Genomic DNA, 1038674 nt, shown 5'->3' with positions numbered 1-1038674 from the left:
AAGGTGGTACTCTTAACACCTGGTATTTCATTTTTTAAAAATGCTTGTTCCCAAGATGCAAGACACTCCATTTAAAGTTTGCATGTTACTACAGATAGTGGACAAAGTTTGTAATCCCAGGCACAACTGGCATCCGTGAAACTTCGCCAAACAAACTGTCTACAGAACTGCAGCACTTTGTTACATTTATATCCAAGAATAATTCTTTTCAATAGGGATGGAGGATAAATTTGTTCAGTCTGCATTATGTCACAAACCAACTAGTCCTGGACTTACATGAATCAGAACACAATCCGCAAAACCAAAAAGGAAACAGACATATGACTGAGTACATGCAAAACTGACATGGAACAGAAACAGGCTGATCCAGTCATCGCTAATGATCAATAGATGTATATCTGTCAGACTGATTTTTAGCTTTACCAATAATGCCCCTGCCGTGTTTTTCCCATTGGGCCACTCTCAAGGAGAAGGATGCTGCTGCTGCCCATCAGGTCACCTGATGGAACGGCAAAGTTTTTTTCCAGTAAAAGAAAGACTAAAACTCTCTGCCACCTCATTTCTATTATGGTATGCCACATCACCCACAAAAGTAAGAGAATTTCTCCCAGTCCCTGCCACCAAAAATGCAGCCCTTTCATAGAAGATTGATGGGCCCAAGAAAGGGGAAGCATTTTCCAGCAGCAGTGTGCATATTCATACTTGACCAAATGACTACTAATGACCACAACTAGGATTTGGTTTTATACAAATGACTGAGAGATGCATTTTCTAGAGTCAGATGTACACACTCACCTTGTTCAATATGTCCCTTTCTCTCACCAGCTCATCTATAGCTTTTTTGTCAATTTCAGCTTGTTTTTTTGCACCTTCCAACTCTAAAACACAGGAAAAGTTGATAAACCTTGAGTTCAGAGTCAGACCACATAACTTGAACAAAACAAAACATAATGGGATTTTATTTTTTAAACGCAGTTTTACTTTAAAACTAAAAGTCAGTATAATTATTCATTGCTTCTGACAAGGTGACAGCAGAAAGGCACTAACTTGGAGATTTTGCCCCAGTGCACACTTTACTCAGAAGTAAGCCCTGCTTAAGTCAATGGCCCTTGCTCTCTGATGTGAACATGCAGCGGCACACACTCTGGAAATTGGTCAAGGCAGGAGAGAAAACAGGGGAAAGTGACTCAGCTATGGTGAATTAAAAGCCTCAACTGTCACCACATCAGCTGAAAGGCCGCTCTCAGGGCAAACAGAGGGAGCGGGGGGGGCAGGAGCAGCGGCCGTGCTAGGACAGCAGGCCAAGCAGCAGCATCTTTACAGGCAGTACCACTGCAGACTGGGGAGGGGGCTCTGCAGGGTTGCTGCATCAGTCCATGCCATGTCAGGATTGTTCCGCTGAGGTGCTGAGAGAGGTGCAATTGTTGTCCATCCACCCCACCCCGAGTCTGTGGCCTTGGCAGGTGCCAACCTAACCAATCTCTGAGTATGTCTCTGCCAAATTAAGATGTATGGAGGCCCAGGTGTAGTTCCAACAATAAAGTCTCCTAAATGAACATGCCAGTGGGAGGTTTCTTTCCAGGGCTTACTGCAGCTGCGGGGAGGTCTGATTTTGTTGGGCTTGCTGTAGGGTGTGGGGTTAAAAACCTTGCAATACGGGATAACCCTGATGAAATACACTAATCTATACAGCTAGCAACTGAAAAAATAATAATTCATTAATTCACTGGCAACACTCAAAATCCATACAAAGTAGAAAACTCTTGATCACAAAGCAAGTCTAATCAGATCAAGTGAATCCATGGCAAGAATTTAATACACAACAACCCCCACTTTCTATTTCTTTTTTTAAAATTACTATTTCTGAATTAAAAGTTTGCTTTAATAATTATTCATTTATATAATGAAAGCATGTATCACAACAGGATACAATACCAGGCAAATACTAGGGGGTTATTGGGTTGGGTTTGTTTTTTATTTTGATTCTGTATTGTGTGTTTTTATATTGTGATTTTATCTTCTTTTCACTCTGTTTATCTCTTGGAAAAGCTCATTTGGTTTCTAAAACCGAGGGAATGAAGATTCAACTTCGCCTTTATACAATGAAATATTTAATATTCCATTGACTTCTTTCATCTCAGGACACAAGAGATAAACCTCTGGTGGATTCCTGACAAGAGAAGTGGACCATAACTACATATTCATAGCTGCTCCCACAACTTGCATTGTATTCCTAGCCAAGCACTAAGCACATTTATCAGCCCTGCTGCATCAAAATTCTTGGAATTCTGCATTCTGCTATTTTCTATTGGAAACTGCAAGTTCCTGCACCTGCACGGAACTGTTAATAGCAGATTTCCCAAGCATGCCAACCAGGTCTTTTCTGAAATGGTTGGAAAGAAGACTCAGAGATACAAAACATATGGGAAATACTTGCAAGGGGAACTGCAACTGCCCACATTTCACAGATGCATGTTTGCTTTCCCATACTTCCTTCAAACATTACAAAAATAAACAAGGATTTATTTATTTTTCATGATATGCTGAAGCGCATTGTCATACCCTCAACCTGCCACCACCGACAAAACAATAATAAACCCACAGTTGACATATCATGGGAATTCAGGAGCTTGCCTTTTTCTGTAACACTTGAAGTATAGCTAAGACATATATTGGGGGGGAAATGTTTTGCCCAACCAAATTTCCATATCACTGCATTAAGTTTGACTCCTACCTCTCTCCAGCCCATTTATTTGATTTTTAAGGGTATCCCTTTCGAATTCAGCATGAGTCTTTTGCTCTTCTACAGCACGTAATTTTCGCTGCATAACCTCTCTCACTTTAGAAAGTTTTGAAATCTCTTGACGCATCTGAGACACCTCATCTTCTCTCGCCTACAGAAAACAAAAGAACAGGAATAGAGAGGCAACAATTAGTAAGGTATATATCAACTTTTGCTCCTACTGCAATGTGTTGGGTAAAAAAAAATTATAATAGCCATTGTCATTTGCAATAAAAGAAAATATTCAGAGCCCCGAAGGCTTTACAGAGCACAGCTTTTGTTTTTCATCCTCTTTTCTCTCTATCCTTTTTCCCCCGCTGCACTCTTGAGCTTTAGTACCAAGTACATAGCTTGCCATCACTTGCCTAATGACAGCTGGACAGAAGAACTAACAGTGCACTCCAAACCCAAGATTCACCAGAATGAGTGAGTATGGACTAGGAAGATCCAGGGCTGTCCTAGTTCAGCTGGTGTAACTCCCTGATCGTGGCTCAGCTGGGACTCAGTCTGTAGAACTCAAATGTATGCAGGGGTGGGGTGGGACAGGATAACAAGAGACGCTGATTCTTAACCTTTTAGTTCAGTCACATGACCTGGCAACTCAGCAGATCTTACTTAACACAGGCAAAAAGAGTGGTGCAAGCCAACCTCTATTTTAAAGTATTATATTCCCTCTTCTGGGCTCTGGCTAATCAGCCAACAGTAGCCCCATTCCTGAAAAGAGTTTGGAATATTGGTAACTTATGCCAACAACAACAAGGTTCTGTGGCATTTTAGGGTGTAATCCTATGCACCTGGAAGTAAGACCCATTAAACTCATAAGGCTTACTTCTAAGTTGACACTCATAGAACTGTGCAACAGAAGCTTTTGTAGGCTTGAGTCTACCATGTATCTGATGAAATTTGTGCCACAATTGTTTTTTAAGCTTTTTAGGTGCCAAAAGTTTCTTTGTTCATATCCAAAGGAAGATCATCGGCTGTGATAATAGCTTTTGATAATGACTTTTTTAATAAACATGAACATAGATCAGAAAATAATCTTGATAGCCTGAAACTCTAAAATGGAATCCTTTTACTACACCAGATAAATATTTTTATATGCTTCTAGAACTTGCTTCCATTGTTTTAACCAACCAGGCCCCTTGGAAGCAAACACTTCACCAGCAAATGACTTCTTCTATTTAGGAGAACAGGTTGTACATTACTAAAGCTCAATAAACTATTGGTTTTCTGTCCTTTTCTTTAACAGAAACCATGTTGTAACTGCAGATGTGTTCTTGACTGGAGATTAGACAAAAGAGATGAACAATGGCAATATCTTAGGTATATATGGTGCCTTTCATCTCAAGGAGAGATTGGCCTATCTTGGAAAGGCAGGAATCTCTAAGATGCCACAAAAACAATGTAAAAAACACAAAAGGTCAGGGAACAAATTGGAATAGAAAAAAGACAGTAATAGGAAGAATAAGGTTTTTGCGGAAAATAAATTGTATGAGCAGATTATGATGTCACCACTTCCAAAGTTTGGGCTATCCTGGATGTCAGTGCAATTCATGTGCATGTTTTTTAATGTAATTCTCATTGGGGGTGAGAATGTTTTGTCCCAACAAGAGTTGTCTTTCCATAGCTGCTATTTGTGTTTCAAAGGAAGCCTCATAGTGATCAAACATCTAGACATATAATCTAGTAGTCACACACCTACCAAGCAGCCATTTTGTACAATGCAGTTTTGAAACTGGGATAGTATCTGATGTCATACTGAACTTACTCTCAGCTCTGTGGTTTTCTGCTGGTTCTCCTGCATGAGTTGATCAATGGCCAAAGTATGCTGTTCATTTTCTTGCTGGAGCTTGAGATTTCTTGCCGTACACTGTTCAAGTTCTTTTGTAGCTCTTTCATTCAGAATCTGTGGAATTGTGGCACAAAGACATAAATGTATTTACCGTATTTTTCGCCCTATAGGGCACACCAGCCCATAGGGCGCACCTAGTTTTTTTGGGGGGGAGGGAAATAAAGAGAAAAAAATTATTTCCGCCCCAGGCGCGGGGCTGGGGCGGGGGAAGCTCGAGCTTCCCCTGACCCTAGCCCCCAGAACAGGCTGCTATCCGCAAGCCTGGGGAGACCGGCGGGAACTCCCGCTGGGCTCCCCAGGCTTGCGGATATCTGCCCGAAGCCCGGGGCGTGCTCCGCTGCGCTCCCCGGGTTTCGGGCTGCAGGCTGCTGTCCGCAAGCCTTGGGAGCCCGGCGGGAAGTCGCGCCGGGCTCCCAAGGCTTGCGGAGAGCTTCCTGAAGCCTGGAGAGCGAGAGGGGTCGGTGCGCACTGATCCCTCTCGCTCTCCAGGCTTCAGCGAAAGCCTGCATTCGCCCCATAGGACGCACACACATTTCCCCTTCATTTTTGGAGGGGGGGAAGTGCATCCTATAGGGCGAAAAATACAGTATAATATACTAGTACCACCCTCAGCTTCTACAAGGATTCCAAGGAGAACAGAATTCCTTCACTTTTTTTTTTAATCAAATGCCATTTACCACCGTATTAGTAATGTATCCTATTTGAGAAATATGACAATTGTTCAGCAGCTGGGAATGAGAATGGCAGCTTCTAAGGAATAACTCAGTGGGTGTAATGTTTTTTGTAGGATCTTTGTAAGCCTCCCTCACAGGTAGCCGATAAATATTTTAATGCCTTATTGACATTTGGCAGTGTACAACACTTCCTGTAATCACTGCAAATGAGCAGTAGAGTCAAATGGTTTTTATCAGCAATCATGAAAATAAATTATAAATCTTAGCAGACATATGCTACATTAATAAGAAGCAGGGACTATTATGAGATGGTAGACTACATATTTTATCACTGCAGAAGATCCCAGGCTCAATCTCAAGCATTTCAAGGTAAAGGATTGCCGTTGGTACAGCTGGTGAAGACTGCCCCTAAGACCATGATGCACCACTGCCTGTCATAATATTGGTCTAGATGGGTTGGCGTCCATCTGTCTTGGGAGACAATGGAAGAGTGCACTTTCAGGGGTGCCTGTCACGATACTAGTCTAGATAGACCCCAAATTTTAATATAAAGCAACTTCATATGTTCAACATGCTCATAATTACTTGAGTCCATAGAAGTGCATATTCCAGTGAAATTCAGTTACCTCAATAGGAAGGACAGAAAAGGGTAGCAAGACATCACTATCTGACAGACTGATTAAAATCAATACACACAATACATTCTGGGAGCAGAGAAGCATGTTAGTAAAGCAAACTTGGCGCCATTCTGCAGCTGCTAATAGCTATGCCAGGACTGGCCCACAATTATCATTCATAATGTGTAAATGGATCATCACATTCTTTTAAAAGGCTACATCAGGACCAATGCATTTGACAGAGACAATAAAATTTTCCTTTCAGTTCTGCATATATACTGAATCTGTGTTTGGTTTTATTAAAAACTTTATCTAAATGAACAACTGTCACAGACGTCTACCAAAATACACTCAGGGAATGGAAGGAAGGACTATACATTTGCATGACACAAGCAACTCCAGGAAGACTTTTGTTCCAGGAAGAAACTGCTTTACAATTACCAAACCTCTTTTATTGTTTACTAAAATTGCTTCTCATAGGGCTTTGCAGCATCAGGGGAAATGGAGTGAAAAAATAATCTAGACCATTTTAAGGCCTGACCAGAAAAATGCTAAGAAATGATATTTTGGTTTTTAAAAATGAATACTTTGCACTCTGACAGCAACTTCTGTCTAAAGATCTTTACCAGCATTCTGACAGATAACCTCACAACACAAGTGACAGATAGGAAAATATTATTGCCATGCTTCCCTATTTATCTGCAGGCTTCAATGTTTCAGAGGGAAATGAGCAACAATTCTATGTTAAGAAATATACTAGTATGAAATGACAGTCTGGTGAGCCATGGCATCAGAGCATGAACACCGTTTTAGGCAGAAGCGGAAGTCCATTCTTATGTTTTATTAGTTTGAGGCAACTGCAGAAAAACATCAGCTTCTGCTACTCAAGCTGCATCAGTCCACACCGAGACAGTCATACACATGCTCTTCTCAGCCAAAATCAGCTTCTGGCCCAACACCACAAATGTGGTGGTGTGGATTATCCCTTTGCACAAAAAAGCAGCATTCACACAATAATAAGTCAAATAATAAGTCAGCATAAGCTGATTTTTCCCCACAGATGCCATGCTGCTTAAACCAACTGTGTGTGAATATACCCTGAGACACTGACATTTCCAAAGTGAGTTCTTGAAGACCTACAGAAACTAAATACATTCTGGTGAGTTTTCTGATAAAATTCATTTATATACAAGAAAATATGGCATATTCATTTTAATGTATCCACTAAAAAGGTTCAAACGCATCTGAATCAAGTTCATAGAAATATTCAGTAGAAAGCCAGTAGCCCATTTAATAAGACATAAATGCAACTACTAGTCACTATCTGGAGCTGCCACATTTTCAATGCAACTTTTTTTTTTTTTAAAGCAACAAAGGAAAGACCATAATTTCAAGAACTATCACTGGGCTCATAACGGGTATCGCTAGACTCACATATGTAAAACTGTGTTATGTGCTGCTGGATAATTTTACAAACCAGACATGAGTTCCATCTTTAGAATCCTTCCTGATTCCTGCTCTCTCATATTTGTTCCTTGGCAGACCTCAGAGGAAACAGGAAGTACCCTGTTATCTTACAGTGGGGAGTGAGGTACAGTCCAGATGTTGTTGGATTGGGAGATGGAGTCCAACAGTAGGGAACCATGTTTGCTTCCCATGTTACAGGATCCCACAGTTATGCATTCATTTATCTCATGTCATGTAACTAAAGGCTCACACTCAGAGATACTGAGGGACCAGGATGTAATTTGGTGCATGTGGCTTTATTGTCCTATTTTGCCACAAATCTTTAGAAGGCATTCTCAAATTACTTCAGTGCGAGTGAGGGAGCAGGTGGGATTTTTGTCAAAATCTATATTAGCTGTATATGACCAAGAAAAAGAAAGTTTTAGTTTCCCCAAGTGTTTTCATTCTGTCCTGAAAATCTGACCTTGATCTGAAGAGTCTATGTGTGTGTGTTTTTAAGGAAGTTCAGTGTCAGACCCTACATTACCTTTTGCTCCTTGAGCTGCTGTTCAATTCTCAGGAGTTCCTCCTTGTTTCTATTCATATTCTGCTGCATTGCCTTCATTTCAGCCAATTTACTGTCTAATTCCATCTGCTGCTGTTTTAGTTCCCTCTCCATTTTTTCTTTTCTTCGGGCCTCCCTTGAAGCCTCATTCTGACGCAACTGGATTTCCTGATTAAGCTGCAAACAGCAATAGAGGAAATGGCAAAAAATATTTTTCTTTTAATCAGAGGAATCAGTAAGTGTATATTCTACCCACATATAAGTTTGGCATTCTACTTTTTGCTATTTAAACAATTTACACAGCATCTGGACAGTAAGGTAAAGGTAAAAGGTAAAGGACCACTGGACAGTTAAGTCTAGTTGAATTTGACTATGGGGTGTGGCGCTCATCTCTGCTTTCAGGCCAAGGGAGCCAGCATTTGTCTGCAGACAGCTTTTTTCGGGTTATGTGGCCAGCAAGACTAAACTGTTTATGGCGCAATGGGGCACCGTGACAGAAGCCAGAGCGCACGGAAACACCGTTTACCTTCCTGCCGCAGCAGTACCTATTTATCTACTTGCGCTGGTATGCTTTTGAACTGCTAGGTTGGCAGGAGCTGGGACAAAGCAATGGGAGCTCACCCTGTAGCGCAGGTTCAAACTGCTGACCTTACGATAGATAAGCCCAAGGTGGTTTAGACCACAATGCTACCCATGTCGCTACACAGTAAAATTGATCAGAATCCCAGCCAAAGTAGGGCTAATGAGATAAAGTCAATGCTTCACATGAAGAATGGAGGTGAGAGTGAAGCACAGTTGGTTAAGGAATGGTTTTGTGAAACAAAATATGTTTTAGGGATACTTCAGGGAAGACAAAGAAGTGATCTGATGAACAGTGAAAGGAATGTTTCAGGAGTGAGGGGCAAGAAAGTCTAGAGATCGCTGAACACCCCACTATCTACCCCACAAACCCATATGGGCTTTACAAGTACAAGAAAGAAATGATCACAAAACTCAGATGGGATGCAAGCAAAAGGGATGGAACCAGCAGAAGAAGGAACCCTGGTTCTCAGGCTGTTCCCCTCCCACTCTACCTAAAGTTAAAAACCTACTCCTGCCTCCATTCTGCCCTCTCCCCTAATGTCTCCCCTCAATCTAATCTAGATTATAAACTCAGCAGAGTAGAAACATGTCCTCTCAGTATTTATAAAGCAGCAGCTCCGGTTGGTGCAGATTTGGCAAACATTTAAGTCCCCTACAGAAGGAAAACTTTCTGAAAAAGATATGTCAGAGATCAATGAAAGAGATTAAATGCACTGATGATGCTCTGACACTGATGACTTCTCACCAACCCGCCTGGAAAAGGTTTAGGAAGTAAAATAGCAGGTGGTAGTTAATAGAGACAAATTGGCAAGCTTTGAAAGCCTTCTAGACAAAGACAAAAGTGACAGCAAATAGGGTTTACACAGACCTCAGCAATGGTTTGTTCCGCCACAGTTTTTGTCATTTCTGCTTCGTGCTGTTGATCTGACATATTTGTTACATTTTCACGTAATTTTACAACCTCTGACAAAAGCTGGTCTCTCTCCTTTGTTACTTCTTCCTTGAATTTTAGCAATTCCCGCAGGCTGTGGGGGAAAAAAAGATCTGAGTCAACTTCTCCGTGTTCTCCGCAAAAGGTGCTTTGTGGGAAATGATAGTGTAAAGATATAACTGCTTTACATGAAACTCCCCTTCTATTCGCTCACAAAACCTGTCAACTAAATTGCATGTCTGTGAACATTTACTAAAAACACCCTATTACTACTTAGTAGCAAAAATCATAACCCAGTAGTTTTTATTCTTCAGCTGAATTCATGATTCAAACTTAGTTCCTTCCAACCTAATGATCAGAACTCTAAACTGTCATGCTCTGCAGCATGCTCACTGTATGCCCACTCCTCTACTCCTGCCTTGCCGTTTTTTGGGTGTCTCCCTTTGGATTTGAATAGGCTGTCTCAGCTAATCTGAGATATTACATGACACATAAATGTCCAGGATCCAAGAGATGTACAGACAAGAACATAATCTGCCCAGGATATCTGCTCATCCGGCTTCAGCACCGTTGACCCTCCAAAGACCTTCTGACCAACAAAGAAGACTTTCTCCCTTTCTCCCCTGCTGACCAGTATACTTTCCCACCTTTTCCATGAAGCGTTTGGCAAAGCTCTCTAGTTTCTGTGCCCTGCATTAACTATTAACTGTACATGTAAATGAAACAACCACATACTGCAGTGCTAAAATTTAGATTGTAAGCTCTTCAAAGCAGGGACCCACAGGGAAGGTGCCATGTGCACTGACTGCCAGTTATTGTTATTATCAACAGCAAAAGTTAGACACACTGAGTAACAATGAAAGACACTGAGTTCCAACTGAAAACCCATGTGGAAGGCAGCTTGAACTTATACTCCAAGTATGCTGGCAACTGCTACGCTACTGTTACACAGGTGCTCCCAGCAGCAAACCGAACATCACAAGATTAACAGTACAAGTTAAAGCTAATATAGCAACACCAAATGGTTGTGGCAACTGCTTTCCCATCTACCAATCACACTGTTGCACACCGACAATTTCTTAACATTTTTCAAGGATAGAAACCACTAATCACTGCAGAGATTGAAGATGCCCCCATGGCCTTACATTCCCCAGAACATAAATCCTAGATCAGGGGTGGGAAGTGCTTCTGGGCTTGAGGGCCACATTCACCTTTGGCAAACACTCTGGGGACCACATACCAGTGGTAGGTGTTGGGAAAAATGTGTGTGGGCACATAGCCCCCCCCCCATTACTGCCCTCCCCCACTCATCATATGATTGATCTGAAGACCAGGAAGGGACAATTTGTATCCTCATCAGGGAACTGGACTTGGCCAAGGAGTTTAAACCTTTCTGCCCACCCCAGTGCCATGCTTCTTTTATTTTTATCACTGCTAAAATCAGTTGCAGAAAAACAGTGGCAGTGGGAGGGGGCACATAAGGCATCCTGGCTAGGGGATAGACTGCTGTGGCTTTTGAATAAAATTTATCAAGCTATTCTGAGGGTGCAAACACACAGCTTTTCACACATGAAATATATTTTCCCACCTAAAAGATAATATGTGCAGGTTTTTGCAAGATTATTTGCATTATCTTTATCAAATGTAGTCTCAATGAATGGCAATTTCTCCCAGTCCTCTCCGGATGCAACTCACTTATGCTCCTGACCCAATGATAATCCAGATCCTTGCTCCACTAATTTAGTCAAGTTCACGATTTCCTCTTTAAGAGACAGGATGGTTTCCTTTGCTTTCTGCTCCTTCTCATAAGCTGCATCCACCATTTTCCAGGCCTTTTCGATCTCCTGTGGATGGTTGAAGAAAACAGTTTCATATATTTAATTAAAAATGAACAATTAGCTAATTAATTTTCCTCCAGGTTAATGAATAAAAGTTTTCAGCCTTCTTTCAACCTTTGGTCTTCATCTGTGTTCTGTTCTATTAGCCAATTCTGTCTGGCCAGTAAATATTAGTACTTTCAATTAAGCAATCCATACCTACTAATATGGAACATTATACCTAATTATATTGTATTTTCAAAGTTATTTATTTTCATCAGCATGAATCTTGCTTACAGTCCACTAGAATCCATGGCCAAGTTTATCCATATTTTGCCCAGCATTTCTATAATCATAATTTTAAAATCCAGCTTTTCTCTTAAAAAGTCCAGAAGGAGATGACAACTAAACATTCGAAAAAAACTTTCTGACATTAAGAGCTGTTCAGCAGTGCAATAGACTCCCACTAGAGGTGGTGGGCTCTCCTTCCTTGGAGGTTTTTAAGCAGAGGCTGGATGGCCATCTGGCATGGATGCTTTAGCTGAGATTCCTGCATAGCAGGGGGTTGGACTAGATGACACTTGGGGTAGCTTCCAACTCTTAAGATTCTATGATTGCATTTGATTCAAACAAGAAATTCGGGGGAAAGCAAGCTAGTATTTTTAATATTTTCTGCTTATCTCATAAATGAGTAAACATGATATGAATATTTGGGAGAATGAGTAAAATGCAAAGCAAGTTATGGTTAAGCTAGCCTGTAAACAATGGGGGTCAAAGGAAGGGTACTCAACCATGACCTGAAGCCATGTGTTTTGTCATAGAACTTAAAATCTACTGTTTGGGATATTATTTCCAGCACATAGCCAGGGATTTTTTCCCTTTCTTTGTTAACCATCATATACTAGTCCATCAAATCATAAAAGTATGGAGAGAGTTCAGGTAGTAAGAAGGTCATCCCCTTAATATCTGTGGCTCTTGGGTCAGGAAAGCTGCTTGCTACCACATCTTAGCAGCTTCTCTTCTTTTTTGGGACAGCTCAGGAGGATAATTTGAGTAAAAAGGCAAGCACCCTAAAGGATTCTCATAAAGCTTTTGAAATGTGTTTTCATCTACCATATTTCTTCTATGTTCTATGCTCTCATACCACATCTCATTATTATGTAAATATTGTTTGATTTTGAAGTGATAATATTAAGCTTACTGTCCAGTTCAATAAAGCATTATACACGTAACTAATAATATGTTTAAGAACAGAAGAATTAGCCTCAGACGAACTATTTTTGTGTTTAGAATCTAAGGGCCAATCTAGATTTGGTTTTAAATGCAGCTTTATATTTAATATTCATTTCTTTAAAATGCAAATAACAGCCCTGCAGTGGGGTGATAATTGTCATGCTCACAGCAGGCAGTGTGATTTTCCTCTGCTTTAGTCCTGAAATCACCCATCTAAAGCTACTATTTGTATTGAAGGAAAACCACTTGTTGGTGCCATAAAATTAATCCTGGTACAATTCCATGTTTTAAAATAGTATTTCATATCCATGTAACATTTACATTTGTTTAAGGAACAAATTTGTTCAACAAAGCAGATGAAGGGGAAAATAATATTTTACAGGAATATTCCTTATCCCATTGTTGTTGTTTAGTCGTTTAGTCGTGTCCGACTCTTTGTGACCCCATGGACCAGAGCACGCCAGGCACTCTTTATCCCATTAAAACCCCACACAATTTCATTGATGTTTTTTCTTAGCACTGCAGCCCCAAAGCAAGCCATCAAATAGATTCTACAGTTCTATGATATCAGTTATTTTTTACAATACTGTCATAATAGTTTCATTAAAATCAGTGCCACTTGCCTAAGTAAAAGCTGTCATATTTCACCTGCCTAAGTGAAAAATGGTCCAATCAATTAGCCTTAAGCTGCAACTTTACTGTGCATTCCCAAAAGTTCCCAAAGGACCACAGTGGCACAACTGGATACTTTGGTGCATCATGTAATTGCTCATCTCATCTCCATACTGTTCCTGCTCTCATTGACATAGTCAAAGGAGTCTGTACACTCAGATGAAGGACATCTTAATACCCAAATGGGCTTCTGTTTTCGTCATTTACTTTGGCCAGAACATGACTATACACAACATTATGAAAGTGTCCTCTTGTTTATTTGTTTTATTTCAGATGGAGGAACACAAGGTTGTTCCTTTTTGTATCAGGGTAAAAGGACAAAGACGTATTAATATGGTAAGATAATAAAATAAGCAGTTCAAATATGTCTGATTGAAGATACAAAACAAAAAGAATGCAAAAACCTGTTAGATACTTCTAACTAGAATTAATCTTATGCTAGCCCCTAAAATTAGATATATAAACACATTATATTTTTACCAAATTCACACTATGAAATTGCCACATTGTAAATGTAGGTTATGTCGCTCTGAGCAGTCTGACATACGCAGTAGTCCATTTCCTGCATATTATTTTAAATTCACTTTCAGCACTTTTGCTGTTACGCTGTAAATGTGGCTTCTACTGAGAACTGGAGGCATGTATGTGATGAAACAATCACACAATAGCTTTACCACATGCCAAACGTTGCATGGGTTCATTTGACCTACATTCTGAGAATGCCAGTTTGATGGTGAACACTGACCTCATTAAAAACTTTTCTAAGAATGTTACAGAAGAATAGCAGGGGGAGGAGCAAAGGACCCACAACTTCAGCATGCGTACACTACACATATACATTTAAATTATACTCTAGTTTAACAACTGTTTCAAGTGACGTGAGAATAAAGTCAATGTAACTGAATGTGAATGTATGGTTTAAATATGTATTATTAAATAGTTAGTATAGGTGGCGTGAGTTTCTCTGCATAATCTGATCTTCCCTCTCAACCACAGATGATTAACAGAATTAGAAGAGCTGAGATCAACAGTAAAATGACATCAACTTCCACTACAAACTGTAACTCACACCAAGTCATCATACTAAGGATCATGAAAGTGCTAACATTTTACGGATTCAAGACCTCCATTTATTACTATGGCCTCAGTTATGCATTTGTCATGTTTTGCTTCCCTTACCCTTTTCAGAGATGCTATTGTTGTCTGGTCATCCTGTGAGAGTTTCAGGGCAGTAGCCACTTTAGCCGAATTCACCACAATCTCTGCATTCAGCTCCCTGCATTTTGCCATGAGACGCTTTTCATTCTCATAGGACTTTCTTAGCACTGTGTGGAGCTTCTCATATTCCACGCGAAATTTCTCAAGGCTTTGATCTCCTGTAAGCTCATTGATGACTTCTTGGAAGTCTTTTTCCAACGCTTCAAATATATTTTCTTCTATTGCAGGTTTGTCATATTTTTCCTGGATGAAAGGAAAGGGAGAATCTATCAGTCAGTCACCAAAGGCATCTTGATAAAGATAATGACATATCCCAAGATATTGGTATAATAGCTCCAAGGTACCTCCTTTTGATTAAAACATCTGTGATTATGGCAACTCATACCATATGAAGCTTACATTCCATCCTATTTTAAATGCACAATCCTTTAGGCAAGCAGAGTCTTTTAAACATGACTTCAGCCCATCTATAAAGACTTACCATTACACAAAGTATCCAATTATAAAACACAACTTTTAAAGATTCCAGTGTTTATATCACAACTGCTGTCTTTGTTTTCATGATCATATATTCCTTGAAGATGTCACTTCAAAGTATGCTGTTCTTCATTCTTCACTAAGCAGTTACTTGGGATGGGGTGGGGGAATCAACACCATTTCGGCCTTAAAATAACACTAGGCTTATCAATACTTTGTAGTCCCAGGAAGTTAGAGAGTATATCTAGGACTTGGCAGGTTACAGTGCATGGTTTACATGCCACAGCCTGGAAGCCATTTGTTTGACAATGTTTGTCCTACATTTCTGTACACTTCCTCTGAAACAACTATTAGAAACAAGATATTGAATTTAAGTTGGATAAACCACAGGTCTGAAGAAAAGAAACTGATTTGCAGTATAATCCTATGCATGTTTATTCAGAAGTAAGTCATTTTGAGTTTTTTACATTTTCAATAACTAAGTTGGTCTGAAATAAAAAATATTGCTATTTGTATTCAAAAGTAAGTAAGCCCCACTGAGTTTAATACAATTTACCTCCATATGAGTATAATACTGCAGCCTAAATTATTCTTACATAAAATCACACAATGACTAAACATCACATTTTAATAAATAGATAAGGAATCCCCAACCTTTTGGGGCTCAGGGCGATACTTAGAAATTTAAGAAACTGTCGTGGGCACCACATAATACCCATTTCATAGAAGAAAAAACTGAAGATTCTCAGACTCTTAAAAGAAAGAAAACGGGCAAAAAGCAAAACACCTATACACATCTCAAAAAAATAAAAAGTTTTTTAAAACACCCCTAAAAAGACAATCCCTCCTAAACAAAAGAGCACACAAACCCTCGTTTCTTTAAAAAAAAGAGACAAGCAGAGGGGCTTGACAGGTAACTAGTGGGGAGGTTTCTGAGGAAGCTGTGGTGCACACAAATCCCACACCGGAAACCCCATCTGTAAGGAAGCCTGAAGGAGTCCAATGAGGACTCAATGACCACATAACGCTGACTGATTTGAGAGGTAAAAATACTGTAAACAGCCCCAACAATTGAATTTCTAAGAAGTGAGAACTGCCTACAAAAATAGAAAAATCCAGTATTTTAACCCAGCCAGAACTGTGCACAAGTGTGTCCATCCCAACTCACAAAGAAAGATCCAAAATGAAGGGGGGAAACCCCAGAACAGTTCAATGAGAACCGAGCATGCTCAGTGGGCATGAATGCTGATCAACTGGAAGGAAGTGAGAAAGATGTGGAGAGAGGAGAACAGGATCCCATTTGTTTCAACTAATATATTTTAGCTATAGAAGCCAATATATCACTATTGTATCACCATGCCGCCACTGAGCCTATAGCACACAATATTGTACCTCACCATAAAACTATTTCAATTCACAATGCTTAAAATGTAATAGTATTCTCTACTCATGATAAACTACTTGCTGACAGAAAAATATGTGTGAAATCAAACGGAAGTAAAGATGTTTTGTGGGCTAAGGAGAGCAGTGAGGCTTCCTCTGTTTTATTCTCCCTGTCTGAGTTCATGCCAAACTCAGTTATTCAGCCTATAAAGCTTGGTTTATTGCCCCCCGTTTGCCCAGAGTATCAAGAAACACAGGCTGGGAACATTTCAATTAATAAAGGACAAAACTAAGGGGAAAGGCAACGGCTAGCTGAAATGACAAAAAGATTGTTAGCTACAAGGTGCATAGGACAACTGTACTAGAAGACACACAAAAAATGGCCTCTCTTAAAGAAACCCTTGCAGAATGTGAGGGGGGGAGAGAAAAATAAAGACTTGAGAGATGAAACAAAGGAGGATTGAAATAATAACAGACATACAAAACAAGAGAAACAAAAAAGGAGTCATTTGTTTATTTTGAGTCTATCTATCCCACCCTTTACCAACTGTCCCCAGGGAGGAAGCTTTGACAGTAAAATATCGACAAATCATTAAAATAATCTTATATACATAATGACTAAAATAGCATAAAGCATCCTTTAAAACATGAGATCAACCAACCAGTAATAGACAACAAACTTGAGTTCTCACTCCATCCCAAGTGCCTTAGCAAAGTTGTTATGAGACAGAGAGAGAAGGAAGGTAGTGGGATGAGGGAAGGGGTAAAAGCAGGCGGGGGCATAAGAAAGATATAAAGAGGGGAAGAGAAAGTGAGCAGGTAGGGAACTACAAACAAGAGACAGAAAAGAGATCCAGACCAACAAAAATGGAACAGAGGCGGGGACCTTGGGATGGCTAGTGGTGTTAAATGCTTTCCGGGATTTTTTTATTTTATTTTTTGGTCATCAACAATACACAAAGATTAGTCCACATGTTGATTTCTTACTAAACTGACAACCCATAGGATCAGCACATGTTCCACCAGTACAAAAGAGAGTTGGTGCCCCTGACGTTTTTTCTCTCCATTTCAAGTTCAGCGCTACAAATGTTTGTTGGAGTTATTGTTGTCTGCTCAAGCCCACAGGGGAAATGGTTGATAGGAAAGCAGTGAACAAGCTTTAAAGAACAGTCACCAATATACATAGAGAAGGCATTATGAGAACGAAAAGGGAAACTGAACATAAGAAGAACCCTGCTGGATCAGGCCAATTGGCCCATCTAGTCCAGCATCCTGTTCTCATGGTGGCCAAACAGACGCCTGTGGGAAATCAGCAAGAAAGGACCTGAGCGCAAGAGCACCACTACCCTCTTCCTGTGGTTTCCAGCAACTGGCATTCAGAAGCATTAGTGTCTCTGATCATGGAGGCAAGGCATAACCATTATAGCTAGTGCCACTGATAGCATTATCCTCCGTGAATTGGTCTAATCCTCTTTTAAAGTCATCCAAGTCGGTGGCCATCACAGCCTCCTGGGGGAAGGAACTCCATAGCTTAATTATGTGCTGCATAACGTACTTACTTTTGGTGTCCTGAATTTCCCAACATCCAGCTTCACTGGACATCCGTGAGTTCTAGTGTTATGAGAGGAGGGAGAAAAACTTTCCTCCAGTCACTGATAGATTTCAGCAAGCAATAATTAGAAGGAACAATAGTAAAAGGAATAGTAAATGAAATGGAGAATGATGACAGAGATGGAATACAGGGCAGGATGGAATACAGATGTGGGAGAAACAAGTTAAGAGAGTCGTTCTGGGAAAAGAAGGGTAAAACAAATTAGACAAATTCATTGACAGGAATTCTAGGACACAATGATGGGTAGCGAAGAAGAACTGGGCAAGAGGTAAGGCATGGGAAAATGTGGAGAAATAGGTGTATGATCAGACGTGTAAACTATTCTGGATCAATTAATCCAGAACAAAGTTCTACCTGGCTCCATCACTAACTCAGATTATAATCCCACTTTTTCACCATTCTTAAACCATATTACTTCTGCGTACAATAATGGTGCAAGGTAGTGAGAGCGCATCCTTGAGTTCTGGCGAGGATATGTGTGGTGTGTGTACAAACTCAAGGGGATGGGATGAGGAGATGTCTTTATAAAATAAGGTGAGAAAGGACATTGCCTTAAGCCTACCTACAAGCGTGCAAAATTTAGATCTATTAAAACTGGCGAAACTCACGCTATCATGTATATTACTGCGAATGGCAAATGAAAGAAGATATTCTTCTACTTCTTCCATAGTACTGGGGCGGGGGGGTGGAGGCAGCAGAAGGGGGATGTGGAAATACAGTAACTGAAAGGGCGCCCAGTAACCCTTGTTTCCTTTTGAGTATGGATGGATAGGGGAAACTGTGTTGTTAAGGAAAGGTAATAAAGGGGAGGGGGAAGCCCTAGAGCGGCGGAGGAGGAGGGGAGATACGGAAGAGGCTTCACCGTGAGGAAGGGGCTCACCTCTGCCATTTTTGCAGCGGGTGGAGAAGCGCAGAGGCCCCGAGGTGATAAGGGAACGAGGACCCCGCGCACAGGCCGGGCGTGAGGGCCTGTCCTTCTCCTTGCTGCCGCGTTGCCGCTGTGTACACGGGCCGCCGCTCTCGTCTCCTAGCAACCGCTCCCCCTCCCTCCCCGCGTTCGGCCGGGAGGCGGCTGGGCTCAGGAGAAAGGGGGCTCCCCAAAGAGGGAAGAGGGCCCCGAGGGTCTGTAGGGGCCTTGGAGTAGCGCAGGCGGCAGGCGGAACCCGCAGGGCCCCAGGAAGGCGCCTTCTGCTGAATCAGACCATTATTAGTCCAGCACATCCAGCTCAGTGCTGCTGCTGCTGCTGTTGCCCATTGAGTAGCTCACTGGGAAACAGGGTTTTCCAGTTCCCAGCAAGTGACTACTATGGGCTCTTTTTTGGGTACCATAAGCTTCTCAGTCCCTCATGACTGCCAGTTCTTGTTTTTTTCTCGAATATTTCCGTGCTGCCGTTCAGGACTAAGCCCACCTCAGTACAATAAAACTAGAACTGCACTCTACAAAAACACAGCCCAACTCAACACACACCTGTGAATCCAAGCCAAAACAAGAGGGAAACAGTTTTTAAACCAGTGGCAATGTAAAGCATTATATACAGTGCTTTTTTCTGGGGGGGACACGGGTACACATGCCCCTAAATATTTTGTGAAACTAAGTTCATTGAGGGGCAGTATTTCAATATGGGTAGGAAAATAAGAGTACCTCTAAACATTTTTTTATAGAAAAAAAGCACTGATTATATATAAAGCATGGGTGTAAAGCATCAATTCAGCCCAACCACTCAATTAGAAGAGTGCCAGAGAGAGGAAGAAGCTCCAAGCCACAAATCCTGTTTTGTGAAGACTGAAGTGATGTGAATGTCTCTGATCTGGGATAGTGGTTTCACACATGCAGTTGTTGGGTGATGAGCACAATATCAAGCTGCTTTTATACAGCAGGCACCTCCTCCTCCAGACTGTCACTATTTTCTGATGGGAGTCCATCAATTAATTCGGTAATTAATTGATTGAGAGGTCTTGCACAACTAGCCTGCTTCCCCCCAAAATTGAACTTTTTGTTATAAGGAAAATGCACTGGAAAGTGCAGGATAACACTTGCTTGACTCATCATCTAACCTCCCCGCAAACAGATCAGAATGAATGCTGAATAAATAGCTGTCATTGTCTAACCTCTGTGCAAACAAATCAGTCCATAATGATTGATAGCAAAGGGAACAACATTCCAGTTGGCAGCAATAGGAACATTCTGGCATAGTTGGAACACCCATATTCTTACTCCAGTCGTCACTAGCTGGGACACCAACACTCAATTTTGCATTGCTGAATGTTCTTCTATGCTATAATAAGATAGCTAGCCTCTTGCAGTATGTTGCCAACATTTCAAATTAGCCAAGCCTGTGAAATGGCAGGCTGTGTACTCCTCAGTACCTTATGTGTTCATTTACATGCGTGTGCACTGTGATTAGATGCATCCACTACCGTAAAACCTATTCACAACACATAACTAGAACTCTAAATTCTGTAGAAAGCATCCATATGTATGGAAGTCTCCCTCCCCACTTCAAAAGATCATGGAGATCAAAATTCAATGCATGGAGGGCTGTAAAGATGAGAAATGTGACATGCTGCAAGGTGTAGAGTTTGCCAGCATACCCTCATTCTCCCTCAGTTAAGGGAAGTAAATGCCCAAATAGAACTCCTGACATTTAATTCCTAGGGTGGGCTGAGGGGAAAAGCTGAAACTTGAAGAAAGACAATTCCATGTGTATGGTTGCTAATAAAAAGAAAAAAGCCTGCCCCAAAGCAAAAAAAAGGGACAGTGATTTACTAAGGATAACTACCAGAAAACCAGGGTTGTCATCTCTAATAAATAAAAATAACTGGAATATTGGGATTAGCTGGATCAGCCACCTACTGAAACCCTTTTGGTTGCTGAGTGAGCAGTGTTTGGCGAGTGAATCATGGTTAAAGAGGAGGCTTATTTGTTGCAGAGATGCTTATAGGTAAGAAAAATAAAGTTATTTATTGTAGGAAGTGCATAACTTGGATGGCACATTGTCTAGCTCTAAGCTAACTGGTCTAGAGAAGATTGAGGCAGCCTTGCTTACTTCTTTGTTCTCCCAGAGAATAGTTAAAGATGACATCACATCTTAAGGTTCAAGAGAGAAGTGTGAGGAGGAGGAAGTTGTAAAACAAGATGCAACCTGAGAATATCAGTCTAACAACAAAGAGATAGAGAGGTCGGATCAAGAGCTTAAAGTTACATGAATAATATGAGAATCTGGATGACCCTAACTCTTCTGTCTTAATCCATGCAAAACCACTCTGCAAGCTGAGTTGCACACAGACTTCCAACATGGAGTATATGGAGGAATGGAACATGGACAAAGTTATGCTATGTGACTGTGCTATTGCATCACATTATCATTTCTTTGGGGGAATTCTTTGGGGGAGTCCTCCATGCTTAATTCTAAAAAAATAAGGACCCAAAAGTCAGCTGTGCCAGAAAATGGTGTCCTCTAGAGGCCTTCTCTATTATCCCACAGGCACAAGGACTGATTGCAATTGCTCTGTGCCCTATCACTAGGAAGAGTGGTTGCAAATTCTTAGTTATATATTATTGCTATATTTTCTGCCAGGGAGGAGCACTGGTGGGATTTTCTTGTCTTGGGTGCCAAAAAACTTCACCAGCCTTGAGGACTATGCACTCTGCCTTTGTTGCAGAGCCCTATTTGTTGTTCTGCCTCAGGCAGCTAAATGTCTTGGGCTGGCCTTCGCTCTTATGTGCAAGAAAAAATGTACACTTCATATCTTCAGAAGCATTGTTTCTTAACCCTGGCTCAAATTAAGCATTGGAGCAAGGGAAAGATTGGATGAGCATGGAAAGAGATTTCTCTGGTGCAGGGAAGATTATTCCAGGCAGGAAAGCCTGATTGTGAAGGTGTGATGGAAACTACTGGAATAAATGGTGGGGGGCAGGACTTAATTTGAGTGAGTAAACAGAGAACCTGGTTCTGCCAGAGCTCAGTGCTGGAACAAATTCAATTCAGTTTAACTCAGCTTAAACACAAGCAGCCAAGTATAACTGGATAACTGTGGATCAAGCTATAATTAACATTTATTAAATGTCTGCATACCCAGTGATTATTGCATACACATTAGCTGCATAACCAGAATCTTAATTTATGTTTATTTTTATATATCTCAGAATCTCTCACTTTCACTGAACTGTTTGCCTCCCTTCCATTCCAGTCACAGTGAAACTGAACCCACTGAAGTGAATTTCATTAAAATCCATATGGCTCAACAGATTTGTCTGTTAATCAGAACCATTTCTTCCTATTTTCTTTCTTTGCCCTCTCTTCTTCTGTCCTCTCCTTCTTTGCAGATGTCTGTCAATATTGTCTCTTGGATAGATGTATCTACATCTTCTGACTTAAATAAACATAACAGCCTCTGCTGATTTGATATTGGTGACAGGGCTTATCTGCATTGCAACCAGCATTCAGCCGGAACTGAAAATATCTGAGAATCAGTGTAGGCACTTCTATTATTGCACTAAAATTAAATTGCACCAGTCCAAAGAGAATAAGATTCCCTCTTCAGACTAAGGCACTGCAACAAGCATGCAGGCAGATTATTAAGGCTTACTTTTGTTCCTATAATATTACTGTGCTATTAATTATCTCTGTGGTAAATGATACAGCCACTGAGAACGGTTGTAAAAAACTACAATGGCTTTCGACCCTGTATCTTCTGCTCTTTCTCAACAAACCACAGCAAGCATATATGTGTCTGAATGTTTTGCTTTGTGCCAGCAAGGTTTGTAAGCCGATGAAGTCCTGCAAACATGAAGTATTCCAAGATACGTGACCTGGCATAAAGCAAATGATCTATGCAGGCTGTGGCTTCTTGAGAAATAGCTGATGATGTCAAGGCATATGAGAGTAGAAGAATAAGTTACATTAAGATTATTACTAATATGCATATGTGTTATATTTAAGTTATTTTTTTCTTATTACCTTGTGCTTGACCGTAACACAGTATGCATTGATTATATGATTAAACAGAAAAGCAATTTTAAAAAAGAGAGAAATAGCTGATGATGCAATGTCAGTGTGTTATAAACAATGCAAAGTAAGCAATCAAAAATATTAGCAATATTTACAGCACAGATGTGGCCAACAAAGTTCAGACCAGTTTATGTGATTACTTGGTGGATATATGTGTTTTATCAGTTTTATAATCATAGTGTTAAGGCAAAAGTTTAATGCCACAGTTGGATTGCAGTGGCATTGAAGTAGAAAACTGTTCAGGGGCTTCAGGGGCCATTTCTAATACATATACAATGAAACCTCTCTACTGTCTCCTCACCTATAAACTCTATTGGAAGACAGGTTACCCAGGAAAGAGTATTTGCTTATGCATTGTTATAATGAAGAAAAGCACTAGATGGCACTATACAACCATAATCTTACAGTGGAGATGCTTAGTTTTTGCCTAAATTCTATTTTTTTAAAGAGCAAACTCATTCCAAAGCTTTTTAATGTAATGATTATTCCCCATCTCCTTGATCATTGCTTTTTCTGTTCCTTTTCCATTTCCATTATATTCACCTCGTGATCTGATCATGTTGTGTGTTGTCTGCTGAATCTTAACAATCCTAACTACAGTGGTACCTTGGGTTAAGTACTTAATTCATTCCAGAGGTCCGTACTTAACCTGAAACTGTTCTTAACCTGAAGCACCACTTTAGCTAATGGGGCCTCCTGCTGCTGCCATGCCGCCGGAGCACGATTTCTGTTCTCATCCTGAAGCAAAGTTCTTAACCTGAAGCACTATTTCTGGGTTAGTGGAGTGTGTAACTTGAAGCGTATGTAACCTGAAGCGTATGTAACCCGAGGTACCACTATATTACTATCAGGCGACACACAGCTGTTGATAACTATAGGTTTATTAACAATTTTAAGGTTGTCTGTGGTTTCATGGGAGGTAAGAGATCACAAACTCACATGGAAAAGATATGTAAATTGCCTGCGGCCTGCCCATCCCCATTGTCCCCACTGGAAACCATGAAGGTTAAATTTAACCATGAAGGGCAAGCATGCAAACATTCACTTACACCTTATGCTAGCCACCTGCGGCCTGCCCTTTAAAGGAGAAATTGTGAATTGCAGAATTTTAAATACCCGTCATCATCCTTGGCTTCACTCAATTTTGTGTAGACACTCTTCCATTTTCTTCTAGTTGTGAGGGTCGGGGAGGAGGGGCCTCACAAGTGGAGTAGCCTAGAGCCTCTCTTCATCTAAATTTGGCCCTGGGGCTGGTTCACTGTCCCTCAGACCTTGGGGGGGGGAGCAGACTGTGGGGGTTTTTTTGGGGGGGGAGAATGAACACATTCCTATGCCCCACAAATAACCCAGAGATGCATTTTAAATAAAAGGACACATTCTACTCATGTAAAAACATGCTGATTCCCAGACCGTCCGTGGGCCAGATTTAGAAGTCGATTGGGCCGGATCTGACCCCCGGGCCTTAGTTTGCCTACCCATGCCCTAGACACTGGGGAATTAATAGGCACACCAGCAGTATAAAATCCATATTAAGCCAAAGTACAAACAGGCTTTCTGTATGGGAAGAAACAACAACACACACTATTTTTTTTGTGGTCCTTCCAGGGCTGCATATTCAAATAAAATGTACATTATCACCTTTCTAGGAGTAAAACCTGCTAGAGGGCTGAAAATTATAAGAGAATATAGCAGAAATATGCTTGTTGAAAAAACATAACACCATCAAGAGGACTATCACAAGCCAGTCCCACCCAGTCACTTAATTAGCAGTCTAAACTAATGCTGAGTTATATGCACCTTCCTAATGCTACAGACTTCAATGTGTTTGAGCACCATTAGCTCTAGCTACCTGTGGAACAAATCTGTACAATGCAGGCAGGGCTGGGAAACTTGATGAGGGTTTATAGCTTGGAGAGGAGCTGGTAGTGGCCTTCCCTTCTGCCAGTATGAAAACCTACCCCAAAGGAACCCATGGCTGGTGGGGAAGGTGGTGGCTAGCGTAAGGTGTAAGTGAATGTTTGCATGCTTGCCCTTCATGGTTTCCAGTGGGGACAAGAAGTATCAAGAAGGGTTCAGGACTGAAGGTATTATTATGCTGACTGGATAAATTGGGGGGGGGGGGGTTGGAAGCCCCATCTGAGAATAAATGTCCCAAATGTGCTGTGCTTTAGAAGTACTTTTAGATGGAAAGGTTAACAACATTAATCTTCCAACAGATCGTGCTCCCCATTAGGTGTGTGAGTGAGAATAGTCAAATGCAGCAGAGGGAAAAGCAACAGGCATGAAAACAGATTGGCTTGGTTCTATGAGACTATATAGTTCTGGTTGGATCTCTTTCTCTACCCTGGACATGACTGTGCCAAGCTGTAGGAGAAATGCTTCTCTTTGACGTGTCAGTCAGTGATACAAAATGAACAGTATGCTCTACTCTCAACATTTCGTACTGGTTCGGTAGTACAAGGAGTATACTGTACTAGGCAGAGTGCTTCAAGTAGAACTGGCATGTCCAGATAACTGGAGTCTCCATTATTCCCAATAGTACATTTGATGCAAGATCAACTTATGCTGCGTAACTTCCTAAGTGGACTGCAAACAGTGCTGGATTTACGTATAAACTAAACAAGCTATAGCTTAGGGCCCCACAAAAAAATTTAAAGGGAAAAAACCTGGATGTACATTTCCAAAATATAAGATAAAAAAACAAATAAAATCAAACCTACATACAGCAACAGTGTTTTCTGTTGTGTAGGCTTCTATGATGTAAGTAATGGGTCCCGCCAGCTAGCCTGCTCCCTAAAATATCACTGGTAATTATTTCACTATTAATACACTTCTTATTTCAGTTCAACAATTACTTTGATAAAATACATATTTTGTGATGTGCAGATGGCTTTAGATACCTCTTAGGTTCATAAATTACAATATAGCATATATTCAACACACAAAAACAGCAACAATTTGTTGTTGACAAAGGACAGCTGGACATATAAAGGGCCCCATTACCTTCAGTAGCTTAGGGCCTCATCAAACCTAAATCCAGCCCTGGCTGCAAAGCATCTTTAGCAACCTTGAATGTTAAGTTTAACTCCTCTAATTCCCCAGCCCCATAAGTACAATGTAGTAGAATGTAGAATCAGATGTATAGATGCCACCCTTCTTGAGGCCTGTACATCAGGGCAACCAAAGCCAATGGAACAAGTGCTCTGGTGCTAGAGCAACCTCTTTTTGCACACTGAAAAAAATCACACACATGCATTACAACCGATTCTATTGGTTTTAAGAGAATGCTTATTTCAAGCCTAACTTCTTATTATTAATCTAGACCATTTGTACCTCACTCTTCAGCCAAAAAGGCTCCCAGAGTGGCTTACATACAATCAGCCCACAGGCTTGAAATCTAAAATAAAATGACATGGGTACCAATCTACACCTGCTGCGTGTACAGTGGTACCTCGGGTTACATACGCTTCAGGTTACAGACTCCGCTAACCCAGAAATACTACCTCGGGTTAAGAACTTTGCTTCAGGATGAGAACAGAAATTGTGCAGCAGCGGCACAGTGGCAGAAGGAGGCCCCATTAGCTAAAGTGGTGCTTCAGGTTAAGAACAGTTTCAGGTTAAGAACAGACCTCCAGAACAAATTAAGTTCTTAACCTGAGGTACCACTGTATAAGGAATAAGAGTCCAGCATCCTGTTCTCACCATGGCCAGCCAGGATGCCTGCAAACTGAACATGACACCAAGAGCACTCTGCCCACCTGTGCAGCCCAGCAACTGGCATTCAGAGTTGTGGGCGTGGAGGTGAAATGCAGCCATCTTGGCAAGTAGCCATCAATCACATCTTAAGAAGCCCAATCCTGTGAAGAGTTACACACACCTAAACCCTTTGAGTCCAATGGCCTTAGGCAAGATCAGGCTGTTCATATGCAAAGTGTGGTCCTTGTCTCTTTTGTCCATTACGATGTCTTCTTTCACAGGATGGGGTGGGGGAGTCTGAGAAAGGCTGACCTGCCCACGGGGAGGCCAGGTAGCAAGTTCCAGACACACGTGACACTCCTGCACCGTCTGCCAAACAAACGCTGTTGCATATTAACATTTAATATCTACTTTAAATTGCTTAAAATGCTTTTCTCATTTGTTTCTTCACTCTCCTCCCAAGGAGCTTGAAGTGCTTTGAGCTCACACCAACCCTGGAGGTAGGGTAGAGCAGGCTGCACGGTAGTAATTTCACCAAAGCAAGGCCCACGGGTATTTGAACCTGGATTTACAACGTCCAAATTCTTGGCACCGGCAACTGACTATTATCGATCAGATTCGAATATAGAGATTGGCAAGGCGATTTTACCAAAAAAAGGGGGGAAAGTAAAGAAAGTGGGTTTCTGAATTTTTAATGGAGGGGGTGAAAACACTGCCTATATAGAGGTAGCAGCGGGAGTTGCTTCAGTTGTCGCTCTGTATTTCATATATATTGCAAGCCACGAGGAGCAAACTCCGGAAAGTTGTTGCGTCGTTGCTTTTCCCCTTTCCTCGCGTCTTGCACAACAAGCAGAATTTAAGGGCGTCCGCGATTTCTTCACCCCTCCGCGAGTTTCTGCTCTGATCGCCAAAGGCTGAGAGCGCTGATTTTATTTTTTTAAAAGTTTTCTCTTGCATTCCACCTTAAGGGCGTCCCGGGACTCGACCCAAAGTTGTGCGCGTGGGAGGGGGGGGCGGTGGTTGTCAGAACGAAAAACAGCGGCCGCCAGGAAATGAGTAAGTTAGAAAGTGCTCGTCGTAGTAACGCCAGCTTCGTAGCCCGAGAGGAACGAGCGTGGAGGATGCCGAGAGAAACGGGAAGGAGCTCCGACTGAGCCCTTTGTCCGCCTAAACTTATCCAGCATGAAAGCCGCGTGAAAAAGTCCGGCGTAGGAAAGGACGCGGGCAAAGAGATCCGTGTTAATCGTTTAGGGTTATACAAGAAGTTTGCAGGACGCTGTAAGTATGAAGTTATCTGCCACCAAAAGATGGCCATGCAATATATTGCTTTGGTGTGCGCGCGTGTGTGTGTTTGTGTGTCTTTGTGTCTGAAAACGCGGTTCCAGGTTTGAGCCCGTGTTGCTTGTGGAGGAGGCACCTCCATCTTCGCCGACCGGGGGGTGCGAGTCTTGCCCCCTCGCCTTGCCCGCTTCCGCCCTCCCCTTCTGCTGCGCGCAGCCCCCGGAGGTCGCCTCCTCGTGAGGAAGGGCGAGCAAGGCGGAGATGCTTCTCCGAGGGTCTGCGAGAGGTATGCGCGATGTGGCCTTAGCAAGAGGAAGTTGGGCTTGTAGCGAGCAGGGCAACATCTTTCTTGGTTTCTTGAGAAATGAGAGCGGAAGAGGCGCAACAAGCAGGGCAGGGGAGAAAAAGCACCATTTAAAGACATAGTCTCTGTCCCAAACCTTGCACTTCCCCCACGAAAATAACTTCGTTTTTGTAGCTTGCTGCTGTATGTTGGCGCATCCTCTTTTTTTTTGGACACACGCCTGGGTTGTACTAAATGCATTTGCTTAAAAGTAAGCCCTACTGTCTTCTGCTTCACTTAAGATTAAAGAGATGTGCTCATGGGCATAGCCAGGCTTTTTGTTTGAGGTTCTGTCCCCCCTAACAAAAGGTCTCTCCCCCCCCCCCGGTTTGCTATGGATTTTTATGGATTTTTGGGGGGGGCAGCTACACCCATGGGTGTGCTGAGGATCAAGGCCTTGAACATGTCATTGACTTGTTAAGTTTCTTGGCTTCCCAGTCATACAGCCTTTGATTTGCTTATTCAGAAAGTAAGGGCTGCCATCACGTAGTAAATGATATAACATTCTTCAGATAACACGGGACAAAGAATAAAGGATGTGTGAGTTAAATAACACCAACTTTGTTCTATCCATCAGACCTGCAGTAGGGGCTGTTCATATCCAATTTAGCTTCTTATCAGGTAGGTACTATAAGGACCTAATGCTTGGAACTAATTTATTTACAGTAATTATAAGCTGCCCAATAGAAGTGGCTTCTGGCTGACTTATGACAATAAACCATTACAATGCAATTACAATCAATAAAACAATAACAAGTAGCATAAACATGTCAGTGGCATCAAGAAAAAAAAGTATAAGAAGATGCACTGTGTTACTAAGAGAGCACAGTAGACCTACAATTTGGAGGATTAAGAGTGTGCAAATGTAACAGAGCCTATGAGAATTGAATGGTTTTCACCTGGTGCTGAAAACGGTTTTAAAAAGTAGCAGGTAAGCCTCCCTCGGGAGGGCATTTAATAACTCGAAAGACTTGGGCAGCAATCCTGCACATACTTATTTGGAAGTACTTGCTTCTGAGTAAATATGCATAGGGATGGGCTACCAGACTCATTTAATTCTACTGCTTTGGATGAAACATTGCTACTTCTGACTAGAAGGGGACTTGAGTATGAAGTCTCAATAGCTACTAGTCACAGGTGGCCTCTGCGATCAGAGGCAGCATACCATGGGATGCAAGGGAGCAACAATGCGAGAGTGCTCTTGCGTTTAGGCCATCCTTGTGGGCTTCCTAAAATTATCTGCTTGGCCACTGGGTGGGGGGGTTACTGATGGTTTAAATATAATTTTCAGCATAGTTCTTCCGCTGGCCAGCAGCACAAGTAGTGCTTGCAAAACATTATGATTATCGGTGGAAGCACCTGATAGAAACGTTAGCAGCAGAAATTAGAGGAAACTAGCCACTAGGGTAACCAAAGAAGAGGCTCAATGAAATATTACACTATATTTTGCATATTTGGCTTGACCCACTCACTGCTGAACTGAAAAATATACCTGATGCAACTCGTGAGAAAAGTTGAGGTGTGTGCCTGGTAGCTCTGACTATTATATACGTGCAACAAAATGCTTGCCTGTAACTGTGTGTGTGACCATAAAGTCACAAAATTTATGCCCAGCTGCATAGTTTCCATTTATGTTTTTAATAGCGGAGTGCTCCTGAAAGATAGACATTCCAGTTCTAGGTTGGGAGCTGGCACAATTTGGGTGTGGCATGGGCAGGGATGCAGCTGTTTATGAGGATCCCTGGCCCACGTGCTGCCAGAAGCAGTAGGTGCCAGCTCAGCTGTATAAGCAAAAGCCCTGGCCCACAGAGAAGCAGGATGTGAGGTAAATGGGAAAGAATGGAGCAATGTGCAACAAACAACAGATACATGAGGAAAAGAACCACATACTGTATTTGAAACCTTGCACAACATTAACTTAGTGGAACTGATGTAAACTTTGAATAATATGCATGTTAACCATGTCTACTGTCAACCATGTGACACCTTTCTGAGGCACATGTTGCAGTCCAATTGGCAGTAGTCTAGTGCAGTTTGAACCAACTTCTTCAGCACTATGGCCAGTTTTGGAGAAAATATTTTGAGTTGTGGATTGCTGCTGTTTTGCAAGTTTATGTAAACATTTGCATACATGGTAGAGATGGCTCATCTAAGCCCCTTCTGCAATATACATTAAAAGCAATACAGTGGTACCTCTGGTTACGTACTTAATTCATTCCAGAAGTCCGTTCTTAACCTGAAACAGTTCTTAACCTGAAGCACCACTTTAGCTAATGGGGGCTCCCACTGCTGCCGCGGCGCCAGAGCACGATTTCTGTTCTCATCCTGAAGCAAAGTTCTTAACCCGAGGTAATATTTCCAGGTTAGCGGAGTCTGTAACCTGAAGCGTATGTAACCCGAGGTACCACTGTACAGTGGTACCTCGGGTTACAAACGCTTCGGGTTACAAACTCCGCTAACCCGGAAGTAGTTACCTCGGGTTGTGAACTTTGCCCCAGGATGAGAACGGAAATCGTGTGGCGGTGGCGCAGTGGCAGCGGGAGGTCCCATTAGTGAAAGCGCACCTCAGGTTAAGAACGGTTTTGGGTTAAGAACAGACCTCTGGAACGAATTAAGTTCGTAACCTGAGGTACCACTGTATTACAGTATACCACTTTAAACAGTCATGGCTGCCCCATGCCCCCTGGAATTCTGGGAAGTGTAGTGTGTTATGGGTGCTGAGAGTTGTTAGGAAACACCAATTCTCCTCAAAGAGCTACAATGTCCAGTGTTCCCTAGGAAACAGGATTGACTGTTAAAGAGAATTGTAGCTCTGTAAAGCGAATTGGGCCTCCTAACAACTCTCAGCAAAATCTTTTCTTCATTGAGAATTATTATCTTCCTGAGGATAAAGATCAGCAACCTAAAGTTCAGATTCTGCAGAAACAGTGGTATTTGGACCAGTCTCCCCAAACCATTTAATAGACAGTTGGCAGAATCTGCACCTTGTCAGGACAAACAACCAAAACTTTCCCATCTTCAGTAGTAGGACAGGTAACAGCTCATACAAAAGGCAGAAAATGGTTGCAGGCAAACCTGGTTTGAACATGATTATATAGCTTTGTTCATTCCTGCCACCTACTGCATGTGTTGGTTGTGGCTGGCAGGAACTGTACTTCAAAACAGCTGGAGGGCACCTGGATGGCAAAAAAACCCTTAGGCCTACCAGATGCTCTAATCATGTGAAGTGTTTGGCTATCAAGATGTCTACCCTCATGAAAGGGGTAAGATAACATTACTTCCTGCTAGGGCTTTCACCTGATCAAAGACATCTTCGTTGATTGAATTTGTTGATTAAATGTATTAAATCTGCACAAGTTAGCACGTGACTAAAACGATAGTATTGAGGAAAAGGAGTGCTTTCTTTGTTTTTAAATGAGGTATGCATGTATCACAGGAGGCAGCATTTTAGAAGTGGGTATCTGATACTGTGTGGGAGTGAAAGGGAAAAGCCTCCTTCCTGCCCTCTGCAATTATTACCAACCCTTGTACTACAATGAAGCAACACGGGGAGATTTTGTAAATGTTTCGCCCAATTAAATGGGGACACTCATACATCAAATAATGCAACCTATTAATCAGTGAAAGGTTGCAGCTCAGTTTCCTGGATGTTCTCTGTTCAATGAAGAGGAGCTCAAATGTACCAAGCAAGAAGTTTTATTAAATAACTGTGTACAACAGGGCTTCTTTCCTTTGGCTACTTCCTCTGGCTTCTAGCTCTGCCTCTTGCTTGGGGATGACCTCTAAATTTGATATGGGAAGTGCCCTTAAAGGAGGGGTGCGGAGCCTCTGGCTCACAGGCTAAACTTGGCCCATGAGGCTGTTTTGGGAGAGCCACATTCATCCTCCTCACACTTTACGTTATGTCAGATACGGGGCAGATAAGGGCAGGGTTTCAAAGGAATAACTGGGAGCTTAAGGTGGGCTCAGCAGTGCCTGGCACTTGGGAACCCCACAAGGGATTTTGACAAGTGGATGGGATGAACCACCTGTCAGTCATGTGAGATGTGATTGGCAGGTTGATGCCCATACCCACCTGTCAGATTTGACCCCTAAAACCAATCCTGATAAGCATCTGGCCCATGGAGCCAGAAAGGTTATCCACTCCTGCCTTTAAAGTGTGGCGTTGAATTCAACTAAGTTGTGCTAGCAAAAGCCAACATAAAGTGCCCTGCTAGTGCAATGGGGCTTTCCTCCCTTTCTCCACACACTCCCCAAATCAGGATGGTTGGGAGTACCTCCAGAAGAGCACTTGGGGCAGAGAGGGAGCAGGGAGATATGCCATGAGCTCCTTAGCGCTATGTTGAATTCCACCCATAGTCATATCCTTACAGATGGGTTCTCCCCCTGCTCCTGGTCTTTGATTTAGACTCTTAACCAGGGTGGATTTGATTTAAATCAAATTGATATAAATCACAATTTAAATCACTAGTCAGTAAGACTTGGTTTAAATCACTAGTCAGTAAGACTTTATTTAAATCATTTTTTAACAGTAAGACTCATTCTTGCTGGTATAATCTTAATATTTACAACCAGATGAAGGTTTCATTTTTGGAATTATTATTATTATTATTATTATTATTATTATTATTATTATACCCCACCCATCTGGCTGGGTTTCCCCAGCCACTCTGGGCAGCTTCCAACAGAATATTAATATACAATAGTCTATTAAACATTAAAAGCTTCTCTAAACAGGGCTGCCTTCAGATGTCTTCTAAAAGTCAGAATAGTTTCAGTTGTATCAAAAATTATTGATTTGGTTATACTATTAGAAATACATAGACAGATAATTATGAAATTATCGTGAGGTTTAATAAGTTAACTGTTTATATTTGAGCCACTTTTCTGCTGTACTTTTTTGATAGGAGAAAAATAATCATTTCCTTAATAACAAATTAAACAATTTATTTAACTAAAACAATAACATTATAGCATATGTATCCATGTTTGTTAACTGATGTGGTTAAACGGTTGTTGTTTTGAAAAAAATTAGACTGAGTTTTAACACACATGAAAAACTTAAAACAAATCCTTATTTCCTGAGGAATAGCCTTTGGACTGTAATGTAACTTAAATAGAAAACTATATTTAGAAAGATTTTTCCTCCAAAAGCATTTATTTTAACAATCCAATTTAAATTTTTAAAAATTTGATTTTATTTTTTTTTTAATTAAAGTCATTGATTTTTATCCACCCTTCTCTTAACTGGAAAACTGTCCAACTCTGCTTTTTGACATCTGGAACAGTATTATCATTTCTAAAGAGAAGATATAGACATGGAGAGAGTCTCTGTGTCACTGTGAAAGTCGTGATGCATCATTTCCATGGTGCTGCAAATTAGCCTTCTAATGGGAGAAGAAGATCTTTGTTCCCTCCTGGTTACAAACCAAGCAACCATTTTTGCTCACCACAGACATGTCTCAGATGAGTAATGTGTTGGCCAATTGTCTTGTATTTGGTGGATCTGCCATGGAGACACATGGCATGGCCCTTCTAATATTTTCTGCTGCTTCTAGAAGGAAGAGGGTGAGTGATATTTACCTAAATTTAAATTATAGACAGATTTAAAGTTTCTGGTAATATCGGGGCACCCAAGGTGCACCTCTGCACAGTGCCTCTTCAGTTGTTGCACTGCAGCTCCCATAATTTCTTACTGCTTTTAACTTCTTTTAAACTTTTTATTAGGGAATTGTTTGGTTTTATGTTTTTGTATTGTTGTGGACTGCTGTGATATATTTTCATGATGCAGCGGTATATAAATCTTTATAGAAAGAAAGCAAGAAAGTTATATTGGCATTCTTTACTTTGCGATGAAAGTGGGTGAAATGCTTTGGTGAGTCACCACACCTGTCTATTCTTGTACTCCTTATTCTCTGCTTCTGTTTAAATGTATGTGATGCAGAAATTCAGCTCTCCTTCTGGAAACTGCATGTGGTGTTAACAGTACAGTGGTACCTCGGGTTACATACGCTTCAGGTTACATACGCTTCAGGTTACAGACTCCGCTAACCCAGAAATAGTGCTTCAGGTTAAGAACTTTGCTTCAGGATGAGAACAGAAATCGTGCTTTGGCGGCGCGGCAGCAGTAGGAGGCCCCATTAGCTAAAGTGGTGCTTCAGGTTAAGAACAGTTTCAGGTTAAGAACGGACCTCCGGAACGAATTAAGTACTTAACCAGAGGTACCACTGTACATGTTTTATTTTAGCATCTTTACTACTGGCAAATTCATTGTTCATAAGGGGCTTTCACTTTCTTCATCTCTTACAAACATGAAAGGAAAAGCAAATGTCCATCAGATGTGAACTATTGATTTCACGTGAACTATTTCCCAAACTCTTCCCCATCATTGCAGTCACTTGTGGGCGTCTGTCTTTCATTTATGGCAAGACCCTTGACAATTTAAATTGGAGAGGTCTGTTTCTGGAGTATGCTTTTGGTCCCTTCAAGGGATTTGATATAAAAAGGGAAATCTGGTGACATTCTGATGCATTTCTAAACATTCCGTCTCATTGCTGGTGTAACTTTTCTCATCTTCAAAATCTATAGCAAGAGCTTTAATGTATTCTTCTACCTGGATATAAATCAAACAGACTAGAGAAGGAGTACCTTTTAAAAGGCTTAAAGCAGTGTCTTCTGACACTGTCCAGTGACCAAGTAAAATAAAACTAGAAGCAACACAATTGAGCAAATCAGCTGTAAATGGTTGAAAACATGAGGCTATTAAGGTATGGTCATGCAGCATGCTAGTCTTTTCACACTTTAAACAATATTACACTTTATAGCTTTAGAGTTTCTTATGGGCACTGTTTATTCCTGTTGAAAATTCCAGGGTAAGCTGAGCTGTTGAGTATCTTTGCACCCCGAGATTTTCCTTAACATTCCTAATCAACCATTGAATTCCTGGTGTTAAATCTTTTTCATCGTCTGAGAAATTGAAAGGGATCATTTTAGGGTTACCATGTTTCAAAAAGTGAAAATCTGGACACACAAGGGTTTTTTGGGGGTGGGGGGTGGCTACTGCCTTCGACCACAGTATTCTGGGTATGTCCAGACGTATGGCAACCCTGTCTGTAGCAGTTCTATTGTTGGCTCTGGAGCTGCTATTGAACCTGAGCGTTCAGCCTGAGTGTTCAGCCCTTTTTATCTGTGATTTGAGATAGATGTTGTAAGCTGCTGTGAATGCCCATGTTCTGACCACGCAGCCTGTAAATGACTGCATATCCCTAGTGGTACAAACAAGACTTCTCTTAAGTTGCCTGAAGGATGAGGGAACATTTGAGCTCTTGTTTACTTTTATACCTAGATCTAATTCTTGTCCCTTTCTTAGTAATTGGCGAGTGTCCAAGTGGGGAAGCTTTTGGTCCAGGAGTGCATTTTGTCACCATGAATACTCACCGCTTTCTGCCAAGTTTTCTCCACTTCCTCCTTTTGTTTCGACAACTTCCTGTTCCAAGGCATGATCCGAGGGCACATGATGCAGCTACTTTGCTGAAGCAAATCAGGTCTGGATCTGGCTGGTCAATTCCTAGATGGTGGAATGCCTTGGAAACCCACCTGTCCAGCCTTGAGTTCCATGATGAAAGAAAGGTGGGAGACAGATAGATAGATACATACATAGATGATATAGATAGATAGATAGATAGATAGATAGATAGATAGATAGATAGATGATATATAGATAGAGAGAGAGAGCGATAGATAGATAAAGGTAAAGGGACCCCTGACCATTAGTTCCAGTCGTAGCCGACTCTGGGGTTGCGGCGCTCATCTCGCTTTATTGGCTGAGCCAGCATACAGCTTCATGTGGCCAGCATGACTAAGCCACTTCTGGCAAACCAGAGCAGCGCACGGAAACGCCGTTTACCTTCCTGCCGGAGCAATACCTATTTATCTACTTGCACTTTGACATGCTTTCGAACTGCTAGGTTGGCAGGAGCAGGGACCGAGCAACGGGAACTCACCTTGTCGCAGGGATTCAAACCGCCGACCTTCTGATTGGCAAGTCCTAGGCTCAGTGGTTTAACCCACAGCGCCACCCGTGTCCCTAGATAGATAGATATAAATGCTGGTAGGAGAAAGGAGAATGGCAAGTGGTTGTATAAAGGAAACCATAGTTACTGCTGGAAGCAGGACATCCAGGCATACAGCGGTACCCATTCAGCCCTACCTTTGTTTCAGTCCATAAAACGAATGACAAATAGGTAACTGGGCAAATATTTCAGGAGAGCAACTGGATTGGTTCCAGAAGCAGCTGATTTGAATAAAAGTTTTTGACTTATTGACCAGGAGAAAAATCACTTAAAGCCTGGCAATAATTTTACGATAATAACCCAGTACATTGTTTGTGTGCAGAAGCTACCCAGCCCAGTGTTCCTGTTGGATAGATAGGGATTTTTAGTCCTATTGAAATACTACCAAAAAAATTGCTGTATGAGAATCTTGTGAGATCTGCTGGTCCTGGGTCTTACATATTGTTCCCTTGCTGATAGGAACACATCTGGCCAGTGGAAGGAAGAAATGTCAAAAACTATATGTAGTGCTTGTATTGACTAGGATTATTTTTGCATATGGCCCCTTTTCATAGGCATTGTTATTTTAGGGAGTCCCTAAAAGCAATTGTCATGAGGCAATGTGATCAAATGAGCTGCTGCTGATGCTGCTTTTAAGCTTCTCGTTGAAACCAGAGCAACTTTCATAATATTGCAGCACAGTCCTCAAGCCATAAATGAAAAAAGCAGAATGTCATTTTTGATGCATGTAGTTGTGCCTTGTAAAACCTCACGACCGAGAAGTGCTGAATTAGATCTGGCTGGGTGCTAAGATCTTCTTCAGTACAGCATATTTTTAAAGACAATTTAGAACAGGATGCTAGGTTTCAGATAAAACTGGTCGAGAATAACTTTGGTTGTGCAATTTTGTTCAGCTATTTTTCAGGAGAAAAAGTGGATCATCCTCGCTTCAGGAATACTACACTGCTTCTGTTTGCTTTGTACAGGAAATGTCCTTAGGCTGTTAAACAATATGTCACTCCCATTGTTTTCTGAAAGAACAAATACTTGACCCAGTCTCCATTTGGCTTGCCAGGCATTTGTGCTCTGGTAAAGGAGGAGCCACTTCGAACATCACACAGGAAAAACGTCAGGATTTCCATGAAAATTATTTACCCGTAATAATTGAAAGGGAGGTCCTTTCCAAAAGTTATCAGCATGTATGCTGGAAAGAGTGGCCAGTGCTGGCCATGTGACTGACTGCTCTGGCAAAAGCAGGATGTTCCTATATTTGTGATCAGTGGCAGCATTTTGAGATACATGGCAAAACTAAAGTTTTCTTTTGAATCTCCACAAAGCTATCTGGAGATGTCCGATCTGCTGTGTACCTATTCCTAATTAGTAGCTTAAAAAGCCACATTGATGGGGAAGGGCAATCACCTCATTATTGCCATTTTTGGCATAGGTAGCACAGGACCCATCAGAAAGAGTGTTCATAGTGGGAGGCAGAAATGGGCATTTCGCATTTTTCTTCTGCTTCATCCCCAGGTTTAGTCTGACACCCAAAAGGCTAGCAGAGGAAGTACTGATGCACTGGGCCCATAGCCAACAGGACCCCCCGACTCCTTTTGAAGCCAAATGTGCATCTACCCTTCTAAGAAATTTCTGTGAGATGAGCCAGTCTGGCTGTTCCTACTTTTTAGTGTTTTTAACCAATAAATAAAGGCAGAACTGTGATTGATTAGTTGTTTAGACAACAAGTGATAGGAACCCCTGGTGTTGCTATCCGCTCCTCTTGAGTGCAGTTTCCCTGCTTCTGTCTTCTTTTCTACTCTTTGGAATCTCCATATTTTGCTTTTGCTTTCTCCTAAGCAACCAGGATGGACCTTCCTGTGGTGGGCTCTTCTGAGATCAAATACTTCGTAGAAGTTAATTTTTGAAAATCCCACTGGCACCGTTGCTGACATCAGAAATGAAATTGGCAAAGATGTTCCTGGCCATAGAGATAATGTGATAGGAAAAGCTTCCATTTCTTTATTTCTGCATAGTGGCCTGATGTTAAAGTAATAGAAACACTATGTATGCTGTGGCAGTGGCAATCCTAGATAGCCTACAATCTTGGTGGAACACCAAAAACGCTGTGAAAATGCTTTTTTAAAAAACGTTTTGGAAAATATATTGAATTTGCCATAGCTCACAATCGCCACCTAGTGTCACATTTGTATATTGCACTTTACAAGACACCTAAAACGTTTTATTTGCCACTCTATAGCTGAGTCCTTAGAAAACATGGCCAGAGAAACTAAGAATCAGGATATGTAAGAAACACAAAGGAGAGTACAAGGAAATGTTGAGGCAATATTTGCTACTTTTAAAAAGATGTGGGTGGAATTCAATATCGTTCTAAGGAGATTGTTCTCTCAGCACAAGCGTTTATGCTTGCGTGATGAAATGACCTCCCCATTTCACCCCGGCCCTGTCATCAGTTAATACAGGGATAAAATCTTATCACAAATCCCTCTTCAAGGCAGAATCAGCTAAATAGTTAACCTTTGGTAGTACACGCAGGCATTTTGCTTTGATATTAAAGTAAAACCTTGTATTAGACCATACGGCATTAGCTGAATAATTTTAAACTCAGCATTTGAACACCACCAAGAGTGAATGCCATTGTTGCAGGCATGCTTAGAGACCACAAAAATATAAATTGCTTTTCCTTTGCTGTAGCCTCTGCACCCTTTACTCTCTTATGTGTAACGAGCTTCCTTGCTGATCATCTTTCTAAGGTGGAGTGCCCTAATCTTTTAAAACTTTCATCATATCACATAAGCTGTTTCATGATAGCGGGGATCGCTAGAATTCATAGATGATCCATTATTATAGCAAGAGCTTTGAAGAGACAGCAGGTGTAATTGAAACAACTGCCTATATATAAAGTTTTACTCTCCTTGTATAGCCATTCCTTTAACGAGGTTTTAAAACGTGTGTGAGCTACAGTTTGTCAAGACAGATTGGCCTGCTTCATTTGTAACGCTAAACCATAATTTAACGTTTCATGCATGAGCCTTCTCCTTCTCCTTCTCCTCACCTCCAAAGTGTCCACAGATCAGAAGTGTTTGCAGTTTCTCGTAAATAAAATAAAAATTAAATAAACATTCACCCTGTTTACCATCCCAACCAGAGCCACATTCCTACAAGAATCTTCTGCATTGAAATATCACAGAAGGAAATATCATTTTTGGTGCTAAACAGAAGAGTGTTCAGAACCTCTTTTGAGGAGCTTATCCCTATTTTGAGTTTCCTGCAAATCTTGCCCCTCAGCCTCTGCTGAGTTCATCACTAACTTTGTGGGTGAGTGGGGGTGAGGTCGGGTGGCGATGTTTCTATTTTACTTAATGTACGTGTGGGGTTTTGTGTCAGCGTCGCTTGTGCAGGTTCTCTTTGCTATTCGTTTGTGTTCCTTCGGTGCTGAGAGAGGTTGGGCGTTGGCCTGGGGTGTGGTTGTTCATTTGTGATTGGTTGTGGTGGGGTGGGTGGTTGTTTTGGATCAGGTTAGCCACACACACCCCTCCACCTCTTTTCCCCTTTTCTTCCTAATGTAACACTAATGTCTCAACAAATGAAACTGATCTGTAGAAAATGTAATTTGAAAAAAGAGACATTGCACATACTTTTGTAAACCGAGAAATCTTTAATAAAAATACATTTTAATATATTTTTTACTAGCTTTGTGGGGGTAACGAAAATCTGGGAGAAGGGAAGTTGGGGAACCTTGGCTTCTATCTTTATGGGCTCAAACAAGTCCAGAAGGCATTTTCCTCTTTCATAAGTGGCAACACAATGAAAGCGAAGCAGTTTAATCACTCGGTAACAGAAGCCAGGTAAACACCCCCTGAAGGGTTTATGTCAGAGCTGCTCTGCTCTTTTTTCTTTCTTCCCTCTACACTACCCATTGAAGTAGACATGCAAAGTGGTGTTGGTGACGCCCTTGTTCCATCTGATGTTGCTAACCAACTGGTGTGCACAGGTAGGGTGGGAAAGCATGTATAAATATTAATAAAAGCTTTGTGTGTTTGTCAGGGCTGGGATTATGGTTGTTATGCATCTAATCTCACATACGCAAGAAGCGCGGCCACACCTTTCAGCCCCGAGGTGAATGCTGCTAGAGCACTAAGATCAGCCGGCATAGCTTGCTTCTCACCAAAATGGCAGGTCTCTTAAGGAAAAACCTTCAGGCATGTGGGTCTTGCTATGATCTTGGCTTGTGGCATCTCTTCCCACTGGTTCCCAGAAAGCTTGCTAGATTGCACACCCTTGCTTTGAAAGGAGCATGTTGGTGGTGTTGCCTGTTTTCCATGTAGCATTTATACATAGAAATAGATGTCATGGGCACATACTTCATATAAAATCTGCTTGTTGGTCTCTCCCCCCCCCCTTCTGTCTCTGTATTATGCCCTGCTGAACCAATTTTAAATCACCCTTTTGTTATGAACTGTGGCCTCCAGTTGACTGTAGAAGAAGCCATGCCCATTTGATCAAGTAGGGGACTAGGGCATGCCCCTAATGAGCACCACCTCTTATCTTGTTGCTGTCAAGCGTCTTCCCTGCTCACTTCCATGTCAGAGGCGCCTGTAGTTAGTGTTTCAAGACCAAAGCCCCGTCGCTGGCAACCCGCCATGCTATATTTGAATCTCAAAATATACAAGCTGTTCTCTAAAAATACAGAGCCAAAAAAGGAACTCTGTGGCACTTCCTGAAGATCTCTTGCAAACGGATGAAGGCACCTTGTAGCTTATTTTTAAACAACCTCGGTGGGATTTGGGTTTGGAAAATAACTATTTCCTCCTCTCTTTTTTAGTTAAATAGGATATATTTAATTTTATATGGATGCCTTCTAATTGAAGTATTACCTAAGAGTTTAAGATAACAAACACTTTTTTTTTAGACCACTCATGGTCCTCCCCCATTGTCTCTTCTAAACAAAGCAGCCCTAATACTCTTGGCTATTCCTTATAGGAAATATGTTCTGTGCAGGGCTGCTTCTGCTATGCAGCAGGGTATAGCGAGGAAATATATGAAGGAAGGTGTTTGGTGTTTGAATGGTGCATCAAGACTTTTGAAAGGGGAGGTAGCTAATCTGATGTCCTCTAGATGTTTTGGACTATAATGTCCATCATCCGTGGACGTTAGCTATGCTGACTGGAGGCTGATTAGAGATGAAGTCCAAAACAACTGGAGGGCACCAGGTTGGCTACCCTCATTCTAAAGTATTTGTCTTAGCAGAGGGGGATTTTTTTCCTGGCTTCAGGCAACTAAATATATTGGGGCAGACCTGGTTCTATATGCTCAATAACCCTTTGCTTCTCTCACCCTATACCCCTTGCAACACCCCTATGCTGGCTTCTAAGCCCCTCTTAGAATCGCAGAAACTGTTTGTCCTCATTTTCATGATCTTCTGCCAGCTTCCCCCACCTGATCTTTCTGCCCTTGTCTCTCAATAAGCCCTTTCCCATTGATTGTCACTCCTTCCAACTCTTCCACCCGTAGTGCAGTGGCAAATCCAGAAGTTTAGGGTCCCTTCATGGCAGTCACAGCCATGCTCCTTCTAAGATTATACCATTATCTTGTAATTATACTGTAATAATAATTAGGAATGCATTAGGAGGATCTGTGCAGATCTCCATATGTTTCCTTTCAGATAGCTGTACTGTGCATGTACTTGGGCAAATGATTCAGTGTGCTCCCAGTATCTTCTTTTGGAGTGACTTTAAGTTGGACTTTCATGAAATTCCATTGTATGTAATAGAACTTGCACACCACTCTCTTGAAACTGAAGGAAGTGCCTTGTGTTTCCAGTGTTTCTAAATGCTTGGCTTTGGGGCATATAAAAATCCTGGGCCTCTACCCAACTTGGAGCCACTCAAAAGTTGCCTGCATTTTCAAGCCACCTTTTTGGCAACCTCCCTCTCAGAACATCTGCATAGTGCCCTTCCTTCAGATCTCTCCTCAAAGCCCACCTCTTCCATGAAAAGTTTAGCATGGCCGCTTAATTCATTCCCACTACTACCATAATGAAGTCTAAAACACCTGCAATTGCATCGGATCAATTTCTCGTTACCCTTCCTGCACTCCCATCACTCTTCCCCATTATTATCAAAAGCTGCAAGATCCTCAAGGCAGAGGCCTGAATACTTCTTTTTCAATAGGCATCATGTCATACGCTGGTGACTACACCTTTGTAGTTTCTTATTCACCAAACAGAATTCAGTCTTGTAGCTAGTAAATCTGGTTTTTCTCTATCAGGGACAGCAGAAACAGGTTTATCTACCCCCTCCAGGGCTATCATCAATCATGGGTGGTGGGTTGAATCCACACTGTGCTGGGTGTTGTCCACCAGCAGCACTTAATAAAAAAATCTGGCAGATTTTTGTGTGGTTTTTGTGGTTGTGTTCTTGCTTTTAGAGCGTCTGTGTTTGATGAGGTTTAGCTTTCCCTTTGGAGAGTGGTGTGCTGGAGAAAATGACAATTTTCTAATAATGTGCAAATGACGACCATGTGAACGTCTGCTACTGCAGATCCAACCTGATAAAAATTAATTAATTGTGCTGCACTTGTAACAAGGATGTGAGGATGTCACCTAGGAAAGGGTGAGACAGGAAGAAATAATACCATTTCACTTTGCTCTTCTCAAACCAGTTGCAGGATTTGTGCTGATATCTGTGTGCTCTGGTGATGGATCTAGGGGTGTTCTTTTTAGTGCTATCATTGAAAGCAGAGAAATAACAAGATAGATGGTTCACTGTCCTTACCTACACAGCAAGACTGGAGCAACCCTAAAATGTTTGCTAAGATGAGGTTGAGCCAAGGGACTCGTACGCCTGCCCTTACTTTGCACATCCAGTTTTGCTAATCGTGAGTTTTGACAAAGAAGTCAAGATCCTATGTGTTCAAATGGCTGTAATCTATTGTCCTTCTGTCCATCCGATAGCATTTGTATTGTCGCTACAGTGGGGATTGAGCTAGTACTGTTCTTCTCAGCCTGTAGACAAGACAGATTGGAAGGGCAGCATTTATCTCATGTATTCTCTTGTGCCGTGTAAGAGTAGATGGATGGTTCTGCTTTTGAAAAGGTCACTCTACCCTATTTTTAATCTGGAGTGCATATACCATTACACTGCATCACCTATACGGACTCCAGCATCTCGGGGAGAAACAGCAATAAACTATTGATCCATCTTCCAGTAATAGTTTTTAACCACCCCACTACCACCAATCAAAAGCATACTCAACCGTGGTAGGGTCAACTCCCATGTTAGATAGATGGACAAACAGTTTAATTGTGTAAAAGCCCCCATTAATGAAGTGTTGTTGATGATATTGCCAATGAGATTGATATGTTTTCAACTGACAAAAGTGAATGTGGTGCTTCAGCAGTTGCCTATAGTTGGGAAGGTTTTTACTCCTCTGTCATATGTATGTGGTTCACTTGTAAATAAAGAAAGGCCTTGCTTTACGGCCATACCCAATCTGGTTGCTATGGTAACTAACTGCCAGGATTGAGGGCAAGGTGGCAGCCGGTAAGGTAGTGAAAGATCCAGTCTTAGAATTACAAAGGGGTAGCTATGCCTTAGCCCACAGTGAAACCAAGCCAGTTGATGCTACCTAGTGATGAAAATGTGTCACTGGACAGAGGGGCTCCTTACCTGACTTCTCACACCCATCCTCTTAAAAATCTCTGGACAGCATCCATGTTCTCTTTCCTCATGATTGTGGTGTGCTCTGTTGTGGGAATACTGATCTAAAGTAGCAAAAAATTTCTTGTATATTGATTGATTTATAGGGTGAGATAGGCACCAGGTTGGGGAAGACTGGTTTAGGCCTTTCTCAACCTTGGGTCCCCAGCTGTTATTGGACTACAACTCCCCGTCATCCATAGCTAGCAGGACCAGTGGTCATGGATGATGGGAATAGTAGTCCAACAACATCTGGGGACCCAAGGCTGAGAAACACTGCTTTAGAGGGATATGCGAAGAAGGGTTCCTGCAGTGATGTCAACAGTGCAACTACAATCTTTCCTGATCCTCGCTCCTTTCTCATTACATTTTTCCTAAAGTTTTTATCTGTGTTTGCATCTACATCTACATTCTTCATTAATTTTTTGCATCTGTCTCCCTTAAGTGCAAAACCCTTGTCTCACTCTCGTTTTTTTGGGGGGGGGGATGTGCACAGGCTGCTAAACATATAAGGACACCTAGATGGGAAATCAATTTGCAAAACAAAAGAGACTTCATCTAAAAGATAAAGGCTGGGATCCTAACCCCATCTACCTGTAGGCTACATTGAATTCAGTAGGACTTACTGAGTAGACATGGCATGGATTGTTCTTATTAGTTAAGCTGGTGTGCTCAGATACTGCAGAGGGGCAAATCTTTGAATCACATTCATTTAAAGGCTAGAAGGGAATAATTATAGGCTACTGGCAGCTGTGGGAACAGGATGGGTGCACATCAACACACTGGAAATATTAAATGGATCCCTTTTGGAGTCAGAATTACCACCTGCTTCCTCTCACTGTTCACATTATGCAGGATGTATATTTGGGGTGGGCTGCATGTGGCAGCCACCACTTACCTGTGACTTCTTCCATCACATGACTAATTTCTATACCTGCCATGGAGCTGGGTCTTTAGATCCCCTCTCCCCACACACTTTGGGCTCCGTGCTATTGCCATACAGTGATGACATGATATGTGCTACACCATGAACAGAACTCCTCCTCAAATAGAATCCTGCAACAGCAGCATCTAGGTCTTTTATGGGATCCCAGGAATCACTATGGCGCCATGATGGTGGCTGCAGGGACAGCTTCTGATAGTGTCTGACTTCAAGGAACAGAGCATCCTATGGACCACAGCACTCTAGAGCAGGCACGCCCAAACTCAGCCCTCCATATGTTTTGGGACTACAACTCCCATGATCCCTAGCTAACAGGACCAGTGGTCGGGGTGATGGGAATTGTAGTCCCAAAACATCTGGAGGACCGAGTTTGGGGGTGCCTCCTCTAGAGACATAATCAACAGGCCATGTGCATAAGGGAACACAGATTATTCAGGCAAAACAAGTGTTCATAATAAAGTAATTAGATGTGTTACACACCCAACCTTCACTAATAAGAAATCAATTTCATTTCTCTCTTTGCCACATACTCCTGAAAACAAAGCCTTACTGTATACTGGCCCTTAACAATATCTTCTTAAGAAAATATAACTACTTTCTATGGGAAGTATTCAATAATAATAATAATAATAATAATAATAATAATAATAATAATAATTTATTATTTATACCCTGCCCATCTGGCTGAGTTTCCCCAGCCACTCTGGGCGGCTCCCAATCAAGTATTAAAAACAATATAGCGTTAAATATTAAAAACTTCCCTGAACAGGGCTGCCTTCAGATGTCTTTTAAAGATAGGATAGCTACTTATTTCCTTCACATCTGAAGGGGGAGGGTGTTCCACAGGGTGGGCGCCACTACCGAGAAGGCCCTCTGTCTAGTTCCCTGTAACCTTTCTTCTCGCAATGTTTTGTGCTTTGAGATTTTATTACAATCAAGCAGTAAATAAATATTGTGACATAAATAAGGATTAGTGCTACATCAATTGAGATTCCCCCCCTCCTTCCCCCACCATCCCCAAATCTGCTCCAGAGGGTTGGAGGAAACCCCAGCACAGAGTTAGGGGGTGGGCAGGGAAGAAATCTTTGCACAGACATAATCTTAGCGCTATCACCACATTGAATACAACCCTGTATCTGAAAGTTCACAGATATTTCTTGTGTTCCTATTTGTTTGTTTTTATCCACTAAGCCGAGAATTCATCTGATTTCCTTGTGTGCATGTGCAGATCTAAACACAACTTACTGTTTCTCTACCTCTTCCTCACAGGAAAGTTTTTGCCATGCCAGCGGGAATCTTCCGGGTGTGCCTGGTGGTTATCACGGCTATCGTCAACCATCCTCTCCTCTTTCCAAAGGAAAATGTCACTGTTCTTGAAAACACACAGGAAGTCATCCAGAAGATGAAAGAGCGGGAGGAGAACCTGAGGCTGGAGCAGCTTAAACTGGAGCAGGAGCTTGCCATGCAGGAGACCTTAACAAAGCCTTCAGCGAAGGCTGCAGAGACAGAGGAGCAATACAATCACAATCCCCTCTCTTGGAATTTCTGGACTGCTTTGTCCATGGTGGTTTTCCTTCTGATTGAGTTCTGGCGGCAGGACTACAAGGAAGGGACTTGGCAGAATTATGCCAATGAGGAAGATGAAATTAGTGTCCTTGGGAAAGCGCTCAAGGGAGTCGTCCTGCCAGACAATGCCACATTGGCCAACTTCTATGAAAAATGCCTCCAGGTTGTGACGGGTGATATCGCCAGAAACCGAGAGCTTGTGGAAGGCTTTGCAGATGACTTGCTGGAAGCCCTGAGAAGTGTGTGTAACCGAGATGCAGACATGGAAGTGGAAGAATCCATAGGAGTCGGGAGCATGTATGAGAACTGGAGAGCTCACAAGCCCTTAGCTTGTGACTTCATTGTCCCTTTTACCCCTCCGGAGCCATATTGTTTCCAGTTAGAAAGCTGGTGTTCGGAAGAAACCGTCTCCCCAGACAAACAGGGTTATGGGATGATAAAGATCTCGCGGGCGGATGAGAACTCAACAGGATGTATCTGCGACAAGACTAAGCTCGGGGAAGACCTACTGTGTCTTCTTCACAGCAAAATGAACCAAGCTAAGCAGAACCAACAAATGGAGGACCTCCTTTGTTACAAGGACACTCGATACCTTGATTCTGACCAGGTTATGACGTGGTTCCAGCTTGCGCTTACTAAGGCATGGAACAAAATTTCACACAAGTACGAGTTCAACCTCACTTTCAATCTCCTGGATGCGCCTGGGGCTCTAAAAATCAAGTTTCGATCTGGAAAGACCATTACTTTCAACCTCACCCCGGTGGTACAATATGCTGATTCTGATGTATATTTCATCTCCCATTTCCCATGCAGTGGCCTGGCAGAGAGCTCCTCTTCCAGCATTCACTGGCTTCTCACGTTTGCAGTATATGAGAAGAGATACATCCAGTTTATTTCCAAAACTCTGCCTGCCAACTCCTGCCACCTCAGCTGCCTCCAGATTCTGTCCTTCCTTCATGGAAAGCAGTGCAGTCTAACAGGCGCAAGCAGCCTTACAAACTACCACTTGAAAACAGTGATGCTACATTTACTACAGACGCTTCCTTGTGCAGACTGGGCTTCTACACAGCTGCGAGCCAGGCTGCAAGACATGCTCAGATTTTTAGAGAAAAGCTTGCAGGAAAAGAGGCTTTACCACTTTTTCATTGGGAACAGGCACCTGCCAGAGGAACTGGGTATCCCCATAGAGTTCCAAAAGGCAGAACCTCTAAACCTTTTCCGCCGCTTTGTATTGCAACGAGACGCTTACAGAAAGACTATGGACACGTTTCATGAGATGCTAAAGAACACAGCAGCTTTAATAAATGAATATGCCATGCATGTTCCCAATGGACGACTGACCTCACTACATAAAGAACCCCTGTAGCCAAATCTCTGAGAATTACAACATGAACAGATCTCTCCCATTGGGAGCAAACTGCTTTATATGCTCACATAACTCCAAAGATTGGTAGAATGGAGATACTTCTCTCATTTTCTTCCCAATGTTGTTGGCTGATATTTATGCAGCTTCTAACGTTTAAACTGTTGTGTATAAAGATTGTTGTAAATAGTTTAAGCAAAAGCGGTATCTAATTTATTCCTATATCGACATTACAGACCTTGGGATTTGGTAGAGTCTGTGTGGTTTGTTTATGTGAAGATGGAGATGGTGACAGCTCTGCAAAAGGAGTCTTTGTAGGAGAGAAAACATAGTTTGAAAATTGGTGATAGATGTTCAGCTGTACTTCACAAATGATCAAACATCCACTGTGAAGGGAATTCTTTTATTTTGTCCTAAACTATTAAGCAAATGCAGAAATAGGTTGCAGAAATACCAGTTCAGTAGAGCTTCCTGCAACTATAGCCACTACATACTTTCACACCCTGAGCCCCTGGAGAGGATCTAGAATTTCTGTCCACCTCCAGTGAAATATATTCATATCTATGAACCAATGGGAATACCCACAAAAAGCTATCCAGTGATGCAAGCATCATGCAGGGTATTTGAGCATGCCTTTTCTACATTTCCAGCTACTATTACTTTTAAAACTTGACACACCACTAAAATACCTTTTTCGTATTTCTCTCCAATAGCACCAGACCTAACTGGCAAGAATATTTTCCAGAACTGTTAGATTAACCACTGGGCTAAACAGATCGTTACCTTGGTGCCAGGGATCTGAGTTTATGATGCATTGCACACACTCTGGTTGATTTTTACATGTTAAGTGTCACAGGCAGACCACAGCAATAAACTGCTGTTCTCAACAAAATGAAAGAATGACCATATGTTTTAAGATTTCCTGAAATTCAGGTTCTTCTACAAAGATGACATCCTGGATTGGTGTCCATATGTTTGGTGTAATGTGGGGGAAAAGGACAAAAATTCAGGTATGGGTTTTTAAAAAAAAGGATCCTTTTGAAAGGCAAAGGTGCTACTAGTTATAGTGGCTGGGCTCTGGCTCCACATTTGGAAACAGCAATTCTTCTGAATACCAGGGATCCACAGGAGGTGAGAGTGCTCTTGGCCTTGGGTCCTCCTTGTGGGTTTTCCGCAGGCATCCGATTAGCCACTGAGAGAACAGGGTGCTGGATTAGATGAGCCATTGGGTCTTCCTTTGCTGCTTTCCACCTTGCATTTGTATCTGCTGCGATTCTGAACATGTGCCAGGTTTTGTTCTTTTCTGGAAAAGGGCTTTGGAAATGGTAGTTATCACTTAGGAAGTAAGACTTTACTACTACTACTGCTGCTGCTACTATTCCCTAGTGCCCAGGCTGCATTGCTACGCTGCTACTTCTTAGACGGAACACGCTGTGTTCTAATAGCAATTGTTAAATGCCAACAGTACTGCAGTGGGGGGGGGGGTTGTTGTTTTTGTTTTAGGAATGGTCTCCTGAACGGAGAACTTGATTGCTGGATAAACAGAAGTACGACCACCATATAGGTTCATAAAAGAACCAAACGTGATGATAGGCAGAATTTTCATCTTACATAATAAAGCACTGCTCTCCTGTACATTACCTGCATGCCCATGTAGCAGTGTAGGTCCACTCAAATGACACACAGAGAACATGGTTCCTGCCACCACAAATCTCTGTTTAATTAGTTATTAGGAGGGAGAATATAGGGATCAAATTATGCCCCTGCCCCACTCCCAGAAAACAACAACATACCATTTGTGCTTTGTTCACGGACCAGCAATGCCTTTGCAAGCGGGTCTCCAGGTGGAAGGAACCATAGGTGCATATAGTACCAGTATGTTTATGCAGTTCTTATGCACATTTATGATTCTAGCTGGAAAGAGAGCTTTCTGACATCTGTATTTTCATTAAACTCTGTCTTCCGCCAGTTCCTTTCATGGAGCTACAATTCTCAAGATTATCCTGGGAAGATTATTAAACCACTCGGGGAATTGTAGCTCTATGAGGGGAACAGGGGCCTTCTAACTACTCTCAATTACCTTGACAAACTACAGTTCCCATGATTCTTTGGAATGGCACTGTTTTAAATGTGTAGTGCAGATGGGGCTAATAATAATAATAATAATAATGGGCCAAAAAAGTGCATTTCAGCAGGTAGGCTAGTTACACATTCTACCGGAAAGAGCTTGCTCACACAGTGCTATTTTTCTAGAAAAAGAGGTAACAGAACTTACCATGAACACAAGTTCTGGCTGGAAAAAAAAGCCCTGCCCACACACTTCTTTTTAAATCAGCCCACTGGTTATTTCACTGACTCTGTGCAAATGCTTATTTGTTATCTGACCGACTTTAGGGACAGTGAAAGCTGAGCAACTCCAGTCCCTAGTAGAAGTACTGAAATATCAAACCAAGTGTAATGTGCTCCTTTTGGCCCACACTATAAGGACATAAATCCATGACTGAAAAAAACAATTTATATAATGTAAAAAACTTAAGCAGAAGATGGAAGAAACGGTTAAAACCTCTCTACCTTTTTTTAAAAAAAGAGTAAAGGTCTGGAAAATGGGTTTTGAAAAATGACAAGTCCAGGGAAGCCATAAAAAGGTGTCAGACACCTCACTGCAATACCTTCCTCCTTGTAGCGTTCTTTTTCTAGGCAGCTTCTGCACTTTTAAATTTTTAATGTTTCTTCCATTCTTGTCAACGTGCTATATAATTGACTCCTTGTAAAATAGTGGCTCCAGTTAATAGGCCTATTAAACAACCCATTGCGACTTCAGTTATTTTATTTTAAGTAATTACATGGTTGAAGTGGAAAAATCTCTCTCTTCTTTCTCAGTCAGCAGTATTTCCAGTTTTGCTGGTCTTGAAACAAAGCTCTCTGAGGAAACACAAAATCTGAATGTTTATAGTATGACACTTTTTGGGGTTATGCGTTTCCACAAGAGTTGCTATCCTTATCTAGGTCGTTATCAAGCACTCGTGAGGGGTTTAATTAAACTGATGCTTTAGTAAGACTTTAAAAACACCGGCATTTACATTTAGTCTACAAAATGCAAGGTATTAAAAATGTCTTACTCAGCAAGCAAACCAGACTGGTTAAAACAATTTGAAGTATACGTACTATATTTACCTTCCTAAACCTTCTGCGTGAGCAGAAAAACATTTTGGGGAAGGGTAATACTAAGATTTTGACTGAGTGCATGCTTGCTTGGTAAGCCTCATGGAAAGCAGTCAGACTTTTCTGACAAAGCAGTACATAGCAGTATGCTACTCAGATCAGTTAATAGGCTTTGCTTCTTTCTGGATGTCCAGTCTTGTGAATGTTCTGGAACATGCCTAGGTTGTCGTTGAAGGAGGAACTCATGGCAGAAATGGGAGACTCTCTTTGCAGGAATCCAGTGCGGCCTGCACTGGATTTTGAGGCTGAATACACAGGACAGCTGCCACCTGCAGAGACTAGTTTAAAGTCATTTCAAATGGCAGCTGTCAACCTGACAGAAAGGTGCTTGGGGGTGCCTCAGGAAGAGTTAAGTGATATTTCCATTCCATCATTAAAAAAGAAAAAGAAAAAGCAAGCAGCCTCCATTGTATGCCTGTAATGTATGCATTCATCCTCAAGGTGACCTGAATAAGATTTATGCTTTATGTATTATTAATGGAAATCCACCAGTGGCAAAGGCGTTGTGTAACCAAAGGAAAAGGGGAAATTGCTCATTTTCTTACTTTGCATCCTTTCGGCTATAGCTCACTATCTTCCCAAGAATAAGAGAATGTGCGTTGTTCAGTAAGTAAATCTGCAATTGGGCATGTTTTATGCCGATTCCAATTTAAGCAGAGTCCACACAACATACAATCATTCAAAAAATCTTTTATTTCATCTTCTACCATTGCCATTCCTTGCCTCTTGTAAAGGACCCAGGATAATGGCTGACACTAACTGGTAAATGACAAAGTAGTATATACCGCTTGTTCTAATTATTTACTGTTTCCAGTGGAACTGCCAAAAACTTCTAAGACAACAGCAGCTGCCCACATGTGGTATTTATCCATGAAGACATGACTTCTGGGATAATATCCTTTTCTGATGCAGCACCCACTGCTGTTGCTCTAACAGCCTTGAGAATTGCGCATTGTTACACTTTTTTGGTTGGCTACTTACAGCTAGAACCAGCCATGGAACCAAGCTGCAATGTACAGCACAGAGGTTGAATCGAAGTCATTGTGTTTGTGGAACAACTACTGCACTGCCCCTAAATCTTCTCTAGAGGGTCAGGAGAATCCCCAGAGCAGATTGGGTCACAGGGGAGAGGAGGAGAGAGAGGGTAAGCTCTGTTAACATGACTGGCAGTTGTTCTGTTCACCCAGTAATTGGATTCAAGCCCAGGTGGGCTGGTTCTACATGCAAATGGAAAATTGCAAGTAACTGGGGCAGAGTGTGGACATAAAATTGTCAGATGTAGAACAGCTGAAAAATAGCCAAGAGCTGTACCGCTGCCAGATGGAAAGGCAGTAATAAGTAACATTTTTTTTATTTTTATTATTATTATTATTATTATTATTATTATTATTATTATTAATAATACCCCGCCCATCTGTCTGGGTTTCCCCAGCCACTCTGGGCAGCTTCCAACAAAATATTAAAATACAATGGTCTCTTAAACATTCAAAGCTTCCCTAAACAGGGCTGCCTTCAGGGCTGGTTGAATAATATCCCTACATGATGTAAAGCTGTTCATACAAGACCCCTCATCTATTTAAGTTAGCAAGTACAAGTGCTGCTTTGCATAAGGTTGCCAGCTTGCCCAAATTCTATACTTATGCCATGTTATCTGAATGGTAAAGAGGATGGGCTGTCGCTCATTGGTAGAGCACATCCCTTGCATGCCAAAAGATCCAGGTTCAATTCTTGACATCTCCAGGCAGGGCTGGGAAAGACCCATCTAGAAAGTCATTGCCAATCTGTGTAGACTTCTGAGCTTGACGGACCAGTGGTCTGACTGTATAAGCAGCTTCCTACATATGGGGAAAATGTATGGATTTTTTTATATGATCAATTTTTTGTTTCCACAATTAAAATAAAAACAGCAACATGGCTTGCTCCCTAGGGTGCATCGTGAACTTTTCAAAGGCACAGCAAAGCTCAGCCTAGCATGCACAGCATTATATTTTACTTGCCGCTAACATCTCCAGCGACATAACCTCTCCTGTGGAGCAGCAAGGAAAATTAACAGGAAACGCCTGTATTTTTAAAAGTGTGTTTATTTCAGAACAGCGGCAGAGCCAATACACATGCCTACCTGAGGAAAAAGACGTTACAACTTTGGTGGGCAAAGTTAGGCAAATTCTAAACATCACCCTTTTGGAAAAGAAAGCCTTATTTTTTGCAGGTGGCTTGTCACTTCAGCACAGCCATATCCCTACTGTACATCAAACAGAAGCCAAACCAATAGTGGACAGTGCAGGTACCAGCTTTGCATGTGACGGCAGTAGCTCCATCTTCCTTTTCCAACTATTGAAAAGGCTTCCCTCCACTAATTTTCAGAGCCCGTAGTCGCAGGCCTCATGGCTGTTCTTCAGATAGAGCTCCAGGAAGCCTTTGTATGTCTGAGCGTCGTTTACTGTAGCCTTGACAGCCGGATCCAGCCTCATGGCTTCAACCCAGTGTTTTAGCTCTGGTGTGTGGTCCAAACAGCTGCAGAGAAAATGAAAAAAGTCACTGTGAAGCCTACATCTATGGTGGTTTGTCTGCAAAAGGTCTCCGGTGGAGCACATGTTTTGAATGCAGAAGGTCCCAAATTCAAACCCTGGCATACTTCTGAAACTCCAGAGAGCTGCTGCCAGACAGTGTAGAATACAATATTAAGCTCAATGCATCGTTGGTCTACTTCTGTATAAGGCAGCTTCCAAACTACTAAGCTGTCTGCATTTAGCTCTGTTGGTAGAAGAGGTTTTTGACATCCATAATGCTCGGCTTCCTTAGAAATGATGAGATGCTTCAAAATAGATAGGGGGCATTGCTGCACTGCTCTAGTTTCGGAGATCAGGTGTGTCGTTTCAGCATTTCCCGATTCCAACAGTTTGAATTAGAGGGGTTTTTCCAGGCTATTTGGCCGAGAGATCAGCCCACAGGCAATGCAGCCTGAAATAGCACACTTTCCATGGCAAGAACTATACTGCTGGACCAAGAGCCATGCTACATTAAGTTTCTACTTCCATTTGCCAGCCAGAGGATTCTGGATACCCACAAGCAGGGTATGGAAGGAGTGGTCCCCTGTTTACTCCCAGCATCTGGAAGTTCCATTTGGCTAGCACAGCTAGAAACTATTCACAGTCTTCTTCTCCGGAGTGGCTCAGAAAAAAACAACACCCACATCTCCTTCCTAGTTGTGTGCTACAGAGCCAAACTGGTATGGGATGTATAGTGCAGCTGTCTACAACCTAGAAATGGAAAAAGCCTGCTACCTGAAGGTGGCTCCACAAGCTTAACTGTGGAAGGGCCATAGCTCTGCGGCAGCGCATGATGCTCTGCATGCAGATGGTCCAATACAGTGGTACCTCGGGTTAAGAACTTAATTCGTTTTGGAGGTCCATTCTTAACTTGAAACCATTCTTAACCCGAGGTACCACTTTAGCTAATGGGGCCTCCCGTTGCTGCCGCCACACAATTTCTGTACTCATCCTGAAGCAAAGTTCTTAACCCGAGGTACTATATCTGGGTTAGCAGAGTCTAACCTGAAACATCTGTAACCTGAAGCGTCTGTAACCCGAGGTACCACTGTATTCAATTCCTGGCACCTCCAGGTAGGGCTGGGACAGACCCCTGTCTGAAATCATTTGAGAGCCACTGCCAGTAAGTGTAGGAAATACTAAGATGGACCAACTGCCTGACTCAGTATAAGTCAGCTCCCTATGTTCCTATCCTGTCCCTAGTCAACTCATCATTCCATTTTTTAAAAGGAAAAGTATACAAATGTCTTTAATAGGATGATAATCCTATACACTGCATGCACCTGAGATGGCTTTGAAGTCAGATCTAAACCTGACATTATGCCAAAGAAAAGAAAGTAAAACCTGAACTCCTATTATCTGATTTACTGTACAAGTATAATACAAAGGGAATTTCTCAGAAATCCCAGAGCACCGAGCCTGACCCTGGACTCTTCAAGGAGAGCAGAGAAAAGGCAAATCATCAGAGGAGTCTGATCCTCCTCTAATTACCCTCTGGACACCTTGCGGCATAGTTTGATAACATTTAGCCTTGGCAATGTTTCTAATGAGAATTTTAATCCTCCCTCAGTAATCACAAGTTCCTTGTGCACTACCTAAACTGTTACGTTACTTTAAAAAATGTTTTTTTAAAAAAAAATGTGCAGGAGCGGCTGCATCAGTTAAAGCAACAACAAAAACTCCATTAAGGTGCCACTAGAGCCTGACAGATGGTGGTAGAAGCTTCATCAGCCTCGTGAAACATGCAGGTATTATTACTCATGGGATCCAAATATATCACATCTCAGCTTAACAAGGCAAGAGATGAGCAAGCCTTTTGCCCAAGCATTTAGCTTCTTCACTCTTCCCTTTGCAGCAACAGCCAACACAACCAAGTAATTTTCTGTTAACTACAGTTTCTCAGATTGGACAAAATGAGAAACCACAGTTAACAGCATTAGAACAAGTTTCTAAACCACGGTTTGAAGTACATTTAGTATCCAAACTTGTTCTGAAGCTCTTAACTAGTTTTTTTCCGCCCTGAACTGGGAAGCTGTGGTTAACAGAAGACTTTGCTTGCATGGGGAAGAACAAAGGGGCTGTGCATACAGCCAAAAGGGCTGTTCATACCTTGGACTTATTAATCAGAGGAATGATCATCCAAGTGTGGTCATTATCTGTAGTGAGAAAAGAAACCCATTGTCTTGATCGAATTCAAATTGGACAGAACCAAATCTGCCAGTAAATACTAGTATAGATCAGAAGGGATCACTCCAGAAACATACATTCAAGTGAGTCAAATGTGCATTTTCAAGTGAGAAGAATGAGTCTCCTCTTCCGCACCCACTTCACTTCCGCCAGACACCCCATTGCCTTGCAGATTACAGATGAACCAGAACAAATGGTAGTAGCTCTCCTCTATCAATGGTGCCCATTGGCAAAGAGACAAGGGAAGGAATGTAGCTGGAGAATGGTACTCAAATGTGAGAGGTACAAATGATTCAAAGGGCTTACTCATATAACTCGTAGGGCTCCATACGCTCAAACCAAGGCCAGATCAGATAGTCGATCATGGAAACAGTGTTCCCACCGAAATACTTAGTCTTGCGGTTTACTAGAATCTAAAAGGGAAAGAGACACATGACATTCCTACACAGTATACCAAGAGAACTTGCAGAAACTGAAATCTAGAGTGAGGAAGGGGAAAGGGGCTGCATATATAACAGACAGCACCTTGTTACACAGAGCTCAGTAGTTTCAGAACTTTTACCCCTATGTTGCAGACCTGTGTGGAGATTTTAACCTGTACTGGTCCCTTGTAGACTGCACAATAGATCACAGACCAAAGTGGGTTGTGCAGCTGGATTTTAAGAACTTCTTGGCTGCAATTCTAGATTTAGCAGAAAGCAAAACTGCAACCACTGGAAAGCCCTAGGAGCTTTCTGTCTGGAAACACTCTTGGTTTTTTGTTTGAAAATCCCTCTCGTCAGACAGAAACAAATCCATCAATAAAGATATGAACATGGCTCCCTCTAGTGGGCAGCACTAGAGTCTGCTCAGAGTACGTAATCCCAAAACTAAAATATGTGGAAGAGTCACAAGTTTCAATGAGCCGTTGTGTGGGATGCGGAGGATCAAAATATTAGACTTTCACTGCATGAAGTACAGCTATGGAAATAAGATACAGAGAACAGAGCGATATGTTCCCTAACACAGGTTCAACAGATCTCTTAAGCCTAGTAACGGAGTAGAAGAGTTGCCTAAGGACATAATGCTTGAATTTAGTTGGAAAACCGAAGAGACCTTTTGTGTGGAATGGAAACGAGGAACCTCTCTCCCTCACAATCAAGTTAATGTATAGCTTTCCTTGGAGCAATGCCCCCCACCCCCAACTCTCACCTCTTCAAGTTTCAGAAGCCTTTCTCGGAGCTCATTCTTCACTGCAGAGGCATTGTCTCCACTCCTGACGGCCAGCAAATACTTGTGACACAGAGGAGTTAGCTAAGCAAAAGCAGAGATTGCCATGTTACCAAGGTGCAGAAAGGTGCTTAGCATTTTAATTCAAGGAACATAAATGCATGCTAAGAACGAGAGGTAATTCTACCATGACTAAATTTACAGCAGTAGACAGCTCGTCCTCATAAAGCCCTGTCAGTAAGAGGGTGTAAGTTGCAGCCCAGCATGGCTTCCACTGGCCAACTGTTCTGAACTGTAGAGGAGTCCTTTCACCTTGGTAGAACATCCATCCACACCATCTTTCCATTAGTATGAAGCAGGAATGGGGAACCTGTGGACCTCCAGGTGTCACTGGATTCCAAATCCTATCAGCTCCAGCCAATGTGATGGGTGTTAAGAGTCCAATAAGAGGGCCACAAGCTCACCACCCCTGCTATAAAGATGCCTAAACGAGTTGTTTTCCTACTCTAAACTATTTGGTTACCTATTGAAATTCACACCTCTCTCACACACACATTTAATTGTGTACTACAGACAGAGAAACGTGTCCATTTTAGTTAACACAGGGCAAATTTCCATTGTGTGATGCTACAGGAGCTTGGATGTGTTCCTCAGTCGCCTTATTTAAAAAATTCTAATGAATTTTGTTGTCATAGAAGTGAATGGGTTTAAGATGGAGAGGAGGAAACACAAACCAAGGGAGATAAACCCACAGAAAGCATCTCTCAATGCAGGAGAATGTGAAACAACCCAGAAGATCGTACCAGATATCAACACACACCCCTTCTACTCAGCATCCAGACTAACCCTGGTTTAATGTAGAATTCCAAGTAAGCTCAAAGGAAAAGCAAAGCTACACAGTACATTAGCAGTTCCGCTTTGCTTCTATACTTTAGTCCTATGTTGGGACAACATATAGCAGCCACCTTACCCTGTCTGTATGTTCCACATTCACCAGTGTTTCCTCTGTTGTCCCTAGTCTACAAAATCCCACTTTCTCAGTTATACCAGCCTGGTGCTGTCATCTTGTACCAGGATCTGTGCAAGATGCCATAAGTGGCATGTCAACACACTAAAACTCTTTGTAGCAACCAGTTCCTAGTAACACCCAGCATCAGGTCACATTGTCCAGTAACTTTAAAACCAGTCTTTCTTCCACAAATGTTTTCTTTGCAGATCTCACTTTTTGCTTTCAGGCACATGTTTAAAATAGGGCAGTGGGGTTGCCTAGCAGATTGCCTGTAATCATAACAATGCCTTATCAAGTGTTATTTTCATACCACACACTGAAATGAGTTTCCCATTACTCCTCTGTACACACCTTGGAGAACTGTTCCAAGAGCATCTTCTGATAAGCTTTCTCATAAGGATCTGCAGGATACAGCTTCTTCTCTGGATACGCTTCATCCAAATACTCACAAGTGATTGGAGACTCATAGATCAACTGGCCCTTGCTGGTCTCTAGCACAGGTACCAATCCAAATGGGCTTTTCTCAAAAAACCAATCTGGCTTGTTTTTCAAGTTGATATTGACAATTTCATGACTAAAACGTATGACATGGAAAAACACAGCAAGGTTATTTTGCCAACTTGCCTGTTACAGTTAGAGTCAACTTCTGCTATGTTATTGAAATCACCTAAGGATCTGTTTCATATAGGCTACATGGTTACAGAACTCCAGATCCAGCCCTCTAACCATTAGGAACTAGAAGGTAAGGGGTCTAAATGACGAATGGGGAACCACTGGCCTCTGGGCTTGATCCAGACCATGGGTAGGCAAACTAAGGCCTGGAGGCCGGATCCAGCCCAAATCGCCTTCTAAATCCAGCTCACGGATGGTCCGGGAAGCAGCGTGTTTTTACATGAGTAGAATGTGTCCTTTTATTTAAAATGCATCTCTGGTTATTTGTGGGGCATAGGAATTCATTCATTTTTTCCCCTTCAAAATATAGTCCGCCCCCCCAAGGTCTGAGGGACAGTGGACCAGCCCCCCGCTGAAAAAGTTAGCTGATGCCTCCTCCAGACCATGGACTCCATTCTAGCACTCATCAAAGGGTTCTTTCGGCAGCTCCACCTCCTCCTCTTGTTGGATGCAAAAACATCACGGGGTCAAAATGGGAATCTCCACATTCCACTGTCTCATGCTGTGGCGCACACTTTCTGGGTGGAGTGCATGGGTGTGTAGAAACACACCCTGTGTCAATTGGAAGGCAACTCCCATAAAGCTTGATATGCGGTGAACATCTGCCAGTTTTCAGCCCCAAAGGTGGTTAAAAACAATTAAAGTACAATAAAATTAGGACTAAGTGAAATTAGAGAGAAGGTTCATTTGATCTGGGGGCTGGAGTATTGTTTGGGGGAGTTGTTGGGTGTGGCTGTTGCTGTTAATTTCTGTATATTTTTGATCTTATGATTTATGTGGAAATTGTTCTATTTGGTTGTGTACTTTTTGATGTTTCATTTATTGTTTACAACTACTTTTGTTACGTTTTTAGTTTTTGGAAAGGTGGCATACAAGTAAAATGACTAATTGACTGATCTTACTTGATTCCTTTGGCTTTGAGGACTAGCCTTGTTCTCTGTGCAAAAGGGCAGTAGCGCATACTGTAAAGACGGATCACTCCCTCCGGCACAGGCCCTGGAGCAGAACTTCCTGGAATACAAAGAGACTTACACAGGTCATTCTGGTCAGAACTAGCAAAATTATAGCCTTTTCTGAAGAGAAACCATAAGCAGGCCATGACTTAGGGCAGAGAGAACAAAGAAGCAGAGAGAAAAAAGGGGAGCCTTCCAAAAAATAAATTCCTCTGGTATTTGATATGCTCCATTTTCATAACCCTGCAGTCATTCCAAAGGCTTTTTTCACACTGGTGATTCACATCTTAATTCAGATGAATTAGCAGAGGAAAGTAAATGGTGACAGGAATGTGAGGATGCCAAGCTACTGATCTGAGAATAATTCCACAGCACTCAGCTGAATTGCTGCAAAGTAGGCAGCTTGTACATTGTAATTGTTCTGCACTTTTTGGAGCTTAAGCCTGCAGTCCAATATCCACTTATCTGAGAGTAAGCCCCACTGAACTCAATGGGATTTATCACTGAATAAACATGTGCAGGAATATGCTGTAAAAAACGAAAACAAAAGATTTGGCAGCATAAGCTTAGCGTTGCAGTACTCATTTCCCCACCTGGTATGGACTTATGGGGCCCATTCACCGCTATTCATGCATGACTGCAGGGCCAGGAAGAAACAAAATGAACGTCCCAACATGTCTCAACACATCCATCTCTCTCTGTGTATGCAGCAAAGAAACACACACATAACTTCCTTGCTAGACTTGGGCATGTAGGCAGACACAAAGTCACAAGCCAGGAAGGAAGGTTGTGTGGGAAAGACACTTAAGTTTATGCTCTTCCCCAAACCAAGGATGTACTTCACGGACTTGGGCTAAAGGAAAGAGACTATAGCTCACTCAGGATGATCTGTGGCCATGATTACATCAGGGCAGTTATATGCCATCCCATTTTCAATACTGTTTGCATCTACCAAAGTTTCAGATGGACATGTATTTATTTCCAGTCAGGGCATGCCCCATAACGATATCCTTTAAATTATCATGTTCTAGGACACAAGAGTGCTGCTTTTTGAGGTTTCATGAGCTCTCACAACCCCATCTCATGATTTTAACAGGGTGCTCTTTCTTTATAGGAGTAACAGGTCTACAAATCATCAAAACTCATTGAAGGACTCCTACAATGTGCAAGTTGTTCTGCAGTTACCCCATAAAGATTCATGGTTTATTAAGAGAAAAAGTGTGTGGCACAACACTGCCCTCCCAATTTAATCAGCATCTTGCCTTCAGTGCCAATTGAAAAGTTTCTCATGAATGAATTGGGGTCTGGTGTAGGGACACAGCACGGAAGATCACAACAGACTCTTCTGGGTCTAGCAAAATATGCATCTGGAGAATTTGCCAACTGGGAAAGTAGCTACTTACTACAAAATCCACTTCTGATATTACACTGCACCCTCAATTAGCTCATTACCAGCAACGGCTATGTAAGAGGTTTAGGAAGCTACACCAACATCTGAACAGACCTTTAAAACGTGTGCAAATTAAACAGTCATGATACCAACACAATTATCAATGCAAATTGTCCAGAGTGAGGTGGAGGAGCTGACCTGAGGCACATTAAAGTCATCAACGCCAATCCTATTTTTCACATGCAGGACTGTGCACAAACAGCAACGCGCGTATCACATCAGACGTAGCTCAGAGGAGAGAGAGAGCTCACGACCGTTGTGTGTTGTTTTTTTTAATTAAATGAGGAAACTAGAGGAGTGACACGCCGCCATGCAAACTGCTTTGAAGAGCGTTTATTTTTAAAATGCACGTCGCTTTTAGTGAAGTTCGTGGCGAGCTGCTTCGGAGATTTGCTTTACACAGAGTTTCAATGGAAGAGTCCATTTTGAAACGTTATAATTTCATAAATAGTCCCAGGAAATCCTCCCCGCCCTCTCTTCGTATACGTGCCTCTGAACGTATGCGCCGCAGCAAATCACGTGGCGTTAAATAAACGCAGCTTTGCATTATAATTCTTATTTTTAAAACACATCAGCGGGTGGGGTGGTAACGAGCAGGCTGAGAGAAGGGGGAAATTTCTTCCCTGACCGTAATATGGAGGAAAATAACTAAAATTAGTATTTGCTGGGCGTCGGAAGGGCGCCACAAGGAAAAGAGGCGGCCGGATCCTCCCCAAAAGGACAGGCACAGGCAAGCAGAGAGCATGCAATGCTGTGGGAAAGAAGCAAACCCTCTCACCTTTTCCTAAGCTCCTAGCGAATTCCCCAGACATTCTCCCTGGTGTAGTCAGCAGGCAAGTGATGGACACCGAAGAAAGGGAACCTCCCCGGAGTCGGCCGACTGTCTCCGCCCACATCCCTTGATCCCAAGATCGACCGACTCCGCCCCCTTCGTTATTCTGCGACGATTCCGTTATAGAAGCCGCCTCAGAACTTGGCCACTTGAAAGCGCCTGGACATACCAGTGTTGGATTCACGCATAAGCTAAACAAGCTATGTATAGCTTAGGGCTACACTCTCTTGTCGGCCCCAGAAAAATTTAAAGGGGGGGAAAAACTGGATGTACATTTCCAAAATATAAGATAAAAAAACAAATAAAATAAAACCTACATACAACAGCAGTGGCAAATGGCTTTAGATACCTATTAGGTCTATAAATTACCATATAGCATATATTCAACACAAATAAACAGCGACAATTTGTTGTTGACAAAGGACAGCTGGACATATAAAGGGCCCCATTACCTTCAGTAGCTTAGGGCCTCATCAAACCTAAATCCAGCCCTGGACATAACGCTGAGTGGATATGGATAGCAGTGGGGCTTTAGGTTTCCAGCCAAAAGGTGCTTCAGCTAAAGTCCTACCTCCACTTACACTGAAATCAATATTTTTTTATTTATGCATTCATAGCCCACCGTTTATCCAAGGCGCTCAAAGTGGAGTACTTGATTCTCATCCCCAATATCATTGAAACCCCAAGTCGTGTCTCACACCAAATGTAACTGACCTGTGGAAAGGACTCTGAACTGAAAACAGAGACATTATATGTACAGTGGTACCTCTGGTTACGTACTTAATTCGTTCCGGAGGTCCATTCTTAACCTGAAACTGTTCGTAACCTGAGACGCCACTTTAGCTAATGGTTTACATTCTCAACTCAAGTTCCCTGCACTGGGGCAAAGAGCAACTCCACCCTGAAAGTACATATACACTGCAACCAAATGGGAGTAATAATAATTTGCACCTCAGGATATCAGGGCTGTTCCTACCACATGGTTCTTCCCACAGACTGCTCTTTATGTGGTTTGCGTTGGTTGTTTTTTAAAAACTCCCTACAAGAAGAAAACTAGCACGGCAGGAGCAGGCTGGACTTGCAAGGAGTTTGAAACAAGGACAAAAATGGAGTGACTCGTTCAAAAACAAAGTTTTTCAGAGTACTTCCTGGGCCCACAGGTCCCTGACATACTAAGGATGCATGTGATACATGCATAGCAAAGGCAAACACTGAATCATGCACATCGGGCTCACCATGTTCTTTTAATACCTCCTGAGAAGTAGTAGTCGAAAGGATTGCCACCAGGGAGGCCAGATGTAAAGGATAATTTTACCTGTTGTAATATCATCCTATAAAGTTAGTAACCCAGAGTTGAGAAACAGTCTTGTAACACTGTGGCCAAATCGTCAACAACAATGGTGACTCTGTACAGTGGTACCTCGGGTTAAGTACTTCATTTGTTCCAGAGGTCCATTCTTAACCTGAAACTGTTCTTAACCTGATGCACCACTTTAGCTAATGGGGCTTCCTGCTGCTGCTGCGCCGCCGGAACACGATTTCTGTTCTCATCCTGAAACAAAGTTCTTAACCTGAGGTAGTATTTCTGGGTTAGCAGAGTCTGTAACCTGAAGCGTATGTAACCCGAGGTACCACTGTATTTTTATGCACAGTCATCCTAGCTGTGCATTATTCTTGTTTTGCTTTTTGCCATCTTATCTTCCAGCATTCCATGTGATTTTCAGCAGTTTTAAAAATGTAGCTTTTCTTGTTTTAATTTGTGAATTAGGTTGCAAAGGAAATCTAACCTGTTTCTAACAATTTAGAAACAGTCTTCCTTGGTATTGCAAGACTACTGCACATTTAATAATGAAATCCTAGGGCTCAGTCCTAATAAGTGTAAAGTAATAATATACAGTGGTGACTCGTAAGATGAAATTAATTCGTTCTGCGAGTTTTTTCGTCTTGCGAATTTTTCGTCTTGCGAAGCACGGAACTGCACCTCTTCAAGCAATGCACCCTGGGTATTAACGAATTTAAGAAAAAGGAAACAAACTTGCAAGACGTTTTCGTCTTGCGAAGCAAGCCCATAGGGAAATTCGTCTTGCGAAGCAACTCAAAAAACGAAAAACTCTTTCGTCTTGCGAGTTTTTCGTCTTACGAGGCATTCGTCTTGCGAGGTACCACTGTATCTTTAAAACACATTCAAAACACGTTCTTTCCCTCAAGGAATTCTGGATAATGTAGTTTACTCCTCGGTTACATGTTCCAGAAACCCTTATAAACTACAATGCCCAGAATTATTTGAGGGAATGAATTTGTGCTTAAAATGTACTTTAAATCTCATTATTACCAGTGTGTGACTTATCTGAGCTACTTACAGCTCTGTTGGTTTGGCTGCATACACGCCATATGGTTAAAGTACATTTAAAGCAACTCCACCTCATGTGAATTGTATTTGTTAAGTGTTCTGGAAATTGTAGCACTTTAAAGGGTAAACTGTCTTTCCCAGGATTCTTAGGGTCGGGGATGTATTTTAAATGTATCCTATAGCCTGTCACAGCAGCAAATGAAAAGGAGGGTAATTGGAGAGACCTCTGCACTATCCTTATAAAACAAAAGGCGTTCCAGCTCCTCCCAGCAACACATGCCTTAGTGTGCCTAGCACAATCCATGATAACAAGAGAAAGAGAACAAAAAGCTCTGCCATTTATCTACGTACTAGAGTTTCACAAGGAAGGAATACAATATCAAGAGTGTATAACAGGGGTCAGCAAACTTTTTTAGCAAGGGGCCGTTCCATTGTCCCTCAGACCTTGTGGGGGACCGGATTATATTGGGGGGGGGGAATGAATGAATTCCTATGCCCCACAAATAACCCATAGATGCATTTTAAATAAAAGCACACATTTTCCTCACGTAAAAACACCAGGCAGGCTCCACAAATAACCCAGAGATGCATTTTAGATAAAAGGACACATTCTACTCATGTAAAAAACATGCTGATCCCTGGACCATCAGCAGGCCAGATTTAGAAGGCGATTGGGCCAGATCCAGCCCTCGGGCCTTAGTTTGCCTACCCATGGTGTATAACTAGGAAGGTTTAAAATAGTAGAACTGGAAAGCATTTGGTCTCAAAGGAGCTTGATTTATTTGTCCTTTCCTCTCCCAAAAGTATATGGTGACCTAAAATTAGATTCTGGGAATAAAAAATAACAACCCTTCAACTGAATTTAGCACACCAACGAAAATAATGTCACCACCAATTTAAGCATGTCTTGGGGAAGGGGCCTAGTCTCTAGGGTTTGCTTTTAAATGCTCTCTTCCCTTATCTTTTCAATGTTAGAACATTCAGAAGTTTAAAATTCCAAACGAAAAGACATTATTATTGAAATTGAAATACTTTATTGTCACTTGTACAACTTTTATAGTGAAATTACACGAGCACCCCCACTCAGCTCTCTTAGTCTTAATTCCTCTCATTTACTGACACACACACACACCAAACCCGAAAGTCAGTTGCCCTGTTGTTATCTTTTCATTCAGCAGCCTAACAGCCCATGGATAGAAGCTGTTCTTTACCCTGTTGATACGACTAATCATGCTTCTATATCTTCTGCCTGACGGCAGGAGATCAAGAAAGTGCCGGCCAGGATGTGAATCATCCCTGAGAATTTTCCTCTCTCTCCTGAGGCAACGTTCTTCTGCTATTTCATCCAGCGGATTCACAGGACAGCCCATAATATCTTGTGCTGTATTCACCACCCTCTGTAGGCACTTCCTATCAGATGATGTCAAACCAGTGTACCACACCGTGATGCAGTATGAAAGGACACTTTCTATTGTTGATCGGTAGGAGATCATCAAATGTTGATTGACATCGTTCTTCTGCAATACTCTGAGGAGATGGAGTCTCTGTTGAGCTTTCTTAACCACCTGGGTTGTATTTATTTTCCAAGTAAGGTCTTCACTGAGATAATTAGCATCACTTGTGAAAATGCCCCCAGAATGTTATTGTTTTTTAAGCACCCGAACACCTGTCATTTTTATTGTCACTTGATTATACTAGCATGACAATAAACACAATTTGAATAAAACGTGATTAGAGCTAGACATATTTACTCAGAGGTCAGTCCCACTTAAGTTTCGAAAGGACTGACTCTCAGTTGTGTATAGGAGGGCAGTCTGAATATTTTAAAGATGAAAATAATTTGTTTTTTAAAAAATGTTCCCGGTTCCGTCGTCTCATCTCATGCATGTTTCCTGGGCAGTAAATCCCACAACGTGGGAGCCGACCTCCATGGGTCCCCCATAGCATGAGGGGCAGGAAGAGAGAGAGCGCTACGTCATCTAGCTATGAGACTTCTTAGAGGTTGGTTTTGGATATAACCCCAGCGCGCGGAAGGAGTCAGTCACGCTCGGAACACGAGAACTGAAACGGCAAGCGGGGCGGGACGAATCAGCGACGGAAAGCCCATCTTAGCCAATGGCAGGAGCGGCCGGGTGTTGCTAGGAGACGGGTACAAACTGCTCCGGGCAGCTCTCTGGCGAAGCTGAGGGTAGCATGGACGGCGGGAAGTCGGGCGGCCGCCGCCCAGGCTCCGCTCACAGAGCTGATCTCGAAGTGAGGTGCGAAGGGGAGCGAGCGGGGGACGGGGACTTGCCTGGTGTTTCTTGTGTCCGAAAAACCCCTTCCTCAAGGAAGCCTCTCCCCTCTTCGTACGGCCGCCTTCGCTAAGGTGGCGCCCGCCGGACGCCTTGGACTTGCACGCGCTGGCTGGGGCTGATGGGAGTTGTAGTGCAAAGCGTCTGCGGGCGCCACCTTGGCGAAAGCCGCTGTGCACGCTTGTTTGGAAGAGAGTGCTGCTGAGCTCAATGGGGCTGATGCCTAAACGGACGATAATGCAGAGGATTTGCTCTGTAAGACCCCGTCCTTCCCTCTCGTAGCTTGTCTCCCAAAGCTTCCCACCCACCTTCCCGAAGCCTTTTATTTCCCCCAGGGTGGCTCACACTTCTTTGTGCCTCAGTTTTAGTCAGCCCTCTGGATTTCACATCATTAACGTCCCTTTCTTCAGGAATGTAGGTGCAGGAAAGCTAGCTAGACCTGGGGGGGGGGGGGGACACCAACAAATGTGTGATAGTCTTTTATTACCCTATCTGAATCCAGAGGTGAAAATATATTCTGTGATTTTTAAATGTTAGTATTGATAACGACAAAGGAAGTCTGGTTTCATTCCCTCCACCCTGTATGTAATCCGCTTTTCATTCTTCAAGATATTATGATGATGCTAACAAAGCAAATATATTTATTGAAGTCCTAAGTAATTCCAGCTATCTGTCTTGTCATTCATTCAGTATAGTGAATGAAGGCAGATATAGCAACACTCCTGTAAATAACAAGATATTGCCAGAGTAATAACAAAGAGGTGGTTTCTGTGTCCCATGTTCGTTTAAAGTGAAGATTTAGATAAACTCTGATTCACCTCATTTCACAGTCCTTTCCAGGACTATTTTCAGAGTCTTTGTTTATGTTCTTATTGGAGGGGTCTATTTTTTTTTTAGTTACTAAGTAAGTTGCAAAATTTATAAATGTTGTACAATCTATTACTGCTTTCTGTTTTTCTTCGCTTTAAATATTGTGATGCATTTCCCATTCTGCAGCTTTTTGTTTGCAGTAGGTGAACCATAAATAAATTATATTTGCATTCATTCAATTTAGACTGAGGGGAAGTGCTGTTACATCTTTTTCTAGTTGCAGGTTGTGTATGTAATTAGTGAACACAAACAACAGTGGTTTTCCTCAGTGGAAGCTTTGTTTTACGCCACATTATCCATTTAGCAAAAAACAAAACTCTTTGTTTCTTTTAAAATGTCATATAATCCTAACTTTCTTTCTTTCTCCACCCCTTCAAGATGGGTACAAGGATTCACCAACAGGAATGTTGGCTTTGTCACCAAAAGAACTGTCTGCTATCCTTGTGGGAATTACATAATATTTGTTAACCTTGAAACACTGGAGAGATCCATCTTGCGGTGTCACAGTGGAAAGGTAGAAGCTTTTGCAGTGAACCCAAACCAGAATGTCGTTGCTTATTCTGACAGGCAACTGAAACCTGTGATTCACATCCACAGTTATCCAGGACTAAAGAGACAGGCCAAATTAAAAGGTGGGTCTGATGGTTAATCGAAACCATCTTGAAATGGTTTTTAGAATTTGGTGTGGGGAAGGCATAAGAGTTGTGCTAGATCAGACCAAAAGTCTATAGCAGGGATCAGCAACCTAAGGCCTATGGGTTGGAAGCAGGCCATGGAGATTGTTTGGCCCATGAGTCGCCCCCAAACCGAGCTGCCTGCTTGCGCACTGCGCTAAACCAGCGCAGTGCGACGTGGGGACTCGCTTCGACAGCACTGGAAACCACGTCTGCGTGCGTGCAGATGCCAAAAACCAAGGGCGCGTGCACACAGACTCCAAAAATCACAGGCACACATGCAATCCTGCCCACGGAGGGATCTCCACAGGACCGATCCAGCCCAAGCTGACCCCTGGTCTATATAATCCAGCATTCTCTTATTACAATGGCCATTGATATGTCTCTGAGAAGTCTGCAAGCTGTACATGAGTGCAATAGCGTGGGAACCTGAAGGTCATATGACTAGTAGCAATTGATATATTCCATGAATTTATCTCATTCTCATCCCACTTGGAGACTACTACTGCATACTGTGGTAGCAAATTATACATATACTGTTATGATATTATACTTGATGCTTATAATTTTATAGTATTAAAATGTTCAGAGATCAACCAAGTAGCACATGAATATTTACATTTGTGTGTTGCCTTATTCCTTAGAAATTGTGCAGATCTTGAGCTTGCATAGAATAACCTTTTCATGGGGCTTTAAAAGCATTAATAAGTGCAGCCTCTCAAAAAAAGAAAGGCTGCATAAAAGAGACCTTGGAATGTTATTGCATGGTATTCATGCAGTGGGATCAAGATAAAATACAAAAAAGCCCACGAATCTAGTCAGTATGAGATCTGCAGAGACTAGTTTTGTGATGTATAATTTCATTAAAAATGGAGCAAGTTGGAGACCAGTTACATTTGATTAAAGAGAGGGAGAGAGAGGAACATATGCAACCTGACTATTGAAGATTGATAAAAAATAATATTGTTCTAGAGATTCTACACCTGCAGTAAATAGTTTGCCCCAAAGAAAGGTGGTACTTTCAATACACTAAGTGCTGGAAAAGTTCAAATTATTCATATTGTTTCATGCCCCCCCAATCTCTAAGCAGGGTGAGATTCCAGGGGTTCCAGGTGCTTACCCAGGCTTCCCATTTCCTTTTGGAAATGAGGCACAGTGGAGACTAGGGTGTCTTTATGATATGTGGTTTATTTACACATACTGTATATACTACTTTAGCCTACGATGGAGGGGTTTACGGCACCCCGAAATGATCTTGTGTCTCCCATAGCTGTAGCCTTCAATTCAAACAGAAATCAAACACCATGCTCTGACTCTTTCTCCCCATCACCTCAACAGATAGCTATCTTGGCATGACTAGCTTTTAACACTTGATAAATCCAAGGATTAGACGGGTCTGGCACACACACACACACACAACTCATAATATCAATCTGTTCAAATGAATTAAGTAAAACCACCAGGGTTGTACAGATTTGTACATAGTGTTTACTATAACACTCTAGTGAAAGAAAATTAGACCCTCCTATGTTGGCAAGACAAAGCCCTATGATATGGTATGGTATGATAGGAAATAGCACGACAGCATGAAGCTGCAGAGATACTAAATCCATGCTATTTTATGTTTTAGGACAAGCCAGCCTGGACTACACCTTGCTTGCATTCAGTTACACAGGTCCTTACCTGGCCAGTTACTCCTCAATCCCAGACTTTTCCCTTACAATATGGTAAGCTTACAATATGGATAGATTGTTTATATTGTATTATATTATATTATATTATATCATAATATTAGCTACTTAATAATTCATATTACTTACTAATAGATCCTTTGCTGTCTGTAGCTAATTTAACACCTGTCAGAAATAGGAATGTCTTCATTTTTGCATAATACAGGCAACTCACCATTTGCACGTGATTGGCACATGTGCAACTGCTGACATGTGTGCCATTTTTAGCGCCTCAAGGGGGCAGCGTGGACTTATATGTGTCCCGCTGACATGCGTGGTGCCTTGGAATGCAACCCCCGTGCACATGGGGAGTTGCCTGTACAGACAAACTCACAAACATCCATTCATGCAAACAGATGCAGGCAGTGAGCCTATGGCCTTAAAAAGTACTCTCTGACTTTCAAAACACTTTGTTCAAGTGACCATGCTTTTGCCTGAAAACCACAAGTTAAATTCATTGTGCACAAGTTATATTCATTTGAAAAAAGTTCCAAATGATACCTCCTTTTCCACAATCAGTAAATACTGCTGGTTTCCATAGTCTTCCATAGTCCCCACCACCCCTACATCTGAAATAAGTTGTCTGAGGTAGCATATCAGCCACCTTACGTTTTAGAAAGACATGTAAAGCCCATCAGTTTCAGCAAGCATTTGGGGGATTGGTTAGTCACTTTCTTGTCATTTTAGGTTATAATTCTATCCTTACTTATTTGGGAGCAAGCCCCATTGAACTCATTGGGACTTAGAGTGGTACCTCGTTTCTCGAACTTAATCTGTTCTGGGAGTCTGTTTGGCTCCCGAAGTTCGAAAACCATGGTGCGGCTTCCGATTTACTGCAGGAGCTTCCTGCACTCAAGCGGAAGCCGCATCGGAAGTTTGACTTCTGAAAAACGTTCTCAAACCGGAACACTTACTTCCGGGTTTGCAGAATTTGGCAGTCTATTTGTTCGGGAGCCAAGCTGTTCAAGAACCAAGGTATCACTGTACTTCCTAATAGACATGCATATAATTGCGCTGTTAATTGTTTTCACTTATTCCTCTTTTGCTGGCGTTCTGTATGATTCTATGGTTCTTGTTCTATAGTGTGATTTTATGTTTTCTGTTATAGAGAGGCCGAATATAATTTTTTTTAAAAAATATCAAAAAAATAAAATTAATATTTTTGCGTTCTTTCATTTTTGATTAGGGACTGGAACAAAAAAGTTATTTTGTGCAGTCAGTCACAGATGGGAGTAGAAGTGACCGCAATGAGTTTTAACCCCATGAGCTGGCACCAGTTGTGTTTATATAATGGGACTTCGGTTACACTTTGGACCATTGAGCGGAATAATGAAGAGCACATTTTGAAGTCAAAGTAAGGTTATCAGAAAGATGTTTCAAATGTTACTTTTATTTTACACTGAGATTAATTTTTGTGCTAGATAAAGAGCGTTTTTGCAGCTGATGAATGGTAAAGCATGCTTTCAGGTGAGGGTCTACAGATTAAAGAGGTGCTATGTATATCAGGTGCCTAATCCATGTCTCTTGGGCAAAATAAACATGTTCTGTCCTTTACATTTTAGAAAAACATATTTTAGAAATATGGAATAGCCCTTGTGGTTCCTTGTCTTTAAAAGGAATTTTTCCAATTATTAACTCATTTTCTGTTTGTTTTCTTACATTTGTATCCTGCCCCCGCTCTCCCAGTCTTCCATCATGGAACCCAACACAGTGTACATGTGGTTCCCAGTCGGTCACCGATCCAAGCCCTGAAGTGACCCAGACTTGCTTTGCTTCCACAAGGTGGCAGCTTCATGTGCCTTCAGACTATGCCCCTGGACTTTATTAGTGATGCTTTGGATTGAGTGCCAGTCCTCAGGCATATGTTCACATTATGCTTACTGTGTATCCAATGTGCTCCTACTACTCATTTTTGAAGCTGCATTCACATGACATAAGCCACAGTCCATATTAGCAGTGGTGGAGGAAGTGGGGAGGGCGGAGCACCCTGGATGCCACCTTTGAGGGGGTGACAAGAAGGCACCCCGTGCGGGGCTCGCCCTGCCACCATCACACCGCCCCAGCTGCATGCGGAGGATCCTTCGCTCGCGGCTACACCCTCCACCGCCGTCCGTACAACGCTCAAGCAGCGCTGTCAGCAAACCACCCGGGGGCGTGTGCGCCGTACAGCTCTGTACAGAGGCCACAGGATCCCTCCGCCACCGCATGTTAGTCTTGTAGTTTCTTGACCGATACTGCTGTATTATTATTTTTTTATTCCTTAAATCAGCTTCAGTCTGATTAGATAACTGGATGTGGAGTAAGCAGAAATGTGAACACATACCCTAACAGCCGCTGCACAGAAGTAGATGAGTGTGCAAGAACAGATGACAGCTTAATCAACAGGCTTGGGGGAAAACCCAGAAGTACAAAAAATATATGGGGGGGGGGAATAAGGGAGTCTTAAGAAACTCGAAATAGCCTAATGAGAACTAAGCATGCACAGTGACTACAGATTGCTGTTGGAGGTGGAGAAGAAAAAGCTGAATGGGGTATCCTGGGGAGCATGACTTCAACAGTTTGTTGCAGTCCCGCTTGAATTTTCCAAATACTCTCCTTCTGTGCCATTTTTCTCATTGCTTCAGGTCAGTTAGGCTTCCTGCTGAAGATGGAACTTTAGCAGATGAGCAAAACAGCTTCTTCTCCCATCCCATGGACAATGATCCTTACTTTGGCCCTATTCTGCCCAATTCAGCCATTGCTGGCTTGGTAGGAGATGAAGCAGAAACATTTAAGGTGAGTTCTGCTATGGATATAACTACTTGTGGTCAAGATATCTATTGAAATATCATTGATATAGGACAGCACAACTTTTTACAAAACACTCAGCAATTTTCCCTGTGAAAAGTAGATAACTGCAATCAATGCCAGTCAGCACTGAATGAGTAATTTATTTTTTAGTACTATTTGTTTTAGTAACTGAAATGTTTTTTTTTAAATTGAAGCCTAAAGATGACATTCAACCTTATGTTCACCCTACTTCCCACTGCTGGACTCAAATCTCTGATCTGTATATGGGCTGTGAAGAAGGATATTGTTTGAAAATTGGTGCAGACACATTCAAGGCTACAGTTATCCATCAAAAGCTTTCCCCAGATGCTAAAGGTTAGTGCAGTTTCAAGTCAAAGATTGTCCCCAGCCTTTTCTGATTCATTAGGATGACCAGGGTCCCTTTCATAGAATGAGAGGGGCAACTGCCTCCACACGTTTTAGACTATGTGTAATTCTTCTTCACCTGCACCTGTACCTGGACAATTCACTGGTTACACACACAGATCTGGTACTGCTAAGCCAAATAACAGCTTAGCACGAGTACAAGGTACCAAAGAAGAGACAATGGCCCCTTTGCTCCTTCTTCAGTCATTGTACTGCTGTGCTGCTGTGAGTTAAACAATGGTTTGGCTGCATGTGTCATCGCAGTCTGGGTTATTGAAATGTCTGGCTACAGACAAACCAGGAGCTGTAATGAAGGTTTGTTCTTCATTTACATCTTGTGTTTATCTGGAGGAGACATGGCTTATGCCTGGATTCAGGCAATATGACAAGACAAACCATGTCTTCATCTTGCTGCAACATAGCAGCAGCAGGAAGGAAGAGCAGAACAGCAGCAATCTCTGCTCCAGGAGCCTGCACACGTCAAGAATTGAGCCACTTTGTAACTACTATTATAAATTAGTATGTTAGTGCCAAAGACAAAAATTCCATTTCTTCTTCTAAATGGTGACTGTTTTAAGAGTGGACGTTTGAATGTTGCTGTGAACTTAGACCCTATCATTGTGGGTCTCCTATGGCCACTGAAATGCAATAGATTTATTGAATCCACTAGCTTCACAGCTGGTGGTCTTAAAACTATTTGACCAGTGCTCCTAATATTCTGCCACACTGAACTCCCCTCATCTTCATATTTATTATTTTTAATTAATGTCATCACGTTAAACCACCCCAATAGTTATTTCATTCTGCTGTGGACATTATTACAATACAGACATTTCTTGTGAGAGCACATAAATGCCTTCCATCTTCAGGGAAAGAAGGAAAGCCAAAACATGGTCAATTGCCCATATATCCATGTGTGTGTATGCCCAGGCAACACATTACTACTTAGAATGAAGGTATGCAGTTCCCAAACCAAACCCCATAGAAGTGATTATTGCAGTCTTCTGAAACTACAGTAGGTGCTTCACAAATCCAGTAAATACTGGTTCTACACTATAAAAATCTACAAGCAGGTTGGTGTAATGAGGAAGCCTTTGTTTCTTTTAAACTATATCATGTCTGGTCCTCCAGCACACTTGTCAATATACTGTGTAGGCCGCAACTGACATAGCCTTGTTTCCTTTCCAGCAAAAAAAAAGGCAACTTTTCGATCGGTATCACAGAGTATGAAAACAGAAGGTATTTACTTTTTAATGCTAATTGACTTTGCAGGAAGCATCTGCAAAGGGGATTGTATGTTGCTGTCTGGTAGGAAACAGCTAATCAGAGTGGCATATTTGAAATGAGGGGGTGGTGTTTTATTTGGTGACTTCATCAGAAAACTCTCCAGTGTCAGCAGTAGAATTGGATGGCCACGAAAATGAGCTGTCCAGATGCAAATTCCACCTCCAAAAGTTTTATGAATGATAATCCATTATCAAAGTACTAAATTTAGTACACTGAAAAACAGGTATACTAAAGAATAGTACTGTAAGAAGAAGAGGTTCTCTCACTCTGTGTAATAAAGAGAGTATATGTGCATGCAGACAAGCATTACACCATAACAAGGATTACACCATAACAATGGGTGTTTGCTACACTTTTACCACAGAAGAGGGATGGGGGATAGATAGTTTTGGAGGGATTGGAAATGCTGATGGAAGAACTAGAGCCTTTTGATGCTTCCATCGCTCCTTTGGTTTTGTGTTATGCTTTGTCTTATCAGAAGGACAATAGGGATTAAAATAGTAGGAATAAAGCTGAATAATCACAAAGGGACCAAATCCTGATGGGTTTCAGGCAGGTGTGCAACAGGGGAGATGCATTATCACCTTTGATTAAATCACTTTTGCTCCCTCTGTTAACTTTTACTTTTTTATGTTGCTTTTTGATAAAGTGAAACTGCATTTTTGGCTTTATTTTGAAGGGAGCAGAAGCTTCAGCCCTTCTCCTATTTATCTTCTTAACTCGGGGCTTCACCCCCAGTTGCAAAAAGAAGGCCACAGTGATGTTCTCTACTCTGGGCTCATTATTGCCCATAATCCCTTTGTGGCAGACCAGGTCCTTGGCCTTGGAATCCTAAACATATTTTTCTGTGGAAAAATGTGGCAGTGCAATTTTCAAAAAGTGCAAATCCAAGTGGCTATAGAAGGTTCATAGCCTCTGTGACATAACCATGGTTCATTTTGTGATGATCCAGGATCCTTTACTTGTGGTGATCCTTGTTTCAACAGAGTGACACTCTACAAGGAGATAAATAAGCCTTTGCAGCTGTATCCTGGCATTAAATATAATTTTTGACTAGTAAGAATTTTGAAAGGTCTGTAAATGTAAATGAATCAGCCTGATTTGCACTTCCCAGACTAATATGCAGCTCAGATTACAGTTAGGCTTGGGGTTTTGTCTTTCTTCAGATGTTGTGATACACATTTTATGTGCCCTTTGATACATTTTTTGAGCCAAAAACTGTATTATTGTTCTTAAAACAAAACCTTAGAATGGTGCAGAAATGGGTTGGAATGGACTTATGAGTGAGTACATATAAAACTGAAACAGATGAAAAATCCATCCATCCCTGTTCCTTATTATTCCACGGTACTGAGTGGCAGTACTGCCTTTGGAGATTAGTTATGAAATTGAAGTGATAAATTTTTAAAATCTCTTTTATTTTATTAATTCTTTTTGTAGCTGAAGAAAAGAAGGAAGCTCAGAACGTCAGACTGCTTGCCATGGCACTTCATAAAGATGGACTCTATGCAGCTGGAAATGTATGTAAGGCACCATTTGGTAGAGGACTGTAGCCTCATTGTGAGTGCCAGCCAACCAAACTCCAATGTTAGCTTTAGTCCTATGCTAATTGCAGGTGTGCGGGTGGCGCTGTGGGTTAAACCACAGAGCCTAGGACTTGCCGATCAGAAGATTGGCGCTTCGAATCCCTGCGACGGGGTGAGCTCCCGTTGCTCTGTCCCTGCTCCTGCCAACCTAGCAGTTCGAAAGCACGTCAAGTGCAAGAAGATAAATAGGTACCACTCCGGCGGGAAGGTAAACGGCGTTTCCGTGCACTGCTCTGGTTCGCCAGAAGTGGCTTAGTCATGCTGGCCACATGACCCGGAAGCTGTACGCCGGCTCCCTCGGCCAATAAAGCGAGATGAGCGGCGCAACCCCAGAGTCGGTCACGACTGGACCTAATAGTCAGGGGTTCCTTTACCTTTACCTAATTGCAGGTGTGCAGGCTGGATTCAGACTGGAACAACATTGAGGGTCAGAGTGTGAAAGCCCCCAGCCACCCCTAGTCCTGACCTGTTTGGAGCTCTAAAAATAGCTATTTCTGCAAGAGAAAATGTGCATTCCAGAGCAAAGGATGTGTGATAGGATGACAGAGAGAGATTTGCCTAAGGTCACATGGAGATGATATTCAAATCAGGGACTTTGATCTGTAGCTCAGTCACTTAGCTGCTATGCTACACCGACTCACAGGCATCAGCCACACCCTTCTGCTAATTCCCCACCTGCTGCCATAATATGCCATCCTGGAGTTGCACCAAATGTAAACACAGAAACTTGTTGCTTATACCTAAGTCCTAAGAGCCAAACTTGACGTAAGGCATTGGCGATGGTGAGTGGATATACTGTATTGGCCCGAATATAAGCCACACTTTTTTCTCAAATTTGGGCCGTGAAAAGTTAAAATGCGGCTTATATTTGCAACCTTACCGCATGGCTCCCCCCCCACCCCCACATACCAGGAAGCAGCCCAGGAGTGCTGGGCAGTGGCACGCTGCCCACCTGCCACTCCCAAGCCTCCCCCAGCTGCCAGAAATAAGGGGGGAGGCCGCCGGCAAAGCAGCACAGCTCCCTCCTCCAGAGAGCAGCCCGGGAGCGTGGGGCAGTGATGCGCGAGCTGCCGTAAAGAAGGGGGAGGCCGCCTGCAAAGTGCCCCCCCCAAAGCAGCCTGGGAGCTCGCAGCCCACCTGCCGCTCCCAAGCCTCCCTTGGCACTGGTGGGGAAGGTAGTGCTGGGAGTCGATAGTGCTGGGAGGTGGGCCACACCCGCAAATAAACCTTGAATTTTAAAGGTGTGGCTTATTTGTGGGTGTGGCTTATATTCAGGCCAATACCTCTTAATTATTATTACTTCCTTTTTTTTAAGTAGCCACAGGATGGCAAACAAATTTGGTTGGGGCTAGAGCACTGACAGAGGGAAGAGGTTAATCTTTCTCCCTGCACCATGATCCCAGTTTAAATTGCCCCTCTCTAAGTTGCTGTTTTCCCATAAGGGACAAATACATGTACATTTTCACTAATAGTGTGTTGGGAGGGTATTATTTAGATAATAATTAGGAAATTAGGAAAACATTATCGGGAAAACACAGTCGGGAAAACACAGGATTGGGAAAACACTGTCCCTATTTAATTCCACCTAGTTGGTTGCTATGCTGTCTTGCTAATCATGCTTTTAAAGGTGTGTGTCTGTTTTTGCCTAGGATGGCGTTGTGCGTTTATATAAAATCAAAGGCAACAGTTTTCAGATGGAGGACTGTCTGGAAGTGGAAGAGCCCATAACAAATCTTATCTTCTCCCCTGACTACTTTTACTTATTAGTAGAAACAGAAAAGGTATATTGTGAAAGGCAAAGTTGCTAATAAATGGTTCCTACCTTAAATTGGGATATTTTAAAAAGTGAGCCCATAATCAGTACAATTTGGGGTCTATCACACGCAACAGAAGTGCAGCTATTGTAGGAAATAATCAAATAGTGCTGGATACTGATTTTGCATCTGATTTTAATCTTTGCCTTAACATGCAAATGAAGATTGAGGTATGAAATTCAGAAGATTAATTCATATATCTAAAATAAATTTTTAACCACTTACCACAGCTCTGTAATTGGGAGCAAAAATGCTGGGGGGAAACCCATGGTTGAGTGTGTGTATATGTGTGTCTCTGCTTGCTTGAATATGTGTGCATGCCTGCTTGCTTATCTGCTCATCTCTGTATATCTTTCTCTGCCTGCTTGAATGTATCTGTGCTTTTCTGCTAATGTGTCATTCCATCACTGAGTGAGTGTGTGTGTGTATCTATGGTGTGTGCAGGGTGTGTGTGTCTATTTGTGTATACATGTGCTTTATTTGTGATTAATATATGGGGTATGTGTGCTTATGCTCACTTTGGTCACATCCACATGGCATTTGGCCCCTGGAAGGATGGCAAATCCTCAATGTGATGCTCAGGTTAGCCACTCTGTATCAAAGCCCTGGAAAGGTAAGATGGCTTTACCTGGCACTGAGAATATAACATCATGGGCACCCATTGAGACTCTCTGGGCTGAGCATTCCACAACCATATTGGCAGTCCACCACTGAAAAGTCCCTTCCTTTAATAGCCACCCACTACACTTCACCTAGGGACGTGGGTGGCGCTGTGGTCTAAACCATTGAGCCTTTTGGGCTTGCCAATCAGAAGGTCGGTGGTTCAAATCCCCTCGACGGGGTGAGCTCCCATGGCTCGGTCCCAGCTCCTGCCAACCTAGCAGTTCGAAAGCATGCCCAAAAGTGCAAGGTAAACGGTGTTTCCGTGTGCTGCTCTGGTTTCGGTGTTTTGTTGTGCCAGAAGCGGCTTAGTCATGCTGGCCACATGACCCGGAAAAACTGTCTGCGGACAAACACCGGGTCCCTCAGCCTGTAAAGTGAGATGAGCACCGCAACCCCAGAGTCGTCTGAGACTGGACTTAACTATCAGGGGTCCTTTACCTTTACCTTTTACACTTCACCTGGCAGGGGCACCTGGAGAAGGGCTGTTTAAAAAGATCTCAGAATCTGGGCACTTTACACCTATCTTTCTTCTTCTTAGAAAATAGCTACCAGCATTTCCTCATTGTGCTCTGCCATATTAGCAGTAAATCAGGATCAAAAAAGTAGTCAAATGTCAATGAAATTGCATGTGGTTGTTACAGAAAGCAAGTTGTTAGTGTGACAGCCAGTTTTTCAGTCCTTTATGGAAATGCATAAAATAATTGAATCATATAACCTGGTGTTTGTCAATTTGAGTTCAAATCTACTTCTCAACATCTAAAAAAGAAAACAGAGAAAGATAGGTGCATTTTTCTCAAAGAATTTAGGATATGCTTTTTCTGTCCTCATAATAGATTATCATATCCACTTAACAGGGATCACTCTTCGCTTTTAATCCTAATGATAATGAAGATGTTATCAGGTTAATGGATGCCAGTATAAGCCATTTTGTAGGAGCTGAGTTTCTTGTTCCAGGAAACAAGCACTGTGTGGTAAGGAACTCTTATTTTCCAAATAACAGAAGAGAGAACCAGTGTTTTTTAATGCACTGTCACAACCTTTGCCAGCTTGCAGTCCTCCAGATGTTTTGGACTACAACTCCCATTATCTTTAGGAGTTGTGCTCCAAAATAGCTAGAGGCCACCCAGTTGGGAAAAGGCTGCACCATCATCTTGTGAAGGCTATTACAATTCAAGATTCCAAATGAGATCCGAAAACCTATTTCAATATTGATTCTTCTACTTTGATGTTTTTATCCTATTCATTTTACAAAGCACTATAAGCAGTTGGATAAGGCAGGCTGTAAATAAAAACTAAATACAGGCAGTGACCGTTTTTGGCTTGTCGAATTGACACGCGATCACCGATGCATAGGTCGTTTTGGACCCAGAAGAGGGCAGAATGGGGGTGTAATGGGGCAGGGTGGGCTTATGCATGCTCTGCCAAATGTACGTGGGGGCTGGGAACGAGACCCCAGCACAAAAATGGTCACTACCTGTAACAAACAAATACAGTGGAACCTTGGTTGTCGAACTTCATACATTCTGGAAGTCCGTTTGACTCCTGAAACATTCAAAAACCAAGGTGCGGCTTGCAATTGGCGTAGGTGCCCCGGAAACCATAGCCGCCAGCTGCATCGGATGTTTGGCTTCCGAAAAACGTTCGAAAATGAGAACACTTCTGGGTTTTTAGTATTCGGGAGCTGATTTGTTCGTCAACTAAGCTGTTCGAGAACCAAGGTTCCACTGTAACTAACTGGCATTTTTATTTCGATGTACATAAGCCATGCAGTGGGAGCTGTGCTAATGAGACCTGCTTTAGTCCTGCTGCTAGAGAAGAAAGAGGATGAGGCATTTCACTAGTAAGCCAAACATAGGAGTAGGCAGGGCTGTGCTCTCCAGACCTTGCTGGACTCCAATTCCTGTCGTTCCCAGACAGCATGGCAAGTGGTCAGGGATGATGGGAGTTGAAGTCCACCAACTCTCTTTATACTGAAACTCTTGGTGCAAAGTTGTTGCATCCCATTGCAGTGGTAGGTAGTTTAAACACCACCTTTAGATGTCAGGCCTCTTATAGTTAATCTCACATGACTCCCTTTTGGAATCGGTGCTTCTGGGCTGTCACAGTTTTGTGAGAGGGATTCAAGTGCATACTAGAGGGAACGTTATGTTTGTGCAGTTCAACTAGATTAAAGGGGTCTGCCATACTAGCACAGCAAATCAAAAGAAACTGGCCTTGTGTGGTTTAGCGAGTAATAGGGAACTGCATTAAAAATGGTGGGACGAATGAATTACCAACAGGAAGCCATATAAACATGCTACAAGCAAATCAGGATGAATGTAAAATGAATGCCCATTGTTGCATAACTGCCCCGTAAACAAAGAAGGAGAAATGCTCACTAAAATGTGGACATAGTGTAGCCACAAGTACGCCCTCAGTCACAAGGTGTGTTAGCTTGAGTGTCAACAGATTGCTAACTTACTTATTTTCTCTAGGAACTCTGTTTTGTTTTGTCTATAATAATGTCCTGGGGGGGAGACCAGATAGATTGGATAGCGCATCTTTGTGTTTAAATTTGGAACTGCTCTAGTAACATAGAAATGGGGTTTAGGATCTGATATTAAAAGCAAATGGGTTGCATGAAGCAAGGATCTGAACCCTCTTTCCTCCTATGGCTTAACACCACCTTGCCCTTCTCACTAAATACTTTCTCCCTCTTCAGAGCCAGAGTAGCATCAGCTTCAGGTTTCAGAGTCCCAGATAGGATCAAAGTGCCTGGAGAGTAGTGCTGATGGCAGATATCCCAGGAGCCCGGTCGGAAGCTCTGAATTTCTCACTCGCAAACTTGCTTTTGCTTTTAAAGTTGGATCCAGCATACAAAATTGCTGCCATTACATCTGTTGGCTCTTAAGTAAACTTGTTCAGTGCAAATAGAGCACACTGGTGTGCATAGCTAGTATGTCAAGTTACCAACCTGATTTATTTTCAATTGTTGCTTACAGTGTTTTTCCCTCTTATATTGTAGTCTGTAGCAGGATCAGGAGAGGTACATGTTTGGCAGTTGGAAGATGGTGCTTTTGTCAGCAAGCTATGTCTACATACCTTGGTATGCACAAACAGAATCTGAGTATGTAATTAATGAGACATTTTATCTGTTGTCTTATTCAAGCCAGCAATACATTTGGTCCAGCAGAGAACTAGAGTTTTGAGAGAGACCAGTATTATTTTTCCTAGTAAAACAGTCTATCCAATAGAGCTTTTGGTATAGAAAAACCAAGAGTACTCTGATGGTACTTAATGAGAAAAATGAAAAAGAATATGATATTATATATATGGATTCACTGTTTGCTATTTTACAAAGCATGCTTTTGAACTTCTATGGAATTTTTAAAACATTTCTGAAGCTGTTTCATATGCAAATGTGTCAAGAATAAAACAAGACGAATTATGTTAACTAAGTATGTCCTAATAATGATCCATGCGTGATTGATAGGATTCTTTTTCGAAACCCCATAAAAGTAACTTGCACTTGAAAAACTAAGAATCCTTGTCATTGCCATAAAATGTTTCTTAAGATCCTGTCACGGTGAAATTCACTGTCATTTGTTCTTTCCATAGGTCACTGCAATGGCCTGTAGCCTTTCATGTTCATGTGTCACAGCGGGAACTAAAAAGGGCCAACTTTACTTTATAGATCTTACTGCCGTTGAAACACCTAGGGTGGTTCACCGAGTTTCCATTTCTGAGCATCCTATTCAATTTTTGCAGTAAGTATATTAAGAAAGCAGAGCAAAAAAGACTGCCTGGGCTCAAACACAAGCAGGGGGCCCACAGGATACAAAGGGGTCAGCAAACCTTTTTTGGAGGGGGCCAGTTCACCTTCCCCCAGACCTAGTGGTGGGATGGACTGCACACGTGCGATGGAGGCAGCTTCTCTCTCTCTCTCTCCCCAGCCCCTCTCCTCCCCCAAACCTAAATCTGGCCCTGGTCGGGCACCAGCAGCCCCTGGAGGGAGTGACAGATGCCGCCATCTCCCTGCCATATCAGTTGCCATATTTCAAGACAAAAACAATACTTAATTAAGCATGGCAGCCCCCATCCTCTGGAACTCTGCCTATTTAGATCAAGTAGGCACCGTCACTCTACTATTTCGGGTGCCTGCTAAAAGCTATTGTGTTTATACACACCTACTCAGATGCTTAGAAAATTGGAGTAACTTTAGTCTGTTATGTATGCTTTAAAGTAGGGTTATATTTTTTTCTTGATTTACTGTTTTATCTTTTGTAAACAGCTTTGAGGGGTTTTTTTTAACAATCAAGCAATGTATACTTTTAGTGAAATAAATAGTTAATAAATAATTTTTGATGTACTATATTTGTTCCTTTTCCCTCTCAAGCTATGAACAAAGTGGTCAGTTTCTCATAACGTCAACAATAAATGGATATATCTTTATTTTAAATGCTCTGCCCATGGAATCATTTCAAGTCCTTGGATACGTAGGTAATACAGTACGTTCAAAATTCATGGATATTTGTTGCCTGCATATGCTAGCTGCAATATTTGCAAATGGTAATGGATATTATTTCCTGAGCATTTTTAAAGAAGATGATACTCTCCAGAAACTGAAGGTTTTACTTCAAAATAATAGTTTGTCTTAAGGCTGAGAGAGAATATCATCCGGCCTGTGTACTATCCACATTTAAAGGAAATTCAGTGACACTGGATTTTTGCTAGCACCCTGTGAATATTTGCTTTAGTTTCCTTAAAAATAAATAAGTGTCTGCATAGCTTCTATAGCTACAAAAGAAAATCTGAAAACACTATGGCAGGTAATTGGGGGAGGGGGGCTGTTTCCTAAAGGCTCTTTCTGTTCATTGGAATTTTGAGGACCAACTCAATTTTTTTTAATGGGTTTATAATAGAACTGATAGATACCCACTCATTGTGACCTGGTGTATCTATCACGTTGATTTGTTTTTGGAGTGAGCAAGCCTAACTTTACGCATAGCACCCTTGCACAAAGGAGCTGTAATGGGCTTCCTTGAGTTTTTAATAATAAAGTGGTGAAAAGAACTGTTATCAGAACTCCTACATTCTTTTATAAGACTGAATGCATTTGTTAGGTCCCCAGTTCAGATCAGGGTCATGGTGCTGGCAAAGAGAGATTTAAACCAGCTTTCTAATTCTGGTTTGTCCACCTTCCAAGCTGCAGTTTGCAATATGCTTAAGTTGTGTAACAAATTACAAGTGATTAAGAGTGCCTTCAATTGGGACTAGGTTTTTATGTGTATATGTGTGATATAAAGTTGACTATCTTCTACTTCCAATGTTGCTGGGAATCAGAAGTAGGAAGTGTGCTGTTGTAGTAAGGTCCTACTTGCAGGTTTCCCATAGGCATCCAATTGACTATGGCAAGAACAGGATGCCTGAATAGATGGGCCTTGCGCCTAATTCAGCAGGGCTTTCCTTATGTTCTCAGGTTTTTCCCTGTAGAGAAATAGTCACAGACAAAGAGGCCCTAATTTCAAAAGCTAGTCTACCTACCTCTTTACTTGGTGTTACCTTCCCAGAGCTCCTAATATATTGTACGCCAATAGAAGGAATATATCATTGTGATTCTCTACCTTGCTTGAAATACTGATTTCTCTTCACTTTAGCAATGACCAGTGAGATTCTTGATATAACTTCAGTCTATGATGTAGAAAAGAATTCAACTGAAGTGATTGTACTCCTTTGTCCACCGGAGATCAAAAGGGCACGAGTGGAGATATTTAATCTTCCTTCAAAGATTGTTCTGGGTAAAAATGAAATACCGTGTGAAGTTCTGCTATAGTTGTGTCCTGTATTAGTCATTTTTAAAAATCACATATGCTAACTGCAAACCTATTCTCCAGGTGTGGAGCCCTTCCTTGCCAAAATGGACCATCTACACACGGGGGTGGGGGGTGGTATTAGCAGACTAATGAGAACCCCAAGGTTCACAACAGTACAAGCATTATTTGGGGTGGACTCTAAAGAGGGGAGGGAGAACAGGACTTGCAATATTCTGTGATCATGAAATGCTGGCTAACTGGAGGCGGGAACAGAAAACTGGAGTTGGGAGGGTGGGAATGGAATGGAACATCCTGGGAAGGGATGTGGCTAAGCAGGAGTGCTCTACCACTCTGCACATTTCGTTGTGGGTACTTCTAATTCTTTCTCTCTGTGTAGGGTAATCACAGAGAATGAAGGGAATCTAGCATAGTAGAACCAGGAACGAAAAGCAAGAAAATGGAGAAAGCCTTTGCTTCTTATCTCCATAGTGTCTCATTTATAGGGAGAAGTGTGAGGATGCACACTTTGGGCTTGTCTACACTTCCGCTTGTCAAGTGCCAAGAAAACATGGGTCCCAGCTGTTCTCTGTTTGTCCCATGCTTTCTAGGCACGGGTCTGAGTGGTTTAGCTGTTGTCCTGCCCTTTTCCCCTAGAAAACCAGCTTTTTAGTGTTAAATCGGAGCGAACATCAATCCAGAGAAAGCCTGATTGATGTTTGTTCCAATTCAGCAGTAAATGGGGTTTTTGCAGGGGAAAACAGAAGTGTGGATGAGTCCTTTGTACAGATATTCTAGAGATTCAGGCTATAACTACACATTTGATTGAGATTTAACACTTATCATGTGCTATTTACACATGCTATTTACACAAGATTTAACACTTATCATGTGCTATTTACATTATTATTTTTTAGTGAGAGATAACTACTGACATGGAAGTAACGTCTTTCTCTCTTCCCCATCCCACTATGAATCTTTTTTTTCTGCAGAAAATGATGAGTGTATCAATGAAAGAGGGCAGTTGAAAGAAAGTGTCATTCAGACCCGTGGGTATGAACTAGAATATGCTCTAAGTTCTGTGGTCAAGCGGAAGGACAGCACAGTGTTTGGCTATGCTAGCCAGGCACCTTTCATCTGCAAATACCATCTTACGGCAAAGGTATGATCCTATTGCACAATAAATGAGGTGACTTAAGGCAGTCAACCTAGATGTGAAATTTGTTAACTGCATTTCCATTTATTTAAGCTCTTAGAATTCACAGCCTAACAATCTGGGCCCTACAGCAGTAGAAAGAGGGTTTAACTCCTATTCCCATTTTCCTTATGGACTCCCCAGTTTCCCAAATCTGACACTTTATCCTAGATAAGTAACTATGTGTGGCTTTCTCAGTGCATCTACCATCTTCTTGCAGGATGCGCACTTGTAGTTCACAGGAGCCTCGTGCTTTGCATCAGTAACAATCTCTGTGTCTTTGATGCTGGCCTCAAACCAGTCTGCTGTGCTTTTTTGCTAAAAGAGGACATAGCTGTGTTGTAGGTTGCCTCTTTGATGTAGTTCTTCCTTGCTTCAGTGCCAGTGCTTGTTCGACGGTATCGGAGAAGCATTCACAAAGTTCAGGTATGGCTGTTGCAGAAGTGTTGATTTGAGGCCACACTTTCTGCTTTGTGCTATCCATCTCTTTGGCTGGAGATGGATCTTGCTCACCACCAGGAAGTGATCCAAGTTTAATAACATGTCCAAAAAGGAACTAGTTCCAGTTCATGATCTTTCATATACAAAATGAAGTAGTTCCTTCATGTTGATTTCACAGTTCAAGTTCATCCAGTCGGTCCTCAGTAATTTTCCTCAACATTCAGAACGTTGCAAGCTGCTGTGGTGAAGTATAAAATAATCAAGTTGGAAGTAACTTAAGGCTGTGCATCAAGGGAGAATGAACTTGAAGATGAGCTAGAAATTGTTCAGCATCCTACACCAAAATGAATTTAATTTTCATTCAGTTCACCTGCAATTACGGGAAATACTTTCAGGCATAGTTCAGAGATTTCTTTAACTAATTTAGGAAACTTCATTAAATCAATCTATTTAATTCCAAGCACTGATGACATCACTGGCACATGCCAGGGCCTGGCAGTCTCAGTCCCTGATTGGCATTCGCATAGTAGATAGGAGATTTCCTGCCATGCTTCCAAGGCTCTGTTGGCAAAGCCAAGAGCTGTAGTGGGGTCTATTGGGTTGACACTGAGCATCTAGGGAACCTGGTACTCACAAGAACTTCACGGGGCCAGCAAGACTGTAACGTCCTGGAGAGCAGCTCCAATTTCTGCTTTACATTTAGTACTGGTGAGTTGTATGAAATACAGAAGCGACTTGGTTTCTGCCCAAGAGAACTACATGTAGGGTTGGCAGTAAAACCTACTACAAACAGCAGCCCCCATAAAGATTTAACGTAGCCCTGTCTTAAGTCTTAAAAATTGTCCATCCTCTTATTTTCTTTTGTTTTCTTAGCTATTTTACATGAGCATTCTTGAATACTACCACAATCACATCTGCTATGTAATGTTACCTGTTTGATTCACAGATAACCTGGAAAGACCAGCCAGTCATATTTGCAGAGAAGACGACCCCAAGCAAACAGTTTGGACGGGGTTTCCTGGAATTGTCAGCGCATGGCAAGTGGTTAGCTTCAGCTTCAGAGAGTGGCCTCTTATTTATCCATGATGTTTCAAATCTGGTATTTGTCATAGTGTGGCTCCCATTAACCTTTGCTTGTCAGAAGTATTTCATAGGTGCTTAAGCTAACTAATAAAATAATCTATGCAGCTTAATCTTTCATGCACGTATTATTCCAATTTTAACCCCTCCAGTAACACTATTAGTGCTACTAATAGCAGACTGTTGACAAAAGAATATCTATGCATTTTATCTCACTGGTCTCAGTTAAAAATAAAATACCACTTTCCCCCCTTTCATTCAGTGATCTGTTTACAAACGAAGCAGTCTTTATAACAGAACAACATGCTCACATTAAAATTTGTGCATAGTGTTACTGTTTATTCACATTTCTATTATTTGGGTACAACTTAATTTAGCTTAATGCAGGATTGGGTCTTACCCATGGCATGCAAATCTTTGTGTTTTGGCTCTGGTTCAGGCAGACCAGAACACAAAGGACTGGAGGCAGGTGACATAACCTAAGATAGGAGTTCTGAAGATGGCAGATGGGAGAAAGGAGGATGCATGAGTTCAGCAGCTTCTCCAATGGCACGTTGTACAGACTTAAGTTGACTGTTGTCAGAGCTTTATAGGTCCTTATCAGTGGGTGCAGATTGGCCTTTGAGTTCAGCTGATGTTCTTCAAGTTCATCCTGAAGCTATAAGTCATTGTTGAGCTATGGAACTCTGTCATGGTTTTGCTGAAGAACCACCCTGAACCACATTGAACCATGCTTAAGAAACTAGGAGCTAACCATGAGATGGTGTGCTTTTGTCCCGGCTCCTCCCTTGTCATGCATGAATTCCCCAAAACATTTCTGATAACCTTAACCATGACAAGGGCCTATATTTATCAGTTTCAACCTAGTTAATGAGAATCAGGTTCCCTCTTAACCAGGGTTTGCAGACCTCCTTCAAATTCCAATTAGCATTAAACATGGTGCAGATATAACCCTTAATCATAATTAAGATTGTCATGGTAAATATGCATAACTTGCAATCTGCTGGAATTGGAGGCCTTTTTTGGTATTATTCTAACTCTGAATAACTTGCGTAAGCCCCCCCACATGCCTACCTAATCCCATGTTGAGCATAAAGGTCAGTTTGGGTTTTCAGCTTCCCTACAATCAGAACCCCAATGTTATCAGGGTTCCTGGTCGCAAACAGGCTTTTAAGCACATTCAGCTGAGCATTCTGTGAGCCCTCCTTCAAGCTTTCTTGTGAAATTTGAGAAGTTTGTGGATGGCATGGGTCTCACCAACATGCACAGACATTGAAGATGGGGCTGGTGTGCAAAATCCCCTACACAGTGTTAAAACACAGAATAATGCCTGTACAGAGCTAGGATCTTACTTCTTTCCAGGTATGAAAGAGTGAAGTGTTTCCTGCACTTTCAGAGCTTCATCTGCCACAGCCATCAGTGAGAAACTCATGTGCATGTGACGCTCTAAATCATGGCCTTTGTCTCTAAATTAATATTCAGCTTTTCTCATTTAAACGTGAATATAGTGAACCACATACCTATTAAAATGGACATGGCTGCAGAATGTGTTTTAGATGCATTTATTTCTCTGTTGTAATCCTTCCAAAACTCTTTGGTCTGATGGGGTACAGATTACAACAATTAAATAAACTGGTCTAGTACTGACATAATGTTTCCAATCTCTCTTGTTTTAAAAATAAGCTTTAATTTTTTTTTAAATGAGAACAAAATGCAAACAACATTAAACATACTGATATAACTGGGGTGTAGTGGCAGAGGAAAACTAGAATGGATAAGAGGAAGGGGAAGAAAAGGGAAAATAATACCCTACATTAATTCATGTGCTGCATCTTTCATCAGTATCCAAGGCATCGAAAAATTACTTTATCCTAATCTTCTAAAATATATCTTCTCCACAAACTTAATTGGATCATTGGGGGTCTATGTACTGTCTCTGTTGTATTGATGTACTGTATATAAAAAAAATTAAACCAAATAGCATAAAAAACATCTGTTTTAGATTCTTTCCTAGTTACTTTTCATTGATATGTGAGATGCTCAGAGAGAGCTGTATCCCAGAGTCTACCAGCCCAATCTCTTCACCATAGTTAAGAGAATAAAAGCAGGCTGCGGAAACTCAATGTCCCTCTCTCTAGAAGGAATTCCTTGACTATCAGGTAACAGTGGTATTTTTTCTCTCTTCCTGCTTAAGGAGGTTCTGACTCGTGAATACTGCCATTCGTATCATGGACAGGGAATCAGATCTTTGGCATTCTCACTGGATGGCCAACATATTCTTGTAAATGGCATGCAGGACGGTGCACTTGTTTGTCTGAAATGGAAGTATGTATAAGCTGAAGAATGCCTGTATATGACATAAAACAGCCTTTCAGCAATTCCATTAGGCTATCATTTCCTATTCAACAGAGCAATTTAAATACTTTTATATACTTATATCTCTATTATTTGACCCCAAACAACTAGTTTTATGTCAGCTAAAGAAGGGCAACTAAGGGTCTCTCCTGCTTTTTTTGGTAGGTGTGTTTTCTAATGTGTCATTTACAGTATACTGGATTTCCCCCACATTTTCCTGCTTTATTAGGTGTTCTGCAGTGCTTCCCAATGTTACTATATTATTGCTATCTGAGTGGCGATGGAGAGTGGGACTCTAGCACCATAGCAAAAGAAAACCTGCATAAAACTTGTGAAGTTGGTGGTGTAAAAATTTACAGGATTTTGGGAGGAAGTAGAGCAACATGCAGTGAATGGAAATGGAAACTGCAGGTGCAAACAGTATTGAAAGTGGGAATGCATATAACCATCATGAGCACAAATCACCATGAATTGCAATAAGAAAGATGTCTGGAATGGCTCTAATTTAATTGACATGGGCTACTATCCTGACCATTTATTTTTGAGCAAATAAGCATTGGATTTAGATATAACAATCTTTTGATCAGTCCATTAATTATGGTGGTACAACCTTAGCAATTTCCTAGTTGTTTAATTTCTCTCTCTCTTTTTTGCAGGAAACTGGGAGAGCGCAAATCAAAGGAGGCCACTGACTTCGGAGCTTACCTTCTTAGCAACGTACTCGACAACTATATTTTCCAAGGAAATGCACACCTAAAGACCATGCGAGAATGGGCAGTGACATCAAGTCCCATATATAAGTTATCATTGGATAGCATTTCTTCTCAGGTTTTAAGACTTTTAAAATATACTAGTGTGGTATTTGAAACATAGGTGCTATATAGATCCGTGATGTGCATGTATGGAAGTTGTGGATGAGTTACAGTGCATCCTCGATCTGTTGTTAGAGGATGTATGGAGAAAATGACTGATGAATGCTCTGGATAAAGTGATGTGATTGGTGGAGGTATTGCGTGAAGCTGCCATAAACTAAGCTTAGTAGGAATAAAACACAGAATTGATGAAGATATATATATATATACATATATACATATACATATATATATATATGCGCATGCAGAAAGGGCATAGGGAACTGGGTATGTTTGTATTCTCTTTCACTAGATTTTAGGACCATCTTCCTGTTCAGCTTATTAGAATGATGAAAACTAGTGAAGACTGGCAGCTCACTGGATGACCCAGACCTGTATTGTCAAGCTATTAGGGAAGACAAAATGAGATAGCCAGGGCTTGACATTCTTGCTCATCCCCCTTGCTATGGTGACAACCATGTTCTCTTGACAGAGATAAGCCTGAAGCTTCCTCCCAATACTGGAGCTACAGAGGAGGGAGCTCAAAACATGAGCAGGTTCTGCAGTATGTTTTAGATCTTCATTTCCCGCATACAAGCAGAAAGCAAAACAAATGGCTACCTTCATACTATGGTTCTGAACTAAAGATGGACAATGGAGAGGCTCGTCTCTGAGCCTTCCATGCAGTTATAATGTCTAATGTGCTAGAGGAAATAGAGCCCTGGATGCTTTCCCCAACCCTCAGAAGCTCTGAACTGCAGGGAATTGGCTGAGAGTTCATTTGTTCCTGACCTCATTTTGTGCAGCATGGTATCAAGGATAAAACCCCACCCCATGAGGCAGGGGCATGTCCTAATTATGAGAAGTTTGTGACTGGCCAACATGGCCACCCAAAGGATATTGGCTCCTTGCAGTAACCCAACTATAAGTGTCCTGAGCTCTTTGAAAGAATGGTAAGATAAAAGTGATAGAGGCCATGGATCATCATTCAGTCCCACTTGGTATTGTCCTCCATGGCATTATGCGTCTACTGTTGTCATGATGTTTTAGTAAATATAATGCTTAGTATAGTTCTAATCCCTTTAGAAGCAAGGAAATGTGATGAGTGGCAAAGGTTTGTAGGGCTAGGCAGGCCCCAGACCAGCATAATAGTGAACTTAGTTTTCTGATTAGTTTCTATAAACAATCATTTTTATACGATAATAGTAACAACCATGGTAGTCTGCTACCAGCATTGGCAAATCTTGATGGGAGTCTGTGCAAAGCAAGTAGTATAATAATTATTTCATTTGTTCAGATTTATTTAAATTTGCACTTTCCCATCCTATAAGAAAAATTAAGAGAGCAAATGTTAAATATCTTAAAATGAAAATTCAGTATATAAAATGGAAATCAAAAATACAGTACTAACACATTTTGGTGGCTGAAAATTCTGAAGATAAATTGATAATAGCTCCTGTCTTTCTTTCTTTTTTAATATAACGTTGCAGAAGGCATCATTTATTGATACAACAGAACAAGATGAATACTTTCTTCTGACTCAAGCAAAACCTGAAGAGACGACGTGGTTGGACCAGAAAGCAGAGATGGTAATTTGTCCAGTGCTGCAATAAAGTCTCGGTGGCAACTGAAATGTGTTTTGGTGTTGTGCTGCTCTGTTTTTAAAGCTGCCCCAGTATCAAAAAAACTGGTAGAAATTGCTTGGGAGTGAAAACCAAGCAGCTTAGGCTATGTATGTACCAATGCCCCTCTTTTCATTTCTGTTTGATTCCTCTTTAGACCAGTTTAGACATTACCAATCTGGTTGAAAAAACATAGTTTGCTGAACCGGGAAGAAGCAACAAACTTGAGAGCCCACTACTCCCCAGTCACTTTTCCTTTTGCATGCCTAGCTTCCTGATTTGTTTGTTTGCTTTGACATCCAAACCTGCAAAACTGAGCCACAGTTTCCCAGTTTGGATACCATAGGAAATCATGTAGTCTGCTCCCAATTGAGAGGATTATGGAAAGGCAGGAGAGGGTGCTCAAATTCATAACAAATTCTCAGTCCAACAAACCAGGTTTTGTTGGAATGGGAATGTGGTGTCTGAACCAGATCTTTGTATCAGAAAATTCATTTGCTTCTCTCAGGAAGTTTGCAGTCTGCACCATTAATAGCACAGGATTACAAGTGATTGGGACACTTACTGTCAAGCAAACCTGCTGGTTGGTCACCCAATCATTCACCACTGGCGCCTGTCCTTATTTCTGTTCTAGCCAAGTTTTTTGACTGAAACTACAGGCAGTAAGATTTTCACATTATAATCTCCATTAGAGCTTACCTGTACTTTATTTCATATATCTAGAATCACATTGTTAGTTACTTAGCAGCTCCCTCAAGGCATAGCATCTGTTCCTGGCTACTTCTTCTCTGCTCTTGGTCATTACCAAAAAATTCTCAGTCCTACCCCCGGAGCAATGTCATTTGGTGGGGGAGGCAGCCCTCATGTTCTTGTATTGTACATTTCATGTAAGCCAACTTGAGGATCTTTCTATATCAAAAAATACAGGGGTGCTTGAAGCAAAACAGGAAGTGCTGCACTGCTGCCAGCACCACTATACCTGCTGTGCCAATTTTGAGAGATCTCACCCGAAATCAAGCCAATGTCAGCATCACTTCTCCACTGGCAGAGGTGGAAGGGCACCTGCAGGGGGTTTCCGCTGCCTTAAGTGGCGGCCTCACCCTGCCTGATTCAAAAAGATGGGTTACAAATCAAATGAATGATTAATAAACAAACATCTTTTCCTCTCTCTCTCTCTCTCTCTCTCTCTCTCTCTCTCTCTCTTTGTTCTTCTCTCTATTACATCCTAGGCTATGAATGTGGAATCCAGAAAGTTTCATGGAAAGAGAAGAGAAGTAAAAATCAGAATTAAACAGCTACGCAAAAAGGTGTGTGTTGACAGATTGTCAGAAGCATTTTCAGGGCATTGCCCTTTAGCTTTTCCATAGCCATAGATAACACTGCCCATTTCATAGTGGCTTTTAAACATAGCTTTAAATCCATTCTCTGGAGAACCTTAACCTGAATAGGAACCATTATCCCCTAATGACTGGGAGCTAATATGGGCAGAAAAGATCAAATGGGTCATTTTCACAGAGTCAAAACTCAGTTGCAGCTGCATATAAAGGGCATTTAAGAGCAGACCCGCATCTAATGTGCCACTTAGGGAGGAATTTCAAAGCCTGCATCTTTATTCTGCATTTTATCACAACATACAAAAAGCGAGCCTTGCATATCCTGCAGCAATAACTTAGGCTGAGCAATAACTTAGGCTGAGGTTGCCACTCTCCAAAAGTGGAGAGGACACTTTTGGCTGGAGTCAGATGCTTATTCCAACTGTCTTGCATTTGGGTTTCCTTCTGCTTTCATGAGATTAGATAACAGTTTTGATGTGTTCTCTTTAAGGCTGATTTTATTACAGTAGGTAACTGGATGCCACTGTAAATGTTTCCATTTGGTTGCTGCTATGTGCAAGTGTTGATTACCACATAGACTGGCATGCTCATGTGGAGTTTCTTTATGCCAGTATCCTGTGTTCTGCTGCTCTACTTTTTATTATTTGATATATTTTATTATTACAATTGTTTCTGTCGCTTATTTTAATGACTGCAGTTCTCCAGGGTGTTTTATAGCAGGAAAGTGTGATGAGAGCAACAATATCCTTCACTTTTGGTGGTGATGTGCCTCTGAATACCAGCTGCTGGGAAGCACAAGTCAGAGAGGGCTGTTGTGTTCAGGCCTGTTTGCATGCTGGCCTGATTATTTATACTAGTGAACATAACTAGGACCATTGTGGAGAATCTTTGTTTGACAGAACCATTCCAGGAGATAAGCAATTCTCACATGTTATGGCCTCCATTAGGGAGCACCACATCATGGAGCCATTTTGCCCTTAGACGTTAGAGATGGCAGTGGTTGTCTTCAAAAGGGAATGTTGTCTTCTCAAAAGGGAGTGTAATGCCCAATAATAAGATCACGGGAGGCATATGGGTGAGTGTCCAAGCTGCAAGTAAGAGCAGAGCCAAATGCCACATATTGGAGTCAATGCAATGCAATAAACCCTGGAGAACTTACAGAGGCTGTAAGTCACTGTCATGGACATGACTTCCCACAGTCAAGATGAGCAGTCTGAGTGGGGTGATAGTCAGTCAGAAGAGTAAGAAAGAGACTTGCCTCTTTCTCAGCCAACTGAAGGCAGTGGATTACAGCCCCCCTTCTCAGAAGGAGGAGAGGCTACTTTATCAGTACAATGAGAGCAGGCTGGACGGAGGCCAGTTGTCTGATGAGCAGCCGTTAGTCACCTGACAGGGGAGGGGAAACTCTTTGTCAGAGGAAGAGGTGGGAGATAACCCTGAGAGTCCCAGGGCTCACAGAAGAACAATAGTCAAGGAAAGGCATCAATCGAAGAAGAAGAGGGGGGCGCTTTTGTGTTTCCTGTTGAAGGCGCAATTTGAGCTCAGATGCCTCAGCTTCATCTTGATGGACGGTCGCTAGTGTGAGCGGCTCTGAGGTTAATGGCTGTATACAATAAATCTTCTTGTAAATACAACTATTGCGTGCTGATTATCGGAGCCGGCAGCCTGCCAGATCCTGACAGTCACATAGATCCCAAAGAAACAAAAATACGATCAGCGCATTTCCTTATTGAGATATTCCAGAACAATTAGGCAAAGAGGATGAACTTTTCAGTTATCCCATTAACAGTGTACAGTGGTACCTTGGTTTTCGAACATAATCTGTTCCAGAAGACCGTTTGAGTTCCGCAACGTCCAAAAACTGAAAACTCAATACGGAAGCCTCAATACAGAAAACTCAATATGGAAGCTGTGTGGCATGTTCGACTTCCAAGGCACATTCAAAAACCAAAGCATTTACTTCCAGGTTTTCGGCATTCAAAAACCGAAATATTCGAAAACCAAGGTGTTCAAAATCGGAGTACCACTGTATTTGCACCAGTGTAAGTCTACACAGCAGGACCGGCAGCACTTAACAATGCTGATCAAGTCTGTGTTTTATGGGTTCTAGCTGCAGAATTTGTCTGATAGCTCTTGGGGTTGCTTTTCCAACACTTGCATGGAGAAGGAGCAGTGTCTGAATCATTCCAAACTTTAAATGCACTATGTACCTCCTACAGTTTCATAAGTAGATAGATATTTGCTGATATTAAAACATGGAGACGCAGACTTCCCAAATACTTCCCAAAGTGGAACCACTCAAAGGCTGTTTGGCTTTCTCATCCATGTCCGCTGTATGTTTGGACAAGCACGTTGCACCTTCACTTTTTACAAACACATTTTGAGCCTCCCTCACTAATACTTTATCATTTAAAAAAACAGATTCAGGATATGATGTTTGAAAATGCAATGGTACCAAAAAATGAGATGCTGGAGCAATACGAATTCAATCTGGACATAGAAGAACAAGACAGACAGCAAGTGCATAGTGAAGCAGAAGTGGCAAGGGTAAGGTGAACTTGTGGGGAAAGATTGCTGCAGAAGAGAAAGAAACATTGGGGACAAAGTAAAGAAATAGTACACAGGAACACCAAATGCTGGCCGAAGCTTTTAAAGTTACCGAAGGCAGGGGTGGGGAACCTTTTCTGGTTGATGGGCCAGATCCTTATCCCCCTACCCTGGGAGAACCAAACTTGGCAGGTGGCCAGCTGTATCCACTCCACCACCAATCAGACAAAACCCACAAAAATCAGCACACATTCTTATCTGCAGGCAGTTATCTTAACAGGACAAACAGACTGACACTGGCAAACAGCACACCCAGCTCTTGCTGGCTAGGAGATCAGGCCAGGCAGGGAGCAGGGGTCAGGGTGGTGCAAACCAGCCCTTTCCTACTTAGTCCTCCTGTAAGTTTGCTTAGCACATTCTAATATATATATGATTTTCATGTAACCTAGTGGAATTTGTATCCTTCTCATTTGTTTTTTCTATTATAAAAAAAGGTAAAGAAGGATATAGAGATGGAAAATCTGGCCAACTGCTATTTACGTGAGATCATCAAAGAAGAGTGTTGGGATACCATGTCGGTTAAAGGGCGTTCAGTTAAGGTAACATCTATTGACTTTTTCTTTCAGCTTGGTCCTGTTGTAATTAAAGTACTGAAGTAAAGTAATTAACACAGCAATTCTATACATGGCTACTTGAATTAAGGCCCTTTGCTTTCAATGATGCTTACTCCCACATAAGTGTACATGCAGGATATTGTCCCATGAGCCAGAAGATCTCGTGGACAAAACTCAATAAAATATTAATAGTAAAAGAATGGCAACAAAAACTATTGGAATATGCAGAAATGGCGAAACTCACCCGAAGAATAAGAAATCAAGATAACAGAGTCTTTAATTTAGACTGGAAATCATTTATTGAATATTTTAAAAATTATTGTGAACAGATACAATCATTAGCAGGATTAATGTAAAGATGTGCAGTGAGATAAAACCAATTTTGAATGTATGGGATAATTAATAATTAGGTGTAAATTAGGAGATGCAGTTAAGACATGAATTTAAGCAACTGCAGAAAGGGGGCGAGGGAGATCGAAATGGGGTATTGGAATTTGATGTAAAATGGGAAATGATAAGTAAAATTTATATAAAAAAGAGAAATCAGAATAAACATAGTAGGAGTTTAAAAAATAAATGAATGAATAATAACAAATTTGAAAACTATGCTAATTAGGAGAGAACTAGACTCAGTTCTGAGTCCAAATGACATGACAGAAGCAAAAGCTGCCAAACTCCTCCTCTCCATACATGAAGAGGGGGCTTGCTTTGGCTTGTTCCTGCTCATTCACATTGCACTAAATTGTAGTTTAGCAGGCTGTGCAAACACAGCCAAAATATTAGTTGCATTGTATCATATTGACTTAAAAATTCATACGTGGGTTTTTTTTCAGGCCAGAGATACTAATCATATCTCAGACAGAACTGATCAAAGGGGAGATTTTTTTTAAGGATCTAGAGAACAGGGCAGCCAAGAAAAGCTCCAGGGCCTTGGTGAAAAATGAATTATGCAATCTCTTAGTTTGTCTGGTCAAATTGTGGGAAGTCTCCCAGTCCCAACAGCCCATAGTTGTTGAATGAGAAAATCCCAGGTTCAATCCCTACTATCGCTAGGTGGGGCTAGGGAAGTATCCTGACAAACCTGGAGAGATGCTGCCAGAGTAGACAACACTGATAGGGGGACCAATGGTCTGACTCAATATGATAACTTCCCATCTTCCTGTGTAAGGCTTCTCCATATTAGCAGGTTATGACTTTGAAATCTTAATTTTGTTACAATTGGCAGGAGCTGACGTTTGTATTGTTGGTGTAAATTTTCAAATGAATGGACAGAGATTGCACATGTCAGTGTTGAAAATTTTCTTGAAGTAACATGAAAGAATCTCACACACACACAGAATCTTTATTTCCCCCTTCTCTACCCAAAAGGCCTTCCACTCATCCTGCGAAGTTCAGAATTACCCAATGAAAGAACAGAGTCCGGAAGAACAGTACATGTTGGAGAGAGTTTGTTATTTAAAGAAGATTGAATCAATAGATCTAAAGGTAGAATCTCTTTACCGCTACCAAAAATAAATCCCCATCCACATGTTAAGATTATATAATAACCCTAATGTTCAAGGCCATCCTCTTAGAGGTTTCCCATGCTGAATGAAGTGATATTGTTCATTATAAACCTTACACCTCATAATTTAGAATTTTGCTCTTAGAAATACTCCCTCATTAGCTCTATATCCTTAACCATGAATTTAAAACAATTGCATCTACTATGTGTCTGAGCAATACAGACAGAAAACTCCTATGAACAGTACATATGAAACATAGCAATTCATGTTAAAATACTCGAACTTCTTGGAAACATATAACATGGAGTACAGAAGTCAGTATTCCCATGAGTTCAGGGTAGTTGCCCTGAGATTACTGCTGCCCTGACTATTAAATAAACTACTTTTGTCAGAGTTTAGCTCCTTGAATTCCTGCCTTTTTCATTTGAGAGGTTTCCATTAAACTTTTAGGGCCAAAACAGATTTCATGTTACTCATTAATTGCACGAGTAGCATCTGTGGTGGGGGCCACTTTGGATCAAAACAGTGGGATGGAAGAGAGTAGGACCTTGGTCCTGATCAGAATCCCTCCCTCCCTCCACCGCTCCCCTGGCAACTCCTTTGTGCATGAGAGCTTTCCTCCAAATTAAATATCAGTTGGGGCTGAGGGTATGCAGGTCAGAACTGTGGAACTGGGGCCAAAAGGTTAAAATAGATCTCCTCCATCCTACAGCCCTAATTCAGATCAGGGTCCCCTGCAGCTCCCATTTACTTTCTGAAAATTTGTGCAAAGAGTTGTTGAATGAGAAATGTCATTTCTGTTTGAGGCCAAAGGAGTAATGTATACTATTATTAAGGATTCACTGTTCATCTCCAGAATTCCTCTTCATTATGCCCTTCCTGTATTTCTGCTTTTCCCATCTCCAAACACGAAGAACTCTAAATTAGACAACTGAGGCTAGTAGCAAACACCTGTAATCTGAGGCATGCATCTAATGAAGTAAGCTTGTCAAATACTCCTGAGCTATGTAAACTAATCAGATTTCCACAAACATTGTTTCTTTATTCTATTATTGGCATCCTTTCTTTTTTCCATGAGACTCAAAAGAGGCTCCAGGGAATCCCCCATCCAAGCACTGACCAGACCCAGACATGCTTTGCTTCAAAATGTTTGCTTGCCATGTGCCTTCAGGCGATGCCCTGTTCATTTTGTTTTCAGGCGCTCACCTTGCATATATGTATATTTTAATCTGAAAAATTGGAATTGTTTCATGCCAAATTCTCGGATATGTGTTCTGTAGGATCCATATGATTTTGGCACCATGTCTTCAATTGTTCTAAGCTGCTGTGTTGTTTTATACATATCTAGCTTCGAAGGCAAATCGTTGAATTTGAATCTCAACCTTCAGTCATTGAAGGGGAAAAGACAGAGGAAGGGGAGAAGCAGGAAGAAGAAAAAGTAGATGCTCTGGTGGGGAGCCTCAGTTCACTTTATGGTGGAAATACATCAACTTTATACCACCAGCTAGAAGTGCACACTCGAGAGGAGAAGATTAATCAAATTCTATTGCTACGGGTAACTTTTTCATAGGTGTTTGCTTATTGTTTCATTAACTATATCTAGTCAAAACTGCTCTTCAGTGTCCTCTGATGGGATAGGGGTTTTTGCTGCAAAACTGTTCATACTATCTTATTTCTTTGGAATTTTGATCCTTCATTTACTTGCTTTTTATACTCTCTTTTTTATAAAAGGGAATGACAGAATGCAGGCCACATAAGCAACAAATGTGGCTGCCCCATTATCACAAATTTTGCTTGGAACCTGTTAATTGCTCGGAACATGCTAGAATCCAAATGATATTTTAAGTCAGTTAATAATATTGATTAAGGAGAGTCCATCTTTGATACAAGGACTGAAGAAGATTGTCCTCTAGCTATGTAGTTCTAGGATTCTATTCAAAGGATAGTATAGTATCCTTTGAAAGTCAGTAAATATGAAATCCCTTGTCAGCTTAAAGTTATGTGGCATTTGAATGTGCTCTATCTATCTATCTAATAACCCATCTTTTCTCCAGGGAGCTCAAGGTGCATACATGGTTCTCCTCCTCCCCATAATTAATCCCCACATCAACCCTTTGCAGTAGGATAGGCTGAGAGGCAGTGACTGGCCCAAGGTCATCCAGTGAGCTTCGTGGCTGAGTGGAGTGAAGGCTCCTGCCTGATATTTACAGGCAGGGAGTTCCAAAGTGTAGGGGCTGCCTACAAGTGTACAACAAATATTATGTGGCACCTGTAACAGTGCTAGTTCCATAGACTGAAGCGGCTGAGTGGGCATGCTGTTAGGAAATAATTTTATTACCACATTTGTTCCAGAGTATAAAACAAAGCTGACATTCTTTGTTGAAACAACTTCTGTTGGAATTATGCAAGATTTTGAGCTTCACAAAGCTCTTCTTTAAGCAGAATGAGGAAACTGAAACGATGCTTTTGAGTGTGTATTACAGTGGTACCTCTGGTTACAAACACTTCTGGTTACAAACGCTTCAGGTTCTGAGCTCTGCTAACCCAGAAGTAGCTGCTCCCGGAAGTAGCTGTCATTGTGGGGACTAGTCTACAGGTTTCATTATGTGGTTTAGAATTTTGCCACATACCTTTTGCAGTATTGCTGCCATCTTCTTACCTGTTATTTCAGAACATCATTTACAATGTGAAGAGTCATTTCAATAAGGAGTTTGATGCAGTCATCCGAATGAAAGACCTAGAAATTGCACGTGTTCAAGAAAGAAACGTTAGAATCGCAGAGATCCTGATGCAGCTGGAGCTCCAAGAAGAAATTTGGGTGCCAGTTCTTTCCGAGAAAGAGAAGCCAGATCAAGCACTGATCATTCTGGACTCGGAGGTCGAGTATATAAAATTCAGATCTTTCTTGCCTTGAACACTAAAAGTGCACGAGTAACCTGAGGAGCTGCATCCCTTCAAAGAGGATTGAACACACCTGGTGACATTTGTCATGGCATATGCTTCGGCCCTAGTATTCCCGGGCAGGCAGATGGGGTTACTTGCTTGAGTGCAGGGGTGGGGAACAGGGTCCAGATGCAGGCTGGATCCTGAGCTTCCCCAGCAGGCTGCTTGGACAGATGGGTGGGGCTGCCCAATAGGCTACTCAGTGTGTAGTCAATCCCAACAGGGCTTGAGGTTCTGTTTCAACATTATGACCTTGAAGATGTACCCCTTACTGTAGAATGTGGATATTTTAGGGAATAGACTCTACAAGGCCATGAGAGAGTCCAGTATTGTTGTCAAGCAGGGATGCTAAGGAAATGACTGGTATTTAGCAGGTAGGGCGGGGACTGTGAATTCTCAGACAGCCTACTTGCTGAAAAAGCTGAATCTGAACGTTTTGTCTTCACAGATCAAAGTGGAAAAGTACTTGACCCCGTTGCAGAAAGCAAAAGAGAAAATTATGTCTAGAGTTCACTATAAACGACGTCTTGCTGCTCAGGTAGTTTGGTGACAACAGGGCTTTATTTTCTACACTTTTCACTTCTCTCATCTCATACTCCATTTCTACATCGTTACGTCTTACTTTGTTCTCGCTTTCAGGAGGACAATGCAAGAGAGCGTGGCCTTATGGACATGATGAATGGAGTCCTTGAAATAAAAAAGGAAGATATTTTAAAGATGGTGAGTCCTGTTTTTATCGATTTGTAGCTAAAGCAAGACTTCACATGACAACAAATAAATATAGCATTAGTCTCATAAAGAGAGACCTCAAACACTTGTTCTAGGAAACTGATATCATTCAGCCCTGAAGCTAAGCAGTGCTTAGATAGGTGGCCACCATGGAACTAAACGTATATCATGCTGCCTTGGGTTCTAAGACTGAAAAAGGTGGGACGTAATTGTAAGAAAGTAAACAATAAAAATAGATTGGAGAGGTAGTGACGACTCTATGGCTGGGCTTCCCCCCGTGGCATGATAGTGGATTAACTCCACTCAATATGCCCCAAGAACTCTCCACCCATGTCTTTGGTAATGAAATGTCACTTGTGTCCAGACTCAGACTCTGGGTGGGGAAAAAGCCCCTTTCACTTCAGGTAGCAGCAATAAGGCAAGTTTTTCCTATAACTGGATGCACAAGGCATCCCCAGTTGTCTTTCCCCCAAGTAATCAAAGTGTACCTAAGGGCAGAACAATAACCTCCATGGCATGCAACTAACAATAGATCAAGGACCCCAAATTTCACATTCCCATACTTATACAGGAAAACAGATATGTTGGTGTAACATGTGAACTTGAACATGGGTAGTCTTGATAACATTCAAAATGACTTTGAAGAGGCAAAATGCTTCCACTTTTGACCACAAACCAACCAAAATTCCCTGTGACACCTGAACCTGGGAAACTGTGGTTCATTTAAACTATGGTGAGAACAAACCAAGTGAGGTTTCAAAACCTTGGTTTCCCCCCTCAAATTCTAGTATAATCTAACCACAGGTCCCCGAGTTCACACTCGTGGGAGAGTGTTGTTAGTTTAAAATTAAAAGAAGCAGGTTTCAGTCTCCTTGAGGGTTCAGTATAGTGGAGAGGAACTGTGCAAACCTCAGGCCTACACAGCAGCAGTTCATTGATTATTTCCATCATGATATTGAGTGTCACCAGAAAGTAACATTCTGAAATTCAAGGTATACATCCTTTAAGCATTACAGTGGTACCTTGGGTTAAGTATTTAATTCGTTCCGGAGGTCCGTACTTAACCTGAAACTGTTCTTAACCTGAAGCACCACTTTAGCTAATGGGGCCTCCTGCTGCTGCCGTGCCACCAGAGCATGATTTCTGTTCTCATCCTGAAGCAAAGTTCTTAACCTGAAGCACTATTTCTGGGTTAGCGGAGTCTGTAACCTGAAGCGTATGTAACCTGAAGCGTATGTAACCCGAGGTACCACTGTATAATGTTAGTAAATATCCAGTGCTCTTTTTGAATCTCTCTCCCACTTTTATATATTCAGGAGATTCCAGCACCTGCTTTTACAGTAAAACAAGAAGCACTGTGGAATGAAGATGAGAGAAAAATATATAAAGAATATGAGAAGAAAGTTAAGGAACTGAATGAAGAGAGAGAGAAACACAGAAAGGTAAACAGAAATAAGATGAGAAGGAGGATTATCAAGGTTCTCAGCCTTTAAAAAGTATTTCTACCTACTTTAAGTAAATCCAATTCTGGTATGATTAGCTTGAAAGTTTCTATGATGAGGCAAAATGAAAATGTAAACCATAACTAGCTTTCCAAGAATTGGGTATTGTTATGTTGTTAAAAACTATCTTATCAGGTGTTTTTTATACTCAAATTGTAATTGAACAGAGTGAATAATTAGTTATAATCACAACAGTATTAGATGAGCAAGAAAAATAACTATCTTTGCCTTGCATTTTTAGATTAAAAAAATCAAGTTGCTATTCATGGCCTGTTTTCACAACTGGACAGTTTACATTAAAATTAACTCGCTGGAAGTGAACAAGTCTTAATGTAGTGAAGTTCTCAGTCAGCTGGGATGACCAAGAAACCTCGTATTGCTTGACTTAAATGTTTCAAAGGAACAATTAATGTTGTGAAATAGGCCTAGAACTAAAGAAAATTGCAAACAAAATATACAGCATGGGATATCTTTAGGTTATTGGTAAACTGGATAGAGAATACATTAATCACATCAGAAATGGCCATATTTAAGCCAAACTGTGGCTGCTGAGAATACCAGCCTTTGAAAACTGGAAACAGTTGTCAGTTGGACCCATTGGCTGCCTTTCTCCATCAGTCTGGGTTTTTTTTCCTGGTTATCACCTTTTTGTTGGTTCATTATTTTTGTTCATTCCCTACCCAGGGCTAATTACCTGCTAAATGACTAATAAGATAAGAGAGGATGCCATGTGTCTTCAGTGTTTCAAACCTGATTATTGCTGGGCTTGTTCTTACAAACATGAACATCTAGAATTTTACATGCTTTAAAAACAAAGTATCAGATTTTAAAAGAAGCACAAACAAAAAGTTCATTAAGCCGCAATCTTACATATAATCTATATTCAAACACAGCACCTTTACCCCCCTTCCACCCCTTAGATTCTGGACACTGAATTGAGGAAACTTCAAAGTTCTATTCAGGAAACTACACAATCCTTTGATGAAATTGTGACAAGGCTCTTTGAGAAAAAAGTCAACTCAGAAATGGTTATATACCAGGTGAGCGTCTGCACGTATTCACCAGTGCTACTTCCTTACAAACTACAGTCTGACTGTTCCTTTTTGAAACCTTTTCCCAGGAAGAACTCAAAATAACTAACCTCCTTTACTCACTACTTTTGGATGAAGAGCTGAGCACAAGAGAAGCTGGGCTCCATCACTACCTTAATAAAAAGAGGAAGGAAAAGGTAAAAATAATTTTTGGAATTTGACAAAGTACCTGCTTCTTAATGGAATCTGCCCAACACTCTACAGTAATTCTTTCTAAAATCTCTCCTCTTACTGAATAAGCCACCAAATACATAGATACCCCTGGTACGTAAAAGGTAAGGTAAAGGGCCCCTGGACAGTTAAGTCCAGTCAAAGGCGACTGTGGGGCTGCGGCACTCATCTTGCTTCGGGCCAAGGGAGCCGGCGCTTGTCCACAGACAGCTTTGTGGGTCATTTGGCCAGCATGACTAAACCACTTCTGGCACAATGTAACACCATGATGGAAGCCAGAGTGCACGGAAACGCTGTTTACCTTCCTGCCACAGCGGTATCTATTTATTTACTTGCACTGGTGTGCTTTTGAACTACTAGGTTGGCAGAAGCTGGGACAGATCAACAGGAGCTCACTCCGTTGCGCTGATTTGAACCGCTGACCTTCTGATCAGCAAGCGCAAGAGGCCCAGTGTTTTAGACCACAACACCACCTGTGTCCCTTTTTTACCCCTGGTGCTGTGCATGTTATGCCCTCCTGCTATCTGTTGATGGCAATTTAGTATCTGTGTGAGCATAGAAACACTGTTAAAGAATGTATTGAGTTTCAAGGACAAGGGGCTAATTTTTCTGGGAACGGTTGCATGTACATTATTGCTCACTTGACTTTTTCTGTTCCAAAAGTAGTCAATCATATCTACTTTTTTGGTGTAGGTAATATCTAATGAAGCAGTTAAGACATCCAGAGCAGAAGTGGATGCCCACAGAGAAGCCTATGACATCTTAGTTGTTGAAGACAAAGTAAGAACCTTAAAACCACATCTCCAAACTGTTCAGCTGAAACTGTAGGATTAAAACTCACAAACTCTGTTGAGATTATTTGGACTAAACTAATTTTACATTCAAGTAACCCAACTCAATTAAGTTGTTGATCACATGTATATGTTCCATTCCTATGCAGAAATGGTCTGCATAGGAATGGAACATCCTAAGCAGTACTAGTATTTTGATACTAAACTGCCATTATAGTCAGTAAATGGAAATAAATATGCCTAGATATTTGTGAAAAAAATCATGAGCTAAGACCTAAATAGCTAGAGATTGCATGGTCTTGACTGGTTTTCACTTGGTATTTCTTCTTATTCTCTCCACCATTCTTTCCATAAGACTCTGTTTATTTATAAAGCACCACCAGTGTATTTGACATTCTAAAATGTGTAAGAGGACAGCTCCCTATTGGTTTTTTTAATTAAGCTTGCTGTTATAAAAATGAAATGTGAGGGCAATGTTGGCCTGAGATATATGAAATAAAGTGTTAAAATTATGCCTCTTCTCTACACTTTAACTGACTCATAAAGCTGGAGGTTGAGCTCAGGATTTGGGCACTGCTTCAGACTGATAGAAAGGTAAAGGTGAACAGTTAGCCTTGCTTTATGCCAGCCAGCACCTGGGCCTCAGGTTCCCCACATCTTGTTTATAGCATATTGCAAAGCTGCCTTGGTGAATGTCTAGATTCTGTTAATAACACTATCTATTCTACTAAAAAGTCTGCTTCTATACTCTGCAGCTCTATCAATGCAGGTTCTCAACTCCTTCAGTGTTTTCTATAGATCTTTCTCATGCAGGATGGTGCATACTAACATGTTAAACTCAGTCCAGACTGACATAAGGTTGTGCTTTCCTCTTCGCTGTTAGCTTATGGAACGTGGGTTTAGAAAGGAATTTTCAGATCTTCCCACTCATCATATTGATCAGCTATTCAAACTTTACAAACGTCGACCAAGGTAAGCTTTCGTGTTGATCCTAACCTTTTCCTGGAGCTCATTGTTTTTTTGTTACAGTACAAAGGGAAATACTTTTCCATGGGTGGCAGTGTTTTATTAGAAACAGTATAAATTGCTTTCAAAACCAGCAAATAGAACAGGATAGTAATGATGCCAGAACCATTATTATAAATGATCAGCTTACATTGTTCATCTTGGCAAACAAATAGTTATTGCCTGAACTGGCATCTTTTTCCTTATTAAACTCAGTTCCATGTGGTTTTTCCCATATTATAGCTTGCTCAACTAGTAAGACTCAGCTTGAGAATCTGTGAAGCTCAGTAGTGGCTAACCTGTGACTCTCTAATATTTTTGGGCTTCAACTCTTTCCAGTCTATGGACAGCATGGACAGTGGTTAGGGATTACCACTCCAGCAACTTGTTTTCAGTGGTGTATTATTGTGGTTTTGAATAACTCTAAGGACCTCCTTGACATTCCCTTTCAACTTTCCTTTTATCAGTCTCCTCATTTTGGGGAAGTTTCCTTTTTTGAAGTCAAAATGTGACTTTATGTATTGGACTTTCTTGGCCATTGTCCACTGTCATCTATGTTAAATATGATAGGGCCACGGACACTGTTCCCAGTTAGTTCAACACATACATTTTACTTCAAGTCCTGGGTGCCATTTACAATTAAGTCACTAAGCCTCAAGCTATGAAGGTGAGCAGTCCATACTGCCATCCCATTGCTCCATGGAAAGGAATGTAGGCTCTACCACTGGTCAATATGTGGAACTGTAAAAGTAAGCAAGTAAACAAGAAGGTAGCCAGTAATACCTACAAACTTCACAAAAGAAATACAGGTAGAAACAAAGTGATCTTAATGACAAGCATCCTTATTCTGAATGCATAAGCAACCTGTAGCAGAATCCTTATTTGTCTGCTCTGTTCCATGGCGGAAGAGCTCTCAGGGCGAAGGTTCCAGCGGATTCTGCTAACCCCTATGGTGAACGGCCAGGCTCTGCAGAGGCTTTAAAGGCTGCTCTTGCCCATTTAATGAAGGGCATTGACGAAATGGATGAACCTGAAAACAAACCTGAGGGTCTTGACCTTCCCAACTGGGAACGTTTCTGTGAAGCTCGGCGAGCCAAGGTGGAAAGTGAACAGATGGTAGGGAAAGTTATTTGTACTGTGCTTTGAAAAATATTTTCATAGTTGAACAACATTCTGGTAATCTGATCTGAACTGAACGTTATACCAGGGGTCAGAGTTCCACAATGCTCACCTGGTAGGAAATGTATGGAGAGGCTCTAATGATCCCACAAGGCAAAAAGCTCCCTTTTTATTCCTTTCTAGGCTTTGTATGCATAGAATACATGCGCCAAGTCATCAGCATCACAACATCCTAAACACTCCAATAACAGGGTGAATAACAGTGGTTTAGTATGCTATGCTCTCAAGCTATATTTACAAACACACGCCACTTTTAGCCCACAGGCTCCCAAAGTAGTGTGCAGCATCACAGTACAACAAAGGATACAAGCACAAGATAAGGGGATGATAAAAGAAAGCCTTCCCAAGCTAATGAGCACTCTCAGCAATCCTGCATCCCACACACTAGAAACCTGCACAGACTACAAAAGATACTAAACATGTTAGAGGAATTAAGTGAAAGCATCCCGAAGTATTAAGTTTAAACCATCAAAAGGGTACAAGATGCTTGCAGTTCTGCTAAAGAAATTGGATCATAAATTCTGACTCTTGGCAAAGAAAAGGTTGAGTGGTAATGTGAACATGTTCTGCCACCCTGTTTGCTTAGGTGAAGCAAAAAGCACTGATACTTGCAGAAATGCAGACTTTCCTTCAGAAGAGGACTGAAGATGATGAGAGGCTACGGAATGACATTGAGCAAGTTTTTGCTGAGCTCAATCTGTAAGCTTGCTTTTTCCTTTTATGTTTACTGACATTGTGGTACTACAGCCTTAACAAAGGAAAGCTACACTGCAGTCAGTTCCACTGACTCCTATTGCTTAGTTTGCTTTAAAAAATATTCTATGCTAAGGCTAACTATGTAACTAATGCCACACCTAGTTTGGTCCTTGGAAGGGTTAATACTCATTTTTAGCTACTAAGGTTCATAAGGTGCTGTTTATGATTAATTCCTCCTTTAAATTCATTTTCAGGCCCAGACTAACCGATATGCTGAGTGCTTAGACTGCAATCTTACACCCATCTTGGAGTAAACACAGTTATTTCTGAGTAGACATGTATAGGAATATACATTTGGAATATTGCTGGGAGTATTCCAAATACATTTGCCATAGTGTGATTTAGAACTATATATACCAGTTACTGAAAAAAGTTTTTTTCCTTTGCAATTGTAGGCTTCGAGAGCAGAAGATGACATTTCAGCTAGATCTGATGGTCCAGTTTCTTTTCAAGCAAGGACAAGTAGAACTAGAGGGTACCAATTTAATACCAGATTACAGAGATGCTATTCTTATCAGCAGGACCATAATTGAAGAGCTGAACAGCGTAATCCGGGTAACTGGTCTTGTTTCAAAACTGAGTCTGTACAGATTTGCACTGAAATTCTAAATGGTGTATGCTGCACCCATGTAGTGTAAATGATATCTGTGCTTTTCCCATCTTGTAGCCATTAATAGGGTAAGCCTTAATAGTGGGCGAGTGACTCAAACGCCAACACATTTAATAAATGCACAAAAAGGACCCTTCATTGGAATGTGGCTGCAGTTTCTGTTTTCTCTCATTACAGCTGGGATTTTAGAAATCCAGTTGATAAGTTCTTTCAGAAGTAAATAATAAAGCTATATATGGAGTTAATTTCTCTCCTACCCTGGACCCCCAGGCTCAAGGAGAAAGGAAAGTTGCCAGCATGGTGGAAAGCAAAGATTTCCGTAAAGGGATATTTCAGCTGGAATGGGAACATAAAAAAATGCGGATGCAAGTGGATGATCTGAACCAAAAGGCTCGAGATATTCAAAAGCTGAATGTTACCAAACATCATCAGATTGTAAGTTACCGCTCCACTGATTTTACTATAAATTGAATCAACTGTATGTTTCAGGAAAGTGATTTTTAATCAGTTGTTTATCATCTTTCATTAATTGGTGCATCTAAGAGTTCCACTCTATATGAAGTATGGTGTTAGTCCAGTGACATCTTACCCCAGGAATGGTGTTTGTGACTGGTATTTTGTGCATGCTCATTATTACTTAACTTTAGTATTGGCATGCTACCTAAGTAAGAACTACTTTGTATGAGAAACCAAAAGATTTGGGCAGTATGCAAAGTCCTAACACACTATTGAAGAATGCTTACATTAAGGGATTCAGTTTGCATTGGGCAGCAAGGTTTAATGTCTGGAGCATCAACTCTGTTAGCTTGATTTCTCTCTGCTTTTAATCCCAGTTCTTAAATGCATTAAACTATGACAGCCGAGTGAATCATGAAGTCTCAATAATGGAAGGAACGCTCAATTTTCTAGATAAGGTAAGCTCCCTTTGGAAATATGTGTATGGGGTGTCTGCCTATTTGACACACCCACCTTTAGCTCAAAAGTATACAACCACCCTCACCATCCTTAGTTTAGGCACTACTTCCTTCTGGGTTTTGCCAGTGCCATTAAATAAATCTAATTTGCTTCCTTCTCTATTCTCTTCTTCAGTGTACAATCACTACCACCACCCAAAAAATCTGCCCTGTCTCCTATTACTATGTGCAGAGCTAGGCATATGTTGTCCAATTGTAAAAGGATTTTCTCATGCTTTCTTCTCCAACTGCTGTATACACCTACACAGCTTTCTCGCTTCCAGTTTATTTGTGTGGTAACACTTTGTGTTATAAATATTTTTTATTAATAAATATAAACAATTTCATCAAGATTTCAGAACAGCTTACAATTATATATACAATAAAACTTGTGTTTAATAGTTTGGGGATGAAGAAAACTGTAAAGAGCTGCAAACATTTCAACACTTCCATGGTAGCTAGCTCCACTGGCCCCAGTAAGATTTGCTTCAGTAAGGGCATATAGGATAGGATGAATCATCTTCAGTACTGAATATACATATTTCAAAGTTAAGTCTATTAAAATGAGTGGGACTTAACAAGTTTGTACACAAACACTTTAGAATCCTGATCTTCCAGTTCTAAATGTTTTTACCCGCTTCCTCACCATCTTTTTATATTCCTGCTTTTCATGTAGAGCTTTAATTTTTGTGTTAGTTTCATGCTATCAATATTGGATGTGTGTCTTAATGATAGTATTATTGTTGCTGTTTTATACAATATATGAATGCAATTTACTTTGAGCTCTTATGTTAGCCACTTTGCCTGCAGCAGGGAAAGCTTGCAAAAAAATGTATGCTAAATACCCAAATCTATTTTACCAAGGAAATAAAACTTGTTTTAGCAACTTTTCACTTAACAGTTCTCAAACAACTTCTATGTTTGCTTATGTTTAAATGACCAGGTTCACAAGAAAAATGTACAACAATGTGAGACTGTCATGAAAGAGCTGGAGAAGCAAATTAGTGTGAAAGACGTAGCAAACCGAAAACTTAGCAAGGAATTACAAGAAATGCTTGTAATTGTGTCAGAAAGGCGGCACATTAATGAGGCTACTGGTGAGTCACATTTGAAGGATTACCAGGTTATTTGACGTCCTCTAACACAAAGTTTAATCCACTGTTCATATCATTTTTCTCTCTCCTGAACTTCATCCTACAACACTCATACCAGTGTATATGTTATTAAAAGCATACAAATCAATCATAGAATGGTGGAAAAGTAACATATGAATCAGGAGTGTGAGACAAGATCTTAAAGGCATCACTAATTGCTATGACACTGATAAACTGTGCCCCAATTTTTTCCAAGATTATTTTGGGTTGTTTCTATGACGGGGTAATAGATTACACTACTCAATATAGCCAACTTGATATTCATCAGGATGCAAAGGAAATAAGTATTTTATCAAATGCAAAACTGGAGCTGGTTCATGTTTCCATCAGCAGAATAAGAACTGTTTCAATGTTATTCCCGCAATGCTCCCCTTTAAACATATGAAGAAAGCAAATCATATGGATCAGTTTGTCAATCTGCTGCATATTCTATATGACCAGACACATTCTATTTTTATTTTATTTTTACAGACTCGGAGCTGCTTAATCAAAAGGTTTCTAAAGAGCATTACGAGGACATTGTGCAGAGACAGCAGCTTGTGGATCTTGCAAAAGCACAGGCACAGGAGTTGTCAGTCCTTCAAGCTGAAGTGGAGAGACTGAGAATGAGAACATTCCCAGCTTTCTTTGATGTGCAAGAGTTTTAGCAAGGTGATTCGTCCGCAACTAGAAGCAATAAATTTCTCTTGTGTTAAATAAAAAAGTGGGTTTTTACTAAGCACATTTAAGATAGCTTTAGATATTACATTGCAACTCGTTTTGATTCTCAAAAGACATATTATTCACTATGTATTTTACAATGGAATAAAAAAAGAAAAGAAATACCTATATTTTATTGTGCTTGTTGTGGTGGTGAAACCTCTGAGGCTTGCCGGGATTCAAAGACAGTTGTCTAAAGCACAATACAGGCAGTGGGCCAAATGTTGTGCAGTGGGGATATGAACTTTAAATAAAGAAGTGTGTTAAAGAAAGTAGGACTGAGTGAAAACTTCAGCTAAGATGCAGGAAAAGCAGACTGCACCACCTATAGAAAGGAAAGTGGATTGGCAAAATTATAGGAAAGGAGGAGCAGAGGGTTAGGAAGTTATAAACCACAACAGGGCTACTGGACTTTTAAAATTGCAGCAGTGTAAGTGTGGCAGTTGTCTTCTATTCTAACAGCAGCTTTACGACCTAAAGGGGCATTGAGAATCAAGGATAATGGGATGGGGGCAGAGTTTCACATACTGATTGAACTAATCGGGTACTTTTTGCAGCAGTCTTTTAATATTTAAAAGATTCAAGGATTCACAACAGTCCTGCAATGCAGGAAACACCCGTATCATGCATCTGTAAAGTCTTCTTCTGTTCTAATGTAATGTAACAGTTTATCATCTAAGCCAAAATTGTCTATCAATTGAGTGAGACTTAATTTCCTGCTATCTGTAGACAAGGATGACTGTAGCTCATATAGCATGGCTTGGGAACTGCACCGCCATTTTGATATTAGAGACCGCAACTCTGTTGGGTTATTCTGAAAGAGGAAAAGACAAAAAAGCTGAAGTTGTTTGGTAATATCCCAGTACTGATTTAACAAACAAGCATACATCACATTTGACAAGTTCTCTCCCTTTTCCAAATCTGCAATATTTGAAAACTTAAGTGCTAGACCTCTCAACAATTCTATAAAAAAAATAAATTAAAAGATTCTAGTGCAAAATTTACCTAAAAGAATGGCATTTAAAAATTATGTTTTATCAATCTTTGGTATCTAGATACTTTCCATATTGGACATTAGCCTCATTTTGCAGCATTTGCTTGAAGAACTACTTCCTATTTACACAGAACCATCAATGTACATAGAGAGCTTCACTTGTTCCATCAGCACAAGTACTTTTCACTGTGCAACTAAACCTCCCTTCCCATGCCCCTAAATCTCTTCTATGGTTCTCCCCCAACCCACTGGAGCAGATCTGGGGAAGGCACTTGAGGGTAGAGAAAGGGCGGGGGGAATTCTATTGCACAGAAGGAAATCCTTGGGCTACCAGAAAAAATGCTATGGATACTGTGCAGAACTGAATCACTGAAGGCAATTGACTTAAGTGTCCATTGATTTCAATGAGTCTACTCCAAGTATGATTAACATTAAATTATCACCTTCATAATTTTACAGAGCTAAAATGAGATATAATTTTTATTCAGGATAAGTCACAAAGGAAGAAAGACAGCGGGAGAGACACAAGGACTTGCACATAAACAAGACTTGCACATAAGTGCATTTTTTTGGTGTCAGCATCCTGTGTCTACAATAAGTCATTTCTATGGTTGACGATGGCTACACTGCAAAATGCCAGATGGGAGCAGCATTTGGGTTAATGTAGTACTTCGCTTAATTACAGTACTAGAATTAAAAGAGAACTAAGGAAATATTGGAATACACATTTCCTTGCAGTACTTGCTTTTCTAAAAGCTCTCAATAGGGCTAAAAAAAATGAACACTTTCAATTAAATACATTTTCAAGAACATTTTAGCGTCTCACCTTTGATCTGTACATTTTGACGAGTTTAAGTCTTCGAAGAAATTCCTCCTTTTCCTGAATCTTCTTTGCTAACATTCTCTTTTCATCCAATAGTTCCCGTTGCCTGCAATTTGTTTCTGACCGAACTTCTGGAGAGCTTTGTATAGCTTCACTACATCCAGTATATTTCAATACACAGAGCTCTCTCTCTTGCAAAGCACTTTTCAAACACATGGTGGCATCAGGAACTTTTTCTAAATGTTCACCCTCATTTTGTGACTTAGAACATATCTCTCCTTTAGATAAAGCCCTTCCTTCACAAGGACTACCGTTGTTTTCATCATCTATTTTAAGACGCTTTGCAACAGTGAAAGCGGAATGAAAGGACCGTCTTGCTTTCTTCAATCGTTCTCTTAGAGTTGCACTCATTAGCTAAAGTGAATGTAATATGGGAGTAGTAAGAACGAAGTTTTTTTGTTTGTTAATAACAATGGTATATGGAAACAAAAAACAAGCTACCTGCATGAACCAATTTTTGTTTTGTTTTATATATGCATATACACATAACAGGCAAAAACAACAACACCCTAATGTTATCTATTATACCAAGCTTCCTCAAACTGCCCTTCAGATGTTTTTGAGACTACAATTCCCATCATCCCTGACCACTGGTCCTGCTAGCTAGGAATCATGGGAGTTGTAGGCAAAAAAAAAAACCCATCTGGAGGACCGAGTTTGAGGAAGCCTGTATTATAAATATCTTTCTTACTTTAAGCTTGGGGTCAAATTTTGTACCAAGATTTCTTTCTCTGATTTGCAGAAACCTCCAAAGATTCAGTGACATAACACCAGTTTAGGAGCAGCTAGGAGAGAGAGACATAATAAAAGCTACACACCTGTTTCCCTGAGCTGCTGCTGCTGCTCTGAGCAGATGTCTCGCAGTTCTTTGGAGTGGAGCATAGAAGTGTAGATTTGTTTAATTCAGGCGTTTCCATTTTCAAAAGGCACTCAGTTGCTGGGGATAGAAAAAAACCCCTCAAAAGGCAAGTCTCATATGTACATTTAAGACACCGTTGTTTTTATTCCAGTCAGCCTACAATTTCTCAAAATTGGGAAACTCAGTTCGTGAGCAATTGGGATATGCTTTGATATTAAAACCTTCACTGGTGGCTATGCTCAAAAGGCCTCCCCACCCCCCATGCAAGACTTTTATAACCATCACACGGCAGAAATTCAACAGGCAAAGATATTTCATTTCATGAAGGAACAGATGGTACAAGGAACACACCTGTTGCATTTCTGCTAAATGGATTAACGGTATATTATTATATTATTATTATTATTACTACTACTACTACTACAGTTATTATGAAAGCACTCCCAGCCTCCTCAGTGGCCGTTTGCCTTTGCTGGGCGGACAGTGGTCTGACTACTGACTTCCAGAACTGACGCGAACCGTCGTCAATTGACAGCGAAACTGCCCACCGAAACCTCGCGCGCCGTCCTAGGCATCGGGGCCTTTCCGTTCTGCGCAGGCGCGTCTGGTGAGAATGAGTGAACGGGTGGGTTCGGTGGGCCAGCTTGTGAATTCGAGCGGGTAGGAACTGGAACGCGGGCGGACAAGAAGCCCCGCCCCTTTGAGCAACGGTTATATTCCTCTGCCCCGCCCATGCGCAGACACACCAACTCCTTACCTCAGAGATGATAACGTCAAGTCCGAGGAGCGGGCGAGAGAGAAACACATCTGCTCAAGAACTCCCGCTCTGAGGGAAGCAGTAGGCAAGGGCAAATCTCGTCTCGCGGTCTCACGGCGCCTGCGCTCTCTTCTCAGAAAGGGGGCGGGCCGGTGTGGGGCGGAATCGCCGCCTTATATCGAGGGGAGCTGAGCAGGAAACTCCTTCCTGTACAGGCTTACTCGGAAGAAAGTCCTATAGGGTTCAGTAGGGCTTACTCCCAGGAAAGTGAATGCTACGGTTTGCAGTGTTACGAAGTAAAACTCGCTTGAAACCGGCCGGGCTTCCTTCTGAAGTAAACCTGCGCGGGACGGCGCGTTGGAAGGAAATCACCTCAGAAATAAAATACGCCGTGTTGTTTTGTTTTTTTGTTTGTAACTCGCTGGATTTTCCACAGAAAATATGAATCGGGAATAAACGGCGGGGGCGGGCTGCCAACGGTGTCGTTTGGATGCTGCGAAAAACTTGTATGCTTAACACACAATAAGCATCTTGTCTTCTTCCCACCCTCCAATGTTGGTTGGGTAAATTGTCGCTTTTAGAAACGTTATAAAACCACAATTTTTTTTTTTTTATGCAACAACAAAAGAGAGTAGGCACAAGGATGTATAAAGTCATTCGCAGGGAGCAAATGAATAAGGAGGTGCTTGTTATATGCACGTGTATCTAGTGGGAACGATGCAGCTGTGATTCTGTCAGAAATAGCAGAACCCAAATTTCCTATCTTAAGGAATTGCCTAAGAGAGTCAGACTTGAAGGTGTTTACATTTTATTATTATTTTTTTATTATTATTTTGAACAAGGTAGAATGGGGAAAAGGGGCTTTAAAAACTGGTGAGAGCTGCTTTAGGAGACTATTTGCCTTAAAAGTGAGGTAAAAATAAAATGAACAAGTTTTACTGTGCACTTAACTTTATTGCTTGTTCACTTAAAAAAAATTGTAGGAGCAAGAGAATTTACCTTTTCTAGATACTTGTATGGTGCTAAATGAATCTGAGCAGCAGTTCTGTGAATATTTATCTGAAACATGGAATTATGTGAGATTTACTTCAGAGTTAACCAGTGTTAGAAACAGAGACATGAAAGCTAGGAGCTAAATGGCACCTTAAATCTCTTTTTTATAACAAAGCTGGGAATGAATGAACTGCATATAAAATCTTATATTTTTCACATGGTCTAGTCTTCATCTGAAGACTGCAACAAACAAACAAACAAGCAAACAAACAAACACAAAGCCATACTTCCCCTGCCTGCCCCCCTGATATTCTTAGGAGGGCCCCTTCTCCAGTCCTCAGAGAATGGCTGAAAGTGGGAAGGGTCTTTCATTCATTCAGTGACACTTTTAATCTGAAATACTAGGAGCAGTACTGCTTCCAGAGGTCAGAAACTGCTCACATTAATGAAATTCCCTGTCGCAAAAAGCGCCTAGAATAATGGGAGTTTCAAACACTGGAGTAAACAGCCTACAGTCAGGGATGGTCGTTCTTGAAATTGTTACTCAACATCAACATGAGTGAGTCACTCTCCAACATCATGCCAGTTTAATGGGACAGGAATTCATTACCAAACCTGTCTGTAACATGTTTATTGTGTTATCTAAGCACCACCTTATTGATCAATTAAGCTTTCATTTCAACAGCAGGGTTCAAACATTGCACAATCCATTCTATATTCTGTGAAGAGCACTTATAATAGTAATTGTGCTAATATTGGACATATGTAGTGAACACTAGAGTTGGGGCAGGAGGTGGTCAAGTTGACCTCTCCAATTGCTTCCCTAAGTCATTTGTCATATTGCATAGTTCAGTTGAACCTATTACCAGGCAGGAAATCCAGAACCTTCCTGTAAAATCCTGATGATGCCATTGTTACTCACCCTACTTAGGAAATACGTCTCAGTTTGCATCTCAAGAGATTTTCTACATTATATTGTTGATGTAGCTGAAAGCCAAACAGTTATGATTTACCCTGACAGACAAAGGACACTATGCAGTCATGTTTCTATAGCCTGGAGCATTAAGGTGGAGAAGCTTATGCAGTTACCTGGTGTTGCAGAATTTCCTTAGCTGTTCCCATTCCAGTATGGGCTTACGGTATATAGTTGTGGTTTTGCTAGTTGAATAACACTTGCTATTTGAACATTTTCTTATTTGTAAATTGCTATGCAACCTGGGCCACAGTCATGAATATGCTGTAGCATAGATCACTTTGAACAGTGGTCATTTCCTGTCCCACCCTTGGTTCTTAGCCATGTGGTGTGGGTGTGGGCCTCTCCTATTGTGGTGGCGAAGTGAAGGTGTAATCTGCCTCTCCCTATGCTATCTTTGTACTTGCCAGCTTTTGTAAAACATATCAAGATGTTCTCTTTTCTTTTAGGGGATATACTTTTTGCCAAATTAATTTGCTTTATATAGTACACACACACACACACACACAAACATATACACACCTATCGCAGCTAACGAAGAAAGCTGCTGCTTCTAGCTACTATTTTGCAAAATCCACTTGTCACCAACTTCTTATTCCTTGCATTTACCCAGTTTTGAAGGTCCTTGCTGCTCTTCCTTCATTTTATTATTGTTGCTGCTTAACTTTCCACTGTATTTGCAGCTTAAGTTTTGGGCAATACTTCATATGGCTGATGTCTAAGGAAAACTCATGGTTCTGAAACAAGAACTCATGGTTTTTTATTTAAATAAAAATACAATTAAAAACCATACACACATAGCACAGCACATGACAATGGCAGGTGGCAAAATAATTCAGTAGTTCGCCAAGACCCTCAGCAGTTTTCAAGTGGGTTCATAAGAGTGAAAGGATTGGGAACCACTAATATAGAGTCTTATTGTGCTTTAAAGACTAACCATTTGTAAAATACAGAATAAGCTTTAGTGGACAAGAGTCCAGCCACTCAGTACATGATTTCATTGAAAACTTTGCTTAATGGAATTGCTTTGCCCATACATATGCCCTTTTTCAAGTTTATGCCTGCAGTTTTTAAAAACTCCATCATTATGCAGCTGTACATTGAAGATTGCACAGCTCACATTGTTGCAACAATAGCATTGAGGCTTCCTTTGAACACTTTATTGTATGCAGTTGCTTTTTATTACAGGGCTGGTACTAAATGCTACATGTCAGATCAAAGTAATGAAAGCCCGGATGCTATTTCAATAGGACTGTCTGGAGATTTTTATCTGACAATGCAAAGGGAAATGAATGAAGTGCAAAGTCCCCATTAATCTAGTTTGCTAGCAGAACAGCTCAGAAGAAACTTGAGGTTGTATCCATTGCCTCCCCCAAAATTTTGCAGATGTAGACAGTATTTAAAGCAGGATCATGAACGACTGCCCTGATTGCATTATGAGCACAAATCGTTATGAATGCACAATAAAAGGGATGTCAAGGGGGACTTGAGGATGTTTGTGTCATCACTAGTGACTGTTGTGAAATAATCACTGTTAATTTTGCATACTTTTTAAAATAAACTTTATTATTATTTTTAAAAACAATTGCCAAGCGTAAAGTGTTGTCTTCCAGGATGACGAAGAAGAAGAAGAAGAAGAAGAAGAGGAGGAGGAGTTTGGATTTGATATCCCGCCTTTCACTCCCTTTAAGTAGTCTCAAAGCGGCTAACATTCTCCTTTCCCTTCCTCCCCCACAACAAACACTCTGTGAAGTGAGTGGGGCTGAGAGACTTCCAAGAAGTGTGACTGGCCCAAGGTCACCCAGCAGCTGCATGTGGAGGAGCGGAGACGCGAACCCGGTTCCCCAGATTACGAGACTACCGCTCTTAACCACTACACAGGTGTCAAATCTTAGAATCATCCACATGGCATCAAAACAGACTTGGAAAATCTTTTACATTGCAGATTATTTTACATATATTTAATTGCATGTATTAAAGCTTTCATTTAATGGTCACAGGCTCTTACAGAGGGACGCAGCTATCCCTCTGACCAGTGCCACCTAATAAGAGATTGCATGGCTGTTCTTTTTTCTCTTTCATACTGAGGCAGGGCTTTGCACTCTTATAAAATCCTCTGTTGGAGTATACAACTAGGTCACAGCTGTGTTGGCAGGTTTTTACCAACACAATATGTGTGGTACAGTGGGAGGTTGAAAGCCTTAATTCCTAACCTCTCCTACCCAAGGAAGGCCACCTGTACCTTGGTGAAGTCTTATGCTTAATCTGCCAACCAGGCAAGGTGAGGTTCCCATTTCCAGCAGTTGCGCACAATCTGCTCGGTGGTTCCACCACAGCCCCCATGCCATGGACATGGCTTACATCACCTTCCATGTGCCTCTATTTTTTCTTTTACTTTGTACCCATCCCTTGCCCAAGTTGTGAGCGTAGCAAATAGTGTAAATGTATTTGCAACCCTTTGGGTGCTACCCCAGGGAATGGGAAATCATGCCCATCTTCAGCCAATTTGGACAGCTTTAAAAAAACATTCCCAGTCCCCAATCTGCCAAGCAGGGTGGGAGGAGCACACTTCCCTCCCAGCCTGAAGCTGAGCCATGTGGGGTGAGGCTTTATTATACACCTTATCAAATTTTGTGAGATGTGGAGATTGTGTGTCCCAGAAGATTTAGGTCTCCCTACTCTCATGATGGCTAGGAATTACCAGCTACCATGAGATCACCCCAGCATGTCATGAATGCCTCCTGGCCAGATTTCATCCAAGAAGTGTGACAATTAGCTGCAAAGATGGTAGATGGGGTGTTTGCTTCTCTTGCCCAGCAAACCCCCCCTTCCTGACAGCTTACCCTTACAATTCAGGTTAGTTATCTTCTTTTGGGTTTCTTTTCTCTGTAATAGAGAACATAGCCAGAGCTCTGAGGATTTATCATAAAGATTAGGGATAGGTTGCCTCTGGAGATTCACTCTTTACAAGAATAATTAGTTCATCTCAATCTAGCACCTCACAAAGCACTCAGCTTTGTGATGTTAAGCAAACTTCAGAAGGGGAAAACACTGTTGGCTAGTAAATTAAACAAATTCTTCTAGAACTTGGCCCAGGTTGTCCTTCACCAGCAAAACAGGGTATCTGCTACCTGCAGGTACAAGTTTAAAGACCATTGTAAGGCTGCCAGATTCCTAATGTCAAAGCAATAATTAGAACCAAGCATCATGCAATTAAACCGTTCAGTAATGAAACTTGGCAGCCTTGGGCAATGCAACAATTTGAGTCTCAGATTTTAGGTGATGAAACACGTGCTCAGCTTCTAAACATGAGACCAGTTAGTCCCCGTTGCACTTGGTGGCCAAACACACAACTGACATTGACGCATCATGTACCTGCAGTACTGTTGCCAATCCTATAAAACAACCTTTGCCAATCTGGAGCCCGCCAGATGTTTCTAACTATAACTCTCATCAGTCCTGACCAGGAAATGCTGTGGCTGATGGGAGTTGTAGTCCAAAACATCTGGAGGACACCAAGTTGATGAAGGGTGCAGTTAATATAGTTCCTACAAATTATGCTATGCAGTTCTGTATTTAGAGATGGGAGTATCAGTTTGCTCAGTTGCCAGTTGAAATGTTACTTTTCTTTGGACTTTTCAATTGCTTAAACTTTTTGGTTAGGATAATTAATTATTTGATTTGAAATGCCACGTAGCAGAGTTGTAGATTTGGCATTCCCAGTCCTCCCTTAGACGTATGTCTATATAGTATATTAGCGTTAACATGCGTTTGCCATTAGACACATAATTAAGTGTATTTTGCCATTGCATAAATAATTGTGAGGAGATGATGACTGGAAAAAAATATAGGAACTTAGGCAAGAAAGACATCTTTATAGCTGCTATTTGTCCAAGCCAGCTTAATTTGACATTTTCCTATTTCTTGAGTTTTAGAACTATTTCCATATATAGACCTTTATAATTCCTGTGTGCCAATTGCTTGTGCAAGGGTGAAGGATGAATTTGTTATGTCTATATTAGAAAAAAAGTATTGCTGATTTTGAGTAATTAATTTGCAAACCTGCAACTCTGTGGAATGCATTTAACTGATTGACAAGAGGAAGAAGAGCTTCCTTTGGATTTTGGATCATTACAAGTGTATCATCGGCAAACACGTTGATTTTATATTCTCTGCCTCTTATTGTGATTAAGAGTCCATTCTTAATTGGTTGGCTAGAACCTCTTTCCTATTACAAATAGCAGGGGTGACAGGGGACAACCCTGCCATGTGTCTATAAATGGGTCAATTTGAGGAGTATCAGAACTGTTGACTACTATGATTGCATAGGATTTGTGAAACGTAACTTAAGTCTGGTATTATTTGCTCCTGGGCACTTCCTGTTATTGATTGATTGATTAGTGTGTGTAGGTACTATATTGATTGTAGTGATTCAGAGACATTTCCTTAAAACAGGGATGTCCAACCAGTAGATTGCGATCTACCGGTAGATCCCCGTCTGATCCTGGTAAATCGCGGGATCCTTATCTTGTACAAAAAGTTACAGGGGGAAAGCTAAAAAACTGTGCAATCCTCTCCCCAAAAAGCTCAGTAACTCTGGGCACTTCCCTCCTAAGAAAAGCTCTACAACTCTGGGCGATCTATGCACACTCCTCCTCCCTCCAATGATGACAATGGGTAGATCACTGCCAGTTTTTTTATACTGGGAGTAGATCAGTCTCTTGGGAGTTGGACATGCCTGCCTTAAAAGTAACATTGGGATGGGAGTTTAGTAATGATGACTGGAGAATAATTTGAGAGGGTGGAGCCTGACTGGCTTTAGGGGCTCCAGCAGAAAACTTCTTGTTGTATCTGCTGACTAATGAAATCACTGTGTTAAGTCTGGCGTCAAGGTACTGAACCCAAACTTATTACAGGTACAGAAATGTCTGCATGTGTACACAGAATGGGACAAGGGGTGTGTGTGGGAGGGGGGGAGAACGTCCTTTATTTTAACTTTCTTCATTGTTCCTACCTATCGCCCCAATCTCAAAGTGGTGAGAGAATCCAGGGGTTCCAGCACTTACCCAGGGTTTGGTTGCCATGGAATGAAGGTCAGCAGAGATTGTGGTGGCTTTGGGCTATATGGTTTTGTTTGCACACATATACAACCTGAGTGTAAAATGGAAGGGCTCATAGCGTTAACATCCCAAAGTACAGTTTCTCCATTAGTTACAGCTTTAGATCCAGCAAGGAGCAAGCATGTCTCTGTCTCTCCCGCTTCCAGCCCAGCTCTCTCACACACTTACTGTTGTTCTCTTACCTAGCAGCCAGGTGAAGCGGGGTGGGGGGGTGGGAAGGTCCACCTACTAGCCTGGAAGGCACCATCACTTACTTATAGTCTAAACAAAAAAATTTTTTTCCTTCCAGTAGCACCTTAAAGACCAACTAAGTTAGTTCTTGGTATGAGCTTTCGTGTGCATGCACACTTCTTCAGATACACCGAAACAGAAGTTGCCAGATCCTTCTATATAGTGAGAAGGTGGGGAGGGGTATTACTCAGAAGGGTGGTGGGAATGGGTGATTGGCAGATAGCTGTGATGAGCCTGTTGACGACTCTTAACGACTGCAATAGGTCTTACAGGAAAAAGCAAGGGGTGAGAAGGTGAAAAATGGCTTTGTCATGTATAATGAGATAAGAATCCAATGTCTTTGTTCAGACCAGGTCTCTTCATGGTTTTAAGTTTGGTAATGAGTTGCAATTCAGCAGCTTCTCTTTCCAGTCTATTTCTGAAATTCCTTTGTAGTAAAACAGCTACTTTGAGATCTTGTATAGAATGTCCTGGGAGATTATAGTCTAGCTATTCTTTTGGGATGCTGATGAGGCCACTTAAGTGGCCAGATAAAGGCATTGTCCTACAAAGAAACTTGTCTGACTAGTTCATCAATAGAATCCGTCACTGGGGACAAGAGTCCAATAATTGGAAGGGACTCAGGGCACCATCCAAAGTGACCCTGCAAACTAACAGACTTCCGGTTAGCGCCGGCGCTTAATGGCGGATCTCAACCGGAGCTCCGGGAGAGATCTGCTTCGTGGGTTCGGGTCCTGTCAGCTACGGCGAAGCGGGGACCCCTAAAAATCACAGGCGCGTTGCCTGTGAACTGGAGACTCGGCGGGCACCTTTGCGCCCCCCCGACGCTGCGAAATAGCCTTTTTAAAGGCTCCGGAGGAGCGGAGGGGTCTTGGAGCGGTGCTGAGAGTCGTCTTCACCCAGCCTGCGAAGCGAAGCCGCGTCGCCATTAGCGGAGAGCGCTGACTTCTTCCCGGGAAATTGGATTAAAAGAACAACTATCCGTGAGTAGGATTGACCGCTAAAATATAATTGGACACTAAAAGTAAAGAAATTGGGCACCGAGACGGACAAGCACTAAAAAGGAAGTCTGCTTTCCGTTCTGTAGCAAGATCAAAGCGAAAGGCACTCTAGCTGTAACTGTTTGAGAGGAAACTTGCGGGATTTAAGAAATCCACCACCAAAGCAAAGAACTCCCCCCCCCGAAGGCAGGAGGGGGGGGAAGAAGATTTTAAAAGTGTTTCCCTGCCAATTTAAAAGAATTGGATTAAGTATCGCTGCTCTTTAACCTGGGATCGGACTGCCGGAGAAAAGGAACCGGCTAAGGACTGTTGCTATAAGAAGCTAAAAAATATCTCAAATTGACTTTGGTTACTTCCAATTTGAAACACTGTTTCTGTGGTATTACAAAGTTACTTACAGGACACTATTGACTGGGATCCCCTTGAAAAAGGAAAGAAAAATTGAAAGGGACTAGGAAACTTTTATTCCTTCTTTTTTGAAGAGTGTGGGATTACTTTGAGAAGCATAGAACTGACTCTACGCCCCCTAGAGGACCTATAAATTGTTTCAGCAACAAGTGGAGTTTAAAATTTGAGAACTTTGTTTGTGAGTTTCAAAGTCTGGGAATGACCTTGACTAAAAGACTTTGTTATGGCAGATGGTAAAGAGAAAGGGGAGTTACAAGAAACAACCTTGAGATCTGGCAGACAATACAAAATTGACACTTACATGCAAAGAAGGGCTTCTGTAACAGGAGCCTCTGGAACTATAGTGGCTGCAAAGCCAAAAGCGAAAGCAATGTCTACAGAAGAATCATTTGCTAAGGTATTGGAGAAGATAAATGACTCTTTGGAGGAACTAAAAAAGCAAGGTGCGGAGACTAAATTGCAAGTTGCTGAAACTAAAGTACAAGTTGCTGAAACAAATAAAAAAATTGAAGAAATCTCTGGGAAAATTGACCTAAATACTAAAAGTATAACTGACCTAGGGAATAAAGTGAACTCAAATGCAGAAGCAATTGGGAGATTATTGGAAGATTCATCTATAACACGAAAGATAGCCGAGGAAGCTAAGGAAATTGCAACTGCTGCGGAGGAAAAATTTCCACCAGTTTACAAGAAATTGGATGAATATGAACTGGCACTCTCTATGCAGGATATGCAACGCAAGGAGAGGAACCTGAGGATCAGACTTGTGCCGGAAAAGGAAGGAGAGAACTTGGTGGATGATTTGACAAAAGAATTTTCTGATTTTTGGAAGCAGGAGCTGAAGAAAGAAGATTTTAAGATAGAAAGTGCATTTAGATTGGGAATAAGACAGAAGAGAAATCGACCCAGAGATTGTCTTATTACCTTAAGATCAAAGGAGGAGCGAGATAAAATATTGAACCTGCACTATCAAACAGCCCTTCGAATTGAAGACTTTTTTATTGAGATCTTTAAAGACATCCCTAAGAGTATCTTGGACGCAAGAGGACATTATAAAGGACTTCCGGAGGCGGCGCGACCGGTAATGGCTGCCTTCTCCGAGTAAGGAGAAGGGAGCTCCGCTGTAAACGGGTCGTCCGCTACGGCGAAGCGGAGACCCATTCAGGAAAACCACAGGTGGCAGAAGCCTGTGGTCTCGGGACCCGGCGGGCGCCAGAAGCAGCCCCCAAAACGCTGAAGGGACCCCGTAAGGGGCTCCGGATCGCGGAGGGGGTAGCGGCGCTGTGGGTCGTTGCGCAAACAGCGAAGTGAAGCCGCGTTGCTGTTGCCGGTCAGCGCTGTCCTTTCTTCCTGCAACTTTTCTGAACTTTGGAAACTACAACCCGTGAGTAAATTTGGACATTGAAAACTTTCTGAAACTTTTGTCAACTTTCTGAAACTTCTTGAGAACTTTATGAAACTTTTAAAACTTTTTTAAAAAGTTGAAATCTGGCTGAAAACGGAGTGAGGATAAGCAGGAAGCCCATCTCCCGCTATACTGAACTTTAAGCAAAGAGCAGGAGGAGTGGAGACAAAAAGTTATGCGCTAACTAAATGCTGGCACCCTGTTAAAGCAGTTTTCTGAGTGAAAGACTTTGAGCTATTGACTTTTGCTGGTCATATTCGGGGTGCATTGATATCCTTCTTCTGTGGCACCAGTGGATTATAAAATAAATAAGAATCTCTGGTGCTGGAGCTGCCTGGATGAGCACCAGTTTGCAACTTTGGATACATTGAATTCAGGTTTTGAAACATTCTGAGTTGGAACTGGATACTTTGAAACTGTTGCAGTCAAGGCACTGTAAGAAACACTGTTTTGCTTTAAGTTTTACTCTGCTAAAAATAATACATTGTGGAGGCGATAGACATGGATTTAAATTTATAAGTTTAACTTGGATTTGATCTTTTCCCTGAAGACGTATTAAGCTCCCTCTAGAGGATTTTGGACTTACAGCAGTGACTTTGTTTTACTTTCCCTTTCCCGGCCTCTGTTTGACTATTGTATCTGGGACTCTGCTTTCTCATGGGAACAACTTGGATTGACCTTGGATTACAGATAACTTTGGAATGAGTGGCGCAAGGAGAAGAGGAAGGACTAAACAAACAACTCTAACTTTATCTGCAGCCTCACAGCGTAGATCTTCTGTGCCGGCCTTGCCTTCCACTTTGCCTCCAGACATAGAGGCGGCCTCCCTAATACAGGCAGGGGAGGGTGAGACAGAGGAGCTGCACCTGGGAGATATGGCTTCAGGGACAAGTAGCTCTGTCTTGGAGAAAATTTTGGAGAAACTGGAGGCTCTGGACAAGAAGGCTGATTTGCATACAGCTAAAATTGAACAGAACACAGAAAGCTTGAATAAGCTGACTGGACAAGTTGCACAGAATGCCCAGTCTATTGGAGAATTAAAGGAGGCTGTAGGTGAAAATCGTAAACTGGCTGAAGATACTAGTCAAAGATTGGAAGAACTTGAGAAAGAAGTAAGACCACTCAGCAAACAAGTTGGAGAACATCAGATTTACTTTTTGATGACAGAACTGCGAAACAGGGAGACCAACTTGAGGATACGGTCAATACCAGAGGTGGAAGAAGATAATTTTATTGAATTTCTAACTAAGGAATTTGCCAAGTTTTGGAAGTTAGAGGAAAAAGACTTTAAAATTGTATCTGCTTTTAGGCTTGGCAGAGTCAGAAGGACAGAGAAGCCCAGAGATTGTTTGATAACACTGAGATCAAAGGAGGAAAGGGACAAGATTTTGGGCCTGCACTACGAAAAGTCACTAGACATTTTGGGCAAGAGAATTGAAATCTACAAGGACATTCCTAAGCAGTTGCTGGACCTTAGATCTAACTACACGGAATTGGCAAGACTGTTGAGAAGCAACGCAATTATCTTCAGGTGGGAGTTTCCACAAGGATTATCCTTTACCTACAGAGGGAGAAAGATCAAAATCAAAACAGTGGAAGATAGAGACAAGTTTTTGGGAGCACACGGAGAAGACCTCCACAAAGGACTTGGATTGCCAGCGCCAGAACTTCCAGGGGAGCCCGCCCCCTCGGATCCTCAAGGACCGGAGAACAAGGTACCACCCCAGAAAGAATAACCAGACCTATCCAGGATGTCTCTGCAGCTTTTGAGCTGGAACATAAATGGCTGTAACAGTCCCGAAAAAAGGTCTAAAATTTTTCATATTTTAAAAAAGGAACAATTGGACATTATATGCTTACAAGAAACACATGTGATTAGGCTCCATAGAAAGGTGTTAATAAATAAAAGGCTTGGTCAAGAATTTATATCATCGGATACAGTTAAAAAGAGAGGTGTAGTGATCTATGCAAAAGAGAGCCTTTCACCAAAATTTCTCTTTAAAGATGAAAGTGGAAGAATCCTCGCAATAGAAGTACAGTATCAAGGAGAAAAAATTTTGATATTAGGAATTTATGCTCCAAATGAAGGAAAATCGGATTTTTATAAGAAGTTGCACGAGACCATGCTGGATTATCTGGATTACAACAACGTCATCATGATGGGGGACATGAACGGGGTCGTATCAACAAATATGGATAAGTCACAGAACCAGAACATTACTAAAGAGGGAAGACTACCTAAGACCTTTTTTGAAATGACTGACAATATGGACTGGGTTGACATCTGGAGAGTTAGAAACCCCCTGGGAAGAGAAGGAACATTCTTTTCTGAAGCTCAACTGACTTGGACACGAATCGACCAAATATGGATAACTAGAAGTCTGGCACCTAAGGTGAGGAAGGTGGAAATCTGCCCCAAAACATGCTCCGACCATAACGCCTTGAGAATGGATATGACATTGATCCCAATCGGCTCCTTTAGATGGAAGATGAATGATGGCCTGTTTAGAGACCAAAGAATTGTAAAGAAGGCCCAAAAAACCTTAAAGGACTATTTTGAGATTAATTTGAACACTACGGTGGAAAAAAGAACTATCTGGGATGCAAGTAAAGCTGTGATGAGAGGGTTCTTGATTCAACAGAATTCCTTAAAGAAAAGACTGCAAAATGAAAAGAAAGATAAAATTCTGGAAAGTATCAAAGAGTTGGAGAAGAAGTTAAGATCTAACCCGAAGTCCCAACCGATTCTGAGAGAAATTAAACTTTATCAGGCGCAATATTCCAAGCTGATAAATCAGGAAATAGAATGGAAGATTAAAACAATGAAACAAAAAACTTTTGAATCGGCAAATAAATGTGGGAAACTGCTAGCTTGGCAGTTGAAAAGGAGACAAAGATTAAATACAGTAACAAACTTAGAGGTTGAAGGAAGGAACATTCAGAACCCGGGAGAGATTAGAAAGTGCTTCCAGAGGTATTTTAAAAAGTTATATACTCAAGGGCCACAAGATGAAATAGAGATTACACAATTTTTGGAGAGAAATGGATTAGCAAAGCTGTCAGAAGAAAATAGAACAATTTTAAATGGCAAAATAACACGACAAGAGATTGAACAGGCCATCCTGAGTCTGAAACAGGGCAAATCACCAGGGCCAGATGGACTGACCTCTAACTACTATAAGACATTGAAGGATTATTTGATACAACCTTTGTTGGAGGTCAGTAATGAAATAATGGAGGGGAAGAAGGCGCCTGAATCGTGGAAAGAAGCATTTATCACATTGATTCCAAAGTCAGAAACTGAAAAGACACAACTCAAGAATTACCGTCCCATCTCCCTTTTAAATGTGGATTACAAAATATTTGCAGATGTTTTGGCACGAAGATTTAAGAAAGTTTTAAGTGAGATAATCCATAAAGACCAGGCAGGCTTTCTCCCGGGCAGACATATGTTTACTAACACAAGGAACATCATAGACATATTGGAACTTTTACAAACAAACATAAACACTAAAGCAGTTTTAATTTTTATAGACGCGGAGAAAGCCTTTGACAACATATCTTGGAAATTTATGAAGGGGAATTTAAAAGAAATGGGAGTGGGACGGGGGTTTGAGAACGGGATTGAGGCAATATATTCAGAACAAAAGGCTAAACTGATAGTTAACAATGTGGTTACAGAAGAGTTTAAAATTGAAAAAGGTACACGACAAGGCTGCCCGATTTCCCCATTACTGTTTATTTCGGTTCTGGAAGTGCTCCTGAATATGATTAGGGGGGACCGGTTGGTGGAAGGGATTCAGGTCGGAGCGAAACAATATAAACTTAAAGCTTTTGCAGATGACCTAGTTCTGACATTACAGGAGCCGGAGTCTAGTTTGAAAAGAGTACTACAACTGATTCAAAACTTTGGTCGAGTGGCAGGATTTAAGTTAAATAAGCAAAAAACTAAAGTTTTGGGGAAAAACGTGACAGATATTGAGTTGGAACAGCTTCAGAAAGAGACAGAACTAAATGTGGTTAAAAAAGTTAAATACCTAGGGGTAAACATAACAGCAAAAAATCTGAGTTTATTTAAAGATAATTATGAAAAATGTTGGTCAGAGATTAAGAGAGACTTGGATAGTTGGTCAAGACTAAAACTTTCTTTGTTAGGCCGAATAGCTGCCATCAAGATGAATGTATTGCCAAAAATGTTATTTTTGTTTCAGACACTGCAGATTGTAGACAAGACAGAGTGCTTCCGGAAGTGGCAGAAAGATATTTCTAAATTTGTCTGGCAGGGCAAAAAGCCCAGAATCAAATTTAAAATATTAACAGATGCGAAAGAAAGAGGGGGCTTTGCCCTGCCAGATTTAAAGTTGTATTATGAAGCTGCAGCTTTCTGCTGGTTAAAAGATTGGTTACTTCTTGAAGATACGGATGTCTTGGATTTGGAAGGTTTTAATAATGCGTTTGGATGGCATGCATATTTATGGTATGATAAAGCTAAGATAAATAAGGCCTTCAAGAACCATATTGTCAGAAAATCAGTTTTTAATGTCTGGACAAAATATAAAGACTTACTGGAGAATAAAACTCCGAGGTGGCTGTCACCCCTGGAGGCTAAGGCTCGGAAAAGAGCCAATATGGAGGCCAACTGGCCAAAATATTGGGAGATAATAGAAAAGGATGGTGACAACTGGAAATTGCAGAGTTTAGAAAAGATGAGAGACAAAGTGCGAGACTGGTTACACTATGCTCAGATTAAAGAAGTGTTTAAAAATGACAAAAAGCTAGGATTCCAAGTGGAAAAGTCAAAGTTAGAAACTGAACTGTTAGAACCTAAGACTAAGGTACTTTCAAGAATGTATAACTTGCTGCTGAAATGGAACACACATGACGAAATGGTAAAATCAACAATGATAAAATGGGCGCAGGATATTGGGTATAATATTATGTTTGAAGATTGGGAAAGGTTGTGGACCTCTGGGTTGAACTTCACTGCATGTAATGCGTTGAAGGAAAATGTGATGAAAATGATGTATAGATGGTACATGACCCCTGTTAAACTGGCTAAAATATACCATTCGTCTGATAGCAAATGTTGGAAATGTAAGGAAAATGAAGGAACATTTTTTCACCTCTGGTGGACCTGCCCTAGAGTGAAGGCCTTTTGGGAGAAGATATATAATGAATTAAAAAAGGTGTTTAAATACACCTTTACTAAGAAATCAGAGGCCTTTCTCCTGGGTATTGTCGGCCAGAGTGTGTTAAAAAAGGACAGAACATTCTTTTTGTACGCAACAACAGCAGCAAGAATATTAATTGCCAAGAATTGGAAAACTCAGGAGCTACCCACTGTGGAAGAATGGCAGATGCAACTGATGGACTATATGCAATTAGCCGAGATGACCGGCAGAATTCGAGACCAGGGAGAAGAAAGGATGGAAGAAGACTGGAGGAAATTTAAGATTTATTTACAAAAATATTGTAATTTGGCTGAGTGCTGAATTGGATGCCAGTGCAGACAATTGTCTACCATTAAATTAGATTTAAGGCTGAATTATATGTCAAACCAAATTAAGATTATTAATTAAGATGAGTTAAATGATAATTTGTTTGAAATTAATTTAATAATGATGTAAGTGTATGCGGGAGGTGTGGGGGAGTCCCATGTAACAATTGAGAGATGTTAAATGGACAATGATAAGTGGTGTTTATCTAATATATGCTTTATTTGAAAACTTCAATAAATATATTATAAAAAAAAAAACAAGAGGACATTATAAAGACCTGGTGACACTGCTGAAGAAGAACTACATACCATTCAGGTGGGAATTTCCCCAAGGCTTGTCTTTTAAATATAAGGGAAAGAAGAGAAGAATAAAGACTGTAAGTGATAAAGACAAGTTCTTGGGAGAACACGAAGAAGACCTACAGAAAGAGACATTTCCAGGACAAGGGCATCCATCACTGGACACGAACACGGTACCACCGACAGACGAGGAACAAAAACAGGGAGCTGTAGGAGGAAGGAGTAAATAATCCCATCATGGCTCTGCAACTTCTAACCTGGAATTGTAATGGCTTAAATATTCCCAGGAAGAGAAAAAATATATTTCATGCCTTAAAGAAAGACCAATTGGACTTGATTTGCCTACAAGAGACCCACGTGACAAGAGCACACAGAAAATTATTAATAAATAAAAGATTGGGACAGGAATTTATATCTTCAGACAGAGTAAAAAAGAGAGGAGTGGTGATCTATGCAAAAGAAAAATTGCAACCGAAACAAATTTTTAAAGATGATCAAGGAAGATATTTGGCAATTGAAATTCAATCTCAAGGAGAGAAGTATTTGATAGTGGGAATCTATGCACCAAACGAAGGGAAAGCTGAATTTTTTAAGAAGTTGCATGAAATTTTGATGGACCATATGGATTACAACTTAATTTTGATGGGAGATATGAATGGAGTGGTTTCAACAAATATGGACAAGGCACAAAGACAGGTAATAACAAAAGATGGAAGACTACCAAAGACTTTTTTTGAAATGACTGACAATATGGACTTGATTGATATTTGGAGAACAAAACACCCATTAGAAAGAGAGGGAACCTTCTTTTCTGAAGCCAAAATGACATGGACAAGGATTGACCAAATCTGGGTGACTAGCAGTATGGCTCCGAATATAAAAAAAGTAGAAATCTGCCCAAAAACTTTCTCCGACCATAATGCTGTAAAGATGGTGATGAGGCAAACAACAACTGGTTCCTTCAGATGGAGAATGAATGACACCTTATTTAGAGACGAGGAGATCTGCAAGAAGGCCCAAAAAACCTTGAAAGACTATTTTGAAATCAACTTAAGGTCTGAAGTAGAAAAAAGAATAGTATGGGACGCAAGCAAAGCCGTGATGAGAGGGTTTTTGATTCAGCAAAATACTTTAAAGAAGAGAAAGCAAAATGAGAAAAAGGAGAGAATTTTGGAAAAGATAAAAGAAGGGGAAAAACAATTAAGATCGAAGCCAAAATCCCAAGAGATTTTAAGAGAAATCAAATTTCATCAAACACAATATATGGAACTGATGAATCAAGAATTAGAGTGGAGAATTAAACAAATGAGACAAAAGACTTTTGAATCTGCTGATAAATGTGGCAAGTTACTGGCTTGGCAAATAAAGAAGAGACAAAAACTCAACACGGTAACAAATATAGAAGTGGAAGGAAAAAACATAAGCAACCCAGCGGAAATTAGGAATTGTTTTCAGAACTACTTTAGACAACTTTACACACAAGGGCCGCAAAAAGAAATGGACATACAACAGTTCCTCGAGGAAAATGGGCTGAAAAAGGTTTCGCATGAAAGTAAGATAATATTGAACCAGGAGATATCAGCACAAGAAATAGAAGATGCCATTCAAGGCATGACGCTGGGCAAATCCCCCGGACCGGATGGACTGACTTCCAAATACTACAAAGTTTTGAAGGAAGGGTTGATACAACCTTTGAAGGAAGTCTGCAATGAGATTATGGAGGGGAAAAGGGCACCCGATACGTGGAGAGAGGCCTACATTACACTTATACCAAAGACAGAGACTGAAAAGACCCAACTTAAAAACTACCGACCCATCTCGTTATTGAATGTGGATTACAAAATCTTTGCTGATATTTTGGCAAAAAGACTGAAGAGAGTTTTGATGGAGGAGATTCACGGGGACCAAGCGGGCTTTCTCCCAAAAAGGCACTTGTCGAACAATGTAAGGAATATAATTGACATTTTGGAAAAGCTGGAAGTGAACATAAACACTAAAGCTGTTTTGATATTTGTGGATGCCGAGAAAGCCTTTGACAACATTTCTTGGAGTTTTATGTTGAAGAACCTCCGGGGGATGGGGGTAGGCCAAGGGTTTGAAAATGGTATAGGTGCAATATACTCTGAACAGAAAGCCAAACTAATTGTAAATAATGTGGTTACAGAAGAGTTCAAGATTGAAAAAGGGACACGCCAGGGGTGCCCTATCTCCCCATTACTTTTTATATCGGTCCTGGAGGTTTTGCTTAATATGATTAGGAGGGACCAGTTGGTTAAAGGGATTCAGGTCGGAGCTAAACAATATAAACTGAGAGCATTTGCAGATGACTTAGTACTTACATTGCAAGAGCCAGAAGCTAGCACGAAAAGAGTTTTGGAAATAATTCAAGAGTTTGGTCAAATGGCAGGATTTAAATTGAATAAGTCTAAGACAAAGGTTTTGGAGAAAAATTTGACACAGATAGAAAAGGAAAGGTTCCAGAATGAGACAGGGTTGACTGTGGTTAAAAAAGTGAAATATTTGGGTATAAATATGACAGCTAAAAATGTGAATTTGTTTAAAGATAATTATGAAAAAATTTGGAGAGAAGTGAAAAAAGATTTGGAGATTTGGTCCAACTTGAAGCTTTCCTTGTTAGGCCGTATTGCAGCTATAAAGATGAATGTATTGCCAAGAATGTTGTTTTTGTTCCAAGCATTGCAAATAATTGATAAAATGGATTGTTTCAAGAGGTGGCAAAAAGACATATCTAAATTTGTCTGGCAGGGCAAAAAGCCCAGAATTAAATTTAAGATACTAACGGATTCAAAGGAAAGAGGGGGGTTTGCCCTGCCAGACTTTAAACTTTACTATGAAGCGGCAGCTTTCTGCTGGCTGAAAGAATGGCTACTTCTTGAAAACATAGACATTTTGGATTTGGAAGGTTTTAATAACATTTTTGGGTGGCATGCATATTTGTGGTATGACAAGGTTAAAGCACATAAAAGTTTTAAAAATCATATTGTCAGAAAAGCACTACTAAATGTCTGGGACAGATATAAAGACTTGCTGGAAAATAAAACTCCAAGGTGGCTGTCGCCAATGGAAGCTAAGGCAGTTAAAAAGTTAAATATGGAGTCCAAGTGGCCAAGATACTGGGAAATTTTGGAAAAGGAAGGGGACAAATTGAGATTGCAGAGTTTTGAGAAATTAAAAGGGAAGGTGAGAGACTGGTTCCACTACCATCAAATTAATGAAGCGTTTAAACTGGACAGTAAAACTGGCTTCCAGGTGGAAAAATCAAAATTGGAGACAGAACTGTTAGAACCCAGTACTAAGAATTTGTCCAAAATGTACAATTTGCTGCTGAAATGGAATACACAAGATGAAACGGTTAAATCGGTTATGATTAAATGGGCTCAGGACATTGGTCATAATATTTTGTTTGCTGATTGGGAAAAGTTGTGGACCACCGGGATAAAATTTACGGCATGTAATGCCTTAAGAGAAAACATTATGAAAATGATATATAGGTGGTACATAACCCCAGTCAAGCTTGCAAAGATTTACCATGTGCCTGACAACAAATGTTGGAAATGTAAAGAAACTGAAGGTACATTTTTTCATCTTTGGTGGACCTGCCCGAAGATTAAGGCATTCTGGGAAATGATCTATAATGAACTTAAAAAGGTATTTAAATATACTTTTCCCAAGAAACCAGAGGCCTTTCTCTTGGGTATTGTCGGCCAAGGGGTGTTAAAGACGGATATAACTTTCTTTATGTATGCTACAACAGCAGCTAGAATACTCATTGCGAAGTACTGGAAGACGCAAGAACTACCCACACTGGAAGAATGGCAGATGAAGGTGATAGACTATATGGGCTTGGCAGAAATGACGAGCAGAATCCGAAACCAGGGAAGAGAAGCAGCGCAAGAAGAATGGAAAAAATTCAAGGACTATTTAAAGAAATATCACAAAGTTAATGAAAGTTAGAATGATGATGGACTGGAAAGTAAATGGTTACTATTAGCAATGGTTAAGACAAGGAAAATAAGGAAGAATAGTTTAAATTTAAATTAAAATAAGGGAAGATTTGCTGAACAATCGATAAGAATTTGGAATACAGAAAGGGGAGGCATGAGGAAGTCGGGGAAGATAGGATATGAAATTAGGATATGAAATGATACATGTTTTTTGTTTTGTTTTTGTTTTTGTATGTTTATGTTTGTTGTATTGTGTTTATATGGAAAAATAAAAATATTTTAAAAAAAAAAAAACAAACTAACATATACATTTCCCCAAGCAATTATCCTAATACAGCACAATTTTGTATCTTATTTTTACAAATATGTTCATTTTCATTGACACTTCCCCATAATATCTGCATGTCTGTGAACGTAGGTTGGAGAACTCTATCATAAAATTGGGCTAAGCACAAATTTAAATGGAAGGCTGTGTTTTGGTTCTTATATTGTTTTGAAAAGTTCAAATTTCATAGATTCAGCTGTAAATGTGGATTGAATTGTATTTCTCATCCATCCCTACCAGGACAGCAAGCCCCGGGGAATTCAATGGAACTTACTTCTGAGTAGCTATGTATAGAATTACAATTTAAGAGACTGAAAAGGTAGGCTCAGGAGGTTTTTTGCTGCCACGTGAGAGGCAAGCACAAGGAAGTGAGTTTGTTGATGTTCTTCTTTCATGTCTCATCTTGCGCTGAGCAGCGTTCACAAGCATCTGCCCATGTGAATTCACTGCTAATATTTTATGCTTCTGGAATGTACCTTTTCATAAAGGACTGCCATTGTTTCAAGTCTGCACTTGGCAGATATGCCCCAGGAAAAACAGGTGCAGTCATGGCAGGCAAGAGCCAGCAGGAGAAAATGCAAGCCCTTTAGAGGGGAATAATCACCCAAGAAATCACAGTAGTCAGCCACACACATACCAAATACAAAAGGCAAAAAGAAAATAGGTGACTTTCCTACAATCCCTCAGAGGCGTCTGTCTGCATCTGAAGTTAAAAATTAATATAGTAAAAGTCTGCTTAACAATGCATTAATATTATATTAATTCTAACCATATATATTATATGAAAGGGTATGTTTCAAATGAAGCAATCACTTTTCCCAAAACTAACCAGTGCTGCTTAAATTAGGATTTAGTCTTAACCCTAGGGCTGTGTATGTATTAGTGGCTTAAAATGTAGTGAAGTCATTTCCCCTTTCAAGTCACACTTGCATGTTGTTGTGCAGAGAGGGCACAGATGTCTTCACAAGGTGCACATTACCTGATTTGTTTCTCTCCCCCCCCCACTCCTGCAGCACCACCATAAAGCTGTCATCCATGCATGCACAAATGGTTGCCTCACATGTACACACCTCAGCTGAACCACAAAGGGAATGTGGCTTATGTTTTCCTTTTCGTCTGAAGCTGGTTTGAGGGGAAATGCACCAATCAGTTGTGTTTCTCAGGAAACTACAGAATAGTTCTACCTCGCCGATTACATCATGTGTACATGGATTCCAAAGCCAGTAGTGGGAGTGCGTAGAGTGAATGAGCACCCAGCTCAGAATCTGTTTGTCTATTAAAAACCTCTCTCTATATATAAAAAAATCTAAAAAATGTCTCTTTCTCTTGTTTGTGAAATTGCCTGTAGCATAATGAGGCTTAGGTTCTTGGCCCAAGAACTGTGAGTGACAGGAACAAGCAACAGCTCTCTGGCAAGAAGATGGTGGTTTTTATATGGCCTCTTATCAGCCAGGTTGTGGGCAGCTTTTTCAGTCTGAGGCCCCCACTCCCACTTGGGGAAACGTCTGAGGGCTGCTTGCCAGTACTGGGTGCGGTCAGATGCAAAGGTGGGTGGAGCCATAAATGTGACTCTTACCTTTGTTCAGAAGGCTGCGTTTTACCCACCCACCCACAAGTTGGCGATTCCTACACACGCACATATACCATACCTCCCAGAGTGTCCTACTTTAAGTGGGACATCAAGAATCACAGAAGCCGATCTCTGCTTCTGTTTGGGACCTGGAATGTCCCGATTTTGGGTCTGGTGCTCACCTGAAGATGCTCACTCTGGGACAAGTCAGCAGGATCAAACCTGAACTCTGGCATGGCCCTGGTGACCAGCACCAAACCAGAAGGTGCGCCCCTCCTGATGTCCCAATTTGGGGGGTGAAAATGTTGGAGGGTATGACACACGCACCTCTCTCCATTCCCCATCCAAATAGAGCAGATGGATTATCACAGTCCAAGGAGATAAATGTGCCAGGAAGCACCTGAGAAGGGTACAGAGCAAATCTAGTGAAGGAAGTGGCCAGGGAGAAGGATGTGCCTAGGAATATTCTCAAAGGTCACTTTGACCTGAAGGCAGAGATGCATTGGGGTCTTGGTCCTGAGGTTATCCCACTCCTGTTCTAAGCATATGCCATATTGAGCCTGTTCACGTGTCAAAGTCTTTTTTCTTCAGCCATAAGAGATAGAAACTCCTCACTTCTTAATAAACCTTGAATTCCTTCCTGCACTTTCTGTGCGAGATTCCATCCAGATTTCATAAAGTAAAAGTGCATGGACACATGGGCGACACACAGCTCTGTTTATCATTCATCACCTACATGGTTGTTTTCATGTGATGATAAAGAAGGGCGTGTGAGACAGGAGTTCAGATATTTTCTGAGTCACCAGATGAATCAAAAACTCAAGACAAGCTTATTAACTTTTGCCACGGCTGACGGTTTCCAAAGCAGAAATGCTGAAGGTGTGGCCTTTGGGTCTTTGTAGGAATCTATTGGATTATAATCAGAAGCTGCATGTTTGATATCAGTTGCACATCATGGACTGAAGTCATGGAACAATAACATCCTTGAGAGTTTTGGTGCAAGTGATATACTGAGTCCTGCTTGCTTCACTGAAATAGCGAATGGGAGTAACATGGCCCCTGGATTCAGTTTTAGCATGTCACTAGGTTTTCTTTTCAGCTACTAAAGATCAACAAGCTGCATGGGCAAACTTGTTGGATTGGTTAAGCTGTCTCTAAGCCCGCATTGTGTGATATGCATATATAAAGGATGCAGACATGTTATGGCAAAGCAGGCGCACATTTCAAGATACCCTACCTAATGTGCAGTATGCAAGTCTGCAGCCCATTCTTGTATACCAGGAGAAAATCACTGGGCACTTCCTCAGAGCAGGTTATTGTGGACTTGGTGCAGCTCATGCATGCAAGTCCCCTCCCCACAGTGTCCACACTATGTTGTTCTTATAACAATGTCTTCCCCTATACCCACCGCTTAATCTGGATTTACCATTTCCACAAGTGGTTTTTTTCTACAGAAACCATATCTCTGGATTAAATGGAAAAATAAAATGGGAATGAATTTTGATGTTATATGGATGTATGCTCCATATGTATGATCCATAGGGGCTAACTCTATAGGCCTGAGGATACCTCAGCCACTTCCAAACATATTAGGATGGGGCAGAGCCCCCCAGTCTTGAGGGGCTGGGCCTTGTCGGGCCTACCTATGGCTGTGGCTGGCCCTGTTAAGCCTCCCTGAGGCTGTGGTGGGTCTTGTGGCCTCTACCTGCCATGTGACATCGCACATGTGCATCATGCTTGTGATGTTGTGTGTGTGTGTGCTGGACTCCCAGCACCTAGTGTGCCGGGTGGAATCCAGCACCTATGGTATGATTAGCACCGAGTCCATGGTCAACTGCCTCATGGATAGATCCCCTTGGGTAAAGACGGCCCAGCCAACTGCTCTATTATTAGAGCTCACAAACTTAACCCCTGGGGTCCCCTTCCTACTCTACAGTTCTATGATTCTATGATCACTCCTGTGGCAGGAATTAGTAAAGTGGTACCTCGGGTTAAAAACTTAATTTGTTCTGGAGGTCCGTTCTTAACCTGAAACTGTTCTTAACCTGAGGTACCACTTTAGCTAATGGGGCCTCCCGCTGTCACTGCACCGCCGCCACGCGATTTCTGTTCTCATCCTGAAGCAAAGATCTTAACCCGAGGTACTATTTCTGGGTTAGCGGAGTCTGTAACTTGAAGTGTCTGTAACCCAAGGTACCACTGTACTTGATCTTTCTCCAACAGCCATTTCCCCAATCCAAACCACACCAATCTCCATATGTTTTCCTTTCAGCAGCATTCCAGGTAGAACTCTGTTGGGGAAAAGCCACTAGGGTAGTTTATGCTTAGTGAAGAAAAATCAATGGGGAAAGGTACCCTTTTGCCTCTGTTCCTTTACTTAAAACCACAGCTGTTCAAGGCCCATTTGGGGGAGGGGGGGAGGAATCATCTGCAGTTTCATGTAACAAGTAGTTTGCTCATTAGAAATAATTTTCTATTGGTGATTAAATTAGCTGCCCACAAAAACTTGGGGAGTGTAAATGTAAGTGACAATTAGAGTTTATTAAAGATATTATTTGGTAAGCATAGTGAATTCAAAGAGGAGAGCAACACGATCTCTTTTTAAAGTGCTGAGTTATCAATTATCAACACTTTTCCGATTTCCTTTTAAGGGAGCTCTGCTCCCTTTGAAAAAATCTTGGAAGTTCAAGAATAAATAGGCAAAGTGATTCATAAAATCGGCACTTTAAACCGTTTGTTGCCAAGAAACACCTATCCGGTTTCTTACTCATTGGGCTACAAAAGATGATCTAAAATTCCTCCTTGGAGACACCAAACATGTCTATAGTTGAGGATGCATATTGGATAGGATGAGCACCACAGAGAAAATGTTATGAATAATTTCCACTGGGGATCAGTGAATAGGTATACTTGCTCACTCAAGTTCAGATTGCCATAAGGGTGCCTTCTGCAGCAAACAAACCAAAAGTGAAAGTAATTCAGGTCACCAGTGGAGGAAGGCGGGTGCAGGGGGTGCGGTGTGCACCGAGTGTCAGCCGTGAGGGCGGGTGACATCCTGGCACCCCCACCCCACCCCCGTTTGCCACGCAGGTGGCACCCCTGGACACTCGCTGCGCGGGCAGCTAGCAGCACCCCCTGCTCGCTGTGTGGGTGGCTGCCCCCACCCCCACACTGCTCCGGGTGCCAGGGCAGGTAGCTCTGCCCCTGATTCAGGTGTGTATCTCTGTCTTTGAATACATTTGTGTGCACACATATGGGAACCTTGGCCTAATGAGGTTTCCTAGATTTATGGGTGCTAGCATTTAAATGTTCACATACAGGCACGTATTACTCCCATTTACTAGATAAGTTTGCTGCAGAAAACGGTGTTTCCTGCCATGATAATAATTTGTAGTGATACCTTTGAATCCTGTGTACGCTGAATAATATACAGGTAGGGTTGCTAATTGATCAGGACGAACTTTGGCTTGGCAGGTTATTGGTATTTTTGTGTAAAACAACCAAACTTGTCTTGGTTGCCAGCTTTGTTTGAGTAAACCTGGAATATTTCTCAGTGACATTGTGGTGTAGTGGTTAGAATGTAGAAGTAGGAGTGAGGAAACCCACGTTCAAATCCCCGTTCAGCCATGATGTTGATTGGACAACTATGAGCCCTTTGTGATTTCTCAGCCTAACTTAGCTAATAGTGTCCTTGTGAAGATAAAATAAAGAGGCTTCTTGAAGGACCCTCCAAGTGTCCCTATTTTCCAGGGACATCCCTGATTTAGAGAAACCATCCTTGTTTCTGATTTTTTTCTGGAATGTCTCACTTTTCCTTAAAGCTAAAGGGACCCCTGACTGTTAGGTCCAGTTGTGGCTGACTCTGGGGTTGCGGTGCTCATCTCGCTTTATTGGCCGAGGGAGCCAGCGTACAGCTTCTGGGTCATGTGGCCAGCATGACTAAGCCACTTCTGGCGAACCAGAGCAGCACACGGAAATGCCGTTTACCTTTCCGCTGGAGCGGTACCTATTTACCTACTTGCACTTTGACATGCTTTTGAACTGCTAGGTTGGCAGGAGCAGGGACAGAACAACGGGAGCTCACCCCGTCGCGGGGATTCAAACGCCAACCTTCTGATCGGCAAGTCCTAGGCTCTGTGGTTTAACCCACAGCGCCACCCGCGTCCCTCCTCACTTTTCCTTAGGGTGTCCCTATTTTCATTGGAGAAATGTTGGAGGGTATGCAGTTATCCGACCGTCCAAGCTGCTGAAGACAATCCTGTATAGGGAAAGTTTTTTAAAAAATGTTTAATGTTTTATTATGTTTTTAGATATGTTGGAATCTGCCCAGAGTGGCTGGGGCAACCCAGTAAGATGTGTGGGGTATAAATAGTAAAATAATCATTATGGAATGGGACGTCTCTATTTTCATAAGAGAAATTTTGGAGGGTATGAGGAAGGGTAGTCTACATAGCAACAATAAAGGTCAGCTGCATCATTGACACTTAGTTTGTATACTTAACTGTAGGAAGTGCATTCATCCAAAGTTACTGAATCCAGCCTAAACTCATTACTACGAATGCCTACCCTACACTTATATAAACTTTCCCAGGCCCAAAAATCAGTTGCTATGGAAACAGCCACCTTCAATGCACCGACACTGTTCAAATGCTGCTCTTATATACAAAGAAGGTCTTCACACTGAGATTTCCCCTCGTACTCTGCATCAACTGATACAGCTTCCTTATTAGGCAAAATAGAGTAGTCCATCATTTTGTCTCACAATGGCCAGTCAGATGCCTATGAAAAGCCCACAAGCAGAACATGAACACAACCACGCTTTCCCCACTTCAGCTCCCCAGCGACTGAGGTTCTGATGAACTGCGTTCCCAGCAACTGCCTGCAATACTGAAGGTAACAGAGAGCTATCATGACCAGGAACCATGCTGAAGTTATTAACTGTTCTATAGACACATCTAGCATAATTTACGGTACTTTGGTACCTTCTGATAATAGCATAGGCATGCTATAATATGGATGATATAGACCAGGGGTCAGCGAACTTTTTCAGCAGGGGGCTGGTCCACTGTCCCTCAGACCTTGTGGGTGGCCGGACTATATATTTTTTTTTTGGCGGGGGGGGGGGGATGAACGAATTCCTATGCCCCACAAATAACCCAGAGATGCATTTTAAATTAAAGGACACATTCTACTCATGTAAATACATGCTGATTCCCGGACCGTCCGCGGGTTGGATTTAGAAGGCGATTGGGCCGAATCCGGCCCCCAGGCCTTAGTTTGCCTACACATTATAAAGACCAGTGGTTCTCAACCTTCCTAATGCCGTGACCCTTTAATACAGTTCTCCTCATGTTGTGGTGACCCCCAACCATAAAATTATTTTCGTTGCTACTTCATAACTGTAATTTTGCTACTGTTATGAATCGTAATGTAAATATCTGATATGCAGGATGTATTTTCATTGTTGCAAATTGAACATAATTAAAGCATAGTGATTAATCACAAAAACAATATGTCATTATATATTGAGAAATATTTATTTCTAAATGAAATTTTGTCTTGAAGCATGGTGTAGCATGGGTAACAGTCTTAATATAACAACAGTAAAGTACATTGCTACATTGCTCTCGGCAGCACCCTAGGTGGCAGTGGGACAGGAGGGGCTGGGGGGAGAGAAGCCCCCTCTCCCATGTGCGTGTACACACACACACACACACACACACACACACTCATTCCGGCCTACCAGGAGGTTTGTGGTGTGGTGAACCGGCCCACCCCCCAAAAAAGCTTGCTGACTCCTGGTCTTAGGTAACCTCTGTGAAAGGGTCGTTCGACCCCCAAAGGGGTCGCGACCCACAGGTTGAGAACCGCTCATATAGACCCACCTGCTGCAAGTGTTTAGCTGTGTAAAGGGCATTCAGAATTATTGTCTCCACTATGACATTCTAGCAAGAATGCATCAAGATGCTGTAAAATATGAGGCTCCCTTCTACCACACAGGGAGTTCAGCTACATGGGGGGAAATAGGGAGGAAACACCCAAGTGCACAGAATCGTTTATTGAGATTGTAGGTGGAGGATTTCCTCCCCTTTTCTCCTGCATTTGGTGCCTTTTCCTTTGGGTTGAACTACAGACCTTAATTGGTCCCTTGCAGGCCTGTGCCTGCATAATGGTGCCTCCTACCACGTCTCCCATTTCTTACAACAGGATTAAACAGATTCATAGCAGCCACGATGGCTACATTGAAACTCCAGTTGGGGCTCAGAGAACAGTATGCCACCAAATATCAATTATTTGCAGAGGTCAGTCCTCTGCTGGAAGGGTTATTCAGTCCAAGTCTGATAAAAAAATATCAATAAGGTAAAGAACCACAGGAAGAAGATAAAGAACAATATGAAGGGAGAAGACAGGGTGCTGAAGTTGCCCGTCAACGGCTAGCACAAAGCAGGCACACAGATAACGTGGTTACTGTACAGTCTTCTCTGGTATTGTGAGGCATATTGTATTTCAATTTATTTTCTAGTCATTTCTAAATTTGCATATTTGAATATAAATTAGCATGAGCAATTTTTTTGTAAATCTGCGTCTTCTTTCGCCCTGAATTTGGGGGATATGTAGCCTCTCTTTTTGGCACTGTATTACCAGTTGCTTTTGTCTTCAAGTCATGCTTGTAGGCTACTTAGAGGTCCCTGGCTGGCCACTTTGGGAAACAGGAGGCTGATATTTCAAGTGGTTTGCTTGTTTAATCAGGTGGTTCAGTATTTCTATGCCCTCTCAAGGTGACTCACAATGAATAAAATAAAAGGGTAAGAAAGATATAAAATTATAAACTAAAATGGTTTATAGAACACCTCAACACAACCCAACAGATTCCCATAAAAAAGTTAAAACAATTTAAGGCAGAGAGTTGCAACCATTCAAAAATTAGCTTAGCATATTTCAACTAAAAGCTAATGGAAACAAAAAGGTCTTCAAGGCCTCTTCAAAAACACACAGAGAGAAGGGGTCAAATGCACAAGGCTTGAGAAGGAGTTCTACAAATATGGAGCCACTATGGAAAAGGCCCAGATCACGAATCTAACTGACCTTCATAGCAGGTCAGGAGGAGTCACTAATGAGGGGCACTGCCATGTATCTGACCTCTCAGCAGCAGAGTCACTGCTACTTACTGGGAGGGAGAGGGTGAGGTCCCAACTCTGCAGATGTCTCACAGGGTCCTAACAACTCTGAAGCCAGTCTTGAGGCCTGGGCTTCATATGTTCTTTTCTTCAAATAACCTGGCCCTATACTATTTAGGACTTAAGAGTTAAATACCTTCAAATTGGGGCCCAAAATGAAAAGGTAGCCAACAAATACCTAACCCCAACTAGCTGCATTCTGCATCAATTAAAATTTCCATGCCATCTTTAAAGGCAGCTTCATGTAAAGCACATTGCAATAGGCTAGACTGGATTTATTTGAGCTTGTAGCTTGATGTGTTTTATTTCAGCAGTTAAATTTGATTCCTGGGGGCAGACTTTTTTTTTTTACCCGCACTGTGTCAGATAATTGATAGGGTGGAGTAAGGCAAGAAACCATCACACACCTTTGTCAGGACTTGTTTAGGAAAAATGTTTTGGGGAAAAGAACATACGTGTTTGGGGGGCGTGGGGTAAAAGACATTAAATACAGGTCAAATTCAGCATTCTCTGAGGATCACTCAGTCTGAGAAACACCATACTGCTGAAGGAGTGCTTTATTCAAGGACTTGTGGGACAACATCTGGGATCTGGGTAGAAAGCAAACAATAAGGATTACGAACAGAAGCACTTCAGGTATGTAACACAAGACAAGGAAACACTCAGAAGGGTGCCCTTTTCTACTATAATTCTATCAGATTATTTGATTGTAAAAAAGGGGGAAAGTATGGGGAGATAAATCTCAGGCAAAATATGGGCCAAAATAGCTTCTTATTCTATATTAAGAAGTCTAGTAATTATGCTATAGAGACTGAGTATTGAGACAGTTTGGTTATGTGGGAAATAGGTTTACAATTTGCATTGAAAGAAAAGCTATAAGTATACAACTTAATAGCAATACTCTGAAAACAAGCCAAAATAAGCATTTCCTCTCACATCTGGGTCCATGTGGTCCAGTCCTGTGGATATTTAATTGAAAGTAAATTTTATGAGACTTACTTCCTAGTAAGCATACAAAAGCATTGCAGCCTTATTAGATAGGCATTCACAAGATTATGGTTATAGCTGTAGATGGGTATGGTATGTCAGAACCCTGGAAGAAAGACTGACTAATTCATTTTTTTAAGGCAGAGGAACTGCATAACCATCATTACAAAAATGTAGCACCTTAAAGACCAACTAAGTTAGTTCTTGGTATGAGCTTTCGTGTGCATGCACACTTCTTCAGATACATACACGAAAGCTCATACCAAGAACTAACTTAGTTGGTCTTTAAGGTGCTACTGGAAGGAAAAAATTTTTTTTGTTTTGACTATGGCAGACCAACACGGCTACCTATCTGTTACAAAAATGTACTTATTGTATGCTAGTTCTGTGGACTATGTGTGTGGATCCTGTTTTTTGGGTACACTGAACCATATCGCTCAAAAAATGCTTGCAGTTCCTTTGCAGAAAGGAATTTTGTCTTGACTGTGAAAAATAACAAGCCACCTTTATCAGCAAGGAGTATATTATCAGGAATCACTGCACTCCTTTGTATTCCTGTATATAATTAAGTACCTAAACTTGAGTTATGGATTTTCAAAAATTAGCATCATTATGAAAAGGGTTTTTTGTGGGTCATTATTAATTCTTTACATGATGTTATTTCACGATTCAATTGTCTATTTTGCTCATCTCTGCTTCTACTTTGGTTTCAAACCTGGAGTGTGGGCTTTCAGGTCCCCCTCCTCTGCAAAATAGTATTTAAATATGTTTATCAACACTGATAAAGCCTTTGCTAGATTCTACTATAGAGGCAAACTTTTCAGAAATCTTCTGAAGTTAAATGCTGAATTAGTCTCCTGGAAAATATAGGAGTTAAGAACATGATTAAAAATTAAGCTGCTCTTAAGAACATTGTGACTTTTATGGTGTTTCAATAGTGGCAGAAAGGGCCCAGAATGAATTTCCTCTACCTATGGGATAACATTCCCTTCTTCTGAAGTGTTAAGGGCATGACTGAAAAGAGAACATCAGAAGAGACAATCTCGGGTTAGGGAGCTGAAAGAAATATTGAGGAAGTGGAACGCACCATTTTACTTCCATTCACAAATTCTGCCCAATTACTGTATTTAGAAAAATGCATAAATATACCCTCAGGGCAAGTTAACTGTTGGCTTCCGGCATTTTAAAAATCTTGCTTTCTTCTGCAATGTGTAGTACAGATCACTTCACTGAGCTGGCTGGGTGTGTTGTACTGAACATATTCCTTATCCTAAGGACATTTGTTTCCTAGAGGCATGCATGACACATCTTGCTTGATCCTGCTCCCTACTTGTGGTGCATATATCAAAATGCAACTAATCTAAGGGTGCTTCCACTTTACCTGCCTACTGAACATTCATCCTGATTTGTTTGCTGGGAGATCAGATGGCTGATGCCTCAAACTAAGTGTTTTTCCAGCTTTGCAGTGCATTTTCTTGTCACGCTCCATATAACAAAAAAGTCTAGTTTGGTGGAGTATTTTTTAAAAAGTTTGTTGCACAAGACCTCTGAATCAACTAAAATTGTGGCACCTTGATGCCACTAAGTGACTGAATCTCACCTCAAAATGCCAACAACATGGAAGTGCCCAGTGTTAACAGGGCAGGAACTGTGGTTATGGTTTGTTTAGAAGCATGGACCAGATCCCCCCATATCCTTTTCCGGCCTCTGAAGATTCTATCTTGAGCGGCCTATTCCAAGCTGCTTAACTTTGGGGTTTTTTAAAGCTGAGTTCTAAATGCCTGACCAAATGAAGACTTTCTGTGCTCCTGCTCAAGTGCTTTAATGCATCACTGGGAGGGCAGGAAGGGTCTGAGAGAAATCCAACTTCCCTTCGCCTTGGGGCATCTGCATGATGAGCATGAGAAGTAGCTGAAGGGTCCACACAGCCATTGCTGGTTCTCTGCTGGGGTTCACTGGTAGCTGGGTGAATGGCAGGAGCTGACACAGACTGAATCACACAAGTGGCTCAATGGAAGAGCTTATGTGTTGCATGCAGAAGGTCACAGGTTCAGTCCCTGGCATCTCCAGGTGGGGCCAGACTCTTACTTGAAACCCCGGCAAGCACCACTCAGCATAGACATACCGGGACTACAGCAGGATCTGACCAGTTTAATGTAGCATGAATATACTCTGAGAAGCAATCACTATTTGCAATTGGGAAGGCCTTCCCTTTGGGGCTGCTGGGGTTTTTCACCATCCCACTGTAATGGACACTATGCCTCAGTGCTTAAGTCCTTTGGCCATGTTATCTCACTGAACCAACGCCCCAGACATCTAGAGAAAGCCACACAGACTACCCCAGTATTGCTAAATATACCAACTGGCAGCTGCTGAAGATGGCAGAGATTGCACACAAAGTATAAGTTCTACCTGTGAGCTATGCTCCTTCCCTAAATTGCTGCTTCATTACCACAGTATCAATCTTGCTGTTCATGCTTGCATTTTGCAAGCAATCACTTGCTTTGGATATAATTATATCACAAGTCCAGTAACAATTATTTCTATTTGAAGAACTCTTATCAAGATAAAACTATAATTTCCCTTGTTTCTTTTAGATCTTATGCCTATTTCAGATAGCTCCTGGTGTATTTTTTTGCTCATAAGTTTTCCATAGTTTTTGTTTTATACTATGCCCTGATGCTACAAAAACACCAGTATTAGTAAGAATACGTAATCAGCAAAACCATCTTAAAATAATAATGTTCTGCTCTGGTTTAGTTATAATTGTGAATACCTAGAATTAACATAATTTAACTTTTGTGTTATGCCACACTCCACATGGCAGCCATTTTGTGTTATGCCACGCCTCCTCTCCCTCCATAGCAGCTATTTTTGTCTAGCGCCCCCAGCACTCTCTGAAAATTCAAAATGTGTCCACTGGTCCAAAAATGTTGGCAACCCCTGCCTTAGTCCAACCTCCTGCTCACTGCAGGAAAGTTAGAGCTAGAATGTCCCCAACAGATTGCTGTGCAGCCACTCCTGGAAGACCTCCAAATTTCACTTATGATCCTTAAATCAGCACCTTGGGCAAATGCAACATTTTCAGTGGCAGGATATAGAATAGTTTTTCTTTTGAATTCCCTCTCCTTTGATGTCTTATCACATGATGGGCATCCATGTGAAACACCAAAAGCAAATGTGCCAGCCTGCTTCATTTCTAGTCACTGAGATAATCATCTTTGTACCCCAGAGGATGGAGCAAAAGGAAAAGAAAGGCTTGCTAGACTTCAAATACCTGCTGTCATCTTAGATATTTGAAGGAGTGGTACACAGGACCCCAGAGCAGTGGCTAGGCTACTATAGTAGCTTAGCTGTGAAAGGTAAATGTGATTGATAAGTGATATCAGCAGTGCTGGAAGATTACACAAGCCAACTGGAGCAGTTTCAGTGGCTAAAGTTGCTGTTCAAATCTGGGAGACTATAGAACAAAGGGGTAATTAATGGACGGACCTGATTTTGTTCTAGTGTTGGTGTGCTACCAAAGTTTCCTGCGGCTGCTGTAGGCGGGTTGTTTCTGTCTGCACTAGTGTGGACAAGCTATATGTGTATATATGGATTTTAAGTGTTTGTATGAGAATGTTGATGTTTTATTTGAATTTCTAATGGTATAGTGTATTTATTTTGATGCTTTTAAATGTAAGTCTCTTGGAGACCTTGATAACAAGTGAGTCACAAACCTAATAAATACTATTTATTTGTGTGTTTTAACATTGATAATCTGTACTTTCATAAAATATATCAAGGCGGCTTATAGCATATAAAATACAATTAAAACCAGCCTATAAATTAGAAACATTAATAAATGAAGTAGAGGAGATTTCTGGTTTCATTTTGTTTTTTTTAGTAGATTGACTAAACAAAGCAAAACCTTTTTCTATATTTCATAAAGTGAAAATCCAGACACAAAAGTTGTTTTTTTGGCCAAAGTTGTTGAGCTTTTTCTAGTTTTGTCCAAAGCTATTGAGCTATTTAGGAACTTCATCAAAATATACACTTCCGAAGTTGGGTACGTCCGGATTTTCCTGGACATTTAAGCGATTTCTGCCTGGACACTGTTTCCGACCACTAAATCCTGGCTGTGTCTGGAAAATTCCGGACGTATGGCGACCCTAGTTTAAACAGTGTGAAATGACAGCCTTAGGATTTGATTGCTGTGACCCAGGGACCAGTTGAAGAATAATTTAAAGGATGGTAACACTGCATTGTGTCTTTCCTGGGATTACTGAGCATTCATCACCAGACAAATGTCATAGAATAAGTCACAGATGGGAAACCTGTGGCCCTCTACATATTGAACTACCACCATCCCTGACCATTAGCCATGCTGGCTTGGGTTGATGGGAGCTGGAGTTCAAAACATCTGAAGGGCCACACTTTCCCTGTGTGGGTTAAAGAGTATGCTTCTCAGATAGCTTTGAGTCCTATTGCCTTCAGTTTTGTTGTTAAATTACTTGGCATCTTTAAAATACTTGGAAATGTCCTCTTTGGACCTCTGTGGCAGGAGACTAGAGGGAGGGGGCACAATTTTCCTGTTCACAGCATGCACAACCAGACGCCATCTGAAGTTTACTTAATTGCATTTGAATCCTTTGTGTCACCTAAGGCAAGGCTTGGCGAACCTATGGTCCTCCCGATGGTGTTGGACTCCAATTCCCATCGGCCTCAGCCAGTGTGGCTCAATGGTCATGGTTAATGAGAGTTGCAGTCCAGCAATATCAGGAAGGCCACAAGCTGCCAACCCTCCTCTAATGAGCTCAGAGAAATGTTTGTGGTTCTTCTCCTCCCCACCATTCTAACTTCACAACAAACCTGTGAGGTAGTTTGGGCCGAGAGACTGTGACTGGCCTAAGGCCTTCATGGCCAGGACTGGCCCAAGATGTTTTGCTAGTTGAGGTAAATGACACAATGGCTCCCCCTTCCATGCTCAGAAGCTGACTGGCTTAGCAGTTGAATTGTGCATCAACACTCTCAACAGGAGAGCATGCCATCCCCTATTGCACCTGGTGGTTGCAACAGGCTGGTTGTGTTGTATGTGCTTGCAAGGCCATGTGGCACACATAGCTTTGATCTCCATCAGAGGGAAACGGCCAGAGGTGTGGCTAGGGGAGCTGTTGCCTTTGCCTGCCAGTCTGTGCTGCCTGAGGTGATTCCCTTATTCTTCCTAATTGTAGGGCCAGCCTTGCTCATGACAACAGAGTGGGGATTTGATCTTCAGGTCTGGTTTGACACCCTCACCTCTATTCCACATTGGCTGCTCTCCCAAATCCTGAAAGCCAAGGTTGAGCAAAAGAAAGGAACATGCAAAAGAAATTTTAGCAAAACAACAGAGGCTGAGGAGAGTGGAGGCCAAGATGCCACCTCAAGCCAAAATCTTCTCATAGACTGGGTTGGGTTTGGCTCCAGGGCTCCATTGTTCTACCCGCCTAAGCTCATCTTTCAAGCATCTTCCTTCAGTGTCGGAGCTTGTTCATCATGCGCGCCAATTATGACTCTGCCTGTGATTCATGGTTTAAGGTGCTGTGGGTTTGCTGAAGTGCCTCAGGCATCCATTATCCTGAGGAAGAGGGCACAGCAGTGAAGAAAGAGATTTGGGTGGATTTAGACAAACAATTAGGATGGATTTACCCTGAGATGAGACTCACTGCATGTGCAAATATTTTCCTCCACAGGAGCAGTATTTGTCTCGGAAAAAGGACACAATATAATCCCATACAGAGCTCAGCGAGTTTTAGATTGGCTCATGCATACATGCAAGGCTGCTTCTGTAGGCATCTTTTTAGCCAATGTGGCTTGAGAGGAAATTCCTTCTTTAGTGGCAATCAACCAATCACTGAGCATGAGTAAAACCACTTTCAAAGTCATCCCAAAGGCAAATAAACCCTCTTCATGAGTTCACTGAGCCGTATGTAGGTGGGCAGAATGAAATTGCACCCACACCATACATTTAAAGCACTTTTACACCACTTTAACAGTCATAGTTTCTGCAAGGAATAATGGGAACTGTGATTTACCCCCTCACAGAGTTATAATTCCCAGCACCCGGAGCAAAGTACAGTTCCCAGGATGATTGGGGCAGGGGGAGGCATGTGATTTAAATGTTCCTTACCTCCACAAGTTCAGTAGATGATAGCAGATATGTGCCCACAGGTATAATAAGTACAAAGGGTTCTGTGGTCCTACAGGACCACTGCTTCCCATCTACTTGAATGTGCAACAACAGACCTTGTCCCTTCATAAACTACTTTGCTCCCATTTCTTGCCCGTTCAGCACTCCTCTTTTTTCCACACCCTTCAGCAGAACATATGTTCCACCTTCCTGGTATCTTTTTACTTCTGAACTAAACAAGTCATTGTAGTTTATTAGGGGGAAAGTAACCACTATAATTCAGAAATCTGAACGTTCCTACTTTTTAGTGCCAGAGGGGGTGGCAAACACCAAACATAATTGCAGAAGATTTATGTTGTTGTTATTTTGCCCTTCTTCTTGTAGGAGTTTGGGGTAGTACAACACTGTGAAAATGTAACAATGTAAAAATGTTATTTAAAATCCTCAAAAAGCTACATGTCTGAAAACAAGAATTGAACAAAGAACACCACCAATACGACTGGATCCCAAGGAAGTCATATCCCAAAAGTGCAAGCAAACAAATATAGACTGTTTTTACGGGAATATTTTAAATTTTGAGGCCTGGAAACATTTGAAGAATAAAGCTGTGAACTACTGTAAATCTGAGCAGGGGGAGATAAACACTGGCTAAATATTCCTGAGCTGCCACTAGATGACACTGTTGCTTCACTGACAAAAGCAGTTGTTTTTAAAAAGAAGTTTATACATTACTTCTACTTATTAGACACCTTTCCAGAACTTCAATGAAATAATTGTGAACTTCGGATTTTAAACATTCTAACACCCTGGATAGATTACTTCAGAGCATTTTATGAGGCAGGGGAGAGATCAAAGAACACAATACCTGTGCCAAATGCCTTTCTCTTGTGAGAGGAATCGGTTTATCTTAAAAAAACAAACAAATACTAAACTTCTAACTGGCTGAGCACTTTCCAGTCTTTATAAATCACACATATTCTCATCAAATAAAAAAAGGCCTATGAAGTGGTCCAGAAGGGACTGTGTGAAAGTGTGCAAACTGCACATCTTAACCTGCTTCCCAGCCTAGCATTGCCTGAGGAGGGAGGAAGGGCCTGAGTGGGACCACTATAGCAAAGTAGCCACCGGGGGTCAGGAATATGTTAACCTTTGCTCTTTCTCTTTGCCTTCATGTAGCAATGATATGGCCGCTGTAACAAAGAAAAACAAGCGGGATGGAACAGAAGTCACAGAGAGACGTAAGTGAAACCTTTTCTAGGAATAGATGATTCTTTAAGTTGATTCCCACCGACATTGCAGAGGTAAAAGTTAGCGTGCAATCATTTCACCCTTCAATATCCACATGGTTCAATGGTCTTCTGACATTATTATATCATCCTTTGAAAAGTTATATCTCAATATGCCTTCATAAGTATCTCACTTGTAAAACATCAAGTCCTTCTCAGAATTACCAAATTGGTTTCCATGGGCCAGAAATGAATATTCAAAACAACTTTCAAAAGGAATTTGTTGGTTTGAATTCAAGACTCAAATTCAGCTTAGCAATTTTGAAAAAAAAAGAAGAAGCCGTGATCACTTACTTACCGCCCCCAAACAGGGAGAAAAGTGAGCACAGATTTGCATTAAAATTGCCTATAGATGCGATTTTAGAAATAATGCTGTGATTTGAAGGGAAATGCAATTGATCTCACCACAGTGGGAAATAGTTTGATCAGGTGACCTGCGTACCTGCTCAATTTGCTATCCAGATGCTAATGATTGAGGAGCAGCATCAAGGTTCATCTGTAAATGAGGACAACCTATCCATGGGTTTATACTTCTCTTCTCTCTCTTTTTTTACAGTTATTACAGAAACTGTTACCACCAGACTGACATCTCTTCCCCCAAGTAAGTGGCTGCTATACAGAATTCAGTATACGTGTTTCTGCATGCATGCATCTCAGTTTGCTTTGTTTGTGCCTCTTTGTCAGGAGCCCCTCAAGTGTTTGTGCCACTGAGCTTATAAATCAAAGCATAACAAAAGCACCATCCTACTTACGGTTGCTCTTCTGAAGTTGCCCAAGTTACACGAAAGTCATGAATTAAAAATAGCAAGAGACTTTGTACAGCCTCTCTGTGCATGGGAGTTCACTAGGCCCATAGGCTTGGCTCAGAAGAATATATGGAACAAAATCCAGTTAGATCATATTATTTCTGAGCCAAGGAACATTGCCAGTAGAGGGTTGTTGTTTCTAAATATCAATTGGTCCCATTCTCCCATGGCTTCTGTATGACCTCGGCCCGCATTGTCCGTGATGATGTAACTTCCCTTCACACTATCAGCCTGGAAAAACCTGGGTGGGATGGGATGTGTTGACTAAAACAGCTGTTTGAGTTTGATATCGAGCACCTTTGCTGAGTAACTTTTGGCCAGCCACACCATCTGTGGTGTGATTTCTTTACCAAAGTAGTTGTAAGGAGTGCTAAGCAGTGATAATAGCTCTTGATCGTACAACTCTTCTGCCTAGAGTTCTAGCCTTCCCTTTCTCACTGAAATGTAATTCTCATTTCAGCTAAGTAGATTTAAAGTGGTCTGTTTTCTAGCACTGAAGCTATTTTGCAGGTATGACACATGTGAGTGTAGGCAGGGGGACCCACCTAGTCAGTTCAAAATTAGCCATGTTGCAGCCCTATTCTTGAGTGGAATTAATCCAGTCCACTTTTCCTCAACCTCGTACTCTCTAGTTGTTTTGAACCAGTGCTTTTTTCTGGGGGAATGCAGGGGTACGCATACCCCTAAACATTTTGTGAATCTTTGTACTTTTGTCCATTTACTATATTTATTTCCCCCGATTTGAACTATAAAATGGTGATTTTCTTGAGTCAAAATGAGAGTACCCCCCTAAACATTTTTTTTTACAAAAAAAGCACTGTTTTGAACTATAGTTCCCATCAGTCCCAGCATGTTTGGGGAAGGCTAGTCTAGTCTTATGTTATTTCTGTGAAATTGATCATCATCTTTCTATTATTAAATGCTGCCCACCTGACTCTTTTGCTCCAGCCACTCTGGGCAGCTTCCAGCAAAATATTAAAACTCAATAAAGCATCAAACATGAAAAACTTCCCTGTACAGGGCTGCCTTCAGATGTCTTCTAAAAATCATATGGTTGTTTGACACCATACATGTGAGGCGTGCTCATGTTGTATATGGCCCCACCAAAAGGCCCCTATATTATTCTGCAGTCCTCTTTTCCTGCCTTTTCCCACCCACAGAATCTCATGTTGTGTTTACTTTGACAGAAGGAGGCAGTACCAGCAGCCTCAAATCAACAGCCTATAGTGGAGGAGGTGGAGTGGAGAAAAGGACATACACCCACGGCAGCAGTTATGTGACAGCCAGTAAGTGGTTCTCAGACTGAAGGGAAAGGGAAACAACATAAACGAGGAACATAAAAAGGTGTGGGGAGAAAGGGCAGAAGCTTACAATTCAAAAGCGACAAGTGCTATGTGTATGTGTGGGAGAAGCATTCCTCCTCTGAGGTTTTGTGGAACTACAAGAGGAGGGAAAGAGTCCTTGCCCAGAGATGCCCTTTAAAATCTGGAAGCTTTTTGTGGTAAATGGTGGGAATTTATACAACTGGTGTTTTTTTCTTCTTCTAGGAAATATCACCACACAATTATATTTCCTTGCAATCTCCTGTGGTTCTCTGTCTTTACTTGGCGCTTCTTCTTGGGCTCAGCACATGGGGCTACAGAGGAATAAAATAAAAACAGCTGCAAATAAACATTAGTTTATTGTATAAAGTTATTTGATTTGCCTTAGAATAGCCTTTCTGCAGAGAACATGGAAGGCATCCATTTAGACACCCAAGGAACTGCCAACCCGCTGCCCACTGGAGTACTCCACACAGGCTGTGTGCCTTGATATTTTCTTCTGATGAGGCTGACAGCACTTCCATGTTTGAGGGGGCATGGGCAAAGAGACCTTTAGGGACCCTCACCTTGGCTATGCCCTTCTCTCCCAACATGCCACCTGGGCTGCTTGTCCTGCCTTCTCCCCCAGTGCTCTGCCAATCTTGTTGCTTTGCCACCTTCTCACCCACCTCCACCATCCTGTCACTGCTCTCCTTCCCCTTTCCAGCAGGAAGAAACCCCATTTTCCTTACTAAAGAGGCTCCAGCAATAGCCACCATCTCCATTTCCCATAAGTTCCTCTTTTTCGTGCAGACACTCTGGGGAAATGAAGGTGGTGGCTGTTGCTGGAGCCTCAGCAAGCACTTCACTGCAGAGGGCACCCTCTGCCATCATTGCTAGCAGTCATTTGAAGACCCCCGGATTGTAGGGCCCTGGAGCCCCAAAGTCCAGCCCCAACAGAACCACTGGAAGATAGACTAGACAGGACAGACCTCACACAACTTCATGAAACTTTATAAAACCTTCCAGGTGTAAAGCTCTCCATAGGCCACACACACCTCCTAGAAGGAGAAGTAACGCCCCTAGTTAATTAACATGGAACACATTAGCGTGTTTTCTTGTAACGGTCCTGATTGAAATGGCTTTTTGCAATTTCCCTACATACTTTAGGAATCCATATTGAAAGTATGATGCTGACAGCCACATTAAAAGAGTCAGAGCAGTTTGAGTTAATAAACTCTTGATGTTTCTGTGTCTTAAGTCTGTGTGTTCTAAGTCAGTGTAAAAATTGGAGAGCAGGGCAGAGGAGGGAAGCAAAGGCTTCCTCACAAAAGTTCATTGTTCTTCAAACAGTTTAATGGGGAAGCCACTGAATGACACCAGATTCAGAAGTACAAGCAAATGTATGAGAACACCCCTCTTCCTGGGATTACAAAGGGTACATTCTCTCTTCATAATTTGGAGCATGGCATTCACCCAGTATTCACATGACTGCGTCATGTTAGATCACAGCTATCCCTCTGCTTTTGGAGACCTCATGAAAATCCAAGAGCAGAAATATATGCAGCGACCAGGACTTTTGACAAACCACATTTTAACCACACTATTCCAAGTAGGATTTGGGTGGGGTTTGATTTAGTTTGCATTTAAAGGCAAACCTACTTAACTCACAGTTCCTGAAACAATATGCAAACCAAGACACACTCATTCTTCAAAATCCACACTTCAACAAATTTTGCAATGTGTAGCAAACCACACAGGCTTTGTGTGAAACTGAAATACTCCGTAAAGCCCCTAAGTGACTATATGAGACCCCAAATGTCATTGACTTCTAAAGGCTAGTAACCACCCCAGCAGAAGGATTTATGCTTGTGCAATGGGATTCCCCCTCTTTCTCGTCACACACTCCCCGCACACACACACCCAAATCTGCTCTGGAGGGTTAACGGAACCCCCCCCCAGAAAAGATTCAGGGTGTCTGTGGGAGGAGGAGCAGGGTACAGGTCTGTTGTGCGAGTGTAAACCCTTGAGCTGACAGGGTTGTTACTTAGCACTATACTGGATGAAAGCCTGTTGCTGGCTGAATGGAAGATGTTTACGACCATGTGTACAAACTAGCCTGCTGTACAACGGTTAAACGTTTGCTGGGTCCACTTTTGTCTCTGGCTCAGCCCACCCTGGCATTGTTTCCCTCCTTCCCAAAAGTTGCCAATAGCAAATGTGACCCTCAAGCTGAAAAAGCTTCCTTTTCTAAGTACTAAATATTAAATTAAAGACCGGACTGTCATTTCCATCACAGTCTGGTCGATTGTACATACATTTTAGGAGGTTTTGTTTCATCTGTAGGTGGAAATGCTAGAACGAATACCTCCTCTTCCTCCTACAAGCAAGCCATCACTCCTTCTTCTACTCTTACCAAATCACCAGGCTCAACCTTTGAACGAAAAACCTATTCCACTCGCCATGCAGCATATGAAGGTATCTTAGTCTCAAGGAAACTAAGGGGTGCACAGATTATGTTGGCTAATTATTCAACTATCCTAGAAGCCTGTTTCATTTGCACAAACTCTGGCTTACAGGGACCTCACAAATGTGGTCATTCCTTCAGAGAAGCTCGTACCCACTCTGATCTTTCCTGGTCCTAGCTGACCCATTATTTTTTATTTTTTTTGGTGGCTGACCCAAATTTTGATTTTTTGCTTAACCACTGTCTGTAACCATATTACAAGCCTTGGCTACAGATGGTGTTTGAGGAGGAGAGACCTTAACTACAATCCCAAATTGCAAGCTAAGCCAAACTTTCAGTTTAGCTGCAGTGCTGTGCTTAAGGGACCAGAGAAAAGCAAAGTGGGTGTAAGCTCCTCTCTGGGATCCAACACAATTACATGGTCTCGGGACACCATGGTTTGGCTTACCGTGACATGTGAACCTGGCCAGTGTATACTTGCCCTTTACAGTACTTCTGCTACTTTTGACCCTTTTGTTATTCCAATGAGTCACACCCCATTGTCATATCTAGTCATGATCCTTTTAGCCTTTTTGGAGTATAGCACTGTAATCCTTTGTCTAACATAACACTTTCGTCAGCAGTGATAATCCTCTCTCTGCACTTTGCCAAGATCATTTCCTGACTTCTCATGCAGACTAATCAATAGATCTTCCACATACGTCCTCGGGACACCTTTTAATTCCAGAGAAAACTACAGGATACTCTATATACCACGATGCTGATACGTTATACTATTGAAATCCCCCTTTCCATATAACATAGGCAGTTAAATTTTAATATGAAATCTTCTTGTTTTTTCCCTGCAGGGAGCTCCAGCGCAAATTCCTCTCCAGAGTTTCCAAGAAAAGATTTTGGTACATTTCTGTTATTAATACTATAAAGGCCAACTTGAAGGCAGGTGCATATTAAATGCCTTATGGTCAGGGAGTTCAAAATGTTGAAAAATCCCTATACTCTTGCACTAGAATGAATTATGGAAATGACTCAGATTTGAGTATATTTCTTAGCTGTCATGTTTCCATCTGGTGCAGAGCTTTGCATTTAGAAAGAAATGGAATCTTTCTAATAGTTCTGGCTTTAGTAGATAAGAAGCTGAAATGCATGTGTCTAATATTTGGGGATAATGTGCAAGTGCCTGATCTACAAAAGTAACGGGCAGCACTCCATCTCTGTTGTGCCAGAGTCCCAGGAAGATGAAAGGAAGCCCAAGAGCCACTTACCACTGTACTGCCGGTGCTTCCCATTTCTGGCTGAACTGCTGCAATACAGATTCAGATCAGATCAGGCCCTAGGAAGCTGGGTGGCATCGGAGGGGGATAAAGAGTGATATAGGATCTCATTCCCCTGTCATTGGAAGCATAAATCATTCTTCCAGTGTTTTCTAAGGATGTGTACACATGCTATACCTGTAAAGCAGGTTATTCAAAGAACCTTCTTTTCCCAAAAGTATTCTGGATTTTTGTCAACCTTCTCATCTTCATCATCGTTTTTCAAAATAAAATTCAAACAATTGCATTTTCCTTGGTTTTCACAGGTTCCTCTGCTACCAGGGGGCGAAGCCAAACTCGTGGTAAGATATAATACACCGTACACTTTGCAGAGATCCAAAGAGTTAATTTGGGCGTGCCCAAGAGGGTGAGGGCATGCTAAGTGGTTTTTTGTTTGTTTTGAAAGCTTTTTTCTTTAAGGCCAAGTCACACAAGTTTTTAAAAAAGTGGTTTGCTATGGTGAGGCATTGCAGGTTGCTACTGAGGAAAGCAACACTTTGAAATGTCAGCACATATTATGTAAAAGGAAAATTGGGCTGGTGGGAGGTCTAGGAATGTAAGCAGACTGCAGTTTTATAAAAGTTGCTGTCACCATTGCATTATAATAATAAACCCATAAAAAATGATTAGACAAGCCATGGTGTAGGAGAAATTAGTATTCTATTCCTATCAAACTTTGCTGCATGTGGTCTAATACTGACAGAACATACCAAATGCCAAGCTAACAACCAGCAGCAATGAACCTTCTTCATGCCAAAGGTGCGTACAGGGTATCCAGTTACCATTACCTCTCCCTTCACAATAAGCCCCTTTTTTCATTTTGTCTTGTACAGAGAGTGAAATTCGAGTGAGGCTGCAGAGTGCTTCTCCATCAACCAGGTGTAAGTGCTTGAGCTATTTTTTGTGGACTTGAACAAAGGGTAGCTGAATCTCCTTGATTAATAATCCAGTAGTTGTAGTGATGAACTCTTCCTCTGACCATTTGGTAGCCCTTCTTTCCATGATGCCATCTGATATTTTCCTAATATCTGTTGGCCGGAAACTGTATACGGGATGACCAAAAATACACGAGGAGCAAGGATCACTATAATCTAATGAAGAAATTACTTGTGGCCTCAAGGGAAGAGGAGTCCTTGATGTTGAGGTGGAGCAGCCACTATATCTTTGAAGCATGTTTGAAACATGTTCTCCCCCCCCCCCGAATTCTAGGCACTGTGGTTTGTTAAGGGTTGCTGGGAATTGTAGCTCTATGAGGGGTAAACTACAGTGTCCAGAAGTCTTTGAGGGAAAGAATATGCTTCAAAGGTATAGTGTGTGTGTAGCTTTGGCCTGCACCGTTCAGCTCTATCCATCTTCAGATGCATCTGTCATTTTTAAAACCCAAACATATAAAGCATACAATTTTCTACCAACATCATGCTTTTAATTTTCTACCTACGTTGTCAAGTTTTGAGCTTAAGTCTCCAATATCTCTCTTCTCTTTTAGGGACAGAATTGGACGATGTCAAACGACTACTTCGGGGAAGTCGGTCAGCTAGTGCTAGCCCAACTCGATCCCCATCAAGCACACTCCCGATACCTAAAAAAGCTGTTGTGGAAACCAAAATGGTGACAGAGAGCAGCCAATCAGGTATCTCATTGCTGGACCCCAGGAATTCCAGTATATTTCTAATCTATCAAATCACAGAATAAGGTGGAGAGGGTGGCAGAGGCTGCAAATGGTTGTCTTCTTCAAGCCAACAGTGCAAGGATCACAGGATTGTTCAAAGGTGCATGCTTTTTCCTAATATCCCAAAAGTGGAGTGAAGTATAACGGCTTCAGTCCTTAATCTCTTGGCAGTGATTGAATGGCACCATTGCAAGACTCTTTTTTTAGTTTCATCAAAAGTAGTTTCACACTAGGTATGGGGAACCTATGGCCCTTCAGGTGTTGCTGGACTCCAGTTCACATCAGCCCCAGCCACCATGGCCAATGATCACAGGTGATAGGAGCGGTAGTTCATAGGTTTCCTACCTCTGTTCTAGACTAAAGACCAGGCCAGATGTGTTAGTTAAAAACTAGAAGGTCAGGACTCAGGAGTGACTCCTGACAAATAGGAAGCAACTGCAGGAAGTAAATATGCTCAATGTGAAGAGGGCAAGGAAAGAATTTTAATCAAACAAAGGATCTCTGCTGATGTCCAATTCCATGGCCACTGAAAACTCTGCTTGGGATCACCATCGGTTTATGATGTTTTAGAACAGGGATGAGAAACCTGTATCCCTCCAGATGTTGCTGGACTACAGCTTCCATTATCCTTGACTATTGGGCCATGCTGGCTGGGGCTGATTGGAGTTGCAGTCCAACAACATCTGGAGAGCCACAGGTTAGCCGTGCCTGCTTTAAAACCAATTTGAAGCACATATTCATGCTTTTCTCTATAACTCTGAAGACTATATAAACTTGTTTTTTTTTTTAAAAAAGGAAACACCAGAAACAAATTAGACCAAGTTTCATATTTTATGGTGCTGTTTAGATGAGAGGAACAGAAAAAGAAATCACATTGCCTAAGGATCATGCATTGTATATAAAGAAATTTGGTTTTTAATGTTGCTTGTTGATTTTTCTTCCAGTGTCAGGGACATACGACACGACCATCTTGAATGCGGCACTCCCACCATACATGTGGTCCTCCACCCTGCCTGCAGGGTCGTCTCTCGGTGGCTACCACAACAACATGACTCAAAGCTCCTCTTTGATGAACACGGCAGCACATTCTACTGGATCAGGTACATGTTCACAGCATCGGCCATAGCAATTCTGCAGACAAGCTCCAAGAAAACCTTTTCTGAAAATCATGAGGTGGCCAGTTGTCGTTACTCAATACCAGAAGTCTTAAAGACCACGAAGGAAGCATGCAGTGTGGATATTCTGCACCATCATTGCTTTCCTACATTTTCATTGCCATTCCTCAGTTGGTTTCAGAACTTGCCTTCACCGTACAGGTATAAGTGCTAACCATATTGGAAGTTGGGAAGAAATTGCCCCTTCTGGCCAAATTGCCTGAGTGACTGTTGGAATTTGAGGACAGTATATCGGATCAGGGTGGGATGTATGCCCTCTAATGAACTCATTCACTTCAGACATATATATTATTCAATGGAATGTTAAAATTAGTAAAGCAAATTTAGATGGCTCTAAAGTACAACTGAGTACCAGTAAAAGAAGAGTTGTGAAGCAGCCAGCTATAACAACAGCTTGCAAGATTAGGGTAGACGTCTGCAAAGGGCAAAGCACAGTGGTTTTAGGCTAGGGATGGTAAACTTTTGGCCCTCCAGATGTTGTTGGACTCCAGCTCCCATAAGCCCCAGCCAATATGGTCAATGGTCACTGATGGCAGGAGCGGTCCAGATACAACATCTGGAGGGTCACAGTTTACCCCTCTGCCATGTTTTAGAGACTTCTTTCAGTGTGTGGACTTCAAATGGGAAAGTTTAAAGTTTACTGATCATTCTGCTAGAGGACAAGTCATTTGTGTCACGCCCCAGATGTGTTGGAATCTTTCTGACCTCGCCTACATAGTCAACAGTCTCTTCCTTTTTTCCCTACCTTCCCCCACAGTGTTTGGCGTCCCAAACAACTTGGCTCCCAGTTCCCCAGCTCTGCATGCTGGTCTCAGCAGTTCTTCCACAGGTGCGTTTTCTCCCTCCCTCCTTGATCCCAACTGTCAAGATGCGTGGCCATTGGGAGAGGGATATGCAAAGGGTTTGGTCTCCAGTTCTTCATGCCAGTGGCATCAGCGCACCTGGACTAGTTTGTGGGATTCATTTAAAGCTCCTGCTCTGTAAACAGAAATGCCTGTTAGAGGGATGCCTTAGAACTCCTGCAGCAGAGGATTAAAAAAAAGTATTTATTGAAGATAATCAAAAATACATAAAATAAATACAAATGAAATGAGCAGCACAAATGTTGCAGTGTGTCCCTGAGCCTGGGTGCCAGTCAGAGGGATGTCCTTACCTGTAACCCAAGCCAGGAGGTGAGTGGGCAAAGCCCTCAGGTCTTGCACCCAGGCTTGCATAGCAATTCCTTGCTTTGCAAGTCTCTCAGAACCTAGGAATCAGCAAGGAAGATTTCCACACCCTTCCTCTAAACTTTGAATTGTAAAGAGAACTTTCAAGCTATTTCCCAAAGTTAAAAGTTTATTCCTGCATAATATGTTAGAGATTTGTGCACTTGAGAGGACAATTAGAAATGAATACGAAACATGACAGACTAGCTCAGTTTATTAGGTGCAGTGTAGGGGAAGTCTTCAATTTTTGGGCATGGTTATTTTCAGACCATTCTTACCTGTGGTGAGTCACTATGGCTGTTGTTTGTTTTTAGTAAACTTGCACCTCACCCCAGGATACTGTATTTTTATTTGCAGTATTTGGTGTTCAGAACAACCTGGCTCCAAGCACGCTTGGTGTTGCCAATACTGCAACCACAACCGCAGGTAAGGTAACAGAACATTATGAAAATACCTAGTTTATGAGCCATTTGGGTGACATACATGTACTTGAGAAATTCAGCTCCTCGTGGAATATTTTTAAAACCTTATTTCTGTACATGCTGGCCATGGATTAGCCTCAGACAGGCCTTTGTAGACAGTTTGATGTTATGTTTATTCACTAACTTCAGTTGTGAGTGGATGCTCCGAGTGAGGCACTGGGCTGTAAACCTGGCCCCAGCGTTTGGCAACTTGAAATAAACACCTCAGGCGGTAGATTATGATAGGCAGCAATGACAACCCCTTGATTGTTCTTCCTGATACCCGCCTCCACTCTGTCGCGCAATGGTAAATTAATCAAATTAATCAGTCTTCTTCATAAACAGAATAAAACTTTACTGAAGAAAATAAACTTGTTCAGAAACAGCATAGTTAAAGAGCATACACAGAGTGTTCATAGCAGCTAGCTTAGTCTTCAGAGAGGCACAGATCTTAGTTATGGATTAACTGGAGCCCTGGAGCCACTCTGTCTGCAACAACACACTCACATACTGAGCTAAGACTGACTCAGAAGACAGACTGAGGCCCAGAGAGATGGCTGGTTACATTTATAGGGAACCCAAGATGAGTCACAAGTCACTGTGACCTGCCAGTTTACTGCTAACAGTTACAGCTAGCAGGCTTGAAATGATTGTGTAGTCTTCGTAGGCCGTGCCTAGGTCTTGCCTGCTTCTGCTCTCAAGAACCTTTGTCTCATGACACACTCCACTTGGTTGGGGGACAGAGCTGTGTATGCCACACAGCCTGATGCTTCAGATGCAGTGAAAGAAGTTGTCCCATTTCTACTGTGGAAGCAAGATTCAGCTGCCCCTCTGGCTGGCTTCTGTACATGGAGTAGAGAAGGGGTGCTTTCTGGTCCTTCATCTCACACAGCAAAATGTCGTAGGCTGGCCCTGGCCATAGACAGTGATGGAATACATGCTGTGGATACAGAAGGCCGCAGCATCTCTAGGTAGGACTTTCCTGCCCGAAGCCCCTGAGAGCAACTACTAGTCTGTGCAGAAGACAATACCAGGCTAGAGGGACTAAGAGTCTGACTGAGTACAAAGCAACTCCTTAATGCGCCAGATATGGATGAAACAATCACTTATACCCATATGCTAATCACAGTGCAACATATACACATACTTGGGAGTACATATGTATAGGATTCCACTGCCAAGCATTATTTTTTCATTAGGGGTTTGTGAGAGTAGGGCATGCTAAAACCAGGGACCAGGCAGGTTACTTGGGAACCATGCTTAAACCCAGGCTGAGTACCATGAGTCCGAACAGCCAAACAAGATTGGTAGAGATGGGACAGCAGACACTGTACCTAAGTACTGCCAAGTCATCACAATAATACTCACCTGCCTTACAGGGTTGTTATAAGGGTTGTTTGGATAGTTGCATTGAAACGCTTTGAACTTTAATAAAATGAAATAAAATATTATTTATTAGTAACTTGCAACTCTCTGCAGAGAAATACCTTTTCTTCTGCTTATTACTCAAAAAATAAATAAATGGTGCTGGTGGGGAAGCAGATGTCTAGATCTCTTTCTTTGGCTTCTACAAACTGTGAACTGAAGTTTTCTCTTCTCCTCCTTTATTAGCAACAGCATATGGAGCAAAGAAGAATACAACCCAGAGCTATGGCGTGACTAGCACTGGTGTGTCCACCTCATCTACAACTGGTGAGTCTTCGTTTTCATTATGCATTATATGGAAAACCAGTCTTTATATAACTGATGGAATGGTACCTTTTCTGCAATCCATAGTATACACATGTCTGCCATAGAATGGGGAGGTGGGCTTGTGCCACTAGTGATGTCATAGGCACTATTGAGGACATGCTAGTGGCAATTTTTTCATGTCTAGAAATGTTTGCTGGATGCAGGGGATTAGAAGGGACTCGGGCCTCATACAGACTGACCACCCCCCGCAAACACACAACAATATAAAAATACATTATATTAGGGAAAATTCCTTGCAAAAATCGCATACCAAAAAAAGCCTATTAGGATAAATTTGCACTAAAATGCTGACATTTTTTTTTTAAAAAATAAGAATTACAAACTGATGTAGAAATGTTGGGAACTAAATTGAACTCCAGATATCACAGGACTGAAATTCCCCCCAGCCCCCAGCAATGTGTGCTGTTATCCAGATTGTCCACTAGATGCAGCTGCTGCATTTTGAAAATAAGAATAAAGGCCTAGTGCACTAAAGCACTTGGAGAAAAGATTAGTCTTCTCCCTAGTGCCTGTTTTGCAGCCATTTTTCTCAAAGCGGAGCTGACTTGGATTTACATCATGAAGTCTAATTGCAAAACTGATATCATTGTCCCTAATTTAAAATTTATGCCAGACGGTCTTCACAGAAACATTTCTTCATAGTTTTGTTGGATAAATCAAAGGCAGCAGTTGCTTGCATGGCAATTCCATGAACCCATTATCGCTAAAAAAGAACATATTTTAATCAAGACAGCAGCACCCTGCTGTCACCCATATGGGATTTATTCCCTGTTCTCACCCATATAGACTTTTTCCAACCTGTGCTTTTGCTGATGTTGGTGCTTTTGGTGCCTTTGCTAGCATTGCCAAGGATGTCAAAGCACATAACGCAATAAGACATTTACAAGTCTAGATACTGAAATTGACATTTTGATAGTCCAAATATTTAAATTTACATTTGAGCCTACAGCAGAAAGGGCCAAAAGACCCTAGCAGAAATATATTTTGGATACATCCTTTTTGGACAGGATGATTACCTTTTTTTCTTTCTAGCATGTTCCTGTGCCTTTAACAACTATGGCAGGAATTCAATAGATGGAGCTTTCCCCTGTTATATATGTACTGAAAGTGTTAGCAAAAGTGTCTTTCTACCCAGCATAAATTCGTAACCCAATTTGCATTTTGTCTGAATCCAACATTTGTGGAATTTTAAATAACTGTCTGAAAATGGGCAAAGCAATCCCCTACTGCAGTTACACTGGGGCCAGGGATAAGCTGCTGCTACACCGGCAGAACAACTGCCCTATCCAACACGTGCTCAGTCCAGTATAGAAAGAGAAAGCACTTGGGAATAAAAAATGTAAATGCCTCAGAAATGCATCCTTGGCAACACCAGCAATGCCCACCAATCCTAGGGCATGGTAGATGCTATGCACTCACACCAGCCAGAGAACAGAGGGAGGCATTCCATGCCAGCTGATCTGAGGGCATGGCCATAGTGCAGTGATGCCATGGTGCCTCCAGCACATGAATTCAGCAGCACAAGGAGCAGCACACTGCTCCCAAGAGTACTTGGGTTCCCCTGCAAGATGGGATCTATGCATATGTACAGCCTCAGAACTTGATCAGTGTCCTCCTGGCAATCACTAGACCAAACTTTTGCCTGTGGAGCCACTCCGCCAGCATGTCTGAGTCCTTCTCCTGGCATTTATGCCATGCTTGTAGTGTATCTGGCATGCTACCCGCTTAGCATGGTCTGCCACCAAACTCTGTAGTCTGGCAGCCGACAGATCTTCACTAAAAAATTGTCCCCTAAATATGGAAATCCAAATGTTCCGGTCCCCAAAATATATGATGAGGCTGGAACAGGGAAATGGCAGATTCCTGCCAACAGCTTGGATATTCATAGGGCTATTGTGCAATAGTTGCAGGCTTTCATTTACTTTTACCTTTGTCAATGCCATCCAGCTGCCACTGCCACAGGCTCTCAGAATGATGACATCCTGCGCAAGGACTGCAAGTTCCTGCTCCTAGAGAAAGAGAACGTGGCTCCCAAGAAAGATGTGGAGCTGCTGATCATGACCAAGGACAGTGGAAAAGTTTTCAGTGCTTCCGGCACTGGGCTCAGTGGAGGTTTGTTTCCTGCCTCGTTCTCATGTGTCACACCCATTGGCGACTTTAGACTTAACTCAGACATTACTTTGGTGGGATAGAAGCTGCCTTCCTATGGTCTAGTTTTATACTATAGTAAGGTCTAAATGGGGAGACAGCATAATTCCTTCCCATGCAAATGTTAACTGACTCCCAGCTCCCATGCTGTTTGTTTGTTTATCAAGATTCATACACCACTGAATATTCAAAAACTATAAGTAGTTTATGTAAAACTCTTGTGGTAACATATGAACTGGTCCTACGATGCATGTATGCAAGGTATTTTTCAGGGGTTGGTTGTGCTACATCTCATTAGGTATCCAGTGACCAGCATGTGGTGGCTCTTAGCCCAGCCGTCTGTGCTGCCATTGAGAGCATCTGTGGGAGCAGTGCAAGTTGCATCTGCCAAAAGGTTCTCCCAGTCACTTCTGGTTTGCTTCTAAAGCCCCTGATCTGAAGTGTGGAGAGCTTGTTTCCAGTCCCTGTGTATTCACACAATCAGTGGCTATGTAGTTATCCTGGGAGTAGTGCAGTCATATTTTTGGTGGACAATGTAATCACCCCATAATAACTACATGGATGAGGAAGAAGATTGTTCCAAAGATACTGGAACTTGGTCAGTTCAGACATACCAGGTGTGATATCTACTTTGAGATACTTCTAAATGTGTTTTGTTTGTGCTGTTTACAGGCTGTTATTCAGAAGACACCCTAAAGAAAGACAAGCAGGCTTTCTCTTCCTCTTATGCTGGAGATTCCTATCTGAAATCAGAAACAAATGGTAAACCTCTGATTCTCTGCCTTGAAGTGGGAATAATATTTTTCCAACATAGCTATAGAAATAAATGTGTGCGCTTATGTACACTAACATACATGAAAAATGTGTAGGTGGCTATTGTACCATGGAATCACGTGTTGAGAACTGGATGTAATTTGTGGCTTCCTAGCACCTATACATGGTAAAACAATGTTTTCCCCTCTATACACATGTGCTAGAAAGTGCCATGTGCAGGAAATAATTGAGGTGTTGCTATAGTCATTCTGGAGGTGAAAAAAGTGCTTTAGGGTGAGTCGGGTTTTGGGAGGGGAAACATTTTCTTTAAAGGTATCTTTCTTGTGGTTGTGCATGGGTGTTTGCAACTGTTGCTTTCTCTTTTTGCATATGCTTCTGCACCATTATTTTTAGGGTTTCTTATCCTTTTTCATTTTTAAAAAAATCCTATGTGGGTTGCAGAAACCTGTCTAATACTTACCACCCTTAACGATGAAAATTGCATAATTGTGGCCCTATTATCTGATCAGTGAAGCCACACTGCAACTGTTTTTCTCATGATCCTTTGTTTGGTTTGGCAGCTGTCGCCCTCGGTTGAATTTCATTTAGAAATAGTGTGGCTGCATGTAGGAAGACTATTTAGCATTTGTTCTTGTTTTTCTAATAGGAGGACTAAGATCTATTTCAACAAAGGACAAAGCTACTTATGCAGGTGAGTGTGTTTGCCTTAGAAGGGAAGCAACGTTTTATAGTGATTATAGCTTTAAAATGTCACTAGGTAAAATGTAGCCCCGCTAACAGCTGATATGCAGAGGCACAACAGAACTACAACCCAAAGCTCAAATGTTCCTTAACATGCCAACTAAAGTCAATGACACTCCAGTAGAAATGTTTCAGTCCACTGGGGATTGCAACTTGCAATCACAACCCACCAGGGAGTTCTCCTGTCTATGCCTCACAAGCGAACAGAAGCTGCACAAGAGCTCACTTAGTGTTTTCATGTACTTTTACTGAGTCCCGAATATCAATCCCAGATGTCTCCCTTACTTCAGTTGCTAGAGAATTTCCCCAGAGGAAGTGTAACGCTATTTGAAATCTTTTGTCAAGCTTTAAAATCTTTCTTACTCCCCTTGATTTTGGCAGAGACTTAAACTGGGGAGTTCTGGTTCATTTCTTGTGATTTTAATCACTTCATGACACAAACCCTCACCAAGTTTGGGATGTTACATTTAAAGAAAGATAAATATAATGGCTGTGTTCAGACATCAGATGAACCATAACTGATCCATGGTGGGAATGAGCAGTAACCTCCCACTACTTGGTGTGCCCTTTCCCTTTCATAGCCACAAGGAGAAGTTTGGAAGCATTTGCTTCCATTTTTTAAAATAACTACAGTGTGACACATTGTTCAAGCCCCACAAACTATGGTTAATTCTAACTATGGCTTGTTTGAAAGAAGCCATCTTCACACTACTGCAGTTTTGAAGTTGGCTTGTTTCAGAAACCCAAAGTTAAGTTTAGGTGGTAGCTAAATGTGATTAATTAGAGCTGTACTAGGGGAGAAAGGAATAGTGGGGAGTTCATGAACCAAAGGGAGGGGGCTCAGCTCATCCCAGTCATTATATCAACCATGGTTTGTCATGATTCCCAAATGAAACCATTATGGAGAGAACTTCAAAGTGTGTGTGTGTGTGTGTGTGTGTGTGGTGTTGGAAAGTGCTATGCAATTTCTATGTGATGAAGGCCAATTTATAAATTTGGTTAATAATCATTAAGTGGAAGGCAGTAAGTAAAAGAATCTTGACAAACATTTGTGTGGGACACCTTGGAACATTTTCCAGCCTACACCTTTGTGGACCCATACTCTTTTGTCTAACCTGCTTTTACTGTTATGTCTCTTCTCACTATAGAAATCCGAGGTGATGATGGATGTGGTGGAGCAGGAGCTGCTCCAGCCTGGTGCCCCTGTGCCTCCTGTTGCAGCTGGTGGAAGTGGCTCTTAGGCTTGCTGCTAGCCTGGCTGCTTCTCCTTGGTCTACTCTTTGGGCTTATTGCTCTGGGTAAGTTATTACAAGTGAACAGGAGAAGTGATGGGTTACAGCTAAGGAAGGGGATGGCTTAGTAACAACACAAGAGGAGACCAACAGGATCAGGCTAAAGGCCAATCTAATCCAGCATCCTGTAGTCACAGTGGCCAACCAGGTGCCTATGGGAAGTCTGCAAGAAGCCCACAAGTAGTACTCTGTACCAATTACTACTGAGCAATCAAAACAAACATGGGGAGGAAAGTTAAGCCATTGATTATGATGAGAGCATGGTCTTAAATTATTTAGGACTGGAGTAAAGGGATCTAGGCAAAGTTCTCTGTGAAGAACCTGGGAGGCCCAAGTGCCATTCTGTTTTTCTCCCCATGAGCAATGCAGGAAGGATGCCTTCACTGAAAAGGAACAATTCAACTTAATTACATACTTTCAGTTCGGTTAGAGAACTGACCAATCTGAGTTGATTGGCCAGTCATATGATGATATAGAATTTCCTAGGTAAAATGCTCTGGGTATGTATAACTAACATGGGGCTTGAACCCTCATCCCTGAGATTAAGAGTCTAATGCTCTACCAGCTGATATATATATCACACACACATACATCCTCCTCTGAGAATCCACTGTTCACTCCTTTGGAAAAATCTCTCTCTATCAGAATTGATTTAAATTTCCCACAATTCAAGAAAGTTTTCTGTTGCACTCTCCCCACCCCTAGGCATTTTGTATTCAGTAAGTTCCCCACATTCATAACTATTTGTGATTATTATGGTATTGGGGAGGTCACACAAAACCTCACTTTCAATACTTTTTGTGTCTGCAAAAACATGGGGGCAGTCACATTGCTTCACTTCCAATCAGTGCATATCCCAAACTTCCTGGTAAAACCCTGTAACTTTTTCTATCACAAATGGTCTGGGTTTTGTTTGGGTTTTTTTGGTCAGTTTTTGTTGTTCTATAGTTCCTCTGGATAGTGCTAATATAGTAGCATTGGGGACACTTCACAGTGCAAGTAAAAGCAGAATAAATCCACCAGTAATGTACCATTTCTGAATCAAGAACTTGTTGAAGAATACACCTGCGATAAAACAGCAGTCTGGAGGACCCCTAAGTTTCATCTCAGTTCTGGAAAAGCAGAATGGAGGCACGGAGTGGGGACTAAAGTTGTATTCACACGTGCAAATAGTAAAACCAATGATCATCTAATTCTTTGTTTTAACCTCTTTCAGCGGAAGAAGTGAAGAAGCTGAGATCCCGGGTGGATATCCTTGAATCCCAAGCCAGCCGCTGGCAGGTTCAACCCAACACAGTTGAAAACGTACATGCTGTACATTCTGAGAGATATAAAGCAGTACAGGGTGATATTAATGACGATCAGTTGTGGTTTTTAATGAAGAAGAGGCTGGATGTGGAGCGAAGCAAAGGTGAGGAGCCCACAAAATTCCACAAGGATAGGAAAAGAAGCAACGTATTTGCCAGAAAATGTGTAGTGTTCTTTAGCTACACTCCTAAATTTCCTATAACACAATTAAACTGGAGGGAGAGAATGGAGCATAATTGAATTATGTGGACTTTGAGGTCAGTCCAAACCAATCTGTATATTTGTATAAAGCAAAAGACTAAACTAAACTAAAATTAAAGACTAACACTTTTTTCTGGTCTAAGTTTTAATGAATGGAGTGCAATTCCAGAGGTTATCTGAAATAATGCCATACCCAGATGTCCAGAGGGTGGAGCATTCATTCCTTTCCTCCAGTACTGAGGATCCTTATATTTGAGAAAGCTGCTGTATCAAGCGACATGATACTGGGAAAATTAGGAGCAAATTAGGCTTCCATTGGCTCCAGGATGCCATGTTTACTCCCTGGCTTTAAACATTCTAAGAGATTTCAAACTGGATGACACTATGCGGCCTAATTTTGTGATAATGGGCAAGTAGTCTAAAGAAGATCCATAGCCAACTGAAAGGGTTCCAGGACAAAATGCATCTGGTTTCCTAACTGCACATACATTCCACTTAATTGCACTGCCTTTCTGTCATTATATTAAGCCAGAAGTAGTTTTGGGTCATTTGCACAACAGAAATATGACTAGCATTTTGTTTCCTTTGCAGGTTATTTCCAAGGAGAACCAGGACAGAAAGGTACCCGTGTGCTGCATCTCTGTTTTGATATGTACTGTATTAGGGATCTCTTAGTTTCAGTAATGCGTGTCATAGAATTTAACAAGTGTTTAGGATGGGTTTCGCTTCCCCCGATAATTATGATTCTCAACCCAGAATGGGGTTCTATGAGAAAGTTGAAGTACTTTCTTGTGATTCTCCATGGGAAGCCATGATAGATAAACCACTTTCAAGCCAGTTTCAAACTGGTTTAAATGGATTGCATACAACACTACATAAGCAATGTTCTACTTGTGCAATGGGACGTCCCCTTCCCTTCCTCTCCCTGTGCTCCTCACAAAATCTACTCCAGAGAATCCCCCAACCTCGAGCAGATTTTGAGGGTGCTCATTTTTAAGGGGCTGCAGGGGAGAGGGGAGAATGGGAAAGTTTTGTTGCGCTAGGGGAAGTCTGCTGCATGAGATGAATGGCAGCATTAGACACAAGCCAATTTGTTTAAAATTTAGAGAATTCACAGGAAAAAATTATTCCAAAGAAATACAGAGAAAGGTGTAAGGAGTAAACTGGTTCAGCTGAGCTGAAGAGCTGATTGACCTAGAGATGGCTTTGACACTGCCTTTTATGATCTCCCAGAACTACCCCCATGTGTGACAGTAATTAGAGAGAGGTTGATAAAATGAGCAAAGCCTTATTTTGATCCGACAACTGATGCATTTCTGTCCCTTTTGTTCTGTCTTAGGCGATATGGGCACCCCAGGTGAGTTTACGATTCTCAGTTCCTATGTGCTATGACAACTTATTTGGAGTAACTTTTCTTTGTGTGTGAGCATGTGTGTGCAATGGAGCTTCCATGGCCACTAGGAATCAGGACAATAAACCTGTACAGGTGCTCTAATTATGCCATCATTATGTGAAATGGGGGCGGGAATCAATAGTCTAAATGCTGAATTGTTTAGCGTCTGATATTAAGCAACAATTGTTGTTAAGGAAGAGATTAGTATTGGGCACACCTGCCTAACAATTGTGGTACTATCTGAGATGTAAAGAGTTCAGAAATTCTTACATTATTGGAGTGCTAGTTATATATAAGTGCACTGAAAAAGAGAAGAGAAATTTGGATTTTGCAGGTAGGGTGCTTAAAATTAGTGGGGAGGAGAATAGCAGCTGTTACCACAGAACACTTTGTTCATTTTCTCTGCTTCCCACTGTGATCAGTTGCTGCAACTTGATCTGTTTTGTCAAGTCTGAACATCACAAGCACAATGAGAGGTACCTTCAAGTTGACTTGCAGCAATTTGCAGTAAGGCACTTAGATTGCCTTTGTATTAGATGATACTCATTGGAAGACGAGATGGGAAAAAAGAGCGATTACTGACAGATTCCTTCACTAAGGACAGATTGGTCTCTGCAGGGGAGTAGGCAGAACTGTAGAAGTCAAATACTGAAAATTTAATATATGATACTAGACTTCATTTTAAATCAAATCTGGGAGTGGTTTGCCATAGTAGAACTCAGTGTTTGATCCCCACATTCTTATTTTTTTAAACTTGCCCTTAAACTGATGCTGTTTCAGACCAACTCTTCTGGTTATTGCCACAGTTCATTGAAAATGTTAAATTTGAAGCAACAATCAAAACTTGAATTCAGATATTAATGCTGATTTCATTTCAGCTTCTCCACATTTCCCTGCATGTCACAAAGTAGCAGTGCATAGCTCTTTTTAATATCATTTGTTTCATTTTCTAAAAAGAAAAATAATGTCGTTTCAACAGGTATTCCTGGCATCCCTGGGCGTGAAGGGCCAAAAGGACAGAAAGGCAGCATGGGTAAGCAGATCAAAGAATAATGAGCAATTTGAGTCAGAGAGCAAGCCAGAAACGCTAGATCTCAGGTAGACCTTGTTGCTCAAGCAAAGCTTCAACTGTGACAGGAAGCCCTCTTATACATCCAGCCCAGGAGGAGCCAATGGCCAAGTCAGTCTGGAAGGTTCTTTCCCGAGAAGTCAGTGACACTGCTTGCCTTATTAGGTAGCATCCAGCAGTTCCTGATATTTTCCTGAGAAGCTGCAGAGAGATGGCTCAGCACATGGGGCAGCGGGCAGCTGCTACTGACACAGGGGAATTTTTTAGCTCAACTGAGTAGAATGTGGCATATGTTGGGACCTGGATTCTAAGGTACTGGTTCTCCTCAGGTGAAACCGGCATGGAGGGTCCCATGGGACAAAGAGGGCGAGAGGGACCTCCTGGACCTCGTGGAGAGCCTGGTGCACCTGGATTTGGACAGAAAGGTGACAGAGGTAAACAATACTTTTGTGTCTTGCTTTCCCACCTACCATTGTTGATCACTTCTATGAATATTACAAAATTATTGTGGGAATGGAGGCCCTGTTAATAGATGTTTTTTCTTACGACAGTGGCTTTCAAACTTCTACTTTCAAGCTACACTTGCTACTTCAGCTTGTCTACCAAAGAATGTCTGACAGGAAATCCTGCGCATTGTAAAGGATGTGATATTTGACAATGACTAGGACTTTTGGAGCTCTGTTGCCCCACACCAACCCCAAAACACACTTGACACCCCTGTGTCTACTATATATTGCTGGGGAAGTTCAGTAGTAATGGTCAAGTTGCCTTTCAGGGGAACTTACCCAGATAATGGCAGCAATACTGTTGTGGAAAAGGCAGTAACAGTCTGGTATTTTTCCGAATGACATAAATGTAAGAAAGGTTGGGCTGAGAGATGAGTTTGTTTCCCAGTAATGTACTGTCTGTTGTACTTTAATTACTCATTAATCAGCGATACAAACAGGGCTGGGGATCACAACTGCATGCCCCTCAGATGCCAAGTAAATGGGACTACCAGCCCTTAGTCATTCATATGAATAATGGGATACAATGAAACTACAATGGGAGTTTGTTTTGTGGCAGGGAAAACAATACCTTATCTGTGTCCATAGAACTCTGGTTCCTACTGAATGTGTCTCTCTGCTCATGGTGTTGAGGGGTGAGGTGACGAAAGAGAGGCTTGGAAAATACTACTCAGCTGCTGTTCCCCAAACGCTACGTAACTGTAACCTTATATTCTGAATGGGGTCACCTGCCTATCTCATAGACTATGTAACCAACCCCACCAACCACATTGGCATCAACAGGGTCAGGAAGAGAAGCATCTTCCTGCTAAGGCTGAACATAATAACAAACATCAGTGCTGTGTAGTTGGTCTTCATGGTTCAGGGCCATGAAACCAAGGAGAAACATGACAGAAAGAATTAGGTTTCAGTAGGTTACTTAATGGATATCTCTCACATTTTACTCTGCAGGTACTCCTGGCGAACCAGGACCTCAAGGTCCCCCCGGTGCTCCAGGTTCTGTTGGTCTCAAAGGTAAATTTAGTCCCTAGCAAGGAAAAACAACAAATAAAAAACACACAAATAAAAAAGCTCAACAGTTATCTATGAAGGAAACATGAGTTGCAACAGTGAGGCTGAACGCATTAATAGTACTTCGCTTTTTTACCCCTTGGCTTTATTGTGACGAAGGAAATATTTGAGGCTATTCAGAATAAACTGGATGTATATTTTAGAATACAATGGAGTAGTTCTTAGTTATCCTCTGTTGTTGTATTTACATACACAAATTCTCTGTATGGTCATTGATGTGTTTTTAAAAGAAATCTATTTTTAACCTAGACTGTAGTGTAGGCTAAGGGTACTTCTAGATGCATCTAATATTGCAAACAGGTTGTTCAGATATTGCAAACATGCTGTTGGCAACTGGTTTCTTTACCTATAAATGGTAAATCCAGATTAAATGGGGGGAAATACAGGCCGGCATTTTTTATGCCAACCATGTTGTCTTGGTGCTACAAAAGGTTGCCTGCATGAGATTGCAGATGTATTGTTTGTTCATCTTTAAATCACATAATCCTGAGCAGTTGCAATGTTTCCTTTTCTAGGTATGATGGGTTCACCAGGTCCCCATGGTCCTCCTGGTAAGTATCATGTTCTCATTATGTAGTTGTAAAATATAGTAAACCCAGGTACTGTAACTGGCAGCATCTGGTATATTGCTTCTCCTGGCTCAAAAGTAGTAAAACTATACAAAAGAAAAGAAAAGAAAAGAAAAGAAAAGAAAAGAAAAGAGAGCTACAAATAAAATATGTCATCCACTCAATTTTCTGCTTTTCAGAAACTTTATATATTATGTGCTTGACCCTTATTGATTTTACTTTTCTTTTTAGGTCCTCCTGGGCTTCAAGGATTTAGAGGTGAAGCTGGTCTCCCAGGTGGTAAAGGTATGAATCAGCGCCCAGAGCCCAACTTATCTGTTTCAAATTATAGGAGAGAAAATAATATATGGTTCTTTTCTGCCACTATCTATTGAGTACCTATAGCAGATAGTTGAATCCCTATCCCAAGGAGGACATGGGAGCACCTCTTCACTGAAATTAACTAATAAAATGAAGAATATAAATAATTTAAATGGTGAGGGTAACAGTTTTAAAAAGTGGGTGCATGCATGCGTTCATGGAAAAATAAAGAAGAGAAAGAGAGAGTGCCATGTTCAAAATTGCTAGTATTTTTTAATTTGCTAGTGAATTGACATGTGTTGGGAAAAGGCCTTTGGATATCATTTATTTATTTACCCCTCTCTTTACCCAAAAAAGCTCTCAGTGGATTTCATAAAATGAATAAAAACAAGGCAGTCTAATCCAGATTACATTTAGCATTTAAAGATATTTGGGGTGTGTAGAATCTTCCCTTAGGAGTTTAACAAATGCCCTACCTTCTCTGTTCCTTTCATTCAAATATGGATGGATGATTTTACTCTCCAATGTTTTTGCCCCGATTCCATTGTGTTTGTGTGTTTTTAGGTGAAAGAGGAACCCCAGGAGCACCTGGAACCAAAGGTATGCTGGATAATAATATGTGATTCCTCAATAGCTATCAGACTCCTATTTCCCCAGTCACTGGGGTGTTCCTTATATGTTTGCCATTAATATGTTTTTTTTTGCTTTGATGGGGAAGTTTCAGTGTGAATTAATTGCATAATATCAACTTTCCTTTTTGTGTTTTCCTTTTAGGAGATCAAGGGGAAAAAGGACCCCGTGGTCTTACAGGTATGTAGTAAATTATCAAGGATTTTGAAAGGACAACACATGAACATCCATGCTTGCCCATGATGACTAAGAGGTGTGCCTGGAAGGTTGTCATCCTTGAGGACAGGCAGGAAATGAGGGGCTTTTCCCTAGTTCTAAGGAGAACCATGGGCTCCCTCCATTCAAAAGGTAGAAAACCTGAAAGATCAGGAAGGTTTTTTCTGGGAGCATCAACGATGAAGCAGTTCAGACTGGGAGCTTATGACAGGAACTAAGACTTGGCCACTGGCTCTCACCCAGGTCTTGATGCTCTGATGTGATCTCAAGAGAAGCACCTGCAAGAATTGCATGTTGTATTTTAATCTGATATTGAAGACGGTTACATAGTTCACCTCTTTGGTTCTTATACCAGCAGCAACCCATTAAAGCAGAACTGTGCACATCATTCTAAGCCATTCCTGTTTGATTTGCAGGTGAACCAGGTTCCCGAGGACTACCTGGGCCTCCAGGTGAAGCAGGAGCTAAAGGATCAGTAGGTGAGTGAAAATATATAATATTGACCTTTCTGGAAGATAATCTACTTCAAACCACTGTCTCTAGGACTCTTGGATCATAAGATTCAGAATAAAAGTCAATCTGAGGGACTGAAATTTAGCTGCCTTCAAAAGACAGAAAGCATTTTTTTTTTAATACAGTTCAGTGTAGGGTCCCTTTCAACTCTACAATTCCGTGATTCTCGCTGTTGGGGGATGCAAGAGGTGTGACTGGCATATGTGCATGTTTTAAGTCATGTGTGAATGATCTCTTTGTGTCACTTAGTGAAGGCTAGCATGGATATGAAAATGTATTCCGGTCTTCTGTACACTTGATCATTGATAAGATTATATTGGCCCAGTTCACATGCCACAGTAAACCATGGTTTATTTGAATGAGCAGTGTGCTGTTGTATGCTGTTCAAAAGTTATCTTGGTGCTGCTCCCCTGCTCTTGCTGCTGCTGCTGCTGCATTGGATTGAAACAAGCCAGAGTCTAGTTTGTCATGCAGTCTGAATCCAGGTTTGTGGTTTTCCTCAAACAAATCCTAAATAGTAATTCAAGAACCAACTGTGGCTACCACTTGTGGGGTTCTGGCTTGGTTTATTCACAGTGAAGCAGCAGCAGAAATTTGGGGTGAGTGCCATGGGCACTTTTAAGCACTGTGCACCAGCACTTATGTACTATGTATTTTTGAAAGTTGTGCATCTGTTCATTATGCGGGTGAACACTTCTTAAGATACTATAGTGACCTTTTGCATGATCATTCCTGAGATCAAGGAGCAGGTTTTCATCTATGTTTGGATATAATTGGATGCCATTTTGAATCAAGGTGGTAGGCTGAAACTTTTAAAATGGCATTGATTTTTGGATTTCATAGAATTCCTGAACAATGCAAGGAATGCAGCTACTAGCATATGATGTACATTATACAAATATACCTTCAGCCAAATGTAATTGAACTTTAAACAATTAGCTATCTTCCTCTGTATGGCTTTGTGTTAAGTAACAAATACATATAATTCTATGATATACTGTATATAATTAACCAACTCTTTTGTTTGTATAGGTCCACCAGGACCAGATGGACGGCAAGGCTCCAGAGGTAGATGATTGCTTTCTGTTTCTTTTCATGATAGAGAAAAACATGAAAAAAATAACACCAAATGGGTCTGGACATGGATTTACAATGTTCTACCACCATAATTTTTATGACGGTGGTGTATCTTGCATAGCAAGATCTTCTACCAAATCCCATGGCGCTTAGCTTGCAGGTCTCGAATATAGCATTGCACATTTGGTTGGTTATAGTTTTGTTTTTATCAGTGTATCACTTCTTAATGTTTCATAGCAAGCAATTCAGAAATAAAATAAGTAAACAAATGAAATAATAGTACAGTTCCATTGGTCTGAGTAGCTCTGAATTTCAGTGAACATTGCTGTTGCATAAAATGAAAATACTAATTCTCCAAACATCTTCATTATTTCCTAGGAGAGCAAGGTCTTATGGGATTGCCAGGCCCACGAGGCCCGCCAGGACCTCCTGGAGATGCAGGGCAACCAGGTAATAAAAGTCAAACCAAACACATTTATTGGTTGTTAAGCAAATGAACATCCCCTGGCAGGTGTTCTTGTTTTCTTGTGGAGAGTGCCCTTTGCCACTGAAATGTTCTCTTCAAACTGAGGAGCAGAGGTGGAACACCAGGACTTACCGTAGCCTTAGCCTTGAAGGAACATCAGGCTCCCCATAGGAAGAGGAGCAGGGAGGCAAGAAAGATTGAGAAGGGGAAAGCAAGTAGCTTGGTTCCCATGAAGGAAAGTGAAAATCCTGGAGGTAGTTTTGGGATAGGAGGATAATCTTAATTCATTCGTATATTCATTTTGCCCAAAGTCATCATTCACTGAGGAGACTCTTTGCAAGCTGGTTCATATTCAGCATAGAGACTTAGGAAAGGGAACTGTACCATTATGGTGGCAGAAAAGAGGGGTGTGTGTGTAAAGAACTTCTATATCAGCAAAATGAAAAAGGAGGCCAAAAGGGAGGACATTGCAGGTACTGAGGCTAATAATGACAAACACATGAAGGAAGAGTTAAGCAAGTAGGTGCAAAAAAGGCAAGGGCTGGTCATAGATGTACTGAAAAGGACAAGGCAGCAGTGGCTTCCATTTGGGATGCTGTTGAATCAGCTGAAAAGGCCAGGTTCTTACTTGCTGAAACTAAAGACCATGGTTGTAAATTCTGAACCTCTTCAAATTTTTGCTATTGTTTTCCTAGGTCTCACAGGACTTCAAGGACCACCAGGTAAATACACTGTGTATGGAAAGAGATAAGCATTAAGTACCCACTAAACACTGAAAAATGCTGAATTTTGTGCAGCAGATAAGGAAGGTTCATTTTAGTGGGAAACAATAACTGCTTAATGCACAGTTGTCATTTACAGTGTGGCAGATGTAACCACATGGAGAACTGGTCTCCTGTCATACCTAGCTATGGAAATTTAGATAAGTGGTGAGCCTGGTAATTCTGGGATTACCACATAATTAGAGGTTACCTGTTGCATGTTATCTTAACTGGATCTTCTTTAGTTGTACATTGCCTTGTGAGGGCTATGCCCTAAAAGCAGAATATAAATGGCATTAACATGCAAGCAAGCAACTGCATCTCATAGAATTGTAGAGTTGGAAGGGATCCTGAGGATCATCTAGTCCAACATACTGCAATGCAGGAATCTCAACTAGATTTATATGTGACATAGCCATCCAACCTCTGCTTAAAAACCTCCAAGGAAAGATAGTAGGACTGTGTTCCACTGTGGAACAGCTCTTCCTGTTAGAAAGTTTTTCCTGATGTTTAGTCAGAATCTTCTTTCTTGTAACTTGATCCAAATGGTTTGGGTCCTAGCCTGTGGAGCAGGAGAAAACAAGCTTGCTCCGGCCTCCATATGACAGGCCTTTCAATATTTGAAAATGGCTATCATATCTCCTCTCATTCTCCTAAACATACCCAATCCCCTCAGCCGTTCCTCATAAGGCTTGGTTTTCAGACCCTTTATCATCTTGGTCACCCTCTTCTGCACACATTACAGCTTGTCAATATCCTTATTGAATTGTGGTGTCCTGTGGTTACATCTACCAAGCGGTGCATTCCAAATGATCCATTCAAAATATCTGAGAATGGGGGTATAGATTGCACTCCAAGTACTGGGGGACTGATATGGATGGACAGAAAGGTGTTTGCATGTTTATGAAAGAATCTGCGTCCTTTGAAAACAAATGAAAATGAAACAAAAGCAGGCTGCCTTTTGCAATATCTGGGAAGGGTATGTGTGAGAGAGATATGCCTTGCAATGAAGGAACTTTGAATACACGATTCTTTATGGTCCAGTATAGCATTCTCACACACACTGTGATGTATGGCATTTTGTATACTGAATTTTCATTTTTAACTCTCTGCAGGACTCACAGGCAATCCAGGCCGACCAGGAGCTAAAGGTGAGTAGAGATGAATATTGGATGTGCATGTTTTCAGTAGAAAATGCTCTTGTTCCTACATTCAGACCAGGGCAATAGCCAGGCTATTTAGTCCCTCAGATTGTCTGCTGCACAGTTAGCCTGCACACTGGACTCTGCCCTCTGTGACTTCCTGTCTTAATCATGCAGAGGCTCCTGTTTGTGCGATTCCCTGTTCCTCAAAACAAAAGCAGGTGGAAAATCATTCTGTTCAGGACCTTAGGTGTTCTGGTGTTAATATGGAGGCCTCTATTACCTGCCCAAAAGAGGGACTCATGCCCTTTCTCATCATACTACTATTACAAGTTTATGCAGCTTGAATATATGAACCAGGAAAAGGTGAGGAGTAGAAGCAAATAATTGCCCCTACTCTCTGCTGTCAGCTACAAAAGTCTCAAAATCTCTGGCATTGGATAGGGATTATGAGAAATATGGGGTACTACTGATTGCTCACAGGGCCTTTTCTAGGGTTGCATATTTCAAAAAGTGAAAATCCGGACACAAAAACACAAAAGTTGTTGAGCGAAACATCAACAATGCACCCAGGTTTTCCCAGACATTTTAAACAATTTTTGGAAATTCCGCCAGGATGCTATTTCCGAAGGGCAAATCCTGGCTATGTCTGGGAAATTTTGGACATAAGGCAGCCCTATCTTTTCTGATACACTTAATGCTGACAATCATTTGGGGCAATTGCCATTAGAGCCACTTTTGTGCCCTTATACCAGCAATTCCCAATCTTACTATAACAATCATCATTTGGCAAAGTATTTAATGGCACAGATATATCATGGGTCATAAACTTGTTATCATTGAAGCCCTGGTAACATCTTTCCCTTTCCTTTCCTGTTTCCTCAGGTGAACCAGGCGCACCAGGCCGGGTTACTACTTCAGGTATGTATCACTGCTGTAGCAGGAAAAGTCCAATGCCTGGTAATTGTCATACTGCCATGGTGCCATAATCTTTCCTCACAAAGTGATTTATGGAACTTTTTGCTGTTTCAGATGGTGCATCAACTATTTCTGTCCCAGGACCTCCAGGTCCACCAGGGGCTGTTGGTCCTCAAGGCCCACCAGGAGTTCCAGGTGAGAACCTTTTTAAATTCCTTGCCCTTTTTATTTGCTTTATTCCTAATATTTCTCCATATGTAGGGATGAAGGAGAAATCTGTTCGGATCACATTTAAAGCTGAATTTTTCAAATACACGCTTTCCCAAACAATATGAGAACCGAAACATAGCCATCCTTTGAAATTTTCAATTTTGTGATGCAGTTTTCAACCACCTAATGTTCACAAAATGCATATATTTTAAAAAGGTTTGCATAACAATCAAAAATACCTAACATAAAACATGTTATATGAGGATGAATTGCTTGCAAAAATGTTTATGTTAGTCAAAACGGCAAATTTGTTTATTAGGAGAAATCTGCACTAAACTGCTGAAGAATTATGAGGATTTTTTAAAAGAAAATTCTCAAACTGCTGCAGAAATGTTGAGAACAAAATTTTGAATAGAAAAATGAAAAACAGAAAGAGCTGAAATTTACAGATCTTTCTGCTTTCATTTCAGTAATTGCTCTCAATATGGACCTTTACAGCTGTCTGCAAAGACTTGTTCCCTACTTGTCTCTCATTATCTGGCCAATGTTCTGTTGAAAAGCTGATGATGGGACTGATTTTGGGCTGATGCTTATAGCTTGAGACCCTCGTGTAGAGGAAACACACACACACAAAAATACTATTATGTATTAGCATTCTTTTTGCCTTGGTTGGTTGGGTTTGCCACTGTTTAGTGCTATTTCTTGTGCTGTAGCTTCAAAAACACATTGAATTGGAATACAACAATTTTCACATGATAGCATCCACATTTGTGTGAAGTGATCCCCAAACTTATCCACCAACTGAAATCTATCCCTTTCTAGAGAAGAGTACACTCCTTTCTTTCTCAAACTAGCATACCTGCTGTAGCTGGAATTGCCTACCAGGACCTTTTCATTTAAGTACCTTCTGTTTTCTGTACTCAATGAAACAGAGAATGCTCACAGAGTGCATTCCAAAAGTAAAGGGTGTTTTGGTGGGAAGTACAAAGAGAATAGGACAATGGGAGAAATCATTTGTTTCAAAGCTATCACACACTTGACAGTTGTGTACCATGCCAATGGCTATCAAAATCTGTTGAAATTTTAACTCAGCCTTTCAGGCAGTTATATTATTTATAAGTTTCTGCTCCATTTCTCAAGAGGAGCTTCATCCACTAAGGTTGCTTTATCTACTGAGGTGATCTAACTTTCCCCCTCTTTCCCGGTAAGGTCCTATTGGCCCAGCTGGACTTCCTGGATCTCAAGGTAATACATTCAGTGCACCTTTGTTTTCCTGTCCCTGTCACCGCCCCTTATGATGTGTTTTTCCCTGTGCTCCACTTTAGCTCATCTTCTTTCAGCCTCTTCTGAAAGTTTCAGGGAGGTCACCTCCCTGAAACTCTGCAAAGCACCTCCTCCCTGAAACTCTGCTTTTCTCCATAGTCTTTCTGCACCAGCCTAGCCTTGTCCCCCCCCCTACACATGTTGCTACTTCCTCCCATCCTTATTACTTGTCTATCAAGCTGTGTTTCCTTCTTTCACACTGTAAACGCTTTGGGCAGGGATGTACTTGCTTTTGTTCGACAACCAGCTTCCATAAGCTTTCCTGCTAATTTCTGTCTTGCTGACATCTGTGGTGTGCTTGGTGGAGATGTGGGGGAGAGCCTTCTCCAGGGCCATGTCTGAGCTTTGAAACACCCTGCCCAGAGAGGTCTGCTTCACCCACTTGCTGATGTTTTTTCACTATTTTGTGAATATCTTTATTTTCTGACAGGCGCTTGGCCTGCTGAGCTGATGATTGTTTCATTGACTCTCTGGAAAAAGAGATGCTTGGGGTTTTTTGTTACCTTTTTTTGCCCCTCCATTCTTTTCTGTTTGCTAGGCTTTACGGTTTTAATATTTGCTGTAAGTTTCAGAGAAAGGGGTGGATGAATGAAAATAAATGCAGTGTAGATGGCAAATGATACATTTCCAGACACAGCGTATCAATGACCTACAAGCCATGAACAGTGGTATCTCAGGTTACATATGCTTAAGGTTACATACTCTTCAGGTTACAGATTCCACTAACCCAGAAATAGTACCTCGGGTTAAGAACTTTGCTTCAGGATGAGAACAGAAATCTCTCAGTGGCAGCGGGAGGCCCCATTAGCTAAAGTGGTGCTTTGGGTTAAGAACAGTTTCAGGTTAAGTAAGGACCTCCGGAACGAATTAAGTACTTAACCCGAGGTACCACTGTAGAGGATCCTTTCCACTGCGTATAGTAGACTGGAAGATTAGCAACATTAGCTCAAATAGTACAATCCAAAAACAAGTCTTGTGCAATCTCTTACTTTCTTTTCCCCCCTCTTTTTTTTTGGTACTACCTCCAAAATTTTTGGTTTAGTTTGTGTGGTGAGGAAAATTGATTATCTAAGGACTTTGTCATGTAATACAAATTACGGATCTCCTACATGCAAGGCAGTAAAGCCAAGGTGATGATAACACTATTGGTATATGTTGGTGTGTATACATGACCAATATATGTGGGTGGGTGTTATGCTGTTTCCTACAAGGAATCATTTTCCATGCAGGAGACCTATAGCACATCAAGCAGCCATAATGCTTTTGGCAGACCTGTTCATTTAAGTAAGCGTTGGGGAACCTTCAGCCCTCCAGACATTGTTGGATCTCCAACTTCCATCAGCCCCAAAAAGCATGACCAGGGAGGATGGGATTTGTAGTCCAATCGCATCTAGAGGACCACGGGTTTCCCACACCAATTGAAACTTCATTGCAGTCTTTCCACATTTGTCCACATTAAGGAATCCCCAGGTTTTTCTGGCCTTATCTCTCTCTGCAGTATCATCATTGCCATGCAAGACACATAAACTGAGGACCAGTTCAAGGTCCTATCTAGATTAGGTTTAAGCTAAAAAACATAATGCCTACATGCATATTAGGTGGAAACCAGAACCTGACAACTTGAGTTTCAGCCAGTGTGCTTATTTGTGCTTAATTAAATAGTCTGTCATTTCTTATGTTCTGATGCAGGTCCTCGTGGTGAAAAAGGTGACCCAGGTGAAGCCACCATTGTGGAAACTGTCCGTTCGGGAGTTGGTGCTTCAGCTGCTCAAGGTAGAGAAAATTGTCTCTTCTACGCTTCTGTTTGTGAAGACAACTCTTAAAATACTGGCACTTTCTAAGAGACTGTTTATGCCTTCAAATGTTCTTGTGGTTTGTTTCTGCCCTCCCAAACAAGCCATAAGTCCGGGTTTGTATGACATGACAAGCCAGACCATGGCTTCTTTTCTGGCAGGGTGGCAGCAGCAGGAATGGAGAGGAGTGAATTGTGGGAGAGTACTCACAATTTTAGCAGTATAACCAAGGGCTAACCAACACTTCCTCTTGTCTTACTGCTTTTTCCTGGGAAAACTTCTCTTTAGCACTCAATCAGAGCAAATGGCAGTTGAGGTTTCCCTTGGATTGCCATTTGTTCCAATCTATTGCCAAAGAGTGGGTTTTCTTTTGGAAAGAAGCAGGCCAAGGGGGAAACCACTCAAGCAGAAAACCCCTTAGACCTGTGCATTCTAGGCATAGCCTAGATGAGATAAATTTGGATGAGCCCCAAGTTTATTTTAACTGTAATTTAATGTGACACATGTACCAGACCATTATCTTTACTTTGGAACAATAAACTTTTATCTCCTATTCAAAACCAAGTCAAACTAAGCCCAAACCTACTTATTGCTATAAAATAAGAGGGCGAGTGGTCATTTAGAGTCGCTGGTTTGTTTTAGAGACAGGGGGGTCCTGAGTTAATTGAAATATCATTTTACTATATAGACCAAGTCAGATACTTAGCCCATCTAGTTTTCATTTATTGTATTGGGGTTTTTTTGTTCTGCTTGCAATTTACCCTGCCAAAATTTTCACTTTCCTCTCAGCTTTCCTCATTCTCAACTTTATTCCTTAAAAGACAAAGAAAAAAAGACAGTTATTTTACACTTAATCTTTGCCCCATGCCTCACACTTCAAGCAGGATAGAATGTTTCTTTGGGCATTGTCACAAGATATTACTTTTTAGTGTTGGCTGTGTCACTTGTGAATGTTGGTGTGGATTTCAGTATGGAAATGAACAACTTTCAAGACAGTTGGTTGAATCTAAGTCATGCTCAGAGTAGACACTTTGAAATCAAGGGACTTGGGTTATTACTTCTTCTTCTTCTTCTTCTAAATGTATATACCATATACCACCTTTCATTTTGGGAAGAAAGACCAATGCAGCTCAAGGTAAGTTAAGTCTATTGATTTCAGCAGGTCTACTCTGAATGCACCTTAGTTAGACAGAACCCAAAGTGTACGTTCTAGTCAATGGAGCCTCTTTCATTTTGATTTATAGACACATGAGATGATTTAGCCATCCTTTCAAATACAACTGCTGTCTGGTTTCCTTTAATATTTTAACCCGTGAGATCATTTATTATTATTATTAAAAGCAGCCTCTTTCTGTTTCTAAAATATGCTGCGGTAGCAGCAGTTGTGTAATACTTCTGTTTCCCTTTTTCTTCTAGTGGTACCAGAGATGCAAGGACCGCCAGGACCCCCTGGACCGCCAGGACCTCCAGGTATAGACTGTCTATTCTGTACTAGCATATAAGTGAAAAAATGGCGGTGAGGAAGCTAAGTAGAAAAAAATAAGCATGCTGTAAGTCTTCCTATACTAAAAAGGGAATTTCACACACAACCACTTTGCAGTTTATATGTACTTTTTTATATAAATATTCCCGATGGCTTCTAATCTGTCCCCTTGATAGTCTTGGCAGAAAACCAGCAGTTTTCTGATCAGCGTGATATAAAGTGAACTGAAGCATTTCATAGACACAAAGAGAGAAAGACAACATACACACTCTATAGAGTGCCCTGAAATCATGTTTATTTTAGCAGGTGGCAAGAAAAACAAGAACTGAGCTGCTGCCGTTAAAAAAAAAAAAATCAACATTGCAATACCTCGTATTCTGTTAGAATAAAACCTTTGTAAGAAATTAGCAGCTACTTAAAGAGGTCACGTTTTGTGTAGTTAAACTGCTGTACAAGATGGACTTAGCAAGATATAACTTCTGAGTTGACTATGAACAAAAGTGTGCCTTAATGAATATAAAGATTTAAAAACCTGGAAAGTTTGATAAACAGTCCTTTAATATTAGGTCAGACAGAAAAAAACTGACCTCGTCAGGCAACATCTTTGTTATGAGGTAGCAGCAGGAAATGCCTACACAATGTGCTACATTCTAGCCTGTGGATAGCCTTATATCTCTGTCAAAGTCTATTGCTTCATGCACATGCCTAGCCAGCCATGGGCTGGTAGGTGGTACACTCTATTTGAGTCCCTTATCCATGGCTGCCACATGTCCAGTGACTGTGTGAATAGGCCCTAAAGCTGTCTCTATTTTTAGAAGTCGGTAGGTATGGAGGGAACAGAGAGGCAGGATAGAACTCCAAGCATTATGAAAAGAAATGGGAGTCCAGTGTAATACTTTCCCCTCTTTTTTCCCCAGGCGCTTTTGTTCAAGGCCCACCAGGACCTCGTGGCATACCAGGTAAAAAGGGCTTTTGTTCGATTTAAGAACTTCCCTTTGAGGGATTTTTAAAAGCTGCTCTATTGTTTTGGTGAAACGCAGTTTTAATGCACAGGTTTAATCCCCAAAGCATTTCTGAAGAATTTGTTCAGTGAAAGCACAAGCTGATCTGCCTGTGTGATTTCCAGACTTCCCCCTCTCTTCCTTCTGTAATAATTGACAAGTCTCAGTCCATGTGTGTGATTAATTGTGACTTAAAATGTGACTTCAGTATGTGATAGCCTTGGTATATGCTACTTCAGGATAAAGCACTGTCCTTTGCCCTCACCCAGTTGGTTTTAGGTCCCACCCACCTGTCCCTCAGAGGGCTGGCAATTTACTGATATACTCAGAGTCGCAAAGTGATTTCATGCTCTTTATTCAGCTCATAGTGGTGAGGAGGAATGAATGATAGTCCCCTCAAAGTATCTGCTTTATATACATTATTTACACAATGGGCTGCAGATGATTGGCTAATTCCGGAATTCTACTGTAAGCCAATCAGGTTGTGGATTCACTTCTATCTGGAGCATGATTGGGTGGTTCCTGCCAACCAATCATACTGCTGCATTGTTCTAGGACCAATCAGACTGCTGCATTCTGAATCCTATTGTTCTAGGACCAATCAGACTGCTGCATTTTGGATCCTATTGTTCTAGGACCAATCAGACTGCTGCAGTTTGGATCCTATTCAACTCAGTACATAACAATAAGAATCTGGCCCTTGGGATAACAAAAGTTCCTCACTCTTGCTCTAGATGATGTTGAACTCCGGCACCAACTCAGCCCTAATCACCATAGCCACTGGTTAGAGGTGATGGGAGTGGAAGCCTTACTCTACAGACTGGTGCAGTTGTATAGGAGACTGAGTTTGCTAAGAGGGTTATGAATGTAGGTAGAATGAAAGCAGGAAAGCAGAAGAGAACAGGTCTCTAAGGCTCAACTTTTCCTTTGCTGCAACCTGACCCAATGAATGGTCCGGAAGCAGCTAATGCTGCAAAGTTGCTGGAGCTAAGTGGGTGCAGACCTGAACATTAAAAATAATAATAATAATAAATCTGGCATATCCACCAGCAGTGGTTCTGGTCTTAGTCTATTCTGCTGGTGTGAGGGCAAGAGACCCTGAGTGTTCCCCATCACTAAGCACCAGATATCGAATGGGCCTTTCTTAATTGCCAGCTCACTCAGCCCTCAATAATTGAATAACTCTTTTTAAAATTTTCCTTATGGGAACCAGGAGCTATTGATGCACTGTAATAACCTGGTTGTGTGGTTTCCAATCTTTCTCACAGGTGAACCAGGTCAGCCAGGTCTACCAGGAGCCTCTGTGTCAGGTGAGTCTAAATGCACTCTCTTTCTTATCAGCCCCTTCCTCTCCTGCCTCTGAGTCTGACCTGCCCTCTTCCACAGCTTCTTTCTGATCACTAAACCCTGTTTCCCCTTCAGCTTCTGACACCACCTCCCCCTAGTCTGTTCCTTCTTCTCCCTCTGACCACTCATTGTCATCCCACCACCTGGCTCTGAACCTTCTTCCCTGGGGGTTTCCCAGCTGCCGCCCCCCCCCCCCGCCACTTCTCTGCATCCAACCAGTCCATGACAATCAGCCTTCACCAACCTGGTGCTTTCCATACATTTTGGATTACAATTCCGTCAGCCCCAGCCAGCAGGGCCACAATGATCAGGGATGGTAGGTAGGCCGGAACATCTGGAGGGCACCATGTAATGAAGGAGGCTCTAAACAGTACAATGTCACATGTGAAGCCCCTGTTCTCTCCACCACCCCCTCTCCAGATTTCTCATCGCCATCTCCCTGATTCCTGTTTGCAGGTGCTGGAGTTGCCATCCAAGGACCACCTGGATTACCAGGACCACCTGGGCCCAAAGGAGAGAAAGGTTTGTGAAGAGCACTGAGCACCCTTTTGCATCTTGAACTTTGTGTGTGAGGCAAAATCTTTGCCTTTTGACATACTGTGATGAGCCTTGCTCCTAGCTGTAAAAGTGCCCAGCTATGATGTAATGTAAATCATTGTGGGTGACCCTCTTGAGAAAGCTCTTCTGCTGCTTTTCTTACCTCTTCCCACAGGGCAAAATAGATTATTACAGTTCTCCTAAGCCAGGAGTGGGGAACCTCAGGCTTAGAGGCCAAGTGTGACCCTGTAGGCTTTTCTGTGTGGCCCCCAGGACTCTTTCCAGGCCACCCGCCACTCCCCATGCCATGCCCTTTACCAGCCCTACTTCATCCCCTTGAGTGGTTGGAATGTGTCCTTGAACTCAGACAATGCCTTTTGGTTTCCTGTATTGAGGACAGATGGATGGGTGGAAGGGTGTAAAAACTAGCCTACTGTACAAAGGTAGTATTTGTGGTCACTGCTTTGCCCACTTTTTCCTCTGATCCCACCCACCACTGGCACGTGGCCCCCAGAAAATTGTCCTGATGGGAATGTGGCCCCATGCAGTCCACAGGCTTGCTGAATGGAGTCAATGGACACATGTTTTTCTTTGTTTTCCTGTTAGGTGATGCAGGTGTACCAGGAGCTCCAGGCATCCCTGGAGGAGGTAAGATGACAGCATACGTAATGTACACTTTTGTATATAGTATAAACCATCATAGCCATCCCTAGTGTTAAAGCTTTCTGAAATGTATTGTGTCTTCTTCCTGGGCAAATAAAATAAGGCAATTCAGCTCACAAAGCAGGGCTGAAAATCCCACTCATGCCACAGAGATGCTGAGGGACTTTGTTTCTGAGGAATCCTGGTCTGGGGCCATGACATGTTAAGGAGGCCTGTCATTCTCCTGTCATGTGGCAAATGCAGGCTTGTGAAACACACACAGTTGCTTTGTAATGTACTGTTTCATCCTATGTGTCAGTATAATGCACTTAAGTGCAATGGTCTTTTTAGGCTTGCTTCCATAGTAATAAAAACAAATCAACTTTTGTACTTCTGCAGCTGGATCAAGAGCATCTCAGGGTCTTCCAGGTCCCCCAGGTCCTCCTGGACCTCCAGGCCTAGGAATCAGTGGAATCAGTTCGGCCCGAGACATTCAGCTGATGATCGCTGACTACCTGCAAAGTAAGTCACAAACCTTTTTGTTTTGTGTTTGTTTTGACATGATAGTCATACTATCATGTCACTATCTGACAGCACTCAGTTCAGACACCTTTGGGGGTTTGGGGAAAGTCTGGAGCTTGTTTGCCTTCCGATCATCTAATATCTGATTTATTGTGGACATTTCAGATTGCAGGTAGAAGGGGGCTGGAATGCCTCCTGCCTCCTGCCATTCAAAACTTAAGTTTCAATATACCCCAATGAAATTTTCCAGTTAAACCTTCAGCAGAATACATATATGTACTTTTCATTTCAATGTCAATTAAACCATTGTACTTAACAGGCAGGGGTTCATGGAAGTTGTCCAACAACTGGAGAGGCAGGGGTTTCCTACCTCTGGTCCAGGTATATGGCTCCTCCCTAGGGACTAAGAGAACCTTAGCACTAAACAAATAATACAGACCAATATATTAAAAAGCTTGGACTCCGGATCCCAAAGTACCCTACTTAAACCTTTGTATGAGAGCAGATAACAAATTATTCTATGGTAGGAGCAGCCAAGGGGTGATGTAGAATAATCAAGAGTGTGTGTGATTTCGTAGGGTTATGCTGGTGGAGCTGCAGGAGAACCACAAAAACCATGTAATCACCACATCCATCCACTCCAATAATGATTGTACTCTGCCCTTCTGCTTCACTAGGTGACAGTGCATCCTATCTGGTTGGACCTCCTGGTCCTCCAGGACCACCAGGAATGATTACCGCCATTGGTGAGGAATCCTTGGACTACACTGAATTGGCCCGCCGTGTCGTGAGCTATATGTCTGGTAAGCGCCATGCTTTCATGACTCGTCAATTTTGTTCCATCTCTGGACAAACCAGAAAAGCAGGACTAATTTTCTTTTATTTTCTTAGGAGTGGATGTTCGCCAGTATTTCATTGGACCCCAAGGTCCCCCAGGACCCCCTGGCCCCCCTGGACTGGGAGGAGACAGCTTATCTGTGTCCCTGGACTATGATGAATTGACAAGACGGGTTGTCAGCTATATAACAAGTAATGTCATATGCATATCTATTATGTTGCACTAAGTGATTTCCCCAACAGCACTGTGAGATGCAGATTGGCTTTTTGGTACTACCTGTTGGCTGCAGGCCCCTTCGTAAATTTTGCAACCACATGTTGTGTGTGTATGGTTACACACTCCTTGGTATAGAAATCCCTTAGGATGCCACACACAGGTGGGGCCTATAGTTATAGGATGCTTATTCTTTACCCATTTGCCACCACCCAATATCTTCATGTGTACTCACTTTTTGCTACAAGGGCATGTCCCACTATGTTTGGATGATATGCTGTAGTGGTCAGTAAGAATATACTATTGTTGATTTCCATTTACACTGAATAGTCCATTTTTTGGTGGCTGTTAGTTCACAGAATTCTCAGAGTAAACTGAAGAGTTGATCCAGAGAACATTTTCAGGAATTTAGGATGTGAAGCACTGTAAAATTATTTCCCCCCTAACATTTCTCTACAAAACACTACATACTATAGGAGTGCTTTGAAAATAAATCTTACAGAGATGCTTTCAGTAATCCAATATTTAGCACATTTACTGCTTCAACACACTAAGAGCCACACCATAGTGCGTTAAGGGTACTATGTTGTTGGTAAACTGCAGTTCCCAGGATTCATTGAGGCAAGTTATGTGATTTAAATGTACGGTGTGGATGTGAGCATCTTGCCAGAACCACAATCATGGATTGCAGTAGTGACTGGAACTATAGTAAGCCTTGCAATCCTATCAAGCCATCTTGGGAAATCTTATGGACTCACAACTATTGGATTTTAGGCTTCCCTACAATGACCAATGGTTCATAGACACCCAACTTGGATTTACCCCTCTGTGCTCATCTCTGGGTTTTAAAAAGAGTTGAAATGCAGTGGAGACATCTAGGTATCCATTTAGTTCAGTGAAGCAAAGGTGTGGCTCCACCTCATTCCCAGGAGGTAGATTGCTAGAGTAAGCTGAGTGGTTGTATTCCTACTTCAGCTGAAATTGCGTAATGGAGGAAGTAGCTCAGTAGCAGAGGACATGCTATACATGCCAAAGGTCTGAGGTTCAATCCCCAGCATCTCCTGATAGATCTGGGAATATCCCTTGCCTGGAACCCAGGAGAGCTGCTGTCCATCTTTGTAGATAATACGCTTGTGGAAAACTCTCCCCAAAGAGGCCCATCTGGTGCCTTTATTACGTATCTTTAGGCATCAGGCAAAAATGTTTCTCTATAACCAGGCCTTTGGCTGATTGAACATTCTATTGTCTTTAAAAGGTATTTGTGGGTTAAAGGTGTGTGTGTTTTATTATGTATTTTGTGTTCTCATTTTGTATCTTTATCTGTTGTGAAGTGTCCTGTGATCTTCTGATGAAGGGTGATATACAAATTTAATCACTAATAATACTGAGCTATATGGACCAATGGTCTGACTCTGTATAAGGCAGCTTCTTATGTTCCTATGGACACATTCTAGAACGTGTAAGATCACTGTCAAAAGTAGTACGTGCTTTATAATTTCTTTTGCAAAGAGACTACAAGTGTGAGGTGCATAGTCCTAATTATTCCTCAAGACATAGCTGTTTCTGCCATTCTTAATCCTCACTCCGTTATATAAGCTAACAGAGTAGGACAGAAAAGTCCTTCTGCCTTTTGTTTAGCTATTCTGTCCTGGCAATGTGGGTAGGGGCAGAGGGGATTTGCTTGCATAGCGGGGGGAACGGGTGTGTGTGTGTGTAAATCATGCCTCAGATACTTATTCACATTCTTCCTTCTTTCAGACTCAGAATTTGATCGCTTTGTAGGGCCACCTGGGCCACCAGGCCCACCAGGCAGTGTGCTTTCCTCCATCACTGCAGAGGACATCTCCGCCTACTTACAAAGTAAATATGATTTGCCATACTCTGCGCTTGGGTACCTTTTAGGAGTCTGGGATTTCTTGTGGTGGGTGGGGAGTTGTTGGGCTTTCTAGGACAGAGTAAAGAATTTGATCCACATTCAATATGCAGCAATTCAGTGAATCTCAATATCGTAAGATCTGGGTGTGTTCGTCATCACCAGCAAAGGATGCTAGTGACAAAATGGTACGATTGGTCAATCAGCTGATCTAAAATTCTGCTGGTAGCTCCCTAAAATGAAAGCTATGTGATACTTTGACTTTCCTTGCTAACAGGGTAAAAGGGTGTCAACACCCCACCCCCACCCTGCTGCCACCCCCCCAAAAAAAAACTGAATCAAAAATTACAAAGGTATAAAATAGCATGCCATCTTGACATGCCAATGAAATTGTTTTTAAACATAATGGTGGCTAAGTGCATATGATTGTGCTGTTAGAATTGGGGGGGGGGGATGACAAAGGAAAAAGAATTCAAGCAAAGGGTCTGCTTGCAATTTCTTAAAAAGCACATTATTAACCCAGTTTCTTCTTCTTCCAAGGTTTGGGATACTACACACTTTCTGGACCCCCTGGACCACCTGGTCCGCCAGGCCCTCCAGGACCACCTGGCTTGTCAGGAAGTGGCCTTGTTTCCTATGGTGATGATCTTTGGACTGACCAGTTCAGAAGTGACTTGATCAAGTACCTTACTAGTAAGTCACACACACAAAACCACTTCCACAATTTTGATTGCTATAACCAGCTGTTGCTCTTCTTGAAATTTCAAGTCTGGGCCTCATCCTGGCACTATGCCTAGGGCTGATCTCATAGCTCTTTTGTAGCAGCTGAGAAATGCTTACTACAGCTGCTATCCTGGACAGAAAAGTCCCTCAAGAAATCAAAAGTATTGAATATGGTTTTGTCTTAAGGTGGATCCTAAGATTTATTTCTGTTTGGTCATCTTTGACATGTCTCATTTGTGGAAGAGACTTGTTCTTTAATTTGTGCTTCCTTTACTGGAACCAGAAGGTCTAAAAAACAGCACCTTAGCTGGTAGGGCATAACTTCTAACCATCAACTCAGTCTCAAGTACCATCCTCTTGCTTTAATGAAAAGCTTTCCAGAAATAGGTTCTCTTTGGGGCACCATGCTGCTCCAAGTTTACTAAAATTTGCATCCGGCTTCAGTAAACTTAAAGCGATTTACATCAATATCATTAACATACTATCAGGTTCTTGCCTGTGGGTGGAATTGACAGTGGAGAAGCACTCCTGTTAGGAATAATGGGTGGAATTGAGAAGGCACTAGATCCTTCAGATTCCAGTGCTCCCTCTGCATGCCCCCAAACTGTCCCAACACATTTTGGTTTTGGGATGTCAAGAGTTCCAAAACTGGGTTTGGAACTGGGCTGGGTTTGTGGAAGTTGTGGAGATGGGAGAAGGATTCAACATCAGAGCTCCCTTGAAGAAGATCTGATGTATCATGTGACCCTCTGGGATGCCGTCCCAGAGCACTCTTTGCTGGCTTCAGCACCCCTGTAGAACATTCCATTATAACTGGTGCAGCTCCATTAACACTCATTGCTGTGCTTTGTAGGCGACGATGTTCGTGGCATCATCAGAGGACCCCCCGGGCCTCCAGGACCACCTGGTATAGGAGGAGATGGCAGCTTGATGGCTGAATCTTACAGAAGGTCTCTAAATTCAGATGGGTCGTATGGCAGGTCCGTAAGTTCTGCCACATCCTATGATGCATCACTTGCCACAGGGGGGTCATACAGCAGCTCATTGGGAAGCAATGGAGCATATGGTGGATCTCTTGGAGCTGGTGGATCACTTGGAGCTGATGGATCATACGGTGGATCTCTTGGAGCTGATGGCTCTTATGGTGGATCTCTTGGAGCTGATGGTTCTTATGGTGGAGCGCTTGGAGCAGGTGGATCTTATGGTGCTGGAGCAGGTGGATCTTACGGTAGTTCAACTGGAGCAGGCGGATCACAGATGAGATCTACAGGTGCAGGAGGATCCTATAGTGGATCATTTGCTGGGTCGCTGGATTACAATGAGTTGGCAGCCAGAGTGTCAGAAAACATACAAAGTAAGTATATCCATATTTTACCCCATGCTATCTAAAGTGCTGTAGACTGTTGAGTGTGTGTGTGTGTGTGTGTGTGTGTGAGAGAGAGAGAGAGAGAGAGAGAGAGAGAGAGAGAGAATGAATTTGGGACGTAATTCTTAGACCATTAAGTACCGTAAGTTGTGTTCCACTCCTTTGAATATATGCAGTGTAGATTCCATGAGCTATTCTAAGGGAAAACTTGACATTCTTTTTTGAAATGACCCTAAAGTGCACACATGAGAAATGTTAAACTGAAACGTGCTGTATGAACCTCTGAGGGAAATCCCTCAGATTCCTTCCTTGACTGCTCGATCTTGGGATTATCACAGCAAAACAGTTTCATATAATATATGTGCTCAGCAGGATTGGTTCAAAAGGTTTCCCCAGAGGATCAAAACATTAAATCAGTTTCCTAACTCAGATTAGAATCCTTCACCAGCACTAGGGCTAATGTGAGTTGTAGGCCAAAACATCTGGAGGGTACTAGGTTGGTGAAGGCTGAAATATAACTATGGGCTGAGTCTTTTTCTGGAGTGTTAAGAATGCTTTAAAAGTAGCACAGGAAAATGCCACAGCTTCAAAGGGCGGGGGGTGGGAAGAGATGTTTCCTTGAGTTCTGACTTTGTAGTAAGGATGTAGAACCGGTGGCCCTCCTGATGTTCTGAACTGCAACTCCTATCATCTTTGTTCATTGACTACGCTAACTGGGACTGATAAGAATTAGGGGTTGCCTACCTCTGCTTTAGGGATGCGGGTGGCGCTGTGGGTTAAACCAGAGCCTAGGACTTGTCAATCAGAAGGTCGGTTCGAATCCCCGCGACGGGGTGAGCTCCTGTTGCTTGGTCCCTGCTCCTGCCAACCTAGCAGTTCGAAAGGACGTTGAAGTGCAAGTAGATAAATAGGTACCGCTCCGGCGGTAAGGTAAACAGCGTTTCCGTGCGCTGCTCTGGTTCGCCAGAAGCGGCTTAGTCATGCTGGCCACATGACCTGGAAGCTGTACGCCGGCTCCCTTGGCCAATAAAGCGAGATGAGCGCCGCAACCCCAGAGTCGGCCATGACTGGACCTAATGGTCAGGGGTCCCTTTACCCTTACCTCTGCTTTATAGAATGGAATTTTCACTGCTGGACACAAAGCATTTTGAAGAGCCAGGGAGTGAAATCGGTCACGTCAACCTTTGTATACTCTATTTCAAATTTATGTTCTAATTTCCCAGGCCGAGGGCTTCTGCAGGACATGATGACTTACGCTGTGCAAGGACCACCTGGGCCTCCAGGGCCTCCTGGCATTCCAGGCATCAGCAAAGTGTTTGCATCCTATGGCAATATCACTGCGGACCTCATGGAATTCTTCAGAAGTAAGTCACATCCCAGTTGTCATTTTAATTTAGGATATACAGAGATTTTAAATGAAATGAAATACTGCATCTGCTGCTTTACTGGGTAGGGAGTAGTTTAGGGACCACTCCAGATTAGTGGATTTTTTTTGGCAGGTGCATTCTGCATCATGTCATTGATGCAATAGTAGCGTGTTAATGGTGGATGCATACTGGACGGTCTACACATCATTCCCCTATACTGGTTGTTTTGCAATAATCCCTCAATGTTATACATTAGTGCCTTCTCAAGGGGCACTCTTGCCGTATATAGTGCAACCACAAAATAATAATATTCTTGGAATGTTTGTGGTACAGAAAGTTACAGGGTTTCAGCAGGAAGCTATGGGACATGCACTGCCTGGAAACGAAGCAGTATGACACGCCAAAACTTTTGCAGGCACAAATGGTATTGAAAGTGTGATTGTGTGTAACTGCAGCAACAACTTGATGAGTACAAATCATGATGAATGCTCAATAAAGAGGCCCTAGACGTGTGTAGTAGAATATAGCCTTGTGACAACCTGCATTTCTACCCCATTAGAAGAGGAGGCAGTCCCTCAGATATGGCTTACCTTGATTTCATAACCTGGACCCTTCTGGCTTTGCAGTGTTGAATTACTTTGCTAAATGGGCCAAAAGCACAGAGCTTTTCATTATGGACGTTCTTATATTTACAATAAGAGCAGATATCCACAAACATGATGTTGTTTGTTTTCTACAGCTTATGGAACTATCCCAGGTGCACCTGGACAGAAAGGAGAGATAGGATTCCCAGGACCCAAAGGTAAGAAGTTGGATGCCACACTTGCCAACCTGAGAATCCAGGAGAGGCAGGGAGCTGAATGGCTCCTCCCCCTGTACAAGTAGTCTCCTCCTCTTGAAGACACTGAAAGGAAACCCAATAGAGCACTTCTGTTTCAGAGGATGCAAGTGGGGCCTGCCACAAAATGTTGCCATGCATCCTCACCTCCAAACAGCAGTGCTCCTGTGCAAGGTTCTAGCCAGCCAGCTAGATACTCCATCCCACCACTGTCTGCCATTTTCGGTTTTTCTTTCCTGATACAGTGTTGTGTAGTGACTGAGCATGCTTAGTCCTTTGAGAGAGGGTGTGTGTGTGTGTGTGTGTGTGTGTGTGTGTGTGTGTGTGTACGTACACATGCTACCAGAAGCCTTTGGGTTCCCCTGAGCAGGCTAATATCTCCCTTTTGCTTCTCAGCTCCAGCATAGCCAATCTACTAAATTCACACTTTTCCAAACAATACACAGCCATCCTTTGAAACTCACACTTCTCCAATGGTATTAGGGCCTTGCAGTGGCTATAAACAATGTTTACTTTTGGATCAAGTCTGTTTCACATTGGTGCTACAACCAGGTATATAAAATAGTGATAGGCTGTACTGTATTGTTCCCCCGTTATCATAGCATATTCACCTGAATATGAAGGGGAAAATGTGACCTTTAGTTGCCCATGAAACTGAAAGATCAAGGTTTGTTTATTGGTCCTAGACAACCTAGGGGTCTCAGCAGTCACCTGGTCTAAACATTTGCATTAAGGGAGGCTGTACTCTGTCTGATTAAACCATCCCAACTATGTTTGTCTAATCATTTCTGTCCATCTTCTTAGCTTTCATAATTTCCGTAAGATACTTGTTCCAGGTGTATTCTTGAGTCAAGTGTTGTAATGATCATGACATATATTGTTCATGCCTGTTAAAGTTTGGCCAGTCTGACACTGGTGGCATCGAATCATAGAACTGTAATTAGGAAAGGATCCAGAGGTTAACCCCCTGCAAAGCAGGAATCTCAGCTAGATCATACATCTGCTTAAAAAACCTCGGAGGGTGAGTCTACCACCTCTTGTGGAGACCTGTCCCACTGTCAAACAGCTCTTACTGTCAGAAAGTTCTTCCTAATGTTTAGTCGGAATCTCCTTTCTTGTAACTTGAAGGTGCGGGTTCGGGTCCTGGCCTCTGGAGCAGGAGAAAACAAGCTTGCACCATCCTCTATGTGGCAGCCCTTGAGATATTGGAAGCTGGCTATCTTAAGAGCAAAAATCCTTTTTGGGAGCTTGCAAAGCAGCCCTGTCCTGCTGGTGTGGGCGAATGCTGAATTTCCTTTGTTTAATCCTGCCTGTGAACAAGTTTGCATATTCTGGCTACCTGCCTGTTCCCAGGCAGGAGTTCCCACTTTTAAATGCTGATATACTTGTTACCTAACACAGGTGTGCCTGCTCAGCTCTTAAGTATTTTTTTCCAAAGTGATAGCATTGTTAATAAGTTGCTGTAGAAACAGCTTAGAGTCTTGTGATATGTTAAAGACACAGGCTGCATACATACCATACATTTAAAGCAGATTTAAATTGCAAGGCTTACACCAAAGAATTCTGGGAACTATAATTTGCCCCTCAGAAAGCTATGATTTCAAGATGCTTGGCAAACTGCAGCTTCCAGGATTCTTTGGGAATCATGTGCTTTAAATGTGCATTGAATGTGCTTTAAGTGTACGTCTGCCCCTTGCACCAACTGTGTTGGCATAAAAATACCGATCTGTATCCTTCCCCGTATGTTAATCTGGGTTTAGCCTTTCCATAGAAAATCTGGTAAGATTTTTTTAAAAAAAAAATTGTTTCCAGCTGTCCATTTGCAATGTTAAGCCCCATTTGGAAGTCCCCAAAGTAAAAATAGTACAGGGTGTTTTTAACCCTTTAATTGCTGTATGAATTAAACTTAACCCTTTTCCTACAAAGAAGGCAAAGTCCTGGGACACCTTAGATATGAATTCATCTCAGAACTAGCATTTGTAAACAAAAGTTTACCTTATCATTTGTATGAAATAGACAATATCTCTCACACAGAAATTTTTAATCCGAACTTGCAGAAAACAAATAATTCTTTGATAGAAGAGATAATTGAATACATAATTGAATTCAGCTGACATCACTAAGGTTCCCATTAATGTATCTAGATTGCTGTTTTCTGAACACTTTCACAACATGGTCACTAATGTGTCACTTACAAAGGTTGTTCGCTAAAGAAAGAAAATGTGGGAGGAACACCATTTTAAACCACACACATTTTTCTGATTCAGTTTTCATATACAGAATTTAAAAAAACAACAACAACTTTGTTTCACTTCTTCCATTTCATTATAAGATGGATATTATGGGCTTGGTCTACTGAGGATTCAGACAAAGCCCAACTGTTGCCACAATGGATGATTATCTGGCTGTAACCATATTGTTTTCTGTATCTGGATAGTTAGATTCTCTCTGTAAAATGCTATTTGAAAATGTGTGCATTTCACCTTAATTTTTGAGTAGTAGCATGTACCATAGATGTCCGGCACCCCTGAGTGAATGAGCACATGTTCTATAGAGAAATTATCCTCACGGGACTAGCCAAACTGCGCAAACGACAGACTTGCATCATCTGGCCATGTTGTGTGTGATCTGAGAAATATGCTTCATCGTTCTCTATGGCATACTTATCAGATTGCAGCATGATGGGATAGCGCATGGGGTCAGCTTTGGAAGATGCACTCTTCAAGAAGTGGGCCTGTGTTGTAGTTGAACTATTTTAACTGAGTAGCAATCTCAATCAAGTAAAATATCATTTCTCTTCCCTCTGCTAGGTGACATAGGACCAATGGGCCCCCCAGGCCGCCAAGGCCCAAGAGGACCAAGGGGTGAAAAGGGCGAGAAAGGTATTTGTTTTTCAAATTAGAAAGGAGTGTGTTTTGGATTTGAGCAGTACCATGCTGGGGAAGCATAGTGCGGGTCCAAGCATGACGACTTAGTGTTTGTCATAGTTCTAGTGTAGCCACCTGTATTGTGAGAGTCAACCTTCCCCCACTTTTTTCAGAGACCCATACATAGGCAATGACTCAAGCGAACTTTATTTATTTTATCCTGCTTCTCAGACAACTGGTGTCTCCCAAAGTGGATTACGTAAATGAAAAGAAGAACCTGCAATTAAGTTTACAAATGAAAAATACACAACACACAATGGAAGGGGAATTGAGGGAAGAGGCTGAGGATGTGGCCAGATTGAACTTCCCTTGCTTGAATAGCGGCTGATAGCTTCTGTTCCTGTGGCTGCAGTCACGAGTATCCTTGCTTGCTTCTGCAGTCCCAGGACAGTTGGAGCCAAGTGGTCTTTCAGGCAGCTCCTTCCTTGGCCTCCCCATCCTGAGGGACAGCTGGAAGTGCAGTGGTTCTTGTTCCCTGGCAAATGGCAGAGGCCAAAGTGTGCTGCTCTTTAGTTCCTAACAGTAGCATGAAAATTAGGAAAATGTGTACTTGTACCTGTAAAGTAACACTTTCTTCATCTTACTCCATCTCTCTTAGGTGAAGCAGTGTATGTTGGCCGAAGGAAAAGGAGAAGCATTGGGGTCTAATCTAAGAACACAAATTTGAGCAGAAGATTTCTCAACTGCTTATGGTTGCTTTTTTATCTCAGTGGAGACAAAAACCCCGTTTCCAGTGACTTCCAGCAAGTGACAACTAACACTTGGTACTTTGGGAATGGTTTTCATAACATTTTATCTTATTTCTAAGATATGGGTGGCTTCCAGTAGTACATATTGAACTAATGGCTCATTTGCTTGTTGTCCCATATGAATTGGCTGGAACAGAGTATAGCCCTCATCTAAACCCAAGGATTTTATAACAGCATAGCCTCAAAAGTTGTAACTTACTCCCCAGGAAACTCACACTTCAGTTTCTCTGGATGAACATTAGCATGAGAAATCTTCAACAGAAACTCAACCAAAGTTGAAAGGATTGGAGTCAGAGGTTATGTATCTTCCTTTGAAGTAGGAGAAAGCATATCCAAAATAATCAAGAATATGGATTTAAGAGTAAAGGCTATGCCAGTTGTGATAATACTCAACTATATGCTAGCAGGATGCATAACCATAGGCTACATTTTATTATTATTAAATCCACTTAATCTGTTATAAAATGCATTGCAAAAATGTGAAGGACCTTGGGGCTATTAGTATATAAGCACTTTGTTGGAAACAATTTTTAACATGTCTGCTGTGGTTTTAATTACTATAAAAGTGCCTTTTTAATATAAAGCTTCCCGATTAGAGCTTGTTTACACTCTAGCCTCACTTCAGCAGAAACCAGACACTGAAGTATTATGACAGACAAAGTCAGGGAAGCTTATGCATATAAGTACAGCAGCCTGCCCACCTTCAAAAGTGAGCAGTTTTATCTATGACCATTTCTTCCTCTACTGCCTGCTTGCAGTGAGCATCTCCTAAGCCATCTGTTGTTTTTAAGGTGCAGCAGTCCCTATTAGCATAGAATGATGTGCAGCAAGGGGAATTTAGGCAACATGCCTGAGTCTGTGCAAAGTCAATAAAGTTTATTTTCATGTGTCCTAAATCCTATCAACATATCAAGAAACTAATGTTGTACAGTGTGAATCCTCTATCCCGTTATTATACATGCAATCATGGCAGCAATAAAGTGATAGCTAAGTCTGGAGGGACATGTTTTTGGGCCACAGGAAATTTATCAATGTAAATCCTGATGTTGCGACACATCTCAGGATGTTACGGAATTGTAATTTGTTAAAAACATTGCTGGATATAGGTCAACCTTAATTCCTCCATTTGCTTCAAGATACAAATTTAGTGTTCCATAACTGATAGCAAAAGATTCAGAATTTAGCTAAGAGATCAAGGAAGATCAAATTAGAAAAATTAACACCAGTGCTGGAAATACACATTTCCTGGACAGGTTACCTATTGCCTCCAACCTTATCAAACATATAAGTAGAAATTGATAGCTGCAGTTCGCCATCTTGTGAAATAAAAACCAGTTTTCTACAATACAAAGAGGTAGATAGTTGCATGGCTTTCTGGTGTGACCTAAGACTAGCACTTCCACTAAATGTGTCCAGTGGGGCTTTGAACTTTTTTCTCCATGAATTCCAACATACCTAGGTAGCTAATCAAAATTAGTTTGTAACATGGTACTGAGCTTGGGAGCTGTTTGCTAAGGGACTCGGAATTACATACAAGCCCTTAAGTGCACAAATTATGTCTGGATCTGTGACCCTTGACATGATGACTTGTGCTCAAGGGATTCCAAACAGGGTAAGATGAATTTCCTGTAACTGGCATACTGTTTGTCTGGTTTTGCAACTTTGGAGCAAACATCCTATTAAATAGTATTTTCAACTGATCAAGCAATTGGTTGTGCATTTAAACCAGCTGTACCTGTTACTGAGACATTTACTTTTTTAAAAATAAAGTTACTTCCAATGTGTTAAGTTTCTTTCTTCCTCTGTCCCATGAGCTGTGTGGATTACACTATGTTTCCTGATATGCAAGCAATGTGAAACAATGTGTTTCCCTCTTTCAAACCCCATTTTGTTTTGATACAAAGTGCCCATGTTTCTTCTTAACATTATCTTTCAAGTGCAATCCTATACATATCTGCTGAGAACTCCTGTTTAGCTCAGTGGGATTTACTTCCAGCTAAGGGACCTGGGTGGCGCTGCGGTTTAAACCACTGTGCTGCTTGGACTTGTCGATTGGAAGGTTGGTGGTTTGAGGCCCCACAACAGGATGAGCTCCCGTTGTTTGGTCCCAGCTCCTGCCAACCTAGCAGTTCGAAAGCACGCAGTGCAAGTACAGTGGTACCTCAGGTTAAGTACTTAATTCGTTCCGGAGGTCCGTTCTTAACCTGAAGCACCACTTTAGCTAATGGGGCCTCCCACTGTCACTACGCTTTCTGTTCTCATCCTGAAGCAAAGTTCTTAACCCGAGGTACTATTTCTGGGTTAGCGGAGTCTGTAACCTGAAGCGTCTGTAACCTGAAGCGTCTGTAACCCGAGGTACCACTGTAGATAAATAGGTACTGCTCCAGCAGGAAGGTAAACGGTGTGTCTGTGCGCTGCTCTGGTTTCGCCAGGGGCGGCTTACGTCATCCTAGCCACATGACCTGGAAAAACTGCGGAAGTGGACAAATGCCGGCTCCCTCAGCCTGTAAAGCGAGATGGGTGCCGCAACCCCAGAGTCGTTCGCGACTGGACTTAATTGTCAGTGGTCCCTTTACTTTTACCTTTAAACATGCACAGGATTGCATCCTTAAGAGCATCAAAATAATTTCAGTCATTTATCTGAATTTTGGTTTTCTGTGGCAAAAAAGCGTTTAAATATTTGAAGATGGCTAATATCTCTCCTCTCATTCTCATGATCAGGCAAAACATACCTAAGTCCTTCAGCTGCCATCCAAGTGGTGGCAGTTGTGGTCAGAATTGCCCGTGCTTGTGTCCTACCTACACCCTTGCTGCAGCTGGTACAAAATACAGTGGCCAGTGTGGTTTTTGGCATTAACAGCCCTTTTCTTTCAAGACACAGAAAGAACAGGGCTAGTGGAAGAAAAGTATAGATTCCTACAAAATAGGTAATGGACCACAGTCCTTATTCTACAGATCTTTCTTGCAGTTTATTTTGTTTGAAATATATGGGCTTCACTTCCTATGCTTTCAAATGAAAATGAACTTTGAAAGCTTGTGGGGGCAGGGGCAGGGGCAGATATAATTCTAATTCACCAATTAAAAAAAAAAGTTTGCTACCAAGAGTAGGCGGCTCACAGGCAAATACTTCAAGTACAGAACTAACTGAATTGAAATTCTTCCTTCTGAAATTTTATTGTATCTCTGCCTAGAGATAAAAGAAACCACATCCCAACCCTTAAAATAGCACTTTCAAGGGGCCAGAACTTGTGCTTTGGTAAGAAGCTTTTCTAAAGAAAACAAATAGTAACACCTTAGCAAGAATAAAAATTTTGTGCTCCAGAAGAAATCAGTAGCATCAACTTCCAAAGAGATTATTTAGAATCTTAAGATCCAACAGTATTCCTATGTTCCACTGATTTAAATGAAAGTAGGATAAAGGAAAAGTTGTTCTTACCATAAATGGTATTTCACTGAGGATGTAAAGAGGGCTCCAAGCGGATTGCGTTGCCTGCCCTGCAGCTTGGAGGCAGGAAATGCCTATATAAGTTTTCTGCTCTCTTCCTGTTGAGGCTCAGTCCTATTTCTTGGAACAGCTTAGGAGAAAACAAAACTCAACAGCACAAAATGTGAATATATACAAAATAGGGAAAAAACCAGAAAAAGTGGGAGAAAAACCATTCTGGAAACCAACAAAATCCACAAGTACTAACACAACTGAATATGTATTACTTTCCCATGCTGAGCCTGAGGGGACTGCAGTGAGGAAAGTGCCTGTCATTCACCAGGCATGGATTGCATCTCCTAAGGAATGGCGGCCATTATGCTTGCCCGTTTCTTCGCTCCTTGCTGCCTCCAGATGTTGTAGCCTCAGAGCTGGTTGGTTTAGGACTCAATGAAGCAGCAGAGGATGATATCCCCCGTTTCCCCCCCAGCCGTAACTCGCCAGAACTCCATTTCAGCCCCTCTCAGGTGGGCACCATTGCCATTATAAGAGAACAAGGGAGGTGTTCATGGTGAGTCCAGCACCTCCTCTTCTAGAAAATTAACACTGGATGTCCCTTGCACAGGACTCAAAGGAAGAGGCTGCACTTGCAAGGGCCCTCCCTGGGATCTTCAGAAATAGCGGCCCCCTGGATGCTTGCTGCAGCTACTGCTGAGTGTGGCCCCAACCCCAAAACTCTGATTTTTCCCCCCTTCAAAGAAGTAGCCCTGAACTGTAGGGGTTTGTCTGTCTTCCCCATAATGAGAAAGTGGAAAATCCTAGCCTCACGGCTCAGGATGGAGCTTAGAAAGAGAGGGAAAGAAAAAAAGGCAGGAAACAGTGAAGAAAGGTGAGGGAATTTTTCCTTTTTCTTTTTTACACAGTAAGAGAAAAAGAGAGGAAGAGCAGCTGTAGAAAACAAATAAGAACAAAAGACTCAATATAAGGAGAAAAAAGAACAGGCTGGCTATAAGGGAAAAGCCTTAAAGATTCCAAACAGAGTGTTTCTCCGAGTTGAGACAGGAAATGGACTGAGCCTCAACAGAAAGAGAGCAGAAAAGTCTTCTGTAGAAGTTTTGGGCATTTCCTGTCTCCAGGTTGCAGCAACACAATCCGCTTGGAGACCTCTTCCATCCATAGGTGACAGGAATGGCAAACCGACCTTAGGTGGTATGATTCTAGCAACTGACAAGCTAAAATAAAGACAGTGATTCAGTAAAAAGTTTTCTTCTTTGACATAATCAGCTTAGCTCAGAATTATGAGGGCTTTTTGGTGCCCTTGTAGTAGAGCAACAAAACTGAGCTTCAATATTAATGGCAGTGTATTTTCCTTCATCAGATTATCCATGAAGGAAGCCATTTCTCACGCCATCAAATCAAAGCCATATATTGATATCATTTTCAATAAACTCCACTGTGTACCATAGGGAAACCAATCAGGTGCAGGTGCTCAAAGTTTCAGCCAGGAAACACAAAACAAAAATGCAACTTTTTTGTACAATTGAACATGCTTTTATAATGGTGGGGAACTTGGTGGCACAAAGGGCAGACCCCTCTCATGGGGCCTCTCTAATTAATGCATTATCTGACTATCAGCCTTTACCCTGTTCATTTGTGGCTAGGTTCAGACATCACATACACACAGCATGGTTTGACTCTCAAGAACGTGCCCTTTGTTTGTAGGGTCCCTTTTATGTTCTAATTTCCTCCTGCAGGATCTGGTTATCCCTGGTTTCCAGGGATAACCAAATTAGATAAAATACAACAAATGTACTGTGTATACAAATCAAGTTGCTTCTAGATCAATTTCCGGTATATAGTAACCATAGCACCACTGATTTTGATGTCATGGAAACCTAGGTTTACCATGAATTGGAAAATAAAAAGAGAATCAGAGTATGCAAGTACAAGAGGAAAAACACATGCACATTTCTGACAGTTGAACCATGGTTTGGCACCTGACCCTAACGTCCTGTGTCATGACACCGGGAACCATGTTGGGATAATAAAGGTCTGATTTTGTAGCATGTGAAACATGCAAAGAAATGAACACTTTATATGCAACAAAGGGCAATGATGATGGAAGAACGCCACCAGGGAATCATCAATATAGGAAGAAACCGAGTAGGGCTAAGTTCTGGTGCTCATTTTGGTTCTGGTGCCCCAAGAAACAGCAACACCACAGCATCCTTTCAGACTAGCACACAACACACACAACTCCCCAAAGGAATCCACAAACTTGAGATTTTTAAAGAGTTTTTTAAACAGATAGAAACAGTATTTAATGTTATAATCAATACCAGTTATTTCGTAAAGGTGACTTTAAAAAAAAGTAAAGGCTTTTGAAAACTTTCCCACCAAAACAATTCAGAATAAACAGATTTCAGAACTTTGTAAAGAGCAAAATGCCACATTCTAGGTGATGTATATGCGAATGTACAACCTGGTACACAATACATATTTATAAAATAAAATGTGAAGTATTAAGGCTAGCTATGAAATATTTGTTAGGTAGATTATGATTAAAGGAAAACAAAATTTAACTGAAACATGCATCTTCAAAGTATGTTTACTATACTGTCACAATTAAACAATCTGATCTGATAAGATCAACCTCAGTATCTGGATTCAGTAGCCAAAGTATTGAGCACACTTGATTAAAGTACTATATATTTTTATAATCTGCTTCCTTCACATGCAGGAATGCTGCTGACATAATATAAAATTTGTAAGAAATTGGACAGTATTCACATTTAATGAAAAGACTGCAAATGTGAAAACTTACAATTGATTATTCAAAGCTACCTACTAAAAGATTAGGCTGCGAAAAAACAGGAAGCAACCAACATTTATATTACAAATCTAACTTTGGCATATCAAAAGGACAGTCTACAATACTGTTTTTGATATGACTCAGATCTGAAGCCTGAAAAGACAGCAGCTGCTGTTTAATGCAGGCACATCTCCTGCCAACAACATGATAAATATTTCTATCCCACCCCCACAGCAAATAAGTTATAATACAACTATGAATTTTAGAAATAAAACCATTTAACTTTAGTTACTTCATGGTAAAACAATGAAGCAGATTAAACGTTTGTCTATACATGTAACTTAAATCCTTCTATAGATCAACATACATTTTGAAAGAAAACATGCCTTGCAATCCAGACATCAGCACTGATTTGTACGAACGGGGACAGTCACAGCCATTTTCTGCTCTGGAGTTTCATAACTGCTACTTTGAGCAAGGAGAGAATCCATTCAGTCTCTCTAATTGTGGAGGTGAGAATGGGGTGCAATTTTTGCACACTTTTTCTTGAGAAATAAATGATATTGTTTTATTTCAGTTTGTAGAGGAATAAGGTGTATATTTTAAAGTAGACAGGAGTACTCTTTTTAAACGTTTACATATTTTAGTGCAAGGATTTGACAAAAATTGTGGCAGCGGCAAGCATTTCTGTTACAGTAATATCAGTAACGAGGGCTTCTTTAGTGATAAAGAAACATGATCCTCTTTCAAAAAAACCCCCAGCATGTTTACAGGTTTCAGGCACTGAATGAGGCTAGTGACCCATTTCCTCATAATGGGCATAACACAACAAATATTTGGTTAAATGAGTAGTAGTATATCTGCCTAAGAATCCTCTACAATTATTCCTGGGGCATTGCAGATTATCTTTAATAGTTTAGGCTTGCTTTCCAGTGCCAACACAGTTGGATACATTTTTTTCAGTCCAGTTTTCAAATGGCTATCCTTGAAATACATGAAATATATCATATTGGATTTCAAGACCAACATTTGTGCTTCTATATCTGATATCACTGATTGTCTCCACTGAAGGTGGATGGAGTTCCACTGAGGTTCTTGGATGCAGAGTGTAGATTTCATTGTGACAGAAGCTGAAGAGGAGAAGCTGAAAGACGCACCCAAAGCCACCTCACAGAGGCTTCAAATTTATGATCCAGTGGAGTGCAGGCTAGGGACTGGGTAGAATTTAGAAATCCGGCTTTGTGTTGATGGATTAAGGCATTCAGATTCTCCAGACATTTTAAAGAAAACCTCCTGTTCCTGAAGTTTACGAGCAAATTCCTCTTCTAATGTCTAATGACAAACAACAAGAACATTTAAACAAAATAAACATGATGAGCTTGGTGTTAGTTTTTGATCTGATTTATCAGAGACAAGCTACAAAACCAACTGCCCCATATAGTATTAGTATAGAATATAATATTCTATTGGAGATTCAAAGTCAATCTGCATTACCTTTTTCCTTGGTCTCAGTTTCTCTCGCCATTCTTTAAGTTCTTGGCTATGTTCCTCATCCAGCTCTTTTAATTTCTGAGTCTCGTGTTCAACCAGCAGGTGGCATTTCTCATTCTGAAAATGGGATACAGATAATCCTTTAGTAAAACTAAATCAGATTAGACATTTGGCTACTTGTATAGAAGCATATGCTGACCTAATTCTTTAATTAGCTTAATCTGTACAGTAGTCAAGATAATTCCTACATAGCAATGTTCTCTATCAAGATTTTAGCTTTTCAATAGAAACTGTTACTTGAATTCCTCAAACAGGGCATGAAGAATATGTGTTATGGTTTTTTAAAACTTTATCTGAAGCTAAAACTATGAACATATCTCAGAGCTAGAATCACAAGATTTATAGGGCAGACTGACGGGTTTTCCCGCGATTTTTTTTTTAAGTTGCAAAAAGTTATGCAATCTATCAGAATCTACTTTTTTTTGTTCTCTCACACAGAAATTCTTCTATTTCAATAAAGAGGTAACAGCTTTTATGAGATCAGCCCATCCAGAAACCTCATGTTGTCTTCTCCCCAGTGCTTTTTCCCCTAAAAAAAATATTTAGGGGTACTCTCATTTTCCTACTCATGTTGAAATACTGCCCCTCAATGAGGCCAAACTTAGATTCACAAAATGTTTAGGGGTATGTATACCCCTGCATCCCCCCAGAAAAAAGCACTGCTTCTCTCTACATACAAGATCCCTATACACAGTCCATTTTGTGTATAAATATTCCCCGGTCTTCAGTTTGCCAAAATTTCCATAGCTACTTGTAGCACAGGGAAATGTTAATACACAAATATACTTCATGCAGTTGAAAAAGTTGGAAGAGACCATAGCAGTAACAAAACTGTAACACTGCTACAAATCCGCAGCTAAACCCAGCTAAGAGACATGCTGGAAGATCTGGATTAATAAGAGATGTTTTCACCTCAACACCAAAAAGATACCAAACTCATTGGCACATAAATCTCACAGAGAAGGGCATTCCACATGCAGGTCACTACGACAGAGAAGGGCCCTCTTTCTGGATATCACCCACCTGACTTCAGAAGGTGTGGAGACTTAGAGGAGGGCCTTGGAAAGAAAAACTGGTGCAGATTCATTTGTAAAAAAAACAAAGAACAGAAATACTGTGTGTAGTACCACAACTACAAAGTGTCACATGTAACTGCAGCACATGAAGTGCCATCACACTCAAAACAGACCTATCCCATGTATAAATTACATAAAGGGGCACATTTGGGATTAACATTGTTTAACCTGCAGCTGATGTAATTCTCTAATGTTGGCTTCACACTGCAGCTGGAGGTCTCGCATTTGATTTTCATGTTTCTGATGTTGAGCCAGTCTCTCATTTTTTTGCCTTTTTTCTTCCTGAATAGCAAACTTTCAGAGAAACAGGAGGACTTAAATTAGAATTTTTGAAATGTTTATAGACTCAAGCATATAATTAAATGACAGTGTAACATTCAAAAACAGTATATTGAAATAACTAATATTAGACAGATTTGAAAAAACATGGGCTTGCAAAAACCTTCTTGGTTCATTCTTAGTACATACTGGATAAATGTGGATCTTACCTGAAGGAGCTGATCCACAAAACACATAAGCAACAATATGACTTGGTTCTTAAACCAATTCTAACTGGCCCACTAGATTCAATAGGCTAATAGTAAATCAGCTTCAAGCACACACACATAGCTGAAGACATCACTTCCAGAGACTTGGACTCATCAGATTTTTGACTTGAGAGTTTCATAGAACTGCATAATGTGTGTATGCAGATTCCCCCTTTGTCTAAAATCACTGCTTTACCTGCTTAATCTTTTCACGATCCTGTTCCGGAGTGCTTGAGGAGTTTATTCTTAGGCTCTTTTTAAACATTGCCATCCTAGTTTTTGCTTCACTACGCTGGATTTTGGGCAACCGAGCTCTTTCCTGGGTATGCTTGTTTTTTAATTCCTCAATAAGCCGCTGGTTATATCTTTGCATCTGTTCTGTTTCCTTTAAAAAAATGAGGGGAAATACATTTTATATATCATCAAACCTTTTTTGGCATCACTTACAAATGTTCAGAATAAATAGGCCAATGCGGTCTCGTCGCCATTTCAACAGTACATTTAAAGTATTTAATATACATTTTACCCTGTGCAAATAAAACACATCATAATTAAATTTTCTGTATGAGAAAAACTGAAGATAAATCTTTTTTTAAAAAAATAACTGGTTAGTCAACCAGCAGTAATAACATACAAATTTCAGCCAACTGAAAAGATCATTAAATCATATTATTTCAAAATTTGCAGCTCTCCTTTTACCTACTACCATCACTCATAGTTTTCATTTATTTATTGTCTAAACCAGTGATTCTCTACCCTTTGGGTATAATGACCCACAAGTCCAAATTTGCTTGGTATAGTAACCCATCTTTTTATTGTCACATGGATTTCGCAACTTAGGCCTTCAACATCCATCTGTTTAACTGCAATTTTGTCTATTTTATAACCATTACTTGAGGCATCCAAGGAAAACGTTCCTTAACACCCCTATTGATATGAAATTTGTGTAAATATTTAAAGAAATATAATGCTATTCATTATTTTATTTATAGGAATGTAAGACCAGCTATCTGACTGCAATATATTGCTTCAAAAGCTGTAACTTTTATTCAAAAACCGCTGTGTTAATATAACAAATTATGGATATTTTAAATAGTTTTATTCATGAAAAAGTCCATTTTGGCGAGTATCAATGGGGTAGCTGAGCTTGTATTTTGTCAACAAGTAGGTTGATGCAGGTTTTGATGGTTGTTAGACATGGTCTCAGATCATTATTGATAAATAAGATAATGATATTATTTATTAGTTTGACTAAGCAAGGAAGGATGGACTGAGGGTGGTGCCAAGCCTATAAAGCTTGACACCTGCCCTTGCACTACAGGGGTAGAAAGGCACATGTCCCTTTCCTAACCCCCTCCACAGAAGAAACCACCCATGCCTTCTCAGGAAATGCAGGGGGCAAACTTGCCTCCATGCTAGGGTGGGAGCAGCATTCTGACATTTGGTTACAAGTGCCAACACAGCATTATAATATGCAAACAAAAACCTGCAAGAGGTATTCATCATACCAGTTCAGAGCAAAATCAATACTTATTTTGGTTTTACTTATACGGGTCACACCTCACTTGCTCAGGTACTGTGACCCACTTGTGAGTCGTGACCAACAGGTTGGGAATTGGTGGTCTAAAGTGTTTGTGTGTCCCTCCCTCCCTCCCTGAATTTAAGGCGCTGTTTTGACCTTATGAACATTGGGACTAAATATCAGTGCATCAAATAACTTACACAAAATATAAAAGTATTAAATACTAAAGAAAAAAGGCAAGAAATAAATAAATATAGGTAGTGGGAAGGGATGTATTTGAACCAGGATTTGGAGCCAGCAAAGAGGATGAACTAGGATCGCACTAACTTTTTCATGCCGTTTAAGCAGCTGATGTCTTTGCATGAAGTACTGATCTTTCAGTTGCTGTTTTAGCAGTTGGTGTTTTTCCTGCAAGTGTCGTTCTTCTAGTTCCCATATTGCAGCTTCACGGGCTAGAAGGGAATAAAAATTCTGTCAAAATTACAGAGGAGTCACCCCCAAAACATTCCTTATACAATGTATTTCACGAAGCAATCAATGACAGAATAACCCCAATGAAATATTTAATAGAGAAATGCATTGAAGAAATTATTCCCCATCAAGTTATCCAAAAACAATTCACCAAAATTGTAGACACAAGTAGGCTTGTTTCAGAAACAGACAAGCCATTTTAAAATGGATTCTGGGCACCATTTTCTGCTTGCCTAATAAAGACTCTTATGTACAGCTACAGTCTTCAATAGATTTTCATGCCTCCACTAGAAGGACATAAATTTAGGACATGACTCATTCCACAAGTTTCATGGGGCTTGCATGTGAGCTGTACTAGGTGCCCAGAGCCCTTAATGCTTTTTTAAGTTGATGAACAATAATCCAACACTGGGGGGGAAAGGGAGAAATACCTCTCATGAGTTGTTGCTTATTGTTCAGACAGTCCCGCTCAATGGTAGCTAGCTCAGTTTTTTGCTGCTGAATGATTTTCTTTAGCGATGCATCCAGTTCTTGCTGCTGCTTCTGTACAAACTCTTGTTCCTATCGGAAATTAAGCCAAATTGAGTATGCACAAGTCTCAGATGTCTTCATTTGTATACAGCCTTCTTCTAAAGGATCTCAGAGCAGCCTTTTAGCTCACAACTAGCAGGTAAGGCGCAATATGCGGAGAGCGAAAGATGCATACACTTTGCCACAAGCCAAACTTCAAACAGGGATCTGAACCTGGGTAACCCATATTCAAATCACAACATTATTTTCTAAGGGTCAATTAAAACATTTACACAGCAAGTGAGCTTGCTGTACTTACCACAGCATTTGAAGTGCTCAGCACTATAAAGTGTGAGGGGAAACATGCATTTCTCAACAGTAGCAAACCTATACTGGGAAACTAATGGGCCCTATGAGTTCTCTCTCTTTCTTTTCCCTCCACCAAGTACTGCTTTTTCAGCAAACATATAATTTGGCCAATTATATATGAGACAGCCTTGCGGGCAGTCACTTGCCAGCCCAAGTTAATTCTTTGTGGGCAAGTAGCTTGTCAGATCAGTTGCTGTACCCTGCTATGTCTTTGTATGCCAAGCCATTACAGACTTTATGCTAATCAGCAAATATGGAAAAAAACACACACAACTTAGAGAATCTTTAATTTAAGGACCATATTCAAATCTTATACAAATTTGCTTGCAAATTATCATTAATGCAGTTATATTAAATTACCAAGTAAACTAAATTCTGTTTAGGAAAGCAACAAATGACAAGATTAGGGCTGAGCTGCTTCAGAAAAAACTTGTTCAAAATTAAAAGAAAAGCCACCCACCCCCACCCCCCGAAATTTTCTGGTTTCTTTCTTTTTGGTAGATTGTTACAAAAATAGCTGTAAAAAGTGTCCATTTCATGATCCCTGGGGGGCTGGGAGTGATCACTGTCCACTGCCTTTACTCTAAAAGACTTCTTGATGTTGACAAATAGCCATATCAGATTCAGTACATAGTGCTATTGTGACATGTCCATTATATGATCCATAAATGGCTGGGATCACTTAAGGAGGAAGAAAGCAGGGTGGGATGAAGGTCAGAATAGTCCAAGGAACAGCAAATATAAATAAATGGCTGAAAATTATTGTGACTAAGGTAGGTTTAATGTATTTTGTGGAATGAGAATGTATTTTCTGTCTCAATCATTACTTTCAAGGAGAAATGGAAACTAGGGAGGGGATTTAACCCATGTAAAAAAAAAGCCTTCATAAAAACAAGAATATTTGCTGCACATAACCAGCTCTCTCTTGCTATCTGTTAACAATGGATGGCAAATTACTCTTGAGAATCAATTGAACTGTCTTGATTCAATCTATGTGCAAAGGATACTAAAAAGGTTTAGGTTAGAATGTGTACATCCGTCTTTTAAGAACATGTGCAAAGTCTGGGGAAACCTCTGGTCCGCATGAATCTTCTCCAAGATAAGGATGCCTATTATATTTTCAACATTGTATTTTCATGTTTCAGAGCAAGATACCCAGACCAAGTAGAGGACACGTGATAGCCTAAAAGACCAAACACTTCCAAAATTCAAAATCCAGAATTTAGAAGATTGGCTCCTCAATGGCACTGTAAACAGTTTCACATTAGGCAACTGACGTACTTATTAAGCTGCACCATCTATAGCGTGTAATGTGAGGCTGGTAGATAAGCAAATGCTGGGGAAATGAGGCCAATGTCTTCCAGACGCACATTTTGAACAGTGCACATACACAAGAAAAGGGCTTCCAAAGATTAACATAACAAGTCATGTGTAGCTATTTTAATGGAAGTGGTTACATGTGAAGTATTTATCACCTACTTTGTGGAAAGGAGCTTTATGAAAACAGATGTCACAAGCTCAGAAAATAACTAGAAATATTGGCCCTACATTAGAAGTTGATCCAATCCTATACAGATCATTCCACCAACGGAAAGAAGGCTGTGTGGAAATCTAACAATGTCTGAACACTTACACATTATTTCCAGGTGTGGGGTGGGCACATGGTATTATGGGCATCTCTCTCTATTATATAATAAAATTTATGCAGAAATCTTGTATCAAATACAACAGGGACACTTCATGTTGAGACAGGCCCATGTTTTATGCATTGGGTAAGTCACATCTGATGTCCTTGTAGTTCAAAAGGTTCATATAAAAGGAAGACGTGTGATTTATGGACACAAATGAGAAAATAAATAACAAATCTACAAAGTTCACCTCCAGGCCAGGTTGCATAGAAATCATCCACCCTGATCGCAATTCTTTACTTGCTAGTAATCTTCAGACAAATTGCATCTGACCAATTTGATGAAGATGTTATCAAAGTCCGATGTCTGATGTTCTTACTCATCTCACAAGAACCAACAGAAAGCACCATATAGGAAGATTTGTACATCCATCAGAATTGGTCACTTCTTTTCCTAACAGCAGCTTCTTTATGCCACATGCTAACTCACTTTTAAAAGCTACAAGGGATTAAACAGCAGCTTCTATCAAGTGGGTCGGGGAGGAGGAAAATGAGGAATCCATTTGCCAAAATCCCCCAAAATCAACTTATGTGATTCTATTTATTCATCCTCTCCAGGAAAAGCACAATGTAGCAAAGAAATTAGATGGACAATGGAACAGTGCAGCAGTGATGGTGGTGATCCTCTGTGTTTGGGGACATTAGGTTCTTAAGGTCCCTTTCCCTTTTTGCATGCAAATTACCCCGGTTTGCATTAACTACAATGCAACATTAAGTTTGCACCCATGCTAACCATGGTTAGTTTTAATCAAAACTTGCAAAGTAGATTTTCACTGCAATTTTCAAATCTTAGTTTAAAAACTAAGCATATTTAGTGATGAGGTAAACATAACACCAAACCAGAGTTAACACTAACCAGAAGGGGGGACCTGGAAGCCTACTGCATGATTCCACGGTTTAGGTATCACTCTCATTATAAATGTATTAGATCAATGGCACAGAAATAGTTTCTGGAAATTATAAATTATGTAAGTGTGGAATATCTGTACAACCTATATATATAGTTAAAGTATAGTTTCTTTTTTTAATTCTCTCCTAATGAAAGTCAGTGAGACTGAAGTATGTTCAACTTTGGTTAGCTTGTGTTTCCTGAAAACTATAGAAAATATGCATTATTTTAAACCTCCCCTCAAAACTTAAAGCTTTACCCTCAGAATCAATTTTTTTACAAATGCTACCTTCTTCACTTCAATACAGTGGTACCTCGGGTTAAGTACTTAATTCGTTCCAGAGGTCCATTTTTAACCTGAAACTGTTCTTATCCTGAAGCACCACTTTAGCTAATGGGGCCTCCCGCTGCTGCTGTGCTGCCGAACGATTTCTGTTCTCATCCTGAAGCAAAGTTCTTAACCCGAGGTACTATTTCTGGGTTAGTGGAGTCTGTAACCTGAAGCGTATGTAACCTGAAGCGTATGTAACCTGAGGTACCACTGTTTTAGGGATTGAATTGCCTCAACTCCCCGTGACCCCACAGATCTGTTCTGGAGAGTTGAAGGAAACCCCAGAGCAAATTTCAGAGGATGTGGGGGGGGGCATGTGAGAGGAAGAGAGGGAGGAAAAGTTTGTAGTTTACCACTATCAAAATTCTAATGAAAAGCAGGGAAAAAGCTCCAATAACAAAAACCAAAAATTTGTAGAGACAAATCCAAAAACCCAGATCTGTAGAAACAGATGTCAACAACAAGAAAGGCCCACTGTCTACTTATTGGCTTTGATGAAGTGAGACAATTGGCAAATGTACCTGCCCTTCTCAAGCAGCAATTCTGCCAAATTGCAGGAGCTGGATTATTAAACTGAAATGAAAGCAAGTAGTGTTTCAGTCCTGAGGCTTCCTCAGTTTAGATGAGTATGTTTTAGAACACAAAACATGAGAATAACCTAGATAAAGGATATTACCACAGCCTATTCTGTAGTTTTGTGAACGAAAGGTCAGTTGACATAGACTTCCATGTCAGGCTTGTGATCACTAACATTGTTATGCAATTAAAAGAGACAGAGAGATTTGGTATACAGTACTGATGGGGAGCCTAGATGTTCTACAGATTCCTGTTCCCAGAGCCATGTAACAAAAGGCCGTTTCAATAAAGTTTGCAAAGCAAACTTTCCACCTTCCTACTAAAATCCCAACTACCATCTGGTGGAACAGAAGAGAGAACACAAAGGTAGAAGCGGGTTTGTTTAAAAAATAAATTACCACTACTGCACAAGGCAGAGAAGAAAAAAATGTCACAAGGGTGTTCCTTGCTCCATGAGTCAAAACTCAGGATGGCTGACTCTATAAGGTACAGCAGGGAACACCCATTGTCAGGTGGTATCAGGGAGCATTCTGGAAAATGCCTGTTTCACTGCACACAGAAAAGCAAAACATAGCACTGGTTTCACACATGTGCTGAAAATCAACAAGTCTCATTTGCCCAGTTTGTCCATCGCAATCTTTGTGCAGATGAACACATTTTTAGATTTTTTAAAAAAATTCATCAGCACATGCGTGTCAGAGAAAAAGCAGAACAACAAGCTAGAACTACAGAGGAAACATCCAATTTTTGGCATGTTGGACTTACATCCTGCATTATTGCATTGAAGAGGGTACATGAGGACAACTGAAAAGACTGAATCATAACCTGAGCAACGCCCTGCAGAGCAGAATACAATGTACTTCCGAGGTCAGAATGCAAGCACAAACCATGCATTCAAACACCGAACATAAGCAATAAGACTGTATGACTCATTACTGGAGCACCTCCCTCCCTAAAAGTAGAAGTTGTACTGAATTACTTCTGTTAAAAGATGTAAAATTTCTGAAGCTATAGTTTATACTACAGTAATGTGGGTGGAGCTATGAGAACAAAAATTACACTGTATTCATAAAGACACCAATTGCAAAACAAAGTAAAAACCTTTATGTCATGTCTTCAGTATTTATTTTATTTTGCTAGATAATGCCCTACAACCTAGTCCTATTTAACCTATATTGTTAACTCTCTGTGCCCCAAAAATATTAATGAATTTTCTCCAATATATTTAAGACTGTAGTTACTCAATAAGCCTTCATGTAGTACAATATTGGCTGGACGTAAACCTTCTCAAATATCCAGTTCCAAGAGATGTGCACATTAAAATATACACAGTTGTCTTTAGAGGGAAGTAGCATACACTACTGTGAATATCTCCAAAAGCTGGATTCTGCTCCATACATGAGATAAACTGGCTTTAGACAGTCTGGCAATGCCTCCATTTTAACACTCTTTCCTCTCTTTCACTCCCCTAACATTCCACCTGTGTTTCTTTAGTGCACTGACTCCTGAGATTTCTCTGTCATTCAGGGAGTTCAGCAGCAGTCTCCTGACCCCCTCACACCCTTGTACAGAAACTGTGATACAGCTCACTTTAAAAATTTATACCTGAAGCATTACTTCAGAATTACTCAGTCTCATTGTGCATGAATACATAGGAAGTATTCATGGATATCAGAAGTTATCTGTACTTAGTCTGGGATTTAATACCAAGACAAGGAATGTCAACAACAAGTGAAGAGTTCTTCATAGCCTTAATCACTATATACACTGCCACACACCCAGATCCTTATATATTTCAGATGCGCTTCGTTTCAGACAGGAAATGTAATCAATAGTATGTCTGCTGCAATAGCATGCTTGGAACACAGAAAGTACAGGCAAGCCATTAAATAATAAACATGGACACCATCATGTCAACTGCATTGCCTGGGATTAAAAGATTCAAAGGTAAGATATAATGAAAAATTGCTTATAAAAATATTATTTACTACTTTTACACTTTGATAACGTTATTCTTTGATACTGAATAAAGTAGACATTACAGCCTGAAATTCATATCCACACCTGAATACACACTTTAACTACATAAATTGCATTTTTATAACTTTGGCTGTCGTTCTAACTAATCACATCTAAGTAAATGAATACTGAATAGATTGCACTTCTGCTTATATGACACATTTGAGCTACGGTTTTAAGAATGCCCAGTCATTACAAATTAATATCATATTTACTCAGAGGGAAAACAAAAAGCAACCACTATGGAATGGTTAAAGCTATTGTGAACAAAGCTGCTTGGTTGTTTTAGAAGCATGAAGCTGCTGCGGTTACCTGAGCATGCTGGGATTGAGAAAGTTCCTCTTTCTTGCGTTTCATGAGCTCTTTTCTCAGCTCTTTTGGTGCTTTCTCCACTTCATTAAAAACCTATAGTGCACAAGCATGCAGAAGGTGGGGAAGATAACCCTTTTTCTCCACAGCAAGCATTTTATGGTGAATACGAGAGGAGCAGGTATTATAAAGGTTATCAGAGAGCATGCATTGAAGCCAGAAGAGTTAGCTTGGCAGAAGATGGATGGAAGAAGCAGACATGCACAAAGCATTTGCGGACTGCATTCTACAAAGAGGTGCACGAGCTAATCGTATTCTAGAAACTAGTTTCATTTTGCATGCAACTACTAATTAGAGATGCTTTTACATTTACTTTTTATGCAATCATTCAGTATAACACGAAGGAATTTAAGACCGTTGTCAAAGGAAGAATGATATTGGGAGGGACAACAAATGATTTTACCGTCATGGAAAAGCTCCAAAATAGCAGGATGTTTAGATTTCTCAAAAATAACAGCTACTGTTGACATTATGTCTTATTTGAGACACAATTGTCTAAAGAACAACTTTCATAAAAGTAAGCCACCTCAAAAGGGGCATTTGCAGAGCATAGGAAAGTGTAAATCAAGTGTCCAGTTTCATATAGCTTATCTAGCTAGTGACATTCAAAGAAGGCAACCACTTACAAATATTTTTCAGCAATGTATGTCAAAGGATCTAAAGGATCATTTTGCCAGGAAATAATAATGCATGTTATATAGATAATCAAAAGTATGATTGTATATTTTTCATACTCTCATGAAGAGATTCAGTACTCTAGATGTTATTTCCTACAAAAGAACTAGGAGGTCACAACTATCCAAGAACAAATGGCTGTTTAAAAGTCAAAGAACCCACAGAAAACAAAGCCCAAATCACCACATGCTACTGTTCAATGAAAAAGATTGGTCCTGAGTGCATTAAACCTCTTCACCAGATTTCCTTTTGAGACCCAATTACCAACAGAGACTCAGAGTGCAAGAAATTCAGCAAAAAGAAGAGGTAATAGTCAATATTGTGCAAATTAAACACAAGTGATGGTATCTTGGAGATTAAATGACATATATTACTTAGTATAAAAATCATGTAAAGTTGTTTAAAAACCAAATGAAAGCATCTAGAAATCTGTGCAATCTGTTCATATTATATGCCTCAAAATTGGTATATTATCTAGAAATTGTTGAACTGCTTTTTTAAAAATTAAGATGAGAAGTAAAATATTACAGGCACTTTCTGTAGAACAATGAGATCATAGGAAGAATTTCTGCATTTTGCACAGCTGTATTTCTCCCATCCAGTGTAATGAAAGAATACAAATTTCAATTTGGTTTGATTTTAAATCAACCGAACTTGATACATAACTATGCTCTCTGCTGAACTCAAACGAAACTCAAATTTTAAAAATGCCTTTATCACTGACTGGGTCATTTCTAGTACTTAACATATATTACAATCAATCCCCCATGTGAGTTATTCTGAAAGATCAAGGGTTATACAGTGGTACCTTGGTTTACAACGATAATCCATTCTGGAGGTCCGTTTGTAAACCAAAACAGGTTGTAACCCAAGGCGAGCTTTCGCCAATGGGGCCTCCTCCCAAAATTTGTTCGTAATAAAAAAAAAATGGGTTGCAATCCAAAAAAAGGTTGCAAATTGGGACATGCACTTCCAGGTTTGATGTGTTTGTAATCCAAAACATTTGCAAACCAAGACGTATGCAAACCAAGGTACCACTGTATCCAATGCCAGTCCTACTCAGGGTAGAGTCACTGAAGTTGCAGTCATCACTAACTTAGGTTCACTGGGAGTAATTCAAAGTAGTGCCATGGTAATCGTTCTTGCAGCACAACTGCTTCATCTTGCCAAATGGAAAGAGCCCGCTCTCCTATCCCAGTGTGCTGTTCTGGAGGTTATCCTTCTCCATCCGAGCCACTTTAATGCTGTGCGGAGGGAGGAAGAAAGCCCTGTTGCATTATCCAATGTCCACGTGCAGGCTTCTGCTAGTGGGGCTCATCAGTTGAATCTAGATTATTAGTTTAAATGGCTTTATAATGAGTAGAACCAAGTTGGCTACAACAAATCTTGCTATCAGAATCATGCATGCAAACAAAGTTTTAAGATTTTCTGGAGGCACAGAGTAGTCTTCCACAGCACAGAGTTCTAGACTCTTCCACACAAAGTTAATTAAATCGCCTTTTTAACAAATTCAACTACAAGTAAAAACAAAAACAAAAAACCATTGCATTTTGCTATGAATGTTTCATGAACCAATGCACAAGTAACCTCATCCCTCCACCTTTGTGCTGCTTTTATATGTACTGAATATAGTAAGGAAAATCTTTACTTGTCACACATATCCAAAGAGGCACATGTGACAGATATGTGTGCAATGGATTCTAGCAGTTCTCCCTATTGAACTCCTAGATCAATTTTACATTGTCTGTACAGGTATTGACTACATATAACATTTGATACTGTTCCAAATAAATGGCGAAACTCCTATGCTAACAATGGTGTTTAAATCATAAGGGTGGAGACATCTACACCACATAATTGTTTTTTCATTATATTTTCTTTGCTCCTATCTAAGGTTACTATTTTCATTGCACATGGCTGTTTTTTATTTTAAAAAACTTTTCAGTGCTAAATAATATTATAAAAATACATCTACTGTTGAGGCATCTTATGGTGATACATCTTTTTTTCAAAGTAAGATTGCAGACATCACTGGAGACCAAGAAATACCAACCTTATTTCCTCCAACTAAATAAATAGTATTTACCTCTTTTTTCCTGTTTTTCAGCATGTTCTGAAATTTGGACAATTCTTTCTCTTGTTCTGCTTTGATGCGTTTTGCTTCATCACGTAAGCGATTTGTATGTTCCTGTTCCAAGCGCTCTATTGTCTGTTTCTGCTGTTTTTCCAGGTTTTCAATCTCCTGGTCATATTGCCGCTTCTTGCTCTGAAAAATAATTCCATTAAATTTTATATTTACCTATTGTTGAATTTGATGGGTTTGAGGCAGGGCAGAGGAAGTCTGCACAAGTAACAATTGCCTATGCTTTTCAGTTCCTAGATTTTCTAACTGATTGAAAAGGCACTACCTGGGTTTTTCTGCCATTATGAAGCACAAAAATACTTTTAAAACCCCATAGAAATTCTTCAAAACTCAGAATCAGAAGTGGAACTAATTGTTATTGCACAGAGTTTAAAAAAATTGGCAGAACTCTTATCTTCTCACTGGGACTGATAGTATAAAGTTTATTTCCTTCTTGAACACAAAAAAAACACATGGTGAAGTGATCTGAAATTCAGCTCTTAAGAATCTAATATTTGGAACTCAACATATGTAAACTATTTTGTTAAGGGTATAGTGGTTAAGCTTTGTTTTGTATGCAATCTTTAATACAGAAGCCTGTTTCAGATATAATAGGGAGAATTTTTCTCTGCCCAATGAATGAGCAGATCCTCCAATACATGGAACACTTTTTCAAGTAAGTTTTTTTTATTATCTACTGCAAAGAAAAAAGAATTGCACATGGGCTAGAAGATCACAGTATTTTGGTTACCACAGTCTACTACAGAAAGGCAAAGATCATGAACTGGGCCTCTGAAATTATTTTGAGATATTTTCTACAGTTGTCAAAGTATGCAACAGCTTCCTCTTCTGTACAGCAATCCTGGAAAGCTGCATTCACTACCTACAAGTAGAAAATAAATGTTTCTAACCTGCAAGGGTAAGAAGTGGCCACATTCTGCCAATTCTAGTACTGACCATGCCTTAACAAGACACTCTCAAGCTAAACAATGCAGTGCTTCACTGCCTTTTCCACTGTTGGCAGCCAGTGACTACATGCAGGGCTACCACTGCAGTAGTTTGCAGTTCAGTTAAGGCTTTTGGCATGCAAGTTTCATTCATAATACATAAGATGAAATGTGGCAACAAGGGCAAGGATATACCTAGAATGACTTCTAGGCTGCTTACATTAGTAAATTAACTCAAAATAAGGGGCCTGCAAAATGTGGGTGCAAGGAAATCAAACCTTACCGTCATTTCTTGTTCAAAGCGCCTGAACATCTGCTCTCTTTGTTGTAAAAGTTTATTACTAAGCTGCTGTTGAGCTCGCTGCTCTTCTTTTTGTAGAAGTCGTAACTCTCTTAATTCTTGACGCCTGGTAGTAAGGAGAATGGAAGCAGTATTGCAGGGGAGAAAGAAACAGACCGAGTTCAGAATTCTGCATCAGTGTACAGTGTAGATGCAATGGGGGGCTGTGCAGAAACGACCATCTGCATTTAATATATTATTTATTAAATTTCTATACTGTCCTTCATCTGAGGATTACAGAGCAGTTTACAGTATAAAAACACAAAAATGCACAACATAGTAACAAACGAAAACAATACTCTCCTACTGGGCCATAGATTGTTTAATTAGACAAAGGCCTGGGAGAAGAGGAATATTTTTGCCTGGCATCTAAAAATATGTAATGAAGGTGCCATGTAAGAGATGGGGAGAGCATTCCACAACCAGGGAGCCAACACAGAAAAGGCCCATTCTTGTGTTGTTACCCGCCAGACCTCTCACGGAGAAGGCACACAAAGAAGGGCCTCAGATGATGATGATATGGTCCGGATTGATTCATACGTTATTTAAAGGGACAACATGAATTTTGTTAAATATAATCAAACCACATTAAGTTATTAAAAACAAGCATGAGAAAAGTTGTTTTAATTGAGAGAAGAAATCCTCTCTCATTAAGAATGGGTATTTTCAAACTTACCGAAGATATCGTAATTCTTCACTTTTAGAATCGCTTTCTGTCACAATTTTAGAGGTAGTCACACTTACTTCCACACCATCAACAACAAATTTGCGAGTTTTCTTTAATGTTTTCTTGTGTCTTTTAGTTTCCTGAATAAAAGATCATGCATTATTTCTGTGCTGCATAAAGTATACCTGTCCAACCTTTACTTATTTTTGAAAGAACCCAAAGCCTGCAAGTTCAAAGATTTCAGTTTCCAATCAACAGAATTAGATCCTAAATTTCTTTATTTAATTCTGTTTCTTTTCACAAGATGGGCAAAGATGGACTCAAGTTTGCTATGAGGTATGTTCTTAAAGAAGAATTTATTTCTTCAACTGGGCATTTTGGACCAGTATACTACGGAATATACAGACAAGGCTGAATATCTGCTACATATGCAATCCACCTTCACTTTTACAAAAGTAACCAAGAACAGAAAGATAATTCAAACCTATTTTCAAGCTGTTAATTCAGAATTATGGACATCTAGGATGACAGCCTTAAAATTCTTATTCTGCATGAATTCAGGAACCTTCACTTAAATATGTAGACAGATATCTAGTTATAAACATAAAACATATTATATAGTGTGTATGTTAAAAATGTAAAGGTACCCCTGACCATTAGGTCCAGTTGTGGACGACTCTGGGGTCGTGCGCTCATCTCGCTCTATATCGGCCGAGGGAGCCGGCGTTTGTCCACAGACAGCTTCTGGGTCATGTGGCCAGAATTACTAAACTGCTTCTGGCAATCTAGAGCAGCGCACGGAAATGCCGTTTACCTTCCTGCCGGAGCAGTACCTATTTATCTACTTGCACTTGATGCGCTTTCGAACTGCTAGGTGGGCAGGAGCTGGGACCGAACAACGGGAGCTCACCCCGTTGCCAGGATTTGAACCGCTGACCTTCCAATCGGCAAGCCCTAGGCTCTGTGGTTTAGACCACAGCGTCGCCCGCGTCCCTCTAGTGTGTATGTTACACACTGCCTATATTAAGGCTAGCTAACATTTTTTTTCTCAAGGGCCACGTTGATATTTAACTACCCCTCTGAGGGTCACGGTATACACATGCACTACCATACAGCTCACATATGGACCAAACACACATGCACCACCACATATGTACACATACCATGCTCACCAGTTCTATACACAACTCTCTTGTTCTCTTACACACACATAAACACTCAGTATTTCCAGCCTTTCTTATTCCAGCACTGGTGTAGTAAAGGCTGGAAACCCAGCCTTTTATTTTGCACCTACCCCTGTGCTAGAGTGGAGGAATATGCTGCCTTTTGTTCTTAAAAAGCAGGCAGCGAGTTTCATCTCTGATCTTAGTCTTGGGCTTAGAATGGAGACAGAATCCCAAATTTTCTGATTTTATCTCATACCTTTAAGATCCTATCTAAAGAACAGGTAGAGAAATTTTACCTCCTGATCAGATTCAGAGACAAGCTGTGGAGGCTAGTGAGCCACTTCCTATGGGTTGGTGGGGCAAATCCAGTGCATGGGCTGGAAGCTAGCTACCCTGATCTGTATCTCTATGTTACTAATAGAATTGTTGACTCTTACTTGTAAAGATATTGATCCACTCTCCTTGTTTTTAGTGAGGAAACTGGAAATGGACAAGTTCAAATCAATGCTGCTGTTGTCAGCAGTGGAACCTCTGCCTGAATCTGTGTCATTTTCTTTAGTGCTTTCAGAATCAACATGATGCGAGTTTTCAACACTATCCTGATTGCCAGATTTATCTTCTGCCTCATTTTCTGCAGAGCTAATGCTAATATTGGGTACTGGAGACACCTCATGTTCATGCATCTGCTTGGCTGCAGAATCTTCAAGCTTATTTTCAACTGGCAAGCCACTGGAAACTGCTGGTCGGTCTGTGTCCATTTGTATATTATTCTCATGCTTCTCCTCAGCTCTGTTTTCTAATTTATGTTCAGGTTCTGCAATTTTAACCCCTGATGCAATATTGCTTTCCTCAGTTCTTGCCTCTTCAGTATGTTTTTTGTCTGCTGGCTTATGCTCAATGTTGTCTGCTCTTTCTGAAACACTGACCTCTGTTTCCTTTGTGCTGCTTGTCTTCTTTGAATCGTCATTGTATCCCTCAACTAACTGCTGATCAGAATCTACCGTTTTCCCCATTTCTGAGACTTTCTCAGAAGCATCCTCAGCCAGGCACTCTGCTGACTCCTGAGCATTTTCAAGCACTTTATCTACATCAGTGACCTGATTGTTGCCAGTACTGTCAATCTCTTGTGGACTACTGGTACCTTCTTTTATTTGCTTCTGTGGTTCATCAGCTGTCTCAGCTATGACCTTCACCTGTGATTCTTCAGTACCTGCAGTAACTTCATTTTTCTGACTTTCGGCCTCTTTCAGATCACCCTCTTTACATTTGTCATCCCCTTGCAATTCCTCAACCTCTTTAATTCCTTCGGTAGGCTTTGCCTCTTCCATTTCATTTTCTTGGAGGTTTGTGGTACTTTCTTCTTTCACAACAGCTGCTTTAGAGACTGCATCTGTAATTTCTGCACTGCTGCCTCCATCATCAGGAATTGTTTCTTGTTTGTTTTCAACCGTTGATTCATTTGTGAAGTCCTTTCCTTCCTCTGTTTTTAGACTGGGCTCAACGTTAGTTTCAGATACTACTGTGCCAATCTCCTTTTCCTCTTTCTGTGACTCTGTGTTTTCACTTAATCTTGAATTTTCAATTGTCTTCTCAGTCTTCTTCGCTTCCTCATCTTCATGGAGCAATGCAGATCCATTCTTCAGCTTTTCAGTGTCTTCTTGTATGGTGCCACTTGTGCTTGCAATGTATTTCTCCTTTTCATTTTTGTCAGGAGTCACACTTGTTTTTTCACCTTCAGGTGCACTAGTACTATTCTGTTCTGTGGATGAACGCTCTGTTTTTTCAGAAACAGATTCCAGAATACTGGCATTCTGTGAAAGTTTATCCTCTTCGGAGCTGGCAATGCTGAGGTCAGATGAGGCTCGTTTACTTGCAGGTAACTGCTAAAATAGACACACAAAAAACTGATTAGCTATACAATGCAGTAATAAGGAAATAATGCTATCAAAGTTTTATATCAACCAATGGAGAATTTAATGGTGAATACAGGGCAGAAGTGACCTGTTCCTTTTTCCTCCCTACTATGGATTTTCCTAATTTACTGTACTGATAGGAGGGGGAGAAGTAACCACTGACTCCAGAGCTGGCAGAGGTTTTATCTTACCTGGGACATGCTGGAGGAATGGGAGGATCCCATGGTCCTCCTCCTGCTGGAACACTAACTAGAAAGGACTGGTGGCAACAGAGATTTCTTCTTCCACAAAGGGGCCTTTGACTGTGGCTCTCCCTTCTCTGACCATGGAAACGGTTCCATGGCATCCTAAGGAAGCTTACATTTACTTACTTTGCATTTTACATTGGCATCTTAAAGAAAATTGTGTGTAATGCAACAGAAAGCGTGTCAGGACATCTTATAAAAGGCAATTAGCATTGTATCCCTAAGCTCAATTACATGAAAGATCAATGGAATTGAATATAATTCATAGTTGTAAACTGCAGCACAAGTTAAAATATTTTTTAATATATTTATTTTAACTTACCAGAGAATTTTCAGTTTCTTCCTCTTCTTCCTCCTCTTTCCCATCTTCTACTTCCTCTGTAACTTCAGCCTTTGCTTCTGCAATCAGTTCTCTGACTGGTTTATTAGAAGTTACAGTAACAAATGGATGCTGTTTAAAAAGGCATAATATCAGTTAATCAAAATTAAAAACCATTTAATAGCAACATATTTTATCACTTAGGGCCAGGTTATGGTCTATTTTGTATCCAACTCAAAATAAAAAATAGAACACTTAAAGGAAAATTTATGCTTTCTGTTCTTCTGTTTTCATGTCTAAGATCATTTACATTTATTTATTTGAAATATAGCATGGCTGAAGCTAAGAGTGTTTCTCTGGCAAATTATCTTTGCCTGGCCCCATTTCAGAAGTCTTTATTTTTAAATCTAATGTATTTTAGATGGGAACATGAATGAAGTAACATGAAACCAAGTCATATTCATCCTATTACATTTATTTAGGTTAGCTCCTTGTAAACTATGAAGGAGACTGCAGCTTCTGAAATACCAGGCAGTAATAAGCAAGGGCTAGAATCCAGAGGACCTATGCATAACCAAGGTCTGGATATACTTTTGTCAGAATGTCTGTCTTCTCCCTAGAACCATCCAAGTGCTCAAGCTCCCTTAGACATGAGAGCTTCTCATGATAATACCAGTGGTAAGGGAGAAGAGTAACAGCACAGTTTACCAATGGGTGCATGCTATTCACTCACTTCCCCAATGCCCTCTTCTAAAGATCTGCATGCCTACATTACCAGCTACTTTTAAAATCCAAAGCATGGCCGTTTGGACTAGCCCCCAGTGTCTCACCATCCCCCTTCCTGCTGTCCAAAGGGGATTACAGACCTGTCATCATTTGGAACTGCTGCTTCGAGGAGCAGCTGAAAGGGGAGGTGGGGGAGCACTGCTCAAAGCGATGGCTGAAAAGGCTTTCCTTGCCCTTCATGTTGGAAAAGTTTAAGGAGCCCAAGCAGATCCCTCTTTGCTTGTGCTTAGCGGCTTTCTGATCAGCTGAGTTTGGGGATGGGGGACAGAGACTGCAGGGAGGATAGTTTTAAATTTTCCTCACAGTATTCCTTTCATTCCATCCTGCTGATTGGGAAAGGTTGTGTGGTTATACTTGTCTGTGTGCCTCTGTGGTGCATGTTGGATGTATCTACAGTACATGTATATCTACATATCATACATATCTACAGTATGTATATGCAGGTTTGCAAAAGAGTGTAGAGTTGCCCTGTTTGTCACTAGAATGGCTCCTGGAAAACTAGTATTTTATTTTATGTTGCTTTTAGTATTTTTTATTGCAAGCACTGCAGTTTTTAAAAAAACAAGTTATTTGCTGCTTTTATCATTCTCTGGCTAGAAAAGTGGGGTATTAACCAGTTGGTGCTGTCTCCGAACTCTCTGGTGACCAATGGCAAATGGGAATGTTCTAAATAAAGTTAAAACATACAAAGATTGAAAATTTAGCAGACTTTTAAAATAGTTCCTGTCTTAAAGTATTTATATAAAGTCACTCAATAAAATATCATGACTCAACAGACACTTCGTTCTTCCTACCTGTAGAAGCTCAGCAGTGTTCCACCTGGCATCTACATTTTTTTCCAAACATTTCCTTAAAAAGTCTTTGAAGTCAGCAGACCTGCATAAAAGAAGCTGAACTCAATAAATGCTATACATTCAGCACTACATACAAATTGAGTGATGTCATCCATGTCATCAGAAGTATATAATGACTGTCAGATAAAAATAATTTCAGTACCGTCTACTTCTTGCCTGCTACCTCTCGTAAGATCCACAGTACACTGTTAATAAGCTATTATACGAGAAACGTGCTAAGAGGAAGGCACGCTTGGCAAATCCACAACGTGATCAACTCCCGCCTGGGAACCAACGTCCCCAACTGTGGAAGGATGTGTGGATCCAGAATTGGCCTCCACAGTCACTTGCGGATTCATTGTTAAAACCATGTTTATGGAAGACAATCTTACTTGGCTATGAGTGATCGCCAAAGAAGAAGAAGATACTTCAAATCATTTTAATGAAGATTGATGTCCAAGACTATTGTACTATTTTATTTCTATAGCACCACTATCTGCATCCTCATCTTGAGGCAAGCTCACTCTCCTCCGGTGATTTACACCAATATTTAACTGAAAGCTAGCCTAATTAATATCCAGCTAAGCTTGAAATGCCTATTTGCTTCTGGGGGGAAACAACATTTAACTCTTGAGGCCTAAGTGTGCTTTTTTTGCCAACTGACAATCTTAAAAATTAAGACAGCTCTATTATTCTGTACCTAGGTATTATTCTTGAAAAATAAAAATAAAAATATACCATAAAATAAAATAGAATAATCACCATTTTGAAGGTTGTGCCAACGATGGTGGTTCCGACTTTGCTATTTTCAGCAGAACACGCATTGGATTCAGTTCATGATGAGGTGGTTCTATTTCAGCCATTTCTATTAAAGTGACACCTAAAGACCAAACATCAGCCTTGTAATCATAAGGCCTGTCTTTAGAGGTCTCACACATGACTACTTCAGGAGCCATCCTGGGATAGAAAGAAAGAAAAGATTTTTTAAGATCTATTATCTATAGTAAGTGGTATTTTCAACAGCAAGAAGAAATATATCCAAGGGGAAATATCTATCCCAGTTAAATGGAAATAATCAACATCATCAGAGTAGAGCCACTGAAATAAATGTATATAAATTACTTTAAACCATTGATTCCAATGGGTCAGAGTATGACTAATCTTACATATAAATTAAGGTTAATAAAACCAGTAAATGCTCCAACGAAACAATATTATCATTTTGTTTACTATACTTGATTTTTTTAGATAAACAATTGTTTATAAAATGCAATATGCTGCACTCAGCATAAAACAGTACAAAAACTGCACACATACCAATATGGAGTACCAATGAAAGAATCTCGTCTTTGTATTGTCCTTGTATTTTTAGCAGACACTCCAAAATCCGCTTCAAACAAATGAGAAAACATTACAGTCACTCATACCAATATACACTTTTACTTCAAACAGTGTCCTTTATGTAAAAACTTGTATAACACCACTCATTTGTCAAGAATATTCAACAGGTTTACAACAAAAAATATGAATTAATAGAGAAAGGATTAAGCTCATGAGTGATGAGAGCATAGTTTAACCTAGTGAGTAGATCTGTGACAAGTGAGGCACAGGTAGGGGCATGACTTCTTTTCACTTCAGGCTGAACTCCCAAATTGGAAGCTTGTACCTCCAATAGCACGGAGCTTCCTGGGCACTCTTCTCCAAAAGAATCACTTTAATCATGTATATTTGCATTGGTTTTATAAATCATTGAATGTTACTATAATGACAAAGATTGATTTTCTTGGGGTTCAAGAAGACAGAAAAATGGATGAGGATTGTAGAAGTTTATATTTATAATGGAATGACCAATATGCTCTGTGAACACTTAACTGATATAGTTATGCATTTTAATTATTTGATTATATCGTTTAATAGTTTGATACAAAATTCAGAGGAAAAGAGGCATAAAAGTCCACATCAACAGATATATGAAGGGAATTTATTCTACTAGTTACTAGTAGCAAAGATGAGTATCCCCAATAAGCACTAAGCTGTTGTCCCCACTAACATCATGAATGCTTAGTAAAATTTAACACAACAGTGCAGTTCCACCTGAAGCCACACAATGGAAATGGGCTACTTCACAGGACGCGGTTAGAAAAATATTTAGGAATTTTGACGGAAATCTGCTTGCCCGAAGTAATTATTTTCCCTTCCTTCCACCCTGGGTTATTCTGGGCATTCTCCCAAACCTCCAGAGTGGATTTGGGGAAGGCTTGGAGATATGTGGGGGAAGGAGGGCCCTGCTGCATTAGCAGGAGTCCTTGTGCTGACTTCTGCTTATAAACTGGACTACAGTGGTACCTTGGGTTACGAACTTAATCCGTTCTGGAGGTCCGTTCTTAGACCAAAGCGTTCTTAAACCAAGGCACACGCTTTCCCTAATGAGGCCTCCCGCTGCCAGTGTTCAGCTTCCGTTTGTCTTCTGGGGCAAAGTGTGCTAACCAGAACACCTACTTCCGGTATTGCAGAGTTTGTTGTCCAAAGCGTTCATTAACAGGACTGTTCGTAGACCGAGGTACCACTGTAGTTGAATCTGGCCATATGAGTTTAAGAAGCCAGTTTGCCCATACTGAAACGTTCTGCCTAAAGATGCAAATAGTAAACGGAGCTGAGGAGGAAGCTGTTCCTCAGTTTAAGTCAATAGTTTCAATCTGGGAAGAAAAGAAATGTATGTCCATTCCTTAATCCCCACACATTCATGTGGATTTCCTAAAATGGCCTTTAAACATCTTAGCGGGCTAAGTTATGACCAAACAGCAAGAAGCCACCACAAAAAGCAGGGGTGAAAGGCAGACACTGCCCTGAAGATCTAAGCTCAAACTATTTTTAAAGATTTATTGTGAGAATGAAATAAAGCTATATATAATAATCTAAAGTGAGCCTAATAATCCAATGAAACAAATTACAGCACAACGGAAGGCATTTGCTTGCTGGTACAAATATTCAAAATGCTGGATCTAAATAGGCACATCTTATTCCTTAAGACTAAAGTAAGTACTTTGGCATTCAATGAATAATTTACATATTGACTCCACTCCCACAGTATGTATTGAAAGCCAAGTACAAACAATTGTTTAAAAGTTGGATTAAAAATATATTGCTCCTATAAGGACATAACAGTCCTGCTGGATTAAGCCCAAAGACCCATGTAGTACAGCATTTTCATCTTACAACGGCCAACTAGATGCCTACGAGAAACCTGCAAACAGAGACTGAGTGTAACAGTGCTCTCCTCACTTGACTTGTGATTCCCAGCAACTGGTATTCAGAAGCATGCCATTCATATTATCTCAGTGGTTATTGCTTCTGACCAATCAAGGAATTCCATTGAGTGGACAGCTGGCGTTTTTATTTTCCCACATGGAAACCTTAGCTGATATGATGGGGTTTCTTGGCATGGCACCTGACCATGCAGAAGCAACAGCCACATTGTAAGGGTAGCATATGATTGAACCTTATCTGTGACTGCCAAATGCTGGGGTTTAAAAAGCAGGCAATGAATATTGATGGCATGCCTTGATTATAATCTTCCCCAAGCATTTGGTAGCTCAGTACAATAAGAAGAAATGGTCTAGCTATGTAGATCATTTATCTGAACAAGCACAGGCATTTTAAAGTGTTTCTATGTGTGTCCCAAAAAACATACCATGTCAGGCTTTAAGAAACATTACAGTATTCAGTACAAGTATTACAATAGGCCCACCCATTCACTCTGAAATCCAAAGGAAGTTTGTCAAATGTAATTACAATAATTACTTAAATTGTTTATTTTCCAGGGGAACAAAACTTACTTATACCAGCTGGAAAATAATACATCATGAAATCTCTTTTCATCCAAGTTAAATTTTTAAAAGAGGAATACTCACCTAGCTTAATGTCTCCATCCAATGTGAAAAGAATATTGCCAGCTTTTAGATCTCGATGAATGATCTTATTTTCATGCAGATAGTGCAGCGCCTCAAGTGTCTGCCTGCAAACTACCCTGATCTGTGGCTCAGTTAGTGGCCTCTCAAGTTCTACAAGAAAAGCATACTCTCAGAATATAAAAACCATCATTTGCAGATTGCATTGATTCACATTTTTAATAAACATTTGCTTCAACCTGATAAGTCTTAAAAGCTGATCAAACAGAACGGGATTCTCCAACCTAGTGTTGTTTAGATGTGTTTGACTACAGCTCCTATCATTCCCCCAGTTACCTAGGCCACTGGAGTGAACAACTTGTAGTTCAACACATTAGGAGGGTACGAGATTGGAGAAACCTAATGTAGAAGCCACAGTGTGAAGAAATATGAAGAAGCACCACGAAGAATCAAAACAAAAATGAGAACAGGCTCTGATGCTTACTGGTCACATGACTTTTATTATAGTTCTATGTGTTTTGGAATGAAATAGTCCTTCAGGAACTTGAAAAACTTGCAAGCTCCTGAAATTATCACCCTAGCTATTCATTGCAGACACAGAGAGAATAAACCTGTTCAAAGTTGGTTGTTAAGTTCAGACTTTCCAAACAAGTACCTTAAAGTACTTGCAAGCTTTTCAAGTTCTTGAAGGAGTATTTCAGAAACAGAGAGTTAAAATAAAAGTCTTGCAACACTAAGCAGTGGAACCTGTTTTCTTTGTTTTAATGTAAAAGCTATGTCATAGATATTTATATCAACAATAGTTCAAATGTTGTCTTGTTTTTCATTTTGCAGCATTGCTGAATCATGATACTTGTGTGTATGTGTATGTTTGCTACTAAATACATTAAAATAAAACAGTTTAACTATGGATATTCTTATATATAAAATGGGTACAGAAAATATATTAAACCAGGCATGGGCAACCTCCCCCCCCCCCCCCCGGTGTTGCTGAACCACAACTTCCATCATCCCCAGCAAGAATGGTCAATAGCTAATGATGGGTAATTCAGCAACATTTGGAGGGTCAAGGGATCCCCATACTCTGTGGTGAGCAATCTAAATATGTTGCCAAACTATTTTTTATCTGGAGCACATTTCTCACAGATCAGAACTGGCAACACACTTCCTTTTACACCTGAATTCTTTTATCTTATACACTAGTCAAAATGGAGGTGGCTGAGAGTGAAAAAAGGGAGGTGCTGCAGAAGGAACAGTACTATTCTGGGCTCCAGCTTTCTCATCAAAGCTAAAATGAGAGATAAGAATGGCCTATTGGGGAAGTTCAAGAAGTCCTGCTGCTCTGGTAACTAGGATGAAGTAACGCTCTTTTGGGGGTTTTACTGTGGTTTTCAAGAGGTCTTGAAATGAACTCCTTTAGTGAGATCAGAAACTGCTCTTCCCTTAAGGCCTTTCTTAGGAGTGACAAAGCTTTTTATTTTGGAAGGATTTTAACTACTAAATTAATTCCTAGGGTAGATTTGGTAAGTAGTGTCTTTTGTGTTAAATGTATACAAATGTTTAAAATCACAAGGGCCGCCCGTCCCCAAATGAACCAACCTGAACCCTGCAATCCTCATTTGAGGCCCTTTTTTGCGTGCTTCTTCCATGAGAGGTCTGAAGGGTGGCAACACAGAGTGGGCCTTTTCTGCAGCGGCTCCCTGCTTGTGGAGGGAGGCTCACCTAGTGCCTTTGTTACGTACCTTTCGGCACCAAGCAAAACATTCCCCTTCTCCCAGGCCTTTTGCTAATTGAACAATCTGTGGCCTTTTAAACTGTGCGTGGTGTGGTGTGGTTATTGTTATTGTTTGTTTGTATGCTATGTATTTTTGTGTTTTTATATTGTAAACCACCCCATGATCCTCAGATGAAGGGCAGTGCAGAAAATAGATAAATAGATAGACAGACAGATTTTGGTACACAGTATAACCAAACTGTTAATATGCAAAATTGTAGCTTTCTTTTGCAAAACGTAATATTGTACTTGCCCAACATTACAGCATCTACAGCACCACCAGCACAGAATTCAATCAGGATCTGCATATAAAAAATAAAATAATCCATTTTTAAACTTCCAAGTATTGAGATTTAACTTTGGCTAGTCAGAGCACAGAAGATAAATCAAAACTCCCCTAACCAAGGACTCAGCTAGATGGGTAAAGAAAAAGCTATTTTATGTGTTATATATGTGATATAACATTGTGCCACCAGATGGCGCTGTGGAGTCCCATTTTTCTCTACCTGTTTTCCCTGTTTAAATTTACAATACATTTAACTGAAACACTCAAGTGTATCAACATTTTGAGGCTTCTGATGTTTGACTAATCAGTCACTCTCTCCTTTCCTCTTTGGGTTGTGAATGTTTGTTGATGACAAAAGATGGCAGGCTTTTACTGGCCATATTGCTTGCTTTCATTTATAGAAATGAAGAACTCTGAATCTGATATTTAGCAAGCAGCAACAATAGAAAACCTAGCATTTTGTTACTGTTACAATGTGTGGGCACACAATGAAAAACACTGCAATTCCTGTCCCTGCCCAACCCTCAAACACTCTTTCTAGGGAGGCTATATGCTTAAATCAAATTGAGCACTGCTTATGGGCAGAACTGTCTATACCAGGGTGGGGAACCTCAGGCCCACCAGCTGAATGTGGCCCTCCAAGCCTCTTATCTGGTCCTCAGGACTTTCTCTAGGTCTCACACCCCTCCCCTACTGGTCTAGAATTCTAAGATTTAACAAATTTACCTTATAATATGCAACTCCTCCATTAGCTAAAATTTTAAGAAGGCAGGCAACAGACTTTGGAGGGGGGAAATTCCACGAAAATTCTGGAAACCCGGGATTGAGGCTTATACCCCCATGATTTTCTGAATGTAGTAAGCCACAGTAAGCAAAGTGTGGCCTGCTTAGTGTAGGTCAGGCTCCTCCCTGTCTCTCTGTGTATCTCTCCCGCACTTAAGGGGGTAAAGGGGACCCCTGACTGTTAAGTCCAGCCGCGGATAACTCTGGGGTTGTGGTGCTCATCTCGCTTTACTGGCTGAGGGAGCTGGTGTACAGCTTCCGGGTCATGTGGCCAGCTTCTGATGAACCAGAGCAGCACACGGCAACACCGTTTACCTTCCCCCTCGAGCAGCACCTATTTATCTACTTGCACTTGACGTGCTTTCAAACTGCTAGGTGGGCAATAGCTGGGACCAAACAACGGGAGCTCACCCCGTTGCGGGGATTTGAACCGCCAACCTTCTGATCAGCAGGCCCTAGGCTCAGTGGTTTAGACCACAGCGCTACCCGCCCACCTGTCAGTTGGTGAAAATGATCTGTTCACCTAGGCTGGCAAAAATAAAAGCCCAATCCATCACATTTGAGAGCATAAAGATTTTTACAATGAAAGGGCAAGATATAAGTACTCTTAAATAAATATATAAATTTCAAGTAAAATATCTTATTTTATGAATTGAGATCTCTAGCAAAAGCTTTTGCCTTAACAGCAAGCATATTTAGGTCTAAAGTTACACTCCAGAAGGTTTAAGCACCCTTTCCTCCACTGTCAACAAACTGTACATATGCAAACAAAAAGTATTAATTAAACACCCATATTGTACTGAAGTATTGTTTTGTCAAGTCATAAAGACACTGTAATTTCACATCTTCTCCTAAAGTACAGGCTCTGAACAACAGCAAATACCTACCCAAAGGTTGTTTTCATAATAAAAGGCATCTAGAAGTTTGACAATGTTAGGATGATCACAGGATGCTAGGATATCAATTTCAACCATGTAGTCTTCAAGTTCTTCCTCAGATTTAGTATCAATCACCTTTGCAGCAGCAAGCACATTTGTTTCTTTGTTCTGAGCCTGGAAAATACATTGAAACAAAATTCTGGTCAGTTGTTTTACTTGTTCCAATTTATATAACTTTATGAGCACTTCCCCATCTTCAACAGACTCTACAAAGAAGTATTAACATTGTAAAATGTCTATGTTTTAATGGCTCTCTAATTCATTGTCTCATCTCTCATCCAGCTTTTACTGTTACTGGACTCTTTGGGGAGTGGGGAAAACAGTCTACAAGTTGATTCCTTACTGCATTACTAAAGCACCTGCCCCCGGTATGAAGGCAACAAAAAGAAGGGGAGGGTGATAAACAACGGAAAACTTTAAGGTAATATTACACACTGCTTAAGTCTTCCACATCTGAATGTGGAGGTATGTTCTTGTTTCTGGTTAATCCTAGACAAATTGCATATGAAAGTAGCAACCCACATAATATGTAAGACCTAAGACACAAAGTACACCTTTGTCTCCTGTAGAGGTTTAAACATATCCACAAGTAAAATGACACACAAGGTGAAGGCAAAACTCTGAACTAGTGTGATGTTCTACATCACTGATAAACACACACAGAGAGACACAAGTTGCCAAATACAGGCCAGGAAACAAGTCAACAAAGTTGTGAGGATACAACCAGGAAGAAATGCCACCAATAAAATCAGAAATATTCAACTTCTTGGGGTTTTTTTGGTTAGGGGGTGGATATTGTAAAGCATGATGGCCTTAACATGGCGACAGGCTAAATGCAGCGTTTCACTGTGCATTCTGTGGGCTTTGGCTCTCTTGTGGGCTTCATCTGTCTTCATGGCTATTATATGCCTCTACTGTTTTGAGTGCCGTTTCCATATCAACCACCTCAGCATTAGCAACAGACTACCCAGCGTATTTGTTGCGGTTCTTTTCCTTCCTCCCAGACATGGTTACTTACAACCCACAAAGTTATATATACAAAACTGGCAACAACCTGAAGCATTTAAAGCAGTTTGGATTTATTGCATCTCATGTATTAATTTGCCTATGGAGGGCATTAAGCCAAAGTGTCCTAGAATTCCTTTTGGAAAGATTTGTTGACATATTTTACCTTGCCATATCCTTGATTATTATGGAAGTGAATTTTCCGCTCCTCTCCCCTATCTTTGCATGTAAATTTCCTGAATATGACAATGTTAGTCTGTTATATTGACTTGTTTATTAGTGTGCATATTTATGCATATCTTTAAGACAAATACACACTTATCTGGTTAAGCATATTACTTCCCTCACATTTCCAGTAGTTCCATGGGCCTTATTCACATTTTCTAAGCTAAAATGAAACACACCTCATTTTTACCTTTTATAACAAGGAAATCAGTGAAACAAACAAACAAAAGTTGTACATTTGCAAGAGCTGTCAAAACAGCAGCAAATGATTCAGAGTGGAAGCTGCAGGTTCACCTTTAAATGTGAACATCAGTTGCAAAGTTAAGGGTTTGGAGAGCAGGAGTGTTGGAAAGACTAACTGGGCTGTGAGTTTGGATGGATGGAAAACTATTTATTTACTTATTTGCTTACTTGCTTGTTTGGCACCCAGGGCAGATGTCCTGTCACAACCCTGGCCTATTGTGACATGGAAGAGATCAACCACCAAAGCAAAATTCCATATTTTCCCGTGTCTTAGATGAGGTTTTTAACTCAAAAATCATGTCAAAAAACTGGGGTTGTCATATACACAGATAGTGGGGGGGGGGGAGGAGCTGCGCGCTGCCAGCCAGCCAGCTGATTGGTGGGCACGCAACTCCCCCCCCATGCCGCTGTGGGAGGCGCGTGCTCAGGAGAGCATTTCCCGCAGCTGCATTGAGGGGAAGCTGCATGTGCCAGCCAGCTGGTTGATGGCCCACGCTCTAGGGAGCTTCCTGCCCACAGTGGCATGGGGGGGAGCAGCTGCCCACTTTGCCAACCCTCAGCAACAGCCCTGCTGGGGTGAGGGCACGAGTGCAATTTCCCCTTTAAAAAGCTCAACAACTTTGGGCCATCTCCCCTCATTTTCTTTAAAGTTAGTCCCCCAAAATACGGGGCATCTTATACATGCGGGCATCTTATACATGGAAAAATACGGTAACGTGGAAAAGGAGACGTAGTAATTCCACACACTTAACATAAGTCAACTGTGTGACGCAGCAGCAGCGAAAGGGGTGGGGTGGGGGGGGAAAGGTAATGCTATTCTAGGCTGTATCAACAGAAGTATAGTGTCCAGATCAAGGGAAGTCCTGCCTTATTCTGCCTTGGTCAGACCACACATGGAGTACTGTGTCCAGTTCTGGGCACCACAATTTAAAAAGGATATTGGCAAGCTGGAACGTGTGCAAAGGAGGGCAACCAAGAAGATCAAGGGTCCGGAAACCAAGCCTTATGAGGAACGGTTGAAGGAGCTGGGTATGTTTAGCCAAGAAAAGAGACTGAGAGGAGATATGATAGCCCTTGAGATATTTCAAGGTGGCTATCACATGGAAGAGGGAACAAGCTTGCTTTCTCCTGCTCTAGAGAAATGGCTTCAAGTTACAAGAAAGGAGATTCCAACTAAAATTCAGGAAGACCTTTCTGATGGTAAGAGTTGTTCGACAGTGGAACAGTGGTGATGAGCTCTCCTTCATTTGATGTTTTAAGCACTGGTTGTATGGCCATCTGTCATGAAGAAGAAGAGCAGTTTGGATTTGATATCCCGCTTTATCACTACCCGAAGGAGTCTCAAAGCGGCTAACACGCTCCTTTCCCTTCTTTCCCCACAACAAACACTCTGTGAGGTGAGTAGGGCTGAGAGACTTCAAAGAAGTGTGACTAGCCCAAGGTCACCCAGCAGCTGCATGAATGTTAGTTGAGATTCCTGCATTGCAAGAGATTGAACTATGGGTCATTTTCAATTGTACAGTTCTATAGTAGCATTACCTTAAGTCCCCTGTGGCTGGAAGATGCTGCCCACAGAAAGGAATGAACTATTTAGTATGCCTGCAAGAAGCAAATCTGCAGCTTGACTTCTATCACTTCAATTTGTAATGCTCATTTTATTTTTTTGTAGTGGTCTGTATAACTGCATTGGTAATTTAATTTTTGGGAGGAGATATCACAGAAACCATAGTTCAGAGATGCTGGACTTTTTTAAAAAAAGAAAAACATCTTAATTTACTGTATTAGTTGATCTTCAATGGCTGTTCAATGTGGTTTGTGCATGAATCATTCCAGATTGTAAGTCGGCCTCCCTAAATAACTGCAAATGCTTTACTGAGCGAATGACATACTCACAATGCAGCTTCAAAGTATTGGGAAAGGAAGTGAAGCACCAAACCAAATAAATCAACAATACTCCACTCATATTAGATTTTTGTTACTGTGATGGAGTCTAGATTTTGCTTTTGTAAGCTATGGCCAGTATTTTTGCTGGCCTAATAACCGACCCAGGTGTCATGTAATACCTATATCAGGAATGGTGAATCTTTTTTATATCATCATACACACATACTCATAGAAGGGTCTAGATGAAAGTTTCCTACCCCTGTTCTATATGTGGGTAAACCCATCATTATAAGCTACTAAAAATAAACCAGCATACCTAAAGACCATAGCCTTAAGGGCCAGTATTTGTTTTCTGTAGAGAATTGCTTTCTGTTCAGTCACACTGGCAGTGACCTTCCAAGATCTCAGTCTTTCCAACCCAGCCACCCGCTAAGATACTTTAAACTGGAGGTGTGTAGGACTTAACCTGGGACCGTCCACATGTAAAGCATGACAAAGCAATAACCTCTTCATTTTAGGATTTTTTTCAGATCTTCCTGTTTTCCGAAACATTTTCAAGCACTCAAGAACATCTATCAAGTCTAGAGTCTTGTACCTTAGAGATCAGACATGGGGACAGTGAATGCAAATAATATTTGTGTTATGCCACAAGAGTAAATCTGTGTACAGATAATTGTGTAGTACGGTCTCCACTAAATGATTATGGAGGTTAAACTGTGAATACAGTTGCAGAAAAGCTTGAGGAATGAAACAAAACTCCGTTGTTTTTCTTCCATAGTTTCACTGAACTATGAAGTAGTAACTAGCATCAATATAAATGTAGAAGTGAATCTTATCAGTGAAAAAAAATGACTAGACTAACTTCCAACAGTTTCCGCAAGCATATTATACAACTTTTTAAGTTGTCACTTTATTCCTCTCACATTCTAACTCTCAGTTTACCAGCAGAACCCTCTCACATGCTTTCCTCATTAATAGGCCAACAAACAAGTAACAAAACTGCATGACTAGCTTTTCAAGTACTACTTGTAAAAGAGGCTTTATACAGGAATGTGTACTAGGCAAACACATTTATCACACAGTGATTCATTTTTCCTTCTGCAGAATTAAAATCAACTTTGAAAGTTGGGAAACAACAGTTTACAAATAATTTTAAGCAGGGTCTAATTTGAAAACTGCATTGATGTTTAATAAGTGTCAAGACTTTAATTTATAAAGTTACAAGTACGTAGCATAGTTCATGGCACAAAATCATAAGCATATATTTTAATTATGTATGTATTTATAGTCTGCTTTCGTAAATGTTTATCAAGGCAACATACAACATGCAAAAGGAAAATTAATTCAGTAAAGCATCAATAAAACACCACTCAAACACCAGTAAATATTAGGTTATAATAATTTTTTTTGTAGTAAACATCTATCTAAACAGTTTTCATACAGCATTTATCTCCCTTGACTGGCCTATCTGAAGTTAGATGAATTTGAAAACATTCCATTATTTCCAAATAGTAAAAATACAGTATTACAAGTTCGTTGAGCTTAATAGGACCACAGATTGAATGCTACAGACCCGATGTAAGAGCACCTTTATAAAAGCTGCTGTTGGCAGAACAGAACACAATTATACACAGAATTGAGAAGATTTTTCTCCAAGAGGTGATAACTGTGTTCTACCAGTTTGAGTTTTGAACTTAAGTATGATGTAAATTAAGCAACCAAATGTACTGCATCTATATGCATAAAGGCAACACACCTAAGCATAATTCTGCAAGTGTTAATATTTTATCCATAATTATCAAGCTTTAAGACTATATTAAAGTAACTATTATGTTTGGGTCAAAATGTCTTCTTTCAAATGGAGAAACTCTTATTAACATGAGAATGCTAAAACAAAGAAACAGGCAACACATTAAGAGTGGACTAGGGAATTCTATGTAGGATTATGGAGACTGCTTAGGTAACAATCTCCTCCCCACGGAATCCTATTGGGGGCGGGCTCTCCCAACCCTCCAGAGCGGATTTAAAGAAGATACAGAGAGTACCATCCCTGTTGCACCAGTGGGAGTGTTTGCACTGCTAGTAGAATGGGGTGATTGAATCTGACCCTAAGGCTGCAACCCTAGAGTTTTCTATTTGAGGGGAAGCTCCATTTAGTTCAGTGGCACATATACTTCTGGGTTGATGTTCACAGGATTGCACTGAAGGGACAGATTACTTAACTTTTTGCCTTTTATATATCCTTTTATCTGTCTGCCCCTACTAGGTGCAGATTTTCCATCATCAATCAAGTACATGGAAATAGCCTCTTCAATATTTCCACACATTTCTTTCTTCTGTTGCACTGGTTAGTATTACTGTATCTGTCAAAGATTTGGGAAATCATGCTATCAGTAAAAGTGACAAGAGCCAGGTCAATACCCTTCCTGCAAACAGAGACTATTTATTCTTTCTCCTCATCTTATCTCTTCCGTCTGCCATCACTCTAAAAATAACTTTAGTGTAAATATTGCTGGTGCTTGGGACACTTTTGTGCATCCTGACCAATCATCTGATTTGAGAACCAAGGGATTAGGAAATCTGGGCACACAATGCCATTATCAGACTTTCCTGCCCCCCATGGCATCCAGACAACTCTAATGCAGGCAGGATAGAACTTTACATGCCATTTCCAAAGTACCGTACTTCCCAAAACAACAGTGCAACAGAAACTATGTATTGGGCTTATTCTCCCTTGTGGCTTCAAAGTCAATAGCTCCAATGTTAGAAGCCGCAGGCACACGCACACATGCACACAATTGTTTCACTATGACACACTGTGTTACACATGACAGTGTTAAGGAGATTGCATGCATTGCCCTTTGTCTTAAAAGCATGACTTTTTAAACACTGGAACAAAGATAAAAGAAGCTGCATGCATTTTCCAAAGCACTGTCCAGTGCTAAGCACCATCTCCACTGCAAACCAAGACAGGATAGTTAGTGGGTGGTGGCAGAGTGAGGGGAAAGGAGCCAAGTGAATGAGAAGCATGAGGATGAGTGACGTTTACTTAAGATCCTTAAGAGGTTGCCATCCACAACTGCCATTAATTCAGCTAGCTAGAACCAATGTAAGTTGGAGCCCAACAACAACTGATGGCCAAAGATTCACCATCCTGCTTTAGAATGTAAGGCTTAGCTGAAAGCTCCTATGTAGAATTGGGATGTGAGTGGAGGGAAAGGGAATCCCCTGAAAAGAATTTGGAAGTGGAGAAAGTACAACTTCTGCCTGGAGTTATTCATAGCAGCTGACATTTTTACTAAAATCCCTGAGTGATGCAATATTGCTTGGTGGGATGGGACTGATGGCACTAGGATCATTTCAGGACAGTAAAAGCAAATCTTGCACCCCAAGGATTTAGTCTTCTCTTCAAAAATTGTCAAAATGCCTCCATTTTGTTGCACAGAAAGGTTAAAGCCTAATACTTTTGTGGACTATGTACTGCCACATTAACTTTCTCACTGTCCCCTCCCTTTTGCCTATTTTTCAGCTAACAGAAACATGGATTGTGCCTAATGAAGTTTAATCTAATCTCATTGCTGCTTGCCTTCCAGCAGGCAGCTAAGACTTACAATTATCTATGCTCTGGTCACATTCCATTTATACAACATATACATGGGGCTGTCTTTAAGCAATGCATCTGGTTCAAAATTAAGTAGTTAGGCTCCCAATGAGGATGGGCAAAAAGAAAGTAGAAGAAGCTTGCCAGTCTCAACATGACTGCCAATAGCTTCCAATCTATTTAAGATGACAATTCAAAAACGCATTTTAATCTTTTTCAGGCAAGCCTCCCTATGAAGAAAATTCCATAATCAAAATGCTACAATGGAAAAAGCACTATCACCTTACCACCCATCCTACCATTCTAATGCTATTCTGCTGTCTCTAATGTTGCCATTTTGGTCACATACCAAAGAGCCAATCAGTACAAATGTTCCCTAGTGGTTCTTTATAACCACTGCAAAACTTTATTGCCTAATAATTATGTACTCTACATATGCATGCACACAAACCAGATTTAGACCCAATGCTGTTCCAATAAGACTGACACCCTGTCATTTGATCAAATAATATTCACAGTGGCTTACAATTGACTGAAATAATCAACACCTACTCATCTGTATTAGTTCCCCAACAGTAGATGAGACTAGGCCATACTTTCCTACAGTTTTGCTGTCCCTGAGCAACCAAGAGTTGTTCAGTATTCTTTGTGACAAGGAGGTAGCTGCTCCTTTACTGGCTGATGGATTCAGACTGGTCTCCCCTTACTATGATAGGAGGAAGAGGATGAATCCTCCCAGTGGCCTTTGGCCCCTGTGCAAAAGGCAGAGTTGGAGTACACAGCTCTGCTGTCCCAGGACAAATGTCTTCATAACAAACAGAATAAATTATACTAATGCTTTTTTAAAGATGGCTTAGATTCACAGGTAACATATCTACAGATAAATTAATATTTTAAACCAACAACCAAGAAATCTATATAGCGTTAATCCCATATTCTTGGCTGTATTAGAATACAAACCTCACATTATTTCCACATACATCTTGAGAGCAGAACTGCAATACACTTGGCATGATACAAATGTGCGCACTTTGTGACTACTATGCTATACAGTGTAATTCGAGGAATTAAAAAGAACAACCTGTTTGTTTGACTAAGTTGTGAGCAGAGGGAAATAGTGCTGGAAGCAGTAATGTCAACATCACAATATGCTAATAAAGCATTCTATGCAACTCAGAATTTTGCATACAGATGCCTCCTTAGGTTGCTTCAGTATGATTGACCTGCAGGGTGTTTTGTGTCACCTTAAAGACTAACAGTTGCATTGTCACATGAGCTTTCATACATAATAGCCCCTTTGTCAGATGCAATATTTATCTGCTTTGTATCTTCTGTCATTTCCAACCAACACAGCAGCCACTGTCTACTGAACAGCCTATTCATAATGCTTTCTTCAGAAATAAAAACATGCCAATATAAAGCTTTTCAGTCTGGAGAAAGGAAATGGCTGAAAATTCTGTAACCCGAGGCAAACATTTGTTGCTATCTAATGTTCAAGCATGTAATATGATCACCAAGAGCAAGTCTTGCTTTTATTATAATGGGTCCCTTACCATTAGAACTCAATTAGAAGCCCCAGAGGAATATTTCTCTTCCTACTGATAAAAACCATATGCATAAAAATTGCCTTAATGAAAGTTTGAAACATTTGTTCACTTCAATTCAGGAAATAGTGTGTAAGATGACATCACATAACAATAAAATGACAAGAAAAATAAAACATCTAAGCTTCCAGAAGTTTGATTTAGTTTAATATAACTGCTACTTTTTCAAATTATAGTGAATTTAATTTGGATTCTTACCCAGATCAAGTTTGAAATCACCAAAATACTGAAACAGTGTAGCTTTCGAAAACGAATTCTGCAAAAGTTTCCACATATATCAGTTAGTGAACTGCTTTGGGTAGCAGTCTCAGTGCCCTTCTCCCTAGTTACGAATGTCACAACTTTCAGCTTGTTTTGTTGGGTTTCCTTTATTAGCTTTTATGAATTATATCAAATTTACTACTTTAAATTCAACTGAAGTTATCTTATTCTTTTAAAAAGTCAAAATAAACACAACAGGGCCACAACATTTTGATTGATGGATTACTGACAACCCTGGATCCCCAATACACATCCAATCCATATTCCTCTTTGGAATATCTAGACCAGAAGTAGGAAATCTTTTTGGCTGGGGGAGCAGACCTTTACTTTCCCCCACCTTGTGGGTCAACTCTGACAGGTGAGTGGGGTGACCCATGGGGGTGGGGTCTGCTTTGCCAATACATTCCCTGTGGGGAATTCAACTCCATGCCCAGTTCATTACCTGATACCACTCAGTGATGTTAACTGATTGGCAGGTCAGTGTTCTTTGGTGGAAATGGGACTCATAGGTCTACTAGGACATCCAAGGGCAGAGGTTTCCCACACCAATCTAGACAGACCTAAAACCTGCCCAGTGCTAACATAATGGCATTCTTTATAAAGAAATGAAAAGCACTATACTATTTATACAGTTATAAGATGAATAGTTATAGAGATACCTTTATGCAGCCTTGATAGAGTTAATTGTGTCCTGTTATAAAATCACGGGTGCTAACGTTGGTAACACTCAGAGCCCAGCCATTAATCAATGGCTTTAAATAATTATCTACTCTTAGCATAACTTGGATATCGCCTCTTATTAGTCAGTAAATCAAATCCCATAAAATAATAGTTTACAGAATGCCTTTTTTTTTTTACTCAACAAAATGCAGGTTTTTAAAAAATAGGCTCAATTATGGCTTATAATGTAAAATGTTTTTATATATATTTATTCTGTCCTGAAAGTATATTAAATGCTATCAATATGTTGAAAACCATATTCTACCCATTCTGCTTATTGTTGCAGAATTCCACAAGTCTCCTAGAAATCGTTTACAGAGATTAGAGGCCAGTCTAAGGCACAAAACTAAAAATGGATAATTAAGTGGAGAATAGCAACAGACAGCTGGAAGAAAAAATTAACTACTGTTTTAACAAATGCTTAATTGTACAACTGATGGTCATTTCCACATCTTGGGAAACAGAAACTGACAGATGGCAGAAATCTATAAAGTTTATTCATAGTTCCTTATTCAATTCAGAGATAAATATGCAGCATGAAAAAGAAACTGAAATCTGAGCAAATAAAACCACAAAATGGCTTTAGGAAATCCCAAACCATGGCACTAGGAGACTGCTCAGAAAATAGTGTCCTAGAAGTGCTATATTCAAGACAAAACTGGAATCATGAGTTTTTTCTACCATAAAAATATATTTTAGCAAAAATATATACATGAACAGCTAATACACCCTTTTGGTACCTTGCTTCCTCCTCTTAAAATAAATGTTTGAGGTTAACAAGAATTAACTCATACCTTGGAGAAAATGACTTGCTTTATAAAGGGATGGGTGGATACATTCTACATACACACTCCATGTACTGAAGTGTGAAAGAAAGACTCCAGATTACTCATGAGGTATACACCCAGCTCATAAGTGACTAATGAAAGATGGCAAGAATCAGCATGTACACCATACTTCCTTGACTTGAAGAATTAAAAATTATTAACCCTGGATAATATCAATTGTACTATTATGTATACTGATATGCCATCTTGGGCTTCTTTGGGAAGAAAGGTGGGATGTAAACTAATAAGATTTCTGTGCTTGTGTATAACAGAGGAAGTTAGTTGCTTTTGTTTTCAACTCATTGCAGGAATTGAGAATGTTGTGTCTGATGTGCAATAATAGATAAGCGTAGCTAGTCTTTTCTACTGTTATGAATCTTAATCCCATACTGAATCCAAGATTTCTGTGCTGCTCAGGAAGATGAAAGCATACTCCATGATTAAAGCAAGGAATTGGATGATTAAAATATCAAACGTACAGCCTTAAACAATTATGGTACTTTTCACTAAAGTTGAAGAGAATAGCACTGCATGTGCAAAACTTCCAGAAGCTAACATGATGCAATATGTTCAGGAGATTGGCATCTATAACTGTATGAATGAGTCATACAAGACACACTTTAAACCATGTTCCACAGAAATGCTGTATCAGGATGTGCAATATATGGTGTTCTGGGAGTTGCTAAATCACAACTCCCATCATCCCCAGCTACTAACCATACTGACAATGGCTACTGGGAGATGGAGTCTTACAATACCTGGAAGCCCACAGGTTTCCCACCGTGTCCTTGTGCTATAATAATAATAATAATAATAATAATAATAATAATAATAATAATAATTTATTTCTACCCAACCCATCTGGCTGGGTTTCCCCAGCCACTCTGGGTGGCTTCCAACAGAAGGTTAAAAATACATCAAAGCATCAAACATTAAAAACTTCCCTAAACAGGGCTATATCTCTCCACCATAATTTTCTAAAGTGAAAGTGATTTTTTGGTAGTATTTTATGTTCCTCTTTTAATGCTAATGAAAAGCTAAAACAAAGATTTAGCTTTGGGTATTCCAACACTTACACTGGCTTTCTATGCAAATGCAGTTAAGGTGGCTAAATACAAAAACAAAACAATATAATCAAGTAGAATCTAATGAAACCAGCAGAGAGCAAACGAACTACTGTATTCAAAATTTCTCAGTTAAAAAATGCCCACTGAAAGCAACAGTTTTCAAGGCATGTTTGAAAGCAGGTATGAAGAGGCATATAAACGTCCCAGGAGAAATTATTCCATAACCTGGGTGCAACCATCGAAAAGGCCTCTCTCATTCCAACTAGCTGCACCTGTGTCAGCAGAAGGACAGCAAACCTCAAGCTGATTTGTCCAGTCCAGGCTGTCAGAGCATTTAAGGCCCAATCAACCTCTTGAATTGAGCCTGGAAAGAAATCAAAAGCTGTTAAGTTAGTACAACCAAATTCCTGGTGACTCCAGATAACAGTTTCGCAGCAGTATTCTGAACCAATTGAACTGTGTTCAAGAGGAGCCCCATGTAGGATACTTTACATAATCCAACCTGGGAGTGACTAAGCCATGAACAAATGAGACTTGATCTGATTTCTCAATGAAAGGGTGCAAGATAGTAGACCAGATAGTTATGTCACAGGCATCTGCATAAATAGGGCAGATCCAGGAACCACCCCCAAATCTATGAGCCTGATGCTGGGAGTGCAACCTGGCATATAACAGATTAAATATATATTGCAAGAACAGTAGTACTACCAACCAAATGAGAGGTTAAGGGGAATCAACAGGATCACAGTCCTCCATCTCCCAGGACAGGTCACCCAACAGGGTGAACAAGGCAATCTCTTTTTTTAAATGATATTTTTGCAATTTAAAATACACATCAACAATTCCTTTTACATTGACATATGTCTTCCACATTATTTTTCTATGCATATTTGCATACTTTAAATAATAATTATTGACTTCCCTCTACCTCTTAACAGCTTCTTCTCACTTTATTTCATTTTCTTTTGTACCATGTCAAAATCCTAACAAACTTTTCTTTACAGCAAAAGCCTCCAAAGGCGATAACCACCGTGGTGTATTTGGTTCTATTAACTTTTTGGTATCATTCCCAGGCTGAGTATTTTCTAATTATATGCTCGAGGAAGCCTCTATGTGCTTTCACTCTGTTATAGCCCAAATACCCCTGCCAGCCGAATCTATTATCCCACCCCTCTATGTCCAATATATTTGTGTTTTTCAAAATCATCCATTCCTTTGTCGAGCAAAGACATACAGCTTCATAGTATAATTTGAGGTCCAGCAATGCAAAGCCCCCTCTGTCCTTTTTCTCCGTCAAAAGTTTATACTTAATTCTAGGTTTTTTGCCTTGCCATATGAGCTTTGCTCGTTCTTTCTGCCACTATTTAAAGCAGCTTGTCCTGCTTATTATAGGGATCATTTGGAATAAGAATAGCATTTTTGGCAGCACTGAAATCTTGATAGTCAAGATTCTTCCCCATAACAATAGATTTAGTCTACTCCAAATTCCCAGGTCTTTTTTGATCTCCATCCATACTTCCACATAATTATTGATATATAGATACATATATTTTTGTAGAGATCCAAATTCCTAGATATTTGATCTTTTTGAACAAGGCAATCTCAGTCCCACACCAAAATGAAGAGTACAGTACTGAAATACTATCATATGACTCAGACCATAGACCCATCTAGTCCAGTAACCTATTCTCACAAGATGCCTAGAGGAAGTTTCAAAGCAGGATCTGAGCACATTCTTCCCCACTTTCAAATGCCAACAACTGGTACACAGAGGTATACTACCTCCTACATAACGAAACTATAGAATTGGCTCTTATAAGATGTAGTGACAACCAGTAAGCTGGATGTCCTTAAAAGATAATTTGTAAAATTAGCACCATGCACTAAAGAATGAGATGCCTGAAAATTGTATTATTGCTTCCTCTGAGTGTGTTTTTCCTGAAAACACTTAATACTTGTTCTACCAATCTCTAATATGCAAACCTCTCAATTCTGCTCTCTGATGAGCTCATGCTTTAAAATGCTGTTTTGCATATATTCACATATATTCCCCCAACCACCATAAATCAGCAATTCAAAACCAAAGGCATAGTACTGTATCTATGAGGAATGGGATTCTTCCTTTTAGGAGTTACTTCATAAAGATCTTGCTAAGCCTAAGCCAACTGTTTAGAAAGCAGCTTGTCATCTAGAGAAAGGAAGGTTGAAGTGATAAGCAGCACTTGCAGAAGTCATACAAAAACAATGTTATATGAAAAACACACACAAAATTGAGTATTTCCCCCCTAGCAATGTACTTTGTTGAAAGAAACTAATTTCATGCTTTCATAACAAACTGCATCTAGTAAGGCCTGTATTTTGACAGTGGTGAAATGAAGAGAATCCAGCATATATACATGCAAGAAACTCTTCTATTTTTTATAAATGAAATTCAAAACCAGTCATAGTTGAAAAACCAGCCAACAAGAACAACTTTGCAATACCAAAGAGGAAAAAAAGGGTGGATTAATGATCCAATACTTTTCCATCTCATATTTCTATTATTCTAAACTGCGACAATTCATAGAATCAAAGAACTGTAGAGTTGGAAGGCTGGCATGATCAAAAGAAAAACTATATTTGCCCTAAGATGTAAACAACAGAACAACCAAAATCATTCTAAGGATAATGAAATCTTTATGATATAATGAGATGTTCCCAAGTTACAGGTTATAGACAAAGACAGTGTTCATATTTCAGGATTACAGCAGGAATATAAGACAAAACAAAATTTCTTACCTTGAATACTTTTCCAAAAGCACCATCTCCCAGTTCTCCTATAATTTCCCAATAGTCCTCTGGGTTTAAGTCTCTCTTGACATGCTCATATTGCTTCTTTTTCTTCTCACCCCCCAACTTGAAGATCTTACGAAAATTGAAGAATGACATCTTTGCTTTTTAAACTACCAGTAACTCAAAAACTGTATCAAAACCTCAGAGTAGACAACAGTTTGGCTTTTTCCAACACCTTTCTTCCTTGCTTTATGATCCAAAGGGATAAAAGGCACACAATTGTGGCAGTTATGTCACGTGAGAACTTTGATGCTGCCAGCAAACCAACAGAAAGAGTTTTTGACCTTAATTTTTAGATGAAGTATACAATAATCCAATGTCAAGTAGAACAACTTCTTTCAAGTCTATCTCTCTAGCTTTAAAAGCCAAAGAATCATTTGATCGCAAATTTCTTGCTCATAATAACCATACCATAGTACATGGCAAGGCCCCAAAGATGCTACTAGATAAAGTACATTGATGGTCTACAGCCATCAGTTGTGGCAGTCTTGGGGCTGGAAAAAACACACCAGCACAATATTTTTGGTGGTGTAGCAAAACATCTGGTGGAGGATACTTGTGCCAAACAACGAAAGGGCAGACAGCAGTATTCAAATCCTACTACTCCAATACTACTTATTTAGCAACAAGGATTATAGGCACCATTTCAGGACAAGCCTCCTTTCGCTTGATGAAACAGCTTCAGGACTCCAACACTGTGAAGACTGCACATCCTCCTTCATGTTTTGGGTAAAATAAAATAAAAAGACTCCTTATTCAATGGGCGTTGGGAGCCAGTTTCGCCTGTTGGAGAGAAGAGGAAAGTGAGAAAGACCGTCCCGCCTTGACAACTCACGAACTCTCCGGTCCCTCCCCGAAAGACACTTAACCAATCCCCACAACAATTCAAAGTCAATCATGGATTTTGCTTTAAGGCGTGAGGGAGGGGCTCCACCGGAGTTTTTGAGGGATAAAGTGGAGCTACTCCACAAAGCAGGGGGCGTGTGAAATAAATCTCTCCCCCCCCCCGCTTCACTTCTGTGTGGAAAAGAAAAGCCATAGGAGTCTGGGCTGAAGGAGACCTCCCCCCCTCCGGAGAATTAGTACCAACGGTCGTAGCGACAACAAGCCCCACTTTTTTTAGTATTGGGGGGGGTAGGAAGTGGGAAAGGAAAAGCGCTGCGAATAAAGGAGCCCACGACCCACAGGGAAGCTCATTTCAGCCTCTCACCCGGCCCGAGACGGATCCGGCGTCTTCGTCTTCGCCGCCGCCTTCTGTGTTCCCACTTCCTCTGTGGGGGCGGGGCAGAGCAATAAGCCTCCTTATGCCGATTTCCTCTCCTCCTCCCCCCGCCTCCAACCACCACCCGAGCCCGGCTGCGCTTCGCTTCTCTCCCTCCCTCGCTCGCTCCCAACTACAGTCACGCACGCGCACTCTCCTCAGCCACTCTCGACCGAGAGCCTGGTAGAAAAGCCACTCCCAACTCGCTCTCCTCCCGCTCCACTCACAACCGCCTCGCTTTGACACTAAACTACGCACGCGCGGTTCCACTCCATTTCCGCCAGATGCCTCTTTCCCGGACTCGCGCTGACTATGACTCCCCCCGCCTCTCTCTCATGTACGTAGCCGGGTTTCAAGGAAACGGGGGCGGAGGAAGGCGGAGAGGGAGGAGCTAAAAAGAGAAGGGCGGCCGTCTGAGGTAGACTTCCTTCCGGCTTCACCTCCCACCGACACCCCTCCCCTGTCCCGTGCGCGTGACGCCTAGGAAACACGCCCGTTAGCGGCGGAGAGCCAATAGGAGCGCGCCGAGCTCTTTGGCGGGTAAGTGGCGCAGCGTCGACCGTTTTGAGGAGGGGGAGAGATTACAGCACTTTGGGGGAAAAGGGGCGGTTAAAAGGGGCAACTTTCTTTTGTGCTGGTTTAGTAGTTTTTGGTGATTACTTTGTGCTCGTTTGTAGGGGAAAGGAAAAAGGCTAGGCTTCCTGTTTCCTCCATGTATGGCTGTGTATGTGGAGTGTTTTGACAGGGGAATTTAGGCACAGGATAGTTACTGATCGTTATGTCCATTTAGGGTCAGGGGCAACGTGTGTCATGAGTGCCACTCGCTGGGGAGCAATAGCGGGAGAAGGCGCTTTCCCTCATGCCCTGAGGGCCCCATGGATGTCCCGTTGGTATTGTGGAAAGCCAGGGGGTGGACTGGATATGTGTTTGGTCTAGCAGAGTTCTTGTGCTCATAAGAACACAAATTATTTATGGAATTCACTGCCACAAGATATGGTTGCGGTCCTTGGCTTTAAAATGAAAGTAGTTTTTTTAAAAGGATAAAAACTAAACAATGGGCAATGCGTCAGTACACTTTTGAATACTAAATCCTGAGCCCAGATAACAGGGTAAGCTGTTGCAAGGCATGGAAGCTGTGGATATTCCATAGAAATGGGCTGCTGGCCAACAAGATGGATTTAAGGTCTTATCAGGGCTCTTATCCTCTCAAGCTGTCCATACTGTATCAGAATATAGTTTGACAGACTAAGCAAACTTTACTGCAATAAGTTAGTCTATCCTGAATAAAAACGTTTGCTTCTTGTTCATTTAATGGAGCTGAACTGTAATAGTTTAATGCACAAGGCACCCATTACGGCCTGCACAGAAATTACCGGTAATTCCACAGTTTCATATTAGAAGGCAATAGTGTAGCCGTTTTTCACAGTGTTCCAGAACTTAGTATGCTCTTTTCAAATAGTTTTACTTTCTCCCTTCTGGTGTTGTGTATGGTTCACACAGTCTGGCCTTGTGGGCTCCAAAATCCATTTTGGGGCCACATCTGTATTATGCTAACCAAAATAACCCCAAATAGTGTGCAAGTTCTCCATAACCCTTCATCAGAGTAGGTGGTAAAATCCTAAATGGTGGGAGGAGTGAGAGAGAAAAGGGTTGGTGGGTCAAGCCATTCATGTTTGTAGCTAATAAGAGTACTAAGATGAAGTGTGGGAAGAGGTGACAGATTGCAAATGATTCTCTTAGTTGATATGGAGGTTTTAGGTTGCATCAAGGTCTCCTAGGAAGGAGAAACACCTAATGGCTGGTTTCCCCCTCTCTGGAAATACAACAGCCAGTTGTGACTCAGTTTTGTCTCCATGCTTAGGTAAAGCGCACAAGTCAATAGTTGTTGTGAACCACTTTAATATTTTCTTTGTGAATTAGTTGTGTATAAATATTTTTATAAAGTTGAGAGCCAGACTATAAAGAAACTAGTCAGTCCTAGTCAAAACAGGTAGAGATTAATTTTAGATGGTGTGCTGGTTAGGCAAAAGTCAGTAGAACAGCAAAAGAATTAAAACAAATCTGCATAAAATATATATTCAGATATAGTATTTCCCTTTCCTACTACCCTATCCAATTACCGCCCAGTTTCAAATCTTCCATATCTGGGTAAGGTAATTGAGAGAGCGGTTGCTGAACAGCTTGGTAGGTTTCTGGAGGAAACATCGGCTTTAGATCCATTTCAGTCCGGTTTCCGTCCTGGTTTTGGGACCGAGACGGCTCTGGTTGCCCTAACAGACGGTCTCCGTAGACAGCTGGATCGAGGCGGGTCAGGACTGGTGATCCTTTTAGATTTGTCAGCAGCCTTTGACATGGTTGATCATGATCTTCTGGACCACCGCCTCGCAGACGTGGGGATACAGGGCATAGCCCGTAACTGGCTGTGCTCTTTTATCTCTGGTCGGGGACAGAGGGTGGCACTAGGGAGGGAAATGTCGTCGCGCCACTCCTTGGTGTGTGGAGTGCTGCAGGGCGCAATCCTCTCCCCAATGCTTTTTAACATCTTTATGCGCCCCCTTGCCCAGATTATCCGGAGCTTTGGGCTGGGCTGTCACCAATATGCTGATGACACTCAGCTCTATCTGCTGATGGATGGCCACACCGACTCGGCCCTGAACACACTGACCAGATGCTTGGAAGCTGTGGCTGGATGGTTTCGTGGGAGCCGATTGAAACTAAATCCTTCGAAGACAGAGGTCCTATGCCTGGGTCGGGATGGCATGGGGATGAGGGACCAACTCCCTTCTTTTGCGGGGGCCCAATTAGTGCCATTGCCTTCCGTTAAGAGTTTGGGTGTAATCCTTGACGCCTCCCTTTCCATGGAGGTGCAAGTTACAGCAACAGCCAAGACGACATTTTTCCACCTTCACCGCATTAAGCAGTTGGTCCCTTACCTTTCCCGCCCCGACCTGGCCACAGTGATCCATGCAATGGTCATCTCCAGGCTTGACTACTGTAATTCGCTCTACGCGGGGCTGCCCTTGAAGCTGTCCCAGAAACTACAGTGGGTGCAGAATGCTGCAGCGAGACTCCTCACGGAGTCTCTGCCATGGGAGCATATTCACCCAGTGCTTTTCAAGCTGCACTGGCTCCCGGTGGAGTACAGGATCAGATTTAAGGTGCTGCTTTTGACCTTTAAAGCCCTTCACGGCCTAGGACCCTCGTACCTACGGGACCGCCTCTCCTGGTATGCCCCACGGAGAGCCTCAAGGTCCATAAATAGCAACACCCTTGTGGTCCTGGGCCCTAAGGAAGTTAGATTGGCTTCAACCAGAGCCAGGGCATTTTCAACTCTGGCTCCGGTCTGGTGGAACGCTCTGCCTCACGAGACCAGGGCCCTGCAGGATCTGATTTCTTTCCGCAGGGCCTGTAAGACAGAGTTGTTCCGCCTGGCCTTTGGCTTGGAGCCAATTTGATTCCCTCCCTCTCTTTCTTTTTTCTTTTCCTTCTCCCTCTGCGATGAGGCTACATTTTAATATTTTAATGTTTCAATATTTTAATGTTGTATTTTTTAATTTTGTTTTTAAGTTGTAATCATTTAACTTGTTTTTATTATTGCTTGTAAGCCGCTCTGAGCCCGGCCTTGGCTGGGGAGGGCGGGGTATAAATAAATATTATTATTATTATTATTATTATTATTACCCTTCACCCACAGGAGGACCCACTATCATCCACACAGTATGCAGAAGACAGGCACAACAGATAACATCAAACCTTGATGGGCAACCAAGAACCTATTTTCCAGCAGGAACAAGGTGGCTTCCACCTATATGGGATTTTTACTTGTAGTAAGTGCCACTTGGTCAATTAATACCCCCCCCCAGTTTAGCTAAAGTGTTTGCTTTAAATCTTGGTTGCCCAAATGAAAGTGCTCCCTAATCCTCCAGTGAAAAGTGCCAGAGAACCACTTGCAATATCATGATTTGTGAAGTTTGACCAATTATACCACTGCTGTTGTAATAAGGGCTTTGATTGGTTGGCTGAACCAGGTGAGGGTAGCTAATGGGTCTTAAACCCTGAGTAAGTTAGGAACTTGTCTATCATCTGCATGCGAAGACAGGTTCCTGTGGACTGAGCAGACAAGACCAATAGCGGGTCCAACAGTTAAGAAGGCAGTTTCACAGTTGCATACTTACACCTTGAAAATACTATTTTCTCTAACTTTAATATAGATATTACCAGCAATATAGGATCAAATCATTGCTATGGTATTATGTTATAAAACAAGAGTTGGTAATAAACAACTATTTTCCTGTTTTCCTGATAGCAAGTCTCTAAGTATTTGAAAAGCAGAATCTTTTCCATTACAGCATTGCATTGAAAAGAAATGTTTTATTGTGTTATCAGAATCATGTCTGAGCAGAGATTTTATCAGCTAAGCTGATTATCCTGTGTTCCAAAAAACAAAATGCAACCCCTGAAATACCGCCCCTGGAATTTGGAATTCATAGATTCCCCTGTTAGAATGGACCACCTTCAAATAAGGTTAGTTGTCCAGACTCTTTTACTTGTTATTCCTATATTTTTAAGTTATTGATTACATACAAAAATAGGTTATAAAGCATATAAAGTTTCTAGATTATAAAGTATATAAAGGTTATAATGTATAAAGCACGTTAATATAAGGGTATATGAATAATAAAAGAATCATAAACATTATTTAATAATTCCCTAATATTTTCATTCTCTTGAAAATCCTATAGGTGAAAACTTTAGAGGCAAATCTGTTCCTTCAGTCAAGATAGTCCTCCTTTCCCATGAAAAAGTTAGCCTACCACTATTTCTTCTAGCAACCAATCTCATGTTTGTCCTGGAATGCAAGCAGTTAACTTCTTTCTGTTCTTGGAGGTATCTATTTGGAGGCAGTAAAACACAAAACTGACCTTGTTGTTCCTGTCTGTCTCTGTTTTGAGAGACGTATGAGAAAATAAGGTTTGACATATGTACACAGTCCATAGTTCATCATAGAGTTTTTCCTCACATCCACTTGAGCCAGCAAGGTTATCACTATTTATTAACTGGGCTTGATGGGGGATGTGACAGTTCCCACGTCCTTAAACCTTTGCATTTTCACAGACTAAAGAACTAGATATAGATATATACTAGGATATAGCAACTCCCTTATGAGGAAAGATAACATCATTGGGGACTTTTTATGTTAGAAAAAAAGTGAGATGTATATAAATAAATAGGGACGCGGGTGGCGCTGTGGGTAAAACCTCAGTGCCCAGGACTTGCTGATCGTAAGGTCGGCGGTTCGAATCCCCGCGGTGGGGTGAGCTCCCGTCGTTCGGTCCCAGCTCCTGCCCACCTAGCAGTTTGAAAGCACCCCTAAGTGCAAGTAGATAAATAGGTACTGCTTTATAGCGGGAAGGTAAACGGCGTTTCCGTGTGCGGCACTGGTGCTGGCTCGCCAGTTGCAGCTTCGTCACGCTGGCCACGTGACCCGGAAGTGTCTTTGGACGGCGCCGGCTCCCGGCCTCTTGAGCGAGATGAGCGCGCAACCCTAGAGTCGGTCACGACTGGCCCATACGGGCAGGGGTACCTTTACCTTTATATAAATAAATGCATGGTGTGGAGAAAGTAGGGTAGGGAGAAGTTTTTATCCTGTTCTGTACCTGCATTATAGCAGAAGCTGAATGGTGGAAGAGCCAGGGCAGACAAAAGAAAGAATTTCACCAGGGCATAAACTATGGAATTAGCTCCCGCAGTATGATAGAACCCAGTTTGGTTGGCTTGAAAGGCAGATTCATGGAGGATAAAGCTAAAGCTGTTGTTGGCTACAAGCCAAGATGACCGTGCTCTACCACTACTGATGGATAGGAATCACAAGTGGAGAGTACTGTTGCATTTAGGCCCTGATTGTAGGCTTCCCATAGGTTTCTGGCTGGACATTGTGATAACAGGATACTGGACTAGATTAATCTTTGAGTCTGATCCATCTGGGTTCCTATTTTATTTTATTTTTGTCTTTTACTATCTGCTCTTTTGCTTATTCTCCCCATTTTTTTGTCCCAACTCGCTTCCTCGTTTCACTCTGATTCTTTTATTTTCCTTACACCTTTTATTCTATCTCTTTCCTATGCGTAATCTGTTCATATCTTCCCTTTCCTAATATATACACATGGCTAATTTATTAACCATGCTCAGTAGGTGGAAAGACAGTTGGATCTATACACCACATTCATATTCTTTTAGTTTTCTTTCAGCAAATTCGTTTCTTAACCTAGAGTTATGTATTTATGCATTGCACTGTGATTTTCTGACTATGCAGAACTGTTCTCTATTAATCTAGTCATAAGACTGTTAATCATACAAAGTTCTCAAAGCTTTAGTGGATTTAAGGCTACTTTATTATCCCTTTGTCCTCAATAATGCCTAATTGCTGCTGCTAATACATGCATAGTAGGATCTATGTAGGTCATTATTGAATTCCTCCCCTAGCTGAAAAAGTCAAGCTGCACAGACCTTATAAGTTGCAAGCATTCTCACTTAGCAAAAGGAACAGCCCCCTGGTGAACAGCCCTTGTCAGATACTTCCAGTCCAGTTAAGAATTCAGAAAATAAAGATGGGAAATGTGTAGGAAGAACCACTATTTCTTTTAATGCATCTAACTTTTTGGTATTAAACTGCAAAATCAAATATGTGCCACAATTTCTACCCTCTTTATCACTCCAAACACTTTTCCTGCCTAACTCTTAGATAGCAAATCTGCTTTGTTGTTAAGGTGCAACAAGTCTCCTTATTGTCTGATGTTATAGAAGCCTAGCACAGCTACTGTGCCTAGTTTGTGGTTAGTAGTAATTGAATGGTAGCAGTTTTGACTGTTTTCATGACTGCAAGGACATGTTATGGTTGGCCTCTTATCACCAACATCACCATCATTCTTTTTGGAAGTAAACCTAAAGACAAAACAATCCATTTGTTTTAGAAACTTGTGTGCTTTGTAGAGTCACAGCTAATGCTTCATTGATCAAAATGCATAGTTCAATGTAGATAGAACCATAATCAGACATTAGCAACTGCATTTTCTTTGCTTTCATTCACTCATGACAGTGAATTTACAGATGACATGAACTATGGAAATAGTGTTTCAAGGTTGCTAAATATTTTCTTTAAAAATAAATGTCACATTGTGGTGGCCTATGGCTTTAAACAACAAAGTTTCATTCACATTGTTTTGCGTTGCAAAATGATCCTCATTTTTACATTGTGTTTCAAATTAATTATTGGGAAAATTTATTTCGGTTTTAAGTGCAAGAAGCCTCATACAGTTCAAGGCAGGTAGAAATAACAGTTTTAAAAACCATAATGTAGCCAACCGAATCATACTCCAAGTAGACCAATTGAAATTAAAGAACTTGACTAAATTCCATTGATAAAAATGGAACTACTCTTGAGTATGCCTCAGTTGTATGCAACCCATTCATTCAACAACAGTGTTTCTACCGTTCATATCCTGTGTAAATTCATTGCTGAGATTTGACAGGTAATATGTTTATACAGTATACCACTGTCATCTCAAGTATTCACTCAAAATTTCAAACTAAGTAAGATCTAAAGACTGTGAAGATGGAATGGGGGAAATGATACTCCCAGATCTGCATTTCATATATGTTTCTTTTGATAGCTTCAAATATAAACAAGTAGCAAATCTTTTGTTTGAAAAGAAAACAAGCACAAGCCATGCCTGCTTTTCCAGCAGGTCACAGCAGGATTGCGTAACGCATTGAGTGCAATGCCAGGGATGGAACTAATTAAGGGAAAACACTGGAGATAATGAAACTAGTCATTGTGTAATAACTGACGTTGTATTCCTGATTGTTACTAATAGTGTAATTTTGTCAGCAAGGAAGATGGCAACTATAAATTGATGAAAAGTTTTGGACAGTGGGGTACAAAGCATTCTGTGACCGGTCTGTAGTCCTTGCCTAAATTCTGCCTCTTGTGATAAGCTTATTTGAGGTAACATTGCAGGTTGCTTGACCCTCATTGCTGATCTCGGACTACATCTCTATTTTCCTGTATCCAGAAGGAATGAACTCAAGCATTTGTTGCTTTCCTTTTAGCAGAGGCTAGGTGCTACATAAAATGAATGGAGCAGTTAGCACTCTTTCTAATCCTGTCATACCATCAACAATTAAAATCTTAAAACTAGGCATTATAATAAAAACTAATCAAGCTAGCATAATGTTTATGTTACACACATTTCCCCCCACAGACTTGCAAACATTTGGTCAGAAGCTCTGCCTGTCTTGGGTTGATACATGGTCTTGGAGCCACGTCGTTCACTTCTGAATGTTCACTGCAGCCACAGAATCAGAAGAAGAGGTTCCTTCATTGTTATGGGGACTGGATCCTATCTTTTCTGCTTTTGCAAGACTGTACATTAAAGACGTACAAGAAATGAAAGAATCAAAGCAGGTTCCAGGTGAGTTATGAGATTGCTATGATATGTATAACATCACTGGTTTTAATGAAAAGCCTAGCATTACTGTGCTATGTTCTGACAATCTGGCTTCAGATAAAAACTTTTCTCTCCCTTCTGTGCCTGAAAGAAGCTCTGAGGATAGATAAAACAGCAAAAGAAAATGAGATAATCTGTATATTCCAAGTTCCTCAATAAATCCAACCTTTTCTTGAGTTTCCTGGCCTTGATCTGCCACCTTACCTTGCCCAGCAGGATAGGGAATAGAATGGTGGATGCAATGTGTACCACCATCAAGAGGAGTGCCCCTTCTCTTATGGATATGCTTGAATCTGCCTCCACCCCATCCCATGTAGCATGAAGCCATTGGATTGGGGAAAGAAGAGGGGAGAAATTCAGTCCCTGGAATTATCAGTATGTCATTGGGAGGGAGTGACCCATCAGGCTTATCTCTCAAAGTGGCTATACTAGTACAACTAGCTGCAGACAGGAGGGAGAGGTCGTGAAAAAGGCGCTGAGGGAGTGTCAGAAGGATCCCAACAGCCTCGATGAGCTTGCAGCTGGTGACTCGGAGCTGCGCCTCAGTCTATATCCCTAGTAACATAACCATACTCGCACTGTACTTCAACCAGAGCTCTTTTTCCACTACTTGTCAGCTCATCTCTCACATGATTATTACCAGGGCAGCTTGACCAGACAAACTGCCCTGGCTGGAAACAGCTATAATTTTTTACCATTATTTTTGCTTAGTCTGATCCAATTTAAGACTCATCAACTATTCCTTTATGCAAGAATGTAAGATTTTCATGAATAATAAAAAGCAACTAAAAGATCAGTCCCAAGCTACCTTGAAAGAGATAAATAGGCAATATTTGTTAAACAGAACTGGAAATCAAGACCGAGCATATTGCTTCCAAAAATGCTTAAGGGAAAAGGTGTGGTGAATTGTGATATGCAGAAACCAAAGAATTTAACAAAAGGCTGTTTAGAAAATGTCTTTTCCTTTAAAAGATGTTGAATTAAAAGCCATGGCTGAACATTCCTCAGCATGTTCCTTACAGACCTTACCTACCCTCATTTATTAAAACTGACATTTCTTGTTTGCTTGGCAAACTCCAGTTTCCCTTAGTAAACTCTTCATCTGTTTCACCCTTTGGTAGTTAAAATCTCCATGCTGGTTCCTGAGACTCCTACAGCATCATTTCTCAGCCTACTGGTTGCAAAGTCTGAGAAAGTGGGGCATGGCCTTTTTAAATAAACTGAAAATAATTACTGGTACTGCCTTTAATCATTAACTGGCATGATGAATACCTCTTACAACTTGTTGCTTTGTTGACATATTATAATGTTGTATTGACACTTTTGGCCAAATGTCAGAATGCCACTCCCAACCTAGTGGGGGGCAAATTTGTCACACACCCCTTTCCTAAGAAGCCTTGAGTGGTTTTTCCTGGAAGAGGCGTTAGGGAAGGTGCATGGGGCTTTCTAGCCCTATAGCAAACAGGCAGGCATTAGAATTTATAAGCCAGGCATCACCTCAGTCTATTCTCCTTCTTTACTTCGCTGAAATAAGACTATATGTACCTTATGTATCAATAATGATCTCCTCCTTTCATAGGTATATTCTTTTACAACAGGCATCCAGTAAGGCAGGTGGATATTCTTGGAACTGTGGTTCTGATCAAAGAACGAGATGCCTATTATACTTATGGAGGTAAGAAATTCTTATTCCTGCTAGCTCTTAAATTTCTCCATTCTCATTAGCCTTTACTGCCTTCTTAAATTAGGTTTGCTTTTATATATGGTATAGCAACAACAACAACCAGCTGGAGGTTTCTGATCAGTCTGCAAGGGGAGAACCCCATGCACCCCAATCTGGAAGAGACCAAGGTATATAGGGTTGAGGGAAGGTCTGATTGCTTCACTAAATGGCAAAACGGGGGAACCAGACGAGAGTTGGCAGAAAGTACCCCTGGCCACTGCTGCATCCTGTAAGACGCTTTAGGAATGCCCCAAGCTGTGAAACTGTTCCTTCAGTGGGAATGTTCACTTTCATTGACAACTTCCACAACCTTGGCCGGGACAGATGGTGGTAATGAGAGAGATAGATGGGGTTCCAAGAGCATGCTAACAATGGTATAGCCTTTTGAATGTCCCAGCGCAGAGAGTGAGATGCTAGGTGCATAATTTTCTGTTCCTGGTAAGAAATGCTGGTGTAGTTCTTAGCATGATTGTCTTGTACGGTTCTTTGGTACAAAGACAGAGGCTATGCTTTCCTCAGCCACCCCTCCCTTCACTGCCAACTCTTTCCAAGTTCACACCAGTGAACTTAGGAGAAGGACTACCCTCCTTGCGTCTATGGTTGTCTTTCTCCTCATGTTCAAACTGTTCCCAGTTTCATTCTTGGGCATCTTGCCAAGCTGCCCCTCCCTGACCTTCTCTCAGCTGCAGTCAGGCTGACTTGCCCAAAATAAATCGTAACTTCCATTTGCATTTTCCAGTTCAAAAGCGAGGCTCTGCCAGCTGGGGATCTAATTGGCTAGTATTGCATCAGCTGGATACGTGCTTGAGTTTAGAGAGGCATGATACACTCCTTTTTGAGAGGCAAAGCTGCATAAAGGAAGAAATGTGGATTGTTGTCTTGTTTCTGCACTGGAAAACGGGAATTTGTTTACACTTACATACTTAAAAGGGGCTGCTTGTTTTATACTCTCTTAAACTCTCTTAAGTAAGGCCAGTGGTCCCTCAGACTGAGTATCCTGTTGCTGAAAGGACTTAAAAGGAAAATGACAAGCATGTAGGTCAATAATGCGAGAAGTCTCCCAAATGTGGCAGAGGGGCTTGGATAGAATTTATGAATGACCAGCTCCTTGTGAATATCTGGTACCAAAAGTTGACAACTCACTGTGAGGATATCTAAGGCCTTTTCTGCCTTCGTTCATCCTCCCTTGGTGATCTCAGTTCAAGCTGCAGCGAATACCAGAAGTTGTGCTGTCCCTGGTCAACAGTGTATGTATCAAATAGCAAGCATTCTTGCCCTTATATCAATTTCAGGAGACAAATGTTAGATGTTTCAGGAAAGATCATTTACATAGCATATGCATTTGTGCAGTCAGTGGTATAGAAAGGGTTGGGAGTGTGTTAGGCACTGTTAAAAATAAAAACCTGCCTCTTTATATATCATTAAGATAGATTGCCAATAGCGTTAATCCAACATAGGGAAGGTAGCCTGTCCAGCCTCTACAACAGTAGTCCATGGAACAGTCATTTTCCTCTTTCCTTCACACCCCCATAACCCAGCTTAGTCGCAGAAAGTGTGTCTGTCTGTCTTTGACCCTCATCTCCATCTTTTCACTATCCAGACTATTCCCTCAACACCACTAGGAAAAAAATTGCTGTAGGGGAAAATTTCAGAAAATGAGTTATGCTGTGTTTTTGACTTTTGACTAGTTTGTCAGTCACATTTAGTCTGTTGATTTGCTGCAGCAGGAAATTGGCACAGGTAAAATGGATGGGAGAGCTTTGAGAAAGATTTTGCTTCTCTGGTACAAACAAAAAGGCTGTTGCTAAGCAAAAATGTTTGTGGTGTGTGTTCTATAAACTCCCACCAAACTGATTAAAATTGCTATCCTACTGTCTAGTGGATGACGGCACAGGAGTTATAAGCTGCACCTGCTGGAAAAACCCTTTGGCACAGCAGAAATCTTTGTCAGGTAACTTTCCACTTCGTATCTGCTTTCCTTTTAGCTTTTTCAGAATATATTCTATACTTTATTAGTGAGGGTTATTTTCAGGTGTTTGCACCATTTCCCTGTACATTTTTATATTGTTTTACAGTGACTTGATAAAAGAGCAGTGCTGAGGTCCATTCATTCATAACAGATGGGTCTGTTGTTTCAGTTCAGGACACTTGGCTTGAAGAGCCTTCTTACTGTAGTTTCCAATGCAACTTTTCCATTTTGTTTAAAGTGATGTTTTCCAATTAGAGCTAAATTAAAGGAGTGTTTTCCGATAGGAGCTAAATGATCTGAGATCTGTTAGCTTGTTGAATTCAAGATAGCCTCTTAACATTTTGCATATATTTTGATTTGCAGAGATACTATTTTCTCTTACACATCTTATATCCTGTTCTGAACAGTTGATTTTAAAAATGTGAATGTCTCATGTTTCCCATGTTTCAGTGCAGATGACTTTTTCTTCTTACCCACAGATACCTGCCACATAACATAGCCAGACTTCTGTTCCTTCCTCTTTGCTTCCCACCTCCCTATTTCAGTGGATTGAAGAGTAAACAGGCCACAATTTTTTTTTTAAAAAAATGTACTAGGATATAATCAGCTAGAGACTTCATCTTAGGAATCAGCTGTTTTTAACTCAGTTGCTGGCCTTTGCTTGTTTTATTCTTGGTTCACTCCCTACTGTCAATTATACAGTCATTACTACTGCATAATTAAAAATAGGCAGTAGTATATTGCTTTCAGGGTGCAGAGAATAATGTTAAATAAATGTTCCAGGCCTTTTGTGGTCTATTGATTCTCTGAAAGTAGCTGGAGAAAAGCTTTATTAATAATATAGTTGAGGTCAGATTGTCAACACTAAATCCAGATGATAGCTAAGAACCCTGAAACCTGAAGCTCTGCTCAATTCTTGACACATCTTAAAGACAGACAAGCTCATTATGGCATAATTAAATAATTTTTAAGGTGCCACAAGACTCTTATTGTGTTTGATGTCACAGTTGAACATGGCTATCTGTCTGGAAAAAGCTACTCAGTTATGCCAGGAAAAACTGATAATATTTAATGAAGAAGTCTTTTCTGTATTGGCTTAGCTCTAAACTATAAGAAGAATTCAAGTCCTGAAAAGGAACACAGAATATTTAGTAGCCTGCTTTTTTCTGAGAATTTGTTCACAGCAGACAACTTTTCCAGATGGCTGCAATTAAAGTTTATGCTGCCCTGGATCAAAAACTTATTGGTGAGCCAATAAACTTGAAGTTCTGTCAAAGTGCATTTGTATCTTGGCAGGCTCAAAGAGGCAGCTTTTGTTTTACTTCTAATGATATTAAGTTTCCTTTTTATTAAGAGTGAGGTTTGCTGGTGAGGTTTGCTTTTTATTTTGAACTTGGGTTTACTTTTTATTCAATTTTGAACTTCAGAAGATTAGCACTGTTTATCTGTTGTAGGCTAAGCCACAGTCTGATGGCACTTTAAAAATTATTAAGTGTTTTGTGGCATGAGCAAAGTTATATTCATCAGGTGCATTTAATGTTTAAGGACAGTATTGGATATTAAATATACATGGTTTTTCTGTGAGGAAGGAGGTACATTATTACAGCTAGTAAAATTAAAAGGAACATTTCCTGCATTCATCAGTCAGCTGTAGTGAACAAGATAGATTTGAAAATACTGCCAGCTATATTAAACACTTATTATTCATATTACATACATGCATTTGGTAGAAATACTCCAAGTTTTGGAACACACCATCACAGCAAACTTAACACACATTTGTACTTTTAAAAGAGGTTAACATTTCAGGAAGCAAGTCTGACAAAAATACTGCTTTCTACTTATATTTGAATAATGAATATATATATTAATCATGTCTCATTCTGTTGAGTCACAGTCTTAGTCAAGAGGAGCTTTCCCCAGCCTGGTGCCTTCCAGGTATTGTTGGACTACAACTCCCATCAGCCCCAGTCAGCATGGCCAGAATTAAGGAATCATTGAAGTTGTAGCCCCAACAACATTTAGAGGGCACCAGGTTTGGGAAGGCTGGTCAAGCAGAATTTCAGTGTCTCCTTTTATTTTTTCCCATCTCTCCAACTCTGTGTTTTCTTCCATTAATTGTGCTGTTTAATGTTATATCTACACAACTAATTTTTTGGAGGATGGCAGTTTCTAAGGGGAGAAGACAGTGTGTGTTGGCAGCTGTAATACTGCCTATGAAGTGGTCTTTTAACATACATGGTATATTGGATGACATCAGTCATGATATTTGGGAAAATCTACTTTGCTTTTCCATTCCAAATGTAGTGAATGTTTCTTTCCCCACAGATTTTAGACCTCATCCTAGTACCTCAAGTGGCCTGGATCTAGCTGAACAAATAAGAAAGCTCGAAGTAGCAGTTCGCCAAAAAACAAGACTGGAAATTGGTGATACTATCAGAGTCCGTGGTTGCATTCAGATCTTCAGACAGCAGCGAGAAATCAAGGCCTCCATGTACTGTGAGTAGTTACTCATTCAGCAGTATGCATTTTTATCCTGACCTTTAAAGTTCCCATAATTGTAACCTGTGTGACTTACAGTTTATTTAAGCTGCGCCCAGGCTTTTTTCCTGTTGCATCAAGGCCACTTTGTGTCTCTGATTCATACCCCTTGTTGAGAGCTGTTGTGTATGACTCTGTGCAGCATATGGATGTTGTGTTTTTTTTAAGCTGGGCTTCTCAGCTTGCTAAAAGCCATCCTCCAAACCTAGTTTCAGACACTCAAATGCAGAAGTAGTGTGGCCTCTCCCTGTCCTTCTATAGAACGACAAACTTGCTAAATTCCAAATACGATATACAGTAGATCTGATACTCAGGAGTTGTGAATAATCTGAGATTTACTCAGCCTGGAAACTGAGATCCAGCTCCAAGGGTCTTCTGGCAGTTCCCCTCACTGTGAGAAGTGCAGTTACAGGGAACCAGGCCGACAGCCTTCTCAGTAGTTGCCCCTGCCTTGTGGAACACCCTCCCGTCAGATGTCAGAGAGATAAACAATCATATGGCTTTTCATAGACATCTGAAGGCAAGTGATGTTTAATGTTTTGTTGTGTTCCTTTATATTTTGTTGGAAGCCACCCAGAGTGACTGGGGAAATCCAGGCAGATGGGATGGATACAAGAAATAAATTATTATTATTAACATCAGATAAAACAACCATTATCTTGGAAGGTGAGCTGTAAATAACTAATAAATAAATGAAATGCAACTAGCGGCTCAAGTTTGAATCTGTTTGCCTTTTTTGTGCCTTCCTTATTTCTTTTCAGATAAAGTTGATGACCCTATGTGTGAAGTTCTGATTTCAAGGATGCTGGAACTCCCCCATCTATACAGAGATATTTATGATCAGCCATTCCAGTTGCAAGAAGAGGCACAAAGGTCAGTGAGAGCTCTAGATAGGAGATGCTGGTGGTTCAGGAGTGCATCAAGAGTAGGATATAAAATAGAGTTACTGGTTTTCTATGAAAACTGAATTTGTATGGTGGGGCAAGTTCAAAGGCAGGAACAAAAAGAAGACGGAAGGATGATACGTCTAGAATAGGTAGAGCCATAGAATGAGACAGCCAGATTCATGTATGGAAGAATCCCCCACTTATGTGGGGATTCCATTCTAAGCTGCCATGTGCGTCACTGGGATGCGCACAAGTGGGGCTTGCACCATTCTGTCCCTGCCCACTTTCAGCTCTGTTGTCAGTGTGTGCATTAGCAGGAGTGCCCGTACTAATCGCACGCAAGTGGAGAGATTGCTGTAGTAACCCTAGTGTCACACCACAGCACAGGATAGATGCCACACAGTAAGATCTAGTGCAAACGCCACTCCAAACACTTGCACAGTGATCATGCACACATGTCATCCAGATCGTAAAGCTTTGTGTGGATCATAGAAGCCGGTTACATTTCTGATTTCTGTGAAATTTCTCCTAAACCAGCTCATAAGTCTGGGTTATTGTAGGCTTGATCTTATAGTGACAGTGTGTTCAGCACTGCTGAAGATTTAGTTGAGTGCCATTTAAACTAGTTAAGTATCTAGTTGTAGGAGGCCTTTTAATTTGGTTAATATTTTCGCTCTCCATTTTAAATTTATTTTCTGCTGATAGCCAAGGTGCAGAGTACATGTTGGGCTCCATCACTGAACTGAGCAAAAAAATAAGAGACTTCCTATTGAAGAACAAGATCCAGAGTTTCTATCAGCAGGAGTTGGAAACTGTGGAGGCTTTAGTATCCCTGGTCAAGGAGGATGGACCAAGAACTGCTGAGCAGGTGAGTAAAGGTGGCTTTGTAGGGAGCTGACTGCATTTGTGGGGTAGCTTAGGTCAATCAAGAATATTTAATGATAATATTAAACTAAACACTGGACTGTGTAATAGCTGCTACTTTGAGAAAACAAAACCTCCTGCAGTTAATGGCATGGTAGCCTAATAGTATGTTAGTTTGTGTACTGTTTTTGATGGTAATAAAAGACAGATCAAAACGAAAAAGCTATAAAGCAAACTAAAGTTTGAGACTTGCCACTGCTATTAACTTACTACTTTCATAACTGTGTAGGTAGCTATAATGGAGCTTGGGAGGTCTCTTGAAGATAATGGATCAGTTGAGTGACAGGACTGGATGGTTCTGAACTTAATCAAGGGTAAGATAAATGAGGCCCAACATATTAAAAAGGTTGGCCCTTCTGTAGAAAATTATAAAGAGTATGCTGACATCTGCTATGTATTACACTTTCTACTTGTTAGACATTTCAGCCTGTTCAGAGCAAACTGGGTCTGGGTTTTTTTTAGGAGATTCCAAGTCCCAAACTCTAATTGGAATCAGAGTTATACATAAAGCAAGTGCTTGTTTGAGATTTGGACTGTTTTTCAATAGCAAAACATTTCTGTCTGTCTCTGTGCTTCTGGTTAAATAGGAATTTGTTTATAAAAGATTCTTAGCATGCAGAGAATAGGGTAATGAGCCAGATGCCCACCTGGTGCAAATTTGCATAACTTCAGTGCTTATAAAGTTCTGTATAGCTACATTAGCTGAGAATCTGGGCTGAATATATATAATTTTAAAATCCTTTCTTTAGCATTACAATTAAAACTGAATGTCAGTATGGAAATCTGTCTCTCTTTAACTTCAGCCTTTGCCTCCCCCCCCCCCACTTTCAGTACAATGGAAATTGAGCTGATTTCCCCCCCTAGCTTCCCTTTTGTGTTTAGCTATGTATTTAGTTAAGGATGTGCTTTAAATTCCCAGCACTATAGGAGGATATCTTAATCCTTCCAAAACTGTACAGTAACAACAAACCTACCTCCCATTCATAGTGGGTTCTGTGGCCTCCTTCCTGGTGGTTGCTTCCTGGCAACCACCTGTTTTCATAAAAGTAACGCTTGTCATTGAATTTTAATAAAGCAATAGGCCTGGATTTGAACAAGAACCCTGCTGGTCTGTGGCAAAGGAATATAATACAAAAAGTGCCAAACAGCAGAGAAAGAATTGGCTTCTCAAGCCAGCTGCCATAATAAGCAATTCTGGTAAAAGCTGAAGGCTATTCCAAATTATTCTGCTCAGTAGGCTCTGGGTTACTATGGTCACACAAGGCAATTCCATTGCTTCAGCTGCATCCAGTCCCCTTCGACTTCCCCCAACTCAGTATATGAAGTAATCATAACAGAGTTAGTAATAATCTATGTCTCTACCCTCCAAATCCATACCAATTTGTGAACATTTACCTTCATTTTATGTTTGTCTTCAACATAGTGGTTGTGTACTTCTTATCTACAGGACAGAACTTCAGTGTATTCAGAAATATTTATCTGCACCCCCTGGGATGCTGCAGGCTTGGATGCTTGGAAAAAATAGCTCCAGCTTGAAGACGTTTTCAGTTCTGTCATTTCCTGAAGTGTATGTCTTTTTTAGTTCTGTCATTTCCTGAATAGAAGTGCATAACCACTTTCTTATCATATTCTATGTGCAATTTCCTGAGATGAGCAGCAGTGGCATTCTGCAGAGTTCTGTTATGTATTTCCATTCTACTGGGTATCAAATTGCTAGCTGCAGCATATCTTCTGACTTTATCATCTGTAATTTTGACCTTTTCAAATCTGTAATTTTGACCTTTCACTTTATGTATTCCCTATTATGTTTGTCATTTCAAAGACCACATGGACACACACTTAGCATGAAGTCTTTTCATGCTTTTGCCCGTTATCCTGTGCTCAGATATTTTTACAGTCATTACATTTTTTATTACTATTTTTCTTTTGTCAATGGGACCCTGAATTACCCCAAGCCTTAAGTTGGGGACCGTCTCAAACAAAATACATTTTAACCTGTGTTCCAGTATATATGCACTTATCTTGATTTTTTTGAAATTTAACTACAGAGTACTGTACATGCTTCTGAGTAAACAAGCATAGAATCACACTATTAGATTGCCAGATTAACATATTTCCCCCTCTACGTTTGTCAAGAGGCATAAAGTGGTACAACACATTGCTAGTGAATAGAATAAGGCTACAGAGGAAGGACCAAATGAAAACTTTAAATTCTGATAATCATTAGGTCAGGTAATAGTCTACATAGTTTCTTCTTTGAGTTTCTGGAATTGGTCTGTTTCTGTCCTCTAAAAACTTTAAGTTCAGTTCATGTAGAGGCAGAACTTCTGTCTTTGCCTTGATCTCTTTCATCCTCTGAACTGAATTTGTTGCTGATAGTCTACCTCTTTCAGCCTCTTTGTTACTCCTTAGATAAGCTTCATGTACCTGAAATAGACTAAGCTGGACTCCTGTTGAGTTTCAAATCCAGCAGACTGGAGTCACACTAATACAGCAGAATTATCCCTATTTTTTGCATGTCTACTTTCTTTATATAGTATCAGCTGGGAGACAGCATGCACTCTTGCATGCTAGCACTAACTCACATTAAAGCAGATTTATGGGGGGTGGGGGCAGGAAGAAATGCTTCACAACTCCTGGCACTTTCCAGTATGTCCCAGCAGTACCCAGCTTCAAAGCTAAGCACACTTAACCAACTAATGATTTGCTGCACAATTTCTCAGATTTACAACACACATATCAAAATGATTTGACCAAAATATTTTGTAAATATTTTGTGAAACCTATTGTGTTGACCCACTTCATAGGCAAGGAGGGTATTTGTTTTGTGTTTTGTTAACATGGCATTCTCTCTGGTTAAGACACATTTGGAATTCTGTAACTATTTTTAATTAGCCACCTTTTAAGAAATGAATTAAAAATTCAGAGGTCAGAGTAGGTTTTGGTTTGTTTGTTTGATTTTTAAAAAAAGGAAAAACCATTGAATAAGCCTGAGTCATTTTATTCTCAAGAAAAGATGAATGAAGTGAAGGTTTGGCTTAACTGTAATCTTAAATGCAATCTTCAAATGTTTAGAAAAGCAATTATTCTGTACTGCCACAGATGAGGAAGTGAGCTTTAAATCACAGGAAAGCAGGCTTTAGAATAGAATAGAGAAACTTCCTTGCTAAGCAAGCAGATGGGCATTGTATTGAGTTGCTTGGAGAAGCTGCAGAATCCTGTTCATAGAAAGAATTAGAAGTGCTTGTCAACAAACAGGGGAATAAACTGGTATTTCTCTTACAGGCTGATTGCTCAGGAGTTTCCATGCTCATCAACATTAATTTTGAAGATTAGCAATGCACATCTGAGCTTTCAGCTCTGCATTCTGGCACTTAGTTGCACCAGAGGGGAATTGATGTGGTGTCATAAAGCAAATTGCACTGAAGAGAAATGGGTCTCCAAAGATCCTGGACCATTCTAGGGAAGGGAAAGAGCAGTGGTAAAGGTAGTAGAGCTTTGGAGAATCTGAGGAGGAGTGACTGGAGACTGTTGGTAATAAAGTTTATGTAACACATGCATCAGGTTTTCCCTCATGATGGAACCCAGTGGCACTTAATGTGTGCATTACATTTATTGGCCTTATGAACATTTATGGTTAAGAATTTCAATGATCCCTGATCAAAAGCCACAGCCCACAAACGATGTGAAGAGCAAAAGATAGGATCTGTGAACAATCTGTGCTGAAAAGAATTTAGAGCAGCAGCAGATGCTTCTGTACAAGGTAGGAAATGGCAAAGGTTCACAAGCCATCCCTGTGCCTCTAAAGCAAAATACAGTATTAGAGGAAACAAGTTGGACTCCTGCAGCTAGGGAGGGGGAGGAGGTATGTTGCAAAATTTGGTCTTCCCAGCAAGTAAACTCATCATGCACTATAGTTTGGTCCAAAGTATCTTCCTGGATTTTATGCAGAGTACAATAGAGGTGCACTTTAAAGATGGGAAAAAATGAAACAGAAAACACCTCTATGGCCATAGATAGGCTTCCTTTGTTTTACAATTTCTTTTGTATATGACCTATCTGAATTTCCTACACCCATCCTTGCTGCAGGTTTACTTCCTGATGCTTTTCCCCTGATCAGATCTCTTTGTAGATCACTGCATATAACAAAGAGGGATGGAAGGGATATAGACTATTCTGAGATCTTTAGTTAATTGCAAGTAAACATAAAGGAGGACAGACTCCCTTTATGTAAGATATATTTGGAGTCCAGAGGCACCCCCTCCCCATATCTGAAGCAGGATACTCCAAACTCAACATATTGGTAGACTTAACAAAATAAGAAAACTTAATCTATAGTCATCCAAATCATAGTGCTTTGGGCTGAGGTGCAAGCAAGCACAGGAGTGCCAGTGCTGCCTGTAAGGCAAGGAGTAAGGTTAATAAAACATAGGTTTTCTTTGGTAGCTCATTGCTTGTACTTTTCAAGCTGACATCCATTTCTTCTGCTTTTTCTGTCAGTTTTAAGAAGTTTGCCATTAGCAATTCTCTTTCAGGAGCTATCCAAGCTGAGCCTTCTGTCAGCTCACGCAGAGTGTGTTCTTAATTAGGCCTTATCTTCAGACAGGATTGATGCTCTAGACCAAAGCAAGTAATTATCAGACTCTGCTCCTTCCACTTGCAGATCCTTTAGTTCATTTCCCTTTTCTTATTAAAAATGGATCGGTGTGTCATGAGGTAATTACTTTGGCAGCAGCTCCTTTCAGTAGCTGAGAGTAAGGTTTGTTTCAGCCATCTTAATCTCAACAGTTTTCTGCTGCTGTTTGAAGGAAAGGACTTCTCTTTTATTCCTTGTGCAGACCCAAATAACCTAAAAGTGCATTTGACTTCCATGCTTCTCCTTCCCTCTTTATCCAAATATGCCCCTCTTTTTTGTCTTTTTCCTGTTCAGACAGATTCCAAAGCTGGTCCCTGCTCCAAACTGATTAGAGACTCCTTCACGGAAGCAATAAAGGTGTTGCAAAAAAAGGGAGTTCTTTTCCAGAAATCAAAAAATCCCACAGATATGTATTTTGTAAGTATCTCTTTATATGAGTGGTGGTCTGTAGGTAAAGCATGTCCTGTCACATTTATATAAGCTTAATATGTGAAGCATGCCACTAGCATGCTTAACTCTACATAGAAATGGGCTGGTCTGTTATGGCAAATGGGGCACTGCCCCACCAAACTCGGTGTCCCCTCAGCCAGACCCCCCTGTCAGCCTTCTTACTTTGACATCCAGTCTGAGGATGCTGCTGTCTGTCACCTTTCTGACTTTTTTAGTCTCAGAGTTGTCTTTATAGAACTCACGGAAAAGGATGAGGACAAATCTATAATTGATTGGATCTGCCTGTCATTGGCTCTAGATCTGCTCACTGTTGACCTTCCTGTATACTACCTTACCAGTTCCAATGGGCATCAGCCACCACTTCAAATGGGCCAGTGATAGGTGTTTTATGATGGTCAGATGCAGGCGGAATGCTTATTTACATAAGAATATAAGAAGAGCCCTGCTGGATCAGGCCAAAGGTCCATCTGGTCCAGCATCCTGTTCTCATAGTGGCCAACCAGATGCTTATGGGAAGCACACAATCAGGACCTGAGTTCAGCAGTGCTTTTCCCATGTGTTTTCTGGAAGCTGAGATTAAATCCAGACACAGGGTGGAATTCAATGTTGTGCTCTTCCAATCATTCCACATATACAAACATTCTAGCTGAACAGAACCCCCCTCCCACTGTGTGCTGTTCTGTGGGTTTTCCTGACACCCCCCCCCCAAGCCAGTTTCAGGGGGAGCCCTCTTGTATAAGTGGAAGTTCTTGCACAGAGCTTCCACTGACAGGGCTGGTTAGGTGCCTCCCACTCACAGACTATCCAATGGCCCTGAAATGTTTCTTTCTGTTATGAAAATGCAGTGGTCTCTAATTGTAGGCCAGGCTCTCATCTTTGATACATAAATGTACATTGCTTTGATTTTAAGAGTCACTCCTGCATCCTCTAGGTGACTGAGCAAGATAAAGAATTGCACAAAGTGACCCTTGAAGTCCTCGGAGCTGATTGTAAGAGGCCAAAATGTAAGTATGAACAGTTAGATAGCCACAAACACAGGCCTGTACAAGTAAGGAATAATTGTATTTGAGTAAGAGAACTTAATTTAATAACAACAAATTATTATTATTATTATTATTATTATTATTATTATTATTATTATTACTATTACTATTACTATTACTATTACTACCGCAGTTTGGGCACTTTGGGGCCCAAAGGCTAGCAGCATACCAGTACAATACAAGGACAAGGAGAAAGCCTTCCCACACTAGAGAATTCAAGCGTGCTCTCACAAACCCTGTATTCCCTTATGGGAAGAAACCTGAACAAAGAAGTACTAAAGGAGATCAATCCAGCTAGAATAATTAAGGGTCTCTCATCACTACCACCATCCCATTCTAACTATTCTGAAATGTACCCAGTTAGATATGTATTTGCAAAATAACTGCCACAGGAAAGTGGAACTGACTACTGTTGGTTCCAGCACAGAACGGATAACTTGTAATGTTCTAATCCCCCTTCCTGGTTTCTGTAATGAAATAAGATTCATGCTTTTGGTTCATGCCAGTTCTCATTCAGCATAGTGAACCTTTTGGAAACGATCTGCCAGTTTTGTGGAAATACCTTCAGGTATCGCACCTGCAGAAAGAAATATGGCATTGGCAATGGTGGTGGTGTGTTTCTGAGCCAGCACCTGGACAGGTTATCTCAAAGCTTTTATCCAAAGTCTGCCACCTGCCCATGGGGGCAGCTTCACTCTTGCTACTGAAATCCAGTCTCCCATCTGTATGAATAATAGAACAATTGCCCACCCATTTATCATTTCACTTCTGCTTTACATCTGTAGATGCTGAAAAGGGCTGCCATCTCAATTACATCCTCAATTGTATTCAGCAGCGCTACAGCCCTTTTGTTTCCAAAGATGTGATCCATTGCCTACTGGACTGGATGGAGACCAACAGTGACGTGGTCACTACCATGGAAGGATACTATACTGTCTTTTAAGACGAGATGCTGTGGACTTCTAGAGCCAAACTGTATACAGTGGGCATGAGTCATAAGAATACTTCAATGCCAAAAACTTGGCTGGAATTCCTAGAAGATACTGTATCATCAAATTCCTATTCATTTAGTTTCTCTCCATGTTTCAGAAGTGCTCAGTCTGCCTCTGGTACTCCAGGTACTAAACACAGGGACCTCTTTAAACAGTTATGTTGTGAATGCCCTCTTGTGGCTGGATGGAAGACAAAACAAACTTTGCATTCATACCTTATAGTCTAATAAACAGGAGCTGCCTAAAAAGGTGAGCAGTCTGAATTGAAGGAAATACTTGAGAAACAGGCATCAGAATAAATTAACCATACCCTTCTCTCCAATAATACACCCCCTTCCACACTCCTAGTCTGATATACATAATTTGTGGTACATTGATTTAGGTCATCTCTTGAGATACAAGTGCTGTGGATTCTGAATCCTTGTTTTAATCAGATTTGTTACTACTCCCAGTTTACTTTTAACCTGGATTCCATGATTATCTCAATAATTACTAAAGGCTATTCAGTGCTTTAATTTAGGGTGGTATCTGCATGATCCCCTCCTGCAGAACACAGCAGTTGGTTGCGTAAGTCGTGGACGAGGTGATCTTTTAACAATCTGACAGTGCACTGGCATTAAAAATCAAAGCAGTTTTTCCTTCCGTAATATTGAAATGTACACATGCATCCATGCCTCTTGCAAACTGAGGCAGGTATTAAATAATACTCATTAGTAGATGGAGTGACAATCTTGTTTCCTCAAGACTGAAGGAGGGAAAATTCCAGAGGGCACTTCTACTTTGATTTGAGCACTATTTCTGGAACTGTCACAGAGATGAATTATACCTGACTGCAGTGAGTTACAGAAATTATATATACGTATATTATATCTTGATTATGCATGTTATAACTTTGTTTTATATTATTCTAAATCGCCATAAAACTACTCAACAGTAAAGTATTCCTTGGTCCCACTAAGACTACATTCATTTTTAAAATAAAGATACTTTGTTGAAAACAGACCCTAGGCCCTGTATTTCTTCCTGCCCTATTCCATAATGCTGTTGGAATGCCTCTTGATCTACAAATGCCCTTGTTTAGCGCATGCATCCTTTTGGCAGGCTTCCAGGAGATAAGAGCCCTTTTCCAAGTGGTACTGTCTGGCAAGAGTCTCTCATTTGCTCTGGTGCGCTGTGGTTTTGGCATAAGTCTTTGTGTGTCATTCCAGCCACCACATAGACTGCTTTATAAATGCATAACTGTCACGTCCACAAATGTGAAGCAAATTCAGATCTGCTGCCAGATACATCACCAAGGGAGGGGGGAGGACACTGCTTTTGTATAAAATTTGAATTTGGTAGCTTAGATGTATAGGTGAAAATCTATAAATAATTACTGTATTTAAACAGAAATATTACAATCTGCCTAAAATTTAGAAATAATTACTACATTAGGGAAAGACAACAGCTGACTTGTATGCCTGCTGACCATGTGCTGCTAAATGTGAATGCGCAACTTCAAGGCAACTTGTAAATGAAGGAGGGGAAGGCACAAAATCAGATGGGGGTGGAAAGAATCCCAGCTTAAAACAAGATCTTGTTTCTTCCTTCCAGCTCCCAAACTCCAGGACTGTTGTACCGAAACCCCAGGGTGTCAGCCCCCTGGACTCTAATTGGGTGCCAAATCGCCAGTGTGAAAGCCAGCCTTGCATGGTAGAACTGCCACCATACCCCTGTTGGTCCCCCAACCTAGGCCAGGGGAAACTCAAGCTTTTTCTGGACTTCTCTGGAATTCTCAAAGACAGGAGTCAACCTACTTTTCTGCTTTTTGAACCCCAAGTCTACAAATTACTTAGCAGGGGATTTTTATTTATTTTTTTGCTGTAAAATTTTAAAGATCTGCCCTATCCTCTCACCCACATTATCTTGATGCCAGAAGAAATGTCTTTTTACATCTTAGCAATGGAATGTTTTCTTGATGCCCTGTATTTTAAAGTGTCCTTCCAGGGGAACAAATGGGAGTCTCGTGGAATGAAATAGATGTATTATCTCATGGCTCCACTAACATAATATCCGTAGGGTAGACCTCAGATCTCCTAGCTCAGAACTTCCAAGTTCAGATTTGTTCGTCTTGTACTATTGTCTCAGGAAGCATGGCAGAACAGGGCATGCTAGTATGTGTCTAGCCACAGGGTGGTGCTGTTGAAGCAAACTTGAGCATGAGCTGGAACTTGCAACTGTGTCCCTCAAATACTGTACACACATTTATTGAATGGATTAACAAGCTATTAACATTGGATTTGGCCCATGATAATAATAATAATTTAAAAAAAACCCAGAGTGGGCACTGCTTGGAGAAGTGATCAAGAAACCAAGCTATGAAATTCAAGGAGGACTAGAAAGAACTAGTAAAGTCACTGTTACTAAAGCATATTCAAACAAACATAAGAAGAGCCTGCTGGATCAGGCCAATGGCACATCTAACCCAGCATCCTATTCTCACAGTGGCCAACCAGATGCCCGTGGGAAACCCACAAGCAGCACCCAAGCACAAGAGCATGCTCCTCTCCTGCAGTTTCCAGCAACTTTTATTCAGAAGCATTACTGCCTCCCACTGTGGAGGCAGAGCATAGCCATCACAGCTAGTAACCATTCATAGCTTTATCCTCCATGAATTTGTCCAAAACTTAAAGCCAGCCAAGTTAGTGGCCATTACTGCCTCCTGTGGGAGTGCGTTTAAATATGTGCAGTGTTGTATTAAGTTGCACTTAAGTTGTATTAAGGCAAGCAGATAAGCCAGGTTCAGAAGCCCGGCTTAGGTTAGTCTTCCGAGGCAGGTACAATGTGACTCGAGCTTCAAGCAATGGCATGCAAAAACATGGAGGAAAGGTGTATTATGCCATTTCTCTTCAGGTAGTTTGGACACCTCAAGAACAGGACGTGACGCTCAGGGACACTTCTTTTTTGCTTTTGCAACACTAGACTACTACAACACCTCTGAGCCCAGATGCTAAGCCAGCACGACCTCTGCATGCAGGATGTATTCAAATTACGTAGCATATTTTTCAGAATGCTTCACAAAGGCTTGGGTTTTTATTCACTTAGTTGAAATTTTGAGTCACTTTATCTTATGAAGCTCAGCACTTGTTGGAATATCTTAATCATGCAGAAACCATTACTATGGGACAAGTGTGTTCTTGCTGTCCTTATATGGCATACTGTAGAGTTAGTGCAGGAATGGGGACTGGGCATGACAAATACCTCCTTATGGCAGTGATCTCTTGATTGGGGCACCCAGTATTAGTGAATCAGAATTTTTCCTAGTCTTTGAGCTTCTTTCAACTAAATCAAGATTCTTGCATGTCTAGCATTGTGATTGTGGCAGTTATAGATAACACAGCAGCGGAATAAGAGGGAAGAAGGAAATGGGAAATTGTGATTTCTACAGAAGGCATCTCATGCCAAGGTAGAAAGCATTCTACCAAGGTTATGGAAAATGCTATCTCTTATTGCATAGCAGAGCCTAACCCCCAGTTGTGTATTATCAAATGAATGGGATTAGAGCCTTTTTGTCATAGTGAGTCAGAGTTTCCTTTCCTGGCCAGAGTGCATTTTAAATAATGATCTATGAACATATATACCTTGGCAAGGTACTTGACATGTTCCAGTTCCATTAATGGGTTTAGCAAAAGAAAAAGTTGCTGGCCTCATATGGAAATGATCTGACCATCATTGGCTGGTTTGTATAAAGACACAAACACACATGAGTTTGAAAATCATCGGTTGACAGGTGCTGTTATCCTGAACGTGTTGTATTGTGCCTGGTTTTGCTGATACAGTGTGTGTTTATCTGTCCCTTTCACTCCCTCTGCACAATAAGGAGGTTTCAAGATGTCTGGACAAAAATAGCCACTTTGAAAGTAGCACAGTGAAGGCCTGGTTGTCCTTGTTTGTTTTCTTTCAGCTATTTCCTGATCAAGTTCTCAATTTACAAGTCAAGAAGTTTCAGGCTGCCAGCATTGCAAAGACCACCTGAAATATAGAAAGAAGGGGGCACAGGCACACAATAGATGCTTGTGATCAGAATGGAGCTTGGATAAACCGGCACTTTCCCTCCCATGGGTTGCCCTCATTTACAAATGTGTTGTTTTTCTTCCCTTACAATAATATAAGCAGTTTCCTCCTGCAGTGAGCAGTTGAGATGTACCTTAGCGTTTACAATTGGAACATGGTGGCTAGCCTTCCTTTCTAAAGCTTTGTGCATTGGATCTCTTTACCGGTTTTCAGTTCACTCATCAATAAGCTCTACCAATATGTTCAAAGATGGTGGGGTAAAGTGCATTATTACCCTTAATGTATCTTTTAAAAGGAAGCAAGGGACATTTTCTTGATATTGCTCTCTCTACATGAAATTAATAGGATAAGAGGAATAAGCCACAGGCATCACCCTCCCAGCATGCAAAGATGTCCACACACTAGAGGAACTTTGAAAAAGGGGATAGAGATGCTCATCTTACTGAGCTTCACAATAACTTTGTAAGGACAGCAAATTTTTTTTAATATTCCCATTTGTTGTTATTCCTCTATTTTACAGATGAATCTGATCCATCAGATTCAATTTTCAAAGAGATGAGATCTCACCGCAGTCAAAGTAAGCTGTAGCCTAGGCTTCCCTTCAAAGCAAATCCTGGGTTTACCTTAGACCCAAGGTTCATATGGGTGTCTTGTTTTTGTTTTGTTAATCTAAGGTAGCCATCTCTTTCTCTGTTCTCATTGGGGGTGGTCAAATTCTTAGGTCTGGTTTGGATATCTGGGGTTTCCTCTTGATCCATTGTGATTTTAAAATAATGTTATAGGAACATGATTTTTTGATATTTTTTTTGCAGGGGGGCTGAACATTGTGTAACTGTGAAATTAACCTAATTGGTTAAAACAAGGCATCAAGGGAAACACTATGAATTATTTTCAGAATCTGGGGTAGATACACATTCCTATGTTTTCATGTGATGGTTCTCTCTATCAACTGATCACCTATCTGAGCCCACTGACACATGAGTTATTGTGATGCACTAACCAATGAGAAGGAACCTCACCTATCCTAAGTATCCTGTGAATATCACATAAAACCTAGTGTGAAAATCTATTGTATATGTCCCAGGGTGATCCATAAGACAGCAGCAGCCTCCAGTTTTAGTACAAAGCATTTCCCTCAACCATTACATTTTTTAAATGTATACTGTAGTGGTTTGTGACTAGTGCTGTGCTTAACATCTGCCTTCCAATTTTCTACCTTTTTATCCAGACATATTGCATTTTCTGTACCCTTTTTATGAGTGCAGGGTGTTACATTGTTGCAAGGTGACTCAGGGTGTGTTTTTCTTTCCAGTAAACTCTTATCCAACACACTGCAGCCTCCCTGGATGCCCATAGTTCCTGATTGGGGGGGGGATGCGTAGGAGGGTGTCTTCCCCTGGGCTTGAACTGAAGCTTGGGCATCTGGGAAGTCTATAGAGTGCGGACCACTGATTATTTTGTTGAATTAAAGAAAGGACAATCACAAATATCCCTTGACCACCTCAAAAGCATAGAGGTAAGAAACTTGCACCCTACCCATGAGAATTCCACAAGCTTTCTCTCCCTTTAGATACCTTTCAAACGCAATTTCTTTTCTAACTGATGAAGAAAAATGTGGGAGAAAATTTTGGTATGACCCCCCCCCCTTTATTTGCACAACTCTCTGTAGTGCTTTTCACCGAAAGCATTCCAAAGGAGCCATCTACATAAAAATCAGTGTCTTGAAGTCTGTTTATGCAGGGCTTGAATATAGACCATGTAATCATTTTCTCCCCGCAGAAATTATTCCATGTGTGATTATCACTGTTGCTAGTTGTATATCCTTGTTTGTAATTTGCCATAGTAATTCGGCTGTTGGCAGTGATACTTGCGACATATTTCCTATGTAGGGTGGGATTCCACCCTATTGCTAATTGCAATGCCATTTTCTGCAAGGCACTTGCACCCAACAGTGTATGTTACTGACGCCGTCATCCCATGAAGTAAGGACTGCTCATGCCATTATTTGATTTAATGATGTTGTGGTTTGCTTTTTTATTGCTTTGTTTATATTTCATGTTAAATCTTTTCTTGGGTTACAAAAGTACATACATGGTCTCTGTTTTCAGATCATAAAGTCCTTTCTACAGATCAGTTATATTCAGTGTGAGACATGGATGTTTAATACAGTATAAGGGTTTATTTTTCATGTTGTCCCCCATTCTGGGATTGATTTAATGAAGAGTGGGTTTAAAGTCACCTAATTAAATAAAATTACATTTGCACTCAGGGAAATGGCTCCCTAAAGTAAGTCTTGAATTTCCGTATATTCCAAAAGATATTGTAATATTTTAATTTATATGCGTGACTCCTTCCAGAAACCATGAATGGCAAGATTCCAGAATACAGTGGAGTTCTGTGGCAGTCATTGGGCATGTCTAATTAGCAGCAACTGGAACGCTTTACTTATTTGCACACACAGTATCCTCACTGATATGTATCACAGAAGTGCCAAGTGCCCATAAAAGGTAAATATAAAGTTGATAGTGAATGGAGTGGAGTTCGACATCACAGTACCCAATAGATGCAACCTGACCCGTTATTTGGGTGCTCCTGATAGAATTAGCATGATTGTAGAGCTTGCTCCTGTGAATCATGCACCTTGAGCACCATTACTCTTATTTGTCTTTTGTTCCAGGCTAAACATGCCCATCTCCTCCTCAGACGCCAAGTCCCTCACCATCTTTGACACCCTTCTCTGGAAATGGCCTAGTTTGTTGGTATCCTCCTTAAACTGGACACAGTTGAGGTGAGGTATGACCAAAGCAGAATAGAGTGGTGCCATTGCTTTTCACGCTTTTGTTGACACAGCTTAAATTGCAGTCAACTTTTTAGCTGTTGCCAAGGACGTTAGGTCTTTAAAAGGATTCAAAGCACAGGTCCATGACATAGATTTGCACAAAAGTTTTATTTCCTAAGTTATATACATGTATGTAATTTTAGGTCTACTTTCAGAGGGAAGGGAAAGGGCAGAAGACCTGAAGTGTGCAAAAGACCCAGGGCTCAGCTCCCCCAGATCACCTCCTAACAATGCCCTAGACTCTTACATAGCGTTGCTAGCTCATGTAGAGACAGTAGCTTACTAAAAGCCCTTGTTCCTTTTTTCTGAACTTGCTGCTGTGAAGCCAAGTGTCACCAGTCTTACACTTGTGCACCTGATTATTTTGGTAATTTCTACCTTTTGGAGCTAAAATGCTAAATTTATTTTTCTGCTGTTGCAAGTTAATTTTGCCTGCTCATTTTGCCTGATATGCAAGAGTTGGCCATCTTTTTGTCATGCAGACAACATATTATTCCTTAGCACTTCAGTCCTAGTAACATTGTGCCCTGCTTGAGATTTTTCTGTTCTCTTGTATGCACAACTCATTATTGACGTCTGAGCTACAGTGGCAGCTGTTCCATTAGGATGAATGTGGCACTGACCCACCAGCCTAAGTCTGCCCTCAGCCAGCACTCCCCTACCCATCTGCCTGCCTTCTAACTTAACAACCAGTCTGGAAGGTGGCATTGCCTGTCAGCTTCCTCCTCCTTGGTCTCAGTGTTCCCCTTGCAGAACTCAACAGGGAGGAGGATAAGACTGAAATTAGATATCACTACCTCCATTGGCTCTGGCTCCACCTATTGCTGGCCTCCCTACCTTCTGCCCTACCAACCCCACTGGGCACCAGCCACCAACAATGATAAAGACAATAAGATTGATTTGGGTGTGGGTGCAGAACTAACACATGCTATGCCTTCTGAAAAAACCAAGCAAAATATGAAAATCCTAAAGTAGCCTTTTTTTCTGTTCTCAACTACAAGACACTGCAGCACTGAAAATTATTTTGGCTATGTTGCAGCCAGCTTGTTACTGAATAGCTAGCAGGGTGATATCAGAATAAAGAGTATATGGCAATTAGAAATGAATCCCCTTTACTACTACCTGTGGTTTTCAGAGGGCTGTCTCATTCTGTTGGGCAGCCTCATCTGAAATCCACAAGGAATACATAGAGATTCCAGTTGCTTTATACAAGGTGTGTTGTTGTTTAGTCATTTAGTTGTGTGACCCCATGGACCAGAGCAAGCCAGGCACTCCTGTCTTCCACTGCCTCCCGCAGCTTGGTCAAACTCATGTTGGTAGCTTCGAGAACACTGTCCAACCATCTCGTTCTCTGTCGTCCCCTTCTCCTTGTGCCCTCAATCTTTCCCAACATCAGGGTCTTTTCCAGGGAGTCTTCTCTTCTTATGATGTGGCCAAAGTATTGGAGCCTCAGCTTTGGGATCTTTCCTTCCAGTGAGCGCTCAGGGCTGATTTCCTTCAGAATGCATAGGTTTGATCTTCTTGCAGTCCATGGGACTCTCAAGAGTCTCCTCCAGCACCATAATTCAAAAGCATCAATTCTTCGGCAATCAGCCTTCTTTATGGTCCAGCTCTCACTTCCATACATCACTACTGGGAAAACCATAGCTTTTACTATACGGACCTTTGTCGGCAAGGTGATGTCTCTGCTTTTTAAGATGCTGTCTAGGTTTGTCATTGCTTTTCTCCCAAGAAGGAGGCGTCTTTTAATTTTGTGACTGCTGTCACCATCTGCAGGGATCATGGAACCCAAGAAAGTAAAATCTCTCACTGCCTCCATTTCTTCCCCTTCTATTTGCCAGGAAGTGATAGGTCCAGTGGCCATGATCTTAGTTTTTTTGATGTTGCGCTTCAGACCATATTTATACAAGGGGTAGAGGGGTGCAAATCAAGCAATGAGCAAGTTAAATAGTCCATGTTAGGAATGTGAATGAACATGCAAGTAAAGGTGGAGTTTTGAAGGCTGTAGGATGGCACCTTGTAGGTCTCCTTCCAGCAATACCTGCAGCTAAGCTGGTGCCAAACATATTGCCCTGCTTTTGTTTGGACCACATTAGCGAGGCAGAGACAGGGGTCTTGTCATCTGAACAGCCCAGGACCTCCATACACGCTGCCCAGCCTTGCACCCCAGGGAGGTCACATCGGTGCCGCTAACTTTGACTTCACCTCTGGAGGCTCTCGGGACAGTTGGATGGCAGCAACAAGGGAGGGGGGACTGGGGGGGCAGTGGCAATACAGGCCCAACTGCAGACCCCTATTAGGGCTGCTAACCTAACCACGTCTAATTAGGAGTAGTCCCCAAAGAATTCAATCTGGTTTACTCCCAGGTAAATGGGAGTTGATTGCACCCTAATCTCTCTTCCGCTCGCCTCCCTCCAGCCCAAGAACAGCAGTCCCCAAAGGGAGCCGGTTGTTCCGTCTTCTTAAAGAGATCTGTTTCTCGAGGAGATCTCCTCTGCCTTTCTTTTCTCGCCCGTCCCCGGGGAACTTCTCCCCACCCCGCAGCGGCTCGCAAAGTCGTTATTTCTGAAGGGGGCGGAGCCGCCCGGGCCAAGCTTCCTCGGCCGCCCAGCGCCCCCTCGGGGCTTGGGCGTGGAGAGGTGATCGCCCACTCCCCTTTCGGATCTCCTGTCCGGGGGAAGACCGGGCCCCCTCCTCCCCTCCGCGGGCGGCAAGCAGAGCCCAGCCCTCCTGCCTCCCGACCGGCCGCCCCCTCCTCCTCCTCCTCCAGCCCCTCGCCTTGTTCGGCGCGGAGTGCAGATCGCGGCAGCAGGAGGCGAAGCCGAGAAGGCAGGGGAAGGGAGCTTCGCGCCCAGCCGCTCGCTCGCTCGCTCGCTCGCCTCTCTGCCCCAGCCGGCCCGCCGCCTTCTGCCTGCCTCCTCCTTCCTTCCTTCCCCCGGGGCGGCTGCAGCAGCAGCAGCAGCAGCTGCACCAAGGAGCGTTGCCAAGGATCCGCCGCTGTTGGGCACGAAGCTGGGGCCGAAGAGAACCGCGCAGCGGCGACTCGGGTGCAGGGACGAGGGAAAAGGAGGCAGGCAGGCATATAGACACACGCGCACGCGGGACACCGCGCCGGGGATCCGTACAGGGACTGCAAAACTTGATCCGCCTTTAGGAGGGGGAAGGGGGGACTGAATAGAGACTCCCTCCCATCCATATAAACGCAGCCTTGGACCAGAAGGAATCCCCTTAGTCCCACCAGAATATAAGAGCCGAGCTCTTTTGAAAGTGGCCGAAGACCATTTCTGCCCTTTCCTCCCTCCCAGGGCCAAGGGGAGGATCGTGAGCGGTGTGACCAGGCTCTCCAAGATTGGTGCAGTTCCCAATATATATATATTTAAAGACATCTCCTTCTATTGAAGCTTGGGGAAGTTTTGCTTCTCTTCTGGTGCCAGCAACGAAGAAAAGAAAAAAGGGGAGAGAGAGAGAGAAGGGAAGGCACCAGCTTCCTAGGAAATCCTTCTTGAGCGCCAAGGAGCCATCCTGAAAGAATAAGCGCACTCATCATAATACAAGGATACATCTGGACTCTGTTTGCATTTCCTGGTTTTCCTGGGGACGAAGATGCTGTCCTACAGCGTGCTGGATGCTAATGTGGTGGACGTGGAAAAAAGGCGAAACCCATCCAAGCATTATGTGAGTACACAGATGGGGGCTGAATAATGCTTGCATGGGAGGGGGGTGCCATTAATGTCCAGTTGTGCCAAGGCAAGGCTGCATGTCCTGGCAATGGGTGTCATCCTTGAAGCATTTTACAAGGCTGGCTGTTTGGGTTTGCAAAGAGCCAGAGAAATGATTTGGAAAGTGAAGTGGGTGGGATAGGGTTTCTGAGTGTGTGCTGTGCCCCACTGATGAACTTTATGAAGCACCTTTACCACCAAGGAAGAAGGTGAGCATAGGGGGTTTTGCAAGCATTTCAGTTTGGTGCAATCGTGTCTCTCGGGTGCAGTGTTGTGTAACATAGCCTATATAAGAAGGACACTCGTTTGGAACAGGCTGCACCTTCCCAGGTGGTCTGAAGAGCACACAGGATGAGTATATGGGTGTTGTTTTGTTTTGTTTTTAAAGAGCTCATCTCGTTCAATTTGAAATCAGTTTTGCAGGCTGTTTTAAACAATTCTGCTGCAAACAAAGTTCCTCTGCCACATCCTTGCTTGTTTTTGATGAGCATTGGTAGCATGCTAGGATTTGGGTGGAGTGTTTGGTGCAGGACAGACATGAACTAGACTAGATGATGCTTAGCTCCTCTCCAGCCCTGAGTCTATAATGGCAGTCCCAGTTTATTCATGCACAAGAATGTTGCCCTCTGGTCAAATTGGCTGACCATTTTTTGCCCTTTCCGTGGAGCAGGAGGCACATGTTGTGTTATTTTGAGCCATCTGGGCTTGTCTGACCCAACTTATTATTTTGACCTGGATGCACATTTGGCAGGGGTGTCCCTCAGTTCCTCATAAACATTCAGTTCTGCTATTCTGGAAGACTGCTTACATTCTCCTGCTCCTGACCAGAGCCTTAGAGGGCTTTTGCACATTGGAGCAAAAGGTAGACTTGAACTTTCCTATCTTCCCATTAATGTAGGGATGTCCACATGATGCCCTCCCCATTCCAGTGTTGACCTCAACCTTCCATCCTTTTAATACAGGTGTTTTTTTAAACCCTTGGAAAGTCTGAAATGATCAGGATGGAGAAACACCTGCATGTAGCGGGGAGAGGTCCAGGAAAACATTGGGATGGGGATGAAGTCTTGTGGGTGCACCTATGTTAATGGGGAGACAGGTAGGTGCAAATCCAAGCCCGCAGAAAGACAGTGGTTAGGGCATTTCTTCCCAGAGCATTTTGGAATAGCTGTTTAAGGACCTTGACTTTTTCCTAGGTGGGTGTCCCATTTTCTCTGTTATGCTTTATTGGCAAAATTCTTAGCTTGACTTTCTCATTAGAGATCCAAGGCAGTGACCGTATATGAACTCTCGGTTTCTTCTCTTTAGCTGAGCCAGCTCAATCAATGTGCAGTGCTGGTTGTGCTCCTGTGCGGTGCAGGCCAGGACACGAACATAGTCACTGCAGGACAAACCTCAGTGAAAAGATCCAAAGAGGATGAAAATGTTAGTTGCTATGACATGGGACAAACTGAGGGCCATATATGTTTTCAGATCTATTCGCCCCAATATTTGAAAGTACCAAGGGTGGTAAATCTGTTATCCTATCCTTGACAGTAGGTAAGGACTATATATTTTAGGTTAATTCTCATAGGGTGATATTCTGCTAATCAGTGCAAGGATATATGGGCAGTAGGACTTTCATGTTTTCCCAACCCTGTGCTCTCCCAACAGCCTCCCAAAATCTCCTCCAGAGGGTTGGGGGAACCCCTAGAAGAGATTTAGGAGACATGCAGGGGGGGGGAGATGCAAGCAGAAATAATTTCATGGATGAAACAATTGCCTTAATGCCATGTTGCACTCCACCTATAATATTTTCATGGAACTCCAAACTCTGTTTTGGATGTGGGCGAAATGTTTTGCTGGAGCTGTATACTATTTTGCTGGTGTTCCATACCTGCAATTTCCCACCAGCTTTGACTACTGAACACAAGCTGGTAACTGAGCACCAGAGAATAACTTTCCCCTTCCAACTGTTCACTGACAGGTATCAAGGGAATTTGATTAATCCTACAGATTTCAACACTAAACTTTGTCATGTTGTCATCATCCGTTTTGAACAGAGGTGAAATAGTAGATGAGGCAAGGAGTAATCACAGCCTTGGAGAAGGACAAAAAGGCAGGAGTTCTTGCGTCAGCCCTCCTTACCAGCCTTCTAGACCTGACAGCCAAGTCATGCACAAGAGTGGATATAAAGAGCATTGTTAGTATTGGCATCTTTCTCCATATTTCTGCCAAGGTCCCTGTGGAAGTAGCCTATCAGATGTGCAGCTTGCTTTTTGTGAATTCAACTTTAATGACATTATTTTTCACAAGGTTCAGTTTGCCAAGTTAGCCAGGATCTACTTGTAATCTTGTTCATTTTAAAGCTCAGCTTTGCTCCGGACAGCAAAACGTATTGGGCTGGTATTACCACCAGTGTTTCAGCAGACGTTCTCTTAAATTGAAAACTGCTGGTGTAAGGGAAGGGCTTTTCTGATTATTAGGCTAAAAGTATATCTAGCCAAGCATTCTGCTTCACACATTGACCAGCCAGAAAACCCACAAACCACACAAGACCATAGCTGGCTCCTCCTATTGTGCTTTCCCGGTAGACTGCCACTAATTTGAAGGTTCTATTAGTCTTGGCAAATCACTACTGGTAGACCTATTCTCCGTGAATATATCTGATCTCTCCTTAAAACAATTGAAGCCAGTGGCTATCACTTGTCTACTCTTTGCTCTAAGAACTAAAATGCATAACATATTCAGCAGTTATGATACAAGATGCAATGCCAGCCATAGAAGTGAACGAGGACAAAGGGTGGTATTATGTCATACAGTTGTTCAGTTCTTTGGTAGTTTGTGCCATAGACAGTGAGTATTGTGGGTGATATTCACATATCTGGGAATAAGTATGAGACAATTCTGTGTCACACTGGGTGCTATCAGGTTGTGTTCTTATCTACCCTTACCTGGAAGTAAGCATGTTAATAGTCAGTTGGACTGACTTTTAAAATGCTTACAGTTTGAGATCCTTCAAGTTCAAAGCAAGTATTTTTCATGTGTAAAACAAACAAACAAACAACCCTCAGTTATAGAGACTGAGTAACTGAATCTAGATCAGGGGTTGCTAATGCAAACCCTGTGGGTGCTAGTGTGCTCTGCCAGTACCACCTATGGCACCTGCAAAAGATTGCAGTAAATGTTCCTTCAGAAATCAGCACTGCACCAGAGACTTATTTGCTCTTCCTGCCCAGTTTGTTTGCACTAGTTCTGCTTCTCCTGTATTGGAGACACTCCCTTAAACATGTCCACATCTTATTGGTGCCTTGATTGGACACCCACCCTCCCATTTTGAGGAGAGGTGCAAAGAGCTACTCTGTAAGTGATAATGGTGGATGATGTGGCAGCCGTTTGTGTTATGCCATACCCCCATGGCAGTCATTTTGTGACTGGTGTTTGTGGCACCTTCTCAAATTCCAAAGGTGCCCACTAACCAAAAAAGGTTGGGGATGCCTGCTAGACTTGAATGCTATAGGTAAAGGTACCCCTGCCCGTACGGGCCAGTTGTGTCCGACTCTAGGGTTGCGCGCTCATCTCGCTCAAGAGGCCGGGAGCCGGCGCCATCCGAAGACACTTCCGGGTCACATGGCCAGCATGACGAAGCTGCAACTGGCGAGCCACCACCAGTGCCGCACACGGAAACACCGTTTACCTTCCCGCTATAAAGCGGTACCTATTTATCTACTTGCACTTAGGGGTGCTTTCGAACTGCTAGGTGGGCAGGAGCTGGGACCGAACGACGGGAGCTCACCCCGCCGCAGGGATTCGAACCGCCCACCTTACGATCAGCAAGTCCTAGGCACTGAGGTTTTACCCACAGCACCACTCGCGTCCCAGACTTGCATGCTATACTTTTTTTAAAAAACAACAACATTTGAATATTAAAGTCGAATTCTCTTGTTAATAAATGCAAATTAGATAGAAATGCTTGATTAAATTACATGTATTTTTCAGTTGTTACCAAATAGTTTTCATAATTTGGATATTAATTCCAGTGTTTGAGGTCTGGGTAAAAAAAAAAGTGGGACCTAGGAAAATAAGAGTTCAGAATTGTATTCATCTTTTAAATATTTCTGTGTAACCGTGAGGGCCAGAAACTTGATCTTTTAACAAAATGAAAAGTTGAGATTTGCTGTGCTCTGTTGAAAAATGTTCCTTGCTTCTACATGAATTAATGAACACTGCAATGACTTAATTAGGGCTTCTGATCCTCTCCCCCCCCCATCCCAACTCTCTGGAGGATGCTCTTTGATTTCCCAAACTCAGGTTGTCTGATATATCAAATCGATATTGGCTGACTTGACTCATCCAAGAGTGCTTTCATTTGCAATGTTTAACCTGATCTTCCAGATGTGTATTGAGAATGGGTGATCAAAACCCATCTACAGCCTCAGGCCAAATGCATGTACATGTATGCCTTTTCCTCGTTTCTGTGCATTAGTGCTGGCTAAGTGAATCCAGCTGCCATTATGATATTGTTCCTTTCAGGCCTTTTTCATGTGCTTTATTCAGTCTGGTTTTAAATATCTCACTGTTGCAATGTGCAAAGCTTGATTTTTAATATTTTTTTTTGCCTGTGTGGGGAAAATAAATGGTCTATGGCATTTTTCACCCAAGGTCAACATAGCAAAAGGGTTACTTTCATCTTGTTGATTGCCAGCTCTTATCTCTCACTTTCTCTTAGATGTTCGAAACCATATAGGGAGGAGCATACTTGGTTAAATATTTGCCAGTGTGATTCAGCAGTACCTAACAAAACTATACACTGAGCTCCATGATTCCAGGAGATACAGGAGACATCTCCAACCCTAACATATGCTAAGTATGTGTAACTTAACTGCATTTGTTCACATTCATCCTTTGCCTGTTCTATAGGCACTTACCTCTTTTCTCTCTCCATACTTTAGATTCTAATCTTTCTGAGACAGGTCTTTCCCCTATTGGACTGGATCCAAAGATCCATTATAAGAACTCTCTTTGTGGAACACGCCTACTCACCGAAGTGGGGCAGTCTCCCCTAAACTGCTCTGTAAGGATGGAGGTGAGGAGGCTGCAGAAAGAGGGGGAACTTCAGAAAATTGCCTCCTCTCTTCCTATGAGCCTCCGACAGATCTCAAATCCTCTCATTCACAGAAGGGGTCCTTCTGTGAATGGAACGTGTATCCAGCCTGATTATGGCATTGAATGAAAACAATAATATACAGTGGTACCTCAGGTTAAGTATTTAATTCGTTCCGGAGGTCTGTACTTAACCTGAAACTGTTCTTAACCTGAAGCACCACTTTAGCTAATGGGGCCTCCTGCTGCTGCCACGCCACTGGAGCACGATTTCTGTTCTCATCCTGAAGCAAAGTTCTTAACCTGAAGCACTATTTCTGGGTTAGCGGAGTCTGTAACCTGAAGCGTATGTAACCTGAAGCGTATGTAACCCGAGGTACCACTGTATGGAGATCTAAAGCAGAGATGAAGAACAACCTTTGGTTGTCCAAGCGTAGTTGGACTATATGTCCCTTCATCCCCCACCCCTGGCCATGCTGGCTGGAGCTATTGGGAAATGGAGTCCCAACAACATCTTGAAAGCTATAGGTTCTCCACCTCTGAACTAGAGAAGAAGAACAGGGTGCAGTAGGCTTATCAAGACAAATGTAAGTTGTTACAAGACTGGAGGCAGGCTGTTCCCCAAAGAATAACAATTCCTATTAAATGGAAAAATGGAAAAGCACTATTTCTGGGTTAGCGGAATGTGTAACCTGAAGCGTATGTAACCTGAAGCGTATGTAACCTGAGGTACCATTGTACCTTGAAAAATAAAGTAACAAGTTAACACAGAATAGATGTTAACCTAAATACAAACACACACAAGATTTATGCATGCATGCTGCTTTCATTTTTTCTGTGTGTGTGAAAGGCTTGTGTAAATGTTGGGTTGTATCCAGACATGTTTAGAAACATTGAGCTGTATCCAGTACTATTCCAGCAAGGTTCCTCTGGTGCAGCAGGATTTTCATTGTCTCACCTCCCTACACCTGTATGCCCCCCAACTGCTCTGGAGGGTCCAAAGGAAAAGAATAGGAAGTTCCATTGTACCTATGGAAGTTCCTTCTGCCAGTGGAGCTACAGTGTTGGATATGGCCTATTGAAATCAATGGGACTTAAAGTAGTCATGACCTACTTAGGTCCCATTGGCTATCATAAGTCCCACTTAGTTCAGTGGGTCTGCTCTAATTATGACTTAGTCCGGATTCAGCCTGTCTGAAGGAGACGTTGACGCATAGAGAGAACACAAGCTGCGTCCCCAAGCTCAGAAGTGCTTCTTCATGTGAATATTATCATCCCTCCCAAGGTTTGGTAATGACATTAAATGTGTGTGCCTAGTTCTTAATTCAGACAGATTTAAATAACCCCTACAATGGTGCCCAACCTTTCTGCCTTTTGTCTCATATGAATGCATGTTAGTTGCAGATATATTGATTGGCCAGGACATGGGATTTTTTGCCCTGGTGTTTTTAAACCTTCATTGTTTTGCAGAAACTGAAAACTAAAACCAGCTATTTTGTCTCTCTTTTTCTTCCGTAGCTTAATGACTAAAAGAAATGATACATTTCAATCTCGTGTCACAACTCTTGAGTGATATCATTTGCAATCTAAAATTGTATTTCCTATTAGGTAATGATGAAACCAGCTTCAATAATGGCATTTGGTGCTCAGATGTATAGGCTGCCTTGGGAGGAAACAGCTGGCTTTTACACATTGCATAGGCTGTTTCTTTGTCAACAATCATTTTTATGTTGCTTCCTCTTCACGACCCAGTGTCCATTTAAAAGGAAACAGTTCACAGTTGGAAAGCAGGATTGCTGGAAAGCACTTAGCAATGCTGTGTTGAATGTGTGTGTAATCAAGTGCTTTGATGTGTCTCCGCAGAGCTGACTTCTTGTTTTTAGCCTCAGGCATCAATTATGTGTGAGCATAGGAAGCTGCCTTATAGTGAGTCAGACCTTGTGTCCATCTAGCTCAATACTGTCAATTGTCAGCAGCTTTTTTTCCATGGTAACAGAAACAGGTCTTTCCCAGCTCAGCGGTTCATAGAATTATAGAGTTGGAAGGAACCCCAAGGGTCATCTAGCCCAACCCCCTGCAATACAGGAATCTCAACTGTAGCATTCATGACAGATGACCATCCAACCTCTGTATAAAAACCTCCAAGGAAGGAGAGTCCACCACCTTGCGAGGGAGTCCATTCCACGGTTGAACAGCTCTTACCATCAAGAAGTTCTTCCTGATGTTTAGTCAGAATCTCCTTTCTTAAACCTGAAGCCATTGGTTAAGTTCCTAGTCTCTGGAGCTGGAGAAAACTTCCCTGGATCTGGTCACTGTATTTCTGTTGGTGCAGACTAGAATAACATTAGCTTTTTTTGCTGCTGCATCACACTGTTGATTCATGTTAAGCTTGTGGTCTACTAACACCTCTAGATCCTTTTCACATCTTCAACTGGCAAGCCAGGTGTCCCCATTTTATATTTGTGCAGCTGGTCTTCCTGTCTAAGTGTAGAACCTGACATTTGTCCCTATTGAAATTCATTTTGTTTGCGCCTAGTTCTCCAATTCGTTAAGGTCATTTTGAATCCTGATTCTGTAAGCAGGGATGGAGATCTAAAGCAGAGATGAAGAACAACCTCTGGTTGTCCAAGCGTAGTTTGACTACATCTCCCTTCATCCCCCACCCCTGGCCATGCTGGCTGGAGCTGTTGGGAAATGGAGTCCCAACAACATCTTGAAAGCTCTAGGTCCTCCACCTCTGAACTAGAGAAGTAGAACATGGTGCAGTAGGATTATCAAGACAAATTTAAGTTGTTACAAGGCTGGAGCCAGGCTGTTCCGCAAAGAATAACAATTCCTATTAAATGGAAAAAGGATCCTGAAAAAGACCTCGGAGAGTGACACTCACAGTTTCTACAGTCATAAGGCACAATACAGTGATAAAGGGAAGTATGTTTAAATTTCATTTATTTGATTTCAGTTGAAGAGAATGAAGCCTTAAGGCTGCAGTTCTAACCCTGCTTACCTGGGAGGAAGCCCAATTCAGAATGACTTACAAGGGTGGAAACAATTACACACCATTGCCCCCAAAAGCAGGTTGTGGAGGCGATATGTAGCAAACATAGATTACTATTGTCACATAGTTGGATGAGTCAGGTTGGCCAGATGCAAAGGAAGAAAGGGCTGCTGCATCTTTAATGGTTTTGCAAAAGAGGGAGTTTCACCAAGCAGAGCTTGCATGACAACCCACACTTGATTAACCCACTCTCTTCTATGCACCTATTAAAGCTAGAGGGCTCCTGTCCTCATCTGGTCACCCTAACATAAGATGACAAAATTGTTAAAATAACTTATGGTACTCTTTCTTTCTAACGCAATGATGCCCCCCCCAAACCCCAACTAAAGTTCTGTTCAGATCTGAACTGTAGTTACCATGGTTTCCTGATCATCCATATTTTATAGAACTCACTTCCTTAGGCTTATAATGGTGATCAGTTAGATAAGCTATTTATTAAACCATGAACACAGGAATATATCTGAGACCAAAGATAGTGAAATAAAACCCTTTGTTTAGCTTGTATCGAATGTTTTGTTCAATTCTTCAGCTCTCGCTCTAGAAATCTGATACTTCAGAGAATGAATTTTTAAAGAAAAAGCCAAGAATACCCTAGGGGGATATTTCTTTTAAAAATTGGACCTTGAGTGTCTCTGACATGTGATACATCTCCACTCTTCTACCTGGAAAATGTATAGGGTGAATGTAGATTTTGAACTTGCAGATAAACTTTTAAAAATAATCTTTGCTGTATACAGAGTTAGAAAGTGGAATTGGTTACGATTATATTGTCTTTCTCTTGGAACATGGGAAACTTTTTTTTTTTTTTGGAATGGCAATAATAAAAGAATGCATTTGTAGTTGCACTCTGCTTAGTGTAAATGTTTAGCTTTAATGTTAAACAAAGTTATAATAAGCCAGAACATTTTTTCCTAAGTGAGTGCTTCCTTCTAGACTGGCATGGAGAAATATTATGGTGAGGCACAAACAGCTTGGGAGTAGAGAATGAAACCACTTTTAAATTACAGTGGTACCTCGGGTTACATATGCTTCAGGTTACATACACTTCAGGTTACAGACTCCGCTAACCCATAAATAGTACCTCGGGTTAAGAACTTTGCTTCAGGATGAGAACAGAAATCGCGCTGTGGCGGCACAGCAGCAGCGGGAGGCCCCATTAGCTAAAGTGGTCTTCAGGTTAAGAACAGTTTCAGGTTAAGAATGGACCTCCAGTACAAATTAAGTACGTAACCAGAGGTACCACTGTACACTCTTGTCTCCTGTCCCCCTTTTTAAATCTCTGCTGGAGTTTTTCCACCCGGATCTTGGCATCCAGGGAATTCTTTTTTATACTGTTATTTTTTCTTGCACCCATTTTTCATAATAAATCCAAAACACCTCCAAGTACTATTTACATCAGGATCACTATAAAACAGTTGAGCACCCTCCCTCTAGCCTGAACCCAGTTCTGTTCAAGGTGTCTCAATACAGCATTTAGTTTTGGTTTGGCAAACTTTTCCCAGGAGGCTTTTGTTAAGCTTTTCCGTTGCTATAAATAAAGAAAACAGCCTTTAGTGCAAAATGTGGGCAATGTTTAGCACAAGAGGCCTGGGAACACAAAATGGATGACCTCACGCGAGGAGTCTTCCATTGACAACGACTACGAGCTGAGCTGGCTTCTAAGCCAGGCTTCTGGTAAAAGTAAGGCATGCTGCTTTCGTACAAGCAAGGGAGACTGAACATCTGGAAATGTGGCTGTGAAAATGTCGCATAACATTTTCTGGCAAGCCAAAAGATTACAAGTTGTTATCACTGGGGTAGGGCCAGACCCTGCTGGAGCCCATCCAGGAGTCTGATGTCACTAACAAAGACGTCAGCTACAGTACTTTCCCATGTCATCTCTGTCACTCTTGCCTTCATGCTACTCCTCAGAAGATCTTGAAACACGTTGGTGACCGCCAGGCAAAAATAGTTCATCAGGACCAGGCTTTTTTCACATTCTGCGCTGGAACCAAACCTCAGGATCTGCTTTTTTAACCAAGCTCCAAAACTGCTGGTGTATCAGCACGTGCACACACATCAGTTAAACTAACAAGTGATTGTGTCTCTGCTTTCTTCTGCCCCTTTGCTAAGTTATCTAAGAATTTCAGTATTGGTGATTTCAGCTACTTTGCATAAAACAAATTTCTAGACGGGGATGGTGACTAAGTCATAGTCAACGTATTTATATACTGTGTTTCACACAAATACTGCATTTTCTAAAAAAAAATACATCTGTGTTCAAAGTGGTTCATGAACAAATCAGAATAGTCTAAATAAAGTAGTACAATATGGATGCGTATTAAAAGCATATCACTGCAACACAATAGAACAAAACCCAGCAATTTAACAGTTCATTTACCATACAGCAAAATATAGCAGAGCATAAAGCTCATTTATCGTCAAACATCCAAAAATAGCACCAAACCTAGTGACGTTAGCAACCACCCCCCCTACCCAAACTCAGTCTTCAAGGCCAGAAACTCTCCTGTAAGGAAAGGTTGCAGCCTTTGAGACATTTTAGTTTAGAGAGTAAGGAGAGTAAGAGGGGACATCATATAAGTTTATAACCTTATTCATGGCATAGAGAGAATGGATAGAGAAGAGTTTTTCTTCCTCTCCCAGTTGTTGAGTGTTGGAAGATTTGGGACAGATAAAAAGAAGTACTTCTTCATGCAGTACATGATTGCTGTTGTTTAGTCATTTAGTCGTGTCCGACTCTTCGTGACCCCATGGACCAGAGCACGCCAGGCACTTCTGTCTTCCACTGCCTCCTGCAGTTTAGTCAAACTCATGCTGGTAGCTTCGAGAACACTATCCAACCATCTTGTCCTCTGTCGTCCTCTTCTCCATGTGCCCAACATCAGGGTCTTTTCCAGGGAGTCTTCTCTTCTCATGAGATGGCCAAAGTATTGGAGCCTCAGCTTCAGGATCTGTCCTTCCAGTGAGCACTCAGGGCTGATTTCCTTAAGAATGGATAGGTTTGATCTTCTCGCAGTCCATGGGACTCTCAAGAGTCTCCTCCAGCAGTGCACGGTAGAAGTATACCAATTACCAATTGCTAGGCACCACAGGAGGAGAGAAGGCTGTTGTGCTCAGGCCTGCTTCAGGGGTTTCCTACAGGCATTTGGCTGGCCTCTGTGAGAACAGGATGCTGGATTAATGACCTGATCCAGCAGGAATACCAAGCAGTTGCCCCAAGCCAACAGTAAGGGCAAACACACTTATCTCCCTGCTTTATTGTTGTAGCAAATGTCTAGGTTATTCGTTTATTTTAAATTGTACAATATATCCCAGCTTATAGCCCAAAAGCAGCTTAGCTCGCTCGCTCTTTCTTTCTTTCTTTCTTTCTTTCTTTCTTTCTTTCTTTCTTTCTTTCCTCACCTTGTTAACTTGCTTAGTATGGTGTAGTGGTTAAGAGCGGTAGTCTCATAATCTGGGGAACTGGGTTCGCGTCTCCGCTCCTCCACATGCAGCTGCTGGGTGACCTTGGGCCAGTCACACTTCTTTGAAGTCTCTCAGCCCCACTCACCTCACAGGGTGTTTGTTGTGAGGGAGGAAGGGAAAGGAGATTGTTAGCCGCTTTGAAACTCCTTAGGGTAGTGATAATGCGGGATATCAAATCCAAACACCTCTTCTTCTTATCCTTCCCTTTTTATCAAGCTACATTCTACATTCATATTTTTGCATAATGAACACAGATGTTTAAAAGTATCACGTGCACATCATTTTCTCGGCCTACTATCCATCTGTTACAGAAGGCCCTCGCTTACAGAATCAAGCTCAATGCAATAATAAATAATTCAGGTAGTCCAGAGAATGCGGCAGTACTTCTGTGCACCAGAGACGCATCCATAGTCACGTACATGTTTCTTCCTCTTAAAAAAAAAGTGTCTTCCATATGAGATCTTGACGCAAAGAAGCAAGGCTGTGACTTACTGATGAATATGCTTTTCTTTGTGCCTTGCGAGTGACGTACATACAACCAGACTTTCATCAGGATACCTGACCACCAGAGCCCTTTAGTATGTGGGAGTTTGGGGGGCAGGTGCCAGGGGTGTTAGAAAATATGAATGTGTCGATTTCCTAGGGTAAAATAAGAGGAGGGGTGGGGAGGGTAGGAAGTTTGTGAGCCCAAGGCTCACTAATGTAACACTAAATCATGGTTTGGCATTACAAGTCAGCTGACAGTGTGAAAGTTTGCAGTACCAATGCAGTATTAAACTTAAATGTGAATTTTGCTCCAGTTCTTCTAATGGCAAAGAACTGAAATAGACTGACAGAGCAAACCTCCGTATATCACTGTAGAAATAATATGTTTGTGATTGTGGAGGTTTTCTGCAACTTTTGAATTTAATCCTGCACAGTTTACTTGTTTGAACAGGCTGTTTAATTCTACAACTTGTTAATTCATATTGATATGGCTGCCATTGATACTGAATCAGAGAGTCAGTGCTTATAGCTTTTTGTATCTGTGTTATACTGAGACAGGCTACGAGTTCATCAAATCTAGTGTACCGTTGCATACCCTATCAGCAGCTCTCCAAGGTATCAAGCGGAGATTTTACCTCTTGCAGGGCTTGCACTTGTCCCATGCCTAGAAAGCAAAGGTCCAAGTGGTTTTCTGCTTGAGCCACTCTTTTCCCAGGGAAAAGCCACTCTTTAGTGCTAAATCAGAGCAAACCCAAATTGCTGTTTGCTCCAATTGAGTGCTAAAGCACTGCGACAAAAGGAAGTGTGGTAAGCCCTTACTTGATGCTCTTTATTAAATGTAAATGCCAGATCTGGGAGATATATGCAGATCCAGATTCCTAAATCTGCACCTAGTCATCACAGAACAAATGTTTGACGGTATGAAAGCAACACAAAGTAACACCAGCAGAAGTTCACTCAGACCCAAATAAAACTGCAACATAAATTTCAAAAGCCAAATTTCCCTGGCAGATCACAACATACCTCTTAAAAAAGAATTTCCCCACTTTTAACAGCCTCGAGTCCCTGTCGGGGGGAAAGGTGGAGTATAAATAAATATATAACAACAGCAGCAACTAGTATTAAATATGTGTATATATGTAATGTGCTTGGCCTCTGGGTTATGGACTTCTTTGTTCTTCAACACTTTCGTTCAATCTCTGAGAAGCACCTAAGGAGCATCAGATTCTGGCTACTGCCTGGCTTCTAGTTAGCTGCAGCATCTTATCAGGTTTGGGATTACCCATCCAGCCCCTGGAAAGAACAATATAAACAATAACTCAGTGAAGTTCCTCTTGCCGTTTCTTGAGACAACAGATGGGAATTAGCAGGAGGGGCAGAGGTGACTGCCAGGAGCTACTGTTTACTTTAGCAATTATGATTGCCAAGTTTCCCCAGGACCGTATAACTCCAAACGTAAAAGTCTATTATGCCGGTTACTCTTCAAGTGCCTGCATGGTACCACAGGGAGCATTAAAACATATGAGCAAGCAGTTGTTGTTAGAATATCCTGCATTTTGAAAGGCAGCCAGAGCCATCTTAACCAGGATCTCAATCTATTCCCACTTATCATTGTTTGTATAGCACTTTCAATATGCAAAATGTTTTGTTTATCTTGCTTGTGTTTGCCCTATAATAGCTTTGTAAGGGAGGTGATGATGGGCAGATCAATTCTATCCTCTTGTTGCCCAGAGACTGGAGATATGCTGCTGCTGCTATGCTAACAGAACAGCTGCTGTATCCAATGTGTGCTCAGCTTGGGAGGTGAAAAACAAACAAGCAGTCAATCAAGAGGACCTCTGTCTGAATGATTAGTCTGGCTCCTCTATGGGCCATCTAGACTCTGGCAACCCATTTGACTCATTCCACCACCTTCTGTTTTGCTTGATAGGCCAGCATCCCAGCAGGACACATTGCTCCTCCTTGTTCTTTTTATCCTCATCCCAGACAGTTGCTTCATATACCAGCAGCAGCTACTACCACCCTGCTTTCACATGCCAAGAGGCCTGTTCTTTGACATTGCAGCAGGGGTGCTAACCTGTGGCCCTCCAGATGCTGCTGGACTAGAACTCCCATCAGCCCCAGCCAGCATAGCTAATAGTCAGGGGTGCTGGGAATTGTAGTTGAGCAACTGGTTCTCCACCACTGCAGTACAGAATGCCAGAGTGAGCAGAGAGGATGGGCCAACTCTAAACAGCACAGCAAGCTCCCTGCCTGTCCCCATCAAGAATCCTTTCCTGTGAAGTCAGATCCTGCTTGGGTGGAAGGGGAAAGAGATCCCTATCTACCAATCCTTAACAAGAATGGAATAACACATGCCAATTTTTAGCGGAGAGAAACTGGAGCTGGAGGAAATCCTGAAAGAGAAAGCCACATGTTGTGGAGTTGCCAATCACTTTCCGCAGCAGGGCTCTTGTGCCTTGAACTCACCAGGTAGCAGAGTGGCATGTGTAAAGGTAAAGGGACCCCTGACTGCTCTGACTGCTAAGTCCAGTCACGGATGACTCTGGGGTTTGTGGCGCTCATCTTGCATTACTGGCCGAGGGAGCCAGTGTACAGCTTCCGGGTCATGTGGCCAGCATGACTAAGCCACTTTCTGGCGAACCAGCGCAGGGCACGGATACGCCGTTTCCCTTCCCGCCGGAGTGGTACCTATTTATCTACTAGCACTTTGATGTGCTTTCGAACTGCTATGTTGGCAGGAGCTGGGACTGAGCAATGGGAGCTCACCCTGTCACGGGGATTCAAACCGCTGACCTTCTGATTGGCAAGTCCTAGGCTCTGTGGTTTAACCCACAGCGCCACTCGCGTCCTTCATTATACCAGCTCCATGCTAAGAACACTTCATGTGTTGCATAGCTGTCCATCATGGAGCTTGCAAGAGCACAGGGGCATGTCTGGAACAAGAAGGTTAACAACCCTATAGAGAAACAGCCAGAAAGCAATGTGGTTTCTGAACTTGTTCTTCATGGAACAATATATGGAGCAGCTCCTGCAACTCTTGCAGCCAATGGAAAGTAAGAATCAGCATGCACACTAGGTGTTTGTGAGAAAGGGAGAAGTGTGAGCGATACTGCCTGGGTGTTTGTGCCTGGGGAGACTTCAGTGACTGCTTTTCCCTTTGAAGTTGCAATGGAACTTTGTGTGTACAGTTGCTGCATCCAGAATGTGATGCAAAGCAATAGAGAAAGCGAAAAGGTGTAAATGCTTTACAGCTTAATCAGACAATCAGGAATTTAGATAAATTGAATCGCTATTTATATACAGTGGTACCTTGGGTTACAGATGCTTCAGGTTACAGACGCTTCAGGTTACAGACTCCGCTAACCCAGAAATAGTACCTCGGGTTAAGAACTTTGCTTCAGGATGAGAATAGAAATCGTTCGGCCGCGGTGCAGCAGCAGCAGCAGAGGCCCCATTAGCTAAAGTGGTGCTTCAGGTTAAGAACAGTTTCAGGTTAAGAACAGACCTCCAGAACGAATTAAGTTCTTAACCTGAGGTACCACTGTATATGGCTGCAGTTGCATAGAGAGGTATTTGCTAGAATGGAAATACTCTGGGCCTGGGAGATTTTTGGAGAACAAATCCACTGTACTACTTGACCCTCATGTTTTCTGAGCCAATTTTCAACCAAGAGGTCTGATTTTTTCATGTTTAATTTTAAGAGAGTCCAATGTTCCCAAGAGCCCCTAACACACTTATCTTTTCCATCTGTTTTATCTAATTCTCAGTAAAATTCTACTCCTAGAGTTTTAATTTTAAGAGCCAAGCCAAAGCAATGCTGATAAAGCATCATAACTCTCCTGCCCCATGTTTTCTGTTGGTAGAGATGATGGGAGCCAAGTGCAGAGAAAGTAACTAAAACTGTTTTGTTTTGATTGAGCTTTTGTGGAGCAGAGAAGTTCTTGTTACAACTGTACTTTCGGATGACATCAATGTCTAGAATGCTGTTTCTAAAAGGCTGCAATTCCCTTAGTGGTTCTGTCGCCTTCAGAGAGGGAGGAAAACTTCATTTGCTTGTGTTTTCTAGGAGAGGGCATAGGGCTGTTGCAAAGAGCTAAGAAGACTGGGGCAAGGGGGGGGCATGGACCTATGGGCACAAATGTGCATAAAATTTACATATACTAATTCATGTGTACAGATACAGATATAGAATTTAAATGTCCAAGAAAGCAAGGCAACTAAATTGATATCCAAATCACACACACCAATAAATTATTCAGTAAATTGGCACCTCTCCCTCGATTGCCTCAGATTGCTTCCTCTTTGAATCAATTAATTTCCTAAGAGATCCTGCTGTAAGTAAATTCAGTTCCTTTCAATTACCCCCATCCTTCCCCCCAAATTGTATCTAGATAAATTCATATTTGTCTTGTATGTAAATAGCCTTGAGATGGTAGTTTAGAAGGTGATTAATAAATGGATGATAATGTTAAATCAATTTATTTCCCCAAATTATTGTCCTACCCAATAATCCATATCATCACCCCAATTCTGTTTCCCCTGAATTCTTCACCTACACAGAAGTATGTGAGGCACTTAGAAAAAGATTCAGGATGCCATTGAGCATATCCTTGGCAATGACCCACCTAAGTGACTAACAGTGCAATTCTAAAATACTCTAAAATAAGCACCATTGAACTTGGAGGGAATTAGTCCCAGATAAATGCATATAGCACTGCATCCTAAACCAGCTTTTTAAGGAGTGAGACCCATTGAATACAGTGGGATTTCCTCCTGAGATAACATGTAAAACAGTGGTAGCCAACGTGGCGCCCTTCAGAAGTTGTGAACTACAACTCCCATTATCCCTGACTATGCATTGGCCATGCTGGAAAGGACTGGCAGGGGTTGTGGTTCACAACATCTGGAGGGCACGACATTAGCTACTCTTGATGTATAGAATTGTGCTACAAGGATGCAAGCCTAAGCACACTTACCTGGGATTGAGCTCAATGGGATTTCCTTCTGAGTAGACGTGCATAGGATTGCACTGCAAGTAACCAGGCTGCATCATTTTGGAAGGACCTGTTTCTGATGCACTTGGTTCTTGGACCTTGGAAGAGGATGACTGTAGAGCCCAGGGGCTTAGTTTCTGTTATTTGTTTCTGCAGTCTCTTGTGTTTTTTGCAGCTCATGGGAAAGAAAATAGCTGGGGCACTAAAACGCTGGCCGAGTGCCTCAGCAAGCAAGGCTCATCTTTCACGCTCTGTGACAGGCACTTTCGCACTGTGTTCCAGGGAACCAGGGGTTCCTCAGAAGCTTATCGGCGTTCCTCAGAGAGAATCCAAGGAATGGCGGACAAGCTTCACTCAACGCTTCATGTGCAATTGTGTGAAAATGTTTGGTGCGTTCTATGCCACGCTGTCAGTTCAAGCAGGACAGCAGTGAGGCTGATACCTCCCCCCCATGAACTTGACTATGTGCTCTAGGCCCCTAGAATATTGCCCAGAATGCTTTGCAGCAGAATGGGATTTCTCACCAAGGCACTTTCCCAAGGGCTCCCTGCAAGTACAAAGTCCACAAAACTTTGGACGATGTTTGGGGGGGGGGGACTTGTTTTCAGCAAGAACAACAGGTGCTTGGATATCCTGCTGAGAACCATGGATTTGACATATCTGCAAGAGAGTTTCCATTATGAGCCATAATGCGTCTGCATTGGGTCTTTTTGTGAAGAATATGGTCCAAACTGGTTCCTCCTTTGTGCTGGGCAAATGGTTTGCAATATCCACTCTACAGAGGGGTATAATAGAGTACTGTACAGTCAACTGAGGAGGACTTGTGCAGATCAGATGAGTAGGACAAACTAATCCATGCCACAGGCCCTTTGAAGGTAGGCCCAATAAGGGCTAACTACATAATTTATTTCTAGTGCAAATGCACCTGTTCCCAACACAGAGCCAAATGAGATATGACAGCATTAAATTCGTGTTTCTACTCAGGCTTGTGTCACATATGTTGAAAGAAGGGGTGGCGCCTGATTTCAAAAGCAAAAAGGGGCTTGCAGGTGAGGAGGACAGAGCCCATCTGCTAGTAATGCACTTCTCTGCAGCCCCTCTCCCCAAACACTTTTTCTCACAGCTGAGAGCCAACTCTGGAGTGTGGGGAGGTGCTCAGTATAACACCCAGTAATGAGCTCCTCTCTTGCAGGTAGCCCTCTAATGGATTTACCTGGTGGTAGTTCTCCTCCAGTTAGAGTCTAGTAGTTTGTCATTTTAGGTTTCCCACAGTGTTCCAGAGCAGCTTTTACAAACCTGGTGCTCTCCAGATGTTTTGTACTACAACTCCCATCAGCCCCAGCTGCCATGGTCAACGGTGTAAGGGATTATGGAAGTTTGAAACATCTAGAGGGCACCAGGCTGGGGACACTTGGTCAGGTACTCCAGGGCATTGTGGGAAATTGTAGGCTGCAGTCCTATAAGCATCATTTGAACATATATGCACAAGCAAATGGGATTGCACTGCGAGTTTGTTTCATCTAATGTTCTGCTGCTACTGGGATGTTTATTGCTGATTGGTTTGCAGGGAGGTCCATGAATTGGAGAGGAAAGAGAGCCAGAGGGAAGTAACAAGATCCTCTGGCATGATTGAGCTGATTTCTCTACATGCCATGTAGGTCAACTGCCTTTTTATATCACTAAGTATTCAAGTGAACTACGAACTGGTTTGTGCACGTTGAAGTGCTCTTTTAGAAACCTGATTTTGGCAAACTGCTCATCTGATAAGTTTTCTCTTCTACCAGGTTTCAAAAAGGGATCTCACTGATGCATTTAAAGCATGCTTGTTGACTTTGGTTGAAAGTACACAAGTCTATTATTAGTTATTTATATTTATTTAATTTGTATACTGTACTGCCCTTCATCTGAAAATCACAGGGCTGTTCACAACATAAAATTAAACATGAGAACACAAAATACATAAAACAAAACCAAACCAATAGCCCCCCATTATTATTTTTAAAAAGGCCATAGAATGCTAATCAGTCAAAGGCCTGGTTATAGAGGGGGGAAATGGCCTGGCACCTAAATTTATGTATTGAAGGTGCCACGCGAATCTCCCTGGGGAGAACATTGCAGACACGGGTAGCCACCACAGAAAAGGTCCATTCTTGTGTTGCCACCTTTTGGACCCCTTGGAGGAGGCACACAAAGAAGGACCTCAGATAATGATTGCAGGGTCTGGGTCGGTTCATCTGGTGAGAGGCGGTCCTTGAGATATTGCTCCCCTGAGCCATTTAAGGCTTTATAGGTCAAAACTAGCATTTTGAATTGGGCCCATAAACAAATTGGCAGCCAATGCAGTTGAGCCAGGATAGGTATAATATGCTCAAACCATCTTTCCCCGGAGCACAAACTTGCTTTCGAATTCTGCACAAACCAGTCTCTGAACCATCTTCAGAGGCAGCAATCTTAGAGGTATTATTCTGTATTGGGAAGGCCTCGGTTTTGCTCCTAACCCCAGGTTTAGAATTGCAGCCTAAATTTTGCATGTTCAGCAGGTATAGATAAGGCTACAATTCTGAACCAAGTAGTAAGACATTCCTTGAAAATATCATCAACCAGCCCTCCTTCAGGAGCACCAGGACTGTAGTTAAAAAAAAAAAATGGTGGAGGCAGAAATAAATACAGCAAACCTTCCCTGTTATGCACATAGACACTTGAAGTGCAGATGGATTTCCCCTTTGCTCTGCATGCAAAGTCACACAGCAACAATTTTCTAAAACATTTGATTTTCATCTCCGTCAGAAAGATTAAAGGACACGTCCTTTCATTTCCAGATAAATAGTCTGCTGCTGCTCAGGCTGAAGTGAGCCATTAGAATGCAGCCTGCAATCTACAAGTTGTTGGAGTGCTTCAGTTGTTTTATGCAAGCGAGAGAACAGAGATCACATACTTGATAGTCCATAACTGAGGAAGCCTGTTGTGACAGACACCAACTGAACAGACTTGTGATATTGTTTTTCAAAATATGACAAAACAGTGGTGAAGCTATGCATGGGAATGTCTCATACCTCATATTTGTCTTTTTAGTTTTGCTTCTGTGTCTGAACTGTATTTGGAAATAGGATATAAATGAATGCACTTACTTCATTCTCTGCATGGCTTAGAGAGGGTGCATATTCTGGAGCAGGCATCCCCAACCTGTGGCCCTTCAGATGTTTTGGCCTACAACTCCCATGATCCCTAGCTAACAGGACCAGTGGTCAGGGATGATGGGAATTGTAGTCCAAACATCTGGAGGGCCGAAGGTTGGGGATGCCTGTTCTGGAGCATACCATTTGAGAATTTGTTGATGCTATATATAGGGGAAATTGCATATTCTTTTTCTCCTCCCCACACAGAAGCCCTCAAGGTGGCCAACAGGACCCCCCCCCCACCTGCCTAATGACATTTGAACAGTTGTCGCACAATCACTGAAGGACTATGAAGTTATTTTTCAGTCCTTGCAGAAAACAGACAGGCACAGTGAATGCTCTCTCTATTTTCCCTACTTCCCTTGTGTATGCACGTTTATGTAGCAGAACTATGCATTAAAATATGACTCAGTTGGAAACTGGACACTAACTGGAAATTCTGAAGAGGTGTCCTAAGGTTGTCTGAGTCAATGTGATAAACATGTGAAGCTGCCTTGCACTGAGGAATGCCATTGTTCCAGCTAGCCCAGTGTCTACTACTGAGCTTTCTAACCTTTTTAGACCCAGGCCCCCCATTCAGCAGAAACATGCATTTGAGGACTCATTCCTTAATTTTAATGTTTGTGTGGTTATAACCTATCTTAGGTTAGACTGTGGTTGCATTCAGGTCTGGGAAATATTGTGTTAGTTTCACTGGTTATAATGCTAGCTCTTCTGTCCCATTTTCTAACCTTCCTTTCAAACTCCAGCGCCTATTGCGTTTTGACTGATAACACCAGCCTGTTTCTTTAAATTTCATTTACACCAGTGGGTGAGTTGTGACTTAGCAGCAAACACCCGTCTCTACTCCTCCACCCTTTCCACACATGCATGCTTCTGTTTCCCCGTGATTCCCCCATAATAACAGCAGGAAAGAATTGAATGCTGATATAATGCCGCAAAATTTGTCTCTGTACTCTCATTATTTTTTGGGTTAAGGGGGCTGCAAATAGATTTTTTCCTGGAAGCAATTAATGTGGAAAGGTATGCTATATATTCTGCTAGATTTCCAGAAGTGGCTTTTGCACCATGTGAAAGCTCAAATATAATGTAGAAATTAACAGTTATGGAAACATCAGGCAAATGGAGTAAGTCTCTGTGTGAATGCAGCCTGTAACTCACCCAGTAGTGGGTCTCAAGGCACCAGTTGAAGACCACTGGTCTGTTCTGACTGTCAGTGGGCAGTAAGTCCTTGCTACTGCATGTTCTTTTGGCTGAAGATGCCAGGGGCTGATCCTTCTGCATGCAAGACATGGGCTCTAGCAGTTCTGTCATCTACCCTGCACCTTAGTGATGGAGGACTGCACTTTGCCAAGTTGATCAGAGTGATCCCAGGTTTTGATTACCACTTGACATATTTGTGTGTTGCTGGGGTGGTGGTGGAAGAGGAGGAGGAACTATGACAGTATTAAATTGTGGTTTGTTGCATTTAAATATTACACCTCATTTAAGTACCTTTAAGTTGATGAACTGGGAAACTGAAGCCCTTGGCTTCATTCCTGAGTTGCAGAACTCACTTCCAAATTGTGCTAGGCCAATGTTCTCAGATGAGGAGATTTGCAAGTCAATGATGTGTTTGAATAGGCATTCAAGTAAGAAAATAAAAGGAATTAGATTGGCTGAAGGATACAAAGGGCTCTGACAGGTATAGCAGATGTTGCTTTATCAGAGAAAAAGTGTTTGTTTTGGTGTGCTCAGGTAATAAGTAGCATTTGGTTTTATAGCTTGGAAACTGGTTTTCTGTAGTTAGTCAGTCATAGAAAATTTAGGATGGAGATTGCACCAATCACTAGCAGCTCATAATGTAGTGTGAAATGAACATAAATGTTTTAGATTCCTAACCCACCTCCTCCGAATGGCTTAGTGTTGGTGGAGATGATGACGGTGGTGGTGATAAAGCAGTAGAATAACATTCCCACTAATATAGGATACTCTTTCAGATTACAGTTCTGGGCCAGAATTTGCTTGCACTGGCTTAACATTAGCCACCGAAAGTCAAACAAAGATTTGCAGCACTTTTGGCAGACATGCTCCAATTTGGACTTTGTCAAGATGACACAACATTTCTGTAGCTGTCTGACAGTATATATTGGTGTTTTATTTGTAAAGTGAACGTTAAGATCAGAAAAGCATTCCTGCTATAATCCAGGATTATTGTAAAAATTTGCAGTTTCTAAAACGTATAGGAAATAGATGAGAAAAGAAATAAATAGAGTTAATTGGGATATGTAGGGGAAAAGAAAGAGAACAAATTTATGGAACCACAGAAGGAGGGAGAAGGAAGTTGAAGACTGAAAGATAAGAATTCTTTCTTTCTTTCTTTCTTTCTTTCTTTCTTTCTTTCTTTCTTTCTTTCTTTCTTTCTGGTTTGTTATAAATGAAAATCATTCATAAATAAATAAATAATCAAACAATCAATCATAAGAGCATTGAGCTTAGAGAGCTCCAAGCAAGGGCCACATGTCTCTAAATCCTCCAGGAATGTCAACACTTGATTTTTGTCCTTCCAAGTCCAGTTCTAGTCACAAGACTCATCCTTCAGCAAGGCTATAAAAGTGCCTTTCCAAGGTGACGTGCCACCTCCTGTGTAAAAACATTTTGTTTCCCACAAAGTACTAATAGCAGCACCTACTCAAAACAAACCATGCAAATATGTCACCTACAGATCACCACTCTTTTGTCTCTTTGTTTACTATCAGCTTGATAGCAAATATGTTGCAATTCTATGACTGGGGGGAAAGAAGTGCTCTTTCAGCTTGAGTAATCAGAAAGTCTAGCTAATGTTTGCTCAAGTGATGGCTGCCCAATCTCCTATGGCTGCTATGTGACTACATTCAGCCCCCTACACCAAGGCCATTTATTTCCCCATCTCTAAAATCTTCCTCTTTGAACTGTGCCTTCTTTCATTAGAAATCTCTTCTCCTATATCTACCATTTAATAGAGGGGAGGTTAATGGAGTTTGCCCATTGCTGATCTTTCTACCTACATGCAATTCCCAGTAAATGACATTCAAAGAATACTGCCTTTCACAGTGGAGGTAGAACATAACTATCATGACTCATAGCCAATTAACCTCTATTAATTTGTCGTATCCTCTTATAAAGCCATCCAAGTAGGTTGGCATCACTTCCTCCTGTGAGAGCGAGTGCCATAGTTTAACTGCACTGCACGAATAAGTACTTTTTATCTGTCCTGAAACTTCCAATGTTCTATTTCGCTGGATGTCCAAAAGTTCTATTTTTACCCACTTTCTCCGCTCTGCACCTAAGTTTATAAACTTATATCATGCCACCCCTTACTTGCCTTTTCTCTAAAAAGCCCAGAACATACACTTTCATTGTACCTTGTGCCTTTCTCTACTGGAAAGAGAAAGCTTGGGTAGGATGCAGAAGCTTATTTAAAGAAACTTCCTTAAGAGAGAGAGGCGACCCCAGAGGTTCTGGTATGTAGGTGAGGGCCTTCTCCACCTATGTTATGAAGCTCCCTCCTGTGGAAGTTCCAGTCAGCCTCCTTTCTCTTAGCTTTTCAGCACCCACCTAAGACATGTTTATTCCAATGAGCATTTAACCTGTTGGGTTGAATTGTTGTAATATTTATCTCATTACTTGTACATTATTGTTTTACCTGCAAACCATTTCCTGTTTGCAGCATTTTGTTTGATTTTTTTAATTAAACACATGCTTTTGTATATTTTGTAAATGGTAAAAAGCCGCCCTTAATATTGGCATATATTTCTTCCAAACATATGGAGGTATGTTTAAAGCGCTCTGTGTGGCAGCTGTTCTCAGGTGGTAAGCTATTCATGTAGAATGTCACACCATTCAGATCTGGGAGGTGTCTATGTGCTCACTATATGAATGCCTGAAAGGAGAAGTTTTTGGTAAACAGTGACAGGAGCAGATATGATGACAAATCATTACAAACCATCTTCTGTTTTTATGTTTATGATCTGTGAGCAAGTCCCAAGAGTGATTCAACCTTTGGGTTTCAGTTTCAGAAGTAGACCTACGCATACTGGTTTGCATCCAGTACTATAGTTCCACTTGTGTGAGACTTCTGCTTGTGTAACAAAACATCTCCTTCCTCATCTCTGAAGTCCACTGTGTACCCTCAAAAGCTGCACCAGAGGGTTGGGGTTCTTTGGATTAGATATTGGGAGAACATGGATAAGACCTCTTTTTTTAACCCTTTGCTTAGAGGTCCTCCAGAAGTTGCTAGTGGACGCCCAACCAGCCACTGACCAGACCTGCTTAGTTTCAGCAAGGCTGTGATCTCATGTGCCATAAGACCCAGGAATGAATATTTTTCTTCAACCCTGTATTATGTCATGCAGGGTGTACATAGTGTAGCAAATTTTAGCCTCCTTGTGCTGGAGGGAGTCGATAGCAAATCTCTGCTAATGGGCTTTCAGCCTATAGTTTGAAATGAACTTTTCTAGTCAAGGGGCAATTTCAGTAAGTGATTGCCATACCTGGACAGCTATGGACATGTAAGGTGTGAATATATGTGTGAATTTCTTTTCCACTAATACTTATACTGTACACCTCTAGATCCACAGTCTGTGAGTTGTTGATATTTGAGTTAAAAGTCTAACAGTTTAGCACTTGTTAGTCATCTAGATTTATGACCTGCATGGCAGATGATCAAAGGCACACATAGTGATTTGCTGCTTTATTGAAGCTTTGTCTCTTTTATGGCTGTGACAGATTTAAATCATTATAGTGAGAGCAAGAACAATCGGGTGCACTGCTATATTTTCCCCTTGCTGTAAGCCAAAATCAGAAGTGTCACAGCCAACAGTTTTGAGTTTTGTGAATCTTGGGGTCTTGGAGCTTACATGAACTTTCCTTTCCTTTCTGCTCAGAAAGGGAGGGAAACAGTCCCTCACTCACCAAGGCACCCCTTGAAGAATTCTCACTCGTTCTGAAGCAAGGAAGGCCCCAGAGACTTAGCATTGTTTGACAGAGGCCTGAGGGACTTTGGAGACTATACTGTTATTTTTTTCTTTCCCAGGCCCTGGGTCCACTTATAGGGCACTGCATCTGGAGGTCAGCTGCAAGGTCAAGAGTCAATGCTGCAAGATTTTCATGTTCATATAAACTACATTAAGTGTGTTGGTTTTAGGATGAGGCCGTACAATTTGGCTGGCTAGAGAACCAAGAAAAGCTTGTGAACACGTCTTGATTTTTCAAAGATAAGAGCACACACTAAAAGTATTTAATGTGTGAGCATGAAATACAAACTGTACATTTGATAGCTATAACTAAGATTGATACAGTATATGCACCCTTCATATTTGCCCTGAGACCATTACAGTGGTACCTCAGGTTACATACGCTTCAGGTTACATACGCTTCAGGTTACAGACTCCGCTAACCCAGAAATATTACCTCGGGTTAAGAACTTTGCTTCAGGATGAGGACAGAAATTGCACGCCAGTGGCGCAGCAGCAGTAGGAGGCCCCATTAGCTAAAGTGGTGCTTCAGGTTAAGAATGGACCTCCAGAACGAATTAAGTTCTTAACCCGAGGTACCACTGTGTTGCTGAAATGAATTTCTTGATATAACCTGACAAGCTACTGAGGATCCCAGGTTCAATGCTGTTTGAAAGAATCACACCTTTGTGAAATATAACAGTTCTTGGCTTATTTATAAGTAGGATTAGCCACTGATGGAATTGTTGAGCCAACAAATTGCTTATATGTGCTTATGTATTGACTATTATTTTAGAGTCTCCCAATGGAGGAAGGAGGATTTGATGTTCTCTTGCCAAGGGAACAGATAACCCCTCCTAATGCAGTGCTTCCTTTTTAATGCAGAAAACAAGGTATCTTCTTCAAAAGAGCAGAAGTTGACATTAGGACATGATGTCACGTTATCCTCTGCATCTGTGTCAAAGAAAGCTGGATACTTTCCAGAGAAAACAATGCTTTTTATAATGAACTCCCACCTAATGGCCCTTTAAGTGGATTCTTTATGATTTCATATAGGATAATTTATTCATCTTGTTGCCCTCTGTAGACAGCAAAGAGGGGGACGCAGCATTATATGGTGGTAGTAAAATCTTTTACTGTCTTTTACTCAGGGGTTAGCAGAGCCGCTGTTAAACGAATACTTCGCAACTGACATCCTAGTTCCTAATATATTTCAACACTATCTTTCAGAATCCTTCTAAGGGCCTTTCCGCACAACCATTTTTTAAAAAGTCAATGAGTATTTGTTTCCCAGTTGCAGTGCACAAGCTGCAAGCATTTTGCCAAGACAATACCTTTTCTGTACGTTAAAATGCAGTAAATTTTGCAGGCAATGGGTTGTGTTAGCCATACACAGAGTAGACCCATTTAAATTAATGATCATGACCAACTTTGGTACATTAATGGTCATTAATGGCCATGACTAACTTTGGTACATTCATTTCAATGGCTCAACTTCGGCCACATTTACCTCACGGCTTCCCTCCCCCCTGTCACCAGTTCTGAGAGTTAACAGGAGGCCTCTATTCCCCTCCCAGACCTGCAGTTCTCAGAGTTCTGTGTAAAGAGGGATTGATTTTGTTTTTAAAAAATTAATTTTCATATTGTTCGGTTACAAAAGTATCTGTTTTCTCTCTTTTTTTGGGGGGGGGGCGTAGCATCGATCAGTTACATTCAGTGTGAGACATTAGTGTTGAAGAGGGATTGATTCTTAAACCACAAGGACAATTTTAGCTCTGTGAAGTGAGCAGCAACTCTCAGCAACTCCCTCCCTTAACAGACTTCAGCTCCCAGAATCCTTTGGGCGAAGCCATGACCGTTTAAAGTGGTCTCATGGTGCTTTAAATGGTATGGTGTGAATGTGGCCTCTGAGTAGAACTAAGTTGGATACAACCAGTGAGTCTGCAGCCTTTGCAGTTACAGCGCTCGCTGAAGTAGCAGGTTGTGAGGGGGTAAGCTACAAGCCTATACTTATTAAGGATTAAGCCCAATTTAACACAGTAGGACTTCATTCTCATCTTGGCTTTATTTATTGATGCAGGGGATTTTTACCCCACCCTTCAGTAAAATTCCTGAGGCAATTTCAGAGCTTGAGGTACTGCTATGCAGTTTTGGTGTTTTGACAATGCTATTGGCTTTCTAATCTTGGATTCCGCTTCTAATAATGGTGTATTCTTGATTGCTAGGGTGGCTACTTACACATCACCCCCAAAAGGTGGGGGGGGGGACGGATGTAGATCTACATAAACTGTGCATACACTAATGTATAGATGCCCATTTAGAAATAACAATAATTCAAACAGAAGTACAGTGGTACCTCGGGTTACAGACGCTTCAGGTTACAGACTCTGCTAACCCAGAAATAGTACCTCAGGTTAAGAACTTTGCTTCAGGATGAGAACAGAAATCGTGCTCCGGCGGCGCGGCAGCAGCGAGAGGCCCCATTAGCTAAAGTGGTACCTCAGGTTAAGAACAGTTTCAGGTTAAGAACGGACCTCCGGAACAAATTAAGTACGTAACCCGAGGTACCACTGTACAGTTCATCTCACCACAGTAGGGAAGACTGTGGCCAGGTGATATGCACACCTGCTTAGTCTGCTCTCCTGGTGCTAACTGCTGATGGGAAACTTCAAGACTCCTGCTTTTATGACTTCTTAGGACGGGACTGTCTTCTCTAAAGGAGGCCACATGGTCACCCTATTAATTGGGTGAGTCTGGTAAATGACAACTAGGCCCATGGCCTTCTGCTGTTGCCTAGACAACAGAGCAATGTCTTGCATGTTGCACTTCAGGCACCTGCTTCTGCTAATTTATAGCCTAGGTTGAGTTACAGGAATCCATGGAAAAATAGACACCGGGACATGGTAAGCTGTCTTATACCAAGTCATATCATTAGTCAATCTAGCTTGGCATTGTCTATACTGACTGGCACTGGCATTTGCTGTGCTACTGAGCTACACGAAGTGGCTTGTTTACGAATTGTTTCATATGAAATAGGCTGGAACAGTTAACAATAAAAGCATTATTTTTAAAAAATACAGTAAAATAGTGGGAGGTCAGTACTGGAGACACTGTGCACCAACGGCAAATTTCAAGTACTTGTGGTCTTGCAAGCACGTTTGGGGCAGGAGAGGTGATAGTAAGTGAGTGTGTGTGTGTTGAAATATTACATAATGTACAGCTGAGTTCTACACTCACTGTATTTTTCTACTCACCAGGCAAGCTGCTTAAAAGGCTTCCAGAAGGGATGTTTATTAACAGCAACTGTAGTTTTTATTATAGAAACACAGACTATTGGTTAAGGCAGTGCTGGGAAATAACAGACTACCCAAATCACAGCAGGTTAAGGGAGACAAAGCCACAATGATTCTGCTGTGGAGATGTCATCCTTCCCCCATGCTATTGGAATAGTAAGTGGTTTTATTTATATAGAAACCAGAAGATGGTTATCACATACTGAATTAGAAAGTTCTTCATTTCCCCCCTTAACAGTTTAAGTGCAATGAAAAGAGATAAAGAAAAGAAGTGTGTTCTTGGGGTTTTCCCCTCCCTTAAGCTGCAGATATTGAATGTACTGCCTTTTATATTTCAAAGCCTGCAAGCAATTGCTTTGCCCCAGAGCTCAGAGAGACCAACTGGTGTGCAGGACAGGGAGGATAGGGAACCTCAGCCTATTTATCCAGAAAGACAATCTCAGAAAAGCAGCCTGACATTTATAGAGCCTGCAGAGGAGTGTGACTCTCTGCAGCTAAGCAGCACTTGAAGCTGAGAGATGAAATTTGCCCCCTGCACTCCAGCCTTTTTGATTTCCTCCTTCCAGATCCTTATCTTTTGTTATCTCTGGGAAAGCCCAACAAGTCATTCTGAGGACACAGCAGTCAGTCAGTTTTCAGTAGCTCTGGCCTTAATCTGGAAGCATTCAACTGACCTTTAACAGTGTGTAGAAAACTCATTAAATATCAACAACAACTAGAGTTGCATTGTTTAGTCAACTGATTGTTGATCTTAGATTAACCAATTGATTAAATTTGCTCTCCTTTTAATTGATGATAGGATTTCAATCAGGTTTTCCCCTTCCCCCTTTAAATTTTTTTAAATTATATTTTACACAGAACATGTGGGTGCTAGCTTAGAAGAGACTTGCTCTGCTTTCTGGAACAGAAGGTTATGGTAGCTATGTCTGCTTGTTTGTGACAGGTTTCCACACAGAGGCTGTAATGTCTGATACTATTAATTGTTTGATTACCAGTCTTTAGGTCCAACGCCGCTGCCTTGGGCCCCACACTCTGGGTGCCCAGCATGCTCCGCCCACACCATGATGTCATGAGACACACGCTGTGGAGTCATGACACTTGCTGTGGCATCATGACATTGTAGCGGGGTTTTGCACGAGCTCCAGTGGCGCAGAAGTGACTGGAACCCTCCTGCCCAAACTCCGCACTCTCCACTCAACTCCACACTCTCTTCCACCCCTGCCTGAACTCCGCCATCTCTCCCCCTTCCCCCGAACTTTGCACTCTTTCCACAGAGTGTGGTGCCTGTGCACCTGCTCCCACATTTTGTGGGTGGCCAGCCCCTATATGGGAAATTTTGTGGGTGCTCGGGTACCCAGGGCTCCAAGGAGATGGCACCTATGATTAGATCACACATTTCTGGCGTGTGTTGCCCTGGAGATCCCATGTGATCAAAGTTATATTTCAGAAATTGCACGTGGAGCAGTCACATGACTGGTGGTTTTGGGTTTAGAATGTGTGGATTGGTCTTAAGGCAGAGGGCCTTCTTGGTAGTGGCGCTCACTCTGTGGAACGCCATCCCATCAGATGTCAAGGAGATAAATAACTATCTGACTTTTAGAAGACATCTGAAGGCAGCACTGTATACGAGTTTTTAATGTTTGATGTTTTCTGTGTTCCAGTTGGTTGGAAGCCACCCTGAGTGGCTGGGTAAACCCAGTCAGATGGGTGGCATATAAATAATAACTATCATCATCACCATTATGTTTTCAGGAGTCTTTTCACAGCACTGGTATGTTCCTCCATTCTTTTTCCATCTAGCAAGTGAGTGGCTCTGCCTGATTACTCAGGAACTCTGTTTCTCCTTAATAAGCAAGTCATTTATAAGTGAGCAAGTAATTACCAGGAAAATTATGAAATTTGTCTTATGAAGAATTTCAGAGCTTGAAACAATCCTTGCGTATACAAACACAATCATCATCTGAATTAGCCTCTGAATCACATTGCCTTCAAAGCCACAGTTTTGCATACTAGAATGATGATTTGAATGACAGATTGTTTCCTTTCTCCCCTGCAGGTATATATCATAAATGTAACATGGTCAGACTCAAGTTGCCAGACAATCTACCGCAGATACAGCAAGTTCTTTGACCTACAGGTAATGGAATAATTTTACTCATGGCTATAGAGATGGTATGCATGATATTGATTTCCTACGTTGTCTAATGGTGCCACCCAATAAAACATGCCTTATATGTTTATTGCCTTCTGAGGGTGTGGCAGATTTTACATTATGAGAGAAATCACAGTCAAAAGTATTTAGAAGATGAAGTGGTTCTGGGCTTAAGAAGAGATAAGTTGAACTGGTGTTCATTGAGGAAGATCTTGGTTTATTGTGCTGCTCCGTTGGTCTTCCCTGGTGGGCGGTACACGTAGCCCCCCCCCAACACAATGCATCCCCAAAAAATCGTTTGTCAGGTGAGTGTTTGCATAATGAGCTGACGATTACCATTATTTCCTATGAAAACATATCTACTCCTTACTCCCCTGCCTCCTGCCTTGAGTTCCTCCTAAAATGGCTGCAGCCCACCAGCAAAAGAGAGACAAAGGAAATACTGACTTGCCCAATCTCTTCCGCTCTCTGATTTGTCAAATTACTCTCCCCCCTCCAACTCTCCATGGTTTCTGCCTGAAAATAGGTGCTGTTGACCAGCAATGCACAACAAGTAAGGAAGTGGGCAAACTTTGGCTGTTCAGATATCGGAATCAGTTGTGCGTCTAGTGAGGTTTGGGCATAATTATTTGTGTTCAGATAAATGAATTTGCGGATAATGAGTGGGTGGATAGCAGGAGCTGCCCGTATTTAGTTTCTTCCTGTACTTTTGGACAAGGTGTCCAGAGTGTGCCTTCAGCCAATTTCTAGAAGTTGTTTCTCTTAGACTTTGCCTTCCTAGTTGTGATTCTGCTGACATTTTATCATTGTAATGTTCTGCCTCTTCTCATTAACTTCCCCACAGTTTCTCTTCCTTGAACAATGTGCACTGAAGTAATTTCTTAGTCATCTCCAACACACTCAAGATCCTTGGCGTTCATCAGCTTCAAGCCATCAGCTTATGCACTTTATATCTCCTAAACCAGAACCTTTTCATCCCGAGGGTCATCAGTCCCTTCAAGGGTCATGTGCCAGTGGCAGGCAGGGCCAAAGGCAAAAGTGGGGGGAGCAATGAATGCAATTTTTTACCTCTGTACAGTAGGCTACTTTCTGTGCACATTCACACACACCTCTCTATCCTTCATTCAGATAAGCAAGAAGCACAATCAGATTTCAATGGTATATTCAGCCAGTCAAAATGCTTAGGTGCAAAGCAGGGTCAGTGAGGAGTGTAGCATAGGGAGAGTTCTGAGGGCCAAACAGATCTCTGCCTAGAGGGCCACATCCAGCCCTGAGGGTCCCCACCCCTGTCCTGACTGCGCTAGCCAGAAACTGAAAGGCAACTCTGGAGAACTGAGCAGCCGCAACATGAGTCCCCAATTCCTTGTATTCTAATTTTTCAAAGATGATTGGAGTAATGCTTCTGTTTGCTCAGTGTTGTTGTTGTTGTTTCTATACAACCCATTCCTTAAATTGTAGTTACCGGTATATCAGGAAACAATTTCCTGCCACGAAGCAGAAATATTCAGTGGTCCCATTTCATATAGCTGGGAGAACAACCAGCCTTGGAAGCCCCTCTCAATAGATACAGGCTTGCCTTCATATCCGCCACATCATTCATGTGAAAGGGAACAATTGCCACTGGTGAAATCTGTAGCGATATGTCCTAATCAGGTCACTGTGGCTATTTCTTTCTGTGGAAACAGGAAATAACTAAGATGTGACTCATGAGAAAGAAGTGATGTAGTACTGGTAGTATACAGTTGGTAAGATTACAGTTTGGAGGAAGCTTTGATCTCTGTCAAAAGCCTGTGGTAAAGGGATGTGCCTGTTCATAATTCAGACTGCTGTAGTTTGCAAGTGTTTCTATAGTTAGATGAGCGCATCAAAGGCATATCAAGATAGACAGTGTTCATCATGCTGTGCTTGCAAGGAGTGAATTTATATGGCCTCAGATTTTGAAAACTGAGAAGGCTCTGTTCTTTCAGAGCCCATCTATGGATGTCCATTTGAAAGCAGCTGTCCAATGTTGGGAACCAAGGAACTCCCACGAACGTCTCAGCAGGAACAGCTCCATCCAGCATCTTCTCCCATAAATGTGTGCTGCCTTTCCCCTGGCCAGTTTTATGACCCCAGAATTATATCTTGTATGCCTTCTGTGAATTATAGAAAGGCTGAGAGGGCAAGTCCATCTCTGCATTTCTTCCTGTTGGCACTCATTGGCTGAAGTGGTCAGTTGAATATGGAGAAGAAAAACCAAGGCCACAGATTGGGAATCCTTCTCAGTCCAAGTGCTGCATTCTCATCTGGGTAACTTTCCAGGGGCCACATGTCAGTGGTAGCTGGGGCCAGAGGCAAGAGGGAGCAATGGATGTAAATTTTTATCTGTATACAGTAGACTAGTTTCTACACATACTCGCACACCTCTTTCTATACTCCATCCAGGCAAGCAAGAAACATTAGCAGAAGTCAAGGACATGTTCCAGTTAGGCAAAACCCCCCAAAGATGGTGCAAAGCAGAGCCAGGGATGGGAGAGGGGCTGTAACTGGGGAGGGGTGTGGCCTGAGGAGAGTCCTGAGGATGAGATACAGAGGGCTGGTGGGCCACATTTGCCCCCTTAGGCCTGAAGTTCCTCACCCCTGACCCGAAGCCATTGGATTCCTCTGCATCTTGTTGGTAGTACTTCAAAACTGATAACAGCAACGTTTAGAAAATAATTTGCCTCTGCAGTTCAGTGCTTAGTTCCAAGCACTTTCTTTCCGTTTAAACAAAAACAAAAAACTTGTCTGTATTCTTGTAAGTCTCCCGGACTTTCCTGTTAGGTTTGAAAAGTTCCCATCAAGCTAAAGTTATCAATGGGGTTAGTGTGTTGGACAGGAAATGATGTCTCCAATCAGGGGAGAAGGAGTCTTGAAAGGTCCCATTGATAAGTGGGAGAGGAGGGGGACCCAACCACCAGTGGAAAGTGTCTGCCAAACAACATGCATCCTTCTCCCATTCCCATTTGGAAACAGCAGCCCCTCAGCCCCCCTTCATAGTCACCCTTTTATTTTTATCCTTTTGTCCCTGGGCACTTTTGTCCTCTAGGTTAATGAAAAAGACACTGGCAACCAAAGACCTGCAACATTCCTGCAAGAGCTTAACGTCTACACGTTTGACAACTATTAGAGACGCATGCATTTAAATGTGTCTATTTAAAGCACTTTTATTCCAGCTTTCCACAATGGTTCAAGGCGGCTCACAACATTACTGAAAATATATGTGCAAAAAGTACAATAGATTTAATACCACTCCAAAAACTCAATGAACAGGCAAAATGTCTTCTTGGTGTGCAGGTAGTATCCAAAGGACATTGCATAGTCTGCAGTTTTCCTTACTACTTGGTAGGTATTGAGGGATAGGGTTAATGCCCAGGAGGCGTGTCGGCGGAAGGAGCACCATCTGGCTGCATCTTTCAAAATAAATTCTGTAGGGCCTTTTAAATTTAAGTCCCTGTAAAGCAATATTCCCAGAGGTGCAAACATTAGCGTATATACTTACCTTTCCAATGTCTGCAGAACGATGGTCTTACAAAGATAGGATTCTTTCTGCTCTGCACTTCCCTTATGTGGAGGAAAAAGGCAGGATCTGTGGCTTTCTGTCTATGCCTAGACTGTCTGCTTTCTTCTGCTTTCTTCTCTCCATCTGCTCCCTTAAAACTCTTTGTGACAGATGTGGTAGAATGAGCTTTCTCTGTTCATCCTGTATTTTGTTGAACCCATTTACCTGAAAAGCCTGCAGATGCCCCAAACAGGTAGCCTTTCGAAAAACTGGCTCATCAGACCTATTTCAGGATGCTGAAATCCCAAATGTCTGGATGCTGGGATCCCAAATGTGATGCTCGTGGGCATCTCTTCATGCCTGCCGAGACCCCCTGCCCCACCCAGTGTCTTTCTTTATAAAAATAAGAAAAAAAAATATTTTTGGGGGTGTGTGTGGATGCATTGCCTGTTTCTTTGTGGGGAAGTGTGGTCTCCTTTTTTTGTCTGTGTTTTATTTCCTTGGGGTGTGTAGGTGTGTTGCCTGCTGCTTTGGGGGACGTTCGGAGCATTACCCCATTTTCACTTGTGGAATTGGTATTTGGGTAGTGCCCAAAGCAGTTTCTTAGATTTCCAGATGTGCCTCCAGGCTCAAGAATGTTTAGGACCCCTGCTTTAATTGGTGGTTTATGTTTAGCTGCTTCTGTTCTTATGGCTGATTTTTAGATTAATGTTTATCAACCCACTATGTCTCTTATATGAAATATACTAAAAAAATAGAATAACAGGTTGGACCCAAATGAGAAGACTAGGTCCAAATGTGTCTTTCTGCTGCACAGTCTTTGACAGATAGAAGAACTACTGTCATTGGTGAAGGGGCAACCTTGGCTCCAACCTCCTAATGTAAGTGCACTTACGGCAATGTTATTTCTTCTTCACAGCTCCATTGGCTTGCTGGATTTGCATTTTATGAACTGTATCTAATGACTCACTGGAGTGGGTTTTAATGAACCCATTGCATACATACTCACAGCAAAATGCAGAATGAAATATTTAGGGGAAGAGACCAGTGTGAAGATGAGCTATCCAGTTTTCAGGAGTTTGGAAGTCATCCCTTGCACTTGTTAGTGGCCTTTCCATACCAGTGGTTCTGCTTGCATGGTGATTTAGAATGTAATAGGTTAATATGCACACTGGGCCTCTGCTGAATTTGACTCTCGCATGCGGTGTCTTTCTATGCCAGGCAGTGCAGGGTGTGGCCTTCTACATAAGTTTTAGATGGTCATTATACTCTGGATATTCAATCACTGCAAGACACTGAGACACGTGTGTTTGTTTTACTGTCAGTAGATTGCATCATGATTTCCCATGCTAGATTTGGCTGTGTCCCATTTCCGTGGGAGCTGCATCCGTTATGTTGGGTAGATTTCAAATGGCCTGGAGAGAGGGGTGGTTGGGAAAGCTAGCAGAAGAGATCAAATAGCAGTGTGAGAGGAAAAGCCTGGAAAGACATCATGTGTATTTGGATGCCTTGCTAGAGCTTTTCCACCAGTGCTTTGGCCTTCGATTCTCATGGCTTCCCCTTGGGTGTACCAGTGTAGGTCAAGGGAATGGCACTGGAGTAGTTCCTGTAATCAACATTGGGGTGAAAGGGAGGCAACAGGAAGGGAGCTCCCCTCTTCACTGGAGAAATGAATGGAGCAGCACTCCATTGGGGAAGCCCCACTTTGCACGGACAGCCTGTGGTTTGGCTGAGAGGCGGCACATGCCCGTCAATGAACACTGTGTGTGTGTGTGTGTGCTGTGTGGCATAGTGGTTAGAGAGTTGGGCTAGGGCTGGGGAAACCCTGGCTCAAGTCCCCATTCAGCCATAAATCTCACCAGGTGAGCCCAGTCACGTTCTCTCAGCCTCATCTACCCCAAAGGGACATCATGAGCCTAAGGATGTTGGGGGGAGAAAGAACTCTGTACGCTACCTTGAGCTTTTTGGAGAGAGAACAGGATGCACATGTCACAAATAAACTAGATGTGACAATAAATGTTTGTCAAACAGCAACTGCCAGGAAGGGAAGGGGTCAGGATTGGGACCATGCCATGTGGGGAATGGGGTTAAGCCTTTGCCCTTTTCTACAGTCCCAATTTGGGCAGGGACTTGAAGCTGCATTTAGCCTTGGGAGGGAAGTTTTAGTCTGAGTACTGAAACAAAACATGGTTTAATGAAGTATTCTACTACAATGCTATCTGTAGTAGGTAGCATATTTGGCACCTTGAGTTCCTAATAGGAGAGTTGTTCCAGCCCCATGGTCATTTTGTCTGCCCCTTTCGGAACACTTTAAAACTCTACAGTATCCTTTTTCAGATGTTGCGACCAGAACGGAACACAATCCTCCAAGTGTGACTTTACCATATATTTTGATATTGGTAGTTTGGTTTTCAATCCCTTTCTTAATTATCTCTAACATGTAATTCATCCCTCTCAGAAGTGCCACGCAGTATGTCAACATTTTTATTGAACTCTCAACCATAACTCCAGGATCTCTTTCCTGGTCGGTCACTGCCACTTTAAACGCCATAAGCTTATGTTATGAAGCTAGGATTTTATTTTTATTTTTTTGCACCACTTCAAACTAGCTTACATTGAATCCCATGTGCTGTTTTACTGCCTGTTCACTGAGCTTTGATATAGCAGATTGAAGAATCATTTTAGGGGCATTTTAGTCAAAGGTTTCCATCAGCCAGTAGGCAGCTGCTCTGTGTATGGAATGAAGTTGCCTCCTCTGCCAGCCTGACTTTCTACAAGAATGTTACGTAGGCAGAAAATTGAAATGTAACCATGCAGCACATTATCCCATGTTGACATTTTGACCACAAAGAGTAATCTGAAGTATCAGAATATTGCAAAGGCAAGTAAATGAACAGCTTTCTGTTGCACATTCTGTCTGTGTATCAGTTTGCGGAGAGCGGCCTTTTTGATTCCGCCTGCTGTTCCGAGTGGATTTTCTTTAAAGTGGCAAAGAGAGTCGTTCACTTACAGCCTCTTAGAATGTTTGGAAAATAAAGAATTTTACAGGGTGTCAGGAGGGGTTAAAGTGCTGCAGGGATTTTTGGAGGGTGAATATGAAACTTTGCAAACTTTGCATGTTGCTCCTAAGATTGTCTTGATTATTTATAGAGCTCCGATGAACAGCTGAGTGCTGAATGACATATTAAACAAAAAAATGTTACCATAAAACCTATAATTGCTTGCTATAATGCTGTACTTCCTTCCAAGTCAGCTTGAAGCATTGCTGTCATGGCACCAGACGCTTGCTGGTCGTTGTTATGCAATGCCCTCGTTATAAACATCCACATTCTAGTTACAGAAAACCTTAACGTTGCAATTAAAAGTTTACATAGCACTTTCAAAAGTGTTTTACCGTGTTAATCTTTATTGACGTGGCAACCTTGCAAGACAGAGCAGTATTCTCATTTTATATAAGGGGGACTGCCACTGAAAGATCCTGCAAAGCTGTGGATGTGGTGAGATTTGAGCCCAGGTGTCCTCTGCCCCCCCCTTTTCTTCTGCCCTTTGACCACATTCGCTGCCTGGGACTCAAAGCCAGGGGTTGGGAACCTGTGGCCTTCCATATGTTATTATTATTTATTAAATTTGCATACTGCCCCTCATTCAAAGATCCCAGGGCGGTTCACAACAGAAAAATACAAAATGAGAATACAAAATACATCATAAAACAAAACAGCATGGCAAATCTTGTTGTCACATAGATTTTGTTCTCAGGCTTTGCTTCCTTCCATCTTTTTCTCCAGAAGAGTTGGTGTCAGTTTTAATATTAGTGTGCTAACCTTTTGACCCCATGTTGGCGACATCGTAAGCTTTTTCTCAGAATGTCTTCAATGGCCATGAGTAATAACCTTTTAAGTTTCTTTCTTTAAACCAGCAGTCCTAACATACTATTTATTTCTGCACTCCACTGCTATATACAGTTTCAAACTGTGTTCCAGAACACCCTGGGGCTTTTTGGAGATTTAGTGCAGGTCTCCCAAGATTTGTCATGGAAAACAATCAACCCTAAAAGATAGCTTACCCGTCACTTGCTACTCAGCTTCCACTGCAGGAGAATACTAGGGATGTTCTTGAGAAGGGAGCATATACCTACATTTGCAATCAATTCTGAGGACTGATTTAGACTGGCAAGGTTCTGAAATGGTACTACAGTGGTACCTCGGGTTACAAACACTTTGGGTTACAGACTCCGCTAACCTGGAAGTAGTACCTTGGGTTAAGAACTTTACCTCAGGATGAGAAAAGAAATTGCACCGCGGCGGCAGCGGGAGGCCTCACTAGCTAAAGTGGTACCTTAGGTTAAGAACGGTTTCAGGTTAAGAACGGACCTCCGGAATGAATTAAGTTCGTAACCAAAGGTACCACTGTATATGGTTGGCAGTAATTTTTTTCCAGGAGGGAAAGGATTCACATTTCTGACACCCCCACCACACTCTCATTTGGGTCCTTCCACCATCCCTGAGTGGAAGGCAGACAATAAATAAATTGCATCTGTCCAGCTGGTGGTGTGGTATGAGATCCATTGCGGGGATGCGGGGGAATCTAGTTCAGTCAGGAAAGAACCGCAGGCTTGTGGAACATCACCTGCAGCTAGGACTGGCCCTGATATTAGGCAGAATGAGGTGGCTGCCTCAGGCAGCTTTGGGGCATCATTAAAGAGCAGCAAATGGTTTATTTATTTATTATTTTTGCATTTCCTGCCTCGGCCTTGGGGACTGTGTCTATTGCCTTGGGGATTGGGGATGCTGTTTGCCACACTGCCTCTGATGGCAAAGTGCCTGGGGCCAGCCCTGCACACAACTCTTCATTTCACTCTTCTTGTGGGCCTGTGGCCTGATACTCCAAGAACCCGAGAAGACGCTGGGACCAGAAGTTGAACTACAGCATGCCTGGAGGTGCACACAGACGCAGCTAATAGAAGAAAGCTGAGGGCCTACCCTTCTGCAATTCTCTTATCTTCCACAGGGAAATATTGCTATATGCAGGGCAATAAGGGTTGCTTAAGCATATACATAGAACAGGGAGGCCAGATATCAAAGAAGACTGGGGATTTTTTTTGGACTTTTTAATATGTGTGTAGAAGAAGGAATTTTGCATTACAAACTACACCTTTTGAAACTGCTTAGAGGACTTTAGTTTGAGTAAGCAGTGTATAAATTTTGTTGGATAAATAAATAAGCATTTTCTTTTGCATAGCTATTAAAGGCACAGGAGCCCCACCCTGATCTGCATCTGACCATTCTAACACAGAAGCAGGAGTAGGAACAAGCTTTGCTTTCACCCACTTTCTACATTCAATCCTTAACTAATACATATACCTGGTTCCAGAGTGAAAGGTGATTGCCACTCCCCGCACCATGCTCTGGATGGACTGTTTGCTTTATTTTATGTTGGTTGTGCAAGTTTTTCTGCTTTAAAAATGGATGCTTTGTTTTTAAAGTTTAAAATTGGCTCCGATAAGGGGGAGTTGACTTTGTGAGCGGCACAAAGGCCGACCAATCGCTGTGCACAGCCCTAGGTAAAGGTAAAGGTAGGGACGCGGGTGGCACTGTGGGTTAAAGCCTCAGCGCCTAGGACTTGCTGATCAAAAGGTCAGCGGTTTGAATCCCCGCGGCGGGGTGCGCTCCCGTCGCTCGGTCCCAGCGCTTGCCAACCTAGCAGTTCGAAAGCACCTTCAGGTGCAAGTAGATAAATAGGGATCGCTTACTAGCGGGAAGGTAAACGGCGTTCCGTGTGCTGCGCTGGCTCGCCAGATGCAGCTTGTCACGCTGGCCACGTGACCCGGAAGTGTCTGCGGACAGCGCTGGCTTCCGGCCTTTAGAGTGAGATGAGCGCACAACCCTAGAGTCTGTCAAGACTGGCTCCGATAAGGGGGAGTTGACTTTGTGAGTGGCACAAAGGCCGACCAATCACTGTGCACAGCCCTACTTTGAAATAAATCCTTCTGACTGACACAAAGGCCAGCCAATCAGTTTCTGTGCATGTGGTCATGAGCTGATCCAGGCAAGATCATATATGTGGTGCAACTATGGTGAATGTGCTTCTGCAGTGGCTTTAGCACTGAACTTTCCCAAGTGTGTCACACTTGGGCTAAAGAAACTCCCTTTACTGCTAGGTCTATAGACCGGGGGGGTGGGGGGACTAAGCATTTAATGGCAGAGGGGAAGAATGAGCCAATTAATGCCAGAAGCAAAAAGGGGCTTATCTTAACTGGTTTAATTGTTTGTTTTAAATACTGGTTTTCCTTGAGATATTCTAGCAGTACCTTAGATTACCACCCCACCCTGGGAACACATCATTATCTCTGATGCATAAAGCCCAACTGTTTATCATTCCTGTTTCCACCATTGTTTTAAACATTCTCCTTTGGAAAACAGTCTATCTTGTTTCCAGTTTTTGTTTTTTGAGCAAACTCTACCAAACAAACAAAAGCAAGGTCTGTAGGAGGAAATTGTCTACCATACTGCAACAGAATAGCAAATATATTTGCCCGGAGTCTCACTGGTAGCTGTGGTACTTGGTTTTTGTCAAAGGCTTTAGTGCAATACATAAGTCAGGCATTGTCCTGACACTTGACATGCCACCAAAGCTCCCTTTTTGAAGAGTGGGGTGGGTGCAATTCTGTGCTTGTTTGGTGTCCTGAGCGACAGGACTGGGAAAGCAAGTGGGCACTCTTCTAGGTGAGCTGAGCTTGTTGAGTCTGTTTGTGCCAGTGCACCGAAGGAAGCAGTGTCAAAGGAGCGGACTCACTGTCTGATCCAGTCCTAGGTTCCTCCGTGGGCAGGGGTGGCTCTTCTGTGGCAGGAGTTGTGCTGGAGTCTGCTGTGACATAACATTTGGGGTATTGGGTAGCATTGTGATAGGTTGTTCTTTTAGCATTCTGCTGAGCCCCTCCCCTGAATTTTGGTTGGCACTTCCCAACCTCCTGAGCTCCTCCCACTTCAACCCACCAAGACGCTTCCACAGGACTCCTGGCATAATGGAGAAAACCCTTTATTTTCCCCACTGGCCACTAATGAAATTCTCTCTGGACTAGCAAGCTGCAAGCACTTCTGTTCTCTCCATTTATCTGTTACTCAAAACAGATGCTGAGTCCCAGTAGTGGCTGAGCATGTGAGGAGGAATCCCCGGGCTTTGTACATAGCATACATTCAAAACACATGAGTTCCCCCAAAGAATCCTGGGAGTTGTAGTTTATCCCTCATAGAGCTTAGTTCTCAGTACACTTAACAAACTACATGGGGGGGGAGTGTCATGGTATGTATGCACCCTGGTTCCAACGTCCTTTCAGTCTTAGATTGCTTTCAGCAAGCTACTAGGTCTCAGACCAAGCCCTGGTCCATTATTTGCAAGTATAGTGGTACCTCAGGTTAAGTACTTAATTTGTTCCGGAGGTCCGTACTTAACCTGAAACTGTTCTTAACCTGAAGCACCACTTTAGCCAATGGGGCCTCCCGCTGCTGCCGCACCACCGGAGCACAATTTCTGTTCTCATCCTGAAGCAAAGTTCTTAACCTGAGGTACTATTTCTGGGTTAGTGGAGTCTGCAACCTGAAGCGTATGTAACTTGAAGCGTATGTAACCCAAGGTACCATTGTATTTGTATTCATGGATGACCTGAAGCCCCAGTTGGATCCAGTGGAACTTCTCTCCCAGGTCAAATAGCAGCTGGGAGAGAATCTTAAGCACGACTGTGTTGGGAGAAATTGTTATCCACCACTACCCCAAGCTTGATAGTTCGAAGCCTCATCAGGATAGCACAGAGAGAGGTGTTCCTTCAAATGTCTGAGTCCTAGCCAACATGGAGTTTGTAAATCAAATTCCAGTTGTATTATGGAGCAGTTAGAGGCTTTGGACCCCAAGGATTCCTGAAGTGTGGGGCCAATCATATTAGTCTGTTTTCTTCTGCTGTCAGACTCCTCTCTTGAATGGGTAATCCTGGGCATGTTTACCTGGGATCAAGTCCCAGTGAGTCTTGTTCCTGGGTATAAAATTACAACCTAAACACAGTTACCCCCATAACAGGAGGAAGGAAAGAACAATCATATTGGTATTGCAGAACAACTGGAAACATTATCAAATCCTAGAAGGTATCGTACCCCTTTTAAAAGTAGGGCATTTAAATCTTACATTCTAGCAATTGTCAAGGGTTTTGAATTGTGTTTCAGTCATCTGTTGCAAAAAGAGCTACCCTTGTGGCTTGTTATGCTTGAGAAGATGATTAGCAGGTTTCAAGGAATTCTATACTCTCCTCCACCTCCCAAAACTCTAGCTACTTGACAAGCACATTAATAAAGCACTCTTAGGCTACCTGATGGCTATCCGTTTAGCTTCAAGGTAGTGAAGGTGGCAATTGCCCTTGAGAGAGTACCAAGGATGTAAAGATCAAGCACAAAAAGAGGTGTAGCAGTGAGATGAAACTGGAATTGACACCCACCTTGCTGCTACATACCAGAACTGGGAAGAGAGGCAGTGGAAAGCGCCATGCAAACACAGTGGGAGAAGTCCCAGGTTGTGAGTTTGCATTGTGCTGTTGTTGCTGCTTTGTCCCTTCCCTTCTCCATGCAGTGACAACAACATGGGCATCTGGAGATCAAGTGAGCACTGCTGCCCCAGCCTACTATCTGTTATGGCCAACTAGGCATACCTCCCCATGTCTAGTGAAAGAGCGCAACATGCTTACTTTTGCAAAACTTAAGAGTGCCTCCAGACTGTCACTGTTCTAAGGGAAGGATTCAAGCACACACTAGAATTTTAGGTTTGCACAATGAAAGTGGGACAAAAGGCTCTGCTGCCCTAGCGCAACAAATCATCTTTTTAAAACCTGAATTTTTGCAGTTTAGAAAGTGACAGGAAAATGCATTGAAAAGTGTAGGCTGTAACCTAACTGCTGCATTAGCTTGTGCAGGCGTATCAGGATGAGTAAATGTGTGGTCTGGAGGGGGCCTTCATTCACCCTCCCTGCTTGTCTTGTGACCATTGGGAGAACAGTGGGTAGCTTTCCCAAACAGTTATACATTATGCTGCTTCATTGTAAGGCTGACCCTAAATAAAATGTTACCACTCCTCACTGACACCTGCAGATTTCTGGAGACAGATGAGCACTGGATATGTCTATTCCAACGAAACTTTAAAAGCTGAAATTCTCACGAGTTTTTATAATGGTTTACTAGTCCTGGAAAAATTAAATTTGCAGGCCAGGTGCTGCTTTCTATACACTGAAAAGAGAGGCCAAGATTGGAGATATACAATCATGCTGAAGCTCAGGGGTGCAAATTATGCTTGATTGCTTGATTGCACTCTTAGGGTCTCTGGATTTACACTTTAGAATGTTGGTCTGGAAAACCCATCTTCTAGAGTGATAGACTGTGTAGGGAAGCCAAGATCTGGTCCCGTAGGAAATGCAGGGGAGCTCTAGGAGGGGCTGAAATAAAAACTGTAAATTGGTTCAGATTTCAAGCAAGAAAGCAGCACATAAAGAACAAATCTGTCTGGGACGTGCAGTTTCTGCATTAGGGAGGGTGTAGCAAGTTCCATTATTAGATACTGCTATCTAAGGTTTTGAGATAAGGCAGCTTAATTTGGGTGCCTTGGCAGATAGAAGTTCGGGTAATCTTGTAGATAAGAGAATCAGGAGACATTCAAGCAGGATGTTGAAGTGATGCCCCCAATGCACAAGAGACCCTACACCTACAGAGAGCCCTGGTTGTGCCCTGAAAGTTCACAGCTGTTCTCACTGTGAGCATTCCAAAGACAAAAGGGGCCAATGCAGAGAAGGAGCACTCTGCCCTGTGGGGGAGCACTCTTGAAGAGTACTGCTTTTTGGCAGCCTCTGTACAGGAGATGCAACATTCAAATCAGCACACACCCCACCTCACATTTGAAAGATGGAAATTGCATGGGCGCAGCCAGGATTTATGTTGGGGGGGCAGGTGTCAGGGGGAGCAGGCTTCATGTTATGGGGGCAGAACCTCAGTTGGTTAAGTATTTTTATTTACTTGGTTTAGGGGGGCAGCTGCCCCCTGCTCCCCACTTCGCTATGCCCATGGAAAATAGAGTGGTTCTGGACAGTAGTGCAACTTAGCCAGCCAAGAGAGAAGAGCTGGCAGCAACAACCAATGACTCAGTTATGAGGCTGGATGAGACGGAAAGGCAAGTAGATTATGCAATAGGAAGTGATGGGTGACTTTCAGCATTAGGCTGTTGGTTCCTTTAGACTTCGGAATGACAGAAAAACCAGTGCCACAATGTTTTCCTTCTACTTGAAGGTTATGGATTGATTACACTGCCTTATACTGAGCCAACTCGTTGGTACATTTAGTTTATCACTGTCTACTCTCTGAGCGGTTGACTCCTGGGGCTTGGGCAGATGTTTTTCCAGCCCTGGTGCCTGTTATCCTTTAACTCCAAATGTTGTTGGACTACATTTCCTGCCATTGCCACGTTGGCTGGTGTTGATGGGACTTGGAATCCAGTAAACAACATCTGGAGGGCCACAGATTCCCCACCCCTGCTTTAATTGGAGAATGAACCCAATGCTGCCTGCATGGATAGCATGTACTTTACTACTGTAGCTCCCTGGACAGAGTTGGGTAGGGCACCACTGCACTCCCAGCTTCCAAACACAGCAGGTCACTGTTGCTTACCAGAGGGTGAGGAGTGAGGCACAGGGAGCTCCTGGCTGTGCAGGTACATAATGGCAAGAGCTTCGAATTGGCTCTGCCATACTGCACAGCCCTGAGCTCCCTGCACCTCCTTCTCTGCCTCCAGTAAATTTTAGTGGTGTGCTGTGTTTGGAAGCCAGGAGATCAGTGGTACGCCACCCATGTCACCACATGAGCCACTACTGCTCTACAGCTGAGCTGTAGCCACATGCCTCAAGAATGTAGGAACTGTTTAGGGCTGTGTATACAGCATACATTTAAAGCAAACTTAACATGACTTGCCCCAAAGAATCCTGGGAACTGTAGTGCACCCCTAACAGCGCTACAGTTCCCAGCAACCTTGACCACAAAGTTACAGTTCCCAGGATTCTTTGCCGTAAGTCATGTGCTTTAAATGTATGGTGTGTACACCACCTTAGTCATGATCTAGTATTACCTTTGTTGTTTTTAAGATGGAAATTCAAGTGACCACTTTTCTCTGCATGAAGATACATGGATGGAGAAAGCTTCATCAGTTATATTTCTGCTTGTCAGGCAGGTGTCAAAGGCAGGTAGAACAATAGTACTTTGTCAGTTCTCACTGGGCACAATGGCATTACAATTACATTCAAGGTCAGAAAAATATCACAATTCAGGGTGTATGTTTTTTTAAAGATGACAACACAAGTTGTGTTAGAATGCAACAGTTTTGCAGTAAAATTGTCTGGATTCTCTTAAATAAATGAGTGAAAGAATGATGTCAAATCCTGGATATAGCTATTAAGGGAGCAGCCTTGGAGACAAGTGTTTTGCAGCATGAGACCTTGAAGAAGGATCCACATAAAAAGAACTCTGCATATGAAGGTTGCTGGAAAGTGTAGTTTTTGGCTCATGCTCCATCTTCAGATCAGAGCAAGATGCTGCCACGGAAGGCCTCATTAGCAAATCTTTACATATTGATGAGGAAGTATTTTTAGCACTGGGCAAAAGCTGCATAGAATCTTCAGACTTTAAAATGTGATTTTGTTTATGGCTATTATTTTCAGGGCTGTTCTGTCTTCCAGTATAATCACTGGCAGATGAGTTTTACCTAAACATCAAGTTTTGAGTAAGAATAAAAGGTTGTGCCTGGACGATTGCATTTTAAAATCTGGGTTGCTCTAGAGGCTTGTTGGTAGTCAAATAATAAACTCATTTGTATGTGGAGAGCATTTGGTTCACTGCACTAAAATATTCCACATTTTGCAACTAGATAAAGTGCTAAAGTTTTGAAGGTATATTCCTCTGTCTTGCATGATACAGTAACAGGTGGCTGTAATTTTAGTGATGTACCCTTAAATAGATCCTAAATCAGGGGTAGCCAATGTGGTAATCTCCAACATGCTGCTTGGCTACAATTTCCATCAACCCTGACCATTGGACAGGGTGGCTGGGACTAGAGTCCAGCAACTTCTGGAGAGCACCACTTTGGCTTATTCCTGCTCTAAATACTGTGCATTGTATCAGACATGTACTTCTGGAATGAACAGGACAAACTCCAGTATGGGGCTTAAACATATTCCAGGGGTGTGGAATCTGCAGTCCTCTGGGTGTTGCTGCATTTCAACTCCCATCACTCTAGGGCTGATGAAGTCCAACAACATCTGGAGAGCCACAGGTTCCCCCATCCCTGACATCTTGAGAATGGATTTGTCACTTTGTACTCGAAGCGATGCTGTGAGGACCTACATGTGGAAATATTAGGTGGAAACAGAAATTTTCCCCTAGTTGATATGTCAGTGCAGTCCTAGGTCTATACAATCCAAATGTACAGACAACCGATTCCCGTGAAACATTTGCACTTGTAGACTCTCATGCAGTCTCTTTTCAAAATCCAATCAGTGAACAACGCATAGGGTTATTTTGGAAGAGGCCCAAAGGCTAATTACATCAGATGGGAAATGAATGTATGTAGTTAGTGACCACAGGATGATGGTGCCAGCCAGGGAATTACGATGATGTATTAACTCCTTCACAGAGTAGTAAAAGAGCAAAACACACACCCCAAGCCTCAATCGCAAGCCCCTCTGCTCAGCTAACTACTGTGTGCGCTCAGTTATTTATGGTACCAGAAAATGGCATGGCGCTCTCGCCCACAGCCCTAAAACACAATTCTGCTTTTGTACCGTGAATGCAGTCATTCACTTTTAGGAAGGGTGCAGAGAACGAGATGAGAAGTGCCTGTTGTGCTCACATCCCTTGGCTTGCGATGAGAGACGCTCTTTGCTTTCAGAAATATCCAGCATAAGGTTATGGGGAGTTTATTTACATTATTGTATATAAGTGCCGCTGGGAAATTGCCCCAACAAGACTGGAAAAATTACAGATGGACCTGTCAGTTGCAATTCGTCCCCACCTCTTTTAATTTTAAGGTCACATTTTCCAACAAGGCTTGCATGTGCCATGTTTCTTCAAGCTGCCGGGTAGCAACGTCTCATTTTGAAGCCTTTTCCAGGGTTTTGAGAGTGCCTGCATGACTTGATGTAACTGTGGGTGGGGAATAAACATGCAGATGGGTGTGGGGTGTAAAAGGTTCTCAACCTCCAAACATTCTCAATTGAAAACATTTTCATCCATCGTAGGAACATAGGAAACTGCCATAGACTGAGTCAGACCATTGGTCCATCTATCTCAGTATTGTCTACGCCAACCTTGGGTCGTAGAATCATAGAATTGTAGTATTGGGAGAGACCCCAATGGTCATCTAGTCCAACATCTGCCATTCAGGAATCTCAACTAAAGTATCCATGACAGAAAGCCATCCAACAACCTCTGGCCATGTTGGCTTGGTCATGTACACAGAATGGAAGATGACAGGATCCCCAAGGATGTGCTCTACGGGGAGCTGACTTCAGGCACATGGCCCATTGGCAGACCAACTCTGTGTTACAAAGATGTCTGCAAACGTGGCATGAAAACTGGCAACATCAACCCCACTGTGTGGGAATCCCTTGGGGACAATTGTGATGCCTGGAGATAGTCAGGTTCTGTTTCCACAGCAGTGACCAGAGAAGGAATGACTGCTGGGAGGAGCACAAAGATAGGAACGCCATGGTGCACCTGTAGCAGCAAAACAGGACCCCTTCATCTGCCCCATCTGCAGTAAAATATGTCTCTCCTGTATCAGTCTCTACAGCCACAGCAGGCACTGTAACTCTTCGGTGGTTTGACTTTACCCCTAAAGATGCACTCTTCCACTGTCTCCTGAGACAGACAGATGCAAACAACAACAACAACAGATAGGCTGGCTCAATGACTCTTGGCTGTGCAAAGGTCATTTACAAAAACTCTGTACTCTCTCTTGCACCCTAAATCTGTTCTGAGTTCCTCCTCAACTCTCCAGAACAGCAGGAGAGGAGAGGGTGGGCAAGTTAGGTTGCACAAGTGGAATCATTTCACTAGTGGATGTACTTCATTGGATATTGACCATTGTGTTTGTTGTCAGGATGGAATATTGGACCAACTGCAGTTCTTGTGCGTGTGAGACACCAGGCAGTGTTTTTGCTGCAAGAAGAGGGTGACACTCCTCCTCTTAGCTCATTGTCCTCCAGGAGCTGGAGAAGGGAGAACTAATAGTGAAATAGCAGATGGCTACTCAACAGTGACAGTGTGGCTGATAGGGCTGTACAGCATCCTGCCTGAAACAGAGCCTCCCCAAGTCAGCAGATTTGCCTTGGCCCTTAATCAAGAGCAGAATGTCTGGCTAGGTATGGAGCATTCTTCTTCAAGCTGGAGCCCACAAAAAATGAAATAATGCTAGTTTGAGGTGGGCAGGTGGCCTTCTCTCTCTCTTGCTTTTCTGCCAACTTTCTGACAAAAGGGCTCTAGTTCAGTGGTACAGCATCTGCTTTGCATCTAGAAGATCCCAGGTTCAAAACCTGGTTTCTCCAGGTAGAGTTGGGAGGGACCCTCATCTGAAATCCTGGAGAATCATTTCCAGTCAGTGCAGACAACACTGAGTTAGATAGACAAATGGTCTGATTCAGAATAAGGCCGATTTGAAAGCAAAAGAAAACTAATATTCAAATAATCCAGGATGGAGTTCCACCTCCAACCCTGCTACCACCAGTCAGTATGTATAGTAGATAAAAATCCTCAGCTGTTTGGTCCCAGAGCTATACTTCTGAACGCTTTTAAGGGCTGGCTAGTTAAGAACTTGTTTGACGTTCTATCTTTGCTATATTAAACTTTATTTTCTTTGGTTTATCTGTCACTTAAATGAGGCTCTCCAAATGTCTGAGGCGATGAGCTATTGTATACTTTTTGTGCCCCCTCCTTCCAGCGCCTTAAGATTTGTAGATCAGGTTGACACCCAATTCCTGTTTTCATTCTTGATGAGGGTGTGTAGGGAAAACCAGTGTGACCTGCACAGCTACTGTCTTTGAGCTTTCCTTCAGTATATGAAGCAGAAAGTTACATCAGGGTAAACAATGTGATGAGAAGTTTTTTTGCTTGTGCGAAATAAATGAAGACAGGGAGAGATACCCTAGAAGCAACTTTATCTACTGGAAAAGGCTTCTAAATCATCCTCCATCTACTAAGAAAAAGAAAATGATGAAGGGAAAGAGATTGTTTCGCAGGGCAAAGGTGAGTCTAATAATGCCCATTCTCTCTCTGCAGTCTGTTTTTGTCTTAGCCACTTGCTGAGACAGACAAGCTCATTTCTTTCTTTTCTCTAGAACCAAGGAGGGGTCTTAGCTACTGCTTGTTTAACTTAAAATCTCAAGACAAATTGCTCTTCCTCCATACGCTCTCTCTCTCTTTTTAATTTATTGGGTTTTACAATTTTATATTCATTATAATACATATTATCTCATAAGAAAGTTATAATATTAAGAAAAAGTAAGGAAAAAGGAAAAAAGAAAATAAACAATTCCCCCCCACCGACTTCCCTCATTTTCCCCTTTTGGTTTGTTACATTACAGTGATACCTCTGGTTAAGAACTTAATTTGTTCCAGAGGTCTGTTCGAAACCTGCAACTGTTCTTAACCTGAGGTACCACTTTAGCTAATGTGGCCTCCTGCTGCTGCCGCCGCACGCTTTCTGTTCTCATCTTGAACCAAAGTTCTTAACCCAAGGTACTATTTCTGGGTTAGCGGAGTCTGTAACCTGAAGTGTCTGTAACCCGAGGTACTACTGTAATTGTTGTATTCTGCATGTATACATACTATTCCTTGTTGTTACATTGTCATCCTCCATTTTTTAAATCAATAAAGTTGTGAAAGTTTATTCAAATCCTGCTAATGAGTCCATTTCTTTTTGTTGTTTCTGCAAATAATTTGTAAAAGGTTCCCATTCCTTTTTCAAGTCACTTTCATGTAATTTGTTTGTTAACTTTGCTAATTCTGCATAGTCCATCAGTTTTTCTTGCCATTTTTCTTTCGTTGCTCTTTCTCCAGATTTCCAATTCTGAGCTATTAGGATTCTTGCCGCAGTTGTTGCATACATGAATAATTTACATTTCCCTTTCGGTAGATCTTGACCTAAAATACCTATTAAAAAGGCTTCTGGGGTTTTTTACAAATGTCATTTAAAAATGACATTTCTTCCTCCGTACTCTTGTGGCTATTTAGCGTCTGTGGAGCTCCATTGTTTACATCCACCTTTGCCTCTTCAAAGAGTTGTAAGCAGCTGGGTGGAAATATCCACCTTGCTTGGATTCAGAACCAAACATTCTTTTATTGAGTGGGATTATGAATGTTTCACATCCTTGACCAATGCAAACCTCATTAGGTTATGTATGTCTAGTTTATAACAACTTAAAGATACCCACTGTTGGTGCCTGATACTTCTGCGGTCTTTCTATCTGGCTGTTTATTCCTTTGCTGCCAAGTCCGAAGTGAATGCCTTGCTTTCTCCCCAGGAAGTTGCTGCATGTCAAATGTGGGATTTTACAGCACAATCCTATATGTATCTGCTCAGAAGTAAGCCCCATTGAGTTTGATGGGGCTTCTCAGGAAAGTGGGTGTAAGATTGCTGCCTTAGGGAGTTTGAATATGTTGTGATACTGTCCTTGGAGTGCATAAAAAGAGGGTTGGGTCTGTCTGCCACCAATATAGGTCAATATAACAAAATTAACCTTATGAAGAAATGTGCAACACGGCACAATTGCATCTACCTCTTGAGCTTCCAGTGACAAAGATGTTTCCAAGGATATACCTTGTCAGAACAAGCTCTCTAGCCATTTCCACTTCTGAGATCCACCTACATCCAGGACCTCTGGCTTGTCAGGATTCAGGTTCATTTTTGTTTGCCCTCATTTAACCCCTTCTCACCATGGGCATTAGTCCAGTATCTGCATAGCCTCACCTGATTCAGATGATACAAAGTGATACAGCTGAGTTTCATTAGTATCCTGATGACCTAACTCAGCAGCTTCATATTATTACCCGTTACCCCAATCTCTGCACAGCGGTAGCAAGATTCCAAGGATCTTGACACTTAGAATCATACAATTGTAGAGTTGGAAGGGACCCTGAGGATCATCCAGTCCAACCCCCTGCAATGCTGGAATATACAGCCATCCCAGAGCAGAATCGAACCTGCAACCTTGGCATTATCAGCACCATGCTCTAACCAACTGAGTTAACCAGGTTTGTGTTCCTTTGAAATGAGGCACGGTGTAGACTGTAATGTCTTTAATAAATAGGGTTTATTTACACATATTTGCACCTGAGTTTAGGTGGAGGGCATGCAAACCCCTAAAAAATGCACTTTGTTGCTCCCTTATAGCTTCAGCAAACTAGGGTCCAGAGCAGAAGCCGGCCATGCTCGATGGTCTGTGTGTGCTGCCTTTTCCAGCCAGTGTACATGGAGTTCTCCCTGCTTCCTCCAGATCTTTATTTTAAAAGGACACCTTTTTTCCTGTGGTGACATCATGCCCCCTCATATCCTAGCAACCTCCCCCTCACAGCTTACATCATTTGAACACTGAAATCCTAAACCTGACCTTTGTCTCTGCTCACCATCCCCTCCTTGGAGGATCACATCACATTTGTGTCAATCACCTATTACCTTCCTTTGTAGTTCATGATAGTTCTTTTCCCCAGGTGATTCCTGGCAAAGAAACTGATTCAACCTGCATTTTTTAGATTGCTAAGCTCTCACACCTGGGTGAAGACTTCATGCATTTAGTGATCTCCTGCATTTACTAGCTCTAAATTTTTTTGGGAGGGAATCTGGTACCCAGGACTTTTAGAGGAATCTGCGTCCACCTCACAAATTCATAACGATATCAATATTAAAAAGCATAGGACCTTGTAGGGTTTGTAAGCAGCTTAGAGGTTTTTCTAACGATCAAACGGTATATAAAATTTGATAAAGACACGGTGTAACAACAACAGCCACAACACTAGTTCTGGGGTCAAGTGGCTAATAAAACTACAAACCACATGCTCAGCCCCCCTTGAATGTGTGAATTTTCGGTCAACAGATCATTCAAACTCAATTTCCTTAGCATAATTGAATACTGTAGTGATTGTGAGGCACAGATGAGAAAATATAAGAAGGGGGACAGATGGGGGAGTGCCCCCCAGGGGTCTTGTATGACACAGCCTATTTGTAAAGATGCAGCACGAGCTTCTGCACTTGGTATCCTTTTCCGCTCTAATCAGTGGCAAGTTACTTTGAAGTCAAGCTCTTTGAAATTCACTCTCCCTTGTCTCAGCTCTGATTAAAAAACAACACAAAGTGTAAGGCTGATCAGGTAAGCAAGGAGAGAGGATACATTGGGTGGGGGGGGATCCAGGTAAACAAAAAGTCCAGGTAAACAATTATTTGTCAAGTGCCTAAATTTATAGTTTGTTGGGCAGGAAGGGAGTGTCTCATTTGGATCTTAGTGCAATTAGCATGCACAGCGGAGATACTGATGCAGGTGTCTTGTAGGAAAGCAAGGAGTTGTTTGTGGATCAAAGGAGAAACATAATAATAAGTGAAAATTTTCTTTAACATACATTGTGGGAGCAAAGGGCAACTTAGTTTAGAAAGCCTAACATTTTGATCTGCTGCAAGTTTGACATACTAAGATGGTGATTTGTAGCATATATTTATCATATCCTAGCCTTCCTTCAAGGAGTTAAGGACAGTGTACATAGCCTGATTTGTCCTTATTGCAAACCTGTAAAGAAGGGTAGGCTAAGGTTAGATAGAAAGCCATATTGGTCTCACGAGTCAAAATCCAACACTCTCTCCATTGTTTTATAGTCAAGATAATTAAAATAAAATAAAATAATTATACAGCACCAGCATATTTCAGCATTTGGCTCCACATGTCAACAGTATGACTGTGATGGTGACACAGTTGGAAGCCTCTCCCTGTTCTGGGCAAGTGTGAGCAATGCAAACACTGAGCTAATGATTAAAAGCAGCCAAGGGCCGTGAGGCAGGATGACACAGGCCTAACCTGAGAAGAGGACAGAGATGGAGGATGGATGCAGAAACAGCCCCAGCAGGAGAACCAGCAACTCAAGGAACTAAGTTTGAACAGGAGGCTTGTGGGAACATGCTCAGTTACTAATCTCAGTTGCCAAATGAGACAAACGCAACATACCAGGAAGATTTATAGGAAGCACTTGTTTTCTAGCCAAAAGTGTATCACTTAGAAGATGGTTAACCTGTGGAATGGGCCTTCCAAATGGTACAGGAACTGGGAGTTTGTGGTGCACCCAGAGTGGGGCAGGAGGGCCTTCTGACCTAAATGTAGAACAGATTGAGGTGAAGCTTCTGCCTGCATCTCCAGTGCTTGCTGCTTCCTGGCAATTAGCACATTAGAGGCAAAACCACACCATGGCATGGGCAGCTAATTATACATGTGCCAGGCTAGTGCATGCGGTCTCATCCTGTGCAGTGAAAGGGTGGAGAGCCGGAGGCTCGTCATCCTTCTCTGCCCGGCCCCTCCCCCTAGGCCACAGCCTCCCCATCTCTGTGTGTAAACCTCTGACCTTTGCATAGCTGGAATGGAGCCTGCTGCACAAAGGTAAGAATCATACCTGTTGCTCAACTGGCTTCTGTTTCTGGTCCTGCCTGCTGCTGACATCCTCCCTCCAGGAGGTTGCTTGTGAAGGAATGCAGACCTTGTGCCAAAAAAGATTTCCTCCTATTGGTATTAGTGTGCATGACTTGAATTGGATCCTTCTGCTTTAGAAGGTGCTGGTGGTGATTATGATGGTGATGATCATCTGTTAGTGTTCCTTCTAGAAATAAAGGCATCATAAGCTTTGAAAAGAGCATGACAAGAAAGTTGTGTTTGGAATCTCTAAAAACACCAGCAGGGCTGGGTGGAATGGTGCAGTAGTATCACTTTTGACTGCCCTTTCCTGCAAGTTATAACATTCCAAGGCTTATCTGTTGCAATTTCTGTGCTTGTGTTGTGTTCTGAAGTTGTTGCAGCTCTTTAGACAACATGCTATCCTGTTTGAATTTTCAGAAAGGGATAGCCTGCAATTACTTTGTTCCTATGGCAGTTTAATTACTAGATCATTGAGTTTTCCCTGTTCTCATAGGGCTAAATGATAGACCAGGTACAAAAGCACTTTGAATTAGGGCGGAGCCTCTCTCTCTGTGAGATAGCAGTCCAGTAGGAGAGATAGCAGCTGGGCCTTATAGAGAAAGGTGTTTCCCTCACACACACCTTGTTGTTTTTATACTGCTCTGGACAAATTAGCACCGTCAACTTTTTATTTCTGACAGGGGGTTGTAAATGAACCACTGTCTGACATGCAGAAATTTAGCAGGTGAAGCTGCTAAATTGTGCTAAAGGTTTCAGCTTGTTACATTTTAGCTTTTTTCAGTTGATTCCATCCTTCCAGGATGGGAGGATGGTGGCAATGGTGCTGGATGTGTAACTCCCATCATCCCTTGTTATTGCCCAGGCTGGCTGGAGTGGGAGTTGGAGTTCAGCAACTTCTGGAGGGCACAAGGTTCACCACATCTGCTCTTGAAGAGTTCAGGACAACATGCATGAGTTGCTGATGATGAAAAGTGAGGTCCAAGGGACATAAAATGCAGAAAAGTACAGGCAGTGAAATTACTTAACAGTGGTTGTTATTCACAGAACAGCTGCTGATGACACAGACATTGGGGCATTGGTAGGCCAATTAACACATATACGATGTGCTAAAAACCTATGTTGAGTTACTCCACAACTGATAGTGCTGAAACTCTTGATGCAATTCAGTGAATTACCAAACACCAACCATTTCATACCCTATGTTTATTTGCATTGTGAGGTAAAGGTAAAGGACAGTTACCATATTTTTTGCTCTATAAGACTCACTTTTTCCCTCCTAAAAAGTAAGGGGAAATGTGTGTGCGTCTTATGGAGCGAATGCAGGCTGCACAGCTATCACAGAAGCAAGAGGGATTGCTGCTTTCACTGCGTAGCAATCCCTCTTGCTGTTCTGGCTTCTGAGATTCAGAATATTTTTTTTCTTGTTTTCCTCCTCCAAAAACTAGGTGCGTCTTGTGGTCTGGTGCATCTTATAGAGCGAAAAATACTGTAAGTCCTGGACAGTTAAGTCCAGTCAAAGGCAACTATGGGGTGTGGCGCTTGTCTTGTTTTAGGCCGAGGGAGCTGGTGTTTGTCCACAGCTATCTTTCCGGGTCATGCGGCCACCATGGCTAAACAGTTTCTGGTGCATTCATCAGTACCACACCGACGTGCATTTATTCGTGCAAGGTTCAATGTCTTTCCATCGAACCTGCTGAACCACAGATTTTCCAAGGGTTTGGTGTCTCCGCTATGTGTGTGTGACGGGGAAACTGTTGAATCTCTTTCACATATAATGTTCAACTGTCCCCTACATAGCGTAGCCAGGGCTAAATTCCTGGGTCCTGCTTTACTGCGCTTGGTTGGCAGGCCTGTTGAGTCACACGCCGCACTGCTTTTGCAGGATACAGATCCTTCTGTAACTCTGCAGGTGGCGAGATTTCTGAATGCGGTTATCTCACACTCAAAAACCACCAAAAACCAACAACAACATCAAAACTAATCGAACTGTTATGATGAGAGTGCATGTCGGAGTTCGTCTTCAGTTTTCCTTTTCTGTGATCTGTCCCTTGGAGCTCTCCTGGCCCCAAGCTGTCACTTGGCTCTGCTCAATGACCCACCCTTGCATCGTGGTGTTCACCTCCTGTTGTCGGATATATCTGTTTTTATCTCCCTGTGTTTTTATGTTTGTACATATTTTATGGGCTAATAGCCGTAAATAAATAAATTGTAAATAAATTGTATTTCTGGTGCAATGCAACACTGTGACAGAAGCCAGAGCACACGGAAACCCTGTTTACCTTCCTGCTGCAGCAGTACCTGTTTATCTACTTGCACTGGTGTGCTTTCGAACTGCTAGGTTGGCAGGAGCAGGGACCGAGCAACGGGAGCTCACCCTGTCATGCAGATTAAAACTGCCCACCTTCTGATCAGCAAGCCCAAGAGGCTCAGTGGTTTAGACAACAGTGCCACCCGTTACCACCCATTTGCATTGTAGCATTGGTTGGCAAGGGGTCACACCCACACCAGCACTTCCATGTTGCCTTCAAGAGAAGCACTCTTCTGTACTGTTTTATTCTGGATTGTTTTATTTGATATTTTAATGTAGATTGTAAACTGCTTTGAGATTTTTTCCTTTAAAATATAAAGCAGTTTGGATATACTACTACTACTTTAACAGTTGCACCCCCCCAATCCTACGAACTGTCGTTTGTTAAGGGTGCTGAGAGTTAGTTGTTAGAAAACCCCCTTGCAGAGCTACAGTTATTAGCACCCTTAACAAATTATGGATCCTGGGATTCTTTTGGGGAAGCCATGACTGTTAAAGTGGTATAAGAATGTTTTAAATGTATGGTGTGGGTGTGGTAGCAGCACTAGTAACCTGGGCCCAGTGCCATGGCAGCATAATCTGATACAGCCAATTCTCCTGATAAGAAGCTACCATAGTTACTTTTTCTATGAACAAAATCACTAACATTTTTGGGTCAAAAATTAAGGTGAGCCAAGGTTTTCCTCTCTATAAATCTTATATTCATGCTTCCCACTAGGGAAAATCTCTTTGATATGTATTTTTGAATTCTCCTTGCCTATCAAAGGTTTCAATCAAAACTTTTCCAGCACCCACCACTTCACATCTGAGCTTCCTTTTCTGTTTGAGTTAGATCCCTGGAAAGCCACAATGCTCTAGGAAGGCACACTGGGTGTGTTAATCATTCCATTTGATCCCGGACGGCAGAGCTGGTTTTACTTTTCAGAGGAGAGCAGCTGCTCTTTTCTTTAATTAGCACAAATGATGTCTTGGATGGGAGAGGCACCTGGGCTTCAAATATACTGAATACGTGATTCCTATCCCGAGTTTCCATCTGTTGCATATTGTTTGATAGAAGCAGCTACACATTCTTCATTTACACTTTGTTGCTTCATACAATATTAGTTTCTATAAGCTTCTTTCCAGCACACTTCCGCCTTATGTTTTTTTCAACTCAACAAATAACATTACTAAATTAGTCAACTTCACACTGTTATTTCCTTCTGCTCTAATTAAATTCCGCATTGATGTAACCTGATGCAAATAGCCCTTTCTCACAATTCTTCTGATTGCCTCATGTTTAAGGGATTGCACTCTAGTTTTGTCATGCTTTGAGGGCAACATGGGAGTGCTGTCATTATAGCCTGGTGGTGTGGTCACATTATTCATTCATTTGCAATATTTATGCTCCATCTACTAGGTGAACTTTTCAGGGCAGCTTTTCTACATGGGCTCCACTGTATGTGGAGTGGGGTGATTCTCACACATTTCCTCTTATGGACTATATTAATGAAATTGTGATGCAGGTTTTAAAATATTTGTTGATGGACCAGTGACGTTGAACTAACAAAGACTTTTAAAAATTAAGTGGCAGTAGGAGTGCAAAACATAATTTGATCATCCATTGTTAGAGGGGGACATAATATATGCTTTGCATGCAGAAGGTGCCAAGTTCAATCCCCAGTATTTCTAGTGAAGCTGCTGACCTTTGTCCTCGACTCTGAAGGGTCACTGCCACCCGGTGGAGACAATGTTGAACTAGTTTTTGTTTTATCTTTTTGTGAACCGCTTTGAGGGTTGTTGTTTTTTACAATACAGTGGTGTATAAATTTTTTGAAGAAAATAAAAATAACTTGATAAATAGGCAGACCTAGTATAAGGCAGCTTCCTATGTTCCATTAATCCTGGTATGCTGCCAAATATCAACAGAGAAGTGACAAGCTTGTCCTCTTCCTGCAAAATTGCAGCTAACCCATTTCCCAGTTGATCAGCAAAACACAACTTGCTGTGTAGTTTCTGTTTTGTTGATCAGTAGTTCTAGTGTCCAATACAGGGACCTTCCACTTGTATAAGTTTTTTTCAAAACAAAAAATTTTTTTTTTCTTTCCAGTAGCACCTTAAAGACCAACTAAGTTAGTTCTTGGTATGAGCTTTCGTGTGCATGCACACTTCGTCAGATACACTGAAACACCAAGTACATCTCAATTATAGTCTTAGACTTAGAGGGAGCTGCTTCCCTGTCTGAAACCCTGGAGAATTGCTGCCAGTCAGTGTAGACAGTACTGAGCTAAATGGACTAAGGAGTCTGATTCAGTATAAGGCAGCTTCCTATGTTTCTTCCAGTCTAGGATAGGCAAAGTACAAAGCTGGCCATATACTGAAGGAAGCATTGCTTACCTTAGTTCAGTTGAAGTACTACAGCATGATTTGGTGGATTGGAAATGAGCCATTTGCTCCTCAGCTACCTCCATCTGTACATTTTGCACATGACTTCCTGATTGGTTTGCAGTTTAGTGCTAACCATAGTTTGCTGTGATATCTAAATCTGCAAACTATGGTTAGAGCTTGCTCTCCAGCTGCAGCTGGAAATCAAGTTTTGAAGTGTTAACAAAAATTTGCCAGTTTAGACACTGCTCCAACCTACAGGTAATACTAAACTGAGGCTGAAAGTGAAGCTGTGCATGAGAACAGAACATTTGAACGTAACATATCTTGTCTGACCTCACCCAGAGAATGTTGTCCCTGGGATAATCTGCACATAGACACAAATTTATGAAGGCTGCTTAAACTGGATATGACCACATTGCCAGGTGTGTTTGCAGTGACTTGAGTGAGTTTCGATACCACTGCAAAACTTTCCGACTACGTATTTGTATGGTTCTCCAATCAGTATAGCGGCAAGCCACTACCCACAAATGGGTTATCCTGTGAAAACAGCTGCTGTGTGGAATGATTTAAAGTGGTCTCAATCTGGTGGCTGTAATGTGTGTACTTGCCCTTGGTCACTCATGAGAGGGATCAAGCTATTTTTCCAGTTTAAAGAGGCTCACTAAAAGATAGTATAAGAATCTTGCCTCAAGTCACACAGAAACCAAATCTGCCCAGCCTAATATTTTGCCTCCATATGGAATGTAATTGCAATATTATTCTCATCTTCTGTTACCTGGCTTGTCTGTCATGTTATTGATTTGTGTGTGTGTGTTAATAAGCAATCCCACAGGGAGATGTGGATTCTTCTTGACTGAGAGTCAGGAGTGCCTCTGGGAAATCAATAATTCCACATGAAAAGGTAGAGAGAACCACCTCTTCCCATACCCCAGTGCACACACTTTCTATCTTCTTCTTCTTCTTCTTCTTCTTCTCTTTCATGTTCTGTTTTCATACACCAGTGCTAATCCCCAAGGCTCCAAGCCAGGGTGAAATTTCAAAGACTCTCTCTCTCTTGGCCTGCTATCTTCAGCTTGCCACTCAACTTTGCAGAAAGCTCTAAGTGTAGAAATAAATGGCGCTGTATTTCAGCACCTGTCAGAAAGGAGATTTGCTTTGAGTCTGGGGAGGGGGGGTCCCCTCCCCCTCTTCCTTCCATGAAGTTACACTCACAGCCAGTGCTTTTTTTAAAAAATACTGCCCCTCAATGAGGCCAAACTTAGATTCACAAAATGTTTAGGGGTATGCGTCCCCCCAGAAAAAAGCACTGCTCATAGCTATAGTGAATACGAGTCCAGGGTTCATGTTTGTGCCTTGTTAATAAAGTGTTATTTTCTTTCACCAGAAATGGCCCTTGGCGTTGTCCCCTAACCTCACCCTCACAAGTAGGGGTGTAGAGTTGAAATCACTCTGACGGCCACCATGTCTTTGTTACCTCTCCATACACAGGTCTCATTGCACTCCCGTCCCATTGGTTTCCCCTATTTCCATTTCTTAGTCTTTTATTTCTGATCTCTTCTTGTCCACTGCCCTCTCCACTCTCCTGGCTGCCTTCCTTTAGTCATCCTTATCACTCCTCGCTGAGTTTGGCAGTAGCAACATGCAATGCTTTCAACAGCGCACACATGACTTTCACTCCCCCAGCAACCCACATCAGTGAAAGAGTCACAAGCACAGGTGGGCCATGGCCAGTGCCAGTTCAGCCACGTGCCTCTGAAACCAGGGAGGAGAAGATCCCTTTCAAATGCCTGGTGGCTATATTTAATAGAGATGTTTTAAGGCAGTAAAAGACTTGGGGAGGGGGGACTGCCCTCTCAAGGGCCAGATGGTGTACATGGTTCTCCAGTGTGGTGTAGTGGTTAAGAGCGGTAGTCTCATAATCTGGTGAACCAGGTTCGCGTCTCCGCTCCTCCACATGCAGCTGCGGGGTGACCTTGGGCCAGTCACACTTCTTTGAAGTCTCTCAGCCCCACTCACCTCACAGAGTGTTTGTTGTGGGGGAGGAAGGGAAAGGAAATTGTTAGCCGCTTTGAGACTCCTGAAGGGAAGTGAAAGGCGGGATATCAAATCCAAACTCTTCTTCTTCTTCTTCTTCTCCACAGCTCCATTTTATCTTCACAATGACCCTGCAAGGTAGGTTAGGCAGAGAGACTTGGGCTGGCCCAAGGTCACCCACTGAGCTTCATGGTTGAGTGGAGATTTGAACCCTGGTCTCCCAAGTCCTAGTCCCAACACTTGTAACCACTACACCTCACTGACTCGATATTTATAACGAAAATAATATAAATCAAATAGAATTGACTTCAGCAAGGCAACCTGTTGAATTAATTAATTAGTAATTGAACACTAAAGTTAATTGTGTGGCTTAAAAATGTGTGTAAGCTTCAGGAAAATGACTTCTTAGCTGCTTGTGTAACACCAGTTGCACATGACTGTGTTCTTCAGACCTTTTTAGGACCCTGAGGGTTGATTGCAAGGCTGTCCCCTGAAACTGGCTGAAAATAGGTTGGTTGGTTTTAGGTTTGTGGACCTTGTGTTTGTTTATCTTGTTCCCTAAGCCAAATCTTCCCACTCCCCTCTAATAAAACAAGATAGCTTTGCAGCAGCTGAGCTCTCAGCCCAACCCATGAAGTATCTCTTTTTCTGTAGTGACACACCCAGCCACTGTCATGCTTTCCTAACAACTTGCTTTGTTTGGGTGGAAGGCAGCTGGTGTCCTGTTTCCAATTTCCTCCTTATTTCCAGGACCCACCTTTGCTTTGGGTGCAAAGTGTAAGATTGCATCAATATGCACCCTTACTTGGGAGTAAGCTCAGGTGGACATACTTCTGAGGGTTGCACACTTCTGATCCTGCAGAGTGCTAGAGTTTTCTGTTGTGTGTGTGTGTGTGTGTTTAAATCCCCTTTATTACGTGTAATAAAAAAACAGGAAAATGCTGAATCATATATATTTTGGGGGATATTGTAAACATATGCAAAAAAGAGAGAGACTCGTTTCTAGCAGATCTATAAAAGCTTTAGCCTGTTCTGTAAATGGAAAATGCAGCACCTGTATTGTAAATGGATATTTTGTGTTTATTTGTTGAAAAATTAACAGTAAAATATATGTATCTTTGAGGGGGGAAATCCTAATGAAACAGAACTAAGGTCCTCAGCGTGAGGAGGTGGGAGAATGCCACTTTGCTTCACACATTATTTTTGTTCATATGCTGCTTCCCTCAAGGAGCTAAAGGCAGCATACCTGTTTTCTCTTCTCTCCCATTTATTTATATGATACAATTTTTGGCTGCCTCATGAAAGCAATGTTCAGTAAAAGGAGAAAAGAAATAAGGACACCCAATCCCAATTTAGTACATTTTAAAACGCATTCACAATTCAGTGCAGTGGTAAAACAGCTGCAGCAAGGCAACTTTAACCCTGGCACAGCCATACAAAGCCAACTGTGCAAGCAAAATCCTAATCGCCTCACAGTTTGTCCTCACAGCCACCTTGTGTGGCAGGTTAGGTTGAGAGATGGTGACTAATCCAGGATCACCAAGTGAACTTTGTTGCTGAGCAGGCATTTGAAACTAACTCCAGCCTGACCATTTGACAAATACACAGCCTTGGAGTCTGACAAAAGGTGCCCTTCAGCTGAGAAAAATGATACTCACAGAAGGCAGCATTCTCACCAGCCATGCACAGTAGATTGTTACTGGGGGCAGGTGGGGAAATGTGGCATTTGGGACGCTGCTTAAAGCATAGCCTTACTCCTTGTTTTACACACTGCACACTTATGCTCTACAGTGAGCAACACATCTATAGGGCTAAGGTCTCGCCTGCATTAGAAAACTTATGTGTGCGTGTTTTACCAAAAAGTGGTGTTTTCTATGTGTATAGGCATGCAGTTAGGAGAATAATTTGTATGTTTACATCAGGGCTATACGTACTGAACTGGAACTTAAAGAAGTTTCGATACTTTTCCCTAATCCGCTAAACTAGTTTTAAGAAGCAGACCAAGTCAGAACATAAAACTGCAAAGATAAAAACTGGCCCCCAAGGCTTAAAAGGTCTGTTCTGTGAAACTTTCACCCTGTTGGCTGCAGTACTTGTGAAACTTCCACAAGGCAGGAGATCTGTTCAGCTTGCTGCTGCCCATCTCTCCACACGAAAGATAGAGTCCTTATCTAGACTCGTACTTAATTCCCTTTGGGGGGAGTTTTGTGTGTTTGGAAGATTGAGGGGGAATGGGCAAAGCAGCTTTAGGTTTTTATTAGGTTTAAAAAATGTGAGGCGGGGTGGGGAAGAGTGACTGACCAAGCTTGTTCCACCTTGTCAACAAAATTGGTGATTGTTTACTTTGGCAAGTTCTTTTTAGTTATACTTTGCCCAGCTAGTATAATCCCCTATGATCCTGAATCCTGTTTCAGCTGACAGTGTCAAGCTCATGCGCCGTTGTGTTCGAAGCTATTGTTTTCTGTTTTTGATGGCCATTGTGCTCTTAGTGGGGAACAGATCAAACAAAAGTCTGCTTTGTTTGACACATATGACAGTGTGGATTGCACAAACCTACCAGTGTTTCAAAATCCAGGACATTGCTCCCTGCTATTGAATTGTGTCTGTATGGAAATACTGTTCAGCAATGCAGTTTGGAAAACGCACTTTTCTGGAGAGATGTAAGAAGCCATTGATTTTTGTTCTGATCCATGATCATCACATGCAGCACTGTTTTCCTTCCACTGCAATCTGCCCTCGCTGTCAGCTGCGGCTATGTTATATGATGTAATTACTTATGTTGTCATTATGTTCTTCTACATCAGGCATGTCCAACAGGTCGAACGTGATCGACAGGCAGATCGCCTGACATTCATGGTCGATCACGGGGTAGTAGCTGTTTCCTTTGGCAGTGCATCATCAACGTTCGTTTTATGATGTGGCAAGTGGAAGCAATGCTGTCTGTAGTGCTGCGTTAAATTGAAAGCGCTGCGTGTTATAGCGATGGACACCCCCCCCAAAGGATCAAGAACATTGGCTTCTCTTTGCAATATGGGAAAGGGGGATGGTGGAAGACAAGCACTATCACCTTCCTTCCTTCCTTCCTTCCTTCCTTTCTTCCTTCCTTCCTTCCTGGTCTACCTGTGTGGAGTTTATATACAGGCAGCAACCATTTTGCAGGGGGTTCTGTTCCTGGCTCCCGTGTGTGTAGGCAGAGTGTGCATAAGTCCGTTCTGCCCCCATTCCTCCATTTTCCAGCTCCACAAGGACCTGTGTGTTGGTGGTTGCCCATCAGTTGGACATGCCTAAAATGGTTGCCGCCCGTTATGTTGGTAGTGGTGTGCTATGAACTGGTGGGGCTGTCATGGGACGGTGGAAGATGGTGATGCATTTTTAATTCCCCCCTCCCAGTGATTTGAATAGTCTGGAGCCTATGTAAAGTTGCACTGTTGTTGATGGTGTAGCTGTGGATTGAAAAAGATGTCCCACTCAAATGTCCACCCCATTTTGGCCACTTCTCTCGTGTATTTTCACTAGTGGAATAGCTCCGTCAGTTCCATCAGTGTATTGAGAGAGTTCCATCAGTGTATTGGGAGAGTTCCAGCAATGAACACAATGTGCTATATCACAAGTTGTGCCACTGTTGCAGGGTTTCGACTGCATCCTAGGGACCTGTATAGACCTCAGCCTGTAGTTCTCAAGCACAGAATTTCATACCTTTGGTTTCATGTGAGAACAGGTCAATCATTTTTAATTGGAAAGTTGTGGCTTACTTGAACATGTCTGCATTTTTTTATGCTCTGGGTGGTAGTGAAGTGTTTGCATATCCTAATTTAATAGGCAACCATAGGTACATGATTAAACACACACACACACACACACACACACACACACACACACACACTGTGCAAATAGCATGGTAAAAAAATAAAAGTCTGATCACTCACTCAGATGACATCTTATTCCATAAAACAATTTGTTCCTAAGATGCTTTGAGGAGTAGAATAAACTGGAACATCAGATTGCAACTATCTGGTTTGAAGCACTTAATCTAAAGTTGGGTGTAGTTCATGTTTTGCAAAATTTATTTTACTTACATAATTTGGAAGATTGAAGTCTTTAAAGACTATGGGTTGGATCAAATGCTGCTGTTCTGCTGGGGGACCCTCCAGAGGAGATTTTGGGTTGCAATGGCAGAGAAGAGGAAGAAGTCCCATTGCACAAGGAGAACATTGCACTTGTGCAGCACTGAATACAACACTTTTAATGAATTAACCTGTACAAGCTTTTGCAGTCATCTTTGTGAGGCTAAATTAAGAGTTTAGTGCACAGAAGGAAAGCTCTTGGCCTCTTTAAAACAGGCTCTTTCTATGACTGATGAGCAGATTCAGCAGATAATTACATTTCCTCTGCAATAGCTGTCTCGGCTGAGGCCATATGCTTCTAAATACCAGTTGCTGGAAACTGCAGGAGGGAAGAGTGCTCTTGCACTCAGGTGCTGCTTGCAGGTTTTCCCCAGGCATCTGGGTGGCCACTCTGAGAACAGGATGCTGGACAAGATGGGCCTACCTGATTCAGTAAGTTATTATTGTTTTCATATGCATATGGAAACATAGGAGTGCTAAATTACCTCTTTTGCACTGTTTTTCGCTTGGACAGCACAATTATTCTGTCATTTCATGAATGGTTCTTGAATGGTAGATCACTACTTTATAACTATCAGTTGATCCTATTAAATAAGGGATGGGGAGCCTGTGACCTTCCAGGCTTTGTTAGAACTGCAGTTCCCATCATCCCTGACCTCTGGGCATGCTGGCTGCGGCTGATGGGAGTTGGAGACCAACAGAATCTGGAAGGCCAGAGACATCCCATCTCTGCATTAAAAGTACTGATACTATTGCTACTAATTATAATTCCCCCAACCCCCAGCAAATGGACCATAACAGCTATTTGCAGTTGTTTCCTTTTTTTATGAGACCCAGTTTGTTACTTAAAAAGGAAGAACAGACTGTCCCTCCCCGATATTCAGCAGAAAGTTCATCCATTCTTACAGGGTTGCTCGAGACAGTTTGATGTTGCTACCATCTTCCATTTCCTTTCGCTAAAGTTTAAGGTAAAAAATAATTAGGTTAAAAAAGCCTTTTGACTAAATAAGAGAATAAGGCAGCAGCCTTAGCTGATACCTGTTGTGGACTTGCAAGCTTTCTGCATCCTTTAAGTGAGCAAGGGTGTTTAGGCTCCATGTATTTGATTGGATATTTAGCTAACAGCACTGGTTATCCTTCTGGTGACTCCCTTCTCCCACACAGTTACTGCAGCACATGTGATATCTCTTATTAGTGAAGCTCACCACCCGCCACTCACACATTCACTTTAAAGGTTAGCTCAGCCTTCCCTAACCTGTTGCCTTTCAGATGCTTTTGACTTCAAACCCCAGTCACCCTTAGTCAGGTTGGGGAAGACTGGTTTACATCCTGCAGTCAGGTCGCTGTGGACTGCTGACATTTATGGCCAACCTGTTTTACTTGTATCTCTATTATCCGGTGGTGGGAGATCTTGGAATTTTGCAGCTGCATCTTGCTGCATCTGTTCCACTGATATCAGCCTTGTGGATAAACAGTACTTAGTTATATACCACACAACCATCTTGATGTGGTTAGGAAAGGCCCACATCAGCCAAACAAGATTACCTCCAAGAATAACCCTAGGAATGTGCCTGTCTCAGCTGTAGGCTCACTGAGTCAGTCACTCTTAAGAGTAAAACGAGACACTTCTCTTCCTGGATAAAAATGTCATGACAGCAAACTCTGGAGTTGAACTATACCTTCATTCTCCTTTGAACAAAAGTAATCTTACCCCTGACTGACCCCAGACAGCCTGAACTCTGTCTACAGGAAAACAAAACATCCTTTAACTCCCACCCTCTTCAAAAAAGTCACCTTCAATTGGTAGAGAAACAATTTGTCTAAGAAGCATTAAAGCCACAATCTGTTTCTTCATCAGGGTGACTTGCAAATGAGGAAGCCTGATGGTTCTTTCCTCTTCCTTAACTCTCCATGCAGGTAGGTCTTTTTCCTTCCAGACTGATGCTAGCAGATAGGGTCCAGTGTTCCATGATAGTTAGACTCCTGAGAGAGAACATTAGGTGTCTTTCTTTGAAGGAAAGTTTGCTCTCAAAATCTTAGTGGGTATTCTTCCAACATATCTATTAGGAGCAGCAAAATATAGGGTTCTCAACTGATGGAGATGGCTTAGGGTGTTTCCATACTTCGTTTTAACCCCACTTTTGTGTTGACAGCCACCCACCCATTTGTTTTGGGAATCCAGTTGGAAGAAATGGTTCTCCCAAACATTTATATTTACATCCCTCCCCAGGTGTTATCCTGATGTTTTGAAGTGCTGGTTTGTAGTGGTTTTTTTTAGAAGCCATTGTAATCACAGGGCAATTCCTTTACATGTGAACTGATGTAATGCTATTGTGCCTGATTTGGAGTCTGGCTTATGTTACGCTTGATGGTGGGCACACCTTCCATCCTTCCTTGTTCTGAAATGCTATCCCTTTGCTATGGAGTTCCTGGAGTTGAAAATGTAGTGTTTGCCATTTTCAACATAGACTGCGTACACACCAGAGTATTAAGGTACACGTGGATTGCACAGATCTGATTTTCCTGTGTGTGTTTTATGCACATTTGTCCACTGTGAGCACTTTCAGTTGAATTCCATCTCAATGATTCCTATCCACATTAGTGGAGGTGCTTGAAGGGATGTATTAGCACTGTGTGTTGCCCCCTTTGTGTTGTGCTGAGTTGATCACTGCAGATGGTGACAGTAGTCACAAAATTAAAAGACGCCTGCTTCTTGGGAGAAAAGCAATGACAAACCTAGACAGCATCTTAAAAAGCAGAGACATCTCCTTGCCGACAAAGGTCCGTATAGTTAAAGCTATGGTTTTCCCAGTAGTGATGTATGGAAATGAGAGCTGGACCATAAAGAAGGCTAATCGCTGAAGAATTGATGCTTTTGAATTATGGTGCTGGAGGAAACTCTTGAGAGTCCCATGGACTGCAAGAAGATCAAACCTATCCATTCTGAAGGAAATCAGCCCTGAAGGCTCACTGGAAGGACAGCTCCTGAAGCTGAGGCTCCAATACTTTGGCCACCCCATGAGAAGAGAAGACTCCCTGGAAAAGACCCTGATGTTGGGAAAGATTGAGGGCACAAGGAGAAGGGGACAAGAGAAGACGCAATAGTTGGACAGTGTTCTCAAAGCTACCAACATGAGTTTGACCGAACTGCGGGAGGCAGTGGAAGACAGGAGTGCTTGGCATGCTCTGGTCCATGGGGTCATGAAGAGTTGGACACGACTAAACAACAACAACAACCTCAGTGTGCCAGCTTCTGAATGTTGAGTAAAAATGGTCCAGGTCTATGTATGCAATAAAGGCTAAAAATAGGGTTGCCATATGTCCTCTTTCTCTAGGACACGTCCTCTTTTTCTTGGGTTTGTAAAATGAGAGTTGTTATAGCGAAGTCAGAAAATGTGTCCTCTGTTTTGCTCTTCAAATGGCAAACCTAGAACCCAGATTTATAGGATTCTGCATCGTTGCACATCATTCATTATTCATAGTACCATGCAGCCTTTCCAGCTTCAAGATCTCTGGCAATCAGGTGGTCCCATCATATCTACACATCCTTCAGGAACCTGTCCTCTGTTCCTACAGTGCTGGAGGAATATGGTCCCGTATGTGAATGTGCACACACGAACATGGGAGTATTCCTGCCAAAGAACCTGGCAGCAACCCAACTTTTTTAAAAAAACAAACTTCTGTCTCCATTATACTGTGATAGTTGAAACTCAAAGCAGGCATTTAAAAAATCTCAAATTTAATATTTTTAACAGATTAAATATTTATCTGCCTTATTATTAAATCACTTTGCCAAATTTTCTATATATTATGAATGTAATGGATGCCATTTGCAATGACCGCACACTGAGTTAAACGTGCAGACAGTGTGTGGTCAGCAGGGAAGGGAGGGTCTTTCCAGAAAGGTTGATACAACCTTCCACTTTGTAAGAACTCATTTTGTTCCAACAAAGTCCCAGGGATCACAATAAGAGAGTATTTCCAGATCCCCAGGAAACTCCTCTGCTCTATGTATGCCTGTCCATCAAGATGCACAGAGAAGCGCAACAATGTGTGGGAGATAGGTGAGGTCTGCCAACAACCACATTGGAAGCTTCATTGAAATAACCTCTTTCGGTTCTGAGGCAGCAGTTCTCGTCAGGTGGGTGGTCTGTCTTAGAGGATAGGTGGACCCTACAGGATTGCTACCCAGAACATGGATGAGGGTCAAACTCTGTGTTCATTTATTATGAAAGTACAAAATAGTTAATTTGGGAATTGCTGGAACTCCAGGCTTTGGTCCTGTCCCAACTCTGATGTAATTCTCCCTGCCCTCTCGGGAACTTTGCTGCTCTTCAACCAAGTTCACTGAACTGTATTTGTAAAAAAATAAAAAAATCCTGCCCTTGATCACAGCTGCTCCTGCAGCTTTCAAGATCTGTTACAGCCAGGAAAATAGGCCATGTTGTTGTTGAGGTGGGAGTGGGTAAAGGGGGTGATGGACTTTTGTTCACACTAAATATTTCTTTTGCAGATGCAGCTTCTGGATAAATTCCCTATCGAAGGAGGCCAGAAAGATCCCAAGAAGAGAATCATCCCATTTCTTCCAGGTAACAAACCTTTTGATAAATTTGGACACCTTGTCTTTAAAGGGCCTTTGAGGGAATGAGTAGGCTCATCCACAGGTGTCCAGACCAGGTTTTTTAGGCAGGATCTTTGAAGAAATGCTAATGCCTCAGTTGTTTACTGAATTTACACAAATTGAGGGCTCATCTGCACATCACTTTTGCCCCACGCTTTTTAGGCACAGGTCCACACTTTCCTGGTCCATCTCCAAACACTTTACTTTTTCTCTTTTTGCCCTGCTGTTTCCCCCAGGAAAACCCCCTCTTGAATGCCAAAGTGGAACAAATGGCAAATCAGGTTTTTTGTGTAATTGTTTTTAGCAGTACAGGGTGCATTTTTAGGGGGAAGTGCGAGGGGTGGGCAAGGAGCATGGAATGCAGACTTGTGCCTAGAAACATGACACAAAAGTCTGGATGAGCCCTAAGAAATGGATTGGGGAAAATGTGTTCATTTATTTGCTCAAATAGCAAAATTTAAATTTAGTTGGTTGTAGTAAAAACTCTAAACCAATTAAAATATTTAGAATGTAAAGCTAGAGCCAGATCCAATGGTGCTTGTATGTAGAACCATGATATGGACCGGCATCAATTGGGCCCAAAATCCTAACTTCATTATACACTGATAGGGTCCAAAGTGGCAGTGACTAACTAGTAAGGACGTATTGAGGTTATAATGGGTAGCCCAATGAAAATCTCCACTTGGTGGTGAAAATGACAAATTCCACACTAAGGACTGTTAGAGAAGGGTTTTTTAATAGGTCATTGTTGTAGTGCTTTTTTTACTAAAACAGAGGGGGGTCAGGCACTGACTGGGAATTTTTAGAAATCAGTTAACTATTGTGATTTCTAAGAGCAGCTTTTCACACAGTTTAGCACTTAATAAATACAGTGGTACCTTGGGTTAAGAACTTAATTCGTTCTGGAGGTCCGTTCTTAACCTGAAACTGTTCTTAACCTGAGGTACCACTTTAGTTAATGGGGCCTCCCACTGCCGCCGCTGCGCGATTTCTGTTCTCATCCTGAAGCAAAGTTCTTAACCCGAGGTACTATTTCTGGGTTAGCGGAGTCTGTAACCTGAAGTGTCTGTAACCTGAAGCCTCTGTAACCCGAAGTACCATTGTATGCTAAAAGGCAGTACAACATGTACCATGTGTGTTCTGCACATGACATAAAATTTAAAAGGTTTTATTTCATGATTATGTAAAACTTGGCATTTGGGGTTGTATCCAAGTAAATTTGATTAGACCCACTGAAATTAATGAGCCTAATAGTCATGCCCATTAACTTCACTGAGTTTACTCTCAGTAGCACTAGCACTGGAGACAACACAATGTCTTCATGGGGGGTGGGTGGTATATAGAGGTCTCTCATGACTGAAGCCCTAATCCATGGCTCACGTAGCTTGTACATAAATCCCACACTGGTAGAATCTGTCCAGAGAGTTCAGCTGCTTTTAGGTATGTTTCAAAGGTATTTGAATATGTATACCAGGGGCTGAAATAACAATGTCAATAAATTAAAACTGAAAGGCAAAGGTTTAGCTCCCTCTGGTCTGCCTTTCTTTTCTGCTTGCTTGTGCACTTCTGGGTCTTAGCAAATAATACCACTCTAATTGTTTAGGTACGAGGAAAAATTATGCGTGCATGAGAGTTTTAGGGAGCCAGGCCAAAAAATAAAAACAGCCTTTCAACTCCGACATGATTTGTGCAGCAGAGAGGTATATAAATATTGCCATGATTTCCTTTGCAGAGAGTATTTTCATCTGTCTCCACAAAACTGCTCCCAGCTGAACTCACAGAGGAAGAGTTTTGATGACGCTGGGAACTCCAGCTCATTGTTAATTACTGGTGCACATGATCGAGACCATCTTTCTCTTGTTTTATTAGTTGCTAGATGCTTTATGGCAGCTGCCTTGTAGGTTGGCTTATTGAACTGTGCTCCAGAATAAATGGTGTGGTTTGAGGTGGAGGAGGCTTGAAACCCATTAAAAGATTGCCCTTTGTCTTCAAAGTAAGAATAAGCCTTTTCTCCAAGTACAGACCATGAAGGCAAATTTACAGGGGGTGGGATAAGACATGGGCCAATCTGTTTATTGAGCTCTTGCTCTGACTGATTTGCACAAAGTTTGCAGGGAGGTTATGTGGTAGAATCATAGAATTGTAGAGTTGGAAGGGGACCCAAGGGTCATCTAGTGCAGGGTGGGATTGAACCACCAATCTTCTGGTTAACAGCCAGATGCACTGACCCATTGCACCACTAGAGGTGCACATATGCCAATTTTCCGTGTAAGCAAATACTGATGATAAAGTTGTGATACTTGCTGGCGAAAGGCTGCCATCATGTATTCCAGATTCTCTCCAGCCCTGCTGTGATGGGAGATGTCTACTGTTTATTGAACCTTAATTCTATTTTGTTTGTGGGGAAATTGTAAAAGGTTGTATTACATTAGCCCATCTTTCCTAGCACATTTTCTTGTTACTTTCTTTTCCACAAAAAGTCCATTTTTATTTTATTTTGGGGCTCGTTGCACAAGAGCACCAAATCCACTTTAAATGTGTAACCTGAATTTGCCAGTATGTGATTGAATCCTGCCCACAAAACAGCGACAGTCTGGAAGTGGCCTTGTAAAAATAAATTCTTGCCCTTAGCCATCTTGTCTTTTGGAAAAGCAGTTACTGCACTTACGCAGCGAGAATAGCTACTGTACATATGATCCAGGATACATGGGGCTATGTAAACAGTCAAGCCATCCTGTGATACCTGTCACATAAAAATCTACAATATGTTCGCTCCCTCTACACTCTCCCCCCCCAAAAAAAACTTCTAAAGTGTAAGCTAGGAAATAATGCATTTTCAACTAGTTAGTATGCTGCCTTTGTATACCTGTGTGTGAAGGAGGGACAGGATCCTGTATTCAAATGCTCAGTTGGTTCAACACATAAATTTAGGCAGACTATAGAGACAAGCAGCTAGTAAAGTCTCCTGCACAAGCTCTGTTGAAATATCTGCCTGCTCTTTTGGAACTTCACACAGTGCTGCCCTTTCCACCTGTGTAACTGTTTCATTCTTTCTCACTTCAAGACAGTGGCGTAGCGTGGGGGGTGCAGGGGGGGCCGGCCGCACTGGGCGCAACATCTGGGGGTTAGGGTTAGGGGGCGCAAATCCACGGGTTAGGGGGCGCAAATCCACGGGTTAGGGGGCACAAATTACTTGCCTTGCCCCGGGTGCTGACAACCCACGCTACGCCACTGCTTCAAGAGTTGACCCTTGGTGCTTATTTTGTCAAAACTTGTATCCAATCTCTCATCTGGCTGATAACATAGCCCTGAAAAGTTTCTAGACCTTATGGGCGCATGATCTCTTGATCAAATTTAGACACACGTGCCACAATGTGTGCCATGACAACCACTGTCCCACCCTCCCTTCATCATCAGAGTTTTATTTAGTTTTGTTTTTTTTTTAAAGCAGGCTTTGAATCTGTCTACCCATTCACTCTAAACAACTTCAGACCATGAGTGCTGGGTTTATGAGCTGATGAAATTATCTCAGTGAAAATACATTTCAAAGTTCATATTTCATTTCCAGTCCCCTCAGTATCAGTATGTTCTCTCCTTTCCCAACTGTTTAAGATTTCTTTTCTAGCTGCAGAAGACAAAATTCTGCAGTGTAAAACTTTGAAAAGGAACAGGCCACTCAGGGTGGGGTGGGGATATTACTTGGCTGAACATCAGACATCACCAAACAACATTGAATTAACCTGCTACTTTAATTAGAAAACACCCTGTAGCTTTTACAGTCAAAGCCTTTCTTTTGTTGAAACAAATGTTTGGCGATAAACCTTAATTGAAAATCGAGCAACAAGAAGCTTGTAATGAAATCCTCCTGCTAGGAGAGGCATCAGACTCCTTTCCTGTGAAGGGATGTTGTTGACTGAGGGAAGCTTCATACTTGACTCTGCAATCTTCCTCATGGTAGCCTCACAGTTTACATGATAGCTATGTGTATATATTGTACTTTATGTTTCCTGCAGGAAAACATTACTCTGGGGCAATTGGGGTTGTCAGGCATTTGTTTGTTTGTTTTGGAACATTTTCTTACTATGCCTGTTAGCTCCCCAAGGCAGCTCCCAGATTAAAAACACAAAAACACAAAAGAAATAATTCATGTAGATGCAATATTGCCAGGAGATTCTGTCTGTACAGTGTAGGAATTGGGCTTTTAGTGTGGTGGCTCCTACCCCTTGGAATGCACCCTCTCTTCAATATCATATATTCTGTGACTCTGTTGTCTCTTTGGCAACTATCGAAGACCTTAAAGAACATCACTTTTAAGTGGATATTTTTATTCTAATCTGTATCTGTATTGGATTTGAATTACTGTTTTATATGTGACATTTTATATATGTTTTGATTGCTGATGTCTTTAATCGCTTTGAGATGTTTCATAAATTGAGCAATTCACAAATCGAACGAAACAAATAAGCAATGAGATAAAAACATTCAGAAAGCTGCACGAGAGGGAGGGTGATATAAAACCACTGGGGCAGGTTTTTTTTTAGTGCATTTCCATAGCAGGAGGTTAGAACAGAATTATGGCATGGCAAAATAAAAAATGTATTTTTAAATTAATTAATTTATCAAAAATTATATGCTGCTTGGTTGTAACAAAACCTTTAAGCAATTTACAATAAATATTAAAATTCTGAATAAAAACAGTTCAAAACAAATAATTTAAAATGTTTTTAAAAACCATTAAAATCAGCAGTAAACTAACTTTTCACACTTCTGTGTGTCTGGATTGGCTTGCCTAAACAAAAATGTTTTAAGCTGGTGCCGAAAATAATACAGTGAAGATGCTTTCCTGATATCGATAGGCAATAGAGTCCTAATTTGCCACCCACTTAAAACTCAGAGAGAGAAGAGACCAACCAACCAAACCTGTTGGAATGTAGTTCCACTTTTCAGATGCCACCACTGAGAAGACCTGCACTCACGTCCCTACCAGGCACACATCTGAAGGTAGTAGAACATGAAGCAGGGCCTCAGATGTTGAATGCCATATGTGAGCAGGTTCATAATGGAACAGGTGATCCCATGCTGGAGGTGGTCATCCCAAGCCATTTAGGGCTTTGTAAGGAATAAACTTTACTCTGAATTGTGCTCAGAAATGGATCAGAAGGCAGCTCCAAATAAAGAAGATCTGGTGTGATATCTTCTCAGAGACCATACTGGCAATTGCATCTGTCATTCTGGCATGTGTAAAGGGTTGTTTAAATAACAGTGAATACATGTGGTGGTTATGCTTGCCAAAAAAAGTGTAGGACAACTCTAACAAAACCTTTCAGGATGCCGGTGATAATTGACTCTGGAGTCTGGCTGCAGCACAAACACCATATTTATTCAAATAAACCTTCCAGTGTTTGTTTTTTTCAGCTTCGGCTGCCTGCAGCAATATTAATTTGGAATAAGACTCTAAACTGAAAGCCACACTAACTTCGTTCTGCTCTACTTATTGTGGTCCTTCCACAGGTTCCTTAGTCGGTGGTTAATTTGAATATTTCTTTTTAGGCTATTAGCTTTATGCTTTAAAGTTTAAGCAGTGCTCTTCCCATCTATGCAATTTAATGAGTTCTTCTGAAACTGTGTTTCAAAAAGGGCACAGGTTTTTTCTGGGTTTAAATTAGGTGAAGCCATTATTCCATCCCAGTAGAAAGGTATAATTAAATGCCTTACTTAGTGTCCAATAAATACAAAGATCAAATGTCAATATAATGTTTACATTTCAACAAATAGGATGTTTTCCAAGCAACCGTACCGGCATGAATAAGAGGTGTAATAGTCTAAAAATCATCATTGTTCTTTTCAAAAAAATGGTTTACCCTCACTATAAGAATGTTGGTATACACATCACTTCCACTGTAAAAAGTTGGTCTGGTTTTCCTTAAACTAATAATAATAATAATGAATGTAATTACAACAACAGCAACAATGACAATAGTATCAGGACTTGGCCTTAGTATGTGCTTGAAAACAAAAGAAAATACTTCCTCCTAGACACTCCTGCCAGTTCACCTTTTCCTATCCACCAAAGCACATGCTTAAAACCAAAATGGGTGTGTTAAAATGTGCAAACAAAAATGTTTAATCTTAGCCTCCAAATGTTTTATTTACCGGAGGCTGCTCAATCCTCAGCCTGCCCTCGGCTAGCCTGCCCCTCTCCTAGCCCTCACCTGTCTACCTTTCTACTGACAGGCCCAGTCTGTCATCTTCCTCATCCTTAGGCTTAGTGTTGTCCTTCTGGAACTTGGCAGGGAGGAGAATGGGGACAAAACAAGAATTCACTGCCTCTGTCTCTCATTGGCTTTGGCTCCACTTACTGTTGAGGCTTGAGGTTTCCCTCTGATGATTCATAGAGTGGTTTAATGATCAATCTCTCCTCCCAGGGTACTCTGGAAATTGTAGTTCTGTGGGAGGAATAGGGGATCTCTGAACAATTCTTGGCGAGGGCCAGTGCAACAAGTCCTGCCAGCACAGCAGAACTTCTCATTTTCTCCTACCTCCACACACTTCTGTGTGTGTCTCCCCCCCCCACCCAAAAAAAAGGCCCTGGAGGAGCTCTGGAACAGCGGAAAAGATATTGTTTCATTTGACAAGCTGAAATGCTTGTGCTGTCAGAACAATTGTCATAGTGTGATGTTGAATCCCATCCAATGATGCAGGTGCCCTAACAAACATACTTTGGGAACAACTGCTTTAAAGAGAGGCAAAAAATTCAACACGTTGAATTATTAGTGGTAGTTAATACATGGAAAGTGTGTGAGAGTAGGTTGGCCATAGAAAAGCTCATCATTGAGCCTTCCTGTGTTTGGTCATGAGACAAGAAGCTCACTCCCTGCTTCAGTTCCCAGTCTAAAAGAGGAGGGTGTTAAGGAACTGCCTCAGAAGACTTGATCCTATGTGGAGCTACACACCTACGACAACTGAAATGGCTGGAGTTAGGTATGCTTAGCACTGCATGGGATTGGGCTGGTGATGAATTAAGAATCATAATGTGCTTTGGATGCTAAAATTAATAATAGAAACAATAATACAGTATGCCTAAAGGTAGACAGCCAGTCTCATAAAGAGTAGCCAGCCATTCCCAAAATAATTATAAACTGGTTAGTCAACATGAGTTGCCTTTAAAACAGAAGAATGCTGAGTCATGTTAGATCACACCACACAATTATTCATGCAGTTGCTGCTTACGGTTGAAGTGAAATGCTAGGTATCGTTTATGTAAATATGCTAGAGCCACAGGCAAAAAGCTGGCTGTGGATTTAGAATAAATATGTGAAGCTTAGTCCCACCTTCTGCCTCGGCATAGCACTCTTCCACCAATAGTACACAACTCCTCTAGTTTCTCAGCAATGCATAAACTGTTTTCACAGCTTTCCTACCTCCCCTCTCCCTGATTTCTTAACCAGAAATTCCCCCAGCTGTCCTGAAGCATCTAATTATTTGTATCCCGAAGGCCCTATGCATGGGCATAGCTAGGATTTATGTTAGGAGGAGGGCTTTATGTTGAGGGGGGCAGAATCTCAATTAGTTAAGTATTTTTATTGATTTACTTGATGGGGGGACAGCAGCCCCCCTGCCCCCCTTGGCTATGTCCATGGCCCCATGGAAGATTTTACCTTTCCCCAAAGGGCAAAGCTGCCCATAAGCTTCCATCACAACAGCTGCATTGAATTTTAGCATTCAATGGCTTACCATTTTATCTTCCCAAAGGCATGCAATGGGCAGTGGAGGATGATCTGTTAGGCCAAATGGGACATGACCTCACCGACCTCAATCTGTCTGCCATCTTACTTCCAACCAGTGCAGATGGTGGCACTGCCTCTCAGCTTCCTCCTTAGCCTCAGTGTTGCCCTTGAGGAATTCAGTAGGGAAGAGGATGGGAACAAAAGGTCTCCCTGCCTTCCACTCTATTGGTCCCAATGGATACCAGCCATCACCGGCTATGGGTTTCATGGCCAGTGGCAATCTAAACCATGTGCTCTCCACTACACCCATCTCAAACGTCAAATATTGAAAATATTCATGGGAGGGGGGAGTAGAGCTTTGGTTAACATCTTTTAAAGAGAAAAGAAAAGTCCAGCTTAAGCTGTGTGATGTCACTGTGAGATGGATGAAAATGTAGAGAGGACTAGGGTATATGGAAGGAGTTTTTCCTGAACAGCAGCTCCAGAGAGATTTCTCTAAAGGGCAATGAAAGTGCAGAGAGAGTAACAGTGAAGGAAATGAGAGTAACAAGGTAGAATTGTGTTAGAGAAATGAAGGAGTGGTTCGTGACTGATACAGGTTGAATTAGTTTCTCTGCCTTGCATTCTAGCCTTCTTACCTTCCCATTTTCCTGGTTCTGGTATGTGGATGAATAGTAATCTTGGAAGCTCCCCATTCCCATGGAAACAAGGAAACACCTCTGTTCCCTCCCCTCACAAAATAATTCTCTCCTCCCCCCCCCCCACTGTGTTTGCCTTAGCTTTTGTCTAGGGCTCCACCCAGATTCTTCCATCTGGTGAGAGCAATAGGCGGGGAATGTTTAGTGACGCTGGGAACTGCCTTCTTTTCAGCAAGTTTGTAATAGCCTGAATCAGCACTATGTGCATTTTCCCCTAAGTTGTGCCTGGGCTTTGCTTCCATTTGCATCTCCCTCGTGAGAAAAACAGACCTCCTGCCAATGAATTGCATCTCAGGTGGATATATATCATATATTTATTTATTTGCTTATTTAAAGCAAGAGGGGTGGGGAGAGCTGTCCAGGTGAATAATGTGGGCTGGTCTGCAGCTACATAACCGGCTCAGCGACCAAACAGACAAACACAGCTTTATCTTTTTCATATAGCTGAATTGAAGTGTTATTAGAGTTATTATCTAGAATTGAGACCTTGCTCTCTCAGTGTGCTGAAGCACTGAAGTGTGGTGGTTTGAGGTTTGTGTGCTTGTGCATTCAGTGTGTGCTTAAGCTGCAGAGATAGAAGTGGGGAGAAAATCTGTTGCTGTGTGTTTTGAGGAACTCAGCATACAAATTATCCTTTTCCCACTCCCTTGTCTGTACCTTAAAGAGGCAAAATGCCCAGTTGCGAGGAGTCATAACTGCCAAAATCTGCAAAGAACCCTGATTTGGCTTCTGATAGGAAGCTTTCCAAAGTTCCTAAAATGGACTGGTTTTCAGGTTAACATATCAGATATCTAACATGATTTCTGTATTACCATGGGCAATGGAAAGAGTTTCACAGCACAAAACTCCTGCTCTACTTCTAAAAGAGTGTTCTCATAAATCCCTTTACATTCAGTGGGGCTTGCTCCCAGATAAGTGAGTATAGGAGTGCAGCTGAAATTAGTTCAGTGTGCACTTTTTAGGTTTTCGGTTTTCACTTCCCAGAACCTGGCTTGGAGACTGGAGCCAGAGTAGAAACGCAGTGAAGAAGGGCTGGAGACTAATGAACCCAAAAGTTAACCCAGCAAACGATTCAGAGGAGGCTGAGAGGCTTGTATAATCACCGCCGCCTCCTGCTGTATCTGGTTCACTGCTGGACATTGCTTCCATCTGGATCTACTGTATTTTTCTGTCTATAAGACGCCCCCATGTATAAGACTATTTTGGGGGACTCAGTTTTAAGAAAATGGGGGGGGGGTGATATATCCGTGTATAAGATACCCCCTAATTTTTGACATTATTTTAAAGGAAAAAACCTAGTTTTACACACAGAAAAATACGGTACTTCCCCCTTCCAAGTAGACCACTGGCAAGAAAGCCACCTAGAGTCCAGATGAGTGGTGCCCTGGCCACTCTAGGCTTCCCACTAAGCCTACTGCCACCTTTGCTCCTGAGGGATGATGGTGAACAATTAGGGAACAAGCTAGGACTCAGGATGGGGTCCAAGGGAGAGAGGAGGCAAAGCATCCTGAGTGTCTTGGTCCCCACCCTCAGATGAAAGACTCTTAACTATTGACTTGGGAAATCCTGAAAGTTTTATTACATGATCTTTGCATCAGCTCAGGATACAGGTTACAAAGCTTAACAGGCACCAGCAAATGCTAGAATTCATGGCTAGGCACAGGCATTGACCCAACACTTGACACTCCCCTCCTGCTCTACCTTTAAAGGAGTAGGGCAGAGCCCGTTACTTATGTGGTTCACACCCTAAGCTAGAAGACTGAACCTGCAGTCCAGCGTTACCCCTGCTGTAATGTTTTCATCTATGCAACTATTGAAAGTAGTGAATCCCTGTTCTATTTTTTGGCATCTGCCCGCCCTACTCAGAGGGCAATTCTATACATGCCTGCCCAAAAGTAAGTCCTACTGAGTTCATTGGGACTTTTTCCCAAATAAGACTATATAGGATTTTAGTATCATTTATTTGTTGACAGAGAGTGTAGAAGAGAGACTTTTTCTGCTCTTGATACTAAATTTCACATAGTCTTGGATTCTGTTCTTGGAAGTACACTGTGCTGTCAGTAGCACAGCAATTGTGCTTTTAAAAGAAAGAAAAATTATATACCAATTTAACTGAATGATGACATTCAGCTGCAGCACACTTCTTGTGTTTGCAATTGCAGATATTAATACTTGTTCCCACATTTTTTTTAAAAAATAGAATTCTTCCCCCTGCCCCCCAAAATAATTATAACTTGAGCATAGTATGCTTAAATACATGGTATTCCATATATTCTTTGTGCAAAATGAGTATCATGTCCGAACTCTGTTATCAGGAGTTTGTTGAGATGCTCATTGGCGCATTCTTTGAATAAAATATCTGAATATTGCAATCTTAGAAGATTCATGGTTCGTGAGCAGTGAGAAGTCAAGACTGAAGATGTCAGAGCTGGGAAATGTTTTGTACGTGCAGCTTTCAAATGACCCTCTTCAAAGAAATGTCCTCTCGTTTAATTTTAGTTAAGAAGTGTTTGTTGTGAGATAAAGTAGCACTCTGTGCGATGTTAAGAGAGCTCTTGAGGAAAATGAAACCTCTTGCCCTGTATACTGTAACAGTAATGGGATCCCCTAGCTGCTCTAAGCATGAAGGGAATGCCTAGCATGCTGATGAGGTGGGGTGGGTGTGAATGGCTATTCTTTAGTGTTGACAAAATGTCTGAATGCACAACTAAGAGAATGGCTAGGTAGAACAGTTCTCTGCAAAAGGTATTTTTAGATCTTGGACCTTGTATGTTTCAAAGACCAAATTGTTGTTTGATGTGTCACATGACAACTGATGGTTTGTATTGTCATGTGCAGCCTCTAGGCTACTTAAATGTGGAAGGAGATAGCTTTGGACCTTGTGGAACTGGAAGACATTTAAGCTGCTTGATTTGTTCTACCCTGGAGAGTGGAATAAGGAAGGGAAGCAATTTTGCTCCCCTTTTAAGAGTTAAGCCTCCCCAAGGTGTTAATATTGCAAAGATGTGCCCAAGGCAGCGAAACCTAATGGAGTGACTGGATGGACTTTCCCCAAGAACTATATTTAAACATAGATTAGCTGAAGTGTTTTGTTGTCTTCCAGAAGCATTATGTTTCTCTTAGCACTCTAATGAAACAGAAGGACTGTATGTCAGTTCACCAACAGCTAGCATTCCTGAAAACCTTTATAAATCTACTTATTATTTCCTTGGAGTTTATTCCTTTTGGACTTATTTTTAGAGTTGGCTTGCGTAGGACTGATTGCCACTGTGCCCTTCACTTCTTTCTCTCCAATCAAACATTGCAATAAAATGGATTGCAATATGATTTCTTTTTAATTTCAAGGCACTCTTGACAGTGGGCTACATGAAACAGATTTGTGAAATTTCATAACAGCAATTAAAATAATAGCAAACATACCAATGGTGGGATTCAACATTGCACTAATATGATCATTCTGCCAGCACAAGCATTTCTGCTTGCCAACCTTCCCCAGAACAAATGGGCAGGATTTGGGGTTGGAGGGGGCGGCAAAAGAAAGCCCCCTTGTGCTAGAGGGACTTGTTGCGCTAGCTCCCAATAGTGCAACGATTTAGTTGAATATGGCCCTAAGAGATCAATTCAAGCCCAAGTTCCATTGTGACAAGCAGAGTTTGGAAGAGGGGGATCTCTGGCTGAACTGGCTGAAATCTCCCATCCTTGCTCATTATGCTTGCAGAAGCCCCCCATGATGAATTCCGCTGGCTTCCTACAGTTTGGATTGCTGCGTAACTGAAGAAACAGAAGCATATTTCCCACTACACATAACATGCCGGAAGGTCATCTATACACTAAAAATAATTACACGACATTTCGGTAGGGAATGAAGTGGGGAAAATTATCTTGGATTGGAAATAGGCAATTGGTCTAGAATTCATGGGACACAATTTATTTGGAATAATTCACACAGATTTCAGAGGTGAGTGGCTAAAAAGTAATGCTGAAATAAGCTAGGATCTTTAATAGAGATTACCCTATTTTTTGCCCTATAGGGCTCACCGGTCCATAGGGCGCACTTATTTTTTTCGGGGGGGGGGGGAAATAAAGGGGAAAAAATTATTTCCCCCCCGAGCCCCAAAGAGCAAAGAAGCCATGACAGCGAGCGGGATGGAGCTTCCCCATCTGGAACTCCCGCCAGGCTGTCCAGGTTTGCGGATATCTGCCTGAAGCCCGGGGTGCAGGCTGATATCCGCAAGCCTAGGGAGCCCGGCGGGAACTCCCGCCGGGCTCTACAGGCTTGCAGATATCTGCCCGAAGCCCGGGGCGCACCCCGCTGCGCTCCCTGGGTTTCAGCTGTAGGCTGCTGTCCGCAAGCCTTGGGAGCTTGGCAGGAAGTCGTGCCAGGCTCCCAAGGCTTGCGGATAGCTTCCTGAAGCCTGGAGAGCGAGAGGGGTTTGTGTGCACCGACCCCTCTCGCTTTCCAGGCTTCAGCGAAAGCCTGCATTCGCACCATAGGACGCACACACATTTCCCCTTCATTTTTGGAGGGGAAAAAGTGTGTCCTATAGGGCGAAAAATACGGTAGGTATTCTGATGATTTATTAATACTTCAGTTTATGAGAGATGAAGCAGGTTTTCTGATGGATTTCTGTGTGAAAGCTGTTTTTTAAAGAAAAAAATAAGTTGACAAACTTAAATCATTGGTGGTTTGGCCCATAAAGCTGATAAGAGGCAATAAGTTTTCCCACCTCTGCCTTTGGCATACACATTAACTGTAGTTACAAGATTATATTCTTGAAAATGCAGCATGAATTGTAGAGGATCCTAATGTAGAGGTCCCTTGTCCAGTGAATATGCCCTTCTGTTATAACTGCTATTTAAAAATAAGTCCAATCTAGGCCTGTAATCAAAACTGGGCTGTGCCTTTGCAAATTTGTAGGTGAATAGACGTGTATGTAAATGTTTTGCATTTTGTCCTTTCTGTGTGCTGCTTTCTACTCCAAAGTGCAATCATTCAAATTTCAGTGTTTGGTTCTTTAATAACAATGAGATCAGAGCTAAAATATATCCTCAGCCTCTTGCAAATTGGCAACATAGCAAAGCAAGTAGTGAAACTTGAATTATATATTACTTTGTGACTCCTCCCTTTTGCCAAGGATCAAAGGGCACATACCCTGTGCAGTTTCTTAAGAGTGTAAACCTTAAGAATGAGAAATAGTGTCTGCCCCAAGGTTGCCTAGTAAGTCTAATGGCTGAGACTGGTTTAATGGCATCTGGTATAAGTACCTTTTTGAAGCTAAGCAAGTCTGAATCTGGTTAGTGCCTGGATGGGAGAGTGCTGGGGAACCCAGTGTATGCTGCCTAGAGCTGAATTATTGAGGAAGGGGTGGAAACATAATAATAACAACTTGAAAATGGTTCTTAAAGAGTTCCCCCAAATCTCACATAGCCTAGTGCTGAGCAAAATGCATTTTTGCTGTCATATATATCCCAACTTCTGACACATCCTTTTGGAGGGATGCGGTGGCGCTGTGGGTTAAACCACAGAGCCTAGGACTTGCTGATCAGAAGGTCGGTGGTTCGAATCCCCGTGACGGGGTGAGCTCCCGTTGCTCGGTCCCAGCTCCTGCCAACCTAGCAGTTTGAAAGCACGTCAAAGTGCAAGTAGATAAATAGTCGGGAAGGTAAACGGTGTTTCCGTGCGCTGCTCTGGTTCGCCAGAAGCGGCTTAGTCATGCTGGCCACATGACCCGGAACCTGTATGCTGGCTCTCTCGGCCAATAAAGCGAGATGAGCACTGCAACCCCAGAGTCGGTCACGACTGGACCTAATGGTCAGGGGTCCCTTTACCTTTTATATCACAAATGCTAGCTTTTGCAAACTTTAGTTTGCAATTCAAGTTAGACCTTTCTTTTTCCTGCCTCCCCAGTTTGGATATCGCTGAGCTACCATCCTTCCCCTGTCCTAGAATGTGGGCTGTCCTGTTCACCCAGTCAGGATCTCCTGGGATCTGTGTATAGTATATCACTGTCACTTCCATAGGCATGATCTCAATCAGCATTAATGCTGGTGCTGTTCTGTTCAGAGGTGGAGCCAGCAGGGTACTCACTGTGTGATGCTAAATTGTGTGATGAGCCATTTCATATTTTCACCCTTAATAACCTGCTAAGCCCTCCTCCCCTTGAAGAGGACAATAGGTGTGAGCACGAGAAAGGATGAATGCTCAGAGTGCAAGGCAGAACAAACTGGTGTTAAGCTGCCAACCATCAGGGGAACTCTTGCTTCCTGTCCAATTATCAAAACAGCTGATCTGTGACATTTTAAGAAAGGGAAAGAGGCAGGGCAGAGAAAAGGGGGAAAGGAAGGAAAGCCCTGACTACATAAATATTTACTTTCCAACAGTGTCACCTCCTCCAGCTTTCCTGGGTTTTAACTCTAGAGCTGTCAGAGTTTGCTGGGAATAACCAGTCTCCAGTCTCCTCTGTGCTGTAAAAACAACTGAATCCTTCCCTGGTGTGGGGCCTCTGTTTAAAGAGAGAGAAAACTCTTACATGCAATACCCTGTGTTAACCACTTGCTTTTTAAGTTTGGGAAGTGTTCTTAAAAATTGATAATACTTCTACACAGTCTGGGGATATAGACTCTCTTGATAACTAGTGTGATACATGGGATAGGTTTATCTGCACAGGACCCCAATTAATGACCGTGATCACACATACAGTAGATCACACAGCCTTAAGTGAGTCACATAGCTTGAGCCAATGTGTGTTTACTCTCAAGCACAACTCACTCCCAAGTCTAGTGTGTGTAAGGTAGCAGCTTACAGTGCTGAGTGCAGCTTTCTGGGTTGTTGGGATGAAAAATGGCACCACCGTGAAACGTTTTGTACCCTAAGTGGTGGAGATTAGAGATTATTTATAGTTCTGCTATCTTTGGTGAGAGAAGGACATGTTCATTAGCCTCAGGTTGGGAAACATAGGATATGGCAATATTCCTCCCTTTAGTGCCTCTGACTCTTTTGTGGCTGCCAGAAGATCTAGCCAATAGATTTATCAAAAATACATTGTGGCGATCACAAAAATGGGTGATAAGAGCAGGATGGCCACGGTGGTTGAACTGAACTGAAAGCCCTTATTTAACCTCATTTGCATGTTTTATGATATTGACATTTGCATAACATCAAGAAGAGGCAGAGTTTTTGGAATTGCTGAAATGCTGCTAGCCCCAGCCCCGACATTGCCATGCCTCATTGGCTCCACTCGAAACTTCTCTGTGGAGAGATGAAGATCTGATCATGGGCACCTATGCACATGGCAGTCACACAGTGCAGGTGCTTAGGAATCTTAATCATATATGTGTGGAGCATCCATGCACCTAGAGTTATATACACATGTGGATCTCTCTTTAGATTTTTGGCTCCCTGTGGGGACAGGGGTTATTGGAGTTCAACCACATCCAGTGTGGAACTAGTGGGCACAGTCCTGCTCCCTCTTACATGTTTGCTGTACATATGTCATTTTGGAAATGGGGCTTTAGCCACGTAACATTGATTATGGGTGGTTGCCTAGCTGTGTGCTTGTTGAACTTCACATACAAGTTACAGAATTTATTCATCTGAAATGAATCACAGTTTGACCTGATCAGTGTTCATTTAAAATCACCAAGCTACACCTCTTTCCATATCCATGCATCCTGGTTCATCTGAATGCATTACTTTCCCAGGAGGGATACAGGTGCTGGAAATGAGCCTGCATTTCTGGTGGCAGGGTAGCCCAGCCTCCTGTTTCTGCTACTCAGTAGTGATGCCAAGAGCCTGGGTTTTCTCTCTGACACTCCAGAGGGAAGCTCTCTGTGCTCCTCCTCCTCCTCCCTTGAAAGGTTTAAGCATGGATAAAAATGATACATGTTGTTTGCCCTCATCAGCCCAAAGAATTGGCATAATGCAATGCAGATGGTTTGTAAATTTGGCAGTGTTCATTACAAAGTTGAGAGCAGGCTTTGGTAATTTAGGTTAGTCCTGCAATTTACTGTTTTGTACACACTCTTAAAACAGCATGTTCAAGACAATGTGTGTGTCAACATCTGGGTAGACCATATTCTTTCATACCCTCTTTTTATAAACAGTAGCAATGATGCCTAAATACAGGGCTTGTACAAACATGCATAAACCAAGAAAATTTATCATCATCTTTGGAAGAAGCAGGGAGGAGGGAAGAAGCACACATCTGGTGACTTGGACAAAAAAAAATTGCTGAGCTTAGAGAACCTGTAAGACTGCAGTTCTATAACACTTACCCAGGAGCAGAAAAGCATAGGACTGCTCTGCCAGTCAGCCTAGTTTTGCCTTGCATCTAAAATAACTAAAAGTTGGGGGGAAGTTAGGAAACACTTGTAACACCAGATGTTGAATATTTTGGGGTGCTGCTGCCATTTTGTCTCAACATTCGGTAAAGTGGTTCTCTAAGTTGGTTTTTTTATTCTCTGTCTGCCGGACATTGCATTGTGTGGGCTAACTTAAAACCTTAGGCTGTTGTTACATAAGTCATGTGTTAGGTCCAAAATGATTCAGACAGTGGTATTATATAGTATTCTGGGATGCTTCAGGAATACAGAACCAGGTAAAGAACTACACCAAATTTTCATTCTCTGTTGAAACAAGAGGTGCTTGATTTTCCTAGAATTTGTGCATACTTGGGACATATCTGACAGTCATGTTAAAAGTCATTTGCTCATCATCACAAATGTTGTTTTTGAGGCAAGTCCTGATTAGAATGCTTTAGAGATTTGTTTGTTTGTTTAAAAAATAAGTGATTGATGCTTCTTAGTGCCAAGAAATAAAAATATTGGCTTACAAACAAACCCCTGTTAACAGAAATTTAGTTATGCATGTCTTGCATTAAGTACCGCATGGTGATTTTTGTTTTGGGCTTGGGTAACATGAAACCTTAGTCAGAGATTGCCATAGAAATGTGGAGCTTTGACATCAGTGTAACTTTGCTTCTGTTTTCTGGGCCTTCATAAAACACCACTTCATGGGAATTTCAGACTTTGTTGCTATGTAGATGGCAGCCATGAATTTGCCTCAACTCCTGATAATTTGAAACATGTTGGGCTTAATTACTTCTTCTGTTTCTGGTCTACCTCTTCTGCTTTATTCTTAGATGTCTAAAATGCCATTCAGATAACAGGAGAAGAAATCTTACATGCTATTCCTGGAGTTACTGGAATGCTACAGACAAATACTTACTGAGGCACTAAGCTATTCCACGGAAGCTGAGGAGATGCTTTTGCTTTATGCGGTTATAAATTGGACCCTAGTCCACAAATGTTTATGCCATAATGCATGTGTTAGTCTTTAAGGTGCTGTAAAGATAATTTGTTTTTGACATAAATGGTTGCCTTTCCTTGGCATATGAAGAGATGTGGTGGGAGGGAAGTTCAGGGGTGTACTGCAACTGATCATCCCATTTTTGGCCATTGCAGCTCTGACAATTGCCCCAAGTTTCACACGTGCTGGTGGCCACACCAGTAATGAGAAGCAATACACTCAAGCTAAGGAGAGGGAGAGGGAAATACATTGCCACTGGATGCAGTGAGGAGGAGGAGGAGGGGCTCAAATGAATGAGCCTCCCAGAAGCTTGATTTACATGTAATGGAAAATAATGGTTTTCTTTTACAAGAATGAGCCACACCAAGCCTGAGGCTCATGTACGGCCTTCTTTTTTTGCATTATTTTATTTGCATTGCTTTATTTGGAAGGTCTGTAGCTCAGCGGTGGAACATCTGCTTTCCTTGCAGAAGATCCCAGGTTCTGTCCCCAACACATCCAGGTAGGATTGGGAGAGACCCTATATGAAATCCTGGAGAGCTGTAGCCAGCCAATACTGAGCTAGGTGGTCTAATGGCCTGATTCAGTAAACAGCAACTTCTTTTGTTTCTATGTTATGCTACGGTTCCTCGTGACATCCAAATTCAGGGAACGGTGGTTTGTTCAATCCTATGTCCCTCCAGATGTTGCTGGACTACAAGTCGCATCCTCTTGACCATTGATCATTCTGGCTGGGGCTCATGGGAATTGTTTAATCAGGAGATCAAACCAAGATTGAACTATGATTTCAAATCTTGCTTTCATTCAATAAGCATAGTTTAAAATAAATTTTCCAAGTCTGGGCATCATAGAGAACTGCTGTTAGTTTATCTGAAAATGCAAGTTTTTATCTCCTAATTACAGGTGTGAAAGTGAAGGAGAAAGTGGTGTGTGTGCAAGCCTAAGATTCACCAAAGCTTATTCTTGCATCTGGAAACCATGTTTTTAACTAAGCTAGAGACATAGAAATGGTCTGGCCATTGATATTCTCCATGAATTTTAATCTTTTAAAAGTGAATTTATACCAGTGACCTATTACAACATCATATGACATTGAATTCCATAGGCCAGTTATTATATATTACTTGGTATGCAGCTGAACCCTATCCATATTTATCCAGAAGAACTGCTGAGTTCAATGTGGCTTACTCCAAATTAAGATTGCATAGAACTGCAGGCATAATGCGACTTTTTGGAAGTGGCTTTCTTTGGATAAACGACCTGAGTTTTGGCATCATGAAATAGAATGTTTTGTTTCTTTCCGATCTGTGCAAGCTATTCACGACTCTATAAACCTTCATCCTCCTTGGTCATCATTCCACAAATAAAAGGTTCCCTAGCCACATAAGCTTTTCTTCACAAGAACAATGATCCATCTTCCTGATCTTTTTAGCCACTATTTTATGTACTGTCAGCTCTTACAAGATTTTAAATTTTAAAGATTTAAGGATTACAATCTTGTGGAGCAGGTATAATTTACACTACCATAAATCCATCAAGGGCACTTCATTCCCTGGACAGTTGCAGCAGTTCATTTCCTGGAGAGTTGCTGTAGTGTTGGAAAGCAAGATTTAGCTGTAAATTAATGGGTGCTCTTAGCAAATACTGTATCTGCATTTTAGATCGAAACACTGTGGTATGCAAAGCACATGTGCACGTAGAAAACTCACGACTGCAGTGATGCCCACAGTTCCCTTGCCATGTGAACTGGTAACACAGAAATGTTGGGGGGTCTGGTTCCCTTTCAACCCCTCCCCATTTTATGGATCTTGCAAGGAAAATAAGTTATGGTTATTAGAAATAATACTTAAAATATATGTATGTGTGCTTGCCTCTCGTTAAATAATTGAGAGAGTTTGATGCTTTTAAATGCAGAAGTGTAAATCCTTTGTTTATAGAAGAACTGCCTGTCCTTTCTGGTAAATGACTGTTGTTGCCCAATTTTATAAGCTTATGACATATTTAATGTTTCTACATGTTCATGGATGCCCTTGTGGGAATCTTTTCCTTATAATTTACTTCCAGGTCATTCAACTGACTCTGGAATGAATCCCATAGTCATTCTAGTTATCTGAATAATTCTTGCCATATATGAGCTTTTAAAAATATCATTATTATTCATATTTTTCAGCCCGCAGCACCCTGCTGTGTATTTAAAATGACCGTTTCCCCAGCTCCACCTTAAGGTGGAAGAGGAATGAAGGTACAAAATGCAAAAAAACAACAACAAGAAAAACCCAAAAACCACCACCACCAGGTAGCAGCTGTCCACTCAGTTGCCTTCCTCACCCATGATCCTCCATGGAAGAGCAGCCCAAGTGCCAGTGTGGTACCCAGGCATAGAAATAGCAACCTATAGAGTAATGGGGTTGGAAGGATTCTCAAAGGTCATCTAGTCCAATCCCCTACCAATGGAGGAAACACACTATTACCGTATTTTTCGTCCCATAGGGCGCACCAGCCCATAGGACGGACCTAGTTTTTTGGGGGGGAAATAAAGGAAATTTTTTCCCCTTTATTTCCCCCCCCAAACCAGGTCGGGGGACTCCAAACCAGGTCGGGGAACAGCGGGATGGCGGCCCTCCGCCTCCCCACTGTCCCCCGAGCTTGTGGGCTGCAGGCTGCTGCCCGCAAGCCTTGCGAGCCCGCGGGAACTCTCGCTGGGCTCACAAGGCTTGCAGACACCTGCGCGAAGCACGGGGCGCCCTCCGGAGGGCGCCCCATGCTTCGGGCTGCAGGCTGCTGCCCGCAAGCCTTGCGAGCCTGCGGGAATGCACCGACCCCTCTCGCTCTCCAGGCTTCAGCGAAAGCCTGCATTCGCCCCATAGGACGCACACACATTTCCCCTTTATTTTTGGAGGGGAAAAAGTGCGTCCTATAGGGCGAAAAATACGGTACATTTCCCCATACTTTTCCATTCAGTCTTTGCATCTTTAAAAAGAAACTCTATTTATTTCGAGCATTTATAACCCAGTCTTCAACCAAAAAGGCACCTAGAATAGCTTCTAAAATGAAACAGTCACATTCTGCAGGCTTACAATGTAAAAAGAAAAGAAAAAGAAAAAAAGACTTAAAGGAAAAAGGATGTGTAGGGAAGAGGAAAAAGGTAAACACAATAGACAATTCTTAAATAGGTCTGATGATGGCTAGCTGGCATAGAAATAGGTCAGGGGAAGGAGGCACCTGAGCTGGTTCTTTGGCAAAACTGATGAAATGAGCCCTGCTTCCCAATTCTCCCACTGAGGTAGCCTGATAGAATGGCTGCTGCCAGTTGAGAGAGAGGAGTCGTGATGGAACTGGTCATTTAGATCATAAGCACACATAGGTTTTTGTTTATTTAGGTCATGGACATGAATTTTCTTTTAACTTTCTATGCTCTGTTTTGATAAATGACATTTTTGAGCATGAGGCACACTGCAGGAGACTGTGCCAGTGCTAAAACTATTCAAAAGTAACACATAACAGTGGTAACAGCTATAGTTCTTGCTCGGCATGCCAAAGGTTCTGGGTCCATTCCTTGCCATTGCCAAGTGGGGCTCAGCAAGGCCCAACATCAGGAGAGTCCTTGCCAGTCAGCGCTGACCCAATTTTGCCAAATGAGCCAGTGCTCTGACTTGGTATAATGCAGTTTTCTGTGTTGCTAAGATCTATGTTGACAGTGAGGCAACCCTGAGAAAGGGGTGACTATATGGGCAACCAAAAGACTTTCACGACTCTAATTCTAATCACATTTACCACTAAGTAAGTCCCATTTCATTTAACAAGTAAGAAGTAAATATGCTTAGGGTTGTGCTGCACGAAGCTTAGCATTAGAAATAGCCTTACTCCGGTTTCCAGCAGGCTCCCTTGTCACCATTCCCAGAAACATAAACATCCTTCTTTCCATGTCCGTATAAAATCACTACGATGAGGGGAAGGGGATCAGGGCTGGGTTGGGGAAATGAACACAAATCCAGCCAGTGAATGACTCCAGAGTTCAGGAGGGCCTAGAACTGTGCCCAGCCCTGGGACCTTTATGCAGGTTGTTTGGTGGAGTTCTTTTCCACACAGACACACTGCCAAACTGACAGGGTGGCCATCAGTAAGCCCTTTGTGCCTGCAAAAGATCCCAGACGAGTCGACTCCAGTAATACACTGATTCTTGTTAAGATACCTGGCCGAAGGAGCAATTCTGAGCGACTCCCATTCTGTGAGACGTTCCAGGGACAACATCAGCTTTGTAAGCAAAAGGAGGGGTGGGATTCAGACCCCCTAGAGCTTGTCTGCATCAGGGGGTTTTAGTGACACTGACACAGCTGCAAAAGGAGTACTCAAAACATGCCTTATGTGCAAAGGTCCATGAGGAGGTCCAGTTAAATATTTTAGGAGCAAAAAATACCACAACTGTTATGAGCCATCCTAACGTTTGCAGCACATCAAGAGTCATAGAAAGGCTTTTAAAAGTGGTTTAGGAGTGCCATCCTGTATCTGCAAGCTGAAAACAAGGCTTTTAAAGTATTTTTTAAAAAATAACTTCTGCATATTTTATATCTAAAAGTAATTTAACTCCTCCAGATTCAGGTAGGTAGCCGTGTTGGTCTGACGCAGTCGAAATAATAAGAAAATTAAAAAATTGTCCAATAGCATCTTAGAGACCAACTAAGTTTGTTCCAGGTATAAGCTTTTGTGTGCATGCACACTTCTTCAGATACACTGAAACAGAAGTCACCAGACCCTTATATATAGTGGGAGGGTGGGGTGGGATTTTTTTACTACCCTTCTGAGAAAAACCCAGAACAAACTTAGTTGGTCTCTAAGGTGCTAGTGGACAATTTTTTAATTTTTGTTTGTTTGTTTGTTTTAACTCCTCCGGTTTGCTTTGAAACCCTTGTATGAGGTTTTTAAAGTACTAGTTTTATGAAATATTTGTGCCTACCACTTAACTTATAGGGTACTTTTAAAGAACCGTTTAGTATACCCATCCACACCCACAATGACATTCTTAAAAGTGTGAAGAGAAGAGTTTGAATATATATTTAAACTAAAGGACAACAGCTGTTTTGGCCCTGTGTATATGTGTGTGTGTGTGTGTGTGTGTGTGTGTGTGTGTGTAAGTAAGTAATAATGGCACTTCCATCTCCCTACAATTTTAAAGGCACTTGCAGCAGAAGTTCTAAATATTTCAGAGATACCAACAAAATTGTTGAAAAGACAGCCCCTCAATTTTGTAGGGGGGAAATGAGAGTATTTGTGTGTCTATTTTGGCTTCAATGCTATGCAGTAAGAACAGAACTTTCTTCTGAGTAAACATTCATAGGATTATTCCACATGATTTGAAAAGTCCCTTTGCAACTGGCCATGAGGCTTTTCTCCAGTTGTCATACGACTTGAGTGCATGATTCCCGCAAAGTTAGGCTCAAAATGGACTAAGTATTGTTCCTGTGTCAGGTTTGACTGTCAACTGCTGTTCAGTATTTAGTCTGCACTGCTATTCTCAGACATGCTACTTAGTGGCCATACGTTGCTTCTATTTATATGATTTTGGAATTCAGTATATCCCAACCTAACTTTTCCATGGTGATCACTATACTGTTCCGCCCCACCCCCTTTTTGTTATTGCCATTTTTCTCCCAGTGAGCCTGGGCAGGATGGAGAATGGGGCAGCTTCTTTGTTTTCGTAAAGAGCCTCCTACAACTAGGCATCAGAAAGGGAGACACGCCAAGCATTCAGAGGCTGATTCCAGATGACAGCTATGCCAATCCCTGTTCTGATAGCTGCTGTTCCAAATGCTGTCAGGTTGGGGCTCCCCGTGACCATGTGCAAAACAACTTCAAACTCTTGTGATAACTGATACCCCTTCAAAGAAGCCGTCTCTGTTTTGCTTTTGGGTTTCCAACTACTATTGCTGGAGAAGCCAAGATTTGGAAGCACTCAACAGGCAGCTCTTGTGCTTGTTGCATGAGGGTGGCCAGTTATGCATTACCAAAAAAAAGAGGTGCAAAAAGTTCGCATGGGTTCAATTATATGTCTGGATGCCGACGTAGAAATAATTACTGTATTTTTGAAATGCAGAAATGCATTGCCTTCCAGTTGGTTTTAGCCCACAATGGGTTTCTCATGATTGTGAATGCAGAATTATAGACACCAGAAGAAGCCAGGCTGAATATAATTTGTGTACATGACCATCTTTATGATATTATTTAAAGTAAGTTTTTAAATCATAAAATAGTACACTAAATGTGAAAACGTTTGTGGATGAAAAACCCACCTAAATATGTGGGAAGGGACATTGGGGGGATAGATTGCTTACTGTTAGACAAGCTGTATGGTGGCAGTCTTTGTTCTCCCCCCACTCAATTTACAAAATCTAATTGCAGCGTATATATTTTGCTGTACACCTGGACGCAATGATAAGCCATCCCTTAGTGTAGTTTCCAGGAGCATTTCAAGCTCCACAGTTTCAAAGCTGCAGGGCTGCCAAATTGGAACTTGGCTTTGTAATTTAAGTAACACATTTATAAATAAAAGCACTCTTGTCTAATAATAAGTACAGGCAAAACTCAACTTACGCATGAGTTACGTTCCAGGGATAGTGCATAAAGCCAACATCACATAAAGTTAAAAAACATTGGGTTCCATGGCAGGAGGTATTGCCATAGTCTTTTGTCTTCTTCTGGACATCCACCCCCTTAATTTTTTTATTTTTTTTGCCAACCATGTAAACCTGAATGCGCATAAATTAAATCTGTATATGTTGAGAGTTTCCTGTACCTCAAAAGTGCTGCAATATTGTCTGTATGACTATTAAAATCAGATGTTATTAAATACTCAGTATTTCCCAGTGTCTGATTTTACCAGACTTTACCCCAGACAGTTCTTCTAATAGAGGACTCATTGGTGTAAAGCAGGATACAAATGTCCCTATGAGCTTATGCAGGTTTGAAAGTAAGTCCCATCCAGTTCAATGGGACTTACTCCCAAATACACATATATGATTTCTGCCAAATGTTTTAAAGAAAGAAAATAGATGGAGGATAGGATTTCAACTGGGTTACTTCTACACTTAGGATTCCAGTGAAGGATTCAAGATGAATACCATGTCTTATTTGCCATGCTAGTTCCAAATAAAGCCATGAGGGGATTTTCTTCAAAATGGACAGGATGCGATTGATATCCCTAGTGGAAAATTGTTCAAGACACATGTACTCATAAATTATGGAATAAGAGATCCTGTTACCAGCCCATCTGTGTCTCCTAAAATAGCAATAAGAAGATAATTGTATTAACAGCCTTTCTTGGTGTATTTTGTGCTGTATTATTGACAGAGGCTATAAGCTGGTTTTGTTCCAATTAAGAAGTGCAACATACGCCTTTTGGTGATTTTTTCCTGTGACATTTTTGGGTAGCAATCTCGTAAAATCAGAGGCTTTGTTTGAAATGAAAATGACAACATTGTTTCCTAGTATAGCCATTTTCTTCAAAATAGTGTATCTTCTGTATTTTAAAGCATGCATATCCTTTAAAAAAACACCTGCCTATATCTATAGGAAACCATATATTATTTTTTGTCCCAACTATATGAAATAATTGCTCCTGTGGACAGCCTATCTCTTCCTGTCTGCACCCTTCCTCTTTTGAATGGAAGAAACACCGGTGCAGACCTATCCGCATTGCTTGATGCTAAAATCTGAGCTGCTAGAACCTTAGACACACAGGCTGATTTGTGCTGGACTTAAAGGGTAGTTTTATCTAAAAAGATTTGCACTGACTTTACATGGAAGCCACTTGAAAATCCTGCCTCTAAATTCAAAAGGCAAGCGTGCCTTTATTTGTGGGTTTAAAATGCTTTCATACAGCACATCCGGTCCATACAGTCCAGTCCAACACCCTTCAGATGTGGAAAGGTAGGAGAGTGCTCAGCTGAGCTCTCAGTGTGCTTTGTTCATAGGCCTGTGAGGAGGATGGCATCTATCCATCATCAGGATGGAAATGGAGACCTCAAGTCTACAAACCTGACTACCCTTTGAGGGTTATGTGAGGTTCTTGGTGTCAGGATTCTGTAAACGATGGCCAGCCTGCATAGCACAGCAGCACAAGGGAACAAAGGCAGGCAGTATTTGGGGAGTTGTTGCTTCTCTTTGGCTGTGCTTGGAAAGAAGGCCCAGCTTGTTTGGGCTAGTGTTTTTCTAGCAGCCTGTCCAGTGCGACTGCCTTATGCTCTGAAATTCAGATGCAATTATTCAAGATCCAAAAGAGCATTTGTCAGTTCACAATCCTCCTTCTAAGTTTTACTAGTATTCATTTGTATTTATATATAAAAAAGCTGTCATATATCCTGTACTTTCTTATATAGCGAAAAATTCTATAACTATGGAGAAAGCAGGAGGCAGATCCTGCTGTCATTTTTGCTTAGGACACTTTTCCTTTCAAGGGGGGAAGTAATTGGCTAGAACAACAATCCCTGAGTGAGCTTCTTAATGCTTTTGCTTTCATTGGGGGAAAGGCTGTTGAAATGTGACGGCTCTGTGTGGCCTGAATGGGTTCATTCTGACACAGGCACTTTGCTTAATAACAGCAGATTCTCTTATGTGAGCAGAAGTGTGTGTAGAAGTGTAGTCTTTTGGAGGCTGAAGTAAGAATAGCCTGCATAGCAAATGTTAACAGGTTTCAGAAGGTGATAAGTTGCCTTATACCAAACCAGAGCTTTGTTCTACAGTGACTGGCATCAACTCTGCAGAGACTCCAACAGGGGTCCACCACAGCCTCGGTTAGAATAATAATAATAAAATAATAATAATAATAATAATAATAATAATAATAATAATAATTATTATTATTATTATTATTATTATTATTATTATTATTATTTATTATTTGTACCCTGCCCATCTGGCTGGGTTTCCCCAGCCACTCTGGGCGGCTTCCAACAAAGATGAAAGATACACTAAAATGTCACATATTAAAAACTTCCCTGAACAAGGCTGCCTTCAGATGTCTTCTGAATGTCAGGTAGATGTTTATCGCTTTGACATCTGAAGGGAGGGCATTCCACAGGGCAGGCGCCACTACCGAGAAGGCCCTCTGCCTGGTTCCCTGTAACTTGGCCTCTCGCAGTGAGGTAACTGCCAGAAGGCCCTCGGAGCTGGACCTCAGTGTCCGGGCAGAACGATGGGGGAGGAGACGCTCCTTCAGATATACTGGACCGAGGCCGTTTAGGGCTTTAAAGGTCAGCACCAACACTTTGAATTGTGCTCGGAAACGTACTGGGAGCCAATGTGGGTCTTTCAAGACCGGTGTTATATGGTCTCGGTGGCCGCTCCCAGTCACCAGTCTAGCTGCCGCATTCTGGATTAGTTGTAGTTGCTGGCAATTGAAGCTGGGACTTTTGGTATTCAAAGTATCCTTGGGTTCTATGGTAATGAATAATGTGGCAAGAAATCCATGCTAGTTGTGTTTAGGAAGATGTTTTCTCAGCAAAGGATTAGGGTCCTCTGGAGCCTTGAAAAGGCTATCAGGGTTTGATCTTCCAGTGGTTCTGCACCTCCCAAGCATTAGTTGCTATACTTAAAGGGACTGTAACCTATTTTGCAGTGTGGGAGAGGATGCAAGGGAATCATCTTCAGACTGCAAGGATGATGGAAGAGCCACATCCTCAGGCTGGGAATGCTGAGGTCTCCCCCTCAAGCAGGACAACTAGGGCAGCATCTGAAGCAGAGTTCTCTACAGGCCAGCTCTACACATGCTACATACACACCATACATTTATGGTTCATCCCTCATGGAGCTACAATTACCATCACTGTTAACAGTTCCCAGAATTGTTTGGGGAGGGTGTATGGTGCGACCATAGCCATGGACACTGTTCCTTCTTTCCTTCCTATTCTTAAAGAAAGAATTATCAAGAAAGGCGTAGCAGGAGGCATGGGAGAGCAGCAGGTTCAGTGAGTGTCATTTAAGATACTGCAGTTGTGTATGTCCCTAACATACTGTAAAAAAACATGTTGTGTGACTGCAAAAGTTATGATTCCCACCTGACTATAATGCTTCATGTCAGGTTTCTGGCAAAGGCCTGTTGAGTAGCATCTCTTGACTTATATAACAGCAGCCCTGCCCTGTCTACTGCACATGCTGTCAAAACTTGGGTGTTTTTATTTTCTTCAAGGAGTTATCAGAGAGATGATGCAAGAAGTCTTTAATTTATCCTGTAAAACTGTAGGAAGGGTATCTTTTTGGATGCAGTTTCAGTTGGTATATTTGTGCAACTCCTTGGCTATTGGTTGCACTGTGATGAGAAGGATGTAGTTGACATTCTGTCAACAAAACACTCTCTGTGTCTCCCCACCCCTGATTTCCTCTTGTTGATGTCCAAGTGGCTTCAGACAGCTTGCCTATAATGGTCATTTATGAATTTTATTGTATGTAACAGAGGCTTGAGTGTTTGTTCTCCTGCAGAGTGATGGAAGGAATTTCATGGTGAGAAGCATAAAGGAAGTTTGTTTCCCAGTACCAATTGTATATCTGTTCTCCTCCAGTGCCTAAAAATGACTACAGATAAGAGGAGAAATATATTTCTTTAAAGAGGGTGGTGGTAGTGGTGTTATAGCTCTCCCCCCCCCCATTTATCCAGCCCTATACAGACATGGTGCAACAACGTTAGGAGCAATTCTCCATTTAAAAATCAGAGCAAATCATACAGCTCTAAGGAAGGCTTAAAGATGCATTCAACTAGCAAGTCAATTAGAGTTGTGCCAGATGAACTCCCTTCCTGATGATGGACCAATACAGATCATCATAAATCTCTTGGCAATAAATGGGGATATTTGATCTTCCCAGGTCTTCAAGAAATCTTTAAACAGTAGCTTGAATTTCCCTGTGACGGAAATGATTGTACACAAGAGTCTAACATAAAAATGTAAGCACTAAAAACTCAACGCAGTTTCTGTGCTGGAATAAATCATTCGAATTAGGCATATTTTAAAACAAATTAAAATTGGGATTTTGCAAGATTGTGTGTGCATGTTTGTGGAAAGGAAGGGGTAGTATGTGGGGGAAATGCTATAGCCGAAAATGCAATGCCTGGACCAAAATTACTTATTTCTCTCTCTCAGTGGTGGCTGGTGTCCATTGGGGTAGATAGGGCTTCTTCTTCTTTGGAGATCACTCATAGCTGAGTAAGATTGTCTTCCATAAACACGGTTTTAAAAATGAGTCCATAAGTGACTATGGAGGCCAATTCTGGATCCACACGTCCTTTCACAGTGGGGACATTGGTTTCCGGGCGGGAGTTGATCACGGTGTGGATTTGCCAAGGCAGGGAGACCAACAGTAAGTGGAGACCAAGCCAATCAGAGGTAGAGCCAGTGCTATTTTTCTAGAAAAAGAGGTGTCAGAACTCACCATGAACACCTCCCTTTTTCTCTTATAATGGCAATGGCACATACCTGAGAGGTGCCGCAACTGAGTTCCAATGAGTTCTGGCTGAAAAAAAGCCCTGGGTAGAGCCAAATTGTTCTGGTTTTGTCCCCATCCTTCTCCTCCTCCTGCCTGCTGAGTTCTCCAGGGGCAATAATGGTTAAATCATTATTATTATTAATCCCTGCCTTTCTCCTGAACTGGGTATGGTGTGGGGTCTTTTTGCCAGCCTAAATGGTCTACAGATGACTTCCCAATCTCTCTTCCATTAGAGAGCAGCAGCAGCAGCGTTTAAAGAATGAATGCAGATATGGGATATCCTAGAACCTCACCCCATCCTTTTTATTTTATTCTATTTTGTTTTATTACTCTGTTCCACACAATAACATTACACTTGCCTTGTTTCTCATGTCCAAACCTTGTATCTATTATGGTACTTTGGAGCTGTTGGCAGGAATGAGCCTCCTTGTAAACTGCTTAGCGAAGTTGGATTACAAATTCAGGAGGCCTTTCATTTGTTCCACATCTATGGCTGCTTTATATTTTGTAAAATATGGTCGCCACCAGTCTGGTTTTCACTTTGTGGCTTGGATTAGAAACTGGGGAATGGGAGTCGTTCACAATCCGCACTATCTCCACATGACGCATTATTAAAACTTCTGCTTAGCTTGCCCAGCACACCAGTTAGTTGGAATGCTGAAAAGGTGGGGGCTGTTGTATTGTAAAAACAGTAATGACCACCACAACCCCGCAAAATTAGGATGTTTTTATAGTGTCCTTCTGTACAGCAGTTTGAAAGGAGGATGTTTGCCCTAAACTAAGCCTCACATTCCTGGTCCCATATTGCGAGAAAAACCAAGGCATGTATCCCATGTTGCCTTGTGTTGGTGTAGTGGAATGAGAAGTGAAGCAAGACTTACACATGATTTATGCAGTTTAATCCCCCAGTTTAATCCTCCCTTCGTTTAGCCTGACAGGTCTTCTTAATCACACCCAGACCCACTAAATTGATATTTTGCCAGCTACTGAGGGGTGCTGGAATGCATTCTCTTATCCTCCAAAGAGACAGCAAGTATTGTTAGAGCAGCCAGCACCAGCCAGCTGTTGATGAGAACCTGGTCCTGATCCTGCAAACATGTGCAACCCTTGAAATAGATGCAGGGTTATTACAGTATCCAACCTGGAAGTTACCAGCTCATAGACAACCGTGATCAGGCTTTCCTGCTTCATTTTTCAGGCCCTACTAAGCAGTCTTTGTAGGATCTAGTCAGAATGGATGGTTCTGTATGTATTATTCTTCAGCCATCTGGTGCAACTGCTTCCAGGCAGGGTGGTTCAGACAGTAGGACACCAGGGTCCTGCATTCAGACCTCACTGTTCTGAGCCCTGATTCCTTACACCCGGGGTCAGCAAACTTTTTCAGAGGGGGCTGAACTATATTTTTTTGGGGGGAAAGAATGAATTCCTATGCCCCACAAATAACCCAGAGATGCATTTTAAATAAAAGCACACATTCTACTCATGTAAAAACCCCAGGCAGGCCCCACAAATAACCTAAAGATGCATTTTAAATAAAAGAACACATTCTACTCATGTAAAAACATGCTGATTCCCAGACTGTCCGCAGGCCAGATTTAGAAGGCGATTGGACCGGATCCGGCCCCTGGGCCTTAGTTTGCCTACCCATGCTTACACCTTTGACTGGGTACCGATGCCTGCAGTACTAAAAATCTGACAGACAGCCTTATTTCACACATTTTCTAGAGTGTGAAAAAGTGTAACAAATCCAAACTGTCAGACCTCTTGTTCTGCCACAAGCCTTACTCATTCAGAGATGGCATTATGAAGAGATCCAACTTTCTAACCTTTTTCTTCACACCTGGGCTCAAATAGTCAAAGTGTTGTCTAGGAGGCACCTGCTCAATTTCTACATCCTCTTTTCCCCCCTAGGTAAAATCCTATTCCGGAGAAGTCACATTCGAGATGTCGCTGTGAAGAGGCTACGGCCTATTGATGACTATTGCAGGGTAAGAATTCTTATCTTCTTAGGAGAGTGATAACTGACAGAACACAATGAGAGATGGTCACCCAAGCATATTTAGAGGGGAACAGGACTGTTTTAGCTTACTGGTATGTCTGCAGAGTTTCCCTCTCACACAAACAAAAGATGCATAGTTGAATTAACTGTAATCTGAATCTGAAAAATAAAGGAAGATGAAAATGCTGCTTACCCTTCAGAATGCGCCCTTTGAGTTCCAGCGGTGTATAGTGGAAAAGGACATATATAATATAGTCCTCTCTCTTAAGTGATGTCAACACCCCTATGACATTTAATTATTCCTTAAATACCTCCTGTGGCAATGTGTTCCCATCCCATCATAATCTAGAACATCCAGTGTTACACAGTTCTACTGAAGACTCCCATGGTATTTTTCAAAGTATTTCCTTTCTTTTTAAAAGTAACTATTTACATGATTGATCACCTTGACCCAGTGCCTGCGGGAGGCATGTTCATTCAGTATTATTTCTAATGGAAGAAGGAAAGAAAGGAGGACGCTTAATAGGTATACCTCACCTATAGAGCTTTATGGGTCAAAGACCAGAGAGGAAGCTGCTGTAGATCCTGGAGCTGGAATCCTTGGAGGTTCACTCCTGTGAGGTTGCCAGCTGCTACATCTAGAAACTGTGGTTTTTCAAAGTAAGTTACAAAGGCCTGCTGCTCCTTAAAATCAAACTGTCTCTTGCTTCTCTCTGGCTGCAAATCCTATGCACATTTACTTTTGAGTAAACTCCGTAAAATTCAGTGGGGCTTACTTCTCAGTCACCATACACATAATTGGGCCCCTTTCACAATCATCGTGTTGTGTTTTCAAAATAGTACTTATTGATTTAAAGGATTTTTTTACTCCACTGTTCAGCCAAATATGCAAACAATTAATATACCGTATTTTTCGCACGATTGGACGCACCGGACCATAGGACGCACCTAGTTTTCAGGGGGGGAAATCAAGGAAAAAATATGATTCCCCCCCCCCCAGCTCTGGGAGCAGTGGACAGGCTGCACGCAGCCTGTGCGCTACTCCAAGACCTTCTCCCTGCTTTTGCGGGAGGTGGCAGAATTCCCCCACCTCCCGCAAAAGCCCACAGGAGCCCCGCGTGACTCCTGCGGGCTTTTCGACCAGGAGGGAGAAGGGACTGAAACGGCCAGTCAGTCCCTTCTCCCTCCTTGGGGAAAAGCCCCCAAGAACCGCTCGCTCTTTAAAGGCTGCGCGGCTCCTGCGGGCTTTTCTAGGTGGGGGAATTCCTAGAAAAGCCAGCAAAGCCGTGGAGCTCCTTTAAAGAGCGCACGGCTTTTGCCTGCTTTTGCGGGAGGTGGGGGAATTCCCCCATCTCCCGCAAAAGCCCACAGGAGGGAGAAGGGACGGACTCGGCCAGTCAGTCCCTTCTCCCTCCTTGGGGAAAAGCCCCCAAGAGCTGTGCGCTCTTTAAAGGCTGCACGGCTCTTGCAGGCTTTTCTGCGAGGTGGGGGAATTCGCCCCCCTTTAAAGAGCGCGCCCCTTTAAAGAGCGCGCGGCTTTTGCCTGCTTTTGCGGGAGGTGGGGGAATTCCCCCATCTCCCCCAAAAGCCCACAGGAGGGTTGGAGAGTAGCGGGAAGGCATCGCTGCCTTCCCGCTGCCCCCCAATCTCTGGGGCTGGCGATGGGGGAAGCGCTGCTTTCCCCACCGCCAGCCTCAAACCCGGGTTGGAGAGTAGCGGGAAGGCATCGCTGCCCCCCAATCTCTGGGGCTGGCGATGGGGGAAGCGCTGCTTTCCCCACCGCCAGCCTCAAACCCGGGTTGGAGAGTAGCGGGAAGGCGTCCCTGCCTTCCCGCTGCCCCCCAATCTCGGGGGCTGGCGATGGGGGAAGCGCTGCTTTCCCCACCGCCAGCCTCAAACCCGGGTTGGAGAGTAGCGGGAAGGCATCGCTGCCTTCCCGCTGCCCCCCAATCTCTGGGGCTGGCGATGGGGGAAGCGCTGCTTTCCCCACCGCCAGCCTCAAACCCGGGTTGGAGAGTAGCGGGAAGGCATCGCTGCCTTCCCGCTGCCCCCCAATCTCTGGGGCTGGCGATGGGGGAAGCGCTGCTTTCCCCACCGCCAGCCTCAAACCCGGGTTGGAGAGTAGCGGGAAGGCATCGCTGCCTTCCCGCTGCCCCCCAATCTCTGGGGCTGGCGATGGGGGAAGCGCTGCTTTCCCCACCGCCAGCCTCAAACCCGGGTTGGAGAGTAGCGGGAAGGCATCGCTGCCTTCCCGCTGCCCCCCAATCTCTGGGGCTGGCGATGGGGGAAGCGCTGCTTTCCCCACCGCCAGCCTCAAACCCGGGTTGGAGAGTAGCGGGAAGGCATCGCTGCCTTCCCGCTGCCCCCCAATCTCTGGGGCTGGCGATGGGGGAAGCGCTGCTTTCCCCACCGCCAGCCTCAAACCCGGGTTGGAGAGTAGCGGGAAGGCGTCGCACGCCTTCCCGCTGCCCCCCAATCTCTGGGGCTGGCGATGGGGGAAGCGCTGCTTTCCCCACCGCCAGCCTCAAAGAGCAGACTCTCCTGGCTTCAGCGGAAGCAACGCAAAGCCTCCAGAGCGCAGGCTTCGGAGGCTTTGCCTTGCTATCGCTGAAGCCAGGGAGCCTGCATTCGCTCCATAAGACGCACACACATTTCCCCTTCATTTTTGGAGGGGAAAAAGTGCGTCCTATAGAGCGAAAAATACGGTAAATGCTGTTTGTATTAGAATGGTGTGTGTGCATGTATCCTCATTCTTTTGGATCCTGATCATATGAACAAAGACTCAAAGAGTATCAGGAAGTAAGCAGTCTACATTAATTGATCTTATAAATGCCCTCACTGAGCATGGTTAAACAGAGGCAAAGATATGATGCCCATGGTGTTAGCACTTGCTGACCAATAGAGGGTCAAACAGGGTCTCTAAAATTAGTTCAGCTTCTGCTCCCCTCCCCCTTCCCCCGGTATAGTTTTAGGCAAAATAATGTGGTAGAAGCGTATTGATAGCAAAATGCATCAAAGTTCTAAGAGCTCGAGACCCAAAGAAAAGATAGCATTAATTCTCAACCCTCTGGCTAGGGAAAACGGAACTAAAACCTTATCTTATGAGATCAAGCCTTTTGTGCAACAATTGATGCAGTGTCTGGCAAATGAAGGCGTAATGGCTGTAACCACGTGTACTCACACTGTATCCTTCACATTAATCGTTCAGACAGGAACTGTGCAAAACATGTGCATATGAAATAATGTCATGGGTTCACTGAACAGACGTGCTGCTCAGAAAGCAGGAATTCACTCCAAGATTGTAGAGGTGGCCTCTGACCCCACCCAGAAAGCAGACATTGGTTACTTATCTAAGATGCAATTGTTTGAGAAGCAGACGGTCCCTTACTAGCGCGAGGGACGTGTCTGAGAAATACATGCTTGAGAAATTGTTATATCATTTATGGCTGTGATAACAAAGGCTACCTAACTGCTAGTCAGTATTCATCTTGGCCATGTTTACTATCTGTGTCAGTGGAATCTACCAAAGCAGTCCCCTTGCAGCGAAGTCAGGCCCCTTTTTTTCTTAAAAATTCTAATCGGTACTGAACGAAGTACAAGCTGCAGCTTGACATGAAGATTGTGTGTGTATGTGTGCATCTATACTGATTGAATGTTAGTAGGGCTGCTCCATCGACAACACTGTAGTTATTAAAAAAGCAGCAGTCCCTTGTCTACTGAGATTCACAGTTGATTCTTTGAACTCACATGATATGGAATGTGATCATGCAAATGCCCACTAATTGGAGACATCATATTATGCCCAGTGTACAAGTCAGCTAGGGTGGCATGGTGAAAAAGAGGGAGGCCCTTGCACCTCTGATAGTTGTGAATTTCAGCAGGTGTAGCTTGCATGGCAACGTGGTTTATCACAACGTACAAACACAGCCCTTTTTTCTAACACACACAATGCTGCTCCAGTTACAGTGGTGCTCTGTGGGATGTAGTGCAACTAACATGCACTGGAACTTGTATGATTGGACCCAAAGTTAGGGAATAATATACCAGGAAATATTTGTGCCTCTTATAAAATAAATAAAAGAAAACAAACCGGAACATAGACCGTGAAAAAGAGAATTTGAAGGGGTGGCCGAAACGTTTGCAGTGTAACTCCACTCTGGTTAGCCTCAGAACTCTTCAGCTGCCCCTTGGCTTGTACCAATGTGTGAGGGTATCTCTGTGAAAGTCTCTATCAGACTAAAACCTGCCAAAATATGAGCAACATGTAGATGAGAAAAATAAAATTTATAAAACACAAAAACTTCACATTGGACAGTTTTGTGGTTACTCTCAACAATCCTGTGAAATAGGTGCAAGATGATGATTGGACTTCGTGGTAGAGAAGGGATTTAACTGGGTTCTTTCTGGCCCTAGTTTAACACATAATAACTTGGTATAGTTGTTAGGACCTAACTTCTGTACTGTGTTATAGATGTGAATGGTCTAGAGCCAATTTCATGCCATGTGCATTTGGCAAATATATAGCAAACTTGTCTTAAGATGATGATTGGACTGTGGACATTTCCATAAAAGTCTAATGCAATCCTTGATTGCTGCTGCCACAATGGTATCACTGTCAGTAGATCACTACCTCAAATTCACACAGTGTATATATATGTAGCATGGACTTGGTAAAGGTAAAGGTACCCCTGACTGTTAGGTCCAGTTGCAGACGACTCTGGGGTTGCATGCTCATCTCACTCTATAGGCCGAGGGAGCCAGTGTTTGTCTGCAGACAGCTTCCGGGTCATGTTGCCAGCATTACTAAGCTGCTTCTGACGAAACCAGAGCAGCGCACAGAAATGCCATTTACCTTCCCGTCAGATTGGTACCTATTGATCTACTTGCACTTGACGTGCTTTCGAACTGCTGGGTGGGCAGGAGCTGGGACCGAACAACGGGAGCTCACCCTGTAGCGGGGATTCAAACCACCAACCTTTCGATCGGCAAGCCCTAGGCTCTGTGGTTTAGACCACAGCGCCACCCGCGTCCCCCGACATGGAATTGGTACCAGGCCATATTTGGACACATCAAATCATTTTTCCAAATTATGCCCTAGAAAAAGCAGATATGGAATTTATTTTATTCTGCAGAAAGAAGCAATGCAAATCAAAGTACACCAATCTCTGCATATAGAGAAACTCATGGCAAATATTACTTTCAAAATCAGATCTGCTGTATAGCTGACTGGAATCTTTGAAAGTGAAGAACAGGAGATGCCCAGGCTACCTCTGCTCAGCAGACCTCCCAAGAACCCGTGTGATGTGTTTCATAGCCATACAGCTGCTAAAGTAAATAACTCAACTTTGATAATTAGGCTCTTTCTGGCACCGTGATGGAAGTCTTTCCAGAGGCAAGTTGAGGATCAGGCACAGTAAGGGATCTATCTTTTCATGTATATAAACACAAACAACAGAACTCTGAATGTTTTGCCTGGTAATCAGCAAGACTGTGTGAGCTGCGCTTGTAAATATTTCTTGCCCACTGGAATTTATCTCCCTGGATCATTTTCCTGTTAGCAAACTTGGCATTATTTTTGTGTGAATTGAACTCTTCCAGGGCCCATCTGAAGCAGCTTTCTTCTTTCATCTTTGCAGTTTCCCCCAATCTGAAATAATGAGCTACTTCTTCATAGGCTTTCTATACCAGACACATTTCATTCTTTAGTAAGGGTTCTCAACTGGTGTGGTCACATAAAGCCTCTCTAAATGTGTTTGCAATGTATCTTGCACTGTTAATGCATATAATGCCTTTTCCATTCTTATTTGCCAAAACATTTAATTCCATTTGTTAAGCCAGTGGCTTCTTTGCTACCTTGTCCATTCCCCTTCTCCATGCCCCCGTCCTCTGCTACTTAATTCCTTCTGATGTCCTTCTGGATCATTCAGACCAAAGTCTCTTCAGCCCAGTATCCTGATCCAACAAGATAAATAAATAAGCATTAAAAAGCCTTTGCCCTCTAATAGAATTACACTTCCCAAGGGAACGACTCCAAAACCACTTGAGCCCAGAATGTAGAGGCACTTGCAGAACGTGGTTCCGTGAGTATCACTGACATTTTTCGATAGTGCCTATTAAATCAGTACTTGATTGAGTGACAATTTTCCCACTCTGATGTCCCTGCCGTTTTGTGAGCTTTTAAAAAGCATTTGAGATTTCAAAACAACAATATTCCCCAAACGCTTTAGAGGCTGTTTGCTCCCTCTCCCTCCACTCAAGTGCTACAGGGATCTTTTAGCCTTTTGAAAAATTGACAAATGTGAGCAGGGCTACGTAGCCTTTACTCTCACAGCAATGTCTTGACATTTCATTAACCTTTTCCTTAGGGGGAAAAAAACCCCCAAGAAATGGTGTGTTCATCTTCTCCAGTCGCAAAGTACATATATCTTCTGTTTTGAAGTAAAAGAAGCAAATTGATATAGCTGTCGCTTACAACAAAGCTATTGCTTGCAGCCCAACCCCACTAGATTGTGTAAGGACAATTTGCACTACTGGTGCTGTGTGAGGCTAGCTCAATTGCAGAAACAATCTACACAGGTTCTATTCAGATGTCATGCTGTCTAGTCGTTCAACAAAGTCTTGGGGACAAGCTTTGTATGAACTCACTCTTTCCTCATCTTTCTTCCTATAAGCAGGCCCATCTTAATGGAACACTTCCTGGTTTGTCAGACTACAAACTGGTTTGAATTTCCAGACCAAAATTGCAAATTCAAGTTTAAACTTTGGCTTGCAATCCTTATTTGGCTCATAAAATCAGGATGTGTTTCATTAAACCAAGCACTGAAGGGGAAAGGAGAGGAGGGATTATGCATGTACAGTGCCTGATCCTGCAAACCATGGATTGGATTAACACAGGCACCTGAATGCAAACACAGGGATCTCAGAGTGCCCTTGCATGGTTGTGGGCCATACCAGCTTTTATAGTTTCAGCAATTCCTCCCTATTGGTTATATGGAAACAATACCAGTATTTCACACAATTAATGAAAAGTATTTACCTCTAATCACCATGCACAGAAGTAAAACAGCATAAAAGGTTTTGGGATTTTTTCGGCTCCTAGTGCAGGCAGGAAGCCATGAAAAAGAAGGAAATATGGGGGTCTTCTAACAGTCTGGGTGGACTTTCTTAACTCCTGTGCCAAGAAAATCATATCATAAATCGTGGATATAATCACAGTCCAGCTCACATTTTCAAATCACATCATGGCAATATAATTGCAGTCAAACTGATCTTCTGTTTTTATGATTAATTTTAATTGATCCTATCCACTGCATGGTCCCCCCCCCCCCCGTAATATGTATATGCACCACTTAGACGCTTGGGTGATTAAACAGTATATAAACAGCCAACGTAAATAAACAAACCTTATCAAATTTCATTAAATAATGGAAAGGAATTTTTTTTTCCAAATATGAAAGGCAACTAACAAGATCAACAAACATAAAGAAACAATGAAAAGCAATTGCTTAAAAAAATATGCATCATTACAGAACAAGGTATCAGAGCACTATAAATCAGGCACATAGTAAAAGAGTTACCGTAGATAACGGTAGATAACGGCAAAGACCTATCTAGAGAGAAAAAAACAATTTTAAAAATCTGCTTTTACATCCAGATAAGCCAGGCAACCTCATTCTGGTGAATGGGTTTATAATAAGTCTGAGAAGATTTGGTTATACTGAACTCTTTGGTGACAACCTGTCTCAGGGCTTACCCATACTTTTCCCCGGGGAAAACCACTCTTTAGCTCTCATTAGGAGCGAACAGCAATTGGGTTTTCCATGGATTTCCATTTGTTTCTATTTAGAGCCAAAGAGCATGTTTTCCTTGGGAAATGAGTAGGGTAAGGGGAAAACCTCTGAGACTCATACTCAGAAAGCATTGGTCAAACAGAAAACCTCTCAGACATGTGCTTTATAGGCACGTGAGAAGCAGTAGTGTGGACGAGCCCTTAGAAAAAATAGTAAAAAAAACTCCTACCCATTATCCTTGCTGATTTGTTTAAATCTCTTTGCAATCTGGGAAGTCAAAATTGTTCTGTCTGATCCTGTGCATAAACACCAGCCATTGGAAATTGGAAGGAAGTATTCCTAATACCTTTTTTGAAAAATAAATAAATAATAGACATGGATCACCATGGCATCATTTTGCACAGGATAATGATCAAAGGATATCTGAACCTTTCATCAAGACTCAAAACCATGATGCACAACAGTGCTCTTGGAACAGGATATAAATCTCAAGTAAATTAATTGGTTGGAGGTATTGGGAAGTATAAAATGGCACCTTGCCCATCTATAACTACAATAGGTCAAATGTTCAAAGTAAAGCATCTTTAAATGAATTATGAAATGAGTGAGATTATAATGTCAAGGACTCTGTTTTTTAAACAAAACATTAAACAAGAATAGTATAGGTATGTTTTGACCCAGAACAGCTAGCTTTTGTGCTTATTTAAATATAGAGCATAAGATTGTTTCTTCCTTTTATACCAGCTAATGATACCATTACAAGAGATGGTGTCTTTCTCTTTGAAAATTCTCCATCACTAAGAACTAGTCTACATTTCTGCTTGTCCCGTGCCTAGAAAGGGACGACCAACTAAAGCAGGCTTTTTCAACCTTTTGGTCTCAAGGTGTTGCTGGACTACACCTCCCATCACCCCTGACCTGTGGCCATGCTGCCTGGGGATGATGGGCATTGTAGTGTAACAACATCTGGGGCCCAAGGTTGGGGAATATTGAACAAGGATCAACTGCTGTGAATCTGCTTGAAGACCAAGTTTGTAAGTCCAATTTGTGTTTTTATGTCATCCTGTTTTTATTCACTAACATTTCTGGGTTGATATGATCCAAAACTTTTTTTTTAAAAAAATCTTGTTACTTGGCATATTTTAAAAAAACTGACTTTCCCTTATATATATTTTAAAACAGGCATTGGTGAAGCTTCCCCCTCACATTTCACAGTGTGATGAAGTCTTTCAGTTCTTTGAGACCAGACCAGAGGACCTAAACCCTCCTAAAGAGTAAGTTCCATTGTTGCTTTTGCTGCTGCACTTCTCCAATTTTGTTAGCGAGGAAGGAAGCTAAAGGTCATTGCATTTTATCGCATCCAGAGGATGGAAGAACACTTGGTTTTATTTTAAGCTTTTAATTCCCAGGGAAATGAGACTATAATTTGGCACATGTAAGTCTGTGTGTGTGTGTGTGTGTGTGTGTGTGTGTGCGCGCGCTTATGCAAGAGGAAAATTGAAACAAACTTGGCATCTGTTTAATCATAGGTCAGAGGACAGAACTTTTCTCGCTTTGTTAGTTTGCCTAATTGTGTTCTTCCAAGGAATCATTAAAGTCATAAAAGTATTGGCTTTATCAGCTGAAGGAAATCCTGCCAGTTAAAATATCAAGTTTTAATCACCGTCTACCTTACCAGATATACTCATGCTCAAAGATGATTTGCAAGGCTTTGATTATGATCCGTGACGGATACAATATCCGGAGAGCCTATTTTTTGGAAGCCGAAAGCAAAATCAATCACACCAAGAGAGCAGATTCTGCTGGATGCAGAAGAGAAATATACCTACCATTCTGCTGAATTACCAATAACTATATTATTTGTGTTATATATCTCCTCCCAGCAGACTGTAATTAGCGGGGGGGTTTCTCCCCCCCTCCAATGTGGGGCTCAAACTCACTTCTCTCAGATCAAGTGTCTCATGCTCTACCAAATGAGCTATCCTCTCTGGCCTCCTAGTACTCTGTCAACCCAACAAAAGGGCATCAAGTGTACCTAGGAAGGAGTTGTGAATGTTCCTCTGCCTCATCTGTATTGCAGCTGCTTACTAGTGGGATGTAGCTACCAGGCGATATAAAGCTAAATTACACATTATGTATGTCCAAATATTTTCATCTTAAAACAGCAGTAAGTGGGGTGGAGGGATTGGAGCAGTAGTGCTGGAGTAAATTCGAACTATTTTCTTCATGCTGTTTTCCTGACCTAATTTCACCCGCAAAGCTGTGGTTAGCCCTACATGATTTTTTCCTCCTCATATATTTTCTGCAACTTTGGGAGTATTTCAGTTGGGAACAGGTATGTGGGCCCTGTTCTGATCAGATTTTAAATGATGAACCTTGAAAGTGGTTGAGCATCTATCAAGCTAACTAGCTAGCTAAACAAACAAACAAACAAACAAACAAACAAACAAACAAACAAGGTAATAAAAATGTTATGCATCTAAACGAATACCTAATTCAAAATATTGTGATTGGACAGGAAGCCAGTTGTGCATGAAATCTGACATTTCACCAGCAGATGCAATGGAATTGCCTCCCCTCCCCTTCTCCCTGCAATCGCCGTACCTCGCAATCTACTTCAGAGGGGTCCTGCAAGCCTTCAGAGTATATTTTAGGGGCACATGGGCAGATTCTTGGAGTAGGGGAGGAAGAATGAGCCCTGTTTACACAAATTGAAATCCATTGTGCAAATAGATCGCTACAGCTGGTTGTCACGCTGCATCGCTAATTCCATAATGTTCTGCATAAGAAAGGTAGTTCTATTCACCTATCCACTCTGCTTTCAAGAAAAAGAAATATGCCTGTTTCTGAAAATTGCTTTTGCACTTATTGATCTGCTCTCTGGTTTCTAGCAAAGTAATTGATATCTTTGGAGATCTGAACTGTTTTACCATGGTATATAATTGAATTTATATTGGCAGTCCAGCCAGATGTTCTCATCCTGACCTAGAGGTAGAAGGAGGTTATCAGGCATTCCTCTTACATGCAAAGATTTATTTATGTGTTTAAAAATGGGAGGAAATGGAGCCCTTTCTGCCCCAAGTGCATGCATGATCACACACCTTTTGAGTGACTAAATAAAAACAGATTTTCCAGGCAACACACACACACACACACGCACACGCACACACAAACACACCCCAATGTATTGATTATAAAACTGCAGGTGACTAGTGCCATCTCATGAGAAGCATTTCCCCTTTTGTCTGACGTGAGTTAGAGATGCCACTTCTGAGAAGGTGACTTCTGTGATACATAAACATACATAATCATCAGTGAAAGAAAGATTGGGCTGTATCTCACTCACACTCGGAGCAAACCCACTGAAATCAATGCACTTGTTAGTTATGAGTGATTTTAAGCCCACTGGATCTACTTCAAGTGTGACCTACTTTGACATAACCCTGTCCTTCAAAAAAGCTTTTTTATTATTCATATGTAAAGCTACACAGTTTTAATTGATTAATACAATTCATGATTAATTGATAACATTTCTTGAATAGAAAAGATGCCCCTATTTTTTATCTGAGCTTATCTGCTAAACTCCTCATATATTCTGTACATGCTATTTGTAAGAAAAGCACTCAGTAGCCTGGTTCAGATGTAATATCAAAACATTGATTGGTGCAATGCGTACAAGCTTTTAAAGACCATTGAGCTCATGCTTTCTCTCTTCGCCGTACAGGCTGAAATTTCTTCCCTCCCTTCCTTGTTTGTGGCAAACCACTGTCTGCCACTTTGTACAAATCTGCAAAACTTAACACCACAAACTAGGATTGCAAACCATGGTTTGATCCTAGTTTCCATACTGGTTTGTAGGACAAGGAAAACCATGGTTTGCTGGTTCAGATGAAATTGCAAACAATGCCTGAAGCTAGGAGGGGATCCTGTCATGAAAGGAAAGGGGACGGGGGAAGGAGCCTGTGAGCCTGAGGTCTCATCCACACTTTGGCTTGGCCTGTATTTTGATCATATTGTGCATTAATTCCTCTGGGTCCAAGAGCTTTTCTTGTTGTTCCATAGCTGTGCATTGGAAAAATCTGATCTTACCCACTCAATTGAAGTTTGGTTAAGCAAAATCTCTCTTCAGATTTTCCACACATCTGAAAAGATCCAACTCAGTGGGTAAGATCGTATTTCTGCAAGGGACAGTCACATAAAAATGCAAAAAAGCTCTCAGACTAGGGTGAATTAATTGGTACACAATACAATCAAAATATGGGTGAAGCAAAACTGTGGATGAGCCCTGTGTGAGGCTCAAGTCTCCCTCATGTGGCACTAAGCTGTGGTTTGGCATTATGTCTCAAACATCCCAGTATCTCTAAATTATTTCTTCTTCAAAGAAAATATTCGAACAAGGCCACATTCTTTTCTTTTTTTTTAAAAAAAGTTTTAATTTCTTTTAAGATAAGTAGGTAGCTTTTAGGTGCTTTAAAGAATATCGTATCCAAGAGATAAATGTCAAAAACTGCTTGGTAAAGTCACCACCACATCATCAGTCTCTCTGCCTGTCTGCACTGATAGTCTTTGATGCACTCTGGCCCCCAGAAACACAAACAGCAGATCAAATAACCTCATGTTTTGACTCAAAACGACAGGCAGCTTATCAAACTATCAGAGCTTCTGATTTAATTGAAATTTCACAGATAACCCTAGACCTGATTTTCAGAACGGGGCCTCAGCTACCAGAGGAAATGCCATTACGACTGTGATCATGTTAGAGAAAAGATTGTTCTAGCAGAACACAAGATTGAGATAATGGCCATGGCAGTGAGTGAGGAAGCCGGCCTAAAAGCATGGGGCAAAGGAGGAAGCTAGGGAGAGGAAAGCATGAGGCAGCTGAGACAATGGGGTGAACAGGATGAGTGCTCAAGTTATCAAGGAGGGAAGGGAGAGACGAACATGACTAGGATTCTATTAAACATCTTGAACATCCCCAAAGCACTAAATAAATACTTCATGTTGTGATATAGGTCAGTTTGATGTACTCATGTTGAATTCATGTAATCTATTAAGCATGGGCAGCTGTGGAAGGGCTGAGTAAGAAAGTTTACTTTGCAGAGGCACCTCCTTGGAATGTGAAAACCAGGGTTCAAGCCATTCAGTTTGTGACTCTCATATCCTTGGAAGTGGCACTAAGTATTCTAGCCTAAGCCAATGAAGGGCAACTGCAAGAGTCAACTGTGGTATATATTCCATATTCAAGAGATTTCAACACCCTTCTCAGAAGGCAGACATCAAAGCATTGTGGTGAACCTCAGGATATTTTATCTGTCCAATTGCATTTGCTTTTAATTAGAGTTTTGTGGGTTCTCTGAAAAATTGTCAGGAAACCACTGGAAACTACTTGCTGGTAATCCAACCTCCCTATTACTTTAAAAAAGATTGTAGGCTTAAAGTTAGAACCAAAACGATTGCTTTGTTGAATTATGATGGGGAATCCAATGACTTGGAGTAGAGAATGGCACATTGAGAAGCAGAATTTTAAGAACTTAACAGTTCTTAAAAGACAGCATGGTTATATTGACAATATGGTCCATCTGTTTCAAGAATGTTAAGTGAAAAGTGGGCACCTTTCATCATGAGAATTCTCATTACCAATATGTAAAGTTGGGGTCATTGTAAAATATGTTAATTAACCATGTGTGTGTGTGTGAAGCTGCCCCAGTTTAAGTAATATTAAACTCTATGACATCCTAATTATATGCTCCTAAGGCAACAATACACCAAATGAATAAACATCACAATGTAAGTACCATCAGAAAAAAAAATGCATGGTAAGTTTCTCACTTCCACTTTTAAGATTCTTCAACTACTTGCGATGGTGAGATCAAAAGAAGCAGAAGAGGGTGATTAATCATCTTCAAATGATCCTGAGGTTGCAGTAGACCCTTAGATATGGGACCTGAATATGTGTACACATGCACTTGTCTTGTTGGGTAAGGCCTTTAATCTGTTAATCTTTTCCCCCCACTGAGTGGTGGTGGAGGAAATATCACAGCACAGCTGAACTCCATTCTTGCAAACTTCCTTTAGGCTGCCCAGAAGCATAAAATAAAAGCTTCCATTGTTCTCCTATTCCATCTCAATACACAGATCAAGCCCCTGTTGTTCAGATAGCGATGAGGCTAAAGCCATTAAAATGCATGTCTTCGCAGCAGGCTGTAAAAGGCTAGAAATGGATCATGAAATCTGGACATACAAGTGGCTCCATCTAAAGAGTTTTATTTCTCCCAGTCCTTCTTTAAAAAAAATTCTTCACCTGCATAGACTAGTGACTGGCCCTATTTGAAGGAATGGAATCACCTGAATTACCGTATTTTTTGCTCTATAACACGCACCCAACCATAACACGCACATAGTTTTTAGAGGAGGAAAACAAGGAAAAAAATATTCTTAATGAATTTTTTTTTCTATTCTAAATGATTTTTGTGGTTCATGCTGTGGCCACAGACATGTGATCTGACAGTGAGTTTGGGGTAGCCCAATGCAAAAATCCTGAGGATCCATGTGGATCCATGCTTTGTAACCACATTTTTGCACCACTGCAGGCCCAGGCAACAGTGGGTGCGTGATTTTTTTGGTGCAAGCTGTAGCCATGGACATGCTGTGTGATCTGATGGTGAATTTGGGGTGACCCAGTGCAAAAATCCTGAGGATCCATGTGGATCTGTGCTTTGTAACCACGTTTTAGGTGGGGAGGGAAGGAAAAGCACTCAAGGGACAAGGAGCACACGTGGGGTGTGTGGAGAAGGATGCTGCTAATAATGCAGGCGAGGGGTTTAAGGGGAGAAGGAACACGCGTGGGGTGGGTGGAGAAGGACGCTGCTAATAATGCAGGTGAGGGGTATAAGAGGAGAAGGCTCCTCTCCTCTCCCACTTTGGTGCTTTGAAGCAAGCAGGCTCTGCTTCTCTCCCACCTCCCCGGCTTAGCGAGCTGAAAAACTTTGCTGCTATTTAGCAAGCTGAGTGGGGAGGAGAGAGGGACAGAGAGCCTGCTTGCTTTAAAGGAGCCAACCGGACAGGACTCCTCTCCTCTCCTGCTTTGCTCCTTTAAAGCAAGCAGGCTCCCTGTCCCTCTCTCCTCCCCACTCAGCGACTCTTCTCCCGCTTTGCTGTTTCAAAGTGAGCCACGGAGGAGGGAAGGAAGGGGAACCATGGATCCTCTGCTCACAACTGCAGCAGATCCCCCCGCCATCCGTAGGCATTCACTCCATAACACGCACAGACATTTCCCCTTACTTTCTAGGAGGAAAAAAGTGAGTGTTACGGTGCAAAAAATACGGTAAATTTAAGAGCTCCTTCTGAGAAAAGTTTGTGAGCATTTTAAGGAGCATCAGAAACTAGACAGATGAGTGATCCTTGAATTCATTGGGGAGCTAGAACAAGTGGTGGAAAAAGAAGTAGATCAAGGAGAATAGGAGATTAAAAGGTAGTTTTCAGACTTCTGGGAGGCAGCACTTGCCTCTTCCAGATGGAAATATCTTTTTTTAAAAAAAATGATATTTATTCAAACTTTCATGAATACATAAGTATGAAAAAAGAAAAAAAAGAAAAATACAGCAAAAAAATAAAAGAAAAAGAAAAAACCAAAAAAGAAGAAAAATGCAAATCTCAAATTACATCTTTTCATTTGCTTATTTCTTGAACCTCCTCACACCTCCCTTTTTGTATTCTAATTTAATTCATTATTCCAGCAAATTCTTCCCATATTTCTCAATTTTAATTTAAATAATTTATCTTAACAATCTATCTTATTTATTAATTCAACATATCTTTTCCATCTTTTAATATATTCTGTTATTCAATTTACCTTAATTTCTTTAACCTTATCTTATCTTAAAAACCTTAAAATTTCAAAATTTAAACCATATTCATACACAACTCCTTAAATCTTTTTTACTAAAGCCAATTTAGTTCCTTTCCAGCATGTTCCCTGATATTTCATTAATGTTGCACTAATTCCAAAAATAAAAAGAAATTTTTCTTGATATCTCTAATTTTTATCCTACGTCCCTTCTTCCTGGTCTTGGGTTATGTCAGTCCTTTCTGACCATTACATCCAGTCCATCAATCTGGTGATCTTATGTCCGAGGCCCTTAAGTCTCTTCTAGGCCCCTTCTGCAGATTTTCCTGTTCTTGTTTGTGCTTACGCACTTCTTTGTCTTTTGTTGATTTATTTCGTAGTTTCTCCCCTTTCTCCTTGGGGAGTGGGTCTCCGGAGGATTCCATCCGGTAATAATTTCCATTTTCGTTCATCAGACTAGCCCATTCCCCACAGTCCCACTCCCCGTCATCATCTTTGTAATCCAAAAAATAGTTATCCAAAAGATAGTTGTCCACCTGTTTCATAGTCCCACTAGAGTTAAGAGCTTCCTTGACTCCAAAAACTTCCAGACACTCTCCAAGTTCAATCTTCCAATGCAGTGGCTTTTGCTCCTGCAGGACTTTGGGTCTCTCCATTTGTGTTGTTTGCGGTGTAATCGCAGCCTCTTCCTTCCTCATCTGCCCTTGGACTTGCCCTGTCAAACCAGATTCCTGAATTGGTCGCTGTATAGCTTCTTTATCCTTATTTCCTGTTAAATCATATTCACTGGCTACAGCATTCATCAAGTCCAACTTTTCATTCATCAAGTTCATTTTCTCATGCAGCTGCTCCAGCAAAGCATTTGTCATGCCAAGGGCAGACACCAAACCTTCCTTCCAACACATTTCTGTTCAAGGTCAAACGGCTGGTCCCACGATCCCAATCTCGCAGCTGTAAGGTCTCCAAGTAAGCTGCAACAACAAACTGACAGGCTCCCTCTAGGGGACACAATTTCTATTTGTATCCATTTTTAAAATGTATCCAACAAAGGAGATTACTTTCGGTTTTCAAATACTTTGTTTCTTTAAAATGCAGAAATGCAGAAAGTAGCGTTGAAGTTAATTTGTTTCTCTCTTTTTTTTAACTATCTGTCAAAATGCTCCACTTTCAATCAATGGACGTCTCAAACAATTTCTGTCCAGACACCCCGTCCCCAGGTTTGGGACGATGGAAACTTAAATTCCTTTACTCTCCTCCTGCAGGATTAAACAGTCAAATCCCCCCCCCCTTTTCTCCTGCTTCCAAGGGGGTTTTATTGGTTGTAGATGCAGGAAATTTCCAACTTTAAAACAGTTTTCCAGGCTATTAGATTGCAAGGTCTTTGCTTCAATCTATATACAAAAAGCGGAAGGTGGACTTCCTGTTTAAACCTTCCCGCTTCGTTGCCTAATTCACAAATTTTACTGATTTCTTGATCCAATTTTCCGTTTTTACTCATGGGTACTTGATTTAGAGTCCAATTGTCATCAGGAAAAAGTCAGCGCTCTCCGGCAATGGCTGTGCGGCTTCCCTCCGTGGAAATAGCAATCGGTTCGCAGCACCGCGCTGCTCACCCCACTTCACTCCGGAGCCCCGGAAAGGGGTTTCCTCGCGAGTAGGGGAGGTGCTCTTGGTGCTGTGCCGAACCCCACGTTCCCAGGCTTCTCCGCCTGGGATTTCTAGCGGGTCCCCGCCTTCGCCGCGACGGGAAGACCCAATTTCCACAGAGCCCGTTCCTCCGGTCGGAGGAACTCCGCCATTCGTCGTTGGCGCTAACCCGGAAGTCCTTTTCCAGATGGAAATACCAAAGAGGCCCTGATAGTAAAGTGTGTGCTATGATGCTTGCAGCAGATGAGGAACAGACATTGTGCAAGTTTGTGTGTTGGTGTTTCTAGATGTACAGGGAAATAAATATTTTTCAAACTTCAGCTTTAATTTTTATGAGATTAATTCCACCAGTCTATTACACCTAAAAATGTTTTTTTCCCATTTCATTGATGGATTTGCCACTTTCATTACTCTTCCTGCAAACTGGGTACTGTAGTTTGTTGAGGGTGCTGGGAATTGTAGCTCTGTGAGGGGAAAACTACGGTTCCCAAGATTCTTTGAAGAAGTCATGTGCTTTAAATGCATGGTGTGTAACTTTTCGGAGACATAGGGAAATGGATGGATATCCCAATGCATTCTGATCGTGAGAATATATAAATTGTTCCCATGGGATATTTAAGCACAATTTGGGTTCATGATTCATCTTCTATGGGGAAATAACTACAAATGTATTTTAGTGGATTTCTTTGTTCTCTCTACTATTGTACATATTGATCTTTTAGAAACTTTTACTGTGGGCCAACCCCACAAAAAGTGTCATTGAACACCGCCAGGGCTTCATCTGTAAGCTTTCCATGTGCATTTAGATGTACTTAGTACATAACCTGACCCATTTCTGTGTAACACTTGCATGCCAGCAGCAAACATGCCCAGGCCATCAGCACCTGGTGTGCTAATACTGTACAGAAATCAGACATTGAATATGGTAAATATATCTGGGTGCACATGCAAAGCTTACATGGGTAAGGGTTTTGCCCTATGGCCTCAACACCATCCAAGTTTATTAACACAACCCCACTTTTATTTATTTGGCTCAGGTATTAGTCACCCTTCCAACAAGAGCTCAGGGCAACTCGCAACCTAGTAAAGGTAAAGGTAAAGGTACCCCTGCCCGTACGGGCCAGTCGCGACCGACTCTGGGGTTGCACGCCCATCTCGCTTAAGAGGCCAGGGGCCAGCGCTGTCCGAAGACACTTCCGGGTCACGTGGCCAGCGTGACGAAGCTGCTCTGGTGAGCCTGCACCAGCGCAGCACACGGAAACGCCGTTTACCTTCCCGCTATAAAGCGGTACCTATTTATCTACTTGCACTTAAGGGTGCTTTCGAACTGCTAGGTGGGCAGGAGCTGGGACCGAACGACGGGAGCTCACCCCGCTGCGGGGATTCGAACCGCCGACCATGCGATCGGCAAGTCCTAGGCGCTGAGGTTTTACCCACAGCGCCACCCGCATCCCAACTCGCAACCTATTGTGCACAAAAAACTGCCTAAAGTTGTGCATAGTAAAATGTAACGCTAAAATCACCCTGCTTGCCTGTTTCTCTTTCCCATGACCTTAGCTGGGGGTTGGGCTTTTTTTTGGGAGGGGGGTGGAACAGAGTTTTAATGCTATGCTATATATGTTTAATGATGTCCATATGGATTTGTGGGCTCAGGAATTAAATACATAATAGCTCCCGATGACATAACATGGAAATACAACTCCTACAGTGCCAGTGTGTAGACATTAAAGGGTTATTAATAAAAATGAACACTTTAAATAGAAAAACAAGCTTACCGGCACAGACTTGGCTTCTAGCCCATCTCTGAGTGGCAGTGGGGGAAAGGAGGATTGAAAAATGTGCTCTTTACCTGGGTCAGTGTATGAAAATGAACATCTTTCGTACCATTTGGTGCTTAATTTTTCATAGGGGATGCCTGGGGCTTTTAAAGTTTTCAACCAGAGTACAAACAGAAAGATGATAAAGGGGGTTGAAGAATGATATTCAGCCAAGCACTGAACATTTCAGTTGCATGTTACAGGGGAGATTTTGACATTTCAATATTAAGCATTCATGTTTGGTTTGGCAGAACTGTCCAGAAGGTTAGATCTTAACTTGTCAGAAAGCAAGATGCACTTTGTTTCTAGGTGAGCCAGGAAAATAACAGTGTGCACCATTTGAACATGACCTATAAGAAAGTTGCATCTGGTCTGCAAGAAAACTAGTGCCAAACAAAACCAAATTACAAAAATCCAACTGAAAATACAGTATTTACCTTGAGAATAACAAATGCTTGTACTCTTCTCCAACCTCTGCTTCTTCGTGTCTACTTTTGGGTCTGGGAGTGTGAGTTTCTGGCCATGTTGCCCAGACTGGAAGGAGTCATATTTTAGTGGGAGAAAATATATGAAGTACCCCATTGCACTGATGCACGTAACAGTCTTCCTCATCCTGGCATTGTGCATACAATGCCAACTAAACATGCCCTCTCTTCTTCATTCCCCTTCCCTAGCCATGCACAGCTTTGCAGCACACATAACCAGCTATGCCTTTTCCGTTCCTTCACAGGTGCAGCATGCATCTGTAGAGCTGATCCAGTATTGAGTGGAGACTTAATGAGGTTGCAACAGCACAATCTCTCCACACACACACACCCACTTCCCTACATAGTATTTTCCAGGAAATAGGATAAGGCTGTAAAGTTGCTCTTTCATTAGGTCCACACATTTAACCGGTGGTGAAGGCCATCGCTGGCAGATAAAACATTGAACAAATGCATGCATCAGGGTGAAATGACTTGCCTCAGGCAGCACCTGTGTGGGGGCCGAAGGCAGGAACGGTGTGTTATTGGTGCAGCAAGGCTTTTAGAAAGTGTTGGCCTTGGGGGCGGAGAAGCAGTTGGACTCCACCCAGCTATCGCTGAGTATTCCTTTGGCTGTGGTATGTTCACTTTTAAATAAGTTATAGGCCCAAGTTATATTTACTTCTGGACTTCTACTCTGTGGTAATGGCTGGGCAATGTGCACTTCTGCACAGGTGTGCACAGTCACTTTACTGGAACCCCCATTTTGAGGACACAAGGTGGTCATGGCTGGCTATCCCTGTCAAGCAAGTTTTGGGATACTATCCAGCATTTACCGGTAATATGTGCCCAGCAGAAAACCACAATATTGACACCAACTGAAAAGAGTTGCCAGAAAAACTTCCAAGACATTCCTGGAACAGAATATGAGAAGTCATGGGTAAATTTAAAGAAAAGAGAAGAAACCTCTTGATTTTCTTTTACTAGGTCAAAGCCATTCTTGGGAGTTGGGCCTTCAAAACTAAAGGCAGTTAGCTTCCTTTTTAAAATCATGCAGAACATATGGGAATTGGGTTGTTTCTGCCAACTTTCCCCCTCTCTGGAACCAAAATCTTCCCAGGGATTGTTCCTAATAGAATAAGGCTGGGGGTGGGGAGGGGAGAGAAAGCCTGATGTGACTCATACAGCTGCAGCAGAAACAACAGAAATAACATGCCTTTTTTCTTGAGAGCCATCGTCTTTCTAATAGTTTCAGTTCAACTGGAAACCATTAATGTTGTTGTTTCAACCAGCCATTCAAAGAGCACCGGTGGGCAAGGGAGAGAGTGAGAGTGTTGCCCCAGTTTTGGTCATAGAAATTAATTAGCAAAGACAAGAATGGAACATGGTGAGTTGTGATTGTTTATTCTCTGCATGGTGAAGCTTAAGAGGGTTTTCTTTCTTCTTTGGCAATCACTCGTAGCCAAGTAAGATTGTCTTCCATGAACACAGTGAGTCCATAAGTGACTGTGGAGGCCAATTCTGGATCCACACATCCTTCCACAGCGGGGACATAGGTTTCTGGATGGGAGTTGATCACAATGAGGGTTTGCCAAAAATGTCTTGCTCTTAGCTCATTTCTCCTTTTCGCCCTGAGTTCGTGTTTCCTCAAAGTCCATGACACCTTTGGTAAAGGCTGTTCAGGTTCTCTTGAGGCTTCTTTTCAAAGCAACAGATAGAATTTTGAAGTGTAACACTTCCAGGGGGAGAAATCATATTCTTGAATGCTCCTCTATGTAAAAAAAAGAGAAAAGTACAGTACAGAAAACAACAGCTCCTTTAATGTAGTAAAGTGGCACACTGGCATGCAAGGTTTAGTGCATCATTGGCTCAGTCCTCGGCAACACCCTGCCACTAGAGATTCAGTGAGCACCTTCTGTGCCAACTTCTAAACACCGGCTGGAAACTTCTGTATTCCTCCAGGCCCTTGCAAGCAATTAAGAGTATTAAGAGTACATCCTCCACAATGGTCTATTGGTGTTTGCTTTTAATTTCTTTTTGCTTTTAACTTTTTACAAATTTATTGTTTGCTTTATGTTTTTATATTGTTGCAAACCGCTGTGATATATTTTTATGATACAGCAGTATGTAAATATTTTTTTATAAGTAAGTACATAAATGGGATTCCTTGGGATTTATTTATTATTTGCCCCAGGCAGGGCAAGTAAATACTCCAAATAAATAAATAAATAAATAAATAAAACAAACAAACAAACAAACAAACAAACAAACAAACAAATACACATAGTTAACACACACACCCTCTGAGGAAGGGTGGCCAGGAGAGTGCTGCTGGTATCATTATTCTGTAGTGGCTAGAAGTTTTTTTTTATTGGTAATTTGAAGTTTAAATTTGCTTCAGGCAGCACAGGCATGGAGCAGGTGTTCTGCAGAGCTTTGAAAGAGCTGGGGTGGTGGGCTAGCTGGCAAGGCAAGGAAGCAGGGACCCAGCGGGCACAAATCTGCCACCCTGTCAACTGAGGCAATAGCTCTGATAACTGGGTTTCTTTTGCAGGGCTGGTGTAACTCTTTTTCTCATAGCCGCTGCAGTATGAGTATAATCTGTTCTCCACCCGGAAAGACAAAAATAAAGGAGCCAGGAAGTAAACTGTGGGTGTGTCGCTCTGGCCTTTTTATGTTTGTGGAATTTGTAAGATCTGCTTTCCTATATGTCAATCATTGTTATGCCTCTATTCATTGGCTAAAACCAGTGAAAGTTGGGTGTAGACTAATTTATAGAACAAATGAAGATAATGTCTGAACATTTTCCTGCACAGCTAGTGAGGGGGGAGCAAATGCCCATAGTGTGGGGTAGTCCTCTTCCCACTGAGCAGCTTCCCATTGGTCTGGTAGGTCGGGTGTGTTCCAAATTTTCTCTTTCCTACATGCATTTCTCTCCCTCTGTTTTAGGAATTCTCTGGCACCGCCCTTTTTTCCTCTTCTTATTCACTGGCTGTGTGGTCTCACTCTTCGATCATCTATCACATATTAAAACCCCTCTGTCCCACTCCGCTCTTCAGCTGTTATCACTGGCTGCAGATGATGTCTTATGCAAATCTGTCCCTCATTCTGAGAAGTACCAGTGGGTGGGAGTAAGAGATATTGTATGCATGTAGGCTTTGTTCTCTGCGTGTATGTGCTGGGATGCACGGCCCACCTCCCATAACTCCGAGCAAACACAAATAGCAGCTTTGTGTATTTTGCATAAGCTAAACAGCAGAACACTTTCCAGCTGCTCCTTAAACGAAGGACAACTTCATGCTCTAACCCTCATGTAAGTAAATCTGTTGTCATGTTCAACTTCTGCTTTAGCATAGCTTTTAAGCATTGGCTTGTCTTAAAGATGTATAAACACTTCTACATAGAGGGTCTGAGTGGGAAGTGAGAGGGCTGTCCTCTGTCATCACACTTAATTAGATTCAGGCACTCCTTTATTCTGTTCTTGAGGCTTTCCTGTTGTACTTTTAAGTCACAATCTGTATCAAATGTTCAGCTCCAGCTGCTTTAAACAAAGATCATACTTAAAAATGGAAAGTGAAGCGGCTTTGTGGGTTACATTTTCAGCAAAATGTGAGCAATTTTCAGGGTGAAAAACATTTACAAAAGTTTTAGCACTGCTTCAGTGATAGTTGACAGTGCAATCCTATGTATGTCTACTTAGGAAAAAAGATTGAGTTCAATGTGGTTTACTCACAGGTAAGTGCACAGGATTGCAGCCTTGGGCTCCCAAATGTCTTGAGATGTTAGTCCTAACTGCCCTTGGTTTTGCCTGTTAAGACATTTAGATGTTACTGAAAGTTTGGCATCCCCTTTCCCCCAGTATTGCACTTGGATATTGCCCTAGGGAAAGCAACAGTTCCTTCAAGGCAAGTAGCTTAGTAAATCCATCCCCCCCCCCCCCGTTATGCTGTGGCAAATTAGTACTGAGCAGGGTGGGGACATGCTGGTAAAATGTTTAGTACAAGTGATTTAGCTGGTAAAATATTCGTATTTGCAAGATTTGCCCTTACCCTTTGCAACTTGTCCTTTTTAGAATAGGTATGACTGTGTATGATCAAACTGGAGTGCCTGGCTGTGACACAAATTCTAATTATGCATTTTCTAGTTCAAGGATCTCTAGATGTTGTTGAACTACGCTTCCCATGATTATAGGAGTTGTAGTCCAGCAACAGGGCAGGGGGAGGTTAGCCACCCCTGTTTTATCAACGTCTCTTCCCCTCTTCTAACACACTTAGGTCCAATCCACAATTCGGGTTTTTCCAATGCCACAGCTTTTTCTGGTTTGTGAGGCACATAATGCATTTCCAATCTGTTGTGATTTCTGTTTGCTCATTTGATCTGGATTTCCATGTGAACCAGCCTCATGTTAACTGCTGGAAATAGCTTTGTTCTTACAGAACCAGTTTGCTCCCCTTTGCCCTTCACCTTCCTCTCCTGCTCCATCTTTAATCTTAGGCAGGTGGGAGTGAATCTGTAGGCATGAAGTTTTAACGTCTATTTTACTATACAACTCAAATGTTGATCATAACTAGGGAGGGGGGGGCTCACTGCTTCTCTGTGCACACCTTCAAAATCCCTTTCTCCCAAACCTTCAGTTTTTCTCAGGCGGACGAGAAGAACTGATTGTGGTGGTGACTACATACACTCTGCAGTTATTTCTGGGGCTACAGATACTTCTTTCCCCTAATGGAAATTAATTGAGAGCCATCCTTCTATTAACTTGCATGGCTAAAAGAAAAGGCTACCCAGAAACTGGGTTGGGGGAATCTTATCTGCGAAGGATAACAGAACCCTTGGGGTGAGATTCTCCATCACCACCACCATTTATAGAGATCCACTATCTTCTTTCCTCCTATGCAAGCTAATGGAGGGATCACTCCATTATCTTGCATCAACTATCTGTTCAGGTGTGGAGGTGTGCTTGTAAGAAATGACCTTTCAGGCATCACCCACTCCCAATGTTGTGTGATAAAGAGCGGCAATTCTGTATGTGTGACTTCTTATTGCGCTGCACAATGGCATGTAGCACAGAATTTGTGTTAAAAGCAAGGGAGAAGCAGTGTTGCATTTCATACAGGTACCCTCCACAAGTTTTGAAATATAATTCTCATCCGCTCCAACCTGCATAGGTAGAGCTAAGGAGCCAGAGACACATGTGTTCTTATAGTCAGGCCCTTGAATCACTCTGGATGAAGTCTACCGAACAGGTATCATTGCAGTGTAGTGCTGGACTAGGACTGAGGAGAATACAGGTCAAATTCCCATTCAGCCATGAACCTCACCACCCCATAGCCTAACTTGCCACAAAGGGTTGTTGTGAGGCTAATATGGAGGTGAATGACACCTTGAGCTCTTCACTGTAATAAGGATATAAATGTAGTAAGTTATATGGAAATGGTAATCAATTTCTGTCAGGTATAGGTAAGCTCAGCTTAGAAAGAAGGTGCTCATCCAGACTTGCTTTTGTGCCTCATTTCTAGACATAGGTCCACTCTTTAAAGCTCCATGTCTGAGTGCTTCTTCCCCTGCCACCCTGGCAGTTTCCCCCCAAAAACCTACTCTTTACCACTATGTTGTGGTGGGTCTTAAGAACTGCTTTCTATGCAGGGAGAGGAGAGGAGAGGATGGGGCAAAGTTGCATGAGTCTGACTTGCTCCTTTCTCATCCAGTGAAGAAAAATGTTCACATAAACAGGGTCATGTGATTATGGAACTGACAGTATCATGAATACTTGCAATTTAGAGTGTAACAAGAATGTCAGTCACAGTTTAAGTGACCCAGGGGATTCAGTCTGAGTTCTATGATGAGGAATGGTTTGCAAAATATTATTTCTTTCATACTTGTTTAAAGTATTTTATATCCCACCCCATATCGAATCAGTCTTGGAGAGGAGTACAAAATTCATTTAAAACAGCAATCACATTCATAACGCTAGAATAAAAAACCATAAATAGCACCCATAATCATAAGAATGCTCTTTCACCTGGAGAATATGTGAATTGGCCCTGGGACAGTTCCCTTTCTGGGATTAGCATCTTTATGATGCCAAGGATAACCAATTTTCCTAGGATCAGGGAGGGGTGAGGACAGAGGATTATGGGAAAGGACAGCGTGTTAGTGCAGGGAATATATATCCTACTTGAGACTTCCTTTGGTTTCTTGCAACTTCAGCAAATACTACACATTTTCTAGCTTTCATATGAGACCATAAGAGCTAGAGGTTTTTTTAATTAAAAGAAAGGCAAGATTGTCAAGTAAAATCAAATTTATTTCAAATTTAAATAGAATTACCTTGATTGCACTGCGCAGAAGAGTTGCGTAAGAATAGCATATTATTGGCTTAGATTGCAGCAAGTTTAACAGAGCCAAACTTGCAAGAAACAGGAAAGATAATCTGATCAACCATATAGAAAATATGTACACAAGTGAGAAGCAGGATATCTCTTGCACATCCTTCCGTGGCAAGAGAGTCATGGAAGCATGATTCATAGTTTGAATGCCAAATATATTACCAGCTCTTGTCACAACACCCAAGGGATTTCCAGGCACTTTTGCCGTCTGACTTTGAAATCCTGCTAGGTGAGAGAGAGAGGAAGTGAGTTGGAAATCTGTGGCATGCCTGCTCCTCCTTATGTGTCCACTAGTCCCAGTGGCGTAGCGTGGGAGGTGCAGGGGGGGCCGGCCGCACCGGGCGCAACATCTGGGGTTAGGGCAAATCCATGGGTTAGGGGGCGAAAATTACTTGCCTTGCCCCGGGTGCTGACAACCCACGCTACGCCACTGACTAGTCCCATAGGGCAACCATATTTTTTCAGCGATGACTAGAAAGGTTGTGCACCAATCACTTGTGCAGAATTTTTTTCTAGGAAGCACTGGTACCTATAGAGGGAGAAGTATCAGCGGAGCCATCAGGGCAAAACTTTGGAGCAGAAGTCTAGGGCCCCCTCTCGGGAGAATGTGCAGAAGGGACACTCCAACCTACAATGCACAGGATGACTTACCTCACATTTTGAAGTTAGTGAAGTAAATACACCTTGTGATCTAAAGAGGAGCTGTTTGTCAGACAATTAAGTCCAGAGTCTAAAATGTACCACTGCAGGTTAGAGTGTCTCTCCGTGCCTTTGAGAGGCTTCACTTAGACTTGGCCAGTGCTCAGGTACCAATGATTCACCGAGAAGGTTTTCAAAGCTCAGCTTGTCTGCTTTCCAGGCCTGTGAGCACATGCTCCTTCCCCTTGCCCAAGCATCCCAGACATCTTGGTGATGCTGTGGGGAAATGCCTTCTGAGGCATGTCAAGGAAGAGGCAAGTTCAGACTGGGTGCCTTGCATGGCTCCTGGAGTGTTAATAAAATCCAGAGGCATAGCTGTGATGCATCTGTCGTAGCAAAGCAGCAGCGACACGTCCTGTGGAAGACTTAACCACTTTTGAGTGTTCATAATAAGTTGTCACTGGAATGGTTTGGGGAGCATTATATCAGGAAGACTCGGGGCTTCTGTTTTGTTACGGGTGGATTTGTTGCTGTAGCAGTACATGTGGTGGGCTGGAGCTCACCTCCCAATACCAGAATCTCTGCTGCTTGCCTGGGCAGGGCAAACACATTAGCAAGTTGAGGTTATGCTAGTACACCAACAAGAACACTGGAATGGCAGCAGCAGTCCAGCAGATGTGCTGTCATGGCCCCTTTCTCGCTGCCCCCCTGGCCCAGCCCTCTTTGCATAAACAACAGTGACACCCGTGTCAGAAGTGTGGCTCAGCCCTACCACGCATGTACTACTGTTGTTTCCTTGTCCATGGTCACACCCACACCATACATTTAAAGCATTCTTCTACTGCTGTAAAAGTCATGGTTCCCCCCAAAAAAGAATTCTGGGAACTGTAGTTTGTTAAGGGCACTGGCAATTGTAGCTCTGTGAGGGGTCTCTTAACAACACTCAGCACTCTTAACAAACTACAGCTTCTGGGGATTCTCTGGGGGAGGCCATGGCAGTCTGAAGAGGTAGAAGAGTGTTTTTAATGTATGGTGTGGTTGTGACTCACTGCTTTGTGCTCCAGATAACCCTCTGCTGAGGAAAAGATAGTCAGTCCAGGAAACATTTTTCGAAGGAGGCGAGACAAGTGTTAATCAGCAGCATCACAGATACCAATCACTGTTAAGCGCTAGACTATAACATCAGATGCACTCACCTTTCTGTGCCGATGAATATCAGAAAACTTGGCTGAAAGAAAAGCCAAAGCAGAATGTTTACCTCTTAGAAATTTCCTCCTAGGCCTCTCTAGCACTTGGTAGGTCTACCAATGGGTCCTATTCCAGATTACAGTTTATGGAGATAGTACTGCATCACATTTCTCAGAACCAGAGTGCCTGTAAGTAATTATAATTAGTGCATTTGAAAATGTTCTTTGACTTATGCAAGAATAATAAGAGATGCAATTTGGGGAACTTCTGGTTGCCAAATCTGACTTTCCTTGCACAATGCAGACTGTGCATCAGACTGCAGCGTGGCGATGACAGGAGAGAATGATGGTAAGTGTGCGAATTTCATAGTACATGTGCCCAGGGTGGGACAAAGGTTAGCAGTCATGGAAACAGATTAGGACAAGGAGCAGAACAACTGGAAGGCCTTCTACATATATGTTAACAATGTGCATGGCACAACACAGTGTGCAAGCGGAGTATTGCCCCAAGGATTTTCTCATCCAAAATTGGACACAGGGAAGCAATATGGAAAGGGGAGGCAGGGGTCTTCTCCAGACATTGAGCATTCTCCATGGATTGCTTTCACAAAGCTTACATGGAAGTTATATATCTCTCTCCCCCTCCCGTCATTCTTTATGGAGCATTTGTTCTGATTTACTTGCAGGATAGTTATATGACAACCAGTGCACATTCTGATATCATTGAGGGGTGTTTACACATATTCATCATTCTACCATCCCACACTTTTCAGTGCATTTTCTCGTCAGTTTCCTAACTGCAAAAGCCAGTTGTTGTTGTTGTTGTTGTTGATAGATAGATAGATAGATAGATAGATAGATAGATTTGTTGCACTAGGGCAACAGAACAATGTAATCTTCTTGAATAGTGTAAATCTAAATTTACAGGATGCACTGGAATCCCTCCTGCAACATACAGTCTGGAGGCATCCGTGGATAAACAAGAAAAGAATGTACGATTACTTCAGTAGCATGTGGCTTCCTTACAGTAGGACAACATGGGGGTTGTGCCAAAGGCTTCATGCAAAGCGTGAGGTTTTGAGGAAGGATTTTAAGAAACGAAAGGAAGGAGGTGGCATCCTTATTTTAGGCAACCTTTACTGACTGCTGCCCATCTCATATCATGGCCAGGAAGATGTGAGTGGTGAAATGAAATTAACCTTCATTGGCTTTTGGGGTGACAGCTGCAAGCATCCATTTCCCATCTAGTGGCATTGTTGCTCCAAAGGCCAGTGTAGGCTGACTTGAGTGTGTGGTTCAATGCTACAGAGACCACTTACATATTGACAAAAAAACAGGGAGGGAAAGGGCACAGATCTGTATAAAATATGCACATGCTGATTTATATGTGCAGACACAAAATGCAATTACAAATAGGAACAGAGCACACCTCACCAGACTGCAGAACACTGTGACCAGCTGCTGTCCAGCAGCTAAATGTTGACAGGCAAGTTCAAGGCTTCTGCTCTCCTTTCATATGGCTATCTTTAAACCATACTTGGGACAGAACAGCACTTCACATAGAGGATGCCTTCAAACAGAGAACGGTAATGTTGGGTACATGCACATCTCTGCCTTGTTGTGGTCTGATGTAATTTGAAATCAACACAGATTGTCTAAAAGGTTTGGCTGGCATTGATTGGGAGGGGTTGGGGAAAGAGCCCCTAATTACGTATGCCCTGCTTGTCTGTCAGAAGTCTTAGAAGACTAGTTTGTACATTGGGTTCTTCTAGATCTCTATCTCCACCATGAGGTCAAATGATGCATTACATGGTTTACCTTCTGTTTTTCATTTTAACTGTGAAGTCATGGCTAGCTGCAACTGGTCCAGAAAGGTGCGCTTTTCATCTAGTGGGGGGTGGGGTGGAGGATACTGTGCAGTATTTGCAGCTTTGCTTTCTCTCTTATTCCTCCTACTGTTTTTCATTTGTGAGCAGCCCTTTAAAAAATCTGCATCACAGAGAGGCAGACAGAAGATAAACAAGGGAAGCTGTGTTGGGTCCATAAAGGGGGTGGGCAGATCATCCACAGTTCAGCGAAGAACTTTATTTGGGCCAAGCAAAACATCACAAAATTTTAAGTATTTTTTTAAAAAAAATATTCATTTTAGTATTGGTACACAATAATAAAACGAAGAGAAAATGTGAATCTTAAGTTTGTATTGGGAACAGAGGGAAAGAACAGATAGAAATAATACACTGTGATAGAAAATTAATTTATTGTAAATAAATTATAAGGAGCTATATCCTCTGCTACTTTTTCATTCTATAATTGTATAAACATGGACCATCTTTCGATACATTAAAAAAAACAATTTAGTCATTTGTTTGCTTTATCTACAAGACTGTTTTCTGTAGCCATTCCATAACTGTTGGGAGATTTTTACATTTCCAAAATTGGGCATACAAAATTTTGCTGTTTTGCTGTGTGGTGGGGGTAGGGAGAGAAAAACGGTAAATGGTTGTAGTCCAAATGCAACAGTTGTAATATGAAATATAAGAGGAAATAACAGACTTGCATGCAGGATTGCAACTTTAATTGAATCAGGCTCAACTAGAATCTGTGCAGGTGTCAGGTTGCACCTGCTGAGTCAAAACACACACAGTGGCTCAGCCATTCCGCTTCCCACTTTTAAAATATAAAATCCAGTCGCTACCTGGATCTGTCCCTGTCCTTAAGTGAAGCACAAACATTCCTTGTTAGATTGAGAAGTCAATTAAAGAGAAGCATGACAGTTTTTGTATTAGCAAAGCTGCAGATTGATTTTAAGGTGTATACAAGGATAAAGGAAAAGTCAGTAGAAATCAAATTGAGTAACATACTTACTTGTCAAATGGAAGTATATCAAAATATTAAGGATGGGCAGACTTTACCCCATTTCTGCCCTGTGGGTTTGCTCTGCTCCCATGCTTCTGCTCTGCCTTTCTTCAACTTGGAGAATTGCTAAATTTAGTTTCAGAACTGGTTCAAGCACAGTTTGCCTCAGCTTTTAGGATCCTTCTGTTCATATGCTTATTGTTGCTGCTGCTGCGTATTATTAAGGTGTGCAAATACTTATGGGCATTGAGGAAACACAGCCGGCACCCACAAAATCACAAGGCCATTGTGTGCACCATCACATCAAGATGATTTTTTTGTACTCTGTTTCATTAACATACATAACCACTAGTGCACACTGGCAACCTGGATGCTGGGGCCAGGGGCAGGGAAAGACTCAAAGAAATGGAAGAGGCTTATGGCTAGGGCAAATGGCTTCAATGCAGCCTCCAAATAAAAAACGGAAGGATAGGCAACATAGGAAAGTGGTCAGAGGGACTGAAAACAAAGATCAATTGGATGGAATGTGGTTTTTATTTTTCTTCTTTATTAATAAGAATTAGAACTCCCTGGGTTCCCCACAACTCAAGCCTTGTTCTAGAGAGGAATGAATGTGTTCATTCCATAAAACAGAGCTAAGGGTCCTTTTCTTTTCCTGAGCAGGGTTCTTATATACATGGTCTGGCTCTGAATCACATGAAGCACAGTTCTTGTGTGTATCTGATCATCATGCATGTACAGTATGTAATTTTGAGAAGGTTTTTTTGCTGTATTGTTAAACAATTTTTGAAGGGAGAAAGGAAGGCTAGCAGATTGCTAAGGTATCAGTGGCATACCACAAACAAGACAAGTTAATTTGCAGCCCCCAAATCTGAGGTGAACTTAATATAGGGAGAACTTTATAAGCTTCCTTTATTTTGGTCCACAGAAAAATAATTACAGGGATATAGCTGGAGTGGAAAGTCTGTTAACTCAGCCTCCTTTCCTGCTTAAAATCTTCTAGCTGTCCCTAATGGAAAGACCCCACAACTTTTCCTGAGTAATCCAATCGGCTGTTCAATTTATATTAAACTTACATCTGCTGCATTTCAACCTCAACTCATTATTTCTCACCCTGCCTCAAGCTATTATCCTTTAAGCAGTTATTCAGACTTAAAAATAGCTATCAACCCTTGTCCTTTTTCTCCCAACATGTAGAGTTCCTTATATACCATACATTCCATTTTTCATTGTTCTCTTTTCAAGGCTTAAAAGCAGTGATATAAAGGCCAATTTGCATGACCAGATTCACCCACTCACTATACTTTTTCAACAAAAGTATCACACCAGCTACCGTATTTTTCGCTCTATAAGATGCACCAGACCATAAGACGCACCTATTTTTGGGGGGGAGGAAAACAAGAAAAAAAATATTCTGAATCCCAGAAGCCAGAACAGCAAGAGGGATCGCTACGCAGTGAAAGCAGCAATCCCTCTTGCTGTTCTGGCTTCTGGGATAGCTGCGCAGCCTGCATTCGCTCCATAAGATGCACACACATTTCCCCTTACTTTTTAGGAGGGGAAAAGTGAGTCTTATAGAGCAAAAAATACGGTATATCAGCTTTCCTCAATCTGCCTTTCAGATGTTTTGGGTTCTAATTCCAGTAATCAGAGATAACAAGAGTTGGAGTCCAGTGACATCTAGTAGGCACCAGATGCGAAAAGGTTAAGCTATACCCGTAGTCTTCAAGCTTTTCAGACCCAGGACCCACTTTGCACCCAAACATACATTTGGGGATCCCTTTCTGAATAGTTTACCATATATTTTCATAGTGGTAGTGCTCATGTTATGACTCACTAGTGGGTTTGGACCCACCAGTTGAAAGCCATTATTCAAGTCACTTTCAGCATCCCTGGGATGTGTGTATGTGTGTGATGAGAGTTCTACAAGTCAGTGCTATTCAGGTGTGCCCCAAAGGACTTCAAGCATAAGGATTGGCGAGTTTCTGCCTGCTACACTGCATTCGTGATCAAATAAGGTGTAGGCAGTTAGGAGGGGCACCAGGCTTAAAAAACAAACCATTCATGTCGATGGAGAAAATTAAAAAAACGATAATGAGTGATTCAACCAAAATTCAGAATGGAAGACCCATAATGGTTTATTCAAAGGCTCTCATTTCCAAAGCTCATTATAAGTGCATAACTCCTATGTGGGTCAGAGATCTGCTGCAACTCCGATACATACCGGTACATCTGCAACTCAAAATGTCTGCATCAGACCCTGACAATCTGGCAAACACAAATCTTTCCTCATAATATTTAGCAGATGCTTCTAAATATGTTTCCCACCTGTCATCTTATTAGGTGTTACAGCCCCACCTTTCCCCATTTATCTTACAATTGCAACCATCTCTGTTAAATACCTTCACATTCAAAAGGTAACTGAGAGCTTTCTTGTGAGCCAAGTGTTGCCAGATGTGAGAGAGTCCAGTTGGAGAACCTGAAAGATAGATAAGGAATCCTGGACTGGTGTTTCTTCAGGCTCTAGTGGCCCAGTGCATATGTTTGACATGGGGTTCAAAGTAGCCCGCATTATGCATATGGAATGCCTGCCTGAAATGTTTTCCCTCACCTTTTGAATATAACAGCCACCTGACCCCCAAAAGGCCCAGTGTTAGGACTTGAGCCTGAAGCAGAGTGTGAACCTTGAGAATGTCAGACGGGATTCCACCTGTGCACCATCACCAACCTCTGGCCAAAGAGGCAATTCCCATTAGCCTCAAGCAGCATGGCCGATGGTCGGGGATAATGGGAGTTGTAGTCCAGCAACATGTAAAAGGCCACATGTTCCTCATTCCTTCTGTAGGATGACCACAAAGACCTGCAATAAGCTTATTGAATATCACTAAGAAGGAACTTTCCCAATGGCAGTACCTAACTCCATATGAAATGTTGCCAGGCAGGCCTGTTCTCTTTCCTGAGTATCATGATGATTTGACTTGCTGGTCTTCCCTGATGCAGATCTGCCTCCACCACAAGTACTCATGTCCAGTATTGTTTGCTTTGTGGTCTCTTGAACCCTGATCCACAGACTACACTGAAGCCAGATCTGGCATCTCATGCAATAAGACTGTACTAGTCACCTGCTAGTCGGGCGAAGGAGCAGTCATGGAGATTAATAGGTATGTGCTATGAGCACTGCAGATTCCTCCTCTTAGAGGCAGGCGAGCCCTCACATTTGGAGAGCGAACTCCTTCCATTCCTCTCTAGGCAGACAGAGGGAGAAAGAGGAAGCAGCCCAGCCACAATTCCTGCATCTGATAGAGACACCGCGGTTACAGGGAGGTGCCGAGGCTGGGAGTCGGACTGTTCTGCCATCAGATGGGAAAGGGAGGGCAGTCAGCTAGTCCCCAGAGGGCTTGCAATTATACTGCCCCCTGGAGTTTTGAAGGCTGTGCTTCACAATACATTGCCCGCTCAATTATTTTTGAAATGGTTCTTACAATGTGGTCTACAAACTGGTGTTGGACCAGTTGTATCAATACATCTCACAGCCCTAGCCTGAAACAGGGAGGCCTGCTCTACCAGTGTTTGCTCCCCTTGTTATTTAGAACTCTGCTCAAACACATGGAATAGAGTAGGCTCCCCGCTTCAGAACCTCTGCCCAAATGTGTGGAAATTGACATGGATGTGATGAAAGGGAAGGGGCCAGTGAGCACTGCCCCATCTAACTGTGCGAGTAAGAATGCCTAGATTACCCATAGACTGATCCAAGGTCACCCAGTAATTTTGGGGCTCATTTGAACCTGGGTCTTTGCAATCCTAGTCACAACACACTAACCACTGTACTACACTGGCTAATCCGTATCAGTAAAGGTTAGATGAAACCCAGCCTTGCTCCAGTTGACTTGGGGATGAAGAAGATGGTGTAGACATACCAACTTCACATGATAGATGCATGACTTCCTCCATGAAGCCTCCTGTTCCTCTTGACACAAACTGGGGTTCTAATAATTGGTTATAAACTTATAGTGCAAGGTCTTCTAGAAGTTTCTGAACTACAACTCCCATCAGCTCCTACTAGCATGACCAATGACCAGGGATGATAGTTGTAGTTCAGCAACATTTGGAGGACCAAAAAAACCCCGCTCCTGCCATGGTGTCTTAGTGTCAGGTTATACCATCAAATGGTAAAACATTTGCTGGACTGTCTCACATCAGGCTGTGCTGGACTAGGGTGGAGGTTTGTGTGTTAGACTGTTCCCCCTATGCAAGGCGGGAGGTGTCATAGAAAACTAGTATGTCAGGAAAAAAGGTTGCCTTCTCTGGATGTTATTTATACCATGTTGGCCTTAGGAAGGAAAAAATCATCTTGAATTGATAGGCTCTGGGTGAGCCTGCTGGAGAATTAGTGTCTGCAAAGTTCAGTCTGCCTCATGCTCATCACATACCCATAAATTTCTTTTTATCTGAAGCTCAGCAAACCCATCTGTTTTCTTTAATTTAATCCAGGAGGGGAAAACATTGTTCTGTCATAACTCAGTTTTTCTACTATTATGCATGTTAAAAGACATTTTAATAAGAAAACGTATTTGATATTCATAATGGTTTCTGACATTTTAAATTATATTCTATCTTGTCTTCTGTATTTAAAAATAACAAACATGAAAGTGTGGCTGAGTCATCAGCTGAGCCCCGAAATTAATGAGTAGCAAACATTAATATAGACAGACACAACATCTGGTCGTAACCTATTATTTGTACAGTGAATGAAAAGTAAGAATACACTAAGCAAACTCATTCTCTGTTGATCCTTACGTAGCCACAATGGCACCTTCCATGCACAGGGTAGAGGTAGCAACTGGATTGGGAAAAGCCCAAAGTTTGCAGAAGTGCACAGTTAAAAAAAACAAACCTTTACCAAAAAAATCTGAAGAGGGGGGGATTTGGAAGAGAGTCCAGTGAAGATGGAGATGGGCACAGAGCCCTGGCTTGCTGGGTATGGGAGAGATGGAATGGAGTATCTTGGAAGAGGTACGTAAGAATTATTCTGCTGGATCAGGCCAGTGGCCCATCTAGTTCAGCATCCTGCTCCCATAGTAGCCAATGAGATGTCCATGTCCATCAGAGCTTTCCAAACCGTGTGTCACGAAACATTAGTGTGTCTTTTGCAGTGTGTAGGTGTATTGTACAAACGCTATCCACGCTCCTCCTGGGGCTGGAAAAGGGTTCGTTTAACGTCCAGTTTGCTAGTAAAACTGAATTACTATGTTGCAAAATGATAAAAAAGGTAAAGGGACCCCTGATCATTAGGTCCAGTCGCGGATGACTCTGGGGTTTCGGCTCTCATCTCACTTTACTGGCCGAGGGAGCCGGCATACAGCTCCCGGGTCATGTGGCCAGCATGATTAAGCCGTTTCTGGCGGACCAGAGCAGCACACGGAAATGCCGTTTACCTTCCTTGCAGAGTGGTACCTATTTATCTACTTGCACTTTGACATGCTTTCAAACTGCTAGGTTGGCAGGAGTGCAAAATTATACATGTCTATAAAAGTGTGTCACCAGCATGAAATGTTTGGAAAGCTCTGCTGCAGGTTATCACTGGCTGGAACTATGAAGAGAAGCACTCTATGCTGCAATATTTTGTTCCACATCACACTTCTATTGCAGAACTCATTTTAGAGCTTCTGAATATATTGGAGGGGGCAGGAGTGTGTGCAAAGCAAATTGTTAAATGTAACAGTTTTTAAAATTATTATTGTCCTGCCCTTCCTCCAAGGAGCTCACGGTGGCGTACATCATACATCCTCATACCAATCTTGTTCAGTTGGTAAGCCTAAGAAAGTGGCTGCCCCAAGGCTAACCAGTGAGTGTCAAGGGAGCAGACATTGGAATCCTGGTTTCCCTGGTCTTAAGTGCAACACTCTGGCCACCAAACCACACTGACTTTCTAGTCTAGCTAAGCTAGGCTGAGTAAGAGTTTGTGGGATGTAGCTATGACTGCATCTAGATAAATATAGCAAAGCCAGCCTTGCGAATAAGCCCACTAATGCTGCCAGTGTATGTGAAATTTCAGTAGCCCTCTTGCCCAGATCCATGTTAATTTTAAAAGCTCCTTAAAAGGAAAAGGAAGGGGGAAAACAACCTTTATTCTACAGCCTGATCCTGCATGTGTTTACTTGGAAGAAAGTTCCTCTATATCCAGTGATACTTACAAACCAATGTGCGTAAGATCACACTGTTGATCTTATGCCCTTAAAACACGCTGGTTTATTTTATTTTGTCCCCCCCCACACACACAATTAGATAAAGGACCTTACCAGTGTTTCCACACAACTTTTAGATCAGCAAATAAGGGATAATCTAATTTCCTTGAAAAATCCAGTCATACACAGAACTGCTCAATGTCAAGATTGCAAGGCATAGGAGGAGAATGAAGAGCTGATTCCTGAACCCCTGCTTTTATTCCTGCAGAATTCTGCAAAACAATTGAACCTCAGGATATTACAGTAGCAGAGCGGTGTGCAATAGTTGCTGCCAAGATAATATAAAGCAAGGGGGGCATATAAAGCCCTGTGTAGATGGGCTACAGTGAGAGGATGGTCCCTTCTGATTCCCAAGAGAGTTGTTGTTGTTGTTGTTGTTGCTTTGTCTGGGCTGCTTTTCTCCCAAAGGGGCTCAACGTCCCCATGGGAAGAAAACCACAGCAAACCACAGTTTGAGGGTTCATGTCTAACATGCTTGTACCACATTTAAAATTGCTGACTTTACAGAAAGTCAGTGCAACATCCAAAGTTGCTTTAAAGATTGCTGGACTGTAGGAAGAGATTTTCTCCAATAGGTGGAGTATCTGCTTCAGGTTTGTTTTATGATGGCACATTCACAGCTGAGCTGGCCTCCCAACAGATGAAGTGGGAAGAGAGCAAGAGCGATTGCGCTGTGTTTATTGTGGAAACATGCCACGTTTTCGTAGATTTACAAGCAGCTCATTGGAGCGCCTGATTGCTCTGCAGTTTTGCTTTCAGTCCGTTATTCTTGCTGATATGTTGCTGGTATATATCTCACTGAGACTGCAAAAGATTCTTTCGGAGACATGACGTGGGCCAAAGCACGGAAGATAGAAACCAGCTGTTGGGCAGCATTTCTTCCAGCGGCTTGAGGAATTCCAGCAGGCTGCAAGAGTCTGATTGGGGATTGCCATATACTGGCTGCCTTTGCAGCTATGTTGGTCAACGCTGGCTGAAGTAAGGTTTTCATGGCAGTGATTTTTGTGCTGACGTTAATTTGTGATCGTTGTGGTAATTCAGGATGACACTGTTCTCCCTAAATGGGGAAATTAGCAGGATAGGATCTTGCTCCTTTCTAGATAATTCACAGTCCTATTTTCAAGAGAAGGGATCCTTATATTTAAGCTCCACACAAGTACTCCTTTCTGTGCAGTATCTTGAAATATTTTTAATACCCCCCATCTTAAGAATCCAATTACATGTTTAGTTTTTACTCCCACAATTGGATCTTGCATCTCTAAGCTTCCCTGCCTTGAATATGTCTTGTTTCTGGTCAAGTTTACCCCCCCCCCCCATAGTTGTCAACTTGCAGATTTGAAAAAAAGGGACCAGCTGTCTCAAAAACAAGGGATCAGCAGCCAAAATAAGGGATTTTAGTCAACCAACTGAAATACGAAGTTAAAAGGGACCAGATAATTTTGGAGAGCAGTGCCGGTTTTTAGCCCTTTGTTTCCAGAGGTTGCTGCTCAAGACACCAGCTGATGAAACACTGCAATTAAATAACTACAAGCAGCAACCACTTTTCACAAAACCAAGTCCAAGCTACGAAGATGCTGCTGCAGTTCTGTATCTTTTCTCTCGTGCTCCATCTGCAGCTCTCAGTTCCATCAGGCGGGGCGGGAGGGGGGGGATAGCACCCGAAGTAAACCTGCAGATCAGACCATCTATGCTAGTCTACCACTACAAATCTATGGGAGAAGCACTTGCGGTCCTTCCTCAGCTTTCCCCCTCTATGGTTAGCCCTTGGAACAACTGCCCGCGCCTCCTCCTCCTCCTCCTCCTCCTCTCTCTGAACTGCTTTCTCTATGGTTGCCCTCGCTCTCCTCTCAAGGCTCCTCAGCAATTCATAGGCCACGCCAGGCTGCCCATCTCATCCGGGTCCTTCGGTGGCGCAGCCGCAGTACAGTCTAGCGGGAGCGGCGGCAGCGGCAGCGAAGAGCAGAGGTGAGGCCCCAGGCAGAGACGCTCAGTTCGGTGGCCACAAGGAAGATGGCAGCGGAAGGGCCCAAGGCTCCCACCAGTCCCGGCGGGGAGGGGCTCCCTGGGGCTGTGGCTGGTGAAAGGAGGCCAGGGGGGCAGGGCGGGCAGCCAAGCAACACAGTTGGAGCCTCCCTCCTCCCTGGCCAGCAGGGAGGAGGGAGAGGAGCTGCTTCCTTTGAAACCCGGGAAATTTAAGGGACATCATCAGTAAGGGACAGCAGCAGGACACGGAGCAGGGATAAGGGAGTTTCCCACCAAATAAGGAACAGTTGACAGCTATGCCCCCCCCCCCCCCGGTTTTCAATGTCTTAGATATAAGACAATAGAAATTCACTGGCCCTGTTGGGGCATCATGCTAAGCCATAGTTTATATCCTGCTGCAGCTGTGAGATTGGCCAGGAGTGATGCAGCATCCCAAGTGCTCTTTCTGAGCAGTGTGTGGGGAGCTGCCTGGTAACCCTGGTCCTGATTTCTGAGGATTGGGCCCTCGCTGTTGGCTTTCCTTTTGCTGGCAGAACTTATGCTGGGCTGCCAGGTCACCTGACAAGCTGAATGGGCTTCGGATCCAGTGTAAGCCTCCCCCACCCAGTGTTCCCACCCTCACTACTGCCCCGGAATGCCCCCTTTTCAGGGCTTGCATCAGTTTAAGATCCACTGTGCTTGGCTGAGCCAACTAAGCCTGGATGAGGGACTGAAGCCAGTGTGTCTTCAGCTGATCCAAGGTTGGAGACTTATGCTGGTGTAGCTCAGCAGAACCAGGAACCAGCCAGCTGAGCTGAAGATCCACCATATCCTAAGCCATTCAGTGGGTCTGGGCTCAGGGTTGCACCCTTAGTGATGCTGAAAATGTTGCAAAAAAATAAATAAATGAAATGGTTGAGCGTTTTTAATAGTAGGCTTTTGTATAATGGCAAGGAAAAACCTGACACAGAAACAGACAGATTTTGCATTATGATAAAAGAAACAAAAAACATAAATTACGTGCATTGTCCACATGGCTGAAAAGCAGTCCAGGGCAGAGCAGACGCCTTGCTCATGTCATGGAAACATCATCCCTACATTGTGGTTAATGGGCAACCACAGCCAACTTCTTAGTCAGGAGTTGTGACTGGACATTTTTCTGGAAGTGGTTCCTTACTTCAGGTTATAGGGACAAGAATCTGCCATGCACTGAGTCAGACCATTCGTCCATCGAGCTCATTATTGTCTCCACTGACTGGCAGTGGCTTTCTGAGATTTCAGGTCTCTCTTGAAGTTGAGACCTTGTGCAATTAAAACAGCTTCTCTAACCCCTGAGTTATGGACCTTATCTCAGCAGATACGTGAAAGACTTGTGGACAAGGCTTTTAGTTGTTTTTCTTTACACCTTCCACCTCCTGTTTTCGCAGGCCAACCAGCATAAAAGGTATAATTGTCTTCCCATCTCTATAAAATCTTTGGGCTGTATTGTTTTCCTCCCCCAGTAATTTACAAAGCAAACTATTGTTATGTTCTTGAAGGGAGCATGGAAAATATGCCACTAAAAGCAACTCAGTCTGAGAGAAACTGTTTTCAGACCTTCAAGAATGAGAAACACAAGGAGAGAGCTGCACGATGAACATGATTTCTTCCATAACATAAAGACTCCAAACTCAGCTATTTCCCTGGAGGCAGCAGCTGCCCTTTTATTCCTTGCAGAGGAGAATCTATGCAAACATAGAATCAACACAAGCATGCAACAGATCCACAATGTGAAGTCATTCCAGGGTGCCAGATGTCCCTGACTTACACATCTTGGTTTGGGGCTCCTAAGTGGGTTGTTCAGACCTAGTGGGTGGATAGCTAGGCTATGGCATTGTTATCAGTGTACCTAAGAGAAGCGGAATCTGATTCATCTTTTGTCAGGTCGCGGCCAAGCTCCATAAGAGCCTGCAGTTGTGGGCGGCAGGGGGGAAGGATTCTGTTTCAAGCAGACCTGGTTCCACAGACCCAGAGGTAAACCAATTGCTTGAAAACAGGCTGGTGTTCGGATGCAAGGTTATGTTTAGGTGAGGCTGTCTTTATAGCTGCTTGATGAGAAGAATTTGCATGAGGTAATCTTAATGTGACAGGGTGGGGGTGGGGGTAGGCTAGATGGTGTCCTCAAACCCATAGAGCCTAATTTGCCTGGCTTGCTGAGAGACTAGAGAGCTAGTGGCATAAGAGGTAAGGTGCTGAAAGATGGTTGCTGGAAGTCCTCGTGGCCTCCTTGGCTTTCTTTGGCTTGCTTCCTATGTTTCTCTGCAACGGAGTTGTTGCTTAGAGGGCAGAGCTTTCCATCTGTGAAGCAACTCCTATGTGGTTTGGACTGATGTGAACCAAACCAGCAACTCTCATCTTTTTCAGGGGTTTTTCCTTGGGGTTACAAACGCCAGGAGTATGATTGAGCGCTGATTGAGCACACTTTGAAAACAGCTTTAACCACATGGGAGCTGCTTGCCACAAATGACTGCCCATGAAGTTTGCCTTTTAAGCAATACCAGTGTAAAATGTGTTGTGAGCCTCTTTGGCACACTCGGATCTCAATATATGTTAGTTATGAGAGTATTAAAAATGCATGTTTTTTTATTTCCAATATTTTACATTATTATTCATTTTTAATCATTCATCACTCCTCCTTTTTTAAAATTGCAGGGAGTAAGGCATGAGGGTGGTTACAGCTGGTAAATTTTCTAAAGATTATGCTTATCCCTTTTAGGCTATGCAGACAACAGGTTGGTTTAGATGGCATGGTAGGCCAAACTTTGGTTTAGCAAAACTGTGTGAACATGTGGGCTGCTGGAGATGAGCTCACAGCCACTTGGCTCCTCCCTGGTCCTATTTACTGTCATGCTCCTTGAACTAAACCAAGGCTTGGCTTAGCATCTTGGTGGAACAGGGAATCGTGGTTAAGCTCTCACCTCTCTCACCACAAGCTGGAGCAAAGAACAAATCTTCTCAAGGTCCCACTAAGTTAGATCTACTGTGTAGAGCAAACTAGTTCAGTAAGTATGCCAAGATCCCTTTCGTCCTTATGAATAAGGGTCCACCACTCTTCTGCACCTTGAGTGACTCTCCGTAAGAAACAGAAAAGTAAAATGATAGGAGGAACTGGGAGGATAAGACTTATTGCCACAACAGCTGCACAACAACCACAGAGATTTGTGTCTTCAGGTAGAGCCATTTGGAAACTTGAAGTGCACACAGGATCTAATGTGGTCTTTGAGGAAGGAAATAAAGTGTTTTCCCGTTTTAATAGAAAAATATCAATACAAGTTGGAAAAGAGGGACAGTACTTAACCAGAAGCACAAATGCAGCATCATTATGTTGATAACAATGAGAAGAACCAATTCCCCCCCTCCTTCTGGTTGTCAGTGACATCCATCTGTTGGCTCTGCTTTTCTACAAATTGCCTGTGTTGTTTACATTGCAAATGGATTGAAGCAGGAAGTGTTGTAAAGCCATATGTGTGAAAATGCCCTGAATTGTCTTTGTGTCAGGCTGAACAAAGATTGAGGTTAATCCTTACCTATCTAGACAATAAAGCCACAGGCCTGTGTTTGACGTCCGGTTACAGTTACTACAGCCGGGGCTCTAATCCAGTGTTTTACTCCTGGGACTCATTCAGAAGAGGAACCATGAAGGTGCTTTGAGTAACAAGTAAAGTGTGCACATGTATGCACTCCTCATTGTAAGCAATTGCCTGCCAAATTGAAAACCACTAAGGCCATTAAGTGAGGGCCATTTGCTATGTGGTGAAAAGCAGAGTCAGGGAGGTTGAATGGAGAAGTGTCCCCCTCCCCCATTTCACCAAACAGGAGGAAATAAAGCAATGACGAGGCAGCAGGCCCTGCTGTATATCTCATCCATTAGAGGTGTCTGGCAAGAATCCTGTTTCACAATTAGATAAAAGCTTTTCCATTCTAAATCACTGTCCAGAAGACAGTTTGGAGCCTAAAATGCTGAATCGAATGCACAGGGGAAGCCAAGATCCCGCTCTGGATGCTGGTAATTTATATGCATTATAAGCATTTACACAGAAGAATGTAGGCTCCTACTCAGTGATGTGTTGGTTTTTGTTTTTAATTTAACTGGTTTTCCCCGCAGTTACTTTGCGATTTCTTTGACTCATTTGACATGATCATATGGTGTTTCTATTGCCTATAATCCTTGTGTGTCCTGCACTGCTTCAGGCTGCAGGGCGATGCAGGCATGACAGGGAGAAGGGTTCTAAATTAGCTTTCTCCCTTAGGCACTATTTTTTTACATGCAGGAAATGTTCTCTGTGTGACTTATTTTGTGGCATTAAGGGTTTTTAATGTAAATTGTATACGTGTTAGAACTATCTTCTACCATGTTCAACTAATCATAGTTTGTTGTTACATTCAACAAGACAAACTGAGGTAAGTTTCAACTATGGTTTATTGAAATAAGCCAGGATCAATGTGGACATAATGAGAAATTCTGATTATTGTAAAGGTGAAAGTTCCTGGTTGGCTGTGCCAGAGGAGGAGAGAGAAGGGGGTGTCGTGTGCAAAGACTAGCCCAGCTCATTCCTTGAGTGCCAGCCTATGATTTAGTGTTACATCTGAACCAAGACTCATGTCCCAGTCTTTTGATTTTCTGAACAAGGCAACTGTGTCTCCCAGTGGATATTGAGTTCTCTTCTTTAGTTAAATTTCAGTTTTGGGGGAATTTAAGAGTCTGTTGTTTCTAATCCAAGAAGCAAAGGAGAGAATAAATCAATGCATGATTTATCATTGTAGTCCATAGTTATGCTTATGGAGAGAGATGCAAGCTTTCAGTCTTCTGGATCTAGCAGCTTTAGAACAGCATAGAGCGGTCATGGATGAGCAAGAGCAGGAGTGGGCCTAAGGTAGATCTCATGATGATTTGCAGTAGATAGGTAAGGATTTTTGATATGCAAAATGATCCCCTCCTACCACCACCCTGAATCATATTGCTGAAATGCAGAAAGCTTGGGATACCAGAATTGGACTGTTGCATGGAAGGGCACTCAGAATAAATTCCTGGCTTCAGAATTCTTTCGTTCATTCTAAGTGTATGTCTTTTGTACCAGGCTCTGGTTGGTGGATTTTGGCTGCTAGTAAAAATAAATAAATAAAAAATCAAAGCAGCTCCTACAAATCTGAAGTCTACCACCACTGGTACTCTATTCCTAACCAAGACACATATGGGACATGGGGACTTTATATCTATGGAAATAACAGGTGAAATATGTTGAATATAAAGTAGCTACTTAGTGCTAAGAGAGTCACATCTCCAGGAAAGCTGCTAGCAAAACGCAGGTGGCATTTTTTGTTCAGAAAGTTAGAAAGATGTCCATTTGAAAAGGTGTTTTCTCAGATGGATATGCATAACTATACATAAAAAGTGAAGTGCCTGATAGCCATCTCATAGGATTACTGCCAAACAGGTTATGGGAGGCCTCTGGTATAAGCTTAGCACATACTGGAGCATGTCAACATATGTCCTGACATGCTTAATACTTATGAGAACTGGTCTGGATTGCATCTTATAGCCTGATAGAACTATGAAAACAAAGCCTTTTATGCAAAAGCTGTATCAAAGCTGGTAGTGCCCGACCTCTAGGAAGTCTGTTCTGGTGTTTTCCCCACAACTGTATGTAGTTTTATAGGATCTATTTTGATGTGCATGAACTCTGCTTTTAGCCATGTTGGATAAGGAGTTGTCTTTGTGTTTCCTTTTGTAACTGCAAATAAAATATGACCAGGAAGCACGTGTTAAATTAAATCAGGCAACAACTTATATAAAGAAATGATAGAGTGCCAACACGACAGCTTCTTTCTGGAGTAGTATAGCTCAGAAAAATGAGCAGCAAATGCACAAGTTCAAAGGGACATCACTAATACTAACAGTATACCAAGATAGAGACTGTACGACTGTTGAGAAGAAAAATGGAGACTGTAAACCTTGACAATTGGCTTCATTTCTCTCTTACCCACATCTTGTAGGATATAGGATAATCCCAGTAATTATGTATTGCAAAAAATCATTGTGCCATTTCAGAGGGAAATGGGCCCCTGGTGTTATAGTGCTAGGAAACCTGATAAATCAAGACTGCCTTTGAAATTATGAACAAGGGACCTTAACTAATCAAAAACCACAAAAATATTAATCATCCCAGAGCATGTGTGTGAGTGGGTTTAGAACTCAGCACTAAAAAGGCATCTATTTTAGAACCACAATTCTATTTTTTCATCATGAAAGTGATCTAAAAATCTACAGCTAGTGCTGGTCAGGGTTTTTGACTACTGCTGGCCCAAGACATTTTACTGCCTGAAGTGGTGCCCAAGTGTGCACACCCTCCTACCAGTGAGGACTAACGGTTTAAAAAGTCTGGCTACACCATTCAAACACTAATTCCTGCTTTGATCTAGGGATGGGTGAGAATCCCGCCCCCCCCCCCAGTTCGTATTTGAAGCAAAGGCTACCAAATTCATACTTTCTGAAACAACACAAGGAATGAAACAGTGCCATGCTTCCAAATTCTCACTTCTCCAAATTTTGCAATGCAGTTCTCCTGCCAAAAATGCTTACCAAAAAATGCATATTTTGAGGTAAAGTGATAAAAGAAATGCATATTAATGAAAATAACACAAAAATGCATTATGTTGAAGAAAATTGCTTGTAAAAATGTGTGTATTTTGGATCTCTTTTGGTCGAATTTTACCTTCGCTCTTCCCCTGAGTTGAGTGAGTTCAGAGAGGTCGCGGGGGGGCATTGGTTAGCACCTATGCAGTCAATGGGTGTGAAGCAAGCTTAAACTTGTAGTGTAATGTCATGAATCTATGAAACCCCAGCTATGTTAAAAGCATTTGAATGATTTATGCAATGAGCATTATTTTGCAACTTGCAGGCATTTCTACTATGAATATTTCAAAATAATAATGACTCACCTTTGTGTTGTTCCTCACTGTGCTTTTTAAACTTCTCCAGTTCTGTTTGTCATTATTTACATTCTATAAAAAGATACCCTCAATGAAAACTTCACAATGGGAGAAAATTAAATTTGGTCTGATGCAAGATGTATCTCAAAGACTGGACTGCAGGCGGTCCAGGCTGCTTTATAGGGCAGGTCCTTTGTGCGGTAAATATTCTGTCTCTTGTGCAAAAGTTCACAAATTGAAGGGATAAACAAGGCAAAGCAGAACCAGATGGGGGATATGATTCTTAAGCAATATCTATTTTGTCCTTTAACTTTCCAGGAAAAAGCCAGCAATAAACATCAGTGTTGCATATCCCAGTCTGGATGACCTTTTCTGGGGAAGGTCATGTGGTTTGAATTGATTCTTCCTGCCCTCTGAAGCCTCCTGTTTTGTTATTCCATAGTCACTGCTTTCCCCATGAGGCATGGGTCTTTTCCTGGTGCTGCACTGCCATATATTATATCCTAATGCACTGATGAACTCATCAAACTCAAGGTTTATCTTTCATCAGGGAAAGTTGAATAATTTCAAAGGCAAAACATTCAGGACAAAAAAGTAGTTTCACACACGTATATTATCCCATTCAGTGGATTTGCATGTCATCCTCCTGACTCCATCACCAATTATTCATTCATTTTGTGCCTGTTTGGACCCTTCTTTATGTCCTCTTTTGGGTCCTTGTTAATTTCTTTCCCCTTGTTCCTGACCCTGATGGTTGTCCTTTCTGTCACTCTGATTTTACCAGGCTAAGGAAGAGAGCAGTGACAGGAGCAAGGACAAATAGCATCAGCTTCCACTTACTTATCTTTCCCTTTCCCTCTAACTGATAGTATGGATTGGGTCCAGAGAAAGAGGGTAAGCAAATGGGGAGTGGTAACAGCAGGAAGGAGGAGAATACATCCTGCCCAGAGATGGCACTGATAGATGAAGGATAGAATTAGTGGTACCTCGGGTTAAGAACTTAATACGTTCTGGAGGTCCGTTCTTAACCTAACTGTTCTTAACCTGAAGTACCACTTTAGCTAATGGGGCCTCCCACTGCCGCCGCGCCACCGCCGCACGATTTCTGTTCTCATCCTGAAGCAAAGTTCTTAACCGGAGGTACTATTTCGGGGTTAGCGGAGTCTGTAACCTGAAGCGTCTGTAACCTGAAGCATCTGTAACCTGAGGTACCACTGTACATTTAAAGTATAGTGATACCACTTTAAGCAATCACGGCTTCCCCCAAGGAATTCTGGGAGCTGTAGCTTGTTAAGGCTGCCAAGAGTTGTTAGGGGACCTGTATTCTCCTCACAGAGCTACAATTTCAGAGTGACTTGACAGTCTATTTGCAGGGAACTGTAAATTGTCTAAAGTAGCATCATAGTGGTTTAAATGTGTGGTGTGAATGCTGCAGTTCTCTGAAATGGGCCAACCAACAGTACTGATGGGCTATCAGCGTGGTGAAAGAAAGAAAGAAAGAAAGAAAGAAAGAAAGAAAGAAAGAAAGAAAGTAAGTCTCTGGAATTGGGATGTGGCAAGTCCCTCATTGTGCAAATATACAATGGTACCTTGGAAATCGAATGGAATCTATTTGGGTAATCCGTTCAACTTCCAAAACGTTTGGAAACCAAGGTGTAGCTTCCGACTGGAAGCCGTGGAAGCCCCATCGGACATTCAGTTTCCAAAGAACGTTCGCAAACTGGAATGCTCACTTCTGGGTTTGTGGCGTTCGGGAGCCAAAATGGACGAGTACCAAGGCATTTGGGATCCAAGGTACGACTGTAAGCTGAGATTTGCAAGCTGAGAAGCACTTATGCCATATATAATGGGTATAGGTATTAGTCCATTGAAGAATGGGAAGTCTTCCTGAGTAAACATGTGTAGAACTAGACTGTAGCTTCTTCTAATACCATCACAGTATTGTTTCAAGTCTGTGCAGCCCCTTCTCCTCAACACAGGGCCCTTCTTTCTGTCTACTCTGCTTGAACAGAGAGAATTTCAGAAATTTTGGCCTTCCTCAAGCCCTGTTTTTGCTGGAGGCAAGGAATTTTGGGCTCTTGCACTTAATATACCATCACAATGAGAGGCATTCTAAGTCTATGGAAAAAGTTGACCCGGATTGTGAAGGAACAGATTCATGTTGAAGAGGGCTCCACAATGCAACGATTTAGCTTAGTAAATGAATAGGATACTAATTACTTTTATTTCATTGGTTTATTTGTCTCGCGAAAGAGGGAAAGGGGTCAGAATGCTAGAAACATTACAAACGTCTCAATTTTAACAATTTCAGAGCTCCAGAAGGAAGGGGATAAGTAGTCAGGGGTTGTGTCCCCAAAGAGAAGCATTGGTACCACTGGGTATTCTGCTCACAGTATTGTTTACACCCCTACATTGTATTCTATTCTCTCTTTAGTTTCCCCCAATCACCTATGAATGGTCAGTAGCTTCAAGAGGTGGGGAACAGGTTCTTAATCATTATTTAAATGCTTTAACCAATTTCCTATTTGTATGTTTTCATGAAATGCCTTTATTGTCATTTATGACTTTGGGGAACCTGTGGCCTTCCAGATGTTGAACTCCAACTTCCATAATCCTGACTGTTGGCCATTCTGGCTGGGGCTACTAGAAGTTGGGAGTCCAGCAGCATCTGGGGAACACCAGGTTGTTATTCATTTCTAGTAGGGAAAAGATTGTACTAATAGATGGGCAATTTATTGAAATGGCTATTGGAAAATGTGCATTTTCTCACGTTTATGGCTGAAATCCTATGCACACCTACTTGAGAGTTAGTTCCCATTGAACTTATTGGGATTTACTTCTAAGTAAGCATGCATATGATTGTGGTGATGGTGGGAAAATCCTGCTTTGGAAATGCAAGAGCTTCTCCTTTAACAGCTATCTATGTGAATGTACAAGTTAATAAAATATTTTCTAGAAATAAAGAAACCTTGTCAGCCCCATAATCAAAAGAACCAGTCAAAGTGAGAAAACAGCATTTATTCTCCTTATGTGAAAGAAGCCAGGCATTTCTACTCTTCTTTTGCACAGACAAGTGTTAGGCAGAGATAACTAGAAGAAGCTGCAGGGGTATGCAGATGGCAAACTGCTTTTTTGAAACCATAGTACTGCAAGCGTCACACAGTATCGCTTAATGAAGCAAATGCGGTAACCTTGCAAGGAGTAGCCGGCATGCTTGTGCCTCTGTGCTGGATGAAAACGATAAAGGGTTAAGCCAGTAATGGCTCTATCTGAAGCTTGATTTAAAGAAGGGAGAATTGATATGCTCTCCCCCTCCCTTGAGTGGATGGTCGGCTCTTTCTAGTGGATCACATGGGCTTGTTAGGCTGTGCTGCAGAAGCACCAGCTGCTGCTGATCAAGGGAGGGTGCATCACCGGCTGGGTGTGTGTGTCAATGCCTTGTGGTCCCAGGCTCCAGTTTAAAAGAGGGGAAGCCCACAACGTGCTTCTGAGCAAGTGGGCTCTACCTTTTTTCTCCCCTGTGCTTCAAGACCTAACCATGTCTATCTGTTGTTGCCTTTTTTTCAGGGATTATGGATCCTCAAAAAGGAAATCAGGTAAGAAACCATGCTTGTTCCATATGTAGCATCATGTCTACAAAGCTCAAAATGTTTCTTAACAATTGCTCTTTTATTGCCTGCTGTGTGAAATGTTGGGGGTGTTTAATGGATTTCATTTAGCAGGAAAGGGAGTATTTAAAATATTTAGTAACTGAGTAGGCAAAATGTTGCTTGCACGTTTTTGCTGTTGTATATTTCAGCAGAAAATGTGCCTCTCCCTGCCCTCTCTAGTTGATGGGGAAATGTTTTACAAATACTAAATGCAGAAAAAGCAGGCTTTCTGTGTTGCAGTTTTGCATTGCATTGGAAGCTACCTGAAGACCATCTAGTTTCATGTTCTTCTTGCTAAGGTAGAATCACTCTAACCTGACCCTGTCTCAATCCAGGGATTGTTCGTGGTTATTTCTGGAGGAATAGTAATGGTATAACTGAACTTGCAAGCTTAGTTTGTGCATGCATTGCCCATTCCCTCATGTGTATCACCACATTTCTCCATCCCTCCCTAGTCTAGTGCTCCTGAAGGGGTTCCTGTACCTTTAGCTGTATCTAAGGGGGGGTGTTTTAGAGTAAATGCAGCTTATTGTGCCAATGTAAAAAAACCTAAACCTGCTAAAATGTCATCTTGCATACTACTATAAAAAGGCACAGGAACCCTGACTGTATGTGTTCTGGCCCACCTGCCCTCACATGGATTCAATCTTGACTCATCACCAGGTTTTCTTAATGGCTGCATTCTTACTAGCTGTTAGGGAAATTGCTGTGTGAGAGATTCATCAGACACAGATACCCTAAGATTAGGTTCTCTATAATCTTTATTGGCCTAAATTTCTAACTAGTAAGTTCTCCTAATCAGTCAAAAGTATAAATATAAGTTATACTCTGTTGTGTGCACTATGCAGTGCAGACATGGCTCAGAAATGAAATCAGGGCCAGCTCTACCATTAGGCAGAGGAAGGCAGTCCCTCCAGGTGACGAATTCCTCCTGAACCTCTGGGCATTCCCTTCCCTTGAAGATCAGAGCTATGTGTGCTATGTAGCTTGTCATGTACTCCCTGAACTAGCCTGTTGCCCTCAGGTGCAGTGGATGATGTTATCTTGCTGCAGATATTAAAGCAAAATTCCAGCTGCCAATCGAGGTGGTTTCTGTACATGGAAAGTGGAAGTGCTATCTTGTCCTGTACCTCAGGCAGCAAAATGTATTGTGCAGGGCTGAATAAAAGTGCAGCTGTGGGGTCGGATGGGAGAATAGGTTCACAATGAAATCCTGTTAATGCCTACTCAGAAGGGAGCCTCATTAAATTAAATGAGACTTAGTCCCAAGTAGCAATATCCAGATGTTTTGGAGTGCAACTGCCCTCAGCACCAGCTGGTAACATCAGTGGTCAGGGATGACTTTATATATTTATTTTTTCTACTTCTAGCCCTCTCTTCACTGAACGGTCTCGGGGCAGGCCATATCAAAATAGTACAATTTATTTAAAAACCATAAGTTAAAGCTGCAGAACTAAAGAAAATGAGAACAGTGAAACAGGTGTGCAGCAAGACAGCACAAGGGAAAACATCCACTGTCTTAAAATCTTGGGTAAAGAGGGGCATCTTGACCTGATGCTGAAAACTATACAAGATGCACCTCAGAGGAGATAACGTTTTACAACCTGGGGACCACCAGAGAAAAAGCCCCCATGCGCCACCAGCTCACAAACCACACAAGGAGGTGGTACTGCCAGCAGTGCCCTCCCATCAGTCCAGGCAGGTGGATATGGGAGGAGGAGTCTTCAAATATTTGGGGCCCAAGTCACTTAGGATTTTGAATGCCAAAATCAACAATTTAAACTGGGCTTGGTAGTGAATTGGTACCAGAGCAGTTGCTTTAAGAACAGTATATTCTGAGTCCAGCCAGAAATGCCCACTTCTGCTTTATTCCTGCATTCTGCACAAGTTGCAGCTTACCAGACTGTCTTCAAGGGCAGCCCTGTGTAGAGTGCATGGCAATAGTCCAATCTGGAAGTTACCAGAGCATGGATCACTGTGGCGAAGCTACATCTGTCAAAAGGGTAGTAGCTGCTGAACAGCTAGAAACAGGCACTCCTAGTCAACAAGGCCACCTGGACCTCAAGCAACAGTGATGGATCAAGGAGTAGCCCCACGCTGTGGAACAGTCCCCCCCCCCCCCCGGGGAGTTAATTCAGAGTTGTAATCCAGCAGCATTGAGAGGGCACCATGTTGCCTATCCCAGGAAGAAATTGACCACAATACAGTGGTACCTTGGGTTACATATGCTTCAGGTTACAAACTCTGCTAACACAAAAATAGTACCTCAGGTTAAGAACTTTGCTTCAGGATGAGAACAGAAATCGTGCTCTGGTGGCGCGGCGGCAGCAGGAGGCCCCATTAGCTAAAGTGGTGCTTCAGGTTAAGAACAGTTTCAGGTTAAGAACGGACCTCCGGAACGAATTAAGTACTTAACCCGAGGTACCACTGTATCTGTTTAGAAGGTACTTGGGCAGAATACTAGAAAAGACGATTCTCTGTTTTAGATGCTCATGCCAGTCAGTTACTGTGCTAGATGCATTAATGGTCTGACTTTTTACAAAACTCCCTCCCTCCCTCTGTGTGTGTGTGCATGTGTGTGTGCATGCGCGTGCGCATATTAAGGGGGGGGTGTAGAGGTATAGAGACCTCAATTAGAGCCTGGGCAAATAGCTCTTATTTGTCTTTGGGAATGACTTGCCCTAATGCTGTTGTGCTTATCTGGCACGTGACTCTTATTAATTCCATTGATGGGCTAGCTAAGCTGGAATGCTTGATTTTTGCAATTTAACTAAGTGGTATTCTAATGGATAGTTGGCATTTTGTCTATCTCCCCCTCCCCTTTCCTGGAAATCCTGATGATTTGAAAAAAAGGCTCCTAGCCTGTAGCATGAAACCCAGAGGTAAACAGCATAAGAAACCATAGCAGTTGTCATTTCATTCATCTTTTATTAACCCTGCTGAGTAGATCAGGCTGAGACTATGACTCGAATGAATGAGCTGCATTTCATGCCTGAGTGTGTAGGTTTGAATCTGTCGTTCACAGTCAGACTCAATGCCATATCAGTAAACCATAACAAGGTAAGGCATAGTACCTTTAATATTTCCCATTAAGAACTATCTCTAGATTAAGTCCAAAACATGTCCAAGTTCTCTTTCTCTCTAAATGTTCAGTTTTCCCAATCTACTATTCTTTGTACTTCTGTTTCTTTCCTAATCTTGCACAAATATTTTTGCTGCTATCAGTAAACCATACATTTTTTCCATTTCTGATCTAGCACCTTCCATATATCCCAGTTAAATTCTAAGAGGGTACAGCACCACATCTTAATATAAGTATTGAAAGCTTTCATGGAACCAGACCTTTCCATCAAATATGCAGCTTTACATTGCCAGCATTCAGCTTTCTCCTCCAGATAAATCGTTTTAATTCTCTATGGCGTCATGTACTATCTTGCTATTACTTTAAAAGATTTCCACGTGGTGAATTATGTCTGTATTGCTCCCACATGGATTCTCATACTACCTCCAGAATATCTTCATTTAAATCTGCAACCCACTTACTTATCACAATATTTATTCTTTGTTATTTATATCTATCAATATATTATGTATATTCTAACTTTGAAGCAGCTTCCTTGCCATTTCTCAATCTTCCTGGTTTGCCCCCCCCCCACCCGAAGAAAAGACTACCTGCTCCTTTTTTACAAAATCCACCAAATTATGCTTCATCTAGTTATAACATAATGGGATTTTGGACAGGCTCTCCCACTGTGACTGGCAAATTATTTTGGCCCCAAGTCCTTGACCATATACTCCACTTTGAGAACAACACTATATCTTCTGGCAAGCCGCCTTCTCTTCTTAGGGCTGGGAAAACCCAGAGCAGAACAAGCCAGACCTGCTTCTGTAGATCTGCTTCTTCAAAACAGGCCTTCAAAAAAGTTGGCATAAAGAGAAAATGGACATGAGCTGTCATACCATTGGAATAATAGTGCCCCTTTCGTTCCCAGAACAGAGGTGGGGCATAGCATTCTGCTATTCATACTTTAAAGATGGTGATTCTGTACCCCCACCCCACAGATAAATGAGAATTAGAGTACAGTGGTACCTTGGTTCCCGAATGGCTTAGTCGTCGAGCAAATTGGCTTCTGAACACCGCAAACCCGGAAGTAAGTGTTCAAGTTTGTGAACATTTTTCGGAAGCCGAATGTCTGACGCAGCTTTCGCTTGAGTACAGGAAGCTCCTGCAGCCAATTGGAAGCCATGCCATGGTTTTCAAACAGTTTTGGGAGTCGAACGGACTCCCAGAATGGATTAAGTTCGAGAACCAAGGTACCACTGTACTGGAGTAAAACACTGATTAAACTCTGCAGTTCTAGTATTGATAATTTTCACTGAGCTTTAAAGCATTGTTTAAAAATTGACTGTGATCTGGCTGCAGATGTTTTATAAAGTAATTATTTTTAATACAAGTGCTTTATAAAAACTGTAGAAAGCCGTTACTGTATTAAATGTGGCATTCCTCCCTTTCTCTCATGTGAAATTATGATGGCTATGACATAAGTGTACAGTGCTGAGTTAATGCTTCAGCTACTAACCATGCAAACTATACGCACATGTGAGCTGCATGTGTTGGATTTAATTGCACAATTCAAATTATTTTCAACTCAGAGGCACCCTCTTTTATTTCACTTTTAAAGTGTCTTTATAAATCCTCTTAAAATTAGTGGTTCTGTACAGACATCTCATAAATTAGGCCAATTCTTTATCTCTTCCACCTCCGCCCCCCAAACAGAAACCCTCTGCAAAATACCATCTGTGCTTTAGAAACATAGTCAGCTCTGGACATAATCCCAGAGCATTTCCAAAGCTGGAGCTTTGTAGCATGGTGACTCTGTGTGACTGTGCAGTGATAGCATCCTGTCCCACAGTTAGTGGCCAAGAGTTGTTTCCTAGTAAATACAAGAACCTAGAAGTTATCTAATAATTCTTTAACCAACAAAAATGGTTACTCTTGCTGTTACCGGCTCAATACCAGTTTCTTCTTTTCTCTTGCTCTCAGGCTGACATTGGCGCAGTTGGGGACAGCTGTGTGTACTCGGAAGCCATCTCATAATTATAGATTATTGTGTGAGACTTGCTTCTAATGTTTGCTCAGTAGGGTGATTGTGTGCAAAGGACAAAGGTCCTCTAATTTGAATTACATTGTAGAAGAGAGAATTTGGCAGCTTCAATTTGTCATGCGTGGGTGGTTAAAAACTACCCACTGAAATTACCTTTCAAAGCTATAATAGTCTTGTACTTCCCTCTTACCTGGTTTCATTTGGCTAGTTCTGGGATGCCAATGTGGTGCCTTCAGGTGTTGTGGGCTACAGCTCCCATCCTCTCTGACCATTGGTTGTGCTGGCTGGGCCTGAAGGAAGTTGTCATCCAAAACATCTGGAAGGCATCATTTTGGCTACCCATCAGCTAAATGTTCAGCTAAATGTTTCAAAGGGAGGACAAAATGAAGCTTATACATCTCCCCACCCAGGCCACACACAGAGAGAGGCAAGGTGGTACCAGGGAGATGTAATCCAGCATGTCTCTCTCCTGCCCTAAGGCAGGTATGGAGCATCTGTAACCCTCCAAATGGATTGCAACTCCCATCCACACACCCTTAATGTTGATTTGACAAGTATTTTCTGGAGGACCCATCTCTGTGTACATTGAAGCAGGGGAGACATCCCCCAAGAGCAGAGCTGATGTAATTCCCATGGCTCCTGCCAGATCGGATTGTGTATGGACATAAATACAGCAGCTATTGTGTGCAAAGACTTGCTTGTTAAATTTGAAGCATGACACACTGTCTTCTATATGCAGCTTAGTGACGTCTCTAGTTTAAGTGTGTCAATGCACTATGTGTTATGGGGACCATAGGACAGTAGTTTTCAACTTTCTTTAACTCATAACTTGCAGAATGAGTTCCTTGTACCAGCTCAAACTATTTGTCCATCTAGTTCAGTATTGTGTATTGTGACTGACAGCAGCCCTCCATGTTCTCAGTAAAGATGTTATCACCTGTTACTAGTTTCTATTAACGGAAGATGTCAGGGATTGAACCTGGGACCTTCTGTATGCAAACCATGTGCTATGGTCCATTCTCATTTGGGATTTCTCCTCCTCCTAAACTAAAAAGGAAAGAAAACAGTGGTTTCGCTAGTGTGACCTACCTGTTGGTCTCTTCTTGCTACGTAAGGCTGGTGCCATGGAGTGTAGTAAAATATTGGGGTTTTCTAAGAGAAGACTAACATGTTAACATAGTACCTAATTTCTGCCAACGTGCAAGATTCTGGCTTGCAGCAAAGGATGTGACAGCACTCTTTGAAGCTTAGTGCGCTCCCATATTATTCAGGATGTTCAGTGCATTAGCTCTGCCAGGCTGCCATGCACAACTCTTTGCCACTATGGAGGCATGGGCTGCGAGTATGAAAGGTAGAACATACACATGTGCATACAATGGTGCACTTGCCACAGCAGTCAGTTTCTAGTATTCAGAGTCCTACCATAGAATCTGAACTAACCCTTGAACTGGGAGAAGGCTAGGTAGGCTGGACATGCTAACTCAGAGATACTTTAATATGAGGACTTAAAAAAAATATCTGACATATTTGAGGTGGTGCAGGGCTATTAGAACTACACCTTGTGCTCAGTGGTTCAATCAGTTGTAGCTGGAAGAATAATGCAGAAAATACCCTTTCCTTTGACACCTGATAGGATAAGTCCTATCTTAACTAATTTGTTTTAACGGATGTTAATACTGTATTTTTGAATTGTTATCTTTCCTGAGAGTTCAAGGTGAAAGGTTGTTGTTGATGATGATAATGTATTTTGCTCCTGGACAAAAGCATATAACATTCTTGCTGCAGTCTGGTAGTGCATCTCCCCCTTCCTCCCCCGAAACTGAAACCACTGCGATCATCGCTATAAAGAAGTCCCATGGAAAACACCAGGACAGATTAAGAAATAAAACAAATGGATGCTTATTGTTTTGTGAATCTTGCCAAGAAATCTAGATCTCACTTTTCTTTTAAGTGACTAGTCTTGCTGGGAGAACTTTTATGAGGATGGGTTTTGTGTTTTTGATATTGATTTGGCATTTGAAACACCTACTGGAACTCTTTTCTTTGGAAATATTTTCCTTGCTATGTGACTCGCTCTGGTCTGGCTTGCTGTGTTTGGAATTCCTAATTTTATAGTATGCCTGGTATGACTTCTACAAGGCAACTGGCTGGCATCAGCAGGAGAATTGCCAGTATTTACACTTCCTAAATTTCCACTCGATAATCAACCCAAGCACCTGATGTTGCTATGTTGTGCTTTTCCCCCATAAGGAAAGTTACTTGGAACGTTGTTTTCAGTGCATCCAATCTAGTTCTTGGATGCAAATGTTCAGCCTAGTGCTCAAAAACTCAGGGTGCTTTCCGATGTGAGGAATATTGTTAGTTTCCTGACTTATGATGCTTGTGTTCCTTTTTTTTAATGTTCCTTTCGCACTGCAGTATCTGTTGTGTTATGGAACTGTGGCTTTTGACTGATCTACCAGTATGTTGTGCTAAATTTCATTCACACCAGTGGGCGTGGTGTGACACAACACCAAACTTTATTGGACAATGTTGCTACTTCCTTACCCTTTCCACACATGCATACTTCTGTTCCCCATCATTCATCCATGAGAATGGCAGAGAAAGAACTGCATGCTGGTACTTCAAACAGATTTATTTCTGGAATCAGCTGACATGAAAATAAGTGCTAAACTTACACTATATTCCGCTAAATCTCCATTAGTGCCTTTTATGTTGTGTGAAAGCTGAAATATAATGCAGAAGAGGAGGAGGAGGAGTTTGGATTTGATATCCCGCTTTATCACTACCCTAAGGAGTTTCAAAGCGGCTAACATTCTCCTTTCCCTTCCTCCCCCACAACAAACACTCTGTGAAGTGAGTGGGGCTGAGAGACTTCAAAGAAGTGTGACTAGCCCAAGGTCACCCGGCAGCTGCATGTGGAGGAGCGGAGACGCGAACCTGGTTCACCAGATTACGATTCTACCGCTCTTAACCACTACACCGCACTGGCTCTCCAGTAAGCAGTGCTGTTTTTTCTTTTACAATGGCAACAGCACCCACCGGAGAGGTGCTGGGAACTGAGTTCTGGCTGGAAAAAAAAGCCCTGACAGTAAGGGAAATGTTGAGGGCAAGGGGAGAGAATAAACGGCTGTGTGGATGCAGCTCCTTTCTCCTAGTGTTGATATATTTATATTTATATTTATGGAACATCTGCATTGGGCTATTTTAACCCCCGTCCCCCACCAGACTCACAAGAAATGCTGCAATCTCTTGTGCTTATGCAGTATAGAAAACTTGCTTGGATAATACCCTTCACCCAAACTCATGTCTACATACACCAGGAGCTTAGGACAACAGTATGGTCTGTTAAATGTTGAGGGCCATTTGGTGATGCTCATGATAAGCCATGGTTTTATCATGACATGCACAAGCTGCAGTGAGTGTTGGGTTTGTGTGCTCTCCTCATGTGGCTGTCAGGAGGGCTTTGGAGGGCTTTTTATTTGGTTTTTAGTAAGCAACAGTTTCCTGTTTTGTTTAAAGACTACCTATGCTCAGTTCTCAAAACGAGCCAGCTTCAAGATATGAAGCTGGCTTGTTTATCCATATTGTTGCAGAACAGGGTACCCAGTGTGGTGCCTTCCTCGATGTCACGGACTCCAGCCCCCTCTCCCAGCATGGCCAGTGGTCAAGGATGATGGGAGTTACAGGCCTCAACATCTAGAGGGTACCACATTGGTGTAAAGCCACAATCCTGGGTTTAGGAAGCCATGGCTTAATACTGGTTTTTGAAATCTTCCTTCTAGCCAGGGTGTTGTGGGGGGGACAGACAGACATACAAATCTGAGGCTTGTGCTTATCACAATAAATCATAGTGCCACAAGTGATCCAATAAATACCGTATTCTTTGCTCTATAAGACTCACTTTTTCCCTCCTAAAAGGTAAGGGGAAATGTATGTGTGTCTTATGGAGCGAATGCAGGCCGCGCAGCTATCCCAGAAGCCAGAACAGCAAGAGGGATTGCAGCTTTCACTGCGCAGCGATCCCTCTTGTTCTTCTGGCTTCTGAGATTCAGAATATTTTTTTTCTTGTTTTACTCCTCCAAAAACTAGGTGTGTCTTGTGGTCTGGTGCATCTTATAGAGCGACAAATATGGTAATATTGAATAATTAAAGCTTCCTATGAAAGGACCCACTCACAGAAGAGGCTGCCTCTTTGCATGATTCACTGCATGATTCACTGCTCTGGCTTGAGTAAGGAGGTAATTCTGCCACATCTCTGGTTAAGGTGTGCTTCGATCTTTTCGTCACTCCTCATCAGCAATTGAGTTAAGTAATTGCATTTCCCCAATTCACAGTTCTCTATGAGCTGGTTTTGAAATGCATAAAGTTTTTAAAACATTGCTTGGCAGCAATGTGCACTCCTGAAAATGGACACCAGTTTTTGGAAAAGCATTTTTCAGAAAAGCATCAGCAGGCATTCACTTTTTCCCCCTCTCCCAGAGCAGGTCTGTTTGTTTTTATTACTATGCAGGAGGTGTGAGCCAAGTTGGAATTCTTGAATAAAAAAATCAAGCTTTTTATTGGGTGTTCACAGATGCTGGTTGCAAGTAGTGAGCTATTTATGATTTGAGATGAGGGAGATTGGACCTTCGCTGCTTCTGATGCAGCAGATTTACCTGCCCTTGGAAGAAGAGTGCCAAGCAGAGTGTGCAGAAACTGAAGGGATGGGCTCCTTCCTACACACCAAATGCAAGCTTGAAGGACTTAGGTGTGCCAAAGCCAGGTTTAATTTGGAAAAAGTGTGCTTCAGCTATTGGAAGTTTGGGAAACAATGTAGTACATGATAAGGTCTCTCACTGCAGCTGTTTAGATTGAAGGAAGCAAATGTGTGCCTATTTAAAAATAAGTTAAGAACCTGGGTTTTCTTGCAGTAATGATCAGTACTTCTCCATCAGGACTCTATAGCCCTTGCGAATGCATCTAATCAGCTAAGTGATACTGTCTGGTTGGGAGCCAGAGCTCCCTCCCCATCTTTGGCAGGAACTCAACTCTTGCCCAAATTCCTGCCATTTCCTCCTTGCTTGCATAGCTGTAAATGTTATTGATGGCAATGAAGTTATCCAGACTCTCTTTAGAAGCCAGCTGCACTGCTTTGGACCCTAAAATAGCAGTATTATAACCTCCTTCGGATCTCCATGCATGCTGTCTTAATATAGCAACCATATGGGAAGGGGGTGGGGGGTGCAATCTGTCTGGACTCCCTGAAGTCAGAAGCTTCCCCCTGGACCTAAAGTGCCCAGACAAAACAAAATAATCCTGTAGATTCCTAATGTCTCAAATGAGATCAGGATTCTTTCTTGAGGATTAAGCACAAGGTATATCATGCTGGAAATGAAATGCAACGGCGATAGTTTTTCAGCCTATACTTCCTTGAACTATTGGGCTCTGTTTCCCAGGGAGAGTTAACTTGTGATGTTGTTTGAAGCCCAATTGTGTAAATGTAGAATTATGCCTTGTTTATTTGGAGCATGTGTGATACCTCTGCTCAGGTTACAGTCTAGAAAAAAATAGCTTTTGGAGCAGGAGGATAGGGCATTACTGAGCTTTTTCCCCTGCCTTGCTTCTCTCTCCCCCCTCCCTTGAGCTTTTTTGTGCCATATGATCAGTTCTGAAGCACCATTCAATCACATGAAGGCCAGATGTGAGTATTTCGAAACAGTTTGGTCTCTGCTGGCGTGGAGATGATAAATGAGGCAGTTCTGTTTACGTGGCAAATGGAAGCAGCCTCTGATTGGTCTGGGACGGAACAGGGGAGGAGCTGATAACTTACAACAGGCGAACAACAAGCGAAAGTCTCAAAGACAGATTCATTCTGTGTAGAACAATGCAAATGAGGGTTCGGTTTTAAAATGAGAAAGAGGCAAAAGGCTGCCATGGACTAGAGCTCACTTCCTTTGGAGTCACAGGTCTGTGGATTTGATAAAGTTGACTGTAGCCCATAAAAGCTTAGAAAACCTTTTGCCGTTGATAAGGTACCACAAGGCTTAAAACACTGGTGTGCCGTGGATTTGTATTTAAAAGGGTAATGTGTAATGTTTGTAGAGAGGGAGCAATACGCCCCTTGGCCTAGTTTCAGAAGGAAAGGGGCATCCCAAAGATTAATACAAGGTGGGTTTAACTACACAACATGTGGGATTCCCTGTTACTGGTGGAAGTGATACAGATAAAACGAGAAGGATTTCCAGGCAGCCTGGTTTTGAAGATCAATAAATGTGCAGTTGCTTTATTTTGTTAATTTATATCCTGCCCTTAATAGCAAGCACTCTTGGGATTTAAATACAATAAAATCACTCAATAAAACCATCTCACCCTGAATTGCTTCATCTCCTTCTTATAACACAGAGGTGGTCTTTAGGGGGAGAAGGATTTTCTGCTCGCACCAAAAACTGAACAATGTCTTCCAGGGGAAGAGCATTCCACAGAGAAGCCCCTTTCCTAACATAAAGCATCTCAGGCTCCCCTCACTGATGGAGTGACAAGAAGTCCCTACCTGGCAGATCCTGCAGCCTAGGTAGAACAATGCAAAGAGAGGCACTCCAGTGGCTTCATAATGGTGTTAAGCCCTGCCCCTTACTGCCAGTCTCTGAACACTGCCCTGCAGATAGACCAGGGGTTGGCAAGGTTTACCCCGCCGCTTCACTCCAGCGGAGATCACTCCATGGGCTAGAGCGTGCATGTGCGTGAGCACACGTGCCCACGATTTCAGGCATCTTCGTTGACGCAATTTTCGGTGCCGCAGAAGTGAGTCCCTGTGCCACACTGCACCGGTTTAGAACAGTGCGTGGGGACTCGCCGAGCGTGCGGCTTGGTTGGGGGGCGGCTCGTGGGCCAATTAAATGACTCCTGTGGGCCGCTTGTGGCCCATGGGCCTTAGGTTGCTGACCCCTGAGATAGACACATTGCTTCTGCTCCTAACTCCCAACCCACAGAGCCAGTCCAAGAGGATACTGTGGTTAATGATATCAAAAGCTGCTGAGAGATCTAGGAGAACTAACAGGGTTTCATTCCTTCTTTGCCTCTCCCAGCACAGGTCACATGTGCCTCTCACAGCTCCTTCAGTGCCAAAGCCAAACCCTAAAGCCAGATTGAAATGGAGCCAGAAAAATAACTTTTCCCAAGCACTTCTGGACACTCACCACCATTTTGAGCAACTTGCCCCAAAAGCGGGTATTTTCCTCTGGGTGGCAGTTGTATACCGCTAGTTTCATGGGTGGATAACTGAGGGGCTACACCCCTAACTGCTTCAGGGCAGCAGGAACTACTCCCGCATATGATAAGCATTTTCTACCACCTGGACCCACTGCCGGCCTTCCCTAGCCATCTCTTGCAAGTCTGAGTGTACACATGATAAGTCGAACACCTTGACGTGCCTTATCCATTTTAATTAAACCGCAAGCCAGGCAACTTCCACTAGAAATGCCTTGCAGAAAGTTTTTGTTAAATGTACATGCATGCACTGTGTTGGACTGTTCAAAGCAAAAATGCACTAGAGCAGTTTTATGGATCACCTTGTATTTATTTAAACCATTTTAATCCTGCCTTTCAGTCAGAAAGGCACCCAGGGTGGCTTATATGAGATCCATAACAAGCAAGAATCCTGTAGCCTCCTGATGCCGTTGCATTTCAGCTTCTACCAGCTGATGGTAGTTGAGTTCAACAATGCCTGGAGGGCCACAGGTTCCCAATCCCTACTGCAGTGTCTGCCCCTCCTTTGTCACAATGGGGCTCAATGGTTATATGCAATAGTATTGTTGGTGATGGGAGGGGGGAGGCTGTAGAGGCTGGGACCAATTAGAATATAAATGTCGTGCAGTTTTTAATCTTTTTAGAAAACCCTTAAAAGTAATGCTAAGCAGATGTTCAGAACAAAAAAATGCTAGCTGTCTTCCCTTTCAGAAGCACTCTCATCTTTGTCTAGCTGCTGTCAGACACAGGGAGCTCTGGTGTTCTTCCTATATGTACATATATCTTTTTTATTTGGAAATCTACAATATAGCTTGCCAGTTGCTTGCATGCTTCTACATTCCCTGCCGCCTGTGCTCTGCTTTGGCTCAACTGCTGTTGACAAGTGTGTGTGTGTGTGTGTGTGTGTGTGTGTGTGTGTGTGTGTAGGGGGGGAAATGCTTCTTTTAAAAATTTACAACCAATTAGCATTCAGGGCAATCTGATTAAATGGCAATTGTGTGAATAGCTTGGTTGCACTTCAGCTGCTCCTTCAAAAAACCCAGTCATGGATAGAAATCTCACCACCCCCCTCACCAAGTAGGTCAGTTGCATACTATTTTAAAAACTGTATCTTGTGCCACTGCGGGAGCATATGGTTCCAATAGAACCATAAGCTCTATGCATTTTCTTATTCCAGATATTTTTCATCATTGCCTGTTTTTTGGCTCTTTCAATATTGGTTTGGCATGGTCAGTGCAAACTCTGTTTGGGGTAGTTGGGGAGTTCTGGAGTATTTTCCCTGGATGGAATTATTCTGTGGCTTTATTTCATTATACTGTCACCTCTGTTTCTCTTTATCCAGAGAAACCTCAATAGCTAGACACAGTATGTACGTATTTGGTTTAGTGTTTTTAAACTTGCCATGTGTGAGCTCCTTCTAATGCATGGACTCCTTTTAAAATAAAAGCCTCATGGCAAAGGGTTAGCCAGGCCTCAGTTCCTGGAACATCTAAAATAACAATGTCTTTGAGCATACTGAACATGTGCAGAATGCTCCCCCCCACCCTGTGCCAGTAAGTAACCAGAGTCAACCCTTGTACACTTGATCAAGACTTTCAGAATGGAACATTACCTTCTCTCCCAGAGACAGAAGCTCATTCAAGAATGTGCGGCTTAATTTTCCATTTTACAGATGAATGAACAGGGTTTTGCTACCAACCTAGTGTGATTTCCAAGTAACGTTTTTACTGTTTCATGTGATGGCCTTGCAGGTGCATGCTGGGTATATTTGGGTACTGCCCTGGATCTGCACTAGCTTCCATTCTGGCACAACTCAAAGTCAGGCAGGTCAAATAATACTTGAGTCTATTTATTTTGGTCCCAAATGGTAGGTGTAAAGCTTATCTTACAATTCAAATCTTTTAAACTTCAGTTGCCTCCAAAAGGTACTGAAAACAGAGGCTTTGGTGATATTAATGAATGTTTAGCTGATCACCTGCTTATTGACCAACTTAAAAATACATTTTAAAATTGGTTAATAAACCAACAGCTCTAGTCTTGGCTCAGGATAGAGTGGATTGAATTGAGGTGCTAAATTCACAGGGTGACCTCCAGTCTGCGTTTGTGCTGAAGCACTCTAATCATACCTTTGCCTTAAGAACAATGTCAGTGTCTATCTGGATGGCTTCAGTCCATACAGGACCCTGCTTAGCTTTGCAAATCCAGTTTTATTGCTGCACTACATACTCAGAGGGTCTTGTAGACAATGGTGCAGCTAAGTAATTTTAGATCCTGGACTCAGTGGTGTTGAGCCATTGGATGGGAGAATTAGATTGTCATGACATCAGTTGTGAAGCACACAATTAACATTTCTCTTCCTCCTCCACACTTGCTGTTCCATGCTTAACAACTGCTTCTACAAGTATGGGGGACTTCCAGCTCTTTGGGCAGATTAGGCCCATCAGCACCCTGCCCTCACAGTGGCCAACTAGATGCAGTGGCTTAGCGTGGGGGGTGCAGGGGGGGCCAGCCGCACCGGGCGCAACATCTGGGGGTTAGGGCAAATCCACGGGTTAGGGGGCGCAAATCCACGGGTTAGGGGGCGCAAATTACTTGCCTTGCCCCGGGTGCTGACAACCCACGCTACGCCACTGACTAGATGCCCATGGGAAGCCCACAAGCAGGACTCAGGTCCTGTGCAACAGTCCTCTTTCCTCCTGCAGTTTCCAGCAACTGGTGTTCGGGGACGTACTGCCAATGATGCTGTCATTATGGCCAATAGCTATTATCCTCCACAAATTTGTCAAATTCTTCTTTAAAGCTATCCAGGTTGGTGTCCATCATGGCCTTCCATGAGAGTGACTATGCGCCATGTGAAGAAATTGCTTTTTAAAAATCTGTCCTAAAACATTCAACTTCATTGGATGTCCATAAGTTCTAGTGTTAACAGAGAGGTTTTTCTCCCTCTCTCATATCTACTTTATCCATGCCATGTGTAATTTTATAAACTCCCATCATGTAACCGTTTTCTCTAAACTAGAAGTCCCAAATGCTGCAACCTTTCCTCATGGGGAGTTGCTCTGCCACCTTGATCATTTTGGTTGCCCTTTTCTAAGCTTTTTCCAGTTCTGCAATATTCTTTTTCAGGAGAGGGGACCAGAATTGTGCACAGTATTCCAAACAAATGCAGTTGCAGAGTGTGCTGCCGATTGTTCCTCTGCAAGCAAGGCTTACGTTTGGCACCTTCAACATTTGGCACCAAATGCGAGCCCGACTGGGATATGTTCCACTGATATACAGCAACCATAGTCAGACTATATAAACATCATAGCATAATCATGACTACTGGAATAAAATGAAGTTTGCTTCTACTTCCCTGATTTACTTGGCTATATGCAACATTGTGTTGTATAAAGAATAATGCATTTTTTATTTTAAAATAATAATAATGAGTATTTGTGCCATGTACATGCCATGTAGTCCGTGATTACAGAATGTTTTTAAAATAAGAAAGCATCATCCCATTGCCAGGTTCCGATACGGAGCCTTTTTTTGCACAGGATGTTCACTTAGGACCCTTCTGTGCTGCGGGACTGTAAGTGTAGGCCCTGAGGTGCCTTAGGTGCACCATTTCTGTGAATCATTCCTATGTCAACAACTTCCCACTCCCCCCCCCATTTGTCTCAGTTGTTTGTATTATGCTTGTTAAAATTACTAATAAGTTATTCAAAAACAAAGCAAAACCTTTCTGATTTAGACCAAAGTTACATAATCCCCTGCCTATACCTGTTACTAATGAAACTCTACCACAGGGATAACTTTGTGCCTTCTTATGCTCTTCTTTTAGCAACCTCCTTGGTTGTTTCCTTGCTGTGAGCTTTATGGAAATAGTTCCTCTGTGTGCACATTAAAAAAAAAAAAGCTGTTCAGTATTTTCTGGGCCATAAAACTGCTTCTCTGTATTTCTAATGCCTCTTCTTCTGCTCTTCTTATTTCTCTGCTGCTTCTTTTCTTGGACTTTGAAGTCTGGATGTCCAGCTTATCTGATTCTCCAAAGAAGGTTATTGCAGGTACTATATTGTTTTTATATACAAATTTGTGCTTGCTCTCTCTGGTACCCTGGATGTCAATTAAGGATCTCTAGAATGGGGGGTGGGGAGAGAATGGCAGGCTATAGGCAGATAAGTGGCATGGGATCCCTACTCAGGGATAGATTGGGATAGAACTTTGACTAACTATATGGATCAACCGTTTGGCCACTAATCTAGATGGCTTTAAAATAATTGGACAAGTTCATGGAGAGGGCTATTGAAGTCTATGAGCCATGATGGCTATGCTCTCCATCCACAGTTGGAGGCAGTAAAGCTTCTGAATACTAATTGCTGAAAACCACACAAGGGAAAAGTGCTTTTGTGCTCAAATTACGCTTGCAGGTTTCCCACAGGCATCTGATTCAGCACTGTGAGAAAAGGATGCTGGGCTAGATTGGCCATTGGCAGTGCCTCCCCCCCCTCCAGGTGTATGCCAGGGTACGCAGTGCCAGCACTTCTTTTTGTTGTTAAAAAGTGTGGCACTTACCTTAACAACTTCATGGTGAGTACCGGCACTCATTTTCCTAGAAAAAAAGCACTGGCCATTGGCCTGATCTAGTAGGCTCTTCTTAAGCCTGTATGTCTACTGACTGGCAGCAGCTCTCCAGGGTTACATACAGGGGTCATTCCCAGCCTGCCCTTGAGGTGCCAGTGATTCAGCATTGAACCTTATGCAAACTCAACCACTGAGAAGTGGCCTTTGCCCAAGATATAAATAAGTTTCTGTATGAAGTTCCTGGTCTTCTAAACTACTTAAACATACAACCTTAACTCCAAGATGATCAGTTCTACCTTTCATCTCCTATATTGCAGATCCTCCACTGGCTTATTTACTTGCTTCAGTGTTCCAGAATTAATGCTGTTTGCAGCCTGCTATACCAGTTGTACAGTTTTGCTGTATACCAAGAAAACCGACCAACTATTCTTTGAGCCTTTCCAATTATTTCAGCAAGTTTCATTTTAAAGTTATGCCTCATTTCATGTTCTATTCCTTTTAACTTGTCCCTTTGTTTTGCTATCTGTTCAGTCCTCACATTTGTGTTTGTCTACAGGCTGGCTAGCACAAGCCTTGTCAATCCATTATTTTCTCAATCTGCATTTGGCATTTTACTTGTCTGTTGTATCCATTCATGCACTAAGCTTCCCATCTTGTCTCTTTGTCTCCTCTAGCATATTCTCAGATTTCTTTCTCTCCCTCCCTTTTTCTTCTTTCCCCATCATTCTTCCACCCCCTCTCCCTCTCAATTCTTTAGGTGAAAGGTGATTTCTATCTTCCATCATACTCTTGAGTATTTGGATTTTACTATGTCAGTTGTTAGTTTTTACGAAATGGTATTGTGATCCGCTGTGATGCTGTCTCTTGATATTCTTCTGTGTTTTGCAATCATTCTCCTCAAGAGACCTGTATGAAGACAAAGAAGCATTAGAAGCAATTATGTAAATATATAATCCAAAATTAAAGTGGACCAAGGGTATTAATCATTCCTCAGGCCTTTAAGGGTCATTTTAAAGTGTAGCCATCTAATGACAATTGCATTTGATGATGTCCCACATGGATACACCTGAGAAGTCAATTACAGTAAATGGGATAGTCAACTGTTTCTTTAAAAAATTACAAATGGGACCTAGTTTGCAAATTATACTGCACAAATCCTAGCAGTGTTGACATAACCTATTTCATAATGTCCTGAACAAAATTTCCCTAATCCACTGCACATTTCCCAAGAAAAAAGTGTTAAAGCAATTTCACAATCCCTAAGTTAGTTCTGCAGCATGGTGTAACTATATAAATAATATTCACCATATCCACAATACGATGACAAATCTCTTGAATCTCCTCCCCCCCCCCATTTAGTTATTCTGCTTTTCCTCAGTAAACTGTATCCAAATCAGCTTACAATAAACATTAAGACAGTATGTTTTTACAAATTTATCATGCAACTGCTTTTGGAATACAGTACTGTACACAGTTCTTATATAATCTCCAAAAAAGAGATTATAGAGCTTGAAAATGTGCAGAAGAAAGTGCTTGGGGCTGGGGCAGGGACAACTCCCCTTTGAGATAAAATTACTGTAATGGGGAGGCTTCTTGGTTAAGGGAGGGGAGGAAGGTAAGGGCCTGGAGATTATAGAGGTTTGTACAATTATGCACTATGTGAAGAAAGTGGATAGACAGATGTTTGCCTCTCATATAATACTAGCAGTCAGGGTCCTCCAATGTTGGGAGGTTCAGGAGGAAAGACAAAAGCAAGTCCTTCATGCAGCAGATAGTCAATGGAATTTCCTACCACAAGATATAGTAATGCCCACCAACTTGAATTTCTTTAAAAGGGGATTAGACAAATTCATGGAGGATATCCATGGCTAATGGTCATGTTAACTGTATACTGCCTCTATGACTCTTAATATCTTGCAAAGGTAGACCGCTTGCAAAGGTAGGTACTCTCAGGTGACCAGCAAGCTCAGGAGCAACAGCATTTAGGGTGTGGCATTTGGTGCTTCCTTCCTGATGAGCCCATTTTTAAAGGCCTGTGTGGAGCTGACTTGCCTACCGAGTGATTCGTTTACTTATGAGAATACTTATAAAGTGCCATCCCATAAGAAAAATATAATGATGGTGTACAATGAGGGATGGGAGCTTGGGGTGGAATAAAATAGAAGCTTCAATCTGAAGCTTTCATGCTAGGTCCTGAGAAGCCAAGGAATGCAGCTGTATCTGGCCACCTGCCCACAGTTTCTTCTTATTTCAAGAAACGGAGGTTACCTGGAGAATACAGAGAGGTTATGAGCATCAGGGTGGGTGGACTAGAGTGTGGACAGAACTGAGCATATTTTAATTTTAAAAGGGAACAGGGCCTTTTAAAAAAGTTTGGAAACCACTGTCTATAAAAACTGTAGAGGGCTAATACAGAGGCTAGGACTTGCTCATTAGTATTATGACACATCTGGCCTCCTGACCGTGGCCACTTTTCAACTCTCTCTCTCTCTCTCTCTCTCTCTCTCTCTCTCTCTCTCTCTCATGTTTCTAGTTCTCATTTTTGTTGAGACTTGACAGTGTGTGAGGGCTTTTGTTTGCTTAATCTTCCAGAAAACTTGCTGTTTTCTTGGAATTATTTCATAACCTCCCATTGCTAGCTGTTTTTTCATTTGTGTGTGTGTGGCCTGTGGGGTTGTGGTGGTACTTAGAGATGGACTAAGAGTATAGTCATAGTCTGACTGAAAGTAGGGAAGCTTCAACATCCCCTCATTTGGCTCGAAAATCAGCCATGTTTTGTGAGCTTTTCTTCAATGTACTTGCAGAAGCTTGAGAGTTGAAGGATGCTCACAAAATCCTGATGTGACTAACAAAAATCCATGGAGACATAATGTTCTTCACACACTTCCAAAGAAATTTTAGAATACTGAATGCCTGCCAGTGGCTTGGGTATATGTGTGGTAAAAAGCGAGCTATGCTGAAGACCCTCTTGTCCCATCAGTCTACATAGGTGCATTGACCTTGGGCTTGCTTCAGCTGTTTCTGTAGCCACAGACCTTGCAGCTCAAGGTCATGGGTGCAAACAGCAACGTTGGCACTAATTACTTTGAGCTACAAAAAACCTAGTAAGCACAGCCTTGAGGAAATGGGATTTGGGTGGGTGACGCTGTCAACAGAACTGAAGCAAGGGGCCTGCCAGAGGTGGATTGTGCTTGAAGTCATTTGAGCAGGGGTGCTTGCATATTCTTCAAATACTCATTACTTCCCTAATTGCAGTTTATCCACCCATGCTTTTTCATTATTCACACATGTCAGGTGCTGGCACGACACAAAATAGAATTGCTTTTGCAGAAGTAGGATGTTCTGTACCATCTGAGCTATTGATTGCTTTCCATTATAAAAGAGAGCATTGCTACATGCTGACCACTTTGGTTACCATTGATAACCTTCCTTCGCACCTGCTTTTACAATGTGGCATTATGCCTCAACACCACCTTTGATACTGTTTTGAATGGTGTCTCATTTGAAGGGTAAAAGTGATTCGTTTCAAGCCAGCTGTGTTGATGAAGAGCCCTGATATTGCTGACACCCAGTGCTCATTGTGATGAGTGGAGCTTTCAGAAGCAGGAATGTTGATAACAAACTTACTTCAAATTGTCCTTGTGTGCTTGTGCTTTTAGACTTACCGTGTTTGAAATATGGTCGACAAACTACTATAAACACCTATCCAATTTTAACCTCTCCTTGGTGACTACATTCTTGACAGCATTTTTGCTACCCTCACTTCCTTATCATTGTTGGTTTGGCTGTTATGTAGATGGAAAATTCGATACTGTAGAAGAGTTGGAAGTGACTTTTATGTTTATTGAAGTGAAGTTTGTGGAAAAAGCCATAGAATGAGCCAGTATTCAGAGTTCAGATGACAGTTTGGGATTGCTTGGTGTAGCTCACAAAATGAAAACAGCATATGCCAAGAAAAAGAGTTCTTGATCAACTTCTTGCATTCATTTGGATACTGCTGATTACCCTGTCACTCACAGATGAACATTGGGAACTACTACAGTTCACTCAACAGGTTGTTGCTAGTACTGACTTAGAATTTCATACACACCTGCTCTCCTCTAAAGGGACATGTAGATAAGGAATAAGGAATAAATTAGGAATTAATTTTGGCACCATATGGTATATTAGCGTGGTTAACCGTTATTGGTTGATCAGTAGTGTTTGCTGTAAACAATGTCTGCCATAACAATTGTTTTAGTTACCGTATTTTTCGCTCTATAAGACGCACCAGACCATGAGACGCACCTAGTTTTTGGAAGAGGAAAACAAGAAAAAAAATATTCTGAATCTCAGAATCCAGAACAACAATAGGGATTGCTGTGCAGCAAAAGCAGTGATCCCTCTTGCTGTTCTGGCTTCTGGGATAGCTGTGCAGCCTGCATTCGCTCCATAAGACGCAAACACATTTCCTCTTACTTTTTAGGAGGGAAAAAGTGAGTCTTATAGAGCAAAAAATACGGTATATGATCTTCTTTTTACCTCCCCAGCTTATCAGTATGAGATATTTGGTTAGGTTAGCATAGTATTATATGCATCATTTTTATGGCACCCAGTTGATGGCTAGAATGCCTATATACCATTCATACACATGCATCCCAGATTAATCTGGAAACATTTGAGTTCTAATAAATTAGAGCCTGGCTGATACTACCATGCGATGTTCCAAAGCAATGAAGTGTTGATAGCTAGTATGGCTTCCTGGAGCATGTGCTAACCTTGCCCATTGCATAGCACATACTTTCTCACCCTGAACATAATAAGTTAGGGATTTACAGTTGGCACTAGAGCATGCTCCTGTAGGTGTACATCTTGCAGGGATCAAGACAGATGTGAGAAGAGTTAGTCTTGGGATCGCCCTGTAAGAGGCAAATTTTCCCTTGTCTTAAGTTCTAAGAAACATTGGGGGCGGGGGGAGGGGGTTGCAGGGAACAAACAATCTGCATGGCATGGAAAGGAAAAGACAGTCTGAAAAATTAGAGACAAAGATTTGTCCTTGGATTTTGCGTGGCTAACACTGAAGGCCATGTGTGCCTGATTAGGCGCGGCTTTGGTTTAGAGAACTCAAAGCTCTTTCAGGTATCAAATTATGTCTTTCAGCAGTTTAATAGAAAGCAAAGTTTGCAGCTCATCGGATACTTTTTTGTGTATATGGCCATGGGAATACATACAACTGCCTAGGTGTGAGATGGAGGTTGAGAAAGGGAGGCTTGCACCTCTAAAATGTTAAGACTCTGAGCCAAATTCTCTCTCTGTTTGGCACCGTGCAGTATTACCTGGCTGGATTTGTTGCGATGGCAAGATGCAGGCAATTGGAGCTTCAGTAAAAGTCCATGTGTATGAGCAGCCTTTTGCAGGAAAAAAGTTAAATGGGAGGAAATTACTGTATGTAAGCCATTCGAGAAAGCAATCTCCCCACCCCCGGTCTCTTCTGTATTTAATGCTCTCAGGCCCAAAAAAAATGGTTCTTTTTACTTGTCTTCCCTCCGCCTCCCCTAATTCTGCCTCTGCTCACCAGTTCTCCCCTGCAAATACACCCTGGGCTGTTCTTATACCCTTCCTTTCCCCCTTCTGGCTAGGGGGAAAGATGCCTGTAGGGAGCTGTTTTCTGGAGAGAATCAGTAGATGGGACAGCAAGGTTAAGCATGTCTCCCTTCCAGCTTTCTCCACATATATGTTACCTCAGCAAAAGTAATTTGGAAGAACTGTGGCTGCCAAGATGTAAAAGTTCTGCCCTGAGTGCACTTTGAGAACACTTGAACTGAGCATAGAGAGAACACCTGGTCTAATAGTTTCCTGCTCCTAAACTTCTCTAAACCAAACTGCCACCTTTAGGAATGTTCTTCCACTCTTCAATCCTGCCTTCTCTTGAAAAGATCAGCCTCTATCCCTTTTCTATCTCAAAGCACAGCTAAAAGAATCCACACTTGCTTCGGCCAGTTGAAATGGGTCAAGTGCCAAAGTATTTAGGTGTTCTCCAACTGTTGGGGAACTTGTGTCTGGCAGCTTCTTGGATGCCCTCCAAGTGGTTTCACACATCTGTGTGTGGAATACCATTGCCTTAACTTTTTCTACCTGTAACCTAGTTGATTGGAGTCCGTAGACTGTGAGCCAATTTTCCAAGAAGTTGAGGTGGTTGGGGAAAGGAATCTGACTTCACCCTTTCCTCTGTCTCAACTTTTTCTTGGCTGAATGTCATCTCTGAAACCAACAAATCTAAAGTGATTGGGGGTGGAGAGCCTGGAGAACTAATGAATTTCTCTGATTAGAGATTTTCAAAAGAAAAAGACATATGAGAAGGCAAGGCCAGAGATACGACATGAGCACTAACTGTGTCAAATATCAGTGGGACTAGAGAATCGCCACTTATTTTAAGTTACCAGTCTTGCTAACTGTGTATTGGACAGATCCCCATTAAAGCACCTGCTGCAATTTAAAATGGAGAATTGGCTAACCTTTGTAAAATTGGTTGTGAATAAAAACAAACAAACATTAGATTTGGCAGGGGGATCAGTAGAACCAGATGAAAAAGGACAAGCAGACATGGAAAAGGATAAAAATGTATGGAGTATAGATGGAACTAGAATCAAGAAATTGATCCCATTTGCAGCTTCCATGGATAATACTTGTTACCTTGTTTCTGTGTTGCTTATTGTACCGCACTGAAGAAAAGGCTGGATGAAAGTGAGCAATGCCACTTCCTCTTTAAAAATATTACATACTTTAAATAGGGGTTTTTGCATACCCTTAGTCAGAACAGGGATGCGGGTGGCGCTGTGGTCTAAACCACTGAGCCTCTTGGGCTTGCCGATCAGAAAGTCGGCAGTTTGAATCCCTGTGATGCAGTGAGCTCCAGTTGCTTGGTCCCAGCTCCTGCCAACCTAGCAGTTCAAAAGCACGCCAAAAAGTGCAAGTAGATAAATAGGTACCTCTCCAGTGGGAAGGTAAACAGCGTTTCCATGCGCTGCTCCGGTTTCAGTGTTCCGTTGCGCCAGAAACGGCTCAGTCATGCTGGCTACATGACCCGGGAAAACTGTCTGCGGACAAACGCTGGCTCCTCAGCCTGTAAAGCAAGATGAGCACCGCAACCCCAGAGTCATCTGCGACTGGACTTAACTGTCAGGGGTCCTTTACCTTTACCTTTTTTTAGTCAGAACATCCTCAAAACTAGCCAGGTTAAACTTTTATTCACAGGATAGCTTGACATTTCAGCAACAGATGGAGGAACAGCAATAATCTGAGGTGTGTGTTGTAGTTAGGACTATGCTCAATGTTCCCCAATTCCTAATTAGAGGAAGTGCCCCATATTCTAGATGTGGACTTTGGTGGGAATTTTTACATTTTCCAGAAGTTGTTCACTGCTGTTGTTTCCATATTGGTTGCTGTCCTGATACTCCCTCTTTCTCCTTTCTATAATGAAATAAGCCAAATCATCAATTGCTTAAGATGATGAGCCGATTTGATTTGGCTGCATGTTGCTGACATCACTGAAGGCAAATAAAGCCATTTCAGAGTAAGGGCATGCTTCCTACATAAGCAACTGCTTTAGCTCACTTTTGAAGAAATTGCCAGAAGGGGAAGTGCCTTTTTAATGTGCGGGGGGTGAGTTTTTTCATAAAAATATTTCTCCTCTCAACTCTCCAGCCAGCACAGCTCTAAATGTAGTTCATGCTCCTATTGACTTGACCATAAGGAAGGTAGCCATTTGAGTACAGATGGATCATATTTTTTGTTTCAGTTATTTTGTTTAATTAGGTTAAGTGGATTGTGATTTCATGGAGTAATATAGGAAACATAAACTGGGTAAATTAAGAAAGCTCCCATTTATCTAGAAACCTAAATGGCTGTTCAAGATGTAAAGTAATATATTATCTGAGGAAACTATTTGATTGCTGGCAATCATGTCTATGTTACAGTCAGTCATGGCATTCATGTATATGTGTATGATTCTCTTACACACCCACACACACCCACACACCCACACCCCCACACACCCACACACCCCTAGCCAGCAGCCTCAGTGGCCAACCAGATGTATATGGGAAGACAAGAAGAAAAGTATGATTATTGCTTGTTTGATAATCTCTGTATTCCTTGCATTATATTTTCTATATGGAAATGACTTCGGTATAGAAAATCTCCCAACTTTTGAAGACATTATTTTAAGTATGTTCTCTCAAAACAACATTTAATAGAAACAATGAGAGAGGGTTGTTGGGCTTAATCTTTTGTTAGGAATCCAGTCTCCTAAATAGCTTATTTTTAATGAGCTTTGTGATGTTGAAGGGTGCCCCTGAACACATGCATACGTTTTCCATAGAGGAGTGGAGAGTGCAAATTCCCCTAGACTAGTGATGGTCAAACTTGGCCCTGCAGCTGTTTTGGGACTACAATTCCCATCATCCCTGACCACTGGTCCTGTTAGCTGGGGGTGATGGGAGTTGTAGTCCAAAAACAGCTGCAGGGCCAAGTTTGGCCATCACTGTCCTAGACTGATTTGAATCCTAAGCACTCTCTCTTTAAAAAGAAACCAGTAGAAATTTCATCTCAACTAGCCTGCTCTTTTTTTCACGATTGACAATGGAACTTAATAATACCACGATTATTCTCGTCCCCCTCCTCCACTGGTGCATTCACATTTGTATTTCCTCTACTTTAATCGGGAGAGTCAAAGAAGGGCAAATGTCTGTTGGGAACCTTCCTGCTAAGTGTCGGAAGGAACTCAATCCATGTTAAATTAGACAGTTTGGATGAGTCAAGTCCCTCTCTCTCTCTCTCTCTCTCTCTCTCTCTCTCTCTCTCTCTCTCTCTCTCTCTCCCCCCTCTCCGTTTCTCTCTCTTTCTCTAGAAGCTGTCCATCCTATAAATAAAATCTTTTGATAGATGGAACCAATTAAACATGTCTATGGAGAAGGTTTTTTTTACAAATGCTGCACGAAAGAAGAATACTTTTCTCTGCTCTGAAACAATGAAGGCTTCTTTTTCCTCTTTTTCTGTAGAATTGTGGATTGTGATAGCTGGAAAGGGTTTTCTAATTGTAGCCTCTTCCCAGTCGTAAAATAAATATTGCTTAAGATGCTGTGATAGATACATCTTTGCAGACTTGGTCTTTAAATATGTACCATATTGAAGGTGGGCAACTAACTTTACCCTTATTTGAGTTTAATATACTCCATACTATACTACAGATTATACTTTACAATGCAATGCCTTTATTAGACCAGTCAAAATGTTGCAAAAGAACAAGTTTGAGAGAGGAACTTGACTGTCTCTGTCTCAATGTGTATTACAGCTATTCTCTATTTTGTTTAACAAAGTAAAAGTGTCTGATTAACATTAATAGCTTCCCATATTAGTCAGTCAGTCAGCGGTTCGTTATCCAGCCCAAGCTGACCAGATTTTGGGCTGGAGGTGAGAATTCTCTTTCATGACAGTACCATGCTGGATGTATGCCATAAATTACAGGTCTCTAGGGAACTTACTTGCACCAAGCTGCCCCTAACTAAATTCTTCCTCCAATATTTATATTTGTTTTTCACTTTATCCCAGTTTTTGGCATGCAAGGAGCACCCAAGCAGCTAAAAACCATCACCAGAACTTTAAAAATTTGCAAAATATATAATGCATTAACAGCAGCTTCTCTCCCTCCTTATATGGTTTATTATCTTTTAAACTGGATGAGGACTGGATAGACCTTTAAATGGAGGTCTGTCCTCTGTGACCACCCTAACTGCTAGTTATGTGCTGGTTTTTCAGATGTAACTTCCTAGTAAACATGCATAGGTTTCCACTGTTAGCCAGTGATATCAGCCTTGCAAGGAGTAAGGAGGATTTTGACATCTATTGTCCGGTAAAGTGACTGGACCACTGATAATGAGGTGTCTTGTGAGCCCAGGTGGGGATATTCAAGAAGCATGCCATCCTGTGCTTGGAGGTAATGCCCCTTTTGATGCACACATCAAACTGAATGCAATCTTGTAAACGTCTCTCATGAAGCTTAATGATTGCTAGCTCATTTGAGAATAAGTTTTGGCTTCCTTCAGGGTTTTCTTTTGTTCATGACGTGTGTGTGTGTGTGTGTGTGTGTGTGTGTGTGTGTGTGTGGAGTCCTGAGTGGGGGGAAGAGCCCTGGCTTAAAAAATGCTTTTGTAGCACATATTTCTTCTTGCAGGCGCCGAGGAGTAATGTACAAGGGCAGATTTTCCTGTGGGTGTTTAGAAGTGGGTGGGGAAGGGCCTTGTTTATCTTCTGAGTGACTTATGAGCGAAGGGGCAGGCATGCTTCTGCAGCAGCTTGTTGCTATAAGGCAGGAAGGGTGAGCTTTGTCCCTGGTGGCAGAACACACTTTTTTTGTTTTGTTCCTTTGCTTTTTAAAAAACACACACACACCCATACGATTAAGACTGAGAAAATGAACCAGAAAATATGGATGGGCTGGGTGAGATGGGAAGACTTTCACAAGAGGAAAGAAATAGGCCTGGGCATTGCTCAGCTGGGTGGCTGGGGAGTGGAGGCAGGGAGAAAGAATCCAATGTAAGCATTTTGTGTTGGTTTAGAGAACTTTGAAGAATGACTCTTACTATGCGAAGTGTTGTGGGTTTTTTTACAGCTGCACAAAAAAAAAGATGACTCTGTATGTACATCTCAGTTTAACAGGGGGACACACTGGGGGGAGTTTTATTTGGAAAGAGCTTGAGCAGCGGAGCAGAGGGGAACTGTGTAAGCAGGAATCTGGTGCTGTAATTCTTCTTCTTCTTCTGTTTCAAGTAAACAGTCCTTTGCGCCCTCCCCTCTTCCCTTCCTCCACCCCCACCTCCCTTATTCAACACGGCTCATGTGTTTTCTATTTAAGGACTGCAGCGCGAGGCAAATATGATTGGCGTCCACAGCCCCCCTTTTGACTCTTAGCTTGAGCCTGAGAGAGCGAGGCAGGAGCTCAGCCTATGACGGGGAGAAGTTGTGGACTTGGGTGTTTTTCCGCCCTCCCATTTAGCGAGGCAGCCCTGGATTTCTCTCCCCCCCACTTTTTTTTATGCTGGTTGTGACCGAGATGGATTTTTCTCTCTGAATGGGAACAAGGATGGTGTGGCAACCATGTTGGAAAGAGGTTTATTTTCAAACTCCATCCTGCAGCTTGCTATCTAACAATATGCTGTTGTGTTAAACTCTTGGGTGGTTTTTTTCCCCCTCCCCCTTCTCCCCTCTTCAACCAGTCTCCAATGTTCTTCTGTACTACTCAGCTGTGGGCCAGAGGAAACTTCTTCTATATGGCCAGCCATTTGGGGATATGCCGCGAGCCAAGGTTGTATTCTGATTGGCTTGGCATTGATGACAAATCAGCCTATCATGAGTCGGATGGACAGAGGTCGCTCTCGAGGAGCCATGGCTGGAAGCTGGCTCACAGCTTGCTTTTTCCCTTCCCCAGGTGCTGACGCTAGTTCTGAACCTATGATCCTGGACCAGTATGTGGTGGTGTCTAACTATGAGAAACAGGAAAACTCGGAGATCAGCTTGCAAGCTGGAGAGGTGGTGGATGTAATAGAGAAGAATGAAAGTGGTAAGACATACTCTGAAAGAAATATATATGTACTTTTCTCCATTCCCCCTCCAGCCCTTCATGTATCTTATGTATTGCATCTGGTAGAGTGCCTGACTCGAGGTGGGATTTCTCTCTTCTCTCCCCCTGCCCCCACCAGTTGGTTTGGGCTTGGGGCCAAAATATTGCCTTTTGCTGTAAGAATGTCTTCCAAGCCTGTACATTAATTACCCAATATACATTAATGGAAAGTCTTGGGTTGTGGAGGAGGGGGATGTACACAGCATATGCTATGTATTTACTAAGAATGATACCGTTTCTCTGCTGGAAAAGATCTCAGTATTTCCATTACTTGCCACTATTTTTGAAGGATTTATTGGATGGACTATTTAAAAATATTCCTCTGGGGATGAAAACCTGGCATGGCAGTTCAACCTTTCACCCAATCACAAAGGATTGAGAGGTGGTGGGATCTTTATAGATTATATGGCAGTGAAAGGTTTAAAGTGCTTTTAAAAGTGGTTGTGTGGGTAACATTTGCTTTTAACTGATATAATTCATTTTCAAATAAGTATTATCGTTGCTCAGTGAAGTAATTCATTCTGAGTGTTTTAGTGGCTAACAGCAATCTGTCTTCTATGTTGTAATGAGATGTATCTAGTTTAGACAATGAACATTGTAATTTGAACTGAAACCTTCTAGCAAGAGACCACTTAGATTTTAAAATACACACTCCTAGTCTCCAATTAATAAAATGTATTAATCCAAGACTGTATATGTAATAAATAGAAAGTATTGGTGTTCATGTGTGACCTTTTGGAAACCAAAGACTGGGTTCCTTTTTAAGGGAGAAAAGCATCAAAGCTCTTTGGGCAATTCCTAGATTTTGTTTCTCTACATAGCAGTTTTAAGCTATCAGACAAAACAAAAATGTCCAAAGACTTGAATACATGTTACCTGGCAGTTTAGAATTAACCTTCAGTCAAGTTTCTGTCTCTTCATCCACCTTCACACTAGCCATTCTTTCTGACCTCCCCCTGACTTTACCCACCTGACTTTACTCCACCGCTGGCATTTCTCCTTGTTGGAGGACAAAGCTGTGCCTTCCAGGCAGCCTTCCCTGTGGCCCCTAAGCTAACAGGCTGCTCTTGGGTGTGGTAGATGATGTTGTCCCATCACCACTGTTGCAGTAAGATTCAGTGGTCAGTGTGGCCAGCTTCTCCACATGAACTGGGTGTGTGTGCTCTTGTCATTTGCCACACACAATAAAATACCTTGGGGTCAGCTCTGAGAAAGGTTGAAAGCTTATTGGGCAACTAGATCTAGGGCTTAAGCAGTGTGGTAGGTTGAGACACTCTGGCCAAGGGTTTAAAACATAGTTTCCATTATCTTCTACAGATGACTATAGTCCCAGTACTGTGGTAAAGGTGGGAGTGTAGCTCTATAGCATTCCCCCCCGCCAACCCAGTGCAGGAGCAATGACTTAATCTACTGGAGTTCCAGGGTGGTTGATGGTCTGTCCTTGCTCAGACAAGTGAATGGGGACAAGCTTGTTTGTAAAAGGCTAGCGCAGAGGAAATAACAGAATAAGGGAAATAATCAAGCAGAGGCTAGATGCTGTGTTTTTCTTTGAAGAGGTTCCTGCTTCATGCTAGTAGTTTAAATAGTAACACTCAGTGCTTTTCCCCCTAAGAAAGTGTTTAGGAGTACTCTCATTTTCCTACTCATATTGAAATACTGCTCCTTAATGAGGCCAAACTTAGATTCACAAACTGTTTAGGGGTATGCGTACCCCTGCGTCCCCCCAGAGAAAAAAGCCACTATCCATAACATAACTGATGCATATGGCTATGTTCAAAACGTACAGGAGGCAGAGTGAGGCAACCACCTCAGGTGGTGGATGCTTGGGGGGTGGGGGCAACAACAAGATGTTGGAGGAGACAAAAACTGTGGGTAATGTACAGCTTGCCCTATTACCTGCCCCCCCCCCCCGGCTAGCCAGCCTGCTACACTTGGATTCAGTGGAGGATGTTGTCCCATGACCACTGTTGAAGTAACATTCAGCTAAGGTCGCATTCCACCACTCCTGGAAACTGTAGTTTGTCAAGGGTGTTGAGAATTGTAGCTCTGTAAGGAGCAAACTGGTTCCCAGGATTCTTTGCTGGAAGCGGTGTGCTTTAGATGTGCTTTAAATGTGTGGTGTGGATGTGACATTCTGCTCAGTTTCCGCACATGGAGCAGAGAGAGGGTTGGAGCAGAGAGAGGGTGCTATCTTTTCCGTTTGCCTCAGGAAGCACAATGTCTTAGTTTGCCCCTGCTAGGAAGCTGCATAGCAGAAGGCACAGAAGTAGTGATGTGGTTTTGAAATTTGAAATGGAAAATTTTGAAAAGTTCTGTATGCAAATATGGGTAATATGCACAGAACAATTTTCCTTGGAAATTTTTTAGTTTTGGGAAATCTCCTGGTGTCCTAGAGAGGGATCAGATTTAGCATGTTTATCTTACTTGTGTTAGTAACCAAGCTAAAACCTTCAGAATTGCTGTGAAACATTTTCCACCCCCACCATAGCAGAGTAGTGAAAGTGAGAGAAGGCTGGACCAATTACAAATGCACATGTGTGAAATGAAGGGAACATTAGGGAAGAGGTATGGGGGGGTGGGCACACAATGCTTTAAAATTAAACACTTGCTTTGAGGGACAGAATGATAAAGGAGGACAAAAATGGAAGGAGAAAGATGGGGGGAAGCCTGGTTATGGCAGCATCTGAAGGAGAAATCTTCCCAGTGTAGTGAGGGGAACCGTTAAAAGAATGACCATCTGGCAGCCAACTGGGCAATTCCAGAGAGCTTCTCCATCCCTTTATGGAGGGACTGTCTGACTCCCACTATTCTTCTGGTCTTGGCTATTGTTTCGCATATAACAAACACTAAGGATCCAGAATGTCCAAGTAATGGAAGAAGAGTCAGACTCCAGGCAAATAAGGGAATTTGCTCTGGCACTTCCTTAGAATGTAAAGTCTGTCTTTCAGGTTGTTTCTCTGCAGTAAAACTGCCAACCATTTGTCACATGATTCACACACACATCCCCAATGGTCCTAAGTGGAAACTCTAGTCAAGATGCCACCTTTGTGTTAAATTCCGTTGTTTTTCTTTTTGTTGTGATCTATCATTTTATGGTGCAGCATATTTTTCTTTTTCTTTTTTCTTTTCTTTTTCTGTACACTGCCTCTTTCTGCTGAGTAGCAGATAGCTACTGCACAGGCAGATGTGGATGAGTTTCTTGTGGCCATTGCATTGTTTCCACAGGCATGTAAAAGATATTTATTTTAAATATTCTTCCTCAAGGCTGCAGAGGACTTGTACCTAAAGTCATCTTACCTTAAAAGTAATGGAAAGAATGCATTCTTTCCACTCAAGGCAGTTAATGCATCATACTCCACATTTTAAGATATATAGAAATATTCTCGCTGGATATGACCTTTCAGAAGGTTTGCTTTTGTGTGTGTTTTCTGGTGCAGTGTTTTTGCTAAAGAAAGAAGCAAGCAGCAAGGTGGATGAGTTTTGGAGGTTGCCCACTGATGTTGCGCAGTTTGGAGAGAGAGAGAGACTTGCCTCAAGGCCAAATCCGTATTGGTGCATTAAGTTTTTTGAATGGCTCTGGCAGGTTTCACTTTTCAGCCTAATATGAAGCCAGAATGTTGGTCTAACTAATCTTATACTAGGCAAACTAATATAACAAAGCTTAGGGGACACATGATTATCATCTTGGAGATGATTGAGTGAACTTTGGTATCTTAAAGGGTCAGACTAGGCAAGGCAAAGCCCTGCCAGAATGAATACTGAACGAGTGTGAATGTGTTAAGACTAAGCAGAACCCTGGCTGCATTTGCCCTGTAGCAGTTGATAAATAGGTCTGTAGACTTTACCCATATCAGAAGATGACTCTTAACTTGACCAACTGTTCAGTCACAGAAACAACTCTCATGCTGTGGGCTTCTGTAACCTTTCTGGAACTTTCATTTCTTCAATAGGGAACATCTCATTCCCATAAACTAACTGTTGAGTTAGAATATGCCCCTATAAGCAATCAAGAGAATTCTGTGGCACAGATTTCCCCCCCTTCTGTCACTGTTTTTGACATGCACTGGGTCTTAGACTGCAACACTAAACAGATCTACTCGAAAGAAAGCTGTGTTTCATTCAATGAGGCTTACTGCCATCTAAGTTTGGCAAGGATCACCGCCTTACTAAATTTTGTTCCATTTGTCCTATCCACTTGTGTTGGAGGGGTACTTGACAATAATGGCTACAAAACATTTAGACTCCAGGAGTTAAGATGAGTACGGGCATGATCTTTCTACAGCAGCCTTGCTTCCAGAAGTAAGTGTTGGCTACTGGGTCTGTTATGTGCTCCTCCTCCAACTTACCTGGTTGAGATAGTCTAGAAAGTGAGATAGTCAGTAGCCTTCAGTGGTCTTGTGTGAGCCTTGCTGACTTTTCCAGTTTGTTGCACAAGTCTTGTATACAGTTAAAACACTGTTGGTTAGTATATAAACAATTTGAGCTAACTTCTTGAGTAAGGGATTCAGACCACCCCAGTTCATTTTGGAAGGGTTTTCCTGTTTTGGTTGGTTATTGCCTGGCAGCAGGGAGTGCCATTATAGGATAAAGCAATACGCTTAATTGCAGCTGGAAGTGAAATGATTGGTACTAGTCGCTAGGTAACAGAGTTTTCATCACACCTCATTCCTTCTGAGATCAGATTGGAGAGGTTACAGTTGATCTGCGTGGAAAGTTGCCTTGTACTGTGCCAGAGGATTAGTTTTTAAAAGTGGTGAATGAGAAGTAAAATGAATCTTTATATGCCCATTGGGTTTGGCCGTGTAAAGTTAACTCTTCCCTTTCTCTCTCTCCTTGTCACTTTAACCTCCTGTCACACTCTCTCTTCTCTATCAGCTGGAAGGCTGGGAGGATGCTAGATGGGAAGAGATCTGCTCTAGTTGTGCCTTAGGCTATAACACAGTGGCTAGAAAGCTGATATATTTCAGATGATCAAGCTTCAGCGAACAGTTAATTCTGTTGACATTCCTTTGCGCCAAGAAAGTAGAGAAGGGATTGTGAGGTGTTTAAATATCTGATGGGTTATGTGGGGCAGCTGTCTGGCTGTCCCAGGGCTGCCTTGTCCCAGAGGAAGAAATGCTATCTGGCTACCAGGAAAGTGCTTTGATTTGAGACTCTCTTAACAAAAAAATATGAAACTGCTTTTTATATCACTGCTCCAGGATGCTAGCTTTGCCTTTTCCCCCCTGTCCTCTTTTAAGAGACAAATTTCCTTGTCTGCCTGCCTTTGCTGGCTTGGCACTGGCATGGAGTTATTGAACAAGGACAAGTAATTGATGGAAAATAATATATTTATGATGACAGAGGTATTAATGCTGGAGGTGTCATTGTACAGTTCTTTGCGCCTCACAAACTTTAAACCAAGTTTGAGACGATTTGGTGTGCTGACTTCAGGCTTGTCCAACAAAGGCAGGTGAACTTGGAAAGGTGGGAGCATAAATAAATTTCGAGAATCCTTCACTTTCCCTAAGTGTGCTTGTCATAAGGACTGGATTTTTATAAACTAAGGCACTTGCAATCTGTTGGTATTTTCAGGTGGTATTCAACCACATGATGGGAAATTCAGGTTACACAATTATAGTTGGTGCTCCTTCACAAGAAGCCTGCTTCCCCACCCACCTCAAATGTAATAAGGAAAATGATGGGGAAATGTACTGGAAGTGTGAGATAACAACTGCTTGATGCACATTGTATAAGTTCCCCACAAACTATTCTAATCAATGCTTGATAAGCAGCTAATATTGTTCAACCTCCATGAAAACTTTGTCCAAACAAAGTGAATTCTCAATGTACAGGTTGCCTAGAAGCAACCCTATTGGGAGCAGTGCAAATGGTATACGCCAAGACAATTTAGGTCTCATAAGGGCTGTATGTTGAATTGTTGGCAGAAGCTAGGACAGAGTAATGGGAGCTCACCCCGTTACACAAATTCGAACCGCCGACCTTCTGATTGGCAAGCCCAAGAGGCTCAGTAGTTTAGACCACATCACCACCCACGTCCTGCCAACCTAGCAGTTCGAAAGCATACCAATGCAAGTAGATAAATAGATACCGCTGTGGTGGGAGAGTAAACTGCATTTCCATGCGCTCTGGCATTCGTCATGGTGCTCCATGCAGCAGAAGTGGTTTAGTCATTCTGGCCACAGGACCCGAAAAGCTGTCTGTGGACAAACACCGGCTCCCTAGCCTGAAGCGAGATGAGTGCCACATCCCATAGTCATCTTTAACTGGACTTAACCATCCAGGGGTCCTTTACCTTATGTTTAATTGTACAGTCATGGCCTTGAGTGTAACCCCCATGGAAATGGTTCCAACACACTTAACTTTTTGCTATCAGGTTTCTCTGGGTTTAAAATGCAGGCTTGTGCTCCCCAGCAGAGCTCCATTTTCATGCTTGGTAGCATGCACCACTCCAAACAACTTTACTCTCGTGACTTCTCCAAAGGGAGCAGCCTCATTAGATGTTCTTGCATTATGTTCAACTCGAATCCTAATCATATGCAGCACAGATGGCAATGTCATGCCAAAATTACTCAAGATGGACATGCATATTTGACTGTGTCATGCAATGGTCTTGTGATGTTTCAATTTTTACTGGAACTCAGAAGAATGTGGAGGGATGTTAGAACATATTTTAAACATACAAACACACAGGAGAAAGAGACTTGGCTGCAGACCAGAGCTCCCCAGTGCCACCCACAGAGCAGAGAATTTGTTTTTGTCTTTGGTTATTTTAGTAATGAAAATTATCTTGGATGAGTGTTTGTGAAAGTTACTAAGAATTATAGGAAAGGGACTCCTTTGTCCAAAAAGCAGATATTTAGGAGCTAGGAGTAAACATTGGGTCATTCCAGTCATAATAGGTTATAGCTTATTTTTATGAGGAAATGATGCATGAAGTATAGGGCACTTTAGTTATTCTAAAGAGCAGGGGTGGGGAACCTGGTGTCCTCCAGATGCCGTTGGACTACTGCTTCCATCAGCCCCAGTCCTCATAGCCAGTGGTCAGGGATGATGGTAGTTACAGCCAGACAATTTTCCCACCTCTGCTACACTTCCTGAAGAGTGTCCATCCACTGTTCTTTTGTAAACACATCCAATACTTTCCTGCCTGAAGCTGGATCGAATGAAAGCCCTATTTTGAACGTGGAAACAATGTTACTTGGTTACATGTTATATCAGTACCAGATCTGCTGAACATAGCACACCTGCCACATACTTTGGCCTAACAGGTGTCAAACCACGTCTGTGTCTGCAGTCCTGGACAGATAGAAATACAAGCTTAGGTCCCTGGTGGGCTGCATTTTGCTTGGTCAGTCACAAGTGGTACTTGCCTGTTCTGCACAAATAGTTGCTCCCAGCTAGCCAAGATATGACATTCAGATCAATGAGGCTATGTTGCATGCCTAGTGCCCAAGTGGTGAATACATTTGATAATGTTGTTTTGGAAGCAGTTGATATTTTCAGTTCTCATTTGGGGTGACTTTTGTTGATGAAGAGAAGCTGGGGAAATGGCAAAAGCATAGGTGATCTGTGCTTCGTATTTCTCCATAATGTCCAAAGCGGAAATCTTTCCTTCCTCATTGGTGATTTGTGTATGCACTTCATGTGCAACTTTGTTTTTAGTTTCTGATACAAGAGTGGTCTTCTGGCATTGCTGAGCCACCCAAGCCAGGAAGTGAAGTGGAGATAGTGGCCTCTAGGGCCATATAACCTACTGATAGTTGATGTGAAATCCAGGTGATGGAAGGAGATGTAACGCATGGTGGGGATTACAGGATAAGCTCTTTTGTGTTTTCGGTTAACAAGTTTGAGATCCCTGATTTTTGGTTATTCACCAAAAAAGTTTGTTCCTAAAACGTTGTGCTTCATGGGGGCAAGACCTACTGGAGATGAATTGCTGTGCTTGTTAGGCCTGACATTACTGTGCAGTACGTGTTTTTGCTATAAAGACTTAACTCCAACTTGCATGGTTTGATTTTGCTTTCTCCTGACAGCTTGATACTTTATATGAGTGGATGGTTTATAAATACTTTTTATAAATCAATCAGTAAAATACATATTGCATGCAGAAGCTCCCAGCCCCTATCCCCAGCATTTTTAGGTAGGATTCTGAAGAAAGACTTCTATCAGAAAACCTGACAACTGCTAATCTGTGTATGGACAGTACTGAACTAGATCACTAAATGTTTTGAGCCTGTGGGCACATTTGGATTTTTGAGTGATTACTGAAGGCACCTTCTTCTTGTTCCTTATTTCCTCTCCATCCTCTCAGTCATTTTCTGTCTCTCTATTTTGTGTGTGGGGGGGAATGCTTTAATTTAGAACCCTCAGAAAATCAATCTTCTTGAATTTGCATGATTTCACACAAGGCCCCCACAAAACCACCATCAAACTGAAGTTTAAAGGGGTAGACTTTGCAGCACCACAAAAACAGTGGTCCACTTCGCTTCCCCTGCTCCAGTGTCAATCTAAGCATTGAAAAGCACATACAAGAGAAAGAGGAAGCTGGGAAAGAGCATCACTCTTCTAACTTCCTTCCTTAGCTTAGTACATAGTACCTTAGTACATAGGTACTGTCCAGGAAGTGGGGAGGAGGATGTTAGCCACCCTTACCATCTCATGACAAAGGGGGCAGCAAGCCAGGAGGGAGAGCTCAGAAAATTCCCAAGTCCATCATTGCTCCCATGGGTGCCACACTGTTAATCCCAGATATAATCTATTTGTCTAAGTCTGTCCAAGGCTTATGTTCCCAAACCTCCCATTTCAAGAAACAAACCATTTCACTTGTTAAATTGGGATAGGTAAAGGGAACCAAAGATGTGGTGTTGCACCTGATACCTGTTTAAAGAAAAGGCTTATGTAGATGCATTTCAAAGATGACTTTTGTGTAAGAAATCTGTTCAGACAGGCATGAGACCTCCACTATGCAATGTGGCAGCATATAGATATTTCCACATTCTCATCTTCCAGCCCTTGGTTGGAAAAGTCTAACTGGAAACTTCATTACTTAATTTTAATTTCTCCCTTCATTTTCACTTCTGGCTCCTTCCAATTGTCAGGGTTTTTTTGGCTCCTTGTTCCCACTTCTCATGGAGAAATCCACAACTGCTCAGGCTGGCAGCTCAAAAGGGAAAAAATTGTATGCTGGGCCTCTCTCTCCCCACCAGACTCCCTTACACATTTTCCCCTCTGTTTATGGAACTATTGCCAGCTTGGGGACCTTGAAACCTCCCCAGGAAAAATCTGCTTTCTATATTAGAACACTCTAATGTTATAATGATTGGGTTTATATATCCGCCAAATAGGTCACCAGCTCAGCAGTTTTGTTGAGAGAGCAAGACCCGGAAAGATCTAAGGGATATTACAAAGGATTCCCATTCCCTTTGGTAATTACCTTGTGGATTAGATTTCTAGAGTTACAGCATCTGAAAAACTATTGTCTCACAACAAATGTAACTGATCTGTAGAAAACACAACCTGAAGAAAGAGACAATGAGCTTTCGTAAATGAGGAAAACCTTTAATAATAATAATAATAAATAATAATAATAGTAATAAACTATTGTTTTGATGGGCTCTAGTTACATCATAAAGCTTTTTTGCAAGGGGGTGTGTTCCCCTTTTCCCCTTCAAGTAAAGTTTTTTTAAACCTTAAGATTTTCCTCACTGATTTAAAAGATATGTCAGCTGATTTCCAACCCTTTCTTCTGTTTAATCAGGGGAAATGATTAATGACTTATCTGCATGCTTGTTTTGACAAATTGGTCTGCAAATATCAAATATAAGACGGATGGTGCATTTTTATGTCAGACGAGGACAAGATTAATAAAGCGTGCTGTGTTGGTTTTATTTTCCCCTGGGCTGCACAGCAAATAAGCAGTTTCAATAATGCATTGGCAGTCAAAGAACCTGCAATCATTAGCAGACTGGTTTCAATTGCAACCAGAAATATGTGTCCTTTCTCTCCAGTACTTTTCTCTCTTTCTTGGTTTATATGGTAGGTTTTTGTCTTCCCAGCAACACAATTACTTAGTTCTTTTTGACATAAACACATGCTTGTTAAACAGCCACAGCTTATTAACTTCATAGCTGGGGTGGGGTGGTCAGTAAAGAAATCTTCCTTGGACTTCTCTTCCTCTTCCCCTCCCACTTCAGGGAATACTACTTCTATTAAATTAGTGCACAGATGGTTAATATCACTCACAGACAGACAAATCAGCATGGCTGATGCATCACTCTGCTCCACTCTTAGCGTACGTCCCAAATTCCTTATGCAGCAAAAGGCAGGGTGAACATTAAGGGAGGACAAGGAATCCAGGAAAGCCCTCTGCTTATGTCTAATGTCCTGCTCCCTCAGTGTTTCTTATCTTCTTCTGGTATCACAAGTTGCAACAGAACATAGAAGATGGACTTAACAGTAGAGTGAACAAAGTGGGTAAAGTTTTATTATGGTTTGCAGAGTTTATAAGATGAGCCCAAACTGATTTGTCAAGTCAGTCATGTTAAGAGTTCATCTCTGGAACATCTGCATGAAAAGCAAAGCCTCTCTGCCTTCCCTTCTCTTTACAGAGTATAGTCCACTTGTTTGAACAGCTGTCCGTTCCACATGGTTTAAAGATATAGGAGAGCAAGGAAGTTAGCACCTGGGTTCAGACTGAACAGGCACAAGAGTAACCTATTGCAGGGCTTGTCCACACTTCCGCTTGTCCCATGCTTTCTATGCACAGGTCTGAGTGGGTTTTCATTTGTCCTGCTGCTTTCACTGTGAAAACTCGCTGTTTATCACTAAATCAGAACAAATGTCAATCTGCAGAAAAAATGATTGACGTTTGTTTCGATACATTGGTAAACAGTGGGTTTTCCTGGGGGAAAGTGGCAGGACGAATGTTGGCGAGCACATAGTCTTCCTCATTACAGTGTAATGAATTATATTTCTAATTAGGATACAGTAATTTTTTCTTAATTTTCACCTATGCACTATAAATGTAAATTTGCTTGTGCAAATTTAGCGCAAAGTGATTTCCTCTTTTTGTAGTGCGTTTTCTCTTTGGGGGCAAAGCAGAAGTGACCACCCTACCCTCAGCACTGAGAAGTTGCAGCCTCTTCCCACACTTGGAGTTAGCAGATGAAGGTTTATTCAGGGCTAAGAGCAGGGTGGTGCATTTTGAACCTCAGTGTTCTCATCTTAGGAATGAAGCACTTCTAGTATGTGCTTGTATGGATGGCCTCAAATTATGCTGCAAATGCAATAAATGCTTTCTCTCTTTAGTCTTATTGTCATGGTCTGTTCTGGGCAGCTTTCCATCCAGGCTTTACTTTGTAAAATGGCAAAGACTTTATTTTTGCACATGAACACCTGAGGAAGGAGCCACCTAAACAGGCCAGGCCAAGTAGGTGGGAGATCTGGGAGCAAAGTGTTCAAAATCAGGGCAAAACTGGTTCTGCTCGCTCTTCACTGCTGAAATAAGATGGAGTTCACCTTCACCAACTATGCCATTCTCATCTGCCATCTATCTGATCTGCCATGCATCTCTTTTACTGGTTGTTTCTTGAAATATCTATTCTTAAATCCACCTAGACTTGTGCATTTTATTACGTGGCTGGGAACCCCATAAGAACAATTGAAGTCCCCCTTTCCCCCGATCAGCTAAAGTGTTTTTTTAAAAAAATGTATCATTGGATCATTTAATTCGGACTCTTTCCTAACTCTTGGCTTCCTTCAGAAATAGCTAGGGCTGTAACCCAAGATTGCAAATTGCATAGATAGGGCTGGAATTTTGCCTTCCTCAGCACTAATGATGTGAAATTGCTGGCTTTTCTGGAGTGGCCATTCCAAAGCTGTGATACTATGTGAAGTCAATGTATAGACTTTTCTTATGTGAAAAGAGTTCTAGAGCCTGCTTGGGTTTGTATAAAGACTTTAGGCTAACAACCGTACTGAAGAAGAGTGAAAACCTAGAGTTGTACAAAATAGCTAACAAACCAACTTGCATAGTCCCAGTGGACTGTTTGGTGTGTGTGGCAGATAGAATAGTAAAAAAATTATACATTGTGAATGTCTGAAATGTCTAAGAAACAGAGAATGAATTAACTAGCACCATGGATAATAACATCTGGAATTGAAGGATTTTCTTAATTGCTTTAATTTGTAGGGCTGTGTTTTTATAATTATCCTTTCCTATAAAGCAGTGGATCAGAATTAATGGTATATGAGTACCATCCATCCATACCATTAACTTGGTTTTCCTATAGTTCGCCCTTAAGGTGTTTGTTTTGACAATATATGGAAAATGTCACACGGTTATTCTCCTCGGATCCACTTTTTGCAGTAAAATTTGCAGTAAAATTTCTATACATTAAAACAGTTTTGTGTGTGACCAACTTAAAGGTATGATAAATATGCAATGATGGAAACTTGACAGTGTAAAAAGGTAGATTTGCAGAGGTTTGGTTTGATGTTATTACAAGTGCTAATAAAGAAGCACATGGTCTCACATCCCTCTGCTTATCAGTGGATTTGGTTGATTCAATAATACATTATATTAGTATTCTTTAAGATTCATTCCACCCATGGCAGTACTGGGTTTTGTTGTATTCTATGTATAAAAGTGTACTCAGGGTGTTTTTATTGTACCAGCCTGTTGTGCATTTTTATTGTCATTGTTAGCCCAATTAAATATATAAAATTTCTATATAGGTTGAACAGGATAGGAGGCAAGATGCAACCTTCTTAACCCCTTTCGTAGATAGCACAGGATCTGTAAGATATCCTCTGTAATACATTATGCCTTCAGCCAGGTATTATTATACAAACTTTTAATTAGAAAAAGTAGCAATTTTGGCTACATTGGATGAGGCTAATTTCCTCCAAAGTCTTACACAGAAAATAGAATCAAATGCTGCCTTCAAATCCACACACCTCTGATCTATAGTAGATCTACCCTGTCTAAACCCAGCTTCTCATTTGACAAAATGGCATCTTCTGCTATCCAGTTCAGTCCGTTTATTGTGCAGGTGCTTTGCCAATTACACACAACAAGCTAATTGGGTAAAAGTTTGCTGAAGCAGCTTTAGTAATAACAGTACTCTGGATGTTACCCCTTTTTCTTTTTCAAGTTTTCATTTCTAAAATTATTCCACTAGGGGGCATTTCCTTGTGTTTGTGCTGGATCTTTTCATGCAGTGACATTTGAGCTAGGAAAATCTGGTGGAAACTGGAAAGGTTCAGTAGAAAGGTTGGGATTCCATGGCCCATTAAAACATCTTCAGCCATTGTGGCTGTGGTGCCATGGAAGGAATGCTTGAAGTATCCAACAATCTAAGACTAAGGAGTCAAGAATAACACAGATGCCTAACGGGAAAAGACTCCCAGAAAGTGGAAATTGCTCAGTCCCATGTGTGGTCCCTTTTTTGCTTCTCTCTGCCACCCCCTCTCAAAAAATCCTTGTCCTTCTGAAATACAGTATGAGCTTCATTAAACATAGCTGGACTATTTTGATGTGCTGCAAATACTCTCCTCTGCATGTTTAGGAGCTTGTGGCAGGGGAGGCGCCAAGAAGATAGGAGGTGCTCTTGGTAGACACCCAGTATTACCCACCCCATGAATCTGGAGAGCATGTTTTAATCTGTATTGCTCTCTTGCTGGTTCATGTTTCTGGTGGAACTATTGTAGAATTAGTGTGGGCTATCAGGCATGCACAGCTTGACTCTTCGCCTTCTCGAATTTTCCCCATGGGGAGTAGGTCATAGAAAAGTCAGGACTGTTTCTCCCGGTACCCCATTGCTGCTATTCTGAGTTTCCATCTGATGTAGTTTTTAGAAGCTCCTGCTCTGTTGAGAGCCCCTGTACAGTCAAGTAGAGCACTCTGTGAGCATTAATGCTTGCCACCCATTGCAAAACCCTTTTTCATTTGCTTGTGGGGACGGTACAATTTTATTCAAGAATGGAACAATATCTGGGAACAGCTGTAAATCTGCAAGCTGTCAGGGGGGAAAATGTATAATGTTGTAGGAAAGAATGGAGGACAAATTCCAAAATTCAACTTGGAAGAGATTAAATTCTCTAGCAAGCTTTTGGCTCTGCTTAATTTGGGCATTCATTTGTATTTCTACTTTAGGGGCTAGATTATTGCCAGGTGGTTGAGAACTGGGGAAAGAAATTGGTGCCAGAAAAGTGTGTTTTAATTGAAATCTTAAATAGAATTCTGGAATTTTGAAAGCCAGTTTCATGTGTGTGTGTGTGTTTTTACCAGTTTAATCTCAGCATTTCAAAAGCTTTTCAAGGAACTCTTTCCTTTTTCAGATATGGGAGAGGCAACAACAAGTTGTGCTAGTGTGAAGTAGCAAAAGCAAAAAAAAAGGCATCCTATGGTACCTTATACTACAAGTTTGTTGTTGTGGCTTGCCGGTTCCTGCTCCAGGTGGATCACGTTTGGTCAAAACTCTCCACTATGACCTGTCTATCTTGGGTGGCCTTGCACGGCATAGCTCATAGCTTCTTTGAGTTATTCCAGCCCCTTCGCCACGGCAAGGCAGTGATCCATGAAGCTACCAGCATGAGTTTGACCAAACTGCGGGAGGCAGTGGAAGACAGGAGTGCCTGGCGTGCTCTGGTCCACGGGGTCACGAAGAGTCGGACACGACTAAACGACTAAACAACAACAACAACAAAATCTAAGATTCTGTTCGCCAGTTTTAGTTTCTGGGACAAGTTTCATAGATGGCGTGGGATGTTCCTGCTTTATGCCACCCTGTTTCAGGTGTGCAAACTTTGCCATTTTTGCTTTTATTAATAAGGGTGTTTCTAAACTACCAATTCATTAAAAATACCATGTGGTGTACAATAAAATTATTAAAATATAATTAATGTTTTTAGTGAAACACATTTGGGGTAGGTGATGGAAATATCAGTTTGATTTTAATAGGAACAATGTTCCTAAGTGCTGGTGCCACCATGCTGAAAACCTTAGACTGCATAGAACCAAAATTAATATGTGAGACAGACAGGATGGCTTTGCATGATGAGTGCAGTGATCTGGACTTTATATACTAATAGTCAGGGGCAACACATCCTTTTTCACACCACTGGCAGAGAAGCAGTGCCAGCATTAGCATCGATTTCAGATGAGAGCTCAACAGATTTGGGTGTGATTAGTGCCGATACCAGTGCCACTTCTGTTCTGCCAGTGGAGGCAGCAGGGCACCTTTGGGGCTTCTGCCGCCTGAGGCAGCTGCCTCAGTCTGCCTAATGGCAGAGCCAGCTCTGCTAATAGTAAATTTGAATTTAGCTTGGTAATGTAGTGGCAGGCAGTACAGAGCTTTCAGCACTGGAGTAATATGGTGATACTGAGCTACTTCGTCCAGTATTCAAAACTCCCATTGTTCTAGGGGCATTTTGCAACAGGGGAATTTCATTAGTGCAAGCAGTTTCTGAGCTCTGGGCTCAGTACTGTCCCTGAGATTTCAGATTAAAGCTACTGAGTGGAAGGAAAGGAGGACCTTTTCCTGCCTCCCCACTTCCAGCTAGTCTCTGAAGACTGGAGAAGAGACCTTCTTAAGAATATTAGGGGGGTGGGCAGGGGAAGGACTGGACCATGAGACAAATGAACATAATATTTAGCTGCTGTTCATTCATTTTCAGCTTTGTATTCTTGTTATAAAAAAAGCACGCCTAGACATTCCATTGTTGTGCCCATAACCTAGGTTTAAGGTGCCATTTAGCTCCCAGCTTTCATATCTCGGTTTCTAACACTGACTCTGTCCCAAAACTTAATGTGCTGGAGCACAATTTTATCAGGTGCATACATTATGAATTTGTTAGGATTTCAAGGTGCTATTCAGCACACTGTTGTAAAAACTATACATGATCCATGTGTTGCTAAAGTACAGTGGTACCTCTGGTTACGTACTTAATTCGTTCCGGAGGTCCATTCTTAACCTGAAACTGTTCTTAACCTGAAGCACCACTTTAGCTAATGGGGCCTCCTGCTGCCGCCGTGCCGCTGCTGCCCGATTTCTGTTCTCATCCTGAAGCAAAGTTCTTAACCCGAGGTACTATTTCTGGGTTAGCGGAGTCTGTAACCTGAAGCGTATGTAACCTGAAGCGTATGTAACCCGAGGTACCACTGTATATCCTTTTTCTCCATGAAAGCCTCTACACAGGGCTGAGTTGGAAGGAATTATATGATGGGGCTGGGGGGAAGCATCCTGCTTGTGTGTGCAAATATTCCTTCTTCACTTCCCTGCTTTTAGCAGAAAATAAAGTCCTGCTTTTGTTTTTTCACTTAATAAAAATCTCCATCATGAGAGCAACTTTGAATAGTCTAGCATATCTTTGTAATTTTCACTGTAGATTGATTCAACAGCCCTTCTGAGTGCAAAAATCCTTTTGGAATGCAGAGACTCTGAGCATCAGAATGTCAACATTTTGGGGACGCTCTCATTTATTCCCATTGTTTTCCAATCCTCTCTCCATTCTTGCCTAGTGTTTTGGGCAGAGTGAGAGATTTATCAAATAGTGTAAAATATTGTATTTACGCAAATCTAATGTGCCATCGAATCTAATGCGCACTTCCATTTTCAAAACCTGGAAACCAAAAATGTATTTGCTGGCAAATGTAAATGCGCCTTCAAATCTAATGTGGATCCTAATTTTCACAACGTAATTTGGCCAAAAAAGGTGCGCATTACATTCAAGTAAATATGGTACTACCTGACTTAGGCAAGCAGTTTGAATAGGTAAGTGGATGACTTGGGAATGTGTACTTACTGTTCTTTAAGAAAGAAAGTGAGTTTTCCCCAAGAACATTTCTTGTATTTCTGTATAGAAGAGCAATTTGATCTTCTGGAGTGAGTGTCTCTAGAGCAGTGCATGTGTTTTGTTTGGATCAAGTTACCCCCTGTGCTTGGAACTGGAGTGTGTCTTGGCAGCAGGAAACCATTGTGACAAAATAATTCTGAATGCAAAGACATCCAAAATTCGAAACAAAGCCCAGCTGGTTTCATTTCTTCTTAAAGTTGCAGCACTTTGTATTCTTTTGTTGTGTTTGAAAAACTGAGATATACAGTAGTTAGAACTGATCTCAAATTAGCTAAGACTTAAATCAAAATCTGGGGTGGTCTGGGTCAAAGAGTAGGCGCAGTTGCCTGAGCATATGATATATTTTCTCTGAAACTTTGCTGTTTCTTCATGCAATCTCTGGGGTGCATGTTTGTGGACCTAAGAGGAATGCTATTGACTTGGCCCAACATGTCATGAGTGAAAGCATGATATAACCTTACTTTGTGTAATGGGAATTTCTAATTTTGATCTACTTGATATGGCTATGGACACCTTCCAGTTCTTGGAACCAGATAAACCCATACCTTTATGTATAGGATACAGGGACTAACTTTCAGAAGAGAATTAGGCTTGCTTCAGAAATTCTCATTCAAATTTCTCCCCAGATTTTGGGGTTTTGATTACTTGGACTTGTCAGGAGGGCTCCCTGAATCAATCAAATGAGTTTCTTCCATTCCTGAATGCTTCAAAACTGAGCAGATAAACCCCATTGGCTGTTCTCCCCAATACAGCCAATCCAAGCAGGGGCTTTTTGTTGGCACCAGTTAATTGATTCACAGCTACTGGGAGCCCCACTCGCAAAGAAACAACTGGGGGCTCAATTTAAGCTCCCAGTTCATTCCTTTGTAGCCACATCCATATCTGCCCCATAGCTGACATCATATATGGTGTCAGATGTAATGTAGGTGGGTGTTGTTTGGAGGGAAGGGCTTCATGAGCCAAATTAGTACTTGTCCTGGGCTTCATTTCCCACTGCTGCTATAGGTGTTTATTTTTAAATTAAAACAGATAGAGATTGTTCTTAAACAAGGTTGAAATTATGCCAGTACTTTATGTTTAGATAATGTATGAAGAGCACTATGGAACACTTAAATTTTCTAACTATAAGTGTCCTCAAGTATTGAACAAACTTCTATTCAAATCTGTGTGAGTGTAGATCATATTTGCACTCCTTCCTTTGCTTGGAAACGTTCAGGGTCTTAAAGAAACACCCAGTTCATAACACCAACACACATTTCTACTCATTGAATTCCCTGTTCAGGAGCTGAAGTCTAACTAACATTTGATATTGTTCTGCTGCTCCATGAACAAGATTACGCCCCCCCCAGCTCCTCTTTTCAGCATCTCCAGAGTTAACTTCAAAAGACATCATCTGGAGAAACAATTACACTTTTTGCTGGCTTGGTCTCAGAATATTTGAAAGCTGAGTTGGAGAACAAATAAGCGCTGGCAGACTGTAGCATAGTTAGGGAGAGGATGCAGGCGAGTCTGGCGGCAAGAACCAAAAACTGCAGTTGGGTCAAAGGACCCATTGTTGATTCATCAGTTCTCTGTTGAGCCTTTTGTAAATATCTCAAGCCCTGTGCCCACAGATAGTCTTGTCCTGTACGTTAGAAAGTTCTGAAGGAGCCTAACATGACCTTCTGGTTTATCTACCATGAAACATTGGGGAGGGGGATTTCCCCACCAGTGATTATTTTGGCTTCAGTATCTCTCTACTAGAGAAGTACTTTTTTAAAAGTTACTATCAGATTGTGTTTTTTAAAAATCTCAGTAATCTCTGCTGCTTTCTGGGAAGCAGGTGTTCTTAATTTTTTTAAAAAATCGCTGCCACCTTCATTGTTGCGTAGTGATTGAAAACATATTGGAGATACTTATCCCTCATATGCGCATTTTTTTTACACAATTTTGCCTATTATGCACTTTTTTGCAAGCAGTGTTCCATAATAGAATGAATTTTTGAACATTATTTCCACTAATATATGCATTTTGTGCTCACTTTCCCCACTAATCTCTGTTTTTTGGTTGGAGAACTGCATTGCAACATTTCAGCTGCAAAGTAATGAGGTAGATCAAAGGTTATGCCATATGACTGAATTAACATGGCAAGACATGCAGATTTGAGCAGAACTTGAAATTTACTCCAGATTTTCTGTGCTGTTGCAGTGCTCTCAGAAGAGGATTGGGTGGTAAACGTGGGCTTGATTATGAACTGTGCTGGATGATGGCAGTGCTATAGCTACCGTGTGTGTGTGTGTGTGTGTGTGTGTGGCTAGCCAGGTTTTTTTGCCCCAGGTGAAGCATGCAGAGGGACATCCTTGAGGCTCCCAGCCTGTGAGTGTGTACGCAAATGTGTGTAGGGGGTGTGAAACTGAGTCTTTGACCCTGGTTAAATAAAGCCTAGTTTCACCTCTGATTAAGGGGTCACATGGTCAATTCAATGTGGGCTCAGTACAGGTGACATGTTCAATCCAGGTGCTCACTATGATAGTTTGGCTCAGGTGATCTTTCTAAAGTCCTCCAACATGGAAATTGTATATTGGAAACTAGAATTTAGCAGTGTGCCTCAGTTAATAGTGAAGAGTGGCCATTCTGAACCAGACAACAGATGGGTATTTGTGTCTGGAAGCCTTTAGTGAATGCAAAGAAAATGTTGATGGTCTTTCTCTCCCACACTTGTCTTCCATGCCATTTGGCTACACTGTAGTTGGCCCAGAGAAATGCATCTTGCACCTCTCTAGCCCACCAAATGTAATGTGCTGACCTTGTTCCATTGACTAATTCTCTCCCCCACGCCCAGTGAAGTAAGCAAGCGGAGGCCACCCTTTAATTGTCTTGGAGCCATTTTTCAGCCATACACTAATAATCTGGTTTCTCTTCGGTCCTATTAAAACGGTATTGTTATACATATCCAAGAGTCTCGTGGCAACGGAGAACCTGGACTGCATAGCTGTTTTCCCCAAACATGCCAGTAACTATTGAGATGGGGATTTGAGCAAAGCCTTGCAATGATTCCCCACTGCTTTTTGCCTCTGCTTCTTCGAAAGTGGACCCCTCCCTCCACATGGCTCTTGAACTTGTTGGTGTTTACAGCTATCTAGTTAAGGGGTGGGGAACCAAAGGGATCAAATGTGGTCCTCAGGCCTCTTTATCTGGCCTTCAGAACTCTCCCAAGCCACATACCCTACCAGTCCAGCTTTTGCATCTCCTTGGTATAGAATTGTAGAGTTGGAAAGGACCCTGAGGATCATCTAGTCCAACCCCCTGCAATGCAGAAATGGGCAGCTGTCCTGTTTAGGGATCAAACCTGCAACCTTGGTGCTATGATCACCATGCTCTAATCAACCGAGCTAATGTGTCCTTGGAACTCTGATAATACTTTTTGCTTGCCCGGATGTAGCCTACCCTACAAAGGTAAAACTCACATGTATTGTCTGGTGCCACCCACCATTGACATTTGGCCTCTGAAAGTGTACCTAGAATGTAGCCTGGTCCTTGAACTGAATTGAATTCATTTGGGGCTCACAGTTTGTTTCGGAAACCAACCATAGAACTAAGAAACTTAAGCTATAGTAGGCTGTTTTAACACACAGGTCTAGCATTTTCCTGATTGTTTTCTGACTGGTTTAAGAACTTAGAATGTGTACATAGTGTTTTAGTTAGTCTTGAAGGCCAGCCATCTCCCACAAATCTGGAATTACAGGTGTTTGGTTCCGCAACTGGCTTCAACGTTGGAACTTAATCCTTTCCAATTATGCAACACTACCAGTTGCAAAGGATGGAATTCAACCTGTAGGTGATTGTTTACCTGGCAAGCAGAAATTACTGTGCTGAAGGAACAATCTCCTCTCTCCTGTCCCTGCACCCTGTTGTGGGTGCTCAGCTGACCATCCCAGGAAGATAAGAGGAGGGTGCAGGAGTCATGTAGTGGGGGGGGGGGTAATTCCCATTGTAGTAGTGGAACTCATTTTGCCAGCTTCCGTGAAAATGTAACAGCTTGTGATATACATCTGTCTGAATACATGAATGTGTGTGCACCGTTGATATCAGATAAAACTGATGGGATTTGAAGCATTCTATAGTGTGCATCTTGTGCTTGTCATATGGACTAATGAAGAGTTGGAAACTCTTAAGCTATGTAAAAGAAACTTTGTCTATGGTTTTAAATGAGATCCATGTTCTAGTTTAGGACTGTGTTGTATAATCTTTACTCTGTGTATTTGTAGATGCTCCATAATGGTGTGTTTTGGTTGTGTGTTCTACCAGCTACATAATCCATGGGCTAGAAAAATAGAATGTACTTGGAAGGAGTTGCAGGAACTGTGGATTCAGATTTCTGAGTTGCTTTGGGAGCAGCCATCTCCTACTCCTTCAGTCTCTTCCCTCTCTCTCTCTCTCTCTCCCCGGTGCAATGTATTTGGTTAATTGGCAGTTTGCTCAATGTGCTGGCTGTTCTGCAGGCTTCTAGTTTATAGGAAACATGTTCCAGAGGGTTGACTGTTGTTTCCGTTCCTCGAGGCGTGGCTTCAAAGCCAGGGATGTTGTTTGAATAGGACTGAGAAGAGGAGCCCGAAGGACATCTGGGAGGGAAAGCAAAAAAAAGCAAAACCCAAAACCAAACCAGTGCCCGACCAGAGTAGGTTTAGTTTGTTCAGATTGAAAAGTGTGTCAGTTGCTTCCATCGCCTTGTTGGAGCTTACTAGCTAAGAATATTTGTAGGATAGGAGCTGTATATGGATGGGGGATGTTCAAGGAACACCTGGATGCTTCAGGAAGTGGCGTCGGCAGTTTGGTAGGATTGTGTTCTACTTGCCTTCTTGTGAAACAGTATTTCCAGTGTTGTTGGTAGAACTGTTTGAGATGCAAAATGGTATTGAATGAATGCTGAGAGCATTGTGTAGCTTTTATGATGAGCTATATTGTAAAGCTGCACATGAATAAACTGTTGTATTTTGTATGTGGTTGCTATGGCTTCTGTTAAAGCAGGCACCCCCAAACTTGGCCCTCCAGCTGTTTTGGGACTACAATTCCTATCATCCCTGACCACTGGTCCTGTTAGCTAGGGGTGATGGGAGTTGTAGCCCCCAAAAAGCTGGAGGGCTGAGTTTGGGGATGCCTGTGTTAAAGAAACAAATATATTGGATTATAGGATAACATTGCCTGAATTATCAGCTGCACAGTAGAAGTTTTGTGGTGCTGCTTCCTGTGCTCTCTTGACTCATTTAATACTAAGCAAGCTGGCATGTCCATCTGGGTTTTTTTTTTCTAATTTAGGAAGCTGTTTGGAATGTTAGAATGAGATGCCTGTATTAAGCCTCCCCTATACAAGTTTTTGTAAGTTGATAGCTTATATTGTACTTGCAGAATTCTTAATGATTAAATTCCATTTGTATTCAGTTTTCCACACAAAAATTATGCCCAATGTGGTATAGTTTGCTGGCTGCGTTTCATAACTAGATACTGAGAAGAAGAATGATTTATCAAATGCTTTACAGTACAAGGCTGTGATTTCAAGGGTTTTCAACTTGAGTTCTATGTATTTTGTTAAACTGTGTACCTCCTAGCTAGCCCATAATGGTCTTTTATAAGGAGCTGTGTTTATAAGCAGTTGTTATTTTGTGTGTTTTGCCCCTCTCATCTTGGGGGCAAAACCAAACTATGAAAGTACTCCTACAGTACTAGCTAACAAGGACTCTCCTTTAGTTCAGCCCTGGGATGGCTGCTTTTTATCGAAGTGTACTTAGAAGTTCATTTGTACATGTGTGAAGGTTTTCTGATCCATTTCTCTTTCCTTTCCTTTTTCAATGCAGTTTCCATCTGTGAACTCTTCTCATATAATGGAGTGTGTGAGCAGATAAATTCTTCTCTACCTTTTATTTTGAAATGGTAGTATGGGTAGTGAAGTGGGAGGGGAATAGAATTTCTGTCAGAAGTGGATTACTATCATCATCTTTATTAGTAATTTGATGAATGGTCAGCAGTAAAATTATGTAGGTGGCTTACAAATTACAATCAATAATACCGTATATAAAAATACAAAATACAACTTAAACAAACAAAATCAATAAAACCATAATAAAACTTCCCTGGTGCAGAGACAAATAAAACAATTAGAAGCTCAGCTCAGTGACATGCTCTTAGTGTTTTGGAAAAGTTCAGAAGTTAGATTACATTGTGGCTGATTCCCCTATGACAGGTATGGGAAACCTGTGCTTCTCCAGGTGTTAGAGTACAACTCTCATAATTCCTGATTACTGACCATGCTGGCTCAAGCTAATGGGAGCTGTGCTCTCCTGGTACCTTGAACTACCAGTTCCCTGCCTTGCAATTAACATTTGTGACTCTGTGTTTTGGGGCTTATCCACACTTATCTTTTGCTCTGCTCTTTCCAGGCATAGGTCCATGATTAAAAGCTCTGTGTCTGAGCGGGTTTTTTTGGGGTGTGTGTGTTTTGTTTGCCATGGAGCTTTACCTGCAAAAACCCTTTAGCACTTGGTCAAAGCAAACATCAAACTGGGGGAGGGGGGGTTGGCAGATTGTCATTTGCTCCAATTGAGCTTTAAAAAGTGGGGGGAACTCCAAAGCAAAAAACAAAAAAACACTCAGACATGGAGCTTTTACGCACAGACAGTGCCTGGAAAGAGCAGAAAAAAGGTACCGTAAGTGTGGATAAGCCCTATGTTTTGTTGGTAGTATGCTGGTAGTTCAGGACAAACAGTCTAAGATACAGTGCATGAGGTACAGTATGTAGTTTTTGAAAAGCTGTGTCTGTAAGGAATGGACCCTCTCTTCCTGATCAGAACACTTATTCCTTTCCTGGAAGCTTTTCCTAGATATGCCTTGCATGTTTTTTTGTGCTGCTTTCATAAAACATGAGACCAAAAAGGTTGCCTTTATTTTATTTAAAAATCTATATGAAGTTCTTTCTAGTGAAGCTGCTTAGTTCCATGATGGAAAGCCAGCCCCTGTGATTCATGCAGCTTTTTGAATCCTCTGTCTGTAGCAAGGCGGAAGACTTCTTGTTGCTTGTTGCAGGAAGCTGTTCCAGGCAGCTCTCCCATAAAACGATGAGGCACTGTTGATGCAGCCATTCTTAAAAAAGCAACGCCAGATTGAAGAACGCATTCCCACTTGAGCCCGGTTGATGGGAAATGTTTCCAGGAGGAACTGAAAAAGCATCTTTCAAAGTGGCATTATTGGTAGCGGTGCTGTGGGTTGCCTGTTACAAGCAAACTGGCAAGCGTACAAGGGTTTTCCTGCCAGTCACTTCCTATGAATGGCTCTGGTGTTATGAGGCATATTGTACAATACTTACAGCTCATAGGCTAATAGGCTGCCGACCGTTGGTTTGCAAAGGTTAACATGCCTGGCTAATGATAGTTCTGTGTGATCTGTCAGGATTGAAGGAATATTTCCTTCATGACTAAAATACACAGACCTTCTTCCCCCAATTTCTGCCTGAGTTTCTCTTATTCTGTTCTGCTGTTTTACTTGTATCTGGAATGCAGTTTATGTCAAGAGAAGAGACTCAAATTCTGCTTCTATTGAGAACGTTGGAAAACCTGGGATAAAAGACAGTGAATTCCTTCCAGGTTTGGGGTGGGATTTCTTAACATCTCTGAAGAATTGGGCATCTCTTGTGTCTTTGCTGGTCCAGGTTTGAAAAATAAGAGGCATTCTGAAGCAGCAGTGCCCTGTTCTGTTGACATTTGAACTCTTGCATTGTAGAAAAAAATACCTCTTCAGTCTGCAGTATTTCACCACTACCCTTACTCTAACTCAACTTGGTGAAGGGGGACCTTTGCTTAGTGGCAGAGAAGTCACACCTGTGTGAGAGACTAGTTGCAGTGAGAAATGACGCAATTATTTTCTTTCAGGCAGAATGTTTGTCACACCTCAGTGTGTGGAATGACTTATTTATAACTTGTGTCAGAACCAGAATAAATACAATCCACTGCATGTTGGTAACTCTGTCAGTATCTCTGGTATCATTATTGTAACAAAATGTTAATGTACAATGTAAAAACTTTGTACAAAGCACTGCAGCAGTTTGCATCAGTGAAGGGTGCTGACATGTATGTTTGCTAAGTAGTTGCTTAGAGAGGTTTGTATGTTATTTGGGTCTCCCTCCTTCTGCAAAAAAGGCAAGGGGAACTCAGCAACCCTTTGTGACAAACAACTAGATGCTTGCTAACAGCACACCTGTGAAACCTGCCCAACCTGTGCAGTGTGACTTCTAACTAGAAAGACTCCCAATTCCTTGCAATGTTCTACTATGACCAGGAAACAAAAGCCAGAATGAGGCCCATACTGCTGAAAGGGGAGAATCAAAGTGGAGCAGGCTTGATTCCCAGTGTCTAGGAATCCACAAAAGCACTTGCCACGGGCACTGTGGCAACTAACCCTCCCAACTCCATGAGTGTCTCTGATGGAAGGAAACGAATTACATTTAGGCAGCCCAGAGTCCGAATGCAGGCTTCTCTGTCTGGCCCAAATGCAGGCCTCTCTGTCTTGGCCCTCTTTCCAGGCCATGCTCCTTGTCAGCCATGCTCTTCACCCTCTTTTGAGTGCTTCTGCTTGGGCGCGATGCGTCCTTGTACCATGATGGTGCCCTTTGCTTGGCTATATGGAGAGAAGTGGGGAGATGTGCAGAAATATGATTCTTGCATGGCGGGAATGAGCATGGGTGAGAATTGCATATGTTGCTCTACCCACTACTTGCAAGTGCCCTTCCACCACCACCAAAGGTTGCATTCGACTTGGGCTGATCTTGTACTGTTCTTTGGTACAAATTACGAGTAGAATTCAGGAAGTGGACCAGTTGCTTTGGAGGAGTTGCTGCCGTTCAGACCCAGCGGTTTGTCTAATTACAAGACAGCGTTGTGTGATCTCAAACTTTTCCCCTCCCTTCAGGCTTGGCACCATTACCTTTCTCTTCAGCTCAAGTAGCTGCTTTCTGAAACATTGCCTGGAAGAGCTTTAAAAAGAGGAACGTTTGAAATGCTGGACTGGGCTTCAGGATCTGGACGGAATGCCTGTCGCAGACGAGGGTTCCTTTTTAGCTTTTCCCAGAATTATACTCTTAACGGCATCCATCTGGCCCTGTCTGATGTGGGAGAAATCTACCACAACTGGCATTGGTAAACATTGCATTGAATCAAGGTCCAAAACAGTAAATTCCTGATTGCCCCTGGGATTTGATCCCCAGTTCCATTGACTTCAGAGTTACTTTTTTTTTTTTAAAGTGTTCTGTGTTGTCTTTTTTGCACTATGGGGAGGAGTCGTAGCTGAATGGTAGAGCCGTTGTGCTGCATGCAGAAGGTCCCTGGTTCAATCCCCCAACATCTCCAGGTAGGGCTGGGAAAGGTTTCTGCCTGAGCACTGTCCAATCATTGTAGAGCACAGATCCTCAACTGGTGGGTCATGGCCAGATCCAAGGTGGGTTGCAACAGGAGCACTACTGCCCTGCAAATATATGGTAAAAGGTTAAGAAATGGGTCCCCAAAGGCATGTTTGGGTTAAAAGTGGGTGCTGGACCTGAGAAGGTTGAAGATACCTGGTGCAGACAATGCTGAGATGGACCGATGTATAAGGCAGTCTCCTGTGTTCTTGTATAGTGGCACAAAGTCAGCAATTGCCAAAGTAGCTTTCATAGTGTCCAGTTCCACTTTAGCACATAGTATGTATATTCAGGTGACTGATTTGGCAAGAGAGGAAGAGCATGAAAGGAATATGTATTCCAGTATGAAATACCGATGGAAACAAAGCTGTTCAGGGAAGTGGTTGTTCTTCTTTCAGTTTTGCTTCCTGTGGAATGGGAGTAAAAGCCGTGTTCTCTAAATGCCTCCATAAACAGGACTTGTCTGTTGTTTCTATGCATTAGCTCACCATTTAGGTTGGTTACTTCTTTTCAGTGCTTCTAGAGAATGGAACATGGACAACTGTTTTGCGCCAGGTCAGACTGTCCATCTAACACAGTATTGTCTACTCTGACTCTTCAAAGACTTGGGCAGGGGTCTTTCAGATCCCCTGATCATTTTTGGATGGAACTTGGAACCTTCTGCATGCAAAGCAGTTGTGTTACCACTGAGCTGTTGCCCAGACGTGGTTGAATTCCATAAATATTAAATGTATTACAGCAGGCACCCCCAAACTCTGCCCTCCATATGTTTTGGGACTGCAACTCCCATCATCCCTAGCTAACAGGACCAGTGGTCAGGGATGATGGGAATTGTAGTCCCAAAAACATCTGGAGGGCCGAGTTTGGGGATACCTGTATTACAGAGATCTGAAATACGAATGTTATTTGCCTCATCAAATTTGGTGGTGATCCCAGCATATGGAAGTTTGGGAAGTCTTGCTGTGATTGTAGAAATCCTTATCTGGCGCAATGAATTAAGACCCGTTTCTTTCTCACAGTGTTGTGTACAAGAGTGCAATACATTCAGGCTAGCACATTTCTCTGGAAACAAGTCCCGTTTGAACTTGGTGAGACTTACTTCTGAGAGCACATGCATAGAATTTCAGGGTTGAAAGTAGCTTTATTTCTCTGAGCTGAAAATTTCTAGTTCATTGTGGAGAAAGACGGAAACGCTTTCCCTCCTCCGCATGATGATTCATGGGCTGTATTGTCCTCGCCAAACTCTTGCAGCCGGTTAAAGTATTTTCCAAAAGGGGGGAGGTGTGGCTTCTGATGGTACTGGAATGGTCTATGGTTGCAATGTCCTTGCATAAAATAATGCTGCTAAGCCTATAGGTAGGCTATAATAGGTAGCAACAGGGAAGGAAGGACAGACAAGGGTTTTAGAAAGTGGCTATAATTCATTCAAGTTAAAGATGCAGAAATGCAGCCTTTCCATGTATATATTGAAAACTCAGGCTAAATCTGAAATACAACTGAATGAAAAATAAACAGAATTGAAGCAGAAAATAAATTACACTTCCTGTGGGGACAGTTCCTACTGGATATTCTCACGGGGCTAAGGTGTTGCCAGTAGGCAGATAACCTCTTAGTTCCATCATCTGATGCCAGGGAGGCAGTGGAAGTGGTAAATTAGTGTCTGGCATGAATTCAGGAGCAGATAGGAGTTTATAAACTGAAACTTAATTCAGACTAGATGGAAGTACTGTTAGTCAAGAACACTGCTGAGGTGATTCAACCTGTTCTGGATAGACTCTCACTAACCTGTTAGAATTCTTTGAGAGTGTCAACAATCTTGTTGATAGAGGTGATCCAGTCCACATTCTGTCCTTAGACTGTCTAAAAGATTGTGACACAGGAAGCAGAGAGCATTGAGACTTCTCTCAATGGAAGATGTAGAAAGAAGAGTCCCCCAGGATTGGTATTGGGACCTGTGCTTTTTAACTTGTTTGTAAAGGATTTAGAGTCAGAGGTGAGTGGTGAGGTAGCCATCTTTGCTGACAGTGCCAAATTGTTTCAGGGTAGTTAAAGCAAAATGGGATTACGAAGAGCTCTAAAAGGATCTCTCCAACCAAATAAGTGGGAAGTAAAATGGTAAATGCAATTCAATGTCCACAAATATGATTCACATTTGGACAAAAAACAAAACAAAAGAACCTCCGAATTTCACAGATACACTCCTGGAGTCTGAATAGGAGTAACTTGGCTTTGGTCATCCATTCTTTGGAGCCTTTTATTTGGTTGTACCACAGCGTTCTCATTTAAAATCTGTCAGGCTTCCTTTTTGCGTCTCTTTCACTGGAAATTTTGATAGCGACCTAATTCTGCTGCCACTTTCTATGGGAAATCCCTTTTATACTCCTGCTGCTGTTCTAGATTTTTGCGTTTAAGTTTTGGCTGGATTATGTTCTTTGTTGCCTTTGGAAAGTTTTTTAGTTGTACTTTAATTGAACATACTGCAGTTTTATGGTTATACTGTACACCACTCTGGGTACTCAGTCCTGTTTTCTAAAAGCATTGAACTTGACAGCCAGAGAGAATTGAAGTTTGCTATGAGGAGGAAACTGATAGGTTTTGCAGATCTTCTTGCCACTGGCTAAAAAGATCACTTTCCTCTATAAATAAATGAACATATGTGTGATATGTTAATAAAGTTAACATCTACTCTGCAAGCTTTTTTGTCTGTGGCCACACCATCTTTCTCCTGAATATTTTCCCCAAATCATACCTATAGCTAGCAACATACAGCTTTGTTCCTTCTGTGTCATTTTGCAGACTTTGCTGGCAAAACACAGTGAATTCATTATAGGAGCTATTATTAGTAGCAGATTTTAGCAAATACTCTGAAACTGGGAGTGGGGTAAAAATATTATGCATAGCTTCTTGGTCTATGTATCTATGTATGTAATACACAGAGAATGCCTGGCACAAATCCCAATGATCAGTTGTGTTGTGCATTCTGCACGGTTGAAGGGAAATTACTGACTAGCGGTATGAGGGATTGCCTCCTATTGAACAGATCTGCCAGCTTCCAATCTATTACACAAGTTGTAATGTATGTGCTCACCCAATCAAACCTCCCAAAAATTCTGAACCAGTACTAAGTGTTCTTTAGGCAGTTATGGAGGAGAGGTGTTCTGAACAAGGAACATCTATTATGTTGTTTGAAGCTATTGTGTTCTGGAATCTTCTTAATTTCTCTAAAATGGAAAACATTACGTTCATTCTTAATCAGTGTAGAACTTTTCAAGTGCAAATAATGAATGTCAGATATCTCAGATATTTAAGTGGGATGGACTTGAGCTAAGAGAGCTTTCTCCTGGGTGAGGCTAGGCAGATGGGGTTTGTTTTCACATTTTGGAAGTGACTGATCACCGTGTTTTTGGAAGGAATGTTTTTCCAGGCTAGATTGGCCAATGACCCTGAATTCTTTTTGTAGCTAGGGGCATGGTTCATCTGTGTGAGTCTTAGTTCTGTTTTTCTAAACCTTTTCAGGCCATTGTACACACCACTGCTCTTCACTTGAGTTATGATGTAATCCTTCTGGATATGGGGGGAGGTCAGCTTTACACACTCTCTCTCTCTCTCTCTCTCTCTCTCACACACACACACACACACACACCAACCACTATTCGTGTTAGGAAGCCCTTGGCGCTCTCTCATTTTTCTGTATGAGGTTGGGTGGACCAGGTGGCTACCTCACTAGTTATCCAACAACACATATCTGATTCTACAATGAGAGATGATTCAATGAATATTATTATTATTATTATTATTATTATTATTATTATTATTAATTTATTTATACCCTGTCCATCTGGCTGGGTTTCCCCAGTCACTCTGGGTGGCTTAAAGCGTATATAAAAATGGTAAAACATCAGGCATCAAAAACCTCCCTAAACAGGGCTGCCTTCAGTTGTCTTCTAAAAGTCAGATAGTTGTTTATTTCCTTGACATCTGATGGGAGGGTGTTCCACATGGCGGGTGCCACTACTGAGATGGCCCTCTGCCTGGTTCCTTGTAACCTCACTTCTCGCCTGGACCTCAGTGTGTGGGCTGAACAATGGGGGTGGAGACGCTTCTTCAGGTATACTGGACCGAGGCCATTTAGGGCTTTAAAGGTCAGCACCAACACTTTGAATTGTGCTCGGAAATGTACTGGGAGCCAGTGTAGGTCTTTCAGGATGGGTGAATTAGTGTAAGCAGAAGGGCAAGCCAGTCAGCTTATCTCTTCTAATGTATATAGACAAACAAGCAGAATGGATAGGGCATTCTGCTAGAGCTTGCTTAAGCAAAGTGATTTTTACACATTGAATGCATGTGAATTTGGACTTTGTTCTGCAGATTTGTTTTAAAATCCAATTAATAAAGGAAAAAGTGGTGGCAGCAGGGGCATGAAGTTAGCCTGGTGCTGTGGCCCTCAAACTTTGATGCCTTTCGATGAAAGAAGTAAGATAGTCATATGAAGTACAGCAAAGAATATTATTCTGCTCAATCACAACCAATGATGCAGGAGCCAGAGTGAACCTCATGCTGTCTTGGCAGCATGCAGAGAGAACTTTACATAATACTCTGCAGATGTTATTGCAGAATAGTTGTAATAACGGATTGTGCTCGACTCCTGCACAAAGAAAGGAATAAATGCAGGGCAGGGGCAGCTCCATGAATACATTGCTTCATTCTGGTTTTTGAAAGTGAAGTCTCTTAAGAAATGTATACAGTACAGGGTTATCCATCTGGCTGAGAGAGGTGTTTTTGCTTTATAGTACAACAATCTTGATTCCTTCTATGTAGCTCTTGGCTAAGCATTTTCCCCCCTTCAGGTCTAGACAATTTGCTTAAGATGGAGTCTAAGGCACCTGCCTCAATGTTTCTTCCTTGAGAGCCCTTTTTTAGCTGAAGGGAGTGCTCTTGTAGTCAGATATCTCAGATTGTGGCAAAGGCACAGCCACCACTAGATCATAGGTGTCCAGTCTATGGCATGGATGCCAAAGTGATACAGGTAACGAGTTTGGGGCACACTTATGCAGGAGTTGAAGAGGGTCAGTGACGTTCCTGGCTATGAAATAGTCTGTACTATATTTCTGTCTGCCACTCCCATGTGCATTGCTGGCTGTGCCCTATTTCGGTAGGATAGAACCAAAATAGTGCCAGTACAGAAGGAGCTGCTTATATATTGTAGTGTAGCAACACACACACACACACACACACACACACACACACACACACACCCTTGAATTTGACTTGTGGCATAACTGCCAAAAAGGCTAACTAGCACAGCACATGTTTCAAAATACAGCATCTCATCATACAAAAAACCTGAAGGTTGTGTCATCAGTGTCCCAGTACACACAAATCCATGGCAGGTAGAAACCCAAAAGATGCAACTTCAGCACATTCTTAAGCTCCTTGAAAATGGAAACCTTGTTTGTCCCAAAGTGTTTTTTAAAAATGGTGGCTGGAATTTCACAGCTTCAGTAAGGGTGCTCGTTTAAATTATGCAGCAGCAGGCTCTGGATCCATAAATACTCCATGCACATGTTTTGTATGCCTTTTGTACCTGGAAGGCCTAACCTGTAAGAAAAATAAGTGCTGAACACAATGCGTATCTAGTTTGACTGGATTCTCGTGCTTTGCTATGTGCATAAGATCAGTTTGGGTCTCATGGGACTTATTTTTTCTTAATGGTTTACAGGATTTCAGCCATAAAGTTCAAATTATATTATCAACTACTGCCTTGAATACTTTATTTTTAACCTAATTTGAAGGAAACTGGTGGTGTGTGTTAATCAGTTTCACACACAGTTGCTCCCAATTTCCCAACATCTTATTGCAAGTGTTTTGACTTTCACCCCCATTTCATAAAGGAAGGTTGGCTTACTTCTTGTATGTGGATATTTTATTGGTTTACCCCCCAATCCAAACCATATTTGACCCAATTTTTTCAGCAGGTTCATAGCATTATGTGTTGTTAAATCCGGCACTCTCCTTTCCTTGATATGTCATATATTTAATAGTGTCTTTTTTGGTGCATTTGAGTAAGAAACCTGACTTCAGCGTGGTATGTTTACAACCTTCCATGCTGCAGTTGTCATGCAAGCTAGACCTGCTGGATTTCCTTCTTTCAGACCACAATTAAAAGTGCAGGAGCCTCGTCCTCTTCACCTGGTCACTCCTGACAACTGAATAGGAGTGAACAGAGTGCCAGGTAGGATTGCATAGCATTTACTGCTCTGTGAAAGTAGCCTTGACATCCCAGGGTGATGAAAGTACTGATAATCATTTCACGCCTTGAAGGTAACTTGCATCTATCTACAGAATCACTTTGGATCTAAGCAATGACTTGAGTGAGGCTGTGTACAGACTCCCAATATATTCTGAATCCAGTGCACTCCCACTGCTGGTTTGTGAAGCCACATACACACAGCATTAGTCACAATCCACATCTATCCTGTAGTTCCTTGAGAAATACTGCATTTTGATGCATTTGCCCCCAAACCAATGTTGATCTGATTTGAAAATGTAAGCCATACGAAAACATCCATGCCCCCTCTTTGCCCACTGGTGTGGACAGTCAGTGGATTATTTGGAAGCACAAACAACTGTGTACAACAGCATGCAAATGCTATTTTAAACAGAACAGGGGGGGAACAACCTCACTGTGTTTTAAGTTGGTAATTATACAGAGCCAGACATTGAGCTTAATGGCTAGATGTGAGTTGGCAAGGAAAACAAGTTATCTCTGCCTGATCCTTGCAGAATAACAATAACACTTCTGATAAAGAAATTAAAGGAAGAGCTAATGGAGCCAGTGCCAGCCCAAGGTCATTCATTCATTCATTCATTCACATGTGTGTATGATATACAGTGGTACCTTGGTTTACAACCATAATCCGTTCCAGAGGTCCGGTTGTAAACCAAAACAGGTTGTAACCCAAGGTGCGCTTTTGCCCAAAAAATTGGTTGTAATAATAAAAAAAATGGGTTGTAATCCAAAAAAAGGGACACACACTTCCGGGTGTGATGTGGTTGTAATCCAAAACGGTTGCAAACCAAGGTACCACTGTACTACCCAATCAACTCTGTCTCCTGGCGACCATGTGGACCTTCAAACTGCTTGGGCCAACACTTTTAAAACTTGGCACACCATTTTAACATTAGTTCCTGCTTTCCATCTATTTGCAAATTGCACCTGAATTAAATCACTTCACCCAGCAGGGCTAACCCTGAGCGGAGCACAATACAATATGATTGTGTAGGTTTTTGTTTGTTTGTTCCTGTCAATGTGGAAGTTGGTATAGATGCTAAAGTAGATCTTGTTTTTGTTTTGTTTTTCCTAGACCACCCCCCGCCCCGCACTGGACCACCACCAAATATAGACTGTACAGGAAGGCAGGATATTGGCGAGGAAAACTGTTGACAAGGGGTTGTGAAAGGATCAGGGAAGAGGGATGAAAGAAACTGACAATTAGCAGTGGGAAGGGGGGATAAAGGTACAAGTTGATTGTGGAAGGAGAATGGGAGAAGAAATTACAGGAGATGGGTAACGATACTTTGAGAGGTATGTGAGGTTAGGAAAGAAAAATATGAAAGGCAAAGACTTCTCCACTTAGAGCTTCTGGATCAGCAAATCCTGCCTAAAATAGGAAGGCTGAATCACCATACCTTCACAGCAAATATCTGAACTCACCGTAGCTTGAGGAAACCTGAGGTATGGAACTCCTTGCCACAATGCAAGCACTGTGGCAAAGTATTTAGCAATTTCCAAAAATGGATTAGATATCTGTAGGAAATGACAGCACCTGCCTGCTGGTTATGCTAAACTCTGCTTCCATGTACCACCATTTTGTGACTAGTGGGCCTCAGTAATTCTCAGACTTCTTAAGTTGGCCCTGGGGGTAGAAAGTTCAAGAACCCCCTGCTATACTTGGATATGGAATGGCTTGGTTTGGCTCAACTGTTTTAAGCTATATGCAGAGTTGAAAATAGTATTTAGGTCTTTTCCAACTTTTCTGTTTTGTGAAATAGTAGGGCACAAAACCAAAGTTCAGGGTGAAATGAAATGCTTCAAAGGTCATGGTTTTTACTAGAGTGTTAACTTTATAGTGCAGCTCTTTTCACTCAGGCTAACGTTTGCTTCTGAAGAAGAATTCATAGGACCGTTTCCATCTAATTAGGATCAGATGTGTATCAGCTTCTGGTCTGTTTACTTCTGCGTCATAATTACAATTGCATGTTCAACTCCAACATCCCTCCTATCCTGCCATGCCATTAACTATTCCTCATTTTCAGCAGTAGGCCTTTTTGAAATGAGTTGGTGGTGTTGGTTTTCTTTTTAAATAATATTATTATTATTTACGGCAGCTGGCTGCTGTGGGTAAACGTCATGTCGGGAGAATCTCCCTCTTGCTGTGTAAAAGTGTAACTAAATTCCCTGACCAGGAATACTGTGAAGCAAAGTTTTCCAAATCTCTCTTGGAAATGGAAATCTCTGCCTCTTGATGAAATGATGCTAGTAATGGCTCTGGTGTCATCGGTGCTGCTCTGTTTTTATTTTTGATTCCCTTTTGGAACATTTAGGGGAACAGGAGAGAGGTTCCTTCTCATTTGACCATTTAGCAATGTCTTTTGTTAGAACTGGCTTGGATTCTTTTAAGAGTATTTAAATTTGATATGTATGCATGCCTTCACTTTTGGAGTAGAGCACTTTCACATGCAGAATTAGATTATAGAGTATGGGCTTTGAATGTTACCTCCTATTATTTGCACAGTAAAATATAGGACCCTCCTGTGCATGGTTGGGGCAAATTTGGGAAGCCCAGTATTGTGCCCTGTTGAAAACTGGTGAGGTCATCACAGTTGAGATTCAAATGAAATGCAAGTGGAAAATGGGAATTAAAGGTGCATGTAAGAAGATTAATCTAGATAACTAAAGCAGTGAGACAAACCATAGATTACAAGGCATACTCACTAATGCACTATATTTTATGCCACGCAGTAGGCTCTGGTCCACATTTATGCCTGAGGAATGCTCAATATCAAATATCAGTTGGTGAATCCATGCCAGAGAATTCTTATGCTGAAATAGCAGTTTTCCTCTGAATAAATGCAGGGTGCTTCTTTGCTTGCCACTTCCAACAGCTACAGCCTCTCATCTTCCTCCACAAGCTTTAAATTAAATCCTGTATATGTTTGCCCTACTGTATCCAATGGGGACCCACTTCTTTGCCAGCAAACTACAAGTGGTGGATATAGTTTGTTTCCCTTACAAAATGATTTACTTTCCCAATTCTCACTTTCCTTTTAGCAACACTGTCGCTGTAGTTATAAGCAACTGTTTTTGCCTGTTTCCCCTATCTAAGTTAACTCGTGTCAACACTACGGGGTACATCTTGAGTCTTGTTTTCACTACCAGGTCTGAGTCCTGGAATATGTGGGGAGTGAGCATGCACAGAGTGCTCTTCATTCTCCACTGTACAACTGTAGTCTCCTATCTCCATGCATGTTTTAAATTCAAAGCAGGGTACCTGGATTGGTGTTTAGCCCTGGGAGTTTGGTATAAATGCTCTGGCCCATGCTGCAAACACACACACGCGCACACGCACACACACGCGCACACACCCACACACGCACACACACACATCTGCTCCTGGTTTTCCCTCTCTACTTCCCTCATTTTGGTTGCCCAGCTCCAAAAACCAAGAGCTATTTCCCCCACCCTCTCTTTAAAGGCACCTTTCAATGCTTCAAAAATATGAACATTTTATCTAGTTCATAAACCAAGGGTATGGGTAGAAGGCTCAGGTCTTGCTCCAACTTATCCTCCCCGCCATCTCTCACTCTTGCAAACTTCAGCTGACTCTTCTCAGCCTCTGTGCCTTGGGAGAGGCAAAGAGAAGTAGCCAATAGTAAAAGCATCTAATTTGCACTTAACACCTGGACTTTGCGAAGGACCATTAACTACTTCATTTAAAAGGTTATGTTTTAAGCGAGTCTCTTTGCTCGCCTCAGTGAGAATTTATATATTTACAAGTTCATTAATTGTTATGTTTAACATCACCCATATGCTAAAGAATATCAATAGGAAAGGAATTATCCAACTTTGCAGAGTGTTAATTTCCACCCAAAAGGGAGCTTATTATGAAGTAGAATTCACAAAGACATTTTGTTTTTATTTAAAAGTGAAAGCAAAGCGCACAGCCTTGGCTAAGTCTGGTTAATAGTCTCTGTCCTTTGCAGTACTGTATTGGCTTAGATCCTAACTAGTTATCCATGATCAGAAGGGCTATTTTCATTTACAGTGGTACCTCGGGTTAAATACGCTTCAGGTTACGTACGCTTCAGGTTACAGACTTCGCTAACCCAGAAATTGTGCTTCAGGTTAAGAACTTTGCTTCAGGATGAGAACAGAAATCGTGCTCCGGCGGTGCGGCAGCAGCGGGAGGAGGCCCCATTAGCTAAAGTGGTGCTTCAGGTTAAGAACAGTTTCAGGTTAAGAACGGACCTCCGGAACGAATTAAGTACTTAACCCGAGGTACCACTGTGCAGGGGGAACTGGAATCCAGTGGAGATCTGCCGCTCCCTGCTGCCCTGCCCCTCATGCTGCTCCAAGGGTCCACCTAACCATAAGCGCTGCAGGGAGAATGGGACAGAAGCAAAAACTTCCACTGGAAGCAGCATCCTTGCCCACAGACACTTGCAGCAGCAGAACCTTAGTTATGATGTGGCCCACAGTGAGTTAGGGGCAATGTCTTTTGGCAGCACTGTGAGAAGAAACTAATTCTAATTGCAACTTTAGTATTTGAATTTCCAGTTTGACACTCCCACTTAGAATTGAATAGTCCAGGGGAGTTCCACGGCATTTGGACACAATTATCTGGGGCTACAAAAGCTATTCAAAGTGTGTGGAGTCATTTTAATAAAGGAAATTTGTGCAACCTGTCTGATTTTTACCAGGAATACAGAACATTTTTGTGCCTACATTGGCAATTAGGTGATTTTATTTCCACCAGCAATATGCCGACTTCTATACAAAAATTGCAGTTCTTGCAGTTCCTACTTCATGGAAAAGGCGAGCAAAAAGTTTCCCTTCCCCCCCCTTTCAAGACTCATCTCCTCCTGCTGTATACTTATAAAATGTTTGGCATCGAGCCCCAACTCGGAACCCTTTAATGCAGGATAGCACAGCAAGGGAAGCCTTGGGCAGGGCAGGAGAAAGACAGAAAATGACATTTTAATTTCTTCCCCACCACCACATACACCCCTGTTAGTCCTGCTGTGCTCCCCATCCTGCTATGGAGGTTCTTATTCCAGGGTGGCTGGAGTCTTGAACAGGAGTACAACTCTTAAACGGCAGTCAGACAGCACTTTACTCTGTTTTCCTGGTGTTTCCTTCCCTGATCATTTACATGCTCATTCACACATCTGGAAATCTAGCATAAGTTTAGCACTCATTTCTGCGTTAATTGCTTCCAAGGGGAAAAAAACCAATTTTCCAATCCCATTAACCCAGGTAAATGCAGGAGTTTTGTGCTGTAATTTTCCTGTAGTTTGCATGGATCACGCCATGTGACAAAATTTGGGTGGAATTCCACCATACAGTTCTTTTCCTCCATTATCATGGGCGAATGACAGGGGAACAGAAACATGCATGTCCGCTATTGTATCACACCACACGCAGCAGTGTGAATGAAATTTAGCAAGACATAGTGTTATATTGATCAAAAAGCCACAATTCCATAATGATACAGTAAAAGGAATACAGTGTAAAAGGAACTTCAGAAACGGGTGCATTATAATATAGTGCTAGCATTATAACCAGGATGACTAACACACTGGTTTTGAAGAATTTGAAATTGTTAGGGGATGGTGATTCTGCAGTGAATTAACTCTTATTCTTTCCTTACCCTCACAGGTTGGTGGTTTGTAAGTACCTCGGAAGAGCAGGGCTGGGTCCCTGCCACTTACCTGGAATCCCAAAGTGGAATTAGAGATGATTCTGAAATTAACATGTCCAAAGGAGGGGAAGGTAAGAAACAGCTGTAATTGATCTGGGTGAGGAATTATAATTAAAACCCACCTTTACCCTATATACCCTATAGGAATAAGCATAGCTATCTCAAAGACCAGCACAAAGGCTAGTAGGTTACCTATTAACAGTTATGCCATTTGAGGGGAAGAATAAATGCTTTCCTAGGCTACCTTGATCTGGTAGGAAAAGAGGTTATAGATTTATTTATTTATTTATTTATTTATTTATTTATCCCCCCGCCCATCTGTTTGGGTTTCTCCAGCCACTCTGGACGGCTTACAGCATATCATAGAAGTAACACTTGTATGGGTTGTGGCATTACTCTAAAGCATAATAAAATATTTTCTAAAAATGCTGATTCTTTTGTGTTTATAACGATGCTGGGTTTCTAGAAATTGTGGTCTAGACACGTGTGGTTTGTATACAATAACGCACCCATGTTCTTCCATAAGAGATTTAACACAGCTATTTGAGTTGTTTTTTTCAGCTTATCTTGAATCTTTCATAGACCACAGTGGGGGAGAGGAGTTTATATAATCTATGAAATTGTTTTCATAATATATATTTTTCCTGATGTATGTGAATAGTATATTATATAGTTGATATTATTCTGGTTTTGTCCCAGTTTGCAAGTCTTTTTGTCTAAGATGCTATCAGAATCTGCATACAGCAAAAGGTGTTGCCATTAACTGCCCTATTTTGCTTAGTGCTGACCAAGTCTATCCTCTCCCATCACAGTATTTTGTTCCCCTTTTTAGTGTTAACTTTTTGTCATATTCCATTATATGTACATCTTTATCCAACTCATAAATAACTGCACAGAGGATGCTGTCCCAAAACAGAGTTGTGCATGACATTAAGGCTCCCTTCAGCCTTAGTGCAGAGGAATGGTAGAGTGTAGGTTGCATCAGAGGAAAAGTTCATATCCACAAACGGGAGATACAGTTGGGGTGCACTTGTAGCATCTTTACTCAGGACAGACATGGGGAACCCATTGCCCTACTGATGTTTTTGGATATCTTTTATCATTGGCTATGCTGGCTGGGGCTGATGGGAGCAAGCCAATGGTGTAATTGGTGTACATCGGATTGTAGAGGCCTCTTTAAAGGTTCCATCCTGCATGGTACAGATTTGGACCTCCCCTCTGCTCGTACAGAGTCATCTAAGGAACAGGCTCCAACTTTGGCAAAGGCTCTGAATGTTCCTGTGCCACAAAGATGTCATAAAAAAAATGCTCCAAACACCCTGCATTCTAAGCAAAGGTGCTGTGATATTATTGATGTCTATTTCTTAAGACTTCCCAAAATTCTGGATACATACAACCCATTACTGTTATTATTTAGTATGATTTTATGTCCACTAAACGAAGAACCATGAGAAAGCCTGTTTGTGCCTGGGCCTCAGGTAGTTTCTTATTTTATCACTTCTTGTAAACTAATCCGAATGTATTATTACATCTCATCCTCGCTAACACAAGACTAGTCCTTATTGTTACCATGTTTTACGTTGAGTTTGGTTCCCACCCCACCCACCCACCCATCACATTTTATTTTTCTTTCTTTCCTTTTTTATGTTCTCATCCATTTTCCAAAATAGTTTCTAAGAGACGCAAGGCACACCTGAGACGCCTGGACCGGCGATGGACACTGGGAGGGATGGTCAACAGGCAGCAGAGTCGAGGTGAATAACTTCTGGGACATGGTCCTTTGAAGGATGTACATGCTGGTGGCTGCTGCTGCTTCTCTTGCCATTCAACATTGCTACAGATTGCTGGCGGGTGTATTGCATTTTATTGGGTCTTGTCTTCTCTGCGTTAGAAACAAGCCTGCTTTCAGCAAAATTAGATGGCATTTAGGTGTGCTACCTGCTGAGCATGTTCAGATGGGAGCCAATAGCAAAAATCAGCTCTGCAGACACTATACGCTTTCACAAGCAACTCTTCACATCTTTTAATCTGTGCACCACTTCTGAAGGTCCTTAAGGTGACCGAAAAAGGGAAGGCAGGAAAAGGCCAATTTGATCAGTTTTTGTATTTGATGTAAATATGGCTCTTTCATTCTTGATTATTTTCTGTGGGTAGTTATTGTAACCATGGGGAGGGAAGGGAATGTACCTAAAACCTAAAGTAAGTAGGCTGATAGTGTGAGCCAAGAAATTAAGTTCATAGTTGAGAATGGTTGTGCAAAGGAATGTTTTAGAAATCTGTTTAAAGAGGGTGTTGACTGTAGCCCCTAATAGTGTCTTGAAGGTTGAGGATTAGGTTGGTGGATGAAGTTAAATCATGAAATTAAATTCTTCCTCCCCCCCCCCGCCAATGCCATATCCCACCCTCGCTCCTGCCCCCCACTGCAGAGCTCAGAGTTGGTAGCCAACCCTGATCCATTGACCGGTATGTAGCATAGTAGTAATAATAGTAATAGTAATAATATTTATTAGTACCCTTCTCATCTGACTGGGTTGCCGCAGCCACTCTGGGCAGCTTCCAACAGAATGTAAAAATACAATGAAACATCAAATATTAAAAGCTTCCCATGAAGGGTGGGGGCAGAACCTGAGCACTGCAAATAATGCTACATGCTTCCTGTTGCAGACTACCAGAACAGCAGTATACTTATACCAAATGACACAGGAGGCTGTCACGGCATGTGTCAGTGGTTCTGCTGCATATAAATACAACGGGACGATAACACCAAGCTGGGCATTTCATGCATGTGAAAGTAGTTGTGTACTCTTCATATGGCATAGCACACATGTAGGGGAACATACTGTTTCCTACACAGAAGAGAGATCCTTGTAATGACTTTTGCCTTTCCTGACTCTAAGCCACTTCTTACTGGAAACGTTTACAAAAACTGTAAACCTTCCTGGGAACATCTGATGCTCCTGATTTACAGCCTGTTGGGAAGAACGCTGCCCTGTTCATTTGCCAGAGATGGGCTGCACATAAAGAGAGGAGAGTGAGGCCTAGGGATGTGGTGAAATCTCCTTAATTCTTTCTGAGAATCATGAAATTTGTAGGCCACTCCTTGGGTCTTACACTATCCCTTGGGAAGGTAGCCATCTCAGAGACTGCACATTTTTCAGGCTTGAAGTTACTGATTTACTATCATTTGGAGCGCCAGTTGCCGTAAGAACTTCTCTGAACTGGTAGTAAACAAGGCTTCCCAAACCTGGTGCCTCCAGACATTTTGGCCTAGCAAGCTGATTGGAGTTGTAGTTCAAGGCACCGGGTTGTGAGAGACTGTTAGTGGGGATTTGGCTTATGTGAAAATGCTCTAAAACTTAACATTATTAGATTATCTCAGTTCTCAGGCATGGAGTGACTTTGTCCTGACAGAGGTTATTTGAACAAGGGGGTTCAGAGGAGGCAAAGGGAGATGGCGTGAAAGAGACTGCTGACTGAAGGGAAAGTATTTTTATGGAGAATTCTTCCGTGGTTTGGAAGATTTTGAGCTATTGCATGTTGCTTAGGAGCCTTAATTAGATAATTCCCCAGACTGCATGCCTCTGCTCCCAGTGTTTCAAAGTTGGATCAGGTCACACAGTGATGTCCCACAGCTGATACACAGAGAGACACAAATTAAACGTTTGGGATAGCTTTCCCTGCCTCAGCCCTTAGGAACGTAATAAGGCATCCTATGCTGAGCAGACCATGTACCATCTACCTCAGTGTAGTCTACACTGACTGGCAGCAGCTTTCCAGGATTTCAGGCAGGGTTCTATCCTAGCCTTACTAGGGATTTCAGGGATTGAACCTGCATGCAATGCTGATGCCCTGTCACTGAGCTGTGGCCCTTCCTGTGTCACAGAAGGCGACTGAGTCACTGGAAATTGTGTGACAGTTCTACTTGCATCTCACCTCAGTCTCAAGAAACTGAAAGGTGTATCTTGTACAGATATTATAATTATAGCGGTACCTCGGGTTACAGACGCTTCAGGTTACAGACTCCGCTAACCCAGAAATAGTACCTCGGGTTAAGAACTTTGCTTCAGGATGAGAACAGAAATTGTGCAGTGGCGGCGGCAGCAGGCCCCACTAGCTAAAGTGGTACCTCAGGTTAAGAACAGTTTCAGATTAAGAATGAACCTCCAGAACGAATTAAGTTCTTAAACCGAGGTACCACCGTATTAGGGCAGTTTCCAAAACAAAATATAAAACCACAAAATATATAATCAAAATAAGAGCAACCCAATAACCCCTCTCCGCCCCCCCCCAAAAAAACACATTTTAAAAGGGCATAGGATGTCAATCAAATCAACCAAAGGCCTGGTTAAAAAGGAATGTTTCTGCCTGGCACGTAAAGGTGTATAATGAAGGCGGCAGACAAACTTCCCTGGGGAGAGCATTCCACAGGTGGGGAGCCACCTCCAAGACCAGCTCTGTCAGCTCAGCCAGGGAGACTGCTGGGCAGCAAGGTGGGCGGTAAACCTGCAGAATCCCTAATCTGTCCCAATTGCCCAGTGCCAGGAACACACACTCTGGATTCCTGCCCCCCAACTGGACAGAAAGCCTGGAGAGAGAGAATCTCTATAGACCACAGCAACTCCCCCTCCCCAATCCTCAAATCTGGCCTGATGCTGCACTGAGTACCCAGGTGGGCACAACTGGGTGAGATTGATTCCACCCTGTTCACCCCCTCAAGTTTCAGTGATACATGCCAGATCAGCCTCCTCATCCATAATCAGATCATGGATCAGATCAGGGAAGAGGGGAGAGAGTCATTTGCTTCCTTTCTAAGGCAATTCCAATCCACACTTCACAAGTAAGTACGCAAAGCGGGAACACAACTGTCCTCTCATTTTTCATATGTGGATATCAAATAAAAATGCACACAAAAATATGTGTTAGAAGAAATGTGTACAAAACTGCATATGAACGCTTGTGCAGTTTTTAAAATTGAAAAAAAAATGAGAAAAGGAAAAAAACAGAAAACATCCATCCCTTGAGCTTGTAGATAACTATTTTCATTTGCCATTCAGTTCAAATATGTGGAAACACAAGGAGTTTCAACCAAGTTTTACTCAAGAGTAGAACCATTGAAATAAATGAACATGGCTAAGTTTTGCCAATTAATTTCAATGGGTCTACTCTCAGTAAAACTTAGCTGATTACCATGCAAGCCGTTTTCCTCAAAGAGTTACCTTTGCTGGTAAAACATCCGTCAAGAAAGGGCTGTTTTTAATTGCTTCTCTTGCATTGAGAAAACCACCACCAAGACATTTGTATCAAGCAACCACAAATTGAGAGATCTTCCTCCATGTTTCTGGAAGGCTCAAAAGTTGTTAATCATGTTCAGTGAGAAATTGCTTGATCCCTGCATAAGAAGTTGTGTTGAAGCAGCTGCCACAGGGACCAACTTGCAGAAGCCACATGGCAGCTGTTTTGTGAGTGCACAACGTCTCAGACATGCAGATTTAAGAAGGAGAAAAATTGAACTTGGCTAACTTTGGCACAATCCCTGGAACACCGTCTGGAGGGAGTAGTAATCTTGTAGGTTTCAACGGTATTATACAGCAGTAGTGTGTCAGAGTAAGTAATCCGTAGGTGGCATAGTTGTGCGTGTTTGTGTCTTCTAACAACCAGAGATCTTTCTAACACAAAGGATGGTTGGACTTTAACATTAATTGAAGTGAGGAAACTGACCTCGCTTGCAATTGTTTGCGCACTGTCTTGAAATAGCTTTATTTTCCACAGCTTCTTCTAAAAAAGATGATTAATCTAGAAATATAGTATGCAATGTTTAAAAACAGGTGCAAGAAATATCACATGGGAGAGAATATCGATTGTGATAGTCCACTAACTTATTTCATTTGAAAGAAGTGATCTCTTTTGCCTTCACACCAAAATATCAAACAAGAAATGGCTCACAAAACTTATGAGACCACATATTGTCCACTTTAGGTTTTTCTGAAAACTGAATTGTATACTATCTTACTTGGACCCCTTTTAAACCCTCCTTGGTCAGCTGGATACAACACTAGTCATTCTTCTGAATGATAACATTTCATTGCTGTTTCCCATAAATGCCGACTTGCATACATTTGATATTGTAATTTTTTCTACGGTTAGCCTCAGCTGAAGACTGTCGCAAATTGCTTTTGGGGTTACAAGCGGACCCATGCTCAAAGGAGTGCCAGCTTAATTTATAAACTGTGTGTGTGTGCATTTGTGTGTGTGTGTGTGTGTTTGTGGTCTCCCTTTTTCCACCACTGTAAGGAAACCAAATGAGTGTAATTTGGGAAATGCTATAATATTTTGCTGTGAAAGCACTCTGCAAAGGGAAACTTTAATGATAGCTTCCTGTTGCAGCACAGAAGGCTTAAAAATAGCACAGCAAAACAAATCTATAACCAGGGCTCTAATATCTGTAGGGGTTTAATCTGACAACACTCTTTTTCTCCTTCATTCTTCTTCTGCCTTACTTTTCTCATCTTAAATGAACAAATAAAATATTTCAGAAAGACCCATGTTCAACTTTGGATGGCTTTACACCCCCAAAAACCCCCAACAACAAATAATAGCAACCCTTTGGAAAGTAGAGTCTGTAATGGGCAAAGCTTCAGCTGCTTGACGTTTGCAAATTTGGCTTCAAAACTGAGCCTTATTAGAAATGTCTGGATCTTTTGCAGAACCTGTAAATGCAGCAGTCCCCCTTTGACATTTGTCAGCTAGGTGTGTTCATTACATAGAATTAAACATCATAACTTGAGCCTTTCCTGGGTGAAAGAGATGCACGGATTGTGTTTCATACATTCCAGGGACAGGAAGCACAAGGCATTAATACTTCTACTGCTTCTTCATTGGTGGTGTTTCCAAAGTTTTAATTCATTTTATGCAATACTTACACTCTCATTTGCCTCAATAAAAGCAGAGGTGCTATTTCTTGGAACTGTTGCAGCAGGAGCCTTTTAAAGAAAGAAGAAAGAAAGAAGCTTTAATGTGCAAGATGCACAAAGCAGAGCTTTGATTGCGTAGTGATGTCACCCCCTTTATGACTCTTAAATCATAAATATGTGGGTTTAGATGTTAGTTTATTGTCTCATTATGATAGTCACAGTGGGATACTTTTTCAGCATGTTTTAGCTATGACGGGGTGTAGCTGAGGTTTCTGAAGTCACTTGCTAGCCTGTGCTTATTGCATTATCTAAAATCAAGTGCAAATCTCATTGAAATCCTTTGCCTAGCAGTTTAATATTTTCACCTCCAAAGCCTTAAAATAATATGGCTGTTAACGAGTCCCCTTAGGTGGGCTCTGAGCAGTTGAAGACCTGTAGAAAGATAAGGAATTGTTGCATGATTCTGAAACTGAGTTAACAAACAGAAAGATATGGCTGCATACTGTTTTCCCAGCAATTCAAAGTTAGGCCCATACCATAGTATGGTGGTAGCTGCTTGCACATGGATTTGGCAGGCACCATTCCATGGTGCAGCTGCCATAACAGTGCAGGAAATGATAGGGCAAAGTACCTGCACAGATCAGTTTCATCCACAGCCACTGTACTACTATAACATATATGGGCTTAAAATATAGACCTTTTCTAATGGCATATTTACACTTTCAACCAATAAAACACTTTTAACTGTCATGGCTTCCTCTAAAATACATGTGGGTGGGCACCTAGACACTCTCTGGGCCCCAGAGGGCCCCATCCACTTTTGCTGCTGATCAGCCATTCACCTTTCCTGTAGTTTCAAGGTGATCAAGGGGACAGGGTTCAAGAGAGGTGTGTGTTTGTGTTTAAGAGTGAGATGGAGTAAAGGCAGTGCTGTTTTCCTAGAAAAAGGTGCTTGAACTTGCCGCAAACACCTCCCTTGTTCTTAGAATGGAAGTGGGACCCATCTGAGTTCTGGCTGAAAAAAAGCCCTGAGTAAAGGCAAAGCTGGTTCTGCCCACCTCAAGGTCTGGTCCTTTCCTCTGCCACCTATTGCCCTTGTGGTTAAAAAGCTTTCTCCCCACTGTACTGAAGAATCTTAGGAAATATAGTTTAATTGGGGTGTGACAATGATCTTAGACAGTTTCTATCCCCCTGCCGTTAGCACAAAAGAGGGCATAACTACACCAGTTCAGCTCTGTGGTTCAGCTATCCCTTAAAAGTCTGAGTTCTTGGTGATGACTGCGTCTCCCCACAAAGGAATGCAATTTCTCCTATTGTGTGATGTAGTTTGTTTGCTTTTTGTTTTTGATGGCTCAGCATGTCCTAAGTGTGATAAAGAGTCCAAAAGCAGTACTGTAATCCTAATGAAACAAGGCTGTGGTTTTGTTGGTGTGTGTTGCAGTCGTGTCCCTTGCCAACATCTCCAGAAAACAAAAAATGAAGTATGGCTCTCTCTGCAGAGGCTTTCAAGTTTTCTCAGTGCCAGTTGAGCCACAAGCTAATGCTGATAACAGCATATTCAGATTGAATGTCATCAGCATCCAGAGCAGGGAGCAAAAATGGCCCTGTTGAATTGCTGTTATCTCCTCTGCCTGCCTTCTTAAATGTGTGTGTAAAACTTCATAGCTGGCCAATAGGATTTTTAGAACTCCTCAAGCTATATCCAGTCCTTAAGTTGAACTGATGATGCCACACTATAATTCAGACCTACTGCTGTGCAAGTTAGGGAGGAATTTCAGCCATTCAGTTGTACGATTGGAAATCAATTATACACGTGTCAGTGTGTTTTCACACAGACTGCTGTTGATGCAACTGAACTCCAACCCAGATAGTTACCATAATGTGTGAACTGCCCTGGGATCTTGGGAATTCTGGCAAACAACCTTATCTTACATTATATTCTGGACACCAGCCTTCAATTAACTGATAAAGTGGGATCAGTCTGCACCAGATAGCAGGGAGCCTTTTTCTTTCTATTTAAAAGTACTGCTCTTACCTTTTGCTGTTGTCTCCACCCCTTCTATCTGTATTGACTTCCTGGGGATCTGAAACTCTGCCTACATCTAGGATCCTTTCTCCCCTCCCCTCTGTTTCTGCAATTCCAAGTGTATAGTTAGGCTGACAGCATAAATGGCTATCTTATCTGCCAATAAAATCATTGCATTTGCATGAGAAGCATTTTCACCACTATCTTGGTTAAAGTGGTATGTCTGTGATGAGAATCCTGGACTAATATCCTGCAGTCAATATATTGCTTTGGATAAACTCCCCTTGCTCCTGAACATCAAATAGCAGGATATAGGTATCCAGACTCCCATGTGGGGTTGGGTAGGGAGACGTTAACAGAATGGCACAAGCAACTACCCAGTGATAAGCAATGCAACCCCATCTCTTCCATTCTGTGAACAATTTAAACATTTACTTACTTTTTTTGAAACAGAATATTTCCCTACTGTAATCCTCAAGCACAAGAGAGTTCATGCATTGTGGAGAATAGCAACAAGACTCCGTATCACCTCCCCAAACACACATAAAGAAATAGCGCATCATTTTGTGATCATTTCCCCTCTCTTTAGTCTCTGGATTCTGTATGCTGCTCACAGGATAGCTGTCTGTGGGGCTGCCGTTCAGATTAAAAAACACACCACCCTGCTATGTCTCAGTCTGGAAAATAAATGAAAGATTATGAAACTGGTACTGGACAGGAGAGTAGTGTGAATGTTACACCAACTATAAAATTAGAGGAGGAGTTGACTTTAGTGTGGAAAAGTCATTGATTGGTGAGTCTTTTACATGATCCCAAGAGATCTTCCAAATTCACTGAAATGTCAATTTGAAACTTTGCTTATGTAATTAGCTGGCATCTTAATATGCAGATGGAGAGTTTCTGGGTACCTTGGAGGCATTTTCTTCTCCTGACTCTTGTTTTGGACGGAGGTGGTTATGGCTTGAGTTGGGGAGCTTGTGGCCCTGCAGATGCTGTTGGACTACAACTCCCATCAGTGAGTGCTAGCTGGGGCTGATGAGAGTTGGGACTCTAATCACATCGGGAGTGCCCCCAACTGTGACCTAGTGTAGAGTTGGGTAAAGTTCATAGCAAGTGCACAGTTAGCTAAAATGCTTTGTGATTCCATGGCTTTGCAAAAACTTAATAACCTGTGGTGGGTGGATAAAACGGGACTTCTAGCACTGAATTAATGATGTTGATTTTTTAAGAAAATACTTAGAAAGTGACACTTGCCTTTCTCTTGGGAGCACTGAGGTTTGGAGTGGAGTTAGGGGAGGTACAATATGATCTAATCATGAAAAAAACAAATACTGGCAGCTTGGTGCTGCAAACTTGTATTATTTCTAGGAGTGTGAAGATGATAGGTCAGTCCATTCCTTCGAGCTGGAGTAGTATTGGTCCCACTCCAGCTTCAGCATTCAGATTCCAGTAATGCAATGTTTAACATAACCATGTGTGTGCTAAATGGAGCCAGCTGGAGCAAGTTCCTCCAGTGATGCTTTGCTACTCTGGCAGAGAGCTTGATTTTTGTCAATACCATATGTAAGAGATGGGGGAGACCCCTCCTCAGGGACCCTGTCTCATTTGTTGGCATTGACGGCGCAGGGCGGTGGCGAGGAGCTGATACAGGCATGCTTAGCTAATAGGTACAGGGCCTCACAAGCAAGACTCCACCTCTGCAATGCTGCCACATTTTAATTGCTGCGAAATCATTTTGAATAGCAATCAGGAAAGAGCAACAGCTGGGGCCAGTTTTGATCTTAACTGATGTTGCCCTCTCTTTCTTTGCTAGAAGAGAAATATGTCACAATCCAGTCATACACCAGCCAGGGGAAGGATGAAATCGGGTTTGACAAAGGAGTCACTGTGGAGGTCATTCAGAAGAACCTGGAAGGATGGTGGTACATAAGGTAAAGGTTTAATTAAATCATTCTGGTGTTGGCAGGCCTTTTGCTTACTAGCCTTGTGAACACGGCATCTCACAAGTTGCTTGTATCTAAGAAAGGACCTCAGCATATTGAAAACAAAAATGCTGGTCAAGTTGTACAAAGCTACTTAAAATTATATTGAATATGTAGTTAAAATAATGAAGTACAATATATAGAAACGGGTGCGGGGAGGAAAAAGGCTTCTGGGGGATATGTGTGTCCTTCAAGCTGGAAAAAAATCCAAATCTTCTCTCGTGGGTGGTTGTTCTTTCTCTTCATTAATGACTGAGGTGAGCAGCTAGGGTCTCCCAGTTTGCAATCCTATGGACATTTTCCTTTGAGTAAGACCTACTGAGCACTGTGGGACAAGTTGCATGGGATTAATGTCGGCAGGTGTGATGTTTGATAACTTTGGAAAGCTGTTACCGTTGTGTGTGTGCGTCACTGCAACACAAGTTATATGACAGCAACAGCTCAAATACTTGTTAATATGTGTTGGTCAATGAATGACCTTGTTTTGCTTTTGTGTTTGCTTATTTGCAAAAATAGCTGATAGACTATTTTAGAAGAAATGTTTTAGGGGAGTCATGAGGAAGCAGTGGTGTGTTAGGTCTCTGTGGTGCTACACTTTGGCCTGTAAAGCAGGTATCCCTTTAACCGCTGGGGGCAGGGGGGCAGGGAGCAGTCTAATTTTCTCTTCTGGTGCCCTTAAACGGCTAATTTCAAGCATAAACTGGATTTTCTTTTTCTAAAAAAAAACAAACCTGGCGCAGCTCCAGAAACATTAAATGCCACGTAAGCAGTATGTCTTTGCAGTGCTCAGCATAATAGACTCCTGTTGCTTGGTGATAGGAGAGGGATGAAAGATGCAATGTGTATAAAGCCATTCAAGTTTAACTGCTGCAGTCAGATAAATATTGGAAGCAAATCCTACTGAATTTAATGGGGCTCCCTTTCATGTAAGAGGGCAAAGGATTGTCGTAATTGAAAGAATGGTTGGACAAAGGTACAGGTTTCCTAAAGAAGGTGTGGAATTCTGCTCCTTGTGTGGCTTTATAAACAAGTGTCAAAGGGGGGGGGTACAAACCTGTGGATCCTGACACATTATAAGGAGTTCTTTTGGGTAACTCTGGTGATCCCACCCCACCCTGGGATACTATGAACCTACCCCTTATTGTTCACTTCCTTTTGCATGTGGAACATATATTTTTCATAGGTTGTCATTTGCTTTGTAGTCTGGCCATCTTTAAGGCACTGGAGCTATGAATAATGGAACCACACAGAGTTCTATGTGTTCTATAAACATGTTCGCTGTTGCATCTTCCTGATTAACTCTCCCATCAATAACAAATGAAAGCCGATAGAAGGGGAGAAGATTTCCAACGTAATGAGCAGAGAATAGCTGGCCCATTGTCAGCTCTGCATTCTTCCCTTTTTAAATCATCCATGGGACTTTAATCCAAAGCCAAGGGTTCAGGAGCAGAGTGCACAGTTCTTTGCAGAAGGAGGAACAATATCACAAACTCCCCCTGATGTTATTGCTGAACTCCCTTTTTGTTTTTAAAATATTTTTTCTGGTCACTGCCAGCCTTCCTTTTATCTTTAGGTCTGCAGGAGCCTAGAATCTCTTGCAGTCTTCAGTATTTTCATTGAAGAGGGAGACCAAAGCCTCTAATTTTTAGCAGTGTTTACATTTTGTGCAAATGGGGAAGGCACAAATGAAAGCAGGCTAGAGCCCCTGCCCCTGGCTCAGCTTCCCTGCCTCCTGGTGTTGACTGTTTGGGATTATTTTGTAGTTGGATGAAGGCACCTTGCATGCCAGAGACTCTTCTCATTCTGCACATGCAGAGAAAAGCTATCTTTGCTGATGCATGCTCACGGAGATTCAGTCTAGGCTGGCTGAAGCCAAACTAGAAGGCCTTTAAAAAGCCTAGGAAGTATTCATCCTTATGTAGCAGAGGAAGCTTGGAGAGCATCTCGTCCCACCCTTACTGTGCACGGCAAGACTATCTCCGTTGTGCATATTTAGATGGGTTCCACTACAATGCTATGGTTAACAGACCTGATTTTCCTAGACAGTGGATAGCTGACCAGAAGCTGCAGACTTCATTGCCAATATATCTACCTAAGGCATGGCAGCCTTCCACAGAAGAGTGTGGTTTTGGTCCACAATAACAAGAGTCCTTGCATATGAAACAGGGATTTCCTAATTTGCTTTCTCTTCCTCCTCTCTTATGAATCGAGCTGAAGGCAAGAATGAATGAAAGACAAGATATAACGCTTAGGCTGGTTCTGAACTGTGGTTAAGAATGTCATGCTTGTAACAGCAGCATCAGAACAGCAGATGCAGTCTACTTGAAAAATGCCCCCATCTAAATCCATAGGATGTAGGTGCATGTTGGTGCCCATACTTGGGCCCTCTGACTCTCAGGGGGCCCTAATAATGAAGGTGATGGGGAAATGCACTGAAAAGTGTAGGGTGACCGAATGATTAATGGAAAGATGTATAAACAACGCTGCAAGCAAATCAGAATAAATGCTCAACAAACCAAAGTGGGACTATTACAGTTAACAGAACTTTTGCCACACACAAAAATGCTTGCAAGAATGCATAATCGTAATGACGTATGTGTCACAAGAATAAGATAAGCACTAATAATTAGGTAATAAGTTCCACGTTAAAGTCTTTAATGTTCACCTCCTTAAATAATTGTTTCCAAAATACATGGTTCTGTACTGATTCTTACTTCCCTCTCCCCTGCTTTTCCCTTCCTGGTTTCCTTCCCTCTGGAGTAATTCCAGTATTCTGGAGCTGGAAAGCAGATGTTAACAGGGAAGAAAACGCTCAGACAAATGGAGGCCTCTCCCCCCCCCTTTTCTCCCGCCCCCCAGTGTTGTTACAGTTTGGATGCTAACTTTTCATTCAGCATTTAAAAAACTTTTTTGGAATTGCAGTGTAGCCACTTCTAATATATTACCACCTTCTTGTTGCATTCCACTCTCCAGTGCATCTGAATGTTGTCCTCCCTCCCCTGCTCCATTTTCCTTTACAGTATTATGAATGTTGAGAAGGTTCACAAGTGGTTACTTTTTTAACCCTAAACTCTTAATTGAACTGTTGTCTTCCACTGCTATGGGAAACTGTGCAAGCAAATAGCCTGTCAGATAATGTGCTTAATGCAACTCATGGGGAATGAGAATGCAACTCATGGGGGACGCCAAATCATGGGGGACGAGAATCAGGGGGCGTCTGCTTCTCCTGCTGCAGCTGTGCAAGGGAAGGAGGTTTGAAGCACATACACACACACACGGCTAGTGGTGGCAGGAGGAGGAGGAGTGGCCTGCCATTGAAGCTGTGCTGCCGCTGTATTCAACTCTGCCCCTGGCTCCCCCCCCCATTGCCCTTGAAAGCTGGCACCTCTGGCTTAATGAAATGACTGCACCCTATTTAAAAGTGGGGGTTATAACTATTACTGTTATAGGGACAAAAAGCAAGAAACTGCTTCCGTAGATAAACCTTGATACTTGCTGCAAGATTTTGTTTGGCTTGCATTTTTGCTGCAATTTTTTGATCACGTAGAATGGAACAAGTTCCTGGGCCAGTCTTAGGGTTGTGCTATGCAAGAGAACTAGTACATCTATGAAATCTGAATGTAAGAGTGTAAGCACATAAGAATAAGCCTCCTGGATCAGGCCAGTGGCCTTTGCAGTCCAGCATGCTGTTCTCACAGTGGCCAACTAGGTGCCCATGGGAAGCCCACAAGCAGGACCTAAGTGCAGTAGCATTCTTCCCTCCTGCGGTTTGCAGCAACTGGCATTCAGAAGCATACTGCATCCAACTGTGCAGGCACAGTATAGACATCATGGCTCACAGCACTGATAAACTTATCCCCTATGAATTTGCTGCTAGGGCTTGCCAATCAGAAGGTCGGCGGTTCAAATCCCCACGAAGGGCAGGGACCGACCGTTGCTCGGTCCCTGCTCCAAGTCTCGGTCCCCAAGTCTAAAAACCCCATCTCTAACTACCCATTTAGTGGTATCTCAATGACCTCTTTGCAAATTAAGGGCTGCCTGGAAGCATCCAGGATCCAGTGACTATTGGGTTTTGTATTTCCAAAGTAGGATTCTTGGAGCACACTTACCAGTTGCTATGCAGCTAGGGCTGATGGGATTTGACGTTTAACCATAGCTAGAGGAGCACAGGCTTATCATCTCTGCTTCATTTCACTATGGCAGCACTGACCAGCAACTGTGTGGTTATAGTCACTTTCCATTAGTGGTTTTTTTTGGCATGCATTTTAAGGTGTGCATGGGGATTCTAATCCTATTCCTGTACATCATCCTGCAACACCATGTCAGATTTTGAGGCACAGAAAACTGAATATATTTGCGTTTTCTATTTCTAGGTATTTAGGCAAAGAGGGCTGGGCCCCAGCCTCGTACCTGAAAAAAGCAAAAGATGACCTTCCATCAAGGAAAAAGAACTTGACGGGGCCAGTGGAAATTATAGGAAACATCATGGAGATCAGCAACCTGTTGAATAAGAAATCCTCTAGTGACAAGGAAACCCAGTCAGAAATTGAAACAGCAGAATCCCACATCACCAAGAAGGAAATAAGCTTGCCCATCTTATGCAATGATTCTAATGGCAATGCCATGATGACTCAAGACAAACAGATTTCAAAATTGGCACAGGGTTCTCCAGCCATAGCACGGATTGCGCCACAAAGAGCTCAAATAAGTAAGGCCATAGTAGACTTCTAGCTGCTTATTTACTGCTGGGGCAGGTTGGAAGGGTCAACAACTTCTGATGGATTGAGGAAAATACTAGTTGAGAGCAGCTTCCTCAGCCCGGTTCTTCACATGTTTAGGGGACTACATCTCCCATCAGCCCCAGCCAGCATGGCCCAGTGATCAAGGGTAATGGGTGGTGCTTTTACCTTGGGCCCTCAAAAGTTGTTGGACTCCAACTCCCATCATCCATGGTCATCTTGCCAAATGATCAGGAATGATGAGAAATGTCATCCAACAACATATGGGGACCCCAGCTCATTCTTAAATCTAGAAAATGGGTGAATTTAAAGTTATATGATTATACCAATTAAGCCATTAAAAACTATGATTGAAATGAGAGGTCTGTGAAAATGGAGTTGGCACAAGAAATATACAAAGGAGGAGGGAGGATAGATAAAGGAATGCATATGATAGCAAGTCTTGCAGGGCAGAGTAGAATATTAATATGGAGTGCAGGCTACAGAATAGTAATATGGAGTGCAGGCTACAGAATAGTAATATGGAGTGCAGGCTACACCTGGCTAGGCCCCTTGGCTGATGTTTGTCTGCAAAAAGTCTGACAACCACCAGTCTGTGATTGATTGCTATGATCCTGAATGTGACATGATTCCTGCATAGACTCATCTTTTGGGAAGACATCTGACGCCCCCTTCTGGGGAACTGCTCCTAAAAGTCTAGATTTCTATATTAGCACAAGGGTTTTTCAGTTGTTCACATCTAGAGTGATTGAACAGACATAAAGAGGGGGCATGGAATCATGGCAGCAAGCTCTGCTTCAGTACAGTCACTTGAAGGTCAGAACAGAGCCCACAGAAGTATAATCCTGTCAGGGTTCCAAAAGCCATGGAGAGAGTCATCTGTATTTACAGCTCTGTTTTCATAGGCTCCATACAGTTCTTACTTGAAGGTGTGCAGAATGGAGACAGGGACCATATGGTGATCTTGTTCCCCTCTCTGCATGCAAAGATCACATGAAAGAGGCTCCATTGTTGTGAATAGCCATGCCATCTTTCTGGGCATCATAAAAAACAAGACAAAATTCCCATACTATGTTGGCTTAACTCCAAAAACCCACTGGTTTTATTTTGACTTATTTGCACCTTGCCCCCACCATCAGTTCCATCCAACATAATTTGGCAAGATTAAAATAATCATCTGTTTTAATTATTCTTCTCCCATGTCTCAGATAAAGCAGACCAGTTCTGGCTTCAGCACATAGTATCCCTTTTGGGGTGGGGGCAGGTGAAGACCTTATTATTTGTCTAGACCTCTTAGAGCTTGTAGACAAGCCTTTGCCAACCTGGTGCCCTCCAGCTGTTTTGGACCCCAACTCCCATCAGCCCCAGCCAGCACAAGTTGTAATCTAAAACATCTGGAGCTTGTGGGAGTCTTGGAGAGTTATCAGTCCTGTTTTTATGCTGACTTTGCTGCTCTGTTGGTTTTCATAAATATGTTATTTGTATTTTGTTTAAAAACATAAGGTGCCCAGGAAGGCTTTGTGTCTTAAAAAATGTTATTAAATTATTGTAACAAATAAATTATTTTATTTTTCTTGGACACGTTAATTTTTATTTTAATTGCTGGCAGAACATTGAAGCTTGGATGTGCATGTGCCTGTTCTGTTTAAATATGGAATATTTCTTCTCTCCTTAGGTTCTCCAAATCTAAGAACCAGACCTCCCCCAAGAAGAGAATCGAGTTTGGTGAGTGCCAATTTCTATTATACTTCCAATGGCGCTTGCAAATATTTAACTTTGCACAAATGCAAAACCTCTTGATCTGTTGCACTCAGGTCCCAGTGGAACAGGAAGAAAGAAAGTGGGAAGAGTTACCCTCTTTTGTTTTCCCAGTTGTGCACATACTACTTTTATATTGTCTTTGGCCACATCCACACCAAACATTTAAAGCACTTTGATACCATTTTAAATGGTCATTGCTTTGAGGGGATCTCCAAAAACTCTTAGCACCCTTAAAAACTTCAGTTCCCAAGATTCTTGGGGGGGGGGAGAAGTGGCTTTTAAAAAGTGATATCTGAGTACCTTAAATATATGTTGTGGATGTAGCCTTGTCAAAACAACTTGTCAAAAGTTGTTTGGAGCTATTAGTGATCCATGAACTACAGCTGTATTACAGAACTGAGTTTTATTCCATCCCTCACGTACTCCTGTCTCTTCATTTTGAGTTGTACCATACATATGTTATAGTGTGAATATGTACGTGCAAGCTTCCACTTCTTTAATGTACTAGACCAAGTTTGTCCTTAAAATACCTATTTTCCTGCCACACCCACCTCTATCAAATGCAGGCCTGGATTTGCTCATTCCAGTGGCATGCCATTTTGTAACGCATTTAATCTAGACAAATATAAACTGTCCAATGAAGAAAGGCTCTTCATCCTGTTTCTCTCATCTGCCCTTTTTCCCCTTCACAAAAAAAGGTGGGAGAAGAAATATACACTGTCAAAATGGTTTAAGCAATAGTTAAAAGGTTGGGTTGAATAGAGATTCTTTCATTGTGTGTATTTGAATGTTTTATCTGCATTCTACCTCCCTCAGGTCTTATAATCTTGCTTGAGTGATTATAACTATTACTGAGGTGAACTAAGTGTTGTCCTTAATGTAAAAAAAAAACAGCCCAAAACCTAGCCACCTCTGCTGTAGGATTTCTACTATGAAGCAATTTCCACTTAATATTTTTAAGTTGTTCAAGGCTTGTGAGTTTTAAGCTCCTGTGCACCCATCCACATTATCCAGTCATTTAAAAACAGGGAATGGAGATGGCAGCACAGTGGGTTTTCCTGCTTCAAGGGTTTTCGTCTTCTTCCCATTCCGTAGGAAGTGGAAATCTCATTAATGTATTTGAATTGAGGAAGTTTAAACTGACTGAGAGTTGCGTCACTGGACTGGTAACACCCATTCCCCTTGATTGGCCACCAGGTTTAAGGGATAGCTGGACTACAGTTCCCATTATCCTTGGCGATTGGCCATGTCAGTGGTTCTGATGGAAATTGTAGTCCAGCAATATCTGGAGGGCCACATCCTAGCTACCCCCTGATGATAAAAGCTTATGAGCTTTTGATATCTGGGCTGACATTTATTCATCTCACTTCCTTGCTTAAAATGCAAGCAGCTTTCTTAAAATAAAATAAAACCTTAATTTTTCCTATTTCCCTCTGCACCCTATTGCCACTTTTAACTACTCTCCTTATCCCTTTTTCTCACTGCAGGGCTTCCAGCTGCCTAAACCTCCTGAGCCACCATCAGTGGAAGTTGAATACTACACTATTGCAGAGTTCCAGTCTTGTATCTCTGATGGGATCAGCTTTCATGGGGGACAAAAGGCAGAGGTAAGCCTAGAAAGGGAAACAAGCTAATGAGTAATGTGTAGCTGCTAAACCTTAGGCAGAAATGAGACGGTAGCATAGATAAAAAATAATGTGCATAGATAAAAAATAATGTTTTGTCCTTTTCCTCCCAAACTAATCTCTATGTTAATCCCTCTCTAGGTTATTGACAAGAATTCTGGTGGCTGGTGGTATGTGCAGATTGGTGAAAAGGAAGGCTGGGCTCCAGCATCATACATTGACAAAAGGAAGAAGCCAAATTTAAACAGGCGAACAAGTACTTTGACCAGACCCAAAGTTCCTCCCCCAGCACCTCCCAATAAATCAAAAGACTCTGAAGAAGGAACAGTTGCTGGAACCATATCTTCAGGAGATGCCCAGGACAAGCAAAAGTATGAGGAGCCAGAGTATGATGTGCCTGCCTTTGGTGCTGACTCTGAGTCTGAGCTGAGCCAAGGGGAAGATGGCAGCTTGGAGAGAGGCATGTTCCATCTACTCAAGCCTTCCCCTGTGTCATCCCTCCAAAGGGCAAAATTCCGAGTTGGAGAGTCATCTGAAGATGTAGCACATGAAGAGGAGACCATCTATGAAAATGAAGGCTTCAGGCCATACATAGAAGATGCTCTGTCAAGCAAAGAATCTAGTGGGGACTCTGATTCTCAAAGAAGTTCCTCACTGTCTCTGATCCAAAGAAATTCTCCGTGTTCTGTTTCTCCCAAGTCTTCCCTCCTGAAGCCCAAAAGCGACAAGAGCATTCAGCCAAACCTTGGGAAGCCGCACTACCCCCGGAATGAGGAGACAAAGCCAAGGTCCGCTTCAGACGTTGGTTTAAGTAGCATGCCCAAAACTGGCCTAAAGAGGGATACTGGGGAGGCAGTGTCTAGCAGGGCAAAACCAATGGTGAGACCAAAACCTTTCCTGAACAAAGCAGACTCCCAAAGCCAAGAAAGGATGGACATCAGCACTTTACGTCACCAGCTGAGACCAACTGGACAGCTGAGAGGCGGGCTTAAAGGTTCAAGAAGTGAAGAGTCTGAAAGTCCACCTCGGACAGCTTCTGGAAACCCAGAAGAGTCATTCAGAAGAAGCTCTGCAGATCTCATTCCCACTCATTCCCATGCCATATTCTACTCCAGCCAGCCAAACAAGGCAGAGAATGAAAACAACTCCTCAAAATGTATCTATGTAACTACTGATTCTTACCAGAAAGTTCAAGATTCTGAGATCAGCTTCCCAGCGGGGATAACAGTGGAAGTTCTAGAAAAGCAAACAAGTGGGTGGTGGTATTTGAGATATGGAGACACAGAAGGCTGGGCTCCTTCTCACTATCTGGTACTGTCTGATAACCAACAACGGGAAACCAGTTCAAATGAGGCTAACATCTCAGTGGCCAAGAACAGAAGGAATGAAAACAAATCCAACAGCTTGGAGAAGATAGAGAAGAAGGTCCAAGCACTCAACACCATCAACCAGAGCAAGAGAGCAACACCTCCCATTCCCAGTAAACCACCTGGTGGCTTTTCTAAAACATCTGGGTCTGTCAAATTGCGGAATGGGGTTAGGCAACTAGCAGTGAGGCCACAGTCAGTGTTTGTCTCCCCACCACCCAAGGATAATAACTTGCCTTGTTCCCTGCGTAGGAATGAGTCTCTTACTGCCACAGACCACCTGAGGGCAGTACGCCGCAACTCTTCTTTCAATGCTGCCCAACCTCAGACTAGTGATTCTAAGATAAAGCACACTGATCGGCTGGGTTCTGAGGGGTCTGAGACAAGTTCCTACGTACCTTCTGAGCGCAATGGAATCCCAGTGTCCACAGTCAGGCCCAAGCCCATTGAAAAATCCCAGTTCATTCACAATAACCTTAAGGATATCTACATCTCCATTGCAGATTATGAGGGGGACGAAGAAACTGCTGGATTTCAGGAAGGTGTCTGCATGGAGGTCCTGGAAAGGAACCCAAATGGTTGGTGGTACTGTCAGATCATGGATGGAGGAAAACCTTTTAAAGGCTGGGTGCCCTCGAATTATTTGGAGAAAAAGAATTAGAGTCTTTAAATTCCATTATTTATACTTTTATACTGTGTACATACGGAAGGAAGGGGGGAAATACAATGATTTTATTCCCTTTTTATTCTATCTAATATACAAGGGACTGTTGATCTGACCTTTGCTATGACCAGCAAGTCTGCCGTCTTTGAGGGTGTTTGAAGGAATTGGCTTGTTCAGCAAATATCAAGGAAAAAGGCAGCTGGAACTAATGGCATTCTCTTTCTGTTTTGGTGAAGACTTTCATAATTTTGAGTGCAACGTGGTTCATTATTCCACCATCCTGGTTGTCATAAAAGGAAACCAAATGTGTGCCTTTCACAGTATAGTTTGGACCTGTGCATCCACTTGCGAATGGTGGGGAGTTTGGTGCCAACCTGGACATGTTAAAAAAATCAGCTTGTTCATTTCTTCCACATGGAGTGTTTCCAAGCTGTGGATGCGTCTCCACCACCAGCGGGATATCTTTAAATCAGCAGAGCAAGTGGGGAAACTCAAGAAATCCAGTGTTGGCCCTTGGCTATCACATTCTTGTCTCCAGATTGAAGACTTGGAGCTTTTTCACTGTGCATTGCTAGTACCTGACATTAAGTGCATATTGTCAGTTTCCCCAATGGCATTGGTCATGCTTCTGTCCTGTGGTGATCTCTGTGTCAACTGTTTGGGGAAGGGGGTCAAGTTTTTTTTACTATTATTATTGGAATTAGATGTGTAGTCAAAATTTAATGTGGTTCCTAGGTGTTTGTATGCACACTAAAAATCATGTGTTTGCCACACACCTCTTGTGCAAACTTATTGGTCTCAAAATTTAATGTTTTATTTTGAGGTTCTTCTGAACAACCAATATTGAAAGTACTTTGAAGGGGTTTGTCACATACTTTGCTATCCAGAGCCCCATATTGGACTATGAAGCAGCAAAGTTTCATCTGAATGCAGGGAATATCAGTTGTCTGTAGCTTAAAAGGGGAATCTGCTGTTCCACAAAGCCCCATTTGCTGGCTCATAGACCATCATGGGTTTGGCTCCTTGGCCATCCATAAGCCTTTGCTAGAGGGAAAGGGATTTCTCAAGAACTCTTCCCTTCCTCTTCATTTTGCCCAGGTCAGAATTACCAGGCTTGCTTCCACCAGTGCTTCTGCACAGCTCCTTAAGTTGTGCATGCACTCTGCTCCCATCCCAAAGCCCCATAAGGCTTCTGCTCTTGTGGCCGCACAGTGGCCTCCTGTGGCTTGAAAACCAGGCCAATGAGTCATGTAACACAGTGGTGATGGCTTCTCCAGAGCCATCTGCATGGATCCACCTGCCAGTCCCTTTGGGATGTATTACAAAGAGAAAAACTTAAAGTAGATGAGTTGGCCCTGAGTGGAAGGGATTTGCTTCCACATAACGGGCCTTTGTTTTGCAGGGGCTTTCCATTATTTCCTATGAAGGGAAGCATATATTCATGTTCACAGGGATTGGATCTCTCTATTGTGCATGATGTAAAAACATTTCCTTGCCAGTAGAAGAGAGTGAGGAGTTACTTTTCTGTAAGGAGTAAGGGATACCTTGAAGCCACTGCATCACAGCCAATTGCCCGCTCCAAGTGCTACTTGAGGTGCAGGAGTGTCTATATGTAAACATGGAGCTTCTCCGTGTCCATGCTCTTCCGCATGCCCTTCATTGATAGAGGAGTGATACCCCGTGTGCATCCTCATTGCACATGGTCAGAATCATCCTCATGTGGAAATGAGGCGGACAGTGCCAGTGCAGGAATTGTGCATGCATGTCAGAACGCTCAAAGTGCTTAAGATCAAGAATACTGGGAGTAACAAATTGCATGTGGCAATGCCTCAAATAAAAACATAGCAAGGAGACCCATACAGTTTGTATTTAAGTGTTGTTTCCAGATATGAATGCCCATTCTCAGCCAGCAGAGAAGCATCTGTGTTTACAAAGTTGGGGCAGGGAAGAGAGAAAAAAGCCATGCATTTTACTGTCTGCACAATTGTTTTTAATTTGTATATTTGTGGGATGATTTTTATTTTTGAACCATCTCTGTCCTAAACTTCTTATTTCCCCCTTTTTAAGAGCAAGCAGTAGGAATCACTCTTCTGTTGTATTCACTTGAATGTTACTTTGTGTTGGGAGAGAAGCACCTGATACTTTCAAAACCTGCAAAGCAATTGAATGAGAACACTATTGAGTGGAGAATGTACCTGTTCAAGCACCTGCTCACCTGCACACATGGGCAGTCTCTCCATTTGTTTCTACCCCCCACCATTGATATTTATAATCATGAAACTTCAAAGATAGAACATTTGTGGGAGAGCATGGAAAAAATGAAAAGCCACTGGGGGGGGAAGGCTTGGGTGCAAAGTGTATCCCCCTCCCCGTGGCCTCAAACACCAGCCCTTAAATAAACTTTATAATTGTAAAAAAGGAAACACCGGAAGGCCTTTGCTTAAGAATACCGACTCTCAGATGAGAGTTTGATGTCTCTGTCCTGAGGCCCAGCATTTTGTGTGTCAAGAGAAGAAAACCAGCTGTGTTTGTGTTACTGTGCAAGAATAAATAATATAAATAACTCTTTCATCTTCCAGCAACACTTCATGCCTTCCACTAGGTGAAAGATAAAAGAATGGGAAGATTTGAACGAACTGAATGGATACATTTCTTCCAAAGGATTCAAAATCAAATATATAATGGGGAGATGTTTGGTCTTTGGGAAACATTACATAATTCTCACTTGATTCATCTCTCTTTCTCTTTAAACAAAAATATGGTGTTACTCGTCTTGAATCAATGAGAAATGTTGGGGGAGGGGTTGATTTCTGCAGCTCATGTGCCAATTGTCCTTTCAGTTTGATCTGTTGAGACACCATTAAAGTTTGGCTGCCACCACCTTCCATACTATTGCTTTATATTGGATAAATAAGCATGGAAGAAGGGTTGGCTTGTGTGAAACAGGAAGGGGTGGAGAGGCCTGTGACGCGCTCAGTGGAAGAGCCCATGGGGAGAAGGTCATGATCTACACTGCAAAGTAAAAGGTGTAGGTGTTTTTCCTGAGCTTTTCTTCCTAAGGCCTAGCAGCTCTGCCTCTTAGAAGTTTCTCTTCGTTTTAAAAGTCTGCTGAAACCTTAGCAGCCATTGTTAAAAGAACTGCCAGAGCTGCTGTGAGATTATAAATAGAAGTATTATGTTCTTCTGCTGGACAGTATTAAATAGAGCAAAACCATAAAGTAATCTGCTAGATTGCAGTACTAATAGTAGTGATTTAGCAACTCATATTAATGTTTATGATTTATTTTTTAACAATAATGATAAGGAAGTGGTTCATTATTTTTGAATTAATGCACTTTAACAATTTAAACCAAAATGCAGAAAAAACCAAGTGCATTATTTAAAGGTGCAGTATAAATTGTCATTTTTTTTAAAGTTCACCTATTTATTAAAATAATTTATGATTATTTAAAAATTGTACTATACAGTTTTGTTCTAAAGATGCCATCATCTCCTGGGAAAGCTAAATGTGCAGCTCCCAACTTTTCTACATTGAGCCATTGGACTCTCAAAATACAGTAGATTCAGTTAGCAAGTGTCAACTTTCTGCTAAGGAAAAGGGACATATATTTCAGATTTGGAGAGCAGTGGATCAGCTAGTTATATTCCTTAAACGTATGCAGCCCTGAGTAAATGTGAGGAGCTGATCAGAAGTAGTAATTGAACAATCCCCCATCCCACCACCAGATTCCCTAGATGTCTTCAATATATTCTGCTAGCTTAATGGATGACTGTTGACCATTCTCCAGTCCTATGTGCAGAAGATCGCTGTCTGCTAAATTGATCTAAATATGCTTTCACAAAGTCCTCCTGAGGACATACGCCTTTCTTGCTGCATATTAAGCATGTGGCTTGTCTACTGCTCTTTCAGTAAGGGAAACTGCTACCCACAAAAAATATATATATATATCAATTTGCTATCAATATGATACAGGGCAGGCATGGCATCTGTAAGCCCTGTTTTCTTGCGGAGGTCTCCTATTTATGAGATCAGTTTGCTCATCAATAATTACTGAAAGATGTATACAAATACTTGAGGAGTAGGATCTATTGTGCATAAAAAAAGAAAGCAATATTCAGTTGCCCAACAGAGGCGGTCCAGTAGCCAATATCATAATATACTTTATGTGATTACGGTGATGAGGTTCTGAGCAAGTAGCAAAGTTAACTTCTGAGCTGCTCTCAGCTTTGCATCTACTTGCTCTTCCTGATGTTGTGCTTTCTGCAACACACACACAAATATATTTGTGTGCTTGTGCACACAAGATCTAGCTTGTGCATGCACACGTGTTGGACAAGCTTGGAGGCGATTTCATGATGTATGAAAGGGGTGGAATAAAGGACACTAGAAAGCACCTTTAGTCAGTTTCACTGTTACTGGTATGCAATTTACGTTTCCCACCTTAGCTGATAGGTCATATCTAGGAAACTTTTTCGGAACTGGAAAATTAAATGCAGCACCAGGCCTATTCACAATTACTTGTGACAAGTCTTCATGATCTCACTGCACAAACACTATAGTCCCATTCAAATGCTTGTAAAATACCTGCAGCATTTTGGTGGGGGAAAGTATTTTGTACTTCTAAAAACTCATCAAAAATCAAGTTGCAATTTAGTAATAATTGTATTTTCAGAGTTAACTAATTCACTTTTTTAATTCTCCAGGGAGCTACTGAATAAAATATTTTGAAGTCGGAGTGCCCTCTTGTGGAAGGAGGGATGGCTTTCTAGTTATTTTCCTGATTATTTGAGATTACCTTGGTCATCCATGCTTTCCCAAAAAAAAATATATGTGAAATGGGAATGATTGAGATAGCAAAAGTTAAAAAACAACAACCAATCATCTTTTTTTCCAAACAAAAAACCCAAAAATTTGAAACTTTTTTGTTCTGCTGTATACTGCAACTTTAATAATAATGAGCACTTCTGAGTTCGTTATTGCGGTTTTATATAATGCCTGAAAAGATACTCTTCCTGTTTTGTTTTGTTTTTTAATTCTAGTGAACACTATTTCTCTTTGACTCTTCCTGCATATACCTGTTGCCTATTGCAATTTCTTTCAAGCTGAGACTTAAGTTTATTTCTCAAAAAGCTGATGAGGTAGCAAACCTGTGTCTGCAATGGATGCTTCCATGCTTGAATGATCCACCACATCCACAAACTTACCTGCATAGGCCAGGTAAGGTGTAGCCTTGAAGTCATTTCCTTAACATTTTGTTTTCTGTATGCAGGAATTCTTCTTTTGTTTTTTGTTCTTGTTCCGTTTTGTTTTTCTGAGGCAGGTCTTGCAATCAGATCTTTCCCTATCTGCAGTCTGAAGTGATTCAGTTCAGATAAAGGTTTACCACCTGGCTGTTTCTTGAGAACTAGGCCTCACTGAAAATTTGAATGCCTGGTTAACATATATCAAAATATCAATTTGGAGCCACCTGGGCTCATGTGAGGGACTTTTACCAGCCAAGAATTTGACTACAGCTGCCGCCCACCACACCGCTCCCAGCCATATCACTAACTGCTTGTGAAAGTTCCATATTTCTGAACTGTTTTGCTATGTAACATTGAGCTGATATGGGGAGGGGTGCTGCTGAAGGAAACCATGGGCGTAAAGTTCCTTGCACTGATGGAACTAGCTTCAAACCCTTTTTGGATTCTGGCCCAACTTTCCAGTGATTGAAGTCCTTGTCAAAACAGTTCCTCTGTGCGAAAAAAAATATAGCACTTACTCCTTAACACATCTACAGGGAATTAAGTCCCATTGACTCCAGTACAAGTGTTACTTAGGGTCATAGCCCCAATTGAATACAAAATAATTTGGGTGGGACTTCTTTAAAATGCTCATTTGTACAGGTAACTGGCAAGGAACATTACAGACTGGCTAATTCAGGACTAGATTCTGAGGTAGGCGAACAAGTGCATCTGTGTTTCAAGTTTACAATGCAGTAGCAACGTCTGCATTTGTCTCTGATGATGAGCAATTTCCAAAAAAGTTTCTTTCAGTAGCAACACTGAACATTTTGACGAAGGCATTATAGAATTGTTTGTTTAAACTACTTTCAAATATTAGTGTGGCATATTTTATTGTAAAATTATACTCATTGCTTTTCTCTGTTTAGAAATGTGTTAACGTGCTTTCTATCATTTATGAGAAACCGAAGGGAATCTGGGTTAAACATACATTATTTTCATACTACTAGCATTTACAGAATAGAAATACTAGTATTTAAGTTTAGCTAGTTTGTTCATTTACATTTTTCTCATGTGTATGTGTGTGTTGTTGGGTTTTGGTTTTTGGGTTATGTCCCCCCTCCCTTTTTTTTGCATTTTCAAGATAAAATCCAGTTGGAGGATATGTGCAATATTGAAAGAGATTAAACAGGCCCCTCATCCAGGACTTAAAAGTGGAACGCACAGTGTGATTTTTAAAAGTCTTGTCATTATCCAGTCATGCACTCTTGGGGGGGAGGGGAATGAGGAATGAGAGGAAGGGAACCATTGAGAAAAAGAGAGGAGGCAGCAGAAAATTTCTGGTATAAATGGATTGTAAGTGTGAATTTACAGTGGTGGCTGAGTGCAGTAGTGGTTACACAAGTGCATCACAAATAGAAGTGTGACTTGTTTGTGTGTGTTAGTGACTGTTCAACACCCTTTTTCTTTCTAATACTCATTTTTTCTTCCTTACAAAATTCAGTTTGTTCAGCTAAGGCTGCTTTCTTATACTCGCCTAGGAGGAAGTCCCATGCAAGTCAGTGAGGCTTACTTCCGTGTAGACATGTATAGGATTGTGCGGCTGGGTGCTTTTAGTTAGCATGGAATACATGCTGGAGCTTGGAATGGATGTGTTGAGGGGGGAAATCACTCATGAGACAACATGAGGATTAATTGTATGCTTGAAGCACAGCATGTCAAATCAGTCTCTACCTCGTGATCCCTTAGTGCTCCATGCCTTTCAGAATCAGGCCATTTGCAAGAAAAGATGTGCTTGTTGGTGCATGCCCTGCTGTATCTCTTTCCGCTGATAAGAACAGGAAAGGTTCCTATCTTTAGCAGCCCAAGATCAGGCTTTTCAACTTTGTGATGGGCACTTGTTCTCAAATACTCAAGCCTTTGAACTCACGATGAGGCAGTTCCACAGCAATATCGCTTAAATGTTCATGAAAATAAAATGCTCTTTCAGCGCATTCCATGGGCATAGCCAGGCTTTTTGTTAGGGGGGCAGAACCTCAGTTTGCTATGCCCCCCCGGCTATGCCCATGGCGCATTCCTATATATGCCTATTTGGAGTGAAGCCTTATTGTGTTCTATGGGACTTACTCCCAGATCCCAGTGGATCTTGTGCAGGAGCATTATTTGGTGATTTTTACACCTCCCGTGTTCTTAAAAGAAAAAAGAAAAAAGCAACTGTGTCCAGGAAAGCAACATAAATTTGCATTTGGCATCAGGAGACCCTGGTTCTTGTCTCAGTGTTTAGTTTCATGAAATTTGAACTCTATGCGTGCACACACAAAGTTGGCAGGAAGAACTACACTGCTGACTTTAATACATTTTAAATCACAACTGGATTTTTGCTGCTAAATAGTCATAATCCATCTGCCATAATCCAAGCCTCCTTTTTGAGACTCTAGGCATACACGTTTGCAGCTAAATCAGGGGTACTGTACATAAACTAAGCATTTAGCAGGTACGGATTGGGAGAGCTGAAGGTTGTTTTTTTTTGTAAATATGTGCTTTTTTTAAGGATGTGGGTATTTTTAAATTTTTAATTTTTGTAGATGTGTAGAGATCATTGACAAATACACGGAAAACTCATTAGGTCCTAAAGTGATCTCATGGGCTTTATGTCCTTGCTTCAAGGTTCCTGTTAGCGTCTCGGTCAATTCCTTTACCATATCTGTTCACAGGTTGTTGTTATTTTTAATTTTGATTTTTGTGATATTTGAATCAAGTACTGTACATGTGACCTTGCCCAGCATCCTTGGAGGTCAGTAATTGGAGCTCCCTGAGCCAGCCCTTCAATTGCTGTTGCTCAAGTCTCCACAGCACTGTATAGAGCCTTCTGGAATAACAATTTAAGAGATCCCTCTTTTACTTTTTAAAAGGGGTCTTTAAAAAATAATAATAATAATGGTGAGTGCTTGAGTATGCATGTGTGCATGTTAAAGTAGAAGTGGGGGTGTCTGGTGGGGTTTGTATCCTTGAAGGTATTGCAAGCCTGCTTTGAGTAAGACTCCTATTTGGAATCAGGTTTCTGTTTTCAGGGTTTTCTCCTCCTAAGTTGTGATAAGATCTCTTAGGCTCAACATGACCAAGTAAAAGTGGGTCCCTTTCAGTCTAGGTTTACAGGGTGGGCTGGCCCCACACAGCAGTATTTTAGATGGTTGATGAGTGCAATTTTCCCTTTCTTTAAAACCAAATTGACTGAAAGTTTCACACTGTCGTTTTAACACATTTTCCTTGTGCAACATAACAGCCACTATTGTCCTGCGCTGAGACTCCTGTTTGCTATTAAACCAAATTGGCTGGGCCGGGGAGGCTGTAATCTTTTGGTAACAGTCAAAAGAGGTAACTGGATTATGACTGAAGAATAGATTGGATCTCCATTTTTTTTTTTTTAAAAAGGAACATATATATATATTTATGCCTGGTCTGACATTCTGGGTGCTTTTTGTGTTTTAGTGCATGAACATACATCACTGCTCTGTGTTTCATCTGTGTCTCCCATTATTGCCAAAAGTTCAGATTCACTTATTGCAACATATGAATCTGTATCCTGAAGTTCGTAATCTGAAGCAGTAATGTTTTCTATATCAAGTAGTCTAGAGGTTCATGAAATGACTGGAGCTGGCATGACAGCATAGTCAAGTTGTGTTTTTAAGCTGGCTTTAATCCAAGTGGCTCTACTTCACTTAAACAGCCAATTGTTGATGAGAAATGAAAGAGGGAGCCAACCGGTGATCTCATTTTTGCAGCATTTTAAAACTTGCCATCTCAGCATTTTTGGTTTGGCAAAGCTTCACCTATACCTTTTGAGCCAGAACTTTATTGGGGATTGCGTGCAACAAGTTCTAACTGCAGCCTTTTACTATGCAAAAAGTTAACTGGAGAGTTGTTTATGAGTTTGAAATTTAGAGACTTGTGCAGAAAACCAAAAGCAGGCAGCAAATTACTGTTTTGCCTGAAATCTAAAAAAAGAGTAATCAGTAAAAAGGATTAAGGTTTCCTTTTTGCAAGAAACAGTCAGGACAGTGAAGCAGAATTTGAATGCCTTGTGATTGTTACCAATCTTCCAAGTAGTTGATATTGAGTATTGTTCTTTCAATGACCCTCTTGAAATGGTTATTTAACATAAAGGTGAATGTAATTGTCAAAAGTCTGAGAGAGTATGTTGGTGAGGAGACGATGTAGGATGTGTGGTTGGTTCTTGGGCTGTGTGATAGAGATGGGGAGCGGAGTTTGCTTTTGGTTTTGTTTGGCTTGTTTTTTGAGAAGGTTTATTATTATTATTATTGAAGTTGGATTGGTTACTGTTGGGAGAGCAAGTTGAAGAGTGAATCTTTTTTTGTGGTTGGATTTGTTATAAGAAAGAATCCAGGAGGGAATCAAACTTTGGAGAAAGAGAAGATAAAGAGTCCTATGATAGATTTGGGTAGTCCTTGTCCATTTATTTTTCCTCTAGCGAAGCTTTTCAAACAGTTGAATGTTAAGTACTGTTAACAAAATATTGGGGGGGGGGGTTAGTCCACCCCTAGATGACCACTATTGTTAAAAGTTGCATGTGACCTTTAGTGGATCTCTAATAAATATGGAATAGAAAAAAGCAGAAGATAAACAAAACTAGCTGTTGCATTTTACTGTTATTGTGCTTGTTATCAAAGATGACAGTGAGTTTATAGGAAGAATATAAATCTGTTTGCATAGTAAAATGGTTTCTGCAAAAGGTTGTTGGCCACATTCACAAAAATCATTTGGGGCAAGTATTAGTTTTGTTTAAATCATCTCACAGCAGAGAACAACTATGGTGAAATTACCTTAGCTCACATCACCATTTCTTTAATAGTGACTGGGGAAACACAGTTAACCTTTAAAATATCACATTAGTAGTCTCTGTACAAAACAGACACAACAAAGGATGACACCTGTTTGATCTAACTTGGTCCCCTCTTAAACTGATTTTGGAATGTCCCAGCCATAAAATTCACAAGAGGAAACTAAAGGTTATATGCAGTAAATTACCTTCTTATAGTTAAACAAAAAAATCTATGTGAATATTCAGTCTGGTGCCCACTGGGGTTAGTAAAGTGGGAGTCATGATGGCAGTGCAGTCAGAAGGTGGCCTGGTAGTCAAAGTCAGAGTGGTTTTATGATCACAACTCATCTGATAATGATTTATGGTCCCACTCTTGAGATCTTCAAATTCTGAAATTCTACAGGTTTGTCCCTCTTTGTTATGGCAACTGGAGCTTCTGAAATGTGATTTGGAAGAAGGTATTGTACTGTTGCAGTTGTTACCAATGTAAATGTAGATCCATCCAGGTGGAGCATTTTATATCTAGGTATTATAAGGAGATTTTATGAGTTCTTGGCATTGGAATTTGAGAGGTGAGTGCTGCACTGGATTCTTGCATAGACTCATGGGGAAATGCTGTCAGATCAAATAGTTGTCATCTATATACTTGACTAAAAGACTCTAAGGCATATAGCTCCATATTCAGTTTTTCCCCTCACCAGCAACCATGTGCTATTAATGATTCTTGATAAACTGATCCCTAAAAATAGAAACTAAATCTTTGTACATGTTTTGGCCCAACAGTCCTCTATTTTATGGCTCTCTCTGCTATAGGCTCCTTGTGCTCACTTCAGTCTTGTTGGAATCTGTGTGCCTTAGATGATGGCATAGCAGAGTGACCATGGAAACAGCAGATCATTTTTTGAAATTCCATCTGGTCTGCCTTTGTACTAATATTAGGCTGAATCGGAACCCCTGACTAGGAAAATGTCCGTGTGATGTGCAAGATTCTATACAGCGAAAACAGTTCTAAGTGTGTATAGCTTGTCAATATACAGTTGAGGCTCAAGTTTTCACTTTGGCTAATGATGCTTTTTATAAGCACCATGTGGGCAACATGCAAAGGGAGATGTGTTCTCCTAAGATCCCTTACTATGTCTCAGAACATGTTGGGGCACAACTCTTCAGATCCTGTGAAGCAGCACAAAACAGAGTTGTACTCACCACTCTTAGCCATTGTGGAGCAGATATCCTTGGGTCTACGCAGTGCTTACACTTGGAAGGGAATTGAGGAATATTGCCACTCTAAGCGCACTCTCATATGGGGACACATACTAGTTATTAGTCAGAGGCTTTTTATGTTTGTTTTAGGGACTGCCAAGAGAGACTAGGCTGCAGCCTGTTTTACTCCCAGGTTTTTGCAATGTGAAACCACAATATAATATTCAATGTCTCAGGCAGAGAGGACTTGATAACTAACCGTACCTCACAGTCATCTCCCAGTTTACTCATTGCTTGGACCAAAGGTGGTGCTAATAATATGAACTTTAATTTTTATATTTATGTTGTTGTTGTTGTTGGGTTTTGAGTGTGTATGTGTTAAATCAATGATGCAAGTGTCCTGTTAAACTAAAAAGATCTTACCCAGGGCATCAGGCACTTCAAAAACCCACAAAATACCTTTGGGATTCAGACATTGTACATTTGGAGAAGGGTAAAGGATACTCTTATCTTCAAATGCTTGCAAATTGTAAGTTGTTGCTTTTTAAATTTCCATTTGTTTACATGGTCTCTTCTATGTCCTATGAAAAAATAATAAAGTTTTTGATCTTTTTAATTGTGTTCCAATTGTTGCTTAGTTTCTTTTTATTGAGTTTGTATTTTATTTATTGTATTGTAGTTCATAAAAAATTATATGCCACATGATTTTAAGAAGAAGAAAGAAAAAGAAATGCCAAAGCAGTTAAAATTGGCGTCCCTGGAGTGTAGGCTTCAACAACCAACCTTTATTTCTGCCAACAGCTGAATATGCAGCTTTCTACTGTAGCTTCTTGTCTGCACAGCATATCTTGTCCTTCCTTGCAAGGACAACAGAGGTCCCTTATGGACAGAATGATCAGCATCCTCACAAAACTAAATTCCCAATAATCTTTTTTTTTTTTAAAGAAGTACTTACGTTGGCCTTGCTGTACCCATGAAACTAAAGGAGGTAAGGAAATAACAAATTATCATGGAGGTATAAATATGGAAAGGAAACTATTAAGGCAGAAAAGGTAGAAATCCTTAAACCAGTACACACTGGTTTTTAGGTAATTCAGGTAACTTCATGATTTAAGAATTGCCTTTTCTGGGTTGGAATGTGCAATGAGCAGAAGAAGTGGAAAGAGGGGAAGCTGCTTAAGGCTCAAACAAGCCATTGTCCATTGGCTCCCCAGATTCTAGACAGGGCATTCCCAGCCCTATCTAGAAAGGCTGGCGGTTGAACCTGTTCTGTTTTGCATGCAAAGCATCTTCCGCACCATTGACCTACAACCCTTCCTTTATTTGTAAGACTCCCATCAGTGTCGTATGAGTAATATGGTTTGTAATATGTGATGGGCACTTGAGTTCAAAAGTGCTCTCTATAAGTGCACAGTTGTGAATTCATTTGAATAGGTGTTGATAAACACAATGCACTTTTTGTAAAATATAAAGCTTTAGGGTAATGTGTACTTCTTACACAGTCCTTGGTTTCTGGTATGCTTATGGGTGTCCCTTGCAACACATATTTTTGTGTGTGCAACCCGTAGTTTACCACTTTGCCCTTCATTCTTCAATAGTTGTAGAGGGTGCCAGTCACTAAACTAGCCACTAGGTGGTGGTGATGACCCATCACTAATGTTTCAGTCTCAGTTTCTCACTAGCTTGGTTTCCCTGTCGGGCTGCTTTCACAGGCTGCACTTAATTCCAGGAAGCATTCAGGGCACTGAATTTCAAAGAGGTCAAGTGGGTGGGTGTGTTTGTGCAACAATTAAATGGCAGAGTTAAATCTACCCCGATCCTTAAAAGCATCCAAGTAGAGCAGTCAGTCCTGGTGATTTCAGCATGTAGGATAAGAGCATAGCAGTAAATTTTCTAAATCAAGAGAAACTCTGAGGGGGTGTGTGGTCAGAAGGCACATAATGCAGCAAAACTCTTGAAACTATGCAGGTCTGTAACTGACTGGTCAGTGCCTGGATGGAAGACCACCTGGGAACTCCATGCTGCAGTGAGCTTCATGAGAAAAAGGTAGGTTCTAAATAACTCACAAAGGGTGCTGGGTTTCTGGTAGTACTTTCATAAACACAGGTGGTGGAGATGTGTTTGAGACCCTGGAGCAGGTTTGCTCAACCTAGTGCGTTACAGATGTTGCACTGCATCAGCCCTGACCATTGGCCATACTGACTGGAGCTGATGGGAGTCCAAAACAAGGCTGCCCTGGAGGATGCAGAGTGCCTGCTAACTAAAGAAGAGGGGAAATTATACCATCACAAAAAACATAACACCTCATCCATAAATAGCTGGCCGTTTACCCATGAGGTATTGAAGGAAGTCCAATAATAATCATATATTATTTGTACCCCACCCATCTGACTGGGTTGTCTGGGTGGCTTACAGCATATATAAAAAACTTGGTTACGAAACCACCTTCTGCCTGTATTATTCCCAAGGAACTTGTGGTGGAAGGGCAGTTGAGCTTCTACAGAAAATAACTGGGATGTAGCTGCCCAGTTGGGACGTGGGTGGCGCTGTGGGTTAAGCCACAGAGCCTAGGACTTGCCGATCAGAAGGTCGGCGGTTTGAATCCCCGTGACGGGGTGAGCTCCCGTTGCTTGGTCCCTGCTCCTGCCAACCTAGCAGTTTGAAAGCACATCAAAGTGCAAGTAGATAAATAGGTACCGCTCCGGCGGGAAGGTAAACGGCGTTTCCGTGTGTGCTGCTCTGGTTCGCCAAAAGTGACTTAGTCATGCTGACCACATGACCCGGAAGCTGTACGCCAGCTCCCTCGGCCAATAAAGCGAGATGAGCACCGCAACCCCAGAGTCGGTCATGACTGGACCTAATGGTTAGGGGTCCCTTTACCTTTACCTAGCTGCCCAGTTACTTCCTGTCCGTTTGGACCAAGAAGTTTCTCACTAAGAAATGTCATTCTGTGTGAAGGAATGTCTTGTTCATGTATGATCTGAAACCGTTTACCTAGCAGAAAAGGCCCTCCTGTGTTCTCTAAGACAAGCTTCCAAGTTATGTGTGGCATTTGTTTCAATAAGTGGAAATAGATCCACATACTTCACTGACTCCTGTGCTCATTGACCATTGCATTGTCCTGGATGTCCCCCCCCCCCAAAAAAAAATGTAAGCATCCCACACCAGCACCTCCATGGCATATCTAAATCAACTTTATTCACAATCACTGTTATCCAATTCTCACACTGAATGGAATAGTCTTTTTTTATATTGTGTGTGTGTATATATATATTTATATATATATAAACAAAACACAAAATTTGTTTTTAAATAAAGCAATTAAAAGATAAAATTCTCATTTCCTTGACATGTATCACATGAATTCTGGATCCTGACACAAAAATACAGAGGAAAATGAAACTGATTGTGATAATGCTCCCATTGAAATGTTCTTCTGCATGAACTGCCTTGCACTTCTTTTTGAGCTTCTGTAAGCCACCTCCATCTTTGGTCCTCAATAAATACATACATATCCCCACACTGAGTGGAAGGAGAATGTTCTCCCTTTCACACTCTTCCTTCCCTTGATTCCATCTTCAGCCAGATTTCTGTATGCCCAAATACATTTTTGTGCACAGATTGGCCTTCAAGCTTTGAACTTGCATGTGCAAAAGGGTGCTGCTGCTAGGGGGGGAGGGGGGAATACTGAATATCTCTTTAGGTGGAGGGAGCTGGCTTAGGTACATGAGGACACAACCCTGTGCAAGTCAAAGCTGGCAGCAACATGATTGATTTTCTCTTCAGCTGTTGTGTAAGGATTTGAATTGGGCCCTTGGCTTACCTGGATAAAAGAAACAGTTTGCCTCTGGCAATGAGTATGATTGACCTTAGTTATGTGCTCTTAGCACATGTTGCCAAAATCTTTTGTTTTTAAATAAAAACTTTGCAGACAACCATGTACCCCTTTAGCATGGACAGCCACCCTCTTTCAGACACTTGTACAGTGTGGGGTTCTTTCTTGATTCACTTCAGTCCAGTTTCCCTTACTGGAGTGGAACCAACTTCTCTGGTTGCCAAAAAGCTAATGAGTGGGAATATTTTCAAGTCAAAACAAAAATATTTCCTTCCACCCACAGTCCAATTATTATGGTTTCAGAATGCAGCTCCTGCAAATTAGCAACACCTTAGGAACACGTGTAATTTAGTTACTTTGGTTTATCACAATCAATAACAGATTAGGCAAAAAACAACATCCATTCTTTGTCAAGGCAAACCCTTTATTAGGGACATAAATTGGATCCATTATTTGTTTTAATAGGCTGCGATGAAGGAAGCATTTTTTTTTATCGACTTCAAAATATTCCTACTCATTAACATGGGGAGGATTAATTTTAAAAGTGGATAATATAAAGCACCAGGCACTGCAATCTGAACAAGTTCCTTACCCCTACTTTGACACTTCATAGGAATGACTCTGTAAGGAATACAGCATTTCAGACAAGAGCCCATTCCAGCAGAAGCACAAAAGGAGACGGTAAGTATGGCTCACCTTTTAAAAGCCTTACATTCAGAATTGTATGTGAACTTCCTCTCAACCAGTGACTGACATCTGCAGGCTCAAGGTTTTGTTTTCCCACAAGGGAAAATGGAATGAATAAATCCAGGCCTCATATTTCAGACAGGTTATTTGGGCAACCATAGAATTGTAGAGTTGGAAGGGACCACAAAGGACATCTAGTCCAACCTCCTGCAGTGCAGGAATCTTTTGCCCAAAGCGGGGCTTGAGCACAAAGTTGATTACTCTAGCTCCCCACCTGAACAGCATGCGAATGAAGTCCATTGTTGAACATGTGCATTTCTGGATTAGGACCCATCTATTCAGAACCTAATGGCATTTAATTTACTAGGTAAGAGTGTGCAGTACTTGAAACATGAATGAAAAATTAAATGAGCCTCATTTACTCATCTGTTTTTATAGCAAATGGGAATTTGAATGAAAATTAAACTAAAGTTCATACTCTGTTTTCAGCTGCATTGCTTTAGAGGCATTGCTTTTGCATTGAAGAAGTCTATGCACAGTTCAGAGAAATGTCACAGCAAGGGGGAAAGAGAGAGACCAGTGAAAGCTGTGTTCAGTTCACAGAGCATCTAGCCTGTGCCTCGGCATGCTTCTAAGAACCTATAAAATGGGGACCCATTCAGTGGGTCTAATGCCCTGGGGAGGTAGTAGATTGCATACCAATTGGATAGAAAACATCCAAGTTAAAACAGAAAACTGCCTGGGTCTTCCACTGAAAGCAATGGGAAAACAAATAGAAAATTAAACAAAAGAAACATTAAAAGTGACAATGAACCAGAAAACAAAACTATTCCTCACACACCCCTAGGTTTTAGAAATGTGTGCCGTGTAATTTTACTAGCCACAATTGTTTGTAAAATAAGAAGTGTGCTCCCCACAGAAGTGATGCCAAAGGGATATTATTAAATGCATTTTCTATAAAACATCTCTTCTAGAGGCAATATTTTTCTCATGCAGAATAGCAGCATCAACTATACACAGCATTTTAATTATGAATTCATCATTTGAAGACATGGTGCTAGTTTCTATGGCATAGTGTCCTAAAATATGAAGCCCTGGGCTGAAGTTTCCCAAAGCACCTTCTCATATTAAAATACATTCTAGGAAAATGTGAAAACTGACTGGCAAAATCTGCCGAGCCTAGGAGATGTTTGTGTTGTTACAGTACTTTAAGCCTTTGGCTATCCTACCCCACTGTCTCTATTTTTAAAGAATTGCTTTCTCCCCCTCACCCCATCCTTCTCATCTATCAATATGCCATAATAATAATAAAAAAAATACGTTAATTCATCTTTTGATATCTCCATTGCTATTGTGGATGCAACAATGCAGAGCTTCACCTCTGATTTTAGATACTATGTGAAAGCAAGATATATAGCCACAAATACCTTGTTCCAAAGCCATATATATTCACTTATCTGCTCATGTGGGGCTCCTGTCCCTACACTCTGCCTCAATCAGCTGAGTAGAGGCAGCAAATATTTTACTGGGAAGGAAATACACATGCAGACCTACTTCCTCTCTTCAGATAACAGAGGGAACTATTTGGGGAAGAGGAGCTCCTTGATCACAAAGAATCAGAACCAGATCAAGGTGAATGTGTCTTGCGTGAAATCTCCAGACAATGCCGGTCCTGTCTCTTCCCTATGTTACTGCATATTATGTCTTGCCCCAACTGCTGAAACAAATGTTATCTCTCTCTTTTTATACTATAGCTGTGGAGTAGACTGGATTTGATAGGAACCTTGCCGAATGAACGCAGCCTGTTTCTAGCCATGATTGTGCAAAAAGACTAACTCCAAAGTAAGTGGGCATATGACTACAGCCTTAGTTTGTAATTTTCTTATCTACTTATGGCCATTGGGCAGCTGTGGGGAACCTCCAAATGTTGCTGAGCTGTCATTCTGATCTTCCCTGACCCAGACTGGTCATGGTGGCTGTGGCTGATGGAAATTAAGCAACTTCTAAAGGGCCAAAGGTTCCCATCTCTGCTATAGGACATGAAAGGTAGTACCAGATGTTCTCTTCACACAACTTATACTGGAATAGATGCAATGAACTCAACGGAAGACAACACACACACACAGAGAGAGAATGGTCTTGTCAAATCCTGGTTCAAATGATCTTATGGTGCCACAGTAGGAAAGGGCTCCTGCCTTGAGGGGCATAAATTAACTTTCCATATCCTACTTGCCAAAGGCAGAGATAAATCATACGGTTGTCCCATCTACATCTGGTTTTCTTATGTCATAGCTATGGAGTTTGAGGCTTTGTGCTCATTTTAAAAAAATGCTTTGCAAGTGGTTGACACTGCAGAGGGCCAGATGCAAGCTACTAGTGGAATAGGAAGCTCTTTAGGGATTCGAGGACAGTTAGAGAGCACAGATGAGCACCTCGAGGTGGCAAGACAAAAAGCAAGACACAATGGTTTTTGGTGCGGGGGGGGAGGGGGTAGGAAAAATGCTAATTTATGTGGGCCAAGACTAGTGTGAGTGAGCAAACTCTTAGGAACTATAGCTTCTATTTTTGGTTTGTGACTAGGTGAGTCAGTTTTCCTTTATGCAAGGGATTGCTACAATCCACCTGCATTGTTTTTTATCCTGAAGTGCCTGTAACCTATCACATGGTACAATATCCATTGCCTTGATAAGGGTCTACTTAGATTGACAACCAACAGCAAAGTGCTTGCTGGCTCCCAGCCAGTGAGGAGTTGGCTGTGTGCAAATATTCAAAGTGGCATTTGCAGTAACATTCCAGCAGTTGGATCCAGTTCATGCAATGGCGGCACATGACCAAACCAGGCAGGCTTTTCTTTTGAACACCACATGCGCAGGTGGTCATATGCCCAAACAGAGGCAATTTTAACTGAGGCCTTTTCTGCACATCCAGCAACATGGACACTAAATTTCAAGAGGTGCCATTGCTTAGTATTGCACATCACAGTATCTTTACAGATCATGAGTCCTAGGGGCAAGTTGACTAGGAATGCCTGGATGGAGGGAAACCAGTTATCTATATTCTTTGGACCACACCTGCATGAGGCAGGTGTCAATGAGGTGGTTCAGCAACCACTGTGCTGATGATCCCCATAAACCAAGGATGGGGGAACTTGCGCCTCTCCAGCTGATGCTGTACTACAGTTGCCAACATTTCTTTCCCTTGGCTATGCTCACTGGGATGTATGGAAGTTGAATGATATCTAGAAAGCCACAATTTCCCCATCCCTATTGTAAACTGTGGATTAGCTAGGTCCAGCACAGGCTGAAGCACCCACAAGTGCTCAGACAGCAAGTACTAGAAGAATCAGTCCAGTCCAGGAATATTACCATGCTGGGTATACTTCAGACAAGAGTCTCCTAACTTTTTCCTTACAGGCAGCGGCTGCTAGGTGTTGCAGGGAACTTGGGTCTTTTAGAAATGCTGTGCCCCAATCCTCTTGTGTTGTTTTTTTTAAGGACATCTGTATTAAAAGGGTTTTCTGCCTTCCCAATATGAGTTGGCCATCATTATATTTACAGCCTCAATGCTATACAGGCAACTCTCCATTTGTACAGGGGCTGCATCCCACAGCGAAAAACGGCGCACACACAACATGGGAATTGCCTGTACATTTAGCCTGGCGTGACTCTGATGAGGGCAAAACTGTCCACTAAGTTGGTGAAGCGAAACACTTTTCATTGGGGGAAATGAAAATCTCAGACACCAGCAATCTGCTGTCCCTTTCTGAATGCTTTCTTAATCTACCTCTTTCCTTACCTAACTCTCTCTGGTGTTCATATTAGGGAGCTGAGGCTGATGAACTGGGCTGCGGGTTTCTCCCAGCTGGGGTATTTGGTGGCATTTCAGAAGTAGTTAGCCCACTTGGTGCCAGGTGACGATAAGCTGCAGTTCCGGATGCATGTGGGATTTGTCGAATGGAACACAGAAGATAGTGGAGCTGCTGAAGAATGAGGCCTTGTTATTGTCCATCACAGCACAATCAGCTGCAGCAAGGCATGGAGGGAAACACCAAGAATTCAGTCAAGCCAGGTAGATTCACAGTGCTGGGAGCAAGAAAGGCCAGAACAATTGTCCTTCACATGTTGGGAAGAATACTTTAAAAATCCTTCATAAAACCAAATAAACATTTTTTAAAAACTAAGACAAACTGCTTCAGGTCTCTCTTTTTTCATGATAACAAAATAGATGCAGCTCTGTGTCACACATTCAGCTTGGCCAAAGGTTATTAAATTACCGATGCTTTTGCTTTCCTTAAAAGCAGAGACAGATGTTCAGTGTCCTGATAAAAGGCCTTTGTGTGCCTTCTTCCTTATGGCTTCTAAAATGCACTCCATCATTTGCAGAAAACAGGTGTGAAGGCACCCCTTTGGCCATTGAAAAAGCCTCCTGGTGCAATGCTTTAAAAAGAAGAAGGAAACCAGTGGGTTTGGGAAAGCAGCAGGGGGAATGCTCATAAAGGATGCAGTGTCATGCTGTAGCACTATCAGCAGCTGCTTCCAAGGGTGGGGTGAACAGACTGGAGTGGAAAGGAAGAGAGCATTTATAGAAAGTAGAACTTGAAGGCTGTCAGTTAACAGTGAGACTCCCGTGTGCAGCACAGTACAAGAAGAAGCACCCAAAGATCACCTTCCTTAGCACCAGCATACGCCACATTCCCTTGGGATCCAGCTGCCACTGATGTGCATTTGTGGCCACTAGGAAAGCTGGCAGAGGCAGTTCCTTCCCATCGGAATAGACACTTGCAAGAGATATTTCTATGGGGGGAGGCCATCCCTCTTGCTCTGGCAAGTGGTTTCAGTGCTCACATGGCTTGTTCTTTTTCTACTCCACTTAAACGTCCAAAATGTTGAATTCATTCACATAATGAAACTGCTAACATACCCAAGAAAATCTGATTATTCTGCATAATTTGATCCTTGCAGGAAGGTGGGTGAGTGGAGCCAGAGCTAGGGAAAGAGGAGGAATGCAATTCAACCTTTCTTGACGGATGGACATCAGATTGTTGTCAGTAGCTCTCTGCTAGATGCCAAGGAAGGAAGGAAATGTTTAGACCTCAAATTTCTGGGATTTGCCCACATGTAGCAACATTCAGAGTTAGTTGCACAGGGAAGGATGGGAATTTTGGCAAGCTGGACAGCCCCTCCCCACCCTGTTCTGTTGAGTTGTCATAAGAGAGCATGTCCCCTGCTGCCCCTACCCTTTTCCTGCCATGCTGCTCTAGGTGCTGCGATAGGTCTTGATGATGTCCTTGATGGCACGTCTGCAGATAGGACAACAGGCATTGGCCATCTTCTTGAGTTTGAGCCCGCAGGTGTAGCACAGACACATATGTCCACAGGAGTAAATCACGGTGTCCACCGTGTTCTCATAGCAGATGGTGCACTCGTCATTCCAGGACCCTGAGATGGAGGGGGAAAGGGGGGACTCTGGCATGCTGACGGGAGAGTTTGGAGCTGTGCCTGCAATATAAGAAATGCTGTCACTCTTTTTATATGTAGTCATCTCTACCCAGGGATATCAAAAACAAGATTGCTGGTCCAACACATCATATTCTAGAGGTTAAGACAATGAGAGAGAGAACATCACTCCACACCCCACTTCTGTAACTCCCAGATGCATCTATCTGACCACTATCAGGAAGGCCAATACTGTGCCAGATGGACCATTCATGGGTTCCAATATGTCACTCAATGTACTCAATTTCCTGCAGAGGTCAAGATTATCCCTCTCCCCCTTGCAGTTTCTACTAAAATGTGATGGCCAGCCATGACTCGATAGGATGCTGCAATACCAGTGCAGAAGCGCAATAAGGACTTCAGAACATGGCGTCCTCCCCCTATTGCTAGTAGATTTCCCTAGCTCCTGGAGTCTTTTCATCCATCCACCTCTCAGTCAGTGTCAAATATATTCCAAAGTCACCGATGGCTTGGATCTTGGAAGCAAAACCCATTTGTGCCAAAGAAATTTGTGCCAAATTAGTGCAACAGAGTCTAGTCTCAGAGTCTGGGGGCTCGTTGGGCATATAAATTGGATTTGAATGTGTAACCTGCACACAAACATGCAACTGCAGAAGTGTTACTTTTCTCCCATAAGTAAATTTGGTTCTCTGTCCGTGTCTGTAAGAACAGAAGTACAAAACTGCATCTCCACACAACTGTCTCATTGGTTTGTTAGGGTGGAGGGTATCTCTTCAAAGTGATGAACACTGGGCATTGATAAATTTCTAGAGAACAATAATTTGCCACAAGGCCACTTCTAAAGCCCCCTACATCCATTATCTGTGTGAAAGTAACATCCTGCGCCTGCAGAGGAGTAGAAACAGGCTCCGGACCTGCCTCTGGCCTTGGGCATGTGGCCTAGCCCTGCTTATAGATGTCAATGTGGTTGATGTAGTTGTCTGCAAGGAAGAAGCAGCTGCACATTTATAGGGCTTCACACGATCCAACACCTGCTTGCCAGGGTCCCGAGTGCACGGAAGCCTAAGTACAAGCTTAGTGTAAGTCAGGCCTTGTTTATGTGCAAGGGATAAACAACGGCAGGCAGTGTGTCTGATCACTGGGGTCCACGCATCAAAATTCAAGTACAAACATAAGAAAAGCCTCCTGGATCAGTCCAGCATCCTGTTCTCACGGTGGCCACCCAGATGCCTGTGGGAAACCTGAAAGCAGGACCCGAGCACAAGGGCACCCTTCCTTCCTGCAGTTTCCCGCAACTGGTATTCAGAAACGTTACTGCTGCCAACTGTGGAGGAAGAACCAACATGGCTTGCATCTAGATTTGTGTCTCAACAGTAGCATCCACGACAGATGGGCATCCAACCTCTGCTTAAAAACCTCCAAGGAAGGAGAGTCCACCACCACCTGAGAGAATCCATTCCGCTGTTGAACAGCTTTCTCGGAAGCTTACCAAATTATATTTGAACAACAAAATATCACCAATACAGCACCATTATAAAATCTAAAATCACTTTTAAAACAAAGAAAAGAGGAGAGGAATTTTGCAATGACAAATGAGCAGAGATTGAAGACTGCCCCAAAGTGCAGCTCCTGCACTTCTTGGGGCAGGAAAGGAAAATGAATTTAGGAAGGGCTCTTACGAGATGCAGTAATTGAGGCTGGAAGGGGTATAGTTTGGTGCTGTAGAAGTACTTACCACTGACTGAGCTGCCAAGTGGGCCAGATCCACATGTACTCAGAATGGGATCAGAAATGCCACTGCAGAGGACGGAAGGAGAGTTTGGAGATGAGGTGGGTGAGCTTGGTGCAGAGGGGCCCAGTCGCTCAGCCAGGAGAGTAGAACCTGCAGAAGGAAGTGAAATGCTGGTATAGTTTCAGGTTTTTACTGAGAGGTAGTGTGACATAGTGATTGGAGAGGCCCAGGTTCAAATCCCTGCCACAACAACTGCTCAGCCACAAACTCACTGGTTGTTTCTGGACAGTCTCTCTCCCAGCCTATCCTACCTCACAGGGTTATTATTAGGAGAAGTGGGAGAAAGAGAACCATCTATAGGTCACCAATATTTTTGGACTAGTGGCAACATTTTGAATGTTTAAAGAGTGCTGGGAGCACCGGTCATAAAATGGTTACTCTAGGGATAGAACATAGCATAATATAAAATTCGAGAGACAACCAGCCCTGACAACCTTATGCTTATCATGGGAAGACAGCTATGTCCTGTTGGTCAAGGCTATGGAAATCACACAATACTTAGACGCACACAGAGAGGGAGAAACATACACTGAGGCTGTCGCTGTCTAACAGCAACAGGGGGCATTCCTCAGTATCAGGAAAAAATACACAAGGTCACCACACTACACTGACTCTCATTTCACAAAAATTGCTCAGAAAGTATTTGCACTTTTTATCTCACAACTTTCTTTCTGGGAGGGCAAGAGACTTAGCTATTCTTTTCCTGAAAGCTCAGAGTACTGGTCACCTGCCCAGGGGCACCAGTGAAAGCCTTCCTGGGCACCATGGAACCTGGGGGCACACGGTTGGCAACCCTGACCTACACAGAGGAAGAAGCGGGTTATAAATAAACCAATACTTATAAAATAGTAAGATTTGGCATTGACATTAGCTAGTTAGCAATTCTGGGCAAGAGTCTGGAATCTTAACTAGGGATTTGAACTGCTGGCACCATTGTTATTTGGTAAGATACCCACCCATGCTGCTTCGCACAGCTCCTTTTTTGGCTACCAAGAAGCCCCTGTGGCTGGGACGAGGGGTCTGGTGGAACTGCAAGTATTGAGATGCGTGTTATTCTAGATATCTGAGCTGTGGAGTGAGAAATAACTGTCATACCCAAGGATGAGAAGACCAGAGGTTTGCGTCAAAACACCCTGTGAGCAGTATCTGCATTCTGTTTGCTCTAAACACATCAATCACACATTGTGCTTCTGTTGCCCAGCACTCACTTATTTCTGTTTACATGGAAACAATCGCCATGACACAAGCCTCACGTAATTGCATACTTTAAAAAAAAAAGTCAAATGAACAGAATGAGCATGGCATCAGGTGTGATGAAGAAACAGAGTGACAAAGAGAGAAGGCTCCAAAGCACAGTGGCAGAGTATATGTTCTGTGTGCAGAAAGACTCAAATTCAGTCCCTGGTATCTGCAGTTTAAAAGGATCAGGTAAAAGGTAACGCGAAGAAGATCTCTGTCAGTGACCCTGCAACGCCGTTGACAGGCAGACTAAATAGGAAATGCTGGACCAGATGCACAGGTATAAGGCAGCTTCCTATGTTCCTAAAGAACAGTTTTGGCCTCCGTCTCAGCAAGGAGATGCACAGGCTAATGTCCTTGCAACAGGAGCTTAGCCATCTAAGATGTGAGTGTTAAACTGGACCACAAGAGGCATCATGGGGTAAATTTATACCAGGTGCAGATGACCTTCCCTACAGAACCCCTGGGAGTTAAGATCAGCAGAGGGTCCCTCTTAGTTGTTCCAGAGGTTTATGGGTGTGTAGCAGCCCAAGAGAAGACATTATCAGTGGCCGCCCCTAAACTGTGGACCTCTGGCCCCACAGAGGCATATCTGCTGTCTTCATTATACAACTTTTAGTGAATGCTGAAGATGCACCTCTTTACCCTGGCTTTTGACACCTGAGATGTATATTTTTAGGACCCACCTTGTTTCTGTGATTGCAAGTTGATTTACACTGTTTCTAACATTGTATTTTAATTGTAGCCCACCCTGGGACTTTAGGGTGAAAGGCAGGAAATTAATAATATCAATACTATTATTACTACTAATAATAATAATACATCACTATGGTGGAACAAATCCCATACTCATTCGAATTCTCCTTTTTACATTCATTTTAAAGGAAAAGAGACATCTCAAAAGTCTGGGCTTGGCAATCCTAACAGAGAACTGAAAGCAGCAGTCCCAAATCCATTCCTGAACCCTATTTTATAGGCCAGGGGAGGCAACGGGGTCCAAGCTGTGTTCCAACATTTGTTCTTTGGAAACAAACCTTATGATAATATTAGGCTTTATGGTAACTGTTTCAGCTCTTTGCCATTGCTGGTTTAACAATCTGCTGTGTTGATTTTGCCATTTTTAAGGTGATATAAATGGCAATAAAATAAGTAATGCTTCCCATGTAACACTGCAAAATGCCAAGGTCATTGAGGACAACGTTCTGAGGAAAGGCAGCTGTTTCTAATGGACCGTTACTCAAAGTCAGATTTTGGCTAATCATGGCAGAATCCTTGGCTATTTTGTTCTGGCAGCCAATGCAGCTCTGCTCTGTGTGTGTGTGTGTGTGTGTGTGTGTGTGTGTGTGTGTGTACTGATTAGCATTAAGTTCAGTAAAGTGGGTGGGCAGGATGGGCAGAGAGGAAGGGGGAAGCGATAGCTTCTGGCTCAAAAGCTGAGCAGGGCTGACCATTCCCAACCAAGTTCACAGGCAGATTTTGTTTTCATTGGAAGGCAACTGTTGATCTCCATTAGAAAATACTACAGTGGTACCTCTGGATGCGAACGAGATCCATTCCGGAGCCCCGTTCGCATCCTGAAGTGAAAGCAACCCGTGTCTGCGTGTGCGCAGGTTGTGATTCGCCACTTCCACGCATGCGCGTGACATCATTTTGAGTGTCTCTGCATGAGTGAGCGGCAAAACCCGGAAGTAACACGCTCCGTTACTTCCAGGTCGCTGTGGAGCATAACCTGAAAACGCTCAACCTGAAGCACATTTAACCCGAGGTATGACTGTACTTCCATGAATCCTGTATTGCTCCAATTGGAAAAAAACAAAGTGTTTATATGTAATGGAACAGTGTTGTTGTTGTTTTAACCAGGCTCTTCAGTGCATTGAATGTCTTTGGCATGTGCACAAGAGGCCCATCAATGCAGTACTTTCTTAAAGGTGCCTAGAGCAAAATGTGGAAGCCACTCTGACTACCACAATTCATAATGCGTCGGGATGGGGAGGTGCAACAGAGGAAGCCACTGGCCCATATGGTTCAGCATTGCTGACACTGAGTGGCAGCAGTTCTCCAGGGTCTCAGACAAAGATATTTTCCAAAGCTACCTACAGATGCCAGGGATTGAGCCAGAGACTTCTTGCATGAAAAGTAGGTGCCCTACTACGAAAACAATGGGACAGTATGGTCAAGCTCAGGGCCATCTGTGGTGCTGCAGTTCCTTCTTTTCTCTGTGTATCCCGCTTACTGCTTCCAGGAAACTTGAGGCTTTCTTAGACGTTTTAGAGTTTCTTCTCAACCACCACTATTATCAGTGTCATGGGATGGTCTGCTGCAGCCCTGTGCATAACCCTGTGTAAACAGGCCTGTTTGCACCAGTGACTGCTATCTGAATGTTCTTGGCGGCAGCCTACCCCACACCCATTCCTCCAATCTGTTCAAATGAAGGGAATTGTATTGTATATTGTAAACACCCTAGCAAGAGAACAGATCTCATATGCACACAACAAAGAGAGAGACATTAAACAGCAGCCAAGAAGTATACAAAACAAAAGGCTTCCTCTCATATTTTTGACCTAAATGAGGCTCCATACGCAGGGAGCAGCATGGGTTATATGTCCGTGCATCAGAGAAATACCAATTTGTCTATCTTGTGGCGACGGCAGCAGCAGGAATGCTGGGCAGCTTCACACAGTGGAATCAAGGAGCCTCCATTTTAATTCCCCATAATGTTCCCAATGTACTGTAGGTCCAGGGCATTCTGGGAAATGAAAATGGCAGCCCATTTCCCCTGAAAAGGGGGAAATTCTAGCAAATTAACATGGTGATTCCCAGATCCAGGACGGGCCTCAGTGGTGGGTTTTGTCAGGTTGCTAGGGCAAACCATGTCCACATTCCCCAAAGGAAACTGCTGGTTCTGCCCCCCCCCCCACCCATACTAGAAAGGGACTCTAGCATGGAGGGTAGCAGGGCTTCAATCTTTTGCCTCTCATTATGGTCCTGATCCAGCATTCATGAAAAAATGGTGTTCAGTGGCAGCTGTGATTGCCACTGCTGCCAGGAACATACCTCCTAGACTCTGCTGAGTTTCAGTTAGAGTACTCATTCATGCACATGCAGTCAAAGTGCTTGTTCACATTTTCAAATATTTTATATACACAAAGAGCTGGAACCCATGCTCCAGGCTGATTGCTCAGAGAGATCTTAAGCTGCCAAGATGGCAGAACTTATGATGGCCAAGAAGGTGCAAGTAATATTTCTAGAGCACTGAGGCCTCTGTGCTCTCAGTCCAAACAGGTATGTTTCTTCTCCAGGGTGGAACTCTGGGAGAAAACATGGAAAACACACACACACACACACACACACCAGGTCTGGAAGCTTGAATAAGAACTTGGCTATGCATAGTACAAAGTGGTTAGCCTTTCAAGTCCACTGTCACAAAAAATCTCCACCCAGCCCTCCATCCTTGGATTAGCTTTGCACTTTGAGAAAGTTAATAAGGGATGAATGAATGGCTAAAAGCGTAGAGTTTGGACAATGATTTTTTCAATGGAAAAGATGTAAACCTGCTGACAGCACAAGGAAGGGGCTAGATTGTTTGCTGAGACAGCATTCAATCCACTGGTACGGTGGCAAGGCCAGGTTCACTGGGATGCACTGTGTGAGCTATCTTTATCTGATTATGATTAGCATGAATGTATGAATAACCTTTCACATAAGTCTCAAAAGTGGGGATAAAACATTGCCCTGCAGAATCCCATAGCATAACTGTCAGGGGGCTAACAAGCACTTTCCCAATGCTCAGTCCCATAGGTAAAATCAGAACACAACCTGTTCTTAATATATTCCCTCTTCTCTTGTATCCTTTTGGGCAATAATGCCTCCATGATGAGCTTATCCAAGCATGCTTACTTAGGTGCTTGTCAACAGGGCCTGCCTGCCCATGAGGTATGTTGAGGCAGCTGCTTCAGGTGGCCAAAGTTCATGAATAAATGTAGTTAAATGGCCATTCTCCTGCACTGCTGTTGTGGCAACAGCCTCTAATGTCTAGGCATCAACACTTGCAGCAAACATCAGCTCATACTCATTTCGTTTTCTTGGCTTTATGGGTTGCAAACAGATATGTACAAATGTCTGCCTGAATAGCATTTCCTGCCAGACTCACTCAACTTGGACATTTTTGCCTACAGACAATATTCAACTAAATCAAAGAGCTAGTGCATGGATTAGCTCAAGCACAATGGGACTTTCCCTTCTTCTCACCCCACATGCACCCTATGCGATCCATGAATCTCCTTTTAAGGTTGAGGGAGCCCCCAGAACAGATAAAGGGGGCATGGGAGGAGGAGAGGGGGGTGACATTCTGTTGTGCAAGGAGAAATCAACAAACCCAAGGAGGTTGAGACAGCCAGCAGATCAGGATGGACTAGCACTTTGCTCAGAGTTATTTTACTCCCAGTAATTCACTAAAAGCACACCAAAAAGTTTGATGCTTTAAAATTTACTGCAGATTTTGCTGGAAGCATCAACCTGCTTGTTACCAGGAAATTTAGTCCATTTTGTCACTTGCACGTATGCAGAAAAATCTAACCCATTCCAGCATTTGTGCAAGAAATGGGGAAGCTTTGGCTGCCATGAACAGGCAATTCAAAATTCAGAGAGGATAATAAACTATCTTGTTTCCAATTTATTTGATATACCCAGGCAAAGGCATAAGGGAGCTAATATATAATTATTACTGTCAGGGGTTCAGGAGCAGAAGGGACGGATGGAGAGGAATCGGAGGGAGAAGTTAGCGACGATAGCCGACCAAGGTCCCTAAGTCTCTCCAGCGAATCGGAGGATTCACAGAAAGGGGCTCCCGTGGGCAGAGCTGGGGGGTTGCCAAGAGGGGCACCTCAGGAAGGAGGGAACAGAGGGGATTCAGAGAGCAGCAGCTGGAGATCCGGACCAGCTACGCCACCAGAGAGCAGCAGGGGGGAGGAGTTCCAGGCACCAGCGACAGGCAGCTCTCCGGCAGCAGCCACGCCTGCGTCGGAGAGCGAGGAAACGGTAGAGAGGAGGGTCGGAGACAGCGCGCGCGCGCCAAGTTCAAATGTAACAGAGGGAGGCGCAATGAGCAGCCCGGAAAGGGAGCCAGGTCCTAAAGCCCGCCGAAGGGAGGGGGAGGAATCCGAAGGGTCCGCATCCGAGGCATCCAGGAAGGAAGGAACCCCGGGGGGTGGTAGGACCCAGAGGCGAAAGGAGAGACGCAAAAGGTGGAGCAAGGCTAGGGTCTTGAACTGGTGTACAGGAGGCGGAGATTCAGATGGGACTTCGCCGATCTAGGGAATAGACGTAGAGACGCACGCTAAGATTTGGAAATGGAAACTATACTTCAATAAAGACTTTATACCGTTCTACCGGCTAGCGTTGGTCCTTTGTGAGCCGGGACCTAGAGGCAGTCTCTGACAGTAAGTCCCATCTCACAAAGTTTTCATCAGTTCTCTTTGACTCAAGCGGCGTGTGGGGAGCGAAGCAGGGAGGAAAGAGGACTGGTGCCTTGGGAGCTCACAAGAGTCAAGCGACATGTCTACTGAAGAGCAAATTGCTTCCCTGCAAGAAGCGGTAACGCAGCTCAGCGCAGAGATACTCGCCTCCAGGAAAAGAGAGGATGAAGCGGCTGCTGCATGCCGAGATCTCCAAGCCAGGTTGGACGTGCTTACTAAGCAGGCACAAACGGGGTCCAGATCCGAGGGGATCGGGTTGGGGAGGAGAGGAGGCAGCATTGTATCTCACTTCGATGGGAATTTACAGCAGTACCCCAATTTCCGAGCAGACGTGCAGTTTGCGCTGAAACTGCTGGAAAAAGAGTTTAGAGATGAGCAGGAAAAAGTGGGGTTTATCTTGTCTCATTTGCATGGAGACGCGAAAGCATGTCTGCGCAATCTGTGGAGAGATATGGACCCAGCGCTCCAGAGTTCAGCTGCATTCATTAAAGCGATGGATTCTTGCTTTCTATCGAAAATAGACATTGACATTGCCCGTAAGGACATATTTGGGCTGAGACAAGGGAAAGCCAGCGTGAGGCAGTATCACTCCCGCTTTTTTGCATTGGTCAATGCCTTGGGGTGGGACAAGGATTCCCCCCCCGTTAGAGATCTTTATTGGGAAGGATTGAACCCCCAAATCAAGGATGAGATAGCGCGGGGGGAGAGACCCAAAAGCACCCAGGAAGTGGTGGACAGATCGCTCGCAGTGGGGGTGAGGCTGGAGGACCGCCCATGGGACAGAGAAGAAGGGCGTTGGGGACGCACACCAGCCAGAGCGCCCTCCCTCTTGCCCAGGGATGTCGCGCGTGCGCAATCAACGCCTCCGCAAGCAGGGGGGGAGGAGCCAATGGAGATCGGCGGTGCTAGAGCTCAATCAGCCACCAGAGCCTTAACACCGGGAGCAGTCAAAACAAAGCAGCCTAGAGGGAACAGGAAGTGTTACATCTGTGAAAGTCCTAAGCACATGGCGAAAGAGTGTCCCCAGAGGCTCCACAAGCACACTGCAGCTTCAATGACAGTAATGGGAGCAACTCAGCAAAGTGAACCACAGCAGGGAAACGAAGGAGTCTGGCTGGAAACAGAAGCACTGGGGGCCAGCCAGGCGAGTCAGTAAAGAAGTCCCCAGAGATTTTGAAGCCCACGGATCCCCTCCCGCCCAAACCAGTGGTGCAGCTCACCGCATCGCTCCAGCTGCCCAGTGGTCTCACTTTAGAAGTGCCGATTACGATTGACTCTGGCAGTAATGCGGACTTTATCGCACTGGAATTCCTTCAACAACACAACATAGCGCTACTGCCAGCCACACTGCCCCTGAACGTTGTCACAGTGGATGGCAGGGAACTGCTAGGGGGGCAGGTGGTACAGCAGACACCACCTATGGTGATGCAAATTGGGAATCACCGAGAAATAATCAGCTTCAACGTCACCCAATTGTCGGACACGCCAGTAGTTCTGGGAATGAGTTGGCTACACAGGCACAGCCCAGCATTGGCATGGTACCAACGCCAACTGACTTTTGGCTCCTCCTACTGTGCGGAACACTGCATTCTGCCTAGACCAGAAGGGGAGGAGGATGACCCACAGTTACATTTGGGCACGCTGCAAGCAGTACCTCTCAAGTATTCTGAATTTTTGGAGGTGTTCTGCGAGAAGGAAGCGGACAAGCTACCCCCCCACAGACCCTATGACTGCAAGATTGATCTCCTGCCGGGGGCGACGCTGCCAACAGGGAAACTGTATTCCATGTCTGAGGATGAACTGCAGGAACTTAGGGAGTTCATAGACCACAATTTGAAGCGCGGGTTCATCCGGGAGTCGAAAGCTGTAGGGGGCAGCCCAGTATTCTTTGTGAAGAAGCGAGACACGCCCCAGAAGAGGCTTGTAGTGGACTTTCGAATTTTGAACTCGAAAACCAAGCCCTCGTCCTTCCCCATGCCCAAAATAGACGACCTGCTCGCGACGGTAAGGAAAGGACGCGTTTTCACCAAGTTGGATCTGCGAGGCGCGTACAACCTGATTCGTGTGCGGGAGGGCGACGAGTGGAAGACGGCCATGTTCACACCACTGGGCACCTACGAATACAGAGTTATGCCCTTCGGATTACAAAATGGCTCTCACTGTTTTCAAGCCTTTATGCATCACGTGTTGGCGGGACTCCTTTACAAGAAGTGCGTATGCTTCCTGGACGACATCCTGATATTTTCTGAGTCGCGAGAGGCGCACGAGAGGGATGTCAGGGAAGTTCTGCAGAGACTAAAGGAGCACAGGCTGTACGCCAAGCTGGAGAAGTGCCAGTTCGACGTGACGGAGGTGGATTTCCTGGGCTATAAACTGTCGGACAAGGGGCTCGCCATGGACAGCGCCAAGGTTCGCTCAGTATTGGACTGGAAAAGCCCGCGCAATCGGAAGGAAGTCCAGCGGTTTGTCGGCTTTGCCAACTTTTATCGCAAGTTCATCAAGGGGTTCGCTATGCAAACGGCGGCCATCACCGACACGCTCAGCTCCAAGAAGAAGAAGTTTCTCTGGACGGAGGAAGCGGAGCAGTCCTTTCAGAAACTCAAGCGTCTCTTCGCGTCCGAGGAGCAGCTGCTGCATGTGAATCCCAGCAGACCAATGAGGGTGGAGACAGACGCCTCAGACAGAGCCGTGGGAGCTGTACTGTTGCAACAAGACCAGCAGGGGGACTGGAGGCCGTGCGCCTTCTACTCAAGGAAGCTCAGCAAGTCGGAGCAGAATTACACCATCTGGGACAGGGAGTTGCTAGCCATCCATGCAGCGTTCAAGGCGTGGCGGCACTTCCTTATCGGAGCCAGACACACAGTGCAGGTCCGCACGGACCACAAGAATCTAGAGTACTGGCGCACGGCGAGGTTCCTGAATCAGAGGCACATTAGATGGGCAGAGTTCTTCGCGGACTTCGACTTCAAGATAGAGTACATCCCGGGTGACAACAACATCATGGCGGATGCCTTGTCCAGAAAGCCGCAATACCTCGAGGAGGAGGCACCGTCGGCAGCCAAGCACATTTTCGCACCGGAAGCGTGGGCTTGCGCTTCGGCGACCGTGGATCTGGACGCCGTACGTCGAGCGTTGCAGGAGGACCCCTTCGCGCAAGCCAAGATGGAGGAGGTGCACAAGGGCACGGTGAAGGACGACGAGTTCCAGATCAGAGACGGGTTGCTCATCCGCAAGGGAGCACTCTACGTGCCGGGGAATGACCTCCGCGCGAGGGTGCTGCAGCAGCTACACGACGCCCCCACTGCCGGGCACTTTGGCAGAGAAAAGACTGTAGAACTAGTGACCAGAGACTTTTGGTGGCCCAAGATGCGGGGGGAAGTAGCGGATTACGTCTCGAGATGCGACACCTGCCAAAGAGCCAAGTCAGTGCACAAACCGCCGGCGGGATTGCTGGAACCGTTGCAGACGCCGTCTGAGCCGTGGGAACGGGTGGCCCTGGACTTTGTCACGGATCTGCCCAGTTCGAGGGGAAAGACGGCAGTGCTTGTGGTGGTGGACATGTTTACCAAGATGGCACACTTCATCCCGTGTGCGAAGGTGCCCACGGCAGAACAGACCGCCAGGCTGTTCATAGACCACGTGTTTAAGGTCCACGGTCTGCCACGATCTATTCTATCCGACCGGGGGCGGCAGTTCATCTCGAACTTCTGGCAAAAGTTGATGGGCATCCTGAACGTCAAGATCAATCTAGCGTCGGCGAGACACCCGCAGACCAACGGACAAGCGGAGAGGGTCAACGCCATCATGCAGCAGTACCTGAGATGCTACGCCAATCAGCAGCCTAACACGTGGGTGGACTACCTGCCCCTCGCAGAGTTCGCTTACAACAATACGAAGCACGTGTCGACGGGGGTGACGCCGTTCTTCGCCAACAACGGGAGGCATCCCAGAACCTTCCCAGGTTTAGAGAGAGTGGGGGAGGGGGAGCCGCAGGCAGCGGAAGACTTAGCGTCAGAGTTGCAGGAAGTCCACGAACAGCTTAGGAGGCAGTTGGAACTGGCCAAGCACGCATACAAACTGCAGGCTGACAGACACAGGAGAGTAGGGGAAGACATACAGGTGGGAGACTGGGTCTGGTTAGCAGCGCAAGCAGTGCCGACCAAATCGTTGGCCAAGAAGAAGCTAGGGCATAAGCAGCTAGGGCCTTACCAAGTCCAGGCACAGGTCAATCCAGTGGCCTTCCGGTTAGCGCTTCCGGAGGGTTCCAGAATGCATCCGGTGTTCCATAGATCGGTGCTCACGCCCTACAAAGCACCGCATAGATTTCAGGAGCCAGGCACAGCACCAGATCCGCCCAGAGAAGGACCCAGGGAAGGGGGGTCGCCAAGAGGGGAGCGCATCAACGAAGCCACAGAGATTTTAGACTCGAGATGGGGGGAAGAGGGAGTAGAATACCTTCTTGCCAGAGAGGATACCCCGGCCAGCGCCAACAGTTGGGTGCCGGGCTATGCCTTGGACGAGCCTCTTCTCAAGGAAGAGTTCCATGCCATTTTCCCACACAGGCCCATGCCAGCCGAGTATTTCGACGACTGGCTCTTCACACCCACACTTTCAGGCAGCACGTTCCTGGGGTTCGACTCGGACGAGGAGACGGCACCACACATACGCTCTCCGGAGGGTTCAACCTCGGGTTCTGCCTCAGACCGCTCCTATTGGTGGGATACTCAACCAGAGGAGCAGTGGCGCAGGAAGTGGCTGGGGGGTCCCTGGCAGGCATCACCCTCAGAGGGGAACGGGGGAGAGATGGACATGGACGTGTTGGGGGAGGACGTGGGATTTGAACACGAAGGCAGGGAGATGGAAGCAGAGGAGATCGACGTCGACGAGCGCACGGAGGAAGAGCCAGACCTGCCCGATGTGATGTACGACACGGGGGAAGAACTGTATCCGGCACTCACCCCCGCCACGACGGAGCACCCAGAACCCACACCGGAAGGAGGGGAGGGGGGAAGGGGGGGCTTCGAGGGGGGGATGGATGTCAGGGGTTCAGGAGCAGAAGGGACGGATGGAGAGGAATCGGAGGGAGAAGTTAGCGACGATAGCCGACCAAGGTCCCTAAGTCTCTCCAGCGAATCGGAGGATTCACAGAAAGGGGCTCCCGTGGGCAGAGCTGGGGGGTTGCCAAGAGGGGCACCTCAGGAAGGAGGGAACAGAGGGGATTCAGAGAGCAGCAGCTGGAGATCCGGACCAGCTACGCCACCAGAGAGCAGCAGGGGGGAGGAGTTCCAGGCACCAGCGACAGGCAGCTCTCCGGCAGCAGCCACGCCTGCGTCGGAGAGCGAGGAAACGGTAGAGAGGAGGGTCGGAGACAGCGCGCGCGCGCCAAGTTCAAATGTAACAGAGGGAGGCGCAATGAGCAGCCCGGAAAGGGAGCCAGGTCCTAAAGCCCGCCGAAGGGAGGGGGAGGAATCCGAAGGGTCCGCATCCGAGGCATCCAGGAAGGAAGGAACCCCGGGGGGTGGTAGGACCCAGAGGCGAAAGGAGAGACGCAAAAGGTGGAGCAAGGCTAGGGTCTTGAACTGGTGTACAGGAGGCGGAGATTCAGATGGGACTTCGCCGATCTAGGGAATAGACGTAGAGACGCACGCTAAGATTTGGAAATGGAAACTATACTTCAATAAAGACTTTATACCGTTCTACCGGCTAGCGTTGGTCCTTTGTGAGCCGGGACCTAGAGGCAGTCTCTGACAATTACTAACATCCCATTTCATCCAGAGCTGTTTTATTATTCTGATGGAGAAGACGATTAATTTGCAGTCTCACAGAAGGAGAGAACATAAAGTTTATGCCTGGTGTGTAAGTCCCTTGACTATAACTTCATATCATTTTTGTTTGTCAAACTCAATCTGTTAATTTTCTCTTCATTTCTAATTTTTTCAACCTTAAGTTCAGTTCTTTACATTACCACATAAGTGGAATATATACTTTTTAAATACAGTTTTTGCCTACTGTATACATTTTTTGCAAGCAATTTCCCCTAATATAATTAATTTTGTATGCTATTTTCACAAACATATGCACAAATATATGCAAATGTCCACTGATATATGAATTTCTATACACATTATTTGGTTGAAGAACTGAATCACAACATTCAGAGAATTTCAAAGAACAGCTACAGTTCATCTGTTAGTAAGTTCGCATTAAAATGAACAGAATTTCTCCCCCATTTCAATCATCTTGTGGATTTTGTCCATCATCCATGCAGCTGCAAGCGGATGGGCAACTGGAAGCAGGGAGGGGCACCAGAATTGATTTCCCCCTCCCCAGCTGCAGGGTACCAGCTGGTGTGATCAAGAATTCCTAGGTCAAGGATAAATTCAGATAGGAGGGTGAGATCACACCCACATTTAGCAGCCTCAGGTACTTGCAAAGGTGGCAATCACAGAAATTCCTTATACCAGGCTGTGATGTTTGCACATCTAGTCCAGTACAATGTGCTCTGACAGGCATCACTGAATCACAGAACTGTAGAATTGGAAGGGACCTAGGGGAGTTAGTACTCCAGATTCTCAAGTAGAGGTCTTTCCCATCACATGCCACCTGATTCTTTCAATGGAAGTACCATTGGACTATGTTCTACCACAAGACTTTGGTTTCTCCTGTCGCTGCACACATGACCCTTCCTCTGTCAAAATGAATTATAATATTCTAGGGAGACCCATGCGAGGAAACAGTCTCCCATACACATCGTTGATTCACATGTCCATCTGCTTTGTGGTTTAGATGTACTTAGCTCAGCGGTGGCCAAACTTGGCCCTCCAGCTGCTTTCGGACTACAATTCCCATCAGCCCTGACCACTAGTCCTGTTAGCTAGGGATGATTGGAATTGTAGTCCAAAAACAGCTGGAGGGGCATGTTTGGCCACGACTGACTTAGAATGTGCATCCTCATCAGAGGCAAATAGTTGTTAAATGCAACTGATGGTCCCGTATTTATAGCTGGATTGACGCCATTATTCTGAAAGGACAGATTATCTAGAGGGAAAGAACAACTAGACACCAACACAATCAGGATCAGAAGCAAGGAAGGGAGAGAGTGGCAAAGAAAAAATGACACCCCTGAAACCTCTGGAACAGATAAGCTATAAAGATGTTGCAGGGATTGAGTCCTAATATGATTATTTCCCTGCCGTCTGGGGATTAGCAATCTGTGGCCCACCACATGTTGTTGGACCAGAATGGCCAATTGTCAGGGATTGTGACCACATCTGGAGGGCCACAGGTTGTTAATACCCACTTTAGTTATTTCAATGCCACTGACTACGAATGTTTACACGGGTGATGCCTAAACTCATTTCTGAATAGAAAATTTAGAATCAATTTAGAAGCAGCAACTCTTTTACATTCTATCCTTTACTAGCAATATTCACAAGTGATGTTCCAGATGAAAAGGCATTCTTAGCATAATTTAAGAAAACACATTGAGAAGGAAATGGAAAGCCAGCCCTAAGCCTCTTCACACTGCATGTTTCTCCTCAAGGAAGGCTCCCCATCTTCACAGAAATTATAAAGGGGCAGATTCAAATTTGCACTAATTTCACTTTTAAATGATGCTAAAAATGAAGATCTGCTCAGGATACTATGTAATGTCAGTGCACAGCCCTTTAGCACGTGATGATTAAACCCCCTCGAGAAATGCTTGCTAATCATTTACATTACTAATGTATACTTAGCTTATAAGAGAAGAAAAATAAAAATAAAATTGAGCCTGATGGAATGGCTCACACAGCATTTAACACAGCTAATGCCTTTCTAAGATGCACTTAAGGCAATTTTTTTAAATAAAAAAATGTTTTTAGACATATACCAGAAACCCCAAAGCTGCTGCTTCCAAACATATTTCTATTAAAACACTAAAGTGCTGTCTGCCCTGCAGTTTTCTGAATACTTTAGGCAGTGATGTGCCTCAGATGATCTGCCTGCTACATTTCTGCCTATTTAATAAGTCCATTTTCTAGACACAAAATTAAATACATGGCTCACAAAACTTGGGGGCACCCCAGAACAAATGCTACATAAAGGAAGAGACCCATTAGGCACATTTATGTGCATTCATTGTCTGCATTTGCCAAACTTCTCTTGTGGTGTATTCATTTTAAGTTGCTGGTTAATAGCATTTTTCCAAGTTAACACAATTGTTGCAAGTCTTAAGAAGGGTGGGTTGTGTTTTTTTTAAAAGGAATGAGGCTGCTTCTGTGATGAACACAACTACACAGGTGTCACCTTCTCATAATTGATCTGTGGCATAAAAACTCACTATTACTGAGGTATCTCAGCCATATCAAAGCGAATGCATTCATTCATGTAGACCCAGAAATCTGGTGAATCTCCTCAAAATCCCAGAACTACTTTAGGAATAGGGATATGACACTAGCAAGGATACTCCCTCCTTTTGCAGAAAAATGGCCCACCATTTCATGAACACTTTTCCTTTCCTTATTAACTCATTTTTAAAAAGGCTCTTTAAAAGCTGTGTGCTGTACTTCTACAGTGCTGAGGAGCACATTTCCCTTGGTGACTTAATGATATTTTTTCTAAGTAGTATATACACTGTCTAAATCATTAACATCATCACAACATGCCATTCACAGTTCCCAAAATGCAAGTTTGCTTGTTAGCTCTGTTCTTTTTTGGCATAAAATTATTGTTTGGGAGAAGCTATAAAGCAGTAAGGACTAGATTTCTCAGAGCAAATAACTACTTTCTGGAATTCAAGTCATATTAGACAAACATTGGTAACAAGCCATAAGAATGAACACTCATAATAGTATGTCTATGTAATATATTAAACTGCGTGGCTGGATTCTTAACTTCACATTTTATAGCAACATAAGGAAATGTTAGGCTGTTTACTTCAAATGCTATCACCCTTACAAGCCTTGCTCATGTACTATAGCACGGTGTACCTCAATGATAAATGTGTGAGATTTTAATGTTATAAAGCCATTTGCTTATTTTCTTTTTTTGCTGAAATGCTGGCTGCACATGCTGTTTAAATGAAGCCAGTGGTCAGCTATATTATTTTCTTTCAGTCTGTTCAATTTTGCGGGTAATAAGGAAAAAAGAGAAGGCGAGTGTCTCCATAACCCCCAATAAATAAAAATTACTTACCCTTTTTGCCATTGGAAAGTCACCACTGGCAGTCTTGATGGGATGCCCTAGCTGGAACTGCAGGTATTAAGAGGCAACCCTGCTTTCTCCATTCTCTCACCTCCAACATCCAGTGCAAACAAGACAGGACTTGCCACAGAACCTACTTTGCCTTTTCTTTGCTCACCCCAGTGCTATATTCTAGTGCTACCACTAGCCCACTCAGCCCAATCCACCCATTTACATAACACTGCATGTGGAAAGAGGCACACATACCCAGGACACGGATTTGCATGACTGCTCCATGTAAACCAAAGAACATCCACAGTGGCTGGGAACAGTCCACGCACACCTGCATGCCGGTGTTTGCTCCATTGTGGCTCAAGTGAAGTTCGCCTTCTGAATTCACCATGAATCCCAAAATGTCTCCACTCTGGAGAGGCACCAGCACCCTACAAACTGCCCAGAACTCTTTCCGGTCAACCAAAGACTCTGGATTATAAGGAAGGTCGCTGGGCCTCAGGGTGCTGGGATCGCAAGTGGTCACCCCGTAAGAGAGTGTCCCAGTACGTGAAGTGTTGGATTTATTAATCTTGACAAATATGGTCTCATTGATTCTAAGGGGCCTGCTGGTGAAAACCAAAGTTCTTTCTTCTCGAGCATGCTCCAGGCGAGCCACTGTCTGGTCATCCAGGATTTTAATATGGGCTCCCCTGAGCTGATGGAAACGGAGGTCACTTTCAAGCTGGGATGGGAGGAGGTGGGAATGTTGAGAGTTGAGGGAATTCTGTGGAATGGGACACATGGCAGCCATGACATGGAAGTTCTCCTCCTGGAGGTTGAGGTCGCAAAGGCTCACAGACAGACGGGTGTCCTCAGTCTCCCTGCGTAGTGAAGGCCGCCGGATAGCCGTGAAGGATCTTGGACGGAGACAATCTGGAGCAATAATTTCACTGTCTGAAAATCAGAACAAGAGAGGGAAGAGATCACCTGAGGATAATGTGAACGTCTAGTTTACATTATCAGTTCCTCTATGAGCAATGCAAGCTTTTGCTGTTACCAGTGTGTTTCCCCTTCTACATGATAAAACAGTCAGATCACTCCATTTTCCAGTGAAAACATCTCTGTAAATATTTCAAGTACCATTTCAGGCAGACTCTCTCTGAGTCAGTATCAGATATTGAGGGTGGGGGGCAACACTTGGAAAAGTGAATCAGATGGTAAATAAGCAGGATCCATCAAGAAACCACTGGCAGATTGCTGGAGAGCCCTGAAAAGTTACGCTCTGTCGACATCTAGAATATGTTTCATGGTAAAAATGAAAAGGACAGCTGAGCAGGTATTTGTCTTTAACATTTTAGAAAGAGGAGGGTGAATCCACAGCTATGCTTGTCCAAACACATTCCCTTTCTTTCCAGCTGAGTGGGGAAAGCGGAGTTATGCCATATAAAAGGATAACTGATTCACACAAAGTGGTCTTGCAAATGCATATCCAAGATGAGAATAATGGCTCTAACTCCACTCAGAAGTTGTGAGAAATGCCTAGTTTACTGGTGACTAGTTTACAGTGTTGATGTACTCTTAAATTTACTGCTGTCCTTAGGCTGAAATCCTATACTACCTGGGAGTAAATTCCATGACACTCAATGCAACTTCCGGGGACATAGGGTTGAATCTAGACTTGATCCCACTTAAGAGTAGATCTGCTGAAATCAATGAGGGAATTTAGTCATGACTTACTTAATTCCAACTGATTTTAATGGGTCTACTCTAAGCAGGACTAAATTGCAGTCCAACCCAGTTTTTTAAATAGTATTTTACTGTATTTTTATTATAGTTTTTTGTTATTGTTATCAGTTCCATTTGGGTGCCACTGTGGCAGAGAGCACAACTCATTAATTTATAAAAGAAATGAATAAACATTTCAAATTCATTCATTCAGCAAAACTGAGTTAAGATTAGTAATGGAGAGTAATGGAGTGGGACTCAGTTGTGGGTAATATAAATCTCACTGACTCCAATAAGACAGTCATGATGAACGTCACATGTTATCTGGTCTGTGTTTTCCCCTCAATATACTTTAGACTGTATTTGTTCTACAGTTTAGTACCGAGGATAGTGAGGTTGGATCAGTATTTTATCTGGGTTTCTGGTAAAGTTTCCCATGCATTTTATCTACTTTTTATTTTTATTTTATCTTGTCATATTTTCAAAAGTAACAGAAAGCAGACAGCAAATCAGGAAAAACTAAATCATCACCATCATCCCATATTAGCACAGTAAAAACAACAAAAAGCACTACACACAGAATGCAATGAATTTTTTTTTTAAAAAAAGAAAATCATGGAAATATTTTTTGAACAGAACTTTTAAAATAACTCAGTTTTTTACTAGCTTCCTAAAACAATCAAAAGATAGAGCCTGGCAAATATTATATAACCAATGTGATGCTCTCCTGAAGTTGTTGGATACCTCCCACCAGCCAATGGCCAGGGATGATGGAAAGTGCTGTCCAATAACATACAGAGGGACCATTTCAGCCACAAGCAGAATTGCAATTGACATTCCACACCTTCAGGAGTACCAATCTGCTAGGTTCTATGTACATTGGTGGGTGTGGCATAGTTGTTGTGGGCGGAGCCATCTGAAGCTTTACCACAACCTTTACAATGGCCAACTCTACAATTCTATGATTCTATGACATCATTTATGACCCCTGCTTATTTGTGCAAGTAATATTTTCATTAGCGAAACCTCTTTTCTAGCCGTATGTTTTAATGAAGGGCAGGCATGACACTATTAACACCATCGTGCTATGACGTCAGTTGATTTGTGGGCTGCTCACTGATAGCACTTCCAGTCAGCAAGACACCTCACCAGGGTTGTTGTCTTGCCAGCTTTTTTGTTTCAGTGAAGTACTTCCCTTAGGACCACAAAAGTATGTCTCAAGTGAGTGCTGACAGGCAAGCCATCTGTCTTTGATTTGGTTTATAAAAAACATTTCAGCTGCAGGGCTTGTTCACGCTTATGGTTTACTCCTAAGGCTAAGTAATTAGTCTGTTGCTCACTATAAGCAGAAGTGTGAATGCAGCCATTCAAGGACAGCTGTCACAATCCCTTAGCAATTCCCCACCACCACCACCCCGGTATAAAGTTTGGATTAACCTGCCTTATCCAACTCACTGAAGTTGTCTGTGAAGCCTAAATTAGACATCATTCTAATTGAACAGTTAGCAGCCACATTCAGGTGTTGTTGCTTTTTTTAAAAAAAACAACCCAATACCAGGTCCATTTTCATGTGTAATGGCAGTGCCCAGTGAGGGTCAATTTAACCCCTTCTTCCTCAGCCAAACTCCACACACTTACGCTCTGCAATGAGCCTTAGGAGAGAGAAAGAAAAGCCTGCACTGGGGCTAATCACTCAAAGACCTGGTTTCCACATGTAGCAGCATGGAGTATTATTCTACTTCAAGTGTGGTGTGGGTGTGGGTGTGGGTGTGTGCGCGCGCACTATTTTTGAAAGATACTTTTTTAAACTCTCTTTATAAAGAAAATGGTAAATTATCAGGAACTGGGCTAGGTTGGGCTGATTTTTATCCTCATTGCACTAGCTGTATAATGGCAGGAATTTTAAACATGGGGAAACATTTAAAAGTTGTAGCCCTCACCTGTAACCTGAAGTTTAGAAACTTGGGTAAAGACTCGGTAATTAAAAGTTTAGAAATGAATTAAATTAAAGCAGCCCATTTTGTCAGCTCAGTGTTCTACAATCTCATTCCCATTTTATGAGGTAAGAAAGAGGTGATAGAAATCTTAAGAGAGTAGGATACATTCTACCACTTGATATGGCGATCACCTAGAAAAAGCATACTGTTGTCTACCCCACATCACATTCAGACAGTATTTGAGTTCTGAAGCACCATGCAGACAGGTTGCTAGAAGAAAGGACACCACTTCTCTGGTGCAAAATCCAATGCTAATGTAAAAATCACTGGAGCCACTGGCCTGGGCAAGGAGAGTTAAATCTCCCTTCTCCATGCACTGCAATCCCCATGAAAATTACAACTTCCCCCCAACACACTTTTCTTAACAACAACAACACATGGGGTTGCTAACCATGCAGTTATTCTAACACCCTGCATGACCCTCTGCCTGTGCTTGCAGTGCTCTGTATGCAAGGTGAGAATGGCAGGGCTCTGAGACAGTGGGACCTTTGCAGAAATGGAGCCATGACTGTGCCACTCTCTAAAACATTGTCCCTGTCTGGAACCAGTCCAGTTAACAAGAATGTATGGAGAAGCAAAGCAATCTTCTGCACTGAGATTATTCAAACAATGCCTCGGTAATGTAGATAAGACAATACAGCAGAACAAAAAAAGGCAGATGATGCAGGCAAATGTAACACCAGAATGTAGAAAGCCATGATTACTAGAAAGAAGCAAGGCAGAACTAACAGATTCAACAGCATTATTGGCACTTTGTGTCAGATCTGGTATAATGAGAACTATACAATTATTATAGAATAACCAGATTGACTGTGTAAAGGGCAACCACAAATATATTGATACTCAAGCATGGAGACATCTAAAGTACAAAACCTATCTGCTGACTGGGTGACTGTACTTTCTATAATAAATAACTGTAGAATACTTTCCATTTCATAACAGATACACCAGTTGCCAAAATGTTTGTGAGCACTTCTGATTATTTTTAATGGCACCAGGAAGGATTCAAACTGCTACTTCAAAGACGCAAGTTTTCCATGCCAATGTTCTAACTCAGGAGTCTTATTCTGCATCCAATGTCAACCCAAAGGGCATGTTCAGAATTTTCATGCTTCCTTCATGCCATTTGGCCAATTTGGCTGCATTTCAGGAACAAATAAATGAGTTTGCACATGTGCTTAAATGCTTTTCTGCAGATACCATCTGAGACTCTCAAAAGCATTCACTAGGAAGCACAAGAGAGATGGTCGGATGATTAACATTCATGGACATGAGCCAAGTGGCCCAGAATGTCTTCCTTGTAACAGGAGCAATTTAAGTGATACCAGTTTTTGCCCGAATAAGTGCTCATTTCCCAGGCAAACCTACTGCAAACGCACAAGTCAAAATTTGGAAACTATATTAAGATACGCACTTTTTGCATATGTATACAAATTATATTACAGGAAAGTAAAAAAAGAAAATGCTGAAGACCTAAGATGAATCATTTGCTAGTCTTATCTATTAATGTCAATTTAAATGTTCTTTGCATCAGGAACAGCTGCAAAGCAAATAGCTGAAACAGCAGCTCTAATCTGTAACTCTAGCTCCAAGGGCTGGTCGAAAGAAGAAGGGAACCAATGAAGGGCATCTATAGCTATCCATGCCAAATGATGCGTCTGAAAAGCTCAACTATTTGGTGAATTTGCATTGTATGTTGGGCTGATGAGTGCTTGAGAGAGAATCTTGGCAGGCCCAGCTGGTAACTTTTGTTCATCAGCGATACACATAAAATTATGTATACAGGAACTGCACTTGAAGCATGCTCGTGTTGTTACGGATTGATTGTACACACCAAAGCCTCTGCATGAGTGCTTGCTGGACAAGTTCACTTAAGCTTGCAAATTTCTTGCCCCCCAAACAGCCTATTTAGTCATCTTTCCTTCATGTTCAGATTGAATAACCTCACAGAAGTATTAAGAGGAAGGATGAAAATATGAGTTAGATTCATATTATATTAAATTCAACTTAATATAGGGGTTTCTCATGTTTGCCTTTTCTACCTTGTTCTCAGCCAAATGTTTCCACTTAGCTGTGTTTTCTAATCAGTATTTGTCACCATAATCAGTTATTTGTTCATCTGTATTTTACCTGATTGATTCCTGAAAAAAATTGCAAAAGGGAAGGAAACTGGGTTAAGCTTGTATTTTTAATATTTCTTGCTAATATGAACATGTAGTGAAAATATTTTGATTAATGTTTGATTCCTATTTAATATTCATATTTAATGTCCATATGATACCTGCCAGGGCTGTCACAAGTTCTCATTCTTTGTGGATAATCTCACACATTTTGGTTAACACAGACTGCGGTGTGAGAACATAAAGTGGTACCTCGGGTTACATAAACTTCAGGTTACATACGCTTCAGGTTACACACTCCACTAACATAGAAATAGTGCTTCAAATTAAGAATTTTGCTTCAGGGTGAGAACAGAAATCGTACAGTGGCAGCGCAGCAGCAGCAGGAGGCCCCATTAGCTAAAGTGGTGCTTCAGGTTAAGAACAGTTTCAGGTTAAAAACAGACCTCCAGAACAAATTAAGTACTTAACCCGAGGTACCACTGTATCTATAAAAAGCAACCTGTAACGTTATAAAGCTGCTTTCACCATGGTACAGTAAATATGGGCATGCAGCTGCAGTTCAGGTAGCCAGTGGATCTAAATGATCAAGTTCCTGCCCACTTGTCAAATAAAATAGTGTACTACTAAAACAAAACAAAACAGAAATATGCATTTATTTATTGGAATCTGTTGGGGTTGAGTAGGTCACTCTTTAGGGTCTTTAGGGTCGATGCCTACTTCCTTGCTACTCCCAGTGCCAATCTTTGTGTAGCTAGCTAAAAGGCACCTGGCCATTTCAAACCTCTAGCAGAAATATACAAAGGATGAAGAAGTGCAGAAGTGCAGGAAACCAAGAGGCAAATTGCTGTCGTTATGTCTTTTCTTATGTTTGTAACCTTTCAAGATGGAACTTGAGTAGAAGAAATATGGATTTCATCTACATCCATCCAGGCACTAACCAAACCCAGATCAGCTTAGCTTCAGCAAAATGGTGGCCTGCTGTGCCGTGAGACCATATCCGAGGCGACATACAGTTGAAGAAACTGTACTTCCAACCCCCATGCTCAAGATGAAAACATTTTGTAGCACTTGTCCAGTTTTTATCTTGAAAATGATGGAATGTATTCAAAACAGATGAAGATGCTTGATCTCATTTGTAGATCTAGTGATTAGAAAGAGCCACATGTGATCCAGGGATCTTGCTTCTCACCTGCTTGTAAATCCTACGCCCCCTCCTCTTATCCTCTTAACAAATATCAAATTCCACCTCAGGAGCTATGACTGATATAACTGGATGGACCACTCTTGCCTAATTTCCCATTTTGTGATATTTGTATTCCATTAAAAAAAGACAATGAACAGATATTTAAGTTTGTAAAAGTTTCTGCAAAGTTAGTTATATCAACATCTAGCATTATGCCTCCACCTTGTCACATGTGGAAGGGACATAAGCAAACTTGAAATGCACTCAATTTAATCTACATTCCTTTATTAGATTTAATTTTTTCCAGATCAGTGAGCTTATTCCATAAGCAATACCACATAGCCACTACCAGAAATATACAGGTAAACAAACAAGAAGAAAAAGCACATCACGTATTCACCGAACAACAGTACTTTGGAGGTGGAAATTTTTTTGGACTGTCACACCACTGCAATGCCTTTCTGGCTATCAAACCATGGGAAATCTCCAAAGTTGTAAAGCACAAATGAAATCAAGTGCGCACATTCTCAACTTTTGAATTGTTCAAAAGGAAGTGATCCATGTAGGAACCAGCCTTTTGATTGTCTTGTTTTTCAACCGAGGAACATTTTAAATCTCGTTCGTGGCAGTTTCACATGAGCGTCAGGTTTCCTGGGCACCAGCAGAGTAAGCATCTACGCTAATAGCTATTTGGATGGATGGATAGTTTAATGCCGAAAGCAGGTTGCTATGGAGAGTGTGACACAGGAATCTGAGATGACTCAAGTGCACTGGTGCACAAATTGACACAGCCTATAGCTTCTGTTGATATTTGCTGTTTGCTTCCCTCATCCCAGTACGATGGAAACAGATCAAAGGCCAGAGTATTTGAAGTATGCTATTCATCCTCCCCCACTCCCCATTTTCCTCCAGAGGCTCCAACACTATGTACAAAATTATATTAAACATCATGCACGTAGAAATCTTTTAAGTGGTGTCAATTATTCTGTGCTGATTTCCATGTGCTCCAGCAACCCAAATGTGATTCCAAATCTTTCTTGAGCAGCCAATCCTTACTTTTTATTAAGTACTGTTGGTATCTGCTTTTGATGTGAAATAGAATGCTGATTCCCATTCCCATGTTAATTGTCAGCATGAAGAATATGACCCGATACATAACCACTGAACACCATACAAAAGTAACTAACGCATTACTGCTAGCTATCTACCCATTCACCCAAGTAGAAGGGCATTTGCCTCTCGACAAGGAGGAGACCAGAGCAGTATTAGGTGTGACAAATAGTTATGTCCACAGGAAAGTCAGAAGCACAGGATAGAAACAGCATGGTAGTTCTACTACACTTGGACATACTGCTCTCTCAAGTGCCAAATAAGAGCAGAATCAGTGGTGTAGTGGTAAATTCTGGAGCACAGGAGTTCATCATACCTCCAAGAGAGTCCATAAAATGAAGTGAGTTATGTTGATCCACTATTACACACTACCCAAAGAGCAGTGGTATAATGCATAAAATCCACTTTATGATTATCAGTATGACTGCAATCCCATGCACAGTTTCCTAGGAGTAAGCTGACACAAGTTCCCTCAAGAAACATTTTTCATTAAGCCAATAAAATGGCTGAAATACCATTTGTTTTCTTTCTCATGTTCTAGAAGAATCATGTTCTTAAGAATAGCATAAACATTATGCCATCATTCCGTGATTTCTAAAAATGTCATATTTATATTATGCAAAGAAATTATTTACAAAATTCATAAGCACCCTCCGTGTGAAGTCCATCTGGCAGCCAGGAGAGGGTCTTGGAACTTGTTAATTTGTTTACACTGTAAACCACTTCATCATAAGTAAGGAAATTCTTAATGCTCATGTGCAAGAATAAGGTATGTGAGCATTGCACTATAGTTAGGGCTAACCCTTCAAATCCAGTTTCTAAAAATGTAAAAGGAAAGGGGATCATTTCATTCTTTCCTTTCTTGATACCAAACTGGTGTCTTTATGAAAAATTATTTAAATGCACTCAATTTAAATTATTACTTTTTGAGTGCTATCTGTCAGAAAAGGTTAATGACATAAGAAGGACATAAAATGATCATGATTTCAATACTTCAGTCTACTGTCAGTCCTATCGACTATTAAGGAGCTCATTCTCTGAATACCAATGTAGACACAATAACATCATCCACACACATGGGGTGCCAGCAAGCTTGGGAGAATACCAAGATTTGCAGAAGTATGCAAAATATGGGGTGGGAGGTAATGAAGAGTTATTTTTTTAAGCACAATGATAACTCAGTGGCCACAGAATGCTGAGAGCTATTGGTTGAGAAACAGAAAATGGGATTGGGGGAAGGAAAGGGAGTTTCCTGGCTGACTGGTTGGCTGTAACCCTGAACATGAGCACGCCACATGGTACCATTTTGTTGTGGGTCCTACTTGTGTTTCAATAGTCTCCTGAAAGCTGGGGGGGGGGGGAGGGAGACAGACAGGCATAATGAAACCGAATCTGCACATTTGTCTCCATGACTGTAACAGGACATGAGGCCAGTACCAGCCAAAAGGTGAAGCTTTTTTTCCTCCTCCATGCAGTTGTGAACTCAAGCAGATGACGTATATCTGCAGAATAAAACTACAGGCTACCCAGTCCAGCACTCTGTTTCAAACAGTGGCCGATCAGAAACAAGCACCTTCTCCACAACATATTGGACATTAGAGAACCACCTGCTTCACCTGGGAACACCCACAACCGTTCTCATGACTGTTAATACTTTTTAAAAGTTGGATACCCCTACCCCCAATCCTTACACTATTCTGACGCAAAAACACATTTGAGTGAATTTTGGAAACCTTGTGGCTACAATGGATTTTGTAACTATGTGTCAGAAGGGGCTAAAATTTACCAGGTAAAAGTTCTGACCCAACCAACTGGAACCACCATGACATTCCACTGACATGTCCCCTTAGGAACAATGTTTAAGAGTTACTGACTTGTGACATCTTTGCTTCCTTAAAACAGAAGCTGTTGCTGCATAAGTCAGAAGCAGTTAGCGGTGACAATCACCACAGACATATTGGGTCTATTTTTCTTTAAATGCTCCCTCCCACCACCCCAGAAGTGAGTCCCATTACAACCACTTTATTTGGGGGAGGGGGGAGGGTGCAATATGCAAAGTGCTCCAGATACAAAGAGTATGAAATCTACACCCTCTCTCACAGTGAAAATAAAACTACGTATATAAGGCACCACTTTAGAATATTACTATTCCTCCCATATTAGTAGCAGTGTGCAAGAATAACTACCTTGCCTCTGAATGACCAAGTAATTCAATCTCATAGTCTTCCCCATCCCCCATAAACTATGGATTCATTGCATCTTATGAGTTCTTGCATTGTTATACTTATAGTGTTGTTACTAGATTACCCATTAAATAATTCACCAACAACATCCAGTAATGGGTTTAAAGCCTTTTGGAGAACTTGCAAATAACATATAGCTGTTGTTATTTAGTATACCAAGGGTATGAGCATCAAAAGCTGAAGACAGTGTTTGACAGCCTCATCACCAGACATTGATATTACAAATTCTGCACAGCAGAAACCTTAACCCTCAAAGTCATTTTGAGCAGCTTTTGAAAAATCTCATCCCTTCAAGGACTCTAGGAAGAATACTTATCCCAACTGCAGGATTAATGAGTCTCCATGTTGGGTAAAAGTAACATATGAAACAAGTACAATTTAAAAATCAGGAAGCTAAAATGTAACACTTATATCAGTGCCATCTGCACCCATGTAACTGAGCTCTTGTAGGTCAGGAGTCTACAGCAAGGAACCCATGATGCTGCATGACTACTTTGTAGTTGCACACATTGGTAGGATTCTGGACTATTTTCAGACAAGAACAGCAATGGGGTAAGAACATGCTTCTGTCTTGAGTAATTGTGATAACATGCTTTTTCTACCACTAGGAAGAATAAGCATGTATACCTGGGTATTAGGTAGTCAGGATTTCTGAGGACAATCTATGCTCTTTTGACTTTTTAGATGGTAGGAAGTAAGAATGCCAGCACTTCTGAGTTAACGCCAGGAAATTATGTGCTGCAGCAAAATCCTCAGGCCTCTGTCATGGCTTCTTGAGCCATATCTACTCATTCTGTCAAGAAACTGCACTGAGCAAGACAATGCACTGTTTGGCTGTAATGATGCTTTAATGTTGGGAAGTGAAGATAGAGCTGCCAGGCCTGAAAGGGGGAAATGATGATGCTATGGTTGCATATGCCAACCTAGTAAGTCCAGAAGGAGGAGAAACCAGCTGAAGTTACAAAACCCATTGAGACAGTGACAGAGTAGCACAACTGCTATGTGTCCTGCAATCTGGAAGTACACCAAAATAGATGATCAAATGGAAATCTGAGGATATGAAGAATTCATGAAAGGTAAAAATAAAAACCTTGGCATATCAATGCCAAAGAGCAAAATGCAAAGGTTGCTATCTTCCATCTGCACAATATTATGCATTCCTGAATACTGGAACTAAGCAGAAGATGAACAAAACACTCCTCACCTCTATGGTTGTGACTCTGCCAGTTCAAGAATCCATCATGTTAGACACCTAAGCATGACAATACTTCACGTCAGTTCTAATGATAATCGTTATGTCATGCCACATGCAGTTTGTTGGATATGCACACCCATCAGCATGTCAGCTGCATTCCAGTTTTCTCTATATGGCAGGAAAACATTCACACATTCACACTGATTCCCAGGTCATTTTCTGCTTTACAGAGCAAAGTCCAATTAATATATCCAGTCACCTGTCAGGAAGACAGGTGCTTGAAGCACAATAATTATTATTATTAAAATTTCTATACTGCCCTATACCCGCAGGTCTAAGGGCAATTGTCAGATGCTGGTGATGGTTGCTCGTGAGTAACCAGGCAGAACTCCAACCTGGCTTTTACAGGTTTTATTGTGCAAACTATTTACAGTGCAGATCCACAAAGTTCATGTCCGTCTCAGTCACTTGCAGAATCCGGGAGTGGCCCCTTCCGGTTTCTCCCCCAACATAAGAACTTCGGCACCCCAAGCCTCCTCCTTGCGTTTCACCCCTCTGCGCCAGCTGGGTGACGGAAGGGGCGTGTGTCCCTCCTGGCCAGCCTGGCTAGGTGAGGCGCTGGTGCTCTCAGCAGCATCCTCAAGCCCTTTCCTCACTTGGCTGGCCCCTTCCCTCCACCACACCATCACCACCTACAAAAGGTGTTCTATGAAGGTATGATGACAAGTGCAGAAAATGTATGGGCAGTTGCTTTAAGTTTACATAAACACATCAGTGCTTCCTATGAACAGCCTCTACATTGCAGCATTTCAAAAAGCCACTCGTAAAAGGGGCTGCATGTGCAACTTTAGCTCTTCACTAACTAGAAGTAAAGTAGATGGATCTATAGGATGGGTTGTTCAACTTATTTCCGTCTTTTTTAAAGCTAATTGTGCATTTCAGCCTATTAGTTTGGCTGGGTACCATTTTGTCAACTAGCATTCCTCATTCCCTGCCTTTGTGCCATGATAACTTGCACTCTTATCAACAAAGTGGATTTTCCTTAGGACAGAGAGGTGGATAACATCACACTGATAGTATTTCCACAAGTTGTGGAGATGAGCCTTTCAGCCATTCAGTCCATACCAAATAGCCATTGGAGACAGATGATTTTAGTAAACAATGTAAAACCTGTTTTAGAATCATTTTGATTAAAAAAAAAAATTAGATGCTATAGAATAGGGGTGCATATTCCAGACATATGAAAGTCATTATTCTGGTTAGTTTCTAAACAGAGTGAATTGCTCTTCTGTAGTTCCTTGACTGAGAAGAGGATAATGATTTAATGTTTTACATAAGCCTCGCTTTAAGTGACTATAATTCAGCACTCATAATGGACAAGAAAATGCATCAGGGACAGCTAAACACACAAGCCTGCAGAAGCCACAGCCATTAAGATGTTTGATCATTTCAATGGGATGAAGATTTTTGCCACAGTCCAATTAACTTTCTAAGATATCACTGTTGCAGATCTGACAGCTTGTGAATCTGTTTATTCATTTTTTGCCAATGTCAGATAGAATCTTCCATTATTCATAATATATTATTTTTAAAATATCAGACCTGGTTACTCCAGGGTCTTGACGTACCCTGTCAAGTTCAAATCATGTTAATGAATGAGCTTTGCAATAAACAAAGTATTTTACCATTATCATGTACCCACACACAGTTTTAGGAGTGTGGATGAGTCAATTTGTAGTAGGCAGCAGCACAGAATACATGAGGCTTTTCCTACAATCCCCGTGCAAGTATTGATTGGCGGGCCAAAGGAGGAGGAGGGTCACTCTCCAATACTATATAACACACTCTTGCCCTGTATTTCTCACTTCCCTCTGCCTAAAGGAACAATACCATCCAATATGTTCTTGGCTCCCATAGATGAGGACTGCAGAATTCTTGTGCTATTTCCTGTGTTATGGAGAGAATGTTGGAATGTTTCACTAGACCCAATTCAAACATTCAGCCCATGTTAATATCCTTTTTACTAGAGAGCATGTGCCCAACACCATGTGAACAACATTGTGGCCGCTCCCAGATGACCCATTTATTGAGCATTTATCCTGCTTTCTTTGCAGGGAGTTTAGACAATGTTGCACCAAAACAAGTGCTGTCCCACAATTTCCAACACATTTCTCTGTCCCTTTCTTTACCTTCAGGTTTGTTGCACAAGACCTCCTAATCAACTATAATAGTGCAATCTACATTTGTCTGTATGTGATTGAATACCACCCAAAAAATAGCAGCAGTGAAAGTGCCCTGTATGTGAGCTAAGCTATCAGGAGCATACAGCTAGATTTGTTCCTCCCCCCCTTCCAACAGGTGTAGGAGGAAGACATACCGTATTTTTCGCACCATAGGGCGCACCAGACCATAGGGCGCACCCAGTTTTTAGGGGGGGAAATCAAGAAAAAAATATTTTTCCCCCAGCCCCAAAGAGCAGCGTACAGGCTGCACACAACCTCTCCTTGCGGAGGGGTTGCGCGCAGCTATGGAAGAAGGCAAGGCAGCGAGCGGGATGGATCCCGCTCGCTGTTTTGTCTTCCCCTTTAGCCCCGTGCAGCCTCTCCTTGCCGGGAGACGCTGCGCAGGGCTAAAGAATCCATAGCCCCGTGCAGTCTCTCCTTGCGGAGGGGTTGCGCGCAGCTATGGAAGAAGGCAAGGCAGCAAGCGGGATGGATCCCGCTCGCTGTTTTGTCTTCCCCTTTAGCCCCGTGCAGCCTCTCCTTGCTGGGAGATGCTGCTCAGGGCTAAAGAAGCCATAGCCCCGTGCAGCCTCTCTTTACGGAAGGGTTGCGCGCAGCTATGGAAGAAGGCAAGGCAGCGAGCGGGATGGATCCCGCTCGCTGTTTTGTCTTCCCCTTTAGCCCCGTGCAGCCTCTCCTTGCCGGGAGACGCTGTGCAGGGCTAAAGAAGCCATAGCCCCGTGCAGCCTCTCCCTGCCGGAGGGGTTGCGCGCAGCTATGGAAGAAGGCAAGGCAGCGAGCGGGATGGATCCCGCTCGCTGTTTTGTCTTCCCCTTTAGCCCCGTGCAGCCTCTCCTTGCTGGGAGACACTGTGCAGGGCTAAAGAAGCCATAGCCCCGTGCAGCCTCTCCCTGCCGGAGAGGTTGCGCGCGGCTATGGCACAAGCCTGCATTCGCTCCATAGGACGCACACACATTTCCCCTCAATTTTTGGAGGGGAAAAACTGCATCCAATAGAGCGAAAAATATGGTACATTGGGTGAATTGCACATATACTTGTCAACCTTGCACAGAGTGTCATTTGTGAGATGGCAGCAACATGTGCCCTTGCTGCCAAAGCCAGTTCCCAACAGGTGAAGGACACTATTATGGGCTCAAATGCCTGAACCAGACCTGAGAGAAACCCTACCAGAAAAAAAGGAGATTTATTCATCTGCAAGATGAGATTGCTTGGTTATCTGCATGTTCAATTTCTGAATACTAAGACTTTCAGGATAATCTTGGTACACTGCTGAGTATTCAGCAGCAGGTCTTTTGAGAAATGCAACAATGAGGCTGGATTATTATAAAATGGTCTCGCATACAGCTCTCTCGTCAGCCAGACCACCCACAAGCAAAAGAGCAGAGATATTGTGCACAAAGGGTGATCATAGATACACAGAAAGGATATTAAATCTGCAGGCTATATAGCAATCTCCCTTCCTGAGAAAATAACATCCAGTAAATTTCTGACTCATGCTCATTTTGTTTCAAGGACTCCAAAGGAGGTATCAATACATATCCTTTAAAAGTACGCAGAAAGGAAAGAAATCCAATTTTCATGGCTGCACCAAGATGAATTGATTCTGAGCATAAAACTGGAAAGGCTCTGAAACTACGGAAAGTAATGTTCTCCACGCAATGAATTTTCATTCCAAGATGTAGAATGAGAGCATTCTTCACCACTGGGATGCCCTTCCATCAAAAACACAAGACTGTCAAATTAGAAATTACTTCCTGAAGAGTGGGGGGCAAGAGAGGATGTTCTCTCCTTGGATCTCTCTATGACTTCACTAAATAAAAGTGTTACAGAAGGAAACAAAATCCACTATTAACAGAGTAACTGAAAGAGGCAGAGAGAGAGAGAGAGAGAGAGAGAGAGAGAGAGAGAGAGAGAGAGAGAGAGAGAGAAGTCATTCCTAGCTCTCAAACTGACTGAAATGCAGATGACAGTAAGAAAGAAGAGCAAGGACAGGAATAATGTTCTTCCCCATACAGCAACCTGAAATGAACATTAAAAGTAAAGAAAATGTTAGTCTCTCATGAGGTGACAGGACATTCTCCAACAATTGCATTTCAAGAGCAGTTACTCCACCCCCAACCCCGCCAAGCTGGATGGGGTACTCCTAGCCTACTTATGCTGTAGCATTTCATTTAGGATGCTCCACCAAGGCAAAGAAGGCAACTTAACAGGATTTGGAGGGTGTGTGTGCAAAGGTCTAGGTGGCCACTCTACTTGCCTCCCTCATTGGTGCTCTTTACCAAAAGGAATGACCACCACTCCAAAAAGGATGGATGTGCTCTGTCTGATAAGCTTCCATATTACTTGCAAAGTCACGCTGTAATAATGGCCTTGGAAACTTTCTGCCCCACAGAACCCATTCTGATTAAAAGAAAAGTGTTCTGTATGCACTGGTAGCCTCCACAATTCTTGTGATGGCATAGTATCTATTTTGGATGAATATGGGTCAGTCCTACATCTTCATCTATGTTTTGGCAGTCAAGATAGTCAGCCGTAGTATTTTCTACTTTAGTCATATGTTGTACTCTTAGATACTAGAGGAGTCATTCTGCCTAGAATCTACTTCATGATGCTTATCGTTTCCTTGTGAGCAGCTTACAACATTACCACTCCTCATCAATAGATGCAAACCTTTACTTTGGCGTTACTTGTGAACACCCTAACATACTTTTGTAGAAGTCTGTTTTTCAAATGCAGGAATGCCAGCTGATAATTCTGCTTTGCTTCAATGAGGACCACTAATTCTAAGCTATTAGGCTCTAGGTTGTGGGCTTCCTAGCTAGGTAAGCACTTGGAAGCTCTAGCAGTGGAATGCCCAACTGAAACCAGTCCTCTTCATTCCACTACTAAATGGAGTCTATAAGTTGGTGGCTCATTTGCCCAGAACTTAACTGAGCTTTACCTTAGTTTGGAGCAACAACCAAAACCTTTGATGTGGAAGGGACTCAGCTGCTACCTAGTTTACTGTCAAGCAGCAATACATCTTTCCTAGGACCTATCCCACACTTACAGCTGTTCTAGGAACTCTAGGGCTACAGATCTGATCCACACTCTTCATGCCCCTGACACAACAATTTAGTTCCTGGTGTCCATGAATCTGGCACAAATTTCTGTCATAATGCCTAGGTTCCTTTTCTCAAGACCCTTCAGACTTTGGGCCAATTCTTTGTTTACACACTTATGTTCAGGCTGAGAAGTGAGTTAACCTAGGATTCAAAAAGGATTCAAATTTTCATAGTCTATGTGAAGGCAGTTCAGATATTTTTGGAATTGTGGAACAAACAGGGAGAGACTTTTTGCTAGGGCTGTAATGAAGGACTGGGCCCACCATGAAATTAGAAGCCTAGGCACATCCTGCCAAGGTCAGGATCACTCTGTAAGTTGGAAGCCCCTCCTTCCCAGGAAGTGACTTATAAGTTGTCTCTGCATCCTGTTAACAAGGAAGAAGCATCCCAGTAGTGAAAAATGCATCCCAACTACCTCCTTCACACCCACTCACACCCACAGATATATAGATATAGATATATAGGCCAATTGGAGAGAGTGTTTTCAGGAAAGCTGCAACTGTGACAGAGAACATTTTAAAATATTATTTTCAAAAGAACTAAATGTATGTTTTGGTCCAAAGGCATTTAATGGAATGTAGAGGTACAGGAACTGTTTGGACTATAGCCTGCCAGTTGTTTATAGTAGAGTGATTAAGAACACCATTGCTACTGAAGCTGCCATGATCATCCTATGCTTAGAGCCCTTGGAGATAAACATGGCAAGTTACGCCTCTCACTGCACTTTTAAACATATCGCTGCAACAATACCCAGATGGGGAAAGCTGCACCAAATTCCTAGGCAGGCAAAGCTGGGTCAAATCCACTCCAGCCAGCTTGCCCACCAGATATGGTCTTATTGCATACAGACTTCATGTTAAATAGCAGTGCCGCCAGACTGGGAAACATTTCAACGGAGCTACCAAATATCAGATAGATGGAGAGATAGAAGGGGGTACAGCATGCATGCAGTGTCCCTACTCCATCAATGTCTCATCCACCTCCAGTGCTATAATCCTATCACACCCCTAGTACCTTAGCTCTTAGGAAAGCCCCAGTATCAACCACTGGGTACCCAGCAGCACCCCTGAAACATGCCATCCTCATTCTCAAACACTCAATACTGGGTATGCAGTCACTAGTTGGCCTCTTATCTCATCTTGTGCACCCTGGTATCCTAGCTCTTACTTAGGGCACCAGTGCAGCCAAGCAAGAGTGCTTCCTACTTTCACCCAGGAGCACCCATCAAACATGCCACCCTCAGTTCCAAACACCCTCACACATTCAAACACAGACTGAAAAGGCAATGACACTCTTGCCCTCATGGTGAGCCAAAGGACAATTCCTTTTGGTGACAGCCCACCACAGGGCAGGACCACCTATCTCTCTGGTGTGCAAGTGCCTCACAATGTCCAGAGTCTGTCACCACCTTCCTCTATGACAGTCATCAGTAATGCTTTGAGGGTTGCTGTGGTTTACTAGGAGTTGAGGGTGGGTAAGTGATAAACTTTCCCTCCGTTCCCATTCTTCTCACTGCCAAAAAGTTGCAGAGTCCAGTAACACACAGCATCTAGTTCAAGACACTGCACATGCAATACTCCTAAAGATATTTTCTCAGGCTCTCTTCATTTTCAAGAAGACCATACCACATCTGTTCACACTGAAGGCTTATTTACATAGACATATAGAACTAGTGTGAAGGGAATCATTCTAGTCAGTTGTGTTTGCTTGCTGGTGTAAACATTCTTAGTGTTGTTAATTTCTTCATCCACTAACACAAATTAAAATATCTGGAGTTAATTAGAATCCATGTTTGAATCTGACCTGTATAAATGTACTGTCCCACCAACTGAAAAGCTGAAAGCAATAATAAAAAGTGGGTTCTACAAATGCCTTGGTGCCTTCTATAATTCATTCTGCCTAGAGCTACCCTTAAAAGATATTTGGAAACCACTACTAGCACAAAATGTGTCAACTGAGAGGAGTCACGTCACCTTATATTATTATATTATTATATCGAGATCCCAAAATGTTTCCTGACCCAATTCAAAGTGTTGGATCTTGCATTTTAAGCCCTCTGTGGTTTGGTACCTGGATATCTGAAATAACATCGCTCCCTGCATGAATCTACATGGACACTGCAGCCAATGGAAAGGCTCTATTATGTATACCTCCACTTAATAAGATGCAGAAAGAAGGGAAGTATGCTTAGTTCTTCTTAATAGCACTGGAATTCTGGAATTTATTGTCAAGGGAGATCCAGCCAGCCACTTCCCTGAGCTGTACCATCCTAGCACAAGAGGGATGTAGACTCCAAGATTTGGATGCTGTTGACTCCAAGATTTGCAGAAGTGCAAAAAAAAAAAAATCTTTAGGAGGGAAGAGGAGATGGGAGGGCGGGTCTGAGGAAGATTGGGCATGCTCAGTAGTTAGTCATGAAATGCTGGCTGATTGTTGGGGTAGGGAGGGAAAACAGGTGAAGAAGAGGGCACAGAGTGGAGTATTCTGGAATGTCTTTCATGGCTGGCTGGTTGGCAGCCTTGAACAGGAATACTTCACACTGCACCAGGCAACATTCATTTCTAGGTCCCGTATGTTTTTACTTATCTATATTCTTCTTTTTTACAGAAATGTTCACAGTTTACAATTCAGGATTACAGCTCATTAGGCATGGTACAAAAGGGCATGGGCGAGAAAAGAAAATGAGCACATCAAGTATAATGGCCACAGCCCAAGACAATTATAGGAAAGGAGGAGCCATGTTGTAATTGGAAGGGGGCATCACTATCCCGCCTCCTGTAAAGCTAGTTGATCCAGTCCCTCAGGCAACGCTGTCCAACGAATTCATATCTCTCAAAAATGGGCACAAAAAGGCTGAGCTATGCATATGCTGAGCTAACCAATGGTCAAATTTTTGAAACAGAAAATTACTCACATGACTGTGATTTCCAGGTTTGTTTCTTTCAATATATATAAGAAATGCAGAGAAGTGCATGTTTGGCTGGTAAAAGTGACCTCCTGAGGTCAAACTACTCTGCTTAATCATTTGAAAAGTATTAAGGGAGATTGCAAAGATTAATTCCCATAATAGAATATTTGCATTTCAACCCTTTTGTTTACTTTTGCTCTTGGTTTAAGAAATCATAATGGGAACAATGACATCCAAAATAAAATACATTACATAACCATCAATTAAGATGATGTACCTTTTCCTCTAAACAATGTAATAAAATACCCATTCTCTTAATTTTCAATGGCATCTGTATATTTGATTTCACAATGTTGACTTCTCTGTACTAGGAAAGTAATCCTATTTAATCTGTTTTTAGTAGCCAATGTTTTCTAGTTGATGTCCGACTCCATTATCTTGATTTCTTTTATTTTTAAAAAAATCCTTTGGGGTATTGGAAAAACAGCAGGTCAATAATTACAAACGAGTATGTGTAGAACAGGTTTTAGATTTGTATCTCAGTAGTTATTTCAGCTTATTTTTAGAAGAAAACAACCAAAGGTTCCCAGAACACAACTCCTGAACCTCCACTCCCTCTAATTTTGTAGTTTCCCCATCCAATGCCTTTGATTAAAATTCACAAGGAAAGGTGAGGAATACCACAATCGTATGCATGTCTACTCAGAGGTAAGTCTTACTGAGTTAAACAGGACTTACTCCCAGGTAGGTGGGGGTACAGGAGTGCAGCCCCAAAGCGAGTGTAGAATTGATGAAGAATTATATGTCAACAAGCACCTGAGCTTTGACACCACATAATACAGAATGGAGATGCGTAAGAAACAAGATTAAGAGGCTTCAAGACAATTGCCAAGATTAAGCCTGCCAAAGGCAATTGGAACATGCTATAAATAAAATGTCTGAGCATTAATGTCAATTGCATAAACTCATTCTAAGCGGCAGGGGAATCTGAATCCTGGTGGCAGGTGCCTCGCTGTACTGGTTACACTGCTTTGTACTAACTGCATTTAGCTAATTGGCAGAGACAAGATATCTGCAGGACACTTCTGTTTCTTAGCTCTCGTAATGAAGCAGAGTGAAAAGTTTAACTCAGGCATCCCCAAACTCGGCCCTCCAGATGTTTTGGGACTACAACTCCCATCACTCCTAGCTAACAGGACCAGTGGTCAGGGATGATGGGAATTGTAGTCCCAAAACATCTGGAGGGCCGAGTTTGAGGGTGCCTGGTTTAACTCTTTGTGAAGGAAAGGAAGATAAAGAAAGAAGGTAACTTGCTGTGAGACGTTTCGAATTCAAAGGGAATTATGGGTATAGGGAAGGTTGATGGAACTTTAACATCTGTAAACGGATGGAGAGCAAATGAGTCCACTAGATGTTAGCATTGCTAGCAAGCTAACAAGGTTGAGAATTCCATGTGTTTCCCTCTCAAATATCATTCCTTAAAATAATATAACAATTCATTCCTTCCATCCACTTTCAAACCCAGGGACTGATTTCAAAATTATTTCTGCTATGAGTCTTATTTTAGGCATTAAAAGTGCATTTTAATGCCAAGGTTAGCTATGAGAGTCTTGCACATAACCTCAAGGTTCAATGACGTGCATTAGCCCTCTTCTTCCCTGCCTTGCTAAAATGGGTAAAAATCCCAGAACGATTCACATATAATGCTAGACACATTGTTTACACTATAACACAAATATTATTTTATCAGCAATATTCTGATCTTTCTATCAGAATATAAGCCACTCATACCATCATTTTGTATACATTAAAGATACAACAATGTGACCTTATCTAATGAACAGTTACACTAACTTCAACTCACTTAAGATTTCAATAAATCTTAAATGTTACATGAAGCATCAGTAATATCACAGGTATCTGTCATACACTATGCATACACTATCCTTTTGCAAAAGCTACTAAGTATGTCAACTCATGTAATCGCAAAGTATGTCAACTCATAGTGTTAAAAGGATTGTTGTGTTAATTGGTCTTGAATTTTAGTTGAACCTCACAGCTGAACTTCCATTTATTCTGGAGCTTTGCCTTACAAGTGCTCAGGAACTCTCAGCTCACGAGGAACTCTCACAACAGAGCTTTTAAAGCACAATGAAATGATTTTTCATGGCTGTACTTTTATTGTGTAATAAAATGATCTACTAAGGATTCTCCTAGAGCCCAGGAAACATATTTTATTTTCTAAATCTAATATTTTTAAGAAGAGCAATTTCATTTAAATAGAAGTAACAACTAGCAAATCCTTCTTTCAGGTAAAATGTGAGCCATGCATAAACTATGAAATGCATTTACCCATGTCAGATGTAAGAGAGTTAAATAAGATAATGGGGAACTTTTATGGAGTGCATTCCATGCTTCAGAATGTGCACCAATCGTCTGTCATAACAAAATTCTTCCATTAATGATATTTATTTTCATTATGATTTATTACCTCCAGACCCATTTTGTTTGCTTGGTCTTTGACGTCCTTATGAACAAGAGTGAGGAATGTAAGGTTTACATGGATGGCATCAAGCAGCACTTTCTAACAACAAACACGGTCTGATTCTTGTTCTGCTATGTAGACAAAACATGGGTGAAACTCCACTGGAATTTATTTAGCACTCCAGCTTTGCTCAGGCTTATTAATTAAAGGACAAAGGTGGGAGATATTTTAAGGCTGAGATTACTAAACATATGAACCGAATCGCTTTCTGCCATTTTGCATCCTGTTCAAGACTGGATAATAAAGTAGTGAACACAACCTTTATTCATGTTGTGCTGTTTCCAGAGGGTTGTACTTTTTCCAAAGGGACAACTATGATAAACAAAAGCAAAAACAACAGAGGGTCCTGTGACAGCTTAGAAACGAACAGATTTATTATAACTCAGTTGTAGAGCACATTCTTTGAATGTAGAAAGCCCCAGGTTCAGTTCTTGGCATCTCCAGATAAAAAGATATCAATGTTATACTGGTTTTTATGCTTTCACTGGGATTGTTGTATTGTTAGTTGATTTTATATATGATGTATCCTACTCTGGTATCACTTGTGAGATGAAGGGCGGGTTAAAAACTAATTAAATAACAGTAGAATGTGATCCGGTTTTTATTTGCAAGCTTCCTTTGCAACAGGGCCATGTGCAAATATTGAAAATAAATAAACAAATGTGGAAGCCGTCTGCCTGAAACACTGGATAATTGCTGCCAGTCGGAGTGGACAATCTTGGGCTAGTTCCTATGTCCCTAGATGACATGAGGCCAAATGGCAATGAAATGCAATGATCAGTCTGTGACAATTCTATATAAAAGCACAAGATAAACAAAATCACTCTCTCACACACATGACACTGTCACATAAAAAGCTTATACTACAAAAAAGGTTAGTTTTTAAGGTGTTGCAAGACCCTTTGTTGTAATACTGTTTGTACAATGTACAACTATTGGCCTTAAGAAAGATGAGCATTTATCACAGCACAAGCAAAGCAGCACAACCATAGGGTCTTTCTGACTTACGATAATTGGAAAAAGGTAAGGAACTGTGACATACACATTTCAGAAAATGGCATTACCAGAAATAATAAGGTATAATGGATTAATCCAGGTAAGATGTGTCCAGAGAAGAGAAACTTTTGCTTTCAGCAATAAGGCGACTTACCCTCCCTTGACAAAGTCATATTTTCCAGAAATGCACCTACCTAGCAGCTGCACTCCACGTGTGAGTCCATAGACGTCAATCAAAGCCCACAATGGTTCAGTGGTCCTCACTCCACTGAAGAACAACATGGCGGCAGAGTTATTAACCCGGTAAAATACACGTCCCTTTTTGTCCACCCAGAACGCAATGATGTTTCCCTCATTTGCAAATTCTTCCGGGAGGGCCTTGGCCCAGAATCCGCTCTGAGAAACGAGGTCTGGACATGCATACTTGGGCAGGGTTTCTGGGTTAATCCTAGAGGGATCCTTAGAGGTAAATCCAAGCCGAAGAGCCCCACTCCAACAGCACTGCTTCTTTGTGATCTGAAGAGAGGGAAGAACGGAAGCATAATCAGCACAATTTGAATTTTTCATTAGCAACATGTCATTGTCTAAGGCATAGAGAATAAATGTGTAATGTAGCATTACTGAGCTGATGGGGAAGAGTGCCTGAATTTACTGTATGTGGAGGAGGGAGGAGTTGGAGGCTTCCAGCAGTACTGGATATGAATGGGTTTTAGAAAAGGGGGTTGCATTAGGAACTATATGATTGCTTTGCAAGTGGTGCAAGGGGTGAGGAAACACTACTAAACAGCAATGTGTTGTGTGGGGATGCTCACCCCACAAGGTTATAAGTGATGGCAATTACTTGGAGATTCAATGTTATCTGCAACCAGATCACATAATGCATTTTTGTCTACAATGAACCACTGACTGTCCCTGAACAGGCACCCATGTAGCCTATTCTCATGATTGCAGTAACAAACATGAATACGTGATTTCTGCTGTACTCTTTCGTCTCTATTATTTGATTCAGTTCAATTAGATAGATCATTCCAAAGATGAATGGATTAAAATAAGTAAGCTAGTTACCCTTTACACAAATTAAGGTGTTGAAACCCATTGTGAAGTAAGCAATGCCAGAAAGCTGTCTGGAGACTAAACAGGAGATATTGTAGAAGCTATAGGTCTGGAAATGGTAATATTTATTCATTCTCTGAATTACTCATGAAACCACCTTTCGTCAATTAAAATAAAGTGGTTTACAATAGGTCAGATATAATAACAACATTCAAATATACAACCAACAGCACACTGATTGAATAAGGCATTAATACAATAATCAGGAATTTAAAATATAAATCATTACAATATCATAGAGCAGCAATCATCATCACTGAATTTCCATCAAATTTCCAGGTAAACAGATGAGCCTTTACCAGAAGCCCAGTAATGTAGGTGTCATCCACACTTCCAGGGGAACAAATTCCACAATTGGGGGTTACTACAAAGAAAAACTGCATGCATTCTGTATGTGTGCAAGGGAATGCAATACTGAAATAAAATCACAGTAAAATAAAATAAAATCCAGCAGTAAAGTTTTGAAGACAGGAGCAAGACTGCATCAGTATCTTTGTGATTTGGGGCTCCTCTGGATATAGCTGCAATAACAGCAACACTCAAAAGCAAAAATAAAGTTTAACAGCAAAGATATCCAGTGGAAGCTACAAGTAACTTGCTGGTATTTAAGCAGATTGGGGTTGTTTCTTCAGATAATTACATATCTGTATCCACCCTTATCCTTGGTACCTTATCTTAGATGTGATGATTGCATATTACAGGGAGTTGCAGGGATTGGACTAGATGACCCTTTGGATCTCTTCCAATTCTACAATTCTTTGATTTTGTTATCCTTATCCTTGCAACCCTTATCCTTACAAAAGTTGATATTAAAAGCAGTTTATTTAAGGACTTGACTGCCAAGTGGATAGGTCTCTTGCTAAGGCAGCTGGATGGCATCTTGCATGCCTGCTTCTGTCAACTGCTACAGCCAAGGTGGTGCCAAATGTATTGCTTTCCTTTCCTTTGGACCACGTCAGTGAGGTGGAGAGTGGGGTCTTGTCTTCTGGCCACACCAGGACCTCCACAGACACTGTCCAGGCTTGCTATAGTAAAGACCACACTTGCCTCCGCACCACTTGTCAGACTATCACATCCTCAAAGTTGCAACAAAATGCAGCAAAACAAGCTAACTGTACCGAATGTGTAATAAGGAAGCAATAATAGTAGCCTCATTAATCACTTTTTAAAAAAAACAACAACTGTGGGATTATTCATCATAGCAATTTTATTGCAGAACTGCAAGAGCTCGTGGGAAGGAGATAAATGGTGCTTCATCATTATTGGTTTTGTACCATTTTATCTATACTTTACACTAACTGTATGAGATAGCCAGTTAAATGTTCAAACAATGCAGCACACAAGGCACTCCAGCTATTAATCCTGCAAAGCAACACAGGACAGGGCCCTGGAGGACAGGAAGGGAAAACGGCGCACAAAGCAAAGGCATAAGCCAGAGGATTCTGCTGTGCCACAGAGACCCCTGGGGTATATTCTCAACTTGTACAGTGGTACCTCGCAAGACGAATGCCTCGGAAGACGAAAAACTCGCAAGACGAAAGAGTTTTTCGTTTTTTGAGTTGCTTTGCAAAACGAATTTCCCTATGGGCTTGCTTCGCAAGACGAAAACGTCTTGCGAGTTTGTTTCCTTTTTCTTAAAACTGCTAGAAGAGGTGCAGTTGCGACTTGACCGTGCTTCGCAAGACGAAAAACTCGCAAGACGGAAAGACTCGCGGAACGAATTAATTTCGTCTTGCGAGGCACCACTGTATTCTGGGTCTTCAGAGAAAGTAGTTGAGTGTTGATTTAAATACATCTGAAAATACATTGACTATGTTTGCTTGTAATGCTAAACTATGGTTTAGCAATAGCTGCACAAGCAGAGAGGAAACTATACAAAGTACAACACTCATGTGCTCCCCAAGAGGAATAAACCAGGGTACAATTTCATTTTTGCCACTTCCCAGCTTGTCCTCACTTGCAGATTAGGTGTGTTAATTTTAAATTAACAAACAAGTTTATGGTTCCTGGTTTGCACACAAGCCAGGAACCACCAAATGCAAAACTGAATCCTGGTTTATTCAACCTCCTGACCATGTGGGGAGATGATAGGAGGGCAGGGACGCACTTTACTCAGGCTCACAGAAGCTCATGTGCATAATGCTAAGCCATAGTTTTGCATTCCATACAACCCCTCCCATTGCGAGGTCCTGGTATGCCATATGAATTTTGGTTCTCACAAAGAAGTGAATGGGAAAGGCATCAACTCACCTTGAGCCTGACTTGCTCATAGATAACAACTGCCCTGTTGCTGAAGGTGATGGCATTACAGAAGCTAGCCTGACGCTTGACTGCCTTCTGTGTGGTGTCCATGATGATCTGTGACCCCTTGGTATGGGGGTGGAACAGCAGTGGGCTGACTGAGAGAGTTCCACACTGTGGGATGGGCAGACAATGCTTTTGCTTGTGGTGGCATCGGTGAGATGAAGCAGGAAATGGTCCACCTATGGAGTCTGAGATAGAAAGGAAAAAGAGAGAAACTGAGCTTTAAAAAGGAAAAAATCTGATGAAATTCCTAAAATGAAATCTACTATTGCTTAGCCGTGAGACTAATATACAAGAGACCTGTGGGGTAGCATCAAAACCTCCTTCAAACACTTTACATAGGTCATTTAAATGTACAGTCCTGCAAACCCATTTAGAACTTTGGGACATATGCAGGAAGAAATTGTACAAGAAATCCTGAAGAAACTGGGTTAGTTTGGCCAAAGAGGGGGGAAATAATGAAGGGCAGAACAAAGCTCATACTCCAAAACTGAATAGCAGTTTGCTTTCTATGACTTTGGGAGGTCACAGATGAAGGCTACAAATAAAATTCCCACTGCACGCAGCTTCCCTATGCATTCATGTAGGGCTTTAACCTTCAAATGTGCATATGGAAGGTAGCAACTGAATCACTTTTGTTTAATGAACAATAGTAGGCAATTGGCTGTTGCCTTGAATTACCAGCTGATATATATTGGTTTAAAATGCTGTGGACAATTTGTAAGAGAACAATGGTTAAATGTTTTGAGGGAAGCTATGGGCTCTCCTTCACTGAAGATTTTGAAAAGACCAAATAAGCAAATATATCAAGGAGATTTAACAGGACACCTACTTCAGTGCAGATCAGTTAAATAGCTTTATTGGTTATCTGATTCTTCATTTTAATCACTTACATGGATGCCTTAGCTTTGGTCTATAATCCTGTACCTGGTGCTCTGTTGTGTTGCTCATAGCGTAACCTCCCCATGGGGAAAGGTCATAAGCCAGTGGCAGAATATATGCTTTGCATGCAAAAGGGGCTAGATTCAATTCTTGACATCTCCAGGCAGTTACAGTACCTAGATCAGACTTCGTATAACATGCTACAGAAAGTAGCTGCAATGCAAAACAATCATTTTATGACAGAAAGTAGTTAACAACATGGATGCAAAACAGGGAGTGGCTGTATGGAGATAGTTTCCAGTAACCAGATACTGCATACGGAAATAAAAAAAGAGCAGTAGTTTGTTAATGAATGGATGAATTCAACAATTCAGCAACCTTCCAAACACAAGCTTTATGATTCTTCTGAAAGGCTGCAAATTGATTTTGTCCTTTCTATACCTATCTCTCATTACACAGGTCAGCTGTTCAGAAATAGGTATTGACCCGAAACCATTTTTTTAAAAGAACAGCTCCCTAAAGGCATTGGCAAAGTCTCCATCATTGCACATATTTATAATCAGCAAATAACAGGAGTGTGGTAACTAGACAGAGTTCAATCTTGTCTTGCCTAAAGCGTAGGGTCAGGTTGGATGAGTCAAGTACACAATGTGCCGCTTTCCGAATGCTTGCTATGTGAAAATTCATTTATCTGAACACAAGGAATTAGTACGCAAACCTCGCTATACAGCACAGATTTAGATATCTGAATAGTGAACATTCTTTACTTCCTTGTTTGCCTTTTGCTGGGTGGCTGAGAAAGTGTGGTGATCTGTACTGTAAGCAAGGTTTCAGAGGGTTTTCAGTTTTTTTAGGGTCAAAAATTCTGTGGTCAGGAACACATTACAAATTTCCCCATAGGAATCAATGGAAATTATTGGCTCATTATGCAAACGCTCACCTAATGAATGATTTCGAAGGAACTTATTGTGTTCCGATAGCGGGACCTGCATGTAGTTTTTCTTCAGGCTGTGCTGTCAAGAAAGGCATGCTACATTTCTATCCTAAACTTTATTAACCCCATTAAGAATTTTTTTTTAAGTATGTGAACATTAGTATGTTATGAGACAGAGTTGATTCAGGTGCTATGGGGAGAATATTATAAAGTGTCTCCAGGCACCTAGACTACCCTCAGAATGAATGTGTTTATGTGGAAAATCACTTGTTTGAAAATGCTCTATCAAAGGCTAGCTGCAGACTAGCCATGTTTGTATTTGCTAACTTTCCATGTGCACAGAGCGTTAGTACCACCGCAGGTTCAAACTTCAGAAAGACCACCACTCAAGTTGCCACAATATTTCTCAAGACATTTATTATGGGGCAAATTCAGCTGTTGCCCTGCATTCATATTCATGTCTGGAGCATGGAGAAGTGCTGTAATGATGTCACAACTTCTTGATTTTCATGGGGAAGAAAAGTTCACCAACCATTCAGTTGCAGATTTACTGTTGGTTATGAGGGGGAGACTTTCCTAAATAAAAAGCCATAGTTTGCTACCGAGTTGTATCCAGGAATGGTTTTGCCTTAGTGGAAGACCATTCTCCTTGTGCGGCACATTAGGCTTCTATCCCCTGCTTACCTAACATAGGAAACTCCCGTATATTGAGTCACACTGCTGGTTCATTTTAGCTCTGGGGAGCTAAGCTGTTCTGCAAGATCAGTAGAAGACGAGTACATATTTATAGTGATAAGCTAGCTCTGCTGGGCAGAGGCAAAAATGACTCTATAGAGTGTTCCATGTATGTTCAATAAGGATGCATCAGTTGACTTTTTGAAAGGGGGGGTCAGAAAGACTGTTGCTGAGCAAAGTGATTAGCACGAGTCCAAAACAAACATAAACTGGCACTTTGATCTCCAGATTACTGATAATCTAAAACAAAAACCCTTCTGCTAAAAAATTGTTTCAGAAATGGAATCCAATCCACATTGAAAGATTCTATGCTCTAGAATTAAAAAATAATAATCCCTCAAGGGGTAACTTGAAATGAATCTTACTGCAGTGTTAGAAACTGCATCTGTTAGATGGGAACTAGAAGATATTTCTAGTACCTATGTAAGTATCAAAATGGAGGCAGTGATGGCAGTATTTGCAGCTATTGGGGGCGAAGTGAGGTAGTGTTAGAAGGGGAAGCAGGTACTTCAAGTAGACAGCAATCCTTACAACTTCACTGCCTACAGCAACATTTAACTCCAACTCCTAATCACAACCCTGGTAGATGGTGAGATCCAACATAATCTACTCATACCATCTTCTCACCACTGTGGTGGTGTATGAGCCTGTAAAGGTTTGTGTATGCTCTTCGCAATAAGCACACTCAAGAGAGATATTTACAGTTCTTTATTTTACATATGTACAAGCAGCACAGTACAATCATGCATCCGAATCGTCCAGTTCAAATTCGGGGAGCGGTCTTCTCCTGCTTCTCCTCCAACAGAAAAGGCAGGGGAGCTTCATGGGACGTCTCTGATCCCTACGCTTTAACCCTCTCCTTTCCTGTGCCAAAGGCACAGGCTCTCCGTCTGTTCCTGAACTCCCTGTGTGGTGCTGGAGCTCTACTTCAGCATTGGAGAGCCTTCCCACCTCCTGGCTCTCTCCCTCTTCCCCTTCCCCTCTGGGGCGAAAATCAACACATTTTTATGCCCTGCAAACAACTGCTTTTGTATTTGTGTCACATTCAATCACCAATGACACATCATCCTTTTAAACTATTGCCGCCCATCCACAAATTATGTCACAATTTGAAATAACTGAAAGGTTTCAGCAAATGCTTGTAAGAATGCTAGGCTAAAATAGAGCCTCGCTGATCCACCAGAACTCTTCTTATGATCTCATATAATATCAACAGTACTCGATTTAAAGATTGTAATCAGACCCTATATTAGCCTTCCCTTTTCCACCATTCAGGATGCAATCCTATGCGCACAATTCCCTGGCAGTAAGCACACTCATACTTACTTCTGAGTAAACATAACAAAGGACTGCAGTGTGTGTGTGTGTGTGTGTGTGTGTGTGTTCTAAAATACTTTTCATTCATAAATTTGATCTACGACTTTGTTATATCCCGCTCTATTCCTGTGTTTTCCCGATTTAGGAGTGCAGGGAGAGAAGGAATTTATGAAAGAGAGGAGGAGGAATTGCCATTATGGTACCGTACTCTAACCATCACCTTTTCACATATCAAAATGTAAGAACGCAAGAAGGCAGGGCCCTGATGGATCAGACCAAAAGCCTATCTAGGCAATGTTGGTTCTCCATTGGCCAGACAGATGCCTATAGCCCACAAGCAGGGCAAGAGCACATTAGATACTAATATTATGAGAACAGGAGAAAGCATTTGTCTCCCCACTTTCTCCACAAAATGCACAATTTAATACATCTGTATCATGTTTCCCTTTTTACTTGCCTTTTTTCTGAACTAAAAGGCCCCAAACATTGTACAAGAATTTTATTGAGGTGCCGTTCCAGCTTTCTGATGATTTTGCTTGCCCTTTTCTGCTCCTTTTTCATTTCTACAATATCCTTTTTGAGTTGCAGTGACCAGAACTGTACATAATACTCAAGTGCGGCTGCGCCATAGATTTATATGAAGTTATTAGGATATTGGCAGTTTTAAATTTGATTGCTTTCCTAATAATCCCCAACAGAGAACTCACATTTTTCACAGCAAGCCAACATTTTCACTGACTGCGCTGCTGCTTCAGTGAGCTATAGTTAAAGTTTATCATACAAAATCTGGCAAAGATTCGGGGCAATCCTATGCATGCCTACTCGGAGGTAAGTTTCATTCTGTTAAATGGGACTTACGCCCTAATAAGTGCATTTAGGGTTTCAACTGCAGTTGCTTACTGCATTAAGGAAAACAGTTTCCATTTGGTCAGATTCCTGTTTAGCAGGCGGGAAACCATTAAGAATGGACTCTCATACTGGGAACCCCATATAAATAACTTTCTACACTGGGGTGGGGAGCCTGTGATCCTCCAGATGTTGCTGAACTATGTCTCCCATTAGCCTGACCATTAGCCACACTGACTGCTGCTGGTGGAAGTTAGAGTTCACCAACTCCTAGATGCCCATCACTGTTCTACACAATTTGGCACCTGACAGTAAGCTCCAAATTAGGACATGTCAACTGAGGATAACGCTTCAAAAGCATCTCAGGAAGAGGATACTAGTTCACAAAAGCTAATGCCACAATAGATTAATAAATGTTTGCACCTTTAAAGTGGCAGAAGCAGCAGAGTGAGATGGCCTGCTCAGGTGGCACCATGAGGACAGCATAGATCAGGGGTCACCAAACTTTTTCAGCAAGGGGCTGGTCCACTGTCCCTCAGACCTTGTAGGGGGGCGGACTATTTTTTTAAAAAACATATATGAACAAATTCCTATGCCCCACAAATAAAACCCAGAGATGGCTTTTAAATAAAAGGACACATCCTACTCATGTAAAAATACGCTGATTCCTGGACCATCCGCGGGCCAGATTTAGAAGGCGATTGGGCCGGATCTGGCCCCTGGGCCTTAGCTTGCCTACCCATGGCATAGATGAAGACAGGAGTTGATGTCTGAGTGGTGCAGCAATACTTTTTAAAGTGCTGGCCCTAGGGAGGGGATACCATCTGTGCCCTGCTTTGGGCTGCAATATTTCTTGGCCTTGCACCTCTTCCGCTCTGCATTCACATACCTCTTAAGATATCATAACAAATTTTGCTTGATGGTCCCTGAGATCAAGGAACAGGCCTTCATCCATGTTTAGTTACAATTGGATGCCATTTTCATTCAAGATGGAGGGTATGTTTGAAAGGAGAATATCAATACCTGTCTACACTTCCTGTCTTACAGAGTAATGTAATTTAATACAGACATACTAAACATGCAGCTTTCACCAGAATTGCATGCTGACTGAGTGTAAATAGCAATTCACACTTCAAACACCAGTTGTGTAAAAGGAGATTCCAGCTGTGAATATTTTACGGCCATGTTTTATTTCCATGGTCTACAAATCAACGTAAAAGTTGTTTGCTCTCCTTCAGTGGGCCTCAGATAGAGTACACTTCTTTAAAAAGAAAAAAAAAACCATTCCTGCTGCTAAATATAAACCAGCAGTTAATCTTTTGGAAGAAAGAAAGAAGAAATGCTAGTCATAGTATTTGGGGATCTAGTTCTGGAATACTTGTAAACCTGCCAGCATTCTCTTCCAGTTTAAATACATTTTAATGGAAAGCCTATCCTGGCCACATTTTCCATGCACACTGCAGTAACTTGGAACCTATCCTATTAAATTCCAGTAAGAGTATGAGACAGAATTAGGTGCAGAGATGTTAAAAGCCAAGCCTTTTGAATATGCAAAAAAGCTGGAAAAAACTGGGAACAGTCGGAACAGAAATAATAAATGAGTAATACAGAACCATCGTAAGAATTAAAACAATGGTTAAAATTCAGTGGGTGTGAATGACACAAGGCAATATCAATGGATTAAAGGGCAGGAACAGTTGTGAATCATTGTGGTGTTTCTTGTGTTATGGGCCACACAGAAAGGACTGGCTCATTAAAGTAGAATTACATTGGTCCCTGACTTTTCCCACTTATGAGATCAGTATGTTGGCCTGTGAGCTCAACCTTCACTTCAGGACAGATTCTTCTTTTCTCTCCCCCTGCCCACCCCCCCAGTCACTGGAAACGAACTATGAGGAATTTTGCTACAGTCTTTTAAAAGGTTCAGCTTTTCACATAAGTAGAGAGGGTTGCGTGATGTTAAAGGATGAAAACTTTGCACCATGGCAAGTTAGCAGCCCATGGCCAATTCAACTTCCATAACCTGCGCCCCACTAATATCAACTTTACCTAAAGAAAACAATGTTTTTGACCTAAAAGAAACTCTGGAGCTTTCTGTCTGTTTTTATTAAAGGTTTTCCTCATTTACAAAAGCACATGCATTGTCTCTTTCTTCGGGCTGTGTTTTCTACAGATCAGTTACATTTGTTGTGAGACACTGGTGCTATATGCAGCATAGGGTTGGGAAGAAAAGGGGGTGACAGAAAAGAGGGGGTGTGGTGGTAAAACTTAGGTTCTTTTACTTAGTGTATGGGGGGGTGTTGTGTCGGCATCACTTGGGTAGGTTCTCTTTCTATTCGCTTTTTATGTTTCCTCTGTGGTGAGAGAGGTTCGGGTGGCCGAGGGGTTGGTTGACTGCCTTTGGTTGGGTGCAGTGGGCTTTGTTTGTGCATAAGGGTGTGTGTGTTGTTGGTTTAAGTTAGCCATACTGACTCGTATGGTTTTCTGAAAGTCAAGAAAAAGCCAACAGGGAGAGGGGGGAGATGCTGCTTTGGGATAGAGTGGGATGAGACATGAAACACAACTGAAAGGGAGAGTCAACAGGGGTGAATATTTTCAGGATGCTTGGAGATTATTGAAAACCACAAAAATATAAACTAAGATAGATCACGGATCAGGAAAGCGACAGCAAAACTCCATGAGGATGCCAGTGTGGTTAATGAAGACACAGTCAAGGCAACTATAAAAGGCAAGGAGGATTCCTTGTGGGTTTGCTTGTTTTGCATTTTAAGAGTCACAAAAAGTTTCAATAAAATTATTCTTTTTTAAAATAATGGACATCTTGTCCGAATGAGCAGAACAAAAAGGAACACAAACTCTGGCAAAACAAGTAAGGCAAGTGGGGAAAGAATTTGAGGAACATATTGCTTACAAAAAAAAAAAAGTCAGTCAATAAACAGTAATTTCTGGCTAATGGCAGATGCAGTGATGGTTCACCACAAGGTGCTCAAACTTGTTCTGAGTGATTATTACAGCTCCCTTCTGATGCCCCCTAACCCATGGCCCACAGCCCAGTTTAGGTAGACTGCTCCAGAACATGGAGGTTCCACTCTTCTCAGACAGCTCTCAGCAGCACCCTCCTGAGCATGAAGCCTACCAGCAGGACCCACAAGCGCCCCTTCCCCCTTCAGCACACCCAGAGAGGGCAAATTTTCTATGCTCAGCCTCAGCTAGTTCCTGCCTGCAGGCACATGCCCCCCACCCCCTGGCATCTCACCTGGAGAAAGGCCCTGCTGGTGGGAGGAAGGTGCCTTAACAACAAGCCGGCCCCGAAGGGACAGGAGTGGTGGACACAGGTTGAGGTGGTGAGCAGTAGGGCGGCACTATCAAGAGCAGCTCATCCCAGCTTGGGCAGAAGGTAGGAGCAGTTTCTTTCCTCACCCCTTTTTTGTACTTAGTGATCATTCTTTCCCCATCCCTCACACTGGTGTCAATGGGGAGGAAAAAAACTAGGCTAGCCCCAGAGCTACTGCAGTTTTACTCCCTTTGCAACGGTGTGCCAGGAAAACCAGAAGGCTTTGAACTCTGTGTGGATTCAAGGTCCCCCCCCCCCACACAAATCCTCTCCCAACACAGCCTTTTCATTTCATACTACCATCAGAGTCAACAGCAGAAGCGTGGTGGAACTTTCCAACACCACCATGGAGGCTTCTGATGGCAGGTTTCCTTCTCCATTTGCAGAGATGGAGATTGACGGAATCCAACAGCCCCTTAGCTGCCTTTCACAAGTCCTTAGGACTTATCCCTTAGTAGTTAGAAGACGGGGTTGGATGGCACCTGCTTTCACCCGGCCTACATAATCTTTAACCAGACCAAAAAAAACACTCAAAGAAGACAGGTGTCAATGTGGGTGTCAGACTATGTCTACATCCACAATTCAATGCATCTCAATGGCAATGTGTAGAACACATCCTGGCCTGCCTGGCGTGCTCTGGTCCATGGGGTCACGAAGAGTTGGACACGACTAAACGACTAAACAACAACAACAGAACACATCCGGCTTGCCTCTCCACTGAAAGCACTTAGGAACTGATTTGGATATAGCATTGCTACAGTTTTCCTGCTTCACCTTACTGTGCACTGAAAGAATGCATTAGGCATTGTGACTGCTGCCCACTATATGCTTGTGTCCTCCTGTTCCTTGTTCATTCGTTTCTTCTACCTTTGTCTTTGTTCATTTGTTTTATATGGGTTGCTTTGCATGTGCTCAGTTTTTTAACTATGGCATGAGAGATCAAAAATTCAGAGACTGATCAAGAAGTTTGAATGGCGTACAAACATTAACACCACCTTCATGTCCCAAAGGACAGTCCTCTCATGATTAAATGCAAATGAGCTGAGAGGAAACTATACATGAAGCATAAATGGAATATCTTGCAGATTGTGCTTTTCTCCAGTTCAAGAACTGAGACCAGTGTCATGAGAAATGAAGGTCAGTGGCTGGCTGCTGAAACTTCAGAATAGCTGAATATGCTTCTTTTTTCTGTCAAGATGCCATCTATTGTCACAGTTCTGATAGAAGCCAGATGTGTGTTCCAGCAGTAAAACAGAAATGTACCTGACCATTCTCAAATTGTTGCCAGCACACATCCTCTCTGCTTTTCCTGTGTAGTAAAAATAAACACACAACCTGTGTGTGCTACAGCATCCTATAAGCTCAGCAAATAGTCCCTGTTGTACACTCAGTGCTGGCTGCATTATTTGGGGGGCCCTTGATACAGTACCTTCAGTGGGGCCCCACTTACCTGGAAGAATTAGGACATGCAAACTAGGAACTCTCGTATCCAGTCTTAATGGATACTTCCTGCAAACTGGGAATGGCAGGATCCTCAACTGGTGAGTGGTCCTCTACTGGAATTGGGGCCGTGGCAAATGCCCAGCTTTACCATTCCCATGTACATTTGTGCAGGGTCAGTCTTTCAGAAGTGATATACAGTGGTACCTCAGGTTACATACGCTTCAGATTAAAGACTCCGCTAACCCAGAAATAGTGCTTCAGGTTAAGAATTTTGCTTCAGGATGAGAACAGAAATCAGGCTCCAGCGGCGCAGCAGCAGCAGGAGGCCCCATTAGCTAAAGTGGTGCTTCAGGTTAAGAACAGTTTCAGGTTAAGTACGGACCTCCAGAACGAATTAAGTACTTAACCTGAGGTACCACTGTACTGCATTAACAGTTACACCTGGTTATTTTTCAAAGCAATTTATTTTAAGTATTTTGAGACAAATTGTATTGCCTCGGCAATTAGTTTCCTAATCAGTTAATTAATAAGCAGAGTCCTTATGTCCATGTGCAATCACTGGGCTTGTCTGAAGCCAGAACTTCACTTGCTGTAATTTTAAATTTCTCTTCCTCCTCATTCGATACCTGGGAATTGATATACTCTAGGAAGCTTGGTTAGTGAGTGCAAAACGTGAATAGTCAAGAAACAATGTTGCCTAGAGCTTCATACAAAAGTGCACATGATGTCCAGAACCTCATAAGAGTCATGGTTCGGACATTATTTAAAGTTTCTCTCTAAAGAATCACTAGATTAGTCTGTACTAGAACAAGCTTGCTGTAGAATTAACTGGTGTGAGGCACAACCCAGTACTTTAAACTTGTTTCCTGAAAACAAAGGGCAACCACAACAAACAGCAAAGCAATTCATAGCATCATTTACACAGCAAACATAGCGAAGAAAGGGGAAAGGAAGCAGTGTTTGGGAGAGGTGTGTGTTATGCATACAAGAAGAACTTCATTTCCCCCTCCTTGCTTCCTTTTCTCTCTGTTTGGAAAGCTTGGTGGCAGGAATAGTGGGAGCCCATTCCCCCAGCAGCTTGCTACAGCATCTCCTCTGGCAGAAGACAGCCCAAAGAGGAGGAGGAAGAAGGAGTGAGTGAGTGAGTGAGTGAGTGACAGCAAGCTTAGGGCTTTTCTGATCTGGAGCCTAATAGTTTGTTTCTCCCCAGTTGTTCCCACAATTCAAAATTATTCTCAGACTGCTTTCTCCCACTAAAACAGTGCAAGTATTGTTATGAACACTGGCCAAGTAAAGCCAGTCACCCCTTTAGCTGGGGATTTCCAGGTAAACGGCTCATGATGACTGGTACATGTATCTTCCTGGGAACTAGTTGTTAGATGGTGAAGTGACACACATCCCTGGAATGCGAGAGCTATTTGGAGGAGGTGTTTTTTATTTCCCTCCATCCCCCACAACTGAAGGGAGGGGCTGTCAGAAGGTTTGTATGTGAAAAACCTGCCCCCCTTTTTTTGAGAGGCACAGAGTGATGGCTGAGCTGCTGATGAAAGGATCTCAGGGTGCCTCTGTGGTGTATTGCTGGACTCTGTCATCCCTGACCATTGGGCTATGCTATCTGACATTGCTGGGAGTTCGAAGTCCAGCAATGTCTGGAAGTGCCACCTTGGCTAATCCCTGCTCTAGGTGTTGGGGTATTAGGGTCTAGTGCCTGCTAGAAAGGCTGTGGTGCTTGCCTCCCACTTGTGTTCCATCTCCATATTTGTGAAGACATTAAATACTATAAATTACCAAAGTCTCTAGTGATCTCTTCCTGAAAAAGGAAGCCAAATGCAGGCAGCAGAATCGTGGGAACTTCTTGCTGCTTGGGGAAGCAAATGGGAACTGTGCATCTGCAATATGAAAGCATATCAAAAGGAGTTTCTCTCCTCTCATAGCAGTAATTTCATGGAGTGGAACTTTTGGAATACATATGTGCAGATATGCCCTAAATTACAGCAAGTATTCAAAATAAAGTATATTTGATAACCATTCGGATAAAGTATGGTTTTTAACACCACCACATGCATGTAAACACCTTCTGTATATATATATAGAAAAACAAGGACAGCATAACACTTTTTTCCCCAGCTGCTTCTACTATTCAACTCAAAGTAACCTCAGATGTTCACTTGAAATCTGGCAAAGTCACAGGATTATAGCATAATCACTGGTAGCCCCCTTTTTAGTAAACGTTAACATTGCTTCAACATTCTTCCCAGGGTATTCTGTATCAGTTAATCCAGCCCCGAGATGGACTGATTTTAGAAAAGCAAACAAATACCATCTTTCAGACTATATAAAGGCCATGCTGTATATAGATATTTAAGAAGAGCCTTGGCATCTTCATCTCACAGCAATACTCAGTGGACCAAATGTAGGGAGGGAGATGATATCTACATCCTGGCACATTTGCAGCAGTGTCTAGAAACAATATATATTGCTCTATTTCAGCTGTCCTGTGTTTGTAGATTATTTACCCATTCAGAGCAAAATAGAATACTAAAATAAATAACTGCATCTCCACAGTGGTGAGGTTAACATTTGGCATTATCAAGGTATTATTATTTATCTTAATGAGGCAGTGTTTTGAACTTGGGCAGTTCCCTTTTTAGACATTTGCAAGTCAAATTGTATTAGGAAAATGTGCCTCAGAGGTGGACAAATATGCAGACAATTGGGGTCTGAGCTACAAATGCTGAGATAAATGGAATGGGGATCAGTTTAAATCCAGAAAGGTTAGGATATTATGATGTAGCAAACATACAAGATGGAAAAATTACAAGACACAGAGCAGCTGGGAATAAAACACAACAGATTCAATGTGGCCTGGGGGGTAAGGGTAGAGTGTGTGGTATAGAGAGAGATTTGACCCTGAGAGCCAAACAGAAAAAACTTGGGGCAGATCCACACCATAAAGCATCTCCAGTGCACATTTAAAGCACATTACTTCGCCCATAGAATCCTGGGGAATGTGGTATCCCCCTCACAGAGCTACAATTCCCAGCACCCTTAACAAGCTACAGTTCCCAGAATCCTTTGGGGGAAGTCATGTGTTTTAAATGAGTGTTGACTGCACTTTCAATGTATGGTGTGAATCTGCCCTTGGTGGGCTGAATTTGGCCTGGGGTCGTCGTCCCCGTACACTGATTTTCTGCTGTTAATGATAAGTTTCCAAACTATAAATGAGGTGCTTGATATAACTGGTAACATAGCTGAATAACAAAATCTGCTGTTTGTCACCAATACTTTGTTGGTGGATATCATGTTTACAGAGTGAGGTTAATGCCCAAGTGGGAAGGATATGCATGCCCAATTGCACTGCTGTCAGAATCTTAATTCATTGTGAACCATGACCGGCAAGAAAATCCCTGGAAGATATGTGCAAGTTATTCACATCCATGCATGCATATTGCTGCAGCTTTTTCCTACGTAAACTAATAAAGGGGTAGGAAGGGAAATGAATTCTTGTCTATTTCAGACAACAAAACGTCAACAGTCCAACTGTGGCATTTAAAATGTTGCTCAAGCTTCATAAATCAACGCAGAGGGCCAATTCACGTAGCTATAAAGATCATGGCAAAACGTAGCTTTTGGCAGCTCCCCACCCAGGCAGAGTTTGCTGTATACATTTCAATCATCACTATGTGGAGTCTTGTGATGTCTCTGCAAACAAACGAAAATGCTGGTTTGTTGCAGAATGTGGTATTCCACACTTGGAATACTGTGCAAAGCCCTGATCCCCACATCTCAAATATAAGACTGTAGAGCTGGGAAAGGTGCAGAAAGGGGAAGCCAAAATAATGAGGGGACTGGAACAACTCCATTATGAGGAACAATTACAATGTTTGGGGCTTTTTTAGTTTAGAGAAAAGGCGAGTAAGGAGGGATGTGACAGAGAGGTATGAAATTATGCTTGGTGAGAAGAATGTGGATATAGAGAAGCTGGTCTCCCTTTCTTATAATACCAGAAACTGGGGTTTATCCAATGAAACTGGAAGACTCAGGACAATTAACAAGAAGGACTACTTCACACAGCACTGTTAAACCATGAAACATGCCAGTATAAGATGTAGTGATGGCCATATGGGCTTAAAATGTGATTAGACAAATTCATGAAGCGTAAGGCTGCTAGTCATCGTAGCTAGGTCCTAACTCCAGCATCAAAGACACTGTGCCTCTGAATATCAGTGGCTGAGGGACAAAAGAAAGAGTCATGGCTATCCAACTGTTGGAAACAAGATGATAGACTAGATGAGTCTGGTTCAGCATGTTCTTTGGTTTCCCATGTAAGATTTATTTGAAATAAACCTTAACCATAATATTATGATTCTGTGGAAGTTTACATACAGGGGCTTTATGTTGCAAATGTGTCATTCAGACCAAGTTTCTCTCTGTGCATAATTGACATATGATCAACTACACATTCCACTTTTAGTTTTAGACTCCCACCCCCATGCACATCAGCGAGAGGTCTATAATGTTCTCTGGCCTCTCTGCTGAATAACTGTCCCCCTCGCCCTCCTCTGTCACCCCCTCACCCATTCCCCATTCTGGGCACGCACTAAGGTATTCTTGTACCTATGTGCACATACTTAAAACGAAACAAGAAACCACACAAGAAGCGCACAAGAACGCAAGACTGCTGTAATTGTGTTTCACAATGGCCAAAATGGAAGCATGTGCTTGGGGTTGGAAAGATAACCCATTTCCATTTGGGTTTCTTCAATACGGAGGTCCTGGGGAAGACTGACATTTTGCTATAGTGAAATTCTGATGAGCAGGTCTTGCACAAGACCTTGATATGGTGATGATTTTAAAATGTCCCAAGGTATACTTCCTCCAAACAGAGTTGTTGGAATTCTGACATGCCTTCTGCATATGGTAATTGATGGAAATAGGAGCACTTGTTTCCTTTTGGCTAGTAGAAACAAAATGACTCTGCTGTGCTCAGGTGAGAAGCAAGCTGAAGTGGGGTAGGGCATTAGGGGCTACCTACAAAAACATCACCGCATACGTGACAACTCTCTGCCCTCTTGACTTTCCACATTAGCAGTAACTGTAGATATTTAATGGGTTCTTTTTACTTAATGGATTTTCCACTGTAAGAGGAACTATGGATTTAAGGGGTTTTTTTAATTAAAAAAAGTATTAGTTGGCATTTTGATAATGACATCATGTGAGTAGCACCCAAATCTTGAGCGGCACCAGCTCCACAATAAACTTCTGCCTGGAAGCACCCTAAACAAAACAGCAATGCTGAGTGTGTGTTTTAATACATAATTTTAAAATATGCAGTTTACAGTATTTTTATTTGCTTTTATTTAAGGAATTTATATCCCACTTTTCATCAAAAGAAGTTTTTTTTTTCTTTTTTAAAAAGAGGTAATTGTACAGGAAACATTTATCACAAAGGTTGGTTGTCTTGTTGCTTGTTTTCATGTTATGAAGAGTCATACAAGCAGAAATCTCTGTGGGAAATAGTTACCTGATTTTTTTTTCTTGGTAAAAAAAGACATCCATAATAAGCACACATAAAATGGAGTGCCCTATGCAATGAGAAAAACATCTAATACTTAAAATTTGATTCTTTTTTTTTTAAACTCAGAAAGATATGATACATTCTTGTGATCAGAAACACAGAACTGGGAAACAAGACCCTTGGTTTCTGTTCCCGGCTCTGCTGAAGACTGGCTGCATTTCCCTTGTATGCTATTTTCAATATCATTGCACTGCACTCCATTTATAAAGTGTATGTTTACTATGAACAGCTGTTATACTAGACAATAACTTTTAACCCGCTACCATAAATGGTATAATTGCAGGACCGTGTGCCTCCCTCCAAGACCAAATGTTAGCTTATAGGGTGGGAAACAAGTCATCTGCTTTCCACTCTACTAATGGCTATTGCTTCTGCCTGATCTCATGTTAAGGTAAATAGTCTTCTCTACCATCCAAAGAAGGGTTATTCATAAAACAATTATTGGGCAACTTCATTTTGTTCCTCCAGCTGGTTACCATGTTTGGCCTCATCCACACAGCTACAACACGAAGGTGGTCACTTACGCATCACCAAAAAAAGGGTCAGCCAATCACCAGAAAAGGCACCAATTTGCATATTATTTAATGTGCTGATTTATGCACACATTCAGAAATGAAGACTATAGTTTAATTAGAAATATAATATATCTCAGCACAGCAGGGAAGCCTGCTGTCAAGGTGCTAAACTTGATGGGATGAATTAACCTTCTTATGGTTCCTTATTTTTAAGCTAGACTTGGACTTCAAATAGAGGCCACTTTCAAAGAGAGGACCGTTTTCTGAAAGCCTTTGAAACAGGATTGTTCCCTGCAAATTAGGACATGTGTCTACCCAAACAAGATGCCCAATGTTATTCCATCACTGGGAATTTATACTGAAAACATAGTCAAAGCCACTCCTTCTACTCCTGAAGAACTACAGCGGTACCTCTGGTTGTGAATGGGATCCGTTCCGGAGCCCCTTTCGCAACCTGAAAGGAATGCAATCTGCGTCTGCGCATGCACGGGCCGCGATTCGCCGCGTCTGCGCATGCGTGAGTGGTGAAACTCGGAAGTAACCCTTTCTGGTACTTCCAGGTCACCGTGGGACGCAACCTGAAAAAACATATCATGAAGCAAACGTAACAAGAGGTATGACTGTATTATTAGGATAATAGATCACCTTTAGTAAACTTCAGAAGATAAAGTTTACTATTACCCCTAATGTTGGAAATGCAAATATCTAGTACCTTTTAAAAAAACTATCATAATGGATACGCTCTACAGCAATTACTTACTGAACCAAAATCAGTTATACGATAGGACTAAGTGGGGTGGGGGGAACAGTTCCTTGATTATTTCTTCTTACTTACACCAAGTATATTCCAAAGAAACATAGGACAAAATAGCACAAATAGTACAGAATATACAAAATCCAAGTTTTTTTTAAAAATGGGAACAAAAGTTGTTTGAATATGCAACTATAGCCCAAAATAACTTGCTTTAAGAGCATTAGAGGAGAGGCAGAAAGCACACTCATTTGTAGTTAAATGATTTATGTTTATCAGTGATTGGTAAGACGGCTGCTGTAACAGACACACTAATGCACTTAGGCTCATTTCAATATATTCAAATTGTATGCTCATGTAGGCATGTTGTGTTTCAAATCCATGTCACATTCAGGTTATTTAGGTAATTTAAACTGAACATTTAAAGAACAGTGGTTGATAATCAGCACTGAACAAGTGGGCTTCCCATTCTTCTCTTCCCCTTTACAGTCTCTGCCCCCTATCCCAGTCTGCTCAACCCTCCCGAGTAGATTTCAGATGTGTAGGGACTTCAAGGGGAGGAGCAATCCATTCTACAAATGGTATACGTTCCCCTAATGGATGATATACCGTGTAATATTCCTTCACTTTCCATATGCAAAGCATCACCACTGTTTGCACCAAGTTTAGTCTGCGATAGTCTGAACAGTTTCTGCCTGTTGTGCACCTATTCTGTATATGATGACAAGATCCAAGACTTAGGCAGCAATCCTAAACATACTTACTAAGGGAATACTCCCTACTGAATACAGTTGAACTTATTTTTGAATATCCATACAGAGGATCATGCTGTTCAAAATAATCAACCCCGACTCCTTTCATTATCATGGTTTTCCTTTCATCATGCATTTTGGTTTTTTGAAATGTACCTCCTGTCTTTCTGATCTATTCTAGTCACATTCCAAAAATAATTAAAATCAATGGAAAACTGGAAACAAGAGTAAAAACGCATGTCAATATTCTACATATCCAGGGAAATTGTTTGAACAAAAAAGTTTTTAGCAGGTGCCAAAAAGAGTACAGCGAAGGTGCCTGCCTGATTTCAATAAGCAGGGAGTTCCAAAGATTGATTTGTTACAAATGCTGAATGGGTATTATGTCGTACCTGTAACAATGGCAGTTCCGCAGATTTAAACAGTCAAGTGGGCATATATGGAGTAAGGCAATCTTGCAGGTAAATATCTAGCTGGTCCCAAGTTGTTAAGGGCTTTATATACTAACATCAGCAGCTTGAATCTGGCTCGGTATTAAATTGGCAAACAGTACAGATTTCTGACCACAGGTGTTATATGTTGACAGGGACTCACACCTGTTAGCAATTGTGTTGCAGCATTCTAAACTAACTGCAGCATTCAAACAAAAGGGGAGCCCCAGAGCACCCTGAAAAAAATAATATCCGCTATATTCCTGTTCTTGATTATGCAACACTACAATGAAACATAACCCAAACTGTTTGGGGGATATTTTACTACCATTGCCAGAATAGTAGCAAAATGCCTCGTTTAGTGGTGTCAGAAGAAAAGAGCCACTTAATCCACTTTCTTCAATCAAGTTCTCTTTTAAAAAACCCAAGGGACTTTCCACTGATGGGCTGAGACAAAACAAGCACCCCACTGACAAAGATCAAAGACTTCTTGGGTTTCTTAAAAATGTCCCATGCTCTCTTTTTTTGGAGGGGTGTTTTCAGAATGAAAATATTGTACAGGTTTTGTACATTTGTTTCCCTGGATCAGTCTTTATCTGAAAAGTTTTACCCCAGCATTTCCCATTGGCTGGGAGAAAAAAGCACCCAATGGCAAAAAATCAGTAAGATTTCTTTGTATTTTTGTTTATGTTTGAGGTGATTTTTTGCTTCTAGTAAATGGTAGATAGCTGAAATTTGAGACACTGTTTACTACTTTGCAGGTGACAATGCTCTAGAAGAATTTATTTTATAGCTCTACTTCTGTGTAAATTCTGCAAGGAAGAGTGCACCGGGGCTAGGATTCTGTGCCAGAACATTAGTTAAGGAGACAAGATAAATTGGAAAAGGCAAACCAGGACAACCTCTAACCCAGTGGATTAGTCTGCGTAATCCAGAACGTACTGTAAATCAAGCAGAAAGCAGACGCATTACAAGAAGATTCCTACAGCACAGATAGCTTCATATGAATTGAGTGAGTACACAGGCCCAAATACATGGAAAAGCAAGCCTCCATGTCCCCAAAATCCAGACTTATGAAGCAATGAAATCTAGTGGAAATCTCTTCCTGATCCAAGATATGAAAATCAGCCAGGATTCTTTGCAAGTAAATTTTATCGATTGAGTCTTCCATGGAAAACAATTGTAGCTGGGCACCATTCCGTGCCATGCAACCAACCTCCTATTTCAAACTGTAGCAGTATCTTATGCCCCAAAGAAAGATGCCCCCTTCATAAACATATCCAACTCCAACTTGAACCCAATGAGGTTCTTCATTCTCTTGCTTCTGTAAGACTCTTAAAAGTTCTTTTTTATTTTTGGCATGGTTTTCATAAGTGGTCAGTTTGTAGCTATTATTTATTGTACATGTAGATTTCTTTATCGTTATTTCCCCTCTATGGTGGTAGATTTAGTACGTCTCTGTACCTCCTATTTCCTAAGCTAAGTTTTTCCCCTCCCCAGAATGAATAAAGCCAAGAGAATGAAAGCAGTGCAGTTGTTGGGTGACTACGCTACACAGAAGTAGCCATCGACTGCTGCATCCAAGTAGAATCATATACATTTACACAGACCCATGGGAGTATTTATTCAGTCAAGATTTCCCCACCCCGCAAAGTTCACCAACAGATTAATAGTTTTAAACAGCAGAAGAAAATCCAACCCTTCTTGCTGGATTTCTCATTTTTGTTATGACAATACGTAAACGTTATTTTGCAAACAATACGTGACATGTGATACACTGGGGGGGAAAGGGCAGAAACTTGGTTGGACAATGAAAAGCAAACGATTAAAACTGTCGTCAGAATCCACTGCAAGTGATAAATAAATAAGTTAGTAGGCTGGTTTACTGTATGAAGACTGTAATGAAGTATGGAAACACAACAAATGAGAACAATCCTACCAACATCTCATATTGGAAAACAAAATTATATATCATATGCACTGTCACAACTTCTGTACAAAGGCGCAGTTTCAATATAAACCTACTCTGTTATTTTCCTGTTTTGAAACTGAGTTATGGGCCCCCATGAATAAATATTTTAGATAAAAAGCACTTTATCACTCAACATAAAAAAGTTTGAAGAGAAATAATAACCCAAAAGAATAAAGAGGTTTTGTATGAACCCTATTATGCACCATCCAGTCACAGTTAAGCCCTGTCTGTCCCCATCAACTTTGATGAAAATAAGTTAAGCGTTTGGTTAACTCTTTCACTGAAATCAATGAGTCTGAAATTATGGTAGCATCCTGCCCATGACAGCACCCATATAGGTTCCCTTCGCTGAATCATATGAAAGATGCAAATGCCGTATGATTTTGTCCCACATCCTAAAGTTTTTCATTCTCTGCATTAAACTGCTTGGAACGCTGCAATACTGCACCCTCGTCTCCTATGCATTCCAGTCCATTATCCTACAAAGACATGCAGCATACTGTACTAAATGGATTTACAATGAAGCAGCCTTTTCAAGCCTCCAGCTGTGCTGTAAACCAAATACAGTTTTACACACAGAGCGCAAAATCCCACTATCGGAGGAATCTTAAACAGATGAAACCCTGATCCATTTTCTCAAATGAATGTTTCCTCTGAAAGCCCTGTAAACTGTCTTGCCTTCATGTCAACGCCACAAACTGTTCTCTCTCTCTCTCTCTCTCTCTCTCTCTCTCTCTCTCTCTCTCTTTCTCTCTCTCTCTCTCTCTCTTTCCCTACAGGGTATCAGAGCAGGAAGCAGTGCTCTGCAGACAAATATTTGTCCGAAGCAATAAAACAAAAGCGACATATGGAATTAGATCAGATAAAACACACACACACAGAGCCGTCTAAGGATTCTGCATTTAAAAAGAACATCTCTGGCAAGAAGATTTCTCTTTAAAGGAAAAGGCACCAAGTGAGAATCAGTTAGGAGAGACTACAGCTTCTTTGCTGTAGCTCGGCTTACCTTTCTGAGCCATATTGTCCCCTGCTGCGGAAGGGTTAGGCAAAGGGCATGAAATCTACCCAACATTAAGAATTTGCTGTCTAAACATCAGTGCTGCTGGCCAGCTCCTTACCGTATAGTGTGCTTCTGGTTAGCTGTCCCCCCATCGTACTGCGCAAGGTGGCTTGGCTACCTTGCAGTTTCTCCTCTCACTGGGCAGAGATGCAGAACTCTAAGCGTGCGATCATTGTCAGCATGCAAGACACAGGCACACTCCGACACAGAGGGATTTAATGACTCTCACATAAATAACACACTCATGAACACACAACAGAAGCCTGCAATCAGCCTCCACCCACTTTCCAACCCTCACAGGCTCAGCAATAAGCAGAGGCATATGTCATGATTATTTACATAAGGAGGAGACTTGTGACTCCAAAATAGCTAGAGAAAACTCAAAGCGTTTTACAGACACATACAGCACCGCAGCCCCAAAGAAACTCAAGGGCACCTAAACATGCCCTGTCCGTCAGCCTTTATTCTGGTTTCTCTAATCTGGGGTCGCAACTCTAATAAATCGTTAGGAAAAATATAGTTGATTTCTTGGCTGTTGAAAGCAGTGGCTGCATGCCTGTTTCTAAACCCCAAGGTACCCTTGCTTGCAAGCAAAACAAAACCTTTGTCTCTGTGAATTTCACTGCAAACACAAAACAGATTTATTTAGAAATCTTAAGTCCAGCTGTCAATGAAGCTTGCTTTTCAACTCCATCATTATGCAATTTAAATATAAAAATGAAGTTTTTGAAAAGGAGAAATACTTCCATTCAGCACATCGCTCCTACATATATCTGCGGGAATGGCAGGCAGAAACCCAAACTGAAATAGGTGCATTACCAGAAATCATTGGCCCAGATTCCTCTGCTGGTTAATTATTAATTATTTAAGAGCAAGGGAGAAGTGTCTGAAATGCAGACTGGTCCACCCTGGACTGTAATAGCAAAATATTTCCCTCCACCCCCCTCAGACTAGCTTTTGTGGCATGACTGCAGGCTCAGCTCAGACACAATGCAGCCTGCTCTTCAGTCCATTACCTCCACTGATTGACTGCAGTGAGCGTTATTAAACGCACTGAGTTGTGGAGGCAGGCTGGTATGGGCAGGGTGTGGGGCAGGGTTCAAAGGCATGAACCCACATTCTGCCCCTCAATGCTTTGGTGTAAGAATGCTATCCTTCCCCACCTCTATTAACAAAATAAGAACCTAGCTCTACCAGAACATAAAATCAAACTAACTTTACACTGAAGTTTCAAGTTCCAGAACAAGCACAGTGTTATGCAAACCACAGTTTGCCACCTACACTCTAGCTAAGAAAGGGTTACAGTCAAACCATGGTTATGCAGACAGTGCAAGAAACAACCAGTTTCTTCACAGGTACATAAGATAGTACAGGCAGAGAAGAGTTAGATTAAACAATATGAGTGAGAACACATATAACAGGTGCAATCTGAAGAGTCGGGTAAGGAAGCAGGAAGCAGAATGCCTTGACTGAAGGAGATAGAGTTCTCCCAGGAAAAATATGGAATGTCTATGCATCAGCCAATGAATTATGTGTAAGCAAGAAGAAATTGCATTATCACCCCAAAATTGGTTGCTTGGTTAAGCCACAACAATAATGAATGAGGCACTCCTATAAATGACAACTCTGAAATAAGTCCTATTGAGTTCAATGGAGCTTAGTGCAAGATAAATGGGTAGGGGCTCGCAGCCTAAATTCCTTTACACATATACTCTTGGCATTGTGCAGTCTTGGTTGATCCTGATCTCTGCTTGTGTAAGAATGATATTTTATAACAAGAACCAATTTGCTACTGTAGTAGTTCCCTCACCTATCTTGACCCAACCTTGAAAGCACCTTACCAAATGACCTTTGTACTTCTGGATGGCAATCTAACAGCCAACAATTTGGAAATCACTAAGGTAGGATAGAATCCTTAGCTATGGAAAATCCTGAGATGGTGATACTAGGTCATCTTTAATTGCCTTCCGGTCATGCAATTATTTGATAAAGTCAGTGGCAGCTGAAACAGTTCCTTAGCCCGAGTTGAAGATATCTTCTGCATTGTAGAATAAAATGAGTTTGAAACATAAGCAGGTTACATCATTTCCTGCGCAAACCTTTCAGTTCATGCAGGGTTGCTACAAATCCTCTTTTTTAAGGGAAACCGAAAACCTCCTTAGAATATGCAGAATACTCTTTACTCCAGGATTTTAAAAAAATCATTGCCAACTGACCAGCTGCTGCTGTTGTTGATGATGGTGATATTTCCAAGAAAAAAAATCCTATAACCTTCCTGGGCAACTTGTTTGAGTTTTTAACTGCTTCCCTAATCTTTATCTTAAATCTATTTCTCCGCACCTGAAAAATGAAGTTTCTTGTCCTATGACAATCATCTACACCACTGGTCACAGATTCTCCCTCCATCTGGGAGGGATTGCATTCCAAATGGAGGTTCTCTATCCCTACCACATACCGTTCCCTATAAAACACTGCGGGAATAAGGCAGGGTGCTAACATTAAGAAGCTGCAATAGTTCCTAGTGTTAAAAGCCCTGAGATAGCTTTACTCTTCATGAACCAGTAATAGATATATGTCCTGAAACTCTCTCCCTTCTGCAGTTTGCATTTTTACAACAGTTTCTTGGCAGTCAGAGTGCCTGCTTAATTCTGCTGCTGCATTTCTAGCAATACTGCAAGAGCAGTGCTGTAGCTGCATTGCTGAAGCTGCAGACTCAGCAGCAAATTTCAGTACAAAGGCATGCACAGGGAGAACCTAGGTAATCTGTAAAAAAAAAAAAAGACCTCCCTTTCTTTGAACACACAATTAAATTGCCTATTTTTTATGATTAAAAAAGTGAAATAATTAAGTATGTTTTGGTGGACATTTGCTTGTACAGAAGCACTAGATTACCACACTGCAGTAGTTTATTAAAAGGCATTTTATAAGCAATAACCAAACCCTTATGTACATCACAGAATTTCTGCATGATTGATGACTAGCAGCTGAATGAATGGGCACACTGCACTGAAGCAGCATTGCATGTGAGATAGGCATGAAAATTATATTTCTGGCAATACACAAGATTGTGTTGGCTGGCCACTGCTCTACTTTACAGAGAAGTTAGAGCAAGGGGAGGGCTGGCAGTCCTCCATTTGAAGGAGTCCTCTATTTTGAAGGGCTGTCTAGTCCACACTGGTTTAAAGAACTATGACAAGTGAGATGTTTCCTGTCAACAGTTTGCACCTGGGCAGCAGACCCCTTGTCAGTCTTAATCACTATGGTGCAATATATTTTATTTCGACTTAAATTACAGTAATCATGTTTTCAATCTATACATATAAATCAGCATATACACATTATATGCAGTTCTATTTCCCTTTCACTCTTTTTTAAAATAAATGAGTGGGCCCCCTCCCTCACCTTGCTGGTAGTGAGAAAGACAAAAGCTGGGGTGGAGCGTCCCTGAGATGGAATGGAAGCCGGCAGAAGCCAGAGAGTATCAGCCATGCGTGATTTCTGCTTAAAACCAAGGCTGTGATTACAGGAGAAGAAAAGAAGTCTTGGTGTGTTAATGCTGTGAGCCCTGCCATCACAGGCTCGGTTTGTATATATGTGTGTAAATAAACCAAATATCGTAATGACAACACAGTCTCTGCTGTTTCTCATTACAAGAAAGTCAAACTCTGGGAAAGCACCTCAAACCCCTGGAATCTCACACTGCTTGGAGGTTGGGCGGCATGCCATTCACAATGCAATGTTTTGCCGCCTCCTCACAGACACACTCACAAACACAACCATTCTCTTTTTCCGTGTTCACATCTAACTTTTCCAAGCTCTTAATTAAAGTAATTAAAGCAATTATCCAATGGATGCAATTTAATAATTTGCTTCAAGGTTAGCTTTTAACATCCAGAGTCATTAGCAACCTGACTTTGCTCCTTCCTCACTTATTAATGGGTTTATTTTCTCTCCAATACTACTAGTGTAATTATTTTTAAAGGTACCACCTTTGGCTGTTACTGTCTCACTTGTTTGTAACTTGTTGTCTCCCCTGCTCTTTGAACTGGTCCCATTACGCCATTCACTGGGTTTTCCTTCAGGCTTCTGTTCTTTGAGAAGCCCCTCGTGAAAGCACGAGGAACAACTAGCAATATTATGACAGCTATTAAAGTCACAGAGGGCTTGTTAAGCACATATGCCTTCAGGCGCTCACAGAATTCAACTTCAGCACTTAGGATACCTAGGGTGATGTCCAACTAAGTCATATTCAGAGCAGACCCATTAAAACCATGCCCATTAATTTCACGGCTAATATTGGACATCACCCCTAACTATACAGTGACAACTGGTTTTTCCCCTTAGAAAAGAAATATATATCTATTTATGAACTTTCTGACAGTAAGAGCTGTTTGACAGTGGAACAGACTCCCTTGTGAGGTTGTGGGCTCTCCTTTCCTTGGATGGCCATCTGGCATGGATGCTTTAGTTGAGATTCCTGCATTGCAGAGGATTGGACTATATAACCCCCAGGGTCCCTTCCAACTCTGTGATTCTATGATTCTACACACACACACACACAACACACACACACTCCCCTATTAGTCTATTGTTATTCTAACTTTTTGAGTTTTCAATAATTGTTAATTTTTCAATCGATAAAGTGTTATATCTTTTTTTTGTAAACTGCTTTGAGGTTTGTTTGTTTGTTTGTTTGTTTGTTTGTTTTACAATCAAGAGGTGCATACATTTTATGAAATAAATAATTCAGAGATTTTAGTTAGGTACTTCCTGGCTCACATCCCATTCTCTCAGCCATGACACCACACTAAGCCATTTTGTGTGCTCGTTTCTTTCAAGCAAAACTGATGTGATTTTTGCACAAAAGGTTCCAATTTCAAGTTTTGTTTAAAGCTTCATCAGATTAATACTTGGCCAAAATTTATTCAAGATTTACACAAGCTTTATAAGATTTATACTTGGCCAAACCCAGAAACCCCCTCTTTCCTCCATCTGCCAGCTGAACCCCAGCTTCCTCTCTGCATCTTTGCACAACCTAAGACAACAAGATAACATAGAGGAGCATATGAGCTGGAGACGATGCTGTGGTGTTTCACCAAAAGATAACAGCAGGATATCCTGGTCATTAGAGGGCCCATTTCAGAAGGGTAAATACTTGGGAATGTGTAGGCAACATAAATTATTGCCTACCCCCATTATTCCATCTTTGTTTTGTTAGCAATTAAGGGAATCCATTCCTTGCCTGGTCACACCTGTCTGCGGATGCGAGATGAAAAGTAGTCACGTACAGGCCCAGTGGCTGCCCAACTCCTACTGCTTCTCTAAGAAGGATTTCATTTCTTCCTAAGTAGTCTCATCTTCACTCTCATTCAGACATGTGGAGGCTCCTCAGAACAGTGAATGGAATCACACATGGTTGGAGGAAGTAGCATCATGTCGGCAGACTCCTTCACCAATCCTCCACAACCCTCAGCAAGTTCATTTTTCAAGCCTGAACGTCTGCATGAGGCTCTTAGGTACATACGGTTAATGCTTCCTGGAGCATTACCTGCAGTTTCTGAACTAGACCAAAGCAGCTCAAGACATACCAGAGTTCTCAGTTGGGTCCACAGCTAATGGCCTTCCTTTGACCTCCATTTTGTCTGCTCAGAGTAGCAAAGTATCCCCGAAAAACAAAGTGAATACAGTGGTACCTCAGGTTACATATGCTTCAGGTTACATATGCTTCAGGTTACAGACTCCGCTAACCCAGAAATAGTGCTTCAGGTTAAGAACTTTGCTTCAGGATGAGAACAGAAATCATGCTCCAGTGGCGCGGCGGCAGCAGGAGGCCCCATTAGCTAAAGTGGTGCTTCAGGTTAAGAACAGTTTCAGGTTAAGTACAGACCTCCGGAACGAATTAAGTACTTAACATGAGGTGCCACTGTATATAATTAGGGCTAATCATTGCTGATAAGGGGCTACTGTGGAAGAGATGCACCACCTTCAAGCCATGCTTGTATGCTTCCCGGGGTTATCAGGTTGGCCACAAAACTAGAACTTGTCTGATCCAACAAGCCTCTTCTTATGTTCTTATGCTTGCTTGGATAGTGGGAATCAGAAGGATGAAAACGGTATGCCCAGCCATACCGAAATGATTAAATTTGGTCACATATAAGTGTCTTTCACACAATTCTTCTACTGCACAATGAACAAGCTAAAGGGGAGCAGGATGAGAGCAGCAAGCCCCACCCCCTGCCATGCATGTATGTGTCTGCACATCTGCAACAGGCCTACATGCATACAAACTGTATGTACCTAAGCTTGAGGATACTGCAAAAGTACATATGAACCAGCAGAGGTGGGATCTGCTGCTACAAACCTGTTCCCCATCATGCATGTTCATCGTACTTGCCCATTGTACATGTCAATCATGCAGCAGAGTTAGAGATAGCATGATTGTGTGGCAGGGTACTGGCATCTTCAACTAGGGCAACTGAAAGGTTATGGGATGATGAGAAAATATATTGAGAAGATGTCTGTGCAATAAGGGAATGAAGAAGATGTATTGGAGAATTGGAAAGGAAGACTTTTAAGGATAGAGTTTTTAGCTAATGCCATCCATTTTTCTGGAGGTAATGCATTAGGAAAATCTGAGCAATTGCTGTTGGAAGCTGAGCTTAACGGGTATCAATTAACAGGGACAATGGGGTAAGTTAAGGGTAGAAAATCTTTGCTAGCAATTATCTTTGTGGTATTTGTACTTGGTAAAAACCTGGTGTCAGTTTCATTTGGTTTTGCAGTGCAAATGGCATGTGTCTCAGCTGCAAATATTTGTTTGCATATATGATAATAAGGGCATCAGCTGTCTACATTTTATTTTTAAATCTACCCTTTTACCACCATTGTGTGATCTGGTTAATGGGAAAGTACATTGTTTCTAGTACAGTGGAATATTCACTTCAAATATTCAAAGAGAGTTGGAGACCAACTGGCAGTGCAAATACCTGATTCCAGGATTTACCCATTGATAACCTTGTTTGGTTCCTAAAACTGTTGAGTGGACATCCTAATTCATCTATTCTACTTTAAAACCAAACACAGAGTAAAATGAAATCAGCAGCTTCAGCAGCCTGACACAATCTGGGATTAGTTTTGCCAAATGGTCACTTCACGGGAGCAGCAACAGGGAGCATGGCACCATTGCAAGTATACCTTCTTGATACACATGGTTTTTTTACAAACACATGCTTCTTACTCTCATAAGCCTAAAAAGCAGTGTGTAAAGTGACTGTAGGCACACAGGACAGAAAATCAGACCTATTATCCCGCTTACTTCTCCAAGGCTCCTGCTGACCTGTAGAAACTGTTCTTAAAAGAGAAATATATGTGTGATTGTTTCATCATGCTCTCACCAAATACTGGAAGTCCTACCCTTAACATTGCTTTATTTTATCCATTACTGGGGTACCATCTGCATAGCTGATAAAAGAGGAAAGAAGAATGAAGTAAACCAGTGTTGAGATAAGCAGTTAAAAGGATTTCTATGGCAAGAGAGCTGAACAAGCCTTCATCTAATTGCATGCAAGCTTACTTCGTCAGATTGCCATAACTGTTAAGGTCTGCAGTGAATCTATTTTAAAGCCCTGAACATTCAAGGTCACCCAGCAAGTATGTATGGTTATCAAGAAAGGAAATTAACATAGGAAAAGAACAAAAAAAGGCCCCATGCTCTTGGAACATCACCACATAATTTGAAAACCAATATTTTTCATAAAACTTCATTGCAGGGCAATACAAGAATTCCAGGTAGAATATGAAACCAACTCTATGTTTAAAGCAACTTACCCAGACAACAACAAAAAACACTGTGACAAGTCATTCTCTGTCCTATGAGCCTCCCCAAGACAATCTACTGTTTGAACATTTTTATATTAACTTACATGAAACAAATATGAATTAGTGAAAAATAGCTCCCCCATTGTTCATCATGTTTTACAACAGGGTGAAAATATAGAAAAGGATGCTTTTTCCTGTTAATGGGTAAACCCAGTATGAATAAACCTGCACTCTCCACTAGAGGCAACAGAGAGAGTGGTCAAACTCACTGAAGAAAGACTATCACAACCAAGGGACTTGATAAAGCTTCCACCGGAAGGGTACATTTGATCTACTCTGTACCCAAGTCCACCTGCAACAAGCCAAATGTTTTCTAATCAAACCAGCAATGTGTGGTGTAAACAGATTGGAAGAAACTTCTTTTCACTGGCCTGACTTGTCCCAATCCTGCTGGCTCCTCATACCGACGTATGCAAGACTGACAGACAGCTTGGACAATTTGTTCCACCAGAAAATCCTTGGAATGGACCAAATTTGCCAGAATAACAATATAAAAACATGGGACCCAATGGAGCTGAAGGATCTGTTTCTGTGGAGTTTTGAGATGTAAAAGAGTTCTGGGGGGAAAGGGGAACATCCATTGTGTTCTGTGAACCTGCAAATGCTCAAGAGTACAGAATGTCTTTCATGAAATGTTAGAGTCAAGGAGCCACATGCCACATTTGCCAACAAGGTCTGAAGAGGCATTTTTGCTTGAACATGCTGACCCCACCCCTGCTGCCTCCGATTAGAAACCCTGATAAAGCAGGGTTCTTGATCACGGGAAGGCTTGAAGTGTATTCATGTGAACATGCTTACAAGCCCTCTTACAAGCCAGTGAATGTTGCAAGATTATGCATGGAAGCAGCAGAGTCAGTGCACACAGCCCCACTGCTCCAACATGATTACAATTTCCAAACAAGGCTATGGTGAGGTCTTTTTATTAAGAATAATAATACATTTATATCTTGGCCTTTCCTCCCCAAGGAGCTCGGAGAGGCAAACAAATACACAATCTTAAACAAAAGCAAAGCAAAAGCAATCTAATAGAGTTACAACATTCTAAAAACAATCACAAATAAAACATACAAAAGCAGTTGCAGTAAAACCAGTGATCTCAGGGGTACCAGGAAGCTACAAGTTTACAGAGAGATTCTCTAGTCTAGCACTTTATCATGCTAGCCCACCATGTTATACAGCAGGTAACTTTCAGCTTCTCTGCTGATCCCTTGCACTGAGCAAAACCTCCTCCCAGTGAATTCCTCACACTCCTGCCAATGCTACTGAATGCAGCCTTGGCTTTATACCTGCCTCTACAGGTGGCGCTGTGGTCTAAACCACTGAACCTAGGGCTTGCTGATCAGAAGGTCCGCGGTTTGAATCCCCGCGACAGGGTGAGCTCCCGTTCCTTGGTCCCAGCTCCTGCCAACCTAGCAGTTTGAAAGCACGTCAAAGTGCAAGTAGATAAATAGGTACCACTCCGGCAAGGAGGTAAATGGTGTTTCCGTGCGCTGCTCTGGTTTCGCCAGAAGTGGCTTAGTCATGCTGGCCACATGACCCAGAAAAACTGTCTGTGGACAAACACCAGCTCCCTCGGCCAGTAAAGCGAGAGGAGCAGTCTTCACTGCATACCTGCCAAACATCACACCTGAAGGGAAGGAGCAAAGAGGCCTGGGGCAACAGCATGGGATGGTGCAAAGGCTAATACTGTCACAAAGGCACAGGAATGGTCTACAGCAGAACAGGGCAAAAAGGAAAAGAGGGAAGAGGCAGTGACCTGAGGTAAGCCATGAATGAAGAGGTGAAAACACAAAAATCACAAGGGATAGAGAGAGGAAAGGAACAGAAGTCACAGAAAAGAAAAGTGAGGCTGCACAGGTGACTAAGAAGGAAAGTTGGGACTGGCACTCATCCAGTTACCTGTCCATCTTTGTGGTCCTGTTTCCATATATACCACCATCTTTTTGGTTGGACAAACTGCTAGTACTAGAATAGTTACTATCCCACATCCATCTCAGCCCAGAAGTCAAGAGATATTATTGCTCTATGTCCTTGAGTCACACATCTCGCAGTGGTACTCTCCTACTCTCACGGTACAATGTGGTCTGGAATGTGTGGAGTTGTAAAAGAGGAGGGGAGCTTGTGTGAGGACGGCCTTGGCTTGCTGGAGAAGGCTGGCCTTTTGGTCTCTTTAAATTGTGATCAGCAAACATTAAGGATTCATGCAAAGAAACATGCTTAAAGACATGAAAGAATTTTCATTTTTATTTTTAAATTGTTGTGCCTGGAGGCTGCAGTTTACATACAAAGAATTTACTAGCTGCTATCCTTGAATAGGGCAATTTCCTAAATCACATGAAACACATACAGCTTGAAGAGACAACAAAAGAGCTTCAGTTTTGCAAGTTTTTGCAAGTATTTGCAAGTTTGCTAATACTTGTGTGCATGTGCATGTGCATACACAACAGTGTTTCACAACGAGGGACCATATGACCCCGGGGGAGGGCAGGATATTCCAAGGGGGGCACAGGTGAAAAATGCATAAATGGGAGGCCACAGCATGAGGGTAGGGGGCCGCAGAGGGAAGTGAGAAGTGAAGAAGAAAAATCCCGATTGACTGGCTATCTGCTTGGCCAATCACAAGTGGGTAAAGGGGTGGCCCACCAGGACCTAGCGCTACTTTTCCCCACATGCATTTTCTTGGAGCAGTCCTGGTTTGTTTCCGACAGGAGAGGGCAATCGCTGAGGCTCCCCCATTTTGAACAGTAGAGCCCACGATCCAGAATCCCCAGGTCAGGTAAGTGTGGTGGTGGGAAGGCAATGGGTAGGACTGGGCGAGCCGAGCTGCTTGTTGCTGCTACCAGACTTATTTGCATTCATGACATTATAGTAGAATGAGTTCAAATTTTATAAACCAAAAAGGAGCAATAAATTATAGTTAATTCCTAATCGGTGATTTTGGATGAACATTTAGGTGCCTATAGGGCTTTGGATTTTAGTTTGAAATGTTAATGTCTTTAATTTTGTTTTGTATGTTTATGCAGGTCACCTTGGGAGTATTTGGATCAATGGGTAAGGCCCAAATAAGTAATTAAGCAAAATGAGTGAACCTGTTTAGGTAGGGTTTTTATTTTTATTTTGGGGGGAAACGTTCCTGTGTTGTCTTGGGAATAAACACATTTGACTTGTTGATAGAGCTGCATTAGGAAGCTGCATTAAGTTCTTCTTCATATTCTCTGTGAATACTTTATGAAGAAGAAGAAGAAAACTTATTTTCAGAAAGCAAGACTTTCTTGAGCATAAAGCTTTCAAGCCAAGTTGAGTTTGTTCTGCTGTCAGATGATCCTTGGCTGCTGGCAGATTCTCAAGCTTTTGCCTTCTCATCTTTTGCATATTGTTTCCAAAGGATTCTACATTTAGGGCAAGTGGAATCAGACTGTGTCATCACTTTTGCCTCCACTTGGAGTAGTGGCTTACCATTTTTCTGGCCTACTTCAGCATTCACAATCCCACCCCCACCCCCCAGCTACTACCCTTTTTATTCTCTCTCAAACCCCACCAAATTCAGAGTATCTTATTATAGTCTCCAAACTAGGGCTATTGTTTTGATTAACCATTTGCGGTTTGATTGGTTTAATTTAAATACATTTAAATATTACCAAATCCTCAAAATAGATGCTGTTCCAAGACATTGATGGAAATGTCAGATTACTTATAACTTGACAAACTGAAAGCCATGGTTAGAAGCAGAAGCCATCATTAATATTTTCTTTCCAGTTGCTATTGCAGCAACATAACCGAACAAAATAGCTTTTTAAAAAATATAATAATAATAAATTTTGTATCAAATAAGTTGGGTCTCACCAATCAATCAACTAAAGTTTTATTTGATTAGCCTACCAAATCAATTAAAGCTTAAAACTTGCAAGCTGTAACTTGCAAACCCTGTAGTCAATAATACACAGATTGGGTGAGTTGACACAGTACAGCTGCCTCAGTCTCATAATCTAAATTAGAGGCAAATGGAGACGCTCTGATATTTTCCTTTGCTCTATACTGCATGAAATAGATTTGTTAAACTGAAAACTTTAAAATCTGTCTAATCACATGTGAACTGTTTACTACTTGCACTGGCATTCCTTGAACGGAATTGAATAACTTGGATATGTGTCAAGGAACGTATTTCTTTTTCTTTTTGCTCCTGCTCTTTTAAATAATATTCTGTACATGCGTCATCTAGTGCTCAAAGTCCATAATTTAAGATTCATATGGGTTACTTCTTGCCAGTGTAACGCTGTAGTCATAGAGGTCCTGAAGGAGCATGGTCCCCTCAGGGAGATTCTGTACCCAAGTTTAGAGCAACAAATGCACACCCTAGCCTCCTTCCTGCTTCTCAGCCAGGCTGGTTAAATAAGCCAGCCTCTTAACCCACAGACAGAAAGCACATAATTGAAAAGGGGAAAGAGAGGAAACCACAAAATACTCACATATAAGGAGAACACGGGATATTGCAGTATATAGGTTGGAATTCAGCATAGCACCAAGTTTGTCATAAGGCTTTCTCCTTTTGCAACAGAACATTCTCCTCCCCCTGCACATCCCTTAAATCTGTTCCCAACCCTCTAGAACAGCTATGGAGAGGTCATAGGGCATGGGGGGGGGAGTTCAATTGTGCAAGTGGACCGTGGTAGTTGAATACTGCCCGTGGTTATGATTCAAACTCAAGCAATGCAGCCGAAATCCATGAAATGAGTTTTCCCCTTTAACTCAAGACCCTGCTCCACAACCCTCCTTTTCCCTAGCTGAGGTGTGTCCTTGAAGTATAATTAATGCCTCTTACCTGCCTCAGTGGCAGGACCATGAGGTGAAGTGAGGCAATTGCCTCAGGGCAGCAGGCTCTGGAAATCTAGGAGGGGTGGCCAATCCGGCCTCCACGAGGCTAATATTCCCTATCTAACCCAGCACCCAGGGAGACACCATTTTCTGGTTCATCTCAGGCAGCAAAGTGTCTTGGGTGAGTGCTACTCAATGGGGATATGTACATGTAGGAACCTCTGACTTTTGTGTGGCCAGACTGTAGCCTACTGTCCAAAGGTAAGAGTCACTTCTACTCGCCTCACCCACCACCAGAAAGTGCTCTCCCCCCGAAAAAAAACCCTGTCTACTAGGAAATGCAGCTCTCTTGCTGAAAAGACTCCCAACACCCAGTACAAATGTTTACTGATAGATGAATGACTGCATGCTACCATGCATGCTACTATGACTGGGTGCTATTATAACTTTTCTGGTAAGACATTACTACAGTTTAATGAAATTTTTGTTTTTGTTTTAAAGTCAAGGAAATGAAAGAAGGTAAGATGTGAAGGAGAAATGTGGGGGGAGGGGGACTGCAAGAGAACTGTGAGAATTGCAGGAAGGAGGTACTAGTTTACAGAGCTCTTAGATGAGAATGAACAGTTGCCTTCCAATAGGAACATATACAGATAAGCTAAGTAACTGCTAATAGACTGAACTTTGCACGACCTCCGCAGAATGAGCCAGTAACAACCATAATGTCACCACCATTCTCACACACCACACTGGAGAGGAAGAGGAAACAAACTGCCCAAGATTATGTATTATTTTAGAGCCATAGAAGAGGCTTTTCAGTTAAGGTGTGTTGCTTTTTCTGCTAAAGCCATGGAAATGTTATGTCTTATAAAACAGAGATTATCCCTTGAATTAGGTAGCCTTCCTGGGAAAGGGCTGTACGACACCCAAACTTTAGAAAAATTGCTGACCAAGCACTTTTACATCTAGAGGCTGATGGTGCTTACTAATGCTATCTCCACTTTCATCTGACCATTCATCTGCCATGAAAGTGGAGCAGGGGTCTTGTTTATTGTGGAGGCAAATATAACAAACTTTCAGGTGAGTGTTGGCTTCCCTTTAAAGTAGAGGTGGCAGAGTTTTTTTGCTCATTTAAAACGGGGGTGGGAGGGAGCTTTGCACCAAGGTTTGGCACTTTCAACTGATATTTATTTTCAGATATATTGGCTTCCAGCTGAGTTTCTGCATTTTCTTCCAAAAATGTTGTGTTCTAAACACATATTGCCCAGGTTGTTGTGGAAACACTCCTAGAATGTCCAGCTGTTAAATGTCAAAACAGGAATTTTTTTTGGCTTAACTAGGAAGAAAAATGCCTAGCAGCCATGCTTATGTAATTAAGAGGGGGGAAATGTTTAAATCAACATGTTTTCAACAAAGATGGGAGACCTAGAACTCATTGCCGATATAGTCGAGGGCCAGATGTGGATGTCGATTACATGAAGAAAAATGTGGAGCAATTCTCTTCTTACCAGTAAAATCACTGTCAAATGTTACATCCTCATCTGGTGATCTGTTGTCCTTCTTAGTTCAGAGAAATCCAATGGTTCAAACACTCTAATAAGACTCTAATACCTCATTCTCCTGTGTGGATGATGCCTTTTGAGCTACATGGCTATTAGTATATTGGAGAGCACAATGATGCTCTTGCCAACCCCAACTAAGGGCTTGAGAAGTGGTTCTATCACCTTTATAGGATCAAAAGGAGGAATCAAAAGGGGCTGCCAAGCTCATTCTAGTTCAGGGGAGGACACTTTAAAATAGAAGCAACAGCTGAAGTGTTAAATATATATTATGAGAAGAAGGGTAACTGTGCTAACTTTTACTGGCCCTGCTCTTATGCTTTTCATAGTTTCCTGAGTTGCAGAATTTTAGCAAATGAAGCTTTTCCTGGCACAGAGATGAAGTGGAAGCTTTGCCTGTTTAATTTATGCAAGTCTGCCTGTTAAAGGTCTAGGAGCGAGGTCATTAAAAAAAGAAGATGGCAGCTATAGGCAGGATGGAGCAAAGAGGAGGAGGAATGGATAGGACAAGGTAAGTCAACTGAGGAGTAAAAAGCAATGTATTTGCAAAGATGAAATAAAAATTAAATGCATAATACAGAAAAGACTAGTACGGGGTTTTTTTAAACTAAGCATGTAGATTCAGTATATTAATATATTTAAGTAAACACCATTTACCTTCCCACCACAGTGGTACCTCTTTATATACTTGCACTAGTGTGCTTTCGAACTGCTAGGTTAGCTCCCTCGACCTAAAGCAAGATGAGTGCCGCACCCCATAGTCGCCTTTGACTGCAGTTAACTGTCCAGGGGCCCTTTACCTTTTTACATTTAATGAACTTAATCTGTAGGAAATGCATTCATGGATAGCTTTCCTATTTGAGTCATTAAGCAAACGAGTAAGCTCTCATGAAAACAGTCGGTTTTTGCGTGTGTTGTTTTTTTTAAGCTACAAATTTATTGGTGCTGTTCAGAAAGGTACTAGTTTCTTTATACCCTTCACATCCACACAGGAATGAAAAATGCCTAATCTAGATGTGTGTGTGTGTGTACGCGCAAAATGCTGCTTACTTTCAAGTGTGCATAGGATTGCAACCTTAGATCTGCTAGCTGTACCTCATTTGCAGTTCTCTGAATATATTATGAAGGATACTTAATATTCTTGGTGAGGCCAGTATTGCACTGTATGCTGGCTGCAGGCGCCTATCTAAATGGTTTCTGTTTTGAACTTGTGTCCTGTTGCCATATTCAGCAATAAAATCTGATCCTGTCAATGTTCCAACAGCCGAACCCAGCACTGAGGGGGTGAATGAAAGGAAAACAGCAACTCTTAAAAGAGCATTAGTTGCTTGCAATTGTTTTCCTCTTAATCTGCCACTATTTCTATCTGCAAGCTGCAGAGTCCTGATGCAAAACACAAAACAGGATTAATTAGAGAAGGCTTATCAAGTGCTTTGCATGTTAGAAGAGCTACAACTCGTAAGACTTAAAGACAAAACCACCTAAGGTAGGGCTCCAAACAGAGGTGTTTGTCCTTTGGACGTGATGTATTTATTATTCAGTGAGTCTCCCTGTAGCCCTTCTAATCCGATAGGCAGATCACGTTTCTTGTGCTCTTCTCAGAGCACCTGTATATACTATTCCTTTTTCTCCCTCCTGGCCTACACACTCTTTTCTACTAGGAATACAAATAGTCCACAAAGCAGATGACAGAAGACAAGCCGCAGACCACCTGTCAAAGAGAAGACTGTAATACTACTACAGTCAAAGAGGATTTCGCTCAGAATATGATTAAGACAGCTTAGAAACCAGCTGGCTGAAGGCGATCTGCGCTACCTCTGATTGCTTTAGTTCTTTGCAGCTCTTTAATTTTGTATCTCACAAATCTTTTCCTTTCTCATAACAAAGATCTTCTAAGCTATCTCCTGCCAAGGAGGTTTACAGATACTTGCACACATCTATATGAAGCCTTCAGTTTTCTGTGCCAATTACTTTATAAATTATGGTGCTGCTTATACATGTGTCCTTTCAAAAAATATTTAATTTTCATTCTTTGTAGTTTTGAGAAACTGGAAAGCAGCAAAGCATGAAATACTGTTTCTGAAACATCACCACTTATCCAGAGAATCTCCCATTTGCTTTAAAACAAACTTCTTCCCATCATGTCTGAGGGAGCAAAACATTTGCCAAATGTTCAGGAAAAAATTATTTATTACTTTGTATTCCATCCTCCCCCCACCACACATACAAAAAATCTTAGAGCAATGTGTACACAATTAAAGGCACTGGCAAGTGGAAGAGATTTTCAGATAAAGTTGCAGATGCTGTGAAATTTACAAAATCTTCATACTGCACTCCAGAATAGCAGCCATGTTGATGCCAAGACTCAGAACAGGTCCATCACTAAGTCTGTGGCTAGTTTGACTCCATCTTGGGAATGAAGGGTTATTGTAAAGAAACATTATTGTAAAAAACAGGGTCCCAAATTTGCAAGAGGCCCAGTGCTAAAGGTCCCCTCTGGCTTCTAATGTCATGGCCTTCAGGCCAGGCAGTATAGGGAAGCACCCATTTTATGGGTTCAGAATCTACCTCTTTAAGAAATCTGACATTTCTTGAAAATTCTGGAATGTTGTCAGAATATAGACTTTCCCAGCCTTCATCAAGCCAGGATGGGAAAGGAGAGTGTATGGTAATTAAATGCTCTGTTGGGGAACAATGTTTCTATACCTTTACATTATTTCAAAGACCCAATATTGCTGTGGTGAATGAGCATTTATTCAATTCCTTGAGTATGCTGGAAAGCTAAAGTAATAACAAGCCCTCTTTGCATATTCTTCTTCTTCTAAGTTAAGTAAACATGCAAAAGGAAGGGGGGCACAAGCACACTAGCTCTACCATAACCCATCACCACCACTCGTTATGAGATAAAGGGTGGACTTTGGATGTGGAAGTCATCTGTACTCATAAGAACCTTGATTTATAGAGGAATATTTTGCTGCAAACAATCCATATATTTAAAGTACCACCCCCAGAAGACTCCTGGGAACTGTACTTTACCCCTCAATTCAGAGGGATACAGTTAGCAAGCTACAGTCCCTATGACTCTTTGTGGAGGTGCTCTGGATTCAAATTACAAGAAATGAAATACCAACTAAATATCAGGAAGAACTTCCTGACAGTAAGAATTGCTCAACAGTGGAACAGACTCCCTCAGAATGTGGCAGACTCTTGTTCATTGGAGGTTTTTAAACAGAGGTTGGGTGGACATCTGTCATGGATGCTTTAGTTGAGATTCCTGCATTGCAGTGGCGGGTGGACTAGATGACCCTCGGGACCCTCACAATTCTATGATTCTATGGTGCCTTCCCAGTCATTATCACTAAATGCATGGGTTGGCAATCAAAAAACAAAAACCTGAGCTACACTGTTATGAGCCCTAGCCCTACTGAACTGATAAACCACACAAGCTTCACCACAGAGCAGAGTAAGACCTTTGCAAAGGAAATCTAAACAAACCTATCAGGATATTCCTCTTCCTACCTGCTTTGGAAGAACTGTTAGAAGACTAACCAGTCTGAGAAAGACTCTTATACAGTATAGGAGTTGAAAGGTGCTACAAGGCAAAGCTGAGAACAGAAACTTCCTTGCCACAGCATAGCCAAATGCCCTCCTAGCCATCATCTTAAAGGCAAGACTACTTCAAAGTTATTCCAAGTGTTGTCAAAGGGAACATCTGTGGCTTTTATGGCTAGTTAGGCTTCTGCTTAGCATTTGTCATGCCCACGAGGCAGGATTCACTTGTCCAATAGGAGATTTGAAAATACAATACAGGCTCAGTGTATAGTAATTCATGCTCGGAGCCTGAGCTCACCATTAAAATGTCTTTGAAGATATAATCTTTGAATTTTTTTGTGCTGAGGGAAAAAGCATCCCTTTGTAGTGAACGTTCCTTTAAAAAAAAACTAGAAATAATGGTAGGAAAGCCCTTTTTGGGAATGTTGTCAAGTTTAGCTGAATTCTACATTAGAAACATAGATTGGTCTATAGGTTGTTTGGAGAAGCAGTAATGCTATTAAATCATTGTGAAGTGCATGATCTCTGAAAACACATTGATACATATACCACACACAAGATGTTGCCCACCCCAGTAAGTTACCATATCTTCTCATTACAGTTGCCAGCTGCAAATCAAAACCCCGGTTTCCTCCACTGCTGAGCTCTCCCAGCAGCCATGGAACCATACGGATTCATCTTATGTCTTCCTCAGCAAAAGTGGGGTAACATAAAGTGAGCTATCCTCTTCTCTATATTAGAACAGCTCCTGACATGGTCATTGCAACATATATGTCCCTGCAGCTCACACCCTTCCCAAGTATCCACTGGAAGATCCATGTCACACAAGAGGAGCCCATGATGTGGAGCTTGAGGACTTACTGGTGGTAGTCGCTCTCATGTTCAGTGCATCTTCCTGCTGTGGAGAAAGAACTGCAAGCATGCGCACAAACACACACACACAAAAGAAACAGAAAGGAGACTATTCATCTAGAATGGGCTTCAAAAGAAAGACAATCCAGCAACAACTGTAGTGAGAAGAGATTGGCAAAAACAGGGGCAGCCAGAAAACACAAGGTAAACAGATCCACAGGACTTTGCAAAGAGTAAGCCCAAGAAGGCCAAGTCAACGGGCGATGACTTGAAACCGAATGGTCTATAGGTAGCATCTGCCTTGCATGCAGAAGGTTCCAGGTTCAATCCCCAGCATCTCCAGTAGGAGATCCTGGAGAGCTGCTACCAGTCAATGTAGACCAGCCTTTCTCAATTGTGGGTCCCAGATGCTGTTGGATTAGAATTCCCATCATCCCTGACCACTGCCATGCTAGCTAAGGATAATGGAAGTTATAGTCCAACAACATCTGGGGACCCACCATTTAGAAAGGCTGGTTAGCCTATAATGATCTAGATACATGGGTGTAGCCAGGATTTCTGTTGCCGGGGCAGAACCAAGCTATCTGTGATGCAATTAGTCAGTTAGTTATGTTTTTTTATTTATTTACTTGATGGGGGGCAGCTGCTCCCTCTATCCCCCAATGCCCAGTGGGTCTATCTCAGTATAAGGCAGCTTCCTGCGTTCCAAAGGAGCTCAGTCACCAGATTCAGCACCCTCTCAAAATTCAAACTGTGCCCACTAGTCTAAAAAGATTGACGGCTCCTGGTGTATACAAAGTGTATTATGGGGTTAGGGTGAAGGTGGGGAATAGGAGAGAATAGTAAACACACATTTATAAAGCAGTATTAGTAAGTAAACAAATTGCTGCAGTAGCACATATTCAGCCTGAAGAGATGCCAGGAAAATAAGGGAAACTAAAATGAAAAGAAATGGAAGACTAGGGCACTGATGTAGACATATACAAAAAAGTTAATGCCTTTCAGCATAGGGGCCAAAGCAGATGTGGAGACAGTCAAGAAGAAATGAGACATGAAGCAACAGGGTGACATGAGTGGCAGAAAATGACCAAAGTAGAAATAAGAAGATAAAGAAGAACTGCCAAAGGAGGACCATATACACACATCCTGGTCTGTGGCAGACCTTGGGGTCTCAAAATAAGTAGTGCCCTGTGCAATGCCAAAGTCCCACCCCCTTCTTGCTTTCCATTCCATCTCATAGTTGTGACGCCTCCTGCATAATCTCCAAGGTTCCGTGCTCAGTGCAACCAAATTGGTTGTGCTCCCCTAAATCTGCCTTTGCCCTGGTCCATCCAGAGGATGTGGGTAGAACCCTGAAAATAGATTTGATCTAAAGCCCCATTAGTGAAGACCCTAAATGTCAACACAGGTGTATGCTTTCCATTAGCCTGTATAGAGAAAATGGAGAGATCTGACATCAGAACTAGTGATCCATGTCTACCTGGTACCACTATGTGGTTGCAATCACATCAAAAAATATTTGAGAACCACCATTCTAAAAGTTAGGTCAAGCAGACATCATGTTTTGACCACTGCCATCTATTTAGAGAATGATCCTCTCCCTGCAGATAAATAAATGTGATGGGGAAAGGCAGTGCAGTACAGAATCACTTCCAACTCTTCCGTTCCTTACTTCATATTGTAGGCAGCCAGAAGACTTGGATGACATGCGACAGATGGCAGAGGCTGTGTGCGGCTTAACTATGAAATGCCAAAAACAGATTCCTAATCTGCTCCCTCACATGCTGAGTGTTCTCCTTTAGCAGATTAACATTCATCACCAAGGCATGGACAGGTCCCCCAGAATCAGAGGCAATGAGTAGCAATTTGCCACTTCAGGTTTCAGTTTCCACTTATTCACCAGTCATCCCATGCCTGTAGTGGGTTCCCTCTTTTTAGCCTATGCAGGAACAAACAAGGGAATGGTTCTTTATTGCAACTCTCAATCACAATATTACTGCCACCAGTTGATGACTCATAAATAAATAAAAACTTGCCCTTAAGGTTGAAGAATTGAACTTCCTCGTATCATGGAGCCAGTCAGCTAGAGATCTCACGTGATAGGCTACAAATAAAAGCATTATGGTGTAACTCTGGCTTCATTTTGCTGTAATGTTTACATGATAATAGGGCCTCCTGGAAGCTCTAAATTATTTGTAAAAGAGCCACTGTACAGCATAAACTTTCAAAGGGTTTTGGGTTCATGATTACTTGAAACATTCGTCTGCTGACCCCTAGCTGTTCTCCTCCCTTCCCCCATTTAGAGACAGGGTCTATAGACCTTTTCCTTGACCCCCTGAAAATATTTGGGGATCAACTTATACATGACAATCTGCATCTTCAAACACAGAACTTTCCTAATCATGTCGAAACTGGAAGGTCTTATTTAAAGAGCAATATGGGTGCAAAAGTAGGAGATGCTGAAACATCTGCCTTCCCACTAATTTCATCCCTGCAGTCTTGTCCCCAGAGATCTATTTTCTCCCAGCTGAGCTCTAATATCAGCCTGGCTGTGGGGAAAGCACAAGGGAGAAGGTCCCAGGGGACCAAGGACTGCTGAAACCATTTTTGTGCAGTCCTCTCTGATGCTGCCCCTTGTGAGAGCATAGCTACATCTTATAGAACTCATTGCCACAAAAATGTACTATCACATGGACCGTTTTAAAAGGTGATTGGGCAACTTCATTAAAGATAAGGTGATCAATGGCTACTACTCATGGTGGCTGTGTACTTCCTCCAGGGCTGGAGGTGGCATTCCTCTGAATACCAGTTGCTGTGAACCATGAGTGGGAGAGTGCTGTTGTGTTCATGTCCTACTTACAGATTTTCCATGTGTACCTGGTTGGCCACTCTGAGAATAGGATGCTTTGGTTTGATCCAAGAAGGCTCTACTTATGTACTATTTCCAACAAAAGTGAGCGCTGTTAGGCTCATTGCCCAGAGGAAGCAATGGGAACATCACATGGATCTTCCAACAGGTTTGGAACCACACAAGGCAGAAGGATCACACTGCAGTTTTGCCTTGTAATAGCTAGCAAGGTCATTTCCAGCATCCTCTGATGAAAGCAGCAAGTAGACCAGATGTGTTGAGGGGTGCATATTTGGATATACACTGCAGATTGGCATTAAGTCCTTTATAAAGTACCCTCTTCCGCTACCATCCTTTGGCTACCCTGCAAGATGCCTACACTTCCCTAGAACAGAATATATGACTGAGGACTTTTTAAAAAAAAAAAAAAAACCTCACCAATTCTAGCAAAACACAACAAATTGACACAAAAGGCTATGGGGTCCATTTTGCTCCTATTTCTAAAAATATTCAGTGCTCAGTAGCATTTTCTCATTTTGCTTCCCTTCTTATCACAGTTCCTTGAGTAGAGTAAGATCTTGTCCAAGATCTTGCTCTCCCTAAAATGAGATTCACACCAGTTACATTCAAACAATGACTCTTACTCCAAATAAGGGCACTTGCTGCAAACTTCCTTCAAAGCTGTCTTGTTCTGGCTGGTTTATGTTAGGGAGACAAGACTAAACAGACCTTCATATTTTCAGTATTAACCACTAAAAGTGAAAAGTTAGTTGTTTGTTTGTTTCCAGGATGGATGGATGGGGGTGGGTGAAAGAAAGTTCTATTCAGTCAGCAGCTCCTTCTGAAACCTACACTGCCGTGCTTCAGCATTCAACCGATTGGGTTTCTCCTAGAAGTGACTCAGATTCAATTTGGCAAAAACAAAGGAGGAGGAAAAAGTGAGTTGCTCTCACACTGGTGGGAGTCCAAATTTCCCTCCTTCTCCCTTTTTGTTTCAGCGTCAGCCAATTCACACGGGCCACCCTGAGCACTGACAGCTGCATTTCCCTCTCAAGCCCCAAACCATCTCAATCATTTCAGAGTAGAACCCACATTAATATATTACAGCAAACACAAAAGCAGCAGCAGTCTTGAAGCACTTACAGTACTAAGGGTTGTGTCCAGGTGTGCTCTTCTGCAGACATCCTTCCATCTGCAGAAGAGTCCTTGATCCAGCAGGCAGCTCTGTTAACAGATAGGAGAGGCCATTCTTGCCACTTATCCCTGTAACTACCCACCCACTCAAAATCAATCGCCCTTCAAAACAATGTGGAAAGGAACAGTGGAAGCAGCAGGACGAAGGTAAACAGCCCCCTCCCTTCCTAGTCCATTAACAGAATAGAAGGTCACAATCGAATTCAACCCCAACAGATTTATATTTGTGGCAGAAGCTTTCATGGACAAAGCTTTCCACTTCAACCCATACAGTGGAAGACCCTCATGAAATGAGCTAATCCAGGAAAGTTTATGCCACAGGAAATAAATCTGCTAGTCTTTTAAGGTATCACAAGACTCGCTTTTCCTTGTCAACACAAATGGCTATTTGATATACGGCTGGCAAAACTGCCTCCAGCACACGAAGTGGAGGGACTTTGAGTCGTGCTCATCAGTTGTTTATATGCATCACCTACCCTCTCCTGTGGGCTTAGAGCAAAAGCACAGCAAAGTACAGTCATCTAAAAATGAGTGACTGCCCCCCCCCGCAAGGTCACAATTTCAGCAATTAATTTAGGACAAGCTAGAGGGAAAGAATGATTCAGTCCCATTCGCCTTGCATGAGGTATCATCTCGACTGGGGGTGGAGAAAACACAATCAGTCACAAAAAGTCATCATGTGAACTGGCCTGGTGTTTTTCCCTCCAAAACTTTAGTTTTTTGAGGTTTTGTACTTTTCCTTTAGCTATTCTTTCTCCAGTTTTTTAAAGTACACATGCATATACTTTTTTTGTTATTCTTCAGTTAAAGGCAAATTTATAGTATACTGTGTACTGTACAGTGCTATTTTCATAGAAAAAAGGTGCCAGAACGCACCACGAACATCTCCCTAGTTCTCTTAGAATGGCAATGGCACTCACCAGAGAGGTGTCGGAACTGAGTTCCTGTGAGTTCCCCCTTTTAAAAGCTGTGTGTATATTCTCACCATTTCCCACACACTCGGACAGTGTTGCATATTGTGAAAAGTATTTTATTTTTTTAATTCAGCTACTTCTTCAAGGAGTTCAGGGTGATGCATATGGTTCTGACCTTCCCAACTCCACCCCAACCCCCCTGAGGTATGCTAACCTAAGAGATCCTAACGGGCCCCAGGTCACACAATGAGTTTCATGGCTGAGTGAATTAACTCTAGCCACTATACCATACTGCCCCTCAAACAGCTGTTTCTGGAAAATTATTCAGATCATTTGTTGCACCATAGAAGGATCATAGCTAAGTGGCAGAGCCCTAACTTTGCATACAGAAGATCCCATGTTCGATCCCAGTTGTCTCCAGGTATGACTGGAAAATACTCTTGCCTGAAACCTTGGACAGTTGCTGCTGGTCTATGTGGCCAATACTGAGTTAGATGGACCAGCGGTTTGACACAGCATATGGCAGCTTCCTAGGTTCCTCTGAATTCAAGGAGCAGCCTGAACTGGGGATACATGCAGCTATCCATGTGCCAAAATGCAATGTGAATTAACTCAAGGTGGAAAAAAGGGGGATGGGGAAAATATTGTAATTAAAAGTGAATTTGCACTTGCACATGTGTGTTTTTTAAATAGTAGCCACAGGTCATCCCCTCCCCCCAATCTGGATGGAGGGGGATTAACCTTCCCTCCAATACAACATTCAGAACAAAATCTCTTCCCCTCCCACAAAAAGCTTTTTCTTTTCTTTTTTTGCCCCAGGGTGGAAATTGCTGCTGATCCCTATGTCTCTCATATTAGAGCAAGATTTTTCAAATGGCTATAACCATAATTGACCCCCTAGGGTTGTAAAGGGTTGGAGCTGTGAATTTTATCACAAACAACATATCAAGCCCATATAATTACCAGCAATATATTGAACACATAACTTTGGCTTTGCATGAGCATGAGCATGCAATCCTGTGGGATCCCAGAAAGAAGATTGCAGCTGCTGTGCTCCTTCCTGGACCTTCTGCTACTGCTACATGGTTTGGCTTAGCATACACTATGAACCTGGTGTCATAGCTTAACATGGCTCTCCTTTCTGGGAACCCTCACAGTCACATATCCAGGCTAAACCATGGTTTGCTTTAGCACTACGGCAAACCATGGTTTGCTTTAGCACTACTGCTGCTCACTGTGAACAGCAAAGTACCAAACCCCCAAGTTTCTCAAGATTATGAAGGTAACCTGATATCACACTCAAAGCCTTCTAGTTATCCAAAGGAACAGGAGTGCAAGTGGAATGTACCGTATTTTTCGCTCTATTAGACGCACCGGACCATAAGACGCACCTAGTTTTTAGGGGAGGAAAACAAGAAATAAGAAAGCAATGCAAAGCCTCCAGAGCGAAGAGGGAGCGCTCCTCCCTCTTCGCTCAGGAGGTTTTGCGGGGCTATCCCTGAAGCCAGGAGAGCAAGCGGGATCAGTGCGCACCGATCCCTCTTGCCCTCCTGGCTTCAGCAAAAGCAAGCTTCCTAGCTTTCCCCCCACCTCCCGCAAGAGATGCGCACTCTTTAAAGGAAGCGCGGCTCTTGAGGGCTTTTCTGGGAGGTGGGGGAAGGGGCAGAGCCGTGCGCTCTGTCCCTTCCCCCATGTTCCGCAAAAGCCAGGGGTAGCTGTGCGAAGCCAGATGCTAGAACAGCGAGAGGGAGCACTGCACAGCGCTCCCTCTCGCTGTTCTGGCTTCTGGGATAGCCTCGCAGCCTTCATTCACTCCATAAGACGGACACACATTTCCCCTTACTTTTTAGGAGGGGGAAAGCGTGTCTTATAGAGCGAAAAATACGGTACATAGATAATCTTTTCACATAGTTTCTCAGAATTCCTCACAAAGGATCAACCTTTAAGGATATGAGTGGGGTAGGGATGGATCATAGGATACAAAAAGCAGAAACAAGGCTTACAGAGCAGCTATTCCGTGCGCCCGCCCCACCCCCCATAAGAGTGGACATGCCATTTCTAGTCTGGCATCTTTACACATTTTCTGCAATTTCTCCCAGTTTTAATCAGTGTTCCAAATATGGTGAGGAACCAAGCAGGATAATTTTGAAGTCCTAAAACACAAGCTCCTGGAAAAGCAAAGTGCATAAACATGAAAAGGTCCATGGCAGAATTGTCCATCTGTTGATCTTCTGCTGATCCCTCACTTTCCACTGAGAAATTTATTGATTCAAAGCAGCACAGGATCTAACCTAAGCAAATGAAAGCTTTAGCTTCTCCCCACTTCTTCTGGAATAATAAAACATACAGACTCAAATACTGTTTTCCCTGACCCCTGTTGTAAGGTCAGACCAGAACTGCTGCTTGGATTCCAGTGGAATTATTTCTGATTCACATTATGAGCAGAATGTGGCCCAATAAAGAGAGCACCACCAGTGATCTCTTAAAACTGATTTCTAAAGCCAGGCTCCACTTCAGATGTTCTTGTGCGGCAACCTAATCCCCATAAAATAAATTAAGATTTAATCCCAGTAATACCAGGCTGATCCAATCCAATCAAGTATCAAAAGTTTGAGGATTGTTTCGATTCAACTGATATACTTGTGTATATATAAAACATGAAAATAATGTGTCAGGTTAATTTCACACACTCTCGTTTTCTTGGACCAGTTGACATGAGTTTAAAATCTTGTGCTTTCCCATCTAGTTCACTGGGTGTATTTTTAACTGTAGCTTGATGAAGCTTTTACTGTAGCTTTCACTCAGAGGTTAACAAGATTTTGTTGATGCAGGGAATGAGAACAGGGAAGCTCTGATTACTATATTCTGCCATTGTTGGGCTAGAAGGAAGCCTATTACATGAAAATTCAAGCTTAAAATGAAAAGAGGAGAAACACGCAAATTAATTTCCATTCAAAATTTTGGAACTATATATGCCACAACTGTTATTAGATCTCCTTGTGCTTTAATTTTATCTTAAAAGTTGTTACTGGTTCTCAGCAAGTGTGTTCTCAATAATTGCACCTCAGAAGATGCCATAGGAGCCAACTAGGGGATGAGGTTCCTTCAGCCCTGCCTCCAATAATATTTTTGAGGGTGGCTGGCCTACCCAAATTTGATAGACATTGTCATTCAAATGGTGTGGGTGTGTGTTGTCATGTGATCAATTACGCAGGGCAAGGGTTCCCTGGCTCTTCCCACCCTCCCAATAATTTATTCGAGTTGGCACCCCTGGAAGATGCTGAGAAGCTCCTCCCCAGGCGATGGGAGTGGGAGCACCATTGAGAGGCTGAGAGGGGAAGAGAGAAAAGTCTTCTGTAGTAGCCTCTGGTTATGGAATGCTCTCCCCAAGGAGGCCCGTATGGCATCAACCTTGATATTGTTTCAGCACCAAAGTATTTGAACAATGCCAGTGACATATTGCATTGTTAAATCTGTTTTTAATACGTTTATGTGATTCAGCACTGTATTTTCCTATTTGCTTGGTTGCACATTGCTTCAGGACTTTTTCGTGCGAAGTGATATACGTATAAATTTAATAAGCCTAACCTAAACTTAATCGTAGCAGCAAAAAAAATTGGTAGCACAACCCTGACATCTAGTGGCAGCTATGGGAATGCACTGAAGATGGACCTACTACGGTATTTAACTATTGGCTTTATGTCACTCGAGGCTGCAACTTGCACAGCCTCCAGAGTTTCACTGATGAAAACAGGGACCTTTCTACATGAGTGAACAGGGCCCAGTGGCCCAGTGGGGTGGGGTGGCAGACCATGGTGGACGAACACAACCCAGATTCAAATGTGCCGTAAGCAGAAAATAGGAATTGAAAGAGCAACGTGAGCAGATTGCTCCTGATGACAAAAGCAGTGAGGCAAAAACTATGGACTACAAGGAACACACATGTACACATCATATTGCAATTATGCCATTTAAGGGTCATTGGTCCCATTTTACAACTAAGGGACACCGTGACATAGCATTAGGTGAAGGTCAGTCAGTCAATCCATGGTGGAGTGTTCTTAAGTAATAATGCAGACTGCTTCTTGCACATATGCTGAGTGGATTTCCCTCACTGCAGCCTCTCTCCTCTTCAGGGCTGTAGGCAGTGATGGCCTATCTCCCCCACAAATTTAAGCCCCAACATCTCTCTCTCTCTCTTGAAATTAAGGAACAACTCTGCTTAATTTTGCTGCTGCCACAAAAAAACTCCATTGCATTCCACGGTGCAATCCAGTCCTAGACCCCCCCCCTTCCAATTTCCCATGTAGAAACTCTCCACAAAAACATATGTTTTCTCTTAGAAATGACCCTGCTTTCTTTTTACTGGAAAGATCACTTATCACCCAGACTTACCTAGTACAAAGACATAATATAGCTCAGCTCAGGAGTCTGTTTTCAACACCAAAGCTGAGACCTGGACTATGGGAAGAAAAGAGCCCCAAGGCACATGCAAAGCAAGACCCTCACTGAACAACTGCCATCTTCAGCCTCCCCACACATGTAGAATTCAGGTGCAAGTTTTTTCCAGGTACATGCTTAGCTAGGTGTAAAAATCCAGTCCATTTCCTCTATATGTATATTTAAAAACATATCATTCCTCTCCAGCCACTTCTCTCTTTACAGCAACCCAATTTACAAAACAAAGATGTTTCTTTTTCATTATTAAATAAATTAAATAACTTGCCAGCACAGTGGGAGAGGAGAGAATTCTGAATGCAAAACAAAAAGGGGGAGACAATACAAATACCCTCAAAGGACAGAGGAGGGTAGCAGTAATGGTGAAATTGTTCTGGGTGGGTAAAACATATTCTGCAGCAGATGCCAGTATTAACTGTCTAGATGTTACTGTAGTTATCCATGCAGCGTTTTCCACACTGTTTTAAACTCTATGTCGGGGGCCAGGAACCTGCAGCCCTCCAAACATGGTTTTAATGACCAGGCCAGTTGGGATTGATGAGATCTGGCATCCTTTTTAAAACAGGGTGACTAGAACTAAATCAAACATTCTTAAAATGGGGAAAGGCCAAAGGTCTGAGATTAAGGCTCATGCTTTGCAGGCAAAAGGTCTAAGATGCAATTCTTGGCAGCTCCAGCTGAAGTCTCTCACGCAGCAGGGCTGGAAGAGACTCCTGCCAAAGGTGCTAGAAAGCTGCCGCAAGTCAATACAGATCAGCCGTCTACACCCTGGTGCATTTCAGTAGCTTTGGACTACAACACCCATCATCCCAAATTATTTGCAATCTTAGCTGGTACTGATGGGAACTGTAGTCCAACAACACCTGGAGGGCACATTCCACGCCTGCACCTTGATGTCTATGGGCTTATCCACACTTACCTTTCCTCTGCTCTTTCTAGGCACGGTCCACAAATGTCCTTTTTGGTCCAGAGCTTTCCCCTTGAAAACCCAATCTTTAAACCTCAAATGGAGCAAACATCAATCCACAGAAAACCCAGTTGACTAGGGTAGCCATATTTCAAAAAGTAAAAACCAGGACACCCCAGAACAACCAAGCACAATTGATCTGGGAAACCTTGGGGCAAAAAAATAACGCTCGGGCATGGAGCGTTCAAGCATGGATCTTGAAGGAGCAGGTAACTTATTTCACTTTTAATTCAATATATTGGTATTGTGGAACTTGATTTGTTTTCCCTTTCCTAATAACTCCCTCGATCACAAAGGGGGCAGTCGCTGCATATGCCACAGAGATTTTCAAACATACAAAAATTATTAGCATGCATAGAGGATGGGTTGAAGTTGAACTTTTCTGCCTGCTCTCTCCTCCAGTTTACAAAACTGTTCTAGCAACTGCAGATCCCCTGGAACAGTCCCATATGCCTATGGAATTCTTACATAAGGATAATGCTCTTAGAATATTATTTTGAATTTGGGTGATGCCTTTGAAAGAGATTTAGAAAATGTTATACAAAACATACCAACAAAGGTTGTGGCAGGTGAAACGAAATGCGTGGACGTGCCCTTTCATGCCATTTGGAACAAGTAGATCATGCAAAAGGTGGAAGTAAGTAAATTTTTGGCCCTGGCAGGCCTATAAAGTGCTGCTAGATTGAATATGCTGCAACCTGCAAATGACAACAGTCATCATTAGTCATCAAGATGCACCAGCTAGCTCCAAATAAGCCCCTGAAAGGAATTTAGGCCCTCTAGAAGCCAATATCCTTGGCTTCTCCTCTTCCTTTTGTTACATGTCTGTCAGTCAGACAGTCCCCCCAACTCCCCTGCCCACAAAATTATGATGGGCAACTGCTTCTGCCCACTGGACTGCTCCGCGGCTTCTCAGATCCTTCAATTGCACAGATCTTTCTTCATCCTCAGGCTTTCTGGCCTTCCTTTGCTGCCTGCTGTTCCTGAGTTTGTATATGCAAGGCAGGCCCTCTTGTCTGTTGTCAGGACTTTTGTCTGCTATGTAGTAGCACAGGTCCCACAGTAGCAACTCTTAACCCTGGGTCAGTCAAATGCAGAGAATACCAATACCTATTGACAGAGGATCACAAATCCCCATCTCCACCCCTATGATATAGCCCAGACACAGAGGTCCAGCTCTGAGGGCCGTCTGGCAATTCCACCTGCTTAACTTCACCACCTGAAGTTTAACAGTACCTGAGATACGTTGCAACCATTTTCATACCAGTAGAGGAGCAAAAGGTACAAATGCTGCTGTTGATTCATAAAATAAAATCTCCTCCCCCTTCTGTTAATGACTTATAAATGTGACTCAACCTTACCCCTCTAGGTAATTTCATTCTCTTGCATCTCAAAATAAATGACATACATCCTTGGGAAAAGTCCCTCCTCTTACATTCAATTTAACAAACCATACGCACATTATTGGGATGACAAATAACAGGTGTTACAGAATATAGCCACTTCTGGGGACTGATTCATGCATGTACATCACTAAGGGATAAAACGTCTTCCAATGACTTGCAGTTGAATCTGTGAAACCACTAGAAAGTGTTGTGTCCGAGGTGATGCAAGGTGATATGAAAGCTGTGATGACTGTTTCACACACTGTCATCACTTAACATTTCAATCCCTGAGTTCTAAAACTAGATGGGTGAAAATAGAAGTGTTTTTGACCTTTTAAAAAAATGATTGCTTTTTCTCTCACTTTCTTTTTTCATCTCTTCCTTCCTCCAGGGAGCTCAGGGGCAGCATATACAGCTTATTTCCCCCCAACCCCTGTTATCCTTACAACAGCCCTATGAAGTAAGTTAGGCTAAGAAATAATTATTGTTCCAATGTCTCTAAGTGAGCACCATAACTGAGTGTAGATTTCAGCTCAGTTCAGTCTTAGTTCCAAACTGCATCCACTGTACACCACTCTGACTCTATTAATTCTGCCTCTCATAATCCACTTTCATTATAGCCTGAGTAATTTAAGGAGATATTTCTCAACCATCCATAGGGACATAACATGGCATGAAACACCTTTAAAGACATAGCACAATCTCACTTTTAGGTAAGTACACCATTGGTCTCAGAAGATGTTGCCACACCCATAAGGCCAGACCTACGTTTAGGCAGAATGAGGCTACTATCTTGGGCAGCAAATACTGTGGACAAGGGAGCATTGGCAAAGTATTAGGGGTAGAGATGTGCATGCCATGTGGCCTGTCCTGCATCCCCTAAGCTAGCTTGCTGCCCTCTGTCAAGGTTGCAGACACTGTACTTTTGCTAGTCTGGTTGGCTTCTATATATTGGAGGGGATACCATCTTCTCCTTTGTCTAAGTCGGCAAAATATCCTGGGTAGCCCCTGCTCTAACCATTCGAGGCAACAGTGCAAAATCAATTTCATGCAAGTTCTCTCTCTCTCTCTCTCTCTCTCTCTCTCTCTCTCTCTCTCTCGTATGTTTTGCCAGCCTGTAACTCATTTAGATCTATTGGGGCAGTTTTACTGTACGGTATATTCCACTATTACATACCAAAATAACAGCCCCCTGTAGTTTAAATCACAGCAAAAGAAACAAAGGTTAGCATTAACCTTCATCTAGCCCTTTTCCATTCATTTTGTCTAATCTAGATCTGCATTTTGAAAACACATTAGCTGGCAAACAAATGGAACAAAAAGCACATTTTAATTGGATTTTTACCTTTTGACAAAACTTCATATTATTCTCCATCTCTCCCTTATCACTCTGTCTGGAAAGGTATCCCTCTGGATTTTGGAGATATTAAGTTTTCCCCATGTGTAACACTGTGCACTCAGTTGGTAACCAACAAAGCTAAGCAAAATGAGGATTTGTTCACTGCTGCTATTATATTTCTTCCCCGTTACTGTTCCTCCCACTAGAGGCAGCTGAAACAAAAGCAAATCAAGAAGCGTATTTCCCTTAGGAGGATGCCAAGAACAGAAAGTCAAAGCAATGAATAAATGTTGTGAAGGAAATTAGCTCGAAGTGCACATTTACAGAGAAAATAAGAAAATGGTTTTCTTTGGTATTTTCGTAGTCTGCAAGAGAAAGTGGCTCAGAAGTAATTAACCACAAAGCTAAGAGACAAGGTGAACTTCAAATAGGTGCCAAAAAAGTGTATTGATGTAATTAAATTGCCCAAAGCATTTTGATGAGTGTCTTTCTCAGGGGTGTCAACTGCGAGTTCTTCTATATCAAAATGATGCTCACAAAATGTTTTCATTGGCAAGGCATGTGCATTCGGTGCCATTACCACCATCAGCTTTGTACATCTGCGTCCACAGATCACCTAAGTACAAAGAGCACACAGATTGATTCTGTCATTCTGAAGCATGCCCAGAACATATCAATATTCCAAGTCTGGAGGCTGGGTGAGTATGAAGGAAGTATGTTGAAGGGGGAAAGTCCTGGAACAAGAAGCAGGATGGGAGAGGAAAAGCAGCAGCATGTGATAACATTCCAGTCGGTTGACAGAACTCAAAAGAACATATAAGACCTACTGGATCAGACCAAAAGCCTATCTACTCCAACATCCCACACTGGCTAAGAAGATGCGCATGGGAAACCCACAAGCCCTCTCCTGCTGTTGTTTCCCAGAAACTGAACTTGGGGTGGGTGGGTAGGACAATAGCTGCCATGATTGCGAGCCACTGATAACCTTACCCTCCACAAATTTGTCCGAAACCTCAGTAAAATGAGAGGTGAGATCCTAGTATCAAAATAATCTTCAAGCTAAATAGGAACAGCTGCTTTCTCAGAGAGAAGCTTTGAAGAGTGGGGCTCAGATTCTTGGGATTTAAGGCTTGACAAAGGAGAAAGACATGAAAGACAGCGATATTTGTTGAGATCCATAGCAATGCACATCCAGGATTCTAGCAGGACCGCCAGACTGTCTTACTGTTAACACAGCCCAGTTAACATAGCTAGGGTTTCAAAGGGCACTGCCAAATACAGCTCAGTTTCCCTTGCCCCCCTTTTAAATATGCTCATTCTGATACTTTCAAGAAAGCTGGGAATAATATTGTCCTTATCAATCTAATTAGTTCCATTTATTCAGAAATGCCTTCCAGATAAGAAACACTGGGGAGGGGATCTTAAGATGATTCACATTGGAAAGGCAAGAGACAGAGAGAAGGGTTGTGTATTGCAAGCCACTCAGATCACTTTGGTATCAGGCAGCATATGAAATGTGTTATTCAATTAATAGTTTTATGCAAACAAGACTAAACTACTCTTCTATTGCCACGAATGCCATCAAATGTATGTGTCAACCCACTAAGAAGCAGCAAGGTGTATCCTCTCAATAAGGAGTTCCCACAGTGCACCATTTGTAGAGTGTTTCTGTAATGTTATGGGCTAAGAATATTTCTGTAGAAATTCTGTGATCAATCCCTTGGTTTTTTGCTTTTTTTGCTTCTTTTAACTAATAGGTAACTTTGGGTGGCTGCCTACTTATTCAGATCCGTTGGGGATAGCCATCCCTCTGCTTTGTTCTATTTTCCCAGTAAAAAAGTGACTCCTAAACATCTATTTGTCCAGGAGGAGATAGGGAACATGTATCTACCCTAGGGCAAACATCAGCTCAGAGACAGCTTTGATAGAGAAATCAGTGCAGGAAGAAATAGCATATATTGCCTCTGTACCAGAGGTTTCAAAGTAGGCATCATGGATGATAAGTAGCTATTGCCTGATCAATTCTTTTTTTTATATATAATAATATTTATTAAAATTTCAGAGGAAATACAAAAATATAAAAAGAAAAGAAAAAAAGAAGAAAAAAGAAGACAAAAAGATACAAAATACAGAAAAATAAAAATAGTTAAAAACAAATCAGTCATTCCATATCCTATCTTTCATCTGCCTATTTCCCTGACTTCCTCACACCTCCCTTTTTTTGTATCCTGGTTCAGTCATTGTTTCAGCAAATCCTTCCTATATTTTATCTTATAACCAATTAATTAACTCTATACATCCTATCCATCTTTCACCATATTCTGATGTTCAATTTACCTTACTTTATTTAACCTTATCTTACCATAAAATACCTTAACCTTATCTTAGCATAAAATACCGTAAAATACCTTAAAACTTAAAAACTTGCTACTTATTTATCCTTATATCATTTCTGCTAAAGCCAGACAATTTCATTCCAACATTCTCCCTAATATTCATTTTACACTAATTCCCAAAATAAAAAATTTTCTTTATAGACTCTTCCAGTTTTCATCCAATGTCCCTTCTTCCTGGTCTCGGGTTGTGTCAGTCCTTATTATCCAATTCCATCTAGTCCATCAACCTGGTAGTATGATATCCGAGGCTCTTAAGTCTCTTCCATGCCCCTTCTGCAGATCTTTTTCTTCTTGTTTATGCTTGCACTTTTCCTTGTCTTTTGTTGGTCTCTTTCTTAGTTTCTTTCCTTTCTCCTTAGGGAGTAGGTCTCCGGGGAATTTCCATCCATACTCATGTCCATCTCCCCACGTCAAACCATCCCATTCCCCACAGTCCCACTCCCCACAGTCATCAATATAATTCAAAAGATCTTTAGCAGCATATTTCAAAATCTCTTCAAAGTTGAGATCCTCCTCAGCTCCAGATTCCTTCAGGCCTAATTCAAGTTCATTCTTCCAAAACAGCGGCTTATACTCCTGCAGGGCCTCGAGTCTCACCATTTGTGTTGCTTGAGGTAGCACCGTAGCTTCCTCCATTATTATCTGGCCTTGCATTTGCCCAGTCGAACCAGTTTCCTGGATTGGTCCCTGTATAATTTCTATGTCAATATTCCCTATTTGTCCACATTCACTAGTTGCAACAGTCATCGAATCCAACTTCTCATTCATCAAATCCACCTTCTCATGCAACTGCTCCAGCAAAGCACTTGTCTTGCAAAAAGCAAGCACCAGGGCGTCTTCCAAACACATTTTTATTCAAGGTCACAGTCTGGTCCCACGATGTTAATCTCGCAGCTGTAAAATCCCCAAGTAAACTGCAGCAACAATTTGACAAGCTCCCTCTAGAGGATACAATTTCTATTTGTGTCCATCTTTTTAAATCGTGTCCAACAAAAGAAAGTTACTTTCAGTTTTCAAATATTTTGTTTCTTTAGAATGCAACAGGCAGCAGTGGAATCAATTTGTTTCTCTTTTTTCTTGCTATCTGTCAAAATGTTCCATTCACAGTCAATGAACATCTCCGATAATTTCTGTCTCTGGCACCCCGTTCCCAGGTTTGAGACGGTGGAAACTTATTTTCCTTTACTCCCTCTCCAGCAGGCTTGAACAGTTTAATTTCCCCCCCCTTTTCTCCTGCTTCCAAGGGGGTTTTAATGGTTATAAATGAAGGAAATTTCGACCTTTGTAAAGCGACTTTCCAGGCTATTAGCTTACAAGATTTTTGCTTCAGTCTATTTACAGAAAGCGGAAGGCGGACTTCCTGTTTTGAACCTTCCCGCTTCGGTGCCAAATTAAAATATTTCTTGATCCAATTTTCCGTTTCTACTCACGGGTACTTGTTTAGAATCCAATTGTCGACAGGAAAAAGTCAGCGCTCTCCAGCAATGGCAATGCGGCTTCCCTCCGTGAAAATAGCAGTCAGTTCGCAGCACTGCGCCGATCACCCTCCTTCGCTCCGGAGCCCCAAAATGGGGTTCCCCGCGAATAGGGGAGGCGCTCCTGGTGCTCTGCCGAACCCCACGTTCCCAGGCTTCTTCCACCTGGGATTTCTAGCGGGTCCCCACCTTCGCCGCGGCGGGTAGACCCAGTTTCCACGGAGACAGTTCCTCCAATCGGAGGAACTCCGCCATTTTGCCGATGGCGCTAACCCGGAAGTCTTGCCTGATCAATTCTTCATGTCTTTTTTTTTATAAAAAAAATAAAATTTGCTGTCGTTCAATACATCTTGTGGTAGAAAATTCCTGAACCAATTATTTCATCTATCCTGAATGTATAATATTTATTTTGAATAACTCTAGAGTGGCTTGCAAAGTTTGTAAAAAATACCATATACAACAAATTCATGAACTCAATAAACACATATTGGAGAGAGCAAGTCAAACACCACTATAAACCAATTAAGGGTGACTTCATTTGCTCTAGTATGGTTAGGAAAGTGTGTACATTCACTCCCACACACTCTGAATCATTCATAATTATCTTATGGTGCAACTCTGTACATGCCTACTCAGAAAGAAAACTGAGACTTACTCCCAGGTAAGCATGGATAGGATTTCTGCCATAAGTTCTTTCAGCTCCCACCCTTAGTAGGCTTCTTTCCCCCTAAACTATAAAGCAACAACACTCTAACTTTACATTGGAGGAAGGGGTTCCAATCTGTTGGGGGTTTTTTCCCCAGACACCGTTTAGAATGGGCAATAGGGTGGTAACAGGGTCATATGCATCTGATCACTATTTATCATAAGGTCTGAAAGAACTGCTTGCTGCATATCCAACTGTATGCACAGATCATATGAACTACAGGATAACAAAACCTACTTTTTGGATTTTCCAATTACTTGGAGAGCTTCTTTGTATGTGCAGAGGCTCTTTCACATCATACCATGAATGCATAGAGGCTGGGCTTGTCCAATTCACTTCCCCCACCCCTTGTGTTCCAATGACATCAAAGCCAGAACAAAGGAAATATGCCATCCTCTTTCGTCTTCTTGTGGCATTTGTATTTGGTATCAGTCATGAGTGAAACTTACTTTTACCAATGACACATTATCACACTGATTTAAAATATTATCCTGATTTCATATTAAGGTCTGCCCATATCAGGTTGTGAGTATGTGATTCTCCCACTTGCCTTCTGCATGTTTCTTAGAATAAATTCTTGGTTAACACCTGTCCTAGTATTCCTGCTGCAGGAACTCATGCCAGCTCACTATAATCAGACCGTTCAAGCCACAATAAATCCTAATGAAATATGCAAGGCGAATCTAACTGATCCCAGTGTACTGAAGAAATGAACACAAGACATAAAGGCAGATAGAAAGGGATGTCATTCCCGCCCCCAACCACCCCTGTGACATTTTTATTTTATGGAACAGCTCACACAATAGCCCTTTGACAGAGCTCAGTGGAAGCAACCCTTCAGTATCTTCCAGAGAAGCCTACATTGGGAAATTGCTTGACTTAGTTTACAGAGATAGTACTGTGCTGCACTGGAAGCTACTGTAATGAAAGAAGTCACAAGCAATGAAGAAGTAGAAAGGGCAACAAATGTGGTTTTATTCCATGGGATTAATGATGCACTATAAAAGAGCTGATTTCCTCTGAAGGAAGTATGAATTAAGTCCAGTGCATTGAGCCCTATCTCCAAGATCCAGGATGCAGAGCAAAGCTTGCAGTCCAATGACAACACCACGGTTACTGGCAATCAAGGGCTGTTCCACACATTGCACGGCAGCAAATACATTACAATTATATGATTTTACCACTGAGTAGTATACTCAGTAGTGCGCTGCAGAAAATCATGGCTCTCTGACATACATGTGCTCCTGTGTGATACATTTGATCACAAAAAGTGGTTTTGTTGTGCAACAGCAAAAATCAACTTTAATTGCATGACCTGAATGCCCCAGGATGGAATTCAATCCCACCTACAAAATAACGACATCTGGAAGTGTCTGATAAATGCAACGATTGCTTGAGGTAACATTGTATATCCTCCCCACAAACAAACCAGAATGAATGCTAAATAAACAGCTGACGTCAAATAACCTCCCCACAAACTTTGAGCAGACAAATGAACATTAAACAGGTTGTCTGGAAGCAACTTTTACCTCTTTGAGTCCCAGCTGCTAATTGCAGTTTGGTCCATTAATTCAATTCCATTCGCTAGCAAAGGTTAATGTCTCTGACACAACCAGCTGCATGAAAAACAGGATAAGGATTCAAATGGAATGATTCTCTGAATTCAGTCTGAACCCACTGTGTGGGGCTATGGGCTAAGACCACCTCCACAGGGATGCAATCACATATTCATACAACCCCTGTTTGAAAATGTGTGTCACATTTCATGCAATTGTACCCACACATATGTCCATTTACGTTAAGTCAGGACTGATACTGAAAATACCTAGGCAAAGGATACTGCAGAGCTGGGAAAGGTGCAGAAAAGAGCAACCAAAATGCTAGAAAGCTGTTTCTTTTTCATGAAAGCTGGCACTCTGGATTATTACTCATTTGAAGGGGGGCAACTGTGAGGGAGGAGGATTGCACAGGTATATAAAAATATGCATTGTGTGGAGAAAGTGGAGAGGAAGAGCAAAGTTTTTCTCCCTCTCTCATAATGCTAGGATCCAGGGTAATCCAATTAAGCTGAATGTTGGGAGAGTCAGACCAGGCAAAAGGAAGTACTTCTCCACACAGCACAGAGTTAAAACTATAGAATTTTCTACCATGGGGGTCAACCAATGTGAATGGCTTTAGCAGGGGAGTAGACAAATCCATGAAGGATAAGGCTACTTGTCATGATGGCTGTATATTCACCACCTACAGTATCATAGAATTACAGAATCATACAATTGTGGAGTTGGAGGGGGCCCTGAGGGTCATCTAGCCCAACCCCCTGCAATGCAGGAATCTCAAATAAAGCCTCCATGACAGACAACCATCTGACCTCTCCTATCAGAGATAATATGCCTCTGAATACCAGTTGCTGGGGTTCACAGGTGGGTAGAGTGCTGTTGCACTAATGTCCTGTTTGCAGTCCTCCCAAAGACTTCTGGTTGGTCACTGTGAGAAGAGAATGCTGAATTAGATAGGTCTTTAATCAGATCCAGCTTCTTATGCTACACCATGCAAGTCAACCCTTGTGCACATTGATTTGTTGCCTTGAGGTTTCATCTCAAAGAAGCTTCTAAGCAGCTTGTTACATAACGGGAGAGTCACTGCAGTGAACGTTTAAATGTCAGTCCCCTAATCAGGTAGAATTTGTAATCCACACTGTGCTGGTATTAAATGGATTGATTCCTTCATTTTTACCCAAAAATGTCCCCTTTTCCCCTTACAGTACCAGCTATTGTATAAAGGGTGTTTAAATGAACTTCAATCCCGGGCATTGCTAGTGCGTTAGCTGAAATTACTGCTCCCAGCTGCAAAGCTTAAAAGCAATCGGAAACAATTTCATTAGTGTTCCATTAGAGATTAAACAGGTTGGTCTTTTTGCATTCAGGAAAACACTAGAGAGCTGCCCTGGGCAATGATGTGAGTATGTTGCAAATGATTATCTAAGCAATGAAGTCATATTTACAGCAAAAGGTTGCCAATAGCATCAGAAAGTGTTTGGCTTGTACAACAAGTACAGCTATTCACACATCCTGGTGCAAATTAAGGAAAGGTGGAACTGAAAGGGAGACAATTATGTGCAACAGGGGTGCAAAAGAAAAATTCTGTCAGCTACTGTGCTCTTTATGCAACCGGCAGTTCCCTAGAAAAAGCTTGTGGTTGAACCATATTGATAATCTGCTGCATGTGCAAATTTGGCACCACAGAGCAATAATAGAAATGAGACTTTTTAAAATCTGTGGTACCAGATTTGTGCACATTCCAGGCCAGTATCAGGAGGACACAAAAAGGTAAGAAGAATCCTGACACATTTTTTAAAAATTGAATTGTAAGTCACATAAAGAACTTTTAGGTAAGAAACAACTTACTACTACTACAATTAAGTAGTAGAAGGAGTATATATAGTCTTTTATAATTAATTTGGCATTGTATTTTGAGAATTTTTTCCATCTGAAAAGGCCTACAATTTGAAAAGCACTGGGATTTTCTGGGCTTATAATAAATCTTCTTAAACCTTGTGTCAGATTCCATCATCGAATGAAAGGCGGGGGGTGGGGAGCAGAATGAGAAGGGAACCACCATCACAGGTAAATCTGAGGATTAGATCTCAAGATGCTGTGTGTTATTTCTATGGACCAGGGAAAGTTACACTGTGAGCAAAACAAAGCAAGAAACATACTGTACATGATCAAAGCAGGATTTATGTTAAGCGATTTGGTAGCTCATTGGCTTCAATGAATAGTTGAGCAATATATTTGTAAAAGCACCAGTACTGAATAGTACTGAGATAGCTGGAATCTCTAATTTCTCCCATATAATTGTTCCAGTCCAAGTCACTGCCACACCTTGTGGTGCTTACAAACCAAGGGCATTGGGCTATGATCACCTTGGATGATCCCTGCATAAGCATCTTAATTATGATTTTTATTATAACACCATCTATCAGAGTTTTAGGGAAGCCCAACCAGTGTGGCCACACTGGGTGCCGCAGTGCAGGGGGCACCACAACCATGCTGTAGAACAGCGTGCAAGGCATGGGGCATCAAATTTTAGTGTCGCACAGGGTGCGGCTGAAATTTGACACCATTGCCTCTATGTACATGGTGCTTTACAAAGAACAGGTTTGACAAATGCCCACTCCCAGGGTTTACTATCTTGAACAAACACAGGAAAACATCAGAGAAAGATGGGGTGGAGGCAAGCAGACATGACTAGGTGATTATTTCAATTTCACATATCTTCTCCTAGTTAAAATACGGCATTTGGGACCAGGGGAATGTTCCAAAAGCTTCCTGGAAAATGTGACTTTTGCGGAAAGACTTGAAGGGAGTAAGGGAGGTAGCCGAACAAAAGAAGTTCCAGGCATAAGGGGCAGCAAAGAACACAGTTACTCTCGAGTTGGGTGAGCAAAGGTCAAGATGTAAGAGTGCAGAGTTAAATTGGGGCAAGGCTCTGAAGGCAAGCCAGCGGAAGAGTTGAAGGTGAGATGTCACATGGTCAGAGAAATGAGAGAGATGGATAATATTAACAGAGTGCTGGAGGGACATGGCTGAACAAAGTGGAAATAATGGAAGATCAGAAAGAGGAAGACTGTAGCAGGCAAGAAGAGTTTTCACTGAGGAAGAGTTATATTTATGTAATGTTGCAATGTGAAAAGGAACACAAAGGAGGGGGAGGTAAAAAACATGAATCAATGAAAAAATACACAGCTTTGTGTCTGATCGATAAGGTGGATGGTGAAGCCGTCAGTGGATAAGAAGTGTAAACAAGGCATCTATTAATCAATGTTGCAATTTACTGTTGTTTTTACAGGATTTACCCTAGCCTCCCCTTTCACATCACGCAAAGGAATACAGCTGCAGCAATCTGCTCTGGAAAGCTGAAGCCATTGGTGTTTTGATCTCTCAAGACAGATCCATTAATTGTACTTTCCAAACATTTTTAAATATATGAGGAAGAGGTTAAGCATTATAATGAATTAGCACTGACATGCAAAACACAAGGACAGATAGATAGATAGATAGATAGATAGATAGATAGATAGATAGATCAGAGATAGGTACATTCAAAAGGATTTTTCCTGTGATCTCTCGAAATATAATAAAACCCTACTGGTATATTTGTGTTAACAGCAAAACAGTGGCTAGAACCAGATTTTGTTGCTTACTTGAATCCCATAACTCTCCCTACTGTTGAACTAAGAGCCAGGCCAACCAAAAGCACCTAAGCAACCTAATGTATACAGTTGTAAAATTTTCAGAGCAATTTCCTGCTTTCTGCTCCAGTCCACACTTATTGGCTTGATAACCGTCAAAGTAATAAAAAAGTGAGCAAGCATTACTTCTGGAGCGAATAGCCTTAACTGTGAATTAAAGGCCCCTGTTTGCTCCTTTGAAAGTATTTTAAAGCCCAGGAGTTGTTTGCAATAGTTTTGGAAAGGGAAAACATATTCTGTTCTATGAAAATTAATTGTTATAAAATAAGATTATTACAAAAAGATACTATAATTATTTACTGAATTCCACAGACATCTTACACAGAAGAATTGCTTCAAGGGAACCTAAGTCAATATCTAATATATAACAAACTTTACAGCATAATAATAGAAAGAAGAAGAAAAAAATTAACCATGCCAAGCAGAACATCTAACAAAACTATCTATAACAAAGATAAATAAAATATTGCCAGCACACATATACAAAAACTCTGAGAACAAATGCTCATCAGAAATAATAGCTCATCGAAACCATGAAATGCCTGGGATTAGACAGATAAAGTGTATATGCAATTTAAAATACTTTTTAAATTACAGGGGTCTGCTACTATCATGTGTAGTTTGGACCTAGCTGGGTGGGTTGGGCTGGGTGGGTAGGTGTGGGTGTGAAGGGGGGGCTGAATCTTCTCTCATCTCTCTCATTTTCTTCTGCCACCTCTTCCCCATCACCTCTCTCCGCCAAGTTCACCTCTGATACTGGGCCTGACTTGAAGAAAAGCACCTGAAGCAGGTAAAAGCAAGAGGCATCTCCAGCCCATTCAGCTCTTTGAACTTTTCAATTGCATGCACACACACACTCTCTTTACACTTGAACAGGCAGGCTCACACTCAAAGGAGTTGGTTTACCTCTGGCTCATGTAGTCAGGGAATTAGTCAGAATACAAACTGAGTGATCAAATCAACAAAAGGAGAACCTGAGCTGAGCACCCCAAATTAAAGCAAATAAGGCCATCTGTTTTCCTTCCAAAACAAGGTAGTCATAGCAAATGCTTACTGCAACTCCATTACCCTCAGCATCCATTATCTTCATCAAACTAAGGGTCACGCTGACACTACATTGCAGAACCATGGAAATGGGCTAGAACAGCTTGTTGTTGTTGTTGTTTTAAACAACTGCCTCAAGTCGATTTATGCATAGGATAATTAAAAACAGTAAAGCCCACAAAAAAGCAAATACATTTAAAACAAGACTAAAAGCCTAACAAAGTACTCATGGTAAAAACTCATTTATCCAGAAGGGAAACACTGTCAGAACAAAACAACAAAAAGTCTTCAATTGTTTCCAGAACGTGCAGATAGTGGACACCTGTCATATCTTGACAGGAATGAAATTCCACAGAACAGGGGCAGCCACACTAAAAACCCTGCCCCAAGTTATTGTAGAATGGGCTTCTGAGATCACCAACTGGGTGACGAATACAGCCCCATCCAAGAAGCACATTGCTAAATTATTTTTAATGTGTGGATGGAAATTACATTATTATTTTCTTTTTACACACTCCTATCTTTTTACAGAGCTGAAATTACCTAGCTCCAAGAGTAGCTTGTGATCCGGAACATTCTTAGTTCAAATCTCACCTCAGCCATGAATCACTAGGTGGTAAATGGCAAGCTATAATTGCTTCAGCCTCAGACCTCCACTATTGAGTTTTCATACAGGCTTGTAGGATTACTGAGAAAATGCGTATGAAGCTCTCTGAACACCTGTAACATGGATACTGAGTACTATACAAGGCTAGCTGCAGGTTTGAGGGGGCCCCTCAAAAAGTATACTCAGCAGGTCTAGTTGGCAGCTCAGCAAATTGGCAGCAGTGGGAGGCAGGGGTATTGCTGCCATTTTATTAACCCACAATGAGAGTCTGAGCCGCCATTTAAATACACCACAATGTCCCAGAGAACTTCTGCTGGCTATAGCCTCTCTCTGTAAAGTTTGAAATAAAAAAGGACGGTAAGAAACTTTCCCTTGCCTTTCTACTTTCCTGGGCACCCAGCCATGAGCCGCTGACAGCACCCTGACACTGAAAAACCCCTGTGTTGCAAAAACAGACTAACTATAAACAATCACAGGCAACACACAGCTAATAATGTTTTAACCAAATAATTGTAACATGTATTATTTCACAATTCTTAAACAGAAAATATATAATGGAGTCACAGAGGCAAACAAGCTTTTCAACAGTCATAATCCTGTAACCGTGCAATAATGGAAGCTCCAAGCGTAGCAATTCTTAAACAGAAAGTATGTAATAGAATCACAGTTAATGAAAGTCTATCACTTGCATGCCCAACATAAGGCAATATAGTCCATAACGTAGAGAACAGAACAGTTATTCCGGATGACAAACTGTTTTGATAGTAACTCTTCATCAGCAATTAAATGGTCCTAGCAGGTACATCAAGTAGCATAGTATCAGCACTCACTAAGAAGTGAGAAGATGGCTGCAAGGGTCTGCCTCACCAGTGTGTTCCCCACAGGTAATGCACTAGCAAAGCAAACCACAGCAGGGTTGATCTCTCCACTCACCAGGTAGTGAGTAGAAAATGCAATCCTGAAAGCTGCAGGGATGTGCTTCACCAGCGAAGTAGCATCTAGCAAGATTGAACCCCACCACCCCACCTATAAGCTGATGTCAACCAGTGAGAGCTGGGCATGGTTTGGGGAAAATGGCCTTGTGGTCCAGCAGTGACAGGCGGTGGGGAAAGTAAAAATGTATACATATAAGCTGAGTTGGAAAACAAGGTAGCCTACTGGAAAAGCAAAAAAAGCTTGAAAGGTTTGAGGTCAGAAACCTGAAGAGAAGAACAGCTACAAGAGTGAAAAGGGGCTGGAACACTTTAAGGGAGCTGGAGTGTGTCAGACAGCATGGGTGCATAGGAAGCTAAGAGACAGACAAAAAAGGAACCATAAACTGAACTGGGGGATGCAGATTGGCAAGTATTGACTTAGATAAGGAAACAGTTTAGAATAGGTAAAGCTAGGTGCATTTATCTCTGCTTATTTTTAATATGCTCTTATGGATAACTGCTCAAAATGTAAAATTACCTTTTTCTAAAATCATTTTCTCAAAAAAAACTGTTTAAATTGTTACTTACTAAAACATTTAGATTAAAGCATAGTTTGTTTTGGGAGGGATATGGTTTGAGGTCTTCTGAGTAGGCTTAACCACTTAAAAGTCCAGAGTTTAGTGGAGGCAGCCAGAAAAAAATAGAGATATCCACTTGGTGGCAGCAGTAAAGTTAAAAAGAAGGAGGAACTGATTTGCTTGCCTTCCTTCCCTTTCACAATGGGCTACACCCTATCACACTCCTCTTCAGACCTATAATATCACCAGTTTTCATATATTTACTTTTAATCTATAACCCATCCCAACCCCAAGGTCAAGGCATGGTATTGCAACTGGAAACAAGTGTATAATATGTCGATTAAAAGCAGCTTAAAATACTAAAGTGTCCCCACCTCCTGCCAACTTAATGCTAGCTGTCAGAGGCCTGTCTAAACAGAAATAATTAAGAACATTTCCATGAGATGCACAGCAATTAAAAGCATTACTTGTGAACTCTGGAAAGAAGTAAACAGGCAAAGTCTGTGGTGCTTTTCCCTGAGCAATTAACAGCAAAACATCATCTCTGCAAAGAAGTATCACTAAAAAAGAGGGTATATATATTTTTATATCTACAATAATTACCATATGCCTTTCCAACTCAGTACTAAGCACCCAAGGAGGCATCTAATCAAAGTCTTTAAACCATCAAGTTGAAAACAGAACTAAAAACTAATTTCAGCTGTGACATAAAAAAACATGGAATGGCTGCATTTCCACAAACCCCACCAGGGCCTTCCAAAAATGAAGCGTTCAAATGATAGCAAACTCTATGTAGCAGGGATGCTCAGCAGCTGTCTTCCTTGAAGCAAGGGAGTTCCACAAAAGAGCACCATAATTGGGGGGGGGACCTTCCTCGCACCCAATTTGGGCCAAACTAGACTTGTGTGTTTAGCTTATGAAACACAGGCTTGCTGGGGAGGGGCTACTTTTTATATCAAAATGAGCACAAGGAGAAGAGAGTGTAATCCAGCACTTCTTCCTCCACCTTACCTTGCTGTGCTCAGCTGCTTTCCTCTCAGCCCTCTTCCCTTCTCCTATGGGAAGTAGCCTAGAGGAAAGCATCTTAAAGTGCCCCCGCCCCCAGCATGGTGAACAGCACAGAGGTGGGGAGGAGAAGTCAACAACAACTCCAGCTGTATGAAATGACATGGAACTTATGCCATACCCAATGCATTTTTGGGGGGGGGGGGATATTTCCTGGGGGCAGGTCCATGCAGAGGGAGGGGCAGCCAAGTGCACTTGCCCCAGGCCTTGGAGGGCTAAGGTGGGCGGGGTGCCCTGCCAGGGACTGGCTGGTTTTTGTGTGAGTTTATAACCTTCTTCTAACAAGACTCCCACCCTGGGCCTCAGACAAGCTCTGCACAGATCTGCCTGGGGATAGATAGATAGATGATAGATAGATTTAGCAGCAACACATTTTTATACTGTTCCACTCATTTGCTGTGAACTTCTGCTAAAAAACTTGCACCTAAATGTGTTAGTCCTGGAATAAGCATCATTTCAAGTACCTCAAGTTTCCCCTCTCTTTCCACACTCCCCCCCCCCCCGCCCACCACTCCTTTAATTTTTCTTGATTTGAACCTGGAAGCAAAACTGAAATCTAGTGGAATTGTTGGAGGACAAGGAGAATATGACACCTAAACACATGCATAAAAGCTAGTCACATGCTCTCCAGCATCTGCATATAAGGAGCCCAATCCTATATGTTGCCATCACTTTTGTGACACAAGCAGAAAGGCCTGGCTGTGCAAAATCAAACCTAGTCAAGGAAGTGGAGTGGCTGGAAACAAGGACGAAGGAAACAAATTCATATCTCAAGGATACCAAGCTACAGGCAGATTTAAATAGGAATAGGCAATCATTGTAAATACATGACCTCAGGGCTCTGTCACGTGATTCCGAAAATCCTACAATGGCTTTAGTTCATTGAATAAAAAAAAAAACTTTTTAAAAGACATGTTTCCCAGCCCTCTTTTACCAAATCATAACCTCTGCAGCTATAAAAAGATCCCGTCCTTGAGTCTGGCTGTTTTTACAATTTGCTTCCATGTTTATGACGGTCACTCATTGAACTGATAGGAAACGTTACCAAGGAGATCATTTTGCATCCCACATGGTGTTGCTAAAGCAACATGACTAAATTAGGCACCAAGTCTCCATGTACTGTATTTGAACTGATAAGAAAATTAAACTGTCACGGCATTAAATTCTACTGGATATGTCTATTTGCCAAATGCTCGAAGATTGCTGAATAGAAATGGACCTAGTTTTTTTCTCCATGTGCATCTCATTATCTCTGATTGGAACATAAACAGAGACATCCCAATTCAGAAACCAGGTTCAAGCTAGCTTCTTCAGATACACAACCCTTGAGCATCTCGCTAGATTTTGCTTCTCTTGGCTTCATTCATAATTCACAGTTTTTTAACTATTTCACGGGTCATCAACTTTTGGGGGCGTGTAAGTACATTTGGATTTTTGAGTGAATGTCATGGGTGCCCCCTTGAGCTAATTCCAGCAAAATTAATTTGAGCCTTGAAAAGCACATAGAGTTGACACTCAGAAGTAGTGGGAAATACACTCTTCCAAATTTCTCCTTCAGGTCTTTGTACTTTTCAAGAGAGAAAAAAGGTTCCATGAATCATAGAGTAGAGTGGGGGCTCAGAGGCTTCATGGGCACTAGGGGAAGACCACAGGGAAATTATTCCAGCCACAGACACTACAATGGTGACCCCTGAACTTTGTTGCAATCTCATTCTTTGATTTTGGTATTTAAGTTATTGCCTGCTGCAGTCTGTTGGGTAGGCATGGTGCAATTCTTGACCACTACCAAGCTGTAGCCAAGGAGGAGGAAGGTCCCATGCACTCGCTGACCACCACCAACACTGAGCGGTGAGTGATGAGTGGAAGATGACTTGGTTCACACCATGCAAGTGATGCCATCCTGTTTCTACGCAGAGTCCTTCAGTAACCTGCTCTAGCAAAAAGTCAGTATTTTGTCAGCTTGCAGTTTGTCTGGATTTCATCTACAGTTCCAGCTGCCACAGCTGAGTGCCAGACTAGGATTGAGGAGACCCGGGTTTAAAAAACCCTCTCAGCCATGAAGTTTGCTGGGTGACTTTGGACCCATCACTATTCCTCAGACTAATCCACCTCACAAGACTGTTGTGAATATAATGTGTGTGAGTGGGAGAACCACATGCACTACTTTGAGCAGCTTAAAGGTAAAGGTAAAGGGACCCCTGACCATTAGGTCCAGTCGTGACCGACTCTGGGGTTGCACCCTCATCTCGCTCTATAGGCCGAGGGAGCCGGTGTTTGTCTGCAGACAGCTTCCAAGTCATGTGGCCAGCATGACTAAGCCGCTTCTGGTGAACCAGAGTAGCACACGCAAACACCATTTACCTTCCCGACGGAGTGGTACCTATTTATCTACTTGCACTTTGATGTGCTTTCGAACTGCTAGGTTGGCAGGAGCAGGGACCGAGTAACGGGAGCTCACCCCGTCACTGGGATTCAAACCGCCGACCTTCTGATTGGCAAGTCCTAGGCTCTGTGGTTTAACCCACAGCGCCACCCACGTCCCTTGAGCAGCTTAGTGGAATATAAATTAAATAAATAAACAAACTAGGCCTCTTAAGCAAATATTAGGCACAAAATGGATCAAGTCTCCTAAACACTAGTATTTCTATTTAGCAAAACAGGAAATAACCATGCCTTTAAAAGCCTCAAGCTATTCTGGCCATTAACTAATTTACTATGGTAGAGTTTGCCCATCTGATGCATAGGATCCCAGGTCACCCCATCCAGGTCACTTTTAGCAACACAGATTGCTAGAAAACTACCGTATTTTTCGCTCGATAACACGCACCTGACCATAACACGCACATCGTTTTTAGAGGAGGAAAACAAGGGAAAAAACATTCTGAATGAAACAGTGGATGTATCATTTTTGTGCTTCATGCTGTGGCCACAGACATGTGATCTGATGGTGAATTTGGGGTGACCCAATGCAAAAATCCTGAGAATCCCTGTGGATCCATGCTTTGTAACCACGTTTTTGCACCATTGCAGCCCCAGGCAACAGTGGGTGTGTGATTTTGGGGGGGGGCAGGCTGTAGCCATGGACATGCTATGTGCTCTGATGGTGAATTTGGGGTGACCCAATGCAAAGATCTTGAGGATCCATGTTTTGTAACCACGTTTTTGCACCATTGCAGCCCCAGGCAACAGTGGGTGCGTGATTTGGGGGGGGCAGGCTGTAGCCATGGACATGCTATGTGATCTGATGGTGAATTTGGGGTGACCCAATGCAAAGATCCTGAGGATCCATGTGGATCCATGCTTTTTAACCACATTTTTGCACCATTGCAGCCCCAGGCAACAGTGCGTGTGTGATTTTTGGGGGGCAGGCTGTAGCCATGGACATGCTATGTGATCTGATGGTGAATTTGGGGTGACCCAATGCAAAGATCCTGAGGATCCATGTGGATCCATGCTTTTTAACCACATTTTAAGTGGGGAAGGAAGGAAAAATACAGAATGGACAAGGAGCACGAGAGGGGTGTGCAGAGAAGCAGCTGGCTAAGAATGCAGGAGAGGGGTATAACGGGAGGGAGGAAAGGAAGGCAAAAGTTTTCCCTCACCTACCCACCCAAGCCAGCCAGCTCTCTCTCTCTCTCTCTCTCTCTCTCTCTCTCTCTCTCTCTCTCTCTCTCCCTCCTGCATGTTTTCAGCAGCACCGGAGCACAGAGACGACACTCTGCTTGCCTGGAGGGGAGGGGCTTTCCCTGCTCTTTGTTCCGTTTGAGCAAACACAGCAAGGAAACAGAGGAGGGTGGGCAGTAAGACCCTGAGGCAGAATGCAGGAAAGCAGCCACTTCCTCTTTTCAGGTTTCCCTTCTCCGAGACGCGCGATTTGATTTTTGCCTGATTTTTTTTGCCATTTGGCTCCAGGGACCACACATTCGCTCAATAACACGCACAGACATTTCCCCTTCCTTTTTAGGAGAAAAAATCTGCGTGTTATAGAGGGAAAAATACGGTAGTCCTACTATGTCACAAGACACCCCCCCCCCCATTGATTTGATTTTTGAGTTATTTCGCCTTATACTTATCCCAAGACAACTCAAGGTTAACACAATTTAATTATATTAGGTCAGCTCATACAAGGACAGTTAATCTTTGGCACCCACTAGTAAAACTACCCAGCCATCAGAAGTGCATACAAAGGCCTCTTCAGAACAGTGTCAACAGCCTATAATATGCTTTCTGCTCATCAGCTTTGTTTTGCTTAACATTAATTAATGCTTCGGATCCTTGATATTGCACAATGCATAAAGCCTATAAGTAGGCTTGGTCTCTTGTAAACTCAATACATATATGTAGCACCTCTAGGGGCAACTAACAGTGTCAAGAGGCATTTTAGCAGGAAAATAACAAAGGAAGAAATTGAGGGTTTTTGCAGGTTTTTTAAGTTCTGTGGATTCCCATAGCTGATTTTGTAAAAAACAAAAAAAAACATGAATAGTTGTAAGCACATGCTTAACACGTAGTCTGTCCCTTTGGTACATCAGAAGACTCAGGTCTAAAACCAAGTTACTACAGATTGCTTTGCTGCAGATAGGAATGGATTTACCAGTAGTCACTGCAAAACACATGGAGAACAGGAATGTCCCGTTTCTCTGCCACAGCTCCTATGCCTTCATCAGCTACATGACAAGCAGAAAATCAACATGTGAAGCTTCTCTTGGTTTGGAGATGCAGGAGAAGGGGGAGAATGCTTTTAAAGAATTTTGACAAAGGAAGTTCTCATGTGCAGATTCCATTGGTATGGAAAATATTTTGTGCATACCAGATTCATTTCAATAGTAGTATAAAAGTTGCCAATAGATTGTGCCTTCTTTCATCTTCTTGCAAATAATGAGTAGAAAAGGATGTTTCCCCCCTTTTAATCTCTAGTCTTCAGCCACCCCCTTTAGCTTCCCAAGGGAAAAAAGATCAAAGGTGACTATCATCTCAGAAATGTTGATGATGTCACCCAACTCCTGGAAAACATCTTAAGAAAGCTCATTAGTTCCATTCCATTTAATATTCACTTTGCTTAGATCCTCTTTACTGTATTCTTCATCTATAGCAGGAGATTTTTATTAGCCTGAACTATATAAGAAGCTGCAGACATTACGCAACGATACCCATTATAGCATTTTATCATCCAGGTGATGCTTTGTATCAACATCACCTAAAGATCTTGTGAGGCCTCTGGAACAGTGGAAAAATGAGTACCTCCCAAGGCCCTGGACACTCCTCTTGCATTTTGGAATATGTCTCAACAACACAATTGTTCATTTCATTTTGTATAAAAATACATCAGAATAATGCATCAGATGGGATTCATCATCAGAATAGATTTCTAACTCTTTCAGAATCCCCACAAGGCAGTTTACAGGGAGGAAATAAAAACACACAGAAACTTCATAAAAATACTAATTACAATTTCAAAAAAGCCGCACCAACTTCAAAGCCAGCAGAAACTAACACTTTTTTCCAAGCATAACCCATTAACCAAATGCAGGCAGAAATTAAAAGATCTTAAAAGTTCTCTCAAAACCAAGAGTGATTTTCATGGTGGGAGGGGAGGACCTCCAAATAAAAGGAAGCTTAAAGCAAACTCTGGTTCGTTAAACAAGGCAGCATAATAATGCAAGGTTTAAAATTGTCATGTTTAGAAATGGGTCAGAGTTTTTCCGTATATAATTATATCTGGTTTATACATAACAAGTCAGGATCCACTGAAAGTAAAATTAAACTCTATCAAAGCCCTCTTCCTAGCTAAAAGAGGAGGGTGTAAGGGGAAGCTGATAGCAGCCCCTTCCTACCTGTGGCTGTAATGCTAAACCATGGTTCAGCATTATGTGTGAACTAGACCATGGTTTTCTATTTTGTTAACAAGCTATGGTTTGAACAAACTATCCTGTATTTGGACAATGTAGAAAGAGAAGTTTGTTCCAAATCTCAAAAAGGAAATGTTAAACTTCATTGCCCGGTGTGGGAAAGGGAGTGTGAACATAAGCCCAAGGCTCATGACGTTCTTGTACCAAAAAAAGTTTTTAACTATTTAGGTCATATAGGTGTATATTTTCATATAGATGCATGTGCTAGGTTTAGACAGGACTTCCTACTATGTGTACACATTGTGGCAAACATTATTCTTGCCCTGAAAATACATGTTGCCTGATGGCAACCATTTTAAATCCAGGGTTTGTTTTGGAAGCCACAGCCACACAGCTCCAAACTGACCTTGTTTAGACATAATGGCAAACTATGTCAAATTTGTCTGCATATACAGTGATGTTGGTACCCTGTGAAGTGGCCTTAGCTCAGTTCAGATTCAGTTGATGGTGACTAACAGGTCTCAGATATCTTCGCAGAAAGGAAATTACTTCTGCTTGTATCTGGATATTAAAAATATCTCATTACATGACTCCACTCTGTGCCTCTGGCATCATTAAATGCTCACTATGCTGTGAGAAAATGTTGCTGTTGCTAGACTGTAAATTAGCACCAATTTTTTCTCTCTACTGCCACAGGGCCTTATCTCAAATGTGTCATAAATCTCATCTCATGTTTAGCATGTATCTCTACTCTTTTCCTCCCAATGATGTTTTACACACTTGAATGCTGCCTTCTTATGAATTACAAGGCGACCAAATAGTGACACACTAGAAGACGCAAGCTAAGGAAAGCAAGCATTATAAATATAGCTGAAAGCTATACTGAACTGTTTTTTCCTCATAACCCTCTTGTAATATTCCAGGTTGGAAGCTTAGATAACAAGGCTATTTTTAGCCCTCTAGGCTGACTGCCTATGTAGCATAAAAGCAAAAATACATACAAAAAATTCCTTCTGTATCACAAAACCCTTTTGTTTCCAGACATTTTCCCCTTGGGAGCACTCTATCAATAATGTATACATTATTAATATTTCTACACTAGAGTTTTCTTTAAAGTGCTCCTCATGGCTACATTTCAATACCTCTATATGTGCAACATTCTAACCTTTTAAAGCAGGGAAGATGAACCACCAGCTTGCAGGCCAGATCCTGCCCCTAAAATGACCCACCAAGCACTGCCTAATTTTGTCAGAAGTTATATTAAAGAAGCAAGTGTATGCTACACAAATGGGTATCTATTTGATTATATCTGAAAGATCTATAGTACAATCTGTTTTGCCATATGTACATGCAATGTTTTTTTTTCTGAGGGGACACAGGGGTACACATACTACTAAACATTTTGTGAATCTAAGTTTGGCTTCAATGGGGGGGCAGTATTTCAATATGAGTAGGAAAATGAGAGTACCCCTAAACATTTTTTTAAGGAAAAAAAGCTCTGTGTACATGTATCATATACACACCAAGAAGCTATGGCCAATCATAGCTTCTTCCCAGGTGACAACAAAGTGAAGTGCACTTGTGGTATCCACTTATTCTGTATCATGTAAAGAACAGAACCTTAGAACCAGGGTTTGGCAAGACTGTCCTACCCTGAAGGAGGAGATAACATGGGAGGGATTTATAATCTTAGGAATATGCCGAAGGAGGTGAAGAAAATGAGATATACCCACTAGTTGTTTCTTATGGTTGTATTTCAAATTCAGTGTGCAGGAATGCTTTTAAAAGAATGAACAGTGACAGCAGAATAACAGGGAGAGGTGACCATTTGGAGACATTTTCTTATTTAAAACTGCTTGCATTTCATACTGTAAAACTGCTTTGAGGGGGTTTTTCCACAATCAAGTGGTATATAAATTTTATGACAGAAATAAATAAATAAATAAATAAATAAATAAATACAGCCTTGTTTTCTCTCACATTATCTATCACTTAAGTAAATTTACATGTTGTTCACACTATGAACCTGGGAGAAAATGGCATGCAGTGCTTGCTCCAAGTGTCCTTGCTTTTCTTCAAAGAGGAAGTGTTTAAACACTTTACATGGAAAGAAACACAAAGCAACTTTGTAGAATATATTTTAAAAATAGAATGGCAACAGACAGTTAAATACAAGCAAACAGCTTAAAACATAAGATCATTTAGAGCACATGGGAAACTTATACTTGTGGCATCATATCCTACAGCAGGCATAGGCAAACTCAGCCCTCCAGATGTTTTCGGACTACAGCTCCCATCATCCCTGACCACTGGTCCTGTTAGCTAGGGATCATGGGAGTTGTAGTCCCAAAACATCTGGAGGGCTGAGTTTGCCTATGCCTGTCCTACAGAATATCACAGGGCAGTCATCCCAAAACAGTCATTTTCTGCCATCGCCCCTGCAGTGTTGAATGTTCTTCCCTCTGCCATGTATGAAACATCATCTATTACTTGCTTCAAAAGTGACACAACCTTTTTGCCCAGGCTTTTTCCAATATTGGAGCCTGTTACATCTGAATTTCTGTTTTCACCTGTCGTTTTTTATCTGTTTTTATAATGCTGCTTTTATTATATACAGTTGATTGTTAGTTTATACCACTTAGGGATTTTAAAATATCAAGTGGTTTAGAAATGCTTTTAAATAAAGAAATCAAATAAATCAAAATAATAGAAATACAGTTAAATGTGACACTGAACAGCTACTATTTAAGAAGGAGGTTGGAATTTATCTTCAGATGATGAAGGCTGGTGAACACATCACATAAGCTCTGCTTCTTTGGGGCTCAGTTCAGCTCTCAGAATCCTATCTCCTAGCTTGTTAAGACACTAATACTAATATCTGTGTCAGGAGAAGGGTGTTGATGATAAGTGACCAAGCATAAAGCACAAGGTATGTTTTCAGTTCAAGGGAAATCAAGCAGAGCTTACACCCATCAGAGGATAAAAGCTGATCAGGAAGGTTTTGAAATCATGTGTTGACATATGAAAAGTCAATGTAAATTAAAAAAGGACTGAGCATAATCTGATTAGACTTCTTTCATCTGGGCTGGAGGGTGAGAGCTACAGTGTTTAAAGGGGCAAAATGCAGAAAGGAATCCAGGGGGGAAAAAACGTCATTTTCACATTGTGTGCCTAGTTCTCAACACCTGTATTTTAAAGTAAGGGACAGGATCCTCCTTCCAATTCTGCACATACTTTCCTTTTCGAAAGAGTTCCTAAGTACTCCTAAGCTGCTCTTTGGAGTACTGTGCATAATGCAAATAATTACATGAGTAGGAGGGTAGTCCTGAGACTTCAGACAAAGGCCATCACATACGTGAATCAATCCTTGGCACCTAGCATGAAAAGAAAAATAATAACCTTCCCCTTAGCTTTCCAAAGAGCTGGTATTGTCTACCCCAAAAACAGTTCATTAGCTCTCAAGCTTGAAGACACTTGACTTAAAAGTCCTGAATATATAGATGTCTCTTATTCAGGAAAATAGGTATTAGCAAGAAGGGCTTCTGTTATGTTAGGCTGCAATTCCTCCATCCTCACTAGCTTTCATGACTACAAAACAAAAAGATGTCCAGGAGTACCTGCTGAAGCAGGACTGCAGTACCTGTGCCCATCCAGATGTGGCTGGACTATAACTCTCATCATCCCCTGACCACTGGTTATGCTGGCTAGGGGTAAAGGCCATCCAAAAGGAAATCCAACATCTGGAGAGCAACAGGTTTCTCACCCTGTACTAAAGGGCTTCCAGCACCAGGGAGCTTATCTTCTATATTCAGGTCTCCCTAGACTGTGCATGACTGAAACACATTTTAAACCTGGCTAAGATTCTTATCCCAGTTTCTGGGAGAATGAATTATCCAGCCTTTTGCTTTCACCACTCAAATATTGACTTACAAATATAGCCTTTCCTGTGTTGGGTTGGTTTAATACCAGCATCAATCTCTTTCTGAATAACCTTTTGCCCAGCTCAATCACTACCTACTACCAGGGCTTTTAGGGAAGCAGAAGAAAGGGAACAAGAAAGTAGAGTAAATAAAAGCAGTGTAATTAGGAGAGCTGAGAAACAGAGGCAGTTTTAGGGAGAGCCCTTAAAAGATAAAGAGCAGAGCACCGTAGTGCAAGAGCAAAAAAAAAAAAAGGGGGGAGAAAGAAAATGTGGGAAAGTAATAACAACTTAAAGGGGGCTTTTCTGTGGACAGAGCTGGTGTTGGTAACAAGTAGGATGCCTGAATAGAAAACAAAGCTACAGATTGAGGGTGGAAATAAATTACTGAGAGGTGGAAACAAGCAATACTGTAGATCACTGAAGCAGGTGTAAAAAGAAAAGTAAATTACATGTTGCACATTCCCAGCCCTTTGTTTGGAATTAGCTGATTAATAACCATGGAAACTGCCATAATGGAAAATGAGGGAACTCAAGCAGAATCCTGAATCCACCAGAGGCAGCCTTGGGATCTACAGTATAGCACCTGGTACCTGCTACCTGTTAACGAAGAGGGAGGGTGTATAGAAGGAAAATATATTTGCCATGTCATCATCAGGAACCAGAAATCTCTTCCTGGTACCTACATTTGTGAACATGCATGAAGAAGAAACTCTGTCTCTTCTTTGAGTTCTCTGCACCTCACAGAGAACTCAGTAGGGTTTCTTGCTTTGTGTGGGGTGGCAAAGAAAGATGCTGCCCAAGCCCCAAAGTCCTCTGTTGAGTACAGGAGCACTAAGAAGCTGCCAGAATCTATTTTGCCACTTCCAAGTTAATCCAAAACACAGTATGAGGTCAATGAATTTCTTTCCTAGGTGGGAGTGCTGTACTTGGACCTTGAGTGCTAGGGATCTAGCCTGTACTCAGTCACAGTAGGAGACCCCAAGCAAGTCCACTTCTGGAACTTGCTGATAATAGTAAAGACAATCAAGTTAAAGGCTACATCTTTGGGTGTCAATTCTGCGCAGCTGGCTGGAATCTAGGTTGCATACACAGCATACATTTAAAGCACAGCCAAAGAATCCTGGAAACTAATTTGTTAAGAGTGTTGGGATTGTAACTCTGTGAATTCTTTTGGAGCAGGGAAGAGGATGTGCTTAAATGAATGGTGGGTATACAGACTAAGTCTCAGTAGACTTGGTGAGATTTACAAATGCACATAGCATTGGGCTGGCAGAGGGGAGTATTATTTAAGTAGCTACATCTAATTGTAATTATTCTTGATTCAGTATTCCTCCAACATTTTAATTCGTGTCACCAGCCTTTCTGCTCTCCCTTTTTTTCATTTAGTCTTATCAAGTCACAGGAAAATAGCCAAGACCAGGATATTAGTTTCAGTCAACGGTTTCCAATCTATCACAAGACTTACTTCAGAGTTATTCTGATTATTATCTCCAATGTCGGAGACTCCGATTAAACATATCATCAGAATTTCAGGCTTTGTTGTGGAGCATGGGGCTATCCCACAGCACAGTATTGTGAAGGCCTGAAAAAGTGGCATTGTTCAATAATTAGAGGAAAGAATTAAGAGTTCAGAGATGCACCATTTGGTTGCCTACATCCTAACTAAATTTCAAATGAAGCAGTGTATTTAAAAGCATTTGTGGAGTCTGTTATTTATACATATAAAACTCCCTAATACATCGGCGCTCCTGGAAAATGAGCAAATGTGGTCCAAAAAGCCTCCCTTCACCACAGAGGTAGCATGAGCTAGGCAGTCTGATCTGTCATTCAGAGCAGAGGCCTTATACTACTTCCAGCCCTCCTGGATCATAGAAGTGTTCAGTGTAGAATCGCACTGTATTAAGGGAGCCACAGTGAGTGTCTTATTAGGAAAAAACAGTGCGATGCCCACTAGAATTGGACACAATTGGTGATTCAGTGTTCAAGGTCAACTGAGTCTTTAGATTAGAAGCTGCAGGATGGGGGAAATCCCTAAACTTCCCAAGAGATGCTTCTGAAGTCCACCTTGCTTGGCCTGTGTTGTGCTACTCCTAAACTGTTAAAACAATATCTGGGGATATCTGGCTAAGAGTTAGAGTCAGAGAAGCCCTTTCTTCCAGATTCTCAAAGATCAGAAATGTTTGGAGTTTTTCCACTCTAAATACACTTTGTTTGGTAGTTAATACAAATAATACAAGAGGTTGACAGAGATATGCTTGTTCTCTATAGTTCTGTTGGCAGTGTTTCCATCCATCTCACAAAAATACATCACCCAATGAACATAAACTCTGCCACAGTATTAAGAGAAACACTGTAGTTACATAATTCTGGTTATTCAAACTTTCAGATCAAGTCGTTCAGAAGAAGCTTAGCTGGCAAATTGAGAACAGATTGAAAAGAGAGACCATATGTTTTTTACACCATCCCATGTGCCCAAGGGACAGTGAGCCACTTAGTATTGCTCTATTTAAAAACACTGAGATAAGAAAATTGTACATGCATACATACATAAATACATAGAAAGAGCTTTAGTCTATTATTTAATAAATTGCTAGCATTTCCAGCTTCTCCTGATTTAATTGGTCTCCCCCTGAAAAAAAGGAGGAGAACAAGCATGTTTATTAAATCAAGGTTCCAGAGAGATAATCCTAGCATCCAAAAACCTTTGATTTTAAAAACAACTAAATTCACTCATGCACCCAAAAGCAGGAAAATAGTAAGTTAAGGCACCCACCTTAACCTCTGCATCATTTAAGCAGTAAATATATTGGAACAGGCTCCCATATTGTATTTGCTTGCAACTGAAACAATAAAACTGCTAGCACATTTGCAAAGCTAAGCAGCATCCAGTATGGTTTCAAATTCGATGGGGAACTGCATGTTGAGATTCTTGAATTGCATAGGGTGGGATTAGATTACCCTCAAGATCCTTTCCAACTCTACAATTCTATGATTCTATGAAGATACATCTACACTTTACCTTGATCATTTAGCCCCAATGTTCTCTTTTTGCAACTAGAGGAGAACACTAGTGCTCAGTGCTAAATGGGTTTATTTGTTCTATAAAAACTAGTTTATAAATTTAAAACTTTTAATTCTGACAACTTACTCCCTGCAAGCCTTATCTTAATAAGCTGTTGATGGGAATCCTGAACATGTTTAAACAGAAGGAAAGCAAGCAAAGTTGTTAATTGGGTATTATCAGGATTTGAGATTTGTACATTTACTCTGGTCTGTTTATAAAGGCTAAAAACTTTTAATTCCGATAACCAGCCAGTTGTATAGCTTATCTCAAGCTGCAGAGTCCAACACTGTAGTATGTTTGAACAAAAGTAAAACAAAGTTACTGTTCGAGCAGTTCAGACAGCAGAAGAGCTGTTCTACTTGAAAAATCCAAATATGTAACACATTCATTTTGAACAAAGACAACCTTTATCAGAGGCAAATCTTATGCATGTTTACTCATATATTTGGGACTTCCCCCCTTTCTGTTGATGACTTATGTATCACCTCCTGATGTAGAAACAGTTGTCTAATTGCCTGTTGATCCCTGCTTTCTCTTATCCCCATCCTGTATTTTTTCCCTTCTTCCTCACATTTTTACAAAATGAATGATAGTGTCGCTCTTCCAAAGGTCTCTGAGTGACTTTCATTTAAAAACATAAACACAGATACATTGTACCATTAAAAGAGCCCCTGCCATTCATTAATATATCTGTATCTAGCTTTCTATATGGGAGAATAGCACACACTCCCAGTCTTAGAAACTCATATATATAAGCTACTGTATTTTCGCTCTATAGGACACACTTTTTCCCTTCTAAAAAGTAAGGGAAAATGTGTATGCGTCTTATGGAGCGAATGCAGGCTGCGCTGCGCAGTGCTCCGTCTCACTGTTCTAGCTTGGGGTTAGCTGTGCAAAGCCTCCGCAGGGCAGCGGGGTGAAGGCACCCCGCTGCCCTGCGGAGGCTTCCCAGGCTGTCCCCAAAGCCAGAACAGCAAGAGGCTATACCAGAAGCTAGATCCCTCTTGCTGTTCTGGCTTCTGGGGTTCAGAATTTTTTTCTTCTTGCTTCCTCCCCCCCAAACTAGGTGCGTCTTATCGTCCAGTGCGTCCTATAGAGCGAAAAATACGGTGCTTGCCAAATGGCACCTTAAACATAGGCTATGGTCACCACAATGGAATGTCTAGGCACCATTTTTTATATACACTACTTTTAACAGAGTAGAAATGCAGGCAAAGAGAGGGGGAACCAAAACAAAAGAAAAACAAAAAAACCCACCCCTAAGTAGATTAATATATGTATCACTCTAGCATTTCTTCTTATCCCTTGGAATTTGATGGCTCAGACATGACTGCACATTTGAGCCAAAGCTGGTTTCCATAACTCAGCCTGCCTCATAGCCAGGCCTGGAGTGATTCAGGTTTTGGTAGATATAGTCAGCCTTCTCCCTCAGGATACTCAATTACTGGTTTATCTAGCATAAACTGATTCTGTTATTCTGTGCCAGAGCTTGCAGGTGCTAGAGAAAGAATTTTTAAAAGGGAAATGAGAGGTCTTGCTCCAGGTTTAAGAGGGTCCTCAGCATGCCTTCCAACAGCTCCCCTCTTACTTTTGTGGGTCCCACATGCTTATCTGGTACTAGTAGCAATAGACAGGTGTAGCAGCAACCAAAGTGCTTTGATCACCACCAGCTGGGAGTCACTATTTTATTTTCCCATAATGCCACAGGTGGAATATCACTGTAGAGCATTGTGGGAAATTTAGTTTTTGCCTTCATACTAAGCTGTTAAGTGCAGGGAGCCTGGAAAGGGCATCAGCACTAGTGGACCTAGCTGACTAGTGGTCTTGATACAAGACTCTTATTAATCATGAGACCGCAAAGCTTTTTAATTTTATCTGCACAATAACCTCTCAGTAACATCCTCCTAGATTTTCTTTAATAAAATAAAATCTTAACCTTTCGTTCATGAATGACAGATCTGGTGGCATGCATTGCATTCTCTCTTTATCCATGTTCAAAGTGACAAAAAGAGCCAGAAAATGTTTACTCGCATCTGGACATTCAGCAGGAGGAGTAAGAGAACACTTACACATAGGTTCACCCAAAATTTGTACTCCCCATCATCCTTACCCTACTTAGATGAGAGGGCAATAAAGCGTTGAGTTGGAGGTGTTCTGAGGATCGTCAAGACCCAATATGTCTACAGAGACAAGCCCCATCCTCCTTCCCAGATCTGAGCTGGAGTGGGTTGTCCCTATTTTCCCTGAGATACAGAGAAACTCAGACTGAGTTGATGACATTCCTTGCCCTTCTCCCAAGCCTGGAGAAAAGCCAGGACTCTCACTCTCAGGCTGAGTACAAGGGTCAGGGAGATTTCTCCTCTCTCCTAGTGACTTGAAAGAAGATGGACAGAATCTCACCAGAACAGAAAAATGTATTTGCCAATGGTAAACAGGTAAGTGAATTTCTGGACCACCACTCCTGCCCATATAGCTGTTCAAATTGTATAGGAGTGAGCTGTCTGGTCATCCGCATCAACCTGCCAAGTGATGAGTCTACTTTGACTGCATGTGCAGATGTGTAGAAGAAGAATGACATGGTACGTTAATATTCTGTATGGGCTCAGCCTTTCTATCAAGCATGCAGTGCAGCAAGGCAGACCATTACTGGATCCAATCCAACAGGACCCAGAAAAGGAAAAGCCATGACAGACACACAAGTGGTCATTCACACAAAACAGGTATTTACCAATTGGTAAGCAAGTCTAATCCATAACTTTTTACACAGGTTGAGCAGCATCACATGACACAGTCTGGCCTATTCCTGTTAAGAGGTTTCCTAGCAAACCCAGTTTACTTTCCCTTTGACTATGAATGTGTGGCCCTCCAGATGTTGTTGGACTGCAGCTCCCATCAGCCCCAACCAGCAAGTGCAATTGTCAAGGATTATGATAGTTGTAATCCAGTAACAACTGGAAAGCTACAGGTTCCTCATCCCTGTGTTTAGCAGAGGGGCTCAAGCAAATGCCCCTACTAACCTCCCTTAAGGCCCAGATCTAGGAAGTGTAATATGCTCCTCCTGAGTAAAGCTGAAATAAACCCTAATTTACAAGAAGAATGTACAGAACAGGCATGATATGGTTAGGATTCAAATAAGCAAATTGCTCTGAAACATCAGTTGTACGAACGATAAGCTGAAAATCACCCAGTCATCAAACGGCATTCATTATTATCATCATGCCACCAGAACTGGATGATCTTTAATGGTTTGGGCTATTACAAAACTCATGGATCAGGCAGTGGCTGGCCCTCTCTCAAGTATTTCAGATATACTGGAATAGGAATGAGTGAAAAAGACTCAACTGGGAAAGGTGGTGCTATGTTTTCATCTGGAAGTTTGAAAGGGCTGTAGTGTCTCCATCTCTTGGCCACTACATACAGCTTTTATAGGCATGGAACTCTTTCAGCATTCACAATGGTAAGCGCAAAAGAAAAGCCAATAATGGCTACCGAGTTATGGTGAGGTCATCTGCAGAGGAACAAGAATATCTTCTTTTATGGATCAAAATAAATAAAATAATAAAAATATTGTCAGGTAGCACCTTAGAGACCAACTAAGAAGAAGTATCTGAAGAAGTGTGTATGCACACGAAAGCTAAGGTGCTACTGGACAATCATTTATTTATTTATGTATTTATTTATTTCGACTACATCAGATCCACATGGCTAGCTCTTTTAAAGATAACAGGGATCCAGAGGCTGCCAAAACAATGAGTTCTTCTGCATCTCTCCCAATTGGAAAGATTGTTAGGGAAAGGGGTTAAAGTGAAATGAATCTTCAGTTAAAATATACGTCCCCAAAATGTATCAAAACAGTGTGACATTCATACTTTTTGTGCTGCTGTGCCTCCAAAGCATTTTACAGGAACCTGTCAAATCTAATCAAGCTTGTTTATTCTGCATGTAAATGTAGGACCTGAGGCAATCTTCTTTCAAAAATACAGGAAAAGCACATATTGTCCCTGGCAGTTACTTGGCAGGATGGGGTTTTTTGTGTGTTGTTTTTTTTTTAAGGACAAAAGGCAAAGCCTAGTTAACTCTCCATTTCAATAATTTCAATCATTATAGTATTTAGGCTATACAAGAACCATTTTGTTTGTTTTGTCAGCAGGAGTGACAGCATAGCAACCAAGCCCAGTTAAAATGGGGTGGGGTGTGAAAACCAAAACCAAGCATGCCATATGAAACAAAGTGGAATCAGGTGATCTTTAATATTTGATATCATGGCTTAAACTATCTGTAACAAATTATGAGGATGTGCTCACTCTGCCTACAAATCTTGAATTTTGTTTAAGTTTGTGCCAGTGAGAAATTTCCGGCTGACAGCCTTGTTCTTAAGATAAACCCTTCTTGGCAGTTTACAATTGAATACCAACTACTGCGGCATCGTCTGTGCTTTCACATTTGCGTTGATAGGGAATGATGGGACTCTCGGTAAGATTCGGCTGCCCCCTCCTTACACATCTAATTTTAAACACAGCAATTGTCTGCCCTGAATTTCTGTCTGACTCAGTCTGTGCTGTGGCTGTATGTCTTCTTGGCCATCATCTGCAGAATTGGGCAAAAAAACTATTGCTAACAATACTGAGGACATGAAATAGTGTTATCAGGTGATGAGAAGAAAATCACATTTCCATTTATAACAATTTATAAATGAAGTGTTTTCCAAAACAATCTGGAACCCACAGTCCTTGTATAGTGTTTCTCATTTGTCAAACTGAAAATGATACAAATCTTATGGCATGCAGGATGAAGCAACACACCTGAAAAAGATCTAAAAGAACAACACAACTGTGGCTATTGAAGCATCACTCTTCTTTCAGTTTTAGCATTGAATATGACAATATTTTATACTGGCTCAAGAAAACAGATGGGAATGCTTCCTAAAACAAGAATTTGTGGCTAAATTCAAAAACCCATTAACCAGGAATGCTTGGATTCGAGTCACGTTGGTTCCATTCCTAATATACTCTGGCTTAACTGGTTTGTGGGTTGGGCAGCTATAGCAGGCCAGATACAGGCAATTCAATCTTCATCCTCTTCTGACTTTGCAAGAGAATCCGCTAATCTACATACAAACAACCCAGAATGATCATTTTTCAACATAAGGAAATATTATCATAGTAATCAGTTCTGAGCTACAGCTACCAATACCAGTGTACCACATATACACATAAAATATGTCATTTCCTAAAACTAGATCCTCCTACTTCAAAAGCTGACATTTATGGGGTAACCAAGACAACAGCAGCTAGAGCACACTCATTCAGAAGTAAAAAACTGGAAGCTACTTATATTGCCTGAGATCTCACACACTTCCCTCTCCTCCTCCTTCCTCCTCCTCTTCTTCAAGCCCTTATTAATGTGTTATTTCTCCTATTCACAATTGCAACAAAAGGATGCTCAGATTTCAATCCATCTACCACTTTGATCCTTACCACATTTAAGAGTGAATCCCAATGATAGCTGTGAGACTTGCTTTCAAGTAAATATGTAGGCAATCACACCCTCCCTCTTTTCCTCAGAAGAATCAGAGGGTCTCTCTATTTGCCTTTGTCCTCCTGGGATGTATTATGGAAGCAATGCAACTAGTCCACATTGTACAAGACTCTCAGAGTCATCATGTGCTTAAAAATCACCAGAGTGAAAGAACAACCTTCTTCACCAGCAGGGGTGGGGTGTTCGAGTAGATTTAGAACAATTACCAAAACAATGCCAAAGGGAAAAAATGACACGTTCAGGTGAACACCAAGGACACACCAGTGATGAGCAAAATGAGCTGTCCAAACTTTACAGGAAGAAGAGCATCATCTTTCTTTCCACACTTCTAAACAACAAATTCAAGACACCGCTGTGCCTCTCTTACCTTTGAGATTGAGATGCTGGTGATGGACTCTATGGAACCGGCTCGGGTTGCCTCTCGGCAGCGCCGGGATGCTGGAGAAGCTGTTCCCCATGGCATCAGAAGGCAGCAGCCAACAGCTGGGAGATGACAACAGCTGGAGGGATCTGTGGGTTTGTGCCGCCGGCCAGGGCGGGGTAAGGAAGGGGAGGGGAGCAGGGGCTAGGGGCTGGGCTCGCCCCTCCCTCTCTCTCCCCTAGACCTTCCTCTCCTTCCCTCTCGCAGTCACTTTGGCTCCAGAATCCCCCTTTGTCTCCTCTTCCTCAGAGATGCTGCCTTCACTTGGGCTTGATCTACATCGTGGGGTGGAGGGAAATGATTGGGGAGCGGCTGCCCCTTGCGCGAGCAGGATGGGAGATCTCTGCTGCTCTCTTCCCTCGGGGAGCTCAGGTTGATTCCCTCGGTAATCCCTCCCCCTCCGCTCTTCCTCTCTCGGATTCCTCCTCGCGTCTCCCTTTGTGTCTCTTCTCTTCTCTCCCCCCCCCCCTCTCTCTCTCGCGCGCTCTCGCCTCTCCCTTCCTACTCCTGCCAGGCTCGCTCCGTGGATTTTACCTTGCCTAGGCAATGTGAGAGGATGGGGATGAGTGTCATCCGGCTGCCCTTGCCCCTGCTCAGCCGCAGATGCTGAAGCAGCATGGCGCTTCGGGGGCCTTTTCTCCTTCGCCCCCCGCCCGCCCCCGCGGCTTCCCTATCTGGGGGGCTGCGGCAGACCGCTTCCCCATTTGGATCTGGTTGTTATGGTGACAGCTGCCTCCTCAGACTAGTGACTTGAGGGACCAGATGAGTCACGTGAGCAGCCAGATGTGCCACCTCTGGCGCGGGAGGCGGGACAATGAGGCGTGGAGGGGCTCTCTCCCGCCTCTGGCTCCAGGGCCCAGCGAACGCCGGGCCCAACAGGTAGCGTCCGGAAGGGTAGCGGACGGAGGCACGTGGCTGGAGATCCCGGCGGCATGTGCGGGGCAGAAGCTCCAGTTTCTCGCGCGCCCTTTGGAGTCCGAATTGTACGCGCGAGAAGCGGCGATCCGGCTTCGTACTCGAGGAGAACCGGAAGGTTGCCCAGCGCGATGAGTTGGGCCTGGAGCGTGCAGTGTGTGTGTGTGTGTGTGTGTGTGTGTTGAGGTGGGGTAAGTTGGAGCTGCACGCGCGCCTTTCTGCAAGAGGAGGGACGAACAGGAAATGGTCGTGGGTGCACGTGCAGAGGTCAGTCGCTGAGTAAGCGCGTAGAATGCGCTCCAGAGGAAAGCGCGTGTGCGCACTCCCAGAAAGGGGAGCCAGCGCTGGAAGCATGAAGTGCCTGGGGCCAGGCTCGCCAAGTGGGTAAGTTAAGAGGGATAGGGTGCTTCTCCCCATTCATTTTTCTGTTAGCCCATTTGCACCTCTAGGTTTGAGTCGGGAGTATATTTGGGTCCTATATATTTATTATTTTATTTCATATTATCCATTTACAGATACCACTCATAGATCTCTGGCAGTTTACAATGCACATAAAAAAAAATATAGAACAGGCATGAATTTAAAGAGCAATACAAATCCAAGCAGCAAAAAACGGCACAGATTAAACACTTGCTCCTAAAACTAAGCCACTCCTTTCCTCTCCAGAGCTTGCTTTTAATGGAATCATCCCTACCTACCCAAAATGTCGGAAGTAATGGCGTGTGCTGTGGGCAACATATGAGCAACCATGCACTAAAAGAGCAGGTATGGATCGCTAGCGGCCTCAAGGGATGTGTTGTCCAGGTCCTGCCAAAGACATGTATATGAGGACTAAAAGCTCAAAAATTGCTTCTCAACATTTGCACAGTAAAAAAAAGGAGGTACAGTGAGGGTGGGTAGGTAGGTACCTGGGTGCATCATCATATGTTTCTAAGTAAAGTGTCCATGTGGGAAATAAATCTTCAATAGTTTAGAATTGCCTTCTGCAACGGGCATAGCTTCGAATCATTCCAAGTCACTGGGAGATTCCCATTGATTTGGGGAGGATTTTGGATTGCAACACAGATATGCCAGGGCACGAATGTTTCTGCATGGGTGCAATTGTCCTTTCTTGAGTACTGTACTTAGTAATATAGCAAGCTACCTTACAACAAGTCAGACCATGCTAATTGAGTATTGCCAACTGACTGGTAGCAGTTTTCCAGGATTTCAGGCAAGTGTCTCTCACAGCCATACCTGGAGATGTCAGCAATTCAACTTAGGACCTTCTGCATGTGGAAACCAGGTGATCTTCTACTGAGCTACAGCCCTTCCCTCATGTGGGACATACAAAGTATGTAGAGTTTTTACCTGAAGATAAAATGTCCAGAGTAGCCCACAGTACAACGTCAGTGTTATCAGCTATAAAAGGCATGTGCCAGCAGCCAGAAACTAACTCAGGTAAGTAACAGAGATTGCAGCCATACATATGTAATTGCACTGCATATATATTGCAAAAAGCATGTATTCCAGAAATTCTGGGAAGGTAAATCTCTATGCCTTTAACTCTGTAGCTCTTAGAACCAGAAATCAGAAAAGATGAGAGAGCCATCTAATCAAAGCTGTCAAAAATTGCCTGTGAAAGCCAGACCACAGTCTGCAACAAGCAGAGAACAGGTGTGCTTGCTGTGCATGCAAATAATTACAGATGACGCAAGCTTGCTTGTGCCAAAGAAAAGCCCTCAGGACCTTTGGGAAACAGGGCCACACTAAGCATATGCCTGCCTGTAGATTTACATATTCATTCTTATGTGCAAACCTGGGAAAGCATTTGCCAATGCCCACAGGCAGTGTGAACCCCAAATATATATTTTAAACCCATAGTGCACAACAAAACATTTTCCACAAACAAGGACCAGTGCGTTGTGTAGGTAGCCAAAACCAAATAACAGAATTTGGGTTTTATTTTTTAACTCTCAATAGTCTTTATATATTTCCTGCCATTTTCTACAGAAAATGTTTTCTGGAGACTATGCTCTATGGATTGACCAGATGAAAAATTCAAACTGCCTTCTAGTCCAGAAAATAGCTCCAGTTAATCCAGAATGCAGCTGCCAGACTGATGACTGGGAGTGGCCGTTGGGACCATATAACACTGGTCCTAAAATATCTACTTTGGCTCCTAGTACATTTCCAAGCACAATTCAGACTGTTGGTACCAACCCTTTTTTGTCCCAGAAACATTTTTATTCAGTCCTCAGGACTGAGAAGTTCTGGTTGAAGAAGAACATATCTTTTTTGGGGGCAGGGGGCTTTTGCTGAACATTGCTATTCCCCTTTTAAACTAGGCCATGAACCTTCTTATTATTGAGAATGACAGATCTTTGAGCTTGGGACAAAAGGGAAAAGTAACACTTGACACTGGGTATATTGTAAGTATATCTTTAGCACTGTAAATCAAGACTACTACTGAAGAGATTTAGTTCAGTCTTTCCAGACACACACACACACACACAGAGAGAGAGAGAGAGAGAGGTATCTTTATTTTATTTGGATATAGAATGAGCATGACAAGAAGCTTCTAAAAAGAGGCTTTGTCAAACTGTTATGTGTATGCGATGAAAGGGGGGTTTCTTTTTTAAAAGAACAGTGCTGTCCCCTGCTCCAGGCCTATGAAATAACACCTGTGGCTTTGCTTCCCTTTGTGTGCCATCACACCAGATTTGTTTAATCTTGTGATAGTTTAACCTTTCTTTATAAAGCGGTAGCAGAGAAAGAAGTCACTAAGGGAGGAAAGAAAACATGTGGAGATGGAAGAGACAACACTAGCCACCAACAACCATTTTGTAACAACATTTTGAAAGAAAACCAACTTAAGAAATCTCATAGATTGAGGGGGGCTACCCTGTGGCCCTCCAGATGTTGAATTGCAGCTCCCATCAGACCCAGCTAGCAGAGCCATTGATGAGAGTGGTAGTCTGGTAACATCTGGAGGCCACAGGTTCGTCACCTTGATACAGACTTCTAGAGCAGTGATGGCCTCTGGACAAGCATAGGTTTGTGACTAAGGTTTCAAATTAAGCTCCACTATCCTGCCTCACCCATACACACCTCTGCTAATTTCCCCCTTTGCACCAACAGATTCATGGTACCGGCACATCTTTGGACTCCACCAATGCAAAGGATTTTAGTAGTGATGCTATCTTAATCCAGAAGTCATAATGTAAGAATATAATTCTGTTTTTAATCTTAGCATTTGGTTCCTAATAAAAGATTTAAAAGATCTCTCTTCCAGTCTTGTTGAGCCCCCTTGGTCCTAAATTAGACAAGTAAGTGTGAAAGATGCTCTTAAACCAGCAGGGTCCTAAATTTTGTTTTAGGTCTATGCTTTTAAAGGCATCCTAACCAAAAACAGATATCTTGCAGACAACTCTTAGTGAGGCTATTGGCTTCTTAAATCCACTGAAGGAAAGTAGCTCCCAGATGATGAAAGGGATATAACTTGCTAATCACATTTTTGTTCTTTGCCTTATAACTTTAAAATTCCTCCTTCAAACTTATGCCTCTTGGTAGACTTTCAGCCCCATTTGCAAAGCAGTCATTAGTCTGGAACACTGGGGAAGAGTTTCAGGGGAAAGCAACAGGTGGGAAAAGGTTGCTGCTCCTTGGGGGCAAATTGTCCCTTCTCAAGAACACTCTGCTGCAGAATAGCTGCCATTGAACTATCATTACTGTCAGGGAACTGCCATCGGAACTAGAGGAGGAGGCAAGGCTCCACAGCGATGCTGGAGAAGGGCCAAGCAGGGAGAGAGGCAGCTCTCCGGCTGGGGAAGAAAATCAGCGTAACACCAGGGATAGAGGGGGGCCGATGGGGGAAGCAGAGAGGAGGCTCCAGGACTCCTCGCAGGAGACCAGCGAGGAGAGCACGGGTCCTCCGCTGCCCACACCCACCCTGCGCAGAAGACTTCCGCGCAGGGAGAGTAGGCGGCGACTTGGCGTCAAAGAACTTCTTTGCTGGAAGAGGTTCAAGAAACGCCCACTGATGGATTCTGCTAGCGACTGAACAGCCACGGAGAGAATGGCTGTCCAGACAGAAAAGGTTTAACCAGGCAACCTAGCCCAGAGCGGCGGTAACTTATGCACAAGCAACCCCTAAAACCATTACAATTACAAACAACTGTAATGTGATGTGTAACTTTGCTGTAAGTTACTGGAACAACATAAATGCTAGCTGGTTAGTCAAATCCTCTGCATTGTGACTTACAGGATATTTACATTTTACCTGAAGGTGTTGTTTTTTTAAGTAAGTAGTTATCTATGTGTTAAAATACCTGCATCTTCTTCTGTTTAGAGGTTAATTTTCAAAGACATGTTCATACAAGTGTTGTATCAGATAAAAGGTGCTCCTTAACATGTGGTGGGGAGCACTGAAAGGGGGAAAAGCATCCATTTTTGACATGGAGCTCACTCATGTGCAGAGCTGTCTACAGTTCTGTGGAAACTGAGATAGCATTCCTACTGGATCAGGGTGGACTTAGGAGCACAAGATGTGATGGCCAACAATGGGCCCATCCACACTTGCATTTGGCATGTGCTTTCTTAGTATTCTGGATTAGGGTGGTTTGTCAATCAATTAAACTCCAGAATCAGAAATGTGAGATCATGCCTCATGTCCTACTTTTGCATTTCCCATAGGCATTTGGTTGGCCACTGGAAGAGACATGATGTTAAACTAAATAGGCCTTTAGTCTGATCCAGTGAGGATCTTATTATGTTCTTATGTTACGTTAATTGTTACCACCTTGTGTATAAAAACAGACCCAGATCTTATATTTCAGCTCTGCCAAAAAGAAGAAGAAGAGATAAACTCTCCACCCAAATAGAAGTCCACTCAGTCAGAAACCCTTAAGTTTGGAGGGGCTTTGAAACATACCTTTAAATATTTCCTGGACTACACTGTTGACTGTGGGGAATGGGACTGTGGGGAATGGGCTGATCTGCTGAGGAGAGACAGAGACATTTTCGACTTGGAACATCCCCGAGACCTACTCTTCAATGAGAAAGGAAAGAAATTAAGAAAGAGATCAACAAAAGATAAGGTAAAGTGCAAGTACAAACAAGAAGAAGATCTGCAGAAGGGACATGGAAAAGACTTAAGAGCCTCGGACATAAGATTACCAGGTTGATGGACTAGATGGAATGGACAGTAAGGACTGACATAACCCGAGACCAGGAAGAAGAGACGCTGGAGGAAGATTGGAAGAAAATTATTAAAAATTTATTTTGGGAATTAGTGTAAAATTAATGAGTATTAGGAAAAATGTTGGAATGAAAATATTTGGCTTTAGTAGAAATGATATAAGGAATTATGTACAAACAAATATTAAGTTTAAGCTTTAAGGGATTTTATGGTAAGATAAGGTTAAAATAAATTAAGGTAAACTGAATGACAGAATATAGTGAAAGATGGAAAGGATTTGCTGAGTTAATTAATAGGTTAGACTGTTAAGACAAACTGCTCAATAAAAATTGAGAAAGATGGAAAGAATTTGCTGAAATAAATAACTAAACTAGAATACAAAAAGGGAGGTGTGAGGAGGTCGATGAAACAAGTAAATGAAAGATAAAGATGTGGAATATTGGATGTGTGTTTTTATTGTTATTGTTGTATTGGCTTTTATGTTTTTTTTTCCTCTTTTTTATGTATTGTTATGTATGTTTTGTTAATTTTTTTGTTGTTTTCTTCTATTTTCTTTCTCTGTAATTTTTGAAATTTTTAATAAATATCATTAAAAAAAAAGAAAGAAACTGCAGAACACGCACTAGGTTAGGAGAAGGACAACAACCACACATTATGAAGCTCTCCCCATTATGTTCTACCCTGGTGACAAGTGATGCGAACTAACAGTGCAGCTGGCCCTGAATCTCCTAGCTGCGATCTTCTCTTTCTGCACTGGATACAAATGGGATAGGTGTGAATAATGACAGAACTGGTACAGTTCTGGCCTATATACAGCTGCAGGGTTTCACTTCAGATTTTGTTTTTGCCTTCTATGAACATTATGTATTTGGAAGCTTGTTGAATGATTCCTATGATGAGTTTGACCCATTGCCACACAGTTTTTCTAGCTGTAGAATTTCATTATTAGTCAAGGGTCATGTTTCTTTACTTCCCTTTTCTATTTTCTCCCAGCTTTCCAAAGAAGAGAGACCATAAAGTAATTGATTAAAAAAAAAAAGATTTAGGCAGAAGGCCAGTACAAAATGAGAAAGTCAGCCCCTGTGCCCTAGAATAGGGTTCTGGAACCTGTGGTCTTCCAGATGTTATTGGACTCCCAACTCCCATTAGCTCCAGCCAGCACAACCAGGAGTGATGGATGCTATCACTAGCAATATATGTCTAGCAGTATATGTGAACTGCAATTTCCCCACCGCTGCCCTACAGGAAGAGAAGCATAGATCCACAAATATTATTGAAAAGCATTGAAAGTACTTAATGCCCCCCCCGAAGAAGTCTGCCCCCCTGCAATGTCTTACTCATGGGGTATCTTGACCTGTTATTTCCCCTGAAAAGCTTGACAACTTTGATTTCCTAAATAAAGCTCAACAACTTTGGCTGCTCCCCCCCCCCCCCAAAAAAATATTTTTTGGCTATGCCCATGGAGAGAAGATCTAAAAGCCCCAGAAGAAATGAAGCTCGTGGGCCATGCCAAAAGATGTTCACATATTAACAGGTTTGATATTTCTCCACTTCGTTTACAACATTCAAATATTTGGATGGAAGTTTCACCCGCTGCAGTTAGCGAGTGAAAATCAAACACTTGGTCATTCTCTACTACACAGTAGTTCAGAGCTTTCCAAACTGTTTATGTTGGCGGCACACTTTTTAGACATGCATCATTTTGCAACACAGTAGTTCAATTTCACTAGCAAACCAGAGGTTCAACTAACCCCTTTTCAGCCTCAGGAGGAGCATGGGGAATGTTTGCACAACACACTTGCACACTGCAGTGACATACTAACGTCACTACTCACAGTTTTGAAAGCTCTGCAGTAGCTGCTCATTGAACACATGTATTCTTTTTGCAAACTGCTTTCAGGTATTGTTGCAATCAAGTGGTGTATCAATGTCAAAATAAAAATAAATCAATAGCCAGAACTAGTTTTATCTTTCCTTTGTTAACTACCTTTCTCTTGAGGAAGGTGTTGCTCTCTCTCTGGATACACACACACACTGAGTCTTGGCTTTTGCTGCTGTGGTCCTTGGTGATATGTTTGGGATTGCTCCAACCCTAGAGGCAAATCAGGCAAACCCCTGGGGTGCCAAGTTTCCCAGGAGTTGGGCTGCCTATGTAAATGCATTGGAGAGAGAACCACTGCCTGCACTTTTGGAAGAGATGCAAAGAATCTGCTAAGCAATTCACTACTCAAGGGCTATTCACTGCATTGCAGGGAATATGATCAAGACCCTTCTGATCTCTACCCATTATCCAAGCCATAGACACAGTTGTCCAGAGAAAGAAATAAGAACCAGCAGAATTCTTGAAATTGAAAAATAGAAAAGTAATATCCTGGTCAACTATTGATTATTTAATCTTCTATTAATCGGCATAAAATAAGAAATGGCAGGGGAGAGGGTTCACCGAGGGCAAGTACAAAACTCGGGTCAGAGGTGGATGTGGTTATACCACGGTGGGGCTAGGAGGGACCACATGAACTAATCACCTGCCTACAGCAGGAACAGGAAGATGGCGGGGAGAGTATCTGCATGCAGATGTTTTCGCATGCAGAAATAATAAATTATAATAATGATTTTATTATTTATACCCTGCCCATCTGACTGGGTTGCCCCAGCCACTCTGGGTGGCTTGCAACGTATATAAAAACATAATAAAACATTGCACATTAAAAAGCTTCCCTATACAGGGCTGCCTTCAGAGTCCCAGGTTCAATTCCTGGCACTGCCCGTTAAAAGGATAATATAGCAGGGAATGTGAAAGACCTGCCTATGACCATGCAAAGCCAGAACTCAAAATAAAAATAAAAAATGTGCTAATGGACACATAGCTTCCCATGATCCTATTAGACCAATAAAGTCATGGAATGCACAATTGGAGAACAGGAGTGTGTAAGGTGCACCTCAGAAAGAGCTTTCATTTACTCAGTCACGCCATGTGCCACCGTGGAAAAGGAAGTGAAGGTCCCTTAGGCCTGGGAAATTCCTTAGTGGCAAATATTGTGATCAGTTAGTTCCTAAACAAGTTATGCTGGAGCAACCTGTTTTCCTAAGCAATGATGATTGGCAAATTAACGTGCTGAATGTACACCACATTCTTGCTCTATTCCCCGTTAATCAAGCGGTAAGCATTCCTTGTGGAGGCAGAGGAAGCAGATTGCTCCCTTATCTGTTAGCTATTTATTGAGATAAATGGCTAAGGTGGGCTTTAAGTGTTAATATTTTTCATTATCTGGGACCCTGGCCATAAATATATGCCCAGCAGCAACAGCACACAGAAGAGCATGCTTTTGTCGAGTTAAAAGTAATATCCTGTGCAAGGCTGGCTGGGCATGTATACATACCATATGAGTGCTTTGTGTACCCACACAGAAGGCCCCATCTTGCTGAATCATTCTGAAATTGTTCTGTCTTGCTCCAACCTTTCATCATACCTGCCTACCCAATATCTGTTTCATGTACATTTGTCCAGTGACAGTGGCTTGTTAACTGGCACACTGCTGACCTAACTGTTGTACTGCTCCTTCATATTGAGCAAACCCATGACATTTGCAGAAGGGGACAAGGGACATTGTGCTGGCACATAAGCCGTTGTGCTCCATCATAACTACCTCTTCTCTGTTACAGCAACTCTTTTGTACCTTAAATGACTGACACTTGGTGATGGAACTTAACATTTTTTACCAGACCTAAGCAAATTTAGAAGTCTCTCAGTGTACTTGATAGCACTAATGCCACATTATCAGCAAACACTGACTGTCCTTCAACAATTTAAAGAAGAAGGCTTGTTCAGGCAGATTTTCTCTGTGGTTGACTGCACAGGAAAATAAGTTAACAGTTCTGACATTCTTGCTGGAAGCCACAAAAGTGCAGATAGAGGGTTAACTGGCTTCATGCTGCATGCAGTCAATGTAGCTTAAGGGCCTAGGAGAGTTCAGAAGCTATGTGAGGCTGCAAACCGCAATACACTAAGAGCAAGATAAAGCACACGTGCAATGCTACTGCAATCTTCACACAACAGCATGGGATATTTGCAGTGCAGTCAAACCAACAATGCATGTTTTCTAGACAGGCACATGATAGGAGCTGAAGCTCACAAAGCTTTCCTGTAAATTTGCTAGAACTCTGAGGGCCACTCACACTCAGGGCTGTCTTAAGCATATCCAGCGCAGTGGTGCAAAGATCCCTCCAGCAGCCCTCCCCCCTCTTCCCAGAGTTGCTGACCTTTTTACAGCACTGCTGGCAGCTTTGCAGGGCTGGAGGAGGCAGGCAGTGGCTGGAGGGTGGCTCCTCTGGCTAGGAAGAGGCGGAGGTTCTGGGCATGGTGCTGCTTCAGCAAGGCAGGCGAAGGCGGCGAGCTGCTGCCCGGAGGCACCGCACCCAGCCTTCGCCTCTTCCTTGGCTCCCATGCCATGGTGGCCATGGCAAGCAGAGGCTCCGGGTGTGGAGCTGCTTCAGCACGGCATGGCGGAGGCGGGTGAGGGTGTGGGTGGCGAGCTGATGCTGGGAGGCGCCGCGTCCAGCCTCCGCCTCTTCCCTGGCGCCCTCCAGAACTTGGCGCCCTGGCGCCCCGCGCCACTTGCCTCTATGGGCAAGACGCCCCTGCTCACACTGTGTCTTGACAGGGGGAGGGCATAGCCATATATATTCTCCTTACCTGCATGGGCACATCCTCTCATCCTCTCACTTTTCATCTCATCACCAAGCCAGAAATGTGAGGACAATCTGCATGTCTGAGCTCCATTGCTCAGACACCATCTTAAGCTAGACTTAAGCATGTCTTTGTAAACGAATTACCATTTTAAGCCTGCCTGAACAAAGCTGCTGTATCTGTTACTCTTCAACAAGTATTCTGAGTGAGTAAATGTTACTTTTACCATTCACCAGACTGTTTGTGTGATTGTTGTTTTAAGGGGGAGAAAAGGGGGAAATACCAGGAGAATGCAACTTCCCTTTTAAGCTGCAAAGGCATGCACTTTACTGAACTCACAAACATGAGAAAAGAAGGATAGTAATTAATAAATATATCCTCTCCTAGCATCTATACACATCCCTACAAACATATACTGCAACCTACAGGTCTGGAGACCTTGTCAATACAGGGTGAGGCATGGTGGACTGGACATCTCAGTCGTACAGTACATGTTTTGCATGCATAAAAGTCCCAGGTTAGATCCCAGGTGTCTCCACATATGGCTGGGAAAGATTTCTGTCCCAGAGGGGGAGTGGAAGGGGAATGAAAGGAAGCACAGGTCCAGGACTTTTTTATGCGCAGGAATACCACGAGGACATAATCTGCAGGAGTGGCACATATGACTCCCATTTTCAGTATTCAGAAATTCCAAGCTTCAAGATAGGTAATCTTGAAAAAGGCTGAACTATTAGTGTTAGAACTGGAACATTGTGAAATGTTCCTTTTTTTCATGGATGCTGCAAACATTTCAAATTTAGCCTGTTTGTCTTGGAACTGTTTTTACCAATTAAAATAAAATTGTAGACTATCCCTTAATAGAATAGCAAAGATTCATGGCCAGTGAATGTTAGTGAGTGAACTGCTGTAATGTCACAGAATGTTCATTTTCACAGCGGTATGTGGGGAAAGGATTTGAGGTAGAGTTTGAAACTCAGAAAACAAAACCATATATTCACATATAGATCAGAGGCACTTACAGAGCTGCAGGTTATTTTCTGCTGCTACTGTACCTCTCTTTAGAACCCATAGCTTGTTTGTTTGTTATAAAACATTATTGCATCAAGTTATAATGGTTCAGCTGCATGAGGATCCATTTTCTTAGCCTTCTCCTTTGATATGTTTTCCTGTAGATTCGTATGAGATACACAAACCTAACTCCACAATTTGCCAGCGTTATTATGTTGAGTCTTAGAAAACTAGTCCTAGGGGAATGTTTGCTGCCAGCATGGTCTTTTGGATCAATAATGTTTGATTGTGACCTTTACATTAGCAGTGTTGTCATCCATCAAACCAGGCAGGATCTTCACATAAGAATTAGTAAGCACCCAGGAGTTAATTCAGTCCACATATGAAAAAGATCATCCATACCCATTGCAGAATTTATATTTGAAGCTATACTACCTAGAGAATCCAGTATGTATCAGAAAGGGGAATAAAATGTGCTGTGTCCATTGTTGTGATGTTTATGGCACAGCTTCATGTTTAATCTTTTTACTTTCCAACCTGCCCCCACATCCTCAGGCCATGTGCAATTAATACTTCCTATTTACAGATAGGTAGCCATGTTGGTCTGCTGTAGTCGAAACAAAATTAAAAAAAATCCTTCCAGTAGCACCTTAGAGACCAACTAAGTTTGTTATTGGTATGAGTTTTCCTGTGCATGTATCTGAAGAAGTGTGCATGCACACGAAAGCTCATACCAACAACAAACTTAGTTGGTCTCTAAGGTGCTACTGGAAGGAATTTTTTTATTTTGTTAATACTTCCTATGCCATGCAGGAGCCTTTCCCGAAACAGTTGCTCACTCAGCTTTCCTTTTTCAGCTCAGATTCTATAATAGAATAAATGGGTAAATTTCCACACAAACACACCACTAGCAGGAGTTCTGGCATGGAGAGTTTGGCCACTTTGATCCCTCCTCCCCCAAAATAGCTGGTTTGAGGGGCTTACATTGGCTCCCACCAGCAGGCATACAGCTGGTTGCAGCTGCTGCCTGCCTGTGATTTTAGCAGATGTAGCACAGCACTCCGCAGAGCAGAGTGGGACCGAAGGACACCTCCGCCACATCCAAGCCCCCTCCAGTGCAGGCAGATTGGGGGTTTGGATTGCTCTGCCCAATGGTTCTTGTAAGGATTACTCAGTTAATATATGCAAAGCAGCTCTAATGCTCAAAAATGCTACATAAATACTCAATATTTTTTATCTCATCCTCACAGCCACACAGCTCTTCAGCAAGTGTCACAAAGCTTTCCTGAGTGAGACAGCAAAGCAACTGCCTGCAACTAAAAATAATGCCAAGATTAATCAAACAATAAAACTCTGCTGGATTCTAGAGAGACATGATCTGATTTATTTACACTGAAAAGTGCTTCATGCCTACAATTTTGCTAAGCAAAAACAGGTGTGACATTTTATCCCCCCCCCACTCCTCCTCATCAATAAATTGTGCATGTCCTGGTTATGGAGATTAACTTTACAGGCAAATGTCAGTCTTAATTCTGGTTTGACAGCCTGGGTGCATTGCAAGACAAGCAAACTGTAATCTTGCGATGCAAACACTAAACTAAACCATGTAGAGGCAGGGGCAGGCTACAGTCGCAAGTTCTCAGCAGTGTCTTATTTGAATAATCTATCTGACAGCTCTGCTCTTCCCTCAGAATTCCCATTTAGTAAAAATATTTTCAGATGTCACACATTCCAGAACTAGATAATGTTGCCATATGCTTTCCTGTGACACAGCTTTTGCCAGACTGTTGTCCTCCACACATTTTTGTGCACAATTTCCCCTAATATTTATGCATTATATATGCTGTTTTTGCTAATATATACATTTTTGCGGAGACTTTCCTGGAATATATGCATTTTTGTATGCACTGTTTGACTGGAGAATTGCATCACAAAAATTGGAGAAGTATAAAATTGAAATGGTTAGCCCTGTTTTGGTTCAATTGTTTGAGAAGTGTGAATTAGGTGGTTTCTTATCAAGGTACAAGCAAAACTGAATTTCTCCCCCATACCTATCAAGTATTCTCCTAGCATCGGCAAGACCTGCTTAATGTCCATTTTAATACCGAAAGCTAAACACCGCCTCCTTGTGGCACAACCTCATGCACATACAATAGCAATTATAACTACTGACTGAGACAATCCTGGATTAACTCATCTTTCAAATTCTGTTTGTTTTAGTCTACTACATTCAAAATGAAAGCTCAGGCTGAAACACGATCTGGAACTCAGAAGGGGAGGAGAAACTTTGGGAACCATTTCCTAAGGAAATATATGTATACAAGTACCAAAATCCATTGGTAATGCATGGGGAGGGATCCTGCAATGGTAGCTGAAGAGGAGTTGGGTCTGCCTCCTAACATGCTGCTACCCCCAGAGTTATCTATAGGCCTCTGCTGAGATATATGTTTCCAGGTTGCTTCATAAAACAGAAGGAACCCTTACCTATGAAAAAGTTATGCCACACTCTGCTCCACACAACTTCATTCGACTTGGCTACAGAACAGGATATAATCGTTTGTGGTAAAAAGGTAAAGGTAAAGGTACCGCTGACCATTAGGTCCAGTTGTGGCCGACTCTGGGGTTGTGGCGCTCATCTCGCTTTATTGGCCGAGGGAGCCGGCGTACAGCTTCCGGGTCATGTGGCCAGCATGACTAAGCCGCTTCTGGCGAACCAGAGTAGCGCACGGAAACGCCGTTTACCTTCCCGCCGGAGTGGTACCTATTTATCTACTTGCACTTTGACATGCTTCCAAACTGCTAGGTTGGCAGGAGCAGGGACCGAGCAACGGGAGCTCACCCCGTTGCGGGGATTCAAACTGCCGACATTCTGATCGGTAAGTCCTAGGCTCTGTGGTTTAACCCACAGCGCCACCCGCATCCCAATCATATGTGGTAGCACTGCTAAGAAGCCCATGGAGCCCTGATTCTCACACTGTGAATAGTCTCATATGCTGCCTGGGACAAACTAGCTCCATATCACCTACACAGACTGGCAGAAGTTATCCTGGGTTTTGGATTGGGAACATTCTGTCCTACCTGGAGATGCCAGGGATTGAATCTGGGACCTTCTGAGTGGGAGGCAGATCCTCAGCTACTGAGCTGAGTTCCTTCCCTAGGATCTCACATAGCTAATATATCAAGCAACCACATCAGGCAGATTATGAAACTTTGTTTCAGATGAAAAGTTTACAAAGATATGGGACCATATATACAGCAATTCTAAGGTAGAGCAGGAAATAAATCTCACATTCTGTGCCTCCTGTATTCCCTTTCATGCAATTTAAGAGCTGCACATGAATCAAAGCCAACTCTGATGAAAAACAAGTTACAGGGAGGAGACTTGTAAGCAAACCATCTCATTTGACTGACCTGGTTTCTCACAAATACCAGTGATGATTCATTACTGGACAACAGAAGGAAACCATACATGGGAAGAGGCAAAGGGAGGGGAATAAAAATCAGCTTTTGATTATTTGAAAGCTACTTTCATTCTCTGTGGTGCACCAGTTACTATCTTCACACTGGAGTGTAAATACTGCATCATACCTCCAGGCTATGACTGTTTCACATACAAAAGAGTTTTGTGATTTGATTTTTCTAATGGAGGAGCTATAATACCAGGAAGACTCTATTAATTCTCTTACTATAAAAGCAAGATAACTAAGCTCTAGGTTTCATCCTGATCCAACAACACATGGATAAGGAACGCAGCTGGAACAATTATGCCAACGAGGACTGAATGAGGAGGCTCCTAGGTAGGAAGCCAAGAATGGCACAACAAAGGCAATGATGTTAATGTGAGCTATTTTACTGTTTGCTTTGCTTGCTTATTGTCATCCTGTCTTTGAACTAAACAGGCCTTACAGAGCTCACCTAATCACCCTGCCAGAGAAGGCTGCCAAGAGAAGACCAGCCAGTGCTTCATCTCTGAGACGAACCCAAGCGCTCTACAGGAGGAAAGGCGCTCGGTCACCACAGCACTATGGATCGATTCCGGATGATCTTCCAGTACTTCCAGTCCAATTCAGAGTCCGTGACTAATGGGATATGTGCACTGCTGGCATTGGCAAGTGTAAAGATGTACAGCTCCTTTGACTTCCACTGCCCTTGCCTTGCTAAATACAACATGGTGTATGGCTTAGGAATTATGTTTATCCCACCAGTGGCACTTTTCCTCTGTGGTCTCATTGTCAACAGACAGTTTGTGGTGATGCTTGAGGAGTGGAAAAGACCTACTGGGGACAGGAAGAAGAATCTAGCCATTATCAGGTGGGGGATTTCAGTACTGGTGCTAATTACTTTCCGCAATGAAGTTTACTTATTTGTCGCACCCTTCTCTCCCAAGGTTGCTGGTGGAATCTAAACTTCCTCCAAATTATTACTTAGAATTTGTATTGTATTGTTTTAATTCTTAACAGTACTTAGGAGGCTTTATGTAGCATGATATCACCATAACCACTGAAATGGATTACAGTTCTTATGTATAGTTATTATAACACTCTGAAGCTAAGAAATAGTGGCATGCCCAAGGGTACACAATAAGGCCATATTTGAATACAGGCTTCCAGATACACATATCACCTAGAGTCAAACTAAACAGGACAATGGAAGAAGGTTCACCAGCATTCTTTTAGAAAATTTAGATTAGAGGGGGCGGGGTTGGATTAGAACTGTGATGCTGGAAGCACAGTTTTAACCATTTCCACCTGCATTGTATTTCCCATGTGAAAAACCCAGCTCCCCAAACTGGTATTTGTTCTGTAGCACAAAACATACTTCCTTATTTTTTTACATTTTAAGATTGGCATGAATTATAAATATTGATGATTAATAAATATTGCTTAACTTTATTTCATTTAAATTCTTAAGAATTTGGATTGGGGTGGATGACAAGTTTATAAGCTCAATTAGGGGTCAATGAACTTAGAAGTTTGGAAAACCCTTTGGAAATCACTGGAGTATGCTACTGTCCCTTCCTTTCTTATTGCCAGTGCTGAGCAAGTTCCAGCCTTTAGAAATATCAGTTTAGTTTTTTGCTTCTCTATCCAATAACCAGGTACATGTGTTCCTCCGTTCTGCAACGGGCCATGATTGCACCTGTTGTTTGGATCCTAGTCACCCTGCTCGATGGAAAATGCTTTGTCTGTGCTTTCAGCAGTTCTGTTGACCCTGATAAGTTTCCAGGTTTCGTCACCAACATCACACCTTATAATGAGGTACAGCGCTTGCTGTCCAAGGTCCCATGCAAGGATGATGAACTCATAAGGAACAATACTTCCCGCAAGGCTGTATCCAGGTACCTCAAATGCTGGTCACAGGTAAGTAACAGACATCTATAGGATCTTGCTCTATAGGAGTTCCTTATAGGAACATTAACCTGCTCTTGAAACATATATAGGTAGAATCTGTTTCTCAAGCTCATCTTCAGAATATTCTCCTGGATAATCACTGATTAAATGCAAGAAGCATAATTTTTAAATTGATTTTTGCTGTCAATGGAAGGAAAGAGCAACAGATGATTCATAGAATATGCATGGACCCTACAGCATGTGCAGATTAACTAACAATTCTTAAGGTATTGAGCCGCTATATGAACTATGTAGTGTCTCAGACACAAACTTTTGGACAAGTCACCTTCTCTTAAACTATCCTACCAAACAGAGCTATGGTGGGAATAAACAAGATAAGGATTGCAAACTAATTTGCTAACTACAGATTCTTTTGAAATAATAATAATAATAATAATAATAATAATAATAATAATAATAATAATTTATTTATACCCCGCCCATCTGGCTGGGTTTCCCCAGCCACTCTGGGTGGGTTCCAGCAAAATATGATGAAGATTCCCAGACCTCTTTAATTTTTCCACTCAGCATATTCCATTCATTATGCCTCCAAGTCTCTTGTCTTCTCCTGTTTCTGCTTCCATGTATTTTGCCCCTCTGGTCCCATGTGCAAAACAAGCTCCATAGTCCTGCATCCCCTGTGTTGTGATAACCTTATACTATGTCAGATTTCAACCAAGACGTGCTACAATTAAAATCTGACCAATAGTAACAGGAACATGTTGGGTTAGGGTGGGGTGAGGAGGCAAACTCTCCAAGCCCCTGGCAGTTGATGACACAGTCCAGGTTTCAGGCTCTGCTCTGCAGAAGGAAGAGTGAGTCACAGAAAGACTCATGGGTTGACTGATTACAGATGCCAACTAATGAAGCAGTCCTTCTGTTGATTTCAGTACCCATTCCTTCAGTTTTTGCCATTTCATCCATCTGCCATTTTATCTGTCTTAACATACACTATAAGAATGGGTAGGCAATGTAGTGCCTTTCAGATATTGTTTGGCTCCAACTCCCATCAGCCCCAGCCTGCATGTCCAATGGTTAGGGATTATGGGAATTGTAGCTCAAGGACATCTGAGGGGCACCACGTTGGTTACCCTTGCTTTCAGTCAAGGACAATATTCCTTTTGTTTTCCTAGCACTAAATAAATGTAGACATTAATTAGCAAATCAACGTTTATTACTATTTCATTTACTTAACAGAAGTTGGGGGCTCCTCCCACAGCAGGGTGTTGAACTAGAAGATCTGAGAAGTCCCTTTTATTATGGGATATTCAAGCAATAGAACACGGATGTCCTGTTTTTTTTTTGTTTCCCTGTGGCTGGCCTTGATTGCTTTAACATTTGTACATACTTCCTTTGCCTTCTAGGCTTTTGGATGGAGCATACTGCTGACCCTTATAGTGATCGCCTTCCTTGCCCGCTCTCTCAGGCCCTGCTTCAACCAGGCTACCTTCTTGCAGACTCGCTACTGGAGCAACTACATTGATATTGAGCAAAAGATTTTTGATGAAACTTGTTGTGAGCATACCCGGGACTTTGCACACAAGTGCATCCTCCACTTCTTTGAGAGCATGCAGAAAGAAATTAAACGAAGGCGGTTTCATGCCCACCCAGGAAAAGAGGAGGGGAAGGAAGGGGAGAAGGATCACTTGCAAGGCATCAGCAGCCAAGAGCAAGTGAACAAGCTTCTTCAATCATGGTACTACAGCAAACCTCCGCTGGATTTGAGTGGAGCTACACAGAGGCAACCGCTGGGCACAGGGGGAATATCTATGCCTTGGACAGGCAGTATGATTAACAGGTGGCATCCCCAGCCAGGGACCACAATCACAAGGCAAACAGACGTTTAAAAGGAAATGGAAACCGAGAGCATCAGTAGCTATGGGAAAACACATACACACACATCCCAGCAAAAATGGGCTGCTCTTGCATCTTTAACAACAGCATAGTATGCAGGAATCACATACCCTCCAACACATCAAGATGAAAAAGCAGGACACCAACTTCCAGGTTCACACTCCCACATGAGTAGCATGACCCATGCAAGATTGCAGCCGTGGAAAAAGCGCTTATTTTGGGCATGGTGCCCCAAAACACAGTTTTGGGGGTGCAAGATCACAGCACCAAAGAAAGTGCTTTTGGGGGCTCAAGATCATGGTTGCCCCAAATGGCCACCATGATCTCCCGGAGGGCGCGGGGAATGGGATGTCCCAGTTTTTCCAGAACAGTTGAGGGGTATGGAATCAGCAGCAGAAACTTTAACGGCATGGAGTGAAGCATTATCACATGCTAATGTCTGTACAACAAGTTCAGTTCAGATTTATTTCCATATGAGCCATAGGCCATAACAAAAATGCAAAAGGATCTGTAACTCTGTGGTTACAGCATATGCTTTTCATGCAGAAGGTCTCTGATTCAATCCCTGGCATCTCCAGGTAGGGCTGGGAAAGACCCCAGTTTGAAGCTCTGGAGACCTGCTGCCAATTCATAGCTAGGTGGATCTCTGGTCCTGGTACTTAAACATGTGTTCAATATATTGTACATAAAATGGTTAACAACATAGCCCACATCTTACAGATTATTACAGCAGGCAAAAGGTAGGTCCAAAGTTGGCAACTCTATCCAGCAAGGAGACAGTAATGGGCGTACTAAATTATCAAAAGGCAAGAGCTTATCACTAATGAATAATGCACTATATGAAATTATAGCCTGTATTGGCTGCCAATTAGTTTCTGGGCCCAACTGAAAGTGCTGGGTTTGACCTATAAAGACTTCAATGGCTCAGGGCCTCAAGGACCACCTCTCCCCATATAAACTGACCTGGACTCTGTGACCATCACCTGAGGCCCTTTCTCGTGTGCCTCTGCCACAAGTGGTCTGTAGGGTGGCAACACAGGAACGGGCCTTTTCTGCAGTGGCTCCCCATTTGTAGAATGCTCTCCCCAGGAAGGTTTGTCTGGTACCTTCATAATATGCCAGGCGAAAATGTTCCTCTTCAACCAGACCTTTGGCTTATTAACAGTCTATGTCCTTTTAAATGTGTTTGTGGGAAGGGGTGTTATTGGTTTGCTTTGTTTTCTATCTTGTTTTTATTGTGTACTTTATGGTTTTATTCTGTATTTTTATGGTGTGAAGTGCCCTGAGATCTTCAGATGAAGGGTGGTATACAAAAATAAAATAAAAAAATAAGAATAAGAATCATTTCCCCAACATCCTATTGAAATATGTTGGACAGCTATACTTGAATCTCCCTTCTAGAATTAAATTATTAATTCATTTTCAGGCTACAAGAAAAGATGAGAGAGCCAGGCATGTAATTACAGCAGAAACCTGGGCTTCTAAATAGAAGCCTCTGTGAGTATTTATGTTTGGTCTCCTTCACATATTAGAGACCTGCTCTAATTTAATTTTAAGCAGACACACTCAAGAGATTAAATATCTGACCTTCCATATTTGCCATGTGTTTTAATCAAATTAACTATTTGCCTTAGCAAGCTGCTGAGGAATGAACTGGGTGGATATCTACTTTGCATACTGATTTTCATGGAAGGGTATTTTTAAAGCATTTTAGACGCAGCAGGAATATACAAATGCGAAGGAAGGAAAAGACAGTGTGATTACTAAGTAAGCTATGTGCCTGGACATCAATTTCTGACAATGACGCTGCTATCATTGGAAGCATCGCGTTTTCATGCCTTTGGTTATATTATTTGTTTGTCTTGTATAACAAGCTGATGAAGCTACTATGTATGCAGTGATGAAAGCAGCCCATTATGTTTTGCATTACCTCCTTTAGTATTATTCTGGTACTCTAACCTCAGTGATGAATTTGGATTACAGATTTTGTTAGAAACTCACATCATGTTTTGACGGCGCAGCAGCTCATTCTTGCCTGCCTTAAAGTCCATTTATATTTGAAACAGTATCTCTCAAAACCAGTTCTGCCTGAACCAGGGCAATACCCTAGGTGCCAGTTAGGAAGGGCAAGGAAACCATATCCCGAAACTTACCCCCTTCTTTCAGGCTACAGATTATTGTTTCCCAGGAGCACCTATAGTTCTGGCTGACTCCCTCCTTGAGTTAATACAGTGGTACCTCTGGTTAAGAACTTAATTCGTTCCGGAGGTCCGGTCTTAACCTGAAATTGTTCTTAACCTGAGGTACCACTTTAGCTAATGGGGCCTCCCGCTGCCGTGCGATTTCTGTTCTCATCCTGAAGTAAACTTCTTAACCCGAGGTACTACTTCCAGGTTAGCGGAGTCTGTAACCTGAAACGTTTGTAACCCGAAGCGTTCTTAACCCAAGGTACCACTGTATTGTTAACAATTAACAGTGCAAGCCTAGACCCAGCAGTTAGTTACAGAAGCCCCAACAACATGCTTGGTACTGTACATTAGAAGTCAGCAGACAACTTGTGGGATCTGCTTTGCTTTTCTCTAGAATCCTGCCATTGGAGGGCAGGGCCAGATACAAAACGTTAGCTTAGCGGGCAGAGCCAAATACCTACTTCATCTTGCAGGCTGCATACCAAAGTACAAAGACACATCTGGGTTACTACTGATTAGGAACTCTTAATATAAAACACTAAAAATGGCCAGTGGAGTTGCTCAAAGCATAGCTTTCAACTTTTCCCTTTTTTTGCAAGGAATACTATTCGGAATAAGGGAATTTCCTTTAAAAAAAGGAAAAAGTTGACAGCTATGACTCAAAGACAATCATTTAATATTTATATTTTACACAGAAGGAATGCTGTGGCTGAGGGGTAAGCAATTAGCATGCTGTAGCTGATTATTATTATTATTTTACTTGCTGTTTGTGGCATAGGCCTGCCCTGCCAGGGTATGTGTCTTTTGCAACTACAGTGGTACCTCAGGTTTAGTACTTAATTTGTTCTGGAGGTCCATACTTACCCTGAAACTGTTCTTAACCTGAAGCACCACTTTAGCTAATGGGGCCTCCTGCTGCTGCCGTGCCTCCGGAGAACGATTTCTGTTCTCATCCTGAAGCAAAGTTCTTAACCTGAAGCACTATTTCTGGGTTAGCAGAGTCTGTAACCTGAAGCGTATGTAACCTGAAGCGTATGTAACCCGAGGTACCGCTGTACAACATCTCTAGCCACCCTTCTTCCCAAGAACCCAGCCACATAACGTCTGCCACTTCCAAGCACACAATCTGATAACTCATTTGATATGTCCTATCTGCCAGCAGTAGGCCACCAGGAGCAGCACTCATCCAGCCTAGGCTCCAACAGGTGCCTAGTTACGTGCAACTCAGCTGATTGGGCTTGTTGCTGCCCTGTCGTTCAAGGCCAGCTGGACTCAAATGACATAAACATGGAATATGGAGACCCATTCCTTTGTCCCAACTTTTGACCATCCAGGGTCACTGCATGCTGAATCTACATTGTGCGACCTTGTGTGTATGTGAGTATTGAGACTCTTTCCAACAGTCCTCCATCCGTTAGTCTTTTATTTTGTATTAAAGTACCAGGCTGCTTTCCCTTTGTCTCTTAGCTCTTCCTCTAAAAACACACACACAAAAAAAAACCTGCACACAAAGACAAAACTTTCTTTAGTTTGGCACTGGGGTTTGGAGTGGTTCTGAGACACGCCCAAGGGATTGTGTTTCCCTCACCTGCTTAGCTGCTTGCCATTATGCTTTCTACTTGTGCCTGAGGGAAAAGTACAAAGAAAGCATACTGCTCCACAGCCCATGAAGATGGGAGGGAGCTAGTTGTCCACCACCTTCCCAGCAAGATATCCAGCTTGTAGCTCTAGTCCTCTCTTTGGCCAAGAGTTAGAGGAAAGGGGCAGTGGTGACACAAACAAGAACATACTGTGGACAGCTGGCCTACCTTACAAGGCAGCTGTGGCAAAGTGATCACTGCACCATTGTTAAACTATTAGGAGCCAGAAATCCGTGCCAATCTACTTGCAAACCAACTAGAGATAAGACAGTTGACCCCAGTCAAGCTTCTGCCTGCTCTCACTGTATGGAACACGACACAATCCCTGGCCACAGGTCCAGTCCAAGGCATTTTGCTGAGGGGCAGCAGCAAATGGTCCCCCAACCCCAATTAAGGTGCATGGTATCCAAAGTCAGAAAAATTATTTTGGAATCTGAAGAAGAAAATCCCACAAGGACTCCCCACGCCTTTCTGACAGCAAAAAAGCAAGTCTGGAAATTCCATAATAAAAAAAAAAATAAGTAACTATTGTTTTCAAGTCAGCCAAAGACAAGTGGCTGTCTCATTCTGTTAAATGGTTATCCTGCATTCAATGTGGTAACACAGAACTTTCCCCGGCAGATTAAAAAGCTCTCTACAAATATCCACGAAGCTTTTCACTACATGTTCCCTTTTCTCAAGCCTTTGATGTGAGTTCTCCTTTAATATCACCAGCCCACAGATCATTGCTTAGCCTCAATTCACTGGAAGTTGCTCTCTGTGGTCTCCCCTCCCCATTCCAAGCTTCAGTGATCATGTAACTCTTTCAACAAAGTGATGTGATTAAGAAAGTGACCTCAGCAGTATCCAAGCAAGTTGCTCTGGAGGTCCACTGAATGGGGATTTGGGGTGCCAGTTAATGCTTAACAGGTGTATTCCAAAAGGAGGGTATGTTCACATTACCACTTACTCCACATCCAGTGAGCTCCTGCTGTTAGAGCCGCATGCACACACCAATAGCCACAATCCGTACTGATCTTGTACAGTGGTACCTCGGGTTACATACGCTTCAGGTTACATACGCTTCAGGTTACAGACTCCGCTAACCCAGAAATAGTACCTCGAGTTAAGAACTTTGCTTCAGGATGAGAACAGAAATCGCACTGCCGCGGCACAGCAGCAGCGGGAGGCCCCATCAGCTAAAGCGGTACCTCAGGTTAAGAACAGTTTCAGGTTAAGAACGTACCTCCAGAATGAATTAAGTTCTTAACCCGAGTTTGTTGAGAAATATTGTTGTCTGATGGGTTTTCTCTCAAACCAGCTTCAATCTGACCCCAAAAAATAAAGCAACATTTACTTTATACTTGGGACGCAGGTGGGTTAAACTGCAGAGGCTAGGACTTGCCGATCTGAAGGTCAGTGGTTCAAATCCCCGCGAGCTCCGGTTGCTCGGTCCCTGCTCCTGCCAACCTAGCAGTTTGAAAGCACGTCAAAAGTGCAAGTAGATAAATAGGTACCACTCCAGCGGGAAGGTAAACGGCATTTCCGTGCACTGCTCTGGTTCGCCAGAAGCGGCCTAGTCATGCTGGCCACATGCCCCGGAAGCTGTATGCTGGCTCCCTTGGCCTATAAAGCGAGATGAGCGCCGCAACCCCAGAGTCGGCCACGACTGGACATAATGGTCAGGGTCCCTTTACTTTACTTTACTTTATACTTAAGAAAGGTGTGTACATTTGAGACAGTCATCATGCATGTGCATTGACATATGGCAGCTTCATGAATAGAAGTTCTGGGCAGGGGGTGTTGTGGGGGCAGGAAAACCAAAACGGTTGTGTTGGGTGAAGACATCCCCAGGCCTTCTCTGATTTGTACAACACAGTGTTAATGTGCCTGAAATGCAGTGATGGGAAATGACCACTTGATGCATTTTGAGTTCCTAATGTGAACATACCGTCGAAGAACAAATAAAACAATTTTACTGTCAGCTCATGATAATGCCAACTGTCAGACAAAACCTTGGAGTTTTGACTATGAAGTTAAAAATCTAAACCAGAGTGCCTCCAATTGTACATTTTACATTTTAGGGTTTAGATTAGAAGGATCAGATGTTGCTTTTCAAATCTCTTCTTCATCCTCTTGGACAAGCGAAGGACACTTCCACTCTCACAAAAAAGGAAAGAGCCCCTTGATTTTGATTTCTGCCCCTTCCCTCCAGCCCAGCTTCCCCACATCACATCCCCAGCTGTTTCAGAGAGTCTCTTGATCCTTGAGATTAGCCTTTCAGGAGCGCAAGGGGCTTCAGCAGGAAGGAAGTGGTAGGAAAGTCCCACTTCACATTACTAACTCTGCTCACATTTCTCAGGATCTCACCCAGTATATCCCATGTTCTGTTCTCTCCGTTTCTTTGCATTAAAACAATTAACAAATATGTCAACATTTATATTAGCAGCGCATCGCCATTAATTGTTTTCAAGCACGGATCAGAATTAGAGGGCATGCTTTGGTAGAAAATCCCAAGTTTGGCCTCCAGCATTTCCAGTTAAAGGTTTAACTGACAATAGAACAGTTCTCTGCCTGAGAACCTGGAGAGTTGCTGCCCATCAGAAAATACAATGTTAGATAGATAAAACATCAGACCTAACATAAGGCAGTTCTAACATAAGGCAGTTTCCTAAATTATTATTTGCAAGCCTTCTCAACTCCCTGATGATGGAGACCAAAAATTCTCATCCTGCGGAAGAGAAATGGATGCTGAGAGATTGCAAGTGGCTAGTTTATGGGATTCTGTTGAACCAAAATCTCTTTACAGACTTCTGCCCATCAGATCACATTTACATGGGAGAAATATACAGTAACAGGAAATGCTGCTTCTTGCAGGACAAAATAAGAGGGAGTAGCAGTGCTCTGCATAGATATAGAACATTATATAGAAAGAAAAGATTGCTGCTGCTTCTGATTCATGTTACAGCTCCACCCAGAGTATAAAGCAGTGAAGGACCCAAAAATTTCAAAAAGAGCAGCAAAAGGAGAGAGAAGCTGGAAAAACACAGGAGTTATATTTCTCTTACCCAAATCCCTATCCTTAGAATGGTTCTTACGCTGAGAATGAGCAAATCTCTCAATTTCACTTCTTCTCAGTTTCAGTTCTTCCAAGCTTAAGTTCATTTTTCCACATCAGTTTGTTGCTAAGCTGTCCTAATTATTCCTCAGCATTTTAGTGGAGATTTATCCTAATACACACATTTTGAATGCAATTTCCCTTAATATAACACATTTTTGTAGGTTATTTTGCTAAGATGTGCATTTTAGGCACACTTTACCCTAGCATATACATTTTTATACACATTACATATTTGACTGGAAAACACATTGCAAAATTCAGAGCAGTGTGAATTTTGAAGGCTGGTTGTGTTTTGTGTGCATTGTTTTGGAAAGTGGGAATGAGGTAGGCTCAACTTTAAATGTTCACTTCAGTTCATAAGTTTATTGTTCTAGCCAATGGCTATGAGAAACTTGTATTAATAAAATAAACTTTAAATGTGAACTGAATTGACTTGCTCCTCCATTCCTACCCCACACAGTGATATTTGCATAGGTATTCTCCTTTCTCTCCCCCCGCCCCAGGTAAACCTACAAAGGTGGGGCACAGCTTTCCCTTGTTTTTCTAAGGGCAGTGGGAGGAGCATGTGGCATTTGCAGGCACATGAACAGAAGGCAGAGGAATCCTTTTCCTGTCATGAATAAAGAGTGCCTAGAACAGATTCCAAATAACTCCTCAGAAGAAATCATGCCTCCACAAATAGGCAACCTCAGGGATTTAAGAGTTTTTTAAATAAGAGATGTGATGGCTCCCACAAAGAAAGAAGTGTTCGCTGTATTAAGCCATGACATACCTGACAATGGCACACAATTAACTTTTCAGAAGAGGGAATACAATGCACACCAAGTCAACCTGGGAGGAGTAGAGATTCACTCATAAGGTAAAGATAACAAAGTCAATGTACTGAAGTGGCAAGGAATAAATGGGGGAGGGGGACACGTTGCCTGAGCAATTGAAAAGCTGGTGTAAGAGCAGAAACTGAAAAAGTAAGTGACATTGGCAAGACGCATTAGGGTTTTTGTTGTTGTTGTTTTTAAATTCTGCCCCATGAAAAGGGCAACAAATTTCTGATTGCATTCGGGCAAGCCAGTGTGCGTAAAGTGACAACGATGGATAAATTCCGTATGATCTTCCAGTTCCTCCAGTCCAACCAGGAATCATTCATGAATGGCATATGTGGCATCATGGCTCTTGCCAGTGCACAGATGTACGTGGCTTTTGACTTCAACTGCCCATGTCTACCAGGTTATAACCTGGCCTATGGGATGGGTATCCTGTTTGTGCCACCCCTGGTCTTGTTTCTACTGGGCTTTGTGATGAATAACAATGTCTCCATGTTGGCTGAAGAGTGGAAAAGACCCACAGGGAAGAGGCAGAAAGACCCAGCTGTCCTGCGTTACATGTTCTGCTCCATGGCACAGCGGGCTATGATTGCTCCTGCTGTTTGGATTTCAGTCACACTGCTGCATGGAGAGTGCTTTATATGTGCCTTCAGCACCTCTGTGCCTGTAGATAAGTTGGGGAACCAGAGCTATACCCAACTACCTGAGAATGAACTGAGGAGAATTCTGGCCCGGATTCCCTGCACAGACATCTACAAGGGGCAGGAACTTATTGCCAAAGAGGTGGCAACCAGGTATCTGCGCTGTATATCACAGGTAAGCAAAAAGTGATTGCAGGATTTGCTTAAGCTAATTTGGTGTAGAGAATGGGAGAGACCCCTTATAAAGCTGGCAGGCTTTTTATATGACTTTATATGCACTTATCATGCTATCATTTCCTATGCACTGCAAGCACTCTGAGCATTTTTCAGCATGCTGCAGTTCTTTATTACTGGTAAGAAACACAACACTTTTCCTCCTTCTCTTGAGGTCCCACTTCGTAGAAAACATGTTTAAAATGTGATGTAATGGATATACTCCTCATGCTACAATTGCAGTTTATTCTTTTTACAGCATAAATTGTGGGCCTTAATCACAGGTAAGTGTGCACACAATTGGAGCTGCAATGTGTGCTAGTTCCACATTCAAAGAGTGGGCTTATGTAGGGTGCACTCTGCAAAACAGAGTGCTTGATTCCTTACTGTAATAATTCCATGCATCGTTCTTGGTAAGAAGTATGGATTATAGAAGGAAGTGAGAGAAGAAGGGATGAACTCCTATGATTAAACTTCCCCTGCTTCCAAATATTCCATTTGCAATGCAAATACAGACAAATATATCCAGTGATCCCAACCTAAAACAGGCAGGTCAATACAGTCCTTTCCTGTTGTTTACTGCGTTCAGTCTGCATTTGTTCTCTGCATCTTAAATAGGATGCAAATTCCCTCTAGGTTTTCACCTGGGAACAACGTCAAAGTCATTTTAAAAATCTGATTTGATCACTTGTGTTCTCACCAATCTGATACTGCCACTGTTCTGTTTCCCCTTGGCATTGCTCGGCAATGTTAGCCCTTCCTCTGCTGTGTATTAGTTGGATAACCACTGCTTTTCTTGAACATTAAGAATGTATTGGAATAAATATTCAGATCTTTCTTTAATCAGAGCTTTCTTTAATCATGCAACATTCGTTGCACTGTTGCTGTTTTTAAATTTGGCATTATAGATAATCAATTCATTCTATTAAAAAACCCAATTCTAAATACTTTTGTATTTGAATGGTTCTACTTAGTATTACTGAAATGGCATGCCAGTTTCAGCATGAGACAAAAATGTGCTCCTCTAAAAAAATAATGAAAGCCAAGAGGAAAAATACTGGATTTAGGAGTGGGGAAATAATTTGTTTATGCAATACATTTTAGAAAATTATTATCCAGACAGGCCAAAGACATAGGTAACTGCTGCAATATAGGAGATGCTGTGTTGTAGTTTAGGGATAGAGAACCTGTGGACCTCTAGATGTTGTTGGACCACAACTCTCATTATCCCTAACCATTGGCCATGTTGGGCTGATGGGAGTTGTGTCAAACAACATCAGGAAGGTTACAGATTCCTTATTCCTGGTGTAGTTGCTCCCCAACACATCCCTGTTAAAATGGATTGAATTGTGTTCTGGTTCAGGAAAACTAAAAGATTTGGTCTAGATTTTGGTTCAGGTTCCATTTGATCCCCCAACTTCAGGAGCTTCAAATACAACAGCACAGGGCTTTCATTGGATTCATATCTGGCAAACAAATATGGAAACATCACTGCCATTGTACAATGAGGTAGATTGTGATGTTAGTTCACACAACTGGATCATCCACTCATTGATGGATGAGACATGAGCCTAGCAGCCCCACAATCTTTTGAGGTTGCTAGTCCCAAGATCCACAGATTCTGGAAGACCACTGATAATCATGACTGCAATTGTGTACTACATAGATTTCTCTATCCCACTCCCACAACCACCTCCCTAATAATAGTATGATGTTTGGTTTTCCCGTTCAGGCAATGGGCTGGACCTTTGTGCTGTTGATGACCTTGTTGGCATTCCTTGTTCGTTCCTTACGTCCCTGCTTTACTCAAGCCGCATTCCTGAAGAGCAAGTATTGGTCTCACTATATAGACATCGAACGCAAGCTCTTTGATGAGACCTGCACGGAACACGCTAAAAGCTTTGCCAAGGTTTGCATCCAGCAGTTCTTTGAGGGCACGAATAAGGACCTAAGCATGGGTCATGCGACCTTTGTGGAAAAGACACCTTCCGAAACAGGAGAAGAGAAGGAAAAATTGCTGGGCATCATGGATCAAGGGACCATGAACAAAATTCTGAAGAACTGGCACAAATGTAAGCCCCCTTTGTGCCTCAGCCAAGAGGTGATCCAGAATGGGAATTGTTGGGCAGGAGAAATCGCACACCCTCAGCCACCTAAAAGAGAGTATGCTACCTATTACAGCAAAGTCTGAGGATGGAGTGGAAGTAATCAGAAAGCACATATCCCTTTAGATCACGGCTTGGGACCACACATTTATCAAGGAGATCCTTCAACTATTCATTGTGAGAGCATCCAGAACACCTGTCCAAAAGTCTCTCCCCCGCCCCAGCTTTTCTGTGGGCACTAGCATGGCATGGAATAGAACAAATAAACACTGACAATGCTCACCTGTTGATTTTGTCAAGGAGAAAAGAGATGTCAGAAAGACTAAATGGTGATGGCACCTTAAATTGGATGACTGCTGTGATACAAATAATATAACAAAAACTATGAGGTGGTTCATTGTTGGTTTGAATAAGATATTTATTCCCTGCTAAACTCTAAAGGATAGACCATTTGTCTCAGCAGCAAGTAACATCACATTTTGATTTGAAAAATCTCTACCAATTTCTTCAGATTAAAACCACCTGCTAAGTCTCCATTGTATGTGAAAGGCACAAAACAGATGTTTCATTTTATTGTAAAGGAAAGACTAAAAGCAGGTAATACTGTCTGTACAGGGGTACATTTCTGTTGGTAGTAAAACAAAACCAACGTTTTCAAGACTTGCAGGAATGTTTTAGGCGCAAACCAAAAGCACAAAGGCAGTATTTCAAATACACCAGAGGGCGCCATAAACTAGCAACAAATATGTGATCATAGCAGCTATAAGGCTCTGTTTCTTCCCTTATCTCCTTATCATATAAGTAAGACTTGTTTAGCTTTGACTTGTACAATATGCTCTGACAAAATCTGTTTAGGATAAGAAAATGTGTCGAAGGGTATGCAGAAGTAGAGATGAATGAGTATGTTTTAAGGACAGTATTATAAATCCACTAACTGAAAGAAGGAACAGCCACATTCAAACATTACAAATTAAGTTTAACTATCTGCCCCATAACTAAATGAACTGGCAGCGGATCTGGGGTAATTTCAAGGTGTCTGGTCCTTTAATAAGCATAGAACATCAGCTGCATTAACCTGAATGGTTCTTCTGAACCATTTAAGAAACCAATTAAAATTTTCAGAGTTGTAGCCATGTTGATCTGTTGCAGCAAAAATCATTCAGAGTCTTGTGACACCTTAGCTTTCATAGACAAGAGAGCCCTCTGCATCATATGACCAATTAATGATCCAGTTTGCACTTCACATTAAAAACCATAGTTTTTATGTGATGTGCAAGCTGGGCCAGTGTGCCCATTCATGATGTTCTCAACTAGTGTTCAGTGGAAGCTTCAATGGATTCCACAAAAAGTAGTCTTACTCTTGGCATCGGAATGAGGAGGATGCAAGGCAGGGCTATCCAACATGTCAGACATCACTGGCATGTCTATATTTATGTGCTTCCTGCTTTGTCAAGTCATGTGTTGCTCAGTGTAGCCTTTGCAAAGCAAGTTTTCTTTCGCTTGATGATGAATGATGTTTTTGTTGTGACCAGTAGTGGTGGAGGAAAGAGGTAAAGGCCTAGACTCTCGGGGAAATGGTTGCAGCTCTTGCTTATTTAACTACTATTGTACATACTTTGCACCCTGCTAATCTCCATCATCTAGATAGGACATAGGCTTACTTCTCACTGTAAGTTCCTTAGCTGTAAGAATTCAACAAGGCCAGCCCTATGGTCAAGCACAGCAAGGCAGCTGTTTCTGAGATGACAGCAAACTGCTATTTCTAATTTATTGTTGTTGTATTTTTCCTGCCAAGGAGAGGTGAGATTTTCTGCCGCATGTGCCAAAATAATTTCACCAGCCCTGGATATTATGCACCTGGACTGGTGGGGTGGATGTATATGCCCTTTACTGCTCCACCTCAGGCAGCAAAATGCTTCAGGCCAGCTCTAACTTTGAACGGAAAAGGGGGGGATTTAATAAATCCCTGGACACAGAACACTAGGTATCAGGAAGAAGAGCAATAACCTTGCCATCTTCTAGACATCTCTGTTTTTAATGTAGACCTGAGAGAGAGACATCTAGTTTTGCTTTCTTTTCTTCTGTTTGTACGTAGTACAGATTTATCATCTCAGTGAGTGTCAAACTAAGTAAGATACTGGAGGAATATAAGAAGTCTCCTGACAGTTTTTGGTTTTACTTTAATATAGCTGCTAGTGGTTGCAATTTTGATCAGTGCAACGGTGGGGAGATGAGGTATTTAACTCATTCAGTATAGCCTCCCTTTCCAATTAAAACTGACCTCCCCGAGGTGACGTTTTCTTGGTATGGAATAAGCTAAAAGAACCACATATACCCCAACTCAGGCTGGTTGAAGAGATTAAGTATGCCCTCTCCTGCTGCTCTTCTGATCAATTTCACGGCTGCCTCATCGCCAGCGCTGCTCCCAAGACATGTTGTTGCCTGAGGCAAAATACAGAATGATGCATCCATCTAGGGATGGATGAACCTGTTAATTTCAGTTTCTCTCAATGTCTCATTTTTTTTCACTCTCAAATTCAGTTTGTATTATTTTGCATTTTAAAAAATGTAATAGTCTTCATGAGAATCAGATAGGAGGAATGTGCACTAAAATGCTAACATACACATTTTTGTCTGCAATTTTGGCTACTACATACATTTTTGCAAGCAATATAGTGTACTTTTGTATGCTGTTTCCCCTGTTTCCCCTAAAATATGCATTTTTATACACACTATTCCCTAATATGTGTACTTTTGTACACATTTCGGTTTGGAGAATTGCATCACAAAATTTGAAGTGTGAATTTCAGGGTATAGCTGCATTTCGGTTCACATTGTTTCAGAAAAAGTGGATCTTAATGTGGATCAGACCAAATTTCTGCCCCATCCCATTCAAAGTACAGAAGTTGACTGTTCTGGCACTTGAACAGTCAACACTGGCAGTGGGATAACATCCCCACATGCACGGAGGACAGATGGCTTGTTTAGCGATTGTACAACAACCCTGTGACACACATAGTTCTAATCTCCAACAGAGTGGAATGGCTGGAGGGATGCTCCTCTCCCCGCCCCCACTAGTATCTGCCACCTGAGGTCATTGCTGCACTCTGCCTCACTTGTAGAGGCTAATCATACAACAGGGCCACATGGCTGGCTCTGCCCTAGCTCCTCCGGCTTCCAGATGGGATAGTGTGTTCCTTTGTTCTGGGACTATCAAGAGCTGTACTCTTTATAATGACCTACGAGCTTACACTTGTACAGGTTCAGCAGGTACTACAGGAAAGCACAAAGGTCAGGAAGGTGAGTTTACGCATGCACATTTAGAATGTGTGACTGCAGCTTCAAGAGACAATATGTAGATATGGAAGCCCTCACAGTAGGGTGAATCCAATGTGGGGTCCTAATTATGTTTTTGGGTGTGCGGAATCCAAATCCATTATTGTTGTGATTGGCCAATATCTAGCTTGGTAAATCTATGTTTGATAAAGAAGCACATAAACTGTTTTCAGAAAAACAAAGAATTTTAATTTTACCTTCTGAAAATGTCAGGTAATGCTAACATTTTACTTACCAAGTTTTACTTACCAAGCAAAACTAAGTTATATTAATTTAACCATAATAGCTTTTGAAATTATGGCATCTCAGTAGTTTGTTTTTAATATTTTTTTAATAAAAAAACCTTCTAAATGTTTAAAATTAATTATTATTTTTTTAGGTGGCACCCACAATACCCAAAACACACTAACAAACTACAAGTCCATATAATAGAAAAAATGCAGCATGTTGTTATTTACTGTACATCCTAACATACATAAATTTAAATAGTGAGTTCACTGTGAAGCATATTCACTGCATTCTGCTTAGGTGTATAACTTTAAGTTAAATATCAAGTTTTAGGAAAACCTGTTCTTCCTGTTTGCAATGGAAGTAATTTGTGCCAGTTGCTGCCTGGTTGGCTCCCTGTGTGGTAACCAGGCATCAGTTCTGGCAGCTGTGATAGCACATTCTTCCTCCCAATATCTGGGCTCCTATGGGAGGAAGGGTGGGATATAAACTTAATTAAATAAATAAATATTTTGCCTGTTTCAAAAAATAATAATAATGGAGAATTGATAGGTGTTCTTTGTTTTCTTTTAGGCTGCAATCCTGTGCTCACTTACCCATGAATTTGTCTGAATTTGTCTGAATAGGATTTGTATAGCGTTATGAGTTTGGGGTGTTGAACTGTATGCCGGAACCCTCTAATCTCTGGATCCAGCAAGTGTTAAAATCAAATCAAGCCTTCTAATTCCTGGAATAGCGAGGCTAGCCTCCTGGAAGGTGTAAGGAGAACAAAGGAAGGAGCTCTGTGGAAGAGGGCAAATGGGCGAGGCCCCTCCCTCAACTTGATAATTGGAAAGAGTGAAAAGTTGCAGGGATGAGGGCCAGATGTAAAGCAGCAAGTTGGGAGAAGACTGAGACAGAGCAATGTTTGATGCCTGTTTAAATCTAAGGCTGTGGCTACAGGAGGAACAAGACCCTTTTGGAGTGTTAATACTGTGAACCCCTCCATTGTAGACTCAGGTTGTATATATGTGTAATTGAACCATATATCATAAAGACACTACGGTCCCCACTGTGCCTCATTTCCAAAAGGAAACACGAACCCTGGGTAAGTGTCTGGAACCCCTGGAATCTCGCGCTGCTGAGAGATTGGGGTGGCACACAACAAAACAATTGTGCTGCTAGTTCCCTTTGTATAGGCACTTCTGTTTACTATCTGATTTATATTTATAGCTAGACACCAGTATGGCAAATATGCATATTAATTATACACAAGAGAGGAGAGGGGAGTCCCTTACACATGATTCCCTGCCCCTGGGAACCAGTATCAGTTTTTCTCTGAAACTGAAGACCAAAAGCCTTCCGTATTTATTCCCATATGTTCTGGAGCCTGTATATCAGGGACAGAGACCCTATGACCTTCCAGAGGTTGTTGGACGCCAACTCTTATCAGCCCCAGCCAAGATGGTCAACAGTTAGGAATGCTGGGAGTTGTCATCAAACAATGCCTGGAGAACCAGGTTCCCCATCACCACTGTAAATCCTATCTGCAGCACTGTATCCCGCTGTCCTTGGGATCTCAGTCTCTTTGATTGTTACGGTGCTTGGTTCTCTCTCTGGTTGTCAGTTGCTGCCATGGGAAATGCAGACAGGAACAATGAAATGGTGAGACTTGTAGAACTGGAAAGCACATGTTTTGGAGGGTAGTGCAAACCTCTCTTTCAAACCAAAATCATTGACTCTTTTCAGTACATCTGTTTATATAGAACAATTGTGCTTAGGTGATGGGGACAGGGGTCTCAATTGTACACACAAATAGTCCCTTTTAGACACTGAAAAGAATGTGACTAGGACTCAAGGGCAGACCCTGAAGCCCCCCTGCCTATGTATGCATGTTCTCCAGTTGAATGGCTGGAACAGCTCTTGAGTTCCCTGTACACCTCCCCACTCAGGAGCAAGCAGAATGTGTCCTGGCATTGATACTTAAAGAAAAATAAATACAGTTTAGAGAACAACTCCAGATTCCATTCAGCAAGCTCTGTTAAATTTAGTTGAAAACCACTTCTTACTCACCATTTCCTTTTCTTTACTATGTGCTTCCTTTGTCACACATGGAGATTAAATGCTAACTGCCAACAATTAATTAGACCTGTCCTTCTTATGAGACCCACAGGCCTGGAACAACCCTTTATTTCATCTTTTTCCATCACACAGGTTGCCTTGCTCTCTCTGCCTTGCTTTCTCCATCCAATGAGTTGCCCATCTCCACATTGCAGCCTTCATACTCCCTTCATTCCCTGTTATAATGCTTCAGGCCCAGCTCCAGAGATTTTGCTGCCTGTAGCAGAACACCAAATGGTATCTGCCCCAAGTAACATTTGGAGATAGGGGAGAAATCACATTCAGTTCACATTTAAAGCTGAACCCGCCTAATTTGCACTTTCTGAAACAATATGAAACACTGTCACTCCTTAACATCCACACTTCTCCAAATTTTGCAATGCATCTCCAGTCAGATTTTATGTGCAAAAATATGTACCAATACTAACATAAAGTCTGCATAAAAACATATGTATTAGTGAATAAATTTCAAAAAGCATTTCATTAGGGAGAATTGCTTTGAAAAAATGTGCATAATAGGCAAAATTTCACACAGAAATACTAGGAGGAACTTATACTAAAATGCTGATGAATTTTCATGAGGACCTTTTTTTAAAAAAAATCACACATAGATGTGGAAATGGGGAGAACTGAATTTAAGATTGGGAGCAGGGGCGGGGGGAGAGAAATGGAAATAAAAGGAAACTGACAGATTTGCCAATCCTTAGTCACAGTGCTTAATACCCACAAGTACTATGACAGTAAGCAACAGCCAAAACTTCAAACATGGCAATTGCTGTTCTTTCATGATTCATTAATCCATCTGAGTGGCTGCCTTTAACTGCCTAAAGGTATGGCCAGCTCTGTTATGTTTTGTGCTTCATCATGCTCTGTCTCCAGAACACGGCCTTAATAGTGGGTCCTCTCAGTGCCAGCTTCTCCCTTCCAACAGCTCATTCTGGCACTACTCACTAACAGATTTGACTATGCACATCCTGTCTGTTTCCTGCACTTGTAGGCTCAAAGCTTGCCACGTGGATATTAGTGGCTAAGAAAAGAAAGAGGGAAGAGCATAAGCAACATGAAGAGGTGGGCATCAAGCATGAGAGCTGTGCATATGAAATCTGAAAACTGGTTAGTTTAGTTATAAAAGGAGCCACCGCGAGGGATTATATTTAAGTACATTTTGAAGGGAAAACGGGAATTCAATACCGGGGCACAGTGCAGCAGATTGACTAAATGAGGGATGGGGGACATGTGGCTCTCCAGATGTTGCTGGACTACAATTCCCATCAGTCCCAGTGGGCGTGCCCAATTGTCCTATGGGTCCTGCTATTCACTGTCAACACTGGACCACAGCCAAGGACACAAGAGCTGAAACTCCAGAATAAGGACAGGAGCTGGGTGCAAAGCTGCAGTGAGTCTGCAGATGGCACTTGAGACAGACATAAAGGTATGTCAGGGTTCAGAACCAGGCAAGCAGTCAGATCAGGGCTATAAGTACTAAGAACTGGAACCAAGACCTGATTCAGCAGAGGTTGTGGCCAGGTAAACAGTCCCCAAACACACATTGCAGGGAGTTGGACTATCAGGCACGTCCAGCTCCCAAGAGAGAGGGGAGAGTCAAAGTTGTTGACGGTTTTTAGGGGGGGCAAAGCCAAAGTTGTTGAGCAGGAAAAGCTAATCTAGCATTTTTAGCTTTATTTGGGGGGGGGACGACATCGCACACTTATTACAACAACAACACTGCAGTAACAGCTGCTTCCATTTTCTAACGTGCCGACTACATAAGCATTTGACCCGACAGAGGAAAGAGTGACAACAGCAGGGGGTGAAGACTTTAACTCCACTGCGGGGTTGACCAGTTGGACATCCCTGGACTAGATGACTGCTTGAGTCCCAAATCTCAGAGTGAGAGAACCGCCAGAAGGCCCTTGGTGCTGGACCCAGTGTCTGGGCTGAATGATGGGGGTGGAGATGCTCCTTCAGGTATACAGGACCAAGGCCGTTTAGGGCTTAAAAGGTCAGTACCAACACTTTGAATTAGAATTATCAGAGAGCACAAAGGCTGAGAACCATGTAGCCAAGCAGTCAAACCTGGAAACACTTAAAGCCCATGCTAAATTGGGATGAACTATTTGGTTTCCTTGGGGCTTGAATTCATGCTAGAGACTGGAAGAATGACATTTCCTAACTCTTCTGCACTTCAGAACTCAGATGTGCATTGTAAGTGTATGTGACTTCTGAATGTTTCTTACGCAGTTATGCCATTACAAAGTTCCCTCTATTTATAGAGCAGGGCTTCCTGCCTATGGCATAGTTGTGTACACCAGCTGAAATAATAGGCAATCCATTAAAATAAAATTCCAGAAGAGTAGCTATGTTAGTCTGTTGCCACAAGGAAGGTAAATAGTCCTTTCAGACAGGTGGTGGTTTCTGGTAGCTTTAACACTGCAGATGGCTAACCATCTGCTGTGGATGATACTCCTGTCCCCAATTAATAGAAAGGGCAGGGGACTAGCCTTACGCCCAATGGAAAACCTTTCTATTAGAAGTCTGCATTGTAAAAATAAATAAATATCAGAACTATATGTAGAAACCCACAAAGATACAGAATCAAGAATAGAAAGCAAGAGAGAAAAGGAGAGAAAATATATAGCTAGGTTGGGGATGCATATGTATTTTAAAATGTATGTTATACCCTGCTTTTCTTTTTAAAAGAGATGAACCCAAAGAGGCTTACATGAAACATCAAAATCTATCATTTATTTGGAATACTTAGAGTTTTATCCAATATAGTGCCAGTGTGGTGTAGTGGTTAAGAGCGATAGACTCGTAATCTGGGGAACTGGGTTCACGTCTCTGCTCCTCCACATGCAGCTGCTGGGTGACCTTGGGCCAGTCACACTTCTTGAAGTCTCTCAGCCCCACTCACCTCACAGAGTGTTTGTTGTGGGGGAGGAAGGGAAAGGAGATTGTTGGCCGCTTTGAGACTCCTTCGGGTAGTGATAAAGCGGGATATCAAATCCAAAACTCTTCAAACTCTAGTGCTAAAAAACTGTCCTATCAGCACAAGGACTTCCTCCCCTCTCTTCCCTCTGTGTGTCCAAGTTTGTTTTGGGGCAGATTTGGGGGTGGTGCATGCAAAAGAGAGAGGAGGGAGGAGAGTCCTGTTACAGGAGCATAAGACGCCTTACAGCCCACTTTTTAGCCCTGAAAGGTGCTCAAGTAGTCTTACAAAAAATTCTCACAATAAAATGATATCCAAATGTAGTATCAGAAACAGAAATGTCCCTGTGCTGACACATTATTCAGGTGGCATTTCCTGCCACCTGGCATTGGTTGTCCTTAGTGTCATCATTCAAGCCCAGGATGAAGGCAAGTCTTCCCTTGCTGCCATTTGGCAGCTGCCAGACAATGCCTCCCACTGAGATTCTCTAACACCAGGGAGTTGGAGTGGGCAGCTGGATCTTGCACAGCCCATGATGGCTGATACATATAAAAACCCCAAATGGCCACACACAAAAAACCTTCAAAAACAACAGTGAAACAAATATACCACATCATTATTGTATCACCACATTGCAGCAGGAGCTCATAAATCAAGACAACGGGACAAAAACAAACCAAACAGGAACAAAGAGCCAGGGTTTGTCTTGGTGACTGAAGGCCCAAACTGATATGGTCCTCCTTGGAGAAGGCATTCCATGAAGTTGTCCCCTCAGCTGAAAAAGGACTGCTCCCCTAGTAGATGCCTGTGGGCTTGAGAGTTAGCTGTTGGGGACTCAACAAAAGGAGGTAATGACAGGCATGATCCAAAAAGGGTCCAGTGATCCTCATGTAATCAATGTCACCACAGCAAACAGCAGCAACAACAAACGAAAACACCAGGCAGGAGTGTAGCACTTGCTTGTCTTTCTGACATCACTCAGCATTATGGATTATTAGTCACCCTTTGCTTTAAAGACAGTGGCGTTTTATCTCACCATAATTACAGTACTTACTTAGAGCAGCGTGAACTTTACTAGGCAAAAGCTTATAAAATATGGTGAAGTAACCATAACAGCACCTATATCGCCAACTGCACCATCTTGTAAAGGCAAAAATCCTTTGTTCTTGAGCAAGCATTATTTTGGGGGCCAGAGAAAAAACTGCAGTACCTATTTTCACAGCCCAGGCAGCTGAAGGCAAAGGGTTTTTTTTTCTGTTCTGTGAATGAGTCATCTTGATCTGGTTATGAAGAGTTTCATTTTTTCCAGTAATTTCCCTACCATTTTTTTCCTATCATTTCCCTACGCTTTTCTCCTTTCCTTAAAGGCACAGTGTTCTGCGTGACAGCAAGAGGATGAATCTGGCCAATTCTTTCTCCCTCCCTCCCTCTACAATCCCCACCCAGACGGAAGCCTCTCCCCTCCCTTTGCACATGAAAATTAAACCAAAAAAACAAAAAAACCTACACCACCCAGGCCCTTTGCAAGCAAAAGGAAGCTGCTGGATAGCAGCACACTCACACTTTTTAACTCTTTCTTCTGTCAGTGGCAATTTCTTCATCTGATCCCATTCTCTATCCTCACGTGCCGGGCAGCCAGATGTTCCTGGAATAGATTCAAAACCCACGTGGCCAGCTAAAAAGAGGCTCGGGAAACTGATACAGTGACCTGCAGAAGTAAGTAACTTTTTTTCTCTCTCATCAAGTTTCATTTTGATTTTGGGAAACCTGGAGCTTTCTCAAAACAAATACATGCACTAAATATATCTACTTGTGATTATTATTATTTTTAATAAAACAATCCCAGCACTACCACCCCTCTCCTATTATTAGCAAGAAAGAAGTTTGCTGGGCTGCCAGATGTCAGAGCTGGAGAAGTAGAAAAGATCAGTTTTGCCGCCTGTTTGCTTCCGCCGTAAAAAGTTCTCAAACTATTTTTGTGCAGCGGTAGCAAACTGGCAGCAAGCCCAGCTGGTTTACACACAATAGCTTACACACTATATAGTCCTCTGCTATGCTATGTGAGCAGTTCTTTCACATCTTCTATCAATATTTCAATTTCAAGTGGTGCTTTTGTTTTGTTTCGATTTCAACAAATCCTGCACAAGAACGTTAAAAGAATCTACAAATTTCTGGGTGGGGCAGTTGGTCTGTGTATGTACTGATGTGCGTGGCTGTTTCTGACATTCAGGCCTTGGTCTAAGGGTGTGGCTCTCAGGCACAAGGATGACATGTGAGATGCCAGACGTATATATTTTTTGCATTTATGTTGCAAGTGACCTTACACTATAAAATATAAGAGTAATAGATTCCATCAGCATTAACATGAGGTTAATAGTGTTTTTATAGTTTCCTGAAGATTATAATGGAGGGAGGGAAAGAGAAGGAATGGGAAAGCCTGTCTACTTCCCTACCCCAACGTGCCTCTTCCCAGATATATTAGAGATTTAACGTGCCAAAATTGCTGCATAGAAGTTCAGTTCCGAGTATTAATGTGGATTCAGTCCTTCAGTCCCGAGAGTGCATGACTCAAGCACGTGTATGAGTAGATGGAAAGGAATTTCCTGGTTCTTCCTCTCACTTGTATAATCATTTTAATTTCTGCTATCTTCTGTACTGCAAGTACTCAGGCTGAAGATGCATAAAGCATTTACATAAGAAAAGCCCTGCCCAAAGTTCAACATCCTGTTTTCACAGTGGCCAACCATAATCATATGGGAAGCCCACAAACATCCTTTAATTGATACGACTTGCAAACTAAGGTGTTAATTGACTTGCATTGATGAGGCCCAATTAAAATCCGTAGGAGAAAATTATATTTAGCTGGACGGCACCAGGTGCTGCAATGACCACAAAGTAAGCTCCATTGAATTCAGCACGGCCTACCCCCAGGTATGTGGTATAGGATTGCAACCTAAAAATGCCTACAAGATTTTTAAAAACATAAGCTACAGCCCCAGATTGGTTTTAGCTGTACTTAAGGCATGATGGGAGACTGTCCATGACTTGGAAGACCATACATCTACCTCATCTTTCCTCCTCTGGCAGTTTGACTTAATGCTTATTATCAGTGCTGTTTTTCTAGTAAAAGAGGTGTCAGGACTCATCATGAACACCTCCCTTGTTCTCTTATAATGGCAATGGCACCCACGTGAGAGGTGCTGGAACTGAGTGCCAGTGAGTTCTAGCTGAAAAAACAACTCTGCTTATTATTATTATTTAATGCAAAACACAAGCACCGTCAAGCGATTTGGGAACAGGGAACATAATCCTATGAAATGCAGCATATATGTATTTGTTTTTAAAAAAAACACCAGAAAATACAGCACATTCAGTTAATTTTATCACACGCTTCCCAAATAAGAGGAGTGGTAAAAGAAACCCAAAGGGTACTGTTATAAGTGCCATATCTTTTCAGGAAGCTTGGAGGTTATGTCAGAACAAAACACTATAACAGAGTCTCCTCAAATGGAACCAATACCACAGCTTAGACAATGTACAAACAAGTCCAAACGGAACACAGAATGGTTAAAAATAGCAGAGTCAAGGAAGCTATAAAAGGCAAGAAAGCTTCCTTTAAAAAGTGGAAGTCTTGCCCTCTGGCGGGGGGGCGGGGAGCACACAGGCAAGCTGTGTGTAAGTCAAGCAAATAAAGAACTTGAGGAGAATATTACAAAAAAAATTAAAAACTCAATAAAATTCTGTGAAGAAACTAGGATGGCACTGGGGGTGTTAGATAACAGAATTGTGTCAAAATAATACTTAAGGAACACAGGGGATTTATTTTAATAAAATTTATCAGGCATGGATAAAAAGCCATGTCCTTTGTGGATTTGTAACACACTAAAAATCAGTAAACACATAAATGGACTGAGAATTGTTATGGTGGAGGGAAGTAAACAGTCGCATCCCCTAAGAATCTGTGTTGAAAAGTGATCTAGTGTTTAACTATAAATGATATGAAGTTCAAGGTGAAGAGGGTAGTAACCTAGTTTAGAAATGACTTCAAATTATTCATTTTTCAAAATGTTGCAATCCAGACCAGAGTGAGAACAACTCACAGGTGGGGGACACCTCTGAATAAATGAGCAACAGAATAGCAGATATTATTCAATGTAAATACAAAGTGACGCATATTGGAACAAAACAAATCCTACCATAGTTTGAAGGAGAATCTAGAATTATCCATTTGGAGGACTGAAGGGATAACAGAGATGGTTACTTGTGGGGTAACTTTTTTTATTTATTTGTTGCTCCTGGCTCTAAGCTGCATTTATGGATGGTGAGGAAAAGAATGAGGGATCAGGCTTCAGGCCTGCAGAGTGTTGGGGACTGAATTGGCTGTAACTGTCATAGAAAGAGAGATTGGGGCAGGGTTGCCATATTTCAAAAATCCAGGCACAAAAGTTGTTGATTTTTGGTTTGGTTTTTTGTTTTCTTGGGGAGGGGGCAATGTTGTTGAGTTTTTTGAGAGGTTGTTAAGGAAATTCTACACTTACGACATGGGTTGCCATACATCTGTATTTTCCTGGACGTTCAAGCGATTTCTGCCTGGACACAGTTTCTGACATCCAAATCTCCGGTATGTCTGGGAAATTCCAGTCATATGGCAACGTTATATTGGGGTCTATAGGAAAAAATCATTACTAATTATGTTCGTGGTGGGAAGGGGCAATAGTACAGCAGTAGAGCAGATGATGTGAATACAGGTGGTTTTAAGATCAATCCCTGGCACCTCTAGTTTACGCAGGGCCAACCCAAGACATTTGCTGCCTTAAGCAAGCACCTCCTGCCATTTCTATGTACAGAAGCCAACTGGACTGAGAGCCAAATCTTACCACAAGGCTGGTCATGGAATAGCACACTCCACTAAATCTCAGAAGGCTAACTTAGGAGGGCCATGTCAGGCGTTGTAGCACACACAATTCTGTCCTCCTGACAGAAGGAACTGGCTGGGGGCCTTATAAGGCACAGCCAGGAAGCTGCTGCTGGCATCCTCCATCTGCCCACTTTGCCTAATGGTAGGGCCAGCCCATAATTTAAGTAGCTCAGGTAGCAGGTGATAGGAAAGGTCTCTGTCTGAGACCCTGCTATTCCTAGGGTACCTCCAGACCAGCCCTATCTTGCAGAAGGCATTCAAGCACATGCTGGATTAAACTTTTATACATACAAGTATAATGCTCCAAATGTGCAATTAGTAAACCTATCACTAGATGGTGCTTGGAGATATATTATTCACATTGCTGAGTGGCCATAATTGCTAGGATATGCAGCTGTGTCACCTAAGGTAATGAATTGTTGCTCCCATTAATTCATTATTCCGTGTACCTCCCATTGATTCAAATTAGTCAGGCAATGACTATTTGTTCCTCATTATTCCATCCATCAAGTGCCATTCATTTGGTCCAACCTGTTCACACTAATACAGTAAACTCATGTAAATACTCCTGTGTTCATAACAACAGTCTGGTCAGAACTAGTGAATGGAAGTACAACAAAACTGAGGATTCATCTGTCTCAAGATCACACAGAAAATTTGGTAGCAAAGTAACACATGGACAGAACCTAAGATTAACAGCAGCACATTTTCTATTCTGATAATGGTGTTTCTTCACTGAAAACTCAAACTCCAGTCTGTCATTAAAGCCTCATAGAAGTGAAGGTAAGCCATGCTTGAGTGTTCTCTTGTACGGTGAGATAAAAAGTCCAGCTACGGATTCAAAGGCAATGGAGTGCCAGATTGTTCACTAAAGTACATGACTGCCTAGTCCTTTATAATCTTCTAGTATTATTAATGGAAGCAGCTGGTACAGTGGCAGAGTGATCAGAAGAAAGTTGTCTCATTTATTATACATCCTTTATACTTTGACAGATAAATAGGTACACTTGAAGGAGGATTCAGTGCTTTGTGGAACTCCCTACTGATTTTAGACAAGTATCAACAGTGTTCAGTTTTAGACGCTTGCTTAAGACCTTTCTGTTTATACTGATTTTTTATGCTGTTTATGGTATATTGTGCTTTTATATTGTGCACCACTATGGTGTTTTTATGTTAAGCAGTACATACATTTGTGCCATAAATAAATAAAGTTACGTTAAGTCTAATGAAATATGACTTCCCCAAGATTCTATTAAATGTCATCATCAAAATGAATAGTACTAGTACTGGACAGCACATTTTGTAATGAAGCAACATAAATTCCCATGTTTTAATTGACACACGTTTCTGTCCTAAAACACTAGCCGTTTTTAGGATATTACATCTCAAAATAATGCTAGAAGTAGAGATTCACTGCTCAAATAAGACAGTATTCTACCTACCAACTAGGTACACTTGGTATGTAATTTATAGTACTAGGTAAAGAAAATACCAAAAGTATACCAAAATCCAGCAGACATTGCAAACAATATAGTGTGCATGGGATTATTATTGTAGCTATTAAGTGGATAAGAGTATGTATTATTGTATCTCTTGACCTTTAGCAACCATGATAATGCTTAGTTCCCAATTTTTAGTAACTATTCTGTTTTGCAGCCCATGGAAAGGTGAAAAGAACAAGACTCCCTGATGCTGCAGACAACTCCACATCAGAACACTGAAGTCTGAACTGGATACAGAAAAGCAAAATGGCTGCCTTCATTGCTGAAAACTTCCGCTTCCTTTCACTTTTCTTCAAGAGCAAAGATGTGATGATTTTCAATGGCCTGGTGGCTCTGGGCACTGTTGGAAGCCAAGAACTTTTCTCTGTGGTTGCTTTCCATTGTCCATGCTCCCCAGCCAGGAACTACATCTATGGTCTGGCTGCCATTGGTGTACCAGCTCTGGCCCTGTTCGTCATTGGTGTCATCTGGAACAATCACACTTGGAACTTGGTAGCTGAGTGCCACAAACGAGGAACCAAGAACTTTTCAGCAGCAGCCAACTTCTTGATCTTTGGCTCTGTCATGGGACGGGCTGCAGTTGCTCCTGTTACATGGTCTGTGATCTCACTGCTTCGTGGAGAGGCTTATGTCTGTGCCTTGAGTGAATTCATAGAACCTACATCTCTGGATAAGTTTCCACCTGGCTACGGAGCAGAAACCATGGCCAGGTTCCCTTGTAAAGACGTGCCGCAAAACTTGACAAGATTTCAGGATGAGGTTATAAGGCGATTAAAATATGAGTCTCAGGTACTGCATTTTACTTACTTGTTTGTCTGAAGCAAAGGAGTGCTGCTGCCTCCTGCTTGGAATAAGAATAATTAAGGGCTTAGAACGTATTTTTCCATTCCAAAATGTGTGCTTTTGGTATATTAGGATATGACACATATCTGATAAGCTGTAAATTCCTAAAACAGGTTCATTTTAGAGTCTTTATTAACTTCCCCTGCATCAACCAATACGATTAACTAATGGTAATTCCCTTGATTACTATTTTCCTTTTATTTTCTGCTAGTGAGTTTGCTTTTTCTTTTACTCCATTATCATTGTACATAGTTACTGTGATTATTCGTATCATGGTATGAACTTTGGGTTTTCAGGATATCATAGTATGATAGCATGCTCCTGGGCTTTCTTTAGATCTATGTGATTGTGCACCCATTTGGTGTTCTGGGCAAGGCTTAGCTCCCCATTGTTTGTTTTGTTTTCGGGTATTTGTTTGGTTAGAAAGGATACCTGTTGTGAGGGGGGTTGTCTGATTTGGCAGGGTTGTGTGTGTTATAGGTGCTTTGCTTGTTTTAGGGCAGGCATGTCCAACTCCCAAGAGACTGTGATCTATTCCCAGTATAAAAAAATTAGCAGTGATCTACCCATTGTCATTGGAGGAAGGGGGAGCATGCGTGGGGTGGGTGGATTGCCCAGAGTTCTTCAGCTTTTATTTGTTAACTTTTGGTAAACTTGTTTTTTGGTAAACTTTTAATCCCATGATCGATAAGGCTCCCGCAATCTACCAGGATCAGCTGGGGATCTCTCCTGTGTGAGTGCCTGAGGGCCCTGCTCCTGCCGCTTACCACCTGGCCCAGGGCGGGGCCTGAAGCCTCACAAGGACTGCTGTGCTCTGCTGCCCAGCAGGACTCTCCTGTGTTAGTGCCTGAGGGCCCTGCTCTTGCCGCTTACCACCTGGCCCAGGGCGGGGCCTGGAGCCTCACAAGGACTGCTTGCTGCTTGCTGCCTGCTGCCCAGGAGGACTCCCCTGTGTGAGTGTCTGAGGGCCCTGCTCCTTCCTGCCACTTACCACCTGGCCCAGGGCGGGGCCTGACAGGCCTCACAGGGACGGTTGCTGTCACTGCTGCTGTGGCCCAGGGGGATCCGGAGGGGCGCTGAGTTCTTTTTAAAATGTTTTAAAATGTTCCTTTTCCTTTTTATTTATTTATTTATTTAATATGCGGGGATGGGGATGGGGGTGGAATGGATGTTTAGTTGGGAATTTGTTTGATTTTGATGGATTTGTAATTTTTACAGTTTTTTATTTGTATTGTTTTTTGTTTTCTGGGGTTTCTTTTTGTTTTGTTTTGTTTTTATTGTTTTAAGGTCTTATTTTGTTCTTAAGGGGAGGGGTCAGGGCTGCCGGGGAGTGGGTCCCAGCCAACAAAATGGCTGGGGCATGTTCCACAGAGGGGGATGCGCTGGGACAACCGATCTCAGTGATCATGGGTAGGAGGAGGAGTTACGCTAAGACCAGGCCATGTCATTACAGAGGAGGCAGGTTTAGTCGTTGTCTGAGGACTATCCCTGCCTCTGGGTCTGGTCCTGACCGGACGGATACTAGAATCAGCAAGGGATACCCACATGACCTGAAGGTGCTGCTGTGCAATGCCAGGTCAATGATTCATAAGACCACTGCCATCCATGACTTGATCATGGTTGGAGGATTTGACCTGGCATGTGTAACAGAGACTTGGTTGGATGAAGCAGATGGGCCTGTCCTTGCCGCTGCTTGCCCACCAGGTTTCTCTTACGCACAGCAACCAAGGACTTGTGGGTGGGGAGGGGGCGTTGCAGTGATTTTTAGGATGTCATTAGTTTGCACCAGGCGTCCTATTGGGAAGACCCAGTTCTCTGAGTGCATGTTCTGGAAGTTGGGCAATAGGGGCAGTACAGGATTCCTTTTGGTGTACCGACCTCCCCGCTGCACCAAGCCCGAGCTGCCCGCTGCCCGAGCTGCTTCAGGTCGTGGCGGATGTTCTCCTGGAGACACCTAGTTTGGTTGTCCTAGGGGATTTTAATATCCATGCCGACACGACCTTACAAGGGGCTGCTCGGGACTTTGTGGAAAGCATGGCCTCCATGGGGCTGTCCCTGAATAAGTTTGGCCCAACCCATAGCCGCGGACATGCCTTGGACCTGGTGTTTACCTCTATGGATGTTGGTGATCTGACACTAAGTAAAAGCGAAACAAAAGAAGTGCCATGGTCAGACCAACTTGACTTCTCCACGACCCTTCCCCTCTGCAGGGAGGTGGGACCGATTTGGATGGTCCGCCCCCGCCACTTAATGGATCCAAATGGTTTCCAGATGCTTTATCCTAGATGCATTCTAGGGGATGCTTTATCCCATGTTGATGGCCTTTCAGCTGATTCCCTGGTGGCCCACTGGAATGTGGAGTTAACCAGGCCTATTGACTGTTTGGCTCTGAAGCGCCCTCTCCGATTGCATGGAGCCCGGACAGCCCCATGGTTTTCCACAGATCTGAGGGCAATGAAACAATCGTTGAGACGGCTAGAGCGCCGGTGGCGGATGACCCATTCTGAAGCTGACCGGACACAGGTTAGAGCTCAATGTCGAGCCTACCAAGTGGCGGTAGCGACGGCGAAGAGCGCCGGTGGCGGATGACCCATTCTGAAGCTGACCGGACACAGGTTAGAGCTCAATGTTGAGCCTACCAAGTGGCAGTAGCGACGGCGAAGAAGATTGCATCTGCAAAAAACAGCAGCAGGAGACTTTTTCTGGTGGTCCGCAATTTAGCGGAACCACCTGCTACATCGGGGCCCAGTACGGGCCACGTGATCTCCTGCAATGATTTTGCAAAGTTTTTTGCAGATAAAGTCGCTCAGATTCGGGAAGAGGTAGACGCCACCGTGGGAGCAGGGCCGGGGCAGGAGAGTGCTAGAGTCCTGTCTAGTCAAATTGCGTGGGATCAATTCCAATCTGTTACCTCCGAGGATGTGGACAGGCTGCTTGGATGAGTGAAACCAACCACCTGTCTCCTTGATCCTTGCCCATCCTGGCTTATAAAAGCTAGCCGGGAAGGGCTGGGCGATGGGCTTCGTGGAGTGGTGAATGCTTCCCTCTGTGAGGGAGCCTTCCCAGACCCGCTGAAAGAGGCGGTTATTAAACCGCTTCTTTAAAAACCATATTTAGATGCGGCCACGATGGCCAACTATCGCCCAGTCTCAAATCTTCCATTCTTGGGCAAGGTGATTGAGTGAGTGGTTGCTGAATAACTCCAGGCACGCCTGGAAGAAGCGGACCATTTGGATCCCTTCCAGTCGGGATTCAGGCCTCGTCACGGGACTGAAACTGCCTTGGTCGCACTGGTTGATGATCTCCGGCGGGCTAGGGACAAAGGTGAGAGCTGTTTCCTAGTTCTGCTGGATCTCTCAGCGGCGTTTGATACCATCGACCATAATATCCTTCTGGACCGTCTTGAGGGGCTGGGAGCTGGGGGCACTGTCATACAGTGGTTCCGCTCCTTCCTCCTGGGCTGTGTTCAGAAAGTGGTGGTGGGGGATGAGTGTTCAGACCCCTGGGCTCTCACTTGTGGGGTGCCTCAGGGTTCTGTCCTCTCCCCCATGCTTTTCAACATCTACATGCAGCCGCTGGGAGAGATCATCAGGGGGTTTGGGCTGGGTGTTCATCAGTATGCGGATGATACCCAGCTCTACCTCTCTTTCAAATCAGAACCAGTGAAGGAGGTGACGGTCCTGTGTGAGTGTCTGGAGGCGGTTGGAGGATGGATGGCGGCTAACAGATTGAGATTGAATCCTGACAAGACAGAAGTACTGTTTCTGGGGGACAGGAGGCGGGCAGGTGTGGAGGATTCCCTGGTCCTGAATGGGGTAACTGTGCCCCTGAAGGACCAGGTGCGCAGCCTGGGAGTCATTTTGGACTCACAGCTGTCCATGGAGGCACAGGTTAAATCCGTGTCCAGGGCAGCTGTGTACCAGCTCCATCTGGTACGCAGGCTGAGACCCTATCTGCCTGCGGACTGCCTCGCCAGAGTGGTGCATGCTCTGGTTATCTCCCGCTTGGACTACTGCAATGCACTCTACGTGGGGCTACCTTTGAAGGTGACCCGGAAACTACAACTAATCCAGAATGCAGCAGCCAGACTGGTGACTGGGAGCGGCCGCCGAGACCATATAACACCGGTCTTGAAAGACCTACATTGGCTCCCAGTATGTTTCCAAGCACAATTCAAAGTGTTGGTGCTGACCTTTAAAACCCTAAACGGCCTCGGTCCAATATACCTGAAGGAGCGTCTCCACCCCCATCGTTCTACCCGGACACTGAAGTCCAGCACCGAGGGACTTCTTGCGGTTCCCTCACTGCGAGAAGCCAAGTTACAGGGAACCAGGCAGAGGGCCTTCTCGGTAGTGGCGCCCTCCCTGTGGAACGCCCTCCCACCAGATGTCAAAGAGAACAACAACTACCAGACTTTTAGAAGACATCTGAAGGCAGCCCTATTTAGGGAAGCTTTTAATGTGTGATGTATCACAGTATTTTAATATTCTTTTGGAAGCCGCCCAGAGTGGCTGGGGAAGCACAGCCAGATGGGCGGGGTATAAATAATAAATTAATATTATTATATTATTATTATATCTTCTGGTAGATCGCGATCTACTGGTTGGACATGCCTGTTCTAGGGGATGTTGGGAAAGCACCACTTTTTCCTTTTGTGATGTGTTTTTCGCTGCCCAGGACAGTTTCAGAGTCCCAAATGTGGCCCCATCCAGAAAGGTTGTGGGTCCCTGTTCCAGGATATATTGTATTTTTCCATGTATATGACTAGGTTTTTGCAATTTCCAGTTTTACCAACTGTGGGAATTTTTCTATTTATATACAAATCAATGTGTGGTAGCCAAGGATATCCTTCTGAACCCTACTTTCTCCTAAAGGGAATGCAAATTTTAATTGGTTTATTTGTCTTTCTCTTCAGCTGTTTGGGTGGATGCTCATTGGTGCGGTTGCAGTTCTTGTGTTCATCACCAAGTGCCTCAAACACTGCTGCTCACCACTCAGCTACCGCCAGGAGGACTACTGGAATCTGTACCGCTCCAGCGAGGCCAAACTCTTCCAGCGCACTGCTGAGATACACTCGAAGGTTGTGGCTGCAAACAACGTCAAAAACTTCTTTGGCTTTGTGTGTCTGGATAAGGAGGAGAAGGAGTTGGTGCAGGAATTTGCTGTTGAAACCCTTCAGCCCAGGCCACAATGGGATGCCATCACAGGGGTCTATATCTATCGGGAGAAGAATGGCTTCCCCCTCTATAGCCGTCTCCATAAATGGGCCAAAGGTGTGACTGGAAACAGCTTAGGTCCTGACAGCCAGGAAATGGCCTTCTTAGCTACCTAGCAGAAGCTGTGGACTTAAAGCACATTTCCCTGTTGGGAGTAAGTCCCATTGAACTCAATAGGTTTTACTTCTGAGTACACATGCATAGAATGAATTGCACTATAAGCGTGACCACTGCTCTTGGTACATCTATGCTGTAACCACCCTTCATTTTATCTGTTGACCTAAGATCTCAGCAAAAGATATGGCTAATGGATTTGATGCGAGTGTTCATCCAAAAGACTACATTTCAAAACAGAAATTGAAGGAGCGGCAGAATGTCTGGAACTGTGGACTACTAAACTAAGACCACAGGACTGCGAGTCAAAGAGAATAATAAATCTGAAAGAAAATATTGCAGCTAATCTCTTGGATTGGGACAGCTGGTCTGATACCCAGAGGCCTCTCACTGATGTATTCTCACATACAATGGAAAGAAGAGGAAATGAACTGGATGCTCTGCTTACTCAAAAATTGCTGGTTATTTTCCTCCTCATTTTGAAGACAATATAATGCCATCATGCAGCTGTGCCTTAACTTTTGTTTTACTTCCTCCAGGAGGATTCAAACATACATATATATATGTATGGGTGGGGAACCTGTGGTTCTCCCAGGGGCTGCTGAACTCCAGCTGACATCAACCCCACACAGCATGGCCAATGATAAGGGGATGATGCATGCTGTAGGCTGGAAACATGTAGTAGGCAACAAATTTCTGATTGCTAGTACAGGAAATTATCAGCGGAGTCTCTCAGAAACCTACTTCCCTATCAAGTTTCAGGGCTAGGACTCATGGGATTGGCTGAATTCTGCTTTTGTGAGTGGCATCTGCCCTGTACTTCCTCCACAGGATTAAAAAACACCACCACTTAACTGACCTAGACTGGATTATTTTATTTAATGGAAAAGACTCTGCAGTTTGCACTTTTATGATCCCGTTTCTCATTATGACTCTTGTACATGTCTTCCCATGTACTGGACTTCAGATGATAGCACAATTGTCTCTGAATAACTGTCTACCAGCAAAGAGCTACTATTGCTTTCCCCATTTATTACAATTATCTTCATATCCTTTACCAAAAATGTTGCAAGGTTCATCTTAGTTTGGGGACCATCCTTTCTTAATAAAAGTTTGTGCGGGAGAGTTGAAGAGTATGGTAAAGGGTCCTGCTTCAAGGGTCTGTTGTCCAAAGGGTGACTCCCCAAATTATTAAATCAGGGATTTTATCTAATTACCTGAATTGCTGCTATACAGAAAAGCACTTCTATTTATTTCCAGGATGGCTAATAGGTGGCCTCCAGATACTGGACTCCAGTTCCAATCAGCTGTAGCCAGCATGGCCAATGGTCAGATTATGGGAGTTGCAGTCTAACAATATCTAGAGGCGCACAGGTTCCCTATCCATGACATATTCTACCTTTGGCAAGGTATGAACATTTAGTATCCTCAGCAAAAACCATAATCAGAATTTGATGCCTGCTTGGAGTTTTAAGCCACACTAAGATGAACAGAAGACCTGAAGACCTTCCTTTTCCTGGCTGAGGGACCCTATAAGAAGTCCGGTATCATGTACTGTAATTTGATTTTGTGTTTTTTCACTCCACGGATCTTTCTAAATGCTGTTATAATTTCTCATGGCTTTTATGGTCTTCCTTATTCAAATATGGCACAGACCACATGGACTGTATAAACAACATGATCCAAGGTATGTTTTGTCATTTTTCACGGTTCCAGTAAATGCTGCAACAGTCACCTTTCAAGTGACTTAACATCCACATCTCTAGTTTTCTTGGGCATTCAAGACATTCACAAGATTTATGTGGAATTGTAACATTAAACCATTACGGTTCTGTGAAGAAATCTAACATTAGTCTCACATGTGTCTGTCACATACCAAAATCTATAGGCATTGCAACTCACTCTCCCTGGCTTACTATACCCCACTGCTGGAATGCATATAAAGGGATGGGTTATGCCTGCTTTTCCAGGTCAGTTCTGTGTAAATGATCAGAAGAGATCTTGCCCCTTGAATTAATCAGGTGATCTGATGATTTTACATCAGTTCTGTGTTGTTTGTAAAATATATTCTGCTTATCCCAATTGTATTCTTGCAAAGCTTTTGATAAGGATCAAGTGGGCACAAAGGGGATGGAAGCAGTAATAAATGGGATGTAAAAGAGAAGGGACCAAGATGTATGGCTGCTAAACGTTAAGAGAATGGATGTGAGACATTACCCCTACATTATTCACTAGGCGGCTAGGACTTTTTCTGTTTACCAGTTAAATAAATTACATTCTCTGGATTCTGTGCAATGCAGATATAGGATAGAAGGTGTAGAAGAAAAATCAGAGTTTTGCTTTGGAAAGTGTTTCTAATTTGGGTCATGGCTATATGACAAATCAGATATCAGAGGACCATTTTCACCTGCTATTTTTACATTGTGTTAGGTGTTAAGTATTTGTGCCATTTTAAAATAGGGGCTGGAAAACAGCCCTGGCATAATTTTCTAGGTATATATTCATAAAGTACGGCATCAGTGAGTAACTCCAACTCTTGCATATTGGCATAACCAACAGTTCTCTCTTAAGTCAGATTTATGGTATGTGAGAATGAATCTAATGAGACAAGCCAGGAAACACACCCTAGAATACTGGCAGAAGACAGACACCAGAAGTATTCCTTGCACCTTTGAAAATGAATAGAAGAAAAACGAAGCTTTAAAAAACCCTAGTTCATTTAATGAGCAGAGCAACGGGAAAGCACAAAGTAGTGGGTGACTTTCTGCTATTTTTAAACTCCAAAATAAATTTAAATAAAGCTCCAACTATAATTCTCATATTCAAACGTTTTTGTAAGGTTCAATAGGTATAAACATATACAGAAACTATGCTCTCACACAGTTCTTGATAAAGCATAGTAATTTGGTCCGGGCTACCCCAATCTGCTTTTGAGATCAGGAAATGGAGCAGGCAGGAACACTCTCCTCCTTACAGCTATGGTCTGCTTCTCTGTCCCTGCTGCCTCTTGCACTGCAAGTGAGAACAAAAAAAGCCTGACTGCTCTAGAAGTTAGCCTTCAAGCAAGACTGCTCTTGGATTCCACATATTCCAGTGCTGCTGCCTTCACAGCCTGGACTGTTTCTGCTGTGCCATACTTCTTCTCGTATTCCAGATAGCGCTTAAAGAAAAACTTCATCTTCTTCGCTGCTAGGCTTAGGTGTATTACACGTTCAAAAATATCCCTGCAAAACAAAAACAAGGAAAACTCTTTTTTATTATGCAATCAAACAGGTAAAAAACAAGCAATGAAAAAAGCATGGGCCTGGGAGTTAGCTGATCCTGTGGGTACAAATCTTTCTTGCCCATCATAAGCCCTTTCTCAAAATGATGCCTAGAAGACAGGAAGTGACTACCACATGTGTTTCCAGAAAATTCAGACATTGTCTGCAATCACAGAGCTTTAAGATTCCTAGCATCAACAAGGATCTGTTCACAGAGCTACTGAAACTAGAACAAGTTTCACTTGTGTGTTTTCCTTCAGAGTTCAGTACACACATGCTTGGAGGGGTATTTGCCGGAATCAAGCCTATGGTCAGAGGAATTGGCCACTCTCCAGGTGCCCGGCTTGAGTTCCTTGTTGATCTCCCCCGTCAGCGACTCCCGGCAAGACAAGGCGAGATCCCGGCGATCCTCCTCAAACGTGAGAAGAACACACCTTCCCTCCTCCCTCATTCCCCAGGGAGGGGAGAGAGACAGACAGAAATGTATTTACATGCCTTTATTTCTGTCTTTCCAGCAGTACAGAGAAAACGTGTCTGCACTCTCTCAACACCAACAGCAGAGAGAGAATAACTCCACCCATGTACTTCCAGTACAGGGTCATGTGACACTCTGAGCTAACATCCGGTGCTCAGTGCACATAATAGACTGTCCCTTGTTCCCACGGTACAGTCCCAAAACATCAACATCCTGTTTGGCTTTCCAGCCATCTGGAGAACTCAGCAGCATTGCTCCTTTTTCGTAACAATATCACCCTCATTGAGAAATCTTGCTCTGTCAAATGTCAAGCACATCTCAGTTGCTCTTTACAAGCATGGCAGGGGACCCCCTAGCCTGAGAAGTTTGAATATTTCTAGTCTAAGAGCAGCCTGGGGCTCAGTTCACATGTACCAGAAAACTATGGTTTTCTGCTAAGAGAACAAGCTAAGGCTCACCCACATAGTGGAAATCTAGTCTAAGAGCAGCCTGGGGCTCAGTTCACATGTACCAGACAACTATGGTTTTCTGCTAAGAGAACAAGCTAAGGCTCACCCACATGTAAACTCAGCTAGGATGTTATGACGCAAAACTGATTTACTAGAATTGGTAAGAGACGCAAATCCTTTGCTTCTTCTCTTGTTAGAGAGTAAGTAGTGTTGTGGCCTTTTAAGGGCTGTTTTGCTACTGAAAAGGGAAATAAATTTCTAGAAACTTGGAAGAGAGAGCAGAAAGGTATAATCAGTCATGCTTCAAGGACAGGCTCTCTGCAATTCTCATGACTGTTAACAAAAATCATATGGTGTTGCTCTGAAGCCACATGCCCCACACCCGTTTTCATACCAGCAAGTTCTTTAAATTTCTGTGCTATGGAACAATATTTTTTTTACCAGATTGCAATTAAAATTTACATACATTTTGTGCCTTTTCTGAAAACTGGGAATCATGGCCTATGAGTATGAAGGTTCTCATGCTAGACTCTCAGCTTCCAGGCTGAGAGAAGGGAAAGTATTGAGAAAGAAAGCCAATGGGTTCCTCTAGTAAACAGCAGGTCTAATACAGGTTCTTAATGCTTACCATCCAGTCACTTCCTGCGGCACCTTTCAGAGTTGTAAATATTTGCTCACATGAAATCAAGCTTCCCAGCTTCCCTGGATTTAAGGCCAAGAAGCATCCCTTATGTTGTATTTCCTAGGAAGTTCAAAAGTACCAGCCCACTTTCCCATGCTAGTACTCACCGTACTTCCTTTTGGCTGCCATGTTTGATCATCATGTCTATGTACACTGACCAGATGTCTGTACGCTTTGGGTAGGTGCTCAGGGTATTCTCAAAAACAGTCTTGCCATACTCCAGATCACCAAACTGGAACTCCAGCTGCGCCAGCTTTGATATCACATCCAGATCTGCAAAAGTGCATTTTAGAAGTGTTCTTCTGGCTAGTCGTCACTGCCTCTGCTTCGAGTTCAAGGATGCTGTAGTTACTTTGGCAATAATATTAGCAAGGAATTGGGGTTCCATGCTACCAAATTCCCAGAGTAGGCAACAAAACTAAAATTATTAAACACCTGCCCCCCTGTTTCATAAAATGTGCATTGTTCATTGTGTTGGCAATTTTTTTATTGTTTGGGTTTGCTTCAGTGCATCGGGAGGGAAATAAATGAAATTATGCAATCAATGCAAAAGGATATCTTGCATTCAATCTAGGCTATGAAAATCCTGTTTAAATTTCTCAAGCCATTGGCAAAACTGCAGCATCCAGGAATATACAGTCCTTTATATTAACTTTGAAATCTCCCCAATCAGAACATGCTCCACCCCCCCAATCCCTAACTGATTAACTTTGAAAAGTATTTTTTTTAAAGGAAAGTACCAATAAAATTATTGAAAGAGCATTTGCTAATAATGGCTATGGATATTTCTAGATTCACAGCATATGCTGCATTTCCTAGATATTACCTGTGTACTGCATAAATAACCAACATGATGCTTAGATGCTAATCATAGGAAAGAAGAGCGAAGTGGTTCTTACGTTCTTTGACTGGCAGGCACTTCAGTGCACGTGGGAGGAGCTTATGAGCTGCCTCCACCAAGCCTCTTTTCAGGAGAAAAGTGGCGTACTTCACCCACACAGACTTTTCTTGACGAAAGCGCTTCAGCATTGTGTTGTACAAGTCATCAGCTTGCTGAAAATAAAAATCAGAGAAGAGAGGATCGTTCAAACCATGGAAACACACTTTGAATCCTGTGGTTCTCCCTTGCCTTTGTATGCTATTCACAACTGTATGCAATCTTGGAGTACAGAACCCAACTCATGGGCCCCAGAGAATATTATGCAGCCAACAAGCTAGAGCAAGAGGCAATGTGGTGGTACTGCTTAGATGAAAAAGAGGAATGTAGGGAATCAGCCTGATGCTTGTCCAAAATGGAGGAAAAATCCACAGACTGATAAATCCACAGGGTAGATGGAAGTGCAGGATCCAGGTGGATCAACCAAGGTGGACTCTTCCCAAGAACAGAATGAACAAGCAATTTCCCTGCCAGACTCAGTGAGCAGAAGTGATCTTTCTCTCGGCAACACTGTAAACCCAGCCTCACCTTATATTTCTCAGAGCCACTGTAGATGTCTGCCAGCTGCTGGAAGACCTTCAGAGGCTCGTTGTACTGGATGGCTCTTTCGAAGACTTTCATTAGCGCTTCCTCGGTGCCGTACATGTTCTCCAGGTTCAGCAGCGCAACCCACACATTCAGCTTCTCTTGCTCCTCTCTGAAAGAAAGAGGCACCACAAATAACCACCCTACCTACACATGGCTCAATGCTCGCCTTTTGCTCAACAAATCCCCCTGGAAGAGAAAGCAGGAGATCTGACTGGACAATGTCTGTGAAGGGAGGGGAGAGAAAGTAACAGAACTGTCCACTTTGTTCTGCAGGTGCCCCTCCCACGAGATAAAGCCAAGCTAAGCATGCATGGGCAATAGCAGCTCATCAACTAAAAGCTAAAAATGGATAAGGGGAAGCAGTTCACCTAAAGGAGATGGTTTTGAGTGCCCTTTCTGCCACAGCTCTTGCTTTCTCTATCTCCGTAGCCTGAAGGTGAAAAGCCATGTACTGCAACCAGAGGATGGAGCTGTCTGGGTTGCCAAGGAGCAATCGGTCAAAGTCGTCGGCTGTCTGAGGTTGCCGGCTGGGATCCATCAGGGCAGCTTCAAGTTTGGAGAGTTCCTTCTCTGCCTTCTGCTTCTCGAGCTCTTTTTTCTTCTTTGTCTGCTTCTTGGTCTGAAACAGAGGGCCAAGGCAAGAGAGGAAGGCAATTAGTTGAAAAGGATAGAGAGTTTTGCGAGTAGGGGCATGGCTCAAAATTCAGCTGCATATACAAAAACATTCTTTTCAGAGCAACACATCTAGAGAAAAGGAACTATACACGGATAGTCTCTACAGACATAGGTATATATAAATAAGTGATCAATGAATCCCAGATGCAAGCCTAAAACACAAAAGGCCTTTTGCACAAATTAATTCCTGACATAGAGCTAAGCTAATTTTTGAAGCAAAACACTGCCTTTGTACTTTCTAGGCCAGCAAGATAGTACTTCTCTTAAGAGGCCTAAGTAAACAGGATTGCATACCAAGCACTATGCAAAGCAAAATACATTGAGATACACTACCGTGGACTCTGTAACATCATCGTCTTCTTCTTCGCTGTCAGAGCTTTGCTCCCTCTGGTTCAACATGGTCGTATCCAGCACACGTAAGCCTTCTTCCCATGTAAAGCTGGCTGAAACCTGCAGCCTTGGAACTTTCTTTTCCTGCAGAAAACACAATCAAGAAAAAAGCCGCTATTTAGAAACACACACAGCAAGCATCCCACACAAAGCACGAACAATGCTCCAGGCAGTCTTTTACCTTAGATTTTGGTGCACACTTCTTCTCTTCTCCCTCCTCTTCTTCCCGATAGTAGACCTCAACACCACTATCATCATCTTCAGGGCAACGAGTTTTCTTCTTTCGTGCTTTAACCTCCTAAAAAAAGTTCAGGTAGAGCAGCTTATTATTTTTTTAAAAAAAAACCATATTAACAAACATTTTTGTGTGTGTGTCGTTTGTTTGCATCGTTGGATAATTGTTCACAACAACAGTGGGGTTAAAAACCCCTTTTCCAGGATAAATACCTGCTCACTTTCAGAGTTTCCCCTTTTTCGCTTTCTCGGCTGTGTGTCCTTTTCACCAACTGGCAGTTCCAGGGACTCTGGGATAATGCTTGGCTTCCCAGTGTCTTCAGGAAGGAGAGAGAGCTCTGCAAGGTTCTTTTCTTTATTTATACTGCAGAATGAGTAAAAGAGAAGGGGCAGAAAGAAAGTGGCAGGAGAGATAAGGAACTGCTATAAACATTAAATCTACACAGTACTTTCTAAACAGTAACACAGGCTTTAACATTATTCAACTTGTTGAGCATTACACCAGTCCTCTATGGTAGTCATTATAATTTCCATTTTATAAGACAGTGAGCAGAGGAAAATATAGACATGCTTTCCCAAAGCCACCTGTTAGCCCACAGCTATTGTGATACCTGAGCTCTGGTCTCTGTTGTCCTGTGAACCATACTGTCCTCATGTGTCTCCGCAATATTTTCCACCCCAGATTCACCCATCTATTAGGAAACATCACACCTACCTGATAACCTTGGCAGTAAGAAACTGGCCGGCATGTATGTATTTTGCACACAATGAATGATCCGAGATGAAGAGAGGAGAGATAAGTTGTGGTGGGATTTGACCCACAACAGAGTCAGACAGCCTGCCAAGGGGGAAAAAATATAGTGACATATAGTAACGCAGGTTTATTTTGCTCCTATTGCAGACCAGCTTTATTTCTTAAAAGAAAAATGTATTTAAGGTATAAGTGAAATGGTGGACAAACTCCACCCCCCCATTGATTAAAATTTATTCAGATTGTTCAGGGTTAGGTAAAGTTGCTCTAAGATGGAACAATTGGCCATTCCTGACTTCTAGAACTATAGGCTCCAAACTGCTCTACAATTTATTTAGACACCATTCCAACAAACTTTCACAACATGGAATTTGCTTTTTTACGGTCAGCAAGGGAAACTTACCCAAAGAAGATGCCCGATGGAGTGATGGATTTGACATAGCCTCTGACAAGCTGACCATTCTGAAGATCATCGAGGGATGTGATTTCAGGGTCTTCCACTTTACAACGGCTCTTGGGATTTATCCTATAACAAAAATGGAGAAGTAGTGAAATGCCCTATTTCTGGATAGGCTTCTTTATTAGAAAGGACACTTCTGGTGACTGCAAAGCGGAAAATCCTGACAATATAGTAAAAAAAATCCCCTTATCCATAGTACAGAAACTATTGCAACATATGCAAGGGCTTTGAAATGCTGGCAACTTCTATCTCCACTTTGTTAATAAAGAAAAGTAGAGCTCTAGCTGCCCTCGAAAAGCTTACAGTTTAGAAAGCAACGAACGAAGTAGAAGTCCTAGTGGGATTTCTTTACTTCCCCTGTTCTTAAGCGCTGGACACAAAAAAGTCAAGAACAAACAAGAAACCACAGTATCCTAAAAAAAATTCAAGCACTCAAAAACAGCAAGCAACTTTAGCAAAGGAATTAAAGGACACATATTTATCTACTTTGCAGAGTCCATTCTAAATGCAACAAAATCTTGTAGTTGCACTTTAGGCCCAAAGGTTAGGTTCCCTCTTCCTATGTCCCAAATAGCAGGGCAGTTTATGCTAATTTTGAAAACCTGTGCAACAGGATATAGAGTATTTTCTATTATTTATTATTATCATTTAATCTTCTTCCCATCTAAATTTAGGGTATAGATTCTTACCTGGATTGTCGAAGGGACACTTCCATTTTTTTACCTTCACTGGAAAGGATATAGCACCTGTATGCAGGAAAAAGAAAACATGGAACTTCTGCACATTTCGAAAAGACCCTCTCCACAGAAAATATTGGGATTAAGTTAGTTATGTGATAACTGTTCTTGGTCATGGGCTTCATGAGGGCATTAAGGATCCAAGAGAACCAATGAAGCTCAGGACCAGAAATGATTTAGGGTTAAATGACTGTCAAATAAAATTCCCTCAGCTTGTCTACAGACATGATTTTGCGTAAGACTCTTACCTGACAATTTTCCCAATGCTGAACATTTCTAGTGGCTGCTCAGCATATGAATCACTCAAGTGGAAAAGGCTGACTTTCCCCTTCCTTTCAAAGGGAAGCTGAACATTCAGGCCAACATGCGGAATCACCTTGCTCACATAGCCTAGCGTGATGGTTCCTTTCTCCAGAGAGTAAACTCCTGTTCAGGGGTGAGGAGGTTCAAACAGATCAAGTCAGATATTATAATACCACACTCCCCTATGGCCTACTTATACAGTGGTACCTCGGGTTAAGAACTTAATTCGTTCTGGAGGTCCCTTTTAACCTGAAACTGTTCTTAACCTGAAGCACCACTTTAGCTAATAGGGCCTCCTGCTGCCCCTGCACGATTTCTATTCTCATCCTGAAGCAAAGTTCTTAACCCGAGGTATTATTTCTGGGTTAGAAGAGTCTGTAACCTGAAGCGTCTGTAACCTGAGGTACCACTGTACAGTTAAAGGTTGTCAGGCTGGATCCTGAACCCCAAGTGCATCTACGATCAATTCCCACATATGGGGGACCTAATCCAATCCCTAGTACAAATTGCACCAGGAACTTTACTGGCACACAGGGAAGGACTATATTTGATTTCTAGTAGTAACAAGGAAATATACTCTCCCTGCCTTGCACATAAACACTGACAAAAACACTATCTTTCAAACTTTGTCAGAACCACAACAGGAGAGACAAAAACAGAACAAGAAGAGCAGTCCTGTCAGATCAGATAAAAGCCTCTATCTAGTCCAGTATCCCTTTTCCCACAGTGGTGAGCCAGCTGCCTAAGGGAAGCTTGCAAGCAGGATATGAATACAACATTCTCTTGCTTGTTTCTCCCAGCAGCTGGGAACTGGAGGAATACTGTCTCCAGCGCTGGAGGTAGCTCACAACCAACATGGGAAGGGTTGTAGTTCAGTGGTAGAGAACAAGTGCTTTGCACGCAGACGGTCTCAGGTTCAAGTTCTGGCATCATTAGGTACAGCTGCCTGAAACCCTGGAGAGCCACTGCCAGTCCGTGTAGACGATACTGAGCTAAATGGACTATTGGTCTGACTTGGTATAAAGGCAAGTCCTATGACCAGCAGCCACTGCTCAGCATTTGGTTGCTGTGCCTCTTTGATGACGTAAACAAGCCCCTACTACTAAAGGCATCATCATCAAGAGCTACAAAATGATTACTCATCCATTCACTTTGACTGACATACAGCCTGGCCCTGCTTTCGGCAACCATATTAGCATGGCCTTCCCTATTTATTACAATGCCACAGAGGCATTTACATGCGTACAATGTGGATATGAACATGAGGCTGTGTGTGTGTGTGAGAGAGAGAGACAACACTGGAGTAAATGGAAAGCCTTTTTATGCTCAAGAATTCCATGACACATCTGAAGCTTTTCACATACAAGGAACTACAGGATCAGAGTTATTATGAGCCTATGGAATTGGGTTTACAAGCCTCTGATGACTAGATGGAGAGCGACCGTCATTGACCGTCTCTTTCTGGGATCTTAATGTTGTGGCGCTCTCTTCTCATCATACCTGTAAGTGACAGATGGAGCTTAGTTTCAGTGACATCAGAGCCGGTCACAGTCGCAGCCAAAGCTTGTCCACTTCTGAAGTGTTTCCCTGCGTGTTTTAAGACCTGTTGGGAGAGAATGACCTGATCATTACCATCATCCAACCATTTAATTGTGCCTGTGAAGAATTCCCCATAGTGGTGATGCATGGGCGGGGGGACTGGGCTAGTGTTTAGCTCTTCGTAAAAACCATTTTGAAATAGTTAAGGTTTCAAATTGTGTACATATTTGGGAAATGCCCTGAGAGAGACCAGAACATTTCCTACACCTTTCCAGTGAAAATCTGAACAAAAAAAGCCTTGCGCTCCTCTTATCCTGAAAGAAGTAACCCTTGCTGTGACTGCTATTGACTATGTAAACAGGCTTTGATATGGCTGTAGATAGGGACGCGGGTGGCGCTGTGGGTAAAACCTCAGTGCCTAGGACTTGCTGATCGTATGGTCGGCGGTTCGAATCCCCGCGGCGGGGTGAGCTCCCATCGTTCGGTCCCAGCTCCTGCCCACCTAGCAGTTCGAAAGCACCCTTAAGTGCAAGTAGATAAATAGGTACCGCTTTATAGCGGGAAGGTAAACGGCGTTTCCGTGTGCTGCGCTGGTGCTGGCTCGCCAGCTGCAGCTTCGTCACGCTGGCCACGTGACCCGGAAGTGTCTCCGGACAGCGCCGGCTCACGGCCTCTTAAGCGAGATGGGCGCGCAACCCTAGAGTTGGACACGACTGGCCCGTACGGGCAGGGGTACCTTTACGGCTGTAGAATTCTTAAAGCTTAACTTGGAGAAAAAATAACAATCCCAAGGATAGAGGTTATGTCATAATAAATTTGTTAGCCTTTTAAAAAATGCTATAAGACTTTGTTTGACTAACATGGCTATGTCTCTGGTAATAGCCAGGACAATACACTTATAACATTTTAATGCTTCTGTTTCTTTACTGCAGATTTTCATGTTATTGAGCATAGCTTCCTGCATAGAAGAGTCCTGTGCCCTTCATTCCTTGGCAATTACTTACCGTGGGTCGAAGGGAAAGTAGCAGCTGTTGAACTCTCCCTCTAATGTTAGGGGTGACCTCCACCTCCAGCCATTTATTTGCAGCAGCATACTAAGAATAGAAGCGAAAAGGAGAAAATAAAAAACTCTTCACTAGAAAAGACAGAGTCCAGTTTTTACCATGCATTCTCTGGTAATAGGTCCTATAAATTATTCCAGAATTTCCACATCAACCTCCCCAACCCATGTGAAACAAGAGCTTATGGACACACATACAACCACACATTTTGGACACTATACCCCATTGGGAAATTGCATCAACCCATAGTATTCGGAAGCATGTCATGCTTCCCAAATCTAGAGTGAAGACTGGCCCAACTTTTTAAAATGAAGGGGGAGGGAAAACCCTTGCTACACAAAGGTAGAAAAGTTTTAGGCCTCACCTTCTTAACAAAGCATGTCACCGTCTGCCCAGGCTTAAAGGGTTTCAGTATTTCTTCCGGATTGCCATCTTCTGGACCCAGGGCAGTTTTGCTTTCTCCAGACAGCTCACTGATTGTAAGAAGAGATTTATTTATTTATATTTATTTATTGAATTTATATACCGCCCAAACCTGGAAGTCCCAGGGCTTCCAGAATAAAATCAAGATATAAAATCACAAAATATAGAATAAAAATAAAAACAGCCCAATAGCACACACCCATCCCAGTTATGGCCTTAGCTTCTTTGCTTTGACATTGACATTGACTATTTCCCCTGTCCCTGATCAAAGTGTCTCCTATCCAAGCTCATGGAGAACACAGGACTCCCAATTTTAAGTTGGCAATCAAAAGCAAGGGACATAGTGCACAAGACACATACCAGGATGTGTATTACAGGACTGGTAAATTCTCAACAAGGATGCTGGAGATCTACAGACATTTCCTATGATTTAGAATGAATTGGCTCTGAGTAAAACAGAACATGTGTTTGCATGTCTCCTACTGCAGCTCAATGAACTCCCACCCCAAGGAAACTGCTTGTGGGCATTGGAGGGCCCTTGGGAACGGTGTGGGATATGGTTGGGGGGCTGAAGATTGAGAGGGGAAAGTGGTGGGAACTGCCTACTATCTTATCTGGGAAAAAGGAGGAGCAACTTAGAATTAAAGCCATCATTCTAAAATAGCTTGATCACCAGACATGTTCTAGGTAGTCTCTACAGATCCATGGATCCTTAGAGGGGGAACAGCTTGAGATCCACTCCCTGCTCCCTTCCAATATTTTTAGGTCCAAGCATTTGCCAACCAATCCAAGATTTCCTATCTGTAAAACTCTAGGCTGCCTCCCTTCAATGTACTGTATACTACAATCCTAGCACCCACCAAGAACTTCTCTTGTCTTCAAGATCTGAATGTTTTATTCAGCTTTTAATCTGTTGGGAGCCACCCAGAGTGGATGGGGAAAACCCAGCTAGATGGGCGGAGTATAATTTATATTATTGTTTATTATTATTATTATATAATGATAATAATGCCAGAATCATTAAAATTAAGCAAATTGTCACTTGGGTCTAGCATATTAGTGCAATATGTTCCAAGATGCAGAATTTTATGTAGAGAAGCCCTACTCTGTCACTGACTAACATTCAGACCAGGAGACGCTTGGATAGGTGTATCTGTTAGCATTTAACATGTTGTAAAACCTCATCAAACAAAGTATCTAAAGGCTATCTTACCTTGGTCGGATGCTGAGCTCTGGGCAGGTACGGGTAAAATGGGGATGGGTGATGGGCAAATACCTAAAAATTAAGAGCAGATTAGCACATCATTCTTACTCCAGTTGCAAGTGGCTCTTCAGTTTTTCAAAGTTCCCTCTTTATCGGCTCTGGGGGTGGGGGGAAATAATCACTCTCTGAGCATGCAGGACTAAAACTGGAAAGGGTCTTTTCCACACAAAAGTGAGTGTTTCCTTAATTTGCATAAGTCCTGCTTCTAGAGTGAGTGGGAGGAGAAAACCCACTCTGGGTAACCTCTCTCCAACAGAGAATTGCAAATTGCCTCCTTATCAGCTGTAGGTGGAAATGGGTCTATATCGAGGTAGGAAGAGAGACAAGTGACTATGCTTTAATTGCCTGACTTGGATTGAAAATTAGTAACAGGGCAATAAATGCATGAGGACAACACTTGCACTTAGATCTGGAAAGTTCTGTGCCTGCTAGAACATTGAACTAAAATTTAGTAATTGGCTAAAACTCAGAAAAGGCACTCAGAAGCTTGGGGGGAGCTTACCTGTGATTTTTAATGTCTTTGCCCCCAATCACCCGAGCAGTCAACTGCTGCCCAACTCTTAGCACTGATGTTGGAAAGGTGCCTATGGAAACTTTATCCAGGATCTGGGATGCATGAATGGAGCCGATCAGCTGATCATTAATTGCCACTAGGACATGAGTAGGCTTGATTGACTTGACAGTTCCTTTGACCACATCTCCCAAGCACAGCGAGTGATTCACAATGGCCGAGGTTTCCCCAAGTGTTTCAGATTCACGCCGTGACCTGATTACAGCCTTTCTCTTCTTCTGATCTTGAACAGCAAGTAAGAGCCCACAGTCACCTGGCTGGAGAGTTTTCAGAACCACTAGGACCGACTGTCCCACTTTCAGTTTTTCAGAATCAAAGCGGAAAGTGTCATTGAAGTGGGAAGCCACAGGTATGGCAACCAGCTGACCATTTCCTACCAATGAAACAACTGCATGCTCTGTAGCCACATGCTGCACAATGGCTTGGTGCTGAGAGTTCTGTTTTAACTGGAAAACACAGAAATAACATCCAGAGAAAGTCACTCACTCACACACACACAAAACCTGGTACAGACTTCAGCAGTCATTTTGGCCCAAGGCTTAACGGTTATTTAAAAGCATTCCTGACAGATGTTTTACCCTCATCAGAAAAACTCCAGTAATGCACTTTCCAGGGTTTTGCCAGGAAAGACTAGGAAATTCTCAGGACACAACCTTTTTTTCATTTTTAGGCCCCAGCTGAATTCCTAGGCAAAAGCAGAAAATGCCAACACTCCCTGGGGTTTTCTCAGATGTGTGCCTAACAAGTGACCAGTTTTTCCTAAGGATCAAATAATATTGAAGAAATTGCAGCTTGAACCCAGTTATTCCTTCTAGGACACAGGAAGGGAAAGCTGCTCCCTCCTCCTCCTCATTATGGCCCCTTCACATTTGAATATAAGCTAACCAATTGTTTTGGTCCCAAGGACTGCATTCACCTTTGCCCAGTCCTCCAGGGGTCATATGCAAGTGGTAATCAAGGCTATACATCACTCTTGTACACACAGGATGCACACAGATATCTCTCCTCCCCACACTGTGTCTACTTTGACTTTCTCTTTGCTGCTGCTGGAGGCAGAAAAATTTGACTAGGAAGCTAAAACAGCTCTCTGGAGGGTGGGTCAACCACCCCTGGACTAGTTATTCCATTGAATTCTCTTCATACATTGCTCATTTCTATGGTATTCTATGAACCTCTCTTCTGTGACTCTGTTATTAACCAGCTACACAGGTTAGTATCCAGCATAAAAGCCAATTCAGGCTAATCATACCTTCTTAGGTTTGGGGGACAGCAACTCCTCTCTAAGCGACACATAGACCTTTGATTCTAGGGAATCAATGCAGAGAACCACAGCTTTTGTTTTTTCACCCTGGACAATGTTTTTGCCTTTAAAAACAAACAAACATGCACCATAAGATTATTGCTTGATATAACTGAGGCAAAATGAAGCAACTGCATTTCAGTACTTCAGTAAGAGACATTATTTATTTACATTACATCACTGATAGCTGAGTCAGGAGAAAAACCAAGAATTCACTCAGGTCTCAGACACACTTCTGCTGCTCAGACTGTTCAAAAAGACTCCACTCGTTGCAATCAATTATTTGTTTCCAACCCAAAGAGCAAAATATAGTATATCAGGACAAAGTAGATAAGGGGGGGGGGGGTGGAGAGACCACAAAGTATGTCCTACCTCCAAGGTGACTATGAGTAGCCATTATAGTCAAGTCAGAAACAGAGGTGCTATCAAATAGTGCTGAACCATCAGTGTTGACTTTGCGAGCTGTCAGCATCAGCTTCTGCCCAGGTTTTAATTCACAGACCTTTTGAACCACATCGACATCATCTGAGGATAAAGAAAGAACTAAGTCCCATTTGCAGCATGATGTTTCATCGCTGAACTATAGAAAGTCAGAGTAAGTATAAGAAGGATTAACTATTAAAAATGAGTAAATTCCCTTATTTTGAGGAATTATGCTCTGGTGCCTGAAAGTAACTTTCTTGCTGTATCTTTAAGTCAATATGAAAATGGAAGGGGGGAAATGGGGTCTTTTAAGCTCATAGCAAATGAGCCAGTCACCCAGAAACAAAGTGCCAGTCAAAGAAATGTAATCTTTCTCCAACTGCAAGTTAAGCAAAACCCACTTGGCAATCACATATAGCAGAAAACCACCCCGAGTGACTAGATGTTTTACCTGAAACTGAATCTTTAAATAAAAGTTTGAAAAGTTCCTAGGCCTCCTGATTTCAGACAAAATGTTGAGAAAAGGTGTTCCCAGCTTGTTCCCCAAACCAGGACGCTCACATGCATCCACTATGTGTATGCGGCCAACACAAGGTTTCCCATGGGCCATCTTTTATCATCATGACAGCCTTTACCTCTTCCACTCCTGATACTCTTGATCTCCTGCAGCTCCTTAAAGTATTTGTGCAGCAAACAGAAGCTCTCAGAAACAGAATCCTCAGAGGAGCACTCAGACACCTTCAGGGACAGCAGGATGCGTTGCTTCTCCTCGTCAATGCTGGTCACTTTGGCAACTACAGTCTGACCTACCACATAATGGTCTTTGGTGTCTGTCACAAACTTGTCACTCATTGCCTATAGCAATTAGGAGATAAGAACCAATTAATACTGTTCCATAAGAGTGCCTTTGCAAGAAAGCCATCAACACCACCTGCCTCAAGACTTCCAGAAAGGAAGGAATGCAATCAAAACAGTTCCAAACAAGAAACCTTTTACCTAGGCTGAGTTAGAGACAGCTCTATTAGCTACTTCATGCTAGCAGTCTAATTAACATTTCATCGCTAGATTGTTTGCCTTCCTAAGTAAAGACTAAAGGTTGCATCTTCAGCTAGCTGAAGATCTTTGGATAACGTTCAATGTGTTTTAAAAGTTGAATTTGTTCTATAAACATCTATTCTTTGACAGTCAACTGATGCTCATAAATTGGGAATTGTGCCATGTACTACTGCTCTTTGGGGAATGCGACAAGTGTACATATGGATCAGCACAAGTGCTTGAATGCTCTTTGGGGGCATGGCTATGGATGGTTGTGCCCGAAGTGGTTTAGTCATGCTGGCCACATGACATGGAAAGCTGTCTAAGGACCAATGCCGGCTCCCTCGGTCTGAAGCGAGATGAGCGCTGTACCCCAAAATCACCTTTGACTGGACTTAATCATCCAGGGGTCCTTTACCTTTACCTTTACCTATGGATGGGGGCCATCTTGAGTGCCTGCATTTCAAAACATACCACTAGGAAACAGCTTCTCTCACACCACTTGCAAGCAGGAAATTCCTATGTATTATTTTGTGCCCTTACTCCCAAACCCATCTAGAGAACTCCTCTCAGCAGGAATTTTTATCCTGCAGCATAAGAGATTATTTCAACTAGAAAGCACCTCTTCCTCAACATCTGCGAATAAACCTATTTTAGCAGGGACAATGCAACATGCCTTACCGACTTGGGTGCCAGCCCTGTCAGACCATATGGAAACTCCACAAACACACCATAAGGCATGACGTTTCTCACAAAGCCAGTCAGCAGCAATCCAGGCTGGATGTCTGAAAAGCTCTTCACCACCCGTTCCTCCTCAATTGCTGAAATCACCGATGGCTTTCTGCTCAGGGTCTAAACAATGGGTCAAGGAATACATTTGGGGAGGAGGAGCGTACTGGTAGTTTGGTTTTATTTGGCAGCCACAAAACAAGCATTTCACCAAAGCCTATTAACATAGAGCGGGAGGTAGGCAGACTGTTATAACACAGGGGACGTAGGACATAATTGTGCCAAAAAGTAAGATCCTGTTGCAACCAACCGCCTAATTCCATTCAGATTCTGCAGAGGAAAAAGAAAACGTTCTATCAGCAACAAGATTCCACTGGATCCCAATTCGCAGGCAGCCATTTTTAAAAAAAAAACTGAAGAAAGCAAAGGGAATGATTGCTTCATCCAAAAACCAAGGTGGTGAAGATACTAAAGGCTACAAAAACCTTTGCTCACTTCTACTCTCCCTCCATCTAAAAAATCTTCTAAGACAATTTCTTCCCTTCAGACTGCACAGACAGAGAGGTAAAACTGACACACACAGAATCTTTGAATGTCACTTCTCTGGGAGACAATATATGCAATGCAATGCAAGTTAATGCTGTTGTACAACATAAAATGGCTATATGATTTTACCAAGCTTGGCTGGACTTTACAAGGATACAACATGACCTCCCTTGTCATGGAGGCATAACACTCTATGGAGACTATCATCTGCTTTAAGGCAGGACCACCACAACTTGCTATTGGACACATAGTCAGAGAGATGATTTGTGGAAAGGTAGGCGAAAACATTGTCCGGCAAGATCGTAACTTCAAGGCCATCTTCTTTTTTCCTCAGAATTTTTACATCAACAATCTGAGCAAGAGAAAAAAGGCAACACTTTTTTAATACGTGGAAGACCACCACCTAAAATGCAATATTCCCAGGATAACAAGGTTTCTCAAAATGCAAGCAACTTAAAAGATAAAAGAAAGAAATCATCTCAACAATCAAAGTTAAAGTCTAGGAGCATTTCTTATTTTTTGGAATAACTTTTTATTGGGTTTTATAAACAAGGATCATAGGAATAATAATCAATACAAATAAATAAACCAGTTCTTATTTGAATATAACAAAAATAGCATAATAAATCTGCAGTAATATCTACAACAAATAGTTCATTATTAGTGATCATTGTAGAAGTTCTTGGTTTGTGAATTTCTTTTTTAAAAGGAGGTGGGGAACAGGATAGAATATAGTTGACAGATAACATTCATCATCGCATCGCTAAATGCCTGATCAGCTGCCCTTCTGGTTGCGCTTAGATTAAGTGCAATAGTCATTTTTACTTAGATTATCAATGAAACAATATAAAGTGTTTGTATACTGATGAACACGGGAGGGGAGTTCAAAGTGAAGATAATAATTTATGTTTAAATTTAAATCTAGACCAACCAGATCAAGCATTTATTCTGATGTGCAGAACACTTCAAGTTAGAATAAATGGTTTAAATCCAACAGAAATGCTCCATGTTTGCATGAAGTAGTACTATAATTGGGACCCCATAGCACAGTCCTTCTTAAGATATATGATCTGATAATCTGATCATTTTGTATGAAATAAAACCCAAGTTAGAAATATCATAAATTCCTGTCTTTGCTCCTAGCATCCTCAGGGGAATGTCAACAGGGAAAGGGAAGGGACATCTTTTAGAATAAATTACCCGTCCGGTTTCGTATGTTACTTCTCGCTTCTTTGAAGTCTTTTTTTCTCCACCATCCTCAGCTTGTGCTTCATTTGTCAGCTTGAATGACAGCAGCAGTCTCTCCTGCTCAGGCTCACATTTTAAGACAATCACTTTGACCACCTGATTTGCAAAACAAAAGAATCTTCATATTGCAGGCATGTTCACTTTCACACTTCAAAAACAGGACCACCTGCATGTGTCCCTGAACATCCCTCTACTGCATCCTATCTGGGTCCTAACCCATTTCCCTCCACTTTAGCTGGATAAAACGTGGAAGTTCTGTAACTTTCCACTGGCTTTATGCCTCTCTCTGTGTTAATGTAACAGATGTAAGTCATTTTACTAGTAGTTCAAAATCTTTTATTTAAATGTTTTTCAAGAGAGGAAGAGAGACCACTGCTATGTCTTACTACATAAGCATATCAAGGGTCCTGCGAATTCAGTAACAATAACCTGCAGTTCATGGTCTATCACTAAACAAATGTATGTGCATTAAAGATGTTATGCAAATCTGTTGTGCAAATGTGTGCAGCTATTAGCAACTAAAAAATTTATATCAAGGACAATCAGACTTTTTACTTTTACCCAGCTTTTACCTGGCCTGCATAAAATGTTTCTTGAGGAACAATTGAAGGTGCCCCGCCGAGCTCATTTTTGGGGACAAGGCCCTTTATGTCGTTGTAGAATTTCACAATGCAGCCAAACTCCCTAGCACATGCAACAAAACCATGGGTGATCAAGCCTGGCTTTGCATCTTCGTAACTGGAAAGAGCAGGGAGTTGGGAATTGACAAGTGTTCTCTTAAGCGTCAGAACAAGTTTCCTTGCTTCAGGATTGCAGGAAAGCACCTGGAGGAGGAGAAGAAACTGGAATTATGTATGCCAACTGGCAGGAAACTGCAATTGAACCAGAATGAAGGAACGTCCAAAATGTCAGCTTGGAACTCACAGGATCAGTCCTAATACAGCTGGCACAACCCATCAGCTTAGAAAAATAAGGGCTACGAAAGGTTAGGAGGTAGCTGTCAGAGACAGAGCTCATCCTGTAACAGGACCTGAATGACACTTCTTTAACTATTCAAAATAGGCATGGGGAATCTCTGATCTGCAAGCTAAATAGGCCACTGCATGGGTCCTAATGTGGCTGAGAATGTCATTTCCCCAGGCACACCCACCTGCCCAACACTTGATGTCAGATGATATCAGGTGCGGGACAGGTAAAGACATATTTGTAAAGGAGCAATTCAGAGACTTAAAGTGTGCTCTCAGCTGTTCCTAGGCAAGCAGGGCTTGCATTTGGCACCTTTAAAATACCAAGGGGAGCCAATCCCTTCTAAAGTTAGCAGCAATCATCTGATTGGTGCCGACTTCAAGCCCTGCTGGAAGAAGTTGCACTCAGAAGTTGCCTACCAAAAGCAGGGCTTGCAGTCTGTGCTAAAGTCAAGGACGTCAGTGCTGAAGTCAGTGCAAAGGAAGAAAGGATTGTAATTTTAGACTCTTAAAGGCCCTACTGTAGGATCCTCTCTTTAATTGGTAATGTTTATTACTTCACTTTGTTAAATATGTAGCAAGCCAGCTTGACTGCACTGGGGGCCTCTCCTGCTCATTTTGCCGAGTGGGGCCCCAGAATTCTGCCACAAACTCCTGCCTAGACGGAAACACTGTCTACATCTCATCCTGTGCGGCTGTAATCCTACACCCCTGCCAGCAGGTCCCACCGAACTCAGCGAGCCTGACTTCTGAGTAGGTAAAATAGAAATATTAGAAATTATGAATACATGTCATTGTCCCCATTTTAGATTTACTACAACTCTGAATAAGCTAGGTTGAGAGATAGTAACTGATCCAAGGATTACATAGTAAACACAATGGCTAAGAGGGATTCTGAACCTATGTTTTGCACATCCAACCTAATGTTACCCACAGAACCACAGCAGCTCTCATTATAAAGGCAGATTATTGCATGGAGAAAGCCCCCTTGGTCTCTCCTTGCTAGAGAAATCGATAAAGCAGGGCAAAGCGGTCCCTTACAGAGAGTTCTTACCCGACACCGGACAGTGCTTCCCACACTGTATTTCTTCTCTGGCTGTTTCAGAAGCACATCTGCCAGATGCAGTCGGGGAACCAGGCCCTTGATGTGCTCAGTCACCTTTACTTGCATGCCAAAGGGCTTCAGAGCCAACACCGTGCCCTAAAGTCCAAAAGAACGAGGGATCAGAAAGCAAGAAAAACTAGTACAGAAAGAGGAGATGCCCTCCATCTAACTTTGAGGTAGTGAATGTGGGGCATTCCAAATGTTTGACTCCAACTCCCATCAGCCTCAGCCAGCGTGACAAACAGTCAGAGGTGATGGGAGCTGCAGTCCAACCACTCCTTTGGGGGGAAGGTTGGGATATAAATTGGGCAGCCATCTGGAGGGCACCACATTGGCTACCCCAGCCCCTAAGTGTCCCTCTTGCCTCAGCTGCTACTACAGTGTTACTTAAGAACCATTTTGAAGGGAAGAGAGATCTAGCTTTCAATAATTACATTTCCCCTTGAAGCTCATGTTTATTGTTTTATCATACAGTTTAATTGATGCTCATTATTTAAATCTTTTTACGTAGACTGCCTGGCAAGGTTTGCCTAAAAATCAGCATATAAGTATCTAAACAAAGCATGATTACACAGACTAAAAGATAGGCAAATCCACTGCACGTAGCAGTACAGACTGATTTCTGTACAACTAATGCAACGGCTTTGCTAGGCTACAGTGAAATTAACAGTGTTCCATTAATGTCACACAGCAGGATTTAGGTTCAAAGATGCATTAAGCACACAAGTTAGAAGGACAAAATTGGACCAAAGCCCTCGCCTCAGGTTTGTTCAGCAAGATAAACAAGATTCCAAGGACATTTTTTTCTCTCCTTGAACTTACTTCCACCACCTGTCCAGGATGAATATCATGGTATCTCAGGAATGGAGCCTCAATAATGTGTCTGCAAACAAAAAGAAGGGAAGTGAAAATTGATCTGTGTGGTGGAAGAGAAACAGATGAAAGAGTAAAGAGAACTGATTCTCCCCCACCTCCAATTCTTCCTCCTGCCCTTCTAAACAGGTCACCAAGTGAGCTTCATGGCCAAGTGGAGATATGAACCCTGGTCTCCTACGTTCCTGTCCTGCCACTGTATACCATACTGGCTCTTTTTATATCTGTGCTGTCAGTATGAAACTTGGTATAAATGATCTAAATGAGGTAGGGTATCATTGGGCTAAATATCATTCACATTGTGTGCCATGATCTAGCCTTGGTGTGGCCTTGGTGTACATGGGGTGGGTTAATGGCTGTGCCTGGACAGAAATTCATCAGATGCTAGAAAGGACCTCAACAGAATTTCATTTGTAACTTAAGTAGCAAAACATCACCTGAAGGCAGAAAGTTTGGATACCTATGGAACCAATTTTTAAAATGTACAAATGCAATCCACTGCACAGGTGTGCATAATGTAGCCATCTCAGTTGTTCTGAAAGCAATGGGACTTATGTCCCAACTGAAATGTATTGATTAGGCATAAGGCTATGCATAGAATTTAAGACATGGAGATATGCTTGAAACATGAGTATATAAAGACATGCCACAGACTGGTTCACTCAAATTGCACTCTAAAGCTTACTGTTTGAGAGACACCACCACTACATCATCCATTGGGCTGTACTCAATAATTCGGCATTTATGTTTGCTTCCAGGCTTGAATGCTGCAGGTTTGAAAGATTTGGCAGTATCTGAAAGATGTTTTATCTGAAAGAGGTATAAAGATAGTGCAGAAAATGAAGATTAAATTATAAATCCAGACAGTTTTCTAGTTTAAGATTAACCCTGCTGTAATCCAGAAAGCAAAGCAAAGCCTAGTTTCTGCATCTATCTGATTCTACCTTCCAATATGAATTACAATGTGACAACAGAGGTTATGATTGCATCTAACAAGGGTGAGCAAACAACAAAGGAATCTAGAAAAGCTCTTTGCTACCTTCAGACTCTGGGCTCTTCTCCAGGACAAATTAAGACATCATATAACACATTCACAAACAGATGCCAAGACACATCTATGTATTGAATCGGTAATGGGCAAAAGTGCTGATGTACTGCTCTCCAAACATCAGCCATGATGGTTGAAAGGGTCTACCTTCCTACAAGGTGCAATCAGCATCGAGTTACTTACATGTGCAAAAGCTAGGCAGCCACCATCCAGCTTGAAGATGGCACCAGTCTTTTTAAGAAAGGTCTCGACTGTGGAGTCTGGAACTACCATGCCAATCTGATCACTAGACAGCTTGCCAAGTTGAGTGCCAGGCTGGAGGAAAACTGGGCGCAGAGATAGGCGTATTGCCTTGGAGGTAGGATTGTTGAAGAGAATGCATGCTTTCACCTGAAGGGGAAAACACAAAGGGGGGGAGGTGTTAAGTTTGTAGGAAAAATAGGGAATGTGCTGAGAATGGTACTTTACTTCTCTTAAACATTCTAGCCTCTATGACTATGGCGAAACCATAGAGAGATGCACTTGTTCAATTCATATCTTAACCAAGTCCTGCAGCACCACCTTAACACAATTTAAGCCTTGCTATAAAATCACTTACCGTCTGACCTGGTGAGTAGTTTCTTGTTTTTGTAGAAGTCATATGCATGTAGTCCACAAGTCCAGAGAAGGAAGACAGAAAACTGAGAGAAATTCCAAAAGGAGTCACCTGGAAATATTCAAAAGGAAACAAAAATTGCCCTGCAAGATGTAAAATTAAACAGAATTTCTCTGACAGACCTGAATATTAAATGAATATTGAGTTCTAATGTGGCTGTCATGAAATGTAAATGTGTTTTATGGTTTATATGTATTATATTCTTATACGCATACAATATTAATGATTCTTTTGCTAGCGGCTCCAAATTATGTCTTCTAGTGCTGTAAATAACTAGATTTAATAACATTTTAGGGTGGTAATCAACCAAGTCCTACTCAGAGTAGACACATTGAAATTAATGAACCTAAGTCATGTCCATTAACTTCAATGGGGTAGCTTGAGGAGGGCTAATGTTGAATATCACCCTATAGAGATCTTTAAAAATCTAGGTTAAGCTAGAAGAAAAAACAAACCAAAAACCTCATATGGTTCAGACACAGGGTCATAGATGTTTCCAACAAAAAGCCTCTACATTTGCAATTATCCTTATATTTTAACCAACCTCAGTAGTCAGACTGGAACAATTCAAAGCTGTCAAAAAGTGGATGCATCTTCTGTTTAAAATGCAGATGTGTTAGAGAATTTATTAATTTCATGGTACTTTTCCAAGAGAGAAGAAAATAAGATTAGTACATTAATTCGTAAAAAACAGCTTACCTCCTGAATCTGGGCTTTCACCACCAGCCCAGGTAGCAAATTGCCAAGGGACCAGTTTTGTTCTTCTGTGGCAATAGCTGCAGCAACCTCCGACTGATCAATGGCCATGCGGATTATCCGCCCACCATTCTTTACTTCTTCAATAAGGCAGTTGAAGTATTGGCCTATCTTCAGCTCAGTCCCTAAGAGACCAACACATGCAACTATCATCACTTATCAGCAAAGCTTTGACATTACCTTTCTATCACTATGGCCATTATTTCCTGGCACCAGCTACTTCTGAAATCCTTTCACATGTTCATCACATTAAAAGGCTTTTCATCCTAGACTGAAATACTCCGCCTTGCATAAAAAGCTTCCTAAACAAGAGAAGCCAGGCAACAGCTGGCCACTTATAAGTTACTGTACAATGATATGTACTCAAGAATCTCTCTCTCTCTCTCACACACACACACACACAGACACACACACACAAACAAACATTGGGCAGTAAACTCTGCCTCTGGTAACTCCCAAATCTAAGATTTTACAGTTCTCTAAACCACCCATTTGCTTCTGCCCCTGCCTTAAACCCAGTACTCCTAAGTATAGTTATACCTTTGTTGGCTGACTGCAGGTAGGCCTTGGCTTTCTGACGAGGAATAAATGCTTTTGTTGCTTGGATGCCTATGTCAATAAGGTAGCCGTGATCTTCCACACTAGAGATGCAGCCAGAGAGCAGCTGTTTGGAGAAGAAGTGTACGCTTAAAGGAAATTTTATCAGACTCCTTGTTGTTGTTCCTCCCTCCTCAAGCACTCAAGTTTCCCTGAAAAGAAACAGGACTTTGGGCTTCCACAAACGAGACCTATACCCTTTACAGCAATATTAGGACAAGATATCTGCACCTGCTGAAATTCTATTCCCTGCATTCTTATAAAAGGCACAAGAACATTTCCCCATATCAAATCACAAAAAATAAACAGATGATATGTTTTGAGCTCATCTGATGATGCCCATTGCCAGGTTCCCCAGCTACTGAGGTTAGGGTATGTGATGATACCAGAGAGGTTCTTTTCCACGGAAGCCCCTCTCCAGGTCTGCATACCTGGCACCTACATGGATGACTTTCTGGCACCAAGTAAAGGCATTTTTATTTTATCCAGACATCTTAATTCATCACACTGAGTTTTTATTACTGCTTCTTTCAATTGTTACTTATTTCAAAGCTATTTATCTGCTAAAGTGTTATTAATTGTAGTAGTTTTGTGCTTTTTATTTTGCTTTATTATATTTTATTTTTTGTAAGCTACATGACATAATTTTGAAAAGGCAGGTGTAAACAGATAATTCATATGTTTCATACCATGCCAGGTCTCAGAGTGGCAGCATTCAAAGCCTTGTTGACATCTTTGGGGTTGATTGTTAGCTGTATACTCTGACGACCTGTAGTAGTCTTCTCCACACCAACCACAGCACATCTGACCAGCATTCCTGGGGTAAAGAGATCTGAGAGAGAATTCAGATCCTGCAAAAAGATAGTTTAATGGATAAAGACTAAAATAAGGAACATATCAAAACAGCAACATCAATATCTAGTCACTGACTCTGAAACTTTGGCCAAACAAAATCTTCTGCTGTAAGCAATACAACTGAATTTTTGAACATGCTACGGAAGATGTTGATTACTGAAGGGGTTGCAATGCAGCCATTTAACTATTTAAAGCTTATTTCCTCCAAAATACAGATGGCAAGCCAAAAGAAATTCATGTTACTGGCTGTGTGGAGACCCAATGCAGGACTTTGGGGGCAGAGTCTAAAAGGGAACTAGCCAAAGGGAATTTCTAATATTTCCTCTAAATTCTGCCCTTCTCCTGAGGATTCCCATTTCCCTCTTCTTCAGACCTTTCATATGTTGTTTCCCTAACAGGGTTTCTTGGATTTTTGGGTGGCATTTCGAGTGAGTGTGATTTGACAGCAAAACAAGAGTCAGATAAGAAATTTTTCTCACTGCTATTCCCTCCGGCTAGGTTCCCTTTTAGACTCTGGCCCCAAAGTCCTGCACTGGGTCTCCACACTGACCCTGCAAGCTCCCTTCACCCAACCACAAGTCTAAAACCTCTGCCAGAATAGCTTCAAGTTCTCTTTTCAATTTATTGTGTTGGCTTTGCCTCATACACTGGGTTTTTCCACAACTATATCAATATGTCTTCACACCCAGGATAAGCTAATCATTCCCAGATTTACCTTTCCCCTCACAGTGTATTCATCCCACCTCTACCACCAATTTGTGGCGTTCGTACAAAGCCCCTGGTTGTTTCACAGACTATTGACCTGTACACCACTACTTTATTCTTCTGCTGCCACCAATTTTGTGGGGAGGAAACCCAGGGTTCCCCGGTGAAGTATTGTGTTTCATTCAGGTAGAGTTAACAATGAAGATTAAAGTTTATTTCAAACACAAACAAGTTTTAAAATATATTTGAAACGTTGTCACTCTATTGCCTCTCAGTCTTGTCCCTGTCTCTAACTCCTCTATCCCCCCCCCCCAAAAAAAGAACCACCCGAACTGTCAAAACCTCTGGGCTGAGCCTCAAAATCAGGTAGGCTCTGCCTCTGGGCTTTCTTATTGGTCAACCTATTAACCCTTTCTCTCCCTCAATACAAACGTATCCCTAAAGAATGGGCAAACACCACATCAGCATATGTTGTTCCAGAGTGAATGGGATGTGTCAATCAAAATCTAGAAGTGTTTTTTTTAAAAAAGATCTACCTTCTTTCCTTTTATTCAATTCCGAAGATATTAATTTCAATGCACATCCTCCCATTCTTGCAGTGTGCAAAACACTAAAGCAGGGCACTCCAGATGTTGGACTACAACTCACATCACCTCTAGCTGTAGCTGTTGGGGATGGCTAACAACATCTGGATGGCCTCAAGTTCCCCATCTTGGCACCAAAGCAAGTCAGGTGTTGCAAAGGCAGCTCTAAATGGTCTTCTACAATGTAGGCCTCTTCACAACAGAGGAGGAAACAGAGGAGGCAAGAGAATGCCCTGAACAGAAGAAACCTGCTGCTTGGTGGTACTTGCAGAACCCACCAAACAACTACGTAATGCACACACACCTTGTCTTACCTCTAAGTGCTCATCTGTAGCCACCTGTTCATTCAGCATCTTATTGTAGGCATCACTTATACGTGTCACTTGCACAAATCCAGTGAGCCCATTGGGCAAGCTGATCACCAGCTCAAACTGATTAGACTCTTTCACGCATCCTAAGAGCAGTACCCCTGCAGTGAGGGACTGTTTAAAAACAAGGACAGATAATGAGCAACTTTCAGAATCACTTTTTTCTCCTGTGTTCTACACAACTAGACTGTCCCCCACAGGGGAAAAAGGTATAATGTTAATAAAAGCTGTTAGTCCCCTTTTTAACAAGACCTAAAAAAATCCGAAGAAAAGCGGAAGGGGAAAATTACATCACTGCCTTCTGCATGCTATGAATTATCTCTCAATACCACAATGATGTACAATCTACTCCTGTCTCATATGCTACTATTTGAAATGGTACTACTTATTATTGTGTAGCTATTTGCCACAGTGTGAAAATAAGCCATAATACAAATTATAGACCAACCTCAACTGTTAGAAATTCAAAATGTTTAACACCGATTTTTACAACGGCTTTCTTCTCAATCTTGAGTTTTTTTGGCTTTGTTTCATCTTGATGGTTTTTCTTTCTTTTCTTGGTCACTTCTTCATGTTGCGTCTAAGACAGTTAAAAAAAAGAAAGACATTTCAAGATTTTGAAAAGACAGTTGCTTCCCTAAAACAATAGTTTAGTTTTAGAGCTGCAAAGGGACCCATGAACGTAACCTGCAGGAAAGCATGTTTAAGAGAGTTTAATCTTAAGGAAGGCCTGGTCTGAAACTCAAAAGAGCTGTACAGATCTAAAGTTAAACAAGAATGGAGATGCTGTTACCTTCCCGATATTGCTGGATTACAACTTCCATCATTTCTAACCAATGGCCATGATAGCTAGGGCTGGTGGGAGTTGGAGACCAACAACATCTTGAGATCGACAAGTTCCTGCACTAACCCAGTTTAGTGTTATGGAAGCAAGTGAGCTCAGAATTGAGGCTGAAGTCCTCCACCTCCTCTCTCTTCCTCTGGCACACATCAAAGGAAGAATTTTGAAGCATTCACTTCCGAGTTTAAACTAAACTAACCACAATTTGTTGCTATGCCCAAACCAGGCCAAACTCTGGCTTACTGAAATGAGCCAAAATCAGAAGCTACAGTTTAATCGGCAGGAAACTTGTTTATACAGCACAGGCATTTCTCTTCTATCCTGAAGAGTTCCCAGAACCACTTATTGTGTTAAGAACAATGTCAGTGCATCAATCTGGGACTATAGCACAGTGATAAAGCATATGCATTGAATGCTGAAGAATCTGGGCTGAATCCTTGGCAACTCCAGTTAAAATTGCTACAGGTAAGAGGGTTTGCGAAACACCTTTGTAAGCAGTTAGAGAATTGCTACCAAGCAAAATAGGCAATAATAAGTGACAAGATGAACCTATGATCTGACTTAGTAGAAGGCAACTTAATATGTTCACAATTTGCATACTTTGAATAAATTATCCTGCTCTACTGTTGATTGTCTGGCTGCTTTTTCTTCTTGACTTTTCCTTTGTGGGCCACCTCGAGGGAAATTCTCTTCTAAAGATGACATGGTTATCTTTCTGCAATGGAAGCAACGAAGTTATTTGAATACAAATCATGTTCAAAAGGGCAAAACCAACACAAACATTTTCTTATATGCAAAGAATGAGGACAGACTTTAAAATAACAGGAATAAAATAACTGTTGTGCTTTTGAAGATGATTCATTCTCTAAAACAAGACAACACTCATGTGAGTATCAGGACACCAAGAGTTCATAAATATTGTTAATCTATGATGTGCAAACATTGTACCACACCTACTCAAACTGAATGTCTACTGGTAGAGATGCAAAAATAAGCTAGTCCTTCCTTTGTTCTTAAGTAACAAAGAGTTATTTCATGAACCAAGATCCTAAGTATTCAATGCCTACATAAGTGGAGATCAATAAATTGTTTTTTCTATCATTAGCTCAGTTGGTTAGAGCGTGGCGCCAATAACACCAAGGTCACAGGTTTTATCACAGCATGGGTGCATCCAAGGGGTTGGACTAGATCAGTGTTTCCCAACCTTGGGTCTCCAGCTGTTTTTGGACTACAACTCCCATCATCCCTATATATCAAGACCAGTGGTCAGGGATGATGGGAAATGTAGTCCAAAAACAGCTGGAGACCCAAGGTTGGGAAACACTGGACTAGATGATCCTCAGGGTCCCTTCCAACTCTATGATTGGGTCCTCTTCCAAGTCTATGATTCTATTACTCAGCCAAGAAAATAACTCACCTGTTGATTTCTGGCCGTTGTGCAGCTATTAGAGACCCAAAACCTTTGTATTTTAAAATATGACAAACTAAAAAGAGAGCATTTCACAAACAATATGCACTATTCTAAATGACTTTGCTTCATAACCATACCAGGATTTTAATCATTTACCCCACATACACTCAGAAAAATCTAGCAATCTTCTGCTAGTTTTAAAATATAAACATTTTTATATAGCTCAGAAGGCACAAAGTGGAAGCTGGGGCAGATAAGAGCACTATTTTCACTCTGTCTTTATGTCCATAAAGCAGCTTTCAATATTTTAAAAAATAAAATAGCAAAAACAAATGGGTTAAATCAAGCCACACAGCCCCCCTTCCATGTCTTCTGTGAGAGATCCTGCAATCAGAAGAGCGGAGGCGCGTCACAGCAAGCACTCCGGCCGCGAACCCGCAAGGCACTCACACAGCCACGCTAGTTCTACACGTGCAACCCACCTTGCCGTATTTCTCAATCCCCAGCTCACTCGGACTCGGCCCCCTCTCCTTAGGCCACCCTCCTTCCCGTCATTATCCCTCTTTTCCAGAGAGCTCAGCTTATGTACCTTTCCCCCACGCTTCTTCAACTCACTGGCACGCCTGGGGCGTGAGAGCCGCCATCTGCTCCGTAACCCGGAAACGAATTCGAAGGCCAGCAAAGGGCAACCGGAAGTGGGCTTTACGGAAACCCGGCCGTGGTAGAACTCGCGGGATGGTTTATTAGTCGTCACAGAGCGCAAGGAATCCGGTAACTTTGACAAACACGCAAATTGCCCAATCACACCATAGCTTTCTGAGGCGGTGCCGCCTTACTCGTCAGGGCGGCGCGCCTCCCCCAATCAGAGGCAAGCGGAAAGGACGGCTGTTTGAGCGACGCCATCTTGCACGCGAAGGGCATTGAATGGTTGTTATCGGGAGGAGAAAGCGGGTAATAACTGCGGCGGGCGCTGACTTGGCTCGGCAGAAGGTTAATTTTGTTGGGGTGTTTTAGTAGCATCTGTAAAAAGGGTAGAGGCCCTGTTAGTGTATTGTGACACACACATGCACCCTTGTAGAAGTAACCTTCAAAGAGTGCTATGGCAATTGAAATTCAGTTTAGTAAGCCAATAGCTACTGCATAGGTCCAAAGGGTCAGCATTTTTGTGCTGCTGTTTCCGACCGGGCCGAGGGATTTAGGCTGTCATTTTCTATTCTGTGTGTTGTCTTCAAAACTCGTTATGAATGTCCTTGGTTGGTATATAGAGTAATTTAGCGTTTGATACTCTTTATACGCAGGTTGCTGTTCATATGAAATAACTAAAGTTGGTTCAGTGGTTGGTAATAGCTAGCCGAGGTCTAAAGGAGCTTCTATTATGTTGATTGAAAAATAATAAGCAGTTTGAACTGTTTAAAGGCTATTATTTCACTAGTAAACGATGATGCATAAAATAACTTTCTGGTTAGTGAAATATCCCAATGGAAATATGCAAAACGGAGTGGTTTCCTTTTTCTGAAGTTCTGGTGTTATGCATAGCACCAGACTCTGGTTGGCTTTGCTTATGACTCCGTAGCGTCCCTGTATCTGCAAGAGGATGAGCCGTCTCTTTCCTTGTTTTTCAGATTTGCAGTGTAAAATCAATCCACCTGTTGAGATACCTGTGTTAATCACAGTTGAGAAACATTTGGTAAGTTGGTCTCCTATACTAGATCTAACTAGTATTCCTCAGTGAATTGATTTGAATGTTTCAGTGGTTGGTGCCTATTCCCTTCCATTTCTTGCTGATCAACAGTGATTGAAGGTCTGTTTGAAAGCGCTTGCTTTCTGCCCAGACTTATGCCTTTAGCTATGACATTGATGGCCTGACTCCTTGGGGTGGCAAACTACAGTTGTTGGTCTTGTTGGTCATTGACTCGACCAGGTATAGGTGGTACAGGAGTTGTAGTCTGGAACCATAAGATAAATTTACTGCATGAAGTATTCTAATGTCAATTAAAACTATGGATTACATCATTCTTACAAATAGGACATGCAACTCTTATTAGGTTATCTATTATTATTACCTATGCATGTGAATACTGGCAAATCCGTAACCTGCTCTATGGAGGCTCAGGTGGCTAAATAATTCGTTATTTACAAGCCCATATTACGTTTCTTGAAGCATCACTCTTAACTTCAGAAGTAACCATTATTGTTTGAAGGTCAGCACTGTAAATTATATTGGTATTAGATGTAGCAGACAATTCAGAATAACAGCTTTGAGTAGATCCTCCTATGTAGTTTTAGTAGCTAATGCTTTTATACTCAATTGTAAATAATTGGAATGAAGTTGGTCTACTTTGGCTGGAAGATACTGTAGATTTTTTAAAAAAGATTTAGTACTAACTTCCTTTTTTTTAATCTAGGACTAATAGTGATGGCAGGACACGATGCTGGGTCACAACACCAATTCACAGGGTTTAATAAATACTTCAATACCTACACCATAACAGGCAGAAGAAATGTAAGTGTCCAGTTAAATAACTGCTAAGAAACAAAGAAGTTGATTCTCAAAAGTTCCTGAATTGATTTGGGAATGTGTGGGGTGGGAACCTCTGGCACACAGACCGAATTAGGCTCGGCAGGGATCCTAATTTGGTTTGCAAGGCTCTATTCCACAAACCACTTGCCCTGCCTCTGGTATCCTGTGGTGTGGCCTTCACTTTGAAATGCGTTTCTAAGAAGTTTAAATGAAATCTCCTTGGAACACACTTCAGAAGGTGATGTCTTAGCACCCAAGGTGGTGTCACCTGACAACATTATTACATTAGGTGATTTGACAGGTGGACAGCCCTGCCTTCCTGTCAGATTTGGGCTTTAATAAACTCAGGTACTTTTAATAATCCATTTCTCTCTTTCCTGCACTTAAATAACAGAAAAACAACCCTTTGAAATGTGTTTGATTTGAGGAATAATATCATTTTCTGTCTTTAGTATGTTATAGCTACATATGCAACGATTGCAAGTATCATCCTGTATTTTAAACTGAGGCCTAAGAAGCAAACTCCAGCCGTGACACAGAAATAAGATGGGTAAGTGTCTGCCATATTTTACTGATGCCAGTAGGGCTTAAAACCTCCAGAAATCCAGGTAAATCTCTGTATCTGTACATGAAATGTCAAATGCAAGTTTAGGATCTTAAGCACTTGTATTGTTATGAGTAAATCATTTCATAGGGCTTTAAGCAGATTACGACATGAATGAAGTTATTTCCTACCAGGAATGTTGTTATCATATGTTGCTGTCTCTCTAATCTCAACTTGAACATAGAAGGGCTTTCTTAAATGGCATAACAAAGTGTAGTGATCTTGAATTTGTGTAACACTCTGTTCTTCAGCTAATCAAACAACAGGAGCAGATGCATAGTACCAGAATTTTGATACAGGATATGCAAGGTTAATTTGCTTGTTTTTGAAACCTGGGATGTTTGCCATGAGTTTAAATTTCATAGATGTCTTAATAGAGTTGGCTAAGGAAAAGTTGATAGTTCAGATAGCAGCAATTGCTCAGCATGTGCATTTTTATCCTATTTTATGTCACTCGGTTCTTCACTGAGTGGCATGACAAGAGTATCTAAATGCAGAAATAAGGGGAAGTGGTTGCTTTCATATCCTCTTGACATCCAATTGTGAGCATACCTTTAAGTTCTGCCCAACTAAATAGCATGTTATTTCATGTCAGCAGTGTATCCCCATTTGTATGATCGTATATCTGCTTAATAAGCCTTAAATGTGTGAGCCAGCAAACCAACCAGGAAGTCTTCTGTTAACTGTAATTTCCCATTTTTTATGAGCCAGGAAACTGGTTAATGGCTTCAGAACAAGCCAGTATATGAATTTTCCTGGTTTGGGCAAAATACTGCCACTGTGTGTTAATAAATAGAAGTTGTGCAAGATGTAGTAACTGAATGTTTATTTTTTTGACAGGTTGACATGTTGACACTGGACCATGCACATAATATAACTAGAAGTTGATGTACACTTCAATAAATCATGAACAGTGATGAAGTTTGTCATCTGTACACATTGCCACTACAGAAGTGACGGTCCTACATATAAACAGTGTGCAGAGTTCTAGTGTGTACAATTCAGTTAAGGAGCCCTTTCAATCTGTGCTGAGAAATGATGGATACATCCTTAGGCATTACTGTATCTCTGGGATAAATGTTACACTGCATTCTGTTCCAAAAGTAAATTATGGCTTTCATTACAACCATTTGTGTTCCATTTGTAGCAAGAGAGGAACAAACATGATCCTATTTCCTGTGTCTTAAACATGTGGATGGTGCTGAGCAGAGTATGGCACTAATACTAAATGTTAATATAACCTGTTTAATCTACAGACATTCGTCAACATATGGAATTCAATGATTTGGCAGGGCTGCTTTTACATCTAGGATAGTGCTGAATGATTGATGTTAAGACTACTTGACTGAGCTTATTTCTGAGCAAATATGTGTCTGCCCCGCTCCGCACAGCCTTAATTCAACCCAAAGTGAAATGCAGATAGGTAATAGGGATCGTGGGTTGCATCCATTGTGGGGTCACAAAGCTTTCACTTGCTTTTAACCAATTGTGGTTTATTATGTCCAAACGGAAACAAACTGGGCAGTCTTAACTATGGTTTTTTGAAACTGGTTTATGAACTGGTCATTTCACCAATCCATAGCAAAGATTAACTACTGTTTAGGCTTCAAATGTAACAGTACATGTAATTAAATTGAAAGTAGAAAGGGAAGCGTCTAATCTTGCAGTCCTGCCGGAGGTGGCTTGCTTATTTATGTAATGCAAAAACATAATTTAGTGTTGAGACTCAAACCAGGCCTAAATCCCTCCACTTTCTGCAGTTTGCTTCTTAGGAAACATCCTTTATGATGCTGCATATACATTTCATCCCAGATGATGTACCGTATTTTTCGCTCTATAGGACGCACCAGACGATAGGACGCACCTAGTTTGGGGGGGAGGAAACGAGAAAAAAAAAATTCTGAACCCCAGAAGCCAGAACAGCAAGAGGGATCTGGCTTCTGGGATAGCCTCTTGCTGTTCTAGCTTCTGGGATAGCCGCTGGGATAGCTGTTCTAGCTTCGTGCGAAGCCTCCCCAGGGCAGCGGGGTGCCTTCATCCCCATGTCCTGCGGAGGCTTCTGGGACAGCCCACGAAGCCTCCGGAGGGCAGCGGGATGAAGGCACCCCGATGCCCTGGGGAGGCTTTGCGCAGCTAACCCTGAAGCTAGAATAGCGAGACGGAGCACTACACAGCGCTCCCTCTCCGTTCTGGCTTCTCGCTTAGCCACGCAGCCTGCATTCGCTCCATAAGACGCACACACATTTTCCCTTACTATTTAGGAGGGGAAAAGTGTGTCATATAGAGCGAAAAATACGGTACTTCCAGTGACCTGCAGGCCCCTTCTGATGGACAAATGTTCTAATCAGTCACTTAGAGGCTAGTAGTGAGCAGGGTCAAAGAATGCAATTTTTACTTTTGTACAGTTTGCTAATTTCTACACACATCCCTCTAGCCTCCATCCAGGGAATCAAAAGAGCCATTATCATTGTTCAAGAGTACAAAGCACAGCCACTAGAATATGGCTGGGGTAGGCTTGTGGCCTGAGAAGACTTGCAAAGGCCAAGCAGAGAGGCCCATTTGGCTTTCAGGCCTGTGGTTCCCCACCCCCATTTTAAAGATGTGACTAACTGGCTTCCCTGAAACACTGATTTCTATACATACAACCCTTTTAAAAATCCAGTTGTAAACTTGACAAAGCATTACACCATTTCTGGAATTGTGTAAGTGGAAATCTTCCACAAGAAGTATTTAGCAGCCTCACATATTTTTCTTTAAAATCATGATTCTCTCATTTGCTTTGTCTTTGAAGATAAAAGCTTGTAGTACAAGGGCTGCTTTTGCTGGAACTATAGAATATAGGTTCAGACAGGTAAAAACAAGGCCCTTGTGAGCAAATGAAACTGAAAGACAGGCACAAAATAGATTTTATTATAAAATATCAAAAGTATAAAACTGTACATAATGCAAAACCATGGCAGTATGTTTTTAAACTAATGGATCCATACTAGTTTTCAACAAATTGTGTATAGCTGTGGCACAATTTTTCACAATTTTTGTCATTATAGAAAGGGCTCAAAAAGTATTCCCCCCCCCGGCAAATACTTAAGGGGGGTGAATCAAGATTATTGTGGGGGGATGGTTGGTATACTTTTTGTATCCAAAATAGTTAGGAACGCGAAAATTCAGTTTTAAAGGTTTCAAGTATTGTTTGCGTTTCCTAAAATGCCGCTTACTGGTAATTTAAGTTTTAGAAATGTTCAATCTTGTTCAATTTGTGCTTTTTAGCTTTGAAGAAACTAGGTTACTCACATAAGTCAGATAACTACTTAGGCCTCTTCACAGCTTTATAAAGAAGTAACAGCTCCATAGAGACAAATTCCACTCTTGAAGAACTTATATGAACAAGCCTTACTCCGAAAGAAAATTTTGGGTACTGATTAAACCTGTGTTAATGCCAAACTAAGTGCTTTTAAATTGTTGTTCAAACAACTTTGCTTTATGCAACTGGCACTACAGTTTTGTAGTGCCTGTTGTCAATTTGTGGACAAGGTTAAGCAAGGTATTCCCACATACTGTTTACTTCTTTTAAAAAGCCATACCACATTATATGTTTCTTCCCCTATTTTTATGATGTCAATGTCTCAGCACTAACACTGGGGTTGGGGTGGGGTTTAAAATAGCAGTTTCTGAAGGTGTGGCTTGAATCATCATCAGTTTGCACCATTTGTTCTGGCAGACAAGTTCAGTTCATTTGTATAATATGTACATTGTGGTCTTCATTAATTCAAGTTATTCTAAGATATACATGAGACTTGTACAATCAAGTCTTATAGTTTGGTGGTTCACTGAGGACTGTATGCCCCAGCAGCAAGAAGCAAATTTCTGCGGGTAAAATGAAGATGTGTGACAGGAGTCGATTTGGACATGTATGTACCCAACAGCAAGTCTTGAGAGCTTTCAGGCAGGTTTATATGTCCAGTGGCTGTGGTAAAATCATCTGTTTCTAAGTCCTCAAAGGCTTTCACAGCATCCCATAGCTTTACCGTGTTATCCATTGAACCTAGGAAAAATGAAAACAACTCTTCTAATTTAACAGGACATAACATTTAATTCTGAATATAAAGAAAAAACTTCCGCTATACACCACAACCCATTCGTCAAGCTGAGGATCTACAAAACTACTAATCACTTCTTACATTCACTGCTAAGTACTCTGTAGTAGTTAATAGCCGTTCAAAGATAAAGCCTTTTCAAAGATCCTTCAACCTGCTTGCAGGGAGGAGAGGAAGTCCTAATGCATGAGTCGGAACCCATTTCACTCATGCATGGACTCTGTAGAATATGACCCAATGTTTCTAAAATTCTGGTAACAGGACAGAAAATGCAGGTCCCACTCTCACAATTTATAGTTTAAAAGATACAAGCTGAAACCCTCGTAATAGTAAAAAAATGGAATTATAATTCAGTTATATTTGTATTATATAGTTTGAAATCGCTTCACTGGATAGATTGGGGGCTGATGCTAATAAAATTACAGTGGGGGAGCATGAATAAGCAGGAAGGCAAAACTTCTAAACCCATTTACTTTTTCAAAAAGACCCACACCTTGTTCATAATAGGTTAAAAAAAAAGCCAAATTCTGAGGGGGAAAATATTTAAAGTATTCTGCAAAGCCTGCCCGAATTTAGCATGCCCACTTTGGTAAATACATAAATAGTAGCTTTGCTTCAAAAGGTACATAATTGCATAAAAGGAAGTTCGGGGTGGCCTATTAGCCTCAGGTGGTGGATGCTGGGGGGGGGTGCAGTGTAGAAGCAGTGTGTTTATGGACAAAGTTGTGCGCCATGTGGCCTCTCCTGCAGCCCCCAAGCTATCTGGCTTCCCACAGGTGCAGTACAAGATACCTCCCCTCACCATTTGCCAGGCATGTCTGTTGCTATACATGGAAAGTTGGGTGTGGCACCATCTTGTCCTTTAGGTTCAGTTTTTCTAGTTAATAGACAATGCTAACAAATTAAGGTATTAAATGAATATGCATTAACAATTGCTCACTAAATGGAAGACTGAGCTGTCAAAATAGAGACAAGTCTATGATTCCAGATGATAGTATTGTTCCACTAAATATAGAAAATTGACTTCAATACCTGATGCTAAGACCTCTCCATCTCTACTGAATCTGAGTGTGTAGATTGTGTCTGTGTGTCCTTTTAATTCTCCAACCATCAAACCATGCCCAATATCCCACAAAAGCACTCTTCCATCTGTTGCCCCAGTTGCCAAGAATCTTCCGTTAGGAGAAAATGCCAATGAATGAACTGGTCCCTGGAACAAAAATAAGCCTATTAACAACGACACTTATGCATCACCTTCTACAAGAAGCCTCAAGGTCAATTACACTAGAAATGATAACAATTCAAAGCTACAGAAAATCCTATATATAAAATCCAAAAACAAAACCGTCAACAGTATGCCTTGTTTTACTTAGCCTTCAAATAAATAATGTCATTTCAGAGCACTCTGCACCACCTCTTCTGAGGTGACCTCTTATTTCCCAGTGGGAAGTTAAAAGATAGGTTGTGGTCCTATGGAGAAACAGTATCTATTCAAAAGGAAACTTTGAGCAACAGGTCAATTTTTAACTAATTTCTAGTACTGTGTGCAAAGGTTTCAGCCATCTTCTGTTACCATTTTTGCGCAACTAATGTATTTCAGTGTTAATCTCACATTAATTTACCTTATGTCCTGTGAAAATTCTGACACAATTCCCATTCAGGACATCCCACAGCCGCACAGTCCTATCTGCTGAGCCCGTAGCAACGTAGTTGGAGTTTGGGTGAAAACGCGTCGATGTGACATCAGCAAGATGGCCAGCAAAGATCCGCAAAGGCTGGTAGTGATCCGTTGCCCATAAGCTTAAACCAGTACAAAGGACATTTCAAAAATGTGAAACAGGAAATACATAATAAGACTGCTGATGTCCTGACGGCAAGGGAATGTGTGCTTCACAAGTACCTCGAAACTAAGCTGAGGAGTCGAGAGACGGGGGGTGGGGGGCAAATTTAATTCTCCCTCTAGTATAAAAAAATCTAAATGGCGATTAGTACTAATTTTAGTCAAGTTTCTTAGAGGATATATCCTAGAACAGGGATGAGGTACCTTTTTGACACAGCAGGCCAGACCTGCAATGGGGTGTGTTTTTTTGCGTTTTGTCCTCCCGAAAACCTGATGTCTTAATTTTGGGTTGAAAAAAGTAGGGGTCGTCTTATATAAGGGTCGTATACCATATACAAAATAAGTTAACTTTGGCAGGTGGGTGGGGCCATCCACCTATCAATCATCTAATGTCAGGTGACTGATAGGTGGATTCACCTATCAAAGTTAATCTGAGGCAGGGGGAGTGGTCTCCTTCACCAGTGCCATTCCACTGGGAACATACTGGCAAAGCAACAACTATATGGACTGAACTCTCCATTCACCAGCTGATAAGCAGAGAGTTCAGTCCTGCTGGCTGAAGGAGTCTACTTCACCAGCATGTTCTCCACAAGGAACACAGTGGCAAAATAGATCCTTCCAGGATTGAACCCTGCTCCCCCCCTTCATCAGCTGACATCACCCAGTGATATCTGTTGAGGTACAAGTGGGTGTTGTTTGGGGGAAAGGACCTTGCAGGCCAAGATTGGCCTTTTGGTTAGATGTTCCGTACCCTTGCCCTAAAATATAGCAGACAGCAACAAGGAGATATCACCAACTGACAAGACAGAACTGCAGATTTACATTGAGATGGGAAACTCATGATGACTCTTACCGAGCCACTCTGTCATGACCTCCAGATATAAAGTAATATCCATAGGGAGAGAACTGTGTATCCCATATAGGGTAGTTGTGTCCTTTGTATCCAACTAGACAAGAAAAGGTTAAAAGGCTCCACAGTCTGATAGTGCCATCCTCTGAAGATGATAGCAAGTAGTTCCTGACAGAAAAAAGAAATCAGAAAAGGTATTTTTGAAGCTATACTCAATGTTAAACCTCTCAATAACACATTTCAAGACATCAAAGCTTTTAATACACTTCAGGAGAGTATTATCCCCATTTTGCATTTAAGAAGCTAAAAGAATTAAGATCACAGCTGAGATGACACAGGAACTAAGGAATTCTTATGTTTACATCCATCACACTGTTTGATGCTTGGCTGACCAAATCAGCTTGGCCTGATTTGTTTTTAAGAATTAAAATTTAACAATATAACCTCAAAATTATAAACTACTAGGTTGTATCCAACATTGCCTATAGCCCCCACCCTCCACACACCCTCAAACTGCTCTGGAGAATTACAGGATTGCCCAGAGATGATGGAGGGGTTTTGGAGGGAAAGGTAAGGTAGCTGAAGCCAAATTACATGAGCTTAAGTCCACTCACGCAACATGGGATGCTGCTCACTTTGAAACATGCTCCTCAGAATGCAATCCCCTTTGTTTCTTAGAAGTTATTTCATATTCATGTTTTCCATACAATATTTTTAAAGCAGTGATATAATATGAAATATAGAACACTCATCTATTCATGTGCATGTGAAGATCTATTGCCCCATGTATAATTTACTAGTTTAAAATATGTGAAAAATCTCCTGCATCTAAGAAAGCTTGATCATGCTTTAAAGAAATAAAACCATTATTTTGACAGGTATATATTTCATTGTCCAATACACAAAAACATTTCAGAGACTATAGCTAGAGGTGGCTTTGAGATTCATAGATATTAAGTGAACATTGGCTTAACCCACTGCACTTTTGTAAACAACAAATGTGCAGTACTGTTTCAACTCTAAGCTTTTTGATATTGTACATAGCTCAGCTGAAGGATGGGACCTTCAGATTAAAAATATGCTAGTACAGACGGAACATTTCATGTGGGGGTTCCGTTCCTGGCCTCTGCATGCTTTGGTTGAGTGTGCATAAGCATGCCACACCTCTCGTTCCGTTCTCTTCCGGGTCCAAAAGGACTCATATGTCGGCAATAACATGTCAACTGGACATGCCTAAAATGGCCACCGCCTGTAGCAGTTTGAGGCTTCTAGCTCATGACGTTCCTTCTGATGCTCAACATAAATTACATAGTCCATGGGATCAGGTCTCATTCATCTATCCTGAGGTGGTAGACTCAAATTGTACAAAAGTCACCAGAAAAATACTTTTTGTAACTGTGGATGCTCTGCTTAAAGAATACTGTATTAAGAGATCCCCCCACAAATAACTATTGTTTTACCTATCAGGACTGAAGCTGGTACCATAGACAGGTCCACTGTGACCATATAAAATCTTCAACTCACTTGCTGTTCTCTCATCCATGATCCTTTCTAAAACATCATCTGATTCTTTATCTATGAGACTGAGATCTGAAAAGAAAAACCCTAAAGTTTATCTTCATGTAGATCGCTAGTAGTGCTTGCCAAAGTGCAAATGCCTTTTTGATTGTAGCAGAATACCACCATGGCCTAAATCATGATTTTCTGTCAATTTCAATGATATAGACCATGATGCCCTCAAAATGTGTTTGTCTATAACTTCCATCAGTTCCAGCCAACAGAGATGTGCTGGCTATGCCTGAAGCAAGCTGCAGTCCCAAATATCTGATGGGCATCTGGTTGGGAAAGGCCTTCACTGAAATCTGAAATCTGTGGTGCGTATGCCAGAGTACCACTGGCAACCATTTTGCTAGGCTGACAAGCCTGAACACTTTCAATTGTATTTTCTGCTCCATTCCTGGAACCACTTGATTTTTAAAATCTCTGCATTAGCATATCGTCCTTAGCAAAAACACAGTACTCTACAATAAGGAAGTACAATAACACAAAACATTGTCTCATTTGCAAAGTATCACAACATCTTCCCTAAATAGAGTATTGATCCTTATGTAGTTTTTCCCCCGATGTCAGTAGTTATACGCAAAAGCAATTTGTATTTATTTGGCTAGGTTCTATTGTCAGCAGTTAAATAATATGAATGCTAAAGCTGTGATGCATTAAAGTCAAAATAATTTCATTTCATTAGCTCAGGATTGCTATTCCAATGGAAGGATTTAAACTGAGCAACCTTCCTCCATGTGATCCTCTATCAGAACAGTTAGTGTATAAAGAGTTCATTCTGATTACCTGCTGCTGATTTCACACTGCGTAGCTTTTTGGGTGTCACAGACCACACTCTGACAGTGGAGTCAGCAAAGCCTCCAACGATCATGCTAGAGTCATCTGTAATGTCCACTGCTGTAAGGCCCTGTTCATGCAAAAATCACCAAGTTTTATATATGGGCTGAGAATGTAATTACCACACAGTGTTGTTCCCCGAGAATTGGCCATCTACCATTAGTTTTGAACACAGAGGTGAGAATTACCATATTACAAAATTAACTATACTGTATAGCCATTTTTTTAAAAAATGTAAAGCAAATGTTGCTAAACCTGGGCAGAAGTTTTTTGTTTTTAAAGAAAGGATCCAACTTTTGGCTGGCACTGATTTTTTGTAGTCACCATTTACCCAACCCTCCTGAGTGCTCTGGCAAATGCAGAGGACTTGAGAGAAGGGGAAGAGGTTAATTTTCCACTTTACACCAGGATTTGGAGACACTCGAAATAGTGAGACTCCCTTGCTGTCCATCTCTGCCTCCCAACCTGAAGTAAGACAAAGCCTTCCTGCCCATGTTTTGTTCAATAAGTGAAAAGCAGAGAAGGGAAGGAATCTTGCTTCATGTGGGGCAACCACAAGCCATCATTAAAAGTAAAAGATTTGCAGCCCCCTATTATTTAAGCAGCCTGCACAAGGCACTTCCACACTTTTGGTATTAACTATGTGTTGTATCCTGACTACAACGAGTGGCCTTCCGGCTCCGCATTAGGCAAGTGGTCTCTGTCCAGTTTCCTATGATTCCATCTCCCATTGCAGCCCACAACACTTAGTTCCACAGCTGTCCTTCCAGAGGAGAGAGGATGAAAACCCGCACTGTGCAAGCAGCATCCCACTCATGCAAAGTCTGGGCACAATCCATTTTTTAAACTGTGCCAAGATTTGATAGAACAGGTATCTGGGAAGGGCTGGATTATACAGCATATGTTTTGCATGCCAAGTTTAACCCTCAACATCTGCAGGTAGGGCAGGGAGAGAACGTTCTGAAACTAGGGAGCCACTACTATAGACAAGGAGTGGAGAATTAAGCCCACCAGGCCTCCCCCATTTGGTTGAGGCCATTTTGGCAAAGCCACCTCCAGTTGCCCTCTGCCTAATGTCATACTTTGGTATCACTACCAATCCCACAACTGACCTGGTATGCATTAAGGAATGTGTAGAAACAAATGGAAGGCAGGCAGTCTGGACCAAGACGTACACGTTTAGTGGCTTCTTTCATATTCATTATTTTGTCCAACTTATCTGAATCCTTTAGCTCAGGAAGTGGGATTCTGCATACAGAAGAACATACTTAAAACCAAAAACGAAACAAAAGATTCATTGATGCCAGGAAATCACACCTGCACACTGAACAGAGGCCGAAAAAGAACTCAATTTTTGAATGTCTGGGGAGGAAAGAACCCAGAAACAAGCTCCTTGGGTAGTATTAACTAAAAGATGACAAAATTAGGAAAATCATAACTCTACCAATTCTTTTACAATATAAGGGAAGTTACTTTTACGAACACCTCCATATTCATAGAGGAAGGTTTTCCTTCAAATGATACAAGCTTTTTACATCAGTGCAATGCATCTCCTAATACATGGGTAGGCAAACTAAGGCCCAGGGGCTGGATCTGGCCCAATCACCTTCTAAATCTGGCCCACGGACAGTCTGGGAATCAGCGTGTTTTTACATGAGTAGAATGTGTGCTTTTATTTAAAATGCATCTCTGGGTTATTTGTGGGGCATAGGAATTTGTTCATTCCCCCCCCCAAAAAAAAATATAGTCCGACCCCCCACAAGGCATGAGGGACAGTGGACTGGCCCCCTGCTGAAAAAGTTTGCTGACCCCTGTCCTAATAGAACTAGAACCTCCAAAACATTTTTAAGAAGCAAATTAACTGAGAAAATGCTTATCAAAATATTGACTATAGTCTAGTTCCTAGATGGTAAATTTTCCTTTGCTCTGTATCACATCAGAGTGCATGAGGGCTCACATGACTGAATGTTCCTCCATGCAGAAGGAAAAAAAGCCAACCTTCCATACACAAAGCTAGATGTCAGGTAAAAGACTGAGGTAGAGACCTTTTCTGTGATATCTAGTTTTCTATTCAGCGATGTCAGCTGCCCACTTCAGTCTGAACTGGTGCAGACTAAAGCAAGATGGAAAATGAACTGAGACGTTTCTACTTTCAGCATTACCTAGTCTGTGGAGGAGCATTTGGATCTTGCTTTTTACTTTTTGATCCCATGCTGTCTTTTTTTGGCTTCTTCTTCTTTGGCTTGCCCTCCTCATTTTCCCCCTCTTCATCTTCATCATCCAAAGGCAACTCAATTTCTGGTTCTTTTAATAAGCCAAAAAAGACCTATAAGTCAAAAGAAGAAAAGAGTCATGTAATTAAAAAAAGAAAAGTTAAAGAAACAGAGAACTGGTAGAGCAGAATAATAAGTTTTATTAGATCAATGTAATTACTTTTAAAAATATGAATGTTTCTCTGTGGACCACAACAGCTTTCATTTAAGACATACATCTCTACGAAGAGTGGTCCACCAAAATTCTCAGCAATTTTCAAGTAATTGGGGGGTGAGGGGTGGGAACAACAGTTAAGTTTTAACTGTGCTTTAAAATGACATGTAAACTGGACCAATAATCTGTCACAGATGTCAGTGACAAATGTAACTCCTTAGCCTTTCTGTATCATATATTGAACAAAGGCAGAACATATGTAAGTCATTCCTAATGCCAAGACAATGGTCAGAGAGATACTTGCCATTTTGGCAAGTAAGGGGCACATAAAGTTTAACTGCTCTGGAAAATTGGAGATCTATCCAGAACAACATCCAGTTTAGCACAAGGAGCTGCAGTCAGGAGTAATGATAAGTAAGAGTGCTTAGCTAATTCTTCCTTATCCAGAAGCATACACTATTAACCAACTGCAGATCTAAAGAAGCCAAGAACTCTCATAGAACTGACAACCTATACATCCCTAACAAAATGTTCATGATGTTACGTATTTATCAACCTCATACCTTTGCTTTATTAGCCTCCCGTTTTGCCTCTCCTGCCAAACTTCCCACCATAGCATCAATCTGTTGTTTACTGCGAGGCATTCCATCAAAGATATCAATGTAAAGATGTTCCTGAACAATATTCCAGATCTGATTGTTCTGTTTTTCCTGAAGGTGTCTCTTCAATAGCTGATAAGAATCACGGGAAATTCGCAGCACAAACTTGCTTGTTCGAAAATCCAGCATTGTCTCATTCCCTCTCATGTGCTCTTTTTTGGTTAAACTTGATAGTACACGCAAGTCATCTTGATAATAACACTCCTGATCTCCATGAAACCTAGAAAAAGGTTAGAATCACACAAAAGATGTGTAGGGGGACAACTGTCTAAACAACTTAAGTTCTGTGATCTTCAGCAGAACACATTTTTTATTTTTCTATATTCACACGTGACATCTATGTACTATCACCATCTTATATTTAATGTATCTAAAAATTATATTTTATCAATAGTTCAGTTACGTTAAAAAATTCATTTCAATTGAATTTTTCACTCCCATAACTGCTTTTATCTCGTAATTTCTTTCATTATCTAAGGGTGAGATCCAGCATAGTGCAAGTGGGTGCTTCTTCCTCGTCTACCTCTGCCTGTCTCTCTCCCCCCCCCCTCCAAAATCTGCTCTGGAGGCTGAGGAGAAGAAAAACTAAGTCCTGTTGCACAAGCAAGCGGACATCATTCTACGTCACCCTTAACGTCCCAGATCTTTCTCAATCAATTGCTGGTGGAGTCAGTCTAGCAGAACATCTTGAAATAGCAGTAATTTAATAAACTACTTGACTTTCAAAGTAAACCCTTACTACATAGTTCATTATACCAGAAGAAAGCCACAATTCTAAAGCACAGAAGCACAGGTGCTGTGAGAAATAGCTAGCTTTTACAAGCAGCAACCTTTTGTATTAGCTCATAAAACCAGAATGCACAAGGCTGGAAAAAACATTTCAGATTCCTAAGTAACCACATAAATGTTTAGGAATTCAAGTATCAAATACCTAGGATTTTCCAGCCTTGGGCACAGGTAAATTTCCTCTGAAGAGGCCATGTATGTATTCATTTGCTGCCCATAACAGGAGACAATGCAGAGTATTTCATTGGTTCAACTCCCTTAAGTCACTGAAATGAGCAATGTTATCAAATGGTTCAGGCCTAGAAGTTTCAGAACTTTACAGACATCACTAGAACTGGCATTCAACCTCATAATTAAACAAATTAGCACACACATAAACAAAAGCTGCCTCATAAGAATAATAATTAGTCATTGAAATGCAATAATCTATGTAATAACTGGGAATGTCTTAAGTCGTGTTATATGGAATCTATAAATATCTTCCTAAAATACTGCATACATTTTGTGGTTGCAGGCATCCAGTAGCCCACACTTGCAGGAAAGACCTAACTGCCAGGAGAGGGGCTTAAAAATCTTTCAGCATCTCAGGATTATTTTGTTCCTCCTCTGGATGCCTGCCTTAGTGTAAATGTTACAGACTCTACACACACACTTTACACACTTTAACTGTGAACATCTGCAACCAACAAATTTATAGATTTATCTAGCTAATAGTGAGGACATGAAAATGGAGACTAAATGAACAAAATGGTATTACTTTTCAAAGAAGGACTTTGCTTCATTTTCATGCCCATTGTAGACTAGCTCCAAGTACATATGTACAAAGAGAGGATAAAAAAGCTGCGATAACTCAGCTCGATGACAGTCCAGAGCACATTCAATGAAGTGTTTCAGTCCACTGTAGTACTCTTCATAAAGCGCTGGGTCTCCTTGCTGATTGTAGGCAGACAGTACTGCACTTACATCTGGCTGATCTTCCACAAAGACTCCAACTGCAAGGCATTAACATATAAAGGATAAATCAATGTTTGCACTCTGTGTAACTATTTCAGCTCTAAACTGTGTAAGCTTCTTGAGACAATAACCTCTTTCCCCTTTATACTGCTGCATAAATTTTCATGTACAGCAACAGTGCTATTTTTATCACTTTTAATAAGTAATGACACAGAGAAAATGACTAAGAAACATGCTGCAACAAATTTCTTTTCAACTAAATGTTTACATGAAAAATTGACATCATTCAATCATACCCTAAGCTCAATTGTACTATTACAATCCGGGATCAAATATCATTCATAAGCAGGTTATGCAGTCAGTATAGCCCCTTACCTACAACTCCTATCATCCCATGCCATTGGTCACGCTAGTTAAGGCTGATGGGAGTTCTGCTCTACAGAATATTCTATTAGTGGCGTCAATTCCTCCTATTATACTACTTCCCAAAATGTAGTTATAAAAGGTGATAACTAAGTCTCTCACCTAGTTATTTTGAAACTGAAGCTGTAGCCTACACTTTGTATTCCTTCTGTATTATGTGTGGTTTTAAATCTAGTTTTATTGTAGACTTTAACTTTGATTGCTTGGGAGAATAAAAATATAAACAACAGCTTTATAGGTGTGCCCCAAAAGAGCAAGCCGATTAACAAAAAAAAAGTTAATGTATACAGTAATATGTTGCTGTTGTTTAGTCGTGTCCGACTCTTCATGACCCCATGGACCAGAGAATGCCAGGCACTCCTGTCTTCCGTTGCCTCCCGCACAGTAATATGTACTCCAATATAATAATAATAATAATAATAATAATAATAATAATAATAATAATAAATTATTTATACCCTGCCCATCTGGATGGGTTTCCCCAGCCCCTCTGAACGGCTTCCAACAAAATATTAAAATACAATAGTCTGTCAAACATTAAAAGCTTCCCTAAACAGATAAATTGGTCAAGTCATTACCATTCGCAGAACGAATCCTGTGCAATAGCACTAGGTGACCACAACGTAGAACAGCATGCGAATTTAAAAACTGGATTTTGACCTCAGCTGTCACAAAGCAGCCAGTGCAAATATGAAAGGTCCCTCCTGCGAGCGACCCCCTCGCTCACCTTTCCCAGGTGGCCCCAAGGCCACTGCGGGAGGCGCCGCGGCAGCGCCCGGAGAGATGGTGGCCCCGCTCTGGCCAAAGGTGACCGAGTTGAGCAGCACATCCCCAGAGCCGGGGGCGCCGCCGCCGGGCTCCTGCCCTTCCCCGCCATGGGACGCCTGGACTCCGGGCGCCGAGGAGCCGGGATCCGCCGCGACCTCGTCGGCGAGCAGCCGGGCCTCCCTGCGGAGGATCTCCTCGGACTCGCGGAGGTTGCTGCGCCTCAGGAACTGCAGCACAGCCAGCAGCGTCTGCCGGTCGGTGGGCAGCTGCGAAGCGGGCGGCGCAGGGCTGGGCGCCACCGGCGGCTTCGCGTCGGCTCCTGCCGCCAACGGCTCGCCCCCTTCCGCTAGAGGAGCGGCGGCCGAGGGGGCAGAGGGAGCGGCAGCGACTCCCGCTGCCGCCGTCGCTCCCGCTGCTGCTGCCGGCGACTGAGGGAGAGCGGGAGGAGGAGGGGGTGGCGCCGGCGGCGCTCCCGCGTCGGGGTCCGGCTTCACTGTGACTGCTTCGGCCGGCTCCTCCGGCAGAGCCGCCATAATGGAACCCGACAGCCTCGCCTCCAACTCAGGCAGCCCGCGGCTTTGCGACAGTGAGGGCACGGTCTCCAGCCGTGAGGCCAAGGGCTGCTAGCGACAATTAGGGCGGCGCTTTACGGCACTTCCTGTTCCACTGGAGGGAAATGATTTCAAATAAAATACTGTAAAATAAAAGGAGAACTAGCTAGCGCAAATAATGCTCCCGATGATTCTGCGACCGTTTACAAGTTTGTGAAATGAGAGGTTATGGATGCGGCTTGCACAGAGGGGTCGATTCTCCAGTTGTATATACCCTATATAACAGGTGAAAAGTGTGTCGTATACCACATTTTAAGTTGTCAGTGAACTCATCAGTAAGCAGGATTCTGAGATGTCTTTGAGAGAGTTCTGTGAAACTCGAATGGTGGTGTATTTCTGTCTTCTGCACCCTCACACACTTAAAAGCCAATTCTAAACAACGGGTTGGCTATTTTTTAATTTATTTAGCTGAACCTCGCGATATTATATAATCCCCTTCTGTAAATTGCATAGATTTTTCGTAGCGAGTGACCAAAAAGTCAAATATGTAACAATAATGATGTTGTACAAGCACTAAATACTGACCCTTTCACCAACACTGGCATCAGAATGATTTCACTATGCACCCATTTCAATTGTCTAATCAAAACTGCTATTAAGCTGTAGCCAGCGTTAAGTTTAAGAAAACCATTTTATGTATTTTATTACAATAGGAATCAAAATTCAGTTTTAAGACCAAGTGCTGCTGTATTGATGTCGTTGTTATATATTTATTTGTACCCCGCCTTTTCCCGTAACTGGAACTCAAGGCGGCTTACAGGTAAAAAAACCACCTTGAGTACTGGCTCACCGTTGCGAGAGAGAGAAAAAACTCAGTTTCCCAGAGTACATAGGGGTTGTATGTGAACGAGGCAGATGCCCTAGAAGCGTGCGCGCCAATAGGGCTTTGCGCACGCGCCTTGAAGCTGTAGTCACGTTTAGGGAAGAATCATAGAGATAAGAAAGAAAGGACGGGAATAGTTCCTTTGGGTGTGAACTGCGTTCGCCCTCGCCGCCCCCCAGGCACTTCCTCGGTTGCTCCTTGTCGGTCGAAGCGGCCCGTGCATTTGTTTCCCTCAAAGGCGCGGCGATGAGCGAAGAGGTGGAGGCGGCCGGTGAGGGGCTGGGCGAGGGAGAGCAGGAGGACGTCGACGATGAAGCAGCGATAGCGGGTCTGGAAGCCCCGGGCTGCTCCGGGGAAAACTCCCGCTTCGAAGCGGGAAGCCGCTCAGAGTCCAGCAACGAAGAGATGGAGGAGGAGGAAGAAGAAGAAGAGGAAGAAGAGGTGGAGGAAGAAGCAGCAGCAGCAGCTCTAGGAGGGGGGTCCACGGACCCCTTCGGGGGTTTTGGGATGGAGGAAGGCGAAGATGAGGATGAGGTAAAACAAGAGGCAGTGCGCTTAAGGGGGAGCACAGGGGCACCCTTGGGTGAAGCAGACACCATGGGGTGAGATTCCGTCGGACTAGGATGGAGAAGAAGCAGGTTCAAATCCTCCCTCCGCTGGGAAGGTCGTTGCGTGGCCTTGGATCGATCACCATCTATCAGCCTAGCCTACCTCACAGGCTTGTTGTGAAGATGAAAGTGGGAGCAGGCAACTCATATACTTTTTCCTGGAACTCACTGATGAAAGGATGGGGATATAAATATGTAAACACCGCTTCCTATGATGCCCTGTGCCAAATATAGCCAATGTGGTGCAGTGGCTGGAGAGCTGGGTAGGGATTTCAGATTCAGATGCTTGCTCAGCTTTGACTTTCCTTGGGCTTCTTTCTCTTACCTAATCTTCCCCTGTGAGTTCCTTGGGAACGGTGGGATCAGGAACAAGGGAAGCTTCCTTATACCAAGTCAGACCATTGGTACATTTAGCTCAATATTGTGCACACTGACGGGCAGCAACTCTTCAGAGTTTTGAGCAATGGTCTCCCAAAGCCCTACCTAGAGATGTCGAGGATTGAACTGTGATTTTCTGCATGCAAAGCAGATGACCTACCACAGAGTTTATGGCCCTTTCCTATATACGTTTTGCTTGCTCTGTGTTTTCTCACAATGTGACATCTTTTGTGTGTCCCCAGTGAAATATTCCTCACCATCTCCCATGGCTAGAGACAGTAATGTTTCTGAATACCAGTTGCTGGAAACTGCAGGAAGGGAGAATGTTCTGATGCTCAGGTTCTGCTTGCAGGTTTCCCATGAGCATATGGTTGGCCACTGTGATAACAGGATACTGGACAAGATGAGCCATTGGCCATTGGCCTGTTCCAGGAAGCTCTTCTTATGCTCTTAATTTTATTTATTCTATATGTTTACATATGCTTTCACTTAAATGGTTCCCAAAGCAGTTCACAACAAAATTAAAAAAAACGTGTTCAGGGAAATCCCCACTTCACTTCTAATGCTGTGCTTTAATCAAACAATAAACAATATACATCTTTGTATTGGTAACAAGCAAAACTTTTAAAATTGCTATTTCCCTCCTTTTTTCACGTTTGCAGCGCATGATTAACCTCTCTGAGCTGACACCATATATAATGTGTTCTATCTGCAAAGGGTACTTCATAGATGCCACAACCATTACAGAGTGCCTTCATACATGTAAGTACTAATATTAATTTCTTACTCAACAGAAGCTTTGATGTTATCTATGTAGAAATATCAAGCCTAAGTACATTTTGGTGATAATGTAAAACAATGTTGTATTAATTGTGGTAACTGCATGGTGGTGGATGCCTTTAAGAGGCGTCCTGGAAATTCTAAACAATCTAGCTACAGTATGTCTTGGATTATACTACCCTCCACCCCAAAATTCTCCATGATCATGTTCTGAAATAAATTAAAATAAATCATTCCTTTATTTGCCTTTCATATTCAGCTTCCTAAATAGATCTTAGCACATTTTCTTCTACTTAAATAGCTGCCCTGACCTTCTGCTGCTCCTTAACCTGATTGTCATGGCTAGGCTGTAGATGACCATATGCAGATGCAGATCTGGAGTGGGTTATGTAATCCAAAATCCCTGGAGTCATTGGGTGACAGCTGAAGCCTGAGGTACCGCACACAGATGTTACTGCTGTGCAGACCAAGAAATAGTAGTTTTCCTTGTATTTATTCCATACTTGCCCAGCCCAGAGTCTTCATATTGCCTGCTGGTTAGGAACCTAGGAAGTTGCCTTTAATTGGGGCAGAGTATTTGTTTATCTACTCTGCCTGACAGCAGCTTTCTAAGTTCTGGTAGAGGTGTTTCACATTCTCTGGTATTTGATCCTAAAAACACACACAATATAGATGCCAAAGATTGAACCCAGGGCTTTCTGCATGAAAGCACATGTTCTACCTCAAAGTAGCTTGCTTTAGGTGCAGCTGCTGCACCTGGCTCCTCCCTTTCGGTTCTTGGACTGTGAGATGATATGCATTTTGACAGTGAAAGGAATAAGGAGTGCCCAGCCAGGCAACAGACCATTCCGTTTGCAGCAGCTGGGAAAGTAAGAGGGATAAAAGACAGTGGGAAGAGTTGCAGTAATTTGAGGGGGAGGGTTATATACCACCTCAGAGTAGCATTGGGAGTTGGAGCAGCTAGAACAAGCATAGGCAAACTCAGCCCTCCAGATGTTTTGGGACTACAACTCTCATCATCCCTAGCTAACAGGATCAGTGGTCAGGGATGATGGGAATTGTAGTCCCAAGACATCTGGAGGGCCGAGTTTGCCTATGCCTGACCTAGAATCAACCTTAATAAAAATTGTATTATTTTATGTAAACATGTTGTGGATCCTTCAGTATGAAAAGGGAGAGATTGATATCAAGTAAATACCGTATTTTTCGCACCATAGGACGCACTTTTCCCCTCCTAAAAAGCAAGGGAAAATGTGTGTGCGTCCTATGGAGCGAATGCAGGGGGGAGGCAAGCGGGAAAAGCCCCCAAGAGCTGCACACAAGCTCCGTGCGCTCTTGCGGGCTTTTCCACAGGAGGGAGAAGGGACTGACTGGCCGCATCAGTCCCTTCTCCTACCTCCCAGAAAAGCCAGGAGAAGCCGCGATCTCTTTAAAGGAGTTGCGCGGCTTCTGCCGGTTTTGCGGGAGGTGGGTGAATCCCCCCACCTCCCAGTAAAGCCAGGAAAGCCCTGCGCAGTGTCTCCCGGCAAGGAGAGGCTGCATGGGGCTATGGAGGCTTTAGCCCCACGCAGCCTCTCCTGGGAGGGAGAGGCTGCGCGGGGCTAAAGGGGAAGCCAAAACAGCGAGCGGGATCCATCCTGCTTGCTGCTTTGGCTTGCTACATAGCTGCGCGGAACCCCTCCGGCAAGGAGAGGCTGCACGGGGCTATGGAGTCTTTAGCCCCACGCAGCCTCTCCTGGCAAGGAGAGGCTGCACGGGGCTAAAGGGGAAGCCAAAACAGCGAGCGGGATCCATCCTGCTCGCTGCCTTGGCTTGTGCCATAGCCGCCGCAACCCCTCCGGCAGGGAGAGGTTGTGCTCAGCCTGTACGCTGCTCTTTGGGGCTGGGGGGGATTTTTTTTCTTGATTTCCCCCCCTAAAAACTGGGTGTGCCCTATGGTCCGGTGCGCCCTATGGTGCGAAAAATACAGTACATATTGCATACCACTATTCAAGACTTATTCTTAATAACTTTTTTCAGTAAGATTTTAGTAAGCCTTTGAAATTTTGTATCGAAAAGTAGGGCAGAAATCGACTGAAAAAGTTTTTATCCTCCACACGCACACATTTTATTTCTACAGTTGCTCTGCATTTTAGGTGACACATGTTATATATTCTGTATTATCTTTGGAACTTGTGTACTACTACATTATAGGCCTGTAACTGCAAAATTTATCTTCTACAGTCTGTAAAAGCTGCATAGTAAGACATTTTTACTACAGTAACAGATGCCCAAAATGCAACATTGTAGTACATCAGACGCAACCCCTTTATAATATCAGGTAATATATTTTAATTATAATTGTTTATCTATATTTTGTGTGTGTGTGTATGAAAAAGAAGCAATGGTTTTCAGATAACACTGGTATTTCTATTTTGGACTAAAATATATTATTGGAACTTGAAAAATACTTCTAACTTGCTATATGCACTGGAGGGAAACGTTGCTGTCTCATAAAAGGTCTAGCACCTCACACAATTCTTAATTCCCTTTATTGTTTACCAACAAAAGTTTTGCATATCCAAAAGATTTGCCTCCCTGGTCTTGAAACTTTCCCACACAAGGGTTGTTTGAGACTTCTTATTTCCTCTGGTGCACCAGTGCATTGCTTCAAAGATGGTTGTAAAGCTGCTTTTGTAACTGAGATATTTTGGCTTGAACCTCAAATCTTTCCCAAGATAGGGAAACCTGCAAATCTAGGTATGCCATTGAAAATAGCTTCTAGTTCCTCTCCTGCGGCTCTTCAACAGTTCACTACCACAACCCATATTCAATCACTAATTTAATTAATCTTTTTATTCTACTTCCGTAGGCTGGATCGACAGTTGCAAGACATAGTGTATAAATTAGTTGTCAGCTTGGAAGAAAGTAAGTCTTTTATTTTGAGCCTAGTGCTATTTATAAAAATTAAAGATAAGATTCACCAGAGAATGTGTTAGCTGCGAATTAGATAATTCCTAAATTGCCTTGGTTCTTGATATAAGGGCTGTGTCTGTTTTCTGTGACTGCAGAAGCATGAACCCCATAATGTAGTTTGTCACACAACCATCTGAGATCCTCAGCTTTCATTTTATAAGGTTGGTAGGCATTTTGGTTGTAGAGAAGAGCTTTAAATATTGTGAACAGTGGCTGGGCAAAGGAGTCTGATTCTAGAGCCTAGGGCTTGCTGATCAGAAGGTCGGCGGTTCGAATCCCTACGACGGGGTGAGCTCCTGTTGCTCGGTCCCTGCTCCTGCCAACCTAGCAGTTCGAAAGCACGTCAAAGTGCAAGTAGATAAATAGGCACCGCTCCGGCGGGAAGGTAAACGGCATTTCCGTGCGCTGCTCTGGTTCGCCAGAAGCGGCTCCGTCATGCTGGCCACATGACCCGGAAGCTGTACGCCGGCTCCCTTGGCCAGTAAAGCGAGATGAGCGCCGCAACCCCAGAGTCATCCGCGACTGGACCTAACGGTCAGGGGTCCCTTTACCTTTACCTTATATATCTTAACTGCTTCTGTTTTAAGACTTTTCCTCTCTTTTTGCTGACTTAAGAATCTTTAGATGACACAGTACTATAAATGTATGAAAATCCTGCTGAATGATAATGATGGATTCTTTAGTTTGCATGTTTTGTATCTCTAACCAACTAGTTTGAGAAAATATATCTATACTGGGGTTGGGGGAACCTGTGCTCTCCAGCTGTTGTTGAACTACAACTCCCATCATCCCTGATAGTTCGCCTTCCTGGCTGGAGCCGGAGGGGGTTGGAGCCCAATAACATACTGAGAGCCACAGATTCTGCACACATCTATGCATTGTATTTTCTATGTGGAGCAAACATAGCAAAAATATTTTGTATTGCATTTTTTTAGGAGAGAAAAAGCAAATGCATGATTTCTACCGAGAGAGAGGTTTGGAAATACCTAAGCCTGGTAAGTTTTTATAACAACTATAGTAGCAGCATTGCTATTTAAAAATATGTATGTAAGAATTGTCATGCCGCTTTATTCCAGTGGATCAGGTAGCTCAGCTTTCTAACCACAGACTATGGTCAGGCTGATGCTAGGGGATGTCCCATGGGTATGATCATGAAACGTGTTCTAAGTAGGATAGTGTAATTGGTACAGTATTTAGAAGGATGACAGATGATTGACTGAGCAATTGTCATTGTTCATTGAACCTGATTAAGCTGTTTAATGTTTCCTTTTCCCACCCCACCAGAATGAAAATAATAGTACAGTAACTTATCTGCCCCACAAGAGTATTATTAAGCTTAATTAACTAGCTTAAAGATTCTCTTATTAATGTGCTATAAGATAGCAGGGCAGTTTAGAGTTGTGATATTCACAAATGAATTACGTAGTCAGCATTTTTTGCTAAGAAGAATTGTGTAGGGATTTTGTTCATGTCTGTGAAAGACAGCTAGGGTTTTTAAGGCTCAAAATAGAGTGAAGAGTAGAGAAGGGATTACTAGATCATGCATGCACAGCACAATATATATGATTAGATCAGACCATCGTAGCAAATGTGACCACTTTCTTGTCTGTGGCACCCTTTGGGAATTTGGGATATCCATTGCTTATGAACTCTTCCTGTGCATTTATGACATCAAGACCTGTCCAAATTCATCTAATATAGGAGAATATTTGCATCCACCGATAACTTTGGCTTACTAGCCAGTTACTAAGTTAACAGTGATTCTTGTTAAAATGGTAGAGAACTGTGCTCATGCTGTATCATAGAATCAGAATTGTAGAGTTGGAAGGGACCCTGAGAGTCTAGTCCAACTCCCTGTAATACAGGAATCTCAACTAAAGCATCCATGACAGGTGGATGGCCAGCCAACCTCTGTTTAAAAACCTCCAAGGAAGGAGAGTTCCAAGAAAGACTGTTCCACTGTCAAACAGTCTTACTGGCAGAAAGTTCTTCCTGATGTTTAGTCGGAATCTCCTTTCTTGTAACTTGAATCCATTGGTTCAGGTCCTAGCCTCCAGAGCGGAAGAAAACAAGCTTGCTCCATCTTCCTTGTGACAGCTACTTGCGTTGTGTTAACTATAGGTCCTTGGCTATAGCTTGTGGTTTAGTAAGATAAGATCTAAAACACAAGGCCCAGTTTGGATGACATGCTAAGCCAAATCTTGGCTTAGCTCAGCATAGTACAGAAGTAAAAAAGATTGGGAAGGAGCAAAGTGGTTGCAAGCTCCTTTCTCCAGCAGCTCATGTAATAATTGTAATCCATGTAAGCATGGTTTGGCTTACCATGTCACGTGAACCAGGCCAGTGGGTTAAAAGAAAATGTGGGTTAAAATTGTAACAAAATGCTACATTAATCACAGAAAAAAGTGTTGTCCCTCTTGAGTTAGTAAAAACATTTAAATAGCCCCAATAGCAATTAGGTGGTGCATTTCTGAACTAAGATACGAGTCTGTGCAACTTGTTATTTCATCATGTATCCTGTTATAGGTGGGAAATATATTCTTTGCTTTCTAGTTTTGTTTTTCTTCTACTATTCTAGCTGTTCCACAGCCAATTGCTATAGCCAGGGGGAGGCCCCGTAAAGTTGTAGGCTCGGTTTTCCGTATCCCTCCAGAGCTTGACATGTCACTACTCCTTGAGTTCATTGGGTAAGTAAAAGCAGACTTTTAGTAGGTTGAGTTTTAACTTACAAGTAGTGTTTTAAAGACATGGACGTAAAAGGATATGTTGGCCTTGGCATTCAGTTGCAACATTAGCTTTTTTTTTTTCCAGTAATTAGATCGAGAGCTAATGGAAGACATTCAGATTAGCAATTCTATTTGTAGAACTCTTGGCTTACAAAAACCATCTTTCCTTTCCCCATGGATGTAGATTCATCTTGAATTTCTGCACCGTTCTGAAAGGTTTTCTTATCTCTACAGATTGATTTATTGAATAAAAGTTCAGTTCTTACAGAAACAGACTGCAATTTTCTATAGTAGGCACATGTAGAACCCTCATTATACCTTTTCTGATGAAGTGTACAGTATGAGTAAAGACAGTTCTATTTTATCAAACCATGCCTGACCAAACGTTCTGTAACTTGGGGTGCCTAACCTTCTTTGCCTGTTTTTAACCACTAGGTGGCAGTGACAACTGGCAAACACTGAAGTGATTATTGCTAAAAGACAAGCCAATGTGTTTCTGGACATGTGCAGTAATAGTTTTTCTCTAATTTAACATATCCATTTTGCATTCAACAAAGTTGTGTGGTCAGTGGTAGAGGTTGGTTGTAGACTCAAACTTCTTGAGGGTGTCACATTGGATATTGTCGTCTAAAAGAATGGTGATCTGTACTTTCCCCCCTTTTTAAAATGAGACACTTGTAATGCTATGAACTATTGCAACCTTAGTTTAAGCACTTATCAAAAGAATTTCCAATAAGTCAAAAATCATTTTGAATACTATAGGTGGTTCTCTTTAAGCCCCTCCCCCATTTTATTCTTACAACAATGCTCTGAGGTAGGTTAGGCTGAGAGATGGTGACTGGCTCAAGGAGCATCTGTGCTGATCGTGGGTCTCAATGGGCCTTAATCCAGCATCACCCTGGTTCAGAATTGCTGTTTGTAATGGTGTGTGTGCCAGTTAACAGTACTTTTAATGAGCAACTTTTAATGTTGTGAACTGCCCTGAGATCTACGGATGAAGGGTTGTTTACAAATGTAATTACCAATAGTTGTTGTCGTAGTAGTATATGTATATCTGTTACACGTTTTGTTTTGTTTTACATTTTGTCATTTTCTGGGAGCAATTTTGTTTATTATCTCTTCCATATCATTCAATTCATATCTTGAAATGGTCCAGTCCTTCCTATGGTAGTAAAAGGGTATCAGACACCCCAATCCTGGGAATGGAAAAACTGTGATATCTTCTGCTTTGGAAATAACATGGTTTTTCCATCTGTCTTTTAGACATTCATGAAGATAAAGGGTTGACTTACAGTTTTTTGAAAGACAAAATTCTTGTCTGCAAGTGAATTTGTCTCCATGTATCTAAAGGAAAAGCAGTTAATCCTCTGAAAAACAATTTGACAGCTGATTGTGCATATGATTGTTCTGCTCAGCACCCAGTCTTGCACACTTTTAGATTGATCTCTAAAAGTAGACTTAAATTACACGGTTAGTTCTACTAAAGTCAAGTTCACTGTTTTTCCTAATACAGAATTCTTCAATATAAAGGTAATACAGTGGCTGTAATTCTATTTGTTTCTGTGTCAGTATAAAGAAAGCAGTTTGTCATTGAAGCTTTTAAAAATATGCATGTATATTTTAAATACACTGGCCTAGTTCAATAGTTTCCAGTTGCTCCTGAACCAGGAAGCTTGTGCCTACCTGGATCAAAGCAAGCCAGAATATTAAACTGCATATTTGTGCCTATGAAGCCTATATATGTTTGTCTGAACTGGGCCATTGTCTTCTCTTGAGACCAATTCTCAAAGTGCGCTGATCTAAACATATATGAACTATGTGGTGAAATAATCTCAAACTTGAGGAATGATGATATCAGTATTCTAATTACACCAATATGCGTTCTCAGCAGAGCAGCAATAGCAAGTGTAAAGCAGTATCTAAATGCTGAACCAGACTGAATGAGGACTAACTATGGAGTGCAGATGGAATTGAAATGGTGGTGATTAACAACCTGCCTGACTTAAATGAGGTGACCTTGGCTCTTCCTGCTAGGGTCATCCACACTCTCTAAGCAGGTCTGTTAATTAGGGTTGTTCCTGAATCCAGTTTAAGGAACTTCTGTGATGATAGTTTTTTCTTATGGGTTGCATCTGATTCAGAAAATGTTTCCCCTTCCTTGAAGATAGGAAACTTACCCCTGTGGTGTATGCCTTAGGAACTACTTGAATCAACTACTGCAGTTTTTCCTTTCACTACTTTTAAAGCCTGTCTAATTGCTACAACTTGTGAGTGCTGCTGCCTGCTTTTAACAGGAGATTATGATAAGGATGATAACTGGTAATGTTCTAAGCTTCCAAGCATAATCCAAGGACCTGAAGAGCATATAAATTACACACACATATATCACAGAAAAACTCTGTAACTAATGGCATTGTATTGATTTAGCAGTTTGAGCCTGCAAATCCAGATGTAGCTCAGACATATTTATTATGTTAATTCTCTTTTTCTTTCAGAGCTAATGATCTGTCTGGGAAATTTAAGGTACAAATACTGCTTAAATTTATCTTCCTTTGCTTCATTGTTACGACATGCATAAGTAAAACTAAATGTTGCATTGAGAAAGCCAATGATTCTGTCCTGGAGTATATACTGCTTTTTTGCAAATCTGTAATTTATAAAGATAAAGGAATGTTGCAAAGGCAGGGATGTAATATTTTAGTTTGAGGGACCAGGCGCACTGGACATTATGACTGCCTCTGAAGCATGGTGGCCAGCCTGTAGCCTTTTAGATGCTCCAGTCAAACAACATCTGAAGAGTTGCTGGTCAGTTGCTCCTGTTTTAAAGAGTGAACAGCTAGACTGTATTCTATAGAAATGGGCTAGTGATTAAACAATGCCCAGAACATCATGTTTTTAATTATGTCTGTGAGCTATCTGTGAAGGGTAGAAATTTGTAAAGAAATAAATAAAAATGGTACATATATGTATTTGAGAGCCAATGTGGTGTAGTGATCACCACCTCAGACTAAGACAATCCAGCTTCTAATTACCACTCAGCCATGAAGCTCACTGGGACCCTTGAACCTATTGCTAGCTCTCAGCCTAGCCTAACTCACAGCATTGTGGTGAGGATAACATGGAACAGGGAGAACCATCTATGCCTCCTTTAGCTTATGGGAAGAAGAACTAAATACACAAGATACATGTGCAGTGAGATTGTGGGTGGAAGAGGAAAAATAGTGGAACTGTGGGTTGCAGCTGAACAACATCGTCTTACTGCTGAAAAAAGCTGTTTAAGGGGGAAATTTGTGAAAATGACTTACTGGTTTCATCTAATAACAACAACAACAACAAGGATAAAGTCCTTGTTAAAGAACCTGATTAGAATTGCCCCCTTCATTACTGAACAGCCTTACAGTATGAAATCTGTTTCCTCCTTCCAGCCACTGGAAAAGAAGTTTGTACGGGTTTCAGGAGAGGCAACAATTGGACATGTGGAGAAATTTCTCAGAAGAAAGATGGACCTTGATCCTGGCTGCCAGGTATGCTGTGCTAATTGTTTGCACCATATTGTTGGCTATGACACTCCTCTACTCTCTTGCTCACACTGAAAGTCTGCTTCCTAGCAGCAAGAATGCGAGTGAGGTTTTTACCGTTCTCCATGCAGTGCATTTCACAAGGCATTATGTAACTTGGAAAAGCCACACTTGTTGCATCAAAGAATTTATGTAACACACACTGAGGCAACAGCAAGCAAGCACAGAAGAGGAAACCAAAGAAGAAAAGTCAAATGTAAGAGGGCAAGCCAATGTGTTGTATTATAAGAGCTTTAAAGTTATTTCCACTCCTCCACATAGATTTTTAAATAGCACTTTGCTGTATTTCTCTCTGTGATGTTTTGAGGGGCAAAACAGAGTTTTCAGTGAAATGTTCGACAACATATCTTTTTGTTTACCTTTTACATGTGCTGTTTGCTGTCTCTGGTTTGCAGCTTTAGCACCATTTTTAAAAACAAAATAGCTTCCTTCTATGGCAGTCTCATTTCAGGATCACATAGGCAACATGAAGGTGTCATGTTGCCATGTAGCCACTCAGATTTGGCCCTTCTCCCCTTCAGCATCCCTCCCTCTAACATCCTGGTGGCAACAGCTATGCACTTGTGTACCTTGAAAATCCTGCCTCCGTCTCAGTCCAGGGAACCTGAATGAGTAGTGAGATGGGACCACTGTCCTGAGCCCATCAAGCATATCGACCATCTCCCCACCTTATACTGTCATTCCGAAGCCAAATGAAGCCATAGCCTTCTAGAGTGTGAGAAAGGGATCCCCATCTACCACACCATAGCAACAAATGTGGCAAAGTCATAACCCTTTATTGAACAGCCTCCAAAATGGAGGCGATTCTGAAGAAGAAGTACACATGTTTAGGGTTTCCAACAAGTCAGCCCACCAGGACTCTTGTACCTTGGGCCATTGCTTGAAATGTAGCTAAATATCAGCTGCAGTGTCCATGATGGCACTCTGTTCCATGGTAGGAACAAAGGATACAGCAGCCATGCCTGGAGCAAATAGGTTGATATTCTTACAGAGGAACAGCTAGGAGCAGCCTCATCACTGCTGTTGCTAATGAGGTGGAACTCTCTCTGTACAACCCCAGGCCTGCACCTTGTCTGTCTGAGATATGGTCTCCCTGTCCAGGGTTTATATACTGGTAGTTCTATGCTGTGATTGATCACACCATACCTTATGCTTGGTTGTGGTCTGGAAGGTCAATAGGATAGAAATTCTGTGTCAACAGCTCTAGGTCTAGTCTAAAACTTCACCATAATTGGGGGTGTGGCCATGATATTTTAAGATTATAAAACAATCTAAGTACTAATGTTCTTCCCTTATGCCACTGATGACTCCGTCCATCTTCACTGGCAGAAAAATTGCACTGCTACATCTTTCATCGTGGTGGTGGCATATTTTTTGTTCTGGGAGTGTAGCATGGCTTCTGCCAAATTGTGCAGCTGTTCAGCAGGTACAACCTGATATTGAATTTCACATTTTATAAAATACAGGATTTAATGGCAATTATGTGCAAGGTGAAAAGGATTCAAGGATTATGTGTCCTTGTAGTTGCATTAATACACGTGATGCATTTGCACATCTAATTAAAAGAAAGGTTTCTGATTCTGCCTTTTAAAAACATTAATCTGCCCAAATGGTCTGATGTGTTAAGACTCCAGAGTGTGTTTTGTTGCTCTCTTGTAATGAAAATGTACACTAAGTGAATTCATTGGGCACATTTGTAAAACCTACAGAACTGATTTTGTGATATGTTGTGATCTGTTTTCCAAAGATGGGATAGACATATTTTGTTCTCAATTGTGTCTGCAAATGCCTTTGATTGTTCAGGTTTATTTGTTTCTGTTGATATACCTTCTGTTCATTTTCAAAGTGTGCTTAGATTAATGTGCAGATAGAAGATATGACAATGCATATTTAAACCCCATCCCATGCTAAAAGAGTAACTGCAAAACTTCCATCTTCTGTCATTGTTACTGAAACATGCAGCACTCTCTTTAAAAGCCTTGTATGCCACAGACTTCAGTTGAACATAAAAGTTGATGTTGCACTTGTTTCCTAGATATATTACTTGGAAGTAGGCCCCTAAGGATTCCCAGCTTAATTGTGGTTGAGTCCAGAGGAGTTCTTTGCTAGGACACGGCACTAGAGAGCCTTGATTTTCTCTCTTCCCATAGGCTGGCAGTTCATTTATTATTGTTATTGATGCTCAAAAGTCCTGGTCTTGGTCACTGAGGGAATGATTAGTTTTATGCCTGCAGCAAAGAGCCATAATTGCAACATGATTTTTGAATGTTATCAGGTGTTATTTAATTTTAACATGGTCAATCCGAGAACAATATTTCTCCTTTTCATACTTGTTTGCTCACTAATTGCAATGAAGTATATCTAGAATGTCCAGCTTCAGTAACTACTTGTCAGAACATATTGTTGATGTTACTATTCTCATATCCCTCTTCAGTTTTGCTGTACTGCAGGAAGCCCCTATCCTGAAGGCCGGACACAGCCTGTCAAATAGTTTCTTCTGTGTGCTGTCCTTCCAACCACACTGATTCTGGCAATGGCAAAAGAAAAAAAGAGTTATGGTGCTGGGCTGGGAGAAGCACTTCATTGGAGGTTCAAATCACCCTGTCCCTGCTCATCAGACAAATTGGATGAGCAGGGAAGGAATGATTTGCATCTGCACCAGAATACTAGGCTGGCAGGATGAGTTTAAACCTCTCTTCCTAGCACTACAGTGGAGATTCCAATCTTCTCCCTTCTCATCTGCATAGATCACTGAGGATGGGGTTGGGTTTTTTTTGGGGGGGTGACCCGCCCCAAGTGGTTGGCCAAAGTTAATTGCAGCCATTGGCCCAAAAATGGTTGGCCACCCCTACTTTCCGGTGTAAATTTATGAGCCCCGTTATTATTAGAGGTAGGGCCTTGGCTGCTATTGTGCCCTGGCTTTGGGATGTTCTCCCCAAGGTAGCTTGCCTGGTGCCAGCTTAGATGTTCTTTCAGCACCAGGTGAAGACCTTATGTGCTCATGCATTTTAGACTACGTTTTTTTCTTTTTAGGCTTACATTCTGTAGTCCCAGCTGTCCTGGTTTTAGAGTTTTTATGACTGCTGTTGTTTTAGACATCTGCTGAGGCACTCTAAAAGTCTTTGGACTGAAAAGTGTTACATTAAGTATTTGCAATTTTTTTTTAAAAAAAAGTTGAATAAACCACGTCTTCCCAACACTTCCAGTTGCCATCTTGCCCCCTGGACTCACATATTCTTATTGAAATCAGCCTGTGAGCTGCTGTCTTCACTTGATAAGACTGTTGTAGTAATGTCTGAAAAATATCTTTTTGAAATAGTAAGTGCCTTGCCATCCTAATATCAGGACATCCAAAAGCTGCTTTCTGCCTGCCTTTTGAGTGAGAATTAGTGTGGGGAGAGAGTGACAGTTATAAAGGAATTTTCTATTTCACTGCTTTAGATGTACTAATATAGCTTGCAAAAATGTTCCCTTGTCAGAGGAATCTCTCAGATGAAAGTGTTTATTGTAAGTGAAGACGGGCTTTGGGGAGATAATTAGAAGTAGCATTGGTTTGATGCATCTTCTGCTAGAAATCAGAGTGTGATTGGGCCCAATATAATATCTGGTGCACGGTAAAGGCACAGTGAGAGCAATTTATAAACAAAGGGAAGATTGGGGTCAATAATTTGTATAAATAGCCCATGCAGTTTTTCAACTGGCTCCTCAGTAGCTTTGTTTACCATGTACAGTCATACCACGGGTTAAAGTCGCTTCGGGTTAAATCTTTTCGGGTTGTGTCCCGCGGCGACCCGGAAGTAATGGAACAGGTTACTTCTGGGTTTCGCCGCATGCGCAGACACTCAGAATGATGTCACGTGCATGCGCAGATGCGGCGAATCGCGGGACATTCAGACACGGCTTGCGTTCTGCTCATGATGCGAACCGGGCTCCGGAACGGATCCCGTTCACATCCAGACGTACCACTGTACAGTGGTACCTTGGGTTAAGAACTTAATTCGTTCTGGAGGTCCATTCTTAACCTGAAACTGTTGTTAACCTGAGGTACCACTTTAGCTAATGGGGCCTCCTGCTGCCACCGCGTGATTTCTGTTCTCATCCTGAAGCAAAGTTCTTAACCCGAGGTACTATTTCTGGGTTAGCAGAGTCTGTAACCTGAAGTGTCTGTAACCTGAAGCATCTGTAACCCAGGTACCACTGTATATCTAAAGTTAATGCTCAGCATCTGAAGCGGAACCAGTATCAGAACCCCCAAAAGAAGAAAGAACAAATTGTTTGCAAGGCAGGGAGCCAAAGAAAAGCATCATGGTCTCAGGCGGACAAAAGTTCCAGCAAGGGCAGTTGGTGAGTAGGAGGTCAGCCTGACCGGATCTGCTTACAAGGAGACAAGTTGCTCAGACTGAAGAACAGGCCCTGAGGCTGAGACTTTATAGAGCCAAATAGAGTTGCATTCATCCCCCTAGTCATCTAATGCGGTACAGTGTCAGCTGGTGGAGCTTGTAATGCAACCGGGATGACACTTCGGGATAACATAAGTTAGTGTGCAACTCTTGCCAAAGATGCTGCCGGGTGGTCAGGAGAGCAAGGTGTTGGAGCCTGACAAAAACTCTTGACAGATCCAGTGCTTAATGCACAAGTTGCATCCCTTATGTCTCGTTTTCCTCTATTTTCCCTTCCAATTCCTGGCATGCTTACTTGGGAGTAAGCGGCATAAAACTTTGTGGAACTTCTGAGATACATATTCATTGGATTGTGGTGTCAGGGAAATAACTTGCATGCACCCCATTCAAGGCATGTAATTCTTTAAAAACATCAGAAAGGTTTCTTTCCCTTGCTTTAACCAGACTTTAGTGTGTTCTTTAGGGGAATATTTACAGCAATATAATGATCTTCCTGTTTCCAGAAAGGGTCAAATCAGTTATATTCATTGTTGCAACACTAGTGTAACACTGATTTGATTCCAAACTTAAGTCTAAAATAGATTTAGAACACTGCTGGCAGATGGGATTCCCACCCCCTTATCTGTAATATATTTCCTTACATCACAGGGATTAATGGATATAATCACAAATGCTACAGATGCTTCTTAAAAGGGTGGTTGAGAACAAATTGCTTCTTTTCTTTGTATTTCTATTCCCTTGAGTTTTACAGCTATCACCTGAATTCCACCCGAACAATTAGTATTGAAGCTTTAGGACTTAGCACTGAAGTAGCAGAATTAGGCATTTAATATTCGAAGCACTTTGAGGTAGAGGGGAAGCAGCTTTGCAATCATTTATTTAAAGCCACTGAAACATTTAATATCTGAAGTCTAGAACTGCAGCAGCGAAGGTCACATCAGGATATCTCTAGGCAGTCACTTTTGAATTATCTCAGGACTGTGAAGAATTGTTTTACAGCAATGGAATTCGTTAACATTTTGCTTCCAATGTTAATAAACTGGAATAAATTTCATCTGATCATAATTTGTGGCATTTAATGGTGTGGATACATAGAGTTGTATCTAGTGTTGTCTGTATGCGCAGAACAGGCTTCCACATGTGCAGAGGGACTTCACCGTCCTCTGAAGCCTTCCATGCACCCTCAAAATGTGCTCTGGAGGGTTGGGCTCTGCAGAGCAGATTTTGAGGCCACTCGGGACTGCAATGGGAAGGAGAGAAAAGTGAGCACAGCCTTGGATTCTGCCCATAGGAAACAGGCAGGTGGTCTGAAATGCAGATAAAATGTGTGTGTTTGCACCGTGGTGTTTTAATTAGATGCTAATTTGCCATTTTTTAATGTTTGTAATAAGTTAGGAAGGTAAAGAGGGGGAAGTGGGGGAAACACATAGAAATAAATGCAGCTCTAATGTCCAATTTCTTATGGACTGGACTTAGGACATTTCACTTGATCATATTCTGTTTTGCCTTTCTTTTCTTACTAGCTCCCTCTTTCTGTTTTATCTAGCTCCAAGGTCCTTGCCGTTATCTCTAGTGTCATTAGATAAAGGGCGGTAATCCACTCTGACAAACAGGAGACAGGCTGTTCAAAAGATGTACCTGAAATGTCTGTTAGGATTTCTGCTTCCCTAGCCATCAGATGTTTTTCTGCTTCTGCCAAACGTGGCCAACTTTGTTGACTCCTCTAAAGATTCTTAAGATTTCTACTACTGTAAAAATGTTTGTACTACGGTAATTTAGCACAATAAAGTGGGGAAATATGTAGGAATAAATACTGAGCAAGCCAGGCAGATAATTTGGAAATGTATACCTGGTAGGTTTAAATATGATAAATTCTGCCCCTAGATGCTATTTTTGACCAAAACAGACTATCACAAATTTCAAGATTGTCCAGTAGCACCTTAGACACCAACTAAGTTTGTTCTGGGTATAAGCTTTCTTCATGCATGCACATGAAAGCTTATACCCAGAACAAACTTAGTTGGTCTCTAAGGTGCTACTGCACAATATTTTAATTTTTTTATTTCGACGGCGTCAGACCAACACAGCTACCTACCTGAATCTTAAATTTCAAGGTCTCCTCTCCCACACCTATAGAGTATTGAGTTATCGGAGAATACCAACACTGCTACATGCTCTTTAATACAAGACCAAGGAACTTCATTTCTGTTCAAATGGGGGAAGCACATAAGTCATAATTTTTATCCTTAAAATAAAGTTAATTCTGTGGTGTCAAGCAAAGGAGTTATACCAGAAGCCTTCTTCCTAAAAATCCTAATTATGAAACCTAGGAAGGTGAACATCCTCTAGCACAGTGCTCCCCAACCTTTTTATCGCCGCGGACTGGTAAATGTTTGATAATTTTTTCGTGGCCCGCTTGTTTTGATTTAATAATTTTAATTTAATTGTATTTAAACATGCCTTCAAAATAAAATACAGCTACACCAAAAAATGAATATAAAGTGATTTATTTTATTTAACTCACTAGAATGCCAAATCAATGAGAACCCTGAGCTTGTTTCTTTGCAACGAGACGGTTCCATCTGGGGGTAATAGGAGACAATGACACCCGAAGTGTGTTGCTTATGTCCAGTTTATTCCATTGGTTGTTTTTTTTTGGTTGCTGTCACTGCAGAAAACCCCGCTTCACACAGATAGGTTGTCGGAAATGGCAATAGGGATTTAAGTGCTGTGGTGGCAATCTCAGGGTATTCCGCCATGACTTTAATCCAGAACATCGGTAGAGTTGTTGTCTTGAACGTAGTTTTAATGCCACCGTCATTTGCAATCTCCAGCAGTTGTTCTTCTTCTTGCATTGACATGCTAGATTCACCTGATTTGTTGGCAAATGGGTCGTGGATCCATTCCTTACCAGTTTGTGGGTCTTTTGTGGTTGGGAAGTAGCGCTCAAACTCTTTTAAAAGCAAAGACAGGTGATCGTGCACCAACTGGCAGAATGAATGTTCAAGCTCAGTCTCGCCTACGATCCCTGCTAATGTCTGAAACATGTCCAAAATGCCTCTGTTCACGCGCCGTCCCCACAACTCCAGTTTGGCTTTAAATGCAGCTACTTTGTCTGACAACTTGAAAACAGTTGTCATTTTCCCCTGAAGGCCCAGATTGAGTTCATTGAGCAGGCTGAATATGTCACACAGGTAAGCCAGTTTTGCGACCCATACCTTGTCACTGAAATGTGCTGCCAACGGTGACTTCTTTTCTGAGAGAAATCTTTGCAATGGCTCTCGTAATTCAAATACTTTGGTTAGCGATTTTCCTCTGGATAACCATCTTATTTCTGTGTATAAGAGAAGGCATCTGTACTCTGCGTCCATCTCCTCACAAAGCTGCTCAAACAGGCGCGAGTTAAGTACATGTGCTTTGATGTGGTTAATAACTTTAACGACATCCATCAATACGCTGTTAAATTCCGGTGACATTTTTCGGCTTGCCAGCATTTCCCTGTGAATGAGACAATGCGTAGATTCACTCTCAGGTGCAACCTCCTTAATCCGAGCAGTTAAACCAGACAGTCGTCCGGTCATGGCAGCAGCTCCGTCTGTGCATATGCTGACACAAAAGGACCATTTCAGTTTTTCTGATATATAACCATCCAGTGACTTGAACAGTTCTGCTCCTGTGGTGTTGGTTGGCAAAGATAGTGCACATAACAAATCCTCATGCACATCCTCCTCATATAGATATCGCACATAAACAAGTAGTAGTGCCTTGTTGTCGATATCTGTAGATTCGTCAACCTGGAGTACATACCACGGTGATGTATTAATCCTTTCCAACAATTGTGCTATTTCCTCAAAGTGCCTAGTCACAGTGCTAGCTGACAAAGGCACATGTGCTATCTTTTCCACAGCAGCCTCTCCTAGAAGTTCACAGCAAATGTCTTTAGTGGAGGGCAAGATCAATTCTTCACCAATAGTAAATGGCTTTTTAGCCTTAGCAATGCGGTTACCCACCAAATATGATGCTCTCAGTGCATTCTCCTTTATTGATGTGGTGGCCCTCATAAATATCTTCTGTGCTTCGTGCTCCCGTTTTTTTCTTTCAAAATACTCCAGGGGCTTGTCTTTTATGCCAGGGTGCTTGGCGGTCAAGTGGCGAAGCAGTTTTGAAGGTTTCATTGCCTCATTAGAGAGCTTCTCGCCGCAAACTATGCAGAGCGGTTTTGATGCGTGGGAATCACCTGTCCCGATAAATCCATATTTCAAATAGGACTCATGGTATTGTCTGTTAAAAGTTGCATGTTTCTTTGATGTTGAAGGCTCTTCTTCTGTCTGTTCACTGGGCCTTTTTTTCTTCCCAAGGAAACTTTCTAACGATGTCTGTTTCATACTCATTTTTGCTAATTTGTGGGTTAAAGCAGACACAATAACACGTCAGTACACACGAGTACCGGTGAACAGATAGAAGAGCTAGAAGAGTGATACCTTCTCTTTCTCTTCACTCCACTGCTGCTTGCAACCGCTCAGCTCCAGATGTCACCTAAATCCGAATGTAAATCAAAAAACTATCAATGCAAAAATGTGATCAGTGTTTTAAATATATGACCAGTGTATCAAAATAACTGTGAAATATATATATAAATCACAAAAGATGACTGTGCCCCCTTTCAATACAGAGATGCCAGCATGCCCCTTTCAATACAGAGATGCCCCAGCATTCCCCCTTTCAATACAGAGATCATCGCGCCATAGTGCTGAGTCTCCTCAGTAGCAGAGAACCCCCACCCCCGTGCACTTATGCCTGAACCCGCACAAACACATTCGACCCAGGAGTTGTTGACCTAAATAAGTGCAATAGGCCTGGGTGAATGAGAGGGCATTCTAATAAAACCATTGCTGCTCCTCTTTCCGTTTGATAGTGCTGAGTTCCCCCCCCCCTCCGTGCACTTACCTCACGGCAGCTTCTCTTCAGTCCCCGCGTCTCCAACCTCGAGTCCTCAGTCCTCCCGTGGCGCCTCCTCCTCGGCCAATGGCGTGAGGTTTGCCTTTCGGCCCATCAGGAAGCGGGAGGACCCGCTCCCTGATTGGCCAGGAGGAGCATCAGTGTAACAATAGCGAATTTTCATTCGCTATTGTCACACAATGGGCGGGCTTGAGAGGGCACAATGCTCTGCGCCTCGGCCGCCCGCCACAGTGAAATGATTTGAAGTTCCTTGGGCGGCCCGGTGCCGATTGATCCACGGACCGGCACCGGTCTGCGGCCCGGGGGTTGGGGAACACTGTTCTAGCAGACTAAGTCAATAAAATCCTCAGTGAAGGAAACAGAACTAAATTCAAACATTTCAAACAGTGAAGATATCTCTGACTCCCTATAGGTTTCCAGGATGTGTTTTGTTTTTGTTGGATTTTTTAAAAAAACCTAAAATAATCATCTGCTGACTGGGAGAGGTGGTTCTGAAAATATCCAGAAACATCTTGAGTATAATCTGCCTCCTGTTATTCAGAACAGATTCGTACCCACCATAGAATAGCACCAGAGATAAGTCAAAGATGCACAACTCATTGTTAAGAACCCAGTCAGCCATTTTCACACTGAGGAAGCTTTTATCAAGGATTGATGGTGAAATTGTCAGTAAAAAACGTTTGTTTGTTTGTTTGTTTGTTTGTTTGTTTGTTTATTACGTTAATATACCACCCTTCATCCACAGATCTCAGGGCAGTTCACAACATAAAAATACAAAATGAAAACACAAAATACATAATAAAATAAAACAAACAACCTAAAGACAACTTGTCTGCTGCTGCCACTTGCTTTTTGCAAATCTTGCAAACTCCTGAAACTGCAGGAGTTAAAATTGTACCCTAGAACACAACCCCAAATCCCCGGTAGTGCAAAAGTGTTTTGTAGGTAACAAAATGACAGCACATTGATCAACACAGAAACAATTCATTGACACTAGAAAGACTGAACTCTACCGACTTAGATATTAAACATGGACATGATCATGACTTGTTGATCCTATCTTTGTTTCAGTTGCATCACACTTGAGATTTCTGTTTGCTGATGGTGTGGATGACTTAAGCAATATCATGCAATAGTTGCATGCAATTCTTACATGAATGGACTGTGCACCTGTGTTTAGTTTTAAAGAATCATTCAGAGAGTTGCCAATGATCAGTATCTCTGGGACTTGTTAGTATCAAATGAGATACAGATTGCAAATGGCATGTACACAGTGTCCACAGAGAACTGGCACCCAGGAGCTCCTGCGTTATTTAATTAAAATGATACTTGGACACCTGCTCATGTTAACAAGTTTAACCACACCTGTTCTGAAGGGATATTTGCTTTGAACATGGAATTTCTTGAGATATTTATTGACACATCCACTGAACAGTTCAAAATGAAGTTAATATTTGAACAAAGTCCAAAGTCATTGGAGTTAATAAGACAGGAAAAGGATATTTAAAGTAGTTAACAGAGAAGCAATAAGTCTTACGAAGCTGGGACAGGGGGTGCTGTCTTCAAACGAACTCAATCTGTTTAGGAGTGTCCTTTACATGTTCATAGCGGCTTGTTACTTTACAGTGCTATTGCAGGCAATGGGTTCTTGATAGCAATAAAAACTTGTGTTTTGGAGAGATCTCTTGCCAAATCCTCGAATTGCTTTTTGAAATTGGGACTATAAAAGAGTAGTTTGAGGTCCGGGAGAACATTTCTGGAGATGAAATAGATACATAAAATGTGTTCTCAAACAGCCATTGAATTAAAACTTTAAAGCCCCTAGCTTGTTGCAGCTAAAGAAAACACATTTTGATACTTTTTCTGTTTATTTCTAGGTAGACATAATATGTGGTGATCACCTGCTGGAACACTATCAGACTTTGAGGGAAATCCAGCGAGCTCTAGGGGAGAGTGCAGTGCAGGTAAGGTGATGCCACAGCTGCAAGGGAATTGCCCCTGGTGCTCCTGCCTCAGCCTCCCATATACCCCTTGGGGATATAGCCAAGCACTGCATTTGCCGGGAAAGCTTCTGAGTTGTGAACCTTTAAGGCAAAAGTGTGCATGAGTCCAGCAGTGGCAATGGCTGAAGTGGAGCGTCTGGCTTTTACCAACAGCAAGTTTGCCTGTGTGTACGGATGAGCACCTCCCTTTTGTGTGGAAGACACTGCTCCCCAGTGTTTTGGGGAGGAATGTTTCAGCAGCACTGTTGAGGCAGGATAAGAGTATTCAAGTATAGCAAAAAGGGATGAAGAGAGACAGGTGTCAGGTGCACCAGTTAAACATCATAGCATGTGTTTCTCCTTCTCTTGCTAACCTGTGTGAGGTCTAGCTGTTGAAGTGGAATGGGGCTGTGTGTACAGTATGTGTCCAGAGTACTGAGGTGAGATACATATTAGGATTCTGAGATAAGAAGCATTAGCCATGTGTTCAGGTTCCCATGTGTGTTTTGAGGCCAAGTGCATCTAATGATCTTTTGATGTGGACAGAGTGGTCACTGACTCAAGCATAGAGGGAAATCTTATGCCAGGTCTGGCACTGATGTAAAGTTACCTGTCAACCAGGATTGAAGGGCTATAGGATACAGCGCAAGTGTGCTCCTCCTCTGTACCAGTCTGCCTTGCCCATGACTCCACCCCATTTTATCTGTTCTGACAGCATTCTGTTGTGCTGCTGGCATATTTAGAAGCTGGCCAGGACAGCAAGCCTTCAGCCAAATCCTATAGCATCTTAGCCAACAGAACTTAAGTATAGGACTGCTTCTTAAGTCTATCTGAGTCTTCATGTAGTGTTTAAATGACTTCTACCAGCACATTACTTTAAAAAAATAAACAAATTTCAGTTATCTGAAGAAGTGTGCATGCACACGAAAGCTTATACCCAGAACAAACTTAGTTGGTCTCTAAGGTGCTACTGGACAATTTTTTATTTTTTTATATATATTTTGACTGCATCAGACCAACACGGCTACCTACCTGAATCTAAATTTCAGGCTGTTATGGTTTAGAGCGTTGTTGTTTTTAATGAAAGCAGTCTCTCCCAGTCTAAAGACATAAAAGGGTATATCATGGATCTCCTAGTAGGTTGAGGAAAAGGAAAATTCACCAACTCTGTTATCCTTGGTGAATGTGCTCTGATCTAGGCATCCTTGCATACTGCAGGCTAAGCATGTGCTTCTGCATTCACAGATCAGCCCTGCTGAACAGGTGGTTGGCTCTGTCTGCTTTGTATGCACTAATCATTTGTTAGGACAGTGGTGGGTAGAGTGTGCATCTGGAATCAGAACTGACAATGCTGATCTTGTACTTTAGCATTCAAGAGTATTGTGCACATAGTGATAGCAGGTGCTGGGTGCAACCGCTGCCCATTGTAGGGCAGGATTATTTTGCATACTCTGGTCACATCTAGAACAGCAGTCATTGTAGAAGCCTCTTTCTACACACGTATTGTCTTTGCTTGATCACAGCAGTAATGTAGAATTCTTACCACTTTTTAAAATTGTACAATATAAGGACAATTGAAAATAAAAAAATAAGATACAGTTTATAATCTGGTGGCTCTTTTAATCAAATCTGAGGATAGCTTGCTGAATTACTGAATTAAAATAACCCGTTTTACAGGTTGAATTGTTCATTTCTCACTTTGGTGCATAAGTGCTAACTTTGCATTCTAGACAAGGTGTCAGAATGAAGTGTAATCAGTAGAGAAAGGTGTTATACAGCAGTACATTTTTTAAAATTTATTTTGCTCATAGGTGATGTTTTGTTTGATGTTGTAGATCTTTTCTAGCCAACACATCTCCAACATTTGAACACACTATATATCAGAAGAAGTCACAATCACAGCATTGCCTTTCAGACCTAATAGTAGCCTGTCAGGAAATTGTGACAGACTTGTGGCAAGGCTAAACCTATCATAAGGCACCATTTCTGTATATCCAAACTTCCATGCTAGGGCTGCATATAAAACTGTTGTGATTTGGCTGATTTCAATGGCTCAATTATGCAGTCAAATGGAGGTTGCCAGTTGACTCCCTACGGCTTTTGTACAGACTTGCCAATAAGTATGGACCAACCCTATATATAACCCCAAAGCAGTGCCTGCTTTTTCATTTACTACAGCAGTTTGTTTCAGGGAAATTGCCTTCTATAACACTTTGTCCTGGGATCGAAAGCTGAAGCTTGCTTATGGAGAATGACTCATAGTGTGTTTGTCATCTTCAAAGAAAACATGTACTATACTGTACATGCAACGGGAATCTGCAGACGGTCAGGTTTCTCCAATACATACATAGGTGTTCAGGATGATGCATCTGCCATTAACACTTGGCATTTTTGCTAAGCTGAACACTGGTTTTACTGCAGCAAACACTGCCTTGTAAAGTGCAAAGCAGCCCTCAAACTTACTGGAAGGGAGGATTGGATCCTAAGGAGCCTCTGCAATAACTGTGGCTTGATGGAGAAGCTGAGTCAAAAGACAAAAGTGGCTGCAATATGATGTGGAACAGTTCAACAATGGGTTGTGCATTCTGACTGTTAGCCTCTCTTTAAAAGGGATATTACAGTGTTCAGACACAGGCAAACAACTGAATGACTTGTTCAGTTGTTTTCAAACCACCTCTAAATGGGACTGTACTCATGAAGAAATTACAAGTGGGCTTCATACTCAGCTGTTGACTCCCTTGATCCTCTGTTCATTAAATAGCACACTGGGAGATCCTGCATTTTATTATTCACAATCAAGAGCAAATTTTCATTAGGTGGCATAAAGAGACTTAGGTGTGGCAAGGCTTTGTTTTTGCATTTGTTCTGACTTGTTTACAAGTGTGATTTTTCTTTCCTACTTTCTAGGATGGCTTACTTGTACTTCACTATGGTCTGATTCTTAGCAGAGATCCCACACTTTCAAGGATTTGTTAAAATCCAACATGGAGGGGCTTTGAAGAAACAAATGATCCTCATTCTGGGAAGTGCATGATGAACATTAATGCACAGTTTTCGCTCTGCATAGTAAGTTAGAATCTGAAAAAGGAATGCTGTACAGTAAGTACAGCTATAAATACTGCAGTGCTATTATGTCATTAACACCTAGCTAGTTCGGGGAAGAACAAATGTGTCAAGATGACTGGATTTGTCTTAAATGTGGTTTGTGTATTTTGCAGCACTCCCAGCTGCCTCCCAGGACTTAAGCTTGAAACCAGTATTTATCTGAAAGACAGTTTCACTGGTGTTCTCAGGGATTATCTCCAGTGTGCAGTGTTTTATTGGAAAATATGTGTTCTTCTCAGAGACGTTTATTGTACACTAATGGTATTGGTTTAGAAATAGGAAAGGGAAACCTTTCAGTTGTGTGCCTAAAATGGGGGGGATAATCACCTTTCAAAAAACCGCAAGCATTGTATCTCATGGTTTATGTGAGTAATAGCATTAAAATATGCAATATGCTATAAATTAGTTAAAATTGGAGAGAAATTGTGTGCATGTTAACTAGACACCAGAATACCGATGCTACTCACACAGCGTGGATGTGACAGTAGATTGCACAGGGCTGCCTTTGAGGTCCCTTTGGAAGGCATCATGCAACTGATTATATTCCTATTAAAGACAATAACCAGACTTTGTTTTACGAAAGTCTGTCAGAAGAACAGCAGTAACCTTTCTCTATCCCCTGCTACTTTCCTTTAAGCCCACTTCTTCTGGTTTGTAGTCACTACCATGTTTGCCTTTGTCCCTTGCAGCCTCTGCCCTAGCTCCCCTTCTTGCAGATGTTCCACTATATTCTACTCCCTTCCCCCAGCTTTTGTTTTGCTGCCTTTGTAGAAAATGAGTATGTCTGTCCCCTTCCATGCATATGAGCTTGAGACAACGCCCTGTGTTTCCCAGCCAGTAGTAGTAATGCCCTGTGAACAATAAAAAAAGCTCTGGTTAAACAACAACACAATGAAGGAGTTCATTTTTAACATTTCCTGTAACCTAGCCACAGCAATGGTCTTATTACAAAGATTTCATTAAACCTTGCTATACAATGCTTAGTCTTCAACTTTTGCAGACCCAGAATCCACAATTAACCCAAACATGCACCTGGGGATCCATTTCATAGTTTTCAACCAAAAATTTGTCTAGTATTGCTGCTGTTGTGACCTCCCTTAGACCAGGCTGCGATATAATAGTGCAAGTGTGAGAAATCCGTGGCCCCAGCCTGTGTGGCCAGTGGAGACGGATGGTGGGAATTGTAATCCAGCAACATCTGGAGGGCCACAAGTTCCCCACCCCTGTGATAGTGGTTCCCAAACCACCAGTTGAAGATCAATGGCTTAATCCATTATCACATAGGCAGCAAACAAAGTTTATGCAATTGGAGGGATAGATGGAAGACACATTACTGATGCAACTCCCTTGCCTCTATAGAAGGTGTCAGATTTTCTTTTGCTAATTCTTAATTCATTACCTGTGCACTTAAAGATTCTGTCCTATTGTGGAACTGCTTCTCCGTAGTCTTAAAGAGGCTTAGATGTGCATTTATGGTGACCTGAAAAGCTAGTTTTTAGACCAAATGTGTGTTGAAGGGTTTTGCTTTTGAAAATGCCTTTCTGAATTCAATTTTGTTACAATAAATTTTTGATGTAGGGATATGCATAAATATCTACCTGTTTTATATTAAAAATATCCAGTTTGCGTTCAATATTTCTATAAACAACAGAATGGAACAAAAAATTATTTTTGTAAGTATTTTTGTCTAATGTGTTACGGGATGAAGTATTTAAAGTGTTAAAAAGTAGAAGCCTTCCAAAACTAAAAGAAAAAGAGGAAGTATAATAAATATGCTGGAAAAGCAAAACTAGCAGGCAAGTGAAAAAGAATTTGAGGCGCATATTGCTAAAAGAAGGAATTCAACAAAACACTATGTCAATAGTTCTGTCAGCACAAACATTTCAGTTTGCCAGACAGAGCAATACCCCCTATCTTTCCCCTGCATGCTATTCTGGGGTTTCTCTCACACTCCCCCTGAGCCAGCTGGAGGGGCAGTGGAAGAGGCAGAAAAGCCCTGTTTTGCTAGCTAGCCACTTGTGGGGGCCTCCATTAGTGTGACGTGTTAGTTGAATCCCACTCAAAACAATGAACAGAACACGGAAGTACATTAGAGACAGGAAAATAGCCAGGGTGATATTTGGATCATTACATAGCAAAGATACAGTAAGACATGATTACTAAAGAAAGGTAGATAAATTAATTCTATTATTTGCTTTGAACTTCAGTGTGGAAGATGGTGGGCAGGTGCTATGTCTCATTCCCCCACTGACCCCAAGAAGGGTATCTGAAAAACAAAGCTAAATAGAAGTGACGAAAACTGAAGTTGTAGAACTATCAACAAATCACTGGGTCCAATTGAATATTTTCTAACAAAAATATTAAATTTGTTTAAAATTCAGCTGACAGGAAGGTAACTAATGAAATATTGATTTGTAAAAGGGTTTAAGAGGAAAGACCATTGCCTTAAATATATTAGAGCTATTATTATGCAACATAGAAGAACATGCCTTGCTGAGAGAGAATCAACATGGCTTCTCCAAAAGGGCTTTAAATTGAACCTAGAAACAGCTGCTCTGGGCTTTAACATGAACCTGGAAACAAATGGGTAACCAGTGCATTTGTTTTCATCCTTCTGCCTCGCCTTCATTCTGGATGCTTCAAGTAATTGGGTCCCATAAAATGTCATAATTTCTAATGTGGCTATTGTGGTAAAGATATTTGGTGGGTGAGTGGGGGCACTGATATAGCTCCTTGCCAGAGACACAAGGGACCCTGGGTACACCTTTGTAAGTACCAGTGCTGCTAAAGCTTTACACCAGTATTTATTTATTTCTGGAAAATAAATAGTGAAACAATTCCCCCACCCAAATCAACAATGCAATGAAATTTTCTAGTGCTTTCCAACTGTTTCTATCTATTTGATACTGCTACCTCCAGTGTGAGTATACCATACAGTGGTATAATCATTATGGCAGATGTAAGAGCCTTTGTAGCATGTTAATAGCCCCGGCTAAGTTTTGGGTTTGTTTATCACTGATATAGTAGTTCTTCCTGTTTTATGATCTATGTTTATAATTGTGGTTTTAATTAACTGTTATATCCTGACCTGGGGTTGCTTTGTAATGAAGGGCAGGCTAAAAATATTTTAAAATAAATAAATTGGTAACACCTGGATTCCTACTCTCTTTTATTGTAGAGTGAAACTTCCTTCATATATGGTCAAGAAACCAAAGTTCCCTTTCACATTTCTTTCAAGACCAAATTGTAATGCATGAGGCCCTCAGGCTTGAGGACAGCTGAGCATACCCTGTGTCAGACTGTTTTCAGGCTGGTTGTCTGGTGGCAGAGAGGCAGGATCACATGTTTTTGTTCAGCAATAAACTGTCCATGTTAAGGGGAGGCTGCAGATGTGAGAGTCTTTTTATATTGACTCTTCAATGTCACTTGATTTCTTGGGCCAGGAAAATTATGAGGTGGTGTGAGAATGCCCTAGCTATAATTACCCTAGACTGTAATCTCAAAGCTCTTTTGTCTATGTATGCATATCCAATTTCCAAGAATACTTTGCAAGTGAACTGTACCAGATTTACTCTACTACGTGTACAGGGTCTTCTTGGAGTTGGGATGTGTGGATATTCTGTGTAACCTTGAAGCCAAGCATTGTCAATTCTTGATTTATTTGAACAAAAGTGTTAAGGAGCATTCATACACAGGAAAAAGTAACTTGCCTTGAGACTTTGTGCCCAATGAGAGCACAATCCAATGTGTGCAGTTTTTGTTAACCATTAGCTCAAGCTCCTGAAAATAATGGGAGCCTTGGCCAACAAAAATAAAGGCTTTAAGGGAAGTACAAACCGCTGTACTAGGAATGTGTCCCTTTCTAGAGTGTTGCTCCCAAAAGGAACACTTTGTTCCGCAGAATCTGTGGCTGAAGCCTCAAAGTAAACTGTAGTTACCAAGTAAATAAATCTCTTGGCACCCAACTAAGCTTTTACATTCTAGGAAAATGAATATTAACATCCTTGCTTGTGGCAGCATGCTTCTGATACAGCCTTGACCCATGCTAGGAAAGATTAAGTCAGAAGACTTTTCAGCATCTGCTAGCTAGACAACAGCGGTGCCAGGACTCTTGGCAGAAGTCCAGGACCCCACTTGGCAAAATGAACAAGAGGGATGGCTTACCACATGTTGAAGTAAAAGCCCATTAAGGACAGAGTCTAAAATTACCTAACCACCACTGTTCAACAAGTGCTGCCTTTTGCAAAACACAGGCCCAATCCTTCAGAATATGACTGAGCAAACTGTTATAAATTTGTGCCATTTGGGTAATAAGCTAATTATTTTGCATATCTATGTGGGTTGGGAAATTAGCTATGTCTTTCCTGCTATCAGGATCTCTTCCTTTATATTCCCGTTGATTCTAGTGAGTTTGTGAAGACTGCCTGCTACTCCTATCATCTTCCTAAACCTTTTGTCAGCTGCACGTCCCAGACATACCAAGATGATGATGATGATATTTTGCCTCCTGCACATTTTCCTTGAAGTGTTAGCACCTTACCCCACAACACAACATTTTACCACTTCTGCTTAGGTATTGTGTTCTGACACATCTTCTGTCAGCTAGAATTTATGTGCACGTAAATACTTTTTAATTGATGTATTAGATTAATTTAGGGGGCCCCAACTTTTGTTGGGTCAAGGAACACATCTGGAAATCTAAGAAACTTGTGGACACCACACAATACTGCTTTCACAGAAGAGAAACTGACACTGCTCAGAACTCCCACTCCAAAACCAGGCAAATCACACAAACACACCAGTCAAAACACAAAAAGCAGGCAACAATAACCCCCTCCCCAAAGGCAAACCCCCGCAACCAAACAGCTGCCACAAATACACCAATACAATTCATTTAAAAAATTGACCAGGGGACTGGTGGACGGCAAGGGCAGTGCCATCCTGGGACCCCAGATTTAATAGTTTGTTATATAGTGTAGGTCTTTGTTTATGGAATGATATTTTAGGTGAACTGGATTAATTCATTGTTCTAGTTGTAATTTGAAGCTGGTTTGAATAAGTTGTTGCTGAGCTGGTGAGATGATATGAAATTCTAGCTCAACCCAATGTGTGTACAATTTCAAAATCATCAAGACATACCACTGGTGCAGGAAGTATGTTCTAGCTGTATTTGGTTAGTTTATCCTTTGATCATAAAATATTACAAAGAACACAGGTGCAGTATATTTTGGCATTTGATTATTTTGGTGAACAGGCATTTTTCCTTCAAATTGGAATAACACACTAAGTGGAAAAGAATTGTGTATTTAGGCTGCTTAAGTGTGCTTTGAGTGAACTTGGGTTCAAAGAATGACTCCAAAATTCACTCTGAGTGAAATTGCATGGGACTATGAACATTCAGAATGTTGTAAACTAGATGTAAAATCTTGCTTTTATTCTGCTCCCTGTTGTCCTCTGAAGTGTTACTGCCTTCTAGCACACTTTCATAGTAACTGCTTTGAACTGATTTCTTTAGAGTGTTTCGTATACAGGGAAAGAGAGCAGAGAAGAATAAATCAATCAAGATGAAGAACTGAGAAATGAAAAGAAAGGAATTACAAGTCCAAACTAATATTGAAGTGTACAAGTTAAGAAAGGAGGAAATCATATTTTATCATAAAAATAAGATCTGTATTTAGATATTAAACTCGGGTTTCCTTCAGTCGTTCCTATGTATTATAGCCATGTATAATTGCATCTTACAGTTGCTGTGCATCATAGTGCCTGACAGCTGTAGGGCTTTGAAGGGTTCTGAGTTTTCCTGCCTCAGTAGATTCTAAGAACATAGTAATAAAGGCAATGTCTATCCCAAGACAGACTCACTACAGATACCAGCTCCTTCAAGCACAGCACCAAGAATATGATGCTTCTCCAAGCTTCACTTTTCACCATATAACATAGGCAGTTCCAAACTCACTTAAAACAGTTTTTGATTGCAGTTCTATGACTTCCAGAAATGCTCAGTACTTCACATGTTGTTGAACACATAAAATGACCCATTGTTCAGCTTGATGAATTTCCCATTAATTAGTGGGTCTCATCTTGAATAGCTTCGGGGAGATGACAATGACCCTATAGTATTTGCTTTGTGATTACTTTTCTTGGTTTCCATAGGAAAGGAAGTGTAAGTATGTAGCGTTTTACAGCAGATCGTGACTTTATAAAGAAAGCTCTTATTAATGGCTTCAGTACCCTTTCTTAAGGGCTTAAACTACCCCTCTTTGTTCCAAAACAAGAACACTCTTACAAAGCATTGCTTGCACAATGTTAAGCCGTGCCTCTTTCTCAACCTCTTCGCTGCGGCACAGCTAGACTGTCATCAGCAGGCATGCACCAATCAAATTGGATCCTTGCTGTATACATAGTGAACATTTATTTTTGATACACACACAGAGTAATTGTCGCCATGTTTGCTCATAAGGAAACTTCCAAAGATCATATTAAGCCAACCCAAATGTCATGAAATAGTATGCAGGATCTGGGAGACTTCAAAGCTTACATGCCACTTTGATCGCCTTAATAAAAGTGTTGCTCTGATATAGACTTTGGAATTTATTCTTATATTTGCCATTAAAAATGCACACAGAGTTGCGGACAAGGCCAGATTATCCATGGTGCAACTGAAGCAATTTCACCAGGGCCCACGTCAACAGAGGACTCCAGAGCCTGAGCTTTCATTAAAAAATAAATAAAAGTAAGTGTCTAGCGCTCCTAGAAAGTTTTATGAATCAAAATATGCAGGGTACCAACCTGACTGGAGATAAGATTTCCCTGAAGCTGGGGACACAGCTTGGTTGAGGTGACCAGCTAATTAAGAACAATCCAGCTGGATCAGACCAAAGCCCTATCAAGTGCAGCATCCTGCTCTCAGTGTGACCAACCAGATGCCTGTGGGAAGTATGTAAGGAGGACATGAACACAGAACAGCCCTCTCCCAGCAACTGGTATTCAGAAGCCTAGTGCCTCCAATTCTTGAGATAGTACACAGTCATCCTGGCTAATAGCCACTGATAGCCAAATCCTCCGTGAAAAGTGGATTGCTATTACAACAGCTTGTGGGAGTGAATGCCATCATTTTAACTATGTGCTGTGTGAAGTCCTGTATGTTCTGAATCTTCCAACATTCAACTTCTTTAGAGGACACCAGGTTTTAGCATTATGTGAGGGAGGGGGGAAAACTCTTATCCAGGCATGGCCAAACTTGGCCCTCCAGCTGTTTTGGGAGTACAACTCCCATCATCCCTAGCTAACAGGACCAGTGGTCAGGGATGATGGGAATTGTAGTCCGAAAACAGCTGGAGGGCCAAGTTTGGCCATGCCTGCTCTTATCCTTTCCCACACCTGCATAATAGTATAGACCTCCATCATATACTCTCTTTACTAGGTTTTGTTTTTCTCAACTGAAAAGCTCCGAATGTTGTAACATTTCCTCATAAGGGAGTTATTTATTGGGCAAGGCGTTGGACCAGCTTGTTCTGATTGTTCTATGAAGAAGTTCTCCGATATGGGATAAAAAAAGGCAGAGAAACTATGCTTTCAGACAGGAGTTGCTTAGAGAAGCGCAAGGTCCTTGCTAGGGTAAATGTTGCATGATGTCTATTCCTTTGGGCTGTCCCGTCATTGTGTCAGAATGAATGTCATCCACTGAAGATTGTATTAGCTGATGAGATGCATTTGCTCTGTGGTACCCACATTCATGGTACTTGCGAGACATTTGCAGTGAGCAACCCAGCACTTACTAGAGCCAGTCTTTCCTTTCTTGTTGGGCAATAACGGTCCAGTTTAAGAAGATCTTACTGGGAAGGGATGTTAAAAACTGACCAAAGCTGTAGGAATAATGAGAATGAACCATGCATATTAATCCCTTTTTGGTGGCGCTCCGCAACATTTGATGCTCCCCCGCAGCCCTTGTCTACCTTCCCGAAGCTGGTAAGCCAGGTGCTGGGCTTTGGGAAGGAGGTGTGAGGCTCTGGCAAAGTCCTAGAGCCCTCCCCACCTCCTTCCCAAAGCTTGGAAAGCACTAACTTGGCTTTAGGAAGGAGGCACAAGGACTCAAATGCTTCACTAGCTTAACTGGGAAGGCAGCCCAAGGGCTGAGGGGGTGTGTGTCAAATATTCACACTCCCCTCCCCACAAGGCAGTGTGCAGCCTGTGGGTTCCGTGTTGAAGTCCTCTTGCAACCCACTTGGGATGAAAAGTTGGGCCACCCAGCTCTAGACATTGCCCAAACATCAAACACTGATTTGACTGAATGTACGGTAATTGATTTGGAAAGAGATTATAACCCAGAAAAGTTTGAAGTCAGAATATCACCAAGGACAAACAGGCTGCCTCAAGGCATGTCATCTTTATTTATTTGTGCCTTACAGAAGAGGAGGAAAGAATGTGAGCAAAACAGTTTCTCTTAGTTCAGGAAACTATTGCAGTGAAACTGATAGGACATGATGGTTTTGTGTGCTCAAACCTTGTGGCAGGATGCATTAATGCAAACACATCACAATAACACACAATCTTCAGCTTCTGCAGAAAGCAAATTCTGCTGGCAATTTTAAGGCATTGAAAGAAAATCCACACTAGTAAGTTCTATATAAAACTTGGCACATATTCAAATGGTAGACTGAAAAGATACACTGAAGGTTAGCAGATCCAGATGGAGGATTGGATTCTATCTTATCAGGATTCCTTTTTGAGAAAATAGTAGGTGTGAATCTTTCCTCCCTGTGACTACTTGTTTGCAAACATGTGAATTTAGTCTGCCAGTGTCTTGAAATAGTCAGAATTTCATTAATCAGTCTACAGCACCAGTTTACCAAGCAGAAGTGATTCTGTGTATGTGTGTAGCTGCATCATTTCCAAGTCTGGCTGGCAAGGCTAACAAATATGCTCCTCTAAGTCTATTAGAGAAAAGTCAGAAGAACCACTACAATTCACTGGTGAGGTTATCATGTGGCAGTGAGTACATTTAAGAAAATACATTAAGAAAAAATACCTTAATAGTATGTTATTAACAAACTTTGTCTCTAATACAGCACATAGAACCCATATTGCTTTCCATAATAGAGAAATAAGCAGCTGGCATAATTCTACACTCCTTTTCTAATGGTGAATCAAAAGCCAGGACATCCATGGTTTTGAGTTGCCGATTGTGGCGATAGGAAACAGCAGATATCTAAGCTTTTTAAACGACGTTAGGAATCTGTGCTCTAGAAGACTCAAGAGAGTGGATCTTTTTTCTTTTAGCCTTATTTTCATACAAGGCTAAAGCTAAAATCTAGGAACTGATTACAACACACCTGTTTCCTTTATTCTTAAATTGCTGGCACTACTGATTGTAAGCAATTACTATTTTAAATCTACAAATATGGCACAAAGTGAAATGGACAGCACAATGGTTCACAATGTAATCACAGAAATGTCTGTCCATGCTTCTAACAGAAAAACAGGGCTCTAATACTCCAAAAAAATTATCATGTAGGTTTTTTAAAAAAGGAAGAATGCACCAGGTTTAGCTAGTGAGATAACAAAGATATATTTAAGTGCATCTTCACTATGTGCTATCATATGACAGAGAGCTCCCATGTGCATTGGTACAGAAAGTTGGTCCACAGTTATTGTGTGGCTTAGTATTTATCTTCCTAAAGACATTTGCACCTTATAAATGTCAGTAGCTTCCACCTAGTATTTTTGAATGCACTGTGCTTCTTTCTAGAGTACACCAACCATACAGCAAGGCAAACAAAATGCCCTGTTTTCTCTACCCCTGTGGTCCAGAAGAACTGGAAACAGAATAAATCATCTAATTACTTGCCTTCAAGAGGCGGGTAACGAAGATTAATCTGCACTTCCCTGACAAGGTGCAATTGCTGGATATTTTGTATCTTACCTGTGAAGGAGGTTCACTTTTCAACTGATTCTGAATAGCAGGTTCAGCAATTAAGTCAGACATCACGAAGGAGCCCTGAGTCATTAACTATAATGTGTAGGTTTTAACTTTTCCTACTAGCTGCACTTCTGAGACTTCCCTCTTTGCTTAATTTAGAAATTGTGAGATCTGGCTATTACATAACTCTGCAGTTTGCCAACTAGTTTTCCTATAGAGTCCCTCCCCGCCCCCGAAAAATAATCAAACTTTGAGCCCCCTCCCCTTTCTTTCCTCCTAGTGATTCTGGATGTGGTGCTCTTATTAAACTAGTCTAGTGATGTGAAACATTAGAACTTTATGTGTACATGAGCTGGTAAGCACCTTAATTCAGGCATAGGCAATTTAAAGGTCTAAGCTATATTGTTCCCTCCTTAAAGGTTCATTGTACTTAAGGTGAAAGGTTACACTTTTTGGTTTGCAGCACCCCCCTCTTCCAGATTTGTTCGTTCAGTTTTCTTAGTGGATGTTATGGTCTCCTCAATCATTTCAGCAAAGGCTTCCCCTACTTGGCTTGATGAGATTTTTGAAGCCAATTTAGCCTCTTCTTTCTCCTCTTTCTTAAAAGAGAAAGTGGGGGATATTTTGGAACTGCTGGCCATAGAGGAACTGAAGAACCTGGGTTGGAAGGAGTAAGTGGGGTTGGAAGGGGGATTCATTGATGAAATGCTGATGCTTGAAGTGCTAAAACGTGTCTCCTCACCCTCCAGCAGTTTCCTGTAAACACCAGAGAAGGAGAGATTATTATTATTTGGGGTTCAATCCAGGATTAAGCACATTTATGAAGAGGTGGGACCATTTCTAGTCCCTATGTTGGTTAAAAGCAGAAGACTAAAAGAGGGGTGAGTAACCAAGCATTTTTTCATGCCCCAAAGACTCACAGGAATTTGAAAATATTTGCAGATTTTTAAAAATCCCCTATGTTGTTTAACATCTGTATGAAATCGCTAAGTAGGGTCACCTAGAATCTTGAGCACGTAGTCAGGAATATTCTGATGACACAGAGCTCTACTTCTCATTGACATCTACAAGTGTAGCAGTAGATGTACTGGACCAATGTCTTGCCTCAATAATGGACGCTCAATTGAAGCTCAATCCAGATAAGACTGAGGAACTGTTAGTGCGTGGTTCCCTAGACTGGATGAATTAGAGCTGGCCTGAAGGAGCAGGTACATAACTTGGGATCCATCACTGGTGCTTGAAGTTCAGGTGACCTCAGTGATGTAGAATGCCTTCCATCAGCTTAAGTAGGTGGCCCAGCTATGCTCCTATCTGTACATATGCTGTCCACACTTTGGTAACCTCTAGGTTAGATTACTGTAGTGCATTATATGTGGGGCTGCCTTTGATAGGCAATTTATAAACTGCTGCTGCTGCTAAATTTAGTGGCAGTCATGAAGAATACAACTCACAGGTGCAGGGTGGAGTTGGGTAAAAGACCTACTGTCAGGCATGATCAAATGAGAGGTGTCAGAGGCTGTAGCATCTGTACATATGCTATTTCCTGTACTTAAGGGATTCTGTAGGAAGACAGAGCAGCTTTTAAGAGCATAAACTATACCCTGTTACTTACAACCACATCTTCCAGAGGGGTGTTTTTTTGTTGTTGCAGCAGACAGAGTCTTATAGCTGTTTAAAGACCCACAAATGTATTATGATATAAGCCACAGGTGGAGAACCTATGGCCCTCCAGGTATTGCTGGACTATTAGCCATGCTGGCTGGGGCTGATGGGAATTGGAACCAACATCTAAGCGGCCATGGGTGCCTCACCTTTCGTATAAGCTATAAAAGCTTATCCCACAAAAAAATTCATTATTATTTTAGGTGTCACTATATGAACTAGAATATGTTAATTTATAAAATGTATACTGAAAACACCTAGTTTTACTATACTTTATCTACTCTCAATGCATTGCATTACCATCAATGCAAAATGGTGGTAAAGCTTCCTAGTGAGCAGCGCTAAATTGACTCCCACCAGCCACTAGGATAGGGTTGGATTTCATCACAGCCTATTTTGGTGCTATGCTGTTTACATAACCAACAGGCAAGCAGGGCTTTGATAGTCACTGTTACCTGTATGCTGCTATCTCTATATCCAGGGCCATTTTGACATTGAGCAAATCTTGGTATTCTCTCAGATGCCGAGCCATTTCACTTTTTGTGTCTCTCAGGTCACTCTCCAGCTGATTGACAGTGTCCTGTAATTCAGACGGACAGATATAAAACTGATATTTTAAAGCCAAAGATGTTGCTGAGCAGCTTCTTTTCCTCTTAGAATGGAACTGTGGTAAAATCAGCAATATTGTACATGCATTTGCACAAAACAACATGCAAATTCAGGTCTACAATTAAAACATGTATAAGCCTGCATGACAGCTTTCTGGGTACATGACAGCTTTCTGGGTATGACCACCATGAAGTCCTATGTGGAAAACTGGATGGGATTTCTCTCAGTGTTCCAGAACACAGACACAACCCTCTCCTATATGAAGCTATTCAAGTATTATTGTTTATCCTTGGAGGACTTTCTCTGGATTCTGCCCCCCCCCCCACAAGCACACACTGCTGGAGGAGAAGCGAGTGATGATCAGATATAGCTACCCTTAGAGCTACAGTGCCCCAAATTTGTAAACTCAGATGAAGACCCCAGCCATTTGGTATCTGCTTAAGGAAAAAGGTTCACACCAGCAATGTATAAAGGGCACCTTTATTTCACATATACCAAAAGCTCAGTGTCAAGTATTTGCAGCAATGATTCTGTATCTCTGATTGAATCAGAAGCTGTTTTTCCACATTGCTTAAGTTACACATTTCTGCTAACAAATTTGCATTCAGAATCTTGGCCAAGTAAATGCTCCTGCTACACCTGTACAGTTGCTAACTAGGGCCGCCATTTGATTATAGAAATCTTAGTTGATTAATCATAGGACTTGTAAGTTGTTAACTCGTTAAATTTGCATATTAATATGGCAGTCTTTCTTATGAAGAAAGCTTCCCCCGTTTAAATGATGTATGCATGTATTACAGAAGATTGCCAAATAATTGGGGGATTTTTTTAATCATCACAATTTTCAGCCCTAATTCTAGCCCTAGCTGTTGATATGTATGCCTTTAAAACTAATCAACAGACTCACCTACATAAGATGCAATTCCTAGAATTCCTCTTTTAATGTAATACAGCTTCAGTTTGCACTATGTTAAAGGGGGAGCAGTGCAAGCTTAACTTAGAATGTGTGTATCCTTTATGTAGCCAAAACAGTACCTCCCATGCACAAGAAACCTATAGACGAAAAATTCCTAAAATTTCCCAACAGCCCAATGATGACAGAGCATTTTCAGTTGGCAAGGAATGCTGACCGTCCAAGAGGGAAAAGTGAGGAGGAGTAACAAAACTAATGCACTATCCTGGAAGATCCAATGTCTGGCAGGCACCCTGAACAGAAGCATACCATATTTTCTTACTGGCTCCACTAGCTAACAGTAGATTGATTGCAATGCATCTTGTTCAGTACCATGGAGAGAGACATAGTTTCCTCCACTGTCTTTTAGCTTCAGTTCAGGCTGAGCCCTACTCCTCTTAAGAAGCAGGGAGATGTTAGAAGAGGTATAATTCCTCACAGATTAGAGGGAGGGATGTCCCAAAGATGACACCACCCTTTTCACTATTCAAACCCAGGAACTGTGAAAACACTAAGCAGGCACAGTATCCAGATGTGGAAATTAGTTATTCCTCAATATGAAACCAGTGCACAACCAGGGGCGTAGCCAGGATTTTTGGAGGGCTTTTGTTAGGGTGGGGGCAGAACCTCAGTTTTGTTTTGATTTTTTTGATTTGGGGGCAGCTGCTCCCTGCCCCCTCTGGCTATGCCCATGTGCACAAAGAATTAACATGAGACTGGCGGGACAGACGGACACACCATCAAAACACTTCATGGATAAGAGGTTCTGTTTATGGGCCCAACTGCACTACAGTCAGGAGCTCCATGGTAAACTGTTAAGAGCTTTCAAGGTGCCCAGAGAAATAAGCATGCAAGTGATACCCTCGCACAGTGAATGGCTTTTCTAAATGACTCCTGCACAAAAAGCAAAACTCCTAGCGTGTTTTAACACTCCATCCAGACGGAAAGTGTTGACAGATTTTCCCCACCCCTCCTAACAGCCAGCTAGCAGATTTTTGGAAACGAGATTCTCAAACGTCTAAGGCCAGCCGGGGGCTTCCAACCACTGGCCTTAAGTCTGCTGTGAATGGACCAGTGGTCTGATTCAGCACATGACAGGCGACAGCTTTCATCCTGAGCCAACCCAGAGATCAGTTTCCTGCAGCTTTCTGCGGCTAGTGATCGGAAGCCACCGGGGGAGGGGTGGGTGGAGAAGCGGCGCTGACGTGCGCGATAGGGGGCGAGCGCGCTAAGGCGATCGACAGCGTCTGGCCACGAGGTGTGTCCTCGGACGCGGTGCGGAGAATAACGACGCGGCGCCTGCGCGGAAAGGCGACCCCCCCCCTCCGCCCGCCCGCCCGCGCGCGCCCTCACCTGCAAGCCGACGGCCTCGGCGTGGTGGCGCTCCTCCATCTCGTGCAGCTGCCGCTCGAGGGACTCGTTGGCGCCGCGCAGGCTCTCCACCTCGAGGGTGCGCGCCTGCAGCTGGCGGCGGTACTCTCCGATCTCCTCGCGGCTGGCGCGGATGGCCTCGTTGCTGCGCGCCGCCTGCTCGCTCAGGTTGGCGAACTTGCCGCGGTACCACTCCTCGGCCGCCTGCAGGTTCTTGGCCGCCAGCACCTCGTACTGGCCGCGCAGCTCCTTGAGGGCCGCCGTCAGGTCGGCCTTGGTGGCGTCCGGCTCGACGGCGGCCAGCGCGGGCGCCTGCAGCGAGGCGCTCAGCTCGGCCAGCTCCTCCGAGTGCACTTTCCGCACGAAGGCCAGCTCGTCCAGCAGCGCCTCCACCTTCTTCTCCAGCGCCAGGCGCGCCAGCGTGGCGCCGTCCACCTCGCGCTGCTGCGCCCGCAGCGCCTGCTCGGCCTCGGCCCGGGCGCGGGCCTCGTCCTCGCAGTGCGCCCTCAGGCGCTGCACTTCCTCGGCCAGCCGCTCGCGGTCCAGCGCCGCCTGCGCCCGGGAGGCCTCGGTCTCCTCCAGCTGGGCGCGCAGCTCGCGCAGCTCGGCCTGGAAGAGCTCGGCCAGCCGGCTGGGCTCGGCGTGGCGCTGCCGCAAGGCGCCCAGCTCGGTCTCCAGCAGCCGGTTGTGCTGCTCCAGCTGCCGCACTTTCTCGATGTAGCCGGCGAAGCGGTCGTTGAGGCCCTGCAGCTGCTCCTTCTCGTTGGTGCGCGTCAGGCGGAATTCGTCGTGCACCGCCGCCGCCTGGCTCAGGTCCAGGCTCTCCGCCTGCGCCAGCCGGTACGAGACGGCATGGCTGCTGCGGGACAGAGACTGCGAGCGGTAGCTGCTGCCCGCCGTCGAGCTGCCCAGGCGGGAGGAGTAGCGGGGAGGCTCCCCGAAGATCTTCCTGTAGGAAGAGGCCAAGTAGTGAGAATCCGATCCGAAATTCATCCTGGAGGCAGTAGAGAGGCTCCCTGCGCCGTCCGTCCTTTATATAGGGAGGCGGGTCGCCCGTCGCGCCGCAGAAAGGCGGGGGTGGGGGGAAGCTGCACTTTTAGGGCGCGGTCGAGGGGAGGAGATTGGGATGAGAGGGACAGGCGGGGGATGAGGATGCTGGGGCGCTCCGGCAGTCCCATTGGGCGTAAGCGGGAAGGGAATGCAGCGGATTTGGGGGTGCGGGTGGAAGAAGGGCTGCTCCACTACAGGGTGATAGAGCTTGGTATATTTAGGAACGATGGTCTTTGCTTTGCAGAGTAGCGGAGGTAAGCGGAGGTGAGAAACTTGGGCTCTCTCTGACTAAGACGGAAGAAGGCAGAACAGACAACGCCTATCGGGGAATGGGAAGCAGCTGGCGTTGCTGGCTGAAATCTTGGGGCGCACGTCTGAGGAAGGATAGAGGGCTTGGAGGGACCTGGTAGTGCTGATCTTTCCGGTCCTAGCTTCGCATCCCCAACTGACTTTGCTAGGAAGCATGACAGGGAGAAATGCTGATGGAGCTGTCCATTTTGCCGCAGTGCTGATGTCAGTTCTTCCCACCGGCTGCCGCTGAAGGTTGGGGACGGTTCCACCCAGCGCAAGCTGTTCTGGCTCTTGGAGATAGACAGTTATGATATACAGAACTGCTAGGCTCCGTCTCCCTTAACCAGCTTCCCAATGCTGTTGTTTCTCCGAACCATAGAGCCAGTTTCCTTCTCAGGGTAGGCCTGTGTGTGTTAAATAATGGAGCTCTGCAATTCGGTCAGAACGTTTGCTTTGTTGTACTGTGCACAAACAGTAAAGAAGACTGGAGGGTAACACTTACTGATTGCTGCAATGAGGAAGAAGAGAAAGACAGGAGTGTCCTAGATTTGCTAAGGGAGTGAATTTAGGGTGGAAAGATAAGAGTATATTAAACATACTGCAGTGTAGTAGGACCTTGAAGATCCTGCAAAACTGTAGTTGCATCCTGTTTTCATATTGCGATCTTAAACCGGGGGAATATGCTATTTCATTACAACAACTCAGTCTGATAAGAATATGTAAGTGTGGTTTTTAGAATGAATTTCAGCAGGACTGCAGGAGTGTTCTTAGGAGGAAGTGTTTTGCTGTAGATGATTTGTAGTACCAGTATTAACACATGCAGCCACAGTTTCCCTGATCACAGCACCAAGGAAGGAAGGTGAAAACATTTGCATCCATGACTCTGCATGACACATTGCCCCTGCCTAACATGAACAGTCTTTTACAAATATTGTTTGTGTTCAGAAAATACACCATTAAAATGTGTGATTTAAATCCTATCATCTCAACATGGTATTTAGTCTGGCATTTCTCTGTGGAGATGTACATATTCTCTAGGTGAGGCCATACCCCCAAACCTGGAATTCAGTTCTCTGTAGAAGGGTTGCAGGAACTTTTTCTGCCCCTGGGCCACATTCTCTTGTGAGCAACCTTTTACTGGACCACTGTAGTCAGGATGTCTTGGTCCAGAAAAGGTTGCAAGTGGCATACCAGCTGAAGCTGGCAAAAAGCACTCCTGGTCTCTTGGGTCTCTAGTGACAGAGATGGCTCAAGTAGTAGACCCAGTCTGCATACCTGCTGCTTCAGAGGGAGAGAAACCCCATCCAAAACAGGCAATTGACCACTCGCCCACAAAATCTCCATTTTTATCCAGGATTTAAGCTCAGTTTTTTGACCTTTATCTAGTCCACCATTGCGAGACCCTAGTCCAAGACTTGCACAGCCTCTCCTGACTCCATGTTGGCATTTAGGGCTTCCTATCAGAACATTCTGACTTTCTTTCAGTCACCTGGTTGGTTGCTATGTAGAATTTGTTAGTTTCTGCTTTCCTTCACTGTGCAGCGAAAGGGTTTGTCACGAGACAGGTGTTTACATTCCACAGTCTGTACTGTTGGAGTTTCTCACGGGAAAGGGAGACTGGATGTGACGTACACTGGTTTCCTGTTTTTCACTGTTCTTTGCAGTTTCACTTTGGTGATTCTCTCCGAGCTGTCGAGGAGAGAGGATGCATTTCTCTGCTCCGGCAGAGGCAAGATGTCTTTCTGTAATATAATCGCTTTGAACTTTAAATAAAGCAATATAGAGTATGCAGCACGTACTCCTCATCCTTCTGCTGTGCACGGGACTCTGCTTTAAACTAACACGTGGTTATGGGCTCCAGAAGTCGAATCGGAGTGCCGGCAAGGGATCGGAATGCAGAGGGACAGATCGGATCAGAATCTGCTCTGCGTGTCAAGATGATTGATGAGGTATGTGCTACTGCTCCGGGCAGCCTGCCAGCTTCTAGTTAATGGCCTTATGGCTGGACTTTTAACTTTAAAGCCGTTTTGCTGGGAAGAGGCAAAAGGCTCCCAGGCACAAGTTACTATGCTGGGGAAATCGAAAGTAACTTTTAAGTGCGCTTTTGGAATAAGGCAGCTGCAGCAGTGACGCAGCAAGATTTAAAGCAGCATATATGACGCTGAAGGCTAATGCCAGAGTCATGATGGCCCTTCAGGATGCTTGTGGGATTCCAAAGCTCAATAAGAAGAATTACGCGGACTGGGTTTTGTATGCAGAGGCAATTCTGCGGAAAGAGGGTTTGTTTGAGGTGATTACAGACAACCCCCCAGCTCCAGTTACAGATGTATGGGCAGCTAAGGATTCCAAAGCAAGGGGAACTCTTACATTGATAGTATCCCCGGAAGAGCTCTGTCTGTTGCGTGATAAGACCTCAGCCAGAGAAATTTGGGACGCTTTGAGAGAGGCTCACTTAAGGACAGAAGCTGGATCCACTATGTTTTACTTCAACAAGCTGCATAATATGGCTCTTGCTGAAGGTGGAGATGTGCGTTTACATCTGATGGAGATGCAAAATCTGAGACATGAGCTGCAACAGAGAGGACTCAACTTTCCAGAGGCTGTGTATTCTTTCATGATACTACAATCTTTGGGTTCAGGTTGGGAGTCTGTTGCAACCCAGATTGCTGTGCAACCAACAGCTCAGCTAACAGTGGATTATGTTACTGCCGTGATTTTAAATGAAGCAGATCGCCGGGGTGCTAGCTGCATGGGCAAGGGGGAGTCTTCACAGACGTCGTCCCATAGTGCAGTGGAACCACCAGATGGCGCCAAAGCTTTGAAGGCAGTGAAATGCTACTCGTGTGGACGTCTAGGCCATATGAAGAGGGAATGCAGATATCCCAGGGCCAAGACAGAGCAGCGCAGCGAAAGCTCATCGCGCGGAAAAGGCCGAGGCAAAGGCAAAGGTCCGGTGTCAAGGACAACGCAGCACAAGGCTATGGTTTCACGCTTCACTCCAAAGGTTGCAGAGGTCCAGAAGACGTCTAGATCTTTCTTCGTTGTTGATTCAGCGGCGACCCACCACATGTGCAACGATAAGAGACTGTTTGTGTCTTTTACACCGCAGGAAGGTGCGATTCACCAGGCGGATGACCACACAATTCCCAGTAAAGGCTACGGAACTGTTGTTCTTCACAGTTTGGACTTATCGATACAGAATGTGCTTTACGTGCCAGATGCCAAACATAATCTGCTCAGCGTTGGACAGCTGAATGAGCGGAACATTGACGTTTCCTTCAAGAACAGGAAGTGCATCATCACAAAGAAAAATGATTATGTATTGCATGCTGAATATGTTGATCGTTTGTTTGTTTTGTATTATGATGATGTTGTGCAGGATGACACTTGTTGCATTGCAGGTTCTAACAAAAGTTTGCATGCAGAATGTATTCATGATTTTCATAGAAAATTTGGTCATTTGCATTTTGAGGCAGTATCTAAAATGCCTGCCTTGGTTGAAGGTATGACTATTAAACCCTGCAGGTACCACATGAAGTGCAAAGCATGCGCAGCAAACAAGGTAAAAATGGCTGCGAAAGGTAAGGTGTCTAGTAGGCAAGCTACGGAACCATACCAGATTGTTCATGCAGATTTGGTTGGACCACTAGCGCCCTCTTTGGGTGGCAATAGGTACTTCATGGTTCTCATTGATGCATTTTCCAGATATATTTTTGTGTACAATCTCAAGCAGAAATCAGAGGCTTTTCCTAGGTTCAAGGAATTCTGTGCTTGGTTGGAAAATGTGCATGGTAAGAAGATAAAGACTCTTTTCAGTGATCGCGGGGGAGAATTCACTTCTCAGCAGTTTGAAGCTTTTCTGACTGAGAAAGGAATTCAACACGATTTGTCTAGTCCTCGCTCGCCATGGCAGAATGGACTTGCGGAAAGGGCAAATCAGACATTGCTTCAAGGGTTAAAAACCTTGCTGCATGATGCCAATCTTCCAGAGAGTTATTGGGCCGAATCTCTCTCGTGTTTTGTTTACAGTTACAATCGCAGGTTATCTTCAGCGATTGGTTGTACCCCCTATGAGAAGATGTTTGGCAAGAAGCCATACATTAAACACATGAAAATTTTTGGTTCTGACATGTGGGTTCATTCACCACAAAATTCCAAGTTAGACAAGCGTGGATTGCATGGTATCTTTCTAGGTTATCAGAAAGGGTCTTACAGAATAATGATGACTGACTCTAAGGCAATTAAGCTCACGAGAAGTGTTGAGTACAATGCAAAGTGGGGGGAGAATGTGGGAATTTTCCAATGTTATCCTGATGACGGTGATGAGACTGAGGAAAGTCAAAAGCAGCCACAACAACCCACACCCACTGATGAAGGTTCTGAGTCTGAATCTGAAACTGAATCGGGTGATTCAGAGGATTTCAAGAGTGCGAAAGCCTCTATGCGACCCTCTGAAAGCTCTGATCAAGAATTGGAGGAACCATTGTTCACAATAGGTCGTTTTTCTCCTAAGAAGGAAGAGGAGAGTGTTGAAGACTTAAGGCTAATTCGTAGGTCACAGAGAGCCACAAAAGGCAGACCTCCAAAGAGATTTGCTGATGAATTTGCTACGGTAGCAGTAACAGCTGTTAAAAGCTCCAAGAAGGTATTTGAACCTTCTAGTTTCCAAGAAATCCAGGGTTTGGATTCAAAGGAAGCTGAGCCATGGTTAAATGCCATGAAGGCTGAACTTGATTCCTTAGAAAGGAACAAAACATGGGAGCTAGTTCCAGTAGTTCCAGGAATGAAACTGCTTGGAAGCAAATGGGTCTTCAAAGCGAAGACAGATCAAAATGGCAAGATAGTCAGACACAAAGCCAGATTGGTAGCCAGAGGTTTTGCACAGGTACCAGGTGAAGACTATCACGAGACCTACTCACCCACAGTGAGGTATGAAAGCATAAGGCTTATGCTCAAGCTAGCTGCAGAGGAAAATCTACACATTAGTCACCATGATATTAATACAGCTTTTCTGTATGGATCTCTAGATGAATCACTTTATATGCTTCCACCTGATGGCGTACAGGTAAAACAGGGATTTGTTTGTGCTCTGAAGAAATCCCTTTATGGTCTCAAACAAAGTGCACGGTGTTGGCACACAAAACTCACTGAAGTATTGTTTTCTCTAGGTTTTCAGCAAGGGAAAGCTGATCCATGTGTATTTGTCAAAGAGGAGGGGCAGAAGAAACTGTACTGTTTGTTTTATGTTGATGATTTATTATTCTTTTGGAAAGATGTCGCAATGTACAATAACGCCCTAGCTCAACTGAAAGAGCACTTTGACATGAAAGATCTTGGTGAGGTAAACAACTACCTATCTCTGGAAATAGAGAGAGATCAAGATGGTATCATTCTAGTACACCAGTCACGGAAAATTGCTGATGTGTTAAGCAAAATAAATCTGATGGATGCTAACCCTGTAGACACACCGATGACAACAGGTTATCAGATAGATGACACTGAAGAAGCATTTTCTGACACTACATTGTACAGAAGTGTGCTAGGCAAGCTAAACTTCATTGCCAGATGTTCAAGACCAGACATTGCTGTTAGCTGTAATTTGCTGAGCAGACAAGTCAACAATCCTAGTATCAAGGATTGGAAAGCTCTGAAACGCATAGCGCGGTATTTGAAAGGCACTATGCATTACAGACTGAGATTTAACAATCGAAAGTCTGGTGGTCTTGAGATATTTGCAGATGCAAGTTTTGGAAGTGACACTACAGACAAGAAAAGTACGTCTGGAGTTTGCTACATGTACAATCAGGGTCTGTTTGATTGGTCATGCAAGAAGCAAACAACAGTTAGCTTAAGTTCTTGTGAAGCCGAACTGAATGCACTGTCTTATTCACTTAAGGATTGTGAATGGTTAATACAATTGTGCAAAGATATGAAAATTCCTGTCAAATGTCCAATCCGGGTTTACCAGGACAACAAAGCATGTTTAGCTTTGCTGAAGTCTGAAGGTTGTAAGCAAAGCACAAAGCACTTGCAATTAAAGTTGCAGCATGCTAGGGAATGTATTCAGAAGGGACTCGTAACGGTGTCCTATATGCCAGGTAATGAAATTCCTGCTGATGTATTGTCCAAGATTGTATCCAGGGATCAACACTGTACCTATGTGCAAAAGTTGGGTTTGTACTGATATTGTACGAACACGCTGCCCAGTGATGTTCACAGAAAGGGGGAGGATGTTAGTTTCTGCTTTCCTTCACTGTGCAGCGAAAGGGTTTGTCACGAGACAGGTGTTTACATTCCACAGTCTGTACTGTTGGAGTTTCTCACGGGAAAGGGAGACTGGATGTGACGTACACTGGTTTCCTGTTTTTCACTGTTCTTTGCAGTTTCACTTTGGTGATTCTCTCCGAGCTGTCGAGGAGAGAGGATGCATTTCTCTGCTCCGGCAGAGGCAAGATGTCTTTCTGTAATATAATCGCTTTGAACTTTAAATAAAGCAATATAGAGTATGCAGCACGTACTCCTCATCCTTCTGCTGTGCACGGGACTCTGCTTTAAACTAACAGAATTGTCCTTGAGTTCCTTCCAGGATACTTGATTTCCTTTCTGTTTTGGCCTTTGATTTAGCTGCACTTCTTCCCTAATTCTGGATCTGGAGTTATGTGCTTTTGGCTGTGGGCTATTTTGGTGCACAAGTGGCCGTATTCTTTCCAGCTTTTGAGACTGGATGGCTGTAGACCATAGGCATGTTCAGTGACATAGCTACTGACACCTTCAAGTCAAGGTGGAAGCAGAGGCTCACATGGAAGCCCCACCCCAACACCCTCAGGCATGTCCTCCTCCACCCTCATTCTAAACAGCTGCATGGCGCTTCTACTTGACTTCATTTGAATGTGGGTAGAATTTTTGTGCTATCTGGGATCCTGATAAAGAAGGTTCCCTAATCATGTGAGGGATTCTACTCACGTCCAGGCAAACACAAGTAGAAGCCCCAGTGCAGGTTTGCCCCATGAAAAGGTGGAAAGTTGACAGACAGGGAACTGATGTGCCCAAGGATGTGGGGAGGCTTGTGTGTGTGATTCTGCCCCTTGCCACACTTGCCTTTGTCAATTCAAGTTCTCCCATTGACTTTTAAGCCTAAGCCAAGTCATTCAGTGACCCCAGCGGTTCTCCAGTCACCCTCTATTCTTTTCAGGTCTTCTTCCTTCTGGCTGTCTACCAGGAACACCAACCAACATGAGCTGCCAATCCAACTAACCAACTGCTGGTGACCAGCACTTGGCCGTATATACACTTCTTCTGGATCCCTATTCTAGTCCCAGTCAATCAACGCTATCTAACTATGAATTCTAAACATGCAGTTTCCAATCAGAATATGAAATTAATCAGTAAAGCATTAATGGCTTAACATTCTGTCCTGTCTGACATTCAACAAGGCAGCCCAGCATTACAGAATCCCGGGAAGCTCAAATATCTGGAAGTTTTTCCTGGATAGCGCCAGATCCACTCGTGACCGACTCTGGAGTTGCGGCGCTCATTTGGCTTTATTGGCCGAGGGAGCCGGCGTACAGCTTCCGGGTCATGTGGCCAGCATGACTAAGCCACTTCTGGCGAACCAGAGCAGCGCACGGAAATGCCGTTTACCTTCCCGCCAGAGCGGTACATATTTATCTACTTGCACTTTGATGTGCTTTCGAACTGCTAGGTTGGCAGGAGCTGGGAGCTCACCCCGTCGTGGTGATTCGAATCGCCGACCTTCTGATCAGCAAGTCCTAGGCTCTGTGGTTTAACCCACAGTGCCACCTGCGTCCCTCTCAGAGGATAATAAGGCCTTAAAGCAGCAGTCCTGTGGCCTGGTTCTTAGCACTCTGCCTGCTCTCTGTTAGTTCTCCCTAGGTTTGTTGTTGGCATAGAATGCCAGGCGTGGGCTTCTGGCGTGAACTGGTTGGACACAGAAGAATGATGGGAGGAACCAGCTGGGGAACTCCCAAGAGAAGAAGGCCCAGAGCCATGGGATTGGGTGGGATGACAATGAGTGGTCAGAGGGAGAAGACTGGGAGGACGTGCTGGAAGCTTAAGAGGTAACAGTGCATAGTGAGTGGAGGGAATCTGTGGCAGAGAGAAGTCTAGAAGTTGAAGCAGGAGAGGAAGGAGTCCAAGAGGAAGAGATGAATCTGGCTGGTGGAGGCATGGATGTCTCACCCTCCTGCTGCAACAAGCTTTCCTCCCCCCGGTCTCCCAGAACCAGGATAGGCATGAAGAGGGTGGAGAAGTTAGCTTCACATAGGTGCAGTCTCAGATTGGGGAAACCATGGAGGTGGGGACTTAAGCAGCTGTGGGGAGATGAGGCCATCCAGTCTCAGCAACTGCTTCATAGGGGCAAGACCTGCTCAAGTTGAGTTGCTGTGCTCATTAGGCCTGACACTCCTGTGTGAATCCCATTTTTGGTAATAAACTCCACCTGCGGGCTCGCTCCTGTCAGCCCCCCCCCCCGTGTGTTTGTGTAGATCACTGCGACATACATGCTCAGAAGTTTCTTCATCTCGAGATTCAAATTCAGGGGTCCTTGTATTGATGGGTCCTGGCGTAATGTTGCTGTCTGGGTTGGTGTGTGCCACCTCTGGCTCCTGTGCTGCTGTTCCACCTTACCTGGCTGGTCCCTCCTCACCTGAGTCAAAACTGGGGAACAAGCTGTTGCTCAGGGTGAGGGTCATGACACCTACCAATTAAACTAAATAAAGCTGGCAACTTTGACATATTTGTGATCAGCATTGCACATGGTCCACCTTCATGCGGAACTTGGTAAAACCGTACATTACTACTCTCCTGGCTCTGCTTTTGCTTGGTTTCCAAATGAAAAACGGGAGCTTTCTCTTAGCATCTTTTACCGCAAATGGGCTCTGTGAAGCTCATGCATTTTTCAGCACACTATTAAACCAGGGCTGTAGCTACATGTTTTATACCATCTGACTTCATGCTGACCACTTACATCAGAATTCTCTAAAGGTTTCCCTTTTGCTCGACTTGGAACACATTTCAGAATAATCATGAGTACGATGATAATTATGATCTATCTGTGCTCCTGGGATCCAGACTAGTCTTGGCAACTAAAGAGTCCACAGTGTAGAGAACAGGAAATTAATCTCACCCTTTGCTTCTCCACCTGGGTCAGATCTTGTTAGTTGCTACAGGTTTTCTTCATGTCCCCCCCTTCCCAGCTTTTTAAAGGGAGACTTAGAGGTGGCACAAGCTGGGGAGCACTGTCATGTCCTGCATCATCTGTGAGTTTGTGAACTGATGTCCAAATATCCTCTGGAAGTTACTGATTGCTGGGAAATACAACTGTTCTTCAGTATCTTCCCCTCTAATCTTGGGTAAGTGCTTCCTGTGTTGTGCATATTTACTCCTGAGTTATGCCTGCAGCTGAGTACCTGAAAACAAATGCACTCATATGTGTAACCCATGGAACTGCATATGCAAGTAGTAAAAACTTTGATTTTTTTAAAAACTTACATGGAACACATACAATCTCAAGAAATTAAAGAGAAGAAAAGAGCAACCAAAGCAGCACTTAAGAGTTCAAGGACATAGGCTGGTATTTCAAAATATGCACTGAAATAAATGTTGGATGTTGATTCCTATAAGCATCATACGAAGCATTGCTCTTTTGATTGTTAAAATAAAATGGAATATGTTATATTAGTGTTCTCTCTCTCTCTCTCTCTCTCTCTCTTTTAAATGTTGGAGAAAGATTTGTAATTACTCACTAGCTTACTCCCTGGATGCATGTAAATATCTACCTCTAGACAATTGGACAAGCCTGCTTTGCTGTTGGAAAGCTTCCAAGTGCTGTGGAAGTTCCAGGGACACAGCACTCACCCAGATTTAGTTTTCTTTGGAATGAGGTCACAGGAGGCTTTTGCTGTTTTGTAATATTTTAATTTATTTGTAAGTACACAGATTGAGCAAGAGGGACAACTTAACATTCCAACAGTCAGCCAAATCCACTGTTCCACATCAGATCTCCAGATTCCCTCTCCAAATGGTACTTTCTGGAGCTTAACAAGTCCTCTGTTTATCTTTTCCACTTCTCCAAAAATTGCAACCTGCCTCCTTTATTCACACACGGAGGCCTAGAATACATCATTTGTAGCGAGACAAGGAAGCATACTCCCATTGCATATTTTTCCTCTATTCACAATATCCCGGGCTAGTCCTTTGTCACACAGTAATCTTTCATATGGCAATTAGCTCTCATAAAGACATGTCACCTGAACATCTCAAGCTATTAACACTCCTTTGTCAAGTCCAACCCACACTGGTAGTCCTATGAACAGAAATATGATAGAAAACCCTTAAGAATATTGCAAGCTGCCTCCAGAAGTTGGGTTAGTGGGCAGGGGGTAAATACAGTATTCAAAACAACTCTGTACAGTGGTACCTCTGGTTAAGAACTTAATTCGTTCCGGAGGTCCGTTCTTAACCTGAAACTGTTCTTAACCCGAGGTACCACTTTAGCTAATGGGGCCTCCTGCCACCGCCGCACAATTTCTGTTCTCATCCTAAAGCAAAGTTCTTAACCCAAGGTACTATTTCTAGGTTAGCGGAGTCTGTAACCTGAAGCATCTGTAACCTGAAGCGTCTGTACCCCGAGGTACCACTGTATAACATTGCAGCCTTAAATCCAATAAAGGAGAGGTGACTAAACTGTAGCCTTCCAAATATTGTTGGACTGTAAATCTCATCAGCCCTAGCCAGCATGAACAATAGTCCTTTCAGGAATTCTACCTTCAAGTAATTACACTTGTGTGAGAAAGAGATTGCAACCATGCTTGCTGGGTTCTAAATCATATAGGAAACCTTTGTTTATATATAGCAAACTGCCCAATTCAGACATTCCCTGTTGAATGCATGAATGGCAGAAGACAGGACCAGTGAGGATGCAAACATTGGGGGTGGAAGCAGCAGGAGCAGCCCTGCTCTTCCTTTCACAGGACTGTAATTGTTTGAGGGGAGAATGCCCCAAAAGAACATGTGATAGACATTAAGGTGTAATGAGCACAGTACAATGGATGAGAAAAGGCAGAACACAATCACTTTGAAGTCTTAATTAACACAAACACATGTATATTTTAAATTCAGAACAGTTAATTTAATTATAACAAATGTATTGAAGAAGCAATTGTAAATGCTTTGCATGCAACATGTCACAGGTTCAGCCTCTGGCATCTCCAGGCAGGGCTAGAAAATTCCAAAATAAAACCTTGAAGAATTACTGGCAGGCAATGTAGAACAGACAGTACTGATCTAGATGGACCCATGATCTGACTCAGGAGAAAGCATGTTGCTGTTTCTGTCACAGTCTGTTGCCAATGTTCATGGTTCCTCTACTTTCTGAATCTTTGTCCATCTGCTTCCTTCTCTTCCTCAGCTTCTCAACTTAGTTGTTTCTCCTTATCTCTTCGCTGCTCTATTTTAAAAAAGCTGCTCAGCTTTGTCAAGTATCCCCCAAACCATTTTTTACACACGCACACACACTATGTAATGTCCTTCACTAAGGCCACATTTTATATCCTTCTAGCATTACAAAGGCTTAGTAACATGTTTGGGATGCAGAACATCTCAAGTTCATTACCCAACATATCTATTTAGAAATGATCTCTGCTAGCAGGGCTGGAAAAGGTTTTTGCTGGAGACCTTCCTTTAGTCTGCCTTCAGAACCTGAACTTTCAAAATATATTTCAGGGACTACTCATTTTTGGAATGATGCAATTCTATGTATCAGTGCCAGATTTTTTATTTTAATATGTTTATTAATCTGAGGACTGCTGCAAGTCCGTTCTACAGGGACCAGTATAAGGGATCTTCCTAACATTCTGCTGTCTCTGTCTAGTATTGTTGCAGTGTGAGGTTCTAAGGGTTCCAGGCACTCACCCAGGGTTCATGTTTTCCTTTTGCCAATGAGGCACGGCAGAGATTGTTGTATGTTTATGATATATAGTTTATTTACACATATATACAACCTGAGCCTACAATGGAGGGGTTCACAGCATTAACACCCCAAAAGGATCTGGTTTCTGTTACAGCTGCAGCCTTGGATTCAAACAGAAATCAAACATCATGCTCTGCTTCTCTGGCTTTTCAGCCAGCAGCTTTTACTTCTAGCTCATATTACACACAGACTCTAAACTCTGGCTTTTGTCCTTCTGACTATCTAAGAGCTGGAGGAGGGGTCCCACCTCTTTGCTATTTGGCTCAGAGCATTTGCCTTCTTAATGGCCTTTCCCTTTGTTCGCTTAACACTTGTTGAGTCCATGGATTAAGTGTCTGGCACCCACAAATGCATAAATGTACTGTTGGGCTTAATTTTGTGCCTTGAATTCCTCTTTAAAAAACAGAAACACTGCATTGAGTATTGTACTTCAAGTTATGTAATCTGCTTGGGTATATATTTATTTGTTTTCCTCAAAAGCAGGATTATAAATATAATAAACACATGTAATAAGGAAAGTGTTGCTTTTAAAAAATGAATGTGATGGAAACAGCTTTAACAAAAAAAAGCTTTCATAATATGAATATTTTTAAATGGAGGGCCCTAAGTATTTGCCTGTATTATCACACAAACCTGAACTTTAGTCTGTTATTTCATAATAGCTACTAATATGAGAAGCGTGTGGGAGGCTATTCATTGTGGAAACTGTCAGATCTGACTCTGTGATCCAGCTGGAGCGATACCAACTATACCAATGCCCAATCAGTCAACTTCCTTCTTGCGTTTTCATTTGCTAGGCGCTTCTCCTCCCCCTTGCGCATGGCATGTAGTCTTTAGATTGTTCAGGGATGGTACACAAATTAACAGCATTTTTTCTTCCCTGCTCTTCGGCAAGGAAACTGCATGAGAAAACAGGTTCAACAACACATCCTGAAGAAACTGAAAGGGTTTGTTTGATCTACAGTGCTTTTGAGACAGGTTGAAGGAATATTGATTCTGTTTTTTTAACACAGAAAACAAACTACTGCAGCTAATGCAGTCCGATTTGTCCAAAAAGGTTTTAAATGCCTTTAAATAATCAATGGTTCCAAAATGGACAGCAATGGCCTGCCTCACTGATTAGCTGCGGCACACATGCAACCAGAGCCACAGCTATGCTATAAGCAAGGGGACAGTACACTTGCCTAGCTAAACATTTTTCAAAAAGAAAAAAAAACCCTCCTTCTTGCCACTGTTTGGTGATCTGGGTAAGTGGGAAGAATAATGGTGTGGCCAAGATGGCAGGGGCCTGAGAGGGAGAGAGCAAGACAGCAGCAGTGGGGGACTCAGGTGGACATCTGAGGAAAAGACTTTTGCAACCCCATTTGCCATTGAACCCAATGTGTTTTGACTATATGTGATTTTGGCTTTAGGTGCAATCCCCGGAACGTAACCCCCTCATAAATTGCGGGCTTACTGTAATGCAATAGGTAGGGAGCCGTGTTGGTCTGCCGTAGTCAAAACAAAAAAATTCCTTCCAGTAGCACCTTAGAGACCAACTAAGTTTGTTATTGGTATGAGCTTTCGTGTGCATGCACACTTCTTCAGATACCCTGAATATCTGAAGAGGTTTCTGAAGGGTATCTGAAGAAGTGTGCATGCACACCAAAACTCATACCAATAACAAACTTAGTTGATCTCTAAGGTGCTACTGGAAGGATTTTTTTTTTATTTTGTAGTGCAACAATCCTTGATCATCTTTCTCAAATACAAAGCACACAAATCATTTTGAATAAGCTGTATAGAATTGTAAAACCCCTCAAAGGTCCCGTTGAGGCCTGTGCCCATGGCACCTGCCTAGTTGGCCTAATGACAGCCCTGGCCCTGCCTCTCCACCACCCTGGCTATGAGGACCAACTACTTCCATTTGTCTCTTCCCCACCCAGAACTACCTCCTCCAATCTTTTAAGAGTACAAAAGCCCTGGCGCTGAAATTTCCCTGGTTTTCCTCTTCACTTTCCAATCCTTTTTCCTTTTGTATCAGGGATATTATATCATCATCATCATCCCATCCTCCACCCTAAGGTTCGGGGGTGGAACTGACAACGACAGATGATGTTTGACACCTGTCGCTTCCATTGCGCCAACGTTTGGTAAAGGTTTGTCCGGCTGGTTCAGTGTTTTTCCTCGCTTGTTTCTAGTTACCCCCAGCTTCATTGTCAATTGTCAGGTGGTCGCCGATCCGTAAAACCTGCAAAATGTAAGCCAACTAATCAAGTAGAAGACAAAAAACTTTGTTCCCCCCTGCCCCCCCCTCCGCTTGCGTTCAGCCGCTGAGTGCGGCCTACCGGCTTCCTGGCTGCGTTTGCGGCATTGCTGTAAAGCGTCACGTTCTCCTCGGTCCCTAACCGCGGGAAGGGGGAGGCAACGAAAGGGCTAGTTCGCGCAGGCGCGGTGTGCGCGAGGTCCAGTGCTGCGGCAGTTCAGTTGTGCGATTTCTTTTTCGCGGAGAGCGAGGGGCGAGTGAGAGCCGCGCGCGCGCTGGGAGAGGTGAGCGGGACGGAGGCCGGGGAGCAACGGACTGGCCTCTCGCGCCCCCGTGGCGGCGGGGGAGGGGGTGGCGGGAAGAGAGGCGAACCCCCCCCACCCGCCCCCACTCCTGAGGCAGGGGAAAGAGGAAGAGAGCGCGTCGTAGTTCTGTCACGAAACCCCCAAAATGACGCGGGAGACGGGTCTCTCGCTTTTCCCTCACGGAGGGAGGAAGGAAGGACCCCGTTCCCCACCTGGCGTCACTGCCGTTTTCCGCGCCGCGGGGAAATGAGCGATTGAAATCCCATCCTGTGGGAGAGGAGGGAGCTGGGGAAGGTGCCTCACGTTGGCCTGCTGGGTGGGAGCACTATAACTTTCTTTCTCTGTTTCTCTCTGTGTATGGATGTGTGTGTCTGAGAGAGAGAGAGAGTTTGTGAGTGTGTGAAGTATGAGTGATGGACTTGAGTAGAAAAAACCCCAAGCTCCCATTCCAGAAAGGGGCAGGATTTGAGTCGGGAGAGCACCCGCTCCCCATTTTTAAGTGATGCTTAAAGTTAACAGGGTTCTCCGCCCCCACGCCCCGTGAGTGGCTCTTGAGTATTTTCTCCTCTCTTCAGTATTTCTAGTGCAGTGGCGCTGCCTCATCTTCTTCTCCTTACTGAATGGTATCCATAATTCTCAACTAGTGCGGTGTTAATAACAGGAAACTGGAGACACGTTGCTTCTTCTTTTTCTTCCCTTGGGGAGAGAGACAGAGTGAAATTGTGGTGCTTACTTCCTATGTTCTGTTGAGGATTGAGTAGAAACACACTCTCGTGGCAGCACAAAAATGATCTTAGTCAAAATTATTTTTTCATTCCACACACCCTCAGCCAGATGTTGACATAAAAATCATATTTTGTGTAAGAAGGTGGGCAGTGATTGTGGAAATCAAATTTCTCTTTCTTGTCTCCACAAAGGCCTGTGATTTGTGCGGCTTTCTTTCCCTAGTTTGGCACCTTATAAGGTTTGGCACCTTGACAGGAACAACACTTTTAAAAGAAGATATTGCTGCACGATTCAGACACCAATGTCTGTCTTCATCAATTCCCTTCCATCTCATGCTGCAGCCTGAAAGAGGTTGCTGCATCCAGCTGCATGGCACAGCAAGCCTTTAATTTGTACATTTTGTTCTTCTTACTCCATCACTGCAGCTGTCTTTACATACATTCTGTGAAACTTCCATTTCTCTTGCACAGTCACTGAAGGGCTGCATTTTCCAAAATTCGAAGAGGGGAAGTTCTTGAGGTGATTTTTTTTTTTTTTTTGGTATGTAGAAATCACTTGGTGAGTATGTTTAACTCTGAGTGATCTGCAAAACTCGTTGAATAGAAAACATGCAGTCAAGATAGCTAATTGTAGGGGTAGAGACTGGCATTTTGTTAAAACCAAGGTTTTAGTAGTGCAGTTACTTATGTACCATGAAATCTATGCTAAAATCCACTACATTTGGCCCTTGTCCTGAGATTGAACAGCAGTTTGGAAAGACTGCTGACATTTTCTTCTTCGTGTCACTTCATTATACACACTCAGGAAATCTGGTGGATAAAGAGGGGGCAAATTCTGTATAGTGTTGGCCTGGCATTATGATAGAGGCAGTTGGTCTACCATTATGTCATATATTTCAGGCAACCTTCCATAGGGATTGGGATTATATTTTCTTTCACTTTATTTAAATTTTGTTCGCTTTGGCACCACCAACCTACAGCAGAGAAATGGCTGCCAAATTGGCAGATTTCTCTATCCATTCAAGCTTTTAAGAATATCTGTCATGAGTGTTTTGTTGCAACATTTAACAATTCTGCTGTAGGCATGCATTGGCCAAATGACCAAGTATGTCTTATTTGTATTTTTGTAATATTAACAGCCATTCCTGGAACTGCAAATAATTAAACTCTCAGATGTGCCAGTAGTTGAACTTAGTGCACTCTGAAAATACCATCTGGCCTGCTCACTTTTGGTTTTGTGTTCACCTAGACAAAACAATGTTTAATTGTTAGCAGAATATACCACTGAAACATGCATCTAGAACATTTTGAAAAAATTCTTAATTACCTGAGTATATACTGGTAGATTTAGAACCAGCCCAAATTTCAGTACTTATGCAAGCTTGTGATCCACTGATAATTGGTGGATCAGTGTCTAAGAAGGTTAAAACTTTGGTATAAATGCTAGTTTGTTTGTTTTCCCCATGTTTCCTTTTTTATGATACTACCAGGAAAAAAGGATGAGCCATGGGGGATTATTGTGAAAGCCTGAAGCAGTTGTGTGTTGTGGTAGGGAATGCTTGGAGATATATGCTCTACCCACTGAGCTATCCCATGTATGTAGGAAAGAGAGAGGATAAGCAGGTCCAAGGATATCAGTTATCCTGCTGAATGTGGAGAGGGCATGGCATGGCGGGTGGGTTGTTGTAGTGTTTATAGATGCATGCATCCTGTCCTTTGCTGTGTCCACCCCATCTTTGATATCATCCACTGTGCCCAATAGCCTGGTTTTGTTCTTGAACAGCAGGTCTCTTCATAATAAGACTGTGTTGATCCATGCTCTTATCATGGATGAACAGGCTGACCTGGTGGGGGAGCTGGGTGGGTCTGACCTGACACAGCTTTACCCAGCTGGGTACTCACTGCAACACCAAACCAGACTAGAAGTCTGGCGGGGAGGCATTGCCATTGTTCATAGCAGCTCATTCTCTCACTAGGAAGCCTTTCCACTTAGGAGCTGGACTGGAGGGCCTGTTATGGGTCACAGAGATAGTCTGGGGATGCTGTTGTACCACCTACCCTACTACCTCCCTGATCAAGCTGACTGAGGTTGTTTATGGTGTGGTGCTGGAGGAACTAAGGAACATTCTCCTCTGCTGGCTAACAGTTTTGTTAGCTCCTTAGGAGCCATGGATAGCTGTCCCAGATAGTCACTGGCTCAGTGCACGGAGCAGGGCATATCCTTGATTTAGTATTCACCCAGGTGGGGAAAAGGATGGTCTGGATATAGGAGTGGTGTTTGTAACCCTGTTGCCATGGTTAGACCACTTCCTAGTGAAGTTTGGACTTTTGGCAGCAGCCCCTTCCTGCAGGGGATGGGACCAATTTGGATAGTCTGCCCTTGGAGACTAATGGAATTGTATAGGTTCCTGATTGCTCTGTGGGATTTCCCAGTGGATAGAGCCCAGTGATCCTGTTGAGGCCCTGTTGTCATTGTGGTATGGGGAGATGATGAGGGCTGTTGATGTGATTGTTCCTGGGGGTTCTGTCTGATGCTGCAGGGCCTGAATTGTGCCTTGCTTTACTGAGGAGTTGCAGTCAGTGAAGCAAGCTGGAAGACAACTGGAGCATGTATGGTGGAAAACCTGCTCCAAAGCTGATCAAACACTTCTTACATTACACAGTTCTGCCTACTAAAGTGGCAGTCAAAGAAAAAAAGTTGCAGTGAAGAATTACTTTGCTGCCAGTATTGCTTCCTTGATGACCCATCCAGCAAAGTTATTTCAGGTGGTTTGGAGACTAACTGTACTAGAAGTAGTAGATGCATCTTTGGAGCACTTGGTAACATGCTGTGAGCAGCTTGCATGGCACTTCAAGGATTAAGTCGCCCAGTTCCATAGTGCCTTAGGTGTAGCAGTTTTTGCAAGTCCAGTCAAGGTGTCCAGTGCAGCACCTTCTATTTCATCATAATATATGAGTCAGGAGAGGCTGAGCATGGTCTGGAATATAGTCTGGATGCAGTTGTGGAATGGATGGTGGCTAATGAACAGAGCGTGAACCCTGAGAATATGAAGACACTGCTGGTGGGTGGTTCCAGTGTCTGGGAGGCTGGCCATTTTCCATTCCTGAATGGGGTTACTCCACCTCTGAAAGCACAGTTACATAGTTTGGGGGGTATTCCTGGATTCATCTTTGTCACTTGAGGCTCAGTGGCTAGGCATGTAGCCACTACAGTTAGTGCACCAACTGTGGCCTTTTGTGGACAGGTATAGCCTGGCTACAGTAATTCATGCATTGGTAACTTCATGACTCAATTATTTCAATGAGCTCTATGTGGCCCTTGTGCTTGATCCAGAAGCTCCAGCAGGTGGAAAATGCTGCAGCTGGACTACTGATGAGGAAAGATTACTGCCAGCACATAGCTCCGGTGCTTAAAAGCTTGCAATGTCTGCCCATATGTTACTGGGCCAGGTTCAAATTCTTTTATTAATTTACAAGATTCTTAACAACATGGGGCTAGGATATCTTAAGGACTGCCTGATATATGCCTGATCATTGAGATGTTTAGGGGGAGTCCCTGTTGTTAGTCCCTCATGGCTCAGATGCATAGCTTGTAACTACTAGAAGCTATACATTCAACTATAGTGGGCCCAAACTTCAGTGGTTAGTCACCCCTGATGTAAGGAGTTACTGATCCCTCTCTGTTCTTTTCCCAATCTTATTACATATAACAGGATACATTTACTTATTTATTAAATGTATTTATAACACACCCCTTATTTCTACAGATAGCATGGTGGGCTATAAAAAGGCATGAAATAAAATTAGACAATTTATCAGGTACATTTAGTTGCATTTTTATAGTTATTGATTTGTCTAAAAAAGAACACTCTTTGTTAATAAGCAGAAATATTTAAAAATAATGCTAAGACCTGTTTGTGAAACAGAAGCCCTAAACTTAGTGGTGCTTAAAACTGTTGGTTTCATTGAATTTTGCATGTTTGTTTTTTACTGTAAGCTTCTGTGATAATCCTTTGTGTTAGTTGGCAGGGTATTATAGGAATATACTTTGAGGTTGCATCCTTTAATCAGTAAAATAATATTCAATATTTCTCAGTTCTGTTTTCATTTCTGCTGATGAAATGTTAAAATAAATTATCTGTGTTGGGATTATCTGTGAGCTAAGGAAGATAACATTTACTGCCCCCTATTGGTGTAATGAAGTTTCATTGATTGTAAGGTGCTGATCCCAATAAGATAAACAAATAAATTGAATGCCTTTTAGTGATGAATACAGGGACTTGGAGATACAGTATTTCATAGAATGTTAGAAGCCTTCCGCTGTTTATCTATATATGTGTGTATATATGTGTGTATGCTCTGGGTATTAAAACTTTGCTTTTTTTGTTATGCAAGCTTATTGTGAAGGAACTAGAAAAAGCAGGGTCATCACACATCTTTTGTTCTACCACCCAATTCTGTTAGCTGGTCAGGTCAAAGTACTGAAACCATGATAACTGAAAGGAGGATGTATACAAAAACACACACAAAACAACAACAACAACAAAAACACCCCATCCATTTATAACAAGCTACAAAAATATTTGAGCTCTGTGTTCAAAAAATAAGAGAACTGTCTGGCAATTCCACCTCTCCACTTTTTAACTGTCAGATCTCTGTGGAAAGCTACTTAATTTGTCAGCATTTGCAATATTTAGTTCAGTGCTGTGTTAAAAGGGGGGGGGGAGAATAACCTGTATGTGTTGTGTTCTATTTTTGAAATGTGCATTGCTTGCACACAGACACCTCATATGCATCATGTTAGCCTGGGAAAAGGCTTTATACCTTGAGCATGCAATATGGTAGAAGTTCTTTGAAATTATCTTTGGAGCAGAAACAGCCAGTTGCTTAGTTATAATAGTGTTAGGAGCACTGTAATTGAAATAAATTGCAGAAGGTTGTTTCTGATGTGCTTGGCATGTTTACAGGTTTCTATATTTATTTGAAGCTATTTACAGATGCTTGGCCTTTAAAATAAGTTTTTGTAATTTAAGAAAGGTGCCATAGACTTTATAGTTCAGAATTTTAGCTGGCTAGCCGCCTATGCTGTTAACATACTTATCCTACTGACTTACAAAAGTATGTCAGGGTTCAGGTCAACTTATTTTTAACTTGTACCCTTTGCATCATTTTAAAAGAAACATTTGTTAAAGTAAACAAAATCATTAACCCAAAGGAAGATCAGTACTGTACAAGGTTCCTGCATCCTCCTTTCTGATTCATCATAGCAGCTTGAAATCTGTATTGCGTTGTGTCAGTTGGTATGGACAGAGGTGAAAGCAGTAAAATAACTTGGAATGGAGTTACATTAAGGGATTGGATCCACTTTATTTACACTGGTACCTCGGGTTACAGACACTTCAGGTTACAGACTCTGCTACTGCTAACCCAGAAATAGTACCTCAGGTTAAGAACTTTGCTTCAGGATGAGAACAGAAATTGCGTGGCGGCAGCAGCGGGAGGCCCCATTAGCTAAAGTGGTTCCTCAGATTAAGAACAGTTTCAGGTTAAGTACGGACCTCCGGAACGAATTAAGTACTTAATCTGAGGTACCACTATATGTGTGTGTAATTTAAGAACGGACCTCTGAATAAAAAAAAGAAGAAGAATGGACCTCCAGAACGAATAAAGTTCTTAACCCCAGGTACCACTGTACTGAAGTAAGAATTCGAGTATGACCCTATGGAATTTTTGGTAGAAATCATAATCCATTTTCATCCCTGGAATGAAACCGCTGTACTTATTGATCCGCTTTGGTACTTCAAACTTAAAAGGGTGTTGCCATAGTTGAGGCACCAGTTTAGTTAATTGGCTAATACTATTTTCTTTTGCATCATTAAACACATTATTTTCCATCCTGCCAAGCATTACAAGATTCATTGATGAATCTTAGGTCCAGTTCAGACACTTACCAGGGCTGAAGATCTTCTCTCTATGGTGAAGGAGCAAATGTGTGTAAACTTATAATATCTTACTCTGACACAAGGATTCAAATCATTAATTCTTTGAATTCACAATGGGAAGAGATTCAGCCTTCTGTGTGTTTGGGTATTTGCTATTTGGATCCTGGTGTCAGATTTAAAGTTAAGTTTGGAGGAGGAGAGGCACTTGCCAACTATTGTTCCACTCTACCAGGGGAAAAATGATTTTTGGCTGAAGTAAACTGCTTGTATGGAAAAACTGTGCTTCTAGGGAGCTGAAGGTTCTTGAGAAACATAAGGTAAAGGTAAAGGGACCCCTGACCATTAGGTCCAGTCGTGACCGACTCTGGGGTTGCGGCGCTCATCTCGCTTTACTGGCCGAGGGAGCCGGCGTACAGCTTCCGGGTCATGAGGCCAGCATGACTAAGCTGCTTCTGGCAAACCAGAGCAGCACACGGAAATGCCGTTTACCTTCCCGCCGGAGCCATACCTATTTATCTACTTGCACTTTGATGTGCTTTCAAACTGCTAGGTTGGCAGGAGCTGGGACCGAGCAATGGGAGCTCACCCCGTCATGGGGATTTGAACTGCTGACCTTCTGATCGGCAAGTTCTAGGCTCTGTGGTTCTTGAGAAACATACATTTTTATTAATTTGTGTATTGCTTATAAGCAAAAAAAGGGCTTCCTTACATATATGGAACTGATGTCTGAATTTTAATTACTTCTGTTCGCTTCTCCCCATATGTATTCCTAACCATCTCTCTTACTGAAATGATGAATGGAAAGGAAATTTACCTCAGTCCTTTAATGCATTCATTCTCTCTGTTGGCTGGGGCTGCCCTCACCCCCAAGGAATTAACATGTCAGTTTAGGAAAGTTTTAAATAGCAAAATGCAAAGAGATTGAAAATTGAGCAATTTGGGCCACATTAGTCAGCATAGCTGACCTAAATTGATGGTTGTAAAAACTTTATACTTTAAGTCTTTCCTGTGTTTAATGATTTACAAATCATAATTGTGATACCATAAGGATATTATCCTTTCATTAGTTGCTGCTGGAATGACGGTGGCTGGAGACTAGAAAATGTCCTCAGACTTTTCAAGAGGCAGTTGATGGAGAAGCCAAGTCACAATATCAAACAGGCCAAAGGCCAAGTCAAACCTGATACATTTGCAACTGATGGTTCCTGTTTCTCCCTTTCATCAACTCCTTGTCTGACAATTTAAGACCATTTCCTGCTTGTGCTGGTTTCTGGAGAGACTGCTTCAGTATGCCTTGTTTATAGTGCTTTATCTGCTTGCTCCTGTACTCCCTCCAAGTGTGTTGTTACATAGAATGAGACACGAGAGACCTGCAGTTGTTGGTCTGTTGCTGTTGTAAATGTTAAATTGTGTAAATAAGTTTGATATTCCATTAATAAATGGATGTAATTTAGGTAGGTTCTTTCTCTTTCTGTAGTACTCATAGAAACATAGACTAGATGACTTCTGATGTACCTAAGCAGCTCTTGATGCAGGGTATGCATTACTACAGCATCCTTGTTAGGTGACAATCCAGTCTTTCCTTTGAAAATTCAAATGAAAGGGAGTCTATCACATCCCAGACAGTCTGTTCCACTGTCAAATGGCCCATAAAGTCAAAAAGATCTTCCTAAAATTTAGTCTAAATCATTTTCCTTTTAATTTAAATGGCTTGCATCCTATGCTCTGGAGCAGCTATCATCATCTGTGTGATAGCTCCTCAGTTATTTGAAGATGGCTATTTTATTGCCTTTTAATAATCTTTTCTTCAGGATAACCACATATACCTCCTTCAATCTTTTCTCCAATGGCTTGGTCTTCAGGTCCCCTCACCAACTTTATTGACCTCTGCATGCATTCCAGTTTGTTCATATCCTTCTTTAATGTTGGTTCCCAGAACTAGACATGAGCAGAAGAGAGCTGCACCATTGCTTACCATGATATAGACCAGGCTTCCTCAAACTCGGCCCTTCAGATGTTTTTGTCCTGCAACTCCCATGATCCCTAGTTAGCAGGACCAGTGGTCAGGGATGATGGGAATTGTAGTCTCAAAACATCTGGAGGACCGAGGTTGAGGAAACCTGATCTAGACACTGTACTTCTGTTGATGCAATCTAGAAGCATTCATTTAGATCGCACAGCATTCTTGTTGAAGCAAGCTTGTTGAAGCATGCATACTGAAGTATGCATACTGAAGTATATACCCCCACACGTATGCTAGAGTCTCTGGTTTTGTCTTTTTTTTTTCTTTTTACAACTAAGATAACTGTTTTTATCAGCCACTTGCTTTCCCCCAAGTATTTATGACTCTTTTTAAAAACAGGGAGTGGTGAGACATACATTACAAACTAAAAAAGTGTCTTCATTTGTTGTTTCAGAATTAAGTGACAATTGCACAAAACAACAACAAAATGACAACTTCATGGAGTGACAGACTGCAAAATGCAGCAGATCTTCCTGCAAATATGGATGGCTATGCTATGAAGAAGTATCGTCGGGAAGCATATCACCGGTAAGCTCTTTATGTAAGGAAAGCATTTTACTGCAGGAAAAAGCAAAGTTCCAGAGCCCTAAGGACCACATTCAAATATCTTCACATGGTTGAGAGCCAGCTGGCATTGCTTTCCGTTCCACAGGCCCCTGCATCTCTTACTGCTGGTTTCTCTCCTCAACTCAGACGTGGCTTCTTCTTTTTTTACTATGCATGTCTCTGGCAGTGTCATTCAATCTGTCTATTTATATTGCATAACTTGATGTTTGCAGGATTGTGTTGCTTCCACCATTGTGTTATTCATTCTTAGGCAAAGAGGAGGTAGAAGGGATGCTTGTTTTTGTGAGTTGTGGTATTGTTACCCCTGCTATATTGCAACAATGTTATGACCCAAGATCTAGACAATTGTTTTATATTTTTCATTTAGGTGGCATATACTTAATGTTTAAATTGATTTATGTAGGCTTTTCTACTTTTTAAGATTAGAAACAAATTTTTAAGAGAATTCCCTGTTACTTTACTCTCCACAAATGAGTGAATAACGTCAAAGTTGACATAATTAGAGAGGGTTTGGGCTTGTAATGTTATGAAATAGAATTAATTAACTTGGAGAGGAAAGTAGGAAAATTAAGAGAATGTGACAGTAGATTAAACCTAAGTTTAATTCTTTGCTAGTATGGAAAAGAGACAATCAGTTGGTGTTGAACAAAGCCTAAAACTGTCAACAGGTGGTTAAGCGGAAATAGTTATACTTGGTTGTCATCCCTATATTATTTTTGGCTCATCTGAATATTAAAAATAGCCTGTCCCTACTTGTGCGGAGGAAAGATAGATGACAGACTTGGTGGATGTAATGGAAAATATTTTTTTTCCAGCTGTTGCTTTGCCAGTGCCAGTGGTGTCAAGACAACAATAATAGCCCTGCCACATTGCTACATATTCCATGGATGTTGCATAAATATAGATACACGTATTGAGGACATGTGTTTTTTAACAGAAGAAATTAGTTTTATATCAAGTAATCATCAATGGATGTCTTCTTGTGTCAGATACAGATATGTGCATATGGTATAAGAGAATTCTGAGTTTTAAAAGTTGGCAAGGAATGAAATAATTTCTATAGCTTTAAAAATGTCCAACTTGCGAGGTGGTCAAATGACCTGGATGGAGTCATGTTGAAAATCTCAATAATTCATATTTTTTAACACTATTTTCTAGCTGCTCCTCCTCTTTTTTTTCTTCCTTGTAGTCCATGTTACTTCTCTAGGTCTCATTGATCAGTTTCACATTTGGAATCTTCTTGAAAACTGAGCTTGACATTTCTGAAGCCTCGGTGTTGTGACCAGCCTTAACAGTGCAATTCTATACATACATATGTTCCTAGTAAGTCTCATTGACCTCATAAGTTTTTACTTTCAGGTTAGTATGTATAGGATTGCAGTCTGACAAAGCACTCCTAATCTCCAGATTTGCTGGCTGAAGGGGGTTAGGATGCAGCAGAGATACCTCTCTGCCGACTGTCATTGAAAGGGCTTGTCTGCCACAGATATCCCACTGACCATGTCCAAGCTATAGATTTCTCCAGGTATAGATTTGCTGTTGGTGCTTCTTGCCTTCAGTGGCCAGTATTAGGCCCTGGGGTGATAATGATCTTGAACCTACCAGCCTCTGGCAAGCCTGAAGTGGATGTAACTAATGAGAGACTTTCAAAAATCTGTAGGGGAGAAAAAAAGTAAGACCTCCCTCCCACATCTCTTGCCCTGGTTGGTAAGTATTATTGCTTATTGAAAAAGGCAACACACTCCTGTTTTTAGTGGTGATTTATGCATACTAGCAAAAGGAAATATGATTTAAAAAGTGGCATGATTGTACAAATTAAAATAGTAAAAATCAAAAGAAATAAGGCTGCAATCTTATGTACACTTATTTTGGAGTAAGTCCCATTGGATTTAGTGGGGCATATTTCTAAGTAGACATCCCAGAAGATTGCACTGTAACATTTTTAGAATAAAGAAGGAATGGTTTCCTGGCCTAAATCCACACAGCTCTGGGAATGGGAGTCCTGATTTACCATACTTTTCCATGTATAAAACTAGGGTTTTTTACTTTAAAATAAGGTTAAAAATCTGGAGGCGTCTTATACACGGATAGTGCATATGCCCATTTTCTAAATTTGGGGTCCCCAAAAGTAGGGGGCATCTTCTACATGGGGGCATCTTACACACGGAAAAATACGGTACTTCAGTGTTAGACTGACTACCTGATAGGCTTTTGACAAGAGGTTATAGTTAAATTAACTAGTTTTTATATAGAACTTTTGAGCATTCAAAGCACCTTTTTTATTTATATTTCACCATGTGTGGAATTCTCAACCAACAAGGTAGGTCACACAGATGATATGAGGCACTTAACACATTGCATCAAATTATGCCTCTTAGGCCACCATTCAGCACCCAGGACAATTAGAAGTCCAAATAAACATAAGCAATTGGAGTCATTCTGGAGCCTGCTGTGGTAATGGTGTGTGAAAGAAATAAGAGTTTGGATTTGATATCCCGCCTTTCACTCCCCTTCAGGAGTCTCAAAGCGGCTAACAATCTCCTTTCCCTTCCTCCCCCACAACAAACACTCTGTGAGGTGAGTGGGGCTGAGAGACTTCAAAGAAGTGTGACTGGCCCAAGGTCACCCAGTAGCTGCATGTGGAGGAGCGGAGACGCGAACCCGGTTCCCCAGATTACATGACTACCGCTCTTAACCACTACACCACACTGGCTAATTTTGATTAGTAAAAATAAAGTGAAGGTCAATTTTCTAAATATTTCTCTTTTCTATTAACAAAATGCAAGGAAAAGGTTAAATACTAAGGCCCCCAAGATGATAGCGTTTTCCAGGCCAAGTACAGTGGTACCTCGGGTTACATATGCTTCAGTTTCCATATGCTTCAGGTTACAGAAATAGTACCTCGGGTTAAGAACTTTGCTTCAGGATGAGAACAGAAATCGTGCTCCGGCAGTGCGGCGGCAGCAGGAGGCCTCATTAGCTAAAGTGGTGCTTCAGGTTAAGAACAGTTTCAGGTTAAGGACAGACCTCCAGAACGAATTAAGTACTTAACCCGAGGTACCACTGTACTGCATTAACCCATGGCCACCCTCAAAGGGTCATATGTCAAAGTGGGTGTGGCTAAAGTGTAAAAAGTGGGTGTAGCCATTCAAGGACTAATTTGGGGAAACCTTTTGGCACCACAGAAGTACTGCAGAGGACTTGTACAAATGATCATTAAAAAATTGGGGATTTGTGAAGCCTTGTGGACCTGCATTTTTTTATATTTTAAAATTTTATTAAATCAAATTTAATACAATCGCCACAAAAAATAATAAACGCAGCATTACGATTGTAACATACTCTTACATAATCTTAGGACATTAATGGTTAATATAGACTCTCCACAAACATGTTTGCAAAACTGGTGGAAGAAATTGCTACTTCCCTTATGAAAAGAAGGGAGGGCGGGTTTCATCAAAGTTGTCTCTCTTTATAAAACTGTTTGCTACTCTTCTAAGCCCAGATAATCACTCTGAAATAGCCACGTCCTAGATATTGTTGTTCCATACCTCAAGAGGTAGCTCAGCCTGGGATTTCCAAAAATAGGCTATCACTAAACCTGCAAATAACTTGTTGGCATCAGAGTGAAGGTGCCTAAAGTAGCTTGTTCTCACTCTGTCCTGCAACAGAAACTGAATGTTTCTACTGACCAATCTGAATGAGGATAATGTGACATCAGACCTGTCTCCTTTCGTGTATCCTCAAGTTCGCTTCATCCCAGGAGCTGGCAGAAGCTGCAGAGGAGCAGCTAGCTGACCTGGAGAAAAGTCAGTTTAGACCAACGTCGGCCTTCTGATCATCCCATTGAGAGAGTGAGGTTTTGGAGGGTTCACAGCCACTGGGCCTTGCATCACTTCCTATTCAAGTGATTGACAGCATAGCTCATCACCCTAAGTTCTGTTGGTGGATCTGGCAGGTTTTGGTACAAGCAGGGGGGAATGGTCCCTCAGATAGCCTTTCTGGGGCCTGCTTTTTTCTCCTCATCCATGGTCTGAGGCTCGGTCCCAGGCCTTACCTCAGGTTTTGGTGGGAGAGAGTGCACAATGTCTACTTTAGTGGTTTGTTGGGATCTCAGGGCTCCTCAGTGACTCCAGCCTCTCCTGCATAGGTTCATTCCTACTCCTCTAGGGGGCAGGAAACTGCCTCCTTTCCCCCCTCCTCTCCTGGGTCTAGTGACGCAGCAGCTGTGGCAGAGTTCAGGGGCACTCTTGCCTTCACAGGCATTGGATCATCTCTGGGCAGCTGGAAGAGGAAGTCTTGATGCCACCAACATGTCAGGCCAGAAGGGAGGGGACCAATGCTGCTCAGAGGCCCAAAGGCAAACTGATTCCTCTACTCTCTGCCTCAGCCTCTGCCACAGGGTGGCAGTGCCAGGCAAGGGCTGCAAAGCAGGTGACAAGTTTGTGTGAAAGCTTATATTTGCACTAGGGTGGATCCAGATCTCTGACACTGCTGCGGGAGGTAACACATCTGTTCAACTGGGCGGAGAACCACCTTGCATCTATCACTGTGGAATATGTATCAGGTGCTTCAAATACCAGGCAGATTGGCTGAGTCTCCAGGACATGTCTTAAGCAGAATTGAGTCATCTGCCCATGGTGTTAGAACAGATAGTGTTACACTTCGGTCAGCCCTGTATGGACCTATTCATGACTCAGCAGAATGCCAATGTGAATAGTGCATAAGGAACACTGCATTTTTTACCCAGATTCAGTGATCCTGAAGTTGGACCCTATGTTTGTTCCTAAGGTTAACTCAAGTTTTGATAGGAACTAGGATGTCATGTTACCTTCTTTCTGCCCCCACCCTAGATTGGACAAGGAGAGGGAGAGGCACTCTCTTGGACTTAAGACGAGCACACTGCATGTCTATCTAAAGGGAATGGAATCCTTCTACTTGTGTGATTCCCTGTTTCTCTCCTTCCAGTCCCAAACCATGGGAAAGAAGGTTTCAACTGCTACACTTTCCAGATGGCTGAGAAGATGCATTTCCAAGTGTTGTGAGGTTTCTGTTCTGACTTGTCTGCTGGGGTCACTGCTCACTCTACTAGGAGTACCTCTATTTTGGCTGCCTTCATCATCTCTGGGGGATATTTGTAGGGAAGCCATCTGGTCTTCTTTGTCTACCTTTGTGAGACATTACAGGATTGATGTCTGTGCGTCTGCCAAAGCTTCTTTTGGTTGGCAAGTACTACAGCCAGTGGTTCTCCAGTAGAGGTAGGAGGTCCATAGCTGGTCCTGCCTCTCTGAGTAGCTGTGGTACATCCCATTGGATGATCCCCTCTACCCAGCAGGAAAATGTGACATTGGACCAATTGTGAAGGTTCATTTTCTGCAGGGGGCGGAGGAATACTACCTGTCGTAAGCTAGTTTTGGTTATTGGCTGTAAGTTGGACAAATCTTTTTTATATGTGGGTTTCTTTGGGGTTTTTGTTTTGTTTTGTTTTGCTTTTTCCTCAATAGTTGTAGTTCTTGCATTTTGTTCAGCTGGCATTTTGTATCCATGGGATGCACTGCTTTTCTCTGAGATTAACATATTTTCTTCTGAATTGGAATATCTTGTCAGCTGGAGGTGTTGTCTACCCACAGTGAGGTAAGATTTGTCTAATTTGCATATTCCTGCCTGTGGAACAAGTGGGAGGGAAAACCCATCCAAGGATCCCCTCCATCCCCTGCAGAAAATCGACCTTCATGGAGGTCCAATGTCACATTATCCTCATTCCATTTCTGTTTCAGGGCTGGCCCTGCCACTAGGCAGTGTGTGAGACAAGCCACTTTAGGCAGCTAATTTTGGGTGCCATGAAAGGTCAGCAAATTGCTAGATATTTAATTTATTGCTGCAATTTTTCTCCCAGGGTGTGGAGATTGTGGAATCTTTTTAAAGTTCCAGAACAACTGATTAGCTTTAGGTGGTTGTTATTCTGTCCCAAGACTTCAAAATGTCTTGTGCAGGTCCTGTTCTGGATTTCATATGTTAGATTATAACTACAGCATCACCACCACATCTGTAAAGACACTGTTTCAATCAAGAGAAAATAATTACTTTAAAAATCAATAATACTTTACTGATACTAGATCTGCGGTATGTTGTTAGATCTTTGGTATGTTTTAATGCTATACAACTTCAGGGTTTAGATACTTGAGTATGTGTTTAGCTATGATAGCTAAAACTTGGAACTGAAGAATTCTGTTGATAAATGTTTTGTATTGAACCATACTGGGTGGAGTATTGTGTGTAATATTTTGAGACTTGTTTAACCAGTGTGGTGAATGCTGATTACTGACTCAGTGCCAGAGACTGAAACTGCATAGATATATACTTTTATATTTCCTCAAAGTTTTTGAAAGATGTTTAACTGACTGTTGTTTTACAATAATTGTATTACTGTAGCAAGTTCTGTGTAATGCTTACTTACTGAATAAAACATCATTTGGAAAACTAGCTTATAATTAGGATGGCAAATACTGTAAATTCAAGGAAGATAAAACATGAGACCCAGGAAAACATTCATAGCCTGCATTTGTGTTTTATCTGTAGTGTGCACAGTACAAGGATCCCCCCATATCATGCATTAGTAGGCTTTAGACTAATAGCTGATGTCAACTGCACATCTTATTATATCTTCTTCTAGCCTATTTGTGGGAAATGCCTATGGTATAAACAAAAATAGGGACTGAATTACAGCTACTTTCTTACTGAAACATTTTGTAATAAGACACTGCCTATCTATAAGCAGTTATTGATACCATAATCTTCAAAGTGGAAATAACATTGATATAACATTGTTAGGAAGCTCTTCTTCACTGTATACAAGCAGAGTGCTACTTCCTTACTTCCAGTCATTTATTTGGCTTGGTGATAATTGTGAGGCTGGTCCCATTGTAGGAGTACAGTCATGTACTGTGATTGTAGTTAGACAGGAAGGAGGTTGAGCATGAGACACCAAATTGCTATGATGTCTATTTTTTCACTCTGAGGGAATACTTCTAGTCACCCTTTGGACTATTGCATACAGTTCTTTGGTTAACAGCTGCGATTAGTAAAGGTTAAACAATGGAAAAAGTTGGATTTCCGTTCTCCCTTGATACTGGCAACTGCCAAGAAACAGAACTCAGGTATTTGCATTTATTTTATACAATATGTTTATAATTCACTAGTAGCAATTTTTCAAGGTAGTAGGACAAAACTGTCCCCCCCCCCCGAAATCCGTATCTTTTGTGGCTCACTAAGACACAGGTGACATAAACCATGTTGAAGTGCTTCACCTTTCTCTGCTTTCAAAAGGCAGCTTTACCCATAGGGCAGGGGCAAAGGTCTAGAAGTTAGGCCTCTAGTTAGAATTCTAATACTGTCTCTATATTTACTTCGGCTTTACTTTTGACATATAGTCTATATTTGTATCATAGGTTTCTCTGAACCAGTATGATGTTGTAAAGTGGTGTGTCCTGTTGGGGTCTAAATTAGGCACAAAAAGTTATTATGAATTGATTAGTGCTTTGCTTTGCTTTGCTTTGCTTTGCTTTGCTTTGCTTTGCTTTGCTTTGCTTTGCTTTGCTTTGCTTGTGAAGAGAATGTGAGGTGTGGAAACACAGGTGGATCAAGCTAATGTTTTAATTGAAATAGTTCTTGGATTGCAAAAAGAAGCAGGATGACTAAAAATAGATGATTAAGTCGTCCTCCCCATCTGTTTAAAAATGTGTAAAATTGTAAATACATACTTGTTCTTTAAAAAAAAAATACTAAATCCGTATTAAATATAGGCATGACAGCCCTATTGTTAGTTTGCAGTCCTCGGATCATAAATCAATTGGTCATAGCACTTACATTGGAAGGGCTAAAAAGTTAGTGCTCTGGGGCTTGCCAGAAAGCAATTGGAATCTAAAGGAAACATGAGAGCCAGTGTATTGTGGTGGTTAGAGTGCTGGACCAAAACCTGGGGGATCAGAGTTCAAATCCCCACTCAGCCATGAAGCTCACAGGGTGACCTTGGGCCAGTCACTGCCGCTCAACCTAACCTATTGCACAGGGTTGTTGTGGGGATTAAATGAGGTGGGAAAAAATCAGGTCCGCCAGCTTGAGCTCCTTGGAGAAAGAAGCGGGATATAAATGCAAATAGCTCTCTAGGTTTCCTGTCACATCCCCAAACCACCAGAAAATTTTGCCACACTTCTGAGCATGTCTAAACCTCCCCTTCCTCCTTTCTTCCCTCAACCACATGTCTGCCCTTCAAGTTTGAGCCTGGCAAGAAGTGGCTGAAAGGCCTTTGGATTTCATGCATCCCTTATTTTAGGATTGCAGCCCTGGAGTTGTAGTTTGTGCTAGTCCTACTCAGAGTAGACCTTTTAAAGCTAATTAACATGTTTAACTTAGGCTCATTAATTTCAGTGAGTTTATTTTGAGTAAAACATAGATACAATCCTTAATCTCTAAACAGAACCATTGCTTCTGCTAGATACATCCAGGTAAAGGAGATTTATCAGATACGAATATTTAGGTGCCTGTGTATAGTAGGTAGAGGGTTTGGTAGGCAGAGTATACTTCATTGTCACCTGATAAAAACAAACTGATCTAGTCTACCCAATTAACTATTAAACCTTGCTTTGACCTATGAGTCATGGGCATTTTATTTTTGTTTGCTACTTTGTTTTGTAAGGGTGGAGCTAGCCCAGGCAGAATGAAGTAGAAAGGAGCAATACTGGAAAGAAGAAAAGACAAAATTGCCCAGTGTGTACATACCTATTCTCCTACATTTAGGCAGCAATCCTATACCCAACTGGTTGGGAGTAAGCCCCATTGAACTTAGTGGGATATAATTCTCAGTGGATATGTATAGGACTATGCTGCTAACTTCACTGTTATGGATGCTGGTTTTAATAGAGAGACCATATGGGATTTTTAAAAACAAATTTCATTTCATAGGTTTAAAAAAGGAAAACATACATATGATGAACAGATACAAGGTGTGGTTATAAGCATGAAGCAGCAGTATAAATAACACTGTAGTTGTCAATAAAGATGAGGGTGAGAGTATTCTTTGTTTCTTCCTATATGTATCTTTCATTTCTGTGAAACATTTTTTTAAAGATGACTTTAGTATTATAATTTGCACAATTATTTAAGAAATACTTGAAGAAATGTTAGTAGGAAACTTGAAATGAATTAACCTTTTTCTTGATTTGAATCAGCTTTTGTTTCTTCGAACATTCTCCTTGTATTGCTAATACTAGAATCTGGGTTTGAATTTGGGAAATACAAACTAAAGAGATGCAGCAAAATCAAATTAAAATCTAGGATGTCAAGCAAAGATAGGCTGGGAAGTCTTCATATGACAGGACGTGACTAGAGATGTTCTATGGTTGTAATAGATGCTTACTATTGTATTAGATGTTGTACTAGATGTTTAAAAGAAGTGATCAGAAAAACTAGAAAGAAACAAATGTATGTAATGGAAAAATGCAATTATTATTATTTTATTAAAAAGAAATGTTTTCCGTTTCGTTTTAGCACTGCATCACTGCTGATGAGGTGCTCTGAATTCCTGACTTTGGGACTCCAAAACCCAGCCCGAACTAAGCACTTTTCAGTGCATTAGAGTTTCCTGCAGGGGACCAATGCTTGGGAGGTCACCTTCTTAGTGTGGCATTCAGTGCTGGGCTTCTTTAAAGAAGACCTCTGGGGAGGAGAAGCTACTTTTGTCTCCCAGTGCTGCGTATGGAAGCATTTGCAGCCTAAGCAAACAACAACTTTATGACCCCAAACATTGGGGGTCAGAGTTGAGGGCAAAGTCAAAGTTTTCCCAAGTCTCTCCCCCCCACCATTCTTGGAGAGGGGAGATGGAGTTGCTTGCTTTGGCTGTGCATTCCTGTTTTCAGGAGGGTACAGGCACTTGCAGCCAAACTGATCTTTTTGCAAGCAGCTCCACACTGCTCCTTTCAATTTCTGATTTTGGAAGTTGAAAGGGGCTGCAGGCGCTGCTTTGAAGAGCAGCACAGGGAAGAAGATGCAGTTTCTACTTTCCCCTCCTTGAGCCAGAAGCACTCCCACTGCCTATCAGCTGATGGATCCTGATTGTCTGTTTGAAACCCCATTATTGCCTGCCCCACGTCTGACATCATGTATGATGTCTGATGTAGTGTGTGTGAGTGTGGCTTCCCTACTGTGGCTTAGCGGTTGTAGACGCAAGGGTGGCGAATCTCCAGCCAGCGGGTCAGTCTTGGTCAGCTAGGGGAGCCAAGATGACCTGCAAAACCATATCCGCCTAAATCACAGCCAACTGTCCATCAGCTGATGTCACTGGTAAATGCCATAAGATTCCAGGGTGGGTTACAGTATTAGAGTCTTCAATTATTTTTTAAAAATAAAACCATTAGAATTACATAAGACAGTTTCAGATGGTACAGAACAGTATAAATTCAGCAAAAGAGGTCAGTTCACAAAAGAAAATAATTTATACTGGCAGAGGCCTGAGTAAAGTGATGCCGTGAAACTGTACAGTGAAGATGCTAGGTGGTAGCACATTAAATAAGCATGCCACATTATTACAGTGGTTAGAGTGTCGTTTGACTGGCACCTGGGAGACCAGGATTCAGATCTCCACACAGCCCCACAAAGTTCACTGGGTGGCTTTGCACCAGTCACAGCCTCACAACCTAATCTACTTCACAGGGTTGTTGTGAGGATAAAATGGAAAGGAGGAGAAGAATATATGCCACTTCGAGCTGCTGGGATTAAAGCTGGGATATGAATGTAATAATACACGGGGAGAAATATTGATTGATTGGTCACCTTTTCTTACACAAACTAATATACTTCTGTATATCTGGAGAATCCTACAAGTATGCAGAAGCCACCACTTAGTGACCCTCTTTTTCTGCCAAACTGAAAGGCACTAGATGATCCAAATTCTGTGTGAGAAGAGGATGATTAAATATATCTGCTTAATTTTAAAGCAGGATATTCAGTGATGCTGCTTTTCTCTTTATTTCCAGACAGTGTCTTCAGTGAATCATGAAATATTTGCAAGAATGTTTATTCTGTTTGTTTCCCCCCTAATATAGTATGATGCTGGCTATTATGTAACTTTTAAGATTGTCAACTTTAATTCCCCGTCTGTTACCGCCCCCCCTCCCTTGTACTTTACATGCTTCACTGCCAAATAAGGCAGCTTGCCAGGAAACTGTGACTCCTGAAGAAGCATGGAAAGTTAAGGGTAAAACATGCTATAGCCAGAGAAACTCTATTCCAAATGGACTTGTGTAGAACAGTGATATCCAGTGACTTGTTAAATTAGCCACGGATGTTTATTATGTAACACTGGCTAAGGAGATATGTGGTACCTTCAGTCTTGTTTCAGACTTCGTGCGTCAAGTCAGACTGATGCAAAATTATGTATAGATGAAGAAAATTAGGTAATGTGATTAGGCAAGTTTCTGAATTGGACAGCTACGCATTTTACAAGAGGAGCATCCAAGTGAGATGAGGTAAGATTACTAGTGCAGAAATAGGATAGCGTGAGCTTGGATGTTAAAAGTTTGCTATACAAATATTCACTTTTTCAAATTTCTTTTTAGTGATGCTAATTGCTTTTTCAGTGCTTGGTTTTGGGAGTAAAAATATCTTAGAATATAAGTAATAGATAGCTCTCCCTTTTTGTATGTATTTGCCTGCTTCCTTTTTACATCTGTTCTCACAGTTCTGTGTGAATGAAAGGTTAGATTAATTATCCACATCATATTAGCAGTCTGAATGGAGCATCCAAGCAAAGCCTTAGGATATAACGGTGCATGCTTATACTTATACTTGTATACCACCATTTTCTTATCAATGCTGAAGACATAAATTCAGAATGTACTGAATTTATCCATTCATCAGCTATTAGAAATAATTGTAATTTGTTGCCTTGCAGCTCACTCAGCAGAGTATGAGACTCTTAATCTCAGGGTCATGGGTTTCAGCCCCACACTGGGCAAAAGATTCCTGCATTGCAGGCTGTTGGACTAGATGACCCTCTTGGTCCCTTCCAACTCTGCAATTCTATGATTCTTCAATTTGTCAACTTTCCCTTATTAAAGGATTTTAATTGTTGATGGCATTGTGCGCAGCATTCCTATGTGCAGCCTGAAATTAAATCTGTATTTTGAAGTATGCAGCTAGGTGAATTCAGTCTCTCCTTTTGGATATTAAAGACCTTTTAACATAAAGGGCATTGGTGGTTGTAATTTTGGTTTCTGGATTTTTTAGAGAGGATAAAAGTGACAGAACTACTACATTGAGTAGTACTACTACATCTAGCTGGTTGTCCAAGGGACAGCAGAGCACAAGGGAGAGGGACAAAAGCTCTACCTTCCAGCTACCCCATACTTGCTGTTTTCAGACAATTCATAGTTGAAAGTCCTAGACTGATGCACTGCTTACTCTAGATGGGGTACAAATGTGCTGTGATGTCGTGCACAGGTGAGTGGTGAGCCAGTCAGCATCTCTGTTGATAGTCCATGGTTCACTAATTGTCTACTGTTGAATTGTATGCATGAAAATACTTGGTGTAACCATAAAGGTAAAGGTAAAGGTAAACCATATTCACAATCAAATATACCTGACTTTGTATTTTTCTCTTTAACAAGTTAAGTTGAAGAGCAGCACTTGTTTGCAGGATCAAATCTCCTTCCTCCTCCTCTGTTGTGCCGTAAATCTTGGCTCGTTCTGAATCTGGATATCATCCAGATGTCATTAGGGTATGAGACGAAGAGGAAAGTCAAGAGCAAACCATGGATCAGAGCCATGAAATTAGAGATGCATTGCCAAAGAGCAGGGCAGTTTTTAGAGTCCAGTCAAATACAAGGACAGGTAGAAACACATGAAGACATTCTGAGGGAGACTGGTATGAATGCACGAAGGCAGATGTAAACAAATGAGTTGTGATGTTAGGGACAGCACAGAGTGTTGTTGGCAGAACAGATGTCTGGAGGAGGAAAAGGAAGGGCAGATAGTGGAATTTCTCTAACAAAAAAATTCCTAGCTTTGGCATGGTCATGTAGTGAGAGCCCTGGCTTCAGACCCAGGAAGGATTGGGTTTAAGTGAGGAGATATGGTATCTGACAGATTTTCTCTTTATCTTGCATATATCATTCACACATTCTTGGAATGTTCAAGTGAAATAGTATTTTGACTATAAAATTGGAAACAAATTCATTTGTATATGTTGGTTAGGTTACAGTGAGGTTGCAAAGGGTCCCCCCCCCAATAAGTTCTTCAGTGATATATTAATACAGGTTTAGGTTTTGTGAGTAATTGTAATTTTTAACAGTTTCATAGTTAACTTCAGTTAGAAGGCAAATGTCTATGTAATGCCCTTTTAATATCCCACCACCTGCTTCTTTCTTTTTTCACTAGGGAGCTTTACAGAGTAGTTAATACTTTTTGTTTTTATGTTTATGTTCCAGTTCAGCATGGTTGACTTTGTTAGTGGTGGTGGACTCTCCTTCATTGCAGTTTTTAAGCAGAGGTTGGATGGCCATCTGTCATGGATGGTTTAGTTGAGATTCCTGACTTGCAGGGGACTGGGCTAGATGACCCTCGGGGTTCCTTCCAATTCTACAATTATATTATTCTATAGTATGTCATATAATGTAAATAAAAAATTCTGGTGTAGTTAGGAAACCAATAGGTAAAACTACTATGGATAGCATCTAGCAGTGTTTAATAATTTGTTTTCTGTAGCAGATCAACAGCTCAGTTCTATGCATGTTTACTCATAGTTTTATTTTTTTAATGTCTGTGTTTTAATTGGGTTTGTAAAGTTTTGAATAGCTTTTATTGTTTTATATTGTATTTTAATTGTCGTTTAATTTGTTTTCTGATGTATGCAGAAAACCTATGGGATAACTATATAAATGTATTCTTTTTTAAAAAATTACTCTGACTTAAGTATACAGAGCCTAATGGCATTTGCTCCCAAGTAAATGGCCACACTGCACTGTCTGCCATGCTTCCCTACCTCTGCAGGGCCATCTGCTACCAGCTATCTTGTGGGTAGGATTTTAGGAGAAAGAGGGAAACAAATTCTGATATCAGAAGGTTTCCCCTCTTCCCCTAATAGGGAACTAGAACTACCACCAACTGCTCTGTGGGAAGGAGCCTGATGGCTTGAGGTCCAGCGCAGAGGGCCTTCTGGTGGTTTCCTCACTGTGAGAAGCCAAGTTACAGGGAACCAGGCAGAGGGCCTTCTCGGTAGTGGCACCCGCCCTGTGGAATGCCCTCCCACCAGATGTCAAAGAGAACAACAACTACCAGACTTTTAGAAGACATCTGAAGGCAGCCCTGTTTTACTGTTTGATAGAGTACTGTATTTTAATATTTTGTTGGAAGCCGCCCAGAGTGCCTGGGGAAACCCAGCCAGATGGGTGGGGTATAAATAATAAATTATTATAATAATATGTTGTTGTTGTTGTTGTTGTTGTTGTTGTTGTTGTTATGTTTTGATATAAATTGTGGTGATTTTATTAATGTATATTGCTTGTGATCCTTGGAAGGATTTGGCATCCTGAAAGGTGGGATATAATTAACAACAACAACTTGTCAAGTCATGTGGTCCATTGACAAACTCCTTAGCAATCCTTGGACACTTTAGGAACTTAATTATTACATAGGCTCCCTTCAGATTTCATGTCAAAAATGTTTATCATTGGGTTTCTTACTTTCCTTTTACAGGGTTTTTGTGAACAGAAGTCTAGCCATGGAAAAAATAAAGTGCTTTGGATTTGATATGGATTATACATTAGCCGGTGAGTGTATATGATGAATATGTATATTATCTATAATTGAACCTCACATCTACAGGAAGCAGAAATAGATTGGAATTCCTCATGGTAGCAGGTGTTTTTCTCAGTAGCATTCATTTTAGAGTGGGGAAGAGCTGAGTAGCACACAGATGCTGGGGACATGTTGCTGTCCTGATAGTTTTGACAAACATCTGGAGAAAAGCTGGCTTGTCTTTGCCATAAGGCCCATAGAAGCGTCCATTAAGGGAGGTGTGTTGCCCATTTTTGCGAAGGTCTGTTCACTTTAATTGATGAACCCTGCCACTATAGATAAATGAAGTCCCTTAGGGCTGCCATCCTTTATACACATACCTGGGAGTAAGCCCCCCAGAATACAGTGGGAGTTACTTCTGAATATATGTGTATAGGATTGCGCTATAAATATCTTTAAAGTATTTCCTCCTAAATCTTAATCATATTTTCTTTTTCCTTTGCTCTGGGTAGTGTTGCTTCCCCTTGTTCCCAAATTTGCAATATTGGTGTAGTTCCCCCCGCCCTCCAGATTAATTTTACCTAAGGTTTCATTATAATCCATTAAACATCTTAAAGATATGTCTTTTTTCCTTTCAGTTGATACCACTAAATTATTACTCTACTCTCTTAATGTTTGCTATTGAATACTGCAGTTTCTTTGTTTCTTCTTTCAAGCCACTTTTGCCTGTGTTCCATGCCTTTTGTGTGTCACTTCAGTAATCAAATTTATTTACAATGTTTATTTCACTGGCTTCCTCTAGCTGTAGCTAACCTTTTTTGGGCTGAGGATCGCATTGAGACTGCATGTCAACATGGATGAGACCAAAGTGTAGAGCTGGGTGTGGTGAGAACTACAGTTCTCAAGGCTATCTTCCACAAGACTTTCCCATTCTACACTATTTTAAATCAATTTTTATCATTTATTGATCATTAAATTTAGTAATAAAAATTAAAGGACAAGTTGTGGGGATCTTGGAGGGTCACAGATTTATTGCATCACAGAATCACAGCAGAGGAACCTTGGAAACAGTTGGTAAAATATTTAATTTTTCTAAAGGGACAAATGGTGAGCAGGGGCTTGGAACACAAAGATGTTGATATTACAGCCCTTGCAGAAGCAGTCAGCAAACTAAAAACAATAATGATTATAAAAAGGGCATATTTAGGGCAGTCCTTAGAGGGTGATAAAAAAACCCTTTTGGTATCACAGTGGGTGTCAAATAAATTAACTTTTCCAAGACAAGCAGCAGTTTCAGACCTCCTCTTTCTGCAGGAATGCTTATCTCTAGGCCTGAAGCCCAACACCTTGCATTGTCAGACCTTGACACTTCCATCTATTGTCTCCAAAGACCCAGATCGACTTATTGTCTACTCACCCGTTCCTCTCACATTTTCCTTCAATCCCCGCCAGTGCAACATAGGTTCCCCATCTGGGGTTTGCATACCACTCTATTGGCTCTACAATGACCTCCTTTTCATCCGCTCAAGTTGGTCCTGCTAGGCTTACTATCCTTTAAAGTCGTGTTCCTTGTAGCCATTACCTCTGCCAGATGCATTTCAGAACCACAGGCACTGTCAGTCATGTGTGATTTTTTTTTAAGGCAACCTTTCCTAGTTTTTTGCTGGCTTTAAATAACCTAGGAAAGCTGGTCTGCCATGAGCAAAACAAAACAAAAAAACAAAAAAACCTAAACTGATGCTTCGACTGGCTAGATTTGTATTCTGTGGAGCTATATGTAATAGTGGAGTATTCTTTTTACCCCTTCTCCAAAATTGGAGCCTAGACTAATCTACTGTGGCTCCTCAAGCTTCTCTGATAGGGTAGCACTGAAAACTAGGTATCTACAAGCTTCCTACACCTAGAAGTTAGCTTCTAAGTTATTACAGGATTTGGCTGCTAGCACACAGGGCCCTTAGTAATCTGAGCTGTTGCTTTAATTAAATAAATGGATATTGCTTTCTTATGCTTTTCCTTAACACATTTTTAGCTGGGGCAGAGATACTTTATCAACTAGGGCTCCCTGTAGCTCATAGGTGGCAACTTCATATTTCTATGGGTGAGATCTAGCATTGCATGAATAGCTTCTTCTAGTACAATGGGTCTTCTTCAAGCTCCCCAAATCTCCTCTGCAGATTTGAGGCACCCTCTGGAACAGTTTTGGGAGGCATGTGTGGACTGCAATATGGAGGAGAGAAACGGGAAGAGCCATTGTGCTACTGGAGTTCCTTTTGCACAAGTGGGCAGACATTCTGGGATCTTATCCCAGGAACCTGGCAAACCAGGCCTCTGGATTTTTTAAAAACATATCTAACTAATGTTCTGTACTTGGGCATATTAGCCTAAAACAATAATTCTGTACCAGAGGATATTTCTACAAATATGTAATAACTTCTGTTTTATGACATGGTAGTACTTTCATTGAAAGATTCTAAGTACAGTGGTACCTCGGGTTACAGATGCTTTGGGTTACAGACACTTCGGGTTACAAACTCCGCTAACCAGGAAGTGGTTGCTCCAGGTTAAGAACTTTGCCCCAGGATAAGAACGGAAATCGCTCGCCAGTGGCACAGTGGCAGCAGGAGGCTTCATTAGCAAAAGCACGCTTCAGGTTAAGAACCATTTCAGGTTAAGAACGGACCTCTGGAACGAATTAAGTTCTTAACCTGAGGTACCACTGTACTTCTGTTTATGGTATCTTCTGTTCTGCAAGTATATTCTGTTAATGTGTCGAGGGCTGACTATACAGTTGTTCAAAGTCCATCAGGAAAAATGTTAATTAAAATAGTTTAGCATTCTGGCTTCCTAAATACATTATCTTTATGACAGAAAAGCATCTAAGCCTGCATACTTCATAACTACTTATATTCCCTTGTTCTTTTTTGCTATATTGTGCTTTCTTACTTATGTTTAGAGATTTCCTCCTTCGTAGGGAAAGTTATTTAGGATGAGTGATTTGCATGAGTGATTTGTAGTTCTTCCCCAGCCAATGTTTTTGTTTATTACCAAATGCAGCTGCAGTCTGTAGAGGAAGATGAATATGAGGACTTAGCCATTTTCACCTGGGTGCTTTTCCATTAAATGTCTCTTGTACTAGAGACAACTGAGTGTGCAAAATTGGTCTGGGAAGAAGGGTTTAGCTACCCCTTCCACTATTCTTCCAACTGACATTGGAACCTTCAATAGCAGCATTTCATTATTAGACACACCAAAACAATCCAGGACTACTGAAAACTTTTCTACTTCTAATGTCTCATTTGGTGCTTTAATACTGTACTGACAAATGAGAAAGGGATGTATATCAGTGAATTAATGTAAAAAGGAATTTTTTTGTAACTTCAACATTGTCCATATGAAAATATGTACCGTATTTTTCGCTCTATAGGACGCACTTTTCCCCCTCCAAAAATGAAGGGGAAATGTGTGTGCGTCCTATGGAGCGAATGCAGGCTCCCTGGCTTCAGCGATAGCAAGGCAAAGCCTCCGAAGCCTGCGCTCCGGAGGCTTCGTGTTGCTTCGGCTGAAGCCAGGAGAGTCTGCTCTTTGAGGCTGGCGGTGGGGAAAGCAGCGCTTCCCCCATCGCCAGCCCCAGAGGATGGGGGGCAGCGGGGAGGCGCGCGACGCCTTCCCGCTACTCTCCAACCCTCCTGAATTCCCCCACCTCCCGCAAAAGCAGGCAAAAGCCGTGCGCTCTTTAAAGGGGCTCCACGGCTTCTGCTGGCTTTTCTAGGAGGTGGGGGAATTCCCCCACCTCCTAGAAAAGCCCGCAGGAGCCGCGCACCCTTTAAAGACCGAGCGGCTCTTGGGGGCTTTTCCCCAAGGAGGGAGAAGGGACTGACTGGCCGAGTCAGTCCCTTCTCCCTCCTGCGGGCTTTTGCGGGAGATGGGGGAATTCCCCCACCTCCCGCAAAAGCAGGCAAAAGCCGTGCGCTCTTTAAAGGGACTGCGCAGCTTTTCTGGCTTTTCTAGGAGGTGGGGGAATTCCCCAACCTCGCAGAAAAGCCTGCAAGAGCCACGCAGCCTTTAAAGAGCGCGCAGCTCTTGGGGGCTTTTCCCCAAGGAGGGAGAAGGGACTGACTGGCCAAGTCAGTCCCTTCTCCCTCCTGCGGGCTTTTGCAGGAGATGGGGGAATTCCCCCACCTCCCGCAAAAGCAGGCAAAAGCCCCGCGCTCTTTAAAGGGGCTCCGTGGCTTCTGCTGGCTTTTCTAGGAGGTGGGGGAATTCCCCCACCTCGCAGAAAAGCCTGCAAGAGCCGCGCAGCCTTTAAAGAGCGCGCAGCTCTTGGGGGCTTTTCCCCAAGGAGGGAGAAGGGACTGACTGGCCGAGTCAGTCCCTTCTCCCTCCTGCGGGCTTTTGCGGGAGATGGGGGAATTCCCCCACCTCCCGCAGAAGCAGGCAAAAGCCGTGCGCTCTTTAAAGGGGCTCCACGGCTTCTGCTGGCTTTTCTAGGAGGTGGGGGAATTCCCCCACCTCCTAGAAAAGCCCGCAGGAGCCGCGCACCCTTTAAAGAGCGAGCGGCTCTTGGGGGCTTTTCCCCAAGGAGGGAGAAGGGACTGACTGGCCGTTTCAGTCCCTTCTCCCTCCTGGTCGAAAAGCCCGCAGGAGTCACGCGGGGCTCCTGTGGGCTTTTGCGGGAGGTGGGGGAATTCCGCCACCTCCCGCAAAAGCAGGGAGAAGGTCTTGGAGTAGCGCACAGGCTGCGTGCAGCCTGTCCACTGCTCCCAGAGCTGCGGGGGGGATCATATTTTTTCCTTGATTCCCCCCCCCCCTGAAAACTAGGTGCGTCCTATGGTCCGGTGCGTCCAATCGTGCGAAAAATACGGTAACTACCTTGGGTGGGTTCATTTGGGAAGGTGTCCTTGTACATTAATTGCTCTCGTCACTTTGGATGGCAACTAGTTGCTGAAGTGGGTAATTTAAAATTTAATCATTGTGTTATATTAGCTAGCTTCATGTTTCAGATGCTTTGCCTTGTGTTTAATTTTGTTAGCCTACATCACTGGGTTAGTGATGTTGCTGTGTAAATTTCAGTTTGCCAAAATTGTAGTAATAGCAGAGAGCTAAGTTGGAAATGGTGTTTCGATCTTGGTAAACGGTGGTTAGTTTCTGCTTCTTAATGAAGAGCTGGATCATAGATGAGAATTAACTTGTAGACAGATGCAGGCAGGGCATTGTATTTAAGTTTATACATTATGGCACCAGTAGGATTTACTCATGAGGATTTACTTTTGAGTAAGCTTGCATGGAAGCATACTTATAAGTTAGCTAATCTAGAAATATGTTAATATTTCCTCTCCTTATACCCACAAGTTTATTCCATTAGCTTTGGGAAACAACTGTCTTGAATCTCAGATTCACCATGATATTCATTAGATAACCTTACATTAGTCACTTGATGAGCATATGTCACAGTGTTGTAGTGAGGGGGGAAATGGACTCCGCTCCATAAGCAACTTGGATGAAGGTGAAATACAAGCATGACTGATAAATACAATGTTTCCTTGTCACTCTGGACAACCTGATAAATTTTTGGTTAACCAGAAATTTGATTTCTTTGGACTAATGAACTGATTATCTATAAGAGTTTCTACATATGTTCAAGCAAGTACAGATACAATTTCAAAGGTTTTGTACAGGATTTAATAATTTTGGTACAGGAGGACTTAATAATTTTGAATATCTCATTGCTCATTTTCTGTATTCGCACGGTAAGACCAATGTATATGTAAACTTTCCAGGAGATGGAGCAAATGGAAGATAATTAGTGTGTGTATATTGTTAATAATTCTAATTATTAATTATCAGTTCTAATAACAATCTTGTATGGTATGCATAGTATTCTTTATTTAACCATGCCTCCTTCAGAAATCATTTTAGCAGACTCAGGGCAAATTTGTAATGTAGAAATTATGTGTTTGGCAGTAGATGTAATTTTTTTTAGGAAGCAAAGCTAACTGAACTGTGGAACTCGGCCAGTATTTGGCATAATTTTGTATTTCTCTTGACATCCTGGCTCTGATCCTAAAAAAAGCTAACTTAAGGAAGTTAACAGACAGAAGTTTTCTGTCTCCTATATCCTGCTACAGCCATCTGAACCTCCTGTGGGTGGCCAGAGACCTTCCTGAACAATGTGGGGTGGGTCATGAGGAGCCAGCAAGGAACCATGCCCCACTTTGCTCAGGTAAGCCCTCGCCCTCCAGGTAGACTTTTGGGGGGATGCAGGTGTGAATGCAAAAGGGAGCAGGGGACAAGAAACTTATTTTCTATGAACACTCTTGTTGACTTGTTTCAGAATCCAAGCCAATGTTTTTTGTGAGACTACCTGGAATATTAAAAAATAGGACAGATCTTTTCTTATCTGACTTTCCAGATAAGCCGTGAATGAGCCGAACATTCATAATTTTGTCACTGTTGGAATTAAAATTAATTATATCGCTTATATTGGGGTTTTGATATTGTACAACGTTTTGATTTCTCAAGTGTTTATAGCTATGAGGGTTAGGAGTTGTTGTTGTTTAAACTTCTTGAGATGCATAAGATTCTTGCTCAAAATTTATACACTCCTTGATTGTAAGAAAACCTCTAAGCAGTTTACAGTACACTGCAGTAGTCCAACTTGAAGTTACTAGAGCAGGGATTTCTATTGCCATGCTCTCCTAGCCCAGGAATTGCCATGGCTGGCAAACCAACCGGAGCCAAAAATACACTCCATGCTACCAAAACCACCTGGGCCTCAAGCAATGTTTGATCAAGAGGCAGCCCTAACCTACATACCTATTTCTTCAGGCAGGGTATAACTCAGTCCAGAACAGACAGCCTTCCCAGTTCCCAGATAAAGGAACCACCCAGCAACAGTAGCTCCTCTTTTGTCAACTGTTAGTTTTAGCTTATTTTATTTTCAATGTTGGTGTCAACACATAGTTCACAGTGGAAATTATTTGCAAAAATGTAAGTATAGATTTTGGTGGGCAAGGGTAAAACAGGAGTCAAACACCGAAGAACACGACAAAATATGCTGTGGAATATGAACTGTCTAAATTTGGAGTCAATTAAGGAGATTGATCCCTTAATATAGCGGTGCCAAAGAAAAGGAAAGAGTATGTCATGTTGACAGTGTCAAATGTATCAAGTAAAATGTTTTTCTAATCTATTCCAAGTTTAGAAATATTGTCTGTTGTTGCTGTCAGATACCTGAATAGATGCTGGTAATGTTTAGTGCTATATTTATAAGATACTATGTGCCAGGGGAGTAGTGATTCCTTTTTAGCTGTCCTTAAGAAATCAGGAACACTTATTTTTTGAATAATTCCCTGTGCCTGCCTTAACAGCAGTTAAGGAAAATGCTGAGATGAACCATAACCATGTTTATCCTAACCGGCAGTGGCTGCTGGTGCCCACTGAAGCCAATGGAGATGCTTGGAAGTGATCTTTGGCGATCACTCGTTGCCAAGTAAGATTGTCTTCCATAAACGCAGTTTTAACAGTGGGTTTGTAAGTGACTGGAGAGGCCAATTCTGGATCCACATGTCCTTCCACGGTGAGGACATAGGTTTCCAGGCAGGAGTTGATCATGGTGAGGCTTTGCCAAGCGTGCCTTCCTCTTAGTACGTTTCTCCCTTTCATCCTGATTTCGAGCATCTTCAAAGCCCATGACACCTTTGGTAAAGGCTGTTCTCCAATTGGAGCTCTCGCAGGCCAGTGTTTCCCAGTTGTCGGTGCTACATTTTTAAAGATTTGCCTTGAGAACATCTTTAAACCTTTCCATTCTTGAGTTGGGAATAGAGTAGTTGCTTTGAAAGATGGTAATCAGGCATCTGAACAACATGACCAGTCCAACGAAGTTGTTGAAGAATCATTGCTTTGACACTGGTGATCTTTGCTTCTTCCAGTACACTGGCATTAGTTCTCATTGGACCCATCCCCTGCAGCTTCTTTCTTTTTGTATCAGAGTTTTAAATTTGCCAACGTGTGTTATAGTTTTTTGTCCTTTGTAAAAGTAGGACACAGTACAGTTTTAGTGGTTTTGCAGAGAAACAGCTCTGGACATGCTGAACATTGAGGAATGATTCTGATTTGTCTTACTTGGGTTCAGAGGCAATGCCCAGTTTCCTTTGGGGGGACACACATATGTGTTATGCTAATTTCTCTGCCCTGGTTGGCTGAATTGCTGAATTGCCTTTAAGGCTGCAAATGAAGAAGGGGGAAAGAGCAAAAGTGCCTGAGGGTGTCCCACCAGTTACTAATTAAATATATTCTACTGCCTTGAGATGGTTTGGAGGGGTCTCCAGTGCACAGCAGTAGTTTTGGCTTGGGATTGGCTGAGCAGTGCAAATGGCGACATAAGTTCAAAACTAAGGAGTGTGGATGGAACAGATTTATTTTTTTTTGGAGAAAATGTTTATTTCTTTGTGGACATACGGTCAAATAGTGGTACATCAAATCTTTTCTGAAGAAGTTGTTAATTTGCTATTTTTAGAAACTGGATTAGTTTACTTGGATGACAAATTTTGATGCATATATATTTTTTATGATGCTGCTTAAAAAAAATAGTTCATTGATGGTAGTTTAAGCTGGAAACATGCTTAAAGTTTGTGATGGTACCCAATGAATTTTGTACTGTCATTAGACAAGAGTGTATGTCTTACTGTTGCTTCTCATTAAGTCATTAGCTAATTTGTGAGACATGGTTTGCTGAGGAATTGGACCTGGACTGAAACTCCAAAAAACTGCAGAAAGCAAGCCTAACAGCAGAAAAAGCAGCAGGATTCTCTTTCCTTAATCTGCTTAATGATAATTGAGCATCTTAAAGTCAGTTGGTGATCTCCAATTGTTGCTCTTTGGACTAGTGGAAACATCCCTTCTTGGGAAAGGCAATTTTGACCAATTACCCCTGCCCACTCTAGCCCAATGTAGCTCCAACACCCTCAGCTGGAGAGGTTATCAAATGAAAGATGCCACATTGTCTAACAAAAGTGTCTTCCTCTCATACAGTAGCTACTAAATATCAGTGGGACCGATTCGGATGGTCCGCCCCCGCCACTTAATGGATCCAAATGGTTTCCAGAGAGTGGTAGGGGATGCTTTATCCCATGTTGATGGCCTTTCAGCCGATTCCCTGGTGGCCCGCTGGAATGTGGAGTTAACCAGGGCTATTGACTGTTTGGCTCCGAAGCGCCCTCTCCGACTGCATGGAGCCCGGAGAGCCCCGTGGTTTTCCACGGATCTGAGGGCAATGAAACAATCGTTGAGACGGCTAGAGCGCCGGTGGCGGATAACTCATTCCGAATCTGACCGGACACAGGTTAGAGCTCAACGTCGAGCCTACCAAGTGGCGATATCGACGGCGAAGAAGGCTTTCTTCGCCGCCTCTATTGCATCTGCAGAAAGACTGTTTCAGGTGGTTCACAATTTAGCGGAACCACCTGCGACATCGGGCCCAGTACGGGCCACATGATCTCCTGCAATGATTTTGCAAAGTTTTTTGCAGATAAAATCACTCAGATTCGGGAAGAAGTAGACTCCACCGTGGGAGCAGGGCCAGGGCGGGAGAGTGCTAGAGTCCTGTCTAGTCAAGTTGTGTGGGATCAATTCCAATCTGTTACCTCCGAGGATGTGGACAGGCTGCTTGGACGAGTGAAGCCAACCACCTGTCTCCTGGATCCTTGCCCATCCTGGCTTATAAAAGCTAGCCGGGAAGGACTGGGCGATGGGCTTCGTGGGGTGGTGAATGCTTCCCTCCGTGAGGGAGCCTTCCCAGACCCGCTGAAAGAGGCGGTTATTAAACCACTTCTTAAAAAACCATCTTTAGATGCGGCCACGATGGCCAATTATCGCCCAGTCTCAAATCTTCCATTCTTGGGCAAGGTGATTGAGCGAGTGGTTGCTGAACAACTCCAGGCACGCCTGGAAGAAGCGGACCATTTGGATCCCTTCCAGTCGGGATTCAGGCCTCATCATGGGACTGAAACTGCCTTGGTCGCACTGGTTGATGATCTCCGGCGGGCTAGGGACAAAGGTGAGAGCTGTTTCCTAGTTCTGCTGGATCTCTCAGCGGCGTTTGATACCATCGGCCATAACATCCTTCTGGACCGTCTTGAGGGGCTGGGAGCTGGGGGCACTGTCATACAGTGGTTCCGCTCCTTCCTCCTGGGCCGTGTTCAGAAAGTGGTGGTGGGGGATGAGTGTTCAGACCCCTGGACTCTCACTTGTGGGGTGCCTCAGGGTTCTGTCCTCTCCCCCATGCTTTTCAACATTTACATGCAGCCACTGGGAGAGATCATCAGGAGGTTTGGGCTGGGTGTTCATCAGTATGCGAATGATACCCAGCTCTACCTCTCTTTTAAATCAGAACCAGTGAAGGCGGTGAAGGTCCTGTGTGAGTGTCTGGAAGCGGTTGGAGGATGGATGGCGGCTAACAGATTGAGGTTGAATCCTGACAAGACAGAAGTACTGTTTTTGGGGGACAGGAGGCGGGCAGGTGTGGAGGATTCCCTGGTCCTGAATGGGGTAACTGTGCCCCTGAAGGACCAGGTGCGCAGCCTGGGAGTCATTTTGGACTCACAGCTGTCCATGGAGGCACAGGTCAAATCTGTATCCAGGGCAGCTGTTTACCAGCTCCATCTGGTACATAGGCTGAGACCCTATCTGCCTGCAGACTGTCTCGCCAGAGTGGTACATGCTCTGGTTATCTCCCGCTTGGACTACTGCAATGCGCTCTACGTGGGGCTACCTTTGAAGGTGACTCGGAAACTACAACTAATCCAGAATGCGGCAGCTAGACTGGTGACTGGGAGCGGCCGCCGAGACCATATAACACCGGTCTTGAAAGACCTACATTGGCTCCCAGTACGTTTCCGAGCACAATTCAAAGTGTTGGTGCTGACCTTTAAAGCCCTAAACGGCCTCAGTCCAGTATATCTGAAGGAGCGTCTCCTCCCCCATCGTTCTGCCCGGACACTGAGGTCCAGCTCCGAGGGCCTTCTGGCGGTTCCCTCACTGCGAGAGGCCAAGTTACAGGGAACCAGGCAGAGGGCCTTCTCGGTAGTGGCGCCCGCCCTGTGGAACGCCCTCCCATCAGATGTCAAAGCGATAAACATCTACCTGACATTCAGAAGACATCTGAAGGCAGCCCTGTTCAGGGAAGTTTTTAATATGTGACATTTTAGTGTATCTTTCATCTTTGTTGGAAGCCGCCCAGAGTGGCTGGGGAAACCCAGCCAGATGGGCGGGGTACAAATAATATATTATTATTATTATTATTATTATTATTATTATTATTATTATTATTACTAACATGTTAGATTGCTTCCTCTGCCTGGATCAAAGCAATTAATAGTGATGAGTCTTGTTTATCCAGCTATTTGTGCTGGTTATTGTCAAGAAACCTATGGTGCAAGAAAAAATAACTTCCCAGATTGGCTATCAAAGTTGTGCCTGTTGCAGAAGAGACATTTTTACAGGGTATGTATGATGCTGCAAATTTTAAATTGGTCAGTGGTCTGCAACAGAATATATGCATGTTTTTTCTCATAATCTTTAGAACTCTGTTAAATAGATTTATGGAAAAAAAGCACATTTTCTTTTCTTTGTATCCTGCCTTTTGTCGTGGCATGGTATATGTGCTTAGCTTCTGTAAGGCGGTGACCTCACGTACACTCAGACTATACTTTGGAATAAATACCTAAATGCATGTGTACTAACATGTGGCAGGTATATAATTAGATTTTTTAGAATCACACAATGGAAAACCTGGAGGTGTAAGAATAGTTGAAGGCTCCTTGTAATCTTTGAAGGGCCAGATGTGAGTATAAGACTAGATTATTTCAAACAAAGCAGAACCATCTCTAGAGTTCCAACATCTTGTGCTTGGTTGTGACCTTCCCAACTTTGTTAAGAAATATTTTCATCATATCATAGCTAATTCCCCAAAGGTAGTGTTACCTAGAGATTCTCTAGTAAATAATTTATTTACTGACATGGAGATTTATTATAGGAATATTGGACTGTAGTTAATATTGCAAAAATGTGGTTCAAAATATAGTTTATAGCTGCATTTTAGTTAGTTACAGCATATAATCCATTGCATATTTACCAGAAGTAAGTCCCACTGTGTATTAAAAAGTAATGCCAGATACGCATTTCGCAAGGTAGCTCAGTTGGTAGAGCATGAGTCTCTTAATGTCAGGGTTATGGGTTTGAGCCCCATGGCATTGCAGGTAGTTGGACTAGATGACCCTCATGGTCTCTTCCAACTCTACAATTCTATGATTCCAACATTGCAGCCCTATTCAGGTCTGCTTAGAAGCGGGTTCCATTGAGTTTATTGGTGCTTACTCCCAGTTAGATTGCAAGTGTTGCTCCTTTTCAAGCCATGTGCAGATTTGTAGACTCACTAGCTCAACTGAATCATACCCCATGAGACACGAATCTCATATCTATCTTTCCTGCCTTTACTGTAACATGGATATTTGCCCATTAACAGACCAATCCTTTCATTTAGAGGTTAAAGAATATGCCTTATAATATACATAACCCCATACCCACATTACACGTTCAGGACTCTGGGTGGATTATGTGGATGTGAGCCTGTTGCCTCCCCTTCACACTTTACCGCCTTGGGGTTTCCAATGAGTAGACCTAAATCAAAAAGTTTAAGGAAAAGGGCTGTCGCTCAATGGTAGAGCATCAGCTTTGCTTGCAGTAGGTCCCAGGTTCAATTCCTGGCATCTCCAGGTAGGGCAGGGAGAGATCCTAGTCTGAAACCCTGGAGAGCTGCTGCCAGTCAGTGGTGACAGTACTGAGTTAGATGGACCAATGGCCATACTTGGTATAAGACAGCTCCTCTGTTCTCATATACTACTTAGAGCTATTAGTTGATACACTCTTTTGGAATAGCTTGGTGTATTTCGTTATTATATTGGATGCTCATAGAAATGGTTCAAAAAGTTAGGTTTAAGTTTCAGTATTGATTTAAACACATTTCTTAGGAAATATGTGTCTAAATTTTGTTAATGTGCCATGTTTACTTCTTACACAATGCTGCTATCCTTGTTACCAGCCCTCACTAAAATAGTTACATTTTGGCAGGAAGAGCAAGGAGTACTTAAACATACCAGTTAAACCATAGCACATGAGTAGATATTTGATACAGAATTTATAATCTAATATTGTAATTTGTAAGTATTTCTATTTTTGCTAGAATAAGATTTCAAAAGATCCAGATTTTCATCAGAAGTCTAATTTCTGATCCACATTGTACCACTCCGTTCTTATATACAGACACAACAACCTCTACCTGATAGCTGCAGAATATCCATTTTGAAATCTTGATCTGAGAGATTTTTTGTGGATTTGTAGATAATGACAAACCATGTCTGGTAAACCAGTATTTGGTCTTTCTGAAGCCAATAGCATCAGCAAACGAGCACACCACTGTTAGCACACCACCACTGTTGCAGTTTTAAAGTCAGTTTGATTCTTTCTTTTTGACAGGGGAGTCCAGTGTAACTCCTTCAAGACTGGAGTGACACTCAGCATCTGCATCTGCCTCATGTGAGTTAAAATCTTGGCAGCAGCATTTTGCACTACCTGGAGTGGCTGCAGATTTTTTTTTATCTTTTTCAGAAAGACTATAAAAATGGCTACTGTACCGGACTTGGCAGCAAAGGTAACACTAGCATGCATGGGTATTCTATACCTTACAATATAGCTTTCTGTGCCGAGTAGCTTCTCTCGTGACCTGCTTATTTCTTAAGGAAACCCATACTTTTTGTAGGATGAAAGTAATTTTGAATGCAGTACATTTATTTTGGTATTGCAGTTGATTTGAACAAAAATTGTGTATGTTGTCGACAGATTTCTGTCTTCAAAGCTTTGCCCCATTTGCCAAGATACACACACACACCATCCCAAACCTGAGAACACAATTTGTTTCCATATGTACATGATGATTTCAGTACATCTCAGTAGCCTTACTGTCTTTCATCTGTATTACACTTGTTTGAAAGTAGTACATTTAGGGTAACTGCACCAATCTGGTTTACTTCACAACAGATTATGCATGGCAACATCTCACTTGCCTGTTGTTGTTGTTGTCGTTGTTGTTGTTGTTTAATGCAATACTGTAATTTAATTACTGTAACTAAGGGTTTGCAATTATTCATCTCACTGTTAATTAGCTTTCTCAATAATCAAGCAGTTTGAGAACTGATCATTTATTATCACCAGTGCTTTTTTTCTGGGGGTACGCATACCCCTAAATATTTTGTGAATCTTTGTACTTTGTCCATTTACTGTAGTTATTTCCCCTGATTTGAACTATAAAATGGTGATTTCCTTAAGTCAAAATGAGAGTACCCCTAAACATTTTTTTAGAAAAAAAGCACTGATTATCACTCAAATGTACAGTTTACCTGTGCATTAGTTATGGATGCTTATCACTCAAATGTACAGTTTACCTGTACATTAGTTATGGATGCTTTTTCCGTTATGCTACTATATTGGTACCCAGTCATTCATACTGGCAGTAATTTGCTTGGTTGGGAGCTCATATTACCTAAATGAGCACTTGTACAGCTTGCAGGAAAATGTCAGGAGCTTGTAGCTCATCCTGATTAATCTAGACTGCTGTGCAGAGTGTTGTCAAGTAGGGACATGTGCTCTGTGAATTCCAGCCCCATTCCCAGTTGTCTAATTAAAGGAAAACTTATATTGAACTATGTCACAGTAACCGGAGTGTGATGTTTGTAATCTATTTTCATCTTCTTAGTTTAATGTACACTGCAGATACATGTTATATGCATGAATAAAATATGCTCACTCAAGTGGGTTACTTAAGTGAAGTAGGAAATTTTCCCAATTATGCTTCCTTCTCTTCATTAGTCATATATACAGTATTTGTGTAAATTTCAAAACTTGAGTAATCTAGAGGATGTCAAATATGAAGTACAAGTTCACAAAGTGGGCTTGAGAGATCACCTTGATGAAACATGGAATGGCTTCTCTTGGACTCAGGAAGAGGTAGGTCTTTTTTAAAAAAAGTTTGCATTTTTGGAGTGGAATAACTCCATAATGTATATGCAAATTTTGTATGGCAAAATTTCAATTAAAAATAGTTCAATTTAAAAAAGGTCAGTTGGTTCGAGCATGGTGCTGATAATTCCAGGGTTGCAAGTTTGATCCCCGTATGGGATAGCTGATATTTCTGCATTACAGGGAGTTGGACTAGATGATCATGAGAGTCCCTTCCAACTCTACAATTTTATGATTCTATGGAAGGAGTCAGAGAGCAGATCTCAACACCAGTAATTATTTGCCAGTTATTGGACTGTATTTTAGGTGGGTTAGCCTTAGGATTTTAAATATATATGCATTCTCTTTTAAATCTGCCCCCCCCAATGCTGATAACTCCCTCTTGTTTCTCAATAGTCTATGGGCATTTAGAGGGGTGAGCAACAGTGAGAGAATGTATTCCCTATCATTATAATGGGAATATCAACTCATGCCTATAACTTTTTGAGGAGCCAGAAGTTGATGAAATTTGCAGGCACAGTAGCCCCATTTAAGGAGATGAAGTCTGCCAGATTTCGGATAAATAGGTGCTTTGAGTTTGTTTCAAAGGGTTGCCAAACCGGCTTCATGGACAATGTGCATTGACATGACATACTTTGTAGATGCGATCCAATATAAGTTTCTTTTAAAAATCTCAGAAAGCTAAGTGAGTAAGTTAGTGAGTTACAATGGATTAAATAAGAGTATTTGAGGCTTTTACATTTGTTTCCTTTTCAAATTGGCACTGGAGTTTCTGTGCAAAGTTAATAAGGACAGAAGTAGAAATACGGAAATGTGACAGAGGTAGGACTTGAACATCCAGCGTTTCAAGTAAGCACCAAGCGCTCATGCACAAGAGTAAGGTGGGACATATGTGCACCGGTATCAGCCACTGTCACCTTATCAGAGAGGTGGTCTAAGTATTTCTGGAGATAGAGAAACCAAGGGTTGTATGTTTACTAGGCACAGTGGCTAGATCACTGTGGAGGAGTAGAGCACTCACTGCAACATCAGGGTTGAGATACTGCACGGAAAAGAGTACAGGCAAACAATGACAGCAAGATGCAGCAGGAGTGCTAGATATGCCTGTGATTTGACATTCCCAATATACAGGAAAGGGTTTTTTTAAAAAAAACCTCATGGTTGCCTCAACAGTTTGAAAGCCACAGTTTTAATGGGGGAAGGGAATGCTGGGGGGGGGATACAGAATGCAAGCATTTAGGGGGGGGTGTTTTTGCAGTTGTAGTCAGCTTTTCATGGCACTTTCTTAAGAGCGCTCATTTCTTTTCCAGCCAGAATAGTCTTTTCTCTTCTGGCATTGTTAATAGTTGCATTGTTAATAGTCAGTTACAAGTTTTCTTGGTATTTTTGAGTGTTCAGCTTATTCTACCTACCTAAAGCTCATACATGCTCTTAATCTGTTCAATTCAATGTGTCTTTTCTATTGTGATACAAAATAATTGTTGGTTTCACATTGCAGTCATTTTCTCATTTTTTTTTGGAAACAGTGATTATTAACACAGTAAATTAATATAACCCACGAGTAAAGTGCAAATGTTTACAGAGGGTGCCTTCATGTAAACAGTTGTATGTGCAAATGTTTATTTGTTACCTGGAACCCAGCGCAACTTGGGGCTCCAGGTTTCATCAAAGTCTCTACATGTACAGATGTACACAGATAGACTTCTTCCATACAGATATGCTATATGTGTGGGTGTCAGGTGAAGGTCAGCTGACATGTGCAATGCAGATGTGGCCCTACTCACACATTAATCTCTGTAAATGTCTGAATAGGGCTATGGTTTCATGAGTCTTCAGGTGAAATAACTTTAAAGGTGCTTTTAGTCTGTGAAACAAATCAGTGCCTTGGACAACAGGCCATGCTGGAGTCTTTGGGATCCCTGGTTTTTTGGGGTGGATCTATCTGAAGGAGACACTAGGAAGTTCGTGGTGGGTCAAGGCCTTTTCTCCCAATTTCTGTCCTTGACTGGGTAAGGTGGAAGAATACTAACCAACTTCCATATAATAAATACAGTGTTGGTGGCTATGTGGAATGGAATGCTTTATGCGGGTCCAGCTGACATGCGATGGGGGTCTGGAACATATTCCCGACGCAAAATGAGGATTGCCTGTATTACCTTCAGCTACAAGGAAGAAGTAATAGGGTTTCTCCTCTTGAAAACTAGCAGAGCTGTGTGTTATGCATGTCAGCAGTCTCCTTATGTCTGGAACAGAGACTGCTGTTCCTTAACACTCTCAATACCAAGGGTAGTTACATGACAGCTGCCCACATTACTAGGGGCCATATCCAGCCTTCCTTGTCCACTAATGCAAGAACTCTTGCACCAGCAGAAGACAGAGTTTAAAGGTAATCAAATGCAACACTTACACTAGTGGAAAATTATTACACAACAGTGGATTCTTGTTGTGCATTTTGTTGCACAACAGCTTATTATTATTGTGCAATCCATTGTACAACAGTCTTTGGTTATCTAACTGTGTTTTGTTTTGTGCAATAACTTTCCACCAGTGCTACAATAACTTAGTACGTACTACATTTTGACAATAATTTCATACTACATTGGAAACAACTTTAGGATTGGATAATCAATTAACACTTTCCATTCGTTAAACAGGATGGCTTCATAATGGCAGTAAATTGCAAATGATCAGTATTTTGCATCTTAGGTAAGGTGCAGATGTGGAGGCAGGGGTGGAGGCAGGAAGAAAAAAAGGGGACTTGTGTCTGTAGTAAATTATTTTGGGGGGTTTGAGGCTGGGGGTGCGGGAAGGGTATCTCTGTGTGTGACAGTTTTAGTCCTTTGGTGACAGACTGGGGAGAAGAGAGAGCTGGAACTGAGGATGGGGCAAGTGGAATTGGGGGTAAAGATTGCATTCAGAGGAATAGGGAAGTGTATGGGCAGTATGAAGGAAGGTAGGGTGGGTGCATGTGAGAGAGAAAGAGACAGAGAATGTGTGTTTTAGGCAGTGGCAATACCAGAAAAAAAATTATGGGGACAGGAGGGGCAAAGTAAATTTCCAGGTGGGTGAGTTGTGTCCTACATGTTAAGATACCTGAAAGAAAGATAACAGTTTATGTTAAAGGGAGGAGTCCAGCAATTGGTGGGAAGTAGAGGGAGGGAGAAACTTGTTTGGGGAAAGTCTTTTCCGCACTGACCCCCTCTGGCGCTGCTCATGGTTTTAAGGATCTGGTAATAGGCAGATGGAAGCAAATTGGGTTGAAGGGGGCATTTTTAGTGCTGTGGAGGAGCAAGAGGATTAGGAGAAAAGAATGGGGAAATGCTAGTGTCCCTCTCTTCTCACTGTACTCACTTTTCTCCCTCTTCATTTACTCAGCAGCCTCATATGGGAGAGATAAAGGATGTGGAGCCCTCACGTATTCCACAGTACAGTGGTACCTCGGGTTACATATGCTTCAGGTTACATACGCTTCAGGTTACATACGCTTCAGGTTACATACGCTTCAGGTTACAGACTCCGCTAACCCAGAAATATTACTTCAGGTTAAGAACTTTGCATCAGGATGGGAACAGAAATCATGCTTCAACGGCGTGGCAGCAGGAGGAGGCCCCATTAGCTAAAGTGGTGCTTCAGGTTAAGAACAATTTCAGGTTAAGAATGGACCTCCGGAACGAATTTAGTTCTTAACCTGAGGTATCACTGTACTCCCAAAATCTACCATGTGTTGTCTTCAACGTGAAATTCCAGATTCAGTGTAGTAAAATAGATGTTTTATTAACAAGCAAACACCCAGATAATGTAAAACATCCATTGACTGAAGTTAACTTTCTCTAACTGAACTAACTAACTAACGGACATTAACATTAAAGAGACAGTAACATATATCATCCTAGGGTGTGTGTGCAAAGGGGTCTGTAGAATAGAAGAAAGGAGGAGACATGGAAATGGGGGGTAGTCTGTGTGCAAAGGACAGTTGGAAAAAGGTCGGTAGGAAAAGGGGGTTAGGGTGCTAATGGAATGTATGCAAAAGTAGTTGCAAATAGGGAATAGGAGGCATGGATGTGGGGGTGAAGATGAAAGGGGGGCACACAAGGGGTTGCAAAATTGGAGAAGATGATGGCTTCATAATTGGTTAGAAGGTGAAGAGGGTGCTTAGTAGCTGCAGGTTACCATAAGGGTGGCAACCTACTACAAGCTAACCTGATAGCTGGCCTTTAGCAAACGACAACTTAAATTATTATCTTAAACACCTCATGACTAGATGCTTGATCTAAAATTAGGATTCATAATTGCATTCTGACTTTCACCAGTGGCCGTAAGTTTCATGCTCTTTTGATGTCTGTATGTAGAGGTGAAATAAGGTGAGTGTGTTAATGCTGTTTGGAATATATTTCCCCTGAGGCACTAACTAATGCTTTATTTGATGCATTCTGTCGCTGAAATATGAACTGTATTTCCACTCTGCAGAGCATTCCTGGTAGAATTAAATTTTAAAATCACTGGGTGGAATTCAACATCATGCTATTTTAAATGTTCCACTTGCGCAAGCCTATCAGCTTGTCAGATGGAACAACCTCCCTGTGCACACTGTTCTGGGGTTTTTTCTGATACCCCTCAAGCCAATTTCAGGGAGAGAAAGGGGAAACCCTGCTGTACAAGCAGAAGCCTTTCTGCTGATGGGGTTTGTTTGGTGAATCCTGCCGGCTATGTCTGTCAAAGGTCATGCTTGCCTAACGTACTAAGCCAATGGTTCCCTATTAGCTAATTACTGAGGACCCCATTACTGCAACGCAATTTTTTGAACAAAATGATATCTGGTTTTCAGCATCATGGCAGGTTTCTGGATGAAACATCGGCTCTGGATCCATTCCAGTCCAGCTTCCATGCTGGTCATGGGACCAAGACGGCTCTGGTCGCCCTAACAGATGATCTCCGCAGGCAGCTGGATCGAGGCGGGTCAGGGCTGCTGATTCTTCTAGACCTGTCAGCAGCCTTCGACATGGTCGATCACGAACTCCTGGACCACCGCCTTGCCGACGTGGGGATCCAGGGCACAGTCCTTCAATGGCTGCGCTCGTTTCTCTCTGGTCGGGGACAGAGGGTGGCGCTTGGGGGGGGAATTATTATCGCACCACTCCTTGGTGTGTGGAGTGCCTCAGGGTGCGATACTCTCCCCGATGCTTTTCAACATCTTTATGCGCCCCCTCGCCCAGCTTGTCCGGAGTTTTGGGCTGGGTTGCCATCAGTATGCCGATGACACCCAACTCTGTTGATGGATGGCCATCCTGACTCGGCCCCAGACACACTGACCAGATGTCTGGAAGCTGTGGCTGGATGGTTACGTAGGACCCGGTTGAAGTTAAATCCTTCAAAGACAGAGGTCCTCTGGCTGGGACGGGACGATATGGGATTGAGGGGGCAACTCCCATCTCTTGCGGGGGTGCAGTTAGTGCCAGCACTATCCGTTGAGAGTTTGGGTGTAATCTTCGATATCTCCCTCTCTATGGAGGCGCAGATTAGAGCTATAACAAAGGCGGCATTTTTTCATCTCCGCCAAGCTAAGCAGTTGGCTCCTTATCTCTCTCGCCCTGACCTAGCCACTGTGATCCACGCGACGGTCACCTCCAGACTGGATTATTGTAACTCGCTCTACGTGGGGCTGCCCTTGAGACTGACCCAGAAACTCCAGCGGGTGCAGAATGCCGTGGCGAGACTCCTTATGGGGTCTTCGCTGCGAGATCACATTCATCCGGTACTATACCAGCTGCACTGGCTCCCGGTGGAGTACAGGATCAGGTTTAAGGTGCTGGTTTTAACCTTTAAAGCCCTATACGGCCTAGGACCCTCGTACCTACGGGACCACCTCTCCTGGTATGCCCCACAGAGGAACCTACGGTCTGCAAATAAAAACATCCTGAAGGTCCCAGGCCACAGAGAGGTTAGGCTGGCCTCAACTAGAGCCAGGACTTTCTCGGCTGCGGCTCCAATCTGGTGGAACGCTCTGTCACAAGAGACTAGGGCCCTGCGGGACCTGACATCTTTCCGCAGGGCTTGCAAGACAGAGCTGTTCCACCAGGCCTTTGGTTAGGGCGCAGCCTGACTCCCTCCTCTGGCAACCTGCACAGAATTTTGCTTAACGGTTGCCACCAATTTGATTTTAATTTAATTTTTATAATGAAATGTTTTTAAAATGTTGGATTATTTGACTGTTTGATTATTTGATTGTTGTTAGCCGCCCTGAGCCCGGCTTCGGCCGGGGAGGGCGGGATATAAATAAAATTTATTATTATTATTATTATTATTATTATTATTATTATTATCATGATATACCAGCAGCTAAACGTTGCAATATTCCTATATATCACAATGTCTGAAACTGGAGATCAGGAGTGGGGATGAGGGAAGGAACAGTCACAGAGATCAGGTGTGAGGGGGGAGAGAGAAAGTGAGACACCACCACCACATGGTTTGAGTGAGAGGGGATGGGGATGGGGGATGCAAGTCCACTGTGGCTGCTGCTGCTTTCCTGCTGACTGAGAAAAGCTGCTCCGCCTCAGTGCCAGGGGAAGGTAGTGCCTTGAAGTGAGGGCAATCAGCTGCCCTGTTCTCCCTCAGCATGAGGAGAAGGCAGCGCTTTGCAATCGGCTGCCCTGTTCTCCCTTTATATTGCTACGTATTGCCTGCTCAAAATAGTTGTCGCAGAATGATTTCAAAATCGATTTTGGCCAATATATATTTAAAATCGCAGTGTGTTAAAACAGACCATAAAATTTGTGATATCACCATGCAAAATGACCAAAAAAATGTTTTTTGGGGAGGAGGCAAGGGATGTGGACGCGGACCCCCTGGGTGTGTTCCATGGACCCCTAGTTGGGAACCACTGCTCTAAGCCAAACCACAGTTCAAATGTGCTGGCTCCTGAGGAGGAGATCAAGCAGTTTTGCTTTCCCCCAGGCATCATAGGTTAGTGCAGTAGCTTAGCATGTATCCAAAACAAGGATTTTGGTAAAGGTTTCTGCATAACTCCAATCTGTAGCCAAGATTTGTCCTATGGTTATAGGTTGTCATTAAAGAGGAGGTAATGTAACCATGTTTCTGGATTCAGATGACACCCCAAGGCAAACTTTAGCTTAGCTGCTGTCCCACATTGGCCTAAAATACCCAAAGAAGGTGTGAACTCCTAGCTGTGAACCAGCATGTTTGCAAAGTCCCAGTATGTCATACTCTGGCTCGCTGTGAGATGTGAACCAGACCAGTGTTAAATACCACTCTCCTTGTATGTCTGCTGAACTGTACATTAAACCAGAGGAGAATGGCAAAGTTAATATACATTTTCTGCCTTGCTTAGATAGGATGTGTGTGTTGCTTGTGTTTTCTAACCAAAATCTTCTTCACATCTTCTCACAGTATATAAATCTCCAGAGTATGAATCCCTTGGATTTGACTTGACAGTTGAACGGCTAGTATCAATTGGATACCCTCAAGAGCTGCTTAGTTTTGTCTATGATCCTACATTCCCTACCAGGTAAATAATTGTAAGCTACAAAAATATGTATATTGCCACTTACTGGTTTGTTTGTTTTTAAAGTGTTCTATTTTTAGCATGCTGTTGTTCAGTAATACATAAGCAGATTTAAGTGCACGAGGTTCTTGCTAGTTGAAGTAGATTTGTCAGCAGAGAATTTGTCTTAAGAAACCCAGTGGTAAATGTATTGGAAGTGAAATGCATACCAGGAAAACCTGAACATAGTTAGAAACTGGGGGAAACAACCCCTAATTTATGCAAACATGAATTTCAATTAAATTCTGGGCTGCTTAAAAAGTCCTGCATTAAACTATTTGAGGCAGAATATTTGTAGATACGTATAAAATATGTAAGGCTTGGCAGATTTTCTTTAGGCGGTTCCTTATATGTACTAAGATTTTCCTGTGTTTCTGCCCACAAGGCAGCACCTCTTCACATTTACGTTAGAGGTAGCTCCTAAGTTCCCCTCGAGTTTTGGGAGAAGCACACTTGCCAACCCTGGGATTCTTTTTAAAAGAGAGCCCACAGAAGTTGTGATGCATGTATGGAGCGTTCCACACTTCTGTCTTGCATTCTGGCCAGTTTTTGCAACAGAAGCATTGTTGAAACATGCCAGTGAGTTTAGCAAAAGCTGAAAGGAATGCAAAACTATTTATGGAATGATTTAGGGGAAAAGTCAACAAATTTTGGCACCTTTAGTAGACCCAATTCACATGTTTACTTTTGAGAAGGCCACTTTTAGTGATCTTTGCAAGGCTTTTTTGAAAAGTTAAGCAACAGAGAAATTCACAGTTCATTCTGTAACAGCACAGAATTAGCATGTGAATTGAGCTTTAGTAAGTGGGCCATTAAGGGGCAAAATGGCAAGCCCATTATGCGGATACATATACAAAATTTGTTGTATATTTTTGTTTTATCCAGTCATTGCAAATGCTTTTGAAAATTATTAGTGGTACAGTAGAATGTGGGCAAGGGTTGGGGGAAAAGTGACCTAGGCTCATTGTGAAGCACTGGCACTACTATGTCACCACCTTGGACAGCTTAGGCTATCTTCACTGATGAACATGCTTAGAGCTGTGTATGTTTGCCCTTCCAAAACAGGCTAATAAATCTTGGTACAGGCAAACAGAGTCACTTTGAAGCTTGTTCTAAATCTACTTGGGTTTCTCCTTACTTGAAAGGGCATTTGCTGACTTTAGAACAAAAATATTAGCACAACTTTTTATTTAACCACTCACACAGGAAAGTGCATGGAATGAGTGGGCTGACAGAGGAGGGATAGATTGCGCTATCCCTTTCCTGCCATCTTGATCTGCTTCCATGCTGCTTCCTTCCTCCCTGGCCAGCATTGAAATCAAGTAATCTGGCAGGGAGTGAGAACAAGTTATCTATCACTTCTCTGTTGGTTCATTGTGCTTCTGTGCTGGATGTGCAGAAGGCGAAACTGCTTGCATAGAAAAAGTATGTGCTGGACGTGATAGGAGAGCGCAATTCATTCTTTCACTATCAGGCTGCTCTGCATCTGGAATGGATGCACAGCAGGGGGAAAAAACCCTTCTGCATGTTCAGCACAGAAATCAGGTATGCTGGAAGTAGTGACAGATTGATCCATTGCCCTGTCTTTAGTCAACTGTGCCAGACATGCAGGAGAAAAAGCATTTTCCTGCACTCTCAACATAGAAACTAATCAGGCTAGCAGAGTAGTCAGGGATCATTCCATTTCTCATCCACCAGCCTGCTGTATTTCTTGCCAGCAACAGTTTTTACTGATAAGAAATGCTGGTGAAAGGGAAACCAGCTCCTCTTAGGAATAAAAACTTTTATAAGCTAGTAACTTTTGGAAATTTATGAACAAGGTTGTATTAGCATTTGAGGTTACTTGGTATGGCTGTTGCTTCCTTGCTGTCTCACATTCAGGGCCAAACTACACATTGCCGCAGACATGGGCCAACCGCCAAAAACTGTCTCCCTGAATCATGTTCTCACCTCTCTCCTCTGAATGTGCAGTTTCACTTACCTGAAAGTGAAACTAACAATGCCATGCATTTCCTCTCTGCTGTGCCAAGCAGCAGCTAGTGATGTGGAGTGGGGGCAGAGAAGCACACCATGTGACAATGTCACATTGTGGGTAAGTGGAAAAAAACTATAAAGAAATGGGAGAGAGGGAAAATGTGGCATGGAAAGCTCTTTCTAAGGAGGTACCCACTGTGCAAACTTGGTAGACGGGCAACTTTCCTCAAGGGAAAAGAGAAGTGGTGACTGAAAGTCTTAACTGCCACTTACTCACTGGCAAGAGGATTGCTTGGAGCCAAACTAAATAATCCCTATGTGAAAAGGGTGGTGATGTCTTAAGGTGTTAGAGGCATGAGTGATGAACTCTTCCTCCATTTGCCATTTGTGTTCCAGCAGTCCTTCTCCCCAAACTCTTTTCATATAGCTTAGCTGAGAAGTTCTACATTCCTCATCTCCTACATTCCACACCTCCTTTCCATGCGGTTAGGACATTCACACACAGAGAACTGCCTTAGTTATGCTTAGTTTTTCCTGTTTATTGTAGGGAAAGCACAACTGGTGTCAACTAACCTTTTATAAAGTTTAGTCCAAAAGGTTTTAGTCCTTTAAAGGAATAATAAATATATAACACTTGTATTATACAGTTCACAGTGAGTTCACAGTGCCTCACACACATTCTCTGAGTAGTCTTCCAACAAGCAGGTAGGGTGGACAATATGATGTTGAGGTGGTACTTAGTTTTAAACAAGGCAAGTCTGATTTGACAGATTTTTTTGTCCAATGAGACTTCTGCCAGCTCCAGTTATGTAGTTACTCTTCTTGGTCAGTTGGGTAGGTGGGAGAACTAAGGTTTTTATTTTTTTTTAAACTATGCACCTGTGCCTGCTGATTGTGTAATTCAGCTTTTTTGTTAAGATAAATGAGCTAATGATAAGAAAAGAGATCAATTGTACATTTGAACTGGGCAATGCAGACTATTTTTTCCTCTGCAGCTAAACAAAAGTTCAATGGGACTCTGTCAGCAAAGTGTCCTCCTTAGGGTCAGATTCTAGTTTGGACAGAACATGATAGAACTGGCTCAGGTATGCCATTCCAATAGACTATCTTTCAAAGTCTTGCTGTCCACTGCTTGGTATACCATGCTTATATCAATCAATGCACTTCTTTATTAATAGAGGCCTGGTATTTGATTCCCTTTATGGAAATTTGCTGAAAGTCGATGCCTATGGGAACATCCTAGTGTGTGCACATGGCTTTAACTTCATGAGAGGGTAAGTACTGTGAATATAGGCAGATCACATAAGGTTGCAATCTGTATGTACAACAGGGGGTGGTATGTTCCACTGAACTTGGTAGAAACTCTGAATTCATATATAGAATTGGGCTTTCAGGGATCACCTACGTTGTAGCATTTCCAAATCCTTATGCAGGCCAGTTTTTCTTACTTTGGAGTCTTATAAATTCTAATGACTTCAGAAACTTGGTTAACCTTTGGAAACTAACTTAAGTGAATATGGAAAAAATGCATACAAACCTGGTTCAGATGTAACCATCTCACCTCAGTGCATCAGTTTATTGGGCCAAGAACAAGCCTTGTGTCCACATATTTTCTTCTTGGCCCTTGAATGCACAACTTTGTTAAACTAATTTCTTGTGATATCCAGATGGGACAACTATGGTTTAAGTGTTGTTTACAAATCATAATATGACCTGGGACTAGACCGTTTTGAGCTCAGCTATGGGAACATAGGAACCTATTATACTGTGGTCTATCTTGACTGGCAGTTGCTCTCCAGAATTTCAGGCAGAAGTTTTTCTCAGCACTACCTGAAAATGCTGGGGATTGAACCTGAGATTTTTTGCATGCAAACACATGCTCTACCACTGAGATGATGATGATGATGATGATTCTGCCTTTTATCAAAAGATCTAAGGGCGGTGTACAACATTTGAAACACATTACAGAACATCAGTGATAAAAACATAATAAAAAGCACAATCAGGGAGCCACCACAGAAGAGACCAGTTCTCTTGTTGCCACCCTCTGAACCTTTCTGGGAGGGTGGACAAGTGCAGGGTCCAGGCTGGTTTGTATGGGGAGAGGCAGTCCTTAAGGTATTGAGGTCCTGAACTGTGTAAGGCTTTATTAGGTCAACAGGATCCATTTCAGTATTCTGTCTTTGGCTGTATGATGACTTGAAATCTTACTAAACATTGAAACATTGCTGCTACTACTTCTTTTTAAGTAGAATATTATGTGTGAATTGTACAGAGTTGTTGATTGTTAGTTGCATGCTGTCCAAATGAAACACAATTCTTTTGTTTTGATCACCCCAGTTCTTGAATTCTTCTGCGATCAGTTGAGCAAGCAAGAGCTGGAGGGAATAGGCTCCTCTCTATGGATGAAGTTGTGTGAAGTATCACATTTTGCTGTAGTAGAAAGGAGGCCATATTATATTTATTCCAGAGTTCTCATTAAAACCTTTCCTTGAATCCCAACATTTTAGGAGATCTTTCTCATTGGTCTCATTGGTCTTATTGACCCAGTAGGAGTTAACATAGCTGTTTAGAGAAACTATTATGATTAGACATCTTTAATAGGCATATTCCCTTGTCCCTTACCTTTTTCAGGCCAGATATCCGAGAGCAGTACCCTAATAAATTCATCCAGAGAGATGACACTGACAGGTTTTACATTTTAAACACACTGTTCAACCTACCAGGTGAGACCTTAAACTCTAATGGGGATGGTGGGGATTGTGTCATGACAATCCGTAGGTATATTACTGTTAATTTCAAATGACAAATTAGGAATGTCATTTTGGTTTAGATTAATTACATGAGTGTCTCTTTATCCAGTTCTTCATTTAATGTATATTATTTGCTTCTTTGCAGAGACTTACCTGCTGGCTTGCCTGGTTGATTTCTTTACGAACTGTGATAGGTATTCAAGGTGAGCATGTGTCTCATGTGTTATATGAAATTCAACATGTGACGCTATAGCCATCATTGTCTCTCATTGCAAGTGTGCAAGGACAAATTCAAATCTTCTTATCTGTAGCTTGATGACAACAGCAACCACAAGTACTTTAGGGATTGTTTATGTTGGTAAAGTTTGTGATTTAAACCCTGGCAGGACTCATAGGGTCCATCATACACAGGTGAATATGATCATTTAGCACAAGAGTGGGCTACCTTTTCAGGGATTAGAAGTTGATGTGATGGATACTGCCAAAGCCATAAAAGTGGGTGGAGCTACTCCTTTTCTCTGTTCATTTGTACATCCATTCACATGTCCCTCTCCCACACCCAGCTCCCTTCTGAATCTTCAGCCCCTCAACTTCATCTAGCCATCATCCATGTATGTTCATTCTCTCTTGCATGCAGAAACATGTACCAACCTAGATTCAGGCATACACACATCCTGCCTATACCTTTATCTCATCCCATTTCCTGCCTGGTTTGGCCTCTGAGAACAGATGCCATGCTGATTAGACAGGAAATGAGATGATATATCTATTCATGAACTGGCACAAAACATACAAGCAAGAATCCACCTAACATTAGTGGGATTAAGGTTTGGTTGCTTTCAATACTATCAATGTAGCTATCAATACTGTTGGTATTTCCAGTTGTACGGTGATTCCCAGGCCTTATGCACCCTCCTTACTAGCTGCTAACCTACTTTTACAACAGTTCCGTGCTTTTTTCCTTTTTTCTCACAGCTGTGAAACAGGGTTTAAAGATGGAGACCTCTTCATGTCCTTCAGAAGTATGTTCCAAGATGTGAGAGATGCTGTGGATTGGGTTCACTATAAGGTGACTTGCACTTTGGGATATTTTTTTAACCGTAGTCTGTTTAATTCTTAACATTTTGAATAAATTATAGTGTGAGTTGAACACTGTTATATTTGCTTTGGCAGCCAGTGAATAAGTATTAAATGCCAGCTAGCTTGCCCATCAATATGATTGGAAAGGGGGGATTGGTAAACAAGGATGATAATTCCTTCTATCACCACCATCCTGCTGCTTACTTTCACCCCCCCACTCCTCCCCTCCCCTCTTGACAAGACAGGCTGCTGCTGCAAGCCATCTTAAAAGCCATCACTGTTTCACTTTATTATATTTATGCTATTGTTTTCCCTTCCAAGGAGCAGTTTCATGTGTTTTCAGGTGATAACTCATCCGCACATTGCACAGGAATCACACCACCCCTTTGCTTCAGCAACTGAACTCTGTCACCATGTGTTTTCTGAACTATTCTGTTTTGCACTTCAAGTTTACTTCAGAATATACTTAATTACAGCGCTTCAATGGCATCTTGTCCCATGTGTTTGTTTCTCATATGGTGAATGAGCCACAGGGTTCTCCACCCCCAGGTTGAACCTATCCAATGCTAATCTCATGACACATGAAACTCCACAAATAACTTTCTGCCTCTAGTGTCAGTGGTGCATCTTTCTACAGTACGATGACAGCATGGAAGCTGATACTATAAGGCGAAACCTGAGTAAGATTGCTAGATCATTACTTCTGCTATGTCATGTGGTTTCTCCTGTTGTTTCAGGGATCACTGAAGGAGAAGACAGTTGAGAATCTGGGGAAGTATGTAGTGAAAGATGTAAGTACGTCAAGCCTTTCCTTATTGAAAGTGGACCAGTCTTGGTTTATTTCATGCAGTCTTAAAATGATAAAAAAAGCAATGGAAAGTTCAAACTCCCTTGTTCACAATTTATTTTTTTAAAAAATAGGCATTAAGTGATGTTATTGTTGCTTCAGCAAATTTTGCCTTTTTTGATTAAAAACAATTTATCACTTCCTCTTTATCTCCCTTTTGTTAATGGAATTCTAAGCACCCGAATTTCAAGCAGGGGCAGTTGGTTTCCCCACCCCCACAATGTATGGAGTAGTAAGAGAGTGCATGTCACAATAGAAATGTGAATATTCCAAAGCATCTTCTATGTCTTGATATCTTGAGGGGCAAAAAGTTAAAATTGTGCATTTTGTATTTCTTTAGAGGAATTCATTTGATTTTTACCTAGCATGGGATACTTTCTGTTTCCACATAATGCTCATGCTACGTACTCACAGCACATCAAAGTGGCATTTTGTTCTAAAATTAGTAAAGAGTCCTTGCTGCCTGCAGTCTCTCATTTTCAAATCATCAGGTTTCTGGTTACATATTGTAGAACAGCTTTCAGCATTTCAGTTTTTTAAAAGTATATTTTAATACTTGGCCAAATAGGACGTTAGTACAAATTATAAGACATGACTAAGATGCAGGATTTCAGTTCACAGCTGAGGCATCTAGGATTTTAGAAGACATTTTAATCAGGCTGAAATATTCATTTGGCATTGTTCAAACTTGGCAGTATGTACAGATAGCCTGAGATATTTATAGACCCCCTGAAGGTATGGGCTTCAACTGAAAACTGTATTTTATGTAAATCTTTGCCATTTTAGGGGAAACTGCCTCTGCTTTTGAGCCGCATGAATGAGGTGGGAAAGGTGTTTCTTGCCACAAACAGTGATTATAAGTACACTGATGTAAGTACTCCTGTAACACAAGAATCTTCCTCCATCAGTCATTCATTCATTTAGTGTCTCATATATGTTAGGTATCATATTTTGAATTTCTATCTTGGATCAGGGTGAGCAACCTCAGTCCTGGGAGCTAAATGCAGCTCTGTAGGCCTCTCTGTCCAGCCTTCTGGCCTTTCTCCAGGCCATGCCTCCTTCCCTAGGTTATGCCCGCCCCCTTCCTCTGAACCCTCCTCAAGTGCTTTTGCCTGGCTGGAAGGTGCCCTTGAGCTGTGATGATGCCTCTTGCTTGTCTGGATGGATTCATATATGAGTGTTGAAATCTGTGTGACTGGAATGTGGCATGCATTACAACAGTAAGTTACATCCATTGTTTTGCCCACTTTTACTTCCGGCCACACCCACGACTGGTGTGAAGCCCTCAGAAGTTTCCAGATGACTGAATGTGGTACTCAGTCTGAAAAAGTCTTCCATCCCTGTCTCAAAGCAGAGCTGGGGAACCTTAGGCTCCTCAAGATGTTCTGGACTACTACAACTCACTGTTTCTTACCATTGGCCATGCTGGCTGGGGCTGATGTTCAACAACATCTACAGAGCCATAGGTTCTCAAAGCCAGCTGTAGAGAATTAGATAAGCTCAGTATAATGAAAGCATGAGCTGGAGGCACCAAAGATTCTCTTTGAATCTTGGTTGCTAATTTAATGATGCCTTGTACCTAGCAATGTATCTGTAATTTAGTCTCCCACGTTTTTGGGGGGTGGGGGAAGAAATATTTTTTAAAGACCTTCTGTATATCATAAAATGCATTTTTTTTAAGAAAGCCATGAACAACTATACTGGGAAATCCCCATGTTAATATGAATGCAGGACCCTCTTGTATTCTGTGACAATGAACTTTTGTTCTCCAATCCTATGAACACTTGCTTCAGAGTAAGCTCCACTGAACTTGCTTCCAAATTAACTGTACATAAAACTGAGGTTCTTGCAAAGCTGCATATCTGTCAGAGCTGGAGACATGCCTTTTGTTGTCATGAAAATCCTAAAAATAACATCATAGGGTTCTGCAATGTTATTTTAATTTTCACAATGCCTGTTCTAGATTTGTATATCTGAAGACTATTTGTATATTTAAATGTATTGTTTAAACATAATTAATAAAATAGTTAATTTATCCAGAAAGAAATTAAGTCTTGCTTCCAATTTGCCTTTCAGAAAATTATGACTTACCTGTTTGATTTTCCACATGGACCAAAGGTGAGTGATGAAAAGAGTTGTTGATTTAATGATACCTCTGCCTTCCCCAACTTGGTTGACCAGATGTTTTTTGACTACAACTCCCAACCAGGGTTGGATGAGAGCTGGATTCCAAAAATCTGGATGGCACCAGTTTGGGGAACACTGTGTTAGATGGTGTATATTATTCTTCCTAAATAAATCAAGAATAGGAGTCAAGTCTTTGTTCATGGGGACTGAAGAAACCAGATAGTTATTTAATTTTCTATTTGTAAAATTCAGCCTTTGGAGGCATGGTGTCAAATGCCTTATTATTTTTATTGGAGAACAGGTGGAAATAATTAAAGTCGGCTTTGATATGCCTGATATGCAGCTTCTAGAGGTCACTAGTGATTAAAAAAACACCACTGAATTTTCAAATCAAAAGCATTTACTTCCACCAGTGGTGTTTGCCTGTCTGCACTTGCTTGAGTAGAAGTTGCTTGCTCAGATACAAGGAACTGCCACTTAGCCACATATCCACTAATGCATTATAACAGTGCTGCTGAAATCCTTCCACATATAATTAATAATTTTTCATAGCTACAGGAAAATGTACTTTTCAATTTTAAGGCTTGGTTATGGTTTCATGTACTTACTATGTGTAGTAGAAATCAAAAGTTTAATATAAATTAAACTGTTCCCTTTTGTCCCTTTCTCAGTTGTGGCCTCTGCTTTGAAAGCCCTGGATGTTCTGCAGTAATTGATAAATGCCTGGATCTTTGTATTAATATTTGTAGTAGTGATATAATTGCTAACTTTTATTTAAATTATGATTAAACAGTATATAAATCCAGATAAACAAAAATAAAATTTAAAATATCTGATTTTCCTTTTCTGCATTGTTAGGATTCTCAGGTATATTTACTGAATTGAAGTGTTGGGGAACTAAGATGTTTTGTATATGATGTCAGGCTACATATAGAATACAGTTATCAATCTCTCCTGCAGAACTAAAATAAGCCAGTTTCAGTGTGAACAATTAGAATTTGTACCTTTTAAAAAGATGTTCTTCTGCTTAATTTTTCTCTAGCCTGGCAATTCTCACCGGCCATGGCAATCATACTTTGACCTCATCCTTGTGGATGCACGGAAACCTCTTTTCTTTGGAGAAGGCACAGTCTTGAGACAGGTGGATACGGTGAGTGATACATAGAATATATAGTTAGGCTTGACTGGAGGAAAACCTGGGACAGTTTATTTCAATAATTAGAACATTAGTGCTAAATTCATAAGCTGTCTACTTTGAAATTCATTGACTACTTGGAATATGTGTTTCTAGCTATTTTTGGGTTACCTGAATCACATAGAAAGGAAATATGAGAAGGAGCTGTGTTCTTTAAATAAAAACACAGCATGTTTTTTGAGTGCATCATTAAGTATTTCAGCTAGATGTACTGAGTGGAATTAAATTAAGAACAGCATCATATTGAAAATATATGGAGCCTAATAATGCTGTGTTTCATTAGATCAGTTTCACTGTAATTGCTGGTTATCTAAAAAATTCACTGTGGCTGCAACATAACCACCTGCTTTGTCATTCTGTGGGACTGGTCTTTATTGGGAGTCTATTAGGGTTTTATCTGACTCTGTGCTATTGATAACTTGTTGGCCCCAACAAAATTCTTAGCTTAAGCCTGACCTATAGGCAGATTCAACTGGCTCATAAAAGGCAACCAACACTTTAACTGTAAAATTTGGAAGTAAAGCTTTAAGCAGGTTTTTGTAGCATCTGTATGCAGGCCATGCAAAAGGGTTGTACGGAATATGCTTCTACCAGACTAACTTCACTGTTTTCACCTGGCAAAGATACATTTGAGGCACGAAACAATTCCCAGTGTAAGAGTGTTTATGGCCTCTAGGAATAGGGGACCAGCTGCATGCCCCTATGTCACCGAATGCTGTTTGCTCCAATGTCATGCTGCTTTTGATAATTAAAGGGGCTGCCCAGGAAAATATAGTGCACAATTGGAGTATGCAAACACCAATTGTGCTTTTTCCTCTGAAGCATATATTGAACAGCCTTTCTACTGATTTATCAATCCATTGATCAATATTAAAACTGGAGAGACCTACAGTTTCATTAAATGAATTTCTCTTTCTGTGCAGGTTACTGGCAAACTGAAGATTGGTACTTACACAGGCCCCTTGCAGCATGGTATTGTTTACTCTGGAGGTAAATTAGAAATGAGACTTGTTGTTTAGTCATTTAGTCTTGTCCGACTCTTCGTGACCCCATGGACCAGAGCACGCCAGGCACTCCTGTCTTCCACTGCCTCCCGCAGTTTGGTCAAACTCATGCTGGTAGCTTCGAGAACACTGTCCAACCATCTTGTCCTCTGTTGTCCCCTTCTCCTTGTGCCCTCAATCTTTCCCAACATCATGGTCTTTTCCAGGGAATCTCCTCTTCTCATGAGGTGGCCAAAGTATTGGAGCCTCAGCTTCAGGAGCTGTCCTTCCAGTGAGCACTCAGAGCTGATTTCCTTAAGAATGGATAGGTTTGATCTTCTTGCAGTCCACAGGACTCTCAAAAGTCTCCTCCAGAACCATAATTCAAAAGCATTAATTCTTTGGCACTCAACCTTCTTTATGGTCCAGCTCTCACTTCCATACATCACTACTGGGAAAACCATAGCTTTAACTATATGGACCTTTGTTGGCAAGGTGATGTCTCTGCTTTTTAGGATGCTGTCTAGGTTAGAAATGAGACTAGTGAATCTTTATCAGGAGCTGGGATGGAGATTTTCACTTTATTCTACTTTAACATGGGGTTTGAATAATTTTTGATTTCTCCAAATCTGTTCTTCAGGCGTGATGTTAAGAAAAACAGCAGGGAGTGAGGGAGAACGCTGGATATGATTTTAAAGCCCTCCCCCCCAATGTCTGAAGTTTAATTTGTCTTAAGTAGAGTGCCAGATATATTATGCAGATGTAACTAGATTAGAATGTTTTAGGTGCAAAATAGATTTCAGATTGTATCAAAACTTACTGGAGCAAAGGAACAACAGTGGTTGTACCATTTTAAAAAAATGCACTAGCAGTTACTCAGATCTGTTTGTAAGTGGAACGTAAGAGTCCCTTGTGAAGCAGAGTCTTTATATTAGTGAAGATGGAAATTTAATTGTAGGTGGTACATTAGGTAAAGAGTCAGCAGAAGCCAAAAGTGTAATATAATCTAGTAGCTGCAAAAATGTATCCAACGTTTGTAACCCCAAAGGTTAAGTCCCATGGTGGTAGATGGGTAGATAGTAGATCTTCCTCAAGTTTTAAGATCCCTCTTGGTATTTTCCAAAACTATATACTCAAATAATATATAGCTGTGTTGGTACTTTTGTGTATGTGTGTGTATTTGGGATGGCATCTAAAATGCACATCTCACATGCTACCTGATTTGTGTATTTTAGCAGCTTATCCCTTTTTTTAAAAAGAAAGGAAAAAAGTAAGAGGTGATTTGATCATTATTTGTATTTTAAATAGATAGGTCTCAAACACCTGCAGCTCAAAAAATGTTCTGGCAGCACACAATATAGCAGGCTTTGCCTGAATGGAAGACCACCTGTGAACCATATATTTGTATGCTGTAGTGTCTTTATTTTATACTCTGATATTTCTGAGTGTGCAAAAGCTGCATTATTTGAAAAAGCCTTATATCTATCTGATTGGGAGGAGGTACATGATAATAATAGAAGTTTATGCGCTGAACCCATGGTTTTTATGCTGAGAAACCTTTTCTGATTGGCCCTTCTGCTTTCCCCCTCCTCCTATTAGGCTCCTCTGATACAATCTGTGACCTTCTGGGGGCCAAGGGTAAAGACATCTTATACATAGGTGATCACATTTTTGGAGATATCCTGAAGTCTAAAAAACGGCAGGGTTGGAGGACCTTCCTAGTGATTCCAGAACTGGCACAGGAGCTTCATGTCTGGACAGACAAAAGCTGTAAGTACTGACTCTGTAGTTTAATGGTTCCCAATTGATGGTATGCGGACCTCCGGGGGGGGGGTCCACCTAACCCACCCAGGTGGTTTGTGGCACCATTCACATAACAAAAACTACTATAGAGATATCTTTTTTTTTTTTAAGTAGGGGTGGTCCATGGTTTGGCTTTTGAAGAACAAGGTATCTGTAGTACTTAATTGGGAACCACTGGTCTAGTTCATTCTTCTTCACTTTTTAATTGATGTTGCTTGGCTTGACAGAGTAGCTGGAAAATCACTTGGCTTGTTTTCCAAAGGTTATTTTCATTGCTTTTGTGCATCAAAGACTGGGAAAGCAGCAAGTGTCTGGATAGTTTGGTGACTCATTTGTAGATAGTTGGGTTTCTTTGCTTCGGACTGAGGCTTTTTTTGGAAGACTTACCACCACTGACTGCTGGTTTGAACAGTTTACAAACCTGTGGCTATGCTACCACTTGTCAATACGGTTGCTGACATCTGTCAGTTATTTATTTCTTAATACCCTTTTAATTAAAATGCTCAAGGCTGCCTACAAGAACTGTTAAAATAAATATTATAAAAGCAGTTGCACTGCATGCACTAAGTGTGTAGAAGAGTGAGGCTGATATTTTCAGTTGCACTTTCCATGAACATTTTAGGATCTACTGGAGAGCAAGAAATAGAAGCTGTAACCCTAGAGCAATTTCCCCCAACTTCATGCCCTCCAGATGTTTTAGACTGCAACTTCTAGCAGTCTCAGTTAGCTTGGCCAATGTTCAGGGATGATGGGAGTTGTAGTCCAGCATGTGGAGGATACTGTGTTGGAGGAGCCTGCCCTAGACATGGAGAGGGCATTTGAGACACTGCAAACATATTCAAAAGACTGTCTGCCGTGTTCCACTATAAGATTATAGATTCTGTTCTTTTTAGCCACATGGCTGCTCCTACCATTCACAAAGTTGAAATAAAGGGCTAGGTCTGAAACTTCTACACCATCTGAGTTGTCAGATGAGTTTTATCAAAGCATATATGGCAAAAAATGTAGGCTTGTATTCTAAAGAGCTGTTTGACAGTGGAACAGACTCCCACAAGAGGTGGTGCACTCTCCTTGGAGGTTTTTAAGCAGAGATGGCCATCCATCATGTATGATCTAGTTGTGATTCTTGCATTGCGGGGTTTGGACTATATGACCTGGGGGTCCCTTCCAACTCTAGAATTCTATAAATCAACAAATAATAATGCAATTTGGAAAGCAGATAGAATCCTCAGTCTGTTGCCAGGTCTGTTTTCCCATATTGGTGAGAGATAAGTAATAGTCTATATAGTATTTGTTTCAACTGATCCACTGCCATAATATCCTTTTACTTTGCCTTCCCTTTGCTGCTTAGGCCTTTTTGAAGAACTTCAGAGTTTAGACATCTTTCTCGCTGAGTTATACAAGTAAGTAATGGGTTTTTCTCTTTAGAATATAACCCAATACTCCATCCACTAACTCATTAGAGGGAGTGCTTCCTTTTTAGTGGACAGCTGCACTCTGTCAAAGGGCTCCACATTAACTTAGAATTGGGGGTGGGGAAGAGAGTATTGTTGTGCGTATCAGTTTTGCCTGATATAATCAGCTTTTCTCAATTAGTATTTGCTTTCCCACATCCACCCTCACATTTATCTTCCATGTGCTCTGTTGATATTGTTTTCTTTCCTATTTCAAACAGGCATTTGGATAGCAGCAGTAATGAGCGTCCTGACATCAGTTCCATCCAAAGACGTATTAAGGTAACTAGTAAATGGAATGCTGGGGAACGCGGGTGACACTGTGGTCTAAACCACTGAGGCTCTTGGGCTTGCTGATCAGAAGGTCGGCGGTTCAAATCCCCGCGACGGGGTGAGCTGCCATTGCTCAGTCCCAGCTCCTGTCAACCTAGCAGTTCGAAAGCACGCAGTGCAAGTAGATAAATAGGTACCGCTCTGGCGGGAAGGTGAAAGGCATTTCCGTGCCCTGCTCTGGTTTCGGTGTTCCATTGCGCCAGAAGCGGCTAAGTCATGCTGGCCACGTGACCAGGAAAAACTGTCTGCGACTGGACTTAACTGTCAGGGGTCATTTACCTTTACCTTTTTTAAAAAACAGAATGCTATTTTGCTCCCTTTTCCAGTGCAGCAATCTGTGCTAACTTCATTAGAGGGAGATTTGAGGGGACGGGGAGGTAAGGAGCTGGACAGGCAGTGGACCAAAAGAGGAACCTGAGAGAAGTTGGAAGAGAAAGATACAAGACGGGGAGCTGATAAAAGGAGGAGCTAATGAAGTGAGATGCTTGTTGGAAAACCTCCATAGGGCCTAATGGCCGAGTAAATCTGTACTGATAATAAATGAGGGTGGTGTTGGATAGTTGTATGAATCAAATAGACTTGAGTCAGAGAAACGTAAGATGATGAAACAGTAGGCAGAGGAAACACACTGAAGCTGCTTACATGGCAGATGCAGGTAGTAGTCTCCCAACCTATTTTAAAATGAAAAGCAGCCTTGGGGAGGTGCAGTCCTGAGCAGAGGAATTATATGGGCCATAGGGTTCATGCTGTTGGCTCAAACACAAAACCCACACCACCACTCATTCGCATACTCTCTTGCAGGTTTTTAAGGCATAAACCCCTGTATGCTTGGAGCCCTCTTGTGTTTTGTTTGCTTATCCTCCCTCCCCCCCTTTTTTGTCAAATTCTAATTTCTCCCCCATCTGTCATGTTGCTAAGGAACACAAAAACTTATTCTATGGTGGAATGCTCCTGGAAGGCACTGTATATTGCTGGTGTTCTCACATTTGGGACTTTCAGTTTTTGCCTCTTTACAGTCAATGCCTCTGATTCAGAAACTTGTGTGTGCTCTAGTGTACACACGGTGCTCTTGCACCTGCAATAGTTTTTAAGTATGTAAAACTGCTCCTTCCCGGAAGTGACCAAATGTCTAATTTGCCTTCTGATTTTAGAAAGTGACTCATGACATGGACATGTGCTATGGAATGATGGGAAGCCTGTTTCGAAGCGGCTCCCGACAGACACTCTTTGCCAGCCAAGTGATGCGCTACGCAGACCTCTATGCAGCATCATTCATCAACCTTCTGTATTATCCCTTCAGTTACCTTTTCAGAGCTGCCCATGTGCTGGTGAGTTGAAATCCATGAAGCTGCAGATGAACAGTAACAACATTCAGAGAAGTACACGCACTATCCAAGTCTGAATAGAGCGAGGGACATTCTAATGTAGCTGATAGCTTTAGACTCAAAAACTTTTTAAATGGATGTGGCAGATGGCTACATTGGGAGACACTGGCTAGGGTTAAACAATTTTATAAATTTTCTGTGGGGTAACAGTATAATAAGTGGTAGAAGTCAGGCACTCACTGTACTAGCATACGCGTGTGCTGTGAAAAATGTGAGTTCCATACTAGGGATCATTAGGAAAGGAGCTGAAAATAAAATTGCCACTATCACAACATTATACAACTCTATGGTGCAATTGCACTTGGGTACCATGTACAGTTGTGGTTGCTTCACCTTGAAAAGAATATTGTAGAGTTGTTAAAAGTTACCAGAAAAAGTCAACCAGAAGGATCAAAGAGATAGAGCAAGTCCTAAGAGGAAAGGTTGCAGTATTTGGGCCTTTTTAGTTTCGAGAAAAGGAGAGTAAGAGGTGCCATGGTAGAAGTTTATAAAATTATGCATAGCAAGGAGAAAGTGGGTATAGAAGCATACCCCTCTCTTGTAATTCAGGGATATCCAATGGAGCTGAATGTTCTAAGATTCCTTTGTCTGTCCTGAAAATACTTTTTCACAAAATGCATAGTTAAACTGTAGCATTTGCTCCCACAATCTCACAGTGATAGCCACCAACTTGGATGGTTTTAAGAGAGGATTGACAAATTTGTGGAGGATAAGGTGGGGCAATATATTTCTAAGTGCCTGTTGTGGAAAATTGCAGGAGGGTAGCGTGCTGTTGTGGGCTTCCCATGGGCATCTAGTTGGCTACTGTGAGAACAGGATGGCTGGACTAGATGAGCCACTGGCCTAACTGAGCCAGCTCTTCTCATGTGACAATGCTAATCTTCTCTGAACAATGGTATGTATTTCTCCATGCAGATGCCACACGAGTCAACAGTAGAGCACACTCATGTGGATATCAATGAGACAGAGTCACCTATGGCCACCCGAAACCGCACATCAGTGGACTTCAAAGATTCTGACAAACGGCACCAGCTGACCCGTTCTGTGAGTGAGATTAAACCACCCAACCTCTTCCCTCAAACTCCCCAAGAAATCACACATTGCCATGATGAGGATGATGATGAAGAAGAAGAGGAGGAGGAGGAGGAAGAGGAAGAAGAATAGAAATGAAATCTGAACACAACCTGCCAAAGCGTGGCTATAGCAGTGATTAGCAGGAACAGAATCCCACTAGTCCTGGGGTATGGGGTGGGGATGACAACAAAATTAACACTAATCAGAAACCCTTTATTCTTTACAGACTTATTCCAACTGTAAAGGATTTTGCACTGAGTGAGGGTAGGACCACATACAGATGCCTAACTGCGTTGCTTGCTCTACCTATAGAACATGGGAAGGAAGAGCTGCTTGTGGGTCCTTTGCTCCTCTTTCTTGTGCATTTCAAAACTGCCTCCAAGACATGGTTTGGAATTGGTGCAGTGAGCCTGCCATGGGTCCTGCAGCAATCACAGTAGCCCAATACCAGTTCCTCACAGCTGATACCCTTTGACCCTTTTGGGGGAAAGATGTATCCTAATATATAATACTGTATGCATGGAAATGGTGGCAATTCCAGGGTCAAATTGAACCCCATCAAGCACAAGTTTTGTTTTTGAAATGGTTTAATCCTCTAATCTCCTTCTAGTGCAGTTCTGCTTCTGCTCTTTCTGTTTGGGGCTGGTTCAAGAAAGACTATCATGCCACAAATTCTTGATCTGGCTGATAGCTAGTTCTTCTCCTGCTGAGATCCCAAAGCTTTTATCATCCCTAGTCTTGGCATGTGGTGCATGTATTATACGACCTTCAAATGGGTCCTTATGCCGTGTGCTTGTTCTACACTCTGAAATTATCTCTGCTAGTAAGAGATAATGTCATGCTGTATTTTGATTAGGTCTCAGTTAAAGATTAATACTGTATTTCTGTCTAACCCACAGTGATCAAGAGCTATACAGTTTGTGAAGAGAAAAGGTTTGTGTCACCTTTCCTAGCCTCTTCCTGTGGCTAACAATTTAGGCTCAAATTAGGAACAACAACCTGTAAGATGCAATGTTTCTGCTGGCAGCCGTTCTATTCTCTGATACAGAGTCATAGGAGATGGGGTATGTGTATATGCACAGGCCTAGAGCCTTCATGTAGAGGAAGAAGCCCCCTTCAGCAAAACATCCTTATTGCTGCCGCTCTGTGTTACTGCCATTCCTGGAATGAAAATGGTTGAAGGGCTGATCCATATTGTTTGTAAATGGTTCTGAGGGCCTGGCATAGCATTCTGGCTGTAAGTGCAGGCTGTTAAGTTAAAGCACATTTTTCTCTTTCTTATTCATACAAGCAGGCAGTAAACTGTTTCCCAAGGTATAGAGTTCCTTACTTCTGTGCCATTGAAGTTTGAAAGACTGAATAGAGGCCCTATTTTGAAGTATTAGAAGTTTTATTTTGAATCACTTGATTGTAATTAGTTCTATTCCATTATTAAAATACGGTGAACTGTAAATCAGCAGGAGAAGCTGGTGCTCCTGTGATGGACCTGCAAACTAAATAAATCATGAGGTTTCATAATAAGCTGTTTTAATGTCTGTCTAATACTGACGAATCTACTTCTCTTAACCCTCCCTTCATACTGCTTGCCTAACACTTGTTATAACTAGAAAAGCCTGTATGCAGCGTGGAATACAATGTGCTTTATAATCTTCTCCCAACAATGATGGCTGGGAGGCAGACAGCAGCCTGACAGCATAGAATCTAGATATATGCATTAAATGTAGATATACTAGAGTAAGGTGATGCCATCAGAGCTGTATGGATAAGGTCCCCTGCCCAGAAAACGGGAGCAGAATTGGAGAGCATTAGTTAACGTGACAGTGGTCTAGCTGGTAACTCTATTAGTGATCTGGTGTTGAGCTGGATACATACTGGTAAGGAACAGCAAGAGCAAAATAGTGCTCTTCTCTTAATACTGGAAGATATCCTGGCTATAGGCAAGAGATCAGTGTTCTCAGATGTCTACAAGTTCAGCCTTACAAATTGCACCCCCACAGCAGCCAGCCACAAGAACAAACATATGGCCGTTTCATAAATGATTAAAAGGCCTCCCTACCTGAAACCAGCTTGGCCTTGGCTTTCCAAGCTAAGAAATAAGAAGACTTTTTTCCTGCTTTTATCCTTCTGCTGAAGCTAGTGAAAATGGACAGAAAAATGAGCACCGACAAGTGAGAGATAAGTGAGGAAAAGAACTGGAAAGTCAAGAAGCAAAATTAGACCATGAGAAGAGGCATTTGCATACTACATCAGAACAATACCCTAGTTCTTACATTTGTATCAGCAGAATTTTATTGTGTCAATCTTAAATTTCTAGCAGCACTTTTAGGGGAAATTTGGAAACAATCTGTAAAAGGGTTGCTGCTTTTCACAGAATTGGAGGAGACCCTGAGGGTCATTTAGTCCAACCCCATGAAGGTGCAGAAATCTCAACTAGATCGTATAAGAAAGATTGCCCTCCAACCTCTGCTTAAAACCCTGCAAGGAACTGAGTCCACCACCTCTTGTAAGAGTCTGTTCCACTGTTGAACAGCTGTTACTGTCAAAGTTCTTCCAGATGTTTAGTCAGAATCTCCTTTCTTGTAACTTAAATCCATTGGTTAAAGTCCTAGCCTCCAGAGCAGGAGGAGAAAACAAGCTTTCTCCATGTGACAGCCCTTGAGATACTTGAAGACTGCTATCTCCTCTTAGTCTACTCTTTACCAGGCTAAACATACCTAACTCCTTCAACTGCTTCTCAATAAGGCTTTGTTTCCAGACCCTTGGTCACCTAAGTTGCCCTCTGCACACAATCCAACTTATCAACATCCTTCGTAAACTGTGGTGCCCAGAACTGGACACAGTACTCCAGGTGTGGTCTGACCAAGGCAGAATACAGTAATACTATTACTTCCCTTGATCTGAACACTGTACTTCTGTTGATGCAGCCTAGAATAGCATTAGCCATTTTTGCTGCTGCATCAGAGTGTTGACACATGTTAAGCTTGTGGTCTACTCAGACCCATAGATCCTTTTCACATGTACTACCAGCAATCCAGGTGGTTGTGAGGGTAAAAGGGGGAGATTATGTATGTATACCACTTCAATCTCCTTAGACAAGGAAGACAGAATACAAGTGTATTTTCAGGCTCTTGCAAAGGTGCCAAGCAAAGAGCCACACTTTCCCAAACACCTTAAGAAAATTGAATTCATTTATGACTGTGCAGAAGGAGCACTTGGAACATCGCAAAGACTGTTGACTACATTTTACTTCTTAAGCATAACATTATTTATCTGGCCTCTTTGACCATCCTTCCTTTGCGTTATTTTTACGTGATACTAACTGCCACTGCTGCCGCCTTTAACTTAACTTTGTCAGCATACAATAATATTTGGGTCTGTGACATCAACTCCAGCTGAAACCCCTTCTGACTCCATTCTACCTCAAACATCTCCCTTCTTTGAGCTGTGCCAGAGGGCCAACACAGTGGCAATCCAAGTAAGCCTTTCGGGCAAAGTTGCCATCAGCATATTACCACCCTAGGCTACTACATGCTCAAAGAGTCTATGTATAAGACTAGTTTTATACATCTTTTGGAAACTGTTTGGTTGACTGAATATCACCGACTGTTTACTAATTTCTTAATGTGCCTTCCCAAATCCTGCTGCTATACTTGCATTCAGCGTATTAGGACCAAACTGTGGTAAGGACCCTTTACCATATATTATGGAGAACATGCTTTTTCAAGTAGTGTACAGACTATGCTTTGCTATTCTTTCAAACAAAGTAAACAGCTCTACCAGACAAGATTGTAAGCCTGAGAGCAGGGACTATCTTATTACTAAATGCTATAAACAGCAGGAGTTGGCTTTTTTTGCATGAACAGCGTGGCAAAAAATACTGTGACCCATTGGTGGGGAATCTTTTTTAGTCCGATCCAAGAGGCACATTCCTTCATAGGCAGTCTTCTCAGAGGGCTATATGCCAGCAGTGGACGGGCAACAGGTGCAATGCTTACATCCAATCATGAAGAAGTTAAGTTATGCTGCCTTCATATTTTCCCCTTCCCCCAACCCCATTGTATGATTCTGCTGTTATTTCTCAATTATCTCCCTGCATCCCCTTAGTCAGAGCGCTCAGATTAGAAGAGTCAACAGATTGTTGTTTCGGCAAAGGGGGGGGGGGGAGACACCTGAGAGTTACTCAAGAAATCACTGAGTAAGCTACAACACTCACAAAGCAGGTTTTTGGTGTGTGCAGAAGTTTTTTTGCTGGTCTCTACTTAGCTACATTCTAGCTAATTAGTAGTACGAATCTCAAAAGTTTACATCTTCCTTCCACAAACAAGCCTATTTTACAAATAGATGCCAGGCATGTTCTCCCATATACACTCCTCTACCCAAAAACAAACGAACAAACAAAACCCATGTAAAATAAATAGAAACCATGCTAGTGTATATTTTGGATATGACACGTCAGGAACGAAACACTTGCACTGGTTTTTCAAAGTTATTCAAGAAAAAATTAGTGCATATCCATCAGAATTCCTGCTCCCTACAACACGAAAATAAAATAGATAATCTACAAGGCCATTGCTCACAATTAATAAAGTAAAACCAAACATAAAGAACACATCCTTTCAGGGCTCCTTTACTCAAAACTGCTAATTAAAAAAATAATAATGTCACCAACGCACACCCCCTTGTAAATAAAAGGAAGATGAAGTATGCAGTTAAACATGAAAGTTAAACAAGAAAAATCATTTATCTAAAGGAAATAAACTTTCCCAATAAAATCACAAAAATATACAAATTAATGAGGTTCAAAATAAATAGAAGAAACTGGAAATCTGCAACACCACTAAGTATTTATATACTCCAACAGGATATCAATTGGCTTATGAAATGTGTACATTTCATTTGTGCTTTTTCAGGGTTTATACAGACAGACAGTGTGGAATACTGTTGGCAGAATACTACAACTTTGGAAGAAATATGATACAATTTGGCAAAGATCCCAGAAGACAAATCTATAGAAACTTTGGAATGCAGCAATATATGGAGACAGATTGTAAGGCCTTAAAAAGGCATAGGATAAGTACTGGGAAAATTGTGCAGCATACAAATATTTACTGTAAAGGAAAGCTTGGCTTGAGACAAGATTCCAGGGTTCAGCTAATTCCCTTGGGCTGGTCTGACAGCAGAACAGAGAACTCTGTAGCCTTCCAGATAGAATAGATTTTGTTCACTATTGGAGCTCTTCCGCACACTAAGCTTAAGCAGTATTTTATTGCTCTAAGAAATTAAGAGCTTCAAGTTTCAAGCCTCCAAACATCCTTCAACAGTTTGTGTAAACCTAAGTGTGTCACAGTTTATATCTTGATTTGATGGAGTGCAGGTGTGTCGTCCTGTCCAAGTCAGCGAGTTACAGTGAGCAGTAAGTTCTTTAGATAGAAATATTGGATGGTATTCAAAGTAGTACTAAGGATATTGCTTCATCAATGCAAGCATTTCTGCTTGCCTGATGATCTCCCCCCAACCACATGTTGTTCGGGGGGGGGTGTCCCTCAACCCCCCCCCCGAGCTTTTGGAGGGGAACTATTTTGTTGAATCTGGTCCAATACCACCGCTTATTAACTTGTCCAGGCAGTTAAAACAAGTGACAGTAGACTTCACCTAACTATGCACACCAGATAAACCAAATTTGCTGAGAGCCCCTTGCAAAACTATAGTCTCTCAGATTGTCATAACACACCCTACCCTCTCACTGTGAGATGTACCAAAGGAGAGAAAATGGCCAAGATTTCAGTAACAAGCTAGTACTCACAGTGACACCACATCTGAGAGCATCAGTACAATCCTGTATGCAGGAGCAAAGAAACAAGAGAAAGGCGGCAAAAACTCAAGAGACAGCTGCCACCACTTCCCAGTTCATCCCAACATTTACACAAGAATGACCCGAATTCCTGCATTCCTTATATCATTATCTTCAGGGCTTGAGGTTTTTTGCGTAAACCTAGTTCTGTAAAAATGTACTCTAGAAGATTATCTGTGCTTCAAGCACTTTGCTGAAATGCTGGTGTTAGCAGCACTGTCAAAGCAGCTACACAGGCACTTCTGCAGAAAGAATTTCAGCCTCCAGCATTGTGACAAGGTAAAGAGGACAATCACTTGAGGCATAGGTGGGAAAGGGTTAGAGGAAGACTATGTGGATGTAGAATAGGTAAAGGTAAAGGTACCCCTGCCCGTTCGGGCCAGTCTTGCCAGACTCTAGGGTTGTGTGCTCATCTCACTCTATAGGCCCAGAGCCAGCGCTGTCCGCAGACACTTCCGGGTCACGTGGCCAGCGTGACAAGCTGCATCTGGCGAGCCAGCGCAGCACACGGAACGCCGTTTACCTTCCCGCTGGTAAGCGGTCCCTATTTATCTACTTGCACCCGGGGGTGCTTTCGAACTGCTAGGTTGGCAGGCGCTGGGACCGAGCAACGGGAGCGCACCCCGCTGCAGGGATTCAAACCGCCAACCTGATGATCGGCAAGTCCTAGGCACTGAGGCTTTAACCCACAGCGCCACCCGCGTCCCGGATGTAGAATAGCCTTGTGTAAAAGCAAAATGAAATACACTTCTGGGGGACCCATTTCTTTGCAGGACAATGCCATTGCTAACTTGATTCATGCATGCATTTTAAGAAGCAACTGACTCACAAAATTACTGGCAGAAATTACAGTTGGTTAGGAGCCTAATTCAATGGCATATAATCAAGTCCATTGAAAGAAAAAAACAAACAAGTCTGCAAATCACCAGGGATAGCAAACATGTGGCCTTCAAGATGTTGTTAAATGTTCATCAGCCCCAGTCACCATTGTAAATGATGGGAGTCTAACAACACCTGAATCCCTTTGGTGTTGTAGACTATCCATGTGGCTGCTCATAATAAAAGACCTCAGTTGGAAGAAGCCCAGGAGTGGGGATAAGCTATATGAGGCTCATCATGTGCACATTCCAGGAGGAGGTAAGAAGAGAACCACAGTAGAAAAATGATAGGAGAAGGGGATGCAGTTCCGTGTGCCAGAATAAACAAACACCTATTTACCAGTTACTAAAGTTGTCCAAGTAGGATGTGGTGTTTTGAAGAACCCAGAAAGTGCTTTATCCCAGAAAGCAGGCATTCCTGAAAGCAAAAGCATCAAGCAAACTGTTTTTAATCTATAAACTGGATTTCATCAGAAGAATTAAGTGGCTCGTTCATTTAGCTGGTCAAAAGTATTTCAGACCTTTGCTCAAAAGACAAAAACTTGTTTTCAAAGAATTTGAAGCTCATTTTATCACAGCAGACCAAGGCACAGAACAAACTATTTCACAGTGTTGTGAGTATCCTGCCAACTGGACATCAGAGCTAACAGAATAAAGCAATTATTAGGGTCAAGTGCAACCACTCAGACTAGCTACTGTTCCTGTGCTCTTCAGTTCAATCAAGCCATGCCTGACACCAGAGAACTCTTCAGATAAAAAAACCCACAAATCTCCTTCATATGTTGACTGAGTATGTGAGGCAAATGCGATCATGTCCTCAAATCTTGATGTGCCGGCTAGCTACGTCCCACTGGCACCCACATATAAGCATTAGACGGAAAGGGTTCTAGACATCTATAGCTTTAGGTGTATAATTCTCTTCTGAACAAATGTTCAGGGGATAAATCAAAATACCCAGTCATGAGGAAGACTGCATATATATGGACAGCTTTCAGATTAATGCTGTGTACATGACCATTGCAGGGTGTGGCCATTAAGTGAATTGGAATTAGGTTTATTTTGTCTGCACAACCCTCAGGTAACTAGCATATGGCATAACAATGCTAAATGCCCATGGAGTATTATCTGCAAGTCACCACCTCTGTGTCTTATTTCACACAAGAGCCACTGTGTGAAGACTACTTGAAGTTACATGGCATGTTGTTTCAAACCCTCCATGTTCAGTGGTGTACTATGTAGTTAATTATAACCTACAGCAGTGTTTTATAGCAGCATGCAGACAAACCATGTGGTCAGTGCACAAATGTAGCTCAGCACATGGCAGGCACAAGTTTAGAGCATTCTCCATGCCGGAGGTCTTGTATGTGAGGAGGCACCCAATCGTACCTCAGCACATTCTCCAATGCAATGACAGCAAAAGCAGAACACTTAATGCTCAGAGATCTCATGGAGCCAAAGTTACTAAAGTAGAGCAAAACCGTTGTCTAGGTGACATTCAGGCAGACCCAATGACAATACATTTGTTCCCCTGGATTCCCCAATAAAGGTTCTGTCAACTTGCAATAGCCAAGTCCTGACTGAATGACGTAGTCAAGATCTTTATTGCATGGAAGTGAAGAGCTCATCAGGTACATTATCACACATTTCCTGCCAATTAAAATATCAAGAGCTCCCTCTAGTGTTAGGCTGTGGCAAAGATTGGTGAGGATGGCATGGGAGAGGATGAGAAACAGGTAAATTCTTGCCACTTTCTCCATTCACCTGAAAGGGTCAAATAACTATATTTTTGTCTGGATGCAATTCATAGATACCTAGGCATGAAGGTGCATTTAAAAAGAAAACTAGATAGGAAAAACAGGAAACATTAATGAATAATGTCAAACCCATTAAGAACCACTAACCACGTTGCACGTTTGCAACCACTGTGAGCCATTACTTACCAGGAATTAACAGCTTCTCAGTGCATGGTCCTGAATCACTCACATTTCTCTCCAACCTCCCTGGTGCTGGGAGCAACAAACCATGAGCCTTGATTTATTGTGACGTGCAAATCTTGGCTTACTTTCATGGTTTATTTGCTTGGGAGAAACCAAACCTCAAGTGCTAGTTCACACGTCCAAGGCTTCTGGTTATTGCTCCTGAGTAGGGTGCAGCAAAATGGGAGCGATTCAGCAGCAATCACCAGCACATTGCTTGTTCTTGGTGGGGCATAAAACATGGCTTCCTATGACATGTAACAGAGTCCATTCGTGCAAAGACACATTTTGCATACTCAGGGTACCCAGCACTTCAATTCTGCACTACCAGCTCCTTCCCCAAATCATGACCTGTGTCACTTGGGACACTTCTCCAGTAATCCTTTGGGACTTGGGAAAACAAGTCTGCGAAGTGAATTGTACATTTCACTACTTCCATCTTCATTTGTTCAGCCTGAGCTCCAGCCATACTTTTTGATTAGTGCTTACATATTCTAATGGGTCTGAGCTTTTTGGCTGGGCAGTTAAATAGCAGGTGGAAGAGTGATTTTCTGCAAATCCTAGGCCTCCTTGAGATAGCAAGCTTGGAAAAGGAGGAGGAGGTGATACCTCCCTTGCTCCTTCAGTTCACATGCTGTCTGGGCCAATGATACCACTCTTGCATTTGAAGACATAACAGTTATCAAGAACAAATTCTCTCTTTAGTAAGGCTTGGCAACACACAGGTACAAGGTCTCCAATTCACAACAAAGAGTACAAAATTAATTCAGACATTTAAAATATTGTCAAAAACCTCACCTCAAAATAAATTTCGTGTAAAAGCTGTATCTAATTTCACATTAGAACACGAAGATTGAATGGCTGCTACCAGCTACTAAATTGCTGACTACACTTGACAAAAGAAACAGAAACAGTGAAAGCAGGGTTCTTTCCAAGGTCACTTTCTCAAGTAATGCAAATAACATATTCCCCCACAAATGTACCTGTAAAAGCCAGTGAAACAGTTGTTCTAAAATATAACATGAGAAGCACAATTTTTAAATAAGATAAATAATTCTAGAGCAATGAAGAAGATCACTTGCCAGAAAGCAGAGGACAACTGCTATGTAGATGTTGACACCAAGGAACAGAGTTTCATAATGCTGTACAAAATAAGAGGCATATTTGAACTGAGAACAACTTCCTATACCTTGACATGGGCTGGTGACCTTTAATTCACATGGCCTGGCCCTCATTTTTTTTCTGTACTACAAAATGTTCAGGGAGAGATGTAGGCCGGGGTGCGGAACTTGGGGGTCTCCAGATGTTACTGGACTACAGCTCCTATTATCCCTGACCATTGAGCTTTCTGACTGGGGCTGATGGGGAAGTCTCCCCCACCCAAACAACATCTGGATGACCATGGGTTTTCTACCCCTGGGCTAGGCTATGGAAGATTGCCCTTACCCTGCAGGCTTTGTACGGTTTATTCTAGGCCTAATTAATAATAATTACATGAATTTAAGAGAAGCACTGAACCCTTTTAAGAAAACTAGAAAAGCCAATCATGATAAGCCAGGAAAATTAATTTGGGTCAGCACCAATGTGGTTGTATAATTCAACATGTGTTATAGGGAATAAAACATTTTGCAAGACAAAGAGCTGCTGCTTGAAATGCAGAAACAAGAGCAATTGAGAATCCCATTCTTGATCAAGAACATTCTCCACTTCCCATCTGTTGAAGTGTGCTGGCTATAATGACATCATTTCATTCAAAAATTTGAGTTTACCTTTGTTCTACTGCTTTGGCAGGAAGCATAACACTTTGTGGGTTCTTTGTCTCAGAGGCCTGTCTGCCCTTCCTTAAAGCTGGCTGTAAAGAGCAGCATGAATAAAACAACTACTTTTAAAAAGATGTATGCTAATAAATGAAAAGGTCCAAATTTTCTAATTATACTGAATGTCATAACTGGAGATGCCTCTTCACTTAGGCTCTTCATAAAGAACTGATAGGTTTAAGGGGGATTTGGGATGGGGTGGGGTAAACTAAATTTCCTCCTTACCATTCCTCTTTTTATGAGCAACCGTGAAACAAAGCAAGTATTCGCCTTACGCAGACTAAATTGCTGATTAAGAACCTTCCCCCAAAACAGAATGAAATATTTGTCTCCGTAAACTCATCCAGGGAGGTATCGGAGGGGTGAAGGAGGGGAGGGGGGCATACCTCTCCCCAGAGCATTTCCATAAGGAGAACAGTGGGGAATTCACATTAAGCTCATCCCAGCATGCACATAACTACTTCTGCGTCAAAGAATCAGAGGCATCCCTATCACCCAGGATTCTGGCAAAGCAGAAATAATGGGGGTGGAGCAGAAGAAGGGGGGAAATTGAGTAACAGAGTCTGGAAGTTAGCTCAGAGACTGTTGTGCAGAAGAGGCCCATTCAGCAACAAATTAATATTGTTTTCACAGTCATATTTCTTATAAGCAAGAAGAACAGACAAAAGGCAACCCAGAGTCACAATGATGTCAAGGCAGGTTGTTCAAATTCAGAGAACCCCTAAAGAAACAGTCCTTCAAATACTCCCACAGTAAATATCAGTGTCCTGAGGTGTGGGAGCTGAGAATGTCCTGAAGGCATTCCTGGTCCATCTTCCATGCCCAAACAGCTGTCCCATAGAGCTTATTTAAAACAGTAGGTTAAAAAGGTGGCTCCTAAAAGGGAGAACCAGTAGAAGAATAGGAAAGCTTTCAGATGTGCCTTTCCAATACCTTCACTGAAACAGACACCATCATGGCCACACATACCATCAAATATAGGTTGATTTTATACGGAAAAGCTTTTGCCAAACCTAATACAGGATAGCATCCACAGTGAAGTGCATCTTGCAGGAAGCAAAACTTTGGGACGATTTACTTTGGCTCTCAAGCATAGCAGCATAACAGCAGCATCACATAAAAGGTTTGAAGTCACTGGTGGACTAACATCTCTTACATTCTATCCTGCTTATATTATGTCATCTCAAAGTAAGGAGCACATTGACTATGATGGCGCCCCATACTCTGAAAACATAAACAAGTTAAAGTACGTACTCAGCCCAGGGGAGGTGGTAGGGATTGCTATCATTACTCCCCCATAATAAATAAAAACTCTATGTAATTCTCCAGGGAAAATTATTACCTTTGAAAAATCAATCATCTTCATATGGCACACACATCATTTTCTGACATTTATGAACTCTAAAACATGGCCTTTGGGAAAAAATTTTTTACATTCACAACCCCAAAATACCTCCTTCCTTAAAGGTTAGACAAGGGAGAATACCACTTTTTCCCAGTCTCCCAATTGAGATATGCCAGAAATTCTTTAAGTTTCATTCATTCTTTGTTCTGTAGAAAACAAATACATTCTAGTACCAGTCTCTCATTTCAACAAGGGGAAAACAGAACAATATGGGGGAAATGGGAACACTGGAGCAAATTCAAGAACAATACAAAAGAACTTAACTGGGAAGGTCCTGCAACACTTAAAACTGCAAAATACTTCTTTTTTTAAAAAAACAAAAGCCATGATCTCTCTTTTGAAAAAATAAAACGCAGCTTTAGGTTTAAACTGTTGCATACATTAGAAGGATCATCAATACAGCTGGAAAAATAAACGTGATTCTACTCCACTAGGAAGAATTTTGCCATTCACCCCAGAAGAGTGGCTCACCGTTCCCAAGTTTTGCTTCGGTGTTGGTTGCTTTTCCCTCTCTGCATCCACCTCTCACTCTGAGCTCCTTGTTCTTGCTTCTTTTTCTGCCCTCAGGATCAGCATAAAGTCTTTGGTCTCAGAGCACTGGATGCAGCACAGCTTAGTAAGCACATACTAATGGTGTTTGCAGTCAGGCAGAAGGCAAGGGGAAGGAATGAGGCCTGGTCCTGATGAAGATAAGGGTTGGGATGGAGGGCAGAGGAAGAGGAAGATGCTATGTGTCAGCTCCTAGATGGCGCCTTCACTGTGCATACTGTGGTTGGACTTGTTGTGAGTTACACAGTTCTGTTCGTTCAGAAGATTTGCCGTCTCATCCGGCAAACCATCATGCAGTTCTGTAAGAGTCAGTTCTATTTTAGTGGTTTCACTGTCCGAGGACTGAGGTGTTTTATCCATCCGGGATGCCATTAGGGCATTTTGGTACTGCTGCCTTGAGATCTATGCCAAGCACATGAAAGATACAAAGTCCATAATTAAATTAATATTTGTTGATACAGAGAACAACTGTATCTACTGTAATGTACAGTAATATCTACTGTAATGTTTTCATACATCTCAGCCCAACCCGACTTGTCCTTGTTACTTCAAAATCAAGGCATGCAGACCTGCAACATTTCCAGTGTAGCAACAGTAAATTGTTTCATAATGCATAAGAACAGTAAAGATATTTTTGACAGGATGCATTTTCTAAAAGGTTCCAAGTAATCCAATCCCCCTAGTTCAAAGTGCTTACTATGTAGTTTTTATGAGACTCGTCTTCATTTTAGCCAGGGTCTCCAGTAAGTGGCACAGAAGTATTTGGAAACAAGAAGTGAGCAATAATTCTCATATAAACAGAGCTCAAAGTTTATCGCTCTAAATTAAATCAATGAGTTGCATCTGAATCTTTATACTATATGACAAATTACCACCTGAAATGACCTCATTTACAAAAATGCCCATTTCACACATAATGCTCAGCCTAACAAAAATTAAGTGAGTAAAAGTTGTGGCTATTTAACTCCTCACCTGGTCCTGCTGCTGTTGCCAGGAGGCTTGTCTCATTCCAGACAAAACATGAGCTGTAGGCAAGATTTGTGGCTTGTTTGCAGAAGACAAGCCATGAGCATGGGATTAGACATAGTACTAAACCAAACCAAGGCTTAGCTCTGGTTGTCATGGCAGCAGAAGGACCAGGACAAGAGCAAAGTGGACATAAATTTTAATGCGAGTTACCCAGACAGTTGTGCGATCACACTTAGCCCTGGTGCACACATAACACTAAGGCAAACCACGGTTAAGTGCGAGGAAAACAACAAGTTCTTATTAACTTACTCAATTTGGGTGCTGGGGATGGCAATGTAAAGAAAGCAAGGAGATTCCTTATCCTATCAATTTCTTGAGTAATACGATTTTTAAAAACTGGTGAATTTGGTCAATTTAGTATATACTGTGGACAGCAGCCTTTAAAAAGGTGAATAACCATTCTAGAGCTATTTTCTGCATTATATATGTGATGTTTTGAACATTTTAAAATGCTATTATTGTTATTACAGTGGTACCTCGGGTTACATATGCTTCAGGTTACAGATGCTTCAGGTTACAGACTCCGATAACCCAGAAATAGTACCTCGGGGTAAAAACTTTGCTTCAGGATGAGAACAGAAATCGTGCTGCGGAAGCAGCAGGAGGCCCCATTAGCTAAAGTGGTGCTTCAGGTTAAGAACAGTTTCAGGTTAAGAACGGACCTCCGGAACGAATTAAGTTCTTAACCCGAGGAACCACTGTATTAAGCTGCTATTATTATTATTATTATGTAAGAGTGGCTAGGGAAACCCAGGCAGATGGGCAGGGTATAAATAATAAATTATTATTATTAGTAGTAGTAGTAGCAGCAGTAGAAGACACATTTCACGTTCTTTTGCATGTATGTGGTCTGCAAAACTCTACCGTATTTACTCGAGTCTAATGTGCCATCGAATCTAATGCACATCTCAATTTTCAAAACCTTGAAACAAAAAAAAAAGTATTTGCTGGCGAATGTAAATGTGCCATCAAATCTGACGTACACCTTAATTTTTGCAACATAACTTGGCCAAAAAAGGTGAGCATTAGATTCGAGTAAATACGGTAATTGCCAAGAATAGATTCCTTGGGGAGCTTTCATTAAACAAATGCATACAAGCAATCTAAATTATACTCCTATTTATGGAACCCCCTTTTTCAGTGGCCCCTCCCCCCACCCCATTTGTGGAATGCTCTCTTGAGGGAAGTTTGCTTAGTGCCAATGTTGTCAGTTTTTCAGCACTAGGCAAAGGCATTTGGTCCTTGAGATGGTTTGGTTTATTCACTATTAATAGTTTTGGTGGTTGGGTGGGGAAGGATATTATCCTTGTTATTTTATTACTGAGTGTGAACACTATTAGTATTTTTTCATGATTTGATATTTATTGCATTTTTGTACTTTACCTATTTTCTTAGTTGCTTTGAGACATTTTTGTTGCAAAGAGCAACAAATTGAATAAATAAATGCAGGTTCTGCACAATGTATTCCCAGGAAATCATTAGGAGAGTGTTTGCATAATGAGCTGATGATTTCCATTATTTCTTATGGGAACATTTCTATACTGTGATCCCTCTCCTCCTCCTGCCATGAAATGGCTGCAACCAAACAGCAAAAGAGAGAGAAAGGAAAAACTTACTTGTCCAATCTCTCCTGCTGTCTGATTTGTCCCTACCCTTCCTGTGATTTCCCTCCCCACTCCCACTCCCTATTATTTCTGTCCAAAAATGGCTGCTGCTGACCAGCAGGGGAAGTGAGCAAACTGACTGTTAGGATATCTGAATATGCACTGTGTATAGTGAGGTTTGGGTATAAATCTTTGTGTTCAGATTAAGTGATTTTCTGCTGAATGAGCGAGCAGATAGTGGGACCTGCGTCTCCACACTGCTGAACATTTTTGAGAGAGGGCCACAATCCATAAATACTAGATACTGAGATGAATACAGAGTTTCTCTCTTACTTGGGGGATAAGAACAAGCTGGAGCAGCACAATATCCAATAATCTATGTATTTGAAAGAACCTTAAGTTGTATTCCGGAAGGCTACTTCCAATCTGCCTTGTTGTAAATAGGCATTTGCTCCATTAGCATGTTCTGGAGAAATGAGAAGTGAACAGATGTCCTTATTCATTTGTGTAATAGTCCCTAGGCTATGCAGCGCTACCTCTCTCAAATTTAATATGAATGTTTGTTGGCTTCCATCTGTCTCAAGCGATAATGGAGTGGGGGCCTCTAGGGGTGGTCAAACTGCTGGATTAGCAGCACCAGAGTGATCTCCTGGGGGCCTGGGCAGTGTGTATGGAGGTCCTGGGCTTCCTAGATGACAAGACCCCCTCTCGTGAAGGCAAACTAACTGATGCTACATCTCAGAATATGAATGGGACATGCATTTAGATGGGTGCCGTTAGAACATACAAAATTGAAGGCTATCAATTCATTCAAGATCTCAAATTCATAACTGCCCAAAGTCAATTTACATTGTATTATTAAAAAAAAAAAAAAATTCCTGCCAGTAGCACCTTAAAGACCAACTAAGTTAGTTCTTGGTATGAGCTTTCGTGTGCATGCACACTTCTTCAGATACACTGGAGATACCAGTGTATCTGAAGAAGTGTGCATGCACACGAAAGCTCATACCAAGAACTAACTTAGTTGGTCTTTAAGGTGCTACTGGCAGGAAAAAATTTTTTTTGTTTTGACTATGGCAGACCAACACGGCTACCTATCTGTAACTGGTACATTGTATTATATAATTTAAAAACACATGTGAAACACCAGAAGCCCAAAAAATCAACAGCTGCTGAACTTTAGAATGGAAATACATATTAAGAAGCATACATATTAATTCCCAATTGTGTGATGAATGTGGGCAGGGAGCATGTGGCTGCTGACCCTTCTTTATAACAGCATCCACATGTCATTCATGAGCAAATACAGCTGAGGAATATGCCTTGGGTAGGGTGCAGAATAGATCCTCCCTGGGAGAGGTGGAATAATATGGTACCTCACAATGAAGGGGGGGAAAGAAGGGTTTCAACAGTCCAAAACAGCTCCTTCCAAATTCTGAATGCTTTATCAAAGTAGCATTAGGACCAGTTGGCAACTATTGGCTAGGGGCAGCCAACCAACCAAAAATATATTTTGTTGGTAGAAGATAGCTACCCATTCCCCCTTTTCCTACCTTGACATATTGAATGTCTGAGATAGCTCTCACTGAGTAGTCTGGAACATATACTTGAAGAAATGAGTTCAACTGGTTGTTGCTATTTCCTATCGTTGGTGTCACCGCATCAATGCGATCCCCTCTGTTAAGAGAGTCTGAATGATTCAAGCCACAAGGACGAGGTGGTGACTTGTTTTCAGCTGGGGAAAAAGGAAAGGAAAAGATGCTTCAGAAAAAATCTTATCTTAAGAGACTCAACATCTGTTCATGTAGATCCATGTTAACTTTTCCTATTGAAACAGCTTTTTGCTAGAGCTAGAATACTGCAGTGTACACTTTCAAACAGATCTCACTACTAAAATCCCAACTCTAAGGTTTCTTTTCTTCATCTGTCTAGCTTCAGACCCATTACAGGTGACTTTGTATATAAAGGCCAATTGAGACATAGCAATTCTGTTCTGGTACCTATAATAAGTAGCGTATCCTGATTTACAATCAAGAATCAAAGAGATTGTGGCAATAGGGCCAAAGACCAAGAAGAAGTCAATTTAAGAGGATAATATTAAAGTCTGACCAGATTAAAAATTAGTTTTCACTTTACAAGGGTCTAAGAAAAGTGCAGCTTTCATTTCAATTCAATTATAGCCAGTTGCAAATTAATATCATACTACAAAAGACTCACAACACACTGTATTTAATACCACTTCTCAAACCTTTCTCTTTAGCTAATTATGACCATTTCCTGACATTTCCCATCTTACGTTTTGAAAATACATGAAGGAAGGTGTTTCGTAAACAGGCACAGTTACACATTTTTGTACAGTGGAATAGATTTGAAGCTTTGCAGATGCCAGTTTCTTCTGCTGTGTTCAAACATCTTAAACATCTGAATATTCCCATGTTACAACAAACCTGTGGAAATGTTAACTATTTCCCTATGCACATTTTAAGAATATGATATCAGAAGTGTAACACTGAACAGTTTCTACAAACTTATATGCTCACACAAAGATGATTCCAAGGCACCATTGTGCAATATTGTGAAGAAGCAGCAAACAAGGTGGTGGTGGGTATTCCAGAAAATTTTTAACACAGAGAGCACAGTACGAAAGACTCCTATTGTGCTGGCCGTGCAGCAAGACTGCTTTATTTAAGAACAAGGAGTCTGAGTTGTAATGTTTCTGAGCCCAACAGAAGGCACCAACAAAAGAAGAAGCCAAAACTAGAAACAACCAATTCAGATGTTCAAAATACTGAGCATCACTGAGCTATCAAGCAAAAGCTCCTCTTGTAACCTTTTCCTCACTAAGGTCCCATCTAGCCTGTGCATTACAGTATCAATCAGAACAATTGTGTTTATTTGCAGAATAGCCAGTTCATGTAACAATGCAAATAAACAAGTGGCTACAGCAAGGAATGCATATATGATAAAAGGAGGTGAAGAAGGCAAGGAGAAATATCCAGGCTCTATCACATTTATGCCACAACAGCTCAGTGTCTAAAAATACCATTATGTGGGGATCCTTCATTTCCTTACAACAGCATGCAATAATACAAATTAAGTACATTTATTTCTGCCACCAATAATATAGACAATTTCCTTCTCCCACTTTGATACCCTATGCCGATCAGATAAATGTTAATTAATGGAAACAATTGAAGCTGATCATGGGGTATTTAATTCGGATAATGGGCCTTCTAAACCTACCGTATTTTTCGCCCCATAGGACGCACCAAGTTTTTTGGGGGGGAAATAAAGAAAAAAAATTATTTCCCCCCCAGGCGCTTGTGGGGCCGGCTGTCCCTGGAGCTTGCGGGGCAGGCAGCGGGGAGAAGCGCTCTTCTCCCCACCGCCCGCCTGCAGAACAGGTCTGGGGACAGCGGGAAGACGCGCTGCACTTCCCAGCTGTCCCCAGAGCTTGCGGGGCAGGCAGCAGGGAGAAGTGCTCTTCTCCCCGCCGCCCACCTGCAGACCAGGTCCGGGGACAGCGGGAAGACGTGCTGCGCCTCCCAGCTGTCCCCGGAGCTTGCGGGGCAGGCAGCGGGGAGAAGCGCTCTTCTCCCCGCCGCCCGCCTGCAGAACAGGTCCGGGGACAGCGGGAAGACGCGCTGCGCCTCCCAGCTGTCCCCAGAGCTTGCGGGCAGGCAGGAGGGAGAAGTGCTCTTCTCCCCACCGCCCACCTGCAGACCAGGTCCGGGGACAGCGGGAAGACGTGCTGCGCCTCCCAGCTGTCCCCGGAGCTTGCGGGGCAGGCAGCGGGGAGAAGCGCTCTTCTCCCCGCCGCGTGCCTGCAGACCAGGTCCGCGGACAGCGGGAAGACGCGCTGCGCCTCCCCACTGTCCCCGGAGCTTGCGGGGCTGGCGGCGGGGAGAAGCACGCGTCTCCCCGCCGTCAGCCTCCAAACCACATCGGGAGACAGCGGGATGGCGGCGTTCCGCCTCCCCGCTGTCCCCCGACCTTGTGGGGCTGGCGCTGCGGCTCTCCTGAAGCCTGGAGAGCGAGAGGGGTCGGTGCACACCGACCCCTCTCGCTCTCCAGGCTTCAGCGGAAGCCTGCATTCGCCCCATAGGATGCACACACATTTCCCCTTCATTTTTGGAGGGGAAAAAGTGCGTCCTATAGGGCGAAAAATACGGTACTTGGTTTCACTTGCATGGAATGAACATGGTGTCCTGAAAAATAACAGCTGGTCCACAAATCTAGGTATCGGCACCCAAAAGCAAGGGCTGATTAGAAGTAATTTAGAGCAGGGGTTGCCAAACAGTGATCTGAGGACCACCAGTGATCCACAAGCTACATTCAGGTGGTTCACAGTGGTGTGTCTGATAAAATGCAATTAAAAACCATAAGATGTCTGGTGCAGCACATATCAATTGCTACAATAGGCAGAAAAGTTATTCGGGGCCTGCCAAGACAATCAGCAATTTTCAAGTAGTCAGTGAGAAAAATAAGTTTGGGAACCACTAGCTTGAGCACCTTCAACTTTTTCAGCACTGAGGTCAATACTTATTCCACTTCATGACTGCCTGCCTCAAACATGCTTTATGCTAATCTACTAAAAGACAGCAAGACTTGAAAAGCTAATACGTTGCAGTTGAAAATGTGTCTAATTTTAATTTCAAGGCAGTATACTAAACACAGGTGTGGAGGTGCTAAATCCTCAAATGACTGCAAGACAAACAGCAGGCAATTAAAACCTGTAGTGAGAATCTCCTTGTAGTTTGTAAAGCAAAAAATCAGGAGGTAAGAAGACAGGAAGTATATTTGAAAAATAAGCAAAACAAACACACATTTTTTCCTCCTACTGATTAATTACAAAAATAAAATTGTCAATACTGGGGGAAATGGGTTCCTCCAGAGAATAAACTATACAGAAGCTTTAACTGCACTATCAAGGCAAAGAACATGGTTTTAAGAGAATTCTAACTGCAAATTATCTCAAGAGTCAAATACATCTAACAAATATATAATTCAAAATACTCACTTTCTTAATTGTTATCCTTGACAGATGTTATATAAATCTTATCTTTTTATTAAAAAAACCCAATACCTCAATCTCCCTGTACACAAATCTAAGGACACATAGCAATGAGAATTTTACTTACAAACATTGTGCAATTTAAATCTGTTCTGCTGTAACTTAAACCCATTAATTTCTTTATCCTTCACTCAGTCCTGGTTACAGTTGTACTTCTCCCTCTGCTTCATGACTATGTTTTAGCTATTGGGCAATTGCTATCACCTGTGTTGCTTTCTAGGCAACACACCCATCTCCCATTAGAGGCATGACACACAGAATGAATGCAGAGTTATTGTAGAATGGGGGGGGGGAGGAATCTAAAACAATTGACAATATTGTAAATATCAAAATCAGTTGTTTTCAAATCGAACGTTGATGCCTAGTGTCAAATTTGAGGAAGCTTTGAGCAAAGATAGTAGCTGGAGCTGCCAACATTTCACTTGCTGCTTCTCTGTCCTTGCTGCTGCCTACGCCTGCACCTTATCTCGACCACCAAGCATATTTACCAGACCAGGCAATGCACTGGGGGCAGCATGCCTCTGGCAGATCAGCTTCTGGGGTAGTAAAAATGGCAGTCGCTGCTGCAGCATCTATAGGCCCCAGCATTTGTCTCAGCATTCAGAGTGGTGCTGCTGGGTCTGCTACAATGTCCCTATCTTGTTCTTAGCCAACAACTAAAGTTTTAAAGGTGAAAGAATTTGAATGAAAATTCTCCATCTACGTATTATTAAAAACCAATAAGCATGAACTTGTATGCCAAAGGTTACAAAGGTTGAGCAAGAGGAAAGCAGATCAAGCAACCAATTTCCCCCTTGGTCTTCTCCCCCTCTACAGCCCCCTGGAGCCCCTAAAACCCACCTCAGAGGGCAACTGTTTCTATTGAAAAATATTGTTTTAGGTGATATGAAAGAAAACTGCTGAAAATTCCCCTCACCCAGACATAGTATTGAAGAAACAATGCCAGCACTTTGCTGCTCATGTTCAAACCACTGACCGTAGCACAAAGATGGCATAAAAGTGGCATATAGGCAGGACTATAACATTTAGACAGATTAAATAAATTAGCAATATTTAATTAAAAGGTGTCATTAATTGAGCAAGTTATTTTTTTAAAAAAAGACTGTTGAACATATTTACTAGAAGAACTTACAAAATCTGTAGGTCAAAGGCACAATCTTAAAAAAACAAACCTATTCCCCCTTTTCCTCACACATCAGGAAATGTCACTTCCAAGATGGTGCCTGCTATAACACAGAATCATAGAATTTGAAGGAACCATGAGGGTCATCTAGTCCAGCCCCCTGCAATGCAGGCATATGCAGCTGTCCCATATGGGGATCAAACCTGGAACCCTGGCATAATCAGCACCACACTCTAATCAAGTGAGCTTTCCAGGCTAGCTAACACCTAACATGTAGGAACATCGTGGACCATAAGTACTGTTTTATTCATATGCAAATTAATGTAAATGTAAATGATTTCATTTACTGACATATGATTAATCAACTAAAATTTCTTTGAATATATAGGAGAGAAAACCTTCAGGACCCACAACTGCAGGGAGCATAGCTGCAACCTGAAATTCATATCAACTATGTGGAAGAGCCCATCAGGCCCAAGAGCCTCTCAAACAGTACTGCTGGCTAAGACAGATAGGGATACACCAGGCCTGGTGCTGTGAAGAAAGCAGATCAAGACCACAGCTGCTCCTATCAAAGTGACTGAATAAATTCAAGTCAGACTGGATTCCCCCCCCCCCCACCAGGTTGGAGCTGCAATACTATGTAATTCCTTCCATTATGTAGGGAAGTGAGAGGTCAAATTCCTACTAGTTATATAGGAACAGAAAAATCTAGACGATTCTGTAGACATGCATTATGTAAAATATTTTAGGACTCTTTTTAGGGGGAGGGGGATGGATGCCCATTCAAACAGGTTACAATATAAAGCAGAGAAAATGAGAAAAAGATGTTTTAAACTAGAAACAACAAAACAACACTCCTCATATATTTTAAAAGAGCCCCTAAAATCGTATTTCAACCAACTAGCCAGTAAAGCATCATGCCTTGAAGGCTGGTTGAAAGAGATAAGGTTTTCAAGGCCTTCTGAAAACCCTGTAGTGTGACGATGTCAGTCCAAGAGAATGGAATTCCAAATCTTTGGGCCACCACAGAGAAGAACTTCTCCCTGGCCACTGACCTTTCAGCTCTAGTGGGAAGACACACCAGAAGAGATTCCAAAGCAGATCTTTAAAGTGTGGGCAAGATGGTACAGGAACCTGCAGCTGGGTACAAACCATTTAGGACTTTAAAAGTCAAAACCAGCACCTTAAATTGAGCCTTGAAACATTGGTAATCAGTACAACTAATATAATTAAGCTGTCACAGACACCAACTGTCTAGACCCTTGTAGGATTCTTGGACCAGAAGAAGTTTCTGGACCATCTTTAAAGGCAACCCCATGTAGAGCACATTGCAGGCATCTAGTCTGGACATGACCAGAGCATGGATCACTGTGGCAAAGTCACCTCCTCTAGATGGGGTGGAGCTGAATCTTGGGGGAAACTCTCCTGGCCGCTGACACCACCATTACTAATTACCACTGTGCACTTTCAAAAACCTCAAGCTGTTCTGAGACAATAAAGGGTGTTATATTGCTGAACAAAACTGGATTCCAGTTTGCAGAACTCTGTCTTGATAACAATTCATTTGCTCACCTTCCAAGATGCCTACCTTTGCACAACCAAAACAGAAAGATAATCACAATACTATCTCATAGATGATCGCTATCAACACAGAGAAGGGGACTGTATCACGTTGAGTGAGACAAGGTAGATCCCAAGGAATTGGTCCTTCATTATTGAAGGCTGTTATGTCTCTTATCAGGCTGGCTTATCAGGCTTCTTGGGAAGCATCTCTGCTGGGACTGAAGTGGTATGTTGTACAGGATTAGGAGATGCTTAGAGAAATCTCAGTGCAGCTAAGGTACTACTTCCCAGTGCAGGAGTACAAGGAAGTACCCGAGAACAAAAGGTGGCTTTGGGATTTGGAAGTGCTTTGAGTGCCCCAAAGTCCACTTCAGTTATGATGCCTTAGAAGCCAGACACAACTGGAAGAACTAGATGCTGACATGTTTGAGACTGACAGTGGCAGACGCTGGTGAAAGGCCCCAGGCATCTTGGGAGGCCTGGAAGCCTTAACAAGGAAACACCTGGAGAAGGGGAACAAGAGATGGCTGCAGGAGTTGGAACTTGGGAGGTCACAGCAACTTCCACTGGTAGCATGGATAGGGATTGCTTGCCTCAAACAACAATACCTGTAGCTGCAAAAGCATGTTTCCACATGATGAATTGGAATTCTCTAGCTATTTAAGAAGGTTTTTGACCGGGCTTGCAGATATGGCCTGTATGACAGACTGAGGGCCAGATTAGACATGTTTATCATGTTATTTCCTTCACAAATATCCAGTACATGGGTGTGGGATAGTGGGTCATACTGGGATAGTGATATGAGGGGCCTTTAACCCTTTGCCCCCGCTGTGATCCTAGGTTGGATTGGTCTTCCCTTTACCTGCTATTAATAATGGAAGGAAAGCCCCCTTTGGAGCCCATGGGGAATGGTGTGGGGTGTGTAGATATTGAACACAGTGGGGGTGGGTTGAATGCTCACTTTCCTCATCTCATGGTTCTGATCAAGCCTGGGGCCTCCTGTGTGAGCTATTTGTGAAAGAAAAAACAACTATACAAAGGCAATAGTCGCATCTAGTTTGGCCCATTCCTGACTCTTTTTGTAGAGTGCCTTACTTGTCAGAGGTGGCTGTGGAAAGGACTGGCAAAGATATCTTTCAGAGCCCTTTACAAAGGAGATCTCTCTCTCCTGTGTGCAATCAGAAAGAAACTGGGCAGGGAGTGATCTCCTTCAACAATACCTTTAATTGTTGTTAATTGTTGTTTTTTAAAAGTCTTCAATGATAGCAGTCAAGGAAAGCTTCTCCATGACTGAATATATTATGTGGACTTCCCATAGGCATCTGGTCAGCCACTGGGAGAGCAGGATGCTGGACTAGATGGGCCACTGGCCAGATCCAGCAAGCTCTGGATAAAAGAAGCACTGGTTTTTGTTTCAGTGTCCTTTTGCTATTAACTAATCGCAAACACAAGCTCAAGCACCTACCTGTCAGGCATGTTCTTGCCTGCATTTCTCCAACAAAATGGGCATCTGGTAAATGCAAGCTGTTGCTGATTCAATAGAGGGTAAGTGCAGTGAATAAGAAGGGTGAAGAAGAAACGTGCACGTTTACCTGGAGTACCTGCTGCTAATAATTCTGTTCTGCTGACAACAAAGGTACGAGACAGGGACAAGGGAACTAGACGAAGGAGGGAAAGAAAAAAAACAGATGAGGTCAGGATCAGTGAGGGTGCTGGTATCTATAATCAACAGGAGAGAGGATCAGTTACACTTAATAGAGAACTAAAATACAATTCAAAATTAGAGGAAAAAATAAAGGGGTAGAAAACAATGAAGGGACATAAAGCAATGAAAAGCTTAGCAGAAACTTACTAAAATAGTACAAGAAATCAGGAGTTGTGCAACTGTACATGTTCCCTGTTTACTAACCATAAACATATGAACAGCTTTTCATTTAGGAACGATAGTTCATTAGTCCTCTTGGGGACTCAGCACTTACTAACAATGATATAAAGCAATGTTTTAATGATATATTGATTGTTTGTTAGACTGTACACAACTCAGAGATTTTTTTGAAATATTAATCAGTATGTTAATGCTTTTAAATAAAACTATATGACAAAAAATAAGGTGTGTGTAGCACAAGGCGTCAAGATATGTAATATAAAGTAGTAGTATTTTCACAAGCTTATCCATTTTGATCGTATGTTACAGAATGCAATGGTAAGTCCAGCTCAACCCACTGCTTTAGTCAACATGGGCCTCATAAAATTCAAAACACCACATTGCCATCATTTTTTCCAGACAAGAACAGCGTTTCGTTCTGTAAAGTCTTTTGGCTGTCATCAAAGACAGCTGTTGCAGAGTGAGCTGCAACTTTTATTTCTTACAACTATGAATTCCTTTAAGATTTCATCCTATTCCAGGCATTCTGGAAGATATCAGGCATCAAGACAGTATAGATATTGAAATGGTTTAATAGGAAAATACAGCAGCAACACAACAAGGATCAGCACCAGCCACTTTAGTACCAGACCATGCTGACACCAGGCAGGCCTCCTGCTTCTCCCCACACCTCCTCCAAGATGTAAAAGGCATTTCTCTGGAGAAGTGATTAATGCAAGGGAAAGGCTCAAATGGCATCTGGAAGAGGGATTTATCCCCTCAAATGCAGAAACATGGAAAGAAGTGGGTGAGAATGCAGCACCAGCATGCGATACTAAATTAATCTGAAATGGGACATATTGCAAGAGCAACACTTTCTTTTCCAGTAGAATAGTTGCATAAGAGCAATGCTACAGAAGAAACCAGGGCTTGTCTCACCTTGTCTACCTCCAGAGGCTAGGAAACCCTCTGGAGCAGATTGAGGGGGCACCCAGAAGACAGGAGAGGGGAGAAGAGAAACTAGAAGTCCCATTGTGCAAGTAGATTTCTGTTACACAAGTGGGCAGACACCACTGGATTTTGCCCTATACAGTGGTACCTCGGTTTTTGAACAGCTTAGTTCACGAACAACTTGGAATTCGAGCACCACAAACCCAGAAGTAGGTGTTCCACTTTGTGATTTTTTTTCGGAATCTGAACTGTTCCGTTTTGAGTGTTACACTCCTTTTTCAGTGCCACACTTCCGCTTTAAGTGCCCCCGCTCCTGCATGCACTGGAGTAAAAGCTGGATCAGGGCAGCTCAGCTGGGGAGCACACAGCCTCCGCTTCCCAGCTAAGAGATCCCCAACCCCACTCCTGCTTGCACAGGAGCAGGAGCTGGATCGGGGCTGCTCACCTGGAGAGGTGCAGGCTCCTTCACACTTTTCCATTAAGGAGTGTGTGGCTGTGTTAATAATAATAATAATAATAATTTATTATTTATACCCCGCCCATCTGGCTGGGTTTTCCCAGCCACTCTGGGCGGCTTCCAACAAAATATTAAAATACAATAGTCCTTCAGATATTAAAAGCTTCCCTAAACAGGGCTCCCTTCAGAATAGAGAAGTTTAAAGGAGCATAGAGTAGCAATGCAGAGACAGCCCGACAGCTGCCTCAGCAGCAGTTTAGGGGCTCTCAGATGCAGCTGCCAGGCTGCCTCCACCTTCACCACCCCAGCGATTATTCTGCCTGGCTGCCTTCAGGTGGTGCAGGGGCTCTGATGCTGAGGTGGGGGCTCCTTTAAACTTCCCCCTTGAGGAGAAGGAGCCCCCAGCTGTGATCTCTCAGCTGGGAAGCAGAGGCTTGCTGCTCCCCAATCCAGCTCCTACTCGCGTGCAAGCAGGAGCAGGGGTGTGGATCTCTCAGCTGGGGTGGAGGCTCCGCGCTCCGCGCTCCGCTGAGCATTTAAAATTAAAACTGAAACTCTCCAGAAAATCACAAAGCCAACAAACTTGCAACTCATGAATAAGCAGCAACACAACAAATTGGAAAAAAGCAAACAAACCGCAAATGAATCAAAATCACAAGAAAACATAAAACAACACTGGCCCTAACCCTAATTCTAATCCTTACCCTAACACTAACCCAATCCTAAAATTAACCCTAATCCAGAAATGGTCTTGTTAGATATTAAAATTCATGTTAAATTGCTATTTTAGAGGTTGTTTTTAAAAGTCTGGAAAGGATTAATCCATTTTGCATTACTTTCTAGGGGAAAGCGCACCTTTGTTTTGGAACACTTTGGTTTTAGAATGGACTTCCAGAATGGATTAAGTTTGAGAACCATGGTACCACTTTAACTCTAGGCAGCTGTAAATATGTATCTTAGCACAAATAAAAATAAATCGCTATAGGTACTGTACACCTTAGCCTACAGAAAGTATGTGTTGTCTCCCACAGGTGAAAGGCATAGCAAGTACTCTAAAACAAAGCCAGTTTCCCAACAGGGTACAGGCATAGAAATGCCCACATAATCCCAGTGGAGGCTGATCCATTTGGGTCAAAGGGGCACTGCCCCTCCAAACTCAGTCTGCCTTCATCCAGCCCCCACTGGCTGGCCTTCTTACTTATAATTTATATACTTTAATATTGCATGTCATCTTCCTCCTCCTTGGGATCAACACTGCCCTTGTAGAACTCAGCAGGGAGAAGGATGGGACAAAACTAGAATTACTTGGCTCTGCCCAACACTGGCTCTGGCTCCACCTACTGTTCCATCTCCCTATCTTCCAGCCACCACTGCATAATTCCACAGCATAATGGAGAAAAGCTTTATTATAAAGACAAATATGAACTAATCAAACTCTGGCAAAGGCCTTCTAACAATCTGAACTTCAGAAAATCTGAAGTTCTGTTACCCAGGAAGTTTTCATTAACCAATGTGACAGTCATTCCACTAGGCTGCATAACAAAGGGAGAGAAGTAAAGAAGTGCTGTTGCACTCTTGCTGAGAGATCAGCTGCCTGTGGCTCTCCCCGGCTGTCATCAAGCAGTAGTCATTCCATCAGGCTACCTGAGCTGTTCTCATCCCAGCTTTTATATGAACTGGCCCAAGTGTTTTTATCCTTGTTCCTTTCCCCCTTGTCTGTCATGTCTTTCAGATTGTAAGTCTGAGGGCAGAGACAATCTTTCTGATTTTGAAAATGAGTTGGGAGCCTTTCTGGTGAAAAAACAGATTAAAAATACCTTAAACAATAAAATAAAATAGAAACCAACTGTCAATACCACCTGATAGGAGTGAGATCAAACTTATGATAGCCTACGTCATTATTGGACAGTTGTACCCCTCACATAATGCATACCTCTTATTCATATGTTGAAGTGTCAACTACTTGACTACAATTATTCTGACAGCTTAACAAGAAATCATTGCTGTTTCTTCTACCCCTTAACCTTGAAGCAATCTGATACCAGCATAGAACCTGAAAGAGACTTATTTGAATGTCTGCTACATACTCCCACATTCTTCCTTAACACTCTTACTAAATACAGATTCAAGGTACTCCTGTCAGCCAAGTTTTTTTCTCTCTCCACACTGCTTTGCCATCTAACTGAAGAGGAGTTATTGAGAACTTGAAGGCTTGCACACTATTTTGTGATGTTTTGGTTGGCCTAATAAAAGGTATTGCTCTAATATGGATTTCTGAATTTTTAAAAGATTAATTTATTGATTTGAAAAAAAGATTTGCAATGGTAGGCAGACCTGATCTCCAAGCAGCTTATTTTCTTCTTTTGTCCCGACAATTTTTCAGTACAAAAATTAACAAGAAATGTTAAGCTACCAAACCTGAATACTGTGCTAGATTTGTGCCAATAAACATTCTGCGGCATTCTAATTAAACACTTCTGATGGCTTAAAGTTTCCTCTGTGTCAAGCTGTTTATGTTGACAGGGCACTGTTATGTACTGCTTCATCAGATTTAATCAAAAACTAAATTTGTTCCTCTAGCCCTCAACACCCCAGCAGTAGGGGATGTTTGTTCTGGAAGGAATTTCAAACAGAGAAATTAAGAAATTACCTGGTGATGCTGTGAGAGCCATCACTCCATAGTAAGAGAAAGCACCAGCCTCAAACTTCATTCCCTCTTTCCCAGCCTCCACTTCCACTTTCCCCTGTGGAGAAAAGATGACAATGTTCCTAGTGGGTTCAAAAGTATTCCTGCTTTGAGTTAATGTTCATCCCTCATCTGAAGTTCAATAAGATCAACATGTGAGGCAGATAAAGCTTTTTTAAAAAAAACAACACAATTTCTTTTTCCATTCAGTGTTCTAGATACTGCAGTTTTCCAATCATGCACAAATAAATCACAAATATATGGGTAAAAATAATTCTTCAGGATTCTGAATACTTGAAGAAGGCTACACTACATGTATAATATAATCTTTTCAGGGCCTCTGTATAGTTTCATTGCGCAACATATTGTCATAGAACGTTTCAGGTAGCATTTCATGGAAGAGCCCTCACACTCACACACACACACACACACAGTAGATAATCCATCATCTCAATTTAGTACTAGATGGTTCCCTGTTCTGCTGCCTTATCACCCCATTTTATATGAATGACTAGCAAGAATGTACACTTGTGGCACTGGTGTGGTTAGAATTGCTATCCTATAAAATATCCTGTAGCATAACAACAGGTGAACAGGAATCTTGAACTAATGCCAACATTCTGCTACTGTAGGAGCCATTGCAGGTAGACAGAACAGATCCTACTGTTATCCAGCTATGTGTTTTTCTCATATTATCTCCAAATTAAAACTGTACTGCATGTAACTATACACCGATTTACATTTTTTGTCATGCAACATCATAATATTTTCACACTCAGATAACAATGCAGCTTCCTGAAAGCTGTAGCAATAGTGCAACTCTTGCCAGATATATTATTTCTTAGAAAGACGAGAGGGGTGAGAGAAATAAGCAAGTACCACTCATGCATGCCAAGGAATAGTCCAGTTACCTAACGCAAGTGAGAAGGGTGAATATTAGATGTAGGGGCATGCTATTCAGCAGCTGACAAAAAGCACAATTCTAATGAATTGAACTTGCTTGCCCAATTTATTTTCAGAAATATGCATTGCATCCTATGCCAACAGTAAGGACAGGTCTACACAGGAACATCCCATGCTACTGGTTCAACATATTGTTAAGGTGTGAGAAGGAGTACCCAAAAGAGGCAGCAAAACATTATGCACAATTCTGCAAACGTTATAGGCTTTGCTACTTATCCCCACAGTCCCCTACAGCACACCATTTAGGGTATGGTTGATTTCAGTGTGAATGAGGATAGATACTATTGGCCTTGTAGAAAATCAGCTAATCTGGGTTCTAACATAAACATTATTCTCCAAGTAAAAGCAACCTGCATCATGCAGACAGCCATTTCTATATTGCCCTACATAAAGGGATCCAGAAGAAAAATGCTATTGACTAACCAGTTTACCTTATTTGTTTCAGTAATTATACTCACAGTAATGCTATAACAACTTTTGTAGTGTTAATCAGGAAATTATTCAAAGCAAAAACAGACAATGCTACACCAGGTGTGGCTACTCAAAATGGGTGCAATTCTCTCTCTCCCACCCGACAATTCTCTCTAATGCTTTGGCAGTCTAACTTTTGCCATGATGTCATCTTCTTGTGTGTTCCCAGTCCTACATCACTGGCTGTTGCTGGTGGGGGCAACATTGATAAGTCTGGCAAAAAGTTGCCCTTTTGGACATATGCTCCCTTTCAATAATCATTTCTAATTTGTCTCCAAGAACATTTAGGGCCTTAACAGTTCTTAACTGACTAGTAGAAAAGAAAATCAAGGCCATCTGTGCTATCTCACATACAAGTTCTGCAGCAACCCAGCTCGATGAATGTTTTAATGCTCTAGTAAAGAAGCAGATACTTGTTCCCCTCTCCCCTAATAGAATATTTTGAGTGTGTGCATGTCCATCTCCACCTCCCCACTAAGTACCAAAGAGATCAGTAGGAAGGGGAGACTGACACAGAAAGCAGGAAAGTGAGATGGATTGTATGACTGAATAGATAACAGCAACACATAATTCACCATTGGGGGCAGGTTTGAACTATTGCTATCCTGACAAATTCTTTTTATGTTACGCATCACATTCCAAGAGAAAGTTGCTATTGTTGGAGAATGCCCACCTATTAGCTGATGTAAAGAAAAGTGGAAGAAGTGTTTTTCACATGAGAAAAAAACTAATATACTAACTGACTAAACAAAGTATCTGAAAGGAACAAAGGATGCATTCCTCATTTTAACTTTTGTGACCTTGCCTCCAAGAAGCTTGAGGAAAAGTAGGCTTGACATACACCACATTCCACAAGATTCACATAAGATGCTACACAAATCACCTCCTTCCATGAAGCAAAGCTACAAAAAGTAACTATCCATATAGTTTGTTATAAGTGCACAGGATGACTCCTATAGTTAAGGTGAGTGTGTCATTAGAAGCCTCAATATTCTTTAGCTTATAAAATGGGGTATGTCTGGCTGATAACTTCAAACTTGCCATACATGATATAGCTATGAAAGTGCCAAATTTCAAACCGTTAAGATTCAAATTGCCACAGATATAGCAAGTTTTAGAAGTGCTGAAAACTGAACTTTGACCGTTTTTACCAGTTAACAATAAATCACACACCCACCCCCCAATTTTGCTGAAAGCCGCCACTGATTTAGCCAGACTTGTTCAGCATCAAAGTTCTAATCAGTGTAAATGTTATTACGGTTTTCCTGACCCACTGAAATCTATGGAAAGCAAATACTGGCAAACTATTACCCTGCATGACAAAGCAAAAGTGAAGCTAAGATTTTGCCCGAAGTGCAGTGTCTGCAGAGGAAGCCACCTAATTTTAATAGCCATTGCACCTACTTTGCCACCACCTGCAATGCCTATTCATGTAATTATAAAAGATAACATTCGGGTGCAGATGATAGATGAGGGCTTGTCAATTTATGTTGTATCTCTGGGTGCATTTGAAAGCATGGGTGACTACATACCACAACCATGCAGACAGCCCCCACAGCTCCCCCTTCCTATATGACAGTGTGGTGCAGTGGTCAGGAATCATCAACCCTTGGTGGTCCACAGACATATTTAGAAACCCCACAAATGCACACGCTTCACTGTAATCCAATCACACTGCAACTCTATATACACTCCAGCCCACAGTGAACGCCACACACTGAATCTCCCCTCACAAATATCCTCCAAAACACACTGAACCCCCATTCCTACAGGAGGTTCGCCAGGACAGTGAAACCCCCCGCCCAATATTGAATCTCACAACAACCGTGTGAGGTTGACCATGTGCAAAAATAGTGATTGCATCAATGCGACACACATGCCAGCTACTAGAGGGGACCACATGCCACAACTTCACATGTATTCTGCACTGCAACCCTGAAGAGCGAGGACCCTCCAGTCCAAGAGCTGGATGCAAACTCCCTGCTTAACTCTGCTTTTTTGCTTTATAAACGTTATTGGAAATTTTAAAAACATGTACCGAATACAAAGTGAAATATATATGTACAGATGTTAAGTCTTTTATCCAGCCATCCACATGGCATCAAAACAAATTTGGAAAACCATTTTACATTACAAATTCAGCTCACATTCACAATGTTAAGATAATTTCTGCATAGTAGCTGCTCCAACAGAGACAGAAGGCAGATTACTGTACTGCAGTTAATAAACAATAAAACTTAACCCTACTTAATTTTATCCAGCCTGAGAACTTCCATGGCTTCTTCACCACTGAAATGGTGAGCAAAGGAGGCTCAGGGAAAATGCCAACATTACGCGAAAGAACCACCACACATGGAGCCTGGAGGAGGAGGGTGGCTGTAGATCAGACCTGGCCCACCAATATGGGAAGCCAGAGAAAGAAAGAGCAGATGTGGAGGAGGAGGAATAGGCTGAGAGCTGCAACTCTTGTGGGAGTGGAAGAAGAAAGCCCAGGACAAGAGGACTGAAGAGCCACCAAGGCTTCCTGCTGCTGCATCAAGCAGGGCACCAGCTTCCCATTCCTTCCTACAGCTGTGAGGGGCAGGGTGAGATGGTCAGTCTTCTACAGTAATCATTCACATGTAAAGCAAAGTGACCTTTGCTTCATATGTGAATACATTTAAGGGTGACTTATACTCCAAGGGCAAAGCAGAACAAGACATTAGCAAGTCAGTAGGTGGTGCTGTTCTCTTAGTAAATATAATCGTCCAGAAATGATGGTAAAAGGCAATGATAGGCTTCAGCGCTGACCACACATAGCAAACCACCCAAAAAAACCTTTTGCCCAGCCTAAATGGTAATATACCTTTTGGGTAGGGAGCATATTTTGCAAAACCTCCCTTTGAGCTTGTTTGCTTCTTGCTCATTTCCAATCTCTTCCCTGCTTTGGTGCCATTTTCATTGTCTAGTTGGACTTCACTCTCTGGCTGGGATCATGCAAGGAAAATCAAGGGTCATGCAATGAATGTAATTACAAGCCAATCAGTTTTGGTTACATGATGATGTCATTAACAGTAACCAAAGACAATTAAAAGTACAGTTAGTACATCCTCATGATCAACCAACTCGATAACTCTTAGCCCTTACTTCATTTGGACCAACTTTTTCAGTGCACTCCCCAAAATTGCCAAAAGAGGGAGCTGATTTTTGCCACTGCTGGAACAATTCACAAAAGCACCCTGTATCTAGTTTGTGCCTAGTAAATACTATTTGTTTGCTTTCCATTATTTCCTTAGAAATTTTAATTACACATAAATCCTTTTTCACTTCAGAACTTACTAATATTTAATACATGCCTTCACTAATTTTAATCAGAAACTCCAAGCAAAAGAATAAGAACATAAACACTACTGTACTAAAGGAAAGTTGAAGTGCTTCGCTTGATGGCTAAGTGGAAAGCTAGAAAACACACTAATAATATAATCAGCAGTTGCTTGAATGGCTTTTAAAATGTAAATAGCAGACACAGGCTGTTGTGTAAACTCTGATTCATGCAAATAGCAAAAAAAAAAAAAAAAGCTACAAGAGTCCCAATCCGGGTCAGAGGTTCCACACTGGCTACTTGTTTTTGGGTTTTTTAAGCCATTCACGTTTCTAATTTTACCCTAGTGTACATCATCTAGTTTTGTCCTGACATGCATATCGCAGTCAGGCAGAAAAAAAGCAAGCCAAGCTGGGAACCCTGGCTCCCTTCCCATTACAAGCTCTAAGCCAGCCTTTTCCAACCCATGATTCTTTAGATGTTGAACTACAACTCCCATTATCCCCAACTATTGGCCCAGCTGGTTGGAGCTGACAGGAACTGTAGTCCAACAACATCCAGAGAGCTGAAAAAGGCTACTCTAGGTAGTATATAGAATATAGTCACTGTTGCTGAGATGTTGCTCAATTTTGCTGCAGGAGAGAAAGATGCTTATATATTCATAGACCTGACCTGTAAAATTAGAACGAAGTAATCAACAGGCTTGTTTCGCTGATAGAGGTAGCATTCAGGGGCTTTCTTGTTCTTCTCATCATACTTCAACTCCTGAATCACGTTGGGATGCTTCAGTAGCCTTAGGAGGATCTTTTCAGACATCTGGGATGGGCCAAATGCTTCAACCTCTGAAGACATAAACACAACTTGACATTTACCCCACGGTGCATTAGATGACTCACGTGGATCACTACTTTGCATCCATTACACAAAATACATTTGCAGACCTAATTTTCGGGTTTTGAAGGCAAAAGTCATCCCCTTATTAAACTGCTCAGTAATCCCACAGTTAGTCTAGTGACCACTTCAGAACATATCCTAATATTATTTTTATCATGAAGCAAATAATCACAAAATCAGCCCAGAGACCAATTTTGTGATGCACATCCAGTTCAAAGAAACACATAGTTAATTTTAGCCCTAGAAATGCAGACTTTCTCTTTCAATTTAGTTAGTTTCCAGATTGTGGTAACAGCAGTTTCAATTTAGAGAGATGCAACAATATGGAAATGGTATTAAGGCTATTTAGAAAGCTGGCATCACTAAAGCTTCTTCTTGAATTGTGAATGAAAGTATTTTCTGCAGTGACTGGAGGCTTTTAATATTTGCTTTTTATAGGCCTAGAAGTCCTATATGTGTATACTTCAGCTCAGCCACCACACAAAATAAAAAAGGGGCCAGTGAGCCTGATCCAAATAGGGTCTGTGATCCAAACAGAATAGCAAAAGTGAGACCATTTTCAAATAACTAGGATTACAGTGGCTGTCACAAAATGCTTTCTCCAGTTTTTAAATCTTACTATTTGACACTTCCACAAGCATAAAACTTAAATATTCTCAACATGGGGCACAGTTAATAGTTAATATATTGAAATGCAAAGCACCAATCTCCTTACAAAAGCATACAAGCACTAGAATCATAAAGACTGCTTTTGGAGTCCATGTGTAAGGCATGGACCATTCTGTGCAAATTAGTTTAAGAAATATATTGTACATTTATTCTCTGTAAATTCAACACTTCCTCTGGGGAGTCTTCCTCTTGAAGTCGCATTAGCAATGGGTCCCAACTACAAGATTCCTAGAACATAACTGATATCTTCAGCCAACATACTCTCATGTGAATTGCTCTGTAGAGCACAATTTTCTAGAATGAAAGTGATATTCAGAGACAAAAGCTATTCTAATCCATAGACTCACTGCTAAGGCTGCCCAAGAATCAGCCAAACCTCTGGACAATGTTAGACTGCAGACATCTGCCCATTCAAAAGAGGGTCAGGATTCCTTTTTTAGTCTAATAGGCTACTATCATACCCACTGATAGGAATTAGAAACTAATATTACAAATCTCCTGAACAGTAGGCATTTAAAAACACTTATAAATCCAGGAACAGCTTGTAGATAGAAGGTTACATTCTCACTCTTGATTCCAGATGCTCTTCCAATAAAAGACACTTAGCATCACAAACTATTTAATGAAGGGTCCACAATTATTTCATTTCCTGAGCTATTTCTTCTGAGAATCTATTTGCTAGAAGTTAGGGCCAGTGGGTGTGTTACTTGTAGTTCTGTGTAACTCTTGCCCAACTTCTTTATTTAATGAACAAAAGCAGAGGAAGGACGGGAAAGGATGCTTAATTCCCTTCCCACTGGGCATTTTATTTCTCAAAATTCCTCAACAAACTCCTTTTGTCCTACAGGGTAAGAGAGAGACGCAGAAACGGAGATTTTGAAAGGAAAAACAGCCAGTAGGGAAGGGGTTAAGTACCCCTTTGCTACCCACCCTCCGCTTCTGTTTACAATACCCAGTAACAGCTTCTCATTAAATTGTTTCTGTTGCTAGTTTTATTTGTGATTGCTGTTAATTTTAAGATGCCGATTGGTTTCTTTTGTTTCAATTTTTTATTGTTAATAGTGATTTTAATGCTATTGTTTGCTGCTCTGGTATTCTTGGCTGTAGGGTTGTTGGCATCTGTCTGTCTCGAGAGACAATGGAGTGTGGGGGTGAAGTCAAACTGCTGCACTAGCAGCACTAAAACGACTCCCACCAGAGGTACTACCCCTCCCCTAACACTCCATACATTCCCAACTGACTAAAGGGGGGACTGCAAATAATACAGTAAATAAATAAAAGTCACAGAAAACTTCCACAGATTTATGTAATTGCAGGGTTGGAAGGGACCCCAAGGGTCATCTAGTCCAATGCCCTGCACTGCAGGAATCACGGCTAAAGAATCCCTGACAGATGGTTCTATGTAACATGAAACTTGGCCTTCAGTCTGTTGGAGTCAAAACATGTACACTGTGGCACTTCTACATATCCCCATCTTCCAGATCCATTTTTAATTTAAGTTACTGACCCTCCTCTCATTAGTGTCCTGGAGAGCAAGTGTCAAAACCGAATAATGAAGGGAATTAAAATGAAGGGAATGGCATGGTGTATCACTCTCTAGGACCCAGTCTTTGTGTCAGCTTGCACTGTCCCACCCACTGTATCAGCAGACTCTACCAGCAAATCAGCTCTTGGACCCCGGAGTGATCAAACTGTGATAAGCCACACTTGCCTGTTGCTAGGAAACGGTGCATTGCCAACAGCAACTGTGGTGATATTTTAACCTTCATTTCGCTGTCTGTCTGTTTGAAGGCAGAGAAGTCCTGCTTTCTCTCTCGATGGGCTACTTTCTTTTTGGTCTTGTTATCAGCTGGAGATGGAGAAATAAAACAATAATTCAATCAGGGTCCAACACGAACACTGGGTGACACTGTTTAGAAACAGGAATAAGCACACATACATTACGCCATTCTCATAAAATAAAAACTCTTGAAGTTATGTGCACAATCACTGCAAACTGCAATCAACAGCACAGGAAGAATCTCATGCACCTATGTGAAGATCCATTCATCTACTTACAAGATTTTGGGGTTATTTAGCTCCTAACACCTGAATAATTGCAAGCATTTAAGTTCAAGTTATAGAGTGAACAAACTTATGACTCTGTTTTCATGCTGTGCTCAGAACATAAAAATCAGCCAAAAGACTTCCTGTATCAGCACAAAGAGACACCCTGTGCCAGAAGTCATCAGTGCTGCTCTATAAGCAGCACTGTAATGTCCTTATACATTACACAATAACTCTACAATGGAAGTATTTTGGGAAAGAGTTGATGTGAAAGAAACAACTCACAGATCTTGAAGATCATCAGGAGTGGATTTATTGCTCTCATACTTATAAATATTTAGTGCGAACAAGAAAACTGTATCAGGTTAGGTGAATTTAATAAATTTTATGAACCAAGTGGAGGAAAGTTGGCTCTGCTGCCTATTAGATTAACTGTGAAGCTAGTAGAAGTGTCTACAACAGTAGTGAAATGCCTAGCCAGGATTGAGATATTTACGGCAATAGAGCCAAGCTTAGTAGCCAAGTATTGTAAAAGTCCTATGATTTTATTTTTGAAAAATGTTGTTGGCATCCATTGATAGACAATGGGGCGCACCTTGGGGAGGTGAAGCCAAACTGCTGCATTAGCAGCACTGAAGTGACCTCCCTGGGGCGCAAGCTTAGACAGTGTGTATGGAGGTCCTGGGCTGCCCATACAACAAGACCTCCTCCCCTTTCAGCCTCACTGATGTAATACAAAGGAAAGAAAAGCAATGTGCTTGGCAACAGGATTTGCCAGAAGGCGACATACAAGGTGCCATCCAACCATCTTAGGGACTCCACTCTGGATTTGTGTAGGGTTCACTCCTTAGCATTTCTTCTCCCAAAGATATCCTGCAAAGCAGTGGAGGTTTAGGATCAGAGTTTTCCTTCTCCTAGATGGGCTACCTTCCTCTACAGTATGTGCAGAAAATGCATTCTTGACCACTGGACCTACTATTGGTCTTGTCTGCTCAATCCACCAGAGCCTGTCTTCATATGCAGGGATGTCCCTAACTTATTGAGGGTTTGAGACCCATTGGCTACCCTCACCTGGTTTAACCACAAGTTGAAGCCTTTTCATGGTGCTGGTGTCACATGCTGACAGCTTTTAGGAGCCACAGGTGAGAGCTGAGTGCAGGATGAGGACCAAAGATGGACAAACTACCCCAGAAGGAGCATGGCATGTCCCCCACCAGAGGAACTACCTCTCCCCTAACACCCCATAGGAAATGAAGAATGAACCAAATAGGAAATGAAGAAAGTTGTAACGGACAAATGTTTAAAAACTGAAATATTTACAGAATAATTGCTTTCCCTTTATGGTAAAATCAAACCTAACGTATTTTCAAGTGGAAACCCATGATAATTTACAGAAGGGCTTCCATCTTTTCCTGCATCCTACACACACAGGAATTATGTATCATACAGATAGTGAAGTTCCATTTATGCTTTTTCTACTTCCCCTGCAAAGAGTTCTGCTGAATGACTGGAACTCAGATATAGCAAATGAACAATTCCTCTCCTTATACCCTCACTTTCCCCTTCCTTTTTAAAGTTACAGTGGGGTGAGGGACAAGAGATCATGCCAATAAGAATGAACCTTCTTCCCACCCATCCCCTTTTCTTCCAAGGGGAACGGGCAAAAGATGGAAGAGGAGTGATGAATCTCTTTCAACATTCTTTATTAAGGGAAATGTCTGTAAAAATAACACAAAATTATATATGCTAAAAAGATAACACCCAATGTGATTATATTTAAAAACACTACAATATTTAGCCACAGTATACACACAGTGCATGCAAATTAAAACAGTCACTTTAAACAATACTTAACATCCAGTACAATAAAATACACACAAAAATATAAGGAAAAAAACATAAAAATATCACAACCATAGGAAAACTTACTAAATGCTGTTTGGTACTTTTCTACCACTGCTTACCTAAACAGATTAAAAAGTAATCTACCCAACAGGGTATATATCTGGTTATCCCCTAAACCAGCTGTCTCTAACTAAATTAAATTTTAAGAGACCAAATTACAATTCCACGGTTTTAAAGCAAGTTTTAGGTTTTATTACAAACAGATGTATATATGCTTAAAAAGTGATAAAGCAAAAGGGGAGATATTCTGTGCTTTTCCCAAATAATGGTTTTCATGTAATAATGATGTTTTGAGTACCAACAGTTTTTATTATTAATAATCGTGTACATAGTTTCTTATAGTGAGTTTTAATGCTGTCTAGAGTATAAGGATGGAGGATAAGTTCAACTAGTCAGCATTTTCAGCAAAGTGACACAATTTACTTCTCCAAGAGTAATATACAGATTGCAGCATAATTATTATTTAGATTTTGTATGTCTCTGACTTTGGCAAAGCAGTTTTTGGCTCAAGAAACACATCAAAATGCATTAGAAACAAAAAACGGTGTATTTTAGAATAAAATACATTTAGAAATGTAGGTTCACTTTTAAATAAAAAAATTATGCAGATTCATGTAGAAATGGGCTGGAATAGACTTATGAAAAAACATGTGCAAAATTGACACAGATCAGATATCCATTAATGTGTCCACCCCAATTTGAGGGTTTACACTGTATGCATTGGCTTTCTGTATATTACAGTTAAATGCTGTATTATTTGTTTAAATACGATTTTTAAGCACTGAGTTTTTTCTTTTTATAGTGTGTAATTCTGCATTATTTTTACAGGCACTTTCCTTCATTTACTTGAAGTGTGGTAGGAACTATATATTGGGCAATTGCCCTATTTTGGTGCTATATTTTTCTAATGTTGTTATTGATTCTCTCTATTTGTGTTTCTGAATCGATCTCCTTCCTATGCCGTGGATAGATTCTTCTTCCCCCAAATAACTGAAGGTTGCTTAAAAGAAAGATTGCTGTTGGGGTGTTTACACTCACTCCACTTTTGCCTCTAGTAATGAGACTTTGGAATTGTTTCAAATACGGGCAAAATTTGTTTCACCAGAGGTAACAGTGCAACAACACTCTTGTCTGTCTCTAGCCTATAGTATAGAAGTTTGGAAGAAATTGTTAAGATTGCTGAGTGGAGCATTATTCACCCCAGAGAATGCCTGTCAGTAGTAAAATGTTCTGATAGGCTAAAGGAAAATGTTAGAAAAGACTGCCTGTCATGACAGAGGGGTCTGTGGATGACAAGCACTTTTAACTGGAGTGAAGTTCCAATTCTACTTCATAGATCTTAAGCAATTTATCTCAAAAAATAAACAAGATAGGGAACTTTATTTGAAGGAAGGCTCCAAACTATTTTGAGGGGGGAAATCATGGGGATTAATACTCACTGTACAGATCTGTTTCATCTAGAATCTCAGATTTGATGATCTCTTCAATTACATCTTCCAATGTAACAATGCCCAAGACTTCATAAAAAGGATCCCCTTCCCCTTCATTGTTCACCCGCTGCACTATTGCCAAGTGAGATTTACCTGCACAGAGTAGTAGACCAAGAAATTAGAAATTATAGCAGAATCACTAGCGAGCCGCTGTCAAAATGACATGGATGGATCCTGCAATGAAACAGCAGATGGTTAAAGGGATACTGTCAATCTAAAATACAGTTATATCTGAAAGTTCATAAAGATTATTAGATTCAGCATAAAGCTGTTTACAGGTATAACTTGTATGTAGTTGGTCCAAAAATTATAACAGGTGATATTTATAAAAACTCAACCATTCTACGACAACCTTGTATTGGGTTAAGCCTCCAGGCTGTCAGCTGGGAAGAGCCCTAGCCAAGGGTGAAATACTGGCCCCTGGACTAGCAGGTCTTGACACAGTGGCAATGGCCACCAGCCAGGCGCAGTCATAGTCACCAGGTCCAGAAATCATGGACCCCATGGCCAATGGGGGCCACCAGAATCAGCTCAATTGTGAGTCTCTGACCCTTCATCACCATTTGTTGGAACTCGCAAAATGGCTGGGAGGCATATAGCAGGCTAGCTAGTGAAATGGATTTTAAGACATCTGTTCCCCTGGGTAGCTGCACATGGCAGACACATGAGATAGACCTGCAGCTGAGTATTTTCAGGTGTGGCAAAGAGAACCACCACTGACTGTATGCCCCAAACTATCCAGCAGCATCTAAAACGCCCTCAGATTCTGCTGCCACTATGCTTCATTTATGATTCTGCAACTCAACCAATCTGCCACGGTGTACTTCAGGCCTGCTAACTGTTCAGCTTTCAAGGAGAGCAGGTTGTATTCAGCACAACTGAAAAGGCTGTTGGCCTCAGTACCCAAGTCCCACCAGTTCGTTTACATATGCGTTTGCCAATGTTTTGTCTGTGTGAACCAGCAAGTGCATGCCCCTGATCTCCAACATCAAGAGACTTAGACTGAGCTGAACTGCACAAAGTTCACCAAGTTCCAAGACACTGATATTCAGCAGGGACTTGTCCACATTTCCTGAACCACTTGACGGCTGATGCGAGCCCCCACCCCATCCATAAACAGAAGGGAATGAACAATAGTCAGACGCTCTCACACACTCCCTAACACCATAGCCAACAAAGATGAGAAACAGAGCATAAAAGCGCATGAAAGGAGAGTAAAAGTGATGGTAATACACGGGGCAGCTGAATACCCAAGAGGACCCTAACTGTCTTTGACCGCAGGCAGGTTCAGACTAGGAAGGAGGCAAAAAAAATTCTGGGCTCTTCCTGTCAAGTGCAGCAAGAGGAGTCATCCTCATTCACTGCCAACAGGTAAATTTCCAATTTGCTTTGGGAAATTTTCTGATGGCCCCTGTGATCTGAATTAGCGTGTTTATTTTACTTGTATTTTGTAAATAGAGGTAGAAATCTTGAAACTGCCAAGCTTGACTAATATTACATTTCCAGCTGCAATCCATTCATTATCACTAATGAACTTATGAAATAGAAAATGTTTCACCTCACCTCACTGACTGTAGCTAAGATGATAATTATTCCTAGTTTACTGACATTCCACATTAACAAACACCAGATGTATTGTATTATACTGTTCATTTGCAAACATATGAATTCAATCATATGCAGAATTAAAAGCAGCGCAATAACTTATTTTAACACAGGCAAGTGACAGCCAGTATACTGTCAACTACCATAATCGATCAAATAAGCTTAGATATGCCACTCTCAGACATTTTTTGTTAGACCTATTTTTTATACTTCAAATAAATCTATAGATTATACAAATGGTGGGAATTTTAATGCCACAGTTTTACAAGCAGGAATCTTCATTACAACAAACATAGAATCATATAATTGCGGAGTTGGAAGGGACCACAAGGGTCATCTAGTCCAACCCTCTGCAATGCAGGAATCTTTTGCCCAATGTGGGGCTCAAACCCATGACTCTGAGTCTCAGGCTCTACTGATCCTAGCTGTCAATGATCACTGGTAAACCAAAGACAATCCAAAGCTTATTAACCATGCAGCAAATTGCACTAAACTATAGTCAGAGAGTTCACTAAAGAACAGTTAAACTACCAATTAAAGTCTAGCTAGTCTCACTTCAGATGATTCATTTTCCTAGATACTAAAGGACTAAAAAAGAAGCAAACAAACAAAACATCTGCACATCATTGTGTAAAGAATTGCAGGGCTGTAAGGCTGTAATCCTGCACATACTTAACCAAGGAGTAAGTCTCACTGAACTCAGCGGTACTTCTGAGAAAATACCCATAGTCTGGGAGGTAATCAAAACAGTCTGATTGACTTTCATTAAGCTCATTTGTAGACAATAGGAAATTGGTGGAAGAAGCTGAGATTTACTAAACTAACAAGCATTCAAAGTATTCCATCCAAACTCACTCATGGTCAAAGAATGAAGCTATCTTGGAAAAAATAGACCAGGGAGGGGACCCTAACAACTGACATGAACACTGCATCAGGTCAAACCAATTCAGCTTGGTAAGCTTCACATCTGCTTTCCCAGGGACCTAACATAATCAGTTAAAAACAAATTCTTTGTGAATGCTGTCTGTCGAAAGCTAAATACTTTTGCTATTCCCAGCTTGTGATCATTTAAAAGGAATTTTCCAAAGCAAGGTCTAATATTAGACTCAAAATGAAGTTTCCATTCCACTTACGCGATATTCTCACCAAAGTAACTACTACATAATCTGATTGTCTTGGAGCTACTCGTTTAGATGCAGATGGACATACTTCAAATACCAACTCCACAGCACCAGCAAGACTTATCTTGAAGAGACCTTGTTTTTCAATGAAGATCATTATTAGAACAATGATTTGTATTTTTAATTATGCACATGCTAATAAACAGTTCCAAAGTATGGAGGATGGACAAATTCCTTGCTCAATTATAATATTACCAATCTACATTCCAAGTACTGGAAGTTCTAATCAAAGTTTGTTATGTGACTGTAGATCTAATTTTTACCAGCCTGATCATACACCACCAAAGTCAGAAAATATTTTACCACCAGAAGACTATAAATGACAGTTGTGGTAGTTTTGAATATCAACTGCATTTTGGTTTTCACATGGCTAGATAATATATAATATGTAAAGTAAGTACAGTATGTCAGACAAGCTCTATTAAGTTTAACCAGCCCTAAGATCTTCTATATTAAATATGAACATTTCAGCATGACACTTCTGTGGGTTTTTTACCAGCATAAAAAGGCAAAGTAAGGAAGACCAAAAAATTATATTTTATTCAAACCCACAATCTCCAATAATAATCACTTCATTTTGTTACTGTGTGAGCTTCAGCTCTTTCTATATCAGCTACAACTTATACATAGCTCTGTCAGTAGAGCATGAGATACTTAATCTCATGGGTCGTGGGTTTGAGCCCCATGTTGGGCAAAAGAGTCGCGCATTGCAAGGGGCAGGACTAGATGACCATTGTGGTCTCATCCAACTCCACAATTATATGATAGCTTTCTAGGAATCAAAACACAATGTGTGTTAAGATACCGTTGTCTTTTCCATTTAATTACAAATATATTATTTTTGTAAGAATTACAGGATTATCAGAACCAAAGGTCACAAAATATATTGCCATGCTAATAATTGTGTGTTGAGGTTATTGCTACAGTTTGTGTATGTTGTACACTGGTACCTTGGTTTACGAACTTAATCCATTCCAAAAGTCTGTTCTTAAACCAAAACCATTCTTAAACTGAGATGCGCTTTCCCTAATGAGGCCTCCCGCCACCGGTGCCCTTCCACCATTCGGATTCTGTTCTTAGACCAAGGTAAAGTTCTCAAACCGGGACATTATTTCCGGTTTTGCGGAGTTTGTAAACCAAATTGTTCTTAAACCGACTGTTCTTAAACCAAGATACCACTGTAACTGGTCAGTGAGCTAACAGGAGAGTGGTGACTTTAGATGACTACACCTGATACAACAACGTACACAGCAGGAATTCTCTGCACACTTGAAACCAGTGGGGCTTAATTTACAAGTTCTTATGCATATGATAGGATGCTCATAATGTAATTCAAAGACTCAAGAACAGCAAAATTATGTGTGTGTGAATGTAGCTGGATTTCAATGTGACTATGTAGGATTAATTTTGGTTTACAACTTTTAATTGATTACTATCTTAGACGTCTTTAGGAGAAACAGGAAATTTTGATCACAGGACTGAATTATCTGCTACTACAGGATCTCTGATAGGAATCCTACCATCATGGATCTGAATGGATGGTTTCAAGTATTATCTGAATATTAACCGACAACTTCCAAGTTCCTTTTCTTTCAATTTCTTTAGAGTCCCTCATATTTATCTAAGTTAATGAGTTTTATAAATTATTTATTATAATTATATTTATTTTTGTGTAAAGGACCCACCAGGCCAGTGCCTGTTGGTCTGTATAAACAGAGGCACAATTTAAAGACTAGCAAAGAAAAAGACAACGTTCCTGATTATTTTCCAGAAACAAAGACACCAAAAACCAAAAAGAACCTAGGCCACTAAAACTACCAGTATCTAAGTGCAACACGAGAAGCTCCAGTTATTTAAATATGTTTACATATGGACTATTTTTCCCCCTTCCATTTTTTTTTATCCTGTACATGAAGAAAGCATAATTCATTCCTTTATTATAAGATGTCATCTCTTCTGGGCATATAGTCACTGGATTTAGATGCGTGTTTCACTAAGATGTGGGAAACTGCAAAATGAATGCAGATACCACTTTCAGCTTCGATAGAAAAGCCTTTCATAACTGATACAAGCATTCACATTACTGATTTATATTCTTTTGGTAGAACAAACAATACCAAAAATTCTGCACCACTGAAAACAGTAACTGAGGAGAAAATATGGTTCAGAAAGCATTGGTCAAATTATTTTTATGTAACTGCAACAGCCTGTGGAAAGCTTCTAATTTAACAGAGCAATCCTAGACATCTGCTCAGAAGAAAGTTCAATGGTGTTTACTCCCAACAACTTAAGCAGCACAAGATTTCAGTCTAAAAGACATAGTTGATAATGTAGGTTGCTTAAATGACCAACTGTTTTAAACACAACAGATTTCCTACATGGATAGCAGTTCTAGATATGAAAAGCATTCAAATCAAACTACTTGTTGATCTTAACTTACAATCTACATAAGGTTTTCAATACAGGAGTACTATCAAAGTAGCAAAAGTGTCACATATGAACCAACCTTAGCCTGCTAGGTAGGCAAATAAATATACACAAGACATACATTGAAAACCAAGGGAAAAGGAGAGGCAAATGTACAAATGAGTGTTATATGGATAATTTATTTGTTAGAATGCAAATGCCACAAAGTGTTGTCACAAATATTTCTTCAAGAACAGATGTTCATGGAAACCGATGTTCAACACAAATCATGCAATCACAATGCAATTCATTACTGTCATGAATTGTGCTCATGAAAAAGAACTTCAACATTCAAAGTAAATGAAACTAATGTTACATAACACATCACTCATTTCATCAGAAGATCAACAGAACATGCAAATCCTTTATTATAAATAATACATTTACATTTGCCTTCAAATATAATGTAACTGTAATTTGCATTCTAATAAACGATCCACACATTTTGAAGTTTGTCACACTGCTTTCTATTGACACTCTCTGAGGTCTGCCTCCCTCTTCCTTTTAGTGTTGCACTTCTTTCCTAATTTTTACATAAACCAACATAGCTTTCCTGCAGTAACATAAGGGGGAAAGTAGTGTGGGTCCATAGATCATCACAATATTAAAGGAATCTTCACCAGGTCTTCTACATTAATAAATGATAATTATCATTTTGAAGCTAGATATAAAACTGTTCACCACTGTTAATCACCAAGCAAGGACAGCTGCATGTTATTGCCTTGCAAGGGGTTAGACTAGTTGATCCTCAGGATACCCTACAACTCTACAATTCTATGAAGTCAGCTTCAAATCTTTGCACATTCTGAATACTTGTCAAACGTAGGTTTGGCTGACTATAGATTCACTGGCTACCAAAATGTCTGGATGTAGCCACGCAAAGTATGCCAGCAATCACCAGTATTTGATATATGTTCCACTAGACAAAGGCATCAATTTAACTCCTGCATTACATGCTACAAACAACAGTGAGACAAATGGAATTTGATGCTACTTTATTTGTCATGCTTAATAACAGCGCACTGAACAGTACAGTACGGCACAGAACAATGGAGATTGCTGCAGTGGATAAAGTTACCACTGCAATGGATCTTTAGTAAAGGTAAAGGGACCCCTGACCATTAGGTCCAGTCGTGGCTGACTCTGGGATTGCGGCGCTCATCTTGCTTTATTGGCCGAGGGAGCCGGCATACAGCTTCCGGGTCATGTGGCCAGCATGACTAAGCCGCTTCTGGCAAACCAGAGCAGCGCACAGAAATGCCGTTTACCTTCCCGCTGGAGCGGTACCTATTTATCTACTTGCACTTTGACGTGCTTTTGAACTGCTAGGTTGGCAGGAGCAGGGACCGAGCAATGGGAGCTCACTCTGTTGCGGGGATTCGAACTGCCGACCTTCTGATCGGCAAGTCCTAGGCTCTGTGGTTTAACCCACAGCACCACCCGCATCCCTCAATGGATCTTTAGCAGTGTTTAAAACAGTAACTGCCAGCCACAGCAAAAGGGATTTGTCTCTTTCCCTACTGGTCTTTGGACTGAATTCAAAATATAGCCTGCATTTTCAAGAACCATAGCAAAGTAGAGTAAATTATCAGTACCAGTTGTTGCACCAAGGATGTTATCCTATTTGAAACATCTGTAGAACTTTAGCGCAAATTAAGAACTCTCTATCACACTACCCATAAACTTTAGCATCCATTTCTGGACAGCTGTCCTGTTTGCCAGGACACAGGCCTGATATTTGTTCCATCATTTCTTTTGAGTTCAGGCTGAAGAGTCACTTTGGTGTTTCATGAACCATATCTCTGGCAGGGAGACAATGTAAAATTTCTTTCCTCTGCCTTTCCTTCTCTTGCCATATTTCTTGAGTGATGGGTTGTGATCCTCAAGTCAGACACTTTGCTGGAAAAAAGCACAGAGAAAGTTAAGTGACAAAGAACAGTAGATATTGTCTCACATACTCCTAAAAAGTAAGGAAAAACCAAAGATGTCAACATGACAGCAAGTAGATGAACCCAAGAGACACCTTCTGCAACTCATATGCATACTTTTGCTCAAGGACAGAGATGGAAGAAGCAGGGCTGGGGGGGGGGGAGAGTGCATGCAAAGCATGAGGTGAAAGTGGAAGAACAAGGCAAGGAGAGCCAAGTAGAAAAGAAACTCAGCTTTGTGAAGAAATAAATGGTGAGGGTATATCAATGAGACACAAAAACAAGTAGGATAAATGTGGAATTATGGTTATTCTGATTCAGATATCATCTGATATCATATTGTGATAGCATTGTGATTCCTCCCTCCCTTCCTCTCCTTTAATTATTTCATCCCAAAGCCATGTATTATATGTGGTCAAATGTCCCTTTCCAACTGAACTGCCAAAATGGTAGTTCATCACAAATATAGAAGGTAAAACAGCACAACATAGTTTTGCTTACCAGGAGTTAAATATCATGAGCAGTGCTGTCTCTTGTGCTGGCCTTCTCTGTCTTGTTGCCACCTGTAAAGAAGTACAATGCTAGCTGTCCAGGTCTTAGGGTTCTGATCTCTCAGGAGCATCAAAGAGGTAGGTTCTTTGAAGAAATGGTCTCCATGCTTACACTAAAAAGATGCTCAGAAAAAGTATCTGTACTTGGCTTCAGAAGTTACAATGGTGGCTGTCCCCGGTGGCTATGCAGTGGTAGACAGTACTTTCAGTGCTCATGCTTATACAGTTTCTATGAACTTGCAGACAAAATTAGTATATCATAGTCTAGCAGAAGCTAGGAACCCTTCTAAAGAGGAGCTGCTGCCTGCCTGAGAGGCATTGTTACAGGGGAGAGCCTGCAGGAACCATCAAGGACATGCTTTTCCACCTGCTTTGCCCACCCACCTCCAACCAGGGAGAGCCAGCACAGCCATTGGGCAGGGTAAGGCACCAATGCCACCAGCAGCAATTTCGGGCAAGATCACGTCTCACCCAAAATGGCATGATCTTGCCTCAAATTGGCGCCACCTGACAGGGCACATAGCAGCAGCAGCAGATCTGGTGGTATTGGCAGCAGCAGGAGGGAGTAGTGACAGTTGCAGCAGCAGTTCCCATTTCACCTGAAACAGCAAAACAGGATGCGCTGCCCCTCCATCCTTCAGTATTCTTGCTTTCTCTTAATATTTTTGTAGGCAATGTTCTTTGCCTTTTGGGCAGGAACACGGATGTTTTTGGTATTTGGCTTTTAATAATGTTGAAATGTTTTGAATTTGTATCATTTGTATTGTACCACACAGCAGTAGCACAATGACTCCCCTTGTAACATTCCCAAATCCTACACACACAGTGTAGTCCCAAGCCTTTATCACCTTCCCTCAGGAGACTGTAATACCTCATGGACCGCCTCTCCCACATGAACCAACCCAGACCCAGATCATCATCATCTGAGACCTTTCATCGTTCCATATCCAGTTCTAACTGTAGCTTCTTGTCCCACATAGAGATTTCTCAGGAGACAGATGAGGTGACCAGGCACTCCCATTTCTTTAAGAACTTGCCATAGTTTGCTGTGGTCGACACAGTCAAAGGCTTTTGCGTAGTCAATGAAGCAGAAGTAGATGTTTTTCTAGAACTCTCTAGTTTCCTCCATAATCCATACTGCTTAAGCCTGCCTTGTAGAATTTTAAGCATAACCTTGCTAGCGTGTGAAAGGAGCACAATTGTGCGGTAGTTGGAGCATTCTTTGGCACTGCCTTTCTTTGGGATTGGGATGTAGACTGATCTTCGCCAATCCTCTGGCTGCTGAGTTTTCCAAACGTGCTGGCTATTACTACTGCTCTAATCTTTCCACATGGCCTTCAATTTCCAAGATAAATTAAATTGTTTGGTAAGTTCAGAAAAGATGCATTTCTCCCCGCTGGGAATTTACATGTTAGTACTTCCATATTTGTACAAGTTGTTCTTCACTTATCAGCCATCAATTTACCAAGTGAAACAAAGCTAAAAATCAAGACCATCACCAGTAGAGGGAGCAGGAAGCTTTCTTTTGATTTTCTCAATACAAAAAAAAGTGCTGTAACGTCTAAACCTGGCATCAGGAACTTGAAATAAATGTGAGTCCAACAACAATTAGTTAGAATACTTCATGTTCAAAACTTTAGCTACAAATAAAAGCAAATGAGATAAGGAAGTGTTTATCAAGGACTGAAAACAACCAAGCGCTGGATTCCAACAATATCCGGTCAAGGGTAACCAAAATAAAGTTAATCAGAGGAGCACTAAACAACAAATATAGTACTGTTTTCGGTAAATGTAAGACTAACAAACTAAATGGAGAAAAAGGAAATAATCAGATGTATACGTATATAAATAAATTGTCATCTATGTCTCAAAACTACTCAGCATATTCCTTTAATATGGTTACATTTTTCTACTCTTCATATATGATGGGGGTGATTTAGAATACTGCACGCAGTTCTGGACACCTCACCACAAAAAGGATATTGTAGAGCTGGGGAAAGGTCATAAAAGAGCAACCAAAATTGCTATTTCCCTACAAAATTGGAATTCCCCTACAAGGAAAGGTTGTAACACCTGGGACCTTTTAGTTTAGGAAAAAGGCAAATAAAGAGAGACATGACAGAGATGTATAAAATTCTGCATTATATGGAATTCATTTCCACAAAGTATAGGGACAGTTACCAAATTGGACGGCTTTAAAAGCAGATTAGATAAATTCATGGGTGATGAAACTATATTAGGCTACTAGCCATTGGTTATATTCTACATCCACTTGGAGGTTTATGCCTCTGAATACCTAGGACTGTTGGTGGATTCTTTTAGAAATAGAAATTGCCATAATTGCTTGTTTGGAGGTCAGGAATAGAAATCACTTAAGCAAATACAAGCAATACTCACTACATTATTATTGTTTTGATCTGCAAGCATGTAAATTATTATATGATTTTATGCATTATCTTTTAAATTTCTTGTCCACTGAACTGTATTTATATTTATTCCATAATTGATTCCACAATTAATTACAGCAGTTTAGGCCATAGCAGATAGGAAGATAGACAACATAGGTTTTAGCAGAATCCGAACTGTAGCAGAATGAAAACAACACCAACTGCAATGAACACACAACCAAATACAACGTGCTGCTTAATTGCATCTGTGTGAATACCAGAGGCTAGGAATCACAAATGGGGAGAGTGCTGTTGCTGCTTGCCAGCTTCTTATAAGCATTTGAGTGGCCACAGTGAGAACAGGATGATGGATTAGATGGGTCAAGGTTAAATGAGCCTTTGGCCTGATCCAGCAGGGCTCCTCTGACATTCATTATGTATTGTTTAGTATTTGTCAGTCAAGTCAAGGCATACTGAAGGATTGGTGAGGCAACATCAGTTCCTTAATACGGGTCACACAAACAGGCCAAGTAATTCTAACAAATAGGAAATATTTCTCAAGTTCACAGTGGGGCTATGGTTTATTTCTGCACTAAAAAAAGGATTCAGATTACACAGATAGCTATTTTACCTTAGTGTCCCAGCAGAACAAAACACATTATTTTCCACTCATATTTTCCCACCACTAGAAAATGTGACAGATATTTCTAACTGTTTCTATAAAAGTAATTGCAAAATACGCTTGGTCATTTACAGAAATATGAAGACAGAGAGAAAGAGAATGTGTTTCCAATTTGTAATTTACAGTATTTCTTGAGCTTAATTATGTGATTGTGAACTTAAACCTTACTGAAGTGATTTTTGAGGCAAAAGCACATTCTACTTTGTATCACACAATACTCAAATTATGAAAGACAGGAACCCCTAAATAAAGTCCACAAGTCCCTACACCAGCTTCTCATTTTTAGCTAGATAATGCCCCCCTGCTGTCAAAAAACAGTAGCTAAGAAGGGCAGGGACAAAAGTGAAGGTCTGGGGGCTACATCTCTGTAATTTGAGCCTGACATCATACCCTTGTTAGCCAGAGCTTTCCAAACTTTTCATGTTCGTGACACATTTATTTTCACGACATGGTAATTCAGTTTTACTAGCGAACCAGAGGTTAAACTAACACATTTCCAGCCCTGGGAGGAGCGTTTGCATTACACATCTACACACTGCAGCAGATACACTAACACGTTGCAACACAGAGTTTGGAAAGCTCCGCTGTTAGCAATGCAATTTCCTCCTCCTCTGGGATTCAGTGGATTTTAAAACTGAAGAGCAGAACTATTAAAATTTTACAGAAAACGCGTCCACATTACTATGTGATAAGGGATTTCTACTATGTGGCTGCTAGTCATATTACTACAAATGCGGTCAACTTTTCTATCATGTGTTCAAAGGTATCATAAAGGCCAATAACATCACCATATGATATTCACCATATGAAGTAGTAAGGCTTTGCCATATTTCCCACACTGTTAGATGGTTATCTGTGCTAGTAGCCCATAGCTGGTGATATCCTACATTATTCATGCTCAAAAGCCAACCCATTGGATTCAATGGCACAGGACTTTCAACTGTGAAGAAGTCAGTATTCTAACTCCCTACAGCTTGAAATGTTCACCAATGCCACTGAGAGAAGATTGAGTGTGTTCCATAAACAGGAAGGAGTGCTCAAATCTGTTCCAATTATCTCTTCCATTGTTTCCTAAGTGCTGGCAATGGTTTGAGAAGTATCATACAAACATTACAAAGAGCCCTGCTATACCAGATAAAAGGCCTATCTAGTCCAGCATCCTATTCTCACAGTGGCCAACCAGAGGCTGATGGGAAGCACAGGCCAATGGAAGGAAGCCCTAACAAAAATTTAAAATTATTCAGGCCTGCCTTATCCATTAGGGATGCGGGTGGCGCTGTGGCACAGAGCCTAGGACTTGCCGATCAGAAGGTCGGCAAGGTTCAAATCCCCGCGACGGGGTGAGCTCCCATTGCTCAGTCCCTACTCCTGCCAACCTAGCAGTTTGAAAGCACGTCAAAGTGCAAGTAGATAAATAGGTACCGCTCCAGCAGGAAGGTAAACGGCGTTTCCGTGCACTGCTCTGGTTCACCAGAAGCAGCTTAGTCATGCTGGCCACATGACCCAGAAGCTGTACACCGGCTCCAATAAAGCCAATAAAGCGAGATGAGCACCGCAACCCCAGAGTCGGCCACGACTGGACCTAATGGTCAGGGGCCCCTTTACCTTTATCTTATCCATTACACCCTAATCCTTTCAGTGATGAATGGAGAATAGGCTTCTGCCATTGCTAGCAAGACTGCTGTTGCAGAGGGGTGGTACGGTGGTACCTCGGGTTAAGAATTTAATTCGTTCCGGAGGTCCGTTCTTAACCTGAGGTACCACTTTAGCTAATGGGGCCGGAGCACAATTTCTGTTCTCATCCTGAAGCAAAGTTCTTAACCCGAGGTAATATTTCTGGGTTAGCGGAGTCTGTAACCTGAAGCGTATGTAACCTGAAGCGTATGTAACCCAAGGTACCACTGTATTCTCTTCCCAGGCTTTCTCTTCCCAGAGACAAGGCTGAGGCACTATACTAGAAATAAATCCTACCTTCCAAAAGCTGGGAGGGAAAGCACAGGGGAAAGCAAAATTCCTAAATTTGAAACAGATTGAAACCAATTATTCAGTTTCTAACTCTCCTCTCTTAATTCGAGTCAACACATAATGACAGCATAATAGAAATAGGTAAGCAGGGTACTTAAATTATAGCTGGTCACATTGAACTATAACCAAGGAAAGATGATAGATATAATGCTTGGAAAACTGAGCAATCAACGTAGTTGAAATGCAGAAGCATAATGCAGAAAATAGTGTCCGATAAAGTTTAACACCATTTAAAGACAACATTTTACATTCAAGAATGGTTTGAATTTGATAGAAATAACTACCCACTGGGTTCCTACAAGCCGTTCATGAGAAAGTCTCCTGAACCCTGGGGACAATGCAAGCCACCCATTTTCCATCATTCCCAGAGTATTTAAAGACTTGCATTTTCCCATCTTATTTTGGTTCATCTCCATTTTCCTATAAATAAAGATTCTACATAGGACATCAATCTTTCCATCTTTTCTGGTGCTAACATACACATGCTGGAATGTTTTTCTAGTAAATGATAAGCAGTTTGAGACAAAGGATTATAAGGCCTTGAGCCCAGACAGATAGAGATGGGAGCCTTCTCATCTTTCCCAAGAGACAGGTATCTTTTCTCTAGACCAAAAGGTTGTGTTTTGGAAACAAATGTATCTATTTCTGTCATTTCCTTTAGACTTGCAGTCTTTGTGGGGTAGATAAGCAAGCCTGACTACACTGTCTGAGAATGGCTCTTGGGCCCCCCAAAAGTATTCTTAATCTAAATATGAGGCTTTCAAAAGGAAAATGTGTGTTGCTTATAAACTCACCACAGTGGAATAATGCTACAATACACAAGTTTTACTCTCAAGGGTCTTATAATCAAGTTTCTGTGGATGGTAGTTCAGTTGTATAGAGCATGGTGCTGATAATGTCAAGGTTGCAGCATATTCCTGCATTGCAGGGGGTCGGAAAAGATGATCCTCAGTGTCTCTTCCAACTCTACAATTCTATGAAGTGTAGACATTCAAGGATGGCAACAATGATTATGTACCATCTAAATATTATAGGAAATGCCTATACGAACCGGTGGTGCACCTTTATTGATTGGGTAAACCCCAATCTCCTGGATATTCATGTTAAGCTTCTGGGAAGACCCTTCTCAGCATCTCACCTCTGTGAGTTATCATGTGGGACATGTGAGAGATCCTTCTTTGTGGTGGATTCTTCAAGTTTATGGAATGCACTCCCCCCTGAGGTAGGGCTGGCACAGCCACCATTCTCATTTTGGCACCAAATAAAAACATGCTTGCTTACTCAAGTATTTGGGAGTTGTTATTAGCTGCTCAGCTTAAATTTAAAAGAGAGACTGTTCTACAGTTCTAGCATTGGCATTATTTGTTGGTTTTATCTGTTCTCCCCATTATTATTAACAACTTGAATGTTGGGTTTTATTGTACCCCACCCCAAGATTATTATGATTAAGTGCATGCAATAAATATTTTTAACTAAATGAATCAATAAAATTTGCTAGAAAAAATTCTTCCTGAGGTTTCTGCTTCTTGTACAATTAGCTGTCACACTTAGCTGTAGTATACACATTGGGACTTAAACAAAATTAAATATAGTGGTATGGCAAAAGACCACCATCAGAATTTCAATATAGCTAAATATCAGTCTTGCAGAAGACCTTTTTATTGTTTTTAAGAAAAGAATTAATACAAAGGAAATAGATGTTTGCCCTACCCCCACCAAAAGCACAAAGCTCCATTTTGTCCATAGTGAAGCACAATAACTAGGAGCTGACAAATTTTGTTCTTGTTTATATCCTAGGAGGGGAAGTGGATTGTTTTAAGGTGTATACACAAAGGCACAAAGATCTCCCATGAGAATGGAAAAAAAGTGATGAAAGGTGGGGGAAATGACCCAAAAACATAGCATGGAAACATTCCATCAAGGACTGTCCATTGGTGTGAATAGAAAACAGTAGAATGCCTATGAAAGATCAAAGATTAAAAGGATTAAATGTAAATATAATACTAAAAAAATGAGTGTGTGGACCACATGCCAATTGCACATCACATGAAAAAATTTCAGAAGGTCGGCGGTTCGCATCCCCGTAACGGTGTGTGCTCCCGTTGCTCCGTCCCTGCTCCTGCCAACCTAGCAGTTCGAAAGCACATCAAAGTGCAAGTAAATAAATAGGTACCGCTCCGGCGGGAAGGTAAAGGGTGTTTCTGTGCACTGCTGTTGTTCGCCAGAAGCGGCTTAGTCATGCTGGCCACATGACCTGGAAGCTGTACACTGGCTCCTTCGGCCAGTAAAGCGAGATGAGTGCCGCAACCCCAGAGTCATCCGTGACTGGACCTAACGGTCAGGGGTCCCTTTACCTAGTGCTCCCCCAAAGTGCTAGTAGTCTAGATTCTACCCACCTCATCTGCCCAGCACTGACAACAATTCTAAGCTTTCTCATGCCACAGGGTAGAGATTACCATTATATCCATGGAAACTTGAAGAAGAAAAGTCCCCTTTTAAATACTATGACAGTGAGCATGGATAGGTGTGGGTAACAGAGCTTAAGGAAGTTATCCTTTATTTAAGGAAGATGTTTATTGTAAGTAGGTAAAAAGTCTTACTTGACTTGATTCCCACAATTCAGAGATACTGAAAGGGGAAAAAAATACTTGGGCTTGGTTACAGAAATGTGCTTGTTATGAGGGAATAAGTGATTTTGCATTCATTTGTCGGAAGCCCTACCTGGAAATGTCATTGCCTTACCTACGGAGAAAGATTGGCTATACCTCTAACTGTTCCAGAGATGCAAAATAATGTTCATGTAATATTATTTGGAAATCAATTATCAAAACAAAAATATATAATCTAAATACTCTTTCTGAAAAAAGGATGATACACAAGAGTATCTGGGGAAACGCTGCGGCTTTTCCTTATGGAGGAACTCTTCCAATGAGCAAGCATGCAACTATCCATTCTAAATGATCCGTTAGTATTTCTACTATGCAACTATTAACCTGCTTTTAAAAACAGCTCTAAACTGTATAGGGACGCGGGTGGCGCTGTGCGTTAAACCACAGAGCCTAGGACTTGCTGATCAGAAGGTAAGCGGCTTGAATCCCTGCGACGGGGTGAGCTCCTGTTGCTCGATCCCTGCTCCTGCCAACCTGGCAGTTCGAAAGCACATCAAAGTGCAGGTAGATAAATAGGTACCAATCCAGCAGGAAGGTAAACGGCGTTTCCGTGTGCTGCTCTGGTTCGCCAGAAGTGGCTTAGTCATGCTGGCCACATGACCCGGAAGCTGTACGCCGGCTCCCTCGGCCAATAAAGCGAGATGAGCGCCGCAATCCCAGAGTCAGCCACGACTGGACCTAATGGTCAGGGGTCCCTTTACCTTTACTTTACTAAACTGTATAGATTGCCACTGGTGACCACACTGCCTCTCCTTCTGCCCTAAGCAATATTGCATTTCAGGAACGAGAACAATTCTACGAATCTTCAGCATTAAGCCAAAAAATGCACCAATACAGTCATACCTCAGGTTACGAATGCTGCAGGTTGTGCGTTTTTGGGTTTTTGAGTTGCGGACCGCGCCGAACCCAGAAATACTGGAACGGGTTACTTCCTGGTTTTGGTGCTTGTGCATGCGCAGAAGCGCAAAATGATGTCATGCACATGCGCAGAAGCACCAAATCGCATCACGCGCGTGCGCAGACGCAGCGCTTTAGGCTGCAAACGCTGCAGGTTGCGAACGTGCTTCCCGCATGGATCACATTCGCAACTAGAGGTACGACTGTATTGATTTGGTCTTTCTATTATATTCCACCATTAATTAATTGCTATGCAAAAAGCTAACTGTCATCCCAGTGTCATCACCATTTGCAACATCTCCTGAGCCAACACTACAAAACTTAGTCTAGAATCCTTTCAGTATTTTACTTTTATCAGCACTGAAGCCACACAAATTCATAAAACCATTTTAATTTTTTTTTTTACAAGGCCAGGAAAGGATTTATGTGAAATAAGAAAAGGAAAAATGTATAAGTGCTATTAGTAATCTCAGGTTACATGTGCAGAAAACAGTAGCTGATAGCATGTTTCTGGTAGCATCCCACAAGGTGAACTAGAAGAACAAAGGATTTGTGTTCAAAGTTGGGTGAACCTCTGATATTTGTTAATTCTCACCTCCAACTCCATCTCACATCATTCTGGACCAGAGCTTTCCAAACTGTGTGTCGCGACACATTAGTGTGTTGGCTGCAGTATGTAGATGTACCATGTCAACACACCTCCCTGAGCTAGAAAGGGAGCAGGCAGATCATGAGATATGTTGTGCCCCCATACATTTTGTTATTACAATTTATGCATGTGTCCAAATCTCTTATAAGAGGTTAGTTTAACCTCCAATTTGCTAGTAAAACTGAATTACTGTGTCACGGTGCCTGTCTAAAACTTGTGTCACCAATGTGAAAAGTTTGAGCAGCTCTTCACTAGATGCAAGGAGCAGCATAGCAGAGGCAAGAAAGTTCAGTTACACATACAGAAACATATGGAAACATCTCATTTAAAGATAGTGTAACTGAAATTTATGTAGAATATGTTACAAAGCAATATCAGATAATATATGAAGTTTAAAACTATTTATAATAAAAGCACCCAAGTGTCAAATAAGCAGTTTACCTGTTAACCCCTGAAATTCGCACTGACCTTTTTCTTTTCCACTGCTGTTGCAATTTTCCAGCAGTTTAAGTTCATTTGGCTTAATGGCTTCAACATGAAGCTGCAGGTGGAAAAAGTTGCCTGCAAATTTGTTCCATTCAGAGCAATTTAGGCAGCACTGCTTGCGTCAGGCTCTACCTGTTTTACACCATGGACTCCATGAACAAGTATTGCTGACCTTCCATCTGAAATGTTTCACTAGGTATGCCTATGTACAAAATCATTATAGCATACTGCATGCTTGTAGGTAAGTGACAAGAAGTTTGCCATGAGGAAAACTGCTATGTAGCAGAATGGACTTCTTGACCCCTTTCAAAGCTTCTTGTAGTTAAAGTGCAGATGTTTCAGAATTAAGAAAAAAAGGACAATGTTAAGTTGCTAACCAGTTTTTCTTTTGACATACCTACTGCAAAGAAGCTTGTTACAAAGAAGTTTAGGTTTATAGTGAAAATGTGTTTCTAAAGTTTAGTAAGTGATCAGTAACTTATGAAGGTAATTCTCTAACACAATAGTAAGATTTCCTGTAAGTACTCTGAATGCTATTCAACTGGACTAGGGCTGGCACAAAGGCAAGGATGGAGGCTGAAGTTTTTAGGAATAAAATTACATGTCTCACACTATCACAGCAAAAGTATCATATGCAGAAAGGCCATAGCACAATGGTAGAATACATGTTTTGCATATAGAAGTCAAATCAAGCTTTGATATCTACAGGTGGAGCCGAGAAAGTCTCCTGTAAAATCTTGGAGAGTAGCCAACTGTTAGTGTAGACAAAGTTAAGGTATATGGACCCATGGTATGACTCAGTAGCAGCTTCCTATGTTCCAATATTTATGTAGTAAGAACTAGTTCATACATGCATGCCACTCAATGACTACAGCATCAAGTGGCAACTTGAGTGTGAGAAAGAGCTAGCAAAGACTGAACAAGAAGTATTTACATGAGAAATTTCTACCTTTGCTAGATAATAGTATGTGATGGTTTCTTCACACAACAGTTGTTGTTTTTTAGTCAGCCCTAACTATCCTCATATCTTTACTAAGTCATCAGGTTGCCAAGAGATGAATGAACTTTCCCCACATGTCTTAATGTGTCTGATCATCAAGGTTTCCTGTTTTAGTTGGTTTTATAGTATTTCCTAATTGGATACAGCCCACATAAAATGGGAACGCCACCCTAGTACAGACAACACTGAATGTCTAAGCTATGATTGTAAACAAGCAGCACATTTATGTTTTCATGTGAGATAAATGACAGAAGTACATATCAGATCTCTGTAGTCTATATCAATGCTTTAGATAGCACCAAAAGCCATGTTGTAGACTTGAAATGTATTGGAGGAGTGGGAAGGGGGTTCGCCTTTCAGAGAGGCAGCTGTGTTAGCCTTGTGCCACCTTAAAGACTAACAGGTTTATTGTGGCACAACTGTTTGTGGACTAGAGTCCATTTCATCAGACTATCAGTTGGCAAGGTGTGTGTATGCATAAATACGTTTTCATTCTTTCAAAACCAAGAGCTGTAAATGGCCATAAAATGCAGAAGTACAGTCTGTGACAATTCTACGTAAAGCTTAAGAGCATACAACACAAGCTGTATAGTCAAAGAGGTCATTGCAATGCCACTGGCAGCAAAAATGCAACAGCTAACAATCCTGAGAGAGCCAGAAGTGACATATAGGAGTGAGTGAACTGAAATAAAAGACTCACCAGGGCTGAGGCTGAGAGAGACAGCAGCACCAGCCACCCAGGAAGGGTGTCCTAGCCTACATGGGTTTAAGATCTAGCTCAGGGCAGTCCAACATTTCATACAAAGTGGGCCACAAGAGAACTTCAATGTAGAACCCATGGGCCGCACACTGATGTTGTACCAGGCAGGGAAAGGGCGGCAAACTTTGACAAACACACACCCCAGCCCTCTGCTGCCTCCCCAAAGCTGGCTAAGTGAGGCACTGGGGTTTGGGAAGGAGGCATGACGCTTTGGCCGAAACCTAGAGCCCTCCCACCTCCTTCCCAAAGCTGTGAAAGCCCTAACTAGGATGTCAGAGCCCTCTGAAAACCCAGCACCTTGCTTACCTGGCTTAAGGAAGAGAACACGAGGTCTTCAGGGGCTTCAGGAGGAAGTTCCATGGCCTAAGTCCAGTCACAGGAAAGTCCCAATCAAGCATATTCCAGAGTATGTTGGGACACGCAGAAGGACCTCTGAAGGTGATTTCAACAGGTGGAAAGCTGGTGTTCCAGGTAACTCAGTTGTAAATCATGTATGAATTTAAAGGTCATCACCAGCATGTTGAATTGTGCCCAGAAACCAATAAGCAGCTTGTGTAGCTTTATCAATAAGGGAGCTTACACTTCCTATATGCTTCCTGTATGCAACCCTTGTTTATCTGCCCACTGCATTATGATCAACTGAAGTTTCCAAGTACTCAAAGGCAGACCTACACAAAATACATTGCAATGATCTAGACATGATTAGACATACAACTATGGCATGGATCACCATAGCCAGATTTACATTATCCAAAAATGGGCACAGGTGGCATACGATCAGCTGATCATCATTGTCTGCATTGTCATACCAGTGACTTATAAGCTCTTCTGATCTTTTGGGGAAAGCATCAGAGTTTCTCTTTCTAAAGCAGTTAAACATTGAGCACAAAGTGCTCTAGAACCAGAATTATTAATACTTGAATCAATCCCCCAGCGAAAATGCTGAAATGGGTCTCATCTGTCTAAATATTTAATCATAATTGTCATCAGTTAACAAACAAGCCAGAAAATGTTCCTAATGATGTGCATGTCTGTTTGGAAAATAGTTTCAAGCTGAATATACAATTCACAGTAGTATAATAAAATTATTTTCTCTTGTTCAGTGCTCTCATTGCTGCAATCATCCCTGCTCTATGTCATGCCTGGCCATTTTCCTGGCAGCAAGGACTCATTCTGTGGGCTAGACAGAATCACCCGTCAAAAGCCCTTAAAATAGGACTGTTGCTGACATTCTTTGGTACTCTTGATCCCATTCAACTGGCAACTGGCAGCCAGAAGCTGCCAACCCCAGAGGTGACCAATGAGAGTAAGTTTTTTTTGTGTTAATTCTGCCTAATGTAAGAACAGTTAGACCAACATTCTTGTACAGGGTTTTGTTACTATTTTTTCTGCATGCTCTGTTCCTTCCTCCTTTCCCTATTGTATATACTTTTAAATTTAAAATAAGAGATTGCATTTGATCTTGCAGGTATGGGGCTAATCCAACGAATGTTATAGGTATCAATAATGTCATTGTATTCATGAACATCAGTAACTAAATTATGTGAATTCAACCTCTTAATGCCTATCCCACATCACTGTTTAAAAATGATTCCAAAGGATGCATTGAATTATCTGAAAATTGCTGGACTTAATAAAAGTCAGATCATCTAAAACAAATTATTTATGTGCTAGAAACCAGGCAGGCCTCCAATTTGTACATATGACCTTGAAAGACCTACATCTTGAAAGACCTACATTGGCTCCCAGTACCTTTCCGAGCACAATTCAAAGTGTTGGTGCTGACCTTTAAAGCCCTAAACGGCCTCGGTCCAGTATATCTGAAGGAGCGTCTCCACCCCCATCGTTCTACCCGGACACTGAGGTCCAGCACCGAGGGCCTTCTGGCGGTTCCCTCACTGCGAGAAGCTGTTACAGGGAACCAGGCAGAGGGCCTTCTCGGTAGTGGCACCCTCCCTGTGGAACGCCCTCCCACCAGATGGCAAAGAGAACAACAACTACCAGACTTTTAGAAGACATCTGAAGGCAGCCCTGTTTAGGGAAGCTTTTAATGTTTGATGTATTACAGTATTTTAATATTTTTTTGGAAGCCACCCAGAGTGGCTGGGGAAGCCCAGCCAGATGGGTGGGGTATAAATATTAAATTATTATTAGTAGTATTATTATTAGTATTATTATTATTATTACTTACATATAGGGTGCTACATTACGGCGCAATTCGTTTAAATCTCTGCTGTTTAATTTTGACTGCATTCTTTCTAAGTTACTATAATAATGAAAAGCCTCAGACAATACTGCACAAAAAATTCAATGAAATGCAAAGGAGGCTGTAATTAAGGATTTCTTGAACCATATAATTAGAAAGCCCTTATACAACGTATGGGCAAATTATCGATGGCTACTGGAACCAAAGATACCCTGGTGGGTGTCTCCACTAGAGGTATTAGCGGTAAAAACAAAATATAGAAAAGAAATGGCCAACATACCAACAATTATTAATAAAAGAGCATGGTGTTGTAAAACTAAAACCATATGAAGAGATTAAGGATTACTGTAATAGTTGGCTACAATATCATCAAATAGTCCATTTGTTTAACGAAGTTAAAAAAACAGGTTTTGAACAGAAAACTTCCAAATTGCAAAGCGAACTATTGCAGTTAAATAAATAAATAAATATCGAAAGTGTACAATTTACTCCTTGAGTGGAAATTGAAAGATGAAGTAATAAAAGAAACAACAATAAAGTGGTCACAAGATCTGGGAAGACAATACATTTAGATAGGTGGGGAAAATTATAGAGTGTTGACATAAATTTCACATCTTGTTATTTGATAAGAGAAAATATAATGAAAATGTGTTATCGTTGGTACCTTACCCCAGTAAAATTGGCAAAGATCTATAAAAAAATATTCAAACCTTTGTTGGAGAGGTAAAGCGGAGGTGGGAACAATGCACCATATGTGGCGGGGGTGTAAGGTGATTAAACAATTTTGGACCAAGATACATGAAGAGTTGAAAAGAATATTTAAGAGCACACTTCTCAAAAAGCCAGAAGCATATCTGTTAGGCTTAATAACCAACGATATCCCCAAAGATAAAACTAATATAATCCTCTATGTGACAGCAGTGGCTAGATTACTAGTGGCAAAAAATTGGAAAACAGGAAAAATACCAGAATTATCAGAATGGAGGATTAAGATCTGTGAATTTATGGAGATGGAAAAATTAAAGGCTTCAATTAGCAGCTGCCCCAAGCAAAAAATTGAGAGTGGGAGTGTGTAGAGATATACAGTGGTACCTTGGGTTACATACGCTTCAGGTTACATACGCTTCAGGTTACAGACTCTGCTAACCCAGAAATAGTACCTCGGGTTAAGAACTTTGCTTCAGGATGAGAACAGAAATCGTGCTCCAGCGGCACGGCAGCAGCGGGAGGCCCCATTAGCTAAAGTGGTGCTTCAGGTTAAGAACAGTTTCAGGTTAAGTACGGACCTCCGGAACAAATTAAGTACTTAACCCAAGGTACCACTGTATATGAAAAAATATGGATATGGAAATTAAGTTTAACATAAACATAAAAGGAAAGACTCGCAAGGATACAACATGATATTATAAAGGATATGACTATTAAGTATAAATAACTGCTAACACAACAAGAAACAATAATACAAATGCCAATAAGATCTCACATGGGTGAGGGGAAGTTGGGAGGGTAGTATTTGGAAAATTATTGATAATGTGATATAAAAGTAAAATGATTGTGTTTGAAATTTGAATTATTTTAAATGATTGTGATTGTAAGTTTTTTCTAGTTTTTACTTCTTTTTCTGTCACAAAAACTTTAAATAAAATTTAAAAAAATTAGAAATGCAACGAGCCAGCCACAAAATTATAGTCAGTTGCCTAATAGTTACTTTGTTTTCTTAGCTGTTTCAATTGATTCAAAGGCGTTCATTGAGAAATTACAAACAGTTTCAATTTGATAAACAAATATTTCTCTCTCTCTCTCTCTCTCTCTCTCTCTCTCTCTCTCTCTCTCTCTCTCACACACACACACACACACACAGAGGCAAGGCAGAAAGTGAGAAAATACTAAGCCACATAGTACACACCATTCATCACCTTCGCCAGGAAAGGATTGTTCATACCCTGCAGCGTGTTCTAGGCTTTGCCTAGTCTAATTTTAAGTGACCCAAGCAACAAGGGAAAATATTTCCAAGTTACATAACTGTTTTTAATGAACTGCCAAAGAAGCCTACTTAACACTTTTTATTCAAGAATTTTTATTGATCAAGGGTGTTAACAATAGCAAAAGCAAAAATACAGAAATCGTTTACTATACAAACACCCATCCTAACCTAGAAATTTTCACCAAAACAAGAGCAAGGAAAAGTTACAAGAGGAGAAATCATATTTCAGCTACATAAGGAAGGTGGCTCAAAAAGCGAAACAAAACATATATACACATGCAAATCAGGAGCAAGCAAACATCTAAAATAAAACAAATCCCAAAGAGAAATTAAGAAATAATGAGAGGAAAAGTGGTGGGGTAATGGGTAAGAAGAGGCAATGAGGAAATTCCAGTCCTAAACCAAAATACATGTCCAAATCTCAGGGCTGAAACAAATCAACACAATGTTGTTGTGTTGTCAGAAGTCTAGTGTCTATTTTAAGTCCTTTTTTCTTTCACAGTTATTTCCAACACACCCTGTACCCCTAGTAATGAATGCCCTCATATTAAACAGTGTAATGTGCTTTGTTTTAGGGCAGGTAGGCTTGATGGAATCAGAGGCAGCTATGTTTTTAAGGCCCTTAGAAAGACAAAATATAAGCAAGATATAAGGTATCGGCCCTGTTTGGATGACACATAAACCTGGCTTACCATAAAAAGGCAGAATGCTTCCAACTTAATTCCACTGTACTCTTGCCCTAGGCATTGCTGGTGGCAAGGGGAAAATATATAGGTATATAAAGAAGAATTCCCTGGATGCCAAGATCCAGGTTAGGAGCAAGTACTCTTTGGTGAGAGAACCCCAGCAGAGATTTAAAATCACAAAATATGCAGCAAAGTAAAGAACTTGGCCCTCCAGATGTTTTGTGACTACAATTCCCATCATCCCTGACCACTGGTCCTGTTAGCTAGGGATAATGGGAGTTGTAGTCCCAAAACATCTGGTGGGATGAGTTTGGGGATGCCTAAGTTAAGAACTCATTACAAGCCAAGGTTTTCAGGCAGTCTGAGGAAACAAAGTCTTGATTATCTAGTCCCTTTCCAAGGTGAGCTAAGCTTGGCAGGACAGCTTACTCTATGGTATTAACCTCTTCATGCATTAATTAAACTTAAGCACATTGGTTACATGAGGCTGATTATCCCACAGGTATGGCCAGGAGTAACAAACAAGGAACCTTGGTTCACCATGACATTTGTGGCTAGTTTCTCTCAAAACAAACTGCCATCTGAAAGCATGATCAAAATAGTTAATGAAGCACTGAACCGTTTGCCAAAAAGCTATGACCTTAGGGCAACACCAAAAGTACAAGAAGATCTTCCTTCTTGTACACCTCATGTACTTGGTTTCCAAGTACAAACCTTTTTTAAGTGACCCAATCTTTTGTTGAATTAGATGTTATATGAGGCCGGGATGCCCTCCTAAAAGACAATACCATTTATCACTGAAGAATGTATAATCCCAGCCACCTATTTTTTTCTATATAAAAAACAAAGGCATACATATATGTGTGTGTGTATCTATAATTGTACATATTAAACAGAAACAGCTATAAACTCAGCCATCTATTAGCATGAGTTAATGTACATTGGCTAACATGCAAAAGATCCATTTACTCATTCTACTATGCAAAAGAAGTATTGCAATTAACTCTGCCTCATAAGGCACATTGAAGATATTGCTCAACTTGAACTTGATTCAAATTGCTTCCTAAAACAACTTTAACAGTGCCCTTAGGAGCTACATAAGCTTGCCAAAAATCAAGACCCTGGGGTCCAACTTATAGCCAGCCTCGATAACGGTCTGGATGAGAGCCAACAAACTGAAACTCAATCCAGATAAGACTGAGACATTGTTAGTGTGTGGTTCCCTAGACCAGATGGCTGGGAGGTTGCCTGCTCTGAAGGAGCGGGTACATTGCTTAGGGGTCCTCCTGGACCCTTTGCTATAACTTTAGGATTACTACTACTATTATTATTATTACTATTATTACTACTACTATTATATTGCCCTATACGCACAGGTCTCAGGGTGGTTCACAAGATTAAACGGCTCAGGACCACAATACCCCAAGGACCACCTCTTTCTGTATGAACCTACCCGGACCCTGAGATCATCTTCTGAGGCTCCCCCTCATGTGTCGCCTCCTCAAGAGGTCCAGAGAGTGACAACACAAGAACGGGCCTTCTCTGCAGTGGCTCCCCATCTGTGGAATGCTCTCCCCAGGGAAGTTTGCCTGGCGCCTTCATTATACACCTTTAGGCGCCAGGCAAAAATGTTCCTTTTTAACCAGACCTTTGGTTGACCTGATCAACATCCCATACCCTTTTAAAATGTGGCTCTTTTTGGGAGGTATCATTTGGGTTATTGCTTCTATTTTAATTTTATATACTGTGATCTTTTCATGTGACCTCCAGGTATAGGGTGGTATATAAATTCAATAAATAAAATAAGAAGATAAAATCACAATATAGAAACACAAAATACATAATCAAAAGAAAAACAAAAATAATGCAATAACACCCTCCCAATACATTTTAATAAGATGATTCTACAACAATATTCCTCATTTTTACATTTTATGATTCCCAGTAATGGTGATTGATGATTTGAAAAAGTTGATTATATATTGATATTTTTTGACTTTATTTCTTTTATATTCCTAAGAATTTGGGTTGGTGACAACTTTATAAGCTCATCAAGGGGTCAATTAGGTTTGGAAAACCCTGAGTTAAAGAGACTCATCTGATTTCACCTTGGTCTTAGGATGTGTCCTTTTCTCTCATCAACAGAACTACACAAGGCTGTAAAGTAGGGGTGGGGAACTTCTGCCCTGCAGGCCAACCTGGCCCATTTGGCTTTCTTGTCTGACCTGCCAGGCTGCTTTCCCCAAGCACACCTAAGTAAAAGTCAGGTATGGGATAGGTAGAAACACAGCTACAGAAAACAGGCTTGAACCCTGTTTGGTTTCGGTGCACCAGTCAGTTTTCACATGCAGAAAGCAGGACTGAATTACCCATGCAGAAGCTGGTACACAGGAGTTCAATCCTGCTAATTCAGTATCTCCCCCCCCCCCCCCGTGGGAAGACTTTGACAGGTGGGCAGTATGTTCCATCTGACATGTGCATGATCCTGCCCACCTGTCAAAGTTAGCCTATGGAGTTGAGGGAGATTAAGATTTGGCTCCTGAGACAAAAAGTGTAAAGATGTGGTTTCAGCACTGGAAGTGTATACATCTGGATTGAATGCTTGTGCATTGTTGTTTCTATCCTGTTCCTTTTTTCCTCTCTGCATATTACCTCCACCCATTAAAAGGGGATGTAGAAAGGGATTTAAGAAATGCAGGTTTGAGTGATATGAGTAAAAACAATTTTGCACTGAGGCAAAGAGGGGAATGATGGTGAAGACTGCTGCTTTGGATTTTCAGTGGTGAAACCTACGAAAATATAGTGGGGAAAAGGCATTACTGTAATGAGCTTCTTGGACGGTGAATGCCACACATTCCTTTAATGGGAAAAGTGAGGAAACTGTGGAATGTTGTTGCTGTTGCTGACAGTGCTTCAAGGAGCTCTGAAGATGTTTCCTTGCCCCATTCATATAGCTGGGTAATGGTAAGGGCACTGCTATTGGCCATGAAAGCATTTGGGATATCAGGTGGAAAAGTGTGGAGGAAGCTGTGAGGAGAAAAATGAAACTGTAACATAACAAGCTATCATTTACTTGATTGTCTATGGGACAACTTGAGCTGCAATTATGGTTTATTAACAGAACCATGGCTTAGTGTTTCCTGCAAGCCAGTCCAATATATCAGCACCAATGCTAGCTGCATAACAAAGGCTGCACTGCTTTAGCAAGCAGAACCAGCAAGACCTGTGAAGCACAATTCCAGAAAATCAGAACTCATATAAAGGAAAATACTTGCATATAACCCTTGACTAGAACAGAACTGGTCTACACCAAATCATAGTGTGCTGGGGAATTAGATACTGTGACAACTAGAAGATTTTATCATGTCACAGTTTATGAGGAGAAACTTTGAACTGTCCATTGAATAAATAAATTTGTGTGCATACAATTGTGCCTGAAGGAACGTGGCTGGCTATGTTTTACAGGGCTCCAAATGTCAGTGTGACTGCCTGACTAACTCACATGAAAAAGAACTTCTGCAACCCCCATATCAAAAATGTTATTTCACTGGCAAGATAAAAAATTAAATTGAGATAATTGGTCCATTGGATAGAGGCACTTTCCTAACATTTACTGTCAAGTTTATTTGTAAATTATCAATGCAAAATAGCTTCTATCCTGCTAATTTTTTCTCAGTACAATTATGTAGTACTCACGTCACAAGCAATAATTATTGGCATCAATTTACCATAGTTAAAAGAATCCAATACTGAATTGGTATTTCTATTATTCCTTATAGTCAGTAATTGAAATTTACTAAATATCATATATGTATGTAATTGTTAAAAGTACAATTCACATCAATTAGTGGATTGACACTAAGCATCTCAACTAGAGAGTGCCAACCTGAGCCCACAAATGATCTGTAAAAGTTATATCCCCAATTGAATCATTACTTGTTTTAAATAATCTGAGCACTGTAATAAGATTAGAAACGATTGGGTTGAGCAATGTGAGTAAATCCACCTACTAATCCTCAGAATCTACTATTCACAGCTCAAGTACATCAGCCTTCCCAAGCAGAATGAGCTCCAAACACCTTTTGCAAGATGCCTTGCTACAAAGAGACTCTATTCCATTCTCAGTGGTTTCCCATATCTTTCTACAACCAATTTTAAAGTGCCAATGTTAACATTTAGAGCCTTAAACAGTTTAGGACCAAGTTATCTCAGAAACCAGCTGCTCCCCCATATGAACCAGCCTCTGATGTCCCACCCTCTTTCTCATCTGTAAGAGATCAGGCAGATTTGGCACAAGAGAAGACCTTTTCAGTGGTGGCACAGAGATTGTAGGAATGCTTCCCAGTGGAGAGCCATCAGACTCCATCTTTTCCCGTCTTTATACAGTTACCAAAAGTTTCTTATTCCAGTCAGTTTTTATGTAATGTATAATCTGCTATTTACCATTTTTTATTTAAATCTGCTATCTCCTGGGGTAAACTAAGGAGCCAGAAAAGCTCTATAATGCAAGAGGGCAACTGTATTGATAACTCTTTTAATCTCACTATTTCAAAGTGAAACCAGAGTTTTGGGAAGAACACATGCCAGGCAGAAAATCCTCAAAAGCATTCAGGAATTCAAGGGGAAAACCAACTAAAAGAGATCCATCACCTCTGCAGAGGGAAACAACTGCTGTCAATCTAAACCTTACCAAAAAGTAGACTATGCAACAGGGTTACTAGAAATCCCCTATTTCCAGACCACCAACCTCCCTCCAGTCAAAAACACCAGGCCCAGAGTCTTGCAAAATGCAGTGGGGAAATGATATATTGAGATAGCCTCAAGGTGGACCCAGCATGAATACTGTAATTCCCCAGGAGGAACATCCTGGGGTTTTCCAACACCACCACTGTAATCACCAGTTCAGCCATGATGATGGATAACAGGGTGCTCAGTACACAAACATAAACCCTAATCTGTTGCTGTGGTCCAGCACAAGGTACAAACACTCAAATCCAACAGTTGACATTGATGCCAAAATCCAGCATCATCTGAGTTCTGTGAGTGCGGTTCATCTGAGTTCTGTGAGTGCGGTTCTGTGAGTGCGGCTTTCAATCAGGAGATTGAAGTGCAGAGTGTTTGAGGACCAGGATATTCACAGGGAAACCAAAATGCTTGTTTACAGAGCTATTGTACTACCAACCTTACTGTATGCTTGTGAAATATGGACAATTTATAAACGCCATCTCCAACTCTTTGAAAGATTCCATCAATGGTGTCTAAGAAAAATTTTACACATCACTTGGGAAGACAGGCGAACTAATACTGGTGTACTGGAAGAAGCAAAGATCACCAGTGTTGAAGCAATGATTCTTCAACATCAACTTCGTTGGACTAGTCATGTTGTGTGGATGCCCGTTTATCGTCTTCCAAAGCAACTACTCTATTCCGAACTTAAAAATGGAAAGCGTAATGCTGGTGGTCAACAAAAGAGGTTTAAAGATTGTCTCAAGGCAAATCTTTAAAAATGTAGTATAAACACTAACAACTGGGAAACACTTGCCTGCAAGCACTCCAATTGGAGAACAGCCTTTACCAAAGGTGTCATGGGCTTTGAAGACACTCGAACTCAGGATGCAAGGGGAAAACATGCTAAGAGGAAGGCACGCTTGGCAAATCCACACCATGATCAACTCCCACCCGCAAACCAATGTCCCCACTGTAGAAGGACGTGTGGATCCAGAATTGGCCTCCACAGTCACTTACGGACTCATTGTTAAAACCGTGTTTATGGAAGACAATCTTACTTGGCTATGAGTAATCACCAAAGAAGAAGACAAACACTCAAATCCAACAGTTGAATGAACTTCCTGGTGGGAGATGGATTTCTTACAGATGGCAATTCCATAGCAACCCCATCCTCATCTCTCCTGGTGCTGGTGCTCCAAGGCAGGAAAGTTTTCCTCTTATGCCCCACAGGCAGATCAGATTTGGAGCATGTGACAGTGTCCAAGCCAAAAGGGCAATGCTGCTCTTACCACATAGACCTTTACTCAGACAGCTCACTTCACACAATACCTTTATATAATAACATGTGTGGTGTTATTGGTGTTGTTTTGAACTCTTCATTTTTATAAAAAATGACAGATATAATATTGACCACTGTCTGTCCAAAACCATTCTCCCCCCCTCTGCAAGAAATTGCTAGTGCTTGTTTATATCATCCTCAATCATCCACTCAAATAAGTAAAATATTTCACAGTTAAGTGTTTGTACAAACATTTCTCTCCAAATTGCTATTTCAGCTGTCCCTGACTTTTATTCCATAAATGTGTGAAAGTTGGTAGTCGGTCAAGTGCCATCAAGCTTTTATGAAATGGACCAAAGAAAAGAAAAAAGAAAAAACTCACTATATATATAATTGACCTATAGTGATTAGAATTTATAATTCAAACAAGCAGCCGCTGACCCATAATTTTCAAGGACACTAACACAGCCTAGAATTGGCAGAGAATGAGTCCAAAAAGCTGGAGCAAAGCAATCAGACTTTTTTTGTTCTGAGAGCTATCAGCCAGCAGGCCTTCTAGCATAATTATTGCTCAGGGAGAAAATTTAGGGAACACAATCAGCATGCAAGCTTTCTTCCCTCAAGCACACTCTTCTAGCTTAAATGTTGAACATGTCTTCAGGATCCTGATTTCTCAAGTCTGGGGGAGAGGGTGGAGAGGAGACCAGGACAAGGGTCACATCAAGAGGAATTATTATCAAAGTTGATGTAGCTAGTAGCAAACAATTCTTATTACAACATACTGGACTACAAGATGGAGAGCAAGTAACATACTAATGAACAGCGGCTATTATGGAAGTGTTCACACAGACACTGTGGAGCTCTATTTATAACTAACTGCAATCAAAGAGTTGCTGGCATCCGTCCGTCTCAAGAGACAATGGAGTGCACCTCCTGGGATGAAGTCAAACCGCTGGAGAATCACAGCACCTGCTGTGGCTGCAGAGACCAGTAACTCATAACTGCTGCCTTCAAATTTATTTTTGCTGCGTTGGCAGCACCGAAGTGACCTCTCTGGTGTGCTAGCTTAGGCAGTGTGTGTAAAGGCCCTGAGCTGCCCAGATGACAAGACCCCCTTCTCAGCCTCAGTGATGTGGCCCAAAGGAAAGCAGAGCAATAAATTTGGCAGCAGTTTGGCTGCAGGGGTTTGCTAGAAGGAGGCATGCAAGACACCATCCAACCATCTTAGGGACTCCACTCCAGATTTGTGTAAAGTTTACTCCTTGGCCTTTTCTTCTCATGAAGATGTCCTGCACGGCAGCAGGTATGGATTTTTGCTTGTATTTTCTCCCAAAGCCTTTCTCACGAATGAGTATAGCCATAAGGCAGCAGAGGTTTAGGATCAGAGTGTTCCTTCACCGAGATGGGCTACCTTCCCAGTTTGACAAGCCCCATCTACCCCTCATTTCCCTCTACACCACATGCAGTAACCGCCTTCTTAACTGTAGCAGCCACTATTGGTCTGACCTGCTCCATGTGCCAGAGCCTGTCTTTGCATGCAGGGAAAGTCTACATAACTGATACAGTGGACAATGGATAAAGGAAACAGCATTTGCTGTACTGCTGGATAAATGTTTGGTGGTTATTGTATTTGTATAAAAACCAATAAAAATTGTTTTTTTAAAAAAATAGCTGATACAGTGTAGTGATGTTCTTATTGCTTTTTCCATAGAGCTACAGTTACTTGGAGAAGGATGAAGAAAAATACCAGAGAGAGGGCAATATGGTCAGGCAAAACTTCATATTCTGCTTCATCATTGATCTAAAACAGGCACCTGCAACCTTTTCAGATCCAGGACCCACTTTTAACCCAAACATGCCCATTCCTTAATCTTTTGCCATATAGTTGCATGGTGGCAGTGCTCCTGTTGCAACCCACCTTGGATCAGGCTGCGACCCAATAGTGAAGCCCAACCCACCAGTTGAAGACTGGTGGACTAAAAGAAAAACAGCAAATTACTGGATAAGTTGTCATTCTTTTGTTTGAAATTTGCCCAGAATAATTTTTAGTTCAATTTAGTTCAATTCTGCACAAATTGAGTGATAGCCAATGACAGCTAACTCTCCCTTCCACCAGTCTAAACTTTCGGAACTTACTTCGAGGGTTAAATTGACATTACAAACAGGCAGAGGCGCTCAAGAGGATTCTACTGTAATAACTTTTAACCAACATGCAATTGTTTTTCAAAAGTACCAATAATTCTGTCAGGTATTGAAGATACAGTTCATCACTCGGTAAAAATCATCATCCTGAATCTTAAAGAACAATGGAAACCCAATCATGACAATTTCTCCTCAGTGAAAGAGAACCAGTTGGAAAAACCAGCTTTTTCCCGTTATATTTTGTTTTTCAACAAAGTAAAGATATGGCCCTAGAAGAAAAACCCTATGTAGCTGTATATAGACAGTTTCAGGGCATATACAGTTACTTGGGAAAGAGAGAGTGCTTATTGTTGACCTGAAAGTGTAAGGTGCATAAGACATCAATTATATACTCCAATTTATATTATCCAAATGGCTTATACCTTAGGCATTATGTTCTGCAAATTAACTCCTACATAGTCATCACTTACTTTAAAAGAAAATTGCACTACACCTGCACTATGATCCATCCCGCTGGCTTAGATTGCACATGTATGCTAATTTTTTGCACAGCAGATTTTAAAAATAAAATGCAAAACTGCTTTTGAATTTGTAGAGGAAGAAACAGATTAGGTTTGTAATACCATAGGCACAATCCTCACAAACAGATTTTCTCCATTTAAACTCCAGAATTTATCTTGTATAAAGTACACTTTGGAACAGAAGCTGTTAATCTGCTTACAAAGCAGCAGCATTCTCTATGCCACTCTTGCTATGCTAATTTTGTTCACTCCCTTCAAGTTTTGCTCTGGTAGATTTTACATGAAAGATTTCCCCTCTCAAACACAAAGCTTTGGACAGTTCCTGAAGGGTCACATTTCTCTCACAGTGGCAATGTGAATAATTCATCCTGACACAGAAGACTGCAATGGCACTAGGATGTAATCCTTAGTGCTTTGCTTAGCTTTATGCATTGGGAACTAGAACATATTTCAATTTTTGTATCACATGTCCCAATTGCTTTGTGTAGATTTTAAGCTACACATGGATGTGGTCAACGAAAAACAATCTCCATTTACATTTTGTTAATTGAAGACTTTCAAATAGTTTAAAACAAGAAGATAATCCCAATTCATCACAAATTTGTATTTAACAACAGGGTACATGTGCCATAGATTAGAAATTAGTTTCCACTCTCCAGAGAACACACAGTACAGAATATACGCATTTACCTTCTCACAGCATTTCAACACACCCTGAGGGCCACGTGTATGAGTTTAAGTAAAATAAACAGTAAGAGAATGAACAGATAAACAGTGAGAAGACAGTGCTTAGCACCCTCTCTTGACATTTGTATACTCACTAGCAGCAGCAGCAGAAGCAGCACACACAGAGACACACACACACAGCTGTCTTCCACACCATGCAGGTGATTCCTGGGAAGAAGAACCATGGAACTACAAATCATATGCAGTCTAGTATCCACTCACTTGCATACATGAAATATACATTTAAATGAAAAGAGCAAGTTTGCTATGAGAAAGAAGAAATTATCTAAAGAGAGTCAGCTCTCTTATAAAGGAAGGTGCTGAGAGATTTGCATGCTATTAATACATCATTGAAATTAATACATTTGAAGGGGACAAATTAATTTAGACCTTGACTAAATTAAGGACTATAATATGTGCCATCACACTAAAGGGTCAGCTATTATGCTGATATATTCAGATAAAGTCTTAGGGAAAATTAAGTTGGGGCGTACTATGGATAGTGTTCTCGAAGCTACCAGCATGAGTTTGACCAAACTGCGGGAGGCAGTGGAAGACAGAAGTGCCTGGCGTGCTCTGGTCCATGGGGTCACAAAGAGTTGGACAAGACTAAATGACTAAACAACAACAACATGCCATCAGACTTTGCTTTAGACCAAGATGCTAGGATTCTTCAGCCATTAAAATAAAAAATCCTTCCAATATTTAACTTCTTATTCCAAACCTACAATAATAATAAATAACAACAAAAACAACAACATTTCTATATCACCCTTGACATCCAGTCTCAGCATTTTAAAAAGTGGCAAGCATTAACGGATACCTATATTATAACAAAATACTAAACTAGGTGGCCTGGAAGTGTGGAATCTGAAGCATTATTACGAAATATTTCAAATGAGGCAACTAATGCACTAATGCACTATGGAAGTGAGAGCTGGACCATAAAGAAGGCTGATCGCCGAAGAATTGATGCTTTTGAATTATGGTGCTGGAGGAGACTCTTGAGAGTCCCACGGACTGCAAGAAGATCAAACCTATCCAATCTTAAGGAAATCAGCCCTGAGTGCTCACTGGAAGGACAGATCGTGAAGCTGAGACTCCAATACTTTGGCCACCTCATGAGAAGAGAAGACTCCCTGGAAAAGACCCTGATGTTGGGAAAGATGGAGGGCACAAGGAGAAGGGGGCGACAGAAGATGAGATGGTTGGACACTGTTATCAAAGCTACCAGCATGAGTCTGACCAAACTGCGGGAAGCAGTGGAAGACAAGAGTGCCTGGCGTGCTCTGGTCCATGGGGTCATGAAGAGTCGGCCATGACTAAATGACTAAACAACAACAAAATGCACTATTACAAGTAAATATCTTGCAACTTGGTTCACTATGGAACACAAAAAGGTAGCCTCCCTTCCCTTCTTACAGAGGAGGAGTAGAGAACTTGTGGTTCTCCCAATGTTGCTGAACTAAAACTTCCATGGTGGTTGGGGCTGATGGAAGTTGGATTCAAGCATCGTCTGGAGGGATGCAGGTTCTCCATCTCTGCTAGAGAGAAATACCATTTCTTCTGGATCTGCTCTGTAAAATTAGAGAAATAGAAATTTTATTTCACAGAGTTTATAACATAAGTTATGTGCTATTAAAAACAGGGCATAAAAAACTAGTCTTTTTAGTGTCTTCAATCATACTAATGCAGGCTACATTTGATCAAATCTCATCTTAATAAGATGAGATATAAATTAGTTCCATGCACCTACATGCAGATGCTTCTCATGAGTGGGAATTACCATTACCCATCTCTCCGGAAGTGATCTTTGTGGTTCATCAGAATGGAGAGGTACAGTTGCCATTTCCGACATCTGGTGCAGTAGGGGAGATGAACAGGAGGCTAGAAATTCTCATAAGAACCTTGGAGACAATCAGCAACCACACTAGGCTCTCAAGGGGTGGGGCTTCAGCGTGAACCTGGGATATAACCCAACCAGGTCCATTCCAGGGAACACAATGGAACCTCAGTTTTCATGCATCTTGGAAGCCGAACGATTCGGGACCCAAACGCCGAAAACCCGGAAGTGAATGCTTACATTTTCAAACGCTCCTCAGAAGTCAAACAGCTTCTGAGGCATGTTTTTTCATTTTCTCCATTGAAATTGCCAACTGCGCATTGCACCTCAGCTGTAGAATGTTTCAGAAGTAGAACAGTCTTCCGGAATGGATGATGTTCGACAACAGAGGTTACACTGTATAAAATATGTCTGGCAAAACAGATTTTAGTCTTCACCATCTTTTTCTGTATGATACCAATACTTCATCTGAAGCAGGATGGTGTGGCAGCTTTGCCACTTTTGCTGGTTTCAGGATTGGGTAGGAATTTTGCCAACAGACAGACTGGCTAGATCTGTGGGGTTTTGCCTACCTCATAGCAATTGTCACAACTTTTAGGGTGGAAGAGGCATTGGGTTGGATCCTTAGTAGTGATCCCTTTAAGGGATCTTGGAGGGCAACGTTTGGTGTCTGGAAACCCAGTTGTGGGCTAATAGGCCCCAGCACCAACTACCAGTGGCTGAACAAGGTTCACCTAGAAGCAATTCGTTCCATGAAGGCCCTCAACATCAGTCAACCCCTTTCTTTCAAACAACAGCATATCAACCAGCGGGTGGGCTAGCTGATCAATGGAAACTTGCCCAGTGGCTGCGCCAAACCTATTCATCTGTAACCAATAAAGATGTGGCCTAATTACAACCACCTGTCTCACTGTCTTTGTTTGCTGCTTGAGCCCCCTCCCACAGCTTCACTGTGCCTGGGTCCACAAAACAGACCAGAAAGCTGCAGTCAACCATAGCTTACTGTTGCATCCAAACAAGGCAGAATATGAAGTCACTGACTTCCCCACCCTATCTTGTTTAGAAGTCATTAACCATAGTGCCCGATTCAGACATAACAAGAAGCTATTGTTAATTTCAGCTTGTATGAAGGGAGGACTAAGGCAGACCCATGATGCTGTGTAAAATGCATTCATATCTCAGTTTATTAAGCTAAGTTCTGATCATCTAGATCTGAATCACCCTGAATCACCCTGTTTTCTGCAAGGCACAAAAATATGCTCAATTTCTGTTATGTGAGACACAGGGAATATACCAACTTTAGGATCTGTTCAAAGGAGCCACAGTTACCATGTAAATAACCTTCTGCACAAGTTCAGAATACTGATCCAAATTTGCTTCAGATACTTCAAGCACAGTATCCAATCTTAACCATAACAGAATCCCAACAAGCTAAACTCCTACTCACAAAGTTCTTAGTAAGCAGTAGCCATACAGCTCATTGTATCCAGCAGCAAATCTGGCGGACTCATGCAATATTACTTAAAGGTACCGAAAGTGGCATGGAAAGCTGACATACGACCAGGTTCTGCCAGCATGAGCTTAAGTGAAAAAGGATGAATTTCCTAATTTCTAAAATCCATTTTCAACTTATGTCAAACAGGGGCGTCAAACCACCAGATTCCAAGAGCTGTTTCTGGGGGGATACACTAACATAAAATAGAATATGAAAACTTCTATACTGTATTATTATGTGTGCTGTCTGGCATACAAACCATTGCTTTCCTAAAAAAATAATAAAAAATAAGAAGTTCAGAAAGAAAAAATGAGAAGTTGACATAAGAAAAAACAAATTGAGAGGAATGGGTAGCATTTAGAAGAAGCAACTCTCAGTAATGTCTCAGCTTAAGAGCATCTAGTTGCATAATTTTATGTTACTACAAATTTGCACAGTACAGCATTACTCCACCCAATATATATCATTCTACAATGAACTGACTAGTACATGCTACTTGCATTCTGTGTCTGTTTATCAAGTAAATGCAATCCCCTTATTTGCCAAAGTTAAACCCCTACCTTCTGTGATTAAGCAGATTAAGCACTGGACTTAATCACATTTAAGGTATGCTTAAGATAAGCAAGTCTCTCTTGGCCTCAGTTCCACATCTGTAAAATTATAACTTCTCAAAGTGGCTGTTACAAAGACTGAAATAAAAACAATGCACCTCAAAGCACTTTCAAAGTAATACAAATAATAAAATCAATAATGTTCCTTCTGCCGCTGAATGACTTAAGATTAAAGAAATATGCTATTTTTGCATACTCTAGAGACTTATTAACCAGTAATGTAGTAATGAATATTTGTACAGTGACAGGTTACCCAGGCAACACGGTATTTACCAGGCATAAAATTAGCATTATAAAGTAGCTCCCCAGGGACATTAAATTAAAGTTAGTAGTACACTTGATTTTGCTGTTGGTTCTCAACGAATAGCCAAAGATAAGGTAAATCTTTATTGGCTCCTCCTAGTTATGTCACAGAGATTACTATATATATATCACACCTTTCCTCCAAGAAGCTCAAAGTAGCATTCATGATTTTCCCCCTTTCCAGTTTGTTCTAAAAACTACGTGAAGTTAGGCTGAGAGGCAGTAATTGGCTCCAAGGTCACCCCAGGGAACTTCCTGGTGACCTGGGGAAGCCTTGAAGAAAACAATCTTGAGGGGAAAGGCTCAAGCTAGAGGGAACTTTTTGTCCTAAGGGCACTTGTGTTATAATTCATTGGTCCCTCTGATAGCAGTTTCACTGTGTGTGAGCTTGAGCTCCTTCTATATCAGCTACAACTTATACATAGCTCTGTCAGCAGAGCGTGAGACTCAGGGTCATGGGTTCGAGCCCCACATTGGCCAAACGATTCCTGCATTGCCCCTTCCAACTCGACAATTCTATGATTTTATAGTCTCTGTGAGGTGCTACTATCACGGTCCTTGGGGCTCCTTGCCTCGGATACCATCTCATCCTCTTCTTGGGGTGGGAAAAGTGTTCTTGCAGGTTTCCCAGCCCCTACTCTCTTCCCCAGAATTTGGACCACATATACCAAAGCTCCCCAGATTGGGGGAAGGAGCCCTTCCCCTTCATCCTATTACCCTTGCCCAGCCCCTTGAAGTCTCCAACTTAGGCCAAGCATTTTCCCCTTGCTACTGCCGTGTTTCCTACTCTTCCTAGGATGTCCTTGCCCTCTTCTTTCCTTCTGAGATGGTCCATGCCCCTTGGGCTACCACATCAGGCTGTTTAAATAGTCCAACAGCATTGGCTGACCATAACTCCATTCTCTGCCCAGCTCCTCCCTAGGCTCCAAACAGCTTTCAGGCAGGCTTGCAAATTCCTGGCACCCAAGAATGGCACCAGGAACAGGTGCCAGGGCTTGCAAGTGTCCTGGCCTGGCTTCTGCAGCACTTCTGTGAGAAATATCAGAGTAGTAAAAATATAATCAATAAAATCCAATTTAAAAATCATATCAAAACTGACATCAATATTTATGAATTTGAATAACCCAACATGGATTAAGAACTAGACAAAATGGTCTTCTGGAAGTATAGGATCAAGAATGTGGGGAGATGAATCTTGATCAGGAGTGCCAACAAAGCCCAAAAACCAACAAATAAGGAAAGTAATGTGAACATCCTATACTAGTCATACTGCTACTTAGTATAGGTGTGAGAACAATGGTTACATCAGAATCGCCTATATTAAGCATTTAAGATTTAGACTTCAAGATGAGTAAAAGAGAGAGAATAATAAGAAATTGCCTGAGAGAAAGCTGTGAGAACAGGAGTGTGAACGGACTCATGCAAGACTTTCATGATGACAGAACAGACCCAGGAGATCCTGCTTCCCGTGATGCTGTACATGCCTTTGCTGACTGATAGAATAATAGAATCATAGAACTGCAGAGCTGGAAAAAACCCCAAGGGTCACCTAGTCCAACCCCCTGCAATGCAAAAATCGCAACTAAAGAATGCCAACTAAAGAATGGCCTTAAGAATGGCCATCCAACCTCTGCTTAAAGACTTCCAATGAAGGAGTCCTCCAATCCAAGTTTATGGCACAGGTCAAATCCTTACACCTGCACAGAAGACCCTCAGTGCCTGAACCAACTCACCCACACCATACTTCTTGATTGGGAAATGGCAGAACATCTCTCCTGTGTTTGGAGGAAGAGCTCCCTGGACTCTCCAATTCAGTTTCCAGTGATAATGAATGTCCCAGGAGAGTCTATTTACTTAAAAGATCATAGAATCATAGAGTTGGAAGAGACCACAAGGGCCATCGAGTCCAACCCCCTGCCAAGCAGGAAACACCATCAGAGCACTCCTGACATATGGTTGTCAAGCCTCTGCTTAAAGACCTCCAAAGAAGGAGACTCCACCACACTCCTTGGCAGCAAATTCCACTGTCGAACAGCTCTTACTGTCAGGAAGTTCTTCCTAATGTTTAGGTGGAATCTTCTTTCTTGTAGTTTGGATCCATTGCTCCGTGTCCGCTTCTCTGGAGCAGCAGAAAACAACCTTTCTCCCTCCTCTATGTGACATCCTTTTATATATTTGAACATGGCTATCATATCACCCCTTAACCTCCTCTTCTCCAGGCTAAACATGCCCAGCTCCCTTAGCCGTTCCTCATAAGCCATCGTTTCCAGCAGAATACAGTGGCACTATTACTTCCCTTGATCTAGATGCTATACTCCTATTGATGCAGCCCAGAATTGCATTGGCTTTTTTAGCTGCCGCGTCACACTGTTGGCTCATGTCAAGTTTGTGGTCAACCAAGACTCCTAGATCCTTTTCACATGTACTGCTCTCAAGCCAGGTGTCACCCATCTTGTATTTGTGCCTCTCATTTTTTTTGCCCAAGTGCAATACTTTACATTTCTCCCTGTTAAAATTCATCTTGTTTGTTTTGGCCCAGTTCTCTAATCTGTCAAGGTCGTTTTGAAGTGTGATCCTGTCCTCTGGGGTGTTAGCCACCCCTCCCAGTTTGGTGTCATCTGCAAATTTGATCAGGATGCCCTTGAGTCCATCATCCAAGTTGTTGATAAAGATGTTGAATAAGACCGGGCCCAAGACAGAACCCTGTGGCACCCCACTAGTCACTCTTCTCCAGGATGAAGAGGAACCATTGATGAGCACCCTTTGGGTTCGGTCAGTCAGCCAGTTACAAATCCACTGAGTGGTAGCATAGTCAAGACCGCATTTTACCAGCTTCTTTACAAGAATATCATAATGATTGTTCTCAGTACTTTTCAAAGCATAGATATGTCAGATTTTCCCTTTGCATTTCAAAAGACCAGAATTCAGTTCTATTTGGCAAAACATTTTGACGTGACAAACAAAATGTAAGCAAGGAAGAATTTCTTTTGCTCCCATTCTGCTGGTGAATATATTAAGCTCCATAAACTGATGAAGGGCTTCCATATAATGTGAAAAGGGAGATAATGTAGTTCCTTTGAAAGAGAAGACAGTGCCCTGGCTGTTTTCCAAATGCACAAAGAAATGATTTATCAGTTTAAACATATTAGCTATATTTCCAGCTATTATCAGACAGTCCTGTTTTATTTGCAAGGTATATTTTTTACATTTAGTGGACACTAACTATGGACACCATTTTAAAAGTAATTTTTAAATTAAGTTTTAAAATAAATTTTAATTTTTACATTTTTTGTGGATGGCTCTAAGTAAAACAACTTGTGACATGGAAGCCATTTTCAAACAATCTGCTCATATGACAAAATCTTGGTTTGAGAACTTTACCTCGGTCTAAGCACGGAATCTGAACTGTGGAAGGGCACCAGCAGCAGGAGGCCTCATTAGGGAAAGTGTGCCTCGGTTTAAGAATTGTTTTGGTTTAAGAACAGACTTCTGGAATGGATTAAGTTCGTAAACCAAGGTACCACTGTATCTGAAAGCAGAATTTACCCTTGCCATTAGTCATCCACTTGACCAAGGTGAGCAAATTCCTCCAAGGCATATATCTTGGCAGAGACACTGCGAGTCACCTTGTGTCAAACAGGCAAATGGGTAAGTGTGAAATAGTAAACATTTAGTGGAAGTACTTATCTATGAAGCTGGTGAGTGGTTAAAAACCATGGTCTACAAACTATTTTTAAGTCTTCACCTTGTATCAATTCTATCAGTTCCTGTTCTGAAAACAGCGCACAAAGTCAAAGTGCTTATACAGCAACTGGATAACTTGTTTCTCTATAGATTCCTAGACCACAACTGAGGTTAAAAACATGTTTTCCATACACTTCAGTATAACAACAATGAGAGCAATGTGGTGTTAGCCCCGAGCTGAACAGCAACACAGTCATATCTGCAGACGTGCACATTCTTGACGATAGCCCTTTACAGGTTTGTAATTCATAATTAATGCCCCCAATGAGAAACAATCACTTTTGTCAAAGCCCTAAAGCCACAACTAGCTAATTACCAATAAAAGCTCTACAGTCTCAGTTAAGCTTTGGGAATGTCGCTATGCACAGCAAATAGCCCAATGGTGAGCAATGTTTAAATCCTCTGGACTTTTTTTGGGTAAATATTCTATAGTTTTATATTTTCCCTTCCCCTTGCAATCCTCACAAGCCCTTGTGTTAGACACATAAGCTAAAAGCACAGTGGCAGAGACACAACAATTAGAGCCACCCCATACACCACAAAAGCAGCTATTTGTTTAACAAAAATTAGGTATGCAACACCAAGCTACATCTATTTTGGCCCTGGTTCATAAAATGAAGGTAATTTATTATTTATTATAAGTCCTCACTCACTCTCACAAAATGATGGTTGTCACAAATGATAGTATTACTAAACCATACAGTTTATTCTTGTTTTTTGAATAATTTTTATCGATATTCTTTCTTACAACAAATATCCATCATCATTACTAAGCATTCATTTTCCGATTTCCCCCCTCCCAGTTGACTTCCCTCAGCTTCCATTTCTGGTTTGTTACATCAAATAGTACAATCTGCTGTTTGTATTTAATACTATGTTGTCACACTGTTATACTACTTGTTCTCTTTAAATAAAGTTGTAAATGTTTATTTAAACCCTGCCAGTGACTTCATGTTTTTTTTTTGTTTCTGCAAATATGTTATAAAAGTTTCCCATTCTTTTTCAAAGTCACTACTGTCCTTTTCACGCAGCTTGTCCATTAATTTTGCTAACTCTGCATAATTCATCAACTTTTCTTGCCATTGTCCTTTGAATGGTACTTCTCCAATCTTCCAATTTTATACTATTAAAATTCTTGCTGCTGTTGTAGCATACATAAATGTCTGCTTTTCTTTCGGCAGCTCTTGTCCTAAAATACCCAACAAAAAAGCTTCTGGTTTTTTAACAAATGCTATTTTAAACATTTTTTTTCAATTCATTGTATATCATTTCCCATTTTTTTTTAAATAATCGTGTAATCCCACCACATATGGTTAAATGTACCTTCCCTTTCTTCCCCAGTTTGAAGTCATTATTGAGACTGATTAAATGGCATTTCCTCTTCTGAATAGTCAGTGGATAGTGGTACAAAAGCAGAAACTAGAGCAAAATACCATTGAAAAAGGATACATATTTATCAGTAATAACTGGAAAGGTAAACCATGATATCCTAATCCTGTCAGCCAATCATTGGGGGTTTTTTTTCAATCTACACTGTTGTGAGGTTAACTTTAAAGGACAGTAATGGTTCTTGTTCCTCTGCCTGCAAGTATATAACTGAGTACAGTTATGAGACCAGTTCTGCAATCGGAGCAAGAGAAATCCCTGAAAGGTTTTCCTTTCTGCTTTCATAGCATGACCAACACATCCGCCATGTATGTCTTCAGAAGCTCATGTTGGTGCAGATGCATTTTTTAAACCTGGGGTATGCACCACAGTTAATTAGCTTTTTCTACCAAGAATAGTCCAGGAAAAGAAGTTAAAAGAGTTTTGCTCAAGGCAATGAGAATGCAGTGAACCACCAACACAAAGTTACAGGTAGGTAGCCGTGTTGGTCTGCCGTAGTCGAAACAAGATAAAAAAATTCCTTCCAGTAGCACCTTAGAGACCAACTAAGTTTGTTATTGGTATGAGCTTTTGTGTGCATGTATCTGAAGAAGTGTGCATGCACATGAAAGCTCATACCAGTAACAAATTTAGTTGGTCTCTAAGCTGCTACTGGAAGGAATGTTTTTATTGTGTTTCCACCAATACAAACACACTGCAATAATTCAAAATTATATGATGCAGTGTCTATATTATTAAGGGGGCCAAAAATCTACAGATAGCATTTGATTTTATTCTTATCCCACTAGATAAACTAGTTCATCGCTGTGTTCCTATGCAAAGGCTTATTTTTTTTGTGTTACAGCCAGTTGCTGGCATTAGCAACTATGACTTCAACTCAGCCAGAACAAGTTTGCTTGCATAGTCAGACTTGAGCCAAAGAATGGTCTGGTGCCACTTGTTAAATGTTTGCCTTGTAAAACATTGTGTGAGTCAGCTACATTCGACTTGCAGGTGACTCTCCACTTGTGCATTTGTTGGAAGCCGCCCAGAGTGGCTGGGGAAACCCAACCAGATGGCCGGGTATGTATAAATAAATAAATAAATAAATATGCGCCATTGATTCACATGACCAGGTGTATACGTAGTGCTGAGAAATAATTAAATAATTTTATTCATACCACGAAATGGAGGGAGAGATCCGGACAGTCCTTGTGGCTTGTGAGGATAGCATCCCTGGAGCCTGAAGAGGACTTCAGAGAGGGCAGAGAAGAGACTGGAGGCACAGTGGGACTTTGTTTAGGCTGCTTACTTAGCCTTCCTCTCTAACAGCTGATGCACATGGTAGCACAGCAGCAGCTGCTACTTTTCAGCAAGTCCTCCAGCCTCAAGCCAGCCCCAGAGCTTCAATTCCAGTTGTGGATATTTTTGGTACAATGTTTTATATCTGGATTGGAAAGAGAGCAGCAGAGAGGGTATTTAAAGGGTGCTCCTCACTTGTGTGATTTTCACTTATGCGTTCAGGGCGCCGGAAGATAACCCCCGTGAAAGTGGGGAGTGGCCTGTAATCCAGGGATGGGAAACCTGTGGTCCTGCAGATGTTGTCGGACTCCCATATGCCCCAGCCAGCATGGGCAATGGTCAAGGATGATGGGAGTGCAGTCCATCATCATCTGATGGGCTACAGGTTCCTCACCTATCCATAATGCTTCCCCAGAGTACAATGTATTAACTTACTTTCATTCAGTTTGAACTGTATGTCCCAATGTCTGCAATAAAGAAATGCAGCCATTATACATTGTGGGCTTCTGCCTGTGACCATAGCATAAACATTAGAAATTCTGATAAATCTTTTCAGAAGGCAATTAAAAAATCCCATTCTTAATATACTGCATGCCACCCTAATCTCAGAGTAGTGCAGATTACAGGTGCTTACCCAGGGTTCATGTTTTTTGTTTTTTTTAAATGAGGCACAGCAGACTGTCTTTATTATATTTAGTTTACAGGCATACCTCGGGTTACAGACGCTTCAGGTTGCGTTTTTTCAGGTTATCGATGTGCTGAAACCCGGAAGTACCGGAACGGGTTACTTCTGGGTTTTGGCGGTCGTGCATGTGCAGAAGCGCCGAATCACAACCTGTGCATGCACACACGTGGCACTGTGGGTTGCAAACGTGCTTCCCACACGGATCACATTCACAACCCGAACGTCCACTGTAATTACATATATATACAAAATGAGCTTATGATAGAGGCATTCACAGCATTAACAGGGACTTGTTTCTCCTATAGCTGAAGCCTTGGATTGAAATAGAAATTAACCATCATGCTCTAACCTTCTCTTCAGCTTGCTGCCTTTACCCAGCCTGCAATTTTTCTTTCTCTAGGTCACATCACAGTCAACCCTGAAGACTCTGGCTCTGTCTTCTAACTAACTGAGCTGGAGGAGGGGCCTCATCCATTTTCCATTTGGCACAGAGCCCCCCCTCCTCCTTGGTTTTCTCAATGGTCTATTACCATCCCTTTGTTTTAATGACTCACCTCCCAGGCAATTACCTCACCAGGAAATTGGCCTGGCTTATATTTTAACCCTCGCTGGATCCAGAGGTTCAGGAAGCTTGATTAAGTTCTCGCACTTCCAGGATCCAGAAATTTAGGGGAGTCTGGCAGCCCCAAACTCATAACAATATTAACTTACTTTAATTCAGTTTCAGTTTTAATTATATTTATCACTTATGGCAGTGGTTTTCAACCAGTGTGCAGTGTCACCCTGGAGTACCTTGAATGATGGTCAGGGTGCCGCGGGCAACATCGGTCTCTGTCCCTCTTTCCTTCCCTCCCTCCTCTGAAGCCTTATTGTGTCTCTGCATCCTAAAGGCTCCCACAACTGTTTGTTGAAGCAGCCCTGGCTACAAGCTTCACAGGCAAATTGTGTTTCTGGGGCTAGTAAGGTGGTGCTGGCTGCTAGAAGCTGAGGTGGCCTCGGAGCAAGCAAGCAAGCAAGCAGGCAAGGCAACTGAGAGAACAGGAGTGGCAGCAGCGGCTGCCCTGGGGACTCTCAAGGAGAGGAGGCTGAGGAAATACTCCACAAGGGGAAGTGTTCGAAAATGGGTGAGAGGCTGCCAGCTCTGCAGACAAGGGGTGACATAACTGGGCTCCTGAGCCCCACACAGGGGTGCCACAGAAAGAATGCAGTTAGTCAAGGGAGCCATGGACTCAAAAAGCTTGAAAACCTCTGACTTACACATAAGAATACCAGATGAAATAACGTAAAACACTGTAGTTTTTGTTGTGAAATTGTCTTATGATGATATTGTCACATTCCAATTTCTGCAGATAAGTTTTGAAACTAGAATAAATGTATATGTATGCAAATAGAGCTAGCTTGCAGATAATTCCAAACAGAATAAGTATAACAGCATTTGGAGTATATAGTACACGGTCCTAATTTAAGCATTAAGGAACTGAACCCTCCAAGTCCTAAACCAGGCGAAGTGCCAGTTCAATTTGGAAAATTAGATCCTGATCCAGATCTCTTCAGCAGAAGGTCTGAAGTTACATCTCCATTACTGTTTAGAGCATGACAATTTTGTTACTGTCTCCAGTTAGTTCATAGTTTAGTTTATGAATAAATATCCTGCCTTTCTGTATAAAATATATTAGAGGCGGATTACAAAGAACAATGCACATAATAAAACAAACAACAAATGGCAGAAAAGCAGTAGGATGAACCCAAAACTTCAAAGAGGCAATCATTATAAGGAAGTCTAAAAGTTTGCTGGAATAATACTGCCTTTACTGTTTCAATCATGGAACCGGGAAAGAATCTGAGATATACAAGAATCCCAGTTTGTGTGCCCTGTTCATAAGGCACCAACTCCTATGATACCTCAAGTAAGACTACAGAGCATCATATGAAAGCGCATAGACTAACTGCACAGCACCATCTGCAAGGTGTTTAGTGATCTATTCCAAAACGAGCAAAGTTTTTCAATCCCCCTGCCACGCTATGCATATCAGAATTTATGAGGCAAGGGTATGCATGTGGCAGCCATACACTAGCTTCCAGCTTGACAATAGTTGCAACTACTCATTACACTAGAGTATCTTACACAAAGAATTTTCCTACTTCATTTCTGCAGAGAATTGACAAACCATGGCTTGTAATGGATCAACTAAACAAAATGAGACAGATTCACCTATATGACGCCTACAGCAATCTCCTTTGAAAATCCATTTTCTGCACCAATCATCTGATTAGCTCAGGGCATATGTCTTTCAAAGAGGCTCTCTTAAACTGCCAATCAGCTGATCTTTGGTTACAGGGTGCCTCTTTGAAGACACTGCAGATGGGAAAATGTTCTTAAAAATTGACTACAGTATTTTCCACTCTGCAGAAAAAAACCAATTTGTATTCAAAATACGAACTACATTAATGCCCTGGAAGGAAAAAAGACTTCATTTTTAAATGGAGCATTTTTCTCTCTATCCAGAGGAAGCATTCTGAATCCAAGTCACTTCCTCCAGTCCATTTGGCTGTACTAGGGAGTTCCCAAAATTAATACTGACTGTCAGGACTTTGGCAGCGCAGGGTTCTCTTCAAGCCCTGACAATCAGTTAAGAAGTGTTTTGCAAGTACCACTGATCAGCTGATTGACATTGCCTGCAACCCCCTTTTTGTTACCTGCCATACACCTGAGATGTTATATATATAACATCAGGTGTAGGGCAGGTAGGAATGGCTCAGCCAACATGGCCTGGTAGACCAAATGGGCCTGGCAAACCTGATTAAACCAGTTTGCTGGAGTTTCCCCACCCCTTTATTTGCTAACTGTGGTTTGGTGTGATGTCCATATCGACAAACCATAGTTACAACTGTTCCAGAAACCACTGCACCTAGAGGCAGGAAGGCTGAACAGATAGGAGAAGAAAGGGTCTTTTTCAGCAGGATGCTACAATTGATCATGAGTCCCTGGCATGTATCCACCACATATTTAAGCAATCTTTAAAGTGTTTGCATGATAAACATGTATGATGCATAAAGTATAAATCAAATATTACATTGCAAAACTAGGAATGTTCATATGACATCTGTCCTGAAAAGTTAGAGAATACTTCACTATTGACTGCTAAACTAAGAATTTCTTTTGCTACAAATATTTTGTAAAATTCCATGAGAACATCTAGAATGAAGATATATTTGGATTCCCAAATAATTCAGCAGTGAGCAAAGATCACAGTAACAGTGATGTGAGAAGCAGCTCATAAATCAGAAACTCCTACTTTCTAGCTCTCTCTAGGGACTTGTGACACAAAGTACTTGATGCAAGCAATAGTTTGCAGATTTATTTCAGCCAATTAGGTCATTACATCTTCTAAGAGAGCTTAACAGGACTTTAAACATGAGCTAATCTTGTGTGAAATGTACACAGTACTACAAAACAGTCAGAAACTGCATAGGAACAGAAGCTTCCCCTCACCCCTATTCTTCAAAAGTGATGTTTGTTTTTTTAAAAATTTAAAATACTATGAAGAATTTTCTAGAACAATAGAGTTGAAATACAATATATCACATGGCATGGTTCTTGAATCTACTCCTGTATCTCATATATGCGGAATCTGCTTGCACCCTCCACCATCTAGATAAAACACCTACGCTCTTCAAATGCCCTTTGGTGGATCAGAAAGTGATTTTTCAGGGTAGATATTTATAACAATTAATTCATGAAGGATTTGAAATATTTCCTATAGATGCATTTGTCAGAATTTCAAGAGCATCTTTAAAATGCTGGTGCTTAGAGGACAGGAGCCAATGTACTTCATGGTAAACTCAAGAACAAAGCATATCATGCACACAGTTTCACATTCACACACAAAGATGCAAGTATTTTGTAACAAAGGAATGAATGTGCTAGTCACTGGTGGAGGAAGAGGGGGGCAGGGGAGCACCCCACCCCCAGCAGCACGACCCCGGTGGGGTTCCATCACGGCTGCCCCCCCACGCTGGGCGCCCCGCCCCCGCAGGCGGCGCGCCACACCCCCAGGATGCACACCACGCCCTTCGGGTGGCGCACCACGCCCCCAGGACACGCACCACGCACCACGCCCCTTTGGGTGGTGCACCATGCCCCAGGACGCACGCCAGCCTCGCCCCTGCCTGCTTTCTGCTCTCGGTGCCAGAGCATGAAGCTCCGCCACTGGTGCTAGTACATTTTCTCATCTCAAGAAGCATGGCAAATATATATAGGCACCATGACTTACCTGCATAGCTCAGTAGAAATTAATAGCCAACAGGCTTGCAAACCACTTGTTAAGAAGGTTTGTAAAGATAAATCAGAGCAAATATGAAATTAACTCCGAACAACACAGATGGAAAACTAACAACAAATTCTGTTGTACTAAATCCTAATTCAGATGTTATTGGATTACCATGGTTGCTTCTTCCTTGTTGTTGGATTACATGCCATTTTAAGTAATGTTTAAATAATGGGAATACCAGGATGGTGTTGGTATGTATAATACCCACATCATTACTGGATAGGAAGTGGGGAAAATGCTCACATAATTAGAATCCACATGATCAGCTTATCCTTAGCAATTCCGTTCTTCAAATGTTACCAGGGCAGCATAAGATCCAGCCACAAAGAAGTACAAGCCATACTTCTGGTAAAGTATGAATCAGACGAAACAGAGGAAAAGGTGCTAAGCAGGTCACACAAACACCAACTAAAAATGTCATGAGACACAGAGGGAACAAAAGCCCTAACTGCTCTACTGCACAACTGAAGAATCCATTAGGAAGTGGCATGGCTGCTTCACGTCATGAGGTATGCAGAGTCACTTCCTAAATTACATTTTCCTAAACACACACAGATATGTCTGTGGAGAGGGAAAACATGTACATTGTTTATTTGCCATGAGTACACTGGATGGGAAAGACAAAGTAGAAGCCGAGAGGAATATACAGACAATACCGTAGATCCTCCAAAGACAAAATATTAAGCACAGGTTACAGAGGACTCCATTCTATCTGAAGAGACCACTAGTTTACAAGTTTATATTTAACTGTGTTAGACGACATAGCTTGAAGCAGGAAAAAACACTGGCAAAAGGCAAAAGAAAACACTATAAAATCCAGCAGAGTATCTGAACTCAAATCAATTAAAAGATAAACAATAAGAAAAACAGAAAAATAATGTAAGCCTAACACTACACCAATAGATATGCAAGTATAATACAGTGATACCTCAGGTTACATACGCTTCAGGTTACAGATACTTCAGGTTAGACTCCGCTAACCCAGAAATATTACCTCGGGTTAAGAACTTTGCTTCAGGATGAGAACAGAAATCGTGCTCCGGTGGTGCGGCAGCAGCGGGAGGCCCCATTAGCTAAAGTGGTGCTACAGGTTAAGAACAGTTTCAGGTTAAGAACGGACCTCCAGAACAAATTAAGTTCTTAACCCAAGGTACCACTGTAATGAACTATGGTAAATGCCATATAGAAAGCAGTTACTATCACTTTAGGGACATTTATCTACCAGAACTCAGCCAAAACAGACAGAAGGTGTATGAGATTGCTACAACATTGCCTTCCAAATCTCAAAATGCTACACAGTTCAGTATGAAATACAGTGGTGCCTCATTTAAGAACAACCCTGTTTATGAACTATTCCGTTTAAGAACTCCACAAAACCGGAAGGTGTGTCCAGGTTTGCGAACTTTACCTCAGTCTAAGAACGGAATCCGAATGGTGGAAGGGCACCAGTGGTAGGAGGCCTCATTAGGGAAAGCGTGCCTCGGTTTTAAGAGTGGTTTCGGTTTAAGAACGGACTTCCGGAAAGGATTAAGTCCGTAAACTGAGGTACCACTGTATACAAAATACACACTTGAAGTCTTTCTTAATGACAACATAGCATACATTATCTGTCTTTGCGATCAAATAGGCCTTTCCGCTAAACCAGCTGACTATAGTAAGAAAAATGAAGTTTATCTTGATAAAACCACTGTTATGATATAAACCCACCACTGAGAAATCCCTTCAATTAAAAAAAATATTACCGTATATACTTGAGTATAAGCCAACTTTTTCAGCACATTTTTTATGCTGAAAAAGCCCTCCTCGGCTTTTACTCGAGTGAAGGTCCTTTTGGGCTGCTCCTTCCTTCTCCTTCGCCTTTGCCGCTGTCGGCGGCAGAGGAGGAGGAACGAACAGCCTGAAAGCAGCCCTTTTGGGCTGCTTGTTCTTCCTCCGCCGCTGCCGCCACCAACCTCTGCCTCTCGGCAGCACCCTAGGTAGACGGGGGGGGGTGGTGGGAGGGGCTGGGGGGAGAGAGAAGCCCCCTCTGCGCACACACACACTCCGGCCCACCAGGAGGTTTGTGGTGTGGTAAACCGGCTTATACTCGAGTCAATAAGTTTTCCCAGATTTTTGTGGTAAAATTAGGTGCCTCGGCTTTTGTTCAGGTCGGCTTATACTCGAGTATATACGGTAAATTGAACCAAACAAAAAAATGCTGTTTAGTAAAAACTGTACATTTAAGATGTATCTTAATAAGAAGGTTGGAGAAAAGCAACAGACTTTCCTCCATTATCATGATTTATTTATTTACTTATTAATTAAATTCCTATACCACACTTCATCTAAGCGTCACAGGGCAGTTTACAATATAAAAACATAAAAATACATACATACCATAGTACCAAACAATACCCCTCCAACACACAAATATTTTATTCTTTTCATTTGGAGCCAGGAAAAATATTCTTTTCTAACACAAAATTGCAGCAATTTAAAGTCTTGCACAACAGGAACAAAAATGAATTTGGGGGGAAAGGAGTGGGAGTTAGCTGTCTGGAGCCAAGAGGTCTGCATGTGGTCAAGTTAAATATCAAGTTTTAATTTTGCTCTCATGGGTTTTAGAAACAGCAAGAGTCAGGATTTGCTTTAATTGGGATTTCTAAAAATAACACTCACCTATACAACTAATGCTATTCAAACAGTTCTGCCAGATCAAAAGCTAGTTAAGTAATAAAGCAAACAGAGCCTGTAATTAGAGCACAGAAGTAAAGGCAGGAGATCAAGTTCTCTTCTGAGGCAGCTCACATTTTTTGGCGAATGTCTGAGAAGCGTCTTAAAAGTTATGGTTTTTTGGTTTTTTTTTATTTAAGACATTTATACCCTACTTATCATAGACACAGGGTCCAGGTCTTGCAACAATCCCACCTGTATACATACCTGCAAACCATGGATAACACTTCATGTAGCTGATGAAAGAGGACTATTATGCCATAATAAATTTCTAGTCTTTTAAAGGGGCCGCAATACTCTTGTTTTAGGTGCAAAAGATTATGGCAACCCCCTGGCACTTTCCTAGTGAGGGCATTGTTGGGACCTAAGCAGACCATACTAGTTCACAAGTGTTACAGGTTCTGCTGATGCAAAAATATTTCCATAGAGAACTTCACAGTTTAACCCAGATGATAACCTTAACTGCTTTGACAAAGTTAAGGGGATATATATATATATATGAGAATCTGGGACAAGAGCTATAAAAACCTAACCTGATGTTTAAACAAACCTATAAATGTGTGAACAGAGTCATCACTCTGAGAATATACAGATAAGCCAACTAGGCTAAAGAACTCTTGTTTTGCCCATAATCCTAAAAAAAACTAGGAAGCTCTCAAAGTTAGGGACACAGAATTGTGTTGCAAGATACCTGGATTCAACTGGAGTATGCACCCTGTGTTACTTCAAATCAGCAACAATTCAATCTGAAACACAACTGATTTCAACATAATGTGGTAACCATTTTAATATACAGTCATAACTTGAGTTGCGTTTGCTTCACATTGTGTTTTTTCAGGTTATGAACGCGGCAAACCTGGAAGTGTTTACTTCTGGGTTCACCACTTTGCACATGCGCAGGAGCGCTCTATCACGTCACGCACACGTGCAGAAGCGGCGCTCTACTTATGGACTTTTCGGGGTGCGAACGGCACCCTGGAACGGATCGCGTCCGTAAGTAGAGGTACCACTGTATGTATTTCTCATTTGAAGAAAATGAACTGACAGCTTCTCCAAGATTCAATATTGGAATGCTTGCTGTTATGCAGAAGGTAACTAACAACAAAATCATGAAAAGTGACTGGATGGGTCAAATGGCCAAGTGAATTAAAAGTATTCTTAAGAAAGAGAGCACTCAGTCGGTAGAGCATGAGACTCTAAATTTCAGTCTCATAGGTTCGAGCGCCACTCTATGCAAAAAGATTCCTGCTTTGCAGGAAATTAGACTAGATGACCCTCATGGTCCCTTCCATCTCTATTATTCTATGAATCCAAGATACAACACACTGTATGGAAGTGAGAGCTGGACCATAAAGAAGGCTGATCCCTGAAGAATTGATGCTTTTGAATTATGGTGCTGGAGGAGACTCTTGAGAGTCCCATGGACTGCAAGAAGATCAAACCTATCCATTCTTAAGGAAATCAGCCCTGAGTGCTCACTGGAAGGACAGATCCTGAAGCTGAGGCTCCAATACTTTGACCACCTCATGAGAAGAGAAGACTCCCTGGAAAAGACCCTGATGTTGGGAAAGATGGAGGGTACAAGGAGAAGGGGATGACAGAGGACGAGATGGTTGGACAGTGTTCTCGAAGCTACCAGCATGAGTTTGACCAAACTGCGGGAGGCAGTGGAAGACAGGAGTGCCTGGCGTGCTCTGGTCCATGGGGTCACGAAGAGTTGGACATGACTAAATGACTAAACAACAACAACAACACTATAGTCTAGTTATTTCTATAGAGGTTTGAGATCTTTCTCAGAGTCGGTATGAAGATACAACACACATCTGATGTGCAACCAACGTGCTTGACACCATTTTTACTGTCCGTCTAAGGCTCCCAAAGGTAGATATTTGGATTTGTACCACATTGTGTACAATGTATATCATAAATTAGTCCTATATCCCTGTTTGTTCTTCTCAGCAAGGACTGCAATATTATGTAGCTGGAAAATCAGAGAACACAAACATAACAATTAAATTATCTAGATATCCTTTTAAACTGAGCCTAAAGCATGAATGTTAAGCATTCAAACACTGTTTAACTGCGAAGGAAGAAGGTTCAGTTTACCAACTATTGCGATACTGGGGATAATCTCCTGGAATGACCAGGGCCTGGCATGCAGTGGTGGAGGAAGCGTGGTGTGGGGGGTGTGGTCCGCCCCGGGTGTCATCACTGAGGGGGGTGACAACATGAGGGAGGAGTTTAAAGGGCTCACAAAACTTTTTAGGAGTGATGTGGTGGCTTAGGCGCCTGCAGGTTCCGCTCTGCCTGAAACGACAGCGTGGGACTTGCGTCTGCCTACTGCCCCTCCCTCAGCTGCACTATAGCTGAGGGGGAGGTGGCGGAGAGGCTCCAAGCGTCGGAGAGGCTCACCCCGCCCCCATGGGCGGATCGCCCCATCTCGGCTGCAGGACACGCGCCCGCACCAGGCACCTGAGTGGCTAGCTACACCACTCTGGCATGGCCATGGTTTGCCATCTTTCTCCCTATCAAAGGAATATGCATGCTTAGTCGTTTTGGGAATAAGCCTCTACAATAATGCTGATTGACTTTCACTGCTCTAAGGGTGTCCAAGTCAAAATTTGCATGGCTCTGCATCTTTAATAGCTGGATTGAATTTCACAAGATCTGGGGGGAGTGGGTTATTAAGTACTCTGGTAATACAGTGTTTCCCCAGCAGAACATGCAGCTGTTTGAGGCATACATGGACTGGAGCAGGCAACATATCTCAGTAGGCCACTATCTTTTTTCTCTAAACATATTTGACCATTCCCCTTTATTCCCAAAAGTTCATTTTTTTCTAATCCTTGCTGGGGTTTTCCCCCAGCACTTAATTCTCTTTGGCCCTTTTTTATCCAGTACTATGCTTTTACCAGACATAATTTTCCCCAAAGCCCTGCTTTTCAGCTGCTTCATTCTCTATCATGTGTTCTTTATTCACCTTGGTTCTCAGTCAACTCTATCAAAGTACCAAGTACTCTCATCTTGGTCATGTCCATTCTTTAAATAGTATACAGCTTTTCCTTGTCTTTGGAGCCACACCTCAGCCACCCCACTTCCACACATCCACTTCTCTTTGCATTAGTTCTCCTTACTGCACTTTTCTTTTCTGCCCTCCCCCACAACTGACACTTGACTTAGGTTCCGGCTTCCTGATCTGCCCCTTCCTCTTCTGCCCCTTTCCCTTTATCTACCTCTCCCTTGGCCTCCCCATTTTCTTACATATTGGACCTTCTCATCTTGGCAAACTTTCTACCGATGAAAGTTTCATTTTCACAGCAATTATAATACCTGTGAATATTCCATGACATCACAGCAATTCAGCCAAATAGCTAGGAAGTATTGTTTCCAACATATTTTTGCTTATGTTGTAACATTGAAAGGCAACCACACAAGGGTCAAAGAGTTATACATTTCGAAGGCACAATAAGACTCCCTGTACCATATTCTGAAAGCTATCATGCATTCACTTGTATGAAAGGATCTGTAGAATTTATTCAGCTTCAGCAAAGATGATGCTAGAGATACTGGTCAGGATATTTGTGAACCTAAGAGTTTTAACCTTCAAATAGCAATCAGGTAAAGATCTAGGCAGATCCTCACTCTGTCCCAACAAGTCAAAAGTACCTAGGGAACAGAAAACAATTTGCAATCAGCCATGACCATTATGAGGAGGAAAAAGATATGCAAAACAAGAAATAGGACCTGCAAGAAGAGTTCTATATTAAATGTTTCCATAAATAAACCCAGGCCATCCATATAAGTTACAATTACAATGGATGGTATACATTAATCACATCCAAAGGAAACCCAAGGTACTTAAGTCCATTGATTTCAATGAGTCTACTCTAAGCTAAAATTAGGTAACATCTACTATTTATTAAATATGTATCTAAATTATTAGTAGCCAGTGCTTTTTTCTGGGGGGATGCAGGGGTATACATACCCCTAAACATTTTGTGAGTCTAAGTTTGGCCTCACTGAGGGGCAGTATTTCAATATGAGTAGGAAAATAAGAGTACCCCTAAACATTTTTTTTAAAAGGACTGTCAGTAGCATTTATTTATGCTTTGTAACACAATGTAAGACTATGCAAGACTTCTCTTTGTAAACCATTTTGGGGATTTTTACAATCAAGCAATGTATAAATGTTAAGAAATTAAAATACATGAAACATTCATTTTTACTTCAATTATTATCTCATTTTGTAGTTAAAAACCAGAGGTACTATTGTAGTTTGCTGTAAGATATGTAGAATTTACTAGGCCAGTGGGGTGGGGAAAAGAGAAAGAAGAACATTTATCGGAATACTGCTTCCTCTCATAGAATTTCTAGTTAAACAATTGGATAGAAGAGTTCAACACACTTGAAGGAGTCACCAAGACAAACAGAGAAAAAAATTACAAACATTTTAATCTTATTAGCATGAAATGTGTAAATATGTCAATGTGCCAATTTACACAAAATGTGCGAGATACAAAACTTCTTCCAAAAAGTGTCTAGGCATGTGAGGTATAGGTAAAGGGACCCCTGACCATTAGGTCCAGTCGTGACCGACTTGGGGTTTTGGCGCTCATCTTGCTTTATTGGCCGAGGGAGCCGGTATACAGCTTCCGGGTCATGTGGCCAGCATAACTAAGCAGCTTCTGGCAAACCAGAGCAGCGCACGGAAACACCATTTACCTTCCCGCCGCAGTGGTACCTATTTATCTACTTGCACTTTGACGTGCTTTCAAACTGCTAGGGGGGCACGAGCAGGGACCGAGCAACGGGAGCTCACCCCGTCGCGGGGATTTGAACTGTCGACCTTTTGATCGGCAAGCCCTAGGCTCTGAGTTTAACCCACAGTGCCACCCACGTCCTGCACATGTGAGGTAGAGGCATGTAATAGATTCTAGTTGGAGTTTGGCATGCTTAAAGAACTGAGTTTTCAAAGAAGAAACAGTGAAAAAAAAATCCTTACATTTGGAAAGATTAGCTAGAAAGAATCATGTTACGCTCAAGGACGCTGTTTCACAGACCAACACGGTTTTTAAATCATACATGCCCAAACTTTCTTGTTTCTAGAAGGCTACATAATGATTAACTTGAAGTCAAACGGGTTGGACATCTTTTGTCATTTTTGAAAAAAATGCAACCTTTGTCAAAAGTCAGTCACATGAGTTGAGAGACCAAAAGAATATGTGACTAAACCACAGAAGGTACTGTCCAAAGAAATCCTGTAAAATTGTTTGTTGTACCGCCTTCACTCTGAGCCTTCACCCATTGCATTTTCAATCATGATAGTTTGAGAAGATAAGACAATTATTTCCAAACTTTTTTCTATTGCTACTTCACTTATTTTCTCTCACTGGATCTGGCATGAACCACCGCATGCTGGGAATATGTGAGTAAACATGTGTGAGCTGCAACACACAGACATGGCCCACCAGGAAACCCATTACACTGAGAATTCTACACTCACTCAGGGTGAAATTAGACAAAATTCAATTCATGCAACTAACTATTGTGTGAATGTGTGTGTGTGTGTATCTATATCTACATATATGCAGAATGGAGAACAATACAGATGATGACATAGAAATAAAGGTGATAAATCAAACACCAGTTAACAAATTCACAATTTGTTCATTTGAAAATATTCTTATTAGTTATATTACATAGATGTCTTTGATAAATTGTTTCTGATCCAATCCAATACCAGATCATTCAACTCTTTATTTTTAATTTTAATTAATATCCTCTAATATGAATATATTTTGTCATTTTGTCTATGTATATGTATGCATGCGCACACACACTCACAAATACGCTATATTTATCACATCTGCTATGCAAGCTATCAGTAAAACTTATTTGTTAGACACAAGTCTCATTATTAAACTAAACCAAGCCAGCTACTTCATTTAAGTGCAAGAATTTTAAGCCTTATCTATAATTTAACCTACACCCTGGAAAAAGGCTGTAATCCTATACCCACTTACCTGGGAATAAGGCCTATTGAATTCAATTCAAGGATGCTTGACTGTATCAGTGTTTTTACTATATCTGATGAAAATAGTGGGGATGCCTCCCTACAAGGCATTTATGCATCTTGAACCCTTTGAGTTCTAATATCATTTATCTGCTGCTTTTATTTCTGCACACACAAACCAAGTGTGGCAGTTGTGAAAAGAACTCTAGGCTTAAAAAGGTACCAAATCACAATGGGACACTTCTGAAGAATTAGCATGATGTTATTCTGGATGCTTAAATAGACAAGCAACCTTATAAAGAGGAAAGCAATCTACTATATTGTAGTAGAATGAGCCTAAGTGGCCATAGGCATAAAAAAATATTTTTCCTATGTCATCTTCTGTTGTCTGTGCACTGGTAACCTCCAGGATGAACTATTGCAGTGTACTATATATCACAGAACAATAAAGGGTACCAGGTATCAGAATTGTAGAGTTGGGCCCACAAGGATCACCTAGTCCAACTTGCAACACAGGAATCTTTTGCCTAACGTGGGGCTCATACCCACGCCTCTGAGATGAAGTCTTATTCACTACCTACTATTGGGCTGAAATGGACATGTCAGAAACCGTGTGCAACATTTGGAAACCACAATTGTTGACTGGGGCAGGGCAGTTAGTTTGAAGCCTCAATTCAAATGGTGATTTTAAAACTTTATGCAGCTCAGTACCCCAGTGCCTCAAGGACTGCCTCTCTCACATGAACCATCCTGGTCCATGCAATCATCATCTGAGGCCCTACTTGGTTTGTCCCCTTCACAGGAGCTTTCAAAGACAGCAATACAAGAATGAGCCTTTTCATAGCAGTGGCCTGCCACTTGTGGAATACTCTCTCCAGGCAGGCATGCCTGGTGGGTGCCATTGTTATATATTTTTAGGCTCCGTGCAAAAACTCTTCTCTTTACTCAGGCTGTTACTGCTTATTTTGAAGGGTGGCACTGTGGCCTCCTTCCGTCCTTCCTTTCACCTGCATTTCAGCTCCCCCTCTTCTCCACCTTTGCACAGTTCTGGGAGTTCTCCTGACACCCCAGAGCAAATTAGGGGGCAGTGTGCACAAAGGGGAGAGGAGAAAGGGCAAAGCCCCTCTGCTGATGGGGATGGCTAGGTGAATCCCACCCACTGTTTTAAAAATATTAATATTAGACATGTTTCACTAGCAAATGACATTTTTTCATGCATTTAAAGCAGCCAGGAATACATTTAAGATATCCCCCCCTCTTTTCCTTCAAGGACCCAGAGCTGGCAGGATTGTTATTCTTAGTAGCTGTACTTGCATTTCAGCCTGGCAAAAAACATGAGGGTGATGATTTAGATTTAGAAGGGAGCAATGTAGCAAAGCCTTTTCAACTGGACCTTGTTCAAAACATCAGCTTAGCAACAAGTTCAAACTTAACACTTCAGGCTATTGTCAATAGTGAAAACATCAAAACTATTCAAACTATACTACTTTACTTCTAAGAAAAGAAAAAAGATTTTGAAGTAGAACAAAAATGCACATATCTAATAAGAAGCCCCAGAAAGCAAAGTGCACACGCAGTTACTATATGTCCATTTTCATGGCAAAGCTCTAAAGCAAAAAAAAAAAAAAAAACCCTCTTCTCTAGTAAAAGAATATTGTTATAGGATTTGGGACTAGTTTGAATGATGCCTGTAGGTCCCAACCAAGCCTGAGACGCAGCATCTGGAGATAGTGGTTTGCAGTAGAGAGCGCCTGCTGAACTGGTCAAATTAGTCTCTTTGTAAGGTAATGTCCCAGATAAGCACATTACCATCCTAAAGAGTGGACCATGTTGCTATGCAGCCCAGGGAGGGATGGTGTTCTCCAAGAGGAGATAGCATTTTCTTCATCCCCTCACCTGTCCAAAGGCTGTATCTTCTTATAATCAAGATAACCATAGCCAGGGCTAGCTAGTGTGTGGGTTGGGCTTAAGTGGAAAAGGAGCACATTGCCTTTTCTTGCTGTGCGCATGATCCAAATCTATGAAGCCTAATAAGGAAACCATACTGAATTGTTCATGCTGTGAGCCCTTCCAGTCGGTGCTCAGGTTGTATATAGAGTGGTACCTCAGATTAAGAACAGCCCTGTTTACGAACTATTCGGTTTAAGAACTCCGCAAAACCGGAAGTAGTGTCCCAGCTTGCAAACTTTACTCAGTCTATGAACGGAAGCCAAACGGTGGAAGGGCACTGGCAGCGGGAGGCCTCATTAGGGAAAGCGCGCCTCAGTTTAAGAACGGCTTTGGTTTAAGAACGGCCTTCTGGAATGGATTAAGTTCGTAAACCGAGGTACCACTGTATGTTTAAAACCATATATCCTAAAGAAACCAGTATCCATTGACCTTCATTCCAAGGAAACTGAACCACGCGTGGTGCATGTAACACTATGTTTCCAATAACATTCATTTATATTTTCAGCTTAACCCCTAAACATGGACGCAGAAAAAACAAAGAGGTATGTGCAAAATACATTCCTTTCCATGCCAAAAATCATCAGTAAGTTTAAGAACTACATAGTCATTGAAGTACCTTTACTGTGTTAAATACTGGAATCCTCTCTAAATGCAGCCCAAGCAGCTAGCAGCATGGAAAGCACTCTGCTATCAGCAGATTATCAAAAAACTTCTGGTATATGAAGGGACTCCATCTAGAGAAAACAATACAGTTCCAGTTGTCATTTACAATCTGCAAGTGATTTAATGAAGTAGTAAATAGCATTTCAAGCTTCAGTGAAAAAGAAGGTAGCCTACCCCAGGATGGGTTTGAGTCCATACTGGCTGCAATTGGGGCAAATTTATGTAACAATTTTTGGCTTTATTCTTCATATCTAGGGATTTGGAGGAGGTGGTGTATCTGACCAACTTGTATTGAATATGAAGATGAAGTGATCATCTGAGCCCTCCAACATGCCAAGATCCCAGTTTTACAGTATCATTACAAAAGCCTAAGGGGTAGGGGGGGAAGATCAGTAATGCATTCACATAAATATTGTCACATTCTGTTTGGTCCTTTAAAGTAGCTATTTGAGCAATGAACCATATTTGCATTCAATATATGCCGGCAAAATGTTAGTATGGTTGAAAAGTAAACTCAAAGAACAGGCTGACATTATTTATTTATTAAAATGTTTATATATCACTGTATCATAAAAATATATCACAGCTGTTTACAACAATATAAAAACATAAAATCACAGAATAAAATCACAGAAAATTAAAAACAAACACCAATAGACCATTGTGGGAGGTGTGCTCTTAATTGCCAGCATAGGCCTAGTGGAATAGAAAAGTTTTCAGCCAGTGTTTGAAAGTTGGCACAGAAGGCACCCAACTATATAAAAAAAAACACAGTAGCAGTTTCGACCCCTATACATTGTGTCCAGGGTACGATTCCAAGTTTTATTCAAAAACAATATGGCACCTAGTTCTTTGTGCTTCTGAGCATGTACAGGGCGCCTTTTGCAAATACACACATTCTGTGAAATCAAGTGTTATCTACCTTTTCCTTTTCTTTCTTCCAGCTCCCTCCATTCCTAGGTCCCTCTCTCACATCTGCCCCTAAGTTTTTAAATTAAGTTTGTCTTGTTTAAAACAAAATATGTAAGTGGTGCATGGTCACGATGGAAGGCCAAGAAAAACAGCTTGTAGCAAAAGCTTGTGCTGTCTAAAAAAACCCCCAGCAACCCAAACCTTGAAAAGGAGAGGGGAATGCAAAAGGATTCAGAAAAGATGAAAATAAAAGACCTCACTCAATTCTTCCTGCTCTGAGACAGAATGCTCATTTCAACAAGGACACTAATGCAGGACGCAGCAAGATGACACTGCCCTCAAAAGAAGCCTCTTCCTCGCTGGAGAAAGAAAATGGTAACAATATCTTAAGAGAAGAATTTGCAGCACAAAAAGAAGCCATAAAGGAGCTTATTGAATTCTGTTTTTCTGTCCTTCAAACCATACTATGTTATACTGTACTATAATGCACTACAGTACAGTGGTACCTCGGGTAACAAACACTTCGGGTTACAGACTCCGCTAACCCAGAAGTAGTACCTTGGGTTAAGAACTTTACCTCAGGATGAGAACAGAAATCATGCAGTGGCGGTGCAGCAGCAGCAGGAGGCCCCATTAGCTAAAGTGGTACCTCAGGTTAAGAACGGTTTCAGGTTAAGAACTGACCTCCGGAATGAATTAAGTTCATAACCAGAGGTACCACTGTATATTACATCACACCAATACTCTTAACTCTGAAATAAGTACATGTCCCACAGTGGAAATGTGCTTTCTCCAGCCAAAACCATATAAAGTGTAATGTGAAATGGGCAACAGTGGAGCCCAAATATCTTTAATTCTAACATTATTCTTATAACCCACACCCACCCCAGCTTTATATTGTATGTAGAATGTTGAAATGTTTGTAAGTCTTTTGCTGATTTTCCCCTACCACAGTTGGCAGGGTCAGAGGTCTGCCCAAACACCAGAGCAAATGTGGAAGAATGTGTTACTCCAAGTGGAAGTCAGATATTTGTTTTTATATCATTTGTTTTTATATCATTTATTATATATTATAATTTACTAATTGTTAGTAGCTCCAAAGGGAAAACATTAGCATTGCCCAAACAGGTTGTTGCATATATGTATTATAGTAATAGCTTTTGGATATGTCTAAAAGCCATAACCCTGAACATGAGGGGAATTAGTGATCCTATAAAAAAGAAACACATTGATTCATACATACATACAATGAAGCCAAAATTGCCTTTTTACAAGAAATGCATAAACCTCCTAGGGGTAAAATCCTCAGTGGCAACTGGTTTCAACAGCAAGTGGAACCACCAGATTCAAGTAAAGCCCGGGGGATAGAAGTCATTTTTGGCAAAGGAATAAACTTTAAAATCCACTCAGTACTTAAAGACAAAAATAGTAGATAGGTTTTTATTAAACAGACAATGAATGAATTAACTGTAGGATCCATGCATCAAACTTGAAGCAACTTGACATTAATAAAAATATATTAGGTAAATTCAATAAATTTGCTGAGGGACGCCACCTGGAGGAACTTTTTAAAAGATAAAGACAAGAAATGCATATTACAACTCTTTGAAAAATGGGGCTTATACCATATATGAAGTGAAGAAAATTCAAAAGATTTCAGTTCTATATTTCTTTCAAGCCGGTACGGCTCCCAATCCAGATTAGATTTTTTACTTTTCACCCCACAATTAATTCCTTTCACACAATCAGTGAACACCAAATGTCCCCTTAAACCTGGGTTGCAGGCCCTGCAACGGAATGTCTAGGCAAAATTTTAAAAGCATAATGTAGTGTTTTCAAACTTTTTTTGCTGCTATTTTGATTCCCTTGGGTTATTTTCAGGTGTCTTTTGTGGCTTTTTGAAAAAGCATCCAAAATAAAAAGAGCACCCCAAACCATACCTTTGTATTTTGAGCAAATTAATCCATAGTAACTACCATTTCCTGATTCTGTACTAACAACAACTTTAAAAAGCTACACTGCAGACTGCACAAGACAGCAAAACCATTTTCTATAACATTTTAATTGAAGTCACTTTCTTGGGTAAATTGGATGTACTGTAGATTCCTTCTTTCTCCCTCGACTCATTTGCTTGGAAGTACAGTAAGTCCCATGCAAGATATCATGGCTCTGATGCCAAAGGATTGAAAATAAACAGAATGAAAGGGGCTGCTTGGGGGGCTTCTGCCCACCCCCAAGAAGAAACGAGAGATGAAGAGTGGGGGGGGGGGCAATCCAAGAAGGGCGAAGGGGGGTAGTGAAGAGAAAAATAAACCAACCTTTTCCCTACAAAAACAAACTGGGGAGGAGGAAGGAGATGATGGCTGTCTGCTGCTCTGGTTTCGCCAGAAGCAGCTTAGTCATGTGGCCACTGTCTGCGGAAAAACTGTCTGCGGACAAATGCTGGCTCCCTCAGCCAGTAAAGTGAGATGAGCGCCGCAACCCCAGAGTCATTCGCAACTGGACTTAACTGTCAGGGGTCCTTTACCTTTACCATATTATAAGGCCAACAGGGAGAGCTAGGGTAGGGTCAAAGAGAGAGAATGGGGAAATGGATCAGGCTAGCTGGCTTTTTGTGTGTGTGCCCGCCTTCCTTCCTTCCTTCCTTCCTTCCTTCCTTCCTTCCTTCCTCCCTCCCTCCCTCCCTCCCTCCCTCCCTCCCTCCCTCCTCATTCTCCTTGGTGAGGCCAGTTACAACCACAAGAGGTGGTGAGGAGCAGGAGTTGCACTGACCTCCAAGGGACCCTTCTGTGCTCCAGCAAGGGGCCATAACATTGCCACAGGGGGGTGAAGAGGAAGAAGAGTCAAGAGTTGTGGCCACTGAAAGCCACCACAACAAAAGTTCCTGCTGCGGGACCTGCCCAACACTGCCTCTCCAGCGAAGACTCAGCAGCCAACCTGCCCCTCACACTTGCTCCCTACCGCCCCAGCTCTTTCTCAGTCTCTCGCCTCAGAATAGACCCCCACTGATGTGGGAGACCACTGGTCTCCAGCCTCCTCTCCTGTCCAGTCTTGGGCAGCATGCCACCACACAAGTCACCTGGCTCGTGCATGAGCCAGCAGAAACCGCTGCTGTTTGCTAGCCAGATGGTGGAGATGTCAGGTGCCAAACCTGCAACAAGACTTCTCCATTTGGGTGTAACTGGACCTGCACCAGTCACAAAATGTGCCTGGCACACAGGGAATTTCAAACATTGGCTGTTACTGAGGAAGAGATTGAACAGAAGACAGATTAGAATAACTAGTGAAGAAGGGAACTTGGGTCCTGTTCCCAGGCCCACTGGGGCAAATATAGCTGTGGAACTAGGGAAGAAGTACTCCACTGAAGAGCTGGCAGAAACAAAGCAGGTTTCTTTAAATGCCTTTGTATGCCTTTGTACATAAGCACAGTGTAAAATAGTTTTAACATGCTTATATATTTAGTTCAGCCTTGCATTTAACAACTCACCTGATTAGACAACCAAGAATTCCATGCAGGTGAAAGAGCAGGCTGAACAAGGAAGGACAGATCATTCCATCCCCTATCCACAGTGTTTGATACTAGCTTGCCGAGAGCAGCTTAGTAACTTTTATGAGCTTATTTTATAAGACTAAATTAGACTGCAATTTTGAACTATTAACACAGCAGCATGGAGAGAAATAACTAGATATGAGCTGTTCATTAAAGTTATGTCATCCCCCCCCCAAAAAAGGGCCAAACTAAAATGCAACAAACAAGATCTGTGATCAGATCTCTCTTTTTTCCCAAATATTTGAAAGCATTATGGGGGACATGAACTGGATGGAATTATGACAACAGAGGAACAATGAACATCCCCCCCAGCTGCTATTAACCGAGAGGAGGACAGGTACAGTACAGGTAATGTTCTCAATACAGTGGTGCCTCAGGTTACACACGCTTCAAGTTACATACGCTTCAGGTTACACACTCCGCTAACCCAGAAATAGTGCTTCAGGTTAAGAACTTTGCTTCAGGATAAGAACAGAAATCGGGCTCTGGCGGCACGGCGGCAGCAGGAGGCCCCATTAGCTAAAGTGGTGCTTCAGGTTAAGAATGGACCTCCGGAAAGAATTAAGTACTTAACCCAAGGTACCACTGTACTGGATTCAGCTCCACTTTGAGATCTTTCCCTCATATAACCCTTAGGTTATCTCTTAGCAGTTTATACTGAGGAAGGCTGCTAATTGCTTGTTCCAGTTATGGTTTCATTTCCAGCAATACTTGAGATAATATTTCTTGTTATTAAAATTATAGTCCTTAACATTATCCATGGTCTTTGGGCAAATGCTTCACATTCTCTTCAAAGGTAACATTCCTTTTCCATCATTATTTTGGTTTTTTCCACCCTGCAAACCAGATTGGGGCATACAAGGATGTGTACATGATTTTAACTTTTCCCTTCCATCTCACACAACTCCAGCTATTTTACAATGGTAAAATAGAGGTTTCAGTAGTGGGTAACGCGTGGCCCTCTCCTGGTTGTTGGTCTCCAATTCCCATCCCCAGCCAGCTTGGGCAACTGTCAAGAAGATGATGGGCATGGGAATGCAGCAACAGCTGGAGGGCCACAGGTTTCCTGTCCTTGATCTAAGACATTTCTCATGTTTCAGTTATAATAATAATAATAATAATAATAATAATAATAATAATAATAATAATTTATTATTCTTTATAGACACCCACCTTCCAACAAATTAAAACACAGTAAAACATCAAATATTAAAAACCCTTATTCCCACAAAACTAGCAGTGTTTATAGAAGTATACTTTATGTGAACATTTGACTTTTTAAAAGAAGTTAAGCTTACCCAAAAATACAGAGAAATGCCCATTACAGGAAAAAGCCATTTTGTACAGTAAACTACAAAACACTGCATGTGAAAAACAAATAGGAATTTTTAGAACCCTTAACAGCTGCAACAAAAGCATGCTGATGCAAACAAAACATAACATAAGAATGGGTGTTCAAAATTAACTTCTAATTACTAGAAGAGTAATATTCAGGAACAGTCTCAGATTTACACAGAAATCTTGATTCTTTTTCAGAACTTATATTGCAAACTACAAATTTTAAATAGCCTACTAGCTGACTAGTTTCAGCCTGAGACTGCTGCCATCAGAAAACTGGGACAATAGTACCTCTAAAATGTAGCCTAGCATTGACTCTGTGGGTGCAAAGGTTAAACAGAATACATTCTCTCCGACTACTTAAAGTACAGGAGGAGGGGCAGACGGGAAAGAACACCATAGGAAGCAAAAAAACCCAGCAACCTTAGATTGCTTTGACATTCTCAAATCTGTTCACAGCCAGCGCAGTCCAGTTAAGAATCAGAGCACTCTCAGCAATTTCCTACTGACTGCTGACAGACAAGTTGATAAAGTTTTGCATGATCTTTATAAAAGCTAATGACGACAGCAAACAACTATCGCTTCACATTCTGTAAAATATTATACCAGCATTTTAAAAAAAGTTAATAGCTCATTTAAATCTTGGTTTCCTGTCCCCACAAAGGGATGTAGACAATAAAACTATGCGTTCAGCCTTTTAAAAAGGAACACACAGGTTATAAAGTAACGATGACAGTGCTTTTTTCTGGGGGGATGCATACCCCTAAACATTTTGTGAATCTTTGTACTTTTGCCAATTTACTGTATTTCTTTTTCCCGATTTGAACTATAAAATGGTGATCTTCTTGAGTCAAAATGAGAGTACCCCTAATTTTTTTTTTAAAAAAAGCACTGAAAGATGCTTTTTACCCTTTCTCATTTTTATATATACTTTTTGATCATATTCCGACTTCTATAGAATAACCTATCAGGTTTTATGTAAAGTGGGTGGAATTCCCATTTCACTACCCATATAGGAGCTCCACCACTCAAAAATTGGCTAGTCACTGTTGGGTTGGTTAACATACAACACTAAACTTGTTTGAACATCCTTGGGTTTGCATGTGTGTGTCCAAGTAAATCATATAGTCCAGGCATAGGCAAACTCGGCCCTCCAGATGTTTTGGAACTACAACTCCCATCATCCCTAGCTAACAGGACCAGTGGTCAGGGATGATGGGAGTTATAGTCCCAAAACATCTGGAGGGCCAAGTTTGCCTATGCCTGATATAGTCTTTACCTGCCCTGCAAACTCAAATGGAAGACTCATTTCAAACTATGGCTTGGCATTACACATGAACTGACCCATTATGCAGAGTGCATATTTAGAACATCAACCACAACTTGACAGCATTTCTGTTTAACACTGGCATCCCCAACCTGTGGCCGTCCAGATGTTTTGGCCTACAACTCCCATGATCCCTAGCTAACAGGATCAGTGGTCAGGGATGATGGAAATTTGTAGTCCAAAACATCTGAAGGGCCGAAGGTTGGGGATGCCTGGTTTAACAGTTGCCAAAACAGAGACAAATTTCTAAGTTTATGTTTCTACATTACTAAGATAAAACCTTATAGACATAAAAAGCTATAGAGGGCATGGGGGTGGGAACCTTTTGATTTATCATTACTGGTTATTTTTAAATTACATTCCGTATTTAGAAAAACCACAGTATTCTCGAAAAATAAAGTTGTTTGCCAGCATTTTTACACGCTCAAAACACTATCAAACTAAAAAACACTATCAAAAAAAGAAAAGAAAAAGGGGGAGGGGAAGAATTAAAAAAGAAAGAAAAGAAAAGAATTAAAAAAGAATTTAAATAAGAATTAAATAAGAATTTTTAAAAAGAATTTATATAACTTCATACAGCCTATCATGTTGTGTATGTTGTTCAGCATTTATACACGGCTGAAAAGTGAACAGCTGCCATAGTGGAGCTTAACCTCAGCACTGCCTCTTACATAAACACATCACACATAGTTCAAGGAAGAAAGCAATCTAAGCTATTGAAGTTAGATATGCAGAATGTAATTAGCTGGTTGGCATTCAGCCAGCATGGAATGAACTACAGTATCACCTCTATTATACTGTAAACTGCCCTGTGATCCGTGGATGACGGGTGGTATAGAAATTTAATAAATATAATATATATGAAATATTCAATTAGATCCTCCAACTGAAAGAACAGAGAAATTTTACGCTTCTGGGGAGTCATGCTTTATTTTTTTAAGGGACATCCTTATACATACATTTCCATGAAGTGCTGCATTTGATTTATTTGCATGTATCACCCAATCCTGGACACTTAAGAACCACCACTTCTCAAGTGGTTTTCTTTTATCTCTCTTTATAAAAAGAAAACACCTCAAATTTCACTTTTTCTCCTTTTTGTGACAAGACTGCTATCAAGTTTTATCTTTATTACTCCATCGCTGATTTAAAGATGCATAGATTTAATGTTACACCACTTCTATAAGGTACAATCAACATGAACTAAGTTTTAATAGGTTTGACTATCTACCATACCTGTTCTACTCTGTACATGTTCATTTATTTCAAATACATTGTGCTTTCAGAAAATTGAGCACACTGGGAGCAATTTCCTTCCTTCCATCTACCCACCCTTAAACAATTCCTCCATACATACATATGAATTCCTACACAACCATACGTTATGCATTCCATTATGGAACTTGCAAGAGTAACCTTTTGGATAGTCAGTGCCAAACGGCATGCCTATGACCACACATATAGTCTTTTAACATCATTACCACATTCCACCTGCTCTATACTCTGGAAAGCATAGTGCTAGATAACATGAGGCTGTATACTGGCATCAAATGGCCATGATACAATCAGATACCTTGTAGAAATGGCAGGTCCAAGGGGTATGAACAAAGGTGGCATTATTGTATTTTGCAATGTGCAGGTAACCTGAGGCAAACATTTCTGCTGTGATTTCAAAGATCTGCTGGTACTCATCAACTGCTACTCTGTTCATTGTTTGCCCTTGATAGCTGAAGTGGCCTGATACTAACTGTTTCCACAAAACAGGCATTCTGTGATGTCACTGGGTTGCCATGTTGGTGCTATGCCACAAAGAACAAAAGGGCAAAAAGATGTATGTAATGGATACGCTATTATCTTTTAAATAGGTAACAGGTGTTCATATGTAGCTATAGGGGGTGTATGAGCACTTCTCATCACTATAGCAAGGACACAAAAAATAGAATCACAGTATCCAATAACAAGTGAAGTGTCAGTAGTTCTGTGGTTTACAACTAAGGTAAAGGTAAAGGTACCCCTGCCTGTACGGGCCAGTTGTGTCCGACTCTAGGGTTGTGCGCCCATCTCACTTAAGAGGCCGGGGGCCAGCGCTGTCCGGAGACACTTCCGGGTGACGTGGCCAGCGTGACGAAGCTGCTCTGGCGAGCCAGCGCAGCACACGGAAACGCCGTTTACCTTCCCGCTATAAAGGGGTACCTATTTACTTGCACTTAGGGGTGCTTTCGAACTGCTAGGTGGGCAGGAGCTGGGACCGAAAGACGGGAGCTCACCCCGCCGCGGGGATTCAAACCGCCGACCATGCGATCGGCAAGCCCTAGGCATTGAGGTTTTACCCACAGCGCCACCCGCGTCCCATATTTTACAACTACAAGGTATCAACTACAAGGTATCTATAAACTACAAGGTTTACAACTACAAGGTATCTATTCCTCTGCAACAAAAATGAACGCTATAAAATCTACAAACGATTGCCACCTTCGTAGTATGAAATATGGTAGGAAAAGCTATGAATACTATTACATCTTTATCCCACTTTTATTCCATTTTTTTAATAGTATTTATTGAAGTTTTAAGGTTACAATAAGAAAAAAGAAGAAACACTAAATTAAAAAAAAGCAAACCAACACATCACAATTAAAAAACAGAAAAATAGAAAACAACTACAAAAAACAAATCAAACCTTCCCATAACTTGTCTTTCATTTGCTTGTTTCCCTGACCTCCTCACACCTCCCTTTTTTGTATTCTAAGTCAATTATCCATTTCAGCAAATCCTTTCCCTCTCTTCAAATTTTTATCCTGAAAATTTATCTTAATATTAATATAAGTTTACTTTCCCTCCTTTCACCAATTAACAGTCTATTTTTCTTAAATCTTTGTTACATTTTTGCTAGAATCACCTAAGTTCATTCCAACAGCATTCTAACATTCATTAATTTTACAATGTTTCTGTAAATAGTTTTTAAATTTCTTCCAATCTTCCTCCACCGACTCTTCTCCCTGGTCTTGGATTCTGCCAGTCATTTCCGCCAGTTCCATGTAGTCTATCACATTCATCTGCCATTCTTCCAGGGTGGGTAGATCTTGTGTCTTCCAATGCTTTGCAATCAGTATTCTTGCTGCTGTTGTGGCATACATAAAGAAAGTTCTGTCCTTCTTTGGCACCAATTGGCCGACCATGCCCAGGAGAAAGGCCTCTGGTTTCTTCAGGAAGGTATATTTAAATACCTTTTTCATTTCGTTATAGATCATCTCCCAGAAAGCCTTAATCCTTGGGCATGTCCACCAAAGGTGAAAAAATGTACCTTCAGTCTCTTTACATTTCCAACATTTATTATCGGGCAAGTGATAAATTTTCGCAAGCTTGACTGGTGTCATGTACCACCTATATATCATTTTCATTATATTCTCTCTTAAGGCATTACATGCCGTGAACTTCATACCTGTGGTCCATAACTGTTCCCAGTCAGCCATCATAATGTTATGTCCAACATCTTGTGCCCATTTAATCATAGCAGATTTCACCGTTTCATCCTGAGTGTTCCATTTCAACAGCAAGTTATACATTCTTGACAAGTTCTTAATTTTGGGATCTAACAGTTCTGTTTCCAATTTTGATTTTTCCACCTGGAAGCCAATTTTTTTGTCCAAATTATATGCCTCCATTATTTGATAATAATGAAGCCAATCTTGCACTCTATTTTTTAATTTTTCAAAACTCTGCAGTTTTAATCTGTCTCCCTCTTGTTCCAAAATTTCCCAATATTTCGGCCATTTAGCCTCCATATTGAGTTTTTTCTGAGCCTTCGCTTCCATTGGTGACAGCCACCTTGGGGTTTTATTCTCAAGCAAATCCTTATATCTTATCCAAACATTAAACAGTGCTTTTCTGACAATATGGTTTTTAAACGCTTTATGTGCTTTGACCTTATCATACCACAGATATGCATGCCACCCAAAGACATTATTAAAGCCTTCTAAGTCCAACACACCAGTGTTCTCAAGAAGCATCCATTCTCTCAGCCAGCAAAAAGCGGCTGATTCATAATAAAGTTTTAAGTCTGGCAGGGCAAATCCACCTCTTTCCTTAGCATCAGTTAATATCTTAAATTTTATTCGAGGTTTCTTGCCCTGCCAGACAAATCTAGAGATATCTCTCTGCCACTTCTTGAAACACTCCATTTTATCTAGTATTTGCAGTGTTTGAAACAAAAACAACATCCTTGGCAATACATTCATCTTTATCGCAGCAATTCGGCCTAGCAATGATAGCTTCAGGTTTGACCATATTTCTAAATCCTTTTTCACTTCCATCCAACATTTTTCATAGTTATCCTTAAACAGATTCACATTCTTGGCCGTCATGTTAACCCCTAGGTATTTCACTTTCTTAACCAATGTTAGCCCTGTCTCCTTCTGAAACCTTTCTCTCTCCATCACTGTTAGATTTTTCTCTAAGACTTTAGTTTTCATCTTATTCAACTTAAATCCCGCTACTTGTCCAAATTCTTGAATCAATTCCAGTACTCTTTTAGTACTAGATTCTGGCTCCTGTAGTGTCAATACCAAATCGTCAGCAAATGCTTTCAGTTTGTACTGTTTAGCTCCAACTTGTTTACCTTTAACTGTTTGGTCCCTTCTGATCATGTTTAGAAGAACCTCCAGGACCGATATAAAAAGCAATGGAGAGATTGGGCAACCTTGTCTTGTTCCTTTCTCTATCTTAAATTCTTCCGTCACCACATTATTCACAATTAATTTGGCCTTTTGTTCTGAGTAAATTGCACCTATACCATTTTCAAAACCTTGACCAACCCCCATCCCCTGTAAATTTTTCTTCATAAAACTCCAAGAAATGTTGTCAAAAGCTTTCTCCGCATCCACAAATATCAAAACTGCTTTGGTATTAATATTCACTTGTAACTTTTCTAAAATGTTAATTATGTTCCTCGTGTTATCAGACAAATGTCTACCCGGGAGAAAGCCAGCTTGGTCTCTATGGATTTCTTCTACTAATACCTTTTTTAGTCTCTTAGCCAAAATGTCAGCAAAGATTTTATAATCCACATTAAGCAAGGATATGGGGCGGTAATTCTTAAGTTGTGTCTTCTCAGACTCTGTTTTCGGTGTAAGTGTAATATGAGCTTCCTTCCACGACTCTGGTGCCTTTTTCCCTTCCAGTATTCCATTACACACTTCCATTAAAGGCTGTATTATCCAATCTTTCAAGGTTCTGTAGTATCTTGAAGTCAAACCGTCCGGTCCTGGGGATTTACCCAATTGCATATTCTGGATGGCCCCTTCTATCTCTTGCTCCGTAATTTTATAATTCAACATTGACTTATTTTCTTGAGAGATTTTTTGTAGTCCATTTATTTTCAAAAAACTGTCTATATCCATTTGTTTCTGGGTTTCCTGTGTATATAGTTGTTTAAAATACCTCTGAAAGCACTTTCTGATCTCCGCTGGATTCTGTATATTTTTCCCTTCTACATCCAAATTTGTAATAGTGTTAAGTTTCTGTCTTTTTTTCATTTGCCAAGCCAGTAGTTTCCCACATTTGTTTGCCAATTCAAATGTCTTTTGTCTCATCTGTTTAACTTTCCATTCTATTTCTTGATTTATCATTTTCATATATTGTACTTGATGTAACTTTATCTCTTTCAAAATCTCCTGCGATTTTGGCTTCACTCTCAATTTCTTCTCTCCTTCCTTTATTTTCTCCAAGATCTTGTCTTTTTTCTCATTTTGGACTCTCTTTTGGATCGCATTCTGTTGTATCAAGAATCCTCTCATGACTGCTTTACTTGCGTCCCAAATTATTCTTTTTTCTACAGTGGTATTCATATTTATCTCAAAATAGTCTCTCAAAGTTTTTTGGGCCTTCTTGGTCACTTCTTTGTTCCTAAACAATGTGTCATTCATCCTCCACCTGAAGGAACCAGTTGGTGTCAATTTCAATTCCATCTTTACAGCATTATGATCGGAGCACATTTTGGGGCATATTTCCGCCTTTCTAGCCTTTGGAGCCAGCCCTCTAGTTATCCAAATTTGGTCAATTCTTGTCCACGTCATTTTGGCCTCAGAGAAGAAGGTTCCCTCTCTTCCCAAAGGGTTTTTAATTCTCCAAATATCAACTAAGTCCATATTATCAGTCATATCAAAGAAAGTCTTTGGCAATCTACCATCCTTAGTAACTACCTGTCTCTGTGCTTTATCCATATTTGTAGACACTACTCCATTCATATCCCCCATCAAGATCATATTGTAATCCATATAGTCCAAACGTAATCCATATAGTGCAAACGATTGCCACCTTCATAGTATGAAATATGGTAGGAAAAGCTATGAATACTATTACATCTTTATCCCACTTTTATTCCATTTTTATCCCACTTTCTGCCAGTAACTAAGCAAAGTACACATGGTCTACCACCACATTATCCTTACAAAGGCTGAGAGACAGTATAAGCCCAAGGTCACCAAGGAGCGTCAGGACTGTAAAGCAGGCATCCCCAACCTGCGGCCCTCCAGATGTTTTGGCCTACAACTCCCATGATCCCTAGCTAACAGGACCAGTGGTCAGGGATGATGGGAATTTTAGTCCAAAACATCTGGAGGACTGAAGGTTGGGGATGCCTGGTTTCGAGGCTCCTACCAGTTTTCCTAAACCCTAGCCTAACAGTTACTTTAACCACTACCCTACTGGCTCACACTGAGGTGCAATTCAGGGTGCACACAACACAAATTGTGTTAAATCTATGTTAAAAACATTCCTGTTCACCCAGGCATTTTCTGGTGCTTAATGTTATTATTTAAATGGTGTCCTTTGGGTTATCACTTGTATTTTATTAATAGTACTGTGCTTTTATTGTTTTATCATTTTAACACTGCCTTAAGACAGATTGTAATACACGATATGGTTAATCTGAAAGGCTGAGTTTACACATTCAAACAAACCAAAATTAGGCTAAACAAGCAACTATCTAATCTCAGTATTCATGACCATTCATTATTTTTTAGGCAAATTTATTTCGGCAAAACAATTTCTCCTCTCTCAGGTTATGGCTTTTTCATTCCTTTTTTCTTTCGATTTACCTACAGTCAACAACTCAGCTGAACAAACTGTCCCATACACTGAGTAGGTTACCTATAATTCCCATACAGAACAAATATTTATTCTTATATTCATATTGCAGAGCATTTAACTTACCATTTTATCTCAGAGCTGAAATGTTCCCTCTCAAAGTTAAAGGAGAAATTGCAGTTCACAGCAACATTCCACACCCCTTTAAACAGCATCACAATAATAAAACACACACCACCAAATGCACCTGAGCTGGTCAGATGACCTTGACAGTAGCTAGGCTGCAGTGGCAAGCTAATCTGAGGCCATTAGCCATGTGCTGGTATCTGCAGCTCATTAGTGTTTAGCATTTACGCTACTGTTTGTAGCTGGCAGGCTGCAGTTTGGGACCTTGTCAAATCACTGTGTGTGCCAGGTCATGCTCACTAGACATGGCATGGTTCACAGCACTGCAGTCCTCCAGTGTCAAGGGCTAGTTTTATGAGCTCAATTAGTGGAACTGGGAGAGACTCAAAATTAAAAGTTTAATCAGCAGGTTGTAGACCAAGAATTGCAACACTGCTTTGGAAGTACCTATCAAAGCACTATTTTTTTTTAAGCTTATATATTAATGGACCAAGCATTCCAGGGTCTCAGTTTCAGCTTAAATTACACAATGCTATGAATCAATCTATTTTGTTCTGGTTGCTAAAAATGCATTTAAATACCAATTGTTTTGAATGCATCCTTATGTCTATACCTTTCTACCAAAGATTTAACTTGCATTCCTGTAAGTCAGCTTCCTACAGTGACCTCCAGGTGCTTTGGACTACAACACCTATCATCCTTGACTAGTGAGCACTGATCCACTAGCATGATCCTACTAGTGTGTATATTTCATTGATAATTATTCGCTGATGAAGACTTTATTCCGAAACAGTTGAACTATTCCGGATAAACTGTCCTTTTGAGACTTCGGAGAGACGTCTTCCTTTGAGACTTTTGTGAAACGTCTTCCTTTGACAGACAGCTTGGCGTTCCTCACTATTCATTGATTTGTTTGATTCTTTGTTCGACTTTGTTACATATAACTTGTAGTTACTCGTATATTTTATGAGATGTATTGTATGATATATACATCATTTTGAAGTAGCTTATTCGTTTATTTTGAATGACATCATAACCAATTATATATTCACTAACAGTTATTAGCCAGCATGTTGCATTTGCATTTTTGTAGATTGTTACATTTTGCAATGCAGGGGTTTGTGTTTGCCTTGAAGCAGAGGCTAAGCTTTTTTAAAAAAACAAAAACCCCAGTTAAAAAGAAGGCTGCTTGCAACCTTCTGCCATGTCATATCTATCATGGTAAGCCCCATTCAAAAAGGATAAGAATCCCTCCTTTTCCCAAAAATCTCTAAAATTCTAACCACACTATAATTTGAGACTAATGGCCTCACAAAAGGAGTGGGCACTTTTTTGGCCCAATTTCACCTACGCTCCTTCAAAGTTCCAAGTTACAAATGATGCTATGCCATATGGAAATCCAACCTCTGAAGGGAGAAAGGGAGAAGCAGCAAAGGCTCTGATGGGAAGATGTCATTTAAATGTGTTTTCCAGTCTCTATTTTCCCGTGATGTGTATTCCATCAGAAGTTAACAGTGAGGTGGTGGTGGTGGTTTTAAAAAATGAATGTTTACAATAATTAAAGATGTTATTTGTGTTAAGTTTTGCTTCCATTTTGCACAGATACTTTAAATATATTTAAATGTATTATCTGAATCCCAATTGTTGTTGTTTAGTCGTTTAGTCGTGTCCGACTCTTCGTGACCCCATGGACCAGAGCACGCCAGGCACCTCTGTCCTCCACTACCTCCCGCAGTTTAGTCAAACTCATGCTGGTAACCTCGAAAACACTATCCAACCATCTCATCCTCTGTCGCCCCCTTCTCCTTGTGCCCTCCATCTTTCCCAGCATCAGTGTCTTCTCCAGGGAGTCTTCTCTTCTCATGAGGTGGCCAAAGTACTGGAGCCTCAGCTTCACAATCTGTCCTTCCAGTGAGCACTCAGGGCTGATTTCATTAAGAATGGATGCATTTGATCTTCTTGCAGTCCATGGGACTCTCAAGAGTCTTCTCCAGCACCATAATTCAAAAGCATCAATTCTTCGGCGATCAGCCTTCTTTATGGTCCAGCTCTCACTTCCATACATCACTACTGGGAAAACCATGGCTTTAACTATACGGACCTTTGTTGGCAAGGTGACGTCTCTACTTCTCAAGATGCTGTCTAGGCCTGTCATTGCCCTTCTCCCAAGAAGCAGGCGTCTTTTAATTTCGTGGCTGCTGTCACCATCTGCAGTGATCGAATCCCAATTACAAGTAGGCTATTCAAATTATTTAGTTTTCATTCTTCTGATGGAAACAGAGGAAGGATGTCTAATTTTTGCTCTCCAGCACTCACCCCATGCCACTATTTAAGAGCAACCCACATCTCCATTCTATGAACTGTGGCAACCAGCAGACATTAAGGGAAAGACTGGAGACAAAGTACAGTGGTACCTCTGGTTGCGAACGGGATCTGTTCCAGAGGCCCGTTCACCACATGAATAGAGCGCAACCCGCAGCGGTGCATCTGCGCACGCGCGGGTTGCGATTCGCCACTTCTGCGCATGTGTGTGACGTCATTTTGCGCTTCTGTACATGTGCAAGCAGCAAAACCCGAAAGTAACCCTTTCCGGTACTTCTGGGTCACTGTGGGATGTAACCTGAAAGAACGTAACATGAAGCGGATGTAACATGAGGTATGACTGTATCAGAAAGCATTTACTGCATTGCTACAGCCAAGAGAGAACACAGAATTACACCTGCCTTGGTAGAAATTACACAGCAGCTTAGATTAGAAGAAGAATTTCCAAGTCTCTAGACCATGTGCTTTTCCCAATAAAACAAAGTTATACCTGCTTTTCAATCTCAGCACAGGGGAACCGCTTATTAATGTTAAAATACTTCAGTTTCAATAAATTCTTTTACAGAGCTTTCAAATCTTCAGAAGAGGTTTATAAATATTCTTCTCTATAGGTCTGGTAAACTATCAAATTATATCATGAGACTAAATGCTGTTGGGGAAGTGAGGGAGAGGAAATTGCTTATATGGCAGAAACTGGACATTTCTCATTTATTAGACTACAAGGCAAAACAAGACAAAATATTACTTGTTATGGCTAGGCCTGACAGGGCTAAAGTGAAAAGTAATTAATTTAATGGCATCCTTGACATAATTTCTCTGTCATCTTTTGAAAAAGTCACTGCACTAGCAGCATAGCATCTGTTTAAGGCTCCTGATTGTTTGTAGAAATATAGCTGCCTATGCACAAACCAAAACAAAGGAGAATAAATTCAAGGCAAAGCATAAATTACAAGGGCAAGGACACAAGTAGAAATTGTATGACCATATATTACTCACATCTTAAGAAGAAATAAATGTAGGCATTTTAAAACTAAAATGGACTAAAATTATCTATCCATATGAGTAACAGGCCAACAAACTTGTGATAAACAATATATATCAAAACCACAGAGGTCTTCCTCAGTGGTTTAAAGAAGTACCAAATAATTAATCACATGAATCTGGTCTCTTAGCCAATATGCCCATGTGATGTGGTCAAATTACCTATGAAAAATGAAATACACAGTAATACAAAGTAAAATATTCATTACGTATAACAAGTTGCTGTAAAAACAAATTGCTGTGAATATTTTTACAGCAACTTGATTGTTATGAGCAGTGAGCAGTAAGTCTCTTTTGATGATATTAATGTTTATGGTTATGCTTACAATATTTTACTGATTATGTAAAATATGATTATTTATATTATTGTTTTACAAATTCCTCAGCCCTCTAGAGCTGTTTTAGAAGGGACACAGAGAGAAGAGAGAGTAAGTTATGTTGCACAGCTAAAAGTTGTGGCAGTAGTGTAACTATTTAGTTGAATACCACTCCAGCACTGTAGATGCCTGCCTGATGTTCCCTGGGAACACTTTCCAAAGGAGCAGATGCCACCACACTAAAGGCCCTGGCTTTGGTATACATAAGACAAACCTCAGAAGCAAACAGCACCACCAAGAGTGCCTCTCATAAGGACCAAAGCAACTGGCAGGGGTATACAAGGCAAGGCATTCCCGCTAACCTAGTCCCAAGCTGCTCAGGGCTTTATATGTCAATAGCAAGTGGCCCAGTAGGATACTGACAGCATCTATCATATCTGAAGCCAGAAGAACTTAGTAGATTGCAAAGACCATTGAGAAAAAAATCTATCAAGGTTACCAGGGAAGCCTTCCAAACTAGGAAAAGGATCAATATGGTGAAGCAAAAAGAATATGAGATTCAGGTATGGAGAATTCAGCTTCAAATTCGCTGGACAGCTTTGGCCAATAGAAGATTTCTGGAAGATTTCTTTATGCTGCCTTACTTCAAGTAGGCTATAGTATATATTTATTTCATATCACAAACCGGGGCTAGGTTAGGGTGAAGATTAACTTGTCCAAGACCACTTCATAAACAAGAAGAATGTATGCAGATATTGAAATAATACTATGTAGCAAGACTGGGTATATAAATATGAATCTGATTTTTAAAAAGCTTTTAAAAAGTTTTGTAATCTAAATAGAACATGTCTAAAAATAACTTGGTTAAAAATTGATCCCACATTTTATACAAGCATCCATGCAAGAATCTATGGGCTGCATCCAACGTTAGTCATAGGGTAGACTCACTGGAATTAATAAGTATAATTAACTGAAATCCATTAATTTCAATGGGTATACTCTGAGCAGGACTTAGATACAACCTTTATTTATAGTTTCTTAAAAATGAATTATGACCCTCCCCCAAATCAAAATACACCAAATTAAAGCTTGGGGATATGCAGGTTTCAAGGTCCAAGACACAATAGCTACAAATCATAAACTAGAGTAGGGTATATTTTTGTAGCCATTTTATATTTTTGTAGCCATTTTTTAAAAAAGTGACCATATCAACCAAACAGCATGGACATTTATATTCTGTGTCATAGAGAAATACTACTGTGTACAGCTACTCTGTCTTTGCTTATGAAATGTTTGAAATATTTTGCCCAAAATGCAGTATGTACATCTAAGTCTGTCTTCATATAAGTGATCTTATTTAGTGTATTTGCATAACTAGAGAGAGAACTGAACTAATTAATTTGTTTCATAATTATCTCCCTGGTCACTAAGGAAGCAATCCTACAGTCCATTAGAAGGCATCCCAGGGACAACAGAATGCTGTGGTTCTTCCCCTTTGCTGGAAAAGTAAGAAGTTCACTCTCAGGGGGCTCCTCTTGTAGCTGCAGAATCTTCACAGCTTGCTTTCTTCTGCCATTGGTGCTTCAACAGTTGTCCCGTTGTCACTCCATTCTTATCAGCTCCACATTTGGCAGCACATATGGCATCAAGTGTGGGACAAGTGGACATGGGTTTGGGAGAAAATGGTCTCACAGGCCAAATTGGAAGCCATGTCAGGCCGGATTAAACCAATAGCCTGGAAGCTCCTCACAATAACTGTAAAGGGTTAAATGAGGCATACCAAAGGCATGTTAGGCCCAAAGCCCTCTCTCAAAGCTCCCCAAGAATGGAGAAAAAGTACACACCAGCCTGAAACTGGCATACTAATGCTTCTTTCCACTGGGGTCAATGAGAAAGAATCTTTTTTTTAAGCCAAAGGAGTCAGCAGGGGTTTGGAATTGGTGGCTCCCACAACTACAACACTTTCTCCAGAACCAGAAGAATTGCTCTGCTATTTTGAAGTCTAAAAGGTAAGCACACAGCATAACAAAAGGTTTTAGATCATGCTAATGGGCAAGGCTCTATTTACAAAGCAAAATGCTAACTGGCTGTTGAAACAATTGGTATGCTTTCTTGTTCATGAAACAGATAAATTACAAAATGGAAAACTTGGTTTGATTAAGATGAATGCACCTCACCATGCAGAAACCACAACACAAAGACAGAGAATAAATTAAATGTGTAAACAAGAACACAGTTTGCAATAACTAACACACACCAAAATAAGAAACAGATGAATTTAAATAGTTTCCATAGCTGGAGCTGAACTCCAAGATTAACAGAGGCACAGGAGGATCAAGAAACTCACTTCTCCTACAACATGAAAAAACTGAGAAACAGGGAATCCATCCAATAATAGTTACATCCAATGAAAGCACATTTTCTGAGCAACCAACAGGTACCATTTCTTCAAAGGCCAACACCTTAGACAAAACACAGACATGGGAATGTCAGTAGTCTACACTAACTAACATTCTCTGCCATCACACAACTTTATAAACATTTAAGTCTTGAAACTACTCTGACCAGATCTGAGCAGAGCTCAAAGGAAAAGAAACTTTAGTGCACTCAAATGATCACGAAAGCAGAATGATGCAGGCGCATTTTCTGTGAAACAGGTTATTATTTCAAACTCAGCAATCTTGTAGTGTAATACAGTAGCAAACAGAAAGATTTTAAAAAGAAAAAGTAGCAAAACTCAACTTCTCCAGGTCTACTATTGTAGCAGATAAGGAATAACTCACAGAAACTCCTGAACTGTAGGGCTGTAAAGGGCACTGGGAAAGCTGCTGTACAATGAATGGTCTGTGCTAAGTGTGCCAGCTTTACAATATTAGTGTCACAACACAAGGCATTTCAAGCTGAATTCTTGCAGTAAGCTAGAAATAGAAGGCTTTGGATTTAGGATCATACATGCTGAGAACAGCCAGTGAAGAAAAACGACAAGAAGGAATGCCAGCGGTTTTAGCCAAGGCTCAAGCAAACAGGATCATTAAAAACACACTTGTCAATTGGAAGAGAGGCAAGCAAAGAACTGCCCACAAGTTTCTTTCCAAACCAAAGCTTTTATGCACTCCATGCTGTCGACCTTAAGCCAAGTCGCTCAGCTTTTTGCAAATGAACACACCTTGCTTCTTTCTAGAGATAAAACTAAGTTGTTTACACAGAACTTAGTCCTATGGCTGCATTATGTATGGTGTTACAGGGTGCTAATAACCTAATAACCCATGTCCACAGTTCTTCCTCTAGAAGTCACAACAAAAAAGAAGTTCAAACCAAGGCAATAGTCTTTATTCTATCCTTTCTGAAGGATCATTTTCTGCACCTCTGCCAGAGCATCACATAGAATTAGAGAGGAGAAACAAAACCCAACAGAGAAAAGTTTTGGAAGACGCATTGAAGGCAGTTGGACTAGGTGACCCTTGGGGTCCCTTCCAACTCTACAATTCTATGATTCTATCTCTGTTAAGGGTTCAAAGCCAGGAAGAGGGCGAGAAAGGCTTTCAATGGGCAATGCATGGAGCTTCTGGGTAGTGGATAGACTAAATGGACAGGCTGTGCAATGCAGGGCTTTTGTGACATTTTAGCTCCTACCATGAAAATACATTAAGTTACAGTCAAATTATTAGAGTTAAAGCAACACCACAGCCTCAGGCTGTAAAGTACAAAGACAGTAATTCATCTTTCCAAACTAGTCAGGGTCACATACTCAGCAACTCTAAATGTCAATCAGTTTTTAATGTACTTTAAATGGCTCTTATTATTAATCCTTGAAGCACTGAATGTTAAACTTGCAGTCTGATTAAACTTTCCAGTCTGATCAAAATCAAAATGTGCCCTTTCATCATTTCCAAAATCTACCCTGTAGGGCCAGCCCAACACTCTGTATTCCTCAAATAATTTGAAGTGGGGGAAAGTATAGACATCAGCATATTTCCACTGTTGGGGGGGGATCATGATACCTTATTAGCATGTTGGGATAAAATAGTAAAGGGAATTTGCTATTTTACAAAGATATTATATAAGAGACTTCCGGGGTGGCGCCATCGGCAATGGCGGTCTCCCTCTGAACTGGAGGGACCAGCTCTGCGTGAAACGGGTCTTTTCCGCTACGGCGAAGCGGGGACCCTTTAAAAAATCACAGGCGGGTGAAGCCTGTGACCATGGGACTCAGCGGGCACCTTTAGCGCCCCCCCAACCTGCAAATGAACCCATTAACGGGCTCCAAAGCAAAGAGGGGGATGTGGCGCGGTGCTGTGAGTCTACTGCTTTTTCCGTGGAGCGAAGCCGCATAGCCGTTGCCAGAGAGCGCTGCCTTTTTCCTGGGACAATTTGGCATCTAAAAAATCACCCGTGAGTACTTAAAACTCGAACAATTGGATTTTAAATAAGGTCTGGCCAGTAGAGAGGAATTGGACTCAAAATTTACTTCAATTTGGTACTGAAACGGGAAGGTCTAAACAGGAAGTCAGCCTTCCATTTCTTTGTAGTCAGAATAAAGCAAAGACAACGTAAACTAGAGCTTAGAAAATTACTTTTAAAGAATTGGCTTTCATCATTTAAAATCGTGGAACCCCCCTTCGGTAGCAGGAGAAGAAGGGGGATCTCTTTTTGGACTGTTTAAACCTGCAGAAGTGAGTTTAAAGTAAAGTAACTTTCCACCGTCCTGATCCTGGAGCGGAGTGTCAGGACTGACGTTTGAAGCTCATTGACCAGAGACAAATGTTTTTGACAGACAGCTAAAAGAAAAGTAACATAGGGATTCCATTGTTTCCTTTCGCATTTCAAAGGAACAAATATTGACTAAATATCTTAAAAAAGAAACTTTGTTGCTATTGCTCTTAAAAGAAAGAAGAAACAGAAGTTTTCCCCCTAGAGGGAGACTGTGAAATTGTAACCAACTTCAGGAGCTTGCAGCTGTTACAGATTATAATCGTGGGAAAGGACTTGTGACCTTGTAGGACAATGTTTTCAGAAGCCCGGTTGGGTGCTTTCTGTAAAATAAATGCCCTATTGGACCAGCTAAGTCAGAAGACGGATTTGATGACTAATGCGGCCAGAAATTTTGAACAGGCAGTAGGAAACTACATGGAGCCTACCCAGGAACTAAAACAGGAGTGTGCTACGACAGCACAGATGAGAGAAGAGGATATTGCTGAATCCTGGGCGCCAGAAATGGAGGGAGTTGCGGCCCTGCAGGATTATGAGCCTTTGGATTTGATAAATGAATTTGGAAAAAACCAGATTTGGAAAGATAAAGTTTGGTTTGGTTTGGAAATGGGGGGTTGGACTGACCCTCCCATGCAGGGATATTTGGAATTTCTGAGTCTGGTAATGGGCCGTCAGATGTTTGGAGCTGTGGGGGCTCTTAATTTTGGAGGGAATCTGAAACAGGTGTTTAAACATCACATGGAGTTTAGTCTGGACTATGGAAATGGGGCTGATCTGCTGAAAAGGGTCAAAAACATTACTAAGCTGGAGTTCCCACGAGGGAAAAGAAAATATGAAGAAGAGTCGCGGAGGGGTCATGGAAGAGACTTGAGGGCCTCGGACATAAGGATACCAGGTTAATGCGCTAGATTAATGGGACAAAAAGGACTGACAAAATCCGGGCCCAGGAGGAAGGGACGCTGGATGAAGATTGGACTGTTTTACTTTTTTTTTCTTTTGTCATTAGGACTGTTTTAAAATAATTGATGAATGTTAGAAAAATGTTGAAATGGAACTACTTGGTTCTAGTAAAAATGTTTAAAGAATTAGGTTAATGATATGGTTATGAGAAGTTGGTAAAAATAAGATTTAAGTTTTAAGTTTTAAGGTTTGTTATAAGACAAGATGAAAATAGATTAAGATAATGTAAGGACAAAATATTGTGAACTATGGAAAGGATTTGCTGTGATAATTATTAACCAGGATACAAGAAAGGGGAGGAGGAGGAGGTCAAAGAAAGAAGGTAATGAAAGTTAAAAATTTGAGAATGATGGGTGTATTTTTTCTTTCTATTTTTCTGTTTTGTCTGTTTCTTTTTTCTGTTTTTTCTTTTTTGTAATTTTGAAAAATCTTTAATAAATATTATTTTTTTAAAAAATACAAAGATGTTATATATCAGAGAACTATTGCTCAACCAAGTAGCTCAAAGCTAATAAGGCATCACTAATGAAGAAGTACAGTTGCTATAATACAGATACAATAGCAAAAAGGAGGTATGTTAATACACAAGTCCAAGTACATTTTGGTGCAAGAACCAGGAACATCTATGGTTCCCATAAAAGGTTTGGAAGTTATGTGGAAACAATATGACTTAAATCATATCCTGAACAATTTTGGCATGGGCTCCCTCCATACAATACCACACTACTAACCTACCAGATTCAAGAAGGCTTTGTTTTACAATGGAATAAGGCCCTTACTACAGCTTTTCAGAGTAGTTCTCTCTCACACACACCAGATCAGATCAAGGCAGGTTCCCATCTCCAATCGAAACAAATGTGTACAAATCATTATTTAGACAGGCTTGCAGATTACTACAAAGAAACCTTTAACATAGTACCAGCATTTTCATAGCAACATACAGTCGTACCTTGGTTTTCGAACAGCTTAGTTCTTGAACGTTTTGGCTCCCGAACGCCGCAAAGTGACTGTTCCAGTTTGCGAACTATTTTTGGAAGCCAAACGTCCAACGGGGCTTCCGTAGCTTCCGATCGGCTGCGGTAGCTTCCTGCAGCCAAGCAGAAGCTGTACTTTGGTTTCCAAACGTTTTGGAAGTCAAACGGACTTCCAGAATGGATTCCGTTTGACTTCCAAGGTATGACCATATTTCACTTCTACACTACCACTAAAAGCAAGCCTATACATTTTTACTCAGAAATCAGTCATGCAGTGTTCAACATGGCTTACATTCTTATAACCCTGTGATTTTATGCATGGCTAGTTGGGAATAAGCTATTGAGTTCATAAAATCATAGAATTGTAGAGTTGGAAGGTACCCCAAGGGTTACCTGGTCCAATCCCCTGCAATGAAGGTATCTCAACAAGTGGTTCCCCCATCCAGTCTGAAACCATATCAGACCTTGTTTAGCTTTGCAAATGTGCTAACAGTTTTATTGCTGCTGGCCATACTCTCAGGTAAATTGATATAGGATTGCAGCCTAAAAGCATCTACTACAACAGGGCTGGAAAACAAGCATTTGCTTTAGTTACATTTTAAGTTATTCCATTTTGGGTTTTTCCATCATAGTCCTCTTGTTCTTGTTGCTTTTAGTGACATTGTAGAAATGGAAGCTTTTGCTATAAAAATAGGAAAGCCATAGTAAAAAGAAATAGCTTCAGAATTCATAATTTATCATTCAATCTCCCCAAATGTACTGCTCAGAAGTTATAATTCAGGTGACCATAAAACATCCTTTTCATTTTCACCTTCTTTAGAAAATGATTACCTAAAATACATAAAGATACAGCAGGCATGTAAATGGTTAAGAGAATATTTAACCATAAAGGTCTCTCATTAATTTGTGTGAATCAAAATATTTCAGAACTTATAGTCAACTCATACATGGGTTACTATTAAATGGAAAAACTAAAGCTTAGAACAAAATGTTAAGTGTGCTGATTAGATAGAATCATAGAATTGTAGAGTTGGAAGGGACTCTGAGGGTCATCTAGCCTGAAATGAAATGAAGACATCTCAACTACATCATACAAGACAGATGGCCATCCAAACTCTGCTTTAAAACCTCCAAGGAAGGAGAGTCCACCACCTGCCTAGGAAGTCTGTTCTACTGCTGAATAGCTCTTACTGTCAGAAAGTTCTTTCAGAATCTCCTTTCTCATAACTCAAATCCATTGATACAGGTCCTAGCCTCTGGAGGAGAAAAGAAGCTTCCTCCATCATCCATGCGGCAGCCCCTTAGATATTTGAAGATGGCTACCATATCTTCTCTCAGTCTCCTCTTTACCGGGCTAATGATACAGAGTTCCCTCAACCGTTCCTCATAAGGCTTGGTGCCCTTGATCATCTTTTTTGCTGCTGTTGACTCATGTTCAGATAGTGGTCCACTAAGACCCGTAGATCCTTTTCACATGTACTACTGCCAAGCCAGGTGCCCCCCATATTATATTTGTGCAGCTGGTTCTTCCTGTCTAAGTGTAGAACCTTACATTTGTCCCTTTTGAATTTCATTTTGGTAGTTTGGGCCCAGTTCGCCAATCTGTTAAGGTTATCTAGAATCCCAATTCTGTCTTGAGCAGCATTGCCTACCCCTCCTAGTTTGGTGTCATCTGCAAATTGTATGAGCATCCCCTCAATACCTTCATCCAAGTGGTTTATAAAGATGTTAAACAACAACAGGCCCAGGACAGAACTCTGTAGCACCCCTTGTCACTTTTTTTCCAGGATGATAAGGAACCGTTAGTGAGCACTCTTTGGGTTCCGTCAGTCAACCAGCTACAAAATCACCTAACAGTTATCTTGTCCAGTCCACATTTTACCAGTTTCTGTTCAAAATTATCATGGGAGACTTTGTCAAAAACCTTACTGAAATCAAGATAAGCTATGTCCACAGCATTCTCCTGATCCAACAAATTTGCAACTCTATAAAAAAGAAATAAGATTTGTCGGCATGACTTGTTTTTGAGAAAACCATGTTGGGTTTTAGTAATCACAGCATCCTTTTCTAAGTGCTCACAGGCTGTTTTAATATCTGTTCTAGGACCTTTCCCGGTACTGATGTCGAGCTCACGGGTCAGTAGTTACCTGGGTCTTCTTTTTTCTCCCTTTTAGAAGATGGGGACAACATTTGCCCACCTCCAGTCCGCAGGGACCTCACTTGTTCTCCAAAAATTCTCAAGAGATTATAGATAGAGGCTCTGAGATTACACCCACAAGTTCCTTTAGTACCTTGGGAGCAGCTCATCTGACCCTGGAGATTTGAATTCATTTAAAATAACCAGGTGTTCCCTTACCACCTCTTTTCCTATCTTGGCTTCGGCTTCCTCCCTTGCATCCTTTATTCTGTTATCACCAGGTTGGCACTGCTTTACTTTTAGATGGAGACAGAAGCAAAGTAGGTGTTGAGTGGTTCCATCTTCTCTCTGTCACTCAATAGCATTTCTCAATCTTCACACAAGGGACCTACTACTTGCCTGCTCTTTCTGTTGCATCAAGCATAGAAACCTTTATTATTATTATTAACCTCTCCTGCAAGCCTTGCAAGATAGTGCTCTGTAATTTAACTAGCAAAGTTTACTGTCTACCAATCAGAAACTGAGTGCAAAAGTTCAGTCACAGTGCAGGAATTACCTTGAGAAAAGGTTAACACTAGCAGTAACCTGTTTGCCCAGCTGTATAGCAAATGCAACTCTTAAAGATGGGTCTACTGGGCCACAGGTCACTAAATTTGATCTGTGGACTTTTAATCAATAATTTGTTTCTTTAGATTTCTAGACTGCTCCAACTTGAAGACTCAGGGTGCTTAACAAAAAAATGAATGAATGAATGAAACAGAACAATGTGCATCTTTTGCTATACCTTCCCAATATATCTGATGCTAAAGACCAGCTCAAACAGGTGGGTCATACAGTTTTTCCAAACGGTGCTCATGCTTGGTTAAGTCTGCAGTGAGGAGTTCCACAACTGATGGGTAATCATCAAAGATAAGCCTTTGTGCCCTTGCTTATTGAACTTGAGAAACAGATAATTAGAGTAAGAGAGTTTTCTAAGTGTTTTTTCTAATCATCGTAAGACTAAAGGAGATATATTGCAGAATTCAGAAACATATTGCAGAGATATATTGCAGAATTCAGAAATCATGGTCCAAGCTGCCCATTAAGTGTTCATTATTAGAGTCAGCACTTACCATGCATGTACCAGTAGTAGGAAACACAGAGTGACTGTAAATACCAATAATATTTTATAGTGTAGCCTTCACTGAAGGACCACTTTCCGTTACGGGAGAATTAGCATACAAAAGACACTTCTGTGCAAGACCTAATGGAAAACCTACACATTGATCATAATGTGACCTTATTGTACACGTTTTTACTCCAAATTCGTAGGGTGTGAAAGTGGGAGAACACAACCAATTGCAGCTTCTCAGTATGTGTATAAGGAGTGAAAAACACCAATCTAGACCACATGTTATAATCTTCATCCAGCCTTTATATTGATTCCCACACAAATGTCTTCCAGGTAAGAATCTTGCAACATATGACAACTTTAGTTCAGAATTAATTCTTAACTATCTATAAATAATACTTCGCTTAGCTTTAAACACAGAACTCAGTTTTAGAGTTATTCAAAGGCTCACTTTGCACGTAATACTAAGCCAACCATGGCTAAGCATGAATGTGCAACCATGCAGCTACTCACCAAAAAAATCACAGCTGCTTCACTCCTCCCCAGATTCTCCTGCTGCCACAGTACCCAGAGCAAATATGAACTCGTCATAGGTCTCTCTCAGACAAACCATGAATGGTAAGCCAAGAACACTGCTACAAATCTTGTGATCCATCATCTTGTGCTTACATATTTGTCCATGCTCTTTTACACAAACACGTGACTTTGGCCCATAAAACTACCGTACTTTTGTGTCATGAGAAACACTTTTTTCAGAAAAGTGAGATGTACATATAAAAAAACAAAGTGTGGACACATAAAATATACCGTATGTAACAAGGTAAATAAGAACGATGCATAGAGGAGGGAGCAAGGATTCCATATCATATGCTTATACACATTGTCTGCTGAAAAAATGTTAAATAACCTCTTTAGTAATATAATAATACTCAACAAAGTGTGCAGACTCAAAAATGAATAGGGCAGTAGACGAAACCCTATTACCAGGGGGGAAGTGAGGGCGAAAGAAACTGTTTGCTACTCTACAACTGCACCATGCAAGCATCAAATTTGTTTTGAGTAATATTCAGCATCCCAAGAATCTCTGTTCTCATTTCTTTTAAAAATTAAAAATAAACAAAATTCCAGCCCTTAAAGCTCCTTTTTGCATTCATCTTCCCCACTCCCATCACCAACCACCACCATCCCACCTTTTTTGAATTCCTCAAGCATGGCGTCAAGCTTGGTGTCATTGAAGACAAAGTGCAGCGGGTGGTTATAGAAACGGGTTATGGTCTTGAGCGGAGTGCAGTCATCAGGATCCACAAAGGCCAAGTCCTTGACAAAAAGGAGGTCCACAATGTTGGAGCGTTCCCCTTCGAATACAGGAATACGGGTATAACCACTTTCCATGATTTCAGACATAGTGTTGAAATCAAGCACAGCCTCAGCAGTAATCATGAAGCAGTCCCGTAGTGGAGTCATTACATCCTCCACTGTCTTTGTGCGCAGTTCCAGCGCCCCTTGAATTATATTCAGCTCCTCCTTAACTAGGTCATTGTAGGGGTCAGTAACCCTCAACATTTCAAGTAGTTTCTCACGGTTGTAGACAGTACCTATCTCCTGCCCTAAGACACAGTCTAGAAGCTTGCTGACTGGGTAAGAGGCCGGGAAGGTCATCATCATGAAAAACTTGGTGAGGAAGATGGTGTTGGCGCCTACGGCAAGGCCGTGCCGGGAACAAATAGCTTGCGGCACTATCTCACCGAAGATGACGATACCGATAGTGGAGGCCACCACGGCCACCAGTCCAGAACCAGCAATATCATCGAGCAGAATGGTCAGAGTGGTGTTGACCAATACATTGCCCAACAGCAGGGAGCAGAGCAAGTAATTCCCCTGGCGGCGCACGGGCTCAATACGCTTAGCGTAATTCTTCTCTTTTTCTGTCCCACAGTTCTGCACAATACGCAACTCCATAGGGTCGAGGGCCATAAGTCCCAGGTTGAGTCCACTGAACATGCCAGAAAGGCACAGTAAGAGGGAGATGAAGATCACCTGAAGCCAGAAGGGCAACAAGAATTTCTTCTCCTCTCCCACAATCATCCTGGTATCCTCACCATCATGGTAGATCCAGGTGGTCTCGGTCCACGGGCCCCCATCGGGGCCAATGATGCTCCCTCCCCCACCGCTGCCCCCGGCTGAGCTCCCTGGGCCCCCCAGGATAGCCGGGGAGGACACAGAGGTGCACAGGTAATAGCACTTGCTCTTCTCCGTTTTTCGCAACGGCTTGATATCGATCTCGATGACCCCCGACGTGCGGCGGTTGAGGGTGATGTGCGGCCGGATGATGATGTCCGAGGTGCGGATGCCGCAGCGTTGCGGGGCCGGGGAGGAAGAGCCCACGGGGGCCGGGCCGTCCTCTTGCTCCGCCGGCGGCCGCCTGCCATCGCCATCCCTCCACCGGACATGCTCGGTGAAGGCGATGCGGGACCAGGTCTCGTTGTTGATGTTCTGTCCGTAGACCCGCAGCTTGACCCGGCTCCTCTCGCTCACTCGCAGCACGCCCTTCTCCATGAACGACACGTCGTTCGTGTCCTCCAGCCGCAGCCCGATGATCACCGTCTCCTCAGAGTCGGAGGCGCCGGGCAGTAAGGAGGCTGCGGCGGCGGCTGAGGCGGAGGCGGCGCGCGGCGGCTGCTCTCCCAGGCAGCGGCTGAGGAGGATGCCCAGCAGCAGCGGCAGCAGCAGCGGCGACCGCAGCGCGACCCGCGTCTCCCTCTCGCCGCCTCCCCCCGGCCCGGCCAGGAGCCAGGCGGCAGCCGCGGGCAGCGGCGCGGCCATATTCCCACGGCCACAGTAGTACTACCACGGCCACAGCAAGCGGGGCAGCTCCATCGCGACGACGCTCAACGACCACGGCCAGCTGCGAATCCCTCGAGGGATGCCAAGCGACTGCCGGGCCTCGGCCAGGAGCTACTCCAACCCCTACCCCTGAGGGGGACGGGGGGAGGGGGGCGCGGAGCCCGCGCGTGCGCGTCAGCCAATCAGGTGAGTACAAGCGGGGCAACGAGCTGGAGTAGGGAGGGGAAGGAGAAACAACCGTCCAATCGGAGAGCGCGCATGCGATAGGGGAGCGGGGGGGGGGGGGAGGCGAAAGCCAGCGAGCCGGCCGGCGGCCGCTTGCCTTGCGCACACGAGCCACAGTGGGAGGAGGAGAGCTTCGCTCGGCTTACGGGACAGGGAAGGAGGCCTGAGGCGCGTGTTGCAGGGAATGAACAAGGCGAGCGAGACTCCGCTTGCGCGCTCCGTCCGCATCCAGTAACTCTTATTACGGCCGCGAAAGGGGGGCGGGTTCGTTCGCGGCGCGCCCCGCCCACTTTCCCCAAATTAAAGAAGCGCATGACTGCTGTATGTGTGTGAGCGCAAGCCGGGCTGAACGACGAGCCAATGGGAAGGGAGGAGAGCGGCGATTGGTGGGAAGGGTGGCCAATAGAGGCGAGAGCTTTGTGCCGGCTCCTCTTGAGATGTTAAGCGCGAAACTGCTCGTGCGTGAAGGATGCGCTCCTTCCCTCAGGTCCGCCCTCCTCGACCTCACTGTCACAGAGGCACGTTTCTCCTGTCGGCATTTTCTTTTGTTGTGCACATTTACCGCCTTTGACGGTTTTTCCTCTTTTTTAAGGCTGTTGTTCTTGTCGGGCTATTAAAATTCGTAAAAATTTAACATTCATAGGTTGCAGAGACAATGGGTCTGTGAAACCCTGCTCTCCCAATTGTCCATGTAATAAATGTCTTCATCATCACTGCATTTATATCCCACCTTTTTCTCCAAGGAGCTCAAGGTGGCTTGCATCATGGTTCTCCCCCTCCTCATTTAATCCCCCACAAGACCCCTGTGAGGTAGGCTAGGGCTGAGAGTGACTGGCTCAATATGCACAACAGTAATGCTGATATTAAAGTCTTAAAAGCAAAACATTTCGGATCCCTAAACATTTTGCTTTAGAGTTTCATATCTCTGTTTTGTTAGTCGCTGCAATAAATATATTGCTTCAGCAATTAATTGCATCCTTCTGAGATCCATACTGTTGTTTGATACCTTGGCTTAAAAATAGGTAGATTTAGCTTGCAAGCCATCTTCTTGTGACTCAGTTTTTGTTTTTGCAGCTTTCTCCTCATCCTGCACTTTTTCCTAAATTCAGTTTTTCCTCATCCACATTTCATTCAATAATGAGAAGAAAATCCAATATAAAAATCACATAGTACCTGACTGGGAACACTATGGAGCACATTTGTGTAGCTGTAGGCATGTGGGATTTTGTTGTTTTTTTTTTAAAAAAGTATGGTGATATTTGGCTGAGTGTCATCCATTGCCACATCCCCTACTTCTGTTTGCTCCTTGCCTGAGCAACATGTTCCAAGAGTAAATTATATGAGAAACACTCATGAGTTACACTGAAAAGAGCAATTTTTTTGCATGTTCTGTGATCTCTTTAATAGCATAGTGTTTTGAGACAACTGTTCTTTAAGTACATTTTTATATAATCTCATTCCCTCTACGTAGAATACTTTTTCCTAATAGAGGACCAACATTTGTGAAATAGAAAGATTGCAACCTAATCTATAGACACTACATATTATACAGGGAGGCTGAGAGGGGGTCTCATCATCTGGGCCTCCCAGGACCTCTATACACACTGCACAGGTCTGCTGCCTCGGAAGGTCACTTCAGTGCTGCTAATGCAGCGGTTTGCAAATCAAGCATAAAATGCACTCTTCAGTAAAAATTAGTTTCTGATCAAGGACCTTTAGAATTATAGTTCAAAACATTCTGATTACTTTGGAAAAAAATAAAATGGTGTATAGGTATAGATACAGATATCTGAGGACTAGATGTCTACCCCAAAATGGCTGAAGTACTTCCAGATCACTTACAAAATTAAAATTGACATACAATGATCCCAAGACTGGCTACTAGAAAATCCTAAGACTGGCTACTAGAAAACTCTGCAAGTCCGACATCTGTACATCTCTCAGAATGGAGGCAAGAAGTACCTAAATAGTTATTTGAAGCTAAATGGAAAGCTGAAAGTTAGGATGTGATTATTATTGCATGTTTTTACATTTCTGTATCAAAACATGACTCAGTTGTGCGCATGCAAACACACAGTTAGGCTATTCTGACAACATCTAGAAAGTGGAAACGTATAGTTAAAGACACCTAGTTTACTAGGATAGTCTAAAATGGGACATTTTCACACACAAAGGGCACAAAGTTTATGGTATCATGGAAGCCAACACTCCAACACAGAGCAAACAAAACTGCACATATATATTCATTTTATTTTTAAACTGAGTGATTTTATGCCAGGGCAGTTTACAAACAAAAAGAGCTACATATTATAACTATAACACAGAACATGACAGTTTAAAGCTTGTCTAAAATACTACCATATTATGTAGCAAACAGACATTCATCAGATTGCAGCTAGCCTTGAAGAAACACACTTTCCCAAAGGCGTAGGGAACATCTTCAGCTGTGCTGGAAACCAAATAAGAACAGCAGCAAGAAATACCTGAAAGTAAATCTCATAGTTGAGGGTGTGACTGTCCCAGAAAGGGTGGTATAAGGAAACTATTTGGATCCTATGTCATTTAAGGCTTTGTAAGTTAACATCAACACATAGAACTGGGCTCAGTAGAATACAGGCAGTATTATGTGGTTTCAATGAGCTGTACTGCTTAGCATTTAGCACTTTAACAACTGAATTCCGCAAAAGTTGTAGCTTCCAAACCATCTTTCCAGATGGCTAGCATCTTTCCAGAAGCACAGAGGTGAAAAACTGGCCCTCCAGATGTTGTTGGTCTCCCAACTCCTGACAGTCTCAGCCAATATGGAAATGCTTAGGGGTGATGGGAGATGTAGTCCAATGACATCTGGTGGGCTAAAGATTGCAGTTAAGATCTATCAGGCCTGTTGGAGGCAACTGTGCCATTTATTTCCGTGGGGAGTAGATTATATCATTGCACATTCCTATTTCAGATCTATATACACTTATAGCCCAACTATTTTGACATAGAAACGCCCCATTGTCTTCACTGATAAATAGGCTTAGCACTGCCTAGTAAGTCTGTTTTTATTTTCTTTATTTGTATATTAAACATTTATGTAGCACCTTCCATTCCAATCTTTTGGTAGTTTACAACCTTATATGGTATGATATATACTACCATATACACTGCCCCTCTATACATTTAGCCACAGAAATGTACTTGTATGGAGCTTAATATTGTTTTTCTCTGTGGTTTAGATCAGATACTTTACCTCTTCAGTCTTCTTTTTATTGCAGTGCAGCTCCCTCTGGTGCCAAAATCAAACACCAAACTAATCACAAGACAATCCTATATTTCTCTACTCAAAAGGAAGTACCACCAAGATATGTGGGATTTACTCCCAGATAAGTGGGTATAGGAAAGATAAGTAAAGTTGTACAAACATGTACACCAAGGATGGCTAACCAGTGGACCTCCAGATGTCCACATTCCATTAGCCCCAGCCAGCACAGCCAACTGAAAAGGATAATGGGACCTGAAATCCAGCAAAATCTGGCAGGCCACTGGTTTGTCATTCCTGATTCACTCTCAGCTCATTTTGCTTTGCCAGCCATATAAAAACATTCTCTAAGTGGGTCATGTAACCTGCGTTTGCAAGGCATTTGTAACAGGTAAGTTATGTTAAAGTTGGATTTTATGGTGTTTTTGTATTTAGATTTTCTATCTTGACCAGGATCAGGGCAGTTGGCTGTCCCATAATCTTTTGCCTAGTGCCTCTAGCATTGAATGCCTTAGTTGTACACACCCCACTCCTCTGAGCAGTGAGAATTTCCCTTTCAGTTTTTGTTTCCTTTGGATGTGGAATGGGGCACTGGGCACTTTTGCAGCAATTGTAGTCACAAAATTAGACAGCACAGGGATTGGAGGCTTACACTTGAATAGTGGGGGGCAGGAGCTGTAACTGGGGAGATACCGTGGTGATAATTTCTTGAGGAATGTTTCTCCCTGATTTTTACTTAAAGCAGGTGGTCTGGCATCACTCCTCAGACTCTCCTTTCCACTGTAGGCAGTATGAGGAAGGGGAAATGTTTGGAACATCAACTCAATTTAAAACAATGCTCTCATGAATCAGATTTGAGTGATAAACACCTCAATCAGTTTCACTATGCTCATCAGCTCTATCCATCTGTCATGTATGAGTTTATCCGGGACTCATCTTATTCCATCTAGTTCCACTCCATTTAATTCCTTCCTTCCTTCCTTCCTTCCTTCCTTCCTTCCTTCCTTCCTTCCTTCCTTCCTTCCTCTGAATCATAGAATTGTAGAGTTGGAAGGGACCACAAGGGCCATCTAGTCTAACCCTTGCAGAATCTTTTGCTATCCTAACAGTTGTTCATTTGTTCGTTCCTTCCGAGACTGAAGAGGGTTAAGCTGCTCTCTTGATACATAGTTGTGCAAACAAGCCCTTGGTTTCAAAATGCAATCAGACTGGTTTACTGCTTGGTGCTTTTTAAGAACAGAACAGTACTAAAAATATGGAGCACCTTTGCTGCTTTCTTATCCGAGTTTTTATGAGGCCCTACAATAAAGCAATTAAAAATTAACCTGACAGGCTTCAGTCTCAATGGCTTCCTGCTGTATATATGGCCCCCTGCGCCTGATTTGACATTTATTTATTTTTCTTGCTTGCTGGGGAATTGGACATTTAATATTGATAAGGTCAATTCACTTAACAGCAACTACTTAGCATATGGCAGCCCCAGGGTTCTAACCAGATCAAAACAGCATCTTAAAAGCAATATGCAAAGAATTACCATAAATAATACTTGCTGTTTTATCTCCCAGTAAGAGGCCATGAAAGCCATCATTTGTTTTCTAAAGGTAGCATTTGGCTTAATTAATGTACAAATTGGAGGGAGCTACAGACTTAGGTGCTAAATCTGAAAAGGCTTTAAACAGGGGTGGTGGGGAGGAAAGAGCAGCCAGTGGTCTTCCATATGTTGTTGAACTCCAATTCCTATCAGTCCTAGCCAGAATGACAAATGGACAGGCATTCTGGGAACTGTAGTCCAGCAACATCTGCAGGGCCACAGGTTTGCCACCCAATTTAAAATATGTCCAAGATGCTCTGGCCAAGAAAACACCTAATTCTAGGGTTAGGTGAAATATGGATGGATTTTCTATAAACATAGTTTCAGAGTGAATATAATTCTTCATAATTCATAGTTAAACATCAATTTTCATTTTTTTGTGTTATAATGCACCTTTATTAATCTACCATTCTTAAAGGGAGAACAGCCTTCCAGAGCAGGCTGTTCAAACATGCTTCACATCTGGGTTTTTCGAACATCAGTGAAGCAACATAAGAATGCCAGGATTTCCCTCGCTGGATCAGGTTAAAGGTCTACGAGACAACAGTGAACAGCCACTTGCTGTATGAAAGCTCACAAGCAAGGCATAATGGAGCAATCTGTCCCTGGCTTCTCCAAACCATCTTGTACAGTACTCATATCCTCTATCCAGTCATGTGGTACCCATGCAAAAGACCTTCCAATAAAGTGCCTCTCTAGCGCCTCAAATACCAACATGTGTGTCAGATACTCCCTGCCTCCAACAATGCACAATCCACATTATTCTGAGAGTCCCGCCCCCCGGGATTCTGGGGAGGTTGGTGTGAGTAAATTCCCCATTTGATCCCTGCTAATTCCAATCCATAATATCAAACTGCTGTTGCAAACATATAATTCAAATCTGTCACATAAATTTAAGCAGCATTACTGATTTCTGGAATTGTTAGATGCTGTTACTCGATTTGTAATTCTCAGTTTAGGAATAAATCATTCACAGGCTACAAGTTATGAGTTCAAGGGCTATGTAAGGTTGTTGTTTTTTTAGAATGCAGCTTGTTGTCTTTACTACCAAAGCAGCAGGAACAACTGCTTCGATTTCATTGAGGGGCCAAAGAGCAAAGTATTGCGAACCTTTTCAGATGTTTGGAGATACAAGATTTCTTACCCAGCAGTTTGTAATCTGTTGTTGCTAACCTGTTTGGTTGCTTCCTTCCCCCTCTTGCAATCTCTCCATCTTTTGCTGCTCTCAGGCCAATTGTGAAAAGCATGCAACTCACTTCCAAGCAAAGATGTCACAAAAGTTAACTAAGCTGCCAGTTTCCACAGTAGCAATGAGTTTACAGGTCTCAATCAATGTATGTCAGCCCAATATATGAAGGAATCAGACTTAGGCTGTGTTTACCACGCATTCCAGGCATTTCCAGTGCTGGGTTTTCAATCCTTGTTCACACTACGCTATCCAAAATATGCATATATACCCTGCACTTTATCATGAAATACTACTGTCTGATGCATTGTTCCTCAAACCAGCTTCATGAGTCCTTAAGCTGTTCTTATTTTGTCTCTAAGGTAAAGGTAAAGGGACCCCTGACCATTAGGTCCAGTCGCGGATGACTCTGGGGTTGCGGCACTCATCTCGCTTTACTGGCCGAGGGAGCCGGCGTACAGCTTCTGGGCCATGTGGCCAGCATGACTAAGCCGCTTCTGGCGAACCAGAGCAGTGCATGGAAACACTGTTTACCTTCCTGCCAGGGCAGTACCTATTTATCTACTTGCACTGTGTGCTTTCGAACTGCTAGGTTGGCAGGAGCTGGGACCGAACAACGGGAGCTCACCCCGTCGTGGGGATTCGAACTGCCAACCTTCTGATTGGTAAGCCCTAGGCTCTGTGGTTTAACCCACACCGCCACCCGCATCCCTCAACCTCAAGGGTAGCCACACATATAATGCAGTAATCCAACTGTGAAGTTACCAGTATATGGGCAACTGTGGCCAAGGAGAAAAGTTGGACATCTAGAAATGTTACGTTTCTCCAAGTCTGCATCAAACGCCTAGATTTACCTGTGATTTTTCAGTTCTGCATATAACAAGACAGACAGAAAAGACTCCTGGGAGTCTCTGAATGGTAGAAAAATTATGAATGTGAGGCTATAGGACACGGGACTTCTGAGTTCTAGCATTGGATTTTAGGGTGCAGAAAAAGCAATGGTAGGGCTCTGCCGCATTTGCCCTAAGGACCAGCCTCCCCTGTTTAGGGGTTTGGCTAAAAAGAAACTCAAAGAATGCAGTTGTATAAATAGACCTCTTCAGCACCCCCCCTGCTATTATTCATAAATACTTTTTGAAAACATTCCTGCTGGGATATTTTCTCTAATTAATTTTGGTATCAAAGATGATCTTTAGAGTAAGAATGAAAGTGCTGATGGCTGTGAAAACTGTCTTCATTAAAAAGACATGAAATTTTAACCGCAGCTTTTCAAAACCCCTGTGGAGGCTACTAGAGAGTTTCATCAGTATGACTCCCCTTTCAAGCGCGCATTTGTTAAAAGGCCATTGTTAAATGCCAGGACATTTTGCTTTGCTTTCCTATTCTATTAGCACTTGGCATGTCAGCAAGGGCCAAAAAGTTTTAAAACTTCCTGCATCTTTCCTGGCATCGAAGCTCAGCACTGATTCTATAAACATGGCCTTAGATTTTTTGATGGCTACTGGCTGGTGCACGCATACAGCCTTATCCACAATCACTGTATTACCATGTAATCATTGCTTGCATGTGTGGATCCAGCACCCCAAGTTGAAGTTTTATCTGATATAACTTCAAATGTGGTGCATTTCAATTAAGTCAGCTTGCAGCCATGTATGTGTGACTCAGGCTCTGTTCTCACCATACATTGAAAGACACCCTCCACAAGAATCCTGGGAACTGTAGTTTACCCACAGAGCTACAGTTCTGGCACCCTTAACAAACTACAGTTCTCAGAATTCGTGGAGGGGCAGGTAGAGATGTGCTTTAAATGTGCCTTTAAATTTGTATGCAGCATCAGTCTTTGCTTTTGGAAGAATAAACAGATTAAGCGTTAATATTATACCTTAGGGAACCGTGAAGTTGTTTTCTTTAATGTGTTTCACAACTGTTTTCACCACCTACCTGTTTACATCAACAAGGCTTCATTAGTGTCAGATTCATTTCTGTGCACATCAAGGGGTGCTAACGGGGCAGGGATATCTTTACACCTTGGCTAGAGACAAAATGGACGCGGGTGGCACTGTGAGTTAAACCACTGAGCCTAGGGCTTGTTGATCAGAAGGTCGGCGGTTCGAATCCCTGCAAAGGGGTGAGCTCCCATTGCTCGGTCCCTGCTCCTGCCAACCTAACAGTTCGAAAGCACATCAAAGTGGCAGGAAGGTAAAGAGGATTGGCCAGATTCATGGAGGATAAGGCTATCAATGGCTTCTAGTCCTGATGGCTATGCTCTGCCTACACGTGCCAAGGCAGCAATACTTCTGAAAACTAGTTGCTCAGAAGCCACAGGAGGGGAGACTTTTCTTGTGCTCTGGTCCTGCTCGTGGGTTTCCCACAGGCATCTGTGAGAACAGGATGCTGGACTAGGATGGGTCATTGGCCTGATCCAGCAGGCCCTTCTTACATTTGTATGACTCTGCCTCCAGGGACTGCCTGCCTCTGCCTCCCATTAGTTGCCCTGGTCACCAACTCAAATACTTACCAGCCGCCGCCACTAACGAATGCTTAAACAAAATCATCTGATATATGTGAACTTGTTCTTCTATCTGCCACTTGGTTTCTCAGTGATCCACAAACAGACCTTGACATAAGCTCTGTCTAGAAATTAAAACATTTAAATATGGTGAAACTGTGCACTCACACACACACATAATTTTACGGTAGGATGACTGCATTTCTACAGAATTACCAAACATCCTTAGGCTAAACATTCTCAGATTATAAAAATGGCATCTCAAGCTTGTTTAAGAGACTACTAAAATCCTAGCCAAGACACTTGCATTACCAATCAAACTGCATATATGTTTTCACTGAACTGGGAAATGATAATATTTACACGAGGACAAAAGGCAACTGCTGCTTTTTGCATTGGATATTCCCAAAGAAGAGGAACCAAAATGAAAACCAAGAAGGATGTTTCCTGGCAGCAACCTGATGTCAGCATTATCACTTGATTATTCTAGAAGCTGCTGGGCCTCCCACTACTGTCTGCTCTGCCCTATATATCCAGTTGGTCTTTTGTGGAAGAAAAGGGGGCATCTCCAAGAGGGCATCTTCCTAGACCATGGGTAAGCAAACTAAGGCCTGGGGGCCAGATCCAGCCCAATCGCCTTCTAATTCTGGCACACGGATGGTCCAGGAATCAGTGTGTTTTTACATGAGTAGAAATGTCCTTTTATTTAAAATGCATCTCTGGGTTATTTGTGGGGCATAGGAATTCGTTCCCCAAAAAAATATAGTCCGGCCCCCAACAAGGTCTGAGGGACAGTGGACCAGCCCCCTGCTGACAAAGTTTGCTGGCCCTAATCCTGGAGCAACTGGTCTAGATTGCCCTGCAGGCAATATGTGTGTTTGACACCATCTTGAACAAGACCTGTCAGTGGCCCCCAGAACTATCTGCCTACACTTTTGGTTCCATTGTTGTTGTTTAGTCGTTTAGTCGTGTCCGACTCTTCGTGACCCCATGGACCAGAGCACGCCAGGCACTCCTGTCTTCCACTGCCTCCCGCAGTTTGGTCAGACTCATGTTTGTAGTTTTGGTTCCATAATTTAGTGCTAAACTGCAACATACATTATTGTTTCTTCCGCCCCGCCCCCCCCCAATAAAAGGGTAAAAAACTGGTTATTGGAATTTGCAAAGTACAGTCCCTGTTCATCTTGGAATTCTAAATCCAGTTCAACATTCAAAAGCCTTACAGCTCCCCCTAGTGTTCATACTACATACCTTTTTGAATGCCTTTCCTCCTGGTGCTTGTTTAATCAAACCTTGCCAGAGTTATCTCAGTTCATACAGATCGAGTTTAGAAATATGTTGGTTCAAAGTCCTAATGCTGAAGCTACAACGATCTATC

General features: G+C 41.9%; 23 protein-coding genes and 4 long non-coding RNA genes across 99 annotated transcripts in view; 14 read left to right on the top strand and 13 right to left on the bottom strand.

Moving 5' to 3' along the window:
* Nucleotides 1–104691, bottom strand: part of CFAP58 (cilia and flagella associated protein 58) — a 168665-nt gene extending 63974 nt beyond the window's left edge. The window contains exon 1 of the mRNA XM_083616650.1: nucleotides 104688–104691. The gene's annotated coding sequence lies outside the window, so the exon portion shown is untranslated. The remainder of the gene's footprint in view (nucleotides 1–104687) is intronic.
* ITPRIP (inositol 1,4,5-trisphosphate receptor interacting protein) lies at nucleotides 27410–48080 on the top strand. The gene is made up of 2 exons (XM_083616647.1): nucleotides 27410–27847; nucleotides 46169–48080. The coding sequence occupies exon 2, from the start codon at nucleotides 46182–46184 to the stop codon at nucleotides 47829–47831; it is 1650 nt and encodes a 549-aa protein (XP_083472773.1). The 5' UTR covers nucleotides 27410–27847; nucleotides 46169–46181; the 3' UTR covers nucleotides 47832–48080.
* Nucleotides 53117–62014, bottom strand: LOC310763833 (glutathione S-transferase omega-1-like). The gene is made up of 6 exons (XM_083616655.1): nucleotides 61858–62014; nucleotides 59579–59687; nucleotides 58356–58578; nucleotides 56978–57079; nucleotides 56093–56199; nucleotides 53117–53564 (listed from the first exon to the last, which is right to left on the bottom strand). The coding sequence occupies exons 1-6, from the start codon at nucleotides 61973–61975 to the stop codon at nucleotides 53411–53413; spliced, it is 813 nt and encodes a 270-aa protein (XP_083472781.1). The 5' UTR covers nucleotides 61976–62014; the 3' UTR covers nucleotides 53117–53410.
* Nucleotides 66292–111413, top strand: CFAP43 (cilia and flagella associated protein 43). Of its 2 annotated transcripts, none has more exons than XM_083616525.1 (39): nucleotides 66292–66519; nucleotides 67804–68057; nucleotides 69730–69826; nucleotides 71016–71183; nucleotides 72454–72604; nucleotides 72814–72973; nucleotides 74213–74263; nucleotides 75752–75831; nucleotides 77547–77678; nucleotides 79229–79345; nucleotides 81379–81459; nucleotides 81972–82120; nucleotides 82750–82853; nucleotides 84011–84151; nucleotides 85156–85325; nucleotides 86746–86898; nucleotides 89074–89204; nucleotides 89891–90062; nucleotides 91576–91674; nucleotides 92937–93014; nucleotides 95463–95588; nucleotides 96083–96187; nucleotides 97571–97687; nucleotides 99056–99262; nucleotides 100379–100585; nucleotides 101099–101188; nucleotides 101290–101370; nucleotides 102696–102821; nucleotides 103802–103921; nucleotides 104002–104109; nucleotides 104837–104923; nucleotides 105818–105906; nucleotides 106848–107055; nucleotides 107705–107817; nucleotides 108270–108429; nucleotides 108755–108919; nucleotides 109318–109398; nucleotides 110381–110534; nucleotides 111063–111413. In XM_083616525.1, the coding sequence occupies exons 1-39, from the start codon at nucleotides 66455–66457 to the stop codon at nucleotides 111236–111238; spliced, it is 5073 nt and encodes a 1690-aa protein (XP_083472651.1). In that variant the 5' UTR covers nucleotides 66292–66454; the 3' UTR covers nucleotides 111239–111413. The 2 variants fall into 2 exon arrangements, with proteins under 2 accessions (XP_083472651.1, XP_083472652.1); XM_083616526.1 differs by lacking the exon at nucleotides 66292–66519 and adding an exon at nucleotides 66693–66810.
* Nucleotides 111414–111838: 425 nt separating this feature from the next.
* On the bottom strand, nucleotides 111839–118329 carry SFR1 (SWI5 dependent homologous recombination repair protein 1). Of its 6 annotated transcripts, none has more exons than XM_083616658.1 (4): nucleotides 114784–118329; nucleotides 113986–114104; nucleotides 113111–113521; nucleotides 111839–112104 (listed from the first exon to the last, which is right to left on the bottom strand). In XM_083616658.1, exons 2-4 carry the CDS (start codon nucleotides 114082–114084, stop codon nucleotides 111913–111915), a joined length of 702 nt encoding a protein of 233 aa, XP_083472784.1. In that variant the 5' UTR covers nucleotides 114085–114104; nucleotides 114784–118329; the 3' UTR covers nucleotides 111839–111912. The 6 variants fall into 6 exon arrangements, with proteins under 6 accessions (XP_083472784.1, XP_083472785.1, XP_083472783.1 ...); XM_083616659.1 differs by lacking the exon at nucleotides 114784–118329 and adding an exon at nucleotides 114575–114713; XM_083616657.1 differs by lacking the exon at nucleotides 114784–118329 and adding an exon at nucleotides 114527–114710.
* Nucleotides 118330–144115: 25786 nt separating this feature from the next.
* COL17A1 (collagen type XVII alpha 1 chain) lies at nucleotides 144116–202945 on the top strand. 4 transcript variants are annotated; one of them, XM_083616474.1, is made up of 51 exons: nucleotides 144176–144385; nucleotides 152061–152122; nucleotides 152727–152771; nucleotides 154164–154262; nucleotides 156624–156755; nucleotides 157593–157640; nucleotides 158321–158356; nucleotides 158888–158935; nucleotides 159541–159684; nucleotides 160668–160823; nucleotides 161656–161727; nucleotides 162461–162529; nucleotides 164176–164256; nucleotides 166264–166428; nucleotides 167137–167226; nucleotides 167885–167929; nucleotides 169128–169277; nucleotides 170488–170682; nucleotides 171372–171401; nucleotides 172120–172137; nucleotides 173153–173206; nucleotides 173572–173676; nucleotides 174700–174762; nucleotides 175335–175370; nucleotides 175620–175673; nucleotides 176253–176288; nucleotides 176463–176498; nucleotides 176951–177013; nucleotides 178080–178115; nucleotides 178503–178574; nucleotides 179286–179312; nucleotides 180467–180502; nucleotides 181379–181414; nucleotides 181526–181606; nucleotides 182831–182866; nucleotides 184634–184717; nucleotides 186154–186207; nucleotides 187138–187179; nucleotides 188490–188531; nucleotides 189025–189090; nucleotides 189712–189753; nucleotides 190147–190269; nucleotides 190947–191072; nucleotides 191161–191298; nucleotides 193079–193180; nucleotides 193734–193886; nucleotides 194770–195270; nucleotides 196506–196646; nucleotides 197389–197451; nucleotides 200298–200369; nucleotides 201013–202945. In XM_083616474.1, exons 2-51 carry the CDS (start codon nucleotides 152068–152070, stop codon nucleotides 201060–201062), a joined length of 4248 nt encoding a protein of 1415 aa, XP_083472600.1. In that variant the 5' UTR covers nucleotides 144176–144385; nucleotides 152061–152067; the 3' UTR covers nucleotides 201063–202945. The 4 variants fall into 4 exon arrangements, with proteins under 4 accessions (XP_083472601.1, XP_083472603.1, XP_083472600.1 ...); XM_083616475.1 differs by lacking the exon at nucleotides 172120–172137 and having other exon boundaries at nucleotides 144116–144385; nucleotides 171372–171407; XM_083616476.1 differs by lacking the exon at nucleotides 156624–156755.
* Nucleotides 202946–206882: 3937 nt separating this feature from the next.
* Nucleotides 206883–252861, bottom strand: SLK (STE20 like kinase). Of its 6 annotated transcripts, none has more exons than XM_083616483.1 (20): nucleotides 252478–252861; nucleotides 251214–252050; nucleotides 236948–237112; nucleotides 235245–235293; nucleotides 233221–233370; nucleotides 230627–230699; nucleotides 230072–230266; nucleotides 229271–229352; nucleotides 227694–227822; nucleotides 225651–227096; nucleotides 224057–224187; nucleotides 223324–223447; nucleotides 222058–222237; nucleotides 219240–219332; nucleotides 212978–213107; nucleotides 212403–212527; nucleotides 210750–210938; nucleotides 210195–210320; nucleotides 208894–209007; nucleotides 206883–208731 (listed from the first exon to the last, which is right to left on the bottom strand). In XM_083616483.1, exons 2-20 carry the CDS (start codon nucleotides 251361–251363, stop codon nucleotides 208585–208587), a joined length of 3798 nt encoding a protein of 1265 aa, XP_083472609.1. In that variant the 5' UTR covers nucleotides 251364–252050; nucleotides 252478–252861; the 3' UTR covers nucleotides 206883–208584. The 6 variants fall into 6 exon arrangements, with proteins under 6 accessions (XP_083472609.1, XP_083472611.1, XP_083472610.1 ...); XM_083616485.1 differs by having other exon boundaries at nucleotides 225651–227093; nucleotides 252478–252616; XM_083616484.1 differs by having other exon boundaries at nucleotides 252453–252537.
* Nucleotides 252862–252945: 84 nt separating this feature from the next.
* Nucleotides 252946–277202, top strand: STN1 (STN1 subunit of CST complex). 9 transcript variants are annotated; one of them, XM_083616507.1, is made up of 12 exons: nucleotides 253075–254389; nucleotides 256915–257052; nucleotides 257271–257415; nucleotides 260790–260999; nucleotides 262615–262710; nucleotides 264638–264709; nucleotides 267056–267226; nucleotides 268030–268141; nucleotides 268861–269023; nucleotides 274010–274132; nucleotides 275097–275169; nucleotides 275994–277202. In XM_083616507.1, exons 4-12 carry the CDS (start codon nucleotides 260867–260869, stop codon nucleotides 276149–276151), a joined length of 1101 nt encoding a protein of 366 aa, XP_083472633.1. In that variant the 5' UTR covers nucleotides 253075–254389; nucleotides 256915–257052; nucleotides 257271–257415; nucleotides 260790–260866; the 3' UTR covers nucleotides 276152–277202. The 9 variants fall into 9 exon arrangements, with proteins under 9 accessions (XP_083472636.1, XP_083472641.1, XP_083472639.1 ...); XM_083616512.1 differs by lacking the exon at nucleotides 253075–254389 and adding an exon at nucleotides 256223–256322; XM_083616510.1 differs by lacking the exons at nucleotides 253075–254389; nucleotides 257271–257415 and adding an exon at nucleotides 252946–253068.
* Nucleotides 277203–282610: 5408 nt separating this feature from the next.
* On the top strand, nucleotides 282611–536626 carry SH3PXD2A (SH3 and PX domains 2A). 16 transcript variants are annotated; one of them, XM_083616497.1, is made up of 17 exons: nucleotides 282611–282760; nucleotides 282931–283046; nucleotides 286494–286767; nucleotides 317392–317472; nucleotides 356086–356161; nucleotides 387306–387382; nucleotides 396366–396457; nucleotides 436772–436800; nucleotides 453191–453235; nucleotides 465217–465348; nucleotides 503625–503738; nucleotides 505338–505421; nucleotides 514418–514535; nucleotides 518960–519294; nucleotides 521001–521050; nucleotides 522574–522693; nucleotides 522853–536626. In XM_083616497.1, the coding sequence occupies exons 3-17, from the start codon at nucleotides 286696–286698 to the stop codon at nucleotides 524737–524739; spliced, it is 3312 nt and encodes a 1103-aa protein (XP_083472623.1). In that variant the 5' UTR covers nucleotides 282611–282760; nucleotides 282931–283046; nucleotides 286494–286695; the 3' UTR covers nucleotides 524740–536626. The 16 variants fall into 16 exon arrangements, with proteins under 16 accessions (XP_083472623.1, XP_083472626.1, XP_083472615.1 ...); XM_083616489.1 differs by lacking the exons at nucleotides 282611–282760; nucleotides 282931–283046; nucleotides 286494–286767 and adding an exon at nucleotides 313880–314033; XM_083616499.1 differs by lacking the exons at nucleotides 282611–282760; nucleotides 282931–283046; nucleotides 286494–286767 and adding an exon at nucleotides 315473–315491.
* LOC310763809 lies at nucleotides 392502–433384 on the bottom strand. 13 transcript variants are annotated; one of them, XR_014548810.1, is made up of 9 exons: nucleotides 433214–433384; nucleotides 420431–420507; nucleotides 416602–416742; nucleotides 415244–415359; nucleotides 412980–413060; nucleotides 410691–410765; nucleotides 406931–407027; nucleotides 394430–394564; nucleotides 392502–393345 (listed from the first exon to the last, which is right to left on the bottom strand). It is a non-coding gene; the product is annotated as an uncharacterized lncRNA (long non-coding RNA). The 13 variants fall into 13 exon arrangements; XR_014548812.1 differs by lacking the exon at nucleotides 415244–415359 and adding an exon at nucleotides 415182–415213; XR_014548814.1 differs by having other exon boundaries at nucleotides 416607–416742.
* Nucleotides 536627–541449: 4823 nt separating the features above from the next.
* On the bottom strand, nucleotides 541450–675613 carry NEURL1 (neuralized E3 ubiquitin protein ligase 1). 2 transcript variants are annotated; one of them, XM_083616506.1, is made up of 6 exons: nucleotides 611042–611278; nucleotides 590380–590621; nucleotides 587211–587532; nucleotides 563918–564598; nucleotides 547719–547865; nucleotides 541450–546025 (listed from the first exon to the last, which is right to left on the bottom strand). In XM_083616506.1, exons 1-6 carry the CDS (start codon nucleotides 611073–611075, stop codon nucleotides 545784–545786), a joined length of 1668 nt encoding a protein of 555 aa, XP_083472632.1. In that variant the 5' UTR covers nucleotides 611076–611278; the 3' UTR covers nucleotides 541450–545783. The 2 variants fall into 2 exon arrangements, with proteins under 2 accessions (XP_083472632.1, XP_083472631.1); XM_083616505.1 differs by lacking the exon at nucleotides 611042–611278 and adding an exon at nucleotides 675515–675613 and having other exon boundaries at nucleotides 543358–546025.
* Nucleotides 675599–682675, top strand: LOC310763807 (uncharacterized protein). 2 transcript variants are annotated; one of them, XM_083616520.1, is made up of 6 exons: nucleotides 675599–675687; nucleotides 677150–677248; nucleotides 678811–678894; nucleotides 679604–679685; nucleotides 681301–681356; nucleotides 682264–682675. In XM_083616520.1, the coding sequence occupies exons 1-4, from the start codon at nucleotides 675604–675606 to the stop codon at nucleotides 679682–679684; spliced, it is 348 nt and encodes a 115-aa protein (XP_083472646.1). In that variant the 5' UTR covers nucleotides 675599–675603; the 3' UTR covers nucleotide 679685; nucleotides 681301–681356; nucleotides 682264–682675. The 2 variants fall into 2 exon arrangements, with proteins under 2 accessions (XP_083472646.1, XP_083472647.1); XM_083616521.1 differs by having other exon boundaries at nucleotides 681281–681356.
* CALHM3 (calcium homeostasis modulator 3) lies at nucleotides 676662–695913 on the top strand. Of its 3 annotated transcripts, none has more exons than XM_083616518.1 (4): nucleotides 676662–676750; nucleotides 691257–691668; nucleotides 692456–692717; nucleotides 694112–695913. In XM_083616518.1, the coding sequence occupies exons 2-4, from the start codon at nucleotides 691382–691384 to the stop codon at nucleotides 694592–694594; spliced, it is 1032 nt and encodes a 343-aa protein (XP_083472644.1). In that variant the 5' UTR covers nucleotides 676662–676750; nucleotides 691257–691381; the 3' UTR covers nucleotides 694595–695913. The 3 variants fall into 3 exon arrangements, with proteins under 3 accessions (XP_083472644.1, XP_083472643.1, XP_083472642.1); XM_083616517.1 differs by lacking the exon at nucleotides 676662–676750 and adding an exon at nucleotides 688214–688792; XM_083616516.1 differs by lacking the exon at nucleotides 676662–676750 and adding an exon at nucleotides 690544–691154.
* A 6632-nt stretch (nucleotides 695914–702545) lies between these two features.
* Nucleotides 702546–705448, top strand: CALHM1 (calcium homeostasis modulator 1). The gene is made up of 2 exons (XM_083614946.1): nucleotides 702546–703167; nucleotides 704938–705448. The coding sequence occupies exons 1-2, from the start codon at nucleotides 702619–702621 to the stop codon at nucleotides 705394–705396; spliced, it is 1008 nt and encodes a 335-aa protein (XP_083471072.1). The 5' UTR covers nucleotides 702546–702618; the 3' UTR covers nucleotides 705397–705448.
* A 9931-nt stretch (nucleotides 705449–715379) lies between these two features.
* CALHM2 (calcium homeostasis modulator family member 2) lies at nucleotides 715380–728182 on the top strand. Its single transcript, XM_083616519.1, has 3 exons — nucleotides 715380–715619; nucleotides 720478–721112; nucleotides 726082–728182. The coding sequence occupies exons 2-3, from the start codon at nucleotides 720570–720572 to the stop codon at nucleotides 726496–726498; spliced, it is 960 nt and encodes a 319-aa protein (XP_083472645.1). The 5' UTR covers nucleotides 715380–715619; nucleotides 720478–720569; the 3' UTR covers nucleotides 726499–728182.
* A 1013-nt stretch (nucleotides 728183–729195) lies between these two features.
* PDCD11 (programmed cell death 11) lies at nucleotides 729196–758072 on the bottom strand. Of its 2 annotated transcripts, none has more exons than XM_083616472.1 (36): nucleotides 757932–758072; nucleotides 756532–756646; nucleotides 755539–755670; nucleotides 755037–755204; nucleotides 753268–753429; nucleotides 752522–752645; nucleotides 751925–752106; nucleotides 751169–751276; nucleotides 750754–750960; nucleotides 750208–750332; nucleotides 749472–749532; nucleotides 748599–748745; nucleotides 747152–747403; nucleotides 746532–746675; nucleotides 745489–745683; nucleotides 744738–744908; nucleotides 743657–743876; nucleotides 742971–743123; nucleotides 742548–742663; nucleotides 741230–741744; nucleotides 740677–740739; nucleotides 739405–739513; nucleotides 738984–739073; nucleotides 737941–738043; nucleotides 736386–736563; nucleotides 736090–736146; nucleotides 735344–735466; nucleotides 734905–735027; nucleotides 734403–734553; nucleotides 734137–734253; nucleotides 733899–734039; nucleotides 733259–733509; nucleotides 732831–732999; nucleotides 732265–732418; nucleotides 731473–731638; nucleotides 729196–729720 (listed from the first exon to the last, which is right to left on the bottom strand). In XM_083616472.1, the coding sequence occupies exons 2-36, from the start codon at nucleotides 756634–756636 to the stop codon at nucleotides 729555–729557; spliced, it is 5448 nt and encodes a 1815-aa protein (XP_083472598.1). In that variant the 5' UTR covers nucleotides 756637–756646; nucleotides 757932–758072; the 3' UTR covers nucleotides 729196–729554. The 2 variants fall into 2 exon arrangements, with proteins under 2 accessions (XP_083472598.1, XP_083472599.1); XM_083616473.1 differs by having other exon boundaries at nucleotides 757825–757995.
* Nucleotides 758073–758170: 98 nt separating this feature from the next.
* Nucleotides 758171–761593, top strand: ATP5MK (ATP synthase membrane subunit k). Of its 2 annotated transcripts, none has more exons than XM_083616522.1 (5): nucleotides 758171–758293; nucleotides 758965–759029; nucleotides 759748–759845; nucleotides 760316–760413; nucleotides 761308–761593. In XM_083616522.1, the coding sequence occupies exons 3-4, from the start codon at nucleotides 759759–759761 to the stop codon at nucleotides 760406–760408; spliced, it is 180 nt and encodes a 59-aa protein (XP_083472648.1). In that variant the 5' UTR covers nucleotides 758171–758293; nucleotides 758965–759029; nucleotides 759748–759758; the 3' UTR covers nucleotides 760409–760413; nucleotides 761308–761593. The 2 variants fall into 2 exon arrangements, with proteins under 2 accessions (XP_083472648.1, XP_083472649.1); XM_083616523.1 differs by having other exon boundaries at nucleotides 758249–758332.
* Nucleotides 761594–763355: 1762 nt separating this feature from the next.
* TAF5 (TATA-box binding protein associated factor 5) lies at nucleotides 763356–776251 on the bottom strand. Its single transcript, XM_083615070.1, has 11 exons — nucleotides 775625–776251; nucleotides 774278–774512; nucleotides 772639–772954; nucleotides 771811–771974; nucleotides 770761–770896; nucleotides 769598–769718; nucleotides 768712–768841; nucleotides 767255–767419; nucleotides 766184–766361; nucleotides 765594–765771; nucleotides 763356–764509 (listed from the first exon to the last, which is right to left on the bottom strand). Exons 1-11 carry the CDS (start codon nucleotides 776196–776198, stop codon nucleotides 764292–764294), a joined length of 2415 nt encoding a protein of 804 aa, XP_083471196.1. The 5' UTR covers nucleotides 776199–776251; the 3' UTR covers nucleotides 763356–764291.
* A 910-nt stretch (nucleotides 776252–777161) lies between these two features.
* On the top strand, nucleotides 777162–805724 carry PCGF6 (polycomb group ring finger 6). 2 transcript variants are annotated; one of them, XM_083616462.1, is made up of 10 exons: nucleotides 777162–777633; nucleotides 778748–778847; nucleotides 781089–781185; nucleotides 781717–781772; nucleotides 782756–782815; nucleotides 784399–784507; nucleotides 787042–787069; nucleotides 787972–788070; nucleotides 799361–799447; nucleotides 802373–805724. In XM_083616462.1, the coding sequence occupies exons 1-10, from the start codon at nucleotides 777346–777348 to the stop codon at nucleotides 802439–802441; spliced, it is 993 nt and encodes a 330-aa protein (XP_083472588.1). In that variant the 5' UTR covers nucleotides 777162–777345; the 3' UTR covers nucleotides 802442–805724. The 2 variants fall into 2 exon arrangements, with proteins under 2 accessions (XP_083472588.1, XP_083472589.1); XM_083616463.1 differs by lacking the exon at nucleotides 787972–788070 and having other exon boundaries at nucleotides 777180–777633.
* On the bottom strand, nucleotides 795017–797498 carry LOC310763638 (SCAN domain-containing protein 3-like). 2 transcript variants are annotated; one of them, XM_083616112.1, is made up of 2 exons: nucleotides 797472–797498; nucleotides 795017–796920 (listed from the first exon to the last, which is right to left on the bottom strand). In XM_083616112.1, exon 2 carries the CDS (start codon nucleotides 796913–796915, stop codon nucleotides 795158–795160), a length of 1758 nt encoding a protein of 585 aa, XP_083472238.1. In that variant the 5' UTR covers nucleotides 796916–796920; nucleotides 797472–797498; the 3' UTR covers nucleotides 795017–795157. The 2 variants fall into 2 exon arrangements, with proteins under 2 accessions (XP_083472238.1, XP_083472239.1); XM_083616113.1 differs by lacking the exon at nucleotides 797472–797498 and adding an exon at nucleotides 797006–797062 and having other exon boundaries at nucleotides 795017–796886.
* A 5213-nt stretch (nucleotides 805725–810937) lies between the features above and the next one.
* INA (internexin neuronal intermediate filament protein alpha) lies at nucleotides 810938–818183 on the bottom strand. The gene is made up of 3 exons (XM_083616449.1): nucleotides 817066–818183; nucleotides 814607–814731; nucleotides 810938–813245 (listed from the first exon to the last, which is right to left on the bottom strand). The coding sequence occupies exons 1-3, from the start codon at nucleotides 818074–818076 to the stop codon at nucleotides 812933–812935; spliced, it is 1449 nt and encodes a 482-aa protein (XP_083472575.1). The 5' UTR covers nucleotides 818077–818183; the 3' UTR covers nucleotides 810938–812932.
* On the top strand, nucleotides 815848–828123 carry LOC310763797. The gene is made up of 2 exons (XR_014548809.1): nucleotides 815848–816013; nucleotides 827640–828123. It is a non-coding gene; the product is annotated as an uncharacterized lncRNA (long non-coding RNA).
* Nucleotides 818799–825829, top strand: LOC310763790. 2 transcript variants are annotated; one of them, XR_014548800.1, is made up of 2 exons: nucleotides 818799–819928; nucleotides 824988–825829. It is a non-coding gene; the product is annotated as an uncharacterized lncRNA (long non-coding RNA). The 2 variants fall into 2 exon arrangements; XR_014548801.1 differs by having other exon boundaries at nucleotides 819419–819941.
* Nucleotides 828124–829951: 1828 nt separating the features above from the next.
* LOC310763792 lies at nucleotides 829952–832846 on the bottom strand. Its single transcript, XR_014548804.1, has 3 exons — nucleotides 832741–832846; nucleotides 832472–832643; nucleotides 829952–831312 (listed from the first exon to the last, which is right to left on the bottom strand). It is a non-coding gene; the product is annotated as an uncharacterized lncRNA (long non-coding RNA).
* NT5C2 (5'-nucleotidase, cytosolic II) lies at nucleotides 832814–921317 on the top strand. 14 transcript variants are annotated; one of them, XR_014548797.1, is made up of 21 exons: nucleotides 832814–832942; nucleotides 842048–842181; nucleotides 856969–857042; nucleotides 879487–879604; nucleotides 882793–882888; nucleotides 884249–884340; nucleotides 884513–884570; nucleotides 885343–885436; nucleotides 886185–886238; nucleotides 887081–887164; nucleotides 888371–888412; nucleotides 889464–889571; nucleotides 890540–890606; nucleotides 892199–892369; nucleotides 893754–893805; nucleotides 894078–894138; nucleotides 895341–895517; nucleotides 896490–896618; nucleotides 897548–897581; nucleotides 918343–919786; nucleotides 919846–921317. XR_014548797.1 is itself a non-coding variant. In XM_083616431.1 (20 exons), the coding sequence occupies exons 7-20, from the start codon at nucleotides 882881–882883 to the stop codon at nucleotides 896736–896738; spliced, it is 1317 nt and encodes a 438-aa protein (XP_083472557.1). In that variant the 5' UTR covers nucleotides 832903–832942; nucleotides 842048–842181; nucleotides 856969–857042; nucleotides 870541–870715; nucleotides 879487–879604; nucleotides 882610–882699; nucleotides 882793–882880; the 3' UTR covers nucleotides 896739–898169. The 14 variants fall into 14 exon arrangements, 10 of the variants coding, with proteins under 10 accessions (XP_083472561.1, XP_083472554.1, XP_083472555.1 ...); XR_014548798.1 differs by lacking the exons at nucleotides 918343–919786; nucleotides 919846–921317 and adding exons at nucleotides 901559–902847; nucleotides 903220–908897; XR_014548796.1 differs by lacking the exon at nucleotides 897548–897581.
* On the bottom strand, nucleotides 908698–1029543 carry CNNM2 (cyclin and CBS domain divalent metal cation transport mediator 2). 2 transcript variants are annotated; one of them, XM_083616425.1, is made up of 8 exons: nucleotides 1026891–1029543; nucleotides 937167–937310; nucleotides 933488–933625; nucleotides 930886–931055; nucleotides 925443–925536; nucleotides 921113–921178; nucleotides 913311–913492; nucleotides 908698–909526 (listed from the first exon to the last, which is right to left on the bottom strand). In XM_083616425.1, the coding sequence occupies exons 1-8, from the start codon at nucleotides 1028521–1028523 to the stop codon at nucleotides 909317–909319; spliced, it is 2637 nt and encodes an 878-aa protein (XP_083472551.1). In that variant the 5' UTR covers nucleotides 1028524–1029543; the 3' UTR covers nucleotides 908698–909316. The 2 variants fall into 2 exon arrangements, with proteins under 2 accessions (XP_083472551.1, XP_083472552.1); XM_083616426.1 differs by lacking the exon at nucleotides 921113–921178 and having other exon boundaries at nucleotides 1026891–1028682.
* LOC310763788 (uncharacterized protein) lies at nucleotides 943672–1006796 on the bottom strand. The gene is made up of 3 exons (XM_083616470.1): nucleotides 1006493–1006796; nucleotides 944899–944960; nucleotides 943672–944368 (listed from the first exon to the last, which is right to left on the bottom strand). The coding sequence occupies exons 1-3, from the start codon at nucleotides 1006685–1006687 to the stop codon at nucleotides 944257–944259; spliced, it is 369 nt and encodes a 122-aa protein (XP_083472596.1). The 5' UTR covers nucleotides 1006688–1006796; the 3' UTR covers nucleotides 943672–944256.
* Nucleotides 1029544–1038674: the final 9131 nt, after the last annotated feature.

This window comes from Podarcis filfolensis (assembly GCF_964270895.1).
Source record: "Podarcis filfolensis genome assembly, chromosome: 5".
Taxonomy (NCBI): domain Eukaryota; kingdom Metazoa; phylum Chordata; class Lepidosauria; order Squamata; family Lacertidae; genus Podarcis; species Podarcis filfolensis.
The sequence above is the reverse complement of the archived record's forward strand: the minus strand, read 5'-3'. Positions and strand labels throughout refer to the sequence as shown.

Excerpts from the sequence above, each read along its gene's own strand:
- ITPRIP (XM_083616647.1), top strand. The coding sequence starts at position 46,182 with ATGCCAGCGGGAATCTTCCGGGTGTGCCTGGTGGTTATCACGGCTATC.
- LOC310763833 (XM_083616655.1), bottom strand. The coding sequence starts at position 61,975 with ATGTGGGCGGAGACAGTCGGCCGACTCCGGGGAGGTTCCCTTTCTTCG. Across the intron at positions 59,688-61,857 it reads CGCTAGGAGCTTAGGAAAAG|GAAGTTCTGCTCCAGGGCCT; the intron begins GTGAGAGGGTTT and ends TTTGTATTCCAG. Across the intron at positions 53,565-56,092 it reads GAGCCCTACGAGTTATATGA|CTGTTTGGACCACACACCAG; the intron begins GTAAGCCCTTTG and ends TTTTCTCTGCAG.
- CFAP43 (XM_083616525.1), top strand. The coding sequence starts at position 66,455 with ATGGACGGCGGGAAGTCGGGCGGCCGCCGCCCAGGCTCCGCTCACAGA. Across the intron at positions 93,015-95,462 it reads TTAAACAGCTACGCAAAAAG|ATTCAGGATATGATGTTTGA; the intron begins GTGTGTGTTGAC and ends TTAAAAAAACAG. Across the intron at positions 105,907-106,847 it reads CTTTACAAACGTCGACCAAG|AGCTCTCAGGGCGAAGGTTC; the intron begins GTAAGCTTTCGT and ends CCATGGCGGAAG.
- SFR1 (XM_083616658.1), bottom strand. The coding sequence starts at position 114,084 with ATGGAAACGCCTGAATTAAACAAATCTACACTTCTATGCTCCACTCCA. Across the intron at positions 113,522-113,985 it reads GCAGCAGCTCAGGGAAACAG|CTAATGAGTGCAACTCTAAG; the intron begins GTGTGTAGCTTT and ends CATTCACTTTAG. Across the intron at positions 112,105-113,110 it reads TCAAAATGTACAGATCAAAG|AATAACCCAACAGAGTTGCG; the intron begins GTGAGACGCTAA and ends TTCCTCTTTCAG.
- COL17A1 (XM_083616474.1), top strand. The coding sequence starts at position 152,068 with ATGGCCGCTGTAACAAAGAAAAACAAGCGGGATGGAACAGAAGTCACA. Across the intron at positions 177,014-178,079 it reads AGGAGCTAAAGGATCAGTAG|GTCCACCAGGACCAGATGGA; the intron begins GTGAGTGAAAAT and ends TTGTTTGTATAG. Across the intron at positions 180,503-181,378 it reads AGGCCGACCAGGAGCTAAAG|GTGAACCAGGCGCACCAGGC; the intron begins GTGAGTAGAGAT and ends CTGTTTCCTCAG.
- SLK (XM_083616483.1), bottom strand. The coding sequence starts at position 251,363 with ATGTCATTCTTCAATTTTCGTAAGATCTTCAAGTTGGGGGGTGAGAAG. Across the intron at positions 233,371-235,244 it reads TGTAGATGCTGTAATGTTGG|AACTTGAGAGGCCACTAACT; the intron begins GCAAGTACAATA and ends CTTTTCTTGTAG. Across the intron at positions 210,939-212,402 it reads TGCTTAAACGGCATGAAAAA|GAAACAGAACAGATGCAAAG; the intron begins GTTAGTGCGATC and ends ATTTTTTTAAAG.
- STN1 (XM_083616510.1), top strand. The coding sequence starts at position 260,867 with ATGTTCACTGCAGCCACAGAATCAGAAGAAGAGGTTCCTTCATTGTTA. Across the intron at positions 269,024-274,009 it reads GACCAAGAACTGCTGAGCAG|ACAGATTCCAAAGCTGGTCC; the intron begins GTGAGTAAAGGT and ends TTTCCTGTTCAG. Across the intron at positions 275,170-275,993 it reads TGATTGTAAGAGGCCAAAAT|ATGCTGAAAAGGGCTGCCAT; the intron begins GTAAGTATGAAC and ends TTACATCTGTAG.
- SH3PXD2A (XM_083616489.1), top strand. The coding sequence starts at position 313,941 with ATGTGGCCTCTGAGTAGAACTAAGTTGGATACAACCAGTGAGTCTGCA. Across the intron at positions 356,162-387,305 it reads AATCATCCCATTTCTTCCAG|GTAAAATCCTATTCCGGAGA; the intron begins GTAACAAACCTT and ends TTTCCCCCCTAG. Across the intron at positions 514,536-518,959 it reads GAAGGATGGTGGTACATAAG|GTATTTAGGCAAAGAGGGCT; the intron begins GTAAAGGTTTAA and ends TTCTATTTCTAG.
- LOC310763807 (XM_083616520.1), top strand. The coding sequence starts at position 675,604 with ATGGCATCAGAAGGCAGCAGCCAACAGCTGGGAGATGACAACAGCTGG. Across the intron at positions 677,249-678,810 it reads ACCATGCACTAAAAGAGCAG|GCCATGAACCTTCTTATTAT; the intron begins GTATGGATCGCT and ends CTTTTAAACTAG. Across the intron at positions 678,895-679,603 it reads CACTTGACACTGGGTATATT|ATTCATGGTACCGGCACATC; the intron begins GTAAGTATATCT and ends TTGCACCAACAG.
- NEURL1 (XM_083616505.1), bottom strand. The coding sequence starts at position 675,605 with ATGGGGAACAGCTTCTCCAGCATCCCGGCGCTGCCGAGAGGCAACCCG. Across the intron at positions 587,533-590,379 it reads ATGAGCAAGTCAGGCTCAAG|ATCACAAAGAAGCAGTGCTG; the intron begins GTGAGTTGATGC and ends CCCTCTCTTCAG. Across the intron at positions 547,866-563,917 it reads CATGCAAATCCGTGTCCTGG|GTTCTACTCTCCTGGCTGAG; the intron begins GTATGTGTGCCT and ends TTCCTTCTGCAG.
- CALHM3 (XM_083616518.1), top strand. The coding sequence starts at position 691,382 with ATGGATCGATTCCGGATGATCTTCCAGTACTTCCAGTCCAATTCAGAG. Across the intron at positions 691,669-692,455 it reads AAGAATCTAGCCATTATCAG|GTACATGTGTTCCTCCGTTC; the intron begins GTGGGGGATTTC and ends TCCAATAACCAG. Across the intron at positions 692,718-694,111 it reads ACCTCAAATGCTGGTCACAG|GCTTTTGGATGGAGCATACT; the intron begins GTAAGTAACAGA and ends TTTGCCTTCTAG.
- CALHM1 (XM_083614946.1), top strand. The coding sequence starts at position 702,619 with ATGGATAAATTCCGTATGATCTTCCAGTTCCTCCAGTCCAACCAGGAA. Across the intron at positions 703,168-704,937 it reads ATCTGCGCTGTATATCACAG|GCAATGGGCTGGACCTTTGT; the intron begins GTAAGCAAAAAG and ends TTTCCCGTTCAG.
- CALHM2 (XM_083616519.1), top strand. The coding sequence starts at position 720,570 with ATGGCTGCCTTCATTGCTGAAAACTTCCGCTTCCTTTCACTTTTCTTC. Across the intron at positions 721,113-726,081 it reads GATTAAAATATGAGTCTCAG|CTGTTTGGGTGGATGCTCAT; the intron begins GTACTGCATTTT and ends CTTTCTCTTCAG.
- PDCD11 (XM_083616472.1), bottom strand. The coding sequence starts at position 756,636 with ATGTCATCTTTAGAAGAGAATTTCCCTCGAGGTGGCCCACAAAGGAAA. Across the intron at positions 752,107-752,521 it reads CCTGCAGTCAGCCAACAAAG|GGACTGAGCTGAAGATAGGC; the intron begins GTATAACTATAC and ends TTGGTCTCTTAG. Across the intron at positions 739,514-740,676 it reads GAGCTCAGCATCCGACCAAG|TGAGCTGTCTGGAGAAAGCA; the intron begins GTAAGATAGCCT and ends TCTTACAATCAG.
- ATP5MK (XM_083616522.1), top strand. The coding sequence starts at position 759,759 with ATGGCAGGACACGATGCTGGGTCACAACACCAATTCACAGGGTTTAAT. Across the intron at positions 759,846-760,315 it reads CCATAACAGGCAGAAGAAAT|TATGTTATAGCTACATATGC; the intron begins GTAAGTGTCCAG and ends TTCTGTCTTTAG.
- TAF5 (XM_083615070.1), bottom strand. The coding sequence starts at position 776,198 with ATGGCGGCTCTGCCGGAGGAGCCGGCCGAAGCAGTCACAGTGAAGCCG. Across the intron at positions 771,975-772,638 it reads GGGAGGCTAATAAAGCAAAG|GTCTTTTTTGGCTTATTAAA; the intron begins GTATGAGGTTGA and ends TTTGACTTATAG. Across the intron at positions 768,842-769,597 it reads CAGTGTGAAATCAGCAGCAG|ATCTCAGTCTCATAGATAAA; the intron begins GTAATCAGAATG and ends TTTTCTTTTCAG.
- PCGF6 (XM_083616462.1), top strand. The coding sequence starts at position 777,346 with ATGAGCGAAGAGGTGGAGGCGGCCGGTGAGGGGCTGGGCGAGGGAGAG. Across the intron at positions 778,848-781,088 it reads TACAGAGTGCCTTCATACAT|TCTGTAAAAGCTGCATAGTA; the intron begins GTAAGTACTAAT and ends TATCTTCTACAG. Across the intron at positions 787,070-787,971 it reads ATCTGTCTGGGAAATTTAAG|CCACTGGAAAAGAAGTTTGT; the intron begins GTACAAATACTG and ends TCCTCCTTCCAG.
- LOC310763638 (XM_083616112.1), bottom strand. The coding sequence starts at position 796,915 with ATGAGTATGAAACAGACATCGTTAGAAAGTTTCCTTGGGAAGAAAAAA.
- INA (XM_083616449.1), bottom strand. The coding sequence starts at position 818,076 with ATGAATTTCGGATCGGATTCTCACTACTTGGCCTCTTCCTACAGGAAG. Across the intron at positions 814,732-817,065 it reads CCGAGGCCGTCGGCTTGCAG|GACACTGTCAATCAGCTGGA; the intron begins GTGAGGGCGCGC and ends TCTGAATTACAG. Across the intron at positions 813,246-814,606 it reads ATAGAGATAGCAGCATACAG|GAAACTGCTGGAGGGTGAGG; the intron begins GTAACAGTGACT and ends TGGTGTTTACAG.
- NT5C2 (XM_083616428.1), top strand. The coding sequence starts at position 842,081 with ATGACAACTTCATGGAGTGACAGACTGCAAAATGCAGCAGATCTTCCT. Across the intron at positions 857,043-879,486 it reads TATGGATTATACATTAGCCG|TATATAAATCTCCAGAGTAT; the intron begins GTGAGTGTATAT and ends ATCTTCTCACAG. Across the intron at positions 890,607-892,198 it reads TGGTATTGTTTACTCTGGAG|GCTCCTCTGATACAATCTGT; the intron begins GTAAATTAGAAA and ends TCCTCCTATTAG.
- LOC310763788 (XM_083616470.1), bottom strand. The coding sequence starts at position 1,006,687 with ATGCCTGTTTTGTGGAAACAGTTAGTATCAGGCCACTTCAGCTATCAA. Across the intron at positions 944,961-1,006,492 it reads GGACCTGCCATTTCTACAAG|GTGGCAACAAGACAGAGAAG; the intron begins GTATCTGATTGT and ends ACTTCTTTACAG. Across the intron at positions 944,369-944,898 it reads CTCATGATATTTAACTCCTG|CAAAGTGTCTGACTTGAGGA; the intron begins GTAAGCAAAACT and ends GCTTTTTTCCAG.
- CNNM2 (XM_083616425.1), bottom strand. The coding sequence starts at position 1,028,523 with ATGGCCGCGCCGCTGCCCGCGGCTGCCGCCTGGCTCCTGGCCGGGCCG. Across the intron at positions 921,179-925,442 it reads GGCTCTCACAGCATCACCAG|TTCCCTTGTCCCTGTCTCGT; the intron begins GTAATTTCTTAA and ends TCCTTCGTCTAG. Across the intron at positions 909,527-913,310 it reads CAGACATTCAATATGTCAAG|ATCTCAAGGCAGCAGTACCA; the intron begins GTAGGAAAAGGG and ends TGCTTGGCATAG.